Below are 978,445 nucleotides of genomic sequence, written 5' to 3'. Positions count from 1 at the left end.
GAGCGTCAATTAGGGAGACATTACTGTACGCCGCGCGCTGTAGTAAATTCTCTCTAATTGATGCTCAGCTTGTAAACAAAAATGGACAACTTGGAAATAGGAGATACGATTATTCGAGCCTTGCACCTCGTGGTAATAATGATTAACAATCGGCAACTATGAAAATTAACCGCGAGGCTCGAATAATCGTATCTCCTCTTCCCGAATTGTCCATTTTTGTGGACAATCTCGGCGTCAATTAGAGAGACATTACCGTAACCGTAGTTCTTGCAGATAAGGGAGAAAATTTAATTCAATCGAGTATTTTTAGTAATTCCGCGAATCGGTATATTTGTTACAGCGATTAACATTAAAGATTTTTACGGATTTCAATTACTAATTTTATAGTCCGCGATTATATGCGAATATTTTGACATTTGCAAACGAGTCTGATTTTTCTTAAAAATTCTTCGATTCGATCTCGGAGATACGATTATTCGTGTCTTTCGGTTCGTTTTTATAGTTAAATTGAATTGTCAATAATTATAAAAATGAGCCGCGAGTCTCGAATAATCGTATCTTCCCTTCCCAAATCGTCCATTTTTGTGGACAATCTAAGCGTCAATTAGAGAGACGTTACTATACTTGAACCGACGATGGTTTCACGCGCTATATTTCTCTGCAATCATTTTGGCAAATGGTCTCGTACCATAAAATTCTTCGATCGACCGATTTCCAGTGGTTCCCCAACGACACTAACAATGCGATTTCAGACCGAACCGTGTTAAACCGTAATTTCGCAGCGTGTTCTTTATCGAGTTCCCGTCGACCGAGCATTTTGATCTTGAACTTCTCGTCGCGTGCGTCGCGGCTGAATGGCATTCGCGGTTCTGCGATTCGATTTGGGAAGTTGGATTCCAGTTTTCCGCGGTTTCGAGTGGTTACGATCGACAATGCTCGATCATTATACTCGCGCAAGTCTTCGGGAGCTTCCCTAAGCTTTCGAGAATCATTCGATGTCTCTCGCGACGACTGGTTTCGAACATCGTTGAAAAATTCTTATATTTAACGCTTGGCCAACCGAACGGCGAGATCTGCCCGTTTTGAATCCAATCGATCGATAACCGAACGGGGAAATTATCTTCTGATTTCTAAAAATTAAAAATGATCGCTTAATTTGATTAAGATTTGCAAAAGGTATAGGAATGTCGAAGAAGCAATTTTTGCTATACAAGTTTAATTCCATAAGAATTAATACAGTAATGTCTCTCTAATTGACGCCCAGATTGTCCACAAAACTGGACAATTTGGGAAGAGGAGGAGCGATTATTCGAGCCTTTTGGTTCGTTTTTATGGTTATAAATTGTCAACAATTATAAAAATGAGTCGCAAGGCTCGGATAATCGTATCTCCTCTTCCCAAATTGTCCATTTTTGTGTACAATCTGAGCTTCGGTAAAGGAGACATTACTGTACCCATCTTATTTTTTACGAAGCGTAATTTTGTAGCTACGTTTCCTTCATTTTCCCTGAAATTTTTGTTCTCCAGAGCGCAACCGATCGGTTCTCTCTATATATATATTATGCGCTAACGGGTTTTTTTGCCCGTACAGCGAATAATAAATAAAAAAGGAAAATGCTCGAGCGATGCTCGTCGATACGACGGAATGTAGGCCAGTCGGTGGAACGTAGATCGTCGAGGCCCATTTCGAATTTCCATGGTCGTGATACAATCTGCGCCGTGAAATTCTGAACGCATACCATCCGCGACGAAAGTTATGAATTTTTAAGTAACTGCACTCCGACCTTGCCGATGCGACTCGTCGTTTCACCCGGCGCGGCGCGGCGCGGCGGCGTATTTTCCCGAGGAAACGGATAATATTCCAATTATCGGCTCTCCGGTCCGATCGGAACCGTTCAATTAATTGGACTCGCCTTGAATATCAATTCACCGGGAGGGACACCGCAGCTCCTCCCTTCGTTATCCGCATCTCGAGCGGAGACACACGCGTTGATTCGCATAATCGCCTCGACGCGCGGCGTTTACGCGCCGGTTTCGCATGGTTCTCGGAGTTCAAAGCGTAAACGACGTGCGTGGTCGTCGCGTTCGCGGTGTTTTATGAAGTCTTTTATGAAATTTATTTATTTATTCATTTATTTATTTATTTAGTATTTTATGGGCAGGGAGATTTGGACCAAACTTATGCTATCTGTTGCTGAGGACAAATGGATCAAAATAATACGATATAATGTGTAAATAATAATAATAAAATGTTGCGAATCACTCCGTTTCTCTCGCGTCGCGGCATTTTATTTACAGTAAAGGATATAAACTATAATACAACTCGATACAATTATATTTCAGATCTTTTGATTTGAAATGTTGCTCGTTCGACGGTCCGATCTCGACTCTTCGATTGTCTATTGGTAACACTCTTCCGTGGCAACTCTTATCTTCCATTATTTTTTTAAGGAGTTGCTCGCAACAGGTCAGTTTCACGTTACAGCGACTCGATTTGGACAAGTCGTCGTAACAATATAAATAATAACATGAGTTACATAATCATATAGATAATATAATCATATAAATTGATGTCCGGAAATGCTTTATCGAATAGATACAAGCGTTCGGAATTTATACAAGCGTTGCTTTCTAAAAATACGATAGAAACGGAAGATCAATTTTGGGAACGTACACAAAATGCGTTTACTATTATTTTAAACCGTTATTTCTCCGACTGTTCTGACAAGTAACGCGTGAAATTTCGATACGACAGAAATCCAAGAAAATTCGTTTAAATTATTTTCAATGATTCCATGCAACGGAAACGATCGTTGAACATTTCCGCAAAAAATGAAAGGTACGAATTTGTCAAAAATGCCGAAAACTCGTCGTTAGACGCTTCGATAATTACCGTCGCTAGCTTCTGTAGTCGTTGTTCGCTGGATCTTTTTTACTTTTCGAACGTCCTGCTTATGTCAACAAAAACTGTGTCGCGATGGAAACATTTCCGCCACCGACACGAGCCGCGCCAGAAAAAAAGATCGTGTTATAAAAATACCGGGCTGTAAAAGCAGCGTGTCGCAATTTTCACACGGTGTTGCATAGAAGCCATGTTCCCGAAGTATCGTGTCGTAGCAGGATCGACTGTACGCGTAGAAAACGAACGGGAACGTTATTGAATACGTTGGCAAAAGAGTTGGTACAAGATAAGGAAAAAGGATAGAAAGAAGAGAAATGCATGTGGAAACGGAATTTATCCTAGGTAGACGTTAACAATTTAATTAACGCGTTCGCGGACCGTGAAAATTGAAACGAGCTACTAAAATGGCCACGTGATTTAAACTATTGGATTGGCAACTAAGTAATCGCCGATTTGTTCAATGAAATAAAAAATTTTTGTTTAGTTGGAACGAAGTTTAATCTGTAATGTATTTTCCATTTTGTTCGATGACCTTTTGCCATCTCGCCGACAACTTGAAAATTCCACGCTCGTAGAAAGTTTGATCCTTTTCGGCCCAAAACTGAGTTAAGTGCGATCTTACAGCGTCATCGTCGTTAAAAGTTTTACCACGAAGGGAGTTGTCCAGGGATCGAAATAAGTGGTAATCCGATGGCGCGAGATCAGGGCTATATGGTGGGTGTAACATCGATTCCCAACCAATATCCATCAATTTTTGCGTATCAATAATACGAATAAATAATTATTCGTATTATTATAATTATAATCTATATTCATTATAATTGTTATTATATTTATTATATTATTATGTTTATTATTTATTATATTATATTATTATTATTTATTATATTATTATAATTATAATTATAATTTATAATAATATAGATTATTATAGATACGAATAATCGTATCTCCTCTTCCCAAATTGTCCATTCTTGTGCACAATCTGTGCGTCAATTAGGGAGACATTACTGTATATAGAATTGATCGCGCAATAATATGGCTTATAAATTTGAATATCGCAGCATTCGTGTCATTTTGTATCGCAATGAATACGAACGCTATAACCTTCGCGTACGTATCAAATTCGCTTTAGATAAGATCGCGTACAAGGTTGTTTAATTTGTTGAAACTTTAAAATTTGAACGCGTCATGAGCGTTTCGTGGGCGTGCCGTGAAAATTTCAGACGGTCGTTACGGACGCAGAGCGCGCATATGCGAACAAAGGCTCCGGTTTAATCAAACGGATCATAACAAATTGAAGACGGCGTTAGTATGCCGATAGCGTCGAGCGGTCGCGTCGGGGCGGCGCTTGCTGATAACATTTCCGCGTTCGTTAATAAATCATTTTTTGCAGCGGCACGTTGCTGCGGACGATCGCGAGAATATTTCGAAAATGTTCGGCCCGGGAAGCGGGGCGAGCTTCTTCAGGGTCGGCACGAAGGGTCGACAGAAAGTTCCGTCGCGTCCTTATCAAGGAACGATTCGCGAAAATTACGTAATTTCCACGGGGAACTGCGGCGAAACGCCCGGGAATCTGATATCTCGGATCGCGCGACCGTGGCATGCTTATTCCCAGTAACAATTATGGAAATAAAGACCATTATTATCGTCGATTTATTCTCGGCCCGTTTGCATATCCCGCTCCTTTGTCGGGCACGCGTTATCGAATCCGCGTCCCGACGCAGAAAGATGGCGGCTCCGATCCGAGAAATAAATAATTAAGAATCGCCGTCCGGCACGCTAACGATTAATATAAGATGGCGGTCTCGATGATTCCAGCTGGACGAAAAACGGTTGCCCGTTCGTTTCTTCGAAAGCGAGCATTCGCGATCGAATCGCCGCTAGAAAGGACTGCCTCCACCGGATGGAATTACTCCGCTCGCCGGAAATTAAAACTTCCGCTTTAACCCTGCTCAAAAATGAAATTCCTCCGATAGTTCCCGGCGCTTCTAATTCGCCGATAGGCGAAGACGACGGTCGAAAGTTCTCGGCCTGTCGAAGAATCGAAGCCCGAATCTGCCGAATCTTCCTGTATCTTCTAAAGCACTCTGGACAAATTTTATTCCGATTTTCAGGCCAAACGGAAGCTTTCCTTCGACTGTCATGCGAAATGGTAAAATTTGACGCACACGAAACGAATCTACGAAATGAATATTTTTCAATCTCTTACCAAAATCGATATGAAATTAGATCGATCGCAATAAAAGCTGTTCGAGAGCGCGCACCGAACCGCGACGTCCATCCGTTACGGAGTAACGCATTCGCGAGTATCGAAACGCACGCGGACGGTCTTTGACCCCGTGACCACGCGAGCGTTATTGTGAACAGAGACCTCCGCCGAGGCCATGGCAGCGAGCTCGAGCTGCTTCGAAAAACGCTGGGTCCAAAAAACCTGCGTTTGACTCGATCGTCGCTAAGGACGAGAGGTGGCGTCGCGGTATGGACCACTTTCGAACTGTTGTCATTTTGAAATTTGATCGTCGATCGACGCCCATTTTCTAGATCCTGCCGATCGCAATCGGCAGACAAAATCGCTCGCGAACGGAAAGCAAAGCAACATAAATTTCTATCGCTAGTCTCGCAATCCGAAAGTAGGGGATTCCTGAGGTGATTTGAAGCAACTTTTTCCTTAGCAAAAATGCAATCCGCGGCTTCGTTTACGAGTTATCAACGAAAAACAGTGACCAATCAGAGGCGAGATCATTTGGCGCGAGACGGCCGAGCCAATGAGCGGAACTGGGCTCCGTGCGCTCGTTGGCTGGGCCGCCGCGCGCCAGCCGAGCTCGCCTCTTATTGGTCAGTGTTTTTCGTTAATAACTCGTAAACGAAGCCTCGGAGAAAATTCTCGCAAAGGAAAAAGTTGCTTCGAATGACCTCGGGAACCTCCCATTTCCGGATTGCGAGACATTTTCGGGTCACCCTGTATATTACTTAGATATTGAACGTTGCACTCGCAGATATCTTCGATGGATGTTCTGTACATCGAATTCAGTGATTTTCGTGCAATTTTTAACCAAATGATTTGTAAAATAATCGTATTATTTCTATAATCCTATTATAGTGCATCGATAAGAATTAAAGTAAAACTGAAATAGCAGAGATTCGAACCAAAACGTGTACATATATTCAACGTTTTTAACTCTTCGCACTCGAAGAATTTTTCCGGAACAGATGTTAACAACTCGAATTTATTCCTGAAATAGCGAGCAACGCTTCGAATAAAATATAAAATAGGGTTGTTTCGTTAAACAAAAATTTTGTATCCCGAAAGTATAAAATATATGTAATAAAATAAGGTGATTAATCCAGTAAGCAAAGTAATCGATCCGGTAAGAAAGTAATTACCGGACCGCGGATCTTCGTGCGAAATAAAAACTGTTCGCGTCAATTGCAAGACACAGAAGCCGAGCACATTCTTTCTCTTTTCGTTTAATAATATCAACAAGATCGCATTGAATTCGCTGTTTTAAACTTCACCCACTCGGGTTTCCTATAAATGCATAAAATCCGCAGTCTAATGATCGCCAGCAGTTTCGTCGCGTTCCCAGGATGGGATGCTCGAGAACAAATGGTTCGAACGGTGCATTCGTTTTTCCGTAATGTTTCACGCGCGCCGAAAAGTGGCAAGAACAAATTAGCGAGAGACGAATGAACCCGATTGGTAGGAGAGATTCGGTAGATCGCCGTGAGATTCGAAAATTTCCCCAGGCGAAACGATCGAACCTGCAATCCGGAGAATTCTCCGAAGCGGCGGCCGTCGACGTTGTGTCTCGCGCTCGATCCATTACAGATGGTGCGGAAAATCGCGCGCGATCGAACAGCGAACCACCCTCGGGCGGCCCCCGGCAGCATAATTTTCTATAGAACATTCTTGGAACCGGTCCACGGGTCCGCGCGAATCCTAAGTATTTAATAATACCCGCTGATACACCGGCCGCCGAGTTTCTACATAAACCGCAACAATGGGACTGGTGTTGCCAATTGGGAAATTCGCAGCAGCCACTGTCATTGTTGTCCGGCGGTTCTTGTTCCAACGAGGAGAATTACTTTGACAAAGGATGCCTGGCATTTGGACATGCGGGCTCCGCGTCATCGTTTGAATTAAACGGCCAGGTGACGATTTAAGCGACTCTCTGGTTCGTTCGTCACGCCGGGTTACATTTCTTAAATGGCATTAGGGGTCATTATTCGATTGTTTTAACAGAAAAGCCGCCGTTCTGACGTTGGGTATACGTATAATAGGTCGGCCCATGAGCTCGCGCGGCTTTCATTTCGATTTAAATTTATAATGATCATTTTAAAATAATTTAAAATAATTTTATATAATTATAGCAGTTGTACGCTTCATGCGTCGTTCGATTCTTTTATCGTGCGATCGTTCATTTTTTCGTTGCGCGTGAATAATAGGGAGATCAATTTTTTGAGAAATAGTAAAAATAATAATATATAAATATAATATATATATAATATATAATATAATAATATAATAATAATATAATAATAATATTATATATATATAATAATATAAATAATATAAAATAATAAAAATGTCGAATCAACAAGAACAAACATCTCCGACACGTTTTGCTGTGCGAATAAATCGCAATTGTTCATTCACGTTAACTCGACGCCCGATGTTTCTCAACAAATTAATCACTTTATTACTCGTCCTTATTATCCGGCACGAATAAGTGAACAACTGCACGCAGGAAAAAACCAAAAGGACAAAAATCGAAATCAAAACCGCTCGAAATTATTATAACATCCCAGCGTATCACGTTATTCGCGCTAACTCCTTAATCGGTTTACTTGTCGCGCGTTTCGTTTATACTGAAAAATACAACTTTAGAAATCGGTAAATGGATTCGTCGACGTTGCCGCGCCACTGCGTCTTCGAGGTCCGTTGGAAGCAGCCGACAAAATGCGATATCATAGAGGCGGGCATCGAAGGAATTTGAGAGCCAGAAGTTGCATTGAAATGTTCCGGATCAAACGGAATCGCGAATTCGATTCGTATCGTAGCTTCGATCGAAGAACCTTGTCGCCATCTATCCACCGCACCGATAGAAATCTTCGCTTCTTTTTCTCTTTTTCTTTTTAATGTTATTTCGCAAACCACTCTCTCTCTCTCTCTCTCTCTCTCTCTCTCGTTATCGAGCTACGTTCGACGACAGGACGCGAAGCTGGGGAAAAATTGTTGCGAAACGAGCTTTCGTTGTGCTTACAAATGTCTACAGGAGGTAGCACGTTGTGTCTAACCGACGCAACGGTTCTTGTAACCCGAGCATTCCGGACGCAAATTATTAATTATCCGATCTCTATCTGGCATCGGTCCGGTCTTGTCGCGCAATTTCCATTCAACAGCCTGTAGATCGCGGCGCGGCGCGACGCGACGCGTTTCCGCGTGAATTTTCCATGGCTCTCCGTTCTCCCCGCTATATTTTCTCTGTCGTTCGATTCCGCTGGAACGATAGGGGCGTGTGAAAAAACGCGGCCAGGTGCAAAACAACGAGCTCGCGCACCGCCGCGCCGCGACGCGGCAATAAATTCCTGATATAATGTTGAATTACCGCGCGAAGGCAACGATAACCGGCGCGCCGCGCGCCGGTTTATCTGGATCCCGCGTGGCCTGCCGGGAGGCCAGCAGCGTTAAGTGTGTAAAAATTGATTGCCGGCGATACAACGGTTTATTCAATTCTCCGATTCACATACACGCGACGTCCCCGCGGTCGTGTGCGTGCCGCATACTCTGCACGCTGCACAATGCGCGCCGCACGACGCGGCAAGCTGCGGCGCGTCGCGTCGGCTCGAAATTGATAACGCCCCGATACTCGTCGAGCCCGTAATTACCGTGTAATGCCATTTTATTGCGATCATTTCGCAGGAGCCACGCGCGGAACGATATCCTTCCCGCGAACGGCCGCGAAAAATTCGGAACGGCGACGTCGCCGCGTTCTCCGTCCGTCGATTAATTAGTGGAAATGGATTCCGAGTTCGATGGACAGCGTCTTCTTAACCTTTTAGGTACGGCTGAATTCTGTGCGAGGCTATTTCTCTGGACGGCAGAGTCTGATACTGTATATTCTGTCTGTATATACAGGATGTCCCAAAAATGTCTCGCAATCCGAAAGTGGTGGGTTCCTCGGGCCATTGGAAGCAACTTTTTCCTTTACAAAAATTTTCTCCGAAGCACCGTTAACGAGTTATTAACGAAAAACGGTGACCAATGAGAGGCGAGCTCGGCTGGCGCGAGGCGATCGAGCCAATGAACGGAACTGGGCTTCGCGCGCTGGTTGGCTGGGCCGCCTCGCGTCAGCCGTACTCGATTCTTATTGGTCACCGTTTTTCGTTAATAACTGGTTAACGGTGCCTCGGAGAACATTTTTGTAAAGGAAGAAGTTGCTTCAAATGATCCGAGGAACCCGCCATTTCCGGATTGCGAGACATTTTTGGGACACCCTGTAGACTGTTGTAAATCGATGCGAAGACAAAAGAAGTGCGAGACAATGCATATGAAGACGATTATTTGGTTCAAACGATAAGCGAGTGTGAGCTACTAGAGCAAGCCACTATAGTGGCGCGTCGTCCAGAGAGATGACATCCCCGAAAGTCACTATCTAAAAGATGATATCCACGGATATACGTCCGCAAAATACAGCGAATTCTCCCTAATTTACCTCGGACAATTTCGAAAGAAGAGACACGATTATTCGCGCCGCGCACTATGATTACGTGTGATTATGTTTGTATACTACTATAACTAGTACTGTTAACTACTATAATATAGAATATTATATAGTATATATAATATAATATAATAATATAATATATATAATATATATATTATTATATAATTATATATATATATAATATTTATATAATATATGTATATATGTATGTATATATATTACTATTATACTGTTAACTATTATAACTACTATAACTACGCGTGACTATGATTATCGACGATCGGCAATTATAAAAATGAGCCGCGAAGCTCGAACAATCGTATCTTTCTTTCCAAATTGTCCATTTTCGTTTACAAGTTGACGGAAAATCGAGGAGAATTTACTGTATTTGGCGCAAAGGCTGCGAACCGATACCGCGAGTCGGTGAAAATTGTATCATTGGACTATAAATTTGATGCATTTAACACGTTGACTGCCACGCGTGTTTACAACAAAATCTCCTACAGGCCACCCGTGCCGCTACAGAAAGCGTGCGCTGTTGATTCATGAATCGATTCCTGCACGAACAGTTGGAATCTTTGCCGAGTACCGAATGATATAACTTAAAATCTCTGCCCTTATTGTTTTTCGATAATGAAAAGAAAAATGAGAATGTCGGTTCTTAGCGAATCGTATAGCAGTGAGAGAAGGACCTGTTGCGATATTCGCACAAATTCGGATAGCAGCGATGGGGAAGAGATCGGATTGCCCGGAAGGAGAAGCATAAATAGAATTACATCGTCGGATTCTGATTCGGATACCGATAAATGCAATCTTAGCGATAACGAATGTTACGAAGATACTATCGACGAGATGTTACGAGAATTGATCTTGGAAGAAGAAAGAAATGTCGATGATACCAAGGAAGCTACGGTTCGAATAAAAGCTCGAATAAAAGATACGAAATGGACGAGCAAATCTGAAAAAACCAACAACTTTTTGTCCAAACTGTCCCGATCAATCTCAACTTTGCAGGGAATGTTTTAATGTCATACACTGCGAATAATTGTTTTAATAAACCATTTTTATAAGAATTCGATAGTTTTGTTACCTCCCGTAGAATATTTGTCCAAATATTTTCGGAAATCCTTTGTAAGTAGTCGAATCAGCGTCGCCCGAATTCCGGGTGATGTGGTCTGATGAGAACTTTTGCTGTCACCCGAACACGGGTGACGCGGCAGTCAACGTGTTAACCGACGTATAGCCCGTCGGCCCTGTAATTATCTGTAAGTTGATCTTCGTTTACTCGTTCTCGTTGCGAACGCCGCCTTCTATCCGTCGACGTCGCCGCGCACGGTATCGCGAAACGCATCGCAGTTCGAGACTTTTCGAGTCCTTTCAAACGCGCGCTCCTTGGCGCCCGTCGCTTAACGAGGTCGTATTCCGGATATGCGCTAACGATTCGTAATTCAGTGCTCGGAGGACGCGAAAAACTGGCTGGTATATTTTCCTCGGGACTAATTCCGTTTTTCGGCGCCGGACAATGAACGAGCGTTCCTCGCCTGCAAATTAAGCTTTCGCGGAACGCGATTCACCGACACCGTTCCCTAGCTATGCTTTCCAATTAATAACATTCCTCCGTCGCTGCGATCCTCGGAAATTACTTCGGTTGATTCCGGGTACAGTAAATTCACCCCAATTTTCCTTCGGCTTGTAAATAACAATTGACAATTTGGAGATACGATTGTTCGAGGCTTGCGCCTCGTTTTCACAGTTGTCGATTGTCAATTATTATAAAAACGAGTCGCGAGCCTCGAATAATCGTATCTCTTCTTCCTAAATTGTTCAGTTTTGTTTACGAGCTGAAGGAAAATTGGGGCGAATTTATTGTACATCCGCGTCCCACAATTTACAAGGTAAATTGTAACACTGTTTATGCAGTGTTTTTTATACGCGATCTGAACGTACGCAGCGAGCGAACTTTGTAAAGCTTTTAGCAATTAAACTGGAAAGTACCATTATGGACAAACATTTGGCAAGCACTCGAGTTTCGACAAAATTTAACGTACTGTTGCAGCAACGAATGCCAGCAAATTCGAAACTATGTAAAAAAATATTGAATCGAACTTACAAGTATCTCGAGAAAACGACAATTATAAAAGCGAGAGGCGCGGGGCTCGAATAATCGTATCTTCTCTTCCTGAATTATCCATTTTTGTTTTCAAGCTGAAGGAAAATTAGGGAGAATTTTCTGTACTCGGTGTTCGCAGCCAGGGATCCACTAGATTCTTCTAAATGAACCCTAACTAGCTCATTTGGGTTATAAACGGATTTACGCTTCCGTCGACCAGGCCTGCGTGAACGTCTCTATACGGACGCTTCCGTTTCTCGACGAACGAATTTAACCTTGCACACATTCGCGCACGCGTTTTCACTTCCGAGATATCGTCGATGAAAGATCTGCTCGCTAACGCCTCGTATCAGCAGCGTTTCGAATCGCGACATCTTTTTCGAGTCTGTAGAATTTGTTTTCGCGATGCTTTTTTTCCTGACGATTACGTAAATCCTATGTGCTGCAGTTCAACTAACGCGTTGACTTAAATTTTTTGAGATCGTGAATTACGGCGGCGTTTTTCTTTATAGCCACGGAAATGATCTCGCAGATATCGAAACGAATCGCTCGATAGTTTTTGGATAGACAAATCGCAAAGATTACCTGCTTGAAACAGTGGCGAAGATGATGCGATAAAAAATACAGGGTGTCCCAAAAATGTCTCACAGTCCGAAAGTAGGGGATTCCTGAGGTCATTCGAAGCAACTTTTTCCTCAGCGAAAATGCAATCCGCGGCTTCGTTTACGAGTTATCAACGAAAAACAGTGACCAATCGGAGGCGAGATCATTTGGCGCGAGACGGCCGTGCCAATGAGCGGAACTGGGCTCCATGCACTCGTTGGCTGGGCCGCCGCGCGCCAGCCGAGCTCGCCTCTTATGGGTCAGTGTTTTCCGTTAATAACTCGTAAACGAATCCTCGGAGAAAATTTTCGCAAAGGGAAAAGTTGCTTCAAATGACCTCAGGAACCTCCCATTTCCGGATTGCGAGACATTTTCGGGACACCCTGTATATGGAGCATATGAAAGAAGATGTAAAAAGGTCTGCCTTCTATATTTGAACGTTGTTTTTTACAAATTCATTCGCACAAATACAGTAATGTCTTCCTTACTGACGCTCGGATTGTGCAGAAAAATGGACAATTTGGGAAGAGAAGATACGATTATTCAATAATCGATAACCATACAAAAACTAGCCAAAAGGCTGGAATAATTGTATCTCCTCTTTCTAAATTGTCCATTTTTGTGTACAATCTAAGCGTCGATTAGAGAGACATTGCTGTACCGACGTGTAACAATCAGCTGTTGGAAAAATATTTATTCGCGCGCGGGTGTTTTTAAGCAAAAACGTACCGTTTGATATTCCGTACTTCGATGTTTACGTTGTCCCGATTTATGGAACACGGGGACATGGTACGAAAACGGTGTACACACGTACATAATTGCATGCTGGTACTGTGCTATGTTACTCGTATTATTTATTATTCATATTAACACGTCACTAGCGTGCATAGCTGTGTTTATCGTATTTATCGTATTAAATACATCGTATCCTCGTAAAATATAATAAAACTGTCGTCAAAGAGAAGCTATTCATTCTCTAAATATCACGCTGTGTGCTACAATTTGAAATAATGTTGTCAATAAAATTAATTCGATGTCCTTCACGCGAAATACAAGATCGTGGTCGTCAAATACGCGTGACGCTCGTAGCGAACAATGTTAAATAAATATTTCAAAGTTCGTCACGTTATGTAGAAACATCGATCTATCGAACTGTGGCATAAATATTCAATGATAACACTTTAAAGCCGTGCCAAAAACGACAATAATCAAGATTATCGGAGTTTGTTAAATTGAAAATAAAATTTTATCAATCTCGAAAATAGGAGAGCTTCTTATAATATAATTTATTATTTATTACGTACATAGTAAAATAATGATTAATATTTAATTAGATACGAAACGTAACCCGATGTTATTAATATCGAGTTGTTTTTTAAGGAACGAATTCGATCGATACGTTTGTATATATTTAAACGGGGAGTAACTCCCTGAAAAACTGGAAATGACTTTATCGGAGTTTGTTAAATTGAAAATAAAATTTTATTAATCTCGAAAATAGGAGAGCTTTTTATAATAGAATTTATTATTTTTTATTACGTATATAGTAAAATAATGATTAATATTTAATTAGATACGAAACGTAACCCGATGTTTTCAATATCGAGTTGTTCTTTAAGAAACGAATTCGATCCATACGTCGAGATTATACATATTTAAGCGGGGAGTAACTCGCCGAAAAGCTGGAAACGACTGCAGCGATTTTCTGATAAAATCGACCGATGTCGAGAGACGATTTCCGAAGTTCCGCAGCTATCTTCTTTAATCAGCCTGCGGAATATTTCGAATGCACTCGAGCTTTCCGGCTGTTTAAGCCGGGGGTGCGGTGGCACGAGCGTTTGAATCGCGTACGCTCGGCGAAAAAAGGGAACGCGTAGGCGTCGGGTGGGCGGCAAACGAATTCTTATTCAGGCGTGCACCCCTGACAGGGGCCAACGGCATCACCTGCCCGGTGAATGGGCATTAAAGCGTTCGTAGCCGGAGCGCGAACGAACGAAAATGAAAGAGCAGCCACGCACCTATCTAGATCTCCGGGGAAAGTTTCATTACGGGAACTGCAACGCGCGGAACACCGGCAACGGAACAGAAAAGTGCGCGCTGCCGAGCACGCGGCCCACTCCTATCGCGATTTGCACGTTCGTCCTGCTCGCGTGCCACTCGAGAACCGATGCCTAATGGCCGGCATTAATGATTCCGTGGTGGCCACGTGCACCGCCGTTCCACCTAATTACCCGAACGTCAAGCGCGATCGCTCCCCTGCAATTTCACCTGCCCCGAAATCTCATGCCGCGCCGCACCGCGCCGCGCCGGCCCGACTGAAAACCACCCCCTCCGGGAATCTTCGATTTTCGTCGGAAATTCTTCGCAATAGCAGTCTACTCGGTACGCGAATAAATTTCTGCTGCTTGCTAATAGGTGTCGAAACTAATATTGGATTGGCAACTAAGTAAGTGCCGATTTCTCAGTTATAGATGTCTCTCACTCCCATTTTTATGATATCCGTAAATGTTATATTATAAAATTATTATTATTATTATGTTATTTTTATTATCCGTGAATGTTAGAAACTGGACAAATTGAATGCAGCGGTCAAGGAAAAGCGAGCAGAATTGGCCAATCGTAAAGGTGTCATTTTCCAGCAGGACAGTGCTAGGCCGCACACGTCTTTGTCCACTCGGTAAAAATTGATGGATATTGGTTGGGAATTGTTGTTACACCCACCATATAGCTCTGATCTCGCGCCATCGGATTGCCACTTATTTCGATCCCTGGACAACTCCCTTCGTGGTAAAACTTTTAACGACGATGACGCTGTAAAATCTCACTTAACTCAGTTTTTGGCCGAAAACGATCAGACTTTCTACGAGCGTGGAATTTTCAAGTTGTCAGAGAGATGGCGAAAGGTCATCGAACAAAATGGAAAATACATTACAGATTAAACTTCGTTCCAAGTAAAAAAAATTTTTTATTTCATTGAACAAATCGGCAATTACTTAGTTGCCAACCCAATAGTAGGCTTGCCTGACTAATGAGCGAACGCTTCGGCTGCACGCTTATTAAAACGATCGTTATTTGAGCGGCTGTTCCAGCGTAAATTCGGGTTTTCTATAACTTTCTTTTGGGATCTTCTTGCGAAGGAACTAGAACACTTTTTGTAGTTGCATTAATAATGTTTATTTATACATGTTTCGATACGTTTAACAATTTTTTCGCTTGAAAGAAAAAAAAATGTTAAAATTGATGGCATTGGCTGCTTTGAAAGATGGTCGAATTTCAAGAAAATTGTACCATGGTGATTGCATGATCGCGGTCATTTTGTTTCTCTGAAATGAAAAGAACGTGTAAGATTCTTAACCATTTGAGTCCCAGGGGTTATTCAGAAAACACGGTCGAAAAGTGGCGAATAGCGTAATAGCGCTTGTCTTAACCCCTTGCCGTACTTTGACGAGTCCGACTCGTCGTGAAAATTTCTAATAATAACTTGTCGAGTATTTATATTATTATTCTTTTATATTATTATTTATTTATATTATTATATTATTATTATGTAGCAGCTGCTAGAACGAAAGGAAAAGGTATCGATTTTTCCTACTGATTTTTCAACATTGAGATCCTAAAATATTCGATAAAAAATTCGGGTTGGTTCTACGTGATACGGGCTGTCGGTCTAAGCACACCGAATGTACGCTTCGACGAAGGCAATCGTTTAACTAGATTTTTAGGTATTATGCTCGCGGTTTTCGAAAACGTTTTTTTCGAGAATAACTCGCTATAACTTTGTTAATTTCAAGGATTCGGACGTTAGATTTTCCGGGCGTATTTTTGAGTCTACATTCTTCGAAAAAATGTAGGAAAGAAATGGATTTTTCCAAAGGTTCACGCTGGAATACCAATTTAACGCTCGAATATACGTTGTCGTAAAAAGAGGAGAAGGTCTAAATAAACTCATTCCTGCCTGTTTCATAAATCATCGCATATTAGCCAGTTTTAATGCTCGGTAGGTTTAGCGTTAATCTCTAGAATAACATTATCGTAAGCTGGTTACGTTATTACTAAGTTCATACAATCCTGAACACGAGTTTAGCATTTTACGATAATAATGGCTTCGTTGAAAATGTACTATAATATTTATTGAAAAACGCGTCAAACGATAGCGAACGAACACTTGATCGAATTTTAACGTGAAAAGGGTATGGTAAACGCGATTTCGTTTAATATACGAAACGTTCGGTCACCGGGGGTGTTCCGTCCATGAGACGGATCACCCTATCCGCGTCTAATTCGGGACAAAAAAAAATAAAAATCGTATCCGATATGACGGGTGCGAGTAATGACACGTTTATTCGACACTTGTACAACATTTTATTTTATTCAACACTTGGTACATATTTGTTCGATCCTCTGGTATGCTTTGAATTCCTTTCTTGCAAAATGGCGTGCGTGCGTTCCATTGTTTCTCCCATCTAAAACAAAATACTACGTACACATAGTTCGTATTCTCGCGAATTCCAAAGCTCGACCGTATTAATCCGGACACCCTTTTGTGTACTTAAACCGTTTAATAGCAGGTAGCTACTCGCCACTCGACTAAATTACTGGACGTGTCTGAACCAGCCTTTGGAGTCGCAACGATGCATCAGCGGAAACTAAATTGGAAGAAAATTCAATGTAACAATTTGCGTTTCGTTCGCGCTTCATTTACAGCGGCCAAAAGTGGTCGTACAACTTTTATAACGCGATAACATTTTGAAAACCGGACTAAGTGACTTGAATTTTCTTTTTTAAATGACAGCGGGACTAGTCTGCTAAACGATGACCAAAATGCTTTTTTGAAATTTTGCTATTAATTGGAAAGACAAAAAAAAATAAGATTCTCGTTTTTCAAGTCATCGTTTAGTAAACTAGACCCTCTATCATTTGAACAAAGTTCAAGTCGTTTTATCGAGCTTTATCCCTTTCGGTACGAGCGCCGGATATATCCGGAATCCATCTGGACACCTGTGTGGCCGAGCGCCGGATATACAGGGTGTTCCAAAATTATGGTATTTCCGGGAAATGAGGGGTTCCCGAGATCGTTTGAAGCAACTTTTTCCTTAGCGAAAATATTCTACGAGGCTTCGTTCACGAGTTATCGACGAAAAACGGTGACCAATGAGAGGCGAGCTCGATTGGCGCGAGGCGGTCGAGCCAACGAACGCGCGAAGGCCGGATCCGCTGATTGGCTCGGCTGGATTGCGCCAACCGAGATCGTCTTTGATTGGTCAGTGTTTTTCGTTAATAACTCGTGAACGAAGCATTGTAGAACATTTTCGCTAAGGAAAAAGTTGCTACAAACGACCCCAGGAACCCCTCGTTTCCCGGAAATACCATAATTTTGGGACACCCTGTATACCGGCATCCATCTGACGACCGGTATGGACAAGCGCCGAATACATCTGGCATTCGTGCGAGCCATATTTCTGACATATTAGAAATTATTCTAATAAAGTCTTTTCTTACAATGATTCCGAGAAAACAGCTACAGGTATAATCGTCGTTTGATCCGAATTGATTTACAAAATTTGAGGTTACATTTTTGTTCGAAACTTGTTCATAGATTTTAACATATCGTAGGCCCTTTACAGAATGTTTACAGGAAACAAAAGATTTAGAAACGGATCAAGCACAGTTGTTACTTAAGAAAATCTTCGTACAAAAGTGGACCGTCCCACTGTGCTATGTGCGCATTTTCGGCGCGGTACCCCGTACTGCGGGACTGTCACGGCTGACGGCGCGCTCGTACCGAAAGGGTTAAAAAAGCTTTCGTTTTAGAAGGTGTACGAACACTTTGATAGATCACCGTAGGTCGTTGTAATTCCGCAAAGTAAGTTTACGAAAATCGTTGCACGGTAGAAAGAAGTAAATGGATGAATCGATTGAAACAATTTCGTTCGTAGAAAAGCGAAAGGAGGAATCGATTCGCGAGTGGCGAATGATCTCGAATGGCCGAGGAAGTTCGCAGGGTTGGCAGGGTTGTCAGGGTCCGCAGGGGCCGATTAGCCCTTTTCAACGAGCTTTCCTTGCTCGGGTACCCCGGGCATGAGCAGCTTTTATTAAATCTGCACTGTAGCAGTAATAATGCAGAGGCTGAAGTACGTGAAGTGTCTCAAGCTGTTTTGGCGGGGGCTATTAACCCCACGGCGATGGCCTCTCCGCACGATATAGTCCCGGCCCTAACTATATATAGCTTGTTGTGTTCCCTCGGTGTTGTCGAGGCCGTGGGTGGAGTCTCGCATATTTCTCCTCTTTTTTTTTAACCCTCGTTCCCTCGTTCCCGCTGGATTTTAGGATCCGCGGGAGCTTTCGCCGAGATAAATGGCGTATCGCTGTGCTCCGGTCCTTCAGGGCAAGAGTTCCCCATTCAATTCTTCGAATGGGATGCCGGGTAAATTCATGCCCGCTTCCTCGGAAAACTGCATACTCCGCGCGCTGCACATGCACCCGCGCGAAGATAAAACGCGGACAGAAGGCGATGTGTCGTACCGTGCGCGTGTTATGCTAATTCGCCCGGAGAGCCGATGAGATAGCGTCGAATATTAAAAACCGGCAGCCACGGGCCGCTCGTTCGCGCCTCGACACCCAGTGTTCACGTCCAATTCCGAATTCGTCGAGCTCTCCGCTCCGACGACCGTCCGATTCCTCGGGCGATCGAAACGTTCGAACGGACGATCGCGCCTTCGCGCAGTTCATACGCGATATACAGTAATGTCTCTCTAATTGACGCTTAGATTGTGCAGAAAAATGGACGGTTTGGGAAGAGGGGACACGATTATTCGAGCCTTACAGTTAATTTTTATAGTTACGAATTGTCAACAATCGTAAAAACGAGCCGCAAGGCTCGAATAATGGTATCTCCTTTTTTCTAAATTGTCCATTTTTGTATACAAGCTGAGCATCAATTAGAGAGAATTTACTATAGCGCGCGACGTACAATAATGTCTCCCTAATTGACGCTCAGCTTAGAAACAAAAGTGGACAATTTGTGACGAGGAGATATTATTCGAGCCTTGCAACTCGTTTATATAGTTACCGATTGTCAACAATTATAAGAACGAGCCGCAGGACTCGAATAATCGTATCTGCCCTTCCAAAATTGTCCATTTTTCTGCATACTCTGAGCGTCAGTTAGGGAGACTATACTGTATCCGGCGAAGTAGAACACCGTTCCAACGAGGATTCTACTCTATTCGGTGCTCGAACGACCCATTTAAGGATTATTCGACGTAAACCGGGTTCAGGAACAAGACAATGTAATTGTTCGCTAATGGTACCAATGAAAGCACTCTTCGATTACATTAAACTCTCGCGGCTCGCCTGACCGTTCTGTAAATATGACTTAATCGAAGGTTTAAATAGACTTCGATTGCCCCGTTTCCGACACTGCGAATCGGATCAATCGATCTCCGCTTGCGAATCTCGTGGAAATAAATAACGAGCGTTTTGGTTACCCGTGCATCGTTTGTCGTAGACTTCGATTCGATTATAAAAAATCTTCAATTATGCCTTAATCGAAAACGTTTGATTCAGAAAAAAATACGTCGTCCGAACATCTTGCGAATAGTACAAAATTAGACCACGATAGCGTAAAAGAAAGAACGCAATTTACACTTCCATCGCGAGGAGACTTCCTTAATTAAGATAATTATCTTTCGTACCTTGCACTATGCTGGAGAATATATTTTATCGATAACGTATTAAATAGTTCAGCAATAGTAACAAAAACGAAATTAAATTGTTTTTCAGTCTTCTTTTACTAATTTTGGCATTATAACTATCAATTTCTGCATTTTCAGTGCGTTTCCAGAATTAATCTCCTGTTTCTATCGTATTTTTATGCATTTTGAACGCTTATATCTTTACGAAAATGATACATTTCCGGACAAAAATTTATGTAATTATATTATTTATATTATATTATTTATATTATTATTCATATTATTTTCATTTGCTCCACCTCGATTACACATGGCGAAAGTTTGGTCTGCGCACTTACGAACAGATGTGTATATATATATATATATACAGAGTGTCCCAAAAATGTCTCGCAATCCGAAAGTGGCGGGTACCTCGGGTTATTTGAAGCAACTTTTTCCTTTACAAAAATGTTCTCCGAGACACCGTTAACGAGTTATCAACGAAAAACAGTGACCAATAAGAATCGAGTACGGCTGACGCGAGGCGGCCCAGCCAACCAGCGCGCGAAGCCCAGTTCCGCTCATTGGCTCGGTCGCCTCGCGCCAGCCGAGCTCGCCTCTCATTGGTCACTGTTCTTCGTTAATAACTCGTTAACGGTGCCTCGGAGAAAATTTTTGTAAAGGAAAAAGTTGCTTCGAATGACCTCAGGAACCCGCCACTTTCGGATTGCGAGACATTTTTGGGACACCCTGTACATATCTGATTTCTTCTCGACGAGTGTAACAGGAACGCTGTATCGGATTGCCAGGCCCTTAATGCTCCTTTGTCGCGAATTAAAATTGGAGGATCGCCGGATACATTATCTAGCCGCGACGCCATGAGCACCGACGACATTAGCGGGTCGCCACACGGTCCCATATAACTTACCTCGATAACGAAGTTTCCATGGTTACCCATGTATTTTTCACCGGGGATTCCTCCTCGGTTCTCCCGCATACATATTTCGTCGCATTCGTTCGCTGCTTGGCCCGGCGGTTAAAAAACACCGCCGGACGATCCGGAGAAAATGGACGCGGCCGACGCGACGTTTTAAAGGGGGCGGTGGGGGGGCGGGCGCGGTGCCGGGCGAGGGGCTGAAAGTTTCGAGCGTTGAAAACCCGACGGGACGGTGAATAAACAGAGAGGAAGAGTAGAATGAACTGCGCGCGCCCGACTTATTTAAACATTACAAATATTGTCGCTCGCGATAAAATCTTCCGTGGCGCCCTGCGCGCCCCTCGCGCGCCCCCGGCCCGCGGGCTGGCTCGCGTTAATGGCGTAACTTCGTTAAGGGGATGCGGCCCCCACGCGTTCACACACGAAAGGAAAAATTCCGGGAGATGAAATTTTATGCAATTCCTGCGCGAGCGGGCGGCCTCGATGCGACGCCGGGGCCGTTGATTACTCGGAAATCCTTTGACAGTGCACGTTCACTTTGAATTTTTTAACGCGCCGGAGAGGGACAGAGAGCGAGCGAGCGAGCGAGCGAGAGAGAGAGAGAGAGAGAGCGGGACGCTCCGCGCTTTGTTTCGCCACTAAATGGCGCGGAATAGAAATAAATGGAGTTATATAATATTACGTTCGTTACGTCCTTAATTAATCGGCGCGTCGATTCACGAGCGGCCGCGCAAAGCGGCCTGGCAAAACGATTCATCTACTCCTTGCGGGTTTTCCTTTGATTTTGATCGCGCGGTTTCGGGTTAGCGAAACTGCGATATCATCGGGGAAGCGATTACCAATTCCGGGATAACGTCACGCCAGTTCCGTTTTTAACCGGACCCGTGTAATTCGGTGTTGCTCTCGGCGACCCTCGTCTATTACCGTGCGCGATCCACCGCGACGGCTCCACCGAATTATATTATCGTGTTTAGTACTCGTGCCGCGCGACGGACCATTTATTTTCACGCCTATTTGCGGGGAGCATCGATGCCGCTGCCGCTGCCGCTGCCGATACCGTCGCTTTTGTTCGATCGGCCGAATGGATTTAATTGTGGCCGTTTCAAGATTCCCGATTCCCGGCCGAACAATGCCGATCCGGTGTATTGTCGGCCGGCGCCATTTGTGCCGCATAAATAATGAACCGATCCGAGTAATCCAGGTTTTTCGCCGACGGTCGAGTGCGAAACGCCGGCTCGATATTCCACCGAGTCGATTCTCTACCCCCGTTGGTAGCAGCATTAATTGCTGCGACGCTTCTTCGAAATATGTACAACATATTCAAAGAATTTTTCCAGTCGCGTTTCATAAGACCAGATGTTTTCCATAAGCTCCCGAATATCGGAAGTCAATGAATGAATTAAAATCGCGATTGCTGTTACTCGTGTCGCATAAATTATCAGTATTGAACGTATAAAATATCGTGAAATTCATTTTTAGAAGATCTCGCGTTATAAAATGTTAGATTTTATTACTTTTATAAAATATTATTTTTTTGCAGTATTTGGAGCGACCGCGGTAATAGCCGCACTCGCCCTATATAATTTCAACAATTTTAAACCGAAAAATGTGATACCGGTCATTCCGACTGCCGTGACAGCTTAGGGGTTACGATTCTGTTAGAACTATCTGTTAGCTTATTATTCTGTTAGCTTATTATTTTTATTAAATACCGCAGTATTTGGAGCGTTCGCGGCAATATCCGCACTCACCCTGTATAATTTCAACAATTTTTAATAAAAAAATGCGATATCGGTCATTGCGAAAGCTAAATTTTATTACTTTTATAAAATACTGCAGAGAGAGAGAGAGAGAGGAGAGTATTTGGGGCGTCCGCGGTAATACCCGCACTCACCCTATATACAGGGTGTCCCAAAAATGTCTCGCAATACGGAAATGTGGGGTAGCTGAGGTCATTCTAAGTAACTTTTCCCTTAGCGAAAATGCAATCTGCGGCTTTGTTTACGAGTTATTAACGAAAAACACTGACCAATGAGAAGTGATTTTAAAGAGAGGTGAATTTTGAACCGAAAATTTAAATATAAAATTAATTTTATTTTAATTAATTTATCTTTTTACCGGTCATGCTGGTCGCCGTGGCACAGCTTCGGGGTTAAGACTTCGTTTAGAGCTATCAATTTTCGGCGGCCAATCGACGCGCAAAATCGGGCTCTCTCTCTCTCTCTCTCTCGTTCCTTTCGCCACGATGGACAACGGCGATCGATCGTGCGCGGTATGGCACGCGTAAAAAAAAATGCGTGCAGCTGCGTGATTTAAAAACTAATTTTTCTCGACCGTGTACGACATAACTCGTGCCCCCGGCAAACTACGCCAGGCGAAACACGCGTTTTACTTATGGTGTTCATTCTGACTGCATTATTATCTCGCCATTACGTTCCCGCTTCATCCACGTTCTATTTATATTTCACCGGTACAACGCCGATAAAAATTTCGCTTTCATATTTATTCATTAGATCTTAATGAGAAGTTACTCAACGTCCCGGCGAGAGTTCCTGATAAAAGCGAGGTACAAGCGACCCCGTTCGCTAGGCCAACATTGTTGCGCAACGTTCCTCCGATAGAATTAACAATTTTCAATGCGAGAAGTGGACATTCCCCACGCAGCAATTGTTCCCCGCAGAAGCGAGAATAAACATTGCCGGGCGAAACTACGCGACGAATGAACAGCCTCCGCTGTACGGAACGTTTCCTGTATTCCGTGAAAAGGTAACGTTTATCGTACATTAAAAATGCAGTCGTTCCGTGTTATACGGCGTCAGACGTTTTACATTTCATGCTTTCGCTTATAATTGATTTCGCATTTCGTTCGTTTACGGTGGGCCGCGACGACGCCCGGACGCGTTCAACAAATTCAAGAACAACTGCTCGAAATCGATAATTCATAATTGAACCGTTTGCGTACCATGAGCCACTTTTGCGCTCTTCAGATTTTCTGTCGAGAAAAGCCAGGGCATTTGGTCGAAACAGACGACTTACGGCCCGCCCGAAGTTTGTCGAAACGTGCTCAGTTTTTCGGACGCGTGTATACGTCGCGCGTCGCATCGCTGTCAGTAGTCCAATTTGCATTTTGTTGTTACCTATTCTAAATTAATAGTATATATATATTAATATATTAATAATAATATAATATGATAATATACTATAATTATATTATATTATTATTATATTAATATATACATATTAATAGTATATATATTTTCATTCATAACGTTTTATTAATAATATAATATATAATATAATAATATAATATATAATAATAATAATATAATATAATTATATTATATTATATTATTATTATATTAATGTATATATATATATATATATATATATATTAATAGTATATATATTTTCATTCATAACGTTTTATTTTATGTTTTACGGCTTTTTTCGACACATAATCGAAGGAGCGCTATTGCGCTCTTCGGCGCTTTTCGATCCTGTTTTTTCAGAACCATCTGGTACGCGAACGGTTAAGATGCTCTCTTTATCACGAAACCGTGATAAACTTTCTACGATATCGTACGTCGAAATATTGCTGTTCGGTCGTTAAACATTTGCATTCGTTCGTCGGTCGTTCGACGTATCTTTCGTAAAAATCTACGCTTTAATCAGCGATTCGAATGGTAATTTCTATTCGCGATTCAACGAGCACCCGGCGAACGTAACGCCACAGTAACCGGCTCACACAGTGTGTCCCAGATCGCCCTGCAATCTTTTCAGCTCCGCGATTTAGCATCCAGCGGAAAATAGTTGCGCTACTAGATGGATCAACCGGCCGAGCAAAAATGAAACAAGTAAAACGGCGCGATCTTTCGTGCGCGAGCAAACTCGACGAAGAGAAATCGAGCCACGCCGTAAACTCTTTATTTTCAGGGGAAAATCAGAAAAATGATCGCGCACCGGTCGCCGGCATGATCGATACATTCGGAATCCGGTTCGCGTTCCTAATTCCCATCAGAGAGATTTCGCCCCGTGCTACCACTACATCACCGCAATTTTTTCTCGCCGCTCTGTCTCCACCTCTCTCTCGTTCTCTCGCTCTCTCGCTCTCTCGCTCTCTCGCTCTCCCTTCTGCAAGTTCTCGCGCGGATCGCCCGCAGCTGAATCGTCGACAAATCGGCCGTCGGAATTACCGGATGTCCCGGGCTGTCGCGCGGCCATTTTCCCCGTGACTCCTCTTCTCCCCTTTCAAACCGGATGTAAACGGAGCTGAAACGCCGAGCCGTCGCTCCAATTCGTCGTTGACGCCGCAGATCCCTCGCGAATAGAGATAATCACCCTGTACAGAAGCCCTTGTGTTTGGACAGGCTTCCTGTTGCAATTTCGTGGCAATTGTATCAATTTCATCCCTATGACGCGCCTTTGGACGCTTCTTTGATCGCTTGATTGCGGAGCTTCCCGTGTTTCGCGCGTCGCGGCCGCACGAAATTTCATAAAACGAAGCCGAAAAATCCTCGTGAAATTTCGCGATATTGAAACGACCGTATCGCCTCGCTACGTTTTAATTTCCATTTAAATTTCCCGCATAATAATTGCCTAACGGTGATGTCTACGGTACGTCATTCTCTATCTTGAATAATATGGAGCATCGAGTTAACGAGAACGAATCGTTAATGTTCGTTTCGGTTAAATCCACGCTGCACACTTTTCAAAAAATTGATCGCTTCATTATTAACATTATTCATTGAGCTTCATTATTAGCCCTTAACGGACCAATGCCGCCATATGAGCGGCATTGTACTTTACTTACTGGGTAAATATATATAACATATGGCGGCAATAACCGATTTATTATTTGTATTGCTGTGATTGTTGTTATTCTATGTACTAGTTATGTTATTATATTATTGTTATATTATTGTTATTATATGTACTAGTAATGCGTTAAATATTGTGCCATGTCATTTTTGTGAATTAGGTTTCTGCTTGTTATCTATGCTCCGTTATCTTTTACCGTTTTTATGTAAGTGTACTTTTTTAGTTACCACACTCTCAAAGAATATAAAATTTAAATCATATTGTTATCCTTTTACCCCGAATATATAACAATAAATTTTCATTAAAATATAAATATTTTCTTTTCTATACTTGATTTAAAAATGTCTAGTATATAGTATATAGTATGTTATTTATTTAGTATATATTTATATTTAGTATATTATATAATATTATTATATTATTATTATTATATTATATTATAATATTAAATATATTATATAATATATTATATTATGTTTAGTATCGTATGAAAAATACCTTGGACCTGGTGGGAAGTAATCTTGAAATACTTCCGGACCGTTAAGGGTTAACGCGGATCGAACGAATAAACAACGACATAAATAAACAACGAAAACACGAGACATAACCGTCAGACAATTGTTATACGAGCGATTCAAGTAGAAATTAAAATCGAAAAGCAGAGCCTGACGACGATAAAACTGGACTCTCGAGAAATTCTACAGCTTGCAAGATGCTTCGGGAATTGTAGATTAGAGCCCGCAATTTGCCGATACTCCTTTCGCTCCTTTTCGCTCCGTTTCGTCCAAAGCGGCTGGAAAAATATCGTGAAAAATTTTATGCGGGCCCGGTGTACGCAGCTCTCCGAGTGCACAATCGAATTTTGTAGGGTGATTTCGTCGGTAAACCGAATCGAAGAACGTAGATCCAGATCAATTATTTTCGACTCGGGAAATCCTGTTTAAATCGAAGTCGCGCAAGCACATCGACGGGCTTTCTAAATTTGAAAAAGCTCCCCCCGCATATTAGATTAGCATGCAGCCAGCTGCATCGTGGCTCCGAGGCTCCATAAATTCCAGCTTCTATCGGTCGAATAAATTCTCTCTCGGAGCCCTCTCGGCTCCGTCCGATATTTTAAAAGGAACCCCGAACATTAACTCTTCGAGTTTCGTTTGCGGCTTCGATCAGATATTCGTTGACGACCTCGATTTTCGGTTGACGAACCAACCGTGGTCCTTTGATCTTGCCACTTTTCTCGCGAACGTTCCAAAAAATTCTGCTAATTATTTACCATTTATTACTTCGCCGGGTTCTCTCGATTTTGGCAGCACCGAAGAAAATTCGTGCTGTTTTTAATAGCGCGAAATAGCTTTGCAGCGATGCAATTTTCTAGCGACACAGCTTTCGTTGTTTTTAAGGAAAAAAGATGCGGACAAATTTTATTCGAGCAAGTAGAAACTACGAAAACGTCGGTGTTTTAGGTCTAAGGAATTATTTTCGAAGTTCAATCGCGTTTCCTTCAGCGACTGTTCAACGTTTCTTGCGATAGCATAATAAGTGTATAAAATAATAGTATATAAAATTAATTCGGCAAAAATATGCAAAGAGTTGCCAAACATAATGTTAGCTGTAATTAAAGATAGCGAACGGTAGACGTACTCTTCGAAGCTGCAAGATCGACTCGTCGGTTCGGCAGCGAAACGAATCGATGTTACGAAATCGAATTAACCCTTAGCGGACGACGACTTTTTCGGCCGAGTCAGGTAGCAGGGCGAGGCGATTTTTGCAAATATGTCGAGTGTCTTATATGGTACAATAAAATGATCTTACATATAAATTATCTTACAAAAACGTTATGTTTCGTTAGTTTATCTATATTCACGCTTTTATGAATATAATTTTACAAAAATTATGATTTGTAGTTTCGTTCGGTGTGATAGTTTATAAAACATTGACCAAGATGCGTTCTTGGTTTATCTGGACATGTATCACAGAAACAGGTCGTCTCATGTCTTCCCTCTGGTTTGTTTCGACCGGAACAAACTTTGCAATCTTTCTTTGTGCCAGTAACAATTACGTGCAGTTTCCCGTTTAGACGAATTTCGTCGGAGTTGGACGTCGAACTTGAAGATCTATCTCGTGGTTGACGAAAATCTTCTCTCGATTTGTTGATCAATATTTTGCGAAAGTTCAAACGTGTAACTGGCCGTTCGTTTCTCTGACTTTTTACATGTTTGTCGAGAATGTACGAATCGATTAAACAAATTTCCAGTCCCCGGAACAATAATTTGCGCCACCGCTCCAGGGACTTTCGCATAAAACAGTACGTTGGACAATGTTGGAGGCAAGGAAATCTAACATAAACACCGATTGTCGCCTCTCGCTCGCTATTCGTCCTGCCGCACTGAACGCCGTGGCGACCGAGAGTCGCCTCTCGTCCGCTAAGGGTTAAAAATAAAAAAAAAAACCGCCGAAGCGAACGATCACGAGGATATCTTCGCACCGATTCCGACCGCCGAATCCCGATTCGGGAGCATTATCGGTCGGTAATTTGATTTTTCGCGTCGGCGTGCGCCATCGCCGCCGGGAGAAGAATGGTTGTTGGAGGTGCTTTCAGGAGATTAATCACGGCCCGAGAAAGGGTTTCCACATTTTACTGGTACCATTTCGTACGTATATGTATATGCATATATAGAGTCTAGATAGATATAGATATATTTCTGGTTGATGTCGTTTGTTTGTTTTATTTCTTTCTCACATATCACTCGCAGCAGGCGCGCGCTCGCACGAAACTCGGAAACGGGGGCTCGGCTCGAAGGACAACCGACACGTACAACAATCGTTTTCTCTCGCTGGCCGCGGTCCGAGCCGACCGAGATGCCCCGCTTACAATCGATGCCCGTCGCTCGACGATATTCGATTAACCGATTAACGAACGGCGGCGGCGTCTCCTCCCGCCGACCGCGCGTAATTCTGGGCTTCGCGGGATTCTCTTCGCCGCACTCGCCGCGCGAATGTCTTCTCGCTCGAGCGTTCGCGCGTTCCGTGGTCACCGTCGCCGAGGTGCCCCGACACTGAACGGTCCGCCCCTGAAGCGGATTTCCGGATTTCCGCGTCGGAAATCGGAGCTACAAGAACGATTTAGAAATCTCTTCACCGAGGAGAGCCGGCCTCCGGCTACCTCGTAACACTGTTATAGTCTCTGTATCGTTTAAACTAACGCACAAGTCTTATTTAATCAGAAGACACGCACACTCTCTTTCTCTCTCTCTCGCACGCATTCTCTCTCTTTCTCCCTATTTTTCTCTCTCACTCCGCTCGCGATCGCTCAAAATCTCAGGCTTCAGCTTCGCGAAGGATCTCATCCTTCCACGCTCGTTCTCAACCCTCTCGCGCCCAATCGATCGCATTCGCATCGCGAATCTCCGCGCAAACATTTTCGTAAGAAAGTCGAAGGTTCTCGGTTCAGATATCTTTGCGTTCCGACGCGAGTCGGAGATCGAATGCTACTACAACGTTTCGTAAAAGTCGACGCGAAAGGGTCGAGCGAATGCCTCGTCGATTCAAAGTGTAATTAGGATCGCTCGATTCGACCCTTAAGCGGCACATTATTCGACCGTAATCAGCGTTTAATTAACCAGCGCGCAATTGTTCGTGGATCCGGAAGAGGTGATCCTTTATCGTCGTTCGCCGCGGACGTGATGTGTACGTAGAAAATTAATTCTCGCTCTCGCACGATCCTCCTCCTCGATCTCTTCCAACGAACGAACACAGCCAAACGATCGAGATACAAATTGAAAGTTTCGTAAAATACCGTGTCGCGTTCCCGACGTCCAGGAAGAAAGACTACGAGCCGACGAAACGAGTTCGCCTAATCGATGCTGGCGACCGTGTAGTCAACCCCTCGACGCCGGCACCCCGTACAAGGAAATCTAATTGTGCCCAAAATAATTGATTACAATTATCACAACGATAAACGATGCCTTATAATTTTTGTATCGATACATCCGCAGGATAACAAGGATATGTTGATGTTGTAAAATTAACGTCGCAACGATAACGCCGTTAGGATTACCGCGCGATTGTTCATGATCACCGACTCGTCCGGTCGGACGGTCTGCGATCGAACGATTTATCAATCCGCGACTCGTCGCCCGGAAAACAGCGGAAACAATTAGTTCCGGGGACGAGAGTGGCCCACTTAAGCTTTTAGGCACGACACGCCACTATAGTGGCTTTCGCGGATGTCATCTTTCAGAACGACACGCCACTATAGTGGCTTTCGCGGATGTCATCTCTCTGGACGACGCGCCACTATAGTGGCTTGCTCTGGTAGCTCACTCGCTCATCGTTCGAACCAAATAATCGTCTTCATACGCATTGTTTCACACTTCTTTTGTCTTCGCATCGATTTACAACAGTCTACAGGGTGTCCCAAAAATGTCTCGCAATCCGGAAATGGCGGGTTCCTCGGATCATTTGAAGCAACTTCTTCCTTTACAAAAATTTTCTCCGAGGCACCGTTAACGAGTTATCAACGAAAAACAGTGACCAATAAGAATCGAGTACGGCTGACGCGAGGCGGTCCAGCCAACCAGCGCGCGAAGCCCAGTTCCGCTCATTGGCTCGATCGCCTCGCGCCAGCCGAGCTCGCCTCTCATTGGTCACTGTTTTTCGTTAATAACTCGTTAACGGTGCCTCGGAGAACATTTTTGTAAAGGAAAAAGTTGCTTCAAATGGCCCGAGGAACCCGTCACTTTTGGATTGCGAGACATATTTGGGACACCCTGTATATACAGTATCGGACTCTGTACAGTACACATTAGACTCTGCCGTTCAGATAAATAGCCTCGCGCAGAATTCAGCCGTACCTAAAAGGTTAAGGGTTGCGAACAGGGGTTTCGGAAAAAAAATCGCGGCAAGTCCGAGCCGGTGGAACTTGGCCCGTGAAAGTAACAATCGCGTTGGCGCGGGCGCAGGAAACCGGGCTTGTTGATTGCTCGAGTGTGTTCCGAGCGATGGCTGATTGATTTCCATAATTGGAATGCGGCTGCAGCGGATGGAAATTTCTTTGTGTCCGTGTATTAATGAATGGCGTTCGACGTGTCCGAGCGAACTGGTATTCGCCGGGAATTTATTAACGGGTTTTCCGCGGACCCGGATTCCCGCGGCCGATGAATGCCGGCGAGATCGGCCGGTCGCGCTTTCGAAAATTCGGACAAACTTTCGATCGCGAACGAGCGCGACGGCGCCGGCCGTCGCCGATTTTATCGGCCCGGTTATATTTTGTTCCGTCGATGAAAATATACATTTTCCACCGTCGGACCGGCGAGTTCCGCTCGTCAAGATTCGACGATCCGATCGAGGCGGGCGCCTTCGATCCTCGATAGAGCTTGCAAGCTCCTCGGATCCTTCGATCGATCGCAGCGACGCGCCGACGAAATTACGCGGGACTGGTCTCCTACACCAGGGGTGTCAAACTCGCGGCCCGAGATGAACATTTTTGATGTCAAGTATCAGGACGCAAACAATAATTTAACTTTATATATGTTTATTACAATAAAATAAAAATATTATATATTATTCTATATATAATATAGATTATATTATATAATATAATCGACGTAATCGATTATTATATAATAATTAATAATAATAATTAATATATAATTAATATAATAATAATAATAATAATAATAATAATATTATCGGCCGGATAATAATATATATAATATATTATTATATATATATTATATTATATATATTAATATTATAATATAATATATTATTATTAATTATATATAATTATTATTATATATTTATCAAAATAAAAATATTTGTTTCTATGAACATTGATTTTGTTTTTTGCGGCCCACCTGAAGCATTGTTTATTTATTATTATGGCCCAAGTTAACTTTTGAGTTTGACACCCCTGTCCTACGCGATCGTGCCTAACACAAATAATCTCGCTCGCTCTCTCTCCCCTCGAAGTCTCGCGGAATTGTTTCGCTGGCGCGTCGCGATCGAACGGATAGTTTCTCCTCGATCGGCTCACAAAAGTCTCCCTCTGTTTGGTCTCCCAATAGTTAGCCGCGATCAAAGCGAACAGGGCTCGCGAATCCGTGAAATTAAAGGCGAATATCGTTTGTTCTCGCGTGGAACTTTCGTGGGCCCCCCTCGCTTTGCTGCATCGTGTTTGCGGAAAGCGACGCGGTTTTCGCGATCGACCGCGCGCAATTTCGGAACAGAGAGAGCGGGGAACGGTTCTTCTTACGCGCGTAAGAAAATAAGCAGACCGTGGATCGTTGCGCGCGAGTACGCGGTTTTATAAAAACCAGAATAAAGGAAGGGAATTCCTATTCGCCGTCCTCCTCGTTCTTAATCCGTTTTAATCTAAGAGCTCGCCCGTGTTTCGCGAGCTTACGGACGTCGTCGCGTTAAAAGTCCGCACGTAGGTCCGCGCGTAACAAACCTAACGAAATGATCGCCGGGCGGAGGCTGCGCCTCGGCAACGTTTCGCACTTAATAATTAATTAACGGAGTTACATTTCTTTGAGAAAGGCAAAATAGAAGAAGGAAAAAAGAACGGCCCTCGCTGAATAGCCGGCGTACCTTTGTATAAATCCCCATTTCCATAGAGGCACATGGTCTCGTCGGCACCGTAATTCTGTAATCTCTTTTCATGTAAACGACCTGTCGCGTTTCGCGGGTCTCTCTACGCGCGCCGCGGCTGCACTGAAATCCGCAGCCTAGCAACAAACGTAACAAAATTATCACCCGACGGAGATTCCGCGTCGGGTCGACAACGTGTCACGCCGAGCAATTAACAAAACAAAGTTACATTTCCCGAAAAAAAAAGACGCAAACAAGTGTCGCTCGACGCTCGCTACAATTGTTGAATGCGCCGTGGCACCGTGTCTCGCGCTTTCTTCTTTCACAGGTGTTTGCGAGAAGAAAGATCACACGTTCTCTCTCTCTCTCTCTCTCTCTCTATTTATCTCTATCTCTCTCGCGCTCTCTTTCTATCGTTTTCTCGAATCGAAAAAGGTTTTCAAAATTGAAAAACCGGGCTTGCCCCGGAAAATTCATGCAGCGAAATGTGTTGTGTGTGTGTGTGTGTGTTGTTTATGTGCGCGTGTTTGATGTCCCGCGTGTCGCGTTTATACGTGTGTGTACGTGCGTGTACATGTTAACGTATAAATTCATTGGAGGGGGTTGCTCTCTGCGCGATATAGGTCGCGAGACTCGAGCCCCAGTATTGCTATACTTGTAAATCACAACCATCGGAGTATTTAATTTAATAACTACACGTGTGTATATATATATTTATATATATAGATATTTTTGTTTGTTTGTTTGCTTGCTTGCTTGCTTGTTTATTTGTTTGTTTGTTTGTTCGTCTGGTTGCTTGTTTGTTTGTTTGGCTGTTTGTTTGTTCGATACATACGTTACGCGTACTCTAGCATAGTGTTTCTCTGGATCGGGCGACCAGGCCCAACGTACACAGTGTGTGTGTGTGTTTTCCCATTTTTACACGAGATCCACGGAGGATCCCGCGGATCTAGATCGCGACGCTCGAGACGCCGCGCGAACGTAGAAAAAACGCGAGGAATCCGCGGATAAGGGTGCCTGGGGAATTTTCCAAAAATATTTTCTCCGTCAACGTTCCGCCGGTGCTCCGTGGAATTCCCGGGCAAAATCATACTTTCGCACCGCGGTCGAATTCGAACGGCTCGAGATAACATTCGAAATCTGTGCCGTCGACAAATGCATATGTGAGCCGTTTATTTTGAAAGTGGCCCAAGTCCATTTATTTGAAAATTCAGATATTTAAGGTTTTCATGTTTTAATAAATTTAACAATATTGCTAATCGATAACATGGCGGTATAATGTTTTTGTGTTCCTAAGGGCCACTGCGTTCTTTCAGCTTTGCTGGCATGAAATTATATGTATAACGTAGAAATGTGAATATGTAAAATATATAGAATATATATATATATATATATATATATATATATAAAAGAATATATAAAATGATGTGAATATATATAATATAAATATATAATAATATAATATAATAAATGTTTTTGAAAAATGACTTAGGCCACTTTCAAAATAAACGGCTCATATATGTCGTTTATTTTGTTGCGCACTTTAACACCGGACTACCGGACGACCCGGTACGATTTTCGTTTCGTTCGCAATTCTTGAAATTATAAAAAACGTTTATATACCTTAAGGAAATATTTTAATGAAAATATAAAAATATTTTAACGAAAATCTCACAATCGCGCTGCGATTTCTGTCGCGATTACGTCGATAATATATACCTCTTCGTTTTTAACGATTTCTCTGATCGAACGAGATCATTTCTGCGTCTTGTATGTCTCGATTTACTTCCAAAAAATCAAATTCTCCTTTTCGTTTTAACAACGTTGTTCCGTAGATTATGTACGATATCTTCACCGCGAGTCTGATTCGTTGTTATACCGCGACGGATAAAAGCAGTTTTCTACGTAAAAAATGAGTCGAGTTCTTCTCTAAATAATTTTAACAGGTTGAGAATGTTTCGAATAACGGTAAATCCTCTCGAATTTTCCTTCAGCTTGTAAACAAAAATGTGGACAATTTAAGAAGAAGAGATACGATTATTCGAGCTTCGCGGATCATTTTTATAGTCGCCGATTGCCAACTACAACAATCGATTGCCAACCGATTGCCAACAGCAAAAAGTCGTTGTAAAATAAAAGGAAATATAAAAACGCTACGAACAGTCGCCGATTAATCAACAATCGCTCGAATAATCTCTTCCGCCCAAATTGTCCATTTTTGTCCGCAAGCCGAATTAGGGAGAACTCGCTTCTACTCGTTTTTGCCGTAAACGCGCGAAATCCGCGGTCTAGTCACCGGCGTTCTCTTCTTCCGTCGCTTCCATAAAGATAACGCGTTCGAGAACGTTGACGAACAAAGGACGCGCGGGTGGAGGGACGATCTCGAACAGAAAAGTATACGAAGGGGGACGACTGCGCGTTTTTGCCTCGAGATCCGCGAGAGTCCTCATCGCGGAATCAAGCCCTGCCGATGCGGATGCGGTAGTGTAGCGTTTAATGTAATATATCATGTAGTACAATAATATATCTACGCACTCCCGAGCCTCCTGTCCAAGAAGGCCCGTGAAGGTCGCGTGTCGCGGAGGTTCGAGCGCGCGACCTCTTCTGCCCCTCGGGGAATCAACACAATATTTCCTTCCGATCAATTTCGCTGGCGCGCGGGAATACGCGGGGGAGCGGGTTGCTCGGGGTTGGAGATGCAAGAGCATTCGACGGCATTGGAAAATATAGGGATTCTCTCCGGTGGACACCGCGCGTCGCCCGGATCTCTGCTCCCTTAACGCTTCCGAGCGGACGAAACGACTCGTTCCAAATTCTTTGCCAAAAATACCTCCGGCAGATGCGATCGGCGGCATCGATTTCGCGATCGTTGCTCAGCCATTTCGTTTCTATCTACCGACTCGTCTCGGTGGACGCGTCCTGGACAACAAATTGTAGCATCGTCCGTTCGCCGGAGAAGAAACGATCGACGAAGAACGCAGCCCTCGGTTTCTCTCCAGCCGCTGTTAAGGCTGTCCGAATAATTTTTGTAAATTCTCAGCCTTTCCGTTGTTTCCAATGCAACGGCTGTTTGTTATATTTTTAATTGCCGGAAGTCGAAATACGGTAATGTCTCCCTTACCGACGCTCAGATTGTCCACAAGAATGGACAATTTGGGAAGAGGGCTCGTTTTTATAATTGTTGACAATTTATAACTATTAGGTTGGGGAATAAGTTCGTAGCGTTTTTATATTTTCTTTTATTTTACAACGATCTTTTGCTGTTCGACAAAGTGTATAATATTCGTTCGATAGAGCTCTTTCTGCTCTACAAAACTGTGCTAATCGTCTTTTTGAGTAATTTAATGCTTTATTACTTTCGAGGCTTAGAAATGGAATATCCAGAAGGTAAAAAGCAACGTTTTCGACACCTTCTCTTCTTCGCTTTTCGTCGAGGCCAAAAAGCTGCCGGAGCAGCCCGGGACATTTGCAACGTATACGAGAAGGTGTCGTAGGCGAGTCTACAGCACGGAAATGGTTTGCGAAGTTCAAAAATGGCGATTTTGACGTCGACGACGCGCCCCGTAGCGGAAGACCTTCCGAATTCGACGAGGAGCGTCTCGAAGCACTTTTGAAGGAGGACGGTCACCGAACGAGTCGTGAATTGGCCGAAAAAATGAACTGCGATCATAAAACGATCCTCGATTATCTTCGTTCAATGGGATTTGCCGAGAAATTGGGAGCCTGGGTGCCTCGCGAGCTTAACGAGAACAACAAAGAAAATCGTCTTTGATAAAAACGCTACGAACTTATTCCCCAACCCAATATAAATAGATAATTTGGAAAAAGGAGATACGATTATTCGAGCTTTGCGGCTCGTTTTTATAATCGTTGACAATTTATAACTATAAATGGACAATTTGGGAAGAGGAGATACGATTATCCGAGCTTCGCGGCTCGTTTTTATAATCGTTGACAATTTATAACTACAAAAACGAGCCGCAAGGCTCGAATAATCGTAACTCCTCTCCCCAAATTGTCCAGTTTTGTGGACAATCTGGGAATCCATTTTTGCGTCAATTAGAGAGACATTGCTGTACTCTGGGCCAAAATAACCCGGCGACCGTGTCGCGAGGTTTAAAGACGCGAGACGATAGAAAGAACGAGCAATGTATCTCCGAGTCGTTGTTACATATCTACACGGGCAAATCGTGTGCACACGCAATTACCGGAATGCGCAGCTTTAACGACGTTAAATATCAACATTCCTCCTGAAACGTGCAGTCAAAAAGTCCGAGCGTCCGAGCGTTTCTATTTCCTGCGGAGTGTTTATCAGGGAAACGAGTCGAGTCGTTGAAGATATTACGGTTCCGCGGTTCAAATTCCGCGAGCTTGAATTTTCCCTCCCCCATTATTGCATCGGTGTAATGAAAATAATAGTAACGACTCGGCGAACGGAGTTTCCGCGGTGTGCTTGACACTCGGTGTCCCGCAAACCAGCGGCAACAGCTTCGCGCGAGAAGTTTCGCCCGTGCCCGGCACGGAGCAACGAATACCGCATGCATAATGAACCTGGAAGCCATTTTGGGGCCGACGAAACGACGTTGCCGCGGTCTTCGTTGTACGGACCCGTTTGTAACGCTCATTGTTCCACGGCTCCTCGAGCGTAACAATGCCCGGCGTCATTATAATAAGCTGATCGGCCGCCGAGGGTAGCGGCGAAAAGATTAAGCAAAAACTGCCGGAGTCTTTGCGGGTCGAGTAATTGCGCGCAGTCGGTACTCCGGGGACTTTAATTAGATTCGGCGGGGCAGGGGCCAAGAGGAGGAGGATGGGGGGAGGCGGACGGAGGCCGACCGTCTCTCTAATCGATTCGAAATCTCGATCAAAGGACATCGACCGACAGTTTGATTCTCCGTTCGCGTCGCGGACGAGGAAAAAAAACGTCGACGACGAGCCGCGCATCGGCACCGCTTACGCAAACGAAGCGCGAGCAGCCGTTGGAAAAACAGCCGGTGAAAACGGGAGACGATCCGGAAAACTGTTGGAAAAACTGGGCCAAACAGTCACGTGCTCCGGCGAATCGAAGAATCTACAGGCGGTCGTCCGTTCGATTTCCGGGACACGCTGGTGTGGGTTTAGACGTCGAGTGGCCGTTCCGGGTCATCCCGGAATCCCGGTCGCAGGCCATCTACTATCCTCTCCGTCCCGGGAAACACGCGAGCTCTTAGACGAATCCGCCGCGTCACCGTTTTATAGGGTTCGCACGACGACGCGAAATTATTTGCGACGATCATGACTCGCGATTAGTTCGTATCGCGATATAGCTTGAAAACAGCGAAATAAAGGTGGAACCTCGTTCGTTCGAATCGAGCAAGAAGACGAGAATAAACGGACAATGGAACAGCTGCTTAGTGGGAACGGTAAAATTACGCGTCATCCGACGGTGTATGCAATTTATAGTTAACGACTTCTCGGTGAATTGTTCAATGGGAATAGCAATTTCACTCGTGTAGCAACAAGTAACGTAATCTAATGATTTTGTTTTGGAATGTCAGAAAAAAAGGAGAATCTCAGGATTCCTCTTAGAGTAGCACACTGATCGAAAATCTCACTAATAGTTAATAAAAATCTCACTGCCAGTTGAAAAACTGTGTTAGATTGATCTATTTAAACGTGAAACATTTTAGCTAATTAGGAATTTAGATATCGGTGGATTAGACAACGGAGGCTGGACTGCATTTCTTTGTGCAAAATAAAAATCGTCAAAGTTAATCGAGCGAGTTAGAGTCATGGTATAGCGTAAATCACATTTTCCTCATTGTGAGAAAGAACGAGTGTTATTGTTTATTAAAATGCGCGTCGTTTACCGACCAAATTTATTGTTACGATAATTTAGAGTTAAGCTAATCTATGGTAACCGTATAATTCGTTTAATTCATCGGTCAAAATATTCAAAAATGTGACGAAAATATGTCTTCTCTTTTAACACTTTCACCGCGCCAAAATTAAAATATTTCATTCAATTAAATAAAAATAGCGAAACTAACTTATATAGCATCGATTACTTCTTCAACGTTCGTACCTCTTGCAAATCTTAATAAAATGAAGCAATCATTTTTAATCTTTAGAAATTATAATAATATAATTTAGTAATTCTAATTTCCCATTCGGTCATCAATCGACCGAATTTAAAACGGGGAGATCTCCTCATTCGGTTGATTAAAGTGTTAATAATCGCAATAACTCGAGAATAAATACAGTCTAATAATATCAAAAGCTAATATCGTCACCGAAACGAACTGTCGAATTTCACGAGGAGGCGACAGTCCGTGATTCTTTGTTGACCGTTTGGCGAGCGTTTCTCTCGACGATGGGAGACGCGTGTCCCGGCCGCGGAAGTTGTCGGGCCCCGGCTCGGCGTCGGCCGGTGTCTTTCGAGGGCTCCTTAATTACTCGGCGCCGCGTAATTGCCCCGATGTCGCGGTGACGTCCTCGTTGGTTGGCCGACCGCCAGGTTTCCCTCGTCGATGGAAACTTCGTTCCGGCGGAAACGGCCGTGAAACGCGGCCTTCCGTGAAAATAAAAATCGTGTTTCGGCCCGATCCGCGTTCCTGTTCGCTGATCGTTCGCCGTGACACACGGTTCGATGCAACGTGCATTGTCCCGGAATTCGCTAACAGCCTTTTCCGCCGCTTTGGCACATTATTCGATGAAAAACGGGGCGCGTTAGTTGGGACGCCGGCGTCGACTGCTCTCAAATTCCTCTCCGACGCGATTATGCGGCGTGCGAGCGTCTCGCGTCTACAAAACAGGCCTCGGCGAAGCTATGATAACCGAGAGGACTCGATCGGATTCAGCCGAATCCAAAAATGAATCCAGCATCGAAAGAAAGAAGGCGGCTGATCCGTCTAAATTAACCCTTAGGGGACCAAAACTATTTATTTCCAGTTTACACACTGCCGAGTCCAGACTGTTTTTCAGAAGAAGAGAAATTCCTAACTGAAAATTTTTGTATCAAATATAGAGAAGAGATATTCGTTTTTTCAATAAAACTTCGTTGATATATTTTCATCGAAACGATCGTGCCTATTCTTCCAATGTTTCTGTTGAAAAAGAAACTTTAGCCTCGGACAAAAATTAATCTATAGTTTCCTTAGGACTGAGATTCGAAAATATCAGTTTACATTTCCGTCGGTTTCGTCAGCGCGCACCGACGGCGATGTAAACTGTATATTATAGACACCGCGATACATCATCGCCGGTGTCGTTAGAGCACATCGTGCTCCGACTGTTAGCGACCCCAGTATCGCGTATACAATGTAAAACGCGACGAATGTCCGTCTTTGATCGGTGGAGAAGACCGCACCAAAAAGAATATATAAGCAGGCGATTTTCAGTCGCCGGTCTCTCGGTTGAATTTGGTCGCTCGGTCATTTCGTGCATATACCTTCTCTCGAATAAAAGTAAAAATAAAACTTTTAAGAAAAAGAATTAATATCGTATTCATTTGAGAAATAATCCACGCCATAATCCCAATATTAATAAAACGCCGCGCTTCTATATTTCTATATCCGAGATAAGAGAAGATAGAAATATACGAATGTAGGGTTTTTCTGTTTCCCGTCAGTGCGTGCATTGGAATCAAGATTAATTTCTCGGAGCGTGAAAAAACGAGACCTAGGAACTTAGAATCCGCGATACAATTTAACACTTGAACCAATTTGTTTGTCCTCCTGTAATACTGTTCTTCGGGAACCCGGGTTCGATGTGACACGGTGTGAAAATTGCGACAATCCTTTTACAACGCTATGCGATATTCTCCTACGCGAGAATCAAACTTTTAAGAAAAAGAATTAATATCGTATTCATTTGAGAAATAATCCAAGCCATAATCCCAATAGTTTCCTGCCAGATTTTACGGTTTTATCGATTTCTGTCGCGTGAATGGCGGCGATGGACCGTTAAGAATTAAAGACTCGACCGAGTCCAGTTAAGTCGAAAGAAAGAAGGCAACCGATGTCTTGTATCGCTGTCCAGCTCGAGCAAATTTAGCAAACTACCCGCACCGAAGGCTCGTTCACGTTCGACGTTTCAAAGAAACGAAGGCGCCGTCGAATTAACAAGACAGTCGACGCGTGCGAAGGTTGTCCAGCCGTGAAAAATTTAGTAAGCCGATCGAACCCGAAGACTCGTCCGAGTGCGGACGAACCGAGAGAATCGGTTAACCGGCAGTCGATGTATCGAGTCCGGGAGGAATCGCTAACAAGAAAGAACGTAGGCTGGCATTCTTCGCGAATGGAATCGGCGATAAACAATGGGAGAACCGGGGACACAGATTTCCGCGGGAGCCTCGAAGAAGCGCGAACGAACTCGACGAAGATTGCGAAGAAATCGACCGAAACGAGAATTCAATTCCATCTCCCCCCTCCCGATCTAATTCTCGCGGATCTACGGTTCCCATCAACGGGGCGCTCTTATCGAATCGGTTCGCATCGCGATAGCACCCGAACGATTTACCAGCGCCACAACTCCATACCGAACCACGGTCGCAGCTCCAAGGAATCCGCTCGTCCTGGAACAGCTGGAAGAGGTTTCCGCCATTGTCGAGAAGCGTTCGTTCATCGAACGGTGCGCATTAACGAGCAATTACGAGGACAAACGATCGATCGGGTGGAACGTGTTCTGCCAGGTGCGCGAAGAAAAGACCCGGCTCGAACCTTCGAAGCGACGGATCTGTCGGAACGTCGACGAGCAAACGTAGGGTTCGCGCAGGGTCGGGTGGCTAACCGTCGGCCGAGGTTCCCTGGGGTTCCGGAAGGATATCGGGGCTGCGTAGGTTCGCCGTGGGAGCGCGGCTAAGTGGCCCGAACAGCCCTAATGACAGCTGAAACGCTGGGGCTCGGGCGACTAATTGGCCCGCCCTTAATCGACGATCGTTAGCTCTCGGGTCCGGAACTGGTCGGCCTATAAAAACGAACGGGCTCGATCGGAGGGAGGGAAGGGTCCGACGGGCCAAGGGGCGCACGCGGCGGTCCAGGTGCGCGCAGGTGTTTTACGATCGGTCCGGAGGAATCGTAAAGCTCGAATTCGAGGCGGCGCCGGGCGTAATATTCACAGCCGTGTTAACAGACTTGGCGCTCGTAAAAGAAACGGATCGCGTGGGCGGGGGCGAGTTTCGCTTTCTCGGAGAGGGGTGTGGGAAAAGGGGTGTTGGAAACGGGGAGGATAGAGGAAGACAGCCGAGGTCGGCTTTCACGTCCGCCTAAAACTATTCAAGCGTCGCGCGTGGTCCCCTTCTTGGACGGGAGCTCGCGCCGGGTTTGGACAGTGCCACGAATAAAGTAACGTTCTCATTTGTCTATCCTAATAATTAAAAATCTTGTGTTGCCCGTAGCACGGCTACGAACGTGTTCTCACAACCTTATCACAACCTTATTATAGAGTGCCCTGGTGGCGAGCTCGAGTTATTTTTTTCTTTTTCCCTCTTTTTGTTTCTGCGTATACCTAGCGCTTCCTCCACGCATTCTCTCTCTCTCTCTCTCTCTCTCTCTCTCTCTTGTTCTCGCACACACGCACACACACTCTGTCTCTCTCTCTCTCTTTCGTTTTCTTTCGCTCTCGCACTCTCACTCTGGCTCGACGGAATCCACGTGTTGCCACGCGATACGATATCTCTGCTCGAACGCGCTGTCGCGCCGTTTCTCGTCTTCCTTCTCTTCTCCGTTTCATCGTCGCACCTTCGTTCCCTCGTTGTCCCGTCCTCTTTCCCTGCGGTTTATTTACAGACAAGGGGAACGCCCGTCGCCTTGCGCCGCTCGTAAATCGGCGACGAGTCGCGTAAATCGTCGACCGAGTCGCGTGATTCGGCTCCGCGGGCTCCGACCGCGCCGAGAAACGAACGAGCGCGCCGACGATCGCGCGTAGAAATCTCTCGTTTCCGGTCTCTCCCGTTAGCCGATCCGAGAGATTACTTCGACGCGACCGTTCGCGACACTTCCGGAGAAAGTTTCGCAGCGTCCTGTCATCGGGCGTCGACGATCGCCGCGCGGAAAATCCAGCGCCGATACGGGATTACGTTTCGTTTCGGCGCACCGTTCGGTTCTCGTCGTTTTCCAGACACTTTCAGCGATCCGTCGCGTTAACGGAAGCACATTCCAGAGCGAGCGGAGAGCTCGCCGCGGTGCCGCGCGTTCGCAACCGTTTCCCGCAGCTAATTTCCAGCGAGCAGCACTCGAGACACAAAAGGCGCCGAAACCAATTACGCCGCGTTCGAAAGGATTGTTCTCGGTAATTTTTCACGGGGAAAGACCTCCAACGAGTCCATCGCCGGCGAAACTTTCCCCGCGGCCTTGTTCCCCTTGTTATTCGATTGTTCCGACGCGAGAAGGTCTCTGGAAGTTTACGAGCCCCCGTCGAAACGGAGCGAAGCCTCCTCGCACGCTCGGATCAACGTCGAAGACACTTCGACGAACGACGTGGAACGTCGAGCAGCGGTGAAATTGAATCTTCGGGTTTTCCTTCGCCCGGTGTCGCGGGAAAGAGGACGTCAGCCGACGGGAGAGGGTGTCCGACGACCGTCGAAACACCGTCGGTCTTCGCACGTTTCAACGATTCCTTCTTGGAAGGAGCCGGTCGAGGCTGTTATTTTTAAACCGGTGTTTACGGGACACCCTCTATATTTCCATGCACAAAGGCAGTCCGCCGCACATAGCTCTCCCTTCGGCCGCAATCTCCTCGCCGCGAGCTCGTGCACGCGTGCACCCCTCGTCGACGGCGCTCTCTTCGCGTCGCCGCACCTCTCCTCTCCTCTCCTCTCTTTCACTGTACACAGCGCTCTCGCCTCGACGCTCCGGAATTCTTTGTTATTAATATTCACAACCATAATATTTGCGATTGATAATGAATGGGCTGGATACCGTCCGCCGAGGCCTCACCCTCGTCATTCTTCGACGGATAACCCGAGATCGCTCCTCGAGAATCAACCCTTCCTCGGTCCTTCGACATCGTTCTCCGATAATCATTAACGCCGGCGCGAACAACGTTCGGTGCGAACAATTTTCTTCAACGACGTCGCAAAACGTTTCCGCGGCTTTTCTGCGGTCGAGGACCCCGCTAACTGCTACTCGACGATCTCGATATTGCGAGAAGGTTCGAAACGAAAGGGAACCGTCGCACAGCGCGATATTTTCGGCGCGATCTAGGAAGATTTGATTCCGGAATTTTTTGAACGTTTTTTCAGAAAAGTGTGTGTTCCAAAAAGATCAGTACAAGATGCAAAGAAATGTTTGAAAAGTAAAAATCATTGTAAATCAACGTTCCGAGCGATCGTAGTCGAATAAGTATTGAAAAAAATGAACAAGGAAAATAGTCATTGAGAATTAGGTCCCCTTAGATCAGGGGTGGCCAAAGCGTCGACCGCGTAGCTGTTCCTAGTCGCCAGCCTGTCCGATATTTTATCTACGTTTATTTTAAATTTAAACTTATCTTTGGCTTTCGATTACTATTTTTCTTATGATCGCTATAATTTAAGAAAAACAGGTCGCCCGTAGCGATCAAAAGTTTGGCCAGCCCTGCCTTGGATGATAGAAATAATGTCTCCCTTACTGACGCTCAGATTGCGCACAAAAATGGACGATTTAGGAAGAGGAGATACGATTGTTCGAGCTTTGCGGCTCGTTTTTATAATCGTTGACAATCGATAACCTTAAAAAACGAGCCAGAAGGCTCGAACAGTCGTACCTCCTTTTCCAAAATTGTCCATTTTTGTAGACAACCTGGGCGCCAATTAGAGAGACATCACTGTACAGTAATGTAATGTAAATTACTGTAAGTAATTTAGGAAGAGGAGATTATTCGAGCTTTGCGGCTCGTTTTTATAGTTGTTGACAATCGATAACCTACAAAAACGAGCCAGAAGGCTCGAACAGTCGTACCTCCTTTTTCAAAATTGTCCATTTTTGTAGACAACCTGAGCGTCAATTAGAGAGACATTAATGTAACCGGTTGAAACCGGCCGTCGATATTGCCAATGTTGCAAACAGTTGCAAATTTTGCAATTTGAGAATGTTTTCGTTTTCACCAAAAATTACAATTTAAATAGGCCGTGACCCAAAATACTGCCACTTCTCCACAACGAGTATGCTCGTCGAACCCAGGTACACTAATGTCTCCCTTACTGACGCACAGATTGTGCAGAACTGTATCGCGCTGTGCCTTGGACCAGACCGTTCGCGTCGGAAGCGTGGGCAGAACGCGTCAAAGACGAAGCCTTGACTCTGTTAGCACTGATCCTCGATGGATTGGCTGTGACCGTGAATCGTTTCGCGAAGTCTGCTCGCAGGGCGCGGAACGGAAAGAGGGTTGAGTCCTCGAGGCATCGGACAGCCGGCTTGAAACAAAACGTTCTTTCTCCCCGGGGCTCCTCGAGGAGAGAACGATCGAGCCGGGTCCTCGTCCGGAGTAGGGTAACCATCCCCATTGTTCCACGAATAAATCCCCGTCCGTTTCGAAGAGGACTGTCGTCGGGGCGTGACCACCCTCCGACGAAAGGTAGCAGCTCTTGGCCCAGGCGTAGACGCAACGCGCGCGGTACACCGTGGAGATCTAACTTCTAAAACGTCTTAACTGGAGTCTTGGTCGATTTCGTAGAAAATTTCCTATCCGTAAACGCGAGCGGATCGGCTCCGCTCGCGGGGCTGGCGGCGCGAACGTACACGTCCGCCGATCGTTCCGTCGACCGTCGGTTCTCCGTCGCTCTCTCGTTCGTCTTCGCTTTTCCGTACAATTTTCTTACGCAGCCGTTCGAGACCGAAATTGGAAGCATCTCGGTTGTCTGCGGTTCGATTATGAAATTATTCCCTAGGAGAAACTTGGGAAATTTTAACCACCGGTGTGGAATGATATTTGACCGTGAGTTCTAAACGTACGAAATAATGTCTCGGTTGAAATCGGTGTAAATTTGTATTAGGTGCGACAAGCGGGTCTACTTTGATCTCGAAAAAATTATTGAAAATATATGTAACAAAATTGGAGAAACTTGGGAAATTTTAACCATCGAATGGCAGGTCTGGAATGATATTTGACCACGAGTTCTAAACGTTCGAAGTGCCTAATGTCTCGGTTGAAATCATTGTAAATTTGTATTAGGTGCGATAAGCGGGTCTACTTTGATCTCGAAAAAATTAGTAAAAATATATGTAGCAAAATTGATGCTTAACACTATGCCGTTCGGTGGCACCACGCTGGTGAGATGTAAAAGCTATCTGTTGTATGCCGGTGGTACCGCTTTGATGCCATTTTAAAAAACTGATTTCATTTGAACTATATTTCTTAGGTGTTTAAAGGCAGCAAACTAACTATAGCATTGTGCTTATTTAACTAAGAATTAAGTACGAAAATTCTTGGATGACATATCTTAATTTTACGAATTTATATTACCGCCATCTTCGACATTTTGTTTAAAATCTAAAATTTCCAAGCTATTGTGCCGCCGTCAAACAAAAGAATCGTATCTAAGATCTGCGGACGGCATAGTGTTAATAGTATAAAAATATCGAGCCCTAAAAGTAACCAACGCGTGTTGCTCTGTAACTAGACTGCGGAAGTTTGTGCGAATGCATATTTTATAGAAACTAGTTTCACGATTTCAGGATCTCAAAAATGTATTCTGCACGTGCAATAAATTCTTCCCAATTTTCCTTCGGCTCGAAGACAAAAATGGACAATTTGGGAAGAAGAGATACGATTATTTCGAGCGGCTCATTTTTATAGTTGTCGATTGTCAACGATTATAAAAAAGAGACGCGAAGCTCGAATAATCTCCTCTTCCAAAATTGTCCATTATTGTTCACAAGCCGAACGAAATTTAGGGAGAATTTACAGTATCTCGCATATTCTGCGCTCGAGGTCGGATAGACGAACGTCTTTCACGCTGGGTTATCTCATTCCGTCTCATTCCTTTCATGAGATTAACAATATAACACAATCGGTCGTCTATTCGTTGCCGACGAACGCGACTCCGCGCCTCGCCTCGTCGCGCGAAACGCGCTCGTCTATTTTGCCCCTTGGGAAACAATTTCGATGTCGATATCGCGGTGTTGCAATTGTTGCCGAGACTGTTACCGCAGCGTGCTGCGGATTTAGTCACTTGTTTCCGGGCCACGAACACAGCACTTGCCTCGCGTATACATCTTGCGTGTATCTCGCGTATATCTTGCACATTCGCCGGATGCTGTACACAGCCGCGCAAACTTCCGCAGTTTATCGATAAGACGACTGCGATAATTTGGACCATTCAATCTCAGTTTCTACGAAAGAGTACTCTCTGCAAGTTCGGCAACTTTGACGCAAGACGACGCGAATCCGGGCGTTTCGACCGACTCGCTAGATTTATTGTTACTTAACCCTTAGCACTCCGAACTATTCTGGACGTTGGCTACCAGCTACTCGGCGCCACTTTTCGACAGAAACGGGCATTTACAGACCCTCGTATTATTTAGTATGATTTTGGAACTAACTAACATATTATAATGATATTGGACTTATATGAATTTGACTGAAATCGAGAAATTTGCAAAAAAATCAATATTTTATTTTTTATAATTTTGTTTTGTTGTTGCAATCGCTATCTATGCGTACTCTTTCTCTCGTCGCCTTGTTGCTTGGACGATATCACTATCACTGCTATCAAAACGATAGACTAACTGTAGAAAAAAACCTTCTACATATCTGTAATAACATTTCTAACATATCTGTATAAACGTCTATCTGGAGCTCATCTTCGCTACTACTTGTGTCATGAGACTCGTTCGTGTTTGATCGTTTTACCATTGTTCTAATGAAAAATATGAATAAATACATAGGTTGAAAATTTCTAATTGTTATTACTATAACTCGCAAGATGATATTTACCAAAGAAACTTTTACCAAACAATTTATTTACCAAGAGAAGAATCACTTTTCCGATTTTCTCACTCGTTAGATCTATCTATACCGCTCGACGCTTCAAACCAGACCGAGTTCAGCTTTGAAAATCTTTTCCTCCAGATTTTATGACTATAAATCTCGCTATACAGTGCGTGCTATGTTCGCATACCGATCTTTCTTCTACAAACTTGCCTTATTGCTCTTTTCAAGTGGCGTCTTTGAAGCGCTCGGACCGTCGTGAGCACGCCTCTCGCGTTCTCGTCAAAACTCGCTGACATTTCTTGTATATATCTTAGTAATTTTACTATATTTTGATTCGATTTCTTGTGCCATTTCAAGAGAAAACTTCAGGCAAACATGCATGTCCAAAAAAGTTGCGCTGAAATAACTCAATTCCCCGTAATCGCTAATAAACTTGAATGTCCCACGAGAGGGGACATCCGAGTGATGTGCTAGAATTACGATGTCCCACGAGAGGGGACAGCGGAGTGCAAAGGGTTAACACAAGCAGTAATACTAACTGGCCTGTACTGCTTCGCAAAACTGAGAAGACCGAACTTATTTAGAATTTGCAAAGTTTTCATTATAAAACTTGCTCCAATAATATAACTTATTCAAGCGTTTTTCACGGAAGAACTTCTCGGAACTTTGCAGAATTGCAAAATAAGACTCTTCGGTCACTTTGACCGCGGTAAAGAATTTTTAGCGTTAAACAATGCAATCGGGCCTGGCAAATGGTTGCCATGGAATCGTAAAACTTGCAATTGCAAAACGTCGAAACGTTTACTCGACGGTCGAAAACATTTTCCAGCCGATGCTCGTCTTTCGAACAGATTTCCAAGCGATTCCTGCGGAGAATCGGATACGAATTTCTCTCGTCTTCCGAGATGTTTCCATTGTCCGTCTTCGACGAGCGATCCTGCAGACACCGAATCCTGTGAAAAGCGGTTCGGCGAACCGGCCGGCGTTCGCAGAACCGACGGCGCACCGAACGGACCGTCGACGGTTTCCTCGGCGATGGAGAACCTCGAAGCTCGGTCCGGCGACCGAACGATCGACTTCCGGTCTCCCGCAGGCTCCCCGGTTCCCGTAATGGCGGCCGAAATTGGCCGGAGGGGGGACGGGGGGACGCGGAACGATCGCGCGGTTGCAGCTTCAATTTCCTCAAGATCCGCTATCCGTGCGCTTGTTTCCCCAGTCAGCCAGCAGGATTAATGGAGCAACTTTAATGAAACGGGGCTCGCGGCTGCCACTGCGAAATTAGACTATCGCGTCCCCCGTCGTCGCAGTTAATCTTTAACGCCTGACGAATTTGTAACCGGTCCCTCGCCTCGTCGAACCCGTCGCGCGTATTGTAGCGAAATACAGGCGCGCGCGCGAATTTTCCGCCGAAAACCGCCGGGAAAAAATGAGAGCCGGACAAAGGAGCTGCGAAGCGGCGGCGATCGCAGCGGCGCGAAATCCGTCGCGACTGGCGACACGCGTGGACGCGTCCGCGATGAAAAATGCCGACGCGGTTCTTCTTTTCTTGTTTTTTTTTCTTTACATTTTATTAATCCGTCTCGCCGCGCGTCGGATGCGCCGTCTCCGGTGCCGCGGCGCCCCGAAATAAAACGACACGCCGATGGAAAAGCAGCCGCGGAAGCCTCCGACGCGAGCCGGCTCGGATCTCCCATCGTGCCGGTTAAATGATCGATACTCCTTCTGCGGCGATCAATTGTCTACGCGCTCGGAAAGGCAACGATATCCGTCGGATGAAAAACTGCGTTTCCCCCGCGCTCGAGCCGCTCGATCGCCGAGCGAAAGCTTCGAACCGAGCAACAACTATAGATGGATTGTTTCATTTTTAACCGAGATTAACGCTAAGCCTGCCGAGTCCGAAAACTAGCTAACGCGTGTTACTTTATAACGATAAAACGCTGTATTTACCGCACGGTAAAAACTCTCGTATAACGCGGTTAAGCCTCGCCCGTCGCTCGCGTCAATTTGACACGGTTGTCACGGTCGCCGAAGAATTAATCTGTTCCGTAGATCGGTTTATTCGTTCCGAACACAGTGGAACGATCAACGTTAAACCTTGATATAACCTCGTCTTAGATTTTTATTATGTAACCGGTTAGTTGTGTATGGTTTTCGACGGTGTACTCGTTCGATCGCGAAATGTTGCGTTTCTTCGCGACGAGTATTCTCGACAAAATCGGCTAACTGGTTCAAAAGGATATTATATGATAGTCTGAAGACTATGATAGTCTTTATTAAATTGTGTATTTTATGAAAGCGTTGTCGATATTTGGACAAAATCTGAAGAAAAGCCTTTTCAAGGAATTTCAACAGCTAGCTAGCTGGGTTAACCCTTTGCAGTCGAAGCTATTTGAATTCGAAATCCAAAACATGATTTCCGATCTACAGTATTTCTATTTTATATAATTTATTGCGATTTGTGCATGTGAAATTGAACTTATTGGCAAGTACAATGGAATTTTAATAGCTTCTTTTAAATATAAACGAGTTCGATGCTTTCAGAATGATTTTGAAAAATAGTATACCAATTTCTAGTGGCGCCGCAGAGTCGCCATTCGAGTGCAAAGGGTTAATCGTTCATCGTTCCATCTTAGCTGTCCTTTATCGTTGTATCAATTCGATATCAAAGAAGTCGTTATACTGCAGAGAAGGGGACGGACGAGAGTTGTATATATATATATACAGTGATGTATCCCAAATTGACGCACAGATTGTCCACAAAAATGGACAATTTGGGGAAGAAGAGATACGATTATTAGAGTCTTGCAGCTCGTTCTTATAATTGTTGACAATCGGTAACTACAAAAACGTGGTTCGAATAATAATATCTCCTCGTCCCAAATTGTCCACTTTTGTTTTTAAGCTGAGCGTCAATTAAGGAGGTATTACTGTATGTCGCGCGCTGTAGTAAATTCTCTCTAATCGACGCTCAGCTTGTACGCAAAGATAGACAATTTAGAGAAAAGGAGACACGATTACGCGAGCCTTGCGGCTCGTTTTCATAGCAACCGATTGTCAACAACAATAAAAACAAGTCACAAGCCTCGCATAATCTAACCTCCTCTTCCCAAATTGTCCACTTTGGCCTCCAAACCGAAGATCAATTAAGGAGTTTCAGGTCTCAGGAATTCGCGTTACACGAGACTCAACCGTACAGCTTTTTCGACAACCTCGACGAAGATGACGCGCGAGATGAAAACAGAAAGGTGCCGAGCATCGTCGTTGTTTCATTACTCGTTAGATCGCGAAGCGCGCGATTAAGAAACGCGCGTCCGCGCCTTTTATTTCGACCACGGAAAGGAAAACGCGCGCGTAGAGCGCGGAGCCGGCGAGTGTTAATTATTCGCTGGAAGAATGCCGGCGAGTCCAACCATTCTTGGTCCGCCACACGGAGACCCCATTAAAGGAGTATCAATCATTCACGGCCACGGTAGAATTTCGAGACGATGGTTGCGCGGCTCGGAGACTCGAAAATTCAACGATCGTGCGGGTGGTACACCGGGCTTAATATCGCGGGGACCGATCGTTCCGGAGAAGGCTATGATCGATCGAGCCTCATCACCGTGCGGCGAAATTCACGTGGCGCGACCACGGTCTCGCCAGGATTTCCCGTCCTCCTGACGGAAAATAAACGCGCGAGCATGCGGACCGGGGCAGCGGAGTAGAGCGGCGCACAGAGAGGGCCGGGTTTCATTGAAATTCCCGGTAATTTGGTTTGGTGCGCTGGCCGTGGGAGCCCCGAAGACCGCTCGATCGTTCCGGCGACGGACATAAACTGGATATCGCGTCGGTGCGACCCCCCGATTCCCATGATTCCCATGATCCCCCGGATTCCCCCGATGCCAGAGGTCCGGCGAGGCGTCTCGCCGAGGAAGCTCGGTCGTAACCGGCGCCGAGCGACGCAACGAGAACGAGGAACAACAGAGTTTTCTAGCCACCGAGAGACACGGTTCTCGAGAGCGGCGTTCCCGAGGCAGGGAGCTGGCGAGAGCGATCCGAATCGACTGGCGGTTGGTTGTTCAGCGTATGCGCAGCAGCCTCCTGAAGGCTCTCCTGTAGTCGAGGTTGAAGATCGTGTAGATGAGCGGGTTCAGGGCGCTGTTCACGTAGCCGAGCCACGTGATGAAGTAGACCACGCGGTCGGACGGGCAGCAGGCCGGGCAGAACGGCACGATCACGTACATCAGGAAGAACGGCAGCCAGCAGACCACGAAGACGCCCATGATCACGCCGAGGGTCCTCGCGGCGCGTCTCTCCTTCGACAGGGAGATCCTCTGTCTCTCCTCGATGAACTGGTAGACCGTGGTGGTGGTGGGCGGTGCTCGGCTGCTGCCAGCCGTCCGCCTCGACGAGGAGGTCGTCGCGTGTCTTCTCTCCTCGCCTATCGTCACCTCGGTGGGCTCGTCGTCGATCAGCGAGGGTTTCGCGTGGGTCCGCGGCGTCGACTTCTCGTTATGATTGGTCTCCGAGCTGACGGACTCCTCGTTGTCGTCGGCCTCCCGGTGCCTGGTCGACTGGACGGCGCCCAGTCTGCTCTGTCTGGCGCGCTCCCGGAGCCTTCTCCTCGTGGCCAAGAAGATCTCGAGGTAGACAAGGCTCATCAGCAGCAGCGGTATGAAGAACGAGCCCAGCGACGAGTAGATCACGTAGCCCTGCCTCCTCGTCAGCTGACACGGCGTGCCGGGCTCCAGCTCCTCGGGCCAGTCGTTCCAGCCGGCCAACGGCGGCGAGCTGATCGCCCCCGAGAGGATCCACACGCCCGCGATCGTTCCCAGCACCCGCTTCAGGGTGCGTTTCTGCGCGTAGTTGATCGGATCGGTGATCGCCCAGTATCGGTCGAGCGCGATCGCGCACAGGTTCAGGATGCTCGCGGTGCAACAGAGAACGTCGCAGGTCAGCCACAGCTTGCACAGGTGGATCCCGAAGATCCATTTGCCGAGCAGCAGGTACGCGACGTTGAACGGCATCACGAGGATCGCCACCGCCAGGTCCGCCACCGCCAGAGACACGATGAAGAAGTTCTGCACGATCCTCAACGGCCGGTACGTGAACACGCTCAGGATCACCAGAGCGTTGCCGAGGACGGTCGCCAGCACCAGGAACCCGAGGGTCAAGGAAGCCGCCGCGGCCTCCCACACCGGCAAGTTCGAGCCCGTCTCCTCTTCCGGTGGACCGCAGCCGGTCACCTCGTAGTCCTCGGTCATCGTGCCCCCGGACTCGCCGCTAGAATTCATGTTGTCCGACCCTGGAACAATAGCCGTTCGTTAGCGAATCGATCCACCGCAGCCCACCAGCCTCCAGACGATCCGTCCCGGACGACGATGAATATCCTTGTAATTAAACGACCGCGACCCTGCAACTTCGGCTACCGAGAGCGCGGGACGCGGCCGACGATCGCTACCGATATCTCGAATTCGAAGCTCGGCTGCTTTCGTGATTAGCGAACGAGCGCGCGCGCGCGCGCGGATCCTTGGAAACGAGACGAAAGCGTCGGGAGAATTGCACGGTGGAAATAAGCTTTCATTCGAAAAGTAGTACGTCTTTCCGGTACGTCTTCGGCAATTGGTATCGACAGGCTGATTTCGTTACCGAGTTTCCTTTCGACTCGATTACCAGCTTTCCAGCAACGATTAGCATCGATTAAAGAATTTGAGAATTTAAGCGACGAAAGCGAGGTTCACGAGTTGTAATTTCGTTCCGAAGTCGACGATGTCGCGTCCGAAGTCGATTCACGAGCATGCAACGAATCCGTTGAATTCCGAGGGAAGAGATATAATCGCTCGGGTAGAATTAACGGATGTACAAAAGAAATGATTGCGACGGTATTCTAGAAACGGAACTTTTCTTTCCTTGCGAAAAGAACCACGCCACACAGCCGTCATCCTGAATCTCATGAATACAATAATGGTACCAAGAAAATGTTGTATCGATCCAATTCCTTTTATCGAAATCACTCACACACACCGACTCGGCCTTGCGCGCGAGTCGATCGCTGACGGAAAGAGTGACTGCCGGCGCGGACTGTACGTACTTTAATTAATTGCAGGACAAAGAGTACGAGAGCGAAGCGAAGATAAATGCGACCGTGAGAGACGCGTATACGGCGATGCTTGCTGCAGAAGTCGTAAATAAGTCGTGTGGAAGTCGTGTAAAAATCATGCAGGTTCCATCGGGATGCAACTTGAAGGACAAAAGCGCGCCTGTGCACCCTGATCTCGTCATAACTTAACCCTTAGCGCTCCACGCGTTTCTCGAGTACGTACTACCTACCAGCAACTCCGACACATTTTTGAAGCAAAGCGCCTAAGATAAAGGAAGTCTTATTTCGAGCGGAAAAGATTGCGCGTCCTCGCGAAAGCGTTCGATTTTATTCGCTTTATGTTGCCAAGTATAAAAATGGGCAAAAAATGTTTTAATCGTAATGGTATCTACGTAACATTGCGCGAGGTCGGTGCATCGACATCGTGAATCATGACCGAAATTTCCAAGCAGCAAATGCATCCTCGTCGAAATGGATAAATTTACTATCAACGATATTCTTCGCAATTCTTAAATAAATATATCCCTCGTGTTCTTTGACGCGATTTATTATAAAATTAGCATCGCGAATCGTCCGTTGAATTCTGTTCGGATACGGAATTATCGAAACAAAAAAAATCTTTTGCGCGAGTTCGCCGGAATTTTTTTATCGTTGATCTTCGCTGGAATCGGCTCGATCGATAATTAAATTATATTAAAAATGAGTAAATATTCTTCGGACGTTCTAAAATAAAGTTGAACAGCGTTTTTCTGAAAAATATCGCTACCAGCAACTCCGGCCCATTTTTGGAGCAAAGCGTCTAAGATAAAGGAAGTCTTATTTCGAGCGGAAAAGATTACGCGTCCTCGCGAAAGCGTTCGATTTTATTAATTTTATGTTGCCGAGTATAAAAATGGGCAAAAAATGTTTTAATCGTAATGGTACACGCGCTAAGCACGTTTTCGCTACAAATAACAATTGTCAACATCGACAAAAACATAGCATCTTCGGTGTAATTGTGCTAAAAACTATAGTATTATATAGTATATTATAGTATATAAAGTATTAGTATATTATAGTATTATATACTATATTATAGTATATATAGTATTATGTAGTATATTATAGTATATATAGTATTAGTATATTATAGATTATATAATATATAATCTCAATGTTTCGGTATTTATTTACACGTTCGCGAACGTGCGATGAAAAATGTCGTCGGTTCGCCGGCAAGCCCGGGTGGTCGTTCTAGGATTAAAAATAAGCTGTCGCCAACACATAAACGTACAAACTCTCGACAAGATCGTCGTCGAGCCCAAAGGCTCTGCGGTTTCCTTGTCGAGCTTCTTGTCCAGCCTAATTGCGGGGATAACCTGATTCGGGACAGTGCCGGTAATTTATGAATGGTGTGGTTCTCGTATTCATAGCGATCCGAAACATCTTGCGAATGGAGCAGACAGCGTGGAACTTACATGCTTGTAATATAGAGGAAGCGAATGCGGCAGAGAACGATTTACGAGTGCGCCACTCGCAGTAGCGACACGTTAAATGGCACCGGTGATGTAAACCGGACATAAATCCCGCGGCCGAGAGAGCGAGAGAGAGAGAGAGAGAGAGAGAGAGAACGTGTTTGCGCGCGTGTGCATATGCGTGCATGTGCGCGCGTGTTTATGTGCGAGAGAGAGAGAGAGAGAGAGAGAGAGAGAGAGAGATAGGATAGAGAGAGAGAGAGAGAGAGAGAGAGAGAGAGAGAGAGGGAGCAGGAGACGGAGAGAGCCGAAATTCTGATGTCACCCCCGATCAAGGATTACGCGACTCGGCGCGGCTCGGCTCGGCTCGGCTCCGCTCCGCTTTGATCTGCCGCGCAAGAAAGCCCGTGGCCTTGTACCCGGAAACCCGAGAACGGATGCGGCCGAGAGGGCTTCATGAAAGGAAAATATGCGGCCGGGACTTGCGTGGCACTTAAAACCCACCCCCCGTCCTATTTCCATTATTTTCCATGTAACTCCTCAAAGCCGGCGACTGCTTTGCGGCAACGGAAAATAAAGGTTCCTTCCCGCTCGCGATCAACGCTGGAAATTAAACGCGTTCCTCGCGATTAAACGGCACAGCCTCGCCCGCCTTCCGCCGAGCAAAGAGTGTCCCGCTGGCTATCCTGCTATTTTAACCCTCGACCGTGTCCCATCGATCTATACGATATCTCCTTTCATCATCTTGATAATAAGCCGAAGGCTAAGAGCACGCTCGTTCCACGGTTTACGGGAATCGCCCGTTCCACGTGAACTTATTTCACGCGAATGAAAATCGTACCGTAACTACGAAAGAAAGAACACGGCTTGGCGAAAGAATCATGACGTTTCAGGAAGCAAATGTAAACTTTGTTCGGTGCACGTTACGATTGCTATCGTAATTTGAAACGATCGTTTTCTTTTGTGTTCGCGCAAACTCGTCGTTTTTTTCGCTTGGAATATTTGTAAGTTCGACGCTATTTTCGTTGCTAATGTTAAATTTTTTCGGACGATTTTCTCGCAATATTTTTTGTTGCGAAGTTGCGATTTTGCCGACACTCGCTGCTGCAGCGTTTCGTCAAATTTCGTCGAAATTTGAGTGCTTGATAAATGTTTGAATCAATGTCTGTAGTGGCACTTTACAATTTTTTGGCTAAAAGCTTTATATGGATTTGCTGGCTGCGTACAGTCGGATCGCGTGTAAAAACTACTGCGTAAATAGCGTTATTATTTACTCCGTAAGAAAGTGCGACGCGAATTGTGGAACGGATGTACAGCAAATTTTCTCTAATTTTCCTTCAGCTTGCAAACAAAAATGGACAATTTGCGAATTCATTCGAGCCTTGCATCTTGTTTTCATAATTGTTAACACTTAGCCAAACTTCTACAGTTAGTCTATCGTTTTGATAGCAGTGATAGTGATATCGTCCAAGCAACAAGGCGACGAGAGAAAGAGTTCGCATAGATAGCGATTGCAACAACAAAACAAAATTATAAAACAGACAATAACAAAATTATAAAAAATAAAATATTGATTATTTTGCAAATTTCTCGATTTCAGCCAAATTCACATAAGTCCAATATCATTATAATATGTTAGTTAGTTCCAAAATCATACTAAATAATACGAGGGTCTGTAAATGCCCGTTTCTACCGAAAAGTGGCGCTGAGTAATGGTTCGGAGTGCTAAGGGTTAAATTCAGTCGGTTGACGACCGAATGGATGATTAATAAAAGATTAAAAATGATTGCTTAATTTGATTAATATTTGCAAGAGGTACGAATGCTGAAGAAGTAATCGATGCCATATAAGTTTGCTTCGTAATTTTTGTTTAATCGAATAAAATATTTTAATTTTGTGAAAATTTTTGAGGTTTCTAGCACGGTCGTGAAAGTGTTAATATTGTGCAACTATAAAAATGTATCGCGAGACTAATAATCGTAGCTCCTCTTCCCAAATTGTCCATTTTTGTTTACAAGCTGAAGGAAGAATTGGGGAGAATTTACTGCACTCGTTTCGAAGCTGTCTCGGCAAATTCAAAACAAGTTTGCCAAAAGCAAGAGACAATAGTCAACAGAACGAGGACTCGTCCTTGTCCCATCGATCTCTACACGATATCTCCTTTCATTTCCTCGTTAATCAGTCGGCTTTCGAACGCCGCGAAGAACAAGAGCGCCTGTTTTTAACCCTTCGCCGGTGAATTCTGAATAAGTTTGTTATTGGGTTGGCAACTAAGTAATTGCCGATTTCAGTTATAGATGTCTCTCACTCCCACTTTTATGATATCCGTAAACGTTATATTATAAAATTAATATTATTATTTTTATGTTATTTTTTATTATCCGTAAATGTTAGCAACCGGACAAATTGAATGCAGCGGTCAAGGAAAAGCGAGCAGAATTGGTCAATCGTAAAGCTGTCATTTTCCAGCAGGACAATGCTAGGCCGCACACGTCTTTGTCCACTCGGCAAAAATTCATGGATATTGCTTGGGAATTGATGTTACACCCACCATATAGCCCTGATCTCGCGCCACTTATTTCGATCCCTGGACAACTCCCTTCGTGGAAAAACTTTTAACGACGATGACGCTGTAAAATCTCACTTAACTCAGTTTTCGGTCGAAAAGGATCAGACTTTCTACGAGCGTGGAGTTTTCAAGTTGTCAGAGAGATGGCAAAAGGTCATCGAACAAAATGGGAAAATACATTACAGATTAAACTTCGTTCCAAGTAAAAAAGAATTTTTTATTTCATTGAACAAATCGGCAATTACTTAGTTGCCAACCCAATAGAAGCATGAGGGGATCGTTAACGGAACGAGGACTCGGATAGGTCGGATGTTCGGGAAACAAGGACAGGTCGGAAAAGACACACACTAAAAATGTATCAGCGTCTATTGTGGTCTCGAGGTGGAAAGAATCTCCACTATTTTCGCGCCCCTGTTGCCGCACGCTTCACCGGAGACCTGTCATTTCCGAAGAAGGGATGGTTCTCGGGAAAATTGATGGCCGTTTCGAAGCGCGGGGGTTTAAAATTCCATTTTATTCAATATATTATACATATGGGACACGGGCACTCGGTGGGTGAACGCGCGGAATCGATCGCGTAAAATCGATATCGCGCAGGATGGAAAAATTGATCTCTGTGAAATCGCGCGATCTCGAATTCACGGAACGTCGAGAGAATGTCCTATGCCGGCTAATTAGCCCGTAGGAATATAATCGCGCCGAGAATAGCTCACGGAAACCAAGCTCAAATATTTGTTCTCGCTACAAACGAGCTGCTCCGGCAAGAAGCTGCTCGTGTCGCAATAGATTCCGCAGCTAATTCGCTGGGCTAGCTCGAAATTCCTCAATGTTTCCCCATGGGGCACGATAGTTACGACGGCGATTCAGCGCGACAAATGTCGAAGACAATAGTGAAACTGCGATTATTGTTTTCAGTCGCTCCTAAATTCGTTATGTCAACGCTTTAATAATCCCGAGTCTGCGCGGTCGAACGTCGCCAGGGGGCGGCAATATTTTCGAAGAATTAATTTTAAAAAGATCTTGTGTAAATACACAAACACTTAAACCAAAAAAAATGATAACAATAATAACACATTTAGTACAACAAATTTAATATTTTTCCTTTGTGTGATAATTATTAAAGCCAGGGGGCGGCAATATTTTCGAAGAATTAATTTTAAAAAGACCTTATGTAAATACACAAACACTTGAACCAAAAAGAAAAAATAACGACAATAATAACACATTTAATGCAGCAAATTTAATATTTTTCCTTTGTACGATAATTACTAAAGCAATCGTCTACGTAATTATTAAAGCATCGCACACATGTTGCGTGCGCGGCCGTTAAAGTGTTAACAATGAAAATTCAACTTAGTAATTACGACAATATAATCGTCTATCGAACGGGAAATACTCGTGTTGCATACGTTGGCACATTTTAAACGGGACAGCGAATGGACACGAGCGTCGATCGAACGAAAAAGAAAACCAAAACCGGACGCGATCGCCGCGCAGCGTAATTACTAATTACGCGAGACCGATTACGGCTCGCTGTAGAATGCTTATCGGGTAAATATAACCCGATTCGTTCCGCGAGATTCGGTCGAACGGTGTCGCGATCGGTAGCCACGGATCGGTAACCCGGAGGCTGGAGGATACTTTTACCCTTGCTGCTTAAGCCCGGCCTCGTGTAACGCGTTCGTTCGAGTGGGTGACTAATCCGGAGGAGCGGGGAGGGTGCGGGGGTACAATTAACCGGAAGCCGAATAACCGGACTGCGAAATAATGCAGGCGAACGAGTAGAAGAAGAGAGCGGGGGTGGAGGGGAAGAGATGAGAGGAGATGAGGAGGATCCGATGCAAAGGCATTCTCTCTCCCGGGGGATGCCGTTCGACCGGGAACAGTTCGCTGGAATAATCAGCTTTGAAAAACAAAAGATTCGAAAGCGCTGCGCGCTGTTCAAGGGGGATTAAACGATTGTCGGGGCCGTTTCAGCGCGCGACTGCTCCCTGTGGTCTCGCGCGGCGTAACACACAGTGGCGCGGCGGTTACGCCGCGGTTACCATGAAATTCGTGAGCGCCTTATCGAATGGCTCCCCCCCTCTTTCTATTTTCCCTACGCTTCCCACTTTCTCTGCCCCCCCTCGTTGTCCGACCCCCTTTCGGCCGCCGCCGCTGACCGCTGTAATCAAAAATTAAGAAATCGTTGTTCGATTTCGAACCGATTACAGCAATGTCTCCCTTACTGACGCTCAGATTGTCCACTGAAAGGGACAATTTGGGGAAGAGGAGATACGATTATTCGAGCCTTGCAGCTCGTTCTTATGATTGTTGACAATCGGTAACTATAAAAACGAGTTGCAAGGCTCGAATAATAATGTCTCCTCGTCCCAAATCGTCCACTTTTGTTTCTACGCAGAGCGTCAATTAGGGAGACATTACTGTACCTGCCTTGCGATATTATCGATCGATCGGTAACCTGTGCAGACGTAATCGTTAGAAAATGGATAGCGATTCGATCGAATAAATCTTTCCATCTGCTTATTATAACCGTTTGAGTCCCATTATTCAGAAAACACGGTCGAAAAATGCCGAAGAGCGTGACAGCGCTTGTCTTAATCGATCGCGAAGAGAACCGAGCGGCGCGATAGCGCTCGTCGAGATTGACGAACGAAACAAAAAGAAAAGAAAATGAAAAAAAAGCAGTTATAGGATGTACGCGCGTCACTAAAGTTTGATCGCGACACAAGATCCGAACAGCGCGATCGCGCCGCTTGGGACTCGAACGTTTAAAAAATCAGCTCCTTCGTTCGGTATACGTTGTTATCCGTTAACGAGCGTTAAGAAGCGATTGTTAACGAGTGTACCCGTTTCTCTGACGAGTGTAAACGTCGTAACATAAAATGCTGGGTTACCTTGAAATCACCGACAATTATTTCACCATTTTCATCGACACGATTTCAGCGACACCATATTTCACCGACATCGTTTCTATACCGACACGTTGAAATCACCGACAAATGTTTACATCGACTCTCGTTTCGCCGGACAAATGTTATTTTCGACGCTATATATATACACTATACATATATTCTTGTATAAAAGAAACGTAGAAATAGAATGTGACAGCATAGTATACGAGTATACTCGTAAAAAACAGCCAACTGGTTCGGAAGGCGTTGCATTACACTGCTACTGTAATCTTTTTCTGCGACAAACAGCTACACTGACTCATCTTTTTTTGTTAGAGATATCCGTACATACACGGAGAAGGATTTAAAACAAGAGACCAGTCAACATTTTTTCGAGTTCGTGCAGAATATACGGTTACTCACAAAATCGAGGGTACACCTTTTAATGCGCGATAACCTTTTGAAAACTGGAAAAGTTATCGATTATGCGAGTACAGTAATGTCTTCCTTACTGACGCTCTGATTGTCAATAAAAATGGGCAATTTGGGAAGAGGAGATGCGATTATTCGAGCCTCGCAGTTTGCTTTTATAGTTACGAATTGTCAATAATTATAAAAACGAGCCGCAAGGCTCGAATAATCGTATCTTCTCTTCGCAAATTGTCCATTTTTGTAGACAATCCGAGCGTCAATTAGAGAGACATTACTGTCACTCCGAATCGAGCTATTATTATATACTATATATATTATATACTATATATATTATATATTATATACTATTAGTATACGAAACGTCCGATTTTTATTACACGCGAATGCTCGTTTTTATAGTTATTGAGAATCGGTAATTATAAAAACAGGGCGCAAGACTCAAATTAATCGTATCTCCTCTTCCAAAATTGTCCATTTTCGTAGACAATCTCGGCGTCAATTAGAGAAACATTACAGTAATCGTAGTTCTTGCAGATAAGGGAGAAAATTCAATTCAATCGAGTATTTTCAGTAATTCTGCGAATCGGTATATTTGTTACAGCGATTAACGTTAAAGATTTTTACAGGTTTCAATTACTAATTTCATATTCCGCGAATACATGCGAATATTTTGACATTTACAAGCGAGATTGATTTTTCTCAAAAATTCTTCGATTCGGTCTCACCGTTCGCCATGGAAATTCCGCGACTCGGCAACAACGCTCCTCGCCGCGCCGCGTCGCGCCGCGCGCGAATTGCTACTCGCATACACGCCCCCTTTAGTTATGCAATCTCACCGCGTGCGCGATACTCCCTCGACCACCGGTCATTAGAAATTTAAATCAACGCCGCGGAACGATAGAAATTTCTGGATAAACCCGCTCGCGCCCCGAGCATTACGTGTTCCGAGCTTGTTCTTATCCGCCGCTTGTAAAAAGAAGAATTTACCGTTTCCACCGATTAGGCGAGCACCCCTCGAAGCGTGTCCGACCGCCCTTCGATTCGCCCCGTTTTTGCCCGCTGAATATGCTAACGTCGTCGTCGCTCGCGAATGCTTCACGCACGAGTTGCTCGTTCTCCTAATAGCGGAGCAAGTTTTCCGCGAAGCTCGCCGCCGATTTTGATACGGATTTCTCTTGCCGATTCGATCGACCAATGCTTTGCGATTAGGTTGTCAAAATTTGCTTTCATTAGTGTAGAAATTGCCCAATATTTAAACAATACAGAATCAATATAATATAGAATATTATCAATACAATATAGAATATTGATCGATATATATATATAGATATAATATATATCAATATAGAATCTGTATCGATTAGGAAAGGACTATGCGTGATGAAGACAGGAAATATCGCGTACCGTACCTACAACTAGGATTACAACTACTTCACTTAATTTGACAACTTGCAACGCTCCTCACTCGACGACTCTCGAACACTCTCTGTCCACTCCAAACACGCTCCTTCGACACAATGCCTGCCTTTTCTAAAAACCTGACAATCGCATCCGCCGGCTCTCCGTCGCCAAGGGTTTTTTTTTTCATCTGACCCGGCCTTCGCCAACGTTTCTCTTTTAATACAAAGTCTTAAAACTACGGTCTCCTAAGCCTAACACTCCTCCTCGTCCTATATATAAACGTACCCACTAAATGATCACCACAATCATGAGAGAACCGCTCGGCAAGTATGGTTATTTAACGCATCGACTGCAGTGTCACTCGCGTACAGATCACGTAATTGCTTGTCTAGATTTAGGAATTACAGTAATGTCTCTCTAATTGACGCTTAGATTGCGCACGAAAATGGACAATTTGGGAAGAGGAGACGCGATTAATCGAGCTTTGCGGTTTGTTTTTATAGTCACGAATTGTCAACGATTGTAAAAACGAGCTGCAAGGCTCGAATAATCGCGTTTCCTCTTCCCAAATTGTCCACTTTTGTGTACAATCTGAGCGTCAATTAGAGAGACATTATTGTATAGTGATTTCTGCCTAACTGTCGCTGGGTCGGAATTGTAATTAGCCAGTTTGAGAATCGTAGTCGTGGTTCTTCGAGTCTCGCAAGCTTCGCTTTTATAGATGCCAGCACCTCGTGAGAGAGAGAGAGAGAGAGAGAGAGAGAGAGAGAGAGAGAGAGCGAGAGAGAGCGAGAGAGAGACAGAGGGGGAGAAAGAGAGAGAGAGAGAGAATGAAACTACTTGAAAAGGCAGCGACAAGCATGTCGATATACATTACTATGAATACATTGTAATGCCAGAATAAAAACGACGACTTAACTTTCTTTATTTCTAATTTTTTAAACAAGAAAATTATTTTAATTCATTGGTCAGATTTTTCCAATTAAAACGATAGCAAACACGACATGCTTTAGACCATACTCATTCATTATACATAGTAATTTATTAGCACAATTTATTTGCGAAAAGAAGCATTAGAAAAATCCGATTCTTAACATATGAAATATTAAAGGCAACGTCGAAGAAGTCGTTCGAAAGAAAATATCGGTGAAGTTTTGCTATTCGAGCCTACGTTCGCGATGACAGTAGAAGAAGGGAGGACTCGGTTAGACGACGCTAGGAAAAGACTATGATGACTCGTTTAGACGACAGTAGAAAAACACCTGGCTCGATTCGACGACAGTCGGAGGACGAGCTTACGCGTTCGACGGAGAGTGCGAAGAAACTGTTCTCTTTACTTTCTTTTTTTTTTCATCAACCCTGGAATTTTAAGAAGAATTACATCGAGGAAGCACGACACTGTTTAGATACGAGGTCCTCGAAACTCTGCGCCGATAGCGCAACGGATGGGTTGCAGAGGTGGCGGCGAAGGACAATTACCAAAGTAAAAAGTCACACAATTTGCCTCGGTGGCTCTATTCAGCGAAATTAAACATTAAGTACTGAGTAAATAAACGTAAAATAACGCTATACCTACCGAGAGCACTAACGACGTCTGATACGCGTTGCCTTGTAAGAATTATAAGACCGAATTTAGTTAAACATCTTGAATTTTTATTGCAACGAGTGCATCAAAAATTTATTCGAAATTTATTCGAAATTTATTTCGGCAATTTTGCTATAAAAAACGTCGAACCGGCACACGACGAACGCAAATATTATTTTTCGTCCAAGAAAATATCGCAATCGGAAAAATCTAATCGGCGAAACTGCGAAGAGAATGGCAAGAGGTTAATCAGGTCTTGGATATGTAATCTAGCTCTTCGAGGGAAATATTCTTATCGCTTGGAAGGGACCTCGTTCGCAAACGTTTGCGACTGTTCTATCGTGTTTAGAACGGTCTGATTAATAATGCATAAAGATAAGAACGAGTTTGTGTGGACGTTCGTCGAGCACCGTAGCCCGGCAGCATTATAGCATCGATCGAAATGTAACGTGGCACCGTAGTCCATTAATGTTTCCCACGCGATATCGTATTCTCGATCTTAAAGCCAGATTGAATTCCCCGCGTTTCAACGAGCCCCCGGCATCTCCATTTCGATGGAAATTATCGCCGCTAGTTGTTCTCGCCCTCGATAACCGTTCTCGGGGATCGCTGCACACTATTTCAAATCGAGAATAATCCGTTCCCCCGTTCCGTGCGGCCCGGCCCGGCCCGGCGCGGCGCGCGCGGACGACTTTCGAAAAAATAAAATATTTCATTCGATTCGCGAGCCTCCCCTAAAACAGTATTTCTGCGCGTCCGTATCCGATAACAAAATCTATTTTATTCGGGCGAACGCGAAGCTCTAAAATAGTATTTCTGCAGCTCGCCCTACGAATATAAAATATTCCATTCGACGTAAAAGCTTTTCAAATATTTCATTCGATAGGAAAACGCTTTTGAAATAAAGCCTCCCTGCGGGGAGCACTGAATGGGAAATCAGGGTGTTGTACGCTTTGAAAAATGTTTGGAGTGGCGCTTTATCCGGCGAATACAAAGGGTTTTTTGACCCGGAAACGTTCAATAAATGATCATAATAATAATAATAATACCGGAGGTTTTTTTTTTTTACTTCTTCATGAAGCAAGCGCGTTCTTCGTTCTCGACTCAAGAATTTTGCACGATTATTTGCCGTTTACGTTAGCATTTCTTTATCCGGATCATTGTTCCTCGATTTTTTTGGGATGCCTCGTTGTTAATAAAAATAAGTTGGCAAATTGAATTGCTGAATTATACGGATCCGATTCACTAGAATTCACTGGATTGGTCCGATTGCGTTCTGCACATGGACACTGTTTCACCGATATACATACGTATGTTTTCATCGACGGTCTTCTTTCACCGGGAACAGTTTTCATCGACATTCTATTTTCGCCGATTATTGGACTCCGCAATACATTATAATATACGATACGATATACGCTTCATTGTATGCTCGATGATTATATTTATTTACCGATAAGGTTTAATGAATGCAGATTTTTATGCAAATGACGTTCAATATAATATAATGCGTGAAAATATAAACAGAAAATCGATAACAGAACGGACGTATTTACATAAAAAAAAATATATCAAAGACAAGTGAATGAACCATTTGCAGCATTTGGTCTCTTTCACATCGTACATTCAAACACGTATACACGTTGCATCGATTATCTTCCATCGGTCACGTTTATATTAAATAATTATACGGGATAATTCATAACGATGGACAAAATTCCATGACATGATCCACAACAATAGGATCGAATATGTCGTCGGGACAGCGTGTCTTATAATCACGTTAATACCCGGGAAGAGACAATTCCAGAGGTCATTTGAAGTAACTTTTTCCTTAGCGAAAATGCAATCCGCAGCTTCGTTTGCGAGTTATTAACGAAAAACGGTGACCAATGAGAGGCGAGAGGCGAGGCCTAGCGCTAGGCGGCCGAGCCAATGAGCTGGGCTTCGACCGCTCGTTGGCTCGGTCGCCTCGCGCCGGTCGAGCTCGCTTCTGATTGGTCCGTGTTTTCCGTTGATAACTCGTTAACGATGCCTCGGAGAAAATTTTCGCTAAAGAAGAAGTTACTTCGAATGACGCGAGGAATCGCTTCTTTCCGGATGTTAACCCTTAGCGGACGACGACTTTTTCGGCCGAGTCAGGTAGCAGGACGAGGCGATGTTTGCAAATATGTCGAGTGTCTTATATGGTACAATAAAATGATCTTACATATATAAATTATCTTACAAAAACGTTATGTTTCGTTAGTTTATCTATATTCACGCTTTTATGAATATAATTTTACAAAAATTATGATTTGTAGTTTCGTTCGGTGTGATAGTTTATAAAACATTGACCAAGATGCGTTCTTGGTTTATCTGGACATGTATCACAGAAACAGGTCGTCTCATGTCTTCCCTCTGGTTTGTTTCGACCGGAACAAACTTTGCAATCTTTCTTTGTGCCAGTAACAATTACATGCAGTTTCCCGTTTAGACGAATTTCGTCGGAGTTGGACGTCGAACTTGAAGATCTATCTCGTGGTTGACGAATATCTTCTCTCGATTTGTTGATCAAAATTTTGCGAAAGTTTAAACGTGTAACTGGCCGTTCGTTTCTCTGACTTTTTACATGTTTGTAGAGAATGTACGAATCGATTAAACAAATTTCCAGTCCCCGGAAAAATAATTTGCTCCACCACTTCAGGGACTTTCGCATAAAACAGTACGTTGGATAATGTTGGAGATAACGAAATCTAACATAAACACCGATTGTCGCCTCTCTCACTCGCCATTCGTCCTGTCGCGCGAAACGCCGTGGCGACCGAGAGTCGTCTCTCGTCCGCTAAGGGTTAAGATAATTATGGGACACCATTACATTATATATTATACATTTTACATTATATATTACAATACATAATACATTTCCGTGATCGACCACGACAGAACGTCGATGAAAGCAGATATTCTGATCGTACATCGTCGATGTAAACATCGTCGAGGTACTCATTGTTCGCGAAGTGGCACGGACCCGGCTTAAATAACTTTTCGAAGGGAACAGGAGTCCGGAGAATAGTCGAAATAAAAGGAAGTTCTGTTCTCGATCCTTTCGAAACGCAGAAATAGAGTTTCAGGGTACAAGATCAATCGGACAGCGGATGCCACTTTCGGTTGACTGATAAGACGGGGGTAATCCTCGGATATCACCGTCAGCAGCTGCGTCCGCTCGGGGAGATCCATCCTCGGGGATCGCATAAACACCCCGGGTATTGCGATCCAATGAAGGAAAGTGAATTTTTCGAGGAATCTCCTCGGAGATGGGCGAAAGACGAAGTTACGGCCGCGGTTGCGGCAGAATTAATCGGACACTTGGAGCGGCCGCGTGGCCGTGGATCCTCGCGGTTCCGAGATAAATCGACGCGAGTAATCCCTGGACAACTCCGAATGTATCTCCATTTCGATGGAATTTATCGCCGGCAGTTTCGAGCCCACTTTCGAATCGATCGGCGGCGCGCCTTACTCTCTTAGGCGGACTCGTATCAACGACCAGGCGGAGACAAGGACGGGACGGGAACTTTCGCCGGGGTCTCTCGCTTTCTAACAAAGTTCTTGATTAGAGAACGATAAGGGCGGCGCCGAAACAATCGGACGCGCGGAACCGCTTCATTAACTGTGCATTATCCCGCCGAAAGATAAATCGCCGCTCGTAATCGTCGGATAACACCGCGGCGCGAGCATTCTGCTGTACATCTCGTCGGTTATTAGAAACTGTACATTAGGCTAGTGGAGACAGTTACTGCCAGCTAACCAATTACCGTGCTTTTTGTTTATATTCCAGCGTAATTAGCATCGTATTTATCGTATAAGACGTTGTACCATCAAATGGTTTTAATTAAATTCAATCGATTATTTATTTGGTGAAACGAAACGTATAGAAGACGCAAGTTTTTGAAATACAGTGAACGTTATTTAAATTTTTTGATACTGCATTCACGAAATTGTCTGCGAAGCTTGTGAAAATTCTTAAGAAAATACCGAAGACTAGTGGTCGGTTAAATAAATCGTTTTAGGTAAGATGTCGCAACGTTGATTGTATTGGTAAAACGTATTAAGATTACGGAAAAACGAAACGGTGATTATTTACTTGAATTCTTGTTTCTAATTTCAATTTCAGGAATTTATTTACGGTGCACAGTGATCGAACCTATTTTTCGCTCGATGCGTCGGTTACTGTGCACACAAGCGAGTGTTATATATAATATATAATATATAAATTATAAATATATATAAATTAATAAATTTATATATATTATATATTATATATTTATAATATATAATAGATATATATTATAAATATAAAAAGAGCTGCTAGTAAAAAGAACTGCTAGTTATAACGAAAGTATAATAAACGAATTCATGATTTCTAGTAGCCTCGACGATTCGACGATTCGACACGTCCTGTCTTGATGATTGTTGGCTCAGTGTTGCTAGATTATTGTTAGCTGAACAAAATTGGGAAGACCCGCTCGTTTCGGAAGAAGTGCTCTTTGTGCAAACCCCGGATCCGACTTCCTCGAGACAGAGGCGCGAAGGAATAAGGAAACCCCTTTGCTCCCGGGAATTTCACATTTAAATCCATTCCTGCGAGCTTCTGGCGGAAAACCGAGCGACTTTGGAGGTCGCGGTACCGACGAAATCCATCGAGCCCGATGAATAATCGATTTTATTCACGCCCGACTTCTGAACGATATCCGATGGAACGCGGAACGACGCGACCGGCTCGCGAAATCGACTATTTTCGAGTTAAGCTCGCGTCGAGTTATTCTTAATATTCAGCGTCTCGCGGTCGCGTCGTTAGCGGTAACGCGTCGAATTTTCGAGCACGAGGTCGCATCTTTGTCCGGGGAAAGCGAGCGAGCGCGTGGACCGCGCGCGCGAGCCGCTTTAACGCGCGAAAATGAGAATTTGCATAATGATCCGCGGTCCGATAATCGTTGATCGTCAATTATTCAATGGTCATTCGTTTAACTATTTAATGAACGTTGCCGGGCAGCCCGCGCGAAAGTTGCGGAATTCTGTCGGGGGGGAAATGGGCTTTTCGGCCGCGGCGCGGACTCTCGTTGCGGCGGCCGTCTCTGTTTGGCGCGCGGCCGCGAACGGCCACGGCTCGTAATGAATAAAAATCAGCGGAAAAAGCCCCGGTGTCGCGGCGCGTTTTACGCGTGCTTATCAACTTTATTTCATCTGGCATCCGAGATATCCGCCGATACGCGCGCCCAGATATCCGGAATTTTCGAGGCAATATTTATACCCGTCGAGCCCGGCTAAATTCCATCTGTCGTTCGTTACACGTTTCGCGGCAATATTCGTGGGACCCGGCGGAGTGCGAAAATGAAATACGCGATTTCTGGCCCGATCGCGTCCCCGGCCATTCGAAAAATTCATTCGGCCCCCGGCTTTGCCAAGCGGCCGCTGCCAAAGATCCCACGGAGAGATATATCGCCTCGATCCCTGACGGATTAATACCGTAATGGTCGCCCAGAGACTCCGGGGATCCTCCTACCTATAAATTAGAGTCGCCGACGCTGCATTCCCACCGCGGCATTTATTTAATGAGCAATTAAACCTAACCTGTTCTACGAGATCGACGTTTCGACCCTAGACGCGACGCATTCGTTTTAGGACCTCTGTTTATCTCTTAGCTTGCTTGTCCGTTCTCTTCGCAATTTTTTTATCAAAATCGTTGCTATCGGAAGGGTTGGAAAACACCTTTGAAAATTCTAAATTATTTTTTAAATTTAACCCTCCTACGATGTTAATAGAAACTAACGAAATGCGTTCGCATTTTTGGAAACTTCACTACAATAATGTCTCTATAATTGAGGCTCCGATTGTCCACAAAAATGGACAATTTGGGAAAAGGAGATACGATTATTCGATCCTTGCGGTTCATTATTATAGTCACGAATTGTCGATAGCTATAAAAACTAGCTGCATGGCTCGAATAATCGTATCTCCTCTTCCTAAATTGTCCATTTTTTTGGACAATCTGAGCGTCAATAAGGAAGACATTACTGTATATTGAAATGTTTTTTTTTAAAGATGTTCCATGAAAGGATACGATACTGGATTTCATTTTACAAAACGAATTGTATCAAAATAGAATATACAAGATTTTATTTATTTATTTATTTACTCATTTTATTAAAATGTAAAGATTTATTTCGAGAATCCAATAAAGTTTACTCCAATAAGGTGGTATGTAAACAAGTTACATAAGCTTGTCGCACAGTCTGGGTTATTTAAAACACCACAGAAGGGTTAATCAATTTTTCTCGATTCACTTTTCAGCTCTTCCTGTCGCGATTATGACATCAGTTCGATGAAAATAGATACATATATTCGAAAGGTCGATGAAAATAGTTTCAACGAACTTCCTCGGTCACTGATCCTACGACATCGTGATTTTAACTCACGAATTAGACTGCAGACTTTTATGCGAAATAAAATTTGTCCGCATTAATTGCGACAAGCTCGAGTTACATAGACTTTCTATTTTTGATCTTGATCGTTTTTTATCGAGTTCAAAATCCCACAACGGTATTTGAAAATTCTTTAAACGTTTTCTGTCGATCGACGTGTCTTTATCGCAAATATATACAAATTTTCGGTTCGCTTAAAAAGCACTACCATAAAAATCGCAACAGAAGATTTACAATAAAATTTACAGAAAAATTATGGTCGAACGAAAGTTATCAACCGTTAAGAACCTGTTCGAACGCAACGATTACCATCGAATCGCAAAATTATTAATTTGTGTCGAAATGCAATTTGCTCGGAACAAAGTTGCAACGAATGAAAACGTTATGATGCGGTGTACGTCGATTAACAGACAACATTCATAATGCATCGCGGCAATAATTAGTGGTTGAAAAACGTTTTGAGTTCCGCGCGCCGGCGGATACTCGAAAATCATCGTTAATTATTAAATAAATTCGTGTTACGCCCTCGCGTAGGACAACAGCGCCGCGAAAGGCAAAAGCAACAAATTAAATTGCGGGAACTGGTTCGGAGTCCCTTTGCCAATTAAATTTCAAGCCTCTGCTTTACTCGGCCCGATTGGATCAGTCTCCGAGCGTCCAATTAATTCAATTTCAACTGTACTTAACCCGTCGAGTTTGCAAAAATTCGTCAAACTTTTACTCTTACCTGCGCATCCGTACCGACAAAAAAAAAGAAAGAAGAGGAATCGATGACACGTTCACGGCTAATTAAACCGTAACGCGCTGATTATGCCGTCTTTGGTTCGCGATCGTGCTCGAATTCGCGGGGAATTAATCGCCTCTTCCGCCACTTTGTTTCGTTCAACAAATTATTCAGCATTCCCCGTGATCTACGACGAGACTGTATTATTTCTCTCGTACAACGACTCTCTTAAATTCTAACCGCCGCTTTCAAATTATGCACAGCAGCGGACATCGCGGGCTTTCAAAAACATTAAGGTGTTTTAGATTAATTCGCGCGCGAGCGCACCGCGAACCGGCTACGCTGTTGCAATATTAATTCAAATAATTTATTTCACCCCCTAGAATATTAATAGTCGTTGTTGTAAATGGATTCGGTATGGGTTCTAATCAATAATATAGACAAATGTAATTATTCTCCGCGTCCAACGAATTATGCAGTGACCAAGAAAATTGCGATGCTACTCAGTAACCAAATGCGAAATCATTAGCGCAATTTTCGAGCGTACGCCGCGCGTATTCCGAATTTTGTTTGAACTCGTGATCACTGTTCTCCGTGCGATGAATTATACAGTAACCGGTGAAGTCGCGAAGCTGCCTAAAAGCTTTCCGAAAATCCGTCCGTAATACTTTCCAAATATATTTTTTCCCCGCGATTAGTGCAATTCACGGGCGTGCGCCGCTCGCGGTCTAAATTCCGTTCGAATCCATGGTCTACGTTCCATTCCATCGAGTCCGTCCTACGTTCGAAGAATTATACGGTGACCCATAAAGTCGCGGAGCTGTCCGAAAGCTTTCGAAAGATTCCGTAACAAAAAAGGGGAAAAAGGGGAAAACTCGTTCGTTCCATCTTTCCAAGCATTTTACCAGCCTCCGGTATCTCAAATTTCGCGCGAATTCGCGATTACTATTCCACATTCCTTGGATTACACGGCGACCTAAAAGCAGCAGATCTATCCGAAAAGTTGTCGAAAAATTCCCGAATAATTTCCAAAAGCGGCGCGAACGCGTTCTACATTTTGCTCGAATTCGCGATTATTCCTGTGCACTCGACGAATCGCGCAGTGACCGAGAGAGTCCGAGATATCTACCGAAAAGTCGTCGAAAAAAGCACGGCAGCGTTTTCCAAAAATGAGACACGTTTCTAGCGCGTCGACCGATTCTACAGAGTGTCCCGAAAATGTCTCGCAATCCGGAAATGGGAAGTTCCCGAGGTCATTCGAAGCAACTTTTTCCTTTGCGAAAATGTTCTCCGAGGCTTCGTTCACGAGTTATTAACCAAAAACACTGACCAATGAGAGGCGAGCTCGGCTGGTGCGCGGCGGCCCAGCCAACGAGCGCACGGAGCCCGGTTCCGCTCATTGGCTCGGCCGTCTCGCGCCAAATGATCTCGCCTCCGATTGGTCACTGTTTTTCGTTGATAACTCGTAAACGAAGCCGCGGATTGCATTTTCGCTAAGGAGAAAGTTGCTTCGAATCACCTCAGGAATCCCCTGCTTTCGGATTGCGAGACATTTTCAGGACACCCTGTACGTTTTGCGGTCGAGAATTCGTGCCGGCCGCCTGCGAAACGATAAAATTCCAGAAATCCGGAAACGGTGGGAAATCGCGGTATCGCGGACGAAACGAAGCGGACAATTTTCTCGGCGGAGGAAGGAGTTTCGGTGCACCGATCCGGGTTCTTCAATTATCCTCGATACACGGTTACGATCGCGGCGGAGATAGCGTTTCGACGTGGGTCGGTTCGCTCGCAGTTCGCAGGAAATACAGGAAACACGGCCATTCGGAGGCGGACAGGGCTCGTCGATAGAGAGGCTGCACCTCCGAGGAACCAATCGACTCCCGTGGAACGGGCGAACGGGAACAGAAACGGGAACGAACGACCAAGGTCTCGGAGATTTCCCTCCAATTCGGGAAAAGGTCCACGGATCCTGCGAGGGGACCGAATAAAACGGATAAACCCGGGGACAGCCTTTCTGTTTCCCGGAACCAATGATCCGAAGAAGAGCCGCGTTACACGACTCTCGAATTCGTCCGGATCGTTTCGTCCCGAACCTCGTTCGCTCTCCGGAAAATGGTCCCGGACATAACTCCGCCAGCTGTTTAACTACCCTAAACCGAACGATTCCGCGGGTCCAGTTTTACGGAGCCGAACAACGGCCGCCTTTGCCACCGGGGATTCGTCGCACTAATTGTTGCCTGTTTCCGCGGGATAATGGCTCCCCGTATACGATCATTTATTGCGACACGCCCGACGACGCTGTTGCTCGTCGGTAGCAATCGCGGTATCCGGAGCATGACGTTCGAATGATCAGGATTTTTCTGTATGTTACAGGATGGGGCGAAAACTTCGCCCGCCTTTTATATCTCCGTCACGTGTGCTCCTATGAAAAAACTTTTCAGGAAGAGGTTACACTCTGTTCCGGGGGGGACAGGTTTAATCAAATAAAGTAGAATTTTTTCCAGGGTCGTTTTTTCGACGAGAGTACAAGGTTATGGATGGTTTTTCTTTTTAATGGAATATAATAATATTTATGGATATGTATTATTATATATATTATATATATTATTATATTATATTATTATATATATTATATATTATATAATGGAATATAATAATATTTATATTATATAATATTTATTGCGACGCGATAGATAGCAATGCGACCGAGAAGATTTCGGAACGGTACTGCTGCGCGAGGATCTTCAAGGTCGCTCAAGACGATTGAATCACGGAAACGCTTTGTCATCGCTGGGTATATTTAATTAAATGCTACAATTCAACGGAACGCCTGACAAATGTGTGGTCTCCTCCAATTCCAGCGCTGTTGCGTTTACAGAACGGCGTTACCGCAACGAGCGGCGAGCTAGGCGAACGTAAACGTTCTATGAATGTGCAACGTTGCGTGGAATATCGGTAGTTGGTATCAGTTGATCGCGGGGGATATCGTTACGGGCAAGGTGAAATTTTGGTGACCTTGGACGACCATGCGTGGAACCGTTCGGAAATCGTCTCTGCAGCGATCGTGGAAGAGTGACAGTATTTTTTGTCACGACGAGTATATCCGTCACGGAGAATTGGCAGAATTTGATGTCACGACGAGTATACTCGTCATGGAGAAGTTGCACTATTTTGTGTCACGACGAGTATACTCGTCATGGAGAATTGACAGAATTTTATGCGACGACGAGTATATTCGTCATGGAGAAGTTGCACTATTTTGTGTCACGACGAGTATACTAGTCATGGAGAAGTGGCAGTATTTTGCGTCACGACGAGTATACTCGTCACAGAGAAGTTCATTAAATCCACGTTCATTGAATCGTAACTTGCCTAACATCCGAACGACGATCGAGCGAACTAGCTTTTGCACATCATTTCGACGGTGTAGAATATATAATGCTAATTAACGCTAGATTTATGGAGCACAAAAAACAATTGTATTATTATAACAGCTATATTAGTTTATAAAAGTAACGATAAGACATTTATTCTGTTTTTGAACAAGCGTTATTGTAACGTTTGCCGTAAGTAACATATAAATCGAATAAATAACTCGTAAATGTATCTTTACGACACGAATAATCGTAAATTAAAAGAATTAGTGACCCGCCATTTTGTCGGATTCCGCAAATCTAGTGTTAAATTGTAATTTTAGCGAAAACAAGAACATATTTCCAAATTTCAAGATGTTTACAGTATCTTGTAGCCGATCCTACCCGAAAAACAATATAACATTTTGTTATAAAAATAAGACGCTCTGTCGAATACCACTCTGCAGCAGCAATTTGAACTTCTAACTATTTCTTAATACTTTTAATACAAGTATTTGATTTGTCCTGCGTTTTCGTAATACAAATTTTATAAAATAAAACCGTCTTTTTAACAGCGACTCTGAGCTTGACGAGTAAACTCGTCGCCGCTTGATTCTCGCGACAGATGTAAGTGCACGCTCTGAAAAGGCGACGCCACGGCTATCTGGTTAACAAGATGACCCTGGAGTAAATTATACATTTTATCATTAGTCATTATATTTTATCATTCCACAGACCAGTGTAACTTAGCCCTGAGAAGTTTTTTCAACCAGTTTTTTCATCATCCTACCCGCTCCGATTATATTTTATCATTCCACAGACCAGAGTGTAACTCAGCCCTCAGAAGTTTTTTCAACCAGTTTTTCCATCGTTCTACCCGCTCCGTCGAGCAGCGTCGTCGAATGTTCGCGTTTGAAATCGTCTTGGTCGAACGAGCGAGAAACTATCGGCGAAAGAAGCGTCTCGTCGGCCGGCGTTCTCCGCTCCTCGCCGGAGCGATATTTGATCATCCGCATTTTCCTAGGTTCCGTTTGTCCGCCGATCGAACCCCGTAACAACCTGTTTACTATATTTTATCGAGACGGTAACGAACGAGGAGAAGGAATGTACGAGAAAGAGAAGAAGAATTACGGACCGCGCCAGCGTCAAATAAAATGGGAATCGCCCGGGGGCTGGACCGAGCGGCGAAGGCCCAGGCAATCGGCGGTGCAAATATTAGTCGAGCGGCTCGAAATTAACCTTCTCGGAGGCTGCTGCAGCCTGCAATTTGGATCGACGATCGATATTTAGGAAGCGTCGCAAAATTCTGCCCCGGCGAACGTCGTCGATCTCGAGGCACGATTCCGTCCACGATTCTTCGGCAAGGAGATCCAACGTGTCGCGCCAATTGTTATACGCCCCGCAGTGTTTTACAAATTGCTACAAAGTCTTTCGCTCCTTTGCCACTTTGTTCCTTCCGTTCGGAACGATCGAATAAATTTCTCGAGAGCGCAAAAGGAAGAGGAAGCGCCTCGAGGAGAGAGAGAGGATCGTCGCGCGTCGAAAAGGAATGCGCCGGGAAAAATCCGATAGCTCCCCGACGTTCATTTAATTATGGAGATCGCAGCAGGCGTTTAGGATCGCGAAATTAAGCGGATCGCCGGGCGGCCACGGGCGAGGCCGCGCCGGCCTCGGTCCGAGTCAAAGGGTTCGATCGTTCGGCGATCGAATCGAAGGATTCGGCCGGTTCGATGTACCGTGGGATTAAACGTCATCGGTTTTTGTGTCTCCGGCTCGGTGGTGTCGCGCTCCTGACAATACCGAACGCACTAACGAGTGCCGGCGGGTGGCCGGGGGGGGGGCGAAGCACTTAAAATGGTAATGAGCAGAAACAAGCGGTTCCTCGATATCGATCGAATGGATGCGCGCATTACGAACGTCTATACTCCGGCGAGCGGAGCGGAGCGGAGCCGAGCGGGCTGATAGGCTGATTCGAGTTCGAGGAACGGGTAAACAATTGTTTGGGGCGCGCGCGCGCGCCAGCGAAAGAGCCAGGGTGAAAAGGAGACACGCGGGTGAAATCGAACGTGAACGAATCGCTCTCGCGAACCCGGGCTTCGAACAACGTACAATTAAAAGAACTTCCCCGTGTATGTCCCGGAGCTGAAAAGGAGCCTCTGTCCCCTCTTAATCACGGCCGCGGCGACAGAGACACAGGCACAGGCCTTGTTAAAAATACATTCCTCGATGGATAAGAATGTGGCCATCGAGATGGAGGGCTCTCTCGGTTCGTCGCGACCGTCGAGGAGAATCGTCGGAGAACGCGAAACATTTTTCGAAACGGATGATGTTTAACCTCTTAACCCCTCAGCTTGTACGCGCGAGTTAATTCGAGCGCGCTAAACAGGCCAAACTGTGCACACTCGGGATAACTCGTGCGGCGTTGTATTTTATGCTGCTGTAATTTCTCGCGCTCGAATATAATCGAAGAGAATTGAATATGACAATGTGAAAGCAAAGACAAAAAATCGTTTCATTGATATTTATCGTTTACATGGGATTGTAAGCTGTAACACTTATTTATTCAAGAATAAAATACAGCCTTTTTCCATGGAACAAAAGCGCGGTATATCAAAATTCTCCATCAAAAGAAAAGTTGAAAAGTTTCCAAAATTGCAAGTTTTGTGCTTGCCAATAGGCTTTCTTGTGCATAAATTGCAATAAATCGTATAAAATAGAAACACCGTAGACGAGAAAATATGTTTAAAATATAATTAAAATAGCTTCGAGTGCAAAGGGTCCCCATTTACACGAATATATATACGAAATAAAAGCAGAAATATTTTAGTTTTATTTCGCGATAACGCCTCGCATAGCGTTCCGCTAACAACTATAGGGTTAGCAACTAAGTAATTGCCGATTTGTTCAATGAAATAAAAAATTTTTTTTACTTGGAACGAAGTTTAATCTGTAATGTATTTTCCATTTTGTTCGATGGCCTTTTGCCATCTCTCTGACAACTTGAAAATTCCACGCTCGTAGAAAGTCTGATCCTTTTCGGCCAAAAACTGAGTTAAGTGAGATTTTACAGCATTATCGTCATTCAAAGTTTAACCACGAAGAGAGTTGTCCAGGGATCGAAATAAGTGGTAATCCGATGGCGCGAGATCAGAGCTATATGGTGGGTGTAACATCGATTCCCAAGCAATATCCATCAATTTTTGCCGAGTGGACAAAGACGTGTGCGGCCTAGCATTGTCCTGCTGGAAAATGACAGCTTTACGATTGACCAATTCTGGTCGCTTTTCCTTGACCGCTGCATTCAATTTGTCCAGTTGCTAACATTCACGGATAATAAAAATAACATAATAATAATAATAATAATTTTATAATATAACATTTACGGATATCATAAAAATGGGAGTGAGAGACATCTATAACTGAAATCGGCAATTACTTAGTTGCCAACCCAATACATTGTCTCTACACGCGCGTTTCTTTGACAATGTAATCGTCACGATAGGGGTTAAAGAAGAGATGCTCGAAGCCCGGGAGAACGATGGATCGGCCGGGGACCTAAGGGTGTTGTAACAAAGACGCTGGCCGAGAATGGATCGAGCGATCTCGAAGTTCCCGTAACGTATGCATTAAAGAAGAAAAAGATAAAATACAGGCGCGGGCGGAGCTGCGAGGTTCGAGGAGAAAGAAGACTGAACGGGTGAACGGATTCCGGGCGGAGAGCTCGCGAAAATTTGTCTGGAGAGGTATCGAGCCGGGGGATAGCGCGTCGGCGTGCAACGAATACGTAATGCCTTTAAAAATCTTGAGAAATTCTGGGAATGGCCAGCTTGCCCGCCGAATGTCCGCGTATTCTACGGACCCGCGAAGGCTAAACCGGCTATACAGAAGCTCGCGCACACTTGCTATTCGATCGGGTCTCGCAGGATTTTAGGTCCGAAGTCGGACCTAACACCTTGCAAATTCCCGTGGAAACCTTGGAGTCGGTCAACGCTTGCCTCTCTTTTCACGGGAAAATGTGGAAAACGAGATCCGGTCGACGAACGCGGCTATAGAAGATATTTACCATCGGGTTATTGGAGATTTTTAATTTCAGAAAGAACAAACACCGTATAAACGGTCGTGGAAACTTGAGAATCGAAGACAACGATTGTCTCTTCTCGCGGGAAAACGTACGAAACGATCGTTGAAGCTGAAACGGCTGCAGGAGATACTTGTTGTTGGCTTCTCGGAGCTTTTTAATTGCAGAAAGAACAAGCACCGCGTAAATAGTTGTAGAGACTTCGGAACGAGCACCGACGATTGGCCGCTTCTTATGGGAATACACGAACAACCGCAGCCGAGCGATAAACCTGCTAAAATGTCTGTACGAGATACGCGCTCGTTGTCGCGTTCCCGCGTTAAATTGCAGAAGCTGCAAACAAACACCGTGTCGAAACTTCAAGAACCGTGTCTTTTCGGAGGAAAGCATCGCCAACGAACCCGAAGTTAATTAATGAAGCGTCTGGTAACGCGGGAACGAGTTTGGCAGCTTGCACGTTCGACGAATTCGTACGAAATTTCAGTCGCGGAAACAGCAAACACCGGGCAGACAATTTTCGAAGCTCGGCCAACGAAACGGGCAACCGCATAACTCGGTGGAATCTATAACTTGGTGAATCCCGGGGGAAGTTCGAATGTGTCCACAGCAGTCGTTTCACTTGTCATCGGGTCGAGATTATGCTCGGACGAGGCAAAATTGTCTCGTCGCGCGCGTCCCGAAGTAGGACACGACAGGTACACACACACACCTGTTATCCAATCAGTGTCCGCGCGATTCCAGCCGCACGAGCAGCCGATATCTTGAGCGAACTTGCAGAAATTTCATCAACGATCCTATTTCCACGCAACGATACACCGTCGACGAGCTGCGTGGAAGTTCGCGAGCCCCTGGAGAGAATCCTTGGCGGATTTCAGCGCGACGACGACGACGGACCGAATAACAAATATCCTCGCGAACAAACTCTTCCGAATTCCGCGAGCGGATCCCCGGCGCGGAGGAGCCGCGACGACGAAGCGACGACGACGACGACGAAGCGACGCGTCGTCGACGAGCCGTGCTCGGATTCGGGCCCCTTTGAAGAAAGACCGACAAACGCGCGGCCGCCGTGCACCGTTATCCGATCGGTCGGCGCACTGCACGGCAGCTCGCTGCAGCTCGCTGCAGCTTGCTGCAGCGCGATTCGAGGGTACGCGAGTGCCGCAGATCTCGAGAGCGTAATTGTAGCGGCGTCGATGATACCGTCTGCACGCGACCCGTTGTCGATGCACCGAGCCACGCCGGCAACTCCGCCGAGATCCGATAAGTGCATCGAACGATGCACCCGTTATCCGAACGCACCTCGCAAATCCCTCCGAAGCGAAATTTCCACGAACGGGTCAACCGGTGCTGTCGACGTTTCGACGAATTTTCTCCTCGGCCGACTGTACTCGCGCCGAAAATACGACAATGTCTTCCTAATTGACGCTCGGATTGTGCAGAAAAATGGACAATTTGGGAAGAAGAGGTACGATTGTTCGAACCTTGCGTCTGGTTTTTATTGTTTACAATAGGTTGCTATGAAAACGAGCCACAAGGCTCGAATAATCGTCCATTTTTGTGTACAAGCTGAGAGTGAATTAGAGAGAATTTACTATAGCGTGCGACGTGCAGTAATGTCTCCCTAATTGACGCTCAGCTTAGAAACAAAAGTGAACAATTTGGGATGAGGAGACATTATTATTCGAGCCTTGCAACTCGTTTTTATAGTTACCGATTGTCAACAATTATAAGAACGAGCTGCAAGAATAATCGTATCTCCTCTTCCCAAACTGTCCATTTCTGTGGACAATCTGAGCGTCAATTGGAGAGACGTTACTGTACCTCGTTGTTTCGGATTCGACGAGTCAAGCAGTATATTTAGAATAATTGTCTCATCCGGCTTCCATCTGGGTCCTCTACTTTTTATTATTTTTTATATTTAGACAACATTGCAAAGCTCTCGCGCGTTTGTAAATTCCTCGTATATAACGACGATTTAAAAATGATTTATTGCCAATGATAATCATGCCTGTGCCGCCTTCCTTCGACACGAGTTGGCCAGACTTCTGAATTGGTGTTCCGTGACCCTTGACTGGTACACCTATTAAAACTTGCCTAACCGCTATCATCTGTAATGGGTTACGTAATTGTTCTTACTTTGAGCATCAATAACGAAGGAGTCCAACTTGGACAGTTCGACAGAATAGAATAAAGCAAGCGCATTAAAAGCGTTCCTTTGTTTTTGCAATTTTTCTTGCTATTATGTCATCGCCACAGATGAACAAGTAATTAGTAGCGGTCTCATAGACCGGCGATAACAGTCGAGGGTTGAACAAACAATTCGAAATCATTTAAATACAGCTTTATCATTTTTTTCCTAGCTTTCCCGTCAACGAAAGTAACTGGATGTTCAATTTAAGCGATTTAATTTCGGTTATATTATTACAGATTTTCTATTTAATCTTGCACTTATTCGTTCTAAATCTCTGATTTTACAACTAATTGAACGGGTAATTTCATGTAGGAATTTAACGAATCAACAAATAAATAATAGCAATTTTCGAAGGTCTCGCAAAGACCCGGAGCAAACGAAAATAATTTGGATGTTCAATTTAAGCGATTTAATTTCGGTTATCCTACTATTTTCTATTTAATCTTGCACTGATTCGTTCTAAATCTCTGATTTTACAGCTTTGATTTTACAACTAATTAAACAGGTAATTTCCCGTACGAATTTATCGAATGAACAAATAAATAATAGCAATTTTCGAAGGTCTCGCAAAGAGCCGGAGCAAACGGAACGGGACGTTTCTGCGAGAACAAACGGCGGGACTTGTGCGATGACCCAATACTAACAGTCCGGCCGCGTTCAGAGCCGTGTCAACCAATCCAGATTTCAGATCTGCCGCTAATTTACTGGCGTTTCGGTGTACTTCCGGGGTAAATAGCTCCGGTGGGCTGTCGCGTCCCGTCGCGTCGAGGGAAGCGGTATCGATCGAGCAGACGGTATCGACGGCTGGGATCGCGACGACGATGACGATGACGATGACGTCGATCGGCGCGACGGCCGCGACCTGAAACGAATCCATTACCGCAGGATGCAAGCTGTTTCAGCAGAGGGGGAGGGCGAGGGGGGAGGGGCAACGAGGCGCGCGAGGGCGGTCTTGCTCTCTCTCTCTCTCTCTCTCTCTCTCTCTCGCGAGCAGCCTCTCGAATCGGGAAATGAAATTTCGACCGGTCGAAAACACGAACGACTTTCCACACCACCGGGAAATTAATTTCTGATGCGAGCCCGGTTTTCATCGTTATTCCAGAAATAAACGGAATTTGCGACGGGCCAAAGTGCCCGCCGGCCCTGTCGTTCCATTTTCGACCGGGAAATTAGATCATTGTTTCGCCGCTGGATCCGTTCGAACGAGAGACTTCTTGTCCCGACGCGGAATATTACGAAAGACGCTTCATCGTTTTTGCCCGTTCGTGTTCCCCGTTCCGTCGACTTCCTCTATTTCGCTTATTTCTGTCCGACTGCTGACGGAGACTCCTAATAGCGACTCGTCGATTGCACGTTGTTTCGTTCCTTGATGTCGGAATAAAATTCTGTTCCGTCGTTGTTAACCCCTTCGGCACGTTTCACGACTCGTCGCGTATTTGTTTCGTCCAAATTTCGGACCACGAGTCTAATTCGTCGTTCGATTAAATCCGATCCAAACGCTAGAATCTTGGAATCATCAAAAATGTCTCGTAATCTGAAAATGGGGGTTTCCAAGGTCATTCGAAGCAACTTTTTCCTTTGCACAAATTTTCTCCGAAGCATCGTTAACGAGTTATTGACGAAAAACGCTGACCAATGTGAGGCGAGCTCGCTTGCCGCGAGGCGGCCTAGCCAATGAGCGCAGGAAACCTGGTTCCGCTCATTGGCTCCACAGGCTCGCGCCAGCCGAGCACGTCTCTCATTGGTCACAGTTTTTCGTTAATAACTCGCGAACAAAGCCGCGGATTGCATTTTCGCCAAGGAAAAAGTTGCTTCTAACGACCTCGGGAACTCCGAATTTCCAGATTACGAGACTTTTTTGGGACACCCTGTATATCTGTACCCGAGAAGTTAACCCTTTGCATTCGAGTGGCGACTCTCAGGCAGCACTAAAATTGTTGTATCACGTTCCAAGATAATTTTTGTATTAACAAAGTTTAGATTTTTTAAAAATTCCTAAAAGTGTAACTGTAACTACGGATCACCGCAAGACACAATTTCATACGCATAAAATGCACTTTGTCGTATAAAATGGGAACACTATAAGTCAGAGAAATTATTTATGATTTACAGTTAAAATGGCTTCGAGTGCAAAGGGTTAATATTTAAAGCGAACATTGGTACACGATGAACACGAATTTCCTTTTTCTCTTCGGAAACCATTAGAATCGGAAAAACTTGCTGATCGTTTGCGTCCGTAAAGAAGATGGTACAACAAGTGGTTAGAGAAACAGGGAATTCTCTACGAGATGAGAATGTTGTTCGTTTTCAGCGATATTCGACCCGCGACACTTCGAACGGGCGACAGAATTATTTGCTCAGTTTCGAAGATTAATTTGCACGCCGATCTATTATATCTTCTTAACTTTCTTAGGATCCGCGAAGATATTGAAAATGTCGCGCGACCTAACTTTCCAATTTTAATACGACCAAATGAAATACTTTAATTTTATGCAATTTCAGAGACGGTCGGCGTGGCGGTCGAAATGTTAATGGCGCGAACTTCGAAATCCTGCGAGATGATCTCTCCTCTCCGAGGAAAACACGACGGACCGAGAAAGTTTCCGCGTCGAGTTTCCAGGGTCTTAGAATTTTTCTGGGAAGACGCGATCCGCGAGAGCTCGAGGAAGCCGGCAAAGTCGCCTGGGACATTTAAAGAGCTTTAAACGACCCAGATGCTCTTCGGCTGTTTCAGAAGATCCTCGGAAGGATTCTGCCGGTCCTTGGAGATCGTTTGCGAATCCTCGGAGATCGCGCGCGCGCTCTTTCAGACAGCTTAGAACCTGCCGAAAGTGCTCCAACAGGTATCGGCGACCTTTCGAGGGTCCGCCTATTCTTCGGTGACCGATAAAGAGTCGCGGTTTCGCTTCGTCTCGACGCTCTTCGAGGTCTGCCGAGAGGACTCTCGAAGCCGTCGTCGCGACGCCACGACTTCTTCGCGCTTTCATTCACGCCTGCAGCCTGGCTTTAATTATTCGCGCATGCGGCGAACATTACGCGCAAAACGTGGCTTGGATCGACGAGAACAAAAATTTGATACGAATATAATAGTAATAAATAATAAGAATAAATTTTGATCGCGACTACTGATAGAAATGATTTAATATTCGGACTTAATATTTAAAATGCAATAACTTCTTTTAAGCTGGACTAAACGATTCGAATCTTCTTTAGACGACAGAGGAATTAGTCTACTAGACAATGACTACAATGATATTTTTTTGCTATTTACTTGCTTTATTTTACGCTTTATTTTTCTATATATTTTTGCTAAAAAGTTCAATGTATCCTCATCGAAAGCGCGCTCGCCTTCCTAGGCGATAAGCACAAAGTTAATTATACCCGAAAACAAGCCAAAGGCGCAGCAACTGGTCAGCCCATAGTAACCGGCTACACCAGGGGTGTCAAACTCGAAAGCTATATATATATATATATAACTTGGGCCAAATAAATAATGCTTAACTTTAGGTGGGCCGCAAAAAAAAAAAGAAATCAATGTTCATAGAAACAAATATTTTTATATTTTGACTAGTACATTGTACTAAACATATATAAAGTTAAATTAATGTTTACGTCCTGATACTTGTCATCAAAAATGTTCATCTCGGGCCGCGAGTTTGACACCCCTGGGCCACACGTTCGCGCGCAGCTAGAAAAGACGCGCGCGTGCAGCTGGCCCAAGAGTAGTTCCTCCGTTATCACGAGTCGCATTCCTGTTTACGATGATTCTCGACGACGATCCCCGACCTCATGAATCACCAGGTATTTACTCCGAGGAATCGCTTCATCTGCCACCCCCTGCGAGGCCGTTTGATTTATGCCCGGCTCGACTTCGCCCCGCGCAAATCCCAAACAAATTGGCCCGAATTCTTGCGCGGGCCGTGTCGCCGCGTCCATCGCTTTCGAACGTCGGGCTCGAACTCGAAGCACCGACGGAAAGAGACGGAGACGTGTCCGGAGAGATTCGCAAGGCAGAACAATTGGCTCCGCGAGGATTTCGCCTGGTATCCCCGGTGATCCGTCGGTGGATCGTCGCTGAAGAAGCAAGATTCTCCGACGAGTTTCGCCCTCCGCGTTCAACGGAACAGACGGAAATGAAACGGAACTTCGTTGGGGACGAACTTGAACGACGGGCGCGGGAAACTTCTGCTCGCCGAAGCGTCGCTCCCGCTTTAACGTCGGCATAATTGCGCTTTCCGGCCGGGCGACACGACCGTACAACGATAGTCGAACTCTTGTTGCTAGCTCCGTTGCCCGATTTTTAACCCTTTCACGCCGAGCGCCGCATATATGCGGCGTCCACTCGACGACCTGTGGGTACGGGCGCAGTATATACAGGTTGTCCCAAAAATGTCTCGCAATCCGAAAGTAGGGGATTCCTGAGGTCGTTCGAAGCAACTTTTTCCTTAGCGAAAATGCAATCCGCGGCTTCGTTTACGAGTTATCAACGAAAAACAGTGACCAATCAGAGGCGAGATCATTTGGCGCGAGACGGCCGAGCCAATGAGCGGAACTGGGCTCCGCGCACTCGTTGGCTGGGTCGCCGCGCGCCAGCCGAGTTCGCCTCTTATTGGTCACTGTTTTTCGTTAATAACTCGTAAACGAAGCCTCGGAGAAAATTTTCGCAAAGGAAGAAGTTGCTTCGAATGATCCCAGGAACCTCCTATTTCTGGATTGCGAGACATTTTCGAGACACCCTGTATGCGGCATCGAAACGAAGCGTATACAGAAGACAGAGATGTGTAATTTGTAGCAAAAATGATAAAAGAACGGATTCGCGGTACGAGTGTAAAGATCGCGATGTTGGCCTTTGTACAGATCCTTGCTTTCAAATATATCGCATAGAATTATATTATTAGTTTTTACATATTATTATATTTTAATAATTTTCGTCTCGTTATCAATTATATTCAACGTTTAATCGTTAGGCTTTGTAATTGTATAAATACCTATGTTACCTATAATTCTGCGAGTCTTTTTAAATTGAAAATGTAAATATACTTGTTACATCAGAGCAACGATTGTTTTATTCGGCACAGTTATTATTTAAGACTTGGAACAACGTATATGAGCCGTTTATTTTGAAAGTGGCATAAGTCACTTTGTCTTTAAGTCGATATATTTAAGGGTTTGCGTTTTACTTTCGAGAAGATTTACTTGCATTTGTTATCTCAGGATACTGATATTTCTCTCGGTATAAATAATTTCGTATAGACATTAAAAAATCACCACTTTTCATTACGGCAAAGTGACTTATGCCACTTTCAAAATAAACGGCTCATACACAGAAACCGCGCGCACCGTTCATATTTCTGGAGCGAGTTTCCGTTCGGCGACGGTGCTTCGGCGGATGGAGCTGCCGTAGCGAAAGGGTTAAAGCGTGCGCCTAATCGTACGTGTTCTTCGAATCTCGTTTCCACGCGTGTCCGACCACGGACCCATTCTACTCGTCCGACCATAGCGTGCCACTGTTTCACTCGTGGAAATCGTATTCCACGATCGCCTGACCTACTTCACTTTACCATTCTACTCGCACGATCTTGGAGTAACGCGTCTTCTTTATTCTACTCGTCCGGTCTCGGGATAACGCGGCTTCTTTATTCTACAATACCTGTCCGACCGCAGGTTGCTCTTATTTCGCTTATCGACGACGTTTCTATTCGATTTGTCCGATCGCTGGACTGCGGAACGTTGTAAAATTTTTCATTTTCGCTGGTTGTTTCACGGATACTCAAGAAGAGAAACATTTCTTACATCGACTAGAAAATTTGTTGTCACGATTTATATCCCTTAACCCTTTGCACCGTAACAATTAGATCGACTCTGCGAGACTCGACGAGGCATTGATTTCACATGTAATCTATTAAATAGGAACGGCACTCGTTTCTCGTAGATCGAAACAAAATCTGGTTCTGCCGTTATCAAAATCTAGGAATGGAAAATTATCTCGTTCTATTAGGGAAATTATTGGGGACGAGGTAGTGATAGACAACGTAGCTACGAAAGAAATTGTAGTGCACGAAGTTGAAAGCTTTTCGCAATTGCACGAGATGTTTTATTATTGATATCGTGCACACTGTTTGCTATATCGAACATTTTATCCATCGTCGGACCGCCGACGAGGACTCCCGCGATTTTCATATCGGAGCCTCGCGTTTTTCGCATTCGGTGCTTCGAAATTCATTCTCAATGTTTTTAGGACTAGCAAATAATATAAAATACTAAATATAATAATATTAATATAAATATAATAATATAATAATAATATTATAATAATAATAATATACAAATACCAAATACTTTGGAAAATGTATTACTTCTAAGACCAAATACTAAACACCGAACGTACCAAACACCAAACAATGGACTTTTATTGGGCCCAATTTTCCTTTCAACGCGAGCGTACAATAAAACAAGTACAAAAAAATATCGACTTTTTTACACATCTGTACATGAGCCGTTTATTTTGAAAGTGGCATAAGTCACTTTGTTTTTAAGTCGATGTATTTAAGGGTTTGCGTTTTATCACGTTTAAAAATATGGATGCTAACTTTCGAGAAGATTTACTTGTATTTGTTCTCTCAGGATACCGATATTTTTCTCAGTATAAATAATTTCGTATAAACATTAAAAAATCACCATTTTTCATTACGGTAAAGTAACTTATGCCACTTTCAAAATAAGCGGCTCATGTCAGTCCTATTTCCAATTCTTTAAATAACGCTGTAGTAAAATTCGCTATAAAATAGCTGTTCGGGAATAAATGTTCCTTCGGGATTTCAATCAATCGAATACGAAACAAGGTTCGTGTAACAACGGTTAGCTTGAAACGCGATGAGAAACAATTTAGAAGTCGAGATAAGCTAACCGAATAGCTTACGTCTATAAAAGTTCTGAAGTTAAATTACAGTTTAATCGAAGCCCCGGTTTTTATGGCCCATTTCGGCACGCACCGGAAAATTTCGAGCACAATGCGCACAATTTTTACCGATTTCCAGACCGGCGAAAATAGGCGCGCGTCGAGCCGACGAACAAAAAAAAAAAGAAAAAAAAACGCTGCGCGTTCATTCTGGTCGATGTTTATGCAATTCCCGGTTTTTTAAAAGCAAATTCTCCGGGGCTCCGTGCTCAGCGCCGACTAATTTCGCCACGTGCGGAATTTTCGCAGGAAAATAACAAGCGGGAATCTGGTTGCAGGGTCGATCCGACGTTTCGAGAAGCGATTTACGAGAACTTCTCTGCCGATTACGCGGAACGCAATCAACGGTGATTAAAATCCTCGCAGACGGAGCTTTCGAAACGCGAAGAGACAAAATTCAGTTCCGTTCGAACCGCGCGTTCTTACTTGCGCGCGCGCGAGGGAATTACGCGTTTCTTTATCCGCGAGCGCAATATTTATCCGCGAGTGTTATTAGCGAAAATAAAACCGGGCTTTTCCGATGCAACAAGATTCGCGGACGCGCTGGAAACGCGCGGATATCTCATGTTTTTAATATTCTCCACGGTATTTTTTGTTTCCGGGCCGCGACCGCGGCCGGGACGAATAACGCGCTCCATATTGCAACGCGCGCCGGATTTCGCAGCGATTTCCGCGCCGATTTCCGCAGCGAATCCCGCAGTCGAAGCTACAAGATTAACCCTTTCGGTACGAACGCACTGTCAGCCGCGACACTCCCACTGTGCTGGGTGCCGCGCCGAAAATGTGCATATAGCACAGTGGGTCGGTCCACTTTTGTACGAAGATTTTCTTAAGTAACAACTGTGCTTGATCCGTTTCTAAATCTTTTGTTTCCTGCAAACATTCTGTAAAGGGCCTACAATATGTTCAAATCTATGAACAAGTTTCGAGCAAAAATGTAACCTCAAATTTTGTAAATCAATTCGGATCAAACGACGATTATACCTGTAGCTGTTTTTTCGGAATCCTTGTAAGAAAAGACTTTATTAGAATAATTTCTAATATGTCAGGAATATGGCTCGCACGAATGCCAGATGTATTCGGCGCTTGTCCATACCGGTCGTCGGATGGATGCCGGTATACAGAGTGTCCCAAAATTATGGTATTTCCGGGAAACAAGGTGTTCCTGGGGTCGTTTGTAGCAACTTTTTCCTTAGCGAAAATCTTCTACGATGCTTCGTTCATGAGTTATTAACGAAAAACACTGACCAATCAAAGACGAGCTCGGTTGGCGCAAGGCAACCGAGCCAATCAGCTGACCCGGGCTTCGCGCGCTCGTTGGCTCGGCCGCCTCGCGTCAATCGAGCTCGCCTCTCACTGGTCACTGTTTTTCGTCGATAACTCGTGAACGAAGCCTCGTAGAATATTTTCGCTAAGGAAAAAGTTGCTTCAAACGATCTCGGGAACCTCTCGTTTCCCGGAAATACGATAATTTTGGAACACCCTGAATATCCGGCGCTCGGCCACACAGGTGACCAGATGGATGCCGGATATATCCGGCGCTCGTACCGAAAGGGTTAAAAATTCGGGCAGGGCCGGCGCCGATCGAGCGAAGAGAAATCGCATCGAATCGAATCGACCGGACTCGCGGGAACGCGCGTGCTGCCGCTAATCGAAGGTCCGCTCGCGTGCCTCGAACGCGTTACTTGTTTACCAATTGGCCACAAATTGGCTTCCGAATACCGTAATCGAAGCTTTAACAGATATCAGATTCTATCGAGTACGATCCCGCCGGAAAGTTTCCACGCGTGCGATCGCGTTTAATTCGTGATTCGAGTAATTAACCGGCTCCGCGGGTTATATAGCCGCGTTCGAACTTGCTTAATGGAGGATCGAGGGGCCACGATCGTGTCCCCGAATCATAATGAGCGGGGTCTCGATGATACAGCTCTTCTTCCTCCAGAATAATTCACACTCGTTAACGATGCGACCGGATTCCCGAAGATAATGGCGATCGCGACGCGACTCACGCCACGTTTAACTCGTTCGAACCAGACGGATCGTTCCGCGTACCAGCCGAAATTCAGTCATATTCGATGCGGACCTCCGGGAATCTGTTCGGCAGAGGCGAGCTTTTAATTACTCCGCTTTCCGCGGAGCGGACTCTGAAAATAGGTTGCGTTTTTCTTGTTCTTTCAAGAATTCGACGCGACCGTAATCAAAGTCGAAATCGCGGGACTTTGTCGACGGGAATCTTAAACAGCGAGATCGGAGGGCTCGTAACGGTGGAACGAAGCCCACGGGAATTGATTCGACAAAGCGTCGCGTCGTCTCCGATGACAACGAACAAAAATTGTTAGTCGCTGGGACAGTTTCGTTGGCAAGCGTGCGTCGTCCGTCGCCGATCCCCGACCATGCAACGGCTGTCGATACGGTCGCTCGTGCAGCGGATAAACCTATTCAGATCCTGCGTTCGCAATTCTTTTTAGTCAGTTTACATTAGTCCGTCCGTGCTCTGCACTTCGCGACTGTGAAAGCAGCGTCCGCTCGAGCATTTTTTTTTCGGCGCTATCTACTTTTCCGTTTGTTCCGCGGCTCTGCAAGTTTCGTTGCTTCCCGTGTCAACAACGACGGAAGTGTACATGCTTCGATCGGCGAATAAAATCGTTCGTTCTCTACAATTTTTAGCCGGACGCAAATTTTTAGCCTTCGAAACGCAAAACGCGGCCAGAACGCGGTCCAAGCGACCGACCGGTTCGCGAAGCGAAAGTCGCAGTCGGAAAACATGCCAAAGAATCGCCGAGGAACGAGGAACCCGAGCGGCAAAAATGGCTTGAAAAATCGCGGATTCGAGGCAATTCTCTGCGAGAAGCCGAGGGGAGACGGCGATATCGCGGCAACTCAAAGACGCTCGTTCGCGAGAGACGATTTTCCAAGGCGGACAAATCGCGGCGCTTAGAACCAGATCTACCGTTCTCGTTCATGGAACGCGAACAAAGCGACCGCCATCGACGAGACTGGCTTTTCTTCCGAAATTCCTCGATCGAACGATAATTCCGGATGTTAATCAAGTCGCCAACGGAGAAGCGTCGCTTCGCGTCGCGTCGCGAGACAAACGCGACCCGATTTGCTCGTCGGCCTCGAGGATAAACGAGCGTAGACCGGTCTCGGTCGATTTCGAATACTCCCTGGGATCGATTCGAAAACCTTTCGGAAAAGCTCAGCCACGTTGATCCGTCGAACGACGTCTGATTCTGCGTCACGATTTCTCCGAAAAATTGGGAAATTCTTACTCGATTCGAGCATGTTCGTCGAGGATACAGTAATGTCTTCCTTACTGACGTTCAGATTGTGAAGAAAAATGGACAATTTGGGAAGAGGAGATACGATTATTCGAGCCTCGCGGTTTATTTTTATAGTTATAAATTGTCAAGGTAATTGTCAATTGTATAAATTTCTTTTGCCAAACAGAATTGCTTGAAAATTCTGTATTTCCGTCATTTCTCGTATAACTTCAGGAATTGCAAATGAAAAATCAGAAATCCGTCATTTGGATTGGTTTCATATGATTTTGATTATTTTGATTTTATTATTATTTGATTTTATTTTAATTCATTTTAAATGGTTCTTAAGATTTTATAAAGTATAAAGTTGCAGCATTTTATAAAGTATAAACTTCGCTCTTCAGAGACGAGTTCGAGTCAGTTTAACCCGGACGATTGCTGAATGAAACTCGCATTTTATCCTGTTTTGCGCGCAACCGCGAGCCCAATACAGTAATGTCTCCCTAACTGACGTTTAGATTGTGGAGAAAAAAAATGGACAATTTGGGAAGAGGAAATACGATTAATTTGAGTCTTGCGCCTTGTTTTTATAATTACCGATTCTCAAAAACTATAAAAACGAGCCGCAAGGCTCGAACAATCGTGTCTCCTTTTCTCTAAATTGTCCATTTTTGTGTACAAGCTGAGCGTCAATTAAAGAGAATTTACTATAGTTCGCGACGTACAGTAATGTCTTCCTAATTGACGCTCAGCTTAGAAATAAAAGTAAACAATTTGGGATGACGAGATATTATTATCCGAGCCTTGCAACTCGTTTTCATAGTTACCGATTGTCCACAATTATAAAAACGAGCCGCAAGGCTCGAACAATCGTATCTCCTCTTCCCAAATTATCCATTTTAGTGGACAATCCGAGCGTCACTAAGGGAGACATTACTGTACTTCCTCCGCGATAAATTTAAGAAATCCGTAGATTGCGAGCTTTTGTTTCGACTCGTTCCGCAATCGTCGTCGCGAACGTTGTTGGAGCGCGAGGGGTTAAAACAGCTATTAACCCTTAGCGCTCCGTTGGCTCCGCTATGGAGACATCCGTCGTTTGTTCCGTAAATCCGAAGGCTCTGCTGCGGAGCTCAATGTTTTTAGTACGATTAAACCGAAAATGCTATGTTTTTGTCGACGTTGGCAATTGTTATTTGCAGCGAAAATGGGCTCAGCGCGTGTACCATTACGATTAAAACATTTTTTGCCCACTTTTACACTTAGCAACATAAAATGAATAAAATCGAACGCTTTCGCAAGGACGCGTAATTTTTTCCGCTCGAAATAAGGCTTCCTTTATCTCGGGCGCTTTGCTCCAAAAATATGCCGGAGTTGCTGGTAGCGATATTTTTCAGAAAAACGCTGTACAACTTTATTTTGGAACGTCCGAAGAATATTTACTAATTTTTAATTTAATTTAATTATCGATCGAGCCGATTCCGCCGAAGATCAACGATAAAAAAATTCCGGCAAACTCGCGGAAAAGATATTTTTGTTTCGATAATTCCGTATCCGAAGAGAATTCAACGGACGATTCGCGATGCTAATTTTATAATAAATCGCGTCAAAGAACACGAGGGATATATTTATTTAAGAATCGCGAAGAATATCGTTGATAGTAAATTTACCCATTTCGACGAGGATGCATTTGCTGCTTGGAAATTTCGATCACGATTCACGACGTCGATGCACCGACCTCGCGCAATATTAAGTAGATACCATCACGATTAAAACATTTTTTGCCCATTTTTATACTTAGCAACATAAAACGAATAAAATCGAACGCTCTCGCGAGGACGCGTAATCTTTTCCGCTCGAAATAAGACTTCCTTCATCTCGGGCGCTTTGTTCCAAAAATGTGCCGGGAATTGCTGGTAGGTGGTACTCGAGAAACGCGTGAAGCGCTAGAGGGGTTAAAAAACGCGGCATAGAATCATCGATCCGGCTCAGGCTCGTGTTTACGATAAGTAGGGGCGGTAAATAGCGATCAGCCGCGGAACGCGAAAACGGCGCACGATGGGACGCTATTCAAACTCAATTATTTGGCAGCGTGTCGGTGCGCGGTAAACAAAATTTTATTGCATCGACAAACCCGAGATCATTGTATCCGTCGACCGACGGGCAGATTTAGCAGCGCGGAGGAGGAAGCCCGTGCACACGCGGGAACCGATGTCGTTCGCAGCCTGATCAATATTAATTGCGGACGAGCGCTCGGCGGAAAGTAGAAGACGTAATTTTCTAGGGGCGAATTAAAAGAGCTTATAAAGTTGGGGATGTTACGGCCGCTATGGGGTTGCATTCTGTGCGCCATGCATAATCATTTGCCGGCCGCAGTTTATTGCTCTTTAGGACGGTAATAACGTTAAATAATTTAGAAGCGCGGAACCATTGCGCCAAGATGTAACGGGGTATGGGACTCTTTTGCGAGCGATCTCTCCTCTCTCTCTCTCTCTCTTTTTCTCTTCCCTTTCTCCTCTCTCTTCAACCCGTCCGCCTCTTCTCCTTTCGTCTCGTATTACGCGAAATAGTTTAAGTTCTGCCGGTAAAAGGTGCGCCTAAAGGAACAAGCCACGCTACTTTTCATAATTTCCTTCCTGCGAAGCGGAGCCGCTGTTAGCGAGTCCGCGCGAAAATAGGATGCACCCGGGCCCCGTTTCCAGCTCTTGGCATTATTGAATCTTGAACTTCGGTATCGAAAATAAGATTCTGCCGGAATTAACGCTCCCGATATCGCAGCTGGCTGCGACGCGGCGCACTCGCAACGTAACAATTGCCGACTGTAGTGATTTTTTTTCGACGGGGAATATTGTAACCCTTGGCGCTCCACGCGTTTCTCGAGTACCACCTACCAGCAACTCCGGCACATTTTTGGAGCAAAGCGCTCGAGATGAAGGAAGTCTTATTTCGAGCGGAAAAGATTACGCGTCCTTGCGAAAGCGTTCGATTTTATTCGTCTTATGTTGCTAAGTATAAAAATGGGCGAAAAATGTTTTAATCGCAATGGTATCTACTTAACATTGCGCGAGGTCGGTGCATCGACCTCATGAATCGTGATCGAAATTTCCAAGCAGCAAATGCATCCTCGTCGAAATGGGTAAATTTACTATCAACGATATTCTTCGCGATTCTTAAATAAATATATCCCTCGTGTTCTTCGACGCGATTTATTATAAAATTAGCATCGCGAATCGTCCGTTGAATTCTGTTCGGATACGGAATTATCGAAAGAAAAATATCTTTCGCGCGAGTTTGCCGGAATTTTTTTATCGCTCATCTTCGCCGGAATCGGCTCGATTGATAATTAAATTAAATTAAAAATTAGTAAATATTCTTGGAAATTTTAGATTAAAAAAAAATGCCGAAGATGGCGGTAGTATAAATTCCTAAAATGAAGATAAGTCGTCCAAGAATTTTCATACTTAATTCTTAGTTAAATAAGCACAATGCTATAGTTAGTTTTCCGCCTTTTATCACCCAAGAAATATAGTTCAAATGTTATTTCAGTTTTTTAAAATGCCACCAAAGCGGTACCACCGGTATACAACGGATAGTTTTCGCCTGGCACCAGCGTGGTGCCACCGGACAGCATAGTGTTAAAATATTATAATACTAATTATAAATATATATATAATATTAATATTATAAATATATATATAATATTAATATTATAAATATAATATAATTATAAATATATATAATATTAATATAAATTATATTAATTACTATAGTCGACCGTTGTTACGTTACGAGAGCGCCGCGTCGCAGCCAGCTGCGACTATCGTAATATCCGTTCGTTCGCTCGAAACGATTCGCTGTTTGCTGTCGAATGATCCAGGAACGAGGAAAAGACGTATCGTTTCTCGGGTTCTGTTACATTAGCCGCGACTTTGCCAGAGAAAGACGTTTCTTGGACAGAGTAGTTCGCGGTAGATAAACATTGTTCGGGCTTTAATTGGCACGCAATTAGGTCCGCGCGAGTGGAAGTTGTACTCGCGGACGGTCCCCGCTAAACAGAGTTCCGGCGTGGCGCGACCCGAGCGACGGTATTCGTCGGGACAATGACAGGCCGAAAGTCACACCTTAAATATGCATTAACGCTCTCCGGGAACGGAGAGAAATGGTTATACGAGCAACGGTTTCAATGGAATCGACGTCCATCAAACGCGGCGGAGTGTGCGGGCCGAAATCATGAAGCCTCTCGCCACGCGAAATATTCATTTGTATAATCGACGGATCGATCGGAATTTGCGGGCGGGGACCGTAATTGATCGGAGCACGACAATGCCCGCGAAAACCAACAATGCGCCGCCGTGAATGCCGCGAGAACGATACCCGAAAATGAACAACGCGATCGGATCAATGGACCGGATTAAATCATCCCCCTTCGCAAAACTTGCGTCGCTACGCGTTCGATTCGAGTCGTCTGTCGACAATGAGAGCAGGAGAAATAGAGGGAGAGAGAGAGAGGGAGAGAGAGAGAGAGAGAAGTTGGAGAGCTCCGCGAGCTATCGCGCGCAGGTATGTCGACCTTTGAATCGATTCGAATTCAAGAGCCGCGCGAGTCACGCAACTTCCACTCGAATTTCCTCGAGCACCGAAAACCATGCCCACGGAGATGATAGTCGAATGGATCCGGAAGATCTCGAATCGCTACGCGTGTCTCGATCCGTTGGCTCGGCCCCGTTATACCATAATTCCTCGAATAATTTCAAATTCTACTTCCGGCGGAACTCGTCCCGATACTTCGACGAAGGAATCTCCGAGGACGAAACTAGTTCGCGAGGGGATTCTCCGCCGAGACGTTACTTGTTCTAGTTTTGCTTCAACTCTCATGATTGAAAATCGCGGCGGCACAGATAGTTTACCTTTGACCTTCGCGAACAATCTCGTCGCTCCGGATTAAAACGCTTTCCAAATTTTTCACAACAAAAGCACGATTACGTTGGCCAAGCTCTCTGCCAGCTAAACAGACCGAGGCGAATTCCCGCCGGCGAGGCTTTCGAGCGCGAGCCGCGTCCCCTTTAGGAATTACAGTAATTTCTCCTAGAAATGTTCGGAGCTCGGAATTGAAACTGACGGATCTAAGAATATTAAATCGCGATTCTTCGAGCCTCGTGGCTCGTTCTTTCAGAAACTCGGGAACAGTCGTTAAGAAGAAGGCGGCTGTCGGAATGAAAACGATGACTTAACCTTTTTTATTTCTAATTCTTTGCCACGATCCGAGGGCGATTCGGAGGCCACGTGACACGAACCGAAGGCAATTCGGAGGCCACGTGACAGGATTCGAAGGCAATTCAAAGGCAATTTGAAAATAATTTGGAGGCAATTTGGAAGCCACATGATACGATTCGATGGCAATTCGGAGGCCATATGACACGATTCGAAGGCAATTCGAAAGCCACGTGACACGATTCGAAGGCAATTCGAAAGCCACGTGACAGGATTCGAAGGCAATTCAAAGGCAATTTGAAAATAATTTGGAGGTAATTTGAAATCCACATGACACGATTCGAAGGCAGTTCTGAGGCCACGTGACACGACTCGAAGGCAATTCGGAGGTCACACGCAACTATTCGACGGCCACGTACCTAGTACCTATCCGATTACCGCATTTTCCCAAACGTTTTGCTAGCATTGTCCGAAGCTTCGTTCGGTGGTCACCGATACTTTGCGACGCTACTCGCTATAATTACTGAAATCATCGTTTAGCAACCAAAAGACACTTTTAATCGGTCGACCGAACGATTCCAAAAATCTGGGAGGAACGATTAAAAAATCCTGAAGAGCTTCGAATCGGGTTTAAACGGGGACCCGTTGGTGCCGCTGGATTTCATTGGTAAACCACGGATCGTATATATTTATGACCCAGCCGGGTGAACGAGCTACAAAACGGTGAAAACGTAAGAGAAGTTCGCGCACGCGCGTGTCACGGGCGCATTAAATTAACAAACAACAGCTTTAAACCGTTTAAGCTTTATTAAATTCGAAACTATGTTTCATTCTCGACGCATGCACGAGAGCTTCCGCCGCGAGAGAATTGAATCGCGCCAACTACGAAACAAGTTTAAAAATTGATTCGCAGATCTGAAATTACGCGTACATACGGCGATCATTGTGCGTCGGGGATTAACCTTTTAGGCACGACGCGCCACTATAATGGCTTGCTCTAGTAGCTCACTCGGTCATCGTATGAATCAAATAATCGTCTTCATACGCATTGTTTCACACTTCTTTTGTCTTCGCATCGATTTACAACAATCTACAGGGTGTCCCAAAAATGTCTCGCAATCCGGAAATGGCGGGTTCCTCGGATCATTTGAAGCAACTTCTTCCTTTACAAAAATGTTCTCCGAGGCACCGTCAACGAGTTATCAACGAAAAGCAGTGACCAGTAAGAATCGAGTACGGCTGACGCGAGGCGGCCCAGCCAACCAGCGCGCGAAGCCCAGTTCCGCTCATTGGCTCGATCGCCTCGCGCCAGCCGAGCTCGCCTCTCATTGGTCACTGTTTTTCGCTAATAACTCGTTAACGGTGCCTCGGAGAAAATTTTTGTAAATGAAAAAGTTGCTTCGAATGGCTTGTGGAACCCGCCACTTTCGGATTGCGAGACATTTTTGGGACACCCTGTATATACAGACAGAATATACAGTATCAGACTCTGTACAGTACATATCGGACTCTGCCGTCCAGAGAAATAGCCTCGCGCAGAATTCAGCCAAAAGGTTAAGAACAATGGTTCGCCGTTTCGAATGTATAAAATTGATCGAGCGCGGAACGAACGCGTTCGTTTACCTTCTGCTGTACGCTATCGACGCGGACGATTTTCATCTCGGCCAATAATTCGAGATCTATTCGTCGTCTCCACCGGCTTAGTATCCTTCCGCGTTCGCTACGAAGTTTCCAAGACTCGTTGTTTTCCGCCGTTCAAATCCCTGATTAGGCCGAGGACAGGATAGCCGTGGAAAGTAAACGGCAGCGTGCTCCGGGTATATAACGATCCGTCAACGGCGCGCGCGGTAGCCAGTCGGCGTGGCACTCGTTAAACTTGTTAAGCGACGGACACTCGAATTTTTAAGCGGCCGTTGAAGCCGCGCGCATTATGCGTTCGAGTCGGAGACCGGCTCATTAGCGGCGCCTTTATTCGGGCCGCGAAACGAAGGACAACATTCGCCGCGAGAAAATGAACGCCCGAGGGGTATACGCGCTTTCCAGGGCACAGGTGGTGCACGTGCACAGTCACCTGTGCACCGGCGTCGACCAGTGTCTGCCGGCGTCGACCGGAAGCGACCGACAACGCGGAGTCGCCGGGAATTGTTCCGAGACGGAAGTTTCAGGGCTTTTACCGCGGGAGCACGCGTCGATCCAGGCTCGAACGTTGAAAAGAAGCGGCGCGGAACGTTCCCGGAGGCTGCCAGGGCTGTCGGCGATCCCATCCGACGCGTGTACACGCGCGTCGTGGAAATGAAATTCTCGCGATTAGTCCCGCGCTAGGGGACCGCCGCGCCGGGTCGCGAACTATTTGCGAAACACGCGCAATTAAACCGAGCGCCGTTTGTTTGTGTTGATCTATCGCGACCGTGATGAATCAATCGCGTCATCAATCGATCAGGCCCGGCCCGGATCCGCGAGAGCCTCGCGACGGTTCTCGTTCTCGTCCTCGCGAGCCCTCGCGAATCTTCGCGAATCGTCGCGAATCCTCGCGCGCGCGTTCCAGAATGCTCGCGAATCCTTGCGGTCCGTCGCGAATTCTCGCAATTTTCCGCGGTCGTGATTTCTCGCGAATCCGCGCGACTCCCCGCGGGTCGTCGCGCATCCGAAGCGAACGATTCGCCGAAAAAGGTCGCACGCTTCCGCAATCGAGGCTGGTAATAGGTGTCGCGACAAGGAACCGTCGGCGAGTTTTAACTCCCTTGTCGCTCGGAACACGTTAATCCGGACTCGGTGAAATTTCAAGCTTCGCGAGGATCAAACGAACCTGCCCCGCTCTGCCACCCGACCTTCTCCCTCTTCCGTCCTCCCTCCTCTCCGCCGCCCTCTCCGTTTATCGCCCTCTCACCCCCGCCTCTTTCTGTTTGTCGAGCGACGCAAGTCCTAAATCTGTTTGTTTTGCTGACAGCAAATATTCGGTGTAATCTACTGTTTTGAAACGCGACACGGGATCACGTGTACACAACACCGTTCCGCCCAACGTCGGAACGTTAGGATCGCTCGATTCCCGAACGGGGACAGGGCATTTTTACGGGGGCGCGCGCGAGCGGGTTTAATTAGCGGTATTTGCCGCAGGGCCGGCAAATTTAGCCTGGGAATTAGAACGTTTCTCAATTTGTACGGCCACCGCGAAACGCGCGCGGAACGATTCGCCGAAGCAACTCGGAAAATTGCTCTCCGGGGCACTGTTCGGTTCGCGAGCATCGACTCGATCTTTCTCGACTTAGACACCACGATCGTTGGGAGGCAACTATTGGGTTGGCAACTAAGTAATTGCCGATTCGTTCAATGGAATAAAAAATTTTTTTTACTTGGAACGAAGTTTAATCTGTAATGTATTTTCCATTTCGTTCAATGACCTTTTGCCGTCTCTCCGACAACTTGAAAATTCCACGCTCGTAGAAAGTCTGATACTTTTCGGCCAAAAACTGAGTTAAGCGAGATTTTACAGCGTCATCGTCGTTAAAAGTTTTACCACGAAGGGAGTTGTCCAGGGATTGAAATAAGTGGTAATCCGATGGCGCGAGATCAGGGCTATATGGTGGGTGTAACATCGACTCCCAAGCAATATCCATGAATTTTTGCCGAGTGGACAAAGATGTGTGCGGCCTAGCATTGTCCTGCTGGAAAATGACACCTTTACAATTGACCAATTCTGCTCGCTTTTCCTTGACCGCTGCATTCAATTTGTCCGGTTGCTAACATTCACGGATAATAAAAAATAACATAATAATAATTTTATAATATAACATTTACGGATATCATAAAAATGTGAGTGAGAGACATCTATAACTGAAATCGGCAATTACTTAATTGCCAACCCAATAATTGGATATCTAAATTTTGATCAACCACATTTTGCCCGAGTGTTCAAAACATCACGTTTTAATAGTTACATTTTTTGTGCACAAAGAAAAGACAAAGTCAAATGTAAATATTCAATGAACCAGTTAGCCATTGCATTAAAATTCATAATAATTTCCAAAAATAAACGCTACAGTAAATTCTCCCCAATTTTCCTTCAGCTTGTAAACAAAAATGGAGAATTTGGGAAGAAGAGATTATTCGAGGCTTGCACCTCGTTTTTATAATTATTGACAATCGGCAACTGTAAAAATGAGCCGCGAGGCACGAATAATCGTAAAAACATCTCCAAATTGTCCATTTTTGTTTACAAGCCGAAGGAAACTTGTGGAGACTTTACGAGAATTTGCGTGTCTCGCGCAAGGTTCCTAGGCGCGGAAGATCCGTGCAGCGTAGAGAAATTTGGACAGCTCGGTGGATCGGTGATCCACGAGATAAGCCGGCACTCGCACCTGCACGCCTTTGTTGCACTTTCCTCCGTGTTATTTGATCTTCGAGTTTTTCCCGGAGCTTGTATCACTCGTACTACGTCCACGTTTCTCGCAGTGTCCGCGTTTGGAATTCTTCCCGGGCCACTTTAAATTTCTTAAGTAAACCGTGAAGTCGTTACCGGACTGCGGAGATCTCTCTGCAAGATCAGAATTTCTTCGGGCAGTTCCGAGAAACTCTCATGAGATAGGTGGTTTATCTCTAAAAACAACGGCATCTTTAAATTATCGTAAACATTAATGAGAATTGACACTTCCTACATTCTTCTGGTTCTCAAACGCAACGCCTTACACGAACGAATTGTTGACAATTCGTAGTTATAAAAGCAAACCATAAGGCTCGAATAATCGCATCTCCTCTTCCCAAATTGCCCATTTTTATTGACAATCAGAGCGTCAGTAAGGAAGACATTACTGTACTCGCATAATCGATAACTTTTCCAGTTTTCAAAAGGTTATCGCGCAGTAAAAGGTGTACCCTCGATTTTGTGAGTAACCGTATATTCTGCACGAACTCGAAAAAATGTTGACCGGTCTCTTGTTTTAAATCCTTCTCCGTGTATGTACGGATATCTCTAACAAAAAAAGATGAGTCAGTGTAGCTGTTTGTCGCAGAGAAAGATTACAGTAACAGTGTAATGCAACGCCTTCCGAACCAGTTGGCTGTTTTTTACGAGTATACTCGTATACTATGCTGTCACATTCTATTTCTACGTTTCTTTTATACAAGAATATATGTATAGTGTATATATATAGCGTCGAAAATAACATTTGTCCGGCGAAACGAGAGTCGATGTAAACATTTGTCGGTGATTTTAACGTGTCGGTATAGAAACGATGTCGGTGAAATGTGGTGTCGCTGAAACCGTGTCGATGAAAATGGTGAAATAATTGTCAGTGATTTCAAGGTAACCCAGCATTTTATGTTACGACGTTTACACTCGTCAGAGAAACGGGTACACTCGTTAACAATCGCTTCTTAACGCTCGTTAACGGATAACAACGTATACCGAACGAAGGAGCTGATTTTTTAAACGTTCGAGTCCCAAGCGGCGCGATCGCGCTGTTCGGATCTTGTGTCGCGATCAAACTTTAGTGACGCGCGTACATCCTATAACTGCTTTTTTTTCATTTTCTTTTCTTTTTGTTTCGTTCGTCAATCTCGACGAGCGCTATCGCGCCGCTCGGTTCTCTTCGCGATCAATTAAGACAAGCGCTGTCACGCTGTTCGGCATTTTTCGACCGTGTTTTATGAATAATGAGACTCAAACGGTTAATAAGCAGATGGAAAGATTTATTCGATCGAATCGCAATCCATTTTCTAACGATTACGTCTGCACAGGTTACCGATCGATCGATAATATCGCAAGGCAGGTACAGTAATGTCTCTCTAATTATATTATATTATATTATAATTATATTATATTATAATTATATTATATTATAATTATATTATATTATAATTATATTATATTATAATTATATATATATTAATCTTTTCCTCATTTTTTTTTCTTTTTATTGTGTTTGTCAATCTTGACGAGCGCTATCGCGCCGCTCGGTTCTCTTCGCGATCAATTAAGACAAGCGTTATCGCGTTGTTCGCCACTTTTCGACCGTGTTCTCTGAACAACCCCTGGGACTCAAACGGTTAACCTCGAACGGACGCGTCCATCTCGTAAATTCGCAAGCCGCGTGCCAGGAATCTGCACAGAAAATCGCCGTTTCGCGCGTTTAAAAATTACTTTAACCGAGTCAAATTGCAATGGACACGCGTTTCCCCTTTTTCAACAGCTCGCCGCGCGATGCGCTTTTGCCGACCGCTTAGAGCAGGGGTGTCAAACTCGCGGCCCGAGATGAAAATTTTTGATGCCAAGTATCAGGACGTAAACAATAATTGAACTTTATATATGTTTATTACAATGTACTAGTCAAAATAAAAATATTTGTTTCTATGAACGTTGATCTTTTTTTTTTTGCGGCCCACCTAAAGTTAAGCATCGTGTATTTGACCCAAGTTAGCTTTCGAGTTTGACACCCCTGGTGTAGCCGGTTACTGTGGGCTGACCAGTTGCTGCGCCTTTGGCTTGTTTTCGGGCATAATTAACTTTGTGCTTATCGTCTAGGAAAGCGAGCGCGCGTTCGATGAGAATATATTGAACTTTTTAGCAAAAATATATAGAAAAATAAAGCGTAAAATAAAGCAAGTAAATAGCAAAAAAATAGCATTGTAGTCATTGTCCAGTAGACTAATTCCTCTGTCGTCTAAAAAAGACACGAATCGTTTAGTCCAGCTTAAAAGAAGTTATTGCATTTTAAAAAGCCCAAGTTAGCTTTTGAGTTTGACACCCCTGGCATAGAGCCACCCGACTCCGATATCATCGGTGTCCGGAAGGGAACAGAACGATATTCGTATCCGGCAAATTCGATTTAAATTCCGCGTCGCGTAAATTCGCGTCCGATGCGTTGCTACAAGACGAGAGGGGCGGTTAAGTACGAAAACAAGCCGGCGCGATCCACGCAGGAATAAAGAACCGGATCGGTCCCGGGGCACTTCGGACAACTTGGGCCGGTCCTCGAGTACGTAATCGCTTCTTCGATAGACGGGCGAAACGGCTCGAATAATTGCAACGCGGCACTTCTCCGGCCGAGTTGCTTGCCGCAATAGCGCTCGCGCGCTCTCTGGGTATTCGGCGAGCGTCCGTCGCGCTTACCGTCGATAGCAGTCGCGACGGTTTAGGCTCGAAATTGCGTTACACCCCGTATAATCGAGTTACCGAGCTGAAATATACCGGGACACCGGATAATTTCTGTACACGCCCCGTCTGGAGAGAGAGAGAGAGAGAGAGAGAGAGAGAGAGAGAGAGAGAGAGAAAGAGAAAGGGACAGAGAAGCTCCGTTTCAGTCGCCCGGAGCAGCTGCGCTGGCGGACGGCAACGCGCGGTATAATCTGACTGTTTAATTAAGGAACTGTAATTTCCGAGTTCGACCGGCTCCCATCGATAACTAAATTTCACGGCGGTGGGAGCGACTGCTACAGGAAAGCAACCGCGGACCCGCGATTCCTCCCGAGATTCGCGGAAACTTTGCTCCGGAACAAATGAAACGGATCGACCCGCCCCCGATGGCGGTCCGTATTTCTCCGGCGAAACTTCCCCAGAATCAAATCGCAATAACGATCAAATTGTCCTCCGCGCGGATCCTCCCGCTCTCTCTCTCGTCGCATCCGCGGCAAATATTTTTTCGATCGGACAATCGGAACCCGATTACCGTCGTAATCCCGTTCCCACGATTCTCCTTCGATTCGTACCAAAGGTGGAACCGTCGAGTTAATTTGTCTCTGCGAACGATGTCCCGTATATTTTCGCATGTTTCGATGCTAGGATTCAAACCCTTTAGCTTTCGCGTACGAAATCGAGTCCACGAATCGAGCCGTTTGTTTTCCAACGCGATCTTATATATGAGCCGTTTGTTTTGAAAGTGACACAAGTTGCTTGACCGTAATGAAAAGCGGTGATTTTTTAATGTTTATACGAAATTATTTATACCGAGAGAAATATCAGTATCCTGAGAGAACAAATACAAGTAAATCTTCTCGAAAGTTGGCATCCATATTTTTAAACGTGTTCAAACGCAAACCCTTAAATATATCGACTTAAAAACAAAGTGACTCATGCCACTTTCAAAATAAATGGCTCATATTTCGGCGTTCCTTTCGAGCAGCCTCGCGTCGCGTCAGATATTAGTGTATTATATTTGCATATACGGCCTTTAATGGTGATTTTGCGTGTTCCGAGATTATATCTTTTCGTTTCAACTGCTAACCTCTTTTCCAACGTTAAGAGGCCGGATTCTTCTACCGAGCAACGTTAAACTTCGTATGACTCGTTCGAGTGTCTCCACTGAATTTTCACGAGTGTCGATACTTGCTCGATGTTCCTTGATCCATTTTTGTCTTGCTGTATTTTCTGGCGCGAATTTGGTCTGGTCAGCGATAGCACGTGCCAATTATGTTATTCGACGAAAATTAGTGGAAAGGAAACGAGGCAGCAAATACGTGACACGCATTTAAGAATCCTGTTATATTATTATTATAATCTAATATTACTATAATATAATATAATATTATTATTATATATTATAATATTATTATTATTATTATATAATATAATATAATATAATATAATAATAAAGTATATAGGAATCTCCCATTGCAAATGTCTTGCAATCCGGAAATGGGAGATTCCTGGGGTTATTTGAAGCAACTTTTTCCTTAACGAAAATGCAATCCGTGGCTTCGTTTACGAGTTATTAACGAAAAACGGTGACCAATGAGACGCGAGATCGGTTGGCGCGAGACGGCCGAGCCAATGAGCGGAACCGTGCTCCGTGCGCTCGTTGGCCGGAAACGTTCGTGGAAACGGAGTTGCGCAACCCCGAGGTCGAAGGTTGCAAAAGCTGAACCGGCTCTCGGTCCCATTACCTTGTGCTTCTTTCAGGCTCGTTCGGTAGGATATTATTAATTTTAATGTTTGCAAATGGCGTAGGAAGATCCTCTCCTCTTTCATTAATAACTGGATCGCATCCCGCCGAGGCGTAGCGGAGAAGTCTCCTTCGATTAGAAAGTAATATTACCTGAATGGATTAAGACGCCCAAGGGGCTGTCGGCAGGGACGTCCGCATCGAGATTGATTACGGAAAGAGGACATTATTAGGACGGTTTTCTTTTCGCCGGGACGCCTGTCGGCGTAATGGAGACGTCGCTCTCTCTCTCCCTTCCTTCCTTCCCCTCGTTTTCCGTCTCTGTCGCCCTATCCGTACCCGGCGACACACAAAGGACACGCCGTGGAACTCTTTCGCAGTCGTGGAAATTAGCCGGCGACGTAACGCCGTCGTATTTAACGTAATTTCAGGGGTAATGGCTTTGCGCGATCTATCGCAGTTGTTGCCATGTAAAGAAAAAAAAAAACCCTCCGACTCGCGGGGGCAGTTTGCTAATTATCGCGTAATCTCGTCCGGGGGACTCGCGTGCCGAGCAAAAGAACCCGCTTAATGAGTCCCTTGGGAAGCCAGAAAAGATTCAAGGACGATCGTTTCGATCGCGCCGACAACCTCATGCTCGCCTCGACTTCTTTTCTTACTTGCCCCTCGGCGACCAAGAAATCGTCGTTTACAAGAGGAAACGTCGTCGTCGTCGCCATCTTGACCGCGCGAAAAAGTCCGACCCATTAATTCTTCTCTGCACCCCGTGGACCCGGTTAGTCTCGATGAAAATTCACTTTGACGCGTTCCACCGTTGCGAAAGAATTTTCCAGCGCTTAATCGGTTCCTTGTTTAGCGATTCCGTTTATTCGGGGATTATCGGCTCTCGACGTAAGCGGCCGTAGAACGTATTCGCCCGCGGAACGAACGACTCTCGAATGACTCTCGATGACATGCGGAAGTAATATTTCGATCGTCGTGCAGCAATTAGTTCTGTGTTACGCGGGACGGTCGTGGCTCGGGAGATTTCGGAGTTGATAATCGCGGGTATTAAAACGAGAAACCGCAGGATCGCGCGGAACGCGAGTGGCTGGTTTAGCAAAATTTTCGTCGGCTTTGCAGGAAGAATCGTCGGGGGGCCAACGAGCCGCGCGCGCCCGGAGTTTGCCTTGGCGATACAAGAGCCTTACGGTGTCAACCTGTCCGTGTGTTGGTAATCCTGCGGGGTGTCAAAGCCGCTGCTCGCCCGAAACAGCAGCTCGGGCCAACTTGCGCCACGTTCCACGATTACAACGCACAGATTAGCCGAGAGACCCTGGACATTTGCTCGCATCCCGCTATTAGGGCGCTCGCCGATGCGCCGAGTCTTTTATACCGCGAACCCCCGAAATGAGAAGTCCTTCCTATCACCAGAGGATATCTTCAGAAAGGGGAGTACAGAAATAATTGCGCGCCTCTTTGAGTCTTCCCCGGCGAGAAAAGTCTTTTATACTGTTAACCCCTTGCCTTGCGATCCCTTTGCCGACTCTACCCTCGCTCGGAGCCACTCTATTTTTAACCGTTGGCATTCCGAGGCATTTTTTCTTGCCATCGGCGATTCCGACTTTCGAGGAGAATCTGCGCCGGCGAGAAGAAAAATCTTCGCTCGATTCGAAATAACGCTGTCGTTATCGCGTCTCGCTGCGATTTTAGCAGCGATTCGAAATAATGCTGTCGTTTTTTTCGTAAATCTGCCAACACCGTTATCGATTGTTTTCTCGATACGTCCACGGTTTCTATCGTCGATGAAATTCGCGACCTTGGCACAACTTTTTCTTCCTCGCGTTGTTACAAGCCGCGGCTCGGCACTGCAAGATCCAGGCTTCGCGAACGGAGTTTCAAAATTCCCCGATAACGTTGATAATCCTTAATCCGCGATTCCTCCCCTCGAATATTAACCCTTAACGGTCCGGAAGTATTTCAAGTTTACTTCTCGCCAGACTGAATTTACATGCAAATAACACAAAAGTACGCTTACATAAAAACGGTAAAAGATAACGGAACATAGATAACAAGCAGAAACCTAATTCGCAAAAATGACATGGCACAATATCTAACGCATTACTGGTACATATAACAACAGTTACAGCAATAAAAATAATAAATCGGTTCTTGCCGCCATATGCGCGCATTGGACCCAGTAAGTAAAGTAAATAGAAGGAGAGAATTGCTTCGGATCACCCGAGGAATCGTCGTCCATTCCTGGGTGCAACGGGACACCCTGTCGAGGTTTCTGTCCCGCCGAAATAGAAGGAAAGAATTGCTTCGGATCACCCCGAGGAATCATCGTCCATTCCTGGGTGCAACGGGACACCCTGTCGAGGTTTCTGTCCCGCCGAAATAGAAGGAAAGAATTGCTTCGAATCACCCCGAGGAATCGTCGTCCATTTCTGGGTGCAACGGGACAGCCACTGTCGAGGCTAGCTCTGTTATGCAAAGAGTGCTCGTTCGCGTGTGTTCGTCTTCCTATCACAGTCAGTGTATAAGTAAAAGTAGGAAAGTGAACAGAAAAAATGTGAAAGATGCGGAGATAAAGCTCGAGTTGCACAAAATAAATCGACGTTTTGCAAGTCGTACGAAAGACGTGCGTGAAATGATCGAGGACGAGCGAGTGCAAAGCATCGTAGCTGTGAAAAAAATCGTACCCGTTTACTCGTTTCGACCCGTACAGCGGAAAGCACGGTGTAGCATTTGCACGCGTTAATTTCGGTTTGGAATCCCCGTTACGAGGACTCGTGATTGCCAGGCAAGATGTAAATACCTCCGGATGCAAAATTCCGACGTTAATATCCCGGTGCGCTAAGATTCAAATTAGCTATTAAAGCTGGCGCGTTACGTTGCCGCACGCGGAATGGGCTTTTTGAAATTCCAGATTCAAACAATCTCCGTCAATTTCAACGGGACGCGAGCGCGCCAATCCTTCCTCCAAAGAAATGGGATTAGAGACAAAGGAAAGCGATTGCCACGGCTGAAAAATAACGAATTTGCGCAAGCTCGTCTCCGGGGATTATCTGCGCGAACCTCTGCTTTCGCGAGGAAATAATTAACCCGCGCGGGCGGTAAATTTAAATTGCGAGGAACGGCAGGCGCGCGTCCGCAACTACCGGATATTTATTATCCGATCCAATTATTGCGAGCAGCTGGAAATTGGAGGGAGTGTTTTGGAAGGAAACGGCGAGCCAGGACTCGTCTTTCGCCTTCTCGTTTGATAGTTTAACGCCTTGTTACGCCCCGAGGAGATCGATAAGGTAAACTAATATCTTCCGGCGAAGCCGTGACCGTGTTCGCCGGCCGGGGGAACGCGGCGGAAGAGCGAAGCTGACTCATAATTAGTTCTTAATACGACTTGCGGAGCGCGAGCCGGGCATATCGGCCCGGGGATTCGAAAGTTTCGAGCAGTCCTTGAAAATTTCCGCGAGGAGCGCGAATAGAGCGAGCGAGCGGGCGACCGAGCGAGCCAAGAGCGCAGCCAAGTTCTCCGCGTGACCCTCGCAGCCAGCCGGGAATCACGTTCAGAAGTGCATGAATGCAGAAACATACTCGGCCGCGTCACGCTATGCTATGCCATATCACGCCAGGCCACGTGAAATGGAATGCATTGATTATGCAGACTTATCTCACGCTCCGCGAAGCGTGCGCACCTTTTGCGCCGTTCTACCGATTTCGGCGTAATTGAGACGGACTCGCCGGCGAGACGCGAGAGCGGCAAATAATTTACCCTTCGAGGCTCGACGTCGCGCTTAACGGACCCTGCCCTGACCTCGATCCACCGACGAAACGGCGCCGATCGAACGATACACTGAAAGCGATCGCGTCCGGGCACTTAACTACGATATTTAGATCGCATTTTCGGACGTCTCTAAACGAGACGCGGGGTAAATTTGTACGCGCTCGTATAGTTCTTGAGAGACCGAGCAACTTTTGTTTAAAAAGTTTTTCAATATCTTCGTCGGTTCGAAAGTTATAACAGTTTCAAGTTTCCGTACCGGTGCACCGGTTCGCGTGACCGAGTCGTGACCACTCGTGACGTAGCCGTGACCACTCGCGACGTAGCCGTGACCGCGCGTGACGTCAGCATGACCGTGCAGAGAGCCCAGCCCAGAATTTCGGATCGCTGTAACTTTTGAACCATGCGGAATATCGAAAAACTGTTTAGACAAAAGTTGCTCGGTTTCGCAAGAACTATTCGAACGTTGTCAAATTTCGGACTTTTCGTACTCGCGTATATCGAAAGAATTCCCTTCGTACGACGCGAACGCCGACATAAGAGTAATTCTTCGATACATCTTCCGCGTCGTCGGAAACCGAGATTAACCGAACGCTATTTTTCCTCGCACGGCGAATATTGCGCCGCGACTGCGAAGGGGGCCGAATCCTTCGTCCAATAAATATTTAATGCCCGAGCTGCAACCCGCGAGACTGCACAACCGGTTGTTCGCGTTGCTTGATTCATGTTTTCTTGGCGCGGCAATTTCTCCGGCCGCGCGCGATGATAAATTAAACAAAAGCGTCTGTCCGCCTCGCCCGTGCGCCGCGGCATTGTCGCGTGGAACAGAAAGAAAAAAAAAGAACGAGGAACTGCAGAGCGCTCTCATCCGCGCCTCGGACGACTGCTGTCGGTTTATTTCGGCACGTTTACATTTTACATTCAGCGAATTCGGTGATACGTCGGAGAATATGGAAGCGCGGCGATATTTTTCGGGGAGCCGTCGAGACGAGGAAAACGCGTACACATCTTATAACGGCGGGCGAAGGGAAGGACGCCGGGGTGGGTGGAAATCGCGGTGAGATCGACCGAGGTCGTGGAAAGACAACATCCGAGGACTAGAGCAAGATCAACTGCGCGGAGAATCGCGACGGCGGGAAAGCCAAATATACCGAGACCCTGAGGAACAACGACGACACGCTGCCGCGAATGTTAGATATTGACTTCCAGCGCGCAAGTCGAATACTACAAAACCCGATCCGGAGCGCGGAAATAGAAGGGGCGAGCTACCTACACGTGTACGAATCCTCGGAACCATCTCTCACCTTCGATTCGTCCATGTGTAAACTTCCAAATCGAATCCCCGCTTTCGTCCTCCTCGCGACCAGAATTTTCCGTGTGAAACTGCGCCCTTTCCCGGACCCGCAAACTTCCCAAAAATTGCCCAGTTACCCAAACACGTCTCTAGCTTCTCCCGGAAATTCTGTTCGAGATGGTCCCTCGAGAACGATGACCCGATCGCCGATTTCTTTCTACACCGATCGTTTCGGTATCTCTCACAGGCATCCGTGGATTCTCGAAATCTAGCCAGGGCGTGCGAACCGGTACCTAATAATCCGTCTCCGATAAACGCGATATTCGCCAGAATCAGCGCAGGCACGTCGTCCCGGTACGGTTGAATCCGCGTAAAAAAAGTCAAGGTTTCGCAAACATTTCGCGTTATAAAGGCATCCGCGGAGATGAAAGAAACGGCCGAGATTCCGACTCGGTGCCGCGAACCGCAAAAATTTGTCTAAAATTATGCGCAAGGAATTACAATGAAAAGAATCGCGGCGTGTAGACAATGAATTTAAATGAACCAAGAGCTCTCGCTGTCTCGCGAGAGGGAAAGTTTCGTGGAGCGTGGGAGGAGCTGTAAATTCGGCCCTCTAAAAAGCAGAATAGAAGTTATTTACGAGCGGACGTAACGGCCGAACAAGCGAGCGAGGGAAGAAAGGCGGGCTCGTCGGAGGCGGAGAAAATCCGGTTGAAAAGGGAGGATATTCCTTTCGCCGTGAAATTTCGTTACTCTCGATACACACGCGATCCTCTGTGAATCCACGGACGCCGGACATTGCGCGTCCACTTTTATTTCCCTCTTAGCGCCGGCTCCCGTTTACTCTTTTCCCGAGGCGGCGCGGCGCGGCGCACCCTTTCCCCATTCGTCAACAATTCACGTTCCACCGAGCGTCGACGTCAGATTGTCCGGATGGGAACGCGTTTTTCGGGACACGTACGGAGAAACACGGATTTTTGCAGATCCCCGGGAACAACCGTCGTGCGTCCCTGGCTCCGGGCCGGATCCTTCCTGGATCTTCCCTGGACGTTTCAACATCTGTGCCTCGCGCTGTTGCGCCCGGGAATTGCGGCTGTCTTGTGCAGTTTATAATGTCCCGGCCAAGTTACCGAAGTTCTTGCAGCTGCTGGGGACGTCGTGATTTATAGTACTTTTAACAGATTTCGCGTGTGTCGGCCGAACTTTCCGCATCGCGGCCGGGCTTTCGCCCCCCGTTCGTTGCCGCCCCCCCCCCCGTCCAACCCCGCCGTGTCCAGCCGTACCGGATAACTTGCATGCTCGATTCCACCGAGAAAGATAGCGCGGGAAGAGCCGGAGAGAAATTAAGAGTTTCCCCGGAATCCCGCGGAGCATTAACCGCCGTTGTCGGGTCGAGCGGAGTCGCTTCGGTCGTTTAAGCATTAGACGACTGCCGGCACGATGCTGCACGAAGTTACCTCAGTTGTGCACCGTATCTCGGAGTAGCTTGGAAGTAGCCCTCTTCCGAGCGACTCGATTTGCGAGGGACAATCAACGCCGCGTATAATTTGTCTCGCGAATCGAGTCGGATGAAACGGAACACGGTGCGACATTAGTCGCTCCGTGCGTCGCGACGCCGGCAGCTCAAGGGTCGAAGCCGCGTGCTCGCTAATCGAAAAATTATACGGCGAAATGGATCTTCGAAGCAGCAGGAAGCGCGAACGGTTCATCAAGGATTGCCGGATTCCCCTTCGTTTGCATCCGTATCGTTCGCGCGCTAATTCTCCGCAGCCGTGGCATGCGATCTCGTACACGAATCGCAGTCGAGAGAACGGAGCGTGAACTCGCTAAAGACCGACGACGCGAGCTCGCGGCAGATTTATCGGGCAGGAGAGACGGCCGAACGAGCGACGGGACAGCGGGCCAGAAGATAAAACGAAGTAGAAGAAGATCGATCATCGCCGAGGGATCTCGTAAAGCTCGATCGCCGACAATGGTTCGGCATCGACGGGACGTTTCTCCCGCTGGATGTCTCATTTTCCCGCGGCGGAACGACGGCGAAACAACCGAATAATAGCGGCGGGTCTCGCAACGAGCGCACGCTTTATGAATTCCTCGGCGGGGCGACTTTCATAAAACATTCACGTTCGCGGAACGGTCGGGAACACAAGAGGGGGCAGAGCGAGGGCGATTCGGGGCCGCAGGTCGCAGCGAGTCGGTGCATCGCCGCCGCGCGCGGACCATAATCTTTTCTTTTCGTATTCTCGGCGGGTCCGAGCAGTCTCCGCCGTTTCGAAATTACGCGCGGCAAGAGAAACTCCGGGCTTTCGTATTCCTCGTGCTCCCTCGCCCGTAAAAACAGAGACCGGGGACGGAAAAGTGCACGCGCGCTCGCGGGACCGGAGTCGGCCCCGGCTGGGCAAACACGCGGAAGCAACAATTTTTTACGAGAGACACGCGCGGACCGAAGCGGTCCAGAGTTTTCCTCTTCACGGGAGAACCGGCGCGCCGTGGCGCACACTCTCGGCTGAAATGACAATGTTGCGCCAAAATCGAAGAACTCTTCGCGGCAACGAGACGAATCGGTGCTATCTTTTTTTCACGCTCGAGCTGAAATCTCGTAGATCAAGAAAAGAATACAGAGAATGTAATATCAACGTTTTCTTTAACCCTGATTTATATCAAACTCGAAGCGTTCCATCGATATCGTGATTTATCCGATGCCATGTACGGTTGCATTTTTTTATGACGCGTTTTTTCTCGTAGATTTTGACACGCCGATTGCAAATCCGGCCGTCAAATTTATCCACGACTTCAGAATTTAGTAAAAGAAATCGATTTAAACGAGTAAACCGACAAAGTCCTGAAGAAATCCTGAAATCGGCGAGTCAACGTCCACGGGAAACGATGCGCAACGTGTAATTGAAAAAAGTCTAAAATAATATTCCTAGTTCGACATAAATTATCAAGACTAAAAATGTCCGTACCAGATCTTTTCCCATATTTTTCCGTTATTACACAACGTTTCACCTTGAACGTGAAAAGAATAGCATCGCCTCGTCTCAATTTTCATCAAGAGTTCTTTGATTTTTATAGAACTTTGTAATTTCACTGCGCAGCGTGTGTCGTCGCGACCCGGATGATCCGCCGGAAACGATCGCCCGCGGACGCTCCAGGGAAATGCATTCGCCAGCCGGCAATCTTTTCTAAAGCGCCACCCCCGCCCTCCCCCTGGCCATGCTCAACCTCGACGCCAAGTATCTGTCCACTCTTTTCGGGAAATTGTGTATTATCTAAATTGCGTTTGCGGAGCCCGGCTGACGCGCCGCCAGAAAACCGGCTGATTCCGCCGACGACCCACCAGCTTCCCTTATGCATAGGGTGCACGAGGAAATAGGAATCTCGGCGATGGCCTGGAACTGTTCCGAGAACGGCCACGCGAACGTACTTCATGAAGATTTCCTCGACAAATTTTAGATTCCAGGAGATATCTTCGTTATTCTGAAATCCGGCAAAGTTCGCCGCCGATTTCATCGGGCAACGTTCAAAGATCGACCATTTTGGTAAAAATATAGCGTCACGGTTATGGATTCTGCATATTCTGTAGAAACGAAGCCATTCGGAGCCGACCAAAATAAAGAAACATGATAGAAGAAATATCTGTGCTTTGCACAGGAATTTCTCCTGGAAATGCCAAATTTTCGGGTTGCTCTGAATTTCCCTGTGCTAGACCTACTCTTACGTGACACTAAACATCGACGTTTGGTAAGAAAAATCGCGGAGCTATTCGAGAATAGACAATGATATTGGACCAGAAGAAATTGAGGCTATAATTTGAACATCGCAGAATATATTTCAACGAATCCTTGCCATGTAAAACTTGCGATCACGCAGACGCCAGGTTTAAACAATCTTTCACGACGAATGCCGACGCATAGACGACTTCGGAAATGCGTATCTAACACGCCAGAAATTACGTAGAAGCGAAGAGTACGATTCTCGATCGCTTAACACGATAACAAAAGATCAAGATGAATCGCTCGCTTACGCTATGATTTAAGTTTACGAACTTTCGTCGGTCCGTGTGTGTGTGTGTGTGTGTATATCGATCCTCCTCGGAGCGAACAAGATTCTGGAACGAATTACCGACGAGCCAGCGGGTCCGAGGCTCTTTTGACATTATGTTTAAACACTGTAGAAATCGAATAGACGGCGGCTAGAGTATTCCATAAATACGAGATGGTCATCACGGATCAAGGGATCCGGAGTTGGAGGGTTCGAATGCCTCCCTAGGATCCTAAAATAATACTGTGACGGGCCAGGCGTGAGCTTCGAGCCCGTATCTTAAGGTCAACGTCGAAGGTGTGCGTCGGTGTGCTATTCATTTTGCGAAGGGATCCATTCCGCTCGGCGAGGTACCGCCGAAACTTTCGGCGACGTTGAAGCACGGTTCGCAGTCGCACCGCCCGCACAGCCGCGTCCGCGCCGTCTTCGGTTTTTGTCGGGCGACTTCGCTGGTCCGGCTAGATAGCAGCTTTTCAGTGCTATGCGGCTTTTTTGCGGCGGCCTTTCGAGTCGCAAGGCCGAGCCGACGAGGACGCGGCTTTAGAAATAAGAACATTGTTCCTAGATGATCTAGCCGCGGCAGCCGGGGAGCTGCCGAATGATTTTCAATAAGCTTGGACCAGAAAAACTGCGAACGAGCAAGTCGTCGCGGTCCGACGATGTTTCCAATCAGGAACAATTCGCAATCGATCATTCGCGCGATATGAGCCGTTTATTTTGAAAGTGGCATAAGTCACTTCACCGTAATGAAAAGTGGTGATTTTTTGATGTTTGTACGAAATTATTTATACTGAGAAAAATATCATTTACACTCAGAAAAATATAAAATATAAAATATAAATAAAAATAATATCTATTATACTGAGAAAAAAATATCAAAAATATAAATATCCTGAGATGACAAATACAAGTAAATCTTCTCGAAAGTTAGCATCCATATTTTTAAACGTGTTAAAACGCAAACCTTTAATATATTATATCGACTTATAAACTATATACATATATATAAAATATAACTATATATATAAATATATAACTATATATATAATATCGACTTAAAAACAAAGTGACTTATGCCACTTTCAAAATAAACGGCTCATATATTCAGAAAGACATAGGTCGCTGCTTGGAGTGGCTAAAACGAATCTGATCGAGAGCCTCCGGATCTTCCGTGAGAAACGAGATTTTATTTTAATACTTGACCTATCGAACAATGAACGGACGGCTCGGGGGCCAATCGATGTTAATTCATTCGCCTTAAAATTTGGATAAATTTACTTGCAATATAATTTAATTTTATACAATACGATTTAACTCTTTGAGGTTAAAAATGTGCGCGGGGGGGGGGGGGGGTAAAATGTGGGGTTAAAAATGTCCCATCTTTTTGTATACTGCAATAGCTGCATGGGTTTGAGTTTCACCCTATAAGAATAAATTGAATTAAATTGTTATTATTATCTTTTTATCATTTCATACTATACGATTCCTTCGTTAATACAAATATATCAATTTTGTTTAATTTAAAAGGCAATAAAATTTCCGTGCAACACGGATCTATTTTATTTTCTGAAATCCTGCGCCCCAAAGAGTTAATAAAAATGAGAACTTCACCGAAAGACGAAATAAAAATGTACACGTTCCGTCAATAGTTTCAATGAATTCGAAATAACGTTTTCGCTATACCGCGCTTCTCTTGTTAATTTCTGCGATAAACGCACAAATCCGCGGTCCAATTATAACGTATGCTCTCGAATCGAGTTAGTTCGTTCGTTCGATCGTTTCCCATAAACGTGTCTTTGTAACCGTCGACGCTCTGCAAATGAAAGAAAGAAAAAATGTGAAACCGCTGAAAAATGACCGGCACGGTGGTAAGTTCAGCGTTAAGAAGGCTTTCGACTGATTCGCAACCCGCGACTATAATTTTCAACGGCGGAATAAACGCGGCGAAGCGACAGACGGATCAGTCGTCGGGCAAAATGGTCCACGGGGCACGGAATCCTTAATGGTTTCCGATTCAAAGCGTGCCTTTTTCATTCTACCGATTGTTTCTCTTTTACGCGGATCCGGTAGAATGATGTTTCAGGCGGACGATGACAGTGGTCGGGCGTAGCAGAGTCGGCGGCGTGTCATTTTTGAAGTGTCGGGAATGGTGAACTGAATTTTTCAGCGGCCCTGACGAGATAGATAGAGGCGTGGGGCAGCGAAAGAGCGAGAGAGAGAGAGAGAGAGAGAGAGAGAGCATAATAGGTTCGTAGATGAAAGAGAGCATCGTTTCGAATCGCGCGGCGCGGCGCGACGCGGCTTGTATTTCTACGCGCGGATCGCCGTAAACAACACGCGCAGCCCGCCAAAGACCGTTCTACCGGAGCTTTTTATTTATAAGGGGATCGATACAATGTGTTCCGTCGATTACATGGAAGGGCAAACTGCGGGAGCGGGGCTGCCGCGGAGGAATCCGTGCGCCGACCGAAATACTCTCCGCCGTCCCGTGTACATATTTCCTTAAAGAAATTCAATTTACCCTTTCTCCAGGTTGTCGCGCCCCATTCCATCCCCTTTAATACCGGGTCGGGGAAGAATATTAAATCGGATAAGCTGCATTCACCGCCGGAGAAAGAGCGGAAGCGAGAAAAGAAGAGATAGAGAGGTATATAGATATAGAGAAAGAGGAAGAGAGCAGAGAGAGAGAGAGAGAGAGAGAGAGAGAGAGAGAGTCGAATGGAAAGTCTTCCAGTTAAAAACTCGAAAGTCAACGTATCGCCGGAGAATTAGAAAGCGGGTTGTCCGGGGGAGAAAAAAATGGGACAAGGCTTCGAGGGTGCGCGCGAACTCCTCAGGGTGCGGGAGCGAGCACGCGACCGCGAGAAACCCTCTTCTCCGCCCTCGCCCTCGCCCTTGCCCCTCGTTCCTCTCCCGCGGCGGACAAAGACGAAAGGAAGACGGATGAGATGGAGGAGAGAAAAACGTAAATGCGTTGACCCGCCTCGACGGCACTCCATTGCTTTTCAACGGAACGCTGAAACGTCAGCGTTTCTCGAAAACGGTCCTCCGGCGAACGAAATTATGAGCGACTCTCTCGCAAACTGTAACACATTACGGCCGGCCCATGGGCGTCGAGCGACGATCTCTGCCCTCATCTGTCCCACGTTCTAGATTTGTCGAGTCGAGCCGCGTACAAGGCTGGCCGGCGCGATGCTTGCCATGCTCTTTTGTCCGTCCAAAGAGTTCAGACGCTAAGTATACAAAATGCACGGTGATTGCTACACCGCGGAAATTAGGTAGAACGGGAGTCGGTGAACATCGACCAGCAACGAGTACAATAGTGTTTCCCTAACTGATGCTCAAATTGTGCATAAAAATGGACAATTTGGGAACAGGAGATACGATTCTTCGAGCCTTGTGGTTTGTTTTTATAGCTACGAATTGTCAACAACAATTATTAATTACGAGGCGCAAGGCTCGCATAATCGTATCTCCTCTTCCCAAATTGTCCATTTTTGTTCACAAGTTGAAGGAAGTTTAGGGAGAATTTACTATACAGTGAATTCTCTCCAATTGTCGCTTAGCTTGCATACAAAAATGGACAATTTCGGAAGAGGTGATACGATTATTCAAGTCTCGCGGCTCGTTTTTATAGTTACGAATTATCAACAATTATAAAAACGAGGCGCAACGCTCTATTTTTGTTCACAAGCTGAAGGAAGTTTAGGGAGAATTTACTGTACAGCGAATTCTCTCCAATTGTCGCTTAGCTTGCATACAAAAATGGACAATTTCGGAAGAGGTGATACGATTATTCGTATCTATAATAATTAATATTCGTATCTATAATAATCTATAATAACCGCAAAGCTCGAATAATCGCGTCTCCTCTTCCCAAATTGTTCATGATTCTGCGCAATCTGAGCCTCAGTTAGGGAGACATTGCTGTACAGTGAATTCTCTCCAATTGTCTCTTAATTTGCACACAAAAATGGACAATTTCGGAAGAGGCGATACGATTATTCGAGCCTCGCGGCTCGTTTTTACAGTCACCGATCGTCGACAACTATAAAAACGTGCCGCGAGGCTCGAATAATCGTATCTCCATTTTCGTGCACGATCCGAGGGACGATCGTGGGAGAATTAGACATTTTCCATTAGCGACGTCATCGTGTCGGTTTGAAATTTGTCGACTAAACATTTCTGGCCGCTGCTGGCTCGCGATCGATAAATGTCCCGACGCTCACGGCTGGACATGCATGCGTTAAGATGTTAACGCGGTTCGCATCGAAGGCAAATTCGATGCCCGTGCTGTCTAAATAAGAAGAATACCGGGGCGATTCGTACGCACGATGAAAATAGCGCGACGCTCGGTGCTGCCGGCGAAACGCCTGGAAAACGAACAGGAGAACAGAAAATGAAAAACAAAGGTAACGAGCCACGTCGATCGAACAGAAGAAAATCAAACACCGATGCCGGGAAGTGGAGAACGGAATCGAAATAAAATAAAATAAAAGCGAGCATGATAAGCGAATGGCTCAATTAGTCGGCAAACAAGCGACGGGTAAATAAATCGGTCGTTGATTTTCCGACCGACCCCGATATAATTGCTGCAGGGAAAAGAACGAGGGGAAAAAATAGCATCGCGGCTATCCAAAAACTCAGATGGACGGCTGTGAAAGTTACCTCTACATAGGTAAAAGCTCGGAATCGTTCCTTCGGCGATTAAAACCGCGAGAAAAATTCCTACGAGAGGAGGCGAGCCTTCGAGAGCGCCTCGAACGCGCGCTCTCCGACGAAATTGATTCTAACGAGATTACGTTCGGTACGATTTACACGGGGACTCTCGTGTACGATCTAGCTAGGACTAATTAATTTCCCTTTCCATTTGTCGAGCGCGAGATAAGCCGTTCCGTCGGTTCTGGCATTGTTTGGTCTCTCGTGGCATTAATCCAACGCGCGTCTCGGACGATAATTTAAACTGGCCGGCGCGACGCGACGCGCCGGCTGCTCCGCGGATGCGGAGACCGTTGTTTCGTCGTGCTGGCGCGGGTGTGGCGCGATTTTGCGAGAAACGATGGTTTTTCGCGAGAGAAAAAGAGAGAGAGAGAGAGAGAGAGAGAGAATAACGCGACAAAGGTACCCGCGATCCGACACAACGCCTTAGCTCTCGCCGATCGATTCGTTAATAAAGCGACAATGAACGGCCATGTTCGCGGCGACGTTCCGGCAACCTGGCTGGCCCCCGGGTTTGTCTTTATCGCTGTGGCAATCGATAGAGCTTAATTGACTCGAACATGAGAGAGCATTCGTACGTTCCACCGTTACATCGGTTTCCTCCGGCCCTCCCACGCCGCGCGACGAACCGGGTCACGGTTTCGACTGTTCCGAAATTTTCGAGGGAAACGCTCCGTGGTAACTGGATCGTGCGCGCGGTTTCCATCACGCTCCGGGGCTTTCCCCGACGAAGGATCCACGGAAATCTGATCGTTCGTAGAAAAACGATTCGACCGAATGTAGTCCGTCATGCTTTTAACTACACGTTCGACGAATTGCTCGCCCCTTTTTCCACGTTTTTTTCCGCTCGCCCGAAATTGCGCGCATCTATTAACAATTTAGGAAAACGACATATCTCTCTCTCTCTCTCTCCCTACGCTCTTTCTTTTTTCCCTTTCTTCATCTAGACTGCAAAAATTCGAAATTGACGAGGTACTCGAGCCAACGTCAATCTATTAGTTCATTCCGCGTATTGGGATTATGGCTTGGATTATTTCTCGAATGAATACGATATTAATTCTTTTTCTTAAAAGTTCTATTCTCGCGTAGGAGAATATCGCATAGTGTTGTGAAAGGATTGTCGTAATTTTCACACCGTGTTACATCGAACCCGGATATATATTTGCATCGAGAGAGAGAGAGAGAGAGAGAGAGAGAGAGAGAGAGAGAGAGAGAGAGAGAGAGAGAGAGAGAGAGTCCCGAAACGCTAAAGACCGCCCGGACTCGATTTAGCACTGCAGCACCGAGACCAGCTGCTTTATACAGTAATGTCTCCCTTACTGACGCTCAGATTGTGGAAAAAAATGGACAATTTGGAAAGAGGAGGCACGATTATTCGAGCCTTGCAACTCGTTTTTATAATCGTTGACAATTCGTAACTATAAAAACAAATCGCAAAGCTGGAATAATCGCATCTCCTCTTCCCAAATAGTCCATTTCTCTCCACAATCTGAGCGTCAGTGAGGGAGACATTACTGTATAAAGCTCAAATTGTCCATTTTCGTGGACAATCTGAGCGTCAATTAGACAGACATTACTGCATTATCTTATAGAAGTAACAAGCACGCGTTCGCCCAGATTTTTAGCGATTTTTATCACAACACACGTGCAATAAATTTTTACAATTATTTCACAGCGCCGATAAATTGGAAATTAAAAAATTTGCCGCGCGTCAGCTTAACCCGTCCGGTAAACCGAATTTTTGCGATCATTTTGCGCGAACGCTAGGTTTTCGGAACGCCTCCAAATCGCGTGTACCAAATTTTTTAATTTACGATCGTTGAAATTGTAAAAACGATCGCAAAAATTTATCGGTCGCATATTGCGATAAGAATCGCGAAAGATCTGAACGAGTACATTTTCATTCACATTTCATTCATTCATTCGGTTCTCATATGTAACGAAAGAGACATTGTCCAATGAGTTCGAAAGCGGCGGATATATTTCCGCCAGAATAACGTAACAAATAAGTCTGTTGAATCGTTGAGCGACTCGCATGAAAAGTCGAGCAACAACGACCGGGCACATAACGCGTTAAAGGCAAGATACAATTGGACGTTCCGCGATCCAACCGTTCGCTGTGTTCTCCTACGTCGCGTTTCGAGGGAATAACGCAGGTGTAAAGGAAGCGCTCGTTGATACACGGGAATTATTTCAATAATTCGCGTTACGTATTTTCCCGTGGAAACGCGTAGCCCTTGTTTTCTCTCCGCGGTCATTCTTTATTTGGAATATTCAGTGTCGAGGGCTTTAACGTTCCCGGCTGTTTCATTCCACGTTTACTTTTCTGCTTTGTATTCCGGGAAAATAACGCGCCTGGAAGACTTTCATTCGTTTCGTTCCATTTCATTTCGTCGTTAATTTCTCCTAGATTGCGTCGGCAGAATTTCTGAGCGTTGCGTCCGACGAACTTCTGTGTTACGAGCCGAGGAGCCAGGCAGCTTTTCGTGGCCGGAGGTTGCATGCAATTGGGATTTTTCTAAGGGAGATTCGTGGACCAGCCGATGCTTATTTCGGCACGGGTGGCTACCTTGAGATCGGGATAGGGTGCGTAGACCAGCCAATGCTTATTTCGGCGCGGGCGGCTAGCTTGAGGTCAGGATAGGATTTGGGGAAATTTGGAATTAGGCTGCCTCGTAATTTTTTGCAGGAAAGAATCGAAGATATACCTCGAGCGGTAAAGATGTATCTCCGTGGGTTGTACCAATTACTGCTTCGAAGTAGGAAGTGGAAATAATTGAATTTTCTAACCAAAGTAACTGGTAAAAGTTAGCGTATTACAAGTTTTTGGTTTTTACTACAAACGTGTATGTACAAGTGTTTCGCGGACTCTGTCGCGCTCTCAGTTTATCGCACCGAATCGGCGGGAGCTTCTGATCCGGTATCTATTACCTACTCGATCGTTTTGCTCGAAAGAGAATTAAAACTCGATCTCGCTAGAGTTTCCACGTCGACGATTGACTCGAAACTAGCCCGCTTCTGGTCGCGTTCGGGCCCTTTATATACCCAGATTTTCTTTGGAAAAATGGTAGCGGGGGTGTTCCTACGTGGTCCGATTCCAGAAACGTTCGTCGTCGTACCCCCTCGAAGGTACTCGACTCGCGATATACAAACGAACCCCTAGCTGGCTGGCGCCAGCCTGGCGTATGCCTTTAGGAAGGAATATAAAAAACTCGTGGGAAGATTCTCCGTACGTTACAAATACTTCGTAAGAGAGACAGACATCTCGCACCGCACAAATATGCGAATCGAATCTTTAGCCATGCCCTTGAACCAGGATATCCAGGATTTGTCTTATATAGTCGACCGAACCGGCCTCGGGCAATAAATGGCAGGATGCAAAAAGACGAATCCTCTTATCAGCCCTCCAAGGACCGGTATTAAAATGACTCTCTGTTGAGCGATCTAGCAGCTGATATCCAATATCTAGCCAATATCCAGGAGTATAAAAAATTCGTGGGGAAATTCTCCGTACGTTAGATCTGCAACGGCAAAACCGGTGCAACGTCTTCGGACCGACCGAATCTATGGGACACACAGTAATGTCTCTCTAATCGACGCTCAGATTGTTCACAAAAATGGACAATTTTGGAAGAGAAGATACGATTGTTCGAGCCTTGTTGCTCGTTTTTTTACGGTCATCGATTGTCAACAACTATAAAAACGAGTCGCGAGGCTCGAATAATCGTATCTCCTCTTCCCAAATCGTCCATTTCTGTACACAACCGGAGCGTCGGTAAGGGAGACATTACTGTAAAACGAGTCGAACCGGTCGGACGAGTCCGCTAAACGGTACGAAAAGTGTCGGTCGCTGCACCGGAAGCGGACACATCCGCGTCCCCGAATCGAGGAGGAACGCGCGGGCTCGAATAGACGATTGGTTGCACAATGGGCCGCGTAAACTGGTTACCGTGACGGGTGTCCCGTGATTTAAATCATCGAATATGCAACGCTCCATTATCCCGGCTAAAACTGACGAATTAAACCTCCAATTACGTGGCCGATTAATGACCGTCCGCGCGCGGTCAAGCATCAGGGGAATTTTTCAACCGGCCCCGTCGCGCCGCGCCGCAACGATTCCTCTTTCTTTTTTTTTTTCGCTGCCTCTCTCCCCGACGCGTGGCAAACATTAAACCGAGCTCCGCCGGAACGAGAAATAACTGTCGGCGATTAATCATCCGGTTTGAAAAACCCAGAAACATCGAATTCCGGCGGTCGCGCGGCCACCGACGAAAAAAAGAACAGCGAGAGAAATTGGAACATCGACGGGAATCCAGTTCGAATCGTCTCTTGAATATTTCAATTGTGCCGGCCGATTCCGCGGAATAATTTATTCGCGATCGGTGGGCCATCGCGCGCGTCCACGGCGCGGCGCGGAATCGCCGAAAACGTTATGGGATCGATAGCCTTTTCGGGCGGCGGGATCGCGCGATGCGATACGAGAAATAGAATTTTTCCGGTGGCCTGGGCCGCGCGATTCGTGACAGCCGTCGGCCGTCCGACAGCGAAATATCGGCGTCGCCGATAATGATACACGCCGTGGCCGTGTTTTAAACAGAATCTGCAACGCGATTGTAATCCTTTGATCGCGCCAAACCCCCTCGTTACATCGAATCGAACATAACAAGCCGTGCAGATTTTGCGCTGCGCTTGACAGCCGATACGCGCTGTTCGGCCGTGCTTTCGGCCGTGTTTTTGCGATTCGAAGCGCGCGGAGAGCTGCTCGCAAAACATCTTTGTTCCGGCGCGTTTATAGCCGACAGCCGCGGCGGCGACGGTATCGAATTAAAATTCAGCGACGCCGAAATCGATGGCGAAACTTTCGCGGATCGATCGCTGCTCGATCCGTGCGAAGCGAGCAGGACCGGCGAGGCGCACGAGCACGATGGAAAAAGAAACAGCGAACGTTTAATCGCGCCTGCTAATACCGTCGATTAGTTGGACGACCGGTTTTGCATATTTATGAGAAGAGGAACGCGACGGGGCGAGCTTCTCGCGTGCCGAATAAGAACGAGGCTGCCGGAAGATTGAGCGATTATCGCCGCTCGAAGATCAATCGCCTTTGACCCCTAATTTCGTTGCCGCCCCCGTAACTTCCGTCGGTTCCGATGGACTACGAATATCGTGGATTCGCGACGTTACGAGCCGAGGGGCCAGGCAGTTTGGGTGGCCGGAGGTTGCATGCAATTGGAATTTTTGGACGAGGTGCGTAGACCAGCCGATGTTTATTTCGACACGGGTGGCTACCTTTAAGGTTAGGATAAGGTGTTTGGAGAAATTGGTATTAGGGTGCCTCGTGACTTTGTTAGAAAAAGAAATAAAGATATATCTCGAGCGGTTGAGATATATCTTGGTGGAGAATTGAACTCGATCTTACTAACGTTTACGCGTCGACGAATGTCTCGAAACTAGTCCGATTTCCGGTCGCGTTTGAGCCCTTTATATAGTCAGATTTTTGTGAAAAAATGATAGCGGGGGTGTTCCTATGTGGTCCGATTCCAGAACGTTCGTCGTCGTACCCCCTCGGAGGTACTCGACTCGCGATATACAAACGAACCCCCGGCTGGCTGGCGCCAGTCTCTGGCGTATGCCTTCCGGAAGGAATATAAAAAATTCGTGGGAAGATTCTCCGTACGTTACAGCGATAAAAACTGGAACACGGATAGATCGAAATGAGAACGATGGCGTTCCTTGGTCGAATGACGGACCGAGGGTCGAAGTCGCTTAATCGAATTTCTAGCGAAGGTGCTCCGTTTCCGAAGATGCGAGAATCCGCTTTAAGCCTTTAACCCCCAATTTCGTGGCAGCCGAAACTAGACTCGATCAAATCCTACGGACTGCGGCGACGAATGTCGCGCGGATTCGCGAGGAAAATAATGTGAAACTGCTCTATTGTGAACAACTCCATAAAGAATAATAGGAGATAGGAGTTGCCACGGAAGAGTGTTACCAACGGACAACCGAGAAGTCGAGATCGGACCGTCGAACGAGCAACATCCCACTTCTGAAAGATCTAAGATATAATTGCATCGAGTTGTGTTACTGTTAATATTCTTTATTGTAAATAAAATGCCGCGACGCGAGAGAAATGGAGTAATTCGCAACAATATATTAGACTTCGGACGAACTTTGGAACGAGCGAGCGAAATAGAGTGGCGGAAAATAAAAATTCGATCATGCTTCTCGGTCGAAAACGAGCCGAGCCCGAGGATTGCCGAACGCTTTGATCGCGTTTCTAACGAAGGTAGCCTGTTTTCGAAGAAACCGTAACCTCGATCTCGCGACAAACCACAAATTGATCCAATTAAATCGGAACGGGCTCCGCGGTTTCACGCACTCGCGAGAAAAAAATGAACAAGCGTCCGGAGCGGCTGCAAATGAAAATGCGGACGGTCCTTGGTCGAAAACGGACGGACGGAGGGTTAACAGACACCAAAATGATTTCACGGCGAAGGTCGTCTATTTCTGAAGAAGAGAAGTCGAGCCTCTTGTCACCATTTGCGTAATTACAGGGAATCCAGGGACGCGGGGCCGACTGCATTTCAATATGCGTTCGCGAATCCCGCCTATCCAGTGTCGGACACTTTCTTTTCAACGGCGCGCGGAGTCTTTTCGCTGACAGGAAATCATTTCGCAGACAATACTCACGGTGAATCCAGCGTCGCGCTCTTTCAATAGTCGTCCAGTCCTCTTCTGTTCGAGCGGCGAGCGTCGCGTGTCCGCCGCGCGTCACATTTTTGGTCGTCCGTTTCCGGTAAGCGGCCCCTCGATCGGGTCAGACTTCTTGCCCCCGGCGGGTCATCAATTCCTATCGTTGATTATGTCGCCTGCGAGCACAGAAAACAGAAGAAAAGCCGTGAGAAACGAACCGTCGAACGACGGTCTCGTCGCGATCGATGGAAAATCTTTCTTCGGTGCTCCGTTTCGTCGCGTCGTTTCGCTCCCGGAACAGAAATACAGATATTTATTGTAATAAGAAATATAGATATTTACATAAATTCCTCGGATCATTTGAAGCAACTTCTTCCTTTACAACAATTTTCTCCGAGGCATCGTTAACGAGTTATCAACGAAAAACAGTGACCAATAAGAAGCGAGTACGGCGCACGAAGCCCAGTTCCGCGCATTGGCTCGGTCGCCTCGCGCCAGCCGAGCTCGCCTCTCATTGGTCACTGTTTTTCGTTGATAACTCGTTAACGGTGCCTCGGAGAACATTTTTGTAAAGGAAAAAGTTGCTTCAAATGGCCTCAGCAATCCGCCACTTTCGGATTGCGAGACATTTTTGGGACATCCTGTATAACTGTTACAGCATCGACACGATATCGCCGTTAAAAATGCCGAAACCGACATTAATCAAAACTGGTACACTTTATAATAGTTATAAATTTATTATATATATATATATATATATATATATATAAATCTCTATTATAAACTATTATAAATATATATATATATTTATAATAGTTTATAATAGAGATTTTTTCGGTTCGTCGCAACCGTTTCGATCGAAACCGATATTTTGGGAAACTTTTTAACCCCTGCATTATTTTACCGCAGGATCATCCTCCGCGGCAAAAATTATGGCAATTAAATTAAATGTAATTGAAGCCTGGAGACTTTAAAATTGATACGCGGCCGAGAAAACGTTGATTGCGCCGTTCGAAGAATTTTTCGCAGCGAGAATCGAGCTCGCGCGTCAACGATATTCCTCGTTGCAAATATTTTCTGGAACGTCGATGATTAATGCGGCACTTTGTAAAATCTAATACCGCAGCAAATATTCATCGGCCGTGTAAAAATATCGAGCTGGCACGCCGATGATATTTGTTCGCGCAAACGCTTCCTGCAATTTAAACAAATAATTCGCTACTTTGCGAGATCTAATGCCGGAGAAAAATATTCATCGGACTGCCGGAAATATTGCTCGCGGTGAAAATCGAGCTCATACATTACTGATATTTGTTGATGCACGCGTTCCATGCTGCTTGAAAAATTCATGGGTTATTTCGCGATCCCCGATGACACCGTGGAACATGTTTGCGCATTAATGTATGTACTATTTTACGAATAGTTGGATCATTTCGGATGGTTTAGTATTCGCCGTCTAAAATTCCTTCTCGCGAAACGTGGTTCGCGTTACGAACATTCGGAAATGAATTCACGTATCGTGAAAATGATCGCCGTCTTTCGAATCGAAATCAAATTCTAATCCTTCCTCACCGATATCATCGGTTATGTCAAGGTCATGTCAAGGTTATGTCAAGGTTATACCAAGGTCAAGATATCCGATCATTGGTTATGGCAAGGTTATGTCAAGGTCAAGATATCCGATCATTGCTTATGTCAAGGTTATGTCAAGTTCAAGATATCCGATCATTGCTTATGTCAAGGTTATGTCAAGGTTATATCAAGTTCAAGATATCCGATCATTGCTTATGTCAAGGTTATATCAAGTTCAAGATACCCGATCATTGGTTATGTCAAGGTTATGTCAAGGTCAAGATATCCGATCATTGGTTATGTCAAGTTTATGTCACGGTCAAGATATCCGATCATTGCTTATGTCAAGGTTATGTCAAGTTCAAGATATCAGATCATTGGTTATGTCAAGGTCAAGATATCCGATTGGCATCGAACAGATATAAACTTTCTTTTTTCTGGATGAGAAATCGTTAACGACGAAGTAATTCGAACCAACGTTGCTCGCGACACTAGATTTACGGAGCACCGGCAGCAACTGCTTCATATTATTTCATGAAAGTAACAATATTTATTTATTTATATGTTTATTCAAACGGATAGATTTAACTCGACAGTCGATCGTTATTTAAAATGTTTTGTTTAACGTTCGACTGCGATTGTCCGCAGTGCCGTTGAAACAAACAATCATGTCGACGAGTATGCCAACGAGATTAATATTATATTTAGTCGGACTATCGGCGATTTTTATTGCAATCGTTTGCTCGAAGTAACATATTTATTAAACAAATAATCCACGAACGTATCTGTACAATCACAATAATCGTAAATTAACGCACTATGTTTGGACCACGGATCGAACTTTACTCGCGTCTAACGGGAGAAAATCGGTGAATAAACTGACGATAAGATTTTGATAACAAGCATATAACGAGGATTTTCAGGATCGAAAAAGATAAAATTATAAATTACAACCCGTTGATTCAACGAGTCCCGTCGATCCAGTCGATGCTGGGAAGAAAAGCGCACGTTCTTTCGGTAGAAATTTGTCGAGAAAGTAAAAAATGTCGCGAGAGACGCGACGATTTCGTAGCAAATCGTCGCTGCGGTATTCCCGGGAAGTCGTCACGCATCGTCGGAGGAAACGAGCTCCCGAAGATTCTGTTATCGGACACAAGGTTGCAGCATCCGACCAGGGTCAAGTTTACCCAGGCGATCGGTTTAGCGTAGTTCCGTATCGGAGGACAACGTCGTCCAGCCGTTTCTACGCCAGCGGCTCGGAAATTTCGTTTCGCCTTCGGCCCCGGTGCAGCCGAATAGGATCTCGTCGCGGCCGAGACGGGACGGGCCGGGCCGGGCCGGGCCGGGTCGGGCCGGGCTGGCCCGGGTACCGGACCGAACGGGACGAAACGGGCCGAGCAGGGACGAGGGAATATTTAATTCGGGTCTTAACCCAGTTCCGGAAGAATGCTCGCCGAGTAGGATCCCGAAACGACCGTCGATACGGTTTGCATCCGGCACGAGGACGTGTCGAAGTGGCTCGTATCAGCAAACTAAAAGCACTCGAGGCAGAAGGATGGAACGCGACTGTCTCCGAGGCTGTCTCCGAGGCTGTCTCGAGGCTGCGCAATAGTCGCCGGCGAAATCTCGTCAGGCACTGTACTTTTCATTTCGCGGGGAACAGCAGCTTCCGACAAGCTATAACCGGATCGACGCGGTCGGACGAGCCGTAGAAACGGGGACCGTAGTTTCCAAACGCGGCCGCACCGATCTGCCGCTTAACCCTTTCGTGCCGAGCGCCGCATATATGCGGCATCCACTCGACGACCTGTGGGTACGGGCGCCGCGTATACAGGGTGTCCCAAAAATGTCTCGCAATCCGAAAGTAGGGGATTCCTGAGGTGATTCGAAGCAACTTTCTCCTTAGCGAAAATGCAATCCGCGGCTTCGTTTACGAGTTATCAACGAAAAACAGTGACCAATTAGAGGCGAGATCATTTGACGCGAGATGGCCGAGCCAATGAGCGGAACTGGGCTCCGCGCACTCGTTGGCTGGGTCGCGCGCCGCCTCTTATTGGTCAGTGTTTTTCGTTAATAACTCGTAAACGAAGCCTCGGAGAAAATTTTCGCAAAGGAAGAAGTCGCTTCGAATGACCCCAGGAACCTCCCATTTCTGGATTGCGAGACATTTTCGAGACACCCTGTATGCGGCGTCGAAATGAAGCGTATACAGAAGACGCTGATGTGTAATTTGCAGCAAAAATGATAAAAGAACGGATTCGCGGTACGAGTGCAAAGATCGCGATGTTGGCCTTTGTACAGATCCTTGCTTTCAAATATATCGCACAGAATTATATTATTAGTTTTTACATATTATTATCTTTTTTAATAATTTTCGTCTCGTTATCAATTATATTAAACGCTTAATCGTTAGGCTTTGTAATTATATAAATACCTATGTTACCTATAATTTTGCAAGTCTTTTTAAATTGAAAATGTAAATATACTTGTTACATCGGAGCAACGATTGTTTTATTCGGCACAGTTATTATTTAAGACTTGGAACAACATATATACAGAAACGGTACTTCGGCGGATGGAGCTGCTGATTATAAAGATTTTTATATGAAAAATATAAATATACTTTTCATATTAATATTAATTTAAATATTTTAGAAAATCAATAAAACGTTATCTTACGCGAAATTTTGTACCTGACTTTGTAATTCTAAGGTTACAAGACATTCTCCGATGATAGAAACATCTCTGCGTGTGTAAAAGTGATTCAGATTTAAAAAAAAGAAGAGATCCGAGGAATATTGTCGCCATTGCATAAAACCGATGCGCGACGAGTGATACAGATACAATTACTCCCTGCGATAATTCTAATAACTAGTAATTATCGTTTGTATTTACCAATCTACGAAAATAAATAAATACTAAATAATAACTAAAAAAAAATATGTACGCCACGCGATTCTGTCATAAAAAATTACTCGAAATTCACGAAACTGCAATCTGCTTCGTATGGGCAGCTGGATATTCCGGTTGCGCAATAACCGTATAAACAAGTTTGAAACGCGAAACTTGCTTTAAAATGTTTTTCACAAATTTGTTTCTGAAAGCGTACGTATCACGAAAGTACCTCAAACAAAAAAAAAAGAAAAAAAGAAAACGAGCATTCGAAACGATTTTGCGATATCGTGTCCGGAAAACGTAAAAAAAAAGGATAAGTAAATTAGAAACGTGTACTCGAGAACCCGGTTGTCCACAAAAGGGTTAAACATTTCCGAGTCGCTTCGAGCCAGCTTTTCCAGGAGGAAAAACATCGCGGTCACGCGTCGGAAATTTCTACGTAACGAAGACAATTTGCTCGAAAAATGCTCGGGGTGTTTTGAGTTTCAAGTTGTCCCGTTTTCTTCGCCGGCGATCCAACTTTTCCGGATGAAGAATTCAAGCGTAACTCGGGAATCTTAGCAACAACGCCTCGGGGCCCGTGCGCCGCGGACTTTTCTTACGCTTCGGGTTAATTTGTAATTTGAACGAGAACCTGCGTTTGCCCGGAGAAGAAGGTTGGTCGCTCTCGTCGCGCGACAAAAAGCTGTTGATAGTTCTCCCAGACGAAACGTATGCAAATCAGCGTAACAGCTGGCAACGCGCAGTGACAGCTGCCCTGGCAGGAGTCGGACGAGTGGTCAATACCGTCTTCGCTCGGATTTGCACAGGAGACAGCACCGCCGATGGGTCGGCGACAGCTACAATCGTCCTCGCGAGCGAGCGAAAGGATTATAAATAAGCTTCGTAAAATATTAGGTTGGGGAATAAGTTCGTAGCGTTTTTATATTTTCTTTTATTTTACAACGATTTTTTGCTGTTCGACAAAGCGTATAATATTCAGTCGATAGAGCTCTTTCTGCTCTACAAAACTGTGCTAATCGTCTGTTTGAGTAATTTAATTTTTTATTACTTTCGAGGCTTAGAAATGGAATATCCAGGAGGTAAAAGCAACATTTTCGGCAGCTTCTCTTCTTCGCTTTTCGTCGAGGCCAAAAAGCTGCCGAAGCAGTCCGGGACATTTGCAACGTATACGGAGAAGGTGTCGTAGGCGAGTCTACAGCACGGAAATGGTTTGCGAAGTTCAAAAATTGCGATTTTGACGTCGACGACGCGCCCCGCAGCGGAAGACCTTCCGAATTCAACGAAGAGCGTCTCGAAGCACTTTTGAAGGAGGACGGTCACCGAACGAGTCGTGAATTGGCCGAAAAAATGAACTGCGATCATAAAACGATTCTCGATCATCTTCGTTCAATGGGATTTGCCGAAAAATTGGGAGCCTGGGTGCCTCGCGAGCTTAACGAATACAATAAAGAAAATCGCCTTCGAATAAAAACGCAGCGAACTTATTCCCCAACCCAATAGTAAATTCTCCCGAATTTTCCTTCAGCTTGTAAACAAAAATGGACAATTTTGAAAGAGAAGATACGATTGTTAGAGCCTCGCGGCTCATTTTCACAGTCGTCGATTGTCAACGATTATAACAACGAGGGCGCAAGGCTCGAATAATGAATGGCCGAAAAAATGAACTGCGATCATAAAACGATTCTCGATCGTCTTCGTTCAATAGGATTTGCCGAAAAATTGGGAGCCTGGGTGCCTCACGAGCTTAACGAGAATAACAAAGAAAGTCGTCTTTGATACAAACGCTATGATATTATTCCCCAACCCGCGACTCCGCGCGAATCCCGGATCCCTGGGATGCGGCACTCGTCGAACAAGCGATCGCCGAACAGCGACGAGGATCGTCGATTCGAGCGTCCGTAAAAGCAGAGTGTATCGGCGATTTCACGTTTTCGAAAAGTGAAAGAAAGGATGAGTCGCGGGATACGGCGAAGCGGCGGATAAAGGATCGCGAATTAAAGAAGGCAAACAGTTCGGGAAACGAGGATCTTAAACGGAATCCTACGGGATCGCGGCTCCTCTTCTCGAAGCAAATGGATCGCGAAGGGCCGATCTTCGAAATCGTCCGCGATTACGTGCGCCGGCAGTATCTTTCTCTCGCGTTTTACAACCGTCAGGCTACGAAGGTTCTGCTCCCTTTACGAGCGGACACGCGACGATGCAGCAATCCGACGTCCGATCGGAACCTCGTAAACCGTTCAACGTCCGAGTGAATTCGACGAACGACGATGGCAAGTCAACCGTCCTCGCGAAACGTTTCGCGAAATAATTCCGCTAAGCAGAAGTCGGTCTGCTCCGGGCCCGCTCTCTCGTATAAAACGGTTTAAGAGGGTCGGACGGCCGATGATAATTTTATCGTGAAACGTGGAAGATCTTCTCTTGGCCCGTGACTTCGACGTAACCGTACGTAACTCGTAAGTAGATGGAAGTTACAGTGGCCCGCAAAAGTGTTCGTACATCTTTTAAAACGCAAAAACTTTTTCGAAACTGGACCGAGCGACTTGAATTTATTTTTTAGATGATAGAGAGACTGGTATACCAGACAATGGCCAAAATTTTTGTTATAGGCTCGGATAAAAAAGTTAAAAAACGGGAGATTTTTATTTCTTCTTTATCGTTTCAAATAATAGTAAAATTTAAAAAAAGACCTTTTGGTCATTGTTTGGTATACTAGTCTCTCCATCATCTGAAAAAAATTCAAGTCCCTCTTGGTCCAGTTTTATAGAAGTTATTGCTTTTTAAAAATTGTACGAGCACTTTTGCGAGCCACTGTACTTATTTCTGAAAAATGAAAATTGTCCGCATCGATTGCGAGGAAAAGAAACGAAAAGGTAAGTTCTTTCTTCGTTAAATAATTGTAATACATCGAAAACGATAGACGGGCATTTTTTAACGCTTCTTCTATCGCATAACATTAACGCACAGGATTCGCAGTCTGCCGATAACAACGAAAACGACGATCCACAGGGACAACTCGCGGATTGCCTAATTCGGACAACGCTTACAATAGGAATATCGGATATCCGATAGTTGGAATTATGGGACCTTGGGGTCTCTCGCGACTCCGATAAAACTTCCTTCTAGCGCTCGCCGATACCTGTTAACGCGTTGCAAAACAGTTGGAAACACGAAATCTGTTCGACTTCTCTCGAGAGTTTGGATTTCGTAGACTCGGCTGGAAAGTCTCTTGAAACCTTATGAAACTTCCGAGAAGATCCGTAGCACGACGCATCGCGGTTTAACCTTTTAGGTACGGCTGAATTCTGCGCGAGGCTATTTCTCTGGACGGCAGAGTCTGATACTGTATATACAGGGTGTCCCAAAAATGTCTCGCAATCCGAAAGTGGCGGGTTCCTCAGGCCATTTGAAGCAACTCTTTCCTTTACAAAAATGTTCTCCGAGGTACCGTTAACGAGTTATTAACGAAAAACAGTGACCAATGAGAGGCGAGCTCGACTGACGCGAGGCGATCGAGTCAATGAGCGGAACTGGGCTTCGCGCGCTGGTTGGCTGAGCCGCCACGCGTCAGCCGTACTCGATTCTTATTGGTCACTGTTTTTCGTTGATAACTCGTTAACGGTGCCTCGGAGAACATTTTTGTAAAGGAAGAAGTTGCTTCAAATGATCCGAGGAACCCGCTATTTCCGGATTGCGAAACATTTTTGGGACACCCTGTAAACTGTTGTAAATCGATGCGAAGACAAAAGAAGTGTGAAACAATGTATATGAAGACGACTATTTGGTTCAAACGATGAGCGAGTGAGCTACTAGAGCAAGCCACTATAGCAGCGCGTCGTCCAGAGAGATGACATCCGCGAAAGCCACTATAGCGGCGCGTCGTGCCTAAAAGGTTAACGTCTAAACGTTGTTTAAGGATGCTGGAAAAAAGAATCGAGAGGGAACGAACGACTCGTCTCCGTACGAAGAGATGGCAATCGGCTGGAAGGACGGTACGTCGCGCGAGCGAATAGGTCGATCGATGCGTCGCCTGGACTAATTACACGCAAATAATCCAATTTGCGGGGGTAACGGGCTGATTATTAATGCGCCCAATCGCGGACACGCGGAACGAATACGCGTTGTTCCGGCGCGGTTCGTCGCGGCAAATAAATTATCAAACGGTGACCGGCGGCGGAAGGTTTGTTTATTCGTTTTGTATCGGAAACGCGGCCGGGGTTTACGTACGAAATTTTCTATTACCGGGCGTCCTCGATTCGATTAATCAAAGCGGATCCGCGGCATGGCCATAAAACGAGCAAGCAAATGGAATTTGTTTCCCGTCGGCGGCCGCGCGCTATGGAACCGTCCCGGGATATCGACTCGATCCGACCGGATTCGACCCGGCCCGACGACTAGATTCGTCGCGACGACGATTCGCGGCGGCCGAAACGCGCCGCGGAGCTCGCGCAAACCGTCGCCACGCAGGCCGCTCGCATCGTTTTCCCCGGATAACGCAAACATCGCCGTTGTGTTTACGAATTCGTTCGGCGCGCACGCGAAACGTGCGAAATCACTGTGTTTCGACGCGAGCGAAGCGTTGTCGGCGAGAGGCGGGATCCCCGCGCGAACCGGACCCCGATATCGCTCGCCGTACGATTTGTCAATTTGCCCGGCTCGTTTTTTCCACCGTCCTTTTTTTCTGCCCGTCCACCTGCCGCGTCCCGCAATCACGATTCCCGAAATGAATGTTGAATACCCGTCGGGAATCACGGTTCCACATTTTTATGCACACGCGCGCGACCGACGACGACCTGTCGCGCGCTGGCCCGGATCGAAGAATTTACGTTCCGTCGAAAAGTCAATCGTTTTTTTTACAGATCGATCCCCATTGAATCCCTGCTCGCCGAACGTAACGTTCGTCCTGGAACGTTCGTTTCGCCGTTGCAACGCGAGCACGGCGCGCGTGCGAAGCCAGACTCTCCCGTATCTTGCCTGGTGTGTCACCATTGGAATATGACCCCAGATATAGCCCTACTAGGACTATACTACTACTACTGCTATAAATAATAATAAATAATAAATATACTAATAAATAATAAATATACTACTACTGCTATAAAGCAGTTCTAGATTAAGTGTCAACCTAGTTGTATCTACGTTATTTCGTACTTCTAGACCTCCGTCAGTATCGCCGTCATTCTACGCATTATTTTATGCTTGTATTCTCTGCGGAAAATACTTCACGTCTATTCGGAAATCTGTCCCGTGACACGCGCGACGCACAGCTGTTACACGACGATCTGTTTTTTTCCTTCCGAAAAAAGTCGTCCGCGTTGTTCGCGCTTGGTCGTGTACGACGCGTTGTTCGCGTATTTATTTATTTATTCGTTTATTTATTTATCGAATAAACGGGGAAGCTGCTCGGTGAAAGCGTTACCGAGTTTCTTGGAAGCAGGGTAAAGCCCGAGGCGGTTGCTGTTTTATTCAGCGCGAAGGATTAAAACTCTCGCATCGAATTTAAGTTGATCCGAAAACCGAGACAAGATGTTCGCCGACTTCGCGTGTTCCCGCTTCTTGTTCACAATCTTGTTCCCGAGAGAATCCACGCAGTTTCGATAGCACCAACCACCGACGCAATTAGTCGAAGTAACTGTTTTCCGACACGATGGGGAATCTCTCTCTCTCTCTCTCCCTCTCGCTCGAGGATTTTCCGGTAGCGGGATGAAATTGTCCGGCGCGTTTCCAGAACGGGACGGTTCAAAAGGGCTCGAATCCTCTTAGGCGGTCGGCGTTTCGGGCGCAAGACGTCCGCCTTATTTCGCGATTCCCTTTGATATCCGGGACGTCATCTCTCGGACCATAGCACCGGCTCACGGATGCGCGTCGACGTGCGCTCCGCAGAGACGGATCGCGGGGCTGGTTCCCGTCGGGGTTAATTTGTTCTGAATTCGTCACGGGGAGAGGAGCCGCCGATCGGCCGAGGCGAAAACCTTCGAAAAACTTCGAATTCAATTAGCTTCTTCGTAGCTGGCAACGTTCCCCTCTCTCTCTCTCTCTCTCTCTCTCTCTCTCTTCCTCTCTTTCCCTCTCTCGCTCTCCCTTTGCCGCGCTGTCTCTGTGTATTCTCTGTTCGGGCCAACATTTCCGTGCAAATGTAACGCTTTCATTGGCGCCGGGAAGCCAGACTGCAAGGGAGGCGCTGGCAGCAACACGATAAAGCTATTACGCGGAACGATGTCAACCTGACTGTGTCCCTCCGCGATGCATTTGAACCCGGTCATATTTGTCGCGCCGGGTCTCATCGCCGAATGCTAACCATCTCCCTGTGTGTGCGCAACCAGTCGGTGCCACCGGTCTCAATGGCGCTCGTGGATTATCGCTAGCAACCTGCCTGCTAGTCCGACTGCATGCCTGCTTGCCAGTCCGCCTGCATGCATGCCTGCCTGCCTGCCTGTCTGTCTGCCACCATTCCTGGCAAGACAAATTCGATAACGATTTCCACGTGAAATAGATTTTAATCGGCGCCGTGCCGCGCCGCCCCGCGCCGCGCGGATATTGAATCCCCGAGCGTGGCCACTGCGCCAAATGGAATCCTTTTGACGCTTTTAAAGCCGCGCGATTAAACCGCAAAACGCGCAGTCGCCTTCCAATACCGTGGCTAATTCACCGTGAACAGAAACAATAACGTCGACCAGCTCCCGAAACCGCGGAACGCTCCTTTCACGCTCGAACCGATCGCGCGCGCACCCATCCCACCTATCCCGTGTGCAAACTTCCACCTTCGCTGATCCCTACGTTCGCGAATCAGCAAGGCGAAATAGAAACGCGTTCTCTTCGATTCTTCGAATATTTTCACCGTGTCGAATCGCGGCCGATCGTTTTCGTCGTAATTGCATTAAATTCGAGATATAATTATTGTTCGTTACAGTAATGTCTCTCTAGTTGACGCACAGATTGTCCACGAAAATGGACAATTTAGGACGAGGAGATACGATTATTCGAGCCTTGGCGGTTCATTTTTATAGTTACCGATTTTCAACAATTATAAAAACGAGCTGCAAGGCTCGAACAATCGTATCTCCTCTTCCCAAATTGTCCATTTTTGTGCACAATCTGAGCACAGTTAGGGAGACATTACTGTATAAGAATCTCATCTAAAAAGTGCCCACTGGTTTTCGTTTCTTAACCCCTTAGCGCTCCGAAGGCTCTGTTAGGGAGACATTTGTCATTTGTTTCGTAACTCCGAAGGCTCCGCTGCGGAGCCAAATGTTTTTACCATACATTATCGTCGGCGTTAGCAATTCTTATCTGTAGTAAGAACGTGCTAAGTCTGTACCATTACGATTAAACCATATTTTGACCTTTTCTATGGTCAGCAACATGGAGGAAAATTAATATTACGATGAGAATTTAGAGCCGAGCGATACCGAAGACGTATTTGATTTTGAAGAGTTAAAAGACATTGTGGAAGACAATGTTGGTTATGATTCTGACACTTCGAGTGGTAGTAGCGAAATTATACTACCAAAGAGACGAAGAATGAGAATTATTGAAAGCGAAAGCGAAGATTCGTTACAAGACTTGGACGAATGGCGCGATGTTAAGGAAGAGTTACACATTCCAGATAGAATACCTTTTGGCGTATTGCCACAGGTCGTTGGACCACAAGTTCCTACAAACATCGAACAGCCGATGCAATATTTTAAATTATTTCTCACGGACGAATTGGTAAATGAAATTATAAAGGAAACCAACGATTACGCAGAAAATGTTCTAAACTTGAAAGAAATATCTGGTAACTCTATTTGGCAAAGCGAATACCGTGACACTTGTCCAAGTAAACCCAGAATGCACACGGGAGATTGTTACCAAAGATATCGCACCATGGTGAATTACAGAATTAAAAATAGATCTTTTATTTACAATAGGAAAGTGTATATTTATAAAATAAATAAAATCAAATGCATTCGCAAGGACGTGTAATCTTTTCCGCTGAAAATAAGACTTCCTTCATCTCGGGCGCTCCGCTCCAAAAATGTGCCGGAGTTGCTGGTAGGCGGTACTCGAGAAACGCGCGGAACGCTAAGGCTTAAATGGTTATGTCAAGTTGTTCCGTGATGAGAAAAGTATAAATAACGTAGCTCTTGTATCCAATGAAAAGCAAAGAAATAGATAAGACAAAATATTTGATTGGTCACAGGCTAATCGCTTAAATACGATCGAAGGCCGACGTTCGAGTCGTTCGATAGAACGTTCTAATATTTCCTCGGTGTTAAAGAATTGTCCGAACATTTTTGAGACCGACCGTGGAGCTCCAAGCGTCGGAGAAGTACGAAATCCTTCGAGAAAACGCAAACACCGCAGCCGCCCTCTCGTTCGACGAACCTGGTCCACGGACCATCGACGACTGGCAAGCACGAGAAGCCCTCGAACGACTGGCTCCGCCGGCCAGGGAGCCGCTAAGAAACGATAAATCACGATCCGACACAAGTACGCGCGGGAACTCGAACGCGAGTTTCGATCACTTCCGCAGCCCCTTCGGCGAAACAGCCCTAATCGCGCGGGGCAGCGTCGGAGAGGGCATGTTTTTCCGACGATTAGCGTCGGGTCGCCCGTGTTGTACCCACGCCCGCGTAATAATGTAAACGTCCCCCTTTTGTCCGCGAAAGTACCAACTCCCGAGTTCGCTAACAATGCCGGGACCGAACGCTCAAACTTTGCCATGGGAAATTACAAACAACCGCGACGATAAATTCCCCAGGAGAGAGGGGCAGGAGGTCTGGCCGCCTTTATTTACGTCCGTGCGGGGCCGAGATCAGGATCGAGCAGATATAACGGAACCAATAAAGCTGATATACAGGAGCGCGCCATGGCACACGCGAGACCCGTCGACGGAGTCTAGAACCGTCGATCGCGCAGGGTTTGCGGGGAAAGGGACGGTCGAAAGCTGACTAAAGGGTTCGACAGGTCGCGTCGTCGGTCGAACATGAAAGACAGGTGTTCGGAACTTTGTGTTTCGGAAAACTAATCGTTCTACAGGGTGTCCTATAATTATAATATATTACATATAATAATAATAATTATGTTAATACCCGGAAAGGAATGATTCCTGAGGTAATTTAAAATAACTTTTTCCTTAGCGAAAATGCAATTCGCGACTTCGTTTACGAGTTATTAACGAAAAACGGTGACCAATGAGAGGCGAGAGGCGAGGCCTAGCGCTAGGCGGCCGAGCCAATCGGCGGAACTGGGCTTTGACCGCTCGTTGGCTCGGCCGCCTCACGGTAGCCGAGCTCGCCTCTCATTGGCCAGCGTTTTTCGTTAATAACTCGTAAACGAAGTTGTGGATTGCATTTTCGCTAAGGAAAAAGTTGCTTCAAATGACCTCAGGAATCACTCCTTTCCGGATGATAACATAATTGTGGAATATTCTGTATATGGACCACGGTATAAGAAGGAGAGGTGGTCGAATCTCGCCCCTACCCATGCGATCTGAAAGGTTTACTTCCGCCGTAATCCGCTGGCTGCTCTATTCTTCCGTCGACACAGAAATTTTGTGGTCGCGCAACCGTTAGTCGGTGTACCTTTCGTTCTTGCGTGATATGGGCGACGGTTGTACGATGAAACGAGAGTGTAAGAATATTTGCCAATTTGCTTTTCAACAACGTCCGCGAGTAATACACGCTGTGAAATCGAGACGCTTCGATGGAAGCCATTAGAACTTGCGACAGGATCGTCGGAAATAATAAAACTGAAGGATTTTTTAAAGTTTGCGTCGCTGACTATTGACCGATCCATTATCGTCGCTAAACAACGCTGAGATAGCGATCAACGGGCGTTGGAACTAAGTATACTACGTCCACTAAGTATAGACGAACGTGATTACCGTCCAAGTTTAATGCTAAACCTACTGGCCGCTAAAACAGAGTAACGCGTGTTATTTTTTTATAAGAATGACAAGACTTATTTAGACTTCTCGTCACTTCTATCACGATGTGGCACGAATTAACATACTTAATCAATTATTGTTGATTATTTGCTTGCAAATAATTAAAGGCAGAGTTTTAGGTAAAAGTACATTTATTGAACACGCGGAAACACAAGATCTAATATACAGGCTTGCTCGTAAGAGCTTAGAGACAACGAGTGTACTCGTAGGCTGCTCACAGACGACTAACTAAAAAAACCGCGGAAGACGCGCAAACTGTGGTTCGGAAAATCCTTAGTAGCCATAAATAACCAATCCGCTCTCGCACCGCGTGCAACGGACTTTCGAGTCAAAATTTGCTCGACTCGAGTCGACGCTCGTTTAGCGCTCGCGTGCCCTGCGGATGGGCCGCAAGGACCGTCTTACCTGAAAAACGGACAAGGCCGTAAAACATACGAAGTACCCATTTTCAATAGCATCGAAAGTGCCAGACATTTACAATTATAAAAAAACTTTAACAGAAAAAAGTGCGAGTGAGGCTATTTCGACCAGCATGGTAGAATTAATGTCGAAGGGCGTTCATTTTTCGAACCCGGAGCTCGTTTAAGAGGCGATATCGCTGGCATCGATCGCGATCCATAGACAGCAATTTCGGTAGGATCTGCGAGACACGGCGGAAGCGATCTCCCTAATAAATCGCGTCTATCGCGGCAGGGCGGCGAACGCGTTAATCAAGACGAAATAAAAGAGCATTTTCGTATGGTAAATTCGCGGAGCGACGGAGCCCATAAATCGGACCCGCTTGACCTATGGTTTTTCCAGGGGAGAGATCTCGAAGACCGAGTGCCCGTAAGTGGTGTTAAGCCGCGGCGAGACGGGCCGCGGTTCTTCCTGGCAAGCTTCCACGGGAAAATGAAATTCTTGGCTCGCGGCACGCCGATATCGAACGGCGCTGGGTCTAATGGAAACCGGGGACCCTGCGAGAGAGAACGAATCGCCCGGCCGGGCCTCGCGATGCCTGACATCTTCCGGAAGAGACGCCGGGAGGAGCCGAAGAACCGATCGGAAACGGTCGAGGCCGCCCGGAGCGTTCGCTCGAAACTGCGGGAGCTTGCGAACCGGGGAGCGATCTGGGTGGACGAACCACGGAATCGCGCGCGACGTGTGCTCTGCATCTATTATTTGGATGCGCAGGCCGGCTGTGCTCATGGTTGCCGCGCCGGCACGGATGTTCCCGTGGTTGAACAACGGGTCGGCGGTTTCGACCGATGACTTGTAATTCGTTAACGAGAGACTCCGCCGGGGGATGAATACATTTTAATGACGGGGCTACGTGACTCGGCTTCCGGAGCGCGTCTCCAGCCCGCTGCCACAGATGCGCCGGAATAAATTGAATGCGCGAGGTGCAATCTTACCGCGACGCTGCACGCCGTGCGACGTCCCGAATGGGACGAACGTGTACCGGTCGGATTTGATTCGGACGTACGACGTGAAACGACGCCGGCTGCTCGGCAATAAAGCCACCGCCGCGGCTGTAAACCGGACCGGGGAGCCGGTACACGGAGGCTTCCGGTATCTCCGGCAGCCTTCAAAAATAGCCGCGAGTCGACCGAAAGGGAATCCAACGCGCGTAGAAGTCGCAGCACGGGAACAGGTGTTGGCTTCGCGTTGTCGCGCTGCTCTTCGTTGAACGGCGAACCGAATTCCGGGTTGATGGGATTGTCGGGTTTACTGCGGAGCCACCGTAGCTCCGACCTATTTCCTCGTTTCGCGCGAGATGCCTCTATCACGGAATGTTTACATGTCGGAGATACGCACCGGCTGTCTTGCCTACGAAAAGTGGCTTTATGGCGGCGGAAATGGCTCCCGCGGAAACAGCCGCTTCGTTGCGCGACGTGCCCTGGAACTCCCGTTGCACGAGCGACTCCGGAACTCCCGTTACATTGTGATTCCAGAGGCGATTCGAAACAACTTCTTCCTTCGCGAAAATGCTGGTTACGGCTTCGTTAACGAGCTATTAGCGAAAAACAGGGACCGATCGCGGAGCGAATATGGCTGGCGCTTCGCCCTCGTGGCCACTGCCGCTTCGAGCTTTCTGTCCCGCCGAAATATTGGGATGGCAACTAAATAATTGCCGATTTCAGTTATAGATGTCTCTCGCTCCCATTTTTATGATATCCGTAAATGTTATATTATAAAATTATTATTATTATTATTATGTTATTTTTTATTATCCGTGAATGTTAGCAACTGGACAAATTGAATGCAGCGGTCAAGGAAAAGCGACCAGAATAGGTCAATCGTAAAGGTGTCATTTTCCAGCAGAACAGTGCTAGGCCGCACACGTCTTTGTCCATTCGGCAAAAATTGATGGATATTGGTTGGGAGCTGATGTTACACCAACCACATAGCCCTGATCTCGTGCCCACGGATTACCACTTATTTCGATCCCTGGACAACTCCCTTCGTGGTAAAACTTTGAATGACGATGACGCTGTAAAATCTCACTTATCTCAGTTTTTGGCCGAAAAGGATCAGACTTTCTACGAGCGTGGAGTTTTCAAGTTGTCAGAGAGATGGCAAAAGGTCATTGAACAAAATGGTAAATACATTACAGATTAAACTGCGCTCCAAGTAAAAAAAATTTTTTATTTCATTGAACAAATCGGCAATTACTTAGTTGCCAACCCAATAGAAGGAGAGAATTGCTTCGGATCACCCGAGGAATCGTCGTCCATTTCTGGGTGCAACGGGACACCCACTGTCAAGGCTAGCTCTGTTATGCAAAGAATACTCGTTCGCGTGTGTTCGTCTTCCTATCACAGTCAGTGTATAAGTAAAAGTAGGAAAGTGAACAGAAAAAAATGTGAAAAAGGTGAGGAGATAAAGCTCGAGTTGCACAAAATAAATCGACGTTTTGCAAGATGTACGAAAGACGTGCGTAAAATGATCAAGGACGAACGAATTAGCTGTGAAAGAAATCGCGATGCATGTGGTTAATACAGGGTGTCTCAGTAACTCTATTACAAAGCGATATCTGCATCATCGTTAATGATACGCGGAAATGCTTGGGGAACAAACTGTTTGGTTCGAAGGAACACATGTTGTGGTTGGTTAATCATCTTTTTGTAAAGGTCATATTTTTCGAGATTTCAAGGTCATCGATGTTTTTTCGAATGGGATTACATATTTCTATCATTATATCACGATAGCTAAGATCAAGACGAATCTAATAACCTATAATACCATGACCTTCGTGTGATCTTGAGTACGAAAAATTAAGAAATTTGTCCCTTCGAACCAAACAATTTGTTCCTCAAGCATTTCCGCGTATCATTAACGATAATGGAGATATCGCTTTGTAACATAGTTACCGAGACACCCTGTATATCGAAGTACGTTCGACGATCCACGGTTCCATTCGCTATGTAGTAATCACCAAGCCCAGGTTTCACGATTGCTATTAAACATCATCGAGCACATTGCGATACAACGTTTAATTCTTGATCACGTTATTAAACGATTACGCGTCCGGCAAAACATCGCTTCATTTTACACAGTTAAAGCTCAATTTCAGGACTTTTTTCGTAAATTTCGCCTGCATATTTTCCCATTTTTACCAGCGCACACATCGAATGCGGTAAACGTATGGAAACTCGATCGATCGACCGTCGGTCTCCGACGGGAAGGGCTAGATCGGCTTCCCTATCAGGGGAAACGGTAGTTCCGCGATGAAAAATATCTGTTCCTCGAAGGAGAAGCGCAAGGAAAACAGCTTCCTGGCAGGGGACGGCGCGGTACTGGCTCTCTTCCGGAGAAGCAGGCTCCCTATCGCGAAAAGTATCTCTCTAAGAAAGAAAAGCAGCCGGTCAACGGCGGAAAGTATCTCTCGAGCCGGAGCCCGTTGTAATTGCAATGCTGGCAGCGATGACATGCGTAGAGGCCGGCTCGCGCAACGTCAATTAGTCAACGGCGGAGAAGAGAGGAAAAAAAAATGCCGTAACGAGATTGCACGGCAGCTCGTTAAACAGCGCGTGCCTGCGCACGAATTACCAATTAACCGAAGGACCCCGGCCCGTTAATAAATGATGATCGCCCGCCATTCGGATCCGAGCCGGGAATAAAATGCTAAACGGAGACCGAGGAACAGGTTCGAGCGAACAAGAAGAACAAGACGAAAAAGAAGAAGAGAAGGAGAAGGAAGAAGAGGAAGAAGAGGAAGAGGAGAGGAGAGGAGAGCATCGGGGGCAGCCTGTGTCGTTATTTATGCGCGGCGGAAAGACAGCCTGCCTCGCCATTCGATATCGAAGCGAGTCCGGGTCAGGGGAGGATTAAAAGCAGAGCGGGTATCGGGATTTATTACGTTCGTTCTAGATCTTGAACGAGGTCTCGGGAGCCGAGGTACTTACGGGATACCTTCGATTTCTAAACGCGACGTCCTGCCGAGCCGAAAGCCGCAGGGACAGGCGAAAGAGCGCGGCAGAAGTGGACGGAAAGGGAGAAGGGGAGGAGAAAATGGACCGCAAATGAAAATAGGAACTCGACTCGGACACCCCGAGCGAAACTTCTCCGAAAATAAGAGCGGCATAACGGCGACAGACGAACCCCCGATTTATTATTTACGGGCCGCGAAACGGCGAGAGACCCGCAGAAACGGCGGACGTCTAAGACGTTCATTTACGATTCACCGAGATACGAGAGAGAGAGAGAGAGAGAGAGAGAGAGAGAGAGTCCCGCTTTTATCCTCCCCTCTCCTCTCCTCTTCTCTCGGCTACCGAAAGTCGTCGGAAAGATCGAAGCGAGGAAAAACCGCCGGATGGAGGAGGGCAGGCGAGTTTCACGGCGGCGGGATTTCGTTAAAGAAGTTTCAGGAACACTCGTCGGTCCGCTGAAAGGTCCGTAAACACCGGAAGCCGTACGGGACACGTATGATTTCGCGCGGAGGACACTGGCTCTCGCTTCCGAAAGCTGATAAGGACACCTATCGGGCCGTCGGATAACGACGCCGCCGTACCAAAGGCTTTCCGATATCGAATCTTCCGGCTCGCGCGCGTAATGCGAGCGATAACCTTGCTACGTGTAACGAGAAAACTATCCGGGCCCGCCCGAGTCGATGGGAAAAGCGCGCGGCAGCTCCGTCCGAGGAATTCGGGCAACTTCCGGCTGATAACGGGCTTAATTCGACCGATCTAATTGAATCGTCTTCTTTGCGTTTCAATTAGCGTTATCGCGGACCCCTTTGGAGTCTTCTACCGGAAAAGGAATCGGAGGGGCGGAGCAAGAAGACGCTGGTCGAAAGTTGGTCCAACGGGCTGCTCGAATCTATTCGGCTCCCGTAAAATTCGGGAGCAGATTGGACCGGTGCGCCGAGCAGGAAAAAGACGGGAATTATGCGCGGGAAACGCCGAGCGGTCTTGGTTCGAATAAACGCAGAGAGTCGTCGGGTTTTTAACCTTTTAGGCACGACGCGCTCTAGTAGCTTACTCGCTCATCGTTGGAATCAAATAATCGTCTTCATACGCATTGTTTCACACTTCTTTTGTCTTCGCATCGATTTACAACAGTCTACAGGGTGTCCCAAAAATGTCTCGCAATCCGGAAATGGCGGGTTCCTCGGATCATTCGAAGCAACTTCTTCCTTTACAAAAATGTTCTCCGAGGCACCGTTAACGAGTTATCAACGAAAAACAGTGACCAATAAGAATCGAGTACGACTGACGCGAGGCGGCTCAGCCAACCAGAGCGCGAAGCCCAGTTCCGCTCATTGACTCGGTCGCCTCGCGCCAGCCGAGCTCGCCTCTCATTGGTCACTGTTTTTCGTTCATAACTCGTTAACGGTGCCTCGGAGAAAATTTTTGTAAATGAAAAAGTTGCTTCGAATGGCTTGTGGAACCCGCCACTTTCGGATTGCGAGACATTTTTGGGATACCCCCTGTATATACAGTATCAGACTCTGTACAGTACACATCAGACTCTGCCGTCCAGAGAAATAGCCTCGCGCAGAATTCAGCCGTACCTAAAAGGTTAAAGTGCCGTCGCGATACGCCGTGTCGCGCATCGATAGCGAAAACGCGAGCGCGCGCGCGACACGGGCTTCTAATTTCCGTGTAAAGATCGATTGCCGAATCCGCTTACACGCGATGAAGAGCGCAGCTTCGAGAACCGCGCGAAGGGTTGAGAGTCCTTAAGGGCAGCGGAGCGCGCGACGAGAGTCAGTTTCGCTCCGGAGTGTTTTGAGAGAGCTTAATGAGCGTAACAAGGGAGAAAGAGAGGGGCCGAGCGGAGCTCGCGGGCCCGCGACAGAGAGGAACGATAATAGAGACCGACGATAATAGACGTCGCGAATATCTACGATGGTCGCTATTGATCCGCCGCGTTCATTAAACCGTTCGCCCGGATTCGAAACACCTTGCGCGATTGAAAACGCCTTCGACGGTCTTAATAAAGAGCCGCGTTGCGACGCCCGCCAAGATCCAAAGGCAAGAGAGAGAGAGAGAGAGAGAGAGAGAGAGAGAGAGAGAGACGTCTCGCGCGGCTGCTGGCGAAGCGACGCGTCGCGTCGCGACGCTGCGGGATACGCGGTCGGATATTTCCATTTCCAAATATTCGCGGGATCGCGCTCGCGCCTCGAATTCATCCCCTGTTTGCCATTCGGGCGTCGCGCGCGAAGCGCGCAATCGCTACCCTCTTTCGCCCTCTCTCTCTCTCTTTCTCCCACTTTCAGTCTCTCCCGTCGACCTTCTCCCTCTTGGGGCTTGTTCTTCGAGCATATTTACCCGGGAATGTAAACGCACGCGCTGAATATCGGCGGCCGCCAATGCACTTGCCTGAAATTCTTCCCCCGAAATGCAGAGACACAAGCGGCACCGAAGTTACGCGATCGCCCGACTCGGCGCGCAAACGCGCGCAGCTTCTAAAGAACCGAGTTTACACGACTCGTTTCTACGGGCGTTGAATCATCCTCGGCTACGGAAGCTAAACTTTGCCGCGAGGGAACACGTGTAGATGAGCGACGGGAAATGCCCCACAGTTTGTCCAAATTATATGGAACATCTGACTTTGGAGCACGAAACGACGAAAGGAGATACCGAACCTGGCAGAAAGTATTCGATGAAACGGATTAACCTTCTGTCAATGCTGGACCGCGAATTTTTAGACGAAATGGAAATTGTCCGCATCGATTAATGCTTTTACGTTCTTTAAGTGTTTGTACTGTTTCGTATTTCGTCTCCTTATTTTTATCATAATTGCATCAAATTCCTAGTCTACCGATCATAATTGTTCATTTATTTCACGTGGAAATTCGATTAATTAACGATAGGTGCAAATATAATAACTCGTTATGTGTTCAGAAAATGATAATATAAATGAGCCGTTTATTTCGAAAGTGGCATAAGTCACTTTTTTTTTAATGAAAAGATACCGTTCAATCGTAATTAGTGTTACCATTAACTCGATTTTTTTGAAAAAGTGACTTATGCCACTTTCAAAATAAACTGCTCAAATAAAGAGATATGTTTTTTCATAAGCTGTAAAGAAGGGAAAATATAACCCTGGTTTGAGAAAAGGCTCGATCATCCCCAAACGATGATGTATAATATCTTTCGACAACTTCTTCGTTATTCGAGAGTGCTACAAACTATCTTAACGCTTTATTATCCTACTTAAATCCTTCGTAATTTCTCCACGTGACGATAGATGTTGCATCGTTTAATATCTGCTAAAAGATCTAGAACATTTGTCGTTTCGTCCGCGCTTCTCGCGAACATCGTACTCGTGCTTCCGTAATATTTATGCAGTCGTTGATTCCGTATCAACGCTAAAATCAATTTAATCCAAGGATCGCGTTTACGGTTTCGACGAAATATCTTCTGGACGGTGTTCGGAGCGTCGGTCGACGAGCTCTGCGATAAATGCAACAGCGAGATCGTTGCTAAAAACGTCTAGATCATTTTCTTAGCAGCAACAAGTCAGTTTCCAGACTTTTAAGCTTCTTTTCGAGTTCGCGAGCACGGCTTTTTCATTTTCCAATAAAATGATTCTCGTTTACCGGCAGGGCAGGCTGCTATAAAAGGGACACGAGCTATCGGCTCGTTTAATCCTGTCTCCGTCTCGGTCGCCGCAACGGCGCCGAGAAAATCCTCTCGACGGAAAAACCGAGCCCTCGGAAAGAATTCGCCGCGACGATATTTTCGAGGTATTCCGCGCGGCACGGGAACAACTCGGGACACTCTCGCCGGCAATTCGGAAATCTCGCTGCGAGCATAATGGATACGGAATAGTCGAACAAACAAGTTGACTCCGCGGCAGAGATCCTTTTCCATTCGGTTTCCTCCATCGAATTCCGCTCGCGAGGAACGCGGGAATACGTTGGCTGTCCTCCGCCCGCGCTCCACCCGTCGTCCCGATACGATTTTTCACTCCGCCGGTGCAATTTTTCGTCCGATCGAGCGTGCACCTTAAGAAAACAGACGTTCGGGTCCTCGCCTATCCCGTATTTCTTCCCGGCCGACCATAAAAGAGTCGGATGAGCGTCGTCGCGACCGGATATCGCGGGTTTACCAATTTTTCGGCTCCTCGCGTCTCGGCCCGTGTGCACGCGCGAGCACGCCCCTAATCCCTTCGATCCGTCTCCTCCGTATAAATATAGTTTCCGCATAGTTTATATTCATGGAACCGCCCTCTCCGAACCTCATTATTTCGTTAGCCCCCGCGCGAAACAATTTTCAAGAGGCCCTTGGGAAGATCGAAAAGCGGAAAGGAAAAACACCGGCCTCTCCTCGACTACGCTTCGACGGCAGCCTGTCAAAATGTTAATCGACCTTTCTCGAATTTATTTTTGCGACCGATCGACGCGTTCCGCGAACGGGAACGTTTCGTTCGCAGGAATGAATATTTCATTCGTCGTTTTCGCGGATCCCGGCGCCGGTGATCGCCGAACTCGGTTACGAAGATCAAGATAAAAATGGACAATTCGGGAAGAAAATATACAATTATTCGTGCCTTTTCGCTCGTTTTTATAGTTATTGGCAATCGGCAACTATAAAAACGAGTCAAAAGGCTTGAACAATCGCATCTCCCGTTCCCACACCGTACAACGAGTGCACGAGTCATTTCGAAGCATCCTACCCAAAGGCTGTTCTCCAAAAAATACATCGAAATCGATTTACTCCGATAAATTGGTTCAGCAACCTACTCGACTAAATCCTACTATCCTCCGCGATAAGTTACTAAATAACTCGGCGTTCTAGTAAATTGCTGGCCGTGTTTGAACCGGCTTTAAAGAAGTGTCCGGATTAGTGCACTTAATCCAAGGAAATGGAATTGCTCGACCGAATTGTTTTAATAACCTACTCGGCTAAATCCTAATGCTCTCCACAATAAGTTACCAAATTACTCGCCGTTCTACTAAATTACCGAACCGGCCATAACGCGACGTCTACCGGATAGTTTTGCCGACGCGTTCTCCGGCAGGCCCGGCACGAAACCCGTTCTCGTCTCTCTCTCCTCCGTCGGTTTACGGAGCCGCCAAGGCCGTTTTCGCGGCGCCGAGAACTCGAAGTCCGTCGCGAGGATAGTTCGACGATGAATTTCGGGAACGAACGTTGTCCAAGACACGGGCCGGGTGGGTCCTCCTTGAACCGGGAATGCGACTCCACGGACGGACGTTGGCGGAATTGTGCAATTACCGTCGAACCGAACGCGCGTCTCCCATTAAGTAGTCACGGTATGGCGAAGGGATTTGTCAGACGCGAGTAGTAATGGATCGTCAATGTCGGACGGCCCCGAGTTACAGCGTCGAATACGTCGGGGCGTCGTCGTGGGACGTATCCGCGCGACGTCGTTCCCGGGTTACGTCGCCGGGTTTATCGCGAAGAACCGATTCCTTTACGGACGCCGGTCGAAAATCCGGGATCCGGTGAACGGGGTCGAAACGTCGGCGAATCGTACTAATTCACTGCCGTCGCGGCGCCAAACGACCGGCCGTTCCATAGACAATTACGAAGTTGCGGCGCATCGCGCGGCGATGCAATTTCACGGGGAAGACGGACCGCGAACTCGTCGCGGGAACGGGCGATGCGATAATAATTATTGCACCGGATCCTTTGTCCGCCGGAAGCTTTTCGACCGGCGGACGGCGCGCGCTTTGAAGAGTTTATAATTCAGCGGCCGAGAGTTTCGAAATGCACTCGCGAGGGAATCGCCGGGAGAAACTTTCTTCGTTCTCTTTCGACCGACTTCTTCGTTTGTCCGCTTTCCCCCTTTTTTTCGACTCGCGAATGACTAATTAATTGGATCTATGGGGCGCGCCGGGGAAAACGCTTGTTCCGGTGGACGCGATTCCACGTCGTCGGTCGCCCCCTTCCTGGTCGCAGTCTTCCCCGAGCCATCGGCGGGAAATTGATTACGTCGGATCCATTTTTCAGACACCAATCTCCCGCTGTCTCCGCGCGACAGCGGATCCCCGAGGCTGTTGCATTCTTTAGGATCGCGCGCGGCGGGTTTCGATTATCCGAGGGTCCGCTCCTTCTCGCCAGCCTCTCCCCGTTTCATTCGTCCCGCGTCCTGCCCTAAATAACGTGCCGCGAATATTAGAGACCGTTCCGCCGCGTTTTCCACTGTCCCGCGAATGCTAATATCACAATAACGATCCCCAGGTGGCAGAGAATATAAGTCACGCGCGATCGCCGGCTGCCTGAAATCCTGCGAGCACGGTCCGTACGACGAACGGATTTTTCGAAGGGTTGAAAACAGTCGTGGTAACGGTTTCGGTTCTTGCTACCGCGACTGTTATTTTTCGAATCCGAGCTCCGGTTCTGTGCGACGAACGAAAAAACCCCGGCGATCGCGACTTCGGTTTTTCGATGATAAAAAGTATCGCGAAGATGCGATTACACGTAGAATCCATAATTTTAATATCCGACGGAGATACAATTGCGCAAGGGATGAAATACTTGTTACGTAAACTGGGTCTAGCACCGAAATGCATAACGGAAATGCATAACCGAGATGCACGAATCGAAACACGGAACCGAGAAATAACTGCCGCAGAACCGAAACCGAAATCGATATCAGCCAGCACCGATATACCTTGTGACGAAACCGCGGATCTTTATCCGAAAGAAACATTTTTTCCATCGATTATAAGACGGACGAGCCGACTATATAATTTTCATTTCTTCTTCGATCATTTTGATAAGTTGAAATTGACACGCCAACGTTCCCTTAACTTTGTGGATAGGATGGTTCGAAAGGACTCGTGCGCTCGTTGTACGGTTCTGGAATAGTTCTTTATTCTTCTGCGAACATTGTCTTCGGACGAGTCGCGGTGCAGCGATCGAGTATTCGTTTTTACACTCGCCGTTTGCCCTGGTTAAATTCCTGAACAACCCTGATTGGCTAACCCCGCGCGTCGGGCCTTCCCAATCAGCGTTGTTCGTTCGTCCTTTTTACCGCCTGTTCCTTACGCCCTTCGCGTATTTTCGGAACGGCGCGGTGATCGGAGAGGATGACGAGTTGGACGCGACAACGCGTGGAACTTTTCCTTCGGGTCGCCCGCGTCGGACCACGTGGCCCTTGGGTCGCTGGGTCCGCTTCGTGTACCCTTCGAAAACTCTCCGAATTTACGACGGTCTCCGTTCGCTATCGAGGTATTTCTAAAAAACTCTATTGCAAACATGCGTTGTCAAGGTTTGGAACTTATCGTCTCAAAAATAGCTTCTTCGTAGGAGAGTCGTGAATTACGCTGGTCCTTTGCACGAGGACTAAGGTTTCCATTGTGCGTACGACTGGACGCTACTGTTTCTTTCGATCTTTGCAACGTTTCCAATTTCGCACGCTTATTTTTGCGATAAACGTATGAAATTCGCGACATGCTGGAATCAATTATAGCATCGTTTCGGTTCTACGTACAGAAAATTCTCCCTAATTTTTCTTCGGCTTACAAACAAAAATGAACACGATTGCTCGAGCCTTGCGCCTCATTTTTATAATTATTGACGATCGGCAACTATAAAAATGAGCCGCGAGGCTCGAATAATCGTATCTCCTCTTCCCGAATTGTCCATTATTACCGAAGGAAAATTGGGGAGAATTTTCTATAATCGTTTCGGTGGGAACCGAGACACCTTGATTCTTCGTAACCGAGTTCGGCAATCACTGCGCCGGGATCCACGAAAACGCTGGTCGCTTGCACGAGGATTAAGGTTTCCGTTGTGCGTACGACTGGACGCTACAAGCCTTTCCTCGCCGCTCGTTAATAACAAATCGAACCTACAGGCTGGTTCAGGCTCGGTCGTCGATTCGACGGAGCGGCGTCGAGTAATTTAGAAAATTGTTGCGCGCGTTCGCCGTAATTTAGTCGAGCAGATTAATAAAACAATTTACTCGAGCCGAGTCGTTTCGATCGATTGCACCGATCCGTATCACCTTCTCCGTGTACCGAACCGCCCAGCGCGCGGAAAAGTGACCGGCTGCTGATCGCGTTCAACGATCGATTCGTTGAAACGGATCTGCTCGACCAAATCCCAGCGTTCGCCGCGATAAGTTGTGTTAAATTACTCGCCGCTCTACGAAATACCTCGCCGCGGCAGAATCTCCGTTTTGACGTCGAGTTTTTCGGCCGGACAAACTGCTCGCCGGCCGCCGGTCGAATTTCGGAACAAAGCCAAATTGCCAGTGAAAATTCTATCGTAAACGGATCGGCGAGGGATCGAGCAGTGGCAAGAAATTTGTTCGCTAATTAGCCGCAAGCCGCAGGGTAGAATGTCCGAATTGCTGGCGGCGCGCGATCGGGTCTCTAATTCATTGGGGCCACCTGCTCGTTCTGGCAGTCCGAAGACAAATCGATTCGCTGTCGAGGGCCGAGGAGTCGTGACAAGTTTTTCTACGAGGAGAACAGGGAGCGAGCGAGAGAGGGACGGGAATCGATCATCGGCCCTCGTTCGCTTTTCCTTTTCGGAGCCGGTCCGCCTCGGGAAAGTGGCGCTCCCGATGTCCCGTGACACGCGTAAATCAACGTTTTCGGAGTCTCTCAGGTGCGAACGGACAGAGTCGAGTTTTCGAGGCAGTCCGGCTCGCCGGAGCCATTGAAAATAATCTCGGGAGAGCCTCGTAAACCCGTCCGCCCGGCCACCCCGCGATGTTATTCGCAGTCGCGTCTCTGTTACGGTTGTCGGAGGACCTCGTAACACGAGATAATGCCGTTTTCGGGCACCCTCGTTTCTCTCGCAGGCCCGGTGCCGGCGCTACAGGCCGGAACGCGGGGACCGGGCAAGGGAACGCGCCGATCGTGACACTGAAACACGACGGCATATTATTTCCCAATGGCGATCTTGCGTCGCGCGCGATTTAATTTAATCCCTTGGACAAGGATTATAACACGTCACTCAATAATAATAATAAAATGTCTCGCAATCCGGAAATGGCGGGTTCCTCGGGTCATTCGAAGCAACTTTTTCCTTTACAAAAATGTTCTCCGAGGCACCGTTAACGAGTTATCAACGAAAAACAGTGACCAATGAGAGGCGAGCTCGGCTGGCGCAAGGCGACCGACCCATGAGCGGAACTGGGCTTCGTGCGCTGGTTGGCTGGGCCGCCTCGCGTCAGCCGTACTCGATTCTTATTGGTTTTTCGTTGATAACTCGCTAACGGTGCCTCGGAGAACATTTTTGTAAAGGAAGTAGCTGCTTCAAATGACCTGAGGAATCCAAATCAAGTCGCCGTAATGTGAAACTGCCCTGTTGTGAACAACTCCTTAAAGAATGATAGAAGCTAGGTGTTGCCACGGAAGTGTGTTACCAACGGACAATCGATGAGTCGAGATCGGACCGTCGAACGATCAACATCCCACTTCTGAAAGACCTGAATTGTAATTGTATCGAATTGTGTTATAGTTAATATTCTTTATTGTAAATAAAATGCCACGACGCGAGAGAAATGGAGTAATTCGCAACAATATGTATATTATAATAGAAGTGATACGAAGTTTAAACAAATCCAATCTTGCCTCGTTATAAAACGATATGCGTATATCAGTCGCGCTCAGGTTTCGGTAGTTTTAGCGTGGAAACACAGCGAAATATTCCAGGAGATTTTAAGCAGTCGTTTGGAACCAGAATCGAGATCGCAAGATCTACCGTGAACGTGGTTTCCGTCGATTAACCCGCAAAAGCGCGGATTCGAACAGAGATTCGTAGTACTCGTTTCCACGGACGCGGAGATTTTTCCGCGATATTCTATTTCGGGTCTCGGTCTCGGCATTTTTCCGAAAGGGAACCGGGCCGGCGCGTTTCGAAATTCAGGAGCATTACCAGTTTATTAAAAGAAATAGTGGATTAGCCGGCGGCGGGGTCGGAACTTCCGTCGACGACGGCGCGCCTTTTTCCAGGGTTGTTGCGCCGTCGTTTCGACGTTTATAAAACGTCGCGTTTCTATGCCGATATTTTATTCCATAAAAGGCACGAGGATTTTACGTCGGCCTATAAAGAAGGAGCATCCTCCTTTTATTCGCCGGCTGAAAGCGGGGACAATATTCATTGTACAGCAGACGAACGAATAAAGACAATCTCTGCTCGCTTGCTCCGCCGTGCAGACGCTTCCGGTTCACGCTGCGATTATCGCGCGACCGAAATACCGTAATTCCTTCGAAAAATTACAGGCGACGCACTCCGAAAACATTTTGCTCCGTCTGCTTTTCGTCGTCGCGCGAACGCGGATGAATACGTACGGCGCTCTCCTCGAAAGCGCTCGCGTGTCTCCGGCGACTGTAAAAGTCCGTCTGAAATTGCTTTTTATTGTTATAGACCCGATAAAATAAAGCTTTTAGCGCGCCGCGGGGCTGAACAGGTGAAACACATTAGCTCTAAGCGAACAGACTCTGCACGGTTGTCCGAAGCTGTCGCGAGCACCCTGAAAAGTCGTCGCATCGTCGACGACGGAGGCTGTCGCAGCAGCAACTGTAAACGTCCTCGAAATACTAATTCGCGTTCGACGTTCTCGCAGACGGCGAAGTTTCTCCGGGAAAAATCATACTTCTCGTTAAAATGAAAGTACGCCCGTCCTTCGATTCACGCGGCACTTTTTCACGCGAGTCTCTTTCTTGCGTCGTAAATTATGTAACGCGATTTCACGCGATCCGAATTTGCCCGACCGGTAAATCTTTGGAAAGCTCTCGAATCGGCTGAAAAGTTGGACGTAGTACCGTCGCAGACACTGATCCACAGATATTCCGCGAGCCTTCAATCTTCGATGAAATTTAATGAAACGTTCCAGCGAATATCAGCGCGGTAAAAGAAAACGTTGAGAAAATAATCGACCGAAAAGCAACAGCAAACAAAGTTTACTTTTGTTTTCCGAAACGCGATCATTATATTTTCGTTAAGCCGTGCGAGATTGATCCGCGCCTCTAAAACTTGCGCGCAAGCTTTCAGTTCCGATAGACTTTCTTTCGCACTCGCAGGATTCTATCGACGCGATTATCGTTCGCGCGAATCGGAAAGCGCGAATCGAAGGACCGACGTACCGATGTTCCTCCGTAAAAACTTCTGGGAATTTCCAGTGGATCGATCGCGTCCCATTTGCGCGTCGCATCTCGAGGAATAAATTCTGCAAAAAAAGTTCCCCCCTCGGCACTTTTTCGACGTCCTTTTCGACTTCGCGGATCTTCCACGGCGCGACGGTGCTTCAAAACGGCGGTCGCGCGGTGCTTCGACGATAAAACGCGTCGTCGAGGTAATTAGGTTCCGGAGTACTTTCGGTCGAATTTCGTGGGCTCTGTACCTTTTTACGGCTCGTCGTACGACGACTCGACGACGCTCTCTCGCCCCGACGCGGCGTCCGTCGGCATCGGCGCCGTATAGAAATCCCGCGGAAGCGAGTCCGGGATCCGTGTATTTACGAGCTGCGGCGTTTTTCTGGTCACGAAGCCCGTGAACTTTCGACTTTATAAGGCGGGGCTCGTTCATTCGTCGGAGTGCGTCCGACTTTATAGTGGCATCGACAGCGCATAAGCGGGAGAATAGAGGCGGCAGGCGCCTAGTGCATCCAGACGGCTTTAAAAATAAAAGGGGGCCGGGAAGGTTGCGAGGCTATGGCAGCGAGAGGGTGGTCTCGGCCCCGTTCTAAGTAGGGTTTGTCGGTTTTTAACCCTGGAACGGTGCTCTGTATTCCCAGCCCGCGAAGCGTTACACCTACGCTGGCTCCAGAAACTCTGTATAACTTCCAATTTACTACGAATTGTTAAAGACGAGTCGCACGACGATAAACCTGCTTTTAAAGCCTCGTCTTTCTACTCTTGTTACGCATCGTTCACTTTTTCCCACCGAATGTCCAACGTTAAAGATGGAAACGTGTTTACCGGTTGGCTGTGCTCGACGAGCATACTCGTCACGGAGAAGCGGCAGTATTTTGTGTCGACGAGTATACTCGTCGCGTGTAGAAAGCGGCGAGCATCGGCTATTTAAATTGTAATTTTAGCGAGAATAAAAATATATTCTGAAATTTCAAGATTTTTAGAACATTTCGAGAACACCTTCTACGCGAAGCTGTTTACATTGTTATAAAAATAAAATTGGAAAAGAATCACGATGTTGGTGTTCGAAAGTGGCGGGTTCCTCAGGTCATTCGAAGCAACTTTTTCCTTTACAAAAATTTTCTCCGAGGCACCGTTTACGAGTTATTAACGAAAAACGGTGACCAATGAGAGGCGAAAGGCGAGGCCTAGCGCTAGGCGGCCGACCCAATCGACGGAACTGGGCTTTGACCGCTCGTTGGCTTGGCCACCTCGCGCCAGCCGATCTCGCCTCTCATTGGTCACTGTTTTTCGTTAATAACTCGTAAACGAAGGCGCGGAGAACATTTTTGTAAAGGAAGTAGCTGCTTCAAATGATTCGAGGAACCCGTCATTTCCGGATTGCGAGACATTTTTGGGACACCGAATTTTTGCCGAATTCGCAACGACGACGCGAATTATATACTATCCGCCATTTTCATTAAAACGTGTATTTAAATTGAGAAAATAATTTAGCCATTTCTTGTCGAGAGTTTCCACAATTACGCGCGATAAATATAAATTTTCTTTCCCGTGTAGAACCTTATTAAATGCAAATAAACGCTAACAAAAAACAATGTGAAACAAGATAAAGCTTAACGATCGCGTCATTTTTCTCGCGACAAGGCGTAAATTAATCCAACGGAAGGCCGTTCGATTAAAAAGGAAAGGCTTCGTCCATTTTCGTAAAAAAATTCGAGAACCGATTTTTGTGCAAGCTCCAGTTTCAAACTGAAACGTGCAAAGGACACGAGGAGGGAGGAGCGGGCCGCGGCATAGGCGATAAAGCGGCGACCGTGCGTAACAACATGGATTTTATCGAAACGAGAATCTCCCGACGTTGCCCCCTTCCCCCGATTGTTCTCGTTTTTCGAAACGGCCGACCCGTCGTTTCACCTGCGCTCGTTTTAGCACCGTTCGCCTAAGTTCACTCCCCGTTGAATTAGTAACCGAGCAGAGCAGCCGGAGATCTTCTCGGCGGGTACGATCGGGTCGGGCCGCGAGGATCGCGAGGGTCGTTCGCGATAAGCGTCTTTGTTCGACCGAGTTTCCCAGAACGCGTTTCGCACGCGTACTCGCGCGAACACGACCGAAATCGCGCCGCGAATAAACGCTGGCCGATTCGTCGGGCAACGTTTCCGCGTGCGAGGCCCGGTTTTCGTGGAAACGAAGTTTCAAAATTCGCGGAGCACGCGCGCCGCCGAATAGCACCGCGAATTTTCAAACTCGATTTTCCCGGGAGCCGAGCCTCGGCGAAAAAATTTCATCGCGCGTTCTCGCTTCGTTTTCCGCCGGCAATTGCCCGGAGCCGTTCGATTCCCAGGTTGTTACTTTAGTCTTGAACGAGCGCGGCCGCGTTTCGCGCCGGCGATGCAATTATACTCGAAATATTTATACGATAATTAAATGTTTTCCAACGGCGACGGGCAAAATCCGGACACGCAGGCTGCGCCCCGAAAAATCGCGGCACGAAGCAGCCGGAATTTAACGAGAGCGTCGCAGTCTTTCGTGCTCGTGGAAGTACAAGACTGGATATTAACGGCATTCTATCCGGAAGCCTAATTATAGGCCTCTCGTGCCAGCATTTATCGACGGGATGGATTAATCTTTAACCCTTTCGCGCCGAGCGCCGCATATACAGGGTGTCTCAAAAATGTCTCGTAATCCGGAAATGAAGGGTTCCTGAGATCATTTGACGCAACTTTCTCCTTAGCGAAAATGCAAACCGCGGCTTCGTTTTCGAGTTATCAACGAAAATCAGTGACCAATGAGAGGCGAGATCGGTTGGCGCGAGGCGGCCGAGCCAATGTGCGGAGCTGAGCTTCGCGCGCTCGTTGGCTCGGCCGCCTCGCGTCAGCCGAGCTCGCTTCTTATTGGTTGGCGTTTTTCATTAATAACTTGTTAACGAAGCTGCGGTTTGCATTTTCGCTAAGGAAAATGTTACTTCAAATAACCTAAGGAATTTTTGTATGCGGCATCGAAACGAAGTGTATACAGAAGACGGAGATGTGTAATTTGTAGCAAAAATGATAAAAGAACGGATTCGCGGTACGAGTGCAAAGATCGCGATGTTTGCCTTTGTACAGATCCTCGCTTTCAAATATATCGCACAGAATTATATTATCAGTTTTTACATATTATTATATTTTAATAATTTTCGTCTCGTTATCAATTGTATTAAACATTTAATCGCTAGGCTTTGTAATTATATAAATACCTATGTTACCTATAATTTTGCAAGTCTTTTTAAATTAAAAATGTAAATATACTTGTCACATCGGAGCAACGATTGTCTTATTCGGCACAGTTATTATTTAACACTTGGAACAACATATATACAGAAACCACGCGCACCGTGCACATTTCCGGAGCGAGTTTCCCTTTGGCGACGGTACTTCGGCGGATGGAGCTGCCGTAGCGAAAGGGTTAATCACGCTGAATCTTATCGAGAGGATCGACCAAGATGTTGCTATCGGAGCACGCTCGTTACGCGTTCATCCGGCGTGGATGCGATGCATCGTTTCGTCGCAACGGGGGCGGATCCGCGGCTTCGCGATTCCATTAATTGGAACGTTAAACGCGAATGTTAAACGGCGCCAGAAGTGGGTCAGAGTTTTTCTTCCGAGCAATAACCACCAAGCCGCGAGCGAGTTTCAATAAATTCGTCGCCTTGTTCGGAGGAAATCCCCGAAGAGTCGTCGATCAATTCTCGCCGCGGTTTACACGATTCGCCCGTGGATCCTTGATCGTCGGTTTTCTATGGAACCCTTTGAACGACTCGCGGAACGACGATCACCGCCGATTCCCCGGCGCAAGAAGATTATTCATTTGGCACGCGTGCTCGCGCGCGCGCGCGCGCGCGCCTACGTTCCAATTAAATTGTTCGTCGCGGTTCCAGCTCTAAAGGGAGCGGAAACTGTCGCGTCGCGATGCGATGCGATGCGACGCGACGCGACGCGTTGAACAGGCTGCCACTCGTTATCGGAATTATGATTCTAATTACTGGAACGCATCGCTCTTCAATTGGACACCTACCAGCGTGTTTGCCTCGCGTTCCCTCTGCATTTTCCCCCCTCTTGCGCGAGTCTTTCAATTTTTTATTTCCCTCGCCTCGCGTTTCGCATAATTGACACGCGTTTTTCCATCGCCGCCGCCGACGTTACCGCAGCTCCCTGCACAAGGGAAGCCCGTTAACGACGTTATTGTTTGAGTTGCGGCGAACAAGTTTATCGGCGGGCGATGGTGAACCGATCGTTCGGAAGATCAACCCGCCTCGGAACTCCGTAATGGAAAGCACACGTTAACTTCGAGGCCACCGAGCCTCCCTTGTCCTGCCTATCTGTCTAACAGCGAACGGAAAAGGGCACGCCGGATCCTGCGTTTCACCGGCGAGTGCACTTTTCTGTCCCTTTGACGTTCAACGAAAATACAGAGAGATTTAACCGCGCTCTTTGATCATCTGCTCGCGTTTACAATATGAATACCGCGCGCTCTTCGAAAATCTGCCAAGAGTAAATCGTCCGTCGGGGATTTGCCGTGCCGTAACTGCCGAACGGACCCAGTTAATCCGGCGTTGCACAGAAATTTCCGTTTTTTTTCGCCGTAAATGTTCTTTCGTCGGATCGAATAAAGATTAGATCGCTCGCGAGGATGCGCCAGTGGAGAACAAGCTTTCGCTAATCCTTTTGCGTCCGGGAACGGAATAATTCGCGCGCGACGATCGTCCACCGCCATCGATTGCGGAGTAGTTCGCGCGACGCGCAATTGTTCACGACCGGACCGTGGATGTTAAAATACGTAAATGCGCGCGATATTAAATATTTTAGGTCTATCGGAAAGTTCTGTCCGATAGTGTCGCTTCAAGTTTCGATCCATATGCACATGTTGATTCGAGACATGTATGACTATCTCTCTTTATCATTGCATTTACACGCATGTACTCTCCTAAATAAACTGAAACAAAGATGTCTCGTGTCATTATTAAGAGAGACGCGATCGCGAAAACATGGCTACCGATGATAATGCCAGACCACATGCTGCTTTGGCGACTCGTCAGAAAATCGCAGAGCCAGGCTGGGGAATTCTGTCGCATCCACCATACTCCCCAACCTAGTACCCTCCGATTATCACTTGTTTCTCTCTTTGCAAAACTTTTTACAGAAACAAAAATTCAAAACCGAAGCTGATGTCGACCAAGCACTAGTTGAGTTCTTCGCCTCTAAAAATAAATCATTTTTTTTAAATGGCATTTACAAGTTGCCGTCACGCTGGCAAGAAGTCATAAGTAACGATGAGAAGTATATTCTACAATGAATATTATTAAATATATGAAAATTGTGTTATATTTCAATTCAAAAACGGACAGAACTTTCCGGTGGACCTAATATATACCGTATTATAGGTATGCGATATATTTTATTGCTTATGTTTTTAAACGTGATCGCGCGAAACACGTGCGACGTGCAAAATATTTGTGAAATAAAATATATACAGAGTGTCCCAAAAATGTCTTGCAATCCGAAAGTAGCGGGTTCCTCGGGTCATTCGAAGCAACTATTTCCTTTACAAAAATTTTCTCCGAGGCACCGTTAACGAGTTATCAACGAAAAACAGTGACCAATGACAGGCGAGCTCGGCTGGCGCGAGGCGACCGAGCCAATGAGCGGAACTGGGCTTCGCGCGCTAGTCGGCTGGGCCGCCTCGCGTCAGCCGTACTCGATTCTTATTGGTCACTATTTTTCGTTAATAACTCGTTAACGGTGCCTCGGAGAACATTTTTGTAAAGGAAGAAGCTGCTTCAAATGATCCGAGGAATCCGCCATTTCCGAATTGCGAGACATTTTTGGGACACCCTGTATATCTTTGAGATCGCTCGATCGTGAGATAAATTTTTACAAAGGTCCCATTGATATACTTATTATATAAAAAGAAACTGTGCGTTTACAGAAACATCCGCAGTCTATTCGCGACTTTGTTGCATCTAATCTAGCATATCTTACCTAATCTAGTAAGTTAAACAGTCTTAAAAATATTAGGTACAAAGTTCGAAACATCCGCCTTCGATTTCGCGCGTAGTCCAACGTCCCAGCCGAAAATGAGATCGCCGATTCGTCCGAAACGTTCTCGATACCGATAATTTCCTCGATTCCGAGACGAACGTTTTTAATCCGGGACGTGGAAGAGATCGAAGATGGGAATAACGACGCCATTCGGGTCGTCTTCTTTAGAATCAAGAAGGCGAATTCTTTGGCAGAAGACGGTCTATCACACCGGCTGGACCGTCGCTCGGCAATCGTGTTTGAAGCGGTGTTCGCGTCACATGCTTCCATTCGCCGGGGGAATTCCGAGGGCCGAGACAGCCGACAGGGCGTCGCGAATCGGGACGGTAATGAGCTCGCGCCATTGTGTTCTTAAGACAGGAGTATCTAGCTCCGCCGGTTCACGCGCTCGGGGACAGCGCAAACGAAGTTTCGCGAAGACGATTTTCGTTTCGAGTGGTCCCTCTTCGAGGATGAAAATACGAGGCCGAGAGAACCGGCGCCTCGCGGACGAAGGGAGAAACAGGGGAAAATCGCGCGGAAATTCGTCGCGTGAAAATCGGGGGACGGAGGGGGGTAAAAAAACGGGGGCGGAAAATTTCGCGCGAGTTTCGAAATTCTCGTTTGCCCGGCCGGCTCGACGGAACTCGGCATTTATCACCGTTTCACCGAGACGAGTCCCGCGGCATAATTAATTTCCGTGCCATTAATTTTACAAAGTATCCTTGTAATCTCACGCGCACGCGAGCTATTTCGTATTCCATAATTCTCCGCGGGAAAGTATTTCATAATGGCGCGCCTGCGAGCCCGGTCTTCTCGGCGTTCCTGCTCCGCTTTTTTTTCCCTCCCCCCGTCCTCCTCGTTTCGCGTCAATTTTATCGGAGACTCGTCGGATCCAGAAGGAACAAAAAAAATGGCCGAAGATCGAACCGGTGCGGAGACCCGTAAGAAGCTTACGTCTCGGACAAATAGAGAAATAGGAGAAACCGGGAGGAATCGGGGAAACCAGGCCACGGGAATCGAGATTGATAGCCGGATATAGAGTCGGGACTCTGCTCCATCGAAGACAACTTCCTGATGAAAACGAAACGACTCCGTCGACCAGCCGGCTCCGCGGCAGTAAGAAAACATTTAACGGTAACCCTCGGTGTCTCGCGGTCTTTGTCGCGGTCACAATTTCTCCAACAGAACGAGACAATTTTTGTCTCCCGCGCGACTCGTATCTCCTCTCGTCAGCTGTGTTTGACGAGATTACATAGAAAATTATTGGTATCGGGAACATTTCGGATTATTAATACCTATTATTTTTAAGATTATTATATACTAGTATACTACTATACTACTAGTCTACTAATAGTATACTAGTCTACTAATAGTATACTACTATACTATTAGTATACTAGTAGTATACTAGTATATACTATACTACTAGTAGTATACTAGTATACTACTATTATATACTACATCAGATGCAACAAAGTCGCGAATAGACTGCGGATGTTTCTATAAATGCACAGTTTCTTTTTATATAATAAATATATGAATGGGGCCTTGGTAAAAATTTATCTCACGATCGAGCGATTTCAAAGATATACAGGGTGTCCCATAAATGTCACGCAATCCGGAAATGACGGGTTCCTCGGATAATTTGAAGCAGCTTCTTCCTTTACAAAAATTTTCTCCGAGGCACCGTTAACGAGTTATTAACGAAAAACAGTGACCAATAAGAATCGAGTACGGCTGACGCGAGGCGGCCCAGCCAACCAGAGCGCGAAGCCCAGTTCCGCTTATTGGCTCGGTCGACTCGCGCCAGTCGAGCTCGCCTCTCATTGGTCACTGTTTTTCGTTAATAACTCGTTAACGGTGCCTCGGAGAAAATTTTTGTAAAGGAAAAAGTTCCTTCGAATGACTCGAGGAACTCGCCACTTTCGGATTGCGAGATATTTTTTGGACACCCTGTATAGGTGCGTGCTTTGAAAAGGAGGCGCCACAGCTAACTGGTTAAAAGAAACAAGTCTTACACGTTGTTGTGGCGCAAGAAATTAACGGCAAGTCTATCGTATCGATCAAAAAATTACCGGTTTCGCATGTTTTATTTACGAAATCGTTGAAACTATAAACAGTCTTAGAAAATGGTTGAACGCATTTCTTTCTCGAGTCAAGCACACTTTACAATACAGGGCGAGACACAGAAACCAAGTGGTTTTGGAATAATCGTAAAATTTTTAGATTTTGCTGCGGAAGAAATTTATTGGTAAACAATCTCTATGGATGCATAGAATTTCGTTTTTATCCACGTTCGGAGAATTAAATTCGGCATGCGATGACTATTTCCGTTGGACACAAGATCGTGTCACGCGAGGGAACAGTCATTTATTTCGATGAACATCGAATCTACGACGAAACGCGCGTCGAACCGCGGTAGCCAACTCGTTATTTTTAACAAAAGAATCGCACGCGAACATCCGACGTTTTAGCGTCTACGGCTCCACGATGGTAACCGACAGTGAAATGCTACGAGCCAAGGAATGCAACACCACCCAGCGCACGCTCCTCCTTTCAATAACGAAAGAGTAATACCCCGTCCGAAAGCACTTGGTTCCCGTGGCTCATCCTGTAGCAGCAGCAAGATGGCTTTTTGGGTTTCGTTAAGATGGATATTGGCTAGATATTGAATATCAGCTGCTAGATTGCTCAACAGACAGTTCTTTTAATACCTGTCCTTGGGGGGCTGATAAGAGGATTCGTCTTTTTGCATCCTGCCATTTATTGCCCGAGGCCGGTTCGGTCGACTATATAAGACAAATCCTGGATATCCTGGTTCAAGGGCATGGCTAAAGATTCGATTCGCATATTTGTGGGGTGCGAGATGTCTGTCTCTCTTACGAAGTATTTGTAACGTACGGAGATTCTTCCCACGAATTTTTTATATTCCTTCCTAAAGGCATACGCCAGGCTGGCGCCAGCCAGCCGGGGGCTCGTTTGTACATCGCGAGTCAAGTACCTTCGAGAAGGTACGACGACGAACGTTTCTGGAATCGGACCACGTAGGAACACCCCCGCTACCATTTTTCCAAAGAAAATCTGGGTATATAAAGGGCCCGAACGCGACCAGAAGCGGGCTAGTTTCGAGTCAATCGTCGACGTGGAAACTCTAGCGAGATCGAGTTTTAATTCTCTTTCGAGCAAAACGATCGAGTAGGTAATAGATACCGGATCAGAAGCTCCCGCCGATTCGGTGCGATAAACTGAGAGCGCGACAGAGTCCGCGAAACACTTGTACATACACGTTTGTAGTAAAAACCAAAAACTTGTAATACGCTAACTTTTACCAGTTACTTTGGTTAGAAAATTCAATTATTTCCACTTCCTACTTCGAAGCAGTAGTTGGTAGAACCCACGGAGATACATCTTTACCGCTCGAGGTATATCTTCGATTCTTTCCTGCAAAAAGTTACGAGGCAGCCTAACTCCAAATTTCCCCAAATCCTATCCTGACCTCAAGCTAGCCGCCCGCGCCGAAATAAGCATTGGCTGGTCTACGCACTCTATCCCGATCTCAAGGTAGCCACCCGTGCCGAAATAAGCATCGGTTGGTCTACGAATTTCCCTTAGAAAAATCCCAATTGCATACAACCTCCGACCACGCAAAGCTGCCTGGTCCTCGGCTCGTAACATATTATTGCTCGCGTTTTCTCTTCGTTTAATTTTCGATGAAAATTCTCTCGCGGAGATCGAAGAGCAGGCGTCCGATGACAAGTACGTTTCTGGGACCGACGTCGAGTGTCCCAAGCGATAAGTCCCGACCGGCGTATCCTGTTGCCGTGAGTAATCTTTTATCCAACCAACGTATCTTGCGCCCGTGACAAATCTCTTTTGGTCTATTCGAGACCGAACGGTCTTTCTATTTCCAAGAAAAGGGCTCCGCGAAGGAATTCGCAGATTTCTATTTCCGCAAGATAGCTGCGCGAAGAATTCCGCTAAAAAGGATGACACTGTTTCGTGGATCGTGACAAAGACGAAGAGGCGGGTATTGTCGACGCGCGAGCAAACGGAATAAAAGTTCCGCGACTCGGATTCCCCCGTTTGGCAGCGAGCATATCTATCCTCCCGTGGTTACGATCGAGGACACCGCGGTGTATCGACGTCCGTCCATTGTTTTGCCAGTTTTTCAATCGGGATCGAGCAGAAAATCGCCGAGGTCTCCGGCCTCGATACGGTATTCACGCCGGCGCGCCGACCGCGAACCGTTCGCCGACGGTAAACTCGTTTTTCCCCGCTGATGACTTGCCGGGCTAATGAATGAGATTGACGTAGGCGCACAAACGAACCTACGCGAAGCGACGCAACGGAACTGCGAGTTAAACTCCCACGCTGGCGCGCGCGCGCACACACACACGGCCGGGCACGTGTCCTGATCAAGTTAGAGCGCGGCGAGTTATTATCGAGGAAGTTCGGTATTTAAGTTATAACCGAGAGTTCCCGCCAAATTCTATCTGGGAAATTCGGTGCGGCCTTTAATCCGATTCGACCAAAATCTGTCCGCTCCGTCGAGATTGTAGCGTCCAGTCGTACGCACAACCTTAGTTCTCGTGCAAACGACCAGCGTTTTCGTGGATCCCGGTGCGGTGATCGCCGAACTCGGTTACGAAGAACCAAGGTGCCTCGGTTCCGACCGAAACGATTACAGAAAATACTCTCCAATTTTCCTTCGGTAAAAATGGACAATTCGGGAAGAGGAGGTACGATTATTTGAGCCTCGCGACTCATTTTTATAGTTGCCGGTCGTCAACAATTACAGAAACGAGGCGCAAGGCTCGAGCAATCGTGTTCATTTTTGTTTGCAAGCCGAAGGAAAATTGGGGAGAATTTTCTGTACGTAGAACCGAAACGATGCTGTAATTGATTCCAGCGAATTTCATACGTTTATCGCAAAAATAGGCATGCGAAATTGGAAACGTTGCAAAGATCGAAAGAAGCAGTGGCGTCCAGTCGTACGCACAATGGAAACCTTGGTCCTCGTGCGAACGACCAGCGTAATTCATGACTCTCCTTCGAAGAAGCTATTTTTGAGACGATAAGTTCCAAACCTTGACGACGCATGTTTGCAATAGAGTTTTTTAGAAATACCTCGATAGCGAACGGAGACCGTCGTAAATTCGGAGAGTTTCCGAAGGGTACTCGAAGCGGACCCAGCGACCCAAGGGCCACGTGGTCCAGCGCGGGCGACTCGAAGGAAAAGTTCCACGCGTTGTCGCGTCCAACTCGTTATCCTCTCCGATCACCGCGCCGTTCCGAAAATACGCGAAGGGCGTAAGGAACAGGCGGTAAAAAGGACGAACGAACAACGCTGATTGGGAAGGCCCGATGCGCGGGGTTAGCCAATCAGGGTTGTTCAGGAATTTAACCAGGGCAAACGGCGAGTGTAAAAACGAATACTCGGTCGCTGCACCGCGACTCGTCCGAAGACAAAGTTCGCAGAAGAATAAAGACCTGTTCCACACCGTACAACGAGTGCACGAGTCATTTCGAACCATCCTATCCAAAAGATCTAAGCGTTTTTCCGCCAAAGGGAAACGGTTTCCGAAATTTATAAGCTGCGGCTCGCCGCAGCTCGGACTCGACGCTCGATATTCAGCTCCTCGTCGAGTTTTCCACCTACACACCGTTTTGCCAGCCATCGAGGCTCGTGCAGCCGGAACGAACGCGCTTTGCCGTAGCTTGTTAGCGGATGTTTGCAGCGGCGCTGCCATTTTTTTGAAAGTTGTTGCCGGGAACGAGACTCTATTCAATAATTACCAGCACGCGTCGGACGCGCGGCAAACTTTCCCGGAGGAACGTCTCCTTAAACCGAACTCCGCCTGTCCGCGGCTCTCGCAACTCCGAGGAGCGAACTTTTCGAGCGATATGTCGTGCAAAGGCAACTCGCGAGTCGATCGGTTCCCGAACTTTCCCATTCTTCCCTCAAATTCATAACTTCTTCGCGCAATCGATACCGGTCGGACGGTTCATCTGACACGCCGTGTTACGATGTTCGAACGTGTTGGCAACGAATTGTTGCTAGAATCGTTGATCGAGAAGATCTCACGATCATAAGGAACGGATGATCGTGTTCGTCTGCCGACGGTGCATCGGATACGTTGTTAAGGTATAACCTTGATTAATTGATTCTCTGTTATCAGAACTCCCTATTGTCCAAATACGTTTCAATTAAATCAACTCGAGGCAACCCATATGCAAAACAATTTACTGTACAAATTAATGAAGACTAAATGTGGCATTGCAACCGAGTCACTGTTCTGTTATCCGATCATCCGTGTCACTCCGGTTAGCCTGGATAATAGAGCTTCCACTGTATTACGATGCTGCATTACCTGGAAAGGTCTCTTATACAGGGTGTCCCAAAAATGTCTCGCAATCCGAAAGTGGCGGGTTCCTCGGGTCATTTGAAGCAACTTCTTCCTTTACAAAAATGTTCTCCGAAGCACTGTTAACGAGTTATTAACGAAAAACAGTGACCAATGAGAGGAGAGCTCGGTGCCTCGGAGAAAATTTTTGTAAAGGAAGAAGCTGCTTCAAATGATCCGAGGAACCTGCCATTTCCGCACTCTGTATACCAGAGTGTCCCAGGATTTTTCTGCCAAACAGTATCAGCATGCTCTACGAGCGAAAGTAAGAAGAAAATATCATATGAATATAGGCTGAGAAATGATTTATTTAAGAATTATAAAAAAAGTACGAAACAACGAACTGATCGGGGATATTTATCTGCATATGTTAACTGCATATTTCGAAGCATTTTTGAGCCTACGATTATATGACATAGAATATGTTAATACCATTTGGCCGAAAGAACCTGGGCCAAGGTTTCTTGGAAAGAGGAAAGACATGATCGAGTTTAGAATTTTTCTGAGAAAACTGTAAAACGAAGCAGACGCATGAAATTTCTTCCTAAGATTCTGTATCATAAAGGATATTTAGTTGCATACATTATTTTGCAGGGAGCTGGTCCTGGATCGGTTCGAATTCGGAAGCGTTTTACCCGACGCGTCTTTCTTTTCGGGAAAATATTCCGCAGAACCTGGGGGGACGCGCGTCTCTTTCCTTACACCTGACGTGTCAAAGTTAAATCCAGTCTACCCTTTTAGCGTCGGGTGTTTATACATCGACGCTGCTTTGAACTTGAGCCCCGAGATGTTCGCGCTGGTCTCCCCCGCCCGCCCCCCTCCACGGAAGATAGCCAAAGGCCTTTACGTAATTAGAGAGCTTCGAAAACGATCCGGATGATCCGTAGCCCGCGAGGCGTCTTTTTCAGATCCGTCCGCTACCATCTTGAGGTATTTTCTTCGTGAAACCGGCCCGCTAATTAGCCGCCCACTTCAGAACAATTCAAATCTGCTCTATAGCCAACTTAATCGTTTCCATCAATTTCTCCGTCCGTTTAATAGATTCCTTTTATTTTTTTATTTTTAGTATTTCTTGCAAAGCCATTCATCGATTTCCGACGTTAGAACAGCAAAAATGAAATCTACCGCGAACGTTTAGGCGTGCAAATAAGTTTTAGTGCTTCTTTTCGAAAGTTCAAGACTTCTGTTTCTGAAAATCTACGAACAACTTTGTCCTCTTAACGCGCAAATATTTCTATTTATCCGCGTCATTTCGGAACAGTCAATTAATTTGTAAAATGTTGTCGCTCGATTGTCGGAAGAAAATTTACATCGTTCCATTCGGTCGTGATAGTAGCTCTTCTGCATGCATAAACGATGAATCACAGTTTCAAATCTAATAACGTTCGTACGATTTAAAACTGTTCTTTATTCATTTAGCGCGTCCGCGACATACGCGGCCATGAGCGCGCGCGTTCAGGGGTTAATCGTTAAAATCAACCCCGTTGCTCTCGACGATCTTCTTCCATCTATTAAACGGATCGAAGATATTGAATTTTTTAAATAAAATTTAAGACCCATAATATGCGGAAACTAACTTTTTAATTTACCGATAATGACTCGATGCGTGCCTTGATCTTGTTAAAAGACTTCAGAAACGCGTTGCAAGCGAACGTGAGAAAATACAAAAATGATGTTCTTCAAAGCAGAAGAACGAACTATCGTATTCACAAAGCTCGTTCAAATTACAAAAAAAAACGATAATATAATCAATTCCTTAAATATATTTTTTTCTTCAAGATAATTCGGTAACTGAAACAAATTTACGTCTTGCTTCGATTACGGTGCCCTGTATCTGGATTAAGTTGTCATGTCCTTTCCAAATAAACGTGAAAAAATACAGAAATAACGTTCTCCGAAGCAAAAGTATGAGTTATCGTATTCCTAAAGCTCGTTCAAATTACAAAAAAAACGATAATATAATCAGTTTCTTAAATATATTCTTTTCTTCAAGATAATTCTGTAACTGAAACAAATTTGCGTCTTGCTTCGATTACGGTGCCCTGTATCTGGATTAAGTTGTCATGTCCTTTCCAAATAAACGTGAAAAAATACAAAAATGATGTTCTTCAAAGCAAAAGAACGAACTATCGTATTCCTAAAGCTCGTCGAAATTACAGAGAAAAACTATAATATAATAAATTTCTTAAATATATTTTTTTCTTCAAGATAATTCAGTAAACGAAACAAATTTACATGTTGCTTCGATCACGGTGCCCTGTAACTGGATTATGTTGTCATGTTCTTTCCAATGCGCGCGTTCGATTGCCGAAACGGTGATCTCGTGCCAAACCACGGGTTGAAATGTTTTAGGAAACGCGATACGGGTAAAAAACTGTTTAATTCGTCGAAAACTCCGGACTCCGCTACAACGAACTACGTTCGATTTTTCCGTGCAAACGAATATACTTTATTTATCGCGAATAACTCGATTTGTCCCTTGGTTCGTACGGAAAAAATTCCTTCCGCAGACACGGACGCGCACGGTCCGTTTTCCCTCGCCGAGCGAGCAGAGAGCGCGCCTGGAAAAATATAAATATCTATAACACGGAGGTATAACTTCGTGCAATTCGCGTATAATTCAGTGCACTATCTGCTTTTTCCTGCATTTTAATTAAAGCGTCGCGGCAACGATATCAAACCCGTCAACTACGTGCAAACGTTAACCCTGTAAAAACTGCGGAAAAATATCAAAACAGGGGGAGAAGCTTGCACGGTGCGATCGTCGCGTCGTTGGTCGTTAGCTCGCGACGAACTCTCTCGTCGGTGGCTCGTTTTATCGGACCGAATCGACGAGTGCCGGCCCTTCTCGACGGTGACGCAATTAGATTATCTTGTAGATGCATCTGACAATCAAGGGAGAGCCAGACCGCAGCGCGCGCGAGCGATATCTCGCCCGAAGCGATCGAGATCGCCGCTGAAACGCCGTGTCCGTGTCATCGAGAGCGTCCGATTTCTAAAATTCCAGCGGTTAGCTTATTGGGCGCTCTTTTACAGATCGTTAAAAAATTTCGGTCGCTGCGTTCCGAACTAACGATTGAAAAAGTTCAAATAATTCCGAGCTACTCAAATTTTGATAATCGTGTTTCCATTCCATCGAGACGAGCTCGCTCTCAATTTTTTCAAAACTGATCACGTGGTTTCAAAGTATTATTATAATAGAAGAATTAGTCATGCAGGGAGTCCCAAAATTATTGTACAATCGGGAAATGAGGGATTCCTCGGGTCATTTGAAGTAACCTTTTCCTCAGCGAAAACTTTCTCCGAGGCATCGTTAACGAGTTATTAACGAAAAACAGTGAGCAATGAGAGGCGAGCCAACAGCGCGCGAAGCCCAGTTCCGCCGTCTCGCAATAGCCGATCTCGCCTCTCATTGGTCACTGTTTTTCGCGAATAACACGCAAACGAAGCCGCGGATTGCATTTTCGCTAAGGAAAAAGTTACTCGAAATGACCTCAGGAAGCCCTCATATCCCGCTTGTAGAATAATTCTGGAAGTACTGTTCGAGTGCCGGTACGAAACTTCTGTTGGAATCGAATCTGTTGGAACGTATTCTTTCTTGTGGCGTATAATGCGATACTTATTTCTGCAACCGCAAATTGTAAAAATAGAGAAAGTATGCAGGAACGTGAGAATATTGTCCGAAAGCCATAAGCAATCTTAAGACTTGCGTAACATCTATTACTTTTTTACTAATAATTTTTATTAACTTTTATTTATAATAAAAACGTGGAAATCGATGACGTTACATGATCGTTCGCAGAAACGATGCCGCGCATTTATGTCGTACATAGGGCCGTAAGCAGGTTATCGAGACGCAACGATTCGTTGTCCCGTTCGAAGAAGGAATCGACCGCCGTGCCTCGTTATCTCAAGAGTTCGGAACAATTGGCAGGATATCGAACGTTGAATCCAGTGCAAATTGCATTTCGATATCTTCGATGATCTACTTCTTTCGCGATCGGGCCGCATTTTCGTATTTATGGACGAGGAGATTGTTTCCGGTCGAAACGAATAAAAATCGCGGGATATGGGGGGCTAGGAATTGAATGGTGGGATCATTATCGCGTCCATCGGCACAGTATAATTCGGTAATCTTTAAATCCGTCGATCGACCGGTACAGATTGAATATCGCGATTCATTTCCGGCCGATTAAACACTCGGGAGAATGGAAGGCGAGCCGCGCGGGCGGTTCAATGCGAGAGGCCGGGAGGAGAGCTTTTTCGCGAATAACGACTCCTACAGACGCCGATCCCGACGTTCCTTCGTTCGATCGGGGGATAATGACGAGCCTCGGACCCGCCGAAAACAGTTTCGAGTCTCTTCAACCGCCGGGAATCGATCCGGTCGCGATCCACCGCCGCCGCGTCGTGCGCCGCACAGAGCATCGCGATGTAATTTCCCAGCGTATTATCATAACCGACAGTTCTCGTAAATCGGTTTACCAGATTTCGCGGCGAGCAGCTGCGGGAATTCCTGGCCTCCCGCAGAGGCTCGCGGTTCCAGCAATATTTCAGAAAAGAAACGCGCGACGGTTCCTCGCGGCAGTTATCTGATCGGTAAGCGGAAGAACCGGGGCCGGCCGCGTTGCCATTTTCGGGACGCGCGATATACACGTTTCCTATTGTAGTTCCGATTGCGGGGGATATTTATGGGGCCGTGTTTCAAAAATTTTGTCCACAGGAAACGCGTCCTCGGAACCGTGGTAAATATTCGCTCCGTGCCAGCTGCAGTTCGACGCGGCCCGCCGCGGCCCGCCGGGGCCAAAAGCGGTAACTACATGGCTCCGAGCGCTTCTAACACGTTCGGCGAATAACCGTAATTTTATGCATGGAAATATTAATGCAATAAACACCTTCGAGGTTATATTCTTCCGATCGGGACAAGTTTCGGCGTTCGCTGTACAACCTGCGCACGGTAGTCGATTCGCCGACGAGAAGCTGACCGAACTATGAAAACGATCCGTGATTGGCACGAAACTTGCTATTTAACCCTTAGCGCTTCGAAGACTCCGCTACGGAGACATTTGTCATTTGTTCCGTAACTCCGAAGGCTCCACTGCGGAGCCAAATGTTTTTACCATACGTTATCGTCAGCGTTAGCAAGTGTTATCTGTAGTTAAAACGTGCTAAGTCTGTACCATTACGATTGAACCATTTTTTGACCTTTTCTATGGTTAGCAACATGGAGAAAAATGAATATTACGACGAGAATTTAGAGCCGAGCGATACCGAAGACGTATTTGATTTTGAAGAGTTAAAAGACGTTGTGGAAGACAATGTTGGTTATGATTCTGACGCTTCGAGTAGTAGTAGCGAAATTATACTACCAAAGAGACGAAGAATATTGAGCCGTTTATTTTGAAAGTGGCATAAGTCACTTTTTCTTTTTAATGAAAAGATACCGTTCAATTGTAATTAGTGTTACCATTAACTCGATTTTTTTGAAAAAGTGACTTATGCCACTTTCAAAATAAACGGCTCAATTATTGAAAGTGAAAGCGAAGATTCGTTTCAAGACTTGGACGAATGGCGCGATGTTACGGAAGAATTACATATTCCAGATAGAATACCTTTTAGCGTATTGCCACAGGTCGTTGGACCACAAGTTCCTACAAACATCGAACAGCCGATACAATATTTTAAATTATTTCTCACGGACGAATTGGTAAACGAAATTATAAAGGAAACCAACGATTACGCAGAAAATGTTCTAAACTTGAAAGAAATATCTGGTAACTCTATTTGGCAAAGCGAATACCGTTACACTTGTCCAAGTAAACCCAGAATGCACACGGGAGATTGTTACCAAAGATATCGCACCATGGTGAATTACAGCATTAAAAATAGATCTTTTATTTACAATAGGAAAGTGTATATTTATAAAATAAATAAAATCAAATGCATTCGCAAGGACGTGTAATCTTTCCCGCTGAAAATAAGACTTCCTTTATCTCGGGCGCTCCGCTCCAAAAATGTGCCGGAGTTGCTGGTAGACGGTACTCGAGAAACGCGCGGAGCGCTAAGGGTTGAAATTTGCAGAAAACAAAATTATGGGCAAGAAGACGCGGAATTCATGTTTATAAAATATGTTTTGCTCGTACATAACATTTTACAGGCAATATAGTAATATAGTAATATAGTAATATATATATTAGTGGTATATATATTAGTAGTATATATATAGTAATATAGTAATATAGTAATCGACGCTTAGATTGTGCACAAAAATGGACAATTTGGAAAAAGGAGATGCGATTATTCGTGTCTTGCATCTCGTTGTTATAGTTCTTGACAATTCGTAACTATAAAAAACGAATCGCAAGGCTCGAATAATCGTATCTCCTCTTCCCAAATTGTCCACTTTTGTGGAAAATCTGAGCGTCGATTAGAGAGACATTACCGTACATCGATTCAGCCCGATGATTAAGAAGCCCTAAATACCTGCAATTCGGGGCAGTATTTCGAGGCACGCGACGGCGTTTCGTATAAGAAAAGGGAGAAAATAGTTCGTAAATTAGATTTTGGCCCGCCTTTGACGACGGCGGAGCTTCTTGCTTAATCGATGCAACACGGGAATGGAACCGAAAAGTCGAGATACGTTTTAGCCGGCTAACTGGGACCCGGGATTCATATTTATTTCATGGCGCTATTTCGGCTGCGGCCAACTGTGTAAATAGATTTTATATATATATACATTATGAACGAATCGCGAATTGAATTCGCACGGATACATTGGAATAACAATCAACTTTTGAAATTGGACACGGAATTGTGTCGTTCGGGTGCTCTCGACACCGCAGTCGAATAGCTACTAATTGAACGCACCCTTAGGCGAGATTTCGCAACACGTAAACGGGGAAATTAATTTGCGGAACCGGCCGATATACGAGTCCGCGAAATAATTGCCGGCCGCGCGCGTAAAATCGCGAGACACCGGAACCATCCGGAATCGTTGATTTCGGGAATATAGGGCACTTTCGCCTCAAAGGCTGGAATTCGCGCGCGTTCGGATTTCATTTCCCCGGGGCGAATTATCGCGGCGTTGTTGTTAGAGCAACGGAGGGTGAGATTCTCTGGCTCGGGGCTCGGGAAAAGCCCGGAGAAATGGATATTCAACAATCGACGAGAGATTTTTCACGGGAGAAAAAGCGTCCCGGGATTACAATAGACGGCTCACTTCCAGCCAATCAGCCGCCATCGGCGCACACGGTTACCGCCGCCGGCAAATTTTGAAGAGGGTGTTATCAGCAGCCGAGCACATGCTTCCGCGTTTGCATAAAATTACGCAGAAGTTCTCGCCCCCTGTTCTCCGCGCCGCGCCGTTCCGCGCCGCGACGCGCCCGCGAAAAGAGTTTAATGAAAATTCGACCGGCTTCTTGGGGATCCGGCCAAAGGAAGAGAGGCGAACGCGAGAGGTTCGTCGGGTCTCGCTCGACAAAAGGAACGAGAAAGCGAAACGGGGGGGCGAACAGGGGGGAGGAACCGGCGCGACGTCGGCGCGACGGCGCGACGGCCTCTCGCTCCTCGAGGTTCGGTCTGGGACCCGGCGGAAGATTAAACAACAGAAGGATAATTTTAATTACTGGAAGTACGATTAAATGCAACAAAGCGAGGAGAGACAATCCGGATTAACCGGTCGCCGACGCTGCCGCGCGCGCACGTATGCTTTCATTTAATTGAAACAAGACCGAGCGGCGATTTTGATTTACCTCCGGCAGATTTAAAGCTCCCGCGCGAAATTCCGGATTGTCCGGAGCCTTTTTTCTTTTTTATTTTTACATTTTCCATCGACGGGAAACGCTGTCCATCGGCGATTGGTATCGGCGCGGCCGTGACTCTGAATTTAACCATCGCGCGATGTTCAGAAATAATTGTCGGAAAAATCCTGGCAAGCGGCGCGCGTCCCCCGGTTTCTCGCATTTTAATCGGATAGGGGACGAGGTTGTTTAATATTTTACCATCGAGCGATTCTTTGTCGCGCATTACCTCGCATCTTCCACTGTTTCGTCTGCTCGTTGGCGTTCAGATCGGTCTAGAATATTTTTAGTAAAAGCGTTTTCAATCGGAGATTGTAATTTAAGGAAAGAAATTAGTTTCGCGTTAGGCACTCATACTCTACACCAGGGGTGTCAAACTCCCGGGCCGCGGGCCGCATACGGCCCGAGATGAACATTTTTGCGGCCCAGTCAATATATCCGACGCAAAGTAAAAATAAAATAGAAATGTGAATTAGAAATTTTCAAAGTAGTCTCGGCCAATCAAATTTCTCCCGAAATAGGAAAGATAGTATCGGAGAAGAGAGATGTCAAGTATCAGGACGTAAACAATAATTTAACTTTATATATGTTTATTAGAGGCGAGCTCGTCTAGCGCTTGTCGGCCGAGCCAACGAGCGCACGAAGCCCAGTTCCGCTCATTGGCTCGGCCGCCTTGCGCCAGCATATCTCGCCTCTCATTGGTCACTCTTTTTCCTTAATAATTCGTAAACGAAGCCGTCGATTGCATTTTCGCCAAGGACAAACTTGCTTCAAATTACCTCGAGAACCTCCCGTTCTCGGATCGCGAGACATTTTTGGGACAACCTGTACACCTATCCGAAAGAAAATATATGAATTTTCATCGCCGGAGAATCGTACGTTAATGTAGCTGTGTAAACAGAAATTGCGAACGGTGTTTATTGAAGCAATCTCTCCATCGGGCATCCGAGTTGTATTTTTCGCGAACTAAATATTCGTAAAATTATGAGTTTGCGCGGCAGTCCGAGCTCGGGGCAACCGGCTGTAATCTGTTTATTAATTAAAGGTGGACAGCGCCTGAAAAATCGTGATATTTTCGTGTTTACAAGACAAGACAAATGAAGCGGACAAAGATTAATAAACAGCTGGCAGGGATACGCGAGCGGGTATAAGATGATTTATCGCGGTGATCTTCTCGCGACGTTCGACGATTCGTAGTTTCCTTTGGACTCGAAAAAAAGACAAGAAAACGCAACGCAACGCTTTTCTTCGCTGATCAGGATCGCACGGGATAGCTCGGGATCGGACGATTTCGGCCGGGCTTTTGGCGCGATCAAACGCGAAACGGGGCAGGAAGTGAACAGGCGAATTAACCGGACCGTGTACGCGCGGTTTTTTAATTAAAAGAAACATCCCCGTGACAGCGCGATCCTGTGAGCTCGCTCCTTGCACTCTAATTAATCATTTCACGTACAGCCGCATCACGCTCGATTGAAACTCCAAAGCGACGCGACGGGATTATGGTCGCAAAGCAAGCCGGGAGATCTCGCATCGGGGTGCACCGCGCCGCATTCGCTATCGTGCGATCGCAAAACAGACGCGAAACCGAGCCGGCCGCGTGGCCTGGAGAAAAAGGGGAACAAATGAAAATTGACAAACGACTTTTAACACGTTCCGTGCCGAGCCGTTTTTACTCGACTCTCTTCGCGCCGGTTGTTTTATATTCTACCGAAACTTGATATATTGTGCGCAATTATTAATTGTCGTGTATACAACAACGAAACGAACTTATTACAAGAGGATATTAGATTATTTTCAGCTCGTTCCAAATGTTACGAACGATAGTCAATTTTCATCTAATTCCTGTTTGTCGCAACCACGACCCGCGGTCCCATTAAAATTGCATATTTATACGTATATATTTTTACTCGACTCTCTTCGCGCTGGTTGTTCCATATTCTACCGAAACTTGATGTATTATACGTAATTATTAATTGTCATGTATACAACAACAAAACGAACTTATTACAAGAGGATATTAGATTATTTTCAGCTCGTTCGAAATATTACGAACGAGAGTCAAATTTCATCTAATTCCTGTTTGTCGCAACCACGACCCGCGGTCCCATTATAATTGCATATTTACACGTACATCAGAATATATTACAGAATATACAATAATATCGTTTCCCGCGAAATGCGATACACGCGTCGAATTACAGTCACTTTTCGAAAAGCCGTATTTATTCGAATTACAGGAAACACGTGTGCGCGAAGTAAATTCAAATAAAAATCATTTCTCTCGGCTAATGTCGCGTTCGAGGCTCTCGGCGCCACTGTGTACGAAAATAATTTCGCATTGATTTCGAGCAAGTTCGAGCGAGCGAAAAATTTGCAGACAAGTTCCCGGAGCACCTTTGGGAACGCGTCTCGCGTTCGATTCGCGCGGAAGTTGAGACCGTGCCGCGGCGCGGTGAAAAATTCGCGAGGCTTTCGAAAGTTCCATTTACCATGAGTGAAGCGAAATGGAAGTGCAACGAGGTTGTCAGGTTTCCTCGAGGAGGGTGGAAAACGGCGACGAGGAGCTACGAACGAGTTCTCCTCGGCCGAGCGCAGGAAGACGGGGCGCGCTCGTTGTTAAATGGTCGCGCGCGCGCGCGCGCACGCCCGCGCGATGGATTTTAACTCGCCACTTAATTTTCGGAAGACTAAATTTTCTTAACCGTGTAATCACGCGTTCCACGCGGCGGCGGAGATCGCGCGCGCGCCCCGGGAGAGCCGGGCGCGAACGCGCTATTATCCTGTAATTGGCTGCCATTACCGGGAATTTATGCGACCGCTTGTTGAGTTAGGGAAAGCCGCGTCGACCCCGGGGCCGTTTGCATATCCGACGACGCCGGCCGATTGATAAGAGTATAGTAATCGGCCGTGTCCCGGGGCCGCCAACTTCGCCGACTAATAAACGAACTTTCGGCGGCCCGAATGTCCCGGGCTTAACGAAACTTCCCCGAGCAGCACCCCGTCATCTTTTCTCCGCTGTCTCCCGCCTTAAATATTAATGCCTGCTCTCCCGCATTACCATTCCACGCGGCCGCGGACCCAAAACGATTCCCAAACCGGAAACGCGTTTCGAATGACGCGACGGTCGGGCAACTCCGACACACCGAGTGTCGTTCAAAGAATTCCGAGACGCGACTAACCCTTGTTATCGAATTTGCCTTATAAATATAGCGAGGAACTTGCGCATTCGTGATCGAAGTTTCTAGATCAGATACCGAAGCGCAAACGCGTTGGAAAAATTGCTGTCTTCTGTTCGCTTTATTACGATTTCTGCTTCTTATAATTGAGTACGATTGTTTTTATTTTGTTTGAAAATTCGACGAGCCTGCTGATCTTTATGCAAAGTTTCATTCTCGTTAGTCCTGCAGATCTTTATGCAAAGTTTCATTCTCGTTAGTCCTGTGCGTACCCAAAGAGGGAAACGTTTTTTTACATCGGCTAAGAAATTTCTTGCAACGGGCATCGCGCAATCTTTATTAAAATTTGTCAAGAAAGGAAGAAATTTTTGGTTAATTCCTGCTTCTTAGAATTGAATACGATTGTTTTTATTTTGTTTGAAAGTTCGACAAGTCTGCAGATCTTTATGCAAAGTTTCATTCTCATTAGACCTGTGCGTAGCCAAAAATTTCGGCTAGAAATTTCTTGCAACGGGCATCGCACAATCGTACAACTAACATTCGTTAATGCAAAAGCGTATTCTCGAAATTTCGAAGAAGATCCACAGACAAACCCTGATTTAACCGGAACAGCGTTCTATCGTTTCATACTGCGAACCTTAATTTTCTCTCTCGTTTAGAAGATTTCTAACGGCGACTCGGTTCCAATCGGCTTTGCCGCGAAATCAAAAAATCACCTCCGATCACCATCTCCGAGTTATCGATTCCTTACAGTTCTCCAGACATCGATCCCCGACAGATTTAGCGAAGGGAAGAACCAACGTCGATGTTTAACAGGTGTTTTCGCCTGCGCGACGAGCAGCAGGAGAGATTCCGATAAATAATGCAGCTGGTCGGTGCAAAGAAAATTAACTCCGAGCCAAGAGGAAGTCTCGTATTAATATTTAAGCGGCGTTTCCACTTAACGCGACAACGAAGGGGTGACCGCTAAGTAAAATCAACGCAACGGGTTAAACGTATTCGAAAACGATCGAAGCCGAGAATCGGTTCGGTCCGCGGGAAAATAAATTTCGCTCGACTCGACGCTTCCCTTCGCCTCTCGACGCTCTTCGATCTCCGCGAATTTCTCCGCGAGCCGTTCCCGAACGATTTAAGTAACACCGAAACGAGCACTGCGGAATCGATCGGAACGAGGAAACGGGATTACAGTTATTCGCAACAAATAGCCAAGGGTGCAGAGAGAGCTGTTTGCCTCTGGGAAACAGATGGTCGCCGGGCGAAAAGGAGAAGTCGGTCGGAGGGCGTCCGAAACGGCCGGCGATACGTTATCCTTGAAATTTCAATCGGCGCCCCGGCCAACTGATTTGTCAATTTGGATAGTCCTTTTCCGCGTTAACGAACGCGGAGGAGAGCGTTCGCCGCGAATCGATCGATCGTCGAAGCGTCGGATACGTCGACGCGATGTTACGTCGTTCTTTCATTCGCAGCTTTTCGTCGGGCCGCGCTCTCGATCTTTCGCCGTTGGAAGAAGAAGATCATTTTTTGATAATCCTGTTTCACGAGCTGTTACCGCCGATCTTCCGGCGATCGAACAACCGTGCAAACTGCCGCGGAACCCGTCTGCCCGTAAATAAAAAGCCGTCGAGCGTTACGCGCGCGTTCTTTCCGCTACACGGATTACTTCTGCTAATACGATATTAGTACACGGAACACACTCGGCCGTAACAAGACCCTCCGGTAAAACCGGCTACGTTAACGACCCGAGACATACAAATTGCCGCGGAATTCTCCTCATTTATAATCGAGCGGAACGACTCTCGCGCGCTGTTTACGCCCGGCATCGCATAATTCCTGTCCTGCTCGCGTCGTCCTTTAAGCCACTGCCCTTCGTCTCCATTATGCGCGCAAACGCCATCCGAGACTGTCGCGCGAACTCCATTGTCTTCCGCGTTCAAAACGTCGCGTTTACCAAATGGAGAAAAATGCGACGGTCGTGGTCGAAAATCGGCGACGGCTCGCGACGCGTCGCGAAACGGTTTTCGAAACGGTTTAATCGCCGAAAATGGGCCGTTTATTTCGAAAGTGGCATAAGTCGCTTTACCGTGATGAAAAGTGGTGATTTTTTCATGTTTATACGAAATTAATTATACCGAGAAAAATATCGGTATCCTGGGATAAAGAATACAAGTAAATCTTCTCGAAAGTTAGCATCCATATTTTTAAACGTGTTGAAACGTAAACCCTTATATATTAGGGGGACCGAAAAGTAATCTCGTTTCTGCGCATATTTATCTGTTTGAATTTCATGTAAACAAACGACATAACTTTCCGGTCCTCCTAATATATCGACTTAAAAACAAAGTGACTTATGCCACTCTCAAAATAAACGGCTCAAATCGGAACACGCATCTTCGAGCCTCTTTTCTCCGATTGCTGAAATCTTCCTAAACGCACGGCTTTTTCGGAAATACTTCTAGACGTGCGTACAGATTAACGCTATTTTTAGCAATTTTTTGTACGCGTACATCTATTTCTATCTCAATTTTATAATTATCACAGTAAAAGCGAGTAAGTCGATCGAAGTGACGAAACCGAGGAAATAATTTTCAGTTAAAATCTTCGATGCCTTTGGATCTCGCTGGTAAAAATAGTGCCAGCGTTATAGATTCTGTACATTCGGAAGAAACGATCCTTTTCAGTGCAGACTACAAAAGTATAATAGAAGAGATATCTGTCGTTTATATTACAATACTTTTATGACTTTACACTGTATACGTATGGTACGAATGCCATCAAGATTATATTACTTGTATTTACATTTTATTCGTGTTATAAATTGTATAAAGTTGATGAAATTTTCTATAAATAATAAAAATTAAACGGGGCTCTCGCCTGAATCACGCACGAACTATACATCGAAAGGGTCCTTTCTGCTAAATCAAAACGAAGCTGAACAATTCCGTTTCAAATAAAATAAATTAAATTCTCCCCAATCGACGCTCAGCTTGGAAACAAAAATAAACAATTTGGGAAGAGGAGGCACGATTGATCGAGCCTCGCGGCTCGTTTTTATAATCACCGATTGCCAATAACTATAAAAATGAGCTGAATAATTGCACCTCCTTTTCCCAAATTGTCCATTTTTGTGCATAATCTGAACGTCGATTGGGGAGAATTTACTGTATACAGAAATAGATAATTTGGGAAGAGGAAACACGATTATTCGAGCCTTCCGCCTCGTTTTTATAGTTATAAATATAGTTATAATAATCTTCTCAAAGTGTCCATTTTTGTTTTCTAGCTTTGCGTGAATCGAGGAGAATTTTCTGTAATCCCAAATTTGACTAATCGACGCTCAGCTTGGAAACAAAAATGGACAATTTGGGAAGAGGAGGTACGATTGATCGAGCCTTGCGGCTCGTTTTTTACAGTTGTTGACTTCTTCCCAAATTGTCCATTTTTGTTTTCTAGCTTCGCGTCGATCGAGGAGAATTTTCTGTAATCCCAAATTTGTCTATTCGACGCTCAGCTTGGAAACAAAAATGGACAATTTGGGAAGAGGAGGCACGATTGATCGAGCCCCGCGGCTCGTTTTTTATAGACGTTGATTTCTTCCCAAATTGTCCATTTTTGTTTTCTAGCTTCGCGTCGATCGAGAAGAATTTTCTGTAATCCCAAATTTGTCTAATCGAGGTTCATTAAAATCTTGCCAACTTTTAGGAAGGTTAACGAAACGTCGCATTTGCAAACGTCTTACGATAGATCGGTATAATACGAACTATCTTGTCGGGGTCGCGGAAGACCCGAAGGCGCCGTCGTCGAGTTAATTAATATCTCGTGGTCCGAGTTCGCCGGGAAAAGCGGCCCGGCCCGCGTTCTTCGGGGTCTGGAAATAGTTTTATTTGACTTGGAACGAATTAATTAAATTAATCGATCTCTAGCGAAATTAATTTTCCTCCTTTGACGGGTCCGATCGGCTGCGGTGTCAAAAGTATTTCCTTCTCCCGTTCATCGGGGACACGGCACACCAATTACTTCGGCCGGATTGTTCGAGGACTCCGCGGGCTTTCTCGTTGAAAAATGTCCGTCGGTCTACCTTCTCGGCGGCTCCCTTTTATAAATTAGCCCGCGTATAATCGAAATAATGAACCATCCTCGAAAGTAATTCGTTTCTTTCGTTGGACACAACGATTTCGCTCGAGGAACTTTAGCAAACTCGCCCGGAAGAAGACAAAGGCAACAAGGAAAACGACGAATAAAGACGCGCGTTTCATTCACGAGCAGATATTTAATGCAGAGTTACGTCTGCTCTTTCCTACCCCGTCCCCGAGACATTCTTTAACAAAGGGAGGAGAAAAAAAAATATATGAAACCCGATTCGCCTTTTGTTACCGCCGGCTCGGGATCGCGACTTCGCTCATTCACGGATCTTACCGTCGCGTCGGAGAGATCCGTCCACCCGGAGGTTCCGCCTCCTCGCGCGATTGATCTTAGGCTCCGCTCCGCTCCGCTCGCGTTCTCTCGATCGTTCCTTCCAGCGACGAGCCCCGTGTTCGCCGTTTCAACGCGAGCGAACGCTCCGAACATCGAGCGGCCGCGGCTAATCTTTCGATCGGCGGCGAGCGTCGGGTCGAAACGCGATTAAACCGCAAATCCGAGCGGAACCGCGGAACCGAAAGACGCTCGCTTTTCTTTCTGTTCGCGCGAAATGCGTGGCGGCAAACGCGTCGGTCGCACAATGCCGCCTCGAAAACATTTTATCACCTGTCCGCCGAACAACGACCTCCGCTTTTGTCTTCGCAAAAAGCACGCAAATGGATGCTGCAGCTTTTATACATACCGTTATAATTATTAAACGCGGCTAAAGAGGAACGGGTAATGCCGGCGGAACGGCAGAGAAAACACGCGCGCAAAACGAGAGCCGCCCGCCCCCTCCGAACGAACGAACGACGAACGGTGTAAGTCGGCGATGAACGAGCCATCCCAATTGTCGATAACAATGGGAGAACAAACAATGTCCTCCTACAAATTAGCGATATCGAACCAAGCTAAATTAATCCGTTCGCAGCTTGTTCGGCCGTGAACAATCTCGCGATAAAATGTCCCCCATTAATTTCAGCCCGACGCCGAGTACGCTTCGATTAACTTTTTTACATCTTTCTCGACGGCGATCCGTGCGAAGACGGCGAAAGCTACGCGCTACAACGATATTTCGACGGCGATTCGTCGACCGTTCGTCGCGGGGCGCGTCGCTGCGAACGCGGTAAAACCTCGTTTATACGAACGAATTAATGTTCCACCACGGCTACGCGTTCACATAATTGAGCCTTTATTATCCGAACTACTGTCGAGCACACTCGCGATTATGCGAAAGCGTATTCTCGGCCGTGAGTACACGATTAAATTGCACAACAGAAATAATTAACAACACAATTGATTCTTGGTAAGATAGAACAAGAATTTCGGAGAACAACGCGCGAAATAACGAACTCTTACCGATGATGTTAAAAGTTCTGCTAATCGTTTCGTATTTTGATCGATGTTCGATTACAACGCCGTCCTTAGTTGAAACGTCTTATGTACTTTTAAACTGCCACTTTTCAGGGTATTTGAAAATGTTTGAAATATCTAAAATATTCCCTGCACACTTCACAGAGTGTTTTGACATACTGAAAAATGATTTTATTAATTTAACTCCGGCACATTTTTGGAGCGGAGCGCCCGAGATGAAGGAAGTCTTATTTTCAGCGGAAAAGATTACACGTCCTTGCCAATGCATTTGATTTTATTTATTTTATAAATATACACTTTCCTATTGTAAATAAAAGATCTATTTTTAATGCTGTAATTCACCATGGTGCGATATCTTTGGTAACAATCTCCCGTGTGCATTCTGGGTTTACTTGGACAAGTGTCACAGTGTTCGCTTTGCCAAATAGAGTTACGAGATATTCTTTCAAGTTTAGAACATTTTCTGCGTAATCGTTGGTTTCCTTTATAATTTCGTTTACCAATTCGTCCGTGAAAAATAATTTAAAATATTGTATCGGCTGTTCGATGTTTGTAGGAACTCGTGGTCCAACGCGACCTGTGACAATACGCTGAAAGGTATTCTATCTGGAATATGTAATTCTTCCTTAACATCGCGCCATTCGTCCAAGTCTTGTAACGAATCTTCGCTTTCGCTTTCAATAATTCTCATCCTTCGTCTCTTTGGTAGTATAATTTCGCTACTACTACTCGAAGTGTCAGAATCATAACCAACATTGTCTTCCACAATGTCTTTTAACTCTTCAAAATCAAATACGTCTTCGGTATCGCTCGGCTCTAAATTCTAATCGTAATATTTATTTTTCTCCATGTTGCTAACCATAGAAAAGGTCGAAAAATGGTTTAATCGTAATGATACAGACTTGGCACGTTTTAACTACAGATAAGAATTGCTAACGCCGACGATAACGTATGGTAAAAACATTTGGTTCCGCAGCGGAGCCTTCGGAGTTACGGAACAAATGACAAATGTCTCTGTAGCGGAGCCTTCGGGGCGCTAAGGGTTGAAGCTTCAGTTTTTGGACGATCAGAAATGTTAGGACAATTTACCTAATAAGGAAGGCATATGTTTTCTCGCGTCGCCGGTCATTTGCCGGCGAACCTTTATTATCGCACCCCTTCGATTATCCAAACTGCCTCGTCCCCCGACGCGTTCGTATAAACGAGATTCTACCGCATTAGCCCGCGATTGGAAAACGCATATGAAAAGTAAACGAGCTTGAAAATTGGGAATGAAAACACACTCTCGTTCGAAGACGGTGCAACGGAAATGAATTGCCGGCCGCGAATATGACCGACGAGGTATTCAACGCGTTAACGAGCGACCATAGCGATGCGGGTCGAATAGAATTGCGCGGTCATAGCCGAAAATCTGGTCGCATCGTCGAAATGCGGCGGACACCTCTGGTGGAAATCGCCTTCGGTAATTGCAGGGGTGTGCTGGCCGGTGGCTGGGAACAACACGCATTTGTTTTTCGCTATTTACGCGGCCTGAATGAAAATCACTGGCACGGAAGTGGTTGTGCCTCGAGTACAATCGACGATCTACCGGCTGCCGATGAGACACTCGAGTTACCACTTGCCTTGTTAAAGCTATTTTAACCGATGCAAAACATGCCACTATTTACGTCCTTATTTCTCGACGAGCCGCACAGAGCTGGCCGACTCGTTACGTAAATAACGACGGATAGCTGTCGAGTGCCCGAAGCCGCTTCAACCCTCCTCCTCCCTCCCCCCTTCAAGTAAAAACGTCCCGACGGAAATCCCCCCCGCCTCGCTCTCGAACCAGGCCTTTAATCAATTTTTTTCATAACCTTCGTCCAACAGATTCATTCATTTTCTTGTATAGGACGCGGCCGCGCAAAGGAGAGCCTTTATTGCCAATCGGAGCGATTGGACTTTCAATTTTCAAATTAACCCCTTTCCGTGCAATTTCATTTCGACGCTGGGAAATCAAATAATATAGCTCGCGGCGAGAGAAGGCGAGGAGCGAGAAGCGAGAAACAGTCCGTCCGGGGGACGTTTAAGCGTTTTCGATGTAAAATACATCGTCCTGTTCGGGAGAGCGGACGAACGTCCTCGCGCATCTTCCACGGGTTTGAAGCGGAGACGATTCTTAAAGCGGAAAATTTGCCTTTCCGGCCCTTCGGACGGGAGCGTGGAGGAACTCGGGGGCTGAAATTTAATATCGCGGTTGGCCAGCTAATCCCGCGCGGCTTAAAGGGCGCGAGGAAAAAAAAAGGGAAACAACCCCTGCGAACCCAAGGATCTTTACCACCGGATTTACGGTGGTGTTGGCCAAACGAATAGCCGACGAACACACGAAGGAGTTCGGGGTCGAAAACGCGGTCGGACAGTGGTCGCCGAACACTCCCGACATCTTTTTTTTTCTTCTTTCGCGTGATCCCCTCGTTGGAAAGAATGGGACGGAACAGAACCGCGCGTACGGAACGGCGCGACGCGGGGGAGGCGGGATCCACGGTTGACCTGCTTACGGCTAAACGCTGCTCTCTCCGTCGAAACAGCGAGCTAATTCTATGTGATCAGCGAAGTCCGAGCTTCGCGATCCGACCGTAAATCAGGTTCCCACGGATTTATGCCCGCCGAGTAGTCGGCTTTTAAATATCAAAATCGTAAATTACTTCTATTCTCGTGTTTGTGCGCCAAGCTTTGCCGTATCGATTTATCAGCGACCGGTGAAATTATAGCCGGCCGCGGTTACCGTTATTCGATCTCCGGCCTCCTAATTGCTGGTTAACGATGCCGCTCCTCTGAATCTGATTCGGGCAAATACAAATCTTAAATGGACACGTGCTTTGCTAACGATGTCACGCGTTTCCGGTCGCTGAAATTTGACGCCTCGCCAGGACGGAATCGAATGAACTCTCTGTGCGCGTCGGTGCTGAAAATTATGATTACACGAGCTGCGGATTTTATGCGTTTATAAGAAAAATCGGGAATTGGCGAAACAGCGGATAAATTGCAAGAACCGACGCACGCCATCGCGTCGAGGTCTCGTATAGGTGACACTAATTTTTAATTAGGCTTCGAAATTTATTTTTATTCTAACATATGCGAACGAATTGTATGGAACTAGCATTTTTAGGATGCAAAAGAATTAAACTGATAACAGCTATGGTAAATTTTAACTATCTATTTTCTGTTTCATTGATAAAATGACTTTGACATCGTGCGAATTTTAGGGGTTGATTCGGCGTGTAACGAGCGCGTTAAGAGACAAGATTCATTTTTATTTCGCATAAGGATCCGCGGTTAATTTATCGAGCACACTCGAGGGATGCCGTGCTTTTCGGTGACACAATATTTTAGTTTATATCTCGCAAACGGCTACGTTGCATTTAGCAAAATGTTACACCTATAAAAGCTACCGCTGAAATGAACGCTGTCAGCCGACCCGTTAAACTGAAATGTAGTTTTAAAAAGAAATTATGAACTGAGATTATGATATATTATATATTTTATGAAAATCTTGCCGCGTGAAATTCGATTACGATTACTTCTCTGTTCAACCATATTGTATTACGATAGAAGATCGGGATTGATTTTCTTCACATTTTGTTTAAACGCAGCACATTTAAAAATATATACAGGGTGTCCCAGATTTTAATGTTCAAACTTTGTCAATATATTCTATGGCACAAAGTGAGAAAAAAATGTTATGTAAACATAGGTCATATAGAGCTTTATTAAGAAGTTATAACAAAAATTCAGAATAGGAATAGTAATCAACTTGCTGTTACTGCGAGCATTGGCTCGAATAGATCAGCACATGCCGTGTGTTTATGTAAGCTGTGTTTATGAATACATTTCGAAACGTATTAATAACCGTTGTTGACAATACATGATTGACATCGATCGAAGATTTTTTTTAATTTTTATTTTTTTTTTAGTTGATTACTATTCCTATTCTGAATTTTTGTTACAACTTCTTCATAAAGCTCTATATGACCTATGTTTACATAACATTTTTTTCTCACTTTGTGCCATAGAATATATTGACAAAGTTTGAACATTAAAACCTGGGACACCCTGTATATAACTTAATGAACAATACGAAAGTATGTATCCTTTCTGACCAGTTAGCTGTTTTTAACGTAACGCAAAATGTTGTCATTCCTTCATGACGAGTATAGTCGACAAAAATAGCTAACTGGTTAAAGAGTGTCCACATCCACAGGGTACCCCAAAAATGTGTCGCAATCCGGAAATGGGGGTTTCCTGAGGTCATTTCAAGTTACTTTGTCCTTTGCGAAAATGCAATCCGCGGCCTCGTTTACGAGTTATTAACGAAAAACAGTGGCCAATCAGAGACGAGCTCGGCTGGCGCGTGGCGGCCGAGCCAACGATCGGTTAAAGCCCAATTCCGCTGATTGGCTCGGCCGCCTAGCGCTAGGCCTCGCCTCTCGCCTCTCATTGGTCACTGCTTTTCGTTAATAACTCGCAAATAAAGCCGCGGATTGCATTTTCGCTGAGGAAAGAGTTGCTTCAAATGACCTCGGGAACCTGCCATTCCCGGATTGCGAGACATTTTTGGGACACCCCGTATTTGTCCCACGCCGTATTGCAATAAGAAGGTGTACGAACTGCGAGCAACCCTAACTTCTCATTGTCATAAACCAATATACACGAGCCATGTTCACGTTTCGTTAATTCTATCGTTAAGAAAGTTTCGATTCCAGATTGTTGCAAGCGATTATTCCACGATTATTCCTTAGAGGCAAGAATAACGCGAATGGATTCGTGCTTACTCGAAGCTCGCATGAAGGCTCGTGCGAAAAGGTTGTTGCGACGAGACGCGCGTTACCCGACCGATTTACAGGCGTCAGGGCCGAATAACACGGTCCCCGGAAGAATAGGAAGGGAAATATATCGACGATGATGACACGCAAAATGTGCGGAGTCAGGCAAAAGCGAAGCTCTACTCACATTTTCCGCTGCCTTTGACTACGAGGACCTGATTCCCAGCTTGGCGGTGCGGCGTGTGTCGCAAAAACTGTGACCTTTCGGCTGCAGCCTCTTGATGATTTTCCTATGCGGCCTACCGGCGGGCCTATCCGCGCGACCGTCCCCGAATAATAGAACGAAAATGAGAATTCGTGGCGTATTACGAAGGCATCGATCAAACGCGGCCGGATTTCATCAGAGAGCGGCGGCCCAGAGACATATACACGCGCGGGCGGTTGACAGGATCGGAGAGGAAAAAAAAATAGGAGACAGAGAGTGAGAGAGTGGGAGAGAGAGAAAGAGAAAGAGAACGAGAAAGAGAGAGTAAGTGAGAGAGAGAGAGAGAGAGAGAGAGAGAGGGTGAAGGACAGAGAGGAAGAGAGAGAGAGGAGAGCCGGCGATTTTTAAAGAATCGCACCAGCGAGCGATATTTACGCGTCTCCGACGGCTGCTCCTACACGATCGGTTATTTATAAAGCCATTCACGATAATCAATAACCTATGCCGTTCTCCCTTGCACGGCGAAAATTCACCAACACCTCGAACACTTGCAAAACCCTCTCTCGAACGGTTGAACCGGGGAATATTTCATCGACGAGCCTGTGCTCTCGGTCCGCGCTCGCCGAGGGGCCGAACGAGAGAGATACGTACACGGAGAGAAAGAAAGACAGTGTATGTCTATGAGTGCGTGAGAATGTATGCGTGCGAGAGAGAGGGGAAGAGAGAGAGAGAGAGAGAGAGAGAGAGAGAGACGAAGAGAGAATGGGAAATGTAAACCGCGTAAATTCGTTCGAAGATTCACGAAGCGTGCCCGTCCGAGAAACGATATCGAAAGTTCCGCGTCGTAGATCGCGAAATCCCGGTTCACGCCTGGTTAACCTGCCGCTCCCAGGGGAGGGAATGTTTATTAAATACTAACGCGCAGGATGCACCGCGACTCGTGCAAGTCCTGCGGCCCCTTCCCCGAACGGTGGTTCGAACAGTGGGGGATGAAAACGGTTAATTATTAGCCGGTGGGATTCGCCGGCCGGATTACGCCGAATAATGAACAGGAATCGCGTTAAACCGAGAGACCGGGCTATCAATGCGGTGGCGCGCGGCAGCGGGACGGAGGGTGCAGATAAAAGGCGATAAAAGAAGGCGGGGGACGCGAGACACCCCCTCGAGTGTTGCACAGAAAAGTTTCACCAGGAAGAGTTATATACTTCGCGGCAATAAAACGTGCTGCAATGGCCTGTAAAGAAATTTCGATGGCTTAGAAATCTATTCTCCCGTCGCGACGGGGGCTGTTTCCCGGGCCCGTCGTCCGATTCGAAACGATTACAGCAATGTCTCTCTAATCGACGCCCAGATTGCGCACAAAAATAGACAATTTGGGAAGAGGAGATTATTCGCGAGCCTCGCAGTTTATTTTTATAGTTATAAATTGTCCACAATTATAAAGACGAGCCGCGAGGCTCGAATAATTGTATCTCGTCTTCCCAAGTTGTCCATTTTTGTTTCCAAGCTGAGGATTTTTAAGCTCAGGATTCCAAGCTCAGGATTCCAAGCTGAGGATTCCAAGCTCAGAATTCCAAGCTCAGGATTCCAAGCTGAGGAATCCAAGCTGAGGAATCCAAGCTGAGGATTCCAAGCTCAGAATTCCAAGCTCAGGATTCCAAGCTGAGGATTCCAAGCTCAAGATTCCAAGCTGAGGATTCCAAGCTCAGAATTCCAAGCTGAGGATTCCAAGCTCAGAATTCCAAGCTGAGGATTCCAAGCTCAGAATTCCAAGCTGAGGATTCCAAGCTCAGAATTCCAAGCTGAGGATTCCAAGCTGAGGATTCCAAGCTCAGAATTCCAAACTCAGAATTCCAAGCTCAGAATTGCAAGCTGAGGATTCCAAGCTCAAAATTCCAAGCTCAGGATTCCAAGCTTAAGATTCCAAGCTGAGGATTCCAATCTCTGAGGATCCTCTTCCCAAGGAGGAGATCTCTTCCCAAATTATCCAATTTAGTGGACAATCCGAGCGTCAGTAAGGAAGACATTACTGTATAGCGGTAAGCGAAAAGTATTTAGAAATATCGATCTATCGAACGGTAGTTTAAATGTGCAACAATAACGCTTTCCAAGTTGTAATAAAACCGATGCTGATCTTGTGCACCCTGAAAAGCGTTCCATAATAGGTAGACGGTCGAGGAGGTCTGTGTTGCAACTAATTTTGAATTTTTCTTCCATTAACCCTTTGCACTCGAAGCTATTTTAACTAAATAAATAAATATAAAATCATTTTTCTAACTTATAGCATTTCTATTATACGCGACAAAACGCATTTTATGCGCATGAAATTGACTCTTGGGACTCGCGCGATAATTGCACTCTTAGCAATCTTTTAAATCTAAACATTGTTAATATAAACATTATCTTGAAACGTGATATAACAAATTTCAGTGGTGCCTCAGAGTCACCATTCGAGAGCAAAGGGTCAACCCGACCAAAGTGTCGGTAGGCTCCCCCGGGATTGTCCTGCGTTGAAAGGCAGCTCGGTAATTTTCTTTTTAATGGCGACCAAGGAAGAAAGTTTTATTGGATCACTTTGCTCGTTAACTGTCTTCTCGATCGACGATCGACACCGCTATCGATGAAGAAAGACGGTCGGACGGTAATTAAATCTTTGCCCTCGAATATCGCCGATACGGTGACGGTAAATTATCATTTGTTTAAGCTACTCGTGTAAAATACATGAATAAAAATACAAAATCTTTTATTCGTTGAATCCTAACAGTGCAACGATGTTTATTTCGATTCAACTTTCCATAGAAAAATCAGAATGTTTGCAAAATTTGCTTTCAGCTGCCGATAGGTGTATCGGAAAAATCTTTCCGAGTGCTAAGGGTTAAAGGGTAGCTGCTGTTGCAGCCTGAAGTTGAAAGTAACGCACCGATGGAATAAATCGTAAACCAAGAAAGCCGTTAATTACGCGCGGAAAAGTTTCGCGAGGCGAGAATCGGTTGATACGTAAACTTGCCGTAGGATATGCACGAAATACAGGTAACGAAAATCCGACAAGAAACCCTGAGAAAAGTTGGCTTGGTAAACGTCCAAAAATCGCACGACCCCTCTATTGTGTTCGGCTCGATGGCTGATACGAGATCCCGTCCGAAAAGGAAAAATGGCTGTGAAATTGACGGATACAGGAAAAAAGAGTCGTGTAAAAATACGAGCTTCCGCAGTGCGCGGGACGACGTTCTCGAATTTCGGAGAATCATCGGCAACGATTCGTAATGTTACGTACCGATCGAATCGGAAGAACGACTCGACGATTCGGCCTTTCTCGGGCCGCGATGTGCCGCAGAAGGTTCGCGCGGATCGCGACTCCGAGCAAAGTCGCGCGAACAATTGGTTCGAATCACCGAGTCGTCGAACAACTGGAGAACAATTTTTTATTTTTTGCTGCTCGCGTTCCGTTACGGTGGAATTTTCTTCGATTGCCCGGACAAACGAGATCGCACACCGCGTAAAAAAGAAACCGAGCACGCAGGAACCGCGCGTAACGATCGCCGTAGAATCACACTCGCCGGTCGAATCTTTCGGCGAATTTGTCGGAGAGGACGCCGCATTTTGCGCGGGAGAGAGAGAGAGAGAGAGAGAGAGAGAGAGAGAGAAGGGGTTGCGTGCACGAGTTGGAAGAAATAAGCGCGACTCACCCCCGAACAATAAGATTCCCGCGGCTTTCACAGCGCGACGTCCAAGCGTTCCCGTTAGCCGACGATGGAACATCCACACGTCGACGGAGCGAAACGGCGCGACGCGAGGTGCGCGACCGGAAGTCCGCCGAGCGACTATCGCCGCCGATACAATAGTTATTTCGCCGCTAGACCCGGCCGCGCTTTCTTGGTGGGGGATGAAAATTCCAGAGGGGAGAGACTGGCGACGGGACGAGGTGCAAAACGGGGGTAGGGGGTTGCCGGTTTTCACGAAACTGGTCCCTCGTAACGAACCGACGGCGCGCAACTGAACTTTGTTTCGCGGACTGCGGAATGCGGGGCCTGCCGCCGACCGGCCAACCGAAAAGTATCCCTCTCAACCTACCCCTCCCCCCTCTCCCCCCGAGTTTCTGTGCCATTAATTCGGGGCGGCGCGGAGTGGGCGGCATAAAGCGCGCGCGTGCAACAGCGAGCGGACGAGCGAGCCGGCGCTACATGCAAGAATGGCTACAGGAATCCTCCTAACGAGACAAGACGGGACGAGCATTATTTCCTGTCAGCGAAAAATATTCCAGCCCGTAACAATGAAATATCTATTCTGTACCGTGCCCGAGATACTCGTGCAAGCTCTGGCATGTATCGCTGTTCAACCGTAACGAAGCGAAAAAAAAGAAAAACAGCAAGACGTTATTTTCTAGACATTTGTTGTGCCTCGACCTCCCTGCCTCCCTCTCCCCCCTCACTCTCTCTCTCTCTCTCTCTCTCTCTCTCTCTCTCTCTCTCACCGTGCTCCTCGCTCTTCATCCCTCGCCAGCCTCCGAAACCCGTTTTTCCGACGTCCGCGACGCCTCCGACCGATAAACTCGACCTTCCTTTTCTGCTCGTTTTAACCGTGAACAGGGCGGACTGGTTTAATTGCCAATTGATAGCCGTGTTTTCGTTTTTCCGAATCGGAACCTCCCCTCCTCCTCTCTCTCTCTCACTCTCGCGCCCTGTCTATCTTTCTACATCCGGCCAAGTGGTGCTCGAATTGCGGAAAAGATCAAGGTCGGGTCGAAACACTCGAGATAGTTTTGCAGCAACAGTGACGAACACGCTCGCCGCTCCAGAATTCTCTGCTGTCCGCGTCGTTTCGCCCCGGAACGGGAAACCGTGCGTTTTATTTCGACCGTCGTCGACTGTCGCGAGACCGAACTTCGCCAACAGAATAGTTCTCGTCCGAGCACGCGAGGCCGTTTAGGAGGAAGGCCGATTCCATGTTTCAGAAATCGTCGAGCACGCTGCCGCGACGCGTCCGCCGGACGATTCGCCCTTCTCGCGAACGCTAATTCATCAGCCGGGTATCCCTGCGAACCGCGAAATAAAGAAGACCGCACGAGAATCTCGATCAATTCTCGCTGGAGGAAACGGGACGCGCCATCCATTTCCGCCGGCGACCGGCGGCGGGCACACTAAATTTCCCGGGCACCCATCGGAATTCGACCGAAGGAGCAACCGCCGTAACAAAGTTTCCATTCCGTCGAACAAACCCTTTCGATTCCGCGGAAGTTTTACGATCACTGTTAAAGAGAGAGAGAGAGAGAGAGAGAGAGAGAGAGAGAAGAGGGCGAGCGGACCGCGAAAGTTGAATCGGTGAAAAGCGTCGGACCGTCGAGGGAGCCGCGCGGTCGTAAGAAGCGGGACGCTCGGGATAAATACGATTCTGGTGAATAGAGTAGAGCTGGATATACACAGAGAGAGAGAGAGAGGAGGGACGAGCACATATTTGAAACGTGGCCGCGCGTGGCCTCGCGTTAATTAACGCGAGCGACCGAGCCAGCGGTGCGCCGGTTCGAGAAGCCGGTTCTGAAACCACGCGGCGCCGCGCAGCTTAAACAAGCCACCTTTAAGTCTTTAAGCGAGGAGAAAATCGGCGGTGGCCGTCGAGTAGGCAAGGTTCCCCATTATCAAACCTCGTCCCCCGCCGAATCCGTTGGATATCCGGCGTTCGCCGCGCGCGCCCCCGCGATATTATCCTCTCCGTGCCGCTTTGATCCGCGACGCGCGACGAACGAAGAACGACCGAGCGAAGGGTTCGCGAGCCGCCGAGCGGAACTGTTTTAATCGTTTCACACCGGCACGCTCACGGGACATACACAAAACGCCTCTAACGAGGAGAGGGTAAACGAAGACCGGCGGAGACCGGCCGAGGACCCTCTCCGCGCACTCGAAAACCAAACAGCCATTCTCTCGCACCATGAAAACCCTCGACAGGAAGGGACGAAGACAGGGACAGAGACAAAGGGAGGGAGGGAGGGAGAGAGAGAGAGAGAGAAAACTAGCGCGGCGACCGGCGGCGTGTTCCCAATCTTCGAGTGCGAATCGCGATCCATCGATCCATCGCGATCGAGCGGCTCTATGGGAAAGGAGGACACCGGAATAGCGTCCCACGGTAATAACTTGCTCCCCCGAGTCCCGGTTTTCTTTCCTCTCGGTCGGCGCGCCGTCGCTTTTTATAATTAATCGATAACCGGTCGATCGACGCGATCCAGTTTCAATCTAGAGGTCCTGGGGGGCGGGGGTCGGTCGGACTCGGCGAGCCACGTCTTTCTCCGTGTCTCTCGCGATCGCTGACAGATAGAGGCGCGCGGACAAGAGGGATAGAGGACTGTGGAGACCGCTCGAGCTCTGCCGGCGCGTTCTTCCGACTTCCGTCGCGATAGATCGGGTACGGTCCCGGTGACCGGAAGAGGGTACACGCGAGATTCGCGTCGGTCCCGCGAGACGGGACGCGCCGCGTCGCGCGACCGGGCCCGCCGGAAGACGCGTCGCGTTCGAAGCGTGACAACGCGCGGCGCGGCGCGGCGTGACGCGACGAGGAACCGGGGTCACCGTGGCCGGCCCGAGCGTAAATCGGGGGGATCGGCCGGCGCCGATTATCTCGGGGAATGATAGTGAATCTCGCGTACCTGAGATCGTTGGATCGGTGGTGCAGGGCGCGGCGGCATGGTCCCGTCGCAACACAGCGCCGTTCGACGAGCACTGAGCAGCTATTCTGCGCCAACGGGGTTGCGTCGACGTCGAAAAGACGTGAACGGTCGCCCCGCGCCCCTTCCAACCCCCTCCCAGCCCCGTCTCACCCCCAGTCGAGACTCGGCTCGCCACGCCGCGCCGACCCACCACCCCCCACGGTACTACCGACGCCACTCTTCAGGGTACTCTCACACGTATCTCACCCGACGACCGTCCTTCTTCCTCTCGCACTCTCTCTCTCTCTCTCTCTCTCTCTCTCTCTTCCTCTCCCGCTCTCTCACTCTCTTACTCTCTCTTTCGTCCCGTCTCGCTCGCCCTCTGCTTCTCGCGGTCTCTCTCGTTCCCACCCGCTGTCTCCGGCGCTGTTACCGTCCTCGAGGCTGCCACCCCTGTGGCACATGCGCGAATCCCCCCTGTCCAACAAAACTCTCTTCGTAGAGCTGCCAGAATTGGGAAAAACGGGCCGAGGGAAAAGGAGGAAGAGGCCACCAGAGGGGGCACTGGAACGGTCGCGATGCGTTTTCGAGAAAACGTATGTTCACCCGCTCCCTGCGATCCCTTTCCGCCCTACCAATCTCTCTCTCTCTCTCTCTCTCTCTCTCTCTCTCTCTCTCTCTTTCGCGTCGCTTTCTTTCATCGTCGTTTCCCCGCGCAACGCTCGCGGTGGTTCTTTGGGAAACCTATACCCCGACAATATCGATGACCTTGAAGCCTGTTGGAAATGTCAATGGCCTGGGTAACTTTGCTCGCGTACCGCCGCGGCGGTTTCGATGCAGCCCTTTCGGCACGGTGCACCGAGAAACTATGGACGTTGCGACTAACCGGTATCGATGGACCCATCGCGTTATTATGCGAGGACTGGCGCGAGGGAAAGATCGAATCCGATTGTTCTTGCCGAGCATTGTTGCCGCGAGGACGTGTGTAACTGTCCCGACAATCCGCGGATGTGACGCGAGCAAATTCGCGCTTCCCGGTCGACGAATCTCGATTGGAAAGCTCGATGGTACTAGTCCCGTCTTCGCAGCGTCGCTCCTTTGAAACTGTTCCACGCGTGCCACATGCGCTCTGTTGCTCGAATACAACGGAGCGGTCGAGCGCGATACCGTCGTCGCTTAACGGCAGCAAACGCGCCGGTTATCTTTGAGCGGTTCTCATGGAAATTCGATGTTTTTATTATTCAAAGCGAAACGATCTCCGAGCCGATAATTCGAGCAGCCGTCGAGTGCCGCGTAGGTGGACCACGCGACGCGAGCCGCGGCTTTCTCCGCTTCCGTTCGCACCCCTAGCAGCATGCGCGCGCGCTCGACCCTCGAACGAAACTTTTCCCGCGCCTCCGGACCTTAATCCTTTCGGTACGAGCGCGCTGTCAGCCGTGATACTCGCACTGTACGGGGTGCCGCGCCGAAAATGCGCACATAGCACAGTGGGTCGGTCCACTTTTGTACGAAGATTTTCTTAAGTAACAACTGTGCTTGATCCGTTTCTAAATCTTTCGTTTCCTGCAAACATTCTGTAAAGGGCCTACAATATGTTCAAATCTATGAACAAGTTTCGAACAAAAATGTAACTTCAAATTTTGTAAATCAATTCGGATCAAACGACGGTTATACCTGTAGCTGTTTTTTCGGAATCCTTGTAAGAAAAGACTTTATTAGAATAATTTCTAATATGTCAGAAATATGGCTCGCACGAATGCCAGATGTATTCGGCGCTTGTCCATACCGGTCGTCGGATGGATGCCGATATACAGGGTATCCCAAAATTATGGTATTTCCGGGAAATGAGGGGTTCCTGGGGTCGTTTGTAGCTACTTTTTCCTTCGCGAAAATGTTCTACGATGCTTCGTTCACGAGTTATTAACGAGAAACACTGACCAATCAAAGACGAGCTCGGTTGGCGCAAGGCAGCCGAGCCAATCAGCGGATCCGGGCTTCGCGCGCTCGTTGGCTCGACCGCCTCGCACCAATCGAGCTCGCCTCTGATTGGTCACTGTTTTTCGTCGATAACTCGTGAACGAAGCCTCGTAGAATATTTTCGCTGAGGAAAAAGTTGCTTCAAACGATCTCGGAAACCCCTCGTTTCCCGGAAATATCATAATTTTGGAACACCCTGTGTATCCGGCGCTCGGCTGCACAGGTGATCAGATGGATGCCGAAAGGGTTGAACCAGTCGATCGGAGTTGTTCCTCGTGGAGCACCGGGCCTCTCGCGAGCACGATTCGGCTTGGAACCGATTTCCAGGATCGTTCCCGGCGGGAGCTTCGGTCAGCCGCAGAAACGGTATAAAAGTTTTACGCTCCGGGTTTCGGCGGACACACAGAGAATTCGGGTGGGCCGAATCGGTCAAAGTTTCAGCACGCGCGCGGCGTAAAACTTCCATCGGAGGTACTTTTACGAGCGGCGTGCGCGACTGGCCGGGGCTACAAGGGCTGTAAAAAAATTTACTCGCGCGAACGATCGCAACCCGGAGCGCGCCGATGCTCTGATTTCTATTGTAGCCTGTATTAATCAATCGTCCCTTCCAGGCCACCGGGGGACTATTACCGCCGCGTCGCTTAGCCACCCCGTCGCTCTATCGCCGCTCCCATAAATCCGCTGCGACAAGACGCGATCTTTCGGAACACCGAGGACCGAATCGTAGCCGATGTAGCTGCAGCCGATAGCGGTTCGATCGGCGCGATCTTTTCCTCCAAAGGAAATCTCGAACCTCTCGAATCCCGACGGTGCTCGCGCGCGCTCGGAATAACGAAACGCGTTCGCGAATCGTTGCTTTTACGCGCCGCCTAGGCGTCTACTTGCGTCGTTACCTACGACGCGGAAGTCTAATCTCGCCGGGATTGCACGATATTTTGGAAGAGGATCCGCGGTTCCAGTCGGCAAAGGTGCCATTTCACGGTCAGCCGAGCTCGAATCCGGCAGACTTTGATCGGCGACAAACGTCCGAGCACGGCAATCTCTCTCTCTTATCGACGCAAGACCGACTCTCTAATCTCTCTCGCCGAAAATACACTCCCGATAAGCGTTGTTCCTTCGGAATCTCGTAATTGTAATAATAATCGTCCCGTTTCGAGACGCGGCGCAGCGAACCGCGGAGAAGCAGTCGGATTTTCGCGGATACAGCAATGTCTCCGTAATTGACGCTCGGATTGTACACGAAAATGCGACAATTTGGCAAGTGGAGATACGATTGTTATTGGAGCCTTGCGGTTCGTTTTTATAATCGTTAACGATCGGTAATTATATAAATGAATCGTAAGGCTCTAATGATCGTATCTCCTCTTCCTAAATTGTCCATTTTTGTGGACAATCCGGCGTTAAATACTTGTATTCCATTTTTAAGTTTGTAACAGTAAATTCTCTCAAATTGTACCTCGACTTGTAAACAAAAATGGACGATTTGGGGAGAGGAGATATGATTATTCGAGCCTTCCGCCTCGTTTTTATAGTTATAAATATAGTTATAATAATCTTTCCAAATTGTACATTTTTGTGTACAATCTGAACGTTGATTAGGGAGAATTTACTGTACTCTGTAATCGACGTTAAAATTGTCCACAAAAATGAACAATTTGGGAAGAGGAGATACGATTATTAGAGCCTTGCGGATCAGTTATATAATTACTGATTGTCAACAATTAGAAAAATCTGCACAAGCAGAGCGTCAATTAGAGAGACATTACTGTACTACGCGATACGAGAAGAAAGCAATACCTTCGCTGAAAACGTTGGACCTTTGAACGTTTATTCCAACGAGAATTTTTAGCAACTTTTATTAATACGATTGTTTTCAAACGTTAATGGACGTTTGAAAAGCATTGTAACACGTTCGTCAAACATCGATACCAGACGTTTGATCTTTTGGCCCGTGAACAGCGAGCGCTTCGACGTGGCCCGCTGCGCGCAGAACCGATAACGCCGAATCGAGCTGCCGCGATAAGATGTTTTCGAGGGGTAATGGTAAACATACTCAGCATAATGGAAGTTATTGCGAATTGTTTATCTCCAAATAATTCGTTGCAAATACAATGACACATGTTTCAGATAGAACGAAGGCGAGAGAACGTATAAATATCGTAACGATATTTTTGTCGACGGCCGAAAGAAATATATATTTTTAAACGGTTTCAAACATTTAAACGTGCCCGTCGAATTCGAGTTCGCGAGAGAAAATTTTTACCGGGCGAGACTCGTCGTTTCCACTCGAGGATTTACGATCGAGGAAAAAGATTTTTATTTCCCATAAAAATCCGGCACCCGGCGATAAGTACAGCATCCCATGGTCGACAACTGGATTTGGAATATACAGGGTGTCCCAAAAATGTCTCGCAATCCGAAAGTGGCGGGTTCCCGTGGTCGTTTGAAGCAACTTTTTCCTTTACAAAAATGTTCTCCGAGGCACCGTTAACGAGTTATCAACGAAAAACAGTGACCAATGAGAGACGAGCTCGGCTGGCGCGAGGCGACCGAGTTAATGAGCGGAACTGGGCTTCGCGCGCTGGTTGGCTGGGACGCCTCGCGTCAGCCGTACTCGATTCTTATTGGTCACAGTTTTTCGTTGATAACTCGTTAACGGTGCCTCGGAGAACATTTTTGTAAAGGAAGAAGTTGCTTCAAATGAACCGAGGTACCCGCCATTTCTGGATTGCGAGACATTTTTGGGACACCCTGTACAGTAATGTCTCTCTAACTGACTACAGTTGTTGACAATCGATAATGATAAAAACGAGCAGCAAAGCTCTAATAATCGTATCTCCTCTTCCCAAATTGTCCATTTCTGTGGACAATCTGAGCGTCAATTAGAGAGACATTACTGTATTCCGGCTGCTATCGGCTGCGTGTTTCTATAACACGTCGCTTACACGTCCGTCCGTCGAGCATCTTGGACCGCGTTCGCCTGCTTGTCCGTGGGAATAAGGAAATCGTGTCATGGGGAAAAAGGTCGCGTTTAACAACGTCGCGTCACGCAGGGTTTTTTTCTGGGTTGCACCGAGGCGGCCGAGAGGAGAGCAAAGTTCGTTTCCCTGTATCGCGCGGGGTGATTATGCTGCCGGAAGTATTGTTCTCCGCGACGGTTCCGCTGTTCTTTTCGGTAATAATTATTACATTGTGACGCGGTGCGGCAGTTGCGCGAATTAAAGGCGCGGCCGGCGAGCGTGCGAGCGAGCGAGCGGCGAGGAATAAAGTGCTCGGCTGGAGCGGAAAATGAAAAGGTTTTGCTCCGGGAGCACCGGGCGAGCCCGAGCCTCCTTTTTCGCCCCGTAATCACTCGACGCGCCCTTTGTGTTTCACGAGGTCGTCTAACCAGACGCGGTTCCAGGCTCTCTTCTTGGCGAGCACAGCAAACAATACGGATCAAGATAGAATTTACCAGGAGCGAAGGTGCGCGCAGCTCTCACCCCTTTCCAACTTCCGCTCCCTCCACCCTTTCTCTCTCTCCCTTTCTCTCTCTCTCTCTCTCTCTCGCCTTCGCTTGCTCGTTTCACCTGTAGACTGCACGAAGGATCGGAATATCATCGGGCGTTCTTCTCCCGCGCGTTGCGCCCGGCGCGTCTCGCAAGCGGCAACCGGAGCGGACGCGATCGCCGCCGCGAGTTCCTCGCCTATCAACGGCCGACGTTTCCTTAATTTTAAGTGATTCGAACGGCGGAAGGCGGACGGAATAACAAACGACCCCCGGGCAACTTTAAATGGCTTTCGAAAGTTTTTTCGCCCGCTACGCCCGGAATTACTGTGCCTTAAATGCCGGGCATCCCCGCGACGCGCCTCTCCCCCTCGCCTTTCCTACCAGATTGATCGGTTTTTGAGGTCGGCGGCGGACATCGGGCCGAAACAGCCGGCCCGAACTAGAAGAGTCAACCGTTTCAACCAATCGAACTTCTGTCCGCCGGTTACCGCGCGGCTCTCGTTGGTCCTGGAGCACCCACGTACGGACGGCCGCGTGTCCTCCGACCGCTGTTTACAGCTTTCGACGTCGCGCAACGAGTTTGTCCATAGAAAAAGGAAAATAAATTCCGAACACAAAGGAAACCTTGCAGTTTGAAACAAAACAAGATTCGTGACGGATCGGACGCGTAGCCGCCGCGGGAACGAATTCGGAAAAGCTCGGGTCGGAAATTTTCGGTGGGTATTGCAAAATTCAACCTTGTTTTATAAACAAGCTCGCAACAACAGTGATCCCTGGCCTTCCATCGCGCGCGCGACACCGTATTTCATTTTGCAAAAGAGGGGAAAAAAAACGCTGACACCGGCCGCGGAAAGTGGTCGATTCAGCGCGTGCAGCGTAGCTTTTTCTTTCTTTTTTTTCCACCCCCTCTGACCGCTTCTTTCGCGGCCGCGGCCGCGGCCACGGCACCTCTTCGCTTCCCACGCGGCCGATCGAACGCAACGCACGCACGGCGCGGACTCGGGTTGTTGCGCGAGTATCGGCCAACTCGAGCGGAGGCTCGGATTAACCGTGAAACAGCCCTGTAACCGGTAGCAACGACTGGTCGATGGGTTCCGGTCTGGGTAACGCCGCGTATTACCAGCCCGCGGATGTTTATGTGGTGAAATATGCGAAAGTACGGGAGACCGTCGTACTCGCGGCGAACGCAATTAGAGCGGCCCGACGCATCCAGCTGTCCGGCCCGATCCGCGCGGGTTATTATTTAAACGTTACAACCAATAATTATGATCCCGAGCGCGCGGAGCAAGAGAAGAGATTGCAGTCCCCCCACCCCTCCCCTTGCCGATATTGTTCGCCGATCGAATATCCAATAACATTCGAACGACCGCGCGCCGCTCGAGTTCTCTTTATGATTCTTTCGAAAAGGCTCGCGTGCGCTAGCATCGCCTCGATCGTTTCGAGCTTAAGCAGCGTTTCGAAACGAGTGGAAATTGTGTATCGGTCGCCGGGGCTTTTCAATTTATCGGTACGTGTGACCCAATTTTTGACCGATTCGCTTCAAACTTCAAAGCGCTCGAGCCGCGTACGAATTTACACGGGACGGAGTTTAATGCCGCTGCATTCTGTGAATGGAAGTGTAGCGGGTATACCTTGGCTCGCGGCGGTAATGAATTTTCATCGAACGCGCGGGAATTATCAACGGCCGAAAAAAGACAAAGTTTCCCGAGCCGCGTCCGGACCGAGATCGCCTGTACGCGCCGCGCGATAAATCCGGCGATACAACGAGATTGAATCGCATCAAAGGAAACGCGAATACTCCATTTCGTATTACTTCAATACAGGAAAGAAAATGTTACGAGCCGCGGCCCGAGGCAGCACTTCGTGTCCGAGGATCGCATGTTTCGGGTATACGGTAAATTCTCTTCAATTGTCCCTCAGTAATTTCTCCCAGAAATGTTCGGAGATCGGAATCGAAACCGGCAGATCTTAGAACACCAAGTCGCGATTCTTCGCGTGTTTCGGGTATACGGTAAATTCTCTTCAATTGTCCCTCAGTAATTTCTCCCAGAAATGTTCGGAGATCGGAATCGAAATCGGCAGATCTTAGAACATCAAGTCGCGATTCTTCGAGCCTCGCGGCTCGTTCGCATAGAAACTCGGGGTAACTTTTAACCAGTTAGCTGTGGCGCCTTCTTTTTAGAACGCGCACCTATATGTGTCGCGAGAATCAAGCGACGAGTATACTCGTCAAATACAATGTAAGTGTCGCTGTTAAAATATTGGATCGAAAAGACGGTTCTATTTGATAAAATTAACAATTTTATTACTAATATTTACTTATTCGCTTGACGTTAACATGTACCATATACATAATAAACGAAAAATTCAGGGATAATCGAATACTTGTAAAAGTTAAAAATTCAAATTGCTGCTGTAGAGAGAGCGGTATTTAGCAAAGCAAGGAACAATGTATAATGACACTTTGCACGTCGAACACCGATACCGTGATTCTATTCTAATTTTATTTTTATAACAATGTAAACAACTTTGCGCAGGATTCGCCTCAAAATATTTTGAACATCTTGAAATTTCAGAATATGTTTTCGTTTTCCTTAAAATTACAATTTAAATAGCCAATGGTCGCTACATCTTACGCGCGACGAGTATACTCGTCGTATCACAAAATATTGCCATTTCTCCATAACAAGTATACTCGTCGAACACAGCTAACTGATTAAAAGACAATTAGGTACGCTTCGAGCGGTGAAAGCGGGTCTGGGGGGACCAGGGGGGTCTGTAGTATTTGACGAAGTCGATTGGCTACGATGCGAAAGGTCGTGAGTTTCGGTCCCGTGAGCGGTTTCCTCTTTTGTCTCCAAAATTTGTTTAACCTAATACTATATATATGAGATGGACCGTCCTGCTTATGTCAAGAAAAACTGTGACGCTCGATGGAAACATTCCTTCTACCAATATTAGCTGTGCCAGAAAAAATCGCGTTATAAGAATATCGCGTTGGAGAATATCGCATAGTGTTGTGAAAGGATTGTTGCAATTTTCACATCGTGTTACATAGAAACCAGGTTCCCAAAGAACCGTATTATAGGAGGCTCGACTGTTACAAATTGGTTCAAGTGTTAAATTGCATCGCGGATTCTAAGTTCCGAGGTCTCGTTTTTTCACGCACCGAGAAATTAATATTGATTCCAATATACGCACTGACGGGAAACAGAAAAACCCTACATTCGTACATTTCTATCTTCTCTTACCTCGGATATAGAGATATAGAAGCGCGGCGTTTTATTAATATTGGGATTATGGCTTGGATTATTTCTCAAATGAATACGATATTAATTCTTTTTCTTAAAAGTTTTATTTTTACTTTTATTCGAGAGAAGGTATATGCACGAAATGACCGAGCGACCAAATTCAACCGAGAGACCGGCGACTGAAAATCGCCTGCTTATATACCCTTTTTGGTGCGGTCTTCTCCACCGATCAAAGACGGTCATTCGTCGCGATTTACATTGTATACGCGATACTGGGATCGCTAACAGTCGGAGCACGATGTGCTCTAACGACACCGGCGATGATATATCGCGGTATCTATAATATACAGTTTGCATCACCATTTGTGCGCGCTGACGGAACCGACGGAAATGTAAACTGATATTTTCGAATCTCAGTCCTAAGTAAACTATAGATTAATTTTTGTCCGAGGCTAAAGTTCCTTTTTCAACAATTAACCGTTTGCACTCGAGTGATGACTCCGAGGCACCGCGAAGACTGTTACACCACGTTCCAAGATAATTTTTGTAACAACAAGGCTTACGTATAAAGAATTGTCAAAAGTCTGACTGTTGTATGAGTCACAAGAGTCAATTTCATATGCATAAAATGCACTTCGTCGTTTAAAATGAAAATACCATAAATCGGGAAAGTTAATTTAAAGTTACAGTTAATACAGCTTCGAGTGCAAAGGGTTAAGTTTTCGTTGAAATATCGCTAAAAATGTAAAAGTTACTTCGAGTCTATAATTATTCGCACCGTGATCGTAAGATCCTGCTCGATGAAGAACAAATCCGTGGCCTCTTTATACCATAAAATTCTGACTACAACTGTTTGTAGGTATATGCCGGCGCGCATTATTCGGCCGACCGTAAGTATTCCGGACGTCTTCCCTGTTGCACTTTCGTTGGAGAGAGTTAGATTTTTGGGCCTAAAAGATAGGCTCCCTCGGAACAATGGAGGCGCTTTGAACAAAAGATCGCGCAGGAAAAGTCTCCGTACGTAACAAAAGGAACACATGTTTTCGTTATACTTTTCGAATACGAGGAACAACGATGCCTAACTGCTTGCACCGTAACGAGTCGGACTCTTCGCGAAGATTGCACGCACGATCTACCAAATACGAACGTTATTCGTTGAAATTCGAAACGAAATTTGATTCTTCCGTCACGAAAATCTAGAAACGAAAGGAGGACGAACAGAAAAATGAAAAAAAGAAATAAACGAAGGCGTGGGAGAAACAAAAATCGATTCGTTCTACCGGGAAAATTATTGTCAAAGGAAAAAAGAGCCGATCGACGCAGGTGCGAAAGGAATCGTAGCGCGAGAGGTCGGAGGTCGCGGCCGTAAAGATCGTCGGCCCGGTGAAAAGACTGATTTTATTAATTCGCTATGAAATTTTCCCGTCGCCCTGTGCGCGCCGTACGTTGGAATCAAGCGCGAACCGGCAACCGAGTAACGTAATTACGTGCGGCGATGGTGGCTAACGAACAAACAGAGCCGCGCGGACTGCGAGAGACCGAAGACGCGTGTGACATTTGCGTCGAATATAATTCACCGCGGTTGTCGCCGTTGTCCGTCGAAAGATATTGTTGCATTGTCGGTGAACGGTTTTTCTTCGGCGCGACAAACGAATCCGCGCGCGCGTGTCGCGACGGCAACGTTGAAAGGGTTTCTGATCGGACCGTCGCCCTTAAGAATCGTCGTCGGCCCTAAATCACCGTCACCGGGCAACGCCGGGCCGATTCGTGGCCGTTCGTCATTCCCTCTGTCGAATCCATTGTTCCTGGCGGACTACTTATTCGTCATTGTGAACGACGATTCGACTAGATTGATCGGCCGCGCATCCCGTGACGGAGATTTATCCGCGCGACACGCGCAACCAGCCGATACAACAGAATTTAATTAGCCGGTTTAATTCACCCCCGGGCGGTAATGAGCCGTCGCGGTCTTCAATATTTTCGAACACCATCGATCGGGGGACGGTTCCCATGCGTCAACGCGGCCGTCGCCCGATAAAAATAATTACTGCGCGCCGTTGTCCGCGAGCGTGAAACGGTGCGACGTTTACGACGGGAAATTCGACGCGGGGCTGATTAAAAATCAATCGCGGCACGACGCTGAATTGTTTAAACGGTTCCGGATCGAACGCGATTGGGGCAGCGTTACGCGAATTCGGTTACGAGTTATGAAGAGCGTCTCGTCGGCGTTACGGCAACCTACGAATTGGCCCTAGGGTGGAAACACGATTTCGGGGGTTGACGCATCCCCGGTGCCGCTTCTATTTCGTGCGCAACTTTATCTCGAAAATAAACTTTGTCGCGTGTACGAATTCTGCGTCGTTTCAAAGTTCTAACTCTTCCGTCTCCGAACGCGTTCGGAACACTCGAATCCTCCAATTAAAAGTTACTCGGCCGCCGGCTTGAAAATTAGCCGGCGTCGCGGTCCGAAAGAAACGAACGCGTTCGACGCGTTGTCTCCGCAACGCGCGTGGAAATCCGAGGACGACGGGGTGCTGCTCGTCCCATATTCCTTCCAGCTTCGGCGATAGTTTAAGTCGCGAGTTACGGAAAGAAAATAATTGCTCGACCGCCAGGAAATATTTCTCGCGGATACGAGAAACAGAATTTGCAGACACTGGAAACATCCAGACGTTTTTACGAGGAAGATCCGGGAACACCTTCTTCGCCAATGGACCACCTACCCCCTCCCCCCTCATACCCCATGGTCCATGGAGATCCTCCGCGTCTGCGAACGCTACGGAACGCGATCGCGGAACTTCTTCTCGGTCGGATATTCTCTCGGAATATCGATAAACGATTCGGTCCCGCTTCATCCCGACCCGAATCTATATTCGGAAGCTGCCGAAACAACGAAAAAATTCAATTCGCGCGACGCGAAACCGCGGATAGACCGAGCAACTTTCATCCGAAACGAAGCTTACCGCGTACGCTCCGCGATAGGAATACCTTGCCGGCGAATAAACGGAAGAAAAAGAGATTCAATTTCTCTCGAGAGATTATTCCTCGAGTTTTGCTAATCGAGTTGAATTGTTCGCCGATCGAATTCAATTTTCAATTGCAGTAATATCTCTCGGAAATGCCAAATTTGGGATTGCTGTGAATTTCCCCGTGCCAGTCCTACGCCTGTGTAATTTATGGCTGCGTCGAAAAACCGCGGAGATACAAGGTATGTGACCAATCTTCGATGAATCGTGGCACGTGGCCTCTGAATTGCCTTCGAATTGTGTCACGTGGCCTCCGAATTGCCTTCGAATCGTGTTAAGTGGTCTCCGAATTGCCTTCGAATAATGATAGCACGTGTCCGCCGAATTGCCTTCCAAAATGCCTCCAAATTATTTTCAAATTGCCTTTGAATTGCCTTCGAATCTTGTCACGTGACTTCCGAATTGCTTTCGAATCGTGTCACATGGCCTCCGAATTGCCTTCGAATCGCCTCCGAATCGTGTCACGTGGCCTCCGAATTGCCTTCGAATAATGATGACACGTGCCCTCCGAATTGCCTTCGAATCGTGATAAAAAATTAGAAACAAAAGAGTTAAGCGATCGTTTTTATTCTAGCATTGCTGCGAATTTCGACGAAGTCTGGAAGAGTAAAAAACGATTTGACTTTGGACTACGAGTCCCGTTGTATTTTACGAACAAAATTACGCATTAATTACGGAATACGATATTGCTCAACACTTAATGGACGGATCACGCGAATTTACATCTACCATTCAGACTTTCTAAGACGGGCCAGAAAGAAGAAGCAACTCGTCCGTTAAGCGTTAAGCTGCCGGTTGCTTTCGGCAACCTGGTGGTCTCCTCTATAGCCGAGTCAAATTGTCCCGAGTTTCGCCACCCGAGGTCGTAAGATCGGCCACGGTGCCCCTGAAATGCGAGTCACGGAAGGGGAACGTGTACGCGCCGGAGAGTATGAAATACGACGTCGTTGCGCGGTCGCGAGTAGGTGTGCGGCTTTCCGCTCGCGCGTCTCTATGCGGTAATTAAAATTCGCGCGAGCACCGGGAAACACTGGCCGGGTGGGAACCGTGATGCCAGCTAGATTTCCCGGCGTTCGTAATTCAACGCGATCGCTGCTGTTGCTGCGACGACGTTCAATGAAACAGAAGCGAGCGGAACCGACGCGGCGACGACGACGACGACGACTCGCCTTTCGCGATGCACGGCCGCGCGCTCCGGTTCCCGCTACCACCCCCGCGGAAACTTTCGTCGCCGGATAATCCAACGGGACAGGGAACGAATGCGACACTGTTTGCTTCTGACCATTGATGACGTTTCGCGACGTCTTGAGCGGAATATTCTGATTTATCGCCGAGATGCCGGGCTCAATTTATTTCCCGGCATTACTCCGCTTCGTAAAATAACGTCCGCGGCACCGCGCGGCCTCCGCGCCATTGAAACGTCCTCCTCGATAATTTTCTTCGCTCCCCCGGGTTGCTTGCGCGATTTCTAATTAACGGACCGTTATTTGGTACAACGCGGCAGAGTTTCCCAAGAAATGCGAGGGTACTTGTTCCGATCGCAGAATTTAGCGAGACTCGTTCTGGTTTCGGTTCCTTTTATTTTCTCAAACCGTTGACACGCCATTTTCTTCGCGATAATTTCTTGGAAGCGAAAGGTTAAATTGATGCTTGTCGCGTGCCTAAATTTACTCGAATGCTTAAACATTGATGACAAGAGATCAGAACTTTATTCCAATGTTAAAGGACGGAATAACGTTTATACTCGATAAAGTATTACTAGAAATTTTCATGACGAGTCGAGTCGGATTCGTCGGAGTACGGCAAGGGGTTATGTCAAGCTTATTCGCGACGATGATGCGAATAGTTCCGAGTAGACGCGCGTTTTGAAGGAATCTGAACTGGTGCACGTGTTCGAAAAGAAGCTCAGCGGAGAAAAAAGTGCGGCAAGGACAGTGATCGAGGATGAGGCAGGATTTGAGAATGAGTCAAGGGTGAAATCATGGCTTGCAGAAGATTCTGGGATCTTCTCTTCGACGAGAAGATAATGGAATGACGTTGGTATACAATGATAAATGATCGCGGATTGACGTTGGCATACGATATAACGTTAACAATAATAAGTGATGTAACAACAATAATAGTAATAATAATAACAGTAATAATAATAATAATAATAAGAAGAAGAAGAAGAAGAAGAAGAAGAAGAAGAAGAAATCTAATTAGAATTAAAGTAGTGGAGTAAGATGTAACGCAAACTGCAGATTTCCGTGCAGATTTCCGATGTTGGAAGAGTCGACATAGTTTTACAGTAATGTCTCTCTAATTGACGCTCAGATTGTCCACAAAAATGGACAATTTTGGAAGAGGAGATACAATTATTCGAGCCTTGGCGGTTAGTTTTTATAGTTACCGATTGTCAACAATTATAAAAAGGCTCGAGTAATCGTATTTTCTCTTCCCAAATTGTCCATTTTTCTGCACAATTTCGGCGTCAATTAGGGAGATATTACTGTACTTCTCGAACCAAGAGACCCGAGACTTTGCGATCGCTGGAAAGCGAGCCGTCACGGAGCACAGGAAGCTGTTTCTCGGCTGCTACGATTGACCAGCGACCGGTGGATCGCGAAATAGCGAAGGGATATACGCGACGCGGCGGAGGAATCTCCGTTCTCGAGGGTTAACGGTCGCGCGCGATGGATCCCGGGAGCCGATAACTGGCTATCTGGCGACCCATTCCAGGGTTTAGGCTATTATGCACCCATTGACAGGGCCCGGATCTCCGGTAATCCTGGTCGCAGGGCTCACGGGCCGATAGTCGTTTTGTTATTCGCGAAGAATGCCACCGTCGGGCGCGGCGCGGCGCGACGTCTCAGCCGAAGACAAAGGGTCGAGATGCGAAGCGTCATTTTTTCTCTCCGTTATTATTCTTTTATCCGTCCATCCGTCTCCGTCTATCCCTATCGCTTGCCGGCGGTGTACTTTTCCCGGGGAGCTCGCACGCTATCGGACGGCGCGATGGAGAGCGGTTGAGAAATCTCGCGTTATCAACGGCATTTTGTCTCCTCGCCTACCTAGCGCGCCAAGCCGGCACAGGGGAAACGCGTGCCCGATGCGACGGAGGCTCCCGGAGATAGATCGGAACGACGCCGTGTTCCTCGCAGCGCGTAAACAACCGCCGACGGTAATATCGAAATTGCGCCGCGGAGTTCGCCTCGCGTGCGCAACGTTTTCCCGGCTAATACGTTCTAATACGTTCGGGGAATGTAGATTGCGTAAAACAGATAACCGAGTGCTCTCGTTCTCCAAGTCCCGCGATCGATGCGTGGAAACAATTTTTTGTACGCGAGCAATAACGAAAGTAACGGAGGAAAGTACGCGGCGTCGCTGTAACCCAGTCGCGACGCTGAATTCGATAGCGATCCGCGAACCGTTGCGTTCGCAACAGCTGTTCGCGACGCGCTGGCCGTCTCGAGTTTGTTCCGCGATTCTTACCGATCGAATAAAAGAATTTCCGAGCAAAAGAATTTCTCGCGATTCTTGCATTCTCGACGAAATTTCTCGCGCCGATTTCTAGCGACTTTTTTAGCGATTTTTCTAGCGGCCACGAATCGCGTCGTAACCGGCGATGAAACAAATTCGCGGGAGAAATTACTTTCTGCAACGTTCGAACGATATGTACATATATTGAAGAGACTGGGAGAAGGGTTGGGATACGCGCGTTTGCGTTTGCGTTTGATAAGGCCTACTTTGATGGCTTCGATATAAATTTCGACGAATAAACGGAGGTCGCATTTCGCTTAGAAATACCGGGTACAGTAATGTCTCCCTTACCGACGCTCAGATTGTCCACTAAAATGGATAATTTGGGAAGAGATCTTCTCCTTAGGAAGAGAATCCTCCGCTTAGAATCCTCAGCTTGGAATCCTCAGCTTGGAATTCTTAGCTTGGAATCCTGAGCTTGAAATCTTGAGCTTGGAATCCTGAGCTTAGAATCCTGAGCTTGGAATCCTGAGCTTGGAATCCTGAGCTTGGAATCCTGAGCTTGGAATTCTCAGCTCGGAATCCTGAGCTTGGAATTCTGAGCTTGGAATCCTGAGCTTGGAAACAAAAATGGACAACTTGGGAAGGCGAGGTACAATTATTCGAGCCTTGCGGCTCGTTTTTGTAATTGTGGACAATTTATAACTATAAAAATGAACCGGAAGGCTCGAACGATCGTATCTCCTCTTCCCAAATTGTCCATTTTCGTGGTCAATCTGGGCGTCAATTAGAGAGATATTACTGTAATTCGGGTCTCGGTCGTCGACGCTCACGAAAAACAATGTATTCGGCCGATCGCGCGACGCGCTTCAATTAGAGAGACATTACTATACCTTGTTCGAATAAAGCATTTTTTTTGTTTTTTTTTAAAACGAGACTCGGAGGGGTCGAAGTTACAGCGTGTGGATACACAGGGGCTGTTGGCGGAGCGTGACGGCAAATGAAGGCCGGTGAACCGCGGGAATCGGGCAGGAAACAGTCCAGAATCCGGCAGCATTTCCGATTGTCCGCTGGCAACTCAAGTTGGCGAAGTCAAACACGAAGACGGTTTAACCTCGTATCGGCTCGAGTAACCCGTCTGACGCACGCGGGACGGCACGAGTCAAACAGGAGGAGAAGACGATAGCGATTCTGTTTGCTCCGGGGTCACAGTTCAGCGACACGAACTGCACCGCTGCCGCTGCCACCGCCGCGCCGCGTCCTTTGTGCAAAGACGCGTCGCGGCGCGGCGCGGACTTTGCGTGGCCTTGGATCTCCATACGGAGGATCCCGAAGCGCCGCGAAAGGTCGAGCATCGCCGAGAAGCGAAACCTCCATCGCTCCCGCGCGTCCCTCGCGTCGCGCGGCTCGTCTTGTCTCGGCGAACAGTTTACCCGAGGATCGACTTTTAATCTCGCGACGATAACGTCGACTTTTCTGCGTTGATTCCGGCGAGCCCGAAGCAGCAGTGCGTCGTTGACCATCGCGGCGTCCGCTGAGCCTCGGTGTCGAGGTCCACGTACCGATCCACTCCCAGCCCTCCGTTCCGATTCCCTCGATTCGGTCGAACCTCTTCGAATCGCGCACAGATTCCCCGGCAATTCCCGCGGCGCCCGGCCGACCACTTATCAGATTCCCACCGCGGAGCGGGGACGTCTCTTTCCAATCGGTAATTAACTTCGCCCCCTTCCGATCCAACGCCGCGAGAGCCAGCGGGTGGTAGAGAGCGATCGTCGCGCGGCGTTCGTTCAATTAGGAAAATCGTGATTTGTGTGTTGTACACGGCGAACAGCGTGGCCAGCCGAGGAACTCCGACAACCAACAGCCAACAACCATGTACTCGGCACTGTTACTACTGAGATCCACCAAACTTGGACGCTATCCAAGGAGATTGGCTTCGTCCACCTCGGGACTAAGGAATCCCGACCCGGCGGTACGTGCTTCCTCTCACCGTCTTCTATTATTCTCTCTCTCTCTCGCTCTCTCTTTCTTTCTCTTTCTCTCTCTCTCTCTCTCTCTCTCTCTCTCTCTCTCTCTCTCTCTCTCTCTCTCTCTGTTCCTCGTCCCCGAGAAATCGTAGGACGATCGATCGATCGCAGGGTCGCGACCGACGATTGGGTACTCCGGCGCCCGATTCAATTTTTAACGCGTTCGCAAGGCGCGGCGGCGCAGCCTTTTTTAATCGACTGTCGCCACTCGAGGAACGCTTTTCTCCTGTCCCTCTTTTCTTCTTCTTCTTCTTCCTCTTCTTCCTCTTCTTCTACCTCCTCCTCCTTCTCTTCGTCTTCTCCTCCTTTTCTCTCTTTGATTTTTCGTTCGACGTCGCTCGCCGACGCAATTAATAAATGTTCGAGACGAAGCTGTCCGAGCCGGCCGGCCCGGCTGATCGATTCTTATTTCTTCCGCTTTTGTCCGCGATTAACCAGCCAAATGTTTGCCTACCGGCAAAGAAAAAGAGAGGAAGAGAGAGAGAGAGTAGCGATCCGGGACACTGCGACGTCGACCGAACTTCCGTTTGAATAATTTAACCCGGTACCCCCCTTCGTTCTTTCCGCGAGGAATTTTCATCTCGCGTCGCGACCCGAACGACGACGGACCCGACCGTAAAATATTCACGCTGTCCCTGCGATTCGACGGGGGTGGCAACCTCGTCCAGACAATCGCTGAGAAAAAAAAAAGTTGCACCGAAGTCTCCTCGCCGTTTTCCAGCCGTCGCTGCTTTCGCGTTCCGAATTTCGACTCTTCGATTTCCCGTCGCTTCCTCGTCTCGATCGATCGCCGACCCGTCGCGAAATTTCGTCGCGGTTCCTCCCGTGTCTCGCACGCGTAGAAACGCGGCGAGTGCAACCGCGATCGAGCCGTCCTCCGTCCGACGATTCTAAACGCGAACGATCACGATTGCTCCAATTGATCCTGAAGTTCATCGTTTCGCGTTTAATTCGCTTCGCTCGAGAACGCGTTCAAAGGTATTATTTCATCGTTGAGTGAAAAATTGCACCGCGACGCGTTCTGCGATAGCGCGTCGCGCGATCGACCGAATATGTACCGTAATGTCTCCCTTACTGACGCTCGGATTGTCCACAATTTGGAAAGAGGGGATGCGATTGTCGGAGCCTTGCAGCTCGTTTTTATAGTTACCAATTGCCAATAGATGTAAAAACGAGCCACAAGGCTCGAATAATCGCATCTCCTCTTCCCAAGTTGTCCATTTTTGTGGTCAATTCGAGCGTCAATTAGAGAGACATTGCTGTGCATTGTTTTTCGCGAGCGACGACGCCCGGGGCCCGAATTAGATCGAGGGACCGGTAAATTCCCGATCGCGCCGTGCATCAATAATTTTCTAGTCGCGCCGCGGGTCGCCGATGATTGCCGGCTTAATTGGCTGCGCCGCAATAAATGTAACGCGACGTTATCGCGGGGCCGCGTAACGCGACTGATACCGTCCGTGCGTGTGTGCAAACGCGGAACGAAATAAATATCGCTGGCTCGCGCGCTATCTTGGCCCGGTTTGCGTCTCCCGGCTGCGTCCCGTCGTTCCCTCGTGGCCCGCATTCCGTTGCGTTCCGTCGGGATGAACTTTCCGTCGACGTCAACGTCGACGTCGACGCGAGAAATCATCTCGGACAGCCAATACGAAGCGTTCCGTCGTGCCAGCGCGATCGATGGATCGGCTCGTTCGTCGCTCGGAAAATAACCCGCGGGGTTGACGGATCGACCTTGATCGCGCGTCCTTCGATCCCGGCCCCCCTCCCCTTTAAACGCGGCAGGCTTTTGCCGAACCCTTCGATCGCAGCCGGCGATAAACAAATGCCAGCAGACGGTTCTCGTTGCCGAACGAGGCGAAAATCGTCGATGACGGATCGACGCTGCGAGAACGCTCGACGGATCGCGGTTTACGTCTGTCGAGCGAGAATCGTCTTCTTCGATCTGCCGAAGAAGAGGCAAAAATCTGGCGAAGAAATTCTGCGAACAGCTCCGAATATCGGCCGAGCGTAACGTTCTCCGTTTAATCGTCGCCCGATCTCCCGAAACCGTGTTTCGAACCGTTTATGGCTTCTCTAGCCTATTCGCGGAGCGCATTTTCGAGCAAACTCGTTCCCGCTGCTCCTAACGAGCGCCACGAGCTAGAAACTGTGCTAGAAGTTAAACGAGGATTTTCAACGGAACATCGAGCCGCGAGGATCGCTTCGTTTGTTTACGCGCTCGGCACGGGCTGGTGGCATGCGCGACTGCAATAACGATCGCGATTGCGCCGCGCGTTAGAATTCGGAACCGATACGGCCCGGAGCGTACTGCGACTTAGACGAGCAGATAAGAGCCGTGCTGTGTGATTTATAACGCGCAATCGGTAACCTTCGGGTTTGCGAAACCGCTCGGATCCGCGTCGAAGCGGACGCAGAATCGGCGCTGTCGATCGCGTCTTGGAAAAAAAACCGCGCGTAATCCGCCCGGTATCACGAAAATACGGTTCGTCCTTGCCGCGACGTAACAATATAATCCCGGCTGTCGCTCGCCTCTGACGGATCGATGACGAACGGATCGCCGATCGTCGTTCCGACGATAACTCTGTGAGATGTCACTGGAGACCGCGAGCGCGCGCGTTGCCCGTCGATCGAGAGCCGACTCTTTCAACGAACGAGCCGTCGACGACCCGTTGTTGTCGGTGAAACAAACATTGGGAAAGCTTCTCCGAACGACCTCGAAAATCGTTGGTACTCGATTCGGTTAGCTCGAGGGCTGCGCGAATCGGAGACGCGTCTTCCGTCGCACTTCATTTAATTTCTCCGATTCCGCGAGCTCTTTAAAACCGCTCACGGTTCGAGGGACGCTCGTAAACGGGTTCCGCGGCGGAACAGCGGAAACTTTTCCGATCGTTACAGAAATAAAGCTCGAGGTGCTCGAGGGATTCTTGTCCCAGCGGTTTCTGTCGAACCCGCGCCGAGCAGCCTCGTCCTCGTGGTTCTCGAATTTTGAAGCCCGTCGCAAACACTCTCGAGCCCTCGAAGAAAGACCGGCGAGCTTCGTAAACTTTAAACACAAAAACGCGCCGAGTTGCCCCGGCGATCGGCTATTTCGAGAGAACGAGGAAAATCGGCACCGAGAGATTCCCTCGCGCAGCCATCGAAGCGATCGAGGGGTCGATTTTGCCGCGGCGATCGGCTATTTCGAGAGAACGGGGGAAGTCGGCACCGAGAGATTCTCCCTCGCACAGCCGGCGATAGCGTTTCGCGCAATTACGTATCCGCGATTTTTCCGGCAGAGCTCCCTTTCCCTCGGCCGCGCCGCGACTCCGACGCGCGAATTAATCTCCCTCGCGCCATTCGGCCCGATAGTGACCGCGGCCGCCGCGGACTTATCTGCGGCCTTTATGTAACCGATAGCTCGCGCGCAGGAGCCACACGTGGCCGTTCTCGAACTGTGTCGAGTGGCGATCCAGAATCGAGCGAGCGCAAATTGGCCCGCGGCAATTTTTCCCAGGTCGAGTGTCGCGCCGAGATAACGAGCATCGTCTCGAGGGCACGCCGATAAACGGCCGCGCGTCTAATTGTCTTCGGATCGTCTCGCCGGCAAACTTTCCTTCTCCCGCGAGCACGTTGGGACCATTGGGACCGTTGGGACCGTTCGAATACTGTTCGGACACTGTTCGGCCGACTCGCAGTCGCGACAGATAGAAGCAAACGGCGGCCCGCTTATCCCGCGAGGTTTGAACGCCGCGGAAGACGTTGAAACTTGTTCGAGCTTTTTCATCCGCGAATGGAGAGGCGACGCCGCGTTAAATTTTAACGACTGTACTCCGTTGAATGCGGCCGCGTCTTGCCTCCCGATGGACAAAGTTACACCTTGGCAAAGCGAGCCTCCGGTTTCGTGCACAAACGACCCGCGCCGGTAACGTTCGAATGCGTAAATTAACGCGTTTCCCGGCGCTTGAATGGGAAGAAACCGGCGTTTCGACGAACCGTTTCGCGCTCGCTCGTTTCCTCTCCGCGTCCAAACGAAGGAAATTATTCCGTTGGTTTTCGTGGAATTTTCTTCGAATTCTTTGGCTAACCGTTGCTAAACTCTCTCTTTCTTCGCAGGCAGCTTTGCACGGGCAAAGTGGCCATCTTGTTGCGCCGGAAAAGGCTGTTTCATCGGTCCCCTCTTGTCGTACTAATTTCTCCGTTTAATAATTTCGTGAAAGAAAACGAAAAATTCTATTTATCGCGTGCATTAAATAATAACATTAATATTGCGGCATTATGAAACGGACGTTGAACGATGCAAATCGCGTTTTGTTCCCATCTGGTTTCGGAGAAAAATAAAGTCAAAGTGGGATACAAACGCGAAAACAATTTTACGAAATGAGCAAGAAGAATACCTTTAAAATTTATAAGTAAACATATCGAGCGCACATTACAATGAACACAGTCGCAGCTGAACACAGTCTAAACGAAAACGTCCGTTTCATAGTTTCCAACCTAATATTATAATATTAACGCAACACTATTATCGTATAAATGCGTCAAGAAAACAAAATTACGAGAGATGCGTTTATTATCGTATGGTATGTATCGGGGTGCATACCTTATTTGGGTGCAACTACCTTACTTTCTGCGTCGTGAAAACTTGAATAAGATCGAACTATTTTGTTCGGCCGAATCAAAATTGAAAACTTACGTTCCACGACACAGAATTTTATTTTCAAATTTGAGTAAATACAGTAATCCTTTGTAAATCCAATCCTCTGTTCCTCAGCTCGTAAACAAAAATGCTCGATTTGGAAAGATTATTCGTCGATCGTTCGAGCTTCGCGGCCCGTTTTTGTATTTGCCGATCGTCGACAACTTTAAAAACGAGTCGCGAGGCTCGAATAATCATCGAATAATCTTCCCGAATCGATCATTTTTGTTTACAAGCAATTGCCGTACTTCCGTCAGCAATGTATCAACATAGTTCATCGCTGGAAATCTTCGTCGCGAGTCGGACTCGTCGAAGTATGGCAAAGGGTTGAATTTGTAAGCGAGCGGGAAACCGCTTCGAAAGGACGAACCGGCTCCTCGAGCGGCGAATTCGTCCGGACGGTGAATTTAACGGTGGGCGGTTACGTTTTTAGGGAACCAGAGTGGACCTGCGGAGGGATCTGCAAACGGCGGAACGGCCTAGAACGTCGACGACATTCAGCGAGAGGAGTCAGCTGAAGTACGCGCGTCGTTTGGTGGTGAAGATGGGCAGCGCCGTGATCACGAGGGAGGACGGCCACGGGCTGGCCTTGGGACGGCTGGCCTCGATCGTCGAGCAGGTCGCCGAATGCCAGAACGAGGGCCGAGAGTGCATTATGGTGAGCAGCGGGGCGGTCGCGTTCGGCAAACAGAAGCTCACGCAGGAGCTCCTGATGTCCCTGTCGATGAGAGAGACCCTGAGCCCCGCGGATCACACCAGGGAACACGCAGGTATCCGAACTCGAATCAATACCGACCGCGACGTCGAACGAGCCGCGATATCTCCCTCTTCTCCGCGCGCGTCCCCGTTCCCCTCAAGGCCGTGGCGATTATCTTTCGAAAGTCGTATTTACTCGGCAGGCATCAAGGTCCCCGATATTTTTCAGGCACAGCTGATAAAGCAACGCTCTCGAACGGACGCGATGCTCGATCGTTCGGAAACTATGGGAAACGATCGCCCGTTTTCCACGCTTTCGTTAGCGCGTTCGCTGCTCGTAAAATTCGTGGAAAACCCGAGCGATTCCTTTTTAACGCGATGGAAGAATAAGGAAGACAAGATTTATCATAGAAACATCGTTGGAAATCGCTTCCGTAACCGTCGCGGACGCTGATCGAGTTCGTTTCCCTCGCCAGACTCGAGTGAAAATCGAATTCGCGACGCGATGAACGATGAATTCCGATCGCGGGAAATTTTAACCCTTTCGTTACGAGCGCGCTGTCAGCCGTGACACTCTCAGTGTACGGGGTGCCGCGCCGAAAACGCGCACATAGCACCACTTTTGTACGAAGATTTTCTTAAGTGACAACTGTGCTTAATCCGTTTCAAAATCTTTCGTTTCCTGCAAACATTTTGTAAAGGGCCTACAATATGTTCAAATCTATGAAGAAGTTTCGAATGGAAAGAAGTTACAAAAATGTAACCTCAAATTTTGTAAATCAATTCGGATCAAACGACGATTATACCTGTAGCTGTTTTTTCGGAATCCTTGTAAAAAAAGACTTCATTAGAATAATTTCTAATATGTCAGAAATATGGCTCGCACGAATGCCAGATGTATTCGGCGCTTGTCCATACCGGTCGTCGGATGGATGCCGATATACAGGGTATCCCAAAATTATGGTATTTCCGGGAAACGAGGGGTTCCTGGGGTCGTTTGTAGCAACTTTTTCCTTAGCGAAAATGTTCTACGATGCTTCGTTCACGAGTTATTAACGAAAAACACTGACCAATCAAAGACGAGCTCGGTTGGCGCAAGGCAGCCGAGCCAATCAGCGGATCCGGGCTTCGCGCGCTCGCAGGCTCGGCCGTCTCGCGCCAATCGAGCTCGCCTCTCATTGGTCACCGTTTTTCGTCGATAACTCGTGAACGAAGCCTCGTAGAATATTTTCGCTGAGGAAAAAGTTGCTTCAAACGATCTCGGGAATCCCTCATTTCCCGGAAATACCATAATTTTGGAACACCCTGTGTATCCGGCGCTCGGCTGCACAGGTGATCAGATGGATGCCGAAAGGGTTGAACCAGTCGATCGGAGTTGTTCCTCGTGGAGCACCGGGCCTCTCGCGAGCACGATTCGGCTTGGAACCGATTTCCAGGATCGTTCCCAGCGGTAGCGGATATATCCGGCGCTCGTATCGAAAGGGCGAAACAACGAGTCGCGGTTCCAGCAAGTCGAGATCCGATCGTTCGCTCCCGTCGCTCAAAAGATTCTCGAGTTCTCGAGATTCCCCCGGTTTCCCCGAGTCTCGCGCGTCCTTCCAGCCGTTCTTCGTTCCATCCTCCGCTTCGACGGACTAACGATCGAGTCTTCGAGTCGTTGTCACCGCGGCTCGCACACAAGGGAAATATTTCCGGGGGTGTTGTTCGCGGATTACGACACAGGGAACAAGCTGTTTCGTGGTGGGATTCCTCTTATTTCACGGCCGGTGGATGGCGCGAGCCAGATAGCCGACAGTAATCCTAGGCTTTCAGCATTTCACCGTGAATTTCATTTTTGGTATATTATCAGCTAACTGCAAATTGGAGTACACGATCCCCGGGCGGTTGTGCCGCACCCTCGTCTCGCTCCGCCTCGCCTCGCCTCGCTCGCTCGCTCGCGAGCGATCTTCGCTTCTTTATACGCCTCGCACGCTAATGAGTTTCGAGGATGGCGCGCGAGCGCTGCTCGAGTTTACCATTTGCCGGCCCCGCCGCACCCTTTCATTATTTCCGCAGATTCATCCCGGAGCCTCGGTGCTCCATTAATTAATCATAATTACGTGTCGCAAGGCCGACCGGCGACCACGCGAAACACCAGGAATTTATTTCAACCGAGCCTCTACCCGGCCGCCTACCGCGACCCATCGTATTTTAATTGTCCGCGACGAATCAATTTATCGAGCAATTTCAGAAAGTTACCGCGATTAGCCTCCCCCTCGCTTTCTCTATCTCTCTTTCCCTCTCTCTCTCTGCCCGTCCTCCGCGGCTCGGGTAAATTATCCAAATTAAAACACGCTACAGCTGGCCGACCGAAACCGGCAAATCAGCGGGATTTCATCGGAACGGGGAAGAAACAATAATCGCGTCGATCGACGCGCCGGTTTATCAGCGCGCGCTCCGCGTTTATCGCAGTTTAATCGGCGCGCGCGCGTCACTTCGCAGCTTCGGGAGCGAAACGTGGATTTGCACCGATTCCCGTCGGTTGATCCGGTCATTTCAATTGCGGCCGATCAACGGGCTGTTGCAACGAGTCGCGATTCGGGGGTTCGCCATTTTTATCAATTGTTTATCGACGCTGGTATTTCGCTCGCAACGGAGCGCGCTTTTCGACGATATCGGCGCGGCGGAAATATTGGGTTGTCCGGAAAGTTCGTGCCGATTTTCGGCAAGTAGCGTGAGAGACCTGACCGAATATATCACAATTATTGAAAACAAATGACATGTGTACATATTCTAAAAGAGATAACTTCAGCCATATTTGGAAAAAAGCTTGGTCACGATTCGTTCATTTTTATCAGTTTTGTACGCCTTAGAATATGGTGGCAAACAAAGTGCATCATAGGCATTTAATGCTTTCCTTTTTCCGAAAGGGCAAAAATACCACACAAGCGGCAAACAAGATATGCGTTGTTTATGGCGAGGTTGCTGTAGCCGAAAGAACTGCGCGGAAGTGGTTTGCTCGGTTTAAAGCTGGAAATTTCGACCTTGAAGATCAAGAACGCCCAGGTAGGCCGTCCACCACAGACGAAGATACGATTAGAACAGAAATCGAGAATAACTCACGCTCAACATCACGTCAATTAGCAGGAATGCTAAATAAATCAATGCGAAGCTTGGCTCCAATATTTAAATGAGCTGCGTTTTAATTTTCCTAAAAAATCGGCACGAACTTTCCGGACAACCCAATATCATCTGCGATTCGCGGAGACGTCGAATCGCGGCCGACCGAAAAGAATTCGGAAACGAACGCGGGATATAACCGCGTCCGGAAATTGTCGACGACGCAGACGGTTCGTCGCGCGGAACGCTTAGGAAACCCGAGACAAAGCGGGGGAATCATAATCGACCGAACTCGGACGGAGAACGAGGAGAAGTTGGCGGACACGGATGATGAGTTAACTCGACTGCCGGCGGTCGAAAGGTTAAAGTAACTTCGGCGAACGTTTCCGGAGCAGCGGGTTTTCGGTGGAATCCGCGGCGCGGGGAGTCGCGCGAAATGAAAGGATAAAAAGATCCGAAAGTATTTACGACGCGCGGTCGCCGAACGGAGGACGGAGGACGAAGGACGAAGGACGAAGGACGAGGCCGGCCTGCGCTCGCTCCGAGATAAAGGGCCGGCAAATTGCCGACATTCCGCGGGAACAATCATGCTGCTCGCGCGAGAGGACGAACGAGCGTTTTGTAGCGCGCGCGAACGGCGCAGTTTCCGGGTTTTATTATTATTCCCGCGTATTAACGAGGAAACGGTGTATCCTTTCGTTTTTATCAGCGGCTCGCCGGTTGCGGCCGCGTAAACCCTGATCGATGCGGCCGATCGTAAACGCGACCGCGTTCGATTCGAACGATCGAGACTGCGTCCGCGCGGGCAGGGCGGGCGGCCCCGAGCTTTCCCCGGCTTCCGGTTATCCGCGACGGCTTCCTCGGCAGCTCGACGATGTCCGGCCGGCGTCCTTTCCCATGTAGGTTAAACCAACAAGCCGCGAGCCGGCCAATTCTTTTAGCCGGCAATTCCTTCGAGATTCTATTTGCTCGGGAAAACATCCGCGGTAATTCTCGTTTCGGGACGAGGCAGCGGGACGATGCAGCGATCGACAGACATCCTCCGGAAAATACTGCGGTCCTCTCCGCCGGTCCTGTTTCTTATCGTTCCCCGGAAACCATTTACGCGACGTTCCAAGGCGCGCGGCGCGCGGCCCGCCTGCCATTTCCCGGCCCCGTCCGACCAGAGAGGCAAAGCGTCGACGGGACCTCGAGTATCGCTCCCAGTCGAGTCGTTCGTTCTTCCTCATCGATTATACCCGGCTTTTAATTCTCTCGAACGCGCCGCCGCCGCCGCCGCTGCTGGAAGTTGCCGGGCAAAATCGGTCGGATCGTTTCCGTTTTACGATCGCGGCTCCAACTTCGTCGGCCGACGCCGTCCGTTCGAGTCGAGGGGGTGGCTCGGAAAGCTCCCGCGGCGTTCGGAAACTAACGCGGTGTTCGGATCGTGCACGGACCATTCTAAAACGATACGGAAGAAAGAGGACGCGAATAACAGGAAGGAAGTCGAAATTATTCCGCGGAACGGCTAAAACGCGTAATCATCGGCGTGTCCTACTTCGGAGCAACCAGGTTTTACCCGGCTCGTTCGCCGATTCTACGCCGAGTACGAACGTCTTTTGAAATTCCACGCGCAATCTCGGCGCATCGATTTTTAATCATTTATTTATACGTATTTGTTCCGTTCTTCCCGACGAATCTCGTCCGACGCTGTTCCATTCCCAACGTCGTGGATACGACGATAACGATCTCTATTCTACGCTCGTGCGATCGATTCTGCAGAAAAATCGTCGACTGTTTTAAAACAGGCATGAAACAAAGACGATGGATTTGACTCCGTTAGGGTGGCAATGAAAGATGTTGCGCAAGCTCGATGCACTTGTCTAGGTCGCGTAGACTCGAGAAACGTAGGATCAAAAGCGCGGAAGCGAATCGTTCGCGATTACAGTAATGTCTCCCTAATTGACGCTCAGATTGTCCACAAAAGTGGACAATTTGGGAAGAGAAGCCTTGCGAATTCGAGCCTCGCGACTCGTTTTTATAGTTACCGATTTTCAACAATTATAAAAACGAGCTGCAAGGCTCGAATAATCGTATCTCCTCTTCCGAAATTGTCCACTTTTGTGCACAATTAGGGAGACATTACTGTAGACCGCGGATCTTTGCGCGTTTACGGTGAAAATGGGCCGATAAAATCGAACACAGCGAAAAGACTGAAAGAAACTAAAAATTTTGAAACCAACTTCAACCAATTAAAACGATTAAAAACAGAAATAAGATTATTCTTGGCACCTGTGTCTTTTTTATTTAACCCATTGACTGCCACGCAAATTTAGCGCGTCTTGCCCTGGGTGCCACGGTTTTATTTAAAAGAAAAAAAACATGAAGTTTTACGAAATATAACAATATTAAGTTACCGATATAATATTGCAGTGGCATTTAGAATATTTTTATTGAAAAAAAAATCAATATGTTCTCTACACTATATACATTTTTCATTGATCCTTTCTAATAGTTCCTAACTCAAACAGCCATTTGTAGCCAATCTAAACTCGCAGCACCCACTACGAGATATCTCGTAGCTGGCAGTTTTGATACAGACGCTTACTACGAGATATCTCGCAGTTGGCAGTTAATGGATTAACCGGCGCAGACAATCTTTATTTCGCGCAAAGATCCACGACGTTAGATCGCGACACACCGGACCCGAACGTCGCCTCTCGGTCCACCAGAAAAAGGCGGTCCCGTAATATCGATTCGATGTTTTCGCACCCAGGCACCATGTTGGAACCTAGAGCAGCGGCAGCGGTGGGCCAGTCGGGCCTGATGTCCCTGTACGACGCGATGTTCGCGCAGTACGGCGTGAAGCTGGCCCAAGTGCTGGTCACCAAGCCGGATTTCTACAACGAGGAGACTCGCAAGAATCTGTTCAGCACGCTCAGCGAGCTGATCAGCTTGAACGTCGTGCCGATCATCAACACCAACGACGCGGTGTCCCCGCCGTGGCAAACGAACGAGGAGCACGCCGGCGGAGGCGGGAGAAGAGGCATCCCGATCAACGACAACGACTCCTTGGCCGCGATGCTGGCCGCGGAGGTGCAGGCCGACCTGCTGATCCTGATGAGCGACGTGGACGGGATCTACAACCTGCCGCCGTGGCAGGACGGCGCGAAGATGCTGCACACTTTCAGCTCCGACCTGCGGGGCACCATCAAGTTCGGGCAGAAGTCGAAGGTCGGCACCGGAGGCATGGACTCCAAGGTGAACGCTGCCCTCTGGGCGCTCGACCGAGGCGTCTCCGTCGTCATCTGCAACGGCATGCAAGAGAAGGCCGTGAAGAGCATCCTGGCCGGCAGGAAGATCGGCACCCTTTTCACCGAGACCACCGGCTCCAGCACTCCCGTCGAGGTCGTCGCCGAAAACGGTAACACGACGGCTCGTTTCGAGCATTCTATTTTTTCATTTGTCGCACAGGGTGTCGCAAAAATGCCTCGCGATCTGGAAGTGAGAGCTTCTCGAGGTCATTTCCAGTAACTTTGTCCTTTGCGAAAACGCAATCCGCGGCTTCGTTTACGAGTTATTAACGAAAAACACCGACCAATCGGAGATCGACTGCGGCCGGCGCTCCGTCCTTGCGGCCAATGCCGCGTCGCGCCGGCCGTCTGACGCAGCGGCAGTGGTCGCGAGGGCGGAGCGTCAGCCGTACGCTATCTCTCATTGGTCAGTGTTTTTCGTTGATAACTCGTAAACGAAGCCTCGTAGAACATTTTCGCTAAGGAAAAAGTTACTTCGAGCGACCTCGGGAATCCGTCATTTCCAGATTGAGCGACATTTTGGGACACCCTGTATATTCATTATTTATTTAAACGGTGGCCAATCTTCTCGATAAACCCGAGGATGTTCGAGTACTTGGAAGAACTTGCTAGAAAGATGAAATACGCTCGAAGATTGCAACACTTGTTCGTTAATTCGTTATTCAAGATATTTGTCGACAGCTTGTTAACAGTTTCAATTTGTGCTTTATAAAGTTTTTACGGTGCGGTGGTTTTCGAAACAATCCCGTATCCGTACAAATAACCAACATCACGCGCGACACGGGCTTTCGATAGTTGTTCTATTCGACGCACTTGTACAATATGCAGTTGCTGCAAGCATTTCGGAACTCCGATAAATAATATTCTCCACCACCTGTTCGATTTTCGCGCGAAGCTGTACGCATTCCTTATAATTAATTACTGCTATCGAACGTGTCCATCGCACTCTTTATATTTTGCGTTGCACTTGCATACCCAAGTACTCGACATAGTCGCAATGCCTTCAGCTTTCCAAAAAGCGGCGCAAATATTTTTGAGACGTCGGAAGGATTTATGTTTTTTATGTTATTTCCGAGGGAATTATGTTTTTTCCCAACTTTTTCGTTCGAGCCTGTAACGAAAAATTGAAAAAAAATGCATTTCGTACGCGCATTTTTACACACGAAAGGCATTTTTTAAATGTTTGTTGCAAGCTCGGATAAAAAGAGATAAAAAAAGGCTCTCGTTTTTCACGTTTTTCGTCATTTCGATCGATCGCAAGTTTTAAAAACATCTTTCCAGCCGTAGTCGAGCAAACCGATCTCTCCAACGTCTCGAAAAAGATTTGCAGCGGTTGGCCCGATTATAAAAAAATTTGTTCCGTTTTAACCCTTTGCGGACGAAGCCGCTCGACGGGTGAGCGTCGCTGTGGACGACAGGTATTGGATATAAAATAAAAATGTTATAAGATATGATATAAGATATAATAAGATATAATAAATATAATAATAATATAATAATAATAATAATAATATAATATAATAATATAATAATAATATAATATAATATAATAATATATATATAATAATATAATAAGATATAATACCTACGGTTAAATTAATAAATTTATATTAACAATTAATAAATTAATAAGTAAAAAGATTTAAGCGGCTATTTGCCGACACTCGTCCGCAAAAGGTTAAAAGCCCTTCGAACGCTTTCGGCGGATCGGCGTCCGCGAGGAGTTCGCGTTGGATTGCGGCTGCTCGCGAGCCGAGAAACAACCGCGCGTCTCGCGGCGGTGAATGGAAGGCGATCGCTCCGAAGCTCCGTTGACCGGAGCCACCCCTGCGATTGCGGAGGGAGGACGCGGTCTCTCTTTTTACTCGCGACGGAGTATCGACGGAGCTCGCCGTAGAAATGGTCGGGAGCCGAAGAAAAAAAGTGAGGCTCGCCGTGGCGTACGCGGCGCGGTTTTTGTCGACGAGGGTTCGGTCTCCCGCGTCATTTTGTTCTACCGACCATAGGAATATAGGTCATCGATTATCGAAGGTAGAAATTAAACGGCTTACGGTTGCCGTATCGTCGCCGTTGTACAATTATCCGCGACGCGTACCACCCGGCTCTCCGTGTCATAGAAAGACTCGCATTATTCGGCGCCATATTTAATTCAGCCCGGCCGTCACCGCCGCCGCGTCGTCATCGTCGTCGTCGTCGGTTCGCATTCAGAGCTAAGTGAAAAGAAAAGTAGTTGAATATTCTCAAGCGGAGAAGTTCTCCGCGAAAACATCTTCCTCCCCGCCAGTGTTCCGCACCGCACAATTCCGATCCGGTTTCATTAAAACTTCTTCTTCGACGGCAAAACAAGCCTCGGCCACCCGTAATCTCGCCCGACGATTCCAAAAACGCATCCTCGTACAAAAAAAAAGAAACGCACCTCGGCTCCGTTGAACCGCGACGGTCGCAACTTTCAGCTCGCGTGGGCAGCAGAACTCTTCAGGCTCTGCGGCCCGAGGAGCGAGCGGGCTGCATCAACGCTCTGGCCGATCTGCTCGAGTCCCGGCAAGCCGGGATCCTGGACGCGAACGCGAAGGACCTCGAAGAGGCGAAGAAGAGCGGCCTGGCGGACGTCCTGCTCTCCCGGCTCTCCTTGACGCCCGCGAAGCTGAAGTCGCTGAGCTCCGGGCTGCGGCAGATCGCGGACGATTCTCTGACGAACGTGGGCCGCGTGATCCGCAGGACCATGCTGGCCGAGGGCCTGGAACTGAAGCAGATCACGGTGCCCATCGGCGTGCTGCTCGTCATCTTCGAGTCGAGGCCCGACAGCCTGCCGCAGGTGGCGGCCCTGGCCATGTCCAGCGCCAACGGTCTGCTCCTGAAAGGCGGCAAGGAAGCTGCTCACAGTAACAAGTACGTCGCCAAACTTCGTTCCCGAATTTGTCCCGGAACGCGTTTCTCCGTTGCTTTAGCTTTCAGATGCTCGAGTATAAAAACGGAGATCCATTAATCTATTGGGTCGAAGAATAAGTTCGTAGCGTTTTTATATTTTCTTTTATTTTGCAACGATTTTTTGCTGTTCGACAAAGTGTATAATATTCGTTCGATAGAGCTCTTTCCGCTCTACAAAACTGTGCTAATCGTCTTTTTGAGTGATTTAATTTTTTATTACTTTCGAGGCTTAGAAATGGAATATCCAGGAGGTAAAAAGCAACGTTTTCGACAGCTTCTCTTCTTCGCTTTTCGTCGAGGCCAAAAAGCTGCCGAAGCAGTCCGGGACATTTGCAACGTATACGAGAAGGTGTCGTAGGCGAGTCTACAGCACGGAAATGGTTTGCGAAGTTCAAAAATTGCGATTTTGACGTCGACGACGCGCCCCGCAGCGGAAGACCTTCCGAATTCGACGAAGAGCGTCTCGAAGCACATTTGAAGGAGGACGGTCTCCAAACGAGTCGTGAATTGGCCGAAAGAATGAACTGCGATCATAAAACGATTCTCAATCGTCTTCGTTCAATGGGATTTGCCGAAAAATTGGGAGCCGGGTGCCTCGTGAGCTTAACGAAGACAACAAAGAAAATCGCCTTCAAATAAAAACGCAGCGAACTTATTCCTCAACCCAATAGTAAATTCTCCCGAATTTTCCTTCAGCTTGTAAACAAAAATGGACAATTTTGAAAGAGAAGATACGATTGTTAGAGCCTCGCGGCTCATTTTCACAGTCGCCGATTGTCAACGATTATAAAAACGAGGGCGCAAGGCTTGAATAATGAATGGCCGAAAAAATGAACTGCGATCATAAAACGATTCTCGATCGTCTTCGTTCAATGGGATTTGCCGAAAAATTGAGAGCCTGGGTGCCTCGCGAGCTTAACGAAAACAACAAAGAAAATCGCCTTCAAATTTCTTCTCGACATCTTGCCCGCCATCGTGCAACATGCGGTCATAAACAGCGCTTTTTGTACCGAATCGTCACGGGAGATGAGAAATAGTGCCTATAGACGTGCTGTAGACTCGCCTATGACACCTTCTCCGTACACGTTGCAAATATCCCGGGCTGCTTCAGCAGCTTTTTTTGGCCTCGATGAAAAGCGAAGAAGAGAAGGTGTCGAAAACGTTGCTTTTAACCTCGTGGATATTGCATTTCTAAGCCTCGAAAGACGATTACTCGAAAAGGCGATTAGCACAGTTTTGTAGAGCAGAAAGAGCTCTATCGAACGAATATTATACATTTCGTCGAACAGCCAAAGATCGTTGTAAAATAAAAGAAAGTATAAAAACGCTACGTCCTTATTCCCCAACCTAATACTAATTACATCGGGAACCGGCTCCCCGGTGCTCCGCCTGTAACGGCGCTTCAAAGTTCGACTATAAAACGCGCGGGGACTTTTTACAACGAGCCAGCCTTTTTAGCGCGGCTAAAGCAAGATGTGGTTAAATATAACCTTCGAAGATCGCGCCATCGCGCCGATCTTCTTTTTATTTCTTTCTTTTTTAATTTACGACGAGGCCCCAACGCGGAAGGACGAGAGGAATCGAAGAGGATCTCGCGGCGTCTCTCTAAAATTGCGTCTTTTTGCTAAAATTGCGAACGTTCCAGGTACCTGATGGACCTCGTGAAGGAGGCGCTGAACACCGTGGGCGCCTCGAACGCGATATCTCTGGTCTCGACCAGGGAGGACGTCGGGGATCTGTTGTCGATGGAGAAGCACATCGACCTGATCATACCGCGAGGCAGCTCCGACCTCGTTCGCACCATTCAGGAGCAATCGAAGCACATCCCGGTGCTCGGCCACGCGGAAGGCATCTGCCACGTGTACGTGGACAAGGAAGCGGACTTGGCCAAGGCGACCAGGATCATCCGGGACGCTAAATGCGACTACCCGGCCGCCTGCAACGCGATGGAGACGCTTCTGATTCACGAGAGTCACATGAAAGGCACCTTCTTCTCCGATGTCTGCAACATGCTGCAGAAGGAAGGAGTGAGTTGACCATTTTGATGGATCGCGTTCGCCGATGCCTCCCCAAGACGCCCATTAGGGTCATCTCCCAGTGCGCGCGCGCGCGTCGCGCATCCCTGCTCCCTCTAGAGGACTCGCATCGCTCAATCTGTACACTGATTAGTAATTAACTCGGCCCGCGTCCCGAGTCGGTTCATGTACCTTTCGACGGGTTTGAAAACTTCGCACGCTGTTCGCGATGTTCCCGATGAATTCTTCTTTGTTTCCAGTGTTGGCACGCGCGTCGACGATGCGCGCGCCAATTTTCAGCTCTCGAGTCATTGTTGTTCGTCTTTGACGGCTAAAAAATCGGTAACGCGTCGTTTTGGCTGGCTTCAACGAGTACGGTAAATTCTCCCGAATTTTCCTTCGGCTTGTAAACGAGAATGGACGATTTGGGAAGAGGAGACGCGATCGGTCGAGCCTCGCGGGGCTCATCTTTATAGTTATCGATTGTCAATAATTATAGAAACGATCCTCTTCCCAAAATGTCCATTTTTGTTTACAAGCTGCCAGAAAAATCTGGGAGAATTTAGCGTAACTCGCAGCTAATTCCAAGTCAAAAACGAAATCGGCGCAGATACAACTACAGTAATGTCTCTCTAATTGACGCTCAGATCGGCCACGAAAATGGGTACTAGGAGATATTATCTCCAACTAAATAGGACATACTATTGTTCGAGCCTTGCGGCTCGTTTTTTATGGTTAGAAGCTTGGAAACAAAAATGGACAGTTTGGGAAGGGGAGGTACGATTGTGCGAGCCTTGCGTCTGGTTTTTATTGTTGTTGACAATAGCTTGCTATAAAAACGAACCGCAAGGCTCGCATAATTGTATCTTCTTTTCTCAAATGGTACATTTTTGTGTACAAGCTGAGCGTCAATTAGAGAGAATTTATTACAGCGCGCGACGTACAGTAATGTCTCCCTAATTGACGCTCAGCTTAGAAACAAAAGTGGACAATTTGGGACGAGGAGATATTATTATTCGAGCCTTGCAACTTGTTTTTATAGTTACCCATTGTCAGCAATTATAAAAATGAGCCGCAAGGCTCGAATAATCGTATCTCCTCGTCCTAAATTATCCATTTTAGTGGACAATTTGGGAAAAGGAGACACGATTATTCGAAATTTATTCAATTCGAAATTATTCAAATTGAAAAAAATGTGTTTTGTAGATCTCGGTAAGTTGTATGCTTGTTGAAAATTTCGCCTGAAATCGGTAGTTCTTGGTACCAGCAGTAAACAATTAAAGATCGTGAAAATCGCAGTTCTCGACGAGTCTCTTGTCACCGATAATAACAACTCGAAAGAATCGTCTTCGTTCGCTCGATGGAATCCATTGTTATTATATTTCCGTGGACAATCCGAGCGGTCAATTAGAGAGAGACATTACCGTAGATAGAAAAATTCCGGGTACTTTTCGATCGCGGCTCGAAAAACTCGCGCCACACCAGCTTGTTCTCGATAACCGTCCATCCGAAAGAGGGACTCGATCGTAGCGAATCCATCGTCGAAATGTTCGAACCGACGGTTCCAGGTGAAGATCAATTCCGGGCCGAAATTGAGGGAGCTGCTAACGTTCGGGCCGCCAGCCGCGAAGAGCATGAGGACCGAGTACGGCGCCCTCGAATGCACGATCGAGGTCGCGTCGGATCTTGATGACGCGATAAATCATATTCACAAATACGGGAGCGGGCACACCGATGTCATCGTCACCGAGGACAACAAAAGGGCCGCCCACTTCCAAAGGGAGGTCGACAGTGCATGCGTGTTCCACAATGCCAGTACACGGTTCTCTGACGGATACAGATTCGGTCTTGGCGCGGAGGTGAGTCATTAAAATCGTACACGACCAGGAACGACCGCGGTGATTCGGAATCGCATTACCGAAATGTTCGCGGCCGGGTCGCGTTGTTCCGCCCCGTATTCCCCGTCCAATCAACCCTTAAACTACATCACGGGCTTAACGATCGAGCTAACCGAATTCGATATAAAACCAAAACAAATGGGAAGATTTCGCGCGGGATCCGGCCGATCGTTCGTTCCCCGCTGATTTATAACGTTCGCGCGTCGACGCGCTCTCGCCGCCGCGTTGGGACGTCCGAGTTTCGAGAAGAATTTTTATCGGTCGGATTACGAAACGACGTTCAAGCGCGATCGCTGGGTGCTCTTCGGTAACCTTTCAGGCACAGCTGAATTCTGCGCGAGGCTATTTCTCTGGACGGCAGAGTCTGATACTGTATATTCTGTCTGTATATACAGGGTCTCCCAGAAATGTCTCGCAATCCGAAAGTGGCGGGTTCCTCGGGCCATTCGAAGCAACTTTTTCCTTTACAAAAATGTTCTCCGAGGCACCGTTAACGAGTTATTAACGAAAGACAGTGACCAATGAGAGGCGAGCTCGGCTGGCGCGAGGCGATCGAGCTAATGAGCGGAACTGGGCTTCGCGCGCTGGTCGGCTGGGCCGCCTCGCGTCAGCCGTACTCGATTCTTATTGGTCACCGTTTTTCGTTGATAACTCGTTAACGGTGCCTCGGAGAACACTTTTGTAAAGGAAAAAGTTGCTTCAAATGATCCGAGGAACCAGCCATTTCCGGATTGCGAGACATTTTTGGGACACCCTGTAGACTGTTGTAAATCGATGCGAAGACAAAAGAAGTGTGAAACGATGCGTATGAAGACGATTATTTGGTTCAAACGATGAGCGTGTGAGCTACTAGAGCAAGCCACTATTGCGGCGCGTCGTCCAGAGAGATGACATCCGCGAAAGCCACTATAGTGGCGCGTCGTGCCTAAAAGGTTAAAGCGTTCGAAACGTGATCGCGTGGAAGACCGTGTTTTCGCGGGACGACGCGGCTCGACGATTTTATCGAAAATGCTGATCGAACGAATCGTCTGTTCGCAAAAGGTTGGGATTTCCACCGCGAGGATCCACGCGCGTGGTCCAGTGGGCGTCGACGGTTTGCTGACCACGAAATGGGTGTTGCACGGCGATGGTCACGCGGCTGCTGATTTCGCCGAGGGCGGTGGCAAAGTATGGCTGCATCGAACCCTGCCGCTGAACGAGTCGGCATGAATCGAGTCGGTTACCGAGCGTAACAGCTTCGAACGGATCGAGACAAGGATTTGTCGTCGAGGAACAACGCCGAGAAGCGTCTGCGGATCAGCCCTCCGATCGTTGGCCGCGAAATGTTCGCGGTTCGTTAAAAATCTGACGAAGTAAAGCAGCTTCCGTGGAAACCTTTCGCGCGTACGAACGGCGAAACCGATTCGATTTTCAACGAATCGCGCAAAATGTAAATTATTTTTCTCAGATAGTTGTATAGCAAAGATATTCTTCTAGAGTAAGTATTTAATGGTAAGAGTTACTGCCGATTTAAATTCAGTAGGAGACTATATTTTCGTTACCCTTTTTCGAGGAACACCAAAGAATGTTGGATAATTCACTTAAGGTGAAACGATGTATTTTGAACTGTTGTAAAGATGATTTCCACGATCGAGAAGATTTCGAATGTAACACCTTCGACAGACTCGTTTTACAGTTGTATATTTCCCTTCCTAACTTTGTAATCGAAAACGCGCGTTTGTTATCTTTAGAAACATCCCCGAAATTAGACGCCTTACCGACCGTATACCAAATTAATTAAATACAAATTAATACATTTTTTGAATTATCTGTCAATTTAAAAGTTGAAAATATATTTTAAGGACGCACAAATATTCAGCGAAATTTTCTGCACTCGCACGCGTTAAACGCGTAAACTAAATTTCATCGCCGAGTATTTACAGATGATTCATGCCGTTTTCTCCGTAAGAAGCTGTATTGAAAACGGCACGAATTATCTGCTCCGTAAAATATAAAAATAGCGCCACTGCGCGCAGTGGCAAAACGCTGAAACTGTTCGACGGATTACCAACGGTCGAATTTGTCCAGCAGTTTCAGCGATTTGCCACGATGTCGATTGGCGCTGTACGCACCCCTGAACGGAGCTTTGCAATTTCGCCGCAAGAGGCGCCACTGCCGCGACGTTGTCGCACATGTAGATAAAGTAAATTTTTGTTTTACCAATTTCGTTGATTTTCTATTTTATTGACAATTTCGATAGATACATCGCCACAGACCTAAGTCTGTGATTTATTAAAAACAGTTGATAAACCTCCAAAGACACGATTGTTCAAAAAGTAATAATATATTTATTAATTTAATAAATTCGAGTCGACGTATTTAAGTTGAAGATATCAAAAATTAAATTAAATTGCAAGTGTAAATTTATGTATCAAAGTTAATTAAATTATTTACACATATGTACGTATACCGCATAATGTAATTTATTCTGTAGGTATAATTTTTTTAGCAGTTTGAACGTTCGACTAATAATAATGGCTTACGATGATAATAAAATGATGAATAATAACCACCGACTAATCGGCGCTGTAGAAGCGCCGAAGAAGCCGAAAATAGCTTCGTAATTTTGCCGTTAGAAACGCCACTGTCGTCCATTTGTACTTCTTGCATTCGAATAAAAAAATATTTCAATGCCTCCCTGCTGACAGTTTTCAATTTTTACGAGCTCGAATTAAAGCCGAAGGAAAGTACTTTATAACAAATTCATTACCATTTAGAAATAACGACAATCGCATACTGAAAATTTAAATTTGCTTTCACCTGTAGTCGCATGCGAGAGAATACTGAAAAACGCGAGAGTTTCCCAACTGTCGTTTCGTGATCGTGGCAGAATTCGAAAACCGGCGGCGTGATTGTCAATGGTACACGATCTCATCACGCTTTCGTAAACAGTTCGTTCGACGAAGAAAACGAGTAGTGTTAGTTAAGTATTGCGAGACTTCGAAATTTCAGTTCGACAATGGATACCATAAATGACACGAATGAAAATTTAGATCGGTCCATTCAGATGTATAATCAGGAGAATTCTCAACGAAAATCGTTTTTGAGGTTAAGCGGGAAAAACATCACTCCCAGGAGAATATTGTTACAAAATAGTCATTTACGGAAGGATCTGGACGATTCGCAACGATTGAACGATACCAATAGTCCCAAGGTATCGAACAAATCATATTTGAGTTCGAAGATGATCAAAGGTTACGATATGCTGGACATAGACAGCTCCATAACCCTAGCACCGCATGAATTACGCGATATAATGCTAGCGTCCGAGAAGAACGAGCTCACTTTGAGGGAAATGATGGAAGACAGCAGCGCGACTGGCATAATTCTAAAAGCGAAGCAACCATGGAGGGATATTATGTCTAAATTGTATTATGATTTCCTACACAGTATACAGATGAACTTCTCGGAAACTCAGGTGTTCGACATTATCGCAGACTTCATACAGAACTGCACGGATACTTTGGACATAATGAGAGGTACGAGAAATATGCTCCGAGCACGATGCTCGTTCGATCTGTACATTCTCGACAAGACGCGTGTTAATAATTCCTTTGTTTCAGGTATGCAAGCAAAAGTGGAAACCGCGGAAGCGTCGGAGGAAGAAATTGCCTTAGAGAACGAAAGGAATACGTGGAGGCTTGTTTATTGTCTGTACCAGAATCGAATAAACAGCCTGAACTTTCCCACGACGATGGAAGATGACGCGGATGAAAATAACACCTATGTATCCGAAAAAGTTATAATAGACAACTTGTTCAAGGTGGAGAGATACATAAGAGAATATCAGTTGATAATCGACTGGCTCGAAAAGAATGCCTTGGATCAGGCAGACAAATTTCCATCCACGGAACAGTTCACCGATAAAACGCTCGCATGGGAGAACACAGTACGACAATTGCTGACTTACAAAGATAAAGACTCGATTCCATTTCGTTCGACCAGACCGTTGATATCGTCCTTAGATCCAGATGCTCCAATCAGAGAAGGTAAACCTCTTCATGATCTGGACAGGGAAGATGATGCAAGACTTGAAAAAAGAATGTTCATAGAGGTATAAGGTTCTTCGATGGAAGATTACACACAAAAACTGGAGTGGAGATTAAACGAGGAGATTTCAGAAAATTATTAACGTGTAACGGAGGTATTTTATGCAACAGGTACGCTGTGGAAGACTGGCGAAGGCACAGGCGCTCGCGGAACACTGTGGTCAACCCTGGAGAGCAGCGTGTTTGTTAGGTTGGATACCTTATCAGGATCCTAATTATAAAAATCCATTAACCGACACCAAATTACCGATCGAAGGGAATCCGAATAGAAGTCTTTGGAAGTTGTGCGCGTGGGAACTCTGCCAGGACAAACGCATAGGTAATAATTCGTGTTTCATTGTTATCCCTTAACCGATCAATTTCACGAGGAATCAATTTATGCCGTGCTCCGATTTAGGTCAATTTTATCGCGCCGTTTACGCGAGTCTTTGCGGAAACGTGCAACAAATGCTGCAAGTTGCGACCTCCTGGCAGGACGCGTTGTGGGCCCACATGAAAGCGTTATTGGACATCAAAGTGGAAAGAGAAATAAGGGATCTCGTAGTGAAGAATTTCACGAACATGCCCACAGACTATTGGAAGAACGAGTTGTCTCTGGAGGACGTTTTCAAAGACCTACACGCATCGAAGAATCCAATTATCCGTACACAAGCGAATATGCCGGATCACATGATCCAAAAGTTTCTGATACTGGACGAAATCCCCAAATTAATGGAGGAGATCGAGAGCATGATCGATCTGAAAATGTGCGACCCGCACTTTCTGCGGTTCTTGGCCCACCTGATATTCTTCTTCCGGCAAATCGGCAAGAACGTGAACGACAAAGTCGGCGATAAGGTTTTGATGGCTTACGTCCACGTTTTGATCGAGATGGACGACCCGATCCTGATCGCTTTCTACACTGCCATGCTGCCTCAGGAGTCTCAAGTGACCAATTACGCTTTCTACTTGGAGAATATAAGCGACTACGAACAGCGCAAGAAGTGTCTAACCGCGGCAGAGGACGCCAACTTGAATGTAGAAGCGATCACGAAGCTGGTGGTAGAGCGTATACGTTCGAAGGACACGGAAGTCAATGTTACCGACTTGAAGGGCGCTACAACTAGCGCCGATCTGGAAAAGATCAATGCATTGGACTGGCTGATATTCTATCAAAGCCAGCGGGAGGAGGCGTTATGGCAAACCAATGCTCTCATAAGATACTTCTTGATGAACGAGAAGATCGATACCGCGCGAAAAGCATTCAACAAGGTATACAAACGAATCCAGACAGTTTAGTAAGTTCTTTACCAGAATTAAATTTCACACGAATTTCTTTCAAGATTCCAGCCGACTCGATCGAGTCCGTCATGTCCGAGTATCCAACGATGGAGGGTACCCTAACTAATCTCACGATCACGAACAATTTATCGAAAAGAGCCTCTTCGGCGATCCGGGAGTACTTGTGTTACAAGACTTACTTGGACGCTCAGGAAGGCTTCGCGGAGTGGTTCTCTCATTACCATCACGGGAAACCCATCCCTCTGGAGGAACTAACTCCGTACGCCACCTTTACCGAAAAGGTCGCGTACGAGCACAAGAAGGCGCAGTATAACGTGGAAATGGAAAGGTGGAAGTGCACGATGCAACATCATACAAAGGTTTGTAAGAACAGAGGACGAACAAGAACACCTGAGAAAAATGAGAGGTTAAACGAACCATTTTTCCGCAGGCTGTTAAGCAATTACTGTTCAATGTTCTGTTGTTCCCCGACGGCGGTTGGCTGGTAGACACGAACAACAACGACGGCACGTGTACGCAGGAAGAAGAGTCGCGGGAGGAAGAAATGGAGAAGCTACGGCAACTTTGTATCCCGAAAATCACGCTTCTTTTACATTCGGTGATGACCGAGATGAACGAACACGCTGGATGCATTCAGTTGGCGGATATTCTTGCCTCGAAACAGCACAAGCTTTACAAGGTCTGTAACTTCGCGAGATAAAGTCTGCATATCGTGCTACCGCGGGCTTCTAGGATAATTCGACGAGTCGAATGAATAATTTTCTGCGTATTTCAGGTGTTCCAGAAGAATAGGTTGCGCGAGGTATTCAAGAAGATCTGCGAGTCCTCCTTGATTCTGATGGATCAGAAGAAGGATCCTTGGGGCTACCCGAAGTGAAGCTCTTAGAGGAATTGTAGGAATGTTAATTCCAAACGTGTACACGCAACAAGATTCGGGGTCAGAGGTCAGCACATAATCCATCGTGTCCTTTCTGTATTTAATTGTACATGAAACAGGAGATTCGGTTCGTTCTTCGCCGGATCGGAACGTCGCGAGCACCCTGTACAAAATCGCGTCTATCTTTTTTATAAAACCAGTTTATTGTCAACCACAAGAAGTGAATATAAAATTTGATACAATGTTCAATAATTCATAATCATAATATATTATATACCTCATGATTATTTAGATGCTCCTTTTTTTTACCCAATCGTTAATAAATGTAGCGCTGTCGAAGCTGTAGATTCAAAACGCGTGGAGAAACATTCGCAGAGAAAAGGAAAACTCAGGTGTAAAGGAGTAGGAGGAGGATCAGAGTGATGGGAGGGGGGAGACAATGAACGATTATAATTATCCTGAGATACTTTCCCATTGGAGAATCAATTAATTCGTCGTGACTCCACGACTGTTAAACAGTAACCGCATGCTAATTTCTTGCCGTACATAGTTATCCTTCGGACGTGGGTCTGCATACAATGGATAGATACGTACAAACTCCGATCGAAATCATTGGAAGGTATTCAAAGGAAATCACGATAGACGAAGAACAAAGGTGTGTTCATGATGCGTGGCGTACATTGGAGTTTCAATCGACGGGGCCGCTCTTCGATAACGGGCTTCTCGCATTCTTTTTCAAGCGCATCGTTAGCACGCATAGATTATATATTAATTATACATAATAATAATACATTATTATTATGTATTATTACATTATTATTAATACAATTATACATAATAATAAGTATACATTATGTATTATATATTAATTTAATAATTATAAACGAATTGAAATTGAACATTCGTTATCTAAAGATTCGACGAGGCTTCTATTTGGAAATAAATTCTTTCATTCGTTATTGTTGTCGCTGTTTTTTAATCGTACCAGGAAAATACCGAATAATAATAATAATAAATAACTGAAAAATCTTTTCTTCTTACAATATTTACTCTTGCATCGTAATCAAACCTTTCGCGTTAAAATTTCCTTTGAAATTAGAATGGTTCGCTCTAACTAATAACGAGCGTGTCTACTCTTGTTTCTTCGGGTGAAAGAAATCTAGACGCGCGTAACCGGCTGCGAGAATATCGGCTTTCCAATCGCGTTTACGCGAAGAAAATGTCCCGCGGTCGTCGTCCGACGAGCGTCCCCGTTTTCCTAATCGTCTATTTTCCCAGGGGGGGTTAATGATGCTTTTGCTGGCGAGAGCAGTCTTTTTTATATTCTTTTTCCCATTATATTTATGTTTATACCTCGTACCGTAACTTCGTGCTTCGTTTAATATGTGCAGGACACGCGCTCGCGTCCCTCTCTCTGTGCGGCTTTGATGCGTACTCGTATGCGTGTTCTCGTTTTTTTCCCTCGTTCGCTTCTCGAAAGACAAAGATATTCGTGATCTCGACGCCACAAAGCGCGAACGTTTGCCGTTTATTGTGCACATTATAATAGACTATATACGAAGGAAATGAACGCCTCGCGCGGAAACCGGCTGGCCGCCGAAGTTTCCTCGTTCCGAAAACGAAGGAAACGACCGAGCGAACCGATGGCTCGCCGGCTCGTTTTAAATCGACTTTCTCGCGCGCAATTGTCCGGTTGAACGTCAACGTCGCGGAAACGCTCGAATAAACCAGGGAAATGAAAACGGGAAACACATTCTCGGGACGCGTTCGCCCGAACTGCCTCCTCCTTTTGCTTCGGGGCTCTCGGTTCAACGGGAGTTCGATTGGGTTTTCTTTTTTTTCAGGCGATGTTCCACGGAAATCGTCGAACAAACACCCTCAGAGACACGCATACTCTCTCTCTCTCTCTCTCTCTCTCTCTCTCTCTCTCTCTCTCTCTCTCTCTCTCTCTCTCTCTCTCTCTCTCTCTCTCTCTCTCTCTCTCTCTCTCTCTCTCTCTAGTCACTTAGAAAAGCTATTTTGAAATCTTACTCAAACTTGAGCTTGGATCTTGAATATTTAAGCGAAACCTAAGAGCTCCGGATCCAATGTTAACGCGTTATGTTTCATAGACGGTTCTGCTCGCTTCGCGAAACCGCGACACGGTTGGCCGATCGATTCGATCGTCCGCAACGATCCAGACGCGTCCGGCGCTTATCTCGAATTTTCGTGAAATTTTTATCCCGATAACGTCCCATCGTTTGTTTCCAAAACAAAGATTTTCACCCCGTAAATCGGCGAGAATAATCCGCATCGATGTTCTCGCGAACGCGCGAGCGTCTAGATCGAGCGTGCGATCGATCGAACGATTCCTCTCCGTTGTAGGGAAACAACGATCGAAGCTTCTTAACCAGTTAACTGTGTTCGACGAGTATACTCGTCGCGCGTAAGAAGTAGCGACCATTGGCTATTTAAATTGTAATTTTAAGGAAAGCAAAAACATATTCTCAAATTTCAAGACGTTCAGAATATTTTGAGGCGAATCCTGCGCGAAGTTGTTTACATTGTTATAAAAATAAAATTAGAAAAGAATCACGGTATCGGTGTTCGACGTGCGAAGTGTCATTATACATTGTTCCTTGCTTTGCTAAATACCGCTCCCTCTACAGTAGTAATTTGAATTTTTAACTTTTACAAGTATTCGATTATTCCTGAGTTTTTCGTTTATTATGTATATGGTCTATGTTGACGTCAAGCGAATAAGTAAATATTAGTAATAAAATTGTTAATTTTATCAAATAGACCCGTCTTTTCGATCCAATATTTTAACAGCGACACTTACATTGTATTTGACGAGTATACTCGTCGCTTGATTCTCGCGACACATATAGGTGCGCGTTCTAAAAAGGAGGCGCCACAGCTAACTGGTTAAAAGTTACCCCGAGTTTCTATGCGAACGAGCCGCGAGGCTCGAAGAATCGCGACTTGGTGTTCTAAGATCTGCCGGTTTCGATTCCGATCTCCGAACATTTCTGGGAGAAATTACTGAGGGACAATTGGAGAGAATTTACCGTACACCCGAAACACGCGATCCTCGGACACGAAGTGCTGCCTCGGGCCGCGGCTCGTAACATTTTCTTTCCCGTATTGAAGTAACACGAAATGGAGTATTCGCGTTTCCTTTGATGCGATTCAATCTCGTCGTAACTGGTTGTTACAACGTTGTTCTCAACTGGTTAAGAAGCCGGCGCGTCTCGTCCCGCGGGTTCGCGAAACGAGCGTTTGTCGAACATCGTTTCTCGATCCGGGGAAGATCGTTGTTCGAAAAACGAACGAAAAAAGGAGGAAATGGAAAGGACGACACGTGCAACGATATACACACACAGACACACGTGACCGGAAACGCAGCATGCTGCAACGACGTCGTAATTCGAGCTCGTATACATCTTTGTATGCAGTCAGCAGGTTCACGATCCCGTCGAGCGATCGATGGATCGTCGACGGCGCGTGCTTCCCGGGGCCCGAGAACGAGCGACGCCGCGCCGATCTTTCTCGTTACATCTCTTCTCGTTGGTATCTCGCGCTCGTCGGCTTCTCGGACCGGGAAACGCCGGACAGACGCGCGCGCAAACACACAAGGATCCCGACGATCGAGCGTTGTGACTTTTACAGTAATACGAGTACACGATTAATAGAATTATCTTGTTGATTAACCTAGTCTAACACGTAAACGTTGAAAAAAACGGTTGACAATTGTTTATCGTTCTCGATAAGTGACTACGATTTATTATTTTTCTCCTTATTCGCCGTTTAGTTCGCCGCGAGAGCTTGATAAATTCGCCGTAACTCACCCCTTGCCCCCTCAGACTTTTCATCGTTGCCTCTCCGTCCGACACCGCGTTCTCCCATTCACGGTTACGATTATTTTCTTCTTCGAACACGCGCTCTTCCTTCTCTTCTTCATCGGCCGCCCCTTCTTCCTCTCTTCCTTGCTTCGTTTCGCAATCGTTTCTTCGCGTTAGCTCGCCGCGCAACTAAGTTATTCGCTACAGGATACTTTCTAAATCGCTAATGGGCGCGTCAGCGTGTTCGGAAACGATTTATCTACGGATATTTTGGAAATGGTACTCGTGGACTCCTCCCCTTCGGCTCCTCGCACTCGCGTCCGACCACGAACGGACCGATTCTTACATTTCTCGGTTAATTAACCGCTTCGACCGACGTTTCGTCGATCCACGAGCGACAGGAATTTTGTCTTCCGCGTTGAAATCGCTCTCCAACCAGCCGGCGCCTTCTCTAGGACACGACAAGTCGTCGAAGCGTCGACGTTTCGCGGCTTCCGGCTCGCTTTTCTCGGTCTACGCGCTTCTATCCGTCTCCCGCGCGTGCCCCAGCGGCGTCCTTTAAAATATACAACCTCGACACTGTTAACGCAACTCAGGACGGTCTATCGTAACAAATAAGTGTACTTATCGTGTATCCGTTTTGTACATGATTTCACTTTCGAGCGTTCTGCGCGCCACGCCGACGCCGCTGGAGTTCGCTTCTGTACATTCTTCTCCCGAACGAACGCGGCAACGGTAAGCCTCGGAACTCTCCTCTCGACGCAGATTTCTGCACGTTCGAGAGCTTCGGTTCGCGAATAGGAGAGCGTTGGGTCCGCTGGAAAATACCGTCCATCGACCGTCGTCGTTTCATCGACTTTTTCCACCCGCTCGACGAATCCGGTAATTCGTTTGTTAGCGCCAACGGTGCACAGGAAATATATATATGATAAGAGGAAAAATTCATGGTACGATGGATCGAGAATATTTTCGAGAAAATGTGCCGAGCGTGGTTTAAATCGCAAGCTGGATAGCACTTTCCGGTAGACCCCATGGAAAACAACGAATAGGCGAAGGTGTTCTTTCACGACGGTGAAAGAGATATCCGTGCATATAGTAATGTCTCTCTAATTGACACCCAGATTGACCACAGAAATGGACAATTTGGGAAGGGGAGATACGATTGTTCGAGCCTTGCGGTTTATTTTTATAGCTATAAATTGTCCACAATTATAAATACGAGCCGCAAGACTCCAATAATTGTACCTCGTCTTCCCAAGTTGTCAATTTTTGTTTCCAAGCTGAGGATTCCAAGTTCAGGATTCCAAGCTCAGGATTCCAAGCTGAGTATTACAAACTCAGGATTCCAAGCTCAAGATTCCAAGCTCAGAATTCCAAGCTCAAGATTCCAAGCTCAAAATTCCAAGCTCAGGATTCCAAGTTGAGGATTCCAAGCTCAGAATTCCAAGCTCAGAATTCCAAGCTGAGGATTCCAAGTTGAGGATTCCAAGCTCAGAATTCCAAGCTCAGAATTCCAAGCTCAGAATTCCAAGCTCAAGATTCCAAGCTCAGGATTCCAAGCTTAGGATTCCAAGCTGAGGATTTCAAGCTGAGGATTCCAAGCTCAGAATTCCAAGCTGAGGATTCCAAGCTGAGGATTCCAAGCTCAGAATTCCAAGCTCAGGATTCCAAGCCGAAGATTCCAAGCTCAGGATTCCAAGCGGAGGATTCTCTTCCCAAGGAGGAGATCTGTTCCCAAATTATCCAATTTAGTGGACAATCTGAGCGTCGGTAAGGGAGACATTACTGTACGCATCTCCGTGGATAATGGCATGACTCGGAGGACCGACGCAGTTCTCGTGTCCTCGCGTTTCCCCGAGCTTGCCGGTGCAAGGAGCCGAAGCACCGATGCGACAAATCCCTACTCGCCATCCACGCCGTGCTCGTAAAGTGTGAAAATATATTTTACCAGAAGGACAAGATTCAGAAAGATATTCAGTTTAAAAGTCTCCGAGTATCTCTACGGTTATCGTTGAAACGAGACGATCTTCGTCGTACATGCATATTGACAGTGTTATACAATCGGTTCGATTTGATCGACGCATCCGCGGGAACGCGGATCGTCTCCTTAAGACGTTCGTCATCGACCGAAAATCCTCCGTTCTCCGTTCCACGCAATCGTTCCTCTCACGATCGTCCGCCGCGATCGTGCAACGGCCTCGATGTTTCGATCTTCCGATATACATTCGTAAGACGGCCTTCGGGGGAAATCGGAACGGCGCCGATCTCGAGGACGCGCGCGTCCTCCGCTCGCTCGATCGAGACTTAATTAGTCGCCGCTGTTCTTTCGTTCGGAGAACGTTCCCACTTCCGGGGTCACCTTAAGATAGGGATATGTTCGATGGGGATATGTCTGCGTCGAGAAAGCGATTCGATATGAACGGAACGGCCGAGGTCGAGCCTCCGAACTCCTCGAGACGCCGATAAAATGGCGTCCGAACCCTTCGGAATCTTTTACGAAAATCGAACACACGGGGACCTCGAGATGCCGACAAAATGGCATCCGAACTCTTTGGAATCTTCTGCGAGAATCGGACGCACGGGGACCTCGAGATGCCGACAAAATGGCGCCCGGACCCTTCGGAATCTTTTGCGAGAATCAGACACGCGGGTACCTCGAGCGATCTAAACTGATTCCGATAACTTTGACCAATTTCTGCGAGGGTACGGAAACTCGTAGATTCAATTTTATAACTATCTAATTTTAGGAAACTGCTTCGGCCCGCGGAGAGGGCACTGGCTCGACGAGGAACGTTCTCGCGAGACAATTTCGACAGCCGGGCCGAGGTTCGAGCGCCGAGGACACGGAATTAGATTCGATTTTCCTCGGATCTGTACGCGCGACCCGGAGATCGGCGCGTTCGAAGGAATTTACATGAAACGCTACCTGGGCCTTAACTACCACACGAGACACAAAGTGGAAAAATTCATCCGACGATCCGTGGACCGATCCGGGTCGATCGGCGCCTCGGTCGATCTTTCGCGCGCACTCATCCCGTCTCCCTTGTCATTCTTTGATCGATGGATCGCGCATCATCCGGTCTCTTTATGAAACAAAAATTTACGCATTGCCGCGCCTCGCTTTCGCACTGATTTTCAAAGCGAACGACGTTTTGATTCGTCGAAATGGCAAACGCTTGAATTTAATCGAATCGTTCATCCGTTGAAGATTTACAAAATTAAAGGGCGAACAAGAAGTGCGGAATAATACAATCGATCGGCTCGATCTGCTTTGGCAATCAGCGCGACACGAGTGTACGAGAAAAGATCCGAGATTCAAAGAGACTCGAATAATTGTACCTCGTCTTCCCAAGTTGTCAATTTTTGTTTCCAAGCTGAGGATTTCAAGCTGAGGATTCCAAGCTCAGAATTCCAAGCTGAGGATTTCAAGCTGAGGATTACAAGCTCAGGATTCCAAGTTCAGAATTCCAAGCTCAGGATTCCAAGCTCAGGATTCCAAGCTAAGGATTCCAAGCTCAGAATTCCAAGCTCAGGATTCCAAGCAGAGGATTCCAAGCTCAAGATTTCCAGCTCAGAATTCCAAGCTGAGGATTTCAAGCTCAGAATTCCAAGCTCAGGATTCCAAGCTGAGGATTCCAAGCTCAGAATTCCAAGCTCAGGATTCCAAGCAGAGGATTCCAAGCTCAGAATTCCAAGCTGAGGATTCCAAGCTCAGAATTCCAAGCTCAGGATTCCAAGCTCAGAATTCCAAGCTTAGAATTCCAAGCTGAGGATTCCAAGCTCAGTATTGCAAGCTGAGAATTCCAAGCTGAGGATTCCAAGTTCAGGATTCCAAGCTGAGGATTACAAGCTCAGAATTCTAAGCTCAGAATTCCAAGCTCAGGATTCCAATCTGAGGATTACAAGCTCAGGATTCCAAGCTCAAGATTCCAAGCTGAGGATTCCAAGCTCAGAATTCCAAGCTGTGGATTCCAAGCGGAGGATTCCATGCTCAGAATTCCAAGTTCAGGATTCCAAGCTCAGAATTCCAAGCTCAGAATTCTAAGCTCAGAATTCCAAGCTCAAGATTCCAAGCTCAGGATTTCAAGTGCAGAATTCCAAGCTCAGGATTCCAAGCCCAAAATTTCAAGCTCAGAATTCCAAGCTCAGGATTCCAAGCTGAGGATTCCAAGCTGAGGATTCCAAGCTCAGAATTCCAAGCTGAGGATTCCAAGCTGAGGATTTCAAGCAGAGGATTCCAAGCTCAGAATTCCAAGCTCAGGATTCCAAGCTGAGGATTACAAGCTCAGGATTCCAAGCTCAAGATTCCAAGCTGAGGATTCCAAGCTCAGAATTCCAAGCTGAGGATTTCAAGCAGAGGATTTCAAGCAGAGGATTTCAAGCAGAGGATTCCAAGCTCAGAATTCCAAGCTCAGGATTCCAAGCTGAGGATTACAAGCTGAGGATTACAAGCTCAAGAGATTCAAAGATCCGGATCTCGGAACCAGGATCCAGGATCCATCGATCGCGCACACCGAAAACAAAGTATCTTTACCGACGATTACGCTATTATTTGCTCCTTAACTGCTAACAACTCGAGGGACTTGTAGCCGGGCTGCTCCGCGGTGGTCCGAGCGAACGATCCGATCGCTTGCTATCCTACTAGAGTGAAAAACGAGAGACAGTCGGAGAGAAAGATAGCGAAACAGGTAGAAGGGTAAATAGGACGAGAGATAGAAAGATATACAACTTTACGTTACTACCTACGATCCTCGAGCTCCGTTCCGTTTGTATATCTGTACATTCGTATTACAATTAGTATTTAACTTATCAAGGATACACGAGCCCTCCTCCCTTTACTTTTTGTACACTTGTACCTCGAATAATTGATCCGTACAGAGAGATCTCTCGGTTCGCCTTGGAAAGCCTCGAGATCCGTATCATCCGACAAACTTCGCGCCGGCCGCGCGCTACGTCGCCCCGGCCTCGTTTGTACTTAAAGGAATTGAGTACAGTTATTGTCCGATTAATCTAAAAACTGGGCAACGGCGAGCCGCGTCCCCCGCGATCGTTCTCGCGCGATCCGCGGGCTCCTCGCGATCGAGAAGCGCGTTTCCAGCGACGGACCGATCGGTCCTCGGAGCCCCGGGCTCTCGCCGAACTACGCTCCGCCGGCCCGAGAAAAAATATAGAATTCTTTCCTATCATGCAAATAGATTTAATATATATATATATGTATAATATTAACTCGGTATTTATTGTCCGAACAGCGTCGACGATTTCGCTTACACGATTATTGTCCTAGAAGTGAACTCTCCCGAAAAAACTGGCTGGCGGAAAGAAAGCCAGCCGCGACCGGTCCGCCCGATCCCGCGCGAGCAGCCCTCCCGAACGTCCAGTCCGGCAAGTCGGTAACTCTTTTTTATTATTGTCGTCCACAGAAGTAGGAGTTTGAATCCGCTTACGTGCTAGAAACTCCCCGACTCGCTTCGCGAAAGGAAACGGAACGCGGACCGGACCAAAGGGAAGCGGAAGAGGGGTTTGCCGGAACCGGGTGCAGAGGAGCGGAAAAACATAAACCGGACGAGCCGTGTTCCCTCGCAACGGCCGCGTACCCTAAATCGCGGACAAGGAAAAACAGTTGTTCGATCCCCTTGGAGAATCGCCGTCGAGCGTATCCCAGCCCCGATTTCGACCGGGATCCAGATGTCACGCCGACATCGAGCAAACCGTCCTCGCTTATTGTCGCTCGGTTTGTTTAACGGGTGGTGCCGAAGCTGTTCCGGTTAGGCGACAGTGTACTCGTCGCTCGCAGGATTCGAGTTATTCTTGCATCAAAGTCCGAAGACTTGCGATTTTGAGTTTAATAAACGTCGAATGCCACGGGGGTCACCGGTGACCCGCACTTAACTTGGCGGTGACGCCACGGGGGCCACCGGTGACCGGCGCGCCCACCTTGATAGAAATATATATATATATATATATATATATATATATATATATATATATATATATATATATATATATATATTTTAAAACAATTAATATATTATAATATATATAATATAATATAATATATCAAATAATTTAAAAAAAATTTGTATTATTACCATCGTCGATTCAAACAGTGACCCCTGTCGCAATTAACATGTCGAACATGGTTATACACTGTAACTTATCTGTGGCAGATAATATTTCAACATTATATGTATCGCACAAAAGAGAATTCATCGTGGCGCCACGGACAATTTCTGTAAAACCGGCGTGGCATTCAACGTGTTAAAAAGTGTAGCCGGTCGTAAAAGGATCTATGAAAAATGTGTACGTTCCAGAAGATCGATACGAAAGAGTCTCAAAATTAATTGGAATCGTGGAGGTTTTTGGCTTCGAATTGCTCCAAGTTCGCTGGTTCGATTTTTCACTGTTTTGCGAAAATAAGTAGCGCGAAAGGAACGCGTCGTATCGAAGGAACAAAGCGATAGAAATGTCCTCCAGCGACGAGTATAACGGCTAGCCGGCAAATGGCATAATTTTCCAAGTTCCTCTCTCTCTATATATATATATGTATACACGTACCTCTCATGTTTATGCATGTATGTTTAACATATGTATGTATGTATATATATATATTTATACATTTATATGTAATGTATATGTTATGTATGCATATGTAGTTAAATACAGACTGGTCTTCGTGCGATAAGCAATCGGAATTGCGAAGAATTTTTCGCTGCTGAAAATTTTGAGGATACCCCGTCACTTAGAATCTGGACGTACCGGAAGTTAGCGAGAATATAATCCTCGACAAAGAGGTCCGCGGACCCCTTTCCTCCTGGACTGATTATGTATTTCTCTGATTTCTTGGTTGCACGTCCGTCGTTCCTCGCGTTTTCCTCGAATCGACCTTATTACAGCGATCCTTCGTCTACGAACTTCAACACGATTTCTTAAATATTGCTTCTTCTCATTGACCGGATATCGTCGAATCGCGTCCCGGAGCGCAGATAAGGGCACAGGATCGATTCTACGAACAGAGGGCCGAGTCGTTGAAAATAATGATACACGCGATCGAACGAAAGGTGCGAACAGTTTCATCGCCGTGCCCGTCTCTGGCCCGCGGGTTCTACGTTCAACGTTCTTGAACGTTCTAATCGCGCGATCGTTATTAAAATTTGTCACGCGAACGGACCAGTTCCTAAGTACTCGAGGGGCATCGCCTGTCCGAGTGGCTCCTAATTCGTGTAATTAAACAAGTTTCATTATCTGTACCCAAGGCACATTTTATACTTTCATTCCGTTTTAGGAAGGTCCACTCTATAGTATGTACATATTATAGCATTGTTACACGTACAAGGGGAATAGTTCGCAACTGTGTCACCCTCGGCTCGCGCACGGTACCGAGCATAATTCGTACGACCCAAGTGCCAGCGGTTTTCTAAAATCGTGATCTGTGCAGAGGCAAATCGTGTTCCGACTGCCGAAACGTTCGTCGATCCACGAGATGGTTCGTTCGAACGTGGTTAAATTTCTCTAGGCGGGGTGATCGAATACTTTGAACCGCCCCCAATGAATACTTTCTATCGATATGGTTACGATCGGTACCGTGTGCCGCAAGATCCGCGGCGTTGTACATGATTCTCTCGTTTCACTCAACGATTCCCTCGCTCTCGTCGTTCTCACGCTACCCTACGTATTATTGTCAAGTCGACAGCATTTATATAAATGTATACCTTAATGGCTACTCGATTTTTAAAGTTACGTTATATTCGACTGTAGCTTTGTGCAAAATTTACATTGTACATCACGTACCGTCGACGAGCGGCTCGATTCGGCCGCGCGCGACACCGTTTCTCCCCCGCGACGACCGTGACATCGACACCCCCCGTCCCACCCTCCCCCCCGCGAACCCCTGAACGACATTATTGTCAAATTACTTTCGAACTGTTCCTGATTCCGTTTATTGTCAGCAACCTCCATCGTTCCCGTTCTTTTCTTCTCTCTCTCTCTCTCTCGCGCGCCCCACGTCAGTCCCTTAAAATGTACTTAAACGTTAAAAATCACTTCTCGGATTCTGGTTTCACTCGGTGCGCTTGAAACATGCGTACTTGTTATCGTTACTGTATCGTATGCACTTGTATGCACACACATACATATATATATATATATATATATGTATAGATTTATATGTATGTATCCGTATATGTATATATATATAATATGTATATATAAATATACATATACATATGTATATCATATAATACGAAATATTGAATCTGATAGATCTTAAAAATATTCTGCTAATCTTCTCTTACCGTTAGATTAAACCTTACGAGCTAAGTACTTTCTTACAACCTTGTATCGTTTGATCAATCCAGAGCTGGTAATCGCGTTCCCGATTTTTTTCTCCCTTTTTCTGTGTTTTCTCTTCTTTTCTTCTTATCTTCTTCCCTCCTTTCCATCCGTCTCTTTCTCTTCTTAGTTGTCTCCTGCTAATTTGTTATCACCGTTGTTGCGTGTCAGGCGAGAGCATCCCCCGGTCGCATTTGTTTCTCTTATCTGTTCGCCACCCCCGCGTCCCGACAATTCCCCCAATTCGCCATCCCTCTCCTCTCGCGGGACTCTGTCTCGCATCCGGATCGTCAATGAATTCATCTGAGGAGATTCAAGAGACCGAGAACCAACGATACGACGACCATCGATGCTATCGGCAGCGACGTGGACACGCCGCCGATTACATTTATCTTCCAGCCCATGTTCCTGTGCGAGTAGCACTGGTGGAAGAAACATTAATTAATTAAAAATAAGTCGATACACATATTTGCACGATTTCCGTTGGATTCGCAGAAGATAACGACTAAGATCCTTTAACCCTTGTCACTCCAATTATCTAGGCTCCAATTATCAACTCTTGGCATATACTTTTGTCTACGAGTTTTTATGTATCATATTATACATGCAATAATTGCCTCGAAGTTGTTTAACACTGAACCTACCAGGACGGTAATTTTGACCGGTTTCGCATTTTGTATTTTCAGATTGTTAACGTTAAAATGACTATCTTATAGAAAACAATTGAATAGATTTCCTAATTCACTCTTATCATTCTTATAAAATAACGTTATTCACTTTTAGTGCACTGTAGGTTCAGCGTTAACACGTTGAGCGACCCTAAGCTTTGACCAGGTTCTGAAAATCGTTTTCGCTGTAACACGTTCGAACGAACTGAACGTTACTAAGATTTTTAGAATGCAAAATATTTAAACTAATAGTTACTGCAGTAAATTTTCACTTTCCACTTCAAGATTTATCGATTAAATGGCTTTGATACTGTGGTGTGCATTGGGGTTGATATTCTTAAAACTTAAATACACTGTAAAACAGTCTCCGGTGCATAAAGAGGAATGCGTGACAGACACCCTCGGAGTGACAAGGGTCAAACAAACCGCGAACCGAGAGATTGTCGCGCACCTGGTAGTAAACCACGTCCGGGGTATCTTCGGCGACGGTCCAGTGGAGCTCGGCCGGTTCGCCCTTATCGCACACCAGCTGCAGAGTCTCGAAGAAGTTCTCGAACGTCTCCATCTCCAGACTCATGTCGATAGTCTTATGCTTCCATTCGCAATAACGTCCAACCGCGGTCGGATAGGGGTAGCCTTCGGCGTCGAACTTCACCCCGGCGTACACCTTCTGGTCCGTTTTTTCCGTGTTGCTCTTCTGGTCGTAACCACCCTCCTTACTGTCCGTAATGTAGAAAGGGTGATAACTGCAACAACGACGTTCGAAAATCTGATCGATAACAGAACCTGTCTTCCGAAAGAAGGAACGATCCCGATGCTTACGACGTTGATCTATTCGAGGGCACCCTTCCGGGCGATCTGGAAGATCTGAACCGTCGCTCGTTTGTTCACTCGAAAGAGGACATAGACGCGTCGATAACGGCGACGGTGTACGGTAAAACCTCGATTATCCGAATTAAACGGAGTGACCGAATGTTTGGATAACAGATATTACTAGCAAGATGTCATCTTCGTTGACTTGTACGATAAAGTAAATTCTCCTTAACCGTTCGTCTGCTGAGGTATTTTTTCATAATAAGAAGAGCGACATAAGAAGAGCGCGATAGCGAACCTCAGCAGTCAAACGGTTAATTGACGCTCGGATTAAACATAAACAATTTGGGAAGAGTCCATTTTTGTTTTCAAGCTAAGCATCAATTAGAGAGAATCTACTGTGAATCGTTATACATACGAATAACTTTAGATTGTGAAAAGAATTCGAACAGCAGATTATTCTGACGTCGGAGGATAATCCAGATTCTACTATATTTAGGGTTGCTTCTCTCGAAAAAAAAAGAAAAGCAGACCATAATTAGCAATTCGAATCGAGAACAATCAACCTCGATGTAACGAGAACTGGAACATCGTAGCAAATAGGGGATCATCGATCGGTTGCCTCAGAATTTGAAATTTCGACTCGCCTGGCAATGTTGGTCGGATCTTTCCCGCCCTCTACGATGAAGGTGTAGTTTTTTCCCCTCTCGACGGTCAGCTCGGGGATCAGGAGATCGTTGATGTACCAGGCGATGCCCCAGGAAGGTAGACCTGCGATAAAACGGTTTATCAATTCTAGCATTTAAAAATCGCGTAACTCGAGAGTCGGAGGACCGCTCGGATTGAACCGTCCGCGGGCCTCTCGACGATCAGTTACCGGTGATCCTCGAGTATCCCCTCTTTCCGCCGGTAGGCCCTATCCTAGCGGTAAACGTAGTTTCGTTGGTGATCGACATCGGCGGCCAGGGTGCAACATCGGACATGTCCGGCACGTTGTAGAGAGAATTCGTGCACTTGTGGACGTTCCTCGACGTGAAATCGATACGAATATCCCCGGTCGTCTTGTCGAAGCTATCGTGAGCGTTGGCCTCTCCTCTCGTGTTCAGCCGTCCTATCGCCGCGATCACGCTCGTCTCCGAGGTCGGGATCATTCTGTCCCTCTCCGGCTCGTTCGTTTGCAACGGTCTCCTGTAGGTCACTGAAAAGTGTAATCACGACGTTTAGTTCGAACTCTGCGGTTACGGGCCCGTTCTCGTCGGGAATTTCGCTGGATAGAATTGTAACTTGCTAACACGATCCTATTACCAGAAGGCACCCCCCTCCCCGCCCGCGCCGTTCCTACTCTACGATCGGATCCTTCAGAAACCAGCTACAGTAATGCCTTCCTAACTGACGCTCAGATTGTCCACAAAAATGGACAATTTGGAAAGAAGAGATACGATTATCCAAGCCTTATTGCTCGCTTTTTATAGTTGTTGGCAATTCATAACTATAAAAACGATCCGCAAGGCTCGCGAATAATCGAATAATATTGTCCATTTTCCTCTCTCCACAATCTTAGTGTCAATTAGGGAGAATTTACTGTATATTAATACCTCGAGTAAAGACTCCTTGCAGCACGCATCGAGCTCAAGGCCCGCGCTAACGCGCTTATTACTTCCCCAGAGTTGTTTTATAGCGTAAGACAATTAAGAAAACCGGATAAAACATAGTCTTTTTTATTCGAAGCATCTATTAATACGAAGCATCTGTTACCATTGTGGAAGGATCAATTACCGGAACGAGCCGATCGTATGGTCGAGGCAATGAACAGAGGAGCAATGAACTAGGAAGGCCGTGGGACTTTCGAATTGTCGTTAAAGGGGTAAGTCGCGAATACGACTGCGTGAGTGAGAGCGAGGGAGAAATAGCGGACGCGTAATATACATACGTGTAAGTGACGAACGTCCAAGCCGGAGACAGAGTTTAACGTATTATTACGTTACAGCGATTACACCGATTACAACGATTACGGCAATACAGCAATTTGTACAAAGACGAAGCGTCCGTCGTTTAATACATTTAATTGAACCTTTACCGGTTGCGCATTACTCTCCCGCACCTATTACAGTAAATTCTCTCCAATTGTCCTTCAGCTTGTAGACAAAACTGGAGACAATTTGGGAAGAGGAGATACGATTATTCGAGCCTTGGCGGTTAGTTTTTATTGTTGCCGATTATCAACGATTATAAAAACGAGCCGCGAGGCTCGAACGATCGTGTCTTCCTCAGAGTTTGGATTTCGATCGTAAATTCATCGAAGAGTCGAACGTCTAGAGCAGGGTTTCGCAAGCATTTTCGGATCGCCCTAAATTCTCCCTAATTGTCCTCCAGCTTGTAAAAACAAAAATTTGGGAAGAGTTTAATGCATATAGTGGGAGGCATCGAGGTCGTCGAAGCGTCGAGGCGAGAGGCGATCCAAAAATGCTCGCGAAACCTGCTCTAGACGTTCGACTCTTCGATGAATTTACGATCGAAATCCAAACTCTGAGAATGATCGGAAATCCTACTATAGTGTCGCGGTTATATGACGAATTCCCGACCAGATGTCTCCGATACGTTGCGTCCAAACAACTCTAGACAGACTTACACTTACTGACAGAAGTTCAGAAACAACGTAATCGTTTGATACATTTCGGTATATTCTCTATCTTCTAAAATACATAGGTTGGAACTAAAAATAGCATAATTAGATAGCATCCTATACATCAATAATCAGTGAGTTTTTTCTCAAACATACTTGTACGAGAGCCACAATTAAATTGAATCGAAGAAACAGGGCAAAAGCTGCGCGACATAAGTTAAGAAACACGCATCGCTTAAGTTATATAATTATAAAGTTATATATATATTATATATATTATATATTTATATATATATATATTTATTATATATATTATATTAATAATATATAATTATATATAATTATTATATTTATATATTATATATTATAAAGTTATACAATTTAATGAAAAACAGCGATGTATCAATGTCTGTAGTTTTCGTAACAGACTAATAAGACGTTGGTTGACCCTTGGATTTGAGGACTGCATGCTATTTTTATTGTTATATTTAGTTCCAACCTATGTATTTTAGAAGATAGAGAATATACCGAAATGTATCAAACGATTACGTCGTTTCTTAACTTTTATCAATAAGTATATATTGTTGACGGATGTTCCCCGAAGGATCAGAGTTTCTCCGGGAATGATCGAGGGACAGGTAGAGAGAGAGAGAGAGAGATTTCGCACCTCTGGTGATCCCATTCTTCCTCTCGCCGTGCACGTAGACGGCGTCGTTCTTGCCCCCTATTCTCTCGTCGGGGCACACGCCGGTCAGGCCGTTGCACTGCGCGTACCCGGACATGTAATAGTCCTCGGCGATGAATTTGCCGGTCCTGTTGTCGTAAGCGACCACGACCACGTCTCCTCCCAGCATCTCGGGCTTGTCATCGCTGCCGGACAGGCCGAACGCGATGTACTGGTCCTCGCGGATGCGTCCCGACACCTTAATCTGTATGTCGTCGCCCATGATCACCCACTGCACCTGCACCCGACCGTCCAGCATCTCGATGCAATCGGTCTGCTCGTCCGACGACGGCAGCGGGGGCAATGTGCTGCTCGTCTGAAAACGCAGTCCGAAACCTCTCTTCAAACACCGAACGAACGGCAACACGTACGTTCGATCGAGTCACAAATCTTCCGATCGAATCGATTCGTCGATCGATCGATCAATCAAGAATCTTCTGCAGGAGAACCCGTTGTTCTCGAGATAGCGATTTGTTCAATGAACGAGCATTTCAAGTGTTATATGAAAAAGTAAGAAACGTCATAACCTTCTCGAGTTAAAATTTATACGGTAGTTGCAGAGACGCTATTGTTGTTGCACGCGAAATGACGGTTCTTCGATTTGATATTCACTCGGTAATATTTCATTCGCAACGACCGAATATTTTGTATAAATTTATCGATTTTATTTGGTGTTCGTACATTGCTCCGAAGCTACTATTATTATCCTATTATTACCATAATTATCTATTATTCACATTTCTGAAGCTACTATTATTAACACTGTGTCGTCCGGTGGCAGCACGCTGGTGCCATGCAAAAACCATCTGTTGTATGCCGGTGGTACCGCTTTGATGCCATTTTAAAAAACTGAAATAACATTTGAACTATATTTCTTGGGTGATAAAAGGCAGCAAACTAACTATAGCATTGTGCTTATTTAACTAAGAATTAAGTACGAACATTCTTGGATGACATATCTTAATTTTAGGAATTTATATTACCGCCATCTTCGACATTTTTTTTTAAATCTAAAATTTCCAAGCTATTATGCCGGCGTCAAACAAAAGAATCGTATCTAAGATCTGCGGACGGCATAGTGTTAAAAGATGCTGGGTTTGAGTTCGAAGATGTGCGAGTTTATTAGTAAAACCGCTCAATTACGATAACACAATTCAGGGAGATTAAATAACAATCGTCGTAAAAATAAACAAAACATAAAGCTTGAGTGTTCGTTCACCGGACAGATAATTTATTGTCGTTTCAATCGACGTTCGAACTTATTTCTGACTCGACCCAATTCGTACGAGGCAGTCGGACACACTATGAAATATTAAACATATACAGTGTGCGATGTTCGATCGAAATGAGAGCTAAATTTGAGTGAGAGGCATATGTGTATGTGTGTGTGTGCGTGTTGTGTACACATGTTTTTGCGTTACTTACAGGATTGTACCACCAATGCGGCTATCCCCGGTAAAATTATATGAGATTAATTAGACTTTCCGATGGTTCAGGACGATGCCTGGACAATTGTAAGGTCGCTAAGCTTGCAATCAAACATTTTGAGTCGGATGAGCGCGCGATAGAGAAAAAAAGTAAGAAAGAGTGGGATGGATACAGGAGAGAGAGAGAGAGAAAGAAAGAGAGAAAGAGAAAGAGAGAGAAAGAGAGAGCGATTGTGATCTGCCGCGAACGAAGAAGTATTATTCGGGCTTCGGTTACCGTGATCTTCGTCTGACCGAGTGCTGGAGGAACGTCCAAGTCCTTCGGGATCATGACATGCCCGAAATTGTGCCTGTACTCCACGCACCACACCGCCAGCCAGTCTATGTCGTACACGGTCAAGTGGTCCGGCAAGACTATCTCGATGTCCTGGCCTTGATAGGGTCCCAGCTTCTCCAGACTGCAAAGAAGAACGCCGTCAGTTCGCCGGGTCGCTTTCGATCGCGATAGTCGCTCGATCGATCGAACGGTTGCGATCGATCGCTTCCAACTTCGTTCGCGATTTCTCGTCGAAACGGTAATAATCGTCGATCGAATAAACTTTGATAACGATGGCGTCTCGTATTTGAGCCGTTTATTTTGAAAGTGGCATAAGTCACTTGCGTTTCAACACGTTTAAACATATGGATGCTAACTTTCGAGAAGATTTACTTGTATTTGTTATCTCAGGATACTGATATTTTTCTCGGTATAAATAATTTCGTATAAACATTAAAAAATCACCACTTTTCATTACGGTAAAGTGACTTAAACCACTTTCAAAATAAATAGTTTAGAAAAATGACTGACATATATTAATTTTGTCCGACGTATTTTACCGAAGTGACGTTTTGAAAGGACAGTGATTGACTAAAATTGTTGAATAAATTACATATATAATAATAATTTGTACCATGAACATATTTAATATAAAGGTTTGATTTAAGTATTTTTTATTTTAATATTCATAAAATACAAAAATAATTAGTACATTTTGAAACATAAGTATAAGCAATTTATATGAAAATACATCGGTTCAATTTAATTTTCGTCATCGATAGGAGTGATTAAGTCCTCGGTAATCGTGTTTTGTTTGAAATTTTTAAAATAACTGTGGTATATCGGGGGTATATAATTAAGCAAGTCCATCGTGTCTTTGTATTTTGCTGAAGAAACAGGACGAGATCCAGCGTATAACGGATCCATTTCTATTTGTGAATAACGCCTAGGTCTTCCTCTTTTTGGTGACAAATCCAAAGTTAGAAATTCATCTTTTTCATCTAAAGTTAGTTTATAAAACATTTTATAGGGAATATCATATATCTACAATATAATTTACAAAATTGCACTGTTCTTTCGCGCTTATAAAAATAAGTCCAGTGATCATAACTTTTTTAAAAATACTGAAAATAATTCAAAACGATACTTCACACACACTTATCACACGTTTCTATTTCTTTTACACTAAGCCCCGCAATTAATTTCCTGGGTACAGCGACTTACGCCACTTTCAAAATAAACACGTTTGTTATACCGTTAATTAGCAAAACTTCTCTCGAACAAATCTCAATAGTTCTCAACTTATTGATTGCAAATTTTTTTAAAATGAAAAGATACCGTTCAATTGTAATTAATGTTACCATTAACTCGATTTTTTTGAAAAAGTGACTTATGCCACTTTCAAAGTAAACGGCTCATTTATCGTATTTATCCTACGATTTCTCGTAGGAAAAAATAAAGACGAGACACGGTCCGTCTCGGCGCGGAAACGCGCGCGGATTCACGGTTCGGCGACGCCGATTCGATTCGCGCGAGAGATAAGCGGCGAGGTTCGTTACCGAATTTGGAACGCGCGGAGACTCGCGGAAGGATTAAAACGGTACCTTTGAACCTGGTTGGGCACTTTGACGCCGAACGCGTGGGGCTGCGTGCCGTTCCCGACCATGAAGTAAGCGTCCGGGCCTGCCCCGTCGTAATGCAAATTCGGTATGTAGAAAGTTCTGCTATCTAGGATGGAGATATTCCCGCTACGAAGTCCGTGAGCCAACCTCGTGAACTCCGCCAGCATTCTGACCTTCGGTATCGTTATGTTCTGCGGGATAGGCACGCTGCTTACGCTCATCTGAAATTAAGAACACTCTTGATCCCCTCGAACGGCTTCCAACCTAACTGCTGCCACGATTTTTTGCCAGCTTCCGAAAGCCCGTTCGGTACCGCCGTTTCATGATTTCCCGAAAATCGGTAACTATAAAACTGAAAATCGGTAACTATAAAAACGAGTCGCACGGCTCGAATTCGCAAGGCTCCTCTTTCTAAGTTGTCCATTTTTGTGGACAATCTGAGCGTCAATTAGAGAGACATTACTGTACAGCAATTTTCTTTCCACGATCGAGTGAAACAAGTTTAAAAATTGACATTTGTCTGAAATATTCTAATTCTTGGCTAGATAATTCTTATCTTTCCTGCAGCTATAACTTGATCGCGAATAATTTTAGCCACGACGATTACTATACGAACACCAAGTTATAGCAACGAAGGGGTTCGAAGATTCCAAGTACAGTAAATTCTCCCTAATTGACGCTCAGCTTGTACACAAAAATAGCGGCTCGTTTTTATAGTTATTTTCAGCAACTATGAAAAAGAGCCACACGGCTCGAACAATCGTATCTCCTCTTCCCAAGTTGTCCATCTTTGTGAACGATCTGAGCGTTAATTAGAGAGACATTACTGTATTACTCGACGGCAAATGTAACGAGCCCGTCAAAATGGCCGGTTCCGCGTGTTTTATTTTAACCCCTCGACGACGGCATCCTGGATATGAGCCGGTAATTTCATTTCCCATCGACGCAAAAATAACGTCGTTTAACCTTGATAACATTAACATTCTGACAATAATTTCATAGCATTAACATAATTTTATTTACAAATACATTGATATAAAAAGTCGCAAGGTATTATTTATTCCTACACATAGTAGAACCGGCGTTGAGAGGTTAATGTTATTAACACTATGCCGTCCGCAGATCTTAGATACGATTCTTTTGTTTGATGCTGGCATAATAGCTTGGAAATTTTAGCTTTAAAAAAAAATTTCGAAGATGGCGGTAATATAAATTCCTAAAATTAAGATATGTCATCCAAGAATTTTCGTACTTAATTCTTAGTTAAATAAGCACAATGCTATAGTTAGTTTGCTGCTTTTTAACATCCAAGAAATATAGTTCAAATGTTATTTCAGTTAGATTTTAAAAAAAATGTCGAAGATGGCGGTAATATAAATTCGTAGAATTAAGATATGTCGTCCAAGAATTTTCGTACTTAATTCTTAGTTAAATAAGCACAATGCTATAGTTAGTTTGCTGCCTTTTAATACCCAAGAAATATAGTTCAAATGTTATTTCAGTTTTTTAAAATGGCACCAAAGCGGTACCACCGGCATACAACGGATAGTTTTTGCATGGCATCAGCGTGGTGCCACCAGACGACATAGTGTTAACATGCCTGAGAACGTTACGATTAGCGAAGGAGCTTCCTCGCGTCGAGACTCGTCGCGCGGATACGGGGTCGACGACAGCCGAAGCTTTTCCATCGAGGAGCGAGAAGGTGTGCGGTTTCCGGGCTTTCGAACGGGAACCGTCTCATCAGCCTATCTTTCAGAGACCGCATATTTACACCCTCGCCGTCGAAAAAGTCGATCTATCATCCCTTACCCCCTGTTGAAGCTGACGTACCGAAAGGGTGGCTGATTTGAGGTCGTTTATATTCTCGGTTCCGTCAAACGTCTGAATAAGTAAGACGGGGTGGAAGTGGCGACGAGAGAAAAAGAGCGAAATAGAGAGAGAGAGGGAAAGACGATGTAAGGAAGAAGGAGAGAGAGAGGGGGGGAGCGAAGGACAGAGGACGGTGAAAGTAAAAAAAGAGAAAGATCTCGAGCGGGACCTCGTAAAATCCGAGAAACGGATTCCACCCTCTATACAGGGTGATCTACTCTCTTACCCCCAGGGGAGCGTTTTATGGGAGAAAATTCAACGTTCTCAACGATTTCTCAACTCATTCCGAAACCCCGGACAAATCTATTCGCTTACGATACAGTTTTATACACTTGCTTCCGCCCCTCGCGCTGCTTCCTTATCGCGCTCGCTGCACGAGACTCCGATAAGCTTCTTGAAAATATGCCCGGTTAAACGAGCTAATCTTAGCAACGCAACTTTAACAAGGCTTTCGAAAACAAGCCGAGGTTCTTCGTGTTACACCATGAGATCGTACACCGATCGATCGTTTCTAGGATTCCCAGACGAAAATCATGATCGATCGATGGTATCGTGTATTCAGAATTACAGTAATGTCTCTCTAATTGACGCTCGGATTGTCCATGAAAATTGACAATTCGGAAAGAGGAGATACGATTGTTCGAGCTTTGCAGCTCGTTTTTATAATTGTTGAAAATCGGTAACTATAAAAACGAGTCGCAAGGCTCCTCTTCCCAAATTGTCCATTTTTGTGCACAATCTGAGCGTCAGTTAGAGAGACATTACTGTATTTCGGCAACGCTGTATAAACACGATCTACCATCTACTGTCTTACCGTCGTTCTTGTAATATACTCTCGATTGTAACGATAAAAATAAGTGTACGCAAACCGAACCAACTGTGTGCAAAAGCAATCCTTAACGCTAAACCTATCGAATTCTAAAAGCGACTAAAATGTGCTGTTTTATAAGAACGACGCGACGGAATTTACCGAAACATTTCGCTATTTTTATCGCAGCAGATGCCCGAATCGCGGCGTTTAGAGACACCATGGGACAAGGGGTTAAAATAGAAGAATTCGATTCTTGTCGGCGAACGAGAGCTGATTTTTCCTCGTCGAATCGGATTAAAGATTCCGCGCAGGCAACGTGTACGCGATGTCGGGCCGATTAACTCGCTTCCTATTTTTCTATTGTCTTTTTCATCGGCCTCCCCTCCCCCCTCGGTCCGCGCCACTCCGCCCCTCGAAAAACTGTGCCAAGAGTCGAAGATTGGAAAGTCGGTGAATATCTTCGACGTCTTCGATATTCCGCTCAAGGCTACTGTATACGTGGCCTGATTCCGCCCGTTTCGAGATGTTCTTTGGATCCGACACCCAGACTTTTGTCTACAAAGGAATCGATACAGGGCGATACCTTGAACCGGCGATATGAGTTTCCATATCAGGGTCACTCGGCTCGTTACATTATTTTCTTTCTTCCTTTCGCGGCTCGTCGATCGTGAAACGCGACGGAACGTTCGAACGCCGAAAAATCAGAAACGATCGCTCGCCGATTATTATACAGGGTGTCCCAAAAATGTCTCGCAATCCGGAAATGGGAGGTTCCCGAGGTCGTTCGAAGCAACTTTTTCCTCTACGAAAATTTTCTCCGAGGCTTCGTTTACGAGTTATCAACGAAAAACACTGACCAATAAGAGGCGAGCTCGGCTGGCGCGCGGCGGTCCAGCCAACGAGTGCACGGAGCCCGGTTCCGCTTATTGGCTCGGCCGTCTCGCGCCAAATGATCTCGCCTCTGATTGGTCACTGTTTTTCGTTGATAACTCGTTAACGAAGCCGCGGATTGCATTTTCGCTAAGGAAGAAGTTGCTTCGAATCACCTCAGGAATCCCCTACTTTCGGATTGCGAGACATTTTCGGGACACCCTGTATTCGACGAAAATTATATTCGAGAAAACTCTGTCGACTCGCGCCGCTTCCAACGATTCGAATCACGCGTCTCGCGATTTTCTCGCATTTTTCTCGTTTCGGAACGCCGTCGAGCGACGAAACTTTCGAAACGGCGCTGCAATAAAGTTCCGAAAGTAGATGCAACGGCAACGTGACGGTGCAAAGGGCTACGATTTTTCCTGGACAGACGCGCGACAGAGTTTCCCGGTTGATCGAGATTGTTCCCACGGCTTTCGAATTTAATTTCCCTCCGTCGAAGCGCATTATCCTCGGAGTAGCAATCCGCGAAGACGGATCTACTCCGGGTTAATGTGTTTAAATGCTCGAGAGAGGCGGAGACGACACGACGCGACGCGACGCCGGCTTTAGAAATGTTTGTCAACGGAACTTTAGCACCGCCGGAAGATCGATTAATAATTTTCCCGGTAAGTCGGCTAGCTCGCCGGGCAAGAAAACTTCTTCATTAACCGAACCGGCGCGACCCGCCTCAAAGGCGACAGCTCGCAATCCTGGCTCCACTTGCAAATTACTGTTCCGAGGACGGTTTGCTGCCTTCCAGCCGACGGATCAACGATGACCATTATTTTTAAACGTCGCGTTACGATTCTGCGCAATTAATCGCATTAAAAAAAGTCCAACCGGTCCGCGTTGTATTCGTTAGAGAACATTAAAAAGCGCGTTACGTAAAACGATCGCGTTTTTTATAGTGGCAGAAGCAGTCCGTCAAATAATTTGTTCGAATCTCAGCATTTCCAACGATATCTCTCGTGCCGATTTCTAGCGACTCTAAGTTCAGAAACGACGATCAAATTTCGCGTTTATGAGCGCGACGCGCAAACAAGCTAATCATCGTTGTGCTCGCTCTGTATTCTTCGATCGCAGCGGTGTTGTTCGTTCGGAATTTATCCCGAACGGACAAAGCGTGAACATATAGCGTTTGCGAAAAATTTTCGCGTAAAAATACTCGAAAGACAATTCTTGGATTTTGCACCACGATAATACTCTGTCGTATACGTTGCGATCTCGACAAGCGAATTCTTTTTATCACAAAAACTCAACAAATCGTTTGTCTATCATCTCGGGTTATGTCAAGGTTATGACATAACCTTGACCTTTTTTAATCGATTATGACGAATAAATAAGTGGTTTATATTTTAGATGGAAATTCCGAGTACAGTAATGTCTCTTAGATTGAGTAATCGACGCTCAGATTGTCCACGAGAATGGACAATTTGGGAATAGGAGACACGATTTTGTTCGAACCTTGAGCCTCGTTTTTATAGTCACGAATTGTCAACAACTATAAAAAACGAGCTACAAGGCTCGAACAATTGTATCTCCTCTTCCCAAATTGTCCATTACTGTACCTTTTTTACACAATGTACCTATTTCAGCTGTTCGCAGAAGCTTGCTTCGACGAAAATCAGCCTCGGCATTTCGAGCGACTTCAACTTTAAGACTTTCACACTGAAAGTCTGAAAAAGTTCCGCCGATTGTTCCGAAGCTAGAAAATGTCTTTCGTTCTTCGGTCGAGTCTCTCGGATGCCGATCGTAAAACGGTCGAAGTGTTTCTCGTTTCGAAGAAGCGATCGGAGCCGCCTCGAAGAGCGGTCCCCCTTCGAGCCCCGCGAGTCCGCCGGTCGTCGGATGCTAATTCCGTCGTTAATAATAATCATTATCAGCGAGCCGTGGCTCGGCGTTCTCCCGAGGGTTCGAAATTTGCACGCGCATTAATCCCATTTCGTTTAAGGGCTCGTCAATCATATCCACCCTCCGCGGGCCGGCGTTTCCGCGCGCGTGTGCGTTTAGGTGCTCGTGTACGTGCGCGGGCTTCATACGAACGCAACGGAGCCGGAGATGTTGGCCACCGATGAACTGGGACTCGAGCTTAATGGTGTTTTGAGTGGGCACGATGCACTCAAAATTGGTCCTCGACGCCGAGCAAGAGACTCGAGGGTCCGTCTGACAGTTTCCACATTGGATCCGGCGAATTCAATCCCCGCCGATCGCTTATCGTTCGATCTCCGATCCTCGTACAATTTTTCCAACGTCGATCGTCGTCGCGCGATCAAAGGAAAATTGCTCGAGATCGGCGCTACCTCCTCGAAGGGCATCGCGCGAATCGGTCGTCGCGGCCGTTGCTCTCGCGAAAATTACCGCCCGCTGGAGATCACGGTGCCTCGACGTTAATTACAGGATGAACGAGGACGAACGCGTCGTCGATGGTACAGCTGGTAATTAGCGGGGCGCTTTATTAGCCCGAGCGAACTTTCGACAGCCGAAAAGTCAAAGAAGCCGAACGCGCGCTGTGTCGCCGATAATAAGCCGTGGGCCATCCCCCCACCCCCTCCCCCGGTTGATTAGAAACGGGGGTAGGAAAAATAATTAGCAAGACGCGCGAGCCTTCGACGCGGAGAACGGCGGCCGGGTTTAATGGAAATCGCGAACTTACCGTGGGAAACGGGTCGCTTTGTGCCACGGGCTTGATCCTGCGCGACGAAGACGGTTTATAAACCCGGGATGCGGTAGTCGCGAGGGTTCCTCGTCAATTCGATACCTTTGATCTGGTCGTTATACGCAGACCCAAGTTTCATAGGGGGTTGCTGCAGCCCCTAATAGACTGTTTATCTCGTAAGCCCGGATTTAGATTCGCATCGGGTCCCATTATGCGACTCGCGGGTCCGTCCGCGCCAATATCTCTTCCTTTCCAGTCGCTCGAACATTCTTTTGGACCTCGCCGAAACCACCGAATCTCGTACTTCGACAGCTGGAATCGCCTTCGCGACGAGATTCTACCGTTTGCAAAATACAGCGAATTCTCCCTAATTTTCCAAGGACAATTTCGGAAGAACAGACACGATTATTCGAGCCGCGCACTATGATTACGTGTGATTATGTTTGTATACTACTATAACTAATACTATTAACTCTATTATAATATAGTATATTATATAGTATATATAATATTATATTATTATATTATATAATATAATATTATAATTATAATAATTATTATATAAATAATAATACTATAATATTATAATATATCAATTATAATATTATATTATTATATTATATAATATACTATATTATAATAGTTAACAGTACTAGTTATATCAGTATATATATATATATATATATATATATATATATATATATATATATTACTATTATACTGTTAACTATTATAACTACTATAACTACGCGTGACTATGATTATCAACGATCGGCAACTATAAAAATGAGCCGCGAAACTCGAACAATCGTATCTTTCTTTCCAAATTGTCCATTTTCGTTTACAAGTTGACGGAAAATCGAGGAGAATTTACTGTACTTGGCGCAAAGGCTGCGAACCGATACCGCGAGTCGGTGAAAATTGTATCATTGGACTATAAATTTGATGCATTTAACACGTTGACTGCCACGCGTGTTTACAACAAAATCTCCTACAGGCCACCCGTGCCGCTATAGGAAGCGTGCGCTGTTGATTCATGAATCGATTCCTGCACGAACAATTGGAATCTTTGCCGAGTACCGAGTGGTATAACTTAAAATCTCTGCCCTTATTGTTTTTCGATAATGAAAAGAAAAATGAGAAAGTCGGTTCTTAGCGAATCGTATAGCAGTGAAAAAAGGACCTGTTGCGATATTCGCACAAATTCGGATAACCGCGACGGGGAAGAGATCGGATTGCCCGGAAGGAGAAGCATAAATAGAATCACATCGTCGGATTCTGATTCGGATACCGATAAATGCAATCTTAGCGATAACGAATGTTACGAAGATACTATCGACGAGATGTCACGAGAATTGGTCTTGGTAGAAGAAAGAAATGTTGACGATACCGAGGAAGTTACGGTTCGAATAAAAGCTCGAATAAAAGATACGAAATGGACGAGCAAATCTGAAAAAACCAACAACTTTTTGTCCAAGCTGTCCCGATCAACCTCAACTTTGCAGAGAATGTTTTAATGTCATACACTGCGAATAACTTTTTTAATAAACCATTTTTATAAGAATTCGATAGTTTTGTTACCTCCCGTAGAATATTTGTCCAAATATTTTCGGAAATTCTTTGTAAGTAGTCGAATCAGCGTCACCCGAATTTCGAGTGACGTGATCTGATGAGAACTTTTGCTTAACACAACGTGTTAAGACGCGAATAGACGCGAACAGATGAAACGCACAAATTTTATACTCTGTCCAATGATATCCTCGTCGCGGACGCCGCTAATTTTCATCGATTCGTTTCGCGTTCTTTTCTACGAGTTTCCCGAGCTCGGTGCTACCGATGAAACTAGGTCCAGCGTGGCGATAAAAATTTAGCGGGAAGTTGAGAACCGGCGAGGCGAAGGTTACGTCCCAGATCAGGTTTTCGGAGCAGAGTTTCCCGGATTTGCCGCGAGCCTTTTCAGGGAAAAATTGGAACGTGACTGCGTCGACGCGACGTCAATCAGGATTAAGATCCACGCAGGACCCCGGACGCAATTGATGGGGGTCTGGTCCCCGTGGACGGACGCGATACGGCCGATATCGATATACACTCTCGTTACGGTACAGGCGGCTGGCCGAGCAGTCGATATTCAATCAAATAAATCCCCCTAACAAACTGGAGAATCGGAGATAGCATCAAGAAACAATCCCGTTGCAGGGGGAGCCAGGACTGCGCAATCATGAACGAACGAGGAATCTAATCGTTCGCCGGTGATACTTCGCTTGTACGCCAGCTTTCCGCTTTCCGCTTTCGCTGCTTTTTTGTTCATCCATATTTTTTCATAACGCTAGAATTACCGAGCCAAAAGGCTACCAAATTTTATAACAGTGACAATTGGATATATAAATATACAAATATATGTATACAAATATATATGTATATACAATATACAATATACAAATGACATTGGATTCGCTTAACCCTTCGTTGTCGCGCTGAATTAAAATGTCCCGCATTTGTTTCGAAAATGTGATGTTGTTGCGAGAAGAACGAAAGGAACAATTAATTGAATATACTTGGAAGCGAGATATCGAGTTTTAATAATGGAAACGATGTTCCAGTATGTTGAAATTATATTCTCAAATTCGAACAACTTTTTCCTTTACAAAAATTTTCTCCGAGGCACCGTTAACGAGTTATTAACGAAAAACAGTGACCAATGAGAGGCGAGCTCGGCTGGCGCGAGGCGATCGAGCCAATGAGCGGAACTGGGCTTCGCGCGCTGGTTGGCTGGGCCGCCTCGCGTCAGCCGTACTCGATTCTTATTGGTCACTGTTTTTCGTTAATAACTCGTTCACGGTGCCTCGGAGAACATTTTTGTGAAGGAAGAAGTTGCTTCGAATGATCCGAGGAACCCGCCATTTCCGGATTCCGAGACATTTTTGGGACACCCTGTAGACTGTTGTAAATCGATATGAAGACAAAAGAAGTGTGAAACAATGCATACGAAGACGATTATTTGATTCAAACGATGAGCGAGTGAGCTACTAGAGTAAGCCACTATAGTGGCGCGTCGTACTTAAAAGGATAATTTCAGTGATCGTACAAGAAAAGACGAGCAAGATCGGCCACGTCGACTGGCTCGGCAGTTTCAACGACGTGGACGATCGTCGAGGAGAAGAAGATGGGTCAGGTAGCAGCTTCGTTGCGCCAGGTGTAGAAACGATATATACCGGAGCTTGGAACTCGTCCGAATGAAACACTTGTGTGTCAAGGTTAAATCGATAGGAGCTATCGGCAGAGAATTTTCTAATGAAAAAGGAATCCAGTCTCCGTTTTTCCAAGCCCCCGAGCCCCTCTCTCTCTCTCTCTCTCTCATCTTATTATTCCATGTTTGCCGATTACTTTCGATCCCCCGGCGATTATCCCCACACGGGACACGCTAACGACCGCGTTCGTTCGTTGGTACGCAGGACGGGGATATCATGGTTGTCGTGGAGATTCCGGACAGGTCACGGCTGTATATTATTTTAGCGCCTTATCAGCCCCGTATCATCCCCATCCAGCCGGGGCGGTTGTTCCCCTTCGCGCTGGTCGGTCACCCCCCGTTGCGAGGCGCACGTTCTTACGGAAATTGAGACATCGAGCCTCGTTAGGCTCGATAGCAACGCCCCTTATCCTTGTTCGCCATCGGACCGGAGCACATTGTGCTGCACTTTATTGCTGCCGGGCCAGCCGGTAGTAGTCCGCCGTGATTATCGTTCAACGCCGCTCCTAACGGACGATTAAATTGATAACGCGGAATCTGAACGGCGTCTCGACGCCGCTCGGACGATCACTGGGTCCCGGATTCCTCGGATCTTCCGTTCGGAATTCGCGTGTCCTCCGTTCCGACCGAACCTACCGGGAACCGATTTTTGCGACACGGTTCGCCGACCGTTCTCCTCCGAGCCGAAGCGACGAACGTTTTCCGTCGGAATTTTCACGGTCCCGCGACGAACGAACAAAGAATCCACGGACGAAACGATATCGGCCGTGTACCACGGCGATCGACAAGGTCGGGACGTATCGGTCGTTCTTTTTCCATTTTTACGAACCTCTCGTAAAATTCCAATCCGTAGTCCGAGAGGGAAGAAGCAATTGGCTGCGAGAAGCTTGAAATCCGAGCGAGAAAGCACCGTCGACGTCGGGGCCCGTCCGTTCGACTTTAAGTAGGTGATAAATTAAACGAGCCACCCTCGCCGTAATACCTCTATATCTTAGACGGTGGATTTAATGGAACTTTTTTAACCGAAACTTTATACTAGCTATAGGGATAAGCCTCCCGTTAAATACGTTCCGCCGGGCTAATTACACGGATCCTCTCGCTCCCGCGCGTCTTCAATTTCTTCCGACAGCCGCCTCCCGTCCCCGCCGATCCCGTATTTACCAATAACGACCATTGATTTTCTATCGATCAACGTTTCGCTGAATCGTGCGCGGGAACGTAAGGAACCATAAGCGGGTCTATGCGATAATAAACATGCCGGAGCGTAAAGATTGCGACGCGGAAGAAAAAAGATCGAACGTTTCAGGCAATGCGAACAGCAGCGTGCTGAATTCGGAGCACGATATCCAAAACCTTGTCCAATGCGTGAAGTCACGAGAACTATACAGGTTGTCCTAGGTTTCAATGTTCAAACTTTGTCAGTATATTCTGTGGCACAAAGTAAGAAAAAAATGTTATGTAAACGTAGGTCATATAGAGCTTTATTAAGAAGTTGTAACAAAAATTCAGAATAGGAGGAGCCTTGCGAATTTGAGCCTTGCGGCTCGTGTTTATAGTTGCCGATTGTCAACAATTATAAAAATGAGCCGCGAGGCTCGAATAATCGTGTCTCCTCTTCCCAAATAATCCATTTTTGTGCACAATTCGTGCGTCAATTAGGGAGAGTTTACTGTATATCGACTCGTCTAATAAGAAGCCAAAAGTAATAATGACTAGATAATGACTAGACTGCGGATTTTGTGCATCTGCGTCAAGAACGAGTAAGTGTAATTTAACGCATCCAGTGCAGCGTTAACGAGCACAAAAATTTCATAAAACTAAAGTATTTTGTCTAAGCAAATTAACATTGAAAAGTTGAGTTGTAAGACATCGATTACTTTTGCAACACTCTTACGTTCGATGGATCCAAATAAAATCAGGAAGATGCGACAGATCGATTGATAGTATTAATTTTGCAAAAATAAATAAGCAATAGATAAAATTAATTCTCAAATGTGAGGAAACAATTCTGTTATCCACGTACGGATAACGAGGCAATCAATGTTGAAGCAGCAAACATATTCGGAGAATTATAAAGCATCGACGTACGAATTCCAGCTTCTCGAAATCATTAAACTGTGTAAGTACTTGCTATTTAGTTTCGCAAGGATCTGTAGAATGTCTTTCATTCTCGATGCAACCTTAAAATTTAATAACAGGAAAAGAAGAACACGTTCTCTGTGATTCCGCAACTGGACCGGCTAGCTACGACAAGTAACGTCGCAGCACAACAAAAGCTATTCAAGCACGTGATTCTGATTTTCCGCCGAGGTCGAGGAGTAATTGCTGCGCGCATAGATCCAAAGTCGAAAATTAACTTCGGCGGACTAAAACTCGAACGTGCACGGACCGAAACCAGCGTGCGCCTATGCGCCGCATAGAGACGTTACTAGGGCGTTCATTGCCACCGGAAGACTATCCGAGAAACCGACAGCGCGGGTTCAAAGTTCGCGTGTGTCGACGGGGACTTCACCTTGGCGCTTTAATTACGGGATATCGGAGGGAGAGAGAGGAAAGAGAAAGAGAGAGAGAGAGAGAGAGAGAGAGAGAGAGAGAAAGAGGGAGGTGTACCGCGATTTCTGAATAGGGGCTTCGCAATTCCGAAGGTATACACAGAGACGAGAGGGTCGAGCGTGTGCCTCGCCGCATCAGCACCGTCGGATTCCCTGTCCTGCACCGAATGACGAAACTTTCCCGGCATCGGCATCGGCGTCGGCGTCGGTGGCGGCAGGAGGACCGGCGTGGGCGGTCCTCCGGGATACCTGGAACTTTCGCGAGCTCTCGTCCAATCGGCGTGTCGGGAGCGAGGACGATATATAGAGGGGAAAACGGATGACAGAGGGTGCGAAAGAGAAGTCACCGGCCGGGCCGAGGATCGGCGGGAAAGAGAGGACCGCGAGGAACGGAGGGAGCAAGAGCAAGAGCAAGAGCACGAGAAGGGTTCGGACGAGGAAAAGGGACGGAGAGGACGCGGTCTAGAACGAGAGAGAGAGAGAGAGAGAGAGCCGGTCGAGAAGCCGCGTAGAACGAAGACGGTCTCAGAGGAAGAGCGACAGGGACCGGCTACAAGTAGAAGAAAATCGTATAAAACGAGAAGGGTGAAAAATGGAGACAAGAGGGAAGGATAGAAGCAGAAGTTGAAACAGAGAAAACCGGAAGAATAGACACCGTCGGAGAGGGGGGGGGGCTGGAGGGAGAATTTCGAGCGAGACGCGAAAGAAATACGGTCGGCGAATCAGGGCGAGAAGGGGGTTGAAGTGGGGGCGGACGAACGCCGGGGTTGGGTAGGAGAGGGCTAACTGGGCAACGAAAAATGATAACTTTTGCTGAAATACGCTGGTGGTCAGACGCGCGATGCTAACTTCGCTCCACTTTGCCTCGTTTCCCTCGCTATCGTCCTCTCTACTGCACCCCAACCCCCCTCGCGCCACACCCCCGCGCGCCCCTCGTGTCCCTGTCCGCAGGTGAACGTCGACGCGTTCCTTTTTCCGCAGCATCGCCGGCCAACCACTTCGCTTGCTATTTCATTTCCACGTCGACTCGTGTGTACTCGACCACTTATGTGTATCCGAATGCTGGCTACGCGGCTACCGTTCATATGGTACCCCTTGGGGGGATGGGAGACGACCGTCCGCCGACCTTCTACCCCCTACTTTTCTAGGCTTCCACCCTCCTCGGCGAGTTTTCCTCGGACCAGAAAAACTGGGAGGATCCTCGAGGTTTTATACGTATTCCTGTTAACACGTTGCGAACAGAGCACGAGAATTCTCCTGTTTTCCGTTCTATCGCCGATCGCGAGGACCCTCCAGTTCTCATCGTTGTTATTGGAGAGAAACAATTTCGTTTTATCATCTTCTCTGCAACTTTCTATTCGTTGCATCCGGTATTAGTCCCTTGCGCCACGATTTCTTTCGCGTCTGCGTTAATTGGGCCTTCTTCGGCCTTCCTCCCTGACAGAACGAGACAATTTTTGTACTCTCTCCTTCGTTTAGTTTCGTTCCTGTACTTTGACAAGAGTAGAATCGAATTTTGTTCCGATTTAGCACAGGCGATTGAGATTCGTGTCTGAAATTTTCATCGCGAGGCTTACTCGTTGTTGGAGTACGAGGGTTGAACGCATCAAGTGCCAAATAATTAACTCGAAAAATTCGCACGATGTCAAAGTCATTTAATTAACGACACCGAAACTAGCAAGTGAAAATTTACCATAGGAAATATCGGTTCAGCTATTTTGTATTCTACAAACCCTAGTAACATTCAACTTGTTCGATATATTGCAGTAAAAATGTGTTTCGATAACCCAGTTAAAAATTACTGTTACCCATACGTGACTCGCGCGACACTGAACGTATCAAGCAAGCGTTCGACTGGAACGTTTGTAGGATTTTCGTGTTCGATGTTTTGGAACAGCCCCGTTTTATCGTCCAGCTACAGTTCGTTTCGAAGAGCGCAGTTTTTTATGCAAAATAAAAATTGTCCAACTCGATTACGAGAAACGTACCGAAGTTGGATCAAATCATTTTCGTAGGTTGTACAGAATATAAAAATATTCGTAAATTCTCCTCACGCGTTTAGAATTTTCTTCTCGACCTGTTCATTTTTGTCAAAAATGCATCAAATCCGCAGCCTACTTATTACTTACATTTGAGCCGTTTATTTTGAAAGTGGCATAAGTCGCTTTGTTTTTAAGTCGATATATTTAAGGGTTTGCGTTTCAACACGTTCAAGCTTCACAGTACGATCGTGGATGGTTGATTTTGATTTATTTAGCATTCCTGCTAATCGACGTGATGTTGAGCGTGGGTTATTCTCGATTTCTGTTCTAATCGTATCTTCGTCTGTGGTGGACGGCCTACCTGGGCGTTCTTGATCTTCAAGGTCGAAATTTCCAGCTTTAAACCGAGCAAACCACTTCCGCACAGTTCTTTCGGCTACAGCATCCTCGCCATAAACAGCGCATATCTTATTTGCCGCTTGTGCGGCATTTTTGCCCTTTCGGAAAAAGAAAAGCATTAAATGCCTATAATGCTCTTTGTTTGCCACCATATTCTAAGGCGTACAAAACTGATAAAAATGAACGAATCGTAACCAAACTTCTTTCCAAATATGGCTGAAGTTATCTCTTTTAGAATATGTACACATGTCATTTGTTTTCAATAATTGTGATATATTCGGCCAGGTCTCTCACGCTACTTGCCGAAAATCGACTCGAACTTTCCGGACAACCCAATATTTATTATCTCAGGATACCGATATTTTTCTCAGTATAAATAATTTCGTATAAACATTAAAAAATCGCCACTTTTCATCACGGTAAAGTGACTACTTATGCCACTTTCAAAATAAACGGCTCATTTACCGTGTCTCGTAATAAAAACGATTTGCATAGAATCGTCGCGGTTAATTTTAATTCTACGATGAACAAAGCAACGACAGATGCGTTCACCGAGTTTCACATTTGCTAAAAGGAGCAAGGGCGTTGGACGCTCTCGATTTATTCATCGATTCGATAGCCGTGAAACTACCGGTCGGCGATGTGTTAATTTTACAGTGTGCTCCTCGTTCGGCTACATAGCCAGCACGTTTCTCGAGCCGATAACGCGTCTAAAACGCGGCACCGGAACGGATTCGGTGCGATGGCCAGCCCGAGCGACGCTTTATCGTCTCAATGGTCCGCGTCGCGACGCCGACGCCGACGCCGCGCCGTTTTTTCCGAGGGTAATTTCATAGAGTTTTGGCCTGCCGCCAGCTACGCCCTTGCGCTCCGTGTGCGCGCCCTCCTACACCAGAATGCAACCCGATGCAACTCGATGCATCCGATGTACCGCGACCGCCGCTCGGAAATGTGTGCGGCGTTTCGCGGTCGCTTCAAAATGGCGGACCGCGCGTCGCTGTTCAGTTCGTTATGCCGCGCAGCCTCGAATTTTTCGCTCTAGCCTCCGCAGCCTCTGCTATTTTAGCATTCCGCGCGATTAATCCGCCGTCGTCGCGATCATGCTCTTTTTCCTCGGCGAAGGAAATAACCTTGGCACAACCTCGTCTCTCGATCTACGATTTATTTTACGACAGAAAGCTCGCGCGATGATTAATCGGAGCTCGGAGTCCCGCGAGTTTTCATCGCGACGGTAGAGAGAGAGATTTTACTCGGCTTTGCGACCGAAAAAAAACCCGAAGCTTGGTTTCCAGAAAAATCCTCGTTAGCGGCTCGGCCACCTCGAAGCTCAAAGAGCCACCAGCTTGCTTGGTTTCCGATCGAAGAGCGCCGCGGTCCTTTGGCGACCTCGTGGCCATCGGCCGGCTCGCAGCAAAATGGCGTCCCTTTGGACCGGCCACAAAGAAGCCGAGCCGCAGGAAGTCTGTTCAGGATTGTCGAATAAAAACGACAAAAGCGGAGGTGGTGGAAGTCGCCAAAAATCACGGAGCGCGGCTGAACGGGCGAAGGGTCGTCGCGGTTGGAGAACGGAGAACGGAGAACGGAGCACGGAGAACGGAGGGGTGGAGGAATTTTTCGAAAAATGATCTCGAAGAATGGGGCGGCCGGACGACTGCGGATACGCTGCTACAAAAGCTGGAAGCGGAAGCGAGCGCGCGAAACCGTGGCAAAGAGGACAGAGGAAGACAGAGGGGTGGGTGGGCAGCAGGCCGGAGGAGGGAGAAGGACGGGGCAAGAATTTTGGAGGGAAGAGGAAGCGAAACCGAGACAGAGAGGAAGGTTCGAGCAGGACTGCGGGGGAGGACAGAGGCCAGAAGGGTGGGAAGATAGAGGAGAAGAGAAAGGGGAGAGCATCCTCGGGGTAGCAGCCGGCAGCCAGTCAGCCAGCCCCGGCCAACATCGACCCGGCGAGCTGCTCTCTGCCCATGCGCAACAATCTTAGCCCAGGGCTAGCGATGGGCCCGATCCAATTCCCGACTTACAACTTCGCGTTACAGAAGTAACGCGAAATCCGGACACCGTTGTCGCCTGGAATAAATCTGGCCGACCGATGGACGGATATCAGTCGTCTCGAACTTCGATCGCCCGAGCGCAACGACCGGACAACCTGCTCCGACAACTTTTTTCCATCCCCTTCCTGGCGGCGGCTCGGCCAGCAAGTTCGTTGAAAACGAGAACACAATTTTTTAGCTTCGTCGACAGCTTCTAATTCGGAGAACGAACCCGCCATTTTCCCAGTTCTTCGATGGGTCTGCGGATTCGTTTTCGATCGCTAAGGACGACGGAGGGCGACGGTCGCAACGATTTTCCGCGGTTTTCGCAGACTCGTTCGGATGATTATTAGCAATAATTAATAGGGCGAGTAACGTCGCCCTTCGATGCTCGTGCGGAATCTCAAAAATTAAAACTCAAATCGCGATCGCGAACCGAAAGAAAACGACGCTGCTTATGTGGGTCGAGCCAACAGCGATTCGATGCTCGGGGCGACTACGTCGAAGAAGACTTGGACCGCGGTTTTATAGTTTATTTGGTCGTCGGATCGATACCCTCAGATTTGCATTCTTGTTTTGGCGAACACGTCGGAGGCGTGGTTCGTAATTTAGATTTAATGGAGGGGCCTCCCCGAAACGTCGATGGGCCGACGGAGACGCGCGAATTAATAGAAATATTCCTCCGGGTTCCGGGGATGGAAAAATATATTTTGCCACGCGCTCGTCCTCAACCCTATTTTGCTTTATCGCGGGCACGGTTGGACGTGTTATCGATGAAATATTTGTAGACGATATTACTGGTTTCCGATCGGCGATTAGCGCCGGCCGACAGGGAAGAGCGAAACGGCACGGCATGGAATGTTTTCCGGAGGAGTACTTCAACCTTCAACGTGACTGGAAAACATTCGCCGTTCCAGCACAATAAATACTGTCAATGCAAACGATTTATACGAGAGCTGTTGCTCGTGTCATCGCCGCGTTGCTCGACAACGCTTGTCCCTCCCAACCACCGTGTGTAACCGGTGACAGATTCTTTCGATACCGCTCTCGCAACGCTCGCGCTTCGCTTCCGCGAACACTTTCCCGCGAAAATTAAGTCGCGAATGCTGTTCGCGGTTTCTCCAAAGATCGTGGAGAAGCTTTCGAAATCCTGTTCGAGAGCATCGAGCAACAACGTTTCCGAAAGCTCCGGCAAATTAATTCTATCTTCCGCCAGTTGACAAAGCCAAAGAGTCGAATTCGTCGCCCCCGAAGCAAAGCAGTTCGCAAGAGAATCGCGTTGTATTGTCTCCCCAAGGGCCCTATTATTTTCGGGAGCGGTGTTCGGGATCCGTTTGAAACGGTTATTAATCGACGTTCTCCGCGGTCTAGGATCGTCCACTTGGTGCCACGAGCACTCGTACTTCGTCATCCCTCCCCGAAAACTATGAGGCGTTTAATTAACTCCAGTGTTCGTGGAAAGAGAACGGGAATTCAGATGCAAATGCCGTGACACGCCCACAGGACGACCCTTTCTTCTTCCGGTTAAAACACAACCATCACGGCCGACCGCCGCGCTGGTTGGACGGATACCCATCCCGATGGAATTTAAATTCGCTCACCGCCGAACACATAATTTACCGTTTAAGAAACCTAATCGGGGATATTCCGCGGAACTTCCGAAACCAAGAGCGACCAAAACAACCGTGCGAATTTTCGCTCGTCGTTCCATTGTTGTCGTCGAACCCGTCGCAACGGCGGATTTCTTACTCTACGATTATCGAGATTGTAAAAATATTTTTGCAGCCGATAATTATCGGATAAATCTAGTCGTTCGACTCGTAATGATAATGCAAAGTGGCTTGATAAATGCAAACTGGTCTCGTCGGGTAAACTGGGTCGAAATCGAGGAGTTTTGGGAAGAAAAGAGACAAAGCTATTTTTTCACGTCGAAACCGAAATGTGGAACAGGAGAAAAATAGAGAAATGTGTGGAGAAAAATGTTGGTTCGGACAAATATACCGCTCGATTATATTATATATTATTATATCTAGCATTCTATTCTTTCGGGTTATTTTGTCGCGATTGCTGTACGATCGATTTTTGTTTGCAGAATGCTAATGCGATGGATAAATTTTGCGACCGGATTTGAAATCAGCGTGTCGAAATCTATGTCACGAGAAGATTCCAATGTACACGGTTATCGGATACATCGCAATTTCGTTGCAATACCCCAAGCTTAACGTTAATTTACAAAGCTAAGAAAACGTTCGAACCAAGTTCCCCCTACTTTTTGGTTTCTCGTACACTCTAACTTTCGTGTAAAGAAAAACTAGCATAACTTTGTCTCATTTATATGAAAAGCACTTTGATTTTGACACAACCTCGTCGTTGCACCCCACCGTGGGGCGGAGGAGCAATGGCGCGCGCGCGCGCGCGCAGGAATCGCGTGAAAGATACCGGGGGAAGATTAAATTTGCGCGGCACGAACCGCATTCGTAAATGCGCGAGACACGTACGAGATCGAGGGATAACGCGATTCGGTTTTTTTTTCATTTCCGTAATAGTTCGCGTCGCGCGACCATGGTCGATTCTCACGGAACAAGGGAAGAAGAGTAGCCGCGGAATTCTTGCGCGTTCTTTCGTCGCCGGCGCTTTCCTCGATAGCGGTCAAACGGCGATTCCCATGGGTTCCGATAGATTCGCCGAGGGGACAGCGTGTCGGGTACGAGGAGAGGAAGGGGGGACGAGAGATGAAAGACCGATCAACGGCTTTAACGTTTCGGATTCCCCGAGGAAGCCCCGCGGACAAGATCCGGAGGCAGAGACCGCATCGCGGGCTTCCATCGTCGCGGGCGAAAGCGCCGTTTTGGACGTTGGCCGAGCCCGAAGGGGGTGGAACAGGAGCCGAGGGGGTGGCGCGGGGAAAAATTACTAAATCCTATCCGAATCAGTGGCCCATTGAGACGTCGGCTTGATATCGACCATGGATATCTCCGCGGCGGTTCCTTTCAAAGAAAGCCCGGGCGCTCTTTCTCCCCGCCTCTCGCGCGTTCCGGCCGGGGGTGGGAAAAGGAAAACCGAACAAGAAGAAGGCTTATTCCTGACAATACATCCTTCGACGGTGCGCGAGGGTGTGTCGGCTGACAGACAGATAGACAGACAGTTCCTGTCTACCGGATACCCAAGCAAAACCCGCGTCTACCCCTCTGTGTATCAGCCACCTTCGCTCACCCCCCGACTCTCGAGCAACCGGGGTACATCGAGTCGGCTCGGGCTTCTGTGAATCACGGATGGAACGGATCTCTCCTCTTGGAAGTTTTCTCCTTCGATACGCACCGATTTCGGAGATCTTCTCCCTTTTTTTTTTTTAAACCGAAATCTTGGGGTGCGTCATCTTGTAGCGGTTGCGTCCTACGCTTTCCAGCAGACGAAGACGCGGTCGACGCGTTTCCGCAACTGGTTTTGAATCGGTATTCCTGGACCGTTCTTGCGATTTCATTGCGTACGATTGTACAAGGGTTTTTATTATATCGTCCCATAAGTTCGTGCCGCGAATGCGTTTATACTTCGCGAAGTGTGGTCGCGGAGCGACAAGCGAGCGAGGGAAAAGAGTTTGGACGATCGAGTTCGGTCTAGAGAAGGCATCGAGCATATTCGGCTGTACGAGTTTCGCGAAGGAAGCACAGAGCCGCTTGCGAAGAAGGAAAATGCTTCGATCGCTTTCGGAAAGGAAATTTTGATCTCGGAAATCGACTACGTTCCGGACCTGGAATTTGTCGGTTCAAAGAGGTGTCCGATACCTCGAAGTCTCCAAAACTCACAGATATTTCAAGAAAATGTTAACAGTGGACGCCTCGAACTTATGGGACAGCCTAATAAATAGATAGTCTTATCGAGGAGTCCTCTGGTACTCCGGTACAAAACCCTCCCCTTCTTTCGCTTTCCTCCATATTTCCTCCTTATTCATATTACTGCTAAAATCTAAAGTCTGCGGGACAGTACAGTAATGTCTCCCTAACTGACACTCAGATCGCGCAGAAAAATGGACAATTTTAGAAGAGTAGATACGATTATTCGAGCCTTCCGATTCGTTTTTATGGTTACGAACTGTCAACAATACTATAAAAAACGAGTTGCAAGGCTCGAATAATAATATCTCCTCGTCCCAAATTGTCCACTTTTGTTTCTAAGCTGAGCGTCAATTAGGAAGGCATTACTGTACGTCGCGCGCTATAATAACACGAATTCCTGCAACCTGTATCTCCTTAATTGACCCTCAGCTTGGAGACAAAAATGGACGGTTTGGGAAGAGGAGGTACGATTGTGCGAGCCTTGCAACTGGTTTTTATTGTTGTTGACAATAGGTTGCTATAAAAACGAGCCGCAAGGCTCGCATAATTGTATCTCCTTTTCCCAAATGATCCATTTTTGTGTACAAGCTGAGCGTCAATTAGAGAGAATTTATTATAGCACGCGGCGTACAGTAATGTCTCCCTAATTGACGCTCAGTTTAGAAACAAAAGTGGACAATTTGGGATCAGGAGATATTATTATTCGAGCCTTGCAACTCGATTTTATAGTTACCCATTGTCAACAATTATAAGAACGAGCTGCAAGATCGAATAATCGTATCTCCTCTTCCCAAATTGACCATTTTCTTTGCACAATCTTAGCGTCAATTAGGGTGACGTTACCGCATCTCGTGGAAATAGAATATTCGGGACCGATCGTAGCGTCCGAGGTGTATCTTTCAGAGGCGCGGGCTTTAATCTTTGGTGAAACGACGCGAAAGCCCTTTTCCGTATTCGTATCGTAAAATCGCGATCATACATTCATCGGGTCCTCCGCTCCCTAACCCTCCACCTCCTCGTTGTCGCCGCGTCTGGCTTCCACTCGTGTTCCCCGATCGGTGCACTCGGCGATAGGGAGTGCAAGATAAAGAGAAAGAGAGAGAGCGGGATGGATCGATTTATAACGAAAGGTTCGACGATCACTTACGACGTGGGGTGAGGCGACGGGTTCGTAACGGGACACCCTGTAGAACGGACCGTGGGCGGCGGACAGCGCGTTTTGCGGTGACAGAGCGTGTCTGATGGAGGGTTGTCACGGTATGGGAGCACCCCTCAGACTTCGATATTAAAGCCCTCCTAATATAAGAGCAAAAGCTCCGGCTCTCTCTCCGCGCCGTCGATATGCTCGTTTCAAACCTTTTCTCCTTTCCCTCTCTCTTTCTCTCTCTTTCTCCCTCTCTCGCTCTCGCACTCGCTCTCTCCCCTCGGAAATCTTCTGGCTGGCGATACACTGACTTTTGTGCGCGAGCGAACGACCCGGCTGGATTTGCGGGTAAGCGAGTGGGCGTGCGAGGGTGGATCGCGAAAGGGATGGACAGATTTATTAAGCTCCGCGCGACTCCCTCCGCGGAGCGTGCGAGGATATTGCACCGTAAAATGCGCGTAAAACCGGGCACAAATTTGCTCGATACAAACGAATCTCTGTTCTTATTAACCCTCGGGCCCTTCGAGAGCTGCTACTCGTTCTCTCGTATTCCGTAGGTCCTTCACCCAGGCCCTTTGAGCGCCTAATGCGTCCTTATCCGGTTTACCATCGTCTCTGTCTTCGGGAAACTCGTGTCCCTTTTAATATTACTCGCTTCAATCCCTTGCATTACGATAACGAGACAGATTCGTTATCAAGAGTTCATAAATCATCTGATAAACATGGACGTTACTAATTTCTTCCAGAAAGAAACACAATTTTACAAATGATCTATAATAAACGTGGACGTTACTAACTTCTTCCAGAAAGAATCAAAATTTTATAAATGATCTAATAAACATGGACGTTACTAATTTCTTCCAGAAAGAAACACAATTTTATAAATAATCTAATAAACATGGACGTTACTAATTTCTTCCAGAAAGAAACACAATTTTATTCCATTGTTGTAATTAAGAATTTAAGTAAATGAAAACGTAGGGTAGTGAAGACGGTTAGCTTGTAGCGACTAATTGCTGTGCCTTTCGTTTGTTTTCCGGCATAATTACCTTCCCGTTGATCGCACAAGACGTGTTAACCTTTTTTTAACAGAAAATGAACAAACTAAAAGGACACAAAATAAAAGTATCAAGAAGCGAACAAAATTGGAGAACAAGCAAATGTTGGTAGCCGACGCGTTAAGCAGATTCGCGTTCTCCGACTACCAAACAATAGTTCCTCCAACCACCGGATGAGATCTCGCCGTAAAATTGCGAGAACCGCCGAAGTTCCGACGATTAATTTACGGCGCCATTTACGAGACGCCGCGCCGCCTGAATCAAGCAATTAAAGACACCCGGATTCGCCTGTTTCCAGGAGCCATCCGTCCCAAACCGACCGGAAAAAGCAAAGCGCGGCGACGGAAGAGGCGAGCGGCGCGGGGAAGAGAAACGACTTAAATGCATGCTTAGATGCGTGCACACAAACGGCGCGGAGGGTTGCACGTGTGCGGGGGCGCGTGCAGGCCCCATGCTCCCGGCTTCCGTATCCATCCGACACGCGCCATTGACCACGAATGCGCGTCCGATAGGCGACGGTGCGCCCCGTGGATCTCCTCAAAAATCAAGTTATCTCCATTCTCCGCGCATCGTAGCCCCTTCGAACGAAACGGCGCGCCGTCTTTCCCGGCCCAGACACGCCCGAGCATGTCGCACAAATTTATCGGAAATACCGCGCGAGAGATTACGGAGAGGATTGTCGTTTTATTCCTCGGGCGACGGGAATTCGTGCGCCGTATTTTCCTCATCCTCCTCCCTTTCTCCCCCCGCGTGTCCTCCGCCGCGTTTTCAAATCCGTGCGGCGCCCCCGGCCCGGCAAATTTTATTCCGTTTAATCCCATAATTTCTCTCGTCGGACGTACACGCACGGAACTTCGGTACTTTGGATCCATCCTCAAAGTTAAAACCGTCTGTCGAGCTAATTTTTATTATCTCCTCCCTGCAGGCTTGTTTTTCATAATCCGCGGCCAGCACGGAAACCCGAGGGAAGTTCGCGCAAATACGAAGTCAACGTTTGACTTTGTTTCCGGGCTTTGTTGTCGCGTTTCTGCCGTATTTGCGATCAACTTTTCCGGCGAGCAGAGCTCCCGCGACATCGAGGAACTTCGACACGGTCTCGTCAAAGACGGAGATAATTGTCGCGCGGCAATTCTTTTTCGTCGGCTTCGACGCCTAACGATCGAGCACATCGAGGTTCACTCACGGCAAATCGTCTGCACCAAAGGCTCAGCCAGTTCGCGTTTCGTATCTTCTTCCCGGCAGGCAACTCCAGGATGATGTCCGCATTGTGGTACGCTTGTAGCTCCTGCGGCTCCCTGGACAGAGGAAAAAAACAGTGGATATTCGTGGTCGTTCGTTGTGCTCCTAATTGTCTTAACAACGCCTGTTGCATTTTCAATTTCATTTCATCGACCTGCTTTCGAGAAAGATTTTTTGCTTGTTGCGCTATCGGGAACAGGCTCTTTCCATCGAAATCTCTAGTAATGTCTCTCTAATTGACGCCTAGATTGCGCACAAAAAAAGGACAATTTGGGAAGAGGAGATACGATTGTTCGAGCCTTGCGGTTTATTTTTATAGTTATAAATTGTCCACAATTATAAAAACGAGCCGCAAGACTCGAATAATTGGAATTCTCAGCTTGGAATTCTGAGCTGGAAATCTTGTGCTTGGAATCCTCTGCTTGGAATTCTGAGCTTGAAATCCTCAGCTTGGAATTCTGAGCTTGGAATTTTGAGCTTGGAATTCTGAGCTTGGAATCCTCTGCTTGGAATCCTGAGCTTGGAATTCTGAGCTTGGAATCCTCTGCTTGGAATCCTGAGCTTGGAATTCTGAGCTTGGAATCCTCTGTTTGGAATCCTGAGCTTGGAATTCTGAGCTTGGAATCCTCAGCTTGGAATTCTGAGCTAGGAATTCTGACCTCCCGTTTCCGGATTGCGAGACATTTTCGGGTCACCCTGTATATTAAAATTGTTAAATTCTTCCAATTGTGAAAAAGATGTATTCCGTTTCGTCTAATTATTTTTATCATAAATGAATAAAATTCACTATCTATCCATAAATAATGTCGTCTTCTTTTGGACTGAACGAACATTGTCACCTTGTTAATAGATGACCTGTGCACAGATCAAATACAATTGACATTTAATACGCGTACTGTGAAAATAATTTTTACTAACAAATAAGAGGAAAAGAAAACTTTGTCAGCAGACAACATGGCTACTCCTATTATCAAGGGGGGTTCGAGCAGTAGATTCAACTCCTAGGATCTCGATAGTCCAATTAAAGTTTAAACCAGTACCGGATCCGAACGAAGATGGAACGAACGACACCGATCGTCCGCAGTTATTTAACCTCGCGAATTTTGCCACCCCCGCGTAGTCAATTTACAAAAACACAGTTTCGAACGGGGGTGGTCGAAGTGGCTGTTTATTCCAAGAGCTCGACAGAGACGAGCAGCAACGGCGCGGCGCGGCTGCGAGACGAAACGTAATAAAGTGCTCGCGCGGATGAAATCCGAACGAGATCGGCGTATAATTCCCGTTTTATTAACTGCACCCCCGCGATCTATTCGTCCGGCCTTCCTCCTGTTTCCATCCCCGATTCCCGCGTTCATCCCCCCCCCGGTTTCCGCACAACATGCTCTTTGAGTTTCATTTCATCCCTTGGCTACGGTATGCCGCTTTCGTCCGACTGCCCCCTATCGGCCTCCCCAGTCCCCCTGCCCCTTACTTTTTTTTCTTTCTTCTTTCCTTTCTCTCTCTCCTCCTTTCTTTCCCTTTCTTGTGGCGCGCGTCAACCCTGACCGCACGCGCCGCCAACCACCTTCCAAACGCGTTTCTCCTTTTCGTTCCTGGTCGCTCGTGCGAGAACAAGACTTCCTCGGCTCCCTTTCAAGTGGCCCTACGAGCCGCCAAAAAAATCGCACCCCTGAAAAATCCACTCTGCCCTATCCCTTTCCACGGTTACATTTCGTTTTGAAACGCGAGAAAGGTCTTGTACGCTGCCGGCAGAGACGACGACATTTACTCTCCAAAAAGGATCGTTCAATTATTTCTACTGGGAGAAAATTTCGACGAGATCTTAATTTAATTGATTACTAGATTTTTAGAGGGACAGGATCAGCTAAGCGATTCTAGGCGAGGTGGTAGACCACGATCCAGCCGAAGTAACGACACCCAACACTTCGAGCTAATCAAAACGCAAAATCACTGAAGAAATAAACATGTTATCGCCCGAAGTTTTCGTGCGCAGTAATGAGAAATGCCGTGAAAACACACACGCGTCTCGAATTTGTAAACGGTTGCTAACTCTAGAAGAAGCTGTTCGAGCCAATGAATAATTTCCAAATTAAATTTGGTATATTTAGCTTTTTTATATTAATTTTAGATCGAAAGAAATGTCTACGTTTCGCGGATAAGACAGCAACGAGCGCAAAGAATCCGGCTGGATCCAATGGAAATCGGTTTCTCCGAGTGGACAAGATAGACCAAATTATCCGAGAAGCAGATTCTATCTGACCGTACGTGGGAGAGCATGTTGTTACGAATTGCACGGATTTTTCAGCTGATCGCCAGCTCGCTTCTCGACAAGCGAAAGTCGCGAGTCGTGGGAAAACTACGCGATAACAAACGCATCGAACGGAAGTCGACGACGGTGAAAGTATCGGCTCGGAATGGACAACGGGGCCTTACCTGCCCAACTCCACCGGCGGATACGGGATTATGTAACCGTTCGGGCCGGGAGTAGTTCCGTTGTTGGCCCAAAAGAACACGTCTATCGCGGCCCCATCGTACGTGAAGCCCTTTATGAAGAACGTCGAGTCGTCCACGCCGTAGACAACGCCCTTGATTCCCTTGCACGAGACGTTCTGGTTTCCATCGGACGAGCAGTTCAGGGGCCCGATGTACGCGCCGTAGTAGTCGCTTCCTCTTGACGCATCGCCTGCAATCGGACAACCAAACATTTAAACGAATAGTTCGAGAATAACACCGTAGAGCCGCGGTCCTCGGCTCGAACCGAGGTGAGAAAAAAGTACCAGCCTCGAATACTAATGGTATCTTACAGTGGTACCGTTCTTTAAGAAGTTCGTCCACAAGCGATAACTTCGTATAGTAAATTCTCCCTAATTCGCGCTCAGCTTGTGCGGTAAATTCTCTCTAATTCGCGCTCAGATTGCGCACAAAAATGGACAATCTTGGAAGAGGCGATACGATTATTCGAACATTTTGGCTCGTTTTTATATTTATTGGCAATTGGTAACTTTAAAAACGAGCTGCAAGACTCGAACAATCGTATCTTCTCTTCCCAAATTATCCATTTTAGTGGACAATCTGAGCGTCAGTAAGGGAGACATTACTGTACTAACCTCGAATACTAATGGTACCTTACAGTGGTACCGTCACAAGCGATAGCTTCGTGCAGTAAATTCTCCCTAATTCGCGCTTAGATTGTGCTGTAAATTCTCCCTAACTCGCGCTCAGATTGCGCACAAAAATGGACCATCTTGGAAGAGGCGATACGGTTATTCGAGCCACGCCGCCCGTTTTTACATTACCGATTGTCAAGAACTATAAAAACGAGCCATCAACAGCTGGAACAATCGTACCTCCTCTTCCCAAATTGTCCATTTCTGTGTACAAGCCGAGCATCAATTAGGGAGTGTTTACTATACTTTTGTAAAACTGCAGAATTCAAAATGGAAAATTAGACACTACGGACGCGATTGTTATTATCAACGTATTTGTTACGACTATCAATAAAATTCTACATTCTCAACATTGATTTTCGATCTTGTATATCTTAAAAATGGGGGGAAAAACAACGTCTTGATTCAAGTAATGAATCTTGTTAGAGTAGGAATCTCGGTGATTATCAGAATTTTTGTCTACCTTTACGTTATGCTATAACAACGCTTTAGGACATATCGAGGAGGGAAGCGCAAGACTCGATTCAAATATACGTCGCGCCGCTTGTGTGCAAAATTCGTCTTTGCACCATACATGTTCATATTCTACAAATAGTTTCTTTAAACTCTTAGGCACTATGCGCCACTATAGCGGTTTTCGCGGATGTCATCTTTCTGTACGACGCGCCACTATAGTGGCTTTACACGTAATTCGCGTTGAACTCTGCCGTACAGAGAAACAGCCCCGCGCAAAATTCAGCCGTGCCTAAGAGGTTAAGAACGGACTTTAGCTTGACATATTAAAAACGTTGCCATCTTTTTGGTCAACTTTTTGCAACAAGGCGCTTCCGCGCATCGCGGCTTCCAGCCGAAGATAGACAGCAGCTAACTTCTATTGGAACGGTTTCGCGATGGAGCATCGGTCGCGGCGCGCAAACCAACCCTAAACGTTCGGGACCACGAAAAGCCGACGATGGCCGGGACCGGATTGGAGCTCGGGTTCGTGGCTGGCGCAGGGGAAGCACGGTTTCACCCTCGTGATATAGGTTGGACGCATCGCCGCCCCGATACAAAAGCGGTGGCGGACCGACTGGTCGGCTGTGCCGCGATTTGCATGAATTTCATTTCATTTGCTCGACAGGCCCATAAAGCGGCCGGATCGGAAGAGAACTTCCCGGCCAGACCGGCAGTAAAGATCGTGGAACGTTTATGCGAGAACGTTTCGGATCCGACCGCGGCGCCGTCGATCGCCTTGAAACGCTTTCAGATTAGCGGCCCCGTTTTACAGTTCAAAGAAAACCCACGGAGAAAGAGGGAGCACTTTCTGCGGGGGGATTCGTGTACTCGAAAAACCGCGGCCGCGGCCGCGAAAAATCGAAACCCCTTCTGCGCGCTCCGCGGTCCCCGAGATTTCGAATGGAACGCGCTGGTTTCAAGCGGAAGGACGACACATAAATAAATATATAAATTTTATTAATTTTAATAATATATTAATATTATTAGTAATATATTATTGTTATATTATTAATATATTATTATTATATATTATTAATATATTATTAATATATATTATATATTATAATATTAATTTATTAATATAAATTTTTCTATTTCACGCGAATTTCTCTTCGAAATTCGGCCCAATCGGCTTAACGGTTCCATCGGAATTTTGAATCCAGGGCATGCACGAGTGCGCGGATTAAACAGCGAAAAGTATTAAACAATTTGGTACGTTGAATAACCGAATTCGAGTCTGAAAAACGGGCATTTATCAGTTGATTGCTACTCTGTCCTTCTCTTGATTGCTGAATCGATACGAGAGAGAGAGAGAGAGAGAGAGAGAGAGAGAGAGAGAGAGAGAGAAAGAGAGAGAAATATCTATTGCAACCCTGACTACTCGAATCCTTCGCTAGATCTTTAGATCTTGTTACTTTCCTTGATCGAATGTTCCACTCGACTTTAGTCAGCGTTCCCGATAAAATCTTCCGCACGATCTTAGCATTCTCGATCGATCCTTTACTCGATTCTAATCGATGCTCCAGATCGAATCCTTCGCTCGATTTTGGACACTATTCAGGATCGAATCCTTCGCTCGATTTTGGACATTGTTCCGGATCGAATCCTTCGCTCGATCTCAACTTTCCCGATCGATTATTCCCCGATTCGTCCCCCGAACCTCGGTGTCCACGATCGAATCCCAAAACGCCAAAGTGGCCCGGATCGACCCGGGGGTCGTTCGAATCGCTAAAACTCCGTCCTCGATGGATTCCCGTCGAACAATCCCCCAGCGGTCCCGGGATTTTTGCAGCTCGCGAAACACGGGGATAATTAACACGTCGCTAGGCGCCCAGCCGGTGGTGAGCCGTTCCGAAACGCAGATTCGAGGCTTTTAGTCCACCCCTCGGCGAGTTGCCCCCGCCCCCCTGGTTCACCCGTTCGCTGGTGGCAGAGCGTCGGTGTTAGTGAACGAGAGCCCCGTTCTTCTCGAGTCAGAGTCCTCGCTGCCGCTACACACCCCATCTCGGTCTCTACGGCAGGATATTACGGTGATGCGACAATGAACGCGGTGATCGCTATCTGGCCGGTATTGGGGACGTCACCCCTCTCACTCTTTCTCGGTTTCCCTCGACGCGTGGTTGCGCCGGCGAGCAACTAAAATCGGATAGCGATCGGGGAGTCGACGGCGGCGCGGAGAGGGGTGAAGAACGGAGTGAATGAAACGGAAAGAACCGAAGAGGGTGCGAACGGGGACGAGAGACGGAGAGAGAGAGCGAGCCGGAGGGTGAGGAAGGAAGAGAGCGGGAGAGCCGCGGAGAGACTACTCGAAACACACTGGGAAGAACGGAGGCCGGGGTATCTACTGGTAAACACTCGGCCGACGAGACCGTGCGCACGAGCGTGCGGAGCTCCGCGTGCGTGCGTGCGTGCGTGCGTGCCGCCTAAACTACCCCCGACTGGTGCTTAAACTGCCTCCCCTTTTATTACGGGCCGCGACGGTTATTGGATTGTACCGTGCTATTTGTCGGCTGCCACACTAATGGATCCATAATCACCGCGACGAATTAACGGTACGCGGCGACGCCGATGGGACGCTACTTTAAACACGACACCCCCGGTCCCGCGACCTTCGCTCGCCGTGGGTGGCCTCGACACACCGGGACTTTCGACTCTGACTTCTTCGATTCGCATTTAAGGTTGCGGAGTCGCCGAACCCTGTGACGGCCCACGCATAGAAGGAAATCATATACGTATATTAGTTTGCAGAGGTTTGCATCCGCTAAAACTGACGCTTCAATCTCGAAGCGTGTAGTTCGAGAGTGGGAAAAATTTAGATTTCCGAAAGACTAAACTCGGCCGCTTCGGTTGTAGAAATATCCGTTTTGCAGCTATTGTGGAGATATTTACAATATCCGGCCAGCGTAGCGTTAATGTCACGAGCATCACGTGTCTGGTATCGTACAGTAATGTCTCCCTTACTGACGCTCGGATTGTCCACTAAAATGGATAATTTGAGAAGAGGAGGTACGATTGTTCGAGCCTTAAGGCTCGTTTTTGTAATTGTGGACAATTTGTAACTATAAAAATGAACCGCAAGGATCGAATAATCGTCTCTCTTCTCCCCAAAATAGTCCATTTTTTTGGACAATCTGAGCGTCAATTATAGAGAATTTACTGTACTTGGAATCTTCGAACCCCTTTGTTGCTATAACTTGCTGTTCGCATAGTAATTGTCCTGGTTAAAATTATTCGCGATCAAATTATAGCTGCAGGAAAGATAAGAATTATCTAGCCAAGAATTAGAATAGTTCAGATAAATATCAATTTTTAAACTTGTTTCACTCGATCGTCGAAAGAAAATTGCTGTACAGTAATGTCTCCCTAATTGACGCTCAGATTGTCGACAAAAATGGCCAATTTGGGAAGAGGAACCTTGCGACTCGTTTTTATAGTTACCGATTTTCAACAATTATAAAAACGAGCTGCAAGGCTCGAACAATCGTATCTACTCTTCCCGAATTGTCCATTTCTGTATCTCCAAATATGTGTTCTCTTGAATAGCAGCAATTCCAAAGAACCACTTCTACTACAAACGTGTACAAAAACCGAGTAGCACGATTCTTTGCTAGCGCACGATGTTGTATTGCACAAATATTATTAGCGTTCGATTCCACGGTGCACAGACAAAACACGGATTTCGCCGTTTCAATGCCGATCGAAAAACTTGTGCGCACCAGAGTGAAAAATACCAGGCTCGGTCGAGTTTCGCAAGGTTTCAGAAATTCAGGGAATTATACAAATTTTGCAACACCTGATTATCGGAAAATTAAGCCTCGATCCGACTGCCGATTACTGCCAGTTATTGTTTTTACATTGAAATATTGCAAACTCGATGAGTTAATAGAGTTATGTTAAAGTTATGAGTAATGAGTTAGTAGAGAACTACGTGAATTTTAAAACAATTGCATAAACGTATTACAGGCTTAAAAAGGGAACATAAAACGATATTTTCTCGAGTATAGTCGAGACAACGATGCGTCGATGTTCGGCACTATAAAGGGTTAAAGAGGAAATCGAAGGCCCCACTGCGCACACTGGGATCGGTAGTCGCGCGAAGGTGTCGGCTAATCAGACTTCTGCCGGCGAGCATAGAAAGCATCCGCCAAAAACATCCTTTTTTTCTTCGCGGGTGAAATCATTCCGGAGGATGGCGAGCGAAGCAGGGCATCTTCGAAGGAGCTCCGCGAGATCCGGAGGAATCTCGCGCGTCCGCCGGGGGTGTGTTTCCTCGCGGAGCATCGGCTCGAGATCGTGATGGACATCTTAGGACGAGGGACCAGGTTCGCGTATATCCTGAGAGGTTCGTCTGAAAGCAGGATATGATCCCGGAGTGGCGAGGGTGGTTCGGTCAACATTTGAGCGAGGCAAACATCGCTCAGCCGAGCTTCTTCCCTACGGTCCTCCGGCTCGGTGATCCGTGGCCGATCTCGACGAGACTCGCGCGGCGCGCGTTGTCCTTCGGCGCAGTTCCTCGGCGTACATCTCGGAGTCCGGGCTTTCGTAGGCTGTTCGGCGAGGGAGTGCCTTCAGCCCCGGGCGCCCCGGCACAAAGCATATTGCATGCGCTCGAAACACAGAATCGCGGTCGGGACCCGTCAGGGTTCGTTACCTCCTCGCGTCGATGGTCTTCGCTGTTTCGATCGGATTCGACGGATCCCCCGGGGCACCCGTTTAATGAGGATAGTCATGAAAAATTCACTCGTTATCTCGCCCCAACGAAACGATACCCGGACCGTGCCGCGAGTCCGGGGAGAGCCGATTCGATCGAACAATTGCTGTCGCGGCTCGCGTGGAGTTCTCGAAGGGACAAACGTCGTCGCCGGGGGAGGAGGAGGGCTCGCGGGTAACAGTGACCGTTCGCCGGCACGAGATTCGGTCCTGGAACTGCTAACAGGGGTCGCCGAACCATCGAGACGGCAAACTTTTAACAACAGCGGCCTTTCCAGCGCCGAAGAGTCCCGCGAAGTCGTTTCTCCTGGTGCCGGACGAGGCTCGGATGAAAGGTTGTTCCACTGTACCGTACCTTGGTCGTTAACCTTTTAGGCCCGACGCGCCACTATAGTGGCTTTCGCGCATGTCATCTCTCTGGACGACGCGCCGCTATAGTGGCTTGCTCTAGTAGCTCACTCGCTCATCGTTTGAACCAAATAATTGTCTTCGTATGCATTGTTTCACACTTCTTTTGTCTTCGCATCGATTTACAACAGTCTACAGGGTGTCCCAAAAATGTCTCGCAATCCGGAAATGGCGGGTTCCTCGGATCATTTGAAGCAACTTCTTCCTTTACAAAAATGTTCTCCGAGGCACCGTTAACGAGTTAGCAACGAAAAACAGTGACCAATAAGAATCGAGTACGGCTGACGCGAGGCGGCACAGTCAACCAGCGCGCGAAGCCCAGTTCCGCTCATTGGCTCGGTCGCCACGCGCCAGCCGAGCTCGCCTCTCATTGGTCACCGTTTTTCATTAATAACTCGTTAACGGTGCCTCGGAGAAAATTTTTGTAAAGGAAAAAGTTGCTTCGAATGGCCTGAGGAACCCGCCACTTTCGGATTGCGACACATTTTTGGGACACCCTGTATATAAAAACAGAATATACAGTATCAGACTCTGTACAGTACATATCAGACTCTGCCGTCCAGAGAAATAGCCTCGCGCAGAATTCAGCCGTACCTAAAAGGTTAAACCTCGTTGTTCCGTCTCGGAGTGGGCGCGATCGATCGACGGATCTCGGATTCGAAGACGGCTCCGCTGAATTTTCCAGCGGACTGTACGCTTCGCGGGCGTCTTCTACGGCTGCTACCCGTTAATTAATCGCAGGCAAATGTTTTTTGGTCGACGCGGGAAGTCGACAGTTTATACGGCTTCGGTCCGCCTTCGCGCGCGCCTCCGGGCCCCGCGTCTCCATCGGCGAAAGTCTCGAGAAATATTCCGTTATTGCCTAGTCTTTCCCTTCGAGGAAGCCGAATCGCGTTTCTCGCATTCAAGATCGTCATTCGTCGGGGATGTTCGTCGAGCGGCCGCGAAATTTTACAATTTCTCCCGCGGAATAAACACGAGGCGTGCTAGAGGCTCTGCTCTGACCGTCGTCGCTTTTGTAACGGCGCAGCCAGCCTCGCCCGAGTCGCGGCAGCTAATTGGGAAATCAATTAGCAATGAATGCTGCTTTGTTTCGCGGCAGAATCTATGTGCCGCGTATTCAGTGGCCCGCGGCGCTGTTCGAGAAGCGGGAAACCGCGAGGCTGCCTTGTTTTTTGCATGCCATTGAACAGGATACGGCGCATCGTTCTTGCCGAGGCTCGGTCGTTAATATTCGCTATTTTAATCGACCTTCTCTCCCGACGATTATGTCGGCGATCGTCCGATTAACGGTCGCGTCCGTGTTTCTTACGAGATTCTCAAGGAAAAACTCTCGAACGGCTCGGCGTTTCTGGATCTTCGAGGTTTCGGATCGTTTATCGGTCGCATGTGGATCGGTTAGAGCCGCAGCGGCGTTATTTAGAGTCGAGTTAATAACAGAGTATTAACTCTTAAGGAACCAAAACTATTTCCAGTTTACACACTGCCAAGTCCAGACTGTTTTTCAGACGAAGAGAAATTTTTTACTGCAAATTTTTCTATCAAATATACAGGGTGTCCCAAAAATGTCTCGCAATCCGAAAGTGGCGGGTTCCTGAGGTCATTCGAAGCAACTTTTTTCTTTACAAAAATGTTCTCCGAGGCACCGTTAACGAGTTATTAACGAAGAACAGTGACCAATGCGAGGCGAGCTCGGCTGGCGCGAGGCGACCGAGCCAATGAGCGGACCTGGGCTTCGTGCGCTGGTTGGCTGGGCCGCCTCGCGTCAGCCGTACTCGATTCTTATTGGTCACTGTTTTTCGTTGATAACTCGTTAACGGTGCCTCGGAGAACATTTTTGTAAAGGAAGAAGTTGCTTCAAATGATCCGAGGAACCCGCCATTTCCGGATTGCGAGACATTTTTGGGACACCCTGTAGAGAAGAGATATTTAGTTTTTAAATAAAACTTCGTTGATATATTTTCATCGAAACAATCGTGCTTATTCTTAGGCACGATTATATATATATTCAGGGTTAATAATAATATTAGGTCGTTCGGAAAGTTGTTTCGTTCTAAAATAAATGTGTCTAAATAAAAGACAATTTTTTAACGTTTCGAATAAAACAAAACCTTCCGACATTTTTCTGGTGTTTTCAAAATCTTATCTCGTAGAAGCTCCGTCGTTTTCTGAATCACGTACTTCTTTAACGAGCTTACAAGACGAAATTTCTTTTGAGAAACGACACAACTTTTCGAACGACCTAATAACGATAGAGTTAATTTACTGTAACCTTATAATTTGATAAGCTTGTCTTTTTAACATTTTGGCACGTATTAACGACAGCTTAAAACATTTTTCGAGCATGTGACTCACGCGCCGCTACGATTCTAACTCATTTATGCGGATGATAATAAGTTTTAACTCTAGGATTTTCAAATTCACTTGTATTACAATATAACGCAAATTCTCCCTAATCGACGCTCAAATTGTCAATTTAACCATAGTTGCCAATTGTCAACGACTATAAAAACGAGCCACAAGGCTCGAACAATCGCATCTCCTCTTCCCAAATTGTCCATTTTTGTGTCCAAGCCGAGGGAAAATTGAAGAAATTTACCGTATTCCGAAGAACCGAACGTGTCCAGGATTTTTGAACCAACAGTTGCCACGGTAAATATCACCTGTCCAGTTTTGGTCTAATCGATTAAATTGCTTGGAATTCACCGGAATCGTCGAGGTTCGCATTCGACGCGTAACGCGCGTTAAACCCGTTCGCGCCGAGAACCGCTAAGAAGAATGCAGACAAGCGTAACGATGAACTGAACCGTCGAGTTTGCATCGGTTTGCTCGGACGAGATACTCCGTCGATTTCGTAATACCGTCGGCCTCGTGGGACCGATTTAACCCGCCGCGAATAACGCCGGGTAATCAGACCACAAAAAGAGAGAGAATCGGTACGTGACCGGCTATGCCGGCTAGACCTGCATACAGACGCGATGCACTTTCACTTTTCGTACCGGCCGACTCGGTTCTCGGCGAACGAACAGGACACCGTGAGATCGGGAAGAGAACCAGCTTGTAGATACGGCTTCCGATCGCAACGGGGGCAGTTTCATTCGATGTTGCGCGACGCGAAATTTCCAAGATTCTCCATAACGAACGAACGCGTGGGTCTACGATCTAAGAATAAAATTCGGCAAAGAGCGGCATTCGGGAATATTCGTACTCTTCGCGAGAAAATCCGAAGCAGCAATCGCGACGCCGAATGGACGCGGAGGATAAATGCGCGGGTGTACGATCCAAGGATAAAACGTTCGATTCAGGAATATTCGTACTTTTCGCAGGAAAACGTTTCTCGTCGAACGAGGAACAGGAAAGATCGGGAAAGCGTAATCCACGGGAAGCAGGCTGCAGCGGTGCATCGATTCGCCGCGGAGGTGCATCGGCTGGTCCCCGTTTAATCGGAGCGGAGGTGCTGATTTTATCGGACACGCGTTACAGCACAAGTGGCGGCGCGCGTTTTCGAGGAAGCACGACGCTCCATTGTCCCCGGTTCGGTGGAGCCTGTGTGTACGCGCGGGGGCGGACGGGGTGTCGCAGGGTGTCGCAGGGTGTCGGAGGATGGCGCAGAGGGCGGCGAGAAGCTGCCGCGGGACGGAGAGGAGAGCCGGTGACTTAAGACGTTAACGAGACTAACCGGATTCATCGGTGCTCCGGAGGGGGCGAGTCTTGCCCCGAGAAGGGTGAAGAAAGGAGAGTGCCGGGCGGCACTGATTTTAATCAAGATATGGCCTGGCAGCAGCCAACGGCGGATCAAGTGAGCCGGGGCTTATCGATTTTCTAAGTGCTCCCGACCGGCACGCCGCTGCTCTGCCACGACACTACCGTGAATCCGAAAGTAACGCTGTCCTGTCCAACCCGGCGTTGCCATTCCTGATGAAACAACCGGACGTCCGAGGATCCTCGAGGACCTTCGATTGGCCCTATCTCTGCTCGAACAACTACCGAATACCTGCCGATTCTCGACACGCTCGGAAATCGCCCGAACGATCGCGATATCCTGCGAACATCGGCGAAACGAAGCAGCTGGAAGTCGATCCTGGGAAATTCGAGTCGCCGTGTACTCGCAAGAAGAGACAAGCTGACGAATAAACTAGGAAAGAAATACGGTAATGTATCTTTAATCGACGCTCGGATTGTCCACGAAAATGGACAATTTTCATGGGAAGAGGAGATGCGAATATTCGAGCTTTCAGGGTCGTTTTTATGGTCGTTGATACTCGACAATTATGAAAACGGGCTACAGGGCTCGCATAATCGTATCTCCTCTTCCCAAATTGTCCACTAAAATGGATAATTTGGGAAGAGGAGGTACGATTGTGCGAGCCTTGCGTCTGGTTTTTATTGTTGTTGACAATAGGTTGCTATAAAAACGAGGCGCAAGGCTCGCATAATTGTATCTCCTTTTCCCAAATGGTCCATTTTTGTGTATAAGCTGAGCGTCAATTAGAGAGAATTTATTCTAACGCGCGACGTACAGTAATGTCTCCCTAATTGACGCTCAGCTTAGAAACAAAAGTGGACAATTTGGGATCAGGAGATATTGTTATTCGAGCCTTGCAACTCGTTTTTATAGTTACCCATTGTCAACAATTATAAGAACGAGCCGCAAGACTCGAATAATTGTATCTCTTCTTCCCAAATTGTCCATTTTTGTGCAGAAATCAGGGCGTCAATTAGGGAGACATTACTGTATCGTACAGTACTGTATCGTAACGATGCCCTGCGAGCATCTGCGATACAAAGTAATCATTCCAGGCAAATTCAGACGACGAATGAATTCAAGCCGACGAATAAACTAAAGAAGCTACGTCGCGATACTTTCGAGAGCTCGTCTCGTCCCATCTCGAGTTTCCCGTCTCGTCTCGAACATCGAGATCTCGATGTTTTCGCGACCTTGCACGATTTCAGCGACCGATCAATTTTCGACGAGTGAAACGAACTGATACAACCGATGCCGAAGGAACAGCTGAAACGATTGAAGCCGAAGGAACAACGTCGAGGTAGAAATCGATAAATTGCTGGAAAAATCGTCGGGCAGTTGCACAACCGGTTTTAATTGACACACGGTTGCGCAACAGAATTTTTGCCGAGCATTACGCGACCGGTCGCAAAGTTTACCGTAATCGTAACCGTGAGCGCCTAATCGCAGGGTCCGGCGAGAGATTCCGGCTTCGGCATGAATCCTCGAACCCCTTAATCCGTGCATTGATTCGCCGCGCACCGGTTAATCCGGATAATCGTCGCAGACAAGGCAATCTCTTAATTGATCGAGCCAGACAGCCGTCCGTCGACGTCGTCGACGTAGTCGTCCTCGTCGTCGTCGTCGTCTTCCAAGAAGAATACGAATGATATTTTTTTTGTCGTTTGCCCGTTAAGAGATTAAAGCCAAGGGGTCGGCCGGCTCGTTTTAGATCCATTATACTCTCGGGGCTGGAGGGGCGGTGTGGAGAAGGGGGCGAAATGAACGAAAGGGACAGGTGAATCGGAGACCTGCGTCGAGGAGCAAATGAAGAAGAAACATTCCGCGAAGGACTAAGCCGATGGAGGAGGAGAATTCGAGCGACTGAGAGGGAACTGAGGGGAACCGGGAAGCGCTACCGTCTCGCAAAAATGGCTACTGCGAGAGAAGGAGAAGCAATTTCAATAGTTTCTTGCCCTGGCCCCTGAGATAACAGCGATCTTGCATAGATAAATCTTGCTTTCTTCGGCGTTGCAGAGAATGTACGGCCGCGAAGGGAACGTTGGAACTCCTCGATTTAAGAAAAATAGGCAGGAAGGAACACAGTTCGGCTTACGCCTTCGAGATTTCATTTGGCACTCGATCGCCGCAATTACGAAGTCGGTCAACTGGTTTCTTATTTGATATTATTACAAACTTTGTACACTATTTTATGGGAAATGCTTGAACAAGTTATATCATTGGAGCAAATTTTAAAATAGAAACGTTAAAAGATTTATATGAATTCGAACTTGTAACATTTATGCGACCATGCACACCAGGGCACTGTTACTGTCCGTGGATTCAGCGTTAACTGGTACCATGCTCGCTGCGAAGTATCGCGCACATATTGGGGTGTCCCAAAAATGTCTCGAAATCCGGAAATGATGGATTCCTTAGGTTATTTGAAGTAACTTTTTCCTTAGCGAAAATGCAAACCGCGGCTTCGTTTACGAGTTATTAACGAAAAACGCCAACCAATAAGAAGCGAGCTCGGCTGACGCGAGGCGGCCGCAGCCAATCAGCGGAACTGGACTTCGACCGTTCGGCCGCCTTGCGCCAGCCGCAGCCAATCAGCGGAACTGAGCTTCGACCGTTCGGCTGCCTCGCGTCAGCTGATCTCGCCTCTCATTGGTCGGCGTTTTTCGTTAATAACTCGTAAACGAAGCCGCGGTTTGCATTTTCGTTAAGGAAAAAGTTACTTCAAATAACCTAAGGAACCCTCCATTTCCGGATTACGAGACATTTGTGATACACCCTGTATTTCTAAAAATTCTGTACATCGAAATATCCTTAGATAATTTAGTTCCAACAGAGTCAAATACTCCAAAGAAGATAGGAACGAATATGCAGAAATTTTACCTGGGTTCTTGGGAGTCCCAGGATTAATTTAGCCGAGTCCCATGCTTCCTGGCAAATTGAGATTTGTGAAAATGGGTAAATAATTGCCAAGGATTTTGAACAGTTCGGTTTCTGCTTCTCGGTTCTGCAATATTTGCGCCGATGCGTAAACAGAGAGATGGAAAGGTAGAACTAGACAGGTATAAAGGGGGAGAGAGATAGGAAGATAGAAGAGGCAGAGAGGAGAATAAAAGTTAGAGACGGCGGAGAAAAGAGATCTCGCGAGTGAATGAAAATCAGGAGAAACGGGGAAGAGGGGAAAGCGGAGAAGGGGGGAGAAAGAAGAGACGAAGTAGAGAAACGAAGAGGAGAGACGAAGAATGGACCGAAGAGAAAGGGAGCGAAGGGAGAGGGCATGCTGAGCTTGCAGAAAGGGTGGCTGGTGATGCGTACCATAGCTACCTCGGCAAATGCATTAAGACCACCCTGCGCCACCCCCTGGCAATATCGAACTGACTGCGCGACTCCCCCCCTCTCTCCCTCTGTTCTCTCTAGCTCCTCTCTCCTCTCTCCGTGCAGGATACACCGCGTTTCTCGCGCCTCGTTTGCCGTGAGAGTAACGCGGCCGCGGTCTCGAGGTACTCTCGCGATCCTCGATCGTGAACGAGCGTCGACCGAGTGCTGGAAACACCGGTGACGCCTTCCGGTGGTTGCCCGGAAACAAACGGGATCCCACGGAAATAGAACTCGTGCCGGCACGGCGGTCCTAGGGGCTCAAGGCGATCGGCAAACACCGAAATCGCGAAATAAAGCTGCGGGGGAAACTCGCCCCTGCGTCGCCTATCTTTTCCTGATCCGGCTTCCTCCATTTTTCCTAGCCCACGCGGCCCTGATTTATCGCTTTGCCTCGATCTGCCGAACTCCGAACGAAAACTGGGCCAGTAGAATTTACGGCGGCCGATGCCTGGGAGAGATTAAACATTTTGCGGTAGACGCCAATTAAGCCGCCGCGAGTCTCTTTTAGTATTTCGTTTCGACCGAAAAGTCCGGAGCTCCGAAAGGAGATTTGTTCTATCGATGAAATTGTACGGAAAAGGGAGGCGCGGACCGTGTCTTTACGCGACCGTCGCTCGGATTTATTCGTAACTAAAAGGTTGCGGAGCCGCTGCTCGGGAACAGAAAACGCGGCGGAAGCCTAGGACTTAATAGGGAGGTTGCTAGAGGAATAATTAAAAGGAGCGCGGTGCTCGCCGCAATTTCATTAATAAGCGAAAGAAAGGGAGCCGATTCTGTTTACAATTATTTATGCATAGGGACGAGGAACCTATCTTTGATCGAGCGACTGCTCGTTAAAAGCCAGCTTAGGATAATGGCGACTCCGGAGGGTGGCACTATCTCTCAGATAGTATCGGGAGACGGGGTTTTAAGCGACTACGTCGGCTAGGGGACGCGCGTAGCGACGAACAGGTAACTCGATAACCGGTCTGTTTGCCGACACGCGGTCGCGCTAAATTATTTCGCGAATCCCCATACCGCGACGAGTTTGTTTAACCCCTTAATGCACAGTTTTTTTTAAAAGGCCGGCCAAAAAAAATCAATTTTTTTAAATGTAAAACAACACAATTTAGAACGTTGTCTTGGCAAGAAAATTACAAAAATACAAAAATATTAAATATTTATACAATTGGTATGATTTCTAATTTTCAGAATATTACCATTATTATTATTATTATTATTATTATATTTTATTTTACATTATATTTTAGTAAAATATATATTGAAAGATGAGCGAATCAGAATCTGAATATGAATACGCTGTCGGAAAGCGGCTCACAAGGAAGAGATGAGTCGTAGGTGATAAGTAGAAAAAGGATATATTTTATACTTGAATATGTAAGTGTTATAGCTTACAATCCCATGTAAATGATAAATATCAATAAAACGATCGTTTTTTTTTTGCTTTCACATTGTTATTTTCAATTCTCGATCGCATTCGAGTGTGAAAAATTATAGCAACATAAAGTACAACGCCGCTCGAATTATCTCGAGTGTGCACAGTTTGGCCAGTTTAGCGCGCTCGAGTTAACTCGAGCGTGCACGTTAAGGGGTTAACCCGCGCGTCGCGATCCTCCGTCGAGAATCCATGCTTCTTTATTCGGCAGGAGGTCGTCGAAAGAACTGCTCGACTAGAACTGCCTAGAAAAATCCTGCGAACGACAGGGAACTCGAAATTGTGCAACGGTCCGTCGGAGAGAGCTACGGAATTATTGTTAATTAACCGATAAGCCGGCGGGAGAGCGTTCTAATGCCCGGCACGTGACAAATGTTCCGGGCCGGCGGCATTATCGTCGAGAAACGTCGGTGACCGTGTCATCGTCCAGAACACGATTCACTATTGCTCGATCGCGCGCTATTCCCTATTCCTCCCCCATTTTCGACACCGATGTTCCCACGAAATTCGCGTTACAACGTAGGGCTGCTCCGAACGGGACGACATACGGACACACACGCGCTCGCGCGTTCGCTCCTATCCGTACACGTGGGCACACCGATGCACCGAATACGTGCACGCGTAGCTAGCACCACCTCATTCCAATCGATATGCGACGACACCCCCATGGGGAGACATTCATATCGCAGTGGAACTCAAACACGAAGTCGGAGGAGACACGTTGCTGTAATATCGTCGTCCCCTTCGGTCACCCTGATCTCTGTTCCATCGATATCGGAACATTTGCCTGCCAATTTCGGCCGCGATCCGCGCTCCCACCACCCCATTTAGGCCAGCTTGGTATCCGTGTCGCCAATCTCGCAGCGACTCCACGGTCTACGAACTCCGGTATTTCGCCTGGCATCGACAAACGGTACCAACGATGTTTTTAACGCGAAACCTACCAAGCAGTGACACTAACTGGCATGTCTGCTTCGCAAAAGTGAGAAGACCGAATTTATTTGTGTTGGAATTTGTAATTCTTTATAATACAAAAATATAATACTATAATGTTTATAATATATACTATAATATTATATTTATATTATATACTCTAATATTTAAAATATTATAGTATATAAATATTTGTAATTTTTTATAATATCAAAATATAATACTATAATATTATATTTATATTATATACTATAATATTTAAAATATTATAGTATATAAATATTTGTAATTCTTTATAATATAAAAATATAATATTATAATATTTATAATATATACTATAATATTATATTTATATTATATACTATAACATTAAAAATATAATACAGTGATTAAAAAAGCACCTAGCGGATATATTATATTATAAAACTTGCTGCTGAGTCTCGGAACTTTGCAGAATTGCAAAATAAGAAAGCGGCCGCTTTGACCGCGGTAGGTTTAGCGTTAAAAAGCATAGCACGTTGGACGTCGACGAGAGACTGGGTGAGGGTGGGATCGCGGCCTCTTTGGATTACTTTTAAACAGTCGTTGAGAGCCGGATGTTTCCTGTCATGCCGAAAAGGTACGTTAACATTGGTAACTAGAATACGTTTTTTATATTAAATGTTTATCAACCGCTCGAGTCCCAGGGGTTATTCAGAGAACACGGTCGAAAAGTGCCGAACAGCGTGATAGCGCTTGTCTTAATTGATTGCGAAGGGAATCAAGCGGCGCGATCGCTCTCGTCAAGACTGACAAACGAAACGAAAAGAAAAAAAAATGAAAAGAGCAGCTATGCGATGTACGTGCGTCACTAAAGTTTGATCGCGACGCAAGATCTGAACACGCGATCGCGCTGGGACTCGAACGGTTAAAGGGGTTTCTACCCCATTTAATGAACACCTTAGCCATCGTTCGAATCAAGAACTCGCGTAACAAATTCTAGAATCATTTACTGATTTCTTTTGTCACCGACTCCACGGTGCAAGAACGCCGTATTTCGCATAATTCGAGCGAACGGCGCGCCTGAAAAATTCTGCGCTCCGTCGAACCCTCCCGAAGCTGATTACTTCTGGCATCGATGCATAAAATTCCCAACAATGCCCTGTTTTATCGATAATCGTGCCCACGTGTTTCAGAAAATTCGAGTCGTACACGCGAAAAAACTACTGTAGAAGTCCATTAGCCGGCACGGTGTGTTTCACGACGGAAACAAAGGACGACAGGCGAGAGGGTTCGATAATGTCGAGCCACGTGTCGGCCATTTATCCGGCAACAAAAGCGTTATGCAGAAGACGAGCAAATTGTTCGCCGCGTGTCCGATGTACAGCCGATCGAACGTCTCTGCTCGTGTTTCCGAGGCTGGGTTCGCGAGAATCGTAACTCGACGCGTGCAGCCTCCTTCCAATTTAATTACGCGAAAAGCGAAGACGGAGGAAGAAGAAGAAGAAGAAGAAGGGGCTAAATCGAGGACGTAATCGAGCTACTTAATCTGGCATCCTGGTTTGAACTCGACCGCTTAACGCGACGACGCGGGGGTCGATTAAAGGGGCAACATCTTTCGGCCCCCAGAAAATTGGAATCGGCGACGGGAGACGCGGCAAGACGTGGATAATGCGCTCTCGCGACGTTGCATCCGCGATCACGGATCTCCACGGGCAATACCGTTCCATTAGTTAAATTGTTTCCGTGATACGCTCCCGCTTTTTCTATCTCCCCCTCCCCCCCTCAGCCCTCTCTCGCCGTTCTCTCTTTCTCGCTCTCTACCAGAGGCCCCTTTCATTTCACTTTGGCGCAGGATAGACGACCGAACGATGCAATTCCAGGTTATCCACTCCCCCGAGCAGCCGATAAGAAAATACCATGAAAGAAGAAAGGGAGTCCGTCCCGTCGGGGGACCCGGTGATCATTTGATTGCGGATAGATTAAGGTACAGGGGCTGTAGGCCGCCTCGACAATGCAAACCCGACGTTTTGTATTGGCCGACACAGTGAATGCGCCACTGTGGATCCCAGGATGGAATTGGACTTTTCACGATCGGGGGATGCGAATCTTGATCTGTCTTTCCCCGGTGCCGGGGATTCCGGGACCGATACGCAAAGATTTGCCAGAAACTTTGTGCTCCTCGGTCGCTGGAAGAACAAAACTCTCCCGATTTGCGCGATGCTTGCATCGACGCTGTTGGGCGAAACGTTTCAAACTACTTGTACGGTTGGCTGACCGTACGAGATGTTTCCTAGCAAAAGAGCCTATCGTCGACGACGTTTCTTCGAGCGTTATCGTAGTATTTGCCGCAAGTAACGCAGATATTGAATCACGACCTGTGTAATCGTAAATTAAACGATTAACGACCCGACGTTTCAACGGATTCCGTAAACCCGCTTGAAGCTTCCATCGCGAGGGAATCGAAATACAGTAATGTCTCCCTTACTGACGCTCAGATTGTCCACGAAAATTGACAATTCGGGAAGAGGAGATACGATTATTCGAGCTTTGCGACTCGTTTTTATAGTTACCGATTTTCCACAATTATAAAAACGAGGCGCAAAGTTATGGACTCGTTTTTATAGTTACCAATTTACAATAATTATAAAAACGTGCCACAAGGTTATGTCAAGATTATGGACTCGTTTTTATAGTTAGAATAATCGTATCTCATCTTTCCAAATTGTCCATTTTTGTGGACAATCTGAGCGTCAATTAGGGAGACATTACTGTACAGCAATTTTCTTTCGACGATCGAGTGAAACAAGTTTAAAAATTGACATTTGTCTGAAATATTCTAATTCTTGGCTAGATAATTCTCATCTTTCCTGCAGCTGTAAGTTGATCGCGAATGATTTTAGCCAGGACGATTGCTATGCGAACTCCAAGTTATAGCAACGAAGGGGTTCGAAGATTCCAAATACAGTAAATTCTCTATAATTGACGCTCAGCTTTTACACAAAAATAGACAATTTCGGAAGAGGAGATACGATTGTTCGAGCCTTGCGGCTCGATTTTATAGTTACCGATTTTCAGCAACTATCAGTACAGTAATGTCTCTTTAAATGACGCTCAGATTGTCCACAAAAATGAACAATTTTGGGGAGAAGAGAGACGATTATTCGATCCTTGCGGTTCATTTTTATAGCCACGAATTGTCAACAACTATAAAAACGAGTTGCAAGGCTCGAATAATCGTATCTCTTCTTCCCAAACTATCCATTTTTGTGCACAATCTGAGCGTCAGTTAGGGAGACATTATACTGTACCTCCTCTCCCCAAATTGTCCACTTTTGTTTAGAAGCTGAGCGTCGATTAGGGAGAATTTACCGTATATATATACCGATGTATCGTTCCCACAGCACGATCGCGGCGATCATGACGGAGGACGTCGGCTGTCTTCAGAATTCGGGCGTTAATTTGCGACAGTGCCATTACGCTAAGCGGCCGGCCACAGGTGGGACTGTTAATCGATTAGAGAAACAGTCGATCGAGAAGTCCCTCCGGTTCGCCCCGAATCGGTCGTTTACATCTATTAACAGTAAACCACACGAAGTTCGGGGTGGTCGTCTGGCGGTGGCTCGTCGTGCACGCTCCGCTGGGAGCCGCGCATCTGGCGTGCGAGCAACAAGTACACGCATTAAATGTACACCCGTTACCGACTCCAATTACTTGGAGTACCCTGTCTCTGCGTGCGAGCACGTGCACACGCGATCCTCATCTTTGCTGGGAGACAAACACGCGGTTTCACACATTCGGGGGCTTCGATTCCGCTGCAAGTTCAATATCGCGAGTGGTCCGCCATCGGACCCCGCCAGAGCCGTCGTCGCATTTATCGTGCGAACGAACGGATCGAACGCAAAACTGCGAACCCGATGGAACAGTTTCAGGATATTGTTACGTTATTTGCAACTTATCGCGATCGTCCACGCTAAACCGAGCGCGAGAAATAATCGACGCGCGACGCTTTGCATTCCTCCTATTTTTACCGTCAACGCACGCTCGACTCACAAGAAACGTATTCAATTATTTCAAAATGACTGTACAATGCTTAACAAATTTTAAATGAAAAATTTGAATCTGGCTGGCTTGGCCGCCGTGACAGGTTACCGTTGAAAGAGGAAAAACATTTCCATCCAATTCATTTCTTACGATTAACTCTGACAATTGTTTGCACAATGGACCGCTGTTGAATTATTACAGACGATTAAATAAACAAAAAGAGATTTTCCCGAAAATGTCTCGCAATCCGGAAATGCGAGGTTCCCGGGGTCATTTGAAGTAACTTTTTCCTTAGCGAAAATGCAATCCGTGTCTTCGTTTACGAATTATTAACGAAAAACACTGACCAATGAGAGGCGAGCTCGCCTAGCGCTTGGCGGCCGAGCCAATGAGCGCACGAAGCCTAGTTCCGCTCATTGGCTCGGCCGCCTTGCGCCAGCATATCTCACCTCTCATTGGCCACTCTTTTTCGTTAATAACTCGAAAACGAAGCCGTGGATTGCATTTTCGCCAAGGACACACTTACTTCGAATTACCTCAGGAACCTCTCATTCTCGGATTACGAGACATTTTTGGGACACCCTGTAATACACAATGGTACAATAAAAAAGTAAGCAAAAAAACTAAGAAATAGCGTAGTATAAATATATTGGGTTGGCAACTAAGTAATTGCCGATTTCAGTTATAGATGTCTCTCACTCCCATTTTTATGATACCGTAAATGTTATATTATAAAATTATTATTATTATTATTATGTTATTTTTTATTATCTGTGAATGTTAGCAGCTGGACAAATTGAATGCAGCGGTCAAGGAAAAGCGAGCAGAATTGGTCAATCGTAAAGGCGTCATTTTCCAGCAGGACAATGCTAGACAATGCTTTGTCCACTCGGCAAAAATTGATGGATATTGGTTGGGAATTGTTGTTACACCCGCCATATAGCTCTGATCTCGCGCCATCGGATTACCACTTATTTCGATCCCTGGACAACTCCCTTCGTGATAAAACTTTTAATGACGATGACGCTGTAAAATCTCACTTAACTCAGTTTTTGGCCGAAAAGGATCAGACTTTCTACGAGCGTGGAATTTTCAAGTTGTCAGATAGATGGCAAAAAGTCATCGAACAAAATGGAAAATACATTACAGATTAAACTTCGTTCCAAATAAAAAAGTTTTTTATTTCATTGAACAAATCGGCAATTACTTAGTTGCCAACCCAACATATAGCAGGTACAGTAAATATGAATAGTACAGAAAAATATAACGAACGAGAGATATACAGATCGTCGGATATACGAGCAGAGGATACAAAAGAAAGATCGATAGAAAAGGTCATCGCAGCGAAGAATCGAAGAAGAAAAAGACGAATGCTAGAGTTAGCCAGCAGGGTTCCTATTTTCCTAAAGAACTCGTAGGCGATCGATGATTTTTGTACCAGATCCGAGCATCGAATGTCCGAAGAAGAAGCGAAATGCTATGACACCGCATACCGCTGTGAAAGTGAAACTTCTCTCGCGACTCGAGATCAACGTTTGCGGTTCGCTGCTGCGATCCCTGTCGAATCGACTCGCGTCACCTTTCAGGATCGCCGCAGCTCCGCGATCCAGATAGGAACGGACAGCGGAACGACAACATGCCGAATTCCAGGACTGTAAGCTAATCGCTGCGGGATGCTGAGCATCCGTGTCAAGGCGGCACGGCAAACGCAAGAATAGGACTAATGACCGTAATTGCTCCGGATCCGATCAGACCGGCGAACAAACCGTATTCGGTCGTCGACAATGGCGGGATCCGAATCGACGGAGGAGTAGTTTCGAAACCGAGTCTGAGATCAAAAATACTTGGAGCTCCTATTCGGCGGGGCGCATCAACAGGATGCCGAGTATCGATTATACGAGTCGACATGGAAGGGCAGAAATATCCGAAATCCATTAAAATATTTCCCGAGACTCGACGCTGCGTGCTGTCGCCTATGATAATCCGGAGTAATAATTCGTCGGATTGAATGGATTTCAAGTTGCGTTATAATCTCCCCGACGCGAAAGAAAGCGAGCGTGATATGCATCGAGCTCTGGCTCTCTCTCTCTCTCTCTCTCTCTCTCTCTCTTTCTCTCGCGAGCGCGCGCACCTCGGTGCATCGAGGCTTTTACATCGGGTGCAGGACGGCTGCAGCGTTGCACACACGGGGCAGGGGAGAGGAGAGGAGAGAAGAGGAGAGAAGAGGAGAGAGAGAGCCTGGTCGAGAGACTCGCGCACGCGTACCGAGAGTTTACATACTACACACGTGTTACTATAGATGTTACTACGGCGAGTACTCTGTAATCTGACACAGAGTACGGAGATTGAACCTGACTGAGCGAGACTCGTTCAACCGGAAGTAATCCCACGGGAAAGCAGGATGGCAAAAAAAAAGAAAAAAAAGAAAGGGGAAAAATTGTTCGATTACTTTTGCAACCGACAGCCGCGCCGTCTCGCGGTCGGTATATCCAACCTGCTCTCGTAGTTTTTCACCTGCACCGGCGCCATTAAACCTCCGGATTCGATCAGCTTCGCGACGCGATTTTCCCGGACATTTTTGCCGCGTTCGATTCGCGTTTCCTTCCGTTGCTGAAATTTTCATCGATCGTGGGATTTTCAAAATTGACAGGGAAAAATTTCGCAAGGATTTAGACACGTTTTTATACTTTCGAGCTTGTTGAGGGGGTTATTTGAAATAAAATGGTGCAGAATGAGACACACGTAAATAACTACAGGGTATCCCGAAAAAGTCTCGCAATCTGGGAGAGGATGATTCCTGAGGTGATTCGAAGCAACGTTTTCCTTTGCGAAAGTGCGATTCGCGGCTTCGTTTACGACTTATTAGCGAAGAACGGTGACCAATGAGAGGCGAGCTCGGCCGGCGCGCGGCGGCCCGGCCAACGAGCGCACGGAGCTCGGTTCCGCTCATTGGCTCGGCCGTCTCGCGCCAACTGATCTCGCGTCTCATTGGTCACCGTTTTTCGCTAATAACTCGTAAACGAAGCCTCGGAGAAAATTTTCGTAAAGGAAAAAGTTGCTTCAAATAACCCCAGGAACCTCCCATTTCCGGATTGCGAGACATTTTCGGGACACCCTGTATATTTAAGAAAGAAGTGAAGGAGACACGGTGAAGAAGCGCACAGTATGAGAGTACGGAAGAACCTGAGAGGCCTGGGCGACAATGTATGTTTTTATACCTGTGTACTCTCAGGTACATGGAAACCCTGCATTTCAGGATGTGGAGGCTTTCCAAGCCTCAAGAAATTACTTCTTGCTTCAACAGAGCTCTCCAAAATCGAGCAGAAAATATTATCGTTTCGCGCAAAGATCAACAGCTCGATAATTATTCGCGTCGATCGCGAAAAAGCGATCTCGTTCGTCGCGGCTCTCTCGAAAAACCGTGTTCGCGCGAATTGTCCGAATGTTCGGCCGGGGTGTTTTTTCAGCGGACACCGAGTGGATGTTTAAGCGAACAGCGGGGATTTACGTTAGCGTCGCGGAGAGAGGTCCGTCGAGGAAAATCGCGGCGGAAAAATCTACGGATTACACGCGATACGCGTCGCGTAACCGAGCGACAAGTGTCCGGTAATCTGTAAGCCTGCGGATTGGACACAATCGAGCCCGACTGCTGACCCGGAAGTAATCCCCGGAAAGGAGATAAAAAAAAGAGCGAGAGAGAGAGAGAGAGAAAGAGAGAGAATAAACCGTAGCTTTGCTACTTGTGTAGACGAATACCCGGTGGCCGTGTGTGCCACGGGGGGCATTACCGCCCCTATATGTATAAATGCGCACTCGAGAGACCTTATGGGTTATTTCAGATGGACGTGCCGCGAGGGTATTGTCCGATTCGAGATTCGACGAGTGCCGATCGAGCACTCGAACCGCTTTATTGGAAGTTACATGCGCGCGTCGTCAGCTCTTTTTTTTCTCTCTCTTCATCTCCATCTCCGTCTCCGTCGCTCTCTTTGTAGCCTAGCACGAGTACACAAGGTGTCCCGAATGTTTGGCAAGATCTCCGCGCTCTGTTTCGCGGTTGGTTAGAGACCCACCGAAGAGACGCGCCCGATCAATCTGTCATCTAACCTTTATTAATCCGCTGGACCACAGATGCGCAGTGTAAAACCTAAGGGACGTTTTATCACCGTCGCGTTATTTGTGTAAAAATCCGCTTCAGCCGCCGAACGGATCACGAACTAGCTATACAAATTATCTAACATTATCAACTACGACAGTAGGGAGACATTACTGTATACATATGTATCTCGTGGCAATCGTGAATACTATAAAATCTGAAATAATTGCAATTATTATGTTACAAACGCCACTGCGATTAAATATTTAGTTTGCAAAAGGTTCGCTCCTCTTTCTGAATTTTTTAACGCATCGATTCTTCTACAGTGTTTCGGATCTATATGACTCAGATCATGTGTTAGGCTTTATAATAATAAATATAGATATTCTATATAAATAAATATAGAACTTTATAATAATAAATATAGTTATTCTATATAAATAAATATAGAACTTTATAATAATAAATATAAGTATTCTATATAAATAAATATAGAACTTTATATTCATCGAATAAAACATTATTACATTTTATTGTATAGATATTAAATTCCTTTGTTCTTTTATCTTGTTTATTTTTTTTTTTTTACTAAACCCATTTAATACGTCCTATTGGATAAATATAAAATAACCGGCTCCTCTGCCCTGTCGAATTTATCGAATTCCGCTAAATAACGTTTCACTTTCTCGCGTATTTTCACATTAATTATTATATCCTTCCTTCTAGTAAGCAAAAAACATTGCAGAACGGTTTCTAACGATACGCGCGCACGTTTCCAGTCTGTGCGAGCCGAACACCATTAATGTACATATAATGTTCTCACGAAGAACGTGAAAGGCTTAGGACTCGCCGAAGTTTCTCGGCAAATGAACGTATCGACGAAACAAATTGTCCAATGCGCCGAGCCACCGATATAGCACGGCACAGATCAAATATTTTGAAAGTCCGCTCTCGCGGAGTCCTCTCGGCGGAACGGAAGACTATTAGCGAGAGTTTCCAGTTCCGCGAGAAATGTTTCATATCGCGGGGTCTTTTTTCTCTGGGAAACGGTTTCCTCGCAAACTCGATAAAGCATTTTTCAGAGAGTCTGCCGGCGCGGCGGACAATAAAGGCGGCAGACTGGACCGAGGAGCAACTTCGCGAAAGAAGTATCTGAAATAGGAATAAAGCGGAGAAAGGGGGGGCGGGAGGGCGGAGGCGGCGGTCGTAGAACTTCATTCGGAGTTGATCCACCGTGAACAATCGTTTCTGCCGTTGCCCGAACAACTCGTCGTCGCTCTTCTAATTCGCTGCGGAATGTTCCCCGTTCGCGAGCAATTTACAGATCCGGCATGTCGGACCGTTCCCCACGTGTTTCCACGGCTGCGACACGGGCGACGTCCTTGTCTCTACACCTACTACATACATCCGATCGGCCCCGAAAGCCCGAGGTAAAATTTCGTCGAACAACGCGAGATCGACCTTGGTACAGCCAGCCTTTCGAATTAGTCGATAAGTGGGTCAAACGTGAAACCGGCGTTCGCGTGTGCTAGAAATGGAGCAGACATCTCGTGGCTACGATTCACGGAGCTGCGTACGGGCTCCGAGCAACTCTGATTAGCGGTAACATTGTTACCTGTTGTTCGTTGTCACTGTGCACAGGCTGCGAAGAAAACTCCTCTCTCCCTCTCTCTCTCTCTCTCTCTCTCTCTCTCTCTCTCTCTCTCTCTCTCTATGGAAAAATGCTCCATTTCTTATTCTCTGCAAATGCTCGGTGTCTGAATCTATTTTTTGAATTCTGAATTTCGAGTTTTACATCTGTCGGCACTGTTCGCGCGCGTCCTCTATCTTCTTGCAGCTTAAAAATGAGAAACGACAAAGAACGGGTTGTATAATGATCGAATCGCACAAGGGAGGAACGAAGAGCGCCGACATTGTTCCGTCTACCGGACACGGAAAGAAGTAGGTGGAGAGGGTGGTAGAAAGGGAAAGAATTAAAGTCATTATTATCGAAGGTAGAAGATCTTCCATTAATCGTTCGAGTCGACGAACGAGTTAAAACTAACTCTAGAAAATGCGTGAAATGAAATTACGATAATACTCGACCGTGCGAAAATGTATCGAGGCGGAAAGACCATAATTTCGAGCGCTCGATGTTAATTTTATTATTCAGTTTTACGATTAATACGTTCGTCGAACTGGTAAAATATATAGAATATTAACCCTTTGCACTCTGCGCCATCCCGGACGTTACCTACCAGCTATGAACCTTCATATTATACACAGGGTGTCAATCAGGGTGGCAATCCGAAAGTGGCGGGTTCCTCGGGTCATTCGAAGCAACTTTTTCCTTTACAAAAATGTTCTCCGAGGCACCGTTAACGAGTTATTAACGAAAAACAGTGACCAATGAGAGGCGAGCTCGGCTGGCGCGAGGCGACCGAGCCAATGAGCTGAACTGGGCTTCGCGCGCTGTTTGGCTGGGCCGCCTCGCGTCAGCCGTACTTGATTCTTATTGGTCACTGTTTTTCGTTGATAACTCGTTAACGGTGCCTCGGAGAACATTTTTGTAAAGGAAGAAGCTGCTTCAAATGATCCGAGGAACCCACCATTTCCGGATTGCGAGACATTTTTGGGACAACCTGTAGTATACCTTTGGAACCGAGTAAGATATAATAATGATATTCGATTTATATGAATTTGCAGACATTGAGGAACGTATATTTGCAAAAAAATGAACATTTTATTTCTTATAGTTTTATACAGTATGATAAATTTTAAAGCATTCCAATATAATAAACTTTAATGTCCTCTCAGAAGATACATTCGAATGATATGCTAGAATTGCAATGTCCCCTGAGAGAGGACAACGGAGTGCAAAGGGTTAAATCGAAGCGTCCTCGTTTCCAAAGCAGCAAAATATAAATATACAGATACACACACAGGGACGCGACTCTCCGCGCGCCATGTATACCGCATTCCAGAGAAATTCTATCCCGGAGAAATTCGTTTTCAAACGAAAGAGCTGCGAATTCATTTGTACGACGAACGCGGCGCCTCGAACTTTGCATAAACTTTCAACAAGAGAAGGGGTTAATAATCGAATAGCCAGCGCGAGCACGAAGTTTCTCTTTTGCCCGAATCCTCCGTCGGAATTGTTTCCTTGGCGGATCGGAACAGGGGAGGATGGGGGTTGAAAGGGGGAAAAAATCGTCTCTAATCCGTTCCACTGTTTAATCCTTTTCCGCGCAGCCGAGGGAGAGACGGAGAAGAAGGCGGCGTCCCTTCCGGCGAGAATGAAACGGGAGAAAAAACATTGCGTTTCGAAAAGGAGGGAGGAGACGCTCGCCTCGCGGTTTTCAACCCCCGTGCGGGTACGCTTCCTTTCCCCCTGGCCGGCCGCGGGGAAACGATAATCCAGATAAGCCGCTAAATGCCAGCAATTTGAGCGGCGGGATCTCCAGAAACAATATTCCGTACTTGAAACCGACTAATGCCGGCTAACAGCCCGGGGAAGTTCCTTATACCGGGTGCTCGAACTAAATCGTCTCCAAGCGTAACCGCTCTCGAGGAGCAGCAACCGAGTATTCAGCCTTGAATACACGAGGATTATCGGCGTTCGTGGTGCCGCTTAATTGATTGCAAAAACAACGGAGGCCTGACCGAGCCATCGGCAGATCCGGGAGAACAAACGTTACGAATGTCGGTCTCGACGATTCCTCGTTCGAGTTTCGTCCGTCCGCCGTGCGGCCGTCGAAGATCAAAGGCTGCGCGCTCGAGGTCAATGGCGAAGTAAAAGCGAAGTTACGGAAAACTTTTTTTCCAAACAAAAAGCGTATTAAGTAGAAGAGTACATCGCGCGTTGCGCGCGAAAGTAGCATAATCCGTATAGAAGTTTAGCAAGTGGCCGGAATTACGAGTGTATCGATTTTTCTAGTTCTAACCATAAGCTTGACATTAAATATACAGGGTGTCCCAGGGTTTAATGTTCAAGCTTTGTCAGTATATTCTATGGCACGAAGTATGAAAAAAATGTTATGTAAACATGATGTAAAACTAACTTTATGTACCAACGGGTTTGTACCGCCCTCCTTGGTTAAAATTCATCATCGATAAAATCACGTTTAAATAAATGAAATTCCATTTGGAACTCCACGAAGTACACATACATATTATATTATATATTCTAGCTTCGCTTAAAAGGTAAAAGGCGCGCGCGCGATGTTCCAAACATTTTCAAATATTTTAAGTGACAAATTAGTAACGACAAAGTAGATATAATTAAATAAATAAACAGTCGATGACCGAAAGTATCGGCTTTAAAAATTCCAGAGATCGCCGGGATTTCCTTCGACGGAGAAGGCTATCGAGACGAACGCGGATGGAGGAGAAATAAAATACAGACAACGACAACGGGGGAATAACAAAAGAAGCGAGGAGCGGAATAAGGAAGAAAAACAGAGGAAGATGGAGTCGGAGTGAGAGGTAGGGAAAGAAAGAGAGAGAGAGAGAGAGAGAGAGAGAGAGAGGAGCCAGTGATGCGGAGTGAAAGTCCTCAAGTAAAAACCAGGCCAGGGCTCCGTATCTCGACGAGAACACACCAGGGCCATTATGCAATTACGGCGACGCATTTGCTGCCGTCTTTCCAACGGCGAGCCACGTCCTCGTTTCCCTTAGCAATTTACCTTCTAAATCGCTCAAAGTTTTCAAATTACCATAAACGTCGCCGGCGATACGTGGCCATCATTCTCGGAACAATTGGCGACAGTTTAATCAACGAGCTACCGTCGTCTTCGATATCATTGTCTTTGCAGTCATTGCACGCCTAATTACCTTCGCGTCGACGTTAACCTTTTAGGTACGGCTGAATTCTGCGCGAGGCTATTTCTCTGGACGGCAGAGTCTGATATGTACTGTACAGAGTCTGATACTGTATATACAGGGTGTCCCAAAATGTCTCGCAATCCGAAAGTGGCGGGTTCCTCGGGTCATTCGAAGCAACTTTTTCCTTTACAAAAATGTTCTCCGAGGCACCGTTAACGAGTTATTAACGAAAAACAGTGACCAATGAGAGGCGAGCTCGGCTGGCGCGAGGCGACCGAGCCAATGAGCTGAACTGGGCTTCGTGCGCTGTTTGGCTGGGCCACCTCGCGTCAACCGTACTCGATTCTTATTGGTCACTGTTTTTCGTTGATAACTCGTTAACGGTGCCTCGGAGAACATTTTTGTAAAGGAAGAAGTTGCTTCAAATGATCCGAGGAACCCGCCATTTCCGGATTGCGAGACATTTTTGGGACACCCTGTAGACTGTGGTAAATCGATGCGAAGACAAAAGAAGTGTGAAACAATGCGTTTGAAGACGATTATTTGATTCAAACGATGAACGAGTGAGCTACTAGAGCAAGCCACTATAGCGGCGCGTCGTCCAGAGAGATGACATCCGCGAAAGCCGCTATAGTGGCGTGTCGTTCTGAAAGATGACATCCGCGAAAGCCACTATAGTGGCGCATCGTGCCTAAAAGGTTAAACCCTGGCCAATGGCGAACACCCATCTCCAAAAGTATTAGGATACCTGCTCGTTTAACCAATTAGCTGTTGCAATCGTTTTGAAAAGTGTGCCAATCGTCGCAATTACGTTGTAAACGTTTGATCATCCTCGTGTTTTCCTTAAACGCAACACTTTTATAAGACACATAATTAAATAACATCGAAGTAAAACGTCCTTCTTAACCAGCTAGCCGTTTTTAACGAGTTATACTCGTCACGAAGTAGCAATTAGTTTGCCCGTTTATTGCACTTTGTTAATCGAAAACGTATGCCGAGTTCATTTCGTACTCCTCGCTCGACACGACATGCTTCGGAAATTTTCTACGGGTTTCTCGGATTTATTTAATTTTCCTCGAGTGTCCTAATACGTTTGGAGAGAGAGAGTTGTACGTTCATTAAAAATTCGAAGGAAACGATAACTCGACCGCAATCAACGAGCCACCGCGGTCGTCGATTTTGCAGTCGTTGCACGCGTAATTGCCGTTATGTTAGCGTAAAACCTCGGTTTACGGAAAAATAAGTTCCGCGGATCTCGTTAATTTGAAACAATTGATAATCCATTTGATAAAAGTTGTCCGTAGAGAACACGACTAAACCGCGTCGGAAAGTGTTCTCATCGATCGACGGTTAATTTACTAGATAATTAGAAGCGAGTCGTGTTTCGTTTCGCGAACGGACGTGTTCGTTGAAATGTTCCTTTTCCGAGGGAAGAGGCACGTTGAACCGCAAATATGAAACGCGCCGCGATTCCTATCGACTATCGACCGTGTACTATGCACGTAACACCGTTGCGCATTCTATGTCAAACCAGGTAGATTATTCGCGCTTCTCTCGCCTCTAAGGTAAATAACGGCGCAGAAAACTCGGTCGCCTCGAGGATGGTCAAAATTCTTTTTAAATCATCCTCTTCGCTCGAAGCTGCTGAAACGCGCATCTACGCCCGTCCACAAGCATTCGCGCCTAACGCGATCGTGAGAAAATCTCGTCAAACTCTTTTAACGATCCTTACTAAAACCTCCCCTGGAAATATCAATTTTCAACCCGCGATATGCAACGTCGAGCTTCTCGCTTGCCTCGATAAAATGCGCGCTTACTCGCTTCTCTCCGTAAGATCGAATGTATTTAGGCATTTCACTGAAAACATCTGATTTTCTGTGAAACAATCTGAATTTTAACACTATGCCGTCCGGTGGCATCACGCTGGTGCCGTGCAAAAACTATCTGTTGTATGCCGGTGGTACCGCTTTGGTGACATTTTAAAAAACTGAAATAACATTTGAACTATATTTCTTGGGTGTTCAAAGGCAGCAAACTAACTATAGCATTGTGCTTATTTAACTAAGAATTACGTAAAAGAGAGAAGGAAATTATAGAATTATATATTATTATATATAATAATATTATATATTATTATATACTATTATTATATATTATTATAATAGAATTAAGTAATTCTATTACCGCCATCTTCGACATTTTTTTTTAAATCTAAAATTTCCAAGCTATTATGCCGGCGTTAAACAAAAGAATCATATCTAAGATCTGCGGACGGCATAGTGTTAATAACATTAACCCCTCAACACCGGTTCTACCATGTAGGAATAAATAATACCTTGCGACTTTTTATCAATGTAATTGTATGGTAATAAATTTATGTTAATGTTATGAAATTATTGTCAGAATGTTAATGTTATCAAGGTTAAACGACGTTATTTTTGCGTCGATGGGAAATGAAATTATCGATCCATATCCTGGATGCCGTCGTCGAGGGGTTAAAATAAAACACGCGGAACCGGCCATTTTGACGGGCTCGTTACATTTGCCGTCGAGTAATACAGTAATGTCTCTCCAATTGACGCTCAGATTGTCCACAAAAATGGTCAATCTTGGAAGAGGAGATGCGATTGTTCGAGCCTTGTGGCTCTTTTTCATAGTTGCTGAAAATAACTATAAAAACGAGCCGCTATTTTTGTGCACAATCTGAGCGTCAATTAGGGAGACATTACCGTAGACTCCTATGAAATACTGCTTTTCGATAATTCGGTGCTCGAGGCTGGTGCTCGATAATTCGTTGATATTTCTCTAAGTGCTCGCTAATTATTTCTGACCGGATCAATTGCTGACGCGTTGCTTGTGTACGGGGACGATTGACCGAATTCTCGAAACGTGCCGGTCGCTCGAAAGCCTGTAAAGATTGTAACTCTGTTTCGCGAGGATGCATTTATTAACCGTTTGCACTCGAGACTGTTTTAACTGCAAAATGAAGACATTCGTTTCAATCTACAGTATTTCCATTCGGTATGATTGTTTTTATTTGACGCATACGAAATTGAACGTGTACGCTCATAGAAGACTTCTATTATTCGACGATTTATCGAATATACAGACAAATTTAATAACGTGAAAATCCTGTTGAAAATGGTACAGCAATTTTTAGCGTCGCCTCAGAATCGGCCCTCGAGTGCAAAGGGTTAAACGCATCGTTGACCGGCAATTTTACAACGAGAACGCGAGTTGACTCCGGTCATCGATGCGTTAACGTTTAAATTGACTTACAAAAGTGTGACAGGGAGCAGACGAACAAAAGCAGGACAAGTCCGGAAACGAGTCGCAGTGGCGTCGCATCCATTTTTCGGTTCCAGCTCCGGTTGGCCCGAGTCCTCTTCTCTTCCTCTTACCGTCGACGACGCGGAGGATGGCACATGTATACACACACGAACCACACGCGCGCACTTATGTCCGATCTGGAAATTCGAAAGGAACACTGTTTCAAGCTACGGCGTACCATGGGAGCCCCGGCTGTATCCCCCAACTTTTCGGCCCAGTCCCTTCCTCTTTCGATCGCCGGCGTCCTAGCTGTCGCGATCAGGGAATCGGCTCGCTTCTCTCTTTTTACAGCGATCGTATCGCGGTCTCCTTGAGAACGTTTCATCCGGGAAACGCGACAAGGTGAATTCCCCCACCAGGATTTCGTGAGCGTGGCTGCGTTGTATCGGACCTTCCGGCCGTGAACGGGTTAAATTTAAAGCTCTACGGAGAAATCTGATCTCGAACCTTTCGGTCGATTCGTTTCTCGACGGTTGAATTCGCGATCTTTGGAAAACTGATTCGAACTCGTAGCTCGAGGATTCGATGGATACATTGAAAAAGCGAGGAAGTATGAAGTAAAGGATTGTTTAGCGGGTGCAAGCAGTAGATAAAATTTGCGAAGCACGAGGCAAGCGAGATCGTAACGATTGGACTGCGGATCTTTGCGAAAGATGAAAATTGCCGAAGCCAATTGTACAGAGCAAAAATAAAGATCGCTTCGTTTAGCGATTTTGATAAGCCGAAAACGGTGCAATGCGCCGTTATTGAATTCTCTCGATGTCTTCGGAATTTTATATTTCGTCCACTCGTTTCTATAAATCCGCAGTTTAGCAACGACGAGAATAACGAGAGTTGCGAGAAATGCAGCTAATTATATTTCGCGGGAGAGATCGGTGCTAAACGGGCGACGCGAGGAAAGCGACAAAGAAAGAGAAAGAGAGAGAGAGAGAGAGAGAGAGAGAGAGAGAGAGAAAGTAGAACCAATATTTATCGGTAAATAAAATCTCGTGCACAAGCTGGAGAAACTAACCGAAGCGAATTGTGTTAACACTCGAATCGACCAAGGAACTCCCGAGGAAAGCCGTGTTTCGTCGGACGTGTTGACTATTGACCGAGACAGTCGAGACTGAACAGAAATTTACCGGCGACCGTTCGCGGTGTGGCACACCTTTCCCTGCAGCACGAAAAAACAATCCCTCGGTACAGGCCACGAGACCTTGGATTCTTGCCGAATGCGCTCGCACTTTCTATCCGCGCGCCGAACCTTATTGAACGTCGGCCTCGCGCCGACAGCGAACGATTTCGAACCAGCCGTCGAACACCGAGGGACCCTAAACGTGCTCGAAACTTGCCGGCAAACTCCTTTCAACGATTTCGAATGCGATAGTGAGCCGCGATAGAGCCGAGCAGCGAGCAGTCGGAGCGATGCTCTTTCCATCGCTCCTCAAAATTCTCGGTTTCGCCGGGATTCGAGGCAACCCTCGGAATCTTCGATGTCTGACCCGATTCGTTGGTTATCCCTTAGGACGATGGGACATCTGGCAATTTCCAAGAATATTTATTAGACCGCAAAATAAAAATTGTCTGTACGGATTGGAAAATTCAGAAGCTGCACAGTCATTTATTTCTGTTCTTGATCATTTTTGCGAGTCGAGCATAAAAATTTCTATTACGTGATTATTCTTAGTATTATTTAAATTAATTACTTCTTTCTGCAATAAATTTTTAGATATAGATAAGTTATATTTTGTTCAATATTTATATTACGAATATTAATAAATCTATATTCTATTATTAATGATCTACTGCCACGGCATCTTTGAATTCTTTAAATGTTTTCATTGTTCTCACTTATTTTTATCATTGATCCAAATCCGCAGTCTAGTAATTACAATCATTTTGATAATAATGTACATCGTATAGCCTTTTGCGCAGAGACGAGTCAGCGGTAACTGTACATAATACACGATGATCACGGTGTGCAGATAAAGAGAACATTATCTCGAAAAGAATCTCGCCTTACAATACCGTACCCGATTTGCGATCAAGATATGGAACAGAGTCTGCTAAATACGTATATTTATCTTATAAATTCGCATTTTCTTAACAACGCCTAGCCAGCAGAGCAAATGTACACACACACACACATCAAATATAAATATTCACCCTTGTCTACGAAGCTGCTAACAACAAAGAAGTTCTAATCGGCATTACAGTAAAATAAATAATGTACTCTTTACATTTACTATCTCGTCTCAACGAAGAAAGTATAGGAAACTTTAATAATCAAGGTAAAAGTTCAAAGAAGCTATCCAAGTTTTATAAAACGAGCGAATCGTTGACTCCATTTTTTCCAACTCGATCTACCCTTTAACAAAGACGAGACAAGATACGATCTCTCGAACGAGTTTTCCGCTGCAACAGAATTCGAGGAACAAGGCGGCGATAAGTTCGCTCGACGATTTCAGATTGCGAAATCTCGGTGCGCGACATTATCGAGAACGGTAACGGAGAGCTAACCGTGGTTCGGAGCGGCGCGTGCGAACGCACAATAATTCTCGCAGGGAAAAATGGCGGCCCGCGAAAACCCGTTTGCAGCCGGTTCTTACGGAAACCGAGGAATCCGCGGGTTTCGGCGCCGACCCGCAGCGTTTTCGGTGACGAAACGCGGCTCTCGTCCGAGCAAATTACGGCGCGGCAAGACGATAATAAATCGACGCTGGCTAACGCGCGCCGCGAAAGTTTCACTTCGCTCGTGCACGCTCCGCGCGTATCATATGCAGGACCCGACCGGTCGGTGTAGAGAGCGAACAAACAATTAAAATGCGATCGGCGCGGCTGCGGCGAAGTTCATTCACGTGCCGCGTCCTTAATTGCCTCCTCTTTCAGCGAAGCCGATCGACGACGAGGAGGACCACGCGGACCGTTCGAAACCCGAAGATTCGACGTACCAGCGTGCACGATGGACGCTCGTGAATGGAGCTTCGTAGTTAAAACCGAGGTAGACTTATTCGTTCACCGAGCTCAGGTTTTCCTGCCCTCTTTCAACGAACTGCCGATATTACTGTGACCGATATCGTTCAATTCTACCGAATCTGTCGCGAGCATGTCGACGCTTCGATCGCCAAGTTTCGAGATTAATTCGTATAGCGCCATAATTGGATATTTTAACCGTTCGAGTCCCAAGCAGCGCGATCGCGCTGTTCGGATCTTGCGTCGCGATCAAACTTTAGCGACGCACATACATCGCACAGCTGCTTTTTCTAATTCTTTTTTCTTTTCGTTGCGTTTGTCAATCTCGATGAGCGCTATCGCGCCGCTAGGTTCTCTTCGCGATCAATTAAGACAAGCGCTATCACGCTGTGTTCGCCACTTTTCGATCGTGTTTTCCGAACAACCCCTGGGACTCAAACGGTTAATAACTGTCCCTAGAACTTGTAAGCTGCTGGAGAGCAAAATAAAAAATTCCTACACTAAACGCCGATATTCTAGTTTCAATTTCATCCGCGAAACGATCTTCCGAGATCTCGCGATCAAAACTTGGAGTCGTTGTTCCCACTTCGAAATTGACGTTCCCCGGGAGATAATCGGTTCGTCGGCACGACGATTTCCGTGGAAAAGCACAGGGCGACGCGTGTCCACCGCGATCGTCCCGGTGAGAAAACAGAAACGAATCGACCCGAGCGCGCGCCATCTTCCGCGTACATCGAACATGGGGATGAAAACGCGAGCGACGCGTGACAGCGAGCAGCCGCGCGGAAAGTTCAATCCGTAGAAACCACTGGGGGTGCGAGGAGGTTTTATCGGCGTCGAATTAGTTGGCAATCGCGCGTTCATAACGACAACCGTCGACGGTTGCTCTAGATTTTCCGCGTCGTCGACCGCGGCAGTCACTTTCCACCAGCGATTCGCCCGGGGTGCATTTCCGACGGTCACGCGCAACCCTAACTCGAACTTCGACTCGACCTAGAGCCTCCGGGCCGGAGAGACGTCTCCTCTAATACGTCTAGTCGAAGCGACTTCCAACGCGGTCTTGCCTCGATTACCGATTAGTTACCTGGCGCCTGCACTCCCTTCACCCCTCATTCTGTATCCTCGGCTCGGCGATCATACCCCCAGCGATTCGAACCACACGAGGTCACAGGTTGCAGCGGCGTAGACACTCTCGCGAGGTCGCGGGAACTCTAGGGACCCGAGAGAGAATTCGCCGCGATTCGAAACGATTCGATGCGAGTCGACGGGTCGCGAGGGGGTCGGACGAGGGTTCGGACGCGGGGGTATACACGAGGAGGCGATCGCGAGAGCAGGTCGGAGGATCGGGCCAGAGGTCGGGGACAGAGGACCGGGACGGAGGCACGACGACGGAGGTGTACGGGAACGATCTGGGCGACGCAGGGTGCGAAACTGGCCTTGGGGCTGTTGGGTCACTTCGGGATTCGCTAACCTGTTCAGCTACGCTGGGCGCAGCGCGGCGCGGCTGAGAGAGCTGGGAGAGCCCGTGCTAAGCTCGCACGCTCGCACCACGGGTGCGTGGAGCGCGCGTTTTCGGACGTGGAAGGACTAACTGGGGGTTACGCACGCAGCGTACGAGCCTCCGGGACATGTATTGGCGGCCAGGCAAGCTCCACCTATCGCGTGACAGAGTGGGAGGGCTCAGGGACGACCTCGAGCTTGCGCCCTCGGCAGACGCTGCGCTCCAAGCACAACCCCTTCCTTGGCTTTTTCCCAACTTTCGAGCTTGCGGTGCACCCCCTCCCCTGCCCGCCCGACCTCCTCCTCTCGCCGTCGCTCTCCCGCTCTCCTGCTCTCTCTCGGCCCGGTCTCTCCTCTCGCTCCTCGCTCGCCCCGCAAACCCGCCGGAACCCACCACCCAACGTAGTCACCATTACCGACGCCGGTTCTGCGCCCAATCTCACCCCACCCTGGATACCTGAAGAGCTCTGCCGCCGCTAGCGATGGGACCAATACCCTCGCGACGACTTATCGATACCTGCGAGACATCCACGATTGTTATCTCGCGGTATCCGATACGAGACTGACCCCGTGGAAAAGTTTCCCCGCAGCCTGACGAGTTCAAAGTTTCGATCCGCTGTGTTACCGCTGCCCGAACAGAACCGACCGAAAATTTCGTCGACCACGACGGTCGTGGCATAGAGTCGTGTTGATCGCGATTCTCGGCGAGAAAGACGAGTTCGTTTACCTTTCGATAACCGTAACGTTTCGATCCGTTACTACCGCCTCGACGGAACTGGCCACTGGTTGGACAACGACGACGTTTTCTACCCTCGTCGTTCGTCGCGGCGAACGATTAACACTTTCGTCGAGAAGAACGAATTCGCTGGGATTCGAGGAACTGCTAAATTTCGATCTGCTGCTACTACTACCACTACTACTATCACGGTTGACCAGAAATTCTACCTCGATCGTTGATCAAAAGTGACGATTAACCCATTTGATCGAGCTTAACGAGTTCGCTCGCCTTTCGGAAGCGACCATTTTCTTTGTAATTCCTGGAGCGAATCGGTCGGTGATTTCTACAGTGGCCGAGGTCTCCGCGACTAACCTTCGAACAAGTCTCGAGTTCATTTTTAACGAAACTTAGAAATGTTCTATCTGAACTGATCTCTTAATAGATAGCTCGAATCATTAGCCACTCGTATTAGATTCAATAAAAAGCTCTTGCGTTGATCTTAATATCAGGGCTCTGGTCTCGATACATCCCAAGCTCTAAACGCGACTAATATGTATATACTATAGTAATAATATGTACTATTCTATAACAATGGCAAGATCGGATCGATTTAAACTTCGTTCAATTTCTGTGATTTCTACTCTCTACTCTCAATAAGAAGCTTTTACGTTGATCTTAATATCAGGGCTCTGTTCTCGATACATCCCAAGCTCTAAACGCGACTAATATGTATATACTATAGTAATAATATGTACTATTCTATAACAATGGCAAGATCGGATCGATTTAAACTTCGTTCAATTTCTGTGATTTCTACTCTCTACTCTCAATAAGAAGCTTTTACGTTGATCTTAATATCAGGGCTCTGTTCTCGATACATCCCAAGCTCTAAACGCGACTAATATATATATATACTATACTAATATGTACTATTCTATAACAATGGCAAGATCGGATCGATTCAAACTTCGTACAATTTCTATGATTTCTACGTATATGCTTGAGCAAAGAAGTTTATCCAAGTAAGAAGTTCGCGTGGAAACATTTTTATAATATCGAAAATCGTAGAAAAGAAAAAATCAGAATAGTCAGATCGATAGTTCTAGCGTTAAAGAGGTAAGCTCGAAGAGAGATGTAAAAGAATAACAGACGCGTAACAATTTGAGCAAATCTAGCCATGGCTGCCGCTAAGAACACCGAAAACGTCCACCGATACGAGGGTTAATTGCCCAATGCTTTGGCGAACTTTAAAACGTTGTTTCAACCGTTTTATGGGCGGAGTCTGTAGACCGGTAGCCGAGGTCACTGATTTTGAACTTTTATCGAAATTTGGGGCGGCTTCGACCGAGGCCCACGCAGTCCGTAAAACACTGGCGATGGAAGACGTCGCGCCTACGTCGACTCGGAATTTTGGCCGCCTACGTTGCCGCTGATAGGTCACAGTTCAGAGAAAGGACGAATCGGGATAGATTAGAATGCGAGAGGAGTCGTGCCAAGTGGACGTGGATCCGAGAGAAACTGGTTCACCGACGAATTCGTTGATACCGTGTACGATCGGCTGTTTCTCGTACATTTTAATCGTTAACTTTGCGTTTAAGACGTTCGTTGGTATATACAACGATACTCACACATATATACTCACACATACACATGTCTACATAGGGACAATAAATACAGGTACAAGCCCGAGCTTCATAAATGCAGGTACAAGCCCGAGCTTCTCGGGGAAACGCGTATACATTAGGACTCGCATTTACCTGGAATTTAACTAAAGGAATAGTATAAAAAGGACTGCACGTTCCAGTGCAAGACACTTCCCAGAGAACTACAGAGGTGTTCATCAGCCTGGAAGAGACGATCAGTCAGACAGTATCTCCGCGACTTCGCATACAGTTGCTCTTCTTCACATAAAGTACATTTTATATCCGCTAGGTGCTTTTTTAATCACTGTATTATATTTTTAATATTATAGTATATAATATAAATATAATATTATATTATATATTATAATATATATTATAATTATAATAAATATAATATTATAGTATTATATTTTTATATTATAAAGAATTACAAATACCAACACAAATAAATTCGGTCTTCTCACTTTCGTGAAGCAGTACATGCCAGTTAATATTACTGCTTAGTAGGTTTTTTGATCACTGTATTATATTTGTATTGCATTATTAGCAAATAAACTATTACAAATTCCAACAACGTCGATAAGACGTATTAAATTTCCTTCATTAAAAGTATAATCGAAAGAACAGCAAAATGAAATATCTCTTATACGATAGAAATACGAAGTTAATCGTGCCCGAACACGAAACAAAGGCACAGCAATTCGTCGCCCCACGGTAACCTGTGCGGCTCATCGAGAGAGTTAGCTCGTATATCACCGGTTCGAGGAGGCTCGTCGCATTCGATTGGACGAGTTCGGAAGTAGATCGAAAGTAGATCGGAAGTTATAGTCGGGCGTAGATCGAATTAATTTCGCAACAGTTTCGAGAATTCGACCCGTCGAGCCCGAAGGTGGCCCGAAGCGGGCCCGTGTTTCCAGGCCAGATGGAAGCTCGTTCCGCGAAATAAAGTTTCGAGAGTCAGCTCGCCGCTGAATGGAGGATCTTCCGAAGGGAAGATCGTCGCTTTCGCTAGTCAGACGTGGACGAATTTTGGACTAGGAGCGAGAACGGACCGCAAGCACGTCGAGGATTCCGGCCGGGGTAGCCGGAAGCGAGGTCAGGCCGGGCCGGAGGGGGGTGCGGAGGGGGATCCCTTTGCAGTCGGAACTGCAGCTCGTGCCTTCTTGTAATAAACCGCGGTCGGCGCTGCTTCCGACCGTTTCCAACCGTGTCGGTTCCTTAGTTCCTGCCGTTCCTCCCCCGATCCGTTGCCACCCCCGCGGTCCTCGCGCCCCGCGACCCCGGTGTCTTGTGTTCTTAGCCGGCTCCGTAGCCTTTAACGAATGTAATACGATTTCGTTGTCCCGGCAAAGAATTCGAAATCAGCTCAACGGCTTTATCCGTTTCCCCGGTCGCGTCGGTTTACGCGGTGAAGGGGCGCGCAGGTGCTGGTCAACAGGGGTGGAAATTACACGAAGGAAACAGAAACGAACGAGGGGGACGGATCGAAGATCGAGTGGAAAATTGTAATTGCGATCGGTTCGAGAGGGAAACGGTGTCTACCTCGTCCGGAGAAAAAGCTTCGCTGAAAAATGTTAACCGAAGCGCTACGCGTTCCAAAACGCCGCGAGTCCGCCGACCAGACGCTTCGAGAAAATCGATCTGCTTTCTTGATCGTCTGTATTTCAGTGTCGATTTTGTCGACTTTTTTCTTCTGTGAACATAACTTCGAATAGAATTTTCGTATCGCTTTGAATTGTATTCGAAGAAATTTGAGTAAACGGAAAACGATTACGTCAGCCGGTACAAGCAAGTTGCATAAATAACATTTTTGAAAATTTTGCTTTGCGTCTTAAAATGTAATCCTATATATTCCAAAATATTAAAAAGACGAGTGAAGTAAATTATTAATTAACTCCAAATTACCTTAACAATAGATATAGTCGGTGAACCATACACATGTTAATAGTTATACATATGTATAGCAACGCTACCTGTTTCTCGCAACGAGAAAAATGTTATTTACGCCACTGTGATTCCAACCGAAACGAGTGGCGTGTACTTTGTAAGAACGATACCATTGATTTTACCCAGACCCCGTGCTAATTTCCTTACAATTTATGCTCGAATTAAGTAATTCATTTAATCAGTTCCAGTGAAAAAGTCTGCATAATTTCAAGAATTTAAAACTGAAAAATATGGAACCGGCCATTTCACGATAGACAGGTAGATCAGTCGATAGTTAAAAAGCGAGCTCGTTCCGCATTGCAATCCACGGCTTCAATTTCTCAATCGATTTTCAATTGGCGCGGATCGATTTGTCTATCGGTGCTGTTGTATCGTCTTCGGATCGTTGGTCGAATCGCGCTCTATTCGACCGTAAGCGTTCGAATTTTTAATCGCGTTAGCATCGCCGGATACGAGCAGCCCCGATCGCTCGGTAACTCGTTAACGGCAGCAAAGTTCGAAATGAAATTTTTCAGCCGCGGCCGAAAACGCGTGCCGGAAGCGGCGCGAGCATCCGTGACGCAGACATTCGACCTGATTACCGGCGGAGCTCGTTGCCCCCGCGCGGGCACGGATCGAGTGGTTGTTTGTGCTCGAATAGCTCCGTGTAATAACGATTCCGTCGACTAGCAAATTGCGGGTTGATTAATCGCCGCGGCCAATTAGCAACGCGCTCGGTCGACGGAAAATGTTCCCGAGGATAATAATAAGTAGAGCGTCGGGGGGTCTCTCGCGGCGGGACTCCATCGGCCGGAACGCGTCCGCTTCGGGAGCGTGTTTTCCGCGCGATACCGCGCGCGTGGCCCGTTTTCCTCGGCTCGTTTGCGCGTGCTTTAACCGGGAGCGTGTCCGGGAACAACCGATGAGTCTCGTGGTCGATGAAATTGTTGCTTTTACCGCGACCCAAAGCCGCGCCGAGCCGCGCCGTTCCGTACGGTACACGGTTCCGCGCCACCATTTTACTTTTCCCACCGTCCCTCGGGGAGCTCGCGATCGGCCAGCCGATTAATCGATGCTAATTTATGCGGGACAAATAGAGCGCGCCGCTATAAAACCGATTGATTTAGCGAACGATCCGCGCCGTTCGCTCCAAGCTGTACGACTTTCCTTCGCGAAAATTCTGCATAATTTCGTGTCTCGAGTCGCTGTCGAAGAAGCTTTCCGAGAGGTTCCGGAGACCTTACGAAGATTCTGCAAGCTTTCAAAGGGCTCGGGAATTTCTTCCGAAGCTCGGTGGCCCCTTCGAGGGTCGATGAGAAGCGCGATAGCGATCGAATCATCCTTCGCAGGTTCCAAGAGCCCTAATCTTCTGTGTAGGTCTATCAGCCTTGCAAAGGTTTCGGAAAATGTCTGAAGAACTTGGAGATTTTCGCAAGATTCTACCAGCTTATAGAGTCCTCGAGAAAAATGTGAACGTTTAGCGAGTCTCGAAGAATCCATTGGGAGATCTCGGAGTCCCTTTCGAAAGTTCCAGGAAACTCGAGAATTTCATCCGAAGCTCGGTGGTGCCTTCAAGGGTCGACGAGAACCGCGATAGCGATTGAACCATCCTTCACAGGTTCCAAGAGCTCTAATCTTCTCTGTAGGTCTATCAGCCTTGCAAAGGTTTCGGAAAATGTCCGTAGAACTTGGAGACTTACGGAAGATTCTGCCAGCTTATAGAGTCCCTGAGAAAATTATGAACATTTAGCGAGTCTCGTAGAATCCGTTGGGAGATCTCGGAGTCCCTATCGAAAGTTCCAGAAAATGTCTCTAGAACCTAGAGTCTTCTAGGTGGCTTCGAAGAGAACCGCGATAGCGATCGAATCGTCCTTCGCAGGTTCCAAGAGCCCCAATCTTCTGTGTAGGTCTATCAGCCTTGCAAAGGTTTCGGAAAATGTCCGTAGAACTTGGAGACTTTCGGAAGATTCTGCCAGCTCATAGAGTCCTCGAGAAAATTATAAACATTTAGCGAGTCTCGAAAAATCCATCGGGAGATCTCGGAGTCCCTTTCGAAAGTTCCAGAAAATGTCTCTACTAGAACCTAGAGCCTTCCAGGCGGCTTCGCTGGGCTATGGAGCTCCTCGAAAATCCGAAGCCTTCGTCGAGTCTCTCGACGTCTCAAAACAGTCCCGACGATCTCGCAGAAGAATCCCTTGGCAATTTAAAATTCAGCCTTGTCCCTTCTTACGTCGCACGAACGAATCCACCCCACCACTTTCTCCTCGCGGAGGAAACGAGAGAGATCGACGCGGATCGCGCATGGATAGAGAGGACAGAGGACGGAACGGGGGGGTGGTCGGATACGTTATTACTTTTTGCCACGCGCGAAACCGATACGGACAGCGTGGAGATGATGATGCGATTTCCTCCTGGCGGAAACGAATTTACGAAACCTCCGAATAACCGGCTCGCGGGGAATAGAGGAACTGCCGGTTTTATCGATGTACAGTCGGTCGTGCGAGAATTTCCTGCGACTCGGTGGCGGGGGAACGAGCCGGTCGATTGGCTGAGCGAGAAAGTTGCCGCGATCGTGGTACTGTCTTACCGCTGGTAATCAAATTATGTAAACGAAGTTCGATGAGAGAACTTCGCCTCGAAATTCGCCCCTGCTCCTTATGGCTTGACGCACAATTTACGAAACGAATGTAAATCGACAAACGTAAATTCACCGCGTTACTTGCCGGGTTAATCGCGTTGGCCCTGACGTGATCGTCGGCTCTATTTTCTCGATCCCGTGTCAGCTATGCAACATTTTTCGCGGCAATTTGGTTGGCAACGACATGGCAGAGAGAGAAAGAGAGAGAGAGAGAGTCTTAACCCTCGCAAAACGGTGGCTACGTCTGTCTTGACCCGGAGCATTTATTGGGTTGTCCGAAAAGTTCGTGCCGATTTTCGGTAGGTAGCGTGAGAGACCTGACCGAATATATCACAATTATTGAAAACAAATGACATGTGTACATATTCTAAAAGAGATAACTTCAGCCATATTTGGAAAAAAGCTTGGCTACGATTCGTTAATTTTTATCAGTTTTGTACGCCTTAGAATATGGTGGCAAACAAAGTGCATCATAGGCATTTAATGCTTTTCTTTTTCCGAAAGGGCAAAAATGCCACACAAGCGGCAAACAAGATATGCGTTGTTTATGGCGAGGATGCTGTAGCCGAAAGAACTGCGCGGAAGTGGTTTGCTCGGTTTAAAGCTGGAAATTTCGACCTTGAAGATCAAGAACGCCCAGGTAGGCCGTCCACCACAGACGAAGATACGATTAGAACAGAAATCGAGAATAACCCACGCTCAACATTACGTCGATTAGCAGGAATGCTAAATAAATCAAAATCAACCATCCACGATCGTACTGCGAAGCTTGGCTCCAATATTTAAATGAGCTGCGTTTTAATTTTCCTAAAAAATCGGCACGAACTTGCCGGACAACCCAATAAATCGTTCGTTCAATTACTCGATTTTCCTTTTTTCTCGATTTTTCCGATTTTTACTCGATTTTTCCGAACTATAGCGTTCGGCAAATTATAGCAATCCGTATAGATCGACGGACAAAGAGGAAATCCTGTGCCTCTTTTCGCGATACAAGTAGTCGCATAGTTCCTTCGTAAAAAAAAAATACCAAAAAACGCCTGTTAGACTAAAATCCTGCCTTGATACGCGGTTTCCGTTTGGACTCGAAACGAATTCACGGCAGGGTGTCTTTGACGGAACGCGCGCCCGGTGTCTTTCTTCAGGGGTTCATTAGCACGGTGTCGTCCATTAGATCTCGTCCGACAAAAACTATCCGCAGCTCCAACTTGCTGATACTCGATACCGTTCCGTGCCGAATGCAGTCGTCGGGATCCCTTTGCCGGCGTTCGAGTCCAAGAAGCAGTCAAAGTGCAAAGGCTCCGCAGGGACGTCTCTCGCAGCGTTAGACTCCGCGAAACTCGGTCTCCGAGGTCTCCGTCAAAGTGCAGCGCGAGAAAAAAAAAATTGAAAGTTGTCTCAGCAGCGGTCGGACGGAGCTCCCGTTAGATTGGATAACCCCTTTCGCCGGAGCTTTAAATATTTTTCGAGCAATTGTAGCCCCCGACGAGCGGCGGCCAAAGTTTTCATTTCCTCGGGATCGATCAGAGTATTTTGGTGGCAGGACGATGTGCAAGCCATCCTATATATATATACATGTATATATATGTATATACTATATATGTACATATATATATGTATATATGTATATATTCCAGCGAGCCAGGAATTGCATTTCTCATTGAAATACCGCCATATTTCCACCGCGGCAATGCGTTACGTGCGCGGAGCTGACTAAGATCTGCAATTCAACTCGGTCCCGCTAAGAAGCAAATCGCGCGGCGCAACTTTCGGTGAGTCGAATCGGAAATAATGCGAGAAACGAGACTCGCTCCGACACGACCGTTCTATCGGAGGTTTTAGCATTCCGGTGACAAATCTCTCGTACCGATCCGCGAGCACTCCGCGTTCCTCGGGCAATCTACTTTTATATCGGCTGTCCATATTCGTTCGGATCGAATCCTGCGAGAAATGCTACCCCCGTTTCGCGACCGTGTCCTCAAAATTCTTTTGTCCAACGGCTGCGTCGAGCGAAACCGTCTCCGTTTCCGAACCCCGAAGCGCGAAATCTCGAACAGCCGAATCTCGGTCCGGAGCATCTCGCGGCGAAAGGAAGCGAATTCTCCTCGCGGCTGCATTCCTATCTCGACGGGCCGCGAGATCGAGGCATACAGGGTGTCCCAAAAATGTATGGTAATCCGGAAACAGCGGATTCCTCGGATCGTTTGAAGCAGCTTCTTCCTTTACAAAAATGTTCTCCGAGGCACCGTTAACGAGTTATCAACGAAAAACAGTGACCAATAAGAATCGAGTACGGCTGACGCGAGGCGGCCCAGCCAACCAGCGCGCGAAGCCCAGTTCCGCTCGTTGGCTCGGTCGCCTCGCGCCAGCCGAACTCGCCTCTCATTGGTCACTGTTTTTTGTAAAGGAAAAAGTTGCTTCGAACGACCCGAGGAACCCGCCACTTTCGGATTGCGAGACATTTTTGGGACACCCTGCAGTTTCCCGTTTTTTCCAGAGGACGCGCGAACACCGGGAAGGATTGCTGCCGTTTGGGCGATTCCGCTCCGGAGTCCTCTTTCCCGGCGAAACGTCGGGCGAACTCTAAACCGATGCGACGTTCCGTTGCGCGGGGGCACAAAGGTCGCGCCTCATTTCCTCCCGCGCGCAGGAATATCATTTTCGAAGCGTCCTCTCGCGCGGGCGGTTCGGAAATCGCGCGGCAAAAAAGCGGCGAAGCTCCGAGATAGAGAAGCGAGCCGCGGTCGCCGGCGTCGACGTCGCGTCGCGTCGCGCCGCGACTCCGAGAACTCGCGGAAAAAAGAGGATGGACTGCCAGCCAGAAGTAAATAAGACAAAGGGCTCGCGGCAGGGCGCGAGGGGGCCTCGCGCGTGTCGGTGCGCTGCTGTCGGTATGTGTGCGCCGAGAAAGATGAGAGAAAGAGAGAAAGAGAGAGAGCGAGAGAGAGAGGGAGAGAGAGCTTTTCAAGGGAGCGACGTGTGCGCGCGGGAAACGCGGGAGCTCGTATGCCGGCTGGCTGCGGACAAAAGCGCGGCTCGAGCTTTTTTAATTGTGTCCCTCCTACACCTGCTACCCCGACTGCCATTCAACCCCGCCCTACGATCCACCACCCCTCTCCGTCCCCTTCCCCCTCCATTCCCCGCGACACCTTTCCACGTGGCCCCATTATTTTTTTGCCGTCCTTCCGTGAATCGGCTCGGTTTTATCGGAGTATCGCTCGACTTACCCCCCAAGGACGTATCGTACGCGAAACCGGGACGTTTCCACGGATTCCGTCGACGGAGCGGACGCGCGCGAATCGTCAAGATAGAATTTTATTTTCCATAAACGTGCCGTTTACCAACAGCGATAGGCGGAACGCATCCTAGAGCCACCTAGACGCTTCGGCGACCCCCTTTCTCTCTATCTTCGGCTGCGATACCTTTGTCTCCTGGCTATTGCTATCGGGCTCGCTAGGTCTGATTTTATTCGACGATTCGGCGGAGTTCGAACGGAGTTCTCGTGCTGCAGCCTTTCGATCGAAAGAACTTGCGTACACCGCAAGTTCTGACAGGGAAATTTTTCGCTTAGTCCCTCGATGTCTGCACAGAAATCTCTTACGTTTGCGATAATACGCGAGAACGTCTTCCATTAAAAAGAAAAAAACTTTGATTTGAAAAGACAATTATACAGGGTGTCTCAAAAATGTCACGCAATCCGAAAGTGGCAGGTTCCTCGGGTCGTTTGAAGCAACTTCTTTCTTTACAAAAATGTTCTCCGAGGCAACGTTAACGAGTTATTAACGAAAAACAGTGACCAATGAGAGGCGAGCTCGGCTGACGCGAGGCGACCGAGCCAATGAGCGGAACTGGGCTTCGCGCGCTGGTCGGCTGGACCGCCTCGCGTCAGCCGTACTCGATTCTTATTGGTCACTGTTTTTCCTTAATAACTCGTCAATGGTGCCTCGGAGAACATTTTTGTAAAGAAAGAAGTTGCTTCAAACGATCCGAGGAACCTGCCACTTTCGGATTGCGAGACATTTTTGGCACACCCTGTAGGGAGACAATGTATCTATAAGACAAGAGAGGGACAATATGTCTATAAGACAATTATTAAACTGATTTAAGCGTATCGCATAAAGATCCCGAGGCTGGATTATCAGTTTCTTTTGGACATTTGCAAAATGTAATTGAATGACCTGCCTTAATAACACCCTTCGATCTCTGGATAAGAATATCCCTGCATTCGCAACGCGCAAAAATGTCTTCCGTCGGAGAAAACTCTTCGATTCGAAATAAAATTGCGAAAGCTGGTGCCAGCCGTGTCGCATAAAGATCTCGACGCCGGATATCAGTTTCGCATTTCGCAAAAACGCGAGGCAACGGCTGTCCGGCCGTATTGGCCGGTGATATTCCTCGATCGGGAAAAGTGAAACAATGACGTTCGGTCCGGAAGCGGACGTCGATCGGTGGACGGTGACGTTGACGGGTTCGTTAAAATCAAGAGCGTTCCATCTGCTTTCAATCAGTCCGTGATTTAATTAGATAAATCTCATTATCGAGCAGCAACAGGATACACGGACTGAAACGTCCATAGACGTCTAGTGAAATCAATCATCCGGGTGTAATCCCCGTGTTTCGGTTAACCGATACAACGTCCTTCGACGTCAAAAATCACGGGTTTCACGGTTACAATGGAACAACAACGGAGGGGACGGTCTCGCGAAACTGCCAACGGTCTTCCCTCTGTCTCTCTGCAGCGTCATAGTTTTCAGGGGGCTCGCGAAAAATTGCATAAAGGAAACGCGATCGCAATTCTCGCATTCTTCCCTTCGAAATTTCTGCCGGTTAGTCGCTCGCGCACCGGGGGCGAGCATTATGGCGGAAGTTTAATATCTTCCCTTCGGCCGGCGCCAGTCTTTTGAAGTCGCTCACGGGCGGCACGTGGCCACTGTATTTGTGTAACAGACTGCAGACAATATAGCTAACCAAATATTTCAGTCGATCGGGAGCTCCCGCGGATCCTGCTCCTCGCCAAAGGCAGCATTGTTCATTTAATTCCTCTCTGAGAAAATAAGAGCGGAACTAACACGTTCGTTCGACTCCTGTTTGCCTTCGGACGACTACTCTTTGATCGAACTCACCGTGAGAAAATATTTTCCGACAATTTTTCAACGATCCACCTCCCGTTTACCTTGCGAACTTACGATTAAGCCGGGACACCACCCTTGCGATAAAACTTTTTAAAAAAAATTGTAAAACGAAGCTGAAACTTACATTTACATCCACTTCGCAAGATTGTGTATTTTATTTATTAACTACCCTTGACTACGGCAGGCTTTGAGACGCGTGAAGGTGTCATTTTCCAGCAGGACAATGCTAGGCCGCACACGTCTTTGTCCACTCGGCAAAAATTCATGGATATTGGTTGGGAATTCACGTTACACCCACCATATAGCTCTGATCTCGCGCCATCGGATTACCACTTATTTCGACCCCTGGACAACTCCCTTCGTGGTAAAACTTTTAACGACGATGACGCTGTAAAATCTCACTTAACTCAGTTTTTGGCCGAAAAGGATCAGACTTTCTACGAGCGTGGAATTTTCAAGTTGTCCGAGAGATGGCAAAAGGTCATCGAACAAAATGGAAAATACATTACAGATTAAACTTCGTTCCAAGTAAAAAAATTTTTTATTTCATTGAACAAATCGGCAATTACTTAGTTGCCAACCCAATATTATGCCGGCGTCAAACAAAGGAATCATATCTGAGATCTGCGGACGACATAGTGTTAAGAACAGCGTAGACTTGTCGGACGACCGATCGAGAGCCGATACATTAAGAAAATCAAGCTAGCGCGATCCGTAACGAGGATCGCGACGATTCGCATCGATCCCGCTCATTATTCTTAATTGCGGGCCATTAGAAGGAGCCGCCGTTAATTCGTACACAGGTGGACGCGGGTAAAGGGACACGCGAGTACGAGCCGAAGGGACGGGCCCCGGTATTAAAAAGATAATTAAGAAGCCAGAGAGACAATGAACGTCCCAATCAAAATTCAAGGCAGACAGCATTGTGCCGCGGCCTTGCACTCCGTTCCCTTTTCCTTCTCTCCTGGCTCATCGTAAATGAGCGCGTTCCTCTCGCCATTAAGGTGTCCGGCGTGATTCTTTCGAGTGGCCGATCACACGAAATTTTAGCGAAAACACTTTACCCTGTTTTTTCGTTTAATTTAACGCTAAACCTACCATGGCGGTCAAAATGGCCGGTTCCACATTTTTTATTTAAACATTTTCGGTATTCTAGAGCTATTTTCGTAGGAAATGATGGAATAAATTTCTTCATTCAAGCAGACATTATTATAAACATGGTAACACGTCTAAATAAATTCAGTCTTGTAATTCTTATAAAGCAACACGCGTCAGTCGCTTTTAGCGTTTGGTAGGTAGGTTTAGTGTTGACATCCTAGAAACGAGTTATCGAAGATTTACAGCTGAAAGATCGGTAACGCTGCAAGGTGTGAAAGCTGTTCGGAATTCTCACGATAAAGGTCAACCATTGTTACCATAATCCATAAACATATGACTACAATCGTATCGCGGTAAGGCATTTGTTTACACAACCGAACGGTATGGTCGCGAACGAACGTATTTATTCCTTGGATTTTGCAGTTGTAGCCGGATCGAACGCAGATGCACAATCTGATATTAACCAGTTAGCTGTGGCGACGAGTATACTCGTCGAACACAGATAATTTATTTATTTATTTATTATATTATATATTTATTATTTATTTATTATATTTATTATTATATTATTACTATTATTATTATATTATTATATTTATTATTATATTATTTATTTTATCTATTTATTTCTCTGGAATCCCGATTTCGTTGAGACGCCCAAACATTTTTAAGATCTCCAAACACTTTTCAGGACTCGCAAATGTCTTCGAGAATGCCGAATATTTTCGAGAATCTAGAAATTTTCGAGACTCGACCCGACTCGACCCGACTCGACCCGACCCGACCCGTCCCGTTCATCGGGTTTCCGCACACCTCTACCCAAAATCGAATTTCGCAGCGCAGAAAAGAACAAACTAACAAGGCTATAATTTCGGAAAAGATCGCAACGGTTGCTCGAAACAATTTGATTACATTCCTCGAACATCGTCGAACGAGCACGTCGAGCTTGCAATTATTACGTTCGGCGGCTGTCGCCCGAAAAATTCCGGAAAATTGCCCGGTATCCAGAACGTCGAACCGTGCCACCGAAACGGATCGTTCCTTCGAGGGCAATCAATCCGACCGCAAATATTGTTCGAAGCGACGCCGCGCCGGGATTATTCGTCGGCGGGATTTATCTTCGAAAATAATTCGAGGAACGCCGCCCGGTAATTACTCGGGCCGCGGGCGAGAGCTAAAGCTAACAAGCTGTCGAACGAGAAGTAGAAGGATTTAAATGTACCGCGGAAATCGAAACCCCGTGACATCCTGCCGTAATGAGAGAACAATGTCTCCGGGGAACAAAGAGGAGTAACAATTGCCCGCGTGGTGTCTGGCTGCGCGCGAATTACAGTAATTGTCCGGGCAGAAAATGAAGTAACGCCGGGCCGGGGCCGCGATCGAATTTTAGTTTCAACTCTGGTCGAAATTTTCCCAGCTTCCTCGTTCGTTCTGTAATAATGTACGTATCTCTCCCCCGCCCCCCCCTCTCTCTCTCTCTCTCTCTCTCTCTCTCGAACGGAAGGCTAGAGGAACGTGTCCGAAGCTTGGAAGGCTGTAGGACCGGTGTACCAATAAAGAGACTGAGTCGATCGTTCATAGTCAAACACGCGAGATCATAAGCGCTACATAATCAGATTGCCGCTCGGGGCTACGCGCGCCCCTTGTCCACCGTCCGCGAGGGAGCAATATGAAATTGGTCGTTGACGAAACACCTTCGGGGCGACGGCCACCCGCCCCCTCCCTAACGGCCCAAGAACGCCGTGGGACCCATCCCGCTTTCACCCTAACACGATCATTAAATTCATTGCCGAAACTCTCCACCCCTAATAAGCGCGAGCCACCCCTCGTTAAAGAGCCGATGCTGCCCGAAGATTCGGAATCTTTTTAATCTATCTCGAATAGCGAATTTCCACCCTCCCGTTGAAAAGATTTCTCTCCGCCGGTTCGCCGGAAGAAAGGGCGAGCTTCGACTTCCGGCTCCGATAGCGACGCCGCGTTCAAAATCTAGCCGAGCTGCCTAAAGATTTCTTTGGACGCGCGCGCGAAACGGAACGAATATATTCCTTGGTCCGTAATTAGCATCCGCGGGTGTATGCATCGAGTATGGAAAATGCAGTTCTCGTTAACCGAATTGCTATACAAATAGAAGCACCGGGATCGCCGGGAACAACGAAGCTGGGAAAAATAATTACAGCCGCCGCGAGAGAGAAAGAGAGAGAGAACGGAGAAGAGCGGGAACGATGTTCGATATGAAACGTCCAGGCCGGTCGGCGGGTGTATCGGTTAATTAATTATCCCCGCGCGGCGAGTTAATTCGCAGCGTCTCGACCATTAATGCAAGAGCCGCGCGGAGTTCGAAGGGTCGCAAACTGCTCGCCTAGTTACATAAGTAGGTGCAAGGCAGGAGAAGGCAGGAGGCCGGAGGCGAGATCGTAGGTTTATTGATTCGGTTTTCTCTCGCGGTGGAGTTTTTTTTCCCTCTCCCACCCGTAGATCCATCCAGTCCTTATCCTACTCGCTTTTCTGTTGCGCTCCCACCCGAGGCGAGGCATCGCGACGTTCGAAGTAGGACGCAACCTTCGGGGGCTCTTTCCTTTCCTGTACGGCCCTGGATGACCCAAAACGCTATCGAGTTAGTTCCTCTGTATCGCCGATGGTCCTACCCACAGCGATGGGATCAAACCTGGCGCGAGCAAGCCATCGTGTACCGAATCTTCCGTTCCCGAGACGTCGCCGAGTTTGCCCCGCTTCTTCGAATTCTACGACAGGAATTGTCCCGGGCACCGTTCGATCCTCGGCGGATGCCTCAAAATCATCTCGACGCGCCCGAATTATATTCCGAACCCTCCGATAAATGGATCCAAATTTCTCGACTTACTCTCGTACGAGCCGTTCCTTTCTTCGACGCGCCAAGCCGCGTGTTATTGTTTCTCTGATTCGCTACGGCGGTCACGGCCGCGGAATCTTCGCCGGAGTTTTTCGACCGTTTAACGCGGACTGGGAAGCTGGTGCCTTCCGGGTGTGGGTAACGCTAGGCTTTGACCGACTGCGAAAACTTTACCGCGATGGATTCAAATGGATCGAATTCTACCGTGAAACGTAGCAGGCGAAAGAGTTAACACTAAACCTACTACGGTCGAAATGACCGATTTTTTATTTTACGATACTACAAACTTCGGAGACTTCTTCGTGGAAAACGATTGAATGAATTATATCATTGAAACAAGTCTCATAATTGAAACTTTACAAAATCCAAGCGAATTCTATCTTTTCACTCTTACGAGTCAATGCACGCTAATCGTCGTCGTTACAGATCGGTTGGTTTAGCGTTGAACAGTCTTTTCGTACTAAATCCGACGCGACACCGAACCTCGAGACATTTATGTAGTATCGTAATTTAGTGGGTACGTTTAGGGCGAGAAGGAGTGTTAGGCTTAGGAGACCGTAGTTTCAAGACTTTGTATTAAAAGAGAAACGTTGGCGAAGGCCGGGTCAGATGAAAAAAAAAACCCTTGGCGACAGAGAGCCGGCGGATGCGATTGTCACGTTTTTAGGAAAGGCAGGCATTGTGTCGAAGGAGCGTGTTTGGAGTGGACAGAGAGTGTTCGAGAGTCGTCGAGTGAGGGGCGTTGCAAGTTGTAAAATTAAGTGAAGTAGTTGTAATCCTAGTTGTAGGTACGGTACGCGATATTTCCCGTCTTCATCGCGTATAGTCCTTTCCTAATCGATACAGATTCTATATTGTTTAAATATTGGGCAATTTCTACATTTACGTTTGCCTTCTTTCCTCGAGTCTATGCGAAACGAGTAATCCCGGGTCTTGTTCGCAGCCTAAGCGGGCTTCTAAACCGAATTCCCGAAACGCGACGACTCAACCTAGATCTTCAAGCGTCCACGGTCCGGTCGAAACAAATTCGAGCCCCTTGCACGGAACGTTGATCCCAGCCTTTTAGCACCGAGCATACACTGTCTCCACAAATATTGGACAGCCGGCTCACCGATAGTAGACAACCTCTGAAAGATGTTCGACGGCGCAGCGAGTATCGCTTCGGTCGGTATTAACCCTTTCGGTAGGAGCGCGTTGTCCGCCGTGACACTCCCACTGTACGGGGTGCCGCGCCGAAAATGCGCACACAAAAGTCTGTCCACTTTTGTACGAAGATTTTCTTAAGCGTTAAGCAATGACTGTGCTTAATCCGTTTCTAAATCTTTCCTTAAATGTTTCCTGTAAACATTCTGAAAAGGGCCTACAGAAATATGGCTTACATGGATGCCAGATGTATTCGACACTCGTCCATATTGGTCATCGGATGGATGCCGGATATATCCGGCGCTCGGCCACACAGGTGACCAGATGGATGCCGGATATATCCGGCGCTCGTACCGAAAGGGTTAAAGACAGAGACTCTTGCGAAGCTGCGCGTAAAAAGAGCGCTCCGGTTTGGCGCGATCCTGGATAGAACCTTCTCGGGAGCCTTCCCGTTTCCATCTCGAGCCGTCTTTCGAGTTCCGTGGCGGATTCCCGATTTCGAGAAACGCGGAGGGGGGGGGAGGAGGAGACTTAATAAGCGACCGCGGATATTTTTATCGTTCGGCGATATTCGCGCTGGGAATTTAATAGCCCTATTATCCGGGCGATACAATGGCATTATACGGGCCGAGGCTTCCTCTCGCATAACAGTCCGACATTATAAGGAAGATTTCTCTTTCGGGACATCGACGTAATACGACGCCTCTCCTCTCCCATTCACCGCGCAAGCCTATTCTGTCTTGCTCGCCGGAGCCGAGTTATTAGACCCACGGTCGTTCCATTTCAAGCGCAGTTTGATTAACGATTTTCGTAGCCGCCGGCTCGATAACGACCGAGAAACGATCCTGTTCCACTCGTCGTAATTTTCCTCGTAAATATCCGTCCCGGTTCCGCGACGCACAACCCTCCGCGTTCCTCCGCCACACCCCGCGCTATACCTTCTTCGCCTGTCTCTTGGCCCGCTAACCGGAAGCCGCGGCGCACGGAACCACCGGTGTTTACGCTTCTTACTCGAGCCACGGGCGACCTCCCGCGAATAGTAATGCCACCCCTGTCGAAGACGGGAACATCATCCTCCACCTCCCTTCCCCGACGTGGAACCGAGCCGATCGAGCCGGGAAAACCGCTCTATCTCCCGACCGGAAACGACGTTTACCCGACCCGCGCGCACACCGAGAGAAACCGCCCCCGGAAAGGATCAAGATAAAGATCTTGCGACGTCACGACGACCAACGGTAACGTAATATTCCCGATCCCGCAGCGGAAGCTTTAGAAACGAGATAAAGGAGAGAGAAAGCCCGCGGTACAATTAATCCTGGCCTGTGCACCGGGTGGCGAAAAAGTGACGAACGCCGTCCCGCGACTCTGATTCTAGGTCACTGGGCCGAGCCTTCTTACGTCCCCGCCATTTTTCTCCAGCCGCTCGTCGCGTCCGCGTATCGTTCTCGCGAGGGACGCCCTAAACTTTTGGAAATTTCTACCGGCATGTTGGAGGCCCACGATCAGCGTTTAAACTATTGGGTTGGCAACTAAGTAATCGCTGATTTGTTCAATGAAATAAAAAAATTTTTTTTTACTTGGAACGAAGTTTAATCTGTGATGTATTTTCCATTTTGTTCGATGACCTTTTGCCATCTCTGTGACAACTTCAAAACTCCACGCTCGTAGAAAGTCTGATCCTTTTCGGCCAAAAACTGAGTTAAGCGAGATTTTACAGCATCATCGTCATTAAAAGTTTTACCACGAACGGAGTTGTCCAGGGATCGAAATAAGTGGTAATCCGATGGTGCGAGATCAGGGCTATATGGTGGGTGTAACATCGATTCTCAACCAATATCCATGAATTTTTGCCGAGTGGACAAAGACGCGTGCGGCCTAGCATTGTCCTGCTGGAAAATGACACCTTTACGATTGACCAATTCTGCTCGCTTTTCCTTGTCCAGTTGCTAACATTCACGGATAATAAAAAATAACATAATAATAATAATAATAATAATTTTATAATATAACATTTACGGATATCATAAAAATGGGAGTGAGATACATCTATAACTGAAATCGGCAGTTACTTAGTTGCCAACCCAATATTTGCACGGTTGGTTCGATTTTTCTGGATCGGAACAACTTCGTCGAAAATCACTGTTTAGTCCCTTGCGAATACGGGCTTTGGAAAGCACTAAGAATCTTTTTTTTTACTGAACTAGATTGTGCATCGGAAAATTTAACACGTCGAGTGCCGCGTCACACGAGCGACGCTGATTTTAACTAGTTCTCTAAATTCGTTATTATTGCAACATATTCGAACGAATCGAATGTTAGTAGTTTATGTTGTAAAGGAGTTAAAATATCATTCGATATGATAAATTTTAACTTTCCAACTTTAGTTCATTCGATCGAATTACTTCGATTCTGTGAGAATTTTGGGAGTTGTTTTATGGCACAAAACGTATTCGTAACGCATACAGAATTAATTTGCGTGCTTCTAATCTCCGGAACGATATGTATTAAGGAAAAGAATAATAAACAATTTATATTATCGCGATAATTGCAGAATAATAATAATTAGAAACGATCGATGGTAAGATCATCGTTTTCCTTGCTCGCGTCGCAAAGGAGTTCGGTGTTAAATTGTCCTATGCAAAGGGTGCGAACACCCCTCGGAGATCATTAGCAATTATTCTTCCGTAACAAAGCTTGCCGAACCTGCCGATCCCTTTCCATCTCCAATAATGGAATTTTGTCCGCGGAATACAGCTCCGCGCGGAACGATAAATTCGACTCGGTAACCTATCTAGCGCGCGCAATACTTTTCGTTCCAGACAAAAGTAGTTTCCAGCCCGTACCCTAGGGTTAAAAATGACGCGTTCACTGATTCACCGATCGAAATGGATTTGCCGTTTATCCGGGGAGGGTCGGTCCGCGACGACGCCTCCGGCTATACATCTCTTTATCCGCGGCAGAGAATTCACGGCGGCGGTAGCTCGCGTCGCACTTTAAGGGCTGCTGCCATTAAACCGAGGCTCGGGCCGGCGCGGGCCGGCGAGCGCTTCAAATGATTTGTGGCGCCGGGAAATGGGCGAAGTTTCCACGGCGATGGGCGATACAAACGACGAATAATATCGTGCTCCGCGGCTAAGTAAGAGTTCGTTGGCAAAAGTGAAATCTAGTGAAAAGTTGCATTATATACCTAACTAGCCCGTGGCTTTTCCAGAGCTCCCGGGCTCTTATCGGACGCCGAGAGCGAGACTCTCGAGAATCTTTCTGAATGACGCGAGGGTTAATTGCTACAGAAATCCACGGACGAAGATCCGAAATTGAGTTTTACTTTCGTGATATCAACCCCTTTCGTCCCACGATTTCTTTCGCAGCTGCGCTGATTACAACTTCTTCGCCATTAATCGATTCTTACAAAAGAATCTTTTTCTGTTAGTTTCTATTACATGCTTTATTACTCTGTTATATAATATTTATAACTATATTTGCAACGACAAGATTTTTTCTCCGCGAATTAAATAAATCGAAGTTTTTATTTATAGTATCCCTGCTTATTAACCATAACGAAGTATCGATAAAATACAAATCAGATCTTATTTTCATTTAAAATAGACGAATAATATTCTGCATGCAGTAGATACTGTACGAAATTAACGCAAGCGGTTAAATTCAAGATGATAACTACATTTCTATTTTAGTGTGCAATTGAAGTTTTGCTTCTAAATGCTCCAAGTTGCAGACGATGAAAACTAGAAAATAAGGGATGTTATATATCCACGAGATAGCTTTGCCCCTAAATTGCTGAATTACGTTGTAATTTGATATCGTCGAAGTTGGTGAATTTTGATTTTCAAAGGGAAAGCCAATCGAAGCCTCGTTTATAAATGCTTGAAGTTGCAACAATTGTTTAGTATTCTCGAAATATCCGCGCCTAAAAATTGCCGAACGATTGCCGAACGGTTCGGTAAGGTCAAAATTTCGGAATTTTGCTTCGAAGAGAGTCAATTGCAGCTTTGTCCACGAACGCTGCAAGTTGCAGAAGGCGCAAGCTTCAAAACAAGAAAACAAGGGAGCTTATCGAAACTCCCTTGTCCCTGAATCATCGAATTATCTTGCCCTGCCCGTTTTCCGATTTCAGCAGTCCGGTATCTTCGAAGTTATTGAATTTTGATTTCTAAAAAGAAAGCCAATCGAAGCCTCGTTTTTAAATGCTTGAAGTTGCAACAATTGTTTAGTACTCTCGAAATATCCTCGCTTAAAAATTGCTTAACGATTGCCGAACGGAATTTTGCTTCGAAGAAAAGTATAGTCGATTACAGCTTTGTCCACGAACGCTCCAAGTTGCAGAAGGCGCAAGCTTCGAAACAAGAAAACAAGGGAGCTTATCGAAACTCCCTTTGTCCTTGAATCATCGAATTATCCTGCTCTGCCCGTTTTCCGATCTCAGCAGTCCGGTATCGTCGAGGTCCTGGACAACGGGAAATACGGACTCACGGTCCGATATTACGATGCCACTTTAAATAAATCGCGGATAAAGGTCGGCTCCCGAAGGATATCGAAGGATCGTGGCTAAAATCGGGGAAGACGATTCCCGTCGTGGGGAGACTGAGCGACCAGTGATTTGCTAAAGTGTTTCCTAACGTTTGGAAACCCGAGGGGTGAATCCGCGTTGGGTTCGACCCCCGCGGATAACTACGGTTAATGCCTCTTCTCGACCGGTGCCTGGTTGAATACCAAAGCGCGCCCACGCAGGCCCGTCTTAGAAGTTGATAAAAGCGCGAATGTCAGCGAAGATTCGTGGCATCGCGCGCGTTGTTGGCGACCCGTTTCGATCGCGGCAACGTTTCTGTTCCGGAGCTACGCCCACGCGTTCGATCGTGACGTCCGGTGACGTATTGCAACGTAATCAGCCCGAAGCATCCTTGCCCGAGGAACGAGCATCGAGGCTGCTAGTGCACCGAGACCGTCGACAGTCCACCTACGTTCGCGCGTAAAGGTCATAGTAAACGCTTTGACGCACCTGTCGTCGCGAGGGAAGTCGATAACCACCCCCGATCTACCGCGATCTCGAATTCGAACAAGATTTCTTGAAAGATGCGCGAATACCAGGCGTATTCTATTCGATTCGATTAAAATTGCAAAGCAAAGCGACGTCAACGTGTGACATCGATTACTTTTTCAAAATCCTTGCCTCTTACGAATGTTAATAAAATTAAGAAATTATAATGGATTATAATGGAAATTAAACTTTAAATCATTCTGTCGCTCGCATATGGATGACGGGGCAGTTGAAAGTTTTTATGGCGTGATTGCGATACACCTTTTTAATGGTGCAATTCTAATATATTATATTAATAATAAAAGAAAAGTATAAATTTTGTTATTAATACAATTATGATACGTTTCTTAAAACTTGTACGATCAGACTCCAGCCGTCAAAGTGTTAAAAACGCTCTCCTAAAGTTTCTACGATTCGCCAGAATTATTTTTCGAGGAAACCGATCCTTCTTCGATCGAGGAGATCCTGGATCGAAAAAGTTCGCGTCGGGATATTTATGTTAACGGACGACAGAGCGGTTAATGCGTAGCCACCGTGACTGAAAAAGGGTGAACAGTCCCTCGCGTGTTATGTATCGCCGGGTTCTTTCAATTCGACAGCGAACGGTGCCCCGCCGACTAAAGGAAATCGATGGATCGCGAGCGTGTGTACGCAGGGAACGTTGCCTAACACAATGGCCTCTCCTCTCTTTAAACTCTCCTTTGCAGTCTAGGAAAGACGCGCGCGACCCCTAAATTGCATTTGAATAAAGCAATTTGTGCACACAGCGTAATCCAATTCGGCCTTCTTGCTAGTTTTCGCGTCCGCGAAAGCACCGATAAATCAACCAGTTGCGCGGCGCCGCGCATCGGGCCGAGCACACCCCGCCGATATAACCATATGGGCTTAATTTCATTCGTCTCAACCCGTAATTCCTACCCCCACGGAGAAAAAAGACCGCCCAACGCGCGTGACCGTCCCACGGTCTTTCCATTCGCAGCTACCATGCACCGACGACGCCTCGTTCCTGTTGCATCGCTATTAGCTCCTCGAATCGTCACCGTCCAACGACCCAATAAACCCTTTAATTTATGGTACGCGACCGGTTATGGTACGCGAGAACGATCCGACTTCGCGATTACGAGCCCTCGGCTTCGAACAGTGTTTCAGAAACGTTATCTAATTAGTTTGTGGGCATGAAATTGAATTGGGCTGTTCGGTTGGATGCGAACTTACGCCCCTGCAAACTTATCGGAGTTCGTTAAATTCGGTCGTTTCTTCTCTCAATAAATTTGCTAAAATGAAAATAACGCGACAGACGTTTGATCTGCTATTTCTTATAACGAATAAGTAAAATCCGCAGTCCGATAATAAATTCTACTGTTGCGTTAACGATTTGTTGGAGTAAACGTAGGCACAGTAATGTCTCTCTAATTGACGCTCTGTTTGACTACAAGAATGGACAATTTGAGAAAAGGAGATACGATTATGCGAGTCTTGCGGTTCATTTTTATAGCTACGAACTATCAACAACTATAAAAACGAGCTGCGAGGCTCGAACGATCGTATCTCCTCTTCCCAAATTGTCCATTTTTGTGCACAATCTGAGCGTCAGTTACGGAGTAACTGAAAATTAGTAATTTCGTCTTTCGTTCAGCGTGAAACGAATCATACCACAAAGGGTTAAACGTATTCGATGGAGGCACTTGTTAATACGGCAACAACGAATTATAACGACTTATAACAACGAATAACAACCACGTTTCCAGTATTAACGTCCGAATTATCCAATAAAAAAGGTTCTCAACGATTACCGAGATCACAAGGATGCTTTAATAGAATATTCAGGCACATCTAAAGTCCAAACAAACGCAGCCTCGTGTGTGCAAAGATGTGAAAAGCAAAAGTATGTAATTCGATTGGAGGCTCGCGCAATCTTCGTCGGACAATAGCGAGTGGTTAGACTAATTATGAACGGCGCTGTACATAAACATCCGACCGCTCGTTGCATCGTGATACGCACACCAAAATGGCCAGAGAGAGAGAGAGAGAGAGAGAGAGAGAGAGAGAGAGAGAGAGAGGAGAGAGAGAGGGGGGAGAGAGGAAGAGCGAGAGAAAATGGGAAAAAGAGAGAGGGTGAGAGAGTAACAGAAAGAGAGAGGGCACTCGATTCAACACAGATTCGAGATACGGCGTCAAATAGTGCAGTGGTGTAGAACGGGTTAGAGCAGCACATTCGAAATCGCGCGGAATCAATAAACGATTAACTCTTACGGCCTCGGCGGACGATGTTCACGCGAGTTCTCCCCGATTCCCGTGAATACCCTGCGCCAGGATACTCTCTCTCTCTCTCTCTCTCTCTCTCTCTCTCTCTCTCTCTCTCTCTCTCTCTCTCTCTTTGTCCCGCTTGGTCCGCGGGACAGGCTCGATCTTGGCCTAATTTCGAGCGGAGCGTGACAGGAGCATCTAAGAAAACAGCGAGGAGAAATCAATAAACCAACCCCCTTCGAGCCGAGGATCCGAGGCCGCAGAATCGTCCTGAAACGCTCGAGATCGCTCGAAAACTACCAGCCCTCGTCTCGCCGATTATCGAACGCGATACAATCCGATCCGAACCGATCCGATGCGCGTTATCGTCGCCACAGAAGCCGAACAACGGCGCAATTAACCCGGCGATCGCGCTCGAACGTATCACTTCCCTTTCTAACGAAACGCGACTGGAAATATTCGCGTCGATCGTGTAATCACCGCTAATCGGTGATATCGAGAACAGCCTGTCGGATCGAGGAACTTCCAGGGGTTGCAACGAGCAGAAAAACGAAACGCAAAGGAGAAACAGTCCAAGGCAGGTGAGACAGCTTATGCTATGGAACAGCGCTAACACCGAACAGCCAAAATGAACGCATTCCAGTTGCACGTATCCGGGTGTACGACAGCACCAGCTCGACTTCCGGTTCTGGAAAAATGCCCGAGCAGAGCTACAGATCTTTATGCAAGCATTCTCGCGCAACCCTTCGCGAAGGATCGAGAGTTCCTTTCCATGAAAGTGCAAATTTTTACCGAGTCTTAAGAGATCGAAGATGCTACTTTTTCCGGGCCGATACGTGATCGCAAACGAGAAGAATTTGTCCTTCTATCAAGGGGTTGCCTCGTGTTCCAAAGAAGCTAGTCCACTTTACGGCGCCGAGCTTCGGGAGGCCGAAGAGGCTGTGAATGCACAAAGATCCGCAGTCCGAGGTTCCTCGTGGGTCGATCGAAAAAATTGCTGGCTCGGGTAACTGGCGCCGATGAGTTTACAAGGAGATCAGAGCTGGACCGGTTCAATTCTGGGGACTCGGTGCTTCGATAGCGGCCAAGTTCGAGACCACTGTACTCGAAAGGCGAACAGCGAGAGAGGCCAGGCCGTTTCCGAAAGAATTTCCGGTTCCGGGGAGTCGAGCTGATCCAAGTTGCACCTCGGTGCATTTTCTGCATCGAGGACACGGTATGGTATGATCGCGAGGCATGTATTTCGTCGCCAATGTGTACATTAATCGAGAACATCTAATCAACGGAACATCTAGAAAAAAAACACCAGGTAAAGAGAAAAGGAAACAGAGAGAAAGAGAGAGAGACACAGTAAGAGAGAGAAAGAGAGAGAGAGAGAGAGAGAAAGAGAGAAAAAAAGAGAGAGAAAGAGACAGCCATCTCACCGCCCGCCACAGCTCAAAGCACTCACGAAATTCTCACGGGGGTAGAACACGACAAAGGGGGCCACCATGTGTCGGCTTTCTTTTCTCGTCTGACAAGAATCCTATCTCTACGCGGGGACAGAGTCTGGGCTTCCCGTGGTTCGCTATTTTTTAACCTAACAAAAACCGATCGCACTGCTCCGTATGCGGACCGGTGAACGCCGTGGTGCCACCTGACAGACTCCGGGAAATTTGAGAAAACAGGATTTCCTTCGGCCCATGCGCGTGAACTTTAATCGAATTTTCGCGTCGCAGTGACGACCACGGCGCCGGGCCCTCGTCACGGCACTGCCGCTCGAAATTTAAATTCTCCGCGACTCGATGATCGTCCCCCCGACCAACCCCCTCGTCCACGTTAAAAGTCCGCGTTTTCTTTATTTCCGGCCGGTGATTGTTCGTTCGAATTTTTCGCTTCGATTGAACTCGGTTTTCTAATTGCTAATTTTACGGATAGATCGGCCCGCGCGGGAACAATGACGGCGCATGACAAATGGCGGGCGCTTTCGACATCGGTGAAAGCGAAATTTCTAATCGTTCGTGTATTTCGAGGATTTTCGGCGTAATTTTGATCGTGGGACAGCCGTGGCAAGAAGCTTTTGCTAGATCACTCACGTTTTTTGTCGGTTTCGGATCCGCCCGTTCGATACGGGAAAGTTGAATAGATTAGCAGGACACTGAGCACTAAACGGTTGGGCGGGTAATGAGCCGTGACTTATACACCTTGATGCAGCATGGGAAATTGGGCACGGTGCGCCATCTGCGGGAAAACGTGGCGGCTAATTGCCGCGGCGACAGTTTCCCCTTATACCTACGCGACGGAATATATGAATATTTATCGCGTTCTTCCATCTATAGGTTGCGACGTTTCTCGATGCGTTTTGAGCGTGGAAACAACTGCGTTGTTTAGACCGATATTGTTGCAGTCAATATCGTTATTTGTTCGTACGCCTTCCAAGAATTATCCTCTCTATTGCTAATGACCTTGCAGTCGATGCGACATTAAAATAAAAAAAAAATAGAAATTATTCTCTCGATAATCGAATACGCATTTGAAACATTTGATACGATATTTTTTATTAAAAAATAATCGAAAGATGAATTATAATATAAATTATAATACAGTAATTATATATAGTTTATTATTATAATACAGTATATTATATAAATATATAATATACTATAATAATATATTATATAATTATATAAATTATAATACAATATATACAATATATTAGAATACAATATATAATAAAAATTATAATACAGCTGAAAACACTGTTGCAAACACGTGACTTCACTGTTACTTTGATCAACTCTTGATAAATATATGTTCTACTTTTCGCGCTTTGATAAATTAAGATACATCGATGTAACGACCACTTAAAAATAAGTGTAAACATTATTATTTTACCTAATAGATTGATCCTTCCGTTCATCAACTTCCAAATACCGATTGTATTTTGAAAAATCTATGGTTTTGTAGATCGTCTTATTTAAAATTGATAAATAATCGCAACGCCCTCATCCCACGAACGACGATTGCCAGAAGCATATAAATTGTAGTATACAAATAATATATTATTACGAAATATAACGGAAGCCACAGTTCCGTTTGTGAACGAATTTTTTAAACAGCTGCAAGGAATTTTCATAGATCGTAGCTCGTCGGAATCGAGATGAAATCTGTTGCCATTTCCACGCGACGGTGAATATCAAATTGCCCGCCGTTCGAGGGTAACCTAGGAAACTTCGGAGCCATTGTGTATTGATTTTCCATTTGTTGTTTTTAAAGGTGCTGAGAATGACGGCGTGTGTCACGTGGTCAGGATCCGGCTGAACCCGTCACATCGTGACAATGGCTGCTCCGGTGAAGAAGCGTGATATTCAAAGAAATACGGAAGACAGGAGTAGCGACGACGATGATCTCAATTCGTCTAACAGCGAAGAGAATGAGCATGAAACAGTGGCCGAGCAGGTAAGTTCGTTTAAATCGTATCTACCGTTTGTGTCCTCGTAAATCGCCACTGTTTCGGCTTAACCCTACTTTCAAACATGCGGTCATTGATACGCATTTGTTTTACACAATCATTTGCAACAATTCAAATCGTGATACACGGATCACGATCGTCTCTAAAGTGTCACGGAAGTTGTAATACAGTATGGACTTGGAAAATCACTGCTCGAGCTATCGTTGCAATTAACGTGGATGTCATCCTGTAGACGCAGCATGGAACGCATTCGAAAATTGTTTTATGAAAAAGTATTCGGAACAAAGATATTTCTCGATAGTTTCGAAGGTCAGGCTTTATCGATGCAACATTAGTGCGATAAGAAATTGGATTGCTTGTTTTGACACGCGTGTTGCGTTTCAGTTAAGTACATTTTAAGCGACAGTATCGTTAAGGTAATTTTTAAGGGGCCATATGGCGGATAAACTTCTGCGACTTAATTCTGACATTTGTATAAACAGGGAATGGAAATACAAGTGGACTTTGAGGGAAGAAATCCATTAGACCCGGACTATCATGGAATTAAGACGCTTTTACAGCAACTATTTCTGAAAGCACATATCGATTTGGGTGGACTCACGGACTTAATAATATCCCAGAACTATGTAGGCTCTGTCGTCAAGCAATCCGACGACGTAGAAGACTCCGACGACGAGGAGAACGATATTAACGGTGTTTTTGGTGTTACCACGATAATTAATTTGTCCAGTGGACAGGTAAGTGCCTTGGAAACTGTATTACAGCTGTACAAATCGTTTAACGTACAATTCGAAAATTTCTTTCAGAATCATCTCTGCGTTCAACAACTCAGGGAGCTATTGACGCAGCTAGCCAACGAACACGCGACGGATGCAACCAATGCCATGATAAAGCAAGTCCTGGAGAACGACTCCGAAGCTCTAGGCTTATTAATCAACGAAAGATTCGTGAACATTCCAGCACAAATCTCCGTGCCGCTTTTAGAAAACTTAACGTCCGAGATTAAGAGAGCGGCCAGCAAAAGAATGCCATTTAGTTTCGCTTATTACGTACTGATTTGCAAGCTGTACAAAACGGAGGATCAAAAGGTCGGCAAGAAATCGAAAAGCAAAAAGAAAGACGGCACGGAGGAGCCTTCGATACTATGGAGCAACCCCGAGGAGGAGATTTTCGCGGAAGAGGCTACTTTCAGCTTCGAGTTCTCCGTAGAAAAGGACTCGGACAGTGGTTTATCGGGCACGTGGACCGAAACGGACAATGAAATGATTCCTTACAGAAGGGTGCTTCTGTTCGAGGCGGACAAGCTCCAACAGATCATCGACAAAATCAAAGTGCACGTGTCCTTTTTATAAAAATAAACCTAAACACTCGACTCGAGGGACTAACAATGATTCGTACTCCTACAAAATCCTTTCTTCGGTATACTCAAGGAAGGTGGACGCTTCACAGGAATAACATCTGCGATATCTTTTGTACAATGAACTGTATCGTACATATACAGTACATGTAACCAGCTTTTTACAATACACCTTTTTTCACAACGCTTACCGCAAACGATTTCCGTCACTTCTCCCTTAACCGACACATTTATTCGCTTCGCTTTACACGTAGAAAAATACGTAAGCCTATATATATATAGTTCGTTCGATGGTAAAAAATTTATTTACGACTAAATAAATAACGTCATAGTAAACCTTACTCTGATAGAATAACTCTTTGATTCGAAGATCGCATTAACAAACGGCACCATTTCAAGGCTCGCGTTAACAATATCGCGTTTCGGTACTAACAGTATCAATTAGGGGGATGCTTCCGCAGTTGGGAAAGGTTGCTTCACGGGCTTGGCTCTTCTTCTCATGGTGCCTAGGATGTTCAGCATCTCCGACACCGCTGGAGGCGCGCTTTCCGCTTCCTGCCGTCTCCTCCTCTGCTCCTCTCTCTGTTTCTGTAATCAATCGTTGCATATTAACCCCTTAACGCACAGTCTTTTTGAAAAAAATCGGTCAGAAAAAATCAATTTTTGGTGGAGAAGTTTGATATACCGCGCTTTTGTTCCATGGAAAAAGGCTATATTTTATTCTCGAATAAGTAAGTGTTATAGCTTACACACAATCCCATGGAAAAAGGCTATATTTTATTCTTGAATAAATAAGTGTTATAGCTTACAATTCCATGTAAATGATAAATATCAGTAGAACGATTTTTTTTCTTTGCTTTCACAAAGCAAAGTTATTTTCAATTCTCGATTATATTCGAGTGTGAGAAATTATAGCAGCATAAAATACAACGCCGCTCGAATTATCTCGAGTGTGCACAGTTTGGCTTGTTTAGCGCACTCGAATTAACTCGAGCGTACAAGTTAAGGGGTTAATCGCTCGACAAAAAGAAAAATATCGATCGAATCGCTTACATCCGTTTGCTTCAAGGTGAATCGTCCTCCTTTGATCTGGTTGATGATGTCGTCGATGGCTGAAACGAGGGATAAAAATGAAATTTCATCGAACGAATTTCAAACGTTACCGCGCTGACCCAGAGACCCGATTTACCTGGCTGTTGAGCAACCGTCGGCGTCTTCTTCGCGATCCCAAGCATGTTCTCCATGTCCGCGACCGCGTTACGCTCCGAATTCATCTTCTCCTTCGTCAGCAATTTGATCGACGCTTGACCGCCGTTGGAGAACATCGGCGGTGGGGGTGGAGGAGGCGGAGGAGGTTTCGAAAGTTTGTTCTCCATTTCGCCGATCTTCGTCTTCAGACTTTCGATCACGTTCTCCAATTCTTCCACCGACTTCTCCGCCCTTTCGGCCCTCTGGGTCGCCACGTCCAGCTCGGACTCCGCCAGCTTCAGCTTCTCCTCCACTATCTCGAACTCCACGTTCGATTCCTTCTCCTCCAGCTTCTCTTCCAGCATCTGTATGTGGGAAGCGTGACTCTGTTGCTCCTCCTCGAGCAGTCTCTTCAGCGACTCCACTTCTTGAAGAACGGCTAGCAGCCTTCCGTTCGCGTCATCGCCAACTTCGGCCATCAGGAGCGCGCTCTGATGAGCCAGCACGTTCCTCTCCTTTATCGCCTGTCGCAAACAAAATAATCGTTGAGACAACAACAAGAGTGCAAGAACATCCGGTATGTGAAATAATTCACTCACCCTCTCCGCCTCTATCTTAATTATCTTCGCGTTCTCTCTCTCGCGATCGCATTGCACCTTCAACGCCTGCACCTCCTCCGCCACCATCTTCGTTACCCTCGCCATGTTCTCCTTCTGCACCTTCATCTCGTTCACCTTCTCCTCGTCTACGTAAAAATATCAATCAGTTTTCCCCGAGAAAAAAAACACCATCTATGAAAATTCTTGTCGCATACATTTCTGCCTGAGATTCCTCTCTTCGTCCAACTGCGTCGTCAAATGCATCACCTGCTCCTGCGCCTCGAACTCTTGCAGCCTAGCCGAATGCAACTCGGTCTGCAGCCTGGCTATGTCTTTGCTCAGTTCTGAAAGAAGGTTCTCGTTCGATCCTTCGTCGGGACAAGTTCAACGGGCAAAATATAAAAAAGAATACCTTTCACCGTTTCACGAAGCTGATCGACATCCTCGAAGTTCGAGTCGACCTCGTCCGACAACTCGAGATCCAACGATCCGTCCGAGTTGGTTTGCTGCAGCTTCTGCGTTATGATCTGCGACCTTCGTTTCAGCTCGCGGTTCTGTCTGTACCACTGCAAAGATACCCGGCCGTTGATAAATCACGAACAAGATAGCGCAAAAGGACGAACCGCTGTTTGGTTTTTACCTGCGACGCCTGTTGCATCGCTTTGTGCATCGCCCCCGTCTCGACGTCGTATTGATGCTTCAGCTGCTCGTATTCTTTGCACACCGCTTCCGAAACTGCGGAAACGTCGTCGTAATTAACGATAAAGCTACCTTCGCCGTTGTATTCCGTTAAACGGTATAGTAATGTCTCTCTAATCGACGCTCTCAGATTGTCCACAAAAATGGACAATTTTGGAAAAAAGGAGATACGATTGTTCCAGCCTTGTGGCTCGTTTGTTATGGTTATCGATTGTCAAAAACTATAAAAACGAGCTACAAAGCTCGAATAATCGTATCTCCTCTCCCCGAATTGTCCAATTTCGTGCACAATCTGAGCGTCAATTAGGGACACATTACTGTATACAGTAATGTATACAATATTACATTAATTAATATAATATTACAGTATTATATTAATTATACATTACATTAATATATTAATTATATTATGTATACAGTACTACATTAATTAATATAATATTACAGTATTATATCAATTAATATAATATTACAGTGTTATATTAATTATACATTACATTAATATATTAATTATATTATGTATACAGTATTACACTAATTAATATAATATTACAGTATTATATTAATTATACATTACATTAATATATTAATTATATTATGTATACAGTATTACATTAATTAATAATGTACATAATAATATACATTAATTAATAATTAATTACATTAATATTATATTAATTATACATTACTGTATATATATATGTACTATGTACGCGTTCGTTCTAAATTCGTGCGGCGAAAGTATTGTAAAAGAGGAAGCTTTTTGACATAGAATTACATCGGTATACAACGCTATGTTGTCTCGTAAAAACCGCCCCGAAGTTTCCGCGAACAAAAAAATCAGTATACCCGTTCGCATCTTCTGCAGTTTCTGCTCTCTCTCCTGCACCTGCGTCTGCAGCGTGCTGTTTTGCCTCTGCAATTGCTGGAACTTCTTCTCCAGATCGGCATGGTCCTTGCTCACTGAAATCCCAGAACATCGATTTGACCGGATCGTTCGTCGCGTATGCGGCCTGCATCGATCCTACATGTTTCTTACGCGTAACCCCGGCGACATTTAATTCCGATCGATTTATAATACTATCGCGTACGCCTGCTGACTAATCAAACGTCACGGCGGTCGTTTCGCATGCACGAGTGAATCACGTCCGAATAATGGTCAAGTTGCATCGCAGATGATCGGCCGTGAACTATAATCACGCGTCGACCGCTTCCCTTTCGCCGTGTATCCTCGTCGACGGCTCGACGTCTCTTTACGTAAGTCCATTACACAGACACCATCGAGAGCGCGTCCTTACAATAACAGATCAATAGATTGCGGCTCGAGCTCTGCCAAGGCGAATCGATCTCGAATTAAAGTCGCAACCGTAGAAACTCGAGAAACTGCGACGCGCGATATTCTACTCGGTGGTCCGCGTTCGGAAGCTCCTAGCATTCGATCGTCTCGGTAAACTAACGTATACGCGAACTAAAAACTGCTCCAGAAAATGGCACGGTCTCGAAGAAATCCGTATCTCGAGGGTGTCGAGGTCGCGTTTTCGCGAGATCGTCGCGCTCGTCTCCGCAACGTATCGTGCGGCAGGGTAATCGAATCAGCGGATAGCAAAAGCCACCGTTTCGTCGCTTCGTCGACGACGTCTAACGAAATCACGATGAAGTTTCGAAACGACCTTAGAGCCCGGCGGAGTCGCGGCGATCAGATCACGCCCGCGTAACTTTCTTACGAATCGTCGATTACCGGCCTCGCTCTTCTGCAGCAACAGTTTCCGCCTCTTCTCCGACTCCTCGTACTTGCTCTTCCATTTGCTCTCGATGCTGTTGCTGCGAGTCAATTTCGGCACAGAGTCGCAGCTGGTCTTCCAGGCCGCCCTCTCCTCGGGAGCGTGCCGCACCTCGATGCTCGAGGCCGACAAAACGTTGTTCCGCGGTCGCAGTTGAACGGAAGCGTCGAGCTTCTCGAAGGACGCCTTTTGGGCCGCCACCGAGACGCCTCTGGACAGCTTCTCGAAGGACCCGCGCCGGGCCGGGGGACACCTCTCCTGGGCCTTAATCGCGCTCGGTATCCTCGGCACCGGTATGTGCGAGTGAATTACGCCCGAGGCCGTCCGCGCCGGCTCCGCGCTCAGGACGATCTTCACCTCCGTTTTGTTCATGTCGTTTCTGCGAACATAAGCGTGCCAATGCCCCTGTTATTCGAGCTATATATACGGTTCCGACACCCAACTCGGCCGCGACTCTTCTCTCCCACATACTGAATCACGATCGCCGCCTTTTCAACTCGACTTTTATACCCGACCATACCTGCTCTTATACCTAACACTTTACGATCCACGGCCTGTGCGTTACCCGGCACAGATTAGCGCCGGTTAACCCCCTTGGATCTTCGACGGGCGCTCGTGCAACGCTTGCCAACGCGCCCGACCATCGCCTTTTACTTTAACCTTTTAGGTACGGCTGAATTCTGCGCGCGAGGCTATCTCTCTGGACGGCAGAGTCTGATACTGTATATACAGGGTGTCCCAAAAATGTCTCGCAATCCGAAAGTGGCGGGTTCCTCGGGCCATCTGCAGCAACTTTTTCCTTTACAAAAATTTTCTCCGAGGCACCGTTAACGAGTTATCAACGAAAAACTGTGACCAATGAGAGGCGAGCTCGGCTGGCGCGAGGCGATCGAGCCAATGAGCGGAACTGGGCTTCGCGCGCTGGTTGACTGGGCCGCCTCGCGTCAGCCGTACTCGATTCTTATTGGTCACTGTTTTTCGTTGATAACTCGTTAACGGTGCCTCGGAGAACATTTTTGTAAAGGAAGAAGTTGCTTCGAATGATCCGAGGAACCCGCCATTTCCGGATTGCGAGACATTTTTTGAACATCCTGTAGACTGTTGTAAATCGATGCGAAGACAAAAGAAGAGCTACTAGAGCAAGCCACTATAGTGGCGCGTCGTTCTGAAAGATGACATCCGCGAAAGCCACTATAGTGGCGCGTCGTGCCGAAAAGGTTAACCCTCGTACCGCGGTTAACGGATCCTGTCGATCCGTTATTATAATATAATTCGGAATATTCGAATGATCGTTACATTTAAATGCAACGAACGAACAACGCGTCTCTTTTCTCGCACAACTGCGATCCTATTCTTAGCTCGACCAGGGCGCGTCTACGCTCCAGCACGGAAAAGTCGTCGCGGATTTGCTGTTTTCTTTCATTCGAAAGCATAAACGGCACGATCGATCGTTCGCCCATGTTAGAACTTCTTAAGCCGAAAGCATCGTCCAAGACACTGCGTAACATCGAAATCTTTAGCATCGACGGAAGCAAAACTTTTCTAGGGCATCAAAACGGTGCAACTGCGATGGCTAGAACTGCGAACGAATTATGCGACCATTTGGATGTCTTCGACATTTCTCTGCCGTTTCTTCGAACTTTACGTATCTCTGACTGTACTACGAAAGAGCTTGCAAAGCTCGTAAAATGAATAGTAATAATGAATTAGATAAATTGCTGCGACGCTAGGAACGAGAGGAAAAGTAACAGATCCGACGAATGACATTGCCGAGACTCTTTGTCGAATCGCAATTAAGGAGCGTTTCTGCGAATGATAACTTCCTAGATATCTTTATTTTTGATCGATCGTAGATTGTTATGGAAAATAAGAATCATTTGCAACGGTATTTTGAAATTCTTTAAACGATTTAACCGTTTTTCACTCGATCTACTCATTCTTGTCGTAAATGCGTAAAATCCGCGATCCGGCGACGATAATCTGTACACGCGGTTTGACCGTACCCGACCGAATACAGTAATGTCTCTCTTACTGACGCTCAGATTGTCCACTAAAATGGATAGTTTGGGAACAGGAGATACGATTGTTCGAGCCTTGCAGCTCGTTTTTATAATCGTGGACAATTTATAACTATAAAAATAAATCGCAAGGCTCGAATAATCGTATCTCCTCTTTCCAAGTTGTCCATTTACGTGGACAATCCGGGCGTCAATTAGAGAGACATTACTGTACGTATCTAGATCTTTCGAGGCGACTCGTAATTACTTTCGGGCCCCTTGGATCTTAACGATTCGAACTCTAAATCTCTCGATATTTAGGAAAAACTATTAGCGGCGGCTATCTTGTGACGTCACGCTCGAGAGATTTACACTACGCTGACCGAATATCGCGAACATCTCCGCGATAACTGCAAAACGGATATTTCTACAACCGAAGCCCCCGAGTTTAGTCTTTTGGGAATCTAAATTTTCCACTTGCGAACTGCACGCTTCGATATTAAAGCGTCAGTTTTAGCGGATGCAAACCTCTGCAAACTAATATAAGTACAGTAATGTCTCCCCAACTGACGCTCAGATTGTCCACAAAACTGGACAGTTTGGGAAGAGGAGATACGATTATTTGTGCCTTGCAGCTCGTTTTTATAATTGTTGACAATTCGTAACTATAAAAACGAACCGTCTTGACTCGTATAATCGTATGTCCCCTTCTCAAATTGTCCATTTTTGAAGACAATCTGAGCGTTAATTAGAGAGACATTAGTATAGTTTTCTTCTATGCTTCTTAATCCCTTGCACCACGCTGAAACTCGGAAAAAGCCGTGCCAAACCCGTGCACCCGAATGGTCGAGAAAGGAACTGAACGGCAGAGCCCGAGTGTCGGAGATTATTTATAATATTATATATGTTATATACAGAATGTCCCAAAAATGTCTCGCAGTCCGAAAGTAGCGGGTTTCTCAGGTCATTTGAAGCAACTTCTTCCTTTACAAAAAATTTCTCCGAGGCACCGTTAACGAGTAATTAACGAAAAACAGTGACCAATGAGAGGCGAGCTCGGCTGGCGCGAGGCGATCGAGCCAATGAGCGGAACTGGGCTTTGCGTGCTGGTTGGCTGGGCCGCCTCGCGTCAGCCGTACTCGATTCTTATTGGTCACTGTTTTTCGTTGATAACTCGTTAACGGTGCCTCGGAGAAAATTTTTGTAAAGGAAGAAGCTGCTTCAAATGATCCGAGGAACCCGCCATTTCCGGATTGCGAGACATTTTTGGGACACCCTGTATATTATTTATTATATTATTATTATATTATTTATTTATATTATTGATATATAATATTACCTTGACCCAAGATTGAGACTCGAGTCAGACTCGAGATATACATGTTTGGTCTGAAATATCGATAACGAGTCTGATTCGTGATATCCGCGTTTGGCATGAAATTAAACAACGAGTCTGACTCGTGACGTTCAAGTTTCGCCTAAAATTTTCATCACGAGTCAGACTCGTGAAAATATTGCAAGGTTATATTAACCCTTTTAGTGCCGAACGATGATATATCGTCGTCTTCTCGTCGTTGTTATCTCAGGATACTGATATTTCTCTCAGTATAAATAATTTCGTATAAACATTAAAAAATCACCGCTTTTCATTACGGTAAAGTGACTTATGCCACTTTCAAAATAAACGGCTCATATGTCGGAGCGATAAGGTAGAAACGGGTCACGGGATATCCTTCGATAGAGAATACATAGTTTCTTGGGGATCGTAATCGCAATCTTTACGATGTTTATAATAGTTATCGGATAGCTCAAGTGACACGGCGTGGCTAAGATCTTTTTCTTTCAGTCTTTATTGACCCTTCTAAAGAGCAGTCAGTGTTCGAAAACTGTCAACGTTTTGATAAAAATACAATTAGTATCTTTTTTTTATTAAAAATTACTGAAAATGAGATACTTATATTTTATACCGCGTGAGCTACGTAAAATTGATAAAACGCTGATTAGTGAAAATATTGTATGTAAAAGAGAAACTTGTTTCTATGTTTTCTATCGCCGTTTATATCGCTGTTATTCATGTAATTTTCAATAAACATTGAAATACAATCGCTATTACATTACTCTCCCATTCTTCCCCTGTACGCTGCGTTTTGAATTTTTTCAATATTATTCTCAGTTTGGAAACTAAACTGATAGTAAATTAATAATAAATTAATAGTAAAACTAAACTAATAGTAAAGTAAACTAATAGTAAAAGTAAACTAATAGTAAAAGTAAACTACTAAAGTATATTAGTCTACTATAGTAGAGTTTAATACTAAAAGTATACTAAAGTAAACTAATAGTAATAAACTAATAGTAAATTCGTCAAATTCGTCCGGTTATCTTCCCACAGACACCCGTCGTTTTTCGTTCGGCACTAAAAGGGTTAACCGTCCGAAACGGAGACTACAGGAGACCACGGAGCCTGGTGCGCACGTTATTCGAACTCATAACCGACCAATTAGGCGTTGGCATCGATGAATCACACGGGATTCGCTTCGATGGCTCGAGGAGAGAAGTGCCGCGAATGATTCGGCCGTCTTCTATATTTAGTCGGGAAAGGGGTATTTCTATCGAAGTGTGCCCGAAGCACCGAGGGGGTTAATAACATCGTCTTTCCCTAAAAATATATCGGTCGCACCCCCCCGCGGTGGTCGAGCCGGGTTCGAAATAGCCGCGCCTGTCAAAACGTGTCCGTGACTAATCTCGTTTTTCCACGAATCTCGGAAATACTGGGGAGAGCGCCGCCTTATCGCGGTGCTCATTCCCGGATAACTTACCGAGCAGCGATTATTGTGGCCCGTTAACAGAGAGTCCGGTTACAGAGAGAAGAACAGTGTCCCCTCGAACAACTCGCGTCGACGCTCTCAGAGACCGAACTTACGCTTCTCGCCCGGTTGCTCGCTACTTTATCGAAAGAGATTCTTTCTATCCGAGTTTGTTTATAACGACCACTGCCACACCTTCGAACTAAAAGTAGTTACACCGTGTCGTACACATAAGAAACACCGGACGCGATAACGAGACCGAGAAAAACAAGCATGTACACCGACGAACTGACTGCAGGGACTGTGGTTGTTGCTCGTTGCAAAGAGTAAACGCCGCGAAGAGTGATAGATCGTTCCGTAACGCGTTGTGCGCGATCGACGCGTTCTCGCATCGCCAGAACCGTTTTTCCACGGCGCGATCGAGATCGAAGAAGTAAGAAGTGCTCGCGGATCGGTGTCCGACGCGGGACTACGCACGTGGTTGTTCGCCGTCGTGGGAGTCGGCCGAGAATCTCCCGCGAACGGTTCCGACGCTAATTCGTCGGAACGCGTGCGTCACCGTCGGGTCGCGCTGGATGATCGTTAACGGAACCCTCCTCTGGCGACGTCATTTTCGAAAGTCTGACGTTTCGGCCACTTTCGCGGTAAGTCGTTGGATAAGGGCCAGCCAGCAGCGGACACAGCTATGCGGATAGCGCGCGCGCCTCTTCCTCTTGGCTCGTCCGCCAACGAAACGCCGTCGTCGACGTAACGCGCCCCCGACGAGCGCGCTTATCGCGTCGACCCTAACGCGAAATATCGATCTCGAATCTCACGTGCTCCACTTAAAACCGTCGTTACGCCGTTCAAACGTCACTCGCACCTATGGTTTCGTTGCGACCGCGTCCCCTTTACCTTCCACCGACCATCGACCATTCCTACTTTCACTTCTGCCGGGCAAAACTGCGTCGTTAATTCACCAAACTGAGATTCCCTCCCTCCAGAACGTGTTACGATCGCCACGTGGTAATAGGATAAACGACTCCGCTCGGACCGCAGACTTCCGCGGTGGCTGCGGAATTTTATGCGAAAGGAACGAACGTTGCGGAAACAATTTTTTCTATCGAACGAAAATATATCGTAAACGCGACTCTTCCTTCGACGATTCGTCGATGATAATGGTGACGACTTTATATCTCACCTATTCGCTTTTACCATAAACGCGTGTAAATGTCTGGCATTTTCGATGCTACTGAAAATGGGTACTTCGTATGTTTTACGGCCTTGTCCGTTTTTCAGGTAAGACGGCCCTCGGGGCCCATCCGCAGGGCACGCGAGCGCTAAACGCGCGTCGACTCGAGTCGAGGAAATTTTCACTCGAAAGTCCGTTGCACGCGGTGCGAGAGCGGATTGGTTATTTATGACCACTAAGGATTTTCCGACCCACAGTTTGCGTGTCTTCCGCGGTTTTTTTAGTTAGTCGTCTGTGAGCAGCCTACGAGTACACTCGTTGTCTCTAAGCTCTTACGAGCAAGCCTGTATATTTGATCTTGTGTCTCCGTGTGTTCAATAAATATACTTTTACCTAAAACTCTGCCTTTAATTATTTGCAAGCGAATAATCAACAACGCGTAAAACCCGCGATCCAGCAATCAGCGCGCAACTGGATCCGCGGCGATTTATGCGCGTTTGCAGAAAGAACTGCGAAAGCGTTCTGCGATTGTCACGTGACAACGAGAGAACCGACCGAGCGAGCCTGGACGATCGAGTTCGGTCCGGGGTCTGGTATCAGAATCCGCAAAGATAAAGATAATATATATATTATCTTTATATTATATTATATTATATATATATATATATATATATATATATATATATATATATATATATATTATTTATTATTACCGATATATAATATATAATAATATAAAATAACATAAAATTATATATATATAATATATATAATAATATAAGGATCCGCGGTCCGTTGATCACCGATTCGAAAGCATTGCAGTCGCCGAAAATCGAGAAAACGCGGCGGTCGGTTCGGTCATCGGGAAACCCCGCCGAAAGAATCTCCGTTTAACGACTCTTTCGACCGATAACGATTCCATGTAATCGGCGCGTTCGCGTTGCCACCGCGATTCCCCACCGCGCGATCGTCGTTATCTTGCACGGTGAAATCACGGCGGCGGTTCCATGGGAATGCCGCGGATTCCGGGGGCCGCTTTTGTCCGTCCCCGACTATTTTTAATTCACGCTCGGCCTCGCGTGAATCCTCGCGCGACGACGGACGTACGTGTACGTACACGTATTCACGCTTCAGGAAGAGCGAAATGATAATTTCGAACGTGCCGTGTCATGCGAGGCTCACGGGTCGCGGTGCGACGGTCACGTAGATCGTTGCACTTCTACGAGCAGCGCGACCGTCGCCTGCGATTCAATCGATCACCTTGTTCGCGTCGTTTTGCCATTTACGATCGAGGAACCAGCGAGGTCTCCTCCCCCTCCCTCTTTCTCCTCGCGGATCGGTCGCGATTTCTAGACGCGACGATCGTCGGGAGCGGATCGCGATCTTCGAACAGCAGCGCGAGTTTGCTGCACCTGCACTGCGGATATTCGCGCGTTCATAGTCGCCGCGAACGATCGAACCGTTTCGCACGGTTTTTGAAACGCGGACGCGCTCGTTCGCGAGGATCGTAGTTGACCGGACAAACAGCGTTTGCAGGAATTATGCTTCCAGATGCTATTCCATTTAGTCAGGCTAATTATGATAGTGCAATGTAGCCTGACACCGAAGAGGGTATCTCCTTCGCAGAGAAACTTCCAGATCTGGTAACTTCCTTTTCAAAACGCAGTAGAGAATCGTCATCGTCATCTTCGTCCGATATTTATAACTCTACCGAAGCAATGTACGAGGAATTATGTGTATCCGATGCTCTAGCCAAAGCTACGGAGGAATTAGAATCGGATGACGTCAAAGAATTAGAAAGTGACACGTTGAAGAAAAAATATAGCGATTTGAAGCTATCCATAATGGGTCCTGAGCAAATCCCAATTGTAACCATTACTTCGCCGTCTCCAACGAATGAAAAACCATTGGGACAAGCATCCATTGAAGTCGCTAAATTAAGAGTTCCTAAAGAAATTCGACCCCAATCGGTACAATCCGATGGAAATAGATCACATTCGATAAGCCGAAACGTGACTTGAGACAAAGGAAGGCGAAGAATAAGATCACTGTGGGCGAGCTTCGGCTATTATCCAAAGAAAATGCTCAACAAAAGATGAATAAATATTTTCATAAAGCGAAGAAAGATAGCACAAAAAGGCCGAATGTAAAAAACACAACGGAGAAGACAATCGACGACGTTGCAGTTGTCGAATTAGATATTAAACCAAAATTATCTACAAAAGTTGAAGCAAAGGACATAATGAAATATTTTCAGAGGTCTACGAATGAATCACTTGATAGACCAGAAAGCGACAATGACAACGAATTCGGGGATTCCAGTAACACGAAACAATCTGAAAATGAATGTGACAAAAGCGAGAGCACCGATGACAACGATATCGATGCTATCGCTAAACAGTTTAACCAAATAGAATTGCAGAGCGAAGAAGTACTTCCGATTGACGTTGAAGACTTGAAGTTTGCATTAAACTTTGATGTTTACCCTGAGATATTGCATTTAGAAAACAGAGATTCGCACGATAATATAAAAGCAACACACAAATTTGAAAACTCACCTAAAATTATGGAAAGTGACGTTGATAGAGATACATCTCGAATGCAGTCTTTGGAAGAGACCGACACGAATGCAGCAAGTAATATTTTAGACAAGCAATTATGTATGGAGGAGCCAAACATTACAATGTTGTTTCCAGAATTTGACAATTTGTCTTCGAGAAAGTTCGTAACCGACTCGAAAGAAGAAACGCCAGTATCACAATATGAGACAATAATCGTATCGCCTCAAATTAACAGTAACATTCTAGAAAGTAAGTCGCTTCCAGATGAAAAAGATATGTCCGTTGAATCTCATGATAAAGTACATATTAGCGTAACGCAACCGATATATTATATATATTATATTGGACACAGATAAGAGGAACGCTGTAGCTAAATCGCATGAAAATATTGGAATTAACGGAATTCGAGCAACGTTAAGCCCACAACTCGACAGAATAAAGTTAACGGATGTTAACAACAAGCATAATTTATATGCAAGCGACGGCAACTTGAACAGAACCAAAGATGTTGCAGATAAAATTGAAGAATTACGTAAAGATCACCATACCTCCTTGCGAATTAGCAAATCTTTCACCGAGGTTTGATACAATTTCAAAAGTCAAAGTCTTAGAACAAAATGTGGAAGCTTTGAAGAAGCTGGATAAAATAAACACAGGCAATAATACAAATTCGTTGAAGTAGATTTTTACACTGTCAGAGTGTTCGTTGACCTTTCGCCGACAGCTGCGATCGGTCCTTGTCTTTCGGAGCAAACGTAGAGACGATAAACGACAAAACTGCCGAGAATTTGCCACGGTCCGAATCGAAAGACGAACTTCGGCAAATGTGAAAGCGAATCGGGGATATTTATAGGATGACACAACACGATTACACGTACTCGAAGCAAGGTCCTCGGTCATCGAATTTCGTCGATGCAAGCATCTATTGCGCAACGACGCTATCGAAAAAAAACACCGAATTCCTTCGGCGTTTCGCGGCGTCGATTCCGCGAGGATCTTTCCGCGTCGATCTCTCGCGATCGCTCGCGATCAATGGTGCCACTGTTCCGCTCGCTGGCGCGCTTTTTTCTCTGTTCCCTGCGCGGAAAAGCGATCCGCGAGGGAATTTTCCGTGCGAGCGATCGAGGGAACGAACGAGAAAATCGATCGCAGTTCCGCCGCACGGATCTACCGAGTCACGTGGTAGATCGACACCGCGGAAAGCCTGGGTCCTTTCACTTTTCCCGACTCGAACACCGTCGTCGAACGTTCCTTGTCGCACTTTCGACGCGATTTCCCGCATTCTCGGCTGGCGTCGACGAAGCGAAAACGAAGAGGGAACGTAGGTGGATCGTACGAACCTCGATGAACGATCGGCCCCGGTCACTGCATTTTTAACGAACCACGGTGGTCGAGATGCTCCGGAAGGCTCGCCGATGGAACACGATCTTCGGGACAATGCGGTCTGGCGGAACGATACTGGAGCGAACCGAACAAAGACTCGCGGAGAAAAGGAAAGAACGTGCGCGTTCTCCGACGTCCGCGCGCATACTGCTCGCACACGGCTGACCGTAATGTCACGTTGACTCCGCTCCGGAGGTTTCAGCGGACTCGAAAGAGACCCACCGCGATCGCGTGCCCTTCCTTTAATGAAACCCGTCCACGCGCGAGCGCGCGCCGGCAAGGTTTCCTCATTGTCGGCAAAAATCGCAAACCGTGCGCGCACCGACACGCACATTCCCGCTTTTGTTTACGAACGATTTCGTGGCTGTTGCGAAAGAGAGGAACGTTGCGTCGCCGAAGTACCAATTAATTTCATCGCGGTTAACTTTTTAGGCACGACGCGCCACTATAGTGGCTTTCGCGGATGTCTGAACGACGCGCCACTATAGTGGCTTGCTCTGGTAGCTCACAGGCTCATCGTTTCAACCAAATAATCGTCTTCATACGCATTGTTTCACACTTCTTTTGTCTTCGCATCGATTTACAACAGTCTACAGGGTGTCCCAAAAATGTCTCTCAATCCAGAAATGGCGGGTTCCTCGGATCACTTGAAGCAACTTCTTCCTTTACAAAAATGTTCTCCGAGGCACCGTTAACGAGTTATCAACGAAAAACAGTGACCAATAAGAATCGAGTACGGCTGACGCGAGGCGGCCCAGCCAACCAGCGCGCGAAGCCCAGGTCCGCTCATTGGCTCGGTCGCCTCGCGCCAGCCGAGCTCGCCTCTCATTGGTCACTGTTTTTCGTTAATAACTAGTTAACGGTGCCTCGGAGAAAATTTTTGTAAAGGAAAAAGTTGCTTCGAATGGCCCGTGGAACCCGCCACTTTCGGATTGCGAGACATTTTTGGGACACCCTGTATATACAGACAGAATATACAGTATCAGACTCTGTACAGTACATATCGGACTCTGCCGTCCAGAGAAATAGCCTCGCGCAGAATTCAGCCGTACCTAAAAAGGTTAATTGCGCCTTTTTCTTCGACCGAGGAGTTCTTCCGCCTCCGTCGCGGACCGATCCTCTCGCAATCGACGTTGATCGACGATCGAAAGAAAAAGTGGCGACCGGAGTTTCACGGCCGATCGAACGGACAATTGAAGAAATTAGGCGCTGGAACGGCGCTCGAGTGTCTTGTAAAAGTCGAGGATCGTCGTGCGAAATAAAAAGCATCGAGCTTGTCGCGCTCCGCGTCGTTCTCCCGATAACGTGGCGCGTCAAAGAGATCTTGGAGCAGCGCTCGATAAAGCAACATCTGTTACAACATTTGCAGGAGCCGTTTTTGCGGCAAGCATCACGCGGACGGCTTTAATAGCGCCTTATCGCGGGAGCGTATCAACCGTGAAAGATACACTCTGTGTGACGGCGCTGTAACGAAAGCCTGCGCACGCTCGCAGAATTTCATCGTCGAACGCGTGGCAGTCGCCTTGTAGCGCGTTGCCTAATCGAAACGACCGCGACCGTCGAAACGCATACGTCCTCCTCCTTGGTAAGCAACAGGAGGAGAAGAGAATCGAGCGCTCGCGATTCGCTGGAATTGACCTCCTCCGATTGTTACCCTTGTCGCGCAGCTGTTCACACATTCGCGAAAAGAGTAACCGAACAACCGTGAGCGCAGCGTCTACATATGCGGGCTTGAGTCATGATTTCTGAATAATCGTCGGAGCGAGTCTTTGTCCCGGTTCGGTTGCTACGGAATCACGCTGACGCGTTTTGCAGCGGGACTGTGTACAATGTACAATCTACACGGTGGATACGGCGGATTAGGTGTAGTCCCGGTCGCCGAGGACGAGTCTCTTGTCACCGATAATAATAACTCGAAAGAATCGTCTTCGTTTGCTCGACGTTTGGAATCCGTTGTTATCTAGCTTCCCCTCGGAGGTACCCGACTATGGTAATGTCTCCCTAATCGACGCTCGGATTGCCCGCAAAAATGGACAATTTGGGAACAGGAGATACGATTATTCGAGTCTTGCAGCTCGTTCTTATAATTGTTGACAATCGGTAACTATAAAAACGAGTTGCAAGCCTCGAATAATAATATCTCCTCGTCTCAAATTGTCCACTTTTGTTTCTAAGCTGTGCGTCAATTAGGGAGGCAACACGAATTCCTGCAACCTGTATCTCCTTAATCGACCCTCAGCTTGGAGACAAAAATGGACGGTTTGGGAAGGGGAGGTACGATTGTGCGAGCCTTGCAATAGGTTGCTACAAAAACGAGCCGCAAGGCTCGCATAATTGTACCTCCTTTTCCCAAATGGTCCATTTTTGTGTACAAGCTGAGCGTCAATTAGAGAGAATTTATTATAACGCGCGACGTACAAAAATGTCTCCTTAATTGACGCTCAGCTTAGAAACACCAGTGGACAATTTGGGATCAGGAGATATTATTATTCGAGCCTTGCAACTCGTTTTTATAGTTACCGATTTTCAACAATTATAAGAACGAGCTGCAAGACTCGAATAATCGTATCTCCTCTTCCAAATTGTCCATTTTTGCTCGACGGAATCCGTTGTTATCTAGCTTCCCCTCGGAGGGATCCGACTGCAGGAATGTCTCCCTAATTGACGCTTATATTGTCCACAAAAAATGGACAATTTGGGAAGAGGAGCCTTGCGAATTGGAGCCTTGCGACTCATTTGTATAATTACCAATTTTCAACAATTATAAAAACGAGCCGCGAGGCTCGAACAATCGTATCTCCTCTTCCCAAACTGTCCATTTTCGTGGACAATCCGAGCGTCAATTAGGGAGACATTACCGTATGTACCTCCTTCCCGAAACCTCGCCTGCAACTGCGAGACCCACCTGAATGATCGACGACCTTTCTACTCCCACGAGCACGCCTATCGGTCTGTAACTGCGCAGCGAGGATCTACCGCGCAGGAACATGGCGATTCGAAATTATACGTCGCGACTCTTTTACTCTTAGCATTTACGTAGGATCCTCTCTAATTGTTTTGAGCAACGTGTCCGCTTACCTAGATCACCACGATCGACGAGGACAAGCAAACGACGCGACGAAGAAGAAAAACGCGCGCGTGTCGAGCACCGCGTGGTTCAAACTCCCGCAGCGGGTCATCATTAAGCAACTTTATTGTCCGGAATTATCCCCCTACTCCCGTCATAACTAAAGAGTCGTGAGTCAGCTTCATTAAGTATGTAACGGGTGACTGGATGGTTCGCGGATACTGGAAACGAGATAAAGGACCGGCGATTTAAGATTTCGTCGCGGAGGATTCGATTACACGAGGCGAGCATCTCCGGTTTCGCCGAGCCCTTTTCTCGTTAAACCGCTTTTTTTTGCAGCCCTTCGCCCTGTCCGTTCGCGATTTTATAAGCACGATGGACGCGTTTCTCGCGCGAGGAGGATCGTACCATCCGGAAGTTTAGGTTATATTATGAAACTTTCGGAACATCCGGAGCGCATCGAGACGTATTCAAAAGTAAGAAGATTAACGTAACTTCTCGGAATTTGTTGCAGACGCGGAGGCAAATATTGAACGACGCGAAAAACGTTGACGACACAACATCTTTCAGAAGATGTTATCTTGTCGCTAGGGGCAAATTTAAAACAGATCTTGAGTCAAGATCATGCGGAAATTAGCATGCCTCCGATGGGTCTCATTAAGCAAATCCAATGCAGAACGGCGGCTGGTTATTTGTAGGTCAAGCGCGTCGTGTCACACGATTCAGGCTCTGGTTTTCTTTTTTTTTTTTTACTTTTTTACTTTTTTTACTTTTTTTTTTACTTTACTTTTACTTAATTTTACTTTTCGTTATTAGAAAGCGGATAGAATTCTTAGTCTATCGAATAACATCGCATTCGGTTTCAAAATATAAATATTCGCGCGATATGTTTTACCAACGGATGGTAATAATATACCCAACGGAAAATATTCCATTAAAAATAAGTTTAATAATTATATTTATTTTTAACGTTAATAAAAATATTTATCATGTTATATATATGTTAATAGTTATAATAATATAGCTTGATTCGTTTAATAAGATACTGCTTGACGAGCGTAGTACTGGCGAATTGTGGTGGATGATTTGAAATGTGATCACGCGCGATGCGAACAATTTCAGTGAATTATTTCGTGATCCTTTCTACGAGGTCTCGTCGCTGCGGCATCGTTAACTCTACGGTAAATATTCTCAACTATCAATAATTTATAATATTTTTTATACTCCAACGATTTATTCGCGAACACGTCGATTGAAAATAAACCTTGCGAAGTGGAGGTTAGAATCGCAATGGAGTCGGTTGGCCGGCCTGTTTCTCGGCAACGTTTATCACTATAAAGCGGTAGGGACAGTCTGCTATTTCTGTCATTAAACTGTGATAAGAAAAAAGCTCGCAATAATTCATTCGAGGGTATAATTACTCGAAGCTAATGGAATATTATCGCAATGACGTAAACGACACCGTGTAAAATACAGGTAAAGCTACGAACGCCGATGGTTTCTCTTTCGTTGATGCGAGTGCGTTGAGTGAAAGGAACGATGAAATCGTGTCGAGAATAACGAGAGCATCGGTCGAGTCGAAAGCAATAATCTAGTGATCCGATCTTGATGTTCTGTTGGTCCAGCGATCATGACGCGATTGAGAGGCAGGGCCTCTTTGATGGTAATCGTAATGATCAGCTTCACTCTGCTGATCATTACTTATCACATTCTCAGTAACGAGGTCGAGGACATCTCCTCCAACAAGTTGAATCCGCGATTAAAAATAGAGGAGGTCTACCCGTTGAGCGACCTCACGGAGAACCCCCGTAGCATCGCCAAGAAACAGCAGATAGAGACTCGCATACTGAGCAAGCTGAAAAATGGGGGCGGTACGCTGTTCGGTGACCTGAATTATGGCAAGTCGTACGCGGACACCGTGCCCCTGTTCAAGGGCCAGAAGATTGTGCACTTGGATCTGAAGGGTGCGCCTCCCAAAGTGAGTTACTACAAGTACCTGCTGAATTTGCTCAAAAAATTAGGTGCCACAGGCGTGTTAATAGAATACGAAGACATGTTTCCGTTCGACGGACAGCTGAGAAACATCAGCGCCAGCAATTGCTACTCCAAAAAGGATATCCAAGACATCCAGGAGATAGCCGAGGAAAACAAGCTCACGGTGATCCCATTGGTACAAACCTTTGGTCATATGGAGTTCGTACTTAAGTTAGACGCGTATAAGGACTATCGAGAAGTGCCACATTACCCCCAAGTACTCTGCCCTACTTACAACAAAACGCTTCCATTAATTTTCGATATGATCGACCAAGTGATGGCTGCTCATCCCGCCGTAAAACACTTGCACATAGGAGCCGACGAGGTATACCAAATCGGAGAGTGTACCAGGTGTTTGGAGACGATGGTCAAAAGACAGTGGGGCAAAAAGCAGTTGTTCTTGGACCATGTGACCAAAGTGGCTAGGTATATTAAGGATAAGTATCCGGAACTCGTCGTCCTCATGTGGGACGACGAGTTCAGAGAGATTTTCCCGCATGAGATTATAAACAGAGGACTGCACTTGATGGTGGAGCCGGTTATCTGGAAGTATACCACGGATCCTGGAGCAACCTTGAACGACCAGCTGTGGGAGAGCTACGCGACCGTCTGGAAGGACGTCTGGGTGGCGACAGCGTTCAAAGGAGCCACCTTGCCGGACAGATACTACACCGACCTGGCTTACCACATGGAGAACCATCAACGGTGGTTAGAGATCATCAGCAGGTATTCTAATCAGATCACGTTCAAGGGTGTGATGCTGACCGGGTGGCAGCGGTACGACCACTTCAGCGTGCTCTGCGAGCTGCTGCCGGTTGCTCTGCCATCGTTGGCCGTGAACTTAGCCATTCTGCAGGCTCCCGAGCTGAACAGGTTCCCTGTGAACGTGCCAACACCTGTAATGCAAGCGCTTCGCTGCGAGGGTATCATCTCGCTGACTGTTCCAGAGCCTCACTACGGTTGGGCCAAGTGCAGCTACCAGGGCGTGTCGATCTACGCCATCGTTCTACGGCTGTTCTCCCTGACCCAGGAGGTCCAGAAGATGGAGCAAGACAACACCTTCAAAGGCTGGTTAAAACCCTACAATATCAAGCACTCGTTCTCCAGCCCCGTCCACGTGGAGCGCGCGATCGCTGACCTGGACAGACACAAAATGGAGCTGATCTACATCGAGAAAGAAATGAGAAACGCCATGGAGGACATCTACGACAACTACACTATCCAAGAGTGGATAGAGACGTACCTGGTCCCGTTGAACGACAAGTTCACCGAACTCTCGGAGGCCAAGACGAAGCTGCTCGAGAAAAACGTTTGGCCGAGGAGACCGCTGAAATACTCGGAGTTATAGTTAATCGTAAACATTGAGAGATTGTAGGTACCACGCGTACAAGGTGTCCCGGCTCAGGGTTTCCGCGCGATGTCAATCATAGGTAGCGGGTTGTCGGATTCGATCGTCTCGATGGAATTCCAAAACGAACGCGCGGGAACACTGAGACGGGACAGGCTACATAAAAAGAGACTGAAGACGATATTAAAATAAGCTACACGCGCTGGGACTTATCGTTAAGAGTCTCGGTTTTCTAAAAAAAAACGAGCAACAATCGATGGTGTAATGAAATCTACCGGAGCTATAATTTTGCACCTTGTACGTTTAATATATAGAACTCTACTCAATATTTCAATCTCTAACGACTGCACCGTCCGCGAGTTTATCCTCGTTCATCCGATCGTGTTCGATAAGTAAACGAGATTTGTTTGTTTTTCTTTTCTTATTTTTTTTTTATTGACCAGATTAATATCTTCGCTGTTTCAGAAATCGTTTTTTATGATTGACCACAATCGTTCCGCATACCTGCCTTACCTGATTTTTACCGACTAATTTATTATCCGTATTTATTGACACAGTTGTAACGAATGCTTCCGATTTTGCATGTTTCCTCGCGAAGTCAATTGTTGAGTATACGCACACATACACACACACACACACATACATACATACACTGTGCCCTCCCTCTAGACCCGTTTTCTCTTGTTGAACCGCATTGTTCTCTTGTTGAATCTGCGTTTATGTTTGTCGCGTACGTTTACGTTATCTCGTACATGTAACGTTTGCATGATTAGTGCCATTGAGACGAATAGATCATAGGGAAAGTTCTACTCGCGGTTCATAAAAATGTATAGAAAGTTCGGCGATTAGATTCGTTCGACCGTTCCGCGTAATTCGATCGATCATTTGATATTTCCTTCGATTCGACGAATTCCGGCAGCGAACGCGCGACGACGCGCCGGCCTCGTTTCCAGCAAATGATCGAGCATTCATCGAGCATTGAAATCACCGGATTCGAGAATTGTAGCGCCCGCCACGATTATGTATATTAATGTACGTTCCAACAATTAATACGTACGGTGTATTATCCCGATTATTGTAAAAGTATTTTTAACATTGTTACGTCATCTCGCTATTAACATTAATTGCCACGAGTAGTAAGATTCTATCGATAAATAAATCTGTTTCTAAACCTATTGCGAAGACACCAGTGGTTTTTTATTGCGCCGAGATACCTCCGGGTCGCGGGCGAAAAACGCGTCAGGTAACGATAGAAGAGAGTTACGAAAAATATTTTCAACATCTTATGTACAATGCTCGCGACGTGCCCGCGCAGTCCTGTGCGTGATAAATCATTCTCTGTTTGCAAAAATATTCGATCGATCATCATTGCAACACGCACACCGTCGACTTCGACAGATGGGGATGGAAGGGTATGTGGCTTTGCTTCTTCGTCGGGATCCTCTTCACCACCTTCTGGATGGTGTGCATGTCGACCGTGTCGCCTATCTCCGCTATGATTATGGGTTTATAGTAGTCCTGGTCGGTTTTCGTCAGTCGCACGCCAAGAATCTGCGCTGCCAAATTCACTATGCACAAAGACACCTGAAACGAGACCGCCTACCCTTTAGACGCGATAGCGGAAACATCGTTGGGGGATGATAGAGCATCGACATGAAACTGATACTTATCGGAGCATCGACTTTTAACCGTTTGACTGCCGAGGAGCGCTATCGCACTCTTCTTATGTTGTGTCAAAAATGCGAAGAGCGCGACAGCGCTCCTCTCTTTTTTTATGCCAAGATTGCGGAGAGCGTAATAACGCTGCTCTAAATCACTAGAATTTGTGCTTACTACCAATTTTATTCGCAAAATTAATTGAAACAAATTTATGTAAATAAGTGGTATTTTTTAATTTTTGTCGTTGCGAAACAATACAAGCGAGTTTATTGTACGAAAAGTGTTTTACATTTTCTCCCATACTTGCGCAATCGGTGCCGCAGTTTTGGCAATATATCCGAAAAACTACGTCAACAGCCAAACGGTTAATGAAACATTTTTACCGCTTCTCCGGTCCTGGCGGACACGTCGTGCGACGGAAATCCATTGTCAGCCGCGAATTTATGGCTCCGATCTCTTTTCACCGATCTCTGGTGCTCCATGTCGCACTTGTTGCCCACCATAGCCATCAGTGGTGTTTCTTCGAAGCTGTCGTTCATTTTCCTGATCTTCTCGATCCAATCCTCTAGAATCTCGAAGCTGAATGTGTTCGTTATATCGTAAACCAGTAGAATGATCTGAAAAGGACGTTCTTTCGTTAAAACCGATCGATTACACAGAGTGTCCCAAAAATGTCTCGCAATCCGGAAATGGTGGATTCCTTAGGTTATTTGAAGCAACTTTTTCCTTCGCGAAAATGCAAACCGCGGCTTCGTTTACGAGTTATTAATGAAAAACGCCAACCAATAAGAAGCGAGCTCCGCTGGCGCGAGGCGGCCGAGCCAACGAGCGCGCGAAGCCCAGCTCCGCTCATTGGCTCGGCCGTCTCGGCGCCAGCAGATCTCGCCTCTCATTGGTCACTGATTTTCGCTGATAACTCGTAAACGAAGCCGCGGTTTGCATTTTCGCTAAGGAGAAAGTTGCTTCAAATGATCCGAGGAACCTTTTTCCGGATTACGAGACATTTTTTAGACACCCTTGTATCTCTGTTTCTCCTTACGTGAGCACCGAAGACGTATTTATCGAGCATGTTCCCATGAAGCGCCAGGCCGCCCACGTCCCACAGATGCAGATTCACGTTCCTGTAGTAGCCTATGCTCAGATTCTTCAAGAAAAAGTCGATCCCGGACGTCGGCGAGTACTGCCTGGTGAACTCGTTGTGGCAGAACTTCTGCGCGATGCTCGTCTAAACGGGGGACCCTTGAATTTCAGTTATGGTGCATCGGGACGCGGAAAAGCCGCCTTGCGGAACGCGGAGTATTTCGATCGTTCGCCTAACACGGATTCCGACGTCGATTGAAATTCGCGTGCCGCGACCGCCGTAAAATTAACTGCGACCGTCTCTCGCGCGGCGGCTCGGTACGATCAAAGAAACGGCTGCTCGTTAATTAACGAACCAGCGAAAGGCTGTCGACGGCACGAAGATGCAATTTGGTTTACGCCACAGGGCTGCGTTCCCCTAAACGGAAATTACATCGTCGCCGCGTAGCAGAGAAACTGGGAATTTCAAAAGTTCTCCGCTTTGTTCGGGGAGCGATGGGCGTGCACCACCCTGTGCGTGTGTGTCCGACATCGTGGCAGTGACCACTTTGCGCGAAAGAAATAAATCGATAGCCACGTCGCCTTCGTTCTACCGAGAATGGCCGAGCTCTCGAATCGAACGCTCGTTTCGGAAGATCGTCGATTTCCGACAAAATTCACTGTAATTTTAAGGATCGACGATCGTGCTCGGTGAAAACGCGACGCAAAATTCCGCGGATAGACGCGTGTCCGGAAGAGCGAAGCGTTCGGGGCTCGCCCTCGAAAACCTCGAGACTCACTTTGGGAACTCACTTTGCCGGATCCGGAATCGCCGATCAGGACGATCTTCAGGCCCTTCGAGACCACCTCCTCCTCGACGTCGGACATTGAGGAAGATCGGGATGGGAGAACGCGACTGGGAGACACGCCCGGCGACCAAACTTCCGGCGATCATGCGAAAAGTCGTGGCGGCCACGACGGTTCTGCGTCGACTATAATGCAACATATAAACGAAGGGTCTGGCATGTGGCTGGAGAATGAAATCGAGCGAATCGACCGACCGGCCGTGGCCAGTGCGACGTCGTCGTCGTCGTCGTAGTCGTCTACACGGCTGCATGAATAAATTAGCGAATAATCGATACGAGGAACGGCCGTGTCCGTGTGCGTGGCGGTCTCTCGGCGTTATTGCTCCTCGAACGGCTTGTTAATTCACCGTCCGCGATTTGATTGAACGTTGATGTCGCGCGACACAATGAATCGTAACCATCCGCTTTTCTGTCAAACTCTTGTTCATTCATTTCATTTTACAATTACAGCACCGACATCGAGATCGTCGAATTCGATAAACGGAAGCGCGGTCGATGGAACATCGTTCTTTGGCAGTAGAGAAACATTCGGCGGTTTTCGTCGCTTATGTACAGGCTCAAAAACGGTGTATAAAAATATATATCTTGTATCTTGTATCTTGCACGTTGTCTTAATACTCGGAATAACAGGGTTCCCGTCCGTCGTCACCACTTGTCCAGGATCTGCAATTCAATTTTATCGTTTACAAACTTCGTCGAATCGATCTCATCGCTTCTAGCACCGGCGTACCCATGCGCGATCAATTATTCCTTTCTCTTGCCGACTCTACCGTAAATGTTCGGATCCTCTGTTTGCAAAATTGCAACGACAATGGGAGATACGCGGCGCGTTGCGCCGGAGATAAAAGATAGTCGTATTTACAAATCGTTATACAACTACCGAGACTATACGATAAGTTGAAGTTGCTTATTGACTTTCAAAACGTTTCCACAGATATAGCGTAAGTGCTAGTTGTTGCGGTAGAAAACGAAAGGAGATACATATCGAACTTTTGAAACGAACCGATTAACCCCTTGCACCGCTACATTTTTGCTAGGTCGATTAGCGCTTGTTCGACGTTGATAAATTCCTACACGAGGAAGAAAATTTGCATCGAGCGCGTGTCTAAGATTAATCGTAATTGTCGAATACCGACGATAGAAATATCGAATGATTTTTCCATATGAAACGAGCGAATGCTCGAAGCCTTCGTAACGAGTCAACGCAAGGGATTAGAACTCATGGGTACCCCTGACGCATTTGGAATCTGGTGTACAGTAATGTCTCCCTAATTGACGCTCGGATTGTCCACGAAAATGGACAATTTGGGAAGAGGAGATATAAATTGTCCACAAGTCCAAGCTGAGGATTCCAAGCTTAGGATTCCAAGCTTAGGATTCCAAGCTCAGAATTCCAAGTTCAAGATTCCAAGCTCAGAATTCCAAGCTAAGGATTCCAAGCTCAAGATTCCAAGCTGAGGATTCCAAGCTCAGAATTAGAAGCTTAAGATTCCAAGCTCAGAATTCCAAGCTTAAGATTCCAAGTTGAGGATTCCAAGCTCAAGATTCCAAGTTGAGGATTCCAAGCTGAGGCTTCCAAGCTCAAGATTCCAAGCTGAGGATTCCAAGCTCAGAATTCCAAGCTCAAGATTCCAAGCTCAGGATTCCAAGCTCAGAATTCCAAGTTCAAAATTCCAAGCTCAAGATTCCAAGCTGAGGCTTCCAAGCTCAGAATTCCAAGCTGAGGTTTCCAAGCTAAGGATTCCAAGCTAAGGATTCTAAGCGAAGGATTCTTTTCCCAAGGAGGAGATCTCTTCCCAAATTATCCAATTTTGGTGGACAATCCGAGCGTCAGTAAGGGAGACATTACTGTACCTGGTTCGGATTTCTGTCGCTCGGCAATGCATCGTATGGAACATGTACTCGAATCCCTCGCGTTCATATACAAATAGGTACTTATTAGATAAAAAAAGAAGCGAAATTTAATTGAAGACCAGATCCTTGTAATTAGCCAGGAGGTAGTAGTTGGAGACCCTGCAGCAGGTTGTCGTCCTGACGACCGTCAGTCTGTCGGCTCGCTCGAAGTTCGCCTTCACGATCTCGTAGTACCTTCCGTCGCTGGAACACAATGAAACTGATCGACGTCCCTCTTATCGTCGGCTCGGGAATCATCGTTCGAGTTTACCTTAGGCTGAGGCAACGCAGCTTGATGCATTTCACGCGCAGGATATCGATGGCTTTCTGGCTCTTGTCCGAGAACCGCAGGTTCTCCGGATCCCAGCGGAGCTCCAGTCGCTCGAGGTTGGGACAGTTGTTCGCGATTCCATCCATCAGCTGGTCCACGTGGATGTTCACGCCCAGCCTCTCGTTGGTTCCCATTACGAGGATCCTGATCGAACGAATTACAAGGATAAGCATATACGCAAATTAGGAGTCTGACGCAACGCGAGGCAATTGTGACGGCGGAAAACTGGATTCGCGAGGATACTCGTCATCCGAACTCGGACTTGCATCATGTTACAATCGCAATTAACCGTCGCTGTCACGGTTGTGGACCGGCGAGACTCACATGGCGTTGGTCAGGATCGGCAGAACGCTCTGCCACAGCTGATCGGTGATGTGAGGCATGCCGGACAAAGAGAGTCCCCACAGCTGATGACCGTATCTGGAGAGAAACTTGTGCAGGCCGTCGTCGGTCAGATTGTCCGAGCTGTTCAAGTCCAAGGCGATCAGATTCCGAGGGTTGCCCGTCTCGGCCCAGGCCTTCAGCACGCTGTCGTTGAACCCGTTCAGCTGGCCGGCGCTCAGGAAACGAAGGCTGGGGATCCTGGACAGCATGTCGATCAAGCATTCGGTGGACAGGTCCGTGGCGGTGACGTCCAGCTCCTGGATGCTCGACTTCTCCCACTCGACTTGCATCACGTACTCGCTTTGAAGATCTGCAAGAAGATTCGCGAGATCATCCATAGAGCCGCGCGAACGCGATCGAGCGATCTCGTTCGACGATCGTACTCGTTCCCTGCATCAGAAGACACTTGAGCCGCCGGCTCCTCTGGAACAGGGTCTTCATCGTCGAGCCGGTGACCTTCGCGCAGAAGTTCACGGCCAGACACTCGAGCTGGATGCAGTTCGAGGAGAACGCGTCGATGTGAGAGTCGTCGACGAAATTGATCCCGTAGAGGTTGATCGCCCTCAGGTTCGGGGTGGCCGACTTCAGTTTGTGCACGTTTATCACCTCGTAGATCTCCTCCTCCTCCTCCTCGACTTTCTCGTAGGTTCCTGATCGAACAGAATCGATTGAGAACGATCGATGCCTCGGAGGTGAAAGGTCTCGAACGAAATACGAACCTATGAGATGAAGGATCTCCAAGCCGTTGATGAAGTTGTAGATCTTCCTCATGAAACCCTCCATGAAGATCACCTCGGACAGGCAGATGCACATGTACTTGAGCTTGGTAGGGAACGCCTGCATCTCGGAGAAGTCGTGCAGCTGCATGGCGGTCGAGAAGTCGAGCAGCATGTGTGTCAGGTTCGGACACTTGTTCGCCAGCTCGTGGAGGACGGTGTGCGTGATCAGCTCGATCGGCAGCTCGATGTACCTCAGCGAGGCGCCGAATCGCGTGCTGTTACCGCAAACGGTCCATCGATTATCACCCTAGCTATCGTTTAACCTCTTAGGTACGGCTGAATTCTGCGCGAGGCTATCTCCCTGGACGGCAGAGTCTGATGTGTACTGTACAGAGTCTGATACTGTATATTCTGTCTGTATATACAGGGTGTCCGAAAAATGTCTCGCAATCCGAAAGTGGCGGGTTCCACAAGCCATTTGAAGCAACTTTTTCCTTTACAAAAATGTTCTCCGAGGCACTGTTAACGAGTTATCAACGAAAAACAGTGACCAATCAGAGGCGAGCTCGGCTGGCGCGAGGCGATCGAGCCAATGAGTGGAACTGGGCTTCGCGCGCTGGTTGGCTGGGCCGCCTCGCGTCAGCCGTACTCGATTCTTATTGGTCACTGCTTTTCGTTGATAACTCGTTAACGGTGCCCCGGAGAACATTTTTGTAAAGGAAGAAGTTGCTTCAAACGGTCCGAGGAACCCGCCATTTCTGGATTGCGAGACATTTTTGGGACGCCCTGTAGACTGTTGTAAATCGATGCGAAGACAAAAGAAGTGTGAAACAATGCGTATGAAGACGATTATTTGGTTCAAACGATGAGCGAGTGAGCTACTAGAGCAAGCCACTATAGCGGCGCGTCGTCCAGAGAGATGACATCCGCGAAAGCCACTATAGTGGCGTGTCGTTCTGCAAGAAGACATCCGCGGAAGCCACTGTAGTGGCGCGTCGTGCCTAAAAGGTTAAAAGACCGTCCAGGATTCGGCGGAATCGTCGAAGCGATTCCGGTTAAGCGTGTTCAAGTCGACAGAAAAGTTTTTATCCGGCGAGCAACGTTTTGGCAAGCGGGACAGCTCGCGTACATATTTCGGGAACAAGCGTTTATCTGCCAAAATTCTCGAGACTTTTTTTCACCGATTCCTCGGTAACAGCTAATGACACCCGATCGTCGGCTAACCTGATCAAGTGCAGCAGATTGTCCAGCGAGCTGACGTGCAGCCCGCTGATCTCCGGCCTCAGCGAGACGTGTTTCCAGAGCCGCGTGTCGTAGGCGATCTGCCGCCACCTTTTGCAGACACGCGCGACCCTGCATATCTCGCGGTGCGACAGGTAGCTGAAGACGTGCATCACGATCTTGTCCGGCAGCTTCTCTATGGTCTGAAACAGAGCGTGCATCGATCATCGCTGGAGAACGTGTCCCGTTTCGCGAACTCTCGCCGGATCGTCGCTCGTTCCCCTCGGCCAACCGTTCCCCCCCGAACCCCCCTCGGGCTTTCTCGGCGAACTTACGGTCCCCGCGAAGCGACTTTTAATGACGCCGCCCTCGGAGACGAACATCTGGGACGTCTCCACGGCGATCTGGCCCCAGACGTCCACACCCCCGAGATCCATCTTGCCGTTCGATCAGGAACAACCTCTGGACGCGCGACGATCTTTCGGCGAACGATAAAAACGCAACGCGCCCGAATCGATCGAACGATCGATACAGAGGCCCGACCCGACTCTATTTTCGATCGGATTCCGCGATCACGGACGATCGAGTCCAGTCTGTCGGAGGAACTTTTACACCACCAGCGAACTCGCGACGATCTTTCCCCAGGGAGAAACGAAACCGGAGCACCTCGAGAACCCGTTTTCCTGTTTTTTCCCGAGCGTCCCGCACGTCGGAATTCGGGGATACAGAAGTTCTAAGTCTTCACGGCATTTCTAATCGGATCGCGCCTGCGCGTCGTCCTAAATATAAGCCTCGGAAGACCCGTCTGCGCTTTAATTTTAAACTCGTCACCTGCAGCCAAGGTGCATTTCCCTGTGTCTACCGTGAAACGTCAAATTCGAGATGAAGTTTCTACGACCGATCGCGCGGGGTCCATGCGAAATATCGAGGGATCTCACGGGATCTTTTCGGAAAATATATATAATATATTCTTCAGAAAATACTTTTCCACGACTCGATCTTGGGCGTCGATTTCTCCCTTCGGGTAGAATTGTTCGCACGGTTCGACTAAAAATTTGCCGAGCTATCGGGGATTTCGGACTTGGAACACGTCCGACACGAGACCGAGCTCGTACACGTGCGGGCGAACGAGGAAAATGTGACTTTCTTAGCTGTTCGGACGCCCATGGATCCATAAGCATCGCGCGCGATGCTTTTTTTATCGTGAAAACTGCTGCCACAGAGTCGTTCCTCGCGTGTTCCGATCAAACAGCAAGACGGATAACGGCGACCAAACACTCGATCTCGCGTATAGAATCATTAAAGAGCTTATATCTTCTTCCAACACTTGTGGTACTTTCTAGAGATAGCGGATGCTATCGAGCGAAATCGATAACATTGCGCTTGAAAGGCGTCACGCGTTACCAATCGGATTGCACTTGACTTTTCTAATGGTTACGGCATCGACAACGCGACAGCGAAGCGTTGAGCAACAACACCGATAAAGACTTATCGCATTTTATAGATTCACAGACTCCGGAAGCACCACCTTGCCTGATCCAGCAATTACAGATTTTCATCGAACGAGTCGGAAAACGATTGGCAAAAGATTCCGTCGAATTGGTATTTCGGCGTTCGCGCGAAACAATTACCCCGGTGTGCACGATTTTAAGTCGATGAACATTGGTGCCGAGGTCCTCCCTGGATATAGCGCTGGTGGCATGTTCCACGTTCAATTGATGCCAGGTGCTCATAGCAGCAACGATTCAAATCGTCCAGCAGAGTCGACGGCGAAACCGGTCCGAACGATCCTCGATCAGACAATCGATCGCGGGGAAATCACGAAATTTTCACGGATCACAACGTCCTTTTGTTCATGTTATCGCGCGCTCGAACGATACGGCGACGGAAAACGAAGTAGCTGCCGAAAGGCGCTGCTGCGAACGACGAACACCAATTTGTCAGAACGCCGCTGATTTACTGGACCAAACTAGGGTACACTTCAAACGGCGTCTAGCTTAATTAGTTATAAATAAAGGCAAGCCGTCAGGCAACCAGACGAGATAAGAATAGGTAGAACCCATTAGTATACCCTAGCGACTGGGGCTAGAAAAGAAGTCTGCCTCTCTCCGGGTCTCGTTGTTCCGCCCGTCGTTTTCGAACGGGTTTTACGTAAACGCGATCGTTTCTCTCCAGCGAATCGAACTGCCGATTTGACGTGTTCCGATCGAAACCGTGGTTTCATTTACCGTGTTCGGCCGTCTAATCGCGCTGGTCTCGTCTCCCTCCAAGGTGTTCAGCTGTTGAAGGGCTGCCTCCACGCTGAGGACGTTCCAGTTGGACATCCGTCGCAAATCCATGATGTCCGCGATCGTGTTCGAGCATCAGAATGCTGGAATTTCGAAAAGGAAAAGTGAGCGCCGTCGACGCACTGGCGAAACCCGACGAACACGTTCGAAACGACTCGGGGAAAAAATGACTCGGTCGCACTACCACGATGCTCGTCGTCGACGACGTCTTCCGTTACGGTTCCTGTCCCAGCGAAACGATAAAGCAGACTTCGCGGAAAGATTCCCCAGCGGTTGGACGAGAACGATTTGCTATTGCGCGACGTGAGTAACGCAATCCTTCCTTCCGAGAAAGTATCTGTCGCGCGCGCGTTCCGCGGATTTTTTGAGCCTCGTTGTCCCGACAGAAATTACGTAATCGCGTGCGAAACAATTTTATAATTTGTCCGCTTGTCCGCCTGTCCGCTTTTGTTACGCGGCGTCACGAACGGCCGATCCTCGACGCCCGCACAAAAATCGACCTACCGATGCCCATCGTGATGCTCTTGTGCTAAGCACTCTGCCGGCTCTGGTTCGGAGGTAAAAAATGTAGCTGAAATAATCTTAACTTTCTGTCGATTCCTAAAATAGAGCCGCTGGAGTGCTCCGCCACGCAAGGATGCACAGAGCCAGCCGGGGCCGACGCGCCGCGCGGACCCGTTGCGCGACTTTTTGAAAATTTCACGGCGAAAAAAAGGCCTTCTGCAACGACCGGAACCGATCCTTTTACGGCAATCGTTCGTTTACGTCGCCGACAAACGCTGGGAAATCGCGTTCTACCGACACGGATTTGTCTCGAACTGTTTGCCTCTGCGTTCGATCGAAACGTTTCGAACATTTTTTCTTTTTTCTGGAAAATAACGCGATGGGATTTTTTTAAAAATGGCACGAAAACGGGATTTTTGCAATCGATCGGAGACTTTGAGAGACTCCGAAATGCCATTGCGGGGTCGAAAGGATTCGTATTTTTATGGGGAAACTTAGGGAGAACGTGATAGCCTCTCGTTGATCCTCGTATAGCGGATCCACTTTGACCCAGAGTCAGAGCTGTAAACGTTTAGAGCTTTACAGAGCTGTAAACGTTCCGGCTAATTTCTAATTTTGTGACGGTCATTTTTAATTATCGTTCATTAATATCGAGACCGATGAGAGGCATTTGATTTTAATGAAAATCCATTTACGTCAAAATGGAAGTAAACGAAAAGTGATAGTGAAGATTTGATCCAACTATGATTGCCGCGACTGATCAAGGATGATGTCCGCCGTGCGAAGATTACCTTCGCGGTCCTCGCCGAATAAAGATTTTTTCTTTTTTTTAATCGGGAGCGTAAAACGACAGAAATTTAGTGTTACGGGATCGATCGGAAAAATTTGTCTCGAGTGTTCGCGAATGCGTGACAGTTGTTGAATATCCTTTTGATTACAGGCCAAATAGGTACCATTTGGCACGGCGCCATCGGCAATTTGATTAATTAAGGCCACAATATATTGTCAACAGGGCGGCGGAGTAACAGCTTACGGAATCTTGCTGATTGTAAATTCCCTGTGCACATATTGTTTAGAAGCGTGTGACTAATCTATTAAACATTTCCTGCCACCGAAGGAAAAAAAAAGAGAACTCGGGGATTTCCAAATGTTCGTAACACAACGATCGCTGCTTCGGTCTTGCTAGTCTTAATTTAATTCGATCTGTAAACAATTATTAATTAATTATATTAATTATATATATATATATTAATTATGTTAATTAATTATAATATATATTATAATTAATTATCCAAATATTTATTTCTCCCACCATGTTTGCGATGTATCGAGGAAGATGGCGTTATCGGTTCGCCGTTACCGACGGTAGATTTACGAATTCGACGCGAAATTATTAAATATATTTATCACAATATACATATGTCCATGTGCTATGACTGAACTTTGGAACGCAACAGTAATTATTGACACGATTCGACCGGATGGAAATCCCGATTTTTATTCGATCCAGTTAACAGAAGCGAGACGCAATCGCAACGCGTTATCAATATCAACTTCATTGTTTCCGGTCTTTGTCTTTCTACTAAACTTATCGGTTACAGCTATTGCGCAACGATCGTTATCGAAACAAAGTGTCTGTGTGTTAATAGATCATTAAAATGGCGGCTGGGGAAGCTCCGCTTCGATTTTACAAACTCGACGACAAGAGGGAATGTTCCGTTACCGCGTCCTGTTCCAGCTCGCGCGACTAAATGGAAACGATTACATCGGCTGTATTATTATCGCTCTAACTTTTTTTGCAATCGAAAAATTGATTGGTGCGCGTTTTTATCGCGGCAAGACAGTCGTGACGCGATAACGGCAGATAATTTTGCACAAATACAGCGATAACAACTAACGAAAGCATCCGCGACAAAATACGCTCCGGCTATGTTAACCTATTCGAAACAAAAAAAACAGCTGCTGCGCATTAAACCGTACTTTATATTCGAAATTCGAGCGTCGACGAATCTCGAACGACCGCGAATCCAGCGTGAAGTTAGAACAGCGATTTCGGCGAGACGTTTGCTTTTTTTCGACAACCGAAATGTGCCGTCGTCCTCGCCGTTTGCTAAACAATTTACAAATTATACAAGCGTTTCTACGAAACCTGGTACAGCCTGTACATATCGACGTGCTCCAAGTTTATCTTCGCCGCCTTCCCCCCCTCCCTCGCCGCGCCGACCCCCACCCTGACCGCCATCACGGTAGCGCAGCGCCTCGGTGTCTATAAAAGGCTCCGGAATGGTGGTAACGCGCATTATCCGTTGCATCGATATACAGAACAGAAGACGACTTTGTTCTTAAACTTCTCGACCAATAATAACAAAAATACCGTCGGCGACAACAGTGTGCGATCTTTCGATCAATCCGAAAGACAGAGAGATTCATCCTCCGTCCTCTCGGGGGAAGAGCGGTAGACCGGAGAGACGCACCTAACCTAGAACCAAGGTTAGGCAGCTCGAAAAAGTGTGTTCTAACTCGGTGTCCAGTTGTGCAACCGTGCTTCTGGCGGTAAAAGTGACTGCTCCGATCGATCCTGTGACAGGCCCTTTAAATCGAGAACAGAGGAACACCTCGAAGAGAGAGAGAGAGAGAGAGAGAGAGAGAGCTGGGGTGATCGAAGCGGATTCGCGACGGCCCTCGTCGATGATATGAGACGACATCGTGTTGCAGGCGTTACGAGCGAGCAAACGAAGAAGTCCGAGGGGAGGAAGAGGCTATAGAGGCAAAAGGAGAAGAAGAAAGCGCGGGAGCGTGGACGACCGAGAGAGAGAGAATCCGTCTCGATTGGAACGCGTGTCTTGACAGCCGTTGCCCGCGTATTCATCGTCATAGGTCCGATTCCGGTGCTATTGTCCCCGCATTGCGGCACTATGGAATAACAAAAGGGTTGATTTGATCGAAGAACCCGGCGATAGCAGAGTCGGCGACCGCCTGATTCGTAGCGTCCGTACTCAGTTCTCAGTGTAGGCTAGTCGGGCGTACGGTAGTCGTTGTCTCGACGATAACGAAACGATTCCGCGAATTTTTGGCGTGCTATTTAAACTACGTCGCAAACGCACAGGGGTGCTGCACGAGAGAGAGGGAGAGAGAGAGAGAGAGAGGTTATCTTCGTGTAAACAGACTCACACGAGGACGCAGCAGCATTTAAACAATCTGCGCATCGCATAGACTGTGATTATTACACGTCGATCCTTTATCGATCTCGACGATCTAACCGAGTCTAACTAACCGAAATCGTCGAACGAAAGGAGCGAACCGCGAAGGATATTCGGTCACCCTCCGTGTTCGACACGAGACGCACAAACATGGCGGCAAACGTGAGCACGGAATCCACAGGGTTCCTTTATGAGATGGTCGCCGAAGATTTATGGACGCCATGGGAATCCGCGGTGGAATATTTCGTGTACAGCCCGTGGCTGTTCTCGCTGTTGGGCAGCACGATGATCGGACTGACTGGCATCTTCCCTTTGCTGGTCATCCCCATCGACGAAGGTGCCAATTTGAAGACTGGAGGTAATATTCGTTTGTTTGCCACCTTCAACGGCCGCAGCAGCGACTTTGTATCGCTGTTTCTTTCTTTGTCAACTGCGACGGTTCTGAATCGACACGATTCAAAGTCTTATATATCGTGTTTACTGCCGCAAAAGCCAGTCCCAACGGTGTCTTCTGCGACGGGAGGTTATGTGTACGTTTCGAACGCGGGAAATTATTCACAATAGGTTAGTACGGATGAACCAATCGGACGCGCTGTTACATCACGACCGTGCTATCCGCTTTCGGAAGATATCGCGAGATTCATTTCGAAGTTATTTAAAAGCTGCCGAATTATTTTAACGGCCGCACCGAGCAATCGTATGCGACATTCTTGTCGACGCGTGCTCTAGAAATTGCACCCGTCGCGACGGTTAACGTTATAGATCCGATAATAATCGTACATGCATATTTATGCTCGGCGAGTTTCGCGAGTAGACTTCTTGCCCTCCTCCGACCTTTATGTTAATCATGTCATTTTCACGTGTAACTATTGCGTTTCGTAAATGTTTCGTCTACCGGCGGTCTATTAATTATTATACCTCGACGGCTGTAGCATGTCGAAGCAAATCTTGATCAAAATAATCGTAGCAAAACTTGGAAAGCTACGAAACAATGGCGTAGACGATGGTAGACGATGCGTTGATTTAAAGGCGTTCGAACAACCTTGAACTAGAACTTTTTACGGAAGAATAATTTGCTATGTTCATCGAGTTCGTTCTTCTGGCTCGATAATCGCGGATCGATCGGAACACGCTCGAATAGTTTCTTCGAACCGAGTTCCAGGAAAAATCGACAGGAAAGCCGACTTTAACGCGCAGAATGGACTCACGATCGTAATTCGAACTCTGTTACGCATACATTTTTGTCGACTGACAAATTTGTCGTGCCAGTTGAGTGTAATTGATCAAAATAGGAAGCAATTACGTATCGTTGACAGAGTTCTGGCTTCGTCGATGATACACGGATATTATTTGCGACAAAAGCTCGCGGTATTATTTACTTTGTAATGACATTTGAAGTCAAGGACCGTGTCGATGCTGCTGGATCGGGGCGCTATGGACGAAGCCTTGCGCAATGAGATACGATTGTGTGCCACGATTTCACTAGAAATTTCCGGGCGATCGTGTCGGTCTATTTTTCTGGGACAAAAATCTTTGTCGAATTGTTGCAACATCGTTGCAACATTCCCTCGCGCCTATTAACAACGTGTTTGCGACATATTTCTTCGAACACCAATCGCAGTGTACAGTAATGTCTCTCTAATTGACGCTCGGATTGTCCAGAAAATCGGACAATTTGGGAAGAGGAGATTCGATTATTCGAGCCTTGCGACTCGTTTTTATATTAGTTACAGATTGTCAAGAATTATAATAACTAGACGCAACGCTCGGACAGTAATATCTCCTCTTCCCAAATTGTCCATTTTTGTGTACAAGCTGAGCGTCAATTAGAGAGAATTTATTACAGCGCGTGACGTACAGTAATGGCTCTCTAATTGACGCTCAGCTTAGAAACAAAAGTGGACAATTTGGGATAAGAAGATATTATTCTTCGAACCTTGCAACTCGTTTTTATAATTACCGATTGTCAACAATTATAAGAACGAGCTGCAAGACTCGAATAATTGTATCTCCTCTTCCCAAATTGTCCATTTTTCTGCAGAATCCGAGCGTCGGTTAGGGAGACATTATTACTTTACTTCGGACCATGTATTTTTACTTGGAACCATGCGTCGTACACGCTTCCGTTTATTTCCTCCGGTTTCGACGATTCGGGCATAGATCGCTCTATCGCGAGCACATGCAACGCAATGTTCGGAAGCAGGACAGGATAAAAATAATGATGTGTTATTACGTCAGATAGAATTCTCGGATGCTTAAAAGAAACGCACTCGGCCACGTGGAGTCACTCTGCTGCGCACATTGTTCTTCGCGTCGAAAACCGTTGCCAACCATTTCTCCGTAAGCAGATTCTTATCTCCTAGAAGTAAATAATAGCAATCCATCTTTACATGTGACAACAGGGCACAAAGAAAGTCTCTCGCGGCATTCGATACGGTGTAGAGCAGGAACAAATTCTATTGGCTGGCTGCTTCAGGCTTTACAAACGAGCAACTGCCGGAGAGTTTCGTCTACCTGCCCCCACCACCGGATATTTTTCTCCACAGCCAGCAGAAACTTGTATACACCGGGTAGCCGAGGTGGAGCAAAGCCGTAAAACTCCCATCTAACTGCCATTACGGTGGAACAACCCGGCTAAAGCCGCCTCTCTCTTGTTATCAGTAATTCCAATTTTTTTTTTTTTTACATTTGACATCGCTCTCACAATTTTAGAATTGTAACGGAGTTCGTTAAAAATTTCCCTGGCTTTCTTCGCTGGTAAAGCTGGTACGCTTTCTTCGCTCTTCGGCGCTGATTCTACGCCCATGCGATTCAGCAAGGTCGTGGAACTTGTTGCCGGCGGAACACGTTTCTCAACAATGGAATCCGTGGATGCGACAAGACGCGCGCGAGTGCGATCCTCTGTGCGTTCGATGAATTTTAATCCTTCGCACTCGAAGCCATTTTAACTGCAAATCTAAATTAACTTTTCTGACTTACAGTGTTTTCATTTTATATGACAAAGTGTATTTCATGCACTGAAATCGAGTCTTGTAACTCGTACAACAGTTATATAATATATATATATATATATATAATATTATATTATATATATATATATATATATATATATATATATATATATATATATATAATATAAATATCATTTTGGAACGCGATGTAACAATTTTAGCGGTGCCTCAGAGTCACCACACGAGTGCAAAGGGTTAAGAAAATCGTCGACGACGAGGAAATTCTAATCGGCGCGCAACGGCGACGGAAATCACAGGGCAACGGATTATCCAAAGCGAGCCGATTAAGATTACGCGTAGGGTTATCGATCTATGCTGAATTGATCTAAACCGCATTGTCGCTTTTCTGAGAACTCCGTCGACTTTCAAGTTCCTTTCATACTCGAGTATAATTGCTCGGAAACTAGAAAATTGCGTTGCCCGCAACGTGGAACCTCTCGTTCGCATCGATGCCATGTAGTCGAAGGTCGCAAACACTTGCTGGAACACGATCGAGAACGCGAATTAAACGTCCAATTGTTTCGCGGATGGAACACCGGTGGCCATCGTTCCGGACGACACCTGCGGATTCAAGGGCGTCGTCGCATTCCGCGTCGTTTACGCTTTTCCGACGACGGTACGATGACTTTATATTATTCATTAGCAGCGAGTTGCATAAGAGAGAGAGAGAGACGCGCAAACTATCCGCGCATTCGTCGCGAATGCGTTTGCTCTTTAACCGGCAATGGCTTCCTGTTTGCGGAGGTTCGGTAATTATTATACCACGATCCTGTTGACGGTTGTATAACCGCCAGACATTGAACAGATTTTTTAACGAACCATTGTATGCAATGTAAAGCGAGATTTGCCTCGCTAAAGTCTCTCGCGGCCGACGAAATGGACGGCGCTGTATCAAAATGGCGGCCGGAGACGCTCGGGAGAGAACGGGAAGATGCTTCGTCGATCGTCGAAAGAAGATCGACGGCGATTCTTGGACCGTTTTCATCGATTCGTCGCGATCGACGGAGACCTTCCACGGTTTCCCATGGCCTCCCCTAACTCGACCGCGGCTGAAAACTCAAAAATCGCGGTTCTCGTGTACAGAAATCGTCTCTCTCGAAGGAAATCCGTCGATCGAGTCCCGCTATTTCGCGATTTTGCTATTCCGAGCACGATCGATACCGTCGCTGGTCGTCGTTTCGATAGCAAATCGCATCGGAGACCCGCTGGATCCGATTTGGAACCAGTGCCGCGACTAATTCTTCGAACGCCCCGATCCGATTTTCCCGTTCGCGCCGCGATTCCCAACGATTTTTCAGATCCTCTCGTCGTTCGCGAGTCTGGCAACGTGCTCCGAAGACGCGAGATCTCCGCCGATGATTCCTCGGCGCGCGCGATGGTCGTCGACCTTCTTCGAGAACAGGCTTCTTTCCAATCCTCCCTTCTTTCCCCGCGGTTTGCTCGCGCAACAAACCAACAACGCGAACAACCCGGGACCAAAGGTGTCTCCCGGTCTTCGTTACGAAACACGCCAATGTCGGTGATGCAAACTTACGCAATCCGTTTATCCGCGATCGATCGTTTTGCATACGGGTGGCAGCCTCTCGTCGATCCCTTAATCGACGTCTACGATCCAGCGGATCTCATCTCGATCCGGTCACGTATTTATTCCGCGACGTTATTAGCGACTTTCAAAAGCTTTTTCGAACCGATTCTGTTTTTTAAAGAAACGCTGCAGCAGCAAAACCTTAGCAGAGCAGCATCGTTCGGCTATTATTATATATTTTCGGCTAATTATAATCGGCTATTATATATTATCGGCCATTCCACCGAATCTTCGACACCGCGGGTCTTCGTATCCTGAGCGATTCAAGGCGATCGTTTTACACGATTTTCGGTTCTTCCGACATTTTCGAATCGACTTTTGCGCGCTCGGGTTGGAATAAATAAATCCTGGGCCACGTACGATCTGTCGGGTAAAACAGTTTCGCGAAAATTTCATCACTAAACCTAATATATAATACCTATTATATATTAACCTAATATATATAATAACACTAAACCTACCAAGCAGTAATACTAACTGGCATGTACTTGGCTTCACAAAAGTGAGAAGACCGAATTTATTTAGATGTTGCAAAGTTTTTATTGTAAAACTTGCTCCAATAATGTAACTTATTCAAGCGTTTTCCACGAAAGAGTCCCGAAACTTTGCAGAATTGCAAAATAAGAGAGCGGTCACTTTGACCGCGGTAGGTTTAGCGTTAACACTTGCACGACCGCGCTAGAAACCTCAAAAATTGTCATAAAATTAAAATATTTCATTCGATTAAACAAAAATTACGAAGCAAACTTGTATGAGCCGTTTATTTTGAAAGTGGCACAAGTCACTTTACCGTAATGAAAAGTGGTGATTTTTTAATGTTTATACGAAATTATTTGTGCCGAGAAAAATATCGGTATCCTGAGATAACAAATACAAGTAAATCTTCTCGAAAGTTAGCATCCATATTTTTAAACGTGTTAAAACGCAAACCCTTAAATATATCGACCTAAAAACAAAGTGACTTATGCCACACTTTCAAAATAAACGGCTCATATAGCATCGATTGCTTCTTCAGCATTCGTACCTCTTGCAAGTCTTAATAAAATTAAGCGATCATTTTTAATTTTTCATTGATCATCCATTCGGTCGTCAACCGATTGAATTTAAAACGAGGAAATCTCCCCGTTCGGTTGGCTAAGCGTTAATATTTACTCGATCGATTTAACACGCTCTCCGGCTTGCTAAATTCCGAAGTTTTTTTCGTACGATACGATTTCGCGTAGAAATTTTGCGAAGGTTTTCTCGGAGAATTTCGCGGGGACTCGATAAACGGTTGGTCTGTAAAAATTCTAGAAGCAAGCGACGCGTTAAATTACAGTTCTGCTGGCCTATCACGCCAACGACTGTTCTCGAATGAATCCATTATCAAGCCAGTTCCCGGAGTTCCGCCCACGAGCATCATCGCGCAGAGACGTTGTCTTCATTTCTTTCTCGATCCGATCGTATCGCAATCGCAATCGCATTCGATTTAAACTCGTCATCGACTCGTCCTTCGATCCGCATCGAAACCGTTTCTCCGTGCGAATTACGAGGCGATCGATTTTTCTATTTTAAAGCCCGGCGCGCGGTGCCGTTTGTAACCGATTTCCGTGCCGCGCAAACCACCCTCGCGAATTTCATCCTTGTTCGATCGTCGAGTTCGTTCAGCGAGTTAATTTGTCTACGTTAATTTGTCACGCGTTTATTTGTCTACACCCGGAAACTAATTTCTGGCACCTTGGTTTCCGTGCAAAGTCTTCTGGCCTTTCGCTCGCGAATAATTGACCCGTGTCGGTGCGCGTGACAAATCTGAACGTTTCGAGATCTCGTCTCGGCTAACTTAAAATCTGTAAACAGCGATCCGGTGATTGTAAAACGGTGATTAGCAGTCCGCGCGATCGGCCCGATCAAAGAGCACTTTGGCGCCCCGCACGTAGCTTGCCGGTAGAAAGTTCATGCAACTGCAGATAATCGAATACAGTAATGTCTCCCTAATTGACGCTCGGATTGTCCACAAAATTGGACAATTTCGGAAGAGAAGATTCGATTATTCGAGTCTTGCGACTCATTTTTATAGTTACCGATTGTCAACAATTATAAAAACTAGACGCAGCGCTCGGACAATCGTGTCTCCTCTTCCCAAATTGTCCATTTTTCTGCACAATCCGAGCGTCGGTTAGGGAGACATTACTGTATTCGGCGCGATTCCATCGCGGGGGATACGTAGTCGATTTTTGTCGAATCGATATCAGCGAAGTCGTTCGTTCGGTTATTGCCACGGAGATTCATCGCGTCGAGAACAATGCAGTCGTCGTCGTCTGGCAGCGGGCAGATAATTAAGCCTCGCACTTGTTTCTGTAATTTTCCCGGCGGTTTTTCCGCCGTGCAGATATCGCGCGCGCATACGTACTTCACTGTCGCTAGAACGCGGGGATATTGTTTGATCGAGGGAGAAATTGACGATAAGGTTTATCTCGCGACGATCTATCGCAACGGTTAGAGAGGGCCGGGCACAATGGGGGAACGATTTAAAAATAAGGCGAGCAACGATCGACGATAAGCCGTTGATCTTTTTCGTCGATAAAACTGTTCCGACAAGTTTGTTTGTTCCGCGAATCGCGTTGTTCGAACGTAAAATATTTTCGCGCCGCTTCTTCCGCTGTTATTTTATTCGAACCAAAATCTCTTGCATAATGAAAAACGCGAACGGCGCGCGATGTATTAATTTGCTTACTGTTACGCGGATGCCCGCGGCTGGTTATCGTCGAACGGTTGCAAAACTTGCGTCGATCTCTGGCTCGACTTTCCGGCGTTAAATATAATTATTAGACAGCGAATTTTTATGCAAAATAGAAATTATCGTTCGGGCTAAAAGTATAAGATACGGGAGCTGCGTCCGCGTCGATATCGTTCTTTAAACATTTTAATCGGATGAAAATAATGCTACGGTATTTAACGATTCTTTCGATGTTTTTACCGTTTATCGCGTAGACGAGAGTGTCGATCGTTAGGTAGATCAAAGTCCGCGGAAATTCCGCTTCTTTCGGTGCTCGGATTATTAACCTTTTGAACCAAATAATCGTCTTCATACGCATCGTTTCACACTTCTTTTGTCTTCGCATCGATTTACAACAATCTACAGGGTGCCCCAAGAATGTCTCGCAATCCGGAAATGGCGGGTTCCTCGGATCGTTTGAAGCAACTTTTTCCTTTACAAAAATGTTCTCCGAGGCACCGTTAACGAGTTATCAACGAAAAACAGTGACCAATAAAAATCGAGTACGGCTGACGCGAGGCGGCCCAGCCGACCAGCGCGCGAAGCCGAATTCCGCTTATTGGCTCGATCGCCTCGCGCCAGCCGAGCTCGCCTCTCATTGGTCACGGTTTTTCGTTAATAACTCGTTAACGGTGCCTCGGAGAAAATTTTTGTAAAGGAAAAAGTTGCTTCAAATGGCCCGTGGAACCCGCCACTTTCGGATTGCGAGACATTCTTGGGACACCCTGTATATACAGACAGAATATACAGTATCAGACTCTGCCGTCCAGAGAAATAGCATCACGCAGAATTCAGCCGTACCTAAAAGGTTAACGGAGGGTCAACTTCTCTTCGCAGAGCGTCGCGTACGACGCGATAATGACACCTAATTACGGCGCGATTCGTGGATATCGCGCGCTGCCACGTAAACAGGACGTTTCGTCATGTACGAGGAACGACGAGGAAAGTCTCTGCGAACAAAGATTGCTCGGGGAACATCATGTAATTGTGTAGGAATTGTAAGGACGAGTGGGGGTGCGTTCGCCACAGCACGCGCTGATTCTCGAGGAAACGGGGCGGCTTGCGCGACACAGAAACGAAAAGTCCGACGCGGAACCGGCGTTTTTCACGATTCGCTGATTTATTATCGCGCGCGTCGGGCCCCGCGAGCTTGTCCGCAACGGATAACACGGATTTATCGCGTCGGAGGACACGCCGCTACCGCGCGCGGAAAACTATCTTCGAGCCTGTCCACGATGGTAGAGACTTCGTCCGAGACCGAGACGATCCACATTCGCAGCATCCTCGTACGCAAAGAACGAGAAACGTCGTCACGTTCTGTGAACTCGTTAATAGTATCCACTTAATAATACGTTCCGTATATGTGGATCAAGGCCTGCCGTGGCACCATCTTGTCGCGGCAGCGGCGACGCAGTCCGCGTTGAAATTATCATTTTTCGATTGCCGATTTGAACGCAAATAATTGGGTTGTCCGGAAAGTTCGTGCCGATTTTCTAGGCAAATTAAAACACAGCTCATTCAAACATTGGAGCCAAGCTTCACAGTATGATCGTGGATGGTTGATTTTGATTTATCTAGCATTCCTGCTAATTGACGTAATGTTGAGCGTGGGTTATTCTCGATTTCTGTTCTAATCGTATCTTCGTCTGTGGTGGACGGCCTACCTGGGCGTTCTTGATCTTCAAGGTCGAAATTTCCAGCTTTAAACCGAGCAAACCACTTCCGCACAGTTCTTTCGGCTATAGCATCCTCGCCATAAACAGCGCATATCTTATTTGCCGCTTGTGTGGCATTTTTGCCCTTTCGGAAAAAGAAAAGCATTAAATGCCTATAAATGCACTTTGTTTGCCACCATATTCTAAGGCGTACAAAACTGATAAAAATTAACGAATCGTAGCCAAGCTTTTTTCCAAATATGGCTGGAGTTATCTCTTTTAGAATATGTACACATGTCATTTGTTTTCAATAATTGTGATATATTCGGTCAGGTCTCTCACGCTACCTACCGAAAATCGGCACGAACTTTCCGAACAACCCAATACAAACCGAAAGTAATCGTTCAGTAAGATTTCGGTTGTTCGGAAAGTAATTTTACTTTTTCGAGGGAAAATGAACGGCGATTTTTTAACGTTTAGAGGTAAATTTTATTCAACAACGCGTCGATCCCTTTGCTCCATGAGGGGCTTTCGCCGTCTTTATAATAACTATGGAACGCGATTTCATGGAATGCTCTACATGTTTCGAACGACGGTCGAGGTTTACGCAACTCGAAAGCTCACCAGATTAATCGACGGATTCGATTTCACACTTGAAAGACCGAACACGATTTCTCGATCGTATTACAGATACCGATATGTAATTGTTACGTCGTTGATGAGACTTGATTAGATCCGATCCGAGGCGATAGAGAATGTACTTATCGATTAATTTCTGTGAACAAGAATCGTCGTCGCTTTTATCAAAAATGTTATGTAAACATAGGTCATATAGAGCTTTATATTATAACAATTAATATTATATATTATATTATATTAATATTATATATAATATAATAATAATATAATATATATATTATTAATTAATATTATATATAATGTTATATTATAACAAAAATTCAGAATAGGAATAGTAATCAATTAAAAAAGAAATAAAAAATAAAAAAAAATCTTCGATCGATGTCAATCATGTATTGTCAACAACGGCTATTAATACATTTCGAAATGTATTGATAAACAGCTTACATAAACGCTCGGCATGTGCTGATCTATTCAAGCCAATGCTCGCAGTAACAGCAAGTTGATTACTATTCCTATTCTGAATTTTTGTTATAACTTCTTAATAAAGCTCTGTATGACCTATGTTTACATAACATTTTTTTCTTACTTCGTGCCATAGAATACACTGACAAAGTTTGAACATTAAAACCTGGGACACCCTGTATATTTAGAAAATCGAGCCGAGCGCCGAAGCGATGTTTCAGCGATCGCAGAAAATTTAACTGTAGCATTGATTAACAGTACAAAGCATTCGCGCATAAAGGAACACGTTCTTCCGTGGGGAATTTGCTCGGTTGACGTATGACCGGGATGCTGCAGGCCGAAGATATCGAACCACCTCGATCATTCTCTAACATGCTCGGTGATCCCGAGCACAAAGAAGTCAACCGAGTGCAAAATCGTTGCCGTCGCGAGAATTTATCGCCGGACAACGTACAAAAGCGATCTATCGTCTCGATATCTGTGCGCACAGGGAGAAACTTATTAACAATGTCGGAGACGATACTCCGATACTCGCTCCGCAAATTCGTTCGTTATTTGGAGATAAAGTTATGACATGCCTTCCCACTCCCAAAAATCCGGAAAACGAATTCCACCAGTCTCGGTAAATGTTCCATCGTTTCTCCGTTCGAAGAAAGAATCCTGGAATTGTTCGGTGAACAATGAACATCGAAACACCGATTTCACATTATCCGTGTCGCTGTAAAGACTCGAGTGAAAGTCTCTCGTCGAGCAAGAAAAGTAACAATTACCATGCTAGCAACGCTATTCGAAACGCAGCGTCGCAAAAGTTGAGATCGCAGCCTCGCAGTTCTGTCTACAGTAATGTCTCCCTAACTGACGCTCGGATTCTGCATAAAAATGGACAATTTAGGAAGAGGAGATACGATTGCCCGAGCGCTGCATCTAGTTTTTATAATTGTTGACAATCGGTGACTATAAAAATGAGTCGCAAGGCTCGAACAATCGAATCTCATCTTCCGAAATTGTCCAATTTTGTGGACAATTCGAACGTCAATTAGGGAGACATTACTGTATGTAGCATCTACAGGGTGTCCCAAAAATGTCTCGCAATCCGAAAATGGCGGGTTCCTCGGATCGTTTGAAGCAACTTCTTCCTTTACAAAAATTTTCTCCGAGACACCGTTAACGAGTTATTAACGAAAAACAGTGACCAATAAGAATCGAGTAAGGCTGACGCGAGGCGGCCCAGCCAACCAGCGCGCCAAGCCCAGTTCCGCTCATTGGCTCGGTCGCCTCGCGCCAGCCGAGATCGCCTCTCATTGGTCACTGTTTTCCGTTGATAACTCGTTAACGGTGCCTCGGATAAAATTGTTGTAAAGGAAAAAGTTGCTTCAAATGACCCGTGGAACTCGCCACTTTCGGATTGCGAGACATTTTTGGGACACCCTGTATAGTAGAATCTTGATTGTCCGAATTGTATGTACGCATACACATACACCGATCCGCAATCATCTACATATAACATTATTTGTTGTATAAATGATTGCTCTATCATCTGATCGCACACGTTTCCTCGATTACAGTAATGTTTCCCTAATTGACGCTCAGGTTGTCCACAAAAATGGACAATTTGGGAAGAGTAGATACGATTGTTCGAGCCTTGCGGTTTGTTTTTATAGTTATCCTCGTCCCAAATTGTCCACCTTTGTTTCTAAGCTGAGCGTCAATTAGGGAGACATTACTGTACTATCTTACATGTGCTCGCGAATCAGGAATCTTCCGCGTATCTAACTTTTACCGCCGGTTAATCCATTTGTCCTGTAAAGCGAATCCTGCTTACTCAATTTCCTCCGGTATTATGCAAATTCCGCCGATGCGAGTTCCGACATGATATCGTGTATATTTCTGTTACAGACGGCGCTGGTACGCTGAAAATACTGTTGAGTTTCGCAGTCGGTGGCCTTCTCGGCGATGTTTTCCTGCATCTGCTGCCGGAAGCATGGGCGAACAGCTCGTTCAAGACAGGTGAGAAAGGCTGTCCAGGTTGCAATCGATTCGTCGCAATTCGGTTTGAGAATTCGAACCCGGCAAAAATTAGAGGCGAAATGCCTCTGATAAATCATCGGCATCGGTGTCGCGACATGTCGCAATAGTTACGTTTCGCGATCGAATGAAATATGACTCACGGCTGATAACGAGGGAAAGAGTCACCGTACGAATGATCTCCGAACGGAATGGGGAGGCGGAGAGCACCGGTCCAAAGGGTGGAAACGCTTCGGCGCTATTGCATCGATCGATCGACGCGATTCTAAGTATAGAACCAGAGTTCTCTGGATCACGATTAATCGCGCGCGCGCGCACATACACACGCACGCTTCGTGCGCTGCGCCTGTAATTCGCATTCTGAGACAAGGTCGTTTTTGCCGCCGTTCTAACAGTTTCGAGGCTCGTCGACCTTTTAACCTTTCCGTCTCGAAGCAAGATTTTTCGAGGCATCCTCGACGTTTCCCTTCTGTATCGGTCGCACGGAAAATTAGAATTTAATTTCGAATCGGCTAGACAGCCGTCGCGCGATGCCTTCTCGATCGTTCGCCTAAATCGCCGCGCGTTCGAGCCAGCCGGTAATTGATCGCGTTAGATCTGCGCTGAACAGATTTGGACCGCAGCCTTGGCTAGTTCGCTGTTCGTGCTTTGTGAACGGTTACAAAACCCCCATTATGCATCAGTTTGCGAATTTCAATTGCCGGCTGCTGTGTCCTCTTCTGAATGAAATCGTCTCGGTCCTAGTCCCAATCGCTTGCGCGTTTGGTCGCCGGTGACACCGATTAAATCGACCCGACCTAGGAACGCGCGATCATCTCGCCGGGGATTCAACGGGAGAATCTTTCTGTTCCAGCATCATCGGATGCCGACCATCCGTCGATGACCACCGGTCTGTGGGTCCTCAGCGGTTTCCTAGTATTCGTCATAGTGGAGAAGCTGTTCAGCTTCGAGCAGGACGCCGATGCTGAGGAAGAGGAGGCCGCGACGGACGAAAAGTCGACCACCAACGAGGCGAGGAAGGAGGCGGAGAACAATAATTGCAGTATTCTGGCCAACAGGAACCCGAAGAATGGAATGTCGAACGGATACACCAAGGCGGACATCCAGAAGCTCATCAACAATGTAATTAGATAAGAATTTGGAACTTTTATATCGCTCTGAACACGATATATAATAATATATTATATACTATTATTATTATGTACTATAGTATATAGTATATAGTATATAGTACTATATTCTATACACTATATACTATATATACTATAATATAATATATAATATATATATTATTATATATCGTGTTCAGAGCGATATAAAAGTTCCAAATATATAAAATATATAATAATAATATAAATATATAACAATATATATAATATAATAATACGTGACATTTCGATCGACAGCTTCAGCCATTTTTGGAGAAGACGAACAACCGCTACTCCCATCTGTCCGACGAGTGCAAGAATTCCTACAAAAAGAACGGTTTCGTCGGCAACGGCATCAACCCGGTGTTGATGATCAACAAGCTCTCCAACTCCCTGGAGGAACTCACGAAGGAAGAGGCTAAAAATTGTCTGCACAAGTTGACAGAAATGAACAATTTTATCAACGGACAGTCGAAGAACCGTCCCGAGAACAAGATGGTGGCCCCCGTCGATGCTGCCGGTAATAAAAAGACTGCGAAGAAGAAGGAGAAATCGAAACATATAACCGGATATCTGAACCTGATGGCAAACATAATCGACAACTTCACCCACGGCCTCGCGGTCGGCGGCTCTTTCCTCGTGTCTCTGCGTTTGGGGATGCTCACCACCTTCGCCATACTCATCCACGAGATACCCCACGAAGTCGGCGACTTTGCTATTCTGTTACGTAGCGGATTTAACAGATGGGACGCTGCGCGGGCGCAGCTTCTCACCGCTTCCGGTGGCATTTTTGGTGCTATGTCTGCGGTGCTATTTTCTGGCGGTGGAGTTGGTACGTTCCTTACTGAGAAGTAATTCGCTACATTTATATAATCGTATATATAAATATATATACAATCTTATATTAATATAATTATTAATATTATTATTATTATTATTATTATTATATTATTATTATTTATATAAATATATAATATAATATTATTAAAATTATGAATATTAATATAATTATATAATATATAATAATAATAATATAAATATATATATAAATAATATAAATCGTATAGGCAAAGATATTAAATTGTAATTGATCGTACCCAGAGTGGTCGGAAAATTGAATACCAATTTTATTTTCAGGAGCAAAGACGAGTTGGATATTACCGTTCACGGCGGGTGGTTTCATGCACATTGGTTTGGTGACCATCCTCCCCGAGTTGCTTAAAGAGTCTAACCCGAAGGAATCGATGAAACAACTGTTCTCCTTGCTCTTGGGTATCGGTGTGATGGCATTTTTGACAATTCTTTGCGACTAGGATGGTCTTATCGTTTCTTGAATTTAAATATCATTATTTTTGGTAGTTTATAAATAATATTTGCGCGTATCGAAAGTAGGTCTTTTTTATGTTAATACTCTGTACGCGTCGAAAAAGTAATTCAAGTTGCCATACGGAGACAACGTTATTCTTTTGTAATACTTGTTGCTCAATATAGACGAGTCTAGGGAACAGATGAGTCTGGTGTAAAATAATCGAGAACGATGGTCAATGACTGATCGAATTTATATCTAAATTGCGTAACGCGTTGCGTACTCGGAAATTGACTCGGAATTAGTTCGCAAATATTTCTACTTCGGGATTATTCGTTATCGATGTTTCTTTTGTCTCTGCAAACGTGACGAACGTTTACTTCCAATTACACTCCGGATACAACGGACACAGATGCGTTTCTCGCACACGCGTTCTGTATATTCTAACGAACACAGTTTACGTTCCTTTTGAGAATAAAATGAGAGAAAAGAACAGAAAAAAAGAAAGAAGGAAAAGATTGTGTCGGGAGTATTAGTACGAATTCCTTTTATATTTTTCGATCGTTTATCAGGAAGTTGTATTTACCAGGAAGCTCGCGGTGTTATCGATTTACATTAATACTTTAAGAGTGATTGTTAGAAACCTGGCATAGTCTATACACGCGAGAATATGTACGTATGTTCCTCTGTAAACTATTAGTAAAAAAAGAATTGTCTGTGAGAAAAAGTCATTCCGTCTCCGAAAGTATCGACGTTCTTAAATACTTTCGTGACGTGTGGGAAGTTACACGCCGCGGAACGAACATTCGATTTGTGAAACCGATCACCTGTACATAATGTTTATATACTTCCTTGTTTACTGTATAAAGACAAAGAAAACACAAGTTATAAAAATTTGTACTAAGAATTTCTATATGCAGCACGTGCCCCGAAAGACGTACGTTTAAGTTCCTGAAGAGGTCATTGTAAATAGCGTTATTAGTAGACTGCGGGTTTCATGCATCAATGAAACGATATAAACATCGCAAGACCATTATACTTTATCTCTGTTAATAGATTTTCTAATAACTGTGCCATATGTAAAAAGAAACTTTTATCATTTTCTTTCAAACAATTCCAAAAAGAAATTTCTACTATGTTACCCTAGATAAAATAAATTAAGAATGCAATTGATACCGAAAATTTTTATTTTGCACGATGATTCGCAGTCCAGTTATTAGATTCGTCGATTTTACCTTAGGGAGAACGATTGCTATTGCGAACGCGAAGAGAAACAAAGAATATAACTCGTAAAAGTAACAATTGGTGTAAACACGGTTGTGTAAAAGAGTCTGCGAAAATTGATTACCTACGCAGTTGCTGCGTTAATTAAAAATTGAAGGTTTCTGTAAAAGTGATGCATTTGAGAGACGTCGTGAGATTATACTTTGATGGAAATACGAAAGATTCATCTTATTTATTACTCACGGGAAGTGCGTATTTTCTAACGTTGCACAAAAATAATCGCGATATCCTTGTACTTAAAACACAAAAAGGCATTCCTACTCTATTAAAAAAAAAAAAAGAAAAGCCACACTTGGTACGTGAGCGGTCTTTTTTTAATCACCTGTATATAGAAGTGCTATTCTTACAAAGCTGATTCAGTCAGCGACTTGACGAGTATATTTTCTATGAATTACGTCTAAACGAACAGATTGTTCACATGTAATCGATTCTAATTTGAGAATAAAGTATGTTATTCTGTAATATATGTATAGCTCACGGTGTCCTGATATCGATTTTCAATATTTTTGAAGGATAGAGAAATCAAAGGTATGAACAGTACAAAATAATTTATTAAAGAATCACGTTTCAGAACACAAGCAACGCAACGATTGTTCAGTGTTATTACAGACTGTTACACATGCACGCCTTGCACGCTACTTGTGTACAGAAATTACGCTTACGGCCATGTACATACATTCATTTTATAATACATTTCACACGCATTCATTACAAACGACAATCACATTTTTCAGACAACCTATTTGCGAATGACTATACACCGTTTCCGTCAAAACAATGACTCTATAACAGTTCTATAATTATCAAAAAGATAACGTGAAGAAATGCAAGGTCGGTAACAACTTTCCTGTCGGCCATTAACAATGGATCCATCTCGATGAATCCACGCGAGGAATCCATGATTTTCCTTATGCACGAAACTCTTTGTACAATTACAATCTCACGATAGAAATTAAAATACTGGAGCTACTTTCTCACCGTTGAATTATGCCTCATAATTCGTCGCGAGGAATTTTAGTTTGAAGTCTTTCGAATATCTGGATAAAACCTTGCATAAATTTGTTCTTCCAATCTTCCTCCAACGAAGGATCAATTTTCATATAAAAGTTCATTAAATCTTGTACCGCCCGAAGCATCGACTGCATATTGCTTTCGAAATGGTGTTTGCAAATGGGAGCAATGATGATCATACTATCGGCTATTGTCTCTAGAAATTCCTCGTTGTTCATTATAAATTGGTTATTCATTTCATCTTTTAAACTCTTTACCATTAAGTTGCTTAAGTGTTTACAGTATTCATACGTTAATAATTTTTGTTCTAATTCTACCACGGCATATGCGTTTGTTTTCATATGTGACTGTTCACTGTCGGTAGCATCTTGTAAATCTTGCCTTTCGATAATTAAATCACTGACGAGTTTCATAACTTTCATTTGTATTTGTAACTGATCGTTCATTAAAATTTTACCAAATATTTCCAATCCACCGTAATTGATCCAAACTTTCTGAGCTGCTGGAAATTGTCTGATTAAGGCACTCAGTGCGTAGAGGCACCTGCTCTTCACTTCCATTCGAGTGTTTGTAGACAATAGATGCAAAAGCTTTTGAACAACACCGTTTTCCAATGCATTCAACTGGACTGTAGGATTAGACTGCACCGCAGCGCCCAAAAGCCGCAATGCTTCAGCTTTAATTTCATTATTTGTTCCATTGAGACACGGGGATATAATTTTAGGCATGCTGAAATTTAAAAAAGTGAGACATTAATTTCACGATAATACTGTTCAACGCATCGTGAATCTTTCCTTTTTTGCGTTTCGATAACCAATTCCTACCAATCCTAAATCGATTCTTATAAACTTTGATACATATTTTTTTTTAATACATTATAGAGATTTAAACTGTATCAAAATGCAAAATTTGTCGTGTGACTTGACATGAAAATTATTTTGATAGTCACCCTTGCATATCTGCAAAAACTTTAGCATTATCAATATGGTGAAGTAAATATTCTAAATTATAAAGAATATCCAAAACTTCTTCTATCTCCGCAGGCATTAATGTTCCTGTAGTGATCGCATTCTTATGCGGTTGAAACTTTTGGAAGTATGTGTTTAGTAATTCCGAGTTAGTCGTAATATTGATCTCTAAAGCTTTTAGTTCTTTCTTCAAGGTTTCATAGTCCCGAAACTTTTGCTTCACCTTCTTAGCATGCTCGTTCTAAAAATGTTCATCAAATAAGTACGTATATTGTATATAACCGAATATATGAGAATGAAGAATAGTTACATTTAATTCTGAAGGAGTTTCTGCTTCGTCTTGCTTAATTTTCTTCAGTCTAGCTTTTAGTTCTTCTAAAGGATACTGGAACAAATTTGATTTTTCTGAAAATACCGGAGGCTCTTCTTCTTCCGGTATCGCTTTCTCAGGATGCAATGTCAAAGAATTAGAATTAGAATTTTCATTCTTCTCTTCTGTTTCTTCGCTATCCATCAATTTGGCCTCTGTGATTCCAGTTTGTAAATTGTGCCGTATATGTAATCCTTGAGGAATTGGTGTACCTAGTAAAAAAATTTATGTATACCTTTAATTCGTGTTCTATATACGTCACTGTTCTTTATAATTTACGATTTATCATGTTTTAATTTATTTCGTACAGTTCGATCAACGCTCGACTAAAAAACTTTTTATAAATTTTTTAATCGATCTATAGTTTTGCATTTTCATAATAAAGCATAATAATAATGAATCTTCTTGACAAAAAGCGCGATACAAATTTGACTGACGTGGTCTTAAGAGAAGCATGATCGGTTGCGTAAAAAAGTAGTTCCAAAAGTACGAACCCATAATTATTTACATGTCAATATTTACTCACCTTTTTTGACGACTTGCCATTCCCGGGTAGGCACAAATATCGTTTCATTCTTTCCGTTATCACCGTAGATAACCGGTAGTAAATACAAACAAGACAGAATAATTAAGAGCCGCATTGTGACCAGTTCCTGTCGTGAACGGAGATAGCCACAGTCTATCCCGAGACACACCGATGAATTGTATTCCCTAAAATTCTTTAAATATTTTATGAAATTGCGTCAGTCTTTTCGCAACAAATTCTCGATTTTTCTACAATGTTCTTTCATGGCGCTTTCGCTCAATTTAAGTATTATTCACGTGTTGCGCCCGATATTTATACAGTCGGTTTATCAATGCTTGTTTCATCATGTTACCACTAGGGCTTACGCAAACCAATGAGCGTTCAACACAACGTTGCCAAGTGCGTCGTTCAAATGTACACCTCCATCGAACATTTGTTTAAATCATTAATAAATATCTAAACATTTAATAGCAATAATTTTTATATATTCGTATCTATAAAATAATAAATATTTAAAGACACGTTACCTAATGTTTTATAGTCATATTTATATATGGTATCTAACGATATTGTGTGTGTGTTACTGTACGTACAGTTTCCTACAAATGAACCATCGTCAATTGAGGGTTTCTCGGCCAATTTCTGACAGCTAAACTGCCAAGTGTTAGAAATTCAAATACGACTAAAATTCGCTACACCCCTTCGAAGGTGAAACAACATTTTCAGAGTCGGCAGAATTTTTCTGAATATTCCATTGTCTTTGTTGATTTGATTAAAACATGACCCTCGTACGTATTTTGACATTAGCCGAGTTCCGAAAGTTGCATTCTTCCGAATAAGTCTAGTTACCGACGCATGCGCGTTGATTTTTGAAAAACGGCGGAGTTTCGTCTCTGACGTTCTGCGTGCCACCGGATCGACGCCATTTTAAGCCCCGCCGGCCAATCAGAACGTGGAACGCATTCTGGGCGCGCAAGGCCGACGTACGCGAAACGACGAAACTCATTCGCTACGCGTTCGTCTAACACGTGCGACCACTGTTCTTCGCGCAGTGACCGTTGTGCGCGCGGCGTCTTTGGCTTCTCCACTCTCGTTCGGCACGCACACTCCAAAGGGGTCTCTTCACACGTCCGCTTGACCGGGAATCCTTTAATATCAGACCGATCGTCATGGCAGAGGAATATCTCTACGGTAAATATCAGCAGCGGTGATATCGTGAGCAACGCGGCAGGATTATTTTACGTCGCTCGCGGATACTTTCGACGCTTTCAGCCGTTCGACGCGAGCGGTAACTGCCGTCGAGACGCCGGCTGCCTTTCGGCCATTGTGACCAGTCCCCATTGTCCCCGTTGAGAGGAACAAGCCAGCGATATTTTCTTTAGCTAGACCGCGACGGCAAGCATTCACTGTATTCCGTGTGCGTACTTTTGTGATTTGTGTGTTCAGGAATCACCCTCGAAGGAGCCAACTCCAGCGAGGTATGGGACCCAGAGCACAAGAACGACGACGCAGACGGCACGAACCAACATTTCGGAGCCGATCAAAAGCTTATTATCAAAATGGTAAGTCGCGTGCATCGTTGAATCATAGCCATCGCGGAACAATCGAATTTTCACTGGGACGCTTTTGCGTTAGCCGCGTGTGCATCGTTTCGCGTACTTTCCCGTACTTACTCTCTTCCGTTACGAGCGGCAGATACTCGTTAACGCACGATTCAGTCGGCAACGGTTTCTTAGGCTCGATCCACGGATGTAAATGTTCGGTCTAGTTCCTTCGATCTGTTTCAGATTTTTCCGAATCGAATAGCGTACATTTTTTCCGCCGTTCCTATTAACCGTGTAAATTTATACCACGGATATTCGGCGTCACGGCTGGTCTGGATTTTTTTACTGCGTTTTCATCCACTCTCGTTACGTTTGCGCGCGAATTTTTAACCACGATCGTAGCCTGCTCGCAAATTACGCTTCGCCTATAACCTCGCTTTCTTCGGTTTCACGAATTCGGTTAACCCCACTTTTCGCACGGGCGAATTTTCGAGAAGCGAAAAATCGCGGAGTTTGTGTTTCAGACGTTCGACGCGTCGGAAACGCGATGATTAATTTGTATTTATGTAGGGAAGCGATCCGCGGTTTCGTTTGAATATGAAAAGCTTTTGTAGACGCGTATAGATGTATGGAGGTCTTGATAGATTGTCAGCAAGTCATCTCGCGTTCGGCTACTTAAAAATACGAATGTTTATTTTTTTGAATGGAAATACCGTCGAATAGAATTTATTTAATCTTTTTAAGCAATTTTTATAATAATTGAAACAATTCAATATTTCTTTCTCTTTTGTAGGCTCTTTTAGGACCAGAGGCTAAACCTGGAGAGCTCAATGTGCTACAGGTGGAAGCAATGGGCCTGAAGGGACCCATTAAAACACCAATTGCTTTGCTGGAAATGGGAAAAACAGCACAGATTATTTTGGATCTCAGTTTTCCCGATCCACCAGTCACGTTCACTTTGGTTAATGGCAGTGGTCCTGTTCACATAGTAGGCCATAATCTTCTTGGTAAGAACGTGTGCCAGTATTATATCGAACTATAATAAATAAAATTATATAAAATAGTTAACATTATTTCAAATCGATCGTAGGTGTTCTTCGAATCTAGTTTTAATAAATAGTTTGTTTAAATTAAATACTTTAGCGTATTGTAGTTCTCAGACCTTTGGAAGGGCGATAGTTCTAATTGGACGCCTTTGTTATAATTCGTAATGTCTGCTTTTTCAACTAGAAATGATAAAGCATATATGTGGAAGGGCAGTAGCAAGTTTTTAGCATAATGATAATTATATCTAAAAAGTTAGAATTTATAATGTGTCGAGGTTGTCCTAATATTTGTTTCGAATCACTGTTTAATAATGGAACTAAATGTTAAATAATGGTTTGTTTAATTTTTTAGGTACACATATGGAGGAGTTTGACGATATGGATGATGAGATGGAGGAGGAGAACATAGACGATGACGATGATGATAAGGTATATTACGCAAATTCTAATTATTTAACGTAGATTAACTGAATGATAACATATGATAAAGTATTTTTCGATAAAAGTCAACTAACATTAAGAAGATTGTATTCGTAACTGACATTCTAAACAAGCCGAAAAAAAGTCGTGAGATATCCGAGATAAATATATGCAGAATATTTTCAATGAGAACTCTATCCGAATCTGTATCGGACCTATAAACTATCGAAGTTTATAGCGTTTGCCATATTTTAATTGTGTATGTTGTTGGAAGCAATAGTAAATCGTTTTCTACATACTAGGAATACGAATTTCAGGCACAACAAAAGAAAAGAAAGCATTCTGCAGAGGGTAAAAAAAATGGCACCAAGCGTGCCAGGATGGATGAAGCTGTAGACAAATAGAATGCTAATATTAGAATGCTGCTATACAAATATCCTCCAAAAAAAATATGAAATTTATCAAGAATCTTTTAAAGTGACGTTACTTTAATATTACGATTCGTGGGCGGGAGGGCTCTGAAGATTGTCTAAGGAATAAAAAAGAGTCGTGGATGATATACTTTCTGCGTTTGTGTTCTCATTCCATGTGTGTCTGTTTTATTTCCTTTTTGCATAATAAAACATCCCATTTTTTAAACACTTGCTTTTATTCTTTATTCGTCTCTCTTGGTACCTCATACTTTCCATTCTTGTGTTTAAAACAATTCGACATGAACGAAAAACGAAAGTACTATAGGATGTCAGTGATACAATCTTTTATTTTAAATAATTCAAAGATCTAGCAGCTTTTACGAACCGCATTTTTACCGCCTAACAATTTTTATGCTCCGCATACAGTCCGTTTCATACAAAGCTATATTCTCTTTCTGATTTTAATACATTAGGAGCCCGAAGACGACGAGGACGATGAAGATGAACCTAAAAAGAAGAATGCCAAATTAACAACTGCAGCCAAATACAAAAACCAAGCTAATAAGAACAAGAAAAAATAAGCCGCGAGCCTTAATATTATGGAAATACAACAAACTTTTAAGTTAGGCTAATAAGCGTAAGTCCATCATTATCATCCGCATTTATGCGAATCTAGTATCGTTTCATCAGATTTATCAGACGACAAACATTGCCTTCCACGTTTCTGCGACACAACTGGACCAACGGACGTAATTAGTATGATGCTTGTCAGAACTTTAGCGGAACAATATCAGGTTTTTAATAGTTCGCGGACAGTACGTTTTATTGAATAAAGCATAGCCTTTAACCAAGGGACATGAAGACGAGAAACCGTTAGTCGCCCATTCACTTAACAATTATCCGCAAGAATCGTACAGTCGAATAGCTCTCTGAACGCCTTAGAGGAATGACCTTTAAAACGCATTAGACGAGTTCTATGGGATATTAAAAGAATGTCGATCAAAAATTATTTTCTTGACTAAATTGTACGAAGTTGGAAGTTCAAAGGGCATTCCTCTGAGCGCGCTGATCGCACACAGTAGCTTGGTCCATCTTGTCGTAACGAGATTCGATCAGAAAGAAATATAAAGCCTCGTGTGATACAGACCCTCGCGGTGACGCTATCAAAAATTTATTGCTATTACCAAATAACGCAGATGTAAACATTTGCTTAGAAAGACTGTAGAGAAGACTGCAGTATTTGTAAGTAATTTTTCAATCGCGTTACATGGAAGCAATAGCAATTGTTCGATCACGTTTCAAAGGGTCTTATTGTACTTCAAGGGAAGAGGGAAAAAGAGATCTGAAGAACGCGGGATTTAAGTTTACACGATAAAAACAAGAGGAACATTTGGCCCAGTTGTTGTTAATCAAATCAGTGGAAAGCATGAACCGGAAGTACAGCGAGGTGTAATCATACTGTTTTCTTTTTTCGACTTTTTTTTTGTCCGATACCGTGTTCACACAGCGAAGCACTTCCAGTGATAACGCGGAGGTACCCTATTTCTAATGTAGCCATGTAAACGCGCGACTCAGAAAAGGAATTAATAACTAACGCCCTCGAGAAAACCAGAACAAAATGTAATATCCAAGTTGCGAAGATAACGTTCCAGTGTAATTTATTATTTTCGTGTGTACAAGATGGGGGGTGGGGAGGGAAGGGTAAATAGTCACGGAAGCCCTTGCACCAAGTGTGTTATTGATGATTGCGAACGAGAGGGGTACAATGATAATAAGGTTTCAGAATTTCAATGAAAAGAACGAAACATATTTACGTGTCATGTCTCGACATTCATTCCATTTCGATGAAAGATTACAGAAGAAGGGGGTGTTACAGGTGTACTACACAATGTGATGCTCTTTACATCAGTGTTATATGCGATAAATGCATATGTAACGCGTGTGCAAAACACACACACGCCCGTACGATTGATAAGTAGTCTGTACACCTATTTTGTACATATACGATACAATAAAAAATTTCACAACTTTTAATCAGTATTGCGACGTAATTCTTCCGCGGGCGTTCCTTTCATCGAACAGAGAGGTGCACGAATGCTATTGCGGAGAGCAGACTTTCTCGGAAGAAAATTCACCGTCGAGTCCGATCTTCGAGACTTAATGTTAACATAGTTCACGTAGGTTAAACTAAATCTAGCGTTAAGACGTCCGTGTCTTTTGTTAACGTAATTTGGTACTGGTAAAACACCACCCTTGGCAAAAAGTATTTGCAACGATAATACTCTTCGTATCATCGAAAAATTTTTTCTTTGTCATCTTCATCGATCCCATGTTTTATCGAGTTACTTAAATATTTTTTAACAAGAGCATTCGTAGTTTTATCGATGATTTCTTTCTCAAGTATCGTTCATTCTTACGTCTCTCATTTTTTCACGACATGGTCCAAACCTATCGTTCGAAAAATTTCGCTTACGATTACCAATCGAATATTTTCTGTAGGGGGTGGTATAATTAATTCGGAAGCGATCCGAAGAAATCGCTGGTTCGCACGGTTCTCGTAATAACGATTTAAAAAAACATGGCGATGATTTTTCAGATTGTAAAAAGTACATGTCCTATACTTTGTATTAAGGATCCTGAATCTGTCTGCGAATAAACACAACCTAACAAATTTGTAATTTTGGTACATAAATCTTCTTTATAAATTAAGGTTAAGCTGTTAAAACCCCGTTAGGCGGAATTACAAGCGCGCGCGCGGCACCTTATTACTTGGTGCGTCTTGGAAACATTCGTATAATGTTGATTCTCAGACACGTCGCAGTTAACATGTAATATTCGCTAATATGATATGCAGAATATCGGTTCGAAAGATAGTTTGTGTAACCGTACAGAGGAAACGATTGCCACTTGCGTAAACTCTCAATGCCGAATTAACAACGAAGAAGCATCGGATCTACGTCAGCAGGTACATAAGTGAATTGTCCTATTGTATTTTCGATCGAGCGTTTTAAGCAGAGTTTGTACGTTTCTCCAAGGTGTCGAATCTGCAAGAAACAGTCTCGTCTCTAGAGAATACCATACAACTGAAGGATGTACAGCTGCAGAATTTGCGACGCGACAACGAACGATTGTCGGCCGAGTTGAAGAAGCAACAGAGATGCGTCAGGAACATCAAACGTAACAAGGCTTGCACAGCGGACTTCGACAAGCTTATTGTAACCCTTGAATCTACCGAATTAATTTTAGAGCAGTTGGCCGACGAAAGGCTGTTCTACCAAAGGGAGAAGGATCATTTCAACGACGAGCTGCAGCGGCAGAAAATTAGGTCTGCCGGCGGGGCGACGAGGCTGTGCAAACAGAGAACAGATTTCGAGGATGCACGGAGATCCTTGGAGGAGGAGAACGAGTCCCTTAGGGAGGAGCTGTGCGAGAAAACGAGAACGACGTACAATTTGTGCATAAAGTTCCTGCGAATGAAATACGCGAAAGACTCGTTGAGGCAGAAATTGGATCAATTGTTGAAAGAGCATCTGCAGGTGATGTCGGATATGATGGAGAAGTTGGACGAAGGGCGGGGAGAGCTGAACATTATCGTGTCGGACAAGTTCCAAGAGGCTTTGCCTTTGAGCAAAGCAAAATTTCTGCAGGTGAATCGCTTCGAACAATTTTGTGTTGTCTCTGCGTAATTTTTTGTTCTATTTTAATTTTCTGATTAATTTTCTGATACGTGTGTCAGGTGGTGCAAAGAAACGCCCGATTGGTTCATGAAAACGCAACGCTAAGGATGCAGATAGAGCATCTCACGACGAACATAGAGGAACTGAAGAGTGGCATGCAGAAGCCTAAATTAATTAACATCGATGCTAAAATTATTGCCAAATTGGCCAATCGAAATTCAGCGAAATGTGGCAAGGAGACAGCAAAATGGCCGCCGTCTCAGTAAATCTATCGCCGGCTTTCCACCTTTTATGCCGTGATAAGAATTCATTTAATCTTTTTAAGGTCTTCGAATCGCCAGGATACCATCGATTCTTGCGGAGACGGTAAATTGGTATCGAAAATACGTTCGATCCATGCGGACAAACCCAAGGATACCGGACACGTCGAAATTCAAACCGACGAAACGAAAAACTGCCGGAGGGAACGTGTACGCAGTGTTCCAGAAATTGTTCACACGAAAGCTGAACGAAAATCGTCGTCGTTCTTTCAGACCGATCGTTCGAGCCATTTGCGTGACGCCTCCACGAACACATAATAGACTATAAGCATTGAAATTATTTTGTACAAATGTAAATGTTACAGATATTCTTTTGTACTTGATATTTTTGTCGAACTAGAAGACGCACGTGTATCGGCTATATATGCGTAGAGATTACTACGCAGGTGTGTTATAAGAATAGATTTGATATCCTATGTATGCTTGTGACCGAATTGCTTAGGTAAGCTACGTTATCCGTGTCCATTGAAATTTGGAAAATATACATAGGCGTACCAAGTACAAAGTGGAAGAGATTTCATTTTTCAGCGACTTATTTCCGCAATACCAGCATTAGCGCGGATATTTCGTGCTATTTCCTCGGTAAGGTGTAACGTGAATACAAATATATTTAATTATATACATATGTTTATTTTATTTTGCTAAAAATAGCGCCGTTATACACGGTGGCGATACGCTGAAACTGTTAGCCAAAATCGATCGTTGACAACGGGTCAACCAGCTTCAGAGTTTTGCCACTGCGCGTAGTGGCTCCAAATTTATATTTTACAGATTTTATGCGGTGACGCCATCTGGCGGAGAATCAGCGATATCGTCTGTCGATAATTTTGGCGAGCAGTTTCATCATTTTAACGTTAAACGGAGCTTCGGGATTTCGCCGCAAGGAGCGCCATTACCTACTTTATTCTCTAATTATTTCAATTTAAACTTTATATTTTGTTATTACAATGTGTACAGTACACTTTTCTAGACTTTTCACTAGATTCGGCGGGCTGAATAGAAAATGTTATTTCAATATTTCCCATTATCGACCATCGATCTACCAATTTATTTTCAATCGTTGCGCGCCGAACTTTTCAAAATGATTTATTAGACTAAATCAGAATAAACGGTTCTGAAATGATAACGGTGTCGCGCGACGACCTGTGTATCCGTATAGAAAAGAATCGTGAAAAAAGCAGCGTTCGAACGAACGAAAGGACGCGTGACCATGGTAGAATCGCAAATGTCAGATTTTCCTCCAGATATATTGGACATACGTACAGATATAGAAATACAAATAGAAACGAATGAAGTGTCCGTAATATGTAGTTATCGTAACGGTGTGTTGGTCGGTGTCCTGGTCATTTTGTCATCGTTCTATCGATGTCCTTTTGCGGCGTATAGACCGAGACCAGATCGAGCCGCAAAAACGAGCCCGCGATCGCGGTCGCATCCTCTTCGCCGGTCTCTCGATTCGGCGTTGAGAAACGGAACTCTCGATTTTTTGTTTTTTTGTTTGTTTTTTGTTCTAGATGGTAACGATCAATATGCAGACAACGATGTACGACGCGCTAACAAGAACAGACAATAAAATTGGCGCGGTATTACAAGGATATAATACATGACGGGCGCGCAGGTACAGGGGATAATAATATGTACGTAATAACATCGATCGAAGAAATCGCCTAATCGATAGGCTGTGGTCCGCATTGTGGGCATCCGTCAGCTTATCTGGCCGCGCGAGTTGTACGTCGTACCTGTGTGTTCGTTCCAGCGCCAGTAGCGGCGCTGGCAGCGACATCTGGCGTTAGAACAACGGTACTGGAACCTAAGAGCTACGGGGACATCGTCCGTCGGATCTTGTACGCTACTGCATGCGCACTCGGTGCACTCGTGCACCTTGGTGTAAGAATTTATCATAGCTCGCGTTCAGGCCGCATTGTCCTCGAAACTCGTATCGTGTTTCTCCAGAGTGCAACGCGGACCCCGCTCTCTCCGTTCGGACAAGAATGTTCGGCCCCTTCGCGAAAAACTGATTCGGCACAGACGCGCGCGCGCGCGCGCAACATCAATTCAATTCGATTCTCGATTCGATTCACAGCCGCCTGAAAAAACGTTCACGAAGGATTTTTCTCGAGAGTTTAAGAGTAGGTGGACGGATAATCGTCACCGAACATCTTGCCCGTAACCCCGTCGAACGGCACAAATTACATTTTATTTTCTCTACCTCGTCGCTTTCTTCTAACCTTCTTCGTTCGATTTCCTCGCACATTTCATCGTATCTCGCCTATTCGTATTCTTATTCGTTATCGGTTTGGTCCTTTTCTAATTAGATGGCTCTCTCGTTTTCGATTTTCTTTCAAAAAGAAAAACGCGAGCATATTGTGTACCTCTGGGCGCGCGGCGCGTTTAACGTCGCTGCTCTCGCTCGCGGTAACGGCCGAGGGAGTAGCAGAGGACAACAAGTTTTCCCGCTCGAAACACGTTCCGAGTGGTGGGGCGGGCGAAGGGGGGGAGGGAGTAGGAGAGGTCCGAGGGACAAAAACAGACGAATCGATTCGCCGTACGTTTGTACACAGCCGTACAATATACGCATTCGCATATCCAAAAAACGGAAGAAACGAACAGAGTGGGGGAGAGAGAGAGAGCTGCGCGCGCGGTGTCGCGCTGTTTTTTAGTTCTCCGGGACACACACGTTTCGGATTGCACGCATTCGAACGTATTTATACCAAATGCAAAACGCTTCTCTGCAAGTTCGTCCCGATCATCGTACCGCGGTTATCGGTTATACCATAAGCGTAAGTATAGAATCGAACGCGCTACGACGAGTCATGCCAAGCGTGAATATTCGTGAAAACTATTCACCGACAAATTCCCGAAAGCGATCGTGATTCTCATCCTAGACGGTTGTAACAACCTTATCGGGCTAGTCGAGCCTAGTCGAGTAAGTCTAGTCGACTCGAGTTCGTTAAGCGAGAGTCTCGTTATGTCTCTGCGTACTACGGGAGATTCCTCTATTTCGTGGGGCGATCGTTCTTTGGCTCGGGAGCAACGTGGAAATGATCTCGGGCCGAAATTCTGCTCGATCGAACCGCGTATTGCCCCGAGCGGGCGTGGTTTCCACGCGCGAGTGGGCGTGGTCTCGTTGCTCCCGCCAGAGAAACGACTCGCAGCCGTGCCGCCCGTGACGCGGAGATTTCTTTGCTACGTGTTTAAAGAAAGAGGAAGACGGAGCAAGTTGTAGAAAAAGCGAGAGACAAAGAGAGAAGGTGGAAAAGAGAGAGAAAGATAGAGAGAGAGAGAGAACGAACGAGAGACAGATAGATCAAAGTGCTTGAAAGATCGAGTAGCTGAAATCGTCGACGACCGTTGTACAATTCGGACCAGTCTCCTGGGATGCGCTGTTCAGTGCAGAAATTACATGCGTACGTTGTGCGCGCTAAAAAATCTCGCGCAGGAATGTCGTCGAACACTCGCGATAGAATCGCGACAAGTTTGCGAGACAAATTTGAACGGAAGCTACATACCTTCGCACCGTGCCTTGCTCGAAAAAAGCGTAGGACCGATGTCTCGGTCGACCCATCCGTTTCCAACGCCTGCCGCGACAGCGGGGTAAACGCGTTTCCCTCGCCGATAGAAACGATCCCTTCCTATCAGACGCGAGTGCGCGCGCAGGCTACGGCGGCGTCGAGGGCTACGCCGCTCGACCGCCGTCGGTAAGTGTCGTAGAAGCGCGGAGACTACGGGCGCGGCGCGTGGAACGGTAACGGCCGAACAGTTCCGAGCAAGGCGCGGCGGCGCGTTCTACGCGACGGTGAAATAATTTTCGTGCGCGCCGGAGCGCCGCTCGGCTCGAAACTTCTGTACAGGCAGAAATAGGAAACGGTAAACCGAGATGCGTATACTTCCAAGCACGAGCGTTCTAATTCGCGAACTAGAACTGTTCCCAAACTACCGAATATACTCGCTATATTTTGTTTGAAAACGTGCAACGATGGACGTAGTAGCGGTAATCGAAACGGTTTACGTTTTACCTACGGAAAACAGTCCTACACGGCTCCCGAGAAGCGCGAATCGTTCGGTTCGGTTTACTCGCGTTTGCATCGGCACGATCGGACACAGTAAACGACATCGAACAATCGTGAAAGGAGGAAGAGCACGATCGGGGAAAGTGAAACAGCGATGGAAAGCGCTAACAAGACCGCGTTTCCTATCGTCAACGTTGCTCTCGCTTCGAGCGAAACAACGCGGTCGAAAAGTATGTATTCGTCTCGCGGCACGAACGCGCGGCGAGGGATCCGACCGCGTCGGACGCGGCGGCGGTCGGTCTCGCGCGAAGCACGCGTTTCTCTCGTTCCGAATCGAGACGAGTCTCGGTTTGCAAAGGGTCCCAATGAAAAAACACGGTCGCGCGCGTGCGCCGGTGTTCTCTTTTTCTTGCGTTTTTGCTCGCGTGCAGAAGGAGCGCGCGAATGCGTGCGTGCGTGCGTGCGGGCGGGCGTGCTTTGCTCGCGTACAAATTCCCGTGCGTCCACGGCGAGTACTCGCGAGTACGCGCGTCGCGTTTGTACACACGGGCGTCGAATATACAAGTGTAAAATCTCGATCGATCGCATCGATCCGAGTATCCCGTCGACGGCAAAACGGCCGTCCGTCGACGACGACCGGACGCGTTCGAGTCGTATAAAGTAGTGGTCGTGAAAAACACGTTTGCATCTGTGTACAACAGCGGACTCGTTTAGCCGATTACGACGCCTATGCGTCGCTTCGATTTTCCGGCGTTCGAGCATCGCGATTATTTCGCCAACGAGCTCGTCGTCGTCGCCGCTCGCATTCTTCTCTTCGTTGATCGCGTCGAAACCGGGAAGAATCGTCGTCGTCGGCGAATTGGATCGGCGATGAGAACAAAGTCCCCAAGGTCGCGGACCTTGTCCGCAGGATTCCGCGGAGAAGTTAGAGTACGTGCAGGTTCTCGCAGCTCTTCGACTTGCTGTCCCTCGCCCATACTTTGCCGAGCAAGTTCCGCACCTTCAGACTCGTGCTGGTACGACTGCCGCGATACTTTTTCGGCGAGTTGTTCTCGGAGCAGGAGCCCAGCGGCGATTTGCTGCGGTTCTTCCTGGACCTCTTCCGGAACAGGTCCCTCGCCCTCTCGGGATTCTCGAGCTTCAGCCGGATCTGCGTCAACAGGCCGACCAACAGCTCGTCGACGTTGTGGTTGATCATGACGGACGTCTCGATGAACTTGCAGTCGTAGGACGTGGCCATCGACTTTCCTTCTGCAACGGGGACAACGATGAGCGAACACGGATGATCGTTGGCTTCGAACGGTTAACGCGAGAACGTCGCGGAATTTATCGGAAGGCGAAATTTATCGGCGAAAAGAGACGACTCACCCGCGGTCGAGACCAACCGGCTGCGCTCGAGATCGACTTTGTTGCCGACGAGGATCACCGCCCTTGCGGAGACGTGGTCGCTGCGCCAGAGAGTTTGTAGAACCGCTTCGGCGACTCGCACCGAGGCCCGGTCCGTCGTCGAGTAGACGACGCAGTACGCGTGCGGCTCGTACGTCGCGATGCACGTTTCCGGCTGCGAACAGAAACTCGGACTCAGTTCCGGCACAACCTGTATACGCCACCGCGTTTCGTCGACTTAAGGATTAATAACCTTTTAGGTACGGCTGAATTCTGCGCGAGGCTATTTCTCTGGACGATAGAGTCTGATACTGTATATACAGGGTGTCCCAAAAATGTCTCGCAATCCGAAAGTGGCGGGTTCCACAGGCCATTCGAAGCAACTTTTTCCTTTACAAAAATGTTCTCCGAGGCACCGTTAACGAGTTACAACGAAAAACAGCGACCAATGAGAGGCGAGCTCGGCTGGCGCGAGGCGACCGAGCCAATGAGCGGACTTGGGCTTCGCGCGCTGGTTGGCTGGGCCGCCTCGCGTCAGCCGTACTCGATTCTTATTGGTCACTGTTTTTCGTTGATAACTCGTTAACGGTGCCTCGGAGAACATTTTTGTAAAGGAAGAAGTTGCTTCAAATGATCCGAGGAACCCGCCATTTCCGGATTGCGAGACATTTTTGGGACATCCTGTAGACCGTTGTAAATCGATGCGAAGACAAAAGAAGTGTGAAACGATGCATACGAAGACGATTATTTGGCTCAAATGATGAGCGAGCGAGCTACTAGAGCAAGCCACTATAGTGGCGCGTCGTCCAGAGAGATGACATCCGCGAAAGCCACTATAGTGGCGCGTCGTGCCTAAAAGGTTAATTTGATCGTTCGCATTTTTGGCCGGTCTTGTCTCTCGGCTCGTTTCGGTCCAGCTCGCGGAGTCGCCGCAGGCGCGCAGACCTGCAACGCGTGTAACCGCGCGCAAGGCTGCTGGACCGTAGCGATCCTATCGAGAGCCCAGGCACCGGGGCTTGATCGATCATCGGTCCCCGTCAACAATTTACACGGTCGACCGGTCCCGTTACGGCTCGATGCTCGTCAATCGTTCCTCGCGATGGTTCGTCGAGCTGGACTAACGCGCTCGCTCGACGACGCGCGATGCGCCCTCGACACCGCCTTTGCTCGCTTTGTTAAACGTGTGTTACACCTTTAACTCCAAATTATAATATATCGATTAAGGGACGATAATTTATCGAAGGGACGGGCGTGGAGCAGGATTTGCGTGCGCGATCGGTGCGCGGAGGTTCGACGGCCGGTCGTTCGAACGATCGTCGTCGAAACGAGCTCGGTGAAAAGCGTGATCGGTCGGTGGGTTTGCAAGCCGGTACGTATCCTCTTGTGGTTTGATCGGCGAGTATCGGTGCACCGTCGCGACACTCCGATGTCCACACTCACCGTCATCTCGGTGCTGGTGTGATCGATGAAAGTCAGCTCAGACTCCTCCCCGGCCAGGAGCACGCTCACCGTCTTCTCCCCGGACTCGTCGTCTGCCGGAAACGAACAAACGACAGCTCGAGTTCTCAGAGTCGAAATTATTGGGTTGGGGAATAAGTTCGTAGCGTTTTTATATTTTATTTTATTTTACAACGATCTTTTGCCGTTCGACAAAGCGTATAATGTTCGTTCGATAGAGCTTTTTCTGCTCTACGAAACTGTGCTAATCGTCCTTTTGAGTAATTTAATTTTTTATTACTTCTGACGCTTAGATTAATATAATATTATATTAATTATTATAATATGATATTATATTATATTATATTAATTATAATATTAATATTATATATATTTAGTTATACACTTTGTATACACGAACAGCAAAAAATCGTTGTAAAATAAAAGAAAATATAAAAACGCTACGAACTTATTCCCTAACCTAATATTATTATTATTATTATTAATATTATTATTACTCGCTGCGACAAGGTCGCCGCGATACCACTCACCGATCGAGGTGTCGTAAGCGTGCAGGTATTCGGAGGTCATGAACTGCGAGACCAGCGAGCTCTTGCCGACGGCCGGAGCGCCCAGCATCAGAACATGGTACGGCGTTGGTCCCTGAGACGCGCTGCTCTCCCTCGAGCTGGCCAGCGATCCCGCCGCCGAGTTCCTCGCCGAGCCGGGGTACGAAGCGGTCAGGTGTTCCGTGCTGCACCGCCGTTGGTGGCCACGCCGAAAGAGAGCGACAAAAGGACGGAAGAAAAAAAGAAAGAAACAAGCATGTAATAAAAGATGCCGGGGTTCCGGCAGCTAGTTTCGCAAGAAAGCTCGCAGAAGCTTCTGGCGCTTCTCTCTTATTCGCGGAGCTTGGTTCGTCGTCCTTGCTCGTCGACGATATCGAGAGAGAATTCGTTTCGGTTCTCGACGGATCAATCGAGAACGATCGCGACGAGCACGGGCCGGCGTCGCGGCGACGTGTTCGCGATTCTCTCTCTGTCTCTCGGGCAGCGTCGCCGGGTCCACCGATGATGTCGTCGTGTTGCCGTGGTTACGTCGACGTTTCGATCCCGCTCTAAAGCCCAACACGTGCGTCTACGTCGTCTACATATAGAGACTGTCGAAGCGTACGTAAACTCACGCGTTCGATATAAAGTAGGACCACGTGGTGTCTTCCTCCGCAGGTTCCCGTTTTCCTTCCAGCTCGCATCCCGAATTTCGTCGCCTCCGATTCGCGGGTCTAAACACGCTCTCTCTCTCTCTCTCTCGCTCGCTCTCTCTCGCTGCACGTTCTCGACAACATCGAAGGAGCACACGTGGGTGGGGACCGAGGAAAGTCTCACCTCGAGTTGCTCGAAGCGACGCTATTGTTGGACCGGGATCTCCGACTCTTGAGGGAGTCGCCTCTGTTTACCACCCCTTTGGCGGTGATACTGAAATGTCTCTGCCTGTAGTACTCCTCCTCGACGCCCGTGTTCGGCATGCTGGCGACCCTCGATCTCTGTTGCGGAAGACACAAGTAATTTGGCCGGCCGGACGAACGGCTGCCGGGCGTTTTCACCGACTGCGACCTGCTGTGGTGCGGGCTACCGTATCTGCAGCAAAAGGGGTGCGTCGTGTTTCATTTAGTTATCCGCGGGCCGAACGATTCGATCGCGACGGCTACGCGCAAGTGGGCCGGATCGAAGATTTTAGTGATTTTTTTTCACGAAAACCTAATTTTCTCGTATCGATTTCCAGTCGATTTTTATTGCTCGTTGAACGTCCATTACCCTCGAAAGTGGAAACATTAATAAAAATTATCGTAAATTGTAATAGACAGGATAATTTAAAGTTGAACATTTCGAACGCTATATTTGATGCCAAAGAATATGCTTCTTTTCCTCGCAATGTCCCGACGAACCTAATTGATTTTTCTTCCTTTGCTCTCTTTTTTAACGTTAGGAGAAAAAGCGTAAATTAAGATTATCGTATCCTATATATGAAAAATATAATGTTCAATAAAATAGAAAAAGTGCAAAAATTCTTTACTTTCGGCAAGGAATATCTTTCGCTCTCGAATCGCTCTCGCGATTGCCCGCGGGGGGCCGAACTTGGCCACTTCCCGTGGCCAATGTTCACGAAATCGCTGGCCGAACGAACCTCATCTCGAAGTCGTGTATCTCCTGCAACGTCAACGTGTTCGCGACGTCCAGCAGCTGTCTCATGTTCTCTTCGCGGCGTCTGACGTCCACCTCCGGGTGCAAGAGGATGGTCGCTGCCCCGGTGGACCCGTCCAGCGACAGCGACGGCTGCTGCACCACGATCGTAGCCGCCTGCGTGGTTCTCTTGCTGCCGGCCGTGTTGCCCCCTTTTCGGCATTTAGAAAAGCAAAGATCCGTTACCTCGGTCCGTCCCGAACGGTTCCCGATCGTACGCTGCGAGTTACCAAAAGACCTCCGAGCACCGGACATCGCGAGCGATTCTCTCGCGTCTTTAATCGACCTTTTTTTTATCCGTCCGTCGCGTCGACGAACACCGACAACCGGACTCTATCGCGTCCGCCAAGCCCCGTTTCCGGTGCTTCGCGCTACCCTTTGCGCGCCTTTCGGCCGCCCTTTCCGCGCACCCTTTGCGCTCCCATTGCGCTCACCCTGCCCTTTGCTACTACCTCCTCTCGATCCCTGTCTCTCGAACCTCTCGATCGATCAATTGATCGCGAAAGTTCGACGACGGTTCACCTTCGGCCCAGTCCTCCCCTCGACCACCACCCTCTTCTTCGTCACCTCCTTCCTCTCGATCGCGATCTTCCTCTCGTCCGCCTCTCGTTCGTCATCCTTCTCGTCCTGGTTCGCCTCTCTGTCGCCAACGTTTCGCAGTCTACGCGTAGCTCGATCGATCTCGCAGTCTACTCTACGGCCGGATCGACGCTCTCGGGGAGACTGCAGAGAGCGAGATCGCGGGATCGCAGACAAGCAGACTTTCTTTTTCTTTTTTCTGGGTGCTCGACCGATGAGAAACGTACGATGCCGGGAGAGTCTTTCTCGCAAGGTGCCAAAGAAGCTTGTCGGAAAAAACATACGCGTGTGCGTTCTTTTTTTTTTTTTTTTTTTTTTTAATTAGTTCTTTTCCAAACAGAATTGCCGCTCGAGAAGATTGTGGTTCAGCTCACAAAGAGAGAATGGAAGACGAATTCGGTATAATTTCGAGCGGGAAAATATTGGGCCGTGGTGTGTTTCGTTTTCTTTTTATTTTTTTCGTTTTCGTTTTCTCGTTGCTCGCGTTGCGTGCTCGTCTCTCTCTATGGTCCCCGGTGAACACAACGAGACGAGAAAGAACGATGGAGAACATCTTGGACGAACGAGCACGAGGGGACAGAGGACACACGGGAGGGCGAAGAGGAGGAGACGAGATTGCGAGACTGGGAAAAATCGGTCCGCAACGCGCGCGATCAACGATCCTGTGCTCCGAACGGAGCGCGGCGGCAATTCGGTGGAATCTGCTACGGCAAACGAAGCGCTATCAAACTACTACTGTTAACATCGACTAACGGCGACAATCGGTAGAAAACATGCGCTGCTCGGGACTGAAACGCATCGACTCGAAAAAACAGCTTCCGACAGAATAGAACTACGCTTTGCTATATAAATTGGAGATATATATATAATATATATACAGGGTGTCCCGAGAATGTCTCGCAATCTGGGAGAGGATGATGCCTGAGATGATTCGAAGCAACTTTTTCCTTTGCGAAAATGCGATCCGCGGCTCCGTTTACGAGTTATTAGCGAAAAACGGTGGCCAACGAGAGGCGAGCTCGGCCGGCGCGCGGCGGCCCGGCCAACGAGCGCACGGAGCTCGGTTCCGCCCATTGGCTCGGCCGTCTTGCGCCAACTGATCTCATTGGTCATCGTTTTTCGTTGATAACTCGTAAACGAAGCGTCGAAGAAAATTTTCGCAAAGGAAAAGGTTGCTTCAAATAACCCCAGGAACCTCCCATTTCCGGATCGCGAGACATTTTCGGGACACCCTGTATATATATTCGAGCGAGTGTGGCCTGTGGCAAGTGACGGCTCTCCTCTCCTCTCTCGATCCATCGAGCACGCTCCCCGCAAGTTTTCGCGCGATCGTTCGTCGGAGCGATCGATCGCGCAAAGACTCGACGAAGACGCGTCGTCGTTATCTTCCGATCAACGAGCAACAACAACGATTTGATTGCGGCGCGATCGAGGAGAGAGAGAACCGTGCGGTCAACCGGAAGAGTTAAGCACAGAACGTAAACAGGAAGGAAGACGCGAGAAATCCGAAGGGACGGAGAGAGAGGTGCGAGATGAGCTCAAAAAAGAAAACGATAATCGTTGGTGGTAATCGACACACGACGCACGACACACGACGCGCGACACGCGGGTGTTCTCGAGTGGATGCAAACACAGGTGTGTAAAAAAAGCCATGGAGCAAGAAACGAACGTTACGAATCGTCGAGTGTGTGTGTCCCGTCCGCGTCTCGTCTACACACAAGATCCGCTACGCCGAGAGAGAGATCGCCGAACGGTTGTTCGCGAAATCGGATCGTGAAAAAGCGATGGATCGAATTCGCCGATTCGCTGGGAATCGAGAGCGATCGCGTCGAGATCCGGATTCGGCGATCTCTCTCGATCGCGTTAGGAATCTCGAAGCACAACTCGAGCACAACCAACAGTATACCTATTGCGCAAAACGGGAAAAAGAGCCTGACCCATGAATGAATGGTCGAAACGAGGGGATGAGATTCTGAAAGAAAACAACAACAATTGATTTTCTTAACGAGAGAACAAACGTTGTGCACGGGCTTTCGAATCGTTTTTCTCTATACAGCCCGCTATACATACAGCCCCCGGCTACACCGAAGAAGAGTCGGCTCTTTCTTATCTACCTCGCGGTCATCGGTAAATCGGTCCTACGGTGTCGCAACTATGAACGCGTCCTCGCCAAAAGCACCCCGGATTACACACGATAGTTACCGTGCGCGGATCTCGATCGGCCCCACTCACCGGCGCCTCTTCCACGGATCTTGCCGGCCGGTGGTCCGGTCCTACCAGGAGGACCATCGGACGACGGTCTCTCGTTGCTGGCGCAAGCGCCGACCAGCGATATGTCCAGCGGGTTCGTGGTCACGTTCACGCTCGGCTTCCTCTGGCCGTGCTTGCCCTCGCTGAACGAGTTGTGGTTCCGCCGTGAGTAGGATCGGTCGGAGGACGGGCCGGTGTCCTCGCGCGCCTTCCCGACGATCAGGGTCAGCATCGGGTTGAAGTCGGGGTCCGGCTGGCCCGCGTCCACCGAGCCTCTCACCGGGGTGCTGCAAGAGAACGTGTCGTCGGATGGGAAAGTCGAACGGCGGGGGGTGGGCAGGAGGACCGAGTTATATATAATATAATATAATATATAAATATAATATTTAATATATATATAAAATAATAACATATAATAAAATATATAAATATAATATTTAATATATATAATAATAACATATAATAAAATATATAAATATAATATATAATATATATAATAATAATATATAATATATAATATATTAGGTTGACAAGGATGAAATTTGTAGTTAATAATATTGCCAACTTCAACAATTTATTATTAGACATTGGCTTAATATTTTACCGTTCTGTTTTTTTTATTGGAAAGTTACAAATCTCGCTTGTTTAAAGAAATTATTTTAAGCTCTAAAAAATATCGAAAACTTTTTTAAAAATTAATTTTGATGAAAATGAAACGGTCGAAAATTCGCACTATTATGAAGTACGAGTTCTCACGTGGAACTACGAAATAGACGCGTGAAACATTAATAGTGTGTTTGGCTCTAGTGTAACTAAACAGCAAACAGTGTCAAATTGATTCGCCAAATTTCGTACAGGTTATTTTGACCTCGCAAATGAACCACGCGGTTGCTCAGAATCAAAGGTTATCATACCTGTCTAGCGCAGGTGAGATCCGTTATGATTTTATGAAACCTGGCTCACCGATCACAACAGAAATATACTGCAACCAACTGGGCGAAATGATGCAAAAACTTGAAGAAAAACAACCTAGACTGGTCAACGAATCGACTCCCATCTTATTGCATGATAAGTTAGATTACACACTGCACAAATGACCGTGGCAAAACTACAGGAATTGGAGTTGGAACTTCTTCATCATCCTCCGTACCTCAGACCTAGCCCCCACTGTCTATCACTTCTTCCACAATTTGAACAATTTCTTAATAGGAAAACAATTTAATTCCGACAATGCCGTAAAACTGGTCTGCCAGGAATTCATTGACTCTCGTCCGCCAGGGTTTTATATCGCCGGCCTAAACAACTTGCCGCTTAAATGGCAAAAGCGCATAGACAATATGGGTGCATACTTCGATAAATAAAATAATTCCTCGTATTTGTAAGTCACGAAGCAACTTCGCCTTCTTTTCTACAAATTTCATACTTGGACGACCTGATATAACCGACCGTCTCGAAGAGGACGAACCTGAAAAAGTCGGTCGCGCGGAGGTCCGGCAACGGGGGGGTGCGACCGGAGGAAGGCAACCTGGGCGCGTTGTTGTTTTCGAGATTGTTGGCGGCCAGCATGGCCGCGGCGACCGGTGGACCGTCCACGTCCTCGAGGAGGTTCGAGGTGCTCGACACTCGGACCTCGAGGCGGGCGGTGATCTCCGATCGCGCGGCAGCGATCGATATATGGCCCGTGGCCGTGGCTATGCACGGCCGATCCACCTGGGAATACTCGTCGATCGGCAAAAACGACGGCGGCGGCGGTGGCGGAGGCGGTGGCGGCGGAGCCGGCTCGGGCGTTGGAGCCGCCGGCAGTGGAGCGGGCGGTGACATCTCCGAGGGGATGTCTATCAGATCGAAACTATCGTCCGGCTGTTCTCCGTCCGTGGTGGTCACCTGCGGTCACAGTTTTTTTTTCTCTCTCGAGCAAAGCCGACGCGTGCGTGTGTGTGTGGTCGAGGCGCGCGTTCGAGGCCGCTCGGTTATCCTAGCGCGATCTTACCATCGTGAGCATGGTGTTGGCGCTGTCGGTGCTGGTGTTGATCGTGGTCTCGGACGCGGTGCTCGATCCCATGACAACGACCTTCGGCACGCTGCAGCTACTGCGGCTGCCGCCGGTAGACTTGAAGTGCAGTCTTCGCAGCGCGGATGTCGCGTGAGACAACAAATCGGTATCGCGGATATTCTCGGTCCCATTGTGCCGATGCGAAGAGCCGCCTGCACGCGACGCCTGTGACTGCGACTGCGACTGCGACTCGGATCCCTCCGTTTCCGCCGACGCCGCCGCCGCCGTCGCCGCCGCCGCCGCCGCCGCCGCCGCTGCTGCCGCTGCCGTTGTCACCGACGCCGACGCCGACGCCGACGCCGACGCCGAATCGGTCCCGTTGCTGCGCGAACCGCCGCCGTTCCTGTTCCCGTTCCTGTTGTTTCGTCCATTCGCCCCGCGGCCGTCCAAACAGCCCTGCTTCGGGGGGAACCAAGAGTACACACATGCAGAAGAAACGTCGCCGCGCGTCGAAAGATCGACTCTCCCTCGCGCGTCCGATTGATTCTAGCTCGCTCTCTCTCTCTCTCTCTCTCTCTCTCTCTCTCTCTCTCTCGCATACTCACGTGGTTCTTGTGTTCCGGGGTGGAGGACGAGTTCTGTGCGTTTGGCAGAGAACCCCCCGTGGGGGTGCAATGCCGCAATCGCGCCAGGGCCGTACGAAGCCCCTCCGTCACGAGGCTCTTTTAGTCCAACTCGTTCGTGGCTCCTCGCGCCTCGTCCGACCTCCTCGGGCTCCTCAAGTTTTCTCTCCGAGTTCCCCTAACGAGTTTTCTTCTCCGATACGTCCGGCCGATCGCCCTTATCCCGGTCCCCTTTGACCGATTCGCGCTTCCCTCGACCCTCCGGCGCTCTCTTCCTCCTCCTCCTCCTCCTCTTCTTCCTCCTTCTGGAGGATATCTTGCCCCGTTCCACCCGTTCCACCGACAAATTTCGACGACGACGACGACGAACGAACGTGCCCTCCCTACGTCCTTTGACTTCCAAGTGTCGCGACCCCGACGGTGACTGACATTTGGAACCCCAGTCGTACGTACGGTCTTCTAGCCGAGTTGCGCGTTAATCGCTGTGCGTAGTTCACTGATCCGTCCTGTCTCGAACTTTGACCCTCGCGTACTCTTCATCCCGTTTCTGTCCGACTCCTTCGTCCCACTCTCTCCTCTCTCTATATATATATCTATCTATCTATCTATCTATATTTCTCCCTCTCTCGCGCAAAAGGTTTCCGCGTTCGAAACGGACGCGAGACCTCGCAGACGCTCGATCGTCGAAGCTGTGTCTACAATTGCGAGAAACATGGTCGCGGGATTAGAATCAGTTACGAGTCGAATCGAATCGAATCGAATCGAATCTAATCGACTCGATATATCTCGGTCAACGAATCGATCGACCGGGACATACCCGGGGCATCCGCGGGAAACCGGAATGCGATATTCGCGGAAGCGTGAAAATTCTGCGGAGCCCCCTCCCCCCTGTCCTCCCCCCGCCGATCATTGATCAAACGGGAAGCGGGGCTCTCCCGATCGAATTGCCTAGAAATATCCTTCCTGTTTGCCGATACGAGCACGTCGTATATCGTATATCGTATATCGGCCGGCGCGATCGATAATTTCACGCTGGTTGCTAAACGATCAAACGACCGTGTCGAAACGGAATCTAGGTAGAAAGGTCGCGCTCTCGGCCGAAACGCCCGGTGTCCGGGTCACCGACGATACCGGCGCGAGATCCCGACGACGACGACGACGACGATTTTTTTCGTTCGTCGTATCGGCCTGGTAACGACGGTGCTCTCTCCGATTAGCGATCGAACGTCGTCGAAGCCGCTCGGAAAATTTCGCGACCGTTCCATTTGTTTTGTTATCTACTAAAAACAAAATACATGTTCCATCGGATCGGACGATTCGCACCGCGCGACTAATATATGATATATATATGTAGACTAGATTATATATATATATTATATTATTATATATATTATTATATTAGATTATATATATATAAGTAGTAAGATAGTCGGTGCGAATCGTCCGATCCGATGGAACATATATATATATATTACACGGAGAGCGTTTATCAGCTATCGGATACCTCTCTCTCGAAGACGTCAACAATGCGGCCGTAGGAGCACCGCAGGGTATAAAAGGCGACGCGCGGCGCGGTACCATTGTTCTCTCGGGTGGCCGAGAAGTAATTGCCGAGCGGAAAAGCAGGGATCGAATCGACGTCGAGCGAACGCTAATTGGAGACACTCGTCGAAACGAATACATACCCAAGGGGGAAGGGGCGGGGGAGAACGGAGAAATTGTACGGCCCGCGATCGCCGTTCCGTAGGAGGAGTCGAGGAACAAACAATTTAACCCCGGGTTGGAGAGGACGCCCCCGATCACGTTGCTCCTTTCCACACGGTGCGGAACGATGTCTGTTTGTTTTGCCCGTGGGTGGACGACTCGGGGCGGGTAAAATTGTTTGGGGTCGCGATTAAGCGTGTTGCGTAAAGCGAATGGTGACCTCTCCGGGTAGCGTGAGACACGAGCGAAAGAGATACGGAGCTGCACGATGCATTAATGGGAACGGTCACGAAGAAGGAAAAGAAGAAAAAATACCGTTTCGCGCGGCGTGGAAGCGAACAGGTTAACTCGATTAGCGGCGGGGGGGTCTAAACTTTCGAGCGTGTATGTACATCGGCTGGCACACACGGGGCGATTTGTGCAGAGCGCGAGAGGTGTGCGGTGTGGCGAGTCACGATGACATTCGAGGAGAGTGCAACATGCGTCGAGATCTCTAGAGCTCTGGTGAATTAGCGACGGGTTATTTATATATGGTTGCTCGGTGTCGCGGCCGGGCGTGAGAATTGCGATGTATGAAAACAAAGGTTTGATCCAGATACCTTGCGTCCTCTCGAGAAAAAGAGCACCGTTTACCTTCGCATTCCACGGATAACTGGCGTGGAACACGACCACCGAGAAAGGACATTAGCGCCTGCGCTTCTCCGTCGGAGTGGGGCGGGGGAGGCGGAAACCAACAGCAGCAGCAGCAGCAGCAGCAGCAGCAGCAGCACCGTCGTTGCCGACCCGTATCCCCTCCACTCCGCCGTTTCTCTCTTCCTCCGCCCTGCGCGCGCGATCCCTCGTCTTTCTATTTTCTCCGTTCTCCAGCCGTTCGAGAGGACACTATGCTGCTCGTGCTTTCCTTCTTCGGCCCGCATTTCCTTGCCCGATGCTCGAACGGCGAGAAGCCTGACAACGCGGCGACACGGAACTCTGCGCGCGCGATAGAAAGAGAGAGAGAGAGGAGGAATCGCGAAACGTCAACAACGATTACGAGAATGTAGCAGCGCCGCTAATCGTTCCCCGCCTCGAGCGAGACGGAGAGAGAACCGAAGCGCGGAACGCAGCCGCTTTCGGCAGTCCTCGTTGCCCGTTGCCGATGCATGTAATTCGCGTCGCAAAAGATTGTCCGATCGAACGGACACCGGGCAGGCGGTCCCCCACGAATCGATCGATTCGTATCGAGCCCGCGCGGTCGGTCGGCGCCGACGATGCGGGGAAACGGTTTCCGACAGTTTCGAATTTTCGTGCGCCGGACGTAGACCGTAGCGGCATCGAAATGTTGCAGCATGAAACGCAACGGTAGATGCGTACACGTATATACGTATATACATATGGAACGGCGAAGAGACGCGAGATAACGAGATAGCTGATAAAAAAAAATCGAGGAACGAAAGGTGGAGAATTTTTGAGCATAAAGTTTGCGCGTATCGGTGGCAAATTATTGAACCTTGCGAATCTATACAACACCTGCGCAGATGCGCAACCCTTTCCTAGATGCTATTACCGTTCACCCCGTTCATTTGTGTCCTACATTTCATCCTTCCTCCGTTCTACTTCTTTTTAGTCTCGCATCGTTCGTTTCGCCGACATCGAACCTGTGTCTACGTACCTCGGGGGGGGGGGGGGGCGTGTACCAATAATTCGATAGTCTCCCTCGAAATTGGCTCGCTCCCCTGACACACTTTGCAACCGGCTGGAATTTCCCGAGCGGAAACAATTAGTCGTCGTTTAACCTTCCTTCCTTGCTTCCTTTACTTTACTTCTTTCTTTCGGTGGGGGAAAAAAGGGAAAGGGTAGTAGGGTAGCGACGCGTGCACGGAACAGCGTGCCGTGACACGGTGTTCGCGTCGCGCTCTCGTGCATACCTAAACACCGTTTAACGGCGGTTTCGATGCACGCCCCCGAGTCGACCGCTGTGGCATACCAGTTGATCGACCGCTTTGTCAAAACAGCAGTCCTATCGATCCACGGTATCCACGTGGCTTCCCTTGTACATTTCAGCGTCGCGCGTCGCGTACACGATCAAATTTCTCTGCATGCGCGAGACGGCACCGTTTCGACACGCTCCGTTGTTTGTGTCAAGCTGCTCCCGGTACTGTAATGTCTCTCTAATTGACCACAGAAATGGACAATTTGGGAAGGGGAGATACGATTGTTCGAGCGGTTTATTTTTATAGTTACAAATTGTCCACTTCCCAAGTTGTCAATTTTTGTTTCCAAGCTCAGAATTCCAAGCTGAGGATTCTAAGCTGAGGATTTCAAGCTCAGAATTCCAAGCTGAGAATTCCAAGCTCAGAATTCCAAACTCAAGATTCCAAGCTCAGAATTCCAAGCGGAGATCTCTTCCCAAATTATTCAATTTAGTGGACAATCTGAGCATCGGTAAGGGAGACATTACTGTAGTTCTTTGCAATTGCTGCTTCTCAAGAGGACAAATATTTAGAGATGCTAGATTTGTCATTGTCAAATGTAAGGATTTAGCTTAGCTTCGATACCGACCTCTACCCTTCGTACATCTCCATGGCCTTATCGATGCAGACCCACAACGAAGCCCACTTTTCCTTGTCTCCTCGTTTCTATCTCATTCCTAGATCCGCCGAATATGTACAACTGCGAGAAAACCGAGTACAGTAATGTCTCTCTAATTGACGCCCAGATTGACCACAAAAATGGACAATTTGGGAAGGGGAGATACGATTATTCGAGCCTTATGCGGTTTATTTTTATAGCTATAAATTGTCCACAATTATAAAAACGAGCCGCAAGGCTCGAATAATCGTATCTCCTCTTCTCAAATTCTCCCAATTGTCCAATTGCAGATTAATCGAACGGAGCACGATCGACGGCAACTTTGAAATATTGGAAACCGCGGCGACTACGAATCTGCTCCTCTCTCTACTTGGAACGTAACCCAAGCGAAATTCGGAAGCAAACTTTTTAGCAGTTGCGAGTAGTCTCCGCAGTTCCCGTAGTTGCAAGTAGCGGTGGGAGGGTGGTGAGGGATTTCCCGTGGACATCTATCTCTGCAACCATGTTTTCTGTACATGAATGTGTATTTTGTCATATTCAAAATATAATAATAAACGTTACACACAGTGTAGCTTTTACTTATGGGTCACAACATTTGATCCATGGTTCTGGTGAATCGCTAAACACCGACGCCGCTCTAGACTCTCTTCACCGAGCTTGTTCGGTTGATCGAGTAAAAAGGCCCTGACGGTTCACGGTTTCTCGAAGTGCCATCGCGGTGAACCGGTAGCGCGACGCGTCGATCGCTTATCATTTTTTATTTATTTCTTTTCTTTCTCGTCCGTGGGGAGAAGCAATTCTTTTTTTTTCTTGACGAACCGTACGAGAAATAATCTTTTCGACGCAGCCTCGGCAGGTATATCATCTTGCTCGCCGGAGCTCGCAGACTTTCGTCGATCTGTCGATTAGGAACGATGAGAAACGGTCGGTCGGACTCTGCACGATATCACTTCGAAACGAGGCTCGCGGCCGTGTCCCGATAATAAAAAACAAACAAACAAGCAGAGCTTCTCCCTCGTGGATTTCGCGCATCGATCGATCGATCGATCGGCGGCGATCGATGCGCGTGTTTTTCGTTGCGTACTGCGCGACCCTCGAGGCCAGCAACGCAGGGTGTATATTCTTAAACGCTACTATTTTTATTCCGAATCGTAGGACATCTTTGTCTCTCCGAGAGACCATCTTTGTCGTTATCGTCGCCAGTCGTCGTTATGATCGTCGTTGTTGCGTTAACATCACAATAGTTAAAGAAACAATAGAGCATCGCGAGCGCGCACGACTGCGCGCAGTTCTCTCTCTCTCTCTTTCTTTTTTTCGTTTCTTTTCTCTCTCTTTCTCGCTCTCTCTCTCTCTCTCTTTTGATCACACGATTTTTCTTTACGCACGCACTCCCAGGATCGGCAAAACACGCACTCATTATACAAAATGTACAAAAGCGCAAACACGCGTACACGTATAGTTATACATTCGTAAAAAAATTGTTCGTGGTCAGTTATACGAATTCACGGTCGCGCTACTCGCATCCGTCCCCGTGTCTCTACGCGTCTCTCACGTTCTCGTCCGTGCGTGTCGGCGTTTCGCGAAAATCCACCGAACGAATCGGTTATCCATCGCGTCGAGACATTTTTATCCAACGATCTTCCCCCCGTTGTTGTTTTGGAAATACGCGAGTTTCGACGCGGGGCTGCTGCACCCCTCGCCGAGCCGCGCGTCTATAATTAGCGGCACGCGACCGCCACCCCGTCCGCGAGACGTTCGTTATTACTTGTCGCATGCGGAGGATCCGTCGCCAGGAACATCTAATAAAAAATGACAACGCGCGCAATATATCTTATCCTTAAGATTAGTTCGCGTGAAACGCGGGCAGTCGTGTTTCGTTGGCAAATGAAACAAGATGAAGATGTAGAAGAAGCGTTCCGATCGCGAGAATCGCGTGTTACAAAGTACCTTTTAACTGGCACGCAAAGACGCGGAGACGCATAGAAACCTGCTCTCGTTTTTCTTTCTTCTTTTTTCCTTTTTTTTCTTTTTTTTCTTTAAACTATTCATCGACTGAAAAATTCCTAGTGGACGCGGCGCACGGTAGTCTTATCAAAATGTATCCGAACATGTATCGGGAACAAAGTGTAGTGTATAAAACAGGCAGGGGAGGGAGAGCGTGTTACAGTGGGGAGGAAAGAATGATCGGCCGAGTGCGGCGAGGGGGTGGGTGGGTGGTTGTTCTCCTCGGGGGTGGAGAAGCAAAGTCTGAGAATGTCTGAACGAACGGGAAATTGAACCAGGAACGATGGCGTTTATGCGTATAAAAATAAAAATTTATCTCCGTCCTTAAAAAGTTCCATTATCCTATGAACATTAGACCGACGCGCGTCAGCTTATTCGCGTGCTCGCCTCTCTCGACGAATTTCGTCGCTACAAAACTAAAGTTTGCTGCGAGCGCGACGAGGGTGTGTTTTTTACTGGACACACGCCACGTTTCTCCACAGGATCGCGAAACACGATTCGCCAGGCCGGGCGCCTTGCAAACAAAGAAACAGGCAAGTGCGATTCGAGGATAGTTTCTCTGCCGTTGAACGTTTCAAACGAATCGCATCGCTGTCCGTCAACGACTCGATGTACTCGGTGTCTCTGGGCTAGAATTGGTCTAGTTTCTCATCCACGCGCGCAAAGGCCATCCACGCGATAATCTTATTTTTTATTATTACGCCGAGCGTAATCTTCATTTTTTTCCCCCCATTTTCCGTCGGTCCGTTCGAACGATTGCGCGTGAAATCTGGTGGCGCGCGCTTCGATGACGATCCGTCGCGATTTGTGGAAAATCTTATACTCTTTAAAAACAGTCTTTATACAGTGCTTAAATTATTATGTACAACGTGTAGTCGATTAAAAAGTAAAAAGAAGGATTTCTCTTATTGTAATTGTTACGCGTTAGTCGAATCGAACACCTCTTAGTCGTAGAATCTTGCCCGCGATCGATCAAGCTGGTCTTGACTCGTTGCGCCCTGCTTGTGTCTATAGAAGCCGCGGGTGCTCGGTGGTATGCTGATTCTCACACGTTCTCTCTATCTCTCTCTCTCTCTCTCTCTCTCTCTCTCTCTCTCTTTCTTTCTCTTTAGAAACTCGCAAGTTATCTCTCACGAAAAATTAGTGCCTCGTTGCTCGCATTTTCCGCTCTTACATTTAACGTCTGCGGTTCCTCTGGGCGCGACAGAGAACGCTCTGTTCTCGACACGCTTTCGAAAACGATACAAATATAGAAAACTTATAAATGCACGGGCTATACATATAAACGTCGTTCAAAAAATTCTCTGTCGAAACGGACGGTCCTCGCGTGTAAAATCTAAGTACGTCCTTAAAGTATGCTGCGGCAGGACCGTGACGAAATAATACGTCCGATCAATCGAAGAAAGACTAATAACGGTTTCACACGGTCCCGCGTGAAGGAGTCTCCGAACAAGCGAATAGAAAAGCCGAGGGGCTAGGCCAGCGCGGAACGGAAGCGAAGCAAAGATGGATGGAAATAAACGATAATTACCTATGAGCTGCCGTTGAAACCAGTTGTAAATAAAAGGAAGAAGGAAAAGATGAGAAACGATGGAACGCGTGCTCCTCCGCCAACCGCGCAATCGAACGTCGCGGCTCTGTTCAACGAATCGCGTCGCTCGACTCGATCCGTTCGCCCGATCTCGGTCTCGACCTCTTCGAAAAGAGGAACACGAAAGCTCGAAGAGGTTTGCCGGCCTTTTTCTTTGCTCGTTTCGCGCAACAGTTCGGAGGAACGGAACCACCTCGAGCATCGCTTTTGTCTCACTTGGAACACGCATATCATCTCAACAAATACCTGTAGGCCGCGCAATTCCCAGCAATTATAATAAATAAGACTTTCGATAGAGGAAGGAACGGCGCTAAACTGGAAGCTGCCTTCGTTGCGTCCTCGCAAACGCCTGCAACAAAGGAAACGGGCGACGATATAATAAGTCGATAGGATAAAACAATGATTTGAAAATGCAGACCATGCGACTTCATCGTCGACGCACCTTGATTCATGAGGGAGTAGGTCCACGCGTCGTCCGCTGGTTCCCTGTGGCAAACGCGGTCCAATCTTGTAACCCAGAACTCTTGATCGGGCAGTTTAGCTTTATTACTTGTCCCCGTCGATTTTCCCGCGTTGCCTTTCAATCGCATGGACAAACAGTACGTCTGCCCGAATCCGGGAGAGGTCTGGCTGGTTTTCCGTGACACTATCGTGTACCAGGCATCCTTCTCTTCCCAGCTTCCATGGCAATAGTACGCTGCAAGAATCGACGAAATTATAAACGCTTCTTCTTTTACACAAATCGGCGAATCGTATTCGAGCAAAACTTACTCGTTTCTTCGCTTCCACACGATTTTCTGGTAACGATCTCGCTCTGATCCGACGAGGTGCATCCTATCTCGACATCGGTGGTGCTGCACTCGTCTCCGTATTCTTCCTGCTGTTGTTGTTGTTCCCCTCCGTGCTGATGATGATGATGGTGATGATGGTGTGCCTGCTGTTGCTGATGCTGCCGTTGCAGTTGATCGTGCGTCTTCACCTGTTGCAGGTCCTCGTTCCATGTTCTTCTTTTGACGATTCTGGACGTACGTTTCTCGCTGCGACGCTGTCGGCGGGTCGACGTGCCGGCCAAATGGAACGGAGCGAATCCTAGCATGGTGTATCTCCCATGGTTCGGACACTTCCTCTGGCGCAGGGACGAGCCTGCGTCAACGAGCGATCGGTTACCTTTGCTACCGTTAAAGTTTTCCACGATGTTGAACTACTGTATTACTCACTGATGAGCGTGGTGTACGGCATGGTGGATGTATTCGAGAGTGAGCACGCCTCGTCCGGCATTATGGCCTTTTGATCTGCAAGAGATTTGTCGATCGGTAACGAATCACAGTTACGCAAAGTCGCACAGACGCTCGAAAAGTACTCACCCGACTGTTGTAACTCTATAATGTGTTGATCCCGTTTGTGGAATATCATGCAAACGTAACCGATATCGCTGCAACCATAATCCAGTCATTAGGTTCTGGTCGAAAGACGCTGGTACACGATATAACCACGCGTTTACTTACCAGCCGCTGGTTACGTGAGCAATTAATTGTACTTTGTGCCCTTGCGCGCTGTCGCCGGAGTGGAATTTCTCTAGATTTTGGCAGACGATCTTCTCGTCGTGGGACGTGTCCCCCTCCGTGTTTTGTACTCGCACCTTCAGAGTCGCGTTCTTGTTCGTGAAGTGATAGAACTTGGTGCCATCCAACGAATGCCAGTCGTGATGCTCGGTGATCCACGAGGGGTATTTACATTTATTGTGCTCCTTGTCGACTGTGGGAACAACGAACGAAAAGGATGAAGATGGAAAATACCTATAACACGACACGCGAAACGAGGCAAGCTTCCTACTTTTTGTCAGTTTGATCGTAGGCGATCCCTCGGAAACGGTGGTTAGGCCGTTGCAGGTAGGCTCGCCGGATTGAGCCAGTAGATAGATCACCTTCCCCTGATGATGCGTTTTCTCCTCGTACAAGAAGCATCTACGCGAACCATGAATAGATTAAAAACTGAGGAACCGTAACACTCGAGTGCCAATCACGTACGTTTGAACGCGAAAGATACCTGTAGGTTTTCTCAGCCCCGGACACGCTTCTTCCCTTCAAAGTTCCAACTAGGTACTTGTTGCGACCATCGTTCCACACCGCCAGGCATTGCAATTCTTCCGCTGAAACGTGAAATAAGTTACAACGACATGCTCATCGAAGCAAATTCTGATCAAAATTCGCAGATACCGACTGTTGCTTTCGCTCCTGGTAATGTCCGGGCAAGCTTGGTACTTGAGGAGCAATTTACTCTCGTCGGTGCACTTCTCCCCAAGGCTGACAGGGGACAAGCACTCGCCGTAGCCCTTATCGTACGAGAACGTGAACGACGACCCGCTGAAGGGGCACGGTATCGGCTTGGAATTCACGCGGAACATCGAGAAAAGCGTATCGTCCGATTTGATGGTCGAGCACATATCTTCCAATGGTATTTGCGCCGGGTGGCAGTATCCTACGGCAGGGAAACGATCGATTAGTCGTAGATCTCAAACGAGACTTCTCTATGAAGACATCCGAATCGTTTCTTACCCTCGCGAAACTGTATCACATTCTCGTGTCTGTCGTTGACGATTAGGCAGTGGTAGCAATTGTCCCCGCTAGAATCAAGAATCATTAATGCATCCTCTTGTTTTGCGCCGAAGTTCCTTGCGTTTGCGTAAGCGCTACTTACTAAATGATGTATGAATCAGCAGATCGTTCCACGCACGTTTTTTCACCCAGAGAAGTGGCGTTCACGGTAACCGATACCACTTTGCTGTGCTCGTACCATTCGCCGGCCCAACTCGCCGGAAACTCGCAGGAACCTACCACAATATCATTCGTTGTATCATTTTACTGTACTTGTTATATTAAACACTAACGCTCTAAGTCTACTTAGTCAAAATGATGCTACATGCGAGGTGTGCGGCGCATGTCCATTTTTTTAACCCTTAGGGGACCAAAACTATTTAGTTCCAGTTTACACACTGCCAAGTTCGGACTGTTTTTCAGACGGAGAGAAATTTTTTACTGAAAATTTTTCTATCAAATATAGAGAAAAGGTATTTATTTTTTATTATTTATTTTTTATATTAATTATATTATTTATTTTTTTCGATAGGTATGCACATGTTCATTTGAGACATATATTTTTGAAAAATGTTACTCACAAATTGCCATCACGCTGGCAAGTTGTACAATATATATGTATTGCATACATATATATTACATATATATATATATGTATTATTTTATTATTATTATTATTATATTTAGTAATATTTATTGTACAATATATATATATATATATAAATATTACTAAATTTATGAAAAATCTATTATTTCCTTTCATTTCTTAAACGGACAGAACTTTCCGGTAGACCTAATATTTTCATCGAAACAATCGTGCCTATTCTTCCAATATTTCCTGATTGCCAGATTTTACGGTTTTATTGATTTCTGCCGCGTGTGTAGTGGCATTGGACCGTTAAGGATTAATTTGTAATAAAGAATCAAATTTAAAAATTGACTATACTGTCAAATTAAAAACAATGCATTAGATTGTAGGATGTCCTTAGTCTGGAGATATTATATATATATTATACATTTTATATATGTATATTTATAGTATAGTATATATAGTATATATTATTATAGTATATATGTATAGTATATATTATTATATATTATATATATTTATAGATATATATATTATAACGAAAATGGCGGGACGTCTAAATAAACAGTCTCTGTTATCCTTGTAAATCAGCATACCTCACAATTTGTTATTTTTAGATTACTAGCTTCAGCGTTAATGCATTCTCGATATCGTTGAAACAATTTAAAAAAAGGCGATGACGAAATCAATTTGTATCTCATATATCGAACCGATTTGAAATCGTCCGACAGCCGCTACCTTGACGTAACCGTTTTCTATTGGACGGTAGAGAACAGGAGAGGAGGGGATGGCGGCGGTGCCACCGGTGGTTCTACATTGTCTACTCACCTTTCACGGAAGGTACGTCGGTCAACGATAGAATTAAAAGAATCAGCATCGTCACGGGGCCAAGATTCCCTTCTCGATGCGAAAAGGAAGGGTCCAGCATCCTGAAATAAAAAAAAAAAACCGAACTAAAATATTATCGGTTTACCGCTCGCATGAAATTTTGATGACTTCGCACACAATTGAAACGTCGGAAACGTTAAAAGTGAACGCTTTACTGTCGTCACAGTTGATCAGATTTATTTGCCGATATTTAAAAACGTTGAATCGCACGTACATGGTTCCGAAGGAAACGGTTACCCTCGATCGCTCGGATCACGTTCCGTCAGGTCGTTACCAATGAAACGATCGGCGAAGCGACAACGAAGCACTGCAACACGATCTCGCGCCTTATCGGTTATTGGCACCGCCGGATATCGATGTCACTTCTGTCGTCGACGTTATCATCGTTATCGCGGATTTACTTGTCGGCAAACGTATCGGCACGCGTGTGTCATTCGGTGTCGTTTCAAGAGTCCGCGGCGTATCGGAATCGCCGAAAGCAAAAAAAGATATAGGCTCGTTTGCGGTCGCTCGCGCGGCGTGACGTTCGAGACCGTGCACTACTGCGCGACAACCAGAAAATGCAACTACGTGCGAAAGCTGCGAGAGGGATGCATTATTCAACAAGGTACACGTGTTTCTTTCCGTTTCGTTCCACTCGTGCTCCCTTTACCGCAAGTCTCCTACACATCTACTACCCTTTCGTGCGACCGATGCGCGAACACTTGTATCCACTTCTGCGCATCCACTTTTCAAGGGATTACAACGCTGTCAAAGGAAAAAAAAAAAGAAAAAAAGCTCGCCTATTTTTTTGTACATAGAAATAAAAAGGTGAGCGAATTTCAATCGAAAAAATTTTCAATCGGTAAAACGATATAAATTCCCGGGGCCCGTGCAGGGGTTCTCTGTACAATTTTTTCAAAGTCGTCGACAATGACATAACACGGTCGTTGAAAATCCTATTAGTAGGATCGTTCGATAAAACGATACTTTAAGGTACGCTAACCTTTCAAACCTCAACCCTTCGTTGTTCCGATATCCATTTCCATTATTGTTCTTTATTATCCACGATGATCGCAATTTAATATTCCGACCGAACTAACCTTTGTGTGTTTGTGATCTGTAACGCTGCGACGAGGAAGGGGTGCAGAGATTCCGATGGACGAGGTATCACATAATGTTCTCAAGTAAAAGCACGCGCGAGTCGATCAGCACAAAAAGCTACGCGTGATTCGAGGCCGTTGTGATCACAGTATTAGAAAATATCTCGTTGGGTACCCATTCTTAAAGAAGAAGCGGCCGTTCTTCAACGAAGCATCGCACACGTTCGCGCACCGCACGGTATTGTTCATCACCGCTGAAACTTTCTTCGGTACTGTGACTGTAATCCGGTCAAGGGAACGACCAAATCGCGTCCGATCTCTTCGGCGAAGCTGCATCGGTAGCGTCGTAGCACACGGAACAGCAACGATCCACGTTTTCTGTCGTCGCGAACGCCGTGACCATCGCTGCCCGAAACGGCCACATTAGTCGAAGGGGGGAGGGGGGGAAGAACTATCGAATCTCGGTGTGTCTTTCGTTAACCGCAGTTCACAATTCCCGCAACCCTCGGCCGCCGATTTGCCCTTCGGACGATCGGGACAATAAGCCGCACTCGAACGTGCGGAATGCAGACGCTTTTCATAGCTCGTCCCGCGAACCGGTTCTCAATTTTCAGGTATCTTTCGAACGCGACGACCCCGTCCGACCGTGTATCGTTGTCCGTCTTCTGCGTTCCCTCGTTCTTCGCCGCTGCTAGACCCGTTTTCACGCTCGTGTATGCTCGATCGCTCGCCCATGCAAACAATGGCGGCGACAACGACCGACGTACGGCGACCGATACGCCACTCGACCGTAACATGTACTTCTACGATAACGTGACACACTGCGGACGCACACCTCCATTCATCGATCCTGAGACTGTGTTCGTATTATATAAGGTAGATCGGGCACGTTAACGATCAGAATTCCGCTACCTTTTTCCGTTAACACTACTTCTACGTTCTCCCCTATTTTTTGGTCTTCGTATTTTTGCACTTCGTCCCTATACGATATACGTCTAACAAAGTCTCTGTCTCTCCATTGCCCTTTCGATTCTATTTCGTTTCGCTGTCTCTCGGAATTTCGTTTCCAGTAACTCACATTTTCGTGCGTTCTACATGTTCTGTTTTTAGAATCGTTTCTTCGCTTACGCGTACGTGTTTCCGACAAAGCTGTCGGTGCAGCGACAGCGAAAGTGATTTTTAGGGAATTTCACGAAGAACTGAGAAAACGGCGCTAGGGATTTATTGCAGATCCCGCTTCGACCGCTCGAGACAATGTCACTAGGTACTCTGTTATTCGATTCTAGGGTTATTTCTATTTGTACAGCGTTTTATTATGATGTTATTGTTGAAAAATCGAGCTACCTTTTTTGTAACGAAATCTCATGAATCCGTGGGTTTCTTTAACCCCTTAACGTGCACGCACGAGTTAACTCGAGCGCGCTAAACTGGCCGAACTGTGCACACTCGAGATAATTCGAGCGGCGTTGTAATCGAGCGAATGTAATCGAGAATTGAAAATAACAATGTGAAAGCAAAAAAAAACAATCGTTTTATTGATATTTATCTTTTACATAGGATTGTAAGCTATAACACTTACTTATTCAAGTATAAAATATATCCTTTTTCTACTTATCACTTACGACTTATCTCTTCCTTGTGAGCCGCTTTCCGACAGCGTATTCATATTCAGATTCTGATTCCCTCATTTTTCAATATATATTTTACTAAAATATAATGTAAACTAAAATATAAATAATAATATGTATATAAATATAATAATAAATATTATAAATACTAGTATTGTTATTATTTATGTTTTAAAAGTATAAATAAATATTTTTACCGATAATAATGTTTATTCTGAAATGGGAATTCGAAAAGAAAGATAAAAAAAGGTCGATGTGTGTGTGTGTGCGTGTAATATTACAATATTCGACTATTTTCTGCAATGTTATCAAAATCCAAAATAGCAATAAAAATTTTGATTATTCTTGTATTTTTGTAATTTTCTAGCCAAGACAACGTTCTAAATTGTTTTTTTACATTAAAAAAAATTGATCTTTTTTGGCCGACCTTTTTCAAAAATACTGTGCATTAAGTTCGCACAATTTTATCACGTAGTGTTCTGAAATACCGACATCGCTAAAAATTACCCATACGGTGATCGATCTTTACTCGTGCGTCTACTTTCCTCGTCTATGGTTGATGCAACTGTAAGACAATACAGTGAATACAGTTTGAATTTTAACCTAAAATGTAAGTAAATAGTGATACGTTCTTTTTATTTTCTTCAACATTAATCGTTATTAGTGCCTGTGAAAGTTGGTAAGTAATAAGAAGTTGTGAAACGAACAATCAAGGAGTTGGACAACAATTAGAAATATTCATAAATTTTATAATATACGTCAGAAATTTTTGTCCGGTGTAACGCAGGATTTCTGTGAATACACTTTCGAAGTTAGATTGCAAAGAATATAAACAGTTTTTCAAGAAATATCATAAATAAAAACTAAACTTCCGTTAAAGGAAATTTGTGCAGTTTAAGCTACACAAAATGCAAAAGGTTAAAGTTTCATTTTTTATGAAACAATCGATACCTATTTAGATAATATGTTGCACAGTATGTATTATTAGTTTTAATGTATCGTGCAGATAATAAGTTCACTAGAATTACAACTCGCGTATTTGTTAATAGTTGAATAATTATTAATAAATTAATATTTTCATAAATTATTTAGATAAAGTGGTGAGCAAACTTTGCATTAGATGTAAAAATGGCTGATATTGTTTATAATTTTATGAAAGTACAAAACAGGCCTTATAGTGTCAACGACATTGTGTCTAATCTACACAATGAATATGGTAAAAATTCTGTGCAAAAAGCAATAGACAAATTAGTAGCTGAAGGGAAGATATTTGAAAAAGTAAGATACCTACTTTTAAATGCATAACAAATCAGTAGAAATAAGTTGATAGTGGAAAATCCAATGTCAATAGTTAGTAATTACAATTCAAATGAAAACTATAATCTATAAAATAAACAATCTCTTTGTATCCAAAAAGTTGTATCATATTTTATACACTGTAGAAAATTATGGAAAAACAAAATGGAGTATTGACAGTGATTACAACAAATTAATGACTATAAAAATAAATGTGTATATAGCAAAATATATGTAAAAATATCCACACACAATTATTTGCAACTTTTGCGTTTAAAATCTTTTCTTATTACGTTTCAAAAACATTAGAATCAGTGAACATTAAAGTGCATATGTTACGAAATCTTTCAAAGGCTGTAACTTTCGATTGAAAATAGATATCGACTTGCTGTTTACGCAAAATCATCATTAAAAATCAAGCTTTCTAACAGTGTTCCTACAATTAGTTCTAATTTTATATATTTTTATATCATTTTTTTATGTTTTTGCGGTACGAAAAATTAAAAGAACGCTATTTTTAAAAACGGTAGCGCCCCATATTAACAATATTATTAAAAGTCTATAAATAATCTTTTCGAATGACGTAGGTCACAGTTTGAAGCAGCGTTACGTTTATAAGTAATATTATTAGTTATTATAAAAAAAAATCTCAATGTCATAGAATATTTTTTTCTAAGGCTATGCAATTTTTAATTTGCTAATCGATATAGCTTATCATTATTTAAAAAGAAGCATTAAGCTATTCATGCCCAAAATTTAATACATTGCTAAATATTTTGAATGCGATATTTCTGTTCTAACAAAAGTATTAGAATAACGTATGAAAATATATTATTTCATGCTTTCAACTTATTTTTACGTGTGCTATTACGAAAAAAATTCGGAAGACGAAAAGCGATACAAAATTGATCATTTTTGCATCAGGTCTATGGGAAACAGAAGGTTTATTGTCCAGTTCAGGATTCGAATTTGGAAGTGCACGAATTGATGAGAATAGATAAAGAACTGCAGTCGCACGCCAATGAAGTTGAGAGCAAGTATCAGGAATTAGAGAAAGAAATTAAAGTTCAGGAAGCCTTATTGATATCTATCAAATCTAGTATTACGGTCGAAGAAGCTAACAGACAGAGAAACGAGCTCAGAGAAAGTATTGCGGTGTTAACGAATAAATTAGATGCATTGATGGCATCGAGCGGTACCGAAGATTTGGCCGAATCTAGGAGGAAAGCGGAGAGAGCGCTGAACGAGTATTCACGCGAGTACAATAAACGAAAACGTTTATGTACCGAAATTATCGATTGTATATTGGAAAACTATCCTGGTAGCAAAACTGAGTTGTACGAGGAGATAGGTATAGAACCAAAAGTTATTCAGTGAAGATCTGTATATTTAATATACTTTTATATCATTGCATCTAATCTATGTATATTTTTGTATTTAATGTAGGCACTTGTATAAGTTAACAGACAATGCTCTCTCTCTGTATATTAAAATATTTGTTAATAAATAATTGTATTACCTGAAACGGTAACGTAAGTTTAGCGTAAGTTAATTAATAAAAATATTTGTAACATGTAATATTTTATATGAGCTGCACTATGAGCTGCAATCATTCTTTCTTCTCATTTTCTATAACGGTAACGTAAGTTTAGCGTAAGTTAATTAATAAAAATATTGATAACATATAATATTTTATATGAGCTGCACTAATTAATAAAAATATTGATAACATATAATATTTTATATGAGCTGCACTAATTAATAAAAATATTGATAACATATAATATTTTATATGAGCTGCACTATGAGCTGCGATCATTCTATCTTCTCATTTCCTATAACGGTAACGTAAGTTTAGCGTAAGTTAATTAATAAAAATATTGATAACATATAATATTTTATATGAGCTGCAATCATTCTATCTTCTCATTTTAATATCCAAATGATTTCTTCAGGACACCCTATAAAACTTGGATTTACTTCGGTACTGTCATATGGTCATGTACTGTCATATACTGTCGGTACTATCATAACTTCTTTCATCTTTGATTTCCGTTCCTTCGAATACGCATCGACCATCAAGGCATATCTATAAAATAAAAGGTGTGCTACTTTACTTAATTTAAAATACAAAACTGTTAATCGAATCTCGCGAACTTACGAGATTAGGTCCACAAGGGGAACCCTCCGCTGCCGCAGCGATCGCTGAACACAAGCCGTTGCCATCAGGAACTTCGCAATCCAATCGATAGCAAACCTCGGATTTGTCTCTCTAGTAGGATTTGTCGTCGTTATTAGACAATTCGTTGCTATGATCTCAAAATATGTATGCACTTACTTTGCATGCTGGGCCACCGTACACTTTTCTACACTGATCGTCAAGGGACATCAGCTTCCCAGGCATGAGACGTCTTATCGCGATAGCTTTCGGTGGCGCGTCGTAGAGGCATTTTGCTTCGTCTCCACTGAAATGAAATTTTTTTTATGATTTCTAAAGTTTCAATACGATATCCGAAGTTTCTGTTGTTTCCAGTGTGACAGCGTTTTGACTTATTTAATTACCAAAAATTGAATAGCTAGCCGACGATTTACATACTCTCGCTTAAAGTGGACCCGGTCATCGAAGTGCGAGGGTTACAAGTAGTCTGGATATAATTGTAATTTAACTTCAACCTTATTGTTATTGCTGATCGTTTGTTTTTTTAATAATAATTAACGTATGAAGGCTACCTGAGAAATCTGTGAAGCGCATTTATACTGCAATTGGACCATATAATTGTAATTTAACTTCAGCCCTATTGTTATCGCCGATCGTTTGTTCTTTAATAATAATTAACGTATGAAGGCTACCTGAGAAATCTGTGAAGCGCATTTATACTGCAATTGGACCATTTGAATTGATGTTCGCTTAACATCAGAGATCCTGTCATGAGGTAACCATCGTTTGCCAAACAGGTTTTAGAATCCTCTGCAGTACCGTCATGATGAGCTCCTAATCTAGAAAAAAATAGGCTTGAAATTATGGCAAATGTTTACTACGCGGTAGATCGATATGGTGCCTAAAGTATCAGATCGAATATAAAAATAAGAAAATAAAGTAGAAAAATAAGGAGAAAAATAAGGAAGTAAAAACTAGAAAATTGAATATGGTAGAGAGGAAGCGTTTCGTTCTGGGCTTGCTAGAGGACTCGTTAAAAAGGCTACCTGGCAGGTAGCCAGGTAAAAATTAAAAATTTTAATTAAATTAATATTTTTTATTTTTTTATTCTTTTCCTATTAATTAATAGCCTTAAATTTTCTTTTTATTAAAAAGGAATGATAAAAACTTACAAATGTCCCAGTTCGTGTGCTACTGGTATAATGCCACTGAAACCTCCGTCATCTTCTGCTATTCCAACAGCCTCTGACATTTTTGTTGTAGCGTTTCTATCGCATGCGCCTTTTACGTAAGCGTAACCTGCCATTATTTTTAATGTAAACCTTTGTTCATGGATTCTGATAGTTTTTGATGATTGCGATAGAAAATTCGAAATATCGTTATCTTTGAATGTATAAACAATGTATGTATCTTGGATAGAAATGATAAAAATTGTACAATATTTTCAAACTAAAAGCAACCTTGTAATGATATATTTTTTCAAAAATAAACAAAGTAGACAATGCAGACGAAACATACTATGTGTACAATATAAAATTTTATTAATGAAAAAAGTAAATAAAAAATGTTCACATACCCAATGTTGAAGGATCGCATAAATGTTCATCCATTTTATTGCATAAATTCAAACTGTAAAAATCAGTTCTGTCTAATTACTTGTTTCATTTAAAACATTTATCGAGCTGTTGATTTTCAGATTATAGCGATTAAATTATCATACGTCGCCGTTCATTTATTAATAATACGAACGTCGTTTGGGTTTGACCTAATTAGATACTAAAGATCGACTAAAGAGGTTTCTATTGACTTACCGTGTCGTCGTCATTGCCATGTCATAAATTTTCCATGGGAACCTTTTCTCCTCGTAGAAATAAGTTGCCATACCATGCAAAGCGTGATCAGCATCTACTAAGTTTCCTTGCAAACGACTATCTTCGATATATGGAACTGCTCCTGAGTCCTGCAATGAAGTTCTAATTGCAGGATTCCTCCCTTAACAACTAATTTTTTAAGCAGTATCATGTCTATTACTATTTTCAGAAAATAAACAAAAATATTAGGGGGACCGGAAAGTAATGTCGTTTCTGCGCATGTCAGTATTCCTTTTTCGCATACTAAAAATTTGCATACTATTTTTTGCCTACTAAAAATTTGCATACTAAATGAAAGAAGGTTGTTGATAATGAGGGTGATTACATCATTGATTGAAAATAAAAACTAGTTAAAAATGTATCTGTTTGAATTTAATGTAAATAAACGACATAACTTTCCGGACCCCCTAATATGTAACCATCCATTTCTAAAATCGTGAAAAAGTATTAGTAAAAATTGAGATAAATTCATACCATTGCTATAATTATACCAGCGATATTTAATCGGATTTTCGGCTTCGTTAGTACTCGATATCGTAAATCAACTCCATTCCAGAACGCAACGATGTATCGTTTAGCTTGATCAATGTTGTGCCCCAGCGTTCTAATTCGATAACAGAATTTTAAATATACAGGGTGTCCCGAAAATGTCTCGTAATCCGGAAATGGGAAGTTCCCGAGGTCATTCGAAGCAACTTTTTCCTTTGCGGAAATTTTCTCCAAGGCTTCGTTTACGAGTTATTAACGAAAAACACTGACCAATAAGAGGCGCGCGGCGGCCCAGCCAACGAGTGCACGAAGCCCAATTCCGCTCATTGGCTTGGCCGTCTCGCGCCAAATGATCTCGCCTCTGATAGGTCACTGTTTTTCGTTAATAACTCGTAAACGAAGCCGCGGATTGCATTTTCGCTAAGGAAAAAGTTGCTTCGAATCACCTCAGGAATCCCCAACTTTCGGATTGCAAGATATTTTTGGAACATCTTGTATAATTATTGTAACATTTTAAAACTTGAAACGAATAAAGGTTACGTAGAGCAACACTTACAAATATAGACTATAATCGATGACTACTAAAATCTCAGGATATACAATTTCTGGAATTGGGTACATGCTAGACATTGGATTCGTAATATCTGGAAAATGTAACAAAAATTATTTTTATACGTAATTAATAATTCTTATTTTTATTACGTAACAAATGCACTCGATTATTTTGTAACTACAACCAAAATTTACTTACTAAGGCTCTCATAGTTCTCCTTCGGAATTTGTTCATAGATAACGTGATGATAAGTGTACGTGAAATTCTTCATTGTTCCTTCTTTATTAAAATGGGACTCGAATAGCCCGCCTTTCCCGTACAAAAGGCGAATAACACGTTGCGGCAAAGAGCGTATAATTAAGTTGAATGGTAGAAATCCGTCCTAAAATAGAATTGTACATGAAAAACAATAGATACTCGTGTTATTATACCTAATAATCACGCATTTCTTAGAATACCGTATGAATAGTATGAACTAAAGTTATTATTATATATGAACTAAGTTATGCGTCGATCGAAAAGATGTTCATTCAGTATAACGCGATTAAAAGAGCGCTTTTAAAATGATTAAAGCGAATTTTGGCACTCACAAATGTAGCGAATCTACTGTTTTCTGATGCAACCACGACCGCCGCTTCTGCTTTTTCGTCCTGCATTGGAGTACCGATGTCCTTTAATGCCTGAAATCATATATATATAATAACATAAATATATATATAATAAAGCATAAGATTATATCATTTATGTCTTGCATTCATTGCCGAATTAATTCCAGTATTTTTCTTAACGTGTACGTAATATTACTTAATTGTTCAAGTGGGTCAACTTTGTATGTATAAACACTTATATAATAATTTTTGTATGTAGCAAAAACAGTATTAGAAGTATAAGAAGTACGCAGCATAAAGAAAAAATAAGAAGAGATGAAAATAAAACGAGACAATAAATAAAGAACGATGTGGTAAAGGAATAAAAAAAAACAATAATTACGTTTGGTATGAGAGTATATTGTAGATCTTCTGGTGCATGCTTAACTCCAGATTTGACAGTCCATAAAGGGGTGTCTTCACTAGCAAGGTATCCCTCGGTTGGATTCAAAGTAAGTTCAATATCATGTTTAAAGGTGTTCATATACATCTTTCTGGTACCATTTTCGTGGATAGCATGTATAGAATACAACATCGATACGATTTCGTACTTCGGCACTAAAAGAAAAAGTTTATCAATTATGGCCAACAATTCGAAATTATTTCAACGATCTAATATTATTCTGTTTATAGTTGTTGCATTTAAGCATACCAGAATCGTGCGTCGTATGAAATATCCCCATCACTTCGTCGGCGGTCATCAATTCGTGTAGCTGGGAAACATAATGAAAAATACAGTAATGTCTCCCTTACTGACGCTCCGATTGTCCACTAAATTGGATAATTTGGGAAGAGGAGATACGATTATTCGAGCATTGCGGCTCGTTTTTATAATTGTGTACAATTTATAACTATAAAAATAAACCGCAAGGCTCGAATAATCGTATCTCCCCTTCCCAAATTGTCCATTTTTGTGGTCAATCTGGGCGTCAATTAGAGAGACATTACTGTATTTCGTAGTACAGTAATGTCTCTCTAATAGACGCTCAGATTGTCCACAATAATGGACAATTTGAGAAGAGGAGATACGATTAATTTGAGTCTTGCGTCTCGTTTTTATAATTGCCGATTCTCAACAACTATAAAAACGAGGCGCAAGACTCGAATAATCGTGTCTCCTCTTCCCAAATTGTCCATTTTTCTGCAGAATCTGAGCGTCATTTAGAGAGGCATTACTGTATTTCAATGTACTTTACACAATATACCTGTTTTGTTGATAGACATTTGATAACGCATTTTACATAATTTTACGCACACATAAATTAGTTGCAGCTATGAAATTTGTCGAAGAACATGTATGATACTAATTATAAATACGAAAAAATGTATGTACTTCACCTTCAACGAATGTATCACTGGCGCAACAATCAGAAGAAGATAGAAAAGCGTACCCATTATGGTTAGTGGTCTGAAAATATTATAAAATAGTATTTCTGTACAGAATCGTAGAATACAGCAACAGAATTATGCATTCTTCATTTTGAAAGATTCGATCGAAATATTCATAATTTCTGTGCAGTAATTCGTGTCTCTGATATGCACATGTATAAGATGCTGTACACAATTTTTTTGGAAGGTATAACTGTATAAGAATGGTGAAAATACCTGAGACCATTATAAATATAAAAATTATAATAATAATAAAATATAATAATATAAAATATAATATAATAATTATAAATAATATTTTATAATAATAATTATAAAATATAATAATATAAAATATAATATAATAATTATAAATAATATTTTATAATAATAATTACAAAATATAATAATTATAAAATAATTATAAAATATCTGAGACCATTCAATAGACCACCCGAAAAAAAACCTTTAATTTAATTTAAAAAAAAAAAAGATAGTACCTCGTATAGAAGAACAAAAACTCTATTTAATCGAGAAGTAAAATCGAACTGTGAACATCATAGAGTCTAATGCGGACGTAATCAGTTTACCGATGGGAAATGATACACTTGTGTACACGTGTCATGGTTTTTAATGAGCAACGCCAGCAAAATGAAGAAGGTTTACATATGTAAATCATTCGATAGATAGTCATTACATAATTAATATATTTTATTTGTACTTGCGACCCGCGTCTTTTGGTCCCGGATATTCCGCCATCTTGTTGCATATACAGTACGGCCTTTTTTGAATAGAAATATTTTATTATTAACCTGCTACTATCGGTTTTTACGTACTCGGTAACAAGTAATTTATTTAAAATAACAATTTTAAATATTTTCGCATGTACCATACAAATTATTGCCGGAAGTTATGCCGGTAAATATTTTTTTATTGTACATTATAATTCGGGATCCTCCATGATCAAAATCATATTTTAGTTACCAAAAAACATAGTTAATCATTTACATGCTCATGACTTCCGTTAATTTCTAAAATTATTTTATAGAATATCATAGAGGGTTGCTACCATTACGGAAACATACAAAATCTGAAATACATTTCTCAACGTAATTTTTGCATTAATAAAGTACTATATTAATTTGTCACCAATATATAGAATAGCTAATGGTAATATTTTTTAATCGCACAATAAGTTTCGATGGTGCTAGAAGTTGTTTACTATAAAAGTAAATGGTGAACTTTACTTTTCTTACTTCTTTATTTTTTAATTCGTATTTAATCCAATTGTATTTGATTTAAGAAGCAATGTTCAACACTTGTCAATTGAGGCGCAAACAATACTATCTGCTAATATGAGTAGTATGGATCATTGCACAATTGGGTATTTAAAATACATAGACAGAATTATGCTGACAATCAAAATTAAAATCTAAAACTGTTAGAACATAAAATAAAAAATCAGTCGTATTGGAGTCTTTTAAAGACTGATTTCTACTGTAATTTCGATTTAATATTATAATTATTAATACATTACTTACAAAAGAATAATTTATAGTACATCAATTATTCGTAATCATAGATTTGCACATATTTATATATTAATAAAAAATACATATACACATGTTGCTATTAGTTATTATTATTTTTGTACTTTGATAAAATGCCTGATGTAGCAGATTCTACTTCTTCCAAGAAGCTCTGAGAATTATGCACATTGGTACCACCTAAAACAATTTTCACCCCCGGATTTTGCCTATTCAAATTATATACGGCCAAACTTTCTTCATATGTTGTTCCGCCAACCATAAAAACAATTATGTCTTGCGGTCTGAAAATATAATAATCTAATTAATAATTTTGTAAACAAAATTTGTTGTTTATTACTGTTATACCACAACAGTACACGTTTACCTTTTTGATATTATCGTGCCTCCAAGATACGGAAATGCCTGTGGGCTTAACTTTCCTTTTATTAAGTCCTCAAGTGTTTCATGCAACAATGGAGTATGCTGAGTATATATGTTGTCTATGCCACTTAAGCCTTTGAATAATTTTTTCGTAATCTTAGCCACTGATTCTCGATCAAATAAATTATTCTGCCTTGCATTAATACCACTGTATTCTAAAATGTGGCGTATGAGCTAAAACATTGTTTTGAAGTTAGTATTAAAATTTAAAGTTAATATTAAAATTCTACTTCCTGCTATACAAACATTTTATACACAAAAACTTTGTCTCTCAATAATCCAGCCAGTTACGATATAAATACATAAAATAAATCGAAGAAATTAATAATGATATTGAAGGTATATCTTAATGTAACGATTTTCGAACGAAAGTTTTGTTAAACGCTTGTTGGCCAAATTATTGTTTACCTTACCTTAATATTTTTGTCGGATACTCCTTTACTTTTTATTAAGCTGATTAATCCACTAATGTCATTATTTGTTTGTTTTTCGTAATGTAATGCGTACAACATTACTAATCTCGTCATATCAATTTCTCGAATTTGTCGAGTATTGATAAGATCTTTTATCTTCTGAAGCTGCAGCAAAATTCAAGATTGTAGAATATTGTAATAAAAGAACTAAAGAAAAGAACATTGTTAGATACCTGTGTCGAATGATCACTTTGACAACTGAGTTCTTGTTCCAACTCTGATACTTGTAGTAAATGATGACGTTCCACTATGGATGAAAGTTCACCAATGACTGTCACATGCTTTGAGACCGTACCAGAAAGTTTTTTAAATATAGGATAAGTTTCTAAGAAGGTCTTCATATCATTTATGCTTTCCACTTTTTGATGTTTCTTAACTTTTTTCTGATATTCATCCATCAGTTCTTTTATCGTTTGCCCAATTTCACCAAAATTACAATATAAATTCTGTTAAAAATCATTTACTTGTATTTGACACGCTTTCAAAGTTGTACAATTACATTAATAACGTATATTCCAAGATATCTATTTACATTCGCGTAAAATTCTTCGTGACCAGCACTAAGAACAACCTCCTTCAATTCCTTTGAGATACCCTTCACGTGTGATAAATTAACACGATTGTTGTTAATAGTTAACAATTCATGAACCATTGCTTGATATGTCCATTGATTCAATAATGGTGTAACAGGATCATCCCTTCTATCCAATATAAGTAGAATTGGGCTTGAGTCTTGTCTGAAGAGAAATGAATTTGATTCTTTACTCAAAACTTCTCGTACTTTTTCTGCTAGTCGTTTTGCCATTTCCGAGCTACTTTGATAGCGTATGTAAGGACATTTTTTAATTGATAGTAAAACGGAAATTATGCCTGAGAGAGTTCGATGCAAGTGTTCCGGTTTCCATAGTAAACCTGTAGAATATATGAAATACAGCATATAAAAGAAAGAAATTTGATCGGTATATCTATATCTACTTTAAAGCATAGAAAAGAAATTCCTAAGTAGAACGTTTCCTATAATGGAATTGAAACTAATAGGTAAAAATATGTTCTCAACATACAGAAATATCAAATCCTATAGTAAATAAAGAAATAATAAAAATAGGAATGCAATGCTCGAGTATGGACAAATTGATTGCTTGCTTAAAACAAAATTTTTGCTAGATCTTTATAGCAATCACTCCTGCTTCGCGATATCTTCAAAGAATAAGATTTCAATAAGAACGGGTCCTTCTTTATTCTTTCGAGTCAACAAACCTGGCAGTTCTGCATGACTTTTCAGGCCACCAAAATATTCGTCTCCTACATTCAGTAAAAAGCTAAAAGAATGTTTGATAATTATATGCATAAATAGGGGCAATTTAACCAATTTTAACGACCTTAAACGATTTTTCTTACATAAAAAATTTGTCACTTGGATCCAATTTCAGAAATACGTATGGAAGTATTTTCAATACACCTTACATTGCATTACTTTAATCATTTTAATATTTCCAAAAATTACCTACTCTCTTATGGCTGTTGCGATAGCATAGTCCCTAAAAGAAAATTGGATTCTCAAAGCTGCTATTAATTGTCAAGAAAAGAAATTGTGGAAGGTACTCTTCAGTGAGTTTAAAAATATATCGGAACAAAAATATATAAGGACAGCCATCTTTGTCCTAAATGTTATCCTGGTTATAACATATGCAAGTGACTAGTATTTGTTTCTGATATCAATGGAAGGATTTTAATTTTAAACATTATAATTGGGCAATACAAAATTACCTTGCGAACAGCCGGTGATTCCAAGTGAAAATAAATGTGGACTAATAGCTAAATAATCTGCATAATACTCGTGTACTTCTTTTACCACTTCTTGTTCGTCACTTTCAGCCAGGAGCTTAATGTCAGCTTTTGCAATAATGTTACTGAAATCTATAAAAGTGTTTATAATTAATTATAGCAGAAAATAGAAGCAATAAAAAACACAAGTAAAGTGGAACACAATTAATTTTGAAATAGAAATACATTTCATGAAAAAATATCCTGGAGTTAAATGAAGGTTTTAATTAACTGTTAATTTAAATATTAGACCAACAATTTTAAAGGGCTTTTCGTTATTTTAAAAGATTAATATTGTTTGTGCAATTAGATTCGATACTGCATATTAAAAATTGTTATAACAAATGAGTAAATATAGAAGCACTATATTATTACTTACAAATATTATACATTCCGTACCTAGGGCATCTTAATTCATTACACAATAGTTCAATATTTTCTTTCGTCGGTCTTATAAACACTATACATTTTAAATGCTTTAATCCTTCTTTCCGACCGTTCGCATCAATTCTTTCGAATAAAAAGACTTCTTTCATAAAGATTTCCCATTGACTGTATAACAAACTTACTATACTCGTCTGTAATAAACGTTACAAATTTTTTAAAACGTGACAATTGCTTCAGATATTAACAAATTTACCGTTTGTTTATCCATCAAAAGAACTTTCATGCCAGGACCACTTTCTTCTGTCATTCGTGCAATGTAAAATTTTAAAGCCAGGAGCAAATTCATTTTAATTATATTCTCCAAATAACAGTTGCACCCAATTTTATTGTTATTTGTATATCTTGGTTCATATGCTATTTTTTAAATGTAAAACGTTATTGCACTCGTTAAGACCCACTGATTATTAGATTATCCGACTTATCTCCTATCACTGTTGTCAAAAGAAATTTGAGTTCGTTCGTACATAGAGTATGCGAAGTAAAAAGATGGGGAACCTAGAGAATAATTCTAGGAGTCCAATTGGCTACACACAGTAATACGGTACATAATATATAGTAATATATATATAATATATATATATATAAGTAGCATTGAATCGTCAGCCAATTAAAACAAAGCAATTTCTACTCCTATTTTTGCTAATGAAATGCGCCGCGGCTGAAGAGTATTGCAAAATTTGAGAATCTAAGAAAGAGAAAATTTCCTTTTAGGTTCTATATATTAATTCACTAGTATCGTTTTTTGTAAATCACCTTATTTGGATAAATGATTTAAAAGTATGTATTTTCCAACTTTCTTTCGAACTTCAATAACGTCTGCTTATTTCAGAAAATCTTCAAACGATTGTGTTTAATAACCAGACTGCAGATTTTATGAATTTATGGAAAAGTTGAATAATAGTTGCTACTTAAAATAATAAAAATATTAAAAGAATTAGAAAATGTCAATGTATTACTCTTAATCAATTAAAATGATTACGGAAAGAAAGAACTTGCTATTTAGTTCCTGTTTCTTGCAATTAGTATAGACAATTTGTATTTTGCATAAAAATCCCCAGTCTGAATTGATAGTTATTTTGTATTAATAACAGTTTCGTGGAACTAGCGAGAATATCTTTGCAGATTTGAAAATGTGCGCGCAAAAGCTGTGTAACAGTTTTGCCTTTCTATGTTCAGTGCGTGTAGACTTAGGTTAGACAGGGAGTGAGAACTCATTTTGTCGTTGCTAGTCAATTTCAGAACATGTAATGTATCGTTAGAGTGACTGTTGGTAGTTTAAAAAAATGTGATGGTGTTTGATCGTCTACCTTTGTTATTGCTTTACCAATGCTATCTTTAACGAAATGCTATGTAACATTTCCATCGATTGTATAGGTTCAGTGTATTTTATTTTTACCACGTGGTTTTTCGGTAGTGAATTAAAACGTTTATGTTTTGAAGTGTTCAAAAAGATCTAATGTCATTCTATATTATTGACGCTACTTGCGGATACACATCAGTACTGTGTAACATGTTTATAAACAGTTTACATTTGTGCCATTTAATGCAATTTTGATATATTATTCGAAGAACTATAATCTTTTACTGCAAACGTAAGTAATGTGTTTTGTCTTGTTTACGATACTTTAACAAATTTCAGAAAAAAAATGAATAACCTGTACACGATTTATAAGCCAGACATAAATTTCTTTGCGATTATACCATTTTCTGTGTATCGAAGTTTAAAAATGACGGCACTAAGTTTTTTTAAATAATTTACCAGAACAAAGCTATCGAGATATTAAAATTCCGAGGTTTTTTCGTATTCAAAATAGTTTTCTTGGTGTAAATGCATTTCTTTAGAGTTCGTATTTGTATATTCGTATGTCTGAATATAAAAATTTTGATTTTATATATGCAGTTACTCACAAAATTGAATATACATATGACAACGTGAAAAATTTTATTTGTTCAAAAATAACAAACAAATCAAGAAAAAAAAGATCACACGTGTAATATTAAATGGTGTATACTTCTAGCATATAATGAATAATTTGATGAGAACATTAATAATAAATTCGCATCATACACTTAAGATGCATTAAAAAATGTATACATTGTGATATCATAAAATTGAAGGTACAGATCACTTTATGACGCCTTAAAATTCTTTTACTAATGTCTACTTCATTGTTTTCATTGCTAGGTTACATTTGATCGCCATTTTATATTGTTTGTTAACAATGATGCACAATGATTTTGAATAAGACAGAAGGCAACATTATATGTATAAAGAAATTCGTTAAGCAAAATATTGTAAGAGCTATGAATCCCAATGAAAGCAGATAGACACTATACTATGATGAATTAAAATTGTTCAGAGATTGTAGCGACTAAAACCATATATACACATACTAGAATATTTAATAAGGATTATGATGTTAAGATAGTACAAAAGAAAGTATATACATTTACATCTAAGAATATCATAGCTTTCATAGGAAGAATCAATCATAGCTTTCACTATTAAGAAATTCATGGCATCTATATTTAGGTGCATAAGATATTATAAATGTAATGGATTATTTGGTGGAAATACAACGCTATATTGCAAAACTCGGTTAATAATAAAACTGTTCGTTCTATTTTTATCGAATAAGTAAAATGCTGTCAGTAAATATATGCTCGATCTTGTGAGTAACTATATACATATATAAATGTCAATCATACATCAGAGTTACATATTATTTCTGTAGCCTTTTGAAATGAAACCATTTCTTACTTTAGCATCTTTTTAAATTGCTATTTACAAAGATTTGATAATGTGTTCGAAGTATACCTTTAGACAGTGTATATTTCGCATTGAACATTTTAATAAATATTGAGGAGAAATGTTACATCTAGTTCATATATTTTATAAATTCAATGCACTTTATATGAACATAAGATATGATGATCACTGATTTCAGAAGAATTATCTTTATATCTCTGAACCAGTGTGTGTATTAATAAAAGAATTTGCTATAAAATTGTTTATAACAATGAATATTAATATTAAATTTATTTTACATTAGCCTATTGTGCTCTATACACAAAGGTTCAAAAGAAGTGATACGTCATAAGCGAATAGTTTTTGGGGGATAAGTTCATAAAATTTTAACAAGAGTTTGATTATAGCACAAGTATAGATTAGGAGCAATTACTGCTCTGGCTTTATCTGTATAGCTGAGGGTAGATACATGTAATGGTATCCCTACAAGCATTATACATACAAAGAGATGATAAACTGTGTGAGATACTTACATTGGTCAGAGATAGACTCAACTTGAATAATCTTTCTCCCTTAGATGTACAAATCCTAAATTTGTTAGGGGCCATGTAAACCTACCAGATACAAGGAAAGGGAAATTCTCTAAAAATAATAACAACATTTATATTTATAATACTGGTAATATTTCTTATGGGTTTGATTTGTGTTCAAATGCCAAAAGTATTTGCGAAGACTGATAAACAGTATTTTGTAGTCTTAACTTTCCATTACTGGATCTTGTTTTACGTTTCAATAATATCCATAAATCTGCAATTATTCGAAAATCAATTTCAATTCTTATTTAGTATAATTCTTATTTACCATACAGTTGGTATCACGATGAAAAAAATGACAATTTAAACGTTACTTATTAATTTCTAATCCGTCTTAAATATTTCCTGAAGTAGTAAGACTGGAATAAAATATTGTCCTTATTCAATTACAGTACAGGCTATAACTGAACTCGCGAGGCACTTTTTAAAATTTGGAATACGTTCAGTAAATTTTTGTAGATCTTATTCTTCAAGAAAATACATATAAAAATCGGCCGTTCGAAACTTCTAAGTTGGAATACTCTTTAAGGTTTTAAACAATTCTAATATATTATTTATTTAGTTAAGTGCGCGTAGTTCCTCGAGAAGTGTGTATTTTGGTTTTCAACTGCAAAATGGACCTTTTTTTTTGTTTCGCACGTTGCAATTTAAAAAATATGTCTGCAAAATAATTTTTCACATTACAAAACTTCGAAATCGCAGGAATGGCTGTTTTCGATCGATCGGCATTTTGCAAAGTATTTATTAAAATTTACGATCGTAGAAAAAAATAATAGTGTCTCTCGTAAGAATTAAAGGCAACGTTTGGTCCATTTTTTGCTGACACTAGGAATGCTGTCAGCCTTGAGGCGAGTCAGCAAGGATGTTCAAACGACGTTACAAGCTGTTTATGTCTTTGAAATGCTGCAAATATTTTGAAAGATGATACGAAAACGTAATGAAAAACGCCGACGGTGTAGCTTCTTTTGTTGTCCAGAAATAAAGTCTTCAAATAAGATTGCGAGCTCGGTTGGCTAAACCAAAATACTTCTTCAATATTGGAAAATATGAAGTATAAATTTATGAAGTATAAATGAGCGATTTTTCAAATGTAATCGATAACACCGTACAAGTTCAAAACTCGTTCACCTACAACCTTTAGCTCGTTACACATGGAAATAACGAACAACGAAATAATTGTAATTTATGTGCTTATTCACCAATTCAAATCTTTCTCTCCGAATTTATGAAGTATCATTGTTCATTGTGTACGCGGAATTCTTATAGTTAGCATACAGTCTCGCTCTGTTCTTTATATCGCACAATTTCGGAGAATCTTATTATACCGGGTGTAATTTTCTCTTTTCTCAACGAGAGCTTTTGCCACCGTCTTACCAAGAAGTCGATGTCTCGTTCGAAAAATTCGGCGAATTTTAAATTAAGAAACCCATTGATGATTGTAGCGATTGTTGCCTCGTCATCGTTGAGTAACTTCCGCGTAAAAGATTGCTTATGCTCGTACGCAATTAAAATTAGTTACTCGTGCGAAATACAAAGGATGCGGTTAAAACTTTTTAAAATAAACTCCGTGTGTCGCGAAAACCACGTCCGCGAAAAACTTTAAATATATCACGGGAAGTTTCACCACATCCCTCGTATTATCTTAACATACTTCTTTCAAAGTTCATATCAAACTTTCCAATGCAAAATATCTCGAATTTACCAATCGCAATGAAGTTTATCCAAAGTACGCGAAGACTTTCCAGATGCCTTGATAAATAACAGAAACGATAAACGGCAACTTGATACCGCAGTTAATTCGAAGCTATTGTTGTTGTTACCGCATATACAAAATTTAAATTATTCGATAAATTGTTTTAATAAAAATTATTATAATTTTATGTATATACTTTCGACGAAATTTATTTTCGTAGTATCGCAATGAAATCTTAAATTTTGTTGGCTACACTCGATCTAAGTGTACAAACATTGATTTTTAAATGTGTGCGCAAACAGTTTCAGCAACACTTACGAAGTACCGTAATTGTCTCCCTAACTGACGCTCAGATCGTCCACTAAAATGGATTATTTGGGAAGAGGAGATACGATTATTCGAGCCTTGTGGCTCGTTTTTATGGTTATCGATTGTTAACAACTATAAAAACGAGTAGCTCCTCTTCCCAAATTGTCCATTTTTCTGCACAATGGAAGCGTCAATTAGAGAGACATTACTGCAAGTGCTCGTACACCATCGCATCGAGTGTCAGCCACGTGGCTGGACGTAGAGTGATATTGGGTCCTAATCTGTGCATACACGAATCATCGATATAACTGTATCGATTTGTATCTTGGACACTCTATTTGTTTCTGCCGAATGGTTCCTCTCGAGTACAGTAATGTCTCTCTAATTGGCGCCCAGATTGACTACAAAAATGGACAATTTGGGAGGGGGAGATACGATTATCCGAGCCTTGCGGTTTATTTTTATAGTTATAAATTGTCCACAATTATACGAGCCGCAAGGCTCGAACAATCGTATCTCCTCTTCTCAAATAATCCGTTTTAGTGGACAATCTGAGCATCGGTAAGGGAGACATTACTGTAGTTCTTTGGAATTGCTGCTTTTCAAGAGGACAAATATTTAGAGATACCAGATTTGTCATTGTCAAATGTAAGGATTTAGCTTAGTTTCGATACCGACCTCTACCCTTCGCACATCCCCATGGCCTTATCGATGCAGACCCACGACGAAGCCCACTTTTCCTTGTCTCCTCGTTTCTATCTCATTCCCAGATCCGCCGAATATGTACAACTGCGAGAAAACCGAGTACAGTAATGTCTCTCTAATTGACGCCAAGATGGTCCACAAAAATGGACAATTTAGGAAGAGGAGATACGATTAATTTGAGTCTTACTCCTCGTTTTTATAATTACCGATTCTCAAGAACTATAAAAACGAGGCGTAAGACTCGAATAATCGTATCTCCTCTTCCCAAATTGTCCATTTTTGTGGACCATCTGGGCGTCAGTTAGGGAGGCATTACTGTACATCGACGCTAAAGAGTCTTAATAATCGCCTTCGGCGTTGTAAACGTTCAGATAAATCGTTACAACGACGACTGACCGACTGTGAAATCTGTGCTGCAAGCAGGGACACAGCCTATTTCTCTAATTAGCTTCCGCCACATTACTCATAGTATCAAACAGTCGAAGTTCAACCGTTACGCGCTTATTCACCTATTCTTATCTATACTTATCATCTCGGAACCCGAGTGAATGAGTAAGCGAGTGTATTATTGGGGTTCAATTAGTCTCGCGTTAGCCTTTCGCGATCTATGCAATTTATTAAATGTTATATTTTCTCAGAAGCGACTCTCTTGACAATTTAATTTCCCTTATCTCACCGACGTACTCGAACAACGATGTTAATGTAAAACGTGTTCGTATCGAAGTCATTCGGTCGATTATCTCGCGAGATGTCGAAGATACGGACGACTTCTTTTTTTTAGCAGAAGTCAAGTATTTTCAGAGGTTACATTTGTTTCCGAGGACGAACCGTTTTTTTATGTTATTAATTTTAGGATTTTGGAGATACGAAGCTCGAATTCGAGTTTATTATTTTCTAACGGAAATGGAAAGTACGAAAGTATTTTTTAAACTTATTTGGTAGTGTATCTCGAACGAAGGTAAACGTTTACTTCAGCGGCTTCGACCTAAATCTGTTTATTTTTTTCTATATGGTGGTGTGTGTGGTGCTATATGGTGGGTGTAACATCAATTCCCAACCAATATCCATCAAAGACGTGTGTGGCCTAGCATTGTCCTGCTGGAAAATGTGACACCTTTACGATTGACCAATTCTGCTCGCTTTTCCTTGACCGCTGCATTCAATTTGTCCAGTTGCTAACATTCACGGATAATAAAAAATGTAAATAATAATAAATAATATATATAATATAATATTATAATATAATATATATATATATATAATAATAAATATAATAAATAATAATAATAATAATTTTATAATATAACATTTACGGATATCATAAAAATGGGAGTGAGAGACATCTATAACTGAAATCGGCAGTTACTTAGTTGCCAACCCAATATAACCCTTTTTGTCGAAAGAGTAACGTCATCCTTCCCCGATCTGTACTTATTCTTAAGGAAAAGAAACAAATAAACAGATTCATGGTAGAGGCACTAAAGCGAATTTTTACCCGACAGAAATCCTTAAAGATTCAGACGAGAAACTTCCCAGAATAGGAGGTTGTATGTAGGTGATTCATAGTTCTGGCAACTCTTACGGATGGGTTTTTCCTTCTTTTCTCCGAGTTCGTATGCTCAGCATCTCGAGAAACCAATAAATATCAGGCATACGTTACGTTATTAGCAGACTGCGAATCTTTATGCAAAATAAACATTTTATGGTGCGATCGTGTAGCGATAGTTCGATGAAAATATATATTTCTCCTTGTAATCCTTTGCCGTATTTTAACGAGTACGACTCGTGCTGGATATTCGTAATGATAAGCGGTTTAGTAGGAACGTTGTTTCGTTCTTTTAACTCTTTGCACTCTGAGGCACCACTAAAATTTGTTACATCACGTTTTCAGATAATTTTTATATGAACAAAGTTTAGATTCAAAAGATTGTTAAGAGAGTAATTGTTGCGTGACTCCCAAGAGTCAATTTCATACGCATAAAATGCATTTTGCCGTATAAAATAAAAACACTATAAGTTAGAAAAATAATCTTATATTTACAGTTAAAATAGCTTCGAGTGCAAAGGGTTAATCCGGATTATAAGATTCTATTCGCTCATGATCGATATTTAAACGCCGAAGTAAATGTAGACACGCGGAAAATAAAAGTTTCCTTTTCTTCGAAGAAGTTATCGCGATCGAAGATGTTTTAATCGTTGAAATTGCGGAGAAAATGGTACGGCAAGGGGTTGATCGTCTTAAAAAGTGCGCACAGAATTGCATTTCATCGGTACATTTTCCTTAGAAGCGGATAAAATCCGCGATCCGGTTATCGGATCGACACCGAAACGCGTTTTGAAATAATTCGATCGGAAATTCCGTTCTTCAACAAACGAAACTTGACCGTTTTATCGCTTCGACGAACAATGGAAAACGGAGTCCGGCTTCGGCAGCAAGTACAAGTTCGCATCGTTTAACATCCATTTAAAAGAATCCTTTGTATCGTCGATAGTTTACGAGACGTCGTCAATATTGCCAAAGCGAAGGCCGCGGCTACGAACGATCGTAGAAATTGAATTTCATTCCGACGGAGTGACTCGGACGAGATCCTTTAGGATATGACATCGGCAGACGACCGCAGATCTTTACGCGGAATAAATTGTTTCTTCTAATAACTTTCGACGAGTTCTTCCGTCTTCGCAATTTTATACATTATATGTTTAATGTTTATACATTATATATATAATATATATATATATATAATAATAATAATAATAATAATATTATATATATATATTATTAGTAGCCGATATATGAGTCGTTTATTTTGAAAGTGGCATAAGTCACTTTGTTTTTAAGTCGATATATTTAAGGGTTTGTGTTTCAACACGTTTAAAAATATGGATGCAAACTTTCGAGAAGATTTACTTGTATTTGTTATCTCAGGATACTGATATTTTCCTCGGTATAAATAATTTCGTATAAACATTAAAAAATCACCACTTTTCATTACGGTAAAGTGACTTATGCGCCACTTTCAAAATAAACGGCTCATATATTGGCTACTCGTCGTTCCTATAAACGCATAAAATCCGCAGTCTAAACATCGGCTATCGTTGGAACTTGCAATTAATGGTTCACAGCCGTGTACGAAAAATCTGCTGGAACAATCTCAAGTCGAATAACAAAACGCGATAAGCGTTACTAAATAGGACAGTCGACGATGTTCGTCGATCAGTAGCATAAGCTTCGCCGATGATACACTTTTGTTTTCTATTCAACCTACTCGATTATCGAAACCCTTGATATCACTGATAATAGAGCGATACTCGCCGACGTTTTTTGATCACGTTGGAGATCGAAGAACGAGCAATAATGGGAAGATAAAATAAGTCTGTTTAGATTCTGCAGAATACCGTAAACTGTTTCGAGAAAATGTTAATCTATTTTTATGGGAGCTATCTCGATATATCTATATATCTATATCTATATCTTCTGGGGATGATTTTACAATTTCCGCAAGTGTACGATTTACGGTTAAAAATTTCTTAGTAAATTGTACGGTTAACTGTTTCGATGCGACCAGTTGCCTCCGGTAACATTGTCTAATAATTTCGTTTCGGATTGTCGCGTAGAAAATTAGATTTCTTACAGTAATGTCTCCCTTACTGACGCTCAGACTGTCCACTAAAATGGATAATTTGGGAAGAGGAGATACGATTATTCGAGCCTTCCGAATAATAGTTACAGATTGTCAACGGCTATAAAAACGAGCCGGAAGGCTCGAATAATCGTATTTCCTCTTCGCAAATTGTCAATTTTTGTGCGCGATCTGGGCGTCAATTAGAGAGACATTACTGTACCCGGTTTTCTCGCAGTTGTACATATTCGGCGGATCTAGGAATGAGATAGAAACGAGGAGACAAGGAAAAGTGGGCTTCGTCGTGGGTCTGCATCGATAAGGCCATGGAGATGTGCGAAGGGTAGAGGTCGGTATCGAAACTAAGCTAAATCCTTACATTTGACAATGACAAATCTGGTATCTCTAAATATTTGTCCTCTTAAAAAGCAGCAATTCCAAAGAACTACAGTAATGTCTCCCTTACCGACGCTCAGATTGTCCACTAAAATGGATTATTTGGGAAGAGGAGATACGATTGTTCGAGCCTTGCGGCTCGATTTATAATTGTGGACAATTTATAACTATAAAAATAAACCGCAAGGCTCGAATAATCGTATCTCCTCTTCCCAAATTGTCCATTTTTATGGTCAATCTGTGCGTCAATTAGAGAGACATTACTATACATACATAGAAATAAAATTTGTCTTGCCCTCCTTTGCAGTTCGGACAAAAAATCTCGCGTATCTGCTATAATTTCCAAGGAAATGGCTTCTCACACATTTCACGCGGATCACCTCTGATAAAGTTAACCACTATTTCTTGGCATTTGTAGATATTCTTGCAAACATATTCTGCACAAAAGTTGGTCTTCCGTTCGATACATGCAGTAGCCCACGAAAATATCGGAATAATTTTTGAAAGGGTGTAACTTGTTTAAAATTGAATCGATTGACTTGAATTTTTTTGTTTGGCATGTTAGAAGATTCGGTTAACTACGTAATAACTGGAAAACATTTTTGCATAAACTGTAATAGCTTGGAATGGCAAAAAAAAAAACTGTATAATATAACTGAAATTTAGACAATGTACTTTGTAGATCTCGGCGACGCATCGAAAATTTTATTGAAATCGGTCGACGCGGAAACAAAGCTACATTGAAAGATGTAAGAACCTACAGATTTTTTTTCTGTTTAATTATCGGTGTCGAAAGTTGTGAGAAGCTATTATTTTCATGATTTTTAATTGTTCCGATGAAATTTTCCGCATGTCTCGCAATGTAATTTTCAAGAAGTACTCTATGAAAGTGCACGAAGATCCGCAGTCTGCCCCATTTATGCTTACGACTGAGAAATTGTCTGTGCAAGGTTGCCTCGTACGATAATTGTTAGTTAGCGCTAAAACATCTGCGAGATCGTCTTACGCTGGAATTAGGAAGACTCCTATTTGCCCTAAACTTCGCAGTTGACAGCATTGTAATTTTAGGATATCCAGTAAATTTCTGTATGCAGTAAATTCTCCCTAATTGACCCACAGCTTGTACACAAATATGAGTAATTTGGAAAGAGGAGATACGATTACTCGAGCCTTGCGGGTCGTTTTTATAGAAACTATAGTGTCAGAAACTATAGAAACGAGTCGCAAGGCTCGAATAATTGTACCTTGTCTTCCCAAGTTGTCCATTTTTGTTTCTAAGCTGAGGATTCCAAGCGGAGGATTCCAAGTTCAGAATTTCAAGCTGTGGATTCCAAGCGGAGGATTTCATGCTCAGAATTCCAAGTTCAGGATTCCAAGCTCAGAATTCCAAGCTCAGAATTCTAAGCTCAGAATTCCAAGCTCAAGATTCCAAGCTCAGGATTTCAAGTGCAGAATTCCAAGCTCAGGATTTCAAACTCAGAATTCCAAGCTCAGGATTCCAAGCCCAGAATTCCAAGCTCAGGATTTCAAGTGCAGAATTCCAAGCTCAGGATTCCAAGCCCAAAATTTCAAGCTCAGAATTCCAAGCTCAGGATTTCAAGCTGAGGATTCCAAGCTCAGAATTCCAAGCTCAGGATTTCAAGCTGAGGATTCCAAGCTCAGAATTCCAAGCTGAGGATTCCAAGCACGTCAATTAGAGGGAATCTACTGTATTACGAATTTCTATGAAGCGATAACAATTTTTCGGCTACCGTTTTTATACACATAACACGGTTTCTTATACATCGTACTATACATATAATAAAATTAAAATACGTAAAAAGGAACAGCTAAGTACATACACAGTAACGAAGACGTTAGAACACAACATTCTACACAGTTGCTAAAACTTTAAACAAGAGCTCCGTAAACGTAACGTCGAACGGTGTATGTATAATTGTTTCGTTCAACGTTCTACCATGTTACATTTTTTCGAAAGCGTTACACGCTGCTTCGCGAATAAATACGTTCGAGTTTTTGGTAGACGGTCCGAGAAAATTCTCCGAATGCAAATGGTTAATCAACGGAATCATTTTAATCGATATCTTCCTTCTTCCCTCGCGATGCTTCCTTCGCAACGTAACAGGCCCGAAGGTCGTTCCATGGTATGTACATCGTTGCATTCACCTTGATGCACCCTTTCGCAAGATATAAAAAACAGATGTATAGTATTCCGTTTAAAAAATTGAAGGACACTTTCGTTTCTCTAAAAATAATACACAGGTAACACAAAACTTTATGCGTTATTATGTCGTTTAAAAAGAACAATGCTGCTTCTGCTCTTTCGTTTCTTTTATACGCATATCTTTTACGAGAGAAACGCTAGATAGGGAGTACATAGTGTACGAGCATCCAGTACGTATTTACATATACAGCGTGTTCTTCTTGAAGCGGAACGTTCGAGTATAGTAGAATTATCTATAGTATATTATAGTAGAATTATCTATAGTAGAATTCGATTATCCGAAGTTCACAATAGGGAGACAAATGATCGTTCCGATATACGATTTTGTCGAATAACATTGCCCAATAAATTTTAACTTTCCGTTCTCGTTTGTAACATCGAATGGGCGATCCTTGTATTTATCATCGAAAAGACGAATCCGAAAGCAGAATTGCTCTATCAATTCTTAAACCTCACATTCGCTCGTGGATCCCGACGATGAAAAAAACGTCGGCTCGTCCACGACTAACAAAACTCTGACGTTCTTTCAACGAAACGGATCCTCGGCCACGTTCAAAATAAACGGCTCATATTTGAAAACGAAACGAACTAAATAAATAAGTAACAGTTATACGATACTTGTATAACACACACACTCTGAAATGAAAATTCATCGTCACAGAACGACCGCTACTATTGTACGATAACTTATTAGCTTAGCTACTTAGCTCTCTGTCGACGCGTAACTTCGTTATTACCACTACAGTAATGTCTCCCTAACTGACGCTGAGATTGTCCACAAAAATGGATAATTTGGGAAGAGGAGATATTATTATATATGATTATTATATACGATATTATATATATATATATATATATATAATATTAATATTATATAATAATATTAATTATTATTATTAATATTATATATTATTATATTATATTATTCGAGCCTTGTAGCTCGTTCTTTATAGTTGTCGACAATTCGTAACTATAAAAACGAGCCGCAAGGCTCGAGTAATCGTATCTCCGCTTCCTAAATTGTCCATTTTCGTGGACAATCCGAGCGTCAATTGGAGAGACATTACTGTATCTCTTAACTTTTCCGCAGATGTACTGGCGAAACTTGTATCTTGCTCTAATGTATGCCGATTTCCATGAAAATATCATTTCTTACGTCGCTCCGCATGACGGTGAGCTGTCTTCGATCGTTTTTTATCCGTATTTAGAAATGTAGCTGAATGGTTGTCTCGTGCAATAACGCGAATGATTGTTTCGCATGCTTATGGTCGATTGTCTGTTTAATTGTCGAACAATGCACTGCTCGAATATGTGTACGATAACGAATGTTTTCGCTTAGGGAAAAACTTGGATCGGTTCGATGGATCCAAGAGAGCAAATTCACCGAGTCGGGCGCTGGCTGCCGTGTTAACTCTTTCAGCGCCGATCGAAAGAGTCGCGCGTAGCTCGACGGAAGATGGCAAACTTGGTTGATGTGGTCCGATAAAAATTTCAGAAAGAAATTACACACGAAGATCATCGAATCGAATTAAAATTCATTCCAATAAGAAGTAATTTGTTATTCGAATAAGGATTTATTTGTACGGGAATTAATTCGGAAAATAATCGATTCGAATACAAATTATAAAATGTAATAATGTTTTTCCACAGTTTATAGTTCAATTTCGTCCGTGTCAATTTTTACAATCAACTTTTTGTTTCAACTTCCGCAAAGTTTATTACTTTTGGGTAGATCGATCATTGATGCAAAACTACCCTTGTTACGAATAACGAATAATTGTTACTCGATTAAAAAAGCTCGACTAGAAAGAATCCATTCGAATAATTATTTTCGATAACTACATATGCATTTGGAACAATTCGAATAATGCTCAATTCTGCCGAGTATGTCAAGGATCGTTTGTAATTTTATTTATCAATTTTTTCAATGTACTTTTGCCGGACATGGTCACTTTTCTGTAGACCTCGATAAACATGTGAAAATTATAATGAATATATTATAATATATATTATATAATTATTATTATATAATTATAATAATAATTATTATTATTATATAATTATAATATAACAATATTTACGCTCTGGGTCCAAATTGATCCGAGCCACGCCTTTCGAGTATTAATCGGTCTGAAACTTCTTCGTCAATGAACCTAAAATTGTTCTCTAGATCGTCCAGCGATCCTCGCCGATTTTTCGTGTGGAATTGCGAAAGAAACTCTGTTCAGAATGTAATTACACAGTTAGTTAGTTTTATCGGCGCATGTTGCTCGCAACGGTTCGGCTGCTTTTTATTGCTGTACAACTTGCGCTTGTTCTTGCTATCGCTTCTTGTTTATCACAGTTGGGAATATTTTTGTTTAAAGAGTAAATAAAAGCAACGGCTTGCTTGTAAATAGCTCAATGCTTGAACAAACAGAACATTCGCCGATGGACGTTGTGGTTATACGCGACGCTTGATTTCGACAGCTTGCCAAAGGCGGAAAGAGGAATTTAATCGGAACACAGTTATGATTTATGATATCGGTTTCGGTTCTTCAAGCGATCATGGAGTACCGAGACAGTCTCGTAATTGTTATAAAAATATAGTACAAATACGAGTAGCTAAAATATAAAATTGAAGAACCATAGGAATTTAATGGTATCGTTACACCGTTATCGATGCATCAAAATTATTAAAAGAATTAATTTATATATTATAATAAATATATTATATATTAATATTAATTAATTTATTTATCAAAATTACCGTTAATTAGGAATATAAAATAATTATTATATATTATATATAATATTATATATAATTATATATTATATTATAATATATATTATTATTATATATATAGATATAAATTAATTAAATTAGGAACATAAATAAACAATTAAAAAACTAGATATTTTTCGTATTCTACTTTTTAATTTTTAACGAACGCTGGAAGGGTTACTTATACGGTCGAGTATAAAAAATGTTTTGGAACTACGGCAAAAATTTGAAAGAAATCAACGCGATCTAACAAGAATCGTCTAAAAATCTGTGAAGAAAATTCGAAATATTTATTCAACAGAAGATCCCGCGTTTCTCGTTTACCGATCGCCTTTTGCAATTGTAGTCGCAAAATAAGCTTCCGTTAAATTAGATCTCGGGCATGTGCTGTGTTACGCGCTGTTGTATCGCATCGGACACAATTACTCTGCGAATGCGAACTTTTATCTACATGTTCATTAGCACATACATCTCCTTTTGCACACGGTAGAGTTGGTTACGGCGTTGCATGAGATTGATACGGAGCGAAAATAGATTTTGTTCGAGCTATTCGGTCGTTTTAAAAAAAAACTTCAAATATTCCACGAATTTCTAGCATTTACTTAACGAATTCTATCGTACGTCGTTTCAGAGATACACGTGGAACGTCGAATCAAATCGAATTCCTGAAACACCAATTCTTTTGCCTTCGCGAAAATCCATTCCCAACGATCGCGAGGCAAAGATAAATCATCGAAGTTCAACATTTCGCAACCGAATGTTAAATCAATATCGACACTCGCGAACGATAACTCAACTTCTTGGCAGACTCCTTTGTATTCCTGTCACTTCTTTCTAACACGAAATGATGTATATCGTCTGCTATCGTAGGATTAACCATTGTTTACTTTCGAACACGAAGTAACATAACAAAACATTTTTATGGAACGAACGGTCACACTATTATCGATATTTTATTCGATCATCGATTATTGATATTTTATCGATATCTTATTGCTACTCGACGATACACGGTAAATTCTCCCCAATTTTCCTTCAGCTTGTAAACAAAAATGGACAATTTGGGAAGAGGAGATACGATTATCCGGGCCTCGCGGCTCGTTTTTATACAGGGTGTCTCAAAAATACCTCGTAATCTGAAAATGGGGGTTTCCGAGGTCATTTGCAGTAACTTTTCCTTAGCGAAAATGCAATCCGCGGCTTTGTTTACGAATTATTATCGAAAACCGACGAGAGGCGTGATCAGCTGGCGCGAGACGGCCCAGCCAATCGGCGCACGAAGCCCAGTTCCGCTCATTGGCTCGGCTGTTTCGCGCCTACCGATCTCGCCTCTCATTGGTCATTGTTTTTTCGTCGATAACTCGCGAACGATGCCGCGGATTGCATTTTCGCTAAGGAAAAAGTTGCTTCAAATGACCTGAGAAACCCCCATTTTCAGATTGCGAGGCATTTTTGGTACACCCTGCAGTTACCGATTGTCAAAAACTATATGAACGAGGCGCAAGGTTCGAATAATCGTATCTCCTCTTTCTGAATTGTTCATTTTTGATTGCAATCTGAAGGAAAATTGGGGAGAATTTACCGTATCAAGGAATTCTCGATCGTTGATCTTCGATTTTAACACTTCCACGACCGCGCCAGAAACCTAAAAAATTTCATAAAATTAAAGTATTTGACTCAATTAAGCAAAAATTACGAAGCAAACATATATTGCATCAATTACTTCTTCAACATTCGTACATCTTGCAAATCTTAATAAAATTAAGCAGTCATTTTTAATTAGACGTGGAAGATTTCCTCAATCGGTCATCGATCGACTGAATTTAAAACGGGAAGATCTCCCCATTCGGTCGGCTAAGTGTTAATAAAACCATTAGAAAATTATCGGCAGATAAAGCGTTAACGATGTTATCGACGTATCCAATTATCGATAACGTATAAATACTACCGATATTTATCGAACACATATCGATGGTCGCACTTCTAGCACGGAGTCCCTTAAAAATCCCGGGGCCCGAGCAGATACGCATATTTTTGACGCGGGCGTTCTCGTCGTCCCTCGTAATTATGCAAATTGCGACTTAGTTTTCGCGGTACCGACAGCGAAAAATCGTCGGTCCGGCTTCTGTCGTGGGTTGTTCGAACCCTGGTCGACTAATTGGCAAGCCACGCGTACGCGCGCGCGGCATACAAAAAATACAGGGCAATGCTCCAGTTTCGAGCCGTTGCAACAGGCTGTCGCAACGCTGATCGAACGTTGAACTGTCAATTTTTAACAATTACTATCTCGAATACGCCGTTTATTTCCGAACGATAAACGATTTTTCGACCGGTCCACGGTTGCCGCGGGATAACAACGTGAACGAACACCATCGTTAACTCGCCTATTGGTTTCCCATGTGCAGTGGGAAAATTCAACCGGCTCCCACAGTTTATAAATCACGCAGCTGAGATTACAGCCGACGTTTCCTGGCTTTCAATGCGTTAATCGTCGCAATACGGTCGCGACGCGATGCGCGACGGTTCGAACGATCGCGCGAACGACGACGCACAGTGGTCTGGATCAAAGAATCGAGCGACACCTTGCCAGAGAACGTTTCGACACGCCAAGGAGCACATCGACACGAAATTCTCGCATAACGAGTTGAAACATTGAAAATCGACTCGAACGATTGCCACAAAAGCGAACTAATTTAATTAATGAAATTGAAACTAGAAAATTAAAATTTATCGCGGTCGATGGTGTTCTAACTAAGTAAAGGCTGTTCGAGTTTATTAGGATATAAATATGAATTTTCATGACAATTTACGATTTTTAATTCTCGCATAACATAATTCTCGCGTCGAAGCGTCGAAAATCGCCTCGAACGATTCCCACGAAAGCGATCGAATTTAATTAATAAAACTGAAACTAGGAAGTTAAAATTGATCGCGGTCAATGGTGTTCTAAAACTCTTTTATATTCGAATTATCCCATCGAAGTTCAGTCTGTTCGAGTTTATAACGACAAATATGATATATACTTTTATGAAAGTTTATGATTTTAATAATAAATTGATTTCAAAATCTTTTAATTGTATTATATACTTTTATAATCTCATTTACAAATCTTAAGACCGGATTATACATAACTGTAAACTTGTCGTTTCTCTTCTCGGTACCAAAAGCACCCGTTTTTCATTCGTCGATCTACGACGTTTAGAAAAATACGCGCAGAACACGTTATCTGCAGGCGATGGTTTTACAATTTCCGCAAGTGTACGATTTACGGTTAAAGATTTCTTAGTAAATTGTACGGTTAACTGTTTCGATGCGACCAGTTGCCTCCGGTAACATTGTCTAATAATTTCGTTTCGGATTATCGCGTAGAAAATTAGATTTCTCTTCGTACAGTAATGTCTCCCCAAATGACGCTCAGATTGTGCACAAAAATGGACAATTTGAGAAGAGAAGACACGATTATTCGAGCCTTGCGGCTCGTTTTTATACAGAGTGTCCCAAAAATCCTTCGCAATCTGAAAATGGGGGTTTCCGAGGTCATATGCAGTAACTTTTTCCTTAGCTTGGAACCCTCAGCTTGGAATTCTGAGCTTGGAATTCTGAGCTTGGAATCCTCAGCTTGGAATCCTGAGCTTGGAATCCTCAGCTTGGAATTCTGAGCTTGGAATCCTCAGCTTGGAATCCTGAGCTTGAAATCCCGAGCTTGGAAACAAAAATTGACAATTTGGGAAGACGAGGTACAATTATTTGAGCCTCACGGCTCGCTTCTATAATTGTGGACAATTTATAACTATAAAAATAAACCGCTCGAATAATCGTATCTTCTCTTCCCAGATTGTCCATTTCTGTGGACAATCCGAGCGTCAATTAGAGAGACATTACTGTATTACGCGTAGGTAGATCGGATGTCGAGGAAACAACTGGCGGAAGCAAACATACGTCGAACGATAAATATCATCGTCGTTTCCATAATGTTCGAACGAAACGATGATCGTGGCAAGGTTTGGATCAGAGAGGCAACTGCAGCGGACGAACAGGTGTACGATTTATTGATCGTTAAATGGAGATGTAGCGACGTATGAGAACGCTAATTAAGTCGATTAAGAGGCTCGCGATTTGTATTGGAGGGCCGAATTCTCTATTTCAATGGGATAATGCATTCGTTTGTAAACGGTCGACAATGAAAGTATTCTTCGCGTCCGAAAATATGTGCTTGCTTAATTCGCGGGACCCTTTAATTTATTTGTTATGGAGAACTGTTGGTCGGGATTCTCACGGGCTCTTAAGCTGATAATCAAGAGTTTAATACCATTGAGGAGTGAAAGGAACGCATTAACCTCTTGGGTACATTCGACGACCGAGACTCGTCATGCACTTGTTTTGCCTAAGCTGCGATGATAACGAGTCTAATTCGCCGTTCAAACCTCTAATTACAGTAATGTCTCCCTTACTGACGCTCAGGTTGTGCACAGGAATGGACAATTTGGGAAGAGGAGATACGATTATTCGAGTCTTGCGACTCGTTTTTATAATTGTTGAGAATCGGTAATTATAAAAACGAGGGGCGCAAGGCTCTCGAATAATAATCGTATCTCCTCTTCCCAAATTGTCCATTTTTGTTTACAAGCTGGCGAGAAGGCAGGGAGAATTTACGGCAATGGTAATATTATTGGCAATATTAACAACAATTAGAACTGTTGAATTATGATCGCTAAACGGTGTCTATGGTTGCTGTTACATTTATGAAAAAAGTCTAAATATCATCGATGGAAAATGGCCTTGGTAAAGTCAACAGGCGTTGTTGTCAAAAATATTATATCCCTGTGTATTCGATTATTTCTTTACAAAATCTCTTCGTAGTTATTTGTAAAATTTCCTTGTAAAGAGAAGATACAGTGAATTCTCTCTCTCCCTAATTTTCCTTCGGCTTGCAAACAAAAGCGAACAATTTGAGAAAAGGAGACACGATTATTCGTGAGCCTTGCACCTCGATTTTATAATTGTTGATAATCGGCGACTGTAAAAATGAGCAGCGAGGCTCGAATAATCGTATCTCTTCTTCCCAAATTGTCTCCATTTTCGTTTACAAGCGCCGAAGGAAAATTAGGAAGGATTTACTGTATTTCGTAAATGTGCATCCATCGGAAAAACCTTCCAACTTTTGATAGCGGTGTGTCTCTCAAGGTCTCTTACGATACCTTACAGTTTGCACCGTTTTCTTATGATTTCGTTTTCCTTTTACACATGATATTGCAATTATTTTTAGGTACAAACAAACACTATGGGACGCTTCACAGGGAAAAAGTGTCGCCTTTTGACAATGTTGTGGCTGACTGCTCTATTCTTCTTAGTAGAAATAGTAGTAGGTTATGTAACAAACTCGATGGCTTTAATTGCTGACAGTTTTCACATGCTGTCGGATGTAGCAGCATTGGTCGTTGCATTTCTTTCCGTAAAGGTAAGACATTTCTTTTACTAAAGCTAATTCCGTTCGCCTTTTGCCATCGATACGCGGTCGTTTCGAAGTACAGTAAATTCTCCCCAATTTTCCTTCAGCGCTTCCAGACGAAAATGGACAATTTGGAGAGAGGAGATACGATTGTTCGAGCCATGCGAGCCGTTTTTATAGTTGCCGATTTTCAGCAATTATAAAAACGGGCCGCGTGGCTCGTACAATCGTATCTCCTCTTCCCAAATTGTCCATTTTCGTTTAGAAACTGGCGGAAAATTAGGGAGAATTTGCTGTACCACGCAAACAAGCATAACGACCATCGAATTCGGCAGTTCTGTTAAATTTTTCTTTTAAAGGAAACTATCTAATTTATTAGCATGAAATTGCGTGGGTTTATTCGAATAGCGCGCTGAATTATTTTCAAGCAGAATCGGTGTGTTTCTTTAAACCTACGGTGTATTCAAAGTTTTGGTATTTACGGTGGCCATAATTGTGCGCAAGTTTCCATTGTCGTCTAAAAATAAGACAAAACCAAACGTTTTCTTAATCTGTGCGGATGCAGTTATAGCCTGTACCAAAATCGACTTAAAAAGAAAAACCTGAAATAACACAAAAATGACGCTTAGTTGAACGAAAAGTTTCATTTTCTAGCACGAAAGTATTTGAATCTAACTCAGGATTTACATACAAGGTGTCTTAAAAATGTCTCGTAATTCGGAAATGACGGGTTCCTCGGATCATTTGAAGCAGCTTCTTCCTTTATAAAATTTTTCTCCGAGACACCGTTAACGAGTTATCAACGAAAAACAGTGACCAATAAGAATCGAGTACGGCTGACGCGAGGCGGCCCAGCCAACCAGCGCGCGAAGCCCAGTTCCGCTCATTGGCTCGGTCGCCTCGCGCCAGCCGAGCTCGCCTCTCATTGGTCACTGTTTTTCGTTAATAACTCGTTAACGGTGCCTCGGAGAAATTTTTTGTAAAGGAAGAAGTTGCTTCAAACGACCCGAGGAACCTGCCACTTTCGGATTGCGAGACATTTTTGGGATACCCTGTATATGGACACTGAGACTGAAGAGGGATGTAACTTTAATTGTTTATAACAAGATAAAAGTAAAAAGATTCAAAAATATTAAGCGACTACGGCTACTATTTCATATATACATATATACTGTATCATTATGAACCTGTATACTGTCAGTTAAAATCGAAATCGGACATTTGTGTTTCACTTGAGACAACAAAGCCGAGAACATCGAGCGTTGAGTGCTGCTGTTCATAGTGTTAACACGCGAAATGTTTACCGCGATTAACCAGTTAGCTGTGTTCGACGATTATACTCGTCACGGAGAAGTGGCACTATTTTGTGTCACGACGAGTATACTCGTCGCGCGTACCATTGGCTATTTAAATTGTAACGTTAGCGATAACAGAAACACATTCTCAAATTTCAAGATGTTTAGAATATTTTTATACCAATTCTACACACGAAAATGATTACATTATTATATATACATTATTATATTATTAAATATTAGCGTTGATTATATTATATTATTATTATATTATTGATTATATTATTATATTATTAAATATTAGCGTTCGACGCGTAAAGTGCCATTTATGCATCGTTCCTTGCTTCGCTGAATACCACTCTACAGCAGCAATTTGAATTTTTAACTTTTATAATTGTTTGATTTTTCCCGCGTTTTTCGTTTATTATCTATGCAGTGTATGCCAATCTTAAACGAATAAGTAAATATTAGTAATAAAATTGTTAATCTTATCAAATAAAACCGTATTTTTGATCCGATATTTTAACAGCGACGCTTACATTGTGTTCGACGAGTATACTCGTCGTCGCTCGATTCTCGCAACACATATAGGGTGCGCGTTCTTGAAAAGGAGGCGCCACAGCTAACTGATTAATATCGTTTACATCAGGGGTGTCAAACTCGAAAGCTATAACTTGGGCCAAATAAACGATGTTTAACTTTAGGTGGGCCGCAAAGAAAAAAGAAATCAATGTTCATAGAAACAAATATTTTTATTTTGACTAGTACATTGCAATAAACATATATAAAGTTAAATTATTGTTTACGTCCTGATACTTGGCATCGAAAATGTTCATCTCGGGCCGCGAGTTTGACACCCCTGGTTTACATGCATATCGAAGAAAATCGTGTTTTATGGCTTTCGTAATAATTCCAGTTCTTACGCGTTTTACAGATGTCGCCAAAGAAATGGTCTAAAAATACATTTGGCTGGGCCAGAGCCGAAGTTTTAGGTGCTTTGGTAAATGCTGTCTTTTTAGTCGCATTGTGTTTTAGTATTACCGTCGAAGCATGTAAGAGATTTATTGAAGTAGAAGAAATACATGAAGCTAAATTACTTGTAGCAGTCGGTTTACTTGGGTTACTAGTGAATGTTATTGGGCTGTGTTTATTTCATGGTAAGTACACAAAGATTGTCATCTGTTCGTTACACTGTTGTTACACTGTTAGTTTTCTCTGACATGGAAAAGAAGATGTTACGGTGATTATCTGCCGTGACATCGGACGAACCGGTGCCGTAATCACTGAACTCGTTACAGAAAACAGTATCAGAATATGTATAAAGAAAAATAGGAGGTCTCGTTTAAAAAGAAACGAATTATATCAAAATACCATGAAAATCACCTTTAAACGTCTCGACCTACTGTTCACGTTCGTGAACAGTCTTGCATATTCTTGTTAACACTATGCCGTCCACAGATCTTAGATACGATTCTTTTGTTCGACGCCGGCACAATAGCTTGGAAATTTTAGATTTAAAAAAAAATGTCGAAGATGGCGGTAATATAAATTCCTAAAATTAAGATAAGTCGTCCAAGAATTTTCGTACTTAATTCTTAGTTAAATAAGCACAATGCTATAGTTAGTTTGCTGCCTTTTAACAGCCAAACAATATAGTTCAAATGTTATCTCAGTTTTTTTAAAATGGCACCAGCGTGGTGCCACCGGACGGCATAGTGTTAACATTTTATTTAACGGAAGCCTACCGATAGCAAGCCTAACAGAAGCTCGATAACTTTCTCCTAAATAGTGATTTCAAAAAAACTTATCACATTATATTAATCCTTAGCTACAACGAAAATATTACAGCCTTACAATCTTTATTTTTTGTTACATTCGTAGCGAACGATTATCTTTCCCTTTCAGAAAGTTTAATGCTTACGTCACCAAAGAAACATTAACTTTTGAACTGCAGTTGTTCTTATCAAAGTCGCCAAAGTCTGGGGTACAAAAGCGCGTGCAGTTGTCTAGGCCAGATTTGGCCAGTGTTGACCGAGATTTAATACAAATAATTTGATGGTTTATAAACGAGATTATTGTAGTTTGTGAACAATTTAAAAAGAAATTCGTAACCGTTGATCTTTGATTTTAAAAGAACTATTAGAAAATTGCCGGTAAATAAAATGATAAAGGTCGTTATAAAAAGTTCATCAATTTTTATGTTTTTCGTTTTATACAGTGATATTTGAGATTTCAGACTGTCTAGTTTACTGTACAGTGAATAAACAAATATTTGCAAAAAAAAGTAATAAGTGAGGAAGTATATATAAGTATTTCCAATTTTTTTATTCGAGCTTGTAACGAAAATTCTCTACATATAGCGAAGCTCTACATATATGTAGTGCAAAATAAATATATATATGGCGCTGTTCAGTGGAGAAAAAGTGACCTTAATTTTTTATCGGAAAAAAGTTCGTTTCGAAATTTTCAATATTCACGCGTTCAACGGTTCAAAGGAGATTGTAAAATAATATTGTGTGAACAAATATTTGTTTCGTCTGGTTTTAAACTTTTGAATTTTGTGTTATCTTCGTGTTTGCATTTCTGTAGAATATTCAAATATTTTTATTTTCTTGTTTTTTCCAGAACATGGCCACACTCATGCACATTCACACGGTATATCTCGAAGTCATAACAGGCTTAGCTCTTTCGTTGGAACCGACGACAACGAAAATGACGAAGCTTACAGACCTTCCACGCCTCAGGTGAAAAGGACACATGGTCATACGCATGACGCCAGTCAAATGAATATGCGTGGTGTATTTCTTCATGTACTTTCCGATGCCTTAGGATCTGTTATTGTAATCGTATCCGCTTTAATTGTTTGGTTGACAGAATGGAAGTACAGGTAATCAATTTTTGTTATATACTTACAGATATTATTAATGTTAAGTTCGTCGATCGTTAATTTTATGGTTGATATTTTTAATTGAAAATATCATTAATAACATAAGAAAATATTGCGATGCATCGACACGGTTTGAAATGCCATAATGCGGTTTGGTTTAAAAATCAGGATTTAGAATTCTCTCTATAGGTTCGAGCTTCCACGTCTTTTTATATGTAACTATAATTGTTCAGATTTTCCAGAGTTTGGTCTCTCGTACAAAAAAATATCTAAAGAATCGCTATTTTCCGGGACAACAACTGTAAACAGAAATCAATCTATTTAAAATAACTTGCAGCTGCATGTTAATGAAATTTTCATCTATTGCATATAGAATTAAAACAAGAATTTAAACACAACGTCAGGTTTTTTTTACGGTTTATCAGTATGCCAAGACAATTCATCTTTAAACATTGCTGAAAAATGTACCGATTCATATTCATAACATGGTGATTGATATCTTTACAATGTTTCCTTTATAACATCACGTTTCGATGACTTCTTTAGCGTCATATGAATTTCTATTCTTACCATTTCATGAGACAAGATACCACACAGATCTCCATGAAAAAATAACAATATCGCGAATTATAAGAAACGAGGCACTTAAGTACACGCAATAATATAAAACTGTTTTGTTCCGAAAATGTCTCGCAATCCGAAAATGGGAGGTTCCTGAGGTCATTTGAAGCAACTTTTTCCTTTGCGAAAATTTTCTCCGAGGCTTCATTTACGAGTTATTAACGAAAAACTCTGACCAATAAGAGGCGAGCTCGGCTGGCGCGCGACGGCCCAGCCAACGAGCGCACGGAGCCCAGTTCCGCTCATTGGCTCGGCCGTCTCGCGCCAAATGATCTCGCCTCTGATTGGTCACTGTTTTTCATTAGTAACTCGTAAACGAAACCGCGGATCGCATTTTCGCTAAGGAAAAAGTTGCTTCGAATGACCTCAGGAATCCCCTGCTTTCGGATTGCGAGACATTTTTGGGACACCATATATATATCACTCTCTTCGTTCTTTGACACACCGAAAGATGAAGAAATCCATTACATCATCCTACATTGTAACGTTCGTTTCAATTTATAATTTGCATCACATTTTGAAGAAAATCTACTAATTAGTTTCAAAGATTGTATTTATGTTATTTTGTTTCGTACGAACTTTTCGCGAGCAACATTTACTTCTATCGTGGCCAGTGTTCGTAATACTTGACACAGAACATATTACAGCCTCGTATTTCAATTCCAACTTGACCTAACAATTATACGAGAAGTATGAGTGGAATATTTTTCAATACTTCACCTGTGTGCAAAATCTACTTGACAAGTTAGATGATCTTTCACGCATGAACATGTATGCACAGTGTTGTTGTAACAAGAGCAGGAGAAAATAACTTTAACAATATAACTGTAACAAAATGCTTGAATTGGGGGTGAGATTCACCACACGAGGTATAAAACCCTGTTTTTTAATGATACGAGCACGTCCATAGGTATTTGGACAGTTAGTGAAATCTAATCAAGAATTTCTTAGTTCGTATGTGTTTATTATTGAGTTGTTCGGAAAGTAATTTTTCATTTTTCGGGGAAATACGGCGAAATTACTTTCCGAACAACTTAATATGGTAATAAAATGCATTAAAGAATAGCGATATTACAGAAATGTAATATCTAAAATTGGATGAGAAAATAAAAAAGGTCATTCTGAAAGATTTTAAGCTATATTCGCTTTACACGTTATGTTTATATTCTGTGTAAAATATTAAAACATTTTGATTATAAAGTTCTTTAACTGCAACGGGAGTTCATATTAAAAAATGGCTCCCAAAGATCTGTTCGCTAAATAATTTGTTTTAAGAGTTAGTTGCAGTCAAAGAATTACATTTAAGATCACATTGTATAATAATACACTGTCCCTCTTTGATATAACTATGTACATTTGAACCGCCACAGGAAGTATTATAAATATTGGTACAAATACAGGAGTGTCCAAATACTTATGGACGGTAGTGTATATGTATATGTCTTACAACTTGTTAGTTGACCGGTATCTAAATTATATAATATGGAAGTACAGCTTCCAATTTTCAACTTTTAATATTTCAGAAACAGAGCTTCCGCTTTAAAAATGGTAAAAGAATTTCTAGTTTGTATTTTTGCATGAAGATTACGCATGTTCCAGGATACCCCATATTTCTCGGGCACTCTGTATATGTATTACAATCATTTTCTTTTTCAAATGATTATTTATCTATATTATGTAGTTTGTGAACATCATTTCATTTAGTATTTATATAACATTTTTATTATTTGCAGATTTTACATTGATCCAGCTCTTTCACTTTTGTTAGTTATTCTCATTCTGCGGTCAGTGTGGCCGTTGCTGCAAGAATCCGCCTTGATTCTTTTGCAAACTGTACCAACACATATTCAGGTAACATTATTTCAAGCAATGTAATATCTATACGATACACTTTGAAGTGATTGAGATTAAACAAATGCCAAAATTTCACAAGAGAAATTGTAATATCTCCGTATCATAAATTCGATTCATGTGCCATATTGTAAGTCCACTCTATGCTATCTCGTAATATTTTCTTCACTCATGTACAGAGTATATACATTTTACTTTTACAGAGTTTATACATTTTCACAAATATAGGGTTGCCATACGTACAATAGTTTTATATTACAATATTCTGTAACTAAAAATGTTAGAATATCTTGAAACATGCGGGAGTTATAAAATAACTATTTTTTCAGAGCTTATTTGCTATGGTAGGAGATATTACATAATGTAAGTAGCTTCTCTGCAGGTGAAGTATTTAAAAAAATTCTGAGGCTAATTAAATATTTTAGTACCGTTTTACTATTTCAACAAAACATAACATTTTTCTCGCAATTAACTCTACGATGTTGCAATGCTGGTTGTAAATCTCCTTTAGAAGATGGTTTTAGATTCGAAAATAATAACAATCCGATTTATGTTAGAGTTATTGTTTAGCAAGTGATATCACCTTTCGTGCACAGATCGGTATTTTTGGATTACAGATGTTATTGTTCGAAAATATTTACTATATATTTACTATAAACTTTTGTTAGGAGTTGAATACGTGTTCACACAAAGCTTAAAGAATCAAAAGAACAAGTTTCATATTGTTCTCAGTTTCAACTAATAACTGGATCAGACCATAACTTTCTCCCTGTACAAAATAGACAAAAATTTTTAATGGAAAATTTTACATTGTTCAGCAAGCACTACTGTCATATAGTACAATTTTGTTTACGAAAGTACATTAATATTATTGCAGAGTACACTTTCACGTGCTTATTACCACTTTTATTTAACTTTTTCTCGAACATACAAAACAAATACTTCTCACACGGCTTTTTACATTATTCATTACATTATTAACTAGCTGTGTAAGAGAATTTGAACATTTTATCAAATATTTCCAAAACTACTAGGTGTAGATGAAAATGTCAAAATGCAGTTTGCGCATCTTACAATTTTTTTACAAAGTATATTTTAAATTATCTTGAAAAATTAAAGTATCAAGCCCGTCGAACTTGCGTCGATCAATTCTCTTAAGAACTGCCGATGAATGAAAGAAGTTGTTAATCGTTAATAATTTGAGAACAAAGCTAAATTTACAATATCGTCGCATCTTGATATAAATGTAATTATATACTATTGGAGTTTGTTATTCTAGGTTGATGCTATTCAACAACGTTTACTCGAAAATGTTGATGGCGTTTTGGCTGTACACGAGTTCCATGTATGGCAGTTGGCTGGCGACCGTATAATTGCTTCAGCACACATCCGGTGCAGAAATCTATCAGAATATATGAAAATTGCGGAGCAAGTTAAAGAATTTTTTCACAACGAAGGCATACATTCTACTACGATACAACCAGAATTTATTGATGTAAGTAAATTTATTTATATTAAAACTGCAGTTGTCATCGGTACATGATACAAAGTTGTTGTACAGCTTATGATCCAAACATAGCTTTTTATATCTGCAATAATCCACATCTACGGGGTGAAAAAATGGTTTTTACTCGATGGTCTTTTTTACTCAAAATTAAGCATATATTTGCGACGAATTTAATCGCTTGATCAAAGTTCCTAAAAAGTTATTTGTTTGAATAATATTTAAAAATAAGTTTCTCTTCAATTGTTCTTATTAATTGTTCATCCATTTTTATGTAAACTGTTATGTCTAATCTACGGGTCAAAATTGGGGATACGTGTTTTTGGAATCTTTTTTATTATCGTCGTTTAAATAAACGATGACTAACTAGAGATATTTACAACATTCCAGTACCAATCTAATAGTGAAATTAAGGAAACACCAACCGAAGATTGTGTATTAGACTGTCCAAAAACTGACAAACCTTGCAATCATGCAACATGTTGTGGTCCCTCTAAACAGGTATGTGTTTTCAATTGTAATACATGTGTTTATAATTTAACTCCAATCCTGTCCCTCCTGCAGCATTCCTTGAAGAGAGAATCAACAGCCCGTTCTCCCTGTTGTCCTAAACCAAAATGTCTTGGTCGGTGCATAGAAGCTATTAAATCAGATTCAAATACAGTCATAGGTAACTTATTTAGCCTCGACCTGCGGAGGCTGACTGTACACGACAGATCGATATCAATCCATTGTATAATTAATTAATGCACCTCTCAACTTCTACTCCTTTCTTCCGTGTTTCCACATCTTGTAGTTACGTTTGATTTTGTCTCTTTCTCTTGTTTACTTTTTACATCCTGTTTATCTCTCTTTACATTTATTTAACGATTTTCTTCTTTTACACGCCACGTGAACTTTCCTCTAAAACGAAGCATTAAACAAACAATGAAATACAAAACTAAGGTACAATAGAAAGACGTAACACAAATTCTGATATGTCGCTAAAATAATTAAAATCGTATGTTATTAAAAATAATCTTTTTCATTAGATTTACTTTCATACGAGAATGATGCTAATTAGTGTATAATGATTGCGTTGTACTATATTATGAAATATAAACATTTAATATACTACCATGCAGAACCAGCTGTTCGAACCGCCAGTCGCACTACTACATACCATCTACCATGCCGATTCACTAACCGTAGAAGAAAAATACAGGGTGTGCCAAAAATGTCTCGCAATCCGACAGTGGCGGATTCCTCGGGTCGTTTGGAGCAACTTCTTCCTTTACAAAAATTTTCTCCGATGCACCGTTAACGAGTTATTAATGAAAAACAGTGACCAATGAGAGGCGAGCTCGGCTGGCGCGAGGCGACCGAGTTAATGAGCGGAACTGGGCTTCGTGCGTTGGTTGGCTGGGCCGCCTCGCGTCAGCCGTATTCGATTCTTATTGGTCACTGTTTTTCGTTAATAACTCGTTAACGGTGCCTCGGAGAACATTTTTATAAAGGAAGAAGTTGCTTCAAATGATCCGAGGAACCCGCCATTTCCGGATTGCGAGACATTTTTGGGACACTCTGTATATCGTACTATACTACCGAACAGTGTCGATAGGCAAGATGCAAAAAGGTGAGTGAGCATTGCGAGTTAACATGGGAAGGGGTTTGTTCGGCAACGCAATCAACGGGTGAGGGAACCGACGCGAGGTTATGCGAATACGAAACATTGTGCGCGAATTGGTTTCCCCTCCCGTTGATTGCGTTGCTAAGCAAAACCCTTCCGAAGTCAACTTGTAATCAGTGCGATCAGGAATATAAGTTACGCAAGATAGGTTCACCCGGTAGATGTGCCACGCCGCTATGCGGGACTCTCGGCGCATGCATCACCTATCCCCACTCTTTGCGTAACTTATTTCCCTAACCACATTGCCACAATGCTCCTCCATCTTTTTGTATTCTATCTGTCAACGCTGCTACTGAACGAACGATAGCCTTGAATTTTAAGTAGTATAAGAAAATATATTCCTCTATGCTCGTGAGCAATTAGTTGTTCAGATACGTCCTATATTACCGAGGGTTAAATTTTAAGTATTCTAAAACGCTGTATTCGCTTAAATCGATGAATTATTGTACCGAGTATGTTTATAACTTATTTGTGTTCTTATGCAGGGTCGTGAAACTCCTTCGCCTGGAGAAACACCATACATGTGCAGACAACGCAATAGCCTTGCACGCTCAACTGGATCTATGAGAGGAGCCGAACAACAAGAGGTCAATGAAATGGAACGCGGACATTTACTATCGCTGCCCGCCTCGCATAATTCCGTCCAACTTCCACATTCTCAAGTTAACACACCAGTTGTCTAAGTTATCAATCGTATTATCCATACCTACCTCTATAATAAAATCTGCGGCGCGTTACAATGTTATTATAAAAATTCAATAAACTGATATACGTATGTTCGTTTTTTTTTTATTATTTCGGTAACAGTAATGCTGAGAACAAATCTTTATAAATCTTGTCTACAACAAAATCACAGACGCATAAATTATTACACATTAATATATTAAATGTATTACTTATACAAAAAGAGTTACATTTGTATTTGCGTTTACTATAGAACACTGTAATTGCTGCACACTTGTCCCTCCTTTCCGGCATACATTTCCTTCATACAATATTTATGTCATTTTTGCAAAAAAGACGTTAGTACTTTGGTCATTCTCATGTTATTGTTGATAAATTGTAAGACATAAAATTTTGTAACATGATTGTAATACACGATGTAATGAAATTAATATCAGAATATCAGTGAGAGATTATTTAACAATTCACTGTTTTATTACCGATCTTTCTAAATTATATCTAAAATTACACTCGGACTAAATTTATGATCACAGTTCACTTGAGTTCTATTTCAATATGTCCACTCTCAGTTTTTTTGTATAGCTCTCGCTCTAAGAGCAATACGTACATAGGTGCTTCTTCTTATAGGACTCAGAATATATTTCTGTTACGGTGTCCGGTACAGTAACATGAGGCAACAGAAATGTCAATAGCCAACCGAGAACGTTGCCAACAAAGGAACATGGTACACCACAGACATTCCCAGACTCACGTAAGATCTCTTTCTTCGTATTTAAAATTTCTAATATAACACTTTCGACAACTTCAACCAGCCATAGAAAAGTTTATATTACATAAAAATATTTATTAAAAGATGATTTTAGACAAGAAAGACTCCCCGTTATAAATCGAATAGAGATTTGAGATCGTTGAGAGTCAGCTTCGAGACAGTGGAATTTTTGTCACCGCTGAGAACGTTTGCCGCTATCTCTAGCTTCTTCTCTTGCAGATGCTTGATGCGCTCCTCGATCGTGTCCTTGCAGATGAACCTACAGAAGAATTAGCATGCGTGAAATCAGTGCTATTTGCGAACACTCGACATTCTCAGGACGCAATGCTAGCTACTAACTTATATATGTAAACATCCTTTTTCTGCCCGAAACGATAGATTCTGTCCTGAGCCTGCACCTCCAATTGCGGGTTCCAATGGATGTCTATTAGCAATATATGATTTCCACCGACCAGATTCAATCCAACACCTCCAGCGGTGAGAGACAACAACAGTATCTTCGGGTCGGTACCCGCGTTGTTAAAGGCGTCCATTATACCCTAAAGAATCGACGAACGCGAATTAAATCACGGGGTGTCATTGAATAACGGAGAACCGACGTTTTATAATCGGGTATACCTGTCTATTTTTTATCGGAACATCGCCCGTGAACTGCTCGAACGTAGCACCTTTCAATGAGGGCAAATAAGCTGCCACTATGTTCAACATGCTGGTCCACTGAGATATAATTATCAACTTGTCGCCTTTCTTCAAAATCTCTTTCACTGTTTTCAGTACCGCTTGCATCTAGTCGCAAACAAACTCGTATTACTACGGTATCTGAGTTTGCATTTAATATTTATACAGGCATTTAATATTTATATAAATTTTATACAGGGTGCGGCGCGTAACTGTCGCCACGATTTTTCAAGCACTTTCGACAGTTTGACAAAAAAATATTTCGAATAAAAATTAATCAGTACTTAGTCGGCTACATATTGAAATACAAGAAATTTCAGAAACTATTGCTTTTCGACTAAAAGTCGAGGTGACCTCGACTTTTTTAAATGGCACCCTGTATTTTTTACTTCGCAGTGTTACGTAGCCGACTAAGTACCGATCAATTTTCATTGGAAATATTTTTTTGTCCGACCATCGAAAGTGCCTAAAAGCTTGTGGTGACGGTAACGCGTGCCACATCCTGTATAACGGAGATTCCACTCTATTCGAATAACAATTCCACAGGAAATTAATCAGAATCGCATAGGAAGTTCACCTTAGAACTGACGCGTTCGATCTGAAACACTGGGTTTTCAGATGTAAGCACATTGGCTGCTACCCTACGGTCAACACCTATCTCTTGTCCACTCGTATTCGCGTCATCTTCGTCGTTTAACGCGACATCGTCAATTTTGAACAAGTTAGGGTCTATGTAGTCGGCATCCGTTAGCCCAGTATCCTGCATGTCCTCTTGATCCAGCATAGAGTGAATAAGGCTCGGATGGACGCAGATTTGACGCAGACGTAGCAACAAAACTAAGATTTCGTGCGTTTTGACATCGGCATGCATCGACAGTAATCTATTTTGCGCTTTTGTGAATTGAGTTTTCTTGTCTGAAAGGAGACCGCGATTTAATCAGATTTAATTCTTATAGTTCTGCAAAAATATTATATATTTAGTTTCCACTCGCGTACGTACTAGGATTTGAAAGAAACGATGGTTTATTATATCTTCCCGAGGCTAAATCATGCATATGATTCTTGTCAGCTCTCTGGGCCAAAAATTGAGCGAACAGAGTGCGAGAATAAATCAGAACCTTTTCATACACCAACTGCTCCTGCGGATCTAACTTCACCAACACCTCTTCTACACATTTGTCGGGCAAGCTGGCTAGACTGCCTTTCGCCTGTAGCCCTTGTTTCGTTCTACGAAGCATCAGGGTCTCCATCAGGGTGGCCAGCCTTCGACGACCGGCCGTGTTTTTATTATCTACCCATCGCTTCCAGACCCGTATATCGTCGAAAGGGGAACATTTTATGAACTTCAATATAGAGTACAGGTCTAGCTCCTTGTTCTGAATAGGAGTGCCGGTGAGAGCCCATCGTTTCTTGGACACCAAGCCGTGCACCGCCTCTGCCGCATTGCTCTTATGGTTCCGAATCACATGCGCCTCATCGAGTATTACGCGCTCCCAATAGATCTTATAAGTTGTGGCTTTGGTCTTGAATTCGCGGGACAGAATATTATATGTCGTGATCACCACGTCGTTCCTTGCCAATCTTTTAGGAACGTTCTCTCTGTTGCTACCATGATAAACCTCAACCGCGAGCATACCTCGCTTGCATCTGCATCTAATCTCTTTCTCCCATTGCGACAACAACGATGCTGGGCAGACCACCAGCGTGCCTCCCTTATGATGCGATGGTGTCTTGGAATCTGCCCATTCATCGTCGCTGCAGTTGTTCGAATCTTTCAGTCCCTTATTCGTGATGCCAGAAAGTATCAATGATATCATCGTCAGAGTCTTTCCCAAGCCCATGTCATCGGCGAGGACACCTCCGGCAGGCTTCTGTCTTTCCCTCCACTGCAACCACAATAATGCGTGTTGCTGGTGCGGCATCAACTTGACGTTCAAACCCTCTGGATCTTCGGCTCTTTCGTCCTCGGACGGCCTGGCTATCAGAGATCCGTGTAAATCTTGCAACCTGTCGGTCGTCAACGCTAATTCTTTGTCCAGAGCCGCTTGAGCCTTTTTATTCAGTTCCTTGTCATGTGAGGATGATTTAAATTTAATCGGTATATTATCCACATCGATAATATCAGAAAATTCTTCATTGACAAACTGTACTTCCTCCTCGAAAGCATGCGCATCTTCTTTAATATTCTGCGTGAGCGGAGTATTTTCTAATTCTAGTGTGATCTTCTTGATTTCTTCTTCCTGTTTCGTGATATTTTCGCGCAATTCCCTACCTCCGTCCGGTAACAGATCGATGTCTCCAGCTTCTAACAACAACTAAAAATCCACAATACAAACAATGGAAACGAAAACAATTTTTGTATTCTCATCGCAAAGCACCATATTTACTTTTGACCTGCTCAATTGTTTCTGTAAATGTTCCATTTTACAAACTAACAAGGCTCTCTTTTGTGCGACCAGTGGATCAATATTACCAACCCCAATCTCTTGTTTTGCTAGAGATATCGCAATTTCATATTCCATTTCATTCTCACCCGATGAAGAGCCTAAGAAGAAACAGGATTGAATATACGTAATTTTATAACATGCTTCTAAAGAATTATATTGAACTAACTATTTAAAGATATAGGTTCATCCTCTGTATTCATGTAGAGTGAATGAATACTGGAATCGCTGTTGCGTTCCTTTGCCATGCTAATATCGTGTGATTCGTTTTCGCTATCCCCAGAATTTGAATGTACGCTCATTCTTTCACTGTCTTGAAATCTTTCTTCAGTCTTTGTCTTTTTATTAATCGCATTATTCTGTACAACTTCGTCTGTGGAATCATATGTTTACAATATAGTTTGCGTATTGCATCTTTTCAATATTTAAACGTATGCTACCCTACCATCTTCTTCACTCCAGCTAGTCGAATCAAGACGACTATATACATAGCTATCCTCCTCCTCGTTAGTAGGATATGACAGGATATGCTTTTTAATACTCTGCCTAATGGCATCTTCCGTCAACAGAGATTTTCTTGTTGCTGCAGCACGTCTGAAATAAGATTCAAAGCAAAACACGTAGAAATTATCGGTGCAATAGAGAAGAGGACGATTTGACAAATACAGGAACAGAACAAATTTATTTACCTCTCTGGAGTTAAACTCCTGGAACAGTTTTTGCTGCTGCCGCTGCTTTCGATTACAAAAACTTCTTTGTCAACATCTTCAATGATGTCCTCGTCGCTGTCAGAAATGACAAACGATCTTCCCTCAATGATATCCTCATCACTGTCAGATGCCAGAACACACCATCCATCGAAATTATTATCCATCTGTAAGATTTCTGTTTTAAAAGCACAGAAATTTATAACAGATCTCAATCGAAATTTTCGAATTATTGAATATAACGCGAATGTAATATGGTGTTGTTTTCTGTAATGTTTACATTCTGTCTTCAGCCATGCGGCTATCGGTTACTTTAATTGTTAATTTGTTTACAATTCGATAGATACAAACAAAATAACAATAATGCTACGTGCGTGCTTGTAACAATTTCCAAACACGATTTCCTTGTAAACGAAGCCATTATTTTTCGTTAAAATCGTTGTTCCTACTAATACCGTTCATTGTACGATGCTAGAATTCACGAAAACAATACTGGATAAAAAATATCAAAATAATGCGCGCGTCCTCTTACCTTGAATTTATTAAATTAACTCGAGCTTTGACGGATTTGACAGTTGTTCAACGACAGTCCGTTTAAATTGCTTCCGATTTTTTTCTTCGAAATGCGATTCGATTGTACGAACGTTAACTTTACTTATATACAAAGAGCTTAAAGGGGGGCCGTTATGCCTGTAGCGCTGTATGCCGCCAAATTACCGGCACGTGACAGTAACGAGAGACATCAACATCAACACATCGATAAAAACGAAAGTTTTTCTTCTGCCTACATAGAACAGTCGGATAGTGACTACATAAATATTGCAGCACAGAAATATGTATCGTTTTATAATATCTTACATCACTACACGTGTACACTTGTTGACTCTGACCGAGCGTGTGTTTAGTTTTGTATTTCCAACAGCCGGCGCTTGAGGGGCACCTCGAACAAAAAAGAACTTCTTGCACCCCACTACTCGGAGAGTATTTGAAAGGCGAACACCAAAGTGGTGGAAATGCGTTGTGAAGTAAAAAACCAATCTACGCATCGTTATACGACTACACCACCTTGTTACGGTACTTAGTGCTGCTACCTATTTCTTACTTGGGAAACTACACTTGAAATTTGAATTTAACCCTCCGGCGGGCGCGCTTCTTCTTATAACGTCAGCTAGTGCGCCGTGCACACAACAAAACAATGCACGCGCAATTCAATAAATTTGACGTTTTATCGTCGAACAATCGTTATATAAAGTATGTTTGAGATACAAATGTTTATTCTATGTTTTATTAATATATTACAATAAATTATGAAATAATAATTATATGCAGGCAACGGAATATATTTACAAGATTTTATTTATATTATATATTATATTTTTTATTTATATATATATAAATAATATATATATATATTATTTATATAATAAATATAATAATATATAAATAATTATATATATATATTATATTTTTTTACCGAGAGGAAAAAAAGCAGTTACAAACGCTACCCCGGCGGATGTTGTTTAGGACTATCTCCTAAGAAATTATGCCCTACGAGTATACTCGTTTAATCAACCCCTCGGATTACGCCAGTGTCGCATGAATCTCATCAGTAACGTTAAATGTTTAAAAACATTTAATTTCAATATCCCAATAAATTAAGTACGATAAATTCATATAATTTTGTATACATGCCGGACCTAATCGTTATCTGTATCTGTTGTATGTTGAATCCGTCTCGATCTCGGCGTCCTCGTCCGATAAAATAATACCAGCTAAATGTTCTGGTATTGTTTCCCTTACGTACATTTGGCTACGAAATAATTGCGATGCCTCTTCGGGCGCTTTCCAGGAAATGCAGGTTTTTCCTTCAGCGCTCGTATCTAATTTGACTCTAGTCAACGATTTCATACTTTGACATTGTAATCTATTTCTCTTATCAGTTTTAATGTCGTTTATCATGGAGAAAAATCTCTCAATTTCCGCATTCGAGTGGGGTATGGTTAAACATAATTCTGCGAGTTTGGCAATGTTGGGGAATCTATATTCGTTTATTGGATTTTTAATTTCGCTAATCTTCTTCCAGAAGTCGCAAACTTTCAATTTTACTATTTCACTTTTCTCGTGGGGTTCAAAATATGAAGGAATTTGATGCCATTCCGTATGTACAATTTGGCTATCAAATTTTGAAGGAAATTTATGCAAAATATGCTTCAATTGGCTTTTGTGCATATTCATATGTAATGTAATTTTAGGGTCTAGAAATTCTAGAGCATCTACAAATTTATCATCGAAGGGCAATCTTGCAATTACACCTTCGAATGCGGTTTGATAAAATTTTTGTAGATTTTTGTAAAATTGTTTGACTTCATCCTCGCTTGCTTCATTTGTCTCCCTCATTGCCTGTAGCGTTTCTTTACTTTCAAGATCGGTATGTATTTCTTCTAGAGGAAGTAAATTATCATTATTTTTTATATCAAGTGTTTTTAAATCCTGCACCGTTGTTATAGATTCCTGTGTTAAAAACAAATCCGCTAAATATTTTAAAAGTCTTGTTGACTCAGACCATAATTTGTGTATTAACACATCGTTGCTTTGAAATAAAACATTGAATTGATTCATGATTGGTAGTACGAAATTTAAAAATTGCAGATATGGTTTTGTGAATTTGTTATTCATTGTATTAAAGATGTAACTAACCAATTGTGTATTCTCCGACAACTTAGCCTCCGCAAAAAAATCTATTAACCCTGACCATTGCTTTAAAATGATATTAACCGAATTTGCCAGTGCCAACCACCGAGTCGGAGTTGGCTGAATTATTCTTTTTTGTACAATATTACAAATTTTTTGCATGTCCTGCAGCATAGCTTGCCTCTTCGAACTTCTGGAAAAATAGGTAGATATCTTATGTACAATTTCAATACTTTCATTTGGCAGGCATTTAGTTGCGTTATGCGCGACTAAATGAATGCAATGACATGTGCACGGAATTATAGCAATTTCATCGTTCGTTGCTAAGATTTTAGATGCGAATGAATTATGTTTCCCCAACATTCCGTTCGCATTGTTGGCGCACACGCCTACTACATTTTTAATATTCAATTTGTTCTTTTGCAATGAATATATTAAACATTTAAATAAATTCTCTGCTGTACTTTCAGAAATTTTCATATAATCTAATAAATACGTTTTGATCATTCCCTCGTCAAAGTAACGAATTAAGAAACATAAATTCTTATCGTTAGAAAGATCTGTACTTTTGTCAACCATAATTGAAAAGAATTTACGCGATAAAACCTCAGTGTGCTTTTTCTCTACCATTTTATTGAGCACATTAGTTATTATAGCATCTATTTTCGTTTTACTTAGACGAACATGTTTTACAATCCGTGAATCTGGGAAACATTTTTTTAACAGATCTGCGTAATGATTGAAGGAATTGAAGCTTCGATTATGCTCGATTATATCAACACATAATCTTAGTTCAGCTCTTCTGGCCATTTCTTCATAATTGTTACATGCTGTCTCCACATCAGAGTCTAAAAATAATGTTTAATGTTGTTATAATACATTACATATATATTACATAATACATTACATATATTAATACATAATACATACAATTATATGTCTACATTTCTTTCATATTAATTATTTGTATTTATAATCATTATTTTAATTATAAAATTAATATGGTTTATACCTGCTTCTTCTATAATCATGTCCCTTATACTTTCTTCGTTTTGAATATGCCCTTTTGATTTTTTGTGGTCTATTAAGCTGCCTCTTTTCGCTGTTATAACTTTTTGGCAAAACTTACACTTAGCTTTATGAATGTCCTCGCATTTTTTAAGCCACAATGTAAATTCCGGTTGTTGAAGCCACTCTTCCTTGAACTCGCTTTTCTTATATACTCTTTTGGCGGGAGCAGACATCCAAGTATTCGTGCTCGTACTTGCACTCTCTGTTAATGCAAATCTCATTATTAAAACACTTTTCAAAAAAAATTATATTTCTTTAAATTACATTCATACATAAGTGTTAGATATTCGTCTTACCTGAATCCATAGTTCAAGATAAAATTGAAAAAACTAACTTTGGAAAAATCACAAAGAAAACATGAAATCAAACACACGCCGAATGAACAATATATCCCCACTATTGTTCCAATTTCACTTGCAGGCGACTCCTGGGGGAGTGCGACGCGCGGGTCGCCCCTCGAATGCAGGCTGTTGGAAACTGAAAACATGGTTGAAGACAGTTGGAAACACGTGCCTGCCCGCCACCCTACCACCACTGCCTACTGCTCTGTACTGTCTACACGTTTTCTTCCTCTCTAATTGCAAGCTGCAAGCCGGTGCTCTTGTTCCCACCATTTTATTGCGCATCCAGCTCCACGCAAACTTTCCGACAGAGAATGGGAGAAGATCAAGAGAGACAGAACGAAAGCAGAGGGTTCTATGTGTGAGTGTCCACGCGAGTGAGAAACCTAGCCCGTCTCACTTTACCGTGCTTGCGGTCCCACTCTTGCGGTGCATCAGTTCGCGTGGCCATCTAAAGCACGCGGCGCGAAATTCAGTTGGTATATTATTATATATATATTGGTATATATTATTTTTCTATTTCTATATTCTTCGAATATTTGTAAGGTATTTGTTTCCGCACTCAAGAATCATTATAGTTAAATGTACGTATAATTGAATAAAGTTGAAACCTCTAAGAGAAACATTAATAAATTGTGTAGAGATATTAATAGAATGTTAATACAATGCAAATAATAATCAGCACTCGCAGAAGAAATTAAATACATATGCAGGATATAATTTGCATCTTGCTAACGTGACTATGTTGCGTAAACTATCGGTAACACTGAGCGCGACGCGAAATGGTAATTATCGCATCTTATAAGATGCAATGCTGTACGGTTTCTGAGACTGTGGAGTGAAGTTTGAAAAGTGTACAATACTATGTACGACGAGATGGCACCACCAGTCGATCATAATTTTTCACTGTTCCTCTTACGTCTCCAAGCACAGGTTTCGTCGCTGTCAAGCCCATAGGGCAGACGCACCCCTTTTAAGGTGCATTTCGGTCCATGGGTACGACGTACAACGAAATTGAATAACAGTCAATATTAATACGTTATATTTGTATCGTATTAATACATAAATATTTATGTATTGTGTCAGAAAAGGTCAAATATGAACATGTCAGAAGCAGAAATTATAGGCGATCTAGTCCAAAAATTGATTCTTTCTCTTTGTGGAGATCAAAAAATAGGTAAAATTACATATTCATATTTACGATGAAAGATAAATCTTGAGAAATAATATTAAAAATAAACTAAATATTTCAAAACATCATTATTACGTTAAATTGTTCATGATTTTCTGTGCTGGAAATTCCATAAATACTTAATCTGCTACTTTTCTTCTAAATGGAGTAAAAAGATTCAACTTTGAGCTAAACAATTGAGTAATATCTAAACAAATATTTTTGATATTGATAGAAATAAATATTTTTGATGAGTGTTAAAAAGTTAATGAGACAGTATTCTGTTTATGTTTACTTTAACCTTAATATTCTTTTTGCTATGTATTTTCGTATGACAACATTTGTTTCTTTTTATCTCATTGGATACCTATATCTCTAGAATAATTAAATGTTACTATTTATCTCAAGTTTCTTGTCATTTTATAATGTATATAAAGATAAAATTTACGTGTATTTCAGATAAATTTTACGTGTATTTTTATTAATATTAGGTAAATAATTTATGAATTGAATTTCATTATTTTGAACATTATTTTCGAACATTAAACAAATTTTACATAGGATTGTGTACTTTCAAATAAAAAGTAAATCAACATCTATTTGTGATGAATACTTATTGGTTCACTTCATTATATTTTATGTATAGAATAAGCTAATTCCACTAAGACTAAGTATTGATTTACTTTTTAAGTTATTAGCCTATAGTTGTATAATTGCAAAATGTACACATAAATAAACGTATTTCCCTTTTTGTCTGACTGTTTATTTTACATATTGGTTTTAGAAGTAATCAGAAAATGGATGCGTTTTGCAATCGAAGTATTATCATCGTCACAAGGAATAGAGACATTACAAGAAGACGAAGTTACAATAGCTTGTCACATAAAAGAGAAGTTGTCACATTCTGATGCAATACAATTTGACAAATTATTTTATGAGCTAAAGGATGGGGTATGCTATACATTTTTATTCAGTTTTCTACAATTTTTACAAACTTCAAATGTAAATAAATATCCAGGAATATAGATCAATGTTTCAGTGAAAGAATAAGCATAAAAGTACTACTTGTTAATGTATATTTTAAATATTATTTTATGTTTGTGATTTTATTTTTTAGCCGTTAAAAAACAGGGCACAAATTCTCGTATTTTTGATAAATATGTGCGAAGCCGCCGATCTCCAAAAGAAAAGAATTTTTTCAGTTCCTGACTTGAAACTTGGTATAACACCAGTATCTTCCAGTGGTAATTAATATGAAATGTTTTTCTATATCAAACATCTTTTTAAAACTAAAATGTTTTACGTATTTTGTATTTATTTGGAAATACAATATCTTTTAATAAATGTGTTTTACCATATAAAAACGCATTTATATGGTGTATTTAATTTTTTTTACTTGCTATATTACATATTATGATTTTATATTTAGCTACGACACCGGATTTACACACGTCACCGCAAATCGTATCTGTGAATAATGCAGACAGAAGTACAAGGGATTTTCTAACAAGATCTAACAGAATACTTGGCGAGGAATGTATTTCTGAAGATATACTAGTTCAGGACCTTATATATTCTTTCCAAGGCATCGAAGGAAAAATACTAAAGTTGGATTCAAATTATGGTTTTCAAATAGATCCTACGCTTAACATTGACAGACCCAGGAAACAATCTACATTGAGATTAAGCGAACTCGGACATTTACACAATGTAATACAAAAGGGTTTAGAGAGAATATCAGCTGCTTCGAGTGGACAAGTGGCAGATAGTTTTGTTGCAGCGATGTATTCTAAACTATGTGATTATTACAGATTTATAGCTACTATACAAGAGGAAGTGAATAGGTGTTTATCAAATTTTAAAGATTTTTAATACTATTATGTGATTTATATATACTTATCCATACTCTTATGATTTATAATTTGTTTCAACATATTACAGAGCACATTTACAATTAGGATTATATAAAGTTACTTTGTCGCATTTACACCTTTGGGCATATGAACCTTTAGAAACGTTAAAATGGTTGGCTAGCATGGTTAGAGCTTGCCAAGGTCAGAAAGGTGGTGCTCTCGCCTCTGCAGTATATGAATTTAGTAATTATGGAGATGCGGACGTTAAGAAGTTGGTCAAAGATATCTTGGAAAGTGTTTGCGATCCTTTATACAACATGTTGATAAAGTGGATCGCTGATGGTGAATTAGATGATCCGTACAGGGAATTTTTTATTGAAACTTGCGCTGATATTACTGGAGAGAGAATGTGGCATGAAAAATATCAAGTTCGTAACAGTATGCTTCCATCTTTTATTACAAAAACACAAGCTAAGAAGATTCTAGGCACAGGCAAGAGTATTAACTTTTTACGTGAAGTATGTAAAGATGTTACACCTTGGGAAGGCAAGCACACGAACATGTTTAAAAATTTTACCGAGGAATACAAAGGTAAATACCTGCAATAATTTACATAATATAGGAGGAGTTATTTTATCAAATCTAGAAGAACACGTTCCATCATATTTTTAAAATATTTATGTTCTTTCTAGTTGATGATCTTTTTGATATGGATCCTGATGGTCGATTGCAAAATATGATGGACACAGCTTATAAAGCAACATCAACAAGAGTAGTTGAAGTACTGACAAAACAGTACCACTTTATGGATCATTTACACGCTATTAAAGGATATCTTCTATTAGGGCAAGGACATTTTATTCAACATCTTATGCACTTGTTGGAGTAAGTACGAATATTTGTCAAAAAGTTTCTATTATTTATCTTTTGTCACATATATGTTTCTCACTCCTATGAACGAAAATATATGTACATTGCTTTTTTCGATTTTTAGACTGGAATTAGATAAACCAGCAAGCTCCTTATATCCACACAATATATCTTCCATTTTGGAAACTGGAATAAGAGCAACGAGTGCAAAGATGGATGACTTGGATCTACATGGAAGACTCGACGTAAGATTGTTAGCGCCATCGGAGAACGAAACCGGCTGGGATGTGTTTATTCTTGATTATAATGTTGCCGGGCCCATTGGAACGGTACGATGTTATCAACTTTTCTTTTAAACAATTCCAAAATTAATATATTATATTAGTTAGCTCTAAGGCATCATAAATGTATAAAAAATTGTTTTTTTTTAACCAGTTTATTAATATTTAGATTCTAGAGCCATATAGAGAAGTGTATCAAACCATATTTTTTGCATTGTGGAGAGCAAAACGGATGGAATCTATTTTGTGCGCAATTTGGAAACGTCAAATAACTTCAGCAAAAATGTTTCGCAAGATGCCGGAAGTATTGACAATTCAAACTCACATACATTTAATTACAAGTAGTATGGTTCACTTGGTTCATCAAATGCAGTATTTCTTCTTATTTGAAGTAAGTCTGTAAAATGAAAAGCTACAACACTGATTATATACTTTAATTGGTGCTATCAAGGAGAAAATATTGATCGAACAATTTTTCAAGGTAATCGAATGTTCTTGGGATGCATTTGTAAAACAGCTTGGACAAGCAGTTTCATTGGATGACATAATTACTGCACACACCTATTTTATCGATACGATAAGACGTGGTACTTTCCTCGATGAAAAATCTCAAGTAAGTATTACAATTATTTAACCGTTTATTTATCAAATCAAATTGCTTAATATCTGCGTGACCGACTCAATTTAAAAAATACTCGTAATGTATGTCCTACAGAACATGATTACAGACTTTCATCAAATGGGCTTTACTAGGCAAAGAGATTTTGGTATATCAACCATTTGCTGTATCACATGATTTTTATGAAATTGCATAGGTTTGTTGAACATGTTGCACTATCTGAAAATTAATGTTTAGTTCCTCCATAACGTTAAAATTGTATTAGATATGAGGGTAACAAATTTAGGATCAATTTTTCTTTAAAAAAAAAAAAAAAGGATACCTTAGACTATATTACAGATATCATCACGAGGTAAACTGAATTTTATACGTGAAATTATGAAATTTTGTAAGAGAAATAATCCACTTTTATGTGACTAAATGGTTGTGAACAGGTATCCATTAGACACAATTGTTTGATCTGTCTGGTTTTCCAAGTGGACGAACATAAGGGTGGCAGCACAAGTGCAACAGTTCGTGGGGACGGCGCTCAAAAATTTACAGGGTCTAGGTAAACAGAAAAAACACTTGATAAATGTTACAAAAAAATCAAGTTGTTATATATCGTTTTTTTTCAAATTTGAAAGTTAAGAACATTATTTCTGACTTAGAAATTTCATTATCATGGATAGTACTTTCTTTTAATTAAACTTCAATGTCTCACATATAAAATATTGCGGGCTTTGTGTTGATACCTGTAATATGTTCTTAATAGTAATATCTTTAAACTTAGTTGGATCTAATACGAAACCCCTTTTTTCTATAACAAATAATATTGAAGATAATGGTGTAGTTCACTTTGAATAGAACAAATTTTTTCAAAATTTTTCATTATATAATTACAGCAAATGATTCCAACGTGCATAAAGACTTGCGATTAAGAGAGAGAGAGAGAGAAAACAAAAACAAAAGTTGATGGCTAGGAAATTTTGTATTTAAGCGTATTCTTTTCTCAAATTGAGAATAGAGATTTCATTAGGTGAAGTGTAAGCAAATTTTATTTACAAGCTCAGATACAATACAACTGTCTTGTACAACTACTGCGATAAAAATGCACCCGCTTTCGAGATGGAATAAAAGAAATGTATTAAAAAATTTAAAAACTGAATTATTATAATTATTATAATATAATTATTATAATATATTATATATATAATAATATTATTATAAATATTAATATTCGATTTAAAAATATTCTCTTTTAGGAGCTGATGGATCACCTACGTTCGGTATATGGGCCAATTCTGGATTTACAGAATCTTGAGGAAACATTTCTGAAGGTTGCTACACGTGAATACGAGGCGAGATTAAATGAAAGTAGCACACTGCATTCTACTTTTGTAGCCTCGAATCGACCAGATAAACCAGACCACACCGATGTAGAAATGACTAAGCGTCAAACTACTTTTTCAAAATATCTGAACACACTTTTTATTCAACTGAGATTACTTTCAAGAACTTATCAGGTAAATATTTGAATGAAAAATTTAATAATTCAATTTAATATTTATTTTATTAAAAAATTTTCCAATTATTATTAAAGTTCTTTACCAATATCCTAATACTTATCTTAGCAACAGCTAGAAATCATAAAATAGTATTTTCTACATCTGTTACAGGACAGAGTAAAGAAATTTCTTATAATGCTTGCATCCGCTGAAGACGTTTCTTTGCAATTATTAAGTGTACGTTTAGATTTTAACGAGTACTATAAAAGTAAAGATAATCGTCTTGTTGTACCACTCACATATCAGCACCGAAGATAAAACCAATATATCATTTTGTGCTACATATAGATTTGTTTCAGTTCATAACAATTTATTTATGTTAATCTGTCCGTACGTTTACACAGAAATTTAATGCAAAGTACAATGTATATTTAAAATGTGATAGCACATTCGTCAAGTATGAAGATAATACTTTTGTATCACTGTAAGGAAAATAAATATGATAATTTCTATATTGAAATGAAACTTTGGGTTTATTTTTAATTTAAATATTTACAAATCACACAATTTTGTAACGATTTCAACATTTAAAAATCTTAAAATCTTGAAGAAAAATGGCAGGAAAGACAGAAAATTCGAAAAAAATTTTAATACCGATGTAAGAAATTTTGTTAAACCTACAATAAGCGTAAAATAAATTTATCACATATTGGAGTAACAGTGTTTTATTAGAATATCTTGTACATAAAAGTTTCATAGTGATATATATTGCAAAATACATTCGATCTTCTATCGTTCTCCTTTTGATTATAAAAATGTTTGTTGCTGGTCTTTAAATGAATATTGAACATGAACGCGATACAATATTCTGATTTTAAAATTATATAAATAAGTAATGCAATGTAATACATTCAATCGACTGTATCGAAGAATAAAACACTTGATTTTTCCTTACAGAAATTGTAGATACTGCACTAGAAGTTAAGAGATAATAATCGCAAAAGGCATGGCAATTAAAGTAGGATGATCATACACAAGTACTATATACATATTTGTACAAACGTACAAAACGTGTATTACAAAAGTATTAAAAGAATTGAATAATACAAATGATCTGATAATTAACAGCAGAGGAAACTGTCTAAGTTCTATATAAAAGTGGAAACAATTTACTATATAAAATCTTTGGTATAGAGTTCGTTATTGCATTCGCTCGTACGTACACGAGTTTAAAAATTAGTCTTCGTGAAAAATTGAAAAAAGAAAGAACAGTTCTATAAGAGTCGTTAAATAAAATATTCTACGTGTAAATGCAGAAGTAAAATCTGACTTGGCTAAAGATTCACTAGTATGCCATACTACTAAATCGCATACTTAAAAAGTTCAATTATCAATTTGTAATTCGAATAAAATTACGCTTCGTAAATTTTAAGCACATTGTTGTAATGTACGATAACCATTTCATATAAAAATGTCTTACTTGATTTTAAATTTAATTCTAAACGTTATGTAATGTAGTGTAACATAAATGCATGTAAGGCACATGTTGCGATATGAAATTTAAAATGAAATGATCGCAATTTTCTGTATAATAGTACGTAACATTACTACTTATGGTTCCAATCGTAAGCGTTTCTTACAATTGGTAGGCAAAAGTTTTCTTATATCGCTGATATTTTCAACTTCCATTCTTAATCTACTAACTTCGTCTTCGTAATTCTGCACCCATTGTGTCTGTACATTCTTAGCGTCTGTTAACGCGCGAATTCTTTGATCTAAATTTGCGGCTGCGATCTCTTTTTCAGCTGCTATTAGACGTTCTTCTAAGCGATTCAAATCAGCGTCATCTAAATTCAAAAATACAGTATAATATGGATTTCTTTCTAGGAGCAGATGATACAGCTAATCGAATATTAACCAACCTATTTCTGGTAAAACTTCGAGTTCTTTTATTATTGCTGCTACGTCGGCTAGAGCTTTGTCCACTTGTTGCGATGCTAATGTTACATTGATTTTCGCTTGTCCGACTTTATGATTTGCCTGAGGAATATAAAATACGATAACGATTATATTATAGTTAAATATAATATATATAAAATAATATATATTAAATAATAATATAATAATAAATATGAATAATATATATATATATATATAATAATATATTAATAATATATATGAATAATATATATATATATATATATATAATAATATATTAATAATATATATTAAATATAATATATATTACTATATTATAGTTAAATATAAAATTATAAAGGTTAGTTAACTATAACACGTAGATAGATAAAATCATAACGATTAGGTGTAACTGTAACACGCAGATATGTAGATATTTGTGATGCCTTACCTCCGTTGTGATGTTCGAGTCTTGACTAATTTTTACCTCGTACTGTCTCATCATGGAGTCTGTAGTATCGACTCTAAGATGCAGTTTTTCAGCCTCGTTTCCTACACGAACCGCTTCTATTTTAGTCTTATTCGCTTCAGTTCTAATATCGTTTGCTTTCGCGCTAGCTTCCTCTGCATACGTCTATTAGAAAAAATGTTTTCGTTTAATGCGAAATGAATTATATTTTATCATTCTACGAAAGGATAATTAATATACCTGAGCCTTTTGAGCTGTTTCACGAGTATATTTAGCACTGTCTTCAGATCCACGTAATATTTTCTCCGCTCGTTCTACTTGCCGAGTTGCGTCTATAATTAGTGCTTCGATGTTTTGAATATCTTTCAAGGCATCCTGTGCTTTAATACGTTCACCCTGTACCTCGGCATCGAATGCTGAAAAATAATGCTACATTATTAGACTAAAAAAAACACACATTAAAGTAATGCTGATCAAATGATAAAAACCTCCTAATTTCTTTAATGTTTCTTGAGCTTCTTTCAAAGTTTGATCACCGCGTTTCACGGCGTCATTTGCCTTCTCATTGGCTTGGTCCAGTTCTGCCAGAAGTTCAGCGGTAGCTCCTTGCTGATCTTGTGCGATTTCTATTAAATCCTCACTTTTCTTTAGTTTATCCACCATCTCTTTTATAAGATTTTCATGGCGATCCAACAACAATTGAGCTTGTTCTTTTAATCGCAATCCCTATAAAAAGATACTTCTCCGTTAAAACATAGATACCTCACAAAACATGTATAGCGTTTATTATTAACCGAAGCTCACCTCCATATTTACATCTTCAACCTGACTTCGTAATTGTTTGATATCAACCGTGGGAAGTGACAAATCTAAAATCAATAAATCTAACGCTTCTTGTGAAACAATAGATGATTTAGTAGCCGCGATGCTGGTCAAGTTTTTCACTTCGTTCATACGGTGTTCTAATAAATCTAATTTACTTTCTAATCCTCGGATATCTTCGCTGAAAACGTAAAATGCCTTTCAAAGATAGTTCAACCTTTCAATTAGTTTTAAAATGTAATGACATACGTTAGATTCGAATATTTTGATATTGCTTTCTTCGCAAGATTATAAGCTTCTATAGTTGTATTCCGTGCTTGTTCCGCCAAAGTATGAATCTTCACAGCTTCGTTGACGTTTCTAAGGATAAATTACGTTTATATTTAGTAGCTACAAATAAACATAAATTTATATAAAATAATTTAGCATCGATTTATTAAAATGATAAAATAATCGTGTAAAGCAACTCATTGCGTACAAGTCAGCTAATCCGCGCGCTTCTTGCGCAATAGCTGTCATCTGTTTGTTCTGTTGACCAACTTGTTCAGCACGGGATTTCGCATCTATCAAAGCTGACGTCCCATTCATGGCTAAATAATCTTCTGCTTCCTAATATTTAAAACATAATTTGCAATATTTACGAATAAGATGTTGTTTCGAAAGTCGCAAGAAAAGGTATTTACGGTTAACTGAGCATGGATCTTATCGAGCACTTTCTCCGCTTCCTCGATGCTGGTCAATCCTTTAGAAGTAGTCTTCTGTACTTCGGAAGCAGTCAAATCAACCGTCTGAGAAATATCAACGATTTCGTTTAACTGATCACGCAATTCGTCCAATTGTTCCACCAAGGTTTTATTTTCACCTGTAACATTCAAATGTATAATTTCGTAATTTCGATGAGATGAGATTATTTTAACCATACATACTGCCAGATCCTTGTTTCGCAATCTTCAAAAGATTTTTCACTTTTTCTTGGACCGTTAACAATTCATTTTCGAAGTCGCTATCTTTTATGACAGTCGGGCTGCTGTTAATTTTCCGAAGCGTATTTTCCAATTCGGCTACACGTTCCCTGTGAGTATCGACAGCATCCTGAACAAGATTATAACAATCTGGACAGTCTACGCAACCGTTTTGTCTATTGTGTTTATTTTCCTTACAACGATCACAACGTCTTCCTTCTACATTTGTGAGACACTGGAATGAAATAATAGAAGAATAATCGTATGAAGCACTTCTTGAGGCTGGGAATGAACGTTAACATCGATCAAGCTTACCTGACATTGTCCATTAACGTCGCATTGCAAGTCTTGAGACCCGATTCGGTCACAATCGCAAGGCTTGCAACCCTCTCTGCTAAAACCATATTGATAAGGAAGACAAGCATTGCAATGTTGACCGGTAACACCAGGTCTGCATTCGCATTGACCAGTGACGGCATTGCATGTATGATTGTAAGAACCTTCTGGATCGCAATTACAAGGCGCACAACCCTAGAATTGAAAAAATTCAAATAATTTTTGTCTAGAGAATTATTCGAATAACCTTATTACCTATTATTAATTATTATTTATATATTTTATTAGTTTTATTATTATTTATTATATTATATATATATATAATATATATATTATATTTATTATTATATATATTAGTCACTTATTCACGAATAAGGTAATAGGTTAATAACGTTATTCGAATAATTAATATAATATAATAATAAAATATAATAAGTAATAATAATAATAATAATAATAATATATATATAATAATCGAATAAAGTGACTAATACGTTTATTCTTATTCGTTAGTTATCGACTGAACGAAGTTTGTCCAATTCTGTACGAGATAAATTCAACATACGTACCTCGCCACTCAATATGTGATAATATCCTTCTTCACATTTATCGCAATTTCGGCCGACAACATGCGGCTTACATTTACATTGTCCTGCTAATTGCTCGCAAGGAGCTATCCTGCCATCGTCCAGTACCACCGTACCAGGTGGATAACACTGACACAGCCTACATCCGTCCTCTCTGCGATCGGAAAGAGCATCTCCATAATATCCTAGTAAGATACGTTATTCAGATTAATTTTCAACTGCGCGGAATTTTATCAAATTCTTGGAAAGCTTGAACAACTTATATGTTGATACCTGGCAGACATTCTTCGCAATGAAAACCGGCTGTGTTGTTAACACATTTTAAACACTCCCCAGTTTCTTGATTACAGTTTCGAACAGCGTTCAAATCGATATTATTGTTACAATCGCAAGGTCGGCAGGCTATACCTCTTTCAGGATTTCCAAAGTATCCATCCGAGCATGTTTCGCATCTAGGTCCTGTAGCAAAAGAATAACGATAATTATTCAAGAATTTCCACTAGAATTTTCTGAACACTGGCTGTTACCTGTTCTACCAGATGGACACTCGGAGCAAATAGGATCTGGGTTATTGCCTAGCAATATACATGGTCCATTGTCGGGGCACGGGCAAGGCTTACAATCGTCGGGCGTACCCTTTAACGGATGGCCATAATATCCTCGCCTACACAGTTCACAGTTACTACCTGCGGTATTATGCTGACAGATACACTGACCGGTTTCAGCCTCGCAAATATCCGCGTGGCCATTGCAGTTACAAGGTACACAGAGAGCGAAGGGACCGCCATTAGGCGGATCGTGATGGAATCCGGGTGCACAGGATTCACAAAATTGCCCTACGTAACCATGAGGACATTGACAATGTTCTATCCAATTGACAAATTCGCCGGCAGCTCCTCTGTGAGCGGTTTCCAATTTAACATCGTCTAAAAACCCTCTGCCTTGATGAGTGTAGGTTCCGCGAATTTTGATAGCCTTCAAGTTAGATAAAATAGACATGAATGCTCGTGAAGGCAAACGCGGTTCCCAACCGTACTTGGGGTGCTCGTGAAGCTTGAAATGGTATTCTTGCGATGTCCCACTAGGCACGCGATTATTCTGTCCAAAGATCGGTTGTGTGATTTGTTCACCATTTCCTCCTTCTAGTATTATATCCCGAGCTGTTGGAGCAGGTCCAACTTCTCCAATTCTCAGAGTGAACGCTAAATCTTGATTATAAGATGCTCGTTGATCGCCAAGAAATCTGTCGGGCGCAAGGAAGTAGACGTTGTCCCGATCTAACGCAGTGGCAGATATCGTTTGTGTCAAAGGATCGTAGTGAAGAGGTATAGTGTTTCCAGCAATGGTAGCTGTCCATCGTTCGGGTCCTCTCACAAACATGCTTTCGATCACAGTTTTGGAATAACCAGTTGCCGGTCTGCATACCGATGAATGTCCGTAACAGAAGCATGGCGTGCAGCCAAATTCGTTGTCTAACGCAAGGTTAAAGAATCCTGGTCGACATCTGTTAAAAAGAATACAGAATAGTCAGATATCATTACGACAAATTGTTACAATAATTATATAGTTCTATATATTTTCGTGCAATAAAATCTTAATTATTATATATTATATTATATATTATTATATTAGTATTATATAGTATTATATTATTATTATATATTAGTATTTTTTTATATTATTATAGTATTATAAGTGACTGTACATCATATTAGCAAAATAAGTGACTATAAGTGCAAAAGAAAAAAAACATAGGACCGCGAACGATTAACAGTATAAAATATCAAATTCTTTAGAATTATCCATTCCATTATCTTCATATACTGTGTGAACGACGCGGCCGCCGCGCGTGTCATTTAATTTATAAATGGAGAGTCTACCGCATCGTTCAGATTTTGATTCTGTGATTCGTACTAACATTCGACAGCGTTTTCCTTCGACGTTCTCTTTGCATGTACAAGTTCCGCTAACAGGATCGCAACTCGGTACATTCGCCAAAGAACCGGCTTCGTCGCATTCGCACGAAGTGCAGCCATATGAACCGAAGTTGTAGTAATTAGCAGCGCAACGATCGCATTTGTTTCCTGTGACACCCGGCTTACACTGACACTTTCCTTCGCTGTTGCATTGCAAGCTTCTAGATCCTGAAATCACATTTCATTGATATTTTTGTTCATACGATTTTTGTAGATTGATATGTAAAAATTTCTTTGCTGGAAATTCTAGTAAAACCTTAGTAGACTATTTAAAATTTTTAACGATTCAGGCGCATAATAATTTGTTGAACATTATTGGTCGTCTTTTGCTACAATGAACGATATCGTTGCGATATTACCGATTTCATTGCAGTTACAGGGAACGCAGTAGTCTCCTTCAGGATGCTGGTAAAAGTTTTCTCGGCAATGCTCGCAGTTCGCGCCGTCACGATTTGCTCGGCAATCCTGGCAATGACCACCGTGACCGGTGAGCTTGTACAGTTCCTTATCGAAGTAACATCTATCCGAATATCCATTACAGTTGCAAGCTAGAAAAGCAATCAGATAAAAAATTTAATTAAATTAAAAAAGTGAAGCAAAGTCTACTGTGTACAGTATGCATGTTAATGTATATAAAAAGTCATTTCAATATGCTAATAAGTATACCGCAGACCATTATGTAAATGTCCATGCCTATAACTTCCAATAAAAATAGGATAAAAGTATCACAGATTTCTTTTTATTGCACCGACGTTTCTGTGCAATTTCTAAATGCATAAAGGACTGCAGTCTATTAATAACACGTCATCTAGATATTTACTAGACTCAGAGTACCACGGCAGAATGCCGTCCCATCTCGAAGACAGACAGATCGTTATGCTCGAGAATACTAAAGACAGGATCGCTGCAACTTTCAACAGAAAATCCATATTAGATTTTCAATATAACCGGAGGAGATCTGTCTCACTTTGATTATCCGCAAGTTCTATATGATTATTTTTTTTTCATTGTTTCATCCCACAGTAGTTAATGGGATCGCGCGATTTAAACGCGTTCGAGATCGTTTGTCGTTTAATAAACTCCCATCGATTCATTCAATAGTCCAATATTCTACAGTTTGATCGTTCGTTCTCATCGTCACGGAATCACAATCGAAATCTGTTGTACGATCGATTGCACAACCAATGAAATAAATAGAATAAAATAAATAAACAAACAAACAAAGAAGTAGATAAACGGTGACTCGCAACGCGGTAACGTGAGGACTGAGCTCACGAGCTACAGAAAAGCTGCATTGTGTGCCCCTGCATTGCCAACAATCCCCACTTCAGAACAAGCAATGAACGTAAAAGGTAAAGCTGGTTAGGTAATGCCCGGCATGATCGTGAACGCAAACTCTCTTCGGCTGCCCGATAAAGCGATACTTATAATAACGAAAAAATGTTTTATCGACCAACCGTTGGATATCTTGAAAATTAATGATAATAATGCTAGACCCACGCGATTAATTCCTTTTTATTGTTCGATGAAAGCAGATTTTATTGAAACTTATTATTAGCAAAATTTAGAAGAAACAAAATTTATTAGAACTGCGATAAGTAATTCTTTGAACAATATTGAACACCGTATCTGATTATTTATAGTTGCAAACGTCTCATTTTGTATCGCGGCCAATGTGTCTTATACACGCTTCGTAATTTGATTTTAATCGGAAACAAATAAGTCATCTCGAGTGGGTTGTCTTAGGTAAAGTAGTTAATTGCTCGAGATGCGATGCGCTTTCGATAACGTTAGATAAGGCCGGATTACGGTCAAGTCAGATGCGATGAATCCACCTATATTGAATCGAGACGATTAACACGTTCCGTTCTCTCAGTTCTCGGCGAATTAGCAACACATTACTGTTACTGCCTCCTTTTCTGTATTTCTGTATTTAATAATAAACTAAACTCTAATAATAACTAAACTTTTAATAATGAACTAAACTCTTTTCTGTATTTAATAATAAACTAAATTGTTGCATGTTCATTCAAACTATGAATTATAAAAATATCAGTGCATTTGCATGTCTTTAGCAGGGGGGGGGGGGCAAAAAAGGATAAATCTGAATTATTACTTATGCATGAAAGCACATTGGCAGTGCAGTATAAAATAAACAATACAAAATGTATTGTTTACATATACAAAATGTGGATCATGTTCCATTTAGAAACACTCATCTTTCTTTCAAAATAGTATTTGATATAATTTGTCAAAACTCCTTTATCTATACGAAAAATAATAAGACCCCTGATACACGAATAATTTACACAAATTTTAACAATTTACTCACTAAAGTATCATAGTGGATCTGCACAAGAAGTCTGGAATGTTTGCCTCTCTGTTTCATTTCGATACAAAAAAAAATGGAAAATATTTTACAATTAGAAAAATAAAAATTGAATACTCACGTTTGCATTCGTGAGCATCTGTGGTAGTAGCACGTCCCCAAGGCGCGTCGTTGTAAAATGGTAAGCATTCGTTGCAATCTGGTCCCGCAGTATTGTGCTCGCATCTGTGTAGAATATATTTCATGCACACACACACGTTTCAAAAATTATGGTTACAAGCTGGAAGCTGTTTCGGAAAACTCGCTACCATGTCTCCTCTTTTTATCAATTTTGCCAATGATACTTGTAAATATATAATACTTGATATAAGATACTTGAAAATGTAGAAATAGCGATGTATAATGAATAAAAAAAAAGTGATAGTCAAAATACATCGAACACGAAAGAATACGATGAATTTTGATAACCATTTATACACATATGTTTTAATTTAATTACTTTCACATCTTACCTACACACTCTGCGAGTTCTTCCGTCCACGCTGGTACTGTTTACGCATTCTCCAGCGTGGCCATTACAAGCGCAACGTGCTCCAACAGCAACGTCAGCGATGGCATAGTAGTATGACTTCAATACGTTATCATCGCCAAACACTTCGTCACCGAACGTGTTCTGTCTATCCAGAGTAATCCTTAGATCTACTGCTTGAACCCATTCCTTAAAACGCAAGCATCGTTCAACATTGACAGAAAATTTTTAAATAAGAATTAACTTAAAATTCTGGGTTATAGAATCGGAACATATGAAATGAGTTATATGAATTATCAGTAGACTGTAGATTCTATGAGTTTATGGCAAAACTAAGTAGTATAAATACAGAACAGTAGAAAGATTCAAGGAATTTGAATATTTCGATTAAGATTGTTAAAGGAAGAAAAAAAATGTCTAACTGCTTCTTAAACAAATTTGAACAAAGATCCGCAAATTATTTATCAGTGGAGCCAGTCACTGTGGGTTGACCAATTGCTGTGCCTTCAGTTTGTTTTCGGACATAATTAACTGTATATTTATCGAATAAAACATATACAATTGTTTTATTCTTTTATTTTGTTTATTTTTGAATACAAAAATTGAACACGTCTTAACGGATAAATACCGAGTTAATTATGCCCGAAAACAAACCAAAAGCAATTGGTCACAACGCACGCCAGCAATTGGTCACACCACAGTAACCGGCTCCACTACCCTATAAGCAATTTAAAACGAGTTGCTTTCATTGTTCGGTATATACCTGTAAAGCCGCGTTTGTTTCGAAGTTGTAAGCGGAAGGTCGACCCTCTAAGGTAGAGAACGCGACCGTGCCCTTTGTTAAGGGCGATATGTCCGAATATTCCGAGGTGCAAAGCACCCTCGTGTCATCGCCTCTGACAGTCTCTTTTGAATCTGGTAAACCATAATTGTCTCTGCAAGACGCGGAATAATACTGATAAGGCTCCCACGACGAGTCTTCGTTTTTCTTCTTGTAAATCCCCCAGCTCTCTGGACGTGGTGACTCGAACAACACCCTGACGTAAGTTATATCAAACGTTTTTCCTGCAATCAGAATTATTTATTAATATCTTGATAAGTACGAGAATTGTTAAGTAAGTTCGTTGTAATTCTACTTTATGTAAAAAGGTTCGGGAACCTAAGTTCTACGCCACTGCGATGCTTCTAAAGTCACGGTTATTCGAATGTAAATAAAAAAGCCCTTCGTATTACATATTCCTATTTCCGAGGTAATTTCGCATTGACACATCTCTGCGATTCATGCGGATATATTCCGAGAAAAGAGCAACGTATAAATGAAAATTGATCTAAAATTGTTAAAATCAGTCAGAATTAATTACACCTTTTTTTATCGTGAACGAGTGGAAGCGATCAAAAAAAGTTTCGAAAAATTATAAAGAATTCGTTGACGTTGAAACGAATCAAAGAATAAGTTCTACGCCATTGCAATTCTCCACTGTAGAGCCAGCGGGGTGCAAGTGGCTGATTCTTTCGTAAACGAACATATGGTGCACAGACAAAGAATCTATACGGTTTCCATTTTGAAAAAGACTGCTTGTAGAAGAAGTTGTAATCGTTCGGACCCCGTCTTCAATTTGTCATATGAGTCAATCGATATAAAAAAATAGTTAAAATATTTATAATATTAATAATAATATAATTAATTAATAATATAATATTTATAATATTATATTTAATATATATAATTAATTAATAATATAATATTTATAATATTATATTTAATATTTATAAAAAATTGAATTCAGTGCCCCCGAAAACATATGTATACGGTTGAGAAATATTGCAACTCGAAAGATTACCACCTAACGGCATGGACTATTAGCGGATGCTGAAGTTGCAACGTTAGAGTCTTCCTGACAGTAACGTTTGCCGTGCTATTTATTTCAAAGGCACCGTATATCCTCCTTTAAAATTTAATTATACAGTTAGCCTCCTCTCGAAATGCTAATGAAATTAACAGTCGAAAAATAAAATATTCACGCCTGGATCCCATCGCTCGCGCCTATGTTTCTTCATCGTTCGTGTTCCGAGAATTATCTCATCGCGCACGCATCCTGATAGATAAGAAAGTAAAATGGAAAAAGATGGCGCCGGGAGAAAGAGAGCGACAAACATTGAGGACGTGTTGGAAGTTCATCACGGACACCGATGAATGAACTCTTTCTCTATCTACATACGGTTAGGAGATTCGCTAAGTTTATCTAATTCCGTGAAATATTAATATGGTCGACTCTAATCAAAATCGAACCGTGACGACATCCGATCACGGTGGACATAATTAGGATAATTTTTCAGTTGTTAATGGTAGATAAACAAAATAACGATCTCATTAAAATCGTACCCAGATGAAGCGTAAGATTCACTTGATTCGGATATTCGATGCCTTCGAACATCGTCTCCGACTGCCACCAGGTTGCATTGTCATTGTTATCGTGATCGGTGAGAAATAAAGCCGGGTGATCGCCGTACTGACATATCTCGCATGATTTTCTAGGCACTCCTGTTTGTTTGCAAAATTCGGTCGGTCTTTCTTGGCCGCATATGTTCGTTGCTTCCATGGGTACGTTGAACGCTGCATTCTCAAAAGGTGGTATGCATCTCTGCAATGTGAAACATTGAAAATCATTTCTTGGTTGATACGATTCATCTTCCTGTTGTATAGCTTTTTTTTCTACGCGCGCAGCTAGAATTATATTCCATTCGATTAATTTGGGTTATATTCTTTCAATTTATATATTTTTATATATTATATATATATATATTTTATATAATAATAATAATTATTATTATATTATAATAATATATATATAATAATAATATAATAAATATATATTTTAATATATAAAATATATTATATTATTTAAAATATATGTCCCATTATTTCAATCTGTTTCTACAAAATTATTGGTACATACGTTTAAAACTTTTTCTTCGAGTCGATAAACATACAAAAATTTAAACAATAAACGTGCGAACGAAAATGTAAAATATTTGAAAAAGAGAAAGAGCAGGAAAGGGTAGCACATATTGCTATAGGCCATCTACCGTCATGCATTATGGAGTTTCCCTCCAAACAATTCCAAGAACGATTTTTTACAGGGAAATCGTTACTAGGACTTCCGAATGCTTCTTAAATCTGTACAGTACTTCACATTTTGTGGGCTAAATTTAGAAAATGATCTCGGAAGTTTATAAAAATATATATATCTCTTAGATTGTGAATTTTAAACTTTTCTACCTTCACGAGAAAACATTTCCGCTACTATGTATTTCGCACGTATATTCGTGTTAGCGATTCATGGCAGATACTAAATATTTAGACTACGTTGTTATTTTAGAATGATAACAATACGTGTTTATATAAACATAAAAATAAATTTCTGTTTCAAATTTTTTAAATTCTCGAGAGTGGTATGTTCATCTACTTTTATCTTTCCATTATTATCACTGAACGTTGATGTAACTTCGAACCGTGCTTTGATAACCTAATGTAGTATGTAATACTCTATAAAAAAAGAAGTCGAAATTTCGTTGACTAAGAATGAACACGAGTCGTTTCTCAACTATATTTACGTGTTACCATATTATAATTAAACGAAATGAAGAAAAAATATTTCGATAAATTCTTTAAGAAGCCCGCGCGTGGACTACCACATACACAAATATCTTTAATATATCGCAAAATTAAGTTTACTATGGATAATTATTTCGATTCAAATAACTAAATGGTACACCAAATAATAAAAGGCAGCGAATGTACCGACCTGTGGCCTTCCATTGTCGTCGTAGCACTTATCTTCGTCTCTGTTATATGCAAATCGACTGTATTCTTCTGCAGGATCGGGTTCCGCAAGTACTACCACCATAGAGATAACAAGTACTGCTAATATTTTCTTGTGCCTTCCTCGCGTCATATTTGAAATTCGTTAAGCGATCACTATTTCTTTGAATTTGAATCCACTTTGCACAGAGAAGTCGTCGGCAGTCCAGTTGGAACTCTCACTTTACCGATTTTTTTTTGTTAAACGTCAGGGTGACCACTTTTTGTTGAATGGGTCCATCGGCAACAATGGGATCCGCGGCAATCGTTTTTTATTTGTATTAGCAAGACCACATTCCGCGAGCCGTTCTCCCCTTTTTATCTGTCTAATGTACAACAAATCTTGACATTAGAATTTTTCGTGATAACAAATCGCAACGGTACCGCGCGCGGCTTGTATGTAGAATATAATTTAAAAAAAAAGAACGCAAGGAAAATGTAACTACAAGTTAGGTAAGAACTGTCGGTGATTCAAATTATAATTTCAAATAAATTTTAGTTTTTGTCTGACTGGACAAGCAAGTCTAAGCTTTGATATAATTCTGCAAATTTTAACAATTATTTAGACAATATAAAATCGCGCGAAACACATATAAGAACGCGTAAAACTTCTTCGAAACAGATCTATGAAAACACAAATCACTCGAACGTGTCTCAATGAAATATTCTATTCGAAAAAAAACAAATGCAGTTACGAATAGACATTGTTGTATACACGATTGTAAACGGAAACTAGTGAAAAATTTCAAGCTATAAAAATTCTCGCGCCTTGCACAAAGCGAAAGGTGATATCTGCCGGATAGTTCACAATCACATGCGGATCGAACACAAACTGATTCTAAATTGTTCGCCGATTTATAAATGAACGGAGCTCGTGCCGTGTGTCACGGATCGTTTGAAGCGAACGGAGAAATTTTTGTTCTAACCTCTTCGACCGACAGAAAATTAGGAACTCCGAAGAAAGGCTCTCTCCACGCGACAGTTCACTGAGAAACTGAACGAGAGAAGTCGTAGCGTTGCGAGTCGGCGGAGTGAGGCTAGGGACGGGGACTCTGTGTAGGTAGGCTGTAGACTGTGGGGAAGTCGAGTGCCCAATGCCAGGAGTCTGTGGTGGTATGTAACACGCCACTCGTGGTAGAAAGTGCAGGCAAAGAGCAGGCTGGGAGAGAACCATAGCGATGGCAATGTTAAGATTACATTTCGTACATTATTATTGCTATGTATTTGCAATATTTATTATTATTATTTCTTATCATGCTCGCAACATTAAATACAATCAAACAAGAAGTATATCTAAAATTATCGTGTTATTGTATAACCGTTTTACCTGTTCGCAATAATCAGACAACGAAATTATTTTTAAGTCTACGAGTTCCACTTTCTTATAATTATTATTACCAACTTATATTACTTTACCAAAACTTTTACTATCAGCCTCCTAGACTTCTTATACCGAAGGAACATTTTTCGTGTAAGAGTAAATCTATTTCAGAGGTAGGTTTACGAAGGAATCGCGACGTTCGTGTTTTCGCGAGTGAGATGCGACAATTATAAATCGTTTTTGTAGCGCATGTGAACAACAATTGATATCTCGTTGGAGCGGAAGTAAGAAAGAGATTACATATGTAATCGGGAAACGATGACTTTTTCTTTCATCTTTCCCATTGAACGATTTTATGCTAGTAGCATTTAATTATATTGAACATGTATTCTCAGTTTTACTTGTCTTTTATTTAATATTTAAAATGTACTGTTCACATAGTTTAAGGTACGCTAAGACAGTTATCTTTTTACCAGGAAATATGAAGCGATATCATAATACCGCCAACGCGTTCACAATTTCTCGATTAGTTTAACATTAAAATTAGTTTGTATTGTATTATATAAAAATTATAAAAATATATGTATCTGTGGTCTTATCTGTTTGAACTATTCGAATTAATCGCATAATTAAACTTTTTAGTCGGTGAGTATCAATGCGATTAAAAATCGATATTTCTCTATATCACTCGCAATTAATGTCAGGAATTTTTTAACCCTATGTACTCGAAGCTATTTTAATACTATATTCAAACAGTTTTTCTGACCTACAGTATTTCCATTTTATACGAGTTAGTGCATTTTATGTCAAGTTGAGTTTCATCATTTATACAACAGTTACACTTTTAAGAGATTTTAAATATAAACAAATTTGACGATGTAAACATTATTTTTGAACTTGATACGATAGTTTTTAGCGGTGCCTCAGAGCCACCACTCGAGTGCAAAGGGTTAAAAAGATCATTCCTCATACTTATTACATTGAATTTCCTTACTAAGACGTGTCGAGAGAAGCTGCTGCAGTTCTTGAAGATTCGTGCATATATCCTCTTTAGGAACCTCTTTCTCGATCGTATCGTCATTATCGTGTTTAATCAGAATCGCATTCCAATTGGCATTCTTCGCGCCTACATAATCATAGATTACGGAGTCGCCGATATGTATCGCTTCCTGAGAAGCGATGCTGATGCTATGTTGTTTTCTTGTTAATTTAAGCGCCTCGTCGAAGATCGGAGTGTCCGGTTTCTCCACGCCGAAATCGTAGGACGTCAAAACGAACGAAAAGTAAGAACGTATCTTGGTCTCCAGAAGTATCGCTTCTAATCTCTCATCAAAATTTGATATCACCCCTAAGATTAGTCCCTTTCCCTGCAGATATTCGAGTATCTCGATCGTGCCTGGATACTTGTGCCAGCACAGACTCGTGCCGTAGGACTTTATCAGTGTACTAGCAACCTAAGGGTCACAATGATAAACAGGGTCAACGATAGTTACACCAGCTCGAACTAAATGGGTTAACGCGATATTGCTCTGTTCTTTTTAAAATCCTTGTTCTTGCGATATCGCTTACAATTAAAAGAATTTCAAATATTTCACAAATTGAAAATAATAAAAACGACACATTAAATATACATAGAATTATTTCAAGCAGTGACATATGCTTGCACTGTTGTTGTTGTCACCTTGTCCAAGGTAGTCTCCGAAACATAACTATGTTGATCCTTAAAAACGTCGTGTACAACCAGTCGCCACCAATTTTGCCATCCGATGCCCGTATGTTTACCAAATATAGGATGCTCTACGCTCAGCCTGCGCAAGCTATTTTTGAAACTTCGCGCCAATTTCCGTTGATCGATCAATAGGCCATGTTGACGTCCAATTTCGGCGTAATACTGCAGTTGCGTCATGAGCAGCGTACCAGTAACATCGAATGTCACCAGGCGTGGTCGCACGTATTTGATCATCGTTAAAGTCTATCTGCAAATCATGATACATGATATACAGAACACTGTTTTAGGGAAAACTTTACTTTGGGGGACCAAAAATTTCGGACTTTTTGTATGATCCACGTAAACTTTGACGAGAGAATCACAAGAATGTAAGTTTTAAAGTTAGAAATTCATTGGTTCCGAAATTATATGTGTACAAAGTTGTAAGATTTCAAGAGTTAACAACAGATAAAGGCACCGGCTATATTGGTTCGTAGTCATTGTCGGACACCGTCAAACGATATTCAACGATCACTGGCAGTTGGTATGGTTAACGCAGTGTTTCCAGTTCCTGACACGAAACGAAATAGGGGAGAGACCCACCACCCACCGTCGCACTCCTCCGTAACGTCTCGTTATGGAGCCGGCTTAAAAATGTCTTTCGGGTGGTGGTTCGGAGACCTCGCAATTGTGATTGGATTTCAATGGCAATCCATTGGTATTATCTAATCCCACCACTCGCTGGCACATTCCGACCCCCCTCCTTCCGGTCGAGTTGCGTGGCTCGGGGCGGCGACCCCCAGACCCAAAAGAAAACCTACCACGAACGAGTGCATACAGTGTTCTGTATTTGAATTAAAATACGAGAATGAATTATTACATCGTTTTGTGATACACTTTGCACACTATAGGTTCACGCAATAATCCATATTCGCATGTCCAAACAGTAACAGCTTCGTTTGTAATTGATAAATTGCAGAAGTTATATTTCCTGCTCTCTATTTTTGCGTCGACTAAAAAATATGTACTGCCCGTCCACGAGAAAATGGCACAGAAGCGACCTCGCTTTTAGGCGTAGTTCGCGTCTAGTTTTTCTATACCATCTTCTCGGGGACGGAGTATACATACATATGTATGGGGTACATATTAGGAATTCGAATTCGAATTACCTCTCAAAGATGGCTGCGCCTACGTGCTGCTGCTGCCATCTAGCGATTCCGCTCATTGGACGATGTCTAGCAAGTACGAACCAATATGGCGACGCCCTTACCCGTCAAAAACGTTTCAAATTCCTCGACTTGGCACACGTATAGCTTTCGAACCAATGAATTTTTAACTTCGAAACTTACACTTTTGACGGTTTCTCTTTAAAACCTTCGAGATTGTACGAAAATAAATTTTAGTTTAAAGTTTAATCGTGTTGTTTAGCATGCAATACGAAAAAAAAATCACGCTCGTTTCGTGTCGCGCACGGTATAGTACTGCCAATGTTAACCCCTTAACGCGCAGAAACGTATTAACACGGGCGTGCAAAAGACCCGTATATATACGGTCGGCGTCGCAACTTATGTCGCTAAAATGTTCAGATTCGAATATATCCGGGCAGTAAAAATAACTTAATAAAAACCAAGGAAAATATTCAATTTATTGATATTCATCGTGTAATTCTGTATTGTAAGCTGTAAAGTTTGTTTATTTGGGATTATAAAATATGGCCTTTTAGGGTGACACTTATAAGCATCTCTGATCTGGTAATTGTTTCTATCTATCTATATCCATTATTGCGTATCTAATTAGCGTTGGCACTTTTGTGAGTTTTTTTATGACTAATTTATTTATTACTCTCCAGTTATCTCCGATCTCTTTCTATTTTTTGCTTATTCAGGAATAAAATATGCACTTTTAGGATGGAAGTAAAGTAGACGTTATCAAAGTGAATTTCTTCAAAGACAATTGTTTTTTATTTTTTACAAATATTATTAGTGTCAACATATAAAAACGTTTTTGTTTTATGGTGTATTTTTATAGAGAGTAAATTGGGTATGTTTTCTAATGTTGAAATAAGGAATGTTGGGCTATGTGCTGCACCTTGTTTTGAAATTTACCATATAAAAGAAAATTTTGAATAGTTTTAGTTTATTATATATTTTTCAGCTAATAAATATTATTATTATATTATTACAAATTTAGGTAAAATTAAATATTTTTCAGTTTTTTTTTTCGTCTCCTTCCCCTTCAAAATAGTAACTGGTAATTGAAAAACAGTACGATGGGTACAAAATTCGATCTGCAATGCGATTCAATATTCACTATAATTATTTATCCACTATTTTTATTGAATTTTTAGTAATTTTTGCATTTTTTTACATATTTATTGAAATTAAGCGTTATCAGTTGCGGGCTTGAATTACCAAATAGCGTTCGATTTCTTTTTGACACCACCTCGTATCAGGAAATGCATGAAATTTCATTGCAAACAGAAAAGGTTCGCGCATGAAATCAGTTTTATGACTTAACTTCGCAATGTTAAAAATAAAGAAGAAGACTGTACGAAAGAAAATCGTTTTTGATAAATGAGGTTTTAAATGAATTTATGCGCCTTCGGTAGGAGCAAAAATATGACGACTACTTTCCGGCTGGTACATAATATCATATGTATATTAATTATGGTTTATTATATATATATATAATAAATATATATTATATTATTATATTATATATTATATTATATATATAATATAATAATATATTATATAATATATATTTATTATATATATTATATCATATGCACAATGATAAATATTATACGTTTTTTTATCCTACTGATAATTGTACAAATTGATAAACTGATTGTGATATTTACAAAAGAGTATTTGTTATTTTTAACTGCTTTTACGTAATGAATACTTGAGATAAAATTCCTAGATAACAGAACAAGTAAAAAGGATAATAGCTCAAGCAATTTCGTATATAATATTTTAATCAATGTTTAACAATTGGAATAAGTACATAATACTTTTTCGCAGTTTGTTCACGGCGCAATAGTTAAAAATTTTAATTCGCTATGCATTGTCCAGAAGACTATATGTATATATATATATATGTATGCATTTAAAAGACTACATGTATGTATAATATAGCATGTGCCGTATATCGTAGTATAGGTAGGGTGAAGGAGATTCTCTTTTAACCATTTTATCTTACTTGGAATCTCCTACATTTTATTCGCACCATCGATGCATATACCACGATTCATGCCCCAGCATGTACGTACATATTATTTCGTACATACAATATGATATAAAAAAATTCTTATGTACAATTATATCTATACATGACCGTATATGTATAATGCGTGTAATCGTGTAAAGATATAAATTACAAAATCTAATTATTAAGAAATATCCCAAATATGGTAGCATACCAGAGTATGCTATGCCGAGTGCACGTTGCTCAGGTGATTCTTAATTGGGCGGCAAATGGATTGACCAGTATATGTATTATATGTATGTACACAGTCATTTCTCTCGCGTTGTCCTTCAGCTTGTAAATAAGAAATGAACGACTCGGGAAGAGGCTCGCTTTTATAGTTGTTGACAATCGGTAACTATAAAAATAAACCGCGAGCCTCGACTAATCGTATCTCCTTTCCCGAAGTTGTTCGTTTCTGTTTACAAGCCGAGGGACAATGCGAAAGAAATTCGGAGCGGCGTGTAATAGTACGCATGGAAAATGTAAGATTTTATTTTAGCTTTAGCAGCGTTGCTCCTATATTATAGCGATCGAAGAAAAGAAATATTGAGTGTCGCATATCTTAGTTATTGCATGTGTACAAAGACGACGTTCGTCACTTTAACGATACTATTTCGATCGGTTCAGAGGTATCAATATTAATTTGCGTTTCTATTAATGAAGAATCACGTGTCATCGTCCTCTTAAAAAATAGTATTTTTTTAAAAAACATGCTTCGGTAGAGCAGGGTTTCTCGCACTGCCAGCTACCTTGTTCGTTCTTTGACAACGTTACCTTCAATAATTTGTTTATTCATAATTTTCTGATTTTTCTTTTATTACGATTAATTGAGTTTAGGATACAAGGAATTTCTACAAAAAAAATGTCCATTATGGGATTATTATACATATGTATGCATATACATATATATACATGCATAATACAACGAATATGTATATACACATACATATATATATTTATATGTTTAATATATAATTTTTTGAGTAAGCATTTTGCACTTTCATCGGTCCATGATTAAATACGAGTACTATAATACGATCACTCGAAAATATTCAATGTCTCATTCAACCCTCCAAATGTATAGTTATATGAATCCTTTTTAAGGAATTACATTCCGATCACCACAACATTTTTAATTGCACTTTCATTACTTTTCTTCTTTTATAGATATTTCATGAAAAGATTCTTCGCATCTTTCCGATACCGAGCGTTGCTTATCGATCTACATACAAAAACAACACACAATAGAGGGTTAAATTATTTCCTACTCAATTTCGTACCGGAGATCATCAAATATTCAAATGCAAAATGCTTCGTGCCGATGTTTTAAATAATTTTCGTAAACGTACAAAGTTTATATAAATTTCTTAGGGATTTCTATGCTTTCGAGTAAGAATAGAAACTGAGAATAGCGAATTCTCGATTACAATCGTTCATCAACTGTACCTTCACAGACAGTCATACTTGACTAATCATCACAGCAGAACAGCAACGACATAATTGTAGACTTCGTCTCTGCAAATTTGTTTCAACTGAGAAATCATAGAAGAAGAAATGTACCTTAATAAGAACGAGATGAAAAAAAAGAGAGATTATTGCGCATCCCCTAAATACGTCTATGTATACATATACTATATATATATTCACGATATCGTTTATTTATCTATCAAAATTTGGTATCTCACAGACTTCTTTTATACGTGTGTGTATATATAGATGTACATATATTCATTTTGCTTTTATCTTCTTTTTTTTCTTTCTTTCTCAATATAATAGTGTAAATCCATTGATTCGCAATTTGTCTGTTAATTAATCTATCTCTTTTTTTTCTTATAAAAAACAGTTCGACAATATATTCAATGCGTGTGTATGTGTGTGTGTATATAGTCTACGAAATCGAATCGAAATAAAACGGTCGTTCGGTTAGAAATAGTTCTATTCATATACTATGTAATATTAGCGATAGCATTATCTATCTTCGATTTGTATGACTAATAGAGTCTTAAGTATTGTATCGTTCTATTACAAAGTTGTAGATAACTTGACAGTGGCATGTTCCGTTCAAAGTAATGGAACGACCATCTCTCACCGGATGTCATTGAACCAGTTGGTCAATCCTAATACTTCCACGATCATTGTACAATCATTGGAATTGGTGCGTTAGAATCTACACTAACGTAATATACACACATATATATACATATACATACATATTGTGTATATATATATATATATATATACATATATATGAACAAATATTTATACCATACAATATAATAATCATTGCTATAACGAGATATATTTGTTTCGTGGCAGTCGTCGTTCCTTATTATTAGAATTTTATTAACATACGCAAGAAATGGTACAATATCCTTGCTTATCTGTAGTAGTTGTAAATAAAAGTTATCTACTAAATACATCAATCAGTCTCTCAATCATTATTTAAATATTGATGTAAATGTTTCCATTCTTCTCTTAGCTGTTTTTGTGGCAGCGCATCGTACGCCGTACGGCCACACTGTCCCACCGTGTTTATAGTTGGAACAAAATCAATTGGGGCATTAAACGAAGAAACCATCCTCGGATATTACAGTAGAATATCGTAGAATGGGATTTAGTCTAGTCCAAAGTAACCGACTGAATTTGATCCAATTATAAATGTTATCGCGCGATCGAATCCTCTCTTTAAAAAAATGCCTATGCACGTAATATGATATATATGTATGTTTAATAATGACCATTTTATGTATACTTATACGAATATTTACACACGTCTTTTCCTATGCCACAAAATTGTATCATTCCTTTCATATGTCTGTCTCTTTCAGTTTAATTATGGATTAGAAAGATCTCTAGTAGGACACATCAAGTTTTGCTACCCTCGAAATACTAAAAAGAAAGAAAATCAACGAAAAAAAAGAGAAGGAACACAAAGATATTTGTTAGGAAATAAGTTTTTGTAAATATATATAATAGATGCACAAGAGAATCGTCTACGATCACGAACCGAACCGAATGCTTGCACCAAAGGGTTCTCTTCTAAATGCGATTATAAATTATCGTATCGTGATAAATACTTAAAATTACAGGACGAACATAATCACACTGCGGAAAAAGAAAATGTTCTTGACTTGCTGCCAGACAGACATAGCGAATAGTAATATGTGCCCCGGTATTTTCCATCTACTTTTGCCTATGTCGCCCATGATCTCTTAAAATCTCAAATATAAAAAAGTTCGACGTAGAAAAAAAAAACTTGCAGGATACTCTTGGAAAAAGTCGTTCGTACGTTTCGTTTTTCTTTCTTTCATTCTTTTGTCATTGCAAAATATTCAATATCGGAATCTGCCAGGTCACTGTAGTAAAATATTTGCACCACATTTTCCACTACCTAGATTTCTTTTCATCGCTCTCTCTCTCTCTCTCTCTCTCTTTCTCTCTCACTCATTCTCTCGATCAGTCAGTTATATTCTGGTCATCGTGAATATTGAAAGTCATACGGATTTTGAAAAACCACATTCATCGATATCATAGACTATACACACGAATATGTATACATATACATTAATTTTTTCATATTCTGAGCTTCTTACACGACACGTCGCATCGCGTATTCCGAAATTTGTATTCAATAATTTCGGTAGTGAGATACGCGCGTCTACCAAAATGTATATAAAAGTCAGCAAGACGTGTCAATTTTTCTCTGCGATTTGATTTATTTCTTTTTTTTTCATTCTGTTATAAAAATCCCCGCTGCTGAGGACAGGAAAAAATTGACACATCGTGAACGTGTATAAATTTCAAAATGCTGTGCATCGGATGGACCACGTGTGATGTTTGTTTTTTTATCGCAATGCTTAAGACTTGCAAAACGTTTGTAAGATTTACTGAAAGCTGGAACAGCGAATCTCGGAAAGAAGAAAATATTTTCTAATAACTTAGCCACTATATAATATATATATTTCTTATCCATGTAATGTTTTAACTGTGTAATTCAATGCGATTGAGAACTGTTCAGGAAGACGATTAAAGCAGAAGAAAAATTTTAAGTACATAAGTATTTCAATAGATCTCACAAACTGTGTGTGTAACTTAAAATCGTATTTTGCCTCAATTTTTCTATGAATCAAAATAAAGATTAAGTATTTCAGAATTACGGTAAATCCTCTCAAATTGTCCCTCAGCTTGTAAACAAAAATGGTCAGTTTCGGAAGAGGAGATACGATTATTCGAGTCTCGCGGCTCGTTTTTATACACTTGCCTATTTTCAATAATTATAAAAACGAGGCGCAAGGCTCGAACAATCGTATCTCCTTTTCCTAAATTTTTCACTTACAAGCTGAGGAACAATTGGAGAAAATTTACTATATGTTATATTCCTATGTATCTTCGTAGAAAAACGTAATTCAAGTTATATACGATAGCAATGCACACGAACTGTAATCATGTTATTTTATTTAAACAGTTTTTTTTTTTTCAAGGACGTTTAACATATTGGAAATGACACATGCTCTTCCTTAACTTTAATGTAACATCCCAATATCTATAGAAGATAATTTGATGTTTGTCCACAGCTATTCGAATTATCCATAAATAATATTATTTTCATAGCTGCACATACAATATATTCATTAATAATCTTTCTATCGATAAAGTTTTAATTTGTCATCATTTTTCTGTTTTAAAAACACACGCAATTATTTGTATTCTTTATGTATCACGCAATTATATTACTTCGAATATGAGACCATTTTATTTATATATATGTATATATATATATTCATGTACAAAATTTCCTTACGCACACATATGAATGTTTCTAGTGCCTAATCAATCTGTGGGCACCATTTATATATTTCTCAAGTTACAGTAATTTCTCTCACATTATATCCCTCGGTTTGGGAACGACAATGAACAACTTGGGATGATACGATCATTCGAGAGTGTGCGGCTTATTTTTATAGTTGGCGATTATCAACAACTATAAAAACGAGCTACGAATCTCGAACAATCGTATCTCCCCTTCCCAAGTTGTTCATTTTTTCTTTTTTTTCAAGCTTTGAGTGAAATTACTGCACGTATTATTAACACTCAAGAACTAGATTAATATTCATACTAATTGAAAATAAATAATTCTTCGAATATTGCCAGCAGATTGACCTGGAATCGAACGCGAGGCACGTTCTTCTTCCCTGGCAGTGCTACAGATGGTTTATTTCATAAAAAGCAAAGATTAATTTGTATAAAAATATATATAAATTTACGTAGAAAAAGAATATTATATATTGCAAGTAAATAAACTTACAAAATAAATAAGTTAAACAAGTATTCCTTATTTTTTCCGTTTAGAGGAAGGATCATAGACTAGATATAAAGATTATTTAAAAAATTATATTAGTTATGTGCTGAACGAGTATATTATAGAAACCTTAATTGTAATTTGAGCGTCTCGAGTAGCAAGATTCATTATATTTCTGACTGTTAATAAAAGATCAATCTTACACAATAGTGCTAAACGTATGGCTTGTTCATCTATGATCCGACCTTAATTCTTAACATATATTAATTATTATAAATCATAACGTGCCAGTTACAACAAAAAACCATAGCTATTAATATTCACAGTAAAGAGATCATAAAGTCTCCTAGGCAAAGAAATGTACAATTGAAATTTGTCGAAGGACAAGGTGGTCGACATTGTCCTTGAACAAATTATATAGTTTCGATGTTTGATTTCATATGAAAAACTGTTATCGTTTCCTTGTTACGTAACGATTGTCAATCAGCTTAAGCCAGATGGGCAACAAACACAGTACTCTAAAACGTAAACGAACTTTTTCTGTCAGACAAGAGTCCATCGTGAAGATTGCCAATATCCCAGAAGTAGATTACTCTTAAATTTTATTATTATTACTCTTACTTTGCGTTCTTTTAAATACTAAGATTTTCTTGTTTCAATTCCGCAGTCAAATATAACGCTTTCATAAAAAATTTGCATTATCGCCCAAATGATTTGTCGTTGCTATAAAATAATGTCTATCTCTCTCGTATCTTTGGCGTTGTCGTTAAAGTAATGTTAACTGTACGTTTACAATTGTTATGGATGTTATCTTTTAATAGGATCGAGTTTATATCTTGCTTCAGGTGCATCTTACATGTAATATAAGTCTTAAAAAACTTGTTTGTTGCGATTACTCCTGGGTTCCACCACAAAAACTACTTCGTATTCAAATTTCGATTGTGCGTGTGTCGTTCAAATGTTTAACCGTGAAATGAAAAGGAAAGAACGTGTTTGAAAAGTCTGAATAATCCAATGATCACAGTTAATCGGTTTCCAACAGGTACTTTCGTGTGCTTTTGTTCGGTCGTGTGCCCATCTCTGAAAACTAGGAACTAACAGTTTTCACTTATTTACCATTATCATACTTATTTCCATAGGTCAATAATCTGCTGTTCATTAATTTCTTTTTTACATTAATTATACAGTAACCCTGAAATATATTATAACAAATTTTACTGGTCCAGTTTGCCAATCTGATTGCCTTATTCTCGTTCAATTTCACTCTCTAGTAATACTGCCTAAATATATCATCATACTGATATGATGCTATTCAACAGACTTCGTTTAGTTTATTATAAAGTTACCCTTCGTATTTATTGCTATCAATGGGTCAGGATTTACAGTACCCGAACACATTCGTTCCTTATGTTGAATTACTTATTTTTAACGTCATGGACCTTTGCATGAATCATATTTATCAAATGCATCTGGTACAATGTAGCTATCGTGACCCTAAAGTGAATTCGTTCTTTTTTCTTCTCTCTTAATTTTTGGACCCAAATGTTTGAAAAATGATTGGCATCTTGGAACTTCTATACATATATTCACATTTATGATTGCAATTTTATGTAAAGCCCAGAAAACGAAAAGCTATGGATAAGAAAGAAACCCTTTTTACACCCACACGGTTACTTCGACTAATGCTTAGAAATAAAAGATACCATAAACTGCCACTTGCTGAATAATAACCTTATATCTCACAATAGATTATAATGTCATCACAGTATTTTGATGTACGTAGCTAATCATTACACTTAAAAAGTAATTGAAAACTCCCTGCATACTGGAAAACATTTTGCAAGGAGTTTACAATTATGTATATATATATTCATGGCAGTTTATAAGTATTTTTTTATCTATGCTACAAACAGCATTCCAGTAGAAACATCGTGCCCTTTTTCAACTGTGCTCTCGTAAGAATCAGCTAACAGGCATGGAACGTACTTTAAGAGCTCGCGTCCATGAAGACAATATAATATGTAATTTTATATATATATATATTATATATATATTTTTAACAACCAACGATCGAGGATATATATCCTGTGTAACCTTTCCCAAGAGCACTATATGTCTACTGTACACTATAACAGTTCTTCTAATCACAAGAATTCACTTTCCCATCATTCATAACATCATAAACTCTCTGTGCTCGATATGATAAAACTTAAACACTCTCATCCAGAGCCTTTGTGATCTGGGATAGTAAATGGTAGCATATTTAACACACAATTTTGTATCATAGCATATGTCTATGTGTAAGAAAAAAAAAATAAATTAAAACTCTATGAGAGACTGACATTAATTAGAGACTGACTGCCTTGAGGAGGCTGCGTGCATGGCAAAATCGACGAGCGGATTACTTGGGACGGTAACAATGGAGTGTGAAGTACTACTGCTTAAAGTAACATTGGTAGAAGAAACTAAAGACAATGGCTTACAAGACAGTTGATCAATCTGCTTAATAGGTACCAACTTGATTGGCACATCTGTTTTTAACCTGACAGCTTCCGATACTGGTATAGCTTTTAACTGAACACTTTTCAACGGTTGTATCTTGACCGCTGATTTTACAGTAGCACTCGTACTTTGTATAATTTTAGTAATCTTACTTTCACCAACTCCTTGATTAGAGGATTCATCGTAGCCAGAATCTGATGACGAGTCACTAAACGTCTTATTTGTCTGCTTAGAGACAGTAGTCTCTGTACCAGACTCTACACTATGGGCAGGACTAGCAGACGCGGAACTGTGGACAGGGCTGGCTGATGCGGAACTATGCACAGGACTGCAACTTAATGCATTTGTTTGTTGTTGTCGTTGTTGTCTAGCTATACAACCGATGCATGGTTTTATTAACGAAGGATCCACTATTACTTCCCCGTATGGACCTTTGAATATTGTTCCACAACAAATTACCTCCCTGAAATTAAACAACGAATCCATACTATATTAACTTAAATGTACGAGTTATTCGAATTAAAACAAGTTAGTCAGTTAACTTACCTTTTGAAATACGACAAATCGATAAATCCATTAACAGTTAAATCATCCTTTGATTCCGAAATATCCTGCATATCTAATTGTTTTTCAGTCACTGGAATATCGTCGCTGCCTACAGGACTGCCGGCACGACTGGAGCCTTTACTGCCATTTCCATTTAAATAGTCTTCTATAACAAAAAATTCGAAATTATGCAATCTAAAATTTTCAAAGTCTTTTTTTTATAATTAAAATTTACTTCATCAGAGATAAAATGAAAAGTTTGCTAAATTAAGAAATAAATCTTATTCATTAAAAAATGCGTTTTATTTTAACACAACCAATTCATTACGTACCTGTTAAATCATCGCTCATTGCTGGGCTTTGTTCACGATCTCTATCAGTTTTTAAATAGATATGTTTCTTCTTCATTATCTTCTCAAATTTTTCTGGTAGATCTTTTATTTTCTTTTTATTTTTTGATTTAAATTTGGTTAACGACTTTATGCCAGGTCCTGCACGTGCATCAACAACCTGTACAAAACAAAAATTTAATTCATAAATAAGGTTGTGACTAGAGAGGAAATTGAACAAATAGTAGCAGTTTTATCGAAACTCACGTGTCTCCAGTTGCGATTACTTCCTGCTGGTAATTTCTTCCATCTTTTCACTAAAAGAACGCATGCATTACAAATTTCCCCGGTGCGCCTTTCCTCGAGTTGGAAACATTCCATAAAATCATCCTCGTATTTTTTACTGTCTGTGAACCGCGAGCTATGTGAACAGAAAAAGATTTTATTTTTATTTTTTTTTTATTCTTAAGGGAACAATTCATTATTTCATTATTAAAAGTTATTTCATAACGTACCTGCTAGACTTGGCCTTACAAATGCAACACCCAGTACTAGATCGATAGACCTTTGGCTTGTGAAAACTAAACATTTTGCAAGTTATTTTGACGCTGCTCCTGTAAAAGCAAAAACGATTAAATAATATTTTCAATGCCGGTACAAGATTATCTGATTAAAATTTTGTATAAAATCTTACATAAACAAAGTATATCACACGACAAGAAATTCATAATAAAACCAATAAAAGTTTATTCCAACTGAATTCACTCCGATACCATCGAGAATTTACAATCGATCTACATTTATAATTGTAATTAATTACCTACAAAGAAGAATTGCATATAGGTACAAGGATATAAAAAAAAAAACGTTTAACCGTATGTGAAGAACGCGTCCTGAAAATAATGTACCTTTATTGAATACAGCATTTTCGATGATCGTGTGACCGTAGTCGAAATTAGCTTCGTTCTGTCCGTACGGTATAAAATCGTGTATAAAATTCATTCGCGACAATTTTTTACGACGAAAAAATTGTAGATCGTCACCATCTTTATAATACTTGTTTACATCGATTCGTTGCCAGTTCAGTAACTAACACCGCGATTTCGGCTTGACAGTGTATACGTGCAAGACGCTACGCGCCGTGACACACGCATTGCTACTAGGGGGCGTCCATAATCTCACGAATCCCCACTTATATTACACGATAAAACTGCAAAGAAAAACAATATGCTGAAGGAAATCGACACTTCACCCAAACGTTTCTTTCTACAAAGAACCTCTTCAAAAACTCTGTGACTTGCAATATTATATTATATTGTTGTGACTACTTGTTTCATTCATGTTAATGTTAAACGTATGTACAATACATTCAACTATATTAGATCACGCTTCTTTCTAATACAAGTACCCTCCTCTGCAGAACATTATTAATGCTTTTCATTCGAATCGTATTGTTTCACGATTCAATGTATTAGTTATTTCAATGTTATTTATAATATATACAGAGAGACATTTAATGCCTGTAAACACTGACCTATGTATGTGTATCAATTGCAGCGAGTTCCATAATATTACGTATACAATGTAACGAAAGCATTTCGAGCAAGAGAACTTATCGATAAATAAATACATGAAAGAAGAAATCACGATAATGTTAGTGAGATAAGATTGTGTTCAATTTTAAATGAGGAGAGAAAAAATAGGAAATTATGCTGTCTGCCACAACAAGGGTCTAAAAATAGTGAAACGTGAAACCACAACAAAAATGTAATACGCGACCGATACAACGAAGCATCGGATTTCATAAAATATCGCCTCTTCGATTAAGTTTTAGAACGACAATTAAGCCATACCCAGTCAACAAGCGCGTGTAGTACAAGTATACGTTAACTTATATGTCTGTTGTTTGATAAATATTAAATATGTACCTTGAGCGATACCGGAATACTTCTGAAGTGTCATCGGAACATAGAAAGATCTGCGTTGTTTTCCCAAGCCCGTTCTCAAAAAACGATCGAGCGAATTTTTTTTTTTATCTCTATCGTGATCATTCGCTTTTCTCTTCTATGCTTCTTTCGTTTCGAGTAAATTTGAAAAGCAGATCTTTGGCGTCACGGAACAACAGATCGTTTACCATGGCGAATGAGAATTTGAAATCTAGAAGGGCGTGTTTGACTTCGACAAGTTCGTTGGTCGCCAAGAGGAATATGTATACGTGCGCGAGACGGTTATTCGTTCGAGATACACATGTTGGAGTAGGTGCAACGCGCGGAGGCAAACCAGTTTTCCTTCGATATTCCGAATTTACTCTGTATAGTACCCCATCCGTCCTTGTCTTTCTCAAGGATGATTTTATCCAGGAGCGTAACAGCATTTTCAATGATTCGAACGTATCGCCGACGTCGGCTGCACTATAACGTACCCCTTGCGTATTTTACCTCGTCGTAATGAAATAAAAATGACTCCCTTCGATTAGATCTTAGTAACCATAGTTCTAGATTATTAGTTACGAAAGCTATGCGATTTTTCGATCAACTTTATAAATAATAAAGTTTAGACCAATTAATACGTGTACCAGCTGTAATAGATAATATTGTTCGACGAATGTATGTTGAGAACTGGTCGGCTAATTTGCTAGTAAGGACGAGTGCAATTTCGATCCTTGCGTCACGAGCATGCACAGCCCTGCATATTAACGTCTTTCTTGGTCTCGGCGACGCAAACGACATATTTTTTTCAGTGATTCTGGGAGTGGCGCCATCGGTAGTTGAAACCACAAAGCAAGAATGTTGCAACGCACCTATACGCGAAAAAATGTAAATGTGCTTTCGCCTCGTTGCAGTCGATGAGCATGGTGTGAGGGGGAAGGCAGACGATGTAAGGCGTAGTGTAAGGGACATCAGACAACAGGAGGGGGAGGGGGGGTAGCGATGTTGCCACGTGGTTTGTTGATCGGTTGCTTCTTCATCCCGATACGACTCGGATCTCTGACCCCACTGCGCGGACATTAAATAGTATTTCGTATTTTCTTTACACAACTGCACGGTTTCCGTATCAATCAAATAACAATAAAAAGAAAAACACTAAAAATATGCTAACCAATTAATGAAAAGCTCGTTGCAATCTCAAAAACTGTTTGATGCATCGTTATATTTCGAGTTGTACATTGTTGTGATGCTCGCATAAATTTAATCTGTTTATCTTCGTAAAGATTAATACTATCATGTAATATACACATGTTTGTGACGAGATTAAATTTATAAAAACAATTAGAGAGCATCGCTGAAATGATTTTGAACGATGTTTTTTTTTGTTATTTTGAATAATAAATAGAAACGAAACGCTCGCTTTAAGGGAAAAATGAACAAACAAAAATTGCACCGAGTCGAAACGACGTGTCCCTGACATGATAACTCGGTAGTTCAACTTTCCTTCTCACTTTTACAGTTGCTCCGCCGTTTTAAAAATAGAAGACGGCACCACCCCCCATGTAAATACGTGTCACCCGATTCTACGAGTTGTTCAACAGATTACCGAGTTGGTCGATTAATTTAATTTACGCATTGAATAAACAATTAGCACGATTCTCACCGGCGATAATGTTACTCCGAACCGAGAGACTTCGATTTCATTCGGGCGATGTTTAACGATGTCGCAAGTATCTGATCGAGATGACCTACATTATGATAAAACTGGTTCCGGTATTTTGGTTGAAATAAAAATATCAAGACATATTTCTCCGCCATTGTGATATACAAGCTCGAAAAAACGATTTTCTATTTATAGAAGTGAAATTTAAATGTCATGAATATTAATCAGCAATTACAATCGATGTCGAGCACGATTAAATAATTTCTTTGATCGTGGCAATAAAAAGTCACATAATATTTGTACCCTCTGTTTTTGAATTGATAACAGTTTCCAAAGAATCTCAACGTTTAGAAGTTCATCGTAGACACGAATTTTCACAAGTAATTATCGCAGATATCAAAAGTGCTATTCAATTTGAGTGTTCAAGCTGAAAAGTCGGGGTAATGACAAAAAAGAATTTGGAAAAAATGTCTTGAGCTTTTTTTTTATTTAGCTCGAGGCAAAAAACCTATCACTTTTGTAGGACATATACATGTAAGATTGAATGCGAACATGAGGCTCCCTTTTCCAGGCACGATGGGCTCCTACCGAGGATCATTGGTGACAAGTCGTGTGCCATTTTCACGAACAGAGACAAAAAAAGAGATCTACGGACGAACGTGGTGCACCAAACGAAGGACGTGCACGAGCAGGAGACCGACATGGCGCGTGGCACAGTACGGTCGCCGCCATGGTCGGCTCTTTCCCTTCCCTCCGTCCTAACCAACCCTGTCTCGATCAACTGGCAGTATGTTGAACGAAAGATCGGATAAATATAACATTAACGTTGATCGATTGTCCAAAAATTATTCGACCGATCCCTCTCGAACAATCTATGTGACAATAAAGACTGACACGAACCTTGAGCGAACAATAAGGAGAAAAGTCAGCGACACGATACCCGCCACAAGCGGGCACGCCATGACAGATGATACGGCACGCACAAACAAACAAGTCCACTTGCCAAGTGGAACACCACGCAGGTAAAAACGCGGGAATTATCATCGGCCCGAACGACGAATAATACGCAGCGAACCCTCGATTCTTACGATGATCCACGAACGATCTTTTCTGTGGATTATTCGATGTCCTGTCAATGCAACGACCAGTGCCGACAATGAAAAATTCGTGAAGGTACGCGGTACCTACGACAATCTGGTGAAAGTTTCTTGTCGCACTTGACATAAACTACGAAAATTTTAGCGATTGCGGCAGCGTGCAGCAACGATTGATCTAGAGAACAACGAATGAACCGGACGAAACATGAAATAAATGTCAAATGTATTAGCGATAATACAACAGTAGCCTGGCAGATTTTCGTCATAGCGCCGAAGACGCTGACATCTCGGAACATATTTATTCAAAACACGTGAGTAATTTCGCATGACAATCTGCGAAGTTGCTGACAACGCGTCGCGTTATCAATATATCAGATTTTTGCGACACGTGCTCTCGAAATTCATATTAAGATGTTAAGATTAATGACAGAAGATTCGCTTACCTTTTCAATACAGGTGACGGCCAGATTTGAGAACTCTTTTGCGCAGACTCACGGCGCTGGCTCTCTTCTATACTTTAGTCAAGCGAGTTTCTGCAACCGTTCGAGACGGATATTGTTATTTTACGGTGCTGTTACATTTCTTGGCTTCCGACACGCACATTTTCTATGCAAATAAATTTTTATACGATGTATTTCATTTATTCGAGCAATAAATCGAGTTCAATTTATGTGCAAGTTTATCTTTAATATCGAAAATTTGACTTCCGGTGGGGGATTTGATTTTTGTCGGTCATCAGTTCAATGGTTTACCACCAGGGTACTGAGACGGTAAAAATTCAATTTTTCAGTTACAAATACGATCAAACCGATAATCTTGATCAAAATTTACCTTGTAAATCTATAAGCAAACGACAATGTACATGGAATTTCTAAGAAAATTTCTTCTGTCAGAATAATCGAAAGATTATTGCGGCAGCTTGGTAACAGGGAATGTAGCGCCATCTTCGCGAGTAACGAACGTAATAAAAAAACGCCAGAATACAGGTTTTTTAAACGCAACACAATGCAACGCTTAGAAGAAACACTTCGTCTTTTGTACAATAGCATACACGAGGCGACTTAATCCTATCGCGTTAATGCACAACGTTTGAACAAAGAAGATTCCTTATTCGTTTAATAATGCGATTTTCCTGATAAATATTCGGTACAATATTTTGAACTTCATGGCAAGAGTACCGATCAAGTATTCGTGATTTGCCATCTATCGGTGATACATTTGAAACACGAAAGTACATTACATATGTATTCTCATATATGTACATACATTCATACATAGATGCATAGATGTTTTTGCTTTTTGTTTGCTCAGTGGTCATTGAAATGAAAACAGCTGATTGTTTCGTTTTAACCTTATTCGGCAGAAGTAAAAAACTAAGTACGTTCTGCGACAAATCTGTGACAACTTCAATTTGTTACGTTATTTGCTAAACATAGGAATTAGTTGTAAATTATGGCCAGTTCAATCAGCACCACTGGTAACGATTATAATTTTAAAGTGGTTTTACTTGGCGAAGGATGCGTCGGGAAAACTTCTGTTGCACTGCGATACGTCGAAGATACCTTCAATGCTAAACATCTTAGCACACTACAGGTTACAAATAATACTTTCTATAATTGTTTCGTGTTTCTATCTTCATCTGTGCTTTAAATTTATTTGTATGCATTTGTCGGATGTATTTTGACGTATCATAATTATTAACTTCCAGGCCTCATTTTTAAATAAGAAATTAACTATAAATGGAAAGAAGGTAAATTTGGCAATATGGGATACAGCAGGTCAAGAGAAGTTTCATGCACTTGGACCAATTTATTATAGAATGTCTAACGGTGCCATTTTAGTTTATGATATTACGGATGAAGATACCTTTCAAAAGGTATGTTCTAAGAGAACAAATATTTTTGTATGTTTTTTATTGTCACCTATTTTACAGGTGAAGAATTGGGTTAAAGAACTGAAAAAAATGTTAGGTAGTGAAATCTCTTTAGCAATTGCGGGGAATAAAATGGATTTAGAAAAAGATAGGAGCGTCGCTATAGAAGAAGCTGAAGAGTAAGTTTTTCTTCTGTATTAAAATTTACTGTAACTTAACATGTGCATTCGATAAGCGTACGACGATAATACAAAATTTATGTGATGTTAGATACGCGAAGCAAGTAGGAGCTATGCATTTTCACACTTCTGCGAAACTAAATCAAAATATCAAAGAAATGTTTCTGGAATTGACAAGACGAATGATACAACACGCGGATGAGGTTGAACAAAAATCGACGCTAACAAGGACAAGTAGTACACGACGCAATGTTGTTGTAGTAGAAGACGAAGCCGAAGAAACAGAACCAGTTAAGAGTTCCTGTTGCGGTGGCTCTTCACAAGCATCTTAATTTCAGATGTTTACCTTGTGATGATTTCTAATTCTAATCATGTTCTATGTATATATAAAAAATGTAATTGTTTTGCAGGCTACTGTAATATTTTTTTCAAATTCTTTTGATAGTCTTATAAAATGATCATATCATGATTATGAAATTACATTAATGAATTTTCTGTATTGCATCGATACAATGCAGAAAGATATATTATGATAAGTTTGTACAGATTTAATCATGGTTTTTGTTTACATTTTGTACTGTAAACAAATAGAAAATGTTATAATTTTTCTTAATATTGTTTAATGCCACTAAACAAACGAATAATAGGATAATGAAAGTTGAATAATATTGCAATATACTAAAAGATTCAGTGTTCTTATAGCATGGACAATTTTCAAGATTTTGTATCTACAGTGATTGAATATCTACTGTAAACCCTATGAATTTAGAATCTTTTATACATATTTACACAAGTACAGTTTTATTTGAAATGTTTCTTATAAACGTTCGAATAACTCTAATTAGCGTAATAATTATATATACATTATAAAAAATATACAGAATGAGTCACCTAACATTTTCATCTAAAATGTCTCTGTTGTTTTTAATGATATGAAAAAATATCTAAGGAAAATAATGTTTTGACCCAATGGGGCAATTATTGTGATGGAAGAGATCTTTCTGAAGGCCTGAATCAACAACTTTTTTCTTATACATTTTCTTGTATCATTGGAAACGATAGTGATATTTTAGGAGAAAATCTTAAGCAATTCACTCTGTACAGATATATAGGGTAGTAGAGTTGGTTACTGAGGGATGACCAATCACTATGCCTTTGGTTTATTTTGTGATTTTATATTTATCGAATATGAACAAAATAAAGAAAAAATGCAATATGTCTTGATAAATGTAAAGTTAATTATGTCCATAAACAAATCAAAGGCACAGCAATTGGTCATGCCACAGTAACTGGCTCCGCTACCTTGTATATCAGTTTTAATCATGTACATATTAATATTGGTAATATGTTATTGTACAAAGTCTATAAAGGCAGTGACTGATAAGCTATGTATATCATGAAATATATAATATTTCATTTCTTTTAATAGAGCGATAAATATAGGTATAAAATGTGATGCCTAAAAATAATTTAACTGAGTATATTATAAGAAATACTATTTTAAGAGTTGATTTTCATGTATTTCAATATTTCATTACATTTAACAGATCCTCAGTTCACTTGTAAACCAAATACGTTGTTATTCATGTATATCGTGTAGCTGGAAGATTTATCATAATTACCAGATGTATGTATTTCTGTCATATAAATGTATGTATATTTAAATACCATTGTGTTTTAATAAAAAGTTAATTAACATATACATATACGTAATATGATGTTATTTCTTGGGAATGTCATTTATAGTTTATTTAATAGAATCATTGTTTATATTGTAGTTCACAATTTAGATTAATCTATAATTAGTTACAAATTAAAAGACTGCTGGAAAATATAGTTACCCTTAATTTAATTACATGCACGGCATTCATGAGACTAAAAGACAAATATTCTACTCTATCACAGGTACATACGTGGATTCTAAGTTCCACAAATCTATCTACTGTAGCAACATAACATTATTCGCGACGATTCATTATTTTTAAACATAATTTTTATCGTTAGTTTCACGTAAATTTATGGATGGACTGTCCATGGCCGTTTGTGAACAAGTAATTAATTTGGAACATCGGAAATGTGACAAGAAATGATTAATTTTGTAACATACATTTGATGACATAGCAATTATCTTAGTTTTTATATAAATAATCATGCTTTATTACAGTAACTTTATTCTACCAATAATAAGAAGGAATGTAATTAAATTGTATCAGTTCTATACAGGTCTGGGTTAGTCTTTTTTGATAACAAAAAGAGTTGTATTAGGCAATTAGCCTCTATATTATCCCAGAAACCCATAATGGCAGGACTATTTAAGAAAATATACAAAGATACGTATTAAATCTGGAAATTATTAGTAAGTCTCTTATCATAAAAAATGATAATAGACGTATTACACTAAATATTACATTACATAATACCCTGACAATTATTTTTAATCTAATCGTTAATGTTAAAATAATAATGAATAACATTTATCTCAGTTTTCATTATTATTTTGAACGAGAAAATAATCATATAGATCATTCTCTTTCTATTTCCATAGTTGTTATTTTACAAGCTGTAATCGTGTATAAACTTATAGACCAAACATCGTATAAGCATGCTAATCACATATAGAATATATTTCACTGCATTTACGTGATAATAAGAAGTTTCATTGCAATTTAAACTCTATTTTACGGTGTATTGCAAATTTAAAAAAAAACTCATCGTTTCTCGTATATCTATAATTAAGAAGACAATCTCATTTAATTGGACTAAAATTTTACATTACTATCAATTTTGGTGCGTATGTACATAATTTCAATAAAAAGGATGCCTGCCATATGCTATTGACATTGACTAATTTGTTATATTTTGCTTTGGCTATATTATTCTCAACTATAACAAGACGTAAATATCAAATAATTGTAATTTCTACAAATCTTGTCATATTCACTCCCCTTATAAATTAATAATATTATGCGATCAAGGCATCCTGTACATTGCCATACTTCTGCTCTTCTATTTTTATTATATTGTACTAATCCTAGCTTTTACAATAATTGTTTGAGATTTGCATGAATCTTTGGTATACCATTAATTTCCATATCCGTTCAAACATTTCTCGTCTAGTACTCAGATGTCTCTATATTATTTCAATAATTCAGTATTGTTTATTCGGAAATTATCGTACCAATTCATTAAAAAATCTTGTGCAGATTGTATAACTAAGCGCTATTTGTGACATTAGTAGGTATGCAAATATTTCTCTGTATATTCAAATATAAAAATATTTTAATCAACGAAGTACGGATGTTATAATTAAATATGAATATTATACATGATTTGTTATGTTCGTTCTTCAAGTTCCAACAAGTCTGATATGACTTCGAAGAGTTAAAAATGATAAATAAGACTCCTTTGTTCTTTTTTTTTATACTCTAAGATGAAGATCTCAAATACTTGTCGAACCTTTCATTAAAAACCCTATAAAATTTTCCTTCGAAGTTAGTTTGTTATTTTATACAATATCAAACTTGGCAGCAAAATTTGTAGGATTTCTCTCCTATAACATAGATAGTACTAATTTCGTTTCAAATTAGGCCTCCAAAATTTGATTCTAGAATCTTTTTAAATAATAAATATTGTATCTCGATGAATGAATAGAAAATCTATGAATTGGTTAATAGGACCTATTGCTGAGAGTGACATTCCACGGGATGGTGGTGCTCTGACAAGATTTGGACCAAATACCACAGCAAGATTGCTGGATGTCATTTTGTTTAAATCACATCTATCCATCACCTGTCGAAATAGTATGTTTTACTAGACGCTATTGTTTATTATGGAAAAACAAGCGAATAGTTATTAAAATATGATTATCTTACCCTTGACAAAAATTGTACAATATATTTTAAAACTTGATAGTTGTCTTCCGGTAGTTTCTCAAGTATTAAAATTTTTACTTTCCTTGGACGTTCATCTTTTGAAAGAGCTGGAATAGAAATGTTTTATACATGTACATAATATATTTATAAGCTAGAAACAATGGACAAGTATCGAGAATAGAAGACATACTCTGAAATTGTGTGATTTCATCGTACAGTTCATATGTCATTAGTGGTTCGTCTAATTCACGTAGACATGTTTTGAGAAGAACTGCTGCTATATGTGGATCTCCACGGAAATCGACAGGTAATCCTTGATTACAACGATTCTGGAGTTCTTTGATTACTGTTACATTAGCTGATCGTCTAAATATTCCTTCTGTTTCTAATGCTGTAGGAATACAACATCCAAAACTATTATTACATCTTCTTGATAGTATTATGACTGATAAGTGATTAGATCGCATTACCATCGGGAGTATCGAGAAATTCAACACACTGCCGTACTATAGGTGGTATAGGATCACCATTGTTGTTTTCTTTTATGAAGAAAAGGCTTGCTCCAAATTGAGTGGTACCAACTGGTGTTGCTACCGTACTCTGAGGCGGACTTGTAGGTAAATTCTTTTTATTCTTTAACATTAGCTGTTCATTATGTCTACAAAAGAATATAAATAACTAGTAATTCATCAAAATAAGAAATATGGTTAACGAAATTTGTATAACTGTAGGAAATGCTATGCTTACTCTATTACTTGAGGAGGTATAATAAGTTGATCGAGGTTAATATATTGTGCCAGTTCTTCCAAGTAATTAACATACATCATTTTACGACCAAATTTCGCACTAAAATAATAGAAATAACGATTATCAATGATATAGTAGAGGAAGCCTAATTATAGCGATACAGGGATGATATTTAACATTCTAAAAAATAAAAAAAGCAGTTACCTAATAGCCGGCTTAAATATTTGCCATACGATTCTGATGAAATTGGTTGGATGCACTAAATATAAAGCTTTTAAATTCTTTTTATACTTTCTATCAAAAGCTTTATATGCTTGCCATAACCAGGACAATGGCGGTTTATTTTTAGAGGTGAGACCATAGTGAAAATAAACAAGGCTATAGTCCTGTTCCACAAATGTGTCTAAAGTATGGGTAAGATACCTGTTACATAAATATGTAAATTACAGATTTTGGTACCAACGAACAATCTCTCAAAACATTGGAATAAAAATAAACAAACCTGAGGAGCTTGGCATGATTAAATGCTTCTTTTCCAACAGGAGGTAACTTGCATGCGGATACGACTATTACTTTGCGACCAGCACTATCATCTCCAACCACTTCTACAATACCGTATCTCGATATATCGATATAATCTTCTTCGTCTGCAAGGTCACCGTCCAATGCAGCAAGATCCTCCGCTACTCACCAAAACAATTTATATTCAAACAATAGTTCGATCTTAATTTTCTTTTGAGGTCTTTTTTACAAAATGGGTACCCAATATAACTTATTTAGATTATCACAAATGTCACATAACTCCCGTTTCTGTGCACTGTTATACCATGCAAAGAATAAACTGTACAATGGTCTACATAATTCACCTGCTATGCCCCAAATGCCATGACATTTAGTGGCTACTAACAGAAGATAAAAGGTCACACACCGGATTCGATAACTGGAGCATCTACCAAAGCTTCTTCAAAGTTCTCTTCGATCGTCCCATCGCTCACTGGACTCTCCAGATAATTGATCCTGGTACCAGCACCAGTGCTAATCAAATCCAATTTTTCTTCTAAAAATTATAAAGTTACAAAATAAATATTTTAATTATATTCTATAATAACTATTAAATGTATTTACAAATAACATAAACAAATGATTCTCTGGAAATGACGATACATTTAATTTAGATTTATCAAAAATTATTGTGTTTACGTTTAAAATATCTCACCGTTGTTCGAAGTAGTTTGTAACTCCGTATCATCGAACTCCAAGTTGGGCTCATAATCATGATAATCCGACAAACTTGGATATGGGTCTTCGACGTCATTAGCTATTGCTATTACAAAAACAAAAGGATGCGCATTATTCTCTATACCAAATATGCATGAATGAATCGAAGACCATTATACCGACCAATGCGGTTCTTTGTTCGACCAATGGTCTTGTCTTACAAGCCAGTTACTTACAAGATTTGTAAACAACAATTTAAAAAAAAAAAAGAAAGAAAACACGTTTGCATAAGAAGTGTCATAACAAATTGGTGTCTTGTATAAACCTAGCGGTTTTACGTTCTATACAATTTTTCCGATCACGTTACACGGCATACGATCTCCAATAAACATTTTATTGGGTTTCGTCGATGTTTACAAACTACCATAGATTCGTGAACCGTTCAAAATCCATACAATTCTCTACCGATACGTGTGTATATTGAAACCAGGCGACAGGACCTAGTCAAGATACTATATGGTTAGTCACCGATTTTTCGATACGCACTACCGTCTCAAAACGCGAAATTATTCGTCTGTTATCGACGTTTGTGTCCATATAGCAGACCAAGGTTCATCGTAATATGTTCCGTCGTTGGAACGAACACGAAAAAGATCTGTGTCGATCGCCAGGTGAATATTTTACAATGATCATTTCTAGGGGAACGAGTAGTTGACGTGACGTTTATTTGACACCTTGGGCAGCGTCAACAATCTCTCGACAGATCACGGAATACTCACCTGTCAAAGTTCGCGTTGGGCTGACCGTTGGTTGATAATCCGCTTCCATTTTCTGGCAACTGCGCGAATAAACAGTGCCCGGATTAATATACGGGGCGCTCTGTATACCCTGCCTTTACAAACGGACAACGTTTCTCTTCTCGAACGACATTATCTCGACGCGATATGGCAAGCCGACGTATTCACGTCACGCTTTCATCTGTTGTGTCGCTAATTGTAATTCGTAGTCGCTTGTAGTCGCTCGTCACTCCCTTTCCCCACCGTGCGATTAACGAATATCTTCATACTCTATCTCCTATTGGTCGATTTTGTGCTTTTGCGATTGTATCAATGGCGCGCTAAAAATATTGAAATATCACGTGACAAATTCAAATTCAAATTGAGAGCAACTACGTTCGGAAATAAATCAGTATTTATACAAAAACAAACTGCACGCGAGATTTATATAGAAATTAAAAACGATTTATAGATAATCTTGAATGAAAATCTTTTCTGAGCATAGAAGTAAACGTACGAATTGCGTTTTCCAAGATGTTCTGAGAAATGAAATGTCAAGTAATGCGCACGTATTTATTTCTTTCCTGAAATCATTAAGATATAAATATTCTATTAAAATAACGGCAAGGAAAATTTAATTTGAGATTTTAAAATAATCCAGATAGGAAATCTACTATTAGCTTATCGAAGAAAATTAATTTTTCATAATTTTTCAGAAGCTCAATTTTCTCTATACGTAGAAACGTATAGTGCAATTAACACTAACATAATTGTGCTTTAATAAATACTACACAATTTTCAATGGTTTTATTCATTCTTTTGTAAGAGACTAGCTTTATTTGTAAAAAATTACACAGTTTCATTAGGATTCATAAAAACTTAAAATGAACACATGAGCTCCCAATTTACATTTCTTTTCAATTACATATGTTGCACAATTCCAGTTTCTAGGCACACGTGGTTCCTAAAATGATAATACAGTTCCTTCAAATATGGTGCAATATTGTATTTTAGAGTCTGGAGAAATTAGTTAATTCATTTAGAATTATGAGGCACAATGTTCGATAAAATATTCTGATAGTAAAAATGACCATTAAATTAAGTAGCATTAAGCCGTATATTATATGTATATTGTACAGTAGAAATCCGAAAGGAGACTAGTACTGAACTAGACAGCGTGGATACATTAAAAACAAAATTGATCGATGAATTTTAAGCTTATCGAATTCTTTGTTTCAACTGGTGTATCTTGTTGATCGTGCGAGCTCTAAACGATACCATGACATTTAGTATATATTAAGTCTTTAATTCGAATTGTTATTACCAGGCAACGATTCATGTTCAACGATAATGCGCTTTAACTTTTATTCTGCCCTAAATATTTGATAATACGTATATTTTATCAGCACATCTATAATAGCATCACTACTATTACATGAAAATAATTTTACATGTTATGTTCACTTAAATTTTTATGATTAATCTATTGCTACATTTTCAACTTGTATTTCGTGATTTTGTTTAGCAACGTTTACAGGGAAACTTTTCTATCGATTCTATTTATTTATTTATTTATTTTTTAAATATTATTATATCATTCTACGTCACTTAATTAGTCTAATGTCTAACTCCTGAGGCTAAAAATTGGCAGCTTGCTTTCGATGTATGTAACTAACGATGTAAACTATTATGCATTTGTGTATGTGTGTAAATATGTACAAATCAAGATATGTATAAACTATACATATATATTTAAATAAATATTTATATGTTGAATAGAGCAAGGAAATCAGAGGCTTACTTCAAAATCTTATTCTGATTATAAATATAAGTTTTCATTTCCGATTGTGATTACATTTCATACAAAATTTTACACGGTTGTGACTTAGTATTATTTCATAATTCTTCGTACATTTCGTTTACCAGTCTCTTTGTAAACATAAAAATAGATTTCTACATCTTATTGAATTATAGAATATACATATGATGCACGTGTGTAAACGATATTTTCTATTATCACTTCGTTTTTAGTTACTCTGTTAAATTGCAAAATACAACATTTCATGTTTATATACGTGTACGTATAATGATTACATTTTTTGATTGATGTACACGAAAAGGCAGAATGATCTTTCCTGTGATAAATTATTTCATATCTATGGTCAATAATATTTCACGCTGACAAAATATATATGTATTCACAAGATATTTTTTAAAATCCGTATGTCACATTGTGTTTTTTGTACAGTTTGCACGATGCGTGGTGCAATTATTTCCATTACGGTCGTATAAATATTTTTAAACGTATTATTACTCGTGATTCGTCTTACCTTATGTTTTAAGCAACATAATTACCTTATTATGTTTTAAGAAACGAAGTTCATTTACTAAACACAATTCCATATGTTTGGATAATTTGAAAATTACACGGTTAATATAATACAAACTGTGTATACTGTAAACGAACGATGGACTTTGAAAAGAGTACACACGATGCGAATGATATTAAATAAAAAAAATCTGCTACATACGATTTATAATGTAAACGATTTAAAAACAGAATGTTTGGTCCGTGCTTGTAAAAGTGTTAACTTGCATGATCTGTTTCTATGCGCGAACAAGACTTATAATTCCATGTGTATCCTGTATGCATAAAAATTATTTGCAACTTATATAAGTTACTACCTGTTCTTCTTATTTACAGAATTGTTAGTTCAGTTAATGATAAAATTCATCAATGAAAATAGAGAATGGAGTATTATGTACAACATTTAATGTGCTTCCTATTAAACCGAATACTTAGGACCACATTTTTTTATTGGAGTTAATCTGAGGCCTTTAGCCAACATTTGAGCTTCAAGGTCGCGATCTTCGTCTTGATACCTAAAAGAAAAGTATGTATCTATTAACTGCTAAATATTAAAACAAGATGCAATGATAACACCTTTCATTTCGTGCAGATGATAAGTCTCTGTTATTTATTAATGAACAAGCAAAAAAAAAGAACATTTAAATAAACTGTTATGCAACAAAAGTTATTATTATTTATTAAGAATTTGTTCTATCTTATTATCACAGTTAAATTAGGTGTGTGGGTCCGTAAAAAAGTATTCGATAGATCTCTCTATTCTTTCAAATAATGAAGTATACACTTTTAGCGATCGTTTATCTCTAAACACGTTCTAAAAAATGTGATATGGTGTTCCTTGGGAATAATTACCATAAACACATATAATAATATATTTTATTCCTCTCAGAGTATCCTTTAACGGATAATTAAAAATTTAACATCAGTTACATTGCTATAATTCTAATGATGCTATAAATACTTTTCAACTGTGTGTATATGACTAAAAAATAATTTTTAGTACAATTAAAATATGATTTTTATATTGGCGTCACAATACAGCCATGTATGTAAACACATCACTCTATCACGATGCAAAATGAAGACACTTATAAGAGAAAATAAAAAGAAATCGTGTATACAGGAATTTCATGCGCAGTTGGATCATGATTCCGGTTTGAACTGCGTAAATGGAATTTATAAAAAATTCATGCTTTTTATACTTAATGTACTTCATAATTCATGCTTTGTATAGTTATATTTTACATACGCCATGCATTCTAAACTTAACAGTAAATATAAAACAAAAAAGAACTGTACAAAAAAAAAACACTATTTTGTTCGTTAGTTTCAATAGGAAACACATGTACTGTATACATTAGAAAGCGAGTAGAGATTGTATTGCACTGTGAATTAATTCGAAATTCATTAAAAACTTGAAATTGATTAAAAACATTGCACTTATGATAAGAAAATGCAAAAACTTCAGAAATATATGCGGTGACTGATGCGATTTAACGAAGCATCATAACTTGAAAAGTATTAAAGGCTCTTTGTAAAGATTAACAAACAATTCTATCAAGTTAGCAAAGAACACGTATGCAAGTAAGATGACTAGTAATGTGAGCACAGAAGATGTAGCTTTTGAGTCATGAGAAAAGAACAAATTAGGTACGTGCGAGGAACAGGCAGTCGTATGTGTAGGGAAGGGAACAATTGTTTGGCATGTAGGTTTACACCACCTTCGTCGCTCTTCCTCTAAAAGGGCGATGAGCGAATCCCTCTTCGCAACTATTTCCAACATTTCTGTCAAAATTTCCCCTTCCTTCTTCACATCGTCGCTAGTTTTCTTGTCATCTGGGTAATTTTAAAACATATTAATGTATGCAATGTTGTTCAACATTTAATTTTTTCACAGTTGTGAAAGTAAAATGAGAAAAAGAAAGTATTAACCATCGTCAGCTAAGCGTTCCCGTAGTTCTTGTTGTAGTCTGTCATGGCGGTCTTCAAGCTGGACCTCCTGAGCTCGTACTAAAAGTTCTTTCTCGTATCTACGAAGTTCGGTTCGTTCTTTCATTAAGTCAAACCATTCGGTGAGCAGATCTGCTTCTTCTCGATCGGAACATTCTATGTAAAGCGTAAGTTTTATTTTTAAGTATCTGCATGAAAATATGAATTGGTTTGATAATTGGACCGAGGATCTTTATGCAGTTGTAAAACACACATGTTTGTACTGTAGAATATAAGAAAACATGTACATTAGCGAATATTAATAATAAGATTACAAATTTTTTGTTTATCTTGACCATAAGAAAATTCTGAATGTAGCAAGTTTGCTACATTTTTATTATCGTAGAATGACCATAGTAAAATGGGAATTTGCATAAAGATTCGCAGTCTATTAATAATGTCTAATTTTACCTCCTTCTCCGCGCAAAGCTTTTTCTACGCTGACCCCTCTGCTTTCTAGTTCCCTCTGTTTAACTTCAGTCTCTTCTAATTTCCTTTGAATTTCTTGAGCCATTCGTAATCTATAAGGTATTATAGATTATTATATAATTTGTATATCAAATTATCATTTGATTTTATCAACTGCATTACCTTTTTAATTGTGCTTGCCTAGCTATCCGTTTTGTAGTTTTTGATTTTCGAGAAACGCTATTACATGATCCTTCGGTTACAGTGGCCTTCAGCATGCACGATGTAGATACTGCTGTTGTTTTTGTGTCGTCTTCTGATAAACTATCATCTGTTAAATATAATTTAGCATTTACTGTATAATGTTTTTCCTACCACCTCTAAATTGCAACGATGAAAATTGTTATACAATTATTTAACAAGATTAATATACCTGATACGTATGTAGTAGGAATAGTGTAGTTAAGTGGAGGTGGTGGAATTGGCGGTGGATTTTCATTTAGAAACTTCCTCGCTAACATTCCTTCACATACACTTTTTGGTCTTGTACTAATCTTTGGCGGTGTAACTTTATCAAGCTGGAAAAAACAACTTACTGTAGTGGTATTTTTTTAAAAATTAACTTCGGTGTAGTGTAAGGAAAACGCATTTTTGAAATTATATGTTGCTTTGACATTAAAATTAATCGATTAACATTGAAAATTATAAAGGAAGACACTGAAAAAAACTGTGAAAATTTGTAATAAAAGTCGAAGCTCTAACTTGTATAGTTAATGCAGTTATAAGACACACATACATACACATACACATAATATCAAGAACAAATATGAAAGTTTTTCGTACCCAACAAAAGGAAATTTGATTTGTTATAAATACCTAGAAATTTGTTGTTAAATAACGTTCTCTTATGATTGAAATCCAAAACTAGTGTTAAATACATTTTACAAAGCGCATTAAAAAGACAAATAAACAAAATAACAATTATTTATATATATATATATGCAATCGATAACATGCTTTTTTTTATAGGGAAGACTGTTACTAGAGGAATTTAATAACTGTACATTGAAAATAAAATTGATCACAGCTCGTACTCCAAACAGTAAGTTACCCCTTGAAAGCGGACGATAAAGTGCAGCAAAAGAAAAATAAAATCATAGTACCTGCACGATATACAATAGCGAATACAAATAGTGGCATAAGAAAGCTAATACTGGAAAAATTAGTATCAATGACTTATGAGTTGCTTACATCAGACCCTTCCGAATACGATTTACATAACTGAAACATTTTAGAATCTAATTAGTTGGAAGAAATTCAGAGACATATACTTTCTGAACAGCAGAAGAGATTTCGAAAGTACAGAGTGAAAAGAAGACTGTGTACATACTTTGCCTTTCGATTTAGTGGTCAGGCGGAACATAGACAACTTGTCTTTTTGATTGGTCGGTGACTGAGAAGTATCCTTTTTGAAGAAAAAGTCTGATACCGCTTGAATGATACTCTTTCTTCGTTCCGGGTCTTTCGACTTTTGTTTTTTATCTCTTTTCACGACTACTATAGAATTGTCAGATTTTAGAGATTCACCAGCACGCAACAACTCGTCCATCGATTTTGCATTGGTAGCGCACAATCCTCCAAAGTTTATTGCTTCTGCAACAGCTTTCATATTGTCTGTACTTTTACTTGTCTGTAATTTCAAACCAGTTTTTTGTACTCCAGAATCGTAAAGCCTGGCACGAGGTCCCACTTGTGTTTCCTCTTTACTTTTTTTCTCTTCCATAGACAGTTGCCTCCGTGCCATTTTCATTCTTAATTGTTTCATCTTGTCTTCTGGACTGAGACCTAGATCTTCGTCGCTCATCATTCTAGCTCGTTCTCTAGCATCTTGCCTTGCTTTCTCAGCGGTTCTTTTCGCTTCCTCGTGCTTAAATCTGGGCGGGGCTACTGGTGTTTTAAAAGCATTCTCTGTTTCGTTATATACCGATTCGCCTACCGATTCAACATCGTCGATATTTTTCTCAATATTTTTATCCGTTTCATTGTCCAACTTCCATAAATATCGTCGAGATTCCCCAGTTATTGCAGTCTTCGACGATAATTTGTCCGTTTCGGTACAAGTGGTTCGCAGTGGACTGCTCGTTGGTGTTCCGATCGAACTAGGTATAAATTTACTAACCGAAGAACCGCTAGGAAGAGGCGGCTTTATAGGTGATAGACCAGGTGTAGAATTGAACGAGGAGGCTCTGGCAGCTCTTCTTGCTTTCTTTTCCGCAGATTTCTGTTTGTGCGCTTCCAGTTTATCCATTAATAAATCCTGTATTACGTTCTTTTGCTTGAACCTTTCTCTAGTAATTTCTTCCAATTTTCTAGAGGTAACTGGAGAATTGAAACTGTTGTTCACTACGGCTTCCTGACTCTTGATCTCTTCCGCTATCATTTCAGCCGTACGAGATTGTATGGAACACTTCGAATTCTTTCTCTTCGATTTCCTGACATCTATAGAGTCTTTCGCGTTGCTAAACTCTGCGATTCTAGACTGTAGACGCTTTACGTATTCCAAATAATCTGGATTGCTGGAATCTGCTAACGGTTTTGTTTGTTCTTCCTGATTTGCCGGTCCTTGCGTCTGAACATGTTGCGACTGAGAATGTAAATTTGATACTATCGACACTTGTGGATTAACTGGGCTGGCAAGGATTGTAATCACTTCGCTAGTGGTAGTATCTTCGGCTGGTTCAACGATGAGCAGGCTATCTTCTTCCATCGAAGGATACATTTCTTTGTTCGTTGCTTCCGTAATGAGTTGATCTTGTTCGCTGTTTAATTTTGAGTTTGCGTTCACCTGAACTTCATCTTCCGATTTATTTATTGTACTGTTTAGCTTGTTCATGACATCGTCCATAGTGACCGGGTTTATCTCTATGACATTTCTGTCATCGTAACCTTCCTCTTCCGAATACGAGTCATTCTCCATTTCCAATTTCGCTATGGGAGCATCAGCGGTATGTTTATCTTCGGAGCTTGTACGTGCCGGAGTGCTTTTAATATTCACAAACTCAACGTATCCTCTGTTCTTGAGCATAACCATATTGGACGCATCCCGTAGACTATCGTCCAATAAGGAATCATTATCCGTATCCATAAAATCTATGTTTTCACCATTTGCCAAAAGTTGAGAAGTGTTGTTGACCGGTATACTTTGTTTCTTGTCGATTTTAAAGGAATCCAAGTCCATATCTGTCAAGTCTTCCTCCTTAGCTATCGTGATTGGAGCGTAATTTAATTTTGTAGAGTTCGATAATATTTTCCTAGTGGTGATAAATTCTGGATTAATGTTGAATTCTGCATCTCGTAGATCATCCGAAGCTAAAACTTCTCCATCTCGAGCCCATTCCGAGAACTCGGTTTCAGTGAGTGCTGCCGTAGTGACATCATTCTCCTCGGAATCGTCGCATTTATTGGATATAGTAGAGGCCACTGATATCGGACTACTGCAATTGCTAAAGCCTTTCTTGCCGTCATCTTGCAACTCTAACTGTTCAATCTCGTTTTTCACTATTTCCAGTTCAACGGACGTCTTATTCGCACAAGGAACAGTGTCGCGAGCATTTGTTTTTTGATTCAATTCTTTCTCTCGTAATAGGGAACATTCTATAGAGTCAGGTTCGAACGACTGACCGTCATCGAAATCTTTGCACTTGTCAGCTTCTTCGTCCAATAGCAGATCTCCGTCCGTGCTATGAATTTGCAATCGTGGAGGAGACAGATTCATGGCAACCACTTGCTGACTCTTCGTCTCTTCTTCCGCTTCGTCGCTAGAAGACAACGAGTCGCTGTCTATCTCCGAGTCGCCGGTGCTAGCTGCATCTTTCGTTTCTTCCTTGTTTTTATTCCAGTTCACTTGGGGCACAATAATCGACGTTTCGTGCAATGGGCTACGCGGCCTAAAACCATTGTTCTCTTCTGTACTCCCTGTGAAATTATTATCTATAATTTGCGAATTTTTCACGTTCTCTAAAATCGCAGTACTTTTAACTTGACTAGGTACAATTTGCTCCTTCTGAAGCTCCTTCTCTGTTACATTTTTCGACTCGCTGCAGACAATATTGGGGGCAGTTTTCGACTTCAGAATGCTAGACTCTTTCACCAAATCCGGCAACTGGATTTTCGAGATTTCTGGCAAAATTGTTGCCTTGTAAATGGGGTTGTCGTTATTCAGCAAATGCTGAGTCGAAGAATTGACCGTATACGGTCGTACAGTGCTAGAAGAAAATACAGCTGTGGGGGATATCGGAGACAATTGCGTATTGTTAGACCTTAGTTTGCTAGTTCCTTGTAAAAATGCTTGCATCGTTGGGCTTGGTTCGGGAGCTGGGTTCAGGAGTTTCTGGTGTTGGGAAATGGCATCTGTCAGATTCCGCAACTGTGTATCGACGTTCGACGCCGATCCAGATTTCATGACGGATCCACCGAAAGCCGACCCACCAAGTAAATATTTCTTTTTCAATTCCAAAGACAACTTCGAGGCGATACACTCTGTTGAATGTGTTCGGTTCAACAAGTAGTCCCCTTTTCTTGGATTTATTAGCGGAACTCGATTTGCGTTATTGGACCCCAATAAGTTCGAGTTACTTTCCTTCTCCGGATGAGAAGAATTCACAGGGTGATTCGTCGTTTTTAGCTGCGATTTCAAATTTGTCTCAGCGGCCTGTTTCAAATTTCCATTGATCGACGATATAACTTTGCTTTTCACTTGAACCCTCCTCGGTTCTACGTAATTTCCTCTGGTTTTCCTAATGTAAGAATCGTTAATTGTGATCTCTGGAATCTCGTGTTGGGTTGGAGTCGCTCCATCGTGCTCGAATTCAGAGTCTGTTGATATTTCTGTGGCTGAGTTCTCCTCGCTCTCTTCAGACGTTCCATCATTCGAGGCAACCTGTAGAGAAATGTATCGTTTTTAGTAAATGAAGATGGCATTATAGGCGTAAACACTTTGGGTGTTACAGCAAAACAGAAATGTATTTTTAGTAGATTAGTGAAAGACCAAATAAAAAATGGTGGAGAACAGACTGCATTCTTTCTATCGGGATAGCGTTCTGCGTAAACAAATTTTGACGTTTAACACATTTTAGAACTTAACAAAACAGAGAGACAATATCAGATTAATGAATGAGTTGTGAGTTTTACATGAATGTACTAAAAGAAAAGTATGCGATGCCCCTAATTTATAATCACTCACACTTTTTTACTGCGATATGGATCGTGATGGTGACTTTGTATTTTTTTTTTCAAGATGATCGAGTGAGATTGTTTAATAAAGTATTGGCTGGTGGTAATTTCAGAATTAATAGAAATTCGGTCAGTTACGTTACCAGTTTTAGCATAAACACTAAACAAAGCACAAACGATTAATTGGTTTGAGTCACTGTTAATTCATAATTAGTCGAATAAATGTCACTCTAGTTATATATAAAAATGCTTTACCTTTCCTTCAATGGCCTTGGGTACATTTTTTTTGGAAAAAATACATGTATCACCATCAGCCAACTATAAGTAATATCTAAGTTTACTTTATTAACGTATCTCACAGCATTTCTTTAAATGTAAATCATAAAACTGAAAAATACATTTTCACGAAGATATAACAATCGCGCTTATAGATTTCTTCTTCGTGCTCGAAATAATCGTATACATTATACAAATTAGAATATATATGTATATGTGTATGTATGTATGTATATGTTACGACACTACGCATTTATCTTTTCTAGATCTATCATTCTTAGGAGGTACAGATTTGGTAAATTCACGCTGATTAGGTTTAATTGATGGTGAAGATATCGTGGAATAAGAACATTTCTGTTCCATAGAACTATTTCCTAACGCATTTGAATTATAACTTGTGTTGCTGCAATTATCAATACGTTTCGGTGTTTGCCTAATGCCACTTGCTTGTTCTTTGTGTTCATCGGTAGAAATATTTGGTATAGTTAATCTTTCGTTCGACGGAGCGAAAAACAGCTGCACATTGGAAGCTGTTTCTTCCGAAGCAGATACAACATTAACATTTTTCTTCGCAGATCTTTTTCTCACAGGTACTTCAGGTGCAGATAAGGCATTCGAAGAACTCAAATTCACGAGAGAACTGAATCCATGTGGTGTATGTTTTCTTTCTGGTTTTTTCGGAGTTTCGTTCAACGAGATCAACGAATTTGTATTATTGCCTATATTTATTTTATCCACCTTCTTCAAACCTTCCACATTTTGTTCTACAACCTTAACTTTTGAAATTGTATCAAACCTCGGTGAAAGATTTGCTAGTTCACAAGAGGTATGGTGATCTTTACGTAATTCTTTAATTTTATTTGCAACATCTTTGGTTCTGTTCAAGTTGCCGTCGCTTGCATATAAATTATGCTTGTTGTTAACATCCGTTAACTTTACTCTGTTGAGTTGTGGGCTTAACGTTGCTTGAATTCCGTTAATTCCAATATTTTCATGCGATTTAGCTACAGCGTTCCTCTTATCTGTGTCCAATATACCTTCTAAAACATTATTCTTACGTCGTGGTGTTAATATCGGTTGCGTTACACTAATATGTACTTTATCATGAGATTCAACGGACATATCTTTTTCATCTGGAAGCGACTTACTTTCTAGAATGTTACTGTTAATTTGAGGCGATACGATTATTGTCTCATATTGTGATACTGGCGCTTCTTCTTTCGAGTCGGTTACGAACTTTCTCGAAGCCAAATTGTCAAATTCTGGAAACAACATTGTAATGTTTGGCTCCTCCATACATAATTGCTTGTCTAAAATATTACTTGCTGCATTCGTGTCGGTCTCTTCCAAAGACTGCATTCGAGATGTATCTCTATCAACGTCACTTTTCATAATTTTAGGTGAGTTTTCAAATTTATGTGTTGCTTCTATATTATCGTGCGAATCTCTGTTTTCTAAATGCAATATCTCAGGGTAAACATCAAAGTTTAATGCAAACTTCAAGTCTTCAACGTCAATCGGAAGTACTTCTTCGCTCTGCAATTCTATTTGGTTAAACTGTTTAGCGATAGCATCGATATCGTTGTCATCGGTGCTCTCGCTTTTGTCACATTCATTTTCAGATTGTTTCGTGTTACTGGAATCCCCGAATTCGTTGTCATTATCGCTTTCTGGTCTATCAAGTGATTCATTCGTAGACCTCTGAAAATATTTCATTATGTCCTTTGCTTCAACTTTTGTAGATAATTTTGGTTTAATATCTAATTCGACAACTGCAACGTCGTCGATTGTCTTCTCCGTTGTGTTTTTTACATTCGGCCTTTTTGTGCTATCTTTCTTCGCTTTATGAAAATATTTATTCATCTTTTGTTGAGCATTTTCTTTGGATAATAGCCGAAGCTCGCCCACGGTAATCTTATTCTTCGCCTTCCTTTGTCTCAAGTCACGTTTCAGCTTATCGAATGAACTATTTCCATCGGATTGTACCGATTGGGGTCGAATTTCTTTAGGAACTCTTAATTTAGCGACTTCAATGGATGCTTGTTCCAATGGTTTTTCATTCGTTGGAGACGGTGAAGTAATGGTTACAATTGGGATTTGCTCAGGACCCATTATGGATAGCTTCAAATCGCTATATTTTTTCTTCAACGTGTCACTTTCTAATTCTTTGACGTCATCCGATTCTAATTCCTCCGTAGCTTTGGCTAGAGCATCGGATACACATAATTCCTCGTACATTGCTTCGGTAGAGTTATAAATATCGGACGAAGATGACGATGACGATTCTCTACTGCGTTTTGAAAAGGAAGTTACCAGATCTGGAAGTTTCTCTGCGAAGGAGGTACCCTCTTCGGCGTCAGGTTGCATTGCACTATCATAATTAGCCTGACTAAATGGAATAGCATCTGGAAGCATAATTCCTGCAAACTCTGTTTGCAGTTCGGTATCTAATATATTACTTGCATCAGGAATTGTAACATCTAAATCAGGGGTTACAGTATTAATTAATTTGTTATCGACAGAAATTATTTTTTGGTGCGACTCGTTATCCATAAATTCTGGTTTACCTAACGGTTCAGTGTCGGAAATTATTATATTACATAATTGACCGCTATTGTTATCGTTTATAATTGTCAGAGTTGAATTTATGTTTGAAGAAATATTTTCTTCCTTTAAACTTTCGTATTTCAAACGATCGCCTTCTGTATTACTGGATTTGGAGATATTACTCCGATTAACAGATTGATTGAAAGGAGTACCTGATTTAGTAGTGTTATCAGTCACTGTATCTGGAGTTATATTAAGTGGGGAATCAGGAACTGAAATTACGCTTCCACATGCTTCACTTTCGAGTACGTTTTCTATCTGTTGGTTTGTATTTGTGATAGATGCATCGGTCTTTAATGCTTCTGCATTCGATAAGCTTTGAACATTTTCTGTGCCAATCACGTTTTGATTAATTACAATTTCACTATTGTTTGCACGCTTCTCCTGGGACGAGATCGAATCAGGAATTTGCACGGAAACAGATTCAGGGAGTACAAGTGACTCTTTAGTTATACTATCTACAGAATCTTGAGAAATTTTCACCTCCGTTTCCGAACCAGAATCCGTGTCGGAACTGCGAGTAGGATGCTTCAACCATACTTCTTGCTTCCTAAGTTCTCGAGCGCGTATGTCCTCTTCATCTTCCGTGGCCGTAGTACTCTCCTCATCTGAACAAAAATGCGGAATCAGAGTCTACGAATATTTTTCATTATAATTTAGAAGCTTCGATTTATCGCAGTAATCTCCTACAATTGAAAATGTAATTCTTTGATAATGAAAATCATAAACAAATTCTTATCTTGTAAACTTCATCTTGGAGGACGAGGGTCTAAAAATTAAAAACAATTGCGACGATATTCCTTGAAGTTCTACCGATAAAACTTAATTTATACATAATAATACCTTCGTTCGTGTATTCGTTGCTAGAGTCTTCGTACTCATTGCTGCCCGTATCCGATTGTCCCATTGCAGCATGAGGATGAGAATACCGTAACGTCCAATTTTTGGCGAGCTCAAGGGTTCCTTCGGTCGTCAAGGGCTGATCTATCGCTTCTTCGTATACTTCGTTATCATCCTCCGAGTCGCTGTCAAATTAATAGAAATAAGTTGATAAGGATATTTAAGCGAATAAGTTACAACTCACCTCATATCCGATATATCGTCGCTAGAACCCATTTCCGCAGTGGACGCACCGAAATTTCTATCCGTCCATTCGTCTTCGTCCATTTGACTTTGCGGTTCTTCGGCGTCCGATATGCCCGCCAAATTTTCAAATTCTATTCTCTCGGGTGTTTGACCACGGTCGAGCAAATCGAGCCCAACGACGCCCTCCAAAGGCGTTTTTGCCTAGATATATACAAAATTGTTCACAATCTATACTAATGCGTTCAAACGATCGAAGTACGAGTTCTACCTTTTCCGGTGTTTTTACATTTATAGATGCGAGGGGTATGTTTTCTTTGTTCAACGAAGTGAGCCTCTTCTTCTCTACGCGAGCTTTTATCGTCCCCGGAAAACCAAAGTGTTGCGTACAATAGAATCTTCCGCCATTTTTCTCTCTGTCGAACGTGTGATTTCCTACAAACCATCAAATTGAAGCGATCACAGTAGTGGTTCGGAGCTATCCGGTACTAGAGTGATGCAACGGACCTATTCTTAACGAGGTAGAACAGTATTCGCAACGGAAACAGCCTCTATGGAAGAATTTCCCTTCGGCGGTTAGTCTCTCCATCAAGTAAACTCTTTTGTTGCAGAAATGACACATCTCCGAACCTCCTTGAGCAGGCAACGTTACAGTAGGCTTAACGTTCTGTAAGGACAGTTTTAAATGACGTAGTAATTGTTAATTCGACATCGTCAATACAACAAAATTGTAGCCAGCACGTATGTATGTATTATACGATTAGAAGTTACGAATCTTACTGTAGTATCAATGCGATTAGTAAAACGAGTTTAGAGAGTTTAGTGAAACGTTTAGTTGCGGACAATTTAAGTGACACAAAATCTTGAAATACTTTACACGTTGATCGTGTTTATAGGTAGACGGGTACACAAAAGTTTCTCCAACTAGAACGGTACAGTACGAAACAAGAAACGAACGTGACACGTTCGAACACCTTGCTGACTAGATTCTTCGAGTATTGAGAGATTCTGTAGTATCTTATTTACCGATTTCTGCACCTTGGGCTCCGCGTCCTGACTTTTATTCGAAAATTGTTCGGCCATAGCCGAGACTTTATTGTACCCGAGCACATTACCCTCTTTGATCTTCTTGTCTATATTCTTCAGGGTATTGTCAATATCAGCGTACTTACTATCTGACTCCTTCTGATCACGCCCCTTCTTCTCCATCTTGATTTGTCGAGCTAAAAACTGAATCAAGCATATACACATCTGAAAAGGCGTTGGCTATCGTCGTTTGTTAATCTTTTATATGCCAACCTGTTCTCGACTCCATTTTGGCACCCGTTCTACTTTTTCGTGCCGTACCGATCGACCCATTTTACTCTCTTCGATTTTCTTTTCGATCTCCTTCACGTTCCAGTCAGTTTTCTCGATCTTGCCTTCATTCAAATTTTCCAAAATGTTTATTCCAAATAACCGACCGACGAAGCTTGTCTTTTATAAATTGATAATTTTCAGTTCGTTACAAATTAATGCGAGCTAGTAAAACAAACCAATTGCGCGTAGAAGATCCCTCGGTTTCTTCTCGGACGGTCCAGAACCCTTCAATTTGTCCTCGATATTTTTTATTCTCCCGGAGAACTCTTCGTCTATGCTATTTCTACGATGACCAGCATGTATCTTGGGTTCTCTGTCCTAAAAGAAATTTACGGTATAAGATGAATCGGATGCGTATGCGATATCGAACAATTACAAATTCAACAAACTTTGTAATAGGAAGCGTACAAACGGAGCATCAACGTTTCATGTTTACGTTCTTTTCAATTCATTATTTTAATGTTAGTGTAGAGTAGCGTAATAAAAACTATAAGAGTAGTAGTAACCAGTTTCAAATGTGTACAAAATGTAATAGAGCTTTCGTAAGACTATACAAAAGCGGTAGTCCGACTATGAAAATTGATACAAAAATCGTTCACAGTATAAGTGTTATCTCTTTCAACAAAACCGGTTAGTAGTATAATTTTGTAGCCGTCAAACTTATACAATATTATTGTAACAGGGTAGATATGTCCCAATTTCCGTGCCTCTTGTAATTTAACCGTGCCCCTGGATTAAAAACGTATGGAAAAAGAAAAGGTTTATACATAAATGATCTACATTTTTTTATTATGTTTACTTATCGACATGTGAGATTCAGGGAGAGGTATCAATTTATAAAACTTTTCTTTTTCTATACATTTTTAATCCGGGGGCACGGAAATTGGGACATCCACCCTATATCGATCGCATGCACGAAATTCTCATCTGTTGCCTTTGTTGTTTTTTTTATTCTTCTTCCGTATCGTATTGTTAGTATTAAACACGCTTCTCTTGAATTTTCACCGAAGAGTAATATTCGAATCGATTAGTATGTAAATGAGCAGCACATGCCGAAATCATTCGCATACAATAATTATTACACGGTCCACCGTCGGATAGTCGAACCAACGATAGTTTAATTCACAAAACTGTTTGTTAAGAGGAGCAAAAGTGCATTAAGTTACACTCCGAAATAATCATCGTTCGGTATCTCTGGCTTACTGGGTATAATATTTTCTGTTCAAGGTATTTCACTCTATCCTTGAAATCCGGCGCAGTTTGACGGTACAAGAATATCGAATAATCTTCGAACGGCTCGTCTTTCTCGCGTTTCGCGTTCGCCTGCAGCATCTGCACACTTTTGTAGAATTGCTGCGTCGCCATCTTTCGCAAATATTGTCGTCTTCGCATGCGATCAGCACGATTCTTTTCGATATCGGCCAGTCTCTTCTGCCTTTCCTCCTTTAACGCGTTGCATCGCGAGAACGTGAGAAAAATATCGTCCGATTAATCTCTCGTCCCCGTCTGCTTTCAACGAAGTTCGAAGCTCTAGTTTCCAAGGCAACTAATTCTCAAAAATTCTTAATTAATTGCAACACACCGTTTCACATTAGAAGGTTCGGTACTCTCGCTCTCCTTCTCTCTCTCTCTCCCTCTCTCTCTCTCTCTCTCTCTCTCTTAAAAACTCGTACGATCACATAAGTCACATAAAAGGGTAAAAAATAGAAGAATCGGTCTTTCTCGTTTTTTCTCTCTTACACGAGAAGGTTAAACATTACTTCGACTTTACGATTATCTACTCTACTTACTCAACCAACTACAGGAACTCTACTACAATCTATTTGGGCCTAATTTATTATTTTTTTCGTCTCAGATCGATCTAGTTTCTTTTTTTGTTTTTTTTTTTTCTTTTTAGTAAATAGGACAAATACGGAAGCTTGCGTGGCAAGTATATTACAACATAAATATAAAGAGACATAGATAGAAAAAGTTGTCAACATAACCGATACGTATTCGCAATGTTCCACTGTTACATTCGCCGATCTATGCGAAGCGATTAGAATGCAATGAATTCCTTCTGCGCCATGGTTATGGTAAATCCAATAAACACGATTGACGATATGATTATCCCAGAATAAATAATTGGTTTAATCTTCTGCCAGCGTGACTATATAGAATATAAGCATTTCAAGTTTCGTGTAAGTGTATGTATGTGAAACACGTTAGTGGTCGATTTTTCAACCACTTATATATCTATATCGTATAAGGGGTTGAATTCGCGAAGCAACCCTTTGCATCGAAATATAAATCATCGGTCGTCTATAAAAATTTCAAAAAGAAATATATCAAATTATCAGTGCAAAGGGTTGATATTAAATTTAACCGATCCGGTCGCTTTCTATTTGTTCCATCGAACAAACAAATTTTCACGCGCATCTGTTGTTCGCTTTGATTTCCAGTTTGTCGAATTATCTTCGGCCGAATGGGTTAAATGGTACAAGAACGCGCTAACCTTTGATAGCCTGCTAACTAAAAGCCTCGAAAAAAACGTATGATTAAAAAATTGATAGACAAACAGTCGATATCTCGAACGTCTCTGTTATTATGCGTACAATATTAATAGAAAAAGAAACACAAAAGCGAGAACTTACAACGGTCGCGCCCATCTTCTCCGTGCTGCGTCTCTTCCGAGACCGTCGACTGATAGTTTCCTTTTTGTCAGCGGGGTTCAAGTTTTCGTTGTGTCTCGATCGCGAATGTCTCGTTCTCGTTCCGCCCTCTTCTCGCTCACGACTGGCAATTCGTTCGAGCAACTGGACTTTTTGATCGGGCGTCATTTGGCTCAATTGTTTGCTGTGAGATGGCCTTTCCTCGTTCTCCGGCTCCTTTGGCAAACACAAAACATTTCGTTAAAACGAAGACGTTGGAAAAAACGTATGCATATCTCAACGAGATTACTGATTCATCGACTTCTCTATCTTCCACGTGATACACTATACGGTTATCATCGACGAATTTCAACATTCTCCTCAACGGTTCAAGTTTGTTTCGTATTCAGCTGTTTCCGGACCAACTCGACGATGTCCGATTGTTATTATAATCTAGGAAACCGATCGTTGCACGAGAATTCGATGCGAGAACGGAGCTCGCGGATCGAGTACAAGGATTTTTATTCGTCGCAGAATAGGGCATTTTAGAACTGGGATACTTCTTTCCAAGGTAATCGGGACGCGACAACGAACACTATAAAACATTCTCCACTCTAAGTGATCTATTTACCAAACACGCTTGGAAGCGTTCTGGCAGAACACTTACGAATTTCGGATGTTTGACGTAAGGAATTTCACCGCGGAAGACGTCGTATATCTGTGTCAGATAGGAGAACATGGCGAGCTTGTCGGGAACGTCGCATTCAGCCATCTCTTCTCCGGTCATTACCTGAAAACATAAGACAACGTTAACGAATTTGAATCGAGTTTGGATCTTTGGCGGCAGAGTGAAATTTTCTAGAACAACTAACCGGCGGTATGCCCAACTCTTTTTCAAGTATATCGAAGGCCAACTGGTTATTCTTTTCCACGTCTTCCGGTTGCAAGCTATGGAAATCGATCAAATTCGGACGATATCTGTGGATAATCGCGCAAATGGCCAGCCCGTTTTTGAACGAGACGCCCATGTCTTGAATCTTGACCGAGTCGTAGAAAGCTACCTGCTTTTGCAGCCAGCGGAGCAACATGTCCGGATGGATTTGGGAATCTCCATGGAGATCTGTTGAACAGTCGTAATATATTCGTAATATTAATATATATATAATATTAATTATATATTATATAATAATAATTATTATTATATTACTATATTATATAATTATATATATATATATTATATTATATTATACAATATTATTATAATATAATATATTAAATAATAATATTATATATATATATATATATATATATATATATATATATATATATATAAAATATTCCAAATGTATAAACGATGATGGATCGCCTTATCATTGTATCATAATCGAATGATTTTCGAGACTCACCGCGACGTCGGCGTTTCTTAGGAATATCGACGTCAGACGGTAGCGGAAGCTGTTTGGTGCTGTCAGGATCGTCCGTGTCGAGGAGACTTCGCACTTGTATCGGCGTTACAGAGGATACATTCAGATTTGGGTATCTTAAAGAAAATTCAATTACGATTGATAACGAGAACAAAATTATCCGACGTCGAGGAAAAAAAATCGTTGGATCGGTGTAGACGAAATATCAGTTTTATCAATTGCTTTCTTCGATTGTACAATTTTGCGAACGAAAACTTCCAGAAGGGGATTATCTGGTTTTCGTGGTGGGAATTTACAAAGAAAGCGATCGATACCGTACACGCGTACTCCCTGAGATTTCAAGACCATTTGTAACTCGTCCACAATACAGTCAAAGATGACCAGTCTAAGTGTACAAGAGATCTCAAAAGTACAGTGATGTCTCCCTAACTGACACTCGGATTGTGCACAAAAATGGACAATTTGGGAAGTGGAGATACGATTATTTGTGCCTTGCAGCTCGTTTTTATAGTTAACGATTCGTAATTTTGAAAACAAACCGCAAGGCTCGAATAATCATATCGCCTCTTCCCAGATTGTCCACAAAAATGGACAATTTTGGAAGAGTTGAGTACTCGATTACTCGAGCCTTGCAGCTCGTTTTTATAGTTAACAATTCATGACTATAAAAATGAACCGCAAGGATGGAATAATCGTCTCTCTTCTCCCTAAATTGTCCACTTTTGTGGACAATCCGAGCGTCAATTAGAGAGACATTACTGTACCGCGTTGTACCTGGTGTGCGGGTCCAGAGTGTACGCGGCGTAGTCTCTATTCAAGTTTTCCGGAGTGGTCTGTCCGAGCAGTCTATAGATAGATTCTCTTTCTCCGATCACTTCTAGGGGCGACATCGCGGAGCCCCATTGCTTGATCGCCCAGCAGGCGTCCAACGAGCTCAAAAATCCTCTCGCGCAGCCGGAGCCCGTCGGCCAAAATGGCTGCAACACATTTTCATTTAATCACCGATTACCTAAACGGAGCATTCGTCGAACGCGGCAGTCGCCGCTGCTGTTTCAGGAAAAAGTTTTCAGGAAACGCGATCGCGCATACCTCCAGCAGGCTGTCGCCGACAAGGATCATGAGCAATCGATGACCGCGACGCTCCAAAATCCGACTGGCATTCTCCGCCGCGTACATCGACGTGAAATCGAACATGGCCACGTCTGGTTGCCCGTAATGATTCACTGCGAATTCCATATCCATCATTTGGTATTCCGTCGAGAATTCGGCTGCCTCGCGAGCGTAAAGCATCAACGCCTCGCGGTCCACGTTCTCTTTGGCGAGCAATTTGGCAGTGTCCGCGTGATCCTAATGATATATCGCGACATCGTTATTGCATGGGAATACCGTTTCGATCGAGCTTCTATCGTTCGCTTTATCTTTCTTTTTCTAGAACCATTGAGACGTCGATACCTGCAGAATGACTCCTTTGTCGATCAAGCTGTGCTTCTTCGCGGTCATCACGAAATAGTGTGTATCGTCCTTGTAATACACGATGTTCTCCAGGTCGATGCCGGTCTCCTGGTACAGTTCTTTGAAGAACTTCTGATTGAAGATGAAAGCCACGCCGCTGATCTCCTCCACGCGAGCCTCCGCCTCGGTCCGTTTGTTGATGAAATTCGCCGTTATGGCGATCGCCAGCTTCCCCCTGAACTCTTTCCGCTTGAAACCTTCGAGCGTGTTCCGCTTGCCGTCCGCGCCGATCAACACGTCGAACTCGTACTGGGAAACCGGATGATCCGCGGGCGTTGTTTTCGCTCTCCAGCCGATTTCTGCAAAGAAAGACCGCTCGATAAAAGGATCCCTGGGACACACGGGGCTCGGCTACTCACTGCCATCTTCCTGGTTCTCCGGCGGCGGTATCAGAGAATCGAAGCTTACGCTCTCGTGGAACTCGACGCCTAGGATCAAAGCGACTTTGAGCAAGATACACTGAAGCTGACGGATGCTGATGTGATCGATCGATCCGGCGCAGAATTTCCCGAAGAATTTCTTCGCCCCTAGACCACGGAGGTCCTGTATGACGAACGGCCAAAGATGGAGCACGTTGTTCCTGGACATCCGGTCTCTCTTCTCCACGACCACCACTTTTGCACCCAACAGCTGCGCCTCTATGGCCGAGCGAAGCCCGCAAGGTCCACCTCCGATGATCAACACCTGAAACGACGCTTGGTTAAATATCCTTTTTACCAACCGATCCGTCGAAATGAGAGAAGACGAAGAAAAATCGGTACCCTGGTGTTGGGACACGCTTTGCCGCGATTGTAACATTTATGGTTCGCCCTCTGATCGAACTTCTTCCACAGGGCCTGCGCCTTCCACGATCGCAGCTTTCCCTTCAGCTTCGGGTAGAACTGGGTGATCGTGTTCGATCTGATCTTCAGCAGATCGCACAGGTGTCGGAAGTGGCCGAGGATCGTCTTCAGGGTGGTCGCGCTGCAAAACAGATTGAACACCTCGTTCGCCATTGCCACTTCCGGCGAATTCGCCGCCTGCTTCCGACCCGTTTGCTGATGATCCATCTTCACGGTTCTAAAGCAGCGTAAAAAACATCTTTAGGTCAGTGGGCAAAATCTGTGCGAGAACGTTCTTCTAGAAACGGATCGTCGTCGACCGCCTACTTTACGGTTCGTTTAAGAACAAAGAAGAAAGAAAACGTGCGTGCGCGGACAATTTAATTTAGCGGAACTCTGAGCGAGGAGTTGTCGCAAGATAGAACTAAAATATTTCTGTTTTTATTTTATTTGTAATAAAACAGATTATCCCTTTGCAGTCGAGACATCTTGTACGTGTGAAATTGAATTTAAATTGAAAATAACAATTTTTAATGGCGCCCTAGTGTCGCCACTCGAGTGCAAACGGTTAATAAAGTAATGCTAATTGTGAGCAAAGTCTATAAACTACTCAAATGCTTTTGTAACATTGTTTATTTTCTAATAAGTAATATAGTCTCGTTTCCTCGTTCTTCGTTCTAACATAACGGACGTTATATATATATATATATATATAACGTATATAATAAATGATAGATAGAACAATTTACGACGAACAATGAATTATTCGAATAAAATATTCGACCGGAAGGAATTCGGATAATTATCTTATCGTTGGATGAATATCTACTCGAAGCGATCCGAATAATACCCAATTCCGATTACGCGTATTATATCTTACGAGTCGGAAGAATAAAAATACCGGGTGTCCCAAAAATGTCTCGCAATCCGAAAGTGGCGGGTTCCTCGGGTTATTCGAAGCAACTTTTTCCTTTACAACAATTTTCTCCGAGGCATCGTTAACGAGTTATCAACGAAAAACAGTGACCAATGAGCGGAACTGGGCTTCGCGCGCTGGTTGGCTGGGCCGCCTCGCGTCAGCCGTACTCGACTCTTATTGGTCTCTGTTTTTCGTTGATAACTCGATAACGGTGCCTCGGAGAACATTTTTGTAAAGGAAGAAGTTGCTTCAAATAATCCGAGGAACCTGCCATTTCTGGATTGAGAGACATTTTTGGGACACTCTGTAGAATGGTTTTTAAGGCGACGCGAGGGAGCATGAAAGCTTGGCAATCGTAGAACTTCGGAAGACTCGATCGACCGATCGACGATGCGCGCGTTGCTCGAGGATCGATTTCGTAGAAACTCCGAAACGTGGACTTTTTCGTTGCGCGTAAAACGCGACGCCTCGATCCACGGTTAATCGCGTTTCCGGATTTCTTGAAAATCCTCAATTGCGCCACTTACGAGATACGCGCGCTCGCGCGAGCCGTTCTTTATCTGCTCGATGCGTCGCGTTGTTATTGAGCCGCGGAAGTTCGCAATATCTTCGCTCGAGCACAGGATAAGCGTTTATTTATTTATTTATTTTTGGGACACCCTGTATAATGATTTTTTGTTCCACAGTCTGTATAACGGTCGAAGTTAAAGCGGCGGGCGTCAGAAAATGGCACAGAAAACGTTTGCGGTCGAGAGAGAGACTCGTCGTTTCCATTCAAAGGATTGGTAGAAAGCGCTGCGTTGTGAGCGAAAAATTTCCAGAAAAATCTGCGCTTCGATAGTTCGCGGATTTCGATGTCGCGGGACGCAAAAGTTTCCGCGCTCTCCTCGTCGCGCGACGGTCGTTAGTTTCGCGTGTGCCGAGCATTTATCGCGGCGCGGAAAGTTATCGCTCGGCGAGCAGCGCCCGAGACCAGAAGCGAAAGAAACCGTCGTCGCCGTTGTATCGTTTTCTAAACGACGACGTTCCGCCGCCGCCGCCGCGTTCGTTCGCCGGGCAAAAAGCGTCCGACGGAAATAACACGTGGCTGCGGGGAAAATTCCAGCGTGAATCCGGTGTGCCGTGAAAAAGAAACGTTCGCGCTAAGCGCGAGAAGAAAACCGCAAACAGGTCAACCGGCGCAACGCCGGCCCGTGGAAAGATCCCTTCTGGAACGACATTGGATACGCTACGAATTCTAGCTATCGAAAGCGATTTCCACATCCTAATGCTCTCCTGACGAGCCAGTCGAGCGTTATCGATTCCCCTTGACCGGTATTTTCGGCTGAATCCAAGATACAGTAATGTCTCCCTAATTGACGCACAAGTTGTCCACAAAAATGGACAATTTAGGAAGTGGAGATACGATTATTCGAGCCTTGCGGTTTATATTTATAGTTACGAATTTTCAACAATTATAAAAACGAGACGCGAGGCTCGAATAATCGTATCCCCTCTTCCCAAATTGTCCATCTTTGTGCGCAATCTGAGCGTCAGTTAGGGAGACATTACCGTACGTATTTACGGGAACGCCGGATTTACGATCGTCCCTAGCGGAATCGCAGGATCCCGGCTCATTTTACAGATATTTATTGTTAATTGCCGGTCGGCGGCTCCATCGTATCCAGAGAAAGCTGCGAGGCGGTATTGTACGGATTTAATTGCGAAACTGCATGCTCGGTAATCGCGCCGCTTCGATAAACGAGATTCGATCTTCTTCCTCCGCTCGGATCGCTCGCCGGTAAGACGAAGGTGCCCGATAGAAGACCCCCGTTTCTTTTTCGAATCGTTTTATCTTCGATTAGAAATCCGCTTTCGTTAAGAGCGGATAGACGCGTCTAAACGCTAAAATATGTACATATTCTTTTACAATCTACCGACTTCGAATACACAGAATACGAAACCCAGTTCGACTTTCTCGCGAAATTAATTCGATTTGCCTTCTCTTTCGCGTATCGGTCATATGAAATTTGTTTCATCAACGAACGGACGAGACGACGAAAGATGCGAGTTAACCCTTAGGGCACCAAAACTATTTATTTCCAGTTTAGTATTATAGTATAGTATCATATATATATATATAGTATATTTATTTCCAGGACCAAAACTATTTCCAGTTTAGTATTATAGTATAGTATTATAGTATAGTATTGTAATATAGTATTATATAGTATATTTATTTCCAGGACCAAAACTATTTCCAGTTTACACACTGCCAAGTCCGGACTGTTTTTCAGACGAAGAGAAATATTTTACTGAAAATTTTTCTATCAAATATAGAGAAGAGATATTTATTTTTTAAAATAAAACTTCGTTGATACATTTTCATCGAAATAATCGTGCCTATTCTTCCAATGTTTGCTACCAGATTTTACGGTTTTATTAATTTCTTCCGCGTGTACGGCGGCGATGGACCGTTAAGGGTTAAATACCGAAGAGAGAACAAACTTGGTCCTAATTGTTCGCGAATTTCTTGCGAAGGCGAAGAAACTATCGAACCGACCGAAGGAGTTCGTCTCTCCGTGCGGAAACGGTACCGTGATTTTCCAGCTGGTCCCTCGGCGGTTCAAGCATCGCGCTGCTACGCGATCGTCGTCTCTCCGGGAGGCTTCGGTGCCAATGAGATTAGGAGATTATCGATACGTGGAAAATCAGAGACGATCTCCGGGCGAGAGCCACCGGAAGCGGCACGTGACGCCGCTTTGGTTCGCGAAACTGCACCGAGAGCACCGAGCACCGGGACACCTATTGATTTTTCATTAGCTAAGACAGAGCAAGCCGGCGCGCGGCGGACGGTTAGAAACGAGTCTGCAAATAACCATCTCCCTCCTCGATGAATCGACGATCCGCAGAGGGAAGAAGAACGCGCCAGCCGAGTCCCGGAGCATCCTCGAGCCACTTGAAATGTCACGAGGTACTGCCCAAGATGCCTTCTGCGTGCCTTTCGCGGTTAGGCTCGATCGAACGGATCGCGTAGATCGCGCGGACCCGGTGGCCGCGCTTCGAACGTTCAAGGAAATCCCGGATTTTATAGACGAACAGGAAATTCCCTCGAAAGCGTAATTAATTCCACTCGTTGGCGCTAGCGCTACCAAAACAGTCGAAGCGACTAATTTCTGATTCATGCTTGCACGGTTACCGATGCTACGGAAACGTTTCTTCGAGGAATTGCATGACGAACTACTTAATCAGAGCATATAGGGTGTCCCAAAAATGTCTCGCAATCCGGAAATGGCGGGTTCCTCGGATCATTTGAAGCAACTTCTTCCTTTACAAAAATGTTCTCCGAGGCACCGTTGACGAGTTATCAACGAAAAACAGTGACCAATAAGAATCGAGTACGGCTGACGCGAGGCGGTCCAGCCAAGCAGCGCGCGAAGCCCAGTTCCGCTCATTGGCTCGGACGCCTCGCGCCAGCCGAGCTCGTCTCTCATTGGTCACTGTTTTTCGTTAATAGCTCGTTAACGGCGCCTCGGAGAACATTTTTGTAAAGGAAAAAGTTGCTTCAAATGACCCGAGAAACCTGCCATTTTCGGATTGCGAGACATTTTTGGAACACTCTGTACTTCGAAAATTGCACCTCGACCAACTTTTTGGGGAAAGATACTACCGTGCGACGTCACGTCCGCCCCCTAGCTAGGCAATTTCCGGTATCGAACGAACGATTCCGGAGGATGGCGCGAGGTCGGACGGACGTCTGCCGCGATTGCCCTAATTCGTCCTGAACCCTTTCGGTACGAGCGCGTTGTCCGCCGTTACACTCCCATTGTACGGGGTGCCGCGCCGAAAATGCGCGCATAACGCAGGGTCAGTCCATTTTTGTACGAAGATTTTCTTAAGCGTTAAGCAATGACTGTGCTTAATCCGTTTCTAAATCTTTCTTTAAATGTTTCCTGCAAACATTCTGTAAAGGGCCTACAGAACTATGGCTTACATGGATGCCAAATGTATTCGGCACTCGTCCATATTGGTCGTCGGATGGATGCCGGATATATCCGGCGCTCGTACCGAAAGGGTTAATTTACACGAAGACTTTCTTGGGTTTCTTTTTTTAACGCTAGACCGATGACCTATAGGCTCGCTCGGTCCGAACGCGCATTTTTCCCGTTGTGCAACGTAAAAATAAACGTGCGATAATTATACTACGGTGAATATTTCCATCGCGTCGGCGAAGGTAAAATAAAAGGAAAGGTTGACGACTACGGCGAGCTTGTCAGCCGCTTTGATCTCCGAAGGACGTCCATCGGAGAAAGTTTCCCGCGGACTCTTCCGTTTTTCCCGGGGTAATGCGTCGGCCGCGCGATGAAAGCATCCGCAGGAGAGTTATCAGGTCGTAAGTTCAAAGAACCGTGCGCGCAAGTGCATCGTGTGTCGGGCATCGACGTATTCGTGACACGATATTGCTCTCGCTCGCGGAGTGCAGGACGTGCCCGTGCATAACAAAGTCATTGCGCGCCACGGGGAGAAATTACCATTCGTTGTCGGAGAAAAGTTGTGCCCGGTGGCACCGAAAAAAGTTGCCTCGAACGGCTCCGACGATTTTTCTTTCAAAGTAGAGACGGTACACGCAGATGTACCGAATCGAATCGAATCGTCGCACGGTGAAACATGTACAGTAATGTCTCCCTAATTGACGCTCGGATTGTCCACGAAAATGGACAATTTGGGAAGAGGAGATACGATTGTTCGAGCCTTGCAGCGCGTTTTTATAGTTATTGACAATTCGTAACTATGAAAACGAACCGCGAGGCTCGAATAATCGTATCTCTTCTTCCCGAATTATCCATTTTAATGGACAATCTGAGCGTCAGTAAGGGAGACATTACTGTACGCGGAACAACGTATAGTCCTCGCGCGACAAGAAAGCGCCTTTGCGCTTATATTCCCCCCCACCACCACACCCTTATTAGCTGCCCCACTGCCGCGGCACTCGATCGCTATTGGCCGAGAACGGCGGCAAAGATCGTCGTCGGTCAATTCATATTATTCGGGACGCGCGAAGAGATTCGATTATTTCATAATTTTTACAGTAATGTCTCTCTAATTGTCGCCCAGATTGCGCATAAAAATGGACAATTTGGGAAGAGGAGATACGATTATTCGAGTCTTGCGACTCGTTTTTATAATCGTTGACAATTGGAAACAATAAAAACGAGTCGCAAGGCTCCCAAATTGTCCATTTTTGTGGACAAATAAAGCAGCGAGAAGCTACCACAGCCGATGGACGTCCTTCGGAGATCAAAGTGGCTGGCAAAGCTCGCCGTAACCGTCAACCTTTCCTTTTTTTTTTACCTTCGCCGACGCGATGGAAATATTCACCATAGTATAATTACCGCACGTTTATTTTTACCTCGATTTTTCTCGGCGAGACACGACAAACGGTTTCACAGAGGTGAACAAACGTTCGCCGTTCACCGAACCCACGACGTGCGGGTGATAACATCGAGATTTTAGTTACACGCATTGACACGGATACCGATAGTTGCGTGTGCAACGGGTACCCTACAATAAAATCGCGATCGAGGTACTTATGTGGGTCGCCGGCATAAAGCGGAACGCGTTAATAGGATGGTGCGTCGAATGCGTGTACAAATTCGAACCGTGCCGCGATACGCGAATTGCACTAACTAGCAAAAACAGCGTAACTCCGCGACCAGAGACGTTTTGTCGCGTGTCATTTCCTAATTCGTTTGGGAGGCCTGGCAAGCCATTGGGCGAACCTTTCGGCTAGGTTAAAAAAGGTGACGCAACAACAATTAACGCGCCGATATCTCAGCCGTTGGCTCTTGTATCGTTTTTGCATTGCGTCGCGTTTCGCTAAATGATCTGTGACGTCGACGAAACGAGGCCTTCCACGATCGCGCACGCTTGCGAACTTCGAATTCGAAGTGGCGTGCATTGGTTGCAGACGTCACGGTTGTCGCGTAACTCTTCGTTGATGATATTAGGTTGACAACTAAGTAATTGCCGATTTCAGTTATAGATGTCTCTCACGCCCATTTTTATGATATCCGTAAATGTTATATTATAAAATTATTATTATTATTATTTATTATATTTATTATTATATATTATTATTATTATTATATATATTATATTATTATATTATATATATTATTTATTATTATTTACATTTTTTATTATCCGTGAATGTTAGCAACTGGACAAATTGAATGCAGCGGTCAAGGAAAAGCGAGCAGAATTGGTCGATCGTAAAGCTGTCATTTTCCAGCAGGACAATGCTAGGCCGCACGCGTCTTTGTCCACTCGGCAAAAATTGATGGATATTGGTTGGGAATCGATGTTACACCCACCATATAGCCCTGATCTCGCGCCATCGGATTACCACTTATTTCGATCACTGGACAACTCCCTTCGTGGTAAAACTTTTAATGACGATGACGCTGTAAAATCTCACTTAACTCAGTTTTTGGCCGGAAAGGATCAGACTTTCTACGAGCGTGGAATTTTCAAGTTGTCGGAGAGATGGCGAAAGGTCATCGAACAAAATGGAAAATACATTACAGAATAAACTTCGTTCCAAGTAAAAAAATTTTTTATTTCATTGAACGAATCGGCAATTACTTAGTTGCCAACCCAATAATACAGTAATGTCTCCCACACTGACACGCTCGGATTATGCACAAAAATGAACAGTTTGGGAAGAGGAGATACGATTATTCGAGCCTCGCGACTCGTCTTTACAGTCGTTGACAATCGATAGCCATAAAAAACGAGCCACAAGGCTCGAACAATCGTATCTTTTCTTCCAAAATCGCCCACTATTCGTGGACAATCCGAGCGTCAATTCGAGAGACATTACTGTACGTACATCGAACGGTTTCGACGCGGCACTTTTCGACTCCACGGGGCAACGGCGTTTCGTCTCCGGCCGCGCAAACGAACGGGGGCCGATGTTAATCTCCTTAAATTGCGTTCAACGGGATAATCTTGATCGGTGGAACTCAGCCGCTCGATGCGAATCGAGATACGACAGGGTTTCACGCCGCGCCGGCGGCAGCGTAGGAATAGTTTCTCGTTGTGCGGTCACGATCAGCTGTTCCGGCCATTATCGCAAATTGTCAGGGCAAACGAGCGCCATCCGACGTCCACGTTATACCTACGCGAACGCTTTTACGCCCCCCAGCACTTTTCTCCTTCGCGCGCGTTCTTTTCTTTTCTCGGCTCGCCGAGCGCCGCGTCTTCGTCTTCGTCTTCGAACGATTTCTTCGGACTTTCCGGCGAACACGGACCCGCGAGAAGAACGTTCCGCGGACTTTTGCCGGTTCATCGAAAGCCTATCCGAGGCCCGTCGAAATTTACCGTTCGGTTCGTGTCACCTGCGACGCTCGTTCGGCAAGGCGAGCGACCCGAATGTTAAACGGCGAACGTAGGTCGAAGAACGAGCGCAACCGGGCAAGCAGTTCACTGGGTTATCTATTAGAAGTCTCGGGACGCTATTGAGCAACGCGCGATACCGCTGTACCAAGGTGTCATGCTACATTTTGGAACCACTTGGAACCGAGCCACCGTCTCGCTCCCTCGTTCTTCGTTCAATCATAACGGACGTTATTCGAATAAATGATAGATATAATAATTTACGACGATAATAATAATAAACAATATATATAATAAATGATAATGATTATAATAATTATAATAAATGATAGATGGGATAATTTAGGACGAACAATGAATTATTCGAATAAAATATTCGACCGCAAGGAATTCGGATAATTATATTATCGTTGGATGAATATCTACTCGAAGCGATCCGAATAATACCCAATTCCGATTACGCGTATTATATCTTACGAGTCGGAAGAATAAAAATACCGGGTGTCCCAAAAATGTCTCGCAATCCGAAAGTGGCGGGTTCCCCGGGTTATTCGAAGCAACTTTTTTCTTTGCAACAATTTTCTCCGAGGCACCGTTAACGAGTTATCAACGAAAAACAGTGACCAATGAGAGGCGAGCTCGGCTGGCACGAGGCGACCGAGCCAATGAGCGGAACTGGGCTTCGCGCGCTGGTTGGCTGGGCCGCCTCGCGTCAGCCGTACTCGATTCTTATTGGTCACTGCTTTTCGTTGCGCGTAAAACGCGGCGCCTCGATCCACGGTTAATCGCGTTTCCGGATTTCTTGAAAATCGTCAATTGCGCCACTTACGAGATACGCGCGCTCGCGCGAGCCGTTCTTTATCTGCCCGATGCGTCGCGTTGTTATTGAACCGCGGAAGTTCGCAATATCTTCGCTCGAGCACAGGATAAGCGTTTATTTATCATGTCGTATACGACGATACCGCGAGCGCGTGCGCCGTCGAATCCGGGTCTCTTTGTGGTCGCGAGCCACGCTGTAGAATCACGGAACGCGTTAAATCGAACCGCGTCGCGGAATCGCGTATTCATTGTCCGTGATTCGTGACCTGTTATGTTCGCCGTTACGTGTTCATGGACTTTTTCGCGTTCCGTATATTTAGGTGCAGTCCGCGCGAAGGATTCTAGGTCGGAGAAAAACCGGCAGCGGTCGGCGGCGAGAGCGCGGTCAGCTGAAAATGGTTATCGATGTTTAGACGTCGTACGCCGGCTCCGGCTTTGCTCGGAACCCGTACAGTAATGTCTCCCTAATTGACGCCCGGATTGTCCATAAAAATGGACAATTTGTGAAGAGGAGCCTTGCGAATTCGATCCTTGCAACTCGTTTTTATAGTTACCGATTTCCAACAGTTATAAAAACTAGCCGCAAGGCTCGAACAATCGTATCTCCTCTTCCCAAATTGTCCATTTTCGCCGGTTACAAAGGCGAAACGTCTTGTACAGGGTGTGTTAGATGTACGTTTTCTACTTTTAAACGCGCTAGATATTCGAAGAAAAGCGATCGGGACCGGGTCGGAACTCGAGTCGAGTCCCGTCGAAACGAAAGCAAAGAGAAAATATGAAAGAAGGTCGACGAGGTGTGTCTCTTTGTCGCCCGCGGAGCGAACAATGCCCGAACGAAAGTAACGTCTGCGATCCATGGGGACGTGAAAACGGCGAACGAGACCGGAGAGTCTTTGATCGCAAGGTGGGGCGACCCGTTCCATCGATTCGCATTACAGTGATGTCTCTCTAATTGACGCTCGGATGGTCTACAAAAATGGACAATTCTAGAAGAGGAGATACGATTGTTCGAGCCTTGTTGCTCGTTTTTTATGGCTATCGATTGTCAACGACTATAAAAACGAGCCGCGAGGCTCGAACAATCGTATCTCCTCTTCCCAAATTGTCCATTCTCGTGCACAATCCGAGCGTCAATTAGGGAGACATTACCGTATCTCCTTCGACCGTGATGTTACAAAAAAACATCGTGTATGGGAATTCGAGTGGTATCGGGAGACGAATACGATGATAATAAAGTAGCTCTTTTTCGAGCCATTTTTTCGAAGTTTTCGAGGTCGCGTCTACGTTGCTTCGCTCACGAGCGTATATTTTTTGTCTTGCATCGTGCGTGCGGCTAACGTTGAAATGCATATGTATATGTATTTGGACGCATATAACGACTCGTTTTTGAAACGACCTTCGACTCCAAACATTTGGCAACAAAGGTCGTTCGAAGGTCGATTCGTTGCACATGCCCGAATGTATTTTAACGTCGGACACGCGCGATGCGATAAAAGAATGCGCTCTCGTGCCGAATCAACGTCGACGACCTCGAAAATTCCGAAAAAATGACCTCAACGAAAATAGGTTTTCGTATTCGTCTTTCTAATAATCGTCTTTCTAATCATCGACGAGAGGGGATTTAGACACGTTTTTCTCGAAAGCTGATTTTTCTAAACGGTTCACACTCGCGTATGTACATATATGGATTCTCCATTAGCCGGATTCTACGAATAGAGCGTGTAAAATGTAGATTTGCTTCTTTTATCCGCGCAAGATATTCGTTAACGTCCTCCGAATTCTGGCGGAGGCGAAATTTATGAAATAAGGTCAAACCGGCCGAAAGCGGTTGCTATCGATCCGAACGAGTGCAAGTTGTTATCCGGCGACCGAGTCAATTTTCGGACTCGTCCTCGAAAAACGAACGATTCGACCAGAAAAATGCGACCGAATCGTCGCATTCCGACGACGTTGGGAACTGCTCTCCGGAGGTTTAAGAGGCTGCCACGATCGTCGACTCTACGACCGTGCGTCCCTCGAGCCTCGCGCGCAGAGTTGGTCGATCATGGAAAAGAATGGTAGCCATCTCGGCCGATGGAGAACAACAAACGGCGAGCACTCGTTTCGGAGAGTGACCGAAAAAGAGAAGATGAGTGTTCCTCTATAAATACGATGCTCGAGGTGGTCGAGCGAGAGACGCGATCTCGTGGAACTAGAGCGACCCGAAACGACGCGACGCGACACGACGCGACCAGCAATTTTGCAGGCGTCGCGCGTCGTGGGCGTCGACGAAGAACGGAAGAAGCTGCCAGTGTCCCCCAAGCTGGACATGTACGCGATTTCTTTCGGACGTTGCCTTTCCGATCGATCTTCTCCGATTCGGGACTACCGCGAATTGGAAAAACAAGAAAAACGACCGAGGTACAGCAATGTCTCTCTAATTGACCCTCGGATTGTCCACAAAAATAGACAATTTAGGGAAAGCAGATACGATTAACCGAGAGTCGCGGCTCGTTTTTATAGTTACCGATTGTCGACGACTATAAAAACGAGTCGCGAGGCTCGAATAATCGTATCTCCTCTTTCCAAATTATCCAATTTAGTGGACCATCTGAGCGTCAGTAAGGGAGACATTACTGTACATATTCCGACAATAGAAGCTCGTTGACTTGAACTGGTTAAGTGCCGAAAATCGCCCTAAAAATTCGTATAAAATCAAAACAATTTAATCGATGAAACTGAAACTAGAAAGTTGAAATTAATCGCACTTTGAAAACCGATTAAAAAGTTACGAATGGATGTACAAATATCTTTGCTTCGCGCCTTTCGGCCTAAAAATAGGCTTTCTTAGTTTCTGCTCTGTTATATGCATCTCTCGTCTTCCGTTTCGACTTACTTTACGCTAGTATCGTATACCAAAACCTTGACATAACTTTGTACAGTAATGTCTCCCTAATTGTGCACTATAATAGACAATTTGGGAAGAGAAGACGCGATTATTCGAGCCTCGCGGCCCGTTTTTTATAATTACCGATTGTCAATAACTATAAAAACGAGCTGCAAGACTCGAACAATCGTATCTCCGCTTCCCAAATTGTCCATCTTTGTGGACAATCTGAGCGTCAATTAGGGAGACATTACTGTACCATGAAATAGACTAACGATAAAACAGGACGGCATAAATTTAACTTAACAATCGATAACTAATACATATTTCTCTTTGCTTCTATATTCTCCTTACTTGAAATGGCTCTTTGTATTTGCTTATCCGTTCTTCCTTTTTTCCGAGCCGACTGGTCGCGCGTTAATCGTCGGCCGTAAGAAACCGAAGGCGAACGTTAAAAAACGCAGTTCACCGTATTATAATGTAATTAACTGTTTCTCGAGCGACATCGATCATTATCCGGGTTACAATTACGGGAAAATCGATTTTTGATTGCTGTCAGGTGGGTTTCTCGGCCCACTGTGCCGCCGTACGAGCGTCTCGCGCGCGTTATTGCTCGAGAGGAGCCGCGCGGCAATAAGAGAATCGGCGAAAGAGAAAGATCGTCACAGGTGTACGCGGCGAAATTCGTTGATTCCGCTTTGATGTTCGCCGACGAAGGCGACGATAGCCGGACCCCGTCCCCTCGGTGTCGTTCTTTCAACTCGCTCGTCTCGCTCGTCGCCAAGGGACATAAATTTACGGCAATTAGCGGTATCAAGTCCGATAGACGAGCAGCAGACGAGCGAACAGGTTGTGGACCTCGCCGCGTTATTGCCGGCCGTGCAACGACACCCGCGGCCGTTCGTTCGCTCTCTCGCATTCTGCACAATAATATGCACATCGCCGGTCAAGCACGTGGGCCGTCGTCGTTCGATGAACGACACCACGGGCACCACACGCTCGCTATTTTCGTTCGCATCGATTTTATTGGACGAACGTGGACGCGTGTCTCCGGTACGCGGTGCCCGCGATATACACACGTTTCATCGTCTATTATCGTCGCTTCCGTCTTCGGACGAGTTCCATTCGGATTGCGAAACAGATTTAATTCCGGAATCGGTGTCCGCCGACGGAATACTAATTATACGCGGATGAATATTAACTTGTTGGATCGCTCGACGGGCGTGGGACGCTCGTTGCGAAACCAGCGCCGCGCCGCGCAGCGTTCGATTCGTAGGAGAAAAGCCAAAAATTTCAAGCGCGAGTATCTAAAATCTTGTATCGCGAAATATGTATCGAAGGCGGAACGTAGTTTTTTAAACTGCCCACAGTTTTCGCTCGGTATACATACTTGTAGTCACACGTATACTTTCGGAGAGCAATGAAAGAATCTTTTTTAGCGATTCTTTTGCTACAATTTGTCGTCGTACGATCAACGGGTAACACTTCTTTGAACGATCAACAAATTCCTTACACTATAGGACCGAATACAGTAATGTCTCCCTAACCGACGCTCAGATTGTCCACTAAAATGGATAATTATTTATAGTTATTATAGTTATTATTAGTTATTATTATATATATTATATTATTATTTATTTATTATTATATATTATTATATATTTATTATTATTATAGTTATTATATAATATATTATATATATTATATTTATTGTTACCAATTGCGAATAAATATAAAAACGAGCCAAAGTGCTTGAATAATCGTATCGCCTCTTCCCAATTCGTCCATTTTTGTGCAGAATCCGAGCGTCAATTAGGGAGACATTTCGATACCGCGCGGCGGCGCGTTAACGAACGCCGTACGAGCATCGAGAAAACCAAAGTCGAAGAATCTTCATACTTTGATCGAAGTACGAAGATCGAACCGAGTTCGAAGACCGGTTAAATTTTCCAACTTTCGCGTCGCAGGAAAAACGCAGTCTAATTGCACGCGGTTCCCTCGAAGGGTAAATAAATTTCTATAAGTTGAGCAGCGTGGGGTCTCGTTAAAAAATCGAGAGTAACACTCGAGAACGTCCTCTTGGCAAATCTCATTATCCGGGGCGTGAAATTAACGAACTCGATGGTCGACTCCCGGCTCCGGGCGACGAATGAACGAGAATACCTCCGCGGTAGAAAGTGAGCACGAAAGAAATCGTCGGCGTCGCAATTAGCGGGGCTTCTTAAATTCCCCCGACAATTAGCGCATTCGTCAACGACGACGCCGGACGATCTTCGGACCGAATGAACGGATAGAGAAAGAGAGAGAAAGACAGACAGAGAGAGAATGAAAGAGCTGCTCGCGCGGGTCTTCCAACTGGTACTTCGTAATTTTTCTGTAACTTCGATGCTCTTCGAGTTTCGAGGATCGTTAAGATGTTAAATCGACTCCGAAAGTTCCCACAAAATATAAATGGTTCGATCGATGATACTGAAATAACTGAAATAACCGTTGACCACTTGACCACTGACCACCTTTTTTATTCGACAAAAAAAAACAAAATCGTAGCCATTTTTAACGTAACTGTATATTACTTATGTGCAAATCGATTCAACTTTGTATTCCCTTTAACAAATTATTAACGTACTTAGGTCGAAAATTAATTAGTTTAGAAGTTACGATTATTGCAACGATTAAAATAAATAATCGCTGTTTTCTTTTTTCGTAATCCGAAATAGCGCTTAAAAATAAATCGAAGCCACGGTAATCGGCTACCCCACGGTATCTGGAGCTCCGCTGCTCGCTACCCCGCGTCTCGGCTAGGCGATTCGAGCGGAGGAAGGTCTGCGCGCGCAGACGGAAGGAAGAAAGTGCAGATGCGAGAAACACCGTTACACTTTTGCGGAACACTTCTGGCAGAAAATCGGAATTGCATTAGCTGCGATGGTTGTGCGCGTCGCGTCGCGGTAATTAGCGTGCAATTAGAGAACACGGTTCTCCGGTAGCGCGGATCGTCGTCGTCGTCTAAGCGAATCGCGCGGCGCGCCAACGTTTCGGTTCGATAAGAAAGTACAATTAATTGGGAACAGAAGTCACGGACGACCGAAATACCATTGTCTGGAAAACGAACCGGGTTGCGAAACGCGTTTGGAAGCGGGTACGAGATAGGTCTCCGCAATTATCGGAACGAGTATCGATCGTTGGAAATAGATTCCGTAGTCTTTGTAACCGAATAGCTGCTCGCTGCTCGCTGCCCACGCGCATCCGTACGCAATAGCTATCCGATGTCTTGTAAAACGATTCTATGCGTAATCTGTTCCACATATCCGCCGGTACCACGGCGTAATTCTAGAAACTGGACTTCGCTCGTTCCTTCGGCGAAACATCGTACGGCGATTCCCGAAGAGAACGTCGGCGTCGAAGCTGCGCCGATCCGCGATGCCGATTCGGTAGACGGTAGCTGCCACGAAGACGGCGTTCTATTTGCCGTCGAGGAATTCTCGCACGAATTCGAAGAGCTTGGACGTTGCACAACGGGAAAAAGCGCGTTCGGACGAGCGAGCCTATAGGTCACCGACGTCGAGCGTTAAAAAAAGAAACCCAAGAAAGTCTCTTCGTGTAAATTAAGGACGAACTAGGGCAATCGCGGCAGACGCCCGTCCGACCTCGAGCCGTCCTCCGTGGAATCGTTCGTTCGATACCGGAAATCGCCTGGCTAGGGGGCGGATGTGACGTCGCACGGTAGTATCTTTCATCAAAAATTTTCGAAGTATGTAGCAGCGAAAAGCTACTACAGCTGTGTATGCAGTAATGTCTCCCTTACCGACGCTCAGATTGTCCACTAAATTGGATAATTTGGGAAGAGGAGATACGATTATTCGAGCCTTGCGACTCTTCTTTATAATTGTGGACAATTCATAACCATAAAAAACGAGCCACAAGGCTCGAATAATGGTATCTCCTCTTCCCAAATTGTCCATTTTCGTGCGCAATCTGGGCGTCAATTATTATAATCGTTGATAATCTGCCGCCTATAAAAACGAGCCGCAACACTCGATCAATCGTATCTCGTCTTCCCAAATTGTCCACTTTCGTGCGCAATCTGGGCGCCAATTAGAGAGACATTACTGTACCGTATCGGCCGAAACGATTACAAACGTACCAATGCTCGAATCGTAGGCTACGTCGCGAGTTTTATCCGTTATCCAAGCTATCTATTATTATTATCAGATCGGTAAAAATAAACGTATGAAATCTATCGATCGCACGATTTCACCTCCCGTCGATGATAAACGCGGTCGATTCTGCAAATCCAAACTCGCCGGCTCGCGTCATTGTTCTCTTCCACCTGATCCGTTTCGGACGGCGGTTGCTCGAACGGTTGCGGATGTTTTCTCGTGGAAAGTCTTCGACGAAGTGGTACGCGAGCTCCGATAAAAAGAATCGGAGATGGCGGGACTTCCTTATCGGGTGGTATACGCTGTTGGCGCAAACAGAACCGGCGAAGGGCTAATTCAAAGTCGACGATAAGAGCCGGGACTCGGGCGCGGTGCGCTGGACAGAGACGGATAACCGCTTAGCGCCGATAACGCTTATCGGGCCGGTGTTTTCTATCTCATTTTCTAACGAGCGACAGGTTCACTGCCAGGCGGATACTCGACTCGATGATTCACGTCGACGTTTGTTTTATAATCCTTCCTGATCGTATACCATTTTTTCGAGTGCGAGCCTGTGTACTTATTTGGTAACGAGATAACCGACCGACTATCTGCGTCGATGATAGCGATAAGGAACGCGGGAAATTAATGTCCACGGGATCTGCGTCTCGAGATAACAAACGGTAGTGGCATAAACGTGTCTATATGTACATATAAGGCGTTGAAAGAAAAGCATTCAATATTTATACGATATATGGGATTTGCTGTACTTTTCTTTTTTGGACGCCCTGTATACGGCTCGATGTTCCTACTCGTCCTAAACTCGGGTCGATGCTTTTCGAATCGCCGATCTTTGGCGACAAGAGAGAGCAAGAAATCGTTCGCATCGGAGTACAGTAATGTCTCTCCAATTGACGCTCGGATTGTCCACAAAAATGGACAATTCGGGAAGAGGAGGTACGATTGTTCGAGCCTTGCGGCTCGTTTTTATAGTTACCAATTGCGAATAAATATAAAAACGAGCCAAAATGCTCGAATAATCGTATCGCCTCTTCCAAGATTGTCCATTTTTGTGCGCAATCTGAGCGCGAATTAGAGAGAATTTACCGCACAATCTGAGCGCGAATTAGGGAGAATTTACTGTACGAAGTTATCGCTTGTGACGAACTTACAGGTACCACTGTAATATACCATTAGTATTCGAGGCTAGTACAGTAATGTCCCCCTTACTGACGCTCAGATTGTCCACGAAAATGGACAATGCGGGAAGAGGAGACACGATTATTCGAGCCTTGTAGCTCGTTCTTTATAATTGTTGATAATTCGTAACTATAAAAATGAATCGCGGAGCTCGAATAATCGTGTCTACTCTTCCCAAATTGTCCATTTTTCTGGACAATCTGAGCGTCAGTTAGGGAGACATTACTGCACATACTACGAGAAGCCGGTGGATAACTTCTGGATCGTAGGAGTTGAAACAGTCGGCTATGGGTCGCAGGAAAAGATATCGATGGTTCAGAAGTCGTGAAAGTCGATGCAAACGTCTCGCCCGTTTAATTATGTAACGCGGGAAGCGTTGGTATCGGATGCATCGACGGTTCAAATTAGAATATTAAATTATAATTATTTTATATTTTTATATATTATATATTATATTATATATTTTTATTTTATAATTATTTTAATTATAATATATATTTAATATAAGATTAAAACCGACATAGCTTACCGCAGAAAACTTTGTGTACCTTGAGATGTCGAAGAGTGCGTATAAAAAACGACGAAGAAAAGTTTCATCGATGCTTTACGCGATCAAAAAATTGCCGACAATCGGCAACTTAATAAATTATTTTTAACGGTTCGCGCGTGTCTACCGAAACTCGAGAAGACAGTTCGACGTTCACGCTGTAACAAACTGTGCGCGCTAAACGTATTGTTAAACCGCAACGAAGAGATGCCAAGTTCACGATCGACATTGGCATCTCTTATTGCTACACGCATAGAGGAGCACGAAGAGGCAGTCCTCCGGTGCGCGCGTACCCGACAATTCTCTGACCCTCCGACGACGACGACGACGACGACGACGACGAAGGGTCGCCGATTAATCAAGTAATTAATTAATATCGGTGCTTCCGCAAAGAAAATGAACGATCGGACGATCAAGTTCAAGGTACAGTAATGTCTCCCTTATTGACGCTTAGAGAAAATATAACATGGTAGAACGTACATCGTTCGACGTTACGTTTACGGAGCTCTTGTTTAAAGTTTTAGAAAATGTGTAGAATGTTGTGTTCTAACGTCTTGGTTACAATGTATGTACTTAGCTGTTCCCTTTTACGTATTTTAATTTTATTATATGTATAGTATAATGTATAAGAAACCGTGTTATATGTATAAAAACGATAGCCGAAAGATTATTATCGCTTTATAGAAATTCGTAATTGACGAGCTTGGAATCCTCAGCTTGGAATTCTGAACTTGGAATCCTGAGCTTGGAATCCTGAGCTTGGAATCCTCAGTTTGGAATTCTGAGCTTGGAATCCTCAGCTTGGAAACAAAAATGTACAATTTGGGAAGCGGAGATACAATTATTCGAGCCTTCCAGCTCGTTTTTATAGTTCTCGACAATTCGTGACTACGAAAATGAATAGCAAGGCTCGAACAATCGTATCTCCGCTTCCAAAATTATCCATTTTTCTGTACAATCTGAGCGTCGATTAGAGAGACATTACTATATTGCACTCGAGCGTTTAGACTGTACTTAGACTTCCTTCCATATCGGTGCGTACACGGTGCACAATACACTTTGCATAAGTAACAAGTTTCAATTAACCATTGAACCCGGGGGCGTCGTTCGTTATCCCCCTCTATCATAGCGGCGATCATAATCCCCGGCGGAGCACGGTTTAGTCGAACGGTTTAACATATAAAGGACACCATGGCGAGAGACGATCTCACGGTTTTATGCGAACGAGCGAAGGCTGTCTCGTCCGAGGCTCGAGACCCGGGACCCAGGACACGTCCGAGAAGCTGCGATCGACGCGACGCGCCGGTAATTGCGGATAATTGCCACGGTGGAAATTTCACGCGATCGTCCGAATGGGATACGCGTCCTAACGATGCTATCGTAATTGGGACGCCTCGCAATAATGCAAAACATCGTGTTAAATTACGGGTGAGGAGCTCGAGGACGCGGGAAACCGAATCGTTTAGCATACAATGAGACGCCGAGCGAAGGAAAAATTATTCGCCGATGGCGGACACCGGAATAATTAGACGAAATCTCGTTTTCGTTCGACCGCGTCGCGTCTTCGGCTACCAAGTACAGTAATGTCTCCCTAGTTGACGCTCAGATTGTCCACGAAAATGGGCAATTTGGGAAGAGGAGATACGATTATTCGAGCCTTGCGGCTCATTTTTATAATTGTGGACAATTTATAACTATAATATAATTATTTGTAACTATAATTTGGGAAGAGAAACCTTGTGAATTAGAGTCTCGCGACTCATTTTTATGGTTACTGATTTTCAACAATTATAAAAACGAGCCACAAGGCTCGAACAATCGTATCTCCTCTCCCCAAATTGTCCATTTTTGTGCACAATCTCAGCGTCAATTAGGGAGACATTACTGTATTTCTGGACGTGTTTCCATTCAACCCTTGCTATTCTAAAGTGGCGGGTTCTTCAGATTATTTGAAGCAACTTCTTCCTTTACAAAAATTTTCTCCGAGGCACCGTTAACGAGTTATTAACGAAAGACAGTGGACCAATAAGAATCGAGTACGGCTGACGCGAGGCGGCCCAGTTCCGCTCCACTGGCTCGGTCGTCTCGCGTCAGCCGAGCTCCCCTCTTATTGGTCAGTGTTTTTCGTTAATAACTCGTTAACGGTGCCTCGAAGAACATTTTTGTAAAGGAAAAAGTTGCTTCAAATGACCTGACAAACCCGCTACTTTCAGATTGCGAGACATTTTTGGAACACCCTGTATATACGTGCAACAATCCCGCATTTGATAAATAAACCATCTGGTTTGAAGCATTAATAAATAAAATAAATAACCTTGGAAAACAACGATACGACGAATATCCAGCAATCGTGTTGTTCACATTTTTCAACTCGTTTCGTTGAACGGACTACGGAGCGGAAATATTGTCGGAAACGTTGGTACGCTGCAGCCGCTTAAATAAATTCGGCGAAGCTGTTCGTACATCCTACGCGAAAGCAACAGCGATTTTCGAGCGCAAAGATATCCCCGGGTTCTAAGACCGTACGCGTGTACAACGCGATCTCTGCTGCTGACGTCAATCCTTTCCCAGGACAAAGCTCCTGCCGCCGCGCCACGCCACGCCACGCCACACCATACCACGCCATAACGAGGGGTGCGTTCATACATATATGCTGGAACACAGTCGGGGGCTGTTCGACGGCGCCGAGCGTCGAGACGCTTCTCAAACTCTCCCAACAAAACGTTCGTCTGTCCGTCGGCTCCCATAATACTACCAACCTCTCCCTATCCTCCGACGTCCTATTGCTTTTCCTCTCGTTTCGATCCTCCTTTTTTCCTTCGCCCAACCCCTCGCCTAGCCAACGTTTCTTCGCGACCGCGTTCCTTCTCCGGGATTGCATTGTCGTGAACATTTCATCGCGAACGTTTCTGAACGCGGGACACCGTGCGGGGTGTCTTTCTGCACGGACGAAGTACACCGAGCATGGAAATATTTTGAAAGAAAAACCTAGCAACGCACAGTGGGCTGAGAATTCGTGTTTTAGTAGCAATAATCATTTCAGCGTTACTTCACGGCAGTTGTCGAGTACACGCGATTTCGGGGAAAAATTACTTTCTTGGCGCAGCTGTCGAAGAGATAAAGACGTCGTATACAGACCCGGGCAAATTTTATTCGACATATGAGCCGTTTATTTTGAAAATGGCATAAGTCACTTTGTTTTTAAGTCGATATATTTAAGGGTTTGCGTTTTAACACGTTTAAAAATATGGATGCTAACTTTCGAGAAGATTTACTAGTATTTGTTATCTCAGGATACTGATATTTTTCTCGGTATAAATAATTTCGTATAAACATTAAAAAATCACCACTTTTCATTACGGTAAAGTGACTTATGCCACTTTCGAAATAAATGGCTCATATGATAAAAATAAAAATCGTCTGCATTAATTGTGAGACACAGGGGCTAGAGATAGACATCTGTTTCTTTTCCTATTAACCCTTAGGGGACCAAAACTATTTCCTGTTTACACACTGCCAAGTCCAGACTGTTTTTCAGACGAAGAGTAACTTTTTACTGAAAATTTTTCTATCAAATATAGAGAAGAGATATTCTTTTTTTAAAAATAATATATATATATATATAATATATATTATATATATTTATATTATATTATATTATATGTATTTATTAATGTATATTATATATATAATAATAAAATAATATATAATAATATATATTTTCATCGAAACAATCGTGCTTATTCTTTCAATGTTTCCTGCCAGATTTTACGGTTTTATTGATTTCTGCCGCGTGTATGGCGGCATTGGACCGTTAAGGGTTAATTCTTATGAGTCCAGCAGGACGGAACAGAATTTATCGTGCTTTGTATTCGATTCACGCATGTTTGTCACGAAAGCGTAAAATCTGCGATCTAATTATAACAATTGTCAACGGTGCTTCGAGGGCCCTCCGCTCGAATGAAAAGGATTAAAAATATTCGCATTTAGTAGATTAATCGTGAAATCTTCGTCGTTACAGCGCAGGCGGTTATTAAACTTCGAAAGTTGATTTTTCGTCGCGAAAAGCAGGCTCGCGAGATCGCCGTGGCGTCGGAAAATCCAGCGTCTGAGAATCCGAAAACATCTGATCGGAGGAGATTCATTGAAGGAGGGGTGCGCCTTTTTATCCTAGCAACACGCGAGGGAGCGGACCGAGCGGGCGCGGGCGCGAGCGTCGAGACGCTTTTCAGACTGTCGCAATAAAACGTCCGCCAACCCCTGTCCAATAGAAGCAAACCAACGTTTTCCCCAAGAATATCGTTGTATTTGCATGAGAACGCCATTCACCGAGCAAAATCTCTTACGACGAGCGTCGTCATCGCGAAAATACGCTTTTACCCAATAATTATATCCCCGCACTATTTTTCCCAGGCAACTAATTACTTTAATATCCATCCGATGAAACCACACCCGACGCTGCTCTCGTCGGCGCATGCGCCGTCGGTGCGGGGACAGGTTCGTGCGAGCCGCGAGCGTATCAAACGTTCTCGGCAGGAAATATTTATGTACCGTGTTTCATTCGTTCAAGTTGGATCAAAGTGTGAGCGATCTAATTACTCGCGCGCGCGCGCTATCTTGGTAAGAAAACCTGAAGAGTTTATGAGAGTGATATCGCTTGAGCAACGTTCATTGCTATTGGTTCGTTTTAATTGTTAACCCATCGACTGTCAACTACGAGATATCTCGTAGTAAGCGTCTGTACCAAAAGTGCCAGCTACGAGATATCTCGTAGCAGGTGCTGCGAGTTTAGATTGGCTACAAATGGCTATTTGAGTTAGGAACTGTTAGAAAGGATCAATGAAAAGTGTATTGGGTTGGCAACTAAGTAATTGCCGATTTCAGTTATAATATAATATATTATATATTATATACTATATAATTCAGTCTCTCACTCCCATTTTTATGATATCCGTAAATGTTATATTATAAAATTATTATTATTATTATTATTATTATGTTACTTTTTATTATCCGTGAATGTTAGCAACTGGACAAATTGAATGCAGCGGTCAAGGAAAAGCGAGCAGAATTGGTCAATCGTAAAGGTGTCATTTTCCAGCAGGACAATGCTAGGCCGCGCGCGTCTTTGTCCACTCGGCAAAAATTGATGGATATTGGTTGAGAATCGATGTTACACCCACCGTATAGCCCTGATCTCGCGCCATCGGATTACCACTTATTTCGATCCCTGGACAACTCCCTTCGTGGTAAAACTTTGAATGACGATGACGCTGTAAAATCTCACTTGACTCAGTTTTTGGCCGAAAAGGATCAGACTTTCTACGAGCGTGGAATTTTCAAGTTATCGGAGAGATGGCAAAAGGTCATCGAACAAAATGGAAAATACATCACAGATTAAACTTCGCTCCAAGTAAAAAAATTTTGTATTTCATTGAACGAATCGGCAATTACTTAGTTGCCAACCCAATATATAGTGTAGAGAACATATTGATTTTTTTTTCAATAAAAATACTGTAAATGCCATTGCAATATTATCTCGGTAACTTAATATTATTATATTTTGTAAAACTTCATGTTTTCTTTAAAATAAAACCGTGCCACCCAGGGCAAGACGCGCTAAATCTGCGTGGCAGTCAATGGGTTAAACACCGACGTTTCATCTTTGTTCCAACGCATCGATTTCGCTGTTGTACGTATATTATAGGTTATGCTTGCAGACAAATTGAGAACGTTGCGACGTCGACGGTAGCCCCGGCGGGTCGTTAAAACGCCTTATTCCGTCGTAACGGTGAAACGGCTATACGTATTCTCAGCAAATTATGTTTCATACTCCTCGGGACACTGTCTGTGCATAACGCAAACGTACAAAGAAAAATATAATTATCTAAATAGCAAGACAATAGATGTCGTACGCGTATAATATTCGCGGATCGGCTCCTACTCGATCGATATAAATTACGTAAGATAAGACTTGATTTAGAGCTACAGTAATGTCTCCCTAACTGACGCTCAGATTGTGTACAAAAGTGGACAATTTGGGAAGAGGAGACACGATTATTCGAGCTGCGGCTCGTTTTTATAATTGTGGAAAATCGGTAACTATAAAAACGAGTCCATAACCTTGCGGCTCGTTTTTATAATTGTTGAAAATCGGTAACTATAAAAACGAGTCGCAAGGCCCGAATAATCGTGTCTCCTCTTCCCAAATTATCAATTCTTGTGGACAATTAGAGAGACATTACTGTACTTACTTCCAACGGACGCCGTTGTCTAATAGTTTTGCTATAATATCGCTCGTTAAAGTCCAACGTCCGCAGAACTCGAAGGTCAAGATCAACGAACGAGCTCGCCAACGATAGGCGTTTTCGCCGACAAAAAAGCGAATTTTCCTGGGAGTTTCCGCGAGCCGGTTGCTTTTTCAAGTGACTTTCTCTTCCCTTGTTCAGACCTCTTCTCGGTTCCCCTGTCCTCGTTAGAGTCAGGTAGGAGAACGACGCGTGAACAAGGTCTCTCCGGCGTTCGTTGCACCGGCTGTTCACGATTTGTTGCTCCGTTAATTAGATCGTCCGCAACCGTCGCGTCGCGCCGCGTCGGAGCGACTTACTTCGTCGTTTCGACGCGACGGGACGCGACGCAACGGAATAGCAACGCGTCGCGATCTCTCGTTGAACGGTTTTCGACGAGCAAAGAGGCGCTGTAATTTGCGGAGTCCGCTTATCGATTAGAGGCGTTAACCGAACTAATGAACCGTCGCTAAAAGGCAACGAACAAACTCGGCTCCCCGGGCGATACACCGGCGATACACCGTTCGGCGGATACAATAACCCCGCGAGGCAGGGGAAAATATTGTTGAGCAGCGGCTCGTTTTTTTCAACGCGGATTTATCGAGAATCTGTAAATTTGCCTCGCAAACAACCGCGAGTTATCTAAATAAGCGCGCGAGGTTTGTTCGGCCGGCGTGTCCACAACGTCGCCAGGACAATGTTTGCTTAACCGGTGTGTACAAAAAGCTCGATCGCTGTTGTATCGATCGCCGGAGCATTTTCCAAAACGGGCCGAGAGAAACGCATACAGGGTGTAATGTCTCCCTAACTGACTGACCAATAATTTTGGAAGAGGGGATACGATTATTCGAGCCCTGCGACTCGTTCTTATACTTGTTGAAAATCGGTAACTATAAAAACGAGTCGCGAGGCTCGAACAATCGTATCTCCTCTTCCCAAATTGTCTATTTCTGTGGACAATCCGACCGTCGATTGGAGAGATATTACTGTATATGGGTTTATACTCGTTCCTATTTTGACGCCCTGTATACGGCTCGCTGATCCTATTCGTCGTGAACTCGGGTCGATACTTTTCGAATCGCCAATCTTTGGCGACAAGAGACGCGGGAAATCGATGGTATCGGAGTACAGTAATGTCTCCCTAATTGACGCTCGGATTATCCACAAAAATGGACAATTTAGGAAAAGGAGATACCATTATCCAGATACCAAAAATGGACAATTTGGGAAAAGGAGATACGATTGTTCGAGCATCGAAGCTCGTTGTTATAGTTGTTGACAATAGATAACCATAAAAAGGCGAGCCACAAAGCTCGAACAATCGTATCTCCTCTTCCAAAATTGTTTATTTTCGTACTCAATCTGAGCGTCAATTAGGGAGACATTACTGTACAGTAATTTCTCCCTAATTCGCGCTTAGATTGTGCAGAAAAATGGACAATTTGGGAAAAGGAGATACGATCGTTAACTATAAAAATAAACCGCAAGGTTCGAATAATCGAATCTTCTCTTCTCGAATTGTCCATTTTTGTGCGCAATCTGGGCATCACTTAGAGAGACTTAATAGTAAAATAAATACAGTAATGTCTCTCTAATTGACGCTAAGATTGTCCATAAAAATAGGCAATTTGGATTCGATTATTCGAGCCTTACAACTCGTTCTTATAGTTGTCGACAATTCGTAACGATAAAAATGAACGGCGAAGATCGAACAATCGTACCTCCTCTTCCCAAACTGACCATTCTCGTGGACAATCCGAGCGTCAATTGGAGAAACATTGCTCTACTTCGAACGCTTCGTTGCCGGACACCGCGACAGCCTTGAATTTTTTGGAAACGAGCGCCCGGACCGGAGACGACGCGGACGGTCTCGCCGATCGAACACGGGAACCACGACATTCCGTGTCGTCAGAAATACGAGACCTTTCGGACGGCAAAAATAGAACCCGCAGCACGTTCGTCTTCTTTCCGTCTTTTCCGGACTCTATGCGGTCGATGGTTGCTTCTCTCTAAACGTAGCACGGAGGCGCAGCCGGCCGGCCACTCGAGGCAATTAAATGCGGAACATGATTCACGGGATACGGGGCGGGACACGGGAGCATCCACGGGATCGTGATGCAACGATTCTTTCTGCGCGCGGACACTCGAGCCGCGACGTCGCGCGTCTCGCGTCGCGCCGCGTCGATCTCTTTGCGGAAAACAGAGGAGACGTTTGCGACACTCGTGTCAACAGCCTGCCGCAAACGTCAATGGGACGGCCAGCGCGCGTTTCCGTGGCCGATGAAAACAACCGCGTACTCTACTTCCCAGAGAAAATTACGCCGCGAACGGACGCGTTTTACGTTCGACCGTCGCCGCGGTTGAATACGGTCTTTCGTAGATACAGCGACAACCGTATACTTAAGATGAATCTATAGATGAATATTAACAATAATTTTTCAATTAATACAATTCACCCTAAACTTGACTCGAAACGTCAATATACTTTATAATGCGATTAATGAAGTATATAAATATAAATATAAATATAATAATAATAATAATAATAATATAATATAAATAAAATATAGATAATAATAATAATAATAATAATAATAATATAATATATAAATAATAATATAATATAAATACTAAATATAAATATAATAATGAAGTATATAACTCAATGAATAGTATAATACATACAGTAAATTCTCCCCAATCGTCGCTCAGCTTGTAAACAAAAGAGAGGAGACTCGTCGATTGTCAACAATTATAAAAATGAGGCGCGTTGCAAGTTGTTCATTTCTGTTTACAAGCTGATCGAGGAGACTTCGCTGTAAAGGTCTTTCTTTGCTTAGAAGCAAGTAATGCAATCAACGGCGAGTATAAATCACTAAAATGTTCATAAAATTAAAATATTTCGTTCGATTGAACAAAAAGTACGAAGCAAACTTATATGGCATCGATTGCTTCTTCAGTATTCGTACCTCTTGCAAATCTTAATAAAATTAAGCGATCATTTTTAATTTCTCATTGATCATCAATTCGGTCGTCGATCGACTGAATTTCAAACGAGGAGATCTTCTCGTTCGGTTGGCTAAGCGCGTTAAGAGAAAAGAAACACGAATCTGAGATTCGAACTAAACAATGTTATCTAGACACGTTTCTTTGTATCGACAAAAATAACAAAGATATTTCAATGCGCGGGACAAAGTAAACATCCTGCGTATAGGTTGTTCGAGAATGAGGCGAAGATGGCGAAGGAAGGGACGATGACGCGGCGTCGGGGCAAAAATCCAAAGATCCTAGATCCACCAAAGATCCACCGTCAATTATTTCGCAAATTGAAAAATAAAACTAAAAATTAAAAAAATAAAATAAATAATCTCTAAAAATTAAATAAATAATCTTCTCCGTGATGGATCGGTGGATCTGGAACCGATAGAATTGAAAAATAAGCTTCGATAATCGGTCAACGACGTTTGCGCATGAAAACACGAATTATACTCGTGACCGGTCAACAATGCGTTAAGATACGTATAATAAATATAAGTGTTCGACGGGAACTAATTAACACTTAGCCAACCGAATAGGGAGATCTCCCAGTTTTAAATTCGTTCGATTGATGACCGAACCGATGATCAATGAAAAATTAAGAATGACTGCTTAATTTTATCGAGATTCGCAAGAGATACGAATGCTGAAGAAGCAATCGATGCCATATGAATTTTCTTCGTAATTTTTGTTTCATTGAACGAAATATTTTAATTTTATGATAATTTTTGAGGTTCCTTGCGCGGTCGTGGAAGTGTTAAGATATGGAATATTCGTCTATCCGATTTGGCAACGAGCCGGCGTTCGCGAAAAGAAACCGATGTTTATATGCCAGTCCAAGTTGACGTACGACGGTACAGTAACGTCTCCCTAATTCGCGCTTAGATTGTGCAGAAAAATGGACAATTTGGGAAAAGGAGATACGATTGTTCGGGCATCGAAGCTCGTTGTTATAGCTGTTGACAATCGATAACCACAAAAAACCGAGCCACAAGGCTCGAACAATCGTATCTCCTCTTCCAAAATTGTTTATTTTCGTGCACAATCTGAATGTCAATTAGGGAGACATTACCGTACAGTAAATTCTCCCTAATTCGCGCTTAGATTGTGTAGAAAAATAAACAATCTGGGAAAAGGAGATACGATTGTTCGGGCATCGAAGCTCGTTGTTATAGTTGTTGACAATAGATAACCATAAAAAAACAAGCCACAAGGCTCGAACAATCGTATCTCCTCTTCCAAAATTGTTTATTTTCGTGCACAATCCGAGCGTCGATTAGGGAGACATTACCATTATCTCCAAAACCACGATTAAGAAAGTTCTTCAAACTTACGTTCTTCCCGATAAATTCGAACAGAAGGCTCTCTACCGTTGCGTTTCCACTTCGAACCGAGCACGAGCAGCTCGCGAAACCGTTTCTATCTGGTCGAGAACGAAGGAGATAGTTCGCGCGTTAATCTTGGGTGAGTCACCCTGTGTATTTTTCGCGATTAGGCGCATCGGCGGCAGCTAAAAATGCGGATCGGTTTATCGGTCGTAATTTGTCGGGGCAATTCGCGACGGCCCGATACCGACGCCGGTCCGATAAAACTCGTTCGAGAAAATGCTCCCAAAAAGAAAAGAAAAAAAAAGAAAAAGGAAAAAGGAAAGAGAAAAGAGAACGGTCGGAGGAGGAAACGGCCGATGCTCGAGCGGAAGAGCAAATGAAATCCCACGGTCGATCTTGTAACCGCTTTTCGAGAAACACGATATTTCCACAGAACTTGCTCGCACGGGATCGCTAATTTAGCGGGGCATTACTATTATTGCAGTCCTGGTCTATATTCGCGTTGCAGCATCGCAGATCGCGCTTCGGGCTTATTCCTACCTTCCCGAGATCGTGTTACGTAATACGCGATTATAGCCGAGAGTCTGGTCTAATGCTATCCAGACGATAGAGAAAGGATATTCGATGAATTCGAACGCGCGCGCGCGCGTGCGTTGCGGGATAAAAATCGGTCGCGAGCGACGCGCGTGGAAAACTGCATCGTGGACATTGATCCATTTATCGACGCGTTTTCATCGATAACCGGTTAAGAGCTCCGCAACCGTCGCACAGCGGTCTGGGCATTCGCTTTCTGTGGCTTAAATTATTGCATCGTTGTTTCAAGGTTTAAGGTTGTAGCATAGTAGGTCGTTGAATTCGTATCGACGTTAGCTGGTACGTTATCGAGGTTAAATTGTGCGTCAACGTTTAAAAAATCGAGACGAACAATATTTCTATATATTAGGGGGACTGGAACGTTATGTCGTTTGTTTACATTAAATTCAAACGGATAAATTTTTAACTAGTTTTTATTTTCAATCAATGATGCAATCACCCTCATTATCAACAACCTTTTTTCATTTAGTATGCAAATTTTTAGTATACAAAAATTAGTATGCAAAAAATAGGAATACTGACATGCGCAGAAACGACATTACTTTCCGGTCCCCCTAATATAATAAAAGTATTTTCTAGAGACGGTTTTATATTCCGCCCCATGTAGAAAAGCGAACAGAGAGCAATTTTTATCGGAAATATATTTTTGCCAGGTCATCGGAAATGTCTGTAAAATCGGTGCGCAACGAAAAGAGTGCATCGCCGTGCATCGGCGTAATTATCGATACAGTAATGTCTCTACTTTTAAACCTTAAATATATCTATTTTCTCGATTGTTTTTGTTGAAAAAAAAGGAAATTTTAACAACGAACAAAAATTAATCTATAGTTTACTTAGTACTAAGATACTAAGATATCGGTTTACATTTTCGTCGGTTCCGTCAGCGGGCAACGACGGTGATGTAAACTGTATATAATAGATACCGCGATACATCATCACCGGTACCATTAGATACACATCGTGCCCTGACTGTTTGGGGATCCCAGCGTCACGTATACAATGTGAAACGCGACAAATAAACGTCTCTGATTGGTGGATAAGACGAACCCAAGAAGGGTATAAAAGAAGCGTTTTTTTCTTACCGGACTCTCAGTAGAGTTTGGTCGCTCGATCGTTTTCGCCCATATACCTTCTCTCGATAAAGGAATAAAATAAAGTCTTTTTAAGAAAAGAATTAGAATCATATTCATTTTCATTCCATAATCCCAACAGTTTTTATCGTATGCATATTGCACTGTTGCCTATTCCTTCCGCAGGTGGAAGGGGTTAAATAACAGTATAAATTTGTTTATCCGGACTGATCGAGGAAACGCGCGCGATCGGACAATAGAGCAGTAATTTATACAACAAATAATGTTATATTTAGATGGTCGCGGATCGGCGCACATATGCGTATACATATACAGTAATGTCTCCCTTACCGACGCTCAAATTGTCCACGAAAATGGATAATTTGGGAAGAGAAGATACGATTAATCGAGTCTTGCGGCTCATTTTTATAATTGTGGACAATTTAGAACTATGAAAATAAACCGCAAGGCTCGAATAAATATCGAATAATTAATCGTGTCTCCTCTTCCCAAATTGTCCAATTTTGTGGACAATCTGAGCGTCAATTAGAGAGACAATACTGTATACCTAATTCGTAAAGTGCAACAGTGAGAATATCTTGACCCTAGGAATCGTAGCTGTGCGCGTACGTTTAAAAGAAAATGGGTTACGTCAATCTCGACACGCAGTAATCGGAACGTCCGCAGTATTTGGCTCGCAGTAATGGATACTCAACCGCGGTAATATATGCACGCGTATGGTTTCTTTGCATTACGCTTTTCGACGAAATTCATGCTACCAGAGATTCAATATTTCGAGAAAAGTTAATATTTGGGTTAAAGAATAATAGGCGTAGTTCGAGTTGTCAATTCATTGGCGTAAAAGGTCGCCAATTTCTCCGTCAAAGTTCCCCTTCACTGAGAAACCGCAATAATATAGTCGTGCTTCTCTAACCGACGCTCGGATTGCGCACAAAAATGGACAATTCGGGAAGAGGAGATTCGATGATTCGAACCTTGCAACTCGTTTTTATAGTTGTTGACAATCGATAACCATAAAAAAACAAGTCACAAGCTTCGAACAATCGTATCTCCTCTTCCAAAATTATCCATTTTTGTGCGCAATCCGAGCGTCAGTTCGGAAGACATTACTGTGCGCACAGTTTCCACTCGCCTGCCGTTGCTCCAATGCTAAAACGACGATAAAACGAGCAGCTCCGCAGCAAATCGCGTCGAACGCGTGGACGAACAAACAACGGATCAACGACGACGCGGAGCCCGATAATATAATTCGTCGTCGTATTCGTTCTCCGAAACCGGACGATCGCGCGTCCGGCGAACGGTACGAATCGGCGATCGAGCGAATTCCCGGAATCGAGAGTTTTTCAATGCCGAACCAGTCATCCTCGAGGATTATTAACTGGACGGAGACGCACGCCGGCAGGTGAACCGAGCGAGACAAAAAGATCCCGTGACTCAAGGTAAAGATAATGCGCGCCGACTCGTGTAAGTCGTTAGTCATTGCGCGTCCATAGTTGCAGGCTGCTCGCGGGCGCCGTGACCGTGCCAGAGCATCGATCATGATGCGACGAAGACAACATCGAACGAGTTCCCCCCGCAAACCGAGACGAAGTATTCGCTTTCGTGAAAAACGCGGCGATCGACGCGCGAGAGCATCGAGACGCGAGAGCATCCAGCGCCGCGTGTGCCCGAAGTTACATTTTTGTCGCGCCATGTGGGAGGCGTACACCGAGAATAGAGATTAGAACACGGTATTTCGGTGCATCCACCGAATACGACGCCACGATAATTTGTAGCATTCGCGTTCTTGCCCGGTGATCAACGGTTTCTCGTTGTTTTCTGGTCTATTTACTTCGCGCGCTGTTATTTCGGAGCCTCTGCTCCGCGACCGTTGCGATTACATTCGCAACGATTTTTTGCTCGCAACGATTTCATCCGTAACAATTTCACCCGCAACCGCCGATTCCGTTTGTAAGAATTCCACTCGCACCGCGATGCGAGTTGCGATCTTTGAAAACCGCGTTCGCTGAAATCGTAGCCGGAACGATCGAGTCGTCGGCGCAGCGGGAGAGGATGTATCCGCTCGGCGGCATCGCGAGTCGGGTCCTTATCGAACGACCGTCCCCATTTTTGTATTGTCATTGAAACGTGACCGGCAGACCCGATCGTAGACAATCGATATTTTCGGTCTGCGCTCCGTTCGCTGCGAAAACCGATGCCGTGCCGCTGCGGTACAACGATCGCGCACAATGGCGGGATCGCGAATTTCCTACGCGTCGCGTGCACCGATTGATTCTACGCACGTGGCCAGCTTTCGAAGCTGCGTTCGTTCGTTCGTTCGTCGCTTCCGTCGTCGCGCGACGAAACCTTCGGCGGCTACGACGCGTTCGCACCGGCGCGACTTACGGCGTGCTCGTCGCGACGAAAATTGAATTCTTGAAACTCTACGCTTTGGAAAAAGTGTTTGTACGCGTCGATCGATAACTCTTCGAAGCTTCGAAATCCACAATATCAGCCCCGCTTTGGATAATTGCGTGAACAGAGACGCATCGTTCTAGAAGCAGAATTCATACATTTAAAGAACTTATGTAGAGCATGAACTAACTGGTTTTAATTAATGTTTTATGTATACGTATAGTAATTGGCGCGTTTTCATATCTTTATTCTCAGTTCCTAAAAATATTTAATTCCGTGAAATATATTTGAAATATATTTCACGGAATTAAATATTTTTGGGCACTGAGACTAAAGATGAAAACGCGCCTATTACTATATTATATATATAATAAACAATATAATAATATATATATATATATAACAATCTAAACTTTGAGAAGGTTTTTACAAAAATGTTTAGTAGCGTCCGAAACAGAATTTGCTCGATATAAAAATTTAAGCAATTACGAAGAGGGAACCGTGAATTTTAAGTGCAACCAACCGAAAGTTTCAGTCTTATGCTAATTATGCTAATTATGCTATGCCGGATTCAACGTTCAACCGCTTTTCCAGATATTTCCGATGATCCGGCTATAAAATATTCCTAACAGAAGTCGACCGGTACTCGCTTCTCTACAAATTTCAGTATAGAAAGTTTAGAAAATATATTCTTTTTTTTAACGAGAAATGGAGCGCGCCTCGATTTATTAAACGTTAATACACATTTTTCACTTCGTAATATATCCTAGCCTGGTGTAAAGATGAATTCAACGACCTACTATACCAATATTCTTGCACCTTGAAACAACGCTAAAATAGTTTCGGCCACGGAAAGCGGGTTTCCAAACCGCTGTGCAACGTATCGAGGTCAATACCTAAATAAATCGTTCGATCGGGAGGAAAAAATCGCCGATATTTCCAAGCAGTTCGCGACCAACCGCGACCGCGAGACCGTCGCGTCGCTTTTTCTTTCTCACGGGAGCGTGGGCGATGCGTGCACGGCATTTCTCGTCATCGTTGCAACTACGATCGCGGCGATCGTGAGTGCACCATCGTGGTCTGTCGGCCTCCTCGTAATCAGCCGACGCAGTGGCAGCAGCTCGAGCACATACGTATACGCTATTCGCGCATTCGGCCAAACTACCAACGTGGAAAAAAATAATTACGGTCACGCTAGCGTAACTCCGCGGTACGCGAAACCTTCCCGCGATTTGACGCGTGCGATAAATTTATGCGAACCTCCTCCGCGATGCGATGCGATGCGTTCTACGCTACGCAGAATAGACTGGTAGACGCAGAAAAATTTCGCGAGAGCATCGCGCAGTCTTATCAGGAAGCGGTGAGTCTAGTCCAGGACTAGGGGGACTACAGTAACGTCTCCCTAATCGACGCCGAAATTGTGCAGAAAAATGGACAATTTGGGAAGAGGAGACACGATTAATTATTCGATATTTATCCGAGCCTTGCGGTTAGTTTTCATAGTTTCTGATTGTCAACAATTACAAAAACGAGCTGCAAGGCTCGAACAATCGTATCACCTCTTCCCAAATTGTCCATTTTTGTGCGCAATCTGGACGTCAATTAGAGAGACATTGCTGTATTTTCAAACGTCTCTTATGACAACGCTGGTTCTTAAGGCCAAATCGGAAACGCGAGTATACGGTGCTCGAGGAAAGGATAACAAATACAAGTAAATCTTCTCGAAAGTTGGCATCCATATTTTTAAACGTGTCAAAACGCAAACCCTTAAATACGTATATCGACTTAAAAACAAAGCGACTTATGCCACTTTTCAAAATAAACGGCTCACATGCTAGTGTTTTGGTGGGGGTGAGGGATGACCGTTAGCCCCTCGCCGAGTAACGTTGGCCCTTGACTCGTTTGAACTTTGCGCATAGAAAGTAAGAAAGATATTAAGGCTGCGTTTATCTGCTAGTCAAGCATTCCGAGTCAGGGTCCACAACTGGTCACCCAACGGAAGAAAAATAGCAAAGTCGGCCGAGGACGAAGGGCGATAGTCGACGGACGGTTCCGTCTCGAAAATCGCACCTGCGGCAAGACACCGCGGGAACGGCGAAGAAAATTCAAGGTTTCGCTTTCACTTTCGCGCGAATTAAACGGTTTGGCGTGATAGAACGTCGTATCGTAATTAATTTTCGAAACCAATCTCGCCGGGGAGTCGCGGTCGTTCCCTCTTCGATACTTTCCTCTTTCGATTTCACACCGACGCGGTGCGGCGCAGCGAATCTTCGACGGACTTTCGTTTTCACCCGTTTTACGACTTTCTATTGTCCGTATAATTATTTCGGATTTTGACTCGCAAATGTATCGCGACCGATCGAACAATTATTTCGTTTTTCTTTCCTCGGGTGTAGAAAGCGTGAAAAACTCTCAAAGAGAGAATCCGATCTACGGACGGGAACGCGACGATCGGCCTGGACGAATTCAACGCGGCAACAATTGGCGGCTTCGATCGCTGTCGCCGGGACGTTCTAGTTTCTTCGCGAGAACACCACCGCCGCCGCGTCTTGCTTTCTCGTAATTTTCGACTCGACCGAGCTCCTAATTCCGTTCGTCTCCGCCCCCGCTTTCGTCGCCGAGCGTCCGAGACCCGGATCCTCGTTTATCCGATATTTTTGCTCGCTCGAATTCGTCCGGAGATCGTTAAACTCTGTGCACACGGACGTTCGAAGTCGGAGAATTTTCGTGAAACTAGAGTACCTTCGCATTTTCGTCTCGCATTCGATAAAAAAAGCATCGCGAAGTGAAATCGAAACGAGCGTCGAGAAGTTGAGACTTTGCCCTTCGCGATGGGCGAAGTTTCATCTCTGTGCGATTTTTTCTAACGAAGTTGCAACGGTTCGAGCGTTGGCAATTTTTGAAGCGATATATATATATATATATATATATATATATATATAAAATATAATAATAATATAGTAATAATATAATAATAATAATATAGTAATGTCTCCCTAACTGACGCTCAGATTGCGCGCAAGAATGGACAATTTGGGAAGAGGAGATACGATTATTCAAGCCTTGCAGCTCATTTTTATAGTTGTTGACAATTCGTAATTATAAAAACGAACCGCAAGACTCGCATAATTGTATCTTCTCTTCCCAAATTGTCCATTTTTATGGACAATCTGAGCGTCAATTAGAGAGACATTACTGTACTTGTGTAGTTAAATCATGTAAGAAGTTTGGGATAAAGACTCGATAGAACCGAAAGACATTCGAAACCGAAAGGTACGAAATAAAGAATTGGACGATAAAGCTACTGAATTTTGTCCGAGAAGCGGACTCCTTCGGGCCCTGTGGATCGGTTCGATCGAGTGTTGTTTGCGAACGATAGCGCACCTGGAGCGTATTGGATTTCGTTCGACGAATGCATCCTACGATAACGTATCTCTATAACCACCGATGCATTCGCAGCGTAACGTTTCTTTCTCCCGCGAAATGCACTTGCCCCGACGCGCAAGTATGCGCGCGCGCGCGCGTGTATGTGTATGTGAAGAGAGAGAGAGAGAGAGAGAGAGAGAGAGAGAGAGAGAGAGAGAGAGAGAGAGAGAGAGAGAGTAGGCTACCGGTGCGGAAAGCCGAGGAGTACGAATTTCATCGAGTATCTGCGCGCGTTCTTGCCCGTGATTCTCGCGAATCGATAAACTCATAAATTTCGGTGCCAAGACACGGCAGGGAGGAGATCGTGAACGCTGAAAATTTCCCCGAGTTACGGTCTAAGAATAGCGGAAACGGCTCGAACCGAGAATACCGATCCGCGAAATCGATCCTGGCCAGATCCCGCGATAACGGGGGAACAGGGAACAGAGGGTTCCGATAAGAGATACGGCAGCCTAACCACGAGATCGTTTCGGACATCGGAACTCGGCGAGCCGGAAAGGATTGGGTAATGTTGCCCGATGCGAGGACCTCTCCCGATACGAGATCCCAGCTTATTTCCCGAGAGTCGTGTCGACGCTCCTTTCTCGCGTATTGCGTACCTCGCGTCTTTCTTTGTTTTTTAAAATTGAAAAAATTACAAATCTTTGTAAAACAAGTTGCTTTATAAGTTTGCTCAAGTGTGTTATACACAGGGTGTCCCGAAAATGTCTCGCAATCCGGAAATGGTAGATTCCCGAGGTCATTCGAAGCAACTTTTTCCTTTGCGAAAATTTTCTCCGAGGCTTCGTTTACGATTTATTAACGAAAAACACTGACCAATAAGAGGCGAGCTTGGCTGGCGCGCGGGCGGCCCAGCCAGCGAGTGCGCGGAGCCCAGTTCCGCTCATTGGCTCGGCCGTCTCGCGCCAAATGATCTCGCCTCTCATTGGTCACCGTTTTTCCTTAATAACTCGTAAACGAAGCCGCGGATTGCATTTTCGCTGAGGAAAAAGTTGCTTCGAATGACCTCAGGAATCCCCTACTTTCGGATTGCGAGACATTTTTGGGACACCCTGTCGTCGGCTTAACATTTTCGCCTCCGTCGCAACGTTTGCTCCTAGTCACGGAGAAGACGCATTTTCGACTAAATCGCGAATCTCTGACCTCTGAAATATGAAAAATGAAAGAAACGTGTCCTACGTGTCCCAAGATATTCGGGGGGTTTTAGGTCACCCTGATTTCTTCAAGTGGGTCGCGATATTTTTCACGTTCTATTCACAGCGATCTCTTTCATAATTATGGTAGACTTTAGCTGTCGCAATTACGAATTCGATGACCCACAATTCCGCGGCCTTGTAGATGCGCGCTTCGGCGTCGATGCCCGCGTTAAAAGATCGAGAATCGATCATCGAGCAACGACCGTCCACGCGTTTGTTTATCACGAGTTATCGAAGATCGACATCTGGGAAATCGCGAGGCTTTTAGATAAAAAAAAGAATAATCGCTTTCGAGCGTCCGATTCATCCTACCCGATAGAGTAGATTGATAACCTGTCTTCGACGTTCTTTGTAGCTTCCAGAGCGAACAGGTTATTTCGGACGATCGTCGAGGTGCCGTCGAAGGTCGTCCCACGACTATACTGGTTCAAAAGGTACCAGCGACCAGCCGGCTACCATTTTCACGGAATATAATAAAAAGATAGATGAAATGGAATTCGAGCGCTCTAGGTCCGTGAAATCTTCTGTACCTGGTAGAACGGGGGAAGCGAAAACGCGTTCGTGGCAAGGATAGAATAGAGAAAGAGGATCCCGAATCGCTCTATTCTTCTTTACAGAAAGCGGAAACGTTCGTTGTAAGCGCGGAACGCAACCGAAGGATTCTGCGTCAGGTAGAAAAAGATCGATCCTCGGATGTCCTACATTTTCCTGGACTCCGTTCGGTGCCAGGTTTTGCAAGTATTCTATTATACGAACGACGACAGGAGATTTCCTTTAGTTTATTTAGCCGTGATTTCGAAAAGCATCATGGGACAGTTAGGATAATGGAGCCGGTTTCTACGGGGTGACCAATTGCTGAGCCTTTGGCCCGTTTGCGTGCACAATTAACTTTATATTTATCGAATAAGATATACAGAGTGTCCCAAAAATGTCACGCAATTCGGAAATGGCGGGTTTCTCGGATCATTTGAAGCAACTTCTTCCTTTACAAAAATTTTCTACGAGGCACCGTTAACGAGTTATCAACGAAAAACAGTGACCAATAAGAATCGAGTACGGCTGACGCGAGGCGGCCCAGCCAAGCAGCGCGCGAAGCCCAGTTCCGCTCATTGGTTCGGTCGCCTCGCGCCAGCCGAGCTCGCCTCTCATTGGTCACTGTTTTTCGATAATAACTCGTCAACGGAGCCTCGGAGAAAATTGTTGTAAAGGAAAAAGTTGCTTCAAATGACCCGAGGAACTCGCCACTTTCGGATTGCGAGACTTTTTTTGGGTCACTCTGTATAATAAATATTTCCTGTTTTTCTATTTTGTTTATTTTCGAATAAAAAGTTTAATATGATTACTTCGATAAATATAAAGTTGATTCTTTCGTTTCGTTTACTTTTTTTTAAATAAAAAATCTAATTCGTCTTTTTCTATAACTATGCCTGAAAAGAACCGGTTGCCACACGATAACCAGCTTCGCTATCCTACCGGTCGCCAACCATTTCGAACGAGTCCGATCGCTCGATTCGCGACAATCGCTTTCTTTCGGTCGGGCATCGGGACAATATTTCTCGCCTACGCCGAGAAAAGCTATTTAAAACTAGTCAGCTCGATGCCAATGAATCATCGATCGAAGGACAATTCGATATGCAGACCGCGTCACCGGTAGTTTAATAAAAGTTTGTCGCGTATCGGTTCCAACAACTTCTGCGTTACTCGCGGGTGGAAACGATCGTTAAAGGATCGAGGTTGTTGCGGTCGCGAACATACGATGGTTAACACGCTGAAAATCGGCAAGCCACGAAATTCTGCTGCATAGAACTATATGTATACAGCAATGTCTCCCTAATCGACGCTCGGATTGTGCAGAAAAATGGACAATTTTGGAAGAGGAGATACGATTATTCGAGCTTTGCAGCTCGTTTTTATAGTTCTTGAGAATTCGTAACTATGAAAACGAACCGCAAGGCTCGAATAATCGTATCTCTTCTTCCCGAATTGTCCATTTTTTGTGGACAATCCTATTCTTTGTATAGGATCCTCAATTCGGCTAACGCTTGTAGGTACCAACGACGTTGACTTCTTCATCGATGATTCTAACGAATTTAAAAATCAACTATACAAGGCGTTCGAAAAAATGCATGAAATATTTACATGGTATACGGTATATGGGATAAGCGAACGCAAAGGCGACTCTAATCCGACTCGACTTTCTTGAGATTCGCCCACGAAACCGGGCGTCCACGTAAACATCCGCGAACTACTTATTAAACCTCGCACAAAGAAAATGCTATCAGCTGCGTACCACGGTCCGCAATTCCCACAGTCGAGTTGACATTCCCATTTGCGCGTCCCAGATAGCGCATCGCGCAACTTTTAGAGGCGCGGCCAATTTTACATATTTTCCAACGCTGCGGTACTGCGATGGTTTCCTCTGGTTTCCAGTATTCGGGGACAAAGACGGCGCCGCGCGCTGGCACCGATCGCAGTTCTGGCGGTCCGAAACGAGCTGCGATAAACCTTTATTTCAACGTATAATATCTAAGACACGAAGACACGAAGGAATTACGTCGATTAACGCGTATTCGTCGCTAGCTATCAACTATTATAATATAGTCGAACAAACTGAATTTTAATAGGATATTTAGAATGCAAAAATATTATATTATATTATATTATTATATTATATTATATTATATTATATTATATTATATTATATTATATTATATTATATTATATTATATTATATTATATTACATTATATTATATTATATAACAAGTTACTCAATAATTTCAATTGCGATTATAGACAAGCATGCATCGAGAATGCGACATTACTAGGTCGAACTTTTCTTCGAATACGATAGATTTCGGAACGAGTGGAAGTACTATTTCGCACTCGCACGTATAGTAGAGCGGTCCTCGGTTATATCGGGATCAACGATTCTTTTTAAATCTTTTTAGACTCGCTGGAATCGCGATCGGTACCACCGAGCGGCGCGTGCTTTCCCGGACCTTGTGGAAAAATCTCGGTCGCCGCATTTTCGATCGCGCGGACAACGACAAGCGGCCGCGGCCGCGCTCGCTCGCCGTGCAAATCAATTTTTATCGGAGTGTAACGTAGGTAGCCTAAGCAAGACAGCGTTGTCTTGTACAGGCTGTGTGTGGGATGCGGCGTACCGGCTCTCCGCGTCTATCCAGCGGATAAAAGGCCCCGTTCTTTGTCCTTTTTCGCGTGGTCGACAAAATTCAAGCCTCGCGGCGTCCACGCGCGCGTTTTACCACGCCTCCTGGTCTGTCTCCTCTTTAGGGAACAGCCGGAGATAGATACGTACGTACGTGCACGCGTCTCTTCGAAACCTCCGTTTCCATTCATTCGCGGGCAATCGCGCCGATCGAATCCTTCTCGCTTTCCAGATTTATTCCGGAAGAATCAGGACGACGCTCTTTCCCGTCTATGTACATTGGCTACGAAAACTACATTAAGATTCTGATATTTAATAAATTGTCAATATTTAGACCGTTGTAGACCGTCGAAGTAAGAAACAAATTTCTAATCGATTGCTGCTTCTTGCAATCGGCGCAGACAATTTTTATTCTTCTATATTATATATAATATAATATATATAATATAATAATAAAAAATCAAAAGAATCGAGTAACTTCTTTAACTCTTGCGTCAGTAACGAAATAAGTATGCAAATTTAAAACCTCAATTTTCAAGAGTGTATCTTTGTTCTGAATATGTAAATTGATATAAGAGTGTACAAAGTTGTTATTATTAAGATCAAATATAATAAAAAAATTTCCACTTCAATTTCTATTGAAAATGTGATAAAACTTCGTTTCTTCACGAAAACACGCTTTTTCATAAAAATCTTGGGGGTTGAAACGTCTATAAAACGAATAAAAAAAGGTCGTACATCACGTTTTGGTAGTTTCATCCGCAACAATCCGCATATTCATAGCATATACGAGTAAACTTATACCTTTGTGTAAAAGCGTGTTAAGAAAACATGAATGCAAACGATGATTTCTGAATACGGACAATTCAAGCTTTAAAATGAGGCCAGATTTTAATGATCGGAAATTTAGTTTACGCAGAGTTTCCGGTGCCACCGCAAAATAATTGAGCTATTTCACCGACCATGCTGTCTAATACGTTGCTGTTATAGATTTTTCTGGACTATAGAAGTTTGCGACAAGGCTTGTCCTTCGCGTTTTGACATACACAGTTCACGATTTCGATGCATCGAATACGTTAAACGTCAAAGTTTAAGTGCTTTAAGTGCTTTCGAAATTCTGTTACATACAGTTACTCGCTTCAGTATTCGGCTCGTATCTATCTGAATTATTAAAACACCCATTCGCTCGCTGTTTGCCGTATTAACTTATTTATTGTATACGATAGAAACATAAATAGTTGTTACGTAATTGCATTATCGTTTTGCGTTATCGGATTCCCATTTTTGCAGCACTTTTCGACAAATTCTTCTTCAAAATCCCTAAATATTTATTTTTATCTTGAATGAACACTGATTCGCTGACTGCAGCACTTGATATAGAGGGTGCCCCAAAAATGTCTCGCCACTTCGAAAGTGGAGGGTTCCTCGGGTCATTCGAAGCAACTTTTTCCTTTACAAAAATGTTCTCCGAGGCACCGTTAACGAGTTATCAACGAAAAACAATGACCAATGAGAGGCAAGCTCGACTGGCGCGAGGCGATCGAGCCAATGAGCGGAACTGGGCTTCGTGCGCTGTTTGGTTGGGCCGCCTCGCGTCAGCCGTACTCGATTCTTATTGGTCATTGTTTTTCGTTGATAACTCGTTAACGGTGCCTCGGAGAACATTTCTGTAAAGGAAGAAGTTGCTTCAAACGATCCGAGGAACCCGCCATTCCGGATTGCGAGACATTTTTGGAACACCCTGTACAATCCCATACTATCCCGCTTCCAGCTCCGTGCTTTATTGTTATAGTCTCAATTTTTTCTCAAAGCAAGATCTCTTCGATCTTGCTTTCTATTACGAGTTAGCGATCAAACTTAACGAAAGAATGTGTATCGAAGGAAGGAGAAGGGCGATTGGTTGTAATTTTAGCAGATGAGAGCAAGTATGTATAACGGTTTCGGTTCAGATGGAATAGACAGAGTGCGGAGGAGATTCAATAGAAATAGCAACGTCTTCACGTTTTAGTTGTTACAATGGCAATTCATCTTTGTTTCGCGCTCATTAATTAAGACCATAAATAGAAGAGCGAAAAAGTAGCGAAAACCGTCGATTCGGAAGACTTTCACTAGGAATTTACAACGTCGTGTTACGGTATGAACGATAAAAGACAGATCTTGTTTATGTATTTGCTGAACAGAGGAGTTCTTTCACTCGCAACGATGTCCTTCGAAGATACAGTACAAACAGATAGAAAGTGTCTCTGGTCAGTTAGCGTGAGAAATCCGCGAATTACAGCCGATTCGAAAAGATTCGAGCATTTGCATTTGGAACCGACAAACTGGGAAAGCTGTTCGAATTATTTGCATTTAGCGCATCTCGATCGACAAGTTCGAAATAGTAATTAATTAATTACTATTTCGAACTTTAATTAATATAAAATAGTAATAGTATTAGTAGTCAATTTATTATTAATATTAATATTATTAGTTTATTAATATTATTATTAATATTAATAGTAGTAGTAATAGTAATTAATTAATTATTATTTCGAACTTTAATTAATAATAATAATTAATTTTGTTTTAGGGACGTAATTAGAGCGCGCCCGTGCGCGTCCATTAAAATAAATATAGTTATATTAACCCCAATAAATATTATAATAAATTGGAAGTTTAGTAAGTGTTTATTTAAAGTTAATCCAGTGGCTTTAGCGGAGTCAACTCGGCGTAGATTAATAATGCAGGTCGTTCGATCGACGTTTCCATCGGCGATCGTTTCCAATCGGAATCGTTGAATTCAACGGTGTCCGGTTGAATTGAATTAGCGTGTGAGAACCGTCGTCTTACATGACCCAGAAGCCTTTTTCCAGTCATCGATAAACGTCGTTATATAAGATCGAAGCGGCTTTAATGATTACCTCTTCGACTTCGACTGCTTTATCGAATTAGTTAACCGAATCATCTGTGGGCTGTCATTTTTAAAAACTGGTTAGAAAATGCTTCGCGACGGCGAGACGCGTCGACGTGATGGCGATCCGTTTTAACCCCTTAATGCACAGTTTTTTTGAAGAAGGCCGGCCAAAAAAAATCAATTTTTTTTAATGTAAAAAAAAACACAATTTAGAACGTTGTCTTGGCAAGAAAATGACAAAAATACAAAAATAATCAAAATTTTTATTGCAATTTTGGATTTTGATAACATTGCAGAAAATAGTCGAATATTGTAATATTACACGCACGCACGCACACACACACACACACACACATCGACTTTTTTTTTTATCTTTCTTTTCGAATTCCCATTTCAGAATAAACATTATTATCAGTGAAAATATTTATTTATACTTTTAAAACATAAATAATAACGATACTAGTATTTATAAAATTAATCAAAATCTTTTCTTTTCCTTTTTCCTTTGCTATCACTTTTAGCACAACACACAGCGCAATATTATCTTGTGGGCGATTCTTTTTTTGGTGTTGGTGGAACAAAACTGTACAACGCCGCTCGAATTATCTCGAGTGCGCACAGTTTGGCCAGTTTAGCGCGCTCGAGTTAATTCGAGCGTGCACGTTAAGGTATATGTTCGCTTCGATCTTAAAATTTCGTTCGTTCGAACATGGGAAATCGCTTCCGTGCCGATAACACCGTATCGAAATCTAAACTTCTTCGAATGGGATTCGAAGAAACGAAGCAAGAAAATTAGTTGACAGTGGCTTACTTGTTCGCGAAGCGAATCCAGGAAAGTCCTCTCTCGATTCTAGATGCACGAAACCGCGCGAATGTTACGAAATCAAAGATTTGAAACCGTCATGATGTAGTTACGCGCGGCGTACACACAGGAAGAAGAAACACGAGTGGACGTGACATGGCCGACTTACCGTCAGCTGACAGATAAGCGATTCCGAGATTTCCCGATGGTTACCGATATTTCTCGCTCGCTAAAACGCCCACGGTGTCGCGGCTAATTTCATCGCGTAGGATTCGCGCGTAACGGGGTTACCATGTAAAACCCTGTCGGAGTTCGAAAAATTCGCTCGCGTTTCATTCAATCCGCGACGCGAAGGTAAACAAAGGGAGACACCTTCGATCCGACGGAATCGCTACCCCCCCATTGAAAGGCTGAACCAATCGGTCGCGATTGGACAACACCGGGCAATTCCGCGTTTCGGATCGGAGCTCGGCTCGCGATCGCGCCAGCACGATTCGAACTGTACGATATGGGATCGTAATTGCTCTCCAGTCTTTGTCTCTCCCGTCTCTTCCCTTCTCTTTTGACGCGCAATCGAATTCCAACGGGGAAGCCGGCCGCGGACAGTTCGGCCGTCGTTCGTGGCAACTTGGAAAACCGTACAACGTGTTCGGAACGGAGCCGGGGATGCGGAGGAAGGAGGCGCGGTCGTAAATCTCGAGTAAAACGAGGGAAAAAAGTACGAGTACGTGCGAGCTACTGCAGGAATGCAGAAGGAACGTCGGCAGCGGGGAAGGCGAGAGACACGGAGACCGAGAGAGTAAAAGAGAGACGAAACGATCGGGAGGAAACGGAGAGAGACAGGGAGGGAGAGAAAGAGCTGTACGTACTTCTGTAGTACGGCCGTTTTGTATCGAAGTATGTTTCAATACGTACGTGTGCCTCTGTGTGTGTCTGTGTGTGTGTGCGCGAAGGGCCGCTGCTGCGTGCACCACCAATCAAACGTCGAGTCACTGCACTTTGTCGCGTTTTGCCTTTTACAGATCACATCAGCGAGGTTTACAAGCCACGATTACTGATACCGATCGGGTCTGCACCACATTACGGCAATTGATCACTGTTCACATTTCTATCTGACGGACGTCGCGCGACTGCTCGCCACCCACCATTGGCATCTCGTGTGTTCTTGCTTCCACTAGCCCCCTTCGACTGCACTGGACTGCGCGACAAATGCTATACCCCGCGCCGACTGAAACGCCGAGTGCGATCGACTCCAACTCCAACTTCCGACTACAGGAGGCACTGGAAAATCCTCTTATGTTGGCTGCTCATCCTGCGCGCTTTCAAACGTGCCATTTACCGTCAGATGGCCCCACTCTTCCGCACCGGTAACGACATCTTGCGCCGACTCCATCGAACGCGTTATCCACCCATGAACGACGTTTAGATTTTATATAAATTTCACAAACTTCGGCAAACGTCGTGTACAGCAGACCTGGACACGTTAGAAATGACATTATTCGACCCACGCCTCTGACGTGCTCCGAGCATTTGGACGACTGTGGGGGAGCGAGACGCGCGACGGAAGTCGAGAGGCGTAGCCCTCGCGATCCGCAAGCTGCCTGCCGATAATTCCGAGCCCTGATTTAGACCGTAGAAATGCTTTTCTGTTGTTGGCAAAGAGCATTCTTGCAAAATCAAAACTGCAGCCTATTTAAGTAATGAATTTTCAGTGCGCATGCGACCATGCAAGAATTTACGCAGGTCCCTCGTGAATGCAAATGACAACCGCAATATGAAATTGTACCAATCCGTACACCATGATCGGAAGTACTCGAGCCATCAATGATTACTGCATATAGGAAACTCAGAAATATAAATAGAAATGCTTTCGTTACCTTCGGAACGAGCAAATCAAATAAATCGTCATGATTTTGAACTCTTTATTTTCTATTTGTCAGTATACTTGTCGCAGTCATTTTCAAATCGCGATCCACCCATTATAAACTACATTCTTCTAACTATAATCTTGTCGCATAAGAAGTAAAATGTATCATCGGAATGCAATTACGAATTCAATTTGCATTGCAAAATTATTATTTGTTCAAGAGCAAATGGTTCTTGCTGTTTTTGTTATAAGGCATACAGTTCAAAATTCAAATTTCAAATATCCGTACAGCGCCACTTTCTGTAGTGGCAAAACATTCAAACTAATTAAAAGTTCATTTGACATTACCATCGTGTTGGTACCCGTCGGTACATATTTTGTAGAACCGCTATTATAGGCACTCTTTTCACTGCTATCTAAGTTAGCTGCAAACTTGAACGAACTAAAATTCAATATGGCTGACCGCCCGCATGCGCATTCGGTAGATCGTGGTATATACACATAGACCGTATGTTATTTGACGCAAAGCCGTTCCTATCGTTTTGAGCGAAGCTAAGCGGACTGTAAACAAACCAGCGAACAGATATACCGGACATGAGCAGTAAGCCACATTTATTTTTTATTTCCCATTGTCTCTTATATCTTTATAACAGTATTTAAAATACGTATATTTTCTATCGTCGACAACGTAGCAGCGAGGACGTCGCAGCCAGGAGTATAATAATTTCAGGTAACAATGCCGAAAGTAGTTTCAAGGAGTATAATATGTTCCGACACCAAGGATCAAGAAGAATACAGCGAGGAAAAACCTCTACATATTTATTATTGTTTGTGCGGGCAAATGACATTAATTTTAGGTTAGCTTTGTTCTGTTTATTATTTACATTTTGCTATATTCTCCATGGTTATAGAGATAGTGATAAATCTAATTTACTCGTTCTTCGTATAGATTGTGCAATAGACAAATTACCTTTGAGAAAGAGAGACGGTGCACGAGTTATCGATGGAAGTAAACATGCTCATAAAATGACTTGCGAGCAAGATGAAATCGTATATTTGAAACGATCCGAAGGCACAGAAAAACAATATCGTCAAAAATGTAAAAAGTGAGAATTTATTTTATAAAAGTACTCTGTTCTCTTAAATGTGTACAAAAATCTGAAAAAGTATTGTTTGTGTTTGCGATACTAATTGTACGTACTGTTACAGGTGTGGACTGTTTCTTTATTACAAGCACGATCAAAGTACAAATGTTGTGTTTATCGTGAAGGGTGCTGTAATTAAAAGTTCTGGCGAGGGTCCTATGACAGACATATACAATCAAGTAGCTATCGAGAAACCAAAGAAGATAATGGTGACAAAACATACAAAAAATATGGGAAAATTCAGTTCGGTTACTGTTTCTACTATCGACGAGGAAGAGGATGAGATCGAAGCTGTAAGTATTATTTATTGCATCGTTATTGCGTCTTTGTACTATATTTCATGCGTTTTATATTTTCAGAGAGAGGTTGCAGATTCGTATGCGAACAATGCAAGAATAATAGAAAAACAATTAGAGAGGAAAGGAATGAATAAACGAAAGACTATGCCTCCACCTGAAGCTGATCAAAAGAGAGCAAGACCCAGAGGCACGCTATTGGACGTGTAAAAAATCCATTGTATATTATCGAGTATCGAAAGATATTTGAATTGTATATAAATGCAAATGTATATAAACGACAAATAGTCCAAAGAATTAGACAAGTTTTTTAACATTATATCGAATTGTTTATTAACATTACATAAAAGTAAATATTTAAAATATATAAATGACTAGATACAAATATTGCATAGAAATGTACATTGCAAAATATAGGTATAAATGTAATAATAAATAAATACAATAACTACATATAATTCATTAATCAGGCTTACCGGAGGGTAAACAGAGTTCTACCTATGATCAGAATTAGTAAGATGGCAACGTTAAATGGTAAGACAAGGGGGGTGTACTTTATATACGCTAACTGCAACCAGTTAAACAAGTAAACGGGTCTATGAAATAATTTTGGGTGATATGGCTTTTTTTAACATGGAAGAGAAAGAAAGATCTATCTAATTATTATCTAACTGGCCATGTTAGATCTACGATCTACAAGTACGTAGTGTGTAATACTATGACATATTAATGCGCACATTGGTTGAAAATTGGGTGGGACGTTAAGCTAGCTGCACTTGCGATCAAACGTGATAGTTTTATCAATATGGTTGCGAAGTATAATGAACCGAATACGACCGATATCGAAGTTGTCGCTAACAAGACTATCGGAGTTTCTGACTTCGAGACCGACAGAATCTCTGCCAGAGACCGGATAATTGAAAAAACGATTTCATCCAAAGCTTGTGTATCTCTAGTGCCATATTATTTCATTTATAGATATTTTTAACGCTACAACAAAATCATAGCACATTTTCTATATATCTAGTAAATGCATTTTAAATATATGTATCCCTTGACGGTTGTGTCAACTGCAACTTACGTTAAATTAAAATTATACGTAATTCTATCTTTACACATAGTATGAATTCGCAGTTGGAATTATCACGTTTGCAATTACAGATGACGATTTTTTGTTTGATATATTTATATTTATAAGTTGTAAGTCTAACGGTGCAATGTATCCACGGAAACATATACAGCGACCAGTCTATAAACTTAAGTATTGATCTGAGAAGATTTAATATCGGCTTTCTTAAGTATCGTGGGTTCGTCTTTTAGAAAGGTGCCCGATCTGGAACCCACCGTAGGTTGCTTCGCAACTTCCCCGTTATGGCACTTATTTTTGACCTTTTCGTCGCTCGGGGCCTTAACATTAGTCGTCCTTTTATTGGTAACCGCAGCTTTGTTTGCTTTATAAGCGCCAGATGATATTGGGGAAGATCTTTTACTAGGGCTTTCGGAGCCCTGTTGATTCGGCAATCCTTCTTTCTTTTCTCTTTTCAGATTAGGATGACTGATCGCGGACTGTGCAACTGGCCGCGTACTCGCGACTTTACTAGACACGTTATTCAATGACTTACTTGGGATATCCGGTGTCTTTGCGGCATCGAGAAGATTTCTTCGTAAACTAGGCGAGCCGTGGTAAGCGCTTATAGCTGCTGCTCTGCTTCTACTAGCAGCGGTTGAACTCTCCAAAGATTTCAGAGGCCTTCGAGTTGCCGTCAACGGACTTCTTTGCTGCATCGGTGGTGAACTCTTTTTCACCTTGTCGTAAGCTTGCGTTTTGCTCAACGTTTTCCCTAGAGTCGGCGACAGTTTGTTGGATACATTCGATTTAGGCGTGGTCGTTATCTCGGTCATAAGACTATCCGTGGACATCGAGGTATCCATTTTAGTGGTTTTCTTCTTCGCAGCCGTAGCAGGCTTATTCTTTGATTCTGCTAGCGAATCCACAGACAACCCTACCTCGGCGTTCTTTTGTTTGAAAGATGGCGATTCGGGACGCGTGATGCCGCAACTTTTGCTAATCGAATCCTTCGTATTGGTCGGTTTAGTCGAATTAGGGTCGGTTAAACTGTCGGAGGAAAGAGCTTTCACATCCTTCTTTATGCGTAACTTTATCTTAGTCAGTGGCTTTTTATCTGTAGCGCGCTTCATGGCGGGACTAGATGTTCGAGACGAGTCTGAAGATGAAATCATTATCTTTCGTCGTTGCGGTACCAATACCTTCTCCTGCGGCTGCGATGGTTGTATGGTTTCTTTGGGAACAGATTTATTTCTAGGCTCTAAGTACCTCGATTTTACCTGGAAAATATACCAAAATTCGGTATTATGCACCTACGCGAAACAGATAAAATTACGAATATAAATTACTTCGATTTTATTCGGCCATGATTTAGGTCTTGATGTTTCTGCAGGAGGAGCTGGTGGTTTCTCTTCTTGCACTTTACGTTCCAATGGATCGCTTTTAGGTTTGTTAAGTACTTTCTTCGGTTGTTGTACAGTTACCATTTGTTTCAAAGTTTTATCGTTGTGTTTGGATATAACCATTTTTACACGCTTCAAATCCAAACTGCGATTCGTCGTTGTCCGATTCGGTGCTAATTTAGGTTCCTACGAAAATATAAATTGATTATCGTGAAACGAACAATTTAATGTATAAAAGTATTGCATAAATTACGCATGTTATCATTTACTTTGACAAAGTTCGAATGTCTTGACTGGCGTTTCACAGTTTCATGAGGTAGAATGACAAGGCAAGCCAACTCTTGTATTCTACGACGCAATTCTAAATCCATTTTTAACCATGTTGTAGTTCTTGCTGCTCGAGTCGCGTCTCTGACCAAGCACTTTTCCACACGACTCTGTATTTTCTTCAGAAAGTCAACGAATAAAGGACCCCATTTGGATTTTTCCTGTGCTTCGTCCACTTGCACCGAAGCCAACATCTTATGCAACTTTGAATAACTTTTACACGCTTGTTCGGGAGGCAAGTGTTCAGCAGCAGCCAAAAAATTGTCTTCCAATCGACTAATGTTCCATGTCAACTCTCGGCCAAGGGACTGAAAATTTTCATTGCCCAATACCCCTGAGAAATTCTCCGATAAAAACTTGACCGACGTTTCTAGCAAATTCGAAACCATTCTAAACACTGGTTCTGCCCAACGAACGTTTGGCAGGGTTGCGAGAAGTTTATCACAGTCCATCATAGTTTGAAGCACATTGTCCGTCGACTAAAATTTTGTAACAACCATTATGAAAATCTGGAATAACATTCGACGATACGTATCAAATATTGCGTACCATGTGCACAATATGCTGATGATAACATTTTTCCATCAGTTCTCTTGGAAGAGTCGCAAACGCTTTGCATGGCCATATTCGTACAAAATGTCTTGTAACCCAACGAAGAGATTTTCGATACACTTCGTCCAGACCGTAAGCTGCTGCCAAAGGCATACACTCCAAGACACCCACAGCGCATACTTGGCAAGGCTACAATATCAGAGTTAAGATAATGAATAACGACAAATTAACGTGCATCGTATAACAACAGATGGTATCGTATAGATACCTTATGAAACAGGTGGCAATATTTCACTTTGAGTGTATAACCTATAACTTCTTTGAGCCCCTCCAAACACAGCATGTCAGCCAATGTCGCTAACTCTACTATGCTTATAGAATCTGGTATGTTACTTTCTCCACTGTAAATGTGGCACAACGCGAAGTGTACGGCATCATAAGAATATCCTTGCAAAGATATAACATTCCCTGCGCTTTCAATCCATCCTCCGCTGAGAATTGCTGCAAAGTATTGACAACGAGAACTCAATATACATTTGTGTGCTCTTATACGCCGACCAGCAACATCGATTGTAACATCCGGATTAATTTCTTCCAAAAACATCCTTAACAGATCTTCTCCTAATCGGTTGTATGGTCTTCCTCCTGCTAAACTCGACGTTTCCGTTTCCTCTGTGCTTCCTTCTAAAAAGAATACGGCAACCAACATCTTTTCCGGTTACTATAACATTTCGTTTCGCACGTTCTTTCAACGGAATGTCTGTACAACTTACCTGCCCCGGAACGACCCATGCTACTCTGCATACTACTCAAATCTGATTCCGATATAATACCTTCGCCATCGTACTCTCCGGTCAGGTCTTCCAGAGGAGATTTTTGTTTAGACGGCAAAGAAGTGCTCATGATCGATGTGAATTTTCTGGGCAACGGTCTGACCGATCCATTCGTCCTAGACACAACTAACTTACTCTCGATCCAGGAAGTTTCTGGGATGCTGTTGCACATTCGATACGCGGTTCTATCTTCTTTTACGATCAAAGTGTCCGACGCGTGGGACGCTATAGGCGTCTTATCCAAATCCGACAACCTTACAAAGGTGGATGCAGTCGCTTTCAGATTAAGTCCCATAACTCTGTCACTTTTTTTCGACGTAACGTTGCGATTCTCGTACGTTGTCCCTGGCTTCTCATAATCCGGACCCTTGAACTCGCTTTCGATCTTCTTGATCGTTTCGTTCAAAGATTTATGCGTTTCAGATATCTTATTACCTACGGCAGGCACTACTTGTGCTCGATCTATGTTTGGCACTTCACCGTTCAATAATTCTGACAATTCGTAATCGTGATTATCGCTGTCGGGGGATGGTCCGCTACCGCTACTAATATCAAATGTTTCGCTTTTACGCGTTTGTCCTTCGGTGCTCTCTGTACAAGTTTTCTCCCACGCGGAAGGCTCTGAAAATTCATCCTCGTACGTCTTGGGATCCGTAGCGTTAACGTTGTCTCCGATTCGGTCGGCTTTCAACTCCGTGTAGTCGTGTTCCTTTATGCTCACACGAAGTTCTTCGTTGATCACTTCGACGTGAGAATTCGGGGGTGTGTCTCTTGTATCGTATTCAAAGGCGTCCTCCGAAGATGTGTCCATATTACTCAATGCTCCGTTACCCTCCTTCAGTAGTTTCGAGTTTCTTTGAGAGCCGCATTCCGGTTTTATCGCGTCGCTCAAAGAATGACTCGAAGAACTGGGCTTCGCTTGTACTTTCTTCAAGTCTCCACGGTCTACGGAGAGACTGTGCGCCCGTTTGTGCTCTTTCCTGAATATAATTTCTTTCGCGATGTGTCCGTTATTGGTATTAGCACCTTGGGTCTTATCGACATTCCACGAATGTCGTTTGAACGTTGGTCGCGACGTGGACAAAGTCCTTCTTCTAACTACCGGAGAATCAGACTCTATGTACATAAACACGCTTGGCTTGGCCTTCTCTCTAACGCATTTCTGATCGCTCAACGATTGGTCTTCTCTAGCAGTAGTGTTCTCTGATTTGATACTGTCCTCCGATTTGAATTCCACACGTTTGTCATAAAACGTGGAAAAACTTCTTCTGTGCGTTGCCTGTACAGTGGTCTCTGTGCTCGTAGGCGGATCACTTAAATCTATGAACATAGAGAATATATTCTTCTTGTCCGCTCCTTCAACGACCTTGTCAGGCTTGGCGGCAGAGTCTTCCGTTTCAATTTTCTTGATCTTCGATACGCTATTCGCTGCAGACATGTCAACATAAAATTCGCAGTAGGATTTGCTACCTTCTTGTTGATCTCTTCTCTGTGGTAGACAAATCTGCTGTTGCTGCAGCTGTTGTTGTTGTTGTTGTTGCTGTTGTTGTTGTTGCTGCTGCTGCTGCTGCTGCTGTTGAGTAATCGGCTTGCAATCCATATCTTTCAAGTTAACGAAAAATCCCAGGCTACCGTGCTTTTCATGGCTACTTGTTTTCCTCATAATTGGTTTTTTCACGCATTCAGAAGTTGAAAAACTTTGAGACATGCCTACATGGGAATTTGACGTTGGTTTCGGGTCGTTTTTGTTGCAGTCGCTCATGTCGACCACCCACGCGGTCATTGAAGAAGACATTCTCGCTGATTTCACTCTTACTTCAGGTTCGCTCATGATGACAGAACCTCCTGAAACAATAGGAGTAGACTCCGTTTTCCGTCGCACAGTAGGACTATCGGTAGGTTTTGAATAGTCGGACGTGCTAACTCCACCCGAAATAATCGGTGTAGTCTCGTCACACTTGATATTCTTAACAGTCTTTTTCAAGATATCCGTTTTAGCGTCCTTTTCCAATATACAGTTCAACGTGACCGGCAGACTGTTGCTACAACTGCTCGATCCATTGTCCGGCTCTACGTCGTAGTCCATTACCATTTTATCGCTGGCACTTTTAGTTACTGGATAAGTTACGCTAGTTTTACCGTCGTTCTGCTGAGGATTACCAGAATCCGCCGACATCTGATCAACCTCGTATTTTCCATTGTCCAGTGACAGATATGGCATCGCATGATATTGCGTAGCGGATGAGATTGGAACATCCATGGTAAATTTGTTGAGCACGTTGCTCATGGGAATCGAGGGTTCGTCCGGTGGGATAAAACATGAATCGCCGTCGACGCGATGTCCTGAATATTGAGGTATAGCATTTTGGAATACCAAAGTACCCTGCCGCCGTTCATATTCTTGTCTCAACACCGACAACTTCTCGTCGTTAGAATCCAACTCGAATGTGTTTCTCCTGATAAGAGAGGGTCGTCGGGTGTCTTCCGCAAAGTTTGGATCTTCGGCATCGGTTTTCTCGGTGATTTCTCCTTTGTCACTTACCAAGTTCACCGGGGCGGCTTCATTGTCGGTATTCGTTCGCGGCACACCGTGTCGATCGTTATTCATATTCTTATTATTGTCGGGATAAGGAGACGGGTGCGAGCTCTCGCCGCTGTCAGCCTCCTTAATTTCTACAACTAAAGACTCTTTGTTCGTTTCGGTGCTTATATTAATTTTATCTTCGGACGTTGAATCGGTTCTTCTTATCTTTCTTGTATCCGTAAGCGGTTCCAGGTATTCCGTGAGCTTCAACTCTCTCTCAAACTCTGCCACCCTTTCGTGTCCAGTTTGCAAATTACTAGTTTTAACGGATGTAAATTTGTAACATTGCTCATCGGCAGAATCGTTCGATTTGCTTTTGCTTGCGGCATATTCGGAAGGATAGGAAGAATACAATTGCGGCTTTTCAACGAGACATAGATTTTTGGTTACCTTCGAAGTTGGTACCACAACTTCGTCGCTAAGGGTCGAGGCATCGATAAAGTAATAGTTGCTTGTGCTACAGGAACTTTTCTGTTTCGGCGCTTCGCACGATTCTTCGAGCCTTGCATTTTCTGATTGCGTAGTTCCACCTTGAGAGCAATCATGGCTGGCCAGTTTCTTTTCTTCTTGCGGCTTCTCCGTGGACTCTCCTTTAGTCGATTCCTTCTCCACATCGGTATTTACAGAAGATGCATTGCCGAGGTCAACGAATTCAAACAATTCGTTTTCATCGCTGCCACAGTCCGATTCGTAAAATGGATCGCTAAGGACTTGGTTTTCATATTGAAAAATTTCATCCGTGTGCAATTTAGCCTTTTGAGCGTTCTCTGCCGACGAACTAGAGGAATCTAGATGCGGTTGTTCCGCGTCGACGGAAGAGCATGTTGCGCTATGGTCGTTCGATGCGCATTCCATCAATCCTGATTCCACCAAGTCTCTTATATGGCATGTACTATTGTAATTATTGGCGGAATCATAGCGATCCGAATCTACGACTACCTTCTGATCTCTATTATTGACACACCTAACGCGTATCTTGTCAAACTCTTCGTTCGTAGATGTATATTCGGTGACTTGTAATTCTTCGAAATCGGTACTCGAATTTTCGGAGGCCGTGTTTTCGTGTGGACTTACAGAACCAGTTTCTAAACCAGAATCAGCCATATCGGATAAAGTGGGACTTACATCCGCTGCAACGTACTCCTCTACGTTTCTTGCATTTCTAAATTTTACCGTTGAACTGCAATCTGTTTTTGGGCAATCCGCATATCTTTGGCATAAATAAAAAATATTGGTGAGTACACAATATAAATTAATAGAGAAAAATCAGTGCTACGATGTTGTAAAATATAATCAGAAATTGCAACCTTTTGTCGATGTTGAAAGTAACATTAACGCGAGATGCGTTCACAAGTTTCGATGTATAAGTAACATTCGAAATGAGTTCCACCAATATCTGCTCTTCTTGCAATAAATTTGTATTGCTATACAAACGCCTGAAAACGTATACGATATTAAAACACATATCAAATAAAAATGAAACGAGTCAAAATACATCTAAACTATATAATATTCTATTATTTTTTACATTCGATGATATTGGCAATAGAGGTGACGAATGAAATAGCGTAGCATGCTAATTAGGTTCTATAATTTGTATTTTTGTTTGTGTAACATATAGAGTTAAACACGCTTGATACAGCTATAATAAAATATAGGAGGTGCACAGAAATTAAAGAAAGCAGTTGAATAAACAATAACGACTTGTTTTGGCTATATACAACTGACAATGTTTTAAATCATCCATAGAACAGGGCATAATTACATCTATATCTATACATTGAATATCGACTTATTCGTGTACACTAAAATTGCATACAAATTTAATAAACAAATACACACACTTTTTGATGGTTTTAAAACTACATGATATTTAATTAGAACAGATGAATTATTTGTACAGAGTTCACGTAGACAAATATTTTTTAATTCCAATAAAAAGGATACAAAGAATGCGTTAAATGTTTATTCAGGAATATTTGTATCCATTGTTTGCATATAACTAAGATCGGTAAAATTTTGTTATCGCTAAATTTGATAATTATCTGGAGTATATATGTATATATTCAAGAATACAAATGTTCCTTAATTAAACAAGAATCTATGCAGATATTGCTTGCAGAATTTAAATAATATCATATACATATTCTCATAGATACTGCCTCTAGGCATATGATTAGCGATATGGCGATACCTCACAAAGCCTTGAATATGATGAAAAATTCCTGGTTTATCAAGGATGCAATCAATATGATTATTAACGTATATAAAATAAGGTTGGAGAACCTTATAAAAATGTGGTGCTCTGGTTTTAACGACACACTGGTTTGTTCGTATTATATTATATCCATGTATTATGTTAAGATCACAATACAAGGAGTCCGTAAATATTCTACAATAAAACACTCCATTCAGTTTATGTATTCAAGAGTTTATACCCTCTACACATAAATGACTTTATACACGCATTCTTATCGGTTACAGATTAATATTAATAAGAATAATAACAATATATAATCATAATCATAAAGACAAACTTTAAATGGATGCAACAATTAATATATAATATAAAAATATCATAACAAAATTTTTACAGTCTTTTTACAGTTTCAAAACATCAGGAGTTTTAGATATTTTATAATTCTATTAGATATCTGTTACTGTAAATACAACATGCATATGTAATATTAATACTTTTGTTGATCAGAAACAACTTTTTCTTTCCTTTTTCTTGATAATTATTATCTCATGTGTATTATATAATCATTTACTGTGTACATATTCTTTGACCCTAACTTTCTTTTACACGAATTAGTTCTGGGATTATTTAATTAATGATCGAATATATATATATATATATATATATAATATTGCTTTACCTCCAAATATTATTTTGTAGATCGCTAAGACTTTTTGCAATAATGCGATTCTTCTCGGCAAGCTGATACTTTTTAAATGTAATGCTCGAAGGAAGTTCAGGCACGACAGAAGCATACGGTTGATGGCAACAGTGCCATTGATGTGTTCTGTCTAAATTTCCACTTCGCTTGTTGTTGTTCCTGCCTCCAGCCATGAGACATGTTTAATATTTCATACTTGTCCACCTGTAATGTATAAAATCAATATTTACCAATGTTAGTCTACGTACGAATCTATTGTAGGGGAGGTGGATGCTCAAAGTGATATGGTTCTTTCCAAATGTTTAACATTTTGTTAATTTATTACAATTAGGAACTATTTTTTTATGATGTTCAACCTTTTTTGTGCACATATATAAATGAAATATTTATGAATAACCGATGCACAGCTATAATATTTTGATTAAAATTGCTAAAAAATAAAGTATTTATAATATTCTCAACTGCATGCATTGCTGACAAAGTACACAACAATTTCAAGGTCAAACTAGAAGATACATCTTGCATGGCAATTACCAGTCCTTTTAGGGTAACTTTAATTGTCGAGCGGTGGTTATTTATTAGAAATTGTTTCTAAAAAATACTACAAAATATAAACAGTCGTACGCTTCATTAAAAAATATTGTTCAATGTTATTTTAAGACAGTATTTAAAAAAAGATCTTCAAACTATTGAAAGAAAGCGTGTAGATAAAACATTTAATTACATGTAACCTTAAATACAACATACGATCACGTATGAATTTATGTATGAAATGTTAAATGTTCGAACCGAAAAATATTAAATTCGGTAAGAGAAATATGCTAACGACAAAAATAAACGCGAGCAATTTTGTTGGACATAAATCTAAGAACTCGTACTTCGTAAGTAGAAAATATTACGGGTAAGAAACCAATGCCGATCGAACATTTTCTTGAAGGAATTTTCTTAAACAATGAGTTGATTAAGAGACAATACCTATTCCCATTGTACAAGTTTCTTTGACACTTGATAATCGCTGATAGAACACACCTTGTTGACTGTCATTCAATGCATCTTTAGACCGTACCCCGAGTACGTTTCGGTTATGGTATATTAACATGCAGAAGTTAATACATCCTGACAGAACGAGTATATTTTAAATAAATTCCAAATGGATGAAAATATGTTTGTAAATGTTGTCGTAATGCTGGAACATTTTCGCAAATATATTTTTGACAAGACTTTCTCAATAATTTATTGATCGCACTCGGTACATATACCTAGTACGTACCTCGCATTATTTCGATTCTCGAACACCGGTCCAGTTGTATCATAATTATGCGTTCTTACTGAGCAGAATGATTCCGCGCATTTTGTACGACGTGTCCGCTTCGAAATTCGGCGAATATTAACGGTACGATACTAGCAGACTTTTGCTTGTTTGTTATTCGAAAGACATAAATATGCGATGATCGTTCCCAATACGAAAGCGTGAGATTGTCTGCTGTAGTCCTCGCTAGGTGACGCTCGGATCGAGATCGATTTTTTATCCTGAAGTTATGCACAAAAATATTCTGTCAAACATTTCCGTGGTGGACAGTGGTGAATCGGCATCAGTTTTCGATGCCGTTCAGTGTACGATGCTGTTTTGTTTCAGCAGCCATGTTTACGTGATAAATGTACAAAATGAATACGAAAGAAAAAGAGAAATACATCGAGGAATTCGATTTTCCTCATTGCGACGAATCGACCAAATATGAAAAAGTCGCGAAAATCGGTCAGGGCACCTTTGGGTAAGTAATCAATTTCGGTGAATATTATTTCTCGTATAGGTTATGTTTTTACGCGTCCCAAGGATTTTGTCTTTTTTTAACGATTATCAATGTTTTACAGTGAGGTGTTCAAAGCCAGAGATAAAAACTGTACCAAGAAATTTGTAGCTATGAAAAAAGTGTTGATGGACAATGAAAAGGAAGGGGTATGTACATGTTTGAATATCTGATTGTTTAATACATTTTTCTCCATAGTTTTGCTATATGTATGACTCTGCCGTATTAAGATCGCTCTAGTTCTTCATTAAAAAACACTTATTTTAGTCATATTTTCGTCTTGTTTTATATAAATTTATTATTTGTTTCTTTCAGTTTCCTATAACGGCTTTAAGGGAAATAAGGATATTGCAACTATTAAAGCACGAGAATGTAGTAAATTTAATAGAAATATGTAGGACACGAGGTACACGCGTTTATAAATACATTTATCGAAAATAATACAAGGTATCCTTTCCTTAAAAGAAATATACGAGATTATTAATATTATAAATTTTGTTTCAGCCACCCAGTATAATCGCTATCGTTCTACATTTTATCTTGTATTTGACTTTTGCGAGCACGATCTGGCTGGTTTATTGTCGAACGTGAATGTCAAATTTAGTTTAGGGGAAATTAAGAAAGTTATGCAACAATTATTAAATGGTCTCTATTATATTCATAGTAATAAGGTAAATGCGCGCATAAGCTATGAATCCGACGAGTAGATTATATATTTTAAGTGTGTCTTTAAATTTATAATTTGCACGATAATCTATTGTTCCATAGATTTTACATAGAGATATGAAGGCTGCGAACGTTCTAATAACCAAAAATGGTATATTGAAATTAGCCGACTTTGGGTTAGCCCGTGCATTTAGCGCTAACAAAAATGGCCAGCCAAATCGTTATACAAATAGAGTTGTTACACTTTGGTATAGACCACCGGAGTTATTGCTCGGCGATAGAAATTATGGCCCTCCCGTAGATTTATGGGGCGCAGGATGTATAATGGCTGAAATGTGGACCAGGTACGGTTTAATATTCGCAGCAATTGCTAATCGTCGAATGGACAAGTTTAAATATTTTCTTGTCCTATAGATCACCTATAATGCAAGGAAACACAGAGCAACAACAACTTGTATTAATTTCTCAATTATGTGGTTCTATAGTAACAGAATCCTGGCCCGGAGTAGAAAATCTAGAGCTGTTTAATAAAATGGAGTTACCCAAGGGTCAAAAACGAAAGGTAAATATTGTAATTGTTGTTATACGAGATACAACGCTTACGCGTAACTAGGATTGTGAAAAATATATTATTTTCTTGTTTTTTTACAGGTCAAAGACCGATTGAAACCATATTTAAAGGATCCTTACGCTTGCGACTTGTTGGATAAGCTATTGATTCTCGATCCATCGAAAAGATACGATTCGGATTCTGCGTTGAACCATGATTTTTTCTGGACCGATCCAATGCCTTGCGACCTTAGTAAAATGTTGGCACAGCACACGCAAAGTATGTTCGAGTACTTAGCTCCGCCAAGACGTCCCGGCCACATACGTCATCCGCATCATCAAGTACCTGGAGGGCCAGCAAAACCCAGTTCTAGCATGGCCGACAGTGGTTACCAAGATCGCGTATTCTAGCATATTTTATTCTGTTCCGGACGAATATAGACTGCCCTTTTACCATTCATGTTTTTCATCTCTTATCATTTTTTATAAACTGTACAAGGTTTCTCGTTAACTACGTAGATAACGATAAGGTTCTGTATTTAAATTAAATATCTGATTTATACAAACTTTGCAAACGAGATGTAAGATTTTCTTATATACGTATACATACATATTACATATGTATATACATAGATATATCGTCGTTCATCGTGTTTATACGACTTATACTATAGGTGCGACAAGTAGATAATTTAACACAAGATACGGTTCGATTAAATTATATACGTATAGTTGTATCATGAATTCTATTTCAGTGTCATGTTAAAGACGAGATTTATTTCAATAAGCAAATTTCAATTTTACAATTTTCTTCGATTCGATAAGATTAGAACCTACGTAAGATGATATCTTATAAATGTATAAGCCTAAATCGTCTAAGTCTAAGTCGTGATGAAATTTTCAGTTGTACGCGTACAACAAACATGTGACAGCTAGCGAGAGTTCCGTGGAATCGACAAATGGTACGACTTAATTTCACTGTTCGCATCGTCGTAGTCATGAGAAAGCGGTATCGTGCGTAGCACCGAGAGAAGAAAATATTAAATATGTACACGATCGTGCGTCCGTAATACTTCGTTATTTTTATACTTACAACTACGCTTCGTTATTATCCTAAAATAACACTATCGAATCTACCAATCTGTGAGGTACAGATAAATATCATCTATATCAAAGTAAAAACGATGTGACAATGGTATTTTATCACCGGATATAAAAAAATACAAATAAAATTCTGTTGACTGTAACCGGATTTCCTTTAACAGTTCCATTCGCTCGTGTTACGATCAATGTATTAAATGAATGATAACTAAGGACATATCGATGAAATGACGAATACACGATATACATATATCACATGGATTCTTAATCGTCGTCGTTCTTAAGAAGTTGATCCAATGGATTAGGACCCAACCTTATCGGTTTGCTCGTCGATGCTTTTTCCGTGCTGTCGGCTGAAATACATTTATACACGTGAGACGTCTAATTTATGTTGTTTTTGTTGATTAACGTTAAGAACGTATGCGGAAATATTTACACGGCGATGGGCGTTGCGCGTTCAGGCAACTGAGCCACTCCGTCATACTGATCCTCCTGTCGTTGTTGATATCACAGTACCTGGGCAATCTTTTGCCGCATCTTTGAAGCCGGCTATTGTTCGCCACCATTGTACGAAAACTTTTCCATTCTTTCCTCTCCAGAACCTAGACGAAAACGAACACATAAGCTATCACCGTTAGTCTCGTACATCGAATAAAGTATCGTTTTAAAGGAATAAGATCGTAGCATTTTTATATTTTCTTTTATTTTACAACGATTTTTTGCCGTTCGACAAAGCGTACAATATTCGTTCGATAGAGCTCTTTCTGCTCTACGAAACTGTGCCGATCGTCTTTTTGAGTAATTTAATTTTTTATTACTTTCGAGGCTTAGAAATGGAATATCCAGGAGGTAAAAGCAACATTTTCGGCAGCTTCTCTTCTTCGCTTTTCGTCGAGGCCAAAAAGCTGCCGAAGCAGCCCGGGACATTTGCAACGTATACGGAGAAGATGTCGTAGGCGAGTCTACAGCACGGAAATGGTTTGCGAAGTTCAAAAATGGCGATTTTGACGTCGACGACGCGCCCCGCAGCGGAAGACCTTACGAATTCGACGAGGAGCGTTTCGAAGCACTTTTGAAGGAGGACGATCGGTAAACGAGTCGTGAATTAGCCGAAAAAATGAACTGCGATCATATGAAACGATTCTCGATCATCTTCGTTCAATGGGATTTGCCGAAAAATTGGGAGCCTGGGTTAAATTCGAATTCAGAAGGCCTTCCGCTGCGGGGTGTGACGACGTGAAAATCGCCATTTTTGAACTTTCTCCGTATACGTTGCAAATGTCCCGGGCTGCTTCATCAGCTTTTTGGCCTCGACGAAAAGCGAAAGCTGTCGAAAACGTTGCTTTTTACCTCCTGGATATTCCATTTCCAAGCCTCGAAAGTAATAAAAAATTAAATTACTCAAAAAGACGATCGGCACAGTTTCGTAGAGCAGAAAGAGCTCTATCGAACGAATATTATACGCTTCGTCGAACAGCAAAAAATCGTTACGAAATAAAAGAAAATATAAAAACGCTACGAACTTATTCCCCAACCTAATATATTGAACAACGAAACATGCCTTGTTTTTGTTTTTATCGAGCATAACGAAATGCCAAGTGGCTACTTGCTCCTCCTTAGAAGCTTGCCATTTGGCCGTTGTCTCGTCGGAATCCGTTCCAGAGGCTTTCATCTTCTTCTGCATCAGGTCCATCAGATCTCTGAGAAACAATTGTTTCTTTTGCTCGGGACAACCTGCGGCCAGAGTAATCCTGTATAACGTTTACGTTCGTTTCGCCGGCTACTCGAAACGAGATCAAAGTTGTTCATCGATTAATTACCCTTCATGGGTCTGCTAGGGGTAGGCACAGGATTGCAATTTGGAGTACGGTCTTTAGAAGATGTTCCAGGGATCGGTTTGCCGGTATCTTGGTACACGCACCAACAATAGCCAGAATAACATTGCACTCGATGATACCTTCCATCGGGAGTGCATTCAGGTACATAGAATTTCTCTTGAGAATGCTGTCTCTCGTCTTCCAATACCGATCTTCTGTCGGTTAAACAATCGTTCGCTGCAAAAGTTACATTTAAAATTATACAGAAAAACGTACTATCGAGTCGCATAGATCCGATTCTCGAATCACCGACCATCGCTGTCCTCTTTCGTTTCCGCAGGGTCATCGTTGAACGTCGGTCGCGAATGTACCGGTCCAGAATTTCCTTTCAACACTGTGAGAAACAAAGAAGATTATTGCAAACGAATCTCTGTCCTCCCGGGGATAGTCGTCGGATATGAAACTGTGGAAGATGTAAAAACCGTCCTCCTTGCTCTCGACGTTAAACATTTCTGTACAAAACGTTGCGTGTAACTTCGTACAGAATTTTACGGTATGGTACAGCTAAAATAAAAATCTCTTTCTCTGTACAACTGGTCATTTTTTATACTCGTGGTTCGTTAATAGAGCGGTTAATTTGGAAAAAAGAAATTCGTATTTACACACGGGCGACCGTACGCTTTTCGTTTGTGTAAAATTTTGAAGAAAAAAAAGTAACACCGTCACCACCCGCGACAAACACAAGGACCGTTCGCACACAGACACACGCATTTCGATGATCTCGTATATCCGTTTTCTCGTCGCGTGTTGAACTTTTTTTTTTACAGCGCATGCATGAAATTAGACCAAAAAGCGTCCACGGATGATCGATTATAATACAATGTAAGCCGCGGTAAACTTCGCTCCGTTCCGAAGTTCTCGTATTATTTACAAATCGAACGCAACAACGAGGCGAATGGGTGGTGACGCGAAACAAAATTAAGAGACGGTAACAAAGTTTCGACCGCGTCGATGATTATCGCACAGTGATTCGCGATTCTTTCTACAAGCACATGCTTAGAAGATAATAGCATTGCCACGTTGACCAACGATCGACGTAATTGTTATTCGGACTGTTGTACTTTGGTGTCTCTATTATACATATACATATATGTATGTATAGAGTAGCTTAAAATAAATTGTTGAGCAAAATCATCTGTTCGATCATTGCAGGGATTCTTATCGATTATCGATTATTCCTTCCGATTTTAAACGCTTTGTTTCGCACACAATAAGGTTTCAGCGATTCTCGGCGTCCGAGAACTAAACGGCTGGTTCTGTGACGCAATTATGCGAAACGACAATCGCCAAAAATTGCAGCCATCGAGTTTCGGAGCTCCCGATTCTTTTTATTTTTCGCATCGCTCCGTAAACGACTGGTCGATTTGAAAGTCCGGGAGCGACTCTCGTCGAGGAATCCTCGCAGTAATCGAACAGTATGGATCGAGAAGAAAGAGATTCGAAACAGAAGGTCGCGGAGGTAACGCGACAGTGCCGTGGATGTGCAGAACTAGGACTCACCTTGGTCCATGGCCCGGGTCCTCTGGGCCTCAGGGACCTCGGGGCGCTCGTCTGCGGGGTTCAGCGACAAGAACAAACGTACTAAATGATAACAATGATGTCACTCAGCCGACCGGCCTTACCTATATGTACAATGTTTGTTTGTCATTCGCGCATCGCAGGTTTTCTAGCAGAGCAGCGAGCGGTGGCGAACATTCGATTCGATATTGCCTCTAATTTTGTTACGCGCAAACGACAGAGTTTCAGGCAGCAATCTCCCGCACCCGGCAAAACGTCTCGTCTTCCCATACGAGCTCGTACGTTCGAAGCACAGGGCAATCTTCGACCGTCGTCGGAAAGCATCGAAATTTTTAAACGTTTCAAATCGTTTCGAACAGCGTTCGTTTCAAATCGCCTTGTACTTTCTTCTACCCGCGTACCAGTTACCGAAAGATATACAGGGTGTCCGAAAAATGTCTCGCAATCCGAAAATAGGGGATTCCCGAGGTCATTCGAAGCAACTTTCTCCTTAGCGAAAATGAAAAACAGTGACCAATCAGAGGCGAGATCATTTGGCGCGAGACGGCCGAGCCAATCAGCGGAACTGGGCTCCGTGCACTCGTTGGCTGGACTGCCGCGCGCCAGCCGAGCTCCCCTCTTATTGGTCAGTGTTTCTCGCGTTAATAACTCGTAAACGAAGCCTCGGAGAACATTTTCGCAAAGGAAAAAGTTGCTTCGAATCACCTCAGGAATACATTTTCGGGACCCTCTGTATGTACTCGTGCGACAGGATTTAGCCGGCAAGCGATCGATCGTGCAGAATTATGGAAATTCGCGTGGCCCCTCGTTATTCTACGTCCGTCCGTAAATTGATCAAAGAAAACGACTCGATTCGGTTAGCCGTTAAACGAAAGAACGCGTTTCTCCGGTTTTCCGAGACGCTACAGTAACGTCTCTCTAATCGACGCGCTCAGATTGTCCACGAAAATGGACAATTTAGGGAGAGGAGATACGATTGTTCCATCCTTACGGTTCATATTTATACTCACGAATTGTCAACGATTATAAAAACGAGTCGCGAGGCTCGAATAATCGTATCTCCTCTTCCAAAATTGTCCATCTTTCTGCACAATCCGAGCGTCGATTAGAGAGACGTTACAGTATCTCGAAACGACTAAAAGCATTCGCTTCGATCTTTCTCCAAATAGCACAAGCCGATTCCGTGTATCTATTCCATCGAACGTCGACAAATAATAATAAATAACGATGAGAACCATTAGACCAGACATTGACGATTTCTGAGGTCGTACGAGTCGACGCTGGGTCGCGCGAGCATGATAATTGACATGCAATTGACCACAATTCTATGTGTCGGACACTACGCTTGTTTGATCGTTATCGTTAGCAGCGTTTAGGCGTGGATGAAAATAAAGCGAGAAAGCCAGACGCTCGCGTCGCGGATCGAAGATGTCCAATTCTTCCGACGCTTCGACACATTCTGGCATTCCGATCGGCATTCCAATTACCACGTTTAGGTAATTGGAACGTCCGCGGATTAGGTTCGCGGACGAGATCGATTCGATCGTTGCCGCGTTAAACGGAAGATCGCGACGGCCTCGCGGCGGCGGTCTCGGGGCGGCTGCGCGGCGCGGCTGCGCGGCGCGCGAGAGAGACGAGTTTCTCTTTCAAAGTACAACGTACGGTAATATGTTCGTATTACGCGCAAGAAACGATCTGATAGATCGCGTAGGCGCGGATTTACGAACCGACGAACGGTCGGAGCGAGGAGCAGCGCGGGCGGTCGTTCTTGTAGGCCGGTCGCGAGCGCGTATCCGTGTACGTACACGAGGTCAATTGCTTCAATTCCTCGGCAACCGGAGGATTGCCCACAGTGTGGGCAAACTTCCGGCAGGATTCACGAATGTTAAGCGGGCCCCGCCATAGAGACGACGGCCCTTCGCGCGCGCGACATCCTGTCCAGGCGACGCTTGTAATTTATGCCACGATTTAGACGCCGAGACAAAGACCGCGACGACCGTCTTCCGGTATCATCCTCGAGCGCCGCGCTCGAGTCGAGACTGTTCGCGAAATTCGCGTGTCCACGGCCGCGAGAGGCGCGGCGCGGCGCGGCGTTCCAAGGATCTCGTCCGCGTACGAAAAAGAGGCGGAATCGCGTAAAGGTAAGTAAAAGCGTGAAAAAAAAAGCAACCTTCGCCCAGAAAGCGAGGAGGCGAGGGAGCGCGCGCGGTGTAACAGCCCGTAGGCGATTACAATGCGACGCGAGTAGATGGATTAGCACGTGTTAGGCTGTGCAAGTACGAGCGTTGCTGTTAATCTCAATTTACGATCGCCATAAAATGTAACCGTGTCTGAGACGCGACGCTCTTCGCGCCACTTCGGTTCCTCGCTAATGACGGAATAATTAGAGGCGGTCGCGGTTACGTCGAACGCGGCGTCGTCCGTTAACCGCGGACACGGATAAGAATCGGAGAGAAGCGAGAAGAAAGTGCCGCGACGACCCTGGCGCGGCGTCGCGTCTCGTCGCGTCGGAATCGACGAGACCGTCTCGCGGGATTATTTAGGACGAGAGCGACCTTTTCGATCCTTTTATCGTCGCCGATCGCCGCGACGATCCTCTCGGATCGATGTAACGCCGTCGAAACCGAGTTCCCTCTCACCGAGGGAGACGCGAGTTTCGTGGCGCAACACAGCGTGGCGCCGATTCGCAAATATCGCCGCGTTCAAAACTGATTTATGCACCGTGGAACCTCGGCTGAGACCTTGGGTTCTCTCGCGCCTACCAGGAAAACGGTTTCAGCAATGTTTGCGGCCGGATTTGATAATTCGCCGGTGAACGGCAAAGTCTCCGGTCTATCCGTCCCGAAGCGGTCGTCGATGAAAAACTTGAAAGAGAATTTCGACGAATTTTCAACGAAAGGATCGAAGATCGTTCTCGCGCAAGCACCAACCAAGCGGATGTGTCCGGCTGCCGCGCGTCGGCTTCGGAGCCGTACTCTGGAGAGCCGCTTTCGAGATTAGAACTTTCTATCGGACGCTGGACCGATCGTTTCCATCATCGATAGGACGGGGACGCCTTTCGAAGGTCTACGCTCCGCGCGGACACGAGAGCTCCGATAGGTAGCGAGAAACGACGCGATCGTACGCGTTCGATACACAGGGTGTCCCAAAAATGTCTCGCAATCTGCAAATGGGAGAGGTTCCTCGGGCCATTCGAAGTGACTTCTTCCTCAACGAAAATGCAATCCGCGGCTTCGTTTAGGAATCATTAACGAAAAACAGTGACCAACGAGTCCGTTGGCTGGACCGCCTCGCGCCGGCCGATCTCGCCTCTCATCGGTCACTGTTTTTCGTTAATGATTCCTAAACGAAGCCGCGGATTGCATTTTCGCCGAGGAAAACGTTACTTCGAACGATCTCGGGAATCTCCCATTTCCGGATTGCGAGACACTTTTGGGACACCCTCGGACTGTATATATATATATATATATATACATACGTACACAGATCGGTCCGCTTCGAGACGTTTCGAAACGATAACGCTCGACTCTAACGGACCGACGGAAGTCGTTTCGTCGGTCGGCGAGAAAAAGCTACGAATTCGAATCAGCGTTTGGAACGTCGGAGTCTCGTTTCCGCGCGAAAGCCTGGATCGGCCGAGGAAGAGAAGCTCTCGAGAGTTCGAGGTCCGGTCACCGGTTGCAAAATATAGCAAGCTGTTCGCTCCGCGAGCACCGCTGCGCTCGCTTTCGGGCGAACGCGAGGCAGGCATGGGTGCCAAAAGCGTTGGGAGCAGGCGCGGGGCGATTCGGATTCTCCCTTATCTCGAGTGAGAAGCACGTGCACCACGTGTTAAACTTACGAGTGAAGTCGTTCGCGAGGCAGGCACCCCATTCTTGCCTGGAGAGTTTCAAATCCCGATTTAGGTCGCACGTGCGGGCGAACGTGCGAGCACATTTCTTCGGCCTTACCGCCTTCTTCGCGAGCCTCCTCAGCTCCTTGTACTCCGCCCTGTCCAGGTATCCGTCCCCGTTCTTGTCCAGAGTGACGAATTTCCACGACAACACCCTCTCCACGTTCTTGTCACCTGTCGGTCGGCCGATCGTTACAAAAGTCGCATCGAACGGGTACGCGGATCGATCGGAACGGCGATAGAGATTTTTTCTTAGAGAACGTCGATCCTACTCTAGCGGTCCCGGTCGGACGATTCGGAGGATCGATAGCGTTCGAAGGGAAAAGAGAAACGTGAATACGATTGCGACAGCGTGGCGTCGACTCGACGGCGAGCGAAACCGACGAAGCGAAACCGAGAACACCGACGAAATAAATCTCACCGTCGGTGGAGATGTTGGTCCGCCTGTATTCGATCTTGAAGTTCTCGATCAAGTTCCCGTTGAACTTGGACTTCTCGGCGCGATCGCAGGTGTTCCTGTGCTTACTGTTGTACTGCCTTCGCTGCTTCCAGCTCGGCGAGCGCCTCCCTTGCCCGCTCCTGGTGGAAGCAGCAGATCTGGGACCGGGTTTCAAACATCTTGGTCTTTGGTGTCTTACCGAGGTGTCGGGCAGCGGTTTGCCCTGCGGCGTCACGCACCAACAGTACCCGGTTTCCTCGTGACATTGCACAGGTGCGTAAGTGCCGTCGGGCCGGCAGACTGGTCGCGCGCCCGGCCTGGCGGTCAACCTTGCGGAGAAGCACGCCGGTGTGTCTGCCGGTGGATGAACAGGTTCGATTACGCGTTCCTTCTCGGACGATCGCGACGTAGACGCGCTCTCGAACGAGGGAGATATCTCGCTCCGACGTTCGATTTCTACGCTTCCACGGTTCCACGGTTCGCCTACGCGCGCCACCGGAGGAGAACGGATAGCACCGCCTTACCTGGACAGGTACCAGTGTGTTTGATAAGGATGGACATGCCTTGACACTGCTTCGAGATGACCCGACACTGACTCGAATACGTAACGCCGTCGCTGCCGCATACCGGTGTGCTCGCCCCGTCGCTCATCGTGCACTCGGCTATCCTCTTCCTGCACTCCTCCTGAAACATACGCGCGCGTCGTCGCGTCCTCTTTAATCTCTCTTTCCGAGAATCATTCCACTTTTATCCACGAAAATACGATGAAAATCTCTCTCGCGACGCGACGACCGAATAGGACAACCGTCTCGTATTTATTTTACTTTCGTTTCTCCGTTACCTTTGTCATCCATTTTACAGCAATGTCTCTCCGATCGACGCTCGGATCGCCCACGAAAATGGAGAATTTGGAAAAAACGAGCTGCGAAACTCGATCGATCGTATCTTCGCCACCCAAATTGTCCATTTCTGTGCACGATCCGAACGACGGTTAGGGAGACATTACCGTACTTCCACGCTATACGGTAATGTCTCTCTGATCGACGCCCGGATTGCGCACAAAAATGGATATATTTGAGAAGAGGAGATGCGATTATTCGAGCCTTGCGGTTTATTTTTATAGTTATAAATTGTCCACAATTGTAAAAACGAGCCGCGAGGCTCGAACAATCGTATCTCCTCTTCCCAAATTATCCAATTTAGTGGACAATCCGAGCGTCAGTTAGGGAGACACTGCTATACTTTTTCCATCGACGCATCTCCCGGCATATCTTCCTCTATCGCACGCTCTGCACCTTTCTTGTTCATTTTCCATCTAACGGGGAAACGAAGCCTACGAAATCTAGCTACAGATTATATGGCGTGCCTAGAGTTTTCGATTTGGTCTCCCCTCTCCCCCCTTTACCATCGAACACTATTCTCGACTCTCCTCTATCTCCCATCTATCTTTCCCCGATAGTCCATTCCTACGTTAATTTGTCCAATTTTGTTTTTACCCAGTCCCTTCTACGATTCTTCGGGGAATCGTGTCTTTATTTTTTCTTGGGACTCGATCGGTCGTCTTATCGAATTTCGTTTCTTCTCTTACCGGATAACCTGGCGTACGTTTCTCCAAACCCGGCACTTTCTTTACACGCATACCTTTCCCGCGATACCTCGGCCTTCTCCTCTTCCCCCGTACCCCGGATTACCGCGCCGCATAATATAATACATTCGACCACGATATATTCCTTCCTCCAAAAACCCCTCCAAATATTCTTTCACCCGTACATCTGTATTCGGTTCGCTGCGACACCGTTGTCGCTGCTACCGAGCTCGTTCAACCGAATAAAAGAATGAAACCGGTCACATGATTCACCGGATGACTAATTCGTCGAGGATTTTCCCTGAATTCGTCCGCGTCGTTCGGCGTTCCGAGAAGTTTGCCAGCGCATTCCGCCTATCATTCGCGACTTTTTGCACGCGCGTCCGCGTGTCCGGTTTTCCGGCGCGGGATCGGCGACTCGAAACGAGCCGCCGTCGACGGAGAAATCGAGCGAATCGAATTTTCGAGAAAACGGAGAACCCGCGAGAGAACGAGAAGCGCGGACACGGACGGGGGTTCGTCGGACCGCGGGTTCGACGGCGCGTTCGCGACGCGAAAATAATCGAATCGAAAGCCTTCCCTCGCACACGCTTCGGAAATGATTCATTCGGAATACGGCGGCCTGGAACAGAGGCCTCTTTAACTCGGAGAAGGCGCCTCCGTCCAGTAAAGAAGGCGCCTCCGATCCATCGGAAGAGGCGCCTGCGATCGCTGTTGCATCATGCGTACGCATCGCGCGGAATCTGCAACATGATTTACGATTTCAAACGAGCAGCCATCTCCGGTAATTACACCCGTCAAAATTATTGAATGCGCCGCCGGGAGCTCGTTATCTGGTATCGCGCGCGGCGTACCGCTATCCGAGAGTTTCTCGCGGCGCGGCGCGGCGCGGCGCGGCGAGAGAACAATTTCTATATTGATTTTAGAAAGAAAGGATGCGATCGATTACGAGCGAACCAGTCTGTGCTCGATGCTCGTGCTCGAAGATGCACCGCGTGCACAGGCGCGCGTTCATGACGCACGGACAGCACGCGATCGCTGTACAAATTGCGGCTGCATAATCTCGTCGCGTCGCGTCGCGTCGCGTCGCGTCGGGGGTACGTTCGAAACACCCCGTAGATACCCGGCAGCCGGTCGATTATCACGGTGCACGGTGCACACGCCCGCGTTCACGGGAACGCGTAACGTAGTTGCAACGCGACGCTATGCGATGCAGCGTAATACGGCGCAACGCGGTGCATCGCGGCATAATCCGGCTACGCGTTGAATGTTAACGATCGACGACGATGCGCGCGCGAGTACGTGCGCGAGCGCGAGTATGTTCGGTTGGCGCCACCGCGGACGCGATTAAAGGGAAACGGCGGATGCTACGGCGAAATGGTACTTTAATTAACGGCAATTGCCCGTAAACTCTTTCTAGAATTATGTACGGTCCGCGATCGGCGTTATCGCAGAGTCGGATCGTAGCGCGAGCAAAATATCGTCCGACTCGGATAACAAAGATACCGCGTCTGGAATCGAGCCGATTCTTTTCCTCGCCGATTCGTTTTCCTCTCATTTTTTTGCCGGTCTTAACGATCGAGCGTTACGAGCTCGACGAGGCGCGGTTTTTGCGCTGGAAATACTATTCTGTTATTTCCGGTTAGCAGCGAAACGACGACCACAGGCGGCGCGAGAGGATCGATCGTCTATCACGGGCAAACGGTTAAATCGAGTGCACCGGGCCCGACGAGAGAAAGAGAGAGAGAGAGAGAGAGAGAGAGAGAGAGAGAGAGGATCGGCGTTTCCTTTTCACGTAATCGTAGCAGCCCGTTGCAACAAGATTTCATCTATCGAGTTACACGCGCGATACAGTGGCCCCTTTTTGCGCGTCGTTTTCTCCGCGACGCGTTGCGACACCGTTGCATCGTGCGCGCGCGCACCTACGCGGCGAACCCCGAGAAATTCATCGACGAACATTCGACGTCCAATTTTCCAGACGCGTCGACGCGAACGAAACGATTTCGATCGATGCTTCGAAGACACCCCGTATCCTCGTCGGCGAACCGTTCAGGCGAGCGAACGCATGCGACCACGATGACATAACACGATTAGTAATTATCTACGGTGGTTAAGCGGCGTCGCAGCGATGCACCTGCACGTGGCATCCTGTATTCGATGAATCTTGCACGACGCGCGCCAATATACATAATATCGCGACGCGTCTCCGCGTACGCGCGCTCCCACATTTTTCCAGCGCGAAGACGTTTATCTTCGAAACTGTTCCGCCGACCGTCGCGTTGCGATCGAACGACGGCTATATTTTACGATACCAACGAGTACCAAGCGAGGTACAGTAATGTCTCTCTAATCGATGACCAGATTGCGCACAAGAATGGGCAATTTGGGAAGAAGAGACACGATTAATTGTTCGATATTTATTCGAGCCTCGCGGTTAGTTTTCATAGTTTCCGATTGTCAACAATTATGAAAACGAGCCGCAAGACTCGAACAATCGTATCTCCTCTTTCCAAATTGTCCATTTTTGTGGACAATCTGAGCGTTGATTAGAGAGATATTACTATATGTAGCGTGTACAGTAGAATCTTGATTATCCGAATTTTCAATGCCCGAATTCTCTATCATCGAACACGTTGTACAGTAATGTCTCTCTAATCGACGCCCAAATTGACCACAAAAATGGACAATTCGAGAAGAGGAGATACGATTGTTCGAGCCTTACGCTCATATTTTTATAGTAAATTGTCCACAATTATAAAAATGAGCCGCAAGGCTCGAACAATCGTATTTCCTCTTCCCAAATTAGCCATTTTTAGTGAACGATCCGAGCGTCGGTAAGGGAGACATTACAGGAGCCGAACAAGATATTATGCACCGATCGATAATTAATTTATCGCATCGTTCGCCGCGAATAACCGTTGATTATTTGTTTCCCGGCGCGATCGCGCAATTATTTCCGCGCGGATCTCGAGACACGAATATTTTTCTAGACGGTATCCGAAGCTCGTGGTAGGGATAAAGATACGTTTGGCGAGCCGGCGTATCCGTTTAATGACGGGTTCTCGGAAGGTGTCGTTTCTTTCCGCAAACCCGACGACGATTATAAGGTCGCTGCCGAGGGCGCTCGAAAATACCGATTAACCCATTGACTGCCAACTACGAGATATCTCGTAGTAAAAGCGTCTGTACCAAAACTGTCGGCTGCGAGATATCTCGTAACGGGTACTGCGAGTTTAGATTGGCTACAAATGGCTATTCGAGTTAGGAACTATCTCAGATAGGATCAATGAAAAATGTATATAGCGTAGAGAACGTATTATTTTTTTCAATAAAAATACTGTAAACGCCATTGCAATATTATATCGGTAACTCTTAATATTATTATACTTTGTAAAACTTCGTGTTTTCTTTAACCCTTAACGGTCCAATGCCGCCATACACGCGGCAGAAATCAATAAAACCGTAAAATCTGGCAAATATATCAACGAAGTTTTATATTTTTAAAAAATGAATATCTCTTCTCTATATTTGACACAAAAATTTTCAGTAAAAAATTTCTCTTCGTCTGAAAAACAGTCCGAACTTGGCAGTGTGTAAACTGGAAATAAATAGCTTTGGTCCCCTAAGGGTTAACATAAAACCGTGACACCCAGGGCAAGACGCGCTAAATTTGCGCGGCAGTCAATGGGTTAACGCGACCAGTCGCATACGCGTTCCTCCGTTATGGGCGCGTTATCGGTCACGGGGTTGCATCGGTAGATCGTGGCTTTTCGGCAAGGGCGACCGAAATTGGGAAAAGTCGAGAACGCGAACGATTCTCCGGTCGCGATCCGCCAGAGGACGGTTTCTCGAATTTCTCGAAAGAGGAGAAGAGAAAAGGACGTCTCGCAACGGTGGATAATCGCGTTAATTGCCAATCGGTATTTCGCCACCTGAGAATTCACGCGCGCGCGCGTTCGTGACGCAACGACTCGGTAACGCGTGCGCGCACGGTTATTTTCGCGGTTGTGTAAATTCGGAGTCGATTATCGCTCGCGGTCGGTCGGCGGCGGTATGTTAAAGAATCGTTTATTCGCGCGCGTCCTCCGCGAGGATCGAAGCGAATCGCGCGAGCGCGCGCGCGCGTTTTCTCCGCGGAAAGGTTACCGGTCGCGGACTGCCGGATACCGATGTCGCCCCCTTGTCCGATAGCTTTTCCTCGCGGTACAACGAGCGACCTGTCCCCGTTGCTCGATCCTCTCGAACCGGACTCCAATTATCGTAGACTCCTCGAAGCGACGTTAACGCCGCGACAATGGCGCGTTTTATTCGGGTACTTATCACCTGGGCATCGTCTAAAAGCTCTCTCTCTCGCGCGCGCGCGGAAACCACGGCGACTAACGCTTTAATTATCGCTTGCAAATTTATAACCGAACCGCGTATCTTTGCGCGAGATAAAAGTTTCGACTTTATCGATTTCGGTGAACAAGTACGGTAACGTCTCTCTAATTGACGCTCAGATTGTGCACAAAAATGGACAATTTGGGAAGAGGAGGTGTTGAAAAAGAAAGTTTAAACTCGGACAAAAATTAATCTACAGGGTGTCCCAAAAATGTCTCGCAATCCGAAAGTGGCGGATTCCTCGGGTCGTTCGAAGCAACTTTTTCCTTTACAACAATTTTCTCCGAGGCACCGTTAACGAGTTATCAACGAAAAAACAGTGACCAATAAGAGGCGAGCTTGGCTGGCGCGAGGCGACCGAGCCAATGAGCGGAACCGGGCTTCGCGCGCTGGTTGGCTGGGCCGCCCCGCGTCAGCCGCACTCGATTCTTATTGGTCACTGTTTTTCGTTGATAACTCGTTAACGGTGCCTCGGAGAACATTTTTGTATAGGAAGAAGTTGCTTCGAATGATCCGAGGAACCAGCCATTTCCAGATTGCGAGACATTCTTGGGACACCCTGTATAGTTTACTTAGGACTGAGATTCGAAAATATCAGTTTACATTTCCGCCGGTTCCGCCAGCGCGCACCGATGGCGATGTAAACTGTATATTATAGATACCGCGATACATCATCGCCGATGTCGTTAGAGCACATCGTGCTCTGACCGTTACCGATCCCAGTGTCGCGTATACAGTGTAAAACGCGATGAATGAGACCGTCTTTGATCGGTGGAGAAGACCGCACCAAAAAGGGTATATAAGCAGTCGATTTTCAGTCGCCGGCTCTTAGTTGAATTTGGTCGCTCGGTCATTTCGTGCATATACCTTCTCTCGAATAAAAGTAAAAATAAAATTTTTAAGAAAAAGAATTAACCCTTAGGGGACCAAAACTATTTATTTCCAGTTTACACACTGCCAAGTCCAGACTGTTTTTCAGACGAAGAGAAAGTTTTTACTGAAAATTTTTCTATCAAATATAGAGAAGAGATGTTCATTTTTTTAAATAAAACTTCGTTGATATATTTTCATCGAAACAATCGTGCCTATTCTCGCAATGTTTCCTGATTGCCAGATTTTACGGTTCTATTGATTTCTGCCGCGTGTATGGCGGCATTGGACCGTTAAGGGTTAATATCTTATCGATTTGAGAAATAATCCAAGCCATAATCCCAATAGGAGATACCATTCTTTGAGCCTTGCAGCTCGTTTTTATAGTTGTCGACAATTCGTGACTATAAAAATGAATCGCAAGGATCGAACAATCGTCTCTCTTCTCCCTAAATTGTACATTATTGTAGACAATCCGAGCGTGTCAATTAGAGAGACATTACTGTACCAAGTAGGAGTTCCTTACGTTCAACGCCAAACCCACTATGCCAGTCGAAACGATCGATTTCGAATTCGTGATCCTCGAATTCGAATCTTTCGGTCGTCACGATTTTCGAATCGATAGCCGAACAACGCTCCTCGGTGGCGACAGATCGTTTACGCGCCGACGACGGAGAACGGCCGAGAGGTTTTTTTTTAAAAATGGACCGGTCGAGGTACGCGATGCTCGGTCCATTAGCGAGAGGATAACGCGGCGCGCTTCGTTCTCGGGATTCCGAGCGGATAGCGACCGTTCGCGTTAAATTTGTTTACCGACGAACCAGCCGGGCATCGAGAAGACAACGCGCGTCCCGCGTCGCTCGTAAACATTCGCGATCACGATTCGTCGGCAGGTCGATTACGATCCATGAGATCGCGCTCGATCGTGCGAACGATCTCGTCGCGACGCGTCGTCGTTTTAACACTTCCACGACCGCGCTAGAAAGCTCAACAATTGTCATAAAATTAAAATATTTCATTCGATTAAACAACAATTACGAAGCAAACTTATATGGCATCGATTGCTTCTTCGGCATTCGTACCTCTTGCAAATCTTAATGAAATCAAGCGATCATTTTTAATTTTTCATCGATCGTCCATTCGGTCGTCGACCGACCGAATTTAACCCTTTTAGTGCCGGAGGCCGATATATCGGCTCTTGCCGCACCGGCGAGAAGTGCCAGAGCCGATATATCGGCCCGCGTCTTATAGCGCTTTATAATAACAAAATTTTACACATTTACGATATATAAATATAAATATTTATGTTATTATAACGAAGTATTATGCAAAATTATATCACAAATATATTTATGACAACATAATTTTGTTTCAGCAATGTTATATTACCTATAACAATAACATATTTCGGAAGAGATAATCCGTCCGGCGCTTACCATGTACCTTCGAGTTATTTTTTATGTTTGTTATGTAATATTATTCATCTTGTTACAAAATATATCAGAAATGCAAAGTATATACTTTGTAATAAATGATCTATATAAAATTATGACGAAAAGATGACTTTTTGTATGCGCAAATACGTTTTCTAAGAGAGAACTGGACTTTTACTTTCTTTACGATCTTTTATACCTTCGTTATTTATATAATTTTCAATGAATATAGAAAATCTAGTGTCATCGTTTCGTTCTCTGTTTCGTCCTTAATTTGCTGCTTTTCGAATCGTGTAAATATTGTTTCTTGTTTGGTTTTTACGAGCATTTTCCCAAACCCTGGTAAAACCGTGAAATTCGGCCGGTTATTCTCGCATAGGCACCTCTATTTCGCATGCCACTAAAAGGGTTAAAACGAGGAGATCTCCCCGTTCGGTTGGCCAAGCGTTAAGTTATCTTTCGAATACGCGGCAGGTATTCGACGCCTCGAAGCGGTCGCAGCCGACAAAACTCTTTGACTCACCGTGCTGCGAAACTGCGACGCGCGACGGAAATATTAGAGAAATAGAGAAGGAAGCGAAAGAAACCGACAACGCGGCGCGGTGTGCAACGAAACGAGTTTTTCGGCGTGTAATCGAGTACACGCGTTTTCTTCAGAGTTGGCGAGAAAATAAATCTTGGCCAACGATAAGTCGACTTTGCCGCGCGTCGATTCCGCGGGTATACCGGGTGGCCGCGTCGATCGTGGTTCGTCGTCGGAACGATCCTCTCGGCGTTGACCAAAACGTAAAATTATAGTTAAAGAATTATCTACTTTTCGTATTACATTCGCATCGCGCGAACGATTACGTTGCATTAGGTTCGCTTTATCGATCGCAAAGATCGTGCTGGACAAATTTTTTGACAAATGCCACGAATTAACCCTTGGCGCTCCGTTGGCTCCGCTACGGAGGCATCCGTCGTTTGTTCCGTAAATCCGAAGGCTCTGCCGCGGAGCCCAATGTTTTTAGCGCGATCACACCGAAGATGCTACGTTCTTGTCGACGTTGAAAATTGTTATTTGTAGCGAAAACATGCTTAGCGCGTGTACCGTTACGATTAAAATATTTTTTGCCCCTTTTTATACTCGGCAACATGAAACGAATAAAATCGAACGCTTTCGCGAGGACGCGTAATCTTTTCCGCTCGAAATAAGACTTCCTTCATCTCGGGCGCTTTGCTCGAAAAATGTGCCGGAGTTGCCGGTAGATAGTACATACTCGAGAGAAACGCGTGGAGCGCTAAGGGTTGAACACCGTGGCACACCGAAACGGATAAAATAGCGGAATCGCCGTCGGCTCCGCGCATCGAAACAAATAGCGCGAAAGAGATCGGACGCGATCGGCGCGCGTCTCGCGCGAGGCGACGCGTCGAAATAGATCACCGGGTGTGCTTCGGCGCCCGATCGATGCAAATTTCCGCGCGTAAATATCTACCACCGCGATCGGTCGTCGCACCTGTCCGAACGTATTCGGGGTTGCGCGGCGCAACCGTGTCTCGGGCCCGTTCACCTATGCCGCCGGTGCAGTCGGATCGATCCTGTTTCGCCGGAGCCGGTTTATCGGTCGGAAAATCGCGAAAAGATCTGCCGAACATTCGTCGCGTTCGCTCCGGAGCGTTTCTATTAATATCGAATCGTCGAGACGCGGCGGGTCAATTGCGTAAACGGATATCTCGTTCGAAGTAGAAAAGACATCGCGGCGCTGATCGAGCAACGTCTTCGAAGCGCGAAGACGGGCGTCGAATTCTCTCTCGCTCTTTTTCCGCGTGCCCGACTCATCGAATTCGCTGGGAAACGAAAGGACTCCTCTCTCGACGACGGAACGAGCGCGTTAATTACCGTGGCGGGATCTCGATGGCGCCGCCATCGTTGACACGCGCGCCAATTATCGCGGCACATTTTCCGTGGTAGTCGGTTATTAATCGTAGGTTCGACCAACCGTCGCAAATGATAATGACGTACCAGGAATTGGAACGTGCAAAAAAACGCGCGCGAGAGAGAGGAGAGAGAGAGAGACGGAGAGGAAGACGGAGCAAACGGGTGAAAATAGGAGAGCGAGAGAGAGGAAGAGAGAGAGAGAGAGAGAGAGAGAGAGAGAGAGACGAAGAGGAAGACGGAGCAAACGGGAGAAAATAGGCGAGCGAGAGAGAGACTCTCGAGCAACGAAAAAAAGGAAACAAGAGCAAACGGCAAAAGCGTTCGAGAGCAGGTTGGCGCCACACGGTACCGGCGCTGCCCTGTGCTCGACGCGAGAGAATTGATTACAGAGTAGCAGGATCGATTCGACTCGCGATAAACCTCGATATTACCGGCCGATCGACGATCAAGGTTCTCGAGGCGCGCCGTGGCCCGCTCCGAGCATCGATTCGAAATTCACTGGACCGCGAATCTTGCGCAATCGTCGAAATCGAACCGAACGAACTTCGGTCCCGCTCGAGACGCGCTGCACGCGCGACGAATGCCGTCGTTGTCGGACCATGCGACGAAACGCGATCCAACGTCCATCGAATGTGCAACAGCTGTATTAACCCTTCGCGGACGAGTGTCGCCAAATAGCCGACCAAGTCTTTTTACCGTTTTTTTTTAAATTTTTATCAATTTGTTAACACCATGCCGCGTCCGGTGGCAGCACGCTGGTGCCATGCAAAAACTATCCGTTGTACACTTGATACGTTGTACGCGGTGGTACCGCTTTGGGGCCATTTTAATAAACTGAAATAACATTTGAACTGTATTTCTTGGCTGTTAAAAGGCAGCAAACAAACTATGGCATTGTGCTTATTTAACTAAGAATTAAGTACAAAAATTCTTGGACGACTTATCTTAATTTTAGGAATTTATATTACCGCCATCTTCGAAATTTCTTTTTAAAATCTAAGATTTCCAAGCTATTGTGCCGGCGTCGAACGAAAGAATCGTATCTAAGATCTGCGGACGACATAGTGTTAATTATTAATACAAAGTTATTAATTTAACCGTAGGTTCGGAACGAGTCTCAGTTCGACGAGTCGGTCTTTCCGTGTCACTACCAGAGAAACCAGCAAAGTTTTCCACGTATTTATAATCTTATAATAATATAATTATATCTTATAACATTTTCATTTTATATCCAATACCTGTCGTCCGCAGCGACGCGATACCCGTCGAGCGGCTTCGTCCTCAAAGGGTTAAACCTCGAAAGCGATTCGATGCGAGTTTAACCGTTCGAGTCCCGCGCCGTTGAGATTTTATATCGAGAAAACCCAGCGCATTTCGAACATCGTGGACAACCGACGGTGCGTTACCGATCGTACATTTTAGTACATTTTACGATAGGTAGAATAATGCTACGATAACGCAACGATACGTTACAAAATAAAAATTTGTAATTCGTTATTATCGCGCCGCTCGGTATTTCTCGACGTAAAATAAAACAAGCGCCGTCGCGCCGCTCGGGTCTTTTCGTACTCGTTTAGAGAAAGCGCGGTTGCGCCGTTTGGGATTCTTCGACGGTGTTTTTTCGATACCCCCTGGGACTCGAACGGTTCATCGTAGAAAAAAGCAACGGGACTCCGTCGATCGATTTTCGCGCGGTCGTACACGATATCGCGAACTTCGGAAGCCTTCGAGGCTCGATGGCTCGGCCCCACGAAGACGCGGCGAACCCGCGGAACGCGTCGAACTTCTTCGTTCTCGGCCGAAAACCACTTTACGCGGGCACCGGTCTGCCACCGATTGGAATTTGTACGCGGGCACGCCGGCATCCGAACGGCTCTCGTTTTTTCCTCGTATTCTCCGTCCTTTTCTTTCGATCGTTCGCCCCCCTCGGTCTCGACTCGCGATACCGTCGATACAACAACGTCTCCCTAACCGACGCTCGGATTCTGCAGAAGAACGGACAATTTCGGAAGAGGAGATACGATTAATTCGAGTCTCGCGGCTCGTTTTTATAATTAACGATTCGATAATCGTATCTCTTCTTCTGAAATTGTCCATTTTTCTGCACAATCCGAGCGCCGGTTAGGGAGACGTTACTGTACTCGTCGTCTCGGCGTCGACGAACGAACCGTCTCCTCGCGTTCGTTCTCCTTTCGCGCTCCGTAATACGATACTCGAGCATCGGACACGGCAGTGGTCACGGTTATCTCGCGGTCGACTCGAATTTTCTATTCGGTTAACGAGCAGCAAATTACGACTAACGCGTTTTCAGCTCGGCGTCTCGATCGCAGCGTTCGCTCGGGAAAGCGTAATCGGATGCTGCGCGACTTCGCGCGAAATCATCCGGCACGGTGCCGCCGATCGTTATCGGTTTCGCGACGCGTTCGATAACCGATGCAACGTCGATTTGCTTTAATATCGGATACGCTGCGGATCGTAAGATCGAACGGCGCGAGTGCCGGCGTTGACGCGGCGCCGCGAACCGTGCCTAAAACGCTGATATCTCGTCGTCGGATCGTCGAGCGCGGCGATTCGAGCTTATCGGATGCTGCTCGGCCATCGACGTATCTCGTTACGCGGGTAATACCGAGTTGTCAAATTAACCCTTAGCGCTCCACGCGTTTCTCTCGAGTATGTACTATCTACCGGCAACTCCGGCACATTTTTCGAGCAAAGCGCCCGAGATGAAGGAAGTCTTATTTCGAGCGGAAAAGATTACGCGTCCTCGCGAAAGCGTTCGATTTTATTCGTTTTATGTTGTCGAGTATAAAAATGGGCAAAAAGTGTTTGAATCGTAACGGTACACGCGTCAAGCACGTTTTCGCTACAAATAACAATTGCCAACGTCGAGAAGAACGCAGCATCTTCGGTGTGATCGCGCTAAAAACATTGGGCTCCGCGGCAGAGCCTTCGGATTTACGGAACAAACGACGGATGTCTCCGTAGCGGAGCCAACGGAGCGCCAAGGGTTAAAGTGCACGGGAGAGAGAGAGAGAGAGAGAGAGAGAGAGAGAGAGAGAGAGAGAGAGAGCTGTGCTCGCTGGACCGGGGCCGGTACCCTCGTCGGTTTATTCGTAATCCAGCGAACGAACGATCCCCGGTTTCGTTGAATATGCGAGCGAACGCGTGGCCGCGTACGCGAGCGGGGTCCTCCCTCGTTACCGGCCAGGAATTTCGTTGGTTGCCGCATCGAGAACGCGCGCGAATCGCCGAGACAAATTCTATCATCCGGCGAGGTCGCGAGCGCGCGAGAAGCGCTTCCGCGTAATCGAAACTTTCTCGCGCGAGGACCGGACGAACCGATCTCGAAAGGTGTCGGAGGCGCGTCTCTCGAGGCCTGGCCGATTCCTTCGGAAACTTTCGACGATAAACGCGATCGTATCGAGCGCGCGCGTCGCGTCCCTGCGGCAGCGATACCAAAGAAACCCGACGAACACCCAGTATACGGGCTCGTTCTCGATTCGAACGCGGACATAATGGTCGATGGACGACGGCCGATAAACGAGTCGCGGCCTAGCGCGAAACGATTCGCCGGCATCGGCCGCGGCCGGGGAATTTCGAAATTGGACAATGTCGTTGGAAGTTTCGCGCCTCGATCCTCCCCGGACGAGCAATAATTAATAAGACGCCGAGCTGCGCGAATGGCGAGCATCGAGCCCAGAAAGAATGTGTCTAAGAAACCTGTTTGGGGAGAGCCAATATCTTACGAGGTCCTCTCCTCTTTCCTTCTCTCTCTCCCCCCTCCCTCCCTCCCTCTCTCTCTCTCTCTCTCTCGCTCTCTTCGACTCTCTCTCTCTCTCGCCGTCTCTCTTTCTGGCCACCGGAGCTCGCCGAAGAACACACGTGTGCACCTTCTCGTGCATTGCGACACGCAGAGAGCTTCTCCCGAATGCTCAGGTGTTAGCAGATATTCCCCCGCTGCCTTTTGCCGCCTTATTCGTTTTGCATCCTCGCCGGTCGATTTCTTCGTCGCGTATTCGCGTATCCGACCATATTAAGGGATCTCCTTCGACGCTTTCGAAAAATCTTTTCGAACTTCTTTTTTTTCTCGTATTCCGTGGACCGTGGAGATCGGTAGGCATTCGCGCCCGGGTCGGACAGATCCGACACGGGCATTCCTATAAATAAATCGTACGCGATACGGAGAGATCGAAAAAACACTACGATACTACGATGTTATAACGCGCGACGCGCGCGAGACTTTTCTTCGAGGGTTGCGCGCCGCGCGCGGCGTCTCGGACGCGCCGTTCGCGTAGTTTCGCGTTACAACTCGCGACCGCAGCATCGTAAATATTCTCGATAAGGACGCGGAGCGGCGGCATCCGCGGCGCGAACGGACCGACGGAAAGCAGAAATCGCCGCACCGGCCGACCAAACGTACGATCGCGCGATCGCGAGACGATCGCAACCGCCGCGCTCGCGAGACGATTTTTCGAAAAGAGACGCGAGACGCGGCAAATTCGCGAAAACTTCTCGTTCGCGTTCTTGGAAAATTGTTCGGCGCGAGCGTGTACGCGCGCGTTATCGTCGTTCAAGGGGGAAACGCCGCGTTCCGCGGCGGAGTTCGCGCGCTCCGCATCGAGCTCCGGAAAATAATTGGAAACAATCGTTATCCGCGGGTCCGCTGAAAAATCCCGCTATCGCTTCGCGGCTTAGCCGCCCCTCGCCTCGATAATGTTCGAGCATGGTTTACAAACAATCGGAGGGCCGATGAAAGAAGAATTTCTCGGCCGGCTTTCTATCGTAATTAATTCCGATAACGGGGAAACGAATGACCGCGACATAAATAAATGGCGATTTTCTGCCGAACCCTCGCGAAGAGGAGAGACATCCTCGTTGCGCCGTATCGTCGCAACGAAAATTGATCGGACTCCGTTCGAGCGAGCAATATACCTTTGGTATCGCGGCGACGCGTGCTGCGAACAGGTGGGGCGCGGCGGGCCGCTCTTATCTAGAAATGATCGTTCGCGAAACTCGGAAATCGTGGCTGCGCGAGACGAGGATCCGACGGCGAGATCGCCGTCGAGCCGCGGACGAACCGAGAAAAGATAATTTCGAACGGTTCGAATTCGCGAGATCGTTTCGCGAAAGATCGAGGCGCCGCGCGATCCGCGGCCGAATAAATTTTCGTTACGAGAAATCGAAATAATCTTCTTACGGGTGTAAAAGCGGCGAGTTATCGGTGCTCCACATAATTAAGTCAGCAACGAGCACGGTACGAGCGAACCGCTCCGATTAATCATCGGCAGAGGCAGAGGGAAAAAGCGATAGCGAGCGTTTCTAATTATATTGAAATAGAAGGAACGGGTTGGACCGAAAGGGAAAGAGCAGCGAGATAGAGAGAACAAGAAAACGGCCGATGTTGGATCTTTTAATCGGGAGTCGCTCGACACCGTTATTTACCTTTCGTCTTTGCTCCGCGCAAACAAAAGACTATTTGTATCGCGCGCGCGGCGGGACACTTGCTTGGAAGGCCGACGTTTGCGGAGCTCGCGGAGTGCTAATAATTTTTCCGTCGGCCACCGGTTATAAAAGTTCTCTCGTTGCTCGACCCTCGACCGTTCCCTTCGCGCGGTCCAATTTCTTCCTTTTTCGGAGCGCGAAGCACCGATCGTCGACGCGAGGCATCTCGATCGATGCCTCGACGTTTTTGGGTTGCCGTCGTTGCCACGAGTTTAAACGGCGAAATCGCTGAAATCGTTTTCCAACGAAAGTAAAAATTACTCGGTTCTCGTATAAAAATCGCGAGGATATCGGCTCGAGACGAGTGCGTCCGTCGACCCGTCGCAAAGCTCTCCGAAAACGATCCAGTTTCGGATCGTTTCGGCGATCGCCGTGACGCGTCGTTCAGCCACTTACCTTGGCCTTGGTAATGGTGTTCGCGACGGCATCGAGATGAACGAAGACGGATAGGAGGATGGCAGCGCGTATCATCGGGATCATCATCGTGTCCTCGGCCGGCGGCGGTAGTACGTCCTCGAGGGGCGAAGGACCGAAGCCACTGGTCCGACACTTACGTACACGCACTGGCCACTCACACGCACTCACTGTTCCAGGCACATGGCATCCTCCTTTTCATGATCTCTCTTCGCGTACAGAGTTTTCCCGTCCTCGCGGATCTCTCTTTCTCGCTCTCGCTCGATCTACTTTCCTCTCTCCGCCTTTCTCTCTTTCTATTTTACATGTACAAATTGATACGGTATACAATAGGCGCGCGTCTATTTTCTCCGTCCGAGGGGTGCGGAGACGAGAATCGTTGTTGGCGCACCGAACCGAACGAAATTCTGTCGTTCGTTCGAATATATATATATATATATATATATATCGGCGACTGGTGCGACCACCGAAGAGATCGAAGGGGTAGATGCGTGCACGCGAAGGAGGATCTCCTCGAAAAAAGGACGCGAACGTGTCGTCCAGCCGTGGCAACTGCTGCCGAGCAACTGGCACTTGCCCGACCGCTGGAGCAGCCTGTCTCGAGTCTCGAGTCTCGAGTCTCGAGCTCGAGTCTCGGCCCGATGGCAGACTCCTCGATGCAGTTCCTATGTGGCAACGCGCCTCTCCTCGCCGCTATCGGGGGATTTCGATGGTTCCGAAACCGACGGGGGACCGGATCCGTTTCGCTCGGCACTCTCTCGTCCCCCTCTTTCCCTGTGTGAAATCTGGCACCCGTCGAGGGTGCGCTCTCGACACCGGATATTCGCCCGATCGACGCCCGTCGATTTCCCTCTTCATCTTTCTTATCTGCTCGCTCGATTTATTTGCCCGTTCGATCGACCGATAAGCCCGAAATCCACGTTCCGCATTCGCGAACCGATTTCCAGCGATATCGCTTTCGATTTAGCTGCATTTAGTCCGACGTTCGCCGGTCGTCGAGCAACGACCGCGAACGGAATTCGATTCGAAACGACCGATGGAAGAAGAGAGCTTTCAAGAACGAGAAGACGAGTCGTCCGCGCGTTCCCCGTGTTAAATTTCAACGATTCGTTCCAGTTTATTCCCTTTTATCCCGTCGTCTTCCCGAGCGTCTTCCGAATCTTCGGAATATCGATTTCAAGTTGTCCCGCGTCGGCTGATATTTACAAGCGAAAGTTGTAAACATCCGCGGCTCGATTATACGTAGATCGATACGTTGGATACGTTGTACGATTAAAATAATATTTTACGACCACTTATGACAACGGAAGACGCGCGCTCTTCGGGAAAATTAATAAAATATTATCTAATACCGCTTCGTAATACTGGAATAACAGGTTCCCGTAACAACTCATCGCCTTCTCTCGTACTCCCCGCTAACATCGAATATTATAATTAGTAGCTTGTAGTCGCTCGATATAAACGAATGCTAATATTATTCCGTATTAGCTTGCACTTTAAACTTTCGATGGTTGCTGGAATCGTGGAAAAATGTAAAACCACGATTTTCCCGTAATTTCCTCCATCGAAATTGCTTTATTTATTTACGGCGTCGAGAAAACGAATACGACCGCTCGCGCGCGCGCGCGTTCTAATTTACGGAACCGTGTATCGCGGAGAGACACGTCGGCTCTCTCTCTCTCTCGTTATCCACGGACTTGTACGCGAGCGAGACCGATCGAAACTGGCCGAGCGATAGGCGTTAAAGCCGTCGCCAGATTTCACGCGGATCGTACGTTACGCGTTCCACCGATAATCGTCGACGTTGTCGCGTGCAAGCGATATCTGTCTTCGGGACACCTGCTCGAGACGAACGAACACAATAGCGGTTAATCGGCCAGAACGATCGAACTCGTCGATCGAACTCGTTCCACCGGTAGGCGTAGCGAGAGCGCGATAATATTTGCCGTTGCTCGGCTACCTACGCGCGCCTCTATACCTGTAATTCCCTCGCGAGATCCGCCCCTAACCATCGTTAGCCCTTTCAACGTTTCTTCTGTGAAACGTAAACGAGAATTCGGGTTCGCGTTCTATATCTATGGACGAGCGAGGAGCGTGAGCGGAGCTCGCGGGCCTGCAAAATTCATGAATACGAGTTGCCGGTGGGTGTAATCGGTCGAGCAAATTGGCGTCGCGGACGGTCTTCTCGGTCTCTGTGTCGGTTTCGGTGGTGATTTTCCTTTCTCGAGGGGAATTCCATCGCAGAGTGGTTGCGAATTCTGAACTCGGCCAATGATTGCGTGCTTGTTCTCCGTGCAAGAAGGGACTTAACAGGCTGCTCGTTGGCCGAGCCGCCGTCGGCTGGACAGCAACTCACTTCGTCGTCCACTCCGGCACACCTGTTCACTCAGGTATGCGATATCGTCTCTTTTTCCCTCCTCGCATCCCTCTCTCCTCCTCTGTCAACTCTCTCTCTCTCTCTCTCTCTCTCTCTCTCTCTCCTCTCCCTCTCCCTCCCTTTCTCCGTCCACTCTCCTCCGCTCCTCGGATCGCAGATTCACCATTCTTTTGTCTCTTTTCCACCGGTCATCGGAACACGGACGGTGGTTTATCGTTGCCTCTTGGACCGTCGGTGACGACCGATCCATTCGCGAGCATGTAAACTTCTCCGCCGAACCCTGTAATTTTCTACCCCGTAATAATCGTCGTTCTCGTCTCCTCGTGTACGATCGTCGTTCGTTCAACATCCACGAATCCGCCTAAAATTTACAAACGCGATACGAATATACGCGCGGTTACATTAAATGTCTCTTTCCATGAAACAGTTCTTAACCGGTCGATCGAGCTCGATTCGTAGATCCCTTTTCATTCCGTTTCGAACGGTGGCTTCGAACTTGTAAAAATCACAAGTTCCTTTACCTGTCGAGACCCCCATTGTGTGGTAGTCGGTCGCCGGGTGACTCGTTGAATTTCATTTTCTTTCCTCCTCTTTTTCCGTCGTCCGGAATTTACGGTGCCGACAAGTTTCCATTTATTACCAGGGAGAAACCCACGGGGCCCCCGTAGTCCTGACAGTTTCAGATTGTTTCGGACCAATTGGAACGAGTGGCCGGTTCGGTCTACGAGCACAGAGGAGAACCTCCCCCCGAGACTCGGCTCTCGACCTGCTCGAGCCGCAGAACCAGACAATAGGACGCCAACATCCTTGCATTCGCCTTTTTTCCCCCGAGTTGCTCGCTCGTTGGTGTACTCCTCCTTTCGCACGCCGCTTCTTTCGAACACCGATACACCGAAAAAATTGCCTCGTTCTTAACGAACCTGCGCACACTCTTTCGCAGGTGTCCTTCGAGAATGGAACAAAGACGACAACAGGGTCGAATAGAAAAAGATATATTTGCTACTGTATCATTCGTTTCGTTTGTCCCCGCTCGTCGATGGATTCGCACGAATTAATTCTCATCGGTTTCACAAAGTATTTGCTTCAACACCCGCGTTCCATCTTCGAGTTTACCGTATCTGTAAGATTTAGATTTCTCCGCGGAACCCCGACGTCCATATCTCTTCAACAATATCGTCTTACTCTCTTCCTCGTTGGTCACGATCCAAGCATCGTTAAAGTACATCGAGTAAATGCTGCTATCGTTGGCGGACATCGCCGAAGTTGACCAGATGCACGCGCGCGTCTAAAAATGAAATCGCGCATAAAAATCTCGATTCGTTTAATAGAATCCCTAGATGATCCCCGCCTACTTACGGCATTCTTCAAAATTCGAGAGCAAGAATTCATCGTATCGAGGATCAACGCGCACGTCTTGGCAACGTGCGCGTCGCGCATGGACTTAGTATTTTCATAGTCCTCGATGTAGGCGTCGAAGTCGTCGATCAAGAGCACCGACGGCAGAACAGCGTACGTGTGAAGCCTGACCAGCTCTTGTACAAGCGCCTCGTAGTTCTCCAAGTACCTGCATTAATTATACAAAATTTCGATCGAACAAACCGATTATCGTAATTTGTGTTTTCGTTCGACGCGGCGGCGTTCCGCTCGTAATTCTCGTACCGCGTCCTTCGACTACCGTAGGTTCTCGTTGGAAACTAGCGTCGTAAATATCTCGTTCGAGCTTATGTTTCGAATCATGAAAACACACGTGTTCGGGGTTGCGCAGAACGATCTAGCGAAAAATGTGGCAATTAAAGCACGGGATTTTCCTCTTTCGCCAGAAGCTCCGTTTGAAAAATAAACGAACGATGGAGGAAGCAGCTGATTTGCGACGATCCTTGACCAATTGTTTGTTTTGCCATCCCGGTTGCCGCCGGTTGCGGCAATGAATCAACCATAAAAATTGCAAACTCCGTCGTTTACTCGATCTTCGAGCCGAAAGAATAAATCCGTCGAAATCGTTCGGCTGTTGTAACAACGTATCTACGAGCAACAAGATCTTTCTTAGGTTCGACGCGAAATAAATAAATAAATAAACGGTCAAAAGAAAACCTGGAAGATCCGCCTACGTGTGTCTGCAACGATGTTCGCCGCACGAGCCATTTACCGAGAATCTGTAACCGGCGAGAATCGTGCGCGTGCGGATCGTAGCGAAGAGAATAACGATCCTACTGTGTGATCTATGCGCGCTTAACGGGAGCTCTCCTCTCTGAAAACACTGAAAACACGATCGCGTATAAACCAGCTAACGCTCGTGTTTGCACGCGTGGATCATCGGTAGAATGTCATACTATGGCTCCTTGATCGATCGCTTCTGAGATGCCTGCAGAAACGGAAAATATGTATGTGCATAACCTTGACCGGATAAAGAGAACGGAAGATATTCCAGGTTCCAGACTTATTATTAGATAACCGATCCCGAGCAGAGGTTCTTTCGGACCATCCAAAGTCGGAGCTGAAATTGGATCGATCCGCGTTTCCTTCCATCGTCCGGATAAAAAGCGAAACGTCGCGAAACGCTCCGAGATTCGAGACAGAAATTTCGACGATTTGAAAATAAGCTCGAAACGAAGTTTAAGCTAAGTGGACATAAATCTTTTGGTCTTTTTATAGTGGAGGAGCGAATCTCTCGAAGGCCGATGCACGTGCAGAAGCACCGCAAGAAAAGTGTTCCGCTTACATAAATCTCATCAGCCTGAAAGCCGCGGGTGCTGGATTACTTCTGTCGTGACAGGCCGCCGGCAGGCTATCCAACGGGGCTGGTGTAATGTAAACGACGCGGTGTCCTTCTTCGGCCCAGTAAATCGCTACCTAAGGAAAACAACGAAAACAAGGGAAACCTGATTCCGGAAATGCTAGACTGGTAACTGCTCCTAACCGACTGTGTGCCGCATATTTACGCTTTTAACGGACCGTACTTGGTGAAAATCAAACAGACAGAGTTCACAGATTCTCGATCTGCGCATTCGCGTTCTTACGTTTACGCAGCTGCCGCGATTCAAAAAGTGTTATCGCTCGACCACGCATGCGATAAAAACTCAAACAACCGTTACGTCTCACGGTGATTCCATATATTGTCTATCGATCTATACCGAGCATTTCGCTTCGATTAAGTGATTTCCCCCAAGTGATTTCTCGCTCGTAAAATTACAATAACAGTTTAATTCGTTATATTTTATGTTGTATAAATTATAAATACAATATCATTTTTTCCTTCTGATTTTACCTCGAACATGAAAGATTTGCTGAATTCTGCGGGCCCACATAGCATCGTCGATGTCACATTACGTTTTCCCGAGAACATACTTTACCTCTAAAAACTTACACAAATCGAATATATCGAATATAGGTTATACGATATTAATGAATACGGTAAGTCTTTTTCTTGGCTTTCTAATCATAAATATCTATCGTATATGTTTAAAATTGTGGACGTTACGGTTCTCTGTTTCTCTACCGTTGTATATTCTGCGAGCCAGTTTTTTCACTAACACGTATGTCGTGGAAGAATTTGAAACTGTTTTAAACCGAACGTTCTTTGCAAAATCACTGACAACGTCATCTCTCGACGATGTTCGAAACGTTCTAGTCGCAATAGAGACATCTGTATGCGCGAAAATAAACGCAAACCATAGTAAACCGATGCGTGAAACTGCTTCTTTTCCGATTGGTTGACGCTTCCCGGCTAAACAGTACTGTCCTCGCGGTTCTAGACAAAGAGAGGAAACTAACGAGTGTAGCTTGTCTCGCTTTACCGTGCTCGCTCTGTCTCACTCTTCTCGCGCATCCATATTTCTGGCGCTTCGTTTGAAATACATGGCACGATATTCGACTTGTACTTTTCGCCTCGTAGGATTCTCGATCACAGTTTCGCTATTATCGAACAAAACTAGGAATATAAAGAAATGTTTGTAGGTCGAGGTATCATAGTCTGCACTGTATGGTCGTGAATCTTACTGGGCGAAAAGTACAAGTCGAATGTCGCGGCACGAGCTTCAGATGGAGCGCCAGGTGTACGGGTGCGCGAAAAGAGTGAAACCAGTATGGCTGAAGTGCACGCCTGTACCGATCGTAGTTGTATAGTATTGTATAGGTTATGAGACCGTAAACAAAACTCCGCGAGTGTTTCACTAATTTATTTACGATATATCTGATACAAATATCAGATAGAAACTATGTAAAACGTCGATATAAAAACGATAACGTTTGATTCTATTTATTAGGTTTGAATGTTTTTGTAACTTGAGTGGAAAACTTAGCTTAAAAGAATGAGTAACGAAACTCAAATTACTAATATCGTTAACGATATTTTGGTAAGTATCATTTTAATGTCGATAGCTGTCAATGCCTAATATTCGTACAGCGGACGTTCTTGACAAAAATATAACTGAATATGCTTAAGTTCATTTGTAATATTATTTATCAATTCTTTTCAATATATGTGTTATGGTATTCCTTCTAGACAGGTTAATTGTCAGAAACTAGATAATCAAATAATATTATTTATGCTCTGGTTTCAAACGGACCTAAGCCCTGTCGTACGAGCATTAATGACCGTTCGACCGTTGCATTTACCATTGTGTTACAGAGAGTAGAAGCTATAGAAGAAGCATTTAGCTGCGTGCTCGTGCATCATCCGAATAGCGAAAATGATAAGATATCGTCATGGCAGACAGAGTTAACGTCTGCTATGTCAAATTTATCCAAAGAACAGCAAGAGAACGCCGTACGACATTTTTTATCTATGGCAGCAGCAATGACGAATCATAGACGTTTACAATTGTTATTGTCTCTACTCGAAAATTTGGTTACATCTAACGTCTTGCCAGCAAGGTATATTCGTCGTAAACATCGTTAATATCTATAATAAGTTCAAATAGGTTGTCCCATAAGTTTGTGCCATTTACCGTTTCTATTTTCTTTGAATAACTGTGGACAGATCGTGTGGCTATTCAATGTTTCAAACATGTTTAGGAATCGATGAATTCCTTGTTTCGTCCACTAGATTAGACGTCTGCGAAAATGACGAAAATTAGTTCGCTTCTCACTCTTGGTTTTTCCATTATCTAAAAGACGAAATGCTCGTCATTCGCTAACTTTTTGCTTCTAATATATTCTCTAGACTGAACTCGCGACACGAATTTATGGACGACTTAATGTAATATAATGGAGTAACCGCATATTATTTTTTTTTAGACTTGTATGCGAGTGTATATTAAGCTGTGATAAACTGCAGTATCAATTAGAAGATTTTTGGGTCGAATGTTTCGTTCTTATTCGGCATATTATTGGCGGAGTTGATTATAAGGGAGTCCGAGAAATAATGAAGGTAAGTATTAAGCAAAATCACTTTTGTAACTATATAAAGATAAATAAGTGATATTTTAATTTGCATTGTAGGGCTGCAAAGAAAAAGCACAAACTATTCCTGCAAAGCTGAACGCATCTGTTCAGCCACAGTTAAAGGCTCTAGAAAATGTAATTGAATATATTTTCGATAGAAATGCTTGCCTATTGCCTGGCTATTTTATAGCGAATGAAATTCAAAAAGCTTACCCCGATGGCAAAAATTGGCCACACTGGGTATGTAATCGAAATGGTACAATGTACAATATATTTCATTGATTTACGCGTATCTTACGAGACCGATCATTTTTAGAAATTAGCAAAATTACTTTCAAGTTTTGTTGAAAGTTTTCGTACCACTGCGCAAATGGTATCTATTGTCGGACATTCAAAAATGTTGCCGGTGGTAGAACATACTGGATACGCAGATTTAATTAATCCTTGGGTGCTCGATACTACGACATTGAAATTTTCTTTGAAAGGAAATTTACCTTACGACGAGGACTTACTTAAACCTCAAACTGGATTGCTCAGATACGTTTTAGAACAACCCTACAGCAGGGATATGGTTTGTTCTATGCTTGGTTTACAAAAGCAGGTACATTCGTTCAGGCTCTCGTGTGCTTTCTTGTACATATATGGATTCGAAACACTTGATAACGTTAAATATCTTCTTTTTTTTTTTATGTTACAGCAAAAACAAAGATGTATAGCTTTAGAAGAACAATTAGTTGAATTGGTTATTCATGCTGTGGAACGCGCAGAGAACGAAACTTTGCCAGCCGAAGGAACAGACGGAACTGTTGCGAATCACTATGTATGGTTACATTTATCATCGCAACTTATATATTTCATACTATTCTCTTATGCTTGTTTTCCAAGTATCGTAATGGCAATCCACGGTAAACTAGCTGGCAGAGATTTGAGGAAAGGGAGAGATCATTTAATGTGGGTTCTGCTGCAATTTATCTCAGGAAGTATTCAAAGAAATCCTCTATCGAACTTCTTGCCAGTATTAAAGTTGTACGATCTTCTCTATCCGGAGAAAGAACCTTTACCTGTTCCGGATTATACTCAAGCGTTGTGTACACATCAGATGGCCATAACATGCATATGGATACATTTATTGAAAAAAGCTCAATCCGAACATACAAATATTCATAGACCTATACCTCACACTCTGAAACTTCACCACGAATTTTTGCAACATCTAGTGATGCCCAATACTTCCTTATGCATGGGTTCCGACTATCGCATCGCTTTACTGTGCAACGCGTATTCAACGAATCAAGAATTCTTCGGTAGACCAATGGCAGCTTTAGTAGACACCATACTCGGCACTCAAAAAGGTCAACAACAACAGCCGATGCAAACGTTACAAAATAATGCGGCTCTTGCGAGTGGTCCAACCACACCGTTGTCCATGTCCATCTTAGATTCGTTGACGGTTCATTCGAAAATGAGTCTCATACATAGCATCGTGACCCATGTGATCAAGTTAGCTCAATCTAAGAGCAACATGGCACTGGCACCAGCCTTGGTCGAAACTTACAGCCGCCTGTTGGTGTACACCGAGATCGAAAGCCTTGGTATCAAAGGTTTTATTAGCCAACTACTTCCAACAGTTTTCAAGTCTCACGCGTGGGGAACACTGTACACGCTCCTAGAAATGTTCAGTTATAGAATGCATCATATACAGCCGCATTACAGAGTACAACTTTTATCCCATTTACACAGTCTTGCAGCTGTGCCACAGACTAATCAGACACAGCTTCACCTGTGCGTGGAAAGCACAGCTCTACGATTGATCACAGGTTTGGGATCTGCCGAAGTACAGCCGCAGTTGTCTAGATTTTTATCAGAACCAAAAACTCTCGTTTCCGCGGAATCGGAAGAGTTGAATAGAGCTTTGGTATTGACGCTGGCAAGGTCTATGCATGTCACAGGCACAGGATCGGATAGTCACAGTGGCACATGGTGTAAGGAATTATTGAACACGATAATGCAGAATACACCACATTCCTGGGCCAATCATACTCTTCAATGTTTCCCCCCGGTTCTCAGCGAATTTTTCCAACAGAACAGCGTGGCGAGAGAAAATAAACAGCAAATCAAGAAAGCGGTAGAAGAAGAATACCGAAATTGGTCTTCCATGAGCAACGAAAACGACATTATAGCACACTTTTCCGTACCTGGAACACCACCTTTGTTCCTGTGTCTTTTGTGGAAGATGATTTTCGAAACCGACCGTATCAGTCCAATTGCATATAAGATTCTTGAAAGGATCGGTGCCAGGGCCCTGTCGGCACATCTCAGAAAGTTCTGCGATTACCTTGTCTTCGAATTTGCTAACAGCGTGGGCGGCCAACATGTAAACAAATGTGTGGACACGATTAACGATATGATGTGGAGATACAATATAGTAACCATCGATAGACTGATTCTTTGCCTAGTATTAAGAACTCATGAAGGCAGCGAAGCACAAGTATGTTTTTTCATCATTCAATTGCTATTGCTCAAAGCCATTGAATTTCGTAACAGGGTTCAAGAATTCGTTAAAGAGAATTCACCAGAACATTGGAAACAATCGAATTGGCACGAAAAACATCTTGCGTTTCATCGGAAGTTCCCAGAGAAGTTTGCTCCCGAAGGCATTATGGAGCAAACCAGCGGAGGCCCTAGTCAATATCAAAGTTTGCCGGTTTATTTTGGAAACGTGTGCCTACGATTTTTACCGGTCTTTGATATAGTCGTACACAGATACTTGGAAATTCCGGCTGTGTCCAAAAGTTTGGAAACATTGTTGGAACATTTGGGGTGTTTATACAAATTTCACGGTCCGTGTACACCCTGATGTGTTATACAATGCCATTGTAGTACTGTGTTGTCGGTACACAGTATCAACTTTATATCTTAGGTTTCAATTTTCTGTATTGAATTTTAGATCGACCCGTGACATATCTGTACAATACGTTGCACTACTATGAACGTATGTTAAGGGACAGACCTCCTTTAAAACGGCGACTGGTATCCGCAGTACTAGGATCATTGAGGGAAATTAGGGCTCAAGGATGGGCTCTTTCGGAAGCTTATCAGATGTACATGACACGATCGTCCGACGATGTTGTTACCTGGATGCCAGAATTAGATTATTACATCCGGTTAGTTCGAAGAATCGTAGAAAGTAAGTAATCGTTCTCTTATTAACAGTTATTAAATCCAAATATCGTATCAAACAAACAAATTTTTGTACAGCAATGTCAGGTACAGCTCATTTTCCTGCTACCGATTGGAGATTCAATGAATTTCCAAATCCTGCTGCGCATGCATTGTACGTTACTTGCGTCGAACTCATGGCTGTTCCAGTTGCTCCTAATTTGGTTGCTAATTCATTACTGGATGTGGTTGCAAAAGGGTAAAATCAAATAAGTTTATTATTAACACACGGTCAGAGCTGGTCTTTCAGCTCCCTTTAACAGGCGGACGATTATTCGATAACATCTTTTTGCTGATTGTGGAAGAAATTTTGATCAACTAGGATACCTATATATATATATGTATGAATAATAACAATATGTATTAGGTACACTGTGATACCATCGGATGAAATTCATTTATGGATAAATTGCGTGGGATTGCTACTAGCCGCGTTACCAGAATGTTATTGGTCAACGCTACACGACAGATTAGTGGAAACTATAAACAGTCCAGGATTAGCGAATTGGCAATACAACAATTTAACACCGTTTCAAATGTTCAATTTTAATAATACCCATAATAGTCTATTGGAAAACAAATATAGTTACATGCTGGCGTTGGCACACTCTGTGTGGCATCATGCCGGCGTTGGACAAATCACTACCATGCCCCAGTAAGTTCAATTTTAAATGCAATTTATATTTATCGTAATCGGTTAGTTGTCTCCACACAGAGAAACTCTTACCGATATAGATTAATAGAAATTCATTATGATTTTAGGTTTATCAAAGAAAAACTTCAACCAGTTGTGAATAGCGAGGAACAATTAATATATGCCTGTCACTTGATTGGACCTACCTTGGCAAGATTCAATGCTGAGAGACCAAATTGCGTTGTTGAATTGGTGGTCCGTTTATATGAAATGCTTAAACAAGTAGATCGGCATCAAACGCATATCAAATATATGGATCCTGTTTGTGATTTATTGTATCCTTTTATCATATAATGGCCATTTTCTCGGCTACGTGACCTTTGCACCAATGAATTTATAATTTCCTTAACGTCGACTATAATAGGTATCATATAAAATACATGTTTGTCGGTGACATGATGAAGAATGAAGTGGAATGTATTATAAGAAGACTGCGACCAGCTTTGCAAATGCGATTACGATTTATTGCGCACACGAACGTAGACGAAATTCAGTCTTCCTGAGACACTCCAAATACGAGTACCGTGGAAGTGAATACTTCGTAACGCGTTGAATTCGTTGATCGTGTACACAGTGTTTTGTGCATGATCTTATTTAATAACATTGACATTAGTATTCAAATTGTAAAAAGATTTATTTAATGCATTTTCTACATGACAAGCATACGTTGTCTACTTTGTACGAAGAAAAAGGAATTTTCTAAAACATTAAATGATATAGTTGGCATTATTTAACAAAGTAATATGTATATATATGGTCTCTATCTTCTCTAATAGCAAGAAGGTAGGCATACTTATCAAACGATAATGACAATTTAATATTACTGGCCAATCATGGAAGTAATAACACTTGAAATAATAATGCTCTTATGTATGTAAAAACATTTATATTCAATAAATCACAATTTCCATAACAACAGTTCCTAATTAAGGTAGCCACCGCGATGGTGGCGACTTTGCGAATTAATTTTCTCTATCCAATGCCAATGATTTACTCAAGTGTTAGGACAACTGTGTCCTTTTTACATCGTATTCCGTTACATTTTTCACAATGTAAGCTTATCTTTTAATCTTACAAAAATATAATTTCTTAAAAATAATATAAATTCGCTTTGCTTGCGTAAGACGAGGACAGAGAGATAGATAGATCGAGATGTTCGTGTTATGTACTACTTCGCTACGCGACTTCGAATTCCTTCGTACGTACACGCGAAACATGATGAGCAAAGAGGTATCCGATAAGGGTAGACTTGTGTAGTTTTTGCAGAGTGAGAAGGACACAGATAGAGCTTCATGATGCTTTGTCAGGTCGAAGAGGAAATTAATTGAATACTTCACTTCCTATTACCGATTTAAAAACATATTAGCAATCAGAAATTCTAGAATGGACTTTACTATTAGATTTTCATTCTAATTAAATAATTATTGATAATAATTGAAGTCGTTGTCCTAAAATTATCACAAATATTTAACGTATGCTAAATATATAATTAATTTCCTAGCTTTACGGCCTTAATTTATACTAATACTGACTTTTGCAATAGAAGAATCTGAAATGAAAGCTGAGTGGCTGTTAGTGGGCGATACTCAGGGACGAATTTTAGAGGACCCTCATCGAGGCCCGAAAATTGTGATTCTACCCTGGCCCGACCACGCGTCGCTCGCGTGCAGGCTGTTCACATTTTGTTCCAATTCTCGTTGAACAAAGTATAGGATTGGATCTTTGCCTGTTTCGCCTAATTTTGTCAGTAAGTTTGTCACTCTATCTTATCGCGTCGCTACCCTTTACTACATACGATTGGAGAGCGCAGTCCTCTCCTCGCGTTGCGAAAACTATATGTATAGGTATGCCTTTGTCGAATACCTCCTTGCTCATCGTGTTTCGCGCGTACGTACCAAGAAATTCGAAGTCGCGTAGAGAAGTGGTAATACAAATATATCTGTCCTCGCCTTACACCTTTCGGATTCGTTTTAATCATCCTAAATTTTTTCCAATGGAAATTGATTGATTCGAAGCATATAATTTTTACATATATCTGCTGGAAGAGCGTAAAATAGATCTCCAAGAATTTTCATGCATAGAGTTTGTTCTAAAATAAGGACGCATGTAATAATTGAACAATTTCTAATTTTAAAATATAATTTTAATTTGAAACGTTGAAAATATTTTTACATTCAATGTCTCGTACACGCTGAACCGTCGCGTGACTTTACAGATTCCCCACCGCCACCGTTATTACCACGCAAACCTGAATTTTGTTTTCCTAATTCATAGAATGTCGTTTTTCTGCATACACGATACAGAGATGCGTACAAGTATATTTGATTTTTATTGAATGCTGGCTTTAATATAACAAGTATGTTTCTAACACTGATTTTGGTATAAATATACATACAATTATATACAAACATATGGCTTAGATTTTAAATAAAATTATACTATTATACAATGTACAATTTTCATTGTGTATGTGTGTGTATGTGTGAGTGTGTTAGACGCGATAAAATACTGTTAATTGTAATTACTTAAGGAATAGTCGTGAAATAATATATTAATTGATGGATGAATCATAAAATGAAGCCCGGTCTTACGAAACATTTGGCAGTTTCTTGGCTCTGTTGTATAGGTACAAAATGCGTCAACCCTATTACCCCGTTCTTTAATATTATTTACACGTTATTATCGATGTTCTCGCTGTATACATATAAATGTGACTTAAGAAAATATAATAGGAAGAAAAGCCAACGAGTCTTGTACCGTGGTATAAATTTTATATTGTCTGAAGAAAGTACCAATAACCGGTCAGTATCACAGCTGGTACCTGCTCTTTCGGTTCGAATGTAATTACAAACAAGAGATTGTCCTGCACAGAACGAGGACGATCGTTTACCCTGTGTACACGTGATTTAACCGAATCAGGAAAGAAAAGAAAGAGTAGATTCCTTTTGTTCGTGCGTTCCAAGGCCATTCGTATGTAGAGTTTCGAGTACAGCGATACAGGAAAGTTCAAACTTTTCGCAACGTACTGCAACCGAACGCAAAAGAATCTGCGTTTGGCGAGAACTAGAGATTTTCGTATTACTCGTGGACAAGTATGGTCAACGAGTGGTGGAAATCCTTTGGTCCGACACTTTCTCCTCGACAAATCATTACTAATTTATCTGGAGATCATATACGCTCGTTGAATCGACTGCGCTAATCAGCGTACGCAAAGAAGCTTGCGCATTTAGGAATATAATAACCTTTAAATAACGACTATACATTGTAGATTCTATCATCGGTTTTTTCTATACGCGCAATCGGTCGAATTATCTGTCAATTTCTTACGACCCCGCATATCATGATATTCGGTAATGCTCCGCGACGTTTCCGCCAGGCGCCGAGAGATTGTGCATGAGCCTGCAACGTCCTACACCATCTTTTCGTTCTTGCTCCATCTTCAGCCTACGACAAAAACCGATGTTGTTTTCCTTTTACGATTATATTTCCTTCGACAAACATTGAATAATGGACACGAGTTCCCTTTCTTTTTTTTTTTTTTTTTTTTCATAGACAACAGATCGGTTGCAATTTACGAATGTGAAAATATACGCGAATGCGTACCTTGAATATAAATGTTTCTTTGGAATACAGTTCTTGAACTTCGAAATAATCTTCAAGATCTGTTTCACAACATACGATGCATTTGTCGAGGTACAGTGGTTCCTGAAACAAATAGATCGTTCGATGGAATATACGAGTTGGTGGTAGCAACTCGACGCTGAATGTAAATAAAATAAAAGCTAAGATGCAAGAATCGCTTACTCGTAGCAAGGAGTACCGCCCAAATTTTTCTTTGACTAACAAGAGGGTAGCCTCTTTGATACCAATGTACCTTGGGAAGAGAGAGTCGTCGTTGAACTCTGCGTCTTCTGTATTTGGCTGTAAATATCAAGTTTCGTTTCATTCACAGAAACGAGTATTACGACTTACCATACCGTCAACTTACTTTGCCATTGGTAACCAACATGGCGGTAACAGGCGCAAGCTTGACCGTTCGTCCTCGTCTCCAATTATTATCGGTTGGCTGAGCAACCAAAAGACGTCCCTCCAAAACAAATCTGGCTTCTTCGTGAGCCCATTCTAATACTTCTACGGCCATCTGTTGCAATAAACGCGATGCCCGAGGACAGTAAAACAAGCGAATCGAATCGCGATGCATGTAAACCATACGTAAATCACGAAAATAATGTATAAATTACCTTCCTCAACTTTATATTGACCATATCTTGCTCGCCGATCAGTCGTCTACCGTTTTGTATGATGGAAATTCTTCTCCAAAGCTTCGTCGAAGTCACGTCTTTAGCTTCCTATTGTAGCGTCATTGAAATCATTGCATTAACGAGCCAAAGTTTGATCAGTTTTAACACGTTCACGCCGGCGCTTTTCTCGTTTCGAACCGTGTTCGTGCTGGCACCATGCTGGCATGAACGTGTTAAACGCGAGTAATTAATTATATAATATATTTTGTTTATATACTATATGTTTATATAATGTACGAAGCGAACGAAATATTTACAGCATTCATGTGTTCTAAATGCAGCTCTATGTTGGCTTGAGCCTGCTTCAGTCTTTCTTTAGCTTCTTGTATATCCGGTCTAACCGATGGCGTAGCTTTCAGCAGCCGTGCTAATAGAAGAGGATATTTTGTCACTCTTTGAACAGGTACCTAGAACAGAATTCGGTTGCTCTTTTATTATAACTTCGATTATTTCTTATCTAAATTGTTCTGCCAATAATTTCAGGCCTTTCCTTCGCGCCGCCTGTCGTTCGATTTCTTCCTATATAGAAATACATCAGGGTAGACCGGATTGCTGTCAACGGATGCGGCACAAAAATAACGCGATAACATTATCCGGAGGTTGATACTCGCCTGTGAAGAGCAACCCGGTGTACATCGATACATTTCGGTACACATACATACCGGATAATCGATCGGCGCAGTCGGAGCATACGAAGAATTCTCGCTGCTACCGATCGAATAATAAATAATTAAACTTATACTCGCGCAACTTTACGAAACAAATAAAACTCGTAGATCCTTCTCTATACTTCTCGTCGGGTCTTACCATGAGAAACGAGTTCAAGTTCATCCTACGTAAAACAGTGTTCTCCATTTGCGAGACTCTGAGAAAGATACGCAGCAGTTCTTTTTCTTTCTCCAAATTTTGCAGCAGCAAACTCGCGCTTCCTTGACGGGTGCAGTAACTTTCGAACGCGTGAAGCATCCGCTCAGACTCCAGAAAGATCTTCCCTACGTCCACAGTTAAAAGATCTTCGTCTCCAGATTCCTGTTTAGAATATCGACTGTTAAGCTGTGCGAAACTTGAACTTGAAACAATGAGAAACGTGGAAAGGAATCTTTTCTTTAAAATATTTGTCTATTATCGTACACACCGTACAACAATGCATACCTGCGCCAATTCCACGGCATCCTTCAGTTTTTCCGCAAGGACAAGATTGTGTTCCAAAAGCTCTTCGACGTTCAGGAATATTGCTGTCAATTGCTCCGAAGTGAGAAGACCGGCCCTGAACATCGGTCTGTGGAATTCTTCGAGTATGATTTGAAGATCTCTCCCGTATTTTTGTTCGGTCTCCACGATTTCCGTGATAATTTCTTTGCGCTCCACCCTCTTTTTCGCACATTTTCTGCATACAAAGGGTGCGTACACTACACCACTAGAAAATACTTATCGTTATTGTACATAATATTATATGGAAACGTACGAAACGAGACGAACGAAGGTAATTCGAATATCAAGCGATCGATTCGACTGCTCCGGCACTACGATAGCGCGTACATACAAATATTATTAGATCTATAGATGTTCGGCGTATTTTTCATGCACCTTAAAAAATCTTTCCAACATATGGTTTTGAATTTTGACGCGTTTCTATGCGATACGCGATAAATAGTATCGCAGTGATTTTGGCACTGCAGTCGGTTCGACGTTGATACAGTATATTTAATAGAAGAAAACTTTCGCTTCCTGCGGTTAACTGAATCGATGGTAAGAGAAAGCGAGATTCAACGATTCTTGGATTTATTACGCCGCTTGTCCCGTTGTCGCGTATACATTACCGTAGTCTGCGTAAAATTACCATTGCCGTATAATATACGTACGACTCGACTTAATATTATAGTTGCGTAACAACATTCGTAGAAAATGTTTGTTCGTCGCCCGTTGACTCTCACCTGTCCGTTATCAGGGGATCCAAACGCTGTTCGCAGTCCTCGCAGAGCTTCGAATCGCCGGAAATCACCTGCGGGATTCCACCGAAGAGACTTCCCGGTCCCGAAGAAATGTTTCCTACGCGCCAACGTCTCGGCACGCCTCGAGTGCTGCTAGCCTGACTGCTTTCCGAACCCACTCCGCTATCGGTCCTTTCGATATCGACGGCTCGCGTCTAGAAAAAAAATATAATCGTTTTCGCTTGACCCGGGCAGCTGTTTCGTCTCCGACGAAACGGACGAACGTTCGACCGACCTTGGACGTTTCCGATGAACTGGTCAAGATGATGTTGCACTCCTCGCTGCTGTCGGACACGTTGGAGATTTGCGAGCTCTTCGAGCTCAGATCGCCAAGACTCGTCTCCTTCTGCTCGTACAACGCCTCCAAATCTCCCTCGGTATCTTCCTCGTCGTCGTCCTCGTCGTCCTCTTCGTCCTCGCCTTCGATCGATATCGCGCGATCTTTCGAATCCATTAGAAAGTTGAGCAGCTCGAATTTACTCGAAATTTGCTCCTCCTCCGGCGATATCGACATTTTCTTGAAAAAGCTCTCGGGACTCTTGGAAAGGTAAGTCTCCCGCTCCGTAAGATCCTCGGCATTCGGCTTTTTGTACATATCGTCGACCAAGTACGATCGAAGGAACTGTTCGGAACTACCCTTCGCGCTCGTATAATAATCGGCGATGTCTCCGAAGTATATCCTGTCCTTTAAATAGTCTTCGGTCGGCGGTGGGCTCAGCGGCAACGGAGGAGGTTCGTCGGGAATCTCCTCGTAAATGGGCTCCTTGATCACTTCGTAAGGATTTTCCTCGAGGAAAAGATTCGTCGAGACGAAGTCACCGTCCGAGTTTAAACTGGACGTTCTCGAGTAATTTGCCTCGAGGGTCGATTCGGAACTTTCGTATTCGTTGCTCTTCAACAAACTTTGCTTCAGAATCTTCAGGATCGCTTCGCCGCTACTTTCGTCGAGTATCTCTCCGTTTTCCCGGGCTTTCCGCAGCGAATCTTCGAGCAGTTTCGAGATCAACGCTTCCTTCGACAGCTCGGAAATCTTCGACGACGAGGAAGCGTCTTCTTCTCTTCTCGCGTGATTCTTCTTCTTCTCCGTTCGTTCCGTTCGTTCCGTTCGTTCCGTTCGTTCCGTCCGAAGATCCGGATCACCGGTTGCCGGCAATTTCGCGTTATTCTCGAGCGCGGCGAGTTTTCCAGCGTCGATGTTCGATCTCGTTTGCTTCTCGATATCCGTGCATACCATGGACACCGTGCATACGGGAGATACCATGGATGCGTCTGGAACATTTGGCAACGTTTTGCTCGACTCTCGCGAGAATTCGTCTTCTACGGTCGATTCGAAGTCCGTTTTCGACGGCTTCGTATCTTCTTTGCCGGTTTCGACGACGATGTTCGACTTGTAATTATCCAATATGACGAGGGTGCGATTTTCCGGCGAGCTTTTTATCTTGGGCGGGTTTTCCAAATTTACAGAGATCACGGTAGGGTTGTAAACGCTGTCCTCTCCACCGACGCTGATGGTCACTTTATTGTCGGACGTTGTCTCCGTGGTCGGTGTCGGATCTCCGTTGATCAGAATCGACGTTCTTCTCGCCCCTTTGGTACCCGGGCCGATCTGAAGTCGATGCACGAGCGGAGAAGCCCGAGGACTGACCGTAATTTTGTACACGTTCTTCTCCGTCGTCGGCGATCCAATTTCAATTTTCGAAGATCCGTAAGAATTCGATCTTTTCCACGTGGTTTTCAACGTGGGACTGCTTCGTTCCGACCAAGAGTGACCCACCTCTTTCAGCTTGGCATCCGAGCCATCGATCGTTCGATGATATTTCTGTTTACCAGGTGGCGGGGACCAACTGGTCGGTCTCATTCGCCGGAATTGAACGTTCTTTTCCTCGACGCGACTCCGAATATCCTTGGACGCTTCTATCTCGGTTTCGAGGACCGTTGTCGCGTTCGCTACTTTTTCTATTTCTTTAGGAACTTGCTCGATATCTTTCGCAGCGGCTAAACGTTGCTCGGATCTTGTTTCTTCGATTCTGTTCACGGATTCGGGCGAATCTTCCCGTCGGGTCTCGGTTCGCTCGGAATCCGACGCGGACGATGCCTCCTTCGTTTTCCTGGACAGACTGAGACGCATGGTGTCCAGAAAATGTACATTCCCGGCGGTAACTTCGGGCCTGTTGTGCGACCGCTCGCTTTGACTGCGCGACAAGTACGACCTCTTCGAGTTTTCTGTAAATTCAATGAAAAATGCTTCAGCAAATGGTAACAATTTAACGTTTCGTTAATATAATTAATATATAAATAATTTTTTGTTTTCGAAAAGATACGATTCTCTAATTTCAACGTTCGCGAGCGGTATTCTATTTGTACGATATATGTACATTCGTACTCGGTAAATTCTTACGGAACCGGTTGGATTCTGTAAGAAAAACGTTAATACGATTACTGGAAAGATTCGATAGCTACAGATTGAATTGGAACGGGTAAACATTACCTTCGGACTTTAATATCAGATCTTTCTCGTCGACAGCGATGCCTGGAATACGATCTTTGGGTTTCTCGAGCCGAGTTCGTTCCGTTTCGTTCACACCGGTTAGACTCTCCTCTTCTATCCTGTTGTTTCGTTCGTCCTGTTGCTTCGCGGTTTTAAGGTTGCTGGCGTAAACGGTACGATTATTTTCTCGAGCGTCTTCGGTTTTTCGCGAAGCGTCGACGTTTCCCTTCTTTCGCGCCGGGGGCGTGAGTTCCACGTGGGAAACCGGAGGTAACAACTTGTCCTTCCTATTTCCGTTTCCATCCGAACGAAGAGGATACATTTGGTACGCGTCCGGCGAGACTTTGCGCTCTTTTAGTCTAATTCTATCGATTTTTGGATCCCTGATATTCGGAACGGTGATAAAATTATATTTTTCCCTTTGCTCCTGGTTCATCGTTGGCGGTGTCCTCTCTTCCAATTGTTGTTGTTGTTGTTGTTGTTGTTGCTGCTGCTGCTGCTGCTGCTGCTGGTGTTGTTGTTGTTGCTGTTGTATATATTGTTGCTCCTTTTCCTGTCCGGACTCGTGTTCGCGTCCGTCGTCCTCTTCCTCCGACTCGTCGTCGATTCGTTCCTCCACGTTCGAGACGCAAGTCGCGATCCTGCCGAGTCGACTCCAGGACAATCGTATCGCTTCGGAGGGTTTCTCGGGAGCGAATATAACGTTATCGACGTTGAATAGGACGTTCTTCCTCCTGGTCTCGAGCACCTTGCCCCGTTTCAGAATACTCTTGAGCGTTTGTTTGGCTTCCTTCAGTCTTCTCGGTGGTCGCTTCGGTGAAACCTTTGGTATGGGAATCCTCGTCACAGGCAAAACGTCCTCCTCGTCCGAGATCTCGCGCGGCTCGTTGAACACCCTGATCCTCTGGCCGCCGATCTCCGCGACAGCGCTTCTGTTCGGTATCCTCTCGATCGATTTCACTTTCGAGGAATCGAACAGGCTGGAGAGCGGTCTCGCGTCGTCTTGTTCGAGGGCGTTGTCCGACAGATCGTCGCTGAGGTCGTCCTCGTCCTTTTGCTTCTTCAACAAGAGATAGGGATTCACGTCGCACTCGAGAATGCTTCGTCTCGAGTCGCCGCCGCTACCTCCGTCGCCGCTGCCGCTGCTCGACGGCCGCTCTTTCCATTCGTCCTGGTTGATTTTCGCCTGACCGGGTTGTTCTTGCGCCTTCGCCGGCCCGCCGTCCGACCAATCGTTTCTCGTGTCTCTGATCTTCTTCGGTATCCGCGCCAGTCGAACGCCGCCGGTCGTCGTCGAGCACGACCGGTTTCGCAGAGTCGTCGGCGACGGCGAGGGCGACGGCGACGCCGCGGGCGCCGCCGCCGTCGACATCGACATCGACGTCGGTATCTGCGACGGCGGCGGCTCCTCCGCGAGCCACTCGTCCCTCCTGGACATCGCGCCGGCATAGTTCGGCCGTAGCTTACGCGACGCTTCCTCGTAACCGCCGACTGCCGCCGAGTCCTTGTCGAACCATTCGGACTTGGAGCAAGCGGTCTCGATCGATCCCTTTCGTTCTTTCGCATTCCGCGCCACGCTCTGACTCCGAGCATCTCGCTGAGACAACGGCCGGTGAGGCGATATACTCCGGGCCCTCGTCCTTGGTTCCACCAGCCGACTTCGACGCATCTGATCGTACGGATCGTCCGTCGAGGACCTTAGCACTCCTGCAAATTTTATCATATTTCAACCATCTGCCCTGCTCTGGTTCGCTACGCGCTCGCTCTCGCCGAGGCGCAGGATTTATTTTGTTACGCTCGTAGACGAAATAAAAACTACCGTGTCCTACTTCGCGCGGTAACGAACAAAAAAAACTATTTATCGACGCGTTGCAAACGCGAGCGTTCGTTTAGCGCGTATTATTCGACGGGTTCTAATCGATCTCTTTCTCTCTCTCCCTCTCTCTCTCTCTCTCTCTCTCTCTCTCTCTCTCTCTCTCTCTCTCTCTCTCGAAGAAGAAGAAGAAGAAGAAGAAGAAGAAGAAGAAGGAGCAGAGACACACCGCGTTGTTTCCTCGCTCGCGTTTCCTCCGTAGGAGGCGTAGACGCGGATCTGTACGAACGCCCGTAGAGATTATCGAGAGAAAGGCGAAACGATTTACCAGCGAGGCTGGGCCTCGATCTCGTGGATATCTGCGGAAGTCGGCATGTTCCTCCTAAAGGTAGACCAGTCAATCGGTGACCACCGCACTTGCGGCAGTTGCCGAACTTCCGGGTGGTGCCGCTGAGAAACTCCGGGCAGGAGCACACTATGAGGATCGGTGCTCCCGGGGGTGGCGGCGGCGGCGGTGTCACGAAGCCTCGTGGTTCGTGGCCAGCCCTCGACGATCGGACCGTTCCATAGAGCCATGGATCGCCGTAGATCATTTGTCGCGAGAATCTGCTACCGCCGCTTATCGTTCCCCAGCCTTTCGCGGGATCATCGGTGCTCTGATTCTGCCGCGACAGGCCCAGTCGAACGCTCCACGACTTTTTCCCTTTGCTCAGCGTGTCGTAACTCTAAAACGAACACACACACACGCACAGTGTATTGGCACACACGGCTTCAGCGTCGTATTTCAAACGTTTCTTAATTATTAGCGCAACGGGTTGTCGGTCGGGTCGGCGTTACGTCAACGACGGTGTTTACCGAACTCGCGGTGTACGCGCCGCCGGTCCGAGCGTGCTGCGCGGCTATCGACGCGCTGCAACCCTCTTCGAGAGATCGGCCGTTATAAATCTCTCGGCTTCGAATTCGCACGGAATTATTCGCCGAGACATTTTCGCCGGTGTTCTTCGTTTATTATGCGCGCCATGGACGTGTACGCTTGTAAAGAACGCGTGCATCGTATACGCGCGTTCTATATACGTTGTATGTACAGGGTGGCCCGAAAGAGTCGTCGACGAAAGTTTGGAACAACTTTCTTCGAATTAACGTTTTCAAATCTTTCGTTTCGGATCAGCGAAATGCGACGCGTGGAAATTTATTACGAAGACGCTAGCGACCGATCGACGCGATCGAGCGTCGATCCAAGAGAACGTAACTTTGACCGGTTCTTCGAATCGACGCGATCTATTTTTACCGGTTGCTGCTCGGTCGCGAACATCCTCGTGATTCGTTTCCAAGGACTAGATTCGAACGAAGCGAAACAAAGACTTCGAACGTATCGTTTGCAGAAAAATTATACGAGAGTCGAAACGGCGCAGCGACTTCCGGGCCATCCTGTACACGTATAGCTTCTACCTTTGGAGAACGCGATTAATATACGGCGCGCGTTCCTGTCGCCGATAACGAATTCTGTCATAATCGTAATCTCGATGAATTAGGGGCACGAACGCGTGTGCCCGAAGCTTTCGATTTCAACAGGACATCCCGACACGGTAAACAGAATTCTTAGCGAGGGCGTGCAGGAGCTTGCAAAACGTCGGTCCATCGTTTCGTGGGTTTACGAAGCAACAGATTTTGCGGCGCCGCGCGCGCGCGCGCGCGCGGACGCTCGAACGGGCGCACACGAGGTCGGAAAATGGAGCAGATAGACGGCCCGGGGCAAACTCGATACGCTTTACTTTCTCGTCGATGCTGGACTTTCGTAAAAGTCTCGTTCCAGAACCTCACGTAAGAGGAGCGGCCTGTACGCTCGGCCGGTTGGTCGGTTGTCGAAAAACAAGAAGAAAACTAACGTAGGAGCGCTCGACGCTCGACGAGCGCGCGTACACACGCGAGTGCACGGGAGTCGCGGTGATCGTAGAAATGCACGGGTATCGCAGGTGCAACGAGAGAACGGGCGTGGCCGACAAAATTTCAGACGAGCATTACAGGTTTTAGTCTAGTGACATTTCGAACGATTTTTCCCGCTCGGTGAAATCTGTACGTATCTGGCTAACGGACACGTCCGTTCGATTCGAATCGACCCGTTTACCCGGCTTCTTTCCCGATCCGCGACGCGTCGCGCTTCTGCTCCCGATCCGATCGCGCGCTTTCGACGAAATCGCATCGTTGCCTCTTCCGTGACGCGTCCGCGTACACGCCGATACGTACGCGTACCCACACGATCGAACGTCGAACGCTAATCGTCGAGAAACGATAAAAAGGTAAAACCGGTAATTCGCGGAGTCGTTCGCTAACGCAACAGCTTGCGTCCGCTGTTTCCTCGAAGATACAGCTCCTGCAATTTCCATGTTAAAGTTAACACGGTTACCCGAAGTAGAATCTACCCGTGAAAACGGACAAGATCGATCGCCAAGAAAAGTTATAGTTTCGAAACGATCGCTCTCGACCTCTGAATTTTCTTCGGAAAGCTCGATCGTTCCGCAAAAGTTCATCGCGGCGGACCGAATTGAAAACGAATAATTACTCTCCGCGCCGTTGGATACGCGAATCGAGGAAACTTTTCGAGCGTAAAAAAGGAGAAGTCGGCTTTCCCCTTCGCCCCCGTATGGTCAAGCCTTGGATCGAGACGACCTCGAGAGACGGACATCTTCTATTCGCGCGACTTCTTCTTCTCCTCCTCTCTCTTTCGGATGCTCGCGTCTCGCGTCTCGCGTCTCCCCGTGCACGTAAGCAAGAGTACGCGTACACGTACGTCTTTCTGTTTCCCTTTTCGCAAGAACCACGGGGCCGGCACACTCTCGTGCCCGCGTCGAACCGCGTCGAACCGCGTCCCGTCCCGTTTCCTTTTCCCCTCGACGCGTTCGTCGTGAATCGAACTGCGCGGGTTTCGTGACTGCGAAAGCGCAATTTCTTCTCCGATCTGTTCGTTCCTCTTTCCTTTCGTTCGAAGGGTGAATTTTATCTCGCGCGCGGCCGCCCGTCGTTTCCCGCGATCGAACGCAAGCAACCGAGAAATTTTGTAATTTTCAGTCGAACGCCATCCGTGACGAAACCCGAACACGCTCCTTCCCTTAAGATCGTCGATTAAACCTCCGATTACGTTCGCGCCGCTATATTTAGAAGGTGACCGGTCGGCTTTTCGTAACGCGATTACTAATCGTTCGCAACGTAAACGGAAATAACGCGATTCAATTTATAAACTCGCGTGTACGTTTCGTTTCGCGAACAACGGAGCATGGCTTTCGAACTTTGGACGTTGCCGTGCGAATAATACAGGCTGCCCCAAAAATGTCTCGCGATCCGAAACTGGCGGGTTCCTCGGGTCGTTCGAAGCAACTTTTTCCTTTACAACAATTTTCTCCGAGTCACCGTTAACGAGTTATCAACGAAAAACAGTGACCAATGAGAGGCGAGCTCGGCTGGCGCGAGGCGACCGAGCCAATGAGCGGAACTGGGCTTCGTGCGCTGTTTGGTTGGGCCGCCTTGCGTCAGCCGTACTCGATTCTTATTGGTCACTGTTTTTCGTTGATAACTCGTTAACGGTGCCTCGGAGAACATTTTTCTAAAGGAAGAAGTTCTTTCAAACGATCCGAGGAACCCGCCATTTCCGGATTGCTAGACATTTTTCGGACACCCTGTATTACCAGAGACTCGAGACTAGAGATTAGAGTCGAAGACCGGCCCCATTCGTTTCCTTTTGTTCCGACTAAACCGATATCGACGTCGATTCGCTCGCAGAGTCGTCGGAGTGACGCTTACGCTACGAAACGATTAACGATCCTTTGTATCAGCCTCTATGCAGAATCGGCTAATAATAGACGCGCGATCGAGGCGCAGCGACGGATCGATAGAAAATTGTACGTTCGAATCGCTACGGGACGGTGTTCGTCGCAGAGTTGGAAATTCCGGAGTCGCGTGCGCGCGATCGAAAATGCAGGTTGTTTCGACGAGAAATATATGCACTACTTAACACGTCGGCGATCGGTGAAAACTCGGTGGCTCTGGCCGCGAACGTCGAACGAGACTTCTTTTTCTTCTCGTTCTTCTCCTTGTGCTGCTGCAGCCCGCGCGCGTTTAAGCTTACAATTAGAAACGGATTAGTTTCGGCGTTCCGCGCGTAACTGTACTTCAGTTTTTATAAACGCGCGGAGGAAAAACGGCGATGGGAAGCGACCGAGGTTTTCCCGACCGCGAATCTATCCGATAACGCGATCGTCGCGTACGAACGCGATAAAAGCGGGCAACTTGAAGCCGGAAAGACGCGGACGCGCCGCGTTCGCTTTCGAAATCGCGCACGCGTAAAAATCAGGGAGATGAAAAAATCAACGAAGAAGCTGGAAAATCTCGTTTCACCGAGGACGATCGAAGACACGGCCGAATATCGAACGCGATTCGATTCCGGGCGATCGAAGATAAGCGGATACGGACGTTATCGCGACGAAATCTTATACGCGAACGACATGGGTGCACGCGCATGCACCGGGGTCACGGCGGATGCACCATAGATGCATCATAGTACTCGTCTATGCCGACACGAGGCTACGGTTACACAATCCCCGCAGGCTGTGCTCGTTGTCGGACGGCACCGGAATTCGCGACTCGGGATTCGCTTTTCACCCGAAAACGTTCGCTTCGAGTTTCAACGAATGTCGGCCGATCCGAGCGACGAACGCGAACCGCTCCCTCGCCGAACAAATATTTTCCATATTATTACACGCGTGTACGTGAAAATACAACGTAAGGTCGTACCTTCTTCGCGTTCAAATTTATACGATATTTCTATCGCGCGGATGCCGTTTCGTAAAAAACTTATCGATTCGATCGAGCGTTCGTTTTATCGGTGGCTCGACGTAGAATCGTGTTCAGAGGCGTATAAACTTGTTAACGAAACAGCCGGCTCGCGATGATATCGTTCGGGGGATCGGACAACGATTATTTTCGCAAACGTGCAACGTCGAGAAAATAATTCCAGCAGGACGCGCCTCGTGCGGCCGAAAGTCTCGGCGCGGCTGGAAGAACCGCGCGGAGCCCCGGCCAGTGAAAGCCTCGAATCTCAGCTCGACGCTTTCAACGGAATTATTTGCTCGGACCCGAGCGTCGAACAATTTTTCGATTTTCTACAACAATTCGATCGATTTTACGGTATTTTCGTGGTTCTCGGCCAGGTTCGTTCTACGAGATGCGACGCGTTTTTTCGGAGGTAGCCGTCGCCGGGGTGCGTTACGATCGGAAAAAGGTCCGGAATCGCCGAGGGAACCGTATTTTCTCGTTCGAACTCGAACGCGAACGCGAACGCGAACGCGAACGCCAAGAGAGTAGATATTTGTGGGACGAGACGCCTCGAAAGTCCTATCGCGACATACCGATGTGGGCCAAACGCGAAACCGGTTCAACGCGTGTACGTACATGCGAGCGAGAACATAATTCCGAGTCTGCTACTACCTTGTCGGAAGCATTTAACGCGGCGCGCAGAGGCGGCCGCGTTTAGAAATACGCATAGTCGACCGGACTCATTATATAAACCGCAACGCGAAGAAAGCAGAGTCGTAACGCGCGAGTATCCGCGGACTTTGCGTATCAACGTTTTATCGCAACCTGCCCGCCGCGCCGCTCGATACCTCTCGTTTCATAATCGATTCGAAGCTGTCCCACAGGAATCTCTGAACCGCGCGTAACGTAACTAGAAAACGTCTCGCGGATCTCGTTCATCCCTTTCGCTTCTCTCCCCGTCGGACGAGACGAATCTTCGCGGACTCCTCGCCGATTCGAGGACGGTATCGCTCCGCGTCGGGCTCGCTCGCGTCGGGACACGACTTCCTCTGGAAGCGACGCGAGATCGGTCCGAGAGGGCAACAACGTTGAACGCCCGCGAGAACCCGTTCCGTTTTTGCGCGACGCGCGGCCGTCCGACGCGACAGCGAAACTGAAGACGCGAGACAGCGTCCGCCTCGGCTCGAACCGACTGGAACGGAAGACGCGTCCGGCGCGAGCGTTCGGCATTGTCGGCCGAGCTCAGGTTTTCGCGTAAAACCTGACGCAGCGCCGGCCTTTGTGAAAGAGTCGGACGAATTAAACCGCGTACCACGCGAGTACTCTTACATCATCGGAAGAGCCGGTTCGTCCTTGTCCAGGCGTTTCGCGTTTCAGGGTTTCTTCTCGGCACGACACACGGTGTACACGGTGTACATCGGTGTACGCGTACGGCCAACCGGTATGGAAACGCCTTAAAACGGAGACGCGTCGCGTCGGTCTCTTCCGATTTCAACAACGAAGTATACGTTCGACGTACGCGTCGGAACCGGAGTCGGTCGGTGCAATCGATTACTTTGCGATGGTTCTTGCAATCGATCGCGAAAAGTAATCGCGACGACCGTCGATCGATCGATCGCTGCTGGAATAAATCGGTAACAGCGATTTATTTATTTAGCGTGTTCCGTCGGGTCGCGAGATACGCCCGCGGATTTACCGCAACCTATTCCAAATTATTATCGTAACATGAAAATGTTCAGTTGTTACCGTAATCGAGACGAATTTACCGATACGCGATCGACGATCGCCGCGCGTTCATCGTAACCAACGGTCGCGTTTGCAACGATTACGATTACTCGAGCCGTTCGTAATCGTTGATCGTCGACCATGATTTCGCGATAGTCGCGATCGTCGATCGGATTACGCGTTTTTTGCGCGCGACTCTGCTCGGATACGTCTGCTCGGCCGCGTATATAGGTATTCGCGCCGGAATCGAATCGGAATAACCGCGACACACTTACTTTTTCGGAAGTGGGCGAGGCCGATGTTGTATTTAACCCCTGCTGTAGATGATACATGTTTGGCGCGAGCATAGATGGAGGTGCACCGAGGCTACCCGGGGCGACAGCCACGCTCATGGTCATTTCCAACGATCGACGCAATCCTCGGCTTCGTGGAAGCACCAGTCCGCGTCCCTCCGCGATTTTTCTGATCGTTCATTCTCAATCTGTGAACGCTGCAACGGAAATCGGTACACACACGCGATCTTCGCATTTATCCATCTCTCGGGTCTCATTTCGTGGCAAAAGAACGCTTTGAAATTGAAACTGAAACTGAAATTGAAATTGAAATTGAAATTGAAATTGCAATTGAAATTGAACATTGTCCACGACGCTGCGCGCGCGCGCGCGCGCGTCGCGATTCGTTTCGACGGACTTTCGGTCGGATCGTCCCATCACGGATCATCGACTTTTCGCGCGGCCGTTGAATCTTTTAATAACAGGTTCAAGTATCCGGCATTCACGTTCTATTTCTTGTTAGCGGGAAAGAGAAACTTGGAATTCCACGATCCCTCGTTTTTAGCGCACGCGAATTCCGATATTTTACTTTTACGGACAAGAAATCGATACAATTTCTCGACCAAAAAGAACCTTTTGGTCGGAGCAGCGCGCAGAGGGAGAGAGGGAGAAGGGGAGGCAGAGAGAAACCCGTCCTCCTCCTCCTCCTCCTCCTCCTCCTCCTCCTCCTCCTCCTCCCTTTGCCCGTTATCGCGTCGCCGCGTTACCGCGTTACCGCGTTACCGCGTCACCGCGTCGCCGCGTTGCCGCGGATATAAATTCGCGTCGAAACGGTGATTTCGTTGGGCAATCGTTTCAATCGCATTACGACATTCTACAATGGTACCGTGTAATTTTACTTTCGCCAGGAGATCGCAATTGCACAATTTTCGTCGCGCCAGACGAGACATTCGGGCGGACCTAGAAAGCGTCTAGGAAATGCTAATTCACCGGTGTTACCGGTCACTGGCCGTTTTCCATGTAAAAATCATCGTTCGCGGCTCGGGGTATCGACGCAGCAGCCGAGCGGATCTAACCCGTGTCCAAGTTGTTCGACGAGTACGCGACGGACGGACGGACGGACGGACGGACGGACGGACGGGCGGGACGGGCGGAGAAATTTCAAAGACGCCGGTAGATTCTTCAAGCTTTCGCGAAAAGATCGGTAATCCGACGCTTTCGAGGAAGAAAAGAACAACGGACGACCGCCGTAGCGAGACTTCGTTTCTGCCGGTATCCGCCTAACCAGAAGGAACTCGATCTCGATAAGTGATTAAGCGACCCGATAACGGTTTCTCGGAGGAACGGTTATTGACGCGCGGAGACAGAGAAAACGGAGTCGAGTTGGAAACACTGAAAAAATAGCAAGTAGGAGAACGAGAACGCGCGGATCGCGTGCGCGCATACCTCCGCGAAACGATCGCAGTCCTAATTCCGTGCGTCGAATTTTCCATACGACGAAAGGAAGAACAAACAATTTGGAAGGAGACGCGGCCGGCCGGATATCGGATTTCGTAAGAACCGGAGAAATCGGTCTCCGTTTTACGGATCACCTGGCCGAAACGGTCGAAGATCTCCGAACAATCGGCGGAGATAACCCCGACGCGATTCCCCGTTTCGTCGAAATCGGCGAAAGAATCGCGAGAAGCGCGAACAGAAATTCGGTCGGTGTCTTTTGCCCGTCGCTCGAACTGTCCGCGCGTCGCGCGCGTTTTTCGTCGGTGAACCGGTCGCCCGGTGAACGATGCGGATGACGCAGCATTTTGCTGCACCGAGATAAACAAATTACGTTTCGCGTCGTCGATGAATTACCGGTGTCGACGCGGTGCCGTGAACATCGGAGGCAAGACCGCGCGATCAATTTCGATGTGGCCTGGCTCGTCGTCGTCGTCGTCGTCGTCGTCGTCGTCGTCGTCGTCGTCGAACCTCTAATTAGGAACGAGGAAAAAGTTCGCGCGCCGGTCGGAAACGCGTCGTTCGGACGACCTCTTGCAACCGCGGCGACGATGCCTCTCGCGTTCGCGCGCGTACAAAATGGATCGCGACTCTGACAATGAAAGCAAAAGAATCCGAGCGAACAAAAAATGAACGCGTTCCTCCGTGAAACTCGAGCCGTTCTCGCGTCTAGGAAAAAGCAGCTCGGCCGTTACTGTTACGCGAACCCGATCGCCTTCCTTTTGCCCTTTCCCGCGCGTCGCGCGCCTCCACGCCTACGCCAATGTCCCAAACTCTTGCATTCGATATCGTGCGCGCGTTACGGTGCGGACGCGGCGACACCCGCTTCAGCGGTTTCAACGGTTCCGCCTGTACAAATTTTAGCGAGTCGACGAATTATATCGCGGAGGGGTCCGAAAGCAGAAGCTCCGTCGAACCCTGAACGCGGTACAGGCCGCGCAACGAGCCGCTAGTACGCAGACTCTTCGATTATGCAAGCTCCCGTGGTCCCTGTTCGCTCGCATACGGGAAGCTAAAATTTTCTTGCACCCAACCATGTAATGCAACCTAACCTACTCCCACTTACAATGTAGGTAGACGGCTTTCTTCGGTTCAAGAAAGTAGCCTCTCTTCGGGCGTGCATCGCGGATATACGCGCAAACATTCTTTACGCAAGTTCGATCTCTCCTTCCTTTCCTTCCCTCTCCTCTCCTCTCCTCTCCTCTCCTCTCCTCTCCTCTCCTCTCCTCTCCTCTCTCTCTCCGTCTCTCCCTCTCTCCCTTTCACGACTGCCACGGGTTTCGGCTCACGGCTCACGGCTCTTTCTCGTCATCTCCGAAGTCTCTTTCTCAAACGCGTTTGCACGCCATCGTACCGCTCGGTGAATCGCGTTCGACCGAATCTTTTTTTTCTCTACCCCCGCCCTGGGCTCCGTATCTCCTGTTCAATGAAATGTACGAAACAAGAGAAGGATTTCGTCGAACGTCCGGCAAAAATCGGTGTTCTCGGAAACCCGTTGCGATACGGCCGCGATCGAGCGTCGCGATCGAACGCGAAACGAGAGAAAAACCGAGAATCGAAAGCCGTCGACTGTTGAAAATTAACGAAGCCGATGTTACGACACGAGCCGAGTAAAACAGCGACCGAGTAATTGTCGCTTCGATCCGCGCGCAACGAGCTGCTAAAAGTAAGAGGGGGAATTTGTACGTTCGAAAGAAAGACAGCGGCGAAAAGCTCCTCTGGAGAGGAAGAGAGACGCGGCGACGGCGGGAGAGAAAGAGAGAGAGCGAGAGGGAGAGGGCGAGAGAGAGAGAGAGAGAGAGAGAGAGAGAGAGAGAGAGCGAGAGCGAGAAGGGACGAAATACGGAGAAAGAGAGACGGAAAGAAAGACAGGAAGAAAGTCGATGTTTCCTTTCTCGATAGCGAGAATTGAAACCGGTCGCCCGTCGCATTTCCAAGTTTTTGCTCCCAACTCCCAAGCGTTCGCCGTGACCAACGGTTCATCGACGACGGGTCTAAACGGGTCATCTCCATTTGTCTTCTCTTCGTGGTCTAAAAGTTTGCTCGAAAATCGCAAATATCGACGATTATCCGTATTCGAAGAGATCGACCATCGTCGCGAACGAAAAGTGGGATCCGGACGTTGAGCTCGCCTTCTCTCGAACGCGTCGAAAGCAGAATTCGGCGATATTCGTTATTCTATTTATTTAATCGAATATTTTATCATTGCACAACATTTTATATTCCATCGTTTCGATTCGGATCGATTGTAGGAATTCTTGCTCGAACAAAGCCTCGTTCGGATAAATTTTGAACCGGTTATATTTTTATTCGATCGGATGTTTATTCGATTTTGCTCGACACCGATCGAAAGCGAAAAAATAAATGTTTCCGTGCCGCCGACGAGTGCACGCGCGCGTTCGCGTACGAGCTGTCCGAATCGCGAAGTCATCTCGCTCCGCGCACTACACGACCAGTTATGTGTACGAACGCTGCTCGGAAATCTTCGCTTTCACAAATAAACGATATTCGGACAGACGAATTGCTCGGATCGCTCGTAGTAACGGCAACGTACCAAGAAAGAATGAAGCTTAATTAATGGAAACAATGCTCGACAGACAAGAGCCTAATTTCGTTTCGCCCGTAGGTCTGCGCACGCAAACTTTTCCAAAGAGAAAATTCGGTATAATTTATACATTTTTAACGCTCTTATTACCAAAGAAATATTTTGCGCAATGGGAGACGCGGACTTGTCGTGAACGTCACGCACCGCCGTTCCACCGGCGTGACTCGTTCGTCGAACATTCGACTTTTACAAGAACTGTTCGCCGTTACCGTTCCGCAAAACGGTCCACGGTCCGCGTACGAGCACCCGCGTATTATCTTGTCCCGGCGACGGTGCATCGAATCGCAAAAGGTTACTAGGTTTCGCGTTACGCAACCGTGCAGTCGCACCTTCCACCGGGGTGCCGACTCTTCTCGCCAGGGACCAGTCGTTGTCCGAGCGAACTTCGAGCTGCTCGAAATTCGAGTCGAACGCTCGATAAAATCGAATCGGAAACATTCTGTTGCATGCGATCGTCGAGAGAGGCTCGTGACTCGCGGCTCGCGGCTCGTGGCTCGCGGCTCGCGGCTCGTGGCTCGTGGCTCGTGCAGAACGTCCGGAGAAGATGACTGATCGATTCATAAGTCAGGATTACATTACAGAACGAAGAGCGGTGTGTTATTACGCGTGCTCTTGTATAATGTAACATCGCGGAGTAATTATTTCCGAGCGAACAGCAATTTCCTCCTCGAACGATAAACGAAAATAAAAACGAAATGGAAAACGATCGAAAATCGTTCGATGATTTGGCGATCGCGCGGCTAAATCCGTTCTCGTCCGCTCGCCTTTCGAACGACTTCGTTTCGACTCGACGATGATCGAGTTTATCGAAACCGGCGCGCATTTTCAGGCTGTTGCCTGATCGTATTTTACACGTTTACGGTCGGTCGGAACTCGTAGGACTCGTTGATTAACTTCGGTTTCGCCGCGACGGAACGAAATTTACAATTTTCGCCGCGCGTGAAAACTTTGAAAACTTTCATTTTATACTTCGTGAAATGCGAAGAAGAAATTAGCAGCTTCCGCGAGCGGTACGCGCGCGATGAATAACTCTTCTGTGCTCGTAACGCGAGCAACCCGTTTCGTCTTCGACGTTTTAGCCGCCAGTGACGCCGGTCCGAAGAAACCTCTTTTTTTTTCTTTTTCATCGACGTTTTATCGCACGGTCGCTAATTCAATTTGCTTTCGCGAATCGGTATTAGGAACGTTTCCATCCGTTAACCGTTAACTCGAACGCGTCGATCCCGGCGGATTTTCGTGTTCCCTCCGTGTTCGGCCTCTCGAAACGCGGGAAAGAGCATGGATGCACTCTCGCCAGAATTCGAATCTTCTTCCCACTGGGTTTACTTTCTACGAAAACAATCGGAGGAAATTTTACCGCGATGCTTTCACGATTGTTCCCTGTTCTCATAGTTCTGGATTTCAGATGCCATTGAGTTACCGCGCCGACGCCGACGTCGACGTCGACGTCGACGTCGACGTCGCGACGACGCGACCGTGTCCCGCAGCAAGGTAACGGCAAAGGTTACAGCGTCGCGCGCGTTTCCGCGTAAAGGCAATTATCGCGTACGCATCTGCTTCTGCTCCATTCGAGGCATTCTTGCGAGAAACCTCGGTCCCGCGGTGCCTGCGCAAATCCATGTCCATGTATATCGTACTCGTAAGCGCGCGCGCGCGCGCGCGTACGGAACGAACGCTTTCTTCGGGAACGTAAAAGCGAGCAAGGTATCGCAATTGTATCGAGCCGTTTGCTCGACTAATATCGAATGGTAGCATTTAAACAGCTCCTAGACCGCGTCGCGGATGTTCTTCTATTTATCGGCCGCAGCGTCTAACGTTTCGTAAGTCTATCCCCCGCGATTTTTCGCTGGAACCGTATTTCCCCTAGTCTCCTGTTTCTGCGGTCGAGTACGAGAAGACACAGGGAACGAGGATGACGCAATCGGCGATCGCTCATCTTGAATTTTAGCTTCTCCATCCGATCCGATCCGATTCGATTCGATTCGATTCGGAAGACGCGAAGAGAGAAGTTCGGTGCAAGAACTACGGTAATGTCTCCCTTACCGTCGTTCGTTCGAGCCTTTCGGTTTGTCTTTATAGTTACGAATTGTGTCAACAACTATAAAAGTAAGCTGCAAGGCTCGAATAATCGTATCTCCTCTTCCCTAATTGCCCATTTTTCTGGACAATCCGAACGTCGGTAAGGGAGACATTGCTGTATTTTCACAGCCGGTACAAAATAAACGTCGCGGCGAATGGAGTCTGTCGAGGGGGCGGATTCGCGGAGAGATAATCGCGCGCGATAAACTTTGGAAGTTTCTCTATCTCGGTCGGTCTCGATGGACCAATGTACGCGCAACGAATCAGCGTTTACACCCTCGCTGTCGCGGATAGCGACCGCTGCAACGATAGATACATAGAGTTTCGTGCGCGTTCCGGACGAATTTCCAGTTACGAAGTAAACGCGGTAAGAACAGCCGACAACGAACGATTCACGGCCAGCGTCGTCGACGATTTTCCTTAGAATGCAACGAAACCTATGTATTTATATTCTCTACCATCGCGTGTATCGAAACAATGGGAGACGCCGGTTTATTCGATAATAAACTGCAGCATTTAAAACGGTCGTTTGAAAACAAGCGACTCGCGGATCCGCGATTACGTAAACTCGATTCGAACGATTTGGAAACGCTGTTTATGTAACGAACCGCCGGTAAACGGAGTCTGAAACGCCGACGCGAAAAACGTTTAATTCGACCAAAGAAATAATATAGCAGAACCAGCGAGTTAACCAAAAGCAACACGCTTTCCTTTCGCTCGACGCTCCTTTCGAGCGATAAAACGTTCCGATCCGATAAATAGGGAAAGATTATTAGCGCGAGCTCCTTCGCGACCACGGACACGCCGTGTCCACGATTTCTATTCGACTCGGACAACCACGACAAAGTAGTATCGCGCGAGAAGGCGGCAACCAAATTTGAAAGGACGATCCCCGGTAGTCTCCGCGTCGTAACCCGGAATCGTGTACACCGTGTAGGCCTCGCCGAGAATTTATTCCTATCACGAATACCGACGACGGAGGTCAATCCACTTGAAGACGGAAAAGTCGGGATGGGATGCTCGCTCGAACTGGACTTACCGGATACTTTAGCATCGGAGTCAAAGACTCCGGTTCTCGCTTCGGAGAGAGATATTCGGATGGAAGCCGATATTCCGCGTCTATTCCATCGTCGCGCCGAAGAACGGAGAACAAAAATCGAACCGATCCCAACGCGCCATGGGAAACAGCTGTCGAACGAGAGCGACCCCTCTAACCGTTGCTCGCGACCCTTGACAAATCTTGAATACAAATCGAAAGACAATGTTTTTACTCGTTCGTGTCGGCGAACGAAACGATGACGCCAGAGATTCGAGCATCGACGACATTCCTAAGGATCGGGCGTCGTCGAATCGACTCGTAGAAGAAACCTTTCCGTTCAAATTTTCAACGAAGCGTTTCCAACGTTGCGCGCGAGTTTGCCATTGTCGCGGATAAAGTACGCTAGGCTTCCATCGTCGCGTATCCCGAGACCCGCTTGGAAATGGTGAAAGACGTGTCCGACGTCCGATTGAAAATTCTTCGCTGTCCCCGTTAATCGTTCGTCGTTAATTCCAACGCCGATTCTCACGCTGCACACCAACTTTTGTTTATGCACCGTAATTTCTTTCAACCCGTTAACCCCTTATTCCTTTTACGATTACCGGATCGACGCGTTTACCGGAACTAGAATGCGCGTTTATTTGAAAAACCAAGGAACGATGTACCGGTTGCTCCGATACTCGCGGAACAATGAACGAACAAAGTTTCTAATCCGACGCGAAATACGGTACACCGCCGTGTTCCAATCGTTCGAAATATTATAATACCGGGAAAGTCCCGGTCTGTACCGGTCAAAATATTCCACGGTACAGTCTTTGATCCATGAAATTGCTTCGAAGTCGTGGTACCGTATCTCGCACGAAATACCAGAAGATACCGGCGAAACAACTGGTGGCCGCGTTTCTCCGCGTCAAAGGAATGCATACGAAATGACCGACATAATACGATTCTTCACCCTTGAACGGTAAAGCTTGAAATCCTCGAGATACGCGACCGATTTTTCGAAATTGTACGACATACGACGCTGGCGGCGATAATTATTATTATCATCGCCGTAGCTGATATTGTCGCGTTCGATAACGACATAGGAAATAAATGCTAAAAACCCAGAGTCGAGTATTCGACGTTGGATCGCCGTCGATATTTACCATCGATGATTATCCGCGGCGGATAGGCGACGGAGGAAGAACTTTTTAGACGGTTCTCGGACGTACGAGCGATTTAAAGGTCAACGGTCCACGGAGCCGTTCGCTCGGTAAGTCGATTAAGAAACGCGTGCGAATCGACTCTGAAACCGGATCGAATTTTAAAAGGCTTCGGCAAGATTTCTCCAGCGGGCGAACGCGAAGTAAAATCCACGTTTTCCGAAAGACGGGGATCCGGATCGTTTTCTAATTCGTTCTCTCCGGCTTGGACGCGAAACCGGTGTGAACACCGTCGATCGCGCTGGAACGGAGCGCTATTTAAAGACGCAGGCTATTTAAAGATGTCGAACCGATAAAGGAAATCGGTTCTCGTTCGGTCGAGAGAGACATCGGTTCGCGCGGCATGCACGGTCGCGCCCCGGGTCTGCCGACCAGTTCGCGTTCGCGACCGCGACCGCGACCGCGATCGCGATCGCGATCGTAGGGACAAAACGGAAACGCGGTCGCAGGAAGGAGTCGCTAACTTACCACGGCTGCCATCCGATCCATTCGCAGTTCACGATCGTATCCAGAATGTCATGGCACAACGACGAAACAATCGCGCACTGGCGAACCGATCGAGAAATCACCTTGCGACGACACCGAACAACATCACTGGGGCAGCCGTTCGCGCACTCGCTCCTCGATTCGATTTGGACATTCGCGTGTCTCACTTTCGCGACTCGGTGCCGATTTTCACAGGTGTGCTTCCTCCGCGGGCGCGGGCGCGGATCACGGGACCACCGCGCGCAGTGGTAGTGGTAATGGTAGTGGTAGTGGTAGTGGTAGTGGTAGCGGTAGCGGTAGCGGTAGTGGGAGCGAAGCGGATCGGTCGGAACGGCTCGAAATAGGTCGAAAATCGGTTGAAATCGGTCGGATCGAGGCGATCGAAAACGAACGGGTATCGGCGGGGGAGAGAGAGAGAAAGAGAAAGAGAGAGAGAGAGAGAGAGAGAGAGAGAGAGAGAGAGAGAGAGAGGGAAAGGCGAGCTCGAGACGGAGGCGAGAGGAAGAACGACCGAATCGAACCGAACGCGCCGAACGTCGCCGGCCAAGTGAGAGGCTAGCGGCACTACCGACCAGGCGACGTGACGTCAGACTGCCTCCTCTCTTTTTGCCATTCCACAGCGAGCGCCGCGAGAAAGGTGCCTATACAACTCGGTATCCCCTTCTCTTATGTCCTTGTTTGCGAGGAGCACCGAAGAGACCTTAAAGGATACCTCGCGGTGCTGCCAGCGAATATTTTCATCGAAATTCTTTGCCCAATCTACCTTCGGAGCTGCTCGAAGCTCTCGCGGCCACCCACCCGTCCGCGGGGCCCGAGACGAGAAATGCGAAACGCGAAACGCGAAACGCGAAACGCGAAATGCGAAATGCGAAATGGTGCTACGCGACGAACAATCGGGGTAACGGCACGCCAACGGGAACCGGACGGGATCCGTACTCGATCTTTTTCCTATCGACCACGACCGAGATTCGAATTGGCTCGCTTAAATGGACCGTGGACGAAGTATATACATACGTATGTACGTACACGCGTATTTCGAAAGGTTACCAAACGACGCTTCGGTCGAAGATCGCGGCCGCGTATCGAGCAGGAGAGGAGCCGATAAAAGGGCGCGAAGATTTCTTCGACGAAGCCGCGTCGCGGTTTATCGCGTATCGTAGAAAACGGTAAACTGGCCAAGGTAATGGTATATTTCCGAATCGTTTTCACCTGTAAAAGCGTGTTCGATTATCTAGATGTTAGGTAATAACGATCGCGCGAGAGATACCTTCTGGCGCTACGAACGTTCGGCCCGGCTCCGGAGCGATCCGATTTTTCGTGAAAAGATCCGGCCATGTCACCCGTTATATAAAAGCATGCGCGTTCGTCGAGCACGGCACAAAGCGAAGAGCGAGCACTTTCACGCGGAGACCGCGTTAGTAAATATCATGGCCATATTTTCTACGCGTTTGTCTTTATCCCGCGCACCGGTCGCCGAAGCACACGCCTATGCTCCGTCTTCTTCGCGATAATCGAGCGTGGGTCATTACGCGTTCTTGTCGCCCCCTTTGTTCGCCGTTTCTCGAACGAGACCGGAGAAACCGCGCGGCGGTCTCCGATTTTCCATCCTAATCCTTTCCATTCCTCGAGCCACGTTCTCGTCGTTCTCTCGCCGCCGTTTTACTGGTTCGATTATCGCGCGGTCGATCGCGCGAATATCGAGTACCGTTGCCTTTTCGACGAAATTTATTTTCCAGAACGCGCGCGCGCGCGGGAAAGACCGAAGAAAATTTGTCAGGCTCGATCGTTTCTATCGCGGGGACTCGGCGAAACTTTTGCGAATTTTCCAGTGTTCGTAAGAGCGTAACGTTCCTCGAATTGTACAGCTTCGCTTCGTACGTATTCCCGATCGCCCCAGCCACGAAACTATCGCAAACTGCGGAAGCAAGCCGGGTTTACGATCGCGGCTTTTTCTTCGACTTTATTGCATGGCATCCGAGTCTCGGTCAGTGGACTTGAGTCATTGGAAGAAGAGGAGGAAGCCTGTCAAGGAGAACGAGAAAATTCTCTCCGCGCATCCTCGATGGTACTTTTTATTTTCGAGCTACTGGCACACCGCGTACACCCCCTCGAACCGCCTATCGAATGCATTCACAGAACTCCTATCCTTCCTTCCTTCCGTTCTCGATAGTACGTCGTTCACGGGCCGTAACGATTATTCCACGTCCCGTATAACTCCGCGAGTTAAACAGAAATTTTTAGAGTCGAATCACCGATGTCCGTCGTCCTCGCATCGCAACATCTCCAAATGCGGCAATGGCCAGGTAACAGCGGCGGAACGATGTGGGCGTGCAACACCGAATTTTAATTCTCCGCTAACCGAATACCCATATTTACGTTACAGTAAATTCATCGTCGGTCCACCTTCTCTACCCCCACCGTAACGGGTACACCGATCGCGAGCAACCACGGTTACCATCGAGGCGGATCGCAGCGAATTCTAAAAGAATTTTCATCGACGACGGACGAGAAACAAAACAGTTTTCGATACAGAAAAATTCCATCCGCGAGAAGAATGCCAGCTGTGTCCCCTCGAACCGCCTGCTGCAACCGTATCGAAGCTACGCGCTCGAGCACCTGTCGATTTTTCGCTCGATGCGTTCGTCGTTCGGTGTATGCGACACGACGGTGTACGGCCTCCCGGTGCAAAACACGATCGAAAGACGAGCACCCGTGTGGAAACACTAGCGGCGATTTAAACGGCGGAGATAGGAGAGGAATAGGTTGAGCACGAATGCATAGAAAAGTCGTCGACTGACGCGCGACCGTAGTCCATGATCTTGAGCGGCATTATTAACTCGTGGGAGTCCTTCGCATAATTAACGCCGCGAAAGAATGCGAAAGAATGAACGGTGAAAGAGAAGACTTCGAACCCGAGAAAAATGGAGTTGCTCGCGGGAAAAGGACGGAGGCGCCCCTGATAACAATGAGGGGGGAAAGAGACGGAAAGAGCGGCGCGAAGAAAAAAGAACGAGGAGAAAGAATACAAATATGGGATACGGCCACGGAATACGAGCGACATAATTCATGGATTTCTCCATAATAATTAGCGTTTTCACTGATCTTGGCTATAGCTTAAAATTCCTTCCTCGAGCTACACGCGCGTTCACTCTTTCCTCGCGAGTTATACGTTGCACCTGCGCTAAACCAAAGACACGAAAATAATATTAAGAACAGAGACTCGCGGTGTGGACGCGACAAATTATTTTCGCAGCAACGCCGCGAACCGTCGTAAATATTGTAATAACGAAAATTGAAAGTGTAAAAAACTCGTTGGTCGATACGCTGTTCGCGCTTCCGCATTGAATAACGTAGGAACAAAGGCCGCGTGGAATAGGTTGCGAAGCTTCAATGAATAACTATGAATGAAATTCAATGTACTTTCGAGTACAAAGCTTCGCAGACATGTGCGCGTACACGTATTATCGAAAGGATCTTAGCCCCGCGCGAATTTCATTAAAATGAAAATGTGTTGCGTAGCACTTTCTCCCGTTGAAGAAAGAAACGTGCAAACGAAGCGAAAATATCTCTCAACATTCGGCAGCTTGTTCGTTCTGTAAACGAACGCGACTATTTGCTCGCGTTTCTCCACCTCGACGAGGCGATAGTTTCTCGAACGAATAATAATTGTTTTACGTACAACCGTTCTTCGACGACCGATTCGTTCAAATTCCGAATAATTTCGCATTCGCGATAACGGTATCTACGATATCGAGAATTTCTACGAAACCACGAAACTGTGCAAACGTAAATATCATATACGAAATACATATGTCAAATGTATTTATTCCACGCGTCGATCAATTCGAGAGAGACCCGATGCGTGTAAAAGCGTTTTCCGTAACTGTGATCCATATCACGATTGTAGGACGGAGGTGGGTGCAACGCGGATAACGGAATGCCTCAAATACCACCCACGACCGAGATCACTAACATTTCTCGTATGGCCGTTATCCAAGGGTAATTTTCGCAACGTGGGAATCCGCGACCTTTCGTTTCTACGTTCGCGATTAATGCTAACCGAATAGCGGGGAGAACCGCGTTCGGTTCGGCGCGGCGAGACGATTCTTCGCTGAACTTTATACATATGTATTTTCTCCGAAATCGTTTCAGCGTCGAACGCGAACGATCGACGAGCTTTTCCGAATTCTCAACTGGTACACCAGGATCCTAAGCGACTCCCGTGTGTATAATTTTCTAGCAAAGGGGTTACATTTTACATATCTTTCTTACTTTTCGCGCTATTCGAGAATAAAATATAATCGAGAAATATATTAATTATATATTAGTATTATTATAAATATTCGAGAATAAAATATAATATCTATAGAATATAGATTAACGCGTTTTTTGTATTTTTCATTCGAAGTCTATCGAGAGCTCGCGGTACATGTAAATCATTGTATCGATTACGGATTAATACCTGCGCGATATCCGATTTCAATTTATTCTCTTATCCACGGTTCGAACGATACCCGCAGCAATCGGAAGCGTAGGTTCGCTAACGACCTTCTTAGCGAGTTCCTCGAGCCCTTCGAGAAAGGTTCGTTCTCCTAAGGCCTAAGGTTATTATCCGACCGCGTGAATCGCGTGATCAGCGTTGTCTCACAGTCGCGAACCCGGAACTATCTACATATCTTCTATACAATGAGCTTTTACCTTTTTTTTATTTGTCGCTCGTCAAGGCGTCATCGGAGCTGCGTTCGAATTGATCGTCGACTCGCTCGACGAGGAACACCGCGAAACAAGTGAAATTGTAACGCGTTCAACGTTCCAAATAGAAAGTGCCGTCTGGTATGTACGAGAGCTTCGTTATTGCTCCACCCTCCTCGACGAACGCGATGCGTATCTGTGGTACATGGAATTATTGTAAACAAACTCTCGTCGTTCTAATAATTTATCGATATATTCGGCCGTTACGCTACGATTCTACAAAATGTCCACTTTCGAATGAAAACAGCTCGAACCAAATAAATATTCTTACCATCGACCAATTCCAATATTTTCCACGTCTTCGAGATTCGTTCGAATCACGATGGCGGATAAGATTTACGCCTCTTCCAGTCGATCGGTTTCTACCGGTTTACGAGTATGTAAAAATACACCGAGTAATTATTGTATAGTTACACAATGAATATTATCCTGGATCCGCGTTGCAGTTGACATTGATCGGTTGCCGTCAAAAATTCAACGTTAAGCTAAATATACACGCGTGAATCAGCGTTAATTCTCTTTGCGTGTCGATTTTGTAACTTCAAAATATGTACAACACGTGTGTGGCACATATGATCAAATTATACAAATTATAAAAGAGAGCATTCGTTGTCCGAACATACTCGAATAAACTTACGCTTCGGACTGGTGGCGATATCCGTGACGCAACGCCTAAACTTGCAAGCAAACGTATCGACGCGCGATACGATTGTACACGCGACAACCAATGGCGTAATAACGCAGCAAAACACCAGCACTTGTAGCTATTTACCCAGATACGGATTTAACTATAGACTAAATAGGGTATAGCCTAGGCCGGCAGTTTTTCAGGAAAATTCCACTTTAGGTTTTTCTATACATGGTACAAAATAATACGACCTTAAGTAATTTTACAACCAATTATTACGAATTACATTTGAACCGGACTAATCATCTGGTGAGGATCGACACCTTGTTAGCACGCAAAAATATTTAAATAATAAATAATATATGTTTCCATAAAAATGCTAAATTTAGTATTTTAAATGCTTACGATTACCACTCATTCCTCTTACCTTTTCTTTTCATCGCGAGTGCCAAAAATATGTTAGCCTAAGACGACAAAGATCTAAATCTTCCGCAGTTTAAACCTTGGCTGTGATACCCCACAGACGGAGTAGGTATACGAGTAGACTGGACAGCCAATGCATTCGTTATTTCGTCACCCAAAAATGGGACTTCAGAATCACAATTACCATTCCCATGCCGCGCGCGCATCGTTACCGATATTTCAGAGATTCAAGCTTATTAGCGCAAACGTAGCCTATGCCTGTATGCTGCCCAGTCTATTCTGGTATCTCCTCTGTGCTTATAGCACTAACTCGGTAATGACGCGGTACTAACTCGTTACCAGATGGCATTATCAGTCAGTTCCAAAATGAACAATTCGAATCGATCTTCAAAATTTTTATACCAATTGTAGAACATATATTTCCCCTTCCGCTTCAAAACAGTCATAAAAAGATCAGTTCCTTACACTAAACAAGCACAAACGTGAGAAAGACCATTTCAATATCTTTCAATTGTTAAAGGATAAACAATTTTAGAATTCTACCACCTTACAATCAATTATCGCAAAATTAATTAAAAAATTATTGACAAACTTCTACTATCAAACTATATATATATATATATATATATACGCCCAAAATTATTGCTGTGACTGTATTTGACACAGGATACCCACCCACGATTTAACTATCAAAATTTTAACAGCATAAAAGTTTGTATAACATGTGTAAATAAGTAGCAAACATAGACAATTAATAATAAATATGTAAGGAATACGTGAGAAAAGAAATACAAATTGTACGTCTGAATAATTTTAATGAAGAGAAGTGTATTACATTAATCAGTCCTTATATATAACTGGACCAATACACTATACACTCTTCTTGTTACTATATGTATACCAATAAAGAAGTATACGACGATAGCAACTAGTACTAAACAGTACACATATACGAAAATAAAGAAATATAATGACACTATCGATACTATCAATTTTATGAGTCATTCCTGATGGAGACATTGCACCCGTCAATCATTTTGAATGTATAAATTTTTCCGAGCTCATTAACTGGAAACTAAATATCTCTCCTCCAAATATTTATTATCCTTGTTCTGTTTGCAAGACAAATTAATTTCCCAATTAATCAACACGAAATGTCCGTCCATTGATGACACCGAACTTTTAACACCGCCACGGAGGCGCAGTACTAAATGCAACGTAGACTCTTTTTGAATATTATAGTCTGAGAGTGTCCTCCCATCCTCCAATTGCTTGCCAGCAAAGATTAAACGCTGCTGATCGGGAGGAATGCCTTCTTTATCTTGAATCTTGGCCTTTACGTTTTCTATTGTGTCTGCAGCCTCAACCTCCAACGTAATGGTTTTACCCGTGAGAGTTTTCACAAAGATCTGCATCCCACCACGAAGTCGTAAGACCAGGTGAAGCGTGCATTCTTTCTGAATCTTGTAATCTGAAAGAGTCCTCCCATCTTCCAATTGCTTGCCAGCAAAGATTAATCGCTGCTGATCGGGTGGAATGCCTTCTTTATCTTGAATTTTGGCTTTTACGTTTTCTATCGTGTCTGAAGCCTCAACCTCCAAGGTGATGGTTTTTCCAGTGAGAGTTTTCACAAATATTTGCATCCCACCACGAAGTCGTAAGACAAGGTGAAGCGTGCATTCTTTCTGAATCTTGTAATCTGAAAGAGTCCTCCCATCTTCCAATTGCTTGCCAGCAAAGATTAATCGCTGCTGATCGGGAGGAATGCCTTCTTTATCATGTATCTTGGCCTTCACGTTTTCTATCGTGTCCGAATACTCAACCTCCAACGTAATAGTTTTTCCTGTGAGCGTTTTCACAAAGATTTGCATTCCACCGCGAAGTCGCAACACCAGGTGAAGTGTGGATTCTTTCTGGATATTGTAATCTGAGAGTGTCCTCCCATCCTCCAATTGCTTGCCAGCAAAGATTAATCGCTGCTGATCGGGTGGAATACCTTCTTTATCTTGAATCTTGGCCTTTACGTTCTCTATTGTGTCTGCAGCCTCAACCTCTAACGTGATGGTTTTTCCTGTGAGAGTTTTCACAAATATTTGCATTCCACCGCGAAGCCGCAATACCAGGTGAAGTGTGGATTCTTTCTGGATGTTGTAATCTGACAGAGTCCTCCCATCCTCCAATTGCTTGCCAGCAAAGATTAGTCTCTGCTGATCGGGAGGAATGCCTTCTTTATATTGAATTTTGGCCTTTACGTTTTCTACGGTGTCCGAAGTTTCAACCTCCAAGGTAATGGTTTTACCTGTGAGAGTTTTCACAAAGATTTGCATTCCACCGCGAAGACGCAATACCAAGTGAAGTGTGGATTCTTTTTGGATGTTGTAATCTGAGAGAGTTCTCCCATCCTCCAATTGTTTGCCAGCAAAGATTAATCGCTGCTGATCGGGAGGAATGCCTTCTTTATCTTGTATCTTGGCCTTTACATTCTCTATGGTATCCGAAGTCTCAACCTCCAGGGTAATGGTTTTTCCTGTGAGAGTTTTCACAAAGATTTGCATTCCTCCGCGAAGTCGCAATACCAAGTGAAGTGTGGATTCTTTTTGGATGTTATAATCTGAGAGTGTTCTCCCATCCTCCAATTGCTTGCCAGCAAAGATTAATCGCTGCTGATCGGGAGGAATGCCTTCTTTGTCTTGAATCTTGGCTTTTACATTTTCTATTGTGTCTGAAGCTTCAACCTCCAAGGTAATGGTTTTTCCTGTGAGAGTTTTCACAAAGATTTGCATTCCTCCGCGAAGTCGCAATACCAAGTGAAGAGTTGATTCTTTCTGGATGTTGTAATCTGAGAGAGTCCTTCCATCTTCCAATTGCTTGCCAGCAAAGATTAATCGTTGCTGGTCGGGTGGAATGCCTTCTTTATCTTGTATCTTGGCCTTTACGTTCTCTATTGTGTCTGAAGCTTCAACCTCCAAGGTAATGGTTTTGCCTGTGAGGGTTTTCACAAATATTTGCATTCCTCCGCGAAGTCGCAATACCAAGTGAAGAGTTGATTCTTTCTGGATGTTGTAATCTGAGAGTGTCCTTCCATCCTCCAGTTGCTTGCCAGCAAAGATTAATCGTTGCTGGTCGGGTGGAATGCCTTCTTTATCTAGTATCTTGGCCTTTACGTTCTCTATTGTGTCTGAAGCTTCAACCTCCAAGGTAATGGTTTTTCCTGTGAGGGTTTTTACAAATATTTGCATTCCTCCGCGAAGTCGCAACACCAAGTGAAGCGTTGATTCTTTCTGGATGTTGTAATCTGAGAGTGTCCTCCCATCCTCCAATTGCTTGCCAGCAAAGATTAATCGCTGCTGATCGGGAGGAATGCCTTCTTTATCTTGTATCTTGGCCTTTACGTTTTCTATTGTGTCTGAAGCTTCAACCTCCAAGGTAATGGTTTTTCCTGTGAGGGTTTTCACAAAGATTTGCATTCCTCCGCGAAGTCGCAATACCAAGTGAAGCGTTGATTCTTTCTGGATGTTGTAATCTGAGAGTGTCCTCCCATCCTCCAATTGCTTGCCAGCAAAGATTAATCGCTGCTGATCGGGAGGAATGTTTTCTTTATCTTGTATCTTGGCCTTTACGTTTTCTATTGTGTCTGAAGCTTCAACCTCCAAGGTAATGGTTTTTCCTGTGAGGGTTTTCACAAAGATTTGCATTCCTCCGCGAAGTCGCAATACCAAGTGAAGCGTTGATTCTTTCTGGATGTTGTAATCTGAGAGTGTCCTCCCATCCTCCAATTGCTTGCCGGCAAAGATTAATCGCTGCTGATCGGGAGGAATGCCTTCTTTATCTTGTATCTTGGCCTTTACGTTTTCTATTGTGTCTGAAGCTTCAACCTCCAAGGTAATGGTTTTTCCTGTGAGGGTTTTCACAAAGATTTGCATTCCTCCGCGAAGTCGCAATACCAAGTGAAGCGTTGATTCTTTCTGGATGTTGTAATCTGAGAGTGTCCTTCCATCCTCCAGTTGCTTGCCAGCAAAGATTAATCGTTGCTGGTCGGGTGGAATGCCTTCTTTATCTTGTATCTTGGCCTTTACGTTCTCTATTGTGTCTGAAGCTTCAACCTCCAAGGTAATGGTTTTTCCTGTGAGGGTTTTCACAAAGATTTGCATTCCTCCGCGAAGTCGCAATACCAAGTGAAGCGTTGATTCTTTCTGGATGTTGTAATCTGAGAGTGTCCTTCCATCCTCCAGTTGCTTGCCAGCAAAGATTAATCGCTGCTGATCGGGAGGAATGCCTTCTTTATCTTGTATCTTGGCCTTCACGTTTTCTATTGTGTCTGAAGCTTCAACCTCCAAGGTAATGGTTTTTCCTGTGAGGGTTTTCACAAAGATTTGCATTCCTCCGCGAAGTCGCAATACCAAGTGAAGAGTTGATTCTTTCTGAATGTTGTAATCTGAGAGTGTCCTTCCATCCTCCAGTTGCTTGCCAGCAAAGATTAATCGTTGCTGATCGGGAGGAATGCCTTCTTTGTCTTGTATCTTGGCCTTTACGTTTTCTATTGTGTCTGAAGCTTCAACCTCCAAGGTAATGGTTTTTCCTGTGAGGGTTTTCACAAAGATTTGCATTCCTCCGCGAAGTCGCAACACCAAGTGAAGTGTTGATTCTTTCTGGATGTTGTAATCTGAGAGTGTCCTCCCATCCTCCAATTGTTTGCCGGCAAAGATTAGTCTCTGCTGATCGGGCGGAATGCCTTCTTTGTCTTGTATCTTAGCCTTTACGTTTTCTATTGTGTCTGAAGCTTCAACCTCCAAGGTAATGGTTTTGCCTGTGAGGGTTTTCACAAATATTTGCATTCCTCCGCGAAGTCGCAATACCAAGTGAAGAGTTGATTCTTTCTGGATGTTGTAATCTGAGAGTGTCCTTCCATCCTCCAGTTGCTTGCCAGCAAAGATTAATCGTTGCTGGTCGGGTGGAATGCCTTCTTTATCTTGTATCTTGGCCTTTACGTTCTCTATTGTGTCTGACGCTTCAACCTCCAAGGTAATGGTTTTTCCTGTGAGGGTTTTCACAAAGATTTGCATTCCTCCGCGAAGTCGCAATACCAAGTGAAGTGTTGATTCTTTCTGGATGTTGTAATCTGAGAGTGTCCTCCCATCCTCCAATTGCTTGCCGGCAAAGATTAATCGCTGCTGATCGGGAGGAATGTTTTCTTTATCTTGTATCTTGGCCTTTACATTTTCTATTGTGTCTGAAGCTTCAACCTCCAAGGTAATGGTTTTCCCTGTGAGAGTTTTCACAAAGATTTGCATTCCACCGCGAAGTCGCAACACCAGGTGAAGTGTGGATTCTTTCTGGATGTTGTAGTCTGAGAGGGTTCTCCCATCTTCCAATTGTTTGCCAGCAAAGATTAACCGTTGTTGGTCTGGTGGAATTCCTTCTTTCTCTTGAATCTTTGTCTTTACATTTTCTATTGTATCGGAGGCTTCTACCTCCAGGGTGATGGTTTTACCCGTGAGTGTTTTGACAAAGATTTGCATAATTAGAAATCTGTATAACGAAAAGTGAAATGTGTAAGTATATGTCGCTGTAAAAATTGTTAGTGTTAGGTATAAGAATTTGTTTTATTTAAATAAATGCAATATTATATTTCTATGTACGTCACATAAAGCGATTCAAAGTGACGGTGCGCAACAGAATTTCTCAAAGTGTAAAATTTTAATGTGAAATTTAATGGCATCAGCGTCTATTATAGTTGTGTAAAAATCGAATTGTGTATATATATCTGTATCATGAACTGATAAATTTGTTATGCTCAGAAATTTAATACACTGGAAACATTTCGAAACGAACTTATTGATCGTATGACATATCAAAATGGTGGGTAGTTGAAGAAACAATGAATTTTCTTTATTATTGTAGTAGTTACCGTGTAATTATGTTCAAAAAAAGTAAAATCTGTTAAAACTAGTATACTTACATGCGATGAAATAATTTACAAGAATGTATTTACAACGCAAGTTACGCTAAACAGTACAAGAACCAAATGACACAAAATCGTACCAAAGCATACACACACTAATCGCAGAAAGTAATATGTACCAAGTAATGCTGACGTCAATGGCTTCAGGTAAGTTTTCACGCGAAATAGTACGTAATACCTCAATCGCGCTCTGTTAGCGAGAATTGGTGTAGAAATTGCTTTGCTCTGATTGACTGACAATTCAATGCCAAGACAGGATTCAGTGTGGATTGGATGCGCAGTAAAATGGTGGGGATGCTTGCGAAAGCTAAAAGGGGTAGAAATATCGTGCAAAACCTTAGATATTACTGTATGCATCTTGTAGACAGGAAAGATTTCCATGGGTCCGTATTGAAATTGTCAATTTTTTCTTTTCGAATTTTCTTGATTATAAAAAGTTTGAAATATTTTAAAGATACATATAATTTCTTTTCGCACTAATCTGTGTCATGATTTTGTTATGAAAATATGTCCAATGATAGCGGTGCATTCTCAATGCATAGATACACAATCTCAATCCTCGATACACAATTTCTACCATTTTTCGCTCATTGTAGCATGAAGCTCATCACTGTCGTCGTTACCATTTTTTCTTTTTAATAATTATAAAATAAGAATATCTACTTCTTCGTACGTTCTGTATTACCAATCCATTGTAGGTGCTACAATATCTTTTCAAGAATATTTCACATTATAATGTTGGTAGTAAATTCAATTCAAAATTGTACAAACAACGTTGATTTCCATTTTTCAAACAACGCAAAATAATCGACAATATCATAGGGGCTAATAAAAAATGGATATTTCGAATGTTACATATGAAAGAAAAAAAGGTGCAATTGTATATGTTTCTTTACCTCAGATAAATGAGTTATGTTGTACAATTTGCAAACTTGACTTTATCGAAGTACATGAATCATCCACAAAAACAAATTTTCACTGGACAACAATGAAATGCCGGTATACTCGATTATAATTGACTGTTTCAGAGATTTGTACAGATTTTTGTATTTATATCTCTAAAACAACTTCTACATTATTATCAATGTAATTTCAGATTACTTATTTATTTAGTTACTGATGTAATTGCGTCGCCAATATCAGGTACGGAAAAATATATATTCGTAATTACACGTAAAGCTGTTCATGAAAGTGGAAAATTAGAGAAAATTTTAAGATACTTGAAACTAGTGGTTCGTTGAAATACATTAAAACTATTATTTATTTAAATATGTATTTGTTTCCTATACACAAAGAAATGACTTGTTTTTATCTTTCTCAACAGTATCAAGGACAACGTCCAATTACTACGGAAATTTATAAAACCTGCTTTTTATATACTATACAGACTAAGATAGCACCACTATGGAATAAAGTTGGTCAATATTTTCTTCAAGGGAAACAATTTTTCACTTCTGTGGAACCAATTTCGGCATTAAAAATAGATATTCTTTTTCAAGGTATACAATTTTTAGATACATGCAAGTATATATTTATATTGAACACTAACGTGAAATAAACTTATAGAGAAGGACATATGTTTACTGCTTCATACAGAAAGTGTTAATATACCATTTGTAAAGCTTGAAGATTTTGTTCCATCGTCTGTGCTATCCCACTTTTTAGCAGATCCTAAAGGATATATTGACTTATCTCACTATGATTCTCCATTTGTATACGTTTTACCAAGGTAATACGAGTAAATTAAATATTGTCTTACATATTTATTAAATTTTATAAAATTTATATCAGCATATAAAATATTTCTAGTACAAAAAGAGGCAGAGTATTATCTGTATTTAAAGAATTTCCGATGTGTACCTTTAAAGATTATGACCAAATGCGAAGACACTGGAAAAATATGGTGAATATATCTTCATGAAAAACCTTAGATAATTCAAATTGTTTCTAAACTTATTCTATAAAAATGTTTTAGTATGGATATTCTTTACCAAAGAACAAAGATGGAATTTTCTATCTTGAAATTAAATTTCCTGTACCAAAATCACATAGTTTCATTTATCCAAATATATGTGTCGCATCTGATCCATTAAATATTATTCCAAATAAAAATGAAGAATATACAATCAATAGATTCGTATTTGATGTGCTTAGAAAATTACCCACAATTTGTGATACAGAATTAAAATTATCCAAGCATACTTTTCACAACAAGGTGAGATAAAAATGTTATTATTTGTTAGAAGAACATACCCGATAATTATAATCCATGATATCTGTGATATAGAAAACGGTACCTACAAATATAATATCCAACGCATTGTCACAAAACAAACAGTTAATTACACCTCTTAAGAGAAAATATGATTCCACCTCAACTGTACCATTGGAATTTCCTACAAATTATGTAAACGAATTAGTAGGAAATGCGGAAATTACATCTGAACCATTAAAAACTCAATTAGATGAAATTCATACTATCCACAATACATTGCAATGTAATGCAAATAGGGCAGACTTTAACAATAAGAACATTGAACATAATGAAAGTGGTAATAAACAAACAATAAAATAGGAACATGCAAATATTATCAATTCTGAAATTATTATAGACAAAATTATTTTTGCAGGATGTTTAGCTGTAAACATTATAGAAACACAAATTACAAAAGAAGATTGCAATGAAGCAGGAATATCAAGAAATTCAAATGTTAAGACCGTTGCAGCCAAACAAGAAACAATTTCTAAATATTTTAAAATTTGTAAACCACTTACTAATAATAGTGACAAAATCAAGGTAAGGTTTTCTTATTTTTTTCATACCTTTCACCTTTGGATTTCTTTCGTTATGTATTTAAATCTTTTGCATTATAATTAGCTTACAACGTACCAAAACCAGAAAGATTTAACATTAAAAGGAAAATTATTGCTAGCTAAACCTAAAGATAATAGTGAAATGTGTGGGCAAGAAATGGTGAGTAACTTTATACCAGAGATTTTTATTAATCTATTGATTATTGTGTACATAATACGTACTATATTTTGTTTAATAGGATCAATACATAGATGTGGAGAAAATGGCAAAAGATCATAAATTGCATCAGATAAAAAATAATATTTTGAGTGAGTGGTTAACGAAACATTTGATTCCACATAACCCTAAAGGAAAAAAAGAAGATCTTATCAATAAAATATTATCTCATATGAGGAATACCCAAATTTTAAAACATTTTCGTGTGTAATTTTCAAAATCATTTTGTAATTAACAAACCGTATAGTTCGTATAATAAAGGCTAACGTTAAGTATATACAACAACATGATGATGAAATAAATGTACTGTACAATATTTGTCCTCGCCGTAGTCAAGTAACATCGTACATATATACTTACATACATGTCCGGCATTTGATATATTTTTTGAAGTAGCAAAGGAATATAAAAGTAATCGGGGCGATTATTGCGGGGCAAAATTATTTTGATCATAGAAAAGAGCGGACGTTTCAAAAGTTAAATTAAAGGTTATTGTATATTCAGTATAAATAATAAATAGTTTATATTTATAGTATTTATAGTTATACTTCAAGTTTTGCAAAACTCTTCGGCCGCAACGCGCTTCATTAGCGAGAATAGGTGCAGAAATTGCTTTGCTCTGATTGATTGACGGACGATTTAATGCTAAGCCAGAATTCAAGGTAGAAAAATCATGCAAAACCTTACACTGTACTGCAAAGAAAAAGAGAAAATTACACACCTCAACTTCTGTATGATTGTCTTGTTATCTAAAGAAACACTTGTATCCTCACTATTTTACCGCGCATCCAATCCGTAATGAATCCTCTCTTAGCATTAAATCAATGGACCAATAAGACCAAAGCAACTTCTATCCCTATTTTCGCTAACGGAGCGCATTGCGGCCGTCCAATCTTGCAGAGTATACACATCAGTAAGTATGTAGTACACACATATGTATTTAAATCCTCTCAAATACATAACGGCTCCAGCGTCTATTTTCTGCTGAATTGATTGAATTTTTAGTAGTGTTTGCCAGTGCTTGCTCAGTTAAATGCTTGAAATCACAGATATTATAAGGCATTGGTATTATTATATTACGTAATATTATATTACAGATACCACGGGACAAAAAATTCTGTAAGCAAATTGTTTCTTCTATACCTCCCCACGTCTACGATAGTGCTATTTGTTTATCTACCGTAAAGTGATGTAGAGAACTTATTAGAGTATTTATTAGAAAATTTATGAAATTCACAATTGATTACTCAAACCAATCGAACTATATATACATATACATATATACTTTCAGAATTAAGAATTTACATACATCCAATGTAATGTAGTATGTCATAACAAGAAAAATGATTTATGGCCAACATTTTGTTTCTGTCGGTTTATTGGCATGGTGCATACTCATCTTTATGAACGAATTCTTTACTCTGTTCATTAAGAAATTATATTGCGATTATAATTATGGCTCAAGCGAATCTTAACTCACAAGACGGAGCAGGCAGTACGCTTAAGGATAAGGAGACAGAGTCTGACGAAAAGGAAGGTATCTATCAACTACCACAATAGTTTAATTAATTTGATAATAATCGTTAACATTTGCTATGGATATTTTAATTTTTTTTATATATTTTTATCTATGTATACAGCTATTATAAGTACCACAAAATTATAAATACATAATCTTAATGTGGAACTGTAAACAATGTGTATGTTAATTTTAGTAAAAGATATTTCAGAATGGTATCTTTAATGAAACAACGTCAACCATATAATATAGATAATTTTATTAATATTTCTTTTCTTAGGCTCAACGATAATACCAGAATGTACAGACTGCCTTCGGCCATGCCTATATCCAACAAAATTACCTTGCAATCATGTTTATTGTTACCTATGTGTCAAAGGTGTTGCAAATCAAAGTGCATATCGCAAAAGATGTCCTAAGTGTCGTCAAGTAATTCCTCCAGAGTTCCTAGACAGACCACAACGATTAGTAGAAATAGAAGACACTCATAAAGAATTACATAGTTCTGAAAAAGAATATCATTGGTTTTTTGAAGGTACCACTGGTAATGTATTATTTTTTATAAAAATTACTTTCATTTACAAATCATAAAAAAGAGAAATTGCATGAAATCAGCAGACATAAAATGTTCTACTCATAAGTAAAATAAATAACTAATATAAAAGTAAATTATAACTGAACCCAATATTATAAATATGTTAAACACAGAAAGTAGAGAACTTTGTTATTTGTTTAAAACCTATGACAAATAATAGATAAGTTTATAACATACCCCTTCATAGGTTGGTGGAAATACCATTCGAAGATCAACGAGGATTTGGAGAGAATCTACAACCTTGGTAAAGCCGGATGTGAAATGTCGATTTGCGGCCAACTGTATATATTTAACTTTAGAAAGCATTGTCAACATAGAAAATATTCACCAGACAATAAGATTTACATGAAACGCGATAGGATAGATGCACCTTGCACAGGTGTAGGTTTCAGAACTTGGAAAGGCTTCTATGATCCTTATTATAAATAAAATCTTATCAATAAAATATTATCTCATATGAGGAATACCCAAATTTTAAAACATTTTCGTGTGTAATTTTCAAAATCATTTTGTAATTAACAAACCGTATAGTTCGTATAATAAAGGCTAACGTTAAGTATATACAACAACATGATGATGAAATAAATGTACTGTACAATATTTGTCCTCGCCGTAGTCAAGTAACATCGTACATATATACTTACATACATGTCCGGCATTTGATATATTTTTTGAAGTAGCAAAGGAATATAAAAGTAATCGGGGCGATTATTGCGGGGCAAAATTATTTTGATCATAGAAAAGAGCGGACGTTTCAAAAGTTAAATTAAAGGTTATTGTATATTCAGTATAAATAATAAATAGTTTATATTTATAGTATTTATAGTTATACTTCAAGTTTTGCAAAACTCTTCGGCCGCAACGCGCTTCATTAGCGAGAATAGGTGCAGAAATTGCTTTGCTCTGATTGATTGACGGACGATTTAATGCTAAGCCAGAATTCAAGGTAGAAAAATCATGCAAAACCTTACACTGTACTGCAAAGAAAAAGAGAAAATTACACACCTCAACTTCTGTATGATTGTCTTGTTATCTAAAGAAACACTTGTATCCTCACTATTTTACCGCGCATCCAATCCGTAATGAATCCTCTCTTAGCATTAAATCAATGGACCAATAAGACCAAAGCAACTTCTATCCCTATTTTCGCTAACGGAGCGCATTGCGGCCGTCCAATCTTGCAGAGTATACACATCAGTAAGTATGTAGTACACACATATGTATTTAAATCCTCTCAAATACATAACGGCTCCAGCGTCTATTTTCTGCTGAATTGATTGAATTTTTAGTAGTGTTTGCCAGTGCTTGCTCAGTTAAATGCTTGAAATCACAGATATTATAAGGCATTGGTATTATTATATTACGTAATATTATATTACAGATACCACGGGACAAAAAATTCTGTAAGCAAATTGTTTCTTCTATACCTCCCCACGTCTACGATAGTGCTATTTGTTTATCTACCGTAAAGTGATGTAGAGAACTTATTAGAGTATTTATTAGAAAATTTATGAAATTCACAATTGATTACTCAAACCAATCGAACTATATATACATATACATATATACTTTCAGAATTAAGAATTTACATACATCCAATGTAATGTAGTATGTCATAACAAGAAAAATGATTTATGGCCAACATTTTGTTTCTGTCGGTTTATTGGCATGGTGCATACTCATCTTTATGAACGAATTCTTTACTCTGTTCATTAAGAAATTATATTGCGATTATAATTATGGCTCAAGCGAATCTTAACTCACAAGACGGAGCAGGCAGTACGCTTAAGGATAAGGAGACAGAGTCTGACGAAAAGGAAGGTATCTATCAACTACCACAATAGTTTAATTAATTTGATAATAATCGTTAACATTTGCTATGGATATTTTAATTTTTTTTATATATTTTTATCTATGTATACAGCTATTATAAGTACCACAAAATTATAAATACATAATCTTAATGTGGAACTGTAAACAATGTGTATGTTAATTTTAGTAAAAGATATTTCAGAATGGTATCTTTAATGAAACAACGTCAACCATATAATATAGATAATTTTATTAATATTTCTTTTCTTAGGCTCAACGATAATACCAGAATGTACAGACTGCCTTCGGCCATGCCTATATCCAACAAAATTACCTTGCAATCATGTTTATTGTTACCTATGTGTCAAAGGTGTTGCAAATCAAAGTGCATATCGCAAAAGATGTCCTAAGTGTCGTCAAGTAATTCCTCCAGAGTTCCTAGACAGACCACAACGATTAGTAGAAATAGAAGACACTCATAAAGAATTACATAGTTCTGAAAAAGAATATCATTGGTTTTTTGAAGGTACCACTGGTAATGTATTATTTTTTATAAAAATTACTTTCATTTACAAATCATAAAAAAGAGAAATTGCATGAAATCAGCAGACATAAAATGTTCTACTCATAAGTAAAATAAATAACTAATATAAAAGTAAATTATAACTGAACCCAATATTATAAATATGTTAAACACAGAAAGTAGAGAACTTTGTTATTTGTTTAAAACCTATGACAAATAATAGATAAGTTTATAACATACCCCTTCATAGGTTGGTGGAAATACCATTCGAAGATCAACGAGGATTTGGAGAGAATCTACAACCTTGGTAAAGCCGGATGTGAAATGTCGATTTGCGGCCAACTGTATATATTTAACTTTAGAAAGCATTGTCAACATAGAAAATATTCACCAGACAATAAGATTTACATGAAACGCGATAGGATAGATGCACCTTGCACAGGTGTAGGTTTCAGAACTTGGAAAGGCTTCTATGATCCTTATTATAAATAAAATCTTATCAATAAAATATTATCTCATATGAGGAATACCCAAATTTTAAAACATTTTCGTGTGTAATTTTCAAAATCATTTTGTAATTAACAAACCGTATAGTTCGTATAATAAAGGCTAACGTTAAGTATATACAACAACATGATGATGAAATAAATGTACTGTACAATATTTGTCCTCGCCGTAGTCAAGTAACATCGTACATATATACTTACATACATGTCCGGCATTTGATATATTTTTTGAAGTAGCAAAGGAATATAAAAGTAATCGGGGCGATTATTGCGGGGCAAAATTATTTTGATCATAGAAAAGAGCGGACGTTTCAAAAGTTAAATTAAAGGTTATTGTATATTCAGTATAAATAATAAATAGTTTATATTTATAGTATTTATAGTTATACTTCAAGTTTTGCAAAACTCTTCGGCCGCAACGCGCTTCATTAGCGAGAATAGGTGCAGAAATTGCTTTGCTCTGATTGATTGACGGACGATTTAATGCTAAGCCAGAATTCAAGGTAGAAAAATCATGCAAAACCTTACACTGTACTGCAAAGAAAAAGAGAAAATTACACACCTCAACTTCTGTATGATTGTCTTGTTATCTAAAGAAACACTTGTATCCTCACTATTTTACCGCGCATCCAATCCGTAATGAATCCTCTCTTAGCATTAAATCAATGGACCAATAAGACCAAAGCAACTTCTATCCCTATTTTCGCTAACGGAGCGCATTGCGGCCGTCCAATCTTGCAGAGTATACACATCAGTAAGTATGTAGTACACACATATGTATTTAAATCCTCTCAAATACATAACGGCTCCAGCGTCTATTTTCTGCTGAATTGATTGAATTTTTAGTAGTGTTTGCCAGTGCTTGCTCAGTTAAATGCTTGAAATCACAGATATTATAAGGCATTGGTATTATTATATTACGTAATATTATATTACAGATACCACGGGACAAAAAATTCTGTAAGCAAATTGTTTCTTCTATACCTCCCCACGTCTACGATAGTGCTATTTGTTTATCTACCGTAAAGTGATGTAGAGAACTTATTAGAGTATTTATTAGAAAATTTATGAAATTCACAATTGATTACTCAAACCAATCGAACTATATATACATATACATATATACTTTCAGAATTAAGAATTTACATACATCCAATGTGATGTAGTATGTCATAACAAGAAAAATGATTTATGGCCAACATTTTGTTTCTGTCGGTTTATTGGCATGGTGCATACTCATCTTTATGAACGAATTCTTTACTCTGTTCATTAAGAAATTATATTGCGATTATAATTATGGCTCAAGCGAAACTTAACTCACAAGACAGAGCAGGCAGTACGCTTAAGGATAAGGAGACAGAGTCTGACGAAAAGGAAGGTATCTATCAACTACCACAATAGTTTAATTAATTTGATAATAATCGTTAACATTTGCTATGGATATTTTAATTTTTTTTATATATTTTTATCTATGTATACAGCTATTATAAGTACCACAAAATTATAAATACATAATCTTAATGTGGAACTGTAAACAATGTGTATGTTAATTTTAGTAAAAGATATTTCAGAATGGTATCTTTAATGAAACAACGTCAACCATATAATATAGATAATTTTATTAATATTTCTTTTCTTAGGCTCAACGATAATACCAGAATGTGCAGTCTGCCTTCAGCCATGCATATATCCAGCAAAATTACCTTGCAATCATGTTTATTGTTACCTATGTGTCAAAGGTGTTGCAAATCAAAGCAAAAGATGTCCTATGTGTCGTCAAGAAATTCCTCCAGATTTCCTAGACAGACCACAATTAGTAGAAATAGAAGACACTCATAAAGAATTAGATAGTTCTGAAGAAGAATATCAATGGTTTTATGAAGGTAGAAATGGTAATGTATTATTTTTTATAAAAATTACTTTCATTTATAAATCATAAAAAAGAGAAATTGCATGAAATCAGCAGACATAAAATGTTCTACTCATAAGTAAAATAAATAACTAATATAAAAGTAAATTATAACTGAACCCAATATTATAAATATGTTAAACACAGAAAGTAGAGAACTTTGTTATTTGTTTAAAACCTATGACAAAGCATAGATAAGTTTATAACATACCCCTTCATAGGTTGGTGGAAATACGATTCAAGGACCAACAAGGATTTGGAGACTATGTACAACCTTGGTAGAACCGAATGTGAAATTTTGATTTGCGACAAACTTTATATAGTTGACTTTCAAAAGCATTGTCAATATAGAAAATATTCACTACGCCATAAGCGTTACATCAAACGCGATAGGATAGATGCACCTTGCGTAGGTGTTTCAGGAATAAGATAACCCAGATCTATGATTCTTGTACTTTTTAAAACATAATTGGCATAAAATAATTCTTTTTGTACTTATTATTTATAAAACCTGACATAAATTTTCATGTAAAGTTTGTATGCAAAACTGTACAAATTTTTATTACTATGCTATTAAAATTGATATTTAGTCTTAATGTATTTTTGTAATAAAACATTTTTCTCTCAGAACATTAGATAGTTTTCTTTGTAAATTCCCAAGTGAAAATATCTCATTATCGATATCTACATCTATTCGTACAATTTTAAGAAACTACTCATAACTCGTATGTGATTTTAAATTACATTGTTTCAGGGTGGTGGCAATATGATCAACGTACAAGCCATGAATTAGAAACTGCATATAAACAAGGCAAACGAAATTGTGAATTATTAATAGCAGGGTTTCTTTACATCGCCGATTTTGGTTCCATGCTTCAGTTACGTAGAAACGATCCTTCCAGAAGAAGAAAAATTAAGCGCGATTTATATAATGTCCCAAAAAAAGGAGTGGCAGGTTTAAGATTAAATAATCAGGATGAAGAAATTATTAGAGAAATAAGAGGTGCAGAGAGACCTGCAAGTCCTGCCAGCGACAATATGGGTATATTCCAGAAGTTTTCGTATGATTTGTAAATGTTGAAAGCATTTAGAGGCAGTATATATTTGTAGCTGTATATCTGTATAATTATTCATTTCAATATTATAATTTTATATTTATAGGTACTGGAGATGGTACAAACACTCCCATACCACCTAGCAACACACCGCAAACACCAGCAGGGGGAACTGCTAGTGGCGATGCTACGCCATTGAATGATAGAATGGAACAGAGATCAGATTCTTTACATCAGGTATTAGAACAAATGCGTTCCTTAGTTTTGAGAGAACATTTATCTTCAAATACAGATAACGAATTAGAAGAAACTGAAGAAAGTGAATCTCTTTCCACTCATCCTACGTTATAAGAGCTATGGACACCTAACGGTTGCCATTTATCAAATGCAAATCAACTTGGAATGGATTAATTTCAACAAAATTAGGTGTCATTTCATTATATGAAATATATGGTACAATAAATTCATGTTTCAAAATGTGGAATCTTCGTACATGTAATGTATTAATATGTAAGTTTGTGCATTACTACGTGTTGTTTGTTAAAAACAACACAATGAAGTACAATGTAATGTTTACTAAATAATTATTCTAAGCATATTGATCGGTATTTACAGATATGTAATTAGTTTGTTTTGTAATTCTACATTTTTATTATCTTCGTCAAAAATATTTTAAAAAGAAGGACATCATTCCATTCTTTTATATCTTAATAATAACACTTTGATTTCTTATGTAGATAACTTTGTAATTACAGATTTCATTACAAAACTTTTGATTGTACATGGTTTGAGTTTATGAGGAATTACTTATTCGATTACGATAATTAAATATAAATAGAACTATTTATATATATAAATTTGAATCCTTGATAGTTGTATTTTACTGATATTCTCAAAAATAATCAACATGCTGCCAATCTGGATGTATTTATTAGATTAACAAATTACAAGTCAATATATGATGAAATGCTCAGATAGTTGTTTACCTATGTATGTGTTTACAATATAATTAAAAATCTAATAATTTGAAAGATATTGTATCGATATTTCCATAGTTTAGTGTAAAAATTTGAGTTTTATCATCATGGGAATAATAACCACCGCATTTTAATTTGAAACAGTGTGCGAAAAATATTTATATACACCACTGTGAAAAATTACTTACTATATATACAATATAACTATATAGATTTAATCATTTCATATTAACATTTAAGTGATAATTTATACTTTATTCTTACAATTAGTATCATATTTTAATGATATGATTTAATTCATACAAAATCTGTATTAATATAATTAAATTCCTAACACAAGTACAATATTCTACTTAAGAATAAGAAATGTATAAAGTATAGTTGCTAAAAAGATATATCAAGCATTTAGTCTAAATTGTTAAAAAATCATTGTAGACAAATAAATACAAAAAGATAATAAAAATTTATTTCATGATGTAAAGTCATAATATTGCAATATTGGAGTCCCGAGTAAGGACTATGTAGGCATGGTCCGACTACGCATTTTTATGGTGTCTACTGGTTGAACGTTATAAAACCGTCTGCAGCTCTGCGTCGTGTCACCATCGTAGTTCCTATGTTTTGAATTCCTATGTTCACACGGTAAACACCGTACACATGTGTGTAGTCGTGCGTGATTAAATTGCATAGCTATACTGATCCTGACTTTGATTTGATCTGATTGCATGCCTATATTATGTGATCTATAATTTTGAGCCCTGTTGTAAAATATAAAGAAAAATAATTCTTTGTAAAAGCATATGCACATATTTCTTTATATTTTACAACAGGGCTCGAAATTATAGATCTTCTTTTATTATTCTCTCTCTCCCCCTCTCTCTCTCTCTCTCTCTCTCTCTCTCTCGCGCGCGCGCGCGCGCGTGTGTGTTAACGGTTTAGCCGCAGGTGAATTTTTGATTTATCGATATAAATTCGCGGGCTGGTTTTATTTGTTATGCAAATGCTTCATAATTGTAAGAATTAGATTAGCAGAGAAACAGATGAAAATAAAATAAATTAAAAATTTGTTAAATTTCATTTGATTTGTTAAATTTTATAAAATATTTAGAACGCAAATTCTACGTTGCCTGCGGTTGGAGGGTTAAAAACAGCTGATGTAACATTCTACCAATTCAAAATTTTACTTAAATTCCTGAATGTAGGAAAAGATGTATAAAAACATATATTAAAATTCAATATACATGTATATATATTATTGTTATATAATTTATAAATCATCATTATCCGTCATAAAAGAAGATGTATGTATATTTTTTGTAATTTATGAATACAAATTCAATTTTCGCGCCATTCAAATATATCAAAACTATGGTCAAAGGAACTTCCATGTGGATGATAAAAAGCCGGTGAACCGCCAGATTCTGAAGGTATTTACAAAAGAGAAATTTTGTAGAAAGAATATCGGGATATTATAATTATTAATAAAACAAATTGGAAGAAATGCATCTAATATGGTATTTATAAGGTTTGTATTACTTCTAGTTGCAGCGTTGACATACATTTCTTTTTTTACGCAATATCTTATAAAGAATATCACATCAGTTTACGTATGTACAATTTTCATTTTGATTACAAATATATAATGATTAACCATATATTTTTTGTTATATGTGCATACAGAAACAATTGAAATTCACATTCAGAGTGTTATCAAAATTATTATTGCAAGTATACTAAGCTATATTGTAATGACCGCATAATTCTTAATATGTAGTAAAGTGTGAAAGGGTTACGGGACTTGGTCTGGATAGGCAACGGTAAAAATAAAAGAATACATTTATTGTAATTATTACTATCCTTTTTTATTTAGAAGAAAATGAACGAAAAAATTGATGAGAAGAGAATAACTGAAACAGTTTCATTTTCCAGTTGCATTTTTCAATAACTTTTGTCTGTAATGGTTTCAAATAACAGTTAGATGGGATTTAAAATATTTGTGTTCAACAATGATATTTGACAACTTTGATGTTACAGATTGTGAAGACATAGATCGATCTATGTAATCGAGAAAGATTGGTGCTTCATTTAAGAGGTTGTAATATTATAAAACGTCATGAATATACAACAAAGCACAGAACTGGTCATTTTCGTTACTCATGTTGAGCCAGAGGATTCATTCCTTAAAATCTGGGGCCAAGTTGATAGAAATGCTGGAACATGCGTAGAACGTATGATTCTGCCTCTGGTCGAACAATTTGCACGAAGTCATGGTTGTATTGGATCAAGAGCTGGCTGCTTACGTATAAATGCACTTTGTTGTGCTAGATTTCAAAATGAAGGATATTACAGAGCAAAAGTAATTAATATAAATCCAGATAATACGGTAGTTTTACAGTTCGTCGATTATGGTAATATTGAGGTATTACCACCTCAAGAAATTCATTTGCTTGAAAATATAACTGGTTCCGAGTCTCTAAGGTCTGCTCCACCTGCGGCATTTGAATTTATATTAATGCACGTATTACCGATGAATGGTATCTGGGATAATGAAATAATTGAACTGATCAAGAAAACATTGTGTTACAATGAATATAAAATTTCAATCCAAGCTATAATTAATAATCGTCGCTTCATTAAACTTTGCTTTAATAATGAGGATTTCAGTGAAATATTAATCAAAAAACACATGGCAATAGGAACTACGTTACAAGAAATGTTTAGGTATATATTATAATATTAAGGGATTTTATTTACATTTTTATTTTTGTTACTATTACTTCCTTATTATTGCATAATATTTTTTAGAATTACATTCATAACTTTATGTAATGTTATTTTTATAAACTTTTTAATGTTTACAATTCGATATAACATTATCTATATATATTCCCATATTTTTATAGGCCATTAAAATGTATAAGAGAACCACAAGTGCCACTGGTATATCAGCAGTCAGACAAATGCTTTATAAGTAACAATCGTGCTTCAATGATACCTGTGCAGAATGTAAATCCATTTCATTGTGGTGGAAATGATATGCATGGATACCAATCGAATGTTCCTTTATGTTGCACAGCTCAACAGAAATACATGATGCAGTCATCTGTACAAGAAGCTCTTGTGTTTAAATCACGTGTTTTAGATGTACCATCCAGACATGAAGTACATGTATCTTCCGTAGAAGATGGTCCACATAAATTCTCTGTACAACTTGAAAGTACATCACAAATATTAAGCTCACTCATGAGAGATATTAATAGGCATTCTATAGAACCATTGCAAGAACCTCCTTTACCTGGATCAGTTTGTTTGGGCCGATATACGAAAACTAAAGTATTATACAGAGCTGTTGTAATGTCTGTAATGGAAAATAAGTGCAAACTTTACTATGTTGATTTTGGTCATACAGAGGTATTACCATACACAGATATTTTCCAACTGCCATCTCATTTTATTAATCCCAAAGTGCTTTCCATTCGTTTTACACTCAGCGGTGTCCACGAGTTAAATGTCACGGAAGAAATGAAAGAATACTTCAAGCAAATTGTATCGGATAAACTGCTTGTTTTGCATGTTTGCTCGCCGGAAGGGCCACCTTTGGTTCAGTACGGAGATTTATATGATAACGGGAAGAACATAAAAATTATTCTTAGACAAGCATTTCCAACACCAACAGTACTACCTATATCTTTTGGATATCAAGAAGCAAGGAAATTATCGAAAGATGCCGAAGAAATTGTACATGTTTCATTTGTGGAATCTTGCAGAAAATTTTTTGTACAATTACATAGCAATGTGGGATCTCTGGAATCTGTAATGGACTGTCTAGCAGAATTTTGTCAATCTGCGCCACCCATATTGAATTTAACGAAAATAAAAATTGGTCTTCCTTGTGCCGCTTTATATGATAATCAATGGTTAGTTAAATAATCCGTTGATTCAACTGTTGACGTTTATATAGGGTGTTAAATAAAAGCATTCAATATTTATATGGTATGTGGGACACACTGTACCGAGTAAAAAGGTCTTCGTAAACATAGGTCAAATGGTCAATGTTATTTTTGAGATATAAACATTTTCATGATTGCAATAGAATGGGAACAAGTTAATCATGAAAATGTTTATATCTGAGAAACCGTTGACCATTTGATCTATGTTTAAGCAGGCTTTTTTTACTCGGTATAATGTGTCCTATATACTATATAAATATTGAATGTTTTCTTTGATACCCTGTATAATATACAGCTTTTAATCAATGAGTAATTCTTATATTATGATGTTTCGTACAACCAAATATATTGTAAATGTACAAACATCTATGATCTACTAATAATATTAAAATAGCACACAATAATAATACACATTATTTAATTATCAGGTACCGAGCACAAATTCTTGGTGTAAATGCAAATAACGTAAGGGTATTATATGTCGATTATGGTAATGAAGAAACTGTTACCGTAACTTCTCTTCGTTTGATGCACGACGACTTAATAAAACGATTGGAAGCTCAAGCTATAAAATGTATTTTAAACGATTGGGAGCTTTTCCCATGTACTCAAGAAGTCTATAATAAGTTTGAGTCATTGACCTTGGAGAAACGTTTGCTCTTAAGAGTAATAGACGTAAAGCCAGATGGTTTAGTTGTAGATTTATATGAACCTAAGACAATGGAAAGCATTAAGTCTCAAATGTTACATATAATTGAGGATGAGAGGAAGTCGGTAACTGAACCAAACTATCAAAGTATGGAAAAGCAAAGTACTCCTAACATAAGCCCGAAAAGTAATCAAAGGTATTTCACAATATATTAATTTACCTATTTTAAATTATACACACGATTAAATACTATTTTATAACTTATTTACAAATTATTAAAATCTATTAAAGCATTTAAAAAATTAATTTATATATTTTAGCGAGGATATAGATAGTTGGCATAACAAGAATAAAATAGACTCGTGGAATGAAGCACAGAATACCACCACTGTTCAGGAAAAGCATAAATCTAAATCTTGGAAAGATAAATCTAACGAAGAAAATCTATACGAAAGGAGTAATTTTCATCGCACTGATTCTAGAAATGAAAGATCTAACAATAAGGATGATTTCTCTAATACCAGAAATGTAAAGGATAAATGGAGTAATAGAAATGATTACAATGATTCTCTTAAAAGTGGCAAAGGTGGAAGTAGAGGTGGTAGAAGTAGTCGAAATAAAACTTCAGGACATGGTGCAAAAAGTCATTCTTCCGATAAAAGCTGGAGCGACAAAGATTCGGACACATCGTCTAGAAGCAGTGGCAGACGCGGAAGAGCTAGTACAACGCGCGGTAGTTATTCAAAACGTGACGGATTTCCTGGAAAAACACAAAATAGTAGATTCAGTGATAGGGACAATGATTTTAACACCAAAACCGGGAAAACAAACAGTCAGTATTATTTTTGTTTCAGTTGCTCCTTCATTTTTAGTATTAAAAAATATTTTGATTCGTGCATGTTATATTTAACACAACAATTTTTTATAGGTGACCCATATCATGGAAATAACAAATCTAAAGATCGAAAGGGACAGGGATACAGGTTAACACAGTACAAGGTAAAACATATTAATCATGATCATTATGCATATACATGTTTCTATAAGTAACAAGCGCAAAGTATTCCTATAATTTTTACAATTCTTTATTTAAATAATATCATTATTTTTTGTTTAAGGTAACCACCGCAAATACAAACAATATGGAAGAAGAACGTCGATACAGTCCCATACGAAGTAGAAACGATTTTCGTATTCCAGCTCCTAACATAGTCATTGGATCTACAAAGAATTGTGAAGTAGTTTTCACAAATAATCCATCTGACTTTTTTGTTCACTTAAGTTGCGATTATACTGCATTATATACTATAATGGAGACTATTGCGTCGATCTATGAAAATGGTGGAGAATTAATAAGAGAATCCAAAATATTTAACGGTTCATACTGCATTGCTCAATATTCAGAAGATTCAAGATGGTACAGAGCTATAGTTAAATCTATCGAAGGAACTGTTGCAACTGTTCAATTTCTAGATTATGGAAATACAGAAACAGTTGGTTTTGATAAAATCAAAGTAATCCAAAAGGAGTTTCTAAAACTTTCAGTACAAGCTGTACACTGTAAATTATTTGGTATAAAAAACATCACTTTTAACGACATTCAAATAAAAGCTTTTGAAGAAAAGGTAAACGAAAAAATGTTGGAAGCCGAATTTGTTACCGAAGAAAATGGTATATATAGCGTCATGATACGCGAAGTAGTTGATGGTCGTCCAAACAATACTTTCATAAATGAAGAATTCTGTGAAGGAGTGAATTTATTGCAAGCAAAGGAGGCTGCAATACATCACAGTGAAACAAGTACAAATGTAAAACAACCAATTGAACCTGATTATGCACCTTTGGACGCTGTCTGGTCAACAGTTTCCCATACACCAGGGACTAGGAAGGATGTGATTGTTACATGGTTTACAAATTCTAATAATTTCTATTGTCAAGCACTGGACAATGAAAATGAATTTAAGGCCATGATGAATAAAATTCAAAGAATATATATTGGGAAAGAATCAGTGTCAGATACGTTGAAGGTTATTCTTTGCCGATCATTTCTTATCTATACAATTTATAGAAAATATAATCAACATATATTTACTATTAATATTGTTTTAGATTGGATCACCTGTGATAGCAACATTCTCTGAGGATAAAGCTCTTTATCGTGCAGAAATTGTAGGGTTAGGCAAATACAACAATCTTATTCATTACATAGATTTTGGCAACAATGCTACGGTTGATTTCGAAAATATTTATCCTGTAGAAAAAGAGTTTATGCATCTGCCTAAGCAAGCATTTCAATGTTCTTTATTAAATATTATTCCAAAAGATGGACTCGGTTGGTCTAATGTAGATACCAAAGCAATCGATAATTGTTTTAATGGTGACAAGTATACATGCACTTTCCATGGTATTGAGGAAAATAAGTACTTAATTTCGTTAGATAATAATGGAAACGATGTTGCTAATATGTTGGTAGAGAAAAACCTTGCAGCATTTGCCTCAGAAGCTAAATCCGATGATATTGCTGATGGTAAAAATGATCTCATATTCAATTTGTTATTTCCAGAAGTACACGCTATCTTTCCAACGAAGTAACTTAATTTTCCGGAAGAAGAGATATTCAATACGTTTCGGTTATCATCACAATACTTGTCCTCTTCACTTCAATCATTAAAATAATATAAACCGACAACGATTGAAATGGAGTGAACAATTATTATGATTGTCAGTGTTCGGCAGATCTTTACTATTTAGAGAACATGTAGAAGCAAAAAGTTCAATTAGTCATACAAAGACGTATTCATATTAGTGTAATACAATTATGGCTATTAGTGTCCTTCATTAGTTTTTTTTTTTTTTACAGGTAGCAAGACGATAGCACCTTCAATCTCGAGTGAGATTGAACGAGTGGATATAAATCTTTTAAGTGGTCAGGCGCTTAGAGTAAAAGTATCAAGTGTGGAAAGTGTGACTAAATTTTATGTTCAACTTCCTTTTGCCACTGCATGTGAAAATTTGGTAAATACGTACATGGCTGACAAAAATCCGAAGGTATGCCTTATATAGATATACGTATGTATTTATAAATATCCATGAGGATTTGATTACCGATTATATTATAGTATAAGTATGTGTGTGTGCATATGTATATATGTATGTATGTGCATTCTTCCAAATACGATGAAAAAGACTTGTAAGCATGTTCAGCAAGTATCATCGTGTATTCAATGCATGAAAAATATTGAATACTACAAACCATTAAAAATCTATTTACGAATGTTTATATTGTACAAGCATTACACTAACGTTATCACAATTTATAAACATTCCATAATATATCCATACATATTATTTCATTAAATTTATACTAGTAACAAGTGATTCCACATTATTAATACAAATATTATTAACATGTCCATTTAAAAATGCGTTTGTCAAATAATTATTTTATATATATGTATTGACCTATATATTTTTTAACTGGAAATCATTTCTTATGCAAATATCATTGTGCATGAAATTTTTAATGTCAAATGGTATGGTATTAATAACAATAAGTAAAATATGTTTTTTTGTACAATTTACCTCTATGAAATTTGTAATTTCAATTTTGGGTCGTTCCTTCCTATAGCATGTTACAGAACTTATTTTTGTCGCTCAAGCTTGTTTAGTATTTTATAATCAAATATTAGAGGATATCATTGAATATATTCATATTGAAATCTTTTCTTCTTCAAATTTGATTCGTTGTCAATTATCATTAACGCGATTATAAATTAAAATTATAAATGTAGAAGTTTGTTCTTCTTCGATTTGGCTATTAATACTGCATGTTATTTATATTGTAACAATGAGTCATGCATATATTATTATATTATTTTGAATGTATGTCCCAAGCGAGTCCAACAATTTTTAATATTCAATTTGATTTTTGTTGTATTTTTAACACTTACGAACGTCATTAATTATATTAACTTAAAGACATTAATTAACAACGGTAACTACAACATTATTCTAATATTACGTTATCTCTTGGTTTTATAAATTTGTACATTAATTTTTCATTGAAATAAGCAGGCTAGTAAAATTCAGTTATTCTAACTTTTTCAAAATTGAAAGTCCTTGTTCATGGATAAATAATTTTAAGCAAATAAGATTGGTAAGGATAAGTATGCCAATGGCAGGTGATGCAACGATTATCAGCCCATGAGATATGCCTAGGCACAGGTTGTTTGGTTTATTCGAATGGAGTTTGGAGGCGAGCTGTAATCTGTAACCATTCACAATCTGCAGGCTTTGATGTAAAATTCATTGATACTGGAGCTTACGATGAAATTCTCTCAAACTGCGTGAGTTCTTTTGAAAGAAAGAGATTAATTTAAATGCTAAAATCATTTCATTAAAGAGAATGTGGAGCATCAATGCTGGATATATAACATAGATGTTACTTAATACCATACTTGTGGCATTGAATTATATTAATGCAATAACATAATATAAATTGAATTCAATTATATAATTTAGGAAAACTAAATATTGTTTTAACAATAATAAATCATGCTAAAGCTGTCGATATTTAAAGAACAATATAAAATGCTTTATACGCTATTGTTATCATTAGGGACAAAGATACATGATTAAATGCTTGAAGGAAAATATTGAAAACTATTGTAATTATATGAAAATACTTTGTGTCGTTTTTGTGTTTATTTTTATTTACAATACGTGTATGTACCAAACGTTAATATAATATTGCATTAATTTAGATGTTAGCATTGCCTGGAGACCTCTCAGTTATGCAAAATCAGGCGGTAGAATGTTCTCTTATGAACGTTACATCGTCACCCGAAGCAGATGCATCATTAAAAGAATCTGTTGAAGGAAAGGAAGTAATCATGTATATCGATCAAGTTGACAATAACAGGTATGTTTATAGTATGTAAGCCAGTCGGTTATGTTTTCATTAGGCTTTGTATTGTCTACATGATCTTTCTTATGTTTTTTACAGACTTGTTGTAAAGTTGTTTAGTACTGTGGGTGATAAAATTAATATTTCTGAAGATATTAATGAAAAAATATCACCGATATGCCCAATGCCTATTTTAAGTTCTACTCATAAAGTGCTAGTATCGTACGCAGATCATTCTGCCAGCATATGGTTACAACGTAATGTAGATTATGCTTTGGACAAAAATTTAATGGAAGCGATGGACAAATATTATGCCGAGACTGGTGAATCGGTGGAACCTGAAGTAGATTTATTGTGTGCTGCAAAAAGTGCCGATGGTCATTGGTATCGTGCCAAAGTCATAAATTGTACAGAAACCAAAGTTTTTGTGAACTACATTGATTACGGCAACAACGAAGAAGTTACTCATGACGTAATAATGACTTTGCTTCCAAGCTTTCATGTACCGTATCAATTATCTATCAATGTGTCGTTACCAATAACTCTTAGAGGCACGATATCTGAACAAGTAGAAATACTACAAGAATATTTGTCGAATAAAGAATTTACAGCAGTTTTTCATAACGTAAATAAAAAATGGACAGTAGAACTGCTACATAATGGAGAGAAAATTAGTGAAAAATTAGGAGCTCTTAATGTATTTTCACAACAGGAGGTGTCCGAAACAATTGATGTTCATAACATGGAAATAGGTCGTAAATACGATGTACGTGTATCGCATGTAGATTCTCCAAGTCAGTTCTGGCTTCAGTCTATACAAGACAGTACAAACCTTTCGAAGAAACAATTTGAGCTTCAAACACAGGCCCCTACATTCGCAGAAGTAGATGGTGTACTAGAAGTAGGAAGTTTGTGCGTCGCGATGTATACCATCACTAATGTATGGTATAGAGCTGAGGTACTCGATGCGGATGAGGATATAACAACCGTGCGGTTCGTCGACTATGGAAATACCGATGTTATCGACAATAACTCCGGAAATATTCGGCAAATTCCAGATTCTTGGAAAGAAAGTAAGGAGTATGTGGTTAAATGCAGACTAGATGTAATTCCTACAGATTCAGAAGATTGGAATGCTACAACATGCAAGAGATTCGAAAATTTAGTATCGTCCGTTGAATTGTTACAAGCACTGGCAATTGCCAATGGTATTCCCAAACGAGTAGATTTGTTGGTAGACGGTCAAAGTGTTAGCGACACATTAGTAAAAGAAGATCTTGCTGTAATGATTCACACCGAAGAAGATTTGATAGATGAGATTGTTGATCTCGAATTGGATCCTCACTCTGCTTTTGTAAGTCACATTAACTCTCCAAGTGAATTTTGGGTGCAAGAAGAAAAGTCTGTTAGCGATTTAGAAGTTATGACTGACAGATTCATCGTGGCGCATATGTTTCCTAAAGTTGATAAAATTGAGAAAGATATGTTGTGCGTTGCCAAGTATCCGGAAGACGATTGCTGGTATAGAGCACGCGTTATATCACACAATGAAAATGCAATGCAAGTTCTGTACATTGACTATGGAAATTCAGCTATCTCTACCGAGATACGTGCTATACCCGATGATCTAACGAACGTGCCACCATTATCAAGAAAGTGCCGTTTAGTTATGCCTGAAGGAGTCACAGAATGGTCGCAAGAGGCTTGCAAAGAATTTGTAAAATTGGCTGCTGATGGAGCAACAATATTTTTATTAGATGTAGTAAATGATGATCATGACGACAATGACACATCCTTGGTCAAATTGACATTAATTCACGAAAATGTAACGGATCTACTTGCGAAATTTTGTCAACATTATCCACCTATCATAGAGGAACGATTACCACCTTTGGGCGAGGAAAATTCACCGAATGTATTTGTTACTCGTGTTAATTCATTGGATGAATTCTATGTTCGAACTGAAAGCAGTACCGCTGATTTGAACATAATGTTAGACAGAATGCGAACGGCTTACGATTTTCTCCCATTAAACACGATCAAAGACAACATAATCTGTGCTGCGAAATTCCCAGATGACGGTGAATGGTATAGAGCTAAGATTCTCTCACATTCTGGAGATTCTATCACTGTCCGATACATTGATAACGGTAATACCGCGGTTACAAATGAAGTAAGAATGCTGCCTGCAGATATAGTAAATATACCTGCTTTGTCGAAATGTTGTGCTCTAAGTAAACCAAAAACTATAAATTCTTGGCCTCTGGAAGCCCATAAAATGTTCGAAGAACTTTCAAACGAAGGCAAAACAATATTCCAATTAGAAATACTCGATGACTCGTGTGATCCAATTAACGTTAAATTGAGTCTCAATGGGAAAAACGTTATCGATATCTTAGTCTCATCTTCTGGAAATACAACGTCTTACAATAAGACATTGCGAAACTACGAAGAAAATGAAACGTTGGAAAAATATACAGTGGATACAACTTCGTATACAAGCGAGGAACGAGTTGAAGATACAGAGAAACAGGACACAGCCAATTTGTCTTCAAATTCCTCCGTGGAACTCACTGTAGATGAAATAATTCAAAATATGGAAAGAAACGTTACAGATGAAGCAGAGGAAGAAGCGGAATCTTTTAATACCGAGCCACTCGAAGAAACTAATATCAAAACAATAACAAAAACATTCGAGAAATTGGAAACGCAAGATCGATCCAATTCATACAATAGTAGTTCTGAAAGATCAGGAATTGGTACGAGTTTCATAGAAGTAAGTCAAAATAATGATCGAGGCAATTGTAAAGATAATGAGCAAACAGTAAATAATCTAGAAGAATTTCAACCAATTGTCAAAGAAAATGTTGCATCGATTGCAATGAATACAATTATCTTAAAAACTGACGACGATGCCAACGATATTCGGAAAGAACAAGATATTGTGGAAGATGATGACAACAACATCCAAAAAGGAAAAGGCACAGTAGGAGATGATAGCTACAATATTGAGAAAGAAAAGGACGTTGTAGAACATGATGACAACGATATTCAAAAACAAAAGAATATTGTAAAAGATGAGGCTAACAATATTCAAAAAGAAAAAGATATTGTAGAAATTAATGTTAACGATAATCAGGAAAAAATATGCAATACCGAAACCAATGTTGTTATCGATTTCCAAAGAAAAGGAGACAATATAATAAACACGGATCCAGGAGACTGTAATAGCAAAATAGTAACCTGCAAACGTACTATAATTAGCAATGAAAGTATTTCGACTAATATTTTGTTAAATGATTTAGAACAACTGTCCCCCGTTGTTGATACTGAAAAAGTTACAGAAGGTAAAATCGAAGAGAGTAAAAAACAAGACATTGAAAAAATGACCATAGGTGTAACAGATACTAAAGACGATTCGGAAAGAAAAATTGCAGAGTCAAAATCTGAAGAGAATTCAAATTATGAATGCAAGATGTAAATTCATTAACTGAAGCAGCAGTCCCTAGAGATATTATTGAAATTATCGATGTTAAGATCATTTTCAAGTCGAATGATATCTCTAAAACATATGAATGATTATATGCAAAGAGACTGACTTTGTATTTAAACATATATGTAGAAAACCGTCGCCAAATATTCATTTTAAATTAATGTGCATCATTTAATTTTTCAGACAGCTATATTTTATTTTCAGTGAATTTTCTATACAATATTTTTGTTCAAAATGTTCAAAACCATGCTATAAATCCATAGGAAATAATATTCTATCGCGCTTCCTTTGGAAAAGAAATTTTAATGGAGAAGAACATTCCCAAAAATTTACACTGCTTTAATAGCCTAAAAAAAATGTTAAAGTGTAAATCATCTTGTTTATTTTTGTTATTTTTATGTTTCTATTACTTTAAGAATACTAGTGTGTATTATTTAATTCTGTATTATACTAAACGAAAGAAGAGAACGTTCTGTTTTTAGTAACATAATAAGTCTGTTAGCAATAAATCAGTAATAAAATATTTTCCGGTGTCTTACCAAAGAGGAGAAACGAAGGATATATTCGTTGTAATAATAGTTTCAAACAGCTCTGTTATCATTTATATTTCACATATCCAAATTCTTTTATAACCGTATTATACTACGAAACTAATAAACTCGAATTGCGATTCGAATTTGCAACGAAAACTAGATGTTTTGATATAATTTTACGAACACGTTACTCTCTTGGTAAAGTTTGATATATTTCATTTAAAATTCCACAACATTAACAAGGATATCAAAATAATATGAAATGTTATTATATAAGTCAATATTAATTCAGTTTTCTAAAATGTTGTGTGACTATGTTATTTATTTTTAATTTATTTTTGGGAGAATACGATTGTTAGCATTGTTAGTTTGCTGAGAACTTCAGATGTAATCTTTGAAGTAGATTTATATTTCTATGTTTATATCGCACTGTATTTACAATTTTCTTATAACTATGGATTACACAATGTTTAAATTTTCCAAAACACGTTTTGTATATGATTTTGTTATAAAAAATACAAATATCAAAAGAAAATAAAGAAAAACATAAAATTATAGAAAGTATATGGCGTCAAAAAGTTTAGAGGTATGCATCTCTCTCTTACTGTAAATTTATACTTCAATGATACAATTACTTTTTATAGATAGAAAACTTATAAATTCTTTTTTCAATATCGACTTCGAACAATATACTTTTCTACTATTAGTCTAAAAATGAAAATATTCAATTAACAAAATCGATTACATTGAGATGTTAGTACAAATAAAACCAAATACAAAACCACACAGATTTTACAACTAAATTCAATTTTATATTACCAGGAATCTTAATTCAATTAAAAACATATGCATGTGTACATGCTAATACCGCCTATAGGGAACAACTTCTTTATTTGTGTTCATGTGTTTTGCAATTGATAATATACATAATACTTTATTGATTGATGATACATTTTTTGAAGACATCTACTATAATAAATCTGCATACGTACACATAAGTTACTCATCGATAAGAATGTTGACGCTTTTTCTAAAGCTGCGGTAACAAAAGAAAGCTGTGTAGAAAACAGAGTAATTAAGTAAAATGAAGGCTAGGGTTTCCAATTAATTAAGTAATCACGTTTAAACAACTGCAAACATTATCTAGATTATAATTATGAATGGGCTTACTAATTGTTTGTGCTACAAACAAGTGTATAAACACTAATTTAATTGCTTACTTCATTTTGTTAAAATTTACTAAAGCATCAAAATTCTTAAGAATTACTAGACAGTAATGTTCACAGTATTGCGTTCTTTAATAAGTATATTAGATCGTGTAAACACTTTTATTAAAATAAATTATATTTTCTAATACAAATTCGCAAATATTTTTTACTTTCTATATTAAGCAATAATCGTAGTATCACAGCATTAATAAAAAATGTTTGTACCATTCTTCTATATTTTTACTTAATTCAATACGATTTCCAAGATAGATTTTCCACTTCTTTTCCCTGTTTCCTACATAAACAAATTTTTCATTTGTATGCATATTAAAAACATAAACAATAGAAGAATCACAACCTTGAAATATAAAAAATTTTCATGCTGTCATGTATTTTCATTCACTTTGATGTAGGACTTCCACGATCGATTTTCCCCTTCCTTTTCTGTTCTAGATAAAACAAATTTGTAAACTTTAATATCTTATGGACGCAAAATGCAATAGAATTTTAATTTATTAATAGAATTTTTGTGTTTCACGTACGATAGATATTTTGAATAATTTTGTAATTAATTGGCACCTATGTGTACACGAAAATGAATATAAATACGATTGAAATACTAAACCAAATTCTAAATTACATAAACAATGTTACGCGTAAACGTATATCCATTTGCTCTCTCTCTCTCTCTCTTGTTCCAATTTTCTTAATATTCTTATCTGCATATTTCAAAATATGTACATATGGTTCATACCTTCAATTCTGTATGTTAACTGTACATATGTCTATAGTTTAATTTCAATCGCAAATATTTTCGGAACTTTTAGTAATATACATTTCATTTGACACCTTTTTTTTTAGCAATTTTAATATTGTTCTCCATTTCTATATTATACTTTTTCTGACGGTCCTGCATCATTGAATCACGTGCCATAGCAATCTCATCTTCTAGAAACCACTTAAGGGGACCCTTACAACGTTTACAGATCATCGGTTCTCCCAACTTTTTCTCATTATCGTCTCTTTCATTGCGATTCCATCCTTTTCGTTGATTATTTGGATCATCATAACCACCTCGCTGCCGACCACGCGGTCGTCCTCGATGTCCTAAACGATGAGAACTCTTTTGATTGATACGTTGAGGGGACGTTGAAATTGCGTTAATTTCTTGAAAACGAAATTTTATATTAGGTCCTTCTCCAGTTAAATTGTGTTTAGAGAAGAGTGAATCTAGATTATTATCTATATGTAATTTTGGATCGTGGTCTTTTATATCACAACAAAATCCATAGGGTTTTAGCCGAAGGTTAGATTGTGAGGTACCAACATGGTGTTGGTGCCTCGCATTTTTTCCCATTCTGTAACGGTGTGTTTGACATTTTTAGATTTTAAATTCCAAGAGAAAGTATCGCATGTCGCCGAGAAAAAAAAGACGTTTTCTTATATCAAAATTTCTACATATGCATATGCATACATACGTACATGTGCACCGTGCGCGCGCGCGCGCGCGTGTGTGTACCAAAATTATGTTACTTCCGGGAAATGAGAGGTTCCCGATTTCCTCAGATCATTTGAAGTAACTTTTCTGACCAATGAGAGAGGAGCTCGAAAACATTAGTTTTGACGAAAAACTAAATCAAGAGTATCGAATTATTCAGGAGAATTTACTTACTTACAAAAACAAATGAGAATATTGTCAAACATAATTCATTACTCTTTGAAGTTTGATCAATTATTTTGCCAACTATGTATGCATAATTATATTTTGTGTTGATGTCACCGTTTGGGTTTCTTACAATGCGCGTCGATGTAGCAGGTTCTTCTGAACAGTTCTGTGTCCTTGGTTTAGACGACTCTACCTTCTACATATTTAGACGATTGCGGCGCCTCTTTTGGAGAAAAAATGAAACTCCGCGTTTGATGTTCGTACATCGTTAATTGGGATAGTGGCAAAACGCTCAAACCGTTAGGTAAATTACCGACAGTCGATTTAGGCTAACAGTTTGAGCATGTCGTCGCTAAATGAAGCTTCTTACCTATGGACTATATATAGCTCTTAGATTCCGTTTATAATCTTTACGTAAATGAAGTTTATTATAACAAAAGATGGAGCTTCTCGATTTTGTCGCTAGAGGTGTATGTACCGACATTTGATAAAAGCACTGTGCTTAATAATTCGAGTGTATTAAATTGCTCGTAGATGGCGTGTCACAATCGAGACGGTATCCGGAATCGAAGAATTGAACAGTGGTGTAGAAAACATCGAGGAACGAAGGAACGCGCGCCTTCGGCGATTGTCTCTTTCATCGGCAAGTTTCGCACAAGACGGTACGTTCGTTACTCCAACCTACATTTCGTTAACAAATTAACTGTAGTTGTAGTGCGACTACAACATTTTCGTTATGTAACCGGTTACTCCGAACATTAGCCTATTATCACTTTTTACACTTAATTTTCAAAAATCGGACTAGCACAGAAAAGTGTGATCAGACAAAAAATCCTCTGATTTTTCGCAATAAACAAACCGTTGGTTGACATTGTTTCGATCTCTTCGGAAACATTTCTTTCTCTCTCTCTCTCTCTCTCTCTCTTTCTCTTTTTTGATTTTGATTTTCATGAAAATCAAGATTCTAGAAACGTTCACGAGTTATAGGACTTTTAGGTTACCACAACCACGCATTCTCTCAACGAATAAGGAAATTTCATATAATATCGTCTAATGGAATCAAATTTCTATCTAATAGTAATACCGAAATGGTAACTGTGATACTGCTAAGTGCTTACGTTTTACTATTTTTATGTGAATGCGAGGGGCGCGGTGTGCTCGTTACGATAAAACAATGTATTTACGCAGTCGGTCGATATTATGGTTACCCTTCGATAACACTTGTGTTTCTTTCCAAAGTGTACTACTGGTTCTGTGTTTCTCTGTGAATTTAATCGATCAATTTTTGCACCCCATCGCAGTGCCGCATCGTGACATTTACAGACCCTACGTATACTTCTCTACCATCCCCACATACCTTATTAGATTTCGTTAACAAGCGACTAACAATAAGCAAAATGAACATTATGGAACGTTAACGAAATTTACAATAGGAGGTAGTAAATTGGTATGCCATTATTACTGGAAACCGATCACGGTCTATTATTATAATCTTTTTATTTTTCTGGGATACTGTACGAAATGCATATGTTGTACGCTGTAAGAAACTAATTTGTGTATCCAAGGAATGCTAAAGCTAACACAATCGATTACCATGTCAATGTTAAGCTTAACTACGTATCTCCAGAAAGACGAGTGTGTTTTCTATCTCCCCCAGAAAGTAGTACATAAATATGAAAATCGACACCCAAGTTTGTAACTTGACACGAAGATTATTTTCAGGGTTTTCGAACCCGATTTATATCACGCGTCGTTACATAAAGATGTTGAAATTTTTAAAATATAGAATACACTGTCAAACATCACCGTATAAAACAATGATAACATAAAATAAACGTAAAATCGACTTCTCTTTCACTCGATTTCGTCGCGAGTGTTGATAATTCATATATTTGTTATGGCGTTTGTAACCTCGATGTACAATGAGCGTCATAGATCGCGAGTGGAATAAGGGAAAATCGATCCACGTATATGCTCGATCCATCGACAGAAAATAATAAACTCGTGCGATCCAGATTCGACGGTCACCAATTATTTACCGTCTATATTCGCGAATGAAATGTAATCATACCGACAATACCGAAACCAGAAAATGCGAGAGCTTCAAATTAATCGATCAACGATCATTTAATTAATAGTTCACCCTGCATGTCTTTCAATGTCGCTTGCTCTTCAGCTTTATATATATATATATATATATATATATATATATATATATATATATATATATAAATTCAATCTTTGTTCTTTACATAACAAATACATAATAGGGCGTCTCTTCGTTTTCAGAGTACGGAGCCAAAGCCGCGCTGTAGAGATGAATCCGACGCCTGCCGCTCTTTACGCTCTCCGACTATCGTATCATCAGGTACAGCAAATAGATTCTTGCTGCAACGAACACGTTCTTTCCAGCAATGAATAGAGCACGGCACCGATTAAAAGGCACACGAATTACAGAGAAATAAAATTTTTCAAATTGTACAACGAAAACTGCACTTTGCAATGTGGTGCCACGGTTGTCACGGCCCTGGCAAACGTGTTACGTAACGCCATACATATGTACACATTATGTACCAAGTAGCGCCTCAAAATTTGCGTCGCATTGTCGCTGCAATTTCTGGAATTTTTTCTAGCCTTGAGCAATTGCAGCGCAGATGTTGCATTACAAATCGCAAATAAATTAATTGCGAACAATATAGTTACACGAGGCGGTAACAAATTGCTTGCCTTTACAAGTATCAACCCTCCGCCTTAACCGACAGATGTAGGCTCTTCGGATGCGGTATCGAATGGCTTTATGCTTTTAGCTGTTCTTTAAATTTATATCGCTGAATTTCTATTAAATATTCATCATTTTTCAGGGAGCCGTACATTCCGCGCTTCGTAGAAACATGGTGGATAGCAACGTCCCTAAATCTGCGGTCGTCCTTGCCACGGTAGGCCTGTCCATGAGCATGTTCTCCGTGAAAAAGATGCTGTCCTCGAAGCCTCGTGGCCGCCTATAATGGTCTTCCACGATTAGACAGCAGCAAGTTCGCAAGGGAAGAGGAGAGGAGAGGAGAGGAACGCGATTAAACATGGTTCATCGAATTCGAATATCTCATTCGACACAATCACAACGGAGGCCCGTCGTTGCATAACGAAACCACCCACGCTCCCCGTTCTTGTATTTGTTTGCAATCAATCCTGAAATCACTGTTTATTCGTTCACTCGATAAGGTACTAGTCGTAGTCGATGTTAGTTATTAAACCGAGACTGTGGTTCACAAAACTAAGAATGTTAACGAGTCCGGCACGGAACATAGCATTGTCACCGTAGTGCCGAAGTAATTAAGGCAGTTAACACATTGTTGACCGGCAATTTTGTAACGTCTGGGCATAAGAACACGAGTTAACTAGTGACCGGTCATCAATGTGTTAAAACGACTGTCCAGGAGCGTGAAAACGAAGTTTCACCGGAGTGATGCGAATCGTCGATCGTTTCACATTGTTCGAGAAGAATTCCTGTCTGAAATTCAACTCGAAGAGCGACCTCGATCGACGGGTGATTTCGTCGGTGAATCTATGAAGAGAATGGGTGCGATTCGAAGGTCTACAGATGGTTGGTGGTAATTCGTTTTAAGAATGCTCCACCAACCACCTGGCCCGTCTTGATCGTTGCTGCGAGACTGTGCCACAGGATATGTTCGCGACGCTGTCTCCTGTAACCATGGATTATACTCGTAGTCGATCATACAATTTTTTAGTCACACCAAACCAGCACGATCTTTTTAGTTATTTTTACTTTCTACCCGATTCCTCGATCCCCTGCTGTGGACACGGTGGTATCCTTTTAGACTTGCTTGTAAACTTGAACCATCATCGCGCGGGAGAGGTGACACTCGCGAGCTCCAAATTGTTCAACTACGAGAACAAATTGTTCAACTAGAGTGGAAATAAGTGAAAAACTTACAAGGGCTAAGGAGATATTTTAGGAAATATACATATATCGACTTATTCGTAGGTTATCGTCCCTTTAAGAGCTATGCAACTCTTCCCTTGTAAGCGGTAACAACTGTGGTAGCCTTGCAGGAAGGTGTGTCGTGTATCACCGCCATCGGACTGCGGATTTTCATGAAAACTCTTATTTTTCAGAATAACGTTAGCGAAGGTTGAACTTCAACGTGTAGGGAAAATTGTGATCGGAGTTTTATAGCGGTGCAGGGAGTGCGATCTCCAATTTCTAAAAATGATAGATTAATCGTTCGCTGTTGTTAAGACTAACATTTTTTATTCGAAAGCAAGAGAATTCCACTTTTTACATCCCCAGGAAATTGCTCCCACAATTTACGAAACGCAATTGAAAACTTACGAAACAGCATGGACCACATCCTGTGTTTCTTGTAGCAACTAGACCCGTTGCGTGCAGACGCGGAGATCTTGCGGTTCGTCGATCTTTCGCGTATGGAATACTCGTATACAGTCGTAACATATTGAACTTAGAATTAGAATCACGTTCGTACGATAGAGTGACTTGCGGTCGATCAACGAAGAGCGGTAGAATCATTTTTATTGGACTTAATGTGTACATTTATTTATAATTATTATACAGTCTCACACTCGATATCTCTTGTCGTAACATGTCTATATTCTCCCGCACTCGCTCCCTTTCAAGCTCTCGATTTCGTCTCGTATTCTCAGAAGAGGTCTCTCGCTCGCGTCGGGGGAACGTCAACGTAAGCGACGACGCCCGTCTTGTCCGTTAAAAATCAATTTTCACGTTTCGTTATCGTTTTGTAAAAAAATATCGGAGTTTTTTTCAAACGGATCTCGTCCGGCCCGGTCGACGTTCCCGGCTAGCGTGCGCACGGCTAGTTCGCACACAAGATATAGATATATGCGGTATGTATACGTATAGGTAGCTATAGAATGAAAGAATCGATAATCGTCGGACCGCTCGATTCGACAGATATATTCGGCTGTTAAAACATGTATCTAAAAATATATCTGAAAAGAGGAAAACGTAACGAAAATGAATACGATAGAATCGTCAACAAGAAAAAAAAAAAAGAAAAGAAAAGAAAAGAAAAATAATAAAATAAAACGGTAACGAATACGTCAAAGAACGAAAATAAAAAAAGCAACACCACCGAGAATTTCCACGAATGCGACGTCCGTTTCGCGTTCGGATTGCCTATCCGCAGTTAATCGACACTCTTGTACTAAAAAGAAACTTTGGCAAATGCTACACTTAAACAATACTTTTTGGCGAACGGAACACGTTCTCCGAGATAAAGAGAGGACCGTTTTTCGTTCTGTCGCCGACGCGGATGGAGAGAATCTGTGTTTAATATTATTATGGTAACGTGGAACGAGTAAGTCGAAGAAGCCAAAGAACGCGCCCGAAGCCGATGGTCGGCTTTCTTTCCAGCGGCTTCTTTGTCTCCCGTGCGGCTCGCGTTTGCTTAATTAGTTTCTTAATTAGTGGCAGTCTGGCAAGGAGGCAAGTGGTTGTGGTAGATCGCTCGACACGACAAGCGGACAGTAGTATTTCGCGAAACCGTTCCCGAAATCGCGAGCCGATCGGCGCGCGACAATTCTGGAAATGATATCGACGTGGCGCGGCGTTCCCGCGGCCGAAAACAGACGCGGTGGTTCCTTTCTGTCTCGATTACGAGGCTACTGCAACGGTTGCTCGAGCCGCCCGACGATACGGCGCTCGTTCCTTCTTCGATCCTTCTTTCGGCAAATAAAAAACACCGGTAACGAATCCCTAGACTACACGATTACACTATCGAGACGGCAATCAAATACATCGTTCCACCCCACGAATCTCGTGCTTTCTCTGGCATACGCATTCTTCGCCACTGTCCTAGCTTGTCTCATCCCTTCAACGTCCCTCGAGTAGGCTTCCAACTTTTTAAATAGCCGCGTCGCACGGATTCCGGTGCAACTGTTTCTCTTATTTTTCGGATTCGCAAAAGTCCGCGAGACGAGCTTCTCAGAGAGTTGGAAGATCGAACGTGTAGCGCGTGTAATAGGTAAAACTGTGAACTGTTGACAGCGATGTCGCGGGCTAGCAACCGCTTTTTCCAAATCGGGTCTAAATTCGATCCGGATCGATTTTCTTTCTCGCGTTTAGTCATTTCTTTGGACGATTATTCTCTAAACTCTACGTTGAACCGCGAGCCTTCGTACCATCTCGATCGGTTGCTACTTCCGTTACATCGTCGCCAGCAATTATACAATTCGAATGTTCTACAGCCTGTTTTCGGAAAGAAAAGACTCGAGGATACGTCGAGGGTCCAAATTACTTTCCACCCCACTCCGAGCACCGAAATTCTAGCAGTATGAAATGATTGCGGTGGGGGACGGTTGTTACGGCTGGATCGCGCGCGGACTACCGTTAAAAACCGAGCCGTTTTCACACTAAACCTGCCGAGCACTGAAAGCGACAGACCGCGCGTGTTGCTTTATAAGAATAAACAAGACCGAATTCGTTTAGTCTTTTCGCCGTTTTTATTGTAACGTACACTTGAATTCAGAGAATTTATTCGACCATTTCCTACGAGAGAATTTTTACAATTTCAACGATATTCGAATAAAAACCGTGAAACCGGCGATTTCGATACGGTAGGTTTAGTGTTAAATTGATTACAGAGTTACAAATTCGTTTCGTCTATAAATTGCAATTTTCTAACAGCCCTGACCTAATCGAAGCATCGGTTGTTCATCCGATAAGAATCGTTAACGAATAAAATAAATAATCGTTCATATTTGCGCAAGTCGAATCGCTTCTTCCAGAAAATAGACCGGCGACGCAACGTCGATTCGGCGAATATCGGTCGACTGGCAAGTTCACGAATCGTCGCTCTCACTGTTCGCTGTGCGCATGCGAGACGCCTACGCTTCCGCGGTCTTCTACAACGTAAAAAAAAAAGGTATGCAAGTTCTTAAATATCAAGGGGAAAAACAGAATATAAAAAGAACAAACGACCGGCTGCGTCGCACACATAAAAACGCGTCGAAAGATCTGCGAACGAGTCACGGATAAGCTGGATTAGTCTCGATCGTCTGTCCCGAAAGCCCGACACGATGTTAGAAAAATAGATCCCGTTTCCGCGATTAACCGATCCGCGACTCGTTCGTCTTAATCACAATCGCGTTCGCTTTCTACTACATTTTCTGTTTTCTGCGGCGTGATTCGCAGGGATCCACCATGAGTACCGATGAACATAATTTTCGCGCACCCGGCGGTGGTGCGTTACATTAGTTTCACCGCGTTTCCAAGTCTTTAATACATATATTAAAGAACGAATCGATCACAAACGGCGTAGAAATGAAACGTTACAAACGATATCGACGAAAAATATATAATACATATATTTTTATGCGCACACGCGTATACACGTATCTGTTTTTGCGTATACGTATACGTATATACGCGTGTACATACACATATTTATGTTGTATGTATAAAGAGGAACCGGTTCTCTGAAACGTTTGACGTTCTCGTCGAGATCGAATCTCGCAATCTGTGCGTGCGATTGGCCCCCATCGTACACGTAAAGACTCCATAGAAGTCGTATCATGTTATCTTTAAAATTTTATTCGTTAGAAAATGAAAAAAGAAAAAAGATAACTGAATCCATGCACTTGGTGCAAAGACTGTCCCGTACTTTCGGCACTAATATATATATATATATATATATACATATACATATACATACATACATACATACATACATACATACATACATATATATATATACACACATATATCTCATAATATAATAAAAACACGTTAAAACTCGCCCACCCCTTGTTCTTTTCTCGTACGGTCCACGTGAAAGATGTCCCCTCGAGTTCTTTCCTCGTTTCTCATTAACGGTACTCTCTTCTTCTTTTTCTTCTTCTTCTTCTTCTTCTTCGTCTTCTTCGTCTCGAATACGAAATATGCTTTTATAAAATCTGCGCTAAAAATACAAAAACCGTTCGCTATGATTCTCAAACAATTCGCAAAGAAATTCAATGTGTTACAGAATCGATCGATTACGCTCGACTCGTGCGAAAGCATCTCATCTTAAAGGCCAGACCGTTGCTTTTCCTTGCTCCCCTTCGCTTTCTACCCGTAATTTTCAAGTTCGATCAACAAGTTTCCCCATTCTGTCGTATCTTTCGTCGTTCAACGGACAATTTTCTCGAACAATATCGCGAGACTACGCGAGACTACGCGAGCCCTTTACCCCCGGAAGCAATCTCGGAGGCACGAATGTCGCGGAAAAAGGAATATTCGCTGAAAACTGTTTCACGGACCGCCCAAAATAGGCGTGGCCTCGTCGCTCACGGTCCCGGAAGGGCCACCGTATACGCCTTAGAGGGCAAAAGCGTCGCGCTCCGCCTGTTGCGTACCGAGCCAAACGCTTGTACAACGATTCTTAGCTAACGAACGGCTCGCTATGTTAACATCAACACGAAAATGTGCATCGTAATGTTTACCATGCGCTGCACGAATGTCCAGCATGCGATGTTAGGTATACGTATACGTATAATTTTGTCCGCGTTCGCATCGGTTCACGTCGCATGGTGTGTCGTGTAAATATTACTATCTACCACAGATTTTCGAGCATTCGGTACTTCTACCAATGTCAACAGATACAACGCTTACGCTTAATAAGAATATCAGTTACACCCGATAAGACACCTTAGTACGTAGCAATTTAATCTTTTTCCTTTTAAATCCGTGATCCTTCGATCTGTAATTCTTCGGTACCCGATCCGAGCTGCGCGGACCAGTTCGAACTTTGAACCGTGCCAGCATTCTTTCGATGGCAACTTGTAAACTTTTCTAGATCGCGTTTCCTTCGTAACAGAAACAGGAAGAAGCGAATATCGGTATTTCATATTTGGTACGATTCCTCTAACGTGTCCCAACGAACGTATCGAAAGGAAATTCTAAAAAGCTTAGGATAGAAGATGACGAGTATAAAAAGAAGTAAGAAATACTGATGAAGAAATCGAAGCGAGAACGATCGGTACAATTCGAAGTTCGAAAAGCTCCGGAATTCGAACTGCGTCGAACAGCTTGCTTACAGCCGTATTTAGAGCGTTCCAAACCTTCGGGACGTAGTTGTTTAACGAATCGAACGCGTCGAACAGTTACACACGTATTGAACACTGTATTTATCCATTCATATTGTTATCGTACGAGAGAAATGGATGCCGCGATTGGTTTATTCGTAGGAAAAACATTGACGAATACTCCGAACGGACCGGTGTGTCGGTTTGGAGGCTGTGCAATGGGACTACACGTTCGTCCGCTGGCCAGAGGACCTCTCTACTAGCGGATCGTAGACACGAGTTACGCGGTATTATGTATTTACCTTGTAAGAGTTCACGTATACTGTAAGACCGGAGTGCGTTGGCTTAACAAGCAATAAAAATATGCGAAGGCTGAGCTCTCTCTTTCTCTATCACTTTCTCTCTCTCTCTCTTTCTCTATCACTTTCTCTATCACTTTCTCTCTCTCTCTCTTTCTCTATCACTTTCTCTCTCTCTCTCTCTCTCTCTCTCTCTCTCTCTCTCTCTCATCTGTTTTACCATGTCGCTTACGCGTACACGCGCGCAATTCTGTTTACAGTACAAATACTTTGTTGTCCGCCCTCTTGATTCGTCTAAAATCGGAATCGTGACCGTAAATCGATGCCACGTGTCGACGGTGTCGGTTTCGTCGAACGCGTCGATCGAGAACGCGTACGTTCTTTCTGTTCCTCCGAACGCGTGACTCGTTATTTACATACCATTTCTTCCCGTAATGGCGGGAACGTTAGAACCCTTCGATTTTTGAGCACAAAACGCGTCGTACACATTCTCGTCGCGTCTTCTCTTTTCGTTTATTTGTTTGTTGGCCGACCGTGTGGCGTCAACTATCGCGGAGAATTCGAATGGAAAACAGTCCGATTCGCTGTTGAAAGAAAACCGATCAACGACGGCGACGCTGGCGTCATGGGCGGCACGCGGATCGTCTCTTTGCTGTGTCTCGTGTCCAGGAAGGAGAGAAATGTACAATTTTATGACATCGAGGAACAGGGTAGACGCGGCGAGCCCATCTGCGTCAGCACCCTGTCCAACCATTGCAACGGGCCGTTTAAATGCAGTTCGATCCAACAGGGGGTGGATGTCACCGTTTGCCGCCGATACGCCGCGCCCCAGCCCTTCACGAAGCTCATCCTAATCGTGCACATCCGAGTTAGCTGGTATACCGCCTCGAACCCTTGGGACACCGACTGGGACAACAGCGCGGCGAACTCCTGGTTGTTGAAGATCTTCAAATTACAGCCTGAATCAGAAGAAGTTACGCTGTAATAATTGCACCGGTCGTTTCGGGAAACATCGACGTGGACACGAAGAAAGCTATCTACCGGGTGGTATTTTACAAACGGTGGCCGGATGCCAACCGTAGCGCTGGTTACAGTTAGGACTCTGAACGAATATGCTCGAATCGGACAAACACTCCGCGAACACCTCGCCACCGATGTAATAAAGCCTGGCTCCTTTGCCGATATGTCGTCTCGTCTGCTCGACCACGGTGTTGCGATTCACGTTCGATAACAGGCCCAAACAGAAGCGCTCGGAGTTACTGGGATCGGTGAACCCGTCGACCGTGATGCTCGGTTGCGACGCGTGGAAGGTCTCGCCCACTCTCGTGTTCAGCTCGTAGTAGCTTATCGAACACCTGGAATCGAGAGCGCGACGAACAGCTTACAATAGCTTATAATATCTTCGGAGAGCTCCGGAAGAGCAGCCGCTCCGGACTCACCAAAACGCGGGCTCGCAGTACATAACCGGCTGCGCGTCGACGGGGCTGGGAGACAAGCGCGACAAAGACATGTTGTCGTTGTGATCCATGTTGTCGCCATCCTCGCTTATGTATCCCGGGGGCGGTGTGTCCGCGGGAGGATCCATGGATCCGGGCGCCGGATGCGGTGAACCTTGGACGCTTCCTAGGCTCCCCACGCTCGCCGGACTCGTCGCTTGCATACTCTGAAAGCGAGACGGAAGCGTGATGCCTCCGAGAAGAAATAAACACTAGCTCTAATTTAATCGGTCGTCCGAGGAATCGCGAACCTGCATCGCTTGATAGGGATTGTTCGCCTGCTGTTGCTGCTGCTGCTGTTGTTGCTGTTGTTGTTGTTGTTGTTGTTGTTGTTGTTGTTGCTGTTGCTGTTGCTGCTGCTGCTGCTGCTGGGGAGACTGCGGTATACCCTGTTGATTGTGGTGCTGGTGGTTCAGCGTCGCGTGGAAGCTCGTGTTCTCCGGCACGCTGACGCTCAACTCCTCCAGGGAGGTATTATAGAGGACGGACTCGTCCCCGGCGAGGTTGTGCCGCGGCACGAGAATAGCTGGCAAAACTGCAACGTTTCGTGCGATTATAGTCACGCGATCGTTCGATCGCTTTTGCTTACAGCCGATTAACCCTCGGACACCGGTGCCCAGGTCCGTCTTGACCCAGAGGGTACCATCGAACGAGCGCAATCGATACGGAGGAACGATGGAAAGGCGACCGAAGGGAATTTGTCGGGCTCCGTCTACCTGGCGTTTGTATTCGTTGGTAGTGGTACGGATTCACGCAGACCTCGTCCCGTTTCTGCGTGAACGCGTACTCGCAGTGCTCGATCGCTCTCAGCTCCTGATGCGACTGCAGATCCGGCCAACGCCAGAGACGGCAGTAGATCACGTGCGGCAGACCCTTGCCGCGAGCTCCTTGGACACCGTTGTCGCCGACTCCGCCCGGGCTAGGCCTTTAACGGAAACAAAGACTATCGGTTAAAGAGAATGCCGTATCGCGGGCACCGAGATAAGACCGACCAGGGCTGCGACAAATATCACGGCGTCCCGGGACTCGTCCATTCCGCGCGCGCGCGATACTCCTCGATCCGATTACATTTTCGTCGGAGACGAGTCTCTACCGCCGCATTCGCCGTTTCCACGCTACGCCCGAGCTCTCCTCTTTTACCTCTCTTTCGCTTCCCCGATTTCCGAGAGCTCGCGTCTGCCGCGCCGGAAACGGTGGCGCCTAACGGCGAAAAGAGATCGACCGACGCGGGTACGCCGCATTCGTTTCGAACGTTTCCCCCGGTCTTCAAAGGGAAACACCGAGGGATGTTGACCCACGGAATGGTCCATCGAAAAGTCTCTTTATTATTCCTCGTGCACGGCGGGATGCGTCGCGTCGCGTCGCGTCGCGTCGCGTCGGAGAGGACCGAAATACCAACGAATAATTCACGACACCTTGAACACGTTCTCCAGAATCAAAGATGCAGCCGGGAACGATGCGAAATAGGAATTCGAGGAACTCTCAGCGGCGGTGTTCGCGGCGGAATCGTCTTTCGCAACGAAATATGTAGCCTCCGAAACTGCAGGACCCGCATCGCGCGTTCGCGAAGCACGAGCGACGAGCAGACGTTGGTTCGCCTTCCTCGCGAGCGTCGGCAGCGGAATCGCAACAACTGTCGCGGATACCGCGACGACGTCGGTCTCCCATGGAAAATCGCGCGGTCGGTACGCGGCCAACGCGGGGAACGCGTCGACCTCGCGCCGCAACTACCTTCGGCCTCGGTGGATCAACATTCCCGCAACTCCGTCGAACGAATCTTTCCACCCGGGAAACGCGCGCGTGCGAAGCCGCAAAAACGGATGCCGATCTAGCCTAGGAACCACGTGTAACCGCGACCTCGGCTCGATCGCGTCGTAAAGTTCGGATAGACTCGACCCTCCTTCGAACGATCGAGAAAGTACCGATCTCCGTCGATCCCGCGATCCGATCTTCGTCAGCGTCGATCGACGAACTCCCGAACTCGATCCCGATTTTCGATTCGACGCGTTTTCCGCCTAGAATCTTTCTTCCCGTCGTTCTACTTCTACGATTTTACGTCCTTCTAGATGCTCCGTGTGCGTGTGGGGGGAGGGGGACGTGTTTCCATCTCTTCGTCGCGATTACACGCGAACTCTCCCTTCCACCGGCCGATAGTCCTTCCGAGAAATTCGCGCGAAACAATGTATTTGGACGGACGACTTTTCCGAAGACTGGTTCTCGTTCCTCGAGCAATCGCCGTCGAGACGGCAACGACCAACAGGTGTTCGGCGCGGCCACGGTCGTGTCCCGAGCGTCGGGGGCAGGTTCGTCGATCGCTTCGAGAAAACGCGTTCCGAACACGTTGCCGTGTCCGACACGATCCAACGAACGCGTCGCGAGCGAAACGGCGGAGCCGCGTCAACGATGCACTCGAGAATGCGACGGTCTCGTTTCTCCCGCGACCGCGACCGCGACTCTGGTCGGCCGGCTGAATCAGCGTTCGCTCGCGCGAGGACACGCGGAGTCGCGTTAACCGTGAAATTCTTTCCGCGCGTGCACGAGGGCCGCGAATCGATCGAACTCGATCGACGATTATCCCCGGGGAACCGTGTCCGCGCCGCGTTCCGCCGCGCGTTTCCACCCTCCGATGGGCGAACGGCGAAGGAAAACGACGCGCGATTCGATCCGCGAATCCCGGATCGCGATATTTCCACGCATCGCCGACAGACCGACGACGCATCGGTCCGTTCTCCGCTGAACACAGGTAGCAGGAAAGCGGAACGATCGTGCGCGCTCGATTATGTTTTCTAGGTACATAGCTCGGTGTCCTCGACGGAGACGACAATTCTTCCGACGCGATACCGGCAAGGACGAATCGTCGTCGCGGCAGGCTTCCAGCTGGATTCCGGATAGAACCGATCCTTCCGGTTCTACTCTCTGGAAACGGTTGTTCCACCGAATTTCCAACGAGATCCTAGCCGAAACCGATCGCTTCGACCGATTTCGAGCGAGAATATAGCAAAGACCGGTCGCGGCGAATTTCCAGCGACGAACGATCGTTCTGGAAAATGTCTAGCAAGATTCGAGCGAGAACCAACTTTCCTACCGAAACTCTGCGAACTCGCGGTGGAAAGATAGCGCGAGTGCAGCCTGCTATCGTCCAAGGCGGGACAAGCGCATCCAATATCGCGATCCGGAACATAGATCGCGAGTTTTATCTGTATCGCCGCGGAAAGATCGGTCCCGAAGTAAAATCGTCCCACTCGTTCGCGCAAACGCTCGTCCCCCTCTATCGATTCCGTTACCTGTTACGCGAACGTCGATTAGCTCGCGTTACCGCTCGGCGATACTTTGCCGACGAATAATAAGGGACGCTGTGTGTTTCGTCGACGCGGCTTCGCGCGCGCGCGCAACCATCGTGGAAGCTCCGTCTCCTCGGAAAAGTTGAACGTCCCGTTGCTACTCCGTCGTAGTCGTCGGTCGTCTATCTTATCGGTGTTCCGCGAACGCACCGCGCGACGAAGAACGAGTTCTCGGAAGAACGATGCATCGCGATCGATGATCTCGACGGAAATGATCGCGATCGTCGCGATCGCGTTACGTTTCTTGAAAAACTACACACCCGGCAGCAAGCTCCGATCGTGCCCTGTCTTGCTCCAATTCACGAGCAGACTTTCCACGCCGACGAAGAAATCGTTTCGCTCGCTTCGAGCAGAATCGGAGAACGCGAAAACGTTCCGCGTTTCTCGACGACGAACCGTTTCTTCCTTTCTACCGCGAGAATCCTTGGACCGCGCGACAACGTTCGTGCGATTCCTATCGATAAAGCGAACTACGACGCGCGTATCGAGCCGCGATCGAAACCTTAGAATAATTGTAGGTCCTCGTTACGTTTACGCTACCGGACGCGGCAAACCAAATAGAGAAGTTGGGATTGCTGCGAATGAAAATGGTTATAAATATGAAAATAGTGTCCCTTGCGTCCCGGGAGGAGAGAAGAAAGGGTGGGAGAGGGGAGGAAAGAGGAGAGAGAGAGAGAGAGAGAGAGAGAGAGAGAGAGCGCGCTAAGATGCAAGAATCTCTCTCGCAATCCTTGCAACCGGTGCATGGAGAATCGCGACTGCGGTTGGATGTTCTTTTCTTTTCCGCTGCGAGACGTGCAAAGTTTACGCGGATGCGCAACCTCGCGCAGATAAGATAGACGAGTTTAAATTTCAGCAAACGATGCAGAAGCGGATGAATTTATCCGAAAACCTACGGCGACGAATGGATCAATCCTCCAGAAACGATATGCATGCAGAGCGTGCAGTATGCGGCAATTGTATCATACTCGACTGCAAACATTTCACCGATTCTGGTATTTAGTTATCGATCGTACAAACGAATGCAACGTTGGAAAATAATAAATATGTACACGGAAATAATCGTCGCACAGCGACAACTCGTAAATAATACTCGTGTCCAATATGTGAAAAACCGCGTGTTTACTTGCATTCTATAAAAATCAAACGCGTACGTCGTCATCGTTGCACGTGTTCGCACTGTTCTTGATATACTTTATATAATTTAAATACGCATAAATTCGGTATCGTCTAAATGAAATTAAAGAAAACGACTATTCCTTCTCGTGCTCGCTTTTGCGAACACGCTCGTCTTCTAGATTCAGTTTCGCGCTTCTTCAAAATGACTACTGGAATATTCAACGGAGAAATAGAGAAGAAATATAGCAGTGTTCGAATACAATTTTCTTGTTACAATGTCTTCCACGGTCTTTATCTTTTTCGCCGTTTAATCCGAAGGTCCTCGATCGAGTCCCGCTGGTTCTAAAGGTGTTCGATCAAAAAGTGTCTTAAGAAATCCTTCGTTCGTATCAAAGGTATTAATAGGAAAAAGATAGAAAGTTGTTCGATAGTGTTCAATGGGAAAAATTCTGTTCGACGTGTCGGGAACGATGCGTTACAAAGAGTTAATAGGTATCTAAACCAAGAGAGAGAGAGAGAGAGAGAGAGAGAGAGAGAGAGAGAGAGAGAGAGAGAGAGAGAGAGAGAGAGAGAGAGAGAGATGGACACGTGCGGTCGTGCAACATGGCGAGCACGTGTTTCGCGTTTCGAAACCTCGACGGGCAGCGAATGTGGTAGCAATTGTTATTTATTCCGATCCGAAATGCTGCTAAGAACTATCGAACGAACCGTTTACACTTATATACATAGGTACAGGGTTCTTCGTTTCAACGGTGTCACGCATCGAGAACGACGGTTCCCGCCATTCCGTTTGTTCCCCTCGTTCGCCGATAGCAGTTGCCGATAGTTTCTTCGTTAAAATCGTTATGCAATTGCCGAGATAATAATCTGCGATCGTGACGCGCGTAACTGTTGTATCATGAACGCGCAACATTCTGTACCATTCGTAACTTTGTGCAAAAGTTAATGGAAAGAGAGAATCCGATTCTTTGCGAATTACATTATTTTTTTAAGCAACCGAGAAATTGCGGAAAGCTGTATTCTCGATTATAGACAACGATGTAAAGAAAGCTGGCTCTGCAACGATGATTCTCAAAAGAGAGACGACGATCGAACAAAGAATTCGAAATGGTTCGCTTCGATCGGTACAACAGGCTTTGCACCGAGCGATTGGAATTAATGGTTTTATGTAGCTATATATGCGCCTCGGACGTTTCTTTACTCGTTCGAGTACACCGAGTGCAGCTTCGTCGATTGAAAAGAAAACAATGTCGTCGAATTTCCATCGAGTGGCAAATCAGCCAACAGCTGACGTAATTTTCGGCGTATTAATTGCAACGAACACGTCGAAGAGAACACGAATGTTTTTCCTGGAGAAACTCCTGTCACACAGATTTTCGTTATTTATTTATTTCATTGTCGCAACAATTCGATCCGCAGAAATCCCACCGATCTATTCCTATAGATTTCTTACTTATGATTTGGACTTCGGAAAAGCTCCACGATGAAATTAGTAGCAATAAAGTTCCACCTAACCTTCTCTACCGCGGATCGACATCTACGTGTACGAATGTACATAAACGGCGAAGCCTATTAATAACTACGCGTCAAAAACATTATTATTTTGAACCCGATTAGAACAAAGCAAGTTGACAGCGGTCGCGAAATATAAACCAATAAACGATCGAAGAAACAAGTTCGACGTTGTCGTGTTGTCAAACGAAATCTGAAAGGCTCGATTCGATTGGCAAGCTTCGAGAAATACTAAAAAGAAAGAAGGCGGCAGTTGAATGATATTCGAATTGGTCTACTCTCCGTCGTAATAACGCGTTTTCAATTGTTGTTCTTACGAACGATGCTGTAGGTAATTCGTGGTAAACATAGCTGGCGTTAACGGCGTTAACGAGTTTACGTTAACCATTCATCTCCGAAATACGTTTCTAGATGTTTTGCTATTGTTCGAAAGCGCAGCTAGCTCCAAATGGTAACGAATGGTAAGTCTTGTCGGAAAAGATCTATCCAACGGTGACTACAAACAGCGAATTCGCGGCTTGCCGCGAAGGATCCTGTTTTCTTAAACAATTCGTTTCTGTTACAATGCGACGAACGTGACGGACTGTCAGCCGTTTCTAAGGAAGCATATATACGAAAATAGAAATCATCGCGATACCGGATCCTGTTAATAAGAACGGAAAGCCATCTCCTCTATGTTCGCGAGTGCAGTGAAAGAGAAACGTCATATGGATAGACGTCGTGACATTATACGCACGAATACGTGGACGGGTAAATAAGAACGAGGAACAAAACACTCGCACACGCGCGCGCCGCGCACACTATCTATTTCATGGAGTTTCGTCGTCGGACGTCGTGGACGGGGACCGCGATCGGGGGACGGGGATGGGGATGGGGATGGGGATGGGGACGGACACGGACACGGACACGGACACGGACACGGGCACGCAGAGAGATAAACGCGGAGAACGCGAAATCTCGTCGGGACCCGTTACGTTACGTCACAGCGGTAGGTACAAAAACAGATAGGCAAAAAGAGAAAAGAATCGAGTCACACAGAGATCGTAATATCTATGCACGAGCCGAGAGTAAGCGAAATCGAGCGTACCTTGGTATAGTGATGCACTTGGTGTTGCAACTCTGCGTGGTGATCGCTTTTTCGAGCTCCTCGAGGCCAGTCGACTTCTTTAACTTTTTCACCAGGCTTTTCACAGCTTTTTCACTCCATTTGTCCTCGCCCTCGGACTTTTTCCAACCCAGCAATCGTTTAACGATAGGCGGGTTAAAGCTGGACAGCATCGAAGTCATGATTTGCGTTACGAGACCTGCACGCGACCCGCATCGGGCTGTTTCTACTTGCCACCACACTCACGAATTTCCACTCGCGATTTTTTCAAAGCGACCCGGCCAGGGTCACTGGACGATCTATTTGTACCGTCAACCGCTCGATCTCGGGCAACGCGAATCCCTCATACGGGCGGCGAAAACTTTGCCACGGCCGCCATATTGTTCGTTAAGCAGACTCGGCGAAATTCGGCCACCCTCGGTCGTTTTCGAATCCACGGACATGAACATGGAACACGGGCACGGTGTTGTACGAAGGAAACGAAAGGAAACCGAAGGCGAAACCGTGGACGTGGGGACGTGGACATTCGAACTTGACTCGAACTTTGCCGTTTCTCCAAGTTGCGAAGGTGCGCGTGCGCCTGTAAATTGGTCCGTTACGAACATACCGTCGGATTCACTGCGCACGCGTACTCCTATTTTCACGACATTTTATCACTTCTTTACAAAGTCTTCTTCGTTTCATTTACGTTTCTTTATTACTTATTAGATATAATATTCGTTCGTTATAGATCTAACCTTACGATTAAGAAGATAAATGACAGAGAAATGTACAAATTAGAAATTAAGGGCGACATCTTCGGGGAACATTTGTAGCCTATCAACGTGTACTTCATAGAATAGTACAAGTAACTAGAAAGCGAAGCTGATGTTTGTTTTCCAAATTTTCTGCAAATTTGATCAGTTTCTCTTCCTACTCGCTGCACGCGAGTAACGATGCGCGTCCCTCTGTGATATACATTTACAGGACGTCGGTTTCTGTGTTATTGTTCGGTTCGGCCATTCAACGTTACAAGTGTAATTGTGTTCCGCAGTTTTTTTCAGACAATTTGCCGGCTATACGTCCCCGATCGTAAAACCTACTATACGAGTTCTATTCAATTAATAAATATGTATACCGATCGGCTGAGTTTCTAAACGCCTAACCTGACAAAACTTTAGGCCAGAACTAAAATGGCCAATCACGCGCGTCCCTCGTGAATTTTTTTCCCATTTCTCGTGTTATTTCAGTGCAAATATATTTCCTTGAGTATGTTCGTCGAGCCCAAGCTGTCGTTTAAAATAGGAAGTTACTTAAAAATTTAGCGGGCCTTTCGGAAAGAATTATTAGCTTTGTTGATTTAGGGAAAAAATTGATTAATAATACATAGTGACAAGGTGTATATTTGTATATAAATACAATGGATCGCGAAGGTAAGTCGCCCTTCTTTCAAGCCAAATAACGAAAATCATCATCGGTATCAGTTTCATAACAATACGTATGGGCTGAAATATCTATGTATATAAATGTATAAAGTATTCGATTCTCTTAGCATTAATTTTGACATTCGTAAGATACACGCGAGTGAAAAATTTTCCAATACTGTTGCATAATTCTAACACGGTATTATTTAATTTTCAGAAGATAGAAGCGAATCGGAGGAAGAGCATGAAAAGTCCAGAAGTCGTTCTATAGACTCTCGACGATCCAGCAGAAGTAGATCTAAGTCAAACTCTAGCAGCCATTCTCCCAGGTAACTTAAATAATACTGTGGAACCTTGGTAACTAGAACCTCCAAGGAGGAGTTGGAATCTTCGAGTTGTAGGAATTTGGTCTTTTGGTACTCGAGTAAAAGAGATTCGAGTTACCAAGACACGAATGATTTTACCTCTAACGTGATCTTAATTCATTCTTTTCTCTAGATCGAATCAATCGTCGCCTGTACAGCCACGGTCACCAGCTTCGGCGCATTCCAATGCCAATTCAAGAAAGTCATACTCGAGATCACCCTCGCGGTCGCCTTCGCGGAATCGATCGGTTTCGCCTGGATTCCCTAAAAATCAGAGATCTTCCAGATCTAGCTCAAAATCTGCCGGTAGAAGAAGCACTTCGAAATCGCCCTCGAAGTCGCCATCTCCGGAGCAAGATGAGAAGATCGTACAAAGTGGATCGCAATCGCCACGTTCAGCTAAATCGAGATCGAGATCGAGATCGAGATCGAGATCGAGATCGAGATCGAGGAGTTCATCGGTGGCGGAATCTAGGAAAAGTTCAAACTCAGTTTCTCGGCAAAATTCTCCATCCAGATCCAGGTCTAGATCGAGATCCAAGTCGAGATCCAAGTCAAGGTCCAAGTCGAGATCCAAGTCGAGATCCAAGTCGAGATCCAAGTCGAGATCCAAGTCGAGATCCAAGTCGAGATCCAAGTCGAGATCCAAGTCGAGATCCAAGTCGAGATCCAAGTCAAGATCCAGGTCGAGATCCAGGTCGAGATCTGGATCGATTTCAGCCAAACGAAGTAACCCACCGTCTAGATCTCCTTCCCGATCTATTCGTTCCAAATCGCGTTCTCGATCCCATTCCCGTTCAGCTTCTGGTTCGCCGAAGCAAACTGCTAGATCTCGATCTCGATCTAGATCACGAGCATCTTCTGCAGCTAGATCACGCTCCCGTTCGGAGAGCCCTCACCGAAAATCGCACAGCAGGTCCCGATCTGCATCTGTCGAAAAGAAAGGCTCGCGATCACCATCCCGATCTCAATCTCCGTCTCCTTCTCGCGTTAAAGCTTCTCAATCTCGTTCACGATCTCCATCTCCATCGGTAGAGAACTCGGCCAAAGGACCTAGTTCTCCAAAAAGTCCCCATTCAAAATCTCCCGCCTCGGTGGATGGAACACGTAAATCAAGATCCAGATCCGGCTCAAGCTGCAGGAAACCGGCTATAGCATCACGAGCAGGATCTATGTCTAGATCACCTTCGCCGAAAGTTCAGTCGAAATCGAGGACACCATCGGGATCAAGGCAAGGATCAAGATCGCGGTCTCGATCACGGTCTAGATCTGGCTCTAAGAAGTCAGTCTCAAGATCCAAGTCAAGATCCAAATCAAGATCCAAGTCAAGATCCAAATCAAGATCTGTGTCACGATCGCGCAAAGGATCACAGTCTCCTGCTTCGAGGAAGAGTTCCCGTTCACGATCGAGATCCAGCTCGAGATCATCGAAGTCTAGATCTAGATCTCGTTCTAGTTCAAAGGCGTCGCAGTCCAGATCGCGTTCAGGATCGCGATCGAAGTCGAGGTCAAGATCAAAGTCTAAATCGAGGTCCCGTTCGAAATCGAGATCGCGTTCGAAATCGAAATCGAAATCCCGTTCGAGATCGCGTTCTGGTTCGCGATCGAAGTCACGATCGAGGTCCAAGTCACGATCGCGATCGAGGTCGCGTTCGAGATCGAAATCGGGATCGGCAGCTGGGTCTAGACACTCGTCTCGATCGAGATCAAGATCTCGTTCGTTGTCAAAGTCCAGAAGATCGAGAAGCCGCAGCGAGGATTCTCAGGGTGCTGTTAAAAAGAGGAAGAGAGTCCTTTCTGATTCTGAAGAAGAGGATAGCGAAGTTAAGGCAACCAAGAAATCGAAGCACGGTTTGTCTGACTCTGAAAACGAAGGTAACGATGAGACAGCTGAGAAGAAGAAGGGCGATGTTGAGCAGGAAGAGGAAGGAGAGGTCGCTGAGAGCAAACAGCTTGATGGTAGCACAGCCATTGTGGAGCCAGAAAATGAGGATTCGGATGATGGTGTTATCGCGGATAGTGGGATGTAAGTTGTTGAAATACTTTCAAAGTTATTACATTAAAAGTCTGTGTTGTAATCTATATCGTCTTTGATATACGCTTATCAGGAGTAGCAGATATCTGTAAGTAATAGTGCAAAGGATATTGAAGCAACCACGGACGATGGAACTATACGCGTCAAAATTAATGAGAAACGACAATATATGTTTCATTTTTCAGGGATGATGCTTTGTCTGATTTCGACCGCATGTTGGCTCGTAAAAAAGAAGAACAATCACGAAGGCGCAAGAGAAAAGACATTGATATAATCAATGATAATGATGATATTATAGCGCAACTATTGTCCGATATGAGGAACGCATCGGAAGAGGATAGGAAATTGAATCAACAAAATAAACCCGCTACTAATAAAATAGCGATGCTACCGAAAGTATTATCGCAGCTTAAGAAACACGACCTACAGTTGGCGTTTCTAGAACATAATGTATTAACAGTGTTGACCGATTGGTTAGCACCGATGCCGGACCGATCTTTGCCTTCTTTAAAAATTCGAGACAGTCTTTTAAAACTTTTGTGGGAGGTAAGTTTAAAAGTTTGTCGCTTGTATAACTTTTTCTGTATAACTTTGTGTGTGTATAACTTGTGTATCTACACGAATCGATGTTTCAGTTTCCTCGAATTGATCAGTCTTCTTTGAAACAATCTGGTATTGGCAAAGCTGTGATGTATTTATATAAACATCCGAAAGAAACGAAAGAGAACAAAGAACGTGCCGGTAAATTAATTAACGAATGGGCACGCCCTATATTTAATCTGTCGGCTGATTTCAAAGCATTATCGAAAGAAGAAAGAATGCAGAGAGATTTGGAACAAACGCCACAGAAAAGAAGGAAAACCGAAGACGGTGGTTCTTCTCAAAAATCACAAGATATAAATAAGGCACTGAAAGGAGATGCTAAGTATGATGAATCGTGTAGATCTTTACAGTATCGGATCAATCTAAATTACTTGTATATTAATAAAGTTTGTTGCCTTTAGACCTCTAAGACCCGGTGATCCTGGTTGGGTTGGAAGAGCCAGAGTTCCTAGACCTTCGAACAAAGATTACGTTGTAAGGCCTGACTGGAAATCGGATGTCGATATTAGCAGGGTAACTATACTTGTTTAAGTCACTGTTCACTTGCAATCCGTAACAAAACAAATGAAGCTCGATATAATTCATAATTATTATTGTAATATTTAACAGAGCTCCAAGAAACAAATGAACAGATTCGAGAGGCATATGAAAAACTATATAGATAATAAAAGGATGAAAGGATCGAGAAGAGCTGTGGACATTTCCATTGAAGGACGCAAAATGTCCTTGTAATAGAACACATGCCCATTTATGTATGATGGATAATATGTATAATTTACAACATCGGTATAATTGCATACAGAAACCACACTGTCTGATTAAGTTATAAAAATGAATGCAATTGTAACTGTAACTACGCTCAATAAAACTTGAACAACAATTCTAGCAAATACTTTGAATATTTTTCTGTACTAAATCCTTTTTATCATTCTTCCAAATTTTCATTTCATATCAATTTTGGTTACTTTTTTTAGATATACATCATATGCATGTACATATATATTTTATACACATGTATGTATACATATATTCACATATATATATATGTATACATGCACATGTATTGTACCATTCAAAAATTGAATGACTATATTTCCGATTCCAACCGACTACACATATGTAGCACGAACGAAGTGCCCTCTTTTTCCGGTTTATCGCGATACAAATTCAACTAGAAAAACCATAAATATTTAATTATATGGTTCTTAATATTTTCATCTTGCATGTCGTAAAAATTTAACAAAAACAGATAAACTGGAGAAACTGTACCTCTTAAACAGATAAATAAACAATCTAAATGTTGTCTACAACAATTGTTAATTGATCGTAAAATTACAAATTTTTGTGGTTTAATGATTAGACTTCAGAGAAGATACCTATCACAAAATTAAGAACTTTGAAATTTGGTTGAGATATACAGAAAATACATACAGAGATGTTTCTGTCAGTGATGCTGTAATCTGCCCGTCATCGTGCTCGTACACACTCTATCCAAATCATTAAAGTAGAAGTGGTAAAGGCAGCCAACCGCAGGAGGCCACAAGTGAAACGATTTCGCGATTCAAGAATCAAATTCCCATTATTTGAACGTATTCAACACACAGGAATCGTATGCCATTCTTCAGGAAAAACTGCGTACCTACTTCCTTTAAATATATTGAACCGAGTGTTTTACACACACGAGCATTAAATATATGTTACTCTGAAGGAAATAAAAGGGCGTTTGGTTTAGTAATTTGCGTTTTTTATTACTCATCCTATAATACCCGAACACACTGTTCATTGGAATACAAATCAGCCAAAGTAACTGGGTGACCAATTGCTCAAAATTATTGGTTCTTGTCTCAAAATATTCATGATTCTACTCAATTAAGTCAATGCAATAAATTACCGTAATTATTACCAATTACACATACATAATGGTTTTTCAAAAATTAGAAGCGAAGTTTAGATCTCGTATAGTGATAACACTAACTATGATGATAACGATGTCAAGCTGCAATCTGGGAAAATTTTTAATGTTTATAAAGGAAATTAGAACTTTGTGTGAAAGTTTATTCAAAATTAGAATTATACAATTTTTATATAACATCAAATAATCCAATGGCATAAGTATTTGTGTAATTAGATTGTGTGTATTATATTGTACATATAAAAAAATAAAAGTATATTTAGAAAAGTGTAAATTGAGTATTTTTTATGAGTAAGATTTATCAATATAATTTCGTGAAGAAAATAACAAATTTTAACATAATGTATGCAACGAATGTAATTTGAATGCTATTTCGATTAAATTTTGTGGTGCAGAATCTTGATAGCACACATATAATTCCTTTGGATGAGGAGTTGTATATAGTCGCCCGACAACCCAGTAAGTAGTATTATCCCATTCAAATAATACGCCATGTTCTTTAACGGCGATTAAACTCTTATTAATCACAGTTTTATCCATATCTGAATTCAACATTTTCTTAAATCTCACTGTGTTATGCAGGAGTCGATGTATGATATGAACACATCTATTAAAGTTAACTATAACTTTATGATTCTTTTCCGAACTTTCTAATGGCTTCGATGACAACAGGATACCCTCAGCCATATCCAAATGCACGTAGTGATAAAGATAATTCTTATCACCTGTTGTCAATATTTTTGGTGTCAAGTATTCGGCCTGATTTAGTAGATTTTCTCGTATATTAGATACATCCATACTTAACATCCGACAGTCGTTCTGTAATATAATATATATTTTATATAAGATATTATCTCCGTGAAATAAACGTTATTTAGAATCATTGATGCGCCATTTACCTTGTACATATCAATATCGGAATCACTGTCATCAGAATACTTCGATCCGCCCGAAATTTTTTCCCTTGTTGCTCGTCTTCCTAATATAGGCACAGCTTCGTCGCTAATTTCACTGACACCACCTGTTCCTTGACTCAACGAATCTTCCGAAGTGTGCAAAGAATATACTGTAACGAATTTCAGAACATTATTATTAGCAATGAAATATAATTTTGCAACTAACGATTCTACGTACCAGATCCCAACACCATTGGACTTTCCTCCGTGCTGCGTTTTTTCAAAATGGACGGTATCTCTTGGGCTTTTTTATTAGTAGTTAAAGCGAGGGACGATTTTGCAGGTGAACTTTGTACATCCGTTGACTTTATAAGACCTAAAAAGTTTTCTGTGATGCTCGATGATGGTTTTGTAGATACATGGTCCTCGTTGGGTATTACTTCGGGTCTCGTGTTAGATGCAATCCATTTGGCTGCCAATGTTGTCACTCCTATCTTTTGTATATGTTTTAAAGTTTCTTGCGCTTCCTCCACATAAAATACATCCGGGCCGTTGGTTTCGGTACATCTAAATTTATAGAACTATAAATAATTCAATAAGATCAGAATGATGAATTTCAATTAAATAACAATATCATTACTTGGCTGTACATCCACCAGATTCCAAGAGAACTGCTAATAAGTCGTATCCATATCCGACAACGAGCAAAAACCACTTTCCATTAGGAACAAGTGGTTGGATACTTCTACCGTTATCCAAACTTCCACAATTACACGACGAAGGATAAACTTTTTTCCAAATAACAAGATTATTTACAGGTTCGTTTGTCACTAAGTTTAAGAGACAGTTGTGCCGAAGGTAAGAGTCAACCTCGATCAAATCGCTGTGCATTAAGTGAGAACCAAGAAGGTATTCTCTATGATATATACAACTGCCTAAAATCGTGTATAGCCTTTGGCAGTCCATAGGATCTTCGTTCTGAGAGAAGATAATCTACATTATTTGTTTGCTATTTTTATTTTCCAACACGTACGTACCCAATCCCTATAATCCATAGCTTCCATTTCACTTAAAGCAGCATCAATTTGAATTTGTGCATCTCTTGATAACTCTATAGAATTTGCTACCGAGAAAGTGCTCCTAAATTTGTAACTTTCCATATTTTCGATATTACTATGAATTTTCATAGTACAGTCGGGCAACCCTACGTTATTTGCGTAATTTTTTAAATCTAATAATTGTTCGAGGAACAAGGTAAAAAAATGATCTAAAGAGGAATGATTTTCAACGAGCGTAAAACATTTCGTTAACGATTGATGTACGAATTCTAAGGTTCTGACTATATCCAGCGATAAATTTACAGCTTCCTCAAGACTGCAACTACAAATATTAGATCTCAGCAAGTGAATAGTTTATTACTACGTAATAAATAACAAAAAACATTTACCATTTTTTTGGTAGTGCCATTAAAAGTAATTCTTCGTTTCGGGGCACGTATACAACGTGAACTTCTTCTTTCGCTACCTGTATAGTAGTACTACAAAAGTTATATTATAAAGGGGATTTTACACATATTATACAAATTTTGTCAACTATACGTACGATTAATGAATTAATACCTGGTAGGCTGTAATCCTGTTATCCCTGGTAACAAGTGATTAAGAGTTATAAAAGCTCCTCTCGTTGTGCATAAAATAGATTGAGCATTTTTATTATCTGAACGGGGAAATGTATAAAGAACACCTTGCAATTCTGGTCCCATTTCAGAAATTTCTGTGGTTTGTAGATACAAGACACCGAGCGGATAGTTTATTATAGATTGCATCAAGTCTTTACTTTCTTCTCTGTTCATTAGTCTTTGTACCAATAGGGATTGCTTACGATACAAAATAATAAATTATCTTTCGTATACACAAGTATACAAAAATAAAATATTATAATTACCTTAGGACTGTTCGATTCGGGCAATTTTTCTGTTACATCGATGCCTGCAACTCTTTGCAATTCTAATGTTACCTGAACAGAATACAAAAGTTGTAGCGCATACATTCTTATTTTTTATTGTTATAATCTACATCCTTACATTTGTGGCAACAGTTACTTCAGATAATACGTGATCCAAATTTTGATATGTGACATTAGTCGAATTTACGCTTCTCAACCAGTCGCCAATTTTAATATTCTTATTTTTCATTGCTTCTCCATCTGGTATAAATCCAGCCACCATTACTCTTGTTTTGTCCGAGAATACACCCGGAGTAATTCCAAAATATGCCTCGCATAATGTCGCACGTCGTCCTAATTTATGTCTTCTATCCGGATCAACCCATAGTGCTACTTCTCGAATTTCTCCAGCCTAAAACATTTAAATGCTTTCATGTAAAATGAATACTGTTTCAAATAGTACTTACACAACAACAAAAGCATATTCACTTGAAAATCCCTGAATGTAACTTCCTTCGTTGTGCTTCCTTCTTTTCCAGGACTCATTATGTTATTGGATGTAGCACTAGAATAATTTTTCTTATTTCTTGTACTCCATCTTTTGCTTTCTTTACGCCTTATGAGTCTCATAAGTTTTCCAGCTCTTGTACTACGACGTCTTGTCAGCTCCGATTGAGAATCATGTTCCGATTCATTGTACAAAGATTGACCATCGGCTATACTTTCTGCCGCAGATTCTATGTAAAATAATTCTCCAGTAGAATTGATTTCTGATTCCCATTCTGCAGCAGAACTGTGTACGCGAAACACATTAAAATCTTATTACAAAAAGATATTTTATCATGAACCGATGTAAAATTACTGAACAGTTTTTCTGTACCTATCTGTGTCTGAATAATATGATCCAGTACAGGATCCACTATCACTTGCCCACCAGTCATGTTCATTATCATCTACTGTACCCTCTGTGGTACAAATTTCCTCATTATATTTACATTGTGACTTTGTGGATATGTTTTTAATGCTTGTGTCATCCATACTGTGTGTAATATGATTTTCAATATTTAATAATACAATACACTCATCAAGGTATATCTAAACGACTTTCGAATTGTTCTTGCGTTTATTCTACATATTCGAAACATTTATTTCGTTTTATCCTGTTAAGGACAGGTTGGGTCAAAGGATTGTTATGTATCTGAAGACTTGAGAGCGTTGAGTAGGAAGGATGGGGAGTGGGGATTGAAATTACCTTTCACCTTGCGTACGTATATGCATATGTATGGCACATATCACGTACAATCACCCTAGTAAATGCATGTAAGTAAATCAAGGCATAAAACACTCCAAAATATGGGTGCTTACTTAAATGACGAATACGATCTTATTTGAATTAAAATGCATAGCTTTATAACATACAGTAATATTCAAATACAATAAAAAAGAATAATTTCCACTGAAGAATCTCCTAGATCGTTTTATTCAGATTTACAACCGTCTACGCCAAATCTATTTAGTTTAAGCTCACGAACCGTGTAAAAAAGACAACGAAGCATCTCTTTATTTGAAGTATGCTTGCCGAGAGAGTATGAAAAGAAATCTCATTGTGAACACCTGTTGTTGAAATGTAAGTGATTGACTACGTTTCAACACATTCAAAAAATAAATACAAAGCTTTATTTGTTCTATTAGCATAATATTGTTATCGGATGGATTGCTTAAGCCTAGAAGGAACGGATTTCATTTCACTAGGTTCTTTCTTTTTATGCGGATCTGCTTGGAAACATTTCCACAAGCGTAACGTTTCATCGGCTCCTGCGCTAAGGACCGTGGTACCATCAGGAGACATAGCCAAATGCAAGACACGACTAGAATGTCCTGTAAGCTCTGCGACCTTCGTCATCCCTGGATACTTCCAAATGATTAATTGATTTTGAGCATATCCATGACCGGAAACGATTTCCTTGTACGTTGTCGACCATAACAGAGAACACACTTGCGATTTAGTGTCTACTGTATTCAAGCACGCGCCTGTTATAAAAATGATATATGTTTAAATCGACTCGCAATAATTTATTGTACAGATGTTACTTCATTGCAATTACCTGTATTACAATTCCAGAATCGAATTGTTCTATCAGCTGTACCACCCCCGCTTGCAAGAATATTATTTTGCCATGGACACCATGCTAGTGCTTTTACAGCTGCTTGGTGTTGATTCAACGAGTAAAGGGGTTGCGTGTGCGTATGACTTTGTCCAGTAATTGACGGCCATAATTGAAGCATGTTATCGTTACCGCCGCTTGCTAAATACTTACCATCAGGTGACCATTTCAAACCGCATACTTCCTGAGCATGAGCGTTTATAGTCGATATTAAATGGTCCCTTTGTCTAACATCGTGGTGGACTATTTGTCCTGCTCTAAAAATCAGAATACAGGCAACCACAATTAATTTAAAAAATCGTGTTATTTTATATCTATATATAACTTAACTGTACCGTAAGATGATCTTTACCTGCACCCACTCGTCAAAATATGTGAATTCCATGAAAGGGAACCTACTCTAGCTGCATGACCATTCATTACGCGTACTCTTTTTGTTTGACTGCAGTCCCACAAGTCCGTATTTCCTGCTGTTGTACCTACAGCTAAATAGGGCCCTTCTTGAATCCATGCAACGGAACAGATATAGTCGTTGCCCTCTAATTCAAATAATTGTTCTATGGTTCCAGTTGCAGCATTCCATAAATATACATTAGCACCTAATGCCACAGCTAAAATATTACTTTGTGACCAATCGATCAGATTCAAATCTAAAACACAAGTAAAGTAATTGCTAATAGCTTTGCCCAAAAATTGATTCTAAAAAAGAAAAAGTATAAAAAAGTACATACAATAATCGTCAACGATTTCTGGTGCATCCAATATTCTATCAGGAGTTTGTGGAATATATCTAGTAGATGCTTTAACGCTAGCTGGTGTCTTACTCTGACTATATACAACCCGTAATGGATTCTGATATCCTTCCGGTGGAGCAGGAGCTTTGTTTTGATAAGACAAAACTCTCATATTATTAATATCGCCACCATGTATATTCTCACTCATAAGACGCTGCATTTCTCTCTTGGAAGGACTTACATTGTCCTGTTTGTCCTCGTCTCTCTCTGCAGCCACTTGTTGTTGTATCTATAATTTATAATTTTTCTGATTTTATGTTCGCATAAGAGTTTTTATAATTACAGAAATAAATTATACGTTAAAGGACACAAACCTTATAATGTCCAAGATCAAAATTGGTGGTTGATCTTGAAGGAATAAATCTATCGCCGCCACTGGGTGTTTTAGCAGGTGTAGTTCGATCTAATAAAAAAATAATTTTTATTCTCTTTTATACCAAAGTGATTATTTACACGAATAATACATAAATTATAGAAAAAAATATATCATACTTGGTGATTTTTTGGAACCTTTGGAAGGAGTTTTCTTGGTCCGACTATCATTCTTTTTTGTTGGTGTTTTTCCTGTGGCATTACTCATAAACGATCCGTTTGTAAGTTTCCGGGAGGAATTGACACTGAGATTGACACTGTATAAATAAAGACATAATATTACTTAAATATATACACGAATATTGTAACGATGGATGAAATAATATTAGTTGAATTATTTATTAAAATACCTTGAATTCGATGTTTCTAAGCATTTCTTCTGCCAGCGAGGAAGTGGTCCTTTAATATTCTCGTCCATTCGAGTCAAACTGTTTATTTCTTTCATGTACTTTAAATGCGACATTTTCAAGATGTATGATATTCGGAAGTTAAATTAAATAGTGCTTTACACCGAAATATATAACACGGAATCGTGAACAGAAATGAAGCGAAAACTTTTCACTCTGAACGATTCGTGTATCAATATTTTAATTTGCTTAAAAGGTACATTAATTTTTAAAGGTCAAAGGTTTATCATTGACATATAGTAAATTTTTAAAATATTATACTTCTTCACTGAGAATATCAAAATGTTTTCTCGACACTGTTTGAACGGACCGAACACTCGCTGCACTCATCGACTCGACATTTAAAAAGTCCGTTGAAGTTGAAATTCAAAAGCTTCACATTGTATTAGTTAATATCCCTCCAGATGTCGTTGTACGAATAAAGGCGAGTTCTCAAACTTACAATGAAATTTCCGTGAGTTTTGAATTACATGCACATACGTATATACATAAGTAATTTACATACTTATCTCTACTTTAATGTTTTATAAGACATGTAATAAAATGTTATAATGTCAGGTCATAATGTTATTTACAATGAAAAACGAAGATAGAGAAATTTAACATACTTTGTGTCTCTGTATATTCAAACAGTTACAGTAACAGTCAAAATTTTATATACAACTTATACTACGTATCGTATTCGAAATTATATTTTGTACATTTTGAGTAATGGTCTTATAACTTGAACTTCTCGTATCTGAGAATCATATTTAACCTATTACTTTTTTATACTCATATTATAATGCTTACTCTATAAGAAATACTGTAAAATACAGTAGTCATCGCGGCACTAAAAATATATCAAAGGCCAAAAATTACATCATATTTACTTATTATTAAGTCGATTCTATTTCGCTGTACAATGCATTCTTTAGTCTTTCTTCAAATAAATTATTTTGTTGTTGATGAGCTCTTAAACGTTCTTCTACCTTTCTCGAAACGCCAAACACCTCCATTACTCGGCTCCGACTATATTCACAGAACTCTGCTAATGGATCGAGTTCGGAATCATTGTTTTCATCCCTACATACTCTTCGCTTTTTTGTAATTGGTTCGCTCAAATCACTCTTTCTTTTATTCTTTACATTATTTTTTTGCACGTTCAATTCCCGCGTTGCGACTTTGTATTTATTCAATATATTCGATTTAAACCACCACGGTAAAGTTCGGAAATACTTTATGTGATTCTTATTATAGACTACTTTCAAATCTCTGTCGATAAGATTCACTTTCCTCTTAACAATATGTAACAGAATATCGATAAAGTTTGACACAGTTAGCATACCAGATGTAAAGAATAAATTGCTGAATAAATTGCATGACACTTCATTGCTATCAGCATTGAATAGAGCTTTTTGATAGTAACTTATTACATTCTGATGAAACGTGCTGTTATCATCCAATGGCCAACTGTACCTAAAATACATAAATCAGTTTTATTAAATTGATTAATACGTCAGTGGAAAAAAGAATTACGCTAAAACTTGCTTCCACTGAGGCAGTTTAAAAGAATCCAACACTTCTTCTATCCTTGCTTTATAATCCTCCTTTTTCCACGAGTCGTCAAAGTATTCGTAGCTACATGGCATCATATGCTCATTTTTAACAAATTTGTCAAATTCCGGAGCAAATTTTGTGTACATAAATGATTCCGGATCTAATATTATATCCATTAGATGAGTGACCGCTTCATTGTATAGATCAATGATGAATCTGGGCTCCTCCAGTGCGTATAATAATTTTTCATTGTAGGACGAGTCATCTTGTATCCTGTAAAAAGACAGTATTAGAAATGATAATAAATTGCAACAATCACAGAGAAGCATTTCCTTAGTTACCTCAGCCATAATTCGTCTGTTAAACAAACATGACAAATATTTTCCAAGTAATCCATCTCTAATGGATTCTTAGGAGAGTTATTCATGGACAACCAAAATATTGCAGTTTGCGTTATATTCAACACTGTTTCCTCATTCAAGTTCTTTTCATACATGATAGTGTAAATTGATAAATATCCAACGTCTAATAGTTTTTCTAAGGTAGAAACAACTTCCGTATCTTGCGTATCAAAATTGTCGTCACCGAAAACGAGGACTACTAAAGGAATGGGCATAAGTCTATCTCTTGATAATATAGTTCTTGTTAAACGTTTTATAATAACGTTTGCATTCTCGGAGGTGTTTGCTATGAAAAGGAGAGCATCCGAACCCACTAAATTGTGATCACTGATCAGACCTTCAAAATTTCGAATACAGATATGCAAAGTTTTAAGTGGGCTTGCTCGATATATCTTCATAATCGGATTCGCGGTATAATCATCGGGACAGAGATATTGATTCATTATTTTCTTATGATGCCATAGAACAGGTTTGTTGAGCAAGTCTGGCCAAGAAATAACTAACTTCCAATAATGATTCGAAAGCATATTTATGCCCGAAGACTTCAAGTTTTCCTGAATTCCCATAAAGATTATAACTTCGATTCTGTACAAAGAATCAACATAAGATTTAATAATTTTTGGCTCTTCTCGCCTTCTACACATATTTTCAATAACTAAATCCTGGTTTTTCGAATACAATAATTTTGCGCATTCTTCACTGGAATACTTTTGCAACCATACCGGTGTATTATCCAACGATTTCCGTTGTTCTCGTTGTTGTCTTCTTTTCAAAGTATTAAACTTCCATATATTGAAATATTTTGTGACTGTCCTTTTCTTCATTTTCGTCGACAATGCATGCAATTTTTCCGAATTAATAATTTCTTCTTGTAGAACATTGTCACATATCTCGTGAGTAATTTCAGTTAGGATTTCATTCTCAATGTCGTCTCTTAATTTATTGCAAATATTCATTTTATCAAATTCTTCGTCCACGATAGTAGAACAAGAACTTTTAATAACTTCGGTCTGGAGCTCGCTTAAAACTTTTTCTGCTAGTACATTGACTTGCTGCATCCTCTTTACAGAAACCTTATCCGCTACTTTTGTATTCTCAATTTTCGCAATTTCTTCTAATTGATTCGGACGAGTAAAGAAGCTTGGAGATTCTTTTAATTTATTATTACTTTCAGTTATTGCGGCGCTTGATAATTTTGGTGCAGTTTGTACATTGGAGAATGTATTCGAAAATATAGAGGAAGACGTTACATTTTTCATGAATACATTTCCCTGTGTGGTACCCGAAAATACATTCTGGTTTGTAGATGTTGTAAATGGTACAGCACTACTACTATATGGTGGTGGTTCCAATGATTTTGAGAATACATTAGAAGATTTTGTAATCGTTGTTGTAGCGTTGAATGTGTTACCAAAAATAGAAGATTCATTGGTTTTATTTGCTTCTGATACAGTATTGTCTCGTTTCGGTAGTATACCAAATATGTTTGTACTTCTTTGTTTTTCTTGAGCTTCTGTGACTGGTACTTGAGACTTGGCGATCGAGAATATGTTTTCACTAATCTTCTGAGGTTGAATAATATTTGCATTGAAATTAGTTGCATTGATCGTAGTAAATATATTTCGATACTCAGCACCGTAGCCTGTACTCTCGGGTTTATTTTCATCTTTCTCAGAAACCAAGACAGATTTTTTAATCTCCACTGTATCTTCGTCTATGTACTCGTACGGATCTTTTGGAGTACAAATATCATTTTTATTCTGATCCTCTGCATTGACAGAATCTGACCATAAGTAACCATGCGTGTCGAAGCTATTGTGCGGCTTATGACACTTGTAACTTTTCTCCGGCATCTTTCCACCTGCTATACATTCTCCAATAGATAAATGCTTCATGACTCTCTTAGATTCTATTACATTACAAGCTCTATTCTGTTTTATATTTAATACAGGCATAGAGAAGTTTTGTCGATTTAATAGTACATGATATTCATCCTTTGCAACATTTAATCCTACTTGTTCGCAAAAGTAAACAGCTTCGGTTTCATCTTCGAAACCTAAAATGTCTATTAATTCGTACAATGGATACGCTGTTGACGCAGTTCTGCAATAAGCTTTAACCATCACCGATAATGCCCTTAATCTTACTTGATTAAAGTACCTAAGCAAGATGCAGGCATTTAAATACGTGGTTTTACAAACGAGTTTAAAGAATTTATAATAATTATTCGACTCCAAGGCCGAGTACACCTCTTGTGCAAATTGAACTTCTGGCGATCTTTGCACACTCTTTGGCAGTCTTTGCAGGTCCCACATGAAATTGCTGTTGTTTAAATTCAGTAGAATAATGTATGCCCGAAATTCTGGTTCATTCTGACAATTTATTCCTTTTACTCTTAGATCATGATACATGTACTTCAATGTTTGCAAACATTTCGTTAGATTATCCGAGTTGATCTTTTTGTCAAAGATCGATGGTTCTTCGGCGCAAAGCCTTTCAGAACAGACAATATGAAATCTAGCGCATTGTTCGACCAATTCGACGCTATCCGGGCAACATAATTCTTGCTGCGTTATATCTTTTCGAATTCCCCTTGTTCTATCCCACAAGAAATGATACCATTCTCCCAAATTTGTCCCTTCTTGATCGCAAAGATTCGCTATTTCGTGAAGCAAATAACTCATAGTCATTTTTAAAGACTTCACAGGTCTCAAATCGTGCGCCATCGGTTCCTCTTGATCTGCCGAAGACCTAGAATACTGTTTTACAGCAGTCGCGTGATTAATTTTGTACTCGTTACCTTCGAGTTGCTCGTAGAACGCTAATTGTCTTTTCGACTCTCGCATTAGACGCTCTTTTTCAGGACACATATCAGGGCATATTCCAACCATTGCTTTAGCAGCAGCCAGCGTGTGCGATTTAGTTTGCTTCATTCTTATAAGTCGATCTCTTGCTTCTAGTACTTTGTATTTGTCTTCTGAATTATGTGCTGGTTGACGAATTATCTTTTGCAGTTCTTCGATACTAGCATTGGGTAACAAATCCGATATTTGACTGTCTACTTTATGTTTCTCAGATTTAGCAGCTGCTTTCTCTTTGGCCCTGGCACTTGTCTTTAATGCACCCTTGGTCTCTCGTGTTTCCTTTTTCTTAAGCGAAATGTAATTATAATAATCAGCATTATCCCTATCATGTACGTTGTATGCTAGATTCTTCATAGCATCTAATTCCATTTGGAGGTCATCGTCATTTAAGAAATTCGTCACAATATTCTTCTGTAAGTCTTTCCGTTTTGTCGGGGATTTTGGTAACGCGGTCAATTTGCTCCATTCTACGTTAAATTTTTCCCCGTAATACTCGCCGCTTTGCTCGTATGCTATAGTCGCTTCTTCTTTAGTAGCATAGGTAACAGTAATTATTTGTTTCTTGGGACGAATAGTAATTCTTAAAAGATTCCCAAACATCATAAAGTATTCCTTTGCTGTAACCTTTGTGAGTAGAGACTGAGGTACATTGGTGCATGTTATTGAATTTTCTGGATTAATTTTAGCAGACTGCGATCTAGAATTCTTTTTTAACTGTACGAATATTGCAGTATCTTTAAGAGCTTGGGCGAAAACGTTAACTGCTGGTTTGAAAGTGTGCCTTGATATTTTAGGTTTGTATTGTTTCTCAGGTGTTCTCAATTGATGAGTGGCCCTCCCTCGAAGATTCGGCTGCGACACTGACGTCGGTATAGCAAAAGTAAAAATATTTTTCCTGATAACCGACGTATCCAACGCTTCTGGATTTACCTCGGAATTAATAGCATTAGGAGGACCAAGTACGTTAGGTGCGGAGAATACAAATGCTTTTGGAGATGTACCTTCTGCTGACATTACGTTATCTTGTGTATTTTCTCCGCGTTCCATTTTATCACTGTTTATTACAACTTCATTTAAGCATTAACTAAAACGTCATTCGATTAGATGACACCTACTTTTACCTCTTCGCTGTTTCAAACATGTGGATGGTTAGGTTTGTATATTTCCCTTTTATGTACCACGAACCCTCTTATGTGCATAGATGGTAAAATCGGTTATGCATTTCTTTCCGGTGATCGAAAAGACATAAACGTATACGATCTGTTTAGCTCCACCTTGTATCTTGATGATCTATGGCAGGTAATCATTTTGAAGAAAACAATTGCTTGTAATTCTTTAGTATTGATAAGGTCTATAGAATTTACCTGATTCAGTTTTAACAATCTTTTTTGTCGATATTCATTTTGAAAATCTTCGTTCAGTAGATAAAATTGGATTATTTCAAATTGACGCTTCAAAACCCGCCATATTACAGGATTGCCATCTAGTGGTAAGCGTGTCATATGTATGTACCATGTACTTACATATCGGATCCAATCAGATCCATGATATGTACCGATTATTATTTGGGAACACAATTCAAGTAAACTCCATTTAAATTTCAAATTCAAATCATATCCTTTTTCAACTCAAACATTTTGTTTTCCTTAACCGGGTCAAGAATAATGTACATCATATGTATAATTAAAGTCATTAAACATTTGCTAATAGCAAATATTCGGGGATATGATTTGACAATATAAAACAATTTAAGGGGAAATTTATAAAAATGGTTTAATAAGAATGAATATCGATAATATACACGAGTTCTATAATTTTGTATGACAAGATTTTGGATGAAATTTTCAAGTTTCAGTAATATATAAAATAAGTTCACGAAAATAGAAAACGATACAAATAACGAAAGTCTTCGTTTAAGCATGTGTCACTCGTATGTATAATACTACATAGATACTAAATACTAATACTTGACACATGACTATGACTCATCGAAGGTACAAAGCATTATTATAGTGGCATTTTTTATTTTATTAGTAAGTATTATTAAACTCTTTACATATTTTTGTCATTATAATGAATAACTGGTAGAACTTTTTTAACTTACACATCCACTCATTCAAACATGCGTGACAGACCATTCCGTAACTATGTACTCAGTACTCACAACTATGTCACATGATACTCGACAACTTATAAGATTAATGCCATCACTTAGCAACTTACAAAATCTATTCCTTAACATTTCTCCGAGTTAAACAAAATCCTAGGGAGAGTGAGAGACCATTATTTCGTTAAATCCCGATTGAATGAAACTATATTTATGTATTGCAACCATAAACATAGACGTTAAAATATCTCTATTTTACTGTGCATTAATTAGAAAGCAGATTGCAGTGTTCACATATTTTATTACATAATTTAGAACCAAATCAGACGTTGTCTATTTGTGTATTAACATTAGAGTTTCGAATGTAAATTTCTTTTCTCCTAAGTAAAATACAGTACACGATATTATTCACAACTCGTATAAGTGTACTTTTGGTTTCGCATGTCGTTCGCCAATTATTTTTCTTAATTTGATACACTAATTTAAAAAAGAAATTCACTTCCTCTGTTTGCTTCTTTCAGAAAATACATTCCAGTCAGCGAATATTCGGATATACAACTATAAAAGAAAATAAAAGGAGAGAGAGAGAGAGAGAGAGAGAGAGAGAGAGAGAGAGAGAGAGAGAGAGAGAGAGAGAGAGAAAGAAGAAAACACGTATCGTATTTGTTTTTTTCAGGGACCATAACTGTTACAACGAAAATAAAATAATAAAGTCATAATGATTACTTAGTTACAAATCAATATTTTTCATTACCGATATCCATTATCAATGAGGAAAATTTTTGAAGATCAATTTTAAATTTTCCGTATTTTAATCTATGATTTCATTTATAATTGCGAGTAGTAAAACTTTTGATTCAAATTTTTAACAACAAATATCCAACTTGAACAAAAGTTGTCGAATACTTTGATAACAATAAGCAACCAAAGTAACTAAATAAATGTCCCTCATATTGATAACTATTAAAAACGACTGAAATAGAATTTCTCTCATGAGTAACGATATCGGCAACGATAAAATTTTGTCTTTACATTTTGTTGTTAATATCTTTACAACCAATATATTATAACAATAAACAAGTCTCTGTTACTGATTTTTCCCATAAAAGTTTTTGGTCCCTGTATTTTTTCTGTTTTTCTGTGTCTTAGCTGTACTTATTTACGTCCAAAATTACTTATACCGTAAAAACCTCTTGCTAAATTTAGGACTCTCTTATAACAAACGAACAGCTTATAAAAACATTTAGTGGCAGATTTATTTTAGATACGATTATTACTTCGATATCTTACGATTCTTTAAGCACTTTCCTCATTACATGTACTCTTATCACATACAACTATGTATGACTAAATACATTTTGTAACTTATTACATCTATCCATACAAATAATATTTTTTCCTCTTTCTCTTGTTTAGCGGTAAAAGTTTTACAAAGTGTGTGTGTGTCTGTGTGAATACCACGAATCCTGTGAAAAAAATTACCGTCAAATTCTTCCTTCCCTTTTGCAATACCGGTTGCAAATAAATACAGCCTACCGATGCAGAGAACAACGAAATTAAAAGTGACATTGATTCTTTTTCCTTCGTTCTACTTCTTTCGGTTTTCTTCTGTCTTGCAGTCATAGCGGCCTAGCTTGAGACCCGAGTCGCATAGTATCAAATGTAATGGCTTCAAGGTTCCAAGCATAGCTACATTCATTGATTCATTTCTCTTTTTTTCTTGTATGATACAAATCGTTGATGTTCTCATAAAAATGCATGTAACGGTACGCACATCTGTTACGTTCCTGTGGCGACATTGATTTTTATTCTCACCTTTCGTATCCCGAGAAAAAAAAACAGTGCGACACAAGCGGTATTATTTTTTCCTTTTCTTGCAGCTAATGATCGCCTACCCACCAGCAATGAACTTTGTTGCACAATAGAAGCAAGTTTCAATGTCCCCGCGAATGGTGGAAAACAATTGTTTAATTTACGCCAAGCGTTTTACATCCTCTTCTGCATTGTTGATGTAACACAATCACTCAAAGAGAGTTTTTCCGTTCTCATTCTGTTTTGCTTTAATACAATTTATTTAGTCATGACTACCTTCACAACTTGTTTTTCTTTCTTTCTTTTTTATAGACCATGTACCAATGTTAGACACGTATTAAGTCAAGATTATTTGTGATTTGTATGTCGAAGCACCTGTAGGGTTTATTTTGACGGAGGCAAGCTCGAACGGTCGTAAAATCTGTTTTTCTTTGAATGTTGGGTTTCAAAGAGTACTTAAAAAGTTTAAGAACTTTTTATAAGAAATTGTACGGCTAAAGAAAGACCTAAAGAAGTATCTACAAAAAGGAACGGTCAACAGAATATCGCATCTGAAATCAATTTGAAAATGTTCAAACCTCGAATAACGTTGAACTTTTTGTCTAATATAACACTATACTGCACATTGTAGAAAGGATACAACACTTGTGGAAAATATCTTTTTTTGCTATTTCGTTTTATCTATATTCAGTCGAATGCTTCACAACTGCATTTAGAAAACTGACAGCAAATACACATCTATTCGTGAGAAGCTGATTTGCGTATCAAGAAGAACTAAATCAACGTTTCGAGAAGAAAAGAAATCAAAATTTGTTGTCAATTGTAAGAAATACTAATAGCTACTTCCTCCCCTTATAAAGTAAAATATGCAAAATATCCGTCTTTATGCATGTGAATGATCTTAATTGCAAAAATATTTTAAAGGAACCAGATTTTTTTTTTTTTTTTTTTAGAATACTTGTTATCTTTTTCAAATAAATTGTGTTTGTTAAATATAACAAAAATATATACTATTTTACCCTGAATATATTTCATGATAAACCTACGAGTACATAGGAATTATTAGAAAAAGTGAAGCCTAAACAAATGCGATGTGTGAAGTTCCGTTTAATTTACAAAATTCCTCCATATGACTTGCAATGTATCATATATATATATATATATCTATATTTCTATATATCTATATATAGTAATAATAATAGCATTACCATACACAACTTTATGCAGATAAAAACTCACATATACGTATAACATCCTCTAAATTTGTTGAAACAATACTATTTTATGCACATATAATATGTTTAAGATATCCCAATTTAAATTTAATATATATCTTAGAAAGCAGCATCTACGTACTATCAAATTTAATTCTGTTGCAATACGATTATCGATTAATAATAATTACAACTGAACGAGATTTATAATATAATACATGTAACTGTTTTGAAACAATCGTGAATCACATAGGCGTAACTTATGTATAAAAATATGCAACAGAATCTTCTTTTCTTTCTACGAACAACAAACATATCAACCACGTGTAGTCATTGTTCCATCATTATCAAACGCTTTCAATGCGCATTCATTCGTACATTTTCTCGAATTCGTAGTAAATTTTTCTTAAATATCGGTATTTAAAAATCGTGTTTGTTCTTTTACTTTTATTACATTAAATAGTATTGTTCAGCACACACTCACTTGTTACCCACAACAGAAGTTTTAATTCTATTAAAATCGCATAACAGACAAACAATTACAACGTTTCGGGCTTACCTCCTTAACAAGAATGTTATATTGTAATCTTGGCTTTAAAAAGTATATAATGACGTATATCCATTTTGATGGTAGTCGTGGTACATGTGGGGGAAATTGCAGATCAAAAGATACGGTAGTCTCTGTAACAGAATGTTTCTCATTGAGACGTGCAGGAAAGAAGTAACGTAGACGACTGCTAATTCAGTCCTGCATTTCTTCTGGTATGTCGTGCGGATTAAGTAGTCCCGGAACAGCCATTTGTTGTCGTCTTTTCTCTTCCTGAGCCAATCGCAATGCATTTTCCCGCTCTTCCAAATAGAGATCGGAATCATCCTCACCGGTATACTCCTGCGAAAACAAATTTCAGTATAGCATTATTCTGTTCAATGCCAGCGAGAAATACTCTAAACAGCATTATAAATAAACAGCTTACTCTAATTTGAACAAGGAAATCTCTGAGATGTTCCTTGAATGCTGGGATATTTTGGTTAAGATTAAATAAACCTTGTACAGTGATTTTAATCTGATTATCAGTCAAATGTGGAAATGCTGCTTTAAGCAACCTTGCAACGAATTCTTGAACGTATAATACATTGTCTGGTATAGGTCCCAATGGCACCTGAATTCGTCCGAGTTCAACCAATGAGAACATGTATGCCAGGATAGTGGCATGCATAGTAAGGCCTAGACATTCCGGATAGTCGAATTAGTCGCATGAAAGCATAACGATATTCCATGTGATAAAACTATTCATGCAGTTATACCTGCTATATGAGATGAATCTGTGACTACGCTAAATATGTGTTGAAGAATATCTGTGAAATATGTTCGATAAAAGTTCTGAGCTGCCGGCTCGCTCTCAACATTTTGTAAAAGTTGATAAAGTATTTGCAACCCTGTATCTGCAACGTTTCTCATCGTGTGTTTGAAAGCCCAAATTATCGAGTCGAGAACGAGTTTGAACTGTGCTGGCCGAATTACAAGAAACGCAGGGAAACAGTACATATTTACAGCCTATAACAGGAAAACAAAATTAAATGTCATACATAATAATAAAACAGAAAATGGCGATATCGGAGGTTAGACTCTCGGCACAGATACCTGTAGAAGTAAAAAGAAGTTCGTTCTATGCTCTGGAAATTCTTCAAAATCTTTGTTAATCATTTCTAGAGTACACTCGAACACAGCATCAAATATTTTCGGTATTTCACACGTAATGTAATCCTCTAATTTATTTACGATAATGGCCATAGCAGTCAACACCTCTGGTTCTCGAGCGCAATGGACATTCGTTTTTTGATAATCCAACAACACAGCATCTAATAGCGGTGGTATAAAGTTCTCGGAAACCTGTAATTGCGAACAGCATATTGATTTAATATAGCAATAATTTGATCGTAACGACTATATTCGCAACAAATGATGAAACAAAGCTTGCCATTTGTTCGTCGGTCGTTCTGCTGATCCAATCTGAGATCAATTTTAATGTTTCCTTTTTCACTACTCTCATACTCTTAATTAAAGATTGTTCCATTACTACTTCACCATTCAAAGCTATTGCAGCACTTATATTTTCACTCATAACCTGGAAGAAGTCACGAATACATGATGTATTTATCCTGTCACGTATTCAAATTACGAATTCATCGTCTATCATTAAGAATCCAAGTTCTCACCTTATAAACGTTCAACATATCTAAATATATTCTTCCTAATTGTATCACGTACGGATGCCCGAGAGCTTTGCAAGCCCTAACATTTGTTTTTAAAATGCTACCAAGTTGTTTTACAGCTTCTTGGTCTTTTAACACATCTACGTTCTGAAAAAATAAAATGTTTTTAACGAACAAACCAAATTCGTTGCAACATACATTATCTCGTGTCTCTCTTACTTTAGATGCTTGACTTATGATATCGTCCCAAACTTGATTTGGTAGAAGCATATATTTTTCTATCAATTGTTCTTGAACTACTGTATCCGTCTGTGCACTTATCATATAACCAACTGCTTCGTAGAAGGTATGTACCTAGTCAAACCAAGATTTGGTATAAGAGCGTTTTTACATCAATTAAACTTTACATCAATTAACTTTGTCTCCCATTTTAATTCCCTGTCTTACCTGTTGTGTTTGAAGGTCACAGATGATACTACTAACTGTAGAAAGAATTTCTTCGATAAACGGCACCGCTTCCCCTAATTGTACTGTCACGAAATGTCGCCTGCATTTCACTGCTATTTTTATAAACGTGTCACAGGCCATATCTTGCACACCATCATGCGTTTCTACAATGAATATTTATCAGTAATATGACAAACGATTGTTTAAAAGCAATGCCATTGCTTTTTGTAACTGCGGTTTCTAATAATAAAATGTTTTTACCATGCATAAATTCAAATAGTTTATTTACAACAGTCTTTAAAAACTTCCAGTGTGCTCTGAGAAATCTTGGGTATTGCCCAACTACATACATAATATTGCTAGCGATGATAGCTTTATTATCTTTGCCTTTTTTCTGTTCACAAAGACCAAGAAGGTCCTTGATCACAGTTACTAGAAAGCGTTTCTCATCTTCTTCGTGCATAGCACCCGAAATACTACCTATTGCCCAACATAACTAACAGAAGAATCACAGAAATTGTTAGTTTAATTGAATACTCGGAAAAACGAACTTGTCGCGACATTATAAAGATTACTCACTGCATTGAGATTCTTCCAAGACCATTCTGTACCATTTACTTGATTCTGTAACTTTTCTGTCATTATTCTATCTGTGTCCATATGATCAAGATGGGTCAGGTAGACGAGAGTTTCTCTCATATTCTTGTATAAATTAATTGAATCGGTATCCTTCATAAACTCTCTGACAACTTCTCCGTTTTCATTCTCTACAACAAGAACTTCTTCCGGTTTGGCCATTCTGCTGATCATAATGTACCGTACTTTTGTTAAAACTGGACAATAGAATAGTCTTCTAGGCGGCATCGTTATCGGTTTAGTCATAAATACTGGTGTCGGAGCCACGAATCTATATAAATCGATCGCTAATGAACTCCAATATTCCAAACAAATTTTAAATATTTCGACCTCCTCGACCTCGGAAATCAACAACAGGTAATGCAACGCCTTCAGCAGCATTTCGTTTAGCTGTTTCTTTTCTATAAATTGACCATGTTCCTTCAAACATGTACATAAAAATATAGCTAAATTTTGAATAAAATTTTGTTCCTGATCTTGACCAGCAGCATATGCATCGCGTATATTAGTATCGAGCGGTAGTATTTGCTCCAACTGTCTCATTACATTAACAAATAACATTACAAACACATCGTCGTATGTCGTTGCCGTGAGAGCAGCGATTTCGGTCAAGCATTTCAACGTGACATTTCTGAATATTGGTACATTTAAGAACTACAACAAAAGATAAACGTGATAAGCGTATGAGATATTGACAACTATGGATATTAAAAGAAGATTAAACAAATGATCAAATTACCTTGAATACTAAAGTGTTTATTAATTTCGTTTCGAAAATATATCCAAGTGGAATCCAATTTAAAAATTTTAAGAGAGTTTCTAACGTGACCAATACTAGTGGAATATTTTGCGAGTTGTCTAAAACATACTGACAAAGTTGAAAAATCTGGGAGAATTCACTACACATTGTGTCCTTTAAGTGTTTTGCTTTTGTTTGTGTCATTTGTCCACTAGAAAAGTCAAATACTTCTTCCGATAGTAACTTCAAAATTGTCATATTGTTTTGACAAAGACTTTCGTTTGTTTTGCTTGCCCCAACAATATCGCCGATAAAGGATTCCCAATTTTTTGGCCATTCTCGTTTTAAAACCTGCAAACAAAGATAACACGATTCGTTAATATAAAAACAACAGTAACGGCTGCCTCTCCGCTTCTTAAGAAGAAATTTGTTCCCACTCACCTGAACTAAAATCATATTCAGTTTATTGAGGTATACTTTTTGTGTTTCCATCGTTTCTGGATCACTGCTCGTTTTTATAATAAGGCCTACAATATATTTTTTTATACCCTCACACTGATTTCGTGGTAATACTTTCCATCGTGTCTTTATTACTTGTTCCAATATTTGTAAAGCATAATACTTTGTTTGTTGGTTCTATATAAAAACAATTACATGCGTCGATAGAAAAGTCTTGCTATATTTTTTTTTAGCAAAGAATGAATTAGAATAATCTAGATTACCTGTGAATATTCTAGAATAGTATCTACACGTGTCCATGCATTTGGATGTTCCTTAAGTGTGGTTAATACTTCCTGCGCAAGCTTCTGTTGCTCGCCTATTCCATTATACATACAACCTACTACATTATCGAGAAGCGTTATGTCAAGCTTCTGATTAAAATCTAAAAGCTTGGATGCTTGTTCTGCCAAAGTTGTCATTGTTAATTGTAAACCGTTCAATTTTCATACACTCTATCTGAAAACAATGAAGATTTATGTAATAGATTAAGATTAAGTAGAACAAATCATAGGATGCACGGAAGTTACGATCGGATGTAAACATTAGAAAGTACCATATTTACAATGGTACAAAGCTGTTTCCAAAATAGAAACCGCCTGGGTAGACAACAATCTTGTGAAAATTTAATCAAACGAATGTTCTCATTGTTACATTCAACAAGACAGCCAACAGCATGAAAACGTACTGTGAACACTGATCTGTTACAAGTTACGTCGTTACGTTTAACAAACATTTGTATCGGAATCACTACGAATTTAATAGAAAAACAGGACACACGATAGGAATTCAGAAAAGGCAAGAGCGTCAACTAATATAATTGTTTTGCTTCTATAGATGAATCATTTTTTTGTCCTGGTCTCAGGATGGGGTTCGAGATTTTTGGGAAAAAACGGGCACGGTGTAAAGAACGAGACTAAACAGAAGCAATAATAAGCAAGGAAATCGTAGTTAACGTGTACGCGAGGGAGGTCACCGCACTGCGACCGTTCGACCTAACCTACATTTGACAATTGCAAACAAGGTTATGTACAGATCTATTGTGTGCGATGTTAGTAAATCGAGTGCGAATAGGTGTTTCACGTGGTACGTTTAATCGTGTGGAAAGAAACGACGGCGGCCGCATAAAAGTATCGTTAAACGGATCATCGGGATTCGTTGGTTTTTGTTGTCCGGGTGCACTTTACTCATTGCGTCGTTATCGGATGCATAAAAGTGTCGCGAACGACATTTCAACGTACCGCATCGACTCCCGCACGTGGATTCTCAATTCTTAAGTAAAAAAAACACACGTCTCGCACCAGCAATCACAATCTCTCGCAATAAATCACAAGCAGAAAAAGGCCAAACACACAACAACCGCTGATTCCCGCGCGCGACCAATTTCGTTCCTCGTTTCACACACTCTCTCGCTGTTCCTCACCGTCTCGTTCTCCCTTTCTCGCTCTCTCTCTCTCTCTCTCTTTTTCTCTCTCTTTCTCTCTCTATCTCTCGCACGTTCTCTAGCTCGCCTCTCCTGTCCCTGTGCTTCGTTTCTCCGACGATCGTCAGCGAGTGCTTCGCATGCATTCGTACGCGTAAATGTACGATACCCACCGAGGCCGTTCTTCGTCGTAACCCTCTTTTTTAAGTCTCATGCGTTGTTTCTTGTCGTTTCGACCGCGACTATCAATGAGAAACGTGAAAACTGATCACGTTACGCGCTCCTCAAACCCAACCTAAAGATTTTCGAAAATAATAACAAAATGGCTGAACACGTTACGCGGACCATTGCGGAGAAACGGACCATCTGATTGGTCCTAACGATTCATTTCAGCCAATCAGAAAAATTCTAGCGAATGTTACTAAAACGTCGCGAATTACGTCACGTGATGTCATGCAACACGTGTTCTCCATTTTGACTCGAAATCCGCTTAAACGTTTCGGTACAAATAAATATTTTCTATACGCGTTACTGATTCATAATGCGACGTTATCTCCTCATATAATCATTCGCCTTGTTCCTACTTTCTTGTTCTTTGGTTCCGTATCATCGATACGCCGGGAACCATGATAATATTCGTCGACGTTTATTTCGTCGCGATTAGCCAATTCTGAGACGAAGAATCTCTGCAATATACTATCCCGTTTGCAAACATGCGATATTTTTGAATCTATTAGCTATCCACCGAACATAAGTACATACACATATCAGTGATTAGATCAGCTTTGTCAACCATTGTCAACGAAAACGACTTACCATTTACGAGGTATTTACAACCTCGGACAGGTAGAATATTGAAAGCTGTGTTGTAGTAGTAGGAGGATTACTATTTATGTAATCGGTTAGACATGTCCTGTCAAATCAAAGGAATAGCTAATTTGATCAATATAAGTAACATTAAGGAAGTACTTTTTGGAGATTCTTCCAGAAGATGTAAGCTTCCAGACATTTCGATCTATCATCGTCTAAAAACGATAATATCGACAATATTCTAATTTTCTAGTTGACGTTTCGCAAAATGAGTTACCTCTGCAAGATTGTTTTATATCGTTGTCGTCGACGGGAGATGTTCTCGCCATGGCATATAATACGAAGATGATCATATTAATTTGTACGTATTGCTTCACACGTTCCATGCGTACAGTTTATTCGGAAACCACGTAACCAAATCAATGTACATTTTGTTTCTATGTCAGCAAGATGGGATTCTTTAGAGCCCGACGAGACAAAAAACAAATTCCATATGATATGGTATGGAGAAATAGCAAAGGAGCCGAAGTAAGTTTTTGTTACGATACCTATCGAGTTTGCTGCTTTTTTAACCGTACGAATTCGTTTGAAAATATGTCCATATATTGAAAGTGTTTTTTAGCGATTGGGTAACGTCTGTGATCTGTTTGCCATTATTATCTTTGGGTAAAGCCAGCGGTGGCTCTAATCCAGATTGGACATGTATTATAGTTGGTCTCAATTCTGGTTTTATTAAGTTTTACACAGAGGTAAGTCGTGTATAGCCTTCGAAGATATATTTCCAATTTACTTTACAGCGTTATTAAAGTATTTCAACATCGTTTAGACAGGTGCGCTATTATTAGGAGAGCAACTGCATAATGAACCGGTCATAGGATTAAAATGCCAGTCTTTTCGTTCGCCGAAACATGTAGGAGACGCTGGTATAACCGAAGAAGTTCATGTAATTTACAACAGCGTTTTGTGCGTGTTGCAAGGGTTCCCACTGTTTTCGACGCTCAGAGCATGCAGGAATCATTTAGCCAGAGGTACGATAGTAGAACCATGAAATATATTAAAATTGTATTTATCTTGTATCTATGTCGGTGTTTTATCGTTATAGTTAAAGCAAATTGCGACGACCTACCTCCTATCACAAATTTATCGTATAAGAAGTGGGGGTACAGAAGCCAGGATATCGTAAACGACTCCGAAGTAATTGGCACTACATCTGTAAATAGTTTCGATCATCTAATGACCGCTTCGATATGCGGTGGATATACAGCATCTTACAGATCTAGCGCACCCCAACATAATCTAGTAATTGCAACTGGCAAAAGACCATTTGCTGGTTTCCATTATGCGTTAGAAGGTGGTGCAGCCCCGGTGTTGTCCGATGTTGCAATAGCAATGGCCAACAAATTAGCGAATGCTATTGGAACTGCCGTTCCGTGAGTGTTGCATAATGTATTAATGTTATGCATTTAGTGTCAGGAGATATATATCACCCGTAAGAGTGCTGCTAATGTTCCTTGTATAATTCATAGCAGGCTTGGGTATTTTTTATTTGATATAAAATAGAAACTAATTAAATGATTTATAAAGCAACGAATCGATATAAGTAATACCGAAGCCTGAATCATAGTGTAGTAAAATAACATTGTTGTCACACTCTGTCATGTGTTTGCTTTTAATTCATACAAAATTTGTTTTTCTCATGTTTTTTCTTTTAGTTGGCTTCCGCTCGGTTGGGGAAATTCGAAAAATCATGCTTCCCCCGAGGCACCCAAGACTAACGCTCACGAGCCAATCGAGCCAATGACTTGTAGATTTGGTCTGAGCGATATTACACGCGAGGGTTATTCGGTGGTGTCCAGCCCGAACAAATTATTATCCGTGATATCAGATGCAATGGGCAGGGTAATATTGATAGACAATAGACACGGTATAGCGGTAAGAATGTGGAAGGGATATCGCGATGCTCAATGTGGATGGATCGAAGTAGAAGAAGAGAAACATCCTGAAAAGAATAAAGCATTTACTAAATTTAAGCAAACTTCGCATTTACGTTCCGCGTTGTTTTTAGTTATTTATGCTCCTAAAAAGGGCGTAATAGATATATGGAGTACTCAACAAGGTCCTAAAATTACAACGTTCACTGCTAGCAAGCATGGAAGGTGGGTGGCGTCATTATAGTAAATAATATTTTCTTATTGTCGTCTGAGGCGGAAAACATTGTATCTTTTTTGTGCTTTTGTACAGATTACTTTATATCAATTATGGACTTCTTGGTACAAATGATAACGCACATTTGCCCAAGAACAAACCCCAATACTCGTGTGTTTTCATGGATCCATTAGGAGGCCTGAAAGAAATTACTGTCCCATTTCATTTCGCCCTTACCAGTCAAAATGGAAAGAGAGCACGCGATATACATCTCTTGAGAAAATTGAAGACATTCTTGCGCGAAGAAGAGTTCGATCATGAGAAATTAATATCAGTAATCAGCAGTATATGTGCAGACTTGAAGACTAATGAAATCAAAGTACAAACGATAGAAATGTTGATGATAAATAAACACATTATACCCGATGCTTTGCTCGCGGCTACAGATTGCTTTATTCAAAAATTTGATATACACGGTACATTGTTTTCTATTATTACATTTCTGTAAAAGTTTAAGACGATGTTGGGTATAGCTTGCTCGTTTCAGACAAAGAAGAAATGGAACCGACAGAGAAGACATTGTATCTATTAACAACGCAGTTGCAACAAGTGATTAAATTTTATAAACATATTCAGTCGCACTTCGATAGTCTAGAAGATCATAATCTTACCAACGACGACGATGTTAGCAGTAAAGAACTAGGGTCAATTTTATTAACTTCTGAAGTCGAAGTCCATAGGATTTATGAACTATCCGATATAATAAATAATTTTAAATGTTCAAGCCCTAGGGGAGAAACCAAAGTGAAGTTCAAAGAAAATGGGAGGATTTTCTTGAATTTCTTATCTTGCTTTGAGTTTGGACTTCCGGGATTGGTAAATGTTAAGAAGAACACAAAGCCAGAGAAGAAACTTCAAGTTTGTAAGCAATGTTCCTTGTCACGACAAATGTGTGTGTGTGTGTGTGTGTTACATTCGTTGTTGTTATAATGAAATGTTACCCTTTTCTTTTTTTTTCTTACATGTAATCTCTAGCACGGTTGATGTACGAAGGAAGTATTTATTCGAACGATAGCGTCGAAGCTTGGAAAGAAGCTGCAGTGAGCAGTAACATCCAGCCTTTTGCCTTACTGGAATTTGCGTTAATCCACTGGTTAAATAGAAAGAGAGAGATGCATTTAGGACTGGAATTAAAACAATTTGTGCAGCTATTAAATGTTATTTGTTCGATGAACAGTAAGATTTGAACCGTTTAGGCCCGTTAACGCCTTAATATATAAATCCCAAATTGCTACCGTTATTGCAGCTTCTCTACTTACAGACGTTGAAGAAATATGTGGCGAAAACAATGAAGTATCTTCATGGTGGAGAAATGTCCGGACCATTCTCTCGGATTCCACGAACCCGTTCAATGCACTTACCGCTGCATTGGCATGTAGAGCAGTTGCTACGTCTTTGGAGAAATATAGGGAAAAGGGTGCTAGTAATATTGCAGACGATAGATGCAACGAAGGGAATGTCGATCAAAATAGGGGCGATTCGATGGATGTGGAGGAAGCACAAGATCCTGTGTCCGACATAAAGTTGAACGACGATGTATATAATTTAACGAGCGAATGGGAAAACGTTACTAAAGATAATTGTCAATTTACATTGTATATTGGAAATCTTGAGGACATTACAATTTTAGATGCAATCGTTAGGTGAGCAATGATCGTTATGTGATGAATCGTGGACGAAAAAAAAAAAAAAAAAAAAAAAAAAAAAAAAAAAAAAAAAACATACTACCGATTGCAATGCACTTGTACCGTTTCAGTCAGAAGCCACTTTCGGACGACACGACGCAATTCTTTGCTTTACCGTTTACCAAAGTTGATATCTCTTTAGGATCGGTGCTGTCAAGAGGAAAAGGTACGTATAAAACTCGATGAAACATTTACAAATGGGATGAGACGCGTCCAACGATATTCCATTGTGTTTATTCAGGCTTCGTCTCGGAGATTGTCGCGAAATGGATCGTTTCAACGGGTATAGATCCAGCTCAATTACCAGACACCGAATCCGATCAGCAACTGTTAACAAACGACACCTTAGGAGTCGCAAGTTCCTCGGACGAGCCGTGTAACACGGATACAGTCTCGCAGCATGATACGGAACAACCTTTACCATCCTCGTTACCATGCAACGAGACCGAAAGCGAAGCTAGAGACGATCCAACTGCTACTACAAGTATTTTAGGTAATACTCCTCCGCGCGTGTTCCCTCGATGTACAGGTCTTGAAGTATTTTCTTTTTTCTTTTTTTTTAAATCGAGTACAATTTTGCAGAACGAATTGCACTGTTGAAGCGTCATTTTCCATACAGTTTGACGAGTAGCGTTTTATTAGCTAACGTGTGTTGGGAGTTTGCTATGTCGTGGAACAAGGACATTTCTCAAATGAAGTCTCTCGAAAGCGCGTTAGTCGTGTTACGGCAAATACCGATGAAACAGATGAGGCACGGTAAGGATTCAAATAGTTTCGTCGCACGGAGAAAAATTCTCTAGATTTATTATAATCGAGTGGCTTCTTCGGTAAGGTGTTTGCTGTCTGTTATGGTCAGTTCATATAAAGAAGCGAATGGAATCTGTTGCGAAATTAATGAACAAGCTTGGGAAACTACCGAAAGAGAGGCTGTGCATGCAGGAGGTTGGCTTGAACGATTCACAGATAGTTACGTTCTTACAGAATTCTCTTATGTTCTTGGAGATATTCGTAGATGTAAGTTGATCGTTATTAGGAAGCGACGAACGTTCGCGGACCGACACGCGTTTGTAAAAAAATGTAATCGAAGTTGTTCAAACGATTCGATTTTAGTGCGAGATACTAGAGGCAGGAGAGAATAGCGCAGTGAAATCGGAAGAATTGTGGGAAGGTTGTGGTTCCGGTCCACAGCCGTTCGCAGCATTGGCAATTTCTCAAACGCCGGCATGGTACGATCTGGTAATTTTACATATACAATTAGCCAACGTGTTGTACATGATGGCACATTTTAATCTAAAAGTAGCAAAACCATTGAACAACTTGTTCGAACCTGTGGTGAGTGCGAAACGACGCTACAATACGAAGCAACGTATTCGTTCGGCTTTGACATCGAGCTACATTCGCAGGTGCAATTGTATTTCTTCCAAACTCTGACGGACAAAGTGATGTTGACGTGGTACAGGGACGATAAGCGAGATAGTTTGAGGACAGAATTTTTATGTCGAGTAATCACCGCGTCGATGGATCATATTCATCGAGAAACCGCCAATGGCAAGGCAGTGAGCTCGATGCAAGCCATCGAATGGATGAGCAGATGCCAGAACCTAGCTTCCATGTGGAAAATTAATAACGACGAACTGAGGATACATCAAGTCGGCGAATTATATGTAAACGGTTTCGATCAGCTGGCGGAGGACGTGAGTTTTCTCTCGCTTCCATCGTTCTGATTTTTCCGTTTCGCGCGACAAACTGTTTCAATGTTCGATATTTTCTTTCGCAAAAGGTTGTCGCAGCTGTGAACGATACAGAGAAATTAGCAGTGAATCTGCTACCGATCGTTGGAAGAAGAATGATGGCGTACCTCTCGAGAGCGCCCGATCTTCTGGAAGAAGTAACCCGTTTAAATCCTGCGCTCACCTTGTACCTACAGAGCGTGGTATATATCATATCGTCCGATAGAAAAATGATTTCCTACCGTTTCGAAACGTACACCCGCGAACACGATTAACAGAATTGGTCGAACCGTGATTGATCCGATCGATTGTTTCAGGACGTACCGGAAGTGATCTGTACAAATTGCTCGAACGACGAGACCGTCGAGTTGATCCGACGAGTTTCGAGGTGCTTGCCCGAAACGCATCCCGAGTACCATCTCGTGCAACTGATGTTGGATGCGACATTCATCTACGAGGGCGCAACATGATGTACGACTCGACGCACGACGTAAGACGACTCGATTAAAGGTAGCCTGTGTAGCCAGGAGTTTGTTCAATAAAGTTTTTGCTTTCGATCAATTTTCAATCGACTCTACGTCATCGATCGGTTGCTTCTCGATCATACTCGTCGCACAGACGAGTACGGACCCGCGTAGCACGATCGTTTCGTCGATCGCGTTAGAGATCGAAATATTTACAAGATCGATCGATCGTTACGCGGATGACCGATCTATCGCGCGAGAATCGATGCACCTGCTAAAACCGACGACACCACCGCGCGCAACGCGTTTTACAACGTATAGGTACACCGATGGTACCAACCTAGTTTCACCGTATACACACGTAGAGTTTCCAATCGTTCGGGGTCCGGACGAAGGTCGCCGGATCGACGACCGTGCGACTTTAATTTAAGACTAGGACGTTTTGATTCTCCGAGGAAAATGTTTCCGATATTTGAAAGAATTCTCGATCTTAAAGGGTCGATGTTAACCCCGGCCGTGTTCGTTGATCGAAGAGACGCGCTAACAAGAACATCGGTTTCGTATAGAACAGAGTACATACAGAGTATATTATTTACATTGTCAGAAATCTTTTTACGCGAAAGGACATTCTCGACGAACGAATCAACGGATCAACGTACGATCGATTCCCTATTAAAAACGTATGGCGAATCCTTTGTACTGTTGCCTGCTCACACCTTCCCAATTCGTGAAATCGCAGCGATCGATCTCGCTGCCAGGACTTCCCACGTTCGTTAGCCATTGCGCCCTGGAACAGAGAACGTCGAGATGCTCAGCGTTCAGCGAAATGAAAAAGCTAAAAAGCTGAAAAGCCAAAAAGCCAAAAAACTGATCGACCGTACCCCGCGTACGTAAACATCGCGTATTCGTTAATCGGGAGTTGCCCGCGGTTCATTTTCAAAGTCTGCCGTTCGGCTTCTCAGCGTCTCCGTGTTACGTATACGTTCGTACGTTGAAGCAACGCGATCGTATTCCGTTGAGCAATACGTGGGCACCGAAGAATCGAGACGTCCTCGATTTATCTTCGATTCTCGATAAATCCATCGAACCGTATTTCGAAATATAACATCGTATTCGTATTTGATCGCTCGCGGTTAATCAACGAGATCGAGATCGAGATCGAGATCGAGATCGAGACGAAAGGCAAGCGCGTCGAAACCGCGATTCTCGTCGATCGAATCGTGGCGGAGCGTGAAGCAGCGCATACGTAGTAGGCGTCTCTCTAACGCGGAACCCTGAATCTACGCGAAGCGAGGTCAGCGAGACGATTATCTGGGTCACTTTGTTCGAGCGTTGTTTCTCCGCCAATCGACGGTCATGCAAAAGTCATCCACTCGCCAAATATGTAACGATCGGCTGTGCGTGTGAGTCGCACGCGCGCCCGTCTCTGCGACAGCGCACCGCGCCTCGCATGCACCGCACAATTATAATTAGCGGTTAATCAGACCGAGTTCAGATATTTTAAGCGGCTCCATCGAAGTAGGATCTTCAAAGTCGATCAGCTGTCCCGTGACAACAATACAACGATCCGAACCACTTCTTGTTCTTCTTGTTCTTCTTCTTCTTCTTCTTCTTCTTCTTCTTCTTCTTCTTCTTCTCCTTCTCGGTCGGTTTTATCGACGATCGCATCTGGAATCTCCCCGAAGTCCTTGCAACTTGCGACGATAAGCTCCCTAAAAATGTTCGCGCAGATTTCCGAATGCTTCGAAAAAGTATCGACTGCTACGAACGCAACGAATTCTTCCGCATTCTTCTACGATTAAACCGAGCGCGCGGATGCCCGACAGAAATGCCTCGAAAGAACGGAACACCGGCAAGCGATAGATTATTCCGTTATCAAATTTCGAAGTTGGCCGAGGAAAATCGTTGACTCCGCGAGCCGAAAGCTTCGCCGACCAAATAAATAAATACGGTTTCCTTTTTGGGGGGAAGCCAGAAACCAACGTTTTGTCCTCGACCGAGCTATTTTCTTCAACTTCAGGTTCACGAACGGGGTGAATCCGACCGCGAAACCGACCTCTCGAGCGTCGCGTCGTTTCCCAATTTATCGTTCACCGGTCCGCGTACGCGTTTCTCTGCACTGCCAGAAACACCGTTTACGACCGTCTACTCTCGTTTCTGGCATAATACCGTTTCTACGCGCAAACAAAGTTGTTGTCATTGTTGTTGCTGTTGTCGTTATTATCATTATTATTATTATTATTATCATTATTATTATTATTATTATTATTATTATTATTGTTATTATTATTATTACCGTTACACAAGACGGACTCTATTTCGATCGTTAAATTCCAAGTTCGATTCAGCGGGAAGCGTAAAGTACGAATCGGTTTCCGTAGAAAATCGCGCGGGCATCGGTCGAAAAATTGGATATATCGGGCTTCGCAGTCGTCGGTGATGCGTACGTCGGATTCGACGGCAACCTGGGAAGGAAAGAGACAACGCGGTCCGCGCGCGCGCGCGCGCGTGCCATTATTTCATTAGAATCATTATTAAAGTCGGGCCCAACTAGCTAATGGCCGTTACTCGACAATTTACGGCTGAGGTCAGGCGATTTTTAAAGGAGACCCGAGAATCCGTAGGCTCGAGCGAACGGTGGCACGCGCGTATCACGGATTCACGGGATCGCGAGGAAGAGGATCGAGAACGATGCGCGACGCGCGAGCACCATTCTCCGCGAGCGCGATTCGTTCCCTGGAAATCCTGCCACGGATATCCATCGGATATCCGCCGAACGCCGCGTCCCGTCTCGACGAATTTGAAACGAAACGCTCCTGGAAAAACGAGCGTACCCTGGCATCGGCGTTAGCTCTTACAGGTTCAACGTCCACGGCTACGAACAACGAGAGAAACCGGCGACATCGAAAGATCCTGTTTCAGTTTTCGCCGATACAGGTTCGTTTCCGCGGCGAGGATTCTTCGATCGTTTGAAAGATCGCTCGCGATCGTCGACCCTTCGCGTACGATTCTCGCGCGGAGGCTGGAGGAAATCGTAAAGGAGAACGGGTCAGCGAAGACGCAAACTTTCGTTATCTGCTTCTCTCGACGCGATCGCTGCCAGATAAAATGTCAATAAAAACGTTCTTTCGTTCTGTTCGCGGTTCGGCGCCCGGCAGCTCGCGAACCCGCGGACACGCGGACGCTCCGTTACGGCGATAACGCCGCACGGCGAAACTCACATCTGATCGACGTACGCCCGTGGCCCCTGCATTTTTCCCAGGATCGTGCCGGTCTTGCTGTTCTTCACCCAACCGCAGATTCCCAGCTGCAGGCATATATCCCTCACGTACTTTGGAAAGTAGACACCTGCGAATTAGTTTGGTTCGTTAATGGTAAAACGAAACGCGCGCGTCTCTCGTTTCCTTCTTCTCTTCGAACGCCGGGCGTTTCCGCTTTTTCCACCTGGTTCGGCCGTATTTAAACGGATGGTTACCGCGTTTCCGTAAAATAGACAACGGGTAAAGATCGTCGGTGGCAACAACCACGGTTTCCAATATTTGTTATGTCTACGAGTTTGGCTTCTTTCGTGTCGGCTTCGGTGTACGCGAGGACGTCGACGGAGGCACGCGGTGCGATCTTCGAGATCGACTACGACCAAAGATCTTTCAGCATCCGTTCGAAGAATCGTTCCGGATAGTTGGCGAAAAATGACAAATTACTCGTTGCACGAATCAGAATTCTCCGAAACGATCTCCGAATAACGGGCCGAATTGCTCGCGGTTCGTTCGTTAATTTCAATCAGCCGCGAACCTAACCGGATCAGCCCGGAAACGTTCACGGTCGTCGCTCGATTTCTTCGTCGAACGCGCAACGAGGCGTTACGTTTTCTTCGAAAAGATCTCCGCGAACGAGATCGGACAGGTCCAAGTGCCAGGACGAAGATGGACCCGCCACCGCGAACGACTTTTCGCAACGAAACCGAACGTCCCTCGATCGGATCTAGCCCCGACGACGAGACTCGGACTTGGCAGACTCGGACGGCGAGTTCGCGCGAACGAGCGAACGAGCGAACGAGCGAACGAGCGAACGAGCGAACGAGCGAACGAGCGAACGAGCGAACAACGAGGCTACCGAAGCAGAACCGTTTTACGCGCGTACATTCGGTCGAACACGTCCGACGGAACGATCTCTCGGTTTCCAAACGCGAGCTCTCGTTTTCCGAGCTTCCAAAGTCGTTCGCGTACGATCGCGGGCCGAGTCGCGCATAGCACGCGGTCCGATGGACAAGCGTAACGCGCGTAACGCGCGTAACGCGCGTTCGGTACGCCGTGTCGCGATTTCGTTGCGAAAATGTCATCGAAACCGAACGCGTTCGAATCGTTCGAGAAACCAAAGGTGTGCTGCTGGCTTCCGTTGGCTCGCTTACTCAGAAAATATTTTAGCGAATAGAAAATATTTTACAACCGTTCGACTTGGACGAAACGGATCGGATCGGTCGAAACGACCGACCAAACGGTTTATGTACCGTAAACGTTCGAGCCGTGTTCGTCGAAGAGAAAAATTTACCGTTGTTCGACCCTTACCCTGCACCTTGCCAAACACCTCGAACTCGACGGAGAGCAGTGGCTCGTTCCGCAGGGGATCGTCCGTAGCCATTCCGTCCGAAGCGAAGGGTTCAAGTTCTGGGGGTGCGGCGCGATTCGTCGGTCACCCGAGGAACTCCGGTTCGCGAACTGCTGAAAGTTCGAAACGCGAAACGGGAACGCGATCGGCATAGAAACTCTCGGCCGCGGCGGCTCCTCTTCTAGTACTCTGGACGCCTCGACTCGGCGCTTCACCTTTCCCCGTGATACGACCCGTCGCCGCGCCGCGACGCTGGCTCTCGGCATTGCACCACAGCGTGGCGTCGGCGACAGGCGTCGGCGACAGGCGACGGCGACGGCGGCGGCGGCGGCGGTGTCGCGACGACGCTTCAAATAGACGCCCCACTACCCGCGCGAAAATCCAATTGCGATCGATCGAGGGTCGATCGTTCCTCCTCCGTCGTTTCCCGCGCATCGAACATTCCAACCCTTTCCACGGCATTTTGAATTCGCCCTTGCGCCGCGCCGGCAAACGCTCCGAAGGCCGTGAACGGCGATCGAGATTTACCGATATATATATATTATAGATATATATTATTGTCTCGAAACGCTCGAACGTGGAAATTTACCATTTCCTATCGACGTCTGGCGAGGATGAAAGCGGTGCGGGTACAATCGAATAAAACTCGCTGGATCGGATCGTTTCCTCTGTTTTTTATTATTCGAATCAATATTCCGGGTTAACAGTCGCATGCGCGATCCTATAAATATACGGGGGTGACCGTTCCTCTCTCGGTTTCGAGCAGCCTGCGAACCGTGCGCTCGCTCGCTCCCGTCCTCCGATCGGTACCGATACCAACCAAATATGTACCCACCGATCGGTTGCCGGCGCGTTCGAGCGAGAATTTTCACCGGGTTCCATCGATCTCCGTGGATCGACGGAGATCGATGGATCGTCGGTCGTGCACGATTCCGTTTTTCCGACGGGGCGGGGACGGGCGACGAGACTCGTCGCGTCGCGTCGCGTCGCGCCGCGTCGGCTCGACGGCTCGACGGCTCCGTCCACGACTCGCGCCATTGTCCATTGTGAAAATATTAAATGTAGGCCAGGAGGGCAGGTCGCTCATCGTCGAACTAACCACTTCCCATCGATGCGCCTAGCCGCCCATTGTCCCGTCATTATTCCAGTTAATTAATTATTAGTACGCCATGACGTCGTAATTGATGCACAAGAGCGAAATCCGCAGGGTGTACAGGATGCGGGGGAGAAGGTTATAACCTATTTATAACGATCGCGTCCAGTCTATTACCATTGTCATCGTCAAGGTCTCATCCAGCGCTAGGATCGCGGTCGCGATTCGCTCGGGAAAGTCGGATCGCGAGGGATCCGTCGTCGGGCGATGGCCGAGGCGGGCCCGTCGGATCGATGACTAGAAATCCGACGACAGGTTCGAAGTCGACGACGCGACGTTCGCTCCGCGTATACTCTCCGTACGCGTACACCGATCGTCGTCGGACTCGAGAGCCGAACAACGCGTTCGCGATTCTCCGCAGAGGGTCGCGGGACCTTCGCGTCGGGACGCAACGGAAATATCGTTGATCGCGGCGAATCGCCGAGTTCGAGTTCCGAGCCTCGTTCCCGTTCCCCGTTGTCGTTTCTTCAACGAGGGTCGGCCGATTCTATGTAATAAATTTGTTTCCACGGCGTCTTTAAGCTTGGCAGTCGAGCGTCGATTATATTCTGTTCGAACGATCGTAAATGTTCACGGAGGTGCTAAAAGTTTGCGTTTCGGTACTCGGTACTCGGTACTCGGTACTCGGTACTCGCGACAGCGCCTTTCTTCGACGACCATCGTCGACGCAGCATCCTGTATACGAAAACGTTCTCCTCGCGATTTCCGTCCACCGTGCGCGATCGTATTCGGATCGGATCGGAGACGGAGACGGAGACTCGGCCTCTCGTTGCAATTTTCGCGCGATCGTAGGAACGTCGCGCGCCTCGGGATTAAATCGTGTCCCGTTTACGCGCGCGTTCTACGTACGCGCTGGTCGCTGCGGCCCAGTTTTGCACGCGCGTCACGCCACGCGCGTCTTCGAGGAGGAGGCGGGTTCCTCCGGCGCAGCGGACGTACCCGCGTCTCGCTGCGCGACCGAACAAAATTACGCGCGCAGCGAGAGCGGATCGTCCGGTGGCCCGCCGCGCGTCGGTCCCCATCGAGGTCGTTCGATCGCGAACCCTCGATTCCTAGCTCGATCGGTCTTCCGATCCGTTGGTTCGTCCGATCGTCCATCTACGATCTATCCGTCGATCTACGCACCTATCTCGCTACTCGAGATCGCCTAACCGCGTCTGTCCGATGTTACGGGTTACGGATCGCCCCGCGGGGCACCGACCCTGGTTCCGGTCCCGGTCCGAGCTCCGGCCACGCCCCCGGACGAGGCCGCGCCCGTCTTTGCCCTCGGGCTGCCGAATCGGCCGTTTCTCGAGCAATCGGTCCGCTCGAGTCTTGCTTTGCTCGTCCTTCTTTTGAACTTTACCGCTTCACTGTTTCACTGCTTCACCGATCACCGATCACCGATCACCGATCACCGATCACCGATCACCGATCACGGGCACGAACTCGACTCGGTTTCGGTTTCGGTTTCGGTTTCGGTTTCGGTTTCGGTTTCGGTTTCGGTTTCGGTTTCGATCGCGATTACGTTTTTCGATGTTTCGTGGTCCTCTTCGTTTCGGAACGTGTTCGCGCGGAACGCGAATCCTCGCCGCTTACGCCAGAGATTCAGGATTCGTCGACAAGATGGTAGCGGGCGCGCTGTTCGACAAGAGAGCCCCGTTCTCGGTGTCCTTCGCGTTGCTCTCGGGACGGGGCCGGAGGTCCTTCGACGCTACCAGCAGGTTCCGTCGCCGAGCCTCCTTCTTTTCGCGTTCGACCTGTCGACAGACGTTTCGCTGGTCACCACCGAGAATTCGTTCGCCTCGTTCCTCGTTCGCGGTCTCGATCAAGTTCGATTTCGAGGAACGACGCGGACATTCGACCATTCGAAGAGAGACGGTGCGCGGCGCTTCGGCGCCGCCGGTTCGGTTTTTCTTCCCATTCCGCGCGCGATATCGCGTTCCATAAACTATTTCAACTATCTCGACGTCGATACCGCGCGCGTTCGTTCATGAAATTTCGCAAGAAAGCGTGGCTGGACGATTCTCGCAGCTTCCGTACGCGACGCGGATATCTCGACGGTCTTCGAGGAACACCTACCTTGAAGAACAATCGAAGATAGTGGCAGGGGAACGCGACGCACTTGCCGTCCTCCCCCTCGGCGTCGATGTAGACGCCGCGGACGAGGATCGAGTTGCTGCAGTTGAGCAGCACGAGGAAGACGAAACAGCCGACGTGAGTGATCCAGCAGGAGAGTTCCAGGTTGGTCGGGACCAGCCAGAGGTCGAGCAGGTTCCAGATGCCGCGCCACACGTTCACCGTGCCCAGGAAGCTCAACAGAAGGAAACCGTCCGCGGCGATCAGCCGCGCGAGACCTCGAAGACGCGCGCACACGTATTTCATCGGCGGCTGCAGACAGTACGTCACCGTCACGATCGCGTACCCGATGGCCTGCAATCGAACGGTGCCAATCGTTAGGACGCGTTCGTGGAATCCGGTTTATGTATATCGATCGCGTAATCCCGATGCCGTCGCGTCGGAACGACGATCGCAGCGGCCCGGTTCCGTTCGATTCGCGAGGACCGATTTGGCCGGCCGTCGCGCACCGTCGTCGCGTCGTCTTATCGGATTCGACGAAATCGCTGCCGTTTCGCTGTTATTTCGTTCGTTATTTCGTCACGATCCACCGGTCTTCCCACATCCGTTCCATCTTCTTCCGAATGTTCTCGGTGGAGCGTCGTTCCGCTTTCAAAGACCGCGCGTCTCCGTTCCAATTCGCTGTCACGACGTATCTCTCTCTCTCTCTCTCTCTCTTTCCGCCATTCGATCCATTTGGCACGAATGAGAAAAACGGTTCGGGACGACGATCGCGTCCCAGTCCGCGACTCGTTCAGCGAATTGGAACAGCGGCCCGCGGTTTCACGGTTTCGAAGCGGCATTGCAACCGAGTAAATGCGTGAATTGGACGACCCTCGCGCAATCATCGACCCTCTTGAGAATTTACGCTGTCGCGATTCGCGCTCGTCGGGCAAACGCGTCCGGCTGGAACTTCTTCCGTCGCTCTCGGAGACGGACCGGCGTGGACTTTGAAAACGAAGGCTGACGCGCGACGCTTCCGATAAAGGAACTCCTCCGCGAGGCTCGAAGAAAAACGCGCGACGGACGTTGGACCGCGATACCGCGCCGAGCTAGCCTTCGCAGATTTTTCAGACGGTTCGATGGACAAGTTTTATTTACCCCAGGCGCAAGCTCGGTTTATTGTTATAAACAACAATAATACCTCTTATCGCGAACGCTTCCATATTTACTCGCCGGCTCTTGTTCGAAGGAGCTCCAACGATATCCGATAAGGGGCCCGATTCTCACGATCCAGATTTCTCGACCGAACGAATCGACGGCCACGATTTCAGCGATTATTCGTCGTTGCATCGAATTCGGAAAGAAACGGATTCTCGACGCGCCGCTCTCGATATCGAACGATATCGGAAACCGATGTCGGAAACCGATGTCGGAAACCGATGTCGGAAACCGATGTCGGAAACCGATGTCGGAAACCGATGTCGGAAGATCGCAACTTCCGAACGAAAAAAAGTATCGACGATCTTAAAAGGTACCGGCGAGAGATTCCGGCGTTCGTCTCGATCGCGATAATTCGCGGTGCGAACCGATCGTCGGATGATATCCGCGCGCGCTTCCGTCTGGTCGCGAAGCAATCTGGCGCCACGAAATTTTGTTTACGGGTTTCCCGGCTGCTTCTTTTATCGAAAGTTGGGAAGCTACGGGAGAATGGCGGTCGATCCGGCGGTCGTCTCCGGTCGCCGATCCACGATAACGGACAAATTTACGTGGCCGACGACGATCGTTCGAGCCCGAGGCCGGCACTCCGAGGTCTTATCGAACGATCGATCGAGGCGACGGCGAATTTCGATCGGTCGTCGATCGTCGCGGGGTATCGACGATCGCGAGATCGCGCGGCCGTCGCGCCGCCTCCGGTTACCGGAACATCGTTGTTATTGTCTGGCAACGAGCCGGCTACCTGGCGCCGATCCGCCGCCATTTTGCAATTAAACGTCGCGTCGCGACGAGGCTCGGCCGCGGAATCGCCGGCAAACACGAATCGTCTCTTTCTCGTCGTCGCGATCCGAGAAAACGTCCTTTGGAAAACATCTTTGCGCTTTTCTAGAGCGATCGGAAGCGCGTCGCTCGATCGATCGTATCGATAATTTCAGTAGAAAGAGAGACGGGAAAGAACGTGTACGAGAGAGAAGAAGGATCCGCTGTCCTATTTAACCGAGGGTCGTCGATCGCTTCGAACGCGACGATCTCCTTCTTTACAGCTTCGACGATTCGCGAACGATTCGAAAAACGTGCCAAAGGGTCGTAAACGTCTCTAATTTACCGATCGCCGACTCGCCAACGAACGCGAGAATCGCGGCGATCTATCGTCGGCTGCAGCGGCGCAGCGGCAGCCGGTCGGTCCACCGTGATTTCGAATAGAACGCGCCGCGCCGCGCCGCGCCGCGCCGCGCCGCACCGGAGCAATGTTAATGCCGACAAACTGGCCGGCTTGGAGAATCAACGATCGTCATTATTGAAAAATTAAACAAATCCTCTCGTTGACCGCGTTCTCCGCATTGACCGCACCGCATTGCACCGCATTCAACCAAGTAAACGCGGGCTGCAATAACGTCTCTCGCACACGCTCGCGCACGCTCGCGCACGCTCGCGCACGCTCGCGCACAGAGAGATCAACAGTTTTGTCATGTGCCCTCGCAATCATGCAATTGGCGAATATTCAATTATACAATCGGACCAACAGCGTGCCGCTCGCGTACAGCGCGTAGGTGGCACGTTTCAAAATGTCGTTCAACACGTGATTGTTAATGACACCCGACGACACGCGTTCATCGATTCCGCTTCGAACCGTTCGCGCCACGACGCGTTTTACCGATCTCGGTTCGTCTCGCCGTCGGTTTCGAAAATTTGCTCGACGCGTTCCCCGATTCGGTTCGGTTCGGTTCGGTTCGGTTCGGTTCGGTTCGGTTCGGTTCGGTTCGGTTCGGTTCGGTTCGGTTCGGTTCGGTTCGGTTCGGTTCGAGAATGCGGTCGGCGGCGCGCGAATCCGCGATCGCGCAGAAACGGAATTTCTCCGGCGATGGGAAATTTGCCGAAACGTTTCGCGGAACGCGACTCGGTTTTAACTTACAAGGGATCCGATCGCCGAGTACTCTTGATCGTCCGGGAAGAGATAGATATCGACGAGGATCCAAACACCCCTCCACACGAACACGACCAGGGTACCAACGACGCCAACGCTGAACGCGCAATCCAGTAAGTACAACGACCAGTCTCTCGTGTTCTGCAATCAAACAATATAAACGAGATAGATAAGCTCGATCCGCGCCGCGGCCGAGGACTCGAGCAATATTTGCGAAGACTCGAGAACTATTGTACGATAAGCGTTCGCACGATATGCGGAAGATTACTCCCGACCGGGCTAACAACGTTCGCGGAAGCTCGATCCACGGATCGTTCGGCGAACGTTCGGGGCGGGCCATCGATCGGTCGGGACGCGAAGTTCCATCGATCGGATCGTTGGGCACGTTTCTGCGATATCGGAATTCGGAAAAGTCGCGACGCAGCCGACCCGACCGCCGTCGAACGTTCGGTATCCGGACGATTTATTCGAAAACGTCGCGACACCGATTCTCCTTCAGGCGCTTCCGCTCGATCCGAGAACAACGCCGAAACGATTTCAGCCCCGGTTTCGACCGCGATAACATCGCGTCGCCCTGCGTCGTTCCTGCGCGCGTCCGACCGACTCTGTTCTTTCTCCAGACTCTGGACGATTCGGATTTACCGCTGAGAGAAATCAACGCTCGTTAGGATTCTGCAAGAAGGACCGAAAGAACGATCGATGTACCGGCGAGCCGATTCAACTCGTCGGCATCGTCGACGAGACTGCCAAGAGTCGTTCGCAGCTAATGCTAATGCCAATGTTGATGCTCGCGTTAACGCTAACGCCGATGCTAACGATAATGGCAACGATGTCACCGCGTCATCGATCGCGTACTTCGACGGTGTAGAATTCGGTTATCGCGCGGATCGCCCAACTCGCGCGTCTCTAAATCCGTCGATTCGCCTGCTGCCATCGCGGCGATATCGCGTTGTCGCTGGAATCAAAAATTCCAGAAGGAAACAGAGAAATATATCGCGACGGGGGAAATAGGCCGCCACAGCGATTCGATCGATCGACGAACGCAGGATTCTATCGCGAAACGGCGAAATCGATCTCCGAAGGATCTTCCGTTAGATTGTCGCGTGACGCATAGTTCACGAGGCAAACCCGCGTCTGCAGTCTGCGCGCACCGCCCGATTACTTTGCACCCTTCTGTCCTCGATTTTTAACTGACACAGAGGACTCAACTGACGATAATTAAGTCAAGATTCGTTGCACCGTCTCCGTTAATTTCACAACGAATTCCGAACAGAATTTTTCGACGATGCGCACGCCGGGAAGATTTCTCGCAAAATTAACTTGGATCGGTTTCCGATAATAAATATCGAACGACGCGACGAAGCATCGCTGTCGAGAGAGAGAGAGAGAGAGAGAGGGGGGGGGGAAGAGAGAGATAACGCGGTCGATTCTGCGCGAATGGAATTCCGCTCGAAGATCCATCGAGAAAACGCGCGGCCGTCGCCGGACTTCAAGGTGAGATTGTTATGAAAGAGAATTGAAGTTGAAAGAGAGTCAATTAGGCGCGTATAAGCTTGTAAGGTCAAGACACGTAATACGAAAAGTTCAATGTCGAAGGAGGTTCGCCGCGGCGGCGAAAGACGGATAACGACGAAGCACGACGGAGAGCGAAGCGCGACGGCTCGCGGCCGAATACGCGGCTCCGAGAGCCGAAATCCGGCCTCGTCGGAAACGGAAAAGCGTCCGTCGACGAAGAGAAAGCGCGCGACGACGCGATCGGTTCGCTCGGAAATTGACGCAGCTCGTAGCAGCCTGCAGTCGATAGCCGGCGGTCGGCAGCTGGAAGCTGGAAGCTGGGCTCGTGCGTGTGCAAACTGCACGGACGCGATGCTGTTCGACTGTCGGGTCGGGTCGGGTCGGGAGTCGGGAGAGACAGCCGGAAACTGCGCTTATACCTTGCACATCGATGCCACCGCATGCACCGTGCACCGTGCACCGTGCAACGTGCAACGCGCAACGTGCACCGTGAAACGTGCAACGCGCGGCCCGATGCGTCGAAATGCACCGTCTAAGCTCTTACGTTTCCTACTTAACATCTACCCTTCTTCCGATCGCGTCCGGCGCGATCGATCGGTTTCCTCGGTCGCTTTTGACTCCGTTCGATCGAAAAACCGGCGATTCCCTGCTAATTTCCCGCTAATCGCGTTCCGACATATTTCCCGTGGATCGCTACGCGAACGCGATCGATTCCCACGAAAATCGAATTCGATCGACAGATTTCGTTCCGTTCCGGCTCTTCCAGCCGGGCCGCATCGAATTTTTAGCGGATCGCGGGCGACGTTCGTTGGCGACAGTAAGCGGAATCGCGGAATATCTCGCGAGGACGATCGACCGAGATAAAGGGGGTACACGGTGTTATCGTCGCAGGGGCAGAAAACTTTCCGCAATCTCGTTCAGGTACAAAGACATCGGTCGTTTCCGAACGACCGATATCATCGGCTACGTCGTTACCGCGCGATTCGACGGTGCACGTATTCGGCGTTCGCCGTTGCGGGATGCGGCGAATTTTTCCACCGATCGACTCGTCCGACTCGTCCGACTCGTCCGACTCGTCCGACTCGTCCGACTCCGTCCGACGCTGCTCCGAACGTTGAAAAAATGTTGTTCGAGGTTGAGGAAAATTGTTGGAACGCGCGAGATCGTACGAAAAGCCGCGTTGCACGAGAAGCAGCGACGCGAGCGCGACGGACCGATCGTCGGACCGATCGTCGGACCGATCGTCGGACGACCATCCGTCGAATCCGCGGATCGGCCGGCAACGTCCGAGCAAAAGGAACGCGGTTTCCGGAAGGAGAACCTTCGTAAATCGCGGATGCGGATGCGGATGAGAGCGGGGCTCGGGGCACTGGGGCACCGGGCACGGGGTCCGGTCTCTAGGTGCGACGGACGCTCTACTTACGTTCACGCGGAACATGGTCGGCACTTCGAAGTATCCGGGACAGGAGTCCAGACAGAGGGTGGACGGTGGCGCGGATATGTTCCTGACGGCGCGCATGATCGCGAGGGCGAGCAGACTGACGGCCGTGGTGGCGAACACGGTGCTGGGGGTGAGTTCGGTGTAAAGGTCGAGGGCCTGCCACGCGCCGCGCCACGCGTTCACGCAGCAGAACCCGAACACGGCCGTGTACAGCCTGGATCCGACGTAATAGGACAACCGGTGCTTGTCCGGGTGCAGCAGCTCGTTCAGCAAGTTCTGGGAGACGTTGAACGCGAACAGGCCGACGAAGCCGATCACGACCGAGGTCAGGCTGCTCAGGACGGGGTCCTCCGGGTAGACGTAGACGTTGCTCAGGCCCCAGGTGCCCCTCCAGTAGCCGACGACCGCGGGGGCGGCCACGGCCACCGAGAACACCGTGTCCAAGATCGTGAGTATCGCGTAATGGAGCCGATTCGACGAACGACCGCTCAGACCGCTCGTCATCCCGGTGCCGCCGCGTAACTCGACCATTCTCATCCGATCCCGATCGAGCCTAGACGCGCCACCGCTCATCGTTCATCGTAAGTCGCGTTCGGGGCTGTGGCGGCGCGCGAGCTCTCCGGCAGGTGCGTCCCTTCGAGGGCACACCGCCGACAGGACATTCTCCGCTTTTCTTCGCGGCCGACTCGTCGCTCTCGATGCCCGAGGACGGTCCGCCGCTCCGCGAGCGTGCCCGGGGCACGCCGAGTCCTGCGCGAGTTGGACGAGAAATCTTCGACCCCTGTTCGAAGCAGCAGCAGCAGCAGCAGCAGCAGAAGCGGCGGCAGCAGCAGCAGCAGCAGCAGCCTTCGCCGAAGGAAACTTTCGGGCGTGTTCCGTCCGCGTTCGCAGGGTAGCGAATCTGGTTCTCGGGCTGCTCGCGAGATCCTCGGTCACGGCTCGCGCAGCATCTTCTCTTCCGTCGCAGAGATCGACGTTGCTCCGGGGCCTCGATTCTCGCGCGTCTCTCGGCAGGTTGTAACAAGAAGAGAGAAAGAGAGAGGGTGGGAGGGAGACGATGGAACGTATCAGCGTTTGCAGCGGATCTTCTTGAAGTAGTACTGTCGCCGAACCGCTACGATCATCCTACCTGGGAGCACCTTCTTCGCCGAGAACTCTCGGATTCTACGAGATTATCGGCGTTCGAACGGCGAATCCCCTTTGCCGGATCGATCATCGAACGGCAACCAGAACCTCGGCATCGCGCCGCGACTCCCGAACACTTCCAGCAATTTCCAGACGCTGCAGCTTCGAGCGGGCTCCTTTCGGGATCTTTTCGAATCCTGGAGGATGTCGGGGTACGGTTATATTCCGAGGTAACCCGAGAGATCGTCCCTGCTCCACGCTCTCGCGACGATCGCGACGATCGCGACGATCGCGACGATCGCGACGACGGCGAGACGACGAGACGGCGAGACGGCGAGACGGTGCACCGATGCGCACGGGGCGAGTACGCGGCTGTCGGCCGACAGGTCGGGCTGCGGGTGAGTACTGGCATCTGTTCAGTCACCGCTATCTTTTATCAAGTGCTAAGCACGGACCAACACTATCGCATTATCATGAACGGCTTCGTCACACGGGCCATCACACGGGCCATGGCATAGAGAATAGTACGGTGCCTCTGCTCTCTTCCCTTCCTTCCGCGATCTCGCCGACGGAACCCCCACCCACACGCGTGCCCGCCCGTGTAAACCTACGTGTACGAGCTTGATTAACGAGCGCGGGCGCGGGGACGAGCTTTCGACACCCACCAGCCACGCACCACGCACCACGCTTCACGCTCCACGCTACACGATCGGCGCGCCAACGGTGCACGATCCGCGATCCCGAGAAAAGCGGCGCGCCAATCCCGACGTTTCCGCAACGGTCGTTCGCTGCCGAGCGAGTTCCAGGTTCCCGCGAAATTTCGCGGCCGATCGATCCGAGTCCGATCCGAGTCCTGGCAAAAGAGAGTCCCGAAGGGAAGGAGCGTTCGGCGCGTTCGCGAGCCAAATGCTGCGAGCGAGAGGGCCCGCCCCGGCGGTGGTCTTTGGGTCTTACGGGCTACGATTTTACGGGCGTAAAATTGCAATTTTTATTCGTCGAAGAGGGGGGCTGGGGTGGTTGCTTTGTTCGCGAAAGGGAACCACCTCCGGATCGGAGAACGCGCAGTTTTCGGAAAAGCACTCGCCGCGTTCGCGATCAGCGTTCGAACGCCTTCCGTGGGCCAACCGGTCGACGATCGATCGGCCGATAATCGGCGAAGCCGGGCTTCCGCGACGACGTTGTCGCGAGCTTTGCTCGTAACCGAGTGTAATAGCTTCTCGAGCGCGCACGATCCGGCCGAGCGGTTGATTGAATCTTTCTCAGGAACCCTTTCTGCCATTGTGCGACACAATATAACAGAAGAAAACCCCTAAATTCAATCGCCAGGCTTCATCAGAATCAATTTGCGGTCGGCGCGTCGTTGTCGGTTCGAACGGCAACGGAACGCGGCCACCGGTCACCGAAACGGCGCGGCGGTCGGCTGATTCGCGATTTCAGCGATTTCGGCGATTTCGGCGATTTCGGCGATTTCGGCGATTTCAGCCGTTTCAGTGATTTCAGGGATAGAGCGCGTATACGAGCCGCGGCCGTCGATCGACGACTCCGGAACCGGTAAACGGGACGGCGAGAAGAAACGAGATAGCGGCGCAGAAGAAGCTGTCCGCGCGTCGAACCACCTTGGAGCCTCATTTTTCTGAGTGGCGTTTCCTGTCCGGCCGTTTCATCGGGCTTTTGTCGGGCCGAACTCGTCGCTAATCGCCATCTTTTTGTGCGCCAATCAAGCTCGGATTACGACGATCCTCTCTCACCTTGACCCGTCAATTGTTTTTCGCGACGCGCTTCGTCGCCCTGGAAAATCGACCTTTCCTCGATCACTCCGGCGATCCGGTGGATCGCGTTCGCACCACTCCGTCTCCGTCTTCGTTTCCAGAGGGTCCGCCACGTTGGAACTTCCGAAGAGTTCGTCCTCCGAGAGAGAGACGCGTTTCGTCGGCCGGTCGGCCGAGAAACGTCGGAAAGTTCTTCACCCGGTAAGCGCAACTTCTCTGGAACCTTCTCGGCCGTTGTTCTATTTTCGAGCAGGATTCTAAAAGCAGGATCTTTCGCGCGACTTTGGCGAAGAGTTTTCGCCAATCGCCAGCTTTCGTCGAACAACGTGCTCGGCGTTGCGATAAAGCGATAACCGTAATTCTTGGCGTAATTCTATGCGCTGATCGGCGTATTCGATGTTACGCGTACAGCAACGTCTCCCTAACCGACGCTAAGATCGCGCACGAAAATCGACAATTTGGGAAGAGGAGATACGATTGTTCGAGCCTCGCGGCTCGTTTTCATATTTCTTGACAATTCGTAGCTATATAAAAACGAACCGCGAGGCTCGAACGATCGTATCTCTTCTTCCCGAATTGTCCATTTGTTGTGGACAACCCGAGCGTCGATCGGAGAGTCGTTACCGTATATCGAAACACGTCTTAGGATTCGGCTCGTTCGAACCTTCGTTCGACGAATATCGTCGCCGGCCCGTGAAATCGCTCTCCGATCGCGGTTGCTTCGGTTAAATTGGACGCGGTAGTTAACGCTCGAAAGAAACCTCGGACAAGTACGGTACGACGAACGGTATAATTCCGACGTCGATATCCTGCCACGGTAATGGTAGCCGTCGCGGTAAAGCGTCGACGGTAATGCCTCGCCGATCGATAAAACGTGTCGCGAAAAAGCATACGTTCGTATTTGTATAAATAGATCTCGCGACGTTAAATATTTAACTTCGGGAAGAACGCGGGTTTTCGCGACGGCGAAAGGCGACGAAGCGAGCTCCACGGATCGCCGCCACCCTCCGCGTTTTCATCCGAGTCCGCGAGTTCGCCCGACGAGCCGGGGAGGACCGGCTCTCGGGACCGCGCCTCGTAACCCAGGCAATCGGCGAGAACGGAACTTACCGATTCGTATCTGGTTGGAAAGCGGAACACGAAACCAAGTTTGTCGATGAAAACGACCATGGGGGCTGCCATCACGTTTCGAACGGAACGCAGTATCGCCAGGATCGTTAGCGCCGCTGTCGACGCGCCAGCGATCGCCCTGGTGGAAATTTCTGGTTAGAAACGCTCCGGACTGGAATCGATAAATCTGTAACGCTCTCGTCGATCCTCGCGCACGCGGCGCGCCGTCGACACCGTATCCGACCGAAACTAAATCGAATAGCACGCGTAGCCCGGCGAATAAAACCGGCAAAGAAGATTAACGTCTATATCGGTCGCATCTTAGACAGGATGATCCGTACACCGCGATATCTAAAACGAGACTAAACGAACGATTCGTTAAACGTGCAACGATTTCCATTCTATCGGTTCTAGTTTCAGTTCTATCGATCGAGGTTCGAAATTCGAGGTTCGATATTCGAAATTCGAAACTCGAAATTCGAAATTCGAAATTCGAAACTCGAAATTCGCGGCGTTACGGACTCACCAAACGCGATCGCTGAAGTAGTAGTCGTAGATGTACCATCCGCCGCGCCATTGCGCGTTGCAAGCGACCCCGAAAACGTACGTGTAGAAAATTTGCAGGATTTTGAGAAACGTTTTGCGGACGCGGCTCTTCCTCCTCGATGCGCGAGCCGCGCAGGCACGGTCGTGCAGCCGGTTCTTGAAGATCGCGAAGATCGTGTGCGTCAGAATACCGAAGACAAATGTCGCCACTCGGGGGAACCTTGGGACGTCGATGAAAATTAGTTCAACGGATTATATCGCGGGAGGACGGGCCGTGGACTTTCGTCGACGACGATTCGTCTTTTATCCCGTCCGTTCTTCGGATATTTTCAACGGCGGACGAATGCGAAGAATTTCCGCGAGCATTCGAACGGGAAGAACAAAACTATCCTACGCGTTTTCTTAGGCCGACGCGGAAAATTTACGCGAGTCTACGAATTCATTCGACTCACCATCGAACGTACAGATCCATCAAGGTCCAGATTCCCCGCCAAAAGCCAACGGCCATCGGAGCGACGAGGAGCAACGAAAATACCGCGTCGATCCAAGACAAGAGTCTCTTGTTGTTCTTAAATTTCTCCTTCCAATCGTCCGCGGACCGATCCGCGTCCTCGTTTTCTTCGCGAGCCGGATCCACGAAACGGGACGAGTCGACAGGATTCGCCTAAACGCGTGCGCACCGTTAAACGGTCTACGAACGATACGAATAGCTACGTATTCCTGTAAAATTTACCGCCAAACGCTTCGGATCCGATTTCTCGAGGAGAGCCACACCCGCGCCGTCGCCTTCTCCACCCGCGGCGGACTCCGAAGACTCGATCTTCTTTCCGGTTGCGAGAAATTGCTGACAGGACCGATAGGCGAACGAAGCTTCCGACGATTCGCCGTCTCTCCGATCGAACTTCCCAAACGTTTCGACGGCGACGTCGTCCAAGCTCCTCGCTCTCCTTCCGTACGAACGCGACATGTTATCGGAAGCTGTCGGTCCAGCGACGACGTCGGACCGCGGATCTATCCAGGAGCCGGTGGCCGTGGACTGGCGCTCCCTGTCCATGGCAGTCTCGTAATCCTTTTACTCGGATCGGCCTACGTTTCTGTTTGTCGGTTTCGTTATCGCTGGACAGGCGCGAACGACGAGAGACGCTTGCGCAAAAACCTGTTGTTCGGCCGCGGCGAGCGCTGCCGCGATCGACGACGAGGCTTCGTTAGATCCGATCCCGATGCACGCTCGCGCGAATTATTTGCAATTTAAATTGGACGGATGCGCGTACCAACGCTTTCCTCGCCCTCCGCATCGGCGCGCTCCTTCCGTCCTTCGAATTCCAGAATCCAGAATCCGGAATCCAGAATCCAGATTCCGGATCGTCCCATCGATCCCGTTTAGAGTTCGTCGACCTTGCTTCGGCGGTTGTAGTCGAAAAGTTCGTTCCAAGTATCTCCCAACGTTTCCCATTTACTTCCAAGTTACAATTTTCCCCATTTACCGATTCCTCGTCCGCTCGAAAACCAACCAACGGTTTCGTTGTCGTTGTCATTGTCGTTGTCATTGTCGTTGTCATTATCGTCGTCGACATTGTCATCGTAACGCGATAATTTACTATCGCTCGTGGTAATGTAGCACCGTTAAAAACTGCGGCACCATTAAATATTTTATCGAAAGTGGATAACTCGAGCCAAGATTCTCGCAAACGAAACCACGCCGCCTCGTATTCCGACGACAATGTATGTACGCTCGTACGTAGAATCACGGAATTGGACGAGTAAACTGTCGTTGCTCCTTCGTCGAACGATAATTGGCTGCGCGCATTCGACCGTCGGTCGAATATCCGCAAGGTTGTCCGGGCCGGCTAAATCGGCGTAGATTTCGCGGAACCCGAAAATCGAATTAACGCCGCGGTGTCTCGAAACGCGTCGGTATAATCCGAAAACCAAATTCGCGAAATCTTCGATAAGAGAAGGCCGGCGATCTGTCCGATGTTTGCCCGAAATATCCGCGAATCGCCGCGGCTCGCGGTTACGCGCGTCGACGGTGCACGCGTACGCGTGTACAGGCGTAACGAACGTCGACGGAGAATTTCGAGGCGCCGATAAGCGGCGCAAACAACGAAATCCGTTTCGCTCGGACTCGCGGCGCGATCGGTCGGGAGAAATTGCCCCAGGCGCCGCTCCGATAAACGTTAATCGCGGCGCCCGAGCTTCGACCGCGCCGCGGATCGTCTTCGATCGCGTCTCGAAAGTCCAAGTCTGGATCCACACGGAAAGCGCGCGCGCGCGCGCGTTGGTTCCTCGCGTTCGAAACGAAGCTCGCCGGCGAACCCGCGTTTTCCGAACGATGCCGAAAGAATCGTCGAAGCCTGGAGACGCGCCCGATGCGAAAACGCGAGATCGTTCTCTCCATCGAAGTTTTCGCCAAACTCCGACCCTACGCGAACGCGTGCCCGCGCGTACAACCGGGAACCGTTAAGCTCCTCCCAGGAGGAGTCCGCAGGACGCCATTTTGTTCGGCTCTCGAGGGCTGGTCGATAATGGCGGAGGCTCGTTTGGCCCGCGAAAGTTTCGTCGACTTGGTTGTTCGGACAGGTTGCGCGACTCGGAACGCGCGTAAATATTATCAACGCGAAGTTGGCGCCTGTTTGCGACAGGATCGCAGAGTTTGCGCGAGTCTACGCGGTCTCCGTGCAGACTCTGTTTTCGTTCCATCGAGACGATGCCGTGTGTTTGCGTTTCCGTCTGTACGGAACGCGTTAAACGTTGTTCCAACAAACGGTGGCGAACGAACGGCGTACGCGATATTCTTCGAGACGCGACGCGTTCGCGGGAACGTCGAATCGATCACCGTCGAACAGGAATCTCGACGGCGTCCGTGACACGATGGCCGGTATCTTCCGGCGGCCGCATCGGCGCCATTTTCGATTTCGGGCCGATATATTTCAGTTTCTCGAAGAAATTCTTTTCGCCAGCTGCGAGCGACTCTCGACGAGACGGGTCGGCCCCGTCGAATCGCATGGAAATTCGAATCGTTTCTTCCGTTCACGCGCCGGAAGGTCGAATCGTTTCACCGGAGCAGGGAATCAATTGCCGTGTAACCAGTCGGTTTTGTATACGTTTCAATTTATTGTAATTACATTACATCGACGGATGTACACCGCTCTCCGTAAGCTCTGTCCTTATAAAAATACGTAACAAAGCTCGATCGCGCAGCAAGCAAGATTACCCATAAATTAGAAAGCGAAACTAGCGGGGTCGTTAAATACAGTCGTTTATTTTGTACCTCGAACGAACGAATGGTAATGGTCGTGATCCTCGTTTTGTGCGTGTCCGGTGTCGTTTCTCGCGTGGAAAGAACACCGCGTCCGTCGTTAATCGGTAGCATCGTTGTTCGTCGATCGTTTCGCACGTGTCTTTTCTCCTCGAGTAAAGCAAGTATATCCGATCTCCGAAAATCAAAGAAAGAAGAACAGATTCGATACACCCTCGTCGATATACATATACGTGTACGCGTACGCGTACGTGTACACATATATATACACATATATAATTAATACAATACAATATATTATCGTTTATTTCTATCGTTCGATCTAGCACCAATGACTAATCGCGTGACGATTGCGCTAAAGTACCGATCAATGGACGTTTTTCGTTTCTCGATTTACACATCGATCTGCTCTCTCTCTCTCTCTCTCTCTCTCGCACACTTTTTCGCTCTCTTTACCCTTAACTCTCGCGCGCACTCTCTCTCTCTCTCTCTCTCTCTCTCTCTCTCTATCGTTTATATACACGTATAAACGCAAGGTATAAAAAATAAAGTCGGATAAGTTATCATTTCGTTCGTTTACGTTACTAGCAAAAATACGAAACCCGCGGAAAGGCTGCAGACATCCCCTCGAGCGCGATTTCGCGCGGTACGTAACGATCGTCGTTTCTCGCGCGTTCCATGTAATTTCCCCGCGTTCTTCCTCTCGTTCGACTCCTCGAAAAAGGAACCCACCGCGTCGAGGAGACGCGGAAACCGAAGACGCGGAGAGAAAGAAAAATCGTTGGAAAAGAAAGCTGGAAGAATTCGGAACGTGGAATCGCGCGTAACGTTACATGGAACGTCGGGTCGACGAAATCCGGAACAACCGGAAATCCGTCGCGAGTCGCGGGAGGTCGTCGCGTCGCGGACCTTCCGCGCTCCGAAAGCGGTCGCGACCGCGACCTCGCCGAACGGGGAATATCGCACGGAGATCGCGAATTATACAGAACAAGACAGGCAAAACTTTGGTCCGTACAACGTGCTTATTATAAATTACAAACGGTCCTATCGCGCGCGTAAAAATCGTCGTCGTCGACGGCTCGCGAACGCCGCGTCGGCGATCGGTCCGCGAGACGGCCCCGACCGTGTCGCGCGCCGCGTTCGAAAAGGGATCGTCCCGAAGGACGTTCGCGCTCGCGGAAGTTGTTCGTTCGTCGAGAGACGATCGGAGTTTTCGAGATCCCTCGACGCGACGCGACTATTCCGAGCGCCGCGCGACGGACCGGTCGAGCAGGTAGAGGTATTTGCGCGGATCGCTCGCGGTCTCGCGTTTTCGTTTCGCGCGACTTCGGAGAGCCCTGGGTCTTCGAGAAGGAGCCGCGAGATCGCGGTCGCGATCGGCGCGTCTTCCGAGGCCGAAACCGAGACGTTTCATCGTTAGATCGGGGGCGGCCCGTTCGGGTAGACGAGCCTCGGCGTGAAGCTTCTCGCCAGGTTGTTCGACAGCATGCAGCTGTAGTCTTCTTCGGCGGACGGGACCAGCGAAGCGATGCCGAGGACCACCAGCATCAGCGCCTGGATCGGCAGCGAGATGCGCAGCACTCGGCCCAGGAAACGGTATCCCCGAGACAATACCGTCAGGTGGCCACCGTCACCACTGAAACACGGTAAAAACCTTTGCTCGTCGTACATCTTTCCCGAACCGGCCGAACGAAGAGCCGGCGCGGTTCGGCTCGTTCGAGATGCTCCGAGTCCAAGCAACGCGATCTCGAGATACTTTCGACGAAAACTCTCCGATATTTTTGGAATCTTCCGGCACCGTTATCCTCTTTCTTCCTCCTCCTCCTCCTCCTCTTCTTCTTCTTTTTCTTCCCCTTCTTCTTCGCTTCCCCCTCCTTCTCCTTCTTTTTATCGATAATCCGATCGCGTTGCTTGGTGCTCGAAACACTGCGATTTCTTCCGTTTCGAATCGGTTTTTATCCCTCCAGTGATAAGAATCCGAAGAAAATTTCTACGCTCTCGTACCTTTAACTTTCATCGAATTCCTGAATAGTCGAAATAGTCGTGCGGCAAAGCGTAAGTTTAGCGACCTTGTTGGAAGCGAACGGAGCCGTTTTCTCCCGTGCACTGGAGGGTCAACGCCGGATTTACGAAACCGCGCAAACACGGTAAGTAGGAACACGTCCGAGAGTAGCTTTTCTCTACCGTATCTCGCTTCGTCGAGTATACGGGCACGCGCGGCGCGTAAATCCGACGTCGATCGAAAATCATCGCGACCGAAACATTTGGAATCGTCTCCAACGATTCTCGCGTAATCGTAAACCGTTTTCGGTTCACTTTTAGCTCGCCGGACATCGAATCCGGATACGCGTATAATTGTTCCGGAAGCGCGCGTGCAACCAAACGAGTAGAACGACGATTATTTTTAGGAGAGATCTCGTCCGCGATATTTTCCCGCGCGCGTAAGCTGTCTCGTATTCGAAAACGTTTGAAAACGATCTCGCGTCCGTTCTCTCCTGTACGTATGCAGGTATACGCGTATACGCGCGTAATCTTGTGCAAAATATTTCACGACGCGATCGTGAATCGAAGCGATGCCAAAAGTTTGATCGGCGGGTATAACGCGCGCGCACGTATACCCCGAACGATCGAACTTCGCTCGGGTCAAAGTGTTCCAATGTTCCGGCTCTGGTCTTGTTCCAGCAGCGCTTTTATCGTTTTCCCGGCGAGCGCGATAAAAGCAGGATTCCATCGGAAAACCTCGCCCCGAGAAAAGCTAAAAACAGAAAATTGTACAACATACTCTGTACCAGGTGCGGCGCGGGGCTGTACGGTCCCAGAGGCAGCTTCGTCGAGCAGCTACAATAAGTAAAAGAGAAAACACAAACAATAAGGTACTGTGCGTGTGAATGCTACTGCAGCTGGCCACGGAATAATTCTAAAACGATTCGCGATCGTACTTCGATCCCGAGTTTTACGGTCGAGAACGAGTACGTGCGCGCGGGCGCGCGCGCGAATGTCGCGACAGGTACGCGTCGACCGTTCGATGGAATTTACGGGAACAGGAATTCGTTCGACGATCCACGGTCCAACAACGAAACGTTGTTATCCGATCGCTCGACGAATATTCCTCGGATGCGAAATTAACCGTAACACTCGGTCTCCGTTCCGAATTCTTCGCAACACGCGATCTTCGTATGGAAAATTAATCGGTTTCCGTGTCCAGCGTTCGGATAATCGTTCAACGTGATCCTACGACGCGGTGCATACGTCTACACCGAATACCAACGGTTGAGAAGCGAGAACCAGTTTCGGCAAGCAGCCACGGAGGGCTGTCGTTCCCTGGAAAACGAACTTTGAAAGCTCCTAGCGGTTCGAGATACCTCCACGTATACCGAGTTCGATACCGCTTCGATACCGCTTCGACAGAGTGTCTCCGTTCGAAAAAGGAAGCTAAATGTCGGGGTCTTACGTCTTGCGAGAGGGAAGCGAGGGATGAAGTTGCAGCGACGGCGTCCCTAGGATCCATTCCGAGGACCACGCCCAATTTTAGAGCGTAGATCCCCGTGAGACGTCTAAGAGACTGCATCCTGAGTCGCAGCTCCTGCAGGCACGCCCTGGTTTCGCCTTTCTCCTCCAGCAACTGGTTCGCCATCTTCTGCAGCGAGAGGACGCGGGGCTCGCATCGCTCCAGATTGTCCCTCGTTTCCCTGAACAAATCGATCGTCTCAGCCTTCGCGCCTAGTTCCGATCCTAGTTCTAGTCCCAGTCCTAATCCTAACGGCGATCGGTTCTTTCGATCGATGCTGTTCGCATTCGTACCCTCGAGCGATCGATTCCGGCGGGGAAGCTCGATCGCCGGGTCCGGAGCGAGCGTGGATCGGGGACCCGGGTTCGGTCGAGGATTTTGAACGGGAACGTCGGATCGTGCAGGAGGAAGCGTACCTGAACTTATTGTACTTGGCAGTTACGATTTCCACGGATTCGGTGAGGTCGACCGGCTCGCTGGCTCTGACGTCGATCTCGGTCTTCTCCAGCCAGGCGAGCAGCTCCTCGATGATCCGGTGGAACTGATGATTCGACATCAAGGTGGTCTGCAACCGTTGTTGCCAGCGCGCGGCCAGCGCGCACACCTTTTCCCACCTTTCGTTGGCGACGGTCAGCCTTTCCCTGAGCTGCGCGGCCCTCCTCGCGTCCTCCCTGTGCTCGGCCAGGTGAGCACCGACGGTGTTCAAACTCGCGAGGATGCTCTTGTGGCTGTCCAGGTCGAGCAGGAACGCTCGGTGATCCTGGATCACGTCCTCGAGGTGGTCGATGTCGCCGGGCGGGGAACGTTGCTCGCTCTGCGTACCCTCCGCGAACTCCAGCCATATTTCCAATCGCCACAAGTCGTTCTCCAGCTGCGCCCAGTTGCGATGGGAGCACAGGGGACAGGTCAGCCTGCCGTTGTCGCTGCAGAGACGAACGGAAAATTACGATCTCGCGTGTCTCTAGGTCCGAGTATAGTTCGGATCTACGAATCGTCGAATCTCTCGAAACTCTCTGTTCCGATCGAGAGAAAATTTGTTCGACGCGTTTCCCGTGCGCCGTGGTCGTCGAACGGCCGGGCTCCTTTCCCCCGACTTCTCTCCTCGGTGCTTCGGCGGTCTCTCGCGTTTCAAACCGCGAACGGTCGAAAAAGCGCGACGAAAAAAGCAGGTCTAACCGAAACGAGTCGAGAACGTTAACGATCGTTAACTGGAAACTGTTAGCGCGAAAAGGGGAACGCTCGGTGGTCTCGGGGGGAGGCTACATATACGTATATAGCGCGGCGACGTCGGCGGACCCGTGTGCGAAAAACTCTCCCGTCCGATATTGGCTCAATGGTCTTAATCGGGGAAGCCCTTGCCGATTAGTCGCAATTAAACAAGTTACGGTCATTATTATTTGGCACAAGGTTCCCCACCTGAGCTCACGGATCTGTTGTTCCCGGGTCCTCGCCAGTTGCAGAAGGGTCTCGTATCTGTCCGTCGACGCTTCCACTTGATCGGCCTTCGCGTCCTGCGGCGTCAGCTTGCCGTCCACCGTCAACAGGCCGTGAAGATGTCGGACCAGTTCGATCGACGATTGACAGGTTCCGATCAGCTTGCTCTGCGAAAGAAAAAACGTTCATCGACGTTCGAACGAGACGTTGTTTCGCGCCAAGTTACGATACGATCGAAGAAGACGATAATGCCGTGACGATAAAACCGGCTTATCTACCGACTCCTCCCTCCCTCTCCCTCTCTCCCTCTCTCTCTCTCTCTCTCTCTCGCGCGCGCGCGCGCGCACTCACGATATTCTTGGCAGCGGCGTTCAGGCCGGGTCCGGGAACCGGGTCCGGAGCGACGGCGAGCTCGAAGGTGTCCAAGGCTTCTCCGCACTCGACCAGAGCGGCCTCGAGCTCCATCAGGTACGCGTCGCTGGAAGTCATCCTCAGCAATCTGGGCAACGTGTCGACCTGCACGGCGGTGTCCCGCTCGAACTTGAGCGTCTCGACCTGAACGGCCTCGTCGACTTCCGCCTTCTGCTCGATCTCCGCCCACAAGGTCGCCACGCGGTTCTTGATGTCCTTCCAGAGCAACTGGTACTCGTCGACCAGCTCTTGAATCGTCGCGACCTCGTCCGGATGGCACTTCTCCATCAGCTTGAGCGCCAGCTCGTCGGCCTCTTGGAGCGCGATGTTCTGTTTCCTGAGCTCCTCCTCGATCTCGTTGAGCCGGTGCAGCCTGTTCTGCGCGAGATCCGGCGTCGCCAGGTGCTGTATTCTGGTAAGAAGCGCGTTCACGTGCGTCAGCCCGAACACGGCCATGCCGTGCGTCACTATGAACCTGCGATAGTTGGCGGTGTCTCGCTCGAGCGCCAGCAGCACGGTATCGATCCTCGGCTCGAACGTTCGCCACTTGTCGATAAGCCGCCTGGCGTCGGCGATAAGCGCGTTCAGGTTGCCCGGCTCGAGCCCGGTCCTCGACAACCGGCCAAAGTTCTGCTCGATCGCCCGGACCGTCGCCTCTCTCGACTCCGCGTCGGCCGCGAGCGCCTTCGCCCTCCGGATCGCCTCGGCGGTCTCCTCCCGCGAGATCTCCTCGAGGCCGTTCTCCAGCTCGGAGATCGAGCGATCGGTCCCATCGACCCATTCCTCGTTCTCCCGTTCGAAGTCGGCCAGCTCCTGCAGCAGGCTCCAGGCCAACAGGATGTTTCTGTTCCGTTCCGCGGACTTGCCGCACGCGGCCGTCCACCTGCGCTCCAGGCTCTCGACCCCCGCCCCGATCCCGTCCGTGTCGAAGGCGCCGTGCCAGGCTTCGCAGTCCCTCAGCACGGCTCCGCACTGCGTCAACACCTCGCTGATGTTCGCCTGCTCGGCCGCGATCCTCTTCTGCAGATGCTTGTGGTCGTCCAGTTTGCGGTCGATGCAGCTTCGCGTCACCGTCTCGATCACGAACGTCTCCGAGAGCTGCGCCTCGACGCCGGCCAGCCAGGTCTTCAGCTGGTTGATCCGGTTCTCGAGCGAGCCGATCCTCCTGATCAGCTCGGCCAGCTTGCCGGCTCGGGCCTTCCCGGTGGCTATCAGCCCGTCCCACCTCTCGTTCACCTCGTCCAAGGAGGCCTGCAGCCTCTCCCTCTCGTCCCCTTCGGCCGACTCGATCAGATCGCGGCCCGTGTTCCTCAGCCAGGAGAGCTCCCGTTGCTTCAGCGCGATCTCCGCCTGCAGCTCGCACTCGAGCCTCTTCAGGGTGTCCTCGGGCTCGTTCGGCGCGATCGCGTCCCGGCTCTGGATCCGCGCCTCGGTCTCCCCGATCCAGGCCAACAGTCTCGTCGATCGGTCGTTCCATCGGTCGTGGAGACCGTTCCGCTCGTCGAGCCGATAGGCCAGCAGCGCGGCCTGGTGCTCGAGGTCGCCGTGCTGCTGGTACAGCAACGATCGTTGCTGATTCAACGCCTTCGTGTCCGACGGGCTCAGGCACATTCTCAGCTGCTCCGCGATCACGCCCAGATCGTCGAGCTCGGGGGCGACGCCGGTCAGCCGGGCCTGCAGCCGCTGCACGGACTCCAGTTGCTCCCTGGTCCTCGCCGGGCTCGCGGACTTTGCGCGGAAGCTCGCGCCGAGAGCCTGGCCGATCTCCTCGAACACGCCGGCGATCCTGCCGGTTTGCTCCTCGTACTCGGCGTGCAGGTTCCGTATCCTCCGGATGAAGTCTCGCCAGGTCTCGAGGCCGGCGCTCAGATTAGCGATCCTCTGGCCGTCGGCCGCGTGCTCCATGCGTATCGGCACCGCCAACGCCTCGTCGCAGTTCGCCAAGATCGTCTCCTGTTGCAGCCGGAGAGCCTCCAGCCGAGCCTCGCCCTGCGGCATCTTCTCCAGCAGCGTCCCTATCCGTTTCAGGATCTTGTCGAGTCGTCTCAGATGGATGAACCTCAGCTGGAGCTGGCCTCGCTCGCGCTCCACCTCCTTCAGCCAGGCGAGCAGCTTGCTCTGGTCCTGCCTGTACCTGTCCCACGCGGCCAGCCTGTCCCGCACCGCCGAGTGTCTCTCCATGATCTTGGCCAGGGTCTCGTTGTGCAGGTTCGTCAGCGCGTTGAACTGCTCGGTCGTCGAGAGGTTGCTCACCGTCAGGATCAGATTCTGCTGGTCCGTGAGCAGGCTCCTGTGCACCTCGCACAGGTTCCTGTGCTCCGACAGCCCGTTGTAGTCGCCCGGCACGCTGTTCGACAGGAAGTCCTGCACGTGCGTCAGATACTCTTGCCACAGCTTCATCGCGGTCGCTCCATCCTGGGTCTCCACCAGTCGGGCCGACAGTCGATGGTACTCCTCGAACGTCTGTCTGAACACCTTCTGCCACAGCTCCAGCACCTTCACCAACGACGGCTCCTGCTGCGTCCGCTCTTCCAGGCCGCGCTCCTTGATCGACTGAAGCTGCGGCTCCGTGCACGTCAGCGCCAGCAGGTTGTTTCGCAGCACCGTCAGCTGCTGCTTCGAGTCGCCTTGGCTCGCCGCCGTCAGGCTCTGCAATCGGAAAAACGCGATCGTCACTCGTCGCTCGGCGCGAATCGCGACTCCCGAATCCCGAATCCGACGCGTCGACGAAACGCGCGTTGCTTCGGTCGCCACCGACCATGCGTTATACGTATACCATAGCCACGTTATTCGACCGCCTCTTTTCGATCTCGAGTCTGAGAATATCTCTCGGATCGCGCGTTTCCTTGGATTTTCGTCGGAGCATCGAACGATACGAGCCGAGCCGAGCCATCGTCGATCGAATCGGCTCGCGTTACTTTTTTCCTTTCTATCGACGCGTTCCAGCGACTCTCCGGCCTATTTTCTATTCGCGGTTTCGCTCGTCCTTGGGGATCTCTCGTCGCGGAACGATCCTGCCCGTAAATCCTATCGGAAAGAACCGGCGGCGGCGGCGGCGGCGGCTGCAAACTCGGCCCGTTTCCGAAAGTTTCGGCAAAGCGAGAGAGAAGCGCGCGCGCGCGAGAGAGAGAGAGTGCAGCCGCGCCGCGTCGAGGGGTGCAGCGGCCGGGATCGTTCAGCTGTTGCGGATTTCGTGACCGATGTAATTGCCACCCCGCCGGCTCGGTTTTAAGCCCTTCGGCGGCCTTGACACAACAAATTGTTTCGGAACTACCGCGATTAAAATATAAACGCGCGTGCGGAGCTAATGATCGCGGCCCCGCGGGGCCTGTGCCAAGCACCAATGGCAACCGATGGACGCGTACAACGCGCAACGATAACACCATCCCTCTCCCGAACCGCGCGCGGGGGTCGGTCGGAGAAGAAATCACCTTGACGCGACGGAGCGGGAGCGAATTTTCGAACGAGCCCGGAGAGAACCGCCGCTGGGAGAAGCGGAATCGGCCAAGGTCCTACGAACCGACCGAGCTTCCAATTCCAGCCTTGCGCGCGATAATAAAAATACACCGACCCGCGGGCTCTCCTAACACGCTCCGAAACTCCCAACTTCCCTCCAAGACCGAACGGCTCGTAAAAGATCGAGTGGAAGACGATCCGCCGGTGCGGCGCGGCGCGGCGCGGCGCGGCAAGCCCGAAAAATTGCCGGAACGAAATTTGCTTCTTCTTCGGTTAAATTACCTCGGCCAGCCATCCGCGTCGCCGTTGCTGGAAGCAATTTCGGGAAGCGCGACGTTATAGATCGAGTATTCCGAATTGCCCGTTCGGAAAATTCTGCAACGATTTCTGCGAGCGCGAGGAGATGTTTCTGGAACTTTTGCGGTTCCGACGGTCTATTCCGAGGTGCGGCATAGAAACGCGCAGGTGTCGGGCGCTCTTGGCTCTGCAGTCTGCGAAGAAGACGAGACGACAGCCGCGAACGATCGAATGCATTTCGCGCGTCCGCAGGAATATTTGCAGACGCCAGATTAAGAGATGGAGAAGAAGAAGAAGAAGAAGAAAATAGAGAGAGAGAGAGAGAGAGAGAGAGAGAGGCGCGCGCGTCGTTCCGCAACGCACGAAACTCGGTGCCGCTTTGGAACCCTTGGTTTCTCGGAATCGTTCCCCGGAGGAATTCTGGGCCGTTTCTTTTCCTTCGCCTGGCCCGATTCGACGACCTTCGTCGATCCTAGATAACCGTACACGAGTCTTGCCGCGTCTCTTCGTCGAAAGAGTCGCGGCAGGAGACGATCGACGGCGCGGACGGACGTTCGATGCGCGCCGGAGGAAATCAAAAAATGTACGAGTAGAACTTTTCGGAGCAAAGGGGTAGGAGTTTACGTACCGCTGGAAGGTTTTCCGGAAGGAGACGAGCTATCTTTCCCGTGGCGTCTGCCGCGAATGCAAATAAACACGCGCCGCGCGTCCCGTTTCGTTGGCCTGCCAACCGTGCGACTTTAACCGCGCGCATCAACACGTTTTCCGTCGATACCCGCATATACCGTCCAAATATTTACGGACCCCGGTTTACGGCCTCTGTTTAGGAATTTTCCCCGGAAATTTCAACAGGGATTCGTCATCGAACGCGTCCCAGCCAGGATTTACGGGGTATATTTGGACGAGCATTTTGCTCGGATGACGTCTCCGACGCAAATAATCCGATCTCTCTCTCTCTCTCTTCCTTTCTTTCTTTCTTTCTTCCTACGGCCTACGGTGTATAAGAAACATTCCGTTGCCGGTAGCTTCTTCCACGTCGACGGACGCGATATATTATTAATCGGCGTTTACCAACGTACGACCACTCTCGTCGGATTATTCGACAGTCTTACGGCTGCGGGGGTCGGGGTGGATAGCTTCCGACGTCCCACCCGGATCCACGATCGACGATCCGATCGAACTCTCGCGACGCGCGCAACGTTTTCGTTCGCCGAGTCTTCTCTCGAGACTATTAATCGTCGAACCGCGCTTCGATGCTGCCGGATGGCCCAAGGTGGATCGCGTAAATTACAATCGCGAGCGACGCGCCGAATTCTAACGCGGACGCGAAATCCAACCGATAAAATATACGCGAGAATCCAAAGTCGCAGCCTTCCCAACGCGTGTCCCGCGTACGGTTCGTCGAGAACAACGAGCCGGACACGTTCATCCGTCTCGACGAAAATTCCAGTCGTTCCAGAATACCGGCTAATCGGCGTCGTTAAAATATTTCTTCCTTCTCCGTGGACGATCTCCGGTTCGCGTGGCGTGGCGCGTGTCGCGCGGCGCGCGACGCGTAAAAGAGCAAATCGGCGACCGCTCGCCGGCCCCGAAGAGCGGACGATCCGCGAAAAGATTGTACGATTACTTGCCTCTTGGACCGAGTCCAGGAAATTTTTCGTCTGACATAAATCGTCGCGAGACAGCTCCTGCTTGAGCGCGCGGGCGTCCGCGACGTCCGCGAGGCAGGACAAGTTCTCGCGGATGTCCTCGAGACGTTGTCCCAGGGCCTCCACCTCGCAGTGCAGCGGCGCGCTCGCGTCCAGCCCGACGTCCGACGCGATCTGCGCCACCAGCCCTCGGAGCTCCGCCAGTCTCTCCTTGTGCTCCGCCATCGTTTCCTCGCAAATCTGAAAGAGAACGTTCGATACAATCGCTGAAGGAACCTTTGTCTCCGCCGGGCTCGTATTTCTGGCGATGACCGACTCGATTCGATCTTCGTCCGCTATTCTTGTATTCTATCGTTGGAATTCTGCCGCCACGCGTGCTCGACCGTGCTCGACCGTGCTCGACCGTGCTCGACCGTGCTCGGAGAGAACGCGAACGCGAACGCGAACGCCGCGCGATATTTTTCAATCTTGCGAGACTAGACCGCGGATCTCGTCCGCTTCCGATAGACTCGGTCGGATCGGAGAAGCGCCGAGCGATCGAGACGGTAGCGGACGAACGCGTCGGAACGCTTCCGATTCGTTCGAATCGCCGAAAGAGGAAGCACATTTTTATCGGGTCGACGCGGATCGATTCGGAATACTTGTCGTATTTTGCGCGAAGCAGAATCCTCCCTGCTCGTCGAGGCTGGTCGGTCAGGATTCCAGCGAACGTTTTATCGCGCGGATTCGACCCGTCCGTTCACCCTGCTATCTTTTATCGCGCTTCCGCCGTTCCGTACGGCGGACGAAAGTTTCAGGGAAACGAGACCGTTCCCCTCGTTCGGTAGATCGACGTTATCTAAACGCGTTTGTTTTTCAGTACGCGGCAACTGGAAACCAGCTGTCGGCGATGCCTACCAATTTCAATTACAGGGTATCGTCGGCTTCGAGAACCCTCGCGTCGAATCGAGCATCGTTGGCAGAAAAACTCGGCGACTTCTACGAAGATTTTTACGTTTCTTCGAAGAGAAGAAGAGCTCGCAGCTTGGACGGAAAATGTGCGTACGGTCGAGACTCTCTCCCCTCTCTCTCTCTCTCTCTCTCTTTCTCGGGACACGGGACTGGGACACGCGCACCGAACGCGTTTCTCATCTATTCTACGACGGTACGCACACTGTACGCGACGTACTTACTCGGGTACACCACTAACGCGGTAGTACGCGAATGGACGGCGCGCGCGCAGAAGCGAATGGTTACGAGCTACGAATCGCGTGTGAATGAAGAATAGAGGATGCGAGGGGGGAGAGGTCGAGAGAAAGAGAGCGAGAGCGAGCGCGTGCGAGAGAGAGAGAGAGAGAGAGAGAGAGAGAGAGAGAGAGGCGGGGAAGCAACGAGAGACGCGAGCGACGCGGAAAAAGTGCGCGATTTCACGGTAGAAACGACGGATGCGCGCGCCAGATGGAATTTTACGCGCTTCGAACATTCCACCCGCGTGATCTTAACGAAACGCTAAACGGTAAACAGTTGCGCGCCTCGACGCGGAGCCACGGGATCGTGGAAATTGCGGTGGATGTCGCTTATCGGCGTTTCGCTCTTATCCGCGCGCGCGCGCGTTCGACGCTCGGGCAGCGACAGGGAAATTTTGGTCGTCTCGATAAGGAGTATTCGATCGAGAACGCGAACCGCTCCTCCGCGAACGTTGGCGTTTCGATCTTGGAATCCAGGTTTTCCGCCAACGTCCCTCGACCGGAACGCGGAAATTTCGACCTCGTTGCAAAGCCTATCGGCGATGCGCGCATCGTATTTCCATCGAACGGGCAAACGCGGAATCTTGGTTCCAAGCTCGATCTCTCGAGCGGCTCCGTCGATACGGCGCGTCATTCGAAGCAAATATAAACTAGGATTTAGCCGGAGTTCTCGATGCGCGAGGATTTCGCAGAAATTCTATTCCGGTTCGTTGCGTCGCCCGCGATCGGAACGCGGAATCTCGCCGCGTCGCCGATTAGATATCCGAGAGACGGGACTCTTTTTCCACGTGGACGGAGAAACTCGTTGGTTCGCGGAATGCTCGAAACGAAACTGGCCGCTCGCCGGTCCACGGATCGCTCGCGCGAAGCGAACGCGAATCTTCGTGGCTCGACGTCCAACGACGGCCGGAGTCGAAGGGCGATCTCGCGTTCGAGACGGAACGCGCGTTTTCGCGAAACGATTCGATCGAGAAAAGTTCGAACGCGAAATCGACCGTTCGATCGTCGCGAAGAAAAATAAGAGAAGCGGCGACTTCTCGACGCGATCGTCGCAACGAAAGCTTCGAACCCTGCCCGTTTCGACGAACGCCGTAGGAAACGATCGCGTCGAGAGGAGAATCGATCGTGGCGCTCCGAAGCCAAAGGCTGCGAACCGGTGGAGAAATTCGTCGGATCGCGAAGGAAGAGAAATCCGCTCGAGCGTCGGTGGAGACGCGCCTGCGAGAGCAAAAACGAGAAGAAGAAGGCAAAGACCGCGCGCGAACGAGGATAACGCCCCTCGAGGGAGAAGAACAGGGGTCGCATCCCCGATCGTTCGCGGAGCCGACCGAAGAGCGAGAGAGAAAAAACGGGAGAGAAACCGGGTCGATACGTCGCGCGTGGCTCTTCGCCCGTCGCCCGTCGCGGATCTCTGGATCGTACCTTTATCTCCTCGGGCGTGCACATGACTCTCTCAATTTAGGTCACCGTTCATCGTTCCTATTTTTCACAGCGCGTCGCGTCACGGCGCGACCGAGCTCGGCGGGGCGGCTCCGTCTTCGGCTCCTGCTTCGGTTTCGGTTTCGGCTTCGGCTTCGGCTTCGGTTTCGGCTTCGGCTTCGACTTCGGAGCGGACACGTGTCGACCCGACGCCGAGCACATGCTTCGAATTCTCGATCGACCGGAAACCGGGGACTCGCGGCGACTCCCGGCAACGGATCCGACGCATAATCGCGGCGAGGCGTTGCGAAACGAGCCGACCGTTTACGAGCGGACAACCGTCTCCGCGAACGGCGAGCGGACGGACGCGCGCAGAGAAAACCGCGTCGACGGCCGCGTACGGCGTCGAGAAATAGACTGGGCGTCCCGACGCTCTGGACGCTCTGGACGCTCTGGACCGGAGCAACGGACTGCCGTCCTCCGGGGATCGATGCGCGGACCGGGAACGAGTGGGGGGGACTCTCGTGCCCCGTATTCCAACGACCTACCCCGCTGGCGGAGTCGCGTTTCGGCACACTCGCGTGGGGTGAATCGCCGAGTCGACGTCGACGGCGACGGCGACTGCGACGACGACGACGACGACGACGACGACGGCCCGCTGCGCCCCAACCGTGGTGGGGACGATCGCGTCGACCACCGAGACTCCATTCAAAACGGGCGGATCAGCCGCGCGCGAGCGAGCCTCTCGCGAGATCCCGAGATCCGCGATCGTAGTTTCCGAACACGGCTGGACCGGAGATGGGGCGCGGCTTCGGTCGGGATTTCGACCAACTCTGGCCAATCGTTGGAAAATCGCAGGTTATACCCGGTTCCCGATAGGGGAAGCGATTCGTTGTTCGACCATCTCGTCGATTCCGTCGCGAATTTTTCGGAAATTTATCGACCGCTTTCCTCGAGCCTTCTTGGAATATATCGAGGGTCGGGATCGGAGTGGACGGAGTTCGTCGATTAAAAAAACAGGTGAAAATTGGTAAAATTGTGGTGGAACGCGTTAGTCCGTCCGTTAGGGATTTCTCGGCTACTCGGAGCCGAACGAGAGCAGGCGAGATTCGATGGTCCATCGATCGCGGGAAACGCGAAGCGATCGGCCGATTCGAGTTCGAGTTCGAGTTCGAGTTCGCGTTCGAGTTCTCTCGAAATTCGAACGCGGATCGGTCGGAGGATTCGTTTATGTACTCCGCGACGCGTACGGACGGTTGCCGCGCACGGTTCGATAACGAATATTACGTCGTCGATGTCCCGCGAACGATGAAAGCATAGGTCGCGACGCCGAACGCTCCGGCGCGTTCGACGCTTTCACAAATTTTTGGCTTTCGAAAATTGCGCGAGCGAGCGCGCGCGTACGAACTAGGACGACTAGAAATCGTCGTTTCAACCTGCCCGTCCTAGAGCGGAAGAAACGGGCGCGCGTTCGAAGACGTCGACGCGTCGAAAGGTTCGGTTCGCTCGTACCACCGAGTTCGCTTTACGCGTTTATCTCCCGCATCGTCGGGGACGATGCGACGGAGCACGATAGTATTTCTAGGTTCGCGACGCGACCCCCGACGTTTCGATCTCGCCGAAGTCGCGCGCCGAAAAGAGAGCACGAATTTCGCGCGCGAAACACGCGAAACGCTGGTCGTACCTTGATGCGTTCGGCGGCCTCCTTGGGTGGCAGGTTGGCGACGTTGTCCATCCGCGTGTCCACCCAAGCCTTCACCGCGGCGCTCGAGTCCTTGTACCGTTGCCACAATCTGCAGGCGCGCTGGTACTTGGTGCAAAGGGCGTCCAATTCGGCCCTGGTGTCCTCCCAGGCCTGCACGGCCTCGTTCACCGCCGCCTCGACCTTCTCGCGGACCTCTGCAGCGCAACCCTCCCGCAGAGGTTCGGCAGCCTCTCGCAATTCGCCGACGAGAACTTCGCGCGCTCCCAAATCGCCGCTGAGACCCTGCAACAACAGAAAAACCATGTTCCCGCATCGTGTAAACTGTAAACTCGCTCGTTCGCTCGTTCGCTCGTTCGCTCGTTCGTATCTCGGCGTTTCGCGTACCGAACCGTATCTCGGGATCGCGTTCCCTTTCGAACCAATTCTTTCGCAAACGAGAGCGTCTTTTCGTTCGCGATCTTTTCGAAAGTTCGACGTTCGAAGCAACGCGGCGGCTTCGTTCGATGAATTTTTGCGGCAAGCGCGTCCGATCGAATGTCTGAGAAACACGGTACACCGAGTCGGAATTGTCTATTAAAAAAAAAAAAGAAGAGTAACTGTATGCGAAGTCGCGGAGATACTGTCCGACCGATCGTCTTCTAGGCTGACGAACGCCTCTGTAGTTCTATGGGAAGTAGCGTCTCGCACTGGAACGTGCAGTCTTTTTATACTATTCCTTCGGGTAATTTCCAGGTAAACGAGAGTCCTAACGTATATCCGTTTCCCCGAGAAGCTCGGGCTTGTACCTGCATTTACGAAGCTCGGGCTTGTACCTGTATTTATTGTCCCTATGTAGACAAGTATCGTTGTATATTTCCGATCGAACCGAAAGGTTCGACGAACGCCCGAACTTCCCGCGATCGATTTCGAGTATCCGGAAGAACGAAAGAAATTGGGAATACGTTGGCTTCTCGCGTGTTCGTCCTTCGTCGAGACCGGGACCGAGACCGAGACCGAGACCGGGACCGGGACCGATTAACCGGACTCGATCGAGTCGATCTCCCGTCGATTCGTTCGTTTTTTCTAAACTTTTCTCGACCGCGCGCGGCGTACGCGATCGCCGCCTGTTGCGCGTATCCCATGCATAACGCGCTGTTTAAAATTCGCTGATTCGCGATTCGAGGACACAATTTCATCGCGTTCGACGCGGTACATTCTACCGAGGGAAACTGCAGCGTGCCCGCGTTTCACGGTTATTCGTGATCCAACGATTAAAATGATCCATGACGCATCGTCGATGATATTCCGCGTCGGCGCGGTGCGACGCGACGCGACGCGACGCGACGCGGCACGCGCCGTTTCACCGATGCGGCGCGGACGAAGGAGATATCGTCGATAATATCTTGCGGATGCGCGAAGTCGAGTCGCTCCGGAAGGAAGAAAATGAACGACCCGCGATGCGCGATGCGCGATGCACGGCAAAAGCGGAAGCTCCGACCTTGAACGCGAGTCCGGGTTCGTCGATCCGCGACTTCTGCCGGCGTAATTGGAACGATTAGTCGCGGAACCCCGAGAATTCGTCGAAAATCGAAAGTTCGTTCCGCGGAGACTTCTCGGAGAGCCTCGCGCGCGCGCGCGCGCGCGCGCATCCCAAGGTCTCCGATATCCGGACGCGTTCGTCCAAGATCGCCGAGAACGATCGGCGCAACGCCCGTCCCGAGCGAAATTATCACCTGTTACGAAACTCCGGAAACGGGCTCGCGTTCCCGAGACGAACGCGAGAAAGGGGAAGCTCGAAGCGCGCGGCATCCGAAGAACGCGGGATTCCATTCCCGCGGCGACGTTCGCGCGACGGTTCGATACCGTTCGCGGCGAATCGGATTCGAATTCGGATTCCGTTTCGCTTCCGTTTCGGCGCGCGAGACCGCGGTCCGTCGCCCAAAGAATGCGCGCGCGCGCGCCGGTTTTCCTTAAATACGAACTATAAATAATTTTGAGTCACGAGACCAGCACGTTTCGAGGCTCGCGCCGACTCGAATTCGGTCAGAGCGCACGGTTGTTGGACTAATTTTGTGCCGTGTACTCGAGTTCGTTCACCTGGCCGAGCGGCGAATTTTCCGGCGAATTTTCCGGCGAATTTTCCGGCGAATTTTCCGGCGAAACCGTAAGCGGAAATCGAATCCCGCGCCCGTTGCCAACGTTTGCAGGGTTACGACCGGCCGTCGAATTCCCGCGCGATCGCCGTCGCAACTCGTCGAATATTCGGCTCGATCGCGGCTCGCGGAAGTTGCGAGCCGCGAGTTCGAACCGTGGGCCAACCGTTTTCGATCGTCGCGCGCTCCGACGATTCGATTTCGCAACCGAATACGACGGCGAACGTCGGGACATCGGAACAACGGGAGCATCGATTTTTCCGCGATCGTTTCCTTCTTCCCACGCGAGAAACGCGTACAGAGTCGTTTCGAAATAATATTTTGGACGCGAGGATTCGGGAAGCGAACGCGACGAAGCGTGCTCCCGCGATTCATTCGGATAACAGAGGGTCGGCTGTGGCTATTTCGAGACTAGACGCTGCTCGCGCGCGAGACTAGTCGGTTCGCGGCGCGTCGCGCCCCGTCGCGTCCCTCGCGTCCCTCGCGTCCCTCGCGTCCCTCGCGTCCCTCGCGTCCCGTCGATTCGAACGTCGCCGATCGTTCGAGTTTTCGATGTTTCGCGGACCGGAAATCGCCGAGAACGTACGTCGGGTTTCGTCGCTGCATCGCAACGGGACAGGAAGTTGCGGCTGGTCGGAAGCTTCCGCTTCGTTCGCCGGCCAAGGCCGTACTCGCGTCTACCCGCGGCCGAACGATTCGTCTTGCTCAAAGTCGAGAACGATTCGAACTTGTTTCGCTCGTTTAGAAATTACTTTACCGACCGAAAGCTTCGCTTTTTGGAGGATCGGAAGCGTCGATCGGGAAGGTTCGAGCGAGAGGAGGGCGGGAGAGAAATTTGCGGAATCGGTTTTGCGAACGTCTCCGAAATCCTCGGATTCGTCGGCGATGTCGTTTCGACGAAATTTTATACGAACGAAGCTTCGCGTCTCCGCGTTCGCGCGCGAATTTTTCAAACGCTCCACGGTCTTCGACCGAATTGTCGCGAGCTCGGCTCGTCGAATTCCCTCGGCGAAAATCTCGGCGAAAATCTCCGCGAAAATCTCCGCGAAAATCGAAACTCGCGCGACCGATCCCGATACAGCGATAAGTAAAAGCGTTCTCGTAACTCGGATTTCGGTTTCCACGCGATTCGTAGCGAAGATCGGAGCGTAACGGTAACGGTAACGCTAACCGTAATCGTAACAGTCGGGCGAGACGAATTTTTTCGCGAATAGGTTTCGCCGACGAGGATACGTTCGCTCGCGAGCGCAACGGTAAGATCGGTGCGATAGAAACCGGCGATTACGTATTGGCCGAGTCAGCGGCGGGGCGCGGCAGGGCGCGGCGGAGCGCCTGAATCCGCGACTGGAAATTCGGCGAAACGAGATCGGAAACGAAGTCGAGGAGGAAGGAGGAAATACGCGAACGCGTCGCGTCCGCGGTTTTCCACGTGGCATAGTTTACACGGCGCGTAGCCGCGTCACGGACAGTTTGGCCGTTTCGTCGTTCGCGTCGTTCGCGTCGTTCGCGTCGTTCGCGTCGTTCGCGCAATTACATCGAATCGGATAGGCGAGTCTCGGTTTTCCGTTTAATCTCGACAAAATTCTCGTTCGCCGTAACGCGTCCGGCCCGTTTAGAAAATTACCGTCTCGATTCCAAGCTCGGAGGAACGACGGCTACGGGGACGCGTCCTTGGATCTCCGACGCGTTCGCGGCCGATGACGCGATATCGCGTCTAACGAGCCGGTGCAACGACCCGACCCGTTCGCGGTTCGCGCGAGACTCGAGACGCGATTATCAAGGCGGAATACTTGCGATGAAAATGAGTTTACTCTTGTCTGGTCTGGTCTCGTTTCGTCTCGTTTCGTCTCGTCTCGTCTCGTCTCGTCCGAACGTTGCGAGTTCGCGATTATAGGTAATCGGAGAGGCGTTTCCACGGAAACTAGTTGCGCGGTGGATGAATTTAGTCGGCGAAATCGCTGTCGCGATCGGCGAAGACCGTAGCCGGTGCGATCAAAGTACGAGAACCGTCACCGTCCGCGAACGAGTCGAGTCGAGATCGAGGCGATCGCCGTTACCCGTGGATCGGAAACGCCAATTTCTCGTCGCGATCGGGTTTTCGAGGTTCGGACGCGTAACCCACCGGATCGTCGCTCGGGATCGAGGAAATTTGCGAGACCGGAGCCGTCCGCCGTTGCGAAATCTAGACGACGAATTACGAGCACGCTCGACGTCCGTCGTTCCCCGTTCCCCGTTCCCCGTTCCCCGTTTCCCGTTTGCCGTTTCCCGTTTCCCGCGTCGTTCCCCGTTAACATCCGTTTCTCGAGCACGCCTCGTTCCGAATTTCGACCAACCTGTTGCCGATCGTCGCGCGATCGTTGTCCTCGCTTTTACAATTTTTGCGCAGCAATCGCTGGCTAGAATATTCATGGAATCGATTCGCGCGTATCGTTTGGAAACGCCGGAACGCGGCAACCGCCGAGGTCAACGTTTTAGACGATTCCGCGCGTTCGTCCCGACTCGAAACCGCGAGGAGCAAGTAATATTTACGCTTACATCCGTAGCCAACGATGTCGTGGAAACAACTTGTTTTTCTATATTTTTGTACGCGCGCGTTCTTCGACCGGCTCGTATTTGTGCGCGCAACGACCGGGACACCGTCGTCGAGAGAAACATTTCGGATCCTCGAAAAAGAATCCGCGAGACCCGTAAAAACGGAACGTGGAAATCGCTCGGCCGTGTCAGCGCGATCTCGAGGGGAACGTCGAAAACCTCGAATAATTCGAGCCGATCGTTTCGCGGAAAAAACGAGTTCGACTTCGGCCGAATCGTTCCGTGGATTTCAACGTTCCGATTTATGCGCGCGGGTCGCGACATTTGACACGCGAAGGAACAACGTTCGAGCGATAAACGCGCGACGGTAGAAATCGAACGAATTTCTGGAGGAAATCGGCGCGAGACCGTCGCGGACCGATCTTTCGAGATTCTCGAACCGTCGACGGTTCCTCGGCGAACACCGCGACGTCTCGTCGAACCGAAACACTCGGGCCGTTTCGCCCGACGTCGTCGGAAGAGAGGAAAACGGCGCGGAGCGCGAAAACTCGTCGACGGCCTCGCCGGTCGAATCGCGAACGCTTACTTCCGAACAGCAGATTCGGCGTGCCGAGCGCGAACGTGCTCGGCTCTCCGCGAACTGACGTAGATCGCGCGTCCGCAGTTCCACATTCTTCGTGTCACGTCATGATCCCTCGCGATCCTCCACCGAATCTCGTCTCTCCGATCACTCGTCGGCCGCAGCCGGCGCCGCCGCCACCGTCGCCGTCGTCGTCGTTGTCGTCGTCGTCGTCGTCGTCGACGTTGTCACCATGTATCGGATCGGAGAAAAAGCAAACGCGACGGCGAGGAAACGACGGGCACTCGCGTTGGCGCGATCGTTTCGCGTTCGAACGTGTGCGCGCGATCCGAACACGACGACGGGACCCGTGCCACTGATAGCCGAGCCGCGATAACACCGATTCCGAAGCAGAAACGCGCACGCGTCGCGCCTCGCCTCGCCTCGCATCGTCTCGCCTCGCTTCGCCTCGCCTTGCCTCGCGTCGGCTAGCACCGCTCCAATCGCACGTGGCGAAGGTTACCGCGTCGGGAAGCGCGTCTTCCGGTCCCCGATCGATCGGACGATCGATCGAACGATCGATCGAACGACCGAGGTCCGAGGTCCCGCCGGGATCCTATCGAATCTCGCGTTCCTTTTCTTTCGAGAAATGGCCTCGAACTTCGACGAAATTTTCTCTCTTTTCGATTATTGTCTCGACGAATCGAGTTCGATGCGATTATTCGTGCGGGGTTATGCGGGGTTATCGCGGTCGGTCTCCGAAGGTTCTCCGCATCGATAGCGTTCCAAAGCGTCGACGATTTTAAGAATTTTCGAAACGCGACGAGCGAACGCATCGTCGAGGAAAATACCGTTTCGTTTGGTCGACAATTTCAGGATCGAGGTAGAGCGAGAACGCGGTCGCGAACCGAAAGCGCGCATCGAGAAAATCGATCGAATCGGACCGCTTCCGGTTCGAATTTGCCAGTTTCTCCTTCCGCGCACGGAAAAAGGTTCGCGCCGGTACGATCGGAAGCCTGGCAGCAGCTGCGGGAATGCGGGTCGCTCGATAGCCCTAGTTACTCGAACTTGTAAAAGTTTTAACGCATTCCGGACACTGTCAACGCGGCTCGTGGAATGTTCCCTGGAACTGGAAGTCGTTCGTGCCGCGGATCTCGGGCACCCCGAATCGTTTCGTCTCGTCGCGTTACCGAGGGGGCCGATTCTCTTTTTCGCGAACTTTCCGATCACGGGACAATCGTACCCGTCCGCGCGTCGAGCCGTGCTTCCAGCGAAATTCGCGACCGACCGGCCCCCGCGACGGGGGTCCGCGGTTTCGTCCGGATCGACGCTCGGATCGGGTAGAAAAACGGACGTTTTCGGATCGTGGTTTTCGATCGGTGAAGATCGACGATCGTTCGAGCCTCGCGGGGCCGACTTTTCGCGATTACCGATCGTCGACGACTATAGAAACGGTCGACCACTTGCGACAAAGTCGGTCGACCACTTGCTACTCGGTAAACTCGGCTAAAACCGAACACGGCTGTGCGAGACTATCGGCTATCTCGGCCGATCGGTCGATCGGTCGATCGGCGTCGACTACGCGCTCACCTCGAGACGTTCCGTGGCCTTCAACAGCCTGTCGTAGTCGACGGAGCCCTGCACGGTGAGCAGCTCCATCATGTAGTCGGCCTCTTGGACGGACTGTTGCACCATCTCCAGCTGCCTCTCGAATCTTCTCCAGAGAGCGAGCCTGCTCTTGAGCGAGCCGAGCAAGCGAGAGCACCTGCCCTCCAAGTCGGCGTGGACGTCTTGGAGGCTCGAGATGTCTCGCTCGAGGCCGACGGGGGACACGGAGACCCTCGTCACGGTCGGCAGAGTGTGCAGCATCTGTCTGAGAGCCATGATGTCCTGCCAGAGAACGGCCAGCTCGTCCGCCACCGATTGGCAGCGGTCGACCGCGGTCGCCACCTCGTCGCTGCCCTGTCGTTCGCTGCCCTCGCAGCCGTCCAGCACGGTGGACTGTCGCCGGTGGGCTTTCCGGAGCCGGCCGATGCCTCGCCGAATCGCCCGAAGCCTCTCGCGGAGCAGCTGCGCGGCGTCCAGTTCCTCGGTGATCCGGGACTCGACCTGCCGCGCGGACGGCAGCAGAAGCCCGACCTTCTCGCTCTCGGCCATCGTCGCCAGGGCCAGGCGACCCAGCTCGTTCTGAATCAGCGAGATCCTGTCGAACAGCACGGTCAGACGCTCGATGTACAGGTCCAGCTCCTCCTCCGTCTTCAGGACCCCGTGGAAGCCCTCGATCGTCGATCGGAGCTCGTGCAGCTCCCTCTCGAGCAGCCTCAGCTTGTCGGCCGACGAGATCTCGTCCGAGGACAGCTCTCCGGTCACCTCCTCTTGGATCGCGTCGATCCGCCGGGACACGTCGTTCCAACGGTCCTCGATCTCCCCGCGAAACTGTCTCTGCAACGTCTCGTCCGACAGAGGGACGATCCTCAGCGCCTGCTCGAAGCTGTTGTTCGCTTCCTCTCTGATGTTGTTGTGCACCTCGTACCGCGCCTTCAGCTCCTGCGTTTCGGAACGATATATCGTGTATTCGCGCTTCCTTTCGTTCGTTCGCTCGCTTTCGTTCGCGGCAAATTCGGACTCGACGCGGTGGCGCCATCCGTCGTCCGCCTTCGACGACCCGAATTTCTCGCGCGATTTTCGACTTTGCACGGTGGCGCTCTGTTCGCGTTAGAATTCGAATTATACCGTCCACGGATGGTTTCGGCGCGAACGGGGTTCGACCGTTCGCCGCTGAAAATTCTGTCCCGTACGCGGTAAAAGCGACGCGAATCGTTTCTTCTTACCCAGAATCGACGAATGCGACCGCCGGAAGGATCGCGCATAGCTTCCAATTCCCTCTCGACCGTGGTCATCCAATTTTCCACACGGTTCATCGACGCTTCCTGATTGTACCAGCTCTCGCGGAACGCCAGCAGTCGTCTCAGCGAGGACTCGACGTTGTCCCGCAGCTTCGCGATCACTTCCAAGGCTTCGCCGTAACGATCCTCGGGGTCCTCGATGTCTATCAGGTCCCGCAGACCGCGCGCCACGTTCAAGAGCCGAACGATCCTGGCATGGTGAGTAGCCACGTCCGTTACCAGCGACTGCGAAAACAAATTATTATCGGAGATCGACGACGTCGCGAGACTCCGGACGAGACTCTCTCTCTCTCTCTTACCTGATACAGCGAGATGTACTGATCGTAATCGGTCGAGGTCATCGTTTGCAGATCCGGGACCCTCTGATGAGCCACTTGCAGCCATCCCCTCTCCTCTTTGACACCCTGTTCGAGGAGTATCCATCTGGAAGCGGCCAAAGCCATCTGCTGCGCCCTGGAGGCCGCTTGGTCCAGCAACGCGGTGGCTCTGCCGTGCAATTCCTCGTGCAGATCCGAGTACTTGGTTCTGGTCTCGGGGTCCAGGTTGCCCTCCAGCGACTCCAGGATCGCTCGGCAATGATTCAGATTGACGAAGAACTTTCTGTGCTTCTGCATCTCCTCCCGAAGATGTTCCAGACTTGTCACCGATATCGGACTCTCCAGCAGATTCTCCGCGACCTCGGTGATCTGAGCGAAATCCTTGAGCGTCTGTTCGTATTCCTCGGCGAGCGCCAGCAGCTGCAAAAGACGATCCCGTTCGATCGCCGCGTCGCGTTCGATCGTCTCGGCGAGCTCGTGGGCGGCGTAGATCTCCTCGGGGATCCGTTTGCCGGGATGACTTCGCAGCAGCTCGTGGGAGGCGGTCAGCAGCAGGTCCGTCGTCTTCCACGCGTGGCTGCGATTCGTGTTCTCGAATTTCTCCAGCTCCTGCAGCTTCCACGCGGCGGACGCTTCGAACTCGATCAGTTGGCTCAGCTGGACCCGCTGCTCTTCCACCAATCTGTGCGCGACACCGATATTCGTTTTCGATCAGCCGAGCGGCGTCCAAGTTACTACCCCGAACTCGAAAAAACGCTTACCTGTAAATGTTGCGCGCGCCACCGACGAATTCGTCCCACCTGGTCACCTTCCAGGCCGAGTACCTCCCCTCGTCGTCGTCGTCGTCGTCGTCGTCGCCGTCGTCGTCCATGGCGTCCTTGATCGCGCGGAGATGACGCGTCAGCGTATCGAGGCATTCCTGCAGATTGGCACGGTCCTCCTCGGGACAGATGGTCCGGACTCGCCGCCACGCTTCCTCCACCTTGACAATATCGTTCTCCGCGTGCTGCAAGTCTTTCTCGATCGCGTCGTACGGTTTCTCTCCGTACGATCCGCTGGGACACTCCTTCTCCAAGAAGATCCTGTACTCGATGGACCACATGTTCGTCGATATCGCGTTCACGACGTAGAGGAGCTCCTCCTCCACGGTATCCGAGTCTTTCTCCTTGGCGGCGCGCATCAAGTAGGACAGCTCCTTCTCGAGGTCGACCCGTTCCCGTTCGGGTCTCGCGGCGGCCACTTTCTCCAAATGAGCGATGTGCAGGATGTTTCCCAAATGGCTGGACCTGGCGTTCTCGAGACTCTGCACGCTTCTCGAGATGTTCTCGACGAGCCCGCTGCCGACCCGCGTCGGCTGCTGCTCCGACGACGACGACGACGACGACGACGGCTTCTTCGAGGATTCGATCTCGGCTCCTGGCTCTTCTTCCCGCGGCGCACTTTCCCCGCTCTCCACGGGCGAAAACGAACCCGGCTCTTCGGTGGTGTCCATGGGCTCCGGCGAAGACGCCGTCCTCGGCGAGCCGATCTTCTCGGCGATCGCGAACGACGGTCCTCCTCCTCCTCCTCCTCCTCCTCCCTCCGGGCCCTCCTCGGCGGCGAACTCGGCCTCCCCGACGTCGGGCTGCTTCGACGGCTTCGGCGAGCGGCCGTCACCCAGCGGGGACTTCTCCTTGGCGTTCTTTTTGGCGACGTCGGAGTAGGACAGCTTCAGGGAGACGTCGGGCGACTCGGTCGGCTGTCCGAAGATGGATCCGAGATCCTTGTCCGCCGTCGACGAGATCTCGATCGTCTTGTGCCTCCTCTTCCTTTTCTGCCTCTTCGCGGCGTTCCCGTCCTCTCTGGGCAGCGCAACGACTGCCGCCACCTCGTCCGCGGTGCTGGGGTCCAGCGAACCGTCCGTCGGCTTGCCGCCGCTGTCGGTCGTGTCCGACAGCTCTATGGTCGCCCGCAGCCGAATCTCGAACGACTCGGACTCCTCGGGCTCCTCGGGCCCCTCGGGCTCTTCGGGCTCCTTGAGCGCTACGGGCGCCTCGGCCGTCTCGGTCGTCTCGACCGCCTCGGTCGTCTCGACCGCCTCGGGCGCCCATCTTCCATCGACGTCGCCTTCGGTCTCTTGTACTTGTACATCAGGTGCTACTGGAATTTCGGTATACTCCGCAGCCGTCTCCCGCGTCGACGCTGCTTCCTGGAAGCTCGGTTCCTCGATCTCCGCTCCTCGTTCTTCCGTCCGGGACGGTCCGTCGGTCTGCTGGGCGACGGACGCGAGCTCCCTGGTCTCGGCAGCGGTCTGCGCCGCGTCGTCGCGAGTCTCGGGAACGATTTGCGCGCTCTCGTCGACCCTCGGCGCCAACTCGATCTGCACCGAACTGTCCATGGTTTCGATTCTGTCCGGTGAACCGGTCCGTTCGGGCTCGGGCTCGGGCTCCCGCGGCTCGGTAACCGCTGGAAGATCGCGGGCATCGATCTCGACGGGAGAAACGGTCTCCGGACTGGCCCGCGTCGTCGTTTCCTCCGGCGGCTCGCACGGGATCGGTCGCGGGATATTTTCCGGACCCGCGGGTTCGACGGTCCGAGACTCCGTTTCTCGGCTCTCGGGGAGCCGTCCGGGACTGTCCACGGGCGTAGTCTGGGTCTGCGTCGCGATCATCGGCGGCGGTTCCACCGCCGTCGAATCTGCTACGATATCCAAATCCGGGGGGGTCTTCTCGGCGGGTTCGCGGGTCGGCGTTATCGCGAGTTCGACCGTTTGGGACTCGGTTTCCTGGGTCTCGGCGCGCCTGGGACTCTGCTCGGGAGTCGTCTGGGTCTGCGCCGTTTCGACCGACGGACGCTCGATCGGATCCGTCCGAACGTTCGAGTCCGTCGTCGTCGTCGTCTCGGCCGGACTCGCGGGCTCGACGACGGCATCGGCGGGCCTGGAACTCTCTTCGGGCGTCGACGGTTGCTCCGTCGAATCCGCTCGGACGTCGAACCGTACCGCGATCTTTTCCGGACTCGCCGGCGCGCTGGTCTGCGACTCGGTCTCGACCGTTTCCTCCGCCGCGACGGTCTGAACGGCGACGCCGGCCAGGCTCTTCGACTCGTCCGGCGACGGCGGCGGCGGAGGCGTCGTCTGCTGTCCAACGGTCGTCAAAGTTCTCTCGACGGTCTGGGTCTCCGTCTCCGCCGGCCGAGACGTCGGCGACGTCGGCGACGTCTGCGCCTCGATGGACACCGTTTCCGTCGGGACCGTTTGAACCTGCGTTTCCTCGGTCTCGGCGGGGGGGACGACGGCCGCTTCTTCGACGGGACTCGTCTGCGCGGCGTACTCTTCGAGCCGCGTCCGAGGCGTCTGCGTGGCCGTCTCGCCGACCGGCGTCGCCTCGACGGCGGCCTGGACCGCGGAGTCCGTCGCCGGAAGCGGAGAAGTCTGCATCTCGACGTGCCGAACCGTCCTCGTCTCGGGCTCCGAGCTCGCGGTCTGGCCGGCAAAGTCCGTCCCGGGCAACGGGGACGTCTGGATCCGAACGTGAGCCTCCTCCGTTCGCGGCACCTGCGTCTCCTTCGACTCTTCGGCGACTCGAGGCGAGGTCTGCGCCGCTTCGTGGACCTCCGCCGCGTTCGTAGGGGACGTCTGCACGGCTTCGTGGACCTCTTCCAGCCTCGGCACCTGCGTCTCCTTCGCGTCGGGAACCGGCGGAGACGTCTGAACCCGCTCGTCGACCTCTTCCAGCTTCGGCACCTGCGTCCCCCTCGACTCCTCGTCGATTCGAGACGTCTGCGCTTCCCGGTCGATCTCTTCCGGCTTGGCCGCCGCGGGCTCCGGCGACGTTTGCGCCTCTTCGTCGACTTCCTCCGTCCTCGGCACCTGCGTCTCCTTCGACACCTCGGCGACTCGGGGGGAGGTCTGCGCCTCTCGGTCGACCTCCTCCGGTTCGGGCGTCGCGGGTTTCGGAGACGTTCCCGTCTCGCGGCTCGTTCCCGCCTCGGCCGTATTCTCCGCGGGCCGCGGCGAAGTCTGCGTCGCTTCGTCCGCGTTGCTCGCCGCGGCGTCGGGGGACGTTTGCGTTTCGCGAACCTTCGACTCGACGATCGCGTCCGGGAGCAGCGGTTCCGGAGAAGTTTGCGTCTCCTCGACCCTGCTGGGAACCGGCTCCGGAGACCGAGGGGAAGTCTGCGCGGCCGCCTCGGCCGCCTCGGCCGCCTCGGCCGCTGGCTCCTGCTTCGGCGAGGTCGCGACAGAGACGAACTCGCGAACGACCGTCGTCGTCCGATCGTCCGCCCGGATCCGACGAACCTCCGCCGCCTTCTCCTCTCTCTTCTTTTTCTTCTTTTTCTTCTTGGTCGCCTTGACGGCCTCTTCGGCGTCCGGCGGAGCCGCCTCGTCGCTGTACTCGGAGTCGTCGCTGGTCGTCTTCGGGAACTCGGAGTGCTCCTCGTCTTTCGCGCCTCTGACCCGGTCCTTCCTCTTCTTTCTCCTCTTCTTCTTCGTCGTCGTCGTCGCGGTCTCGTCCACGGACGCGGCGTTCGACGTCAGCGTCCTGTCGTCCGCCCGGTATCCGTCCTCGCCCCTCGACGTCTCGTCCCTCAGCGGCGACTCCAGATCCGCCTCCGTCATCTCGCCTATGTCCGGTCGCGGCGTCTCGGTGGCTCGTTTCGACGAGTCCGAGAGCAACACCTCGATCTCCAGCGACTCCGCGACGTTGGATATCGTCGAGCTCGACTTGGTTCCCTCGTCCTCGGGCTCGGGCTCGGTCGCGGCAGCCTCCGCTTCCGAAACGTCGCGTTCCGTTCGCTGGAACCAGAGCGGCGACGTCTGAACGATCTTGTCGCGAATCACCGCGACCTCCTCTCTGTCGGCCGGCAGCCGAATGTCGACGTCCTCCTCGACCAGGCGGAACGGAGGACCGACCGGCTCGGCTCGGCTCTTCACGGACACCGTCGGCTGCACCTCCTCGCCGCCCTCCTTCCTCACCGCCAGCGAGATCTCGACCTTCTCGAACGGCTGCTGCGTCGGCTTGTACTCCGGCTTCAGGGCCTCGTCCGCGCACTCGTACTCCGGCTCGAATTCGGGCTCGGCTTCGGGCTCGGCTTCGGGCTCGGCTTCGGGCTCGGCTTCGGGGACGAACGAAGCCTTGACCAGCCGCTGTTTCTCGGTGGGCGACGCGTCCCTCTTCGGTTCGACGCTCTCTTCGACCGTGGCTCCCTTCGTCCGTTCGGCTTTCCTTCCTGAAATTTGAACGGTCTGTAGGTCCGCCGGCGCCTCCGGGTTCGTCGGTTCCTCTCCGACCGAAGGCGAAGGCTCGTCGCCGGTATCTACGGTGCCGGCGGGGGTGTCGCGGTGCATTTCTACATCTACCGTGCGACCATCTACCTCGATATCGGCTGTTTCGCCTCGTACGGGTGCATCGACGGACTTACAAGTCGCCTTCTCGACGGACGGCGCGTCCGACGCGATGGAATCGATCGGCGAGGCGACCGAATCCTCCGGCGTCTCTCGCACTTTCACCTCTTGCATCGAACTCTGCGAAGCAGAGCACGACAACGCTTCAGCATCGGCGAACGCGCGGCTGTCCGGCAGTCGTCGCTCGTCCTTTACCTCGATCCGGAACTGCTCGGCTTCGTACTTGTCCGTTGGTTCGCCTTTTTTCCTCGACAACGACGAGGACGGCGACAGCGACCGCGACCGCGACCGCGACCGCGACCGCGACGTCTCTCGAGGACTCGCCGAGGACTCCGGAACGGTCGCGTCCTCTCCCTTCTCGGCCGCCTCGGTGTCGGAGATCGCCTCCGCGACGATCGAGCCCCGCTCGCCGGTGTCCGCCTCGGGCGCAGGGTACTCCGAGGGTGGCATGTCCTTGGCGAACGCCCCGAAGAACGGTCCTTGGAGCGGCGCGTCGTCGGCGCTCCTCTCGTCCCCGGCGGATCGCTGTTCGAGCACCGGGGAACAGGGGCGTCCGTCGCCGCCCAGCGTCCTGCGCTCCTCCCGTTTCTCCACGTTGATGCTGATCCGAGGAATGCTCTTCTCGTCGATCTCCACCTCCTCGGGTTCCTCCGTCACCTCCTCCGTCGCCGTCTCCTTTCCGTCGACGACCGTCACCTTGCGCACGATCCGCCTCGTCTTTCTAACCACTCGTCTGGTCACCTGCTCCACCACCGCGTGCACGCTCGACGTTTTCGACCGCAGTTCTCCGTCCTCCTCGGTCGGCGCCCCTTCCACCGCCGGCGGACGAGGCACCCCGAGGTCCTCGAAGTCGCCTCGAGCGACCGTGCGCGTGTACCTCGGCGCCGACTCGTATTCCTCCACGTTCGCGTACGCGCCCGCGTCGGCGCCGGTGTCCGCGTCCGCGTGGGGCGTCCCCGTGGCGACTCTGCCGCCGTAGATCCGTCTGGTGGTGGTCTCGACGGTGCCGTCGGGTTTCCGGGTGGTCACGGTGACCCGCTGGTCCCTCAAGCTGGCGTCCGCGAACGCCTGCACCACCGCGGGGCCGTCCCCGATCGCCGTCGTCGTCGACGACGACAGGTGTTGTCGCGCGGTCCTACCGCTCGTCGTCACCGTCCTCTTCCTCAACTTTCTCACGACGATTCTCCTCGAACCGTCCTCGTCGACCACCACCTCCGTGGTCACGTCGTCCGGCTCCACCAGGACCGTCTCGAAGGCCCGAGGAGCCGCGTGCACGATGTTCAGCTCGCTGGTGGTGGCCTCGTCGTTCCTCGGGTCCTTGTACCTCATGTCCACCAGGATCTCCTCCGGCGGGCCGACCGATCCTTCCCGGACGATCTCTTGGCCGGACGCGGAGGGCCGGTTCTTCGTCGCTATCTCGATCACGTCGTGCTCGCCGTCCGTTTTCTTCAGGATCTTGATCGTTTCCCGCGTCTCCGGGCCCTCGGCGGCGGTCTCCGACGTTTGAGTGGTCAACGAGCGACGATCCAATAATTCCCGGTTCGTCGACGTTTGTTTGCTCGATCGCTCGGGCTTCTCCGCGACCTCGTCGGCCAGCAGCAGGCTCCGGCCCGTCTGCAGCGAGACGTCCAACAGGGACGGCGCGCCGCTCTCCGGCGAAGAGTGCAGAGACGGTGCCTGGTCGAGGGTGGCGTCCTCTCGCTCCGACGTCTCCTCGTCCGCTCGCGCTTCCTCGTCGCGGATCTCCTGGAAAACCGGAAAACGCACCTGCTGATCTCTCCTCTGCCCGTTTCGCTTACGCGTTCGTTTCCTTCGAATCCCAGGGATCCCCGGAATCCCCGGAATCCCCGGAATCCCCGGAATCCCCGGAATCACCGGAATCCCCGGAGCTTTCTTTCGCGCGGCCCTCGCGCCGCGGCCACCTTTGCTCTCTTCCGATCGAATTTTCTCGGCCGTTCGGAAGACGTCGGCGCCGGTCGAATCGTGCCTTCGCGAATTCGAGTCACCGTCGTCCGTACAAATTTCGGTCGAGTCGAACGTCGATGTCGATGTTCCGCGCGCGTCTACAAATTCCCTTCGAGATTCTTGGGATTACGGCTTGGATTATTTCTCAAGCGAATACGACATTAATTCTTTTTCTTAAAAAGCTCTATTTTTTACTTTTATTCGAGAGCGACCGAATTCAACCGAGAGACCGGCGACTGAAAATCGCCCGCTTATATACCTTTTTTGGTGCGGTCTTCTCCACCGATCAGAGACGGTCATTCGTCGCGTCTTACATTGTATACGCGGTACTGGGATCGCTAACGGTCGGAGCGCGGTGTGTTCCAACGACATCGGCGATGGTATATCGCGATATCTTTGACATACAGTTTACATCACCGTCGGTGCGCGCCGACGGAACCGGCGGAAACGTAATCTGATATTTTCGAATCTCGGTCCAAAGTAAACTATAGATTAATTTTTGACCGAGGTCAAAGTTTCTTTTTAAAGGGGTGCGCCAACCCCCCACCCCCCCTCCGTCCATACGCGTCGATGGAATCCGCCCGCTCGAGATATCGCCCAAGATAGAAGACGAGCATTTTGTTCCCGGAACGGAACCGTTCGACCGAAAGCCGAATTCGATTCGCTAGAAAATTCATTCCGACAGACCCGAGCCAAGCACCGTCGTCCGAGGATCCAGCCTCGTCTCGAAGCAAAGCTACCGTGATTGCTGCGCATGCAATTGCTACTCGAAAGCTGGCTGAACGAAAGAAACGATCGAACGTGCAACGTTTACCATGGTATCGTGTTTGCGTCCGATTCGCTCGGTTAATCACAGGATCGTCTTCTACGCGCGAACGGCGAAGCCGATTAATCACGAGACGTATGAGAAAGCGACGACACAGGGCATGGGGCGCGGACGACGTCGTCGATAGCCGTCCGCCGTCGACGATGCGCCGTTGGCAAGGTTAGTCACTGGTTTTTGTTACGCCGCGCCATCGGGCGGCTGGATTCGTTGCGCGAGCCGAAAATATGTTTCGGAGTTTGCCGGCGCTGCGGCCGTTATCGCTGCAAGGTGGCCATGGGGAACGGAGACGACGAGCACTGGTGAGCACGGGGGAGCACGGGGGAGCACGGGGGAGCACGGGGGAGCACGGGAACGAACACGTTCGCGGCTAGAACCAGAGGCCGAGGACGAGAATATCCGCGAGCGCGAACCGCCGGCCGCGAGCAACGGCGCTCCGCCGAACGGCGTCGTATTTTTAGAATCGAACGTTGAACGAATGCCGACGACGGTCGACTTTACGGTAACGCGTCTATTTCGGACGCGCGCGCTCGCGCTTCGCCCGATCACGTGGTGGGACGCGTACCTCCGTAAACGAAAAGGAATGCGAGCGCGTACGGTCGGTCGGACGCGTGCCCGGGTACGCGAATTTCGAACGCTTCGAGATATTCGCGAGTTTCGAGGTCTTTCTCACCGACCGTTTTCTCGATACGTACAAGTATCGTCGTCGGGCGCGCGCGCCCCAAACTTTTCCATCGTATCGACAAATTTTTCATTTCGCGGAGACACCGCGCCATCGAGCGTGCTTCCTCTTCTCCTACGCTCGCGTACGCGCGTGGAAAATTGTCCTCGGCTCCTGTCGTTTCGCGCGTACCGCGCGGTGGCGCGCGTAAGTCGACAACGTTCGTTGTCGTTGGGCGTAACGGTCGAACGGGGGGATAAAATAAAGGGGGGGGGGCAGGTGGGGATCGATGAGAATACTTTAATCGCATGAAAAAAAGTACAGTAACAACGTGTCAACATTCCTTGGACAAAACGTCGTGGCCTATATTTATATATTACATCCATTACACCTTAAGCTAGAGGAACATAAAAGTGTGTTATAAATAATACAAGGTATGACGCGATGCGAGAGAAAAAAAAATAGAAACGCGAGGTCGACGAAGGATGCGCGGACCGCGGACGACGACGTTCGGGTTCGTCCAAGTTTAATCGAATAAAGCTCGACGAACCTCGCGCTTCCTCCCTCTTTGGCTCGATCTCGATCGATTCGCTGCCGGACCGGATCGGATTTTCATTCAACCGCGGACGAAACGATTCCGATCGTTCGTCGAACTTTCCGCGACTCGAACAAATTTCGAATATGCCGTTTCGCGTCCGATCGAAAATATTTCATCGATTTCGTCGGTCGCGATCGAGACCCAAAGAACGTTCGAATTCATTTCGTTCGTCGGGGGAAGCCTATCCTTCTCGAATCTGAATTTTAATGTACGAACAGAAAATATTATCGTCGAGGGTCCGCAGTCCGATTTCGACGACAATGACAATGACGATGACGATGACGATGACGATGACGATGACAATGACGACGATGACGATGGCAATGACGATTACGATGACGATGAAGACGATGACGATGATAATGATAATAATAACATAAATGATGTTGCGCGATGAGAAGCCTCTTAACGCGGCGACTACGTGCGAACGCGAACGGCGTTCCCGAACCATCTAGATTACCCATAATATAATCGTGCAAAATGAAAGGTAGCGACGAAACATAAATAACTACGTCTAAGCAGCGAAACAACAAATATATTACATGCTTCCAACGATCCTCTCGCCGTACGGTAACGCAAAACGTATCTCGTCGTCCCTTGTACGCGTAGCGAGCAACGTTCGTCGTCGCGGCGAGAGATCGAACGATCGCGTTTTCCTCGTTTCGAGACGATCGGATAGACTGGACTGGACTAGATCGGACTAGATCGGACTAGATCGGACTAGATCGGACTGGATCGGACTGGACGACCGACAAACGACTGGCAGCTACCGGACCCGGTCGCGATACCGGAGAACGTGCTTTTTACGAAAAGGCAAACTTCGATCGTTTTTAAATACTCCCCGAACGAACCTCGACGATCGTCGCAGCTACGCGGAAATCGTGCTCGAAACTTTGCTTCGGACGAATCTGCTCGTAATTCTAGTCGACGAATTCGAGTCGTTTCGAGCCGAACGCCCGAGCGAGGCGTTCGATTTACGAAATTGAAATTGGACAGCGAAAATTGTTCGAATCGAGTCGGTCGAGTCGAGTCCCGTATTTTCGTTCGTCTTTCTTTCCCGTTGCTCCATCCACGCGTCCCGCTACCGTCGCGATACCTCGCGAAACCGTCGCGCGAACACCAGCGAAGTTTGCGAAAGCCCCCGAGCATTGGAAAACGTTGGGTACCTGCTCCCTTTGCCGCAGACGCGACATCACCTCCAACAGCGCATTCTTCAGGACCTTTGCCAGCGTGCTGATTTCTGGCAGCGTCTCGAGCTCCGACACGCGCTGCGCGTGACTGCTCAGCTCGTCCTGCAAAGCCTGTTCGCACAGACACCTACAATGCCTCCTCTTCCTCTCTCTTCCTCTTTCCCTCTCTCTCTCTCTCTCTCTCGCACTCTCTCTCTCTCTTTCTGTTTCATGTCCGCGATCGTCGATTATAAATAAATCGCGAAGCAGGTATTTTAAAACCGGGGATTACGGCGACGTCGCGCCGGCGCCGAGAAAACGATCGACTACGCGGCCCGGAAGCCGATCGATCTTGAAACACCACGGTTGATACGGTTCGCGACGAGGAATTGGCTCCGTCGATCGAAATAGTCGGCGCGACTCGAAGCAGCCCGCGTCCGGATCGCGCGCCAACGATACGGTACAGCTCGTTCGGTGGAGAAAAAAAATGAAAGTTTCGAGATATCGCGAGTTTTCGGGGCTATTCGTCAATTTTTACGAGTCGAATCGACCCGCCGATATTTTAAACTCGGACCGCGCGAGACCAAAAGTTCGATCCGACGAGATCGTCGAAAACGTTTGGAAACATCGATCGCGACAACCCTCTTTTCGCTTTCTCCACCGATTTTCAACGAACGAGGTCGGGCACGGAGAAAGAGAGGGAGGGAGAGAGAGAGAGAGAGAAAATCTACCGAAACGTAGTTTCCCAGAATTCGCGTGCAAACCGTGTTAAAGAGAAACGAATTCTTCCGCAACCCGTTTAGTTTCGCGAGATCGCATCGAATTTTTGTCGCGGTTCAAGCTCGAGCTACGTAAATACTTCTACGAACGCACCTTGTTCGCGGAAATAGGCGGCTCTTCCCTCATGCCGGCGACGATGTCCTTCAACCAAGCGTCGGTCTCGTCCAAGAATCGTTTGTAGGCGCGAATGTCGTGGCCGCGTTGCTCGCGATGGTCGCGCGAGGCCTCGAGAGTGGCTCGGCCCTCTTCCGTTTGCGACAGCAGTGTCGCGATCCGCGTTCGGACTTCCGTCAGGTTCGCCAGCAGCCTCTGGGACTCGTTGTCCGCCGGGATCTCGCGCACCAGCTCCTCCAGGTCGTCGGCTTCCGTCTCGTGGGACCGCAGCTGCCGCGACAGATCCTGAAATTTCACGTTTCGTTCGTCTACTCGGGCCGGTGAACGATTCTTCGAACGGGATGCTGCTCGACGATCGACGACGGACTTTCGCCGAGTTCCAGAGATTCGGCCGGCGGCCGAAACGTCTGGAACTCGGACGTGTCCGATGCGTCGATCGGAACGGCGCGAATCGAGAGGCTTCGCGACGATTGTAATTCGTTACCGTCAGTGCGGCCAGCATGGAGTCGATGCTATCTCGCGGCAAGCGGGTTCCCTTCAAGTTCGACAGACTCAGCTGTAAAACCATTAGGCGCTCCTGAACGATGTCCTGCAACACAGCGGTCGGTTAACGAACACCGTCGCATCGGTTCCGCGAGGCGGAGGATCGGCAGCGTGCACGCGAACTTCGACTCGCATCTCGTCGATTACTCGATGGATCGGCATCGGGGAACCGAACGACGCGAAAGAGGAATCCGTTCGCGGACGGGTGCGCGTCGCGGTCTCGAAAAAAAGGGAAAAGAAAAAAAGAAAGAAGAAAAAAGTAAACGAGTCGTCGGAGAACGACGCGGAGGCCGTGTTCGAAAGGGTACCGATTCCACGAGACCGCGAGAGAGACGCGCAACGGCGGGAGCGTCGTCGAACGATTCTCGACGAACGTCTCGAGACGTCTGAAAACAAAAAGTTTCTCGACACCAAAAACAAACACTCGTACGATGTACGCGCGTTCGAAATTTTTCCGAACCGCGACGCAAGCCGAAAATCAAGTAACGTTCAAGCGTTTCTAGTCTACGGAGTCATGCGGAGCAGCCAACCACCGCCGCTGTCGGAGAGAGGCTTCGCGGACGAGTCGAATCCGTCCCGAGAAGAACGATGGCAGGAATTTCGTCGCGGCGAAGCGTGTACCGCGACGCTTCCGACCACCGTTTCGGTAGAACCGATCGCTCGAACCGGAAGCGTTCCTCCGCGGCCAAGCGAGACAAAAATGGTAAGAAGCGGGTAGCGTCGTCGAGGCGCGGGCAAAATTTGTTAGCGCATACGGTAAACGGTCGTGGAAGGCGGTGAGAACCAGCGTTGCAGAGAAACGGATTCGAAGCACAGAGGTTTGGAGAAGCGATACGATCAGCGGTACGCGCGCGCGCGCGCGCGCGCGCAAACACACACGGTTAAAGAAAAAAACCTTCGCGAGAGCAGCGTCGCGAACGGAAAAGGTAACAACGAAACGAACAATCGAAACAACAAAAGGAACAAGAACAAGAACAGGAACAAGAACAAGAACAAACGTCAAGAAAAACCGGCGGTACACGGCATACACGCGCACACTCGAGCGTACGGCACACATACGCGCAAACGCGACTCCGCTCGAAGGATCGAGCTCGGTCGAGCGCCGCCGGTTGCGTCGTGGTCGCACCTTGATCCCTCGTGTCCTCTTTTCGGCCTGAGCGTCCTCGGATAGCACCGCGGTCGGGGTCTTCCGCTGCGCAGCACCGTTCTCTCTACCTAAATGGTCCTTGGGACGGGTGTCGGGACTGGGGATGGAGGATCGATCGACTGGATCGACTGGATCGGCGACGACGGCCTCGCCGTCGTCCAACCCTGCCGAGCGGCTCTCGGCGCGACAAAAGGTCCGAGAGGAGGCCCGATCGATGGAAAGCGACAACGACGACGACGACGACGTCCTTCCCTGGGCCAAAGACTCCGATCCATCGAACAGATCGGAGGATCCCCGAGCGAGTTCGCTCCCTGAAAGCTCGAACGCGACCGAAGCGTCGGTCCCCCCTCGATCGAGCAGCACCGAACTCTCGACCGGTTTCTCGTTTTCGCTCGACAAGTAAGTGCTGTAATCGCTCCAACTGCCTATACCCCCGGGAAGATCGGCGATCAGACGCTCCGTCTGCGGTCCCCCCGCGAAGAACGAGTTCGCGGGGCCGCCGTTGCCCCCGCGATCCCCGCGATCCCCGCGACCCCCGCGACCGTTCGCCCCCCCGTCGCGATCCTCGTCGAAGTCGTCCGGACCGTGGAAATCGAGATCCGCGGTATCTTCCTCGGCGTAGTTCGCGAGGTTCTCGAACAGGTAGCGTTCGGCTTCGTGATAGGGGTGCTTGTCCGGCCAGAAGCCGGTGTCCTGCGACAGGAATTCCGATTTGCTCGGCTCCGGGTACGTTTTCAAGATCAGGGTCGGTCGAGGTCTCTTTTTCTCGGGACTCAGCACCAGGATCTCGTCGGCTATGTAGAACCGCACCTTCGGCTGCTTCGACTCGGTCGCGACGTCGTCCGTCTCGGTCTCGATCTCGATCTCGATCTCCGGCTCCGTCGAGACCCGCTTCTCGGACTCTCGTTCGACGTCGAGCCGCGAGTCCGCCCCGATCGGCGAGACGTCGATCTCGTCCGACGTCGAGTCCGTCGGTTTCGGGACATCTTCGAGTTCCGTCGGTCCGTCTTTCTTTTCGCTCGCTTTCTCCGTCTTCGCGTCCGCGATCCTCTCTTCGGGTTCCTCGGCCGGTCTCGGCTCCGTCGGCTTTTCCAACGATTCTATCGGCGTCGATTCTTCCGAGATCGTCGCTTCCTCCTCGGACTTTTCCGGTTCCTTCGGCCGAGAAGAACGATCGATCGGTTCGTCGTCGTCGTCCTTCTCTTCGATTTTCGCTTCTTTCGCCGACCTTTCCACCTCGTCCGTCCGAGAAGTCTCCTCGAGTCGCTCGTCCGGATCCTGTATGCGGTCGATTCTCGTCGATTTTTTCAGAGTCGTCTCCACCTTCGTTTCGGGCGGATCCTCGCGCTCGGATTCCGCGGTCGGTGCGCTCGCGACCGTCCCACCGCCTTCCACCTCAAATACCGCGGCCTTCGGGACGACCGGCTCCTCGCGAGTTTTCGACTCCGCCGCTCGTTCCATCGTTGCTTCGGTCTTTGCTTCGTCCAGCTTCTCTTCTCGAGCATCTTCTCTCGCGACGGGAGCACCGCCGACTTCGAGCGTCTCCTCTTTCGGCGAAGATCCTCGATCGGCTGCTCCGTCCGCGGGCTCCGGTTCCCGGTCCTCGCGTTTTCCTCTCTTCGCTTGCTTGCTCTTTCGTTTCGATTTATCCTTGGAGGCTGCCGGGGACTTGTCTCGCGCCGCAACCGACGTTTCTTCGGAAATTTCGGTTTCTCTTAATTCCTTCTCGATCGCTTTCGGAGATTCGAATTTCTCTTCGATCGCTTCCGACGCTCCGGATTCTCCTTCGGTCGACGTTGGCGCTCGCGATCGCTCCACGGACGCTTTCGACGTCTGCAATTTTTCTTCGACCGCCGTTTCCAATCTCTTCTCGATTTTCTTCGATACCTCGACCGCTTTCGGAATCTCCGTTCGCTCTCCCTTCGTTTCCGGCACGACCGTTTCCTTCTCGGTCGTTTCTTCCGCTGTCTCCGTTTTCTCCGTTTTCTCCGTTTTCTCCGTTTTCTCCTCGCCTCTCGAAACCGATCCATCCTTGCTCTCGCGGTTAACTATCTCGACTTCCACGACCTCTTGCTTCGATTCGATTCGATCCTGCCCGGTAGCTCGATCGTCGGCAACGGTTTCTTCCGGAGTTTCGGCGGGCTGTTCTTTCAATTTCGGAGACTCCGCGAGGATCGCTTCGTCTCGAACCATCGGTTCGTCGACGGTAACGGCGACGACGCCGTCCCGAACGATTTCAACCGGCTTGTCTTTTTCTTCGCTGACTCCTCTCGAAGCAGATTTCTCTTTTTTCTTCTGTTTCCTCTTCTCTCGTTTGGACAGCTTCGCTTTTCCTTCCATCCGAGGCTGTTCCTTCCTCGCGATCGCCTTCTCGTCGGAGACCGTCTCTTCCGTAGGCGTTTCGGGAAGCGCGGACGCTTCTTCGCGTTCCGGCTCCGATTCGACCGTCGTCTCGCTCTTCTCCTCCGCGACGCTCGCTTTCGACTCGTCGATCGATTCTCCTACCTTTCCATCGATTTTCTCTCGATTCGGCTCTTTCTCGGCTTCCGATTCTTTTTCAACCGCAGCCTCGCTTCTCCGTTCGAGCGGCTTCTCCGTCGTCTCGATTTGCGATTTTCCTTCGCGTCGTTCGGGTACCTCGGGCTTCTCCGAACGCGTCTCCGAAACGACTTCGAGCCGGTCTTCTTTCGCAGACTTCTCAGCGTGTTTCGCCTCTTCCTTTCTTTCCTCGGTCTCGGCCTCGACCCCGACCTCGAGCTCCTTCGCGACAGAAACGGTCTTTTCCTTCGATTCGAGATTCTCGCCTTTTACCGAACACGCTTCCTCCTTCTTCGCGACGCTCGCTCCTCTCTGTTGCTCCTTGTCGTCGGACTTTCCTTTCCTCGACTTTTTATTCTTCCTCGAACTCGTCGATCGTTCGTCGACCTCCCGCTTCGCCGGCCCTTCGACCTTCTTTTCGCGAATTTCTTTCGACTCGCCTATCTCGACGGATTCGAGTTTCGCGGGTTCTTCGAGCTTCCGTTCGGCCCCCGTCTCTTCCTCGGTCGGCCGCGCCTTCTCGTCGAGGTTGCTCTCTTTCTCGCCAAAGATCGTTTCTCGAGGCACCTCGCCGTCCTTCACCTTCGTCTCTCTTTTCTCCGTTTCCTTCGGTCCTCGCTCGTCGACTCGTCCTCCTTTCTCTCCTTTCACCTTGTCCGCGTCCGCGTCCGCGTTCGCGTTCGGGGCGGCGTCGTCCCTTCCCTCGGCCTTCTCCTTCGGGGGCTCCGCTTCGCCGCTTTCTCGATCCTCTCTCGCCTCGACGTCGCTCCTGCCCGACTCGTCTCTTTTCTTCGGCTTCTCCTTCTCGATCGTCTCGCCCGCTTTCGACGAAGAGCCGTCGTCTTCCGATCCGTTCCGTTCCGCGCTCGCGCCACCGAGGATGTCGACGGGTTTCTCGATCGGCCGCTTCTCGTCTCTTCTCGCGCTTCTGGATCGCGATCTGGATCGTCTGGATCTCAGCTCCCTTCTGTTCACGACCTCCACGAATCCTTGCTCGTCGATCCGAACCACTTCCTCGATGGGAACCGGCTCCGGAGCCTCCTCCACGACTATCCGCACCGCCGGAGCCGGAGCCGGAGCCGGAGCCGGAGCCGGAACCGGAGCTGGAATCGGAGCTGGAATCGGAGCTGGAATCGGAGCTGGAATCGGAGCTGAAACCGAAGCGGCGGCGGCTCGTTCCGAAGACCGTCCCTCGCTCGCGGCGGTCGATTCGGCGCGTTTGCCGACTATGGCGGCCCACGAGCCGCGAATCTCTCGCGCAGCTTCGCTCTCTTTCAAGCTCTCCATCTCTCGTTCGGCCTTCTTCTCTATCTCCTCCACCCAAGACCACGTCTCTTCCATCGCCGCTTCTTTCACCGTGGCAACTTCCGCGCTCCTTTCCGCGTTCGCATCGGGTTCCTCTTCTTTCGCTTCTCGTACATTATCTCGGTCGACCTCTTCGAATTCCGTCGCTCCGATCTCGAACGATTTTTCCGGCCGTTGGTCGGATTTCGGTGGAATCGGTTTCACCGGTGCGACGTCTTCCCGCGCGCCCCGAGGCGGAGTTCCCCGAACGGAAGCCGCGACCCGAGCGTACGATATTTTTCCCTCTCCGGTAGCCGCGTCCTCCGACTTCGTTTCCTCGGATACCGCTCGTTCTTCCTCGTTCGTCTCAACCGGGGAGCGCGCTCTCGTTTCTCCGCTCCTCTCTCGCCTCGAGTCCTTGCTCTTCCGCGGCTGCTTTCTCTTCCGCCGCTCGTCCGGCGCGGCGTCCACCGCTCGTTCCATCGGCTCTTCCACCTTCGATACCTCGGTCGACGGTTCTTCTCGGTTTCCAGCGACGGTCTCGTTTCGCGAGTCTTCCGAGGGGATCGCCGTCGGTTCCGTCGTTGCCTTCGCGCTCGCTACGGAAGCCCACGATTTCGAAGAGACCGGCCGAACGACGTCTCCCGCCGGCGTTTCCTCTTCCGCGCAGGCCTCGATCGGCTTTTCTTCGCTCGTTTCCGGTTTCGAATCTTCAACGGCTCGAACAATTTCTTTCGTCGATTTTCCGTCGCGTTCCTTCTTCGTTTCCGAAGTGTCGGCCTCGATTTCTTTTTTGCGAAGATCCGCAACGGATCTTCTTGCTTCGGTCTCGGGCTTCTCTTTCCCCGTTTGTTTTCGTTCTCCGGATTTCCCAGCTTTCGCTTCTTCCGTGTTCTCGGTCGCGGTCGCGGTCGCGGTCTCGGTCTCGGTCTCGGTCTCGGTCTCGGTCACGGTCACGGTCTCGTCTTCCGCGGATTTGGCCAATTTTTGTTCCAGCGTTCCGCCGCTCTCCAGTTTCTCGGACGATTCCGTCTCGTCGATGCCAGTCGGATTATCCAACGAGGGTTCCTCCGATCTCTCTGCTCTCGATTTTTCCGCATCCGACGCACGGTCGACTTCCCGCTCTTCGACGACTCGTTTCGCGTCCGAAGCATCGTCTTCCGTTGCCGACGCGATCGCTCGACTCTCTTCTTCGACGCCCGCCGCTTCGATCGCGGTTTCGTCCTCCTTCGAAGCTTCGAGCTGCTTCTCCTTCTCGAATTTCGACTCTGATTTCTCCTCCGGCTTCTCTTTCGCAGCCGCCTTCTTCCTATCTCCGTTTCCCTTCGGTCTCTCCCTTTTCCGCGAAACTACGGGAGATCGTTGCGCGACTTCCAATTTCGCTTCCGGTTTCGCCTCGATTTTCTCCTCTTCCGCGATTTCGACCGGTCTCGTCTCTCCCTCGGGCCGTTCCTCCTCGTTTCCGCCATCGACGACCACCTTTTCTCGAGCCACCGGCCGTTTCTTCTCTCGTTCGACCCGCGTCTCGGATCGTTTCCCCTTCCTTCTCTTCGCATTTTCGAGCCGTTCCGACTCGAGTTTCTTTTCAGCGTCGAATCGCTCGTTCTCCGATCCCTTTTCGGTTTCGGGCCGCTCTCGATCGCGCCTCCGTTCGTCGTCGGGTCGCTTCTCGTCTCGATCGTCTCCCTTCACCGTCTTCGCGACGTCGTCGAGTGGCTTTCGTTCTCGCATCGTTTCTTCCCTTCCCTCCGTTTCGGGCCGATTCGACGCCCGTTCGTCCCCGACCTCGGCCGGCTCCGCCGACGCTTCTTTCTCTATCTTCTTCTCGGTTTCGAGTTGTCTCTTCTTCTGTTTATTCTCTTTTCTCTTCGCAGCTTCGGATCGCTTCTTGTCTCGTTTCCGTTCGACATCCGATTCCACCTCGTCCCGTTTCGTCCCGGATCGAGGTTGCTTCTCTTCTTCTCTCGTCTCGATATCCGCTTGCTCCGGTTCTCGACTTTTCTCCATTTCCGGTTCCTTCTCTCCTCCTTTCTCCGCAACGTCTTCTCGTTTCTCCTCCTTTCTCTCTCGGACATCGGATCGCTTCTCCCCCTCCTCTTTCGCGGGTTCGGCTCGCTTCTTCTTTCGTTTCTCTCGAATTTCAGGCTGCCTCTTCTCGCGCTTCTCTCCTCGTTCCTCCGGTTCCTTCTTCTCCGGCTTTTCCTCCGCCGCCGCCGCCGCCATCGTCGTCGTCGTCGTCGTCGTCGTCGTCGTCGAACTTTCCGACATCGACGGCAATTTTGCTTCCTCGATCTCTTTCTTCTCCTCTTCTCTCGGAGAATCCGGTTTCTCGACTTCCGTCTTTTCCTGCCAGGGTGCAGGCTCGCGTTCCCGCCGTTTCGATTCAACTTCCGGTTGCTTCTCCGGCTGCTCTTTCACAACTTCGGGTTCCTTTTCCTCCAACTCGTTCTCGTCCTTGGTTTCCTCCATTGCAACTTCCTCCGGAACTTGGGCTCGTCTTTTCTCCGGTTCGTCGCGGTCTTCCTCCGGTGGTTTCTTCTCCGATTTCTCCGGGACACCGGTCGTCGGTGCTTCGGGGGCGGTCCTTTCTCGCTTATCTCGCGCGGCGGGTTCCTTCTTCCTCTCCTTCTTTCCCTTCGATCTTTCGGGGACTTTCTCCGGTTTCGGTTCCACCGTCGTCGTCGTCGTCGTCTCGTCTCTTTCTTCGGAGCCTTTGCTCGCGTCGCTCGCGCTTCCCACAGATCGGATCGACGAGCCAACCGTCTCCGGCGATCGGAAGCTCTCGGTCTCGGTTACCGCTTCTTCCACCGTATCCTTCGCATCGTCCGCTCGAGAGTTTTCCGTCGCGCGCACCGAATCTTTCTCCTCCGTTCTCCCTTCGGCATCGGGTTTCTCGGCGTCGACGACTTCGAGACTCGACGATCGTTCGACGTCTTCGGTTGTCTCGGTCGTCTCGCCGCTCTCGAGGTCTATCGCTTTCACGGATTCCGCGCGTTCCTTCGTTCTTTCGGTTTCTTCCGCATTCGTCGTTTCATCGTCTTCCAAAGCCGCGTTTCTCGCTCGAGACATCGCGGACTTCACCCAGTCGGATTCCAGTTCGCGATACACGGATAAAGGATACTTGAGAGATTCTTCGATGAACGCCGTCTTTCTGAATTCTGCCGCCGACGGCGCGGTCCTTTCTTCTCCGGTCTTCTCCGGCTCGAGCTTCTTCATGGTCGCTTCCTTGACCATCTCCTCGATGCTGCCCGGTTTCTCCGACGCGGGCGCGGGTTTGTATTCCCGCAGCACCTCCACCACTTTGAAGCGACGATAGAAGCCGATCTCCGCTTCGGCGTAGGCGCGATAGTCGCGCCGGTACGGTTTAACCGCGTCGTCGTAGTAACACGGAGCCGCTCTATCCTCGTTCTCGGACTCGGAACCGTTCGACTCCCTTTCGATCACGGTCACCTTCTCATCGACCACGACCTCGACTCCTTTCTCCTCCGCTTCGCCCGATCGCGCGACGGCAGCTGCTTTCTCGACGATTTCTCGCGCTTTCGTCGGCTCGCGCTCGGACACCTCGACCCTCGTCGGTTTCTTCGCCTCTTCGATCGATTCCGCGGCAGCTAAACTTTCACCGACAACGTCTCCCGCTTTCCCCGCCCCGATCTCGACCTTCGCGACCCCGAAACCAACGTCGGACTCCTTCGTCTCGACGACGACGATCGACCTCTCTCCGTCTTCGAGCAACTCCTTTTTCCGAACAACGACCTTCTCGAATTTCTTACCTTTCTCCGAGTCAATTTCCTCGGGCCTAACGTCGTTGGTCCGCGTCGGAACCTCGGTCTCTTTCTCGTCGAAATTCTCGCCGGACGACTCCGTCGAAACCTCCTCGGCCGCGTTCGATTCTCTTTCGTCCGATTTAGCCGACGGAGCGATCGGACCGTTCGCGTCTTTCGGCGAGCCTGCCCCCGCGTCTCTCTCTACGAATTTAGGCGACGAGGGCGTTCCGGACCGACCCCTCCTCCTATCCTGAACGCTACCGAACAGAACCGGCTGACCGTTCTCGTCGAGACCGTCGACGTAGACCGCGTAATCCGAGCCCGGTTTATCGTCCAACGACGTACTCGCGGCGACGGCGACGGCGACGGCGGCGGCTCGATCGTCCGATACCCTAGCATATCTGGTGGTTAAGCGCGTTTCTACCGTTTCGGGACGCAGGGTGATTAGTTCGGTGGGTTTGGAGCCTACGATCTTGGGTAGGGGGATGCTCTCTAAGATCTCTACGGATTTCACGGATTTCACGTTCGGTGGTTTCAAGTCGGCGGACCCGGGGATGCCGGTGACCGTGGTCACCGTGGTCACCGTCTTCTCGACGATCACCGCTTTCCCGGTCGTCGACGTTTCCTCGGACGTCGTCGCCTCGTCGCTCTCGCGCTCCTTCTCGCCTTCTCGAACATTTTCGAACTCGCCGGTCGCCTCGCTCGCTCTCGACCTCGACCCCGGAGCATTCTCGTTCTCGTCCTCGTTCGGGGTCGTCGAACGTTCCTTCGCGACCGGCCTCTCGTCTTTCCTCGTCGACTCCGAGCTCGGAACGCCGGCACCTCGATCGGGTTTCGCGGCTTTGGCTTTCCTCTTCGCGGATTCTTTCTTCGAAGCCGCGAGTTTGCCCGTAGACACCGAACTTTGCTTTTTATCGGTTACGACGAGAGGTTCGACCTTTTTCTTCGATTCGGCTGGAGATTCCTGCGCGATCTCCGCTTCGGGAGTTTCAACCGTCCGGGCTGGCTTTTCCGATCCCGACGTCGTTTCTTCTCGTTCGGTTTCGGATTCGAAAGCTCCGGCAAGCTCGGCTGTTTTTCCCGGTTCGATTTCCATCGTGGGAGACCCGGGCTTATCATCGACTTTAGGAGACGTCTCCGTCGGTTTCTCGCCTTCTCTCGATCGTTCCTCGATCGGGGACGCGGCTCGATCGTAGCCATCGCCGTTCCCTCTCGCTTCGGCCTTCGAGTCGAGGTTCGGCGCGTCGGCTCCACTCGTTTCGGGCTCCCGTTTCGACTCGTCGACGACGACGGCGTCAGGCTCCTCCGTCTTCTCCTTCGGTTTGCTCGGCTTTCTCGCCTCGATTCCAGGAGTCTTCGGCTTCTCGACTCTCTTCTCGGACTCCTCCGTTTTCTTCGTTGGCTTTCCAGGGACATCGGCGAGAACGATCGTTTCTTCCTCGAGGACTTTGATAACCGGCGATGCCTCGATACCGAGCAAACCGGCTTCTTCGCTATCGACGACGGGCGCGACTGCCGTTTCCGTGGTTTCCGTGGCTTCGGACGTGGCTCGTCGAGGCACTTTTTCCGGTTGCAGTTTCGCGTCGAACTCGCTCGTTACATCGGCGTTGATTTCTTCCGATGCTTCTTCGCTGTCCGCGGGTAATCGCTCTCGCGGCTTTTCCGAAACAACGTTGGAAGCAACGGACTTTGATATCTCGTCGGGTTTCTCGACAGGTTTCTCAGCGGGTTTCTCGACAGGTTTTTCAACAGGCTTCTCGGTAAGTTTTTCAACAGGCTTCTCGGCAAGTTTTTCAACAGGTTTCTCGGCAGGTTTTGCAACAGGTTTCTCGACAGGTTTTTCAACAGGTTTCTCGACAGGTTTCTCGACAGGTTTCTCGACAGGTTTCTCGACAGGTTTCTCGACAGGTTTCTCGACAGGTTTCTCGACAGGTTTCTCGACAGGTTTTTCAACAGGTTTCTCGATAGGCTTTTCAACAGGTTTTTCGACAGGTTTTTCAACAGGTTTCTCGGCAGGTTTTTCAACAGGTTTTTCGGAAAGATTCTCGGCAGGTTTCTCAGCGGATTTCTCGTCGGGTTCTTCCGTGCTCGATCGCTTCTCGAGCCGTTTCTCGAAAGTCCGTTTCGTCTCGGCCGCCACCGCCGCCGCCGCCGCAACCGCAGCCGCTTCTTTCCTGGCCTTCTTTCCTTTACCTTTCGTTCGCTTCTCGGATTCGATTTTCCTCGCGTCCCGCGGCGTCTCCGGCTTCGAGTCTTTCTCTTCGATCGAAGTTGCTTCCGGAGCTTCGCCTCGCGACTCGTTCTCTTCGCTCGGCGTTTCGCCCACCGTCGCGACGGTTTCGTTCGTCGTGGACTCGATCGCTCGATCCAATTCGCCGATCGCAGCTTCCTGCTCCTTCTCGATGTCCATCTTCGACTCTCTCGCCGCTCTCGCTCCGTTCTCGTCGGTCGCGTTATTTCGCGGCTCCGTTTCTACCTTCTCTTCGATCTTTTCGTCCTTCTCTTCCGGTATTTCTTCGACTTTCACGGTCTCGTCTTTCCGTTTCCCTCCAAGATCCTTTCGACTCGATCTCTTCGGCGTCCGACCCTTCGCTTTCTCTCGCGCGTTCGCGTCCTTCGCCTTCTCGTCTTCCCCTTCGACGATCTCCTTCGACGTCTTCGATCCGTCTTGCTCCACGGGCTTCTCCGTCGACCCGTCGATCTTCCCGTCGTCTCCGTCTCGAATCACGTCGTCGGCTTTCTCGTTCGCTTTCTCGTTCGCTTTCTCGTTCGCTTTCTCGTTCCGAACTCGAACGATTCCCGCAACTTTCGATTCTTTCGCCTCAACGTCCTCTTCCTTCGCTTCTTCGTCGACGTTAACCAAATTCCTCGTTTCCTCTTTACTCTTCTCGACTTTATCCGGCTTCGCGGCGTCCACGGTTTCGTCTTTCGCCGCGGCAGCTTCCTTCTTTCTCTTTTGCTTCTTCTTCGACCCGGCTTCCTTCCGCGTCTTTTCCTCTTTCGCTTCCACGTTCGCCCGACTCGACTCTACTTTTGCCTCCGCTTTCGCTCCTTCTTCCTTTTCCTCGATCGTCTCGACCTCTTTCAGGGTGATCTCGGTCTTGGTCTCCTCTTTGGCCTTTCGCGTCACCGAGGCCTCCACCGGCGAATCCTTCGACTTGGTTTCTATTTTTGGCTCCATCTTCGATTCCACCTTGGATTCCACCTTGGATTCCATCTTGGATTCCACCTTGGATTCCACCTTCGATTCAACCTTCGTTTTACCTAGTTTTTTTCTGTCGCCAGCTTTCGCGTTCCTCTTCTCGTTATCATCTTTCGCTTTCTCCGGGATCGCGGAGTCTTTCGGCTTGGCCCGGTCCTTGGACTTGTCCCTCTGCCCTCTCCTCTGCTTGCCCATCTCCTCGATTTCCCTCAGAGCCTTCTCGATCTCGTCGTCGACCTTCTCCGGCTTTTTCTTCTTCGCCCTCCGCTTCTTCTCCTGCTGCCCCTCGGCCTGCTCCGCCGTTTCCTCCCGATCCTTCCTGCCCTTTCGATCCTCCTCCTTCTTCTCTCCCGGAGGAACCTCGCCGCTGTCCGCAGGACTCTCCGGCTTCCGTTCGACCTCTCTGGGAGGAGCCCGCTTCTTCTCGGCCACCTTGGCCCTCTCCTTCCGAGGCTTCTCCTTCTTCGGGGCTTCGGCGATCTTTTTGTCGACGGGCGTCGGCGTCGTCGTCGTCGTCGTCGTCGTCGTCGTCGTCGTCGTCGTCGTCGTCGGCGGCTCCGGTCTCCTCTTCGTCTCCTGCTGCTGATTCCTCCTCGGCTCTCTCTTCCTCGTCGTGTCCCACGCGGTCTCCTCCCTCTTCTCCTTCGCCGGCGAGGACTCTCTCGCCGGTCTCTGTCCAGCCTCTCCGGGTGGCGTCGACTCGTGCATCGACGATCCGTTCGAGTTCACGGGCGATCGCGACCTCTCCTTGGCTCGTCTCGCCGCGAAGCCGATCACGGCGGAGGGCGGAGCAGCGGCTGCCGCTCGGGGGCCGAGGCCCTGAGAGAGGATCTGAGCGTAGGAGAACGTCTTGCTCTCGTTCGGCGGCCTCGACTTGGTCGTCTGCGGTGCCTCTTCCGGTCGCGTCGCGGGCTCCTCCGACCGTTGTTCCGTGCTCTGCGACGAAATCGAAGCCGAAGGCGGTGGCGAAGGCGGAGGCGGAGACGGAGACGAAGGGTCGGCCTCGACCGCCGGAGGAACGTCCGCGGGAGGCGCTGGAGCAGGACCGCGTTTCTCCTCGGCGCGCTGCTCGATCGCCGCGGCCGGTGCGTCTCTCGCCGGGTTCTTCGCTCGCGGCTGCTTCTGATGCTTCGGCGGCGGCTGCTGACCGGGCCGATGGATCTCGGTTCCAGCCTCTGTCTCGGTCACGGTCGCGGTCGCGGTCACGACCTCGACCTCGGTCTCGGTCCGGGCCTCCGGCAGGTAACTCGGCCGAGCGACATACTGCTCCGACGGGAACGGCATCCGACCGTCGTAACGAGGTAGAGCCACTTGCGGAGGCGGCGCCGCGGGCACGTAGACGTACGAAAGCTCCGGATAGGCGATCTGCGAGCCGATGAAGCCCACCAGCTCGGGCATGGGCGGATGAACGTAGCCGTAGACCTCGGGAACTCGCGTCCCCGCGTCGTAGCTCTTCTCCAGCAGATTGTACTCGTCGAGGGGCTCGTCCGTCCAGCCGACCCGAGCGTCCGGCATCTCTTCCGGCTGGTTCGAGGCAACCGGAACCTCGGGTTGCCCGCGATCGGTCTCCGGACGACCGGCTTCCTCGGGAGCCCGCGACTCTGTCCCGTCGTCCTCGACCACGGGCGCATCGGGCGTGTCCGCCTTCCGCCGAGGCGTCTCCGACTCGCCGCCGGCCCTCGCCTCGGCTTCCTTCGGCACCGAATACGCCGGCTTTCTGGTCTCGGCGGACGGACTCCTCGAAGCGCTGGCTCTCCCGCGGAGAATGTCGGCGTACGTGGTGGAGCCGGGCGCCCAGATCGGGCTGGCGGATCGTCCTCGTCTCTCCTCTTTCGGAGTCAAAGCGGCGTTGGTCGGGGCCGGAGGCTCTCCGCCGGCCTCGAAGGCCGGCGTCCTCTCCGGCGGCTGCTCCTTCCTGGCCGTCGGCCTTCCGGCTTGCGGCCGCCGCCTGGATTCGGCGGCGTCCGCCTTGGTCGCGGACGCGACGGTCGCGCGCTGACGGGTCGGTCCAGGCTCGAGATCCTTCTGCTCGGACGCGGCCCGCGGCGTCTCTCGCCGAGTTTCCGAGTCGGCGCTGCGCGGCGGCGGCGGCGAATCGCGGCGGATCGGTCGCTCCGCGATCGGTTTGTGGACGGTGGGCCTCAGCAGCTGGATCGCCAGCGGCGAGGACGACCGGGCCTCCTCTCGCGGGTTTCGGAACGGGCTCGAGCCCCGCGAGCCGGGGCTCGTGCGGCCCGCGGCGATGTCCGCGTACGACACCTGCCCGATCGGCCGCGGCTCGGTGTTTTGCACATAGTTAGGGTCCACGGCGTAAATCTGATTGGTCAGTGTCTTCGCGCGCTGCCTCCAATCGTCCATCCTTTGCTGCAGGCTCTGCTTTATCCGCCACGGAGGAACGGCCAAGGCACAACAATGGAATACACATATGTACGTCAATTTTCTGGGAATCTCGTTTATGTTTGGATTTTTGTATATGTTCGTTTTTCGATCGATTTGCTCGATCGTTTCGATCGGTGGTTCTATCCTGGGGAAAGATGCTCGGGACTCGATGCGTCGCGAACGATGTTAGAGTAGGGGCTGGGGGGCGGGGGGGGGGGGTCGGATTCGGGCTCGGGCTCGGGCTCGGGCTCGGGCTCGGGTGTATTAATGTATCTCGAAGAAGTTTAGTACGCGCGTGTGCCGGATCAACGTGTTACGATATCGGCAGTGGCTGGTGAATGAAAGAAGAAACCCAACACCGTTCCCATTATTTCTATTTCTCATTTTTCGATTTATTTCCGAATTTCGTTTTTGCTCCTCGTTCTTTCGAGGTCGCGCAACAATTTCATCGATCGCTCGCCTCGAAACGCTCGAACAACGGTTACGCGAGTCGAGATTCGTCGACGCGGAACGGTAAGAACGATCGCTCGACGCGGTATCGTGTAGCTTCGATTCTATGCGTATGTATGCATGTATGTATGTATGTATGTATGTATGTATGCACGCGTGTACGTACGTATGTATAAAGTTTCGCTAAAAAAGATCCTGAGGTAAAAACAGTTTCCATCCGGGAGCGGAGATATTTTCGCGCCGGACCTCGTAACTTCTGGTTTCGCGGCTCTCGAGACGCCGAAACTTCTGAAACCCCCGAGTTTTCTAGAATCTCCGGAACACGAATTTTCGGGTCTCGAGAAACCCTCGGCGTATCGTCCGAACGGATGCCAATTTTCGAGATTTCGGACGTTTCGAATTTCGTCGAGGTCCGACCAACCTATCGAGAAGTTTGCGATTCCGCGATCCGTTCCGACGCTCTTATCCTCGTCCCGGATGGAATTACGCGGGAGAACGAACAAACGCGAGGATCGGACGACGCTAGCCGTCGGAACCGAGTCGTTTCTCAAAGGGCCGCGGCCGCGACCGTTCACGGCCGTCTCCACCGTCACGGATCCAACGGTTCGGGATCGGGCGTTCCGCGTTGCGCGAGAATCTTCGATCTTTCCGTGCGCGCCTGAATTTTGCTCTGCAACGACTTGATCTTCTCTCGGCAGAACTACGATCGTCTCGCAGAGACGGCGAGAGGAGAGAAAGAGAAAGAGAGAGAGAGAGAGACAGAGATCCGAGAAACGAAGAAAAACCAACGTGGACACCGAAACGTAAAACGACGACGACGACGACGACGACGACGACGACGCAAAAACGATACGACGGGGATCGATGATCCAGACCGGAACAGAAAGAAAATGAGCGAGATGGAGTGACGGAGCGGAGAGATCGAGGGAGAATGGCGGATGAAAGGGGTGCGGCAAAGAAAATTTCTTAAATCATATTGTAGCCGATGCGATGGAGTAGACGAAACAGATTGTCAACAAACGCAAACAAAGAGAAAACCCATGAAAAGAAAATAGACGGAGAGGTGAAAGAAAGATAGGGGGTTAAAAAGATCGTAAGAACGGATCGTTCGATTATTTGTCGAGCCGCGTTCCTCGACTCGTGCTCGCTGCGTTCCTTCGCGAGTCTCGACGCGAGTCTCGACGCGCGCGTCTGCGGAGGTCACTTGATTTTCTCGCGTATCTTTCGTTTCTCGTACTTTCCGGCGATTCGTCCGGCGACTTTCCCGGCGACATTCTCTTTCTCCGGGTATTCGCGAATCGAATCGTCCGTCGCTCGTTGCGCGATCTACTGCTCGCGACGATCGAAACTGAACAAAGAAGCCTACGGGTGTGATCGCGCGTGCGAAAGACAGTGTTGCGACAGCGACTCGAATCGTGTTTCGGTGGACGAGACAGTTTTGCAGTACGGTGCCGCTACCAAAGTTCTCGCGCCGTCTCGCCGTCGCGACGCAGAAATTGGACGGTGAGAACGGCGAGATGGTAGAAACAGAACACGTGAATTACGCAAGAATAGAAAGAAAATGAAAACAAGCAAAATCAAGTAATCCCCTTACGGTACAAAAAAGACGCGTAAAACTGTACGCATCGCGCGTACGATCGGCCGAAAATCTGCGTACTCGCACCTTCCGAACCCTCGAAACGGATCGGCGAAGGTTCGAAACGTTCGACGAGCGGTCCGTCGATTTCGATGCAAAATCGAAAGCTTTCGACGCTTCGGAACTTGAACAATTTTAGCCAGGATTTTCGAGTTCGTTTTCATTTGGAAAGTCTTCGCGTTTCTCGTTTCGAGCCTGCCGTACGCGGACTTTCGTGGCCGAACGGAGAACGGAGAACGGAGAACGGAGAACGGAAAACAGAGAACAGATACGGTACAGAGTACAGAGTACAGAGAACAGAGAACAGAGAACAGAGAATACAAAGAACAAAGAGTACTACTAGGAGAAAAGTAAAAGAGATAAAAGGTAAAAGGTTAAAGAAAAGTGAAGGATAAAAGAAAATGTAAACTCTAAGAAAACAACAAAGACACGTGCGTGAGAGTGCGACACGGTCGAGATTCCGTTCTCGTACGTTTTCGAGAAAGAGAACGGAGCGAGACCGGTTCAGTCGGGCCGTGATACCAACCGGTACCCCGTAAGAAATCTACCACCACGATGAAAGCGCGTTTCGCGAGGCTGCGTCGCGAGCGCCGGACGATCGTACGCTCGGATCGTCCCACCGACGAACGAGCGAACGAACGAACGAACGAACGAACGAACGTTTTTCGCCGGAATAATCGACGATCCGATCAAAGATTGTGTTATTCGTTGGCTCGAGAAGTCGTCGGTGTTTCTCGATGGAAGAAATTGAATGCGCGAGGACGAGATTAGCGGTTAGCGTTTAAAGATGGCGGAGCAGCGGTTAGAAGAGGGCCGTGCGTACAGAGTTCGTTAACGAGACGCGCGGCTTCGTTCGTCGCGAGCGCGTATAGGAAAGCCTCGATATGGGAAGGGCCGCGTTCGATCGACGATGTTAATATTTCACTCTTTCGCGGGCAACTTTGGATTCTTTGGAAAAGTTCGAACGACGAACGTTCGATTTTAGAGCGCAGCTTCGAATTCCGTCGACGCGTTTCGGTTGCTGGCGAAAGAGTCGGGCCAGTTCGAAGGGAAAAACTGAATGGAAACACCTTGACATAAAAACTGTGACGACTGTGACTGTGAACTGTGAACTGTGAACTGTGACCTGTGACCTGTGACCTGTGACCTGTGACTGTGGCTGTGACCGTGACCGTGACCGTGACCGTGACTGCGACCGCGACCGCGATCGCGAGCGAAAAGAACGTTCGTTATCGACCTCTGTCTCCCCTTTACGAGATACCTCCCTCGATAGTCGTCAAAATGTTTCCAGTGGCAGGGCGCGACCTTGTTACAGCTCGACGCGCAAAGGTTACACCCGCGTTCCGACTGCTCCGTGCTCGATCGCTTCGACGATCGTCCCGTCTCGTTCCATTGAAACGTCTTCCGACTCGCTCGGTAGAACCGCCAACGATTTTCCAGAGAATTCGACGAGAACGAGCGAAATTATCGAGCGGAGCAGCCGAAGATCGGGTCATCGGCGGAGATCCGCCCTGCCTCGGTTAGCGATCGACGGGCTCGGGTGAGTGGGTTAATAATCGTTAGTCGCGTTCTCTCTTGCTCGGGCACGAAGAAATCGGAAATCCGGGATACGCGATCCGCGCGCGTTCGAGAAGAATCCCGAAGCGATATCTTCCGTGGAACGGAACGCGGTTCGTTAGACGAGAGAGCATACGAGTATCCTGGTGGTGGTCTTCAGTTGGTATCGAGCAAATGCAAAAAACCAAGTTGCTGCTTTTAGCGCAATTGTGCAGGTGACGAGAAGGTGGGACCAAGGCGAACCTACCTGTTGCTCCTGCAGCGCCTTCTCCTTGTCGGCGGAGAGGTACGTCGGGCTCAGCACCGTCCTCAGCTGCTGCTCCACCTGGACGATCTGCTGTCTCAGCTGCTGTATCTCCTGCAATTAGATAGACGCCGTCTCAGAGTCCCGCGCGTCCCATCGACCGCGCCGTCGAGACGATCGCCGATCGCGGAACCCTTCTCGAGTCGATTCCAACCGATCGCGTACGTCGCAGAGATTTCAAAGAGATTTTCGAGAAAAGGTTGTCGTCGTCGTCGTCGTCTCGAGGTTCGTTCGAAGAGATCGGCGATGGCGTCTCGAGGGAGAGCGCGCGCGGTCCTCGGATCAGGACGAAACGGCGCGACGTCGCTACCGCGTCTCTTCCTCGCTCCCTAACCTGTTGATATCGATCGATCCGAGTCAGACAAGCCTCCAAAGACGCGACCTGTTCCTTGACGGTGCCGTGAAGGCTGTCCAAATCGGCCAAAAGTTCGTCGACCGTCTCGCCGATGCGACTATCCCCGCCGATTCCGGAGCGGAAGTGCACCTGCAGCTTCTCCATCGATATACCGATTTTCGTTTTCTGTATCGCCACGTCGCTCAGCATCTTTTCGCGCACGCTGTGCTGATCCCTCAGCGGTTTCTTCTTGCCCTGCGGCGATTCCAGGCTCTGCCTGGCCTTCTCGATCCACGATTTCACCTCCTTCATCTTTCGCTCGCACTGCTCCCATTCCTCGCTGGTCTCTTGCAGCAGAGCGTTCTAAAAACGGACAAGGAGAACGCGCGATGTATCTCTCTCTCTCGCACTCTCCGGCTCTGTAGCCGCGCGCGCGAGTCGGACCTAATCGAAAAAATCGATCGACACGAACCCTCTCCAACAGCCGACCCTCCACCTGCACCTTCGCTTCCTCGGCTTCCAGCAGCTTCTCGGGCAGCACGCCCACGCTGCAGACTTGACCGATGCTCTCGAGCTCTTTGCCCATCTCGCTCAGGTTCCTGTTAATCTGCTTGCAGCTCTTGGCCGCGGTCTGCAACCCGCCCCGAAAACATCTTTACCGGCTCGATCGATTTCCGCGGGAACGCGCGCGCCTGGCCTGGACGCGTCGTCGAGCGACCCTCGAGCGGAACTCGGATATCGAGAACGCGAGCCGTTTCGCGGCCGATCCGTTTCGAAAAGAAGAAGAAGCTCCGCTCGGGGCTCGAAGACGCGCGCTCCGCGGCCGGCGCTCCTACGCGACGATATACGAAAGAAAAGAGCAGATCCGGAGAGCAGAAACGAGACGGCCCTCGCGAATCGAATCGTCGACGTACCGAATACTCGTGCAGCCTCTGCCTGGCCTGCACCAGAGTTGCGAGCTTGAGCGGCTCGACCAGGAATCGCTTCTTCTCCTCCGTCCAGGCCTGGACAGCCTCGTAGAGGGTCCAGAACCTCTGCCAGGCGTCGATCGCGTCGGCGACGAGCTGCTTCCTCTCGTCGAGCCAGTCGCCGACCTGGCTCAGCTGTTCGGTCACGTTCCGCACGGTGCTCTCTATCAGCTGTTTCTCGGTGTCGTCCCTGGTGTTCTCCGCGATGGTTCGCCCGTTTCTCGTCAATCGCTCGAGCTTGTCCGCGATCGTTCCCAGCTCGTCCTGCACCTGCTTCAGCTGCTCCTTCAACGGACCCGGCTCGATCGATCGATCCTGAACCTTGAGCTCGGCCTGGCGTATCCAGGCCTGAACCTCGTCCAGGTCGGTCAGATAATCCGAGCGGACGGTTCGGGCCCGTTTCTGTTCCCTCTGCTTCTCCTCCATCGCCTGCGCAGTCGCCTCCGCGCAGAGCTCGAGGCCCGTCAGGTGCTGGGACAGATCGCTCGGCACCAGCTGCTGGCTAGCTTGATACCGCGCCTTAGTGCTTCCCGAGAACTTTTTCGCCGCGTCGAGCAGCTCCTCGACGGTCGACACGAGTCGATCCAACGATTCCTCGCAGGCGTCCTGGTCGGGCCCGAACACCTCTAGCCCCGAGACGCGGTCGCGCGCCTCGTTCAGACGCTTCCTCAGCTGATCGATCTCGCGCTCGATGCTCTCGAACGCCTCCAAGTCCTCGTCCGCCTTCCGGGATCTCTTCCGCAGGGAGTCGACGAGCCTGAAACGACCGGAATCGTCTCATTCGCGAGCCTTCTCGTTCCCGTTCCCGTTCCCGTTCCCCTTCTCGTTCCCGTTCCCGTTCCCGTTCCCGTTCCCGTTCCCGTTCCCGTTCCCGTTCCCGTTCCCGTTCCCAGACGACACGAGCGATAAGAAATTTCGACTCGACGACCCTCGGTCGTATAAAAGTCGCATCCTTTTCTCTTCGGAATTAATCTCCCACCCGGATTAATTTGTACGAGCGACGAAGGTGCGCCCGAAAAGAGTATACGGATTCTTCGAGTTCGCCGTACGGTTGCTTCCCGAATCGAAGAAAAGTCGAGCAAACCGTCGAAACGAATCGTAACTATCCGAACGAAGCTACGAGGGTCGAAGGACCAAGGAACCGACTCCGGAGGAAGAATCGTTCGCGCGACGGGGACGAATTTCTGACGCGGACGTTTCCCGCGGTGACCTTAGGCAGGGTATTCGCGCGCCTCGCTCGTCGGCCAGGTAAAAATAGATTTCGACGTACGCGTTTCCCGTTCGAGTTTCGGGCCTCGGTCCTCGGACCTCGGGTCTCCGATAACGCGTGCCACTTCGCGATCCTCGGGGCAAACGTTCGATTCGAAGGAGCGACGAGAGCGAGGAGAGAAAATAACCTAGGAATTGATCGGACGGGCCTCGAGGAATTGTCCGAGGCGGAGGCACTCGACGCTCGACGCTCGACGCTCGACGCTCGATGGATTTAGAGTCGGAAATGCGTGTCGCTGCCGACGGTGGCTGGCTTCGCTCCAGCCAGAGCGGACGACGCTTCGGCTAAAAGTAGACGATGCGTGCGCGCGCGCGCGCGCGCGCGACCGTTTCGGGAAGAACTTTGACGGAATCGGAATTATTCGTTTGCCACGGTCCCGGACTATTTTCGCCGGGCCGTTTTCTCGGTTTTTGGGCCGGTGGAAAAACGTCGCGTCGCGCGGAGCGCGATCGATCGACCGGTCGTCGATCTCTTTCCCAACATCGTCGAGACGTTGCGCGCGTCGACCTCCCGACCCGACCGAATCCGCGAACCTCGTCGCCGACGATATCGTAAAACGTTTCGTCGGAACGCACGCGCGTTCGCGAGGACGACGCGTCGCGCACCGCCGACCAGCCGATCGCGACGCGTTTTCGCGTCCGTTTCGCGTCGCGACCCGCGTTTCCGTTCGGAGAACGAATCGTCTCTCGTTCGAACGCGGACCACGCGGGAACCCGTTCTCGCCGTTTACTTCCGTCGCTCTCGATCGTTTTATCTCGTTTTCTTCGCCCGCGATCTCCGTCTTTTCGAGAATCGACGACGATCGCCACTCCGCGCCTCGCGTCGCGTATCGACCGTGCCTCTTTCATCGATGACACAATCTCGTACTCCGAAGAATCTGCTCGAGAGAGACGTCGCTTTTCGCGCGGTATTCGCGCGCAACAACGTCGCGATCGTCGCCGGTGCAGCCTGCTCTTTCTTTCGTTGAAGCTGCACGGGTTTCGTTCGAAGATCTTCCGACGATATCCCACGGAGTCGGACGCTTTCGCAGTATTTCGCAGTATTTCGCAATATTTCGCAATATTTCGCAATATTTCGCAATATTTCGCAACGTTGGACAACCGTCCGGGCTAGAAAGCTCGCGCGAACTAGCGACGATAAATTTTCTTTAACAAGTCCTCGAAGATGCGCGAAAGTTGCCCGCAACTGCTACACCTTCGGGCAACCTCCTCCATCCATCGAAACAGCGTTAAACAATTTTTTATCCGGCAAAACGTACACGTTTCTCGACGCGCGCGTTTCCGATCTCTTCTTCGCGAATACACGGTTTCGACGTAAAATATATAGGAACAACGATCTCGGCTCTAGTTTATTTTCACAAGATTTCGCAACATTGGACAACGACTCTTGCCAACGAAGCAGCGCGGCTTCTCGAAGGCCGTATAAAATTATTTCTTTCGATTCTCGACGAAAACTAAGAAGAAACGCGAACAATCGAACGACCGATCGTAACCCGTTCCAGGCGATAAGCGCGAACGTTTCTCCTTCGAAACCGTTCGAACTCGACCGAGGAGATTTCGGCGCCGGCAAGATTCCGGCCATCCTTCCGGATGCCCGTTCGTTGGAAAATAATTCGCAGGAAAGTGCGGCACGCGGCACGCGGCAGCGGAAAGCGGAAGTCCCGGTCCACGTGACGCAACCTTATCCGGGCATGTGACTCGACCCAACGTGCTCCGGCGCATCGTCGCGGCAAGTTCATCGCCCAAAGATATTTCGGTCGCACCAACCAACCCCGGTACACTTTTTCCTCTCTCGAACACCACGAAGACGGCTGCTCGATCCCGAAAATCTTCCGGATCTTCGAAAACGTCCGACCGGGGGCCGTGGCGGACGCGTTCCCCGACGAGAACGGATCAAATTTCCGAGAGGTTTCCCGCGGAGGATCGCGTCGACGTTCGGATCGAGACAGACGATACACTTTTCCGTACCTATTCTACGAGGCTCGTCTCGCGCGAATTCGATCGATTTATCGATCGAATCGTCCGGTCCGTCGCGTTCGCGGAGATCCCAGGCTTCTTCGGTTCTCGTTCCCTCGTTCCGAAATCGACGACGAACCGCGAGATATCGGTCCGGATTCCGACGAGCGGTAAATCGGATAACAGTATGGCGCGGCACGGTCAAGCTAAACAGCAGCGGTCGCGGTTCGAAACGTTATTAGACGGGCCGTAATAGCGTCTGCTTTGAAATTTTCGTCTTGGCGAGGCGCCGCGACGCATGCGGATTACGGGCGCGCCGCGTCGAGCAGCGTCGAGCAGCGCCGAGCCCCGCCGAGCCCCGCCGAGCCCCGAGAAACCCCGAGAAACCCCGTCCGCGTCCAGCCGCGCGCCGGCCGCCAACGAAAATCGACGACGGCCGAAAAGAGCAGCGCGCCGCGTCGCACCTAAGAATAATACGCCGTCTTCTTCGCGAGATCGCGAGTGAGTTCGCGAGTTCGCGAGAGGAAAGTTCGTTGGCTCCGAGAGGCTCGCGGTCCGCGTCATCCCGGAGCTTTTCCACCCTTACCGTGACACTTGCCGCTAGACTCGCCGCGATCGCTCCGCGCATCCGCCGCGCCGGTTGCGCTCGGTGTTGCAACGTCGCCTCGAGTTTTTCGACCCTGTCGACTGGGTCGCCGCGCGCGAGACCTCCGCGATTCTTTACCCTTCGTCGCGCGGTCTCGACGTTTCGTCGATTTTCCATCGGAAACGAGACTCGACTTTGCGCTCGAGTTTTTAGCCGATGGAACGGCTCGTTTCACGCGCCATTTTAGACAGAATTCGCGACGGCGTTCGGTTCGGTCGAACGGCGTCGTATTTTTTGGGGGACGCGCCGACTCGCGTCGCATTCGCGTTCAAGGGAAGTCCACCCCCGATTTCTATCGCCGCCGAATTCGCGAGCTTTCGAATATCGCGCGGCGCGATCGACTCTTCGACGTTCGCGATCGAACGTCGATCGACGCGCAAGATTCGCCCTGCAGCTAGGGTCTCTAACTTTGAATACCGTGGTCGCGCCGGGGACTCGCTTCTACCGAACAGAACTTTATCCGCCGCGGTTCGACGGAACAAGGTACGCGCTTTCCGTTCCGATCGACCGTTGCACCGCGCATTCTCGATTCTCGATTCCGAATTAAAAACTTTCTTTCATTTTCGAGTCGCCGCGAAATTCGGGTACGAGTCAACGTAAAACGCGATCGTTGCTCGAGGAAATTCTCGAGCACCGGGCACCGACGAATCTACCGAAAAACGAGGCGATCGAACGTCGAAAACGTTGGCACGAACGGTTGGCCGACGCTCGAACCGAGACACGCGAGAGCGAGTCGATATACCGTATCGCGGACAAAGTTCTCGCGCACCGTTACCATTTCGACGACCCGTCGAAACGATCCGGTTCGCGCGAACCCGGCAATAATTCGCGAAGCGGTCGAGCATTCGCACCCCGACCCCGTTCGCGACTCGTTCCTGCCTGCGGCCGCGACGCGTTACAAGTTACAACTTACGACCGGAGCGCTCCGACGATCGCGCTGCCGTGTGTCGCGCGTCGCGCGCCGCGCGCCGCCTCTCCGCTGCTCTCTGCCGCCGTCCGGCGATCGGCGACCGCCGACTGCCGACTGCCGACAGCCGACGGAGACACGTGCACGGTGCACCGTGTACCGTGTACCGTGCACCGTGCACCGAGAAACCGACGCGTTTCCGTATCGATCGGTGATAGAGGCCGCGGAGCTCGGCCCCTGCGGTAACAATATTTAAGCCAATAACGAAGCACAATCCCCGGCTAACGCGATCAACGCGAGCGAAAACACCGGTCGCGGTCGGACAAATTCATCGTTACGTACTAGCGGTCGACATGCCGCGGGATGGATCTCGTCTCTCGCCGCTTCCTCGACGTTTCCTCGACGCTTCCGGTTACCGCACGGCTCCAAAACCACCGTATCCGATCGCCGAATCTTCTTGGCAACGGCGACGATGATCACCGCGATAATTAAACGAAAGATTCGCCCGGTCTCCGCCGAACGCGAAATTAACGAACACCGAAATCTCGATGGTCGGAACTCGCGTCGAAAGAAAAATCACTGTTGCACGCTGCTATCTCGCGCCGTGTCACCGCGCCTTTATCGCGACTGCCCTCGCGATACGTTCGCCGACGAACTGCTCGAACGCCGTTCCACGGATTATTCTGGCGATAATGCGACGTCGCGGCCGAGGATCGTCGTCATACTTTATTTCCAGTCTGTCCCGCGCCGCGCCGCCCCGCGCTCCGCGCGAATCGCGGTTCGTGAGTCGTGATTCGTGGATTCGTGATTCGTGATTCGTGATTCGTGAGCCGTGAGCCGTGAGCCGTGAGCCGTGAGCCGCGAGTCGCGTCGCGACTGGTCCGCTCGTGACCGTAACCGTGATATTACGCCATGATATTCGGAAGCGGGCCAACGTGCAGCCTCGAATGCCCACCGATGCGTCGGCTCGCCGCTCTTCTCTCGCTTTTCTTCGTCGAATCTATATTTAGTGGGCGAGTTCGATCGACACACCGCGCGGAACCTTCGATCCCCGCGAACCGCCGCGGGCGCTGCGCGGCGCGGCGAGGCGCGGCGAGGCGCGGCGAGGCGCGTCGCCTAAAACGAAAACCGGGGGTGAATCCCATATCCCCCGAACCGGGCTGCCGCGATCGATTATTCTATTAATTCGATTTTCGCGTTCCGCCGTGATTGCCCCTCGGAAATCGCTGCACCGTCTAGCGCGATACGCGATTCGTTCGACTTCTCTTTAGACTCTCGTTGTTTCGTTTTCCGCGGGCACGGGCTCGGGCGTTGCGAAAAATATTCGATGATTAGCGGAACGCTATGGAAAATATATCGAACGTCTCGTCGAAATATTTTTGTCGGTCGTCGAGAGACGGTAGCGTTCGCGGATACAAAATTTCGTCGAATAAGACGAATCCCCTCGTGAAATATAAACGAAGATGCACCGTTGTCGATCGGTTAGAAATGCTCGTACACGGCGATCGTAATCGCTTCTCGTTCGTTCCTACGAAACGGATCGCGGACCACGGACCGCGGACACTGCAATTGATTCGAGGAAGATGAAATTTTTAGCGAGATTTAACGAGAACGGTTTACTTCGAGCCACGGTACGAACCGACGGAGCGCGGTGGTCGAAACGATCGCTCTTCGAGGAGGTTTATTACGGACTCTTCGGAAACAGGGGGACGGTTTCCGTGGTTGTGTTACCCTTTGCGATCGGGGAACCACCTCCGCGCGGTAATCGATTATTTTATTAGTTCGATTTCCGCGTATCCGCGATAATTGCGCGCAACGACTACGGCAACGGCGACGATATTTTCGTGCCAACCGTTTCGGTATACGAATACGATGAAACGGCAGAAGAGAGAGAGAGAGAGAATCGATCGCTTTCTTCGTCGGACCATACCAGCGAACGAACTTTCTCGCACCGTTTTAACGAGCATCGTTGGTTCCCCGAACCAGGCTCGCGAATCGTCGACCCGATTCCGCGACAAAGGTAGCCGGCTATAATCGTCGACGGAATCGCGTTCGAGCCGAGTCTTCCGGAAAATTGTCGCGCGGTTATCGAATCGACGGGAATGCGGAGAATCCTCGATTATCTAACGCTGCTCGATCAACGGCCTGCTCGGATTATAAATAATTCGAGGCGCGTCCGGATCGCGCGATGCTCCGTGCAACCGTTTGTTTACAAACAGCTCGTGGAAACGTGAGTCACGCGCGATTCGCGAGATTCGGACGATCTTGCGATCGTTGCCGGTAACGTTCGCCCTTCGATTTAAAAATAATTTTCATTTCGTTCTCGCGCCACGCGAACGAGACGGATTCGAACGAGACGGATTCGAACGAGAAGAAGATGGAGAAGAGGAACAAGAAGAAGATGACGACGATTTCCCACCGAATTTTCACCGTACAATCAACGATTACGGAGCGGTCTATTTTCGCGGCGGTTGCATACTCCCGGATTCGCGATCTAATTTCGTTGTTTCTGTAGTTGCATAGGAGCGCGACGAAGCCGTGTCGTTCCTATTATTGTTGTCGTTGGTAATCGTTCCGCGAGCAGGCAAACGCGAACGCCGAAATACTCGCGAGCGGATCGTTCAAACCTTGCCGCGATTATTAATTTCTTGACGCGGAACGATCGTAACGTACCCGCTCGCGACTATTTACAAGGCCTAATTACGTCATGGTACTAATTTGGGTATGATGGAAGATGGAGCGCGAACGCGCGCCACGTAACGCGCGCTAAATCGATACGTGTCGTAACCGACAAGGAATCCGCTCCTGACGCGAAACTTCGCGCTCGTCCTTTCCCTCCCCCACCCCCACCGGCATCCTTCCTTTCTTTCCCCGTCGTTTTGCAACGAATAAACGAATTTCGGAAGAACCTTTGACATTTCGACGAAACCCCGAACACGTCGCCGATCTCGAGCTCGAACTCGATGGAGGAGATACGGCGAGGATAAGATTGCCGAACTTTCGCGTTTCATCGGAGAATCGTTGCGCGAATTCTCGTTATCGTTGATTCGTTTTCATAAACGTTCGAACGAAAGACACAGTTTATTTTGCCGCGTAAAAGATACTTTGCGACAGGTAGGCAGCGAACCTGTATGCAAAATAGAAACGTCGTTCTTCGATCGCGCAAAAGATCGCTGTCTCGTCTTGTGTTCCCATTGATCTTCGCGGTCGATGCGAGGCGATAACAATTCGATACGGCCGAAACTTTGGCCGGCAAGAATCGCGTATAAAAGTATAAAAAATGTCTGACGAAGATCGCGTAAAATCGTAGAACGGATATTTTTCCTGGAAATAAAAATCGTACAAGATCTCCTGAAAACGAAGGCGCGACGATCGAATTACGATCGTGCGGACGAATTATTTTCGATGCGACGAGAACCTGAAACAGATCGAACGACGTCGGGAGAAGCGGATAACGGTCCTCCGCATCCGGAAGGTGATATGCGAAAGCGGGGCAAGCGCATGCACATGCGTAAAAATCACTCGCGGAGGCACCGCGACGATCGACGCATCTTTCGCGAGACACCGAGATTCGACTTCGATCGCGTAATTTACAGCTTACGCGGAACAAAAGATACCGCTGTACCGTCCCGACGACGGACGCGAAGCCGTCCATCGAATCGTTCGTTCGAAGCGGTCGGGAAGTGGAACGGTGCGCGCTCGCGTTCGAAACGCGAACCTATTCGATCGGCTGCAAAAACAGATCGACGGTGAAATATAAGATTTGCCGATCGTAAACGATAAATATCCCGATAAGCCCGAAAAATATTTCGAAATCGAAGAAATAACTCGGCGATCGAAGCAACGATTTAAACTCGAACGCGCGTATGGCGTCGTTGGCGTCGTTGGCGTCGCGGGCGGTGCGCTCGCAACAACATCGACAAAAGTAAAAAGTTCTGCGGTCACTCACGCTTCGACGGAACCCTGCAATTTGTCCAGCTTTTTCTCCAGAACGTGTGCCGGAGCTTCGGTGAAGGCTGCGAGATACGCGAGAACGGGTCCTGCGAGGGCTCTCGCGTCCTCCGCCATTGGCTTCAGCTTCTCGGCCTCGGTCGCCAGTTCCTGCGGAAAAGAAACGCGTCCGATAAATCCCGTAATCGCTTCTGTTCCCGTCTCTCACTCTCTCTCTCTCCCTCCCTCCCTCTCTCTCTCTCTCTCTCTCTCTCTCTCTCTCGAATTCGATGGCCGAAGAAGGGACCCCGGAAGTGCGGGACCGAACCTACCCAAGGATTCGGGTACGAAGGGCAAAGGGCTCGAGAGAGCCCGCGAACGCGATATTCTTCGGTAGGCCCGATGGACAAAGTTACGTCGAAATTGGCGCACGTCGATACGAGCGACGAGTCGAAAAAGAAGAGATACTCACGCGCCGAGCTTGGATGGTCTCGAGCAAGTGGTTCTTCGAACGGATCACGCGGTCCACGAGTTTCGATTTTTCTTCCGTGGCATTGATCCGACTCTCGACCAACGACCACCGAGCTTCCAATTCTTCCCAGTGCTTCGCGAGAGCTTCGAGGGCGTCTCTGCGACCTTCCAACCCGGAAACCAATTCCTTCCATTCGGCTCCGGTTTCGGAAATTCGAGTCTCTATGGTTTTCTTGTTGTTCGCATCCGCCATGGCGAGGACCTCTTGACCCCGTTCGTTCAGGAGATCCAATTCGAATTGTTGATTCTGCGGAAAAATGTCGAACGAGACGTCGGTAAGAGAAGCGCGCGAGGATAGAATTTGGCGAGCCTGGAAAAGATCGCCTCGGCTGGGACACACTCGCCTGTACGTCGTTCAGAGCGTGCGTGATTTTCTGAACGTTGAACTGCAGACCGGCCAGGGTGGTGACGGGTTCGTCGGTGAATCTGGTTCTCGAGACGACGGCCCGCACCCGTTGCAACGTTTCCGCGTAGTCCCTCCAGGTCTCGGCGCCTTGTTCCAGCCTGGCGCGTTGCGATTTCGCCGTGTTCAGAGTGTTCTTCAGCAGTTGAGTGTGTTGTTGCTGCTCCGCGCTCAGTTCCTCTTGCTCGGTATTGGTCAACGACGGCCAGATCTTGTCGGCCGCTTGTTGAATCTGCTGAGAGACGAGCTCGCGAATGGACGGCTCGCTGCTGAAGTAAATCTGAAAGCAGAATCGGATAGGTGTTCGCGTCGAGATACCGGTGCTGCCGGAGTCTTCGAGGAAGATCGAGGAAACTTCTCGGCGTTTCGCCAAACATCCCCGAGGATCCTCGAAGCGAAGCGCTTCGCTTTCACGGCTCGTCGGGATACCGCCCCGGTAAAACGCGCGCGGAATCGCCAACGAACCTTGTGCTCTTCCAGGTCGCTGAGGATGTTCTCGAAATCGAGCCCGTCCTTGTCGCTCTCCAGCCGAATCTCAGCCTCGCGGACCCAACTCTGCAGCTTGTCGGTGAGCGCGGCGTACTCTTGTCGCATCTTCGCGTTGCTCTCCAAATAGTTGCCGCGTTCCTCCAACTCCCTGGGCAAGGAGGTCAGCAAGGACACCGCCTCGCTCAGCATCTCCTTCAACGATCCGGGCATTCCTTCCTCGTAGGGGATCGAGTTCTTCAGGCTCTTGATCCTGTCAAGATACTCGTTCACGGCCTCGCGGAGCTCCTCGTGTTTCCTCAGCTCCCCTTCCACGCTGCTCGGATCCCGTTCGAGAAGCGGCCTCGACTTCACCTCTTTCTCCTTGTCTTCCAACCGGTCGAGGATCTCCGACAACTCGTTCGCCAATCTCTTGTGCTCGGCGGCGGCCAATTCGTGTTGCTCTCGCTGCGTCTCCACTGCCCTTCTCAGACCCTGAAGTTGTTGCTTCAGCGATTGCAGTTGCTCCGTGACGTTGTTCCTGTCCACCGAGGATCCTTCGGCCGCGATCTGCTGTCCCTTGTCGGTGGCGCTGGCCAGGAGGGCCTCGCACTCTTGGATCTTGAGAATCGCGTCGTCGTACCTGCAAAACACACGATCGATCGTTTTATATCCGAGCCCGAGAACGTGACTTTGCCGCACGCGCGCGCGCGCGCGCGCACACACACACACACAGGCTTTACCGTTTGATCTTTTCCTCCGTGGTCTGACCAGAGTTCTCGATGTCCCTGACGATCTCCGTGTACTTGGCAACGAAGGTAGTGATCTCGGCGATCAGAGCGATGAATTGCTGCCTCAACAGCAACAACTGTCGAAGCCTCGCGATCTGTCCCTCGATAGCCTTTATCAGATCGTCCTGCCGAGTCGAGACGCCGTGAAGATCGGCCACGTTCACCGATCCCAGGTCCGACAGCTTCGCCTTGTTCGCCTTCAGATCGTTCAGGATTCTCTCGTAAGCGTCCAGCATGGCTTCGACGTCTTCCACCTTGGAACCGATCGGCTTGTTCAGCTCGTGCAGCTCCTTCTGAACGTCCGTCATGTATCGCACAGCCTCCGCGACTCGGGCCAACGATTCTTCGGCCTCGTCGATGTTCTTCCGGAGAGCCTGGGCTCGCTCGTTCACGATTCCAGCCACTCGGCCGTGAGCCTCCTTCATGTTTCGCAGCTGTTCGTTCAGCTCGAGCTTGTCCGCGTCGCTGACGGTCGGTAGGATCGATTTACCTTGCTGAAGGATCTTCTCGATGTCGTCCGTGAACTCCTGGGCCTCCTTCTTCAGACGGTCGTACTGTGAAAAACGAGCAGCAGCATTATTATTCGTACGTGTTCGAATAATCGCGAAGAAGCTGGAAGAAGGAGAAGCGCGCGCGTACCTTGGCAAGCTGCTCCCTGAGAACGTCGATGCCGGAGGTCCTCAGATCCGACGAAGTGGCAACCTCGGCCTCGTTGATCCACCTCTGGCACTTGTCGATCTCGTTCTCGAACGCCTTTCGGCCCTGCAGAAGATCCGCGAGCGCCGCCTGTTTCTCTCTCGCCTCGTTCTTCAGCTCGTCGTAGTCCTTGCTCAACTCCTCCAACACCGCTTCCAACTTGGCACGATCTTCGTCGCTGCACTCCTTCAGCAAAGTATTCCCGTGCTTCAGAACGTCGTTTAGATCGTTCTCGCCGAAGGAATCGACGCCCGCTTCCAACTCGCCGTGCTGGACGATGTCTCGTTCGACTTTGGCGGCTTTCAACGGCAAATAGCCGCTCAGCTTCTTCAGATTGTTGCTCTTGGACTTGATCCAGGCCCTGGCTCGTTGCAGGTCGGCCTCGAACTTGCGACGAGCGTCGGCTGCGGCGGTCGCGCTGGAAATCCCTTCGGTCAGGATGTTGCAGAGCTCGGCTTGCTCGCCCCGAAGAGCTTTCGTTTCGTTCTCCAATTGCTGCTGCTCGTTGGTCTCCAGCTCGTTCTGCATGTTGCCCACTCGTTTCTCCAGGTTGTCGATCACCAACTGCTTCCCCTCAGCCTCCTTCAGCAGAGCCTGCAACGAACGAACGCGTCGCGGTCTCGTTGATCGATCGATCGACAGAAATTTCGTTGCGCGCGAATCGAGAAATAATAAGGAAATAATCGAACCAACGCGTTCCGCGTGCCGTACCTTCAACGCGAGCAGCTTCTCCTCGGCCAGCTTGCTCTCGTAGCCCACGGGATCCGCCAATTGCGCCTGCTGTTTCTTCCGCTGTATCCAATCCCTGTTCTCCTCGATCTCCTGCCTGGTGGCTTCGATGCCCTGAGCAGTCATGTCCAGGACCTGCGCCTTCCTCTGCAGCTTCTTCGCGATATCGGCGTACCGTCTCTCGACGGACTTGATCTGCTCCTCTATCTGCTGCGAGTCCAGATTGCTCACAGAGTCCATCACCTGGTCGCCGAGGAACTTGACTTCGCCGAGCCTGCCGGGACCCTGGGACTCGAACTCGGCAGAGATCTCCTTCGCGTTCGATATCTTCTGACCGATCGTTTGCCCGTTGCCCTTCTCCACCGCGTCGACCTTCTTCGACAAACCGTCCAGCCAGGATTGTATATTCTGCACTTGCGATCGATACTTGTGAATCAGCTCCTGAGCAGCTTGTTTGCCGGAGATGGCGTCCGTCAGCTCCGCTTCCAGCTTGTCCAGACCCTCCTCGATGTCCCGATCCTCCTCGTTCAGCGACAGTTCGGTGGTCGCGTGAATTCTTCTTTCTCCGACGTTGCTCGAGAGGTCGTTCATCGCTTGGAGCTCCGCTTGAGCCGCTTCGGATCGCAGCTTTGCCGGACGGGACTTCCATTCGGCGCAGAGGGCTCTTTGCTGGGTGATCCAGGCTCTGAGGGCGTTCTTTTGCCTGGTCTGCTCCTCCAGTTCGTTCAGCGACTTCGTGACGGTCATCAGGTGTCCTTGAGCCTAAGGTAAAACGCGCGCATCGAGGTGAAAAAAGGAATCGTAACCGACGCTCGAAAACGCGAGCAACTAAAATGTTCATTTTCCACGTCGAAAAATAAAACGAACTCGAATCGAACTTAAATAGAATCTCGTACCTGATCGATCAGTTCCTCCAATTTGGTCCTAACTTCGACCTCCCTGGCAGGTATCTGCACCGGCGGTGCGTCCAACGGACTTCCGGGCCTGGACACGCAAGCAACGGCAGCTTCGCAAGCTTCGACCGCCAGAGCGAGCCTGGTCTTCTCTCCCTGCAGTTTATTGTGCAACGCGCGCGCGTTCTCGAACCTCTCCTTCGCCTGCTCCAAGGTGTCCGTAGGTGCTTCCGCCTCCCGCGCGATCTCCGGTTCGTAGACGTCCAAATTTTTCATTATACTCTCGAGAGTGTTCTCGTAGTCCTGGAATTTGATCAAAGATTCTGCCAATCGCTTCTTGATCTGCAGAGCGGTGTTCAGAAGAGAGTTGTAGCTCTCCTGCACGTTCCGCAGCTGCGTCTCTATCGTGTTCTCGATGTCCGGATTTACGGCCACGTAGCGATCGATCTGCCCGTTGCCCTTCGCCTTCAGATCGTCCAGAACGCCGGTGTAGTTCTCGATCTCTCGCAGCAGAGCCTCGTGTTGCTCGATCTGGACGACGGTTTGCTCCTTGTTCGTGATGTAGAGGGAATTGTGGGCCATCAGCTGGAACGAGATCTGCAACAGCCACTTCTCGGTCTCCTGCAGAGCAACGTGGTACGCGTTGTACTCCCGCATCTCGTTCTCCAGCATCTTCCTTCGCTCGTCCACCTCGTCGCTCAACGTTTGCCACAGCTTCAGCGACGCTCTCGTCCGGTCCAGCGGTTCGTTCTTGTTCGCCAGCTTCGAGAGCTCGCCGGCCTCGTCCATCAGATGGTCCAGCTCCGTCCTTTTGTTCCGAACCTCCTCCTGCATGTGCTTGTACCGCTCCAACATCGTTTTCATGTCGCCAAACTCTCCTTTCGTGTCCGGTAGATCTCTCGCGGTCTTCCGGGTTTCCTCGAGCCAAAGTTTCAGCTTCTCGTGAGCCTCCGCGTGATCGTCCCAGCGAGTCAAGAGGGACTTGAGCCGAGCCTGGACCGTGTTCAAGTCTATGCTCAATTGCTCCCAGCTGGAACGAAGTCCGGCCATGTCCGACCTGAGTCGATCCTGCTGTTCCGGAACCGCCGTGTCGATGGCCTTGGCGAAGGCTGTCTGCAGAGTCGACAGCAGGTGCTGACCCTCGGTGATTCGAGTTGCCACGATCTGGAAGATGGATATATGTTATATATGTATGTATGTATGTATGTACGTATGTATGTATATATGAAAAAAAAGAAACTCGCGAACGTGAGAAGCCGAAAGGTTCGCGGAACGATAAAAATTACCTTGACGGTCTCGAGTTTGTCCTTGGCCCATTCGGCGTCTCCGACGCCCATGCAGTCTTGCACGGATCCTCCGGCGACGCGCAGCCAGTCCTCCATCTCTTTCTTGGCCTTTAGGAACTCCGTGTGATCGGACAAATTCTTCTCCACCCTCGAGACCAAGCCTTGCATGTCGGTCAACAACGAGGTATAAGCTGTCTGCAGTTGCACCGTCTTGTCCCGAGCCCAGCTGCAGGCGCTCATCTCCAACAGAGCCTCGCACTCGTCGTTCAGATCCTCGAGAACCGGTTTCTGCCGAACGGCTTCTTCGACGAGACTCTTGCAACGAACCAGATCCTCGGGCGTCTTGTTCTCCTTGGACTGTTCGTCGTTGACCTTCTTTCGGAAATGGTCCATCCACCTCTTCATGCTGTCCAAGGCAGCCGTGAACTTGGACCAGCTGGCGATGCAATTGGACAAGACGTTCTGGGACTCGTGGCATCGAGCTTGCAGCGACTTCCAATCGGCCTGCAACCGTTTCGTTTCTTGCTCGACGGTCTCTTGGCCCTCCGGGCCCGTGCCGGCGATCACTCCGTCGCTCAGCTCGATCACCTTCGAGATCAAGGACTCTCCCCTGGGCAGGGACGCGACGATCTGGTCGACCTTGCTCTCCCGTTCGACGATCCGCTCCTTCTCGCCGTGCGTGTCGCAATGTTGCTGCAGCTCGAGCTTGGCGTGACGCACCCAGTCCGATGCTTCGTTCAGCGCTTGCTGGAACTTTTCGTGGTCGTTGACCTGCTCCTCCAGTTTCTAAACATTCGAACGATCGTACAGAATACAGAACGGAGATCCGTCCGGATCGCGGACCGATCGCGGACCGATCGCGGACCGCGAGGAAACGAACGCACACTTACCCGTATTTTCTCGGCGATCAGCTTGTTCAGGTCGTTGTACTTGGCGATGGTGGACTGGTAAGGGCCAACGGGGATGCTAGAGTCCTCGGCCAATCGAGCCTTCAGCCGCTCCACGGTCTCGCCGTGACCTTGGATGTCCCTCTGAACCGTCTTATACTTCTCCACGACGGCCCTCTTCTCGCTGAGATCGTTCTTTCGCGTCTCTCCAGGCTGTATCTTCCCCTCGATCTCCTCGATCCAGTCCGTGGTAAGCCTGTGGATTTTGTTCAGCTCTTCGAGAGCGCCGGCTCTCGCGGCCAACTTCTGCCTGATGTCCTCCACGTTCGCCAGCAGCTTCTCGAACTCCGTCTTCAGATTCTCGGTGTCCTCCTGGATCTTCGCTGCTCCGTTCTGCTCCGTGTTCATGATCACCTTCTCTTTCAATTCCAACGCGTACCTCAGCTTGTTCTGACCCTGTTCCAGGGTCTGCCTGATCGCCTTGCAGGTGTGCAGCTTGTTGTTCACTTCGGTCAGAGTGCTGGGGATCTCCTTGCACTCGCCCAACTTGTCTCGGGTCCTCTCGATCCAGTCCTGGCACTCTTGGTAGAGCGTGTTGTGCTGCTGGTGTTCCTGCGAACCGCCCGAGAACCTCGACGTTATATCGACGTTAAATCGACGTTAAAGACGCGCGCGATGCTGTTTGGACTCTCTCGTCGCTAACCTGATAGTGCAGCTCCAACCGACGCATGATCTCCTTCGCCAACGACAGCAGCGCGTTGTACTTGGTCGTCAACTGCGTGACCGCGTTGGAGATCCTAGTGTCGGCGCAAGTCTCCAGCAGCATCTGAGCCTTCATGTTCAGACGATCCAGCTCCTTCTGCCAATCGAACAGCGTCTGCAAATGAATCTGGAACTGCTCCAGGACGTTCTTCTTCTCTTCCAGGCTATCCTGAAGCTTGTTGAACGACTGCACCAGCTGCTCCGTCTGCGCGAGCCACTCGGTAGCCTCGGAGAACTGATCCTCGTACTCGGTCCACTTGACTATTCCTACTTCTAGCAGGCTCTTGGTGTTGTTCAGCGAGTCCCTGGCCGATACACGTGCGTATCGTAGAATCGTGTCGTTAAACAAGCGTTACAACATCGCCGATATCGATTACTCGATATCGGTCGAGCAATCCACCGGGTCGATTAGCCTCGACATAACCTCGTAAACGTAAACATCCGCGACATAACCTCGCGATATACGTATGTACAAAGAGACGATTAATATACACGTATATATGTATATATATGTACATATATATATATATATACTCACACGTAGCTGTCGTATTCCTCTTGAAGCAGCGCCACCTCTTCTTCGATGATCTCCTTGTCTTCCTCGTTGGCGATCTGGCAGGCAGCATTGCCCTGCTCCAAAGCGTGCTCCAGCTTCTTCTGGCCTTCGGGTAGCTCGCTCTGCAGCACCTTCAGCTGGGTGATCTTGTTCGCCAAGGACTCCTTGTCTCCGGTAGGTTCGGAGCACTTGCCCAGCCTCTCTTTGGCGGCCCTGATCCATTGAACGAACTCGTTGCCGCCGTCGATGAACGCCTGATGCAGCTCGACCGTCTCCTTCTGTTTAGCGTACAACTCTTGCGCCTGTTTGCTCAGAGTCTCGTACTTGATCGAGATCTCGGTGGCCGGGGTGGCCTGTCTGAGATCCTCGGCCTTGGTCGTGACCGACTGGATCATCGGCTCGAAGGCGACGATGTCCTGGACGATGCTGTTGGTCTGTCTCAGGTTGGCCTTCCTCTCCCCGATAGCCAAGGAACTCAGGCCGGCCAGGCCTTTCCTAGCTTTCGACACCTTTTGCTCGCAAACTTGCTGCAGCTTGGCTTCGCGGTCGTTGATCCACTGTTGCAGCTGCAAGTAGGACGAGCTGTAGTCCGCCCACTGAAGCAGGCTCGTCTCCAGATGCACCTTCGTCGTCGAGATCTTCTTGACCAGCCGCTCCCAGTCGTTCTGGATCTCCTTCAGCTGCGCGTTGATCTCCTCGCGGCCGTCCGACCTCGTGTTCCGCGCGACCTTCTCGCCGCAATTCACCGTCAAGTGCACCAAGTTCTGGCCCTCTTCCCGTTTTCTCAACAACTCTTGAATATTGTCCAGCCTGTTCTGCAACTCGTCCCTGCTGCTGGTGGAAGCCGCTTCCGTTCCCTTGCGAATGATCCGCTTCGCGTTCTCGATCCAAGCGCGAGTTTTCGCCAGGTTGGCCTCGTATTCCTTGTGCTGGGCCAGATTGGTCTCGACTTTGTTCAGCACGTCCTTGGCCAGATTCACCTGCACCTGGTAGCGCGAGTTCAGGTGGCGCAGCTGATTGTTCACGTAGGTGTCCAGGTGCGAGGACAGCAGTCCCGAAGCCGTCTCGTTGAACCCGTCGATCTGCTCCTGGCCCTTCGACAACTTGTCCAGGATCTCCTCGACCTCTCGCACCTGCTTCTCCTTCTCGGCGACGTTCGGTAAAAGAGAGTTTTTCTGTGCCTTGACCAGGATGTCGAACTGCTGCAGCCAGTCGCTCAAACGCTCGTACTCGTCCTTGTAGTCCCGCCATTGGCTCACCGTTTGCTCCAGTTGGTCCTTTTGCTGCTTGATCTCTGTAATTCGAACCAAGTTACGTCGGCGTTAACAACGGTCGGTAAAGCGACGAAGCGTAACGCGAAGCGACAACGAATACGCGGCGACTCCCGCTAAATAAATAATCGGACTCGCCTTTGAACAGCTCCTCGAAACTCTGCGTCAGTGCCTTGACCTCGTTCTTGACGATCTCCTGGCCCCGCGGGCTCGTGCTGGCGCAGACGACCTTCCCGGTGTGCTGCAGGTGCTCGACGAGCAGCTCGCCCTGCGCTTTCTTGTTCAGCAAGCTCTCCAGAGGCGCCACGGCGTTCTCGATCGCGAGCTTGTCGCTGAGCGGTCTCTGTTTCATCGACGGAATCTTCTCGCGAGCCCTGCTCAACCAGTTGATGATATCGTCGTGAGCTTCCTTGTAGACCCTGTGGTCCTTGTACTGGTCCTCCCGTTCGGCCAGCAACGATCTGATCTTCTCGAACAGGGCGTCGAATCTGTTCAATATACTCTGCGCCTGGCAGGCAGCCAGGCCTCGAGGTCCGCCGGCGATCATCTCGGCCACCTTGATCTTCAGGCCGTCCACCTCGATGTTCTCGCAACGGACCTTCTCCTCCAGAGCTTTTATCCGGTCCAGCTGAATCCTTTTCTCGGACATGGTGGTCTGGAACGGCAGAAATTCGTTCAACGCGGACTGCGCGGAGTCCACCGTCTTGTTCATCGACTGGATCTGCTCCAAGAGCCCGGCCCACTTGTTGATGGAGTCGTCGAGGTTCGTCTTGGTCTCCAGCATTCTCGAGGCCAGCGCGCTCCACTGCTCCTGCAGCTTGCCGACCGCGTCGTTGACGGCTCCGTGGCCGGTGGGCGCGGTGTTGGCCAGAACGGCTTGAGCCAGCTCGACGATCCCCTGAACCTTCGCGAAACCGTCCTCCTTGTAGAGCAACAGATCCTGCACGATCTCCATCTTGTTCTCCAGATCCTTCTGAGACGAGGCCCCGAGGTCGGAGCAGTAAGCCAGCTTCTTCCCGATGTCGTCCAACCATCTGGTACACTCGGCCACCCGGTTGTCGAACTCTTGGTGACTGGTAACGTACAGCTGCCATCTGCCGTTCAGATCCTTGACCTTGTTCGAGATGTGCTGGTACTTGATGCTCAACTCGGACATCTGCGTGGTCCTCGAGGTCAAATTCTTGTGCAGCTGCTGAGCCTTCTCCGTAACGGCGTCTATCTCCAATTCCTTCGCTCTGACTCGACCTTGGAGAGTTCTCAGCGTCTCCAGCTGATCCTTCTTCTCGCGAAGGCTAGCCTTCAGATCGACCGCGTGAAGCGTGGTGTCGGTTTCCCTCATCCAGGCCAGGCATCTTTCCCTGGACGCCTCGAACTCGTTCCACTGCTGCAACTTGTTCTCCAGACACTCTATCGTCGAAGCGACCGCGGTCACGAGGCTCTCCCACTCCTGCTGGGAGGTGTCGATCTGCGAACGGACGTTGATCTGCCCGGATTCCAACGTTCCGGGTATCACTTTCTCGCCCAGAGCCCTGATCTGCCGAACTCTGGGCTCGTCCTCCGGCAAACATTGCATAAGGTTCTTCAAGCGATCCAGGTTCGAGTGAAGAGACACTCTTTCGAGCTCGGTGTCGCCCCACAAGATCACGGCGTTGTGCGTGGCGTCCAGCCACTCGTGCGTGTCCAGCACCGCCTTGCTGTACTGCTGATGGTCGCTGACGATGCCCTCGTACCTCTCCACGTAGGCCGCCGCGCGTTTCAGCACCGCGGCGTGCCTTTCGTTCAGCCTCCTCAGGATCTGTCGCACCTTGTCCGCCGAATCGGGAAGATTCTCCGCCTTGTCTCTCAGATCCAGCAGATCCTGCTGATGGGACTGCACGTCGTGCAAGAAACTACGATAGATCTGCAGCTGAGCTCTCTTCTCGTCCAACGTCGTTTTCAGCTCGATCTCGGGCTTCGGTTGGCTCTCGACGGTCCTCAACCAATCCTCGAAGCTCTCGTTCGACTCGTCGAACCCGGACCATCGCGAAATCTTCGATCGGAGCTCTCGCTCGGTCGAGGAAATGCCGTCGTACAACTCCTCGAACGCCTGTTGCAGGTCCAACAGTTGCTGGCGAACGATTTCTCGGCCGTCCGCGCCGGTCGTCGGGTACAATCGTTCTCCAGCTTCCACCGTGTTGTTGATCGAGAGCGTGGCTGCCGATCGTCGGGACAGCAAATCCTTCAGAATGGTCACGTTCGAGGTAAGCTCCTGTCGAGTCCCGCCAAAGTCGTCCTCGATGGATCGATAGCTCGTCCGAGCGTTCGCCAGCCACTCGGAGCACTGCTTGTACCGTTCCAGGTAGGCCGCGTGGTCCGCCACCGCTTGCTCGCATTTCTTCACCAGCTCCTGGAATTTGTCCAACATCGAACACGTCGGCTTCGCTTTTCGCTAACGAGAAAAGGGAGAGAGGAGACGCGCGTCCGAACGTCGAAGCACGGGAGCCTTACCTTGGCGGTAGCTTGGATGGACTGGAACCGAGACGTGATCTGCTGCACGCTGGCGGAGAATCTAGTCTCTCCGCTTATCTGCATCAACTCGGAAGACTCGTCGCTCGTCCTGTCGAATTCGGCTTCGCTTTGTCTCAAATTCACGATCAACATCTGAAGAAGAGTACCATCTTTAACTCCGAGATCTCCGGTCCGATCGGAGCGCGATTACGGCGATCCTTGTCCGACGACGACGACTCGACGACTCGACGACTCGACGACTCGACGACTCGATGACTCGATGACTCGATGACTCGATGACTCGATGACTCGAGTCGGGGCAAGACGACCGTTTTAAATATTCGGAGCGCGATCACGTGTTCGCGGTTCTTCGTTCGAACGTGCTCAAAAGCGACGACATGCATCGAGGCAACAACGATCGGAGGAGTCGTTCGCGCGTTCACCGAAAAGATGGCGTCGACTTTCGACCGTGTTCGCGCGCTCTTTCCACGGATGGTAGTAGGCGATCGCGTGGTTTCACGAAAAACGAAAACACAAAAATCATTGTCGAGCAAAAACGTCGCGATCGGATCGTCCCCATCGTCGATGCAAATTTTCGTCCGTATTCTTGGCAAAGCCTAATCGTTACGATATTCTAGACACGTTGTCCCTGATTACTTGCAGCCTACGATTTCGTGTTTAGAAGATCGATGATAGCGATTTCGTTTGAAAAATCTGAGAGGAAATCGGCATTACTCGTGCGGGACGACCCGACGGACGTTGAAAATTGTGGAAAACGTAGAAGAATGGGAAAAATTGACAGAAAGTTTGTAGATAGAAACGAAAGAAGAAGGCGAAGGAGAAGGGAGACAGTAATGAGAAAGAGAGAGAGAGAGAGAGAGAGAGAGAGAGAGAGAGAGAAGAGAGAAAGCGTTCACGCCTCGCTGGAAGTGTCTTCGTCGACTCTTCGACGTCTCTTACTTGGTCGAGGTGGTCTCCGAGGGCCACCAGTTCCGTCACTTCCGTGTCCCACGACAGGGCGGTTTTTTGTAGTGCCTAAAGGAAGTTTGTGAAATACAGTGTCCCATTTTCTTCGGACTTTCTCTGTCTCGTATTCTTTTCCGCTTCTCGCCGAATAGTGATCAACAAAATCGCGCAAAAACATTACTCGACAAAATTGTTTGCAAAAACCGTGGTCCCGGCAGCGTATTCTCGGCGAAAAAGAAAAGTCGCGTATGGAAAATTGTCGAAACGAAGACGAACCGTATTAAAATTGCGCGGACGCGTGTCGCGCCTTCGCATCGATTTCTCTTCGTCGGATACGTTACCCGATATTTCTCGAGTTGTTCCTGCTTCTCGTCGAGGGTGTTCTTCAACGAGTAATTCTTCAGGGACGATTCCGCGTCGGCCAACCAGGCCAATAGTCGATCCAACGAGTTTTCGTACTCGCTCCATTGTTGGATTCTCTCTTCGATACAGCGGATTATATCCGTCACGGCGGTGGCGAACTTTTTGTGCTCGAATCTGTAACACGAATACGCGGGATAGAAAACACGTCCCGCGTCGATGAATCTTAACGAAAACGCCTCGAAAATTCGTTTCTCCGCGGCAATTAATTCCTATCGTTGGATTTTTAACACGATAGACGCGCGTATCGAAGTACATTCGTTCGGCATCTTTCAACGTTTCGACACAACCGGAAAGAGATCCTCGACGATGCAATTGCAGCAACTTTCCGCGCATATGCCCCGACGCAGTATATACGATGTTGGTTCGTGAGAATAAAAAACAATCGTCCGTCGTACCTGAGCGTAGCCAGGTCCCTCTCCATGGACTCCAGAGACCTCGGCGTCAGATTATGAGCGCTCCGAGCAACGTGTTCGCTCAGAATATTCAACTTTAGCTCGCCCTCTCTCTGAGCGTCCTGCAGTTCCATAATTTTCGTCAACTGAGCTTGAAGAGCAGCTTTGTTGCCCGTGTAGTCGCTGTAATTGGTCAGCTGTTCCCACTGCTGCTTCTGATAGTCCTGATAGGACTTTTGCAGGTCGTAGAACTGTTGGAAGGTGTCGAGCAGAGTCTCCAGATTCGATATATTCCTCTGGGACACGTCGACCAGGTCGTCGTATCTTTCCGAGACCGAGGCAGCCTTTTGTTTAGCGTCCGACGGCGCTTGCGCGGTACAGGTCAGCGCGTTCGCTTTCTCCGAGACGCCTTCGATGATGCGTTTGTAGGCGAGGATCTCCTGGTGCGTCGCCTGAAAAAGTCGCAACACGGAGAATCCCCGTTCAGAATCCCGACGATTTTATTCTTAAAGACACCGAGTCGCTCACCTTGCTCTTCGACAGCTTGGATTTGATTTCCTGAAGAGACGACCAAGCGATCGCGGAATCCTGCTTGACGGACCTCTCCATAGCGTCCAACCATGCCAGGATCTGCTGCAGAGTTTCTCGATAGTTGGTCCACTGCAAGGACCGAGCGTCCTGTCTCTTCTGCTGCTCGGATATTCCTTCGACCAGTTTATCCCAGCGTTCCCTGGCTTGTCTCAGCTCGTGACGGACAAGCTCTCGCCCTTGAGCCGAAGTATCGGCCAGGATCCTCTCTCCGAAGGAGATCAAGCTTCCCAGGCGATGCTCGCCTTGCTCCTTCTCGGCCAGGAGGATTCGCAGCCTGGACGTCTTCTCTTCGAGGTTGCCGTCCGCCTCGTCTCTCTTCAGGCTCGACAGACTCTGTTCCAATTGGCCGAGCCAGGCGTCGACGGCGTTCAGTTTGTCCGAATAGGCTCGATGGTCGTCCACGATGCTCTGGCAGCGCGTCGTTACCTCTTTGCTGAGCACGAGCAGCGATTGGTACCTGGAGGACAGACGGACGCGGTACGGTTCTCTTCTCCTCTCTTCTCTTCTCTTCTCTTCTCATCGCGAAAATTCGACCCGTTGCAAGCTTACCTGTTGCTGGTTTGCGAGATCAAGGGTTTCACGCGCTCCACGCCGCTGGCATGCTGCAAGCTGTGCGACTTGTCGACGAATTCGTCGATCTTGGACTCCTCCTTGAGTACGGCGTCGCGTTTCTCCGCGAGGGCTCGCAGACGAGCCTCCTTGTCCGCCAAGGTAGGCTGCAGCTGTTGGTCCCGGAACGCGGCCTCCATCGCGCAGAACCATTTCGCGTGCGCTTCCAGTTTGTCGTCAAAGTCCTGCCACTTCTGCAGCGCCGCCTTCTGCTTCTCCTCCACGGATTCTACAAAATGAAAAAAAAAAAAACGGATGGGTCGAACGGCGCGATTCCTCCCGCCTTTCGACGATCGACCACCCCCGACGCGAAATACCTATTTCGCTCAAGTATTGCCGCAGGCTGCTCTCCAGCACCGCGATCTCCTTGTTAACGGCGTCCCATCCTTTCGGAGCGGTCCTCTTGATCACCGAATCGCTCAGTTCCTTCAGCTTGCCCAGATGCTCGGCACCTTGCATCTGGTCGGTTTTCAAGGAGGTCAGGGTAGCCAACCTCCTCGAGATGTCCGCGCGTTCTCCGGCGAGGTCGTTGCACTCCGCCAGCTTCTCTCTCTCGTTGTTCAACCAATCGGAGAAGGCCTTCGCTCGCAGATTGAATCTGCTGTGCTTCTCGACGCAGTCGGCCAAGTTCTCCAACAGATCCTTCGATTTGGCCACGATGTTGCGGAACAACTGTTTGATGGACGGTAGAAAAACGTTCAGCGAGGTGTCCTTGGTTTGATCGACCAGCTGCTGCGCTTTGTCGCAAACGTTCTCGACCAGGATTCGATGAGACATGATCTCTTGGTGCATGATCTTGTGGTTCTGCAGCTGAGCCCTCTTCTCTTCCAGGGTGCACTTCAGCTCGGTGTGCTGGTGCATCGCTCGCTCCACGTCCCTCAGCCAGGCGGTGAGCTGTTCGTGCGATAGAGAGAATTCCGCGAACTGCATCAGACACTGGTCCAACTTTTGCATGGTGTTCTGCAGGTCCTCGGTGAACCCGTCCCAGAGCGTTCTCAAGTTTCTCAGCTGCTGCCTGATGATCTCTCGTCCGTCGGGGGACGTGTGAGCGTAAAGCTTCTCCCCGAGATCGATCACCGACTCGAACCGCGCGTTCTCCTTCGTCCTGGTGTCTCCCAAATCGCGAATCAGCTTCTGCCTGCTCTGCAACACCGACAAATCGCCGACCACCTCGCTGTGCTTCTCGAGCTCCGCGCGAATATCCCGGAACCACTGCACCAGTTGCTCGTACTTGACGTTGAACGCCTCGTGCTCCCTCGCGAATTGCTCGTACCGCGACACCGCCTCCTTTATCTGATTCTTCAGGGCTTGGTACTTGGTGGTCGACCTCGAGACCCTGGTGGCCAAGTCCGCGTCGGCTTCGATGCTCTGACAGCTCTCGGCGGCGGCATTGAACTCGGCCGCTTTCGCTAGAACGCTCTCCTCGAGAGACTCGAGCTTCCGCAGGTGCGTCTTCTTCGCCTCCTCGGTGCTCCTCAGGCTCTGGTCCTTGAGCTGCGTCTCGGTCCGCTTGATCCAGCCCTCCAGACCGTCCAGGATCTTCTCGAATTCCGACCACCGATCGAACAGCTGCTTCATCCTGTCTCCGGCCGCCGCGCACCTCTTCACGAAATCCTCCCAAATCTTCTTCTGCTGCTCGAAGTTTGCCAGCAAAGCCGAATGTCCGGGCATCGAGGTCTGCTCCAGCACGATGTTCAACTGCTGATTGCAGTCGGCCAGAATCCTGTCGGCCTCGGCCTCGCGCGACAACAGGTTCTCTATCGAGGCGATCTTGTTCCGCGCCGTTTCCCTCTCCACCACGGAGAAGTCCTCGACGATCGGTGTCCCCTCGTTGATCACCGTGCCGATCCAGTCTCGCGTCTTCTCGAACGTTTGCAGGTAGGCCTCGTGATTCGAGACGTGCTTCTCGGCGACGTCGATCCTCCCGTCCACCTCGTTCTCCAGCTTCTCGTAAGCCTCGATCACGTTGCTCAGCATCTCGCTGGCTTCGTCGTCGGGAGCCGTCTTCAGCCGGTCCTGCAGCTGCCGGAGAACGTTCTTGTGAACGGCGACGTCCTGCGCGACGGCTTTCCGCAGATGCAACGCCAGCTTTTTCTCCTGAAGCGTCGGCAGCAGCTCCTGCTTCTCGCCGAGCTTGTTCCGCGCGTCGACCAGCCACTGCTTCACCTGCGAGAACTTGTCCTCGAACGAGGATCTGTGCATCATGTCGCTCTCGATCTTCTTGTAGATCGCGTTCGCGCGGTCCGTCGTCGCGTCCACCCGGTTCCTGAAGTTCCTCAGCTCCGCCCTGATCGTCTCCCTCCGGTCGGCCGTGATCCTAGGGAAAAGCGCTTCCCCGGCCTCCGCGGTTCTGTTCAGGATCGCTTGGCCGACCTCTCTGTCCTCGGCGAACGCCTTCAGCTCTTTCAGCCGAGATTGGTAGAAGGTGATCGGCTTCGGGCCGGTGATCTCGTCGAAGATCGTCAGCTTCCGTTCCGCCTCGCCGATCCACTTCTCCAGCTTGGTCTTGTTCGCGGCGTATCGGTCCCCGTTCTCCTTCAGCTCTCTCAGCATTTGCAAGTGCTGCGCCAGGAACTTGAGCACGTATTCGTAACGGGTGTTCAGGTGTCCTATGTACTGATTCACGCGGGATTCCGAGCTGACCTTGGCGATGTCTTCGGCAAGGGCCGTCAGCTCTCTCAGCTCTCCTTCGTATTCCGTCACGGTGCGCCGCATCTCGCTCGTCTCGGCGATCTTTCGTTCGAGGTCCTCGAGATTCGACAACGCCGACGCCTCGCCCCTGATCCTGTTCTCGTTCTCCTTCAGCCAGGACAACACGTTCTCCGACGTCGACTCGTAACGCTGCCATAGACCGATGTTGTTCTCCAAGTCGCGCTTGATCTTTACGTAGCCGGACTTCAGGGAATCGAGATCGACGGCGACCCTGTCCCGATCGGCCTTCGACGCGGCCATCGTCTCCGCGCTCTCCACCGAAGCCAGCAGTTCCAGAGAATCGTCGGTGTCCTCTTTCCTGGCGACGCAGTCCGCGATCGCGGCCTCGACGTCCATCAGCGACGCCATCTTCACCTCGAGGTTGTAACGGTCGCTGCTCTGCTCGGGCTCGCACCAGGCCACCTTCTCTTTCAAGGTGGCCACCATGCGCTGCAGAGCGCCGAACTTCTCGTGATAGAGCTTGGTCAGAAACGCCACCAAGGTGGCGATCACTTTGCCGGCGTGGCTGTCGACGCCGTCTCTCCGGAGCCGAAGAGCTTGCAGCTCTTTGGGCAGGGTGGACCTGGAGATGCTCGGATACTCGGTCGACGACTCGGTCAACGTCGCCTCGACCTTGGACAACGCGTGGTCGCACCGTTCCAGCTCGGACTTCAGTTCCCGGCATTTGTTGATTCGTCCCAGGATCTTTGTGTTCTCGCCGGTCAGATCGTCGCATTTCACGATTTCCTCCCGTACCTTCGAGATCCGGTCCCCGCACCTCTTCATCTCCTGTCTGATCGACCTCTCCGTTTCGTTCATGGTCGACGTCAACGTCTCCAACTTGTCCGCGGAGCTCTTCACAACCTGAAACTGGTCGTCCAACAGCTGCCGCGACAAACTCAAGGTCGGTATGTCCGCGCCGTTGTCCATCCTCGTCAGCTGATCCATCTTGGCGACGATATTTTGATAGAGCTGCCGATAACCCGGCAGCTCTTCTCGGTATCTGAGCAACCTGGCCTGACAGTTCTCGGCGTCGAGCCGACGATCGCTGCCGCTGGTCAGGGACTCGTTCGTGTTGCAGAGCCACTTGGTCAGCTCCGTCTTCGACTCTTCGATCTGCTTCCAGATGATGGCCCGTGTCTCGTGAGTCTGCAGTTTCTCGGCGACGTCGTTGTACGCGTCCTGATAACGTTGTCGGACCTCGCGCAGATCGGACTCTATCAGTTCCGAATCGAACGCGGGCATCAGGCTGGCCTCCCTGGTCAATTGCTGCGTCTCGGACTCCATTTTATCCAGAAATTGTTTTCCCTTCTTCAACGCGTCCAACGCCTTTTTGTGCTTCTCGAGAGCCACGTTGGCTCGCGTTACGTCGCAAGGCGGGGCACCCTCGACGGATCGGCACAGATCGACGGCCTCCTCCACGGACTTCTCCACCATCTGTCTGGCTCGTTGGTACGCCTTCCAGTCGTTGTCCATGTCGGCGTACTTTTTCCTTTGCTCGCGAAGAAGCTCGTTCACCTTCTCCCAGTTGGCGTCGACGGACGAAAGCATCGCCTGAACGTTGGTCGTCGATCGTTGATCCTCCTTCATCAAGGTGCCGCCTTCGAAACGAAGGGTCTCTTTCTCGCGGTCCCTGTTCCGGTGCTCCTCGATCAGCTGGTCGATCTTGTCCACCGCCGGTGCCAGCTGTTCGCAGGCGGCCGCGTTGCAAACGGTCTCCTGAAGAGCCGTCTGAGTCTTGAGAATGTTCTCGGTGACGCGCTGCTGCAGGCTCTTGAAATTGTTCCACCGCGCGTCCAGGTTCTCGAGCCTGTCTCGCTTCAGGGATATCTCGTTCTTCAACGCGGTGGCTTTGTTCTCCAAATCGATCAGCAGACCGGACGCCGACAACGGTTTGCCTCGTTTGTCCCTTATCTCGATGCCGGTCGCAGCGTCGGGCAACGCGTGCCGCTTCCAACCTTCTATCTTGTCGTTGATCGTCCGCAGCTCCGAGGAGAATCTCTCGAGATCGGCGACGGTCGGCTTCCTCGCCTCCGCTTCGTACTTGCAGTGACTCAGCTGAGCGTTGGCATCGTTCGTCCAGCTGAGGAATTCGATCCATCTCTCGAGACCCTTTCTCTTCTGGCCGAGATCGTCCTCCAACGCCTTGTACTTTCTCGTCAAGTTGGTGTAGGTCTCGTCGAGAGCGGCCGCCTCGGCGACGGACCCGTTCGACGACAGTTGCTTCACCTCGTTGTAGATCGCGGCGAAGCCGGGCTGTTTCTCGGAGTGTTCCTGAATGTAAGCGTGCACCGCTTGAAGATTCGCGTCGACGGTGTCGACCGTGGCCTCGCCGATCTCCGCGACGTTCGATCTCATCCGCGACATCCAGTTCTCGAAGTCGGCTATCTTCATCTGGAACTCTTGACGAGCCAGCAGAGAGTCGGACACCTTGTTGATCTGCAGTCGAACCGTGTCCGCCAGTTTGCCGACTCTGGCTTTGATGTCCGACACGCGGCCCTTCAAGTTGGTCGCACCCTCCAAGGATAAACCGTGGCTGATGTGATCGGACACCTGCGTCAACGAGATCAGCCGAGCTTGGTGATCGGAAACGGTCTTGTTGAAATCCTTCAACCTGGTCAACTCCTTCTCCAGCACCGACACCTCCGGTGTCCGAGTGTTCGGCTCCGACAACACCGTCTTCTCCGATCTCTCCAACCACTCGTCGAACTCTTTGATCTCGGTCTCGAAGCTGTACCACGAGGTCACCAGCTTGTCCAATTTGGTGGTCGTCTGTACAGCCACGTCGTGGGCGGCGTTCCATCGAGTATGCACGGCGTCCACCTCGTCGGAAGCCGACGTCTTTCCCGATATTCGTTGGCTGACCAACGACAAGTCCTGTATCTCGGGAAACCGTTGCCGACACCTGCCCTCGAACGCTCTAGCCGTCTCCAGCATCTGGGCTGCCTGGGCCAGGCTCGTCGGTTTACTGCCGATCGTGGCCGCCTTCGATTCCGCTTCTTCTATCCAGGGTTTCAGCGCTCGAATCCCCTTCTCGTACTCCTTCCAGGTCTCCAGGTTCCGCATGGCGGTCTGCTTTTGAACGACGATGCTCTCCCTCAGGGTATCCAGGGTCTTCTCCAGGTTCGCGATGTCGCCGCGGAGCCGCTTGCCCGGCTCGGTCTCGCCGTCGCCTGCGAACACGATACACAACCGTGTATACCGTCGCGGTGACAAATAAAATCGAAAATCTATAACGGTAGAATTAACGGAGCGCGTTACCTTTCACCAGCTTCTGGGACTCCTCCTCGAGATACGTCAACGTCCTGCTCTTCTCCTCGATCTCCTTCTCGATTCTCTCCGTCCTGTAGACCACCTCCTCCGGGCTGGTGGACAAATTCTCGGCATCGGCGATGGACCGAGGACTCTGTTGCGCCCAGAGCTGCAGCTCGTTCAACTTTGCCTGGAACTTGTTCCACCTGGTGCTGTGCTCCTGCAGGTAGACCACCTTCTCCTGAACGGTCCTCAGGGTCGTCTCGATCTTCTTCTCCGTTCGCGCGATCTCCTTCCCGAGGATCTCCTTCTTCTCGGTCGGAGCGACGTCGGTCAAGTTCCCGTAAGTCTCGCGAAGCTTCTTCAGCAGTTCTTCCGCGGACTTTCTCCAGCCGGAGGCGAATTCCTGTTTGCTCCGAAGATCGGAGGACGCTTCGGAAGCGTCGCGGTAACCGGCCGTTTCGATTTTGCTCAGCTCCTCTTCGGCTCGTTCGATCAACTTGAAAATCTCCTCCTTCTGTTCCTCGTAGGTGCTCCACAATTTCTCGGAGCTCTTCAACGACTTCAACGTCTCGACGCTCTGCCCGTAGGTGTCGTTCCAGCTGGATTTCAGCTGTTGGACCTCCACGGACAAGAATTGGGGAGCGTGCTGGTCCTTGAGCAGATCTTTGCCGCGTTGCAGCATGCTGACGATGTTCGATCGCTGGTGCTCCAGCTGGCTCAGACGACTCTCCTGATGGGCCACGGCGGTGCGCAGGCTCTCCGGGCCCTCCGCGACCACGGCGTCGACCTGCGATTGCTCGCGCACCTTGCGCAGCAGAGTGCACACCTCGCGGACCTCCTTCCTGTAGGTGTAGCTCTTCGAGTAGATGTCCGTCTTCGTCATCGTGATCTCGATGGTCGGTATCAGGTTCTTGTACCGCGTGATCAGCTGCTCGAGCCGATTCTGCTCCGACAGAGCCTCGTTGTCCGATCGATTCGAGGTCAAACTGTCCAACGTCTGTACCAGCCACTTCATCTCTTCGCGTTTGCTGTCCGCTTCCCGACAGATTTTCTGAGGAAAACGGAGGCAACGTCGTCGTTTAATCGGGGACCGACGCGCGCTCAAGGACTAATGGCAGCATTAGTTCATCGAATATTCGAAGCTCATGGCGTACAGTTTATCATAGTTACCGTCACTAGGCGAATCTATCCGTCACGAGGAAAGCGGCGGGGTGACAAAGCAATTTAGAACGATTCACGTTAAACAAACGATCAACCACATTTTCTACCTCGAAGAACCCCGTTGCAACGAGCAACGCGGCAACGAGCATATTAAAAGCTAGAAACGAAAGTTTTCGACAATTCGAAAACGGATGGATCGATCGCCTCACCTGGAATATCGTTTTCTCGGTCTCGAACTCCTCCAAGGTGTTCACCTCGTGCAAAATGGTCCTCAGGTTGCTGTCCACGTGGTCCATCCATCTCACCATCTCGTCGAACCTGAACGAGTCGAGTCGTGTCGAGTCGTGTCGAGTCGTGTCGAGTCGTGTCGAGTCGTGTCGAGTCGCGGGGAAACGACAACAAAATTCGTAAAACGGATATAATCTGGAAGATCTCTACGAGATCCGTACACATATATGTATATGTATGCATCGCGCGCGCGCGCGCGCGCGCCTCGAAACGAACACGAGTGAAAATTCGTTCTCGGATAACGGAAAAAGGAAAACGAGAAAATGCAACAAACAAACCAACGCGTACTTTTTCTTGTAGGCAGCCCATTGCTGAGGAACCTGCTTCAGCTGCTCTCGTAGGCTCTCCACCCGCTGCGCGGAATCTTCCCAGAGTCTCTCGGCGTTCCGCGCAGCCTCGGCGAGACTGTCGTCGTCCGGCTTCAGCAGGCTGTACGCCTTGCCGATCTTCTTCAAAGCCTCCAGGCACTTCTCGACCTCGAGGATGGTGCCCTGCTTAACGAAGAACTCTTTGTTTCTCTGCAGAATGCTCTCCGCGTTGTCGTTCTTCGTCAGGGCCTGCTGTTCGGCGTTCAGCTCCGCTTCCAGATCCTTCAGATAGCGGAGGAAGGTGATCTCGTACAGTCGAAACTCGAGCCCCATTAGATGAAGGGGCGCCAAGGTCAACACCTTCTTCCAACGTTTTCGAAGAGTTTCCACGGCTTCGGTGACAGGGGCTTGCTGCTCGACGGGCAAAACGTTCTTCAGATCCTGGCCGGCGTTCGCGAACTCCTGAATCCATTTCTCGTTGGCGCGAGCGAACAACTCTTTCCGATACTCGAGCAAATGTCTGCTGCTGTCCGTGTGCTTGTCGTTCATCGTGGTCTCGGCCACGGTCAGCCACTCGGAGACCTGTCTCTCGGACTCCTTGAACCTCGTCCAACACCTGACGGCTTCCTGAAGCCGTTGCTCCCAGAGCTGAGCGGCTTGGGACGCTCCGTCGAACCTGTCGTTCAGTTCTCTCAAGGTCTTGCCGCCTTCGGCCGAGGCCACGTCGGCGTGGCTGTCGACCGACTTGACCATGCTGGTGAACACCTTGTTCTTCGACTCGAGCATCGATCTGTAATAAAGGGTTCTGGAGAAGAAGGCCTTGTGACGATCCAATCGAGCCAGAATTTGTTCCCTGCCGCCCGACAGATCCGCGCCGGCGAGCACCCTATCCGCCTCGTCCAACCAGGCGGCTATCTCCTTCTGTCCAGCCTCGAGAGACTCCTGCTGTACCAACAGCTGATGGTACAAGTGCAGCTGCATCGGGATCAACGCTCTGACCTTGACCAACGCTTCCTTCTCCTTCTTCAGGGTGTTCATCATCCTGTCGACTTCGTCGCGAGACAGATCCTGGATCAAGGTTTGAAACTTTTTGCTGATGCTCTTGAAAAGGTCCTCCACTCCTTCGACTTCGTTGTGAAACGCTTGAAGCTTCTCGCCGTAGGCCTTGATCTTTTCGGTGGTCGTCAAATCGGTGGCCGCCAGCGCGGTCTCCGCGTTCCTCAGCCAGCTCTGCAACGTCTCCATCCCGGCCCTGTAGTCCTTTCTGTTTCGGATCAAATCGCCGGCGTGCATGTACTGCTTGGCCTCTTGGAACATGGACTCCCATCGAGCCGCGAGGTTCGTGTAACGTTGCTTCAGTCGAAGAGCCACAGGCTCGTCCGACGTCGCGATCAGGAAAGTCACCGTGTCCGATAATCGCTGATGCTTCTCCTTCCAGACGCTGATGTCCTGGAAGAACTCCATTCTCTCCTCTTCGGGCAGGTTCAAGGCAGGTTCGGCGCGGACCAACCAGGTCTCGAACTCGTCCGACGCGACGTTCCATCGACGCCAGTAGGCCACCACTTCCTCGAGCATGCTCTGCACGCAGCGCAGGTCCATCGACACGCTCTTCCACTTGTCGCTGGTCTCTTTCATGAAGCGATCGATGCTCAGGCTTTCCTCTCGATCTGCAACGATTTTTTTCGATTTTTCGATTTTTCGATTTTTCGATTTTTCGATTTTCCCGTTTTCTCCGTTCTTCCCGTTTTTTTTTTTGGTTTCTTTTTTGTTTTAGATTTTTTCCTCGAGCGAATTAGACATATCGTGGCAGGTTTCGTCCGTCGATGCCTGCCAAGAGGTGTCCGGTTTCGATCTCGGTAAGCTTCTACTTTAATTCGTTTCTCAATCGCGAAATTTTCGTGTTTCAATCTACCCCGTCTCTCTACGTAGCGAAGGAAATCGAAAATAACCGACGAATATGTTGCACTCACCAACGTTACCCTCTCGTTTGTAGTCCTCGACGACCTGTTGCATGTCCAGATAGGCCTTCTGGAATTCTTGGAAGATTCTGTTCCGGGACACGAAGTTTCTATACTGCTCCAGCATCTGATGCACCTTCTCCTCGGTGCCGTATTTCACGCTCCAACCCTTGAGCTTGGTCTCGACTAGGAACAAGAAAGCGACGAGGCAGCACTTGTGCTCCAGGAACTTTAATCGAATTCTCCGCTTCGCGGCACGGTCCGGCAGGCTATCGAATCGCGCCGCCATATCGTTCAGCTGCCGGGGCTGCATGTGCAACGAGAGCTGAGAATTTCTGGCCGTTTGGAACTTCTCCGTGGTAGCTGGCAGGTCTAGGAAGAACTTTTTGTGTTCCTCCAGCTTGTTCGATATCACGTTGGCCGTTTCCTCGGTCATCTCCTCGGGGATGTCGTTGTCGGAAATGAGGAGGGCTTCCGCGCGCGCCAGCCACCTGCCGGCTTCGCCCAGTTCGCCCGGAAGACTCGAGTCCAGGCTCCAGAGCCAGCGCAACATCTGAGAACACATCCGAGAAAAATCTGATCCTCGAAGAACGAGTATTTTCGCGTTTCTCCTTCGCGGCGAACGTAAAAGACGACGAACAGACTCTTGTTATCGTTATTCTTTTCGTCGAGGATGCGTTCGCGAGGATCGGTCGAAGCGAAAACAGAGATACTCCATCGCGAATGCTCGCGACGCGACGACACGATCGGGCAGCTTACAAGTATCTCGAAGGCGTTCCACAGGCTCTGCACCCGTCTCCAAGAGTCTCTCGTGATGCTGATCGTACTAGGCGTTTCGACGAGACGCCGCAGCTTATCGTACACCACGAACCGCTTGTCGGCTTCCGTCTTCAGAGCAAGGTAGTCCTGGAAAGAGACCGTTGCTCTCAACGACGATTCGAAATTCGAAATCCTCGATGTCGAGAGCGGAAAACATCGCAGAACGCGAACAAGAATTCGATTCTTACCGCGTAGCTCAACGGGAACGAATTGGTCCTGTCCAACTGCTCCAAGTTCCTGATCCGATCGCCGAGCCAGGCCGACAATCCGTCGTACTCTTGTTGCACGGCTGCGAAACAGTCCGCGGCCGCGGATCCTGGCTCCGGATATTTGTGTAAAAATTGCGCGACGTACGTCATGATCGACTTCTCGTCGGGCTGGGGAACGTCCACGTCCTCGGGGTCGAGAAGCCTGGCGATGCCTAGCTCGAGTTCGGCCACCTGGAACGCCGTCTCCAGGCGAGCTCTGTTCGAGGCCTCTCTCATGGCGGCTACGTTGACCAGGTTCTGCTTGATCGCGTCGATGATGGCCAGAAACGCGTTCCCGTCTCGCCAGCTCTCGCCGAAGTCGCGCACCTGGATGCCGATGTCCCTAACGGTCGAAAATTCCCGAGCAAACATGTACTCTACGGAGGATCGCGTTCGTTACAGGTGGTCGCGTTATACCAACTTGGGCAGAGCATTGGTGACCCATTGAAGGAGCGTTTTTCTGGCGCCCTGCTTCCATTTCTCGCTGCTGATGCGCCTTCTCTCGCTAGCCGCCGAACCCTGGGTGCTCAGACTTTCCAAGCTGCTCTGGCTGCCCCACGTGTGACCGAGATATTCCAAAGCTCTGGTGTTCTCCTCGATCTAGAAACACGGCCGATCAATGGTCCGCGAACGAGAAAACGGACGATCGAAGTGACAGAAACGGGTATGTAGTCGGAGAGATAGATGGATCATGTATATACATACGTACGTATGTATATGAGAGAGAGAGAGAGAGAGAGAGAGAGAGAAAAAGTTCAGGGAAAAGGGACTAGCGTGCAATCTAGTGTGACGCGTAAAGATAATCATGCAGGGCGTGTATCATCGTCTTTCCTCTCTATAGAAAGAGAGAGAGCAAACAATCTAGAACTTTGATTCTGTTCGATTAAAATCACAGCAATCCATCTTTCGTTTCTCATTTTGTTTGTTTTGTCGTTTGATAGCTACTCACCTTCGTTCGATCCGTCAATCGTGGCTTATTCATGTAGAATAAACACGGTTAGCTGAATGGGAAGTGTTTCGGATCGTTCCTAACGAGGACTAATTTCTCATTTTACGCTAATCAACGTTGCCTTCGCGCCCATTTTTCCGTTTCGGAACGCTCGTTCCCGCGGGTTTCGCGCGGATCGACGCGACGAAGACTCGGCTCGGTTTCGCGACCGAAACGCGCGTCGAGGATTCGACAACGACAACGACAACGAAGGGTCGACCTTCGCGAACGGCAAATTAATCCCCGCCGACGACAACGATCGCAGCGGCGTATCCGCGCGGCGCGGATCGCGACACGCGTTTACGCGATCGAACGTTACACGTGGCACACGGCCGTCAAAATATTCAAGCGACTACCGCATTCGGAATCGTCAGAGTGCTTCTTGCGCATAGCTTCGATCCTAATTAGTACGAACGGAACACCGTCTACCTGGAAATATAAGATGATAGTCCATATCAGGCCGAGAACCACGGGAGGTCGTCCGTCCACCAGGTCCGACGCGTTTATGTTGACCAGCTTGATCTGCAAAGAAATCGCGCGACTCGTTCGTTAATGCGGCGACTTTTCCATCGAACGACCAACGCGTAGGCGGTAGATCGGACGATCGGTAAATCGCGGATATCTTGCGAGATTCGATCGTTCGTAAAGTTGTAACAAACGTTGCGGCGGTTTGTTCGCGAGAGTCCGCGGAACGAGCAAACGTTAAAAATTATTCGCGCACAGCTTCCTCCGCCTCCCCTCCCCTCTTTCGAGCAAAACAAATTCTCGAAGCGGACATAACCTCGACTCTCGAAAATCTACGAGAACCCGCCTGGTACTCGTCGGATCGCGGAATTGCCGTAATCGCTCGTAGCCCCGAGATTACCGGCAGCAGCCAACGTTTGCCGATCGAAGCTCGCAATTTCTTTCGCCTCGGAACGAACACCGAGCGAACAGATTGCCGTAATTGGCAATCGAGCGACGCGAGGCGAGGCGAGGCGAGGCGAGGCGAGCACGGTACGATGCTAGCTCACCTTCTTGCTCTGTAGGAACTGCAGCGCGGTGTTGGCGTTACTGAGAAAGTGCGGTCTCTTCAAATTACGGCCCCGTTCGACCGGCTGCGAACAGAAAACGTATTTCATCGTGTGAGGGAGGATCCTATCGATCGGAAAGTCGTACGAGTCGCAGCTGCTGCCGATGCTGCGGCTGCTGCTGCTGCAAACGCACTCACCAGCTTCTCGCCGGACAGCACCTCGAGCAACGCGAGTAGGCGGGTACCGTCTTTCAGATCCTCGATCAAGTCCTCCACGTGGAACGGTGGCATTCGCTGAAAATAAATGTCGTTACGGAGGCAACGGGGAAGACGATGCGAGAAGAACGCGGAACAAGTAGATATTTGCGTTCGATCGGAAAGGATCGCGCGCGTCGACCCGTTATCTTCTACAAATTTTTCGAAACGCAAAAATCTAAAGACGTTCGAAGAACTCGAGGACGTCGTTGCATCATTTTCAACGTTTTCCAGCGATTCCAGCGTCTGCCGGTCGTCTCGGACAATTTTTATTTCGCGCGAAAAATCAAGAAGAGTCCGTTCGCAAGCGAACCATTCCGCCGCGTTGCTTCGGCATCGTTTAAGAACGCTTGCCACGGATTTATCGCGTTTCCCGACGATCGCGCTCGTCCGAGCAGCGCAATTCCGAGGTAATCCGCGCGTAATCGGTTTCACGCGCCCATCCGCAATTTCTTAGTCGACGAAGATGCATTTACGTTCGTTCCGATTTATGATATCGACCGCGAGCGTTGTAAATCGCAGGAATATTCGAGACGATTAAATACTCGAGATCGGGATCTATTTCCGATCGCGCGCAGCGCGATGAAGTCATCGCGACGGGTTAGCATCGGATTACACACCGGTCGGTCGATCGCCGACCAACTTTGCTCGGATGCAATTTTTCAAAGCGTCGATTCACGATCCGCGATCCACGGAATTCGAGCAGGTTCGCGCGCACGGTTTAAAGTAAGCAGCTCGGGGGATCGTTTACAAAGATTCTCCGGGAAGAGTAAACGCTGTTTCGCGGCTGCGGCGCGAGACGTTCTCGTCTAATTTCGCGAAACTTCTTCGGGCACTCGCTCGGTACCCGAGACGAGCGACGATCCGCAAAATATAATCGACCGACCGAAGAAACGCGCCGCTCTAAAATTCGATTCGATCGCTTTCGAAGAGTCGAATCGAAACACGGCGTGTACACGGCGAAAGCGTTCGTTTTCGAGGTCCGCGACGCGAATCCTTGTCCGAGATAGGTACGAGTTCCGAATTTCCGGAGATCGGAACAGCCGCCGCCGGCTGTCCGCGAGTCGGCGGAACGACGGGACAGGCTAGAACAGAAAACGCAATGTCGTGCCGGTTCTGGGGCATGCATGTCGCAAGGAAGCGGAGTGGGATTTCTAATTCAAGTTTCGAAGTATCCGGAAGTGCGGAAGTAGGGGAACGGTATCGAGACTCGCGAGCCAGGCACGAGTTATCCCAACGAACTTCTGATATTCGTGATGAGAAGTAATTTCGCCGATCCCTTATTACGTAGCGGCTGCCATAGAAAAAACCTCGACGGTGTTTGCCCGGACGAGAAAATATTCGTTGACGTTTCGCCGGCGCGGTGGGGCGCGATGGGGCGCGATGGGGCGCGATGGGGCGCGATGGGGCGCGATGGGGCGCGATGGGGCGCGATGGGGCGCGGCGACCCGTACCTAAAGTACGACGAACGATCCGAAGAGACCGAGCGCGCTCGTCTTTGCGATCGATCCCGAGTCGCCGACCTCTTCGATCGGGATTTCCTTACCGAAAATCGTGGGGTCGCTCACCTTCGAGAGATACGAGTTGATCCAGTTGACGAAGGTCTTCTTCTGGACTCTTTCTTGCTCGTCTGTAACGAGAGAAACGGTTTACTCGTCCATGTCTTTTCGTTTCTTTGTTTCTTCTTATCCGATCGTCTCTTCAAATCGTTACGCGAAAAGATTCGTAAGACGATTCGCTGAAAGTCGAACGCGCGCGAGCAGAAACGGTCGGCGGTGAACGGGCGCGCCTCGCGGCGATCCTCCTCGATGCTCCGGCTAATTTTCATCGAGCAGGTCGCGCGACGAACGTTCGAATTTCGCGTTTACTTCGAACCGAACGCCAATGACCGATCTGTGGAACGCTTTCCAATTACGTTCCGGCAGAAACTCTCTGGCCGCGAGCGAAGCGTCTCGATCGCCCCGAGCCCGGCCTCGACCAAGGCCCCGCGGCGAAGCCATCTTCGAGATTTCTAGAAGAAGAAACGGGCCGCGTTCGCCTCGTTTCGTACGTTTCAAGGACTCGCGATCGAATCCGATCGCAGCGTACGCGGTCGCCGCCGCGTACGACGATATTCGGAACGCGACGAACCTCGAGGTCGTCGATGATCGTCGGCGATGCGTCACCGGAGGCCGAAGACGCGCGAGAAATTTCGCGTCTTTACGCAACCACCGAGTTACGCGTCGGTTTGCGAAACGAACCAACGTTATATCTCGCCTCGCCTCGTCTCCTGTCCCCGAGGCACGTTTTCGTCGCTCGCGAACGTCGTTAGCGTCCTCCTCCGTGACGAGGATTCGCGAATCGCGAACTCCTCCGGCCAGCTATCGGTTCTCGAGACAGCGAATTTCTTGAACGTTCGTGCGAGCCGCGAATTTCATATTCGCGTTCGCGTTTAATATTCGACATTCGTTCGGTCGGAGCACGGCTGGATTCCGCGAACGTTCCGCGGAGGCGATTCTTGGCGAACGGAACGGAGTTATGTCTTACGGAACTCGCGAGATCGATTTCTATATCTATCTATCTATATATATAGATTCTACGAACGTTTCCGATCGTTCGCGATGCGAGATCGATCCGATAAAAATTTCGATTCGCGTAATTCTCGATCGAGTCGGCCTGGAATAACACGAAGTCTAACGTCCAACGATAAGAATAATTCTGACGACATTCTCGGCGTCGCGTCGTCGTCGTCGTCGTCGTCGATAGCGAAATGAAAAAAGAACGGTGCGCGATAGCGTGCGTTGCAGCCAAGTAAATGATTCAGTCTTGACTTACAATTAGATTACGTCATCGTCGCGATCGTCGCGTCGCGAGCTACGCGAAGATTCGTCTCGCAGCGGCAGGCCTCCTAGTTCGCGAGCCGTTACAGCGGAAGCCTTTTTGGCGCCGATAAACGTTCGACGCCGCGACCCGACGAACATCTTGTCCCGCTTTCCGGAACCGACTATCCGCGAGATCGCTTTCCGAGATCGGTACGAAAGAGAGAAGGCGGCGGGAGTTAGATTTCGCGAAACAGTTGATAACGATCCCGATGGCCCGACCGCGATAAAAACAAAAGGGACAAGCGAGAAACGCGTTCCCCGGCGCGCATTCTACACTGTTACACGAATATTCGACTCGCGCGCGTCGCATCGTCGCGGATGGCGTCGAACGCGCGCGTCACCTTCGAGATCGGACCCCGTTTTCGTCGAGCCGACGCGACGGGGACACCGAGGCGAATCGTTCGGCGCGTTGCGACCGCGCCGTTTTGAAAACTAAACGACAATGTCGAGAACGAGTCGAGTCTACGAATTTCTGCGAGGTCCGTTGGCGAATACGCCTTTCTCAGAAAGTTACGCGGTGTTTCGAGAACGATCGCGAATCGAGACGCTCGAATTTTCGATCCGCGTCGATCTTCGGGCATCGCGGCCCGAAGTAATAAATAATTGGCGAAACTATCCGATAATTGACTAAAAATATAAACGACGTTCCCCCGATCCGTCGCCATCGGATCCTCGATCGAATCGCGTTGCCACCGAAAGCCGGTAAATCTGCCACCGCGTCTGCGCGTTGCGTCCAGCCGAGCGTTCCGCGTTCGACGTTTCGCGATCCCGAGCAGAGTACCAGGTTCGACCGATCGGCAACGAGAGAATCGAACGCGACGCGTGCACGAATCCGGCAAAAACTTGTCGACAGGTGCGCGAGCGTGCGCGGTCGAGAAGCTAGCCACGCGAGTCGAACGCGCGAACGCGTTACGGCGCGCAACCGCCGTTTAACGGCCAACGAACGCTCTCGGCGTTTCGGGCGGTTAATTCCGAAGGGGGTGCGGCATCTCGAAGTCTCGAAAAAACGAGCGACAGAATCGCGCGCGGAACGCGTTTCGTTGGCCGTTTCGACACGGTTCGAAACGCGACGGATCCATAGAAAAAGTTGGAGCTCTTACGAGACGATTCGCGAATCGTGACTCGGCGCCGACGCCAACGCCAACGCCGACGCCTACGCCGCCGCGCGACGTCTCCTCTCGCCACGTTTTTTTCCTCGATCGTCACCGACATTTAAAATTATCTCGGCTTTCATCCTTTCCCCCCCCCCCCCCTCGCCTCTCCGCGTTCTCCCTCGAGAAAGAAAATAGGTGCGCGCGCGAGGCAGCCGCGCGTATAAATTCGTATTTTTAGCGCTTTCGTCTTCGATGTCGAAAGACGAACCTGCGAAAAGGAGGGAAGGGGCGGTCGCCGAGGTGGGGCAAATTCTCGTGAACGAGCCGACGTCCGCTCGGCGTACGCGTTCCATCCATCCATCCATCCATCCATCCGTCCATCCATCCGTCCATCCATCCGTCCATCCATCGAACGAGAGTCGATCGAGCGGACCGTTTTCGTCGCCGCCGCCTCCGTATTTGTCTCGAATCGTGAGAAAAGAAATCTTCGAGTCCGAGCTCGGTGCCGTTTTCTCTCGACCGAGAGTAGTCGAGCGCGAGAGGAACAGCTGCGGTCGAATATGTCGAAGAAGGAATAGAGTAGCCACGATTTGTCAAAGATATCGAATATCGCGGGGAAACGATATCCGCGACGAATCTACGATTTCCTTTGGTTCGTCAACCGTGTATTTCTGCGGGAGCTTTTTTATCGGGCATCGCGCGTCGGACCGTGTTACGCTTTACGCTGCCTATATTTACGTGTACGCGTCGCTCGGTCGCTCGTCGTCGCCCGTCGTCGCTCGTCGCGCGTCGCGCGTCGCGCGTCCGTGTGTTTTTAGCACGATCGGAGGCCGAGAGCGCGAGCGAAGATCGAGAGAATCGGGACGATCTCCGTGTTCCGGCCGCAAAAGCTTCGCGAGCGTAATTCGAACCGACGTCGCGAGTTTCCTGGAAATCCGGCGCCGATCGAATCAAACGATCTCTGTCGCGAACGGAGAAACGGATTTCGGAAAGAGAAAAATGCCGGGGCTCTCTTTCGTCGAATCGATCGGAGACGCGTCGATCGCGACGCGACCGATCGTCGGAAGTCGAAAAATGCGACGGATCGTTTATTTAAAGACCACCGCGAACGATCGATCGGGGATGCCAGTCCAGCTTTGTTTCGTCGAGTGAGATCACTCTGCCGATTAGAACGAGACGCGTCAAGGTGAAGCGCGGGCTTAGCGATTCTTAACCGCCGTTTTTAGAGACGATCGCGGTTCGAAATAGCCGGGCGTCGCTCGACGCGGCAACAAGTCGACGCTCGGGCGACGTCTCGCGATAACGATGTTCCCTGCAACGACTTTCCCAAAAGGCCGGGTTCGTTCGCAAGAACGTAAAGCCGAGCTCCAATTATCGAATGCAACTGCACGCCATTTACCATGCATGCGGTTCCATTGCTCGAACGATGGCTCGCGGGGCCAAGTTTTAAGGGTTGAAACAGGAATTCCGACGCGAGTCGGTGTTCATTCACGGATTCGAATCGTTCGTGTCTCGTAGATTCGTTCGTAGAGCAACGAAAACTGTTCCAACGGAATCGTACTTTCCGAGTGTTCCGCTATTTCCAACGTCTTTCGTTTTTATTTTCAACGTCCGATCGCGTTACGCCCCCACCCGATTCTACTTGTCGAAATCTTCGAATCCGTCAAAATAATTGTTATTCGTACAACGTTTACGCGTTATCGTTCGTACCGGTTTCTACGTCGACAAATTCTTCCAACGTTTCGACCGTCCATAAAATCCACGGTCTTCGATTAGGAAAGAATAGATTAAAAACGAGAAAAAAATCGAAAGATCGAGATTTCCCAGCACCGAATCCGTCGACGATTCGCGTCGAGCCTCGCGTCGCGACGATCGCTCTCCATTAAAAACGACCGACCGTGTGTTTGCACGCGCGATCGTTCGTTAATTACCTCCTAATGAGCGTTCGGAGGGGGTGAGGTAAGATCGCATGTCGTAGCCGGCGCAGCTCGTCGAGCAAATTGGAGAAACGATGGCGTGCGAGCCAGAAATCCTCGATCGTCGGTCACGAGTCGTGTCACGACGTCGCGACTCGCGACTCGCGACGCTCTACGGGATTACACCCCCTGCGAAACGATCGCGTTCGTTCGTTCGTTCGTTCGTTCGTTCGTTCGTTCGTTCGTTCGTTCGTTCGTTCGTCCTCGGACCGGCCGTAAATTGGCCGACTCGCGCGAGTCGATGCACAGTCGGGGTCGAAGCGACGGGAAGCGGCGAGCCGATCTTCTCGTCGCGTATTCGTCGCCTCGCGTCGTCTTCGCGAGGCTGGAGACTGGAGCGGAGCCTCGAGCCGTGCGACCGGACGAATCGTTGCAATCTTTCTCGAGATTCTTGCAACGAGAAATCGCGTACCGCGACTATAAATAGTCGTCTATCGGCGCTTCTAATTATAGACTCGCCGCGCCGCGTTTATTGTACCGGCGATCGACGGCGAGCGAAAATAGCGATCCGGAAATTTACGAGCAAAGTCGCCCGGTTTCGGCAGGCCGACTTCCGCTGTTGCGAAACGTCGCGCGGCGTTTCCCCCGCCGCAATCGGTACGCTTCCTTTCGGCCGGAGGACCGAGACCAACCGCGAACGACCCGTCCGATCGTCCGGTCGTCCGGTCGTCCGATCGTCCGAACGGTCGTTTCGTCGCCGAGTGTGGTGCCGTCGAACGGTTTCGCGATTATTCGGTGTCGACGTCGAGCGTCTTCCGAAATGCGCTCGCGATCGGCCTTGGGCCCCTTTGGAGAAACCCGTGCGACTCGATTCGCGCGCGACTCCGACGCCGATGCCGACGCTGTTCGTCTCCCGATATCGGCGACGGAACGTCGCTCGCGGAGCAAACGCGTCTCGCGTACCGACAGTTATCGAATACCTGCACGGCCTTCGACGGGAGAAACGAAATCCGATTACCCGGAAGCGAAGTCGAGTCGATAGAGATACAGAGACGGATACGGATACGGATACGGATACGGATACGGATACGGATACAGGTATAGATACAGGGGGCGCGCCTCCGAAGGCCGGATCGAATTCGTCTTTCGCTCGCGAATTCCCGATTAAAGCTGCGTAATACGAATCCCGCGTCCTGTTCGCGTATCCTTTTATCGATGCTGCGATATTCGCGGATTCTCGTTTGGCCAGTTTCCGAAATCGGCAAACACGAATCGACAAAAAGAAGAAGGATCTTTTAAGCGATTTCAGAAAGGGAGAGCAAGCGAAAGAGCGAGCGGGGAGAGGAGAGGGAGAGGGAGAGAGAGAGAGAGAGAGAGAGAGAGAGAGAGAAAGAGGACAGATCGGGTCGGAGGGAAGGAGGACGAGATCGTGTTATTAATAACGATGACCGCGTGCGGATACAATAGCCGAATTAACGTGTTCGGTTCCCAGGTTGACTCGCTCGTCCTTGACACTCGAGATCCACCGCGGAGGAGCGAACGAATTGGCTGACCTTGACTGTGAGCCGGCGATGTCGTCGACTTCTTGCAAAACGAACGTTCGAGTAGGCGAGCAACTCGGTGACGCCTACGATCCAGCCGCGGTTAACCGACGACTGCAATTTTATAACGCCCGTTCTCGATCCCAGAGTTTCTCGCGAGATTACTGATTCGCGCGGCGATGGAATCGCGTTCGATCTTTCGATCCGGATACGGAAGGTCGACGGTATCGAGTCGAATGTTGCGCCAGCGACGGCTACCAAGATCCCACGGTTATCGCGGCAGAAACTGTCGGACCGTTCCGTTGTTTGGAATCTTGACCTTTACACGGCTTCCGAATGTAAATTCGCAGGCTCTCTATCGCGCATCGATTTTTCCGATAACGAAGCGTGCCCGACTAGAAGTCGCGGCGGAAAGCGTAGCAGGCGAGCGAAACACGACCAGCGGAAGAGGGGAGCTTGCGATCTTAGAACCGACGATGAGACGCGAAACGCGGTGGAAGAATATACGTACGGACGTGTGTGCGTGTACGCTCGGTGTAGAGCGTAGAGCGTAGAGCGGAGAGCGTACAGTGCGAGAAGGTTTCAGAGAAGGCAAGCACGGTTCGAGCGCAGCCTTGAACCGACGCTCGATAACGTCATCGTTTACTATTAGTACGAGTTACCACATTACAGTTTATACGCGACGACGCGACGACGCGACGACGCGACGACGTCGAAACCTCTTAACCGTAGTCGAGTTACGTTTCTCCGAGCTGTTTCCAGCATCTTGGCTGCTACTCCGCAAGATTATTTCTCGAAACATCGGTAAATTCGAGTTTCCTCGTCTTCTTCGACTTTTCTAGTCGACCTCGAAGCTATTCGAGCGTTCGAACACCTTCCTCCGAACGGTGTCGATTCCGAGTGATTTCGTATTCTTCGACTTTCGTGCTCGATTTCGAAGCTATACGAACGTCGTAACACCTTCCGGTTACGTGCTTGACTTTTTACAAGTGTCTCAGACGCGAACGATCGGACGATTCCGCCGAAAATTTCACGAAACCTACCACCGTACCGATCGCACGGTGATTAGCAAGCGCATTCGCAAACCGTTCGCGACCGGTTCGAATGCGCCGGTCTCTCCCCGGATCTTTGTTACAGCGGCGGAACAACGCGAGAACGAATTCGCGTCGCGTTCTCGTTCCCGTTCCCAGAGATCGTTTATCGGCGCTCGTCGAGATTAACGCTGACGCAATACTCTGTTTTTAAACCGACGACTAAAATCTTCGAATGGGAATAACATACCGGAATTTTCTAGGTCGGAGAGATCGCGCAAGATCGACGAAATTCGACGCGTCGATCCACGAGACACCCACCGACGATGTAACTTTTTAAAAGCGTGCGGCGACCTTAACCTTCCAGTCTTTCTCGACACCGCCATCGTTCGTCTTATCCGTCTCGAGATTCGACTCGCCGACTCGAATCGACGTCGGCGCCGTTCTCGGCAAAATTGCCGATTCCGCCGATCTTGGAAAAATATTTATCGTTCGAAGAACCCGTCGGATATCGTCGGCTGTTCGTATCGTAGATACGCGTATTATTTACGTTGCCGAAACAACGGCAGCACGACGTAAAAATATCTTGAACCGTCTATTTTGAAATATTCGAAGCCACGTTTTCCTCGTCGAGAAAATACTCGAATTATTTCTGTCGTATCGAACGCGTGCCAAGCAACGATAAGATTCGCGAAACCGAAGCGTTGCTTCGACGAAAACCTGAAAACCTGAAAACCTGAAAACGCCCCGACCCCGAAAAAATGGCGACCGGGCCGGCCGCGGCGGGGCGCGACGCGCAGCCTTTTCACGCTGTAACAACGATAACTCGAGGCGCCTCGAGCTTCGACACGTTCGACGGGTGCTTTTCCAGCCCGTTAGTCGTCGTCGCGTGAAATCGTAGAATCTAGGATCACGATCGAGCCTGTAGAAAGACGCTTCCGCGGTCTCGACCGCGACCGTTGTATCGCGAGTAGCGAGTATCGAGTGACCATCGACGCCGTACGCGAACCGAACGTTCGTGTTCGCGTTCGCGTTCGCGTTCGCGTTCGCGTTCGTGTCGTGCTCGTGCTCGTGGTCGTACGTCGTTGCTCGTTATCTCGACCGAACAGGCTTCATTCGACTCGTTCATGGAAAACGGAGGAACGGAGGAACGGACGGAACGGACGGAACGGACGGAACGGACGGAACGGACGGAACGGTTCGTTGGCCCGGTTCGCCGCGATCGAGCGATCGTCCGCGTACGCCGCACGAGCAGGCGAAACTCCTCTACACCCTACACACCGTACGCTCCACGCTCCACGCTTCGCTGGAGGAACGAACGCGCGCGCCAACGTCCGCGAAGCGAATTCCTTGCAACTTTGCTGTCCGAACGAACTTTAAATTCTCTGGGAAACCTCAACTTTTATCGTCGCGTCCGCGTCTCCGTCCCCTTCTCTCCTCTTCCTCTCCGCCTACTCGTCCCTCCCAATCTTCCCGCTTCCCTCGCTTTCGAACGAGATATTTCTTCGTCTCGTCGGTTCCTGTTCGTCGCTTACGCTCGGCACGGACTTTTCGAACGCGCCGCGCTAACTTTTTCCTTCGTCGATTATTTTTACTCGAAATTCCTACTCGATTTCTACTTCGCCGGTTTTACTCTTCGTACACGGGACCTCGCGTTCGCCAGCGACGTCGGTGTAATCTTGCGAAGAAAAATCGTAGGACGGTACTCTGCCCGAGCTCGCGAGACCGTCGACGAATCCGCGTTACCCGAAGAAACGTCTGGGTAGACAAATTTTCAAACTTCGACGCGAGCTCGATGGAATTTTCGCAAAACGTTGAACGAGCGTTTTTTCGACGCGTTCGCTCGACCAAAAATTTCGCTTTCGGTCGTTCTAAAATTATAAAACGCTCGACATAGGGTCGAGACGTTCGACGGTAGCGACAGATTCGAGCAGTCGAATAAAACAACCGACACGAATTTAGACGGCGAACGACGTTCGAACGAGCAATTGCGACCGTGGCCGTGAGATCTGCCTTGCCCACCGACCTATCTTCCCGGTTGGTCCAACGCTGAACGCTAAACGCTAAACGCTATACGCGAAACGCGAAACGCGAAACGCGAAACGCGAAACGCTATACGCGAAACGCGGAACACGGCCGAGCGTGGGCAAACGCGATTATCGAACGCGAACCGCAAACTGACGTAATCGATCTAAACGGAAGACAAAGCACGTGCCTGTTCCGCCGGCTTCGACCCCGTGTCTCGTATCATCGACACGATAGAGAAATCTGCGTTCTCTTCTCTTATTATTTCTTGTTTCGCGGCCAGCAATTACCGCGAACGACGAAAACAATTCCAAGCCCAACCCCGTCCGTCGCCTTACGGGGAATCAACGACGATAAAGCAGCGCGGCTTGGCATTCGATAAAAGGCTGATAAAGAGGTCACGCGTCACGCGACAATTCTGCCGACCTCGGTCGACCGCGCCGCGCGACGCGACCCTCGCCAACGTTCCTCTTCGTCACTTTTTTTCGCTCAGTTTCGTTTCGGTTAAGCAACCTGGAATCGTCCAAGTTACCGTAGACGACGTCGCGGTGGCGAGCGGTATTCCGATATTCCCAGGCACGAGTGTTTTTTGGGAAACGCGTGGCGCTCGACGGCGATCGTCGAAGCCGCTTCGCGACGCGGGATCGGATACGCGATCGTTGGAGCGTGCTCTCGCGTCATCCGTTATCAGCCCCATCGTTGCATCGCGGGGAGTCGCTTCTCGCTTATCCAAGCCCGCGGGGATAGACCACCGATCGCGTCGCGACACGAGAAAAAGGAGAAAAAAGAGACTTCGTTGCTCCGAAGCGACGAGATAGCCCTTGGCCGAGAAAAGTTGCACCCGCGAATTGCTGACGCTCGACGAAGTGCTCGACGGAGCATGGAATAACTATCGATCGCGAAAATGCGAGGTTCCATGACCGCGGTGGTTGGTCCGGCGACTTGCGAATTAAAAAAATATCGTAAGGAACGTGTCGACGCGACGCGAAATCGTTGCCGGAAACCGTGCGGCATCGTTTAGCCGAATTAAACGCGCCTCGACGCGGAGCCGACGTTCGCCGGTGTCCAGAAAATTGTTCTCCGTACGATGGGAAAGTTGTTTTCGCGGGCGAGCAGATTTCCGCTTCGAATTGCAAATCATCCGACCGAAACTCGATATTCGTCGAAACAGAGATATATCACGGTCTACCGTGAATCGAACTCTCCCAGAGTTCGAATCGAGGAAGAAACGAAATGTGCTTCGCGGGCCATTTCGCGCGGCAGAAGATAAATCGCGACGTCCGAATCCCAGTCCCTGACCCAGTCCCTGCCCCGTCCTCGCGTCGCGAGCCGAGGTTCGAACGAGATATAATTTCGTTCGAATTTCTACGGTGTACGATCGACGATCGTTTTCGGAGCGTTTCGTGTCGGGAGAGACTAACAAGATTTCTCGACAACGATCCAACTTTCGGCGCTGGGTAATTCGAAAGACGAGCACGACGGAGATTACGAGTCGCGAATAAAGCAAAACGCGGAACGAGAAAGCGAACTTCCGTTTCGAAATTCGTCCGAATTTTAGAAGCTGCGGTGAGATAGCGACATTTGGCGCAACGAACGATAGCCTTTTTCCTGCGAAGACGGTGGATGGTTCGAGCTCGGTGTCTCAGAATCTTCCGGAGCAGGACAAACGGAGCGAATCGATATCGTCTCCTGTGTGCCCCCGTCTCGATCCTACTTATTCCTTCGAGAAGTTTTACGCCATCGACGCGGTCGCTGTCGCTGTCGCTGTCGCTGTCGCTGTCGCTGTCGCTGTCGCTGTCGCTGTCGCTGTCGCTGTCGCTGTCGCTGTCGCGGTGACGTAACTCGCAACGATTCTATACGAGAAATAACGCAACGTTTCAAACGTCTGTCGCAGAATGGTGAAATAAGCGAGCCAACGTTTCCACGACAATTTCCACTTATCTACCGATTTTCGTAAATCATATTTCGGGCGACCTCTCGATCGAAAGCATCATCATCGATTCCTCGACGAAGGTGTCGCAGCCCGAGGAGTCCGCGCCCCCTTAAGGATCGCGCGTCGACTCGGTGATTCGAGAATCGAGAATCGAGAATCGAGAATCGAGAATCGAGAATCGAGAATCGAGAATTTAAAATGGAGAGAAGCACCTTTGATCGCGACGATGTGTGCGTCGTACTCGCTCTTGCTGCGCACGAACTCGATCCTGGAGGCGTTTTGGAAGCCTCTCGCGGCGCGATACTCGGTACGCCATTCCGGGGTTCGATCGTCGGGTCCGAGATGCTGCAGGGGGCTGCTGCCCCTCCTCTGCGACAGACTCTCCTCGGACGGGAATCTGGTGAACGAGGCGACCGAGCTGGACTTGCTGGCGTGGCCGGTCTCGTCGCGGCCATGGCCGTGGCCGTAGCCGTGGCTCTGGCTCTGGCTCTGGCTCTGACTCTGATAAGCGGAATCCTCCAGGGTGTGCTCGTCGCTGGGAGTCCTGCTGGTTTCGGCGAGCAGCCGATGCGACACGCCGCCGATCATCTCCCGAACGCTTTTCCTAACGGTGATCTTCTCGAACTTGACCACTTTGGCCCCGTTCAGCTCGCCCTCCTCGACCAGCCTCTCGAAGCTCTCCTCGAACGAGGAGTCCCCGGTCCTGGACAGGGCCAGCTTCGCATTGCCGGCCAACCTGAACTGTCTCCTCGACTCGGCGCCTTGGAACAGCTCTTGCTCGAAGAAGCTGATCCGGTCCTGCAGACTGCCGCCACGTGGTGTCCTCGGGCTGCCGGGACTGGCCCGGCTGTCGGCTCGGCTGTCGGATCGGCTGCCGGCCCGGCTGCCGGCCGGGCTGTCGCCGGCCGCGCTGTCGCCGGCCGCGCTGCCGTACGGGCTTCCGGTTCTCGGCGGCGTCGACATGCTACAGGAGGGTTCCCCTCCTGGGCCAATCCGCTCGGCTCGCCGTCGAAGCCGTGGGACGAGTAGCTCGCAGAGACAGAGGCAAAGACAGAGGCAGAGGCAGAGGCAGAGGCCGGTTCTCCGGTCTCCGTCCTAGCGGCAACCGCTCCGGTCGAAACTCATGCCGTGCCCGTCCGCTTCCGGCCTCTGCTCGTTTCACGGTCGGGCTGCGCTCGCGGACACCTGCTCTCCGCACACCACACCCTTCGAGCACCACCACCGCCGTCGTCGCCGCCGCCGCCGCCGCCGCCACGCGCATCGGCAGCCGGAGAGCCGCGCGTTCGTCGTCCGACGCGAGCCACGCACACTTTTTCGCAAACGCACAGGGGACCGTGGACGTATCGAGGAACGGGGGGAGAGGGTCGACCGCGATCGTTCGGTTTCGCTAATCGCGAGCACCAGCCTCGCGTGGCTCAACGCCGTCGGTCGACGTCGAGTATATGCGATACGCGATACGCGATACGCGTTCAACTATCGCTCACGGAATGCACTCCGACTCCGACTCCGACTCCGGCTCCGGCCGCGCGCAGTACGGCCGCCGGTTCGATATTGGTGCCTCTCTTCTCTCTTCTCTCTTCCCGACCTCTCTCGCCGGGTCCCCACCTCGTTCCGCCATGCGGTACCCTCTCGACCCCCTGTCCCCCTCCGCGGTCCGTCCGTTCTCCTTATCCACGATCCGCATTGCACGATCACGGGGACAACCGGCACCGCACGATTACGACTCGCGACCGCCGCGCCGGGACCGGTCGCGATCACGGATTCCCCGTGTCGCCTCGCCCCCCGTCCGTCTCGCCGAGCCTCGCCGAACCTCGCCGCGCCACGCCTCGCCTTTCCTCGCCTTTCCTCGCCTCGCGTCGAACGACGTCGCGATCGCGGCGAAATCTGCCCGCGCCCCGTCGTCGACGTCAGCGTCGACGTCGGCGGGCGGCTCGTCCGGCCACCGCCGGCTTTTACCGGCCCTCTCGTTCCAACCAACGCACCTCGGGTATCAACGATCCAACCTTCCTGATGGCGGAACACGCCGGCCGGGGTCGCCCGATCGATGCTTTTATCCTGCGTCCTTCTCCAAAGGCTGACGCGCGACTCGCGACTCGCGACGGGAGGCGGGCGACGGGCGACGGGCGACGGGCGACGGGCGACGGGCGACGGGCGACGGCCGACGAGAGACGGCCGACGAGAGACGGCCGACGAGAGACGGGAAATGGAAAGCGGAGAGTCTGCTCGCGAAATGCCGCTACGCCCGCGAAACGTTTGAACCGGGCCGACCCTGTCCACTGGGATTCTCTCGAATCGATCTACGCGACGATCGTTCGTGGCAGATCTTAGAGATTGGTCCGGCGAGTCGACCAACCGACAATTCGACGATCTTCGAGATGCTAAATTAGGGAATCGTTTAATGTCGGGCCAAGTATGTATCTGGCTGGTCGGAGCTGAATTGATTTTCGGCTCAGAGTCCGATACCTTCCATCTCGTCGAGTAACCTCGCTCGTTCCGGATCCCCCGCGAGAGATTCGAACGAAATGGGTGCTCTCCGGGAGTGGTTCCTCGGGCGATCGTTTTCGCGAGCAGCGAACAAGTTCGAGGTAGCGAGGTAGCGAGGTAGCGAGGTAGCGAGGTAGCGAGGTAGCGAGGTAGCGTGGTAGCGACCGAATCGTTTGTTCGTGCGCGAGACTCGTGATAGCTGTAAAATGCACGCGCGAGTTTAGGAATTCTTACGAACGCGCAGTCGCTGCACAGCTTCGATTCGTCGAGTCGATTTTAATCGATTTCGAATCCGGATCCAAGCAGCCGGCTCTTCCGAATAATTCTACGCAAGAATCCGATCGAACGATCCGTCGACCGAATAAACTAAGATCAAGGCCGGCGGATGTCCGCGCCGTCGTCGCATTCGCGTCGAGACAAACTGTGATTTATTTAACCTTTTTCGAAGCATGTATCGGATACGAATTCTTTTCTTCGACGACGGCCGATAACAGGACGGAGTTTATTCGTTTTCGAAGCGTCCGGCGTTCGATAAGATCGATCTTTATCGACGAGGTCGCGCGACGGAGAAAAGTAGGCGAGCGAAGAAAGGAGCGGGGGAAAGAAGAAGCCGGTGGAAGAGAAATCTTCCGAGGGACGATCGAAGAAGACCCCCGCGCCGAACTCGATTCTCTCGAGGATGTTATCGACGTTGAAAAGATGAAATCTTCGAGAGATAAAAAGAGACGGGAAAGAAAGGGAATCGCGTAGCCGATTCGCGAACGTTTCGAGCACGGATCGATCGGTCGATGGAAATAGGAATTTAGAAAACAAAAACAAAGGAATAACGGACGACGATGCGACGCGCTCGAAAAGTTTAATCGAAAGGCAACGTCGATACGATTTTGTCGCGTTCGAAACACACCGCCTTCGTCTTCTGGTCGGAACGCGTAATCGGCACGCGAGGAGATTAAAATTCCTGGAAAAATAAACGCTTCGAAGTTTAAAGATTCGCGACGAGCGTTCGATCGAAAGCGCTTGTTTCGCGGAATTCCAACGTTCGCTTGCCCGAAACTTCGAACTTCGAGCTTCGTGCTCCGCGAGATTCGCGGAGGAAACACGCGTTTCGGAAAGTTTGTTCGGGCCGATTCCCGGTCGAACGACGTTTGCGAAATAAAAATAACGGAGTTGCGACGTCGTTCGCGGAACGGCGCGGTCCGTAGGACCGGCTCTCGCCCGTTATCGGCGGTACCGTCCCGCGAGACGTCGACGCTGCGCCGCGATCGCGCGCGATCGTTGCGCGATTCAAATTTTGTCCGCGATAATAGCAGAAAGTAGACAACGAAGCGGGGTCGCGATCGCGTCGTCGCTCAATTATCTAGAAAACGCAGGCATACCTCGCACGGTTCCGTTTAAACGGCCGCGTGCTCGAGCTTTCGTCGCGCGCGCTCGATCGTCTCTCGTTCTTGGAATTTTCAAGCGATTCCAGATACACGCGTGCACAGCGAGTTCGATCGAGTCCAAACGACTCGCGAGATACGAACGGTGCGCGCTCGCGTTTCGAACGTTATGCTCGGCCCATAATCCTGTTTCTTCGTCGATCTCTTCGTCGATCTCTTCGTCGATCTCTTCGTCGATCTCTTCGTCGATCTCTTCGTCGATCTCTTCGTCGATCTCTTCGTCGATCTCTTCGTCGATCGCGTATCAGAATTCGGAATTCGGAATTCGGAATTCGGAATTCGGAATTCGGAATTCGGAATTGCATCGCTTCGTCGGTAGAAACGCGAGAGCGCGTTCAATGGGCATCGAGCAAGTATCCACGATCCTCCCACCCTCCCATTCTGCACCCCGAAAAGTGCTCGAGACGTTTCATCCGATCGACGAGAGTCGCCGTACGCGATAATAACTCGCGCACCGACGTTCGACAGACTTCGGTCTACGGTGTTCCACGAAGCGATAACAGCGGCCGGATCGTAAAATGCGGTCGCGTGGAAATAATCGCGGTCCAATTAATCGTTTTCGCGATCGGTGTCGCTCGTTCGGAGCGTCCGAAACGTTCGAATTCGCGGAAACGCGACGCGAGAACTTACTTTGAAGTTGCTGTATGGTGGCCTGGTACTCCGCGAGCTTCTCGTCCACGTAATCCTGGCTCTGGTTGGCTATTATTTCCGCGGTGCTGGGACCGCTGGATTCCTCCTCGGTCTGCGAGTGCTCCAAAGGTACGCCGACGTATTCGTAATCGCCGGATCTGTAGGCGCCGATCATGTATTCGGGCGGTCCGGCGATCGATGGCGACGACGTCCCGCTTTCCGCCGAACTCTGTCAACATCGAAACAAGAACGTGTGAACGCGCGGCGATCCGTTTACGAAAACGAAGACTCGGACGATCGGTTTTCGCTTCGAAAAGAAACTCTGGAGAAGCTCTGGAACAACGAAAGTCTTTAAGAGCGACGATCTTCGCGTTCGACGCTGGCCCGTTTCTTGGGCCAGCGGCGTCGTTTCGTTCGATGCAGCGACAGCGGACTGCCGGAAGGGTGCCGCGGTATCGCGAGCCGACTCTTTCGCTCGCGTACGATGAACCATTCGTTGTCCGCGCCGCGCCGCGCCGCGCCGCGCCGCGAATACGACCGTTCGCAAACCCTCGCACGAGCAACAAACTTCTTTCAACTTTTTTCGTTCAACGAATCTGCCGTGTACGGAGCACCCCGTTTTATTCTTATCTCGTTATAGATTTTGCAATTTTAATTTGTTCCACGCGTACTCTATTCCACCGTGCTCCGTTCTTCTACTTTGCCCGCTTCGCGGACTCTGTCCGATCGTACCTTGTTCGCGTTCTATTTTTCCACCGTTCTCCGCTTCGTACAGAAACGGACTCGATTCGAACGTAATCTCTGTCTCGTTTCATCCTACCCTCGGCTCGATTTCATTCTACTCCGATTTGCACCCGAAATATCTCGATTTTGCGAAGCACCGCGGCTCGAACTCTGCTCCACTTTCGTATTCGAAGGGACTATTTCGAAACGGTTCGGTTGCACGGCGATCCATCGTTTCGACCCGAGGATCGCGCCAACGGGGAATCGCGGCGCGGAGAGGCGCGATTCGCGCAACCCGCGCTCCGCACGCTTTTTGCCGCACCGACAAATAATTACGGTGCATTCGCGCCTGGCGCGGATAGCAGAAACCGGTCGTCGGGCCTCGACGCGGCCTACATTTCGTGCGGCCGCCTAATTCGACGATCCGTCGGAACGCGCGCGCGCACGCGAGCGATTCGGCCGGCGGCAGACTCTCTTCTCTTTCAAAATTTCGATGCGGCTGGCTGGTCGAGAGTTCGCGCCGACGTCGCGGAATACAGACCAAATTGAACGACGAGCCGACGCGGGACGAGTGCTCGCACTCGAAACGTCGACCGAACTCTCTCGTTAGATTTCAATCCCAATCCCAATCCCGAAGTTGTGAATTGCGACGCGTGCAAACGTGTACCACATGCGATCCTCGCCGTTTTCTAAAATCGTTTCGAGCCGGAGACGAGCAACCGGCTCTACGTTGTATCAACGCGATGCCTATCGATCGATTCTGTCTGGTTCGTTGGCTAACAGGTCGTACGATAAATTGTGTTAGAAGGAATTCAAAGAGAGAGAGAGAGAGAGAGAGAGAGAGAGAGAGAGAGAGAGAGAGGGAGGTTGCTGTGTTGCGAACGTGCAACCGTGATGCGCGAATTACGATTCGACGGCTGTCCTACGAATTCGCGGTCCGTTCGCGGTTACAATCTATTCGTGTTCGAAAATCGAATAGAAATCGAAATTTGAGATCGCGGTAGAATCTCGACGAGTAGCTGATACAAAAGCGGTCCTCGCGCAACGCCGTTTGTGTTCCATGTCCGCCGATCGCGCACCGATCGACCGAGATTCCGCCGCGTTTAACGCTATTTTGACCGATCCATTGGCATATACCTGCTTCGATCGAATTAACTTTCCAATCGTTCCGACGGTCGTCGAGTCGATCGAGGAAACGCGAGCAGACTCGAGGATGCTTCCCGACTCGATCGCGCGCGTTGCTAAAACCAGCCCCAAACGAAGACACGACGTCGAAGCGTGTTTCGCCGATGGAAGAGAACTTACCTGGGTCGGTATGTAAGGCCTGGGCGTCTGGCCGATGAGAGGAAGAGGCGACGGCCACCTGGGTCTGGGACACTGTACGAAAGTCGGCATCCCGATCGGCATCCCGACCGGCATCCCGATCGGCACCGGGCTCATCGGATGCATCGTTCCGGAATACGTCAGCGGCGACGTAGGATGAGCGTGATGAACCGGCGTCGGCGTCTGCGTCGGCGTCGGCGTTCCTCGAGCGCGTTGCGGATGCGACGAACTCGAAGGCGTGTAGGGCGACGGGGGCCTCAAGTGGCCGGGCACGCTCGATCTCGCGGGCCAACCACCTCCTGGTCCTTGCCCGGGCCCTTGACCGGACCCCGATCCCGATCCCGATCCCGATCCCGACTCCGACCCTGGTTTTCCATGGGATTTCGACGGCGGCTGCGACATCTCTGGCTATTTAGAAGATTCCCGCGGCGCGCTTCGCTCGCTTAGCATCGCTGCAAAACGGATGGCGCGTTCTTACATCCGTTCGTTTAATTTTTAACCATCTTATAATATTTATTCGTCGAAACGTCTACGAAAGAAAGAGCCGAAAGTCGATTTGAAAAATTCACGCGACACCCAAGTAATATACGGTCGATGTTCGATACGGAAACTAGCAAGTTCGAATTCTTTCGAAAACTCTTTCGCATTCGAGGCATCCTGGGTCGCGTCGCGCCGTTGCGTTTCCCGACGGAGATTCGTAGGAATCGACGATGTTTCGCCCTTCGAAGTCCAAATCAAATTCTGTACCTAATAATTGAAAAAAAACAAAAAAACATAATGCACGGAATCATCGTCGATTTCCTTTTTCTTCGAAGAAATTATCGCGACGGAAAAAATTCGCATCGTTCCAACCATGAACGTAACAACGGTTATATCTAGGTAAACGGTTAAAAAACATGACGCGCGACACACGGCTCGCGACGCGTGACACGCGACTTCGAAAGAGGCATTATTTTTTGCTGTTCGTTCGCTGTACCATAGGAAGGAGAAACATAAGTTGATATTTCATTCGCGGAAGAATTATAAACGCGCGCTACGCGTCGATCGTGGCCGTAGCGAAATATTTCGCGATAAATCGATTAAAAGTTGGAGGATCGTGACCCGCGATCCGCGACGATTCGCTGGCAGCTAGAAACGTCTTCGACGCTTAACGAGCTCTGGGTCGCGCGGTGGCAGTGAGCAGGCAGATTAGAACGGGCGATCGTCCAGAAACCTCTCGAAATAGGCGGTTCGATTGTCTGGCTTTTCGCCGACTTGCGCACGTTGCCGTGGGGAAAATGGGGAAATGGGGAAGCGTGGAAAAGAAGCGTGGAAAAGCGTGGAAAAGCGTGGAAAAGCGTGGAAAAGCGTCGAAAAGCGTCGAAAAGCGTCGAAAACCATGGGAGAGCGTGGAGGTTTGGAAACGTGGAAATGTGAAAAATCCGACGTTACGTGGTCGCGGCGAATCGTGGAAACGCGAGTTGGAGTTGGAATCGAGTGGAAAGAGCTCGCAATTTCGCTTCTTTCACGAAACGACGAAGCGAGTTTAACGATTGAAAACCAAGTTGCATCCGAATCGTGCCGAATAGCGAAGCGTGTACGTATAATAGTTAGAAATTCGGTTTCAAGGCTTCTCGGATCGTCGAACGTTAGAAACGTTCTCGCACAGTGCTTTCAACGGGGAATACAGAGAGAGAGAGAGAGAGAGAGAGAGAGAGAGAGAGAATCGTTGTTTAATCTTTAAACCAGAAGAATTTCAATTCTGACGCAAGTCTTCGGTCGTGATCAGCGATCGCTGCCAAATCGGATACTCGCTATCCGTCGCACCGTTCGACTCTTACTCGTGGGAGGTGGGACGCTTTATCCACCGGTTTTCCAACGGTTGTTTCTCCGCTTACTTTTCAAATCGTGGATCGACGGTTACGAATTTCTGAACAAATCGTTGGATAACTATCGTACGACGATGGCACGGTTATACGCGGTAATCGATCCGGTTCGATGTCGGGTAACGTACTCGCGAGTACGAGACGCGGCAAGTTCTTTGAAAACGATTATTCGAAAGAAGACCTTTTCCTGGACACGGTTCAGCCGTTGAAAAGCTCGCGAATTCCCACCAAAGCGTATCGAGTTTAAATATTCTATCGTAGCACGAACTTTCAAATATATTCGAACGAAATAAAAATTACTTTCGAAAACTAGCGAAAACGAAGACCGACCACCGAAAACTGATCGACAACGAGAGACCGAGCCGAGCCGAGTCGAGCTTCCTTCGTTGATCCAGCCGTAGAAACGGATGATCGGTTACCGATTTTCCATCGAAATAATTCCGAGATAAAAGGAAGTCGAGACACGATACGACGATACGATCGGACGGGTCGAAGGTCTAAAGGTTTTTGGCTGGATATCGAGTGTGGGCCGACTAAATATAGCGGGAATTCTATTTTAAAGGAACTCGCGAGCGGTGCTCGCAGACGCGTCCGACACGGTAAGTGCGTCGTCGCATTTCCAACGCTGCGTCGGACATTTCATATACGTGCGTAGATACGTATTTCCGAAAGGGACAGGCGCGCTGGCAAACGCGATCCACAAGGATCCTCCGACCCAAAGGTCCTCGGTTCTCGGTCCGCGCTCCGTGTAAACGCATCCGAAGCACAGCGTTCCGGTGGCATTCGGTACCTTCGAGCAGAAGCTCGAATCTCTATTCCCATCGAGCAATTTATCAACGTAGCATTTGCATCGTAACGGTCGGCTTTTCGATCACCGAATTCCCTCAGAGAGAAAGAGAGAGAGAGAGAGAGAGAGAGAGAGAGAGAGAGAGAGAGAAGCTCGATCATTTTCTTTCGAATAATCGTTTCGAAAGAATCGGGGTTACATTCCGTCGACCCATCGACCCATCGCGTCGACGAACGAAACAAATTGCGGAAACTTTACGTATTTATTTCGTCGAATGAAAATCGAACGGCCAAGCCGATCGAACCGAAAAGTCGCGACAAGCAGGTTACCGCGTGAATCGATCAAATTTCATGGATCACGGACGAGACGATCGTAGCACGTTCGATCGTTCTCGACCGATCCTCGATTTTAATACCGAGCGATCGGTTGGAAACTTTCGTACGGATAAAGCGTTACAACGTTCCTCGTGTTCGACTTTGAAAAATTATTGGTCAAAAGTAGGAAAAGCATCGGCCTCGACTCGATGCCGAAAAACGCTGCTCCCGCGATTCGTCGAACGTTCGTAACCAAAAGCGCGCGTCTCTCCGTCGATTCCCCGTCTCTCGCGTCGCATCCCCGAGCATTTTTTTCTCTTCGGGAACATAAAATCGCGTATCGTCCGCGGAACAACGCGAAACGATCGTTGCGACGCGACGCGGATTATTAATAGCCGCGTGGTTTGCGAGGAAGAAGGATCGCCAAGGCCCGGCTTTTCTTTGCCACGGAATTTCGTCGATTCGGTATCCCGCAGTCCGCGTCGTTCGAAACTCGGAACTCGTAACTCGGAACTCGGAACTCGGAAATCGGAGATCGGAACGGCCCGGTTATCGTCTGTAAAAGTAACCAACCGGTGTATCCGTTCCGTTCCGTTCTTCCATTCCACTCCGTTCACGTCAAAGTTGACGAACGCGGGCGAGACCGGCGCGATACGGGTTCGAGCTCGTTCCACCGATTTCGATAAACCATTGAGAAGAATCGAGCGCCTTCTGCTCTATAAATAGGCTGCGAAGCCACTCGAAAACGAATTCAAACTCGAATTCCAAGTGTCTCGGTTCCTCTCGAAGACCATAGAATAAAATGTCGATCGAAACGAAACGAAACGAAACGAAACGATACGTTCTTCTTGCTTCGGAAGTAGAGCGGAATGGAGGGCCGAAGACGGTGCCTGGACCCCGAAGAGAACTTCGAGCAAGGGGTTGTTGCCAGACGTTCCCCGCGATCCGAATAAAATCACGCGGACCGGCACGCGTAAAATTCTATCGTATCGAGAAGAGTCTCCGATGTTAACGTTAACCGTTGGCTGGATCCTGGACCTCGGATGCTGCGTCCGAAAATAAGATTACCGCCGAATAAACGAACAGAAATAGGCGACGTTCGGAACGAATGCTCCGGATGCTCCGGAGCCTCCTTCTCCTTGCACAGGTTGCTCGTGCAGAGTGCCGGTTAACCCCGATCGCCGCGCCGGTTATCGTCGAAGCCCTGGGCACCGAGCTCGACACCGGCACCGATTAATATCGAGCCGAGCGAGAAAAAGCTGGGTCTTCGATCGATCCGGTCTCCGCGACAGCGGAGCCAGCAGAAGATACGCTTTTAATCAGTTCCGTCGAGATTTTCTAATCGTCGCGACCACGTTTCAGAGATCTCTACGCTTTTTAACATGGCCAGCCTCTTTCGATCCCATCGAACCCATCTCGAAGAGCGATCGCTCGGATCTTACGATTCGGAGGGGTCCGGGTTCGGTAAGATACGAGAGCGTGCAGCCACGCCTATCCCATCCAATTGCATAATTTTCAAGCGCGCGCTAATGGTGGACACCGCGGAATAGAAGCTGGCGGAAAGGGAATTTGAGCCGGCGCGTTAGCCGGTTGGTTAGAAATCTTCGAAATTCTTCGTTCTCCGGAACGAACAAATATATTTCTTTCGACTCGAAATTTTCCGACGAAAACGAGAATAACACGACAAGATGATACGAAAGCGAGTCGAGTCGATCGTCTTCAAATCTTCGGCACAACTGTCTCTGACAAAATGTACGAGAGCCGAAGAAATTCAAAGACGATTCATCGATAAAATCGGATGTAAAAGTCGGTAAAAAAAGTAACGATACCGATAGGGCGTCGAGCTGTCGATCGAGGAAATCGGGTGCACAATAATCCAAAGTCACTGTCGTTTCCGTCGAGAATACAGAGATAGCGAGAGAGAGAGAGAGAGAGAGAGAGAGAGAAAGAAAGAGCGCGGTTCGATCGGTTTCGTTCAAGGTACGATCCCCTGAACTCTCATCGGGCACGACGTTCTCGCGTGTAACACTCGGGTTATGTATCGGGCCCCGATGATCGAGGGGGTGATCGATCGTGGCGGAAAAATCGTGCGGCTCGCGCAACGACTGGTTCGTAGTCGGTTATTCGTAGTCGGTCCACGACGAAGACCGGTCACGAAGAGACTGGTCTCGGTCCTCGGTCCTCGGTCTACGCTGGTTCATCGGTCCAAGACGCTTGCCGCGACATTTATATTTAACTTTGGCGTCGCTCGACTTTTCGGCTTCGGATACGCGCGCTCGCGCGAGGCGATTCCGCCTGGCGCAACGGTGCGGCGTTCCCGCTTCCCCTCCCGCTGCCGCTCCACATTTCCTCGTCCCTCTGGCCGCAGCCTTCGCCCTCCACCTTCTGGCAATCTTCCCCTATCCATACCCCCTGACCAGCCTACCTTCGAACGACGTCGACGGCGTTTCCGTTTATTATCGGCGGTGAACTAACATCGGGAACCGTTTGGTTCCCTTTTCGACGAGCCTTCGTGCGGCAACCCGTCGATCGAAGACACAGGACTGGATCCATGGAGAACTCTGTATTGTCCTTTTTCGATCGATCGCGCCCCCATTGTTGTTGGATACAACCTCTGGATCTTGGAATCGTTCGTGTCTGCCGTATCGCGGTGAAAATATTCTCTCTCTCTCTCTCTCTCTCTCTCTCTCTCTCTCTCTCTTTCTCTCTTTGTTCACCCGCACTTCGAAATATTTTGTACGTCGAATGGAAATTCAGTTGCGTCCTCTTTCCTCGGCTTTGAAATTAATTCGAGTCGCGAACGTCGCGAAAACCGACGGTATCGATAACGAGAGCGACTACGGAGTACGAGGATCTTGCAAACAAGATTGCTTCAATTTCTTTCCGATCGATTCGATTGTCCGGTAAAAAATTGCAGATCGATCGCCGGATCGAGCTTAGACTCGAAGACTCGAGTGTCCAGGACTCGTCGCTATGGACTCGTCCTGTTTTTTTCGATTATAGGCGGCGGTCCACCAACATCGTATGCGTTAAGCGATCGTAAGAAAAGCAGTAATTTAAAGCCAAAAATACGTTTAAATTTCAAATAAACATAGATAATATCGAATAGTTACGCGATCGACGCTTTGGCCATCCCTGGTCTAGAGTTTAGAGTGTCTAGAGCGACTACAGCGGGAATAGATATCGTTGTATGGATTGTTTTACGCCTTTTTCGAGGAAAATTTTTGTTCGCCGAGGACGAGCGTTGCGTTCGAGGGATCGTCTCCAGCTTCCAAAACGCGCTCTTCACGAAAGAGCGGAGCTGCGCGAGGAACGACCGGAAGTTGACAGCTGGCCCGCGAGGTTGATGATCGCCTTGACCCCGTTGCGTTCACCGGGGGACCTATTTTCATTCGTTTCTAGAGAGTGCTACTTAATATCTAGGATGTTACTCTTTGATAGAGCAAACGATGCGACTAAAAATATGACGTCCTTTCGACAGAACCAGTGAAACCGATTCATTTCAGTGTTTCTACGCCTGGAAACGACCGTACACGTACACGTACACGTACCGATATATTGCTAGTAACTCGATATAACTCCAAGAATTCTAATTCCATTTCGAAATACGAAATACGAAATACGAAATACGAAATACGAAATACGAAATACGAAATACGAAATACGGAATAATACGTTAATCGTTCGAGAAACAGCGCGAGAAGGAGGAATTCCAAATAATTAATACCAGGCTCGATAATAATTTTTGGCATACTCGTTAGCAATGAAATTAGCACCTTGCATACAACTTCCGATCGGTCGAGTCACGGCACGATATTCTGCTACCGCTACAAACGTATTTATATTTTCAACGATATCACGAGTCAATTGGAACACTTTTGTAATTGAGAAAACCTGCACGAACACCACCGCGCACCTTCTAACGATTTCAAGCAGAATTTCTAACGGATCGATTAGTTATCGGCGATTTTTAAAATGGAACAACAAAGATATACATATGCCGTTGATACGAGCACAGCAGAAAATCATTGATAACGCAGTTAATACGCGCCAACAACGTTTCTTGGATCGCTTAAATTGTTCACCGGTCGTGCGAAACAAATCGATTTATCGATTGATCGATTTATTATCGATAAACTCAAAGAACGTATGATTCGTACCACTTTCTCCATGAGAGGCAATGTTAAATCCGGCACGAATTATATTTTTCAAATAGTTCGAACAGCGCCATTTCGTGCAGTGACAAAATGCTCAAACTGTTACCCAAAATCGACGACCACGGTGCAAGGATTAGGTTTTTCGTTTATTTTAAGCGATACGTACAAATTTTTTCCTTTTACTTATCCACTTGTATACAGTTGGCAATACTGCCATTCTTACCATGTTGTCTTCGCAGTTGCGTCTTATACTCTTATAACAAATCATTCTTACATACTAACTTTAACCTAGACAAGACAAAAGATAAAAATATATTCGCATTGTAGCTTCCAAATTTTTTGAACCCTATTCTACATATATCGCAGGTACAGTCATTGCGTCGTCGTCGTCGTCGTCGTCGTCGTCGTCGTCATGTGTGTGTGTGTGTGTGTGTGTGTGTGTGTGTGTGTGTGTGTGTGTGTGTGTGTGTGTTTTTGGGGAGGCGGTGATAGGAAATTTCCTTTACCAACAAAAAATATATTTTCTTATTCTACTTCTGCTTCAGTCTTTTCTTTTGATTCTAGTTTCTCTATTTTTCTTTGCATAAAATAACCTTGCGAAGAAGAACTGAAACTCGCGTTGGTGTTCCGTACAGCGCCAATTCAGATAGCTGCAAAACGCTCATACTGTTAGCTAAAACTTCGAATATGGATTCCAGTCCAGACTCGAAATTCTAAATAGAATAACGGAACCTAATTCTGCACACCTCTAGGCCGTAGCTTGATCCGTTATTGAGAATCGATATAGAAATTTTCTTCCTTTCGATTGGCTGACGACTCACTGCTGAGACAAGATGCACCACGGAATGAATGCGCGGTAAAATGATGAAGACACGCGCGCCAGCTTAGAGAATAAGACAAGCGTGCACAAGTAGGCCCCATTATTGTACATATGTAGTGCTACACCTTACAAATTCTACGAGCGTTTCAATTTTGCAGTTTTCACTCTTCGATTCTCAGCAAACCTCCCAGGATCCTGCTGCTGACCGTTTTACGGCTTTCCTCCAGGAAACTAGATGCGGGACAATTATCCATCACAAATTGGATTGGGTGATGCCGATAGAAATCTATTGGAATCGTCCAATCACATTTGTGACGTCTCCGCTTCGCCAATTGGAGCAGATTCCGAGAAGAATTCCTGACACACCATTGGACACTGGCTGGCTTCGAATGGAAATTCCATGAACGGTCGAGATGCTGGGAGAGGTCTGGTTTTCAACAGTTTTCAGTGGTTCTCGGCTTCGGTTTGAAACAGAAACAGTTTGAAATATTTGAAAGGCGGCGCACGTACCGGTTGTTCGTGCATGTATATGTAGTTTGTTTCAGAGGTTACACAGTACCTATTGTAAACAATAAACTACCATGACGAACGACGAAACAAATATGTAACGCAGAAATGCTGTATTTATTATTGTAACATACTGTACGAAATATTTGAATGGTTATCCGAGGAATTGCTAATATATTTCTTATGAATTATACGATTTCATAGGTTTAGGATGGACGGTCACGCTGTTGAAAGTTTGCCGTGAGTAAACATTTTTCTCTTTATTGCAATGAAATCTGACATATCGCTTTTATCGTACCTTCGCTATTTAACTCTAATTTACGATAGCCGTTGTCGTACTAAACTGATTTTTACCACAGTTACTGCAAGGAATTATGGCTTCTAATATCGGATACGGTATGCCGGTGTGAGAAACAGCTGGTCGAAGATGAAATTAAAAAGGAGAGTAAACTGCTCAAGGAGGGTCTTCTGTTCTTCAAACCGTACACGGAAGCCTCACTTTCTAATATTCCAAAGAACGATCCTTCGCCCCGAATGTACGAATTGATCAGCAAATTAGCTCCTCTCTTGGTACGCTCCTCTCGTGGTATTTCTTAAGAAACTTCCTCTCGAATTTTACCGGTCACGGTTATCATTTTTCTATTCGTTTGTCAAAGAATCTGGATGCTACGCTTACCTGGGACCTGGTTTGCAATTTCATCAAGTACGAATATCGTAACTGCACGGAAACCTTTGTGTCTCAACTGATAGATTTCTCCTCGATGAAAGCATTGATCGACGACATTTGGAACTTTTATTACTCCGAACGAATGACCTTAATAAAGTGCCTTAAACTGATGGTCGAATACAAAGACAACGGACATCGTTACCAGAAGGAATTTGCCAGATTTTTCAATGACGTAGTTTTGCTCGGATCTCTCCTAGAGTCGATTAGGAAGCAGATAGAAATGCTGAAGACCGTGAACCCACCGGTTCGATCGCAATTATGCACGGAAGAGTATTTGCACAGGCTTTATAACAGTAGCCTCGTCGAGATGCGAGAATTGCTTCATATATTAACGTACATCATTCACGACATACACATCGTTGACACCGAATTCTTGAAATTATACGAAAGTATCGGAGTAAGTACAATATTTGCGTAGACAATTTGTGTTGCTCGATTAACATTTCAGTGATCGTACAGGGAGAACCGAAGCGCTTGGCAAGTACTAAGAGTCACGAAGATAAAAAAGTAATTGCTAGAAAAATTAAAGAAATCCACCATAGTCAAGCAGCGTTGATTTTAGTAGCGTTGGATGTGATAAAACAGTAAGTGCGATCAATTGTTTACACGTCCGCAACCCACGACGGTTACGGAGATGATTATATATATACACAGGGTGTTCCACAATTATTTTAACAGCCGAAAATGAGGGGTAGCTGAGGTCATTTGAAGTAACTTTTTCCTTTGCGAAAATGCAATCCGCGGCTTTGTTTACGAGTTATTAACGAAAAACATTGGCCAATGAGAGGTGACGGTGCGAGAGAGAGGGTCCGCGAGAGAGTCCGCAGCACGAGGCTTTGACAGAAGGTCGGGACGGACTCGAGCCGCGTTCGAAATATTGAACAAGTCACGAAGCGAGAACTTTCCGGATTTTTTTTACTACATAACAGTGATATTTTTAAGAAAAACGCTGTTCACCTTTACTTTGGAACGTCTGAAGAATATTCACTAATTTTTCGGACTCGAAATAATAAGTAATTTAACTCGTGTGTAACATGTGAAATTTTTAAGCAAGGTGTACAGTGAAAAGATTAACAAAGTACGTAAATGATATTTTAATTTAAATAATTCCGTGTCCGAACACAGTTCAACGAATGATTCGCAAAGCTAATTTAATAAATAATAATCGTGTTAAAGAACGTGAGGGATATGTTTGTTAGAGAGAAATATGAAGAATATTATCAATAAGAAACTCATCCATTTAGTTGTAAATCCACTTCATGCACGGAAATGTGTGCAGGAGGATAGTGCATGGACCTCTTACAATGTATGATGAACTGCACAGCTGATCTGTATCCGACAGCGACGAACAGAAGGATATCTCCGGGCAAGCAATTTCAACGTTTACTTTCACTGCATTATCACTAAACACTGATCACTTATCAATAATATTTATGGACCAACTTTCCTGGGTTAATATGTATGGCCCTGAAAAGAACCGATTGTTTTATGCGACGCGTTCGAAGTTCATATCGTTAAGAAAACATACCGCGTTGACGGGATGAACTGCGGAAGACTAGCACGATGGCTGACAATGTTCGCGTTCGATGGGAAACAGTTGAAATTCGCTCGTAGGAAAACGAAACAATGTCGGCCATCGTGCCAGACTTCTGCAGTTCGTCACGACAACGTGGTACATACGTGTCGTTAACAGTGAGAACTTCGAACGCGTCGCATAAAAATATCTGCTCTTTTCAGAGCTATACATATTAACCCAGGAAAGTTGGTCCATAAATATTATTGATAAGTGATCAGTGTTTAGTGATAATGCAGTGAAAGTAAACGTTGAAATTGCCTGTCCGGAGACATCCTTCTGTTCGTTGCCGTCGGATACGTGAAGTGGATTTTACAACTAAATGGGTGAGTTTCTTATTGATAATATTCTTCATATTTCTCTAACAAACATATCCCTTACGTCCTTTAACACGATTATTATTTATTAAATTAGCTTTGCGAATCATTCGTTGAACTGTGTTCGGACACGGAATTATTTAAATTAAAATATCATTTACGTACTTTGTTAATCTTCACTGTACACCTTGCTTAAAAATTTCATATGTTACACACGAGGTCTCATGCACACTAGAAAATTAAAACGGCCGTCACGGTTAAATTACTTATTATTTCGGGTCCGACAAATTTGGAAATATTCCTCAGACGTTCTAAAGTAAAGGTGAACAGCGTTTTTCTGAAAAATATCACTGTTACGTAGTAAAAAAAAATCCGGAAAGTTCTCGCTTCGTGATTTGTTCAATACTTCGAACGCGGCTCGAGTCTGTCCTGACCATCTGTCAAAGCCTCGTGCTGCGGGCTCTCAAACTTCGCGCCGTCACCTCTCATTGGTCAGTGTTTTTCGTTAATAACTCGTAAACAAAGCCGCAGATTGCATTTTCGCAATGGAAAAAGTTACTTCAAATGCCCTCAGCTACCCCTCATTTTCGACTGTTAAAATAATTGCGTGTAATAAGTGCGTGTATGTGTTTGCAGTGCCAATATGGAGGACTGGGTTAGAAGCGTGAGAAACAGCATGCAGGAAATCTTCGAGCAAAAATGTGTCCGCGATAACAACCCGCAAGACGGTCCATTGTTCCTGTCGTGGATGTTAGCAAACTACGAAATAGATTCCGATAATATGGACACGTTGTCACGTTTCCGGCCGTTCGGTATCAAAGCCATCCAACTTGAAGTTTTCCGTTATTTGCAGAACCTGATGAACAGCGAGATGATACGCGAGAAAACTCATTATGCCAAAGTCGTGCGGAACAGCGTGTACAATTTGTTGAAGTTGGTGTGCGTTTTCGTCGACGAGGAGAAGCTCGGTGCATTAAACGGTATCTTTGACGCGGTAGCTGCAACTGTACAGTTCCCGGAAACGGCGGCTCTGTTCTGGCAAGAACGCGAGAACGGTTTGTCGCCGATCTACAAATTCGCTTCGGAACAGTTCCCATACGAATTCGAGCCGCTGACCAACATCGCGATCGGACTGGCTAGCGCCTCGAAATCAAGCGCCGAAACGATTGCCGTCGAATTAGAAAATTTGCGATCGTTGACGCTCGAATTGCCACGTCAACGAGACCACAACAAACCGTTGAAGCCCTACCAACAGGAATGCGCGATCCACAAGAATTCGTACACGATATCGGAGGATACCGTCCGAGAAAACGTACGCATACTGTCGAGCGATCGCGAGGTAGTGATATTCCGACAGAAAGCGAGCTATTGGGATGCTCTGCATCACAAGATCGAAAAACTGTTCTCTCAAGCGGGTGGTATAATTTCAAATGTGAACGAGATGAGCAAAAATTTGCCGGAGAACGTGTCGCAGGGTCTGAAGTTGCTGAAGAAGCTGGCAAAATACATAGGAATCCGACAGAGCATGGTAATTCCGACGGAACTCAGCTTCGAAATCATCAATCGATTCTCCTATCCGGTATTGCCCGAAGAGAAAATGTACATATACAAGATAGTCGCGGCGTGCATTAATATCTCCTCCGAATTGATTCTCGAGTACCCCGAGGAGATTCTCGCGAGAATGCGCGTGGGCGTTTACCCGAGATTCAATAACCGGTGCCAGAAAACGCTCGATTTTGCGGAAGCGGTCTCCTTCGACGGCGGCATAGTCGCGTCCTGGCTGTCGGCCATAGAAACCATCGCTCACTCGTATCCGATTTTGAACGCGTACCTGGACATCCTGTCCAACTATTTAATCCGCAAATACAACGAGGAAGCTCTGTACACGGTCGAAATACCAGGAATGGTGTTCCTACTGCAAGGTGTGTTGCCGAAGTTGGACTCCTGGTACTTCGAGTCGGACGCGGAGAGGACCGATTTGTGGCTCAAGTGTATGTATTGTCTTCACAGAGCGCTCGAAACCAGTCTCTCCAAAGACGACATCCGCAACGAGCTGCAACTCGTGGTCGCGTACAGTCTGTTGTATCTAGAACCGCGACACGCTTTACTCAAATTGATCCGGACCGGTGAACGTACGTTGCACAACAAAATGATGGTAGAAACGGATTGGATTCGCGGAAAAGGTTTGAAGGCGATCACCAGCGTGCAACTGGCATTGTCGGTGGTAAACAGGCTGCTGATATTCAGAAAGTCGCTCGGTCTTCGGAACGGGGATAGATCGCCTTTGGAGGCGGCGCTCTACTCGTCGCCGCACGTGCCCAACGGACTTCTGATAGTACCGACGATCGTCAATTACCTTTACGTTTGGTTTAGCCCGCCGTTACAGGCGATGGCGGTCAGACTGTTGAAAAAGTTTGCCGAAGGATCGTCGATGTCCCTTCTGGTTTGCATGGGCATGGACGGGACGGCCATACGAGAGACGTTCGCGTCCCGTAGAGGACTCATGTCGCCGACCTGCGTAGCGGACATCAAAGTGGCCATACTCGAGCTGGTCGCCGTTTGCTTGGAGAAGCAACCCGGACTAACGGAAGCTCTGTTCAATATCGTGCACCCGGCAGAATGCAACCGGATCTTTCCGCGATCGGTCGAGGAGTTCTTCACGGAAGGCTGCAGACAGTTCTTGGACAAATACCTGAACCGAATCTACGAGAAGGAGAACGTCGTGTGCGACCAACTGTACAACAGCACGATGGCGCTGCTGCGAGCAATGTGGTATCACAGGAACGAAATCTTGGTAAACTTTTTCCGCAAACGGGACAAATTCTGGACTCATCTGCTCGCTCCGCTCTTCCGAGATCTGGTACCGGGCGCGAAAGGCTACTCCCATCTGCTCGACATAATCACTCTGGAGCTGTTCAAGAACTCCTCGCTCGAGGACGATTTCTCCGCGAACCTGAGGAAATTGATGGACAAGTCGAAGCATCACTGGAAAAACCTGGCGGTGTACATATTGAAGGACGAGCTGTCGGACAGCGGGTCGTCGAGCAATTGCGAGAAATGCGACAACAGCGGCGTCACGGGCTGTTCGTTGTACGAGACCAACCTGGAGTCCTGGTACAACTTCGTCGTCACATTGACGGACGAGAGGATCGCGGCCAACTATCCCGTGAACGTGATACAAGCGCAGCTGATAACGCAACGCTCCTTGGAATCTCTTCTGGAGCGTGTGAAACAGTCCCATGATCCCGGCAATCGGAAAGTCACGATGTTGCTGGCCTCCTTGTCGCTTCGATGCATCACCACTTGGAAGCAGATGTGCGTCGACGACTCGAGGATTTTCAAGTCCGGACTAACGCAGCTGATGCAAGAAATCGGCCAGGCCTATCGGTGTTACGGGAAATCGTTGCGTCAGACGCTGATGTCCTTGCTTCTAGGATGCGTACAGTGCGTGAAAAGCACGCTGCGCGAGGACGCGACCACTCTCGAATACCTCTTGGCGCACTCCTGCACCGTCGCCGCGTGCGAGCTGGAGGAATTGAAAGAAGCGGCGGTACAGTTCGAGAAGCGGAAGCAACAGCATCAACAGCCGCCGAACGTCGTCGGAGTCGTGGACGAGAAAGGGGCGCCGATCGGGAACTCGACGGCCCGGAAGAACGTCGACGAGAGGAACGCGGAGACCCTGCGAGGTATTCGGGAGAGTTTGCCCGCGACGTTGGCCATCTGCATGGTCACGCAGCTGCTGCGCTCCTACGTGGAGCGAAGCGCGTTGTCGAAACGTCAGAGGAAGTCCGGTTGCGTGCAGCTTCGACAAATGATACCCGAGCTGACCGCCTGCATCGGCATCACTATGCAAAAGTATCCGTATCTGCGGTTTAGCAGCGCCGCGCTCAACCTGCTCAACCTGATCGTCCGCTCGCCTTATACTTTGCATCCGATCAACGAGAACGACATCGCGAAACTGTGGTTGAGCTTGATACCGCCGCCGGCGATCGGCTACAGCATGCTGGATTCCCTGTACCAGGACCGGCCGGAGCCGAACCGGAACTGGCGGTGCCAAGATTGGTGGCCGCTGTACACCTTGGGCCTCGAATTCGTCACCGGACTGGTCACCAGAGAAACGCCCGCCGTCTACATCAAATCTATCCTAATGTTCCTCAACTCGCACGAGCACCAGCTGATGGTCGCATCTACGTTACTCAGACACACCGCGGACCTTCTCGCCGCCGACCTTGTCCAGTCTCTCGTCGCCCTGATCCATACGATGGCGACGCAACCTTACGTTTGGAACTCGATCCAGCCGAACGTCTGCGAGACTCTGATCAAGTGCATGTACCTTGCGTACGACAACACGGTAAACCTGCTTCTCAGGCCACGAATTCTCAAGTTCATCATCGACGGGATCAGCGTGGAAAGCGCCGAGGAGCTGGAGTCCTGCGACAAGAGATCGCCGAGCGGAGAATTGAAGCTTCTGGTGAACAAGCTGATAGTGATAAACACCACCTGTGCGCTGAGCTTCGTTCGCTTCTCGCCCAGACTGAACACTCTCGTCGACACGATCTACACGCAAGATTTTTGGTACACACCGATGGCCGAGATGAATTTCGGTCCTCCTCAGATGAGCATCAGCTCGGGCCCGCGGCTGACCTATGGAACGATCATCAGCTCGACCCAATTATTCACCCAGGCCCTGCATTCGCGGTCCCAACCGGTCAATTCCTCGTCCGTCTCGATCACCGGCCAGCCCGACAAAATGGATTCCGCGAAGAGAGAATGGGAACACGCGACCCCCGAGGATCGGCGAATGCATTCCAGCAAAGACCTCAGAAGAATTATTCACGCAGCCTCTGCCTCTGCAGCCGCCGCTTCTACCTCCGTCTCCGGCTCGGCCTCGGCCTCGGCTTCGGCCTCGAAGTCGTCGTCGAACGTCGGCGGAGACTTCTTGGTGTACGTCAGCGGACTGGACGTGACCGTGCCCTTGCTGAGCAGCCCGAGACTGGTCAGGAGACCGTACGACCCACTCATCTGCGAGAACACCATTCTATCGAGGGCAACCGCTCTGACGAGCAGCAGACACGTGGCCAAAAGCGGAGCCACCGGCGGCGGAGCAACCGTCGGCGTCGGAGGTATCACCGGCAGTCCTGTTGTGACAAAGTATCAGAAGTTCAGCGACCCCTGGTTCGAATCCATGGACGAAAACAACACGAGGCTGGCGCTCGAGGTTAACCTCGTGTTGATTCTGTGCCAAGCGTTGGAGGGTGTCCGGAGTCCTCGAATCGCTCTTCGGGATCGTCAGCTCATAGCGCGAGAAACTGTCACGGAACTGGGGGTATTCTTCGATTTTCTCGAGCACCGAGGCACTCCCGACAACTGGCCCGTCGAAGGATCATTGATCAACGCCGACTCGAAGAGCGCGAGAACGATCAATCTGGCGATCGACCCGTGTCAAACTATCCTACCGGCTAGATTGAAGCAGCACCAAGGACGGAGACTCGAAGAGAACGGCATTTTCACGACCGGTACGTTCACGACGAACGTCAGTAGCGTACAATTTCTACCATTGATGGGGAAGCTGCTTAAAGCCGTGGTGGAATCGTTGGATTTAACGCAGTACCGATGATAACGATCGAGTCGCGTATTTTGTTTAGCGAAAGTTGCGACGACGGGTCGGACAGCGATGTATGTACAAAAACTGTAACAATTTCATCGACACGCGCCGTCTATGTTGAAATTCATAATAAAGTAACAATTTTTATTGGAGCGTGCGTTCCGTCTTCGATATATCCAGCAAATGCTGAAGAAACATTTGCCTCTCGGGATCGGAAGCAGAGGACAAAACGAGGAGACCGCTTATGTATTCGACGAGAGACGAGCCGAGCGGATCGATAGTGTTTTGTTATTTTCTTCTGAAGAAAATATCAAAATATCGAGCTATCGGTTCGCGCTCGGCTCGCGTCGGTGAGAGCAGCGTAAAATGTACCTTTACGAGTCACCGCGTGTCGCCACGTGTAACATATATGATCACGGTCCGGAACACCCCGTTTCGCGTATTCGTGATGAAAATAAACGACAACGAAGTATTCAGCGAATTTCATTTAATGTAACCATGTTCAACGGATTACCGAGTTTCTGTTTCGTCGAATCTCCATTGATCGCGTAGCGAAACTAGACTTTTTGTACACTTAATACCAGCAATCGGACACGCGTTGTTAGGACAACGTTATGATTATCTCTTACAAATTTGCGCCCGGCGCTACAATTCTGTGATCATGATTCGTCGCGTGAATCACCTCTCGATAACACTTAAATATTTATAGATCCGAAAACGCGAAATCGATTCTCGAATAAATTAAACTAATTTTATAATCCATTCGTAAACTTCGTATACGAATGTAACGCGATACGTGTAGTTATCGTCGGGAACTAGAAAGCAGAAAATGGAAAAAGTTATGCTAATTTTTTAATGGCCACGTGCCATTTTAAGTTTCAACTTTTAACCCGCTACTGCTTTTTTCCCTTCCTGTTCCTGGTAATCGACGTAGCTTCAATACCTTTAGCTTACCGTGTCGCGATACGGGGAACGCGATTCTTCCGCTATCGCGAATGCGGTCGTGATCGTGATCGATGGTCACACTATGATACAGTAGAAAAATATAATTCGTGATAGAAACGAATATTATGTATATATATATGTATATATATTACGGCGATAGCGGTGTCGCGAACGGCGAATTGAATGCGTCGCGCCAGCATATTCGACGCATTCCAGACTCGAAACCCATAGGTCGCGTACGACGCTAAGGGGGTAAATGAGGTAAAATGTTCTCTGGCGAGGGTGAGTCGTGGGAATCGTTGGTTCTCGAAGTCACCCGACCGTGGTAAAAATTATTCGAAGTGACCGAAGCGACGACAGAACTGGCCGCGATCGTACTAGTGACCACCGTCGTCGCGGTCGCGGTTCCGATCGTGGTTGCGGTCGCGGTCGCGGTCCCTGCCGTAACCGATGGAACGGCGGTACTGCTGGTTGTTGTCGTCGCGTTGACGGTGATCGTCGTCACGACGGAAGAGGTAGAGTGACTTCGGGACGCCAATGTTGGCCAGGCGTGTGGATTAGCGCAACCTGTGTCGGACGGTGAACACTCCGAGAGGCGAGTCGACGCGCCACAGGATACGGCCGTTGACAAAATACTTGGAATCGCAGCCGAGGATGAGACGAACGTGCCTACGGTTGTCGGTGGTGGTGGAGGTGGAGGTGGCGGCGGTGGCGGTGGTGCCGGCGTTGGTCCATTCAAATCCGCCAAAGGATCGATCGCGGTACTGTCCCATGGTTCAACGGATTTCGACTCGTCGTTGCTTACGACGCTGGCAGTTGATCGCTGTCGCTTCGCATCGCCGTACAACAAACAGTGGACGTTCGGCGAACTGCTGCGGTCCCGTACACCCTCTTGTTCCTCCAGAAATCGGTCCATATAGTCCCTGCTTACGATTCAACGGTCTTGTCATACTTCAAGTTTTCAATTGTCGTCCGATGAAAAACCAGGACGTGACAGAGAAAATACTCACGTGATGCCAGGATGCAGAGCGTACTTCTTCTTTTCTAAGCGCGCCTTGTACGTAAATATATCATGCCGTTCCGTCTTCTTCCACAGATAATAAAACTGCACTAGTTCGCCAACGGAACGCGTCCTCACCTACAACGATAACGATGCCGATCGTAAAAACATTGATTAAGACTGATCGTTCTCTTATATGATCATTTCAGCTTTTCATGCTTGCAAGGTACGCGTACCTTGTTCTTTTGTATCAGGTGGAAATCTTTTCCGTAACTCCTTAATCCGGACTCAAAATTGTGGCATTCTTCTTCCGACCAAAGGCTAACCGCATCCGTTGGTGGTACAACGTTCATCCTCCGTCTTCTCAATGCCTCTTCGAGATTATAGCCGCATTGCAGCAATAAATATAATGCCTGCTCGTCGTCTCTGACGTGAGATCCTGTGGGTAGGGAACCACCTTTCACGGCCGGTAGCTGTGCCCGTTCCAAGAACTCCTCGGTCTCCTCTTCCGGTATATGACTGGGATCCCATAGCATTTTGTCTTCGTTCTCGTAAGGCAAAGCATCGTCGTAACGGCACAAACCTTCCGGTATAGCTGCTTGGTAATCGCTACCAACCATGATTGTCTTCTTCCATTCTTCCTCGTCCGGGCTGTAGTCGCAGTCGTCCTCTTCCTCTTCGCTCTGTGGTCGCGAAACGCTTCGCAGCAATCTCGATGTACCGCTTCCTATACCACTGCTGACCAAACCATCTTCTCCGCCTTCTACCGTGCCACCCGCGCCACTGCCCTCTATTATTCCGGATACAGTGGTATCGTCCGCCGTACAGCTACCGAGCCCACTTATACCGGTGCATTTAGCCGTACCACTACCTCCCAATTTCGCAGCGGTCCTTACTACGTTTTCGTTGTTACTACAATTGTCGGTCATAGAACATTCTTCGGCTTCGCCGTCCTCGTCGTCGGTGTTGTCGTCGTCGTGGATTCCGTGCCGTCTACCATTGTCCCCAGTAGCCACGCTACTGGCATTGTTTCCTTTCATCGTAGATCCGGACACCAACGATGTCGAATCCTTCCCCTTTACCAACATCTCGGTGTAAAATTGTTTAAGATCCGGCTCGTTACTAGCCGCGTCCGCTTCGTCGTCGTCGTCGTCGTCGTCGGCATCATTGTCACCTTTATCCGAATATTGTCCCTCGACCTCCGGATCCCCGCTTCCAGATGGCATCAACATTCGATCGGAACTGTTCGAATTCTCTGTCGACGGATCCCCGTACCCATACATTGCAAGCAGATCTTTTAGTGGCATATCACCTTCCTGAAAGAAGACAAGAACACAAATGATTATCACGCCGGACGTAACAAACAGACTAAACATACGAATCTCACTACGAGAACGCACTTTGAGTCCAAAGTGTTGTAGAAACTTATCATAATTGTAATTATTTATGGGCTTGATTTTTTCATTTCACAGGCTTGATCCTAGAATAGTTGGGATCAGAATCTTGTTACAAAGTGAACATCGTACATGTTAAATATTTAGCTCGAACGCCCCAGAATTATACCTTTTGCAAGTTGGACAACTCGTTGTGAGAATCTTCACTACCTTCTAAAGCCTCTTCTTCGTCTAATGTTCTTTCATCATCAAAATCATTTACCATCATTCCTGTACCCGGGCCCATATCATAATCTCGATCCGTCCTATAAAATATCCAATATTAATCAAGTATTTCTGTATTCGAACAAGAACGATCTCCCCCATCGAACACCGATCTTCGTATACTAACATCTTTACACGTATCGCAGTAGCCGCAGCTGCAACATAGCACGCAGATACTAGCCTTGCGTATCTAGTATGCGCTCAGAGCAATGTACACCATTAGAATGTTGTCGGAGGTCGCCCTTAAACTACCTGAATCGTGCATTTAGTTGGTTTTAGTTGATTCGATAAAACATTTCGATCGAATAAACAAACTGCATCACTGACAAATGTATTATAATATGCAAATTATGACGCGCATCTAACCTTAAATTCTTGTGACATTAGTGTTGAGTTTAGAATTGCGATAACAATCGGTATGATAGAAAACGAGCGTTTCGTTCGAGTCTCTTTTTATTATTAATAACACTGCGTACAGTACCGAGTTCCACTTCACCTCGTTAAAAACATTTTACTGCAATATCGTATGTACATCTTCACAAGTTAAAGCAAATTTTTCAATGTAACAGCTTCATGACATATCCAGCATTTTTCCAAGGCACAATTTCGACTCACGAGAGAACTGTTACAATTGTAGAAACGGATGGTTTAAACAGAACGTTATTCTCACTTTTCGAGAAATACACAATATAAATTAAACCACGCACAATCCATTATTTATATTCGTCGTATGCATTATTATGCTTCCATAGCATTCCAAAAAGCGGGAAATTCATGGGATTCGTTGTAAACACCAATCACATCGCAAGTGTTCTGTGCTGTGCAGAAAACATTTTACTATTGGCTGGTAACTACAATGTTGTTCTATGTACAGTAGTGGAATCTATTCCCTGCACATCTCTAGGCCGCAGCTTGAACCGTTAGCAAGGATCGATGTAGAAGTTTTCTTTGCCCTGACTGGCTGACGAAAAGTAAAGAGTGTAGGAGTAGGTCTCATTATTCTACATAAATAGGTTCGTTTTCCCTAATTATTGTGAATTCACCTTCATGTGTATGTATCATCGACGGTGAAGGCAAGCATTCATCGAAGGGGCGAGCCACACTAGTCACTACATACAGAGTATGTAATATATGTAATGTGATACACGTAAAGCGGTCGGATATCCGAGAGCTCTGCTTGCTATCAATTGTACATATATGTACATTAATGCTGTTATCTCTCCGTCCCATACAATTAAATATTTACATTGTATTAAAATCATGGACCTTGATACATACACATATGTACGTAACCATACAATATAACAAGTGGACGAAGCGAGTGCGAAACGCATGATCGGGGTACGATTGTGCCGAATGCAGACAAACACCGGTGTGAACAGTTGGTTTCCCGGTTTCTCCCTGTGGACAGTGGACAAACTATTGAACGCTATTAATCATTGGAGAAATACAAGTGTAGTTGAATGGAGCAAAATAGTTATAGGAAAAGGGAAAGAGAAGAAAATAAAACAGATGAAAATGCAAAATTCTGTACTTCTTATGTTAGGCAATTTTATACGTCCATACACAACTACGAATGCGTTTGGTAGAAAACTCTTTCAAAGATATTATGTGCAACAAATTCTCCATAAACATTCGGAAATAGATACACACCCTTACAAACAAATACATCCCTGGAGATCGTTAACTGAATTTTCAAACGATCTAGTTCGTAATGTTATTTATAACAATGGTAGGTCTACGACAAACTGAAGGAAAACTGCAATGCCATTACATAAATTTGTTTTACAGATGGATTAGTGGCCCTGAATAAACCTTATGGCATACCTCATACGAGAACGGAAGTGAAAAGAGCTAAACATTTCATACCAAATGCTGTAGAATATACATTACACGATGCTTTACCATACATTGCCGAGAAATTAAATTATCCTAAGCTAATTGTAGTCAGAAAACCAGAGAAGTAAGCAGAAATCGATTGTTAGAGGGAGAAAAAAGATTATAAATGCTATCAGCTTTTCTTTAGCAATACTTTATTTTCTATAATACAGGAAATTTCTCTTCTTTTCTTTATAATAGATACATGACCGGTGTCACACTTTTAGCTGCAAATCCACAAGTCGAGAGTAAGATAGAACTTTCTTTACGCCGTGGTAATAACTTTACAAAAACTTATTGGGCAGTTACGACCAGCTTACCAAATCGATTAATGGGGAAAGAAAGATTGGCACTGAAATCGGTTTCGAATCCACAGAATAATAAGAAAAAGGTAAATTTATCAATCGATAATCACTTTTCTTGTAGTACCAGCATTTCATTCGTTTATTCTTTTTAGCCGGTACTAATTACATCATGGTCAAACAATTCGCATAAAAGAGGAGATATTAAAATCCTCAATTTTGACTTCAAAGTTTTGACCTCTTCTACATCTAACTCATGCTCCTTGCTTCAAATAAGAGCATCCTCTAATAAACAACACGCGATTAGACTCTTCGCAGCAACATTTCTATATGCTCCAATTTTAGGAGATAACGTATATGGATCACGCATCCAGCAGATTGGAAATGTTTATGTTCGAGTCAACCCTTTTCTAGAGCGTGCCGATTCACCACCAGTGTTGGACAAAACCATCTGCAGGTTGTTGGCTGTGCAATCAGACCAAGAGCATATCGTTCCTAGTCATATTCATTTACAGTCCATAAATTTAATATCCTACAACAAGAATGAAGATTTAAAGATCGATGCCCCATTAATACCGCCATTAGATTGGACGTGCAATCAGCTCGGATTGAAATATTCGCTAAAGAATGAATAGAATTCTTCTTCATGAATAAAACAAGATTGTCATTTCTATGAATCAGCGTATTATTTTATGCTTTCTTTTTCTTTTTTTTATTGAACATGATATATCCAGAGTAATTTGGACGTGGTACATGATTTGCCATTCTATAATCCTTAGTGACTAAGTACATGTCTGCCTTTCAATATTCTTCTCATAAGGATTCTTCTACCACTAGGTGTTGCCATTCTGGCGTACCATCCGTGACGTTTTATGCGGCGACGTTCATTGGGACGAGGAAAGTGATAGCGCATACTTGTCCTATTCAATGTTAGACTCCATAGATTTGTCACCGCTGGTGAACCAAGTTGACCCGGCGATATGAGTCGCCTACATATAAATATAACCTTTTACAGATATCTACGGTATAATCTTAGCTTGAATAATACATCGACGAATCAATTACATACGGAAGAATTTGGTAAACAGTAGAACATAATCTATTCAGCATATTGTACCAATATAACGATTAATCCTATAATATCAAAGGAAATTACTCTTTCTTTTTGGAAAGTAACTCGTAAAACGAGGCCAACTACGCTTGGTTACACTCCTCGCGAACGATACGCTACACTTACACTGCTACACACTAGCAGGGGCAACCGAGGTATCTCTTGCCATGGACATTCCCAAGTTTTGTTAACGGTTCTGTACACGTAGCGCCAATCTACATAAATATGTAGGTAATGTATATAACGGCAAGAATTTCAACCGGGAGCGTTTGTTGGTTGGCCACTATGTGAAATGGTGCTATTTTCAGATTCTCTATGAAGAATTTATCCCTTTTATCCCTACCATTTTAGAAGCTATGGCCCAGAGTGGTGCACATACATGTACGGTATGTAGGTAGGTTACATCAGTTACAATACAATGTATGCACATAAATATAAGCGAAGCAAATCATTCCGCATTCGTAGCTTTCATACCATAGATATGTATATCCAATGATCTGTATTACAGTAATAAGACCTACTCCTGCATACTTTTCTTACTCCCTAAGCTGGCGCGCATATCCCCACCATTTTACTGCGCTTCCAATCCGCAGTGGATCCTGTTTCAGCAGTGAATCGTCAACCAATTAGAGTAAAGAAAATTTCTGCATAGAATTTCGCAGAAGTAGGTCCTATTATTGCATTTCCATATAAAAACGACTTTTTCTCAATTTTATAGTTGCAGTAGATTGCTCTTAATATTCTTGTATCTCTTAAAATATTTGTTATTGTTTCATAGTTTCATTTTTTATTCCATTCCATTCCATTCCATTCCATTCCATTCCATTCCATTCCATTCCATTCCATTCCATTCTATTCTATTCTATTCTATTCTATTTTATGTTATTTTATGTTATTATTTTATTTTGTTTTATTCTTTTTTTTTTTATTTTTGCCTCTATATGTTTTTCACATAAATGAATTTTGTGAACCACACATGTTTACAAATCATGAGTATTAATTTTTTCTTTATTTATTAAATAGAAAGCTTTAGGGCAAGTCTAGCCCATTAGCTGAAAAATTTTGTATCAAATTGCATATATGTAAAACATATGCATCTGTATGTGTGTGTTCTATGCTGCATGATGTATGAAAATATATGCGTACCTACATACATACATACATACATAGAATAAAATGATGACAGTCAGCTGTAGTCGTTGTCAGCCCAGTTTTATACACAATTTGAACCAAATCGAAAAGCTATAGTTACACACTATTCAAGTATCAAATTCAAGATTACTTGATAACAATACTACGCTAATATCAATCGTTTTAAGGAGATAAGGTAAGAACAACATAAAGTTTTATGTAAAGTACATATTACATAGTATGTATTTCTATTTGATCACATGAGTTATGTTCTTTCCATGTTACTTTTTGTGATATTATCGTCATTATCGAATAAGAAGGAATACATTTAATTTGATGTAAGCTTTCAAATATTTACATGTACTCCAAAAAGTATACATTACCAGTCTAATGGATATCAATAGGCAATATCTAAAATCGTAATGTATGTCTTTCAGATCAGACTGTACACATTACAATTGTAAAATGGTCTGCATACCTTGTGTGGCTATTCCTATATTACTTGTGATATGGGGGTTTTTGGTACAACCAATATTAAAATGGTGGCAAAGTAGAAACAAAAAGAATGTATCCCCGGATGAGCAGCCTTCGCAGTTAGTGAAAGAATGCACGAATGGTGTGTGTACATTATCCTGGAAGAAAAACCAATCTAATAAAAAGATCGATTGAAGATGGTTAATATAAATTTCAATAAGCATTTATCGTTCTGCGTACGATACGCACGTAATTCTAACTTATGTAATAATATTTATTACAATTATCTGTATAATATGTAATATTAATCGTAGTTTACGCATATTTACTCCACTTAATTCAATCGATAATGTAATAGAATTAGAAGAATCCTTCGTTATCAAATTGTATATGTATCTACTTGGTTTATCTAAATCAATTGTTACTTGAATGTCAATTAATGCAAGGCATAGAACATTATTAATAAATATGAACTTTTATTCAGGACTTTCAATAAGTTATGTTTTTATACATCCATAATAAGATTGCGAGTTCTAGTTAATTGCTCTTATCGAGCAAAACCTTATTATTCAATTTCAAAAGGGTTTTGACATTTATTACTGAATTACGTGCAAACATACTTGTAAACGCTATTTATTAATTCAATGCTTAACAAATCATTTCAGAATTGTTGAATGTTTTCAGAAATTGTATGTATAATCATAATTAATAATCCGTTACGCTATGTTCAAATACATTCGTACATCACACTTGAACTATATAAGAATCTAAATGTGATATTGTATAGTATAAAATATATTAAAAGTCGCAATATCTTCAAGTTGGATAATTAAAGAAGATGGTTGGATATTCCATCTCTGTTTCAAAATACATTATAGATTGCTCAACGAAACATCAAGCCGATAAAATATATGTAATTTTTACTGGACATTTCTAAGTTCAACTTCAAATACAAGTGTAGCGTTGCCTGGAATAACTGGAGGTGAACCCTTTGCACCATAACTGCAACATACAATGAAACAACGTCAATTAGAAATAACGTATATGCACATATTAATTAATATTACAATGAAGTTCGTCAAGCAAGTTTCACTTAAAAGATTCTAAAAGAAATACATACGCCATAGTTGGTGGTATCGTAATACGTCGTTTCCCTCCAATTTTCATTTTTGCGATACCAATGTCCCATCCTTCGATTACTTCACCGTTTCCCAATTTAAATTTAAAACCTTCTCCTTGCGTCATTGAGTCGAATTTCTTTCCATTCTTCAATCGACCCACGTAGTATACAGATACAAATCTTCCAGCTTTTGCCAGCGTACCACTACCTAGTTTCAACTCTTCTATTTGTACTCCACCATCGACTAGCCTTTTCTTCGGAAGATTTTGATCATTTTGTTCATACGATTGCTGTTGTTTTCCCTTATTTTTCTTCTGTTTATTTTGCTGATCCAATTTCGTATCTTTGCCATTTACTAATTTATTTATATCTTCCTTCTTCTTTCCTCGTTGCTTATTCTTTTTATCCTTTTGATGAGGCCTTAACTTGTTTTGTTCTTCTTCTTGTTCCTCTTCATTGTCATCTCCACTTTCGTCACTGTTTTCTCCTTCCTCCTGATTTACTTTAGAATCTTCGCCCTCTCTGTCCGAACCATCAGAATCGCTACCATCCAAATCTATTTCTTCATCTCCCGAACATTCTGTCTCTATCACTTGTTTAAATCGCTTGTTCTTGTTCTTCAATGATTCTGTAGCTTTCCTCTTAGATTTTTTATCAACCAATTGTGGTACTTCTTCTTCCTCTTCTTCATCTTCCAGTTCATCTAAATCCATGTCATCGTCGGATATCACATAACCGGTTAAATGCACATGACCTTGACCGTTACATGTGAACGCAATTTTAGTCCCTTCTTGAAAATTTAAATCGAGTGGTACTTGCCACGTCGAGCCCTTTTTTAAACTGCAAAGTAAATAGTTCCTATTGTCGTAACCTAACATTACTTGCACCAAATTCTCATCTGCAACAAGTCAAATATTATGATAAATAAGTTGAAAATATCAAATCTAACGAAATATGTAGACTATAGAAAGATAATAAACGTGAATGTAACTGTTATCGCATGCGGACATTAATGCCTAAAGTATAATACTACATGTTACATATTATAATTTATAGGGACGCGTGACATGTTCTATAAGGGTTAAATTCAACTTAAATGAAACTAGTAATTATCATTATGATTATTACGGCTAGATATCTATCAAGTAGATTGCAGGCTTTAGACACTGTTTATAGAATCTAGAGAAATGTAGGAACACTGATAATTATGTTATTAGACGTATTAATATTATAATATTAGACATTAAAACAAAAATAGGGAAATACGACAATTGTAGTTCTTCTTTTCGATATAAGAGCAGGTACCACGAAAGTCTTACCGGCCGCTGTGAGGTCTAAACTCGCCATCGACACGTGGAATGATTTTTCGACGACTTGCGTATACCGTTTGTTCGGTTCCATTATTAAGCCTAAAAATGATAATTAGAACATTAATATTATTCCTACAATATCGTTCTATTTGACAATTTTTCAAAAAACACATGCAATTGGTTTTCACAACCACATGGCGACGCCATCCTGAAACAATTCTTTGCCGGCAGATTTTAGATAGATAAATCATTTGTGTTTAGAATGAATGATTTGCTTACCCCAGAACATTTTGGCTGTTATAATTATCTAGGTTCTGCCCAAATGAAAACAAGTATTAACAAGATCTAAAATCTATAAACTCGTAGAGGCAGGGATATATGTGACACGAGGTTTTGTCTAACGAACAATACAAATCAGGTACCCCTTACTGTCTCGCGCCAACTCGCTCGCAATGAATAACCATCCTATGTGTGTGTGTACTTAGAAATCTGTAGCCTGCTATGCTTGTGTTCGCATGACACCGCCGACATCTACACTGACTACGCTTCGCAGAGTACATCGCACGTTTCCCTTTCCCTCTAAGCAAACGCTTCTATCGCCACCATTTTACTGTGTCACCAATCCGCAGTGAATCCTGTCTTCACATTGAATCGTCAGCCAATCAGAGCAAAGCAATTTCTGTCTCCATCTTCGACTGCTTGGCAAATTGTCGTACAGAGCAGAGCTTTCACAAGCCTGACCACTGTACGACTTTTTTCCTGGAAAGTAGGAGTGGGAGAATTACCAATGGGATTACATGAAGCCAATGGATTTCCATTGGCAAACCATTGGAATCGTTCAATCCCACTTGCGAGGTCTTCTCTTCGCCACTTGGAACGATTTCCGAGCAGAATCCCTGACACCATTGGATACACTACACACCAATGGACACACTGGCCTTGAGTGGAAATTCCAAGGTTATTACCAGGAGTCTGAGAGCTCTGGTCCAAAGTTGTGTCGTGCAATTGTTGTATAAAAGTCAATTTTCATCACAAATTATATTTACTTTACATACATTCGATTACACTAGCACCCCAAAGATTTGTCTCCCAACAAATCTCTAGAGGGCAGCAACCTGGAAATCTTTTTGCTGGAGTAAGTCTCATTACTATATGTATGTATATGCTCTAAAGACAGAGCATAGGCTCTTACGCCTGACCGCTGTGCGACTTTCTTCCAGGAAAGTAGGAGCAGAAGAGCTACCCATCACAAATGGGATTGGATTGGCAATGGGAATGAATTTCCATTGGTAATCCATTTTGGAATCGTCCAATCCCATTTGTGAAGTCTTCTCTCTGCAACTTGGAGCAGATTTTGAGCAGAATCCCTGACGCCAATCCTCGGACACACTAGACGCTAAGGTCTGCTCTAAGGTCTAATATAGATTTTTCATGAACAGGCACGTATAATATAAAAAATTGTAATAAAATAAAAAATTTTTTTGTGAGGTTAAATAGCACGTGTCTTATTTTCGTCGGGCAGTCATCAATTCCTAGTTCTCAGAGTTCCAGTATAGGGTGAAGAGAATATGTACAAATGTACTGTGAGAATTCGCCACATATGGAGAAAGATATCAATCCCAGCTACCAACTATGTTGTCTATCTTGTACATACTATAGGCTACGTATTCTATGACCTGTACCAGTGGGGTGGATAGTGGATTTGATGATTTGTTGTCGAATTCAGAATACATACTTACACGATAAATTATTCTTGTAACGTTTGTTTTAAAAGTCATCAAAATGATGATGGATTACTTTGTCACGAACAATTCTTTAGCACCTGCACCTATGGGAATCCAGAGTACCGCTGGTGCTGTACCCGTAAAAAATGACAAAGGTTAGATCCAAATGTCAGATAAAAAATCTTTACATTATATTTGCAGTATTTCATGCATGACAGCGATTAACAAACAATTTATCAGAGTCGTTTCTGTTTGTACATAAGATTTTTATGAAAATGCACCTATGAAAATTCTGTGTGACATTGTTGTCTTGTTATAGGAGAGCTATCCATGAAGAAAGTAAAGGTACATCGTTACGTTTCTGGAAAACGTCCAGATTATGCGCCAGCTGCTAGTTCCGAAGAAGAATCCGAAGATGAAGATTTTTTAGAAAGACGAGCACATAAACATTACGAGGAAAATGAAATATCTATGGATACTCCTGCACAGTCACAAGTTAGGATACGCGATGAGGATGACCCACGTATAAGGAGATTAATACGCTTAGAAAGACAAAAAGAATCTAATACAGAAGCTTGTACAGAAAGGCACAGACATATTTATGAACCAGAATTAATCGAAGTTGAACCCGAAAGAACTCGTGAAAGAATCAAGCTGGAGAGTTCCGATTCATCGGAAGACGAAGAGTTATCAGATTCTGAGATTGAAAGAAGACGCGAAGCACTGAAACAGCGAGTATTATCTAAAAAGGAAAACGAAGAAGAACTAATTCATGGCGAGGAGGATGAACGATCCGGCGACAGTTCGGACGAGAGTTCAGAATATGAAGAGTACACCGATTCCGAGGAAGAAACTGGACCAAGATTGAAACCAGTTTTCGTACGTAAAAAGGATAGAATTACAGTAATGGAGAAAGAAAAGGAAGCAATGAAACAAAAACAGGCAGAAATCGAGGCCAAGAAGATGGTAGAAGAACGAAAACGACAGACTTTAAGAGTAAAATTTTCTTTTTCTAGCGAACGGATTAGTATTTATATAGACATTTTTCTATAATAATATCCTTGGTTTACTTCTCTTAGATGGTGGAAGAAGCGATAAGGAAAGAAACGCAGGTTGGTAAAAACAATAATGAGCAAGAAGGAAGACTCGAAGATGTATGTACAGACGATGAAAACGACGAGGTCGAATACGAAGCTTGGAAATTGAGAGAGCTAAAGAGGATTAAACGCGATCGAGAAGAAAGAGAACAGTGCGTATTATTTAAGCATATTAAGTGCTGTTTTGCTTTTGAACTGTGCATTATCCAGTTTTTAATCGTTGGGTGGGATCGATGTGTCTTCCTGGAAACAAGCTTGACTAACGATGAGCCATTCTAGTTCTATTTTGTACAATAATTTCGTTTTCAGGCTTGAAAAGGAACGTCTCGAGATAGAACGTATACGGAATATGACGGAAGAAGAACGAAGACAAGAGGCTCGCCTAAATCCAAAAGTTATTACCAATAAGGCCGCTAAAGGAAAATACAAGTTTTTGCAGAAATATTACCATCGCGGAGCCTTCTACTTGGACAAAGAGGATAACATATTCAAACGAGATTTCTCTGGTGCAACATTGGAAGACCACTTTGACAAAACAATTTTGCCCAAAGTTATGCAAGTGAAGAACTTTGGTCGCAGCGGTAGAACCAAGTATACTCACTTGGTTGATCAAGACACTACTCAGTTTGATTCGCCGTGGATCTCGGAAACAGCACAAAATCTGAAATTCCATAATAACCAAGCAGCAGGAATGAAACAAATATTTGATCGGCCGTCATTAAAAAAGCGAAAAAATGAAAACTAATAAGCATGGTAGAAATTTATAACGTTCATAACAATATTTAAGTATACAATTTCTTGGAAATTGTTAATTTAATATATTATAAATACATGCTTGTGGACACATACTTAGGTTTTTGTACGTAACAAATATTTTAAAGCTAGTTTCGCGGCAGCTCGTTTGGCTTCTTTCTTGTTTATACCAAATCCATGAAAACGCTTAAATTGTCCAGCAATAATTACTTTTAATGGCACCATAACAGAACTTGTACCAACAATAGGAACTGCAGATCTGAAGAAAAAAAAAAAAGACAAACAGAATATCCATTATATAATTACGATGATAATGCATCTTGATAGTACGTCACAGATGATCTTTTTAATGTCAATAAAATTGGAATACCGTATATGATAAAGTACTAAAATTTGTGTGTCACTTACAAAAATTGCGGTCTCGCACCCTCAGTTTCATATAATACACGGACCGGTTGTTTAGGTATATTGTTACTAAATTCATCTATAAAAAGAGAAAGATAATGTTTGCAACGTATGTTTTCATTACATTATTGCGTTTTCTGTAAAAAGCTTACCAATCTCCTTGTGCATGAGAGAATAAAGTATTTCCCATACTTTTTTTAGGTTTTTCTTACAATCGAGATATATCGCTCCAATTGCAGACTCAAATAAATCTCCTAAAACTTTCGGTACATCTACAGATTCGACCATTTTGCATTCATCTTCTTCCAGTAAAATCCATAAAAGCTGTAAAAATGAATTCTCGAAAATATAGGTAATTTGTTGTGATTTCAACAACTCTACGTCGAAGAGTTTTTATTTTTAGTGAAATAAAATACGGTACCTCGTCGTTTACAACGTGATTTCTTTCTTCTTGAAATTTAACAAAACGATCTACGGAAACGATTAATTGCGGCGCATAAGCTAATAATGCGGTGTGCAAACCATATCGTACGGACAAACATGCAAATGTAATATTGTTGACAAGGGCGGATCTTAAATCTGTTAAAGCGCCAGGATTTAAATTTCCGCAGTATTCATAAATATAGGATGTAATCAAGAAATCTAGAACACGAACAAAATTTTTTTTGACAAACAATTATTTTTCACATTACAATACAGACTTGTAAAGATTACTGAAATTTTTGCAACGATTCCGTACCGATAACAGCATCACCAAGAAATTCAAGTCTTTGGTAACATTCGATCGTAGTGTTTGGACTGTAAGAGGAATGCGTAAAAGCCTAAAATATTTATTTCACGTAAATGATCATTACCACAGTTAATAAATTTTCACTGTTCACATTTGTATACTTGAAATTACGTTAAAGTTTAAACGTACCTGCAATAGAAAAGCTCGATTTTTAAATTTGTAACCAAGTCTTTTCTCTATATCAGAGGCCCAGGGCATCAAATAATCTATATTTCCTTGAGAAATAATCTGATTCTCGTGGACGTTCAACAAAAGTGCATCAATATTGATTACTTGCTTCGGTAAGATTTCAAACCATGTCAATAGCTTGATTGCAGCTTTAATACCCATGTTCTGTTAAAATGTGTAATTACAGAATAAAATTCATGCGAATAAATCACTTGCAACTCAACTCATTCACGTAATACGACGATCATTGGGTTAAGCGTTTTATAGAAAAGAAGCAGTATTATATTTATATACTTACTACAAGATAAACACCTATTAATGCTTCTACACAGTCGGCTACTGTTTTATCGGGAAGTGTTTGCATTCCAAGATAATGCTCCATACCAGTTTGCGTTTCAGCCGATTCCCAATTTGAAACCTTGGTTTCTATCGCATTTTTGGTAAATTCGCTAATACATCCACTAAATTGTTCCTTTTCAGGGACTTGGATTTCATACAAAACATTTGGAGATACCTTTCGTGAATATATTTCAATGTATTACACGCTATTGTTACCTTGGAAATATTAGAGCTGCAATAAAATAATGTTTAAATAATAAATTAACAAACCTCCGCATCTAGTAACACTTCTTGAAGCTGCCTGAATACTGAATAAGCTGGAGCAATGAAATTACTCAATGGCACAAACTCGTCTACTTTCATACGTCCAGGAATGCTCTTCTTTTTCCCGCAATAGTAAAGATTACGATTACCAATTATTTTGCTCTTGACAGTCGTTAGCGTTCCTTCGCCACAATTTGGAAACGTATCATACAGAAATAAAGATGTAACAAATTTCAGGTATGAATCTCCTAAAGTTTCCAATCGTTCCAAGTCGAATGCATCACGTCCAATCTTACTTGTAAGTGCCTGTAATAGAAATCACAGTTGTAGAAAATGTTACTGCGTAGCGTATTGTAAAAAGAAAAAAAAAAAAAACAAGAAAAAAGTAGAAAAAGAGAAAGAGAAAGAAAAGAAAGCTTTCAAGTATACTCACATGCATGATCTCCACAGGGTTGGGACTCTCTGAATTTTCGATCGATAACACCTTTAATTCACGTATCGGAACCGACGAATTATTCATAAACTTTACTTTTTTACTTCTCTGCAAAAAAACCAATTCAATTTCATTTTAAATAAAATGTTATTCACTGATTGTAAAACATACATCGGATGTTTTCTATTTAATAATTATAGATGGATAGATAGCAAAAAAGGTCTACCATTTCGTTATAATTTATGTCACAACCGCTAAGCATAAATTGATAATGATGCTCGATATCAATCAATCGGATGTCTTCGATCCTTCTGCACAAATCTGGTGGTTCTTGATCTTCTGTCCACGGATAGTTATACATATCTGTATTCAATACTAAAATAAATAAAATAAAGCTGTAAAATTTAATGAAACGCAAACATGGTGAAAAACGCAAAATATGGTTAAGAATTGAGCGTGTACCATCTATTTCCGGGCTGGCTACTAGTACAGGCTCTGGCTGCGAGGAATTTTGAATGCTTTCATCGATAGAAATTTTTGTTACAGAATCGTGAAAATCTTCTATATCTTCTTCTTTTATTACCAACGGAGGCCACTGACTAACGTCATCTACCGATTCGAAGCCAGCTTCGTTGACGATAACGCGTCGTAAGTCTTCAGCAATTAAAAGCTGTGAGATTCTATGTAACACAGAAGGTAGCATTGTTGCTTTTAGCCAATATAAAGCTGGAAATTTAATTATCTTGCATAATTCTGGGACTAGATGCTCTTTCAAGACATCGTTGGTTTCCATGCGCTTGTGATACTTTGATTCAGATTGCATTGTCCTGTTCAGAATAAAGAAAAATTAGTTACCGATCGAAATCCGTTTAAATTCTGAACGAAGCAACTCACTCGATTACCTAGGCTTTATGCAATTAATTTGTTTCGATATCATTTTTGCCTCCAACATCGGTTGAGTTAAATTATTTATCGTCAACCCGTGTTTACGTTTATAATAATGGACATACGAATAAAAATTGTCCGTTGGAAAACACGAATTCGGAGTAAGATCCTCGCAAACCTGTGTAACTACATACACTTCTCGGGCTGCTCTATAGGTCGGCATGACCAACGACAGCTCATGATAATTGTCAGGCTGAAATTCAAAAGGAGCTGGTGGCGGTACACTTTGTATCTGTTGATGTTGTTGTATGGCCTCCCAATTTATTTCCCACTTTTCATTCACTGGAAAACAATCGTCGATTCGTGTTTATCTATACATATATATAAGCGAAATTAAATTCTTTCTCCTTCTTCATGTTTGTACTATTAAAAATTTACCTGGCACGATTAAAAAGCAATTGTCACGATTGTAATTGTCGAATATCATAAATGACTTGATAATTGGGACAACCCGACTGAATATCAAACTATGGAAGACTTTTATGGAACTTATTTCTGTCGCAGACAAATTCATGGTCGCATAATTGACTTTAACGTCAACTTGTAGTTCTCCAACATTCATAAAAATTGGAAAAGATGGTATCTGTGTGACAGAATAATAACTATTAATGAAGCGGATGCAGATGATATTATTATTATATTAACGATGCAATATTATTAGCACGCTATCAAATAATGTTTTGCAAAGGCAGAATTAATGCGTAAATACGCGCATATATACAATATATTACCAAAGGCATTTGTTTCGAAGAAAGTATTCCAAAGCCTGCTTTGTCGCATAGTAAATTATAAAAAACCAGATATCGATTATCATAATGTGGTGCCGGATATGTGGGTCTAGCATGAAGTAAATGAAGATAGACTGGTTTAGACGGCAAAGGATATGCACCATATAGGGCCGATGGAAACTGTAAAGAGTACGAAAAATCTACATATTATAAGTAGAAAATATACAAAAGGAACATATATATATATATATAAACTTGGAGTTACGTTTGAAAAACAACAAAGTGCAATTCGTTTAGATTTTATCTTTACCTGTAACTCATGAGATCGTTTCTTTTTCTTTGTTCCGATTATTTCTAGCTCTGTTTTGTTCTCTTCCACCCAATTTGGGAATAAATAATTTGTATTTTCTGGAATAAAATCAACCTCCCGTGGTAATAAATTGTCATTTAATTCACCAAATTTATGTAATTCTATACACATCTTCAGAGCAGCAGATCTCTTTGCAGTATAAACTGTAGACTGAAAATCTCCAACTACCGTATTCTTGTAAGGCGATACGATCGGTAATTTAAGCGAAACCTAAAGATTATAATTTTAGTATTATAATAAAGAAACAATTGTCGAAATAGAAACAAAATATAACTTGGAAGAAAGCATTTGAACAAAATTAGTTGCTCTATATTTTGTCTTTTCTCATACCTGATACGATTTACATTGATCTTCGTTCACGATTTCCTCAGTTTCAATCAATCTCCAAACAGGGGTTAAACGGACAAATTTAGAAGTGTTTAATTTAGAACAGTACATGTTTATGAGACTAATCGCTGATGCTCCGTGTAGAACGCTTTTATGTCCATCACAGTTCGTAACAATATACGGTTCTATGTCGCGTGCATATAACGTATCTTCTATTTCATTTTCTGTTGGTCCCTCGCGACCTTGAGTTTTACCTAATAACAGCTACATCCAAAAAACATGATTAACTTTGACGCGAAAATTGACGAACTACCGACGAGAAAATGAATTCAAAAAGAAACAATTGCCAAGTACCTCTTGCAAATGCGAGTCGATCTCTTTAAAATTTTTAAATCGTTTCAAATAATTGGTATCATCCTGTTCTATTAATAATGTAAATTGACTGGTATTGTATCGTGCTCTACCTTTGCTTTGTATGTAAGCTCTAATATTCATTGGCAAATGGAATCTAATAATCAATGTACAAGATGGTACGTCGATACCCTCGTCAACAACTTCTGTTGCAATTAAACAATTTGAGGTGCCATTATTGAATCTAAATATGATTAAAATTTCATTAAAAATTCGAAAGCACAAGATAAACAAAATCAACGATGTAAGAGTTAAATATGCATATGTTTTTTAACATACGATGAAATCATACCTGCATAAAACTTTTTTATTCCATTTAGACATACATAAGTTTTCCTTGGAATTCTTGAAAGGATCGAGCGAGATGCCAATCACATAATCAGGTTGCAAAAATCTAAATTTTTCCTCGTGTGTGGACAAATTCTAAAATAGTAAAACTTGTACAGCAATTATAGTTGAATAATTTCATTGAAGTTGTAAGAAAATAAATCTGGTATATTACCTTTAGCAAATGGTACAACACTTTTGCTGTGAAACGTTTGTCTACAAATATAATGCAACAAAATTTCTGTTCAATTAACTTGCTTTCATAAAAGTCAAGTAATATCGCAAAAAGTTGTTGAACTTTATTGGACGTAAAGCTGTAATAATATAATATATGGTAGTCGATAATTGGCTTTGAACTATGTAATATAATTGTGGAAAATTCAGAATAAGTAGATAATAAGACGAGTGAAAGTAGAGCAAACTCACATCTTTAGTCTGTTTGCCACTGAAGCGTCTTTCATTTCTTCTTCTAATAATTTCCGAAATTTTGTGAATTCTGAGATGAGATATTCATAAACATAGCTAGTTTCCTAGACATATAATTTTGTAATAGAAACTTAAAAATTGAGAAATCTGTTTTTGTACGTTGGTTTACATATTTCTCTTTTTACGTACCACATCTTCGTTATGTTTCTTCAGACTTTCTAATTGTATCATATGAAGTAAGATACATTCGTATGCTCCGTATACTCCTATAATATAAATAAAATTCTATAGCACATTCTTTGCAAATTATCATGCAAATTTTGTGTAGTTTTCTTTTGTTTTTTGTTTTAACATGACAGTACCTGTTTCAAGAAACTGATCCATAACACCGGTTAATATGTTAGCCAGTTTTTCACTTAAAGGTTTTGGCCTGAAAATCTCGCTCGACTCAAGATTCTTTGAAGAAGACTTAAGCTTTATACTCTTTAAGAATTCTGTCATCTCTTGGATTGTTTCCCAAATAAGTATTCCAACATCGGGTAGTGTAAATTTCTTGAATTTAACAAACGTTTCGTTTGGCTGCGCATAACAATTTTTAACTTGCGACAAAGAATTTACCGTAGCTATCTTTGCATGGAGCGTGATTTCCAAATTCTGCAATAGTCATATATCGGTTTAATTATTTAGATACGTATCGTGTAAAATATCTTTGTTTTTTTTTTTAATTTCAATTTGTATGTAAAAATAGTAAAATCAAACGAATTTACCCGAATAATTGACTCCACTTTATTTAGGTGTACATTAGCATTCAACAACGTAGCTGTCAGACCCAAAACTCTTGGTTGTTCTTCTACGGCGCAAGCTTTGAACAATTGCATAATTTGCCGCATGGGGTGATCGTTCACTGCGCTGTGACACTCATCCAATATCAACAGGTTTACTCGATTCAAAAACATAAAGCTGTGACATAACGCATCCAAAAAAATTTGAGACGTCATTATTAAAACCTACAATGCAAAGTAAATTTCATTTTATATTAACAAATTCACCGGGCAATGCTTAATACGGTAACTCGTGGGATTAATAATACCTGATGATTTTCCAACTCTGTATTCCATTCTTTATCGCTCCAATAATCAACTCCCTTCTCGCCATAGTATTCACCGCACGTTAATCCAGTTGTTCTTGCAATGTAATTAGATTGTTGCGTGACCAAAGGTACACTATTGACTAAAAATACAGTGTGTTTTCCACCTTCGGCGTATGGCCTATTATATAAATAAACATTAATTCTGTGTACAGCTTGTATCATACTATAGTACTCTGTCTAAGTTGGATACAATAAAATGTTTAATAAGTGTCTAATAGATAACCGGTATGTATGTACCTCCGTATAGCGCTGCTTAATTGTCTAATTAGCATAACAGCAATAAAAGTTTTCCCGCAACCGGTTGGTAAATAAATAATTGTATTTTGTTGAAGAGCAATTTCATATAAGTCAATTTGATAAGTTCTAGGGGTAAATTCATTTGTACAGTTTTCCATTATATTAGATTCCATTATCTAAGAATAATACATGTTTACATTAATAAAAAATATTATCGGAACGATTATACAGAGAATAAGAGAAAGAGTAATAACAGATGACTCATCTATTGACTCAATTATAGTTTGGTGCGTACAACTTGTGCTTGAAATGTGAATATTAATTAGATCAAAAAGCTGTAAGCTTTGTCGAGTAGCGGACTCAAAATCAAGCGACGGCGTCGTGTTCAAACAGTAGAAATGGTGACGGTTATCACACACACAACTCTTATTGACCGGGGCGTAGTAGTCTTTCTGTTATGTTTGTCGTTAAATAAATGGCAATGAATATATATATACATATCAACACATGAAATTGTACGCACTAAACTAGGATCAACAAGGGATTAATGGTACGTACGTACGTGACGCAGAAACAACAACGTGCCCATAGAAACAAATGTACAATATAAAACAGCCGAAATCAGCGTTACCATGGATTCATTGAAAGTGTCACGTGATTCAGTCCGTGAGCAGTGACATCAAGGATGAGCAGTTGAACAGAATACACGTGTCGTGTAATAATGGCTCCTCTCTAGTCCTGCACAGAGTCCAAACCGCAGTTTGATCCGTTAGCGAGGGTCAACATAAACATTTTCTTTGCTTCGATTGGCTGACGATTCTCTGTTTTGACAGGATCCACTGCAGATTGGAAGAGAGCAGTATAAAGTGTGCGTGAGTGCGCGCCAGCTTAGGAAGTAAGAAAAGCGTGCGGAAGTAGGTCTCATTACTGTGTATTATATGTATGTTATATGAATAATATATATACATATACATATACGTATATATATATATATATATATATATATATATATATGTATAGAAATAAATGAATATCAACCATTTTTCACAAGCGAAGCTCAATTATTTTCATTTCCAAGTCAACACATTTCAAAAACGACACAAAATGTCCTATGCTTGAAATAATTTCTAATATATATTGCAAAGTAAAAGATAAAAGTTGTAAAATTCTTTAACAGGTTTTCAAGGGGCACGGTTGCAAGTACATATTATCAAATATTTCGAGATTTTATGAAAAAGTATTTATTTCAATACAGTGTATATCAAGGGCCTAGAGCGTAGCGGTCGCGCGTGACCTTGCGGATTCAACAGGTCCGCTATCTGCTGTACAGAGATTGCGTTGTATACATAAATGGTATTATCTAGAGACGGGTGTAGCTGTTTGATAAATACGAGAAGGAGCGTCAACGGTGTTTTCTATCGGAAATGAAAAAGAAACACAATTCAAATAGAAATGTATGTACTCTGTTCGGATCGGGAAATGCAATGACATTTTCTTTATAACTTTTGAATTATTGAACGTTCATTGATCCGTGCTTTAACGGAATTTTCGTGCTGCATCCGCCTATCTTTCTCCGGGACGAGTTACCTTTTCCTTTTATCCCTAAAAAACATTTATTGACGGGGAATCTGTGGCTCAGCGAGACAAATTGACAGTCCTTCAACGAACGACGTGCAATTGACAAAAGGTCACGTTCGTTAGGCTTTCAATTTCGTAGAGCCATAGCCTTCTTCCTTGCAATTTCTAAGTTTATGATTTTTCGAGCCATCTTCTTTCCGGCAATAAAGCCATTTCTGCACTTTTGAATAATGCACACCTTCGTCGGCAGCATTTTTTATGACAGGGTCGCTAGCACGCACCGCTTCGGTCGCTCGACCAGGGTTTCTTGCTACCTGCGGCACTGCGTGCTACGTCACTTTACATCTCCTTCCATCGCGTCACTGGCCAACGAATTTCGAGTCTTCTGTCCACGAAACAGTATAAAAACTCGTAACAGTAAAAAAAAAAAACAGTAAAAAATTCTCTAGATCATCTTGTCAGTTCATCGTCATTTAGTCTTTAGTCATTCGTCGGTCATCGATCAGTCAGTGTCGGTTCAACTCAATTCATTCGAAAAGCCGACCACAATTAGTCACCCCAGTGTTAAAACCATTCTACATCAACCTATATTATCCGTATCACACGAAAGAGTCATACGGAATCGCGCGCAGACTCCGTAGATCTAGCAGTTTCACTGTTCGATCTCACCGCGAGAAAACGTGAAAAAACATTCATTGCAATGAATTTTTCACTAAAAATATTTAATTTTAGGTAATGAAATAGTTTTTGCATTTGTTAAGCAACAATTTTTAATTAATTTAGTCTTGATATTTTCGATAAAAAGATCGTTTAAATATAATTTTACAAACTATCTTTATATCGTCATTACTTCGTAACGGAAGTAATTAATAAGGTCGAACGTAGAAATTTATTTTTTAAGCACGAATTTTGAAGTACGAAGAACTTCTCCATAGGTAAGTCTGTAAGTCTGTAAGCAAACTGTACGATCATAAAGAAATTCCAGACTGTTATTTTAGCGGTTACGAGATTTATTTTTGAATGTTCCTATTGCGATTTCCTTATCGTCCGTAATCTCACTTGACACGTGGCGGCAGCCATTACCGTCTGGGTATATATTCCGTCGAGTACAGATATACTTACCGACCATAGATACAATTAATAATTAACAATACAACAACAACGAGAAAACGAAAGAAAATAGCAATAACGAAACGACAACGATAATAATTCTCAACGAAAGAAAATACCACGGTGATTCGTTTGCTGCGTGTGTCGTTTGACACGAAAAGAAACAATTTCGAAAAATGTCGTCGCCTGCGAGGACTCTGAAACAACGAGGGTTCTCTCTCTCTCTCTCTCAAACACCTGGACTTTGTCCAGGTCTCCTTGAGACCTGGCTGCGTACAGCACGCACATGGGAAGGTTGGAATTTTCGCGTCCGAAAATTCTTTTACATTATGTTGCGGATCCGCTACAACACGCTCTCTTCGTTTCATTCGGGTTCGAGTCAGAAGAATCGGAATTGAAAGAGAGACGGTGGTATCCGTGGAAACAATGGCGTCCGTACCGTTCGCTCGGTTTCACGATTCGTTTCGTAGGTACGCAGTTATTATTATCCGAAGGAGATTACGGAATTTCGATTGGGACGTCCCGATGCGTTGAGAGAGGTCCGTCCGAGCATCGTGGGAACTGGCGAGAACACGAACAGCATCGCGAACTAAGAACCGAGGATGCCCTTGAAATTTCGTTTGAAATAACCGTTATCGATGCGAAACGTTGAACGTTGAACGTATCGGGGGTTTCGAGTATGCGAGTTTGCAAAATGAATTCGAGGTGTTGATCTGTACAAGGAGAACTTTATTTACTCGACAGACGGTGTTTGCCCCCCATCTAGCGGAAAAACGCAGAAACTGCTAGCCAAAATCTATCGCCGATAATTTGGCTAACAGTTTGAGCCTTTTGTCACTGCATCGATTGGCGCTGTACGGATATCGGAACGGAGCTTCATCTTTTCTTCGACAGAGGCGCCACATGCAGCGTGTACTGCAGGATAACCAAAAAACAATAATTATGGCGATTCATTAATAATAACGATATAATATAGCAAAGACGTTAAAAAAAGCAGGTAAAGAGGACGTAATTCTAAACAGTTATCCTATTTACAGGTATACTTGTTATATTAGGTCGAACAGACAGTACAGAAGGACTTTCGACTATCGATACATAGATATTATTGTTTAATTTTTGTACCGAAATCTATGATGAGAGACGTAATAAAACTATGAATTTAAAGTATAAACCATTATGATATAAGAATATAAATTTATTAAGAGGGGTCGCTGGAGTGCTGGACGGTGGGTAAAGTATCGTCAAGCAGAAAACAGTAAATTGGTTGATTTCTAGAATGCTAATTTCAGGTTCCAGCCTCTATAATTACAAGACTTGCCATAGCGGAGATTTTTTTTGTAAAGATTACGGAATTTTCGCGTTGGACGAACCAAGAAGAAGTTTAGATGAATAAAAATGCAGAGAGTTTAGGAAATGCATTAGCCAGGTATGTTGCAATGATTAATATTAAGATGAGTTTAATCGAATAGATGAATGGTGAAGGTTGTTTTGTATTACAGATTGGTGAAATTGCGATCAGAATGTGAGATGATTTTTTTTTGGAACTGGTGAGAATTAGTGATGAGAAAAGGTTTTTGTTAAAATTGGCTGAATGAAGTGAAAATGAAGATAGTTTTGATGAACTATTTCTAAAGAAGAATAAGTATGCGTATGATAAATGTTTGTGAAAATAAATGTGATTTGAAAGGTATGGTATGATTATAGTTTTCTGAATTCCGCAGTGGACGCACGACAATTGGACGGTGCTTCGTGGATGATGCGAAGCGAATGATGCGAAGGAAGATTTATGGTTGAAAGTTGAAAGATGGGAAGAAAGTAGGGAAGACTTTGCATAAATAAGAAAAAGAAAAAGAAAAAGATGTATCGGGGAGACTGGTAGGGAAGAAGACAGTGGAGCTAGTTTCTGTAAGAATAAATATGGAGCGTTTGTTTTGAAAGCGGTGCAAGTCCAGTTTGTTTGGTTTGGATAAAATTGAATGTTGGCAGATGTTGTTCCATCGAAGAAACACGAAGAGGAAGAAACACGTGGAGTTTTTGCGAGCAGTTATGACACGGACGTGACCAGGGTTGGCGTCCAGATTGTCTGGACGTCGTCCCCAATAGCCGGACATATGATATGTCGAAGAATCCAAGAATCCAAGAACTGCTTGTATGGTGGTAAAAGGTGTTTGAAAAATGGTGTACAGTATTTAGTTGATTAAAATGTATGATTTGTTTAATAAATAAATGTTTTTTTTTGGAAGAAAGACAAGGAAAGATTTTGATTACTTTTCGGTTGACTTAATAAATTTGTATTGCTAGGTTATAATGGGTTACTTTGAATTGAAAATTCCTAGTTTGACTACATCTCCGATTCTAGATACGTGTTTGTATAAATTGTAAGAGGATATAATTGATGTATTTGATATGATGCACACACATTTGATTATTATATAGTTTAATAGCTAATTAGTATTATCATTAATACCTCCTCCCAAACGTCATCTTAAGCCGCGCAATGACAAGATTTAAGGGGGGGGGGGGTGTCACAAGGCGCGGGGGTGGGGGGGGGGGGGTTGCCGAGCGAGGGGGGGAGGGGGGGGGGTCGCCGCGCATGCGGCGTTGTGGGGGGGTTTCACGCGAAAAACGCGCGCTGGGGGGGCGCCGCAAGGGGCATGGGGGGGCGCGCCGCGCAAAGGCGAGGGGAATGGGGGGCGCGCCGCGCGAAAGGCAAGGGGAATGGGGGGCGCGCCGCGCGAAATGGCGAGGGCGGAGGGGGGGCGCGCCGCGCGAGGCTCGTGGGGTGGAGAGAAACGCGCGAGGGTCGTGGGGTGGGGAGAAACGCGCGCAAAATGCACTCCTTGATTCTTCTATATCACAGTTCGTTATTCTTTTGTTTATATTCATGGGTCTTATTTCTATGTAAATTTATTGAAAATAAAATAAATATTCTCAATTGTCATAACATTGATTTACTATTTCTTCTTACCTATATCACTATCCGATGTGAATATGAAATTATCCATTGTTGGAGGAAAATAAAATAAGTAACCTAAAATAGTAACAATTGTGAAGCCACCGGTGGCCACTAACCCGCCACCTGTCTATGGAAATTGGAATTGTACCACTTTCATAATCAATGGTTATATATGCAATTTCTTTTATCGGCCTTATGTTCCTTGTGTCAAGTTCATAATTCTCTACATTCGTTTGAAATAACCGTTATCGATGCTGTGTTGGGGCGTCACAGCGTCGTCAGTAATAGCGACGAATTATGACGCTATATATGTGGACGGTATAAAATAAAGATTGCCATCCTTCCAACGCACCTCCAATATTCGACGATTGGCCCTGCCCGATTTTTTTTGTGGCAATAGTCAATCAGTGAGTCCGTACCAAAGCACACGTCCGCATCGCCCCGGCAAAGGCAGGAAAGTTCCTCCAGGCATTACCGTCATAATACAATGTCAGGCTGACCCTTTGGAACTTTTCCTTCTTTATGACTCGTCCCGGTCATCGAGGCCGAGAGAAGCGAAGTCCCAAAAACCTAAGCTCAAAAAACAGCCGGCTAGGCACGTCCGTGTCATAAAGGCATTAGTGCTGTGCATTAACAGATGCGAAACGTTGAACGTAAAACGTATCGGATGTTTCGAGTATGCGAGTTTGCAAAATTAATTCGAGGTGTTGATCTGTACAAGGAGAACTTTATTTACTCGACAGACGGTGTTTGCTCCCCATCTAGCGGAAAAACGCAGAAACCGCTAGTCAAAATCTATCGCCGATAATTTGGCTAACAGTTTGAGCCTTTTGTCACTGCATCGATTGGCGCTGTACGGATATCGGAACGGAGCTTCATCTTCTCTTCGACAGAGGCGCTACATGCAGCGTGCACTGCAGGATAATTCAAAAACATTAATTACAGCGATTAATTAATAATAATAACGATATAATACAGCAAAGACGTTAAGAAAAAAGAAAAAAGTAAAGTTGGTAAAGAGGACGTAATTCTAAACAGTTATCCTATTTACAGGTATACTTGTTATATTAGGTCGAACAGACAATATTAATATTAGGGAGTGTTGAAAAAAAAAGGAAATTTTAGCCTCGAACAAAAATTAATCTATAGTTTACTTAGTACTAAGATACTAAGATATCGGTTTACATTTTTTTCGTCGGTTCCGTCAGCGGGCAACGACGGTGATGTAAACTGTATATAATAGATACCACGAGACATCATCACCCGTACCATTAGATACACATCGTGCCCTGACTGTTTGGGGATCCCAGCGTCACGTATACAATGTGAAACGCGACAAATAAACGTCTCTGATTGGTGGATAAGACGAACCCAAGAAGGATATAAAAGAAGCGTCTTTTTCTTACCGGACTCTCAGTAGAGTTTGGTTGCTCGATCGTTTTCGCCCATATACCTTCTCTCAATAAAGGAATAAAAAAATAAAGTCTTTTTAAGAAAAGAATTAGAATCATATTCATTTTCATTCCATAATCCCAACAGGGAGGATAGACAGTACAGAAGGACTTCCGACTATCGATACATAAATATTGTTCCGTTGTATGACGGAACCCCTATAAATCAGGCGAGAAAAAATGTTGTCCTCGAGTCAAACATTATTGACCATCCACGTTCGTCCCTGGGAAGAGGAAAATTGCCAGATGTGGATAACCCAGGGACCGAAGGCCCTAGGAAATAGCGTATTTTGGACGAAGCAATCGAAATGCCAGAACACCCGTAGTAAGCAATTTCGTTGAAAGCCATTTCCGTCTTCTATTCAAGTATTTCTTTTATGATCCACAGTTGGTCACCAAATGTCATTCCTAGTCGTTTTTTTTTTTTTTTTACGATATGCATGTTCCACCGAGAAGAGGCATTTTCCGGATCATTGTTTGCTACGGCTTATCCTTGGGACACTCGGATTCCTTCGCGGGCGTCACCCGAGGGCACGAGCACTTCCTGCGGGTGACCCTTAGTTTGGGGCGGTCACTTTCCTAATTTTGCAATCCAATCATTCAGGGCGACCGTTTCCCTTACTCCTCGCAAGAATTGAACAATCCACGAATCCGACTGTCTCAAATTTAGAACACACCTACACCGAATTTACCTCCGAGAACACACAACAGTCATTCTACCATCAAGCCGAACACGGAATAGTCTACTCTCTAAAAATTATACTCTGTATCGATGTGAAGTTGAATGTTCAAATATATTCCAAGTTAAAGAAAAGAAACTCAGCTTATTATTATCCCTAGGATCTTGAAAAGTCGTAGGGAACCGCGAATATCAAATACGCGGGAAAACAAATATTTTTAGTTATGAGTTGTGTTCTTGTAAATAACTGGTGCGTGCGGTGTAATTACTAACTTTATTTGATAAGTTGCGTAGAATCACTTTCGGGTAGCGTGACGTCGTAGCATGAGAGGTATGAGGAGTTTCAGAGGTACGAGAGCTATGAGGAGTATCAGAGGTATGAGAACGAGCGTCTCACTGCTGCTCTTTTTATATTATCCTGTTTGCCCCCGGCAAGGGCTCTGGACACTCCTGATTGGTTGACCCACGAATGGGTTTTCCCAATCAGCGTTGTCCATCTCCTTCTCACCGCGTTGTCCCTTACGCCCTGAGCGCGTCCTGTTTTTTTTTTTTTTTTTTTTTGGGACCGCGTGGTGATCGGAGTGGGGTGCGTTTTTTTTTTTTTTTTTTTTTTTTTTTTTACCGAGAAGTAATGAAAATAATAATCCCCTTAAAATTTTTTAGCACTGAAGGGAAGGTTAGCGAATCGGAGAGCGTGTTTGAGGTTACTATTAATGCAGTTTATTGAATTGTTATCGATGAGCGCGGGCGCGACTAGCGTGGTGTCGTAGGACTAGCAACTTAAGACAGACTGAGCTTTTGGAGTTGCGCGTTTGTCTCTTTTATACTGGAAGAGAAGAAAGGAATAGATGGGCTTTCGTAGGAAAGGAGAAAGTTGGGAAAGTCCCGCGTTGGTCGAGGTGTCCAGATGTGAGGAGAATTGCTTTATTAGGGGTGCGTGATTTTTAGGGAATTTTGAGCATTAGGAACGGTACTTGTTTTATTGCTAGCGGCCGCGCTCAGGTAGAGGGATGCGACGCAACAATTTGTTCAAATAAATCTACCTTAGAACGTCTGAAGAATATTTCGAAATTTGTCGGACCCGAAATAATAAAGAATTTAACCGTGACGGCCGTTTTAATTTTCTAGTGTGCATGACACCTCGTGTATAACATGTGAATTTGTTTTTAAGCAAGGTGGACAGTGAAGATTAACAAAGTACGCAAATATTTTTACGTACAAAGTACGTAAATATAATTTACGTACTTTGTTAATCTTCACTGTCCACCTTGCTTAAAAACAAATTCACATGTTATACACGAGGTGTCATGCACACTAGAAAATTAAAACGGCCGTCACGGTTAAATTCTTTATTATTTCGGGTCCGACAAATTTCGAAATATTCTTCAGACGTTCTAAAGGAAAGGTGAACAGCGTCTTTCTTAAAAATATCACTGTTACGTAGTAAAAATAATCCCGAAAGTTTTCGCTTCGTGATTTGTTCAATACTTCGAACGCGGCTCGAGTCCGTCCCGACCATCTGTCAAAGCCTCGTGCTGCGTACTCTTTCGCGGACTCTCTCTCTCTCGCACCGTCACCTCTCATTGGTTAGTGTTTTTCGTTAATAACTCGTAAACAAAGCCACGGATTGCATTTTCGCAAAGGAAAAAGTTACTTCAAATGACCTCAGCTACCTCTCATTTTCAGTTGTTAAAGTAATTGTGGAACACCCTGTATAGTACAATTTATTTCTTCAAGTAATGCGAAGTTAATTTATGAGGACCCAGGCGAAGGGTTTTTTTTTTCAAGATGCTGATAATATTTGGATAAACGACGATGGATGTGTAGTGTTAATGTTACAATACTGAAAGGTTACATATTTCGGGAATAAATGTGCGTCGTAATTTACGGAAAGAGGAGGGTACGAATGTCCGCAGAGTGTAACACGATACGGGGGGCAGTATTTCGTTTAGGTTTAGCAGAACTCCTCGAGCCGCCTGACATTGTTCGAAATTAAGAACGCGAGAGGGAGTGAGACAGCGAATGAGAGCGAGAAAGAGGGAGAAACGAGAGGCATTTGTCACCAAGGCAAGGCAAGGCAAGCAACCCGGTTACGTCAAGGAACCCCTCGGTTATGTCAAGGAACCCCTCGGTTATGTCAATGAAAACCCCCCCACGGTTATGTCAATGACCCCCCCCCCCCATGGTTATGTCAATGAAAACCCGGTTATGTCAGGCCGGATAGGATTATGTCAAGGTTATGTCAAGGTTATGTCAAGGTTATGTCAAGGTTATGTCAAGGTTATGTCAAGGTTATGTCAAGGTTATGTCAAGGTTATGTCAAGGTTATGTCAAGGTTATGTCAAGGTTATGTCAAGGTTATGTCAAGGTTATGTCAAGGTTATGTCAAGGTTATGTCAAGGTTATGTCAAGGTTATGTCAAGGTTATGTCAAGGTTATGTCAAGGTTATGTCAAGGTTATGTCAAGGTTATGTCAAGGTTATGTCAAGGTTATGTCAAGGTTATGTCAAGGTTATGTCAAGGTTATGTCAAGGTTATGTCAAGGTTATGTCAAGGTTATGTCAAGGTTATGTCAAGGTTATGTCAAGGTTATGTCAAGGTTATGTCAAGGTTATGTCAAGGTTATGTCAAGGTTATGTCAAGGTTATGTCAAGGTTATGTCAAGGTTATGTCAAGGTTATGTCAAGGTTATGTCAAGGTTATGTCAAGGTTATGTCAAGGTTATGTCAAGGTTATGTCAAGGTTATGTCAAGGTTATGTCAAGGTTATGTCAAGGTTATGTCAAGGTTATGTCAAGGTTATGTCAAGGTTATGTCAAGGTTATGTCAAGGTTATGTCAAGGTTATGTCAAGGTTATGTCAAGGTTATGTCAAGGTTATGTCAAGGTTATGTCAAGGTTATGTCAAGGTTATGTCAAGGTTATGTCAAGGTTATGTCAAGGTTATGTCAAGGTTATGTCAAGGTTATGTCAAGGTTATGTCAAGGTTATGTCAAGGTTATGTCAAGGTTATGTCAAGGTTATGTCAAGGTTATGTCAAGGTTATGTCAAGGTTATGTCAAGGTTATGTCAAGGTTATGTCAAGGTTATGTCAAGGTTATGTCAAGGTTATGTCAAGGTTATGTCAAGGTTATGTCAAGGTTATGTCAAGGTTATGTCAAGGTTATGTCAAGGTTATGTCAAGGTTATGTCAAGGTTATGTCAAGGTTATGTCAAGGTTATGTCAAGGTTATGTCAAGGTTATGTCAAGGTTATGTCAAGGTTATGTCAAGGTTATGTCAAGGTTATGTCAAGGTTATGTCAAGGTTATGTCAAGGTTATGTCAAGGTTATGTCAAGGTTATGTCAAGGTTATGTCAAGGTTATGTCAAGGTTATGTCAAGGTTATGTCAAGGTTATGTCAAGGTTATGTCAAGGTTATGTCAAGGTTATGTCAAGGTTATGTCAAGGTTATGTCAAGGTTATGTCAAGGTTATGTCAAGGTTATGTCAAGGTTATGTCAAGGTTATGTCAAGGTTATGTCAAGGTTATGTCAAGGTTATGTCAAGGTTATGTCAAGGTTATGTCAAGGTTATGTCAAGGTTATGTCAAGGTTATGTCAAGGTTATGTCAAGGTTATGTCAAGGTTATGTCAAGGTTATGTCAAGGTTATGTCAAGGTTATGTCAAGGTTATGTCAAGGTTATGTCAAGGTTATGTCAAGGTTATGTCAAGGTTATGTCAAGGTTATGTCAAGGTTATGTCAAGGTTATGTCAAGGTTATGTCAAGGTTATGTCAAGGTTATGTCAAGGTTATGTCAAGGTTATGTCAAGGTTATGTCAAGGTTATGTCAAGGTTATGTCAAGGTTATGTCAAGGTTATGTCAAGGTTATGTCAAGGTTATGTCAAGGTTATGTCAAGGTTATGTCAAGGTTATGTCAAGGTTATGTCAAGGTTATGTCAAGGTTATGTCAAGGTTATGTCAAGGTTATGTCAAGGTTATGTCAAGGTTATGTCAAGGTTATGTCAAGGTTATGTCAAGGTTATGTCAAGGTTATGTCAAGGTTATGTCAAGGTTATGTCAAGGTTATGTCAAGGTTATGTCAAGGTTATGTCAAGGTTATGTCAAGGTTATGTCAAGGTTATGTCAAGGTTATGTCAAGGTTATGTCAAGGTTATGTCAAGGTTATGTCAAGGTTATGTCAAGGTTATGTCAAGGTTATGTCAAGGTTATGTCAAGGTTATGTCAAGGTTATGTCAAGGTTATGTCAAGGTTATGTCAAGGTTATGTCAAGGTTATGTCAAGGTTATGTCAAGGTTATGTCAAGGTTATGTCAAGGTTATGTCAAGGTTATGTCAAGGTTATGTCAAGGTTATGTCAAGGTTATGTCAAGGTTATGTCAAGGTTATGTCAAGGTTATGTCAAGGTTATGTCAAGGTTATGTCAAGGTTATGTCAAGGTTATGTCAAGGTTATGTCAAGGTTATGTCAAGGTTATGTCAAGGTTATGTCAAGGTTATGTCAAGGTTATGTCAAGGTTATGTCAAGGTTATGTCAAGGTTATGTCAAGGTTATGTCAAGGTTATGTCAAGGTTATGTCAAGGTTATGTCAAGGTTATGTCAAGGTTATGTCAAGGTTATGTCAAGGTTATGTCAAGGTTATGTCAAGGTTATGTCAAGGTTATGTCAAGGTTATGTCAAGGTTATGTCAAGGTTATGTCAAGGTTATGTCAAGGTTATGTCAAGGTTATGTCAAGGTTATGTCAAGGTTATGTCAAGGTTATGTCAAGGTTATGTCAAGGTTATGTCAAGGTTATGTCAAGGTTATGTCAAGGTTATGTCAAGGTTATGTCAAGGTTATGTCAAGGTTATGTCAAGGTTATGTCAAGGTTATGTCAAGGTTATGTCAAGGTTATGTCAAGGTTATGTCAAGGTTATGTCAAGGTTATGTCAAGGTTATGTCAAGGTTATGTCAAGGTTATGTCAAGGTTATGTCAAGGTTATGTCAAGGTTATGTCAAGGTTATGTCAAGGTTATGTCAAGGTTATGTCAAGGTTATGTCAAGGTTATGTCAAGGTTATGTCAAGGTTATGTCAAGGTTATGTCAAGGTTATGTCAAGGTTATGTCAAGGTTATGTCAAGGTTATGTCAAGGTTATGTCAAGGTTATGTCAAGGTTATGTCAAGGTTATGTCAAGGTTATGTCAAGGTTATGTCAAGGTTATGTCAAGGTTATGTCAAGGTTATGTCAAGGTTATGTCAAGGTTATGTCAAGGTTATGTCAAGGTTATGTCAAGGTTATGTCAAGGTTATGTCAAGGTTATGTCAAGGTTATGTCAAGGTTATGTCAAGGTTATGTCAAGGTTATGTCAAGGTTATGTCAAGGTTATGTCAAGGTTATGTCAAGGTTATGTCAAGGTTATGTCAAGGTTATGTCAAGGTTATGTCAAGGTTATGTCAAGGTTATGTCAAGGTTATGTCAAGGTTATGTCAAGGTTATGTCAAGGTTATGTCAAGGTTATGTCAAGGTTATGTCAAGGTTATGTCAAGGTTATGTCAAGGTTATGTCAAGGTTATGTCAAGGTTATGTCAAGGTTATGTCAAGGTTATGTCAAGGTTATGTCAAGGTTATGTCAAGGTTATGTCAAGGTTATGTCAAGGTTATGTCAAGGTTATGTCAAGGTTATGTCAAGGTTATGTCAAGGTTATGTCAAGGTTATGTCAAGGTTATGTCAAGGTTATGTCAAGGTTATGTCAAGGTTATGTCAAGGTTATGTCAAGGTTATGTCAAGGTTATGTCAAGGTTATGTCAAGGTTATGTCAAGGTTATGTCAAGGTTATGTCAAGGTTATGTCAAGGTTATGTCAAGGTTATGTCAAGGTTATGTCAAGGTTATGTCAAGGTTATGTCAAGGTTATGTCAAGGTTATGTCAAGGTTATGTCAAGGTTATGTCAAGGTTATGTCAAGGTTATGTCAAGGTTATGTCAAGGTTATGTCAAGGTTATGTCAAGGTTATGTCAAGGTTATGTCAAGGTTATGTCAAGGTTATGTCAAGGTTATGTCAAGGTTATGTCAAGGTTATGTCAAGGTTATGTCAAGGTTATGTCAAGGTTATGTCAAGGTTATGTCAAGGTTATGTCAAGGTTATGTCAAGGTTATGTCAAGGTTATGTCAAGGTTATGTCAAGGTTATGTCAAGGTTATGTCAAGGTTATGTCAAGGTTATGTCAAGGTTATGTCAAGGTTATGTCAAGGTTATGTCAAGGTTATGTCAAGGTTATGTCAAGGTTATGTCAAGGTTATGTCAAGGTTATGTCAAGGTTATGTCAAGGTTATGTCAAGGTTATGTCAAGGTTATGTCAAGGTTATGTCAAGGTTATGTCAAGGTTATGTCAAGGTTATGTCAAGGTTATGTCAAGGTTATGTCAAGGTTATGTCAAGGTTATGTCAAGGTTATGTCAAGGTTATGTCAAGGTTATGTCAAGGTTATGTCAAGGTTATGTCAAGGTTATGTCAAGGTTATGTCAAGGTTATGTCAAGGTTATGTCAAGGTTATGTCAAGGTTATGTCAAGGTTATGTCAAGGTTATGTCAAGGTTATGTCAAGGTTATGTCAAGGTTATGTCAAGGTTATGTCAAGGTTATGTCAAGGTTATGTCAAGGTTATGTCAAGGTTATGTCAAGGTTATGTCAAGGTTATGTCAAGGTTATGTCAAGGTTATGTCAAGGTTATGTCAAGGTTATGTCAAGGTTATGTCAAGGTTATGTCAAGGTTATGTCAAGGTTATGTCAAGGTTATGTCAAGGTTATGTCAAGGTTATGTCAAGGTTATGTCAAGGTTATGTCAAGGTTATGTCAAGGTTATGTCAAGGTTATGTCAAGGTTATGTCAAGGTTATGTCAAGGTTATGTCAAGGTTATGTCAAGGTTATGTCAAGGTTATGTCAAGGTTATGTCAAGGTTATGTCAAGGTTATGTCAAGGTTATGTCAAGGTTATGTCAAGGTTATGTCAAGGTTATGTCAAGGTTATGTCAAGGTTATGTCAAGGTTATGTCAAGGTTATGTCAAGGTTATGTCAAGGTTATGTCAAGGTTATGTCAAGGTTATGTCAAGGTTATGTCAAGGTTATGTCAAGGTTATGTCAAGGTTATGTCAAGGTTATGTCAAGGTTATGTCAAGGTTATGTCAAGGTTATGTCAAGGTTATGTCAAGGTTATGTCAAGGTTATGTCAAGGTTATGTCAAGGTTATGTCAAGGTTATGTCAAGGTTATGTCAAGGTTATGTCAAGGTTATGTCAAGGTTATGTCAAGGTTATGTCAAGGTTATGTCAAGGTTATGTCAAGGTTATGTCAAGGTTATGTCAAGGTTATGTCAAGGTTATGTCAAGGTTATGTCAAGGTTATGTCAAGGTTATGTCAAGGTTATGTCAAGGTTATGTCAAGGTTATGTCAAGGTTATGTCAAGGTTATGTCAAGGTTATGTCAAGGTTATGTCAAGGTTATGTCAAGGTTATGTCAAGGTTATGTCAAGGTTATGTCAAGGTTATGTCAAGGTTATGTCAAGGTTATGTCAAGGTTATGTCAAGGTTATGTCAAGGTTATGTCAAGGTTATGTCAAGGTTATGTCAAGGTTATGTCAAGGTTATGTCAAGGTTATGTCAAGGTTATGTCAAGGTTATGTCAAGGTTATGTCAAGGTTATGTCAAGGTTATGTCAAGGTTATGTCAAGGTTATGTCAAGGTTATGTCAAGGTTATGTCAAGGTTATGTCAAGGTTATGTCAAGGTTATGTCAAGGTTATGTCAAGGTTATGTCAAGGTTATGTCAAGGTTATGTCAAGGTTATGTCAAGGTTATGTCAAGGTTATGTCAAGGTTATGTCAAGGTTATGTCAAGGTTATGTCAAGGTTATGTCAAGGTTATGTCAAGGTTATGTCAAGGTTATGTCAAGGTTATGTCAAGGTTATGTCAAGGTTATGTCAAGGTTATGTCAAGGTTATGTCAAGGTTATGTCAAGGTTATGTCAAGGTTATGTCAAGGTTATGTCAAGGTTATGTCAAGGTTATGTCAAGGTTATGTCAAGGTTATGTCAAGGTTATGTCAAGGTTATGTCAAGGTTATGTCAAGGTTATGTCAAGGTTATGTCAAGGTTATGTCAAGGTTATGTCAAGGTTATGTCAAGGTTATGTCAAGGTTATGTCAAGGTTATGTCAAGGTTATGTCAAGGTTATGTCAAGGTTATGTCAAGGTTATGTCAAGGTTATGTCAAGGTTATGTCAAGGTTATGTCAAGGTTATGTCAAGGTTATGTCAAGGTTATGTCAAGGTTATGTCAAGGTTATGTCAAGGTTATGTCAAGGTTATGTCAAGGTTATGTCAAGGTTATGTCAAGGTTATGTCAAGGTTATGTCAAGGTTATGTCAAGGTTATGTCAAGGTTATGTCAAGGTTATGTCAAGGTTATGTCAAGGTTATGTCAAGGTTATGTCAAGGTTATGTCAAGGTTATGTCAAGGTTATGTCAAGGTTATGTCAAGGTTATGTCAAGGTTATGTCAAGGTTATGTCAAGGTTATGTCAAGGTTATGTCAAGGTTATGTCAAGGTTATGTCAAGGTTATGTCAAGGTTATGTCAAGGTTATGTCAAGGTTATGTCAAGGTTATGTCAAGGTTATGTCAAGGTTATGTCAAGGTTATGTCAAGGTTATGTCAAGGTTATGTCAAGGTTATGTCAAGGTTATGTCAAGGTTATGTCAAGGTTATGTCAAGGTTATGTCAAGGTTATGTCAAGGTTATGTCAAGGTTATGTCAAGGTTATGTCAAGGTTATGTCAAGGTTATGTCAAGGTTATGTCAAGGTTATGTCAAGGTTATGTCAAGGTTATGTCAAGGTTATGTCAAGGTTATGTCAAGGTTATGTCAAGGTTATGTCAAGGTTATGTCAAGGTTATGTCAAGGTTATGTCAAGGTTATGTCAAGGTTATGTCAAGGTTATGTCAAGGTTATGTCAAGGTTATGTCAAGGTTATGTCAAGGTTATGTCAAGGTTATGTCAAGGTTATGTCAAGGTTATGTCAAGGTTATGTCAAGGTTATGTCAAGGTTATGTCAAGGTTATGTCAAGGTTATGTCAAGGTTATGTCAAGGTTATGTCAAGGTTATGTCAAGGTTATGTCAAGGTTATGTCAAGGTTATGTCAAGGTTATGTCAAGGTTATGTCAAGGTTATGTCAAGGTTATGTCAAGGTTATGTCAAGGTTATGTCAAGGTTATGTCAAGGTTATGTCAAGGTTATGTCAAGGTTATGTCAAGGTTATGTCAAGGTTATGTCAAGGTTATGTCAAGGTTATGTCAAGGTTATGTCAAGGTTATGTCAAGGTTATGTCAAGGTTATGTCAAGGTTATGTCAAGGTTATGTCAAGGTTATGTCAAGGTTATGTCAAGGTTATGTCAAGGTTATGTCAAGGTTATGTCAAGGTTATGTCAAGGTTATGTCAAGGTTATGTCAAGGTTATGTCAAGGTTATGTCAAGGTTATGTCAAGGTTATGTCAAGGTTATGTCAAGGTTATGTCAAGGTTATGTCAAGGTTATGTCAAGGTTATGTCAAGGTTATGTCAAGGTTATGTCAAGGTTATGTCAAGGTTATGTCAAGGTTATGTCAAGGTTATGTCAAGGTTATGTCAAGGTTATGTCAAGGTTATGTCAAGGTTATGTCAAGGTTATGTCAAGGTTATGTCAAGGTTATGTCAAGGTTATGTCAAGGTTATGTCAAGGTTATGTCAAGGTTATGTCAAGGTTATGTCAAGGTTATGTCAAGGTTATGTCAAGGTTATGTCAAGGTTATGTCAAGGTTATGTCAAGGTTATGTCAAGGTTATGTCAAGGTTATGTCAAGGTTATGTCAAGGTTATGTCAAGGTTATGTCAAGGTTATGTCAAGGTTATGTCAAGGTTATGTCAAGGTTATGTCAAGGTTATGTCAAGGTTATGTCAAGGTTATGTCAAGGTTATGTCAAGGTTATGTCAAGGTTATGTCAAGGTTATGTCAAGGTTATGTCAAGGTTATGTCAAGGTTATGTCAAGGTTATGTCAAGGTTATGTCAAGGTTATGTCAAGGTTATGTCAAGGTTATGTCAAGGTTATGTCAAGGTTATGTCAAGGTTATGTCAAGGTTATGTCAAGGTTATGTCAAGGTTATGTCAAGGTTATGTCAAGGTTATGTCAAGGTTATGTCAAGGTTATGTCAAGGTTATGTCAAGGTTATGTCAAGGTTATGTCAAGGTTATGTCAAGGTTATGTCAAGGTTATGTCAAGGTTATGTCAAGGTTATGTCAAGGTTATGTCAAGGTTATGTCAAGGTTATGTCAAGGTTATGTCAAGGTTATGTCAAGGTTATGTCAAGGTTATGTCAAGGTTATGTCAAGGTTATGTCAAGGTTATGTCAAGGTTATGTCAAGGTTATGTCAAGGTTATGTCAAGGTTATGTCAAGGTTATGTCAAGGTTATGTCAAGGTTATGTCAAGGTTATGTCAAGGTTATGTCAAGGTTATGTCAAGGTTATGTCAAGGTTATGTCAAGGTTATGTCAAGGTTATGTCAAGGTTATGTCAAGGTTATGTCAAGGTTATGTCAAGGTTATGTCAAGGTTATGTCAAGGTTATGTCAAGGTTATGTCAAGGTTATGTCAAGGTTATGTCAAGGTTATGTCAAGGTTATGTCAAGGTTATGTCAAGGTTATGTCAAGGTTATGTCAAGGTTATGTCAAGGTTATGTCAAGGTTATGTCAAGGTTATGTCAAGGTTATGTCAAGGTTATGTCAAGGTTATGTCAAGGTTATGTCAAGGTTATGTCAAGGTTATGTCAAGGTTATGTCAAGGTTATGTCAAGGTTATGTCAAGGTTATGTCAAGGTTATGTCAAGGTTATGTCAAGGTTATGTCAAGGTTATGTCAAGGTTATGTCAAGGTTATGTCAAGGTTATGTCAAGGTTATGTCAAGGTTATGTCAAGGTTATGTCAAGGTTATGTCAAGGTTATGTCAAGGTTATGTCAAGGTTATGTCAAGGTTATGTCAAGGTTATGTCAAGGTTATGTCAAGGTTATGTCAAGGTTATGTCAAGGTTATGTCAAGGTTATGTCAAGGTTATGTCAAGGTTATGTCAAGGTTATGTCAAGGTTATGTCAAGGTTATGTCAAGGTTATGTCAAGGTTATGTCAAGGTTATGTCAAGGTTATGTCAAGGTTATGTCAAGGTTATGTCAAGGTTATGTCAAGGTTATGTCAAGGTTATGTCAAGGTTATGTCAAGGTTATGTCAAGGTTATGTCAAGGTTATGTCAAGGTTATGTCAAGGTTATGTCAAGGTTATGTCAAGGTTATGTCAAGGTTATGTCAAGGTTATGTCAAGGTTATGTCAAGGTTATGTCAAGGTTATGTCAAGGTTATGTCAAGGTTATGTCAAGGTTATGTCAAGGTTATGTCAAGGTTATGTCAAGGTTATGTCAAGGTTATGTCAAGGTTATGTCAAGGTTATGTCAAGGTTATGTCAAGGTTATGTCAAGGTTATGTCAAGGTTATGTCAAGGTTATGTCAAGGTTATGTCAAGGTTATGTCAAGGTTATGTCAAGGTTATGTCAAGGTTATGTCAAGGTTATGTCAAGGTTATGTCAAGGTTATGTCAAGGTTATGTCAAGGTTATGTCAAGGTTATGTCAAGGTTATGTCAAGGTTATGTCAAGGTTATGTCAAGGTTATGTCAAGGTTATGTCAAGGTTATGTCAAGGTTATGTCAAGGTTATGTCAAGGTTATGTCAAGGTTATGTCAAGGTTATGTCAAGGTTATGTCAAGGTTATGTCAAGGTTATGTCAAGGTTATGTCAAGGTTATGTCAAGGTTATGTCAAGGTTATGTCAAGGTTATGTCAAGGTTATGTCAAGGTTATGTCAAGGTTATGTCAAGGTTATGTCAAGGTTATGTCAAGGTTATGTCAAGGTTATGTCAAGGTTATGTCAAGGTTATGTCAAGGTTATGTCAAGGTTATGTCAAGGTTATGTCAAGGTTATGTCAAGGTTATGTCAAGGTTATGTCAAGGTTATGTCAAGGTTATGTCAAGGTTATGTCAAGGTTATGTCAAGGTTATGTCAAGGTTATGTCAAGGTTATGTCAAGGTTATGTCAAGGTTATGTCAAGGTTATGTCAAGGTTATGTCAAGGTTATGTCAAGGTTATGTCAAGGTTATGTCAAGGTTATGTCAAGGTTATGTCAAGGTTATGTCAAGGTTATGTCAAGGTTATGTCAAGGTTATGTCAAGGTTATGTCAAGGTTATGTCAAGGTTATGTCAAGGTTATGTCAAGGTTATGTCAAGGTTATGTCAAGGTTATGTCAAGGTTATGTCAAGGTTATGTCAAGGTTATGTCAAGGTTATGTCAAGGTTATGTCAAGGTTATGTCAAGGTTATGTCAAGGTTATGTCAAGGTTATGTCAAGGTTATGTCAAGGTTATGTCAAGGTTATGTCAAGGTTATGTCAAGGTTATGTCAAGGTTATGTCAAGGTTATGTCAAGGTTATGTCAAGGTTATGTCAAGGTTATGTCAAGGTTATGTCAAGGTTATGTCAAGGTTATGTCAAGGTTATGTCAAGGTTATGTCAAGGTTATGTCAAGGTTATGTCAAGGTTATGTCAAGGTTATGTCAAGGTTATGTCAAGGTTATGTCAAGGTTATGTCAAGGTTATGTCAAGGTTATGTCAAGGTTATGTCAAGGTTATGTCAAGGTTATGTCAAGGTTATGTCAAGGTTATGTCAAGGTTATGTCAAGGTTATGTCAAGGTTATGTCAAGGTTATGTCAAGGTTATGTCAAGGTTATGTCAAGGTTATGTCAAGGTTATGTCAAGGTTATGTCAAGGTTATGTCAAGGTTATGTCAAGGTTATGTCAAGGTTATGTCAAGGTTATGTCAAGGTGTTATGTCAAGGTTATGTCAAGGTTATGTCAAGGTTATGTCAAGGTTATGTCAAGGTTATGTCAAGGTTATGTCAAGGTTATGTCAAGGTTATGTCAAGGTTATGTCAAGGTTATGTCAAGGTTATGTCAAGGTTATGTCAAGGTTATGTCAAGGTTATGTCAAGGTTATGTCAAGGTTATGTCAAGGTTATGTCAAGGTTATGTCAAGGTTATGTCAAGGTTATGTCAAGGTTATGTCAAGGTTATGTCAAGGTTATGTCAAGGTTATGTCAAGGTTATGTCAAGGTTATGTCAAGGTTATGTCAAGGTTATGTCAAGGTTATGTCAAGGTTATGTCAAGGTTATGTCAAGGTTATGTCAAGGTTATGTCAAGGTTATGTCAAGGTTATGTCAAGGTTATGTCAAGGTTATGTCAAGGTTATGTCAAGGTTATGTCAAGGTTATGTCAAGGTTATGTCAAGGTTATGTCAAGGTTATGTCAAGGTTATGTCAAGGTTATGTCAAGGTTATGTCAAGGTTATGTCAAGGTTATGTCAAGGTTATGTCAAGGTTATGTCAAGGTTATGTCAAGGTTATGTCAAGGTTATGTCAAGGTTATGTCAAGGTTATGTCAAGGTTATGTCAAGGTTATGTCAAGGTTATGTCAAGGTTATGTCAAGGTTATGTCAAGGTTATGTCAAGGTTATGTCAAGGTTATGTCAAGGTTATGTCAAGGTTATGTCAAGGTTATGTCAAGGTTATGTCAAGGTTATGTCAAGGTTATGTCAAGGTTATGTCAAGGTTATGTCAAGGTTATGTCAAGGTTATGTCAAGGTTATGTCAAGGTTATGTCAAGGTTATGTCAAGGTTATGTCAAGGTTATGTCAAGGTTATGTCAAGGTTATGTCAAGGTTATGTCAAGGTTATGTCAAGGTTATGTCAAGGTTATGTCAAGGTTATGTCAAGGTTATGTCAAGGTTATGTCAAGGTTATGTCAAGGTTATGTCAAGGTTATGTCAAGGTTATGTCAAGGTTATGTCAAGGTTATGTCAAGGTTATGTCAAGGTTATGTCAAGGTTATGTCAAGGTTATGTCAAGGTTATGTCAAGGTTATGTCAAGGTTATGTCAAGGTTATGTCAAGGTTATGTCAAGGTTATGTCAAGGTTATGTCAAGGTTATGTCAAGGTTATGTCAAGGTTATGTCAAGGTTATGTCAAGGTTATGTCAAGGTTATGTCAAGGTTATGTCAAGGTTATGTCAAGGTTATGTCAAGGTTATGTCAAGGTTATGTCAAGGTTATGTCAAGGTTATGTCAAGGTTATGTCAAGGTTATGTCAAGGTTATGTCAAGGTTATGTCAAGGTTATGTCAAGGTTATGTCAAGGTTATGTCAAGGTTATGTCAAGGTTATGTCAAGGTTATGTCAAGGTTATGTCAAGGTTATGTCAAGGTTATGTCAAGGTTATGTCAAGGTTATGTCAAGGTTATGTCAAGGTTATGTCAAGGTTATGTCAAGGTTATGTCAAGGTTATGTCAAGGTTATGTCAAGGTTATGTCAAGGTTATGTCAAGGTTATGTCAAGGTTATGTCAAGGTTATGTCAAGGTTATGTCAAGGTTATGTCAAGGTTATGTCAAGGTTATGTCAAGGTTATGTCAAGGTTATGTCAAGGTTATGTCAAGGTTATGTCAAGGTTATGTCAAGGTTATGTCAAGGTTATGTCAAGGTTATGTCAAGGTTATGTCAAGGTTATGTCAAGGTTATGTCAAGGTTATGTCAAGGTTATGTCAAGGTTATGTCAAGGTTATGTCAAGGTTATGTCAAGGTTATGTCAAGGTTATGTCAAGGTTATGTCAAGGTTATGTCAAGGTTATGTCAAGGTTATGTCAAGGTTATGTCAAGGTTATGTCAAGGTTATGTCAAGGTTATGTCAAGGTTATGTCAAGGTTATGTCAAGGTTATGTCAAGGTTATGTCAAGGTTATGTCAAGGTTATGTCAAGGTTATGTCAAGGTTATGTCAAGGTTATGTCAAGGTTATGTCAAGGTTATGTCAAGGTTATGTCAAGGTTATGTCAAGGTTATGTCAAGGTTATGTCAAGGTTATGTCAAGGTTATGTCAAGGTTATGTCAAGGTTATGTCAAGGTTATGTCAAGGTTATGTCAAGGTTATGTCAAGGTTATGTCAAGGTTATGTCAAGGTTATGTCAAGGTTATGTCAAGGTTATGTCAAGGTTATGTCAAGGTTATGTCAAGGTTATGTCAAGGTTATGTCAAGGTTATGTCAAGGTTATGTCAAGGTTATGTCAAGGTTATGTCAAGGTTATGTCAAGGTTATGTCAAGGTTATGTCAAGGTTATGTCAAGGTTATGTCAAGGTTATGTCAAGGTTATGTCAAGGTTATGTCAAGGTTATGTCAAGGTTATGTCAAGGTTATGTCAAGGTTATGTCAAGGTTATGTCAAGGTTATGTCAAGGTTATGTCAAGGTTATGTCAAGGTTATGTCAAGGTTATGTCAAGGTTATGTCAAGGTTATGTCAAGGTTATGTCAAGGTTATGTCAAGGTTATGTCAAGGTTATGTCAAGGTTATGTCAAGGTTATGTCAAGGTTATGTCAAGGTTATGTCAAGGTTATGTCAAGGTTATGTCAAGGTTATGTCAAGGTTATGTCAAGGTTATGTCAAGGTTATGTCAAGGTTATGTCAAGGTTATGTCAAGGTTATGTCAAGGTTATGTCAAGGTTATGTCAAGGTTATGTCAAGGTTATGTCAAGGTTATGTCAAGGTTATGTCAAGGTTATGTCAAGGTTATGTCAAGGTTATGTCAAGGTTATGTCAAGGTTATGTCAAGGTTATGTCAAGGTTATGTCAAGGTTATGTCAAGGTTATGTCAAGGTTATGTCAAGGTTATGTCAAGGTTATGTCAAGGTTATGTCAAGGTTATGTCAAGGTTATGTCAAGGTTATGTCAAGGTTATGTCAAGGTTATGTCAAGGTTATGTCAAGGTTATGTCAAGGTTATGTCAAGGTTATGTCAAGGTTATGTCAAGGTTATGTCAAGGTTATGTCAAGGTTATGTCAAGGTTATGTCAAGGTTATGTCAAGGTTATGTCAAGGTTATGTCAAGGTTATGTCAAGGTTATGTCAAGGTTATGTCAAGGTTATGTCAAGGTTATGTCAAGGTTATGTCAAGGTTATGTCAAGGTTATGTCAAGGTTATGTCAAGGTTATGTCAAGGTTATGTCAAGGTTATGTCAAGGTTATGTCAAGGTTATGTCAAGGTTATGTCAAGGTTATGTCAAGGTTATGTCAAGGTTATGTCAAGGTTATGTCAAGGTTATGTCAAGGTTATGTCAAGGTTATGTCAAGGTTATGTCAAGGTTATGTCAAGGTTATGTCAAGGTTATGTCAAGGTTATGTCAAGGTTATGTCAAGGTTATGTCAAGGTTATGTCAAGGTTATGTCAAGGTTATGTCAAGGTTATGTCAAGGTTATGTCAAGGTTATGTCAAGGTTATGTCAAGGTTATGTCAAGGTTATGTCAAGGTTATGTCAAGGTTATGTCAAGGTTATGTCAAGGTTATGTCAAGGTTATGTCAAGGTTATGTCAAGGTTATGTCAAGGTTATGTCAAGGTTATGTCAAGGTTATGTCAAGGTTATGTCAAGGTTATGTCAAGGTTATGTCAAGGTTATGTCAAGGTTATGTCAAGGTTATGTCAAGGTTATGTCAAGGTTATGTCAAGGTTATGTCAAGGTTATGTCAAGGTTATGTCAAGGTTATGTCAAGGTTATGTCAAGGTTATGTCAAGGTTATGTCAAGGTTATGTCAAGGTTATGTCAAGGTTATGTCAAGGTTATGTCAAGGTTATGTCAAGGTTATGTCAAGGTTATGTCAAGGTTATGTCAAGGTTATGTCAAGGTTATGTCAAGGTTATGTCAAGGTTATGTCAAGGTTATGTCAAGGTTATGTCAAGGTTATGTCAAGGTTATGTCAAGGTTATGTCAAGGTTATGTCAAGGTTATGTCAAGGTTATGTCAAGGTTATGTCAAGGTTATGTCAAGGTTATGTCAAGGTTATGTCAAGGTTATGTCAAGGTTATGTCAAGGTTATGTCAAGGTTATGTCAAGGTTATGTCAAGGTTATGTCAAGGTTATGTCAAGGTTATGTCAAGGTTATGTCAAGGTTATGTCAAGGTTATGTCAAGGTTATGTCAAGGTTATGTCAAGGTTATGTCAAGGTTATGTCAAGGTTATGTCAAGGTTATGTCAAGGTTATGTCAAGGTTATGTCAAGGTTATGTCAAGGTTATGTCAAGGTTATGTCAAGGTTATGTCAAGGTTATGTCAAGGTTATGTCAAGGTTATGTCAAGGTTATGTCAAGGTTATGTCAAGGTTATGTCAAGGTTATGTCAAGGTTATGTCAAGGTTATGTCAAGGTTATGTCAAGGTTATGTCAAGGTTATGTCAAGGTTATGTCAAGGTTATGTCAAGGTTATGTCAAGGTTATGTCAAGGTTATGTCAAGGTTATGTCAAGGTTATGTCAAGGTTATGTCAAGGTTATGTCAAGGTTATGTCAAGGTTATGTCAAGGTTATGTCAAGGTTATGTCAAGGTTATGTCAAGGTTATGTCAAGGTTATGTCAAGGTTATGTCAAGGTTATGTCAAGGTTATGTCAAGGTTATGTCAAGGTTATGTCAAGGTTATGTCAAGGTTATGTCAAGGTTATGTCAAGGTTATGTCAAGGTTATGTCAAGGTTATGTCAAGGTTATGTCAAGGTTATGTCAAGGTTATGTCAAGGTTATGTCAAGGTTATGTCAAGGTTATGTCAAGGTTATGTCAAGGTTATGTCAAGGTTATGTCAAGGTTATGTCAAGGTTATGTCAAGGTTATGTCAAGGTTATGTCAAGGTTATGTCAAGGTTATGTCAAGGTTATGTCAAGGTTATGTCAAGGTTATGTCAAGGTTATGTCAAGGTTATGTCAAGGTTATGTCAAGGTTATGTCAAGGTTATGTCAAGGTTATGTCAAGGTTATGTCAAGGTTATGTCAAGGTTATGTCAAGGTTATGTCAAGGTTATGTCAAGGTTATGTCAAGGTTATGTCAAGGTTATGTCAAGGTTATGTCAAGGTTATGTCAAGGTTATGTCAAGGTTATGTCAAGGTTATGTCAAGGTTATGTCAAGGTTATGTCAAGGTTATGTCAAGGTTATGTCAAGGTTATGTCAAGGTTATGTCAAGGTTATGTCAAGGTTATGTCAAGGTTATGTCAAGGTTATGTCAAGGTTATGTCAAGGTTATGTCAAGGTTATGTCAAGGTTATGTCAAGGTTATGTCAAGGTTATGTCAAGGTTATGTCAAGGTTATGTCAAGGTTATGTCAAGGTTATGTCAAGGTTATGTCAAGGTTATGTCAAGGTTATGTCAAGGTTATGTCAAGGTTATGTCAAGGTTATGTCAAGGTTATGTCAAGGTTATGTCAAGGTTATGTCAAGGTTATGTCAAGGTTATGTCAAGGTTATGTCAAGGTTATGTCAAGGTTATGTCAAGGTTATGTCAAGGTTATGTCAAGGTTATGTCAAGGTTATGTCAAGGTTATGTCAAGGTTATGTCAAGGTTATGTCAAGGTTATGTCAAGGTTATGTCAAGGTTATGTCAAGGTTATGTCAAGGTTATGTCAAGGTTATGTCAAGGTTATGTCAAGGTTATGTCAAGGTTATGTCAAGGTTATGTCAAGGTTATGTCAAGGTTATGTCAAGGTTATGTCAAGGTTATGTCAAGGTTATGTCAAGGTTATGTCAAGGTTATGTCAAGGTTATGTCAAGGTTATGTCAAGGTTATGTCAAGGTTATGTCAAGGTTATGTCAAGGTTATGTCAAGGTTATGTCAAGGTTATGTCAAGGTTATGTCAAGGTTATGTCAAGGTTATGTCAAGGTTATGTCAAGGTTATGTCAAGGTTATGTCAAGGTTATGTCAAGGTTATGTCAAGGTTATGTCAAGGTTATGTCAAGGTTATGTCAAGGTTATGTCAAGGTTATGTCAAGGTTATGTCAAGGTTATGTCAAGGTTATGTCAAGGTTATGTCAAGGTTATGTCAAGGTTATGTCAAGGTTATGTCAAGGTTATGTCAAGGTTATGTCAAGGTTATGTCAAGGTTATGTCAAGGTTATGTCAAGGTTATGTCAAGGTTATGTCAAGGTTATGTCAAGGTTATGTCAAGGTTATGTCAAGGTTATGTCAAGGTTATGTCAAGGTTATGTCAAGGTTATGTCAAGGTTATGTCAAGGTTATGTCAAGGTTATGTCAAGGTTATGTCAAGGTTATGTCAAGGTTATGTCAAGGTTATGTCAAGGTTATGTCAAGGTTATGTCAAGGTTATGTCAAGGTTATGTCAAGGTTATGTCAAGGTTATGTCAAGGTTATGTCAAGGTTATGTCAAGGTTATGTCAAGGTTATGTCAAGGTTATGTCAAGGTTATGTCAAGGTTATGTCAAGGTTATGTCAAGGTTATGTCAAGGTTATGTCAAGGTTATGTCAAGGTTATGTCAAGGTTATGTCAAGGTTATGTCAAGGTTATGTCAAGGTTATGTCAAGGTTATGTCAAGGTTATGTCAAGGTTATGTCAAGGTTATGTCAAGGTTATGTCAAGGTTATGTCAAGGTTATGTCAAGGTTATGTCAAGGTTATGTCAAGGTTATGTCAAGGTTATGTCAAGGTTATGTCAAGGTTATGTCAAGGTTATGTCAAGGTTATGTCAAGGTTATGTCAAGGTTATGTCAAGGTTATGTCAAGGTTATGTCAAGGTTATGTCAAGGTTATGTCAAGGTTATGTCAAGGTTATGTCAAGGTTATGTCAAGGTTATGTCAAGGTTATGTCAAGGTTATGTCAAGGTTATGTCAAGGTTATGTCAAGGTTATGTCAAGGTTATGTCAAGGTTATGTCAAGGTTATGTCAAGGTTATGTCAAGGTTATGTCAAGGTTATGTCAAGGTTATGTCAAGGTTATGTCAAGGTTATGTCAAGGTTATGTCAAGGTTATGTCAAGGTTATGTCAAGGTTATGTCAAGGTTATGTCAAGGTTATGTCAAGGTTATGTCAAGGTTATGTCAAGGTTATGTCAAGGTTATGTCAAGGTTATGTC

The 978,445-nt window shown here is 45.0% G+C and overlaps 62 protein-coding genes and 10 long non-coding RNA genes across 162 annotated transcripts; 31 read left to right on the top strand and 41 right to left on the bottom strand.

Moving 5' to 3' along the window:
- Nucleotides 1-28,391: 28,391 nt before the first annotated feature.
- On the bottom strand, nt 28,392-195,873 carry Oct-TyrR (Octopamine-Tyramine receptor). 4 transcript variants are annotated; one of them, XM_033467076.2, is made up of 4 exons: nt 195,766-195,873; nt 189,114-189,237; nt 125,288-125,466; nt 28,392-52,538 (listed from the first exon to the last, which is right to left on the bottom strand). In XM_033467076.2, the coding sequence occupies exon 4, from the start codon at nt 52,525-52,527 to the stop codon at nt 51,313-51,315; it is 1,215 nt and encodes a 404-aa protein (XP_033322967.1). In that variant the 5' UTR covers nt 52,528-52,538; nt 125,288-125,466; nt 189,114-189,237; nt 195,766-195,873; the 3' UTR covers nt 28,392-51,312. The 4 variants fall into 4 exon arrangements, with proteins under 4 accessions (XP_033322967.1, XP_033322968.1, XP_033322969.1 ...); XM_033467077.2 differs by lacking the exon at nt 195,766-195,873 and adding an exon at nt 192,818-193,552; XM_033467078.2 differs by lacking the exon at nt 189,114-189,237 and having other exon boundaries at nt 195,766-195,871.
- Nucleotides 195,874-212,385: 16,512 nt separating this feature from the next.
- P5CS (Delta[1]-pyrroline-5-carboxylate synthase) lies at nt 212,386-233,450 on the top strand. Of its 3 annotated transcripts, none has more exons than XM_033467023.2 (7): nt 212,386-212,943; nt 218,104-218,440; nt 224,221-224,868; nt 227,212-227,647; nt 229,332-229,713; nt 231,270-231,560; nt 232,641-233,450. In XM_033467023.2, exons 1-7 carry the CDS (start codon nt 212,845-212,847, stop codon nt 232,806-232,808), a joined length of 2,361 nt encoding a protein of 786 aa, XP_033322914.1. In that variant the 5' UTR covers nt 212,386-212,844; the 3' UTR covers nt 232,809-233,450. The 3 variants fall into 3 exon arrangements, with proteins under 3 accessions (XP_033322914.1, XP_076379909.1, XP_076379908.1); XM_076523794.1 differs by lacking the exon at nt 212,386-212,943 and adding an exon at nt 217,923-218,005; XM_076523793.1 differs by lacking the exon at nt 212,386-212,943 and adding an exon at nt 217,961-217,984.
- A 720-nt stretch (nt 233,451-234,170) lies between these two features.
- Nucleotides 234,171-238,132, top strand: Nup107 (nuclear pore complex protein Nup107). The gene is made up of 7 exons (XM_033467021.2): nt 234,171-235,117; nt 235,202-235,692; nt 235,799-236,006; nt 236,085-236,938; nt 237,010-237,327; nt 237,399-237,647; nt 237,744-238,132. The coding sequence occupies exons 1-7, from the start codon at nt 234,598-234,600 to the stop codon at nt 237,843-237,845; spliced, it is 2,742 nt and encodes a 913-aa protein (XP_033322912.2). The 5' UTR covers nt 234,171-234,597; the 3' UTR covers nt 237,846-238,132.
- Nucleotides 238,028-347,494, bottom strand: LOC117218597 (protein Skeletor, isoforms B/C). 6 transcript variants are annotated; one of them, XM_033467115.2, is made up of 12 exons: nt 347,437-347,494; nt 316,392-316,579; nt 284,359-284,608; nt 281,870-281,981; nt 258,173-258,411; nt 256,530-256,710; nt 256,251-256,271; nt 254,769-255,141; nt 252,356-252,676; nt 252,126-252,249; nt 251,117-251,411; nt 238,028-250,419 (listed from the first exon to the last, which is right to left on the bottom strand). In XM_033467115.2, exons 2-12 carry the CDS (start codon nt 316,462-316,464, stop codon nt 250,297-250,299), a joined length of 2,112 nt encoding a protein of 703 aa, XP_033323006.2. In that variant the 5' UTR covers nt 316,465-316,579; nt 347,437-347,494; the 3' UTR covers nt 238,028-250,296. The 6 variants fall into 6 exon arrangements, with proteins under 6 accessions (XP_033323006.2, XP_033323003.2, XP_033323005.2 ...); XM_033467112.2 differs by lacking the exon at nt 347,437-347,494 and adding an exon at nt 346,941-346,982; XM_033467114.2 differs by lacking the exon at nt 347,437-347,494 and adding an exon at nt 320,869-320,987.
- A 1,141-nt stretch (nt 347,495-348,635) lies between these two features.
- Nucleotides 348,636-350,359, top strand: LOC117218576 (protein BCCIP homolog). Its single transcript, XM_033467080.2, has 3 exons — nt 348,636-348,799; nt 349,295-349,549; nt 349,619-350,359. The coding sequence occupies exons 1-3, from the start codon at nt 348,680-348,682 to the stop codon at nt 350,162-350,164; spliced, it is 921 nt and encodes a 306-aa protein (XP_033322971.1). The 5' UTR covers nt 348,636-348,679; the 3' UTR covers nt 350,165-350,359.
- Nucleotides 350,360-350,455: 96 nt separating this feature from the next.
- Nucleotides 350,456-364,572, bottom strand: LOC117218575 (uncharacterized). The gene is made up of 10 exons (XM_033467079.2): nt 364,313-364,572; nt 354,394-354,815; nt 353,505-353,618; nt 352,597-352,691; nt 352,369-352,522; nt 352,172-352,300; nt 351,957-352,102; nt 351,359-351,881; nt 351,223-351,281; nt 350,456-350,757 (listed from the first exon to the last, which is right to left on the bottom strand). Exons 2-10 carry the CDS (start codon nt 354,806-354,808, stop codon nt 350,611-350,613), a joined length of 1,782 nt encoding a protein of 593 aa, XP_033322970.2. The 5' UTR covers nt 354,809-354,815; nt 364,313-364,572; the 3' UTR covers nt 350,456-350,610.
- Nucleotides 364,573-368,701: 4,129 nt separating this feature from the next.
- Nucleotides 368,702-371,979, top strand: LOC117218547 (hexosaminidase D). Its single transcript, XM_033467037.2, has one exon. It carries the CDS (start codon nt 369,053-369,055, stop codon nt 370,802-370,804), a length of 1,752 nt encoding a protein of 583 aa, XP_033322928.2. The 5' UTR covers nt 368,702-369,052; the 3' UTR covers nt 370,805-371,979.
- A 190-nt stretch (nt 371,980-372,169) lies between these two features.
- LOC117218559 (ras-related protein Rab-28) lies at nt 372,170-374,410 on the bottom strand. Its single transcript, XM_033467059.2, has 4 exons — nt 374,336-374,410; nt 373,503-373,688; nt 372,847-373,080; nt 372,170-372,388 (listed from the first exon to the last, which is right to left on the bottom strand). The coding sequence occupies exons 1-4, from the start codon at nt 374,408-374,410 to the stop codon at nt 372,170-372,172; spliced, it is 714 nt and encodes a 237-aa protein (XP_033322950.2).
- A 383-nt stretch (nt 374,411-374,793) lies between these two features.
- FipoQ (F-box/LRR-repeat protein FipoQ) lies at nt 374,794-381,830 on the bottom strand. Of its 5 annotated transcripts, none has more exons than XM_033467038.2 (9): nt 381,729-381,830; nt 381,165-381,307; nt 378,940-379,139; nt 377,716-377,990; nt 377,380-377,646; nt 376,937-377,306; nt 376,553-376,756; nt 376,243-376,485; nt 374,794-375,051 (listed from the first exon to the last, which is right to left on the bottom strand). In XM_033467038.2, the coding sequence occupies exons 2-8, from the start codon at nt 381,273-381,275 to the stop codon at nt 376,350-376,352; spliced, it is 1,563 nt and encodes a 520-aa protein (XP_033322929.1). In that variant the 5' UTR covers nt 381,276-381,307; nt 381,729-381,830; the 3' UTR covers nt 374,794-375,051; nt 376,243-376,349. The 5 variants fall into 5 exon arrangements, with proteins under 5 accessions (XP_033322929.1, XP_076379505.1, XP_033322930.1 ...); XM_076523390.1 differs by lacking the exon at nt 381,729-381,830 and adding an exon at nt 381,409-381,677; XM_033467039.2 differs by lacking the exon at nt 381,729-381,830 and having other exon boundaries at nt 381,165-381,677.
- Nucleotides 381,831-384,015: 2,185 nt separating this feature from the next.
- Zip99C (Zinc transporter Zip99C) lies at nt 384,016-401,263 on the top strand. Its single transcript, XM_033467051.2, has 5 exons — nt 384,016-385,286; nt 396,935-397,045; nt 397,917-398,185; nt 398,470-399,043; nt 399,349-401,263. The coding sequence occupies exons 1-5, from the start codon at nt 385,079-385,081 to the stop codon at nt 399,522-399,524; spliced, it is 1,338 nt and encodes a 445-aa protein (XP_033322942.2). The 5' UTR covers nt 384,016-385,078; the 3' UTR covers nt 399,525-401,263.
- A 71-nt stretch (nt 401,264-401,334) lies between these two features.
- Sil1 (Sil1 nucleotide exchange factor) lies at nt 401,335-404,047 on the bottom strand. The gene is made up of 4 exons (XM_033467050.2): nt 403,677-404,047; nt 403,091-403,362; nt 402,762-403,021; nt 401,335-402,541 (listed from the first exon to the last, which is right to left on the bottom strand). The coding sequence occupies exons 1-4, from the start codon at nt 403,789-403,791 to the stop codon at nt 401,794-401,796; spliced, it is 1,395 nt and encodes a 464-aa protein (XP_033322941.1). The 5' UTR covers nt 403,792-404,047; the 3' UTR covers nt 401,335-401,793.
- A 631-nt stretch (nt 404,048-404,678) lies between these two features.
- LOC117218556 (nucleoplasmin-like protein) lies at nt 404,679-409,133 on the top strand. 2 transcript variants are annotated; one of them, XM_033467056.2, is made up of 5 exons: nt 404,679-404,867; nt 405,123-405,238; nt 406,014-406,227; nt 406,619-406,695; nt 407,004-407,325. In XM_033467056.2, the coding sequence occupies exons 1-5, from the start codon at nt 404,846-404,848 to the stop codon at nt 407,088-407,090; spliced, it is 516 nt and encodes a 171-aa protein (XP_033322947.1). In that variant the 5' UTR covers nt 404,679-404,845; the 3' UTR covers nt 407,091-407,325. The 2 variants fall into 2 exon arrangements, with proteins under 2 accessions (XP_033322947.1, XP_033322946.1); XM_033467055.2 differs by lacking the exon at nt 407,004-407,325 and adding an exon at nt 407,573-409,133 and having other exon boundaries at nt 404,681-404,867.
- Nucleotides 409,134-409,271: 138 nt separating this feature from the next.
- LOC117218555 (uncharacterized) lies at nt 409,272-411,719 on the top strand. 2 transcript variants are annotated; one of them, XM_033467054.2, is made up of 4 exons: nt 409,272-410,064; nt 410,135-410,276; nt 410,346-410,746; nt 410,836-411,719. In XM_033467054.2, the coding sequence occupies exons 1-4, from the start codon at nt 409,948-409,950 to the stop codon at nt 411,040-411,042; spliced, it is 867 nt and encodes a 288-aa protein (XP_033322945.2). In that variant the 5' UTR covers nt 409,272-409,947; the 3' UTR covers nt 411,043-411,719. The 2 variants fall into 2 exon arrangements, with proteins under 2 accessions (XP_033322945.2, XP_033322944.2); XM_033467053.2 differs by having other exon boundaries at nt 410,135-410,746.
- Nucleotides 411,720-412,324: 605 nt separating this feature from the next.
- On the bottom strand, nt 412,325-425,447 carry LOC117218550 (uncharacterized). Of its 4 annotated transcripts, none has more exons than XM_033467046.2 (10): nt 424,989-425,447; nt 424,464-424,882; nt 422,951-423,285; nt 422,655-422,720; nt 420,114-420,321; nt 419,315-419,566; nt 418,481-418,683; nt 417,933-418,024; nt 416,475-416,667; nt 412,325-416,357 (listed from the first exon to the last, which is right to left on the bottom strand). In XM_033467046.2, the coding sequence occupies exons 1-10, from the start codon at nt 425,058-425,060 to the stop codon at nt 416,032-416,034; spliced, it is 2,166 nt and encodes a 721-aa protein (XP_033322937.1). In that variant the 5' UTR covers nt 425,061-425,447; the 3' UTR covers nt 412,325-416,031. The 4 variants fall into 4 exon arrangements, with proteins under 4 accessions (XP_033322937.1, XP_033322933.1, XP_033322935.1 ...); XM_033467042.2 differs by having other exon boundaries at nt 422,981-423,285; nt 424,989-425,193; XM_033467044.2 differs by lacking the exon at nt 422,655-422,720 and having other exon boundaries at nt 424,989-425,193.
- A 3,007-nt stretch (nt 425,448-428,454) lies between these two features.
- LOC117218557 (uncharacterized) lies at nt 428,455-430,449 on the top strand. Its single transcript, XR_004489785.2, has 2 exons — nt 428,455-428,754; nt 430,180-430,449. It is a non-coding gene; the product is annotated as an uncharacterized LOC117218557 (long non-coding RNA).
- Nucleotides 430,395-439,784, bottom strand: LOC117218551 (uncharacterized). Of its 2 annotated transcripts, none has more exons than XM_033467049.2 (13): nt 438,638-439,784; nt 437,496-437,596; nt 436,182-436,314; nt 436,040-436,107; nt 435,705-435,962; nt 435,531-435,633; nt 435,318-435,448; nt 434,990-435,239; nt 434,849-434,916; nt 434,702-434,776; nt 434,256-434,627; nt 433,927-434,181; nt 430,395-433,833 (listed from the first exon to the last, which is right to left on the bottom strand). In XM_033467049.2, the coding sequence occupies exons 2-13, from the start codon at nt 437,593-437,595 to the stop codon at nt 433,715-433,717; spliced, it is 1,932 nt and encodes a 643-aa protein (XP_033322940.1). In that variant the 5' UTR covers nt 437,596; nt 438,638-439,784; the 3' UTR covers nt 430,395-433,714. The 2 variants fall into 2 exon arrangements, with proteins under 2 accessions (XP_033322940.1, XP_033322939.1); XM_033467048.2 differs by lacking the exon at nt 438,638-439,784 and adding an exon at nt 437,770-438,215.
- A 987-nt stretch (nt 439,785-440,771) lies between these two features.
- On the top strand, nt 440,772-443,086 carry LOC117218591 (homologous-pairing protein 2 homolog). 3 transcript variants are annotated; one of them, XM_076523393.1, is made up of 3 exons: nt 440,772-440,875; nt 441,358-441,543; nt 442,486-443,086. In XM_076523393.1, exons 2-3 carry the CDS (start codon nt 441,394-441,396, stop codon nt 442,936-442,938), a joined length of 603 nt encoding a protein of 200 aa, XP_076379508.1. In that variant the 5' UTR covers nt 440,772-440,875; nt 441,358-441,393; the 3' UTR covers nt 442,939-443,086. The 3 variants fall into 3 exon arrangements, with proteins under 3 accessions (XP_076379508.1, XP_076379506.1, XP_076379507.1); XM_076523391.1 differs by having other exon boundaries at nt 440,802-441,239; XM_076523392.1 differs by having other exon boundaries at nt 440,804-440,944.
- LOC117218589 (A disintegrin and metalloproteinase with thrombospondin motifs like) lies at nt 441,816-450,000 on the bottom strand. Its single transcript, XM_033467101.2, has 15 exons — nt 449,148-450,000; nt 448,618-448,687; nt 447,932-447,992; nt 447,623-447,837; nt 447,223-447,312; nt 446,831-447,014; nt 446,636-446,723; nt 446,065-446,194; nt 445,531-445,679; nt 445,296-445,348; nt 444,892-445,018; nt 444,412-444,558; nt 443,900-444,026; nt 443,723-443,833; nt 441,816-443,650 (listed from the first exon to the last, which is right to left on the bottom strand). Exons 2-15 carry the CDS (start codon nt 448,672-448,674, stop codon nt 443,570-443,572), a joined length of 1,620 nt encoding a protein of 539 aa, XP_033322992.2. The 5' UTR covers nt 448,675-448,687; nt 449,148-450,000; the 3' UTR covers nt 441,816-443,569.
- Nucleotides 450,001-450,138: 138 nt separating this feature from the next.
- Nucleotides 450,139-453,830, bottom strand: Vps45 (vacuolar protein sorting 45). Its single transcript, XM_033467100.2, has 8 exons — nt 453,555-453,830; nt 453,294-453,492; nt 452,858-453,007; nt 451,623-452,002; nt 451,264-451,536; nt 451,031-451,195; nt 450,562-450,791; nt 450,139-450,478 (listed from the first exon to the last, which is right to left on the bottom strand). The coding sequence occupies exons 1-8, from the start codon at nt 453,645-453,647 to the stop codon at nt 450,280-450,282; spliced, it is 1,689 nt and encodes a 562-aa protein (XP_033322991.1). The 5' UTR covers nt 453,648-453,830; the 3' UTR covers nt 450,139-450,279.
- Nucleotides 453,831-454,549: 719 nt separating this feature from the next.
- Nucleotides 454,550-484,465, top strand: ZnT63C (solute carrier family 30 member 1). Of its 3 annotated transcripts, XM_033467009.2 has the most exons (9): nt 454,550-454,953; nt 466,741-466,822; nt 473,681-473,872; nt 476,093-476,315; nt 477,784-478,045; nt 480,400-480,517; nt 481,797-482,012; nt 482,412-482,522; nt 484,176-484,465. In XM_033467009.2, exons 2-9 carry the CDS (start codon nt 466,775-466,777, stop codon nt 484,371-484,373), a joined length of 1,368 nt encoding a protein of 455 aa, XP_033322900.1. In that variant the 5' UTR covers nt 454,550-454,953; nt 466,741-466,774; the 3' UTR covers nt 484,374-484,465. The 3 variants fall into 3 exon arrangements, with proteins under 3 accessions (XP_033322900.1, XP_033322901.1, XP_033322902.1); XM_033467010.2 differs by lacking the exon at nt 466,741-466,822; XM_033467011.2 differs by lacking the exons at nt 466,741-466,822; nt 473,681-473,872 and having other exon boundaries at nt 454,551-454,953.
- Nucleotides 484,460-489,998, bottom strand: LOC117218529 (transcription termination factor 2). Of its 6 annotated transcripts, none has more exons than XM_033467000.2 (11): nt 489,831-489,998; nt 489,505-489,780; nt 488,955-489,150; nt 488,711-488,859; nt 488,435-488,638; nt 488,209-488,366; nt 486,822-488,136; nt 486,399-486,736; nt 485,762-485,929; nt 485,483-485,682; nt 484,460-485,402 (listed from the first exon to the last, which is right to left on the bottom strand). In XM_033467000.2, exons 3-11 carry the CDS (start codon nt 489,137-489,139, stop codon nt 485,255-485,257), a joined length of 2,865 nt encoding a protein of 954 aa, XP_033322891.2. In that variant the 5' UTR covers nt 489,140-489,150; nt 489,505-489,780; nt 489,831-489,998; the 3' UTR covers nt 484,460-485,254. The 6 variants fall into 6 exon arrangements, with proteins under 6 accessions (XP_033322891.2, XP_033322890.2, XP_033322892.2 ...); XM_033466999.2 differs by having other exon boundaries at nt 489,505-489,756; nt 489,831-489,983; XM_033467001.2 differs by lacking the exon at nt 489,505-489,780 and having other exon boundaries at nt 489,831-489,993.
- LOC117218532 (uncharacterized) lies at nt 489,792-493,854 on the bottom strand. Its single transcript, XM_033467008.2, has 3 exons — nt 493,031-493,854; nt 492,676-492,936; nt 489,792-492,511 (listed from the first exon to the last, which is right to left on the bottom strand). The coding sequence occupies exons 1-3, from the start codon at nt 493,038-493,040 to the stop codon at nt 490,677-490,679; spliced, it is 2,106 nt and encodes a 701-aa protein (XP_033322899.2). The 5' UTR covers nt 493,041-493,854; the 3' UTR covers nt 489,792-490,676.
- Nucleotides 493,855-493,962: 108 nt separating this feature from the next.
- On the top strand, nt 493,963-499,881 carry Grip91 (gamma-tubulin complex component 3). Of its 8 annotated transcripts, XR_013033934.1 has the most exons (12): nt 493,963-494,252; nt 495,031-495,197; nt 495,364-495,490; nt 495,676-496,090; nt 496,188-496,690; nt 496,792-496,984; nt 497,094-497,298; nt 497,420-497,641; nt 497,732-497,863; nt 497,966-498,065; nt 498,135-498,221; nt 498,304-498,362. XR_013033934.1 is itself a non-coding variant. In XM_033467007.2 (11 exons), exons 1-10 carry the CDS (start codon nt 494,174-494,176, stop codon nt 498,044-498,046), a joined length of 2,124 nt encoding a protein of 707 aa, XP_033322898.1. In that variant the 5' UTR covers nt 493,963-494,173; the 3' UTR covers nt 498,047-498,065; nt 498,304-498,362. The 8 variants fall into 8 exon arrangements, 6 of the variants coding, with proteins under 6 accessions (XP_033322898.1, XP_076380044.1, XP_033322897.1 ...); XR_013033933.1 differs by having other exon boundaries at nt 497,966-498,221; XM_033467007.2 differs by lacking the exon at nt 498,135-498,221.
- A 184-nt stretch (nt 499,882-500,065) lies between these two features.
- LanB2 (laminin subunit gamma-1) lies at nt 500,066-514,200 on the bottom strand. 2 transcript variants are annotated; one of them, XM_033467143.2, is made up of 22 exons: nt 514,072-514,200; nt 513,090-513,471; nt 511,667-511,925; nt 510,047-510,348; nt 509,267-509,472; nt 508,876-508,979; nt 506,785-506,973; nt 506,368-506,593; nt 504,977-505,953; nt 504,723-504,908; nt 504,432-504,634; nt 503,842-504,057; nt 503,491-503,761; nt 503,248-503,426; nt 503,043-503,173; nt 502,814-502,924; nt 502,547-502,745; nt 502,231-502,468; nt 501,983-502,158; nt 501,725-501,907; nt 501,279-501,396; nt 500,066-501,203 (listed from the first exon to the last, which is right to left on the bottom strand). In XM_033467143.2, exons 2-22 carry the CDS (start codon nt 513,237-513,239, stop codon nt 500,968-500,970), a joined length of 4,860 nt encoding a protein of 1,619 aa, XP_033323034.2. In that variant the 5' UTR covers nt 513,240-513,471; nt 514,072-514,200; the 3' UTR covers nt 500,066-500,967. The 2 variants fall into 2 exon arrangements, with proteins under 2 accessions (XP_033323034.2, XP_033323036.2); XM_033467145.2 differs by lacking the exons at nt 508,876-508,979; nt 509,267-509,472; nt 510,047-510,348; ... (1 more) ...; nt 513,090-513,471; nt 514,072-514,200 and adding an exon at nt 507,246-507,687.
- Nucleotides 514,201-514,854: 654 nt separating this feature from the next.
- Nucleotides 514,855-518,791, bottom strand: LOC117218615 (rhythmically expressed gene 2 protein). 7 transcript variants are annotated; one of them, XM_033467146.2, is made up of 3 exons: nt 517,524-518,791; nt 516,148-516,442; nt 514,855-515,920 (listed from the first exon to the last, which is right to left on the bottom strand). In XM_033467146.2, the coding sequence occupies exons 2-3, from the start codon at nt 516,427-516,429 to the stop codon at nt 515,426-515,428; spliced, it is 777 nt and encodes a 258-aa protein (XP_033323037.2). In that variant the 5' UTR covers nt 516,430-516,442; nt 517,524-518,791; the 3' UTR covers nt 514,855-515,425. The 7 variants fall into 7 exon arrangements, with proteins under 7 accessions (XP_033323037.2, XP_033323039.2, XP_033323038.2 ...); XM_033467148.2 differs by lacking the exon at nt 517,524-518,791 and adding an exon at nt 517,344-517,515; XM_033467147.2 differs by lacking the exon at nt 517,524-518,791 and adding an exon at nt 516,653-517,038.
- LOC117218618 (uncharacterized) lies at nt 516,423-517,053 on the top strand. The gene is made up of 2 exons (XR_004489797.2): nt 516,423-516,563; nt 516,643-517,053. It is a non-coding gene; the product is annotated as an uncharacterized LOC117218618 (long non-coding RNA).
- A 345-nt stretch (nt 518,792-519,136) lies between the features above and the next one.
- LOC117218560 (uncharacterized) lies at nt 519,137-533,329 on the bottom strand. Of its 5 annotated transcripts, none has more exons than XM_076523931.1 (8): nt 533,234-533,304; nt 529,011-529,312; nt 528,797-528,922; nt 528,618-528,716; nt 528,370-528,523; nt 528,106-528,283; nt 527,774-527,939; nt 519,137-527,690 (listed from the first exon to the last, which is right to left on the bottom strand). In XM_076523931.1, coding segments are annotated over exons 3-8 (1,221 nt in total). In that variant the 5' UTR covers nt 528,799-528,922; nt 529,011-529,312; nt 533,234-533,304; the 3' UTR covers nt 519,137-527,068. The 5 variants fall into 5 exon arrangements, with proteins under 5 accessions (XP_076380046.1, XP_076380047.1, XP_076380045.1 ...); XM_076523932.1 differs by lacking the exon at nt 533,234-533,304 and adding an exon at nt 530,031-532,578 and having other exon boundaries at nt 527,774-527,936; XM_076523930.1 differs by lacking the exon at nt 533,234-533,304 and adding an exon at nt 530,031-531,390.
- On the top strand, nt 529,280-530,039 carry LOC143259894 (uncharacterized). The gene is made up of 2 exons (XR_013033935.1): nt 529,280-529,456; nt 529,660-530,039. It is a non-coding gene; the product is annotated as an uncharacterized LOC143259894 (long non-coding RNA).
- A 741-nt stretch (nt 533,330-534,070) lies between the features above and the next one.
- Rab21 (RAS oncogene family member Rab21) lies at nt 534,071-536,544 on the top strand. Its single transcript, XM_033467155.2, has 4 exons — nt 534,071-534,383; nt 534,499-534,666; nt 534,724-534,842; nt 534,934-536,544. Exons 1-4 carry the CDS (start codon nt 534,243-534,245, stop codon nt 535,172-535,174), a joined length of 669 nt encoding a protein of 222 aa, XP_033323046.1. The 5' UTR covers nt 534,071-534,242; the 3' UTR covers nt 535,175-536,544.
- Nucleotides 536,545-538,103: 1,559 nt separating this feature from the next.
- RhoGAP68F (Rho GTPase activating protein at 68F) lies at nt 538,104-541,718 on the bottom strand. Its single transcript, XM_033467020.2, has 10 exons — nt 541,459-541,718; nt 540,678-540,785; nt 540,390-540,518; nt 539,964-540,144; nt 539,666-539,884; nt 539,462-539,560; nt 539,185-539,372; nt 538,905-539,105; nt 538,715-538,821; nt 538,104-538,631 (listed from the first exon to the last, which is right to left on the bottom strand). The coding sequence occupies exons 1-10, from the start codon at nt 541,505-541,507 to the stop codon at nt 538,458-538,460; spliced, it is 1,455 nt and encodes a 484-aa protein (XP_033322911.1). The 5' UTR covers nt 541,508-541,718; the 3' UTR covers nt 538,104-538,457.
- A 532-nt stretch (nt 541,719-542,250) lies between these two features.
- On the bottom strand, nt 542,251-608,677 carry Mical (Molecule interacting with CasL). 8 transcript variants are annotated; one of them, XM_033467090.2, is made up of 27 exons: nt 608,161-608,539; nt 563,105-563,402; nt 562,703-563,027; nt 562,284-562,642; nt 561,921-562,178; nt 561,606-561,808; nt 560,814-560,947; nt 560,280-560,527; nt 560,075-560,197; nt 559,411-559,644; nt 557,981-558,220; nt 556,954-557,095; nt 556,718-556,839; nt 556,445-556,669; nt 555,926-556,085; nt 555,690-555,853; nt 555,420-555,622; nt 555,179-555,360; nt 554,819-554,943; nt 547,611-551,159; nt 547,472-547,501; nt 546,654-546,798; nt 546,404-546,551; nt 546,224-546,333; nt 545,756-545,929; nt 545,545-545,659; nt 542,251-544,338 (listed from the first exon to the last, which is right to left on the bottom strand). In XM_033467090.2, exons 2-27 carry the CDS (start codon nt 563,390-563,392, stop codon nt 544,242-544,244), a joined length of 8,103 nt encoding a protein of 2,700 aa, XP_033322981.2. In that variant the 5' UTR covers nt 563,393-563,402; nt 608,161-608,539; the 3' UTR covers nt 542,251-544,241. The 8 variants fall into 8 exon arrangements, 7 of the variants coding, with proteins under 7 accessions (XP_033322981.2, XP_076380023.1, XP_033322977.2 ...); XM_076523908.1 differs by having other exon boundaries at nt 556,445-556,648; XM_033467086.2 differs by lacking the exon at nt 542,251-544,338 and having other exon boundaries at nt 544,686-545,659; nt 608,161-608,553.
- An 877-nt stretch (nt 608,678-609,554) lies between these two features.
- LOC117218586 (STING ER exit protein) lies at nt 609,555-610,872 on the top strand. Its single transcript, XM_033467098.2, has 5 exons — nt 609,555-609,713; nt 609,805-609,969; nt 610,062-610,218; nt 610,322-610,550; nt 610,617-610,872. Exons 2-5 carry the CDS (start codon nt 609,849-609,851, stop codon nt 610,761-610,763), a joined length of 654 nt encoding a protein of 217 aa, XP_033322989.1. The 5' UTR covers nt 609,555-609,713; nt 609,805-609,848; the 3' UTR covers nt 610,764-610,872.
- LOC117218583 (uncharacterized) lies at nt 610,860-621,684 on the bottom strand. 2 transcript variants are annotated; one of them, XM_033467092.2, is made up of 10 exons: nt 621,489-621,684; nt 620,198-620,422; nt 619,513-619,710; nt 618,626-618,754; nt 614,675-618,528; nt 614,170-614,585; nt 613,899-614,090; nt 613,292-613,828; nt 612,969-613,208; nt 610,860-612,899 (listed from the first exon to the last, which is right to left on the bottom strand). In XM_033467092.2, the coding sequence occupies exons 2-10, from the start codon at nt 620,389-620,391 to the stop codon at nt 611,811-611,813; spliced, it is 6,849 nt and encodes a 2,282-aa protein (XP_033322983.2). In that variant the 5' UTR covers nt 620,392-620,422; nt 621,489-621,684; the 3' UTR covers nt 610,860-611,810. The 2 variants fall into 2 exon arrangements, with proteins under 2 accessions (XP_033322983.2, XP_033322984.2); XM_033467093.2 differs by having other exon boundaries at nt 614,170-614,582.
- A 77-nt stretch (nt 621,685-621,761) lies between these two features.
- Nucleotides 621,762-624,488, top strand: Cdk9 (Cyclin-dependent kinase 9). Its single transcript, XM_033467097.2, has 7 exons — nt 621,762-621,990; nt 622,091-622,175; nt 622,342-622,432; nt 622,531-622,697; nt 622,795-623,036; nt 623,107-623,254; nt 623,344-624,488. The coding sequence occupies exons 1-7, from the start codon at nt 621,875-621,877 to the stop codon at nt 623,650-623,652; spliced, it is 1,158 nt and encodes a 385-aa protein (XP_033322988.1). The 5' UTR covers nt 621,762-621,874; the 3' UTR covers nt 623,653-624,488.
- On the bottom strand, nt 623,999-651,380 carry magu (SPARC related modular calcium binding-like protein magu). 3 transcript variants are annotated; one of them, XM_033467095.2, is made up of 11 exons: nt 649,523-651,380; nt 648,153-648,466; nt 632,593-632,752; nt 632,051-632,422; nt 631,579-631,803; nt 627,720-627,800; nt 626,473-626,553; nt 626,163-626,396; nt 625,904-626,076; nt 624,779-624,944; nt 623,999-624,695 (listed from the first exon to the last, which is right to left on the bottom strand). In XM_033467095.2, exons 2-11 carry the CDS (start codon nt 648,237-648,239, stop codon nt 624,607-624,609), a joined length of 1,668 nt encoding a protein of 555 aa, XP_033322986.2. In that variant the 5' UTR covers nt 648,240-648,466; nt 649,523-651,380; the 3' UTR covers nt 623,999-624,606. The 3 variants fall into 3 exon arrangements, with proteins under 3 accessions (XP_033322986.2, XP_033322987.2, XP_076380035.1); XM_033467096.2 differs by lacking the exon at nt 649,523-651,380 and having other exon boundaries at nt 627,720-627,770; nt 648,153-649,503; XM_076523920.1 differs by lacking the exons at nt 627,720-627,800; nt 649,523-651,380 and having other exon boundaries at nt 648,153-649,503.
- Nucleotides 651,381-651,523: 143 nt separating this feature from the next.
- Nucleotides 651,524-654,170, bottom strand: LOC117218587 (uncharacterized). Its single transcript, XM_033467099.2, has 4 exons — nt 653,813-654,170; nt 653,267-653,397; nt 651,904-652,111; nt 651,524-651,832 (listed from the first exon to the last, which is right to left on the bottom strand). Exons 1-4 carry the CDS (start codon nt 653,888-653,890, stop codon nt 651,599-651,601), a joined length of 651 nt encoding a protein of 216 aa, XP_033322990.2. The 5' UTR covers nt 653,891-654,170; the 3' UTR covers nt 651,524-651,598.
- Nucleotides 654,171-654,631: 461 nt separating this feature from the next.
- On the top strand, nt 654,632-660,758 carry MED23 (mediator complex subunit 23). Its single transcript, XM_033467161.2, has 11 exons — nt 654,632-654,899; nt 655,175-655,419; nt 655,783-655,915; nt 655,987-656,169; nt 656,246-656,530; nt 656,627-658,769; nt 658,877-659,116; nt 659,188-659,347; nt 659,516-659,803; nt 659,911-660,117; nt 660,207-660,758. Exons 1-11 carry the CDS (start codon nt 654,855-654,857, stop codon nt 660,343-660,345), a joined length of 4,068 nt encoding a protein of 1,355 aa, XP_033323052.1. The 5' UTR covers nt 654,632-654,854; the 3' UTR covers nt 660,346-660,758.
- A 1,205-nt stretch (nt 660,759-661,963) lies between these two features.
- On the bottom strand, nt 661,964-692,589 carry RhoGEF64C (Rho guanine nucleotide exchange factor at 64C). 6 transcript variants are annotated; one of them, XM_076523913.1, is made up of 14 exons: nt 690,845-692,589; nt 677,242-677,456; nt 670,764-671,160; nt 668,623-670,329; nt 666,370-668,357; nt 666,078-666,289; nt 665,296-665,560; nt 664,951-665,172; nt 664,401-664,550; nt 664,084-664,191; nt 663,831-663,983; nt 663,647-663,763; nt 663,446-663,547; nt 661,964-663,286 (listed from the first exon to the last, which is right to left on the bottom strand). In XM_076523913.1, the coding sequence occupies exons 2-14, from the start codon at nt 677,362-677,364 to the stop codon at nt 663,158-663,160; spliced, it is 5,673 nt and encodes a 1,890-aa protein (XP_076380028.1). In that variant the 5' UTR covers nt 677,365-677,456; nt 690,845-692,589; the 3' UTR covers nt 661,964-663,157. The 6 variants fall into 6 exon arrangements, with proteins under 6 accessions (XP_076380028.1, XP_033323048.2, XP_033323047.2 ...); XM_033467157.2 differs by lacking the exon at nt 690,845-692,589 and adding an exon at nt 686,129-686,688 and having other exon boundaries at nt 677,242-677,553; XM_033467156.2 differs by lacking the exon at nt 690,845-692,589 and adding an exon at nt 686,129-686,688.
- On the top strand, nt 686,904-691,175 carry LOC143259892 (uncharacterized). The gene is made up of 2 exons (XR_013033932.1): nt 686,904-688,449; nt 688,530-691,175. It is a non-coding gene; the product is annotated as an uncharacterized LOC143259892 (long non-coding RNA).
- A 155-nt stretch (nt 692,590-692,744) lies between the features above and the next one.
- On the bottom strand, nt 692,745-698,049 carry LOC117218624 (polyubiquitin-A). Its single transcript, XM_033467162.2, has 2 exons — nt 697,909-698,049; nt 692,745-697,478 (listed from the first exon to the last, which is right to left on the bottom strand). Exon 2 carries the CDS (start codon nt 697,466-697,468, stop codon nt 693,014-693,016), a length of 4,455 nt encoding a protein of 1,484 aa, XP_033323053.2. The 5' UTR covers nt 697,469-697,478; nt 697,909-698,049; the 3' UTR covers nt 692,745-693,013.
- Nucleotides 698,050-698,489: 440 nt separating this feature from the next.
- LOC117218561 (uncharacterized protein C18orf63) lies at nt 698,490-701,477 on the top strand. 2 transcript variants are annotated; one of them, XM_076523919.1, is made up of 10 exons: nt 698,490-698,910; nt 699,008-699,143; nt 699,236-699,410; nt 699,478-699,640; nt 699,721-699,814; nt 699,887-700,126; nt 700,199-700,460; nt 700,542-700,708; nt 700,790-700,885; nt 700,965-701,477. In XM_076523919.1, the coding sequence occupies exons 1-10, from the start codon at nt 698,747-698,749 to the stop codon at nt 701,151-701,153; spliced, it is 1,686 nt and encodes a 561-aa protein (XP_076380034.1). In that variant the 5' UTR covers nt 698,490-698,746; the 3' UTR covers nt 701,154-701,477. The 2 variants fall into 2 exon arrangements, with proteins under 2 accessions (XP_076380034.1, XP_076380033.1); XM_076523918.1 differs by having other exon boundaries at nt 698,491-698,910; nt 700,199-700,463.
- LOC143259891 (uncharacterized) lies at nt 700,891-701,290 on the bottom strand. The gene is made up of 2 exons (XR_013033931.1): nt 701,183-701,290; nt 700,891-701,070 (listed from the first exon to the last, which is right to left on the bottom strand). It is a non-coding gene; the product is annotated as an uncharacterized LOC143259891 (long non-coding RNA).
- A 397-nt stretch (nt 701,478-701,874) lies between the features above and the next one.
- Nucleotides 701,875-703,172, top strand: LOC117228295 (E3 ubiquitin-protein ligase rnf146). The gene is made up of 3 exons (XM_033483993.2): nt 701,875-702,061; nt 702,234-702,479; nt 702,742-703,172. Exons 2-3 carry the CDS (start codon nt 702,398-702,400, stop codon nt 703,050-703,052), a joined length of 393 nt encoding a protein of 130 aa, XP_033339884.2. The 5' UTR covers nt 701,875-702,061; nt 702,234-702,397; the 3' UTR covers nt 703,053-703,172.
- A 1,087-nt stretch (nt 703,173-704,259) lies between these two features.
- LOC117218629 (E3 ubiquitin-protein ligase RNF146-B-like) lies at nt 704,260-706,023 on the top strand. Of its 2 annotated transcripts, none has more exons than XM_076523924.1 (4): nt 704,260-704,459; nt 704,632-704,877; nt 705,140-705,394; nt 705,642-706,023. In XM_076523924.1, exons 2-4 carry the CDS (start codon nt 704,796-704,798, stop codon nt 705,881-705,883), a joined length of 579 nt encoding a protein of 192 aa, XP_076380039.1. In that variant the 5' UTR covers nt 704,260-704,459; nt 704,632-704,795; the 3' UTR covers nt 705,884-706,023. The 2 variants fall into 2 exon arrangements, with proteins under 2 accessions (XP_076380039.1, XP_033323063.2); XM_033467172.2 differs by having other exon boundaries at nt 705,140-705,403.
- Nucleotides 706,024-706,609: 586 nt separating this feature from the next.
- Nucleotides 706,610-709,892, top strand: LOC117218628 (Ring finger protein 146). 4 transcript variants are annotated; one of them, XM_076523923.1, is made up of 6 exons: nt 706,610-706,651; nt 707,030-707,275; nt 707,538-707,789; nt 708,028-708,084; nt 708,561-708,848; nt 708,968-709,892. In XM_076523923.1, exons 2-6 carry the CDS (start codon nt 707,194-707,196, stop codon nt 709,210-709,212), a joined length of 924 nt encoding a protein of 307 aa, XP_076380038.1. In that variant the 5' UTR covers nt 706,610-706,651; nt 707,030-707,193; the 3' UTR covers nt 709,213-709,892. The 4 variants fall into 4 exon arrangements, with proteins under 4 accessions (XP_076380038.1, XP_076380037.1, XP_033323060.1 ...); XM_076523922.1 differs by lacking the exon at nt 708,028-708,084 and having other exon boundaries at nt 706,633-706,651; XM_033467169.2 differs by lacking the exons at nt 706,610-706,651; nt 708,028-708,084 and adding an exon at nt 706,658-706,857.
- A 1,314-nt stretch (nt 709,893-711,206) lies between these two features.
- LOC117218626 (protein tudor) lies at nt 711,207-724,729 on the top strand. 4 transcript variants are annotated; one of them, XM_076523910.1, is made up of 12 exons: nt 711,207-711,363; nt 711,873-712,559; nt 712,742-713,755; nt 714,217-714,633; nt 714,758-715,269; nt 715,366-715,436; nt 715,556-716,464; nt 716,547-716,964; nt 717,298-717,485; nt 718,619-718,783; nt 719,201-719,358; nt 719,443-724,729. In XM_076523910.1, exons 2-12 carry the CDS (start codon nt 711,952-711,954, stop codon nt 722,822-722,824), a joined length of 7,842 nt encoding a protein of 2,613 aa, XP_076380025.1. In that variant the 5' UTR covers nt 711,207-711,363; nt 711,873-711,951; the 3' UTR covers nt 722,825-724,729. The 4 variants fall into 4 exon arrangements, with proteins under 4 accessions (XP_076380025.1, XP_076380026.1, XP_076380024.1 ...); XM_076523911.1 differs by lacking the exon at nt 711,207-711,363 and adding an exon at nt 711,370-711,445; XM_076523909.1 differs by lacking the exon at nt 711,207-711,363 and adding an exon at nt 711,452-711,655.
- LOC117218545 (uncharacterized) lies at nt 724,684-725,420 on the bottom strand. Its single transcript, XR_013033929.1, has 2 exons — nt 724,936-725,420; nt 724,684-724,872 (listed from the first exon to the last, which is right to left on the bottom strand). It is a non-coding gene; the product is annotated as an uncharacterized LOC117218545 (long non-coding RNA).
- Nucleotides 725,421-725,570: 150 nt separating this feature from the next.
- LOC143259890 (uncharacterized) lies at nt 725,571-726,626 on the bottom strand. The gene is made up of 2 exons (XR_013033930.1): nt 726,060-726,626; nt 725,571-725,744 (listed from the first exon to the last, which is right to left on the bottom strand). It is a non-coding gene; the product is annotated as an uncharacterized LOC143259890 (long non-coding RNA).
- A 132-nt stretch (nt 726,627-726,758) lies between these two features.
- On the top strand, nt 726,759-730,846 carry LOC143259889 (uncharacterized). Its single transcript, XM_076523925.1, has 3 exons — nt 726,759-726,905; nt 728,533-728,611; nt 729,105-730,846. The coding sequence occupies exons 1-3, from the start codon at nt 726,778-726,780 to the stop codon at nt 729,246-729,248; spliced, it is 351 nt and encodes a 116-aa protein (XP_076380040.1). The 5' UTR covers nt 726,759-726,777; the 3' UTR covers nt 729,249-730,846.
- A 1,872-nt stretch (nt 730,847-732,718) lies between these two features.
- Smox (Smad on X) lies at nt 732,719-744,701 on the bottom strand. The gene is made up of 6 exons (XM_076523921.1): nt 744,158-744,701; nt 737,815-738,023; nt 737,350-737,633; nt 737,042-737,265; nt 736,644-736,957; nt 732,719-736,561 (listed from the first exon to the last, which is right to left on the bottom strand). Exons 1-6 carry the CDS (start codon nt 744,355-744,357, stop codon nt 736,293-736,295), a joined length of 1,500 nt encoding a protein of 499 aa, XP_076380036.1. The 5' UTR covers nt 744,358-744,701; the 3' UTR covers nt 732,719-736,292.
- Nucleotides 743,944-749,471, top strand: LOC117218630 (uncharacterized). Of its 3 annotated transcripts, none has more exons than XM_076523915.1 (8): nt 743,944-744,058; nt 745,796-745,907; nt 746,077-747,969; nt 748,052-748,066; nt 748,164-748,524; nt 748,614-748,903; nt 748,983-749,094; nt 749,191-749,471. In XM_076523915.1, the coding sequence occupies exons 1-8, from the start codon at nt 743,947-743,949 to the stop codon at nt 749,311-749,313; spliced, it is 3,018 nt and encodes a 1,005-aa protein (XP_076380030.1). In that variant the 5' UTR covers nt 743,944-743,946; the 3' UTR covers nt 749,314-749,471. The 3 variants fall into 3 exon arrangements, with proteins under 3 accessions (XP_076380030.1, XP_076380031.1, XP_076380032.1); XM_076523917.1 differs by lacking the exon at nt 743,944-744,058 and adding an exon at nt 745,028-745,587; XM_076523916.1 differs by lacking the exon at nt 748,052-748,066.
- Nucleotides 749,472-750,615: 1,144 nt separating this feature from the next.
- in (inturned planar cell polarity protein) lies at nt 750,616-754,527 on the bottom strand. The gene is made up of 11 exons (XM_033467025.2): nt 754,214-754,527; nt 753,823-754,126; nt 753,473-753,745; nt 753,334-753,405; nt 753,009-753,265; nt 752,837-752,926; nt 752,427-752,769; nt 752,030-752,367; nt 751,628-751,956; nt 751,393-751,559; nt 750,616-751,312 (listed from the first exon to the last, which is right to left on the bottom strand). The coding sequence occupies exons 1-11, from the start codon at nt 754,369-754,371 to the stop codon at nt 750,827-750,829; spliced, it is 2,817 nt and encodes a 938-aa protein (XP_033322916.2). The 5' UTR covers nt 754,372-754,527; the 3' UTR covers nt 750,616-750,826.
- Nucleotides 754,528-754,826: 299 nt separating this feature from the next.
- Nucleotides 754,827-756,989, top strand: LOC117218543 (uncharacterized). Its single transcript, XR_004489783.2, has 3 exons — nt 754,827-754,960; nt 755,026-755,299; nt 755,456-756,989. It is a non-coding gene; the product is annotated as an uncharacterized LOC117218543 (long non-coding RNA).
- On the bottom strand, nt 754,988-757,148 carry fzy (cell division cycle 20 protein fzy). Its single transcript, XM_033467027.2, has 7 exons — nt 757,015-757,148; nt 756,785-756,921; nt 756,607-756,695; nt 756,230-756,521; nt 755,851-756,148; nt 755,439-755,755; nt 754,988-755,364 (listed from the first exon to the last, which is right to left on the bottom strand). Exons 1-7 carry the CDS (start codon nt 757,125-757,127, stop codon nt 755,036-755,038), a joined length of 1,575 nt encoding a protein of 524 aa, XP_033322918.1. The 5' UTR covers nt 757,128-757,148; the 3' UTR covers nt 754,988-755,035.
- Nucleotides 757,149-757,669: 521 nt separating this feature from the next.
- xmas (RRM_XMAS2 and SAC3_GANP domain-containing protein xmas) lies at nt 757,670-763,060 on the bottom strand. Its single transcript, XM_033467024.2, has 3 exons — nt 758,952-763,060; nt 758,602-758,883; nt 757,670-758,529 (listed from the first exon to the last, which is right to left on the bottom strand). Exons 1-3 carry the CDS (start codon nt 762,920-762,922, stop codon nt 757,950-757,952), a joined length of 4,833 nt encoding a protein of 1,610 aa, XP_033322915.2. The 5' UTR covers nt 762,923-763,060; the 3' UTR covers nt 757,670-757,949.
- Nucleotides 763,061-763,879: 819 nt separating this feature from the next.
- On the bottom strand, nt 763,880-773,285 carry emb (exportin-1 emb). Of its 5 annotated transcripts, none has more exons than XM_033467016.2 (14): nt 773,139-773,285; nt 771,767-772,001; nt 771,486-771,680; nt 771,045-771,395; nt 770,249-770,959; nt 769,931-770,165; nt 769,670-769,833; nt 769,442-769,576; nt 769,226-769,369; nt 768,988-769,134; nt 768,651-768,899; nt 768,314-768,563; nt 767,983-768,233; nt 763,880-767,897 (listed from the first exon to the last, which is right to left on the bottom strand). In XM_033467016.2, exons 2-14 carry the CDS (start codon nt 771,962-771,964, stop codon nt 767,751-767,753), a joined length of 3,177 nt encoding a protein of 1,058 aa, XP_033322907.1. In that variant the 5' UTR covers nt 771,965-772,001; nt 773,139-773,285; the 3' UTR covers nt 763,880-767,750. The 5 variants fall into 5 exon arrangements, with proteins under 5 accessions (XP_033322907.1, XP_033322909.1, XP_076379571.1 ...); XM_033467018.2 differs by having other exon boundaries at nt 771,767-771,997; nt 773,139-773,270; XM_076523456.1 differs by lacking the exon at nt 773,139-773,285 and adding an exon at nt 772,966-773,115.
- A 142-nt stretch (nt 773,286-773,427) lies between these two features.
- Rab3-GAP (Rab3 GTPase activating protein) lies at nt 773,428-779,956 on the top strand. 2 transcript variants are annotated; one of them, XM_033467012.2, is made up of 19 exons: nt 773,428-773,958; nt 774,029-774,136; nt 774,222-774,303; nt 774,398-774,524; nt 774,602-774,803; nt 774,878-775,205; nt 775,488-775,931; nt 776,017-776,396; nt 776,468-776,842; nt 776,956-777,156; nt 777,242-777,623; nt 777,737-777,831; nt 777,907-778,158; nt 778,248-778,421; nt 778,498-778,679; nt 778,776-778,997; nt 779,069-779,359; nt 779,446-779,598; nt 779,713-779,956. In XM_033467012.2, the coding sequence occupies exons 1-19, from the start codon at nt 773,874-773,876 to the stop codon at nt 779,863-779,865; spliced, it is 4,236 nt and encodes a 1,411-aa protein (XP_033322903.2). In that variant the 5' UTR covers nt 773,428-773,873; the 3' UTR covers nt 779,866-779,956. The 2 variants fall into 2 exon arrangements, with proteins under 2 accessions (XP_033322903.2, XP_033322905.2); XM_033467014.2 differs by lacking the exon at nt 773,428-773,958 and having other exon boundaries at nt 774,122-774,136; nt 774,388-774,524.
- Nucleotides 779,957-780,415: 459 nt separating this feature from the next.
- LOC117218536 (acylphosphatase-2) lies at nt 780,416-785,022 on the bottom strand. The gene is made up of 3 exons (XM_033467019.2): nt 784,425-785,022; nt 783,081-783,207; nt 780,416-780,646 (listed from the first exon to the last, which is right to left on the bottom strand). Exons 1-3 carry the CDS (start codon nt 784,495-784,497, stop codon nt 780,532-780,534), a joined length of 315 nt encoding a protein of 104 aa, XP_033322910.1. The 5' UTR covers nt 784,498-785,022; the 3' UTR covers nt 780,416-780,531.
- Nucleotides 785,023-785,118: 96 nt separating this feature from the next.
- LOC117218592 (uncharacterized) lies at nt 785,119-795,414 on the bottom strand. Of its 2 annotated transcripts, XM_033467106.2 has the most exons (4): nt 793,735-795,402; nt 790,785-790,937; nt 787,679-788,029; nt 785,119-787,356 (listed from the first exon to the last, which is right to left on the bottom strand). In XM_033467106.2, the coding sequence occupies exons 1-4, from the start codon at nt 794,323-794,325 to the stop codon at nt 787,192-787,194; spliced, it is 1,260 nt and encodes a 419-aa protein (XP_033322997.1). In that variant the 5' UTR covers nt 794,326-795,402; the 3' UTR covers nt 785,119-787,191. The 2 variants fall into 2 exon arrangements, with proteins under 2 accessions (XP_033322997.1, XP_033322998.1); XM_033467107.2 differs by lacking the exon at nt 790,785-790,937 and having other exon boundaries at nt 793,735-795,414.
- Nucleotides 795,415-798,171: 2,757 nt separating this feature from the next.
- On the bottom strand, nt 798,172-800,551 carry LOC117218563 (uncharacterized). Its single transcript, XM_033467063.2, has 3 exons — nt 799,036-800,551; nt 798,755-798,966; nt 798,172-798,522 (listed from the first exon to the last, which is right to left on the bottom strand). Exons 1-3 carry the CDS (start codon nt 799,354-799,356, stop codon nt 798,279-798,281), a joined length of 777 nt encoding a protein of 258 aa, XP_033322954.2. The 5' UTR covers nt 799,357-800,551; the 3' UTR covers nt 798,172-798,278.
- Nucleotides 800,552-801,396: 845 nt separating this feature from the next.
- On the bottom strand, nt 801,397-838,342 carry LOC117218577 (muscle-specific protein 300 kDa). The gene is made up of 16 exons (XM_076523454.1): nt 838,211-838,342; nt 837,093-837,197; nt 836,588-836,893; nt 835,712-835,846; nt 825,874-832,244; nt 825,095-825,794; nt 824,721-825,020; nt 823,480-824,436; nt 816,646-816,948; nt 812,299-812,556; nt 806,855-809,563; nt 806,486-806,670; nt 805,486-805,992; nt 805,013-805,250; nt 804,344-804,399; nt 801,397-803,197 (listed from the first exon to the last, which is right to left on the bottom strand). The coding sequence occupies exons 2-16, from the start codon at nt 837,174-837,176 to the stop codon at nt 802,978-802,980; spliced, it is 13,329 nt and encodes a 4,442-aa protein (XP_076379569.1). The 5' UTR covers nt 837,177-837,197; nt 838,211-838,342; the 3' UTR covers nt 801,397-802,977.
- Nucleotides 838,343-849,177: 10,835 nt separating this feature from the next.
- On the bottom strand, nt 849,178-851,379 carry LOC117218566 (uncharacterized; the record flags this gene model as incomplete). Its single annotated transcript, XM_076523524.1, has 1 exon — nt 849,178-851,379. A coding segment is annotated over one exon (2,187 nt), but the record flags the coding sequence as incomplete, so codon positions are not given.
- Nucleotides 851,380-851,832: 453 nt separating this feature from the next.
- On the bottom strand, nt 851,833-906,655 carry Msp300 (Muscle-specific protein 300 kDa). Its single transcript, XM_076523453.1, has 39 exons — nt 905,757-906,655; nt 894,712-894,773; nt 893,087-893,182; nt 892,890-892,973; nt 892,306-892,398; nt 891,838-891,861; nt 891,310-891,488; nt 890,829-891,231; nt 890,581-890,727; nt 889,834-890,374; nt 887,844-889,530; nt 887,477-887,585; nt 887,277-887,291; nt 886,113-887,157; nt 880,478-886,024; nt 880,101-880,389; nt 879,489-880,008; nt 878,964-879,412; nt 878,487-878,682; nt 878,140-878,214; nt 877,180-877,332; nt 874,831-877,078; nt 873,404-874,715; nt 872,807-873,170; nt 872,107-872,715; nt 871,217-872,002; nt 869,934-871,094; nt 869,020-869,799; nt 868,252-868,902; nt 867,565-868,166; nt 866,822-867,464; nt 866,298-866,636; nt 865,895-866,200; nt 865,442-865,593; nt 856,661-857,471; nt 856,219-856,377; nt 855,747-856,109; nt 855,356-855,466; nt 851,833-852,615 (listed from the first exon to the last, which is right to left on the bottom strand). The coding sequence occupies exons 1-39, from the start codon at nt 906,505-906,507 to the stop codon at nt 852,505-852,507; spliced, it is 23,973 nt and encodes a 7,990-aa protein (XP_076379568.1). The 5' UTR covers nt 906,508-906,655; the 3' UTR covers nt 851,833-852,504.
- Nucleotides 906,656-919,742: 13,087 nt separating this feature from the next.
- Nucleotides 919,743-928,967, top strand: Nup188 (nuclear pore complex protein Nup188). Of its 4 annotated transcripts, none has more exons than XM_033467121.2 (7): nt 919,743-920,176; nt 920,245-920,511; nt 920,798-920,833; nt 920,953-921,163; nt 921,250-921,717; nt 921,780-921,904; nt 923,847-928,967. In XM_033467121.2, the coding sequence occupies exons 3-7, from the start codon at nt 920,805-920,807 to the stop codon at nt 928,825-928,827; spliced, it is 5,814 nt and encodes a 1,937-aa protein (XP_033323012.1). In that variant the 5' UTR covers nt 919,743-920,176; nt 920,245-920,511; nt 920,798-920,804; the 3' UTR covers nt 928,828-928,967. The 4 variants fall into 4 exon arrangements, with proteins under 4 accessions (XP_033323012.1, XP_033323010.1, XP_033323011.1 ...); XM_033467119.2 differs by having other exon boundaries at nt 919,744-920,176; nt 920,632-920,833; XM_033467120.2 differs by lacking the exons at nt 919,743-920,176; nt 920,245-920,511 and adding an exon at nt 920,546-920,728.
- Nucleotides 928,968-929,285: 318 nt separating this feature from the next.
- On the bottom strand, nt 929,286-933,251 carry LOC117218601 (mesoderm induction early response protein 1). 3 transcript variants are annotated; one of them, XM_033467127.2, is made up of 6 exons: nt 932,785-933,251; nt 932,546-932,670; nt 932,324-932,459; nt 930,997-932,076; nt 930,771-930,898; nt 929,286-930,686 (listed from the first exon to the last, which is right to left on the bottom strand). In XM_033467127.2, coding segments are annotated over exons 2-6 (2,028 nt in total). In that variant the 5' UTR covers nt 932,548-932,670; nt 932,785-933,251; the 3' UTR covers nt 929,286-930,004. The 3 variants fall into 3 exon arrangements, with proteins under 3 accessions (XP_033323018.1, XP_033323019.1, XP_033323020.1); XM_033467128.2 differs by having other exon boundaries at nt 929,286-930,683; nt 932,785-933,250; XM_033467129.2 differs by lacking the exons at nt 932,546-932,670; nt 932,785-933,251 and adding an exon at nt 932,161-932,240.
- Nucleotides 933,252-933,482: 231 nt separating this feature from the next.
- On the top strand, nt 933,483-935,275 carry LOC117218603 (mitochondrial mRNA pseudouridine synthase Rpusd3). The gene is made up of 4 exons (XM_033467131.2): nt 933,483-934,150; nt 934,210-934,381; nt 934,498-934,687; nt 934,754-935,275. Exons 1-4 carry the CDS (start codon nt 933,751-933,753, stop codon nt 935,231-935,233), a joined length of 1,242 nt encoding a protein of 413 aa, XP_033323022.2. The 5' UTR covers nt 933,483-933,750; the 3' UTR covers nt 935,234-935,275.
- mRpL34 (mitochondrial ribosomal protein L34) lies at nt 935,260-936,060 on the bottom strand. Of its 2 annotated transcripts, XM_033467134.2 has the most exons (3): nt 935,836-936,060; nt 935,668-935,732; nt 935,260-935,587 (listed from the first exon to the last, which is right to left on the bottom strand). In XM_033467134.2, exons 2-3 carry the CDS (start codon nt 935,706-935,708, stop codon nt 935,374-935,376), a joined length of 255 nt encoding a protein of 84 aa, XP_033323025.1. In that variant the 5' UTR covers nt 935,709-935,732; nt 935,836-936,060; the 3' UTR covers nt 935,260-935,373. The 2 variants fall into 2 exon arrangements, with proteins under 2 accessions (XP_033323025.1, XP_033323024.1); XM_033467133.2 differs by having other exon boundaries at nt 935,668-936,042.
- A 1,871-nt stretch (nt 936,061-937,931) lies between these two features.
- On the bottom strand, nt 937,932-940,322 carry Fkbp39 (FK506-binding protein 39kD). Its single transcript, XM_033467132.2, has 4 exons — nt 940,024-940,322; nt 939,754-939,843; nt 938,435-939,332; nt 937,932-938,316 (listed from the first exon to the last, which is right to left on the bottom strand). The coding sequence occupies exons 1-4, from the start codon at nt 940,031-940,033 to the stop codon at nt 938,235-938,237; spliced, it is 1,080 nt and encodes a 359-aa protein (XP_033323023.2). The 5' UTR covers nt 940,034-940,322; the 3' UTR covers nt 937,932-938,234.
- Nucleotides 940,323-940,977: 655 nt separating this feature from the next.
- On the top strand, nt 940,978-943,914 carry Mfap1 (Microfibril-associated protein 1). The gene is made up of 4 exons (XM_033467130.2): nt 940,978-941,623; nt 941,788-942,464; nt 942,548-942,717; nt 942,875-943,914. Exons 1-4 carry the CDS (start codon nt 941,527-941,529, stop codon nt 943,308-943,310), a joined length of 1,380 nt encoding a protein of 459 aa, XP_033323021.1. The 5' UTR covers nt 940,978-941,526; the 3' UTR covers nt 943,311-943,914.
- On the bottom strand, nt 943,347-951,471 carry Dcr-2 (Endoribonuclease Dcr-2). Of its 4 annotated transcripts, none has more exons than XM_033467123.2 (26): nt 951,201-951,471; nt 950,639-950,814; nt 950,342-950,519; nt 950,019-950,258; nt 949,614-949,905; nt 949,441-949,517; nt 949,252-949,355; nt 949,001-949,139; nt 948,791-948,921; nt 948,442-948,682; nt 948,091-948,351; nt 947,701-947,970; nt 947,394-947,570; nt 947,041-947,245; nt 946,620-946,944; nt 946,180-946,544; nt 945,944-946,092; nt 945,718-945,825; nt 945,291-945,590; nt 944,980-945,195; nt 944,643-944,846; nt 944,463-944,544; nt 944,145-944,365; nt 943,876-944,047; nt 943,727-943,802; nt 943,347-943,577 (listed from the first exon to the last, which is right to left on the bottom strand). In XM_033467123.2, the coding sequence occupies exons 1-26, from the start codon at nt 951,270-951,272 to the stop codon at nt 943,415-943,417; spliced, it is 4,944 nt and encodes a 1,647-aa protein (XP_033323014.2). In that variant the 5' UTR covers nt 951,273-951,471; the 3' UTR covers nt 943,347-943,414. The 4 variants fall into 4 exon arrangements, with proteins under 4 accessions (XP_033323014.2, XP_033323015.2, XP_033323016.2 ...); XM_033467124.2 differs by having other exon boundaries at nt 951,270-951,471; XM_033467125.2 differs by having other exon boundaries at nt 951,197-951,470.
- A 2,563-nt stretch (nt 951,472-954,034) lies between these two features.
- LOC143259809 (uncharacterized) lies at nt 954,035-956,642 on the bottom strand. Its single transcript, XR_013033812.1, has 2 exons — nt 956,295-956,642; nt 954,035-954,241 (listed from the first exon to the last, which is right to left on the bottom strand). It is a non-coding gene; the product is annotated as an uncharacterized LOC143259809 (long non-coding RNA).
- Nucleotides 954,188-955,774, top strand: LOC143259808 (uncharacterized). Of its 4 annotated transcripts, XR_013033811.1 has the most exons (5): nt 954,188-954,323; nt 954,382-954,552; nt 954,616-954,752; nt 954,826-954,968; nt 955,048-955,774. It is a non-coding gene; the product is annotated as an uncharacterized LOC143259808 (long non-coding RNA). The 4 variants fall into 4 exon arrangements; XR_013033808.1 differs by having other exon boundaries at nt 954,237-954,552; XR_013033810.1 differs by having other exon boundaries at nt 954,237-954,552; nt 954,602-954,752.
- Nucleotides 956,643-978,445: the final 21,803 nt, after the last annotated feature.

The sequence above is a fragment of the Megalopta genalis genome, chromosome 7 (assembly GCF_051020955.1).
Source record: "Megalopta genalis isolate 19385.01 chromosome 7, iyMegGena1_principal, whole genome shotgun sequence".
Classification (NCBI taxonomy): Eukaryota; Metazoa; Arthropoda; class Insecta; order Hymenoptera; family Halictidae; genus Megalopta; species Megalopta genalis.
The sequence above is the reverse complement of the archived record's forward strand: the minus strand, read 5'-3'. Positions and strand labels throughout refer to the sequence as shown.

What these genes read in the sequence shown, in the direction of transcription:
- LOC117218601 (XM_033467127.2), bottom strand. An exon ending in AGTTGTCCAACTTGCAAAAG is followed by an intron (nt 932,077 to 932,323) that starts GTATAATTCTGG and finishes GTCTTCTTTCAG; the next exon opens with GAAGGTGATATGCCACTAAA. An exon ending in ACCTGATACAAAAGAACAAG is followed by an intron (nt 930,899 to 930,996) that starts GTACGCGTACCT and finishes TTATCGTTGTAG; the next exon opens with GTGAGGACGCGTTCCGTTGG.
- LOC117218560 (XM_076523931.1), bottom strand. An exon ending in AATGAGCGATGATTTAACAG is followed by an intron (nt 527,940 to 528,105) that starts GTACGTAATGAA and finishes TTTTTGTTATAG; the next exon opens with AAGACTATTTAAATGGAAAT. An exon ending in GATTTGTCGTATTTCAAAAG is followed by an intron (nt 527,691 to 527,773) that starts GTAAGTTAACTG and finishes GTTTAATTTCAG; the next exon opens with GGAGGTAATTTGTTGTGGAA.
- fzy (XM_033467027.2), bottom strand. Translation starts at nt 757,127, where the DNA reads ATGTCGCATTTAAAGTACATGAAAGAAATAAACAGTTTGACTCGAATG. An exon ending in TTAGAAACATCGAATTCAAG is followed by an intron (nt 756,922 to 757,014) that starts GTATTTTAATAA and finishes TTATTTATACAG; the next exon opens with TGTCAATCTCAGTGTCAATT. An exon ending in ATTTTGACGAGTGGGTGCAG is followed by an intron (nt 755,756 to 755,850) that starts GTAAAGATCATC and finishes TCTGATTTTTAG; the next exon opens with AGCAGGACAAATAGTCCACC.
- Sil1 (XM_033467050.2), bottom strand. Translation starts at nt 403,791, where the DNA reads ATGCGGCTCTTAATTATTCTGTCTTGTTTGTATTTACTACCGGTTATC. An exon ending in ATGGCAAGTCGTCAAAAAAG is followed by an intron (nt 403,363 to 403,676) that starts GTGAGTAAATAT and finishes TTTTTTTACTAG; the next exon opens with GTACACCAATTCCTCAAGGA. An exon ending in AAACTCCTTCAGAATTAAAT is followed by an intron (nt 403,022 to 403,090) that starts GTAACTATTCTT and finishes GAACATTTTTAG; the next exon opens with AACGAGCATGCTAAGAAGGT.
- ZnT63C (XM_033467009.2), top strand. Translation starts at nt 466,775, where the DNA reads ATGCCGATTTCCATGAAAATATCATTTCTTACGTCGCTCCGCATGACG. An exon ending in TGGGCTGTGTTTATTTCATG is followed by an intron (nt 476,316 to 477,783) that starts GTAAGTACACAA and finishes TGTTTTTTCCAG; the next exon opens with AACATGGCCACACTCATGCA. An exon ending in GTTGTGGTCCCTCTAAACAG is followed by an intron (nt 482,523 to 484,175) that starts GTATGTGTTTTC and finishes GTTCTTATGCAG; the next exon opens with GGTCGTGAAACTCCTTCGCC.
- LOC117218577 (XM_076523454.1), bottom strand. Translation starts at nt 837,176, where the DNA reads ATGGTTTTACAGCTGAGTCTGTCGAACTTGAAGGGAACCCGCTTGCCG. An exon ending in AGTACATCTCGCTGTATCAG is followed by an intron (nt 825,021 to 825,094) that starts GTAAGAGAGAGA and finishes TTGTTTTCGCAG; the next exon opens with TCGCTGGTAACGGACGTGGC. An exon ending in AGGCCGCCGAACGCATCAAG is followed by an intron (nt 812,557 to 816,645) that starts GTACGACCAGCG and finishes GTTCTCTTTCAG; the next exon opens with ATTTGCGAGGAAACGATGGC.
- LOC117218583 (XM_033467092.2), bottom strand. Translation starts at nt 620,391, where the DNA reads ATGGCTGGAGGCAGGAACAACAACAAGCGAAGTGGAAATTTAGACAGA. An exon ending in CTACAAAATAATATTTGGAG is followed by an intron (nt 619,711 to 620,197) that starts GTAAAGCAATAT and finishes GTTTTATTGTAG; the next exon opens with AATATTTACGGACTCCTTGT. An exon ending in CATGGGTCGTTCCGGGGCAG is followed by an intron (nt 614,586 to 614,674) that starts GTAAGTTGTACA and finishes TATTCTTTTTAG; the next exon opens with AAGGAAGCACAGAGGAAACG.
- LOC117218626 (XM_076523910.1), top strand. Translation starts at nt 711,952, where the DNA reads ATGAATATACAACAAAGCACAGAACTGGTCATTTTCGTTACTCATGTT. An exon ending in CAGTGTCAGATACGTTGAAG is followed by an intron (nt 716,465 to 716,546) that starts GTTATTCTTTGC and finishes ATATTGTTTTAG; the next exon opens with ATTGGATCACCTGTGATAGC. An exon ending in ATGAAATTCTCTCAAACTGC is followed by an intron (nt 718,784 to 719,200) that starts GTGAGTTCTTTT and finishes GCATTAATTTAG; the next exon opens with ATGTTAGCATTGCCTGGAGA.
- LanB2 (XM_033467143.2), bottom strand. Translation starts at nt 513,239, where the DNA reads ATGACGCGAGGAAGGCACAAGAAAATATTAGCAGTACTTGTTATCTCT. An exon ending in ACGTTAATGGACAATGTCAG is followed by an intron (nt 503,762 to 503,841) that starts GTAAGCTTGATC and finishes ATTTCATTCCAG; the next exon opens with TGTCTCACAAATGTAGAAGG. An exon ending in AACATTAAAGAAATTAGGAG is followed by an intron (nt 502,159 to 502,230) that starts GTTTTTATCATT and finishes ATTATTTTTCAG; the next exon opens with CATTCGATGCCGAGGTACAG.
- RhoGAP68F (XM_033467020.2), bottom strand. Translation starts at nt 541,507, where the DNA reads ATGGAAGCGGATTATCAACCAACGGTCAGCCCAACGCGAACTTTGACA. An exon ending in TGCTCCAGTTATCGAATCCG is followed by an intron (nt 540,145 to 540,389) that starts GTGTGTGACCTT and finishes TTTGGTGAGTAG; the next exon opens with CGGAGGATCTTGCTGCATTG. An exon ending in ATTTCTCGATACTCCCGATG is followed by an intron (nt 539,106 to 539,184) that starts GTAATGCGATCT and finishes GTATTCCTACAG; the next exon opens with CATTAGAAACAGAAGGAATA.
- LOC117218629 (XM_033467172.2), top strand. Translation starts at nt 704,796, where the DNA reads ATGGCTCAAGCGAATCTTAACTCACAAGACGGAGCAGGCAGTACGCTT. An exon ending in AGAGTCTGACGAAAAGGAAG is followed by an intron (nt 704,878 to 705,139) that starts GTATCTATCAAC and finishes TTCTTTTCTTAG; the next exon opens with GCTCAACGATAATACCAGAA. An exon ending in GTTTTTTGAAGGTACCACTG is followed by an intron (nt 705,404 to 705,641) that starts GTAATGTATTAT and finishes ACCCCTTCATAG; the next exon opens with GTTGGTGGAAATACCATTCG.
- FipoQ (XM_033467038.2), bottom strand. Translation starts at nt 381,275, where the DNA reads ATGGATTTGCGACGGATGTCCAACTGGAACGTCCTCAGCGTGGAGGCA. An exon ending in AATCTGCTGCACTTGATCAG is followed by an intron (nt 377,991 to 378,939) that starts GTTAGCCGACGA and finishes TTGCGGTAACAG; the next exon opens with CACGCGATTCGGCGCCTCGC. An exon ending in CCGATCCTGACCAACGCCAT is followed by an intron (nt 376,757 to 376,936) that starts GTGAGTCTCGCC and finishes TCGTTCGATCAG; the next exon opens with GATCCTCGTAATGGGAACCA.
- Zip99C (XM_033467051.2), top strand. Translation starts at nt 385,079, where the DNA reads ATGGCGGCAAACGTGAGCACGGAATCCACAGGGTTCCTTTATGAGATG. An exon ending in TGCCAATTTGAAGACTGGAG is followed by an intron (nt 385,287 to 396,934) that starts GTAATATTCGTT and finishes TTTCTGTTACAG; the next exon opens with ACGGCGCTGGTACGCTGAAA. An exon ending in ATTTTCTGGCGGTGGAGTTG is followed by an intron (nt 399,044 to 399,348) that starts GTACGTTCCTTA and finishes TTTTATTTTCAG; the next exon opens with GAGCAAAGACGAGTTGGATA.
- LOC117218550 (XM_033467046.2), bottom strand. Translation starts at nt 425,060, where the DNA reads ATGGGATCGAGCACCGCGTCCGAGACCACGATCAACACCAGCACCGAC. An exon ending in ACACCAGCACCGAGATGACG is followed by an intron (nt 416,668 to 417,932) that starts GTGAGTGTGGAC and finishes TTCTGTTCGCAG; the next exon opens with CCGGAAACGTGCATCGCGAC. An exon ending in CCGGTTGGTCTCGACCGCGG is followed by an intron (nt 416,358 to 416,474) that starts GTGAGTCGTCTC and finishes TCCCCGTTGCAG; the next exon opens with AAGGAAAGTCGATGGCCACG.
- LOC117218624 (XM_033467162.2), bottom strand. Translation starts at nt 697,468, where the DNA reads ATGCAAATCTTTGTCAAAACACTCACGGGTAAAACCATCACCCTGGAG.
- MED23 (XM_033467161.2), top strand. Translation starts at nt 654,855, where the DNA reads ATGAGTAACGAAACTCAAATTACTAATATCGTTAACGATATTTTG. An exon ending in GTGTTTATACAAATTTCACG is followed by an intron (nt 658,770 to 658,876) that starts GTCCGTGTACAC and finishes ATTGAATTTTAG; the next exon opens with ATCGACCCGTGACATATCTG. An exon ending in CTGGATGTGGTTGCAAAAGG is followed by an intron (nt 659,348 to 659,515) that starts GTAAAATCAAAT and finishes AATATGTATTAG; the next exon opens with GTACACTGTGATACCATCGG.
- Mical (XM_033467086.2), bottom strand. Translation starts at nt 563,392, where the DNA reads ATGGATCATCAGCAAACGGGTCGGAAGCAGGCGGCGAATTCGCCGGAA. An exon ending in ACAAAGGAGTCATTCTGCAG is followed by an intron (nt 562,179 to 562,283) that starts GTATCGACGTCT and finishes ATATATCATTAG; the next exon opens with GATCACGCGGACACTGCCAA. An exon ending in TCCTACTACATACGTATCAG is followed by an intron (nt 546,552 to 546,653) that starts GTATATTAATCT and finishes TATATTTAACAG; the next exon opens with ATGATAGTTTATCAGAAGAC.
- Msp300 (XM_076523453.1), bottom strand. Translation starts at nt 906,507, where the DNA reads ATGTCGACGCCGCCGAGAACCGGAAGCCCGTACGGCAGCGCGGCCGGC. An exon ending in GAGGAATACGACAGCTACGT is followed by an intron (nt 873,171 to 873,403) that starts GTGAGTATATAT and finishes TGTATCGGCCAG; the next exon opens with GGACTCGCTGAACAACACCA. An exon ending in AGAGGCTGCACGAGTATTCG is followed by an intron (nt 856,378 to 856,660) that starts GTACGTCGACGA and finishes GGCGGGTTGCAG; the next exon opens with ACCGCGGCCAAGAGCTGCAA.
- LOC117218576 (XM_033467080.2), top strand. Translation starts at nt 348,680, where the DNA reads ATGGCTGCTCCGGTGAAGAAGCGTGATATTCAAAGAAATACGGAAGAC. An exon ending in ATGAAACAGTGGCCGAGCAG is followed by an intron (nt 348,800 to 349,294) that starts GTAAGTTCGTTT and finishes TTGTATAAACAG; the next exon opens with GGAATGGAAATACAAGTGGA. An exon ending in TTAATTTGTCCAGTGGACAG is followed by an intron (nt 349,550 to 349,618) that starts GTAAGTGCCTTG and finishes AATTTCTTTCAG; the next exon opens with AATCATCTCTGCGTTCAACA.
- mRpL34 (XM_033467134.2), bottom strand. Translation starts at nt 935,708, where the DNA reads ATGCTGAATAGATTATGTTCTACTGTTTACCAAATTCTTCC. An exon ending in ACTGTTTACCAAATTCTTCC is followed by an intron (nt 935,588 to 935,667) that starts GTATGTAATTGA and finishes ATTTATATGTAG; the next exon opens with GCGACTCATATCGCCGGGTC.
- magu (XM_033467095.2), bottom strand. Translation starts at nt 648,239, where the DNA reads ATGATGATCCCGATGATACGCGCTGCCATCCTCCTATCCGTCTTCGTT. An exon ending in CCTCGCGAACGACTTCACTC is followed by an intron (nt 627,801 to 631,578) that starts GTAAGTTTAACA and finishes GTTATCATTTAG; the next exon opens with TACGTTTGTTCTTGTCGCTG. An exon ending in GACCCGGGCCATGGACCAAG is followed by an intron (nt 626,554 to 627,719) that starts GTGAGTCCTAGT and finishes TGTTTCTCACAG; the next exon opens with TGTTGAAAGGAAATTCTGGA.
- LOC117218529 (XM_033467000.2), bottom strand. Translation starts at nt 489,139, where the DNA reads ATGGATAATAATTTCGATGGATGGTGTGTTCTGGCATCTGACAGTGAT. An exon ending in ATCGTTTCTTTCAAATCCTA is followed by an intron (nt 486,737 to 486,821) that starts GTACGTACGCGA and finishes GTCTCCTTTCAG; the next exon opens with ACAAGAAAACTCAATTCACA. An exon ending in AAGGATGTTTACATATATAA is followed by an intron (nt 485,403 to 485,482) that starts GTTAGTAGCTAG and finishes ATTCTTCTGTAG; the next exon opens with GTTCATCTGCAAGGACACGA.
- LOC117218589 (XM_033467101.2), bottom strand. Translation starts at nt 448,674, where the DNA reads ATGGGTACGCTTTTCTATCTTCTTCTGATTGTTGCGCCAGTGATACAT. An exon ending in CAGTGATACATTCGTTGAAG is followed by an intron (nt 447,993 to 448,617) that starts GTGAAGTACATA and finishes TATGTTTCCCAG; the next exon opens with CTACACGAATTGATGACCGC. An exon ending in GGAGAACTATGAGAGCCTTA is followed by an intron (nt 446,724 to 446,830) that starts GTAAGTAAATTT and finishes TACATTTTCCAG; the next exon opens with ATATTACGAATCCAATGTCT.
- LOC117218532 (XM_033467008.2), bottom strand. An exon ending in CATGATTATAGAAGAAGCAG is followed by an intron (nt 492,512 to 492,675) that starts GTATAAACCATA and finishes CATTATTTTTAG; the next exon opens with ACTCTGATGTGGAGACAGCA.
- LOC117218591 (XM_076523393.1), top strand. Translation starts at nt 441,394, where the DNA reads ATGGCTGATATTGTTTATAATTTTATGAAAGTACAAAACAGGCCTTAT. An exon ending in AAGGGAAGATATTTGAAAAA is followed by an intron (nt 441,544 to 442,485) that starts GTAAGATACCTA and finishes TTTTTGCATCAG; the next exon opens with GTCTATGGGAAACAGAAGGT.
- LOC117218587 (XM_033467099.2), bottom strand. Translation starts at nt 653,890, where the DNA reads ATGTTCTCGGGAAAACGTAATGTGACATCGACGATGCTATGTGGGCCC. An exon ending in TTCAGGCTGATGAGATTTAT is followed by an intron (nt 652,112 to 653,266) that starts GTAAGCGGAACA and finishes TAATTAATGCAG; the next exon opens with GTACTTGGAGAACTACGAGG. An exon ending in CTCGAATTTTGAAGAATGCC is followed by an intron (nt 651,833 to 651,903) that starts GTAAGTAGGCGG and finishes TTTCATTTTTAG; the next exon opens with ACGCGCGCGTGCATCTGGTC.
- LOC117218536 (XM_033467019.2), bottom strand. Translation starts at nt 784,497, where the DNA reads ATGGCTACGGACGATCCCCTGCGGAACGAGCCACTGCTCTCCGTCGAG. An exon ending in GGTGTTTGGCAAGGTGCAGG is followed by an intron (nt 783,208 to 784,424) that starts GTAAGGGTCGAA and finishes ACTAATTCGCAG; the next exon opens with GTGTCTACTTTCCAAAGTAC. An exon ending in CGGGCGTACGTCGATCAGAT is followed by an intron (nt 780,647 to 783,080) that starts GTGAGTTTCGCC and finishes TCTCTGTTCCAG; the next exon opens with GGCGCAATGGCTAACGAACG.
- Dcr-2 (XM_033467123.2), bottom strand. Translation starts at nt 951,272, where the DNA reads ATGGTAACGCTGATTTCGGCTGTTTTATATTGTACATTTGTTTCTATG. An exon ending in ATTAATTGCATAAAGCCTAG is followed by an intron (nt 946,545 to 946,619) that starts GTAATCGAGTGA and finishes TATTCTGAACAG; the next exon opens with GACAATGCAATCTGAATCAA. An exon ending in AGCCAGCCCGGAAATAGATG is followed by an intron (nt 946,093 to 946,179) that starts GTACACGCTCAA and finishes TATTTATTTTAG; the next exon opens with TATTGAATACAGATATGTAT.
- LOC117218559 (XM_033467059.2), bottom strand. Translation starts at nt 374,410, where the DNA reads ATGTCCGACGTCGAGGAGGAGGTGGTCTCGAAGGGCCTGAAGATCGTC. An exon ending in GCGATTCCGGATCCGGCAAA is followed by an intron (nt 373,689 to 374,335) that starts GTGAGTTCCCAA and finishes TCCCCCGTTTAG; the next exon opens with ACGAGCATCGCGCAGAAGTT. An exon ending in CCGCCAGGACCGGAGAAGCG is followed by an intron (nt 372,389 to 372,846) that starts GTAAAAATGTTT and finishes GTCTCGTTTCAG; the next exon opens with GTGTCTTTGTGCATAGTGAA.
- LOC117218561 (XM_076523918.1), top strand. Translation starts at nt 698,747, where the DNA reads ATGGATATTTCGAATGTTACATATGAAAGAAAAAAAGGTGCAATTGTA. An exon ending in TAAGATACTTGAAACTAGTG is followed by an intron (nt 699,144 to 699,235) that starts GTTCGTTGAAAT and finishes CTTTCTCAACAG; the next exon opens with TATCAAGGACAACGTCCAAT. An exon ending in GAAGACACTGGAAAAATATG is followed by an intron (nt 699,815 to 699,886) that starts GTGAATATATCT and finishes AAAATGTTTTAG; the next exon opens with TATGGATATTCTTTACCAAA.
- LOC117218556 (XM_033467055.2), top strand. Translation starts at nt 404,846, where the DNA reads ATGGCAGAGGAATATCTCTACG. An exon ending in AAAAGCTTATTATCAAAATG is followed by an intron (nt 405,239 to 406,013) that starts GTAAGTCGCGTG and finishes TCTCTTTTGTAG; the next exon opens with GCTCTTTTAGGACCAGAGGC. An exon ending in ACGATGACGATGATGATAAG is followed by an intron (nt 406,696 to 407,572) that starts GTATATTACGCA and finishes TTAATACATTAG; the next exon opens with GAGCCCGAAGACGACGAGGA.
- Nup188 (XM_033467121.2), top strand. Translation starts at nt 920,805, where the DNA reads ATGGACGGTCACGCTGTTGAAAGTTTGCC. An exon ending in GCAAATTAGCTCCTCTCTTG is followed by an intron (nt 921,164 to 921,249) that starts GTACGCTCCTCT and finishes CGTTTGTCAAAG; the next exon opens with AATCTGGATGCTACGCTTAC. An exon ending in AATTATACGAAAGTATCGGA is followed by an intron (nt 921,718 to 921,779) that starts GTAAGTACAATA and finishes GTGATCGTACAG; the next exon opens with GGAGAACCGAAGCGCTTGGC.
- LOC117218575 (XM_033467079.2), bottom strand. Translation starts at nt 354,808, where the DNA reads ATGAACAAAACGGAGGTGAAGATCGTCCTGAGCGCGGAGCCGGCGCGG. An exon ending in GCTGCAGAAGAGCGAGGCCG is followed by an intron (nt 353,619 to 354,393) that starts GTAATCGACGAT and finishes CTGGGATTTCAG; the next exon opens with TGAGCAAGGACCATGCCGAT. An exon ending in GACGGTTGCTCAACAGCCAG is followed by an intron (nt 351,282 to 351,358) that starts GTAAATCGGGTC and finishes CCCTCGTTTCAG; the next exon opens with CCATCGACGACATCATCAAC.
- LOC117218555 (XM_033467053.2), top strand. Translation starts at nt 409,948, where the DNA reads ATGCAGAATATCGGTTCGAAAGATAGTTTGTGTAACCGTACAGAGGAA. An exon ending in CATCGGATCTACGTCAGCAG is followed by an intron (nt 410,065 to 410,134) that starts GTACATAAGTGA and finishes CGTTTCTCCAAG; the next exon opens with GTGTCGAATCTGCAAGAAAC. An exon ending in GCAAAGCAAAATTTCTGCAG is followed by an intron (nt 410,747 to 410,835) that starts GTGAATCGCTTC and finishes TACGTGTGTCAG; the next exon opens with GTGGTGCAAAGAAACGCCCG.
- Mfap1 (XM_033467130.2), top strand. Translation starts at nt 941,527, where the DNA reads ATGATGATGGATTACTTTGTCACGAACAATTCTTTAGCACCTGCACCT. An exon ending in ACCCGTAAAAAATGACAAAG is followed by an intron (nt 941,624 to 941,787) that starts GTTAGATCCAAA and finishes GTCTTGTTATAG; the next exon opens with GAGAGCTATCCATGAAGAAA. An exon ending in GATCGAGAAGAAAGAGAACA is followed by an intron (nt 942,718 to 942,874) that starts GTGCGTATTATT and finishes TTTCGTTTTCAG; the next exon opens with GCTTGAAAAGGAACGTCTCG.
- Rab3-GAP (XM_033467012.2), top strand. Translation starts at nt 773,874, where the DNA reads ATGTCCTGTCAAATCAAAGGAATAGCTAATTTGATCAATATAAGTAAC. An exon ending in TCAAAAATTTGATATACACG is followed by an intron (nt 776,397 to 776,467) that starts GTACATTGTTTT and finishes TGCTCGTTTCAG; the next exon opens with ACAAAGAAGAAATGGAACCG. An exon ending in CCTTGTACCTACAGAGCGTG is followed by an intron (nt 779,599 to 779,712) that starts GTATATATCATA and finishes CGATTGTTTCAG; the next exon opens with GACGTACCGGAAGTGATCTG.
- LOC117218592 (XM_033467106.2), bottom strand. Translation starts at nt 794,325, where the DNA reads ATGAGCGGTGGCGCGTCTAGGCTCGATCGGGATCGGATGAGAATGGTC. An exon ending in CGACCATGTTCCGCGTGAAC is followed by an intron (nt 790,938 to 793,734) that starts GTAAGTAGAGCG and finishes GTTTGATTGCAG; the next exon opens with AACACGAGAGACTGGTCGTT. An exon ending in ATCTTCGATTGTTCTTCAAG is followed by an intron (nt 787,357 to 787,678) that starts GTAGGTGTTCCT and finishes GTCTGTCGACAG; the next exon opens with GTCGAACGCGAAAAGAAGGA.
- LOC117228295 (XM_033483993.2), top strand. Translation starts at nt 702,398, where the DNA reads ATGGCTCAAGCGAATCTTAACTCACAAGACGGAGCAGGCAGTACGCTT. An exon ending in AGAGTCTGACGAAAAGGAAG is followed by an intron (nt 702,480 to 702,741) that starts GTATCTATCAAC and finishes TTCTTTTCTTAG; the next exon opens with GCTCAACGATAATACCAGAA.
- LOC117218615 (XM_033467146.2), bottom strand. Translation starts at nt 516,429, where the DNA reads ATGATCAAATACGTGCGACCACGCCTGGTGACATTCGATGTTACTGGT. An exon ending in CGGAGACTACCTTGGACAAG is followed by an intron (nt 515,921 to 516,147) that starts GTGACAACAACA and finishes TGTGACCCTTAG; the next exon opens with GTTGCTAGTACACTGATAAA.
- LOC117218547 (XM_033467037.2), top strand. Translation starts at nt 369,053, where the DNA reads ATGACGCGATTGAGAGGCAGGGCCTCTTTGATGGTAATCGTAATGATC.
- Rab21 (XM_033467155.2), top strand. Translation starts at nt 534,243, where the DNA reads ATGGCCAGTTCAATCAGCACCACTGGTAACGATTATAATTTTAAAGTG. An exon ending in AACATCTTAGCACACTACAG is followed by an intron (nt 534,384 to 534,498) that starts GTTACAAATAAT and finishes ATTAACTTCCAG; the next exon opens with GCCTCATTTTTAAATAAGAA. An exon ending in GCTATAGAAGAAGCTGAAGA is followed by an intron (nt 534,843 to 534,933) that starts GTAAGTTTTTCT and finishes ATGTGATGTTAG; the next exon opens with ATACGCGAAGCAAGTAGGAG.
- Oct-TyrR (XM_033467076.2), bottom strand. Translation starts at nt 52,527, where the DNA reads ATGAATTCTAGCGGCGAGTCCGGGGGCACGATGACCGAGGACTACGAG.
- LOC117218630 (XM_076523915.1), top strand. Translation starts at nt 743,947, where the DNA reads ATGGGGATGGGGACGGACACGGACACGGACACGGACACGGACACGGGC. An exon ending in GCACTGAAAGGAGATGCTAA is followed by an intron (nt 748,904 to 748,982) that starts GTATGATGAATC and finishes TGTTGCCTTTAG; the next exon opens with ACCTCTAAGACCCGGTGATC. An exon ending in CGGATGTCGATATTAGCAGG is followed by an intron (nt 749,095 to 749,190) that starts GTAACTATACTT and finishes AATATTTAACAG; the next exon opens with AGCTCCAAGAAACAAATGAA.
- LOC117218603 (XM_033467131.2), top strand. Translation starts at nt 933,751, where the DNA reads ATGATCGGGGTACGATTGTGCCGAATGCAGACAAACACCGGTGTGAAC. An exon ending in GTAGTCAGAAAACCAGAGAA is followed by an intron (nt 934,382 to 934,497) that starts GTAAGCAGAAAT and finishes TCTTTATAATAG; the next exon opens with ATACATGACCGGTGTCACAC. An exon ending in CACAGAATAATAAGAAAAAG is followed by an intron (nt 934,688 to 934,753) that starts GTAAATTTATCA and finishes TATTCTTTTTAG; the next exon opens with CCGGTACTAATTACATCATG.
- Cdk9 (XM_033467097.2), top strand. Translation starts at nt 621,875, where the DNA reads ATGTACAAAATGAATACGAAAGAAAAAGAGAAATACATCGAGGAATTC. An exon ending in ATCGGTCAGGGCACCTTTGG is followed by an intron (nt 621,991 to 622,090) that starts GTAAGTAATCAA and finishes AATGTTTTACAG; the next exon opens with TGAGGTGTTCAAAGCCAGAG. An exon ending in ATTATATTCATAGTAATAAG is followed by an intron (nt 622,698 to 622,794) that starts GTAAATGCGCGC and finishes ATTGTTCCATAG; the next exon opens with ATTTTACATAGAGATATGAA.
- LOC117218551 (XM_033467048.2), bottom strand. An exon ending in GTGTGGAAGCGAAGAAACGA is followed by an intron (nt 434,182 to 434,255) that starts GTAAGTTTTGCT and finishes CGATTCTTGCAG; the next exon opens with CGTACTATTGCCATGGAAGC. An exon ending in CTACTCCCTCATGAATCAAG is followed by an intron (nt 433,834 to 433,926) that starts GTGCGTCGACGA and finishes CCTTTGTTGCAG; the next exon opens with GCGTTTGCGAGGACGCAACG.
- P5CS (XM_033467023.2), top strand. Translation starts at nt 212,845, where the DNA reads ATGTACTCGGCACTGTTACTACTGAGATCCACCAAACTTGGACGCTAT. An exon ending in GAAGCTGCTCACAGTAACAA is followed by an intron (nt 227,648 to 229,331) that starts GTACGTCGCCAA and finishes CGAACGTTCCAG; the next exon opens with GTACCTGATGGACCTCGTGA. An exon ending in GATTCGGTCTTGGCGCGGAG is followed by an intron (nt 231,561 to 232,640) that starts GTGAGTCATTAA and finishes TGTTCGCAAAAG; the next exon opens with GTTGGGATTTCCACCGCGAG.
- LOC117218586 (XM_033467098.2), top strand. Translation starts at nt 609,849, where the DNA reads ATGCCGAAAGTAGTTTCAAGGAGTATAATATGTTCCGACACCAAGGAT. An exon ending in GCAAATGACATTAATTTTAG is followed by an intron (nt 609,970 to 610,061) that starts GTTAGCTTTGTT and finishes TTCTTCGTATAG; the next exon opens with ATTGTGCAATAGACAAATTA. An exon ending in TATCGTCAAAAATGTAAAAA is followed by an intron (nt 610,219 to 610,321) that starts GTGAGAATTTAT and finishes GTACTGTTACAG; the next exon opens with GTGTGGACTGTTTCTTTATT.
- in (XM_033467025.2), bottom strand. Translation starts at nt 754,371, where the DNA reads ATGGATGACACAAGCATTAAAAACATATCCACAAAGTCACAATGTAAA. An exon ending in AAGTAACTGTTGCCACAAAT is followed by an intron (nt 753,406 to 753,472) that starts GTAAGGATGTAG and finishes TATTCTGTTCAG; the next exon opens with GTAACATTAGAATTGCAAAG. An exon ending in CCGAATCGAACAGTCCTAAG is followed by an intron (nt 753,266 to 753,333) that starts GTAATTATAATA and finishes TTGTATCGTAAG; the next exon opens with CAATCCCTATTGGTACAAAG.
- LOC143259889 (XM_076523925.1), top strand. Translation starts at nt 726,778, where the DNA reads ATGGCGTGTCACAATCGAGACGGTATCCGGAATCGAAGAATTGAACAG. An exon ending in GGCAAGTTTCGCACAAGACG is followed by an intron (nt 726,906 to 728,532) that starts GTACGTTCGTTA and finishes CTTCGTTTTCAG; the next exon opens with AGTACGGAGCCAAAGCCGCG. An exon ending in TCCGACTATCGTATCATCAG is followed by an intron (nt 728,612 to 729,104) that starts GTACAGCAAATA and finishes ATCATTTTTCAG; the next exon opens with GGAGCCGTACATTCCGCGCT.
- emb (XM_033467016.2), bottom strand. Translation starts at nt 771,964, where the DNA reads ATGACAACTTTGGCAGAACAAGCATCCAAGCTTTTAGATTTTAATCAG. An exon ending in TAAACACTTTAGTATTCAAG is followed by an intron (nt 770,960 to 771,044) that starts GTAATTTGATCA and finishes CTTTTGTTGTAG; the next exon opens with TTCTTAAATGTACCAATATT. An exon ending in ATTTCCTTGTTCAAATTAGA is followed by an intron (nt 767,898 to 767,982) that starts GTAAGCTGTTTA and finishes TTGTTTTCGCAG; the next exon opens with GAGTATACCGGTGAGGATGA.
- Grip91 (XM_076523927.1), top strand. Translation starts at nt 494,174, where the DNA reads ATGAACATGTCAGAAGCAGAAATTATAGGCGATCTAGTCCAAAAATTG. An exon ending in AGTATTTCTTCTTATTTGAA is followed by an intron (nt 497,642 to 497,731) that starts GTAAGTCTGTAA and finishes CAATTTTTCAAG; the next exon opens with GTAATCGAATGTTCTTGGGA. An exon ending in TACTTTCAAGAACTTATCAG is followed by an intron (nt 499,375 to 499,506) that starts GTAAATATTTGA and finishes ATCATAAAATAG; the next exon opens with TATTTTCTACATCTGTTACA.
- LOC117218563 (XM_033467063.2), bottom strand. Translation starts at nt 799,356, where the DNA reads ATGGACAGGGAGCGCCAGTCCACGGCCACCGGCTCCTGGATAGATCCG. An exon ending in CGGATCCGAAGCGTTTGGCG is followed by an intron (nt 798,967 to 799,035) that starts GTAAATTTTACA and finishes GCACGCGTTTAG; the next exon opens with GCGAATCCTGTCGACTCGTC. An exon ending in ATGGATCTGTACGTTCGATG is followed by an intron (nt 798,523 to 798,754) that starts GTGAGTCGAATG and finishes CGACGTCCCAAG; the next exon opens with GTTCCCCCGAGTGGCGACAT.
- RhoGEF64C (XM_076523913.1), bottom strand. Translation starts at nt 677,364, where the DNA reads ATGACCATGAGCGTGGCTGTCGCCCCGGGTAGCCTCGGTGCACCTCCA. An exon ending in CCTCGCCCACTTCCGAAAAA is followed by an intron (nt 671,161 to 677,241) that starts GTAAGTGTGTCG and finishes TGTTCGTTTTAG; the next exon opens with AGTTACGACACGCTGAGCAA. An exon ending in ATTTAGAACACATGAATGCT is followed by an intron (nt 664,192 to 664,400) that starts GTAAATATTTCG and finishes ACGCTACAATAG; the next exon opens with GAAGCTAAAGACGTGACTTC.
- Fkbp39 (XM_033467132.2), bottom strand. An exon ending in TTTAGACCTCACAGCGGCCG is followed by an intron (nt 939,333 to 939,753) that starts GTAAGACTTTCG and finishes GACTTGTTGCAG; the next exon opens with ATGAGAATTTGGTGCAAGTA. An exon ending in ACGATACCACCAACTATGGC is followed by an intron (nt 938,317 to 938,434) that starts GTATGTATTTCT and finishes TGTATGTTGCAG; the next exon opens with TTATGGTGCAAAGGGTTCAC.
- Vps45 (XM_033467100.2), bottom strand. Translation starts at nt 453,647, where the DNA reads ATGAATTTGCTCCTGGCTTTAAAATTTTACATTGCACGAATGACAGAA. An exon ending in GTACGGAATGTATAATATTT is followed by an intron (nt 453,008 to 453,293) that starts GTAAGTAATAAT and finishes ACACTTTTATAG; the next exon opens with ATTTCAGTAACATTATTGCA. An exon ending in ACGAAGAATTTTACGCGAAT is followed by an intron (nt 451,537 to 451,622) that starts GTAAATAGATAT and finishes GATTTTTAACAG; the next exon opens with AATTTATATTGTAATTTTGG.
- Smox (XM_076523921.1), bottom strand. Translation starts at nt 744,357, where the DNA reads ATGACTTCGATGCTGTCCAGCTTTAACCCGCCTATCGTTAAACGATTG. An exon ending in CCAACGAATACAAACGCCAG is followed by an intron (nt 737,634 to 737,814) that starts GTAGACGGAGCC and finishes GAAACGTTGCAG; the next exon opens with TTTTGCCAGCTATTCTCGTG. An exon ending in CGTTTGTAAAATACCACCCG is followed by an intron (nt 736,562 to 736,643) that starts GTAGATAGCTTT and finishes CTTCTGATTCAG; the next exon opens with GCTGTAATTTGAAGATCTTC.
- LOC117218628 (XM_076523923.1), top strand. Translation starts at nt 707,194, where the DNA reads ATGGCTCAAGCGAAACTTAACTCACAAGACAGAGCAGGCAGTACGCTT. An exon ending in GTTTTATGAAGGTAGAAATG is followed by an intron (nt 707,790 to 708,027) that starts GTAATGTATTAT and finishes ACCCCTTCATAG; the next exon opens with GTTGGTGGAAATACGATTCA. An exon ending in GGAGACTATGTACAACCTTG is followed by an intron (nt 708,085 to 708,560) that starts GTAGAACCGAAT and finishes ACATTGTTTCAG; the next exon opens with GGTGGTGGCAATATGATCAA.
- xmas (XM_033467024.2), bottom strand. Translation starts at nt 762,922, where the DNA reads ATGGAACGCGGAGAAAATACACAAGATAACGTAATGTCAGCAGAAGGT. An exon ending in ACAGACGAATTATGGCTGAG is followed by an intron (nt 758,884 to 758,951) that starts GTAACTAAGGAA and finishes GTCTTTTTACAG; the next exon opens with GATACAAGATGACTCGTCCT. An exon ending in TTTAAACTGCCTCAGTGGAA is followed by an intron (nt 758,530 to 758,601) that starts GCAAGTTTTAGC and finishes TATGTATTTTAG; the next exon opens with GTACAGTTGGCCATTGGATG.
- LOC117218597 (XM_033467115.2), bottom strand. Translation starts at nt 316,464, where the DNA reads ATGGATGCGACGCCACTGCGACTCGTTTCCGGACTTGTCCTGCTTTTG. An exon ending in CGCATTGGTGGTACAATCCT is followed by an intron (nt 255,142 to 256,250) that starts GTAAGTAACGCA and finishes CTGCGTTTTCAG; the next exon opens with ACGAGCAGCACATTGCCCCC. An exon ending in GATCCGACCAACATTGCCAG is followed by an intron (nt 251,412 to 252,125) that starts GCGAGTCGAAAT and finishes TCGTTGTTGCAG; the next exon opens with TTATCACCCTTTCTACATTA.
- Nup107 (XM_033467021.2), top strand. Translation starts at nt 234,598, where the DNA reads ATGGATACCATAAATGACACGAATGAAAATTTAGATCGGTCCATTCAG. An exon ending in AAAAAAGAATGTTCATAGAG is followed by an intron (nt 235,693 to 235,798) that starts GTATAAGGTTCT and finishes TTTATGCAACAG; the next exon opens with GTACGCTGTGGAAGACTGGC. An exon ending in CTGCCAGGACAAACGCATAG is followed by an intron (nt 236,007 to 236,084) that starts GTAATAATTCGT and finishes GCTCCGATTTAG; the next exon opens with GTCAATTTTATCGCGCCGTT.